Source organism: Rhinolophus sinicus, linkage group LG03, assembly GCF_036562045.2.
Source record: "Rhinolophus sinicus isolate RSC01 linkage group LG03, ASM3656204v1, whole genome shotgun sequence".
NCBI lineage: Eukaryota > Metazoa > Chordata > Mammalia > Chiroptera > Rhinolophidae > Rhinolophus > Rhinolophus sinicus.
In genome coordinates, this window is record NC_133753.1 from 123,479,699 (window position 1) to 124,519,228 (window position 1,039,530).

The 1,039,530-nt window shown below is 38.7% G+C and overlaps 5 protein-coding genes, 3 long non-coding RNA genes, 1 other non-coding gene and 2 pseudogenes across 33 annotated transcripts; 6 read left to right on the forward strand and 5 right to left on the reverse strand.

Moving 5' to 3' along the window:
* The first annotated feature begins 9,760 nt into the window (after positions 1-9,760).
* On the forward strand, positions 9,761-46,194 carry REEP5 (receptor accessory protein 5). The gene is made up of 5 exons (XM_019727792.2): positions 9,761-10,159; positions 10,906-10,999; positions 28,854-28,992; positions 39,379-39,547; positions 43,773-46,194. Exons 1-5 carry the CDS (start codon positions 10,042-10,044, stop codon positions 43,820-43,822), a joined length of 570 nt encoding a protein of 189 aa, XP_019583351.2. The 5' UTR covers positions 9,761-10,041; the 3' UTR covers positions 43,823-46,194.
* LOC109445464 (small ribosomal subunit protein eS24) lies at positions 22,997-23,501 on the reverse strand (annotated as a pseudogene).
* A 5,939-nt stretch (positions 46,195-52,133) lies between the features above and the next one.
* On the reverse strand, positions 52,134-61,298 carry SRP19 (signal recognition particle 19). 2 transcript variants are annotated; one of them, XM_074328599.1, is made up of 6 exons: positions 61,143-61,298; positions 60,420-60,495; positions 57,204-57,275; positions 56,986-57,097; positions 56,843-56,876; positions 53,835-55,130 (listed from the first exon to the last, which is right to left on the reverse strand). In XM_074328599.1, the coding sequence occupies exons 1-5, from the start codon at positions 61,181-61,183 to the stop codon at positions 56,872-56,874; spliced, it is 306 nt and encodes a 101-aa protein (XP_074184700.1). In that variant the 5' UTR covers positions 61,184-61,298; the 3' UTR covers positions 53,835-55,130; positions 56,843-56,871. The 2 variants fall into 2 exon arrangements, with proteins under 2 accessions (XP_019583350.1, XP_074184700.1); XM_019727791.2 differs by lacking the exon at positions 56,843-56,876 and having other exon boundaries at positions 52,134-55,130; positions 61,143-61,297.
* Positions 61,299-68,329: 7,031 nt separating this feature from the next.
* APC (APC regulator of WNT signaling pathway) lies at positions 68,330-309,368 on the reverse strand. 19 transcript variants are annotated; one of them, XM_074328601.1, is made up of 17 exons: positions 309,277-309,368; positions 275,708-275,842; positions 138,440-138,524; positions 137,097-137,298; positions 131,399-131,507; positions 128,693-128,806; positions 115,615-115,698; positions 104,143-104,247; positions 94,761-94,859; positions 91,632-92,010; positions 89,779-89,874; positions 88,420-88,473; positions 84,156-84,295; positions 83,534-83,611; positions 83,121-83,237; positions 80,210-80,424; positions 68,330-78,780 (listed from the first exon to the last, which is right to left on the reverse strand). In XM_074328601.1, exons 1-17 carry the CDS (start codon positions 309,280-309,282, stop codon positions 72,210-72,212), a joined length of 8,589 nt encoding a protein of 2,862 aa, XP_074184702.1. In that variant the 5' UTR covers positions 309,283-309,368; the 3' UTR covers positions 68,330-72,209. The 19 variants fall into 19 exon arrangements, with proteins under 19 accessions (XP_074184702.1, XP_019583338.2, XP_074184706.1 ...); XM_019727779.2 differs by lacking the exon at positions 309,277-309,368 and adding an exon at positions 143,377-143,529 and having other exon boundaries at positions 275,708-275,726; XM_074328605.1 differs by lacking the exons at positions 275,708-275,842; positions 309,277-309,368 and adding exons at positions 143,377-143,529; positions 196,748-197,106 and having other exon boundaries at positions 91,632-91,707.
* Positions 160,986-179,960, forward strand: LOC141570677 (uncharacterized). Its single transcript, XR_012494976.1, has 3 exons — positions 160,986-161,094; positions 162,872-163,112; positions 178,514-179,960. It is a non-coding gene; the product is annotated as an uncharacterized LOC141570677 (long non-coding RNA).
* A 41,417-nt stretch (positions 309,369-350,785) lies between the features above and the next one.
* EPB41L4A (erythrocyte membrane protein band 4.1 like 4A) lies at positions 350,786-585,793 on the forward strand. Of its 2 annotated transcripts, XM_019727788.2 has the most exons (23): positions 350,789-352,187; positions 440,090-440,194; positions 465,750-465,801; positions 471,485-471,563; positions 480,397-480,494; positions 481,615-481,735; positions 484,165-484,252; positions 486,505-486,593; positions 487,202-487,265; positions 502,847-502,938; positions 504,335-504,412; positions 509,816-509,937; positions 529,772-529,862; positions 532,375-532,458; positions 533,629-533,742; positions 549,255-549,302; positions 550,323-550,400; positions 562,858-562,977; positions 578,253-578,300; positions 578,857-578,925; positions 580,138-580,248; positions 581,240-581,321; positions 585,134-585,793. In XM_019727788.2, exons 1-23 carry the CDS (start codon positions 352,089-352,091, stop codon positions 585,260-585,262), a joined length of 2,061 nt encoding a protein of 686 aa, XP_019583347.2. In that variant the 5' UTR covers positions 350,789-352,088; the 3' UTR covers positions 585,263-585,793. The 2 variants fall into 2 exon arrangements, with proteins under 2 accessions (XP_019583348.2, XP_019583347.2); XM_019727789.2 differs by lacking the exon at positions 578,253-578,300 and having other exon boundaries at positions 350,786-352,187.
* A 1,557-nt stretch (positions 585,794-587,350) lies between these two features.
* On the reverse strand, positions 587,351-588,876 carry LOC109445414 (uncharacterized). Its single transcript, XR_002137040.2, has 3 exons — positions 588,404-588,876; positions 587,876-587,945; positions 587,351-587,501 (listed from the first exon to the last, which is right to left on the reverse strand). It is a non-coding gene; the product is annotated as an uncharacterized LOC109445414 (long non-coding RNA).
* LOC141570915 (small nucleolar RNA SNORA13) lies at positions 588,036-588,170 on the reverse strand. The gene has a single exon (XR_012495357.1). It is a non-coding gene; the product is annotated as a small nucleolar RNA SNORA13 (small nucleolar RNA).
* Positions 588,877-588,975: 99 nt separating the features above from the next.
* LOC141570676 (uncharacterized) lies at positions 588,976-874,814 on the forward strand. The gene is made up of 10 exons (XR_012494975.1): positions 588,976-589,255; positions 595,291-595,387; positions 628,883-628,933; positions 671,561-671,823; positions 789,284-789,692; positions 790,990-791,082; positions 795,014-795,072; positions 871,722-871,886; positions 872,437-872,513; positions 874,563-874,814. It is a non-coding gene; the product is annotated as an uncharacterized LOC141570676 (long non-coding RNA).
* Positions 874,815-879,095: 4,281 nt separating this feature from the next.
* Positions 879,096-907,248, forward strand: NREP (neuronal regeneration related protein). 5 transcript variants are annotated; one of them, XM_019727774.2, is made up of 5 exons: positions 879,096-879,206; positions 879,586-879,627; positions 880,945-881,009; positions 900,982-901,059; positions 905,490-907,248. In XM_019727774.2, exons 3-5 carry the CDS (start codon positions 881,007-881,009, stop codon positions 905,613-905,615), a joined length of 207 nt encoding a protein of 68 aa, XP_019583333.1. In that variant the 5' UTR covers positions 879,096-879,206; positions 879,586-879,627; positions 880,945-881,006; the 3' UTR covers positions 905,616-907,248. The 5 variants fall into 5 exon arrangements, with proteins under 5 accessions (XP_019583333.1, XP_019583332.1, XP_074184710.1 ...); XM_019727773.2 differs by lacking the exon at positions 879,096-879,206 and adding an exon at positions 879,293-879,402; XM_074328609.1 differs by lacking the exon at positions 879,096-879,206 and adding an exon at positions 879,335-879,448.
* A 70,329-nt stretch (positions 907,249-977,577) lies between these two features.
* On the forward strand, positions 977,578-978,879 carry LOC109445480 (ubiquitin-conjugating enzyme E2 L3; annotated as a pseudogene).
* Positions 978,880-1,039,530: the final 60,651 nt, after the last annotated feature.

Genomic DNA, 1,039,530 nt, shown 5'->3' on the forward strand with positions numbered 1-1,039,530 from the left:
ATGCACACCTATGCACGTGTGTACATACACACACACACACACACACTCACACAAACACTTTCCAAAAGTAGGGTCATTCTAAACATGTTGTTTTATAACCAATTTTTAAGTTAATGTATCATATATATACTTGTTATGTTGCAGGATGAAAAAAGGAAGTTACTGAGTGATATATACATGCTCATAGTATGACCCATATTTTGTTTTAAAATTCTGTATGATTATATCTAGATACAAACATAACTCTATGATTTTATTTGTGTGTGATATGGCAAAAGTACAAACCAAACTTTCAGCAGAAAATGGGATGGAAGCGGGCGGGGAGGGTAAGTAAAAGACATTTAAAATTTTTATTTTATACATATCTGCAATCTACATAATCTGTTCGAAAAAATGCATGTACTACTTCAGAAATTAATAAAAGTATGCATAATAGCTTTTCATATCAATTAAAATGATCTATGTCACCATTTATAATTGTTTTATACAATTATAATTTATGTCTCTATTATAGCATTTACTTAATTGTCTACTTATGGGCTTTTAGCCTGTTTCTCATCTTTTGGTATTAAAGCATTAGGGCTGATGGTCCGGCTAGGTCTTATTTTCAGGGAAACACGGTACTTGGTGAAGCAAGCTTTCCTCATACTTTCCTTTTTGGAATGTTTCTAATTATTTTTGCATGTTTATTCTTATAAGTGAAATTTAGAATAATTTTGTCAAATCCTAAATGTTGGGATTGTGTTGAAGTTATGGATACATTTGCGGAGAACTAACATATTTATAATATTTAATATGTCCCAAGTCCTTTGTTGAGTTATATAGTTTTCTTTAACTATGTCCATTACGTCTTATCAAATTTATACTTACATATTTTATGTTTTGTGTTATTAACACCAATAGAAACTTTTATTTTTGCTTAACAGTATGACTGGCATTTTTATAGGCACTCAACAAGCATTTTTTTAAATAAATAAATGCATAATAGACTTTCAAAAGCCATGAAAACTTTTAATTATAGACTAAAGGAGAAATGTGCCCTACTACCTGAAAGATTTTGGTTTAATTGTACTAACACACACACACACACACACACACACACACACACAAATCATAGTCAATGTGATTTGCTAGGACTCATATCTAAAAGTGAACTTAGCTTTCAGAACTGAGTCAGCCTGGCCTTTTCCATGCGTGGTGGACCTTGGGAAATGACACACACTTGGGGGAAAATGTTCTGCTCTTGCTTCACTAGTGCCTAGAGTTCTACCACTAATTTCACTGAGTCAGATTAAGGGATTCCTTTCTCTGACAACGCAAACACCTCTCAGAAAAGTAGTAGGATACTATAAATTAAGCCATTACAACCTTTTACACATTAGTGTGATTTAATGATCAGTTTCTTCCAAACTTGTAGCTAACTAAGAAGAGTTTTTGATGAGAGGACAGAATCAAGAGAGCAAAGAACAAGGAATACCAGGATACTGAACATATAGGGTGTGTAGAGGTTAAAAAGAAAAGTAAAAAAGGCGGGAGAAAGAAGCTGACATTTATAAATTTCTTTGGGCAGGAAGTGTATCTTGCTCGTCTTTAAGTATAATGTCACCATATAGGTGTGTGTAAAACAGATGTGTCAGTGGATAAACAGCTCTGCGTGCCTCATAGCTTTGCCTATCGGTTGTTCTGCCCAAAGCTGCAGTCCCAGGGCTATTTTTGGGTGACCTCTACTCTGCTATTCTGGCGTCCTTTCCTCAGAATTACTCATCTAGGATGGGATGCCAGAATTTCATTGTTATCAGATGTTAGTTGACTGGTATAACAAACAATTGCTAACTGCTCACATATTTAATAGTAAAGTAAAACAATATGATGTGTATTTATAAAATTTTAAATGTTTCCTTATAGAATAAAAACAGTATTATATTCAGATGCTTGGTCAGGTCAGTGATTAGCTCTGTCTCCCACCCCTCGTGGGTCTGACCATTTCACAATTAACCCACTAGGGAAGTATTGGGAAACTGGAAGATGAGGGATAAACAGTGGATTTTCCCCTACTACTTAGTTTTTCCACCATTAGTTTTTATGAATTTATTACATAATGTAGCAAAATGATGACTCAACCATGAAGTCCCAACTCCTGGGGAAAGTGGAGAGAAAATCTGATGGAGTTGAAAAGGATGTGAGGCTAGCAGAGTAAAGGGCATCTGGAAAGAGACAAAAATGATATCAAATTGAGAAGTTTTTTAAAAAATTGATAATAGTTTTCTTTTAGTAATAAAAAAACATAAATATTGGGTTAAGATACTAAAGTTTCTTTCAAACTCTCAATGATAGACATCAAATGTTGCCATGGTTATTATCTACTGTGAGATCCATAAAGCTGGGCCCTATCTATCTTGGTTTCTGGTGATTTAATTTGTTAAAGATTTTGTACTCATTTTCAGAAGGCTAATGAATCAATCAGCAGTCCAAGATTATTATTTTTTAATTCTCCTCTGAATTAATACAAGTTGGAAAAAGTGATTTGAGGTAACTATTAGAAAATAATTTATTTCAAAAACATTACTCTGAAATTAAGTCAATGTTGATTTTCTGTTTTAATTTATCAAGATAATAATTTATCAAGATGATGGGCATATTCTTCACTTAATTTTGCACTCAAGTCTTTTGTGGCTTATTTAGGATATTTGCATCTAGTCCAAATTATGGCATTGTTTAACATTAAATAAAAGTTGTGAACTTGATATCAAGCAACCTAAGGTCTTCCAACATCTTAAAGACACAAGTTATAAGTAATCACATTTCCAAAGAATTTAGAAATGGAGACTCCTAATCAATTTCATATGCTACTGTGTGCAGTTATAAACATACGAAAAACACATGTGATATGAACTAGGTGTATGTGTTAAACATAAATTCAGTTTCTATTGTACAAAATTAGAAGTTACAGTTATACCGATTGATGTTTCCAAGTTCAAACTGCATAAAAGTGATCAAAAGTATCAACACTTTTGACTTTCAGTAAATTTTATAAAGCTGGTTAAGATGATACAAACAACAGTTGGTGCTATTTGGAGACAGGAAAAAAAAGTCATGTTTTTTAGCCTAATAAATTCTCACTTTCAGCAGAGAGTTTTGTTATGGTGGCCAATAAATAAACAGTTGTTAGAAACAAAGCTGTGAAAAAAATATCAAGCCTGTCCCCCCAAACCTTATTCCAAGTCCTCTAATACTAGCTAGTTATAAATCTACATCAGAATCCATTTTACAGTCCCTCCTGGGTAATAAGCAAAAGGCTACATGCTCCAGTCATTCTCTCATAACTGCATAGCAGAGCTCATAATAAAGCAAAAGTTATTTAGGGATTCAAAGGAAGAGACTTATCCCTGAGTCAACCGGTGTGGTTATGGCATAATTGATGTCCAAGAGCTGGATGACCTTGGGCCAAAACTCATCCAAAACGGCTGAAAGACAGAGACCAAGGAGAAAGAGGGGAAGTATTTGCAGTCTGCTAAGCGATCAGAGCTGCATAAATCAGCTTGTTGAATGTCAAAGAACAGCCTGACTTGACCTGACGTGCTTTGCTAGGTCAGTTCCTTGCTCCCATCTGGGCAGGCCTGGAAGATCTATTTCCTTTGGCCACAGATTAGTCAAAAGGTATGAGACAAACTCGGAAATGAACCATTTTGTCTCACTGCTTTGTGCCTGGGAAAAACCTCCTCCTTTAATCTTCAAGGACCTGCTGTCCCCACCCCATCAAAATATGCTCTCAGATCCTTCATGTCTAACACAAAATAGATGCTAGGTATATGTTTTCATTTTCCTCCCTCTTTCCCTTAGTCAAATAACTGATGAAAATGTGCTTCTTTCTTCCAGTGCTCTTATTTTCACAAATACCAAATCCTGGACTCAAAGGAGCCAGACAAGAGGGAGGAATTGTAGGCATCAACTTCTGTGACTGTCTACTTCATTTACATATAAGTCTTTCAGATCAGCTAACACTTCATCCGCGCTCCATGAGGCTAGGTACTCTACACAGTGCTTTACGTGGAGGATGCCATTTATCAGAACAACCCTGTACCGGGCTGTGTTAGTACATTGGGGCTGCTAGAGCAAAAGTACCATAGACAGGGTGGCTTCAACAACAAATGCTTCTCACACTTCTGGAGACTAGGAAGTCCAAGTTCAAGGGACCAGTAGATTCAGTGTCTGGTGAGGGCTGCTTCCTGGCTCACAGTCTGCCATCTTCTCTCTGTGTCCTCACATGGTGGAAGGAATGAGAGCTCCCAGAGACACCCTTTAATAAGGGCACTAATTCCATTCAGGAGGGCTCTACTCTCATGGCCTAATTATCTCTCAAAAGCCCCACCTTCAAATAACATCACATTGGGGTTTAGGTTTCAACATATGAATTTGGGAAGGACACAAATATTCACTTTATAGAATCTTCAACCAATGTTATCTTCATTTGATAGGCTGAGGAAAGTGGGGCTTTTGGAGTTTGAGAACTTTCCTAAGATCACACAATTGGCAAGTAATGTAGCCAGGATATCTGCTTTTGGGCCTGTGCTCGAAGCCTGTGCCATGTCCGGGATGGGTCCTCACTGTGAGTGAAAGAAAGGACACCAGCTGATTGATCTGAACACGTTCACTCTTTCCAGGGACTTTAGGGAGGTTATGGATCCTTCACATAAGGCTGGTGAGGTGGGCAGAATAATGACCTCCAAAAAATGGCCATGCCCAAATATCCAGAGCTTGTGACTATGTCTCCTCACATAGTAAAAGGGACTTTGCCGATGTGATTGAGGTTATGGATCTTAAAATGGGAAGATTTTCCTGGATTACCTGGGTGGGCTCAATGTGATCACATGAGATCGTGAAAATGGGAGTGGAAGGCAGATGGGTCAGACCCACGAGACAGGAGAAAAATTCGAAGTATGAGAAGGATTCAACCTACTACTTCCGGCTTTGAAGATGAGGAAGGAAATGGAAACCCACAACTACAAGGACCTCGATTCTGCCAACGCAAAACGAGTAAAAAAAAGAAGAAGAAGAAAGAAAAATTAAAATGCAGCCCTGCTGATATCACCTTGATTTTAGCCCAGTAAGACTTGTATCAGACATCTGGCATAGAGATGTATTAACTGTAAGATAATAAATTTGTGTTGTTTGAAGCCACCATGTTTGTGGTAATTTGTTGCAGCAGCAATAGGAAACTAATACAATTTAGTCAGTTCCTTTATTCAAATTAACTAAATTCCTTTGATGCCCAGTCACAAAGGGAAGGGTACAAAATTGTCTGACTCTGGTCCATCTCTTACTTGGGAAGAAAAGCAAAAATTCATGCTACTCTGTAGGCTATGAGGTGAACCTGGATTGTTCTTTTGGTTGAAACCATACTCCAGGATCAGTGGACACAGTACCACCCCAGTATGGAATCCAAACACCACGGTCTGTCCAGAACTGGACTAACTGGTTTTGAACATAGAGAAAAAAACCTATGAGTGGCGTATGTTCTATTTGTCTCTTGTGCAGGTGCCATTAGAGAAATGGTGAAATGGAGGGTACGTTTATGCATATACCTGGTGAAAATCTCTAGATTTATGTGCAGTTAGCAATGAGATATGGTATTTAATATCAGAATAAAAATACTTTGCTAAATAAAGGATATTCCCAGATTGATTTTTCAGTCATGAGCAGTAATTTTCTAACATTCAACTTCCTGTTTGATGGAAACATATATTAAAAATAAAATTCTTTGTCCATATTTTCAATAGAAACTGTTTAAAAATAAGACAAATGAGGCAAACAAAATGTAATTGAAATGTATTCAATGAAGCATTGTGATTTTCACATTTTCTTTCTTTTCATACTCTTTCTTAAATTATATTCAGTTTCTACATTTTCCTCATGTTACCTGGTAAAGTTTGTCTCAGGTTTTGCTTACTTTACCTTTTTTCTCTTTCTTTTGATGACATGTCACCATTCAGCCTGGAGGGTGGAGGGTGCGGGGGAGTATCCCCAGGGCTGAGGGTCTCCTGATTGAGAAGGCTGGCTGCTTCATCAGTGCCAGGCTCCAGTAAAAGCCAAGGTCCCCTCTAAATACTGGGAGAGGGGGAGGGTAAGGAAGAGATTATGCTCTACATCTTCTACCTAACGTATGTGAGAGTTAAAACAAAAGTGTGTTAATCACTGCAAGTAGGTGAGAAATTAACCTGAAGAAATAGTTGGGAGAACAAAAGTGACCTGATCACAGGTCTCTGGCAGGAATTTCTTCTCTAGCTCATGAAGGGTACTATAGTAATAGCATTTGCATCATCCCAAGTTGGTTTAACTTCCTTCTTAGGAATTGCCAAAGTCAAAATACTTCAGGCCAGCCTTCTCCATGGCCTCCCAGGCAAAGACCTGGTCCATTTGGTTCCCAAGTCTAATAGCATCTGGCACATAGGATATTCTCCATAAATATGAGTGAGTAATAGTCTAACACCTAAGGTAGAGTTCTTCTCTTCTGCATCTCTATTCTCATCTATGAAAGACTCTAAGCTTTGTAGTGATGACTGGATGAGGAAAGGGTCCCACACTCCCCAACCTGATTGCAATTTCCTACAGGCAAGAATTATGTAATATTTCTCTAGCTCAATTTTAGCATCTAGCTGTATTTTTTCTTTCTTTGTACAGTTATTTAACTAACACTTATTTTGCACTAGGTATTCTTCCAAAAACTTTACAAGTAGCAACTCATGACACCCCTGCGAAATATGCACTATTATCCCTATTTTACAGATGAGGAAACAGAGGCATAGAAAGCTTAAGTAACTTGCCCAAAGTCACACAGCTAAATGGTACAGCTGAAATTTCACCCAAACAAGCTGGATCCACAGACAGTGCTCCATACACTATGCCTTACTATGCTGCCTTGTTTTATTATTGTTAGGTGGAATGATGGAAGAAAGAAAACATTTAGAATCTCAGGAGAAAATTGAGAAGAGAACAATATTTATACAATATAGTATATCCAAATGAATAGTATGTTTCCAGATACTTCATGCATAGTTAATATAGTCCAAATGTTGACAACGTATGACATGTGCTACAAATTTAAGCTCATTTGAATACCTAATGTAAAAGGATTTTGCTCGTTGGCTTAAAAAATAAATAAAACTATTAAATTGTGAATCATTTTAAGTACTCAAAAACTTGACCCTGCCTTCCAGATAAATGAATAATTACTATATTCACTTAGTAGGAAATTAAACACACTCACAACTGGTTAAAATGTTCAAAATTCAGTTATTCTGGTGGGCAGTTATAATAGTTTGCTACTGGGTGGCTTTAATATCAGAAATTTATTGTCTCACAGTATGGAGGCCACAAGTCCAAGACAAAGGTGTCAGGAGGGCTGGTTTCATCGGAGGGCTGTAAGAGAATAATCTGTTCCAGGCCTCTCTCCTTGGCTTGCAGATGACTGGCCTCTTTCTCCTTGTGTGTCTTCCCATCATTTTTCCTTTGTGTGTCTGTCTGTTTCCAAACTTCCCCCTTTTATAAGACACCAGTCATACTGAATTAGAGCCCACGCTAACAACCTCATTTTAACTTGATTATTACCTTTGTATAGACCCTATCGCCAAATAAGGTCACATTCTCAGGTCCTGGGAGTTGGGACTGAAACCTATCTTTTTTTATTTGGGGGGGGTAGTGCACAATTCAACCCATATTGCAGTATTATATACGGGTAAGGGCCTAGGTTTGAATTCTATCTAGCTCTGACCTTTACTTATTATGAGACCACATTGTACCTCATTTCCTTCCCTTAAATGAGGATAAAACTGATAGAACCTGCCTCACGCTGTTGTGAGGATGAAATGAATTAGTACATGTAACACTTAGAATGCTGGGCAGTACAATACACGTTAGACATTCATTCATTCATTCAACAAATAGTCATTGAACATCTATTAAGTGCCGGTCACTGTTCCAGGTGTTTGAGATACAGAAGTAAACAAAATAGGCAAAAATTCCTACCTTCATGGAGCTCATAATCTAGTGGGGAAAGAAAAACAATTAAAAAATATAGACTCTCATATATAGAATGTCAGACTGTAATAAGTGCTATGGAGAAAAACAAAGCAAGACAGGGGCTAGAAGAGTGCTGAGGTTTGCAATTTGGGATCAGAGAGGGCCTCACGGAGGTGCCATTTCAGCAAAGACTTGAAGAATGAGAGGAGACAGTTAAGTGTTTATCTGGAGCTTTTTAGATGTGGGAGAGTTTCCCCACTTCAGCACTATTGACATTGGGACTGAATAATTCTTTGTTGTGGGGGCTGTCCTTGCATTGTAGGAAGTTTAGCAGCATCCCTGGCCACTACCCACCAGATGCCAGCAGTGGGTAACATCTACCACCCATTTGTGACCATTTGTCTGACATCCAAAGATGTCTCCAGACATTGGCTCACGTCCTGTGGGGGGCCAGAATCACTCGTGTTTGAGAACCACTGAGATAGTAGAAAAGGAAAGCTGGGGGGAAGGGAATGAGGGGGGACTAGAAGGGGACTCAGCTTGTTTGAGGCACAGCAGGGAGGCAGGCAGTAAGAGATGAAATTAGAAGGGAGAGGGATGAACCAAATCACCTATGACCTTGCGGCCACTCTTTAGGCAGATGGGTGGCTACTGGAGGGAAGAACAAAAAGATAACACAACTTGACCCACATTTTTAAGCGATCCAATGGGCTGCCACATTGAGAATTGACTGTAGGCGGAATGACAGACATGGACAGCTCTGTTGGGAGGCTATCACAGTAATCCAACTAATTTTTTATTTGGTTTAATTTGTTCACTCATTTGGCTGGATAGTAGTGGGAGTGTTGAGAGACGAGCTAACAAGCTCTGGGAAAGAAAAGAGGAAGGGAAATTAGCGTAAAAGAAAAAAGCTAGCAAAGGGTAGGGTACTGTTTTGCGGAAGTGCAAGCAGTACCGTGATTAAGTGGATCTGAAAGAGCAGAGGGGTTGGGTAGGACAAAGACAGGCTGTTGGGGGCCAGTTTGTGGGCAGGGCCAGTGAAGGCTAAGCTAAGGAATCAGAGCTCTAGTCTGTAAGCCTTTGAAGCTCCAGCATGAAGAAAACTTGGCAGTAGTGTGCAGATCATAGGAGTCAGAGAGAATGCTTTCCAAAGTAGTCTCCTGAAATAATGTGGGTGAGCCTAGGTTTAGGTCAAGAGCATGGCATTCTGAAGGAAGCAAGTGAGGTCCTGCCCTAAACTTTGCAATTACCTTCTTCAGGGTACTTTTGCTAGTAGGCAAGTGCAGACTGTTGTCTCCGCGGAGGGGTTTTGGAAACGTTTCCATGATATCAGCCATCAAGCAAATTCAAGTCCACCATAAAAAGGTTTCAGTGGTGCAGCACTTTCTTGGAAAAGGAGTCCCCCAGAGGAGGGTGTATTAGGTTTCTTCAAGGGTCTTTTGAAAAACACTATTATCTGTAGGTAAGAAAAACTATGGCAACCAAGATAAAAAGCTGGTCTGCAACCAGAGTTCTTTCAGGAGGGTCGTACATTTCAATTTTTAGATTTAAAATGTCTCAGCAGGTTTCGTATGGCAGTGTTGGTACATCAAATCAGTCCTACCACACTGCAGGAGTGAGCAAAGGGGCTGCCTTCTGTTTTCCACCTGTTTTTTGCACTAGCCGAATTTGCGAAAGGAGCTTACAAGAGTCATCAGGACTTTTTACCCTCACAGGACTAAGGCTGTTAACGCGGAAGGCGGTCGCTCCGCGAGAGACGCTGCAGCTGGGTCCACCTCACTGTGCTCGCCGGGGGACGTGTAGGCCCAAATGCCGCCGGGTGCGTGGCGCTAGCCCAGGAGCGCGGCGCGGGGGAGGGACCAGGGTCTGTGTGGGCCGGGCGGGGCCAGGAGGGGGCCGAGTGGGAGGGCCGCGCAGACGCGGCTGGCCCCTCCCGTCGCCGCCCCTGCCAGCCCCGCCTGTCACCTGGCTCTGCAGCCACCGGCACTAGGAGCAGCCCCAGGCGGCGACAGGACGGTCCCTACCATGTCTGCGGCCATGAGACAGAGGTTCGACCACTTCCTGCACGAGAAGAATTGCATGACCGACCTTTTGGCCAAACTCGAGGCCAAGACCGGCGTGAATCGGAGGTTCATCGCGCTCGGTGGGTGCTCGGCCGGGGGCAGCTGGGGGTCGCCGCCGCTCACTCCGGCCCCGGAGCAGCTGTTGCACCAGCTGCTGGGGAAGCAAGCGGGGAGAGGGTCCGGGAAGGCGATGTCGGTGACCGACGGTGGCATGCGGCATCCTCGGGGACCGAACTGGCCGCCAGAAAGGCCAAGGGACGGAGATCAACCCCTTCTCGGGGCGGCCCCAGCTTGGGGGCTGGGGGGGACGCTGGCCTGTGCCCCCAGCCAGATGGCGGAACGCCCGGGGAGCGGGGAAGGGCCGGCGCTGACGTGTCTGTCCCCGCGGCGAAGCGCAGGGTTGGCGCGGAGCGGTGGGGCCCCCAGTGGGAGGTCGCGCGGTCACGGTGGCGGAGGTACCCAGGCATACCCGGCCCTCCGTGAGGCTCGGCACTGAAAAGGGTGTTCCCTTGGGAGGGGAGGGGGTTCTGGGCGGGCGCGGTAATCCAGGCCTCTCCCGACCCTCTTTGGAGCAGGGCTCCCGGGGCTGGTGCGCAGCACCGCGGGAGCCCCTTCGAGAGGGAGGGCGGGAGGAAGGGCACAGAGATGGGGGCTGCCGGGTATTCCCAGACCCAAGGCCAAGCTCCGCGAAGGCGCAGGCCCAACCTTCGCGTGATTTGTTTTTCAACAACGCTTTGAGCAGGCCAAGCCTTGCAGTGTGGGTGTGGGCTTCCCTGCTTGAGCGCCTCTCGTGCCACCCGACCCAATTCTCTCTTCGTGTCCCCAGGTGTCATCGGGCTGGTGGCCTTGTACCTGGTGTTCGGTTGTGGAGCCTCTCTCCTCTGCAACCTGATAGGATTTGGCTACCCAGCCTACGTCTCGTAAGTGGCTACCCCTGCAATCATCCTTCCTCCTTTTCACTACCCTTCCCCCATCCAACCCTGCCCCAGTTGCTATATATCCCAATTTTCCTGGGAAAGCAGTGAAAGCACCACAAAACAGTAACTGTCTGCTTAAGGTTACGCATTTTAGAACCTTAACTTGATGTTTGATCTCCTGATGACTAACCCAAATGTGTATTTCATCAGATTATGCTGCTGGGGTGTGTACGGTTCTCATGGGTGCAGAAATGGAAAGTATTACAACAAAGTCATCCTACCTTTACTGGTGGGGAGCTCTCAATGGGTACAGAGAGCTGGCTGATTTCTTCTCCCTAATAATTCTTTTAATGTGTATTGCACCTTACCTTTATGTGCAGAGACAGTAAAACCCCATCGATTAGGACTTCCTTCATTCTGAATTAATGTTAATTCAGGCACTGGGGAGAATTTTGTCTTCTTAATTTTAAAAGGCTTGCCACAAGAACCATATGATTTCATTCATATGTGGAATATAAAGCAAAACAACAAATGAACAAACTCATAGAGACAGACAACAGGGTAGTGGTTACCACAGGGACAGGGAGGTGGGGGAGGGTGAAAAGGGTAAAGGGGGTCAAATACATGATGACAGAAGGAGACTAGACGTTGGGCAGTGAGGACACAATGCAGTATACAGATGATAAAGAATTGTCCACCTGAAATCTATATAATGTTATTAATCACTGTTACCTCAATGAATTTTATCAAATAAAAAGTCTTGCCACTTATTACAGGCAAATGGGAACCACCCTAATATAAAAACAAAAACAAAATTTATGAAATGCATCACTAATATAGCTCCTTGGTTATATAGACGACTTTTTTATGTAATTAAACTGAATTACAAATGAATCACCAGATTAGGAGCTGAATTTATTAGTTGAGGTGTTTACAGTGTACTTATTTTGGAAATATCCTACAATTTCATTTTTCCATTCAAATAGGAATTATTCCTCACCATAAATGAATTTGTTTTACTCTACAACTCTTCCCAAGAGAATAAGAGGAAGGATTCTAGTATTCCCAAGAAAGCTGGTGGGTTTTACTTTCATTGAATTGGTTTTTGTAACTTTCCTCAACCATAGGGATAAAAATCGAGGAAGAAAAAAAAATTCAGCTGGGAGGCTAAGACACAAATAACACCTTATTACATCTTGTGTCTCTCATTGGACAGGAGGAAACATGTTTTAGAAGTTGGGTCTGATTTAAACAATTCAATTGAAATTACATAAGTAATAGTTACTATATTCATTTGGTGTACTATGAAACTGGAGAGCCTCAGTCTTCAGGCTGAGAAGAGCTTTAACCCTCTGTAGCATTACCTGCTAAAGCACCATCCAGGTTTTATGTGAATACTAACGGATTCTAAAGGTAGACCAGCAAACATGGTTTGGCTTTCAGATCAATGAAAAAGATACAAGAACAGCTGTTTTCCATAAAATATAATCTACTGATATATGATGGTGTACACAGTTTGCAGACAACCCTGATTCAAAATGGCTTGTACATCACTGTCTGTGATAAAAGACAAAATCACTCAGTAGTACACTCCTTTACTTTTCTTTGGTTTGTGTAGTCTACTTGTGGGAACTCTTTTAAAGAGAGATTTTTGAAGCATTTTTCAGGTTTGGGCTCTAGATGTCATTGATCACACTTTGAACAAATCTTGTGTAGCCGATTAGTACTGCCTCACTGCCTGAATTATATTGAATTGGCAAGTCATATGGATTTTAAAAAATACTAAATAGCATAAAAAAACTTTCTAGCAAGGCATATGGATTTAAAAAAATACTGAATACCATAAAAGAACCTTTTTTTCCCACATCAGTGCCATTTGGCACATAATCTTGTGAGAAACAACCTTCTCTGTCGGTGTGATAAGATCAGTGCTGTGGGTTTTACAAAGGTAAAAATCTTTCTAGGTGAGCTGGGTAGATGCCTGTGTGTATGAAAGTGGATATACATAACCAAAGATGTAGACAGAACTCGAAATGCTTCTCCTTGACCTGAAGTGGATTAATTCTAGCAAGGGCCATTTTTTAAGTCATATTTTAACGTAATTTCAAGCCAGCCTATTCAACTTTATAATTTTTTGTAGTCATTCTTTCATTCATTTTTTTACATAGTTAATTGAATATTATTGGCTCTTTTTTACTTACAAGAAGCTAACTATTCCTATCTATTGCTAGGAATTCTGTAAAATGGTAGAGACAGTCATATTTCTGAGTAGTTCAGGTCAGTGGATTTTACATAGTTTAGAACTATTCATTAAGTATATACACTTTGTTTTCTTTTCTATTTGAATATTCTAAGGCAAAGTGACATTTGTGGTACACCTTAGTAGGAATTGGGAAAAGTATTAAAAATCTAACAAAGGGACTTTCATGATTTAAGCAAAAATTCAGGAAATAGTGAATATTTCTAGATTAGTATTTATTCATAGGATGCTTCCTTTTGGTAGACCTAACTCTTTTACCTTTAAAATAAATACAAGATTCTATGATCCTAAGGTAATGAAGTGAAGGTTGGTCTCTGTGGGTACTTGGACTTTCCCCTAAAACATGGTTCTTAGCCCTGACTGCCCATTGGAATTATCTGAGGAGCCTTTTATAAAATGCTGATACCTCGGTCTTGCCCCCAGAGATCCTGATGTAATTGGTCTGGGTTATAGCCTGCGTTTGGGTTTTTTTTAAAGACTCCTTGATCTTTCACAATTTTTAAAGGATTCTAATGTGCAGCCAATGTTGAGAACTGGTGAAGTGTGACAGCAGTAACGGTGCTTGTTACAATTGAAAACGTTTGTGAAAGGGTGGGGAAAATGGCTGGCTGACACTGGGAATAGTCCGGAAGCCCACCTGTCTTCTGCTTTGTGAGGGAAGTTCAAGGAGACATGGGGCTCTGTGCACAGTATAAAGCATGCAGCCCCCTGGTTAGTAAGCATTCAGGCAATCCATGTTACAGAAGTACAATCAAGTCTGTTATGGCTTAACTGACATGTCCGTGTGATTGTCAGAAAGAAAGTCTTTGAAAATGGTGATATTAATAGCACCTAAATCAGTGTTACTTAAATTGTTCTCCTTGCCTCTTGTAATTCTCCCTGGGCTCCCTAGCCAGGGTTATTTTTAAAAATACAGGTTCATCTATTCAGCAAAAGTCAAATGCCAGCCATGGGCCTGGCACTACAGCAGCACTTTAGATACACCAGGGACTAAGGTATATGTGTTCCATCCTCCGATAGTCTACCAGGATAAACCACAATAAATAGTAGTGACAGGGTGTGGTAAGCCTTCCAGAGAAAGTCATCAGGGAGCTGTGGTAGAGAGTAAGAGGAAGGACTCTAGTATTTATCTGAGATCCTCTTTGAGTTACTACCTGAGGAATGAGAAGGGACCAGCCAAGAGCAGAGCCAGGCAGAGGCAGCAGCCTGTCCCTGCCCTGGGGGCAGCAGGTGCTTCGGCTGTCGGAGGAACTGATGTGGCGGCAGCTCTGTGAGCGGAAAGAGCAGCGAGGGAGGACCAGAGACGTACAGGTGCCAGCACGCATGGCAGCTGGCCCAGACACGAAGTGTGCATTTTATTCCTGATGGTTGTAGAGAGTTGGCATGTTTTCTGACTGCCTTGGATGGATCTTAAATAGGGTGGTGAGATGATACGATGTACAGGTCATCTGGCCGCTATGACCTCTAGAAGGAATTGGTGATCCTGGCAAACTATTGCCTATCCTTTTCTCACCTTTCAGCTTTTGCGCCTACTTTTTTCTGTCTTTGGGCCATCATAGAGAGGGGCCCACCGATTATGTGCGATGGTCAGCATTGGGCCTAGAGGCCGTAGGGTGCAGAAATACAATTTGGAAAAGCTCATTTGGCTTCCTAGCTTTTCTCAGGACTCTTCACCTTGGGAAATCTGTGGGCGGGGCTCAGGTGCACCTGGCTCCAGCTCAGGTGTTGGTGTGTTGGAGCACACAGACAGCTGAAGGCCTGGGTGGGCACTGCTCACGGAGAACAACCAGTGCCTTATCGGGCACCTCTTTGCTCCTGGTTACTCTCAGTTTCTGTGTACATAATTTCTCTTTGAGCTTTTTGGAAGCAAAGCTTTTAAAATTCTACCTCTATGTTTCCAGACTTTTTGGCCACCCTGCATAATAGACAATTTGAAATCTAATTCCAGCCTTCTTCTTATTAAGAGCTGTTGACAGAATTACTTTGATCACCTTGCTTTATTCCTGATAAGAGAAGGCAGACTTCTGGATAATAATAGGAACCTCCATTATTTAGACCTCACTCCCCTTTCGCTGAGATATAGTTCACATGCAACCTTTTTAAAGTGTACAATTCAGTGGTTGTTAGTATACTCATAAAGTTGTACAACCATCATCACTATCTAATTTCAAAACATTTTCATCACCCCAAAAGGAAACCTCATACCCATTAGCAGTCACTCCCCATTTCTCCTACTTCCCAGTTCCCAGAAACCACCAATGTATGTATTTACTGTCTCTATGGATTCGCCTATTCTGGACATTGCGTATAAATAGAATCATACAGTATGCGGCCTTTTGTTTCTGGTGCAGCCCTGCTTGTAATAGCATCGAACACCTAAGAACCTGAGCGGCCTCTCAGGAAAGCATGCTACGCTGTCCTCCACGTGCAAAGTCTGTTGCCGGAGACCTGCGGTAACCCTGTCCCAGTGGTCCCTGAGCGTGGGCGCTGGCCTTCTCTCTGTTCTTTGTTCAGATGGAATGATGTGGGAAAGACGTTATTTTCTATTTTAACTTTTGCTCGGCAGAGAAGGGGAAGGGGGGCAGTGCTCTTTTTGTCTAACTCAATAACCCTTTTGTTTAAAATTCTATAAAACATCTATCAATTTTCCTTTTTTTAAAATATATTTTTCTTAAGGATTAGGCTGCCACCTTGGGACTATCAGAGTTGGGCCTTGGACCTCAAACATGTGGTCTAATTCCTTTAGTTTTGAAATGATCCAGGGACAGAGAGAAGGAGAGTATGTTTTCTAAGGTCACACAGGCCTTGATTTGGTCTGGAACCATCAGTGACTACACAGAAGTGTGAAAGCACATCAGGCATATTTTAGAACCAAGAAAAGGAAATATGTCTAGCGTCCAGTGTTTTGGTGTATATATGTAATCTAATGTTTGGTGACGCTTTTAAAATCTCATGCCCACTTCAGTGATGTGTCATTGTCTCTTCTGTGTGTCCTCACCAGCCCATTTTAAGCTTTTGCCACCAGTACAAAGAGTATAACAGCTTTTAGGTCTGCATGGCTGCTGAACACGTGTGTAGCATTTTGTTTACTAGATACTTACTTATCTCTGTTTAAATCGTTTACAGATATAGCTCATTCAATTCTCATGACAACCCTACAGCATAAGTACTATGATTATTCCTATGATTGTTCCTCGGGTGAGGAAACAGAAAAAGAAGTCACTTGATTAAGGTGAAACTGGCATTTAAACCCAAGGAATGTGGCTCCAAAGTCCATGATTTTAATGTTTATGTTACACTACTTCCCAAGTGGCTCTTTGAGTGTCCCACAGAGATATCCATAACCTTATGTAGAGATGAAAATTAAACTGTTGTTGTTGACTCTTTTATCAATTTGACACTGTCAGTACATTTTACTTTCATGCCGTATATTTTTACTCAAGTAAGGTACTGCCATCCCAAATCATGTATCTGCACATGTAGTCATTTGCAATGTTTTGTGAACATGAGTTAGAATGTTACTAAGAGTTCTTTCCCTCATTGTCTGTGCTGTAGCACTGCCTTATGACAACAGCAATATAAATAGTCATTTGTAGAGACTTGCTGTCTTTTATCCCAGTCAGTGCAAGCCCACCTGAAAATGGCACAGTGAATTGATTTCCTGAGGGAATGCCGCCTTGCCTTTAGTTCCTGGTCAGGAGCCAACACATCTCAAGAGGGAGATGTTTGGGAATGACCCCGATGAGGTCAGATCAGAATGGGGACGGTGAGAGGGGAAATTTGAAAAAAAATAACGAAACACTCAAAATAATTACTAGAGTTGCGATACAACTCGCCACAAGTACAAGGTACAGCATCTCCTTAGCTAATGATGCACTGCAGAGAAAGTAAGAACATTTACTTGTAGGTTAGAAAGGGTTGAAATCTCCTTATTTAAGATTTGCAATGGCAGATTCCTGAGCAGAGGTTCATTACCCAGAGGAGAGGATGAGAAAGTCGCCATGTGACTGGCAGTTCTGAACCACTTTCTGTTCCGCAGAACAGAGTCATCTGCCACAGAGCTAGGCTGGCTTCCCTAGTGGTGCTGGAGGATGTGTTTGTGGTTCTCTTCAGACTCATTAGTAGGAACTGCATTTGTTTTCTTGCATTTTTTCCAAGAACTTTTAATTATCTTAGGTTTTTTTCCTGTTTTACTCGTGCGAACTTGGGAGCAGACACATTTTCTGTTAAGCTGCTTCTGTTCCTATTACACCAGCTTTTCTCTCTGTAACTGTGTTCTTCGTTAGCGTGCTAGAGAGCAAAGCTACGCCTGCCCACGCTTTGTGTAGTGACAGCACATGCAAATATTCTGGCCAACTGTGCACTTGGGTCAAAACTATTACTGGCATTCTGTACATGTTGCCTTAAGCTACACTGAAATCTTAAACATTTTACTTCTGTCAGCTTTTTACTGGTTGTGTTTTCACTGAATATTACTGCTAATATTGCTGAACTATTTTAAGATGGAGGAGTTGTGGAGAAAACTGAAAAAGTAATAAAATTGCCTTAAAACAACCGGTGGCTATTTTTGTAGCCAGTTTTAACCAGTTTTGGTTAAGTTCTTGTTTTTCTTTTTGATTCCTTTGCCTGCATAGGCAAAAGACAGTTTTGGGGAACAAATACGATAATGATTTAAATTATTTACTCATGACCTAGTTTCTAGGCTCTAAAGCACTTGTGAAGGGAAATCCCATTCCTCTTTTGGAGTGTTCCCTTTGGACTTCAGTGAACTTTTTTTCTCTCTTTACGAAGGCCCTGGAGATTCTGTGTATTCATCCTTCTGAGCTGCCTTCATCTTACCCCTGTCCTGGAGTTCTCTTTATCAGAACTGCCTCAGTTTTCAACTTAATGCCCTCATATAGTATTTAAAACAAGTATAAATACATATGGGACATTTTAAGGTATTTAGTGTCTATCAATAACGTTACCAATTAATTAATTTTGAGGAACAATGAATCAGTAGAGCAGACGTTTACATTTTAAAAATTGGTAATTAAACTACTTTTGTAGCACTTGGAATATAAGTGGGGCCTGTAGAAACCTATCCTGACTTCATTCTCTCACTTGCTCAGGCTCCTGATTCCTGGGAGCAGAGCTTATCATCCATCCCTCTCAGTCACATGGCCACTATATATATCCTGGCCGCTTCTGATAGTCAGGCTGGGTGATCTAGTGAAGGCTCACTTACATGTCAGAGGTAACTCTACACTGCTGTCTACATCTTGATGTGGCCCTCTTTTGTCTGGGAAAGGTCAGTTTAGGTTGTTCCTGTGTAGGTAGTGAGGGTACTTGAGCTTCAGTTAAACTTATAGATATTCTATTTATAGAGCCATCCATTTTATTGACAAAGGGTTATTGCAGGAGGATTTGCATCTGCTGTTTTATTGCTTCAGGCATTAGCCCTTTTTAACCATCTATCAAATAGTTTAATGCATTCAGTTTTGAGTTATAAAATGGTTTCTGGGAGAGGTCTTAGAGATCAAGCTGCTGGGGTTATAGCCACCTTTAACGGATTTGGAAATGGCCACCAACTGAAGTTACTAGACTCAGGTCACAAGTATGTTGCGGCAAAGCCAGGCGTAGGTAGAGAGACAGTTGCCTGACTCCCCGGGGCTGCACATTGTCAACATTCCACGTGGTTTATATTTGACTGACTGAATCTTCCATTTTGTATTAAAAAACAAAATGGTGGACAGGTGCTAAATAAGATCACTATAATTAGACACCAAAATGTTTGACCACTGAATGACTGTTTTGGTATAAGTCAGCCTCCATTAGAGATGTTCTATAGACTCATCTTAAAATGTATTTGCCTGTGAATTTAGCTTATTGTATATTATGCATTTTATTAAGGAGGTCATTTTTTACTATAGGAGAACACTATATTAAAGAGTAAAGGAGCATGGTATATTTTTTTATTGCTCTTGTATAGTCATCTTAGAAGATAGTTTATATAGTTTAAGAAGCATATATGCCATTAGTTATCTCATATCTGTTTTAGGGTGGGGAAGGAGCAAACTGGTTTTACTGTTATGTTCTGTTTTTTTTTTCACTAGTCTCTCTTGCTTTGTTGGTCCTCTCTCTTGCTTTGAAACACACTTATTCGAGAGTGAAAAATAAGTGTGACTTTCTGAGCGGCCATAGTTTCTTTTTTTTTTTCATGAAGAAAAATATTTTCCTTATTGGCATAGAAACAAACTAGTGTTTGTTTATGTCTTAAAATATGTCTTTTTTTTCCTTCTAGTTGGATGCCCTGTATACCTCAAATAAGATTTGCAATGGCAGACTCCTAAACAGAGGTAATAGGAAGTAGGAAAACCATTTTGAGCTATCAGGAATTCCTATTTCACATTCTGTGATAAATACACGTACAGCCAAAAGCGGTCCCACACATAGTGGGCACTGTGGGTGGTCACATTATGTGTCTGTTGTATCAAAAATGTTTGTAGACAATTATGGTTCATATTCTTCATATTCAAACTCCAAAAATCTATTTTGAACTCTGGACTGTTTATTATTAAACATAGATTACAACATTAGAAATAAAACAAAACAAATGAATCACAGCAGTTTCCTCTCTATTCTTTACAAACAGCATATTTCAAAGCTTTTTAATGGTATAGGGTTTTTTGATTAGCTGCTTTTTTTGATGCACTGCCAGTTTGGTAATATAAATTCACTCGTTAGAATTAAAATGCTGTTGATGGGTACAACTGATCTTAGTAGTAAAGCTAATGCTTTGAAGACACGTAACACTACTTAATTTTATGTCATTTGCTAGTTTGAACTGTAGTGACTAAATTACATATAAATCATGTACAGTACAGGTGGTATATACCTCAGTTTCTGTGGTGCGAGTGATCAGACGTTTGTGTATATGGACGTGATAATCACTAGCTATGTTAACCCTTGGACAAGTAGCTTTTATGAAACTTAATTTTCTCATATGTAAAAGGATGGGGGTAATACATGTCAAACAGCACAGAATCAAGCATTCAGTAAGGGCTTAATTAAGCATGGTTACTTTTAATATACAAAGAGGAAAGTTGACTTGATCAAAGTCATAGTTCTCTAACTCTATGTTATTGAGCTTTCAAATGATTAACAAAAACCCTCCCAAGTTATATTTTCTTTCATTTATTGTTTCCACTCACGCTTCTTTGTTCCTTGTCTTAGTTCTTCCTTACTTATATCAGCAGCTTAAGATATCATTGCTCTTGAATAAAATTTTGTTCTTCCCAGTTGTAAATATGTCATGTGGTGAGTGGTTTTCTTCTGTTTTGGTACACATGTTCCTAAGCATGGTGTATAATTTTAACTGACATTTAAAAAATATTAAATCCATCGTTTACTCCCTTGTGTTTCCATTGAGATTTCCAGTTTTCTGTAACGCCCCCTCTCTAAGCCTCCTTCATAGGACCCCTCCCCCAGCACACATGTGTTGCTTCATTAGGAGTGGAACTATTTTTTGAGTGTTGACTTTAAGTCCTTGAGAATCACTGTTTTGGCCCCAGGGCTTAAGTACCGTGTCACATGCATTGTCAGTGCTCAGTATAGACTTGCATCTGAAGAAACCTGTCACTGGTGTTCTGTGGTGGGTGACTTATACAGGGTCCTCTGGCCAGTTCACTTCATCCCCCACTACTGGGAATTTAGTGGAGAAAAGTAAAGCCAGTCAGGTGTTTGGTTTGTACTGATAGTAAATAATAGTACTTACTTCTTTCATTTCCTTTTTATCTTAAGAAAAATTATAGCGAAGTAAAGAAGAATAAGCCAGACAGTCCTATTTCCTGTTAAAAGTTACCTTTATATCATTTGAAATATAGGACCGAGGAATGAATACTTATAAATATTCTCAGTGAGCTTTTTGGATTTGTCATCTGTCTTATGCCTACCTTTCATTGTATATGTAGGTGTGTATAATATATATGCAGTATATACTCCATTTTAGGACATTGACATTTTTCAATTTAATGACATGAACAAAGATATTGAAATGCCCACTAACCAGGAATAAGCTTTGAATCTGAAAGACTTGATACAGTGTCAAAAATGCTTAATTTATAACTACATCGAACTGAGAGAATGTACCATCCATCTCAATGATACATCACTGTTGTCATTGATGAAAGAAGAAAAATCTCAATAATTAAAATTATGAAAGGAATATCTCAAGAACAAAATATGGCTTTCCCCCTCGTATTCTGCTTTTCCTGTTTGCTACTTTTAATGTCTTAATGATAGAACAATAGAATATTTACAATCCAAATATTAGGTAAAAGTTGGGTAGGATATTATTTGACATATTATTTTTGGTATTTGTCAATTGCTTAAGCTTCTGAATGCTATGACATGTAATACATAATAAACATGGACTTTGTGTTCAATACTATCCTGTGGCCATGCTTGGTTCCCGTCCTTGCTTTTAGAAAACAGCAGCAAAGATGTAAACAATAGATGGGCCAACAAGGGTGGAGGCAGCCTGTACCAGTCACTGGGGCCCGGTGGTCTGGATGAGGGCTGGCCAGTGGGTTGTGGACATATCAGTACCAATTCAATACCAATGCAAACAATTTGGGCCAGCCATCTTTGCAGCGTATGTCTGAAAAATGTTTTTAGCAGTGTCGAATTCGTTTCCACTGACTTATGAATAGGATTTTTGGCATTTCAGCTAACTCTTAATTCTTTGTAGCATTTGGGATTTGGAGAGTGATGTATAATTAAAATCCATGGGTGCTTCTCTAATCTCTTTTTAGCCTGTTAACAATGCTACTAATCCTTTACCAGCTCTGCTTAGCCAGAGTGTTCTTATCACTTTTTAAAAATCTCTTGCCTTCTAATGATAAGAATAAATTATTACCATATTGTAATTATTACCTATTAAGGTAATATTTAGTGATAATTCTATTCCAGCAATTGTTTCTAAGTGCCTTAAATGTATTAACTAATTTAACCTTTACAGCAACACAATGAGGTTTATCACCCCTAGTTGACAAATGAGGAAAACAGGCACAGAATAACTTGCCTAAGATCATATATCTAATAAGTGGTAGAACCAGGATATAAAACTGCAAGCTAAGGGGGCGACCGGTTAGCTCAGTTGGTTAGAGCGCAGTGCTCTTAACAACAAGGTGGCCGGTTCGATCCCCACATGGACCACTGTGAGCTGCGCCCTCCACAACTAGACTGAAATAACTACTTGACTTGGAGCTGATGGGTCCTGGAAAAACACACTTACAATAAATAAAAGTTAAATAAACAAACAAACAAAGAAGAAAACTGCAAGCTAAGAATGCTGAAATAATGTAAAGCCAGATGAACATTGGGAAGGAATGAAGGAAAAAGCCTGGCTATTCCATAGTTCAGTGTAATTATTATTTTTTGATAGTTTGCTTTGTTTAAATAGAAAATTACGATGAGTCAGTTTCATGTGATGGGCTGTATGCCTCTTTTCTCTCTGTGTATCTTTCTGTGTGTGCTGAAGGCCTTTTAGTGCTATAAAACACTACAGGCTGTGTCTGACCATTGTAGAGAAGTTTGTTTGTAAGAAAATCATGAGCTGGTTCCTCAAGAGAGAAATTAAGTGAATGTGTCTGATGTTCACTTTAGTGTTTGTTTTTAACAAAGCCCTAAAGAGAGAACTAGTCTCATAGGAGGAAGTAGTTATAGAAGGTCTCGTGTCGGGCTTTTTTTTTCCCCAAATAGAAAAAATATTTTTTTTTTCAAACAACCAGACACATAAAACTTCTAAGTTTATTAAGCCTCTCATGAAAAATTTGCTCAAACACCACAATAAAGTCACTGACAAATCTTTACTCCTTTTTGCCAGGACCACATTGGCTTTGCAGTCTCCTTAACTTTCTTCATTCTGTTCTTACATTCCTTTCTCTGTTTTCTTGAGGTCTTTTTCTTTTCATACAGGCGATGTCTTGCAAGTCTGTGTTTGAATTCATTTTTATTTGCATAACCCAAGGAATCATAAATCTTGCCAAAGCCATTTGTCTTGCCACCACCAACATGGGTTCTGAATCCAAATACAAAGATGACATCTGCTGTGGTCGTGTACATTTTGGCTAATTTTCCCCGAATTTCTGTCTTAGGTACTGTTGCCTTCCCAGAGTGAAGGACGTGGATGACCATCTATTTCCATTGAAGTAGTCTACTGGTCATGAATTCCCTGGTTTGGATAATTACCTTGTCATTCATGATGGCAGCTGACCCTCAAGCAGTCAGGGAGGAAAAGGGCCAAATAGAAATCTTTTTTGCCCTTTTTGTTATAAAAAATAGCACATGCTCACTGTAAAGACCTTTAAAAAGTAAAATTCTGCAATTCCAATACCCAGGATTAACATGACACAATTTGAAATACATATTTCTGGACACCATTCTTCAATTATAAACACATGCAAGTATGTTTTTTTTTTTTACATAACATTTGTAATCTCCTTTTTACACTCAACACTATGTATCTTGAACATCTTTCTCTGTCAATATCCTCTTTAAAGGCTTCAGAATATGTCAGTGTATGGATATACCAAAATATATTTAAATAGTCCATTGCTGCTCTTGAAAAAAACATGTGAACACATGCTTTTATAATCTTATAGAGTTGAAATTCATTTTAGTATTTTTTTAACTTTTTTTTTTTTGGTCTATAAAATGTAGAATTTGAACTAGTTTATCTCTAAGGTATCTTCCAATTCCACATTGTACGATTTCTAATTCTGCTCAGTGAAGTTTTAGAGCTGCCAGCTGCTCCCGTAGTGTTGTCAGCCATATTCTGCATGCTGGCAGTGTCTGTGTTTCTTCCTCTCCAGAATGAGAATAACACCTACTAGTGCTGTTATGAAGGTTAAATTAAGTAACTGTAAGGCTCCTACCTCTCCCATTCTTCAGCTTTGCCATTTTGGCTGGACTGTAAATGACCTAAGGACATAGAGCTCATCTTAGGATTTCTTGAATCCCCTATGTTGCCTGATAAGTTGATACATCCTCCCTCTGATACACGAGTTGAAATATGATGCAATATATGTACAATGCAGTAGAGTGTATTGTTGGAGAGTCACCTGTGTCTGCTCACCTGGACAAGAAAGTATATAAATAAATAGCATTGAGGAACCCCTGGTTTTAACTTCTTTTCTTCTCTACCTTTTTGAGTCTCCAGTTCAACTGTGAATGGAGTGGGTGAGAATGTCTTTAATGTTCTTTCTTGTTCTGACTAGCTTATGATGTAATGACATATATACATATTTTTAAAATGAATATGGTTCTGTTTTAAATTAAAACAATAATTAATGCTACAATAATATGAGAAGTTCTATAAAAAGTCTCTTCACCTTAAGACTCTGGTCTTTTCCTGTCTTCTTTCATTGCCTTAGTTTTCTACAAAATTGTGATCAATGTGTGTGTTCAGTTTTGAGTTCTTTTCTTTCTACTTTTCAGTGTTACTATGTAGTGTTCCAAGTGTATTCACATGGAAACTTTTGAATTCATACTGTTGATAAGCTAAGGAACTAACAATTTTTTTTTTTTTTTTGCTTGAAGCACTGAATTTGAACTGTTAGGGTAGTTTTTCTGTCTTTGAATTTGTGGATCTTGACTAACATCTTAAAAATAATGAGAGAATGGAATTGAAAATATCAGAACAGATTCATGAAATGTTTAGCTGTTTATATTTATGTGTGGACATGTGTGTTTACTGGATTGTGTGTGTTTACTTACTCATGGACTGCTTAGGGAACTACCAAAATTAAGACCTTACGTGACATAACTGTATCCCCTCTGACCGGGATGAATAAGAAATGAAATTTTATCATACTAATAATAACTTTAAAAATCCACTTGAATATAAATAAACCACATTCTATAACAAATAGAGCACAGAGGAAAAACCTGCACATATAAAGGGTGTACTGTTGTTAGTTCTTTGGTTAACATGCTTGCCTACACTTTTTCTTCGGCCTTCTATTATATTAGCTAGCTTCTAGTTGAGGAAAGCTAAAACACAGACATTGTCTGCATGCTACAAGCCATTATTTTATAATCAGCTCTCCTAAATTCATTTTATGTTATTCTTGTGTTTAAAGTGAAAAACTTTTGCCTTGTCTGGATAGTTAAAGCAGCATTCACTTCATCACTTTTCTTTCCTTCTCTTCCTTACGTTAATAACAGTCATCTCATTTAGCTTTTCTCCCCTTGATTGTTTTCTTAAAACACTCTTGCACACATACATATACACTCATAGCTGCTTCTAATTAATTCAGAGGCTTTCTGTGAATGACTCAGGGTGACTCAGCAGCCTGTCTCTTTGGGGAACCCGTTTTACCAAGTAGCCAGTGTATTTTCAATACTTAACCCACATCGTGGGCTAAACAAGATTCAGATTTCTTCTAGTTTACTCTTTTAGTCCAGCTCAGTTATAAGTATCCAGACATATGTTAGGATAGGATTAAAACATTATGGAATTTAGGTTTAGAATGAAGAGATTCCCAGGACTGGAAGAAATTTCTGTGATTCAGAAGTAAAAGAGAGTATTTTTAATTAGGACAACTGATTTTAAAATGTATATAAAACCACAGAAGACCCTGAATAGCCAAAGGGAACTTGAGAAAGAGCAAAGTGGGAGGTATTACACTCCCTGATATCAGACTGTACCACAAAGCTACAGTAATCAAAATAGTATTGTACCGGCATAAAAACTTATATACAGATCAATGGAAGAGAAGAGAGCCCAGAAATAAATCCTTGTTTATATGGTCAATTAATCTCTGACAAAGGAGGCAGGATATACAACGGGGTAGACAGTCTCTTCAATAAGTGATTTTGGCAAACCCGGACGATACATGCAAAACAATTAAACTAGACCACATATAAGAATAAACTCAAAATAGACTAAAGACTTAAATATAAGACCTGAAACCATAAAACTCCTAGAAGAAAACATAGGCAGTAAACTCTTTGACATTGCTCTTAGTAGTATTGTTTTGGATATATCTCCCCGAGCAAGGGAAACAAAATAAAAAATAAACAAATGGGACTACATCAAAGTAAAAATTTTGTTTGCAAAACAAAGGAAACCATCAACAAAATAAAAAGACAACCTTCTGAATGGGAGTAGATATTCGTAAATGATACATCTGATAAAAGGTTAATATCCAAAATATATAAGGAACTCCTGTAACTTCACACCAAAAAGACAGTTCAAGTAAAAAATGGGCAGAGGACCTGAACAGACATTTCTCCAAAGAGGACATACAGATGGCCAATAGACATATGAAAAGTTGCTCAACATCACTAATCATCAGGGAAATGCAAATGCAAACCACAATGAGATATCACCTCATACCTGTCAGAATGGCTATCGTCAATGAATTAACAAACAACAAGTCTTGACGAGGATGTGGAGAAAAAGGAACCCTTGTGCACTGTTGTGGGAGTAGTGCAGCTACTATGCAAAACAGTATGGAGGTTCCTCAAAATATTAAAAATAGAGCTGCCATACGATCCAGCAATTCCTCTTCTGGGTATTTATCCAAAGAAAACAAAAATACTAATTCAAAAAGAAACCGCGTTTCCCCAAAAATAAGACCTAGCCGGACAATCAGCTCTAATGCGTCTTTTGGAGCAAAAATTAATATAAGACCCGGTCTTATTTTACTATAAGACCAGGTCTAATATAATGTATAGTATAATGTAATGTAATATAATATAATATAATATAATACAATATAATATAATATAACATAATATACCAGGTATAATATAATAAGACCCGATCTTATATTAATTTTTGCTCCAAAAGACGCATTAGAGCTGATTGTCCGGCTAGGTCTTATTTTTGGGGAAACATGGTATACGTACCCCTGTGTTCATTGCAGCATTACTACTAGTAATAGCCAAGGTATAGAAGCAGTAGATTAATGGATAAAGAAGATGTGATATATACCGAGGGTGCCAATAAAACGTATATACATTTTAAGAAAGGAAAACTGTAATACTCAATATATACTGATAACAAACGATAAATACAAGTCACGTTTGACTTCAGCAATTACAAGAGGTGCTCAAAGTGGTTACCATCAGTGTCCAGACACTTCTGATTACAGTGAACTACTGCTTGAGTAACGTTGACCAAAGTGTCCACTTGTATATACATTTTTTGGGCACACACACACACACACACACACACACACACACTGGAATATTATTCAGCAATAAAAAAGAATGCAATCTTGCCACTTGTGAAAATATGGATAGTCCTAGAGGGCATTATTCTAAGTGAAATAGTCAGACAGAGAAAGATAAATACTGTATTATCTCACTTATATGTGGAATCTAAAAAAACCAAATGAATGAATAAACAAAACAGAAACCCACAGACATAGAGAACAAGCCAGAAGGGAGGGAATGGAAATTTTTTGTTTTAAATGAACTTTACATAAGTAACAATTTATTTTTTAACTTCTTATTTATCTAAGTGTGTTTTTCCAGGACCCACCAGCTCGAAGTCAACTAGTTGTTTCAATGTAATTGTGAAGGGCGCAGCCCACAGTGGCCCATGTGGGGATTGAATCAGTGACCTTGTTGTTAAGAGCAGCACTCTCGAACCAACTGAGTTAACCGGCCATCTGGAAATTTTTAAAAAAATATTATTTTAAATTTATTTCTATTTGCAGAATGAATTTTAAGCAGTAGTTGGTACTGAGAAAATCATATAATTAACTGATGAGGCAAGGAAAAAATACAGCCTGAGAATTGCATCATTGTAGAACCAAATGGACACCATAATTGTTTTCCTCTGTTACGGATTTGAGCAGTGCCGAGTGTTTGAGAAGTTCCTTTATGGAAATCCCTACTCACCCATGATATACCTCAGTTATTAAAAGTGCGTAAGAACTGAGTTACCATGAAAGGATTCTTTTTTTTTTTTTTTAGAAAGGAAGAAAAAATATTGTCTTTATTCATAGGTAGGTGACGTGATCATGCACATAAAAAATCCTGTGGAATCTACAAAAATCTACCAGAACCAATAGTGAGTTTAGCACTGTCACAGTATACATGGTACACATAAAAAAAAAAAATTGTATTTTTTAAAACTTTTATTTAAATTTATTGGGGTGACAATTGTTAGTGAAATTACATAGATTTCAGGTGTACAATTCTGTAATACATCATCTATAAATCCCATTGTGTGTTCACCACCCAGAGTCAGTTCTCCTTCCATCACCATATATTTGATGAAAGAATTCTTGATATTTCCCTGGTGGCAGGAACCCCTTGGGAGTGGGGATTACTCAGGTTCCCAGCCATTGGTGTCCCCTGGTACTGGTTTCTCTGGTGACCAGAAGACTGGGGACAAGTGGTTACGATGACTTGTCCTGATATGTCCACATGCTTCCTGTCTTTATGTTGTACTCTTGTGTCTAGTGACAATGGTGAATACATTCTCCTGAGTTTCTCAGTTGGTGTTGGAGGGCAGGCTGTGAAAGAATAATGTTTAAAAAAATGTTTCATTGAGATCTTACTATATGATATACTTGCTTTTGTATTGCCTTTCAGAATTAAAGCCATAGAGAGTCCCAACAAAGAAGATGACACCCAGTGGCTGACCTACTGGGTAGTGTATGGTGTGTTCAGCATTGCCGAATTCTTCTCTGACCTCTTCCTGTCATGGATCCCCTTCTACTACATGCTGAAGGTACGCTGGCTCTTCCTGAACTGCTCTGTGTCCTTCCATCTATGTATTTGATTTGCTCCCTACTAACCCTAAAATAAACTCCATCTCAGGCCCTATAAACAAGGAATAGGACTAAATGCTTGAATGCTGGACAGCCATGGCTCTGCCTCAGATCACAGACACAGGAAGACAGGCTTCAACATGTCTGACATTTTTTATATACTATCTTGGAAACAGCCAAAGCAATTGTGTGTTCAAGGTGTGTTTGACAATGATGAAAGATGGAAATACTATGACCTAGCACAAACATTGCTGTTTGCCAGGCTCCTATCTTCATGAGGTGTTATCTGCATTTTATGCGGAAGCATTGCAAATTTTGGCAGGCCATCGATTATTCACAGTGGTGAGTGGGCTCATTATTTCTGGAAGAAAAAAAAGTACCTATTTCTTGTATGGGTTTGGAGAATAGAATGAAAAAGTTCACATCTTTTAATAGATAGAATGGTTCTTTTTCCCTAAATGGGACAAGCTGTCTTCAGTTGATTCCTCAAGTGTCTTCTGGGGAAGAGGCTCTGCTTCTCGTTAGTTTGCAAATAGTCTGGTTCCCAGGGCCAGACTTCCCAAACTGGAGAGGGTGGTGTGTCCAGCCCTTATGAATTCTGTGTTCTCTTTCCCTTCATGCTCTGAAGTTTTCATTTGAATAAAAAGTTATACATCACATAGCTTAAAGACTCAACTCGTTCTGTAAGGTTTTTGAAGAAGAGCCGCTCTGTATCCTTACGCCCCCTGTATTTCCTTCCTTAAAAGCAACCACTGTCCCTTCGTGGATGGCAGATTGTTTTGCCATTTAACTCTATGTCTCTAAATAATATTCCTGTTTAGCCACCTTTTCATTTTTCTATTTTACGCTTTAGCTCTTATTCCCACTGGAAGATAAGGATTTGGCTCTCTTGCCTACCTTGTACCTGCCACACACATGCAACCTTCCCGTCCTCATCTTCCTCAGGTGTCTGTATCAAAATTTTGGTTACATAAGCATTCACCACTTATATTATTATGACTTTGTAACTCTATTTTGTTGGGCCATCTGGTGTACATATAATGTACATGTACTATTCTTGCACCATTTTTTTATTTCCCCTGGAACAACTCATTGTTTTCTTATTTATATAGTCAGACCTATTTCTCATTTCCTTATTATTTCAATGTGTCCTACTTTTTCTACATGTCTACTTAAAATGTTTTATCTAAAAAATGTTCGATTTAGGAAATTAGATACAGGAAGCTCTCCCATTCTTTGGTCTCCCTCACCGCAACCACCACCACATTGATATTATCTCAGTACGTATTTATTTCTGAGAAGGTATGGATATATTTTTTCTTTTTCTTTGGTCTCAGCTATTTTAAAAATCTATTTGTATTTTCCGTATTCTTCCTGGGAGATTTTCTCAATCTCATCGTCCAATTTTCAAGCTTGTTCCATTCTGCTGTTTATGCCGTACATCGTGTTCCTTATCTGTACTAATAGTATCGCTTGGCTCTTTCCTATGTTTTCTTGTTTTTATTTCATATTGCTATATATTTTTTAGTATAGTTAGCCATCCAATTCAAAATTCTTGGTCATTCAGTTCTAATATTTCTTCTGCTATTAGAATCTGTCGTTGATTGTGTTGTCTTTCTTTTGAAATGGTTGTACTTTTCAAATACCTGGTTATTTTGGCCCGTAAACTCATTTTCCTCCAGCACTGGAAGGGGGGAAGGCCACAGCCCAATCCATGTCGGGTCTCGTAAGCTCAGCGTAGGGCTGGATGAGTCCTAGGGCAGTGAGCTCCAGGCCGCAGAGGAACCGCAGTTAATCCCTGTTCCCTCACAAAACAGCTCTTCAGGTCTGGGTGTCACGCTTTGCTCCCCCAAACAGCATTAGAAAGAGATGCCGCTAAACCGTAATTCACAGCCGTAGGGGTTAGAGCAGGAGGTGCTGGGAAGGACCGGCCCCGGCAACTTTGTCCCCATCTGTTTTCTTCCGTGCCACTCAGGGATGGAATTTCTGTGCCAAAACCTCTGTCTTAGAAAAAAGGATAAGGGAATGTTTTTCTAACTTGGAGGGATGGAGCCAAGACAAAAACGAAAGTTACAAAGAAAAAAATTTGATAAATTTGATTCAATAAAATTTTTAAAAATTAAATTTCTAGAAGACAATGGGCAGCATAAACAACGTTAAAATAATGACAGACTAGGAAGATATATTTACAACATTTACAATAAATAAGGAATTAACATCCAGAATATATAAAAATGTTTACAGGTAAAAGAAAAATGGACATGGATTATAAATAGACATTTCACAGAAGAGAAAAAATATGAGTAGCCAGTTAACATCTCACAAGTGATCTGCGAAGTGTGAGTTAAAATTGTGAAATACCTCATCAGATTGCTCATCAAAGTGACAGAAATTTAAAAGATTAATAATCTCTGATATTGGTGAATGTGTTGGAAAATGGATGTGTGGTAGCTAGTGTCATGGTATAAATTGGGATGGCCTTTTTAAGGGACCTTTTGACAGTTTCTTGTCAAATTGAAAATTATCTTTCTAGCAATTCTTCAGTATCTATCCTAAGGAAATAATTCACTGTGCATAAGAGAGCTATATAAGGATATTTATTGCAGCATTTTTGGTTATAACTAAAAATTATAGACAATTGAAGAGGCCATCAATAGGTAAATGGTTAAACGAATTAATAGTACATCCATAGTTAAATGGAATGGAAGGATCTATATAGGTACAGACACAGAAATTTTTGCATAATTCACTAATTATAAAAAATTATAGAACATTATATACGGTATGACACCATATACAGTAAAAATAAAAACAAGAAGCTAAATAGTTTTTAAAAATTTAAATGAAAACATTCTCATTATAGTATATATATTTAATTATGAATGGCGTTGCCACAGAATGCCGTGTAAGACAGCTGAAGAATTTTCCTTTTGAAACAAATGGAAAAAATTGGTCTGTGGGAAGATTTAAGATTTCAGAGCTTGCTGGGTATTTTTTTGATTTTTGTTATTTAAAGACATTTAGCATGTGTAAAAATATTTTTATCATCTATAATTTGGATGTTGTATGTTTTAAACTCCAAATAATTTTGAAGCCCTTAATAAGATCCATCTAATGGTAGTGATGTCACAGTATGCTCTCTGATGGAAGGGAATTTGGCCTTTGCCTTGGGCCCGCCTGCTTGTTGCGGTGAACAGTATCCTGTCAGCAGAACCACTCGCACTGGTACCTGACCTCAAACTTCTGAAACATGAGCAAGGCTGACTTCCAGCCTACTCCTCATCACCTCCGCTAATGGAGGCCATACGAGGTAGAGAGAGCATCCGGAATAAGAGACAATCACTAAATCATTTATAGTTTGTTTTGAAATACATTACAGTAAGTGCTTTGCAGCAAAATTTCTTCTCAAATAGTAAAATAAATGTGCATCCATTAGTCGTCTTTAGCTGCCTGGCATCATGGTGTGGATGAGAATGAGAGTGGATTTACTGCTTATGTTTCCAAATAGATGATATACTTGAGATGGTTAAAAATGATTATGCTGTCAATCCAAATGGTTTCTTCCTACATTAGTGGCATACTGAGCGGCTTCAGTGAACAGACCGAGAAAAAGTCTCTGAATTACAGAATCTGTAGGAGTTGTTTTAGGGGAAATATCCCATTGTAAGGACTAGCATAGATCTGACCTATACGATTGCTACACTCACAGGGTGATTATATGGGAGGGTGAAAAAAAAAAAAGACGTGCAAGTAAGGACATGTTTTAATATTTTATCCTTTGCAGAATTACTACTGTTGGTAGTTTGGTTTGGTTTGGTCTTTCATTTTTCTAAAGCAGCCTGTAAGATTGGAGATAAATAAGAGACCTAGTGTTTAGGCATCAAAGGTTAGCTGAGAAGGTCATATACAACATACTGAGCTAGAAACACTGGATCATGAGTTGAGCAGAAGAGTTTAAAAATAAATGTATAATCCTTTTTTCTCTGATTTTATGAAAATAGCATATGCTCATTCCTTTATTCACCAGAAATTTATTTAGAACCTCTGTGCCAGAATCTGTTCTAGGTCTGGGGGATACTTTGGTGAATAAAACCAAGTCCCTGCTGTCATATTGTTCACATTCATGTGAGGGGGGAGGGGCATGTTTTAGATAAGGACGTAAAAAACATTTGTAATCCTACCACCGTTAACACCTTAGGGTGCTCTTCCTATTTATTTTAATGTCCAAATATATTGGTCTATGTACACAAATACACACAGAACCGGTATATATTATTGTCTTAACCATATACATATGGTTGAGATTATATACTGTATACAATTCTGTATTTCATGTTTTTCATTTCACACAACACTATGACTATTTTCTCATGGTATTCGTTATTCTTTGACATAGCTGTCTGTCTATTATAGATAATAATTTGCCCGTTCCCCAACTGATAGACATTTAGGAGATTGTTTTGATGTTATAGCTAATGTTGCAATGAATGTCTTTACCGTCACTTAAATCGTTTTCTAGATTTATTTTTAAAACAAGGTCAAATAAACTCTGGCAAGTTCAAGTCGTGATCCAGACTGTCGCCTGTACTATTTCACCCATTGACAGAGAGCACAGCATTTCTCTTCGTAACTTTGTAGGAGGCATAAAAGATAGAGAAATCTCCCCTTTCACATGTTCTGTTTTAAACTTGTGCATTCTGAGCAGTCTGTTTTTACTTTAGCCCATGACTATTCTTGTGAGTACATTGGAAAGGCCTCCTAAGTCTTATGTTTCTGATCAAGTGATTGCAGCCTATCAGGAAGTCAGTGCTGAAACATATTTTTTTCTGACATTATCTTTCAGTTCTGACCAAGTTAGCCCCAAACTCTATGGTAAGCATACCCTTACCTTGGAAATACCTCTCCTAGGGGAAAATTGAATGGTGACAGCATTAGAATCACAGACAGAATTATCTGTTCTATTGTAATTTGTAATTTAAGGACTTAGTGTGTCAGTGTAGTAGTGCCAAGCGTTCAGTTAAAATAGCACAGGCTCTTTGTCTGAACTGCAGGTGAGAGTGGGCTTTTGTTTGCTCTCGGGAGTATCGTCAGCTGGCACTTGGAGGGCAGCTTGATTAAAAGAATGGCCAGGTCTGTGTAGCTCAGGGTATTCCTGGGCTAGAATAGTTACAGAGATTTTAAAAGAGAGTTGTAAAAGCTGGCAGCTGACTATCACTTTGAGAGTTCAACAGTAATTAACTTTATTTTTAATACAAGAAACTTATTTCATTTGAGAACTGGAAAATGCTAAGATGTAGGAAGAGAGCAGTAATTATTTTACTGTCTCCAGACAATAGCCCGAGGGTACCAGAAAGAACTGAATTAACAGTCTGGAGTGGAGCCTACAGAGTAATCACATTGGAGAGGTGCAAAAATATGGACACATGGCTCTGGTCCTATAGGGTAGTCTTGCCTTAATTTGTCCAGAAAAGATGAATGGAACAGCTTGTCTGCATTGCCGAAGGGTGATACCTACAATAGGTAGATAATATTACCGAGATTTTCAACCACAGTAAGAACTGTAGTTCTTGGTGATATTACTAATATCTTGTATACTTTCTTCAAGTACATTGATTTGTGACTTTGCTAAAATCCCACAAGAGAGAAAATTGACTTTAAAAAAGGCTGATTTACCTAGTCATAAAACAGATACCAACTCTCGTGATTCTTAAACCAGTGAGTTATTTCCACTTCCCCTTGATGCCTATGGTTGTAATATGGGCATCTGTCTCTACATCAATAATCTATTCCTGAAAATAAGATAGTCTACATACGAATACCAGCCAAGAGACTATTTACTACAATTTTACATGGTAAAAATTCAAATGCATTATATATCAATTTAAAACGCCATACTGATTACCTAAATACAGCAAACAACAACAACCCAAAACAAAAACAAACAAGCAAACAAATAAACACAGCAAAATACCCCTATATAAGTAACAAATATCATAGTAGGATGTTAGATGCTAAAAACAACACTTCCTGCTCACCAAATACAGATGTTCCTTGACTTACGATGGGCTTACGTCCCAATAAACCTACTTGAAAATATCCTTAAGTCACAAATGCATTTAATACACCTAACCTACCGAACATCATAGCTTAGCCTCTCAGGTTTCTACTGAAAGACATTGCTTTCACAACATCGTAAAATTGAAAAATCCTAAGCTGAATCATCGCAAATCAGAGACCATCTGTAGTGAGTACAGTTAGTAAGAAACTATTGCTCTGTCTCTGTAGGAAGTGGTATGTGGTACACATACACTTTGGACACTCTGCATATGCTTCACAAGGTCCACATGGGATTCTGATGTTTGTCGAGAAAATAACTTTTCCTTTTCCTATACATTTTGTTTAAATTGTTGTATTGAGTCTTGGGTATGTATGTATTATCCATATAAACAACCAATGGGGAACATTGTATGAATGTTTGCATATTAAAAACCGAAAGGTCTTCCACAAGGAAATGTTAACGAGAAAGATGGTCTGCAGGGTTTGCCTGTAATTTACCTGGTTTAAAGCAGAGGAAATGAAAGCTAAAGCCCGTGAAAATGTAGTCACTTAACCCCCATTTGGGGGTTAAGGCAGATGTGTGATTCGGAAAACCAAAGTTCACTCTGGCAACATCTTCTAATTCACTAAGATAGCTGGCCAAGCCCAGGGGATTCTAGAGTAGAGTTGCCACGAAAACTATCATAAATGTGGAACTACGCACACCTACTGAGGGATGTTTCAAGGAATTGGATTTGAGTGCTTGGATCTGTAACAGAAGGTCTTACTGTGCCATTATTGTGTGTCTGTGAGGGTTCGTTGGAGTTTTGGGGTACTTGCATATGCATGTGTAGTGAGATTAGGAGAGGGCTAGTCTGAATCTTTGCTCTTCCCCCTCCCAGTGCCATGGTTTCCTCTCCTTTGCTTTCCTAACTCTGCACTTTGTTTTTCTGGTGCTGTGCTCAGTAAATGAGTTTTGGAGTCTGTCACACATCAGGGTTAGGACAGGGGAAGGGAGTGCTGGCTTAAAATCGTAATTTGAAGATTATGGCAGTGAATTGTGTTTTAATTGAGTACTCTGACATAGAAAGCAGGTTGTGCAGTCCCTCTAGTCCAGAAATTCTCAACCTTTGGGGAATATATGGAGGAAGTTTTGTTTGTAACTGTTATAGTCACTGATTCTACTCATAAAGTATTTTGTGGTGTTTTCTAGTATAGTTTGGCTTGAACATTTACATATTAAAATACATACTGTTTTATTATATGTTACGTTCACTGTATTTTTCCTTTATATTGCAGTTAGAGTACAGTGGTCCCCTTATCCGCGGTTTTGCTTTCCACAGTTTCAGTTTCCAGCAGTCAACCATGGTCTAAAAATATTAAATGGAAAATCCCAGAAATAAACAATTCATAACTCTTAAATTACACGCTGTTCTGAGTAGTGTGATGCTCTCGCACCATTCTGCTCTGTCCCATCGTAGATGTGAATCATCCATTCGTCCAGCCAATCCACGCTGTACATGCTGCCCACCTGTCCAGTCACTTAGTAGGCCTCTCAGTGATCACTGTCATGGTATCGTGGTGCTTGTGTTCAAGTGACCCTTATTTTGCTAAATAATGGCCCCAAAGCCATTCACATAACTTATTAAAGTATGTTGTAATTGTTCTATTTTATTATTAGCTATTGTTGTGAATCTCTTACTGTACCCAATTTATAAATTAAACTTTATCATAGTTATGTATGTATAGGAAAAAACAGTATCTATAATTTCAGGTATCCACTGGGGTCTTGGAATGTATCCCTCTCGGAGGGAGGACTAATGTACTATCTTGATTTTTTTTTTTTGGTAATTATGTAAGTTTACCATTACTTTGAATTTCATTTTAGGTAGTAAAAAGAGAGTTATGAAATAATTGTTTAAAAAGGGCATGTGTTAGTTCTGGGATTTGATTTTACCCCACTTACAGCTAACAAATTAGCCTGTTACCGTTTCATGAATGTTGGCAGAAGACAGTATTCTTAGGACAGAGACAAAGCCCCTACTAGGCCAAGTGCTCTAAACGTTTCTTATTTTCTTATAAAATCTGTATGAGGTAATTTTTTTTTTAAATTTCAATTAATAACTATTTTATAGAGTTAAAAACAGACTGAAACAATTAAGTAATATGCACAAGGTTTGCTCAGCTAAGTGCAGAGCCATGACTGGAACCCAGTTTCTCTGAGCCCTTTCTCTTATCTGCTATATAATTATAAATGTAGTTTATATTATAAATGTAGTTTATAATTCTCTTAGAATCCCTGATTGTTGTGTAGAGAGATCTGTATATATCTTGAGATTGAGATTTTAAATTTTGTGTTCTTTTTTTGTATTCTTATTAATTTCTAGTTTGACAGATCAATTTCCGATGGAAGTGTTAAAATCTACGATTGTGGATTTTTGTCCATTTATGTATATAATTCTGACTTTAATTTACATATTCCAGAGCTATATTTGGAAGCCATATATATATATATATATATATATATATATATATATATATATAAAATTATGAGCAGAAAAATGATTTAATTATAGATATATACAAAGCTATATATTATATATAATATATATATACTATATACTATATATAATATATAATATATGTATTATATATAATATATATACACATATATATAGCTTTGAGAGATATATATTATGTATATAATTATATGTATATAATATGTATATCTCAAAGCTATATATATCTGTGTGTGTGTATATATATATATATATATATATATATATATATATATATCAAAGATATGTAGATTCAGGTGAATGAATCTTCTTGGTAAATTATTTTCCTTCTTTATCACTCTGCTTATTTTGCCTTAAGTAATGTTTATGTACTATTAATATTACTATATGACTTTTTTGGGGAGTTGGTATTTGTCTAATACAAATAAGGAACGAAAATCCCTTTAAGTGTTCTTAATTGGCTTTGTCTTTGGTGTGTTTCTTGTAAGAAGCATATAGCTTTAATTTGATTTTCTTAATTCTGCCTGATGCCCTGTCTTTTGAAAGCTGTCCCCCTGCTCTTGTGTCTGGAACAAATTCTAATTCATGAGTGTCCCTTTTCCAGAGTTTTATAGTTCAGATAATCTAGGGAGAGTAATCTGTCGAGAACCTGCATTATATTTTTTACTTTGCATGTAATAGAACTTCAATATGTACTATGAATTTCTTATAGCATCAACATGGTACTGATGGAGTGGGCTTTGGGGCACAAATATGTGCATTTTTGGTTCAAAGGACTATCTTAGAAAAATGATGTAGCTTCTTGGTTATTTAAATACATTCTTTGGTTTGGAGTAATAAGGACTAAGGCTATAGAGTTAAATTTGTGGCATAAGAAGTTGAGGGGTTGTTACTTTAAGGAGAAGTTGTAAAAATACAGATTTGGAATCTCAAGAAAGGACTTCTGTTTTATATAGAGTCACGTAGGCTGGGTGTTAGAATCTTAAACCAAAAGAACCGAGTATGTTATTGATTAAACTTTCTATCACTCTGAATATTCCCGTTTTTGGCTCATTATCTTATAGAAGAATAAAGTGCTTGGACAATTTGAAGTGCTGACTTGTTATGTATCATTGAATAAACAGTAAAATTATTTGGGGTGTAAGTATAATGTGACAGTTCTTTTTTTTTAAGTTTTTAGGGTAGAATTCTTGTCAATTTTTAAAATCTCAATAGCAAAGTAGAGCCATAAGGCAAGAGTTAGCAATAATATCTACATTCAAGGAGACAGAAGAGGAACCCCTGACTGTACAAATTCCTTAAAGGCTAAGATCTACTAAAAACCGAGATTTCTCTTTGGGAAGATTTTAAGAATGGCTGAGGTATTTTTTCTATAATAAATGGATTAATAAATGTGACAAACCTACCAAGGTAAGCCTACTAAGAAGCTTCATAGATATTAGGTTTATGTATACAGGGCTTTCAACATGCAGATAAGTACTGTGTTTTTAAAATTGATTTTTAAGAGTTAAAGCTAATATAAATCTCTTACAGCTATAAACTAAACCACGGTCCACGGTAGGAAGGACGTTCAGGTGCTGGACGTGGTATGTTCTACCTGGCTTTTCAGTCTCAGCTTTTCCTTACTAGCTCATTATTTGTCACATTTTTTCCACCTAAGAGAAGCCCACCTGTAGTGTGTAGCAAACCCTGGAAATGCTGTTGGGCAAGATGGCCGGGGCAGTGCCATCCCGAGTAGCGGTGGGGTGTCCGCTGCCCCCCTGTGACCACTCTGGCTCTCCTTCCGCGCAGTGCGGCTTCCTGCTGTGGTGCATGGCCCCCAGCCCCTCCAACGGCGCCGAGCTGCTCTACAAGCGCGTCATCCAGCCCGTCTTCCTGAAGCACCAGTCGCAGGTGGACAGTGTGGTGAATGACCTGAAGGACAAAGCCAAAGAGACTGCAGATGCCATCGCTAAAGAAGGTAAGGCCATCGCTAAAGAAGGGACAGCGTGGTTCACGTGTGAGAGGAGATGGGAGACATGGTGCAAACAGTGAGCCGCCCGGCCTTCGTGTCGGTTAGCTTTCCTCACACATAGGATCATGCGGGCATTTCTTTACCAAGACTTTGCCTGATGCCCTTTACGTTTCTCAAGAGCCATCCTCCATGCCACATGTAATGCACCTTTCCGTCAGCATCTCAGGAAAAATGACCTCCTTCTAGACAGAAGGCACAGCACATGCAAAAGCCTAGAGGTGGGAGCAGTATGATTAGAAGAGAATGATCCAGAGGGAGAAGAGGAGGAGACAAGTCAGAGAGGTTGGGAATGGAGGCTGGAAGGAGACAGGTCCTGTCATGCCTTATAGGGGACTCTGAAGGCTTAGCTCACCTGTGTGTGACACGGGGGCTGTGTGACACGGGGCCTGTGTGACACGGGTGCTACTGGAGGACTTTCAGCAGAGGAGCGATATGATCCATGCTGTGTTTTAACAGGAGCACTTGACCACTGTATTAAGAATGGACTGAAGGGAGACAGGGAGGTGTCAGACCAGTTAAAAGGTCACTGAAATGGTCTGGCTGCAGAGGCTGATGGCGGCTTAGTCTGTAATGGCAGCAGAGGAGATAAGAAGTCATTGGATTCTTTGTAGATTTTGAAGGTAGAACCAACAGGATTTGCTTATGGATCCTATATCCTTGGAGTATGAGAGAGGAGTCAAAGATGAGGCCAAGCTTTTTATCCTGAACAGACTGAAGTATAAAACTGCCATTAAGCTGGGAAAGACTGGGTATAACAGGTTAGGAGGGAAAAATAAGGAATTCAGTTCTGGGCATAACTGAGCATGTGTCTATTAGGAACCTATGTGGGGTAGCCTGCAGCCAGCTGGATATAGATATCAAGAGTTCCGGAGACAGGTCTGGGCTGGGATGCTAATTTGGGGGTCACCAGCATATACACAGTGCAGTAAGCATGAGGCTGAATGAGATCACGAAGGGAGTGGATGTGATTAAAAGAAAAGGAGGTCCAAGGACTGAGCCCTGGGGCCCCCAATGTTTAGAGATTGGGGAGATGAGAAGCAACCAGCAAAACAGACTGATAAGGAGCGGCCAGTTGAGGCAGCAAGGAAACCACGAGACTATGTTACATCGGGCCAAGTGAAGAAAGTGTTCTCAAGAGGGAGGGAGTGATCCATTGTGTCACTTGCTGCAGATCAGGCAAGTAAGGCTGCAAACCACCATTGGATTTAGCAATGAGGAAGGCACTGGTGATCTTGACAAAACAGATTTTGTGGAGTGGGGAGGGTAAAATCCTGATTGGAATAGATTTGAGAGAAATGGGAGGAAAGGCAGGAGAGAATATAGAAACTGTTTTGAGAAATTTCCTGCAAATGAGCAGAAGAATGGTGCTATTACTGGAAGAAGGAACTAGGGTCCTGAGGATTTTGTTCTTTTTTCCTTCAGGTGGGAGTAACAAAGTGTGTTTGAAAATGAATGGGAATGATCCAGGAAAGAGCAAGAAAAGGATACAAGTGAAAGGGTGAAATGCTGGAGCTCTGTCTTTGCCTAGACCAGAGGAGACAGGATGTAGTGCACAAATAGAGGGATTGGTCATAGGAGCAGGAACAGTTAGTAATAACGGAGGGACATCAGGGCTTATGGGTAAAGATGCTGGTAGGTAAGGATACGTGACAGTAGGAGCTTACAGAAGTACTTTTCTGATTGCTTCAAATTTCTCAGGAAAGTAGGAAGAAAAGGTCAGGTGAGAGGATAGGAAAGGAAGTGACAGAAAGAGGAGAAGGTATCACATAGTCGTCTAGGACTGGGGTCAGCAAACTTCTCCTGCCAAGGGCCAGCTACTTTAGTGTCTGCAGCCCGTAGGTGTCTGTTGCAGCTCCTCGGCTCTCCCATTGCCGTGCGAAAGCAGGAATACACAGCCCCTGCGTGTGGCTGTCATCTGCTGGCCCCTGTAAGATGGTGGGCGAGTGAATGGACGGGGACCGTGTCATGTGATTGCCAGGCGGTCGTAAAGGCTCACTTGAGATTTGTGTCCATGAATTCAGAGTGAAACTGGTTCATCTGTTTGTGTTTGTCTCCAGCTGCCTTCAGCTACATGGGTGCAGGGGCAGAACAGGTGGAGAGTTGTATCCAGGTTAGTTTTGTTAAGAACTCTGAAGTGAGAGCGGGACTCAGGAGTGGTTAATGTTTGACGATGGAATGTAAGCTGGGTGAGGCGCAAAGTGAGGAACAGTGGGAAAGGTGGTGAGTTCGATGGGTGATCAAGCCAGGTGGCGGGGGTAACAGAAGGAGTGAGCTACCACGGAGGTGGTGATGGTGGAGGCTGGGGAGTGGGACACTGAGATGAGAGAGGGACGGCAGTGAGTGGTAGCGACAGGATCATGAGTGAGCGCCTGTGGTGGGAGTAAGTGGGATGGAATAGAAAGGTTACTTAGTGGACGAGTGGAACTAAGAGGTCAAGATGTTGGAAGGATCACGTACATCTATGTGGATGTGGAAATCACCAATAAATAAAGCAGGAGTGGTATTAGGGAGTGACGCTAACTTTGGAGCTAAAATCTTACATAAGGAAGCAGATGTCAGAGATGACTGGGAAAAGGAATGCCGTGGAAGGTATCCTCTGATGACATGACAATGAAGAACAAGGTAATTCTTATCAGACCTCCAGGCCCAGTGGCACAACCGCCACTACGTGAGACAGCAGTGTCCTCAGGAGACAGGCTTATTTCTGTAGGTGCATGAAGGTAAAGGAAACACCCAGAGAAATGGATGAGCATAGAGGAGATTTTGCTCATGATGGGTCTTAAGTTCCAGAGGGTTTTCAGAAATTGGAGAAACGTAGGCAAAGGGCCTAGAATTAGGGAATTTTGGTGGTGTTGCTAGAGCTCTGTGGTAATTAGAAAGTGGTAGATAAGAGGTGCCCTGACCACTGGCGAGGGAAGATCCCCACCAAGCCAGTTCTCCGGCAGCAGAGATATCCCAGCAGTAACGTGTTCTGCCAATTTCTCCCTCACAGACCTCGCTCCTCTGAACTCCTGTTTCTGTACCGAGAGCTCCAGTCTACTTCAATATATTTTTCTACAATTTAATAATTTTCTTTTCTGTTCTTCTTTGCCCTTAGCCTAACCAGCAATCTCTGCTAATGTCATTTCTAATTCATCCACCTTTCTTAGCCTCTTGATTCTCTTAGATGTTAATATTCTAAAATCCATTTTAATTCAATTTTACCATGTGACACATTCCTAAACGGGTGTGAGAATGAAAATAAGGAGGAACTTACATGCTGACACATTTTAGGCTTTTCTCAAAGCTTCTGGATTCTCCAGGAAATAAATATTTACAAAGGGCTAGTTAAGAGAAAGGCTGCAATTTTTCCTGTGGTCAGCAATTTTAACAGAATGAAGGGAGAGCAGCTGTGAGGTGGCCGGTGAACAAGGCGGGTCTCCGAGGCTCTCACCACTGGACTCAGGCAAGCTCCATCAAAAACAGCTGCAGTTGTGGGATCTCACAGGAGGCCCTGGTACCTTCCAGAAAACCGCTTCCCACCCTCCGTCTCACACACCACACTCGTTCTTACAGCACATTCCAAGCCCCCTGGTAATTGGGAAGGCGGAGGCTTAGCATCCCACAGATGTAAGAATACTTCCTTGATGAATGTAGTGTCTTCCCACCAACTGAAAGCCTCGCAGCACACCCTTCCCATCCTGGCAGGAAATGGTGGCACAGTAAGAGAATATAAATATACCATCATTTCTGGGTTCAGGGAATGAAGCCTTTTTCTGACTTCTGTCACCACGGAATAGAAAGATGACCTGGTTGTCATCAGATGGAGACATGGGGAATTTGCACAAGTGAGCAGCCAGACACACACGAGCATTTTTTGATTGCACAGAGGGACACCATACACCCAAAGAAACTCTGCTGCTCATGATGCTTAAAGGACAGAGGGCTTAAGTGACATTGTCACCACCAGGGGACGGGCTACAAGACCTTGAAGAACTCTGCTCAAGTGCTCAGAGTTTGTGTCCTGAAGTAGTTTCTTGTCCATTTCCTGGAAACGTGTTTAGCCCTGATCACAAACCTCAGTGTGTTCTCTTCCGCACATGAGTCACCCCATTGTTATCTGGTAGCTCCAGTAAGCACAGAGCCTGTATAGCGAATCGTTTTGAAATATAATTTCCTTTCCTCCCAACAGCCAAGAAAGCTGCCGTGAATTTACTGGGTGAAGAAAAGAAGAGCACCTAAACCCCTGATGGATGAAACCTTCTTGCCCTCTCTGCACCTTCCTAGTAGAGCTCGATGTTGTATTAGGGACTGTGGTATAATCATTTTAATATTGTTGCCTTGGAAACATTTTTGATATATTAAAAAAAGGAATGTGTTGTAAGGTTTTGTTTTTGTTTCTGCCCACTTGTACTGCCTACATACATAGGGAGCATTTAAATGTAAATTTAATGGAGTGGGCAGTGTCCAAATTTTTGGAAAATATATTTTGCCTCTGGGTAGGAAAAGACATGTTAAAGTAAATATAAAGTAAAAGTATACATCCCAGAGGCTTTGTACTTCAGTAGGCTCTCTCTGCATGCATTTTCTCTGTACTTATAATTCAGGGTACTCTTTAAGGTTCTACTTCATGTGTTGTATGATTTTGTATTAAGTGTTTTTCATGTATTTGCGCATACATGTAGGTAGGGGAATGTTACTACCACGTGCTCACGGAGCGCACCTGCCAAACGCTGAAGGTTCCATTGTGCTGGTGTGATCTGCTAGACAATACTTCAGGAAATTCATACATACAAGTAATATTTCAAATGAACAGTGAAGTGATAAATGAATTCGCATGGAGGTTGGCCTGGTTGTTTTTCTAACATTGTGGCAGCTGAGTACTGGAAGTCACCTTGGTGATAAATGGGGACATGTACACACACACACAGCAGTAACCCACAGCTCCCAGGTCCCTGCAGAACTAGTGATCCTGTCTTGTGGCCTTTTAAATACCTGCTTACAAGCTTTAGCTGTCAGTTTTTGAGATGCTAAAATGGAAACCACCTCTGGTTTCACCTCCAATGCTAACATGTTGGTTTAGTCTTGTGTCTTTCCCAGTCTTTTTAAAACCCATTTAAGGATCCTCCAGAGATGCGCCCACCTCTGATTACATGTATGTTCTTGTTTATATCATTAGCTAGCAACTACATGCTAATGATGACACCAGGCTCTAAGAGCAATTGCGGGAGATGGAAAGGAAGTATGCTATAACCTATACTCTAGTTGGCAGTGGCTAAGTCAAAATAACTTCACCTTCTTCCTCGGGCCTTTAAGGTCAAACACAAGAGGCCTCCCTCTTTGCAAGTCAGAATCATTTGTAGTCCATGTAAATGCCTTCACCTTTACGCTTTGTTTTGATAAATTACATAACTACATAGTTTAAGGCTTTGTTTTGATAAATTGCACATAACTACATAGTTTAAGTATAGAACAAAAAGTAAAAATCAATGTCTCCAGCTTGATCAGCCAAGTAACATATAGTGACCATGACAACTTGTCTGGACTAGAAAAATGGAGCTTTACACCAGCCGTACTGCTGGGATCCTTCAAATTAGACTAAACTGAGTAAAACAAGAATATAACAAAACTACCAAGATTAAATATCCAGACTGCAAAATATTTCTTTAAGGTAAATAAAGATGATTAGTTTTCCTTTAATAACAGATTAAAATCATAATGATGTCTCATGATGTAAAAAATATTAGATATCAAAAATAAGGGACACCACCACCCACGTATTATAATGTGGATCAGGGCATTTTTTATTTCTTTTTTCTGAGAAAAATAGTGGTGATCATATGGCATCTTGTTAAACTTGCCTTAAAGGAAAAACAAAACAAAAACCTTTTAGAAAGCAAACAATTATTATTGAGAGTAAATCAAGACTTAGATTTTTTCTTTTTAAATGTGCTTCTAGGAGTATTTAAATCCTTTCCCCCATAAATAAAGTATACTTTTCTTGATGGCAAAAGAATGAAAATTAGCAACTTTTAGCATACAGAACATATAGTTAGTATACAGAACATATTACCAGGCAAATGGGAGGCATAAAAGTTACTACTGCTCATAGCTACTTACCGGCTAATACCAGTTTGAAAACGACTATACACATAGTAAGAAAACACATTTTGAATGCAAATTATTTTTTTTGATAGCTTTCTATTACAGGGCATTCCGGAAGAAATTTGGTATTGTTTTTGGCAGTCAAAGCATACATATTAAAGACAGGAGAAGTTAGGAGTTGAACAATTCTGTCTCAATTTCGATTTCCCAAGTAATCTATTGTATTCCATGGCTAGAATATTTGAAAACTAATTGAGCCTGCGTCTAGCTAGAAGCGAAGCATTTATTTGTACGTGAATGGTATTTGGGGGGTAAGTAAAGTTACAGAATCCCTACAGCCATTGTTCCTCAACTTTGAAAGGTTTCAGATCATCAGTTACTGCTACTCGGGAGTCTTCTGCCCACAGCCTGAAGAATGAGCATAGCCTTTGAGTAAGGTACCGCCTGTCCGGAAGATGTGATATATTACATGGAAATGGATGTAAATAAAGTTCCATTATCTCATTGAACTGTTTTATTTCATTTTATTTTATGGGGCTTTAAAAAAAAAACCTAGAATTTATGCAAAATCTGAATACAGGTTAACAAACTTTAAATACTGCTGTTTATCAATTCCTCACCTGACCCGTAATTTTCCCCTGGTGATTACTAACTGTTGGAGAAAAGACTCTCCCTACAGAAAACATACCAACCAAAAAAAGTTTCTATCAATAATTAGCACTAGATTTAAAGGAAATCTAAACCACTGCTTTCTACCCCTGTATTACATTACACACAGGTCTTATATGATAAAAGTTGGTGTACTATATATGCCGTGTCCCCGAAAATAAGACCTAGCTGGACAATCAGCTCTAATGTGTCTTTTGGAGCAAAAATTAATATAATATCCAGTCTTATTTTACTATTGTAGTGAAATAAAACTGGATCTTATATAAGACCAGGTCTTAGATTAATTTTTGCTCCAGAAGATTCATTAGAACTGATTGTCCAGCTAGGTCTTATTTTCGGGGAAACATGGTATTTTGATGTAGTAAACACTTCTTATATGTGCCTCCAAATTATCCTGTACTTTGTTTTGAGACCAAGAACGTAAGGATTTTATTTAAAGAGCCTGCTGCTGGAGGGTGTGTTAGCTCTGTCTCCTACATCTGCTTGTACATGTCTATAAACTATGTGTTTAGAATAACAGACACGACGCAGATCGTTAGCCATCAAATACTAGTCCTGTATAGTACAGCATGAAAGCAAATATAGTTGAGAATGACCTTAATTAAAAGTTTTTCTGGCTACTTGCCACAATATCACATCTCTTTATAACACACACCTCATAGAAATTAAGAGCAATAAGGAGGCACCTTGGTTAGATAGTGGTTGTCAAGGTTTAGTGTGCATCAGAATTGCTTGAGGGGAACAGGTTGTTAAAAAACACAGATTGCTGGCCCCATCCGCAACGTTTCTGATTCAGTAGGCCTGGGGCAGGGCTGAAAAATCTGGGTTTCCAACAAGTTTTCAGGATGGTCCGGGAACCACACTTTGAGTTAAAACCACTGGGTCAGGTAAATGCTATCTTGACGCTTAGGAGACAGAGTGTGTCAGACCTGGCCACACATTACAATCAGTGGAGGAGCTTTCCAAAAATACCATGTGACTCCACTACCAGAAATTCTGACAGTCTCCTGTGGTACCTAGGTGCCAGTATGCTATAAAAATTCTTAGGTGATCCTATTATGTAGCCAGGCTGACGGACCATTAGGTAGAGGCTACTAACGAGGCTGAGAATCCCAAATTCTGGCGAGTTTGTCTCAACTAGGGAGTTCATCTGATGTGTTAGTTTCCAATTGCTGCTGTAACATATCACCACAAATATATTGGCTTACAACAACACAAACTCATTAGCTTACAGTTCTGGAGGTCAGACATCCAAAAGGGGTTGGCAGGGCTGCATTCCTTCTGGAGACTGTAGAGGAGAATCCATTTCCTTGCTTTTCATCTTCAAGATTCTGCCTGAATTCCTCAGCTTCCGGGCCCTCTAGTAACTCCCACTTCTGCTTCTGTTTTCTGTGATTACATTGGGCCCACCTGGATAAGCCAGGCTACAAGCATACCTCCTTTTGTTGCACTGTGCCTTACTGTGCTTCACAGGTGCTGTGGTTTGTTTTGTTGGGTTTTGTTTTTTGTACAAACTGAAGGCAAGAACCTCCACAGCAGAAAGATTATGACTCACTTTATTGTGATACTCACTTTATTAGTGGTCTGGAACCAAACCCACAGTATTTCCGAGGTTTGCCTGTACTCTCTCCAGCTCAAGATCCTTAATCACATTTGCAAAGCCTCTTGTGCCATGTAAAGGAACATATTCACAGGTTTGGGAGAGGCATTATTCCGCCTATCCCACCTAGTCTCTGGATATAGATTTTGTTATAAAGTCATACTCAGTCTCAAAGTACCTGTAAAGAGCAATCTTAATGTTGGGAAGGAACTAAAATAAGGAGGATTGGTGAAAAACTACCCTACCCTATTCAAATAGAAGATTGGAGGTGTATCTTCTGGACATAGTAAGAGGATCTTTGGAGTGGGGGACACAGGCAGAGCTGAGGACGGAAGTTGTATTAAAAACAGAATTGAGTGATTAAACACTACTGAGACCCATTTCCCCACCTCACCTTCTCCCACTAGGTTCCCAGACCCTTATCCTCCCAGGAACTTGTTAGTCTTTTCTCTGGGAAAGCAGATCAGCTTAAGAGAAGACACCTCTGATCTTGGAAATTCCCCCACAAACATTTCAAGCCAGATATCCCTTCAGTGAAACTCAATTTACAGGCCTTTACGTGCTCAGAACTTCAATCAGCTGTTTGATATTTAACTCTTAAACCATCAATCTAAGGAAAGCCACTTAACATGACAGGGATCAACATTAAAACAAAGAAAAAGAAACTTAGAAAAGAATATAAATCATACCCTCTGAGAAATAAGAGACTGCATTCATGAAATAACAGAATGCTTGAAAAGGGAAACATTCAGATCACAAGAGAGCTTAGAGAAGTTGAAAATAAAGAAAAATGGAAACTTCAATAGAAGGGTTAGAATATAAAGCTGAGGAATTCTAGGCAATAGAATATAAAGGCAAATAAGTGGAAATAAGAGGAAAAAGAGGTAAGAAAATTTGAGGACTAGTCCAGCAGGTCCAATATTCAAATCTGGAGTCCAAGATCAAAACGGAGAAAAATGAATAAAATTTTCAAGGAAATTTCCCAGAACTGAAAAATACATTTCCAAATTGAAAGGGCCCTGTAAGTACCCAGCACCACGGCCAAAAAAAGACCCACACCAAGCACACTATTATTTCAGAATACTTTTATTTTGATACGGTTGTGGGTTTCAACAAGAAAAAATGTGGCTCATAAAAGATCAGGAACTAGAATGGCTTGAACTTCCAAAGCTTCAGCTGTAACAGAAGTCAGAAGACCACGAAGTAATGCCCTTGAACTTCTGAAATTAAGTGATTTTCAATTCTAATTCTATACCCAGCCAAAAAGCGTGAGGATAGAATGATGACACTTTCAGACATGCAAGGCCTAAGAACTTACCTCCCTTGCATTTTCCCCAGGGAGATCTTGAAGATGGGTTCCACAAAACAAGTAACCCACGAAAGAGGAATACACAGGATACACTGATACAGGATATCCAGAACAGCTAAGCAGCGAAGTCACACTCTGGGTGATGGTGAAGAGAACCCAGAATGAAGCCGGGCGCTAGGTCTCAGGGGTGACCACCTTATTTTGGCTTCTTTTGAATGAATAAGAATTTTAAAAAGTAGTGGATCTATGCCCTGTATAAACAGCTGTTCATTGGGACTCCTTTTAACCTTCCCTGGGATATTCAAATACTCGTGGTGATTATAATAAACCATCTTTTGAGATGATAAAATGAGAGAGAGATAAGAGATTAGAGCCAGGTAAAAGTCTCCAGTAGAGATTTTTACAAAGATGAAATTAAGAGCTGCAGGTCCCATCCTGGACCATCCCGGCGCATTCACACATTCCTCAAAGAGCCTGGGGCTTCAAAGACCTGCACTGCAGCCCCAAGGCTTCTTGAGGTCCATGTGATCCTGAGGCGGTTCACAGGTGGCCCGCTGGCGGTGGGACAACCCCTTCCCAGGGCGTGCGCAGGGGTGGGCAGCTGACCTTCTGGATTACATCCCCCTGAGCCTGGTGGTCCAGAGCTGGGGTGGAAAGGTGGCGCCTCGGAGGCTCCCAGGGAGGTGACTGTGTCAAAATTCTTGATAGAGACCTTAACCAAGACAGGAATGGGAAGGGCGTATGGAAGGTCTCACACCTCTGTCATGCGGAGAACCTAGAGGAAGTGGGGTTAGGGCAGTTCCACAGCCGTGGCTGCCCCTCTCTTTAACTTCCTCTTCCCCTCTTATAAAGTGCTTCCTCCATTTTCCTCTGAGCAGAAACCTCCACCTGGTTGGCCACGGTGGCACCTCCCGACTGCAATCTTTCCCCCTCCCCCCTGAATAAATCCTTTTAGCTGAGGAAAAGAAAATAAACTACCTGATGTGAACAAACTTTTTGAAAGGGCATTTGATAAAAATAGAAAAGGGCAAATAATATCTCCAAGGAAATCATGTCCAAAAAACAAAAATATCCATAGCATGCTTCAGTGTTTAAGTTTGAATGTGCGTTAAGAATCACCTGGGATCTTGTTAAATGCATGTGAATTCTTGGGTGGTGGGACCAGAGATTCTGCATTTTTCACAGGCTCCCAAGGGAGGCGGACCACTTTTGAGTAGCAAAGGTGCTAATGGCTCAGCTACAAATGGAATACGTGGTAATAATGCAAACTATGAATAGTGATCAAAATTCAGAAATATATTGGTAATTGGTAGGAGGGAAGATGAGAAGCAGGCATACGTGTGTTGGGGGTAAAGGAAGGAAAACTAAATCTTCTACTAGGATAGAAGGCCTAAAACTGAAACTATTAAAACTAGATGTCTCTCTATATTATGTACAATATTGGTAACAAACAATAAAGTCCTTAAGAAGTGGGCAAAGGATGTGAACATAAGTCATTGAAGTCAATACAAATGGTATTTCAACATATGAATAAATGCTCAATCTTGCTCATTATGAAGGGTCCCATTTTTCACTTGATTTGCAAATAAGTCGGTGATGCACTGCTTGCAACAGTATGAAGAAACAGCAATGCGATGTTACAGCTAGTTCCGAAACCTTCCTGACAATCCTTCCTGCCTCAGAACTAAAACAATTTTAGATTCCAGTCACCTTTCTGTGACAAATCTTTTAAGTTGGCTGTTCCAATAGCCATTCTCAACTTTCTTCTTGGCTGCCCCTACCATCAGGACTGGAAAAGCTACATATTCACTGTCTCAGCCTCCTTGCAGCTGAAAATGGACATGTGCCACAGTTCTTGGCAATGAGACACAAGTGAAAGTTGGCTGGGAAGGGTTTCTGAGAAATCTATGGCTTTCCTTTTAAAGGAGGGGGGACAAATGTGGCTGGCACAGCTATCTTTTCTTTCTGCCTTGAACTCTGATGTGATGTCTGGTGCTGTAGCAGCCCTTTTATAAGCTTGAGACAACAATCCTAAGGATGTTAGAAACATGACATGGATAGTAGAGTGGGAAGATATAAGTGCATCACTGAGCAGGTGAACCAACACTGATGTTTGGATTTCATATTACTTGGAAAAAATTAACTCCTTCTTAAGTCCCTCATTGTTTCCTGTTATACAGCCAAACACATTCCTTAGTGATACACTTTCCTAAAGAGGGCTGCTCTGAATCATGTTTTGCACATACTGCCCCAATACCTATAAGTCAAATATATAAACTGTTATATACTGTGTTCACTATAAAACATATTAACAACATAAATTGTTAGGAAAAAAAAAAAAAGTAGAAATCCCAGTATTACTTCTGCACACCAATGGATCATTTTCATACAGCCTGGGTGTATAACACCATTTAAAGCTCTAAAACTCGGGGTTTGTTTATTTAGTAATCAATTGGAATCGTTTGATCTCAAGTAATAAAAACATAAAAGAAAACAGGATTTACTGGAAGGATATGAAGTTACTCACGGAATTCATAGAAGACCTAAACTAGGCCTCAGAAGAACAGGAATCAGGATAGCTGAAATTTGTAGACCATTAGATATCTTAGCTCCCATCACCATCTTCATTGTTTCTACTCCAGATTTAAATTCCTGAGAAATAATCCACTGGCCTGGCCTGGGTCATATCCTGTGACTAGGATGCAGTCCTGTAAATACAGCCAGGCGAAGCTTAACAAGAAGATATGTTCTGAAAAATGCATCATTAGGCAATTGGTCATTGTGCGAACATCAGAGTGGATTTACATAAAATGAGACGGTGTAGCCTACTGTATTGCCGAGTGGGGAAAAGAAAGGGAGCACACGCTAGAGAGGGGCTAATTGATTTATTCAGCAATATCTAATCAATTTATTTAGCGATATGTAATAGCAAAGGACAAAGGCACTTAAAAGAATGTGCTAATGACAGAAAGTAAAGGTGGTTAAGACTGAACTATGTACACTGATAACAATGTCATGTCAAGGGAGTACACATACATATAAGTTCAAGAGATCTCAACATATGTTTACTACTGATCAAAAGTTACTTGGCTAAATACGCAAATAACATCAATAAGGAGCATCCAAATGCAGTGATAAACTCTATAGGATAGCAACTGTTACAGTAGATGCCAAAAGCTCACCAAACCATAGGAAAAACAGTGGAAAGGTCAGGAATCAAAACCTTGCCAGGTCTGCAGCTGAGGGAAACAGGCATCTCCCGCTGCTGCTTGCTAGTTCCCCAGAATGCTGCTGCTGTCGCCGTTGCTGGAAGTTAGGGAGTCTTCCAATACTGCAAGCTGCACACAAGCTCCCGAAGATACTAGAATGACGACAACTTGCCCACAAAAGACGTCTTTATTGTCCGTTGCGGCAAGTTCCAATCTCTCACTCTGAAACAATCCAATCCTGAAAAGCAGTCCTGAAACAGCAAATCTTCTGAATAGCAATCTCTTGAAACAGCAATCAATCCATATGCCACGCGAGATCTGTCTTATATATCTCTTAAGATGTACCCCAGAGCCAAGTTTTGTGTTCCTGCCTCCCCTCTCAAGGACTAGCCAGTTCTGGGAGGGTCTGGCAGTTAATGATAAGAACTAATGATAAGAACGTTGCCTGTCTGGCTGGTGAAAACAGTACCTACAGTTCTTGCCTGGGAGCATCGGCCCATGGCCTTTCAAACCTTGGTAACCTGCCTGTCACGTCATGCTGACATAACTTAGGTACTTCTTCACTTCATCTGCTGATGCAGGCGAAACAGACAGAAAGCAACATCATCTCATATCTCTCCTGCCGGGAATGACACAGAAGGGGGAATTCTCTCCACTCCAACCCAAGAATTCTCTTAACCCTAAGCTAACCATCACCTCACATGCACTAACAGACAAAAGCTAATAGACAAAAGTTAACACCAGCCAATGAAGGAAAATTTTCTTAACATCTTCCCCACACCTACTACACACACTATTATACACACCTAGGCTGCACGGTGTATATAGTCTGTTACTCCTAAGCTACAACCCTGTACGGCATGTTACTGTGTTGAACACTGTAGGCAATTTTAACACAATGTATTTGTCTACCTAACTGTTATCTAAACACAGAAAAGGCACAGTAAAAATGCTGTATAAGAAACTAAGAAATGGTCCGCCTGCACAGGGCACTTGCCATGGATGGAGCCTGCGGAACTGGAAGCCGCTCTGGGTGAGTGGTGAGCGAATGTGAAAGCCTTTACGTGACCGGAGACTTTAGCCAACACTAACACTAAAGTTGTGTTTCCTTGTTGTATCGTTTTTTTAAGAAGCAAAATCAAAGCATGTAAGTTTCTGCCCTCCCCTCACCCCCTACACTACACTACACTTTTAAGACACAAGAATAAATCAAGTACAAGAGAACATAACGTAATGAAGAGACGCAGTGAGCACAGATGTACGAGGCTGCTGCTGGTATAACACGGCATGCTGTTTGACAGCAAACTTTTTTTTATATGTAGAAATACACTCTACAATAATTTAAAAAGCATAGTCAATACATAAACCAGTAACAGTCATTTATTATCACTATCAAGAATTGCATATGGTACATAATTGCACATACTGTCACACATCTGGCCGCGCAGGCTTATTACACCAGCCTCACCACACACACACGTGATGTGTTGTTTTGCTCCCAATTTTCAACAGCTAAGACGTCACTAGGCGATAGGAATGTTTTAGCTCCATTATAATCTTATGGGACCACTGCTGTGTAGGTGGCACATCACTGACCTAAACATTGGGGTGCAGGACAGTAATCGCCCTTCCAGAAGCATATGGAGTCAGAGATGGCAGTTCCCCAGGACATAAACACAGTAGACAAAAACACATGGCTGGATAGGGATTCGCTTAAATTTTCCAAGAACCACCACTTCCAGAAACAGTGCTTTGGGATAAGGTCAGAATCACCCACCCAATTAAGTTTCTTGAAAAAAATGTATCTGAAGGTGCTAAAACGTAGGTAATTTTAGAACTCCAGTTAAAATAATGTTCTTAAGCCTACACAAAATAAGCAAATCTAAAGCTTAAACTCCAGGACTTTTCATATGTCAAAAAACTAGTAATTGAACAGTTCAATTAACAGTAACTGATTAAAAGAATATGATCTATAGATGAGCTGTTCATAGACCTCCAAGAAGACTTACCCACTTCTTTCTAGTTTTAGGTTCACACTAAACTTCAACTACCCATTTTATTCTTTCTAATTATCTCCTCTACTGGCACTGATCAGTTCACAAGTAAAAGCTGCAAAAGTCAGTTTCGAATTTTATTTCATTAACTTAAAAGGTGAATAAAATGTGTTTCAAATCTTATTAAACTCATTTATCTGAACATGTTTACATAAAGGAGAGATATAGGATTTCAAGTAACTTATGGTAGCATCCATTGTCTGTTCCAAAATACGTTTTTCTTCCACAGAAACTGCATTGAACAGCAAAAAAAAAAAAAAAAAAAAAAAAAGATTTTATACTGCATAAAGGCTAGATGCAAACTTCTGATACAAATTTGACTGTCAACTCAGATGCTGAAGCTGGGAGGCACAACTGTTCACAGTTCAGTTAAATGATACAAACGAAAAGCTTGTTTCTCTCAGATACAAATTAGAAACCTCCATTCATGTCTCTTCCAGTAGTATCACATACTTGATTCTCATACCAGGTCACTTCTTCTTCTTTCCTTTCCCCTTTTTACTTCCCTCTCCTTGCTGAAGACTTTGGTCACCACCTCCTGTTTTCTGTGTCCTTGTTTTCAATTTAGGTATCATTTCTGCTGCATACAGCATCACCGACTTACCTAGGAGCCAGAAATTAGGCTTAGTGTATAATCTGAGAGATAAGACATAGAAGGTCATTTACTTGAATACCATAAAGTTCAAGAAATTATTACATCAAGAAAATGAGAAGGATTTAAAAAGAAAAAAATAACTATGAAGACAATGACTCATTCAAGCAGGGGGCCTTTGGTGGAGAAAAGTACTGAGAACAATGCTGAAATATTTAAATAAATACAAACAAAATTTAAAACACAGAGTGTGAAACAAAAATTTTGGTCTTGGTCCTAGTAATTGACTTGAGGATCAAAGGAGAATGTATCTAAATGTAAGAAGCTGGAAATAGCATCCCATTGTAACTTAAGCTATGGAAACAGAGGGCTGCTCAGTCTTATAACACAAATCCAAAGTCATTAAAACTACAAAAAATGTTACTCATATGCTCAGATGACTTATGAATACATGAACCCCTGTTCTCTCTACCAACCACCTCCTCCAGTTCTAGTAGCTGCCTTCCTTACCCCAATACACCAAGCCCCTCCGCTTTTCTTTTTACTTTGTAACTATTTGGTTACTGGAAACAGGATGTAACATCTTTCCAAATATTATTCTAAAATGAAGCCTGTTGTTTTGTCTTTCCACTTTTAAGAGATAGTCTAGAAAGATGTCAAAGAGGAGAAAAAAACATACTGGAATATACACATCTGTCACTCTTGAGTCAGAATCTTAACTTTCTAGAAATATCTAACAAGTTTTCTTGTCAAATATCTGATAAGTTTTTTAGTATAGAAACCAGCCTATTTTAATTCAACTAAAAACAAGGTGTCGGTTTCCTGTTACTGTGTCAAAAAAAATCTCCATTAAAAAAAATTAATATATTTTTAAAACTAAAAAATTCTGAAAAGAATAACATGTAAATAAATACTCATCTTTGCAATACCCAGATTTACTATATTAGAGTACTGTTGTCCAGTTTTGTTTGGTTATTGTTTTTTAATAAATAAAACACTAGGGATAATGCTACAGCCTTCTCTGACCATACCCCGTCTCCACTCTGCTTGCCATTATTAACTACTATCTTAAGACTGTGTTTTCTTATTTTGTATTTAAACTTACTTAAGTGGTATCACACTATGCATATCTCTTGCTTTTTTCCACTAAATATGGCTTTTTAGATTTATTAGTGATAGAAATTATAAGATTTCAGAATCTCTAGGATCTGAAACTTACAAGAGCAAAGAGAAGAGTGGGATAGTGATTACCAGGGGATTGGTGGATTTCAGCAAATACATGAGAGAGAGAAAACGGAACAACGTGTATGGCCTATCACATGGCAATCACACTCCTGGGATGCATTCTCCCTTAGGTCTGTAGGGGATGTGTGCATGGATGGTCTCTGCACATGTACATAGTGGTCATTATGGAAGTGGGGAGCTGGGAGAAATTTAGGGGGATGGATAATTAAAGAGGAGTGAATGTATTCCGTGACATATTGGGCAGGAAAGTAGAAAAGTGAAAAACAAAACAAGTGAGAACTTAGTGAGAAAAGTAGAAACAGAATGAGAAAACAATTAACATCTGACAATTTACTAATTTTATATGCTTAACCTGGGAACAATGATAAACTTCCAGAGGTTGATAAAATGTTCACAAAACAAATTTCTTGGAGAAACCATTAGTAGGCTTTATCATATTCTCAGAGATCCTTAACTTAGAAGTTGGAACCACTGTTTACCTCTCCATCAGCAGCAGTCCTTTCTCAAATTAATCTGTAGAACACAAATTATGATTTTTAACTTTCAAAAGATCAGAACCTTTTCTGCAATGTAGAGGAATAACCTATCCCCAAACTTCATTCATTCATTTAAAAAGGCTTACGTGATGGGAACTGCACAAGACAGAGGCTGCCATCTTCCTGTTTGAGCTGGACCCGAACTCTGCCCCTGTACTGAACATCACGATTCCATTCTCTGGAGTACATTTTATTTTTCTATCGTAAAAAAAAATTTAAAAAGTGAAAAGCAGCCTTTATTTAAGAAAGTTATTACATCAATGAGATGAGTATGGAAAATAGTAAAGGAAGAACCACATCATACCTCAAGAAATACATTAAGTCCAACTGCTGAGCACACATCTTGAATCTCTGTAGCTGTAGGATTTTCAACAGCCTGAACAGTTAAAAACAAAAACACTAAACTGCTTATGCAGCATTATTTACAATAACCAAAATATGGAAGCAACCTAAGTGCTCATCAACAGACAGTTAGATAAAGAAGATGTGGCACATATATACAATGGAATAGTATTTCACCATTAAAAAAGAATTAAATCCCTTTTTGCCCCATTTGGGACAACATACATGGACCTACAGTGTATTATGCTAAGTGAAATAAGTCAGACAGAAAAAGACAAATACCCTGATTCCACTTGTATGTGGAACCTAAAGAACAAAATAAATGAACAAACAAAACAGAAAGACTCATAGATACAGAGAACAAACTGATGGTTGCCAGATGGGAGAAGGGTTGGGGGGGCACGGTGAAAAAGGTCAAGAGAGTAAGAAGTACAATTGGCAGTTGCAAAACAGTCATGGGGATGTAAAGTACAGCATAGGGAATACAGTAAACAATATTGTAATAACTATGTATGGTGCCAGGTGGATGCTAGACTTATTGGGGAATCACTTTGTAAATTATATAAATTTCTAACCACAACACTGTACACCTGAAACTAATATAAAATAATATTGAATGGCAATTATAATTAAATAAAAAAATAAAAAATACTAAATAACTTAGTTTTAAGTGGATACTGCAATGCTGTTGTGTAAATTATTTCAAATATTATTATCAAAACATGTACCACACCCTAGGTTTCCTTTTCTACTAGGTACAGTTGTTTCCATTGTAATTAAAAAAAAAAAAAAAAATCCCAGGAATAACACTGATTCATACTTGTGTGTCCTTGCCCATTCAAACGGAACATAAACTTCACAAGGGCAAGGACTACTTTGTTCACCATTATATTCCCCAGCACCTGGCATGAACATAGTAGGTGCTCAATAAATACTGGTTAAACAACTATTACAGATACAATCACTTTAGAAAATTGTTTGGCAGTATCTACCAGAGCTAAACATATGTACTATTATGGCCTGGCAATTCCACTTCTAGATATGTATTCAAGAAAAGTGCAAAATATGTTCACTAAAAGACAAACAAAAGAATGTTCACAGCAGCACTATTTATAATAGCCCCAAACCAGAAACAACCCAATTATCCATTGTAGAATGGACTGTGGTATATTCATACAATGCAATACTAAAGAGCAGTGGTTTTCAGCAAGGCAATTTTGGCCCCCAAATGACATTTGACAATGCTTTGGAGACATTCTTGATTGTCACTACTAGGTGGGGTGGGGCACCGGCATCTAATGGGTAGAGGCCAAGGATGCTGTTAAACAACCTAAAATGCACAGGACAGCCTCACAGCAAAGAATTATCTGGCTCAAAATGTCAACAGTGCTGCTGTTGAGAAACCTTGCCATAGAGCAACAAGAATTAAACTATATTCAAAAGTGTGGCTAAATCTCATAAGCTTAAAGTTTGGTGGAAAAAGACAGACACAAAAGTATATACTGTATTAACGTCATTTAAATAAAATTCAAAAACAAGCAAAAGTAATCTAAGGTGTTGGAAGTCAGGACAGTGAGTACCGTGTTTCCCCGAAAATAAGACCTAGCCGGACAATCGGCTCTAACACGTCTTTTGGAGCAAAAATTTATATAAGACCCGGTCTTACATTACATTATGTTATATAATACTATATAAGACCGAGTCTTATACTATGTAAGACTCGGTCTTATATTATAGTAAAATAAGACCGGGTCTTATATTAATTTTTGCTCCAAAAGACGCGTTAGAGCCGATTGTCTGGCTAGGTGTTATTTTCAGGGAAACACGGTATACTTGGAGAGGACAGTGACCAGGAGGGGACATGAAGGAATCTTCCTGGGCGCTAATTACTCAAGTGTACTCACTTTGTGAAAATTAACCAAGAAAGACATAAGATTTATGTATGTTTCTATATGTATACTATATATCAATAAAGTTAAAAAGGGGCGGACGGGTGGCTCAGTTGGTTAGAGCGTGAGCTTTGGGCAACAGGGTCGCTGGTTCGATTCCCGTATGGGCCAGTGAGCTGCACCCTCCACAACTAGAATGAAGACAACGAGCTGCTGCTAAGCTGCCACTGAACTCCCAGGCGGCTGGATGGCTCAGTTGGTTGAAGCTTGTGCTCTCAACCACAAGTTGCCAGTTCGACTCCTGCAAGGGATAGTGGGCTGCCAACTATCCCTTGCCAACTAAGACTGAGCAACAGCAACTGGACTTGGAGCTGAGCTGCACTCTCCACAACTAAGATTTGAAAGGGCAACAACTTGACTTGGAGCTGATAGGTCCTGGAAATACACACTGTTCCCCAAAAAAGTCCTGTTCCCCCTCCCCAATAAAATCATTAAAAGAAACAAAAAAGTTAAAAACAATTTAACCAATCTCCAAATTATATGAGAGCTTGCTACCACAGGCCTCTATTAGAGTGGCTTGATGTCAGGCATTATTCTGAACTAGTGCGTTGGCATCTTTCTCTTTTAGCCTGAGGCAGCAAAATAGACTTTTCTTTACACGTTTCAGCAGCAAAGTAGGAGATATTAAATAACACAAAATTAACTAATTCATTGCTCCTGAAAAAGCTACCTTAAATCTGTCAATAGACGACAAATGTGATTCTTGAAAAAATAAAATATGACATCAGTTTTGAAAATAAAAAGCCTCTACAAAGACCTTTTACTTAGCATTAGGCACTTTCCTAATGCCAAATAACTTTAACTATCTCAAAAAAGAAAAAACAATAATTGACATAAAGCTAAAACTCAACACCTCTGAATTTTCTGCAAGTTGTCTTTGAAAACTCAACTACATTCTGGACATTCTATTGTACAGTGGTGTAATTCTGGTTTACTTAATTAAGGGGATGACTGTCACAACCTTGGTTTAAATAAAAACCTGCAAACTCTACAACCCTTCCCATTCCCTTCTTTCAAACACAAGCTCATGAAGAATCACTTTAAAAATTCCTTCAGCTATGAATCAGTCAGTGCCTTTCTGGTTTCACCATTATTCAGAATAGCACCCCAATTCTTGGCTACTGTTCTCCATAGCCCCCACTACCCCAATGCAGTAAAGAAGCTTTTGTGGCCCTAATAATAAAACCTCTCCCAATCCCTCATGAGAACCAAGGTGCCAACCTGCTTACCTTACTTATGGGGATTCGTCTGCCCTCCGCGATAGTCTTCTTGTTATTTAAATAAGCAGGATATATACAAATAAACCTATTACAGAGAAAGCACAGCTGGTGTCATTGGAGCTGTATTTCCAAAATTTCATTCATTCATTCATTCATTCATCGTTATCACGATTGCGGGTACACCTATACTACTATTTGCGTATCTTTTCTTTAAATTATTTCCCTTTTATTTAACTTATTTAAAAAGGAAACTTTAACTCACTACCTCAGATGGAGAAAACACTTGCTACAGAAGTTCTTTTTAAAAAAGAAACGATGTCGCTAACTGTTCAGTTAGATACAGCTGTCTATCAAAAGTGGTGGGTCCCGCTCTTTTAAAGAGAGTCCGGCGTCAAAAGTACTAAAGACTTTAAAAAGTCCAAACGAGCCTTCCTGAACGACACAATTCAGATAACAGAGCTCTCACTCTGTGACTCTGTTACTTAACGCCTTGTCCACGTAGCACCCGAAGTCCTCAGTCTCACATACGGGTCAACACCGAGCTACCTATAGTCAGAATCCCAGGGACCCTGCCAAGAGCCAGGCGCGGCTGGCCTTCCGGACAAACGACGGCTCGGAGAGAGGCTCGGGGCCTGCGGACCGGCCGAGCTTCACCCGCGAGCCTTTCCGGGGCGGGGACAGCGGCGCAACACCGCGGGCTCGCAGCAAGCCCCTTCCTTTCTCAGGACCCACCTGTCCTGGTCGGCCGGGGATCGCGCCGCGGCGCAAGCCATCTTCACCCGCCCACTCGGCACCAGACCTGTCCCAGCCGAGAAATACACCCGCCGGAACTCGGGGTTGAGATTTCCCAGATATCCCGTCTTCCGGCGGAAGTCCTGCCTACCGGAACGCCTACGCGGCCATGGTTTTGCACTGGCCGTTTGTTCCCGCAGCTGTCGCTCGGCGTCAGGGTCTTTTGTTTCTGACGTGGCGTTCGGCTCTCTCCTCTCGCGATAGGATCCACGAACGATTCTGATTCCTTCCCTTCTCCTATGTCCCCAAAATGAGACTTTTGGGGCGCATGCACCGTCGCTAAAATGGGGTTAAATCTTCACGCTCCTTCACGTCCAATTTCACACTGAGTTTGGATGGTGCTATCTACCTTCACCAACGGACGAGGGCACTATACACCGCGGGTAATCTGTGTAGTTTTGAGCAGGTTGTTGGAGCAGGAAGAAAATGTGCTGTTTTATCTTGATGCGCTCCTGGGCCCTGCAGCCTGCTTTCAACTTGGCAACATGGATTTTTATCGTGGTGGAACACGCAAAATTCTGGCACTGGGTTTCTGTGCCGTATAAATGTTAGGAATTAGACTGTATACCTTTTTAAACTTCTGAAGATCATCCTCTACACTAAAGTTCACTGTATTTTTGCATACCTTGGGTTACTTGCAAGGCGCTGTTTCAGCTCTTCGTTCTTCAGCTAAACACGCACCTTCATTCCCATTTAGTAGCTGGTTTATTCCACACCTAAAAAGTTACTTTTCTAAAACAAACAAACGAAACAAAAATGGACAAAGTAAGGTAACTATGCTCTTTTACAGATGAAAAAAAAACTAAAAGCCCCCCAAAAGCTTAGTCTCTGAGATTAGGCGATTTCCATTCACGCTAATGATGGCTGAGCATAGATGCCCAGCTAGTCTGATTGGGAGCCCCTGACTTTTCTCCATGTCCTCAATTCCTCCTGCCTCATAGTCCTCTTTGTAAACACCGGATTAGTTTGGTGCTGGTGCAAATAAGTAAGTCTTATTTCTTTCTAAATTGTACATGATCCCTGCAAAAAGAGCTTCATGCAATCACCAAACAAAACATTTAGGGATGAAATGAATCCTATCTTTAAAATAGTTTACCTGCCTTAGGACTTTGCTTTCATACTTTAGTTGCATCACGAAAATTCAAATATTTCTTTTCAGAAAAATTAACATTTTATATACACATTTATATAAATGGGAAATGAACAAGATAGTCTGAGGTTTAAAATGGGTAGTACTACTTACCATGGAGTTGTTTTCTTAGAGCCATGTAAGTAATTAGAGACCAATATTAAAATTGTTACATTTCCTAATATTTTTGAGTGCTATTCTATGCTAGATCCATAACTCCTACTTAACTCTACACTATTGTTGAAATACTGTACAAGTACAAAGAAAAAGGGGTGTTGGATGGAGAGACAGCAATATTGCTACCACAGTGATGATTAAAGGAATAACAACCAAATATAAAGTTTTTAAATGCTTATGCTTATGGAAAAGCAGGTTGAATTAAAGGAAGATGAAGTGGACATGGAAAATTTTGGAGATGATGAAAGGGCTTTAGAGATCGATGGCACTTGTTTTCAAATCTAATTTTTACCAAACTGTCTTCCTTTTCCTCATGCCACTAAATTCAACCTATTGAGCTTGGTTGAGGCTATTGTGTAGGGTTCACAAGGATGGAAGAGAGAAGACTGAGGTGGACAAGAGAAATTTTCCTAAGATAGTTGAATAAGAATTGAAAGCAGGAAGAGGAAGGGGGTTAAAGAAGAGATGTGATGTATATGTGTGTGTTGGTGGGAGGGGACTGTTGCAGATGTAAGTAAAATGACATGAGAGTTTTGACAGAGTGATAAGGGGAAGAAATTGGTGGATTAGATAATATCTGTGCTACAGATCACTCATTGACCTCTAACTCATCCAATAAGAACATGCTGAGAATTTACTATGTGTCAGATACTCTGATGAGAGGTGCTAGGGATACCAATATAGATAATAAAATAACTCTTGGGGCCAGCCCAGTGGCTCAGGCAGTTAGAGCTCCATGCTCCTAACTCCAAAGGCTGCCGGTTTGATTCCCACATGGGCCAGTGGGCTCTCAACCACGGCTGAGCTCCCGAATGGCTCAATTGGTTGGAGCGCAGCTCTCAACCACAAGGTTGCCACTTCGATTCCTCGAGTCCTGCAAGGGATGGTGGGCTGCGCCCCCTGCAACTAGCAACGGCAACTGGACCTGGAGCTGAGCTGCACCCTCCACAACTAAGGTTGAAGGACAACAACTTGACTTGGAAAAAAAAGTCCTGGAAGTACACACCGTTCCCCAATAGTGTCCTGTTCCTCTTCCCCAATAAAATCTTTAAAAAAATAAAAATAAATAAAGTAACTCTTGCTCAAGTTTCTCAGAAGTCTAAAGGATGAGACTGACACGCATACAGCTATAGCAGCCTGGGCCTGAGTTGACTCCATCAGGGAATTCAGGCATGCCTGGGTCTACTTGGTTAACTAATGGGGATAGTTTGCCTGCTTTACTTGTTTATTGCTATGTAACAAACCAGTCTAAAACTTAGTGCTTTAAAACAAAAACAATTGTTTATGTGCTCATGAAACTGCAATTTGTGTAGGGCTCCGCAGGAATAGCTTATCTATGTGGCATCTGCTGGAGCCAGACCATCCAAAATGACTTCTTCACTCTTATGTCTCTACCTCAGCTGGGATGGCTGGAACAGCTGAAGGCTAGCTGGGCACCTCCCTCTCTCTGTGCTGCGGCCTCTCAGTGCTCTCTCTGACCAAACTTTAGACTGGCTCTTCTGAGTCCTCTTCTTGACTAGGCCTTGACCTTAGTTGGCTTGACCTCTATTCCATCTTGAGCCTGCATAGCCCAGTTTTAGTAAGAGTCCTGTGAAGTTAAGTGTATTGGGGTTCTCCAGAGAGACAGAATAGGATATGTAAGAGATTGTTGTAAAAATTAGTTCACGCAATTATGGAGGCTGAGATATGCCACCATAATTGTTATTGCATATTGCATAATTATGCTATATGCAATATGCTATCTGCAAACTGGAGAACTAGGAACACTGGTGGTATAGCTCAGTCTGAGTCCAAGGGCCCGAGAACCACGGGAGCTGATGGTATAACTCCCAACCAAGACTGAAAATGGATACCCAGATGGAAAAGAGAGTGAGAGAAACAATTCACCTTTCCTCTGCCCTTTTGTTCTATTTGGGCACTCAATAGATTAGATGATGACTGTCCACACTGGTTAAGTTTCTGGAAAAGAAAACAGGACTCATCAGTAAGTTTCTTTATTTCAATGGTAAAAACAAAATCCTACAAACTCTAAGGAAATGAAAGTTGTCTAAAAACTCAGACTGGTATTTTAACTTCTTAGCCTTAGCCACGGTAAACACTAGAAGTTTAGAAGTTTTTTTGTTTTGTTTGTTTTTTTAGAAATTTATACAGTTTTGAGGAAAAAGAATCATGACCAATGTTGTGATCCAAAGTATCCTTTGTGTGAGGGCAAAAGAAAACAATTTTAAAGAAAGATTTAGAAAGTATATCCCTGACTTGGCTTTTCTGGAAAAAAGTTACTTTTTGAAGACATACTCCAGCCAAGCCAAATTATAATAACACAGAGAACTGAAGAAAATGAAACGAAATATAGAGGAAAATATAGAAAAACAGTGGGAAACCCTTAAATCTAGTTTACACTTAGATTTAAATAATTAAATTGATGGGATGGTGAAGCTAATTGCAATAGTTAAGATTCTGAAAATTAAAATCAAGTGAATATATTCAATACTAGAACAGAGATTTTACAAAGAATTTAGGGTTCCAACTGAAATAGTGTATGTCTGTTTCTAAAACCATTTTAACCACTGCATTATTAGGCATTTCACTGGCTATGCTACCCCACATAGACCTTGAATTCTCACCCTTTTGTTGCCTCCTCTTTCCTTTTGTCCTTCCCCATTTGTGCTCCTTAGTCCCCCCCCCATTCCTGGAGTACCCACTGGTAATCCCAAATTCTTGCCTCCTTTAAGCAAATCTATGAAATGTTCTCTAACTCTCCTTTCACCTAAACTCCAGGTTTAGCTTTTCAGATTCCAAAACCCAAAAGGACCTTCTGCGAACCTTCTTTAAGACCCACCCTTTTTAGAATGAAGATGTGGTTTTAAGTAATAACTTTTTTTCTTAAACTGAAATTTATTTTTTACAGTCCTGGAGGCAGGGAAGTCCTCTTGCTGTGATCTCTTTTTTGTGTGCAAGAGGAAACAGAGAGAGAGAGGGAGGGAGGGAGGGAGGGAGGGAGGGAGGGAGGGAGGGCACTGTGATGTTTAAGGACACTAATCCTATCAGGTCCTCATTCTCATGATCTCATTGTACCTTAATTACTTCTTTAGAGGCCCCATTTCCAAGTGCATCACTGGATCCATGGTTTGCGACAATTTTTGTTTTTGTGATTTTGTTTCATACATTTGATGCTGTGTCATTTGACATTTAAAGAAAGCATCATAACTGATGTTCATCTCTTCATTCTGTTCCATGCCTTTTATCCAAAATCACACTTGGTCTGATATAAATTTGCCATCAGTGCTTTCTTTGCATTTGCCTGTGCAAGTGTGTTTGACTTTTAGTTTTATCCATTCTAGATCATTTTAAGTGTGCCTTTTGTTAATGACATATAGTTGGATTTTTTCACTTGACTCCAATCTGAGAGTTTTTTATTTACTATACGCTTAATCCATTATTTTGGTAAATCTCTAGCCAGTTTATGCTTCGTGTGGATAATTCTCTCACTGCCATTTCTCCTGTTCTTTGATATGTTGTTCAAGTATTCCTAATTGTTATCTTTTAGCAAGTGATTTGGATGGGAAGTTTTATTTTTTTAACATAGAAGTTACCACTAAATTATTAAATTTGTATTTTTCTAAGTTAAAAATAAGTATCTCTTGACACTGCCTACATAAGATTAGAAATTTAGGATGCTTTTACATTTTCCCTCTTTCCTAAACAGTTTCTTACTTTGAGTTGGAATAATCTGGAATTTAAGGTTATTAAAATTAAGAATTTCATCTTTTCAGTTTTGAGTTATGTGGATATTCACATTGAGATTCATCATCAGATTTACCACAATTATTTACACATACACTCAAGTTTAAAAGTTTTATTGCTCAAATTGTTTCCTGAATACCTTTCCATTTATTTTAATTGCTTGGGCCTAGGAATACTGAAATAGAAGTATGTCATGGTTTCTGGTTGCCCAGTGCTTTTGAAACGCCCCTCCTAGATTTGGGGAATTCATGTTTTAGGGATCCAGCACAGGCATGTGACCTAGCCTCCGCCAATCATGACCCAAGCAAGACTTCAAAAGTGAGCAGGGGGAGGAAGCAAGTGTCATATATAATCTTATTTTATGGCCAGGATGTGTCAGAGGATTCCGGTGTTTGGGAACAGCGGAAGCAGCCTCATAGTATGGTTTGGGTATTGTTTTCACTGTCTAGTTTGCAAGACTGATTTTCTGGCCCTCATTCAAATCCTATGCACTACCTCATATTCTTTATTTTTAAAACAGATTTTATTGGGGAAGGGGAACAGGACTTTATTGGGGAACAGTGTGTACTTCCAGGCCTTTTTTCCAAGTCAAGTTGTTGTCCTTTCAATCTTAGTTGTGGAGGGCGCAGCTCAGCTCCAGGTCCAGTTGCCCTTGCTAGTTGCAGGGGGCGCAGCCCACCATCCCTTGCGGGAGTCGAACTGGCAACCTTGTGGTTGAGAGGACGCGCTCCAACCAACTGAGCCATCCGAGAGGCAGCTCAGCTCAAGGTGCCGTGTTCATAGTTGCAGGGGGCGCTGCCCACCATCCCTTGCTGGAGTCAAGGAATCGAACTGGCAACCTTGTGGTTGAGAGGACGCGCTCCAACCAACTGCGCCATCCAGGAGCTCAGCGGCAGCTCAGCTCAAGGTGCCATGTTCAATCTTAGTTGCAGGGGGCACTGCCCACCATCCCTTGTGGGACTCGAGGAATTGAACTGGTAACCTTGTGGTTGAGAGCCCACTGGCCCACGTGGGAATCGAACTGGCAGCCTTCAGAGTTAGGAGCATGGAGCTCTAACCGCCTGAGCCACCAGGCCAGCCCCCTCATATTCTTTAAATGAATGAATATCTTGTCTTTTAGAGAAGGTTTTGTTGATAACTATAATAAGAATTCTGAATGTTGCAAGTACTTCAAGTCAATTAAATACTAGTTTGCTTGGTTTCAGAATTCTTAGGTAATATTTCTATTCCCTTCCAAAAGCTGCATATATAGTTCTATTGTTTTCTTATTTTTTGGTATTTTGTATTGCAGAGAAGAAATCTGATGCCAATATTATTATTTTTTTGTAGGCAACCTATTCCTCTCTCCCCAGATATTTTTAGAAAGTTTTCTCTATCTTTGAAATTAAAAACAAAAACAAAAAAACCCTAAGACGTGTCTAAATACGGTTTTGTTAGTTCACAGTTACTTCAGGAACAAAGTGTGTTTAGAGGTTCACAAATACCCCAAACACAAGGAAAAGCAGAACTAGGTCTCAGAAATGGTAGGGACTGAGGTAGCACCAGGAGCTAGTGACTGGCCTTTTATTTGCTCTGATACCTCCCTCCCGTATCTGTTTCCTTCTCTTTCTCTACTGGCTGGCTTTCTCTTAGTCTTAGCTTCATGATGCCAACCATACCTGTACTAACCCCGGCCTGAACTCTGAAGAGCTTTCAGCCCTCAATCACCAACCAGAGATTTACTTTCTGACTCTTACTTCAAATTGATTGGGCCAGTCTTTTTTTTTTAAAGCCAGTCGTACGAGTCTTCAGTCACTGGTCAGTTGTTGATGAGTCTTCCCTAGGCCAAGGGGAAAGACTGGGTATGTGGTTCAGTGACCAGTGAGGCTAAGTGTTTGGATTCCAAAAGGTGGTGTAGGTGGGGCAGGTTAATATTTGGAATAGTTCTAAATAGTTATTTTTCACCAATGTTGCTTTATATTCAATGGTCACCTTCATTAGTACGCATTATGAGTATTTTTAATTTAAAAATAGTAACAATCACATAACTTGAAGAAAATAAGTGAATAGTCACAAATATAAAGAATTATACTGAATATCAGAGGAAAGAAAGTGTATTTAGCACCAAGAACAATATTATACACATAGAACATACAGGTTGACGGAAGTATCAATGGCCTAACAAAAACCAGAATATAGTTTTATAGACCACATAACAGAGTGAGGGTAATGGCGAGAAAATGACCTGGTGTTTACAGAAGTCAAAGTCCATAGGTTTCAACACTACAAAGCAGTATTTTACAGTCGGTATAATATGAGGGATATATGCTTATTAGAAATTAAAAAATAATTTGTATACTCTATTTCAGCCACCATAACTTTTGAAAAATTATTTGTTTGGTAAATTTCAACGATCTGACTACTCAAATCTCTTGGCAATTTATTTTGCATTTCTGGCACTGTGTTCTTTTCCTATCATAGATACAAAGAAACCCAGTGACAACATAAATTCAGATATAGTGCAACTGGCTCCCATTCTAAGTAACAGATTCCTCCCTTCACCTAACCTTGTGGTAACGTGATCTGTATTTTACAATTTTTTTTGACAGCACTTATGGCACTATTTGATCCTTATGAGTTTATCTTTTATTTCCTTATTTCCCTCTCATTAACATTCCTTTTACTGCCCAGGTAACTTGTAAAGTTTGTTCTTAAATACCAATCTGATTTGCCATAGTTAATTGGTTGTTAATCACTCCTACTATTTATTAACAAATTGGGCACATTTTCCTTTCACCTGAAATCAGTCTTCCTTCATTGCAAAGTTCCTTTGTATAGTCTCTTCTTATTGCAAATGCAAATTAGACATTTGCTGAAATTATTGCCTTTACAGTAACTTTTCAAAGAAAATGTTAGCTGATCCTTCAGAGCGTCATTATCTTTAGAATTACCTGTTCAGGCAGGTCTGGTAAATTTGTCCACTTTTGGGAGTTGAGATGGGCTCTATCAGATTGTGTAGCTGAATTCAAATCTTTTATGCCTAAAGAGAGAGAAGTTTATTTGTTGGTATACATTGTCAGATTAAAGGTTCAGTTGTCCAGAGGACGAACAGCTAGAACTGAAGGCAATCACTCAAGGAGCTCCCTTGTCATAACTTAGGGCAGTAGTTCTCAAAGTGTGATTCCAAAGCAGCTGCATCACCTGCCAAACTGTTAGAACTGCAACTTCTTGGGCTCCACTCACAATCAGAAACTAGGGGTGTGTGGCCCAGCTGTGTCTTTATAAGCACTGCTGATGATTTAAATGCACTCTAGTTTAAAACTGCCTCAGGAAGTTGTTTGCTCCAGTCCACAGCTGGATAGAGCACTGCTCCCTACTTCTCTTTAACAGGCATCACAACTAATCCCCAACACTGAGCCAATATGCCATTTGGAAATGATAAACAAAAACTGGGAATATTTGGCCTGCTATCTGTTATGGCAGCACCCCGTGAACTTCTAAAAGTAGAACTGAGATTTGCTCCTTTACTAATTCTCTAACTAGAGCGTCTTACAGAGCAACTCTTCCCTCAACGGGCAATGTAGACTGGTGCTTCTCCCAGTAGGTGCTGCCTACAGAAATTTCTGAGTTTTCTGGCATGTGGAAGGCACCCTTTTTTCATTTCCAGCACTGATAATATTTTTTCTTACTTAAAAAAGGCATTTTTTTCCTTACCTGGAAAGAGCAATTTTATCCTAATTGGCTACACCCCACCTCATTCCATAAAAATATTTGGAGTGGTTTATCAAAACTGAAGTGAAATTCAGAAAAAAATAGAAAATCACGACTAAGAGGAAAGAAATATGACCTATATGCAAGTAATCCTGTTGTACAAAGCAGACTGAGAAAAATATAAATATAATAAATTAGTATTATCATTCACAAACCATTTCATTCAGATAAAATTTGACAAAAATTTAAATGTAGATATACTCCAAAGATCAGTAAATTGAGGTGTTTGCAAAGGGGTGCCGTGGAAAGTGTATGGGTTATGGAGTAAAATGCCCTACTTCAAATCATAGCACTTTATTGGCATTTTAGTTTAAAAAAAAAATCTGCCTCACTACCCATGACAAACACGGGGAAAAGGTAGATAATTAACTACCTGATGTGATTTCAGGGGCACAAGACAGACGTACTTACTCCTCCTCACCCTTTCCCAGCGCCCGCCATACCTAAGTATCTTTTTCTTTCTACAAATGCCGAATGCATGAATTATTAAAAATAAATTTTCATTTATTCGACAAATGTATTTATCATCATCCTCATCCTCTGATCTTTTGAACAAATTCTGGGAAGAGATATTAAATTCCAGTTGTTAATAAATGTGTCACTTTATCTTCCTTCATGAAGCAGGATTTTTCCTGCCATGTGAGGGAAGAGGGCACGTGAACACATACCCCATAACTCTACCCATTAAAAACAAACTTTTCTAGAACAGGCAGGGGTTTTAGTTTTTTGACTATCCTAATGTTATTACATCTACCTTTGACATTCCATGTGATCTGCATTTGCTGCATGTGGCAAAGTGCTGATTACACTTGCTCGCTGGAATTTTACCATAACAGAGTGACAAAAGGTGTTCATTCCAGACTAGGTAGCAACAGGGAAAGATGAAGGGACAAGATAGTTACATTCTAAGATCCTGGAAGAGATTACTTATACCTAAGAATAATCACTTAATTTTTCAAGTACAGAATTCTATTAAGATAAAAGAAATAGTCCATGTGGGCCTATTATGTTCAATGCCTAGTCTGTGCGAGGCAGTTTACATTGCTATTAAATGAATGTGTTTTCAAACAGCTCCAATGGAGTAAGGAAAAAAATGTACAAGTGGAAAAATACTAAACATTAGGAAGTGCTAATCACATGTAAGAAAAATAAATTTCAGGAATGATTAAGTGCCATTGCATGGAATGGTTAAATACCAACAGTCAGCTTCAATTGTTTTTATTACAGTAGGAGGAATTTTACTCTTAATGCATAGAAATTGAAAAAAAATCATATAAGCTTTTAAGAGGCTCTTCTGACAATTAATACAAATGTGAAATAAGACCCTTCAAACAAATACCAATTTCAGTAACAGTTTACATACAGCAATAATTTATTCTGAAATGTTCATTTAGTTTCTGTTGAGACACAATTCAGGTCTCATTAATAAAAGAGCAGCCATCTCACCTCAAATACCAGAATATACAAGTTACAGCATAGCAAAAATTCTACCTACTTTCAGATAAAATCTAGTTCAGATAAAATAGTTTCATTCAATGTTTTACAGTTAACACAGATTTTTTTTTTTTGTATTGAGCACAGAAGAGTGTAAATTGTTACACTGTAGCTATCTATATGCACACCATGTGACCACAGAACTGTTTATTGAACCATCAGTTTCATTCATGCAGTAAAGCAAAGCAGGCTGGGTAAACTTGTTCATCGCGAACCATATTACTGTGAATTTCACAGCCACATGATTAATTATGATGTTAGATGGATTCACAAGGACTAAAACAGAATGGTTTTTTGCATAAATACCAATTTCTCCCTGATGTAAGTTTAGTCAGTTTATAACCTAGAATTGATTGATAACAGCAATAAATCATACAATATATCATATCTTCTATCTGCAGTGTTCATTACTTTAAGACAAGCAATAATTAAAGGATGATGGGATGGGGTGCTACTTAAATACATGTAAAACATACTGTACAAATATACTTGGCTTTACTATTTTCTTCCTAACTATAAGAGTGCCTCCCAAAATATGACCAGTGAAGACAAAGTATACTATTCAAATATGGCTTCCAGAACAAAACCCCTCTAACAAGAATCAAACCTATGTACAAAACTTTTCAGTCTTTTAAAGTTTCATTTGAAACAAAATTTCTACATAGCAGTTGTAATTAACACATACTTTGCTTAGTTTCATTATTCCAGCTCTTTCAAACTGATGTCACAAGGTAAGACCCAGAATGGCGCTTAGGACTTTGAGTTCCACTGGATTCTGTGCTGTCAGTTTTTGAATCTCGTTTCTTTGTGTTATTCACTGGCGTAGGGATCTGAGATGGCCGAGCTGAAGTGCTATCTGCGCTGCTTTTCCGAGGGCTTGGGTTGTAATTGAAAGGAGTCACTCTGGCAGCAACAGTCCCACTAGGTGAGCTGTGTTTGCTTGAGCTGCTAGAACCAAACGGGGTACGCTCACTTATGGAACTCTCATTGGTCTCTGACACGGGGCCAGGATTACTTTGTCCTGGTTTTGCTTCCGTTCCGTTTTGATCTGGGGCGTCTACCTGAATAAAGGAGTTCAGGCGGTTTTCCAAACCCACGGTGCGTACAGGACCACTGCCGTTACCCACATTTTGTTTTCCCTGATTATCTTTTGAATCTTTAATGTTTGGATTTCCCTTTTCTGAAACACTGTCAATCACTGGGGGAGTATTTCCTGTGGGAGACCTTCCAGACCTAGGGTTGTTAATAGGACAGTCCTCAATTCTCACCCAAACGTCCTCTGTTTTAGAAACAGCAGGTGCCATTTGATAAATTAGAGTCTTTGATTCAGCACCATTTGCAGCACCTGAGGAAGAGGTCTGAGAAGTACTACTTGTGGGAGAAATTTCACTTTCTTTTATTTTTCTCCATGTTCCCTTTGTGGATACTTGGTTTTCTTTAGTTTGTTTGGTTCCTGAAATACAGTTCACATGTTTTTCATCCTCACTTTTTGCTTTTTCACTGGATTCTGATGAAGCAGAAAGAATTGAGGATGAACTTCCAGTTCTTCTCCAAGTGCTCACTCGAGGAAGGGATGATGAATGTTTGCTGTGCTCACGTTTCCAGGTTCCTGACCTATTGATCGGGAGTCTGGAAGGACTTTCAGAATGGGAACGTGCTATGTCATGGCGCTTTGCTGGTCTCCCATCATTACACTCAATGGTGGGACTGAGATTAGGTGGAAGTTTTCGCCATCCACCAGCCAGAACAGATGGTGTCGATAGAGACATATCAGGAAGGGAAGGACTTAAAACTGGAGTCTGTGCCTGGGACCTAGTGGGAGAATCTGGTCTAGAAGATGGAGAAAGAGATTCGAATGAAGCAGATTCCTCCAATTTTCTCCTCAGGGTTGGGCTTGGAGCTTCTTTGATGAAAGTTGACTGGCGTACTAATACGGGTCTCTCTGACCTATCAGATTCACTTCCACTTGATTTAGTTGAAGACATTCTAGAAAGTTCTACCTTTTTATTGGCTCCATTGCTATTATTCATCTGATTTAGTCCTTTGGAGGCAGACTCACTTCTTGGGATACTACTGCCATTCTTGGATAAACCAGTTTGTTTGGTAAGGTTCTGCTGGCTCATCTGTCTGCCTGGAGATGTGTATGACATTTTCCCAGAACCCGAGGACTTAGTTGAAGCAGTACTAGGGGATGATGTCCTTGGCAGTTGAGATAATTTGTTAGGAGGGCTTATTCCATTTCTACCAGGGGAAATTGAGTTTCGCCCTGGAGATTGCATAGGTCTACTTAATGGCTGCTGGGCAGGTCTTGAAGGAGTGGAATCTCTAGATCCTGATCTAGAAGGCCCTTTATTTGACCCAGCCTGTTGGGATGTCTGCCTGGTAACAGGACTTAATTCTGACTTCACTGATGGCTTGGCTCCTCTAGGAGAAGTGGTGGTTGTCTGACTTTCACTAGGGCTTTTAGAGCCTGGAGTCTTCAGGGGTGGGCCTTTTTTAGAAACTGGACTTGTACTTGAAGAGCTATTTCGAACTCCTGGAATGTGAATCATTGTCCTCCCTCTTGAGATTGAAGGCATGTTTGGTTGAAGGGGCTGTTTCATTTGGGTTGAAATTTCCGAATTAGATCGAACTTTTCCAGTAATCAAACTCTTATAAACTTTTTTCCCTCCTTTGATTCCTTTATTTTCAGATTCTACCTTTTTAGCTTCCAATGTGCTTTTCTCCCCAGGTTTCAGAATTCGTGGGCCTTTATTACTTGTAAAGGGTTTTTCCTCTTGATCAGGTGTAAGATGAAATGGTGATCCCAGAGAGATTCCTGATTTCAGTGAAAGGATGGAATCTGAATCAGATGAAGCTTGTCTAGACAAACATGCAGCAGCAGCAGCTTGATGTAAACTACTTACTATGGAATTTGCACCTTCCTGAATGGCTTTCCAATCAAAATTTTCTGAATCAGGGGATAAACCATGTTCTGAATCTGGTCTCTGTATATCTTTCAAATCAAGTGTCAAATCTTCTGCTAATATGCCATCCATATTTCTGGAACTATGCTTTTCATTATCACCCTTGAGTCTTGAAGGCTTTTTCTTTTTTGGCATTGCAGAACTTATACATTCCTGCAAGAGGTCATCTTCAGAATCAATACTGAGAGAACTGAGGGAACTGTTTCTTGAGAAACAAACGGGTGTATCTTCAACGTGAAATGATTTAGGAGCATAACCTGATGCCTGAGGTTTTGGTTCTGCCCGTGAGGCAGAAGGCTCTGTCTCTTTGATAGGTTCGTTTTCTTTGTTGTTGTTTTCTTGATCAATGTCACTAAGGGAACTTAGAGAAGAATTTCGAGAAAAGCAAACTGGAGTATTTTCAATAGCAAAATTCTGTAATTTTTCATCAGTTGCTGCTCCTCTGTCTGGTATGTCTTTGGATGACTGGGGAAAAGTTGACTGCTTCTGCAATATGGGTTTTGACTGTCCTCGACTTACTGGATGTTTGGTAACAGCTTGTGTCTTATTAGCTGATTGTTGGCCTGAGGTTATTTCTACTTGGCTGGTAACTTTAGCTTCTGATTCCTTATTTTCTTTCCCCTTTCTTAATTCAGCCTTTTCCCTGGAAAGGTCGACATCATCATCATCAAAATCTAGAGAACTCAAAGAGTCATTTCGTGAAAAACAGTATGGAGTTCCTTCAATAGGCGTGTAATGATGAGGTGAATCAAAAGTAAAACTTCCTCTGACTCGATCTTCATTATTTGGTAGCTTATCGTTGAAGTCCTTGGAATTATTTTTCAAGTTCTGTTTCTTTGAATCTTTGTTGTCTGAAAAAGTTCTTTCAGCATTTAAATTGTTTTTTGAATCTGTATTTTTTTTTACACGTGTCCTATAGTCAGGATTTTGGGGCATAGGTTTTACTGGTGAAGTAGGTTTCTTTTTCTTACCATCTAATTGGTTCTTGTTAGTTCCAGATGAAGAAGACATAGACGCTTGTTGGACCTGGTCCATTATCTTTTTTACACGGAAAGGCTTGTGACTTTTCCCTTTGGGCATAGCAGAATTAATGCATTCTGCAAGAATATCACCTTCTTCTGTTTTACTGTCATCCAGTTCAGGTATAGTTATAGATGAGGTTTTTCCTCTTTGAGCCTCATCCGTACTCCTGCCTTCTGTAGGAATGGTATCTCGTTTTTCAAATTCACCCGACTGTACCCCTGCTTTAACCCCTTCGCCAGCAGCTAACTCATTAGGAGGGGACTCTATTGTTAGGTCACTTAGAGATGTAGCTGTGGAAAAGTTTATAGGTGTCCCTTCTACACAATACACTCGTGGCATATCATCTCCTGGTGTAAAACTAACGTGCTTTTGTGCTTGTATCCTGTTTTGTGATGGCAGAAGTTTGTACACGGGCAGTTGACTTGGCTTCCTTGCTACAGGTGGAGGTAATTTTGTAGCACTCTGGGCTGGCTTTTTGGCTTTGCGTGAAGATTTTGTTGGCATGGCAGAAATAATACATTCTTCTAGAATTTCAATATCATCGTCATCTGAATCATCTAATAGGTCTTTTTCAGAATCAGTAGGCTTTTCTACCTCCTTTTCCTGGTTTTCATTTGATTCTTCAGGCTGCTCAGATTCTGTTTCATTCCCATTGTCATTTTCCTGAACTGGAGGCATTATTCGTAGTTCCACATCCTTTTGTATAAATGGCTCATCAAGGCTCAGAGCACTCAGGCTCGATGAACAAGAAAATCCATCTGGAGTACTTTCTGTGGCAAAATGTAACAAAGTATCAGCATCTGGAAGAACCTGGACCCTCTGAACTGCAGCGTTTACAGCAGCTTGCTTAGGTCCACTTTCTCTGTTTTCAGTGTTCGGTACATTATTTTTAGGCACCTCTCGTTTAGCTTGAGTTGTTTGAGGAGGAGGTGGAGGAGGAGGGGTTTTGCTTCTGCTTGGTGGCATGGTTTGTCCGGGGCTATCTGGGAGGTCACTGGGGCTTATAATGCCACTTACCATTCCACTGCACGGTTCACTCTGAACAGAGCTGGCGATTGAACGACTCTCAAAACTGTCAAGTGAACTGACAGATGTACATCTGCTGAACATGAGCGGAGTCTCCTGAACATAGTGCTCTGGTGGACTTTTAGGTGTCTGAGCACCACTTTTTGATGGAGATTTGGCCCCTGAAGAAAGTTCAGCAGCTTTGTGCCGGGTCGGTTCTGAAGCTAAACCAGAAGCCTGGAGTCTGCTGGGTTTGGTTCTGATGTGCTGTGACACTGTTGGGACTTCACTCACAGAATCTTCAGTGGATCTAGTTCCACTGTTCTCTTTAATTTCTGCTATTTGTAGCGTATTAGCAGAATCTGCTTCCTGTGTCGTCTGATCACATCCTATTTCATCTTCAGCTGACGACAAAGATGATAGTGAACTACACCTTGAAAAACATATCGGGGTGTCTTCCACACAGTAAGTCTGTATTGTTTCCTGGTTGATAGAGGGAACTTTGCAAGAGCTGGCTTTTTGAGTCTGACCACTTCTGCTGTGTGCTGAACTTGGGTGGAGCTGATTCTGCCTCTTGGCATTAGATGAAGGTGTAGATGTATTCTCACTGCTTGAAGAGACATGTTCAGTTTTAGTGCTTTGTCCGGAGGAGCTCTTCGAGAATGAAAAGGATGGTTTCTGTGAGGAAGGAATGTCTGTGGCATATTTTAAACTGTAATCAATGGGCTGATCCACATGATGTTTTTCTTCATTATATTTTATGCTGTAGTTTGTCGGCCTTTCTTCTTCCTGCTGCTCTTCCTCAGAGTAACGCTCACTATAGTTGGTTGGCTTATCATCTTCATAGTCATCTTCCTGACACAAGGACTGGTTTACATTTTGATTAATTCCATGATTAGAACTTACTCTATTTGTTTCGGCACCATTGGCTCCTCTTGACCTATATGGGGAAACACATTCTTGCTGTGCAAAATGTGGCTGGAACTTGAGGTGTTTATCGTCAGTGCTCTCAGTATATCCGGGGTAAGTTGTGCTTTGACTCCTGGATTGTCTTTGCTCACTCTGTTTCATTTCATCTTCTATTATATGTTTGGGTCTTGCCCATCTTTCATTTTGTGAAGGACTTTGCCTTCCAGAGTTCAATTGCTCATCTGAATATTTAAGACTATAATTTATAGGCGTATCTAGTTCTCCATCATTATCATCCATATGATTTGCACTGTGTATTTTATGGGCTAGGTCAGCTGGATATTGACCATAGCTGCAAAATTTACTTTCATCATCTTCAGAATAGGATTCAATTGAAGGTTTCATTTGACCTCTTTTACCATAACCGTCACTACTACTGACACTATTTAAACTATCATTTGAAGATCTCTTATATTCCAATTTGGCGTAAGGCATAGGATATGTCCTATTTGAATTCTCTGACTTAGTGAAGTTGTAAGTGTTTGAATGTGTGTGGGCAGTAGAGCTTCTTCTTAGTGCATTCCTCTCCTCTGCCCCACAGTGTAATTCGGTGGCAGACCCAGAGCTTCTGTCTTCCTGGGAGGTGTGAATGGCTGACACTTCTTCCATGACTTTAGCAATCTGGGCTGCAGTGGTGGATATCTGCAAGCCTCGCTTTGAAGAGGTTCCTGGATTTTCTGTGGCTGGGTGGTAGGTGCCTAGGCTCATTCCTCGCTCTCTCTCTAAACTTCTGTCTTTTTCAGACCGAGAACTATCTAAACTCCCCCTTGATGAAGAGGAGCTGGGCAACACTGTAGTATTTAAATATGGTGAAAGGACAGTCATGTTTCCAGTATTGAAATTGTCTGACCTGTTATCATCATGTCGATTGGTATCAAAAACATAGTCACTGTAGAGATTTTGCTTGTGTCTTTGCTTACTACGATGAGATGCCTTGGGACTTAAATTGTCAATATTGTCAAAAGTTTCTGATAAATGCTGAGCATCTAATTCTGCTTCTAGGGCTTTCTGTTTCCTGACATGAAGAGATGGCAAGCTTGAACCAGGAGACATAATATTGGCATCCTTATACTTTGCAGGTCTATTTGCCATGAGATTCCGTAAAGCTGCAGCACTTCCCATAGCAATCATTTTGTGCTTTGAATGAATGAGGTTCTTGAGCATGCTGACTGCTCCCATGTCCCATAATGCCTCCTGGTCTTTCGGGTTTCTTGCTGAGAGATTCCACAAGGTTCCGCATGCATTACTGACTATTGTCAAACTGTGAGATTTTAAGTGTTGTAGTAAAGTTTGCAAGCAGTTGTTCTCTCTCAAGATTTGCCTGAAATGTAAATAAACATCACAAAATTAAGGTCAAAATATGTTTCTACTAACAACAAATAAAAGCATAGAAAACAATTTTAAATCTAAAGATAACTACTAAAACTTATTAACAAAATGCATAATAAAATTGTACCCAATTATACTATACATTCTAAGCATTCTATATCTCCATTTGTTCTTCATTAAGGTTTATTATTTTAAAGTACTCATCTGCCAGACTAGAAGTGCAAGTGTCAATTTTTATCCATTCTGCATTTCCTATTCTGACCTGATAGCTTTTCACATTTTTGTTGAGCAGATACATTTACTTTATTTACATGGTGACAGCTTCCCAATTTAAGGACTATAAATGTATCATGAAACCTTGTGCCGAACAGGGACTTTGTGGTAATTTAATCAATTGCTAGATCTTTACGTAGTCAAGGAGCACTGTAAGTGCCTAGATCAGCACACCCACTTAGAGTAATCTCTGTATCTCTGGCTTGATTTTGTGATACTGCCAAGTGCTCTCTGACAAATAGTGTGTGTCATCATTATTTCTAAAAATAAAGCAAAAGGAAGGTTTTCAGAGCATTTAAAGGTAACTATGAAAACAAAGGTTGAGAATCAGGGTACTGAACTCTGGAACTTGAAGAGCTACAACTGTTTAATGCAGGGAAGGCTGAAGTTCAATGACAAATACTCAACTTCAGTGGGTTTTAAAACTGATTGGCCAGGGTGTACAGAAAGCTTTAACACGGTCCTCTCTCAGCGGTCGCATAGACACCTGAGTGCTTACTGAGTTTAAGAAGTCGTCTTTGCATAGCAGAAAGGCTACAAGGCTTGTAGTTTGTGCATCAAAAACTTAAAAGATATTTACATTCTTTACAAGTTCTTTTACTAAAAGTACCACCTTGTCCTTTTGAAAAGGAGAGAGGAACAAGACTGAACAAATGAATATGCTGTGGAAGACATCCACATTTTTGTTGACATAATACGGAGACCAAGTTCAGAAATGTGTGCCCTGTATCTGAAGTGCTCCCTTAGGTTTCACAGCTCTAGTAGATTGGATGAATGGCTGTTGGCTTAATAATAATATTGATGTTAAGACACCATTAGAAAAATGTAAACCACTGTACTCTCTGGATCATATCCACAGATTTTATTTTTGTTTTCACGACTTGAATTTTTTCCTCTACACATGAGTTATACCTCTCACCTATCATTTGTTTATTTCTGGACATCTTTATGATACTATGAACTTTTATTAAAATAAATACACTAATAAGTGAATTAGGCATGAACAGTTATCTTTTCACCACGATAAATAAAATTTGGCTTAGAACTTTTGTGTAGAATTACACAAAACACTGCTTACAAATGGGTCTTTCTGAGGGAATGAATTCTATACTAATTCATTTATAAGCAACATAAAACTGTGTATTTACCTGTGGTCTTCATTTGTAGCTATCAAGCTGGACACATTCCGTAATATCCCACCTCCACTTTCAATAATGGCTAAAGTATTTGTCTGGCTCCTGTAAGTGAGAGTGCCAACCAAAAATGCAAGTGCACCATCTACCGCACATATATCAGCTTTATTCTCAGTGCAATGTGCTGACAAATTCCATAAGGCACTCAATACGCTTTTGAGGGTTGATTCCTATTAAGAAAGAAATGATTCCTATTAAGAAACAACTCTACTTAGAGTTGGAATTTGTGTCTTATAACCTCCATGTTTACTTCTATGGAACACGTTATTTTTTTTTTTTTTAAATATCACCTGCTGTTCACCCCTCATTGGTAAAGTATTAGGAATTCCCCATTTAGAAAAACTTTCATAAAATTTCAAATGGAATGCAAGTCAGTGATATCCCCATAAACAAACAGGACATAGTATTAAACTAGTGACCTTTATGAAAATTATTCTAAGTGTTTAGATGGTTCACACATATCTTACCAGAGCTTATATTAGAATATAAAACAGAACTGAAGTGCATTATGAAAAGCTAACATTTTCAGGATAATAGAAACTACAAAAAAACCTCTATATGTTGATATGGAAAGATATCTAAGAAATGCTATTAAATGAAAAGAGCAAGTTGCAGAGCAGTATGTAGAATATTCTGTTTGTATAAAAACCACATATGTATTTATATGTAGTTGATTTCAGAGGAACAATATACCTTATTAAAATGAAAGCATAGTGGAAAAACTCCAATTCTTAAAATTCCCAAAGAAACAAAGTAATTACAAAAACTAGATCTTGCTGGAAACTGTCAAACTGTAATTGCCACAGAAATACTCTGCATGTACAATTAAGGATATTTGGTCAAAACCAGCCATGATCCTGATGCCAGTCTTTCCTCTTACTACAAACAATCAAGGAATAAACATCCATTAGAAATCTACTCTATGCCCATCACAATTAGAGGTACTCCAGAGGATACAAACATAACAAACTGGTACCTGCTTTGAAGGTGCTAACAATTTTCTTGGGGGTTGGGGAGATGCAAAACCATACATGAAACAAAGTACTCTAAAGGAAAGATTGTTGCCACCTGAAATTAATCAAATTCTGATTTGACTAATCAGTTCTGATTCTCCTGGTCATTAGTAGTAAAGGATGTTGAGAAGGAAAAGACGATGAATTAAAATGACAAAGAGAATGACTGTTGCATTGAATGAAGAACAAGAGGGAACAGATAAATTCTAATACTGCCAACCAGAAGCAGGCCCAAACCAGAATTGGGTATTACAGATTTCTGGTTGGCTAGTTTTTCCAAGATTGGACTTACATTAAAAATTTACATATGAATTTAGGGAGAAATGATTTTTAAAATACCACTCCTCTTTTATAAGAATAGGGTATGTCTTTCCAGTTATTACGGTCTTCTTTTACCTTCCCCAGTAGGATGTGGTTTTTTTAATCTAGCTTTCTTGGTTTGTAACAATTAGTCTGTATGTAAATCTCTGAGGTCCGTGAGAGATAATAAAATCATGAACGATTCAACAGCAGTACAAGTTCCCATAATATATACAAACACATTAGATTTTTCTGAAAATATACATGTTTGATTAGATTAGGAGTCTTAAAGTGTGCACAGTACTAACTGTTTTGGTCTAATTTTATTGAGGTAGAACTAGAGAGTAATAAACTGCACATATTTCAAGTGTGCAATTTGATCCCTTTTGATGTGTACACTCATGAAACCATCATCACTCCAATCAAGATAACAAACATTTATTTCATCCTCCCAAATTTCCTAGTGTCCCTTATAATCCACCCCTAACCCCAGGCAACTAGTGATCTGTTTTCTGTCAGTATAGATTATTGCATGTATCAATAGTTCATTCTTTTTATAGCCCAACAGTATTCCAGTGTGATATTCCACAATTTGTTTGCCCGTTTCCCTGTTGATGAACATGAGAGCCATTTCTCGTTTTCGGCGATCACAAATAATATCGTTGTGAACATCTGTGTGCAAGTCCTTGTGGGGACATAGATCTTTGTTCCTCTCAGGTAAATACTTAGGAGTAGACTGGCTGGGTAGTAAGTTAGGTGTAGGTTTAACTTCAAAACACTGACAAATGTTCTCCAAAGTGGTTACCCCGTTTTCCATTCCCACCAGCAGAGCATGAGAATTCCAGCTGCTCAACATCCTTGACTACACTTAGTCAGTTTTTAAAATTTTAACAAATATGTGTAATGGTATCTCACTGCACATTTAATTTGTATTTCCCTGATAACTAATGTTGTTGAGTATCTTTTCAAGTGCTTATTGGCCATTCAAATGTCTTCTTTTCTGTAGCGTCAGTATAGTGTTCTTCCAATTCAGTAGCATTTTAAAGGTATCTTTATGTAGACCTTAAATATATTTGAATATTATCTTTATAACCAAATGTTATTTGGTTAAATACATTACCTATTTCTAATAATTTTTCAGTTGATTTTCTTGCATTTTCCAGATGATTCTTAACTGGGGGTGATTCTGTCCCTCTTGCCTCCTGGGGGATATTTGATATCCGGAGACATTTCTGACTGTCACGACTGAGGGGAGGGTTTATTGAAATTTAATGGACAATGGCTACACCTCCTACAAGGCACAGGTTAGCACCCCAAACAAGGAATTATCTGGTCCACGATATCAACAGTGCTGAGTCTGGGAAACCCTGACTCACACTAGGCCAACACGCAATCTCCTCTATCTTTATACTTAAGGAGTTTGGAGAAGTCTAGACTAAGGATTAGTGAGAGAAACAGGTCAGAAATTAGGGAACCTCAAGGGTGGGAGAAGGCAGCAAAAAAGTATCCAAAGATAAAATCCATATTACAGTATTAAATGTTTTCAAAGGTACCTTTTTAACTTCCAAAGCACATTCCATCAATGCTTTCACACTTCCAACTTCGCGCAATGTCTTTTTACTATTCACATCTGCTCGCCAAGACAAATTCCTCAGAACACTTGCAATAACCTGTAAATGAATCAATTTTTAGAATAATTTGTATATAAAATGGCTTATAATAGTTGCTTTTTTGTTTTTAATGCTAAAGGTAAGAGTAGAAAGCTATTAATAAAGAAATTCCTTCTAAATGTTAGTATGGTGCCAAAAGATATTCCTACAATATAATTATTTTCCTTTATTCTGGTGTTAATGTAACCATAATTTAAACATGAGATACTAAATACTGAGCCACAGCTTAAATTAATTTAAATCAGGATAGGAACCCACTGACATCCTAGAAAAACATCTGAAATTCTAAGGAGTACCTGCTGTAGGTCCTCACTTTCAGATTTCAGTTGGGCCACCAGTGCTCTCATGCAGCCTTTCATAGAGCATAGTGTAGCCTGTAAAATCAGACACGGAAAAGAGGGTCAAGAACAAGGCAACCTGAAGCTGTGCTTTATTTTTGACTACTAAACTTCAAATTCAGTTTTTATTGTCTCATTTTAATTACAGCTAATAATTCACCCATAAAAGATTTAGAATCAGATTACATAAATGAAAGACAAATACCCTCCAAATCCTTTGCTATCTGACAAGAAAGGAGAAGCAAAGGGTTTTAAAGTAAGGTCTCTTATTTGGATGCAACCAATATGTGTGTCACCCCTGCACAGCTCATCAGGATTTTCCCATTTTTTGCTCTCATTCCCAGAAACAGTGTTTTAAATGAGATTACATAAATCCGCCACTGTTTTCCATCTTTTGCCTTTGTTTAGTCATCAGATAACCAAATGAATATGGATAAACAGTGGGATGTGAAGTACAGGTTTTTATTGGTCAGTGTTTAATAGGAGAATGACAAAAAGAAAGTCAGTGAAAAGTAGTTTGTACAAAAGTAAACTGACTCATACCTGAGACGTCTTACGAGATGGACCTTACAAAACGTACCTTGTTGGCGACATCTCCAAAAGTCAAGTTTGTCAAAGCCATTCCAGCATATCGTCTTAATGTAATACTGTAGTGGTCATTAGTAAGCCCATACATTTCACAGTCCACTTGCAATAATTCTGCAATGGCCTGTAGTCCCCCTAATTTAAAAAGGGCAAGAGGAAAAAGACAACAATCTAAAATAAAACAAACCAGTATCAAGTTTATAACTTAAATATCAGGGAAAAAAATCTCAAAGAATGAGAATACATGGTTTAAATTTGTCTTTAGATTTATGAGCTACAAAACTGTTGTAAAAGACTTTTGTGTAATACATTTAAAAAGTATAACTGACAACCATTCCATTTTCTGCCAGCTTCTCCACCCTCCACCCCTTCCCTTACTGAGTGAAATGAGCATTACACACTATTTACTGCACATACACTGTATCCTGCCAACGATGAAAACTATTTTTTAACACTAGGTCTTCCTGAATATAAGTAGAAAAAGTAACTTATTTTTATTATTAGGACTTCATAAACACTCTTCATTGTTGCACACAGTGGCCTAACTACTTTAATACTTTTTTATCTGCTGAATACTTATCCTTAGGAATACTGAAACTTCTAAATGAAACTGCATGAAACAAAGCTTATTTTTTTAATGAAAAATAATGATCTGTTCAACTTGTCATTAAGTTCTATAAAACATATTTATGTTTTTTAAAAAATTTCCTTACTTTTCTTTGATACTCACAAGTGTCAACTATCAACTACACTAGGGCGTAGTATTTTCTTTGCCCTTGGTTCCCACCACTGGGTATGCTCAACAGGGTCACATGGTTAACAGTAGGAAGGCAAGGAGGAAAATGAAGAGAAAGGAAAGGGAAAGACATAACGGAAGGGGAAGTAAAAACAATAAGCAAAGCAAATAGTGAGGGAGTAAACAAAAATAAAAATGCACATGGAGGCTATTCAAAATATTATTCATCATCAATATTAATCATTGTGGGAATGGGCATACTGTTTGGTCACAGAGAAGTGGCTCAGACAGAAAAAAGGAGGATGACTAGAAATAGACAATTCTTAGATACTGTTAAGTCTAATAAATCAGGTCATTAATCTGACAGAACCTGTACATTTAATATTTTTGCAAATAATCTAGAAGGGTCAATATGTAGAGCAATCTACAAGTTTACAAAACAGACAAAGTTCTATTTTGGGCCAAGAATTCCAGGTAAGGGGATTTAACTATATAGGAAGATTCATATACATTTTTATGATTAGCAGAAATGACAGATGAATGTAGGTAAGTGAAAATTAATTTGGTTAAGGAAAATCCAAACCACATTTAGGAGGATTTTCCTTCACCCACCCATAATGATGCAAAAATACATAGCAGTGAATAGGTACGTATCAGTGAATAGTCACTGTCTTGATGGAGCTTAGATTAGAGCAAAGATACATATTAAACAAGTAAACTGTGCTGGATTGTGTAGAAGTAAAGGGCAATATAACAAGTGGACTGAGGAGGATTAAGAAAAAGGCTGAGAAAATAATTTTTAAGTTGGGATAAATGATGAAGGAGTATCTAAAAGTGGTGGGGCAGGAACAATAAAGCATTTCAGGCAGCTTGAACAGCATGTGCAAGGGCCCCTGGGCCTGAAATACAGAGTAACAAGGAGAGGGTTACAAGATGAGGCTAGAGAAATGGGTAGGGGCCAGATCATGCAAGATTATGTGCCATACTAAGGGTTTTCAGGTATGGAAAGGAATAATTATAATGTGTAGCCGTAATAGATTCCTATGGTTGCAGGGTGAAGAATGGATTATGACTGGAAGTTGGGAGACAAGTAAGACAAAGTTCTGCAGAACAGCAGGTATGACGGTGGCCTGGACTGGGAACGAAAGGAGGAGCAGTGATCAGAGATCTATTTAAGAAGCAGAATTAAAGCACTCAGTTACTAGATGTAGGAGATAAGTATAGAGTCACCGATGGCCTTCAAGATTCTGGTTTGAGCAACTGGGTTGATTGGAATGACATTTTCTGAAAAAAGGAACCCTGGGAGAGAGAGATCCGGGGATGGAGGAGATAAAAAAAATTCAGTGTGTGGCAGCTGAGTTAGAAATATCTGAAAAACCACCTAAGTAAAGATGTCAGATGAGCAGTTTGATAATGTATCTAAAACTCAGGAGAGAGAATTTGGATTAAGATGTACGAGGTTGGACAACTAAGTTCACGAACTCATCCTAGAAAAAGTGCTCCATGCCTCATTGCTGAATATCACTACGGTCACCTGCGAAGTACTCCCCTTGGGAAGCTATGCACCGACACCAGTGCCTAGTCCACCCTTCAAAGCAGTTTTGGAACTCTTTCTGGAATGGCCATCAGAGCTGTCATTGTATTATTACCCTTTAGGTCCTGAATGTCATCAAAATGTCTTCCTTTCAATACTTCCTTTATCTTCGGGTAAAGAAAGAAGTCATTGGGGGCCAGATCAGGTGAGTAAGGAGGGTGTTCCAATATAGTTATTTGTTGACTGGCTAAAAACTCCCTCATAGACAGTGCTGTGTGAGCTGGTGCATTGTTGTGATATAAGAGCCATGAATTGTTGGTGAAAAGTTCAGGTCGTCTAACTTTTTCACGCAGCCTTTTCAGCACTTCCAAATAGTAAACTTGGTTAACTGTTTGTCCAGTTGGTACAAATTCATAATGAATAATCCCTCTGATATCAAAAAAGGTTAACAACATCATTGTAACAAGTTCGTGAACTTAATTGTCAGACCTTGTAAATTTGAAAAACATGTTAACTGAGGCCACGGAGTGGAGGATACTGCCCAAAGAGAGGGAAGGGAGCCTAGGGCAGAGCTTCCAGGAATTCCACCATCTGATGCTTGGAAAAAGGACAGGAGACAGTAAAAGAACTGAGAGTTCTGACTCAGGAAATTGACCTGAGGGGTCACTGTTGACCTGAAAACAGTGGCCCTGTGTACTGATGAGATCTAAATGTTGAGCATTCTAAAGCAGACTGTCAATACCAAAACAAAACATACTATGCTTTGTGCACATAAATCCTGTCTGGTGTACAATATCCATGATAAAGGTCCCAAGAAGGCACTAAATGAGTAAAGAGTTGAGAACCCTTATATAGAAAAACTAAAAATCTTAGGATTTGATTCTGAAAACAAAAATTAAAGGAGGATATGGCCAATGTCAACAAAACCATGAAGAACATGGCTAATGAAAAAAGAACATTCAATAGAATTTAGGATATCAGATAAAAGAGAGAGCCCGTTACATTTTCAGGCAAATAAAAAACATGATGGAATTCATGGCTGTTAGAATAAAAACCAGGTTGCCCTGAGAAAAATTAGGGTGTTTCAAGGTAATGCAAAGATGACGAGCATGTCCTTCCACATTTTTCTTGGTGCCTATTTAGAAAGTAGGGTCCACATGGACCAAACACTATCCAATGTAATATCTTATCACCTTATAGATAGTAGAGGACCAACAGCTTCAGGTGACGTTCAACAGAATCCTTAATTCAAAAAAGATAATGGAAAGATGACACTCAATGTTTAAAGTTGTTGTTTGTTCTTACTTGTTTAGATATTCACCATTAGCATGAGATGTCTCATTCTAAAATAAATTATTAGGGGCCCAACATCAATATTCTATAGATTGGTAATTCATAAAATTTCCTGATCAGAAGAATCACCTGGGTCACTTATTAAATATGATTCTTAGGTTCCTCTGGAGATTCTGTTGTACTAAGCCTGCTTGCTACAGGGCCAGAGAACCTACATGGTTTTACAGGTGCCTCTGTTGATCACTATGATTTGGTTTTGGAAACATTAATGCAAATAAACCATGAGTTCCTTGAAAGTCAGGACTATGTCTTAATATTTTTTTATATCTAGAGCCTAGAAAGTTGCTGGGACAGAACTAAGAATAAGTGTATACAACACTAGTGTTACAGTCTAAAACTTGCAGGACTTATAGGTATACATCTATATGACCCTGATAGCTATAGAATCTTCCTGGATGGACAAATAACAGTTCCAGCTGATTGGGTTTAGGGATTTCCATTCATCTACTTGGGACTTTTTTCCTCCTTATCCCTCACAGTCAGAAACTTGGTGCTATCTCACTCTGTTTCTCCACAATCCACAAACCTTGATCCTTCTTTTGTTCCAGTGCAAATTCGAGGCTAGGAATGAGAAGGCAATCCCTTGTGGCTGTGTCCCCAACAGTCACACCCCCAAGGCCCCATCCTGCTCCTCACCTGAAAGCCCCTGCCCTAGCTCCTGTGATGAAATGCCCCGGGTAGCCTTCCTACCTGAAGAAGGAAGAGGAACAGATACTGAGTCTACGTTTAACCTTGAAATTCAGATGATTAATGTGTCAGTCCTAGTCTACAGTCCATTGGAACACAGGGACATTCATAGAAAAAGCTTTTGTTAGCTTAAAATTGGATTAATTTTCCTGTTTATTCATTATTTTTCTCCCCTTCCCATTATTACTAACATTTAAAAACCCCACTGAGACATCAAATGTTCACAAACGCTGAGGCTGGACTGAGGAGGGGAGAACTCCTAACATTATGCTCAGTCCCACAGGAGGCTGAGGGGGGTGATGGGGCAGGACAGAGCATCAGGTGTGCCACTGCTGGGCCTGTGGGAAGAAAAGCACAGCTGGAGGACAGGCCTGAAATCACCAGCACACAGCCTCCGAAGTAAGGACTCGGAAGGAGACAGCACTCATTTTGGCTGTTCAGGTTCTCTGTGTAAGAGTCTCATGACTTTGTCACTTTTAAGATAAGTGATGAACGAAAACGAGGGTGACAGGAATACAAACGGGAGGGCTGGAATGCAATGTAACATAAACAGCACAAAAAACCAGGGCACAGCTACATTAAGATGGGAACTTAGTGCACGGTCTTGCTTGTGGCACAACTAGAGAGATCACTTCACATGAGAAGTCTCAGCATGATGCAATTTATAAATACCACATGTGCAAAATGAACCTAGAAATCAAAGTAAAACCGTTACATGAAAAATGGGGTGCACAAATGAAGGTTATATAAGGATTAGTGTGCGTGACAATATATACCTAAAAAGAGTAGTCATCCCAAAATTATGGGAATGTTTCTGATTTATATTAGAGCATAATGCTTTTCCATAGTGACCAGTTTCAAAGATGCCATGCTGCTTATCATGAAAATGCATACAGTACTCAGAACCACAAAGTTAAATGAGAATCTTACTGATAACTCCTTCTGGTGTTCATCAGAAGTGACTGAGTTCAAGAACAATGAAGTAGTTCCACATTTTATAACAATTTATAACATTTTATAACAATTCCTCTCAACTTTCACACAGGGCCTACCTTGGAATAGGGGCAAGGAGTGGCCCCGTTAGTCATTTTTCCAACCTGTGACTGAGATTTTGAAAATCCAAGTTAGTTTATAACAGGGCAGCAGCTGCTGTCATTTAGAAACTTTTCTCCTCTAGAAACCAGAGTAAAATCATTTGCTACAAGGCAGAAGTAACTGGTAACAGAAATTAGCGGCCTTCCATTCCATTTCAACAATGATGAAATTTTTAGTATTCTTCCATGGCATTAAAAAATAATTTTGTCTTACCAAGTTCATTCATTGCATGTCTATGCTCCTCATCAAATGACAGTTTCATTAGAACACACACAGCAGGACAGATCTGATGTTCAACAGGAGCTGGCACTGAAAAATGAAATTGACAGAAACCATAACGCTTTTTCTCAAAAGCAATGACTTTTTCATACTTAAAAAATATGCAAGGCTCACTAACATATAGCTAATGTATAGTTTAGTGGATCAACAAATATTTACTGAATAGATGAATACTACAAACATGGAAAAGAAAATATGAGTAAAGGGCTTTTCTTGGTTCTATCAAGAGTTTACCACTCATCTGCCTTTGACTATGTCTGTCAGAATAAATCCCTTGCAGGTTTACGCTATAACTCAAATAATTTAAAATGGCATTTTAGTACAGAAAAGAATAAATACATTTTGGTAGAAAACTGTTTAATTTATAATTTCTATTTAAAACCTTGTCAGGAATGTGGGTTAGAAGTACATCTACATGTAGTAGAGCAACCTAGTAGAAACCTAACGGAGAAAGTTTACTACTATATTGACAGATACTAGACAGTAAACAGAAATTTAAAGAAAAAGTGTCCAAGAAAATGTACCTCCACATTTAATATGCAAAAGGTTTCAAAACTCATTATCTGAAATAAAATTTAAAAAGCAAGTCTATTTTTCAGAAGTAACAATATTAATTTCTATTTAACTTTTTTGAGAATGAATAGGTTATCAAGAGCACAAAATGCTAGTCACTACATAATTGTGAACAGCCAATGAAAACAATCTAGAAAGACAATGTTCTCCCAGTAAAGTGTCTTCTTAGTTCTCCTCATCCCTAGGACAAACAGATATAAAGGACTGTTTCTTTTGGTTTCTCATCCTTAACATTTTTTTTAGATTTTAAATAAATTCACCTTTATACCTAAGCTAAAAAAGAAAACAAAAATCTGCCAAAGCCTCACGGATCATCCTCTCACCATCACCTCCTTCTATTAATACTTCCCAAATCAGTAGGGTGATGCAACAGTCCTGTTGTTGTTGTTGTTGTTGTTGTGTGTGTGTGTCTTCTATCAGGTGAAAGGGAGGTCTTACCTTACATACTTACTGCTTTTGGTTCTTGCTACAGGAATGAAGTAAGTTATGTCCCCATGCTCCCTGCTCCTGAGGGGCAGGCGCTGGTGGCCAAGGGGGTGTCTCCCTGAGCAAAGAGCTGGGTGGCTGATCACTCCCAGCAATATGGGCCCATCGCCTGGAGGAGGATGGCGCGCAGGAAGAGCACGGGGCTGAGGCAGGAGATCTGGCCTCTGTTGCTGCTCCACCACTTACTAGCTGTGAGGCCACAGGCCAATCTTTTAGCCTTCCTGAGCCTCAGTTTCTTCATCTGTAAAATGGAGATAATACTTTCCCTTCCTACTTCACAGGGTTGTTGTGAGGACCAAATAACAGTGTAACATATAGCTCTGTATCCACTGAGTAGAGTGATACGCAAATGTAAAAGATTATGGCGTGGTCACGAACAGCTGAAGGAACTTATGTCAAGTCACTTTCCTGAACTTCATCTATAAAATGAAAGAGATGGGCAATATAATTGCTTAAGTTCTTTCTAGACCTACTATGCTAGGGCTCTCTCTCTCTCTCGATTTCCTGTTCTTTTTGGGCTGCACAATAGTCCGTATGACATATTCATTTGCTAAATTTTTCTAGGGAAATATAGACTTAAGCTTTAAACTACGTTAGCAGTGTAGATGGCTAATATGCATTTCCCCTTCCTATTCATAAAGACAACACACTAACTACAAAGTTTTCTTTTTAAAACCTTTACATTTGCTTTGTAACATGCACTCTGATGTCCGCTCCTGGGAACCTACTTGGATTTTTGTCCTGGTCCATGCCTTGTTCGTGGGCTTCCTGCCACTCCCAACAGGTTTCACAGTAAGCTCGTATCTGTTCCAAAAGATGAAGGACTCGGATTTCACGCCTGCCTCTCTTGTCATCAGGCTGTGAGTGAATGATGTTGTGGAGTGCTGCACTGGCCCTGGCCCGAGCCTCTTTACTGCCCCGAGAATTTCCCAACAACACCGAGTCTTTGTCATTGCCATGTAAAAGCTGGATGAGGAGAGGAAGACATCCAGACTGTCGCATGGATATACAGCTGTCCTGGGAGCTAGACATAGCTAGCAAAGTTCGTGACATATCATCCTTATCATGAGTACCAAGCATTGACAACAATGAATACACCATTTCCACCTGTGGGCCAAATGAGTTTAGAAACAAAATTATGACTTTAATACCTAAAAGCCAACACTAATGAAGTGATGAATGGGATAGGTATTGTAACTCATTAAAAAAACACACAAAACAAAAACAGAAAACTCTTTCCAGGATGAAGTAATGAACATTATTTCAAAATCTAAATAATCATCACCAATTTGTTTATATGAGTAAATAATATTAGATTGGTGCAAAGGTAATTGTGGTTTAAAAGGTTAAAAATAACTGCAAAAACCGCAATTACTTTTGCACCAGCCTATCAGTGGTAGTATACAGTGTTGAAAGAGAAATTAGGTTGTTACATAAATTGCTGTTTGTCTAGATCAGCTGGTGATAATCCATTGATTATAGTGACTGGAAATCAACTAATTTCACATATATACGCACAAAGCAATGTGGTCTATCTAAATTCTTTGCACAATTAAAATTTTTATTTCTTTTAATCTATAATTAGTAAATAGAAAACATTTTTCAACAATCTTTATGTACTATACTAGTTCTCAGCAATCACTAAGCCTCATCGGATTGTAATTACAACAGTACTGTTAAAATTACAAGATTTCTCCCTTATAGATGTAAAAATATTTTGTCACTAAAAGAATACTAATCATATAGGGAGTACAAAGCCAAGATTTTTACTCCATTTTTCTTTTTGTAAAGCAACCGTTCAGCATCAGTGACTCTCTGACAATAAAGTCTAAGGATTTACTTAGCAGCAGCTTAGAAACAGGAAATAGTACCCTGCTCTCCTGGACTGTGATCAGACTCATTTCAAAGCTCGAGGTTATTAATAAAAGTAGAGCCTATTATATAAAGAACGTGTCATGTCTATAAATCAGTGGCTCTTAATGGGGGGGGGGCATTTTGCCCTCCCTCCCCCACTTTTGGCAATGCTTTGGAGACATTTTTGGTTGTCACAGATGTAGGAGGAAGTGCTATGGGAATTTAGTACTGTGTTTCCCGAAAATAAGACTGGGTCTTATATTAAGGTTTGCTCCAAAAGATGTATTAGGGCTTATGTTCAGGGGATGTCATCCTGAAAAACCATGCTAGGGCTTGTTTTCCGGTTAGGTCTTATTTTCCAGGAAAATCAGTAGGTACAGAACAAGGATGCTGCTAAAGATACTACAATGCAACAAAGGGGTATCCAGCCAATAGTGCTGAGGTTGAGAAAGTATTCTAACTGTGTAAACACACATTACTCTTAGGTATGAAAGGTTCAGGAAGGCAGTAGAGAACTGTGAATAAACGGGTTTTTAAATTCTAGCTCCACCACTTACCAGCAAACTGTGTAACACTACCAAGTTATTTGATTTCTCTGAGCCTGTTTTCTCAGTTGCAAAAAGAAGGAATTTACCTAATAGGGTTTTCTCTGTGAAGATTAAATGAAATAATACGTGTACAGGTAGTAGCTGGATTAAAAAATGTAGTAAGGTCTTAATATTATGCAAATCACTTCAAAATGAAAAGGTATTCTAGTTGCCAGTTTTCACACAGCAGTAATGTTTAATATTAGAGATTTTCTTGATAGTAAAAACTATGTATTGATATTGGATAGATCTGGGGTTGAATTCCAATTTAATTACACAACCTGAAACTTTTTTTGTATCAGTTTTCCCACTTAATAAAGAAGAACAAGAATATCTTAGAGTGTTTTTGAGAAGATCAGAGATTACACACATATAACTCCTAGCAGTTACTGGCATACCAGAGATCCCGTGTAGCAGCCATTATGAGTTATTAAAAGGATGAAGTCTCATATTAACAGTATCATGGATTACCCTAAAATTTGTTTCTTAAATTGACATTAGTTATTTCAGTAATGCTTTTAAGAGCCATTACATTATTAAAGAAAGAGTATATCGAGTACGCTGTGAAAACAATTAATGGGATTATTTACAGTTAATGGAAAATATATTGTTCAGTGATATTAGAATTTCATCTTTGTCAATATAATATTAAAGTCTCTGGCTTTAAAATAATAATAAAATAATTGTTTTCAGACATACTATTTTCTTTTCAGACATACTATTCCCAAGTCCTAAAATATGCTAACAACTGAGAGACTCTCAGAAAGCTGACTTATCAGCACTGGTAACATTCAATTTCAATAATTTTTTCTATCTACTTAAATATTTATTAAACACTCATTATGTGCAGGCTCTGTGCCAGATGCAGCGAAACATACATAAAAAACAGTCCATGCTCTCCAAAAGAGTTTCATGCATACTGTAGGGACTCAAAGGAGGTAGACAGACTACACGTGGAAGTGAGAGGACCTTGGGAATCAGAAAATGTTTTGGAAAGTAGTAAAGCCTGAGAAGAGTTCTGAAGGCTGGCAAGGGTCCTGCCAGCCATTCTGTGGCGGGGTAGAAAGTGAAGGTGTGTGCCAGTGCAGACAAGGTATGGCGGCGGACAGTCACCGTGTGTGCTCAGGAAGCAGCACATAAGCAATGTGGCTAGAGCTTAGGATACTTGCTGAGAAGTGGATGATAAGACTGAAAAAAAACAAACCTCGCTAAGATGGGACTTTTTATAATCATCATTTTCCCTTTGTCTTGTGCTTCTTTGTATAAAAAGATGGCACTTCTTTAAGAGACTGTGATGATGGCATCAGAATTCTCCACTAGTTGAATTTAAAGATGAAGAATGTTCTTAGCGACTTAACTAGTGAGACTAGAAAAGTATTCATAGCATAAGCGACCAGGTTTATGATCTTCTGTTACCTTAGTTCCCAGATGACTTGTCAGCCTTCGAGGAGCAGAGTGTGTGCTACCAGAACTCAAAACACTGGCTGTTTCGTGATCCATTCGTGCAGTCGAACCCTACAAATTAAGCAAATTATAGATAGTGTAATTAAAATGATTGATAAACATAGCCAAGTTCATGTTGGGGTACTCTGTGAGCAGTGCGAGCCCTTCTGAGCCTTGCTTTTGCTCAGGCCTGCTCCAAACCCTTTGGAGTATATTATCTCTTCTAATAAACTTCTCTTTAACCAAAAAAAGTATGAACATTATAACTGCTCAAAAAAAACTCATTAAGTAAATTTTAGAGAAAAACTGAGGAAAAGAAGATGTGTTGCAAATGACAGCTAAACTACAGTATCGTAGTAACCAAACACTGAAGAAATTCTAAGAGTAATATTTTTTCAACATCCAAAGACATGCAACCACATTCAGTTAAATATAAACTGATTGATAGAAAGCTCCACTGATTAAATGATCCAAATTACCACAAAACTAAGTGTGAATTCGGTATAATCCAAGTTCTCTAGGAGCTTACAGTATAGAAAGGACTGCTGGAAACTACTGGAGAAAGACATGAAAAAAATAAGTAACTGCAGTGTGATACGATAAACACTAGGGTAGAAGAATGTATAAATCACCGAGGGAAACAGGAAGAAACAACAGCTGCTTAGGAACTATTCAAGGCTTGATACAATAAGTAACATTTAAGATAGGAGACTGATGGCAGAGCCTGTGTAAAGGTAAAAATAGGGAGAGCATGGAGTGTTCCTGTTTAATGTGGATAGAACACAGGTGTGTAGTGGGAGATAAAGGTTGGATTACACTGTTCAGTATTTCACATGTCCTTTTAAAGATCTTGTTTTCAAGCAGTGGATGTCGCAGAGTCACTAGACTTTAGGCAGGAGAATGGCACAATCAGAACTATGCCTTAAAAAGTGTATGGAAGGTAGGATGGAGAGATCACAGGCGGGACATCAGGAAGAGGGTATTTTCAATAACTGAGTGGTGCTGAGGGCACAGAGGAAGGAAGTGAGAATAGTGAAATGGGATGCCCTGTATGTAGAGGATAAAATCAATTGGCTTGCTAACTGACTGGATGTGAGCAGAGATGCTGGGACTCAAGGACAACTTGGAAGTGCTGAGCTTGGATAAATGGGTAGATAATGGTGCTATTAATGGATACGTGAAACCCAGGTGATGGCTTTCAATGTGGGAACTGAGATCACCTTTGAATATACTGACATCCAGTAAAAATGCTTTAATGGGCATCTGAAAACATAAGATGCAACTCTGGATAGGAGTAGGGACTGCAGAGAAATATCTGGGACCTATCAAATATAGGCCATAGCTAAAGCCATCCATTAATGATTAAGAATAATTATAACAACAGAATTCAATCAAAAAGCAATACAACAGGTACTCTGTTGCAGTTCTCAACCTGCCAAAAGGAAAAGCTACACCATACGCTCTTTGAGGGCAGAAATGTCATTCAGTTCACTGCTGTATTCTCGGTACCACGCAGTCTGAGGCTCACAGTAGGTATCCACAAAATAGCTGTTGACTTATGAATGAATGAGGAGCTAGCAGTTAAATTCATAAGGACAAAGGGACCCCACTGCTAGTTCTGACTTTCACACATAGATACTCTGGCTAATTGGAGAAGGGGGTTTAGCAGAGAAAACCATGATGGAATAATAGGTTTTGAGGCTTGGGAGTTGGGATCTCCTACTCCGGAGGATCCAATTACATTTACAAATGTAATTTTCTCTTAACAATGTTATTGTGAATGATGGTCTCAAATACGCTTTTGTAGTATAGTGAGGAAAACCTTATCTTGGCCGATAAGAAGTTCTAAGCAGCCCTTTTAAAAATGAGCTTCATAGTATTACCTATTAAGGACTTTTTATAACAAATGCAAAAATCTCCATATGAGTATTTAACTGTTACATACAGTTACAATGCTGACTGATTACTTAGGAATGCTGGTTAACAATTTCCTGTGTTATCTACTAGTGGAAGTTAGCAGACGAACAGTTAAGGTTGCTGGCTAACAGGGAAGTTTTTAACGTGTCATCAAAGGTGAACCAAAGGAAATTAAAAGGTCTTTTGATTCCAAAATTTAGGGTAATGGGGTACATTCAGAGATAATGACTTGTTCCACCTCTTTGGACCCTCCGGAGTAGGAGATCCCAACTCCCAAGCCTCAAAACCTATTATTACATCATGTACAATTTTTTTTTTTTTTTAAAGATTTTATTGGGGAAGGGGAACAGGACTTTATTGGGGAACAGTGTGTCCTTCCAGGCCTTTTTTCCAAGTCAAGTTGTTGTCCTTTCAGTCTTAGTTGTGGAGGGCGCAGCTCAGCCCCAGGTCTAGTTGCCGTTTTCTAGTTGCAGGGGGCGCAGCCCACCATCCCTTGCGGGAGTCAAGGAATTGAAGTGGCAACCTTGTGGTTGAGAGGACGCACTCCAACTAACTGAGCCATCCGGGAGCTCAGTGGCAGCTCAGCTCAAGGTGCCGTGTTCAATCTTAGTTGCAGGGGACACTGCCCACCATCCCTTGTGGGACTTGAGGAATCGAACTGGCAACCTTGTGGTTGAGAGCCTGCGCTCCAACCAACTGAGCCATCTGGGAGGCAGCTCAGCTCAAGGTGCCGTGTTCAATCTTAGTTGCAGGGGGCAGAGCCCACCATCCCTTGCAGGACTAGAGGAATTGAACTGGCAACCTTGTGGTTGAGAGCCCACTGGCCCATGTGGGAATTGAACCGGCAGCCTTCGGAGTTAGGAGCATGGAGCTCTAACTGCCTGAGCCACCGGGCCGGCCCCTAATTGTACAAATTTTTGAAAAAGAGTTTAAATATAAAACTCTTTCAGCTGTACATTTAAAATGGGTAATTTTTATTGTATGTTGACCTTTCCTCAATGAAGTTGCTTTTAAGAAATACCAACTTGTTAGGTCATTTTTTAATGTTCCCTCATATAAAAGCACGAAGACCCACTTATTCCCCACACCCACCTAGGGAAATCTAGGGTTGGAGTAAGAATACTGATACGGAGTGCCCAAGTGGCTACCCTTCCCAGTTGCTACTCCCTTTGTGGGTCTGGATGTAGTATGCTGATTAGCCCTCCAGGGATACTTTTTGATTTGGTGCAGCTAGTTAGCACTCCTCAGGGCAAGGAGAAGGGGCAACAGAGAAAGACTCATCCTGCATGTCTTCCCACTGCTACCAGCTGCTGGGTGCTTTAATAATGGTCATTTACTTCACATGCAACCACACACATATAGTTACTGAGCTTCTGCTACTTTCTCGGTGCAGTGCTTGTCACTAGGGATATAAATGAAGACAGCCCTACCCTCACTGCACATGGAGTCTAGACGGGGAAGTTAACATGTAAATACATTGGGGTAAGTGCTTTGATAGTGATTATGTGAACACACCGGAAAGGCATGGACTCAGTCCTAGGAGTACAGGGAGGGCTTCCGAGGAAATGTGCTGACTTTGGACTTGAACTATGAGGAGTTTAGCTAATAAAAAGGAGGGAGATTAGGCACAGGGCAGCCCAGAAGCATTAGCAAAGGGGGGGGGAAGGGGGAGAGAGGGAGGAGGGGAGAGGGGAGAGGGGAGAGGGGAGAGGGGAGAGGGGAGAGGGGAGGGCAGGGGAGAGGGGAGGGCAGGGGAGAGGGGACAGGGGAGAGGGGACAGGGGAGAGGGGAGGGGGAGAGGGGAGGGGAGAGGGGAGGGGGAGAGGGGAGAGGGGAGGGGGAGAGGGGAGGGGGAGAGGGGAGAAGGGGAGAGGGGAGAGGGGACAGAGGGAGAGGGGAGAGAGGGAGAGGGGAGAGGGGAGAGGGGAGAGGGGAGAGGGGAGAGAGGGAGGGGAGGGGGAGGGGGAGAGGGAGAGTGGGGAGAGGGGAGAGGGGAGAGGGGAGAGGGGGAGAGAGGGAGAGGGGGAGAGGGGGAGAGGGGGAGAGAGGGAGAGAGGGGGAGAGAGGGAGAGAGGGGGGAGAGGGGGAGAGTCTAGATGGGGAAATTAACATGTAAATACATTGCGATAAGTGCAATGTAATAATAAAAGGTATTTTCTCTTTATAGAAATATTCCAGCTAATTTTGTAACCCCTAATAAATTAATGGAGCTGGACACCGAGTATCATGGCTATTAATATCACAAAAAGAGAGACAACCAGACAGTATGTGCTTCCTGATGGGAGACCACAATGCCACTTGTAAAAAAGTCTTGTCAAAAAAAAAGAAAAGAGAGAAAAAAACACACCTCTGAACCCAAATCTGACCACATCTCTAGATCCAACTACCAATTTACAGGAAATATAGAAGAACATGTCAAACTATACCATGGGGATGTTATCAGCAAAATCTAGACTATGGAAAACTGTAAGACAAACGACTGTGGTTCTTCAACAAATAAATAGCAGTAAAATGTAAGAGATAAATAAGAAACCTATAGTAAAAGAGACTTCAGAGATACGTTAACCAATCTCAATGCATGAACTTTATCTGCATCAAGTCAAATAAATTGTGAAAAATTATGACATTTATGAAACAACTGCAAATTTGAATATTGACCAGATATCTGATGCTATTAAGGAATTACTGTTAGTTTTTTTGGGAGTGTAATTATGGCACTATAGTTATCTATTTTAAAAATGCTCTTAGCTTTTGGGAAAACATAGTTAAAATATTCAGAGAAATGATGATGGTGCCTAGGATCTTCTTCAAAAATAAAATGGGAGGACAAGGTGGTTGGGGTCCATGTGGATTACTGTATTACTCTGTTTGAAATTTCATAATATAAAGTTTTAAAACACTTATTAGCAGCAGAAAAGGTTCTCCTACCATTTCATCTTTCCCCACTCCTGGTTGAACTTCATCACTACTTAGGAGCTAACACTAGACATCTGGTTCTGAACTTTCAATGGAAAAGCTGAGAATCAATTCATAAATGAATTACACAAACACGTACATACTAAGCAATCAGGGATCTGATCTGTACGAGTGTAATTTACTTCTAGCTTTCTCTTTCCATTTAACTTCCAGGGGAGACTAATTGCAGATCAAGAAACACTATTTCTAGAAAGGATGTCAGTCCTTCCTCCCAACCAACACATACTTATTATTATCTATTACTTATCAGGGACTGTGGGGGCATGAAAACGGACAAAACTAGACAGAATCCTTGCCTTCTGAGCTTATGGTCTAGTAGGGAAACAGGTATGAACTGAAGAATCACACAAATAAATGTAAAACTGCAAATGTGGGGTAGTCTTCAGAGGAGAGGAACATGCTAGGGCAGCCTTTAACACTGGGATTTGAACTATTCAAGCCTCTTAAGAAAGTCATGCTTAAGCTCAGACACATACGAACTGATATTAACTGGGTGAAATGGGAAGTGGGATAGGAAACAGATTGTGCACAGGCTGCAGAAGGAGGAGGCTGGTAAATATGAGGTACTGAAATGCAGGGTGGCTGAAATGGTGAGCGCAAAGTGTGACATAAAGCTGATGTAGGTAGGAGCCAGATTACATAAACCTTAATAAAGGGTTATTTTATTCTACGAAAGAAGGAAGCCAATCAAGGGTTTTACAAAGATGGTGATTACTCTTTGTAACGCTCATTCTGGAAGACTGGATGCAGGCAGGAAACCAGGTGACAGAGGGGATGCACTGAATTTCCACGTGGCAACAGAGAAAAGTGCACCAGGACACAAGCTTTGGAGGCTCTCGCGACTGTGATCTTGAGAAAGTCAGGGGTTGGTTTTTATCTTCAATTAGTGTCAACAGTTTTTGTTTCTGGAGCAAATAATAAAACAAAACAAACATACAAACCCCAAGAGGCCACCATGTGTGCAGATTCTATTAAGATAGGTTAAAGGAATCAGGGCGTAACCAAATCACAGTCCCACAGATAAATATCACTCCTCTACATTAGGATCTGGGAGTAGCTGTAATATTGTTTTAAACAGTGATAAAAGGAATCAAATAAATGGCATTAGTAGCATTAGTGTCATACAAACATCAATTTGGTGGGAAAGCCTATGACTGATATTGCCAACGTGCTTGTCCTACTTACCAATGAATCAACTGCACTATCAGAATTCATTATTTGAATGATGAATGAATACTTGACCCTGATTTACTATTTTTACTCACAACAAAAACCACAAATAATACATAAAAGTATATACAGGAAAGTAAAAACCTTGTAAACACCAACACTTAGAGATGACACTGGTAATATTTTAAAGGACATTCTTCCAGATGTTTCTCTATGCGTGCACACGTGTACACATATCATACAGATGTATAATATGAACGATCACACAATATTTGTTTTTTTTTAAAGCAAAAACTTATAATTGTTTCTCTAAGTTAACAACATTTATCAATACTCAACGAGCATTTATTAAACACTGTTGGCCGGGTACCAGGCTCAAGTTTGGGGTACAACGGTGAGCAAGTGCCATCCAGTCCAGGTTAAAGGACTTTAGAAAGGCAGGCAGACAACTGGACCAACGAGAAATGCTAAATCCTATGAGAACATAGTAGAGAGTGCCTGACAGCACTTTATTCCAGGGAGGTGGGAACAAGGGAAACGTCCTGGAAGAAGTGCTACTTAAACTGAGGGGAAGGGTGAGTAAGACATGAAGGAGAGGAGAGTTCTGGGCATAGGGGACAGCATGTAAAAGCCCTGGACACACTCCAGGACCTGAAGAGCTGGAGCTGAGGGAGTGGTAAGAAATAGGGGCAGCAGAGATTCTGCTGGAAGAGCAGGCAACACAGAGAACCGTATTCTAGTCTATGGGCAGTGGGTTGCCACTGAAAGGTTTAAACAAGTAAGTGATAGGATCAAATGGTGTTTGGGAAAGATGACTCTGATATAATATGACATTTTCTATAATATTTCTATAATATTAGAATATCTGATATAATACGACATTTTCTATAATATTAGAAAAGGCAAGTTAGATTTCTATATAAACAGGTGTAATTAATCATTTTTAACATGTGCATGGATGTACCATATAAGTTCCTTGAGCCAGAGACTGTCTGTCCTCTTCAATTCTTTATCTCCAGAGTCCAAAACAGTATCTGGCACATAATATTTATTACTTTAAAAATAACTTAATACTGATTGATAACAACAATAGATCTTACCTTTAATGAGTATCTGCTATATGCCAGTGACTATGCTAAGTACATATTACTTTTAATTCTCACCATCTTATTTTATGAAAAGGAAAACACTGAAGCTCAGAGTTTACTTGAACAAGTTTAGTCTCTAAAGTAGTTAGTGGGGGAATGAGATTTATCTCAGGTCTGCTGACTCCAGAACCACTTAACCACTTCTCCACAGTTGACTGACTGATAATTTAACCGATTACTTATTGACTAATGTACATTCAGGTTATTTCTATTTTTGCTATTATAAATGATATTATGATGAAATCTCTTCAAACACATCTGAACACTCTTTCTCGACTAATTACCTCATTAGCATAAAATTTTAGATGCTGCAATGATGAGGCACAGAGCAGGCACATTATAATTTAGATACATATCATATTACAAAATTGTTCTTCAGAAAGGTTGTTCCATTTTACACAAATAAAAGCAGTATATGAGAATGCCTGCTAACCATTACTAAGTGTTACTGATCTTTTCCAACCCAATGGCTTCCCCAAAACAATCTCATTTCAGTTGTAGTTTATTTTAATACATCATTACTAATAAAATCAAACATCTTTCCATACGTTTACAAGTCACTTTTATTTCCTTCTAATTCTTCTTCATGTATTTTGTCCATGTTCTAACAGTCTTTAAATAGTTAATTTGTAAATACTCTTTATGTATTTACAATTTTAACTTTTTCCTTGTCATAAATATTTACAAATAATGTGTGATCTTGGTTTTTGTTTGTTGCGTAAACTTGCTATGATTTTATGGCGTACTGAAGTTTTACATTTTTATGTGAAACCTATTGATCTTTTTCTTTTATGGTTTCCTACCTACCTCATGTTTATAAAAATTCTACCCACATTTTCTTCTAATCTTTTTATATATTTACTAGTTTTCATTTTTGACATTAAACCTAATCTACTTAAAATTAATTCTGATAAATTAATTCTGTGATAAAGACTCAATTACTATTTTTTAAATAGATAACCATATTATTGGATAGGTAAGGATTTAAAGTACGTAATAATTGGAATATGACCGAAAGCACTAATGGTAAGGCTAATCCTAAGCAAAGAATTATTTTCTGTCAAGAAGATGGAACTTTTCTTTTTTCTACATATGTGTAGGAACACAGGAACTTCCCAAATAATTCCTTAAACAGACAAAGAAATAACTCAAACGTGCTATTTAAATATAATTTCTTTTGCACTAATTTACTATTTATAACTTAAGAATTTCCCCCAGTACAACACTAACTAGTAATACCAAAATGAAGTATCTCTGTTTTAATTCAGTAAAATAATTTAAATATTTAAGGATGAGACATTTTAAGCTTCAAATTTTAATGAATTAATAGAAGCATGTCCTTTTTTAAATCTATAGACACTAAAGGAATATTTTATATCAATAGTAGAAAAATTACCTTAAAATTAGCTTACTGAAATTGTTTTCAAAAATCATTCACTTACAGCATAAAAAATATTCATTGAAAAAATGTGGAGAATACACATTTTGTCATATTAGAATGAAATCAACAAAACTCTAATAGAAAATTAATGGCAGCATAAGAAGACAACAGTTCTACATTTAAAAAAAATCAAGTTGATTTCTACAATTTTGCTAAAAATGATGTGATAACAGTTAAACATGACTTTTTACTTCTTTTTGCTTTTTATAAGCATTAAAATCACATTTTTCAAAGATATGATTTGGATATCCAGATTTATGTAATCTTGAAGTACAAAAGTAAACAAGAACTACAACAAAGTCCTTATGATTATTTTTTAAAAACATGAAAATGTCTTTGCACAGAATGCCTTAGAGAAAGAGCAAACCTATTCAATGCAAGCAATAACTAGGTCAAATCACACACATAACTAAAATGTAGCTTAGTGTTTATTTTTCAAAAAGATTCTACTCACACGAATCATTTCAGACTAAAACAGAAACACACAATTTAGAGCTAATACCCTCTGAAATTTTGAAAGCATTATTGTTAACTATAATAAATAAAAATGACAGCATTTCGGTACCAAATGCTTCTGGAGATATTCATTCAGGATTAGAAACAGATAAGATTTACAGATCATTCTGAGGACTGCCTCACTCCATATTCCTTTTTAAATGTTTAAATAGTTAATTAAAAAAAAACAATAAAATACTTTATTTACCTGACTGCTACCAGAAGTTGCCATGTTGATTTCTGCCACTCCTTGACCTTCATTCTGCCGCTCAGCTTCATGTGAGCCAGCGTCATGCTTGCTCTGAGATGGCCTCTGTTAACATGGAGTTAACATCATTACACACAAAGATGGTGTATGCTTTCTTAGCGCAAAGCTTTTCCCCTTCTTGTTTTAAAGCTCTGAATGCATCAATTATACAGGTTTACAAAGGCATGGAACTGCGCTTCAGACTTCAGGACCTCCAGCATGGCTGGCAGTCGACTATTTTGGTAAGAGGAAAGTGAAGTGTGTCCCTCGAGCATTGGAGCCGCACAAGACAAAGGATTTTCTGAGACTCACAGAAACACCATCCTCCACCAGCTGTGCTCACATCACTATCAGGAATATAATCCAACTAGAACAGATAGCTGTCTTTTCTGCAAGGTCACATGATTCTGGCATTTAATGGAGCTGCAAATGTAACAGTTAAACTATTACCTAAGCTTACAAACAACTTCTGTGTAAGTATATTGAAACATAGAATATATATACATCTTCTGCTAATAAAAGTCATAGGAAACCAATAGATAAGCTTAGATTTTGACATGAATAAAACTAAAAACCTTTTTAATGTAACCACCATCTGTTGTTATATGAAATGAAATGACGGATTATATCCAGTAAAAGCAGTCATTTCAAGATAGATTGTATCCAGTACAAAGCAGTCACTTTGTAAAAATAGCACTGTACAATCAAAGAAATAAAATAATATTTCCACTATTTTTTATTGAAACAATAAAAAAATGTGACTGTTTTAGGAAAGTAATACTCTGAAACAAAAACTATAAAAATTTGACATAATGGATAATTATGTTATAAAATGGCTTCCACTGGAACTTCTTTAAACATCAAGCTTTCCCAGACCATTTAAAATGTTACTAAAATTAATTTACACGCAACATTTCCATCAATAAACTAGTATAGTTATATGTAGGCTAACAGTGAGGTAGCCCCAATAATTCAGAAATGGAAGAAAAAATAGTACCATCTGAAAATCAGACTATAAAATTCAACAAAATTAACAAAGGTAGAGACATACAACCTAGAGACAAAATGAATCAAAGATCACTACAACCACAAAGAGTTGACACTAACATAATGGAAGATGTCAATGTAAAATGAATTACCGAGCATCTGTTAGTTACTTGCACTAGTTGCTAAGGAACACAGCGCTAGCAAAACCAGACATTGTTCTGGGCACTCTTGGAGCTTCCAGTCTAGTTAGGGATACTATCAAATAATGAGAGAAATAACAATACAGTTGAAACTTTGACAAGTGCTCTGAAAGAAGGGTGCCAGGTGTTGTGAGAATATATGACAGAAGGATGTCATACGGTCTGGGAGTTTGGGGAAGAGCTCTTAGGAAGTACTGTTTTGAACTGACATCTGAAAAATAAATAGGAGTTTTAGGAGACGAAGTAAGGGTAGAGGACGAACTTTTAGGTAAACAGAAGATCATATGCAAAGGACCTGAAGTGGAGGGAACATGGATTGTTCTAGTATGTCAGACAATCACAGTGCAGAGAGTAGAACAAAAAGATGTTAAAAAAAATTCGTCCTGATTTTGTTTAATTTTAGTGTGATTCTCAGGTGGCACTTCTGCCCCCACATAACTAATACAAATGCACTAATGGGAAAGTTGCATGTAAATTGAGTTTTTAAAGTCAAAGTTTAAATGGTGTAAGTAGGTAGGAAACAGGAGATCAGTTTCGAGGCTAAAGTATTAATGGAAGGGTGAGATGATGGTACTTTTCACTATGGAAGCAGTGATGGAGATAAAAGTAATGGAAACACAAAGGTAAATCTGAAAGACTCGGTGACAGTTTAATTATGGTGACTGGAGGAAGAGATCTGGTGTCAAGAGTTATGCCTATGTTCCTGAGCTCACATGACTGAGTAATAATGGTGTCAATCACAGAGACAGGTAATATTAAAGGAGGACAAGGGTATTTTTTTGAGAAGGTGGGGAGGTAAGAGGGCTTAGGAAGAGATCATTAACTCTCTTTTGGATATGCTGGATTTAAAATGCCTTTGAGACATCTAAGTGGAGATGCAGAGTAGGCGTGTAGATTTAGGAGTCTGGAGGTCAGGGCTAGAAAAAATGCATTTGAGAGCCAATGGTATATAGTAACTGAAGCCCTATGCACAAAAGAGATGGTCTTAGGGAGAGACAGTACACAGAAAAGAGAAACAGCCTTAAGGAATGGCTACAATTAACGCCACAGTAAGGAACATGAGCGTATAAAGTCCATTGATGCCAAGAGAAGAATATTTTGAGCAACAGAAAGTATTCAACAATGTGGAAAATGTCAAAATGAAGATAAAAAATGTCAGTTTAATTAATAATATGGCGGTCACTGATGATCCACTTCAGTGAAACTGTGGGAGTAGAAATCAGATTGGCTGTGTTAAGAGTGAGTGGTGCAGAAGAATGCAGACTTGGGAGCCGAGAAACACCTTTGGAGTGGGGATTGGGAAAAGACAATGAATGAGGAGAGAAGACAGATGAAGGAAGACAGTTGCAGGGAAAGGTGGGTTTGAGGAAGGTTCATTTTATATTTAAAGATAAGATTTGAGCCTGTTTAAATGCCAATGGAAAGGTGCCATAGAAGAGGAAGATGATAAATATGTGAAAGAAAAGAGATAAGAGGAAAAAGTTCCTGAGAAGGCAGGAGTTGAAAATCCAAAGACTAGGAAGGCAGGCAGAATGTTTCCTAGTAGGCAGGAGAGGTAGTTCCTATGATAACTACTGTTTTCCCTGTGAAGGAGGAGGTGGAGTTTTAGAGGAAGCAAGATAAGGGTTGACATAATTACTTCTAATAGAGGGAGAATGGGGGATCCGGAGACACACAGTAGGCATGCAAGACTGCCAGGCCCATTTGATGATGACTAGGATCAAGTTAAAAAACAAACAAACCTACTGTTTATTATGCATTAATCACTTGTCATCTATTAATTTATTTAACCCTCATACCAACTCTCTGAGGTAAGTACTCATAGAGCACCTATTATCCCCATTTCATAGATGAAGAAACTGAGGCACAGGGAAGCTACGTATCTGGCCTTAGGTAACATACCTAGTAAAAGACAGAGCCAGACCTGGGATCCCAACCCAGGTAGTCTGACTCCAGAGCCTAAACTAACGTTTTAACACTTAACTACTTGTTTTCTTATTTACTCCCCTTTATTCTTTCATCGATCCTAGGCTACAGGCCTGCCTGCACTCTGATCACTGTCCAAAACTACAGCTAACACTGACTAAGGACGCTATTTCTGAGGCGTACGAAGGAATAATCCTAGTGTCCTCATTCCTATTGTTGCTGGATAACTTAACCCAAAGTTTTCTAGCCTAGGACTGAAAAAAATGTTTTCTGTTGAGGTATTTACAAAGCACAAAATTCACTGATTTTAATGATTTTTAGTAAATTTATTGCGTGTCATCATAACCCAGTTTTAGAACATTTTTGTCATTCTAATAAGATCCCCTGTGCTCATTTACAGTTAATCCTCATCACCACCCACAGCCCCAGGTAACTACTAATCTAATTTCTGTCTTTATAAATTTGCCTTTTCTGTACATTTTCTTATAAATGGAGTATGTGCACTTACGTGTCTGGCTTCTTTTACTTAGCATAATGTTTCTGAGGTTAATCCATGTTATAGTATGCATTATTAATTTGTTTCTTTTCATTGCCAAACAATACTTCACTGAGGGAGCTAGCTCATTTGTTTATTCATTCACCAGTGGATACATATTGGCATTGTTTCTACCTTCGGGCTATTGTGAGTAATGCTGCCAAGAACACTCCAGTTAAAGTCTTTGTGTACACATAGGTTTTCATTTCTCTTGGACAGATACTGAGTTTCCCTGAAAATAAGACCGGGCCATATATTAATTTTTGCTCCAAAAGACGCATTAGGGCTTATATTCAGGGGATGTCATCCTGAAAAATGATGCTAGAGCTTATTTTCTGATTAGGTCTTATTTTCAGGGAAACACAGTACCGAGGAGTGGAACTGCTGGGTCACATGGTAACTCTATGTTAAATATTTTGAGGAACTGACAAATTGTTTTCCAAGTGCCTGTACCATTTTACAGTCTCACCAGCAGTGTATTTATCTACATCCTTGCCAATGAGTGTTTCTGTCTTTACGATTATAGCCATCCTAATGGGTGTGAAGTAGTATCTTATTGTGGTTTTGATTTATATTTCCCTAACGACTAGTGATGTTGAGCATATTTTCATGTGCTTATTAGCCATTCCTGCATCTTTTTCGGTGAAATGTCTATTCAAATCTTTTGCCCATTTTAAATTAGGTTGTCTCCTTATTAATAAGTCATAAGGGTACTTTGCATAAAATTTTAATAAATATTTCTCACTGGCTATTTTCCAGAGATTTTAAAACCAAGCTACAGTTTTCCTTACAGCTCCTTAAATAACCTGTGAGAAAAGATATACAAGAAAGTGGTAACACTGGTTGCCTCATATATCCTTTTGTAACTTTTGGTATTTTAATCACATGCAATAATTATAGCCCTTGCATTACGTCCAGCATCTAGATCCTAAACTAGTTGTTAGCAGGTAGGACGAAGACAGTGCTATCAGCAATATGCTTGGTGGTGGGGAAATTACTTGGCAGAAATCTTTTCTTGTCTACACTGCATATGAACTAATTTATGTATTCATTCCCAGTTTTCTCCATTTTCTCACTTCTCCCTTTGATGTGTATTAGAAAAGTGACAATAATGGAATAAAGAAACTTCAAACAGCAAAATTTAAAAAAAGGGCTTTGGTTCTTTCTTAAATGTGACATGGCACCTTCCTTTAGTTTATATTCACTTAACTATTAGACTAAATGTAACAATTTTAGGCTCTGACTAATATAAGCATTTTTATAACAAAAGAAAACAAGAAGATATTGGATCACAATGGCAGATAGTTGGTCCCAAATCCAATTGATATGAGTAAGTTTTGAACAAATACAAAAAACATAAATGAATCTCTAACCTTCAAAAAACTTATAACCATGCTGTAAAATGAGGATTGCTATTAACGAAAGACAATTTCTTAGGACTTTTCAAAGGGCAGAAAATTGGTAAAATTTGGAAATATAGGCAGAGAGGACGTTGTACTGAGCAAATAACAAAAGTCAGGATAGTAATATTAATAGCAAACAAAGTAAAATTCAAGGTGAAGAGCATTAAATGGAATAAGGAGGGATATTTTGCACAAATAAAACAGTCAATCAACTAGAAAAAAATGTGAATATTGATTTAGAAATATGAAAATGTGTTAGATGCAGCCAAACAGTAATAATCAGAATATAAGAAAGATGGGGGTTGGAGAACTAACTGTAACTAAGGAAGCTAGAAAAACAACAGCATCCAAAACTCAAAACAGGCCAGTCCGGTGGCTCAGGTGGTTGGAGCTGTGTGCTCCTAACTCCAAAGGCTGCGGGTTCGATTCCCACATGGGCCAGTGGGCTCTCAACCACAAGGGTACTGGTTCAACTCCTTGAGTCCCTCAAGGGATGGTGGGCTCTGCCCCCTGAAACTAACATTGAACAGGGCACCTTGAGCTGAGCTGCCGCTGAGCTCCCACATGGCTCAGTTGGCTGGAGTGCGTCCTCTCAACCACAAGGTTGCCTATTCGACTCCCACACGGGATGGTGGGCTGTGCCCCCTGCAACTAGCAACGGCAACTGGACCTGGAGCTGAGCTGCGCCCTCCACAACTAAGACTGAAAGGACAACAACTTGAAGCTGAACGGCACCCTCCACAACTAAGATTGAAAGGACAACAACTTGACTTGGAAAAAAGTCCTGGAAGTATACACTGTTCCCCAATAAAGTCCTGTTCCCCTTCCCCAATTAAATCTTAAAAAAAACACACAACACACTTATATTAAAAAAAACCCCAAAAAACAAAATACAAAACAAAACTCAAAACAGAAAACACCAAGCAAAAATATAAAATGTAGTGCTGTGCAATAAAAACAAAAAGCTGCTTCTTTTAAAATAATTAAAAGAGTGCAGTAAGTATGATTATGGAAAAAAGACACAGACAAACTATACTGGGAAGCCAAATGAGTCATAACCAGAATACTGCATACAACAATGCCAATGAAACTGAAATGGGAGCAAAGAGATACTGTTTTTGTTCTGTTTTGTCCATAAGAGTCAACATTGCGAAATGGGAGTGCCAAAAAAATTTATACACGACTTGTATTCATCTTTTGTTATTGGTATATATTGAGTATATACACTGGAGGTGCCAAAACATTTATACACATGACTTGTATTCATCTTTTGTTATCGGTATATATCGAGTATTACAATTTTAATACAGTTTTTTCCTTGCTTAAAATGTCTACATTTTTTTGGCACCCTCTGTATTACAAATATTTGGTTTATATTAGCTTAAGACCATTAGGTTAAACGGCTTTTAGGAATGACTATTGTACTTAAACTGCCTACTTAATGAATACATGTTTCCACATATTTCAAATTCAGATGCACTGAAGCCAAAGCGGCTAAAATATTTTAAAAGTCAGGCACGGTTGAAAACATTCTTAAAAAGAATAAATGAGCTAATAAACTTCTGGACTCTATTTTTCAAAAATTATACTTTTGACATTTGAAACAGTTGTCTTTCCTGTGTGTAGAGAGAGGTGTCTGCACTAAGTCTTTGGTTATAAACAAAACTGTTCATTATTTCAGCAAATACTCCTAAAATGAGTACATGGGTGGAAAATATGTGCTGGTAATGATAGGACATGCCGAATTTGTTTTGTATACAAGTTTTCTCTCATTATAAAAGCTGTACAGTTACTATAAAAAAATTCAAAACAAATGGCCAAAGTAAAAAAACAAGGAGGGATTAAGGATGGTTATTCACATTTTCAAATGATTTCTCATGTGCATGTTTACGTGTGTGCAGCTTTTAAAAAATGGGATCAAAGTGTGCATACTATTTTGTATATCGTAAACATTTTTAAATATAAATGTTTCATGTTTTTAGTCATTATGTTCAGAAAATGGCAGTATGACAATGTTTCATTCTTTGCATTCTTTTTTTTCCCATTAGGTCTGTGATGAGCGTCTATCTGGCTGTGTATTTGAAACTTTCCACTGATGCTTCTCAAGTTTGTCCTCAAATACTGGGCCAATTTTTCCTAGCAACAAGTCTGTTCTTTATTGTTCAATGTGGATTTTTATTTAGCTTTAAAAAAAAATCCTCTAGTCCTTCTTTACTCATTTTCCTTTACATTTCATCCTGATGCTATTTCATCCTAGTCCTTAGGACTCTGCTCCTGTTGCACAGACAGGTCTTCCTGTAGTTGACTTAAGAAGCAGATACTTTCCTGAAAATTTATTTTCCTCAAGACTCCCAGATGCTACTCTCTTTTCCTTATTCAGTGATAGTTTAGTTAAGACCCATGTAGGTTTTCTTTTTGTTCACCTATAAACAAGGTGAGAAGTGTCCAAATTCAGTGGCTGTCAATAGAGAGGTGAGGGGATGGTCTGTTAACTTACACTCCACCCTTCTGTATGGTGAGCAAAACCGAATTTCAGATACTTGGTTGCAGGGCTGACAGATATGCACAAGCCTCAGTAATAGTTTCTAGTGGTATGAATATACTGTATTTGTGTTCCACTGAAATAGTACCTTCCTCTTACTCCCACTGCTTGGTCCTGTACTCAGTGATAGTATATTAAACATGACTTTTTCTAGCATGTGCTGCTTCTAATGTTTTAGCTGTCCTCAAGCTCCTCTCAAGTTCTTTATTAATCATTATCAAGGCATAATTATTAAATCAATCTGGATTGTAGAGGAAGATAAGTATAAGCATCTTCTAAATTATGGCTGTAGCTCTTTTAAATGTTTTCTTTTCATCACAGTTATACATTTAAATAACCATTAGTTCTAAAGGCTCGTGACAATAAACCGTGGTCTCTCACACTTGCCTGCCCTGTCCCATTTCTTGCTGTCTAAAGAACAAGAACATTTTCATCTCTTTCAGAGGATTTTTTTTGGGGGGAGGATGGGAGGGTGAGGGTGGACACACTTACCTATCTCTAAATAACCTGCTTGTATTGCTAGTTCTGCAGTCTTCAGCTTAACGCATAATTGACTGATTTCCTACTATGTAAGATGAGGACGGGGTTCTCTTTTACTAGCAGCCCACCTACACTCATCCTGTTCCTCCTTCCTTCCAATACTGCTTTAGAGTTAGATACATTTTTCATTTACATTATTTTGACTATTAAATTCTAATCATGGCTGATAGGTGTTATACTGTGATTGTTTTCCTTTACAACAACTTCTTGCTGTCCATGTGTTAAAGGTTATCATTTTTGTTTTGTGTATTTGGTGTTGTGTATTTATGACATCAGTTTCTCTCCTGTAAATATCCTTTCCTTTCAATAAATTCAAAAACATTTTAAGTATTCTACTGATTTCACCTTCTTACTTAGACTCATCTCTCCTGAAATCTTCTCAATTGTTCCAATATGGGCTGGTTACTTTGTCTATCATTTGTCTTATAATCTCCCTTCATCTTCATTCTGGGGAATCTTTCATCTCTTTCTCTTACATTGTATTCTCTATGTCTTGGATCCCAAATCTTCATTTCTCTAGCTTTACATTTCCATTTAGTTTAAATATATCCTCTAATTGCTTCCAGAAAATGGTTCACAAAAAATACGTATGTTTGAGACTTGACCTACCTGAAAATATATTCTATTTTCAAATTTAATAAGCAGTTTGACTAGAGGTAAATTTATAGCCTGGTATGGTATAATAAAAAAATATACTCAGTCTGTGTCCCTTTGTTTCTTGCACGGAACTTCAAAAACTTTGGAATTTGTGTTTGTGTGCAAATCAGGTGACTCAAGGAGGGCACCTAGATTACTTCAGAATGGATGATGGTCACCAGAAAGATCAACCATGTGACTAAAGGGTTGGAACTTTGGGCCAAACTGGCCTCCAGGGAGGGGAGGGAGCTGGAAATTTAATTCAATCATATATCTCCTTATTTAATCAAGCATGCTTACACAATGAAACCCTAATAAAAACTCTGGACACCAAAGCTCACAGCAGCATCCTGGCTGATGAACACATTTGGAGAGTGATGAGTCCAGATTCTTCAAGGACAGAGCATGCAAGCCCTGCATCCCCCATTGCTCACTTTCTTCAGATCTTGCCCTGTATGTTTCTTCATTTGGCTGTTTCTGATCTGCATCCTTTATAATAAACCTGTCATTGTTAGTGTAGAACTTTCAGTGTGTATGAGTCATTCTAGTGAATTACTGAACCTAAGGGGGTTGTGAGAAGCCCCAAATTTGTTAGCTAGCTGGGCAGAACTTTGGGTGGCCTGGCATCTAAAATAGGGGCAGTCTGATGAAGGACTCTGCCTTTAATCTGTAGGGTCTATGCTAACTCCAGGCAGTTAGTTTCGGGTTGAATTGTACTGTAGTATATCCACTTGGGGTGGAATTTATAGCATGCTGGGCAGAGTGCAGGTGGTTTGGGGGCACCCCAAAACTTGCAGCTGGCTCCTCAAGCGAGGGCAGTCTTGTGAATGATTTTACCCTTAAATGTGGAGTACACAGTAACTCTGGGTATTTATTATTAGAATTAATTTGTAGGATAGCCAGTCATGTCAGAGAACTGATGTTGGTACATAGTTGGGAATAATTTTCTTTCGGAAGTTTTAAGAAATTGCTACTCTACTTCGCAGCTTCCAGTGCTACTGTTTATATATCTAAAGACATTTGTGTGAAATTTGTTTTCCTCACCTTCTCTAGAAGGTGTTAGAATTTTTTCTTTATCCCTACTGAGATTAAATTTTACCATGATGTGCCTAGTATGGAATTGTTTTCATCTGTGATGTTGGGTAATAGAGAGGCCATTTTATCTGGAAAACTATGCCCCTCAGTTCTGGGGAATTTTGATTTATTTCTTATGAAGATTCCTCCCTTTAGTTTCTCCATTCTTTCTGGATTTCCTTTATATTTGGATATTGAAGCCTTCTAGAATGATTCTCTAATTTTCTCACCTTTTCTATTTTCCATCTCATTACCTTTTGTTCTACTTTCTGAGAAATTTTTAACCTTTCTAGAAATGAGTTTTCAGAAATGAGTTTTTCATTTCTGTGATCACAATGTTAATTTCCAAGAATTCTTTCAATTTTCTGAATGTTCCTTTTGTATACTATAGTTTTCTTGCTTTTTGGATGCATTACCTTTTATCTGAGAATACTAATGTTAGCTTTATTTTTTAAAGTTTTCTTCTTCCAGCATAGTATCTATCTTCATTAAATATTTCTTATTAGAAATTTAAAATGTCTGGTGGTCTTTAGCTGTCCATCCATATTTATGAGTGGGCTACCTATGAAAAAGTGAAGTGAAGCTCTATGCCTGAGGGATGGAGTTTGTCAATTATAGCTGTCCTGTGAGGTGGTCCAGGGGGTTGTTTTATTGGGGAATCCTCCAATGTCAGTATCTTTAGGTGTTTTTTTTTGGGTTAGTCACATTTCTTAGAGAAGTTGCTTCCAGAAACTTACCTGTATTATAAGCCTGGATGCCAGTGAGGGTATCAGCATTCAATAAGTAAATATTCACTTAATTTAGTTTTTAGCATGGCACACCTCCAACTTGAATTACATTGGACTTAATAATACCTGAAAACCATTTGTTTTAGCCTTTCAGGGATAAATCTCTCATCTTTTGCTGGGAATGGAAAAGAGAAGTCACCTAGCTATGCAGAACTGAAGAGAGGATGTGGGGGCTCCACCTGCTACCTAACAAATTTTCAATCATCCTCTTGCTTTTAGCCCCTTTTTTATCCTCATACACAGAGGTACCTAATATAACCTTCTGGAACCTTTTAGGATTCCACAGTACAAAACAAGTTACTTCATGACTTCCTACTGCTGATTTGGGGTAAACTCTCTACCATATGCTAGAAGAGTGCATTTATTTACCTGCTCTGTAGCTCCCCAAATTTTACCGATGTCACCTCCTCTGGTCTTCGTGCCTTTTTCATTTTATCCTTTTAATGTCATTTTAATGAGGTTTGTGGAGTAAGCATAGGTAAATGTGTATGATCAATTTTTACTATGGATTACACACAAGGAAATAGCTTATTTACTAGTAGATAATACCCAAATTAAGTTAGTTACCTGCTTGTATGTAAATTAATAACTGAAGGAAGGTATCTGTATTTACGGGTCTATAAATTTTAACTACCTAAAAGTTATGAAGCAATCAAAGTAGTCAAGGTTTTTGATAATTCAATTTTAAGGAAAAAACTTCTAAACACCTATATTTCAATGATGCCACATTAATTATACATATTTTCTTTTATTAGAGAAACTACCTATTTATACCGGCAAACAATAAAGACAATTTACTAACCTCTGCTTCTGTTGTTTGGGACTGCAAAAGCTGTCGTATACGAAGTATGTCCTTCTCTATTTGCTGAATTCTGGTTACTCTTCGCTAAAATAAAATAAGTGACCAAATTAGATTTTTATTAAAAACATTAGTGTAAATAATCATACTATGGCTACCACTTGGCAGCTAAGAGTTACGCCAAACCATTCTTATATAAGAAGTTACTTATGTATATATATTCACATACCGACATTGGGATCAGCTCAACTTTTTAAATGCATGTAACCTTACAAATACGTCATATATCAAATTGTACGATGCATATAGTATGGAAACTGGTATTTAAAAGTTATTTTCAAAATGTATTTTAACAAAGAGAAAATGATACCTGAATTTAATCTTTTATTTTAATCCAGATAGCAATGTAATGTAATGGATTTATATAAAGCATGGTATGCCTGTTAAGGGAAAGAGCATCTGATTTCTTTTAATAAGCATCAGGGTTTAAACAGTAGGATTAACCTTCCCCCTAATTATTCCTGTTACATTTCCGTAGTGCTTTCAGATTTAGCTTCCCCGAATACCTACTGCAGATAAAGATTACTTTTATTCCTAACACTGTGTTCACAATGATGGCAGAGCTTTTGCTTACCCCTATCCTGAGACCACCACGTGAAGAGAAAGCTGTAACTACAGATCAAACAATGTGGAACTGAAACTGTGGAAAAAGTGCTTTTAGAAAAAGGAAGATTTTGCTTTAATTTTTATAAATACTACTGGAAGTGACAAAATCAAATCTCTTGTATATAAAAACCTTGTCAATTACAATTATTTTAAATTAGCTTTATGACAGATCAAATACATAGGTTTTAAAAACAGGTACTGTCAATGTTGTATCATTTTCTGCAATAATTCTACAGTTGACATCTACGATTGAAGTAACAAAAACTGCATTATAAGAATAATTGTTTTGATGGGGGAAAAATGTCAGAACCTAGATCGAGTCATTTCCAAACTTTTTGATTATGCGCACCATCAATAAAAGATTACTGAGCATGTATACCCCAGTCGATAAATAAAAATACTGTAACAAATAAGTATTTTTACATAAGTATTTAAATAACTTTAAGTATATATAGCTATACAACGTACATATAAAATCTCCCCTTTGATCATATCTAATTTTCTTTAAACAAAAAAATCCTCCTGATTTTTATTACCATGGTAAAAATGCTTATTGCTGCTATTATCCAGTATTAACAATAAACAAACACAGTAAAGCTCAAAGAAGTTGTGCTCCCCTCACCCATCTCTCCCCCAAAAAATGATTCCTTCCTTCCTCCATAGATCTCTTCCTAACTTCCTTTCAACACTATAACTACACTGATTCTCTATCATGGTTCTGAAAATAGTGAACTTAATTAAGGTAAATAATATTCTCTACTTAACAAATCCTACCAAGTCTAATTTACATCATGAAAACATGCTGAATGAGAAATGCCTGTACTTCTGGTAGCTTTCTACAAAGATGAGTGATCACTTCCACAATCAGATGGTAAATATTTCTTGGCTTTACAGAAACAACCAAACTACACAAAATTACTGATTTTGTAATATTTGACTGTTTTCCCCTTTTTCTATATAACGAATACCTCTCTGCCAATAATGTCCTAAATTAAAATTTTTAATCTTTAGAGGATGAAAATAGGAAATTATATCTAATATTCCTCTACATGATACTACATTTTTTGTATTACCAATATGTCACTAACTCCTGAAGTCAAATCTATGTCTTAATGTCCACTGAGGTAGATGATTTCTCACATGACAACCTTCGGGCTTCTGTTTCTCAACACGAAAATAGAAGAAGCCAGTAGTATTTCTTTTACTTTCTATATGACAATTTTGAGTATTTATTAAATTATGTTCAATAAAATATGCTTAATTGTTCAGGAGTATGGAGTTGGTGTAACTTCTGAAAGATAGATTTTAAAAAATTATAGTAGTAATACAGTTCAAATGCAGATTCAGAATAACAAATTCCTCTTAACAAATTAGGAATAGAAGATAAATTAACTTGATAAAGGGTATCTACTAAAAACATTGAGTAAATAACAAACTTAAAAGTGAAATTATAGAAGAATACCCCTTTAAAGTCAAGACAAGACCAAGAAGACCAATATCACTGCTTTGTATATAAAGATGTATTTGAGTTCTTACACAATGCAAAACAAAGGAAAAACAAAGGACTGGAAAAGATAAAATTGTCATTATTTGCAAATAATAGTACAGTTTATATGGAAAAATTAAAGAAAACCTTAAATTACTGAGACAATCTAATACAAGTTCAGGAAGATTATTGGATACTTATTACTTAAATGTAATTTAGTAATATAATTAACGAAAATCCCATTCACAAAGCAACAGAAAATTTAAGATAACCCGAAATAAATATTAAAAAATGTATAATAGCCTTATGAAGACTATTACAAAACTGTATTGAAGGACATAAAATAAGACCTAAATGAAGAGAGATATAAATTAAATAACAATACTTAATATTTACTGAGTGTTTACAATGTGCCAGATTCTAAGTGCTCTGACAGGTACTAACTCATTTAATCCTCACATTTTTTATAGGTTTTCATTAGCTGTATTTTATCAATGAGAAAAATGAGGCAGAAAGAGAGTTTACCTAAGACCATAGTACTGGTAAACAAAGGTCTAAGATTAGAAGCCAGAAGTCTGGCTCCAGTCCGTCCTTTCAACCAAGAGTCAACAGTGTAAAGATAAATTCCCCTCAAATTAATTTATTTATTCAATGTAATTCTAATCAAAAGCCTGAATGGCTTTTCTTTGAGTTAGACAAGCTGGTATGAAATTTCAAATGGAAGAGTAATGAGACAGAATGTAACCACTTTTTAAAAAACAAAAATAAGGAGGACTTATCCTCCCAGATACCAAGATCTATAAAACTAGTGCAAATAAAATAAATGTGGTATCAGTGCAGGCATAGAGAAACTCAAATAAACTAATGGAACAGAGCTTAGAAATATCCAGAAAATATCAACTTAGCATATGCCAGAGATGGCATTACTAATCAATGGGGAAATAGTGGAGTATCCAATAAATGATAAGAAAGTTAGTTAACAATATAAATATGCATGTATTTGTGTACATATATTACATATTAATAATCGTGAATAACACTATATATCTTTAAATAGTCAATATTAATTAAATGAATATGATATACTGATTTATATAAATTAAATATTTTAAATTACATAATTATTTATACATACAATTTTAAAATGTATGTATACATAAAATTAGGTCCCTACCCCTAAAACATACATAATAGAAAATTTGAGATGAATCACATGCCTAACTGTAAAAATAAAACATTAAAATTATCAGAAGCATTAGGAGGGTACCTTTATGACTTTAGAATAGGAAAAAAATGTATAAATAGGTCCTAGAAAGCACAAATATGACAATATAATTAATTTAGCCTTATAGTAAAAACCAATTTTTATCACAAAGCTATTTTTTGGCGGGAAAGGGTTGTGATGTATGTTATCTATAACAGATTGGTATCATGAGAATATTAAAACATCTCTCAAATATATAAGACATTTAACATAATAGAAAATGGGCAAACATATGAACAAATAGAAAGAAAACCCGAAAGTCTAATAAACATATGAAAGATTCAACTTCAGTAGTATTCAAGGAAGTATAAACTAAATGACAAAACAATGTTTCATTGCCTAGTGGCTGTTAATTATAAAGTACTCACAAGTACTAGAGAAGACATGCAGAAGAAACATACTAGGAGTAGAAATGTAAATTGATAAAGTCATTTTGAGTACACTTTGGGAAACATTAGTTCAAAACACTCATACAAAACGGGCAGCAGTTATGCTTTTATGTTTATACCCTAGAGCGTAAGTCAGCAAATTAGGGCCTGCTACCATCCATTTTTGTGAATTAAGTTTAACTGACACACAGCCAGGCCCATTTGTTTACATATAGTAATCTATAGTTGGAATTTTCCTACAAAGGCAGAGACACAATGTCTAAAACATTTACTATCTGGCCCTTTAAAAAAAAGATTGCTGATTCTTGAGGTAGAGAAACTCTTGCACATGTTTATAAGATATAAATATGTTTATCAGACTTGTTTTAACAGTGAAAAATTGTAAACAGCTTAAATTTCCATCAACCAGGAAATAGATCAACTATATTAAACTATATCATTCATATAATTATAAAAAAATATGACAATATAGAAGTGTAAGTAAACTTCAGTTTACCAATCCTCACTCCCCAGAAGTAAGCTCTATTAACTTGATATACATTTTTCCAACCTTTGCCTAGAGGAACGTAGGGATCACCATAATAGGTGTCCAAATAGTGTTGAAAAAATAAAGGAGTGAAAAAACAAACTGTTAACAGAGGTAGCTAGAGACTAATAACCTCACATAGGCATGAGAAAGAGTGGATTTTGTTTTACATTTTCCTAAATTGTTTACAGTCATTTGTATGTATTTTACTGGACATTTGCACTTTCTTTTCAATAAATTGATTATATACCTACCTATTTTTAAAAAGTTATCTTTTTCTTATTAATTTGTAGGAATTCTTATATTTTAGGGATATTAACCATTATTCCTTTATATGTTATAAATAGTTTCCCTGGTTTACCTTCTGTAGGATCAATGTTCTCAATTTTTATGAAATAAATTCTTTTTTCCCCCTTTATTGCTTTTGAGTTTCCATTCTTAGTTAGGAAGGCTTCCTTTGTCCTATATTTTCTTCCATTAATTTTAGATTTATTTTTCACATTTGGATATTTAATAAATCTGTAATTTTTATTGTATAGGTATGAGGTAGGGATCTGATTTAATTTCTCTTCTTCCAAATAGGTTGCTAGTTGTATTATTGAGTTATTTACCATTTCACCCCAAATTTATAATGTAATTTTATCATATAAAGATTCCATATATATTTTTTTTACTTTTATCTTTTTAATTATTTATTTCAGATACAGTTGACATTCAATATTATTTTCCATTAGTTTCAGGTGTACAGCATAGTGGCTAGATATCCTCCCCCCCATTAGTCTAGTACGTACCGGGCACTATGCATAATTGCTGCAATATTACTGATGGATTTTCTATGCTGTACTTTACATCTCTGTGACTATTTTGCAACTACAATTTCGTATTTCTTAATCCTTTCATCTCTCCCCCCAAGCCCAAGATCTCTTCCCTCTGGCAATGATCAGTTTGCTCTCTATATAGGACAGTGCGTTCCGCTTTTCACCATTGAGTACGGTATTAGCTGTGGGTTTGTCATATATGGCCTTTATTGTGTTGAGATATGGTCCTTCTATTCCTACTTTGCTGAGATTTTTTATCGTAAATGGATGGGGGATTTTCTCAAATGCTTTTCTGCATCTATTAGTATGACCACATGATTTTTATTTTTCATTTTGTTTATTTGGTGTATCACAAGAATTGATTTGTGGATATTGAACCAAACTTGAATACCAGGAATGAATCCCACTTGATCATGGTGTATGCCTTTTTTAATGTATTGCTGAATTTGGTATGCTAATATACTGTTGAGGATTTTTACATCTATGTTCATCAGGGATACTGGCCTATAATTTTCTTTTTTGTGTGATTTTTTTTTTGTCTGGTTTTTAAATCAGGGTAATGGTGACCTTGTAAAATGAGCTTGGGCGTTTTCCCTCCCCTTGAATTTTTTGAAATAGGTTGAAAAGGACAGGTGTTAATTTTTCTTTGAATGTTTGGTAAAATTCACATGTGAATCCATTTGGTCCTGAACTTTTGTTTGTTGGAAGTTTTTTTGATTACTTACTTGATTTTGTTAGTACTAATCTGTCAGTTCAGATTTTCTGTTTCTTCCTGATTCAGTCTTGGATTGTCTATTTCTAGGAATTTATCCATTTCTTCCAGACTGTCCAACTTGTTGGCATATAATTGTTTGTAGTATTTTTTTATAATCCTTTGTATTTCTGTGGTGTCAGTTGTCACTTCTCTTTCATTTCTGATTTTATTTATTTAGCTCCTCTATTTCTCTTGATGGGTCTGGTTAAAGGTTTATCAATTTTGTTTATCTTTTCAAAGAACCAGCTCTTGGTTTCATTGATCTTTTGTATTGTTTTTGTTTAGCTGCTATTTATTTCCCATCTGATCTTTATTATTTCCTTTCTTCTATTCACTTTGGGCTTTGTTTGCTGTTCTTTCTCTAGTTCCTTTAAGTGTAAGGGTAGATTGTTTGAGATTTTCCTTGTTTCTTGATGTAGGCCTGTATTGCTATGAATTTCCCTCTGAGGACTGCTTTTGCTGTGTCCCACAGATTTGGGGTCATTTCATTTTCATTTGACCTTTGCCATTTTAATTATGATGTGTCTTGATGTGGGCCTCTTTCAAGTCATCTTTTTTGTGATTCTCTGCACTTCCTGGACTTGTATATCTGTTTCCTTTGCTAACTCAGGAAAGTTTTCATTCATTATTTCTTCAAATAGGTTCTCAATTCCTTGATTTCTCTCTTCTCCTTCTGGTACCCCTACGATGCGAATGTTGTTATGCTTGATATTGTCCCAAAGGCCCCTTAAACTATCCTCACCGTTTTGATTCATTTCCCTTTTTGCTATTCTGAGTTGGTGTTTTCCGCTACCTTGCCTTCCACATAGCTATTCCATCCTCTGCTTCATCTAATCTGCTAGTGATTCCTTCTAGTGCATTCTTCATTCAGTTATTGTATTCTTCATTTCTGACTGGTTCTTTTTTATGGCTTCTATGTCCTTTTTTATGCTTGCTATGCCCTTTTTATGCTATGTTCTTTTTATCTCTGTTGAGGAGGTTCTCACTAAGTTTCTTGAGCATCCTTATTATCATTGTTTTGAACTCTATCTGGTAGGTTACTTGCCTCCATTTCATTTAGTTCTTTTTCTGGAGTTTTCTCCTGTTCTCTCATTTGGCACATATTTCTTTGTTTCTTCATTTTGGCTACCTCTCTGTGTTTGTTTCTATGTATTAGATGGATCAGCTAGTCTTGGGTGGATGGCCTCATACAGGTGCCCTGTGGGGCCCAGTGGTACAGTCTCCCTGATGACCTGCACTGTGTGCTCCACCTTGTGTGGGTTGTGTGTGCCCTCCTATTGTAGCTGAGCCTTGACTGCTGTTGGCAGTCAGTGGGTTGGATTGACCCTCAGGCTGAGTGGCTGTAGCTGTGGCTACATCCACAGCTTATGGGCCACTGTGCAGGGGGGCTTAACCCACGGATTGGGAAGTCACCTCAGTGGGCTTTGGCACTTGCTGAGACCACCCTTTGGGTGTGCCACTTGTGGGGCTAATTGGGTGGTGTTGTGTGGTAGTGTGAAGGTGGCCTCAAGATATGGTGGTTCTGTGGCATCTTGTGATGGGCTCTGGTGCAGGCCCAGGTTAGCCACTGCCTGAGACTGAACCAGGACTACCTGGTAGAAAGTACAGAGCAATCGTGGTTGACTGCTGTCTGTGTTGGACCTGGAGGCATGTGGGAGAGGCCATGCTGTGAACCAAGGATGGCTGCCAACAGTACTGGGTCTGGGGTAGCTCCACAAAAAGCCCAGGTACCCCAAGGCCTGCTGCTGCCTGCCAGCTGCCCTACCATAAAGCTCAGTCACTGAAAGAGCTTTGGGTGGTATGTGACTTGGGTGAGGTGAGGTCTCAGGGAGTCACCAGGGTGGGACAAGTGGTATTCACCTAGGAGATTCTGGTTTGGCACCAGTGCTGACCCTGGGAGCTACTCAGCAAAAGGTTCAGAGCACAAGGCCAGCTGCCATCCACCAGTCCCTGAGAGTTGTTCAATAAAGACTGTAGCATAAGCCAGGTCTGGCTGCTGGCCCTGAAAGTGCTTTAAGAGGCACGCAAGTTGAGTCCAGTTCTTTGCTGTTCAGAGTCTCCTGGTGTGTATGGGGATGGGGCTGGCTGCCAGTTGCAGAAAGTGCCTCCAGCACTGTGAGTTGGATGGGGCAGGGTCTCAGGGAGTCACCAGTGTGGAGCAAGCAGAGTTCACTAGACCAATGCAGATTCAGAGTTGGCCGTGTTCCGGCAGGGCTCAACTCAGGAAAGGTGGTGCCTGCCTGTAGGCTACATGGGAGGTGGGCTCAAAACAGGGAAAATGGCGACTGTCTTTGAATTCACACAACTCAATTTCTCCCTGTAAGTCTCTGGCGCCTTCTAAGTCACCGTCCCTGTGCCAAAGCCCAGGGTGACCACCGGAGAGCGAGTGAGTCTGCGCATGGGCCCTTTAAGTCTGCGCGTGGGCCCTATGTGTGGGTCTGGGTTTCCAGCAGCCTTCCATCTCACCTGGATGGTCAGACTCCCCATAGTTTTTCAAAGCCAGATGTTGTGGGGACTCCTCTTTCTGGTACTGGTACTCTGGGCTGGGGAGCCTGGTGTTCCTTGCTCCTGGGGAGGGTGGGGGAACCCTATATAGCTGAACTATCCCTCTCAATTCTCAACTGCCACTCGCAAGAACAGGAGGTCAGTCACTGTGCATCTCCGCCCCTCCTACCAGTGTTCTACCAGTCTCCTGGCGTCTTCTTTATATTCTTTGTTATAGGACTTCTATTCAGTTAATCTTCATATGGTTCTCCAGGTTGATTGTTCTATAATTTAGTTGTAATTTAATGCAGTCATGGGAGGAGGCAAGCACAGCGTTTATCTACTCTGCGATCTTGGCCTCCTCTCCAAGGTTCCATATACTTGTATTCCTGCATCTCTTCTTCTAGTCTCTATTCTGATCCATTTGCCTATGTCTATTTCTGTGCTATCACATTCTGATTATTACAGCATCTTTACAGTAATTTTTAACGAATGGTAAACCCCCACTCATTAAGCTTTCTTAAATATTTTTGGAAATTCTTACATTATAAACTTTAGAATCAGTTTTCCAGGTTCCAAAAAATTATTAAGCTTATAATTGGAACTGTATTATGTTTATACTGTTTCCCTGAAAATAAGACCTTGCTGGACAATCAGCTCTAATGTGTCTTTTGGAGCAAAAATTAATATAAGACCTGATATTATATTATATTATTATATTATATTATATTATATTATATTATATTATATTATATTATATTATACCTGGTCTTATAGTAAAATGTGACTGGGTCTTACATTAATTTTTGCTCCAAAAGACGCAAAAGCTGATTTTCCGACTAGATCTTATTTTGGGGGAAAGTTGGTACATTAATTTTAAAAAGATATTTAAGGATATTAAAATCTTCCCATCCAAGTTTCTCTATTTTTAAACATACTGAGGAATAAATGAAATACACAAGTGTGTTAGTTTCAGGTATACAATGTAATGACTCAATATTTGTATACACGGTGAAATGATCACCACAATAAGTCTGGTTACCATCCGAGGCTTCTCTTTTTAAGGTCATGTTTTGTGATCCTTAGTAATTTTATATTTTCCTTCATATGGTCTTTTTTAGGTATTTTAAAGTTTACAGTTATTGTGAATATGCCCACCAACCATGTATTCATTTTTGACTGGTAGTTATTGTTACCAGAGAAAAGCTTACTAATTTTTGTAATGTACCTTAACACCAGCTACCGTACTCAATGCTTTATTAGTTTAAATACTTTTTTTTCTTCATTCTCTACAGCTTTCTAGGTAAACAACCGCATTATGTGAAAATGACAATTATTTCTTTCTAGTTGGAAAATAGTGTAGTATTTACACCACTTATTTGATTTTTCTAACTGCATTAGTGGAGCTTCCAAACAAAGTTAAATAATAGTGGTGACAGCAAACATCCCAAGCATATTAATGGTTGCAATGGTAATAACCTCACAATTTCTCTATTTTTTCTCAAGTTAATGTCAGGTTTGCGTCTGGCTTCCTATAAATACTTATTTTTTAATAAAACCTTTCACTCTATTCTTATCTTATTTGGGATTCTTACTCATCTCTCCTCCCTGCAAATGAGATCTCACATTTTTTCTCATGGCCTCAAGTCCTCCTGGGACCTACTTGCAGGTCCACATTCTTGTTTTACATGTTCAGTCAGTCACCCAAGCAGAGAGGACAGAAAGAAGTGTTCTGGGGGCCGGCCCGGTGGCTCAGGCGGTTAGAGCTCCGTGCTCCTAACTCTGAAGGCTGCTGGTTCGATTCCCACATGGGCCAGTGGGCTCCCAACCACAAGGTTGCCAGTTCAATTCCTCGACTCCCGCAAGGGATGGTGGGCTGTGCTCCCTGCAACTAGCAACGGCAACTGGACCTGGAGTTGAGCTGCGCCCTCCGCAACTAAGACTGAAAGAACAACAACTTGAAGCTGAACAGAACCCTCCACAACTAAGATTGAAGGGACGGCAACTTGACTTGGAGAAAAGTCCTGAAAGTGCACACTGTTCCCCAATAAAGTCCTGTTCCCCTTCCCCAATAAAATCTTAAAAAAAAAAAAAAAAATGTTAAAAAAAAAAAAAAAAGAAGTGTTCTGGCCAATGTTCCAATGTTCTTCCATTATTCCCATTACTTTATTAATTTTGACAGCTGCGTACTAGTGATGTAATAATTTATTAAATATCTCCCCAACACATGAACACTGAAGTTGTCTCTTTCTGTTAATGTCTCACAAATACTGCAGCAATAATAATCACAAAATCTATTCCTATATTCTTGTAGCTTTAAGTAAATATTTCTGTTGGACATATTTCTAGAAGTGCTACAGAATTATCAGGTCAGAAAGCACAGGCATTTTAATTTTGACATGTAGTGCCACCTTGTCCTCCAATAATTTATTCTTACAACAATAGAGTAGACACTGCTTCCTACTTTCACACTCTTACCAATACCGCATGTCATCAAATTGTAAATTTTCTGCCAGTCTGACAGGCAAACAAACCATCACCACCAACATAAAAACAACCTATTTTGTTACATTTTCCTGATGACTAGTGATGTTTAAACATCACAATTATTTATTAACCACTTGTACTTATTTTGTGATGGGACTACTCATATCTTCTGATCATTTTATTATTTGGTTGTCTTGCTTTCAAATAATTTGTAGGTGCTCCTTGTGTATTAGGGATATTAACTCCTTATACATATATATCACAAACATTTCCATTATTTGCCTTTTCACTTTGTCTACAATATGTCTTTAACCTTAACACAGCTATTTCCAGAATAAATGAATACTTGTTGTATTTCTAAAAATATGGAATAAAACTTTCTTAGAATATTAACTACCAAAATGAAGAACACTGTATTCCAGAAAAACCGTATCAGCACATATCTGAACAAAATGGCCAAGAAATACATTAATCTCTCTTCTAGGATATAGATTAAACTGTCTGGAATACATCTACTTATACTTGTGATACACAAGAATTTCCACATCTACCATGTCATTTTGTTCCTTAAGGATGTCTAAAAACAAACACATTAACAGATAAAGAAAAACTAACTTCTATATACAGTAGTCCATGTATGCACATTCTAAAAAAGCTGATTCATACAAACCAAAGTAGTATTTTTCATGTATTTTCTGTAATAAAAAAAAACCTGCCTGACATTTTAAATTCCATGAAAATCCCAAATGTCACAAATACTAAATTTAAAATACAATACATTTTTAGAAATTCTTTATATATTTTTTATTTTAATTCTGTGTTTAACATTTTTTATTTTAATTTGTATGGTGATAAATATCTTCTTTTAATTTGTAACTTATCTTTTCACTTTATTTAAGGTCCCTGATGAAGATAAATTCTTAACTTTAATACAATAGAATTTATCAGTCTTTTATAATTAATGTTTTATGTGTTAAGAAATCCTTTCTAACTCCAATGTTAGAAAGATATTCACGTACATTTTCTGTTGAAAGGTTTATTTTTTAAAGTTTTACTTTTGGTATTTAAGACATTAATCTGAAAGGGATCAGGGTGAGAGAGATTAAGAAGAATATATCATATATATGTATATACATACATACATATATATATATATATATACACACACACACACACACATAACTAATATATGTATGTTTTAGTTGAGCATCTAGCCTCATTGTGAAACTAATAGGTATGAACTATGAAATGTATCATGGTACTGGTCTTTCGGTATCACCTTAGTCTACCATCATACTCCAGCATAAATAGAATATACATTATGTTTAGGAAGCTACCACATAAAAAATGAAGACTTTGGGGAATATAAAATACCCTGTATTAGTGATTTTAAAACTATAAAATAAATATTTCAGAATACAAAAATGCAGTTATATCACACATAAAAATGTAGGCCCTCTTTTGCTATTTTAAGAAAACCTTTTAAATAATGTTTTCCTCCCAATTTGTCCCAATAGTTTTTTTTTGTTTTTAATTCTCCATGCTTGCTTTGAAAGAGACAAGGCGATCAGCAAAGCCTCCTCAGGGCTTAAAAACATTAGCAATACACTTGTGTGACTATAAAAGGACTAAATTCAATAATACATAAAAGTGCTTAACAAATAACAAAGTTAGTTAATAGTGTTTCTTGACGTTAGTTGAAGGTAGAAATATGGGAATATTCTCCATCCAACTCATTTCACCTTTTCCAATGTTTACTTTATATGTTTTCTTCCTACTTTCCTTGAATGAGGGCTTCTGTTTTTCTTTTTATTTATTTAAGTGTACAACTTGAAGAGCAGTGAAATATTCTCAATGTCACTACACATACTTAGATTCTAAGGAGTAAAAATTTCAAAGGAGAACTGAAGCTACCTATCAGCACCCAGGTGACCAGCATCTAATTCATTTTCTCTGTTACAGTTCCAAGTCAGAGATGGACAGTATCAGGAAAATGAAATAGAGTAGAGGCAGAATTATGTGAACACTGGTTATGAGGCCCAGCAGTCATGGTAAATTATTATTTTGCAGTTGTGCCAAAGTGAAGACAGACTATAAATACCTTTAATAATAAAACTTAATCAATGTTAACAGAGCCATAATTCATTCCATTCATAATAGCTCCTCCCTAGCTAGTGCCAGTTTTAGTTTAATAATAAATTAGTCACCTGTGCTCGTTTTTCCATATCTTGGCACGTTCCTAGCTGTTCTTCCATTGCAACTCTGATTTGCCTTGCTTCATATTCCAATTGCCTTCTGGTCATATCTGTTTGTAAGGAAAACTAAAACCACAAATAAAATTAAAATGTAAATATCTCATGTTTTTGTGTCTATCAGTAAATACCAACAAAGAAAAGGAGAAGGAAATATGTGTAAGTTCTGGTGCATGAGAAAATTATATTTTACTCCAAGGAGTCCTAAAGCTTAGATTATAGGCGCTAGGCTCAGTCTGGGTCTCAGATACGAAATGAAGAATTTGAAACATTTTTCTTGTCCCATGGCCACAAACGTCTTTAATTAAACTGTACTATTTCATTTAAAATATACATTGGTCCAGTAAGCTTATCTTTACTTCCCTTATGATTATTCTTCACTGAAGAGGTGTGATTTTTAATTATTAAAACTGCCATATTAATTTGAACAATATAGAAAAATCAAGAAATAGATCCATCATCAAGTTTATACCTCAATTTAAGGTAAGGATTACCATATACACGCAGACTAAACAGAGAATTTCTCATTTGTAAAATGAAGGTAATGGGATAAGGAAAAGCTTTTATGTACCAGAGATAATCAGAAACTATGAGGACAAAATCAACACAAACTTTTTGGTAAAAATACAAAAGTGAAGCAAAGTTGAAACAAATAAAAAGAAGTATTCTTCACAGAGTGTTAATTCATTCAATAATTTATTAATCCTCTAATTAAAATCCTCTAATTAAAACTGCTAGGCATACAAAAGGATGAAAGGGACAAAGGTAATGAAACTTATAAACACATGCCCCTAGAGGTAATAAAGACTAAAAATATGATTAAAAAAAAACAACAGGAAAGTTATAACGTGTCATGATTGGAATAAGGAAATGCCATAGATTTTTCATGCTCTATATGCCCAATGCAAAGCGAGACACATGTCTGACTCAGACTAGCATTCTGCAGGCCCAAGGGCCAATTGCATTGTCAGTTGACTTAGAGGAGCTCTCACTTCTTTCCTTTGCAATACACGGATGACATTCATATACAGAATGTATTTCTATAGGCATACCCAAATTATGGGTTGCAGTATAGAAGAAAGTCTGCATGTTATTTCTAACTCCTAATTAGTCAATTGTAACTCCACTCATATGTCCTCCACTTCCCAAATCCCCCTGCAAAAAAAAGTTTAACATGACACAGTATGTTGCAATAATGTGCTTCAGAACTGATATTTTAAGCAATGTCTATATCTTGAGAAGTATTTCCATATGGAAGTGTTCTTAACTTGGCTTTCCAATATGAAAAGCAAAATTTGTGAAATTAAAAAATGTTTACGAAATGCAAGCAATCTGAATTCACTAATGTTGCCAAATAATATATAATAATGTCTTACATATTCTATTAAATAAATGTGATTATTCAATAAATTCATAGAGGAATAATTAATTTATTCGACAGCTGATCTTTGCTTCAGATATTAACCATTGCTCTTGAGTTCTCACATGTCTGTGAGCCCTTTTCTGAACCTGACTGCACACAAGCAGCCTGTAAATTTTGTATATTCTAATTATCGAAGTGAATGGTGAACAACACTATACTTTGGTATTTTTATTTATAAGAGTAAAAATCCCGCCAAATATCCTCCTGAGTTCCTAATCCTTGTCTGCTAACAACTCTCCAATAACTGTTCTTTCACTATTTGTGCCTCCTTAATTTTCAGAAAGGTGTTAAGGACATTGTCAGGAAGTGGGATCTTCTCTATTGCTCTCAAAACCCTGAATGATTGTCCCAGGGAACGGAGCACTTACGTTTCTAGTTCTAACTCCTGCCAGACAATGTCCACCCAGGAACGCTGGCTAATTACATGTTTTGGAGAAGGTTTTCCTTTTTCCTATTTTTGCTTTTTATATTCTCTCAAAAGTATTATTAGAAAATGAAAAATCTAAGCTAAGAGAGGAGGATATACTTTAAGTAGCTTATTTTTATTTTCTCTTTTCAAAAATTACAAAAAAAATTTATGAACAACAGTTGAAATAGTCTTGCTTGAAATTATTAATGTATTTCAGAAATATTCTTATATGTGCCATACCATGAATTAAGATATTGGACATGGACAGGGTGGTTGAGGAGGGAAAGGATGACAGGATTAAATTCTTTTTTTACAGTTACATTTGCAAAACAAACAAATTTTAGTACTTGCATAAAGTTCTAAGATCCATGCCAACAGCTATTATTGTTAATTATAATAACTGGAATAGGACTCTAATTAACTTCAAAGGTATTTTTATTCAAAAACTATTTGGCAGATTCCTGTAATATGGTTCAGAAAATAGACAGATGGTGATAAGCACTTCTACAGGGTATATCTGGCAATTCAATACACAGAATAAAAAACCAGTTGCCTAGTTGAATCCTGAGTATTTTAGTATTCAAACTTAATAGATTTACTGAACTATGGGCTTAAAATAAATATTTGCTTGAGCACAATGAAGTTTCTCATCTTTATAAACAAAAATCAATTAACTATTATATAATCAAGCTTAAAGTTGGAAAAAAACATATTTTTGTTTATAAACAACTGTACATTCAGTTATCCTGGATTTTTAATGGATAATTTAGGTACTTTTAAAAATGAAGTCATTAAAGTCTAAAATAAGTCATATTGCCAAGTTACTTACGTTTTCAGTTAAAGGAAGACTATCTATTCTTTTAGTAAGATTCTGAAGTTGGGCATAATACCAGTCTTTTTCCTTTTCTTCTTTGTCAAGATCAGCAAGAAGTAATGATCTGTTATTTAAAAAAAGGAAAGTTGACACAATGCTAACAGAGTGTGTAACAGCAATTCTTATTAGCTATTATTGTAAAGTTCTCACTGTAAGCTAAAATATTAACAATGAATAAATGAAAAACATTGATTTTGACTTTTTGAAGATGGGAATTAGAATATTATAATCATTAAAAATTGAATATTAAAAAGTTTTTTTACTTTTTCAGTTAAATAAGTTGGTAATCATCCTTATTAGAATATTTATATTTCACCAACAGCGTTGTTTACATTATTTACAACCTAAGAATATGATGATGGTTTATAGTAAAAAGTACAGATATTACAAAACCCAAAATGAATACAAGAAAAAAAAAGTACAATAAAGTAGTAAAGAAAAGCAGTAATTTTGCCGAAAATAAGCCCAGAGTATATGAAGCAACTGCATTGGACACAGATGTAGTTCTTAGTTTCTCAGCAGCCAAAACAATAAAAAACATAGTGTTACTGTATAATACGAGGATTATTCTGGGGGAGAGCAAGTTTTCTTTAGTTTGGAATTTGAAGCTGAATTTATGTAATTTCTGAACAACCCAAATCGATGGTGTCCTCAATAACAATCGGTATCAAGATACTCTACATCTGATCATTATAAACATAAGTGCAAAATAAGAGTGTTACTGGGATAAAACTCAGTTGGTACAAGAAATATATGAACTACCTCCTCCCATGTGGCTCTTTCCCAAAGCTACCACTATTACCATTTTGTTTGTATTTCCAGAGATACTCTATAAAATGCAAGGATATATGTGCACTCTTAAATAATAGTAGCGTATGTGTTGTCCTATAACTATTTTTTTTCACTAAAAAAATCTATCTTGGAGATAATTTTATGTCAGAATATAAAGGTCCTACAGTTTTGGCTAGAAGCATAGTATTCCATAATATTCATGAATCCATGAAGGGATACACCACACCCACTTAGTTCTGTGTTAGAGGGCACTAAGGACCTTGCTAATCTTTTGCTATTATAAGGAATGCTGCATTGAATATCCTTCCACATCACCTCATTTCATACGTGAGCAAGCAGACATGTAAGATAAAATGAAACTAGGTCTAGACCTAGAAGCAGGTAGGTCTTTAGGGTTTACTGTACTGACGGCTTATTTAGTGATTATCAACAGTCTTCTTGAAAAATGCTTCTTCATGTAAATCTCACATCTTAGTCCTCTAGCTAACTCAGGTATGTAAAATTTTAACTTATTGCCCTTATTAGATGTTATTTATGTTCCTATTACCTTCATCCATGCAAATGTTTTATCAAACATTTTTATTTTTGCAAATTTAGGTTTGTGTTTTTTTCCCCTCCAAAAATGGTCTATGACTATGGTTTTAATTTGACTTCTTTTAGTATGAGTGAGATAAGCCATTTTTTAAAAAAACATTTATATTTTCTTTCTATGACTTTCTTACTTTATGGGACCTCTTCTACGTTAAGAATGATAGCACTTTGTCAGTTACACGGGTTGCAAATATAATTTCTCAGTTTATCACTTGTTTTCTAACTTTATTTATAATGTTTGCCAGGTAAAAATTTTTGATATTCTTGCAGTGTCGTGGGTAGTTTCTATTATAGCTTCTGGAGTTTGCTCATACACAGAGAGAAGTTCCCCACTCTGCTACTGTTACTTTAAAATCCTCTTTGATTATATTTTCTTGGGAAGTACACATCCATGTAAGTATGTGGAAGGTTCTATTCTTTCCAAAATTCCCTTTCCTTTACTGAGAAGCAATTTTAAAAATAAGAAATAAGCCTTCACTTTTGATGTGGTAACCTCAGTAGTGAGGGAATCCATGGTAAGGAAGTAAGCCCCTGCTTATGATGAAGCAACTCTGGGAGAGTGTGGAGTAATGAGAAACTGCCCCCTCATCCCATTTCTGACAATAGAGGAAGAAAGCACGATAGAAAGCCTGAATCCCTTTCAAAAGTTGGGTATTATAACTAGCATAAAGATGTGATCAAGATCTGATTGTATTTTCAGCTTTTCCTCGTGAGGATCTCCAGGACCTACAAGGACAAAGTAGGAAAAAGAGAGGGATACATGGTGATCCTCTGATTACTTTCCTATAAATAGGCTTATGAAATAACAGCTGGGTATTAAAATGCTTCAATTGACAGGCCAATGTTAGTGATGGTGGTGGAGTCAGGGAGAAAAGGGACAAGTTGTTACTATAAAGTTTAAGATCAAACTGTAATAACATGCTCTGGGAAAGCCAAGATTACAATGTTTTGAATCAAAATGTTAAGTGGTTATATGATAGTAGTTGAACTTGTAACTCACACAACAGTGCTTAAGGCTCAGAAATAAAACTAGGTCTAGACCCAGAAGCAGGTAGACCTTCAGGGTTTACTGTACAAATTGCTTATTTAAGTGATTGTCAAGAGTGTTCTTTAAAAATGCTTCTTCATGTAAATCTCATGTTGTCTTAGTCCTCTAGCTAACTCAGAATCATCTAGAAGAGCATGGCACACATGTATTAGGTATTTAATAAATATTTGTTAAATAAATCAATGGCTAACATGACAATAGCTAACATTTACTGAATGTTCTACACAGAGGACGTAGTTTTAAGGTCCTTTTTAAAAAATCCAGTTTAATCCTTACATCATCTCTTGAGGTAGTTATTCTTATGCTCATTCTATAGAATGGAAAACTGAGGTTCAAAAAGGTTGGAGAGCTATGGACCTGGGTTTGAATCCTGGTTTGACTAGTTTACTGGCACTTATCTTGTGCAGTACAGAAAATGAGAAAAAAGGAGAGTTAATCTATGACATAAAAAAGATCTAGAAAGAAAGAATAGAAAAAACAAAGGAGAGAACATCATCAAAGAAATAACAAATGAGAATTACACAAAGCTGAAGAAAACAAATTTCTAGATCAAAGGGCACAGTGAATATCCAACATGATGAAGAAATCACATATACCAAGGCATTCTAAAACATTCAAAGAGGAAAAATGGTTGCTGACAAAGGAATAAGAATCAGACTGGTATCAATTTTTTCATCAGCAACATTGATACTGAGATGAAAACGAGTTGGAACCTTGACCTATCCAAATTACCAATCAAGTGTGAGAGCAAAATAAAGATACTGCCACATAAGCAAGGACTCAATTTTCCTCCTTTCAACATAGTGAAAACCAAGAGAACATAAGATATATCAGAACTACACACAAATACCCTCTTTTCTCTCTCTATCTGTTAATAAAATCAGGACTTTATCTATATGAAGCCAAGTTCCTAGGAAAGTCAGTATGCTCACATGTCCTCTGCCTCTTAATAAACCCTCAAGGGGACAAAGATCTATAAGACTGTAGTCCCTCATAAGCCTCTAATTTTTCAGCATAGTATTTCCTACACTGTCAGAGAGAAACAGTCCAGGTTCAAGGTGTAAAATAGACTCATGTCAACTTAAGAGATGAAAGAAAGCTTAACACTATTTCTGCCCCAGATGATATCCCTATTTTTATAGATGGACATACTTAAAATCAGAGAGAAAGTAGCAAAAGGGCTTTTGCTTCTCAGTGAGCTATGCTGGGCATTTTCCATATGTTAATATTCAATTTTCACAATTCTACAAGGTAGAACCATATCCCCATTTTGCAGAAGAAAATGACACCAAAATTTAATGACTTGTTGACCTAAGTCCCAGAACTAATATGTAACATTTTTATGTATGTTAACATTTCTTGAATGTCTAATATAACTTTTAGGAATATAAAAATAATAAGGTTTCATTCATACATTAAGGAATTTACAATCTTTTAGGAGACATGGAATATGTGACAAAGTTCTTGATAATGATATATTTTCTGATGTTTGTAAATGAAATTAACTGTAGGAAGAGAAGAATTTATACACTAGCTGTGAGAAACTAGAATTCATTCCATATGTTAAGTAGTTTTTTCAATAATGAAATTAATAAATTAAGAAATGTTTCATTTCTGGCACTTGTAATAGGCCTTCCATAATGGACAGTCACCTTTATACTATTATAGATATAGTGTTAGTTATTTTAGCTCAAAAGTTAACCAGAAATGCAATTAAAAGTGTTATATACTTTAACCAGACACAGAGATTGTGATCATGTGTAGTACCCAATGTACAGAGCATTCGAAGTATTTAAGTGACAAAATAGAAGTCTTAAAAATCCTAAGAAATTGCCTTCTTTACATTTTTAGATTTAGTATAGGGATAATCAGTAACATACTATCTTTAACTTAATAAATGCAAAATGCTCTCTAAGTGTTAGTGGTCACCGACCATACATGTGACATAATTCATATCTTGTATTACAAAATGACAAAATAATAGCAAATATTGGAGCATACACGTCAATGTTTGCTATTTAATGAAAAAAAAATACCTCTCTTTCTCTCTCTATCTGTTAATAAAATCAGGACTTTATCTATATGAAGCCAAGTTCCTAGGAAAGTCAGTATGCTCACATGTCCTCTGCCTCTTAATAAACCCTCAAGGGGACAAAGATCTATAAGACTGTAGTCCCTCATAAGCCTCTAATTTTTCAGCATAGTATTTCCTACACTGTCAGAGAGAAACAGTCCAGGTTCAAGGTGTAAAATAGACTCATGTCAACTTAAGAGATGAAAGAAAGCTTAACACTATTTCTGCCCCAGATGATATCCCTATTTTTATAGATGGACATACTTAAAATCAGAGAGAAAGTAGCAAAAGGGCTTTTGCTTCTCAGTGAGCTATGCTGGGCATTTTCCATATGTTAATATTCAATTTTCACAATTCTACAAGGTAGAACCATATCCCCATTTTGCAGAAGAAAATGACACCAAAATTTAATGACTTGTTGACCTAAGTCCCAGAACTAATATGTAACATTTTTATGTATGTTAACATTTCTTGAATGTCTAATATAACTTTTAGGAATATAAAAATAATAAGGTTTCATTCATACATTAAGGAATTTACAATCTTTTAGGAGACATGGAATATGTGACAAAGTTCTTGATAATGATATATTTTCTGATGTTTGTAAATGAAATTAACTGTAGGAAGAGAAGAATTTATACACTAGCTGTGAGAAACTAGAATTCATTCCATATGTTAAGTAGTTTTTTCAATAATGAAATTAATAAATTAAGAAATGTTTCATTTCTGGCACTTGTAATAGGCCTTCCATAATGGACAGTCACCTTTATACTATTATAGATATAGTGTTAGTTATTTTAGCTCAAAAGTTAACCAGAAATGCAATTAAAAGTGTTATATACTTTAACCAGACACAGAGATTGTGATCATGTGTAGTACCCAATGTACAGAGCATTCGAAGTATTTAAGTGACAAAATAGAAGTCTTAAAAATCCTAAGAAATTGCCTTCTTTACATTTTTAGATTTAGTATAGGGATAATCAGTAACATACTATCTTTAACTTAATAAATGCAAAATGCTCTCTAAGTGTTAGTGGTCACCGACCATACATGTGACATAATTCATATCTTGTATTACAAAATGACAAAATAATAGCAAATATTGGAGCATACACGTCAATGTTTGCTATTTAATGAAAAAAAAATACCTCTCTTTCTCAAGTTCTTCTAAATAACCGGTGTTTTCTCTGCTTCCATTTACAAACCCTCTTCTTGGAAACGAACCCATAGGAACAGGACTGCACTCTCCTGAACGACTAGATACAGATCCTTCCCGGCTTCCATAAGAACGGAGGGACATTTTTGACCGCAGTTTCACTCCAGGGAAATTACTGCTATCTAAGTTAAGTTCTAAATAAAATACAGACAAATTTTTATATAACAATTGCTTTAAATAGTCTAAAATAGTGCTGATGCAATTATACTGTTTTAAAAGTGAAATCTTAGGTTCGCAATTTATAATATAATTGAAAATACTTCGTATATACTATATAAAGCCTGTAGGGATACTAAATTATGGCAGCTATTAAGCAGCCGATTTATGCAGGGAGCAGAAGAAACCCTTATCACAAATGCTGGATGCTCAGAGAAATTCACTGACTCCAGGTTCTAGGTAAGTGTAAAGGAAGGAGAGAGAATAAGTAGAATTCTGGGGGGAAAAAAATCAGAAAATGACCAAGCCTGAGTGGGCGGGCTCTCGGAGGGCGTGCAAAACGACAGTGTACTAGAGCATCATCAACTCTATGAAAGGACAAGCTTCTTGGTCCAGAAGCTTACAACTTTAAATTTCTAATAGAGGAAATCACAAATATATATGACTAAATAAACCATTGTTTTGAAACAGAATGGCTGACTTTTCCTTCCAAAGTCAGCCTGAGCTGGGGAAAAGGAGCATATTAAAGGAAAATGAGATGAAACGTCCTTCCTTAGATTCCCGCGAGATAATAATACATTTGGGGACCCAAAGGTAACTTCTCTGCGAGCTTCAATTATAATCAAGCACTTTCCTGTTTTGACATTGGAATTTTTAAGCAATAAAACGAGAGACAGTCTTTTAGAATTCTGCTAAATCTGGCTTATAATCAACTTATGTATGTGAGAGGGTAAAGCATTTCTATCCTAGATGCAACAGAGAGGGACACTACTTCAAATGAGGCAACGGGCCCAGTCTGTGGCAGACAGCTTACTAAAAGGCCTATTGAGTGATTGGCAGAACAGCAGTGAGCTTTAAAAGAAAGCTGGAAATTATCAAGGAAGGGATCTAAAATAGTTTATTTAAAGCCAGTGAAATGTTTAACTGAAGAAATAACAAGCAAATAGACTTTTTACATATTTGTACTGCAACAATCACATCCTAATGAGTAAGGTTGTTATACCAAGAATACTGAAAGCAACACTCAAATCAAAAGAAGCTATACTTGGATAGATTCACCTAATGTTGACAACTGAAGCTTAAAAAAATTATTTTAAAACATTTAAAAAAAAAATCTACCTTTGAGACGCTCTAATAAATCAATCTGTCCAGAAGATGTCATAGCTTCATCTTCAATACTTCCCTGTAGTTGTTTAAGTACTTCCTGTGAAAAAAGAATGCAATATATGACATGACAAAATTTTATAAAACTTCTTGAAGACACGAGTCTAAGTTTCTTGGCACTTAGGTATGATAGGGAAAAAAGTTATTTCAGATTAATCTGAAAACATCACAAGCTATGAAGCACTCTACATATATTACCTATTATTAATTAAAAATAAATTATATACCAACAATAATAATAGTGGTATTTTGTGATAATGGTGATTGTGGAGAGTTTCCTTGCAAGACACTATATGGAGCACTTAAGATATATTATCTCTAACTTTTAAAACTATACAACAGGTGATTATTCTCATTTTCAGACAGATCAATAGAGCCTCAAATACTTAACCAAGTTATTGAGCAGCAAATTTATTTAGGGAACATAGGAAATCCTTATCACAAATGTTCATGCTCAGAGAAATTCACTGACTCCCAGGGAAATGTAAAGGTAGGAGAGAGAATAATTATAAGACTCCTGAAAAAAAATTAAAAAATCAGAAAATAGCCAAGCCTCAACAGTTATGTATTTAGAATCCATGTCCCAACATGACCATGAGACTCCAATTAACACATTATAATAGGCTGTTTTATTTAATACCTCATAAATATTCAAGCTTTGATACATCACATTTAAGCATATTCTTTAGCATACTAATTTACACTCAGATATTCAAATCACTATATGCTCATCGCCTCCTATCTTTCGATGCCATTATTCCTTTCCCATCTAAATCCTCCTGATTTGGTTTGCCAGATTCCTTAAGCGTGTGTCTCCTCCAAATTGAGACTGAAAATACGACAGGTTTCTGTCTCCTCCGCCCTCAGACTCCTATCCCACACAGCTCCAAAAGCTGACATGTGTCTTTAAAGGAAAATGAGCCGCATGTGACGCAGGTCCCTGCCCTCTCATAGATCTGTGTCTCTCAAGCCATTACAAGATTATGGGATACTTTACTTTGCTTTTCCAGCTCAACCTTATTCTCAGGTGGCACCTGACTCCTTAGCCGCAAAGTTCTGTCCCTTGGAGGTTGTGAGCTCTTTAACCTATTCTACAAAGTTCAAAATCTGGCAAATGTTTTGAGGAGACCTGTTGTGTGAAAGTAACAGGTCTCTCCTATCGCAGGACTCTGCCTAACATTCTGCCTTCCTACTCCATTCCCAGCATCCTTTTCCACAAAAAGACTCAGCCAGTGTCCCGTGGGGAAAACCACCCATGATTTGGAGCTCCTCTAAATGTCAATACTTCACATCTGCCTACATGTTTGTCAAGACCTCCAATGGTTTCTTTCCTCCAGCGGAGTCCTGCCTGTTCCAATGATGAATATCAGTCAGTACCCAGAATCAACAAATGCCTCTGGGGAAGAAAATCACCAGAGATCTCAGCTCATCTAGAAAGGGCTCTTTCCTTTTTGGAACTTTGGTTGATACAGTCCTTGATGCTTTCACAGTTCTCCAATGTCTTTAAAAGTATTCTTTCGGTGTATGTGTTTTATCCAGTGTTTTCTAGTTGCTGTAGTGGGACTGCCTACCTGGGGCTGCATACTACATACACCTAAAAGAAGTCACCTCAATTTCAGAGTTTCTAAAAGACAATACAACACAACTGGCAAAGCAATTCTAAATAAAATATTTCAAAAGGTGCTTTGAGAAATGGCAACCTTTTAAATTAATATGTAATTTTGAAGGAGACAATATTTATTTGTATTTATAAATTCTGGAAGCTTGTTTTTTAAAAAATTACATTATATAATCACACTTTAAAAAAAAATTTTAAGATTTTAGAAACACTAGAGGGTTATTTTTTGGAGACAAAATGTGATATGATAATAGTGAATAGAAGATATTTATCAATGAGCAACTGTTATTTCACGGGGGTTGCTACTTGACCCCTTTCTGTTTTTCTCAATACATCACAGTTACAGATTCTTTTCATTACCAGACACAAGTGTACTTGATAATTAAATCGCTAAAATAAATTCTGAAATGTGTCAATTTGAATTTTTATTTCTCATTTTCTTTACCCTCTGAAAAGACACTTTACATGTATATGTTTTTACAGTTTATAGAAAGCAATTTATAAATATTTCATTTTGTCAAAATACAAAGATACAGATGGTTCATTAATAATTTGCTTACAGATAACTTTTTCTATACCATGCCATCTTTTAGTCTAAATGCTTCACATCTTTACATGACCATAATTATTATGTCATGCTCAGCATTTGAAATCAATCAAGTTGAATTTTAGCTCTACAGTAAAAAATATAGTACATAAGTTTTTAAGGTTATAATTTCTGCATTTATCTGATTCCACATCAACTAAATCTCATGAAATCTCTATTTTACTTTATATTTTTATTACAGAAAATGTCAAACATATACATAAGTATAAAGAGCATTATAACAAATTCCTATGTATCCTAACATCTTGCTTCAACATTATCAACTCATGGTCTTGTTTCACCTATACCCATATCAACTGCCACCATTTCTCCACTTATACCCAGATTTATTCTGAAAGCAAACCTCAGACCTCATGTCATTTCTTCTGTAAATATTTCAATATGTATATAGGTATTTAAATAGGTATTCCTTCTAAACAAACCAGTGCCATCATTATACCTAAAAAAAAAATCATTTCCTTAATATTCTCAAATAGATAGTGTTCACATTTCCCTAACTGTTGTATACCTGTTTTGCTGTCACACACACACACAAATATTTTGATAATCGGTATTAATACCATGTAATCAACAGCAAAGCAGTATGCTCTTTTGCCACTAGATGGTACTACTGCATAAGTTGCAGGCACCCTTAAAAGATCTAATTGGAGGAGACACACCTTGGCTTTCTTTGGGATAAATAGCTGAATGATTAGGAAACACGATTCAAGATTCTATAATGTATTCCAAATAAGTGATTTTTTGGGGGTTAAGAACTTGTTTTGGATAAACTTTAAGACAATGCAGGAAGTGCCAATGTTTCCAACGGTCTTTTCACAAATCAATATTCTAAGAGACAACAAACAGAGCATGCATGGTTTCTGCTGCTGAACAGCTTAAAGCCTCTTAAGGAAGAGATACATAAATAATTTCATTGTAAAGTATAATTGCTGTACCATATGCCCAATCCTAAAGAAATATGTGGACAGGTTAGCAAGGATATCTATAGAAGCTCGTGCTGAGTGATTATCAATTTACGATTGAATTCAGACATATTTAAGTGCCAATATTCATGACGTATATTACATCACCTGGATAAGAGGTTAGCCTTCTATTCCATTATAAAAATTTAAGGGTCTGACTTGACTGTTACTTGGGGAGACATTCCACTTCAGCATGCAAATGGATCTAAGAGTAGGTTAAAATGTCTCTCAAAAATGAATTTTGAATTTGCTCAAGTAATTAAACAAAAACTCAAAAAGCCATCTCAGAGCTCTCTACTACAAAACAGACATCCAGAAAGGCCGGCCAGGAGTTGTTCTTTGCAAAATATACCTCTAAAGTAGATGAAAGAGTAGTCCTGTTGGGGATTTTTAATTTTGAATCTTTAAAACTTTTTAAAAAACACGTGTCATGTAGATACATTGTGTTCATCTGTGTTAAAATACCAAACTACTCTTTTTTAACCTATCAGGTAATTAATTTGGCTGTTTTTAAGGTCACCCATAGTTTGTGGTAAGAAAAATGTTTGTTTATAGTCTACCTTATTTCTAAAAGGATTTGAGGTAGATATCTTGGAGATCTGTCATTGCTGGGGGCAGTTTTTGCCACAGAAATAGGCAATTAGAATAAAAAAGATTTATAGACAGAATAGTACATACGAGTAAAGAGGTTGAACTGTTGTGATACTGAATATAAAGGGTAAAAGAAGAGCAAAAATAATTCAGTGATGTACAGAAGCTTGAAGGATAAGGGACACCTCAAAATGCACAGAAAGAACAGAAAATGAATGAGAAATAGGAATAGACAGGAGAATAGGGTCAAGAATCCAGATGTTAAAATAGCCTAGAGGAAGAAACAACACAAAGCAGGAATAAGCAGAAATTATTTTTTAAAAGGGAAGGAAGGGGTAACAGTTTTGTTCATGATCTCCCATCCTACAAAGTTATTAAATTCAGCGAGAAGAGAATCTACTTAAGTAACTGAAAATTAAAACAACTGAAGTTTTAACCTCGATTATTTTGAAATCAGAACATATTTTCCTCACTGCAGACTGAATATTTTATAATTCTCCTTGGAGCCTCTCACAGCTTTTCAATGCTATTTGGCAAACCAATTTTAGGGCTTGAAGATGCCATGGAAATCACCTAGGCTAGTGCAATGCTTGTATTTTCCAAATATGAAAACTAAACTTAAATGTAACTCAGCTTGTGGCAACACCAGGAATCGGCCCAGGTACTGCCTTTCCCCAGGATTCTACACACTAGGGCACGCTGATCTTCTTGATCATCTATCAATACAGCACATAAATGATGACAAGATCAGAGAGAGTTAGGGAGGAAGGCTATATTTAATAACTGAGACACATTCTAAAGTTATGAAGCTAGTATTTATGAATTACATAGAACACCCAGCCTCAGTATACTGATGCTAAAGTTTGTCTCTCATTATTAGCTTTAAAAAAACTAAGAACCAACTAATTAGTCATTGAGGTTTTACACTTATTTTCTTTATTTGAATCACTGGATGAATCCAACATATTTTATTTGAAAGTATAAATGTTAATGTTTGTAAGAAAAGAGTTTACATATTACACTTTTAAGTAAGCGAAGTGTCTAATCCCAAGTTTACAAGAGAGAACACTGAATAAAAATGGATACACTGCAATTAAAAGTCACAGTCTGATACCTTCATATTAGATGCCTCAGTTTCCAGTTTTGTAAGATGATTGGAATTATCTTCTAGCTCTTGTCGAAGATTTGAGTTCTCCATCTTCAGTGCCTCAACTTGCTTTAACAACTGATCATATGAAGCTGCAGCCATCCTTGGCTACCCTTGGACCTATAAGGTTAAAAAGGATTTTGAAATTCACTACTAAAAAATATAGTGGCTGCTTGTTTACAAAGAAAGGGATAAAGAAACAAAACTCTTGAGTCATTTAATAAGAAGAATTGTGCTCATATGCTAGTTTTGATCTCAAAACAATACTGTTCAAGTAGCAGCATCTTTCCAAGAGGATGAAGTACTGGGGTCTTAGTTGAAGACAAACAGAACCAAAATAGAAGAGAACGTCAGTAGTGTTTGAATACATCTGCCTTTTCACACTGGATGAGATTTCTATTAGGTTAGAATTTTTTCAAGGTTTTACAGATATTTTACCTGGTCTAACAGGCAAAACTTAGGAAATGTAATTACTGATAAGAAATTTATTTATATTAGTAATATTAATTTATTTCTGGATTTTGTCTGATAGTCACAGAATTTCAGAGCCAGAATGGATTAATGAGATTAGACACTGCATTCCATTACATTTCATTTGATAAAAGGCCAGTCTTAAACATCATCTTTGGGGAAGGAGCTCTGAAGTTTCAAGAAGGAGTCATTAAAAGGCAGTCACATTAACAAAATGGACACAAAGGAGAGCATTTGATTGAGACTTCAAATCTTTTTGATAGGAAGGTGACAAAAGAATTATTAATATAAAGTTCTATTCCATTTATTCAAAAGGATAAATATAATAGGCCATGCTAGGGCATATGAGGTCTTAGAATACACTGTGCTCAGATTGAGGCAGAAAGACACTTAAAGAAAATGGATGATTTTTAGTAGAGATTGTCAGAGAAATGAAAGAGTCTGGCAGTTAATTATTTAACTAAGAAAGAAGAGGGGAGAAAAGAAAGGCATAGAAGGTAGCCTGGTGATAAGAGGTTCCCTGGCATGGAGAATTAGAGAATGCTAGTAGAGTTATATTAAGAATAAGTTCAGAAGACTCAGATTCTCTTTTAGGTTGAATCCAAACTCACTTTGGAATATATAAAATTCTACCTATCTTAATTTTTTAACAGCTAAAAAGTATTACAAAGTTTGTACTTAAACATTATTTAAAGATCTTGGCATAAAAAAAAATGCTCCTATGCAAAATAAGGCAAGACAGGTTATAACACTGGCCCGTCATGACAACACTGGCGTTCGGCAACTGGAAGGCTCCTAACAAGGGAAATTAAGGAGCTCAGGTCCAGTCAGTTCTCCAATGACTACAGTCAATGATAAAGCTGGTGCAATCCATTGTCACCCGAGGAGGAAATGGAGACCTAGGAGGTGGGGATCACTCAGAAGACTTTATGATTGAAAAGAATGAGCACTAGACATATATTTGGAGACTTGCATCTTAATTTCAGGCTTGGTCAATTTCAGGTTTAACCTTTGCTCCTTCATTTTAATTCATTTACCCTCTGTAAAATTGGCATTTTACTTACTACCTGCTTTAATATACTCATAATTTAAAGAGATAGGGTTAGAATTAAGTAACAAAAGGCAAGATGAAAAATAAAAGTGTTATGTAAATATGTTACATTATGAAAATACATGTAATATAACTTCCTTATTAAGATTTAATGTTGATCTGTTTTAACCCCTGCCCCCCGACCAATGGACAAGAAGTGAAGAAGTAATTTACCCTCTTAAAAGGGACAGAGGAGACACCTCAAAAATGAAGGAGAAATTCATAGATGTGATAATTTTTCTGTTTTACAGCATACCATTAATAAGCAGGTCTGGAAATACATAGCACACTAAAAACCATGTGACAGAGGTGGACATCTGACAATTTAATAATGTAAGCCCTAAAATTCTTTATTTCAAAGAAAATATTAACAGGTAATTTTGCACTGAAATAATAAAACAAAGTAAGATGAAAGATAATGACAGAGAGATAGGTACAGATAGGTAAGTTAAGACACACAGTGTTTTAAACCTTACACAATCACAAAAATCACCTGATGGGCAAGAGGAGCAGAGACTTTTACAAGTGCTCTCTATTGGAGGGAAAAAAAATTCAACCTTTCAGATGGACAATTAAAACACTCTAATCATCTTTCCCCCCACCCTCCAGAATGAAAAACTTTAAAGATATTTCTTCCCTAGAAAGCAGAGTGCTTCATATCATTTTACTGGGAAAAATAAGATGTTTCATGAAGTAATACCAGTAGGTACTACTTTATATCCTTTTAGAATACTGTAACCATCCTTCTCTAACTCAAAATTGCTTTATGCAAAATTTGAGAAATAATAAATTTACTTTGGAATGGCTTTGATACAATCACAAGAATTTCATACCCAATATATCTCAACTGCAAATCATTCCACAATGTTTTTAAAAAAATCAAAATTTATTGCATGAAATGGGGAAAACCTCTGAATCTTTCACTTTAATGACAGTATGCAATCACCCTGGTTTGTTTTTCTGTAGTCAAGACACCCACTAAGGAGATTCCTCACCCCGTAAGAATAGGGTATGGGAGAAGGAAGCAAAATGACTGTTGTCTAGATTTTTATCCAAAATTCACTGGAAAACAAATTTACAAGTACCCTAAGAAATTAACATAAAGATACAGAAAATTTTCCGGCAGGCAAGGGATACTCACTTAGAATTAATTGTAGAAGATTCATTATTACTAATCTAAGAAGTCTGGGTTCACTTTAAAAAAAAAAAAAAAAAAAATCGAGCTGTTTTTATTGTTTTGTTTTAATGAATTTAAAAAAAAGATGCACTTGCCAACACTTTTAGATGGTAACGAAATAAGAGAATACCAATAGAAAGAGAAGAAACCAAAAGAATCATAACAGACTATTTTGCTCAACTTTACGCAAATAAATGTGAAAACTTAAATGGAATTACTAGAAAATGCAATTTAACAAAACTTAACCCCTAAAATTTATAGTAAAAAATCACTATTAGAAAATTGATATTATTCAACATATTAACAGGTCCATATAAAGGAAAAATACGATCATGCCAAAGATGTTTTATAAATTCAATGCCTATTTTTGTTCAAAATACTGATATAAAAGAACACTTCTTCAACACGATCTCTAGCAGCCCCAAAGCCAACACTTAACATATTTATTCCTAAAGTCAGGGAAAGCCCACTTTTACCGCTCTATTAGTCATATTAGTCAACACAATTAAAATAAAGAATGAAATTCAGAAGGAATATATTGGCAGATGACATAATTATATACTTGGAATATCCAAAAGAATCAACTAAACATTGACTATAATTTAATAATTTAACATAGTACAAAATATACAGAAATGTTTCCTTTATACGTACAAAGAGAAACCAGATAGAGGGGAAATGGAAGATTACATTTATAATTTAAAAAATAATAAAACACTTAGGAATAAACTGAACAAAAAGTGTCCAAAAACATATGAAGAGAACTATAAAACACTTCTGAATGACACAAAGGTAAGCTTCAACAAATGGAAAGACATAACTTGTTCTTGTGTATGAAGATTCAGTATCATAAAGAATTTATATATTTTACACAGTCCCAATAAAAATACTATATAAGGTTTGCTTTTATTTTGTTTTCTGCAGGTAGACATTTGAAAAAAACAACAACAACAGGCAAAAATAGGAAAATATGAAACGAGAAGAGCAGGAGGAGTAGACATACCACATATTAAAATACTGTACAAAGCCTTTATAAGTAAAACAGTATGTAGTTAACTGTACTACACCAGTAAGTTAATTTCTTAGTTTTGATAATTATACTATGGACATGTAAGATGTTAACATTAGGGGAAGCTGAGTCAAGGGTTTGGGGGAACTCTGTACTATTTTCCAACTCTTTTGTAAATCCAACGTTATTTAAAAATAAGTTTTTTAAAAGCAATGCTACTGGCATATAAATAGATTAGACATTGGAACACAATTTAAAAAATCAATAAGTAAATACATGTAAATTTAGTAATGATACAGGTAGAAACTCAAATACATGTGAAAGATGGACTTTAAGTAAGTGGCATTGGGAAATAGGGCAGCCATGAGGAAGAAGATAAAATTACATATATTCCTCTTACTACATACTAGGATAAATTGCAAAAGGAACAGAGATTTAAATGTTTAAAAACATTATGTAGCATTTGAACTATGGAAACAGTTTTGTTTTTAAATTAAAGATATTTAAATGAAGTATACCCTAATCCAAGGAAGGTGTTATAGAGCGACAAACATTTTAACTTTGTTAATGGGTGTAGGTACACGGAGGGCCAACTGGAGTTCTCTAAAGTGATGATGTCTGTTACTAGACTAGGAGTAATAGGATGGATTCTTAGGGTACTTCAAACAAATGCGAAAGTTTTTATTTGATGTAAAAGAACAACTACTTTTAAATAGGTAGGACACATCCATGTAGTGCAATACTATATGGGTATTAAAAAGAATGTGGTGATGTAGAAAAACAACAAAAAATGTAAAACAAAAAAAGAAGGGTGCTGATGACTATGTCTCATATAGTGCACCTAGTTCCAGTAAAAATTAAAGGATTGCATAAGGATAAGAAATGTCATTGAAAGGATATACAAAAAGATAGACATTACCTCTGGAAAAAAGGTCTGAGGTCTGTTGAGACGTTTTCCTTTTCATTGTATATACCCTTTTGTCGAGTTTGAAGATCAAAGCAAAAAGTTAGTTCTTTGAAGACTAAGTATGATTAGAGAGAGAGAAGAGCCCAAACATACAAAATGAAAAAATTGTAAGGTGTGTGTAGGGGAACTGACTCAAGAAGAAATAGAAAACCTTAATAGTTCTGTAACTATTCAAAAATTGGAGTATTTTCCCTCTCTTTCTGCCAACACCAAGAACAAAAGAAAACAAAACAAAAAACAAAAAAACAAACCCATACTAAATTCAAATGGTTTAAAAGACACCTTCTACCAAAATTTAAGAAACAAATCATTCCAACCTTATACAAACTTCTCCAAGAATATATAGGAAATATTTTCCCAATGCATTTTGACACCAATATAATTGCAATATAAAAGTTAAAGGTAGTGTAAACAAGAACAGTTATAAATATTATCCATGAATATTGATACAAAAATCCTAAACAAAATATCAGGAAACAAAATATAATAGTATACAGTAAAGAAACTACAGCAGTGTCAAGCTGAGTTTATTCCAGGAATGCAAGGGTAGTTTAACATTATGATCATTTATATGTGTCATTCACTACATTAAAACATTAAAGGAGAAAAACTGTGACCATCTCAAAAGATAAAGGAAAAACATCTCAAGAAAGTCATCTATTCAAGATAAAAACTTAGTAAAGTGGAAACAGAAGGGAACTGCCAACACCTACAGTAAACAACATTCTAAATAGTTAAATGTTAGAGGCATTATTATAAAACTCAGGAACAAGGTAAGGATGTCTATTATTACCACTTTTATTCAACATAATCCTGGAAGTCCTTAATTAGCACAGTCAATTTTTAAAAAGGAAAGAATAATGATTAGAAAGGAAGAAACAAAACAGAAAAATCTTAAGATACATGGAAATTTAACAAGTCTGTCAGATAAAAAATAAATATATAAAAAAAATGTTTTTCATTCCAAGCAGAATATATGTATCCATTTTTATTTCTTTTCTCTGTAACAATCAGGTCCTTATCCTCCATTTTACTTTTCTTCCTCTGCTCTACTAAGACCCCATAGGTGGTGGCATTCAGTCTCCTGTCTGCTATAGTTTTTCCCCACCTCTTCCTTTCTTCACGTTCCGTAAATGGCTACATACATTGGCCGGACTCCATCCAAGCCCATCTCAAGTGAAGGTACATTCCAAGATGGCCACCAGAATTACCTGAAGCAGGGGATGGCAAACATTTTCTGCAAGGGTCAGATAATAAATAAGGCTTTGTTGGCCATATATGTGTTGCCAACTACTTGACTTCGTCCCTGTAGCACAAAAGCAGCCACAGACAATAAATAAGTAGACAAGACCTGTTCCAATAAAACTTAGTTTACATAAGCAGTGGCAGTTTGCTGGCCCAGAGCATGAATTTCCAATTCTGGTTTTCAAACACCCCTGGGTAGCCCAAATAATTTCAAAGGCTATTGAGAAATTCTCAAAATTTGTATTTTACTTTCAAATAATAATAAGTAACCTGCTATGTTGGAAAGAACAGAGAACTAGGAAGATTTAAGGTACTGGCTTGTTTTTCAGCAATAATTTTAATTTCCACGATTTCTTCATCTTCCAAAAATTTCTTGCAATCTTTATTTGGCTTCCTATCACTCTATGGCATTGTAAACACGTATCTTTTTATAAGTTTTTACTATTACTTTAATGGGGTCTTAGGAGAAAGAGGTGATAAATGTGAGTGAACAATTCACTAGTTTGCATCAGAAATCCTGTGTTTACATTATTTTTAATCCATATAGATTTAATTCTGGTACATGATATGAGCGTAGTGCTTAACTTTATTGTCTTCCACATGGATAACCAATTATGTCAGCAGTATTTATTAAACAATGGAAATGTATTCTTATCATAGGCTACATTTTTGATATATTTAGAACTATAACTGTATTACAGTTACATTAATTTGAGATATTACATTTCTGTGATAGTAAATCTTACCTCTTTGTCATTAATAATTAAGGTCCTTCAATCAAATTTTCCAGTTTTTTGAAGTAAAGGTCCTATGACTTTTGTATCAAATTTATTTTGGGGTTTTTTGGTTTGCTGTGAATGAAACACCACCATTTCCTACCAGATATTGCCAGTACAGATAAAAGCTGTTCATTTTATTTAATACACACCCTTTATGCAGCTACCTTATCAAATTATCCCATAAATTCTAACAGTTTCTCTTGTGGATTTTCTGGGTATGCAATCACATTAATCTACAAGTAAAGATAATTTTGTCTCTTCTTTCCCACTATTTATACCTTATCTCTTTTTCTTGTTTTATTGTTAGCATAAACCTTTAAAATAATTTTGAACAACAGTGATCTTATTCCTGATTTTAATAGAAATGATTTAATATTTCACCAGTTAATAGTCCCTTAGATTTCAGTAACTATTTTTGACATGTTTAGGTGTTTTCCTTTTATTTTAAATTTCTTATTAGGGGTAGCTTCTAAATGTTTTTACAGCAGCACCTTCTGCTATAACATAATCGTATTTTTTTATTTTAATTTGTTGATGCTATCAATTATAAAATTTTCTCATTTTGAGCCAACCTCCATTCTTGCAATAAATCCTGCTTTGCTCATGTTTTATTATTTTACTAGTTTGTTCATTTTTCAATTATTTCATGTGGAATTTTTATGAGAAACCAATATATAGTTTTACATTTTTATAGTAGTTTAAAATAAGGTTGTGGGGACAGAGCCAGGGGAGCAGTTTCCAGGCTCTTGACCTCACGTGGAAAGGTGCTGGCTCAGGTAGTAGATGGCCATCAGCTGCGACTAGTTGGCATCGGCTGTAACCTATTAGCCATTATCCACTAATATAACTGCCATGGCTATGCTAGGGGGTTGGTTGGTTGGTTGGCAGAGAAGCAGATGGCGGATTGTGGATCGTGTGGCTCCTGCTTCCTGTGTCTCCAACCCAGCCGCCAGTGAGACCATAGTGGCATGAACCCCCTATCCATGGCTCCGTGGGTGTTCCTTTTTGGCCTCACCATATGCTGCGTTCTTGTGTGGGGAGCGGGACCAGAGACCCCGCATGACACATGGCGCAGAGAACAGAGTATGGTACTGGCCAGAATTTTCAAAGGAGTCATGGAGCAGTTTATATGTATGAAAGCTCAGTTTCGCGAGCAGGTGCCGGCCAAAGCTCTCCGAAGGGCGGTGGAGTAGTTTGTGGGTATGAACACTCAGTCTCAGGAAGCCGGTGAGGAGTGGCACCGGGAGCAGGAAACATGACCTACCTGGGAGAAACATGACCCCTCGGTTAATTGGTGGTCCTCTCAAGCCTCTGGATGGCATGCTGCCCTACTGGCCAAAGCAGGTGACGCCTGCCTTTTGTAGTCTGCTGCTGCTGTACGCTCCTGGAGTTGTGGACATCTTGCACCATGGCCACCACCCACTCGGATACCTGGCGCTGCAGGTAGGATTCCGACCAGGTAGGAATGATGTCTGACTCTGGGCAGGAGGACATGTGGGCTCCACACAGTGTGTGGTGCCCAATGGCCACTGTTCTCAGCACCTGGACCCCTGCGGAGGGGTGGGAAGATGTAGATGGTTCTCCCACCAGCACAGGCTAGAGAAAGTGAAGGTCGTTGCGGCCCTGTGGGCTGGGAAGTGCTTGCTGAGGCAGCCCAGGCATGGGACTTGTAGTCCCAGGAGGTAACGCTTGCTGAGTCCTCTGTGGAGGATGCGGGTGAGGTCAAGGTCATCCGTCACCCCCAGGTTGGGGAGGACATGGAGCCCTCACTCTGCGGAGAGGGCACACATTGTGAGGCTAACGCACAGCCCTGGCAAATGACTATGGACTATGGGGAATTGCCTTCCATCCCTGATTTGATGGACCGCTTGACTGTTTGCTTGGGAACGTACCGCCATGTAGTAGAACTGGCAGATGGTTGCTTCCTGTGTCTCTCCTGGCTTCCAGCGAGACTGTGGTACAGGAAGACCCTTTGTTGGGGTGCTGGCGGATGTTTACTTCCCGTGTCTTCCCTGGCCGCCAGCAAGACTGTGGTGCAGGAAGACCCCTTGTTGGGGTGCAGGTGGATGTTTGCTTCCTGTGTCTCTACCGGCCGCTGTCAAGAACATGTAAGCACCTTGGCTGTGAGCCACTATTGTTCCAGCGCAGTACCCTGAGAAAACCTGGCTATGCCCAGGGGGACTGGCTGTACCCAGAAAGCCTTGCAGTGCCCAGAAAACCTGGCTGTGCCCAGGATATTGCACCCACCTCCAGGTTCCTTGCATAGGGTCTGTCGTGGAAGATGCTTGTCGCTTAGATTGTGAGGCGAGACGTTGGAGGGGTGGAGTGTGGGGACAGAGCCAGGAGAGCAGTTTCCAGGCTCTCGGCCTCACGTGGAAGGGTGCTGGCTTGGGTAGTAGGTGGCCAAGAGTTGTGACTAGTTGACCATCGGCTGTAACCAGTTAGCCATTAGGAACTAATATAACTGTCATGGCTACGCTAGGGGGTTGGTTGGTTGGCAGAGAAGTGGAAGGCGAATTGCAGATCATGTGGGTCCTGCTTCCTGTGTCTCCAACTCAGCCGCCAGCAAGACTACAGTGGTATGACTCCCCTATCTATGGTTCCATGGGTGTTCCTTTTTGGCCTCACCGTAACCTGCATTCTTGTGTGGGGAGCAGGATCAGAGACCCTGCATGACAAAGGTTATGAATTAAGTTTATGCTATGTTTGTAAAATGAATTGATAGGTTTCTCATCTTAATTTTATATGGTCTGAAATAGTTTGAATAATAACTTATCTATTCTTTGAAAATCAGCTGCAATTTAGATCAGAAAGAGTCCTTTTAGAGGAAAGATTTTTAAGTATTTTGAAATTTCTCCTGTCGTTAATTCTTTTCATGTTTTCTTCATCTTCTTGTATCAATTTGATTCATTAATAGTTCACTAGTAAGTTATCCATTCCTTCTAGCTTTTCAAGTGTATTACCACAGAGTTCTATACATTCTCTTATTTAAAAATATGTCCCCCTTCCCATTCATGCTTTTTGTTTTGTCTTTTGTCCTCCTAATCAAGCTTGGTAGGGTTTCATCTATTTTTATTAATCTTTACTAAAAAATTAACTTTTATCCTTTCCACCACTTTGCTTTCTATTTTATTCATTTCTTCATTTATCTTTCCTAGTTATATTCTCTTATTTTCCATTGGTTTGTTTTGTTCTCTATTAACTATTCTCGAATTATTCCATTTTATTTTGGTGAGTTTTGTTTCCCCATCTTTTATAACAAAGTTTATATCTAATACTGTATCTAATACTGTAATCCCATAAAGCTTTACTCAGTGACAGTCTCAAAAACATAAATGCATGCAAGAATAAAAGGAAACAATGCTTTATCAGTCAGGGAGTGCAAAGACCAAAAAAAAAGGGCAAAAATTAAGAGAATGTCCAAGATGCCTTTTCCATTACAACAGTAAGATGATAGATTTCTCTCTATGGCTATATTTCAAATCAACAAATATTTGAGAACTTATTCACAAGACACCATGCAAATATTATAAGGAGGTTTTGTGGGTTCAATTTTGTTCCCCAAAAAGATGTGTTGAGCCACAGGTAACAGGTAATCCCTCGTACCTGTGAACTTGTTTGTGTGTGTGTGTGTGTGTGTGTGTGTGTGTGTGTATGTTTGAAACACTGTTTGTGGGTATAAAGTTAAGATGAGGTCTCACTGGATTTGAGTATGCCCTAAATTTAATGACTGGTATCCTTTAAAGAAGGTCATGTGAAGACAGAGACTGGGAAAATGTCATGCGACAATGGAGACAGACATTGGAGTGAGGCAGCTGCAAGCCCAAGAATGCCAAAAACCACCAGAAGTTAGAGATAGAGGCATGGAAAAGATACTCCCTCAGTGTCTCCAGAAAGAAACCAACTTGGATGACCCCTTGATTTCGGACTTCTAGCTTCCAGAACTGTGAGAGAATACATTTCTCCAGTTTTAAGCTACCAGTCTGCAGTACTGTCACAGCAGCCCTTTAAGACTAGAGGGGAAAATATAAATTGACATGTTCCTTGTTCTCAAGTATCTTTATATTTAGCAATGGAAGAATATTCCAATAGAACGGGTAAACAGGATCAGTACACGGATGTATCAGACGTTTGTGTCCCATCTTACGTTCTCTTAGCTTACTTTCCCTCTAGTCATTGCTGTATCAATCAGCTCACAATCAGATAGAAACTATTGAAAAGCACACCAGCCGCACCAGGTATCTTTTGCTTAGTCAAAGAGTGAATCCTTGACTAAAGGTGAATGGTTGCTAGTATATATATTTCTCTCTTGGGTGGACAATTCTATATAGTTCCTCAGAAAGTCATGGCAGTTCAGACCCCAGTCATCCAAAGTGGTGATCAACTTGAGAACACATGCTTATGGCTGTCCCTCTTCGCTATTTAACTCTTTCCAGGCCTCTACTCCTCTTCCTGGGTCACTTCCCAAAGAAAGCATTTCATACAAGGCCTTGATTGTCTCAAGATTCTGACTTCCAGGGGACCCCAGGCTAAGATACAAATTACCTACAATTTAAAGGCAAATTTGGGTCAAAAGCAATGACTATGAGTGCTATGGCAGTACACCTGGCTGAGAAAATTGAGAAAAGTGTTCAGAATGTAAAAGCCATTTAAGAAGGGACTTAAGAGACGGCACAATTGTAAGAAACATAAATGTGAGAGGACAGTACTCCAGAATAAGGACTAGCATGATCAAAGCTCAGATTGGAGAAATGATGTGTATTTGGATGAAAAGAGAACACTCTAAGTTAGCTAAGAGGCAGTGTGGATGAATCAGGGAAAAGAAGGAAGTCAGAACATAAATATGGAGTGGAACCACACTGTGGCTAGGTTACTTCACACTGTGAGGGACACGGATTTGGATAGAGACCCCCAGAAATGGTGCAATAACAAAGGTACAAGGCCATGCATGCTGCTAAAAACATTTCTCAGTTTTTATTACAAACTATGTCAGAAGTAGCTAACATACTGACATAAATTAAGTGATAATAACCAAGAATCTAAAAATAGCTAGTGGAGAGAGATTCAAGCAGCTGGAGGGACTTGACCCACCGTTGCAAGAGAGAAATGTGGGCAGCCTCTAGGAACAAAGACCAACTCTGACAGCCAGCAAGAAAATAGGGACTGCAGTTCTACCAAGATAAGGAACTGTATTTGGCCAACAATTGGAATGAGCTCAGAAATGGATTTTTCCCCAGAGCCTCCAATAAGTGTACGTGGAACATACACATAATGCTCTTTTGATTCCACAAACAGCATTATGACATAAGACTACCAAACCTGAAAGCAATGAGCAAAATGACTAAGGAAAGAATGTTCACATATCCAGACCACCTGACATCCATTATCCATAAAACTGGTTGTCTAGAGGACTATATTCATGGACCAATCCAAAGGCTAAGAACACAGGACTGATTCTTTTCAAGAATGTACTTTTTACTGTAAGAACCCTGTTTTTCTTTCTTCTATTGAATACTCTGGGTATTGCCTAGTTGTGTTCTGGTTGGCAAAATGGCTAAAGAAATTTTACACATGTGATTAATTTAAGAATCTTGACATGGGGAGATTTTCCTGAATTTTACAGGTAGATCTAATGTAATCACAAGGATTATAACAAGAAAAAGGCAGGAGGGTCAGAGCTTTGAGAGAGAGTATGCCACTGGCACTGAAAATGGAGGAAAGGGCCACGAGCCAAGGAATGCAGGTGGCCTCTACAAGCAGGAAAAAAGAAAGGAAACGGATTCTCCCCTCTAGTCTCTGGAGGAAGTACAACATTGCTGCTATCTTGATTATGGTCCAGTGAAAACCATTTCAGACTTCTGATCTCTGGGACCGTAACATTAATACACTTGTGTTGTTTTAAACCACTAGGTTTGTGGTAGCTTGTTACAACAGCAATAGGAAAAAATGCCCTATGATCAACCCAATGATCTTTCTCCTTGGAATACATTCGAGTGAAATTTTTTATTGATCTATGTAGTGATCTTAAAATATACCCACAATTTCTTTGACCCTATTCCTTTAAAAGGTGGAGCTTAATTTGTCTCCTGTTGTGTGGACTGGATTTAGTTACTCACTTATAATAAAGAAGAATATGGTAGACGTGATGGTGTATGACCTGTGAGACTATGTCATAAGTGGCTTCCTTCTTGCTCTTTCTCTCTGGGATCACTGGAGGAAGCCAGCTGCCATGTCAGTAAGATAAGCAGCCCTGTGGAGAAGCTCATGGCAAGGAACCGAGGGCTCCTGCCAACAACCAAGACAAAGAGACTATGTAAGTGAGCCATCTTGGCAGTGGACCATCCAGGCTAAGTGAAGCCTTCAGATGACTGTAGTCCTGGCTGAAAGACAGCACCTTCATGAAAGATTCTGAGCCAGACCACCCAAGACATTCCTGAATTTCTGCCTCATAGAAACTCTAAAATAATACATGTTTGTTGTCTAAGCCACTCACATTTGAGGTAATCTGTTACACAATGATGTGTAAGTGGTTTACAAGGAGTCATGTATGAGGGTGTACAGCACAGCAGCGTTTGCGGTAGAAGAGAACAGTGGGAGATGCTACAGAACACTATGCAGTAGAGTCAGCACCACAGACCAGGTGGACATAAGTAACGTGGATCTTAAAAACAGTATTGAGTTTAACAAGGTCAAAAATTGTCAAAATTAAAAATCTAAATTTGGGTACATACCCCTAAGAAGTGAAAGGAGGGACTCAAACAGATATTTGTACACCCATGTTCACAGCAACATTATTCACTATAGCCAAAAGGTGGAAGCAATTGAAGCATCCATTGATGGGTGAAGAGATAAGCAAATATGATACCTACATACAATGGAGTGTTATTCAGCCTTAGAAAGGAAGGCAACTCTGACACATGCTACCACATGGATGAACTGAAGATATTATGTTACATGAAATAAGCCAGTCAAAAAAAGGCAAATACTGTATGACTGCTCTTATTTGAGGCTCTTAGGGATGTCAAATTCATAGACAGGGAGAGTAGGGACCGGAGGGAGGGAAAGAGGGAGGAACTGTTTAATATGTAAAGAGTTTCCGTTGGGAAAGATGAAAAAGTTCGGGATATGGATGGTGGTATATTCACAACAATATGAATGTACTTAATGACATAGAAATATATATATATATATATATATATATATATATATATATATATATATATATATATATAACTAATAGTTAAGATGGTAAATTTTATGTATGTATATTTTACCACAATAAAAAAAGACACACAAAATGATGCCAACTATTTCACAAGAATTAATACACACTTACGAACACATCTGAATGAGTGCCTGTAAGGAAAGTGGGAAGGAGAGAAGGCTTGCCTAATATGGTCTGATTATGTCATGATTTGATTTAAAAAAGAAAAAAAAAAATTTCACAAGACCATATTTATTACATAATGTGAGATGCCACCTACACCAAAAGAATGGTGTACCTTTCCTTCTAACAACTGACCTTACAGAAATCAAGAACCACAGATTATTGACTATTAAAACTAGAAGACCTAGAAATCACTTTATCTAATCTTCTCATTTTACATTCAAGACACTTACCACCTCAAAAGTAATTTACTTTTTATCTGTGATTCCTAGTAGATTTTAGAAGGCACAGTGTTTCAAAGAGCAAACTACCACATTCCTCTAAATTAGAAGGTATTTTAGGTGATACAAATTTTTAAATATCCTCGGAGTAGCCAAAGCAATCAGTGTTTAACTAGCAAACAACATTTGGCACAGTTCTAGTTTCTTAGAGGTTTCCACGTCTTATGTGACTCTCCAACAGCTTTCATTATTCAGTAGGTATTTAGTAGGTACTCAAATACGTAGTGAATATATTTTCTCAAGTATCATTCATCTTTTCTAACTCATAATGCCTTAGCCTATCTTGTGTGCTATATAGTTTCACTCAGACCATAAAAAAAAAAAAAAAAGGAGAAGAGAAAGGTCAGAATAACATAAAAAGAATGGTTAAATGATGTGAAATTAGTAATAGAGAAAAATGGTAAAATAAAAATCCAAAGAGCAATTTATGCATGAAAAGCATCAATAAATAGCTTTGATTCAGTTCATAGGCATACTTATGAATATTTAACTTTTGAATTCCTTAATAGCTCAATTCTGGCCAGATCAATTAGCAATGAATAGTTTCAAAGAACGCTAAAGCCAATATATAAAGTCTTATATTAGGTAGTTCATAGTACAAGGGGAAAGAAATCAACTTTTCTTATTTCAGTTCTTTATTTCTTATTTAGTTCCAAAAGAAAATCTCAAACTAATGCTGTTCTATTTAGAAGTATGCATATGATTAATAAGATGATCTAAAGAAGTGTGTTATGAATGTCATTATGAAAAGGGCTGCCTCTCCATTTGCCTAGCTATCAGGTATTTTACAAAGCATTCTTATATCATAGTTAAAAGCTCATAACCAAATCAAGATTTTTTTTCATATGATGATTCGTCAATGATTTATACTACGCTTTAAATAATTTGTTATATACAATTTTGTATGATATGTAGAGACATAAAATAGTTGAGTTAGAACAAAACAGAGTTAGAAGATTTAAGTTCTTCACATCTTTATATAATACATGACCTTGGATAAAGTCACAACATACCTAATCAGGAATACTTTAACATTTAACAGGAAAATAATACAACACTGAGCTATTTAAAAAGTAAAATGAGATAATTTCTGTAAAAATAAGAATCATAAACTCTCACACACTATTCTAACTGGGGTTCAAAGAATTGAATGATATTAGCTGTTAAATTTCATCTGATATTTTAATGTAACATCTTTAATTTTAACTATAGTTTCTATCACATTTTAAAGAGATCTTAAGGACTACTACTCCTGATATTCACGATAAATAATTCTTAAAGCAGACTATTTTTTTAAAGATTGAACAAAATTGCTTTATCAATGAAAACTTGACAATCTTATTTATTCAAGTCCAATTCCTTACTATCTTGAAAAAAATTACTGAAACAAAATGGTAGGTTCTTTCAAGACTTTCTATTACATAAGCACCACTTAAGAGATAATGTCACTGATCCTGGTGGGCTTTACAAAGCCACTGCCATCCTGTTCAGGGAATAGAAAGGTGTGACAGGCTGGCTACCATAAAAATGCATAAAGATAAGGCATGTAAAACTGTATCAATTAAAAAAACATGTCTTTAGACATTTAAGGAAAAAAATAAGTACAATGAAAATACTTTTTACATCAAGAGTATTCACTAAACTGAAATATATCTAAAAGAAAAGCCATGGCACTTTAAAATATTTGCCTATAGACTTTAATGATCTCTAAAAGTGACTGAAGAGCAACATAAAATTACTTAATAAATACAGATCTTAAATATTAAGCCTATGAAAAATTCATCACTATAATTTTTCAAAGTAATTTACATAATAAAGTGACTCTTGAATAACTTAATGACATAAAGCAACACTAACAAAGGAAAAAGATCCACTGCTTCATACATAATTTATTAAGATTTCCTATAAGATTTATGTTAGGGCAAAGAATTTGAGCATTTCTTTTGAGATGTAGAATCAAAGTGTCCAATGCATTCCACTGTCAAAATATTCACTGTCTGACATTTTTCCTACTTTAAAAATACCAAATAATTCTTCCTCCTTTTCAGGCTGCAGTTATAAACTATGGCTTCTTATAAATGGACTTCTACCACCAGCACTGATGTAAGGTTTCTTATTCCTCTGCAGTTGTCTTTTCAGCCTAACGGGGAGAAAAGCACTGCTGCAGTCATCTGCAAAAGCCACTACTACCACTGCGCCTTGTAACTAACAAAGACGCTGGTATCCTTTTTGCCACCCTATTCACAGGGAGTTCACTCAGATGTTTTGCAAAAGCAAGCACTTCTGCTGACCAAAATTTTACCAATCAACCAAAACCAGCACTCCAGCTCTGCGGTACCTGCCTCCTCCTCTTCCTCTCCACTCCCAAGCAGCCCTTTCCACTAGGCTCACATCAGCCATCAGCAGCAGCTTTGTATCCCCCCTTGGCTACCACTGCATGTGTCCCTGTGGCCAGGGAGGAAAAGAAGCCTTTCAATGGGCTAGCGCTTTTGCTCCTCGCCATGAATATGCTCCATTCTTTGTTGTCCTCTCCCCGTTTCCTTAGATACTGTTATTCCACTCTACTCTGTCAACAGGCATTATAAAAACAAAACCTCCTTCTAGCTTCAAAAATAGCTCTTTCTCACCAGACTCCCCTTAACACTTCTACCCCTCCCCCCTTCTTCCTCTTCTGTCAAAAACCCTGGATCAGAAGCACAGGAAATCCATCTCCTGTGCTGCAGTAGAAAGGGGGGAGGGGGAGGAGACGCCCCTGCCTCCACGCTTGGCAAGTGGCAGTGGACCCTGTGCCAAGGAAAGGCCACCAGTTTCAGACAGTACAAGGAAAAATCGTCTCCCCCTCCCTCTGCATTAAGCCGGGCCATCGTGGCTCCAGCACCTACCCCATTTCCGAGCCCAGCAGCACCTCCATTCCGTCTCCAGTGACACCGAGGCGGGCTGCGCCAATATAGCCACATGTCGGTCACGTGTGCCCACGCCCAGCCAATCGGCGGGTCCCCGACGGGAATGGGGAGCGCCCTGGTCCGCATCCAGCGGATTACACAGCTGCTTCACGCGCTGCTTCCCGACCCGCAGTCGGCACTCCGCACCGCACGCGGCCGCAGGGCCCGGGCCCCGCCCTGCCGCAGAAGCAGCGGAGCCCTAACCAGCAGCCAGCGCTGGAGGGTATGCCCTCCCATCCCGTCCCCAGGCAGCCACCGAAGCTTACGGCAGCTGACTAGCATAATAGGTTGGGCTGGAAGGTCCATAAGGCAGAAAGATTAGCATGAGCTGCTGGAGGTGAGTGGGTGAATAATAAATTACATCTTATTCTCAGGTTTGCGGCATAGAGGAAAAGAGTGTATTAAATGTATTATAACGAATAATTTTATATTACAAACCACTGATTTGTTAGGCAAATCACCTGAACTATGTTTGAATTAAAAATACAGGTACCAGAAAAGCTACGATGGCAGCACAGCCGTCAGGGAGTCAGTCACTCCTCTGGGCGAGTCTTTGCTCCTGCTACTCACTAGCTCTGCGATTTTAGTCACTAACAGGCTCAGTGCTTCGGCTTCCTTTATAAAATAGGAGCAGAAGTATGGAACAGAGGACTTAATATGCATGAAGCAGTATTTAGAGCAGTCCCTGACACAGTAAGTATTGATGGCTACTGCTAATCTGAGACTTATATTTAGTATTTTAAGGCAAATTCTACATTTCATTTAAATCTAACCAAGTAAAGTTTAAATTACTAATTTTTTTATGAGACTGAGGGACAAAATCCAAATTGCTAAGAATTTAAAGTGGATTTAAATTCTGGTTTAAATGGGGGGTGAGAGGTGTGTGTGTGGGGGAGACCAGTTTCCACGATCTATTTCAAATTTAAAAGGATACTTAACTTCAGGTCTTTAAACAAAATATATTTACTATAATCTTTTCTTCATTTTTCATATTAATAGCATGAAAACAAAAAACAAGCTATTAAACAGCTGTGAACAAAAAAAGGGCCACATACTAAGCCTGACAAGCTCAGGGGAGGCCTGCAAGGCGGCAGGCCTTAAAAACTCAGTGACCAAAAGTAACCACATAAGATGGTTTAAACATAAAAATTCCTAAATAAAAGTGGCTCACGGCAGGTCACGTCTCATCCTAGGCCGGCAGTTTCCTTGACGAAGTCAATTCTTACCTTAAGTGAGCCCTAAGTGAGCCCCTCTACGACTTTTTGCATACCTTTCAAAGGTCTTGTACCTTTTCCAGACCCCTTAAGGCACAGCCAAGGGCAGCAGAGCAGGAAACCAGGGAAACACTCATTGTTATCTTGTTCTCCGGCATACCATCTGTCTGCTGTAAATGTCATTAACTATCATCCTGTACCCACCAATGTAAAAGAAGTATGTGTGTCTCTATTTTGCCTTTTTATCCAATCCCAGAGATTCCCCCGCTTTGCTTTCTCCCACCCCCTTAATCTACCACCAATGGATTTCACGTAACCCTCCTTATGTCTCCTCCTTTTATTCTCCTGTATAAGTTGCAAAACTGCCATTCCCCAGAGCATTTTTCTCAATTCATTGAGATTTTGCTTTCTGGCAATTGTCAGTTTGGCTCAAATAAACCATGGGTTTGGATATTTCTTACGAGGACATCTACTTTGGCACCACTGGCAGGATTTCAGAGAAGCCCACCCAGGACCGCCTTGCAGTCCTGGATCTGGTACTAGGTACCAGCAGGGGCCCATGTTGCCCACCAGCTCCCAGCTTTGCACTGAGTGAACTTGGGTGAGTTTTTCTTGGAATTCTGGAACACTCTGTTTTAAGGTAAGAGGTTCTGACTTCATTTGAGCTGTTTTTGTTTGTTTGTTTGTTTTTTAATAAAATCCTTGAGGTGGCACTAAAGGATAAGGATTGAGATAACTCAGGGACAGGAAAAGAAAAAAAAAAGCGTGGATGGCCTTTAATTTTGGCTTTTCAATTGAAATTGCTTACTGAGAGTCTGAACAAAACCTTTTGCTAGATAAATAGATACATGAGATAAGGGGCTCAAATTTCCCTCCAGCTCAAATTTCAAGTTTCCTTAGGTGACTAAAAAGCTGTGTGGAGGTGTGTGCGGGTGCCCCCCAGATGAGCAGGACCCCACGTGGAATTCCATCCCAACTGTAATGAAGTACTTGACTTCTCAAGGGACGTGCACATGAGGGCCGGTGACCCAGGGCTCCCAGTCCTCACGATGTCTGAGGAGATGGGCAGAGAAACCAAGACGTGTAAGAGGACTGAACAGACTAGGGACTGTCGCCTCGACAGTCCCTTGGAGCTCAACCCGTAAGTAGCACACTTCTAACCGCCACACAATATCCCTAGACATTTGTTTAGACGCTGCAGATCTCAAATGAAAACTAAAACTCACATGGGAAATCATGCCCCCAAGCTGACAAGCCCCAGCCGCCATTCATGCTCCTGCAGGTGTACAATCTGCAGGCAGCATTTACCTGTAAGTACTTACAGAAATGGGAAGGTTTAACCAGAAGCAATACCAACTTCAGATGGGCAAAATAGAGCCCATTTTAACACCTAAATTATTTTGGGTTCACAATACAAAAAAAAGCCACCTCTAAAATCAAACTGAATGAATGGGAGGCTTACCACAGTTGGTCAAGAGAAGCCTCTGAAATGGAACACAGAAAAACTTTCTTCTCTCCAGGAAGTTAGTAAGAAAAATTTAGAGACTGTCTCTGAACTAAAGGCAGCTTCCAAAGCTACTCAATGCGAACACCCCACTTTTTCCTCTTCTCCAACTGCCCCGCTGTACCCTTTACTTCATTATCTGATTTACTCTTCTTTTCTACTCCCCCTTTTCTTGTGGATGGAAAACAAGGGTTCTGTGAAAATAACCTCCCAGGATGATGTGAGCATAAATCCCCAACATGGTGGGTAGTCAGCCCCAGGCCGGTACCTTCTTTAGTGAAAAAGGTTTGGAGCCAGCGCTGTCCATTGTCCTTGAGCATCTAGGTTCACACACCCGTGAAATGCCAGAAGTACTACCTCTCGAAGGGATATTAACCCTCAAGAGAGCACACAATCTTGTTAACTATCCTGCAATCCAGTCCTCCCCTTGCTTTCTCTCATCTCCATGTATGTTCCCTCCTTAATCTCAAATGCATGCAAGAAGCTGCAAAACTGTCATTCTCTGGAGCATTTGAGATCTTGCTCCCCGGCACATGTCTTCAGTTGTGCTCAAATAAACTCTTACAGAAATTCTCTCTATGTTTGGACATTTCCTTTGTCAACACAGAATATCTGGAGCAATGTAATTCATTACAAGTTGCTTAAATTACAAAATTAATAGACATACAGCAAAATGCTCATAGATACACATACAACAGATGTTCATGGTGATTATCTTTGGAAGGTAGGATTATGGAATGATTTCTGCTTTTCCTTTGTGCTTTTGGTAATTTTTCTCTTTGTCTTTGTATTATAATGCCTGTCTTTGTATTATAATGCCTGATATATAGCAAATACTCCCTAAATATTTATTGAACAAACAAATGAACTGACCACATATTATTTAGTAGTTATTAGGTTAGTGCAAAAGTAATTGCAGTTTTTGAAATTATTTTTAACCTTTTAAACCGCAATTACTTTTGCACCAACCTAATAGGAAAATTATATACCAAAAGTTTAACTGTATTTAGAAACAATTTCCCTTCATGTCTGAAATAAAGGAAACATGTAAATCAGTATGGTTCTATCTTAAATATCCCTTTTGTCAGGATGACTTAGTTTTACAAAAGGCTTTCAAGATACTCTTACTCAAAGTGTATGATTCACTGAACAGGACTTAATTATTTATATAGTCATTGACTGTGACAAATTCATAATAGATAATTTCTCATAAAGCCTAGAAAAAGCACCCTTTCCTTTCTGGAAAGAAAAAGTACCCTCCAAAAAACAATGAACACATTGTAGTAGTTCCTAAAAATAACTTCTTAGTACCCTAAGAAACAATTCTATGACTCTTGACTCAGACTATGATTCAAGCTATTATTTACTAAACCAGCTTATAGCTGAAATATTTGTCTAGGTTTATTCTACATGTATTGTAGAAATTGATGACTCAAATGAAAAATTTTAAAGAAACTTATGACCATTACACATTCATTAATCACTATGATTCAAATTTAAAAGCAAGCCAATCTAAAACCTTTACATTTTACAGTGTTGCCAACTGAATTATTCAGTTAAGATTTTCAAACCAGTTTCTTCAGAAATTCTGCAAAACTTTGATTTGAATTTTAGTTTTAGAATCTATTTAGCTATTTTAAAAATTATAATTAAAAATATATATAATCAAACTGTATTGGGCCAAATGTGAACACAAAGATCACTGAAGCATTAATTTGTGTTACCAGGTTTGTGTATATCTCAGAATAAAGCTCCTGCTATCCCTATTTAATTAAAAATACTATCATTTACACTATATACAGTATGCATTAAAAATATTTTCTGGTCAAAATTAAAAAAAGAAATAAATTGTATGTGAAGGCTACTGTGAGACGGTACTGACAAACATGCCCCCGATTTCAAACATCTGTGTTCCTTATGATCAGCTGTTTTTAGTAAACGTTCATAAGTAAATGTATAAATATGAACATATACTCCACCTTAAAAAACAAACAAACTTCTGAACCTCCTGCAGCTTAAGAAACCAATAATGACTACATAGTGTTAACAGAATTCTTAATATCTTAAATCTTGTATTCCATTTTAACATAAACGTGTTTGACCTAATTTAAAACTTATGATTTTAAAAACTGACAAGAATAATATAAGCAACAATATTAACTAGTATAAAATGAATTAAAATTAGTGCTCCTTTCATTTGCTTTAATTGACTCTTGTGCTTTGTCAATACTTCTCTTTATTGAAGACCTCAGATAAAAGAATAAAATAGATTTATGACTACAAAGAGACCGACACTTTTTTTTCCTTTAAAAATAGTAATTATGTATTGAAAAACAATGTTAATGTAAATCTAAGTCCTCCAGGTGCTAAGCCATCAAATAACATCAGATTCACTTAGAAACCTTCCAGTCTCTAGAGTTATACTGGGTTATGGTATGATGCAAAAGCTTAAGAGAATAAAATGGGTCAGATTTCCAAGGCCAAATTGGTTGTGAAGATCATCTTTCTAAGCTTTTCTGTATTTTTCATGGAACATGTGAAAAGAGCTGAAATATTGCAATGGCATGGAATTTTAGTTAAGTATAAACTAAGTGGGAGATATACGAGGTGTGATCAATAAATATGGTTAATGTTTAAATTAAAAAAAATTACTACAGTAAAAGACCATTGCCATTAATCCCTCAAAATACTCCTCCTCAAGTCGCACGGTGCCAGATCCGGTGACTAAAGTGGACAAAGACATACCATAATATTTTTATTTGACAGAAATTGCCATACCAGAGGCAATGAGTGACATGGAGCCTTCCCATTGTGATCCACAAATACGGTGAATACTGCTGCCGAGTGCCATCCAACGGAAAGGCAGGGATCTTCAATACAGGAAGCAGTGCGTCAAACCTTAATAACAGTGTGTGACAAGTTTCCACTTGTTCGGTGCAGTCAGTCGGAAGTGAGCTATGGTTGAGAGAAGGTGTGTTTTAAAGTATGTGGTAAATCATTTTCTATCATAACGCTCTGTGCCACATATTGCTTTTGGTACCGTAATTTTTGTCAAATAAAAACATTACGGTATGTCCTCTTCCACCTTATTCACCAGATCTGACACCATGCGACTTCTGGCTCTTCCCCAAAGTCAAAATGATCATGAAAGGTAAACATTTTGATTTGATTCAGGACATCGAGGCAGCCACAACAGCGCAACTAAAGACACTCATGAAAGAGGACTTCCAGAACTGCTTCAGAAAGTGGCAAGAACGATGGGACAAGTGTGTTCAAAGAGAGGGGGATTAATGGCAATGTGTCTTTTACTACAATACATTTAATTTAAACATTCACTGTACTGTTTGATCACACCTCGTATTCAAGTCTTCCACAAGCCAGACTTACTTATCTGTGTGTTCTCTTACCTCCAAAGACAAAAGTTTCTCAAAAGAAGTATTTCTAGCACCAATAATAGAATCTTAATTAGTTTTTCTCCTCTCTAATCAGCAAATATCAAAATAGTTTTTTATACCCCTGCTTAAGAACATTTCATGGCTTTCCAATGCCTGACAATGGAATAGAGATAGTTTGGAGATTAATTATGGAGGCCCTGAATGGCATGTCACTTAGTCTTTCTACACTGAAAGGCATCCTACATGTATTAAGTTTCCAATGGCTGCCATAACAAATTGCTACAATTTAGTGGCTTAAAACAACAAAATTTATTATCTTGCAGTTTTGTAGTTCAGAAATCCAAAATAGGTTTCACTGAAACCTATTTCAAGGTATCTATAGGGCTGCACTCCTTTGTGGAGATTCTAAGGGAGAATCTGTTGTCTTGCCCTTTCAGCTTCTAGAGACCAACTCCATCCCTTGGTTAGAAGCCTCCTTCCTCCAACTTCAAAGCTTGCAAGGGTGGATTGAGTCCTTTTCAATTTGCAGCACTCTGACCTTGCTTCTATCATCATCTTACTCTTTGACTCTCATTCTTCTGCCTCCCTCTTCCACTCTTCAGGTAAAGAAGCTTACATTGACCCACCTCAACAATCCAGGATAATCTCCTTACTTTCAGGTTACCTCAGTAACAACCTTAATTTCATCTGCAGCCTTAATTCCCCCTTGTTACATAATCTAACATATTCACAGGTTCTGGGGATTACGGAATGGACATCCTTAGGGAACCATTATTCTGCCTACCAACCTATATAGCTTTATTTTCAACTACGTCAGAACTTTAACCCTAATAATAATCCAACCAAACTAAACAATTAGTCATTTCTAAAAATCATCTTAAATGTAGAGCTTTCTGCCTTTACTCTACTGTGATCGTAGAGCAAATTAAGCCTGAAATATCACTGGAGGCAAAAATGACAAAACTGAATCCTACTTTGGGCATATCATGAGAAGACAGGGTTCTTTGGAAAAGACAAGGATGTTGGGAAAATGGAAGGCAGCAGGAAAAGAGCAAGACCAAATATGAGATGGATTGAGGAGCTGGGTAGGGCTGCTGAGGACAGGATGCTGTGGACATCACTCATTCACAGGGTCACCAGGAGTCGTAGCTGACTCTACGGCACAATACACACACACAGTAATGTGATATGAGTACAACGTTCCAGCATATGGAAACTGAAGACTTAGGTTTAAAGTTCTGAATCTTTCACTCTGTAGCTCTATGACCCTGGATAGGTCACTTAACTAGTCTAAGACTTGGCTCCTCTTTCATCTGTAAAATGAGAATAACTACCTGGCTTATTTTATAGAGTTGTTGTAAGAATCAAATTTGTCATCATGAACAAACTTTATAAACTGTGAAATAGTTTTTAAAAAGTAAAGGATTATTCATGCCTCTACTGGTCCAAATCAAGGTTCAGCTTAAACATACATTTCCATGAAGTAATCTACCATCCCACCAAGAATCAATTCACCATCTTCTTCCCTCCATTCTTCCCACCTCTTTTAGGCACAAACACATTTTGCACCTCTCTGTGTACATCTACTTCCCCATTCTTCACTATAAGAATATTGAGGAAAGAATCACACCTGATTTTATCTTATATGCTTCATGGTATGCACATAATATTTATTAAATATTTTGTACATAATATTTATTAAATATTAGTTTAAGGGATAACTTAAAACAAGTCTCCAAAGGGTATCCAATGCAGATGCCCTCATGAAATAATAGTACAGTAAATGGTGACTAATGAATGCAGAGGAAATGGAATGCTTAAATAAAATAAAAAATGCTTAAATAAAAACCCTGGGCGCTGTAGGTAAAAAATAAATAAATACAAAAATAAAAAAGTGATACAACCTTGGGACTAAGTTTCTGAGGTTAGGTAGCTGCACAGTAGAATCATTTTATGAGCTTAGGAATTTTTGAAAGACCATTAAGTCAGAATCTCTGAGGATGAGGCCCAGGCATTGGTAAGTGCTGCCAGGACTGAGAAGCACCAAGCACCATTCTACCTCCATGTAATATATGATGGGGAAAGGACAGTCTCTTCAATAAATGGTGCTGGGAAAACTGGACAGCCACATGCAAATGAATGAAACTGGACTCTGATCTTACACTATATACGAAAATCAACTCAAAATAAATCAAAGACCTAAATTTAAGACTTGAAACTGTAAAACCCCTAGAAGAAAAACATAGTGAGCAGGCTCCCTGTCATTGTTCTTGGCAATGATATTTTGGATTTGACACCAAAAACAAAGGCAACAAAAGCAAAAATAAACAAGAGTGACTACATCAAGCCAAATAGCTTCTGCAGAGCAAAAGAAACCATTAACAAAATGAAAAGGCAACCTACTGAATGGGAGAAAATATTTGTAAATCATATCTGCTAAGGGGTCAATATAGCCATAATATATAAAGAGCTCACATAGAAAAAAAATCAGATTAAAAAAATGAGCAGAGGAACTGAACAGACATTTTCCCAAAGACATTCAAATAGCCAACAGGTTCATGTAAAGATGCTTAACATCACCATCACCAAGAAAATACTAATCAAAACCACAATGTCACTTCAGACCCGTTATCATCATAAAGACAAGGGATAACAAGTGTGGGGACAATGTGGAGGAAAGGGAACCCTTGTGAACTGTTAGGATGTAATTTGGTGCAGCAACTATGGAAAACAGTACGGAGGTTCCTCCAGAAATTAACGATAGAACTACCATATGGTCTAATTATCCCACTTCTGGGTATGTATTTCCAAAGGAAATGAAAACGGACTATGGAAGGGATACCTGACTCCGATGCTCACTGCAGCCTTATTCATGATAGCCACGAGAGGAAAGGAAATCCTGTCATTTGCAATAACATGTATGGACCTTAAGGGTATTAATGTAAGTGAAATAAGCCAAGTAGACAAAGACAAATACAGTACGATATCACTTATAAATGTGGGATCTAAATAAAAAGTCAACTTACAGAAACAAAAACTATCACAGAAGATAATTATGATACACAATTATATAATTCATTTAAATTAACCAAAAATGTAGATTATATGCTTAATATGATTCCAACTAGCTTGTCTCTTTTAAAAAGAGTGAATTACATACGTGCAGAGAAGACCAATGATAACCAAAATATCGAGTGTCCCTGGGTGTGGGATTACAGAAATTTAACTTTTGCTGAATTTTATAAAATTTCCACAACCTAACACATATATTTCTGATTATTTTTTCCAAAAGTTAAGCACTTCTAAGTTGGACACAATCTAAAATCCCAACAGTTGAAGGAGAGAGAAATTAACATTTATTTCTGATCTAACCTATGGCCAGAGGCAAATTCAGATTTTATGGGAACCAGGAGTACAGAAATTGTGGGAGACTCATGCTTAAGGAAAACACAAATTAAATCAAAGTTGCTAGGGCTGCTGCAAAAGGATCTAGGAAGGGCCCATGCAATTAGGTACATTAAATTTCGTTAGTTTCACGATAAACCTCTTTCTAAATTAGTAGCAGACAGTAGGCAAATATGTATGATCTCATCTAACCCTAATAAAACTTCTATAGAGATTAAAAAGATTATTATTCACACAGACAACGAGGCTCAAAGCAATTTTACAACCCACCCAGCCACACAACAGTGAAGTAAGAGGCAGTCGGATTTCTACGCTGGTGTGGATCCCCCTGCCTCCCCCTGCAGGTCTCACCAGCACTTCCCTGTACTGTTAGATCGAGGTTATGTTATCTCCCAGAGCAGCTTGTCGCTCTTCAGAGCCTCATGCCTTAAAATTTACTTGTTCGTTTATCATCCTGATGATTCTGCTGCACTGGGCTCCGCAGTAGATGCTCAATAAATATTTACTGAATCAAAGCATTTTTAATCATCAGAACGAGTGGAAAACAAGAAAACTCAAACAGCTTTGAAAACGTCTAATTGGAATCCACAATAAATACCCTTTGGCCATAAATTTTTATCAGTGAATAACCATAGATTTCTCTGGAACATACCGTCAACAAAAATTTCTTTAAATGCAGGAGATATTTTGATGTCAGTTTAGTTAAATAATGAAAGAGAAACAGAATTTGGGGTTGTGGCAAATACAAGGTAATGCTTGGTAGTGGGCATTATCAGTAAAGGCAAAAGAAATCAGAAAAAGTATGAAAGACTCAATAATGGCTATTCTGAGTTAACTCTACTGCCCTTGTGATGTTCAATATGTAAAATATGTATTAGGTTAAATATGCTCTGGTGTAACTCTAGTGAATATACTACATTACAGAGTAAAAAGGACTTGGCAGATGTAACTAAGGTTATTTATTAGCTGATTTTAAAATAGGGCGATTACCCTGCGTGGGCCCAGTGTAATCAAAGGAGCCCTTAGAAGCTCCAAACCGTTCCCTGGCTTCCCATGAAACTAGCATCAATCTCCTTACCTTGGTTCACAAGACCGCATACTCCAGCTCCTGCTCCCACTCCCACACTTCTCCTCTGCCTCCCCTCCCTTGTCTCTCTTATGTCTATTCACTGCCTTTCCTTCAGCCTCAAAAACTGCTCCCAAATCTTCAAATGACTGCTCCACCATATCGTTGGGGGCTTGGCGTACACGTCAAATCTTCAGAGCCCTTCCGTGATCACTTTAGCAACACTGGAACCATCCTTAAACTTTCCGTCACATCATGCTTGCTCTATGCTAGAATCATTTAAGATCTGAAAGGCTCTATCTATGTATCTAGCCATTTAATTTGCTGTCTCCATCTTCACCGTTCCCCAAACTGGAATATAAATTCTATGGGGACAGGAACCTAGATTTGTGTGCATTGCTGTTTCCTTCACACCTGGAACAGGCTTGGTGTATAGTAAGCATTCAATACATTTTGTTGAATGCATGAATGCAGATGGTATAAAGATGAATAAGACATCAACTTAAATGCAATCTAGTAGAGGACCTAAATATTTACAACAAAAGTTTCAATACAAGGAAACGTATGTCAAAGGATGAGAGATTAGATCATTTCCAGCTATATAACCAAGAAAATTTCAGAGAGAAAGTAGCAACAGAATTAGCCTTGAGAGACATTCAGGAATTTTTCAGGGTAGAGATTTCCATTTTGTCTGTTAGGTTAAAAAATTTAGACTTCGTCTTACGACAATGCAAAACAAAGTTGCTTCAAATAAGGAAGGATTAGAGCAAGATGCACAAAAATTAACAAAATGAGTTTCTAGCTCCTGCTCAAGAGGAGAAATAATCAGAAATAATAAGCATACTACTACTAAATTATAGTTAAATTTAATGGCTACTTTTTCAATTGGAAAATATGATGGCAGGAAAAAACATTTAATTTTATACTCCATAAGAAATTTAATTTTGTTTTATTTGGTGTTATTTTGGCAACTTTGACAACATAGTTATTTATTAATATTATGCTGTCAATAAAATACCAAAACAACCTTTGACAACCATTTTACCCAATTAATAAAATATTCAAATATTTGTGTCTAAGTAAAGTAAAGGATATATATTTTTTTCTCTAAATACTTAACATGCCCTAATCTGGTGAAGTTTCAGTTTTAGGGCATAAAATATTTTAAATTCCACTTCCCCTGCGGGGGAAAATTCTGATTACTTTTTAAAAACTAAATGTTTAAAGCAAGATTTTATGCTAGCTTGTGTATTTTTTAAGTATGATCTTGTTTAATATTTTAAACTTTGATCTTTACTGAAAACCTAAAACAGCGATAAAAATTGCTTCCAAAGGTACAATTTGCAGTACAACTTTATAAAACCTATTAATAAAAAATGACATTTTAACACTAAAGACGTGTGACACAAAGTCACCAAAACAGCACCAAATATTTACAGTATCACTGAGAATTTTAGAAAGAGGAGCACAGAGAATTAATTTTTTTTTTAAACCGTCTTTCTCCCAGGAAAAGATTAAAAATTACCATCATTTAACATATATAATATCATAAAATACTCAGATTAATGAATCATTTATCAAGTTATAACACACAAAATTAGCCCTTGAAATACATCAGAACTGATGAGGAAAAGCCCAATTTTAATTGATGCTCAAGACAAAATTTGGTGTACATCAAAGAATAAATATACAACCTAATAATGACACTTTATTTATTAGAACCTTAAACCAAATCCTTGTGTCAAGACTTATTCTCACCCCAATATCCACAAATTCTTACCTTGAATGAAAAGATAATCACTTTTTCAACACTATATACCAATTGCAGGTAATATCGCCTAATTCTATACCATTTTCTTTCTTTTTGAATGTCTTCCCTCCCTGTTGCTTTATGATGAATTTTAAACATACAATGCAAAATATAGACTATAAAATTATTTCACTTCTGGATATCTGAATATAAATGCTTGCTATTATAGTTTAAATAATCCGAAGTTGTTATTAAGTAAAAGGAAAAATAATCTACCTAGCACACTAGACTATGTCAATCAAATCAGAAACCTCTGGGTCAACTTGGATTACCCCCCAATAGTACCTAATATATAGATTCCTTTTAGAATTAGGAGAAGAGTCACCCTAATGAAAGAGTTCAAAATGAATACTTAATATTATGTTCTAAGAGGGAATACAGGTGGTTTTTAAAACTAAAACTTCATATTTATCTGTAAGACTTTTCAAAATTTTCTTTGCCAAGTCCTTCAAGATTGGGTAGAATTATTTGAAGTGTCACATAGCTTTTATAGAAGGAAAAAATAGCATTTTTCAAGAACTAGACTAAATTTCATTTCACATTCAAGTACCTTACTCAACAGATCAATAAGCATTTTGATCCCAAACTACTCTGTACCTAACAGAATATAATAAAGGCATTTTCTTAATCTTTTCCCAAAGAAGGTCTGCTATTTACCTTAAACAAATCACTCCGATGCAGTGGTAAGACACCTTGGCTGGCTTTATCAACCGTTTGTTATACAGTTTATATAAAATCTTATTTGCCTGGAAGCTAGGAGGGTTGATTTCTCCCCACCCACCTCCACTTCTTCTGAAATACTGTTTTATCTAACACTATTCTGCTATTAAGAACATTATGCTGCTTGAAATGTTTTTTAAAATACTCAAGAAACTTAACAGTGGTTTCCTCTGAGGAGTAGCAGAATTCAGTGGCACCTTTTTAGTGTCTAAAATTTTAACAGAGATCAGTACTACTTTTACATTAACAACAACAAAACCAGCACTAAGCTATACGTAACAAAAAGTCATCCCTAATTGCCAGCTTCTAGAAAGATCCTTCAAAATTAGTATTTTTCACCTTTCATAGCTTTCCATCGGTGACAAAAGTCCCAGCTCGTTGGCACCACACGTAAGGTCTTTCACGATCTGAGCCGTCCTTGCTCCCCAGCTTTACCCATGGCCCCCGCCTACTCCAGCTACACTCCAACCACCGGGACTCCTGTGCACTCACCACCCACTTACGGTGCTCACCGTTTTGTCTCCTGCAGGATTCTCACTCCACGTGCTCCCCTAGCTAAAGTGGACACGTTTCAGGACTCAGTTTAGACGACATCTCCCACAAGCCTGCATGAAGGCCTCTTACCTCCCGCCTGAATAAAACGCCTCCAGAGGCCCCAGCTATCTCACTCACCGCACACTTGGGTTCCTTACTTAGTGATCTTCCTCATGTCTCACTAAGCTCCTTGAGGACAAGACTCCTGTCTTGTGTGTCATCACTGTTTTCTCAGCGGCCGGTATCCTGCCTGGTCCCAAGTAGTTACTCAAATGTCTGTGGAATAAACTCTCTCTCACATGTCAAGATCTAACTCTGTGCAGCTACCTCAAACTATCCCAAGTAGTCCGATGCCTTTCCCTCTATGCTCCTGGAGAATTTAAGTCCATTATCAGCTCAACTTACATCTGTTTCTCCCCACAGACTGTGAGCTTCTGAGCGAGGAGCTCTGCCTTCATCTTCCTAACTATACAAGCACTGTCCTAGGTATCTAGTAGAAATTAAGTATTTGCTGAGTGAATGAAGTGAATATTCCTTAAAAAGGGGGGGGGGGAAATCAAGTGTAGGATATCCTGCTCACTTCTTATTTATGTTTCCACTTAATATGAAGAGACCATAAAGCTCTAAAAACATTTTGTGCTTATTTTAGCATTAGGGAGAGGGAGCCATTAAAAGACTCAACTATTCCTCAGCTAGTTTCTTGTCCTCTAACTTCCTGAAACTCCGCTCTCTTTTTCATCCAAATTCTATTCTCACTTCTAACAATTACTCCCCTGCCCCCACTAGCATCCTATTAGCAGCTCGGGAGCAGGGAAGTCCCACTTGAACAGAGGTGGTGGTGGTGGTAAGGTCTGGAGAGAAACTCTTACTCCAGGGCAACAAGGAGAGGTGGATGGTTTCCGACACCTGAAATTGAAAAGACGAATATATTTTTCCCTAGAAACAGTGTTATTCAATGTTACATATGGTAGTTACATGAGTTAATACTGCTCATGGATTAAGTGGTCTGTGGCAGGGCTGGGGACATAACCAATAAGTCAACACTACTCGTGTTCCTAAGGGACGATACCAGATGTTTGCATTTTTGAACGGCTATATATTCCTCTTTTCTTATTTCCCCCTCCTACAATAGAAAACCTGAATTTCACAACAGGTTTGACATAGTCTTTAACATATTTAATATAACAAAACATAAACTTAAGTAAATCACATAATCAAACAGTGTATTTTAATACTTCTGTGTTCAAATACAAGAGACTAGTGTATCTATAAATTAATCAACTACCTCCCCTACAACTTCAAGTTCTTCAGTGAATATCCTCTTAGTTGCACTTTGATGACACCACTTTCTTTTCAACTTTCTCCAGGGGACACTTTCCCCCTCTCACATCCCTGAACGTTAGGCCAGATGGGAGTGGTGGGACGCTGAAGGCATCGGGAGAAGACCAGGATGCACTCCTTGCATACAGTCACTGTTTCCAAAGCAAATTTCCTCCTCTTTTAAACACGCAGGCTCTTCGGGCACTGCTGTATCCAGCTATGCAACTACTACTGTCGCCAACACTCTTCCATCCTCACCAGTCGTCACTCTCAGTGACAGTCTGTGGGTTACTCATCTAACACCCTGGTGTCTTTGTTTCTTAACTCCTTCACCTCCAAATACCCGCTCCCATGATCACACTCACAGCCCGGTCATCACCAATAACTGTACCAACTCCAAAATCTGAATCAAAATCTCAATTACTAAAGCTCCAGTCTCAAGTGTATCTCCTATTCCTCTAGTTCATGCTACTACTAAAAGCAACATTCTTTTACCTCATTGAGTTCTTTACTCGCATCATGTTTCACTATCCATTATTTTCATCTTTATTTTTCTCCTTACACCCAACAATAACCACTCCCACTCGATAACTCAAACCCTTCATTCCTCTCTCCTCCTATTACATTTACCTGGAAAAACCCCAAGTCGGTTGAACTGAAGTATTCCACTTTCACACACATGCATCAGAGCCACTTATTCAGAAAGGGGGGAAATCAGATAATAGGACTGGCTGGTTTCACTTTAAACTTACAAGTATAAACATGAAAGGATATTTAACACTGCCTGGCAGGACTACTGTCTTTCCTAGAAAGTGCACTTTGCCAGTCTCCAAGTTGACTTCTTCATACCGTTTTTCTCACTTCAAACTTGTAACACACCCATTTTCTTACCTGTGACATTCTCAGCTGAAGACTTACTTCATCCCATGTGAGAGAAATACCCTCATATTTCCCTACCACACATACACTGCTTTCCTTCTATTAAAATGGAAAAAGCACTGCTCCCCGTGACTCACTTGGACAATGGAGTCTAACTGCTCTTGTCTTTTCAAGAGTACCCCCTCTCTCCTGTATAATCAGTCACTTTCTCCTTTTCTACTGGATCATTTCCATGAATACAGAAACAGACTCTAGTATCACTCATCTTTACAAATCTCCCCCACCCCACGCACATACACAATAGATATGACCCCATTTCTCTGTTCTACTCACAGCAAAACTTCTTGATCTAGTTCATTTCCTGTCTCTATTTTCTCACCTCTAATTCACTCTTTAACCCACCCTAATCCTAAACAATTTCTTGAAGCTCAACTGTCAAGGTCACCAATACCACCTTGTGGTCAAATTCCATTGCCCTCATCTCAGTACAACCTCTTAATATTTGAACAAGTTGATCACTCTCTTCTATCTGAAATAGACATCTTCCCTTGGTCTCCATGACATATTCTCCTGGTTTTCCTCCTCCCTCTAATTTCCTTGAATGGTTCTGTCTCTTCACTAGTCTTCTAAGAGCTGGAGTGCCTCAGGGCTAGTTCTAGGACTGCTTTCTCTCTTTATCGTTTTTCTCACCTAGTCTTAAGGCTTTAAACATCATTTATATGATGCTAAATCTCGTATTTATATTTCCATCCTAACCCTCTCTTCTAAATATCCAACTAGCTATCTGATATTTCACATAAATGTCTGTCTGAGACGTTTAAAACCAGACACTTGACCCATAAATCTCCCTGTCCCCTCCTGACCAGACTTGAATCTTTCAAATTATTACTCCTCCAAAGATCATCCTCAAGCATAACATATAGGCAATTTTTTTCTCAGTTTAATCATATAGGAGTAGCAGCCTTATTCTTTCATACTATTCCAGCAGCATAAGTATGCCAGAACCTTAAATTTCTGATTACAGTCAGAATTCACTATTTTGTAAATGAAAGATATTCACCCATATTCACTCAGATTTCTGAATGCACTTGGACTCAATAGCTAGGTTAAAGTAGTAGTAATATCTATAGACGAGGTAGCCAAGATTTCACCAACATGTTAAAGCTAGAGAGTGTATCCTACAATTTCTAAGAGGAAGCTACATTCCAAATTTACGTGAGTTTTCTTCTCATCAGACATCAAACATGATAAAAAATAAATCACTACAAAAAGCTTCACAATCAAACAACCATTTTTCTGAACAGTGCATAAATAATAGAATGGTGTGTAGCATTCTGAAAGCCTTAGGCTTCTTTTGCATAAATTCACCTTGAGATCACCACAAACATCAAATATAAGAATGCTGATCCAATCCTTATTTCTTTTTTTTTCTTTCATTGATTTTACTGAATTCTTTATGTACAAAAGCAATACATTCTTATGACAAGCCAAGAATAACGGAGCCATGTAAAAGTTAATAATCTTTCCATGCTTCTAATCCCACCATCCTGAGATAACCAATATTAACAGTTTTATAAGTCTCCTCCTACAGTTTTGTTTAGATTTATGCATACATGTAAGTAAATACATTATAGATACATAAGTTTATGGCATACAGGTTACAGGGTTTTTCTTTAACAAAACTACTGTAATCATTACTCAGCAGATTACATTATTTCATTTGATAATATTATGGAGTTCCTTATAGATGTAATGTAATCTTTTTTTTTTTAAATTTATTGGGGTGACAATTGTTAGTAAAATTACGTAGATTTCCAATCTTTATTTCAATTTTGGGGGGACATGGTTGGGAAGTACCGCAACACCTTCCAAGAAAACCCCCAATGATCTTTCTATTTCTGTGTTCCAGTCTTTCCCATGCTGAATAGAGCTGACCTGTGTGACCGACAAGGTATCGCAGGAGTGTGACTTCTGAGGCTTGGTCAAAAAGACACTGTAGCTCCCACCTTGGCCTCCGAGATTGCTTACTCTGGAGCCAGCCACCGTACAGTGAGGAGATTCAAGTGACCCTATGCAAAGGCCAATGTGGAGCCCAGACCAGCACCAACTTGCCAGTCAAACGAGTGAGTGAGTGACCTTGCCAGCAGATCCTTCACCCCAGTCAAGTCAGCAAACGCTGCTCACGTACACAGACAACAAGTAAAATATACAGGTTCTCTCACCTTACTATAAGCCACAATGAATGAAATTCCTCACAACCACCTCCTGTGTGGCTAGCACATGAGCTACCTTAGCTAGACCTTTCCAAATGACCTTCAACCATGGGATCATTTTTGTTAAAATACAAACCAGGAGGATTTCCACATTGAACTAATCTCTTCCAGCAACCAATTTGTAATTTTTAAAGTAAAAAACTGTTCTGGAACTTGAATAAGAGTATCGCTATGATTTTAAATTCTTAAGTATGTCAGTTCCAGAATGCTGATTTTTGATGAAACCCAAATTAGACTCTACTATAATAGTATATGGATTTGCTCTCCTAAAGAACATTCACAGACACGTTTGCAAAGTTTTGAGTTTCTGTGAACTACAGTTTGAAAGGCTAAACAAGAAAACAGTCACAGTGACAGCCTCTGTGGAAGGCATGTGGGGCTGAGGGACAGGGGTAGGAGATTTTCATTTCAAACGCTCTTATAACTTTTGAAATGTGTACTACATGCATGTAATGTCTGCCCAAAGATATAAGACTTTTAAGTCTCTTTTCCTAACAAAGCTGCATTTTTTAAAATGTTTAAAATGAGAGAGACCTAAAACAACTTTAGTACTTATTCAAAACTGTGAGAATCAGTAAAGAAAAAAACCCTCACCAAAACGGAATCGGGAGACCAGAAGGGCGAGCTCTTGACGTCAATTACAGGTGAGGTCAATTACAAGAAGTATGGTCAATTACAGACCCCAAACCAAGAATCATCAACAAGAAAGCATCTTCAAGATAGGGCCCAACAGGAAAAGATGTACATTGCATCTCTAACAAAAATCCGAATACCCCAGCAACTCAGCCAATGAGAAACCTTCATTTCTCTGAACTCTTGCTTTTCTCCAGTGGACTTACGTTCCAAACAACCCCTCTAACTTTCTCCTCCTTTTTCTCCATAAGACACTCCTTTCTTTTATTGTTGGAACTGCCTATGGCTTTTGCCTTAGCGTGCTTGTCCCGAATTGCAATTTTTTGCTGTTCCTGAATAAACCCATTTTTGCTGGCAAAATAACTGTTTTATTTTTTAGGTCAACAAAACCATGCTCATTACTTTTTTTGGTCTACCAAGTAAGACATTATTTCAGTATCTTATTATCAATGCCTGCATTTAAGTTTGAGGCCAAGAAGCAAGTTCCGTGTTACAACTCTGGAAACAAAGACGTTATGACAAGAAACAATCTGGCTTCAACAACATGAAAGTGGACTATGATTTAAAAAATCTTGTATGTCCATCATCTTTAGGGAAGTTATCTGAGATAAATGCTCCCTATATCATTTCAGAAAAATATCTGAAAAAAAGCATAGCTAAAACATAATAAGTCCTAATTTTGTGGGCATAAAAGCTAAATGACAAGAAGGCTTTAAGTGATATGTCCTATCTAGTTAAGGCAGAGCCAAAGACTTGAATCAAGGTTTCATTTTCCATTAAACCAAAGTCAACTATTTCTGATTTAGAAATTTAAATATATTTATCTTCAGCAGAGAGATGTCTTCCTATACCAGTGGTTGGGCCTTAATTTTACCAAATACAGACAAGTACAATGAGGATACGTATGCCAGGTATGAAAAAAAATGTGTGTAAAATACCCTAATTAAATTAAATGTTGAGTACAGGTAGCATAATAAAACCAGAAGCCTCCATTACTAGGTTTATAGAGGGTCTTCAGGAACTTCATTATGAACCAATTAATAGCCACATAAAAGATTTAATTTGCAAGTGAGTAACACTGAGATAGATTAGAAACAGAAAATATTTTTTAAACTTTTAAAAAAAAATTTATTTAAGTGTGTTTTTCCAGGACGCATCAACTCCCAAGTCAAGTAGTTATTTCAATCCAGTTATGGAGGGCACAGCTCACAGTGGCCCATCGGGGTATCGAACCAGCAACCTTGTTGTTAAGAGCACCACGCTCTAACCAACTGAGCTAACTGGCCTCCCCAGAAACATAATTTTTTAAAATAACACTCAATAATTTCTTTTTTAGGCATATAAAGCATTATACTAAATACTGGTGAGAGAAGAGGACAAGAACTCTTTCTCCCATTCAGCTATACTTTTTGATTCCATTTAACATCTTGGCAAGAAAACTGTCATGGTTCAAGTCAAGTACTCAAGGTCCTAATAGTATTTAATTCACAGGCTGTTATCTGAATTGAGAAGCAAACCTTTTGTCAAAGGCCTAATTCTACACTAAATCAAGAATCTTATTAATCCAATATAAACTAATAACAAACAAATCATAGCATCTGGCAACTCATCATAAAATATTAAGTTGTAGAAAAACAAAATCCTACCAATATGTACTTCCAAAAGAAAGTGTCTAAAGTCTATGAAAGTGAAGCAAAAACTGGGTTTAATAGCTGGCATAATATATTGGTATGACACAGCTAATTCTTCTTCCATATGACTTTTGGTTTTTGAGTAAGAATTAAATTTTGGGTAAAATACATAACTTAATTTCAACTGAGAACCAACTCAGTAATTCATTAGCATACACGTGATATGAGTGAGTGTTAAACCAAATGAGTACAACAATTAAAATACATTTGTAGATTTTGTCCAGTGTGACAATTTTTCCAACCTATAAGTTTATTTTTTTAACTGATGACTAGTATCATCTTTCAGTGATGCTAATATGTCAACGGATGTTTGTTAGAAAAGGCAGAGGAAAAACTCTTGTATTAGAACTAAGAAGCCATTGAAGAAATGTTATTGAAATATTAGAAAAGATACTATGCTAAGCGACATAAGTCACACAGAAAAAGTTGAGAACCATATGATTTCACTGATATGTGGGATATAAAACTGAAAGCAACAAAGGAATAAGACAAACAAATAATGAAACAAAAACTCATAGACACAGACAATAGTTTAGCGGTTACCAGAGGGTAAGGGGGTAGTAGGGCGGTAGATGAGGGTAAGGGGGATCAAATAAATGGTGATGGAAGGAGAACTGACTCTGGGTGGTGAGCACACAATGTGATATACAGATGATGTAATACATAATTGTACACCTGAAACCTATGTAAGTTTTCTAACCATTGTCACCCTCAATAAATTTTAATTAAAAAAAAATTCATCAAAAAAATATTAGAAAAAATATCAGTCTCTGAAGTGAAACTATGGCAAAGACAAAAACAGAAGAAATGAAAATGAAAGAATGACTAGAATGAGAAAGCCTATTAAACAGAGGTACCACTAAAATCAAGCCCTAGTGTACATGGAAGAACACAATAGGGAAAACGTGTTCCAGTTTTGTAGCAAGCATTGCAAGATTGTGGAAGCAAGAGTTAATAAGCACACTGACTGAATACGCTAAATGTTAACAGTAGAACAGTATCGTTCGTCCACTGTCTGAAGTCTGACATAAGAACTGCTTTATGGGGGAGAGTATTGAAGTAAGAATCTTCGGCAAGTCCTCAGAGTCCAGCTCAGGACCAGCGCAGACATGAACAAATGTTGAGACTGATGCCAAGACCAACTGACAAGCTGCATTTAGTCACAGGCAGCAAACTTTAACTGAAACACTAGACTTACAAATGAAATTTAGGAAGTATAAAATTAATTGCATTCATAATAAATATATGGAGGGGCCGGCCCGGTGGCTCAACTGGTTAGAGCTCCATGTTCTTAACTCCGGAGGCTGCCGGTTCGATTCCCACATCGAACCCATAGTGGGCTCTCAACCCCAAGGTTGCCAGTTCGATTCCTCGAGTCCCGCAAGGGATGGTGGGCAGCGCCCCCTGCAACTAAGATTGGACACGGCACCTTGAGCTGAGCTGCTGCTGAGCTCCCGGATGGCTCAGTTGGTGGGAGAGCATCCTCTCAACCACAGGGTTGTTGGTTCGACTGCCGCAAGGGATGGTGGGCTGCGCCCCCTGCAACTAGAAAACAGCAACTGGACCTGGAGCTGAGCTGCACCCTCCATAACTAAGACTGAAAGGACAACAACTTGACTTGGAAAGAAAGTCCTGGAAATACACACTGTTCCCCAACAAAATCCTGTTCCCCCTTCCCCAATAAAATCTTAAAAAAAGAAAAAAACACTTAAAAAAATACTTAAAAAATAAATAAATATATGGATAATCAAGATATATTAACATTTTATCAGCTATTAACAGTCACTGATAAATCATCATGTCAGTTATGCACAGTATGGCTAATGGTATCGTATGGCTGAAAAGAACTCAGGAAACTATGAAGACGGAGAGATCTGGATTTTAGTTCAATTTAACTTGAGGTGAGTCAACTGACCCTTCTTCCTTTGGCCTCTGTTTTCACATGTTTAGAATGGGAGGGGGTAGAAGGAAGGGCACAGGAGAGACCTAATGACATCTAGGGTAGTCCTAAAATTCTCTGTCAGCTCATTTTAACCTTCAGTTTCCTGAAGGGAAGTGAGCTAACCTAAAATAAAGATCTGTTTAAATCTAACATAGCAGGGAAGTAAACAAACTATAATTAATAACAATCTTCAACATAGTATTTTATTTTAGTTGAGAGGAAAAAGAATCAAGTAAACAAATATAAGAATTCCTTAAAAGAGAAATGCTTTTGCACTTTGTTGATGCATCAGTGTAATCACAAAGTGACGGATGGCATTTCATGCTGCAGCCGTGATTAACTCCAGTCAAATGTCTTTGAAACAAAAACATATTAGTATGTTATATTAAATTTTCAACATCCTTCTACCCAGAGAAGAATGTCAATGTATGTAAAGACTGCTGTAGTGTAGTTTGCCTAGTAGGACTTCTTCTATCCTGTGTGTTTGACCTCCTATTTAACAGATTTAATCTCAGATTTCAAAAAGCAAGTTACACATATAATATTTTAAATAGATATAGATAAGATTAAAAACTTGTATTCTGTCCCTGAGATATACCAAGCAATATTAAAAGTAAAATAAAATAAAAATCACAACATCCACATGGCACATAGAGAGCTGTCACATTTATTATTGGAACTGAACCCACTTCCACTAAAGAATACTAAAGAACAAATTTGTTTGCCGTCTCTCCTCAGTTCAGTGCATTCTCCCTCCCTCTTCACACATCTCCACTTCAAAAATGTCCAGATCATATTCTCTGTACTCACTTGAAGGACAATTCCTACCCCAATGCACTACCAATATACAAGTATTTCTAACTTCTCTAGTCAAATAAAATATCCTCTGTCCCCTTCCCTTGGGGCTTTGCAAAGTAATAGGAATTGATGAAATATTAAAAGGAAACATAACTTAATGCTTATGCTTCCCAGGAATCTCATTTGTACTATAAAAGAGGCCTAATATAGAAATGTTAAGTCCTCCTTGAACAAGTTAGTCAAAGAAATACTTGGACTTCTTCTTGTGGAAATAGCAGATTAGGCAATCCAGACCAACTATGCTTCTGAAGTCAATTTTAGAAGCTAGAAAAAATATTAAAATAATCTTCTTAAAAACATCAAATAACTACCAACATAGTAAGAAATAAATTACTAGTTCAAATTCACCAGAAGTCGAATCCAGAAAGGTGAGATCAGCTTTTGCCTTTTGTGGGTTTGCCATCAGAGGCAGCATTTAAGAGGCTAAACTTTGTGATTTGTTGCCTGCTTTGCAGGACTGGGAGACAAAAGTTAGAGTTTGGGACCCACCAAGAATAAGGACTGCAGTAAAAACACCCTTGGCCTTGAGCTGGGACTCCAAAGAGATGCACCTTAAGAAGAGTAAGATGGAACCAGGGGGTAGTCCAGAAAAGTGAAAAAAAAAAAAAAAAAAGAAAGTGGATTAAGATAGTCTTGTACTCCCAGGCATTTGACAATAGCAAATGAAAATCTTCTCCAGAGAAAAATTAACTTCACCTTATATATGAAATTATTTCTACAACAGAAAACAGAATCAGACCAACAAAGACCTGACAATATTGGAATTATCAGACACAAACTAAAAAATAAGTATGCTTACTACATTCAAGGAGATAAAAGACAACTTTTTTTTTCTGAAACGGAAAGCTATAAAAAGTGAGTGACATGGTTGATATGAAAAAGAACCAAATAAAAATCTCATACTGAAAGATAAAATAATCTACATTAAGAATTTACTGGATGAGTTAACAGGTTAGAAGCAGGTGAAAAAACTTTGGAGATAGGTCAGACTGAACTATCCAGAATGAAAACTAGAGGGACAAAAAGTAGGAAAGGAACAGAAAAGAGGGTAAAAGACAGACGGTCTAATATACTAAACTGGAGTCCCCCAAAAAACAGAAGAGAGAATACGGAGAAAAAGAAATATTTGGAAAAAATAATGCCTAAGAAATTTCCAGAACTGACAAAAGATACCAATCCATGAATTGACGAAGCCCCCTAAAATCCAATGCCTAACCAGAGCATAGTAAAACAACAGAAAATCAAACACAAAGATAAACATCTTAAAAGCAGCCAAAGGAAAATGATAATTTTAAAAGGAAAGAGAAACACAAAGAGCTGAGGTCTCAAAAACTATGGAATGTGTTGAAATAAAGTAACCACCAACCCAGAATGTGCTGAAGTAAATAAAGTAACTGCCAACCTAGAATTGTCTACCCAGCAAAAATATCTTTCAAGAGTGAGGTAATTTAAAGTGTTTTTAAGCAAACAAACTAAAGGAAGTTCTAAACATGTGTCTCAGATTCTTCAAGATTAAGTAAAATGATCCTAAGAGGAAAACCATAGGAAATCTAAGAACATGGTAAATACATGCATTAAACTAAGCTGAATATTGACGGTATAAAACAATAACAATGAGGGACAAAGAAAATAAATATGAATTAAAATGCACAACAATTCTATATTAGTAGGGCTGCTAGTAAATAGAATTAAAGTGCATCATCTGGGGAAGAGGATCTCTGTATAAGATTCATATTGCAATTTCTAGAGTAACTAGTTAAAGAAGAGAAAAAGAGGTCATAACTTCCAAATAATAATGGGGAAAAATATGAATGATAAAATAGCAACTCATCTAAATGGCAAGAAAGGAGAGAAAGGGGAACAATTATTAGGGCATATGTGAATTACATAATAAGATGGGAGATTTAAATCCAACCAACCATGTCACATAAGAGACACATCTAAAACATAAGAACATAGAAAGGTTGGACATAAAAGAATGAAAAGAAGAAAGCTGATGTTACATTAATCCCAAACTGGACCTCAATACAAAAAGTACCAAAATAATCATGAGACAGAAAACCTGATCAGGCTTAAAAACTAGGAGTCAAATTAGTAATTAAAAAACAAGAAAACTAACAGCCCAGATGGCTTCTCTGCCAGAATTTAAAATTTAAGGAAGAAATAATTCTACTCATACACAAACTCTTCCAGAATAGAAAATGAGGGTCAGCTCATTTCACAAGGCTAGCATAATGTTGATTTCAAATCCCGAAAAGAACAATATATAGGCCATCTCACTCATTAATACTGATGCAAAATCATAAACAAAATAACAAATTGAACCCAGCAAAATATAAAGAATAAAAAAGGAACACTTCAGATCGGTACGTCACTAAGATATAACTATTATACATTTCTAATAATTTACTAGCATAGCCTCAAATATATAAAGCAAAAGTTGAGAGAACTACAAAGGAAAATAATCAAATCCATAATCAAATCCACAATTATGATAAAGAGACTTTAACATACCCTTCTCCGTGACTGATACAAGCTAACAAGAGATCGTTAATGCTACTAAAGATATGAAATACAGGATTGACAAACATGACCTAATGAAAACATACAGAACATTGCATTCAGTAAGTGCAGAGGGAAAAAAAAAAGACAATACACTGGGCCATAATACAATGCAGATCTCAAATTGTAAAGGTCTGAAATCACAGGCCTTTGAAGCAGAGTGTGTTCTCTGATTACACCGTACTATTAAAAATCAAAACCAAACTTAAAAACTAGAAAAATCTCCATGTTTAAAAATTGAGAAATTTAACGCTTCTAATTAATTCAAAAGTCAAAGTAGAAACCAATGAAAATTAGAAAATATTTTAAAGTATAAAAGTACCACGTATCAAAATTTGAGTAATATAATAGCTAAAACAGTGCTTAGAGGGAAATGCTTAGCATTAAATGCATATACTTAAAAGAAATACTGCAAAGTAGTGAACTACAAGAAGTTAGCAAAAGAACAAAAAAGTAAGCCCTGAAAAGCAGAAGGAAGGAAATAAAGAGCAGAAATCAATGCAATAGAAAACAAGTATAAAATTAAAAGAATCTCAAGGTTCAAAATTTAGTTCTTTAGAAAGACTACTAAATCTCTGGTGAGACTGGTAAAGGAAAAAGAGAAGGTACATATAGCCTGTATCAGATATGAGAGGGAATTCTTTTCCTGCAGCCCTTAGAAAGATAACAGACTATTTATTATAAACAACTTTATGCCAGTAAATTTTTAAAAATTTAGGTGAAAAGACAACCTCTTAGGGGAAAAATTACCAAAATAATTATGAGACAGAAAACCTAGTCAGGCTTAAAAATTAGGAGTCAAATTAGTAATTAAAAACAAAGAAAACTCCCAGCCCAGGTGGCTTCTCTGCCAGAATTTAAAATTTAAGGAAGAAATAATTCGACTCATACATAAACTCTTCCTGAATAGAAAATGAGGGTCAGCTCATTTCACAAGGCTAGCATAATGTTGATTTCAAATCCTGAAAAGAACAATATATAGGCCATCTCATTCATTAATACTGATGCAAAATCATAAACAAAATAACAAACTGAACCCAGCAAAATATAAAAAGGATAATACAGTAAAGCCAAATTAGGTTTACCTCAAGAATCAGGTTATGTTTAACATTTAAAAATGGAATATAACTCAATATATTAACATTAAAGGAGAAAATTCATATAATAATAAAAAGTTGTCCCTCCACCCAAAGCATTAAATTCAAACAAACAGAACAAAGTTCTTAGTAAATTACGTACAGACGGGAACTTCTTTAAAATGATAAAGGTTTTAACAAAAACAAAACAAAATAAAAATGCCTTCAGCAAACAAACTAGGAGTGAACTGTTAAAAGCTTTCTCTTTATGATCAGGAACGAGACAGGGAGAACAGCTCTGGGATGACGGCTGGGTTCTATTTCTTGACTTGGGCAATGACTTCATGTATGCTTACAGTAACACATTGAGTTCTTCATTTTATGTTTTATGTACCATCTGCAATATATGTTAAAGAAAGACTGGAGATGAACAAAAGGCTGAGCTAGACTATCACTCAAGCTTGGAAACTCTAAGTCCTAATTTTTTCCCCATCACGATTAATTTAAAACCAATGAACACATATTGAACCTATAAAACATCGGACATTTGGGCAACATTATGAACCTTAAAAATGTTTGTATCGTGTAACTCCATTATCTATTAACCTATCCTAAAGAAAAGTCCAAAATAAAGAGGAAAAAATCTATAATGTACTAACCTGTTCATGACACACGATTTAAAAAGTGGAAAACAACTAAATAACCAACTACAGGGAATAGTTAAGAAAAGTAATTAATTGAATGGGATTATTATATAGTCAATAATAATAATACTTACAAAATATTCTAAGAAATGTATATAACCTAATGTTACAAAATTATATATGGTCTGACAATTAAGTTCATGAACTTGTTGCAACGACGTTGCTAAACTTTTTTGGTATCAGAGGGATTATTCATTATGAATTTGTACCAACTGGACAGTTAACCAAGTTTACTATTTGGAAGTGCTGAAAAGGCTGCGTGAAAAAGTAAGACGACCTGAACTTTTCGTCAACAATTCATGGCTCTTGCATCACGACAATGCACCAGCTCACACAGCACTGTCTGTGAGGGAGTTTTTAGCCAGTAAACAAATAACTGTATTGGAACACTCTCCCTACTCACCCGATCTGGCCCCCAATGACTTCTTTCTTTACCCGAAGATAAAGGAAATATTGAAAGACATTTTGATGACATTCAGGAAATCAAGGGTAATATGACGACAGCTCTGATGGCCATTCCAGAAAAAGAGTTCAATTGCTTTGAAGGGTGGACTAGGTGCTGGTGTCGGTGCATAGCTTCCCAAGGGGAGCACTTCGAAGGTGACCATAGTGATATTCAGCAATGAGTATGTAGCACTTTTTCTAGGATGAGTTTGCGAACTTAATTGCCAGCCCTCACGTATGCATGTATTGTGTGTGTGTGTGTGTGTGTGTGTGTGTGTGTGTGTATACACACACACATTTATACAATGACAAAAGGGAGAAAACGTTCTAGGCACAGGAAAAAAGAGAAGAAAATGAGAGATAGAGGGAGAGATGAGTGGGAGAAGATAAAAACTACAATGGTTTTCTTCATTTGATGCGCTTTGATGTTACTGTACTTTTATTGCATTTCCTGAATTTTCTCTAAAAGAGAAAATCATCTATAAACAGCCCTCAAGTAGTCATTCCTACAAAACCAAAGTAACTGTTAGTCTCTGAATAAAAGATTGCTATGGCTCCTCACTTTCTTGAGCAGCCATTTTTCAACCGTCACGTTGCCGATAACCGGGTATTTTCTGACCAGTTGTGAGGTATGTCTCAAGTAACTGGGTATCAACAATAAAGTACAAGTGTTTTTAATGTTTATCATTAGAAATAATAATAAACTGAAACAAACATAAGGTTATCCTTATACCACTTAACATAGTTTGCATTCCAGTATATTTTACTCAGCAGGAGAGAATGCGGTAAAGATAAATTTTACATGTTGGGAATTCCACATTCACTTATTCAATATTTATTGAGCATCTATCAGAGGCCAGGCACTAGAGGCACTGTGCTAAGAACAGAAAGATAATTGAAAATCATTCAATCATAAGGTTAAACATAACTGTCATTTTAGCATTTAAAGCCTTGAATAGACTAACTAATCCTACTTTTTGTTACTTGCCAGCACAAACTATCTTCTCCAATTCTCTGACTTTCTTTTGATACACTCCTGGCTTTGCTGGCTGCCATACCTCTGCTTTTTGTTCATTAACCAGCATCTGTACAATATTCATGATATGCCAGGCACTGTGCTTGGCATGAGAGAAGGAAAAACCTTTTCTATCCTCTGAAGTCCAGGTCAAGTCCCACCTTTCTCAGGCAATTACCATCTTCACCATACTCTGAATGTACAACGATGATTGTTCAAAACAGTGGCTCCCAACCTTTGATATAAGAAACCATTTTTAACATCAAAATGTTACACGAATCCCATGTTCACTGCTCAGGTGATCTCATCTGGTCCCATGGGCCTAAATATCATCTCTACACTGATAATTTCTAAATGTACTTCCACCTCTCCCTTAAATTCCTAATATAAATGCATATTCAATGTCTCCACTTGAATATCAGCTAGCTACCTCAAACACAGCCACATCCAAAACAAGACTTTTCATTCAAATCGGAGACTCTGCTTCCCAGCAGCCCCCTGGCCCATAGTCCCTATCTCAGTGACATGTACCACCTTCCAACCAGTTGCTCATGTCAGAAAACTTGGCGTCATCCTTCTCTTTCCCTCATACTCCATATCGAATTCACCAGTAAATTCTAATGACTACTTTCTAAATATATCATGAACCTGACCACTTCTTTGCTCCTCCACCATTACCACCTTGTCCAAGCCCTGCATCCAACCTAGATTATTGTAAAATACTACACACTGGTTTCCTTGCTTCCATTCCTGCCTCGTACAGTCAATTTTCTACACACAGCTAGAATAATCCTCTCAAAACACAAGTCAAATTGGGTAGTCCCATGCTTAAAACCCTTCAAGAGTTTCCATCTCACCCAAAATAAAATCAAGTCTTTAAATGACCCTAGTGCCCTAGCCTCTGCCCACCTGCCCTACCACTCTCCACTTTACTCACCTTACATCAGCCACTCCAGCCTCCCTGCTTCCAACATGCCAAAAACACTTCCATCTTCGAAGCTGCTGTCCCCTCTCCCTGAACCTTTTCCCTCCACACAGTTTCATGACTTAGTCCATCACTTCATTCAGGTGTCTCAGCTCAAAGCCCTTTCCAACAAGCCCTTCCATCATCAACCTATCTACAGGAGCATCCACTTACTCTTTATCCCGAGCCTATTTTATTTTACTTCAAAGCCTATTAACTACCTGATGTGTATGTGTGTGTGTGTGTGTGTGTGTGTGTGTGTGCGCGTGTACACACACACATACAATGTCTATCGACTGTGTCCCACACTAACATTTACACTTAAACAGTAAGGTTCTGTTTTGTTTACCACTGTTGCCACATTATGTGCACACAGCAGGCCCTCAAAAATATTTGTTGAATGAATGAATGATGGTAATTGTGTTTAGTTTTGTTGAGAAAATAATGACAAAAACACTACTAGAATTCAGTAAGACTTTCAAATGACTTTATACTCTATTAACCACAACAGCATCGCATACATGTTTGGTGGTAGATGGAGTAAAATATACATAAATCAGGGTTCAATAACAACTCCTGAAGGAATGGGGCCTTCTTATGTTGCTCTGGCCGTTGCCATATCCTTTCTTCTTCTTCTTTTTATTAATTTTTATTGGGGAATATTGGGAAACAGTGTGTTTTTCCAGGACCCATCAGCTCCATATCAAGTCATTGTTTTCAATCTAGTTGTGGAGGGCACAGCTCACTGGCCCATGTGGGAATCGAACCAGCGACCTTGGTGTTATGAGCACTGTGATCTAACCACTGAGCCAACCGGCCGCCCCACATCCTTCCTCCTTATGTCATTCATTAATTCTTTCCATAAACAGTTATTGCGTACCACTAAGTCAGAGAGTATTCCAGATATTAAGAATATAAAGATACTTAAGACAAGGTAACGCATTAGACGTATAAAAATAATACCCATAGAGTATTACATGGGTACATGTACACATAATAGAGATATAAAGAGTATACAATTGTAGTATGACAAAGGAAGTAAACCACTTTTTAGGAGTAGGTATTAGGGAAGGTTTCAGCAGTGATGATACTCAACAAATACTTGCAAAACCAAATACAAAAGATACTGTTCATTTTACTTTATATGTGAAATGAGGGTATTAAGTCTGAAAGTGCTGCAGTAATTTGCTACCATGAGATAAGCTACCCTGAGAATGAAACCAAAACAAGGGGAATGACAGCAGAATGAATCACAGAGAAATTGATCCAAGTTCTTGATGATTTCATGTGAGCCCTGGATAAAGCCTTAGTTGAGGTTTAACTACAAGATGTAATCATCCCCTTTATTGTTTAAGCTGTTTGAATTTAGCTTTCCGTCACTTGCAATATAAGAATACAGATAAATCTCAGTGAATTCTTTCAAAAAGCAAGGTTTTTACCTATTTCAGTGTGTAGGGGCACTAATGGCATTTCTGAAGGAATGATTCTTGTTTTGTGGCCAAACGTCACAGGACGCTCAGTGTATCTGGCCTCTACCCACTAACTGACAGCAGGCTCGCACAATTACTGTGACAATCAAAAACGTACCCATATATTTCCAAATGCCTCCCGCCCTCAAGGGGAACCACAAATCTATCTCCTTACAGTTGTTATAGCACCATTTCAAACCAGGCTCCACCAGGTATACTTAAATGTACTTAACATCAACCTTAAAAGAACTGGAATATACCACTCAAATATCTTTACATAATAATCCAATTTTAACCAGTCATCTATAACTATCTAAATGTTTCACCAGAATTCTATGTATAGCTGTATCAACTCGTGGGGTAAGCAGCGCTTTAAGTTTGCTACTACTATCTGCAAATTCTTATTTATTTAAACGTATTTCTCCATATAATACCATGGAGGTATGCCACTGACATTGTTGGTTACCCCCCCCCCACCCCCGCAGCCATTTGCCTAACTGCTTCCTAGATGGAAATGTGAGATCTTAGGTTTTCCTGCCCCCTCGCAACAGGGATCTTGAGTTTGCCACGATGAACACCTGTTGTAGCAGCGCCTCTGTAAGAGGTTTACTTGCCTAATCAAGTGATGGGAGGGCAAATTTCCTCCTGTCTTTGGTGGCTATGTTAGAAATGGATACACGGAACAGAGAGCAATCCGCAACCCTGAACGGACAAGTACAAAGGTCAGCATGCTAAGGATAAAGATGGAAAGCACCTGGCCCCTTGAGAACACCCCTGTACAGCTCAAGTGCCTAGCCATGGAATCCTCCAACCTGTACTTCGTTTTATGTGCGATACATTTAAATCACTGTTAGGTGGGTGTTATATAACCTGGGGCCGAACTAATACAAGGCGTATTCAAGATCTGACAACTGATGGAAAGTCGGAAAAGAACTGAAATGACTGCAAGGTTTCAAGACTGGGTAACTGAAAGAAAGTTGGTTAAAAAAGAGAAATCAGGAGGAAGAGGAATCCATCTACACACATGCACATGTAAACACACTGGGTGAGGGTAGGTGGATGAAAATCAAATTGAGTCAGTTTGGTTAAAAAGGCACAGAGACGCAGGAGGACACTGGATTCATTCTACCTCCCCAATATTTTAGATGGAATTCTTCCTTCGGCCAATTACAATAATTCTATCTCACTTGACAAGGATATTGTGATGGACTTGGCAGCATGAAATTCTTCCTTTATTCAATCAGACTAGAGCTTAGGACTTTGGGGAAAAGTGTGGGAGGAGAGAAGCCTTCTCTCTTCCTTTGGAAGTAAATGAAGAAAGCTATAATCTGAACATGGCTGATAGTCATCTCTTTACTAGGAGAGAAGCCAGTCTGAGCATGAAACCCAAAAAGGAGGACAAAGTTGAGAGAACAGCAGAAAAATGGAACCTCAGCCCCAATGACATAAGCCTATGAACAAACTACTCTTTAAGGCAATTCTGTCTGTGTACTTGCCAAGTATATGAGCCAATGCATTTTTTTTCTTTTGTTTTTAAATCTAGTTTGCGCCCTACCTGATGCAGGGAAGGCTGTGTTTAGGGGAAAGAACACAAGGAAGACAGTGCAGGAAATGTGAAGAAACTTTCAAAAAAGTAGGAGACTTGGGAAATACAATGCAGAACCAAGAAATCAGATCATTTGATTCCTACAGAGTGCATTTCGCAAACGATCTAAGGAAACCAAGGATGACCGAGGAGAGGCCATTAGATTTGGTGACCAGGAGGTCATAAGTGACTTTGAAATAGCAATTTCAGTGCTAAAATAGTAAAGGAAGTCAGAGTGCAAAGGAAAGAATAATTTATACTTATTAAGAACTCCATAATGTACCAAACACTTGGACAGATATTTAACATGTGTTAAACTCCTTTAATTACAACTCTGTGAGGTAAGTATAACATTCTATTTTATAGATAAAGAATATAGTCTGAGTAGTAACTTGCCCAGCCACATAGCCACAAAGTGGTTTTAACTGACTTCAAACCCAAATCTATCTGGCTTAAAAGTCAATGTTCTTTCTACTGTGTCAGGCTACTGGAATGAAAGAATGAGTCCTTGAAGAATGAAAATACAGCGGCACAGCGGGCTCAGGATTCAGACTGGCTTCCCTGAGCTGTGCAGCACACAGCACAGTATCTTGCAGCCGCAGAAAAGACATAAGCATGTATGTAGGATAGCGAGAGAGAGACTGAAGGAGTGATAAAAGATAGTTCTAGAGAAAGAAAGATGGGGCGGGATGATCATGGACACATCTGGGTTGCTTTTGGAAAAAAAGGAAGGACATTTCTTCCTCTGAGATATGAGTTAAATAAGGAAATGATACTGAGTAGAAGAGAGGGAAGTAAGAGGGAGTATTCCCCAGACGGCTGAGGTTTCTCTCAGTAAAGGAAGAGATCAAGTTATTTGCTATAGAAACCTGTAGGAAATGAGACAAAAAGGAACACAATCAACATTAAAGAACCAGCAGAGAGCAGAGCACAGACTGGTATGAAAACTAATACCCTAACATCTTGCATCTTCAAGATTTCAGAAGTCAGGTCAAATGACGAAGCTAGTGGTGAGGCTTATTCAGGACTGGGGACTAGAAAGGTAAATCTACAGAAAGTAAAGCATTCGAGGACATCAGCTAGAATGTAGTTAAAACTGATTGATGACCATGGGATGCTGTTACCTGGGGAAGCAAATGAAATCTGCAGTAGACTAATGGTGGGTTGGATGAACACAGGTTCCTAACAAGAGGGTGAGAGAGAAAATAGACTCCTTAGGAGTGGAAGAGTGAGAGATTTAAGGAGAGTTTGTGGTTAGAGACGTCTTTTGACACAATGTTTCAAATTATTTTGCCAGAGGTAGTGAGCCATTGATTGGGCTAAGCAGTCCTATTCTCTTCAGCCAAAAGCACAGAATTGAGAGACAACCAGCTCTAAAAACCTGCAGTCATTGGTTGTAGAAAAGTGAAGGCTAACCACAAATGAATGAACTAACCCATACAGAAATCAAACAAAAATCGCTCCCCTTTATTTCAACTGAACAATTTTCTCTCTCTAAATTTAAGAAATTCATTAAGAGGTCATAAAGTCTACAGCAAAAGAGAAAACATGTGTCGTGTCATAAAATAGAATGAAAAGTAAACAAATCTGTCAGGCCAATTATAACTCACATGTTAAAGATTTTTAGTAGAGAATTCTAATAGGGCAAGATTAGTTTGTGCTTTCATAACTTTGGAGAGCGCTAGCATAACAGCTTAAACAAAAGGATACTACTCAATTTAATGTTACAAAAAGGTTCCACCTTTTTTTAATCTCAAAGGACAAGCTACCATTTTTATTCATAATCCCACTTTTACAATTCTGGGGCTCTTGATACATTATCCAACTATTGGAAAAGATGGGAGAATCAGCCACGGCAACTTCCTCTGCTACTTCCACTACGATCCTTCACTTTGCACTTATAAGGAGTTATAGATGCAACGTTCTTTAGGACAGTGTTTTATACCATTAATTCTGACTCTCCCTTGTCCCAGTAAAGTGCAGGGAGAACTGAGACTGGGCACAGCTGCAATTTTATAGAAATATCAAGTGCTACAAAAATTGTTAAGTAATAGCAACTATGGGGGAATCCAAGAAATGTGAGAAGTTTTGAGTTTAAAACGCTTTTCCCCATTTCAGTCCTTTCTAAATAAAACAAAGGGCTTGTACCATACGAGATTCTAAAGCTCCAATGGGTAATTTAAGCTAACATTGAATAAAAGAATAAATCACTTATCTTTACTTGTGCCATTCATCACACAATACCTCACATCCATAGACCTTCTTTTTTAAAACGAACACTTAATTCTTTCACTAGATCTAGAAAAGTTACGCCCCCGCCTCAAAAGTTCAGACTAAAGATTTACTATAGTTAGAAAGCGATTAATTTAGATGAACAATCATTTGCCATCGCAGGCACCACTCCTCTACCTTGCAAGAGTTCTGTGGGCCAAGGAGTCAAAACTCTCCCAAACCATCCCGTCTCCTGGGGTCTTGCTTCCCTCATCAAGGTGAACAAGATTCACTGGCCTCTGGATAACCAGCCTTTTCTTTGTAACTCTATATGGGTGATCTTCCCAGTTAAAAACTTTTCAAGGAAAAAGAGGGTCGACACCAGGAAGATGAGGCGACTAAAAGAGGAGGGGCGGACTACACACCCACCTAACGCGAAGGAGAGACCGCTCGCAGGGGTGAAGCCTCATCAGGAGCCAGGAAAGGTGCGGGGAGCCGCAGGCGACACGACCCTCAGCAGCTGCGCGAGAATCGAGGTCCAGCAAAGCCAGGGGCCAACAGGAGGCCTGAAAGGGGGCGCGGGGGCGGGGCGGGGGTGGGACGTGGAGACAAGAGAGCCGCGGAGTCGGGCCGAGCACCAGTGGGGTCTGCAGCAGCGGCGGGGTAAAGCCTAGATTTGCCGGGGAGGAGACGCCAATGTTTGCAGCCTCACTCACCTGCCAGACGCTCGCCCTGCGGCCAGAAGCGCGGACGCCCGGGCGCTTCCTCCCCTGCGGGACACGGTCTTTGCCGCCGCCGGAGCTCCAGGACCGGAGAGTGGAGAGTGGTACAGAAGAGGGCAAAGTGGCCACCGGACCCGAGCCCAGGGAGGCGTACATAGGGGGCACCGGGGGCCCGGGAAGGCAACTCCGTGTCCACCTTCCTCACCGGTGCCCAACAACACTCGCCGGGAACAGCATCGCGCCAACCTCGGCCCGCTGCTCCCGGGCCTTCGCCCGCAGCTCCCCCCAGCAGCGGCTGGGTTTCCGGCGGCGACACTCCGCCCCCTCGCTATTTGGCCTCCGCCATCTTGTTGGAGGCGGGAAGAATACAGTGCGCATGCGTGTTCGGCGATTGCCGGCGTCCCCCTGCCCTGCGAAGAGGGGACTAGTGCGCAGCCGCGTTGGCCGCTGCGCTTCGGCCATGGGGTTCGGCTTCACTCGCTTTTCAGAATAGTTCCTTCAGCGCAACCCACAGGCGTTCTGCAAATATCTAATACCTACTATGTGCCCCGGCCTCGCGCTGATGATGGAAAGATTAATGAAATTTGACTCCAGTCCTAAAGGAGCTCCTAATCTAGTGAAGAAGACGGAGATGAACGAGTAATTCCCTAAATTACCGTTTTGTAGAAGCGCACCACGCCCTCCCCACCCCCACAATTTTAATTCAAAACATTTTTTGGGGGAAATTCTCCCTGTTTGTCTCACACAGTTTGATCAGTTCTTTACCTTGCATTACCTCTAGCTTAATTTCAAACAATATTTGAATTTCCATTATATACTAGATACTGTTCTAAGCTCTAGGTTTATAGCAAGAAATACACTCATGAAACTTACGTTCTACTTGGAAAGAAAATACAATAAAAGGCTAAAATAAGTCAACAAAATAATGATTGACAGTGACAAGGAATGGGAAGAGAGCAAAACACAGGAGCCAGGAGTCATGAGAAGATCTGGGGTAGAGCCTTCCAGACTGAGGGAACGGCAAAAGAAGAGGCCTGAGGTAGAAACGAGACCAGCACATTGGAAGGACAGAGAGAATGGGTGGCATGGACAGTAGGAAGAGATGAGGTCAGAGGGAGGCAAGGGCCAAAGAAGGTAGGACACTGAAGCCATAGTAAGAGCCGGAGTATTCCAAGGGGCCCCTCTACCTTGCTGACACTACTCCACCTCCTCTTCAAACAGCCCCTGATTGCCTCCCTGTGGTACACATGATGATTCCACTGCCGCAAAGGCCCTTACTCCTGTCCTTTACATGTCTAGCTTACCATCTTTCAGGTTTCAGTTTAAATGTTACCTCAGAAAGAACATTCTCCCCAAACTAAGTCTCCCTCCTGCCCTTCCATTAGTCATTGCACCTCAGCATTTCTTTCATGGCGCCAACATATTTTTACATTATATATTCATTGTTTCTTCACACTGTGAACTCCATGAGGGAGGGAAGAGGTTTTGTTTACCAAAGAATAATACCCCAGGTCCAGCACTGTGGCTGCCATGGGCAGTCATTTAGCAAATGGTTGTTGAATTAACAAATGTGAAAGTTTGTCAGCACCTAAGTAGTCGGTGAAATACTTGTTGGTGTTTTACTTGTTGGTTTTAAAAATTCAATGCAAGTTGTTTCCTATTAATATGTGTCCTCAACTAGATTATAAATAGGAACTTTGGAAAGAAGGGGTGGGAATGAGATGGAGAAGAGTTGGTGATGGTGGGGCAGTGGGTGGAGATTGCATTGCGCATGTTTGCAGGACAGGGAGAAGTAAGGCTTCCGTTGAAGGGAGCACCCATTATATGTGCTGTGCACGATGCGAGGTACTTAATCTCCGCCACAGCCCTGTTAGGTAGTGATCCTCATTTTTACACATCGGAACATTCAGAGAGATTTAGTCACTTGCCCAAAGTCACATATTGACAGATAGCGTTGACCCTGTGCTCTTCCCTTTTAGAGAAATTGGATGTGGCGATGGACTTATCTGGTGATTTGACTCTGTCATTAGCAGGCTTTCATTAGAGAGTTAGGCTATTGCCATAAGGACCCCAATCATATTGCTATTCTTGTATTCCTCAGTAAAAGGCCTAATGGGAAACTGCTGGCATTCGTTTCCTTTGGGTTGAAGCAGAGCTCATTTTACCATTTCCTTTTCATATTTTTTAGAAATGTGTATTTCTTTGTATTTATAATTTCTATACGTTTCATTAAAGGAAAAGAGGAGATACCGGAAAAACGGTGCAGGTCATAAATGCTAACAGCATCCCCTTCGTTAGGCTTGTTACTGAAGGACTAGCTCACTCATCTAGGTCTCAAGTAATACTTCAGACATCAAAGACAGTTCTCTGCAAAGAGTGACAGGCTCACTGGAACAATCATTTACCCTATTTACTCATCAGAATTACACACCATCATTTCCCTCTACCAGGATAGCTGCCTCAGGATAGCTGGGGTGAACTACTAGAAAGAATGGGGCTGCTATCTTACGTTGGGGCCATTCAGTCCTTATATGAGAGAAATAATATACTATAACTCATGAAAACATACACTTGTCAGCCAAATCCAGTTAGTCTACGTGCAAACCAAGTAGTAGGTGGGAATACATACCTGAAAAGACTCCCCCCACCTCTATCCGACTGTAATGTAATTTGTCCTTGGAATAAATCCTGCAAACAAGAGAATTTCTTCAGTTTCTATGGTACTCTCTCCTCTTATGGTTACCATCTGTTATAGGATGAATATATCCCCTCCCCACAAAAAACATATGTTCAAGTCTTAACCTCCAGTACTAAGGAATACGAATGTATTTGGAAATAGGGTCATTGCAGATGTACGTACAGTTGACCCTTGAACAACGTGGGGGTTGGGGTGCCAACCTCCTGCAGTCGAAAATCTATGTATAATTAGTAGTTAAGTTAGATGAGGTCATACTGGACTAGGGGGGACCTCTAATCTAACAATCAGTGTCCTTATAAAAAGACAGCCATGTGAAGAAAGAGACACACAGGGAGAAAGCCATGTGATGGCAAAGACAGAGACGGGGTTATGCAGCTACAAGCCAAAGAACACCAAAGATTGTCGGCAAACCACCAGAATTTAAGAAGAGGCAAGCAAGGATTTCCTTATAGGTTTCAGAGGGAGCATTGCCCTGCCATACCTTGATTTTAGACTTACAGACTTTGGAACCATGAGACAATACATTTTCATTGTTCTAAGTCACCTGTTTTGTGGCCCTTTGTTACAGCAGCACTAGAAACTGATACATCATTTTATGTATATGGCAAGGCCTGAAATAGAGGAAAGAGATGGGAGTGGCAGTGAGGAGGTCTGGGCTACAGTTCAAATGTGGCAGTAAACCAGCTATAAGACCTCAGGCGAGTCACTTGACTCCACTGGGCAAGTTTCCTTATCTGTATGGACAGGGATAAGGATAGCTGCTCTACCTACCTCAGAGATCTGCAGTGATAACTAAGTATTCTTCCAGAGATGCTGGACCAAGGCAGCCTGACAGTTACCGAGAAACAATTTTGCAAAAGACAGGGTTCCTGCTACTGATAATTTTAGAGTGTGGCTATGAAAAAAGGTACTTTCCTATGAGAAGATACCTAGCACAGGTCAAATGTGTGGCTTGGATCAGATAGACTGGATAGAATTTTAAGAACACTAGAATTGGAATTAGAAATCCTGGATTTAAGTTAAACTTGCTGTCTGTGCAGGCTTAGGCAAGCGGCTTCTCTGGATCTCTCTTCTCACCTTCAGAAATGAGGATATTGATATCTATTTGTCAAGCTTGTTGTGAGAATTAAATGAAATAATGTATGTGAAAACGGGTACCACCTAGCAAGCACTCAATAAATATTAATTAAATCTGAATGAATCTGAGTATCTGGTTAGAGATGTAGATAAACAGCTAGGAGGCTGAACTATTTCCCCAAAGCCAAGAGGAATGATCTAAAGTAAAAAACCAGAAATATACATTTCAGATATTTCAATTCTGTCTCAGCTTGGACAAGTTAAAATATGTACTTGTTTCCTAAGTAACTCATTCATTCCTTGAAGCTTTTACTGGTCATTCCCAGGTAGAGGTAATCTCTCCTTCCATGGCCCAGAATTCTCCTTTTGGGTAGTATGACACGATTGTTAGGTTTATGATTCTTTGGGTACAGACATGAGGTCAGAGACCATGTCTCATTCATCTTGGTATCTATCCTACATGCTGTCTTGAACTGGAAGCATCCAAACAAACAAGATCAGCCAGATTGATAATTTTAGAAGCTGGAGGATAAGTGCCATGAACATTCATTACACTATTCTTGCTACTTTGGGATATGCTTGGAAATTTTAATAAACATTTATTTTAAAAAAGACATCTGCTTTAAGATTGTGGATTAAGTACAGTTATTTACCTCCTTTCTCTTTGCATCCAATTAAAATGTAACAGAGCTTAATTTTCAGTAAAACTAACACAGGTTAAGGTTCAAGGCCCGTCATTTGCATGGGCCATTTTAAGCTCCTAAAAGGTGCTTTAGCAATATGTTCACATGTTCTTAATTTTTGTAAAAACTGCCTATGTAATATATTTTAACCACAATTGGTTAAGGGCATTGTTCCTTTCTACTCTGTCTTCCCCACTGTCACAGTTTTTGTGTCAGGTAGTATTAAAGTGGCTATAGTCATTTTGGGGATGGAAGGGAAGTTGAGTTTGAGGCACAATTTGCTTGAATTTGGTGGGAGAATACTTCTGTGATTCATAGTCACTTCTGTGTGCAGCATCTCGTTGCTAACCTGGAATAGTTTCTAGGGATACTCCTATAGCCCATTGTCTGCCTCTCCAGCATTAAGTAACACAAAGGTGCAGGGCAGAAAGGTGCAGAAATTTCTGTACCAGAAATTACAGAGCTAGAAGCTGGTCTATAGAAAAATCTTCCAAATTCTATAGCTCATAAATAAATTAAACCTAATAGGAGGTTCCCCAAATATGACTACAATCTTTAAAAATTATGTTATTACTAATAACAAGTTATCAAGGTAAAAAAAACTAAGCTTTTTTTTTAATCAACCATGCTTGAAGGAAGATTAAATTATCTTTCTATTCAATCTATACAAACACAATAAAACAAAATCTCTGTAATACAAAGAGCCAAATAAAGTGTATCTTGACAAAAAAAAGTAGGGAAAAAGTATGATAAAAATATGTCAAGCAGCAACATAATAAACAAATGGATTTTCTGATGTTTGTGGATTTTTGTGTCAGCATTTTATACTGGCAATTTGTTGTGGTTTATTTTCTCATTCTAAATAAATATTCACTTTCTTATTGAAATTGGTCCTCAAATTGTTATTTTTTCTCTTAAACTGAGACTCTAAAGTTGATCTCTCATAAAACATAGATCTCTGAAATTATAACTGGCGACTTCACTATCCCCCTCTCAGCAACTGAAAGAACTAATAGAAAATGAGCAAAGAAATAGAAGACTTGAACAGCACAACTGTTCAAAAGAATCTAACATTTATAAAACATCCATCCACAACAGCAGAATGCACTTTTTTTTTTTTTCAAGCACCCAAGAAAGACCACATGCTTGGACAGAAAACAAATGTTAACAAACTTAAAAGAATTAAAATCATACAGAGTATGTTTGCTGACCATTGTGGGATTTAATTAGAAATCAATGAGAGAAAGGCAACAGGAAAAATCTCTAAATACTTGGCAATTAAACAACATACTTTTAAACAATACCTGGTCAAAGAAGAAGTCTCAAAGAAAGTTTTTTAAACAATACACAGAAGTGTATGAAAATGAAAATACAACATATCAAAATTTGTGGGTTGCAGCTAAAGTGGAGCTGAGAGGGAAATTTATGCATTAAATGATTACATCAGAAAAGAGGGAAAATTACATTATAAAAATTCTCAAATTGGTAATGTAAGTTCCAAAAACTAGAAAAAAGAGCAAAATAAACCCAAGCAAGCAGAAAGAAATAATAAAAGAGCAGAAATCAATGAAACTGCAAGATAAAACAATTTTAAAAACCCAATGAAACCGAAAGCTGGTTAATAGACTTCCAGTAAGACCGACAAAATAAAGAGAAGACACAAATCACAAATATAATGAAACAGTATGTCACTACGTTTCCTGCAGTCTTTAGAAGTGGAATAACGGAATACCATAGACACCTTTACATTGATAAATTCAACAACTTAGAAGAAATAGACCAATTCTTCAAAAACTATAAACTACCATAGCTCAAACAAGATGAAATAGAATAGACCAGTAACCATTCAAGAAATTGAACTTGTCCTTAAAGTTCTCTGGAAAAAGAAATCACCAGATGATTTCACTGGAGAATGCTATCAAGTATTTTGAGAAAAATTAGCACCAATTTTATACAATCTCTTCCAGAGAATGGAAAAGGAAGGGATACTTCTCTGCTCACTTTATAAGGCCAATATTACTCTGATACCAAAACCAAACAAAGATCATACAATAAAGAAAACTAGAGACCAATATCTCTCATAAACTTAGATGCAAATATCATCAACAAAATATTAGTAAATCAAATCCAACAATATACCAAAAAAAAAAAAAAAAAAATACAAGACCAAGTAGGATTTATTCCAGGTATCCATGGCTGGTTCAACATTCATGGGAGACCCTGAGCCATAGGCAGCCACAGGCAGCCAGCTAAACCATGCTCAACTCCCTGATATACAGAAACTGTGAAATAATTAGGTATTGCTTAGTTTAAGTTGCTAAATCTTAGAGTAATTTGTTATACAGCAACTGAGTAATATAGGAAGGCAGACATGAGAAGATATGAAATCCATTTCTAACACTGCTTGAATTGGTCAGAGCAAGATTGAAAATCTTTCATCATGTAACCAGTCACACATCTTAATTCTGTTCCTTCAACTTTTCATTCACGATAGAATAAACTGTCCTTCTTCTAAGCTCCACTGATCCCTTAAAGCTTTCCAACTAAAGTGACTGAATGTAATAAAGCAAGCAGCCAGAGATGCTGTGCTTTTCCATCTAATGATAGAAAAAAAGAAAACACTCCATCTGGGTAGAAATTGATAATTGGCCATATCCAATTCCCGGACATCTGGCTTTTAAATGAAACTGAACTTAGTAATGTCTGTTTCCCCGGGCACTCTTTTACTGAAATGCTATTTATTCTTCTAGTCTTTAAAAGGACAACACCAGTGCTGTTTTAAATATCAAGTAATCAAAGATTTGTCTCAATTTTTTCATATTACCGAAGTGTTATATATTTATTGTAGAAAATCTGAAAGTTTACAGGAAATCACAAAAAGACAAGAAAAAACAAACACAAAAACAAAAAAACCCTCACCTTCCAAGATAATTGTTACATTTTAGTGAGTATCTTTCTAGAGTTGCCTTTAAAAATAAAAGGAGTTTCAGAATAATAATTTTTCTCAATCAACAACAAATCCTAATTAAAAAAAAAAAACCCAACAGAATATTTTAATGAATGAAATTTAATGAAGAAAACCAAAACATTTATTCCACTGAAACCCACATCCATTTCCTAATACAGTTTATGGTGTGGCTGATGACATTGATAATTCAGCCCTCACAACCAGGCTGAACAGTTCTGGGAAATGTCCCATAAGACTAAAACAGTTCTGGCAGCACGTCAAGAGTAATGGGGCGCAGGGAAACAGCATATGTTTGCACCTACTCTTCCTTCATGCTGCTGTGGCTGCCCCAGAATTTGTGGTAGGGAGGGTTCACAGATTGGTACTGGGATCCTTAATGGGTGGCATGCAGCCCAGTAGGATAGCCCACTGCTTAATTTCAGGAATGTCATGAGCTGGTTATTAAACACAGTCATTATTAAAAGTAAATGATGCAAACGTAATTCAATTGTTCAAAAGAAATACTCAAAATTTTCCTCTTTTTAATCATTTGACAACATTTTGCTGTTACCTGTGTTCCTGATGTTGTTTCTATCGTATCTGTTTGGTGGAAATATTGTATAATGGTGTGCTGTGCATATCCCTTCATAATTCTGTTCAATGATTTCACATTAGTAGTTTGAAATTGGATGGGGTGAGTATTTACACCACAGAAAACAAATGCTCCAAATCTGGGCTTCATTTACTCTTCTGTTGATTGTCCAATGATGGAGAAAATGTTAATACTGTACATTAAACCAAAAAAAAAAAAATGTCATGTTTATAGTTGTTACATTGTGAATAACACAAAGATCAAGGAAATATCCCTCCAGTATTCAAAAACTATTATAAAATTTATCCAAGTCACTCGTGTTATTGATGAATGAGTGAAGTTCCAACACATATCTTTGTTATTTCACTTTCATCTTAATCATTCACATCAATGAAAATAGCCAAGATTCTTGTCAAAACTACACTTGTTTGTTACTTACAATGGTAGGTGGCTACAGATACAAAAGTTCAGCAAAAATCAATGAAACATTCGGTGGGAATCAATTGGCAATATGGAATTCACATAAAAGAATATTGTATATTTCATTATTATTTATAAACTATGTGCTCTATACTGTTTATATCAGTACATTTAAAATAAACTTGTACGTGTGTGTGTTTCACAGAGCTGGTTGTTAATCATTTACCAATACACTACTAATCATAGCAAAGGCTTCCTTTGGCCCCACTTGTCATAGCATCCAAGAGATTCCTTTCAGCTAGGTGTGAACTGATAAATATGGAAAGGAAGTGAAAGAAAAAGAAGAGATGGGGGAGGCGGTAAACAGAAAAAGGAGGAATCATAGAAGAGAAAGGATAGAATAGGCAGAGAAAATTCTCCGTCTTTCCTTGTGACTGTCCTGCCTCTCTCCATCTTTCATTATCAGCCAGCAGCTGTTTATGAGAAAGCAGACAAACCATTGCACAACCTTCAGGATTTCTGGAGTCACAAACATGCCTGGGATTAGCCTGGACTCCACTTATCGGGAATTATGGAACCAGCAGTCTCTGTCAACAATGACCCTGCTGACTCTGCGTCAAAGTTTTTCTAAGGTTTTGTTTTGTTATTAACATTTAAAAAATTGAGGTATGATTTACATACAGTAAAATTTGCTATTTAGGAGTACAGTCCTATGAATTTGACAAATGCATATAGTCACATAACTATCACCACAATCAAGTTATAGAACATTTCAAGCATCCCTCAAAATTCACACACGCCTGTTTGCGATCAACCTTTCTTTCCAGGCTTGAGCTATGAGCAATCACTGATTAGCTTCCTAAACCTCTTTTTTAATCCCAGAAAGTCATATAAAGGACTTATATAGTATGTAGACATTTGAGTCTAACTTTTTTTTTAAGACGAAAGCATTATTTATTATTTTTTAAAAATTGTATTGGGGAATATTGGGGAACAGTGTGCTTCTCCAGGGCCCATCAGCTCCAAGTCGTTGTCCTTCAATCTAGTTGTGGAGGGCGCAGCTCAGCTCTAAGTCCAGTTGCCGTCTTCAATCTTTAGTTGCAGGGGGTGCAGCCCACCATCCCATGTGGGAACTGAACCGGCAACCTTGTTGAGAGCTCGTGCTCTAACCAACTGAGCCATCTGACAGCCCCTTGAGTCTAACTTCTTTCACATAGCTGCACGTATTAGAAATTCCCCATGTTGCATGCACCAGTAGTTCATTTCTTTTTATTGCAGCACACAGATTGCAGTACACAGTACCACAGTTTGTTACCTACTCCCAGGTTGAAAAACACTTGGGCTGTTTTCAGTTCAAAATAATTATGAGTAATTCCACTTTGTTGGTTGGTTGGTTGATTTAAAGACTTAATTTTTTTTTAGAGCTGGTTTAGGTTCACAACAAAATTGAGAGGAAGGTACAGAGATTTCCCATATACCCCATCCCCCCTCACCCTGAATAGCCTCCCCCATTGTCTACTTCACTTCCCAGAGTGGTGCGTACATTTGTTTCCAAGTATGAACTTACACTGACACATCATAATCACCCAAAGTTCATAGCTTACCTTAGGGTTCACTCTTGGTGTTGTACATTCCATGGGTTTAGACAAATGTATAATGACTTATATCCATCATTATAATATAGAGTATTTTCACTGCCGTGAAATCCTCTATGCCGTGCCTATTCATCTCTCTGCCACCCCAGCAACCACTGATGTTTTTATTGTCTCCACACTTTTGCCGTTTCCAGAATATCATATAGTTGGAATCATACTATTTGTAGCCGTTTCAGATTGATTTTTTCACTTGGTAGTGTGCATTTAAATTTCCTCAATGTCGTTTCATGGCTTGATAGCTCATTTGCTTTTAGTGCTGAATAGTATTCCATTGTCTGGATGTACCCCAGTTTATTTATCCATTACCTATTGAAGGACATCTTGGTTGCTTCCAAGTTTTGGGCGATTATGAATACAACTAAAACTGCTATAAACATTGTGTACAGGTTTTTGTGTGGACATAAGTTTTCAACTCTTTGAGTAAATACCAAGGAGCATGATTACTGCATCACATGGTAAGAGTATGTTTAGTTCTGTAAGAATCTGCCAAACTGTCTTCCAAAGCAGCTGTACCATTTTGCACTCCCACCAGCAATGAATGAGAGTTCCTAGTATTCCACATCCTTATCAGCATTTGGTGTTGCCAGTGTTCTGGATTTTGGCCTTTTGTAATGGCAGTTTTTTGTTTTTTGTTTTTAAATTATTGAGTTTACAGAGCTCTTTATATGTTGTGGACACACATCTTTTAATGGCTGTACAATTCACAAATAATTTCTCCCAATCTGGAATTTGAATTTTTATTTTAACAGTGTCTTTTGAAGAGGAGAAGTTTTAAATAATTAGTTGTTTTCATTTTAATGGTTCTTGTCTTTAGTGTTCTATCTAAGAAATCTAGCTTAATCCAAAATCACAAAATTTTCTCATATGATTTCTTCTAGGAGTTTTACAGTTATGGGTTGTATAATAAATTTATGTGTATGATCTAGTTTTGCATTAATTTTTGTATATGGTAGAAGACAAGGGTCGAGGTTCTTTTATTTATTTATTTTTATTTTTGCATGTGGTTGCCCAGTTGTTCCAGCACCATTTATTGAAGAGACTAATCTTTCTTTATTGAACTGTCTTTGTACCTTTGTTGGGAAACCGTTCACCATATGTACATATGACATGTGTTGGGGTTTTAAAATAAGATCTTCTATGCTAAGGCTATGAATTACTCTTTTCTGGGGAAGAAAGGGGTAACTCAGGGGTCCACAGACACCATTCCCAGGGCTTAGTAAATTCCTGAATCAGGACGCTTGGAGAAGGGCTCAGGCTCAGGCTTGTTTTACCTTGAACTCAAATAGATAAGTTTTTGGCTAATTACTAGCTACCATGCTCACTATATATCTTATATGCCTGAATACAAGGCAATCCTGAATACAAGATCTTTTTTTTCAATAAAATAATTAAATTTGTTTTTTTATTATTTTAGGCCAACTCGAATATAATATACACTTCTTGGGAAATAAAGTGGTCAAATGTCTCTTTTTTAAAAAAACCATTTTGTTATAATTAGTAATAATTTATAAAAATCCCATACTATATGAAATGATATATACATTTAGGAATATTGTTGTTTCTTTTGCATATCTTGGCATCGTTTTACTTAAGCTCTTCGCATGTCTTTGTCAGCATCTTTGTCAACACTGGAACTCCTTGTGTCATCTAACCCAGTTGTTTCAGAGCACATCAGCAGCTCTGTTATTTGAAATGCAGTATTTGTGAATCTATGCAGGAAGCTGTCTTCAGCAATTTTTCATAAGCCACAAGTACCTATTTGCATAATATTAGAGTAGTTGACATTTTGAATCATTCTGAATCCTTGTATTTGTGATTCCTCCCTCATAATTATTGACAGTGTTGTTTTTTTTAAAGAAACTCTATGCAGGAATTTTACTGTGCCTTTTCCAGTCTCCCTCTCCAGAAGGATCAGGGTAGAAAAAGGAGAAAAGTAAGGCTCTAAAAACCCTGTAACTCAAATTCCAGGGGATTGTGCAAGAGAAGTGAGGAACCGGGATTCATCAATGGGGCTGAGTCACCTCCCAGCAGCGCCTTCACGTGGCAGGGGAGTGAGTTCTGGAAAAAGAGCTCTCCTGGCTGCAGGGTAACAAGGACAGTCTAGAGTTCACTCTTTGCTTGATAAGGCAGAGCAGGATTCAGAATTAAGGGTCTCACCAATATCCCCCACCAGTAGAACAAGAGGCCTATATTTTGATTGCTCATTTGTAAGTTCTGGGCTCTACCTGCCTTCTCACTTGGAGAACTTCAGATATCCTTATGAGATGCAAAGCAGTGCGTGTGTGTGTGTGTGTGTGTGTGTGTGTGTGTGTGTGCCTCTTTTCTTATGTCTCCATAGAAGGTAACTTCGTACCTCTCTTCATGTTCCTGAAGAGGCCAGAAAATCTACTTTGTGGCCTAACTTCACTCTGCCTTCTGAAGTTCTTCTCATTTCCTTTTGGAAAAATCACTTTTTGCAGTTAAGCTGAGCTGATATGGGTCCCCTCAGTCTCTTCTGTCTGGATTCTTGTCCTTTTCCATCTTTCTTGCGTCTTATAGGTGGTGTGTGTCTGTGTGTGTGTGTGTGTGTGTCTGTGTGTGTGTGTGTACCCCACTAGACTGTGAGCTCCTAGGTGAAAGGCCCCTTTACTGAGAAACGTAACATCATGCGAGATGGAAGAGGAGAAATATTTAGAGTCCAGCTCCATTGTCACAGAGCAGACAATGAAGGGTGAATTCAAAGTGAAGAGCAGAAAAACTGAACTGAGTGGAGAGTAGAAAAGTTGACTTTGGAGTAGGAGTAGAAAAAGGCACAGCATCTCATGCCTGAAAAGTTCAGGCTCCCTTCTCTTCATACTCATCTGAAGTCAATCTTCCTGGAGGTAGGGACTCTTTTTCAGTGCTCCAGGCCCTCCCTGTAGGCTACCCACTGAGGGAAAGCCCTGTCCCAGGCCAAAGGAGAACTGTGGTGTGGAACTGGAGACAAGAAAGAAAGTCCCCTCTCCACAAGAGGAGAGCAGCTGTAGCATCACTAGATGCTGTTCAGGTTCTTGGTGGAGGGTGAATGCTAGCGTGGATTCTGTTGCCATCTACAGACAAAGGCGCCTACATCTGGGTTGGTGTCGGGCTCTTCTTTGTATGGAATGAATTCAGTCAGTCAGGTGAATGGTGCAGAGCTCAGGCTTGAGCAGCTCATGTGAGAGTCATGAAGGGCACGCTAGCAGCTTCTGCTTATCCTTGCGTCATACTCTGTCTCAAGCACGTCCGGTGATATCAAACACCACAGGTGTGGCAGTGAAGTCCTGGGATTCTGCACAGATGAGTAAGGCAGGTGTCAGTGCTATCACTGGTCATCTGCATAACATCCCCAGTGCGGAGGGGAAGAGGAAGACAGTGGAGGAGGTGGGAAGAAGTCCCAGGCCTTCTGTGCCTTCGGCTTTGGAGACCAAAGATACTTCAGGAAGTCCCCACAGAACTCCAAAGTGAGTGATGCTGGCTGTCCCAGGTCACCACTCCTAGGAAACATGCTCCTAGTGACACGTAAGGCCCTTCCAGGCCCCAGCCTGTATTCCACCAGACTAGCTAGCTTATTCACTGTAGAGGAAAGGGGGTCTTCCAGGTCTCAGTGTCCCCTGCTGGCCCCCATCCCCACAGATCCAAAGCACCTGGGCTTAGCTCCCAGATCATGGATTTCTACAACAGGAGCACCTCCTGGAGAACGTGATGGGGAACTGAGGGGTTTGAGGTGCTGAAATGATCATTGCTGCCCTGTTGTCCACAGAAAAGGAGCTGAGGCCAGCACGAAGGGATTGCTGCATGAGCCGTCAGATGCTGGTGAAAAATGATGGAACAAAAGTAATCTGTAAGCTCAAGGAAGAAAATACTAAATTTCATGAGGAATAATGTTAGAATTTGGATTTCAGTTATTATTACTAAGAATAATAACAGTATATTAAAATATGGTACCTGATTACAAATTGATTTTTCATTTTATCTGTAAGGTTGCTCTAAAACCTACCTGCTGCCTATATTTGAAGGAGTACTTACAAAGTTACTTGATTTTGAAATAAAGAGTTTACTGTGCTAAGACAGTATGTCTTTTAAATATCTCCAAATCATAGGAAAGAGGTAAGAGTCAGGGAAAGGAACTTGGAAGGAGAGAAGAAGAGAGCACAAAAGTATGGCTGAGAATATTTACCTGCTTCCAGGTTCACTTCCTCCTCCCTTACCCTCTCGGCAGTTTCTGACACCTCTCCGTGGAAACCCTGGAGCAGAGTACCCTTTGACCCTCTTCTCTGGAACTCAGAGAAGCACTTTCCAACAGGCCCCAGCAGTGGGCATGACCAGGTCATCTTGCCTTGGGACAAGGTGACCCTATAGCCACAGCCTCTAAGGTACACAGTTCAAGGGATCAAGATGAGGATGAGTTTCTAAGCTTCACTTGAGACAGGAGGGGCTAACGTGAGTGGAGGTGGTGGGTGGACCTTTATTATATTAAGACAACAGACTGCAAATTATTCAGGGGCAAAACCTTCAGCTATAGCAAGGACAGAGGCATCTGGGGCACAATCAGACCTTCCCTTGCTGTTCTTCCCCTGTACCTAGAAGAATCCTTGAGAGTGGAGAATAGCTCTGACACTGAATTTGAGCTTTAAATGGGTTGAGTTTAAATCTTTGATTTGACTGAATATTTACTCCAAGAAACTAACTTTGAAACTACAATGATACAGTTACCCTGAGAATGACAAGACTCAGTTACTCCATCATTAAAAATGGGGGCTTAGAGTCAAGTTGAATTCCATTATAGAGAAGTAAATGAAAACAACTTCCTTCCCACTTGAGTGGTAGATTGTGAATGTTCCATCATATTCTCCCTTTGAAGTCTTCAATCATGTCCCTGGTGTGGACAGCGATATGACTCAGATGTGAGCTCTGTGAAACAGTATGAGCAGTGTCTGTGGGTTCTGTCGTCCACACTCGGACCCCTAGGGCGCATTTCACCCATCTGAGCAGCTGGCTCAGAGGCCCCAGAACTTTTCAACTTCTCCCAGCTGCCAACAGCCCAATGATGACACACCTTCTCCCGAGACTAGGGCACATTATACAACCCATTAATTATCTTTATATAACCAAAAAATAATATTTATTAAGCACTATGGTATGCTAAGTGCCAGCCTGTAAATAATATGTTGGAAGATGGGCGCTTACTTCAAGAAGCTCAGTGAGGGACACAGGGAGATAAGAAATGGGACTTGCAAATGTATCCTAATAAAAGCATGTGCTAAATAATCCAGGCCAACTCTCTTAAATAATAAACTGCTTTCCCCTCTCTTCAGATGACTGAGAGGACAAAGGGAAAAAGGGCAGCAAAGAGGCCGTGTGCAAAATCAGGGGCAGGAATGAGGTAATGAGTCAAGTCGGTGGTGCCACAGCAGGAAGGAGATAATGACGATGGGGAAAAGCTGTGTAACAGGCATGCGCCCTGGCACGCTTGCTGTCTGAGATGGTCCTTCTCACTTCAGTTGCATCCTTTACCATTAGTCAAAGCTAGTATTATCGCCAAAGAGAAGTCTCTGATCAAAGTCCCTTCTCGTTTGACCCTTGGGAAAGTCTGACAGGATGAGAGCACTGTGGGCGTTGCAGGGAGGGTCATCTGCTGTTTGGGGTCGTGTCACTGTCCTCGGCTAGGACAGAAGGGATTGCTGGGAGGTGGTAGTTGAGCGAATGGGAAACCATTCTTTCCTTTCACTCTAGTAGCAGGAATAAAAGGCTTTAAGAAAATTATTACTTAATGCAGAAAGTGTTTCATATTACAGGGCTCTGTCATTCATCCATAATAGTTCCCCCCCCCCCGCCCCCAAATACACACATTACTAATGTAGTATTCTGAGGAGGGAGAGAGGTCAATTATCTTTGTAAAAATACTTTATGCTGGGATGGAGGTCACTTTAAAATGAATAACCTCATCTCTTCATTTTATGCAATAGGTCTTTTCAAATAGAATTTGCTTTGGCCTAATCCTTTAAAACGCACCTGCAACTAAGCAGTATGTGAGTACAAAGGTGAGTACATATTACTTCTAAAATTGATTCTATTTATTAAATGTTTTACATTTTTAAGTGGTTACTGTAGTTTAATATCTATGTTTCAGACTCCTTTGCTGTCTCAGTGAAACTGCTGTAGCATATAGGATTCAACTAATTTCCACAGCAGCTAATATCATAAACACCAGATTATGGTTTTGTTACAAAATGTAGCAGACGGGAGAAAGAGCTGAGAAAGACAAAGCACCCTTTAAATCATGGTATTTTAAACACAGTTATTAAACAGATAGCGAAGGGAATACAGAATAGTAGCTTTAAAGTAACTTACACAATAGTTACCTAAATTTCTTACTTACTTCTAAGAAATGTGCTTAGGGCAAACATCTTAGTTTACAAATTAGCTCATAGGAGTTATATAAGAATGAAGTAGAACCTTTTGTCAAAATGTCCCTGTAAGGAGTTACTAGGATGTGTTTCTTTCTAGGTGTGTTACCCCCAAATCCCTATTGTAACCTGGATTTTCAGGTGTGAAACAAAGAAAATGCTCCACTTGCCTTTAGTAAGGGAACAAAATGGGCCCTCTGGGTATTAGCATTTAATTTGTGGCTGAGTTTGGAGACACGTGATGCCCACTATTTGCTCCTGCTGTGGCAGGAGGCAGAAAGGAGCAGGGGAGGGGAAGAAGGGGTGACAGCTACGTTACCTAGAGTCACCAAGTCCTGCTGCTGGGAATTTAGAAAAAGCAGCCCTGGATAGCATGGAGTTTCTCTTTCTCTGCTTTCGGAAACAAAGGAGACAGACAGCTCTCGGATGGACTTGTGCTGGACTGAAAAGCTTTCAGAGAGAAGGACTGCAGGTAGGACAGTGGCATGGCGACGTCGGCCTCCCAGTTCTGACTCTAGCTCTCAGCTGACAGCTCTTCCTAGGACTTAGGGGACCAAAGACCTCTGGGTCCTCAAGGTCCCCAGAGAACCATGTGGGTGGAGTCATCCAGAGCAGCATTTGGCTGAAACTACTAGAGTGTCAGCTGGATCACAGTGATTCTGGAAATTGAAGCAAACAATCTAAATAATTCTGCCAAAACTGTACTTTTGTTCAAACATAGAGCTGGCTGATGCAAAAGTGGTCTTTTTGGCTTATCTTAGATAATAGTAAAAATTATTTACATCATTTAGTATGTATACATCAGAATTAAAATAATTCTTTTACATCAGACATAAAATAATTCTGAAACATAGGTATTCTTTTGGAAAAAGTATATTAATATGGATGAAGCTGTTAGCATACATTTAACCACAGCATTTACGAAGGGCAGATGCCAATGTCTAAAAGACAGATTCTGATGGAAAAATGGTAGAAGTGTGAAATCTGCACATTTCCAGGGTAACTGTCATAACAGACTTATTTCACTGGGTTGTAATATTCTGGGTTGTGGAGCCAATCAGTGACTCTGACCTACCCAGAACCCCACAGTATCTTTATTTGATTTTCTATTTTGGCTACTTTGGCTGAAGTTCATGTCAAAACAAGGTGTATTATAATCTATATCAAAGGAGTTTAGAAGTCATGGCCCCACACAGCCCATGCTAATGTATGTTACTCACATTCTCACCTTGTCAGTCCATTAACTACTAGATGTGATGTGAGTTTTGCACTGAGCTTCAAGCAGATGGCAAGAAAATGAAGGGCCTGCTGCAAAGAATGTCCTGCTAAAGGCTCCATCAAGGACAAATTGTTCAGTGGAGCAAATCCGCTGCCACGGGAAAGCAGAAGCAAAGAGTCCATGTTAGTGAATCTAGAACTGTTGAACTTGAAAATACATTGGTATTTGCTGAAAGCTCACTGTAGTACTGGACATTGTCAAGTTCTCAATGCAAAAAATAAAAAATAAAAAAAATTTTCTTTTATCAGAAAACAATGTTCATAATAAATGTAATATATTTAAAATTGGATTTTATCGTGGAAGATAGATTTGTTTTTTTAAGGTTAGTGTTATCTAACTTTAAATATCTATAAAATGAGCTTCTTCATTTGTACATTCAATGACTCCAGCTGATTTTCCCAAAATATATCACATAGTCAAACATTTCCACCAAGCTGAGAATAGAAACAAGCTGTTAGTAAGAGGGAGTGATGGGTAAGAACTAGACCTGCCAAAACTGAATGATTAAAAATGATGCTGAGTTGAAAAAAGCAGAGACTTTCCCCCACTCTGTTATAACATCTTACAAGAGTAGCACAAATGCTTCTGTGACTTGTAACAAAAATGGCAGAATCCCTTAGTCCTGGAGACTTAGAAAATAAGTTCTCCACCCCACCCCGCACTTCTTCCCATACTAGGGCCATAGTGGGGTGGATGCAGCTCTCTTGCCCTATGGCTTTTTCAAAAGCAGGTAATTGCTTTTTAAAAACGTCATGCTTTTTTTCTGTTTCTAATAAAGTAAAATGAAAGCTTATAAAAAGAATGTTGATTAGCTATTCCTCATCTCTGGTAAAGATGGAGAGATTGGAATAGGGTTGAACTTCATTAGCAGGAGTTTAGGGCAGACACAGGAAGAATTTCCTGAATCCGGGAGTTATGAAGCACAGGGCAGATGCTGATGAATGTGCTTTTCCTGTCCCTGGAGAACTCGCAGTAACAATACAACACACATTTGGGGGGAGAATTTGCAGGGACGATAAGGCATACATTTGGGGTGGGGGGAGGGTGTGATACGTGTAGTAATGAACACAGGAATGCAAAATATTAGTTATGGAACAACAGGCTGCTCCGTTGCTAGGGAACCCTAAAAATAGGGATGAATGACTGGCTGAAAGGGACAGGGAGGAGTGGCTGTTTCTGTGGGTTACATTGGGTAGTCCAGGCCTGACAAAGGCCATGCAGAGCTGCTTTCTGAAGCTGCAGAAATGGAGCAATGAGTACGGACAGGAAAGTCTGAATCCCCACCATCTTGTAGCGCTGTTCTTGACCGTGGTCGAGTCTTCTCCCAGAGTAGGCCAGACCCAGTGTAGACAGTGCTCAGACTCACAGGAGGGGCTCAAGGCTCAGTTCCTGAGGGGAGAACGTGGGTCCACAACTCCTCCAGGAACTGTGCCCAGTTGCACATACATTCCCACTCCCAGACTAATTCTCAGCTTGAGAAAAGTTTGGATTACAGCCTGACACCCACCTTTCCATAGTGTGCAGAGCTGGGGGGATGGATGAGAGGAATCTAAGTGGTGAGGAGCAGGGTGTGTGATGTTATTTCAGAGCATGGTAGTTTTTGTTTCCATCCCAGACAGGTTGACCTTTCCAGTCTGATCATTCCTTAAAAATATTTCAAACAAATTTCACTTCATATCAAACTGATAGCCTATCAATGCCGCGCTACTTGTGTTCTCTATGAGACGTTCCATTAGCGACTGTGGCTTTCATCTGTTATTTCCTGCTTGGTGGGGCTTAAACAAATTTCTGATGTTGGTATAACAAAGGGCGTGGCTCACGGGTTTATTTTTCTTTAGTTGATAGTAAAATATGGTAGAAATGATATTTGGTTGTTATGTGGACACTGGGCAGAGAGCAGGCAAATGGAGAGAGAGAGAGGACATCCATTGAGAAATAGAACCCTAGCTCTCCTCCCCCAGCAAGTGTTGCTATAAGACACAGCAGGTTGGGTTCGTGTTCTTTGTTCCCTTTGGTGCCTTTATCCATTCTTTTAGACAGTTGGCTCCAAGGAAGAAAGAGGAGGCTGTTGCCAAAGATTCTTACTGTACCGTTGCTAGCAATGTTATTAGTTTGTGACTTGGAGGCTTAGCAAGTGACTTTCTGTTGTGGGTTTATGCAAAGGACATCTTAACCCAAAGAAAAAAAAAATCTTTCCTTAAACTTTTGTTGAGATTCACTTCTTTAGTTAAGTCATTATCTTTTCCTGGTAGACTCTATTAAATTCAAAAAGCAAAAACAAGAAATCCTTGGTAGAGTAGAACTATTACACCATTAGATATGATCACCTTATAACAAGCAGATTGGGCATAGAGCACAGAAGAGATTTTTTTTAAATATGTATTTAAAAAAATTAAATCAATTTAGATACACCTTTTTTAGTATACAGTTTTGCAAGTGTCGACCACAATCAAGATGTGAAATAATCCCATCACATCAACAAATTCCTCCATATCCTTTATGTCAAGCCCTTCTCCATTCCTTAGCAACCACTTATCTGTTTTCTGTTCGTATAGATTTGCCTTTTCTAGAACAGCCTATAAATGGGCTTATACAGCACATAGACTTTTTAATCTGGCTTTTGTCACTAAGCATAACATATCTGAGATCCATCCATATTGTTTCATATTTCACTAATCTGTCCCTTTTTTATTATTGAGTAGGATCTTATTGTACGGATACAGCAGATTTTGTTAACTCATCCCTGAGTTAAGGGACTGCTAGGAACTGCGCTGTGTGCCCCCTAAAATTCATATGTTGAAACCCTAACCCAACTCTAACTGTATTTGAAGATAGTGCCTTTAGGAGGTATTAAGGTGAAATGAGTACATAAGGGTGGGGCCCTGATCTGACAGGGCTGGTGCCTTTATAAGAAAAAGAAGAGACACCAGAGCTCTTTCTCTGAACATGTGCACTGAAGAAAGGCCATATAAGCACACAGAGACAAGGTGACCATCTACAAACTGAGAAGAGCGTCGTCCTCACTAGAAACTGAATTGGCTGCCACCTTGATCTTGGACTTCACCGCCACCAGGACTGTGAGAAAATAAATGTCTGTGGTTTAAGCCATTCAGTCTGTGGCATTTTGTTAAAGCACTCTGAGCAGACTAATACAGGGACATTTGGGTTGTTTCTACCTTTTTGATTATGAATAAAGCTGTTATAAGCCAGAATTGGTAAGCTTTTAATTTTTTAACTTACTTTTTAAAATAGCTAATACAGTCTCATGGTTCAAAAATTTTAAAAGTAAATCCAATAGATGGGCTTGTTCAGTGTGTGCTTCAAATTTCTATACAGTAGAGGCCGAAAAGCAAAAACTACATTTAAATAGATCCACGAAACTAGGGTTCAAGATATGCGTTAGCTATACATATCAGATATACTTTTATAAAATTTGAATTTGGAAATAAGTTATGTGGGGAGAGGAAGTCATGGAAGTCAACCATTTTGCTGATGAGAATGCTCCCAGCTGATTCCTGGCTTGCAGCTAAGGCAGTCGTCCTCTAGCCAACAGTTAGGGCTCTGATTCTGACTTCTGATTTCTGGAATGAAACTAGGTTGGGTAACTAGGTTGGTTCTGGTTCCAGAACCAGAAGTCAAGTCAGCATATTTCTTATCCTTTACTCCCCTCACCTCAGTTTCTTGATAGTGAAAGAGGTAGCAGTTTCCTTGAGAATTTGGTGTTTATCTGGGGAGCCTGTTCTAGAGTCTGCTCTTCCAGCACTTCCTGTGAGTTTTGTAAGACTCTAAATCCTTGTCTTAAAGGCCCTTCTGTTTAAACTAGCTAGAGGTTTTCTATCATTGGCAACTGAATCCTGACTGACTGAGGTGGAAAGGCATCCTTTCCCAGCTATCCAGTCTCCTTTCCAAAGGCAATCACTATTATTAGTTTCTCATGTATCTGTCCAGAGGTATTTTATATAAATATAATCAAACATAAAATTTATCCTCCCCTTTTTCAAAAAACAGAAATTGTAACATATAACACATACCCTTTTGCATCAACTTAAAAAAAAAACTTTACATCTTAGAAATATTTTCTATGTCTTCATATAAAGAGTTTCCTAATTTTCCTACATATCATGTTTTCCCAAAAAATAAGACCTAACCGGAAAATAAGCCCTAGCATGATTTTTCAGGATGACATCCCCTGAACATAAACCCTAATGAGTCTTTTGGAGCACAAATTAACGTAAGACCCGGTCTTATTTTCCGGGAAACACGGTAGATGCAGAATATTGATTGCTTTACATGGATGTACCATCATTTATTTAATAAATCCCTTTTTGGTGGAAATTTATTACTTCCAATAGTTTTCGATTACCAACAATGCTGCAATGAATATTGTTTGTATACACTTGCATATGTACTGGTATATCTATGAATTCCTAGAAATGGAATTGACAGGGCAAGGAGTATTCTGTATTTGTAATGTACACATTTGTAATTTGAGAGTATTGCCAAATTCTCCTTCACAGAGATTGTCCCAGTTTATCTTCCCCCTAACAACATATGAGACTGCCTATTTCTGCATACCACCAAGATAGTGTATTATAAAATTTTCGTGTTCTTGCCAATCTAATAAGTGAGAAATACTATGTCTTTGTCATTTTAATTTGCTTTCCCCCCTTTTATTATGAGTAGAATTGAAAATCTTTTCACATGTTTAGAAGCCATTTATATTTTCTTTTCCGGTGAACTTTTTATCTCCTTTGTCCATTTTCCTATTGGGCTTTGATTTTTCACTTAGCATGGTATTTGTAACAGCTATATTAGGTTAATTAGCTCTTTGTTCATGATATGAGTTGCAAATTTTTTTTCCAACTTTGTTTCTTGACTTTGTTTATGGTTATTTTAGCATGCACTTAAAAACTATGTTCTATTTTTGTCATAGTTTAGAAAGGTCTTTGCCATTCTAAAGACTCTTCTCTTGTTATGGTTCTTTTATTGCTTACATTTAATTCTTTGATCCATTTGGAATTTATCCTGGGATAAGGGGAAAGGTACGGCTCTGTTGGGAGTCACTTCTCCATGTAGCTCTCATGTTTCTATGCATCTTATGACAGCTTTTGTTCTGAACTAGCTTTTCAAGTATGTCTGTATATTGATCAACCTTGGGAAGCAGAGGTAATATCTCCCTCCGGTCAAAAGGCAAATTTGATTGCTGTCCAGGGTAATAAAGATAATGTTTCCCTCTGGGTCAGGTTTACTAGCAGCCCCCTTATAGAATGGAGGGTTTTCTAAGGTCACAGTTCTTCACCTGTGACACAACCCACTGTGTGTGCAACATCCACCTGGACCAATCTCTGCATCACCCCAGAGGTACTTAGAGAGCAAGGGGAACTAACACATTTATGGAACGCATGTTTCCTGATATGCATGGGTAATAAAATCTTTTGTCTGTGACTTAGGAGTCTCCTGTCTTCTGAAAGAATCTATGAAGTCCTAGTAGGCTAACCTGTTAGCTTGCAAGCACAGTAAAATCCCAGGCTCCTCACAATTCTTGCCAGGATCTACCTCTGTTTTTCTAGATGGCTACACTGTTACCTCATCATAATTTTTGTTTTGGTTTGGGGGAGATAATTCCTCCTTTCCCAACTGATTCTAGATGACAATTTTGTTGTACACTAAATTCTGTTTTGAAGGTCATTTTTGAGCTCATATTCTATTCAGTTCATCTGTCTATGTGTGTGCTAGTATTTACTTTTTGAAAAATTGAGGCTTTATAATGTTTAATATCTGGTGGAATATATGACAACTTATTCTCTTGTTTTCTAGAATTTCCCTGGAACTTCCTGCATGATTGTCTTTGCACATGAAATCAACTATTCAGTTAAACTATTAGAATCAACTATTCAGTTAAAAAATTTCTTGCATTATATTAATGACAGTGCCAAACTTATAAATTAACTTAGAGAGGTTGAACATCTTTATGATGTTGAGTCTTCCTGTCTAGGAACATGGTATGATTTTCTTTTTATTCAGGTTTCTTCATGTACGTGAGGTCTATTGATTTCTGAATGTGAGTTTTATACCTTTCTAGTTATAGAATTTTCTTATTATTTGTAATAGTTTCAGTAGATTCTTTTGGATTTTCCAGTTTTACAATTACAGTAACTGAAAATGCAGATAATTTTATCTCTCCTTTTAATACCTGTAATCCCCTTCTCCTATCTGTTTGGTTTGTGTAATACCTCAAAAATAATGTTCAATAATAGCAATGATAGTTAAAATTTATTGAATATTTATATGCCTTGTAGTATAAGTACTTTGCAATTATCAACTATTTACACCTCATAGCAAGCATCCTTAAAAATTATTATCATTATCCTCATTTACAGAAGGGGAAATTCAGCACAAAAATATTCTGTAAATTGTCCCCAGTTACATAGTTCTGGGAGGCAAAGCGGAGATTTGAACTCTGGTAGCTGAATACCAAAGTCATCAACTTTTACCATTTTACTACAGTGTGAATAAATATCCTTTGTTTCTGATTTTGGTGGAAATGTTTCTGGTGGTTCTCCAGTAAGTATGGTGATCACTTTTGAGTTAAGGCAGATCTACTCAATTGTGTTAAGAATTAAAAGTATTTTTGAAGAATAGACGGACATATTTTTCAAGAGCTTTTTCAGTATCTATTGAGATGATCTTAGATGACTTTTCTCCCAAGATCTATTAACGTGATTTAAGTTAATAGCGTTCCTAAAATGGACTTACCTTTGCTCCTCTCGAATGAAAGCCACTGGGCCTTGGGCTGTTCCTCCTTTGATGTGCTGCTGGATTCTGTTTGATAACACCTTATTTGACTTCTGCATTGATATTAATAAGTGAACAGGTCAAGTTTGACAGGAGAACAAATTCTGGTGTACAGGAAGAAAAAGTTTTAGTTGGAAGCCCATTAGTGGAGATGAGGGGCACCTGGCTGATGGCAGAGGCGTGGGACAGCTTTGTGTTCTTTACCAAAAGAATTGATGAGAAGGTGGGGGAGTTCCAAAGCAGTAAGAAAAGCATTAAGGAAGAACTCCGCCTACTTTATACACGTTTCCTAAGAAATAGTTTCAAACAGAATGCTCCTATACCTCCTACATTCTCCCATACCTCATATTGTCTGCTTTCTCTTCAAAGTGTTCTGGTGGTCAGAAGGAAAAATCTGGCTAGAATGCTAGTCCCTATTAGTTACTAATAAAGGAATACTCATTGGATAATTGAGTCATTCCCTAAATATACTGTCTATGGTGGGTAGCTCTCTGTGCTTTAGTGAGCTGCATAAAAATAAATGAGAATGACTGAGGGCCCACATCTGGAGCATGAGGGTTCCCCTCACTATGGAGAAAAATCAAAGAAATACCAGAAAGAGGAAGAAGATGACGAAGTTGACAGATGTCAAGATAATGCTACTAACTTCTCTTAATTCTTTTCTATAAGTAGTTCTGCAGAGGAAAATAATTCAGCAGTATTAATGCTGAATTACTTCCTTCCACCAAGGGGAAGAAGAGAATTCAGTTCCTCTGAGGGGAACTTTGATGGGGGCTCTGTTGGATCCCAGGGCAGTATTTCTTAAAGAGATAATGGGGCCATCTGCAGCAGAATCATCTGGGGTGTTTGATAAAAAGTAGATTCCCAGGCCCTACATGGGGTGAAACGGTGAAATCTGAATTGTTTTTAAAAAGCCAGCTAGTTCTGATGCATGTACTCCTAGGATCTCATTTACAAAGACAAGTCTTTAGAAATGGTTGACTTCTCCATGCTACCTTTTGTAGAATCAAAGAAAAATGCCACATTTTAAATATATCATGACTTAGATTCAGGTCCTACCTCCACAAAGATGTATACACAGAGACTATGATACATTTATACACACAATACACATACAGACTATGATCATTTATTTCAGTATTTTTATGCAAAAAGACAAGTTGATATTACTAAAACACATTCATCTAAAAGTAGATAATTAACCTTCCAGAATCAATGGATTCCTCTGCATAAAATCCTCAGTCACATCCTAGATGTCAGGGATGCTAAATGATACACATCCTTTCACACCTTTTAGTGGGATAAACACCGAAGGGAAACAGTTCCTGTGGGCGTCACCATTGGGCATCCCAAGAAGACAGCTGTCCCTGCTTCTGGTTAACAATTTGCAATAAAAAAATGAATGTTTCAGTACTTCTGAATAGTCTGCTTAATAATTTGCAAAGCAGAACCCATCTCTCTGATGCTCACTAAGCATTTTTGGCAAGTAATTTAGACACATTTATCTTCTCCGACGTTGCCTAATGGAGCTGTGTACTTCCCTGGTGCATGTGGAAAGTGACTGGCTGGAATGGTGCATTCTGCACTCTACAATAAGGGGAGTGTGCCCCACAGATGGAAGCAGCCCACCCTGGGCACCTGGCCTAAAAAGTGAAACGAACCAGTTCTCCAGTAGCTGTTCAGTCAGGTATTTGTTATTTTAACCTCGTAAGTAAGGTCTCAGATGTTTCAGGGCTGGTCTCTGGGAGTTAAAATAAAAAAATTTAATCCAAGACTGTTAAAATAGATCCTAATTTTAAAAAGGATTCCATTTTAAACTGAGCGGAAAAACAAACATTAGACGTTAATTAAAAGGAACACTGTGAGTGCTTTGCCTGTGTTTTAATTCCTGAACTCCGAAAAAGTGGTGACAGTAGAAAAACGTGATTTAAGACATTTACATAAATAGCTTTATCATTGGAGGAAAAATCCCTGACGACAATGATGAGGAGGAGGATGATGATGATGGAGGAATGAGGAGAAACATACTTGGTAGAATTTTTTGTCCATAATATCTTTAGTAAGTCTGATTCAAAATACGGGGTCCCTGAATTAAGGAAAAAAAAAAAAATGGGGGCAGCCAGGGAAAGAAAGAATCCAAGACGCATGCGTACATTTTATCAGTCCTCAAATTCATTCAAGAAATGGCATAAATCTTGTAAAAGGAAAGGTAAGCTGTGGGTTGTCATTGGTGTAATCAAGTAGGTACAGGCTCCTTCTAACTACTTGCGGAGAGATAATTCTAGGAGACAGACTGCTTTCGCTGCAGGGGCACGTTCACTTATCTGATTATAAACGTTGGCATGGAAAGTCTTCCCAAACCTGTTCATACCTCCCAGCTCAACACTCAACACTGTCAGCTTAGTGTTTCATTCCAAGAAAGGTGATAAAAATCAAACATTACTAAAATGGCTCTTTATATAAAAAACTTATTTGCATTTTATCCAGTTTCACAGAATTTCTGAACAGCTATGAAAACTGAGTAACTGAAAGTTACAGATGGATATAAATGTTTCAGTCATCCACTGTGACAAGTGTAGCAAATAAATGCTCTTGATGCTTTAGGAGTCTTGTCTTTCAAGATGGATTCCAAATGCTAAATCCTGCATTTTAGAGTTAGGGTTAGAGAATATTCAGAGGAGGCACCAATAAAATCAGTCAATATATTTTCTTGAATTGTGACTAGTTTTATTCAAGCACCAAAACAGGTTTCCCAGAGCAATCTCTAAATCTCTTGTTTTCCTTCTGCTGAGGAAGTCTTCATTTCCACTACTTGATGAAAGTTGAAAGAGAGGGAGGGAGGTTAGAAGTGAGGAAGGAAGGGAGGAAGAGAGAGAGAGAGAGAGAGAGAGAGAGAGAGAGAGCAAGAGCGAGAGAGAGAGAGAATTTCCATCCCTGACTCTACTGCAAGGTCCAGACCTCTGGCTGCCCTTCTCTATCCTGGACAGAGTCCACTATTGGTACAGCACCCTCAGAGTCTTCTAAAGCAGTTGTGTGACAACATGGAAAATGAGTAGAGCTTAATAGTAAGTATAAAAACCAAGGTTCGTAATTGGATTCATGTAATGACTGCAATTATGTTGAAATTATATATACATGCAGATAAGACTAGAAGAAGATATGGGGGAAAATGAGGCCAAATGACGTGAAGGGAAGTTAGATTTGGGATAAATAATTTCTATTTTAAAATTTCCAATACTGTTGTTATTATATTGTTTGCAAAAATAACTTTTTCATAAAAAAAAAAGATAGACTTGTATACTGAAAACTATAAAATGTTGTTGAAAGAAATGAAAGAAGACACAAATAAATGGAAAGACATCCAGTGTTCAGGGATATTGTAATATTATTGAAATGTCACTACTAACCAAAGTGATCTGCAGGTTCAATGCAATCGCTATCAAAATCCCAACAACATTACGTACATAAATAGAAAAACCCACGCTAAAATTCATGTGGAATCTCAAAAGACCCCAAATCACCAAACAATCTTGAAAAATAAAAAGTTGGAGGTCTCAACATTTCTTGATTTCAAAACTTAAGTACAAAGCTGTGGTAATGAAAACAGCGCGGTACTGACATAAAGACACATAGAAACCAATGGAGCAGAGTAGGGAGCTCAAAAATAAACCCTCTCATATATGATCAAATGATTCAAACAAGGATACCAAAATCATTGAATGGGGAAGGGACAGTATTTTCAATCAATGGTGTTGGGAAAACTGGCTATCCATATGCTCTTACTTTACACCATACACTAAAATTCACTCAAAATGGGTAAAAACTAACCATAAGAGAAAAACTACAAAACTCTTAGAAGAAAACATAGAGGAAAATATTCATGACATTGGATTTGGCAATAATTTCTTGGATATTACAGCACAGGAGACAAAAGAATAGGTAAATTGGATTTCACCAAAATGAAAAACATCTGTACATCAAAGGACATTATCAACAGAGTGAAAAGGTAACCCACAGAATGGGAGAAAATATTTGCAAATTACATGTTTGATAAGGGATTGATATCTATAGCATATAAAAAACTTACAACTCAACAACAAAACAAACAACCTGATTGAAAAATGGGCAAAGGGGGCAGATGGGTGGCTCAGTTGGTTAGAATGCAAGCTCTGGGCAACGAGGCTGCTGGTTCGATTCCCACATGGGCCAGCGAGCTGCGTCCTCTGCAACTAGAATGAAATCAATGAGCTGCCTCTCTGCTCCCGGGTGGCCAGATGGCTCAGTTGGTTGGAGTGCGTCCTCTCAACCACAAGGTTGCCGGTTTGACTCCTGCAAGGGATGGTGGGCTATGCCCCCTGCAACTAACAATGGCAACTGGACCTGGAGCTGAGTTGCGCCCTCCACAACTAAGACTGAAAGGACAACAACTTGACTTGGAATAGTTCCGGAAGTACACACTGTTCCCTAATAAAGTCCTGTTCCCCTTCTCCAATTGAAAAAAATGGGCAAAGGTCTTGAATAGACATTTCTCCAAAGAAGATAGACAAATGGCCAACAAGCACATGCAAAGATACTCAACATCACTAGTCATTAGGGAAGTGCAGATCAAAACAACAATGATACCACTTTACACTCATTAAAATGGTTATTATTTAAAACAAAACAAAACAGAAAATAACATGTGTTTTCAAGGATGTGAAGAAATTGTGAAGTGTTGGTGGGAATGCCAAATGGGGCGGCTGCTGTGAAACACTGTATGGCAATCCCACAAAAAACTAAAAAGAATTACCAAATGATCCAAAAATTCCACTTCTGGGTTTACATCCCAAAGAAGTGAAATCAGGGACTCAAAGAGACATTTATATACCTATGTTCACAGCAGCATTAGTCACAAAAGCCAAAAGTGAAAGCAACCCAACATTGGCAGATGAATGGATAAACAAAATGTGGTATACATACAATGGAATGTTACTCAGCCTTAAAAAGGAAGGAAATACTGACACATGCTACAACATGGATGAACCTTGAAGACATTATGCTAAGTGAAACAAGCCAGTCACAAAAGGACAAATATTGTATGATTCCTTTTATATGAGGTTCTTAGAATAGGCAAATTCATAGAGACGGAAAATAGAATGGTGGTTTCCAGGGGATGGGGGAAGCGAGGAATGGGGAGTTATTGTTTAATGGATATAGAGTTTCAGTTTGGCAAGATGAAAAGAGATCTGGAGTTGGTTGGAGGTGATGGTTGGTTGCACAACAATACGAATGTATTTAGTATCACTGAACTGTACACTTGAAAGTAGTAAAAGTGATAAATTTTATTATGCACATTTTACGACAACAAAAAAATCTTGTTAAATGTACATTCTAGGCAGTACATCCTGAGGTCCTTGTTCCTTTCTTTCTCTAGATTCTCATCTGTCTTAGCGTTGCTATTAAGGAGATTGTTGCAGATTAATTGCCCTCTTCTTCACTCTGCAGCAGATTCTCCCCTGACCACTTCAACTGTAATTTCTGTGCTAATGGATTCATCTTTTGAGTTACAACTATATACTAATTGTTAATATATGCAGGGCCCTCTGTTTGCTGTGGTGGAAAATTAAGTAGAATATGGGCTCTTGCAGCAATGCCCTTACAAGATAAGGCACATGGGACACAGAGCATTATCTCCACAGGAAAATGAAGTTTATATATCCATTGTGAGTGGCATAGATAAAAAATGCATTAGAAATTCAGAGAGAGAACAGGGAGAAGTGGAATTGAAGCAACTTTGGAGAATGGGAAACACTGAACTGAAGGGGAAATTCAAGGGTTAAGTACGTGTATTAACATATGCCAAGCTTCTCAACCTTGGCACCACTGATATTTTGTCCTGTACTGTTTTTTTTCTGTAGGGACTTGTCCTATAGATTGTAGGATGGTTAGCAGCATCCCTGGCCTCTATATACTAGATGACAGTAACTCCCTTCTCCACTCCAGTGGGGACAATTGAAAATGTCTCCCAAAATTTCAAATGTCCCCTGGAGGGCAAAATAACCTCCACCCCCATTTGAGAACCACTGACATATGGAACCTGTCCCTGAGCCAGGAAAGACATCAGTTTGTCCAAAGCAGAAAGTCCACTCATGAAAGTGTCTTTCATCTATGACACATCTATTCCAAGTGTCAGTTTTGGCACCTGATACATAAACCTGAATGGTTTATACGCCTTTTTTGTTCATTCATTTTTAATGGTGCTATAAGAAAATTGACTGGAAACCTTCAAAAGAGTTTGGATAGGGAGACTGTAGAAGGAGATAGACCATTTAGGAAGCTTTTGTAAAATTCATACAAGGGAGCTAAAGACCTGAACTAAGGTTAAGATAAGTGGAATAGAAAGGGTGTGGATACAAAACTTTGTGTAAAGGAAGAATGAACAGAATCTAGGGGCAGAGGGCACTACATGTTGGTGAGTTGGACAGAAGCCTGGAGGGGCCTTGGTCTTACTGAGAAGCACGGAAATCCACGTGGATGTGAGCAGAAGTCTCTAAGCAGATAACTGAGGTTTGGGTGTGAACAGCTTTTTATCATTTCAAACCATGAAAGAAGTTTCTGTTGCCAGTAGTCAAGCTGAATATGGAATCACCCTGCGGGTAAAAGAGGCTGGCAAAATTAGATTTTCTTTAGTCTTCTCACAAAAAGAAAAAAAGAAAAGAAATATAAGCATTATGGACAAGGAGAAGAGAAAAGCACTGCAAAATTTGTTTTTATTTTTTTCATTGTTTTTGCTCCGTAATATCAGGTTGAGATGTAAAGATGAATCATCTCTGATTTGGGATTCTGAAATCTGCAGTTGAAGCTCAGCATGGCCCTTTAAAAGTCCTAAGAGAGTAAAAAAAAAAAAAAAAAAGAAGAAAACTTTATGCTTTAAAAATTCTACACCATTTCCTCATTTTCACGGAGGAAATACAGACAAAGCAAGGGCAAACTTTCAGGGCCCTCCAGCCCTGGCTCACAGCCTTGGACATTGCTAAGCTGGTGAGCACGCTATTGTCATTTGAGAAAGCCAGCTGCATAGCTAGATAGAGTGAGGCTGTCTCTGCAACTCCAAGACTGTAATTATGCTAAAATGGGATCTTGCAGCAGTGAATATAAAGAGAAGGCTTGAAACGTCTCCTACACTAAACAACTTTATGGTTGAAAGGAAGCAATTACTGAGAACAAGATGAGACTAAGTAAAGACAACATAACTTTCCAACTTTTCCAACTTGGTTACTGACAGAATTATGCTGACCTCAATCTTTGCTTATCCCCTCCCTCCGAAGCCAAAATAATTCCAGTTTTCTAGCCTGATTTTCAGATTAAGCGGAAATAATTTTTTAAAAATCAACCATTCCCTCATTCAATGTAAGGCAAGTATCTAGGTAGGCTTAATAATATCAGTAATTCTACCAAATCCTTTAGGTTTAGTTTCCTTCCCTCAAACACCCGGAGAGACGCTAGGTATCCAAGTAAGACCTCTAACTTACATGATGCAGCAGCTCTCCCTTCCTAAATTACCACTGACCAGCTGGGAGTAGAGGTGTCTGCGGACAGGACAGGTGTGAAAACAGCAGAACCTGCGGCTTCCTAATTTGTTTCCTTCTCCTGTGATAGAAGGCAGCAGAAATAGGATATTGGGAATTAAACAGGACTGTGGCTGAGGCTGGAAACTGCAAATGCAAACCATCTACAAAAGTGCATCCGTGGCGTCCTCATCCTGCCTCTGCTGTCTGCAATGAAAAAGGCCCACCTTGAACTCTCCAGTCTCCAAGGTGCCTTATCAGGTTAAGAGAAAGCAATGTGGTGCTTGAGAATAGACACATTCTACACAGGTTAATTAGATAACTTAGCTCTCTCAGTAATTCCAGAACCCAAAAGATCAACTTTTACCTAAATTACACATACAGCCACGCTTGGTGATATTTGCCACTCTCTGGAAAGCTTAGTCAAAGCATAAGACAATAGGAAGGAACAGGATGAAAAGTATTAGGAATGAAAATACAAAAATGTCATGATCACTGCATGATATGATTGTCTTTTGAGACAATCAAAGGTAAAACTTGTAGAGGTCTAATGACAGATATAAGTAAGAAACCAGGTATAACTATAAGCATGCCAAATCAGTAGGTTTCTTACATATCAGCAATAATCAGTTATAAAATATAATGTGAACAGATTAAATGGGAGGAATTTCTAAAATAAAGCAACATATGTCCATCTGATGTAACATATACAACCATCACGAAGATAAAATGGGTTTCTATAAGATGACATGGGAAGATAGCTAAAATATTTGGTAAGAGGAAATAGCAAAATCCAAAACTGTGTGTGTGTGTGTGTGTGTGTGTGTGTGTGTGTGTAAAAAATGCATGGAAAAATAAACTGAAAGAACATAACCAAATTCTTTAAGGTGATTTTCTTAGGGATGGGGGAGATCTGAAATTATGGCTAATTTTCTATATTCTATATCTAATATTTTCTATATTCCATATCTAGTATTTTTACATGACAATGATGTATTATATTTGAAATCCAGAAAAAAAAATAAAGATTCAAAATTTACGAGAAAAGTTAAGAATCTTCTTGAGCTCTCCGTTTGTTGGAACTGGAAAGCATGTAGGGTTCATCTACTAGTCACACACCTTCCTTTCACAGAGAATTTGAAAGCTCATCTCCTTAAGACTGAAATTGATAACGAACAGTTCCCAAAATGGAATCAAAAGTTCTAAGGTTTAGTTTATACATGAAAATAACTACGTATTGATATTATTAACTCAAAACATATATTTTAAAAGACAGACCTAGCATTGGAAATTTCTCATTTTCTCTGATATCCAAACCAACTTTTTAAAACATATTTTCTTTTCATTGACAGTAATTCATGTTTAGTCTAGGAATTTAGAAAACACCACAAAGTATAAAGAAGAAAAAAAACTATAATCATGTTTTTCAGAAATAACTAAGATTAATACATATATTTTTTTATGTATATATATATATATTTTTTTTTTTTTCCTTTAGTCTTTTTATCAATACATGTGTACATTTGAAAAAAGGGATCATAGCTACTTCCATTTGACAACAGATGGTGAACAGCTCAGGCCATTCTTTGAAATATCATTGAGTATTTCCTTTACTTCTTATTTTTATCATAAATAATACTGTAATAAATACATTTATATAAAGCTTTTTAGTAAAAAAATAGGCTCCATGAGCACAAAAACTTTTTCTGTATTATTATAGCTGTGTCCCCAGTGCACGGAATAGAGCCTGATTCTTAGAAGGGAGTCAATAAGCTTTAATGAATGACTCTCTCATTGGCCCAGGCCTGTAGGGCTTAAGCTTTAATGTGTATAAGAATTATCAGGAGAACTTGTTAATGCAAAATTCCCAGATCTTAGTCTGAATCAGATATTGATTCAGGTGTCTTTGGAGGGGCCCAGGTGATTCTAATGCTCCGATCAAGCTTTAGGAAGCTGCCTTCGGCTAAATACACAGAAGCAGAATTAATGGGTCAAAGCACAGATATACTGGGGCTGCCAAAAAAATGCATACACGACTTGTATTCATCTTTTGTTACATATATTGCTTCTTTGAATATTTTTTTAAATTAAATTTATTGGGGTGACATTGGTTAGTAATTATATAGGTTTCAAGTGTACATTTCTATAATACAACATCTGTATATTGCATTGTGCATTCACCACCCAAAGTCAAGTCTCCTTCCCTCACCATATATTTGACCCCTTTTCCCTCTTCGACCATCTGCACTCCCCACCTTTACCCACTGGTAACCATCAAATTGTTGTCTTTGTCTATGAATTTTTGTTTGTCTGTTTGTTTTGTTCCTTTGTAAAGCATTGATATTTTTAAGGACTCTGATTTATATTGTTAATTTACCGTCCTGAAAGCTTTTGCCAATTTATCAATTCACTGCTTTAAAGTATCCTCTTACCTGCCTTGTAATATATAAAATTGCCTATTTTTCTGTCTTGCATCAACACTGTATATTTTCAGTTTAAAAACTCATTACTGATTTGATTGGGATGAGGAAGAGAAAATAGTTTCTCACTAAACATACAAAAAGTCATAAAAGAAAATTATAGTCGTCATGGTCACATGATCTAGAATGAACTACTCTTATTTTTTGGCGTACTGTATTTGTTTCTAGTCTTTCTTTTGCAAAGACAAAAATTCACTATTGCTTTTGTAAAAATGGCACATGCTTATAAAGAACGTGTACACTGTAGAAAAGGACAAGTTTAAAGATTAAAAACACCTCAGGTTGTACCATCTAGAGATAATTAAACTTAACATTAGAAGGGCATGATTTTAGACATCTTTCTATGTGTGTCTATAATAGGTGAACAAGATATGGATGGATAGATGACTGGTTGGCTGGATGGAGAGCGAGAGAGGAGTACTTTTATCAAAATGGAATCATATTATTATGGCGGGTATGTTATCTTTGACACTCCTGGACTTTACTCTCTCTTCTAGAATTTTGTTCATTGTTCTATGCCAGGATTCATAACCTCTCATTTGGGTGTAGATGTTATTCTTTTCAGTGGTTCATAGGTTGAGTTTCCACTGAAGCAGTAGCTAAGGCAAGGAAATGAGGGGAAGTAGTTTATTTGGGAAGTGACCCCAGGGAGCATTGGTAGGAAAGTGGAAAACTGAGGAAGGGAAAGGATGGAAGCCAGTAAAGGGTATGCTATGGAGTAGGTTACGTGTGTAGGTAATAGGAGCTCAATCCCTCCAAAGAACTCTGGGAGACAGTATAAATAATAGAGTTAGCATAATTGAGATGGAGGAACTGAATATTCATTCCATTGTTTGTCAGTCATTGGTTGAGCTTTGCTGGGAAGAGGCATTAACTCACCACTACTTCCTGCCTGCCTCCACAAGAAGCCAATTGGCTCTACTGGTAAAACAAAACAAAACAAAGCAAAACAAAACAAAACAAAACAAAACAAAACAAAACAAAACCCTCAAAACTGAAAAAATCCTCAGAGAATAGTAGGTGCTTGTTATTGGAAGCCAGAGAAGAAATCGTGGTAATTGTGAATGCTGAGGGGGTGTTGGTAGATACCTTTGGGTTTTAGATTGTTTCCCTAATTTAACCTGGAACTCTGGAGCTTTCTATGCTTTCCAGAGAGAGTCAGCACCATTGCTCCCTTCTCTATTTTACGCCTTTCTCTCCACATCCATTCCCACTATTTCTCATAAAATGGAAGATAACATATACACACTCCTCACGTTTCTCTCCCAATTTGGGAGCACTGGTGAGAATCTTCAGGATTTTGTTGATTGTCTTCTTAAGTTTCTGGGGGTGGCAGTGAGATAAGGAGCTGAGCTTTCCTGTGCATCGAGCTTCTTTGCTCTGTTCTAGAAGCTGTACCTGTTGCCATCCCTCCATACACCCCACTCTCCACAGTTTTAAAAGCTGATTGTACTGTGGTTTAAAAATGTGTCCACAAATTCTTTGATATCCTCCCCCTTGAAGGCAGAGGAGAATTCCCCTCCCCTTGAATGTGGGTTGGACTCGATGACTGTCTTCTAATTAATAGAACACTGTGGAAGTGAAGACATGCGACTCAGTCATGGAAGGCATCCTAACTACTTTCTCTCTCTCTCTCTCTCTCTCTTTCTGGCATTCACTCTGAGGTAAGCCAACTACCCTACCATAAGGACACTCAGCAGCCAACGGAGACATCCACATGATAGTTCTGTGACCAACCAGCCAGAAACTAAAGCCTCCAGACCACAACCACTGAGTGAGTTTGGAAGAAGATACTCCAGCTCCAGTCAAGTCTTTAGATGGAAAACCCGGGGCCAGAATCACTCTGCTAAGCTGCTCCCAGATACAGGAAAACTGTGAAAATAAACGTTTCTTTGAAGCCACTAAGTTTTGGGGTAATCTGTTAAGCTGCAGTATATAACCAATACAGTTACATTAGGTTTTTCCATGTCCTAGTTTGGTTCTTTTTGGTAAATTTGGGGCTGGCTTTTAAACTATTTTTCGCTCTCCTTTTTTTTTTTTTTAATACAGTGTAAAATCACCATATTAAACAACTTTCATATTAATTCCTTTGTCTTAAATATGGCATAATATGTTGGACTTTGCTTTTTACTCCTTTCCATTATGCACCAGTCACAGGGGACCTGTAGCATCTTTGGCATTTTAATTTCCTCAACAACAGTGAAGAGGTAATTTGTTCTGTATGTCTTTCCCCTTCCCATTTTTATCTGTAAAAAACAGAACAATGTGGGGCGGTTAATGCTCTTAATTGATAGAAGTACTTTAACGAGTTCTAGACAAAAGAAGGTTTTGATGCTGCTCCAAGAACTTCTCTGTTTTCCCACCTGCTTCTAAAACCTCTCTTGGATTCTCTTGGTTGTCAAATCCCTCGGTCACCAATACCACACTATCACTCCCTCTGATTCAAGCTGATTGGAATGACTTGGTCTCTATCACTAGGTTCATAGTCTCAATTTTCTGTTTGAAATCTCTTAAGAAATAGTTTTCTCCTATAAAGTTTACATTGGCATTTCATTTTTAGAAATACTGCGTGAAGGACATGGAGCAAAAAAGGCAGGAGATGACTAGGGAGATTGTGACTTGATAAAGTTAGAGTCTCTTAATCTAGAAGCTAAGGCAGATATTCCACTTGAAGCAACTCTTACAACTCAATTTTTATAACTTAAATCACTTTAAAATCAAACTCTTTTATTTTAAAATGTAAGAACTAGAGAATAGAATCCCAAGGCATAGCTGAAGACTTGAAAAAAATCTCCAGTAGAAACACACAGCTAAAAATGTGGAACACAAAATCATATATATTTGATGATAAGAATCATGTAAAAAGTATGTGTATCTGTGGACAAAGATTAGGAGAACTAAAGAAATGTAAGTAGTTATTTCATTTAGACCTAGACATTATATACTTTTTGAAACCATAAAATCGAAATCTTTCTGGAAGAAAGAAATATAACTACACATGTCTGGGTGGATTTCTGTAAACATACCAAGCTGCAGAATTTTTTAAAGTAAATTGGGCTGGGGTTATGAAGGAGAAAGAAACCGTTCTTTCATTCTGGCTGAAGTGAGGCTTCTGGGCTAAGACTTCACTTGTGTTGCTGAAAAAACTTTCCCTCGCTTCTTCCCCATTCCTACTCAGCCCCATTTCACTGTAGCTTGCTTTTCTTTTTCTCTCTTGACAGAAAAATCTCCAAATTAGTTTTTGGTGGATTATTTTGCCTGAACAAAAATAATGACGATAAGACTTCTAAATATGAAGTGTTGTAAGTCCCAATTTAAAAATCAGACCAACTTGGTGGTGGCATCTTAGGAGCGTAGCCTGCTGTCACCGTTGACTCCTAAGAAAGAACACAGCCTGCCTTGCCTCCTGCGTTTGTGGCTGTCTGCATATGGAAATGGGGCAGCAAAGCAGCCTGTAGAGCAGTCTTACAACTGGAAAAAAAAAAAAAACAAGGAAAAAAAAACGAGGTCTGCTTATTAGGTCTCTCTATAAAACTCTGATATGTTACACCCCATTCATTAAATACCATAATAAGCACCACAGGTTACATTACAGATGTGCATGTGGTTACCTTTAAAAATGTGACTATCTCCAGGAGGAATTGGGTTTGGAGAAGGGCCAGTTGCAGGGCAATGTCAAACTGTTTCCATCTGCCCTGGGAACTGGTGAACACTGATCATTTATGTCAGGTCTTAGCTTTGGGGTCTGCCAGGTCGTTTTCTTTCCCGAGCAAGCAGAGAGAGGGGGTGGGGGTGTACATCAGGCCAGAGGCAGATCTTTACACATAGGACGCCAGCCCTGACCTTGGTTCCTGGGTAGAGTTGACCTTGCAGAAAGCTAGTGGTTTTTTTTTTCCTTTATTTTTCCCCTTTTAATTTTTAAAAATCAGTCTTAATCTCCCTTCTCCAGAATGTAAGTTCCATAAGTACAGGGAATGTTGTCTGTGTTGTTCATTGCCACATCTCCAGCATGAGAGTCCTAGAAAATGGTTTTGTCAGTGTGTCCAGGCTAGGTTGGGGTGCCCATGTGGAATGGAGGATCCCCAAAGTCTGGACCCAAGAAATTGAATGACGTTTTCCAAAGACTGCCAGGACCATGACTCAGGAATCATCACCAAGAGGAGCCGAGGACATAGCTGAGGATGTTGTTAAAAATGCAGGTCCGGGTTCAGGTTTGGGCTCAGGCCTGAGGCTCTACATTCCCAATAAGTCCCCAGAGGATGCTGAACTTACTTATGTATTTGACCTTTTAAACTTGTGAGTTAAAGAACTTTGTAAAAAAAAAAAAAAAACACAACAAAACTCTGTAAATTGACTACCCATGATAAAATTGTGATGTCTTTGATTTATTAAAGACAAATTTCTATGCTTGTCATTTTAGGGAATTGTGTGTGCTATGTTTCTTCAGTCAAACATTGAATATTAGTTATGATCGTCCTAAAACTTGCAATTGAATGTATACGCACTATTCTACTTTAACATTTGTATCTCAGTCTGAGTGGTGAGAGGAATTATAGCAGAGAGATTGACATCCGTTTGGCAGATGCCCACGTGAGGCTGTCTGAACCTGGTGGTCCAGAGATAGGCCTTGGAGTCAGTGAGACCCGGGGCTGTGTCCTCACTTACCACTTCCTATGTCACCTTACGTAAAACTTTCATCATTCTGAGCCATGTTTTACTCACCTGCAAAATGGGGCTAACAATATTACCTACCTTATAAGATTAATCAAATAATTGTTATGGGGATTATATAATTATATAATTGTTATGGGGATCTACAAAATCCAGAGTGGGGGAAACTCTACAAGACGAGTGACCCAGATTCTTCGATAAATAAATTGAAAGAAAAATAAAGAAAGACGTGTTTCTTTGGGGGAAACAGTAGGGGGAGAGGGAGAAGGAGAAGGAGATAGGGGGAGATATTAAGTGCTTTGTACATTGAGACAGATATCGAGCATAGTACATTTAGCACAGGTCCCAGCGATGAAAATGTCAGCTATTATTATGGGCCTTCCAAATTAAATTATACAGCAATTTACTTATATCAAGTAAATATTTATGACATCCTATTAAGTATGCTTCCAGGTCCTACTGTAACTCAATGAACATTATATTGTCCTACTAGGTCATTCAGGGGTTACAGAGAAGGATAATAACAGACCTCTCTCTTGGTCTCGGCTTTGATGATTATCAGATATGACATCTAGTACAAATAAATTCTCCACTTCCCTATCTTATCAGCTATAAAATTTGGATGAAAATAATGATACCTATTTCATAAGGCTGTTGCACAGGCTCATTACACCTGATATGTAAAGTGCCTAGCACCATACCTACCACTCAGTATTCAATACACAGTGCTTCCCATTATTGTTATCACGACAGTAAACATTTTCTCTGCTTTCAATAAACTTATGATCCAATAGTGGAGATAAGACATGACAACAGAGAACAATAACCCAAGGCCCAAGGTGAGGAATGTTGCAAGACCTATCAAAGTACTGTGGGAGCCCAGGGGAGAGAGAGAACAACCCATGGGAAATGAATGCCCTTCCATCTTTAAGATGGAAACGTGTCTCCAGACTCAGAGGCTCAACTCCTTCCTCTCTGGTTCACTCACTTCTGCTCTCAGAGGAGGGATATGGATAGAGGGGATGCAAACTTCGGAGGTTCGTGTCTGGGTCATGACCATTTTTCAGGGTGTCCCCTCAGACTGTAGGAGGCGTGTTGGCACCACTAACAATCTCCCTGATCAGTACTTTCAAGTTTCTGCCACACAGCAGCCCATTGATGGGAGCCTGGGAGGAGAGGGAAATCCTGACTGAGGTGAAAGGGGCAGAAAACTAAAAGGCATCTATACACAGAGAAAGCACTAGCATCTGGGAAAAGGTGTAGCCCTACACAGAGCGACTCAGAGACTTGGTTAAGAAGAGGGACTCGAAGCTGTGTAGGAAGTTCTCTGAAGTCCCCAGCCTCCTTGCCCTCACATGTTATCTTCAAGCAGCCTTGTGTCCTGTGCATAGTGCTTGGAGCACGAGGGCGGAGATGCAGGGAGGTGAGAGGGAGGAGCCCTGGACTGGAGTCAAAACATTGAGTTGCATTCTGGCTCCACTACTTACAGAGTGGCCTTGGACAAGTTGCATAACCACACTGGCTTGCAATTTCCTCAACCATAAAACAGGGTTAGTAAGACCTGCCCTGAGTATCTCATGGGAGTACTGTGAAGACTGAGTTAATGTATATGAAACATGAGTTATTATATCAGTGACTTTGCTCCCTTTGCCCTTACTTTGGATATGTCTTGAGTGTCTTGAAATGAACAAATTACTCAAGTAAGTGTTTCTACCAATAGCCTTGACCAGCAGACTTGTTTCTGTAAAGGTCATTTACATCTGGTATGTTTTAAACGTTTTATTCATTTATTTCTTCCCTCAGGGAAATATGTTCTCTGCATGATAGAATCCTTACTCATCTTTTCAAAATTCAGCATAAATATTGTAAACACTTTAAAGTCACTGGTAGGAAAAGCAGGTTTCTTAAATCCTCCGTCATTTACTACAATGGTAAAAGACAACCTTGTCTGAAACTCTGGATGTAATTATGTCAGGTTCTGAAAAAAATTGTTCTTTGAACAGTCCATGCCTCTCCTTTGTATGTTTCTTTTAAAAGAATTGCAATTTATAGCAAGCAAGATGCCACAGAAAAAGAAATGCCAATCTCTAAAGATCTCAAGGCACTTTCAAAATGAAAAATAATTAATTTTCACAGCATCCCTGATATGATTAATATTATTTTAGAGATGAGGCAAGGGAGGCCAACAGAAGTTATGGGAACTGCCCAAGGTTATAAGCAGCTGACCCTGGCACAGAAGCCAACCGGAACTCAGAGCTTCTTCTAACAAAAAGGTTCTCATTATAGTCTGTTTACTGAGCCTGAACTGTGTTCTAGGTGCTGTGGGGCCTTATCATCTAGGAGCTCATGATCTAGTGGGACACACACACACACACCCCTCAATAAACCAAATAGAAATGAATACTATGAGATATCAAAGCTGATATACAAGTAGAGGAGGTGAGAGATTAATTATTACTCAAGCGGAGGGTAAATATGGGAATGTTTTTATGGAGATGGGATTTGATCTGAGGCCTAGAGAATGGGTTGGATGTTGATAGAACATGGGGTGGGGGGGGGAACAAAATGATATCACTCCAGGCCAACTATTCAGGTTTGGATCAATAACCAGGGTTTGCAAAGCATAGGAGACACTCTTACAAAACAGCAAGTAGACTGGGGTGTATGCAGATTAGGGGTCAGACTGCCAACGATCTTGAATTCTAAATCGAAGATGCTGGATTTTGTTAGGCTCAGCCATTAACGGGTAGGGAAGATGTTTCTATTAGGAAGGTCGCACCAAATATGCAGGATACATTAGAAGAAGGAGAGACAGCAGGCAGAAAACCAATAATTCATTAATTCTTCTAATCATTTAACAAACATTTACGGGATATTTTATTATTATGATGCACCAGTAGCAATACTGAGCACTGGGGATACCAGTCCAGAAAGATATAGCCCCTGCTCCTGAAGCAAACCAGCACTTACACAACAGGCCACGTAGTGCTGGGAGTGGTAGGAGTAGGCTGCTTTGGAGGCACAGACGAGGGGCATCTAAATGAGGGAAGACTTCCTGGAGGAGGTTTCACTCTAGATAAGTCTAAAAAAATGAATGGAGATTGGTTAGGTGAATGAGGCATGGAAGCGCATTCTAGGTGATGGCAACTGAGAGGTATGAATTAGCCTGACAAGTTCAGGGAACAAGGGGCCCTGTGTGACTGGGGTCAAAGCTGTGTGGTGGGGATGGGAGAGGAGAAAGGGTGGGAGATGAAGCCAGAAAGGACAGCAACACTGGAGCATGTTAAGAGAATGAACTTTATCCTGAGAGCTTCTGAAGGATGACTAAGTAGGGGAGGGACTATATCATACCAATTAATAGCTATTACAAGTTCTAGTGAGAGGTAGTAATGGCTTGACCTAGGTCAGTGGCAGGCACTAGAGAGGACTTTATAGTTTGGACATAGAGTTCAGACTAATGCACAGAATGGGATTAAAAATCAAGGTGAAGTCAAAGGTTAAATTATAAGTAGTTATCAATGGCTCTGGGATTTTAAAAGAGAGAATAATGTGAAGCGTGGAGTTGAGTGGCAGGCAGGGCTCAGTGGAGGGGTGGGGCTTGCAACGAGGGCATTCTGAGTAAGGACTACAGGGTAGGGGCAGGTGGAAAGAGGCAAGGTCAACCTCCATAGCCATGAGGAGAAAGGGCTGCACCGGTGGGGAGCTTGTTTTATCATATGGATGGTGGTATGGTAGAGATGGCTTATGGAAGACTTTAAAAGGAGCAAGACTAGAGGAAATAAGCAAGAAAGAGACATTAAAAACTTTTGAAAAGAGGAGCGACCTAATAAGAATAATATAACTCAAGGGAATTTAGTTGCAGGTACTCGGGGTGGCTTAGGAGACAGAGAGTGTCTCTGATTATTCTGAAATCTGGCTGCAAGGTGTGGACCCTTTCAACTTCTCTAATTATATGATCCTATCTTCTCAGGGGATGGCCATGAAATAAACAGGTTTTTCCCACCACCAATACAGTCTTAGAGTACCGTGTTTCCCAGAAAATAAGACCAGGTCTTATATAAAATTTTGCTCCAAAAGATGCATTAGGGCTTTTGTGTTCAGGGGATGTCATCCTGAAAAATCATGCTAGGACTTATTTTCTGGTTAGGTCTTATTTTCAGGGAGACATGGAATGAGCCATCACTGGCTAATCTAAACTGAAGAATTGGACTACTTATAGAAAGCTAAACTCCTGTGGCCCGGAGCACTCAATTTCAGTGAAGAAAGGCCCTGAGATCTCAGTGGATTTTCGTGGGACCAGTCCGTGTATCCCTGATGAATCACTGTGTTCAGAGGCCAATGGTGCAGCAGCTTAAACCTGAGTGATTATAGCAACAGCAAAACAAAGAAAGCTCAAAGGTTACATGAAAGAGGAAAGCAATAAATAAAAGACAAATAGAAAGTTAAGAGAGAGACTTTAGAAATCAAGTAATTATATAGCTCTGTGAAATGGACTTCCAGGAATGGTAGGTGTATGGTATGGTTAAGATTCTTAAATCATGGTTAAGATCTAAGAGAAGAATATACCCGTTCAGGGCTCAATTGTGTCCCCTGAAAATTTACATATTGAAGTCCTAACCCCCAGTACTTCAGAATTTGACTATATTTGGAGATAGGGTCTTTAAAGTTAAATGAGCTCACTGTGAGGTTGGGCTCTAGTTCAATATGACTGGTGTCCAATAAAAGGGGATGAAGACATAGGCGCACACAGAGGAGGACTGTATGAAGACAAGGAGAAAACAGCAATCTATAAGGCAAGAAAAGGCCTCAGAATGAAATCCACTAGCTTGACACCCTGAACTTGGACTGCTATCCTCCAGGGTGGTGATTTAAATTTCTGTTAAGTCATACATGTGGTATTTGTTATGGCAGTCCTAGAAAATTAATACATCACACTAGAAAACTAATTTGATAGCTTCCTTGGGGCTAGGAGAACTTAAGAACCTGGACCAGAGCCAAAAGTACAGTGGACTGGAAAGGGAATATAGACCGAGAAGAGAGATAGGAAGAGAGAGGCCCAGTCAGATGGAGGCACACAGGTCTAAGGATTAACCGGACAAAGTATTTAGTTACTGTCTTAAGTCATCTGCTTGTTTTTAGGGGTAACTATATTACACTTGGGATGCCTGGCCTGGGGGTGATTTAACACTAATGAAAGATATGCGAGATGATAACAGTTCTATGTCTTCAGATTAACTCACTTCTGAGCAGCATTCAAAACAGTCAACCACCCCTCCTTTCTGAAACACTCTCCTCCTTCCTTGGCTCCTGTGGTACCATGAGCCTCCTGTATTTCTGGTGGCTTCTTTTTAACTTCATTTGCTGCCTCTTATTTCTGTACCTGCATCCCAAATGTTGGGGTTCCACCAGGCTCCATGACAGGCCTTCTTCTCTCTCTGACGATCCGATCTCTCCATGTGAACTCATCAAACCTCTCGGTTTACAAACCACATATAAACAGATGACCCCCCAAATCTACACTTCTGACCATTCCCTTGAGCTCCTGACTCATAGATCCAAATGCATACTTGACGTTTCCCACTTGGATGTCACACAGACATCTCAGATTTTATGAGTACAAAATTACACTCTTGATTTTCCTGCCCAATCTTGTTCCTTCCTCTGTCTTTCCATTCTCAGTTAGATGTTTACCACCATCCACCCAGTTGCTCAAGTCAGATAATCCTTGATCCCCCCTTTCTCTAACCCAATCCATTAGCAAATGTGGAGCATTCTACTTTTAAAACACATCCCAACTTGTCCCTCTTTTCATCACCTCTGCTAACATTATAGTACAAGCCACCATCTCGTTGCCTGGATACTGTTACAGCCTCCTGCTTTGCGCATCTAGTATAACATGTAGTATAACATTCTCTTCCTGGCTCACAACTCTGCATAGTCTGCCCCCAACCTACAATTCCAGCCTCATCTTGCTGTACTCTCTTCCTTGTTCCTTCCCTTTCAGACCTTTTTTTCAGTTCCTTTAATATATACGTATACGTATCTTAGATTGAGTTCCCTTGAAATGACTTAGGTGAAAGAGGGGGGTGATCCAGAAGGAGTGAGGGCATGAGAAGAGTGAGAAAGAAAAGAAGGGGAAATAAAACAGTGTGAGTGCATTTTTTGAGATTGCTGTGCTGGGCAACAGGGCTGAGACTTCCTGAGAAGTACCCAGAATGCCTCCCAGAGACGTTAACCTAAAGGAGGGGAGACTGGGCCATCTGTCTACCAGCTCTTGTCCCCCATAGCTGAAGTTGCCTGAGGGGATGGGATTAATACTTCTGTACTTGCACACTACACTTGTGGCATTATCAGAAAGCAGGAATATGCTCAGAGGGTGGAAAAGGGCGTCTGTCAGCTGGACTTGAGTATGAGCTCACAGGGACTGTCCACCGTAGCTCTGGCTGAAACAGAGGAGGGCTGAGGGGATGTAACGTGGGGAACTGGAAGCATCTCCTACTCCAAACTTTTTCTTGCATTGGTGACTTTGTACGTGCTGTTCCTCTTCTGGCCTGTTCTTCCCCTCCTACTCTGCAAGTAGCTGTATCCCTTCCTCCTTTAGATCTGAACTTAAATATCATTTCTTCAGAGATGACTTTTCTGATCTCCCAATCTCAACTACATCTCCTTTGCTAGTCTCTCTCATCGTACAGCACACACACACACACACACACACACACACACACACACACACACAAAGGGTGCCAAAAAAGATATATATGTACACATTTTAAGAAAGGCAAAAAAAACACTATTGAAATTGTAATACACAATATATATCAATAAGAAAAGATAAATACAAGTCATGTTTGACTTCTGCAATTACAATAGGTGCTCAAAGTGGTGACCATCAGCATAATGTATACCACTTGTATACATTTTTTTGGTACCTTGAGAGCCAAAAAAATGTATACATATTTTAAGAAATGTTATCTATGTATTACTTTTCGAAGTTGAATTGAATTACGGTAGCAACATGTAGTACGACGTTCACTCTAAAGATGGTGTTAATCAAATGAATGCTAGCATCACCATGCATCAGGCAGGGCAGTCAAAGAAAATGGTGGAAGCACGGTTGTCTTTTGAGGAACGCAAGACCATTTTGAAGTGGTATTTGAAACTCGAGAACGTTCTCCTGACTTAACACCCTTGACTTCTATCTACAGTGGACCTTAAAGGATGTGGTGACCATAGAAAGCCAGCTACACTGGCGGTACTTCAGGAAGAAATTGAGATGGCATGCGCAGTGATACAAGTGGACACTTTGGTTAACGTTGCTCAAGCAGTAGTTCGCCATAATCAGAAGTATCTAGAGCTGATGGTAACCACTTTGAACACCTCTTGTAACTGCAGAAGTCAAATGTGACTTGTATTCATCTTTTGTTATCTGTATATATTATTACAATTTTCATACAGTCTTTTCCTGTCTTAAAATGTGTCTACATGTTTTTGGCACCCTCTGTATATATAGTACAGTAGTGTCTCATTGGATTTGTGATTATATGTGTATATGTGTACTCCTTGTGGAGACTAACTTTCTGCCTCTCTCGTTCATCTCTGTACACCCCGTGCCTGTCAATATACCTGGCACACAGCAGCTGCACAACTGATGAATGAATAAAGAACAAGTTTATAAAACTAAATATGTCGCCCAGAAACCAGACTCAAGTCTTTTTTTTTTTTTTGGCAGCAAAGGCAGGGAGCCTGGTTCTCCATGAAGCCTGCCAAGCTGCTGGAAGAGCTCAGGTTCCCTAGGCAATGGCAAGGACAATGCGGGGCCGGTGTGTGGGGGGGAATTTTAGGACAACACACAAACAGAGAAGGATTCAACAAACATCTGCAGAGCTTCCACTGTGGGTCAAGCCCTGTCTTGGTGAAGGGGATACAAAACGTGTAAAGATACAGTACCTGCTCTCATAGGGTGGTGATGGGGATCACAGGACATGTAAGTGGCGAGGTGATTGGAAGACAATAAAGCGCTAGGCAACATGAGGTCTTCTGATGGTGAAAGGCTGTACTGATGGAGGCTTCTGGCCTAAGGCATTCACAGTGAGGTGGGGCCAGGACCAGGGGAATGTGAGGATCTGAGGGAGATTCTTCAACTATTTAACTTCAAGGGGTGATTGATGATAGTTTTGCTCACAACTCTCAAGTGCTGCTCAGCACTTTGGAAGATGGTTTCAGATATAGAGTACAGCTGTGCAATTCCCAAGCGAGGGGGAGAATGTTGGTTCCATGCCATTTTCTCTGTAGTAGATGAAGAGTCCTGTAGGATTACACTGGGCATACTTTCTTTAGTTTAAATGTCCATGATTGAATACATTTTTCTTTGCTGTAATAGCCAAAAATGAGTGGTAACGTTCAATAAAATGTGGGGTAATTTACCCTTAAACTTGAAACTCAAAAAGTACATTTTTACAGTAAGGATATTCCGTGGTAACATACACTTTAACTATAGTATATAGTGTAGAATCTGAGTGTTAAACAGACTCTGAGGAATAGAGTCACTGATTATGGCCCTGTGTCTCTGCTCTCCTGAACCTCTGCTCAATGTCGACTCTCCACTCCCATCTGAAGTGTTCAGAACTTCTCAAGAACTCAAAGAGACAACATCCTGAAGTCATATGCATGTCACCAAGGGTAAGGGAATGAGCAAGGGTCTGGGAATTGGGAGAGCTGCTTTCCAGTCCCATTCAGCCATTACCCGGCTGTGACAGTGGGCATGAACCCTTTTGGTCTCAGTTTTCCCAGCTGTAAAGTGTTTCCTGGCTTCTCAGATCTAATCACAAATGGAAAACACAGACAGGCAGTACAGTGTGTTTGGTTAAGAGGTTGGGTCCTGGAGCCAGACTGTCTGTATTCAAATCAGTGCCCCACCACTGATACCTATATGACTTTGGACAAATTACTTAACATCTCTGCCTATTTTCTCATCTCTAAACTGGAATAATTAATGATCGTTTCTATGTCATTGGATAGTTGTGAGAATTAACTGACTTCTTATACATGAAAAACACCAAGTACTCACGATACAAGTTTTTGCTAATTTTGCTCATGGTAGCATTGTTTGTAACAGAAAAGCCTGGACATAACCTAAATACCCATCTTTAGGGGACCAGCTACACAGACTATAAAAGAGTGAGGCAGAGCTCTGTATGTTCTTATTCAAGATCTTCAAGATACATGGTTAATTTGAAAGAGCAAGGCACAGACCAGGGAAGACCTTGCTGCCATGTGAGAGTTCATGTTTTAAGGGTACACAAAGATGGAATTGTGCTAGTGTGTGCATTACAATTTCTAAAAGGACATAGAGAAACCCTTAACAGTGGTTAATCTCGGGAGGAGACTTAGTGGGGGAGGGGAACAGGTTAAGAGAGATTTAACTTTCAATTTACGCTCTTCTACTTGGATTTGTTACCATATGTATGAGTGTATTTTTCAAGAAATAAGCTAGTTAAAATAAAAAACAAAACTGATAATGCTTGCTTTGTCTGTCTCAGAAGACCATTTTGAGACATAATTGTGAGACAATGTGTCTCAAAGTACTGTGAAAAACTGGAAGATGCTATGTCAATGTAATGCATTAGTATTAATAAAATGAGAGTTTTGGGCTTAGAAGATCTAGAAGCCCTAAAAGTACATGGTTGCTGAAGTGCGGCTTTAGAGTATTTGCATAACAATTAAAATAACTTTAACAGGGATATTAACAGTAGTATTGATAGCAAGTAGTACTGGAGTATTAATAGCAGTATTAGAGTAGTATTGGTAGCACCCAGGGGTACCATGAAAATCAAAGCTTCTCTTCAATTTATTTTTCCATTTCAATCAAACGTAAAGGTCCCTCCCCAAGATTTCTTTGCTTTGGAGTCTCAATTACTTTGCAGCTTTGGAAAAACAAATGGAATATTAAAATTTCCAGTGTTTTAAGTATTTTCTCCTTCCTCTGAAGAGGTGTAACTGTTAAGAAAATGTTTCCAAATTAGAGCCCCTGCATCTTTCATTAGACATTCCATTGGTGGAAAAGGTTTATCTAAATGGAAACTTAAAAAAAAATTAAAATCAGTAAGAAATTTAAAATCAGGCTAATTTCAAAGGTGAGAATTATATCAGTGTTTTGAAATCTGGCCCAGAGAAGGGAGAAATGGCAGGAAAAGTGGCGATAAACACTCCCCTTTTCCTCATTTCCCACAAACTGGAAATTTTGAGTCAACTTCCAGGAAACACAGAGTTTCTGCCCTGTGCTCAATTGTGCAAAAGGAGGTTCTGTAATTGTTTAAGTTTCATTCCATGTAGCAAACACAAGAAAGATCTTTAGGACTCCCTGCTCTAGGGTTTGTGAGCTGACGTACACAGCTTCGGGCTGTCCTTGTCCTTTTGTCCCCATTTTCTGGCACAGCCCCCTGAGCCGCAGCCCCCAAAATTGGCCTAGAATGCAAAACCCCGGCAGCTTTCTCTTCCCTGTATAAATCCCTACACAGGCGATCTCAGCCTCACTCACCCTCTCCCCACACTTCTGCTTCCTGGTCTCTGAGCTGAGTACCGCCTGGGGTCCCTGACAAATCAGTTTCCATCTCTGCAGCCATAGAGCCTGGCCCAGAAAGCTGTGGGGTGGCTTCTTGCACTCTGCTGGTCCCATCCATCTGTGCTTTTCAAGCCTCAGGGGACATCCATTTGGAGGCACGCTGGAGTTGTGCCTCTTTCCGACTTCTTCCCACATCCTGGACAAAGCGAAGCGTGTCTAGGATGACTCGTCCCTATTCCTCCCCACTCTCAACCCTCTAATCTGGGTTGCTAAGAGCTGCTTTTCCCCGCCAGGGGACTCTGCCTGTCATTCTGATTTCTTTGGTCGTCTGAAGAGCAAAGTACAGAAATGTTGACAGTGCATCCACCCTTTCGTGTTTCTGTCAGAAAGGCCCTCTTGTAAGCAGCGGCTGGTGGGTGCAGTGACCTCGGCCTCTGAGCTGCTCTGGGCATCTTCTCGCCTCTTCTCCCTGCTGAGGCCCCAACCATTTCTGCCTGCTGAGCTGCCTGTCACAGAAACCTTACCTCCCCCCACATTTGGAGAGAAAGGTTTGGATGCTTGAAGTAAAGTTATAAAGCATTCCTTTTTCCCAGTGACATAGGAATTCAACCACATGACTCTGGTGTTTTGGAAAGGCAGCTTTAGGAGAGGGGAGCTCTTGGAATGATGCTGTGTTTCCTAGGCACAGACTGCCTCCCTGGAGATTCAGGGCAATGCCTTAGGCCACGTTGCCTGAAAGCCAAGAATGGAGACAAAGAAATCTCTGCCCTGGAATAACAATTGGCCATTGAGCTCTGATTTTCACTGGGTTCCTTCCACCTTCTACTACCGTGTTTCCCCGAAAATAAGACCTAGCCAGACCATCAGCTCTAATGGGTCTTTTGGAGCAAAAATTAATATAAGATCCGGTATTATATTATATTATACCCAGTCTTATTTATATTATATAAGACCCGGTATTATATTATATTAGACCCAGTATTATATTATATATTATATTATACTATATTATATTATACTATACGTGGTCTTATATTAAAATAAGACCGGGTCTTATCTTAATTTTTGCTCTAAAAGCTGCATTAGAGCTGATGGTCTGGCTAGGTCTTATTTTCGGGGGAACACAGTGCACCCCCCAAGACCACTGCCCAGTCCACCTAATCCAGAGCAGACATTCTGCTGCTTGGATAGCAGGGGAAGGAGACTGCCAATGAACAGGGACAGGCAACAGGGGACAGGGCTCCCTTTGTCCAGTTTTGGGGTGCAAATTGTGGACTAGTTGCAGAAAAGCCCTCATTTAGATTTGTGATCATTGAGTTCACAATAGCTGATACTTTATAGTGCTGTCCATGTACAGGCACCGTCTTAAGTGCTTCACTATAGTAAGCCATTTAATCATTAGAATAACCCTTTGGTGGTTGATTTCATTTTTATCCTCATTTTACAGTTGAGGGAACTAAAACTCGGAACGGTTAAGCAACTCACGTCGGATCACACATTGGGTAAGTTACCCAAGTACAAGTCAAATGCAAGCAGTCTGCTCCATCGTCTGCCCTGAACCATGGCACATACTGCCACTCCCAGGAATTGTTCGTTTAGGGATCTTTAAGGTTCAATCTTTGTTTTATGTGACAGACATAAGTCGTTTGGAGGCAAAGGTAGCTACCCCTAGCTTTATGTAGAGCTGTTGACCAAAAGAACCCATTGTATTGAAGAGTTCGGATGCATTTTTGTTTTGATCTGAAAATGAAACAAAATGAAACAACATAGAGGAAACTCAGAAAAGACTGAGTAGGAAAGGAAGATGAAAAGAAGAGAAAAAGGTGAAGGATAATCAAGCTACCTCGTTCATTCGTTTAGTTCATACATGAGTGTCTCCTTTGCGTCAGGCAATGTACTTGACACTAGGAACCAATGACTAGCAAAAACGAAAAAGGCAAAATCTGTGTGATAAGGGGACTTGTACTTTAATGGCAGAGAATGACCATCATATAGCCACATATGTAAATTCCAAATGAAAACTCCTATTTCGTGCCATGAAGGAAAACATCATGGGGCTTAAAACGGTATAATAGGGGACCTGGTCTAGTCTCTCTTCTGGTTAAAACGTATAGGGCAGAGGTTTAACGCATTGCCTCTTCCAGGGGAAAGGTGAAGTTGATTCTGATATTCTTGAGGGAATAAATCTTATGGACGTTGATAGTCATCTTAGTTTTTCACTAGAGGAAGTTTGAAAACGAACCAGAACGGACATGATTTTTGCCTTGAAGGCCCCACTCCCCCACCCCGACCTGTTCTAAGTTTAACTCTATTTGTCCTGGTTCATTGCCCCTTTCCCTAATTCACTGTGCCTCTAAATCACCACCACTTCCTCTTCAGTAGCAGTTTCTCATTAAGCAGTTGTCTACTGAAGGGCTCATTTGTCAATGATTCTGCTGTCATTGCTCCAGTTTGGTAAAAACATCTGGGAGCCAGTGGACTACCCTCAATTTCCCTTCAGCCTTCTGTTCATCCCTAGAACATTTATCTGAACCAAAAGTTCCAATATTCTGCGCTGTATATGCTCTCTTTACACTATCTACAGACTATGTTGGCATTATCTTTTATGATATACAGAATACACAGTTTCTTACAGAGACAAAAGTATACAGTAAACTCTATTTCTTCTAGTCTCCCTTTACTCCATAATAGGAAAGATTGGAACACTCAAAAGTTTAAAATAATGATGGAGAGCAACCAATTGGACAGCAGTCCAGAATATCTTAAGTCATAGATAATATTTCTTTTGTATATCATATATATCATAGGAAATACTGATTTTCAGATTGTTTTCTTGGAGGTAAAAAATCCGATTAGCTTATAGTGCTTTAGTCATTAGTAGTTATATGTAGTTGAAAACTGAGAGAATGATTGCTGTTTTTCCCACTACTCTGCTGTCACTGATCTTTGCCCAGGATATTCTTCATGTGGACATTGGGTGGAGGCCAAATGGGTCACTGCTGCCTGATGAGGCTTCTTGTGTTTGGATTTTGGAATTTACAGCCACTGTGGAAGTCAGAAGGCACCAAGGAAAAAACCCATATACTCAAGACATATTCCCATTTCCCCCTTCCCATTAAAACTACTGCAAACAACCAGGGCGTACAAACAGACACAGAAGGTGAGGGTCAGCATTTACTATTTGCTTGCAGAACACACTGCTCTGGCAAGGCCTGCTCTAGAAGGGACGCCCTCACCTAAGGGTGCTGAGCTCGGCTGCCTCTCCAAACACTACAGGGCACCGAATGCCTTGTTTTCAGAGGGATGCGTCTCCCTCATTCCGGAAAATGTTTCCCAGCCAGAGGTGGGCTGTGAGACTCTTTCTAGAATTTCCTGCTCTAGGCACTTGACAGGGTCCCTGGGTGACTGTCCTGGCCCCTTTCAACCTGACCTTTCATTGCTGGTAACTGTCTCAGCTTGCTTGTACTCTCTCCCAGGACCAGTCTTACAGGGATTTCATTATTGAGAAATGTCAAGTGAAAACTATTGTTCAGCCAGATATTTTCCAAAGGGTATAAGTCAAAGTAAGTCACACACATTCTGTCATTCATTCAGGCAACATTGATTGAGCAGCACTATTCGCTGGTGCAGGGCTGGGTCTGGGGCTTACAGTGGTGAGCAAAACAGCCCTGGGCTTTGTCCTAGAGGAGCACACTGTATACCAGAGGGGACGTGGACTGATCAAAATGATCACACAAATGTAAGACTACAATTATGGAAAGCACTGAGCGGAAGGCAGGAAGCCAGCGGAATAAAGGTGTGGGGGTGGGGAGATGGGGAGGCGGAGGTTCCTGGTGAGCTGAGGCCCGAAGGGCACCGTCCTTCTGGGCCTTGCATTTGGGTCCCCAGCCTGTGCCCCTGCACTCTGCTCTGGGCAGGGCTTTCACGGGGTGTAGCCCATTCACCGAGGCTAAGACAGAGCCTTTGTTTAGCATGTGGTAGATGATGCCTGGCCAGCCTCTTGTATCTCCTGGAACCAGAACCTGCGCTCTCAAAGTAAGAGGGGTGTTTTTATAAATCTTTCTCTGCAGCAATTAAATTATTCCAGTAAGGGATTTGACAACTAAAGGTATTAAACATAGAGCATTTTAACCACATCACCTCATCTGGGCCTCATGTAGAGGGAGACATGTGTGTTATCACCCCCGTGTTACAGGTGAGGAAGAAGATAAGACTGGAGCTTCAGCTGCTTATCCCTTGACTCCCTTTATCGCAACACTCAATACACTTTATTGTTATGACTTATTTGCTTGTCTGCTTCCCCCGCAAGACCTTAAGCTTATGAAAGCAGCTGTAATCACCACCATATCCCAAGCACCTAGCAAATGCCAGTCTATAGAAATAATTATTTGTCAAAAGAATAAATAGTGAATGAATGACTTGCTACACAGAAAAGCTGTGTTCTGGAGGAAGAAAAAAGACACTGAACTAATTTTGCAGGGGGTTGTAATCAAACAAGACTACTTTGTCCCAGATGGGCTGGAATTCAAGGCAACAATAAATGTAAGGGCCAACCCAATTTTTCACATGCCTGAACTAAAAATCTGTAAAAGACATGTGAAAACACACAACACTTATCTTAAGCCTCTCCCACAAAATTACTACCTCCACCTCTGACTGTTGTCAGCCCTGCTGCCAAGAGACACAATGAGAACCCCCTCCTCCACTTCAATTTCCTGCTCTGCTTCTTGTCGAGATAACCTCTGGGTATGGTTGCTGTACATGTTGGAGCTGAAACCAGAAGTACACTTTGGTTTTAGACACGTGACTTCCTCAGGACAGAGGTAAAGTCAGATCAGTATTAGCCACACTGTGCCCTATGCTCCATCTCCTTTCTCTTTTGATAGGAAGAGTACGCCCTCCAGCCTTTTGCTACCCTGTTGCTGGATATATAATCTGATGCCTGGCTTGTCAGCATTGCTTTCCTCTTGCTTCTTCACTGGCAGGGGAAAGACATTCAGGCCAGAAGACGCTAGCAAATAGGAAGACTGCAAGGGTCATTTGGTCACACTCATTAGACTGGGGGACGAGTGTCTCTGAGTTTCACACTGAATAAGGCCTTCACAGGTCCAGGCCTTTGTCCTGGATCCAAATCACAGCAAAGGTAACTTGAGAGCTGGACCCACACCACCCGCTTGTGGCCAGTGGCACAATCCCCCCAGCTGTTAACTACCACCTCTGTTGTCACTATTCTGGGGTGTTGAGTTTCCTGCCCTAACAACTGTTCAAAGAACTTCACTTGAGTCAGTTGTGTGAAACCATTTTATAGTGCCTAAGCAGACAGGATTTGGGGTTAGGGCTGGATATGACGCGCTCAGCGGTACATTAAAACACAGTGAGGTTAGCGGTGCTCCAGAATTCATTCAGACTCCCCCAAATATTGTTTTTATGTAAATGGGAGAGGTATCAGGGTAAAGCTCACAAAGTAGAGATCCACAAACATTTTTAAAAGTCCTTAGAGATCTTGTTTTGAATAATGAATTACTAGGGGGGAAAAGTTCGGGTCATTGTGGAAGAGGTCTTGAATTTATTTCTTCAAAGGGAAAAATAGCAAAACAAAAACATAAGTATTTTAAATTTGTCTTGTCCAGATTATCCACTATAAAAAATTAACTCACACTGGAAGCCACGAAAGTGCTGTAAGAGTATTTATGAATAAAATTGTAGCAACTGAGCTTCTGAATAGACCAGGACTCAGGAAAGCAGTTGCTAGTCTCACTTCTGCCTCTTAACTATTTGTATAATTTTAGGCAAGTCATTTCCCTCCTTTAAGCCTCATTTTCCTCATTTGCAAAATGACGGGGCTGGGTTGGACAATTTCAAGGGCGCACTTTGCAGCAATAAATTCTATGGTTCAATGAAATATTATAAATATCTGCTGTTTTCAGTGAAATGAAGTTGGCCTCTGAGCTGTCACTTAGAAGAAGTTTCTTAAACCACAAACCAATAAATGGCAATTTCAGTAAAACAATCTGTAATTGAATTTAAATTACATTTTAAAAAAAATCCAATCCTACTGGAGTATGCCTGAGAATGTTGACTATTTCAACATGACTTGAAAAAGGCAATGGGATCAGTAGTACTATTAATTACTATTAATATTATATAATACTAAAAAGATAACTCTCGTACTATTACTGTACCACAAAGAAAATACAGAGCAACACGACTCCTATTATTAGTCAGTGTGGGACTCAGATACTTCCTAATGTCATTGCAAAACGTGTGCAGTCAGGAAAAGAACGTCTGCTCCAAACCTTGCTAGAACTAACGTAACTGGAACTCTGGAAGTATGTCTCTGAGAAGTCAGAAAGCAAGGGCTCTTCTACAGTTTTATATAAAAGAGTATTTCTCAAATGAGGTCTCTGGTATGCCTCTCTCAGAATTACCTGGGGTGTGAAAGTGCCTGCCCTCAGGCCCCGCCCAGACGTGTGGAATCAGAACACTGGAAGTGGGATGTTTTAACAAGCACCCCATATGCAGGGAAAGACTTGAGAATCAAATGTCTAGAAATGTTCTTGGAGGGGAAAAACCTTCTTTGCAGAAAATACCACAACGGCCCTCAGAAGGAAGAGAATCTGCCAGGTCCCTACAAATGAGAAAAGATGCTTTCTGTTCATTTATCAGCATCCAGTTAGGAGTAAGATTCATTAGATCCCTTTGTTAGAGTAAAAATGGGCACAGGCTGGTCATGTGCTTTGAGCTTGGCATGGTGAGGGTAGCAGTACAGTACTAAGCGCACTGGCTCACAAGATGGACAGGCCTGGGGTTGGGTCCTGCTTCTGTTTAATTCCAGACAAGAACACAAGCTGGAATATTAGTGTGGGCATTTAGTTATGATACAACTGTATATCCCAGCACCACATGGTTGGACCTCAATAAACATTTATTACATGCTTCTATTAGTTTCCTGTTGCTGCTGTGTAACAAATTACCACAAATTTAGTAGCTTAAAACAACACAATTTATTCTTTTACATTTCGAGAGGTCAAAAGTCTAAAATGGGTCAGCAAGGTTGTATTCTTTTTGGAGGCTCTAGGGGAAAATGTGTTTTCTTGTTTTACCAGCTTCTAGAGGCCCCCTGAACTCCTTGGCTCATGGCTCCATCCTCCATTTTTAAAGCCAGCAGCATGGAATTTTCAAATCTCTTTCCCTTTCTGACCTCTGATTCAGTTGTCATGTCTCCTTCTCCTTCTTTGGCCCTCCTGCCTCCCTCTTATCAAGACCCATGATTACATGAGACCCACCTAGAAAATCCAGGGTAATCTCCCCATCTCAAATTCTTAATTTAATCACACCTGCAAAGTCCCTTTTGTCATATAAGGTAACATATTCATAGTTTCTGGGGATTAGGATATGGACATCTTCGACAGGGATTGGGGGCATTATTCTACTATAACATCATTGAACCAAAGTTTAACTTCTCTAAATCTTGGGTTTCTCCTCTGTAAAATGGTGTTTCTATAAAGATTAAAATGGAGTAATGGCTGTAAATGCACAATAAAGGTAAGCTATTATTATTACGCCTTTTCATTATTTTAGAACCAAACTGTTTATAAGGAAGTGATTTAAGTATACTCAACTTTTATTTATTTCCTTCTTGCTGGAACTTCATTACGAGGGGTGTAAATTTAAATTCAGAGGATCTCAGGACATTTTTAAAGAGTTCCTTATCAGTTACGGTTGAGTGAAGGAAAGAAAACCAAGCTAGATATTTTAAGTGGAAAAGATTTACTACAAGACATGAGATTATTCTAAAACCATTGGAAGGACTGGGGGAGTAGGGAGGAGCTGCAGCCACTGGCAATAGTGAATTTAAGAACATCCTGTTGTAGTGGGGATCTTGGGACCAGCAATCCACTGCCATAGTGAACACAACCGACTTTGCAGCCCCTTCAAGCTGGAGAATGGAAATCTGAGTCCACCCACCACCTGCCTCTTGACACTCTAAGACCTGGTTTGCCAGTAGAAATAGTCAGAGGAAGATGTGCTCTGCTTCACTCCCATACTCCAAATCAAATGTAACTGCATCCAGTTTCCAGAGCCCACGTGGCATTCAGAACTCTGGCATCAAAAGAGTCTAGAAAATGTAGGTTTCAGTTTTCCAGCCTCTGCTGTAGGAAAGCAGAGAGAATGGGATTGAATGGATACTGAGCCCAGTCAACCAAATCCAAGTCAGCCACTCTCTGTCAACTAGCTATTGGCCATTTGGAATATGTTCCTTGCAAGGCAGTTCTCCTCCTATGATGTGTTGCACTGTACAGTTTGATAACATTCTAAAATCTTATTAATTGGAGCACCTAGATTACAGAAGGAATTCTCTGTATTTAAAATTCCTTTGGAAAAATTCCCAACTTTCCTTTCTCTAAGTATTATAGATCATGCAATATATTTTTAACTGAATATTTAAAAAAATACATTATGTAAATTACTATGGATTTGACATACTGAAAAGCTAACGTGGTGGGCTAGAAATTGTCAACAGCAGTCTTAGTACAGGTTTAAAACATAGTAGATGCTCAATAAATATGTATCCTCTCCTAAAACATGAGTTGGCCAGCCTACAGATTTTCCATAGAACTGTTAAGAGTTTGACAAAAGAGTTAAAATGCATATAGCTCATGAAAATACTGAGGCTTAGTTCTCAAAGTAGGGTTTGGTGGGGATTAACTATGATCAAATATGCAGCTGGTATCAAGTGGGTTCTCAGTAAGGATTCTTTCTCTTTCCTTCTATTCCCATATCACTTCTGTATACCAGAGGTAAAAGCACACTGAGCCTTAGGTTTGGGGCTGCCCCAAACCCATTTAGCCATATTTCAGTTCCAACGAACCTTCCAATCCTCCTACGACACATGGCCTTGGCCACACTAGCCACTCGCTTGGTATAACCTTGAACCTGATGCATGATTTCTAAATCCTCTACATAATCTTGGGAAGTATCAAAGCAAAACAGATCAACAACAAAGGAACAAACCACACAGAGTCACTTGCATTTATTTGTTTTTTAAGGGAAGAAGGATAATTTTGAACTGTAACACTGGCATTATATGATGGGAAATGGGAAATGACTACTCTTTGTACAACCTGAAACTGCCTTTTTGGCGCCTAAACACACAGCTACAACTCATCAACTTGGTAGTCTACTGTCAAGCAAAAGAGCGCCTCTATTTTTGGATGAAGAACATTACATTCTCTTCCAGTACACAGATTGATGTTACCTTGAATACTATGTAAAGCGTAATTTCTAGTTCATGATTTCCACTGCCCCATTTATTTAAATAGGTGAAGATGTCCTCTTGACCTCTCATGTTAGAAAGATCTGACACTAACACAAAGCACTGGTTTTTCAGTACAAAATGAAGTTCAAGTTTACAGCACTGCAACAAACCGGGAGGGCCCCCAGCAGAACACTCTGGGCTGGTTGGTCGGTGATGTGAATAGCCTTCATGGCTGCTCCCCCATAGTGGTGTGTTTGGAAAGTCCTAGCAAACCTGGCTCTGTGCCAAGCAATTGAGGGGCACATTTTTTTCTTGTGAATCGAATGAAACACCCCTTGGCAGACCCGCCCATGGAAGGCCCCAGGAACAGCTGGGTGGAATTAAATGGCATTTATTCCTGTATTGGTTATGGCCACCGGCCAGGAATTCTACACCCAAGACTCACGCAGCTTCCAGCACACATGAGCAGTGGTATTGATTGTGGCTGGAGCTCTATTCTCACTGTGGACAGGATGTGAATGATTAATTTTTCTATTAAAAAATTCCTGAAGAATATGGAGAAACTATTTATTTTTTTTGCTCTAGGCCTGGTTTTCCTGATACCCTTGTAATTTTCATGTGTCCACACAAGAAAGGGGAGAATTGTATAATTACGCTATAGATTGAGATGGCTCACACAACCAATGTCCACAAAAATCTAGTCTGAGATTCACTAAGTAGTTACCTAGTGGTTTCACGTGACACTGGAGTTAGAGTCAGAAAGACTTGGTATTATAAAAATACAATTTCCCTCAAATTAACCTGTAAGTACTGGAAGATTAAATGTGCTGAAATAGTTGAAAATGTTTTGAAAAGGAAAAAAAAAAAAAGACTTATGAGTTGGGGACCACCCTATTAGATGAAAAACATACTATAAAGCAATAGTACTCAAATGCTGTGGTGTTAGGTGAAAAGAGATATTCAGAAGAATAAAACAGAATAGACAAGCCCTATTGCCTGTCGGAATTTAGTATAGAATGAATTTTGTAATTCAAATCAATGAAGAAGATATAGTTGCTCAGCAATTTTATTGGAAAACTTGGGAAAAAATAAAGTTATAAAGTTATCTCTCAGGATAAATCACCTTCCTCTCCAATCTGAATGGATTAAAGATTAAACATTTAAAGATACATAAGAGTAACAGAAAATAAATAAAAGGAATTTGTGTGTGTGTGTGTGTGTGTGTGTGTGTGTGTGTGTGAGATGTGGAAGTGGATCTAAATCCTGGCTTCATAATAGATAAGACGGTTTCACTTGACCCTATAAAACTAAAATAGATAGTTCATAGAAAAAGAAATACAATTTCCTATATACATATAAAAACATGTTCATTCTCATAATTAATGAAATGCAAAGTAAGTATAAAAAGAATACTTTTTGCCTATAAGGCAACTTTTAAAAATTTCAAAATCAATATTGGTGAGAGATTGAGGAAAGAAGTATTTTCATATACTTTTTGAATGTGGAAGATGATAAAACCCTTTCGAAGGCAGTTTGACAATATCAAGCAAATTTTTAAATGCACATAGCATGTGTCTAATAATTATAATTCGATATTATGGCAAAAGTATGCCAAGATATGTACTGCAGCACTGCTTGTTCCAACTATCACAGAAACAATCTAAATGTCCAGCAAGGGAAATTAGTTAAATTATGATGTATCGATGTGATAGAATATTATGCAAACATTAAATAAGCCATATGTACTGATATATAAAAATTACAAGATATATAAGTAAATGGAAAAAAACCATGAAAATTACAGAATTTTCTCAGGAACAAGACAAGGATGTCCACTTTCACCACTTTTATTCAACATAGTATTGGAAGTCTTAGCCACAGCAATCTGACAAGGAAAAGAAATAAAAGGCATCCAAATTGGAAAGGAAAAAGACAAACTGCCGTTATTTGTAGATGACATAATACTATATATAGAGAACCCCAAAGATCCCACCAAGAAATATTAGAACTGAGAAATAAATTCAGTAAAAGTAGCAGGACACAAAATTAATATTCAGAAATCAGTTGCATTTTTATACACCAATAATGAACTATCAGAAAGACATATTAAGAAAACAGTCCCATTTACAATTTCATCAAAAAATAAGATAAACTACCTAGGAATAAATTTAACCAAGGAGGTAAAAGATTTGTACTTGGAAAATTATAAGACATTGAAGAAAGAAACTGAAGAAAATACAAATAAATGGAAGGATATGCCATGCTCACGGATAGGAAGAATTAATATAGTTTAATATCGTTCAAATGTCTGTACTACCCAAAGCAATCCCTATCAAAATACCAACGGCATTTTTCACAGAACTAGTACAAATAATCCTAAAATTTATGTGGAACCATACAAGACCCCGAATAGCCACAGCAATCCTGAGAAATAAGAATAAACCTACAAATACCACACGACCTGATATCAAACTACTATAAGGCCATATTGGACAAAACAGCATGGTACTGGCATAAAAACAGACACACGGATCAATGGAACAGACTAGAGGGCCCAGAAATAAAATCACACCTATATGGTCAATCTATGACAAAGGAGGCAAGAATATACAATGGGGTAAAGACAGTCTATTCAAAAAATGGTGTTGGGAAAACTGGACAGGTACATGCAAAAAAATGAAATGGGACCACCTTCTTATACCATATACAAGAATAAACTCAAAATGGATTAAATATTTAAATGTAAGACCTGACACCATAAAACTCCTAGAAGAAAATACAGGCAGTAAACTCTCTGACATTGCTTTTAGTAATATATTTTTCTGACATATTTCTTCGGGCAAGAAAAACAAAGAAAAAATAAACCAATGGGACTACATCAAACTAAGAAGTTTTTTGCACAGCCAAAGGAACCATCAACAAAACGAAAAGACAACCTACTGAATAGGAGAAGGTATTTGCCAATTATACATCCAATGTGGGTTGATATCTAAAATTTATAAAGAACTCATAGAACTCAACACCAAAAAAACAACAAAAAAAGCAAACAACAACCCCCCCTCCCAAACAACCCTATTAAAAAATGGGCAGAGGACCCGAACAGACATTTCTCCAAAGAGAACATACAGATGGCCAATAGACGTATGAAAAGATGCCTATTGTCACTAATCATCAGAGAAATGAAAATTAAAACCACAAAGAGATATCACTTCCCACCTGTCAGAATGGCCATCATCAATAAATCAACAAACAAGTGTTGGTGAGGATGTGGAGAAAACGGAACCCTTGTGCACTGTGGGTAGGATTGAAAATTGTGCAGCCACTATGGAAAACAGGTTCCTCAAAATGTTAAAAATAGACGTACTTTATGACCCAGCAATTCACTTCTGGGTATTTATCTGAAGAAATCCAAAACACTAAATCGAAAAGATACACGTATGCAGCCCTATGTTCACTGCAGTACTTTTTACAATAGTCAAGATATGGAAGCAACTTAAGCGCCCATCGATAGATGATTGGATAAAGAAGTGGTACATATATATAATGGAATATTACTCGACCATAAAAAAGAATGAAATCCTACCATTTGCAATAATATGGATGGACCTAGAGGGTATTATGATAAGTGAAATAAGTCATACAGAGAAAGACAAGTACCATATGATCTCATTTATATGTGGAACAGCATAAATGAACAAACAAAAAAGAAACTCATAGATACTGAGAACAAACTAACAGTTGGCAAATGGGAGGGAGCTGGTGAAAAAGGTGAAGGGAAAAACAAGAAAATTAAAGAATTTTCTTACAAAAATACAGAAACTTCTTTAAAATATGTAATAAAGAAAAACATGATCATGTGTATAAATTTTCTTGAAAAATGGTATATATAAATGTAGACATATGCATATTATAGATTTTTTCTGAAGTGAAAACTGTTAACAGTGATTATCATTAGGGAGAGATTCTAGGGATGACTCTGTGTGTGTGTGTGTGTGTGTGTGTGTGTGTGTGTGTGTGTGTGTACGGTGAGGGGTAGAGTTGGGGAGAAAATAGTAGGAATCAGACATGGAAAGGTTGATTTGAGCTAAATTGTGATTTGTCTTAAATGCCAAGTTAAAGATTTGGAACCCAAATGTAGGCAACAGTAATCCATTGTAGATTTTTAATAAATTACATTTAAACTTTTGAATAAATACATTAACGTAGTTCAAAATCAAAAGAAAAATAAATGATATATAGTGAACATTTTTTCTCTTATTCTTGTCTTCCATCCTTTTAGTTCACCATCCTTCCAATATAGGTAACCACTGTTATCATTTTCTTATGTTTCCTTCAGTTTCTTTGTGTTTTTATAAGCAAATATAACAATGCTTATTTTTGATTTATTAATGATATTTATTTTTCCTTTCTTTTTATACAAAAGTTAGAGTATTATACACAGCGACAGGTACTTTTCTATTTTTTTAAACTAAATCTTAAGTTTTGGAGATCTTTCCATTTCACTATATCCATTTCACTCATTCTTTTGTACAGCGGCATATTAGTCCACTGGATGGATCACCATAATTTATTTAACGAGTCAACTCTTATTGGCTATTTGGATTGTCTCCTATATATATATGTGTGTGTGGTGTGTGTGTGTGTGTGTATATATATGTGTATATATATATATTTTTTTACAAAAGATAGACTGTTAGATACCTGAAGGGGAAATATTTAAAATTTTCAAATTCAAGTACGTCATGGACATCATCTTTTTAGAACAGATACCAGCCATGAACTAACCAGTGAGGCTTACTTGTATGTATATGTGCCAGTTATTATAAACATTAGCCCTGAAAAACATTCTTGCATGTAATCAAATAGATCTGTAGAATGTAGAATCCGTAGACTACATCCATGTATTCTCAGAAACAGAATTACTGGATGAAAGGGTATAGGCATTTAACATGTACTGTCAAATTCCCCTCCACTGGAGTTATACCAATTTATATTCTCTCTGGTTCTTTATGAGAGTGACTCTTTCCCTACAACCTTGACAATGGAGTGTGTTAGCAAACTTTTGCCAATCATCTGAAAAATGGTATCTTAGGATAGTTGTAATTTTCAGTTTTCTTAATATGAATATGGTAAAATTGAACCACTTTTTGTTTAAGAGACATTTGTGGGGTTTTTCCTGTAAACTGGGTATGTATATCCTTTGCCTATCATCTACATTATTCTATATGTTAATGGCTTTTTTCTTATTAATTTCTAGGAGCTCTTATACAATAGGGAGATTAGCTTATTGTCTATGATGTCAGTTACAACCCAGCCTATCCTCCCCACACAGTTAATCAATTAACTTTTGGCTTTGCTTCTGGTGTTTCATTCCATGTTAAAAAATTTTCCCCTTTATGGCTTCTTGATTTTGAGTCATAATTAGGCTTCTCCTACTCCAAGATTCTAATAGAATTCTCCAATATGTTCATTTAATAATAGTAAAGTTTTCATTTAATTCGATGATCTACTTGGAATTTCTCCTGCTGCCAGCTGGGCAGTATGGATCTAACTATATTTTCATTGAAGATTTTTGCAGTTTGTCTTACATGACACCATGGCCATTCCTGGTGAATGATAAGCGTGGTACAAAGATTAGTGGTATGTTTTCTACCTACTGTCTGAATATCCACAATTGGCATTTGTAGCAGACACTACTGGCTGTTCAGCTGACAGCTATTTCCTCCATCTCCCTTGCTACAAAGCCCTAACTGCTTGGGTAACTGTCTGTCCCTGATGTGATTTATGGTCTATCTTGGTTAACCCAACCTGTCACTATCAACCCATTCTCCTTCTCACAGACTGGTCTCAATAGTGGCATGTGATCTTGTTCTGGCCAGTGCGACACAGGAAAGGTCTGTTGGAAGACTTCTAAGAAAGTTTTCCTTTCTCTTGAAATGAGATCAGAAGGGGAAAATATCCCTCTTCTTCCCTTTTGTGAGGCATTGTCAATATTTCATGGGACTCAAGAACCGAGACTGCCATTGTCTACCTGTGAGAGGAGCCAGCCAAAGATGAAGCCAACTGCTGTGTTTGGCAGAACAGGATGATCGATGAAAAGAATCTGGATCCTGGTTTGTGTCACTGAGATGTCAAATTAACCACTTTACTTACAGCCACCCTTCCTTTGGACTTCTTGTTATACATGAAAATAAATTCTCTCCATTGTTAAGTAATGAACAATGGGTTGTCTGTTCATTGTAGCATCCTCATACAGTGGGCCAAAAATGTTGCCCATGAAATGGAATACAGATCACAGAAATGCAGAACACCCCATCCGAGGTCTTAACATTGCCTTCAAGTTGGTTTCTCAGCCTCTCATTTTGATGTTTTTAACATGCCTTCTGGGCTAACTCTGTGCAATGCTACCACAGCAGAGCTCTGACCATAATGTTCATGGAGTTGAAAAAATATTGAAAAATGGAAAAGTAGGTGTATGAAAATTTGCAACATAATTTTAAGCTTAAACATTTGACTTATACTCCCAAAGATAATTTTTTATAATTTTACTTGCCTGGATTTAATGAAAGCAAACTGATCAGTGATATACTCAAAATGTATTTCTGGAAAAAACACAAACATTGAAAAAAAAAAAAAAAGATATATGTAAGTATGCACATTTTTCCTTTTGGTTCAGGCTCTAATATGGCTTGGCAAGACATGGTTGGATCCTGTTTTTATTTAAAATTGTGTGATTTTGTTCATTACAGGGGTTTTTTTGGCATTAATTTTGATTTTTAAAAATGTTGCATAAAAAAAATATTTATCTTGATTACTGACATTCTTGATGCTGCCTTATATTTTGCACCAGAGGTGAGTGTCTCACTTGCCTCATTCTATCCTGGGCTGGCCAGCTGCCATATCCCTGGGGCAACACATTGTGTGCAAGTCTTCTATCTAGATCATGTGACCTGATGCTCTGCTGTCTAACTTTTGGGATATATAGCTCTCCAATTTTAAAGATGAGTAGTTTTCCAGATACTCTCTGGGTTGTTCTTCCCATTTTTCTCCTTGCCTTACTTAGTATCTTCGTGTTAGAAACAATGCCCTTACCCACAGCCCCCCCCCAAAAAAAAAAAAAATCCCTGGTGAATAAGCTCTAACAGTATTCTGCATGTGGAACTTTGAAATATGATTTAGAAATGCAAAAGCCAGTTGTTTATTTTGGATCAAGTCAGCAGATTGTCAGGCCCAAGGCAATATATGTAAAAAGCTCTTTGGAAGTTAAAATTGTTTTATTATAATAGCAAGTGTTTTTATCTTTTCTAACCCAAAGGCAACTGAAGTATTTTCCGCAGTCCGGCTGGGACAGGAGACATTTTCAGATAAATGACCTCTTACTACACTCTAGAGACACCATTCATGCTGCTGCATAGGAACTTGCAAGGAGAGGCAATTTGGTGGATTCTTAAAGGGGACAGAAAAGGAAATTGAAAGAGTCTTTCCTAATACAGTAGTCATTTAGATAAAAGGTTTGGGTGAAGTGGTTTTTACAGTCAGGCCCTAGATACCTTTTCAACATGGGGTCAAATGGATTGTTAAGTATTACGGTAAAAATAAAAAATTGAAATCAGTAGGAAAATATCAATTTCTCACTTACCATTTTGACATGTCTGTTTTAGCAGGAGGCTTAAAATGTGGCTACTCTACTGTACAGCTTGTGTATACAAGACAACCCACGGCCCAGCTGAGACTTTGCGCCCCTGTATTTCAGTCTTCTTGCTGTTGTCAGACTACCAGTTCATTAGTATTTAAATCAGCTCATAAATATTTCCTGGAAATTCACAGTTGCATAAGCTTCACCGCTATTCATCTCCTGTACTTCTTTAGTCTTACTTAACGCCTTTGTTTCTTAGGCTGCTAACATTGAAGGAGGGTAGATTTTATTACATATTAATCTTACTGATGCATGGTGATTGAAAAGGAAAGGAAGTCCTGTTAGAGGCTAAAGATGAGAAATAGAGAAAGGATGTAGAAAGAAATTTTACTCTATTTCCTTTGTACAAATAAAATTATCTAATGATGGACCAAGGAAGTCTGTATAAAATAAGAACAGCCAGAAAGCATATGCCAAGGCAATTCAACCTGAATGAATGTTTCTTTCACACACTCTTTAAAAGCTTTGAAACACAGACGAAACATTTCACTGGGGGCAGGCCCTGGATGTTCCCACTGGGGAGATGGTTGCATAGTTACAAAACCTCTTCTGTTCAACATAAGCGCTGTATTTCTAATTATAAAATAATGATGACAGACAGGGGCCAGTTCCATCACGATTCTGTATGGTTCTTAGCATTCTGCCAGAGTTCAACACTAATACCCATATACGATGCCAACAGCCAGTTCTTTTAAATGAGTGTGAATAAAATTTAATCAATGACAAATGAGAGGAAAATAAATATATCGTATTTCATTGAATGTGAAGTGCCATTGATTGCAAGTGCCATTTCTTTTATATATACCTAAGAAAGAAAGAAGGGTTACCAATTAAACTAGGACATACTACTGATTGTAAGTACATGCTGCTTTCAGAGGTGAAAAAAATGTGAATGAATCTCTTTAGCAGGAGATTCTACTCCAAAAAGCAATGACTTTTCCAATATCATAAACCCAAGAGATGTGGGACGGACTCGAGATTTTGCCCAGGATGGGGTACACTGTATGTGGGCATTGTCAGTGACAGTTTCACGTCATTCAATCTTGTGCTCCAAAGGTCTTCCAGAGATAAACTTCAGAATAAATAGAGAGATTGGCCAGACCCAGACAATTAAGATATATGAGGTCTGACAATTAAGTTCGTGAACTTGTTGCAACGATGTTGCTAACATTTTTTGATATCAGAGGGATTATTCATTATGAATTTATACCAACTGGACAAACAGTTAACCAAGTTTACTATTTGGAAATGCTGAAACGGCTGCGTGAAAAAGTTAGATGACCTGAACTTGTCGCCAACACTTCATGACTCTTGCATCACAACAATGCACCAGCTCACACAGCACTGTCTGAGAGGGAGTTTTTAGCCAGTAAACAAATAACTGTATTGGACACCCTCCCTACTTGCCTGATCTGGCCCCCAATGACTTCTTTCTTTACTCGAAGATCAAGGAAATATTGAAAGGAAGACATTTTGATGACATTCAGGACATCAAAGGTAATATGATGACAGCTTTGCTGGCCATTCCAGAAAAAGAGTTCCAAGATTGCTTTGAAGGATGGACTAGGTGCTGGCATCAGTGCATAGCTTCCCAAGGGGAGCACTTCGAAGGTGACCATAGTGATATTCAGCAATGAGGTATGTAGCACTTTTTCTAGGATGAGTTCACAAATTTAATTATCCAACCTTGTAAATTTGGGCTCAGAAGCACCCAATCCTATTAAATACAGCCTAAACAACTTAGCCTGCCATTCTAGACCCCACAAACTCTGGTCTAAAGCTACTTTTTAAAGTATTTTTCCCCTTCCACTTTTCTATATGTAATCTGTACTTTCACTAAACTGAATCATTTAATTTTCTTAAATCCACAGTGCATTATCTCAATTTCCTGTCTTTATACCAGAGTTTCTCAAACGTGGCACTATTGGCATTTTGGGCTAGTTCTTTTTGTGGAGGCTTGTCCTGTGCTCTGCAGGATTTTTAGCATCATCTCTGGCTGCTGTCCACTATATGCCAACAGCACTTCTTTCCAGTTGTAACAACCAAAGATGTCTTCAGACATTGCCAAATGTCTCTGGGCATAGGATGACAAAATCACCACTGGCTGAGAACACTGCTTATACCATGCTGGCCTAGTGAAAGAAAGAGTGCATACTTAGGTAACCAATGTTCATAAGCTTGAACCTTGCTGTCTGGGGTGGACACAGGAATTTTATAACCACTCAGAACCCATTCCCTCTTCCTAACAGCACTCCATTTTCCTTTGGGGGAATAACCTTTCCCCACTGTATGTAGACTTGATGAGATTCTAAGTCTTAGAGATTGCGCCTTGTTCACCCTCTCCAAGTGGTGGACATATGAAACTGAGCTTGGCCGATCTAATATACTCTCCTTTGGCCATCTTGAGCAAAGGGGTGGCAGGGATGGGAAAAAATGTTGGAGTGAGGTGACTCCTAAGGGAGATGGTTGAATAGTCCCTGCTACCGTATCTTTGCGTCTGTCCTAACTCCTGTCCTTTTGTGATTTGGGTTTTCAGATTCCCATTCTCTCTATATCCCAATATCCCTCCTTTTTGGTTAAATATGCCAGAGTTGTATTCTGTTGCTTATCTACAAACGTACCCAAACGAGACACTGCTATTGACTAACCAATCTCGTAACATCTCCAAACCTAAGTTTCTCTTCTGCAAATTGAAAGTAAAAGCTGCATACCTTTCGAATTTGCAAAAGATGCCCTCCCCATCATCGCTGCCTCTCTAAATCTAGGTTTTGTGGTAAAACCTGGAGATGAATGAAATATGGGTTCTGTCCTCATATGCTCACTTTCTTCATCTGACAAAATTAATGGCAAGACGTAGACAACTCAACAAAGCAGAAAAACCATTCTGAGTAGAAAAAGTCCCAGCAGGTCAAACAACATTGGCTAAAACGGCCTTTGTCCTCAGCATGCCTACACATTATTTCTTTTTTTGCTTACTCCTTCCTAATGGCTTCCCTCCCTCCAGAGAGAAGAGAAGGCTCTTGTCAAGGAGTTTTATGCATTCATTACTCTCCCCCCCCCAAGCCTGACTAACGCTGCTGAAGTGTCTGAGATTCTGCGGTACTGCTAGGTTAGCAGCAGGAGCAAATAAAAGAACTCAGGGTCAGCATTTTCTGTTTCTCATCTAACAAACAAGGTCAGGTACTTCTTTGAACAATCCAGTTCCAACAGCTGTGAAATACAAAGAGACAAAGAGGGGAAGGTTTTCCAGAAAGGCTGGTGGTTGGGCACAAGGTGGGTTTAAGTTTTCAGCTTTTGTTGTGGGAGAGGAAAGTTCTTCTCATCCTGGCTCCACCTTTTCAGAGTGGGGAAAAGAATCCGGGTGAAAGGCTCTTTTGTACTCCTTCGCTCTCTGCACTGAAGTGCCAGGTGCAGTGCTTGGTTCCCAGGGGAATCAGAATGTCATTGGCATCAAAGTGTATGGCTATTCATCCCGATTCTTACTATTAATCACTACTGCAAACGTGGAACCTTGTAATGGATGAAAGAGAATGTCGTACAAGCAAGTGGAAGAAAGGGGTGCTCTGGATATCAGAACTGAGAGCTGAGGCTCTGGCCAGATGGGAACCTGAGTTGAGGGGTCTGTGCGTTCCCTGCTCTCTCCCCCAGCCGTCCTTTGCCAGATCATCCCTTTAAATTGAAGGCAACCTGTGTCCCAAACACCTCTCTGTGTACTTTATTTTTTAATCTTTCATTCAACTTTAATTATAATTGTGCATTTTAAATTCAAACAAACAGGTGCCTGAAGGTAAGACATTCATTCAGAATACTTTGATTACAAGGCTGGTTAATTGAAAAAAATTCCATTAAATATACTTAGTTTGATATGCATTCCTAGAACTAGATCTAGGAAGCAATCTACTGGTTAACAGGTTGTGACTCTGTAGGCCCATGTGACATGATTAAATAGAAATGGCTTGAACCTTATGGATACATTAATCTAGATTTGATGTTGGTTCAGAATCTATTTGCAAAATTAAAAATTAATATAATCTGTGTTGATTTGTGTGTTTTCTTTCCATGTCCATAAAATGAAGAGCTATTCCTGATCACCCGTTTTCCATACAACAGACAAATAAATCTCGTGGCACTAGCCAGAAATGGTTACAGGTTAGAAACCTCACAGCTAACTGAACTCTTTCCATGAGCAGACAGCTACCCCTCATTCAAAATACAGCTGCCAGTCGGTGTCATCCATAGCTTCATTAGTATTCATCAACACCCAGGATGCTGATAAGATTGTCAGGTTTTAACCAAGTCGTTTTCCAGCAAACACTCTGCCACATGTTTTGGAATTTTCCTTTGCATCTTAGCATCTTCACGTAACAGCTCCACTACACCGAGAGTCACTGTTCTGAAAACCGAAGAATAACTCCCAAGTCCTAACGCAAAAAGCTATGTATCTATCTTCTGTTTTTAACTCTCCAAGGACATATTTTTTCAGTCTCTTTCCTTATAACAAATTATGCAATTGATGTTATTCTGGAAGCAGAAAATAACATTTATTAGAGAGACCTGGGTGAGTTGAAATTGTAGGCCCCAGGAGAAAACCATCTCTGCTGGGCTGTCCCTCCTTGAAGTGAATAAATACCGTTGTCTGAGGATTGGTTCCTTTTAAAAACGTTTAATGACAAATGAGAGAAGATATTTGAAAATGATACCTCTGATAAGGGGTTAATATCCAAAATATATAAAGAATTCATACAACTCAACAACAAAAAAACCCAAACAATCCTATTAAAAAAATGGGCAGAGTACCTGAACAGATACTTTTCTCAAGAAGACATACAAATGGCCAACAGATATATGAAACAATGCACAACTTTACTAGCTATTAGGGAAATGCAAATCAAATCAAAACCACAATGAGCTACCACCTCACACCTGTTAGAATGGCTTCTATCAATAAGACAAGAAATAACAAGTGTTGGAGAGGCTGTGGAGGAAAGAAAACCCTCATACACTACTGGTGGGAATGTAAACTGGTGCAGCCACTGTGGAAAACAGTATGGAGGTTCCTCAAAAAATTAAGAATAGTGTTTTCATATGACCCCGGAATCCCTTTTCTGGGTATCTACTCAAAAAATTTGAAAACATTTATTCATAGGGATATATGTACCCCTCTGTTCACTGCAGCATTTTTCACAGTGGCCAAGACATGGAAATAACCAAAGTGTCTTTCGATAAAAGATTGGATAAAGAAGATGTGTTTTATATATACAATAGGATGCTACTCAACCATAAGAAAGGATAAAATACTGCCATTTGCAACAACATGGATGGATCCTGAGAATATCACACTAAGCAAAATAAGTCAGATGGAAAAGGATAAGAATTACCTGATTTCATTCATATGTGGGCTATAAAAGAGAAAGCCACAAACCTGCAAACAAACAAAACAAATAAACCAACTCATAGACACAGACAACAGAAGAGTGCTTACCAGAGGGGACAGGGGATCGGGGGAGGACGAAGACAGTAAAAGGAGGTCAATACAGGGCGATGGAGACAGATTAGACTTTGGGTGGTGAGCACACAATGCAATACACAAATAATGTATTATAAAATTATGCTGTTGATACTTACATAATGTCATTCACCAATGTCACCCCAATACATTTAATAAAAATAAAAATGTTTAATAAAATATTGAAAGTTCTCCCTGAGCAGAAACCTCTCCCTAAGTGAGATCTTAGTACAGACCCCACATTTTCTGTTGGACATGTTTACCTAGATGCTCCACAGTACCCTCAAAATCCACATATCTGAAGATGAGCTCATAATCTTTCTCACCCACAAACTTCTTTTCCCCTCTCCAGGTAAATAGTACCATCGTCCCCATAGTTGCCAACTAGATACCTGGGAGTCATTTTAGACCCCTCCCTCTCCCCATCCTCCTGACAATCTATAGGTCAACAAGGCCTGCGTATCTTTCAAAACCATCCTCTTCTCCTTATCCCTACTGTCCCTCCCTTATTTCGGAATTCATCATTTCTCACTTGGGCACTGACAACAGAGTTTTTTGACTGGCATTTAGTTCTCCATCTTGTTTTCTTCCATTCCATCCTTCAAATGGTTGCACAAGTAACCGTTCTAAAATGCAAAGCCCATCATGTCTCTCCCCTGTCTGGTGTTTGTGCTACCCGGTGAGAAAGGCAGTTCCCTTGCATAGCATATGAACAGCCTCCTGCCTACCTTTCAGATTCATCTTCTGCTACTCATTCTCTTGTATCAAGCACTCTGGTCCTGCCAAACTATCTGAAGTTTCCTAATAGGTCCATCCACGGCCTTTCACACCTTCATTCCTATGGGCATGCTCTTCATTGAGTTTTTGCATAAACATTTAGTAAGTACCTACTCATATATCTGTTGGCCAGCTGCTCGTCAAAACTCTAGAGACACAGTAGTGAGCAAAAGAGGCAAAGTCCCTATTGTCTTGGAATTTCTAATAAGAGGAGAAAATCAACTAGCCTCAAATGTATAGAAAAAGTCTAAGTCTCTTTCTATTACATCACACCCCCAGATCCCAGTCTCCTCTCCAGGTTAACCACTGACTATTTTTAGTACTTTGATATGTATACTACAACAGTTCTATGCTTTTAGATAAACAAATGTACATAGAGAAATATAAAATTTATTCACATAAATCTCACATAAAAAATATTCTGCAACTTCCTTACTTTACCCAACAATGTATCTTGAAGGTATTTCCATGTTAGCTAACTCTCTTTATTTCAGCTGTATAGTATTCCAGCATGGAGGACATCTGTTTGTTTGTTTTGTTTTGTTTTTGGCCAGCACCTTGATTTTCCCTTGGGAAACCACCTCCTACACTATTTGTTCAGAACACCTCTCCCTTCAGGAGCAAGACTATAACCCATATTGGGCCAGTTAGTGTCACAGGAGTGGTTCACGGATGGATGTATGGTTCTGTCTGGGCCAATGAAAGTCAACTCTGAGACTTTTGCTGGTTGATAAGCTGATGGTATCCCAGGTCTCTTCTTGCCCTCATGTCTACATCTGTGGGCCTGGAATATTCCAGGAGACGCTTCCATCATTTGCAACAGTCTTCACCAGAGAGTACTCTGGGGCTTCATTTCATCTTACAATCTGATTCTATATATGTCTCCCATATTCTAAGGATTTTTTTTTTTATCATTGCTGGCTCACAGAGAGCATTAAATTTTGTTTTTCAGGGCTCTTTTAGATTTTCTAAGATAATTCTTCTCTTCCTTTTGTTGTATAGTAACTGGTACATTGCCTTGTAATTATCTAAGTACTTATCTGCCCCTGGACTGGACTCTTTGCAGATAAACAATGACAAAATTACCTGTGTATCTGGAATTTGGTAGCCACTCATAAATAGTTGTTGAATAACTAATTAAATAAAAAGTTGACCTTACATTCACCTTCCCTGGATGATTCAAGAGACTCTAATGCTTTTCAAAGTACAAAGTTTCTGAAGTACCTTGTGAGTGATTAAACTATCGTTCAGCAAATATTTACTGTCCCCACCAGGATGCCATGGAAACAGTAGATTTCCCCTCCCCTGACTGATAACTGATAATCTAGGGTGTTTTTAGAAATCTGTATTTTAATAAGATCCCCAGGAGATTCTTATGCTTAATCCTGAGCTACAGCATTTATAGCATATATATAATGCTGTGTGTATGTATATATATATATATATATATATATATATATATATATATACCTACATACACACACACACACACACACACACACACACACATATATAATGGTGATGCTATAGCATAATGGTGATGGTATTTTCAGTGACATGGAAAGAGTAGTAGGTTAGCACTCAGAGAGCTGCTACATTACCTACAGGGAAAAAACCAAAAACAACAACAACAAAAATGTCCTGGGAAATTTGGGGCTGTAAAGAAGCCAGGAAACAAGATTTTCTCACTGAATTATTTAATTAAAGAGGTGGGAATTGAGAAACCTAAAGGCTTCTTGAGGTGATTTATAAATATAGCATTTCTCAAAAAGCTATCCTTTCACACAGGTGCCCAGTTAATACCTTCTGTTTAAATTTGAATAAGTGAAAACTAATTGGCCTGTAAAACATCAGTAATAACACAATATTCATTAGTTAAACATGTACATAGTAAGCTCTTACTAAGCATTTGGAAGACAATGGAAAAATCAAATATGCCAAGGAGCTTCCAGTTTAGTTAGCCATGTTCCCTCTTTGTGCAGAAGTGGGTGTGTGGGAGTTTCAAGGAAAATAAGTGACCCAATTCTTGCCCCCCAGATGCTTTCATGGGATAACTTCTATCATATCTTTAGGCACCCAGTCCCTTTTCTCACCATTTATTCTCTATGGGACCCACCTTGTTCATGTCTCATGCAGAGAAGTCTTTTTAGTAGTCACAAGACAAAACAGTTGCTTTCCTCAACCCTGAGTTCACCTCAGCACTCTTGCTCCAGGGTTCTTCTGCCAGGAAATTCCACCACTCAGCAACCATACAGGTGGCCAAGGTTCCTGAGCTCAGGCTCTATGTCCCACTCAGTATGCTAGTCCTATCTGGCCAGAAGCATTGATCGTGAACAAGAAACCTTAGCATGGAGCACTATTATAATCACCTTTCAGATCACGGAGTTCATGCCAGGAGAAAGCATTTTCAGTAGCAGAATAAAAGCATTGAAATCTGCAAGGAGTCTCACCGTAATTAACATGCTACAGTCCCAGGTATTGATTTGTGTTATTTGCTTATTTATGAGAAGCTCATCTGCTAACCTCTGAGGGTGGGTAACTGAAGTCATCTTTGGTCACTGACAACAGAGCATACAATGTACTTATTTTTCTCCTAACAATATAACATCATGTACCTAGCAAATTGCCCTATGCCTTTTTTCTTATTACTCATCCAAACCACAGCTTTGCCCTGTGAGACTTGACTTCTAAAAGAAACAGCTAGACTCATAATGATGTCATCCGTATCATTTTATATGGACAATTCCTAATGGCATCACACGTTGTGAAATGTAAGCATTTCTAGAATAAGAATTGTGCCTTTGACATGTGATTTTCTACCTGACATACCCTAAAAAAATATTTAACAACCATTAAATAGGGGAACAGAAACAATAAGCTTGTGGGCTGAACATCTCTGTAATTCTAGTTCTCAGATAAGTTGGTACCACTTGGCAGTTCTATTTTCGTCACTGAGAAGTCCAATGACAACATTCAAGGACTGCCAGCAGTGATCCAAAGGGCAGGGCTTAAGGAAGCTTGCATTCTCTGCTGGATCTGCTCCTGGATGATGGTTTAGGATTGGAATCACCACTGGCATTTGTCCTCTGAGGCAGATGCTATTGATGTCCTACCCAGATCCTCTTTTTCTAGGCTGGAGTTCCTACCCACCTCCCCCCATCACATTCGCTGTGGGTGTTGACTGCGAATAGCCGCTCACAGCTGCCCCTTCCTTTGGGCACCTGCCCTTAGCCCATGAGAGACCCCTTGTCCTGAGAAGTCAGGGAGGTTCTGACCCCTGCACAGGCGAGTGGCCTGTGGCCACTAACTGACTGATAGGGGGTGGGTATCAAAGTCCAGCTCCTTGCCTCCAGGCAGAACAACTGGTACAACTCTTGCTCCAGAGTGGAGCTTATTCAAGCTGAGGCTAGAGTTCCCCTGAAAGCGCGCCTTTTCCGAACTAGCTCCCCTCCCTGCTTTCCTCTCTCTTACGGGTTTCTCCTGAGAGTACACTCTCACGTTGTCAATACATTGTTTACACAAGAATCCCCATTTCAGGTTTTGTTTCCAAGGAGCTTGTCCTACAACGCCCTTCCAAACAGGGTGAAAGAAATCTTCCCTAACAATATAATGCTAAGGAAAACAAGGTGACTGAGTCCCAAACACGAGTTTGAAACTTTGAAGATGCCCTTAAACACCACCGGAAATACAAAAAATTGCCAATTGGTCAGATGCAGTTACAACAGACATTGATCTCTATATCATGTTTACAGACAGAGCTCTTCATTGGAATAGAAATATCTTAAAATCCAACAGAGTTGCCAATAGGAACTCATCCTTCATGCAACAGTGACAGCTATTAACCACTGGACAATACAGCTGTGAGAGCTAGCTGGAAAGGAAGGTAAGTCTCATGCCATGCTCACACATTTAGGTAATAACAGAAGAACAGCAGAATTTTCAGACATGAAGGACTAAGTAGTAGTAGTAGTAGTAATAATAATAATAATAATGATAATAATATAATTGATAATTATTATTCATCACAGGGAGGGTACGAGGCATTTTATTCAAAGGCTTTGTTCTTTCCACTAACATAACTCGAGGAACAGCCAGTTAGCACACCAAGGACCCTATTCAAGTGTGATTCATCAAAGACATTGGTCTCCATAGCCACAAAGTAATTGGAAGATGGTGGAAATCTGTGACCAAGGCTGGAGTGTCTCCTTCTGAGTGAAAGATAAGCCCTTTCTTTTTCAAAACAATCAAGGTAATCATCACTTCCATCTTCTAAAGGCCTTTCTCCCTCATTCAAAGCACTCACTGGAGCACTTTTCTTCTCTTCCTGTTATGTTTCAATTTAATGTACCACCTGTTCAATAGAAGCTGTCCTTTTAGGTGACCTACTAAAAGCAGGAAAGCATTAATCAAACATTAGCACTCTAACTCAAGTATAATCTGGAAGTGGCAGACAGTGAAATCCTGACACATAATTACCTGTAACCTTTTTTTTTTAGAACTTATTTGCCTAGAATATTTACACACTTCAGCAGGTTCCCTTACTTTCATGGAGCGAGTCCTGTGTTTTTAGGTATGTACTCCAGCTTGCTTTGAGATATTGAGGACACCTAGAAATTTATTTACAAATTGGTTACATGTCTTTGAAAAAGGCATATGTGTACAGTGTGTCTTAAGAACAATGTCAAAGTGTTGGTAATGAACTTTCACAGGCAGGGAGATTCCAGGGCCTTGTGTACCCGGGCATCTCCTCGTCACAAATGCTGTTTGGAGATTCATAAACTTCTTCCTCTAATGGAAGAAGTGTCCTTCCTAGGAAATGAGAATCCCTCTATGTGTGCTCTGGGTGCTATCTCAAGGACAATGTTCTAGCCATTTCCTTCTCTCTTCAATCTCTCTCTCTGTCTCTCTCCTCCTCCTTCACTCTCTCTCTTTCTCTCTCCCTCCTGGATAATCTTATCTGTGGACACATTGGTTTTTAATATTACTCATCTTGAAACACATTCCTCTCCCTTGATCCCAAATCAGCAACTTCTGGATTTCATTCCTCTCCTTCACAGCAAAATGTATTGGAAGGAAGGTCTCTATATTGTGTCTTCACTTTCTCACCTATCACTCACTCTTCTTTCCAGGTGAGGCTTCCACGCCCACCTCTCCACTGAAACTGCTTGTGGGGACAGAGCCAGGAGTGCAGTTTCCAGGCTCTTGGCCTCACGTAGTAAATAGCCATCAACTGTGATTGGATGGCCATCAGCTGTGGCTAGTTGGCTGTCAGCTGTAACCAGTGAGCCATAGGGCACTAATATAACTGCCATGGCTACGCTAGCAGAAAATGGGGGCTGGCAAGAAGATGGTGGCTGAGCTAGCAAGCGGCGGAGTGAGGGTTGCAGATCATGTGTCTCCTGCTTCCTGTGTCTCCAACCCAGCTGTCAGCGAGACTATAGTGGTATGACTCCCCTATCTATGGCTCTGTGGGTGTTCCTTTTTGGCCTCACCCTGTCCTATGTTCTTATGTGGGGAGCGGAAGCAGAGACCCCGCAGGCCGCCCTGCATGACAAATGGCGCAGCGAGCAGGGTCTCCTGCACAACACTGCTCTTGTTGAATCACCAATGATCTCCGTGTTGATAACTCTACAAATGATAGATATTTTTCTCTCCTTGTCTCGGTGGTGCTTAGTACTGTTGGATACCTTCCCCACTTCTCAGAACTTTCCTTTTTCTGACTCCATGCAGTGGTATACTGGCAAACTGGCTCTTAGTTGGGGAAAGCCCTGATTTGTACCATTTGCCTTTTTTCACCATGTAAATACTCCCATCGTGGCTAAATCAAGTTTGCAGTGGTTTCACATACCACTGCTTCCATGAATGGAATCCCAACACCACTTATCCCTGCTCTTCTCCTCTTACCTGCTGCTTCTTGCTTTTCTTGTTCGTCCTTCCTCCACTACCAAACTCTAAAGATTGATCTTCTCTAGGCATTGGTTCTCGGCCCTCTTCTTTTTTCCTTTCTCCACAGACGATCTGAACTCTCCACATGACTTCCTTAAAAATAATAATAAATACAATTAAATTAAATTGTACCTATTTTTACAATAGGCAATAACTTAAAAACTGAAATGATATAAAAATACTTTAAGAAGTCTCATGCCTACTCCTGTCCCCATCCACGCCTATGCCGTTATCCTCCAAGGAAGTACTTTTATTAGTTCCTTGTATATTCTTTCACTGTTTCCTTTTGTAAATTCAAATGTATGTATATGGATGTGTATATGTGTGTATGTATTCTTATTTTTCCTCTTTTTTACACAAAAGGCAGTATCATAAACACTATTCTGCAGCTTGCTTTTTTACTTTACTGTATATTCTAGAGCTCCTTCTGTATCAGTATATAGTCATATGATTTTTAAAATACCATCTATGTACTGACCACTACCAAATTTGTAGGTCAAATTCAGACCCCTTCTCTGAGTTATAGACTTTCCAACTGCTTACTTGACCCTTCATATCTCAAATTGGTTTCAAACGTACCATGTCCAAAATGAAACACTTGTTTTCATCTCCCGCGATAGGCATTATTTTGTTGGCCTACTCCATCACAGGTCAGAGCACCCTTTCCCCAGCTGCAGGGAGTGTCGGCTGCTAATGGCTCCCAGCTGCCCCCTTTTCTGGAGAATTGTCTTCAGCTGAAATGACCCACCTTGTCCTGGAACTGACCAGGACAAGGTCTGCCCAACCACCGACTGGTACTGGGTATTTCAACAAACACCAAGCGGGCTACTTCACACGATTTGAAGATATACAGGGGATTGAGAACATAGGATGTTTCTGGAGAGTCTGTTCAAAATATCTGTTCCTGGAATAATCCGTTGGACATAGAACAGAGAGAATATTTATCTGCTGTTTTCCTCCCATCTCCGGTCGCCCATTAGTTAAAGGTCACCTTACAGACAGTTAATTCCCCTTCTCTTCCTGGTTGTATCACTTGGTCCCTTTGGCACTTCGATGAAGCTCAGAAATAGTAAGAGGAGGGGAGACATGAGGTGTAGGCCTCAGACTGAAGTCTGCACAGGTCTGCACAGAGCCGGTGTCACAGTGGGGACGAAGGCAGAGCAAGCAGCCAAGGTCTGGGAGGCAGACGAGGCTATGAGAATCTGCAGAGGGACATACATGCCCCTCTTCTGAAAGGCTGTGTGGCAACTAACCTGGATATGTAAGGTATGGAAAGGGGATTTAATTAGGGGGTTTTAAAAAAGAGAATCAAGACGACAAATGTAGAGATATACAATACAGCTAGGAATGAATGAGGACACTGCCTGCCACACTTACTATATACTTCTGCTCCAAGCTTCCGAATAGCCATTACCAAAAGCAAAACCTAGTTAGGTCTACAATTCACAGGGTCCCTAAAAGACAAGGTTGAGATTTAGAATGTGGGCTTTGGGGTCAGCAAAGCATTTATAGGCTCAGTCGCTGTGGGCACAACTCTCCATTTCCTCATTTGGACACTGGGATAATCACGGTACCTACCTCACACCGTTGTTGTGAGGATTAAGTGAGGTAACAGATGTGGAGAACTTGAAAGTGTGCCTGGTGGACAGAAGGCTCAATACATATTGGCTATTCCAGTGACAAATTAGTCAGTAGAGGCACTACTCTAATTGAGACTACCTTCCTAGGTCGTCTATGAAGAATCTGTGATAAAAGTCATCAAATATCCACTCATCAGCTAAAAACACCAGCTCCAGAGGAATATTGTCAATAGTGACCCTGCACCTAGACTGACAGCATCACACTCACGTGCAGCTCAGGAAATACATCTTTATGTTAACTCAGTCTGGACCAGACCAAATACACAGTTCACTGCTGGTTTTGCCTAATCTATAACGGAAGTGGGGTACCGAACTTGGGGTATATGGATGGACTCAAGGGCTGTGAATACCCTAACACTGCAAATAACATCCTGAGCATATGGAGAGAGAATCCATAACAGTGCTGTGCAACATAAATATTATGAATATAATGCTAGTGACATTTGCAATTTTCAAAATTTTGCAATTTTTCAGTAACCACATTTAAAAAAAGAAATAAATAGGTAAAATTAATTTTATTTATCCAATATATCCAAATATGTTTTCGAGATATAATAAATATAAAAACCTACTAAGAGATCACTTACATTCTTTTCTTTGTAATATGTCTTCAGAATCCCTTGTGTGCTATACACGTACAGCACGCCACAATTGGGACTAGACAAATTTCAAGTCCTCAGGAGCCACATGTGGTTAGTGGCTGCTGCACTGGACAGCTCAGGGTTATGTTTATTACATTCTTTAAGAACCAATGATCAGAGGAATAAATGGACTTTATAAAATTCTACGTATTATTGCTTTTTTGTTAACTCAACGCTCATTCATTCATTCATTCATTCATTTATGGAGGGCGCAGCTCACAGTGGCCCATGCGGGGATCGAACCGGCAACCTTGATGTTATCAGCACCACGCTCTAACCAACTGAGCTAACTGGCCACCCTCAATGTTCCTTTTTAAAACAAAAATTCTGTAAGAAAATATAATTACCTGTAATTCCACAAGTAGATAATCATGGCTGATATTAAACAATAAACATTAAACATGGACTTGGTTAGAATATTCAAACTGTAGAGAATTTCTTTAACAATTGTGTTTACTCCCCAAAGGAATTTTCCATGAATATATAAGCACTGATAGTTACAAAATATTTTTTTTATTTACATGAAAAGGATCATTATTCTGTTCACCCTGTCCTGCATGGTGATTTTTCAGTTTATAATATATCTTGGAGAATTTTCTATATTAGAATATGACATCACTTCGTGTTTGTTTTAAACTATTATATGGTATTTGATTATATCTATGCACTATAATTTACTTAACCAACATCCTTTTGATGGTCCTTTAGGTTGTTTCCCCCTCTTTTTTTTTGGCTGTTATGGACAACCTTACACAATAACTATCTTAGTTCATATCCTTATTCAGTTGGTATATTTTTCAAGGGATTTTTAGAAATATATTTAAAATTTTGATCAGTTTGCCAAATTTCTCCAAAAAGAGTTACTCAAATTTATATTCTCAAGAACAGTGTAATATCTGTTCCTACACCTTAATCAATTGCTAAGTTTTACACACTTGTTTCACTTAGCAAATCTAAATAAAAATGGTACATCAGCTTTATTTTGTTTTGCATTTCTATAATCGAGTGAGGTTCTTTTTATGTTTTTGGCCATTTGTTTTTATTTTTCTGTTAATTGTTTACATGATTTGCCTATTCATCTTTTCCATGAATTTTCATTTCACATGTGTGAGACTTTTTCCTTTAGTCTGTCACTTGTCTTTTTATTTTGTTTATGGAGGTTTTGTTCACCTTATTTAAATTTTACATTGTTATGTGATCGAATTTATCAAGCTTTTCCTTTGTGCTTTTTTTCAGTAGAGGTTTAGTTATTTTCCACATTTTTATTATTGAAATAGGAAGCAAAACAGTTCACAGTGGAAATTTGAAAAATATAGAAAAGGTGATGTAAAAGAAAAAAAATGAGCATCAACATTCCCACTATTAGAAACAAACAAACAAACCCTGTTTTATTGTGTGTGGTTTTTAACGTAATTTTTCCTGATGATAATGAGTGAACTGGAGGCAGACTTCCAGGTTAACAAGGAGATGTGGTGAAATAATATTTTTGAAGCATTAATGTAAATATATCTCATATTTTAATAAATTTAATTAAAATTAATGAATATATATTAGATTGTTTTTTGTCCCACACATTGTGGTGACTGTGTCCCCACACATGAGCCAGAATTTTTCCTGTTTACTCTGATGGATGAAGATCCTGGGGGCTGGGAATGAGGGAGAAGAGAGGAAAGGCTGCTATGTGTCTCTAAGGAGCACATAGCCCTTAACCCTGGGCTGGCTCTTTTCTGCGCTGACAGGAATGGGGGCTTAAGGGCTGAGAGGCTTTGCCTTGTCTTCCCAGGGGATCCCAGGAAAGTGATGAAGGTCTGAGACTGCCTCACTCTTTGCTGTTGTGTGTGAGTCGGGGGTAAGCAATCTCAGCATTGCAGGTCAGTTGTGAGTCTCCCACAGCCCGAGTGGCCAGCAGTGCCTCCACGCTTGTCTTGTTTGAGACAGGTACAGCAGTACCTCGAGGAGGCCTGGCAGATTAGGACATGCTTTGTATTGGGAAGAGGAGGCCCAAGAGCAGATGTCAGCACTGTCCTGATATCAAAGGCCAGATGGGAACTCAGTTGCGCCCATGGCTACCAGTAGGGAGAGATGCTGACAACTGGTGACTCCTAGGAACCAGGCAAAGCAGAGGATGCCAGCATGGACAGATGACAACCAAGGACCAGATGAACCCCCTCCATGTCCAGATGTTCTATCAGTCTCTTCCAAACTCCCTGGGGCAAAAAGGGGAGGGAGAAAAACCCTGAATGGACTGAGTTTACCTGGAATTGACTTGTTTCCAGTTCTACGATCAAGTAGAATGGGGACTCAAGATAGAAATTAGAGTCAGTTATGGAAAATATAGGTTTTTACATTTTTTTGTACCTAAGTTTTATGGCCAGATATATTATAACCACTGAAAAAGTAAGGCTGAATTGAGACACCAGGAAAGGCCTTTAATAAAAGCATGACCAGAAACATTTTCCACTCTGGAAGGAAAACAAAGTCTCAGGTTAAAAAAGGGTTCTAGACTGTAGAAAAATTTGCACAGGGAAGGAGGACAGTGGGATTATTTCTCTTTGCTTTGTAGGTGAGAGTTTTGGTGACACTTGAAGCAGTTGACAGAAAAATGTAGCAGAATGGCAGTATGTCGCTCAACAGACATAGAAAGGTCTGCACTTTGTGTTCAAGATTCATAGCATTACAATTAATTTACAGGAAAAAAACAGATTTCTATAAGTTTCTAATGTCTGGTTTCCCAAATTTGCTCAGAGATCCATATAACTAAGTTCAACAGTATGTAAAGATTAGAAGGAGGAAGGAGATGAAAGCAGATGTTTTCCCAAACCAGATATATTCATTAAAAGCAAAGATTCTCAACCTTGCCTTCTCCTTAGAATCAATCAAGGAGCTTTTAAAAATGTGGAGCCTGGGATCTGCCATCTTCAAGATTCTAGTTTAATCAGTGTGAATTTGTTTGCAATTGTGGGATGCTAGAGACCCAGGGAGGTCAGGAAACTTGACTTTGTACTGTTGAGTACTAGCAGCTTGGATCCTCCTATGGAAAATACTGCTAGTTGCTCTCTGATATTAGAAAGACATCTTTCACATGGTCACCTAAAATAAAGTCTATTTCACAGTGCCTTTTGCATCAAGGGATGGCTGTTGGACTGAGTTATTCTGCCTCCTTAAGCCTTTTCACTAAGAACTTAGGATGTTTGGCTTTAAGTAGCAGAAAATGCAGCTGATGGTGGTTTAACAATAGAGGTTCATTTTTCTCCCATAACAAAAGGTCTGGGGGTTGGCAGTCCAGGGATGAAGAAGCAGTCAAAGATGTCATCAAGTCCCAGGCCTTTCCTGTGTTCCCACTGTGCCATTCTTCTCAGAGTGGCTTCTCCCATTACGGTACGTAACACAATGTGTCACAGTTTAAGCATTACTTTCTTGTTTAAGGCAGAGAGAAGATGGGAGGGATGGCTCTAGCTTTATAGGTTCTTTTTTTTTTTTACTAAGAGAAGCAACCGCTTTCATAGAATTCCCCTGAGCAGACTTCTATCTATACCTCATTGGCTAGAGCTGTGACCTGTGGTCACCCCCAGAGACAAGAGAGGCTACTAATGAATATTTACATTTTCAAGTCTCTACACTGGGAGGAGGAAGGAGGATGGAATGGATGTTGGATCAGCCAACCAACAGTGTCCATTGTATTCACCCACCATGTAGTCATTCACCATTTCTGCTCACTTCACCTCATGGATTCATCTCTTGGATCTCCATAGCCATCTCCCTAATTCAAAACCACAACATCTATAGCCTCCACTTTTGCAAAAACCTCCACAATGGTTTCTACTTATAATGTGTTTTTGCTATGGTGTTTGACAATATTCAATTCTGCTATAAAAGACAAAAGAAACAGGATGGATGTAACTCTTAGGAGATATGAGGCATTGATAGTAAACAAATGCAGACCTTATGAGATCTAGGCAAAACTCACAGCATGTGTAAATATAGGAAACGATGAAACAAGTAGCATGTGCGACTTGGGTAGAATTCATAAGATGTATTAGGAAGTTATTAACCTGTGAGACATGCAGAGCTTAGAGAATGAATAGAAAATATAATAAACAAAAGGGTTGCTTACAGATTGAAAAGGATGACTGCTTTCATTGAGCTGACAGTGATATGTCATCCCAAACCCGTCACGCCATGGTGACACCCAGTATGTTTATCATTCCCTTCTCGCCTGCGCTCCGCCCAAGAACTGCAGATAAAACATGAAGCTGTTTGGCGGGCTATTGGGAAAGCTCCAGCTGGGGCCAGGCTACTGGCCCTGTGCCCCTTGAATAGAGCAAGTGTGGTTTTGGTCTTGGGTACCTTCCCTCTGTTGCCCCTTACTCAAAGGTCTAGTCTGGTTGTCATCATCACACCATCAGTGGGGAAGGCTGATGTGAGTTGGGGTGGGGGAAGAGGGCATGTGAACACAACTCGGCTAGCGGGGTGCTTTCACCTGCTTGCACCCCATCTCAATCGTGTCACTGTACTCCATTCCTTTCGCCTTGCTTCTCATCATGTGTTTTGGGTTGATTTAATGAATTGTATGGTTTGATTTCAATTTGTGCTGTCAGCTTTTCTGTTCTGTGGGAGAGTTCTGCTTCTGGGATAGCTCTCCTGGCTGTGTACTGGGAAGCTACACGGCATCAAGGTCACTTCCCACATGACACTGCACCTGCCCACTTCCATATGTCCTCTACATACTGGCACAGAGCAATCTTTACAATTGCAAAGTGAATTAGGGTTGACTTCTGTTTGCAACCTTTCAGCATCTCACCACTGCCTACAGGGCACCATCAATCTCTCTAGCATAGTGTTGCACGATGGGCTCCCTGCAAAGCCAAATGTGCGCATGCAGGAAATGGACTAGCGAGTGCTCTTGGGAGCCTTGATTATCTGCCAGATCCCCCAACATTGATGAGTTATTGGGTGCAGGTGGCCCCTGGGGAAGGGTGTGTGACCTTGGGTGAGTAGTAGCTATAGAATCAGTCCTTCAGTCCTGGAATGGGGGTCTGGGCAGCATGAAAGTCCTACAAGACTTTACATGACTGGCCATGCCTATCTCTCCATCTTATCTCTTGCTTTCCTTCCATTAACCACAAAGCCACTCAAAACTAGTTGCATCATCCAAACATACCATGCTCTTCCTCCCTCCATGGCTTGTCACTCTGCTCCTCCTGCTTCCACCCCTCCTGCCAATCCTGACCCACTGCTTCTCAGATCACACCTCTCAACTAAGTCACCCATTCCATCTGCAGGTTAGGCTGGCCCTGCTCCAACCCCCTCTTTGAACCCACAGCTGTGAACTGGCTGGGTTGTAGGAAGAATGGGGCTAAAGCCCTTGAATGAGGCACAGAGGATGAGTGCTTGGATGGGAGGGATCGAAGGCAAATCATGCTTCACATTCTAAAATATCTTCTCTCTCTGAACATCCATCCGCCTTCCCTCCTACCTTCCCCTGCACCCCAAATCCAGTAATGAGACATGTGGATTCATTTTGTAACAGAAGACGGTACACTGTGGCTCTAAATTGTGTTCTAACATTTTAACAGTAGGCTGAATCGAAAACTACATAGGGAGCATTTTGAAGATGCCCTGCAGCTGGATTCATTTTATGCTGGAGCAATTCTGCTGCTTGGCTGCTTCCTGCCGAAAGCACAGAGGATGTGCTGAAATGCTGCCACTGTACACAAAACTAGATTGGGCAGATGTCTCTCCTGCACCGACAGACCTACCTTGTAAGTTGCTGGCAACAATGCTCTTTGGCGGGCACAGTGCTAGGAAGCAAGTGGCTTCCAAAATAAGAAGTGAAAGGGAGGAATTCTTCAGCACAAGCTTGAAAAATGTAAGCACTGGAAGGGACTTTAGAAATCACGTAGTGCAGCTTTCCAAATTTCCAATTGAGGAAACAGAAGACCAGGAAGGTTAAGGTACTTGATCCTAAGTCACGGCTTATGAACTAAAACCCGGGTGTCTTGGCTCCTAGTCTAATCATTATTCTGCTACATTGTATTCAAGTTCATTACTTTACCTTATGGGTTTTTGTTGTTGTAGTGGTTGTTGTTGTTTTTGCCACTGTGCATTTCAGTGTAATTCCTATGATCAATATAATTGCAATATCTAACTGCATATGGAATGGCTATTGGTTCTGTCACTGGGAGGAACAGTTAATAAATTCACTAGTTGGACTTTTGTGTTCATTTTTCTTCTCAAGGCTAATTACTTGTTTAATTAAGGCATTTTGCTTTGATCATAAATGCAGTCACGTAAAGTATTTGATGAGTCTTGACTTTTTGCTGAAAGGATCCATTATATGTATGAAGTGTTTTCATTAGAAGTTATGAAAACAAAATAACAAATTAGTTTTGAGATGTTTGAAGTTTAAACAGCAGCAAATTCACAAATTTTAGAATCATTCTCTATATTGTATACTAGTTCATATACACATGAAAAACCATAAGGGAGCTGAAGTATTGTGGAAATCATGATTTACTATTTCCTTATGAGTTTCTCTGTGAAGACTTCAACATGCCATTGAGTTAAAGCAATTTGTTTGGGATTTAATACTTCTTTGTGTTTCAATAACACCTTTTCGTCCCTGTAGCTCACAGTACTTAACACATATCAGCTCGGTAAACCTCACCTCAGTACAGCCAGAGAGAGTAGCTGACTGTCGTGCGGGGTGGCCTGCAGGGTCTCAGCTCCCGCTCCCCTCATTAGAACGCAGGACATGGTGAGGCCAAACAGGAACACCCATGGAGCCATAGGTAGGGGAGTCATACCACTAAATTCTCGCTGGCGGCTGGGTTGGAGACACAGGAGGCAGGAGCCACACTATCCACAACTACTTCTCTCTGCTGACCAATCCCACTTGCTACTGCAATCCACCGTGCTCACTACAATCCACTCTTGCTAGTTCAGCCACCATCTTCTTGCCAGCCCCCATTTGCTGCTAGCGTAGCCACAGCAGTTATATTAGTGGCCAATGGCTCACTGGTTACAGCTGATGGCCAACTAGCCACAGCTGACGGCCATCCAATCACAGTTGATGGCCATTTACTACCTGAGCCAGCACCTTTTAATGTGAGGCCGAGAGCCTGGAAACTGCACTCCTGGCTCTGTCCCCACACTGACAAATATAGTCATCTTGATACAGAAGGCCGAAAGTCGCTTGGAAAATCCAGTGAACAATTGACTTGCGTGCTAAGCGCATTATCAGAGTATTTGTGCACTGGTTGGAAATTGCTGTCCAATCTACATGCGGCTGGTTATTTGCTTCTTGGCATCTTTTCAATTGAGAAAAGAGATAATACGGAACAATACAGTATATTTCTGAGTTTAAAAACACCAAATTGCAAAGTACATGGATTAACATAGGCATAATTTTCTTAGGATGTCTTTGGCTAAAGTTAAAAGAACAGCAGAATGATCGAATATATGGAATAAGCAAGCCAGTAATAACAATAATGATTATAATTTCCTGAGCCCCTACTTTGCTTCAGATGCCAAGCTGAGTATCTTACATACTCATATGTTTCTCTAATTCCCACGACATCCCTGCAAGATAGGCATAATTATCTCTAGTTCACAGATGGGACAGGTGTGGTTACCTTCTCAGTTACTTATTTAAGCAATTACTATAGAATCTTAACTGCATCATACAAAGTGGTGGCACTACTTAAAGGGATGCCAGGCCACAGTCACTGTTCAGAAACTTTTCTTCCCTTCTTTTCCAGTTTTCTGCCCTGTACCCCCTCCCTCTTTTTATTCATTCAACAAATGTTTACTGGACATATACTATGCCAGGCAGGCACCAGGCATTGAGTGTATGGTTGTCAAATAAGCAGACTTCCTGCCCTCAGGGAGCTTGCTTTCTAGGCTGAAGCCTGGATTTCTATAAAAACATGGTGAGAAACTAACAGAATAGAGTTAGGGGTGAGGTGATACACCTGGGCAAAGAGAACAAAGGCACAAATAAAAGATGGAGACTTTCTAACCAAATACTGACTTCAGCGTTGTTGGAAAGTGTTATACTTTTCACTTCTTCTCTTTAGTGATTTTATTTTGGTCGTTTGTATAAGCTCAGCACCAATCACCTTATTGGGGAAAGGAGGGGTGGTACAGTTGGTAACAAAATGGCATGGCTGTTAGCCAGTCCAGCAGAATCTTGAAGGATGCTCAAGGTTAAAGTGAGATATTCCAATCCGTAGAATGGGTTGCACCCAGAATGGTGGAGCTTAGGTAGTAACCTAACAAATCTGTTCACCATGTCCCGTGTTTTACCCACCCAGTCCACAAGCCACTTCTATTGTCAGCTGCCAGCATCTCCTTCATCCCCTACCTCATGCCCTAGTGGGTTGAATAGTTTCTGAAAATATTCATGTCTACCCATCACAACTCTCCACAACCTTCCTATTATTTCTCTCTTGGAGACATTCTCCTTCATGTTCAACCCACATTTCACACCTTTAGCACCTGCTCTGTCGCCCCACCCCCAGCCCCATGCCACTCGCAAATAACTGTAGCTTTTGGTGTCTGGTAACATTCAGAGTAGACTACATTCTTGTCTCCACCACAAGCCACCCATCTGGGGGCCCCAGATGGCCACCTCCAAAAATGGCTTCTAATTGTGTCCTCTCATGGGCTCGGAAACATTGCTCATGGAGCTGCCTCCCTCTTCAGAAGTAGTCCAATGTGTGAAAAATCATAGGAATGGGTGTTTGTGGATTTACCCAACCCTTTTACTAGCATAACGGCCTTGTCCTGGCATCTCTTGCAGGAGGGCTCAGGGCACCAGCGGGGAACCTCACTGCTTGTCTGATATCATTCGCGCAAACAAGGCCGGGTGGAATAGACTATTCAGCAGAGGAAAAGATTTGCTCACCTTTATCCCTTAATTAATTTTGGCACCAATTCCTAAACTTCTCCAGGGAGAAAATTTCCTCACTAACAGATACTATTAGAATGTTAGTAGGAAATTTACCATCATTCCTTGTGCAGGCAACTCCATTTTGTATCTAAAGCTTGCATAAGCTTTCCACTAAATCGTCTTTTTCCTAGGAAAGAACCCTGTTTTCTGTGCTGTATTGTTCTATTGTTTTCTATTATACGTGTATTTGGGCCGGGCGATTGTAAATAGGATCCTGGTCTAGATAAGAGGGGCAGCAAATAAAATGAGGAAGGTCTCATGGTGCCAGGAACAAAACTGCTGTAGTGATAAACAGATTGAGCAATAATTAATCAATGAAATGATTATGTTCCCAAAAAGAAGGACAGATGGCAATTTTGAGGTATAAAGAGGGCAGAGAAAAACTTGTTTACAGAAAAAAAATACAGGGTCTGATTTAGGAATTCCTGGCAATTCTGCGGTACAGGTGAGCAGAGAAGAACTTGTTTGCGGGAGAAAGAAAACAAAACAAGATCTGACTCCTGATTTAGTGGTTCTCAAAGGGTGGGCCATGGCACACGGCACACACACACTGGCATCATCTGAGACCTGATTGGAAATGCAAATTCAGATCTCATCTCGAACCTACTAAATCAGGAACGGGGGGTGGGCCCAGCCATCAGTACCTCAGCAAGCCCTACATGTGACTCTGCTACATGATCAAGTTTAAGAACTGCTGGGTTAGACCTCCTCTTCTGTAGGAAGGACACTGAATTCAGGACACCTGGTGCAGGAGGACACTAGAGCAAAGACATCAAGGGTCAATTTTGTTACATAGGGACACCCATCCCACCCAGGGCTCTGGGTCAAGGCTGGGGAGAGGCCAGGAGCAGAGGCCCAGGTGCCCCTGCTGGTTCCTTTAGGATTCAAAGGAGGGCTTCAGAAATGAGCTGCCAAAAACTCTGTAGCTAGGCTAATTAGTCTCTAGGAATTTCCCAAGAGTTTGAAGGGCTGGGTGGGAAACTTGCAACCAGTTGCCCGGGTGAAGTGGGGGTAAAGAGGACCAACAAGGCTGCTGAAGTACCACAAAAGCCCTTCCTCCCCAAGAGGGACTGAAGGCAGGCTTGTCTCTGTGTAGTAGGCTGTGAAAAGCCATTCCTGTACTCTGATGGGAACTGGGCTCAAGAGAGTTTCCCTTCCAGCAAGATGCAGAGGAATAAACTATATGCCGGCCAAATCTCAAGCTGGGGTTCACAGGCCAGCCACCCTGCCTGCTTGACTGTTTTTCTTCCTATTTACTCCTTCCTTTTTCGTCTGATTCGTCCTTCCTTCAGAGTGGCCTGAGGCCTTGGCTGTGATAGGTCATTCAGCATTGATTGTGGAGGGGACCACCACTGGACACAGAATCTGGACTTGAGCCCATCCTTGTAACCTCTCAGAGCTGAATTAGATGCTCTCTAATGTCCCTTCCAGTTCTCATCTGTTTTTTTGCTGAAAGTTTTCTCATGGACAAAAGCTTCGCCCCAGTGAGAAACGCAGGTGGAGTTCTAAGACCTATTATCTGCCTTTTACAAATTCACTGGTTCAGCCACTGCCTTCTATCAGATGTCACCCTTTAGCTAGATCAGCCTCTCACGACTGTCCCAATTTTGAGATAAATGGCTTGTTTTCTCCATGGAGTCCCTCATTCATGTATGCATCTGTGCATTCAGCAAAATGCTTCCTGAGCTTGGACTTCATACTGTGCTCGAATCCCTGGCTTCCAGGAGTACTGGAGGGCAGGGCCACGTGCTTCCCACTTCTCCACCGTTGCTTTAGTGGTACCTCTGCCCTCCGCCTAGAACTACCTTTTCCTTGTTCAGATGGTGATTGCTTACTTAATCTCCATAGTTAAGTTGAAATGCCATCTCCTCTCTCTACCTTTCTCGATCACCCCATGATCCCAAGTGAATGAATTTTCTCCTTTGTTTCTCCTCCTTCCCTCCCTCCCTTCCTCTCTCCCATTCTCTCTCCTTCCCTCCCTTCTTTCCTTCTTTCCTTCTTTCCTTCTTTCCTTCCTTCCTTCCTTCCTTCTTCCCTTCCTCCCCTCTCTCCCTTGCTCCCTCTCTATCTAGCCATCTAGCCATCCATCTCACAACTCTTTCAATATCATACTTTATTCCACATAAACATTTCCCCTCACCCAGAGATCTTTAAAGGCAGGAATCATGTTCTAGCCATCACAGCAGTCCTATGCCTCGCACATGTTTGGTATATAGCACAGCCTGTGTGTGGATTGAAGTACACTAATTTCAATATTTATGTTTTTGTGGGGTTTGTCAACATAAAGTTGAAAGTCTATTTGTTCTAACGTGGCCATAGGTATTTGTTTTTAATTAGAGCGATTTTCATAGAACTGGACAATAAATACATGACTAACTATCAAAGAAAAACCAGAGCTGGACAGGAGGGAAAGCAGTAAAAACAGATTACATGCACAACTCTTACCATAGGGGAAAAGAGTCCTCAGTCTAGAACTGGAATCAGTTCTGAATGCAGAATGGACAAGTTGGAATTTACAGCCACGGAGCAGGGTGGGAATCAGTGGGTTGAAAATTACAAAGGGAAACCATCAGGGGTGAGGGGGTTTCTGGCTAACCCGACCTACCAGGGTCTTTGCTGAAGGCAGGCCGGGCTGATCAGACATCACCGGGAAGCTGGTGGAGAATGAGGAACCTGGTTAGATATGGAGAGTTATCAAATATGGAGGATGAGGGAGTCTTACTAAACTGACCAAGCAGGGTTCCTGCTAAAATTAGATTTTACAAGGAAGTGCATGGATGGGCCTAGGGAAAGGTTCTGGACACTGACAAAAGTTTGGTCAAGCAAAAAATCTTTGTCACAACCTAGAGAAAGAAGACCACAGTAAACTACGAAAAATAACGCAAGGGAGTTTGGAGTTTCACCCTCCAAAGAAACACATGCCTTGAACCAATACAAATGCACACTAAGCCATTTAGGGGATAGGTTGCTTTCACATATTTGGCCAGTCGTATGGATGATACATTTTGAGGGGAAGGGGACATAGATAAAAACGTTTTGGGGTTCATGAAGTTTTTGTTATTATTGACAAAGTTAGTGTCTGTGCATTTCTAAAATCTGATTAAAGACTTTATGTTCTCTGGGGTTTCTTTAATGGGGTATGTTGGCTCAGAAAAATGAAAATCAGAGAGAGAAATGAATAATATTTGTTTTCTATACCTAGAATTTAGGGTCTCAAGCAAAGTTCCACTGATCTCTAGGCTGCTCCCTAGTCCGTAATTTGACTTCCTACATGGTTACAGCACCTTTAAAACTGTCAGTTGAGGACATAAACCAAACGAGCTGCTGCATGAAGGTATATGTGTAGAAAGGAATTATTTCCATGCGTCTAAAGCAAGCACTATCAGGCCAGAGAAAGCTCCTGAAAAGCCTTACAATGAACTGCCGCCTGTCAGAGCCTTTGAAAATGGTAAGTACCATTCTATGCTCAGCAGGGCTCCTACTAACGTTGTTTTATTGTCCTCCCAAATAACTATGGCGATATCATGCCATCCCCCCACCAAGTTTAACGTATCATTTGCATTTACACTGTAAAGTTGTTATTAAAGGCAGGATATTTTTGCAAGTGCAAATGTTGGATCTTTTCTCTTTCCTCTCTTGTTGTGGCACTGGATTGAAGAACCGGCTGTTTAACCACCTGTTCATGATATTACTGTGGGAAGCATGTTCCTGTCATTAGTGATTTTCTTTCTTTCTTTGTAATATTGCCCCAAACTTATCTAGGCTGATGGGCTGCACAAAGAGCACAGAGTTGGGCACCAAAATCCCAGGAAATGTATGGCACAGTTTGGTCTGATTTCGAGATAACCTGCCCCCACAAGGCCATGCCCATTATATAGTATAAGACCTATAGTAGTAAGACCTCTAGGGAAGGCAACTTCTGGTTCTCACCTTTGGGGCATGGGATTTTCCGTTGGCCCATTTTCAAATGCCTGTGGTCAAGCTCTGGAGCTTCCTTCTCTGTATCACATCATCACAACTATCCATTGGGTCACGACAACTCTCAGGCTCACAGGTTAGCTTGAGAGCATTCTGATGAGGAAATGGAATATTTGGTACAAACATCTCTTCCACCCAACTCTATTGAATTCCAAAAGTGGTTTCACCTATTTGAAGGATGGTGGGAAAGATGAAATTATTTGTTTCATTGCCCATATGATTCATTTGGGGTGACTTGGAGACACTGTGCAATGGTCTTGGCTTTATTAGAATAAAAATGTTGGTGAAAAGCCAGAATCCAGGATACACCAAGATAAACCAGAATGTCTCCTACTCTTGCAGTCTAACCTATGCACACCTCTGCCATTAGCAGGAGGAAAGGACTAGAAAAGAGAGAGAGAGAAAAGGAAGGAAAAGGCGAAGAGAATAAGAGCTGTACCAAGTAAGAAAGGAAGGAGAGGCAGCTCCATGCTGGCCTGGTGGAGCGACATTAACATACAAGCCTCTAACAAATGCTGCAGACCAGCGAGTAAATGCAACAGAACTCCTGGTCTGCTACTCCTTCTAAGCAGGAGGTAAGGGGAAAGGCTACATGACACTGACCTACATTTACACCTCAGTTATCCTGGGCTGTCACAGAAGGTTCTAGTTCCTTTGAAGGCTCCCACACTATTTGGAAGGTAAGTGGGATTTTCAGCCATTGGGATAAGAAACTGGATTCCAGGAGGGGAGATAAAAGCTGTTCCTGGACAAAGAGGCAGAAAACATACTCTGGGGAGGAGGACATAAAGGAGAGGGACTCTCCTTCAGAAGAGAAAATTGGTCACTGGAGAAGAGTGGGAGCCAGACTTGGTCAGGGCCAGGGGGATTTAGAAATTTCAAAAGTTTAAGTCAATCAAGTCTTTAAAGGACACACAACCCCCATGCTATTTAAACCATCTAAGAGTGCAGAGGAGAGAAGCAAAGCCTCCAAATTATTTTATAAAGATAGAATAATATTGATGACAAAACCTGTCAAAGATATCACAACAAAAGAGAACTATAAACCACATATGAATATAAGCATCTTAGATGAAACATTGGTAACCAGAATCCAGCAGAACTTTAAAAGGATACACTTCCTTCCAGGAAAGCAAAAGGAGTTCCATACTAGGAAATCCAGTAATATAGTTCCCCATATTTCTCAAACGAGTAGAACCATTTAGTCATCCCCATTGGTGTTAAAGAAGAATTTGATAAAATGTAACATAGATTCATTATTTTAAAACTGTTCTTTAATAAAATAGAAATAGATACTCTCTTAATATATTTAAGGTTTACATAAAAAGCCAGCATCATGCTTAGTGGTGAGACAAAAGAATTCCTGTCAAATTCAGGAATAAAACAGATGCCCACTAACTACTCTTAGATCACACTGTCCTATATAAGTGTCAACCAATGCAAAGACAAGAAAAGAAAAGAAAGGAATAAACTAAGAATTAGTTGCAGAAGATTTGATTCTGTATTTAGAAATTCCACGATGAGTTGATGAGTCATTAGAAAAAGTAAGATAATTCAGTAAAGTGGGTATTACAAATATAATGAGAAAATTAATAGCTTTCTATATATAAACAGCTACCAATTAAAAGTATAATTTAAAAAATCCCATATACAATAACAGTAAACACAATTATTCGGAAATGATCTAACAAAGAATGGATCAGAATGGTGAGAGCCACACATCTCAGGCTCTGTGGGAACTATTTCTATGGCTTTTAAATTTGGGGCCTATAGGAAGGGCTGACTGCCAACACAGGTTAGGTACCAAGTAAAGTGGAAACGAGGCCCCTGGAGCTAAGCTGACTTGTCACAACCACAGTTTAGAAGGGAAGGAGCACTGTACTATGTCCAGGCCCCAGAGGCCTGATTTGCTCACTGCCTGTGTGACACCACAGACACCAACCCTTCTGGACCTCAGGATCCTCGGGGTTTAAGAAAAAGAGTGGGTGCCTGTATTGAATCAAATGTCAATGGGGAGTTCACAGATGTGTCTTATTTGACCTGCTTGAAATTAGTTTTAATGAGTAGTCAAAATTGGGATACTTCACCTAAAAATCTGCATTCTCAGCGTCCTTTGAAAATCGCACCATCTGAGATAACAGGGCGGGTGCTCCCACGGCTACAATTAGCTGCAGCTATAGAAGCTGTTGCCCCCCTTCTCGCAGAGCCTGGCCCCAGTTTTGCAGGCCCTTCCCGCCACCACCTCTCTGGTGTCACTGGCCTGATTATTTCCCTGATCAGCTGACCCTGAAGGCGTTCAGCTGTAGTCCTTGGTGCTCCATAAAGCTTCTTTCACTTTTACAATGTAATGCTTCTAAAATTTGGTCCAGCTATCCGTCTAGAAAATATGTTCCTTTCCATAGTACTTAAAAGCCTGGGCATTTGGAGCTAATGTGGGTGTAGCAAGCTCTAGCCCTATGCTTTTCTTTCTTTTTCCATTTGCTTGTAGCAGTCTATCCTTGGTTACCATGGTGATTACCATCCCTTAATGATACGCTGCTACCGCATGGGGAATGTAATTTTCTTTAAGCTCAGTGGAAAGCAGTGGGAGAACAGTAGTAAGTATAAAAGCTTTCTCTTCCTCTCTGTCCCTAGATGCTCCTCAGTCACCACAGAGGACAAGAGCAGGCTGCTGATCAATCTCTCCAGACAAATCAACACGAGAGCTGCTATCAGGATTTAAACACCTTTCCCTGGGTCCCCGTGCACATGTGGGAACCCTAAGAAAGGCTATTTTCAACCTCCAAAAAGTGTTCTGCATTAGGTCTCATGGGACTTAATTAAAATAATCAATTTTCACATCCCAGGCTTTCGACTCTAACCTCCCCCACAAAATGAGCATCCCATCTGCCAAGAAGTCCCGCTCACACATACTGGGAGTGAGTGACACCTCTAACTGCATATCTCCTCCTGGCAGGGAGCCCATGGTCTGCATCTGGCCTTTTCTGACAAAATTGAGGGCAGAGAAAGGTAATCCACAGCCGTGGGCCTGCCTGGACCTTCCCGGGCCTCACTATGAGGTGTCAGAGCTTCTGACTGTGTCCAGGGAGACGGGGAAAGAACGTGTGCTCTCTTGTCCACAAAACCCTGCCGCACCCAGGGGCTCCCTCCCTGGGATGACACTGTGAGAGGCAGGCTGAATTTGCCCAATGCTGACCTGGTTCACCAGCTCTTCAAAGTCTCTAACTCCTAAGGTCCAGTTTTTAAAAAATTGAGATATAATTGACACATAGCTTTGTGTACGTTTAAGGTGTATAGGGCATTCTAAGGACCGTTTTACAATCATAGCCAAGTAGAAAACCGGGTGAATGAAAGAAGTTGAAGTTTTTAAAAAATGTATTATGATTGTTATTCATTTTATTGTGGCAAGAACACTCAACATGAGATCTACCTTCTCAATATATTTTTACGTGTATTGCTTTCTATAGGTACAATGTTGTAGAGTAGATCTCTAAAACGTATTCATTTTGCACAGCTGAAACTTTATATCCATTGATTACCAATTTCCCATTTTCCCCTCTCCCTGAGGTTGAATTTTAGGAAATGAGTTAATAGACTAGAGTCACCTCTGGAGGACTTACTCTCTCCTTCCTTCCTTCCTGTCCCTTCAAATTTCCATACAGTTAAAATTGGATTAAAACAAGTGACTGAATAGATGTGTGATACAGCAAGTACCATCTAGGTGACAGGTATACAAACTGTCCATTGTAAAATTATTTCAACTTTTCCAAACATGTGAAATTTTCATAATAAATATTGGAAAGTACATAAATGACTGAAGTAGAGTTTACAAACGGGCAGCTCACAGGTCATGTAAGATGCATAGACACGATTTATTTGTCCATCAAGAAATGTTTCTTAATTGCATAAAAATCTGGATTTCTAGTTTCTTTAGAAAAATCAGGAGATCTAATGACATCAGGCCTCACATTCTTGCATGGAAACAGTTGGCTGGGGCTGGGGAGTGGCTGTCCCCTTTTGTTGGGGAATGTCCTCTCTACTTGGACACAGACCCACTAGGTATTCATTCCTCATTTGTTACTTGAATGAGCCAGCTTCTCAGCTGATGACACTGACCCAGAGCAACCTCAAAAGGGGGTGGTGGTGGGGGGGAGGTATAAAAGGGCAGCTTAACATTGCGCAATTGTGCACACATGCAGTTGGCAGGAAAATGCAGTCCTGCACCTTTGTCTTGGGTTTGTATGGTGAGGGGGCAAAGGCTCCTCCCACCCCATTCGGCTCACAGCCTCCAGGGATTCTGCTCTGTGCCACGTGATGAAGCCAAGTGGAGGAAGTAGCCCATTCACGGGCCTGGGTGTGGCTGTGTCAAAAGGAAAGTCTTAGGACTAGCTGAGCAAGGCTGCCTTTGTTTGAGAACATTTGCCTTCTGACTAAAATCCCTCAGTTAGTGCACTAAATAGGCTGTCTCCTATCAACTTGTGGCCATCATCATTTATCAGAAGGCTTTGTTGTTAGGTGCCAGGCAAAGAAAGCCGTGCAGAACTCAGGTGTCCTGGAGCCTAAATTTGATCTGTGCATATCGTCATGGGAAAATCCTCTGTCTTCTGTTTTTCTTTCTGGCATAAAGGAGGTCTGTGGGTTAAAATGCTTTCTCAGAGGGAAATAGGTGTTGGTTACATACAGTATTTAGTGTTTCCCCAAATTGATTTTCCCTCTGCTTAGGTCCTTTCCTTGTCAGGATCCATACTCTAAAGGATGCCTTCACTGAGGTGTGCGGTGCCCCCCAGGTCTGTTCTGGGTTGGGAGGCCCCAGGGTGGGAGCCATGTCTACTGAATCTGCTGTCTTAGTCCTCTGAGCTTAATGTCAGGAGCTTAATGCTTCCTCATTGGTGGTAACAGTGACAGTGAACTCAGGTCCCTTTGTCTCTTCCTCTTCCTCCAGTGCTTTCTACTGAATTTGGAAAGCAATTCTGTCTTCTTCCTTGGCCAACTGTCCTTACGTGGTCTGACTCCTGCTTATCTTCCAGCTTCACGTTGCCCTGCTCTTCCCTCCCCTTCGCATGCTGCAGCCACACTAGCTTCTTTCTATTTCTTGAACACTCACAGCTTGTCCCCACTGAGGCTGCTGCACAAAATGTCCTTCCGTCCGCCTGGACCACCTTCCCCAGGTGCTGGCCTGGGTGGCTCCTTCTCCGCATTTTGGCTTTGGGTCACATACCAGCTCCTCAGAGGTCTTTCATGACCACCTCCCCCTTCCTGTCATGACCAGCTTCTAGTACGTTATGTCCTCACTTTTTCATTGCAGTTATCATCTCAAATTATTTTTGTTTATTTGTTTAGCGTCTGCCTCTTCCACTACAATGCAAGCTCCCCCGAAGCAGGACCTAGTCTCTTGTTCACCATAGAACCCGCCTATTATGGAACAAGGGTTTCACCCACAAATGTACACACCCAGGAACGTAAGAGAATTCTAACAATGGGGAGGCTGCAGGCGTTCAGATGAATACTGCAAAAAAAAATTGTCTATACACACATTTCATGCTTCCCCGATTTGGGCCTGCCTTTCAGGATGGGCTTTGGCTGTTCGTTACATCTGGATGCCAATATTAAAACTGTGAGCTACGAAGGCTGAGATTTGATGGTTTAATTTATTCCCTCAGTCATTACGATTTTACAAAAATGGCTTTGCCTGGTGACACAAAATGCAAGGTTGCCACCTAGTGTCTCTAGATGTGTGACACCAGCACATAGAAAGTCAAACTTTCACAACCTGCTATAACACAGACCAGAATTTACCAAGAGGCATAATTCCCCACAAACAATTCCCCACAATACCCCTCTTGTCTCTGCAGAGGCCCTAGATGGAGTCTTTCCATTTTCATGGGTTTCTCCCAAAAGTTGAGATACTGTCTTTGTTAGCTACGGAAGAACTCTGAAGCCAAAAAGACGGCTGTCTAGCTCAGTTTCACAAGGTAGTAGATTCTCTAGACTGTGTTTTTAAAATTCCACCTGCCTCCCCTGTCAAGGTGTGCTGCTTGTGAAATAAGCGAAATTGGTGTTATATAGAAGATAGCAACGTGCCATCTCAGCTGCTTTTTGCCCTGGTGACACAGAGAAGGACCTATTCTTAAGGTGCAGGAACACAGGAGCCATTCAGACCCCTAATTGGTTGTGACCAAGCACAAGACTTCCTGGCACTGAAAAATCTTGGTAGGCTGAGGCTGGGTAGTTTTCATTCCCGAGCGATGTGAAGACTGGTGAGACAAAGGGAAGCTGTGGAAAGTGGCTGGAGGAGGGTGGCGCCAGAGGAAGCCATCTCATAAAGGGCCTTGGTTATAGGCTCCTGAGACATTGTTCTGGGGAACTGGGTTGTTAGACAGGATGGAAAATGGGTGGTAAGAGGAGCCAGTGCATGCAAATAACCATGGCAACCGAACTATCCATTTTCTTATATTTCATGCTCCTTGAGACTAAAAATAGATCCAGTGTGTAGGTCACTGCAAACAAGTCCAGCCATAGTTTACATCTCCTGCTGTAGCTTTTGCTGGCTTTTTTATGGGCATGCGAAGAAATGCTCTCATGCGCTCTTAACCTTGAAAATTATCATATACCTCTTGTTTTAACCATTTGGTCTGTGCTGTATGTATTTTCTTAACGCATATAATGTCCTATTTTTATTTTAAAAATATTTTCTAAGAAAGGAGTAAGAAAGGAGTATGAAATTATAAAGCCAGAATTTGGAAACCACCTATTCAATGCAGGAATCTTTTTTTTTTTTTTTTTTTTGGTTCTATTTAAATCTCTTCAGTGACAAGGAGCTCACTACCTAATTATGGATGTAGCAATTCCATAATTAAACTAATGGCTGGAACATTCTTTCTCTATTTCCATTTACTCATGCAACTGACATTTATTTAGCATCTACTTTGTGCACAGGCAGTGTGCTGGGCACTTGGTGTGTAGTGATGAAGAAAATGAACTCAGTCCCCGAACATAAAGTTATACTCCGCTTCCCTGTGGCTCTCCTGTGGATATGTGCAATCATAAATGACATATTTCCATATGAGAGTTCTCTAAAGTTTCATCTTTTTCCCATATGAGAGTTCTCTATTGTACAGAAACTTTAGATTTTCCCTTCCCAACACAGCTTGTGGGGTCAGCAAGGATTCCTCAGCTGCAAGCAAGCAAGTGAATAAACAAAATCCCTGGCCCCAAAATCGACCTATTTCAGTGAAATGGGGTAGCTCAGAAATGTGAAGGGAGAGTGGACGAATCAGGCCTGGAGGGAGCAGAACAAGAGGCAGCTTTAGGGATCTAAGTGGCAGGAATTAATGAACAGTCTCTTCAAGATGCCGCTATTGTTTCAACAACAGTTGTTTTCAGTCTTCTGTCCCTCTGATCAAGATTCAAACTGTAAGAAGAGAGCGTCCGATTGGCCCAGTGTGGGTCTCATGCCCACCCCATGCTGGGGTGGCAGTGGAATTAGGTCATGTCCACACAGAAGACAGCCAATGAAGCAAAAACTGTTCCTGCAAGAAAGATCAAGGAACTGCTGCCAGAAGGAGGAGGAATGAATGCTGGAGGCAAAACCAACAAATGACCACAACAGTTGCCATCTTAATCACCATCCTCTGGGCAGACAGACCACTTGGAGACGGAGATACAGAGCGAAACCTGGAGCTCCTCCCTTAGAAAGGAACACTTGACTGCTAGACCTGCTAGATTTCTCTCATCTCTCTAGTAATAATCCCAGGCCTGCCTCACCTTCTTCATCTGATCCTCAGGATGACACTGGTGGCCTCATCCCGGTGGGCCTCATTCCATCCTGGATTCATTCTCCCTGGGAGGCACAGGGGGAGCCCGGCTGCCTTCCTACAGCCACGGCGGAGTGATGAAGACGACAGCGTGCTCTCGGCTCTTCCTTTTGAAACCCAGCAACACTGCCTCAAACTTTGCTCTTACGTGCATCCAAGCAAGCATGCTGTGATCCTCGTGCACTCCTCATTGCACCCGCTTACCCACGAGCACATCACCGTGGGCTCTGAAAGTAAATGAGCTTAGGTGTTTCACGTGACTGTGCTTGGGAATCAGCTAGTTTTGCTAAAAGTACATGCTAGATTTATGCTGGAGATGAATGTCAAGACTAAATATCTGTGTATCAATTTTAGGTGAGGTAAAACTCTAACTCTCTCCAGTATTCTGGCAGTGTCTTATGGTTTTGTTTTGTTTTGTTTGTTTGTTTGTTTGTTTGTTTTGAGATTACTACAGCATCTCAGAAGATCACATCTGTAGGCTCCTTGAGTGCTTTGGACTAGAACTCACTCGGGCCCAGTGTCATATATTCTCTTAAAGCTGCCAGCTGTGCCACTCTTGCATTCACATGACCTACCTTGCTTCTACACAGTCTAATCTGAACACCAGTCTCCTCGTCAGAAGACACCGGAGAGCAGTTGACTAGATCTGCCTTCACCCTGCAGGGCTTTGCAACAAGAAAGACCTGGATTTAAGAAAGACCTGTCTTATACTAGTTCTGTGGCCTTGATCCAGTTATGGACCTATTCTGTGTCTCCATCTTCTCATCTGAAAAATGGGTATCACCTTATAGGGTTGTTGGATTGATTGTATCAGTGAGGAGACAGAAATCACACCAGTTATTTCAACAGAAAATTTCATATATAGAATTGTTAACCGAGTACAGAAGACATGAAAAGGAAAAAGAAATACGAAGAAAATAGCAATTGTAGGAAGCAGCTATGACCCTAGAACTGGGGGAAACGATAGACGAGTTCGGGATTGTTAATGTTTAGAGCTTGAGCTCTGCAAAGCCGAAACTCAGACCTCTGAGAAGGGTCGCTGCTCAGCTATACTGTTGCCTCGGAGCTTGAAGGCAGCTCTGTGGGGTGAGCCCCCGCACTCTGAGGAAGGAGCACTGAATGGCTAGTGAGGGGCCACTAGGGGATGAAACGGTGCTGATCCTGTGAGTGTTGAAAAAAATGCAAACCAGAAGCAACTGGCACTACTAGAACAACCTGCTGATGTTGCTGGCGTGACCATCCACTGCGAGCCTGGTGCTGACAGGAACATTAAGGCAAAAGGAACAGGAAGTGCACAGGGAGGAGCATCTCCCTTCTTCCTCCAGCCTGACAGTCTCCCTCTACTGCCCTCAGCCTGCAAAGCCTCACAGGGATCCCACTGATAACGGAGAACTGAGGTGTGTGGATTTCCAGCCTCAGAACCACAGAGCAGAGGATGCAAGGGTGGGTTTGCTGCTGGGAAACAATAGCTGAATAGTTGGCTACTCCTTTGGCTACTCAGCATCCACAGGCACCTTTTTTTCCACACAAGAGCTTCCCTGTGGACTTCCACACACAGCTACCAACTTCAGGCTTCTGCCTGACAAAATGCAACTTCCTTTACACAAATGAAGATGTTCTCAACCTCATTACATCTCAATGTCCCAGCAGCCCTCAACGTCAGAGTAGTCCTGTATCTACCGCTGCGAGACAGTCATATCATGCCTCTGTGAGCTACCTTAATTACTCTTAAATTCAGTCTCATCAGAACATTCTATTACTGAAAGACTAAATTGTCTTATGTAAAATAGTTTGGGGAAGACGAAGAAATAAGAAATTAGTTTACATCAGAGGTCAACAAATTCCAACCCATTGGTCAAATCCAAATTTTAAAATAAAATTTTATTAAAACACAGCCACACCTATTAATTTACTTATTATCTATGGCTGCTTTCAGGCTACCGTGGCAGAGTTGAATACTTGCAGCAGAGACCATATATGGTCTGTAAAGCCTAAAATATTATCTGGCCCCTTTACAGAAAGTTTTACCCTGCTTTACAAGTTTTACCCTGCTTTACACACACACACACACACACACACACACACACACACACACACTCCATAACTGTCCTATTCCAACTATTCTATGCTCTTAGAACCTCAACTAGTTCACTTGGTGAGGTAGCCCAACTATTCTTTCCTGAATGAATGTCAGAATGAATTTGGACATGTCTGAATCCTCAGTGGTTCTGACTTTTTTCAGTTGCTGGAGTGTTCCATTAGTTTTTGTTATTGGTCATGGAAGTGCTAAGATAAACCCCTAGATACACATCCCCTGAGTTCTGCACATGGTCCGCCCTACTTTCATTTTGTAGGAGCAATACAACTGGCTCTCGGTAATCAGAATCCATCACCCCAGGCAGTAGAATAAACTTCTTCTTCACCTGATGGTTGAGGAACAGAGGATCCCAAATGACCAGGTGGCAGTTTCATTTTCCAATTCAATGGAAACATTAATTTGTACCCAAAGGAATCATTCTTTACTTTAAACCAGTACAGGTCACTATTGCAGGGATGGGAGGAAAAAATGTTGCAAGAAGGTTATGAGATGTAATAGTGAGAGAAGCCACTCCCTCATTTACCCCTCAATTCTTGGGCCCATGTATGCTGGCTATGGATGAAAGAGTACCAAATACTGGTTACTGATCTAAGCATACAGTGTATTCTATAAGACACAACCCCATGTTTTTAGGGTATTTTTTTTTAACTGGCATAGTAATCTAGTTTTCAATGGGCCATCCCACCATTCTATTTGGACCAGCTGCTTCTGGGTGATGGGAAACATGGTAAGACAGAGAGGCATCTGGCGTGTAGTATCTTCCATACAAACTGGTCCAAAAAGCATCAGTGCCAGTGACAGGTCAGGCACACCTCCATGTCAGGGGGCATCCACATGTCCTTAGGCAAATGAAGGAGGCCAGCGTAGCCACACATCCATGGGATACTCTCAATCTCCAGTTCTGGTGAGGCGTTCTTTGTGCTTCCTGCTTTTCTTTTTTTTCTGGAAACAGTCCTCTCATGGATACTCTTCTCCTGGGACTCTCATCGCTGCTATCAAAGGCTTCTCAGACCAGGAAGAGCTTCCTCTGCTGGAACCTGGGAGGCTCCCAGGCCACACAGGGATTTCTTCCTGCTGACCAGTGTAAGCAATGGCTTTCTAGACCCCTCTAGACTTCATGACAGGTGCATCCCAATCAGCACAATTCTTGCTTGTTCAGCCAGAGTAGGTATCATGGCCTGAAACAGAGTCCTTTCTTTGTGTTGGGGACAGCGACTGGGACAGGATGAGGCCAGTCTGGTGTGCCTGCGCCCTAGGCCATGTCTCAGGTGAGCTACACCTGGCTCTATGGTCATTGCCCAAACCCTTCTTTAGCATTTAATGCAATATAGTTGATGTGAATTAGATCAAACCTTATTTGGGTAATTTCTGCTAAAGTCAAACTTAGTGAAAAGTAATTCCAATACATGATTATTAAAACTAACACTAGGGTCTCATTGGTCCCAAACTATCATTACAAAATAGGATCCTAGAAAGGAACAAACATATAAGATCCTGGATAAGCTAAAATACTGAGGATTATTGATTGGTAAGTATATATGTATGTAAGTATGTAAGTGCTTTTTAATCGAGTAAGAGCAATAATGTTTGTGTGTTGCGAATTTTGAATAAGTCCCCCAGTTTATAGTTGGTCTTTTAACTTTGATAGAAAAGAGTTTTAAATATTTTATGAGGCTAATTTGTTTGGCATTTCATCAGAAAAACTATAACTATCCAAGTAACATTTTCTATAATTTTTTGGATTCTTTGAGCCATTGTGCTATAGAATCGGGGCAGGGCTAGCAGGAAGTCAGAAGCCAGTTCCAACGGTGCTCCCAACATTACGTAATCTGCTGTGTGTGACCCTGGGTTTGACCTCTGGGCCTCAGTTTCCTCATCTGTAAAATGAAATAAGTAGATGAAATGATTTCAAGGTCTTTTTCATTTTAAAACTATGACATGAAATGACAGATAATATAATTTCATACGATGTGACTGATAAAAAGATAAGGCAGGGACTGAATTAGTTATGGACAACCATAACTTTCATATTTAAATTCAAACTCTTTTGAGCCTCACTGAGTTTTTCAATGCGCAAGATAAAGCAACTATCAATTCATCTGAAATAAATATGGTCCATCTGCTCTGAGTACATCTTGTTTTTATTTCTCCAGAGAACTGGCAACAAAATCTCTCCGATAATGACTGTTAGCAGAGAAATTCAGTCTAGGTGCCGGCAGCACACGGCTGGTTACTATAACATCCATACACCCTCCTCCGATTACTCTGAGCGCATTACGGTGGGGTTTGTTTGATTCTCTATCTTGTCATGGCTGGGTCAGAATGCCTCTTTTAATAATAAACAGTGACTTCCTGCACTCAACACAATCTAACTTGAAATATGAGTAAGAGGATGGAGACAGAAATGTGAGGAGGAGGGAAAAAGGTCTTGGATGAAAGGCATCCTACTAGTTTTATGCGTGTATTGGGATCTGGTCCAACACACTTCTTAGGAGCTCAGACACTAGGAAGTGCTTCTGGGAAGAGAAGCACAGGCTGGTGTGAGAAAAGTGATGTGTTTCTCATCAGAGGTGCTTATTCATGTTGAGTGTGTGGATCCCGGGAAGCCAGACACAGAGAGTACTGCAACAGACACAAGGAATGACTTGACTGAATTCTGGAATTCTGGTCAAGCGTTTACATCGTGAAGGACAGTGTCTGAGTCAGACTCCCTCACAGAGTGGTCGACCAGGGTGCCGGCCAAGAGGCCAAGTGGGCATTGGAATTGGAGCTCCTGGGCATTTATTAAGAATTCACAGGTGGCAGGCAGGGCTCAAGCTTCATGAGCATGCAACCACTGGGACTGCACAGGGCCCTGTGCTCAGGAAAATCCCCTGCTTGAAACTTAATGCTCTGCGATTACCATCTTGAAATTTTTAATAATTTTATTTTTGAATGTGTGTTTTATAAGTCAGATGGGATAATGGAGCATGAACCAGGGACTTAAGGCCTTGACTCATAAGCGATCTTGCTTTTCCCCCTTTCCTGCTCCCTGTTTCTCAGCTGCAGCTCCCCCAGCACCCACTAGCAACCACTGGTGCCCCCAGCTCCTGGCTGGGGCCTGGGTATGAGGCTCATGCTGCACAGGTGCCACCTGTTGAGTTGCGAGACTAGGTCCTACTCATCTCTCAAGTATCCTCGTGCATGAGGGAGCACAACATCAAATAGCAAATAAAAAACACCATGACAAGTCAAGAGACGGACCACAAAAGAAAGAAAAATGCTTTATAAATGAGAGGCCCCACATTTGCATTTTGCACTGATTCCCACAAATTATGTAGCCAACACTGGTGAGAGGGGTTGCTAATGATGTCCAAGGAGTGAGCTAGGCTGACGCCTGAACACAGAGGGGAGTAAGAGGGAACACCAAATCCATGGGGCAAACATGGAGACCAGCGGGCAATGATGCACGAGTTTGAAGCAGGGGAGACAAGAGAAAGAGAAGAAAGTTGAAATCAAGATGAAAGCATGGCTAGGGTATTCTGAATCCAAATTTAAATAGTAGTTGGTGTTTCAATCTTGTTTCACGTATGGGTGAGAGGCCATCTGACTCAAATGTCCCAAAAGAGGCCAACCAGTGTTGACTATGTTCTAAGCCCATATTAATCCCTGAGAGGGAAAATAAAGGCAATTATACATTTTTTCTAATCCTGAGAGAGTTTACAGAGGGCTGAATTTTTCTTTTAGCCTTCCTTTTTTTCCTTAAAATTTTTCTTTTTTAGCCATACGATGGAATGAATTACCATAATGAAAATTCAGTTATCTGTTATGCATTTAATGTGAATGTAATTATTGAAAAGAATGACTGCTGTATCTTACAACATTTTTTAATGTGTTTTAATCTGTGGAGGAGAAAAACACCTTATAGTTTCTCTCTTGAGTTTGGCATCTTTAGTCATATACGAGGTGTGATGAAACAATATGGTAAATGTTTAAATAAATAAATGTATTACAGTAAAAGACACATTGCCATTAATCCTGCTCAAAATATTCACCCTTGCTTCAAACATACTTATCTCACCATTCTTGCCACTTTCTGAAGCAGTTCTGGAAGCCCTCTTTCGTGAGTGTCTTTTGTTGTGCTGTCATGGCTGCCTCCATGTTCTGAATTGATTCAAAACATTTACCTTCCACGGTCATTTTGACTTTGGGGAAGAGCCAGATGTTGCATGGTGCCACATCTGGTGAATAAGGTGGATGAGGACACACTATAATGTTTTTATTTGACAGAAATTGTCATATATGAGAAGCGATGAGTGACAGGGAGCATTATCATGATGGAGGATGATTTATGGCACACTTTAAAACACACCTTTTCTCCACCATAGCTCACACCCGACTGACTGCACCAAATAAGCTGAAACTTGTCACACACTGTGACTAAGGTTTGACCTGCTGCTTCCTGTATTGAAGATCCCTGCCTTTCCATTGCATGGCACTTGGCAGCAGCATTCACCGTATGTTTTGATCACTAGGGAAAGGCTCCATATCACACATCACTTCTGTTATGGAAATTTCTGTCAAATAAAACCATTACATCGTGTCCTCATCCACCTTATTTACTGGATCTGGCACCATGCAACTTCTGGCTCTTCCCCAAAGCCAAATGATTCAGGACATCAGGGTAGCCAGGATAGCACAATTAAAGGCACTCACAAAAGAGGACTTCCAGAACTGCTTCAGAAAGTGGCAAGAATGATGGAATAAGTGTGTTTGAAGCAAGGGTGAGTATTTTGAGGGGGATTAACGGTAATATGTCTTTTACTGTAATAATTTTTTTAACCTTAAACATTCACTGTATCTTTTGATCACACCTCATGTATGGGGGGCATTCATACGGGCCATTGCTCCTGATAATGAAGGCTGGGGACCACAGAGCAAATTCTCCCCATTTGGGACGCCACGACCTTGCAGCTGCCTCTTGCTCAGCACCTCTGAAGCCTGTACTGAGTTGGGGAGAGGTGCAAACAATGCTCAGCACCTCTGCTCATTTCTAACAAAAGGGAATTTAATTAAACACAATTCGTGCTCTTAATTTATTCTTCTGAAGCCTTTACAGTTTCAGAGTTGCTACTACTAACTACAGGTTAGTGATAGGAAACTTTTTAATCAGATTTTGAAACAGAATTTACTTATCAGAATAGCAGGGGGAGTGGGGGGAAGTTAGGAAGGAAGTAACATCTGGCTTGTCTGACACTGTAAAATTGTATTTATTTAACAAACACTCATATAGTGCTTACTATGGTGTCAGGCACTGTTTCAAGTGCTCTACAAACACTGATTAATTTAGTACTCATAACAATCAGGGCTGACTTATCCAGTAGGCATAGTGCCTAGGGTCCATGAAAAAAAATGCTTTAATTTTAATTTCTTTAAAGTCAGGAGAAAAAAAATTGAAAATTATATATGTATCTATATATCTACACACACACACACACACACACACACACACACACACACACACACACACACAGAGGGTGCCAAAAAAATGTATACACATTTTAAGAAAGGAAAAAAACTATTAAAGTGACGCTGACGGTAACCACTTTGAGCACCTCTTGTAATTGCAGAAGTCAACCGTGACTTGTATTCATCTTTTGTTATCAGTATACATTCAGTATTACAATTTTAATAGTTTTTTCCTTTCTTAAATGTGTATACATTTTTTTTGGCTCCCTGTGTGTGTGTGTGTGTGCGTGTGTGTAAAGAAATTCAGCCTGGATTATATTTGTCTTCATACTAGTGCAGTCATAAAATATAATTTTTAATATAATTTTGTGGAAGAAGAGGCCCATGAAGGCAAATGAATGTAGGGCCCATGGAAATCACAATATCGTTCTAATAACAACTCAGCTGTCATCTTAAGTTTATAGATGGGCAATGAGAAGACTAAAGCACACGTAAGTGACTTGCCAGGGCCACACAGCGAGGAAATCAGAGCTGAGATTCACGTCTGGCAGTCTGCTGCCCTAGAGCACTGTTAACTGTGCTGACTGACATCTCACCCATCCAGTCTTACACAGGAATTTTCTACATCGTTAAACAATTAGCTCTCTACGAAACCAATTTTACTGTTTCAATAATTTTGGAAGATGGTCTTCCATACCTTTGTTGTTTATTTCCTGATGTATTAATTAGGTTATTCTGAGCGTAATCTGCTCTTTTTCATGATGATAACAGTATCCTCATCCATAGGTAATCTTATTGAGCATGTTTTATATACCTGGCCCCCTTCTAAGATTTGTTTTACAAGTGTTAACTCATTCAACCCTCACAACCCTATGAGGCATATAGGTTTTTTAGATAAGAAAACCCAAATTAATGAGGTTAAGCTACGTGTCCAAGTTCACCCAGCCAACTGACAGCAATAGAACCCAGGCATCCTGGATCTGCAGCGGCCCCTCGACCAGGGAAGAGCTGCAGCTTTGCATTGTGCAGTACAGAGTCATGCTCCCCAGAGCTTTCCTGCTACTCCCAGTGTCTTCAGGCCACGATCTTCTTTGAAGTCTTGTGTCAACTCTTCCGGGTATGTGTCCTCGCTCCCTGTCATGCAGCTGGCTGATAATTTTAGCTGTGTTTCGTTTCTAGTACTCACATTTATCACTTGATAACCTTATGGAGTGCCTAGTAAGGGCTGCATTGTGTTTATTTGCTGCTTCCCAATTACTTTAATGAAGAACCAGCGAGCCCATTTACTTAGCGTTGTGTGTCCAGTAGGTCAACACGTGCTGTGTGGAGGGAGTGGTGCCCCTGTCATCAGTCTTGCGATCCTTATTGCATGGCCTTGTGGGGTGACTTTGGATGCTTTGAGGGCTTTTGTTGGTTAATCTTCATTTATTTCTTATTTTTCAGCTAAGTTTTCAATAGTGAGTGCTAGTAAGTGGCATGGCAGATATCACAGGTAAGGGGAAAATACTTGCATGATAACTTAGTTGAGCAAGTGTTCTTACCAGAATTCACTTATCTGGTAACTGCACTATCTTGGTGGTCTTTACTGAATGGTGTTACAAATGATTTAAGTGAAAAATAAGACTCCATTGTGCTATTCTGGATGAATTCTTTTTTTATGGCTCAATCTGGAACACAAGGCCTAAAGTTGGTAGTGACTCCATCTCTCTCTATATGCATTAAGTAGGAATAAATGCTTTGTATTTGTCTTCTCCCCTGCTCATTCCCAAACATCACATCACATTAGACAAATCTTAAATTCAGCCTTCGTGATATTTTGGAGTTTATCATATAATTGGCCACAACTGCAGGATTTGAAGACTGCTCTCTGCCACCAATTTGATTCTTTTCTGTTAACCTCATTCAACTGTTGGCCTTAATAGCCTTCTCAGGAAACACTGCTACCACACCCGAGACCTTATCTCTGTGACTAGCCTCAGAAGCCTGTCCTGATTGGGAATCAGTTTACAAGTCTGCAGAGGATGGACCTTTTCTGGATCCTACTGCTTAGTTATCATGGAAATACCTAGAGCCCTTTGCAGGTTCCAGGATATTAACTGATATTTTGGATAGCAGGAAAACAGGCATGTGATGAGTAAACTTCTTAAAACATTTTTATCTATTTTTAAAAAACAAGCAAAGTATTCTAGACTACTGTCTAAGTCAGAGTTTATAAACTGGTGCTGCTCAGGTTAGATTTGGGCCATAGATGTGCTTGGTTTGGCTTGCATCTTAAACTACAAAACTTTTAAATTGATTGCTTTCACTTTAAAATCAGGAAATTTCACTACATAATCTCCAGACTTCCAACTTCCTTGAAAATTGGGTGATCTGACAGCATGGTACCCATACTCCTGCGTAGCAACAATTGGCCATAACTGGGTAGCACCTGGCGACTTTACACAGAGCATGCACTTTTTCTGTCACAGAGCATCTGCAGTCCCATTCGCTTGCTTACATTAGCCAGCTGCCTGTGCCCTGCAGCATGTGATTTTGTATCCCCTACTATGAGTCCACGAAGGATACAATCTCAAAAGCTCTGGACCACAGTACCTCTGCTTAGTTTTCTGCTTAGTTTACGGAATCTTAAACATTAGTATTGAAAAGCAATACATTCTCATAAAAATTAAACCAGTGTACAGTAAAAAGTGTAAGTCCAGTTACCTCACTGATCCAACACTTCCCTTTCCTCATTCCCAGAAATAATGCCGATCATAGTTCTACGCATAAGGTTTTTTTATCCAACTGGGATTATCTACTTTTTGTAAGGCTGTATGTGTATATAAATATTGGGTCCCATACATGCGTAAGAGCAATGTTTTATATTAAAGTAATGATCTGTATAATTAACAAAAACTCTTGATGAAATTTCCAAATATTAGAGAAAAATGCTTTTTTAATTATCTAGCTAATTACCTTCATTAGTCATTCTTTCAGCTCCCTTCTTCATGGAAAGAATCCATCCATTCAGTACACACTCGTTGAGTTCCTATTATGTTCAAGACATTCTGCAAGGTAAAATGGAAAATAAAGAGATGAATTAAAAACAAGATCAATAACATTACCATAGAAAAAAAGTGAATAATTTTTTTCGCAAAACGAATGAGGTAAAGGTGTTGAATTTTGAATTAAACATGCCCTGTTATCAGTGGACCAAGTCTAAGATTTGAGGGATTACATAAGTACTAGGAATAATCCAAACCTGGAAAGGTAAATCAAAAGAAGAGGTTCAGCTGGGTGGGGTGGATGTGGGTGGTGCAGAGCTGGTAGGAGGCAGACTAGCCAAGTGAGGTGAGGTTCAAAGGAGAGCTCACTGATAAAGCATGACTTCCCAGGGTACAGACCTGCAGGCATTTGGTTTGTGTTCAGACAGATAAACCCCACCCTGGCATATGACTGCAGTTCCTCTTCTCTCCCAAGAATATTTCAATGACAATTTTGATAAAACAAACTTGAGATAAGAGAGCTACAAAAGTAGAAATAAAATTAGAGATGTGCTCATGAGAGATTTAAAGAGAAAGAAATTTTGCCTTTAGAGTCTTTTCTTAGCTACTGGAAGCAATAGTTTCTGTTGTTGAATGCTTTTCTTGAATTAGAGAATGGTGAAAGCTGCAAATCTTCATGGGACTAAAAACCAAAACCAAACCCAAAACCCGCAAGCTCTCATCTCTGGACTACTGCTTTGGGGTCATATTTCTATATTTCAATTTGCATATTTCTGTAATTTTCTAAAAAACATTACAACCATGTTAGTGAATCATCATAGTAATTGTTCATCCTTTTCATTCAAGAAAATATGATCTCTGGTTAAAAGGGATCTAGATACTATCCAGTCTACTTGACTGCCTACCGCTTGAATCTGCTTTTTAAAAAATTCCTCACCAAGTATTCTTCCAGCTTAGACGTTCATGCTATGCTCTGCAGAACCTCAGGCTCTCAGAGGCAGTGCTTCAAGGGAGGGTTCCTGTGTGGAAGAAGTGGGGGTAACTGGGAAAAGTGAATGCTGACCTGGCATGGCTCTAGTTTTCCTTATTCACTCATTGAACAAGAGCAGCTGAGATAGCATTTGATTCACTTAATCAGTTCTGTGTCATGCTTAATTTGTAGAAAGTGTTCCATTGCTTAAGGAAGTGAGCCTTGAGTTGAGTCTTAAGGAAGAGTAGGAGTTAGTCATGCAAAAATATGGTAATTGGGTGCACCATCTGAGTGGCAAAATATGTCACCTTAAATAAACTACAGAGGAGTGAGAGAAAAATGGCAGAGTAAGGATCTACAAAAATTGTCATAAAAGCAATAAGAAAGCTGGCAAAAATCATCAGAGCCAACTGTTTCAGAATTTAGATATTAACCAAAGCCTTGCAAAATGAGGGGAGAGTTCATTCAAGAAAAGGCTGAATCTTAGTAAAAATTGAGATTTGTGGCATTTTAACTTGTCCTATTTCCATCCCCCCTCTCTAGCTCATGGTAGCCTTGAAAACCAACAGATTGCAATCATGTTGAAACTGCCATCCTGGCAGCCATCGGAGGTTGCAGAATGGAGTTGGACCTCTTTAAAAGCCTCATTCCCAGAGAACTGCCATCTTTTGACTTGTCTGGTGGTTCCCTGGAAGACCGCACTTGCAAGGCTGTCTTTATTTGACAAGACTCAGAGTAGAGCTCATCTACTCAGGGGTGTTTGTCAAAATAATCAGTTTCAATTGTTTAACTTTGTGGCTGCCCTGGGTGAGGGATAAAGTTGGGATAAACAATAGGCTAACCAAAAAGCTTAAAGGGAAAAGATGGGGAATAAGATGTCCATAGTGCCTTTGAAAAAATTCTGACATTTTCCGGGAAATTTTGAAGGTCGAGTGCATGCCTAAGGCTATGTATGCCCAGGACTTTGTTCATGGTGAGGAAAGACCTGAGAAGGCGGTAAGGTCTCTCTCATCTCTGGATGAACTTGAGGGTCTGTGCAAGTAGAAAGTGAAGGCTGAGGCAAAATTGTTAACTTCCTGATGGAGTATTAAAGGCATGACTCAACACACACACACAGGTCCCCTGGCAAAGACTAGGAAATTAATTAGTTCCAGGCATTTAAGGAAATCTCTGCCCAATCGTTACTTGATCACTAAGCTGAGGAGAGACTTCAGCAGCCACACAACAAAAAACAGACTTTATCATTCAGGAAAGTTGCTAAAATAACAACAAACATAACATAACAAACAGCAACAACAACAAATCCTGGGAAGGGGGAAAATCTGATAATCAGAGTTGTCACAATTTATTATTTAAATATCCAGTTTTCAACAAAAATTACAAGATGTACAAAGAAACAAAAAAGTATGGCCCATAAAGAGAAAAAACACACAAAAAACAAGTTAACAGGAACTGTCCCTGTGGAAGCCCAGATGTTGAAATCACTAGACAAAGACTTTAAATCAGCTATTGACTAATAAGCACATGAAAATATGCTTAGCATAATTAGTTATTAGGAAAATGCAAATCAAAACAATTTCATATCCAATAGGATGGTCTAATAAAAGAAACAGGTAATAGTAAGTGTTGGAGATAATGTGGGGAAATCAGAACGCTCATACATTGCTAATGGTAATGTAAAATGGTACAGTTGCTTTGAAAAACAGGTGGACATTCCTTAAAATGTTTAACATAGCATTACTGTATGACACCAGATTCCACTTCCAGGTATACACCCAAAGAATTAAAAATGTAAGTTACAGCAAAAATTTTACATGAATGTTCATAGCATCATTACACATAGTAGCCAAAAAGTTGAAACAAACCGATCGTCCATCAACTGATGAATGAATAAACACAATGTGGTATACTCATATAATAGAATATTATTTAATCATAAAAAGGAATGAAGTACTAATACTTGATATAACATGGATGATCGTTATGGTGGTTAATTTTGGGTCAGTTTGACTGGATCATGGGCTTCCTGGCTATTTGGTTAAACACTTATTTCTGGATGTGTCTGTAAGAGTATTCCCAGGTGAGATTTGCATTTGAACTGGTAGACTGAGTAAAGCAGATTATCCACCCTAGTATGGGTGGGCATCAACTGATTCACTGAGAGCCTGAAAAGAAGAAGGTAAAGGCAGGGAGAATTTTTTTCTGCCTGAGTATATGAGCTAAAACATTGATCTCCTGCCCGTGGACTGAGAATACACCACTGACTCCCCCAGTTCTCAGCCTTCGGATTCAGACTGGATTACACTACTGGCTTTCCTGGGCCTCCAGTTTGCAGGTCATGGGACTTCGTTTCTATGAAAAGTCCAAAACAGGGAACACCAGAGAGACAGAAAGTAGTGGTTACCAGGGACTGTGGTGGGGAGAAGAGAATGCGGCATGACTTCTAATGGGTATAGGGTTTATTTTGGGGATGGAGAAAACGTTCTGGAATTAACTAGCAGTGATGGTTGCACAATCTCATGAATAAACAAACAATCACTGAACCTGACACTTTAAAAGGGTGAATTTTATGGTTTGTGAATGACATCGCAATAAAAAAATAAAATAAGCCACACACTAGTTAGACCACACTGAAATTACATTAATAATATGAGAAATTTTGCTTTTTAATGTGATCGGATGAAAAGGAAGAGGAGTGAAGGAAGGAGAAGAAAAATTAACATTCAATGAGGATCTCCTATGTATCAGGCACTGTACTAGAAGCTGAGGACATAGAAGGGATAATTCACGGTCCACACCCTTAAGGGTCTCAGTCTACGAAGTCTAAAAAGGATTAATCATGATACAAATTAAGAAATGCTGTCAAAGAAGGCACTGTTCAGAGAATGAAAAACAAGCCACAACCTGGGAGAAATACTATAAACTACGTATCTGATAAAGAACTTGTGTGCAGAATATATAAAGAACTCTCAAAACTCAAAAATAAGAAAATAAACACTCCAATTAAAAGAACGGGCAAAGATTTGAACACATACTTCACCGAAGAAGATAGGCAGATATGTATAAGCCCATGAAAAGATGCTCAACATCATTAGCCATTAGGGAAAGACAAATCAAAACCATGGTGTATACTACCACACACCTGTTAGGGGTGCTAAAATGAAAAAGACTGGCTGTAGTAGGCTGAAAACTGCCCGCTGCCCAAAGATATCCATGTCCTAGTCTAGGGAGCCTGAGACTGTTACCTTGCATGGTGCAAAAAAGTGTGTGTGTGTGTGTGTGTGTGTGTGTGTGTGTGTGTGTGTGTCTTTGGAGACGTGTTAAGGATCTCGAGATGAGGAGATTACCCAAGTGGACCCTAAATGCCATCGCAAGTGTTTTTATAAGAGAGAGGCAGAGGGAGATGTCACAGACAGAAGAGGAGGAGGAAATGTAACCACAGAAGCAGAGATTGGAGTGAGGCAGCCACAAAGCAAGGAATGCCAGCAACCCCCAGAAGCTGGAAGAGGCAGGAAAAGATTCTCCTTGGAGCCTCCAGAAGGAGTGTGGCTCCCCTGATACCTTGACTTCAGCCCAGTAATACTGATTTTGGACTTCTGGCCTCTAGAACTTTGAGAATACATTTCTGTTGTTTTAAGTCACCACGTTCATGGTAATTTGTTTCAGTCGCCATAGGAATGGATACACTAATGATATCAAATGCTGGCAAGGAAGTGAAGGAATTGCAACTCATCTTCTGATGGTAGGAATGGAAAATGATATAATCACTTTGGAAAATAGCAGCAGTTTCTTAAAATGGTATATATATATACTATCATATACAGCTATCCCACTCCTAGGTATTTACCCAAAAGAGAGGAAAGCATATATCCATAAAAAAGAGTTTTCATGAATAATCACAGATATAGTTCTGAACTGCAAACAATGTTTGTCAACATGTGAATGATGTGTAAACAAATTGTGGTACATCTATATGACAGAACGCTACTTAAAATAAAAAGAAATGAACTATTGATAAATACTATTGTACAATGTGAATGCATCTCAAAATAATTATGTTGAGTGAAAGAGGCCAGACAAAAAAGAATACAACTGTAGAATTCCACTTGTATTGAATTCTAGAAAATGCAAACTAATTTACAGTGACAGAAAGCAGATCAGGGGTTGCCTGTGAAGGAAGGTGGAGCTAAGGGGACAGGAGGTGATGAATATGCATGTTTATGGTCTTGATTATGGTGATGGTTTCACAGATAGATATATCAGACAAAATTTATCAAAGTCTATAAGTTTAAAAACGTGAGATTCATCGTATATCAATTATGCATCCATAAAACCAATAAAATAAATAATTCAGTCTAAAAGCCACATACAGGGCACTGTGGTATTATGGAAAGTGGGCATCCCTCTGGAGCTGATGGGCCAGAGGTCTGGGACTTAGGATTTTATTCAACCCAGTTGTCTTGCCATTCTCTTCTTGGGAATGGAGTCTGCCTTAAACCAGGCTCAGAGGCTGGAGCCCTATATTCTAGAAACAGGATCGTGCTCAGAACACTGGTCTGATAGCTTTCGACATCCTAGGATACTCATACCCCACTTAACCACTGGTGCCTGAAGGCAGGCTGCAGGCACCCACTGCCTCGGCAGGGTAGTGATCAGGAGAGAAACAATGCGATTAGTTCATGCCAAAGTTGGAGTGATGTGGGCACAAAACCAGGGCCCAGGCAGATGGTTTGGGGGCCACAGAACAGGGCAGCAGAGAAGGGTCTAATTTATCAGACAATCCTTTTTGCAAGTATCATTTTGGTGAGTATAATCTCCCACACTTCAGAGGCAAGAAAAATATCTATAGGTAATCAGGGCACTTTGTGGCATTTCCTGAATTGCTGCTTCAGGTACCCACAAATCATATTGATGTGTCCCAACAGCATCCACTTAAAAGAGGAAAGAAAGACTCTATGGGATAATTTTGTGGATTAAATACCAGAGGCACATTCTTGAGACATGCACTCCATTTTGTATATGCTTGGCTTCTCTAAATTATGAAGAACTGTAGATCCTAGTTTAAGCGATTCGCCTAAAGTCAGACGAAGGACCTAACAGGCCAGCCAGTGATGCTCTGTCTCCCCTGATGCAGGACCTGACACAGTTCAGCTGTGGAGGCACATGCTACTCAGCTTTCCAAGGTATTATTTTGATTTATAAAACTGATTAGCCTCTTCAGCTCCAGGCTCTTGTGCATTGAAATTTTTTCTCAGCAGCAAATGAATTAGTACTTTCTGTAAAATGTATGACATATGCTGTGATTGTATGGGCTAGGATAAATCAAGCAAAGTGCTGGAAAATAAACCACATTAAATACAATTGAGTCCTTCATTTAATTGACAAACATCAGGGGTCTCCTGGTAGGTATATAGTGAAAGTTAAGTGTAGTAGCTATTGTCAGTCTACTGGTTCATTTTGATTTCCCCTCGAATGACCTTATCGTTCCTATTTCACGAGATATTTCTAACTTGTAACTATAAGTCACCTTCTATTATATTAAGGATTCTGGCTGTGATGAATGTAGCAATTGCTCTCTGGCTCAGTAAAATGTATTCTAGGTCCTATCAGATGTTTGACTAGTTGAATGTGTTTTATTCTGCTTTTACTTAAGAGAGAGTAAATTTTCTTAAATTGGATTTCTTGTTTCCATCTTTTCCACTTGATCATTTAAAAAGCTACTGGTAACTTTCAGTAAAAATAATCATTGTTTTTATTTTTTCCACTCTAAATTAATGTCTCAGTAAGTTAATACTTGAGTGATAGCTTCAAACACAAAGTACAAAATGGGATTCAAATTGGTTTAATCTTGAGACATGCAGAAAGTCATAAGAGCAATGTATTGGCACAGGATTTGTGTTGAATGAGTGACCTTGATAATTCCTTCTGTTATCTTCTAATTTGCACACTTTACATTGCCCCCCCCCCCAAAAAAAAACCCAAAAGTTTAAAAATAGGCAGCTCTACGTTACATTTACAGATTTCTCTCCTCCACCCAACCCATTTAATGAGTGGCCTTAAAATCACTTATCGGTCTGTACTCGCCCTTGGTCCAGGCCTCAGAGCCCTGTGTTGTTGGAACCACCAGGATGCAGAAAAGCTGGCAGCTTTCTTTGGCACACGAGTAGCCTGAGCACACTTCCCACAAGCTTATTCTTTTTTCTGTTTTCTTTCTTTTTTTTTTAAATTTATTGGGGTGACAATTGTTAGTGAAATTACATAGATTTCAGGTGTACAATTCTGTATTACATCATCTATAAATCCCATTGTGTGTTCACCACCCAGAGTCAGTTCTCCTTCCATCACCATGTATTTGGTCCCCCTTACCCTCATCTCCCACCCCCACCCCCCTTACCCTCTGGTAACCACTAAACTATTGACTGTGTCTATGAGTTTTTGTTTCTCATTTGTTTGTCTTGTTCTTTTGTTGTTTTTGGTTTACATACCACATATCAGTGAAATCACATGGTTCTCTGCTTTTTCTGTCTGACTTATTTCGCTTAGCATTATACTCTCAAGATCCATCCATGTTGTCACAAATTGTCCTATATCATCTTTTCTTACCGCCGAATAGTATATTCCATTGTGTATATATACCACAACTTCTTTATCCATTCATTTATCGAAGGATATTTCGGTTGTTTCCATGTCTTGGCCACCGTAAATAAAGCTGCAATGAACATTGGAGCACACGTGTCTTTATCTCTAAATGTTTTCAGATTTTTTGGGTAGATACCCAGGAGAGGGATTGCTGGGTCATATGGCAATTCTATTCGTAATTTTTTGAGGAACCTCTGCATTGCCTTCCATAAGGGCTGCACCAGTCTGCATTCCCACCAACAGTGTATGAGGGTTCCTTTTTCTCCACAGCCTCTCCAACACTTGTTACTATTTGTCTTGTTGATGATGGCCATTCTGACTGGGGTGAGGTGATATCTCATTGTGGTTTTGATTTGCATTTCTCTGATGATTAGTGATGTTGAGCATTTTTCATATGTCTATTTGCCATTTGTATGTCCTCTTTGGAGAAATGTCTCTTCAGGTCCTCTGCCCATTTTTCAATTGGGTTGTGTGTGTTTTTTGTTGTTGTTGTTGTTGAGTTGTATGAGTTCCTTGTATATTTGGATATTAGCCCCTTACCGGAGGCACTGTTTGCAAAAATCTTCTCCCATTCAGTTGGTTGCCTCTTTATTTTGTCGATGGTTTCTTTTGCTGTGCAGAAGCTTTTAAGTTTCATATAGTCCCATTCATTTATTTTAGCTTTTACTTCCATTGCCTTTGGAGTCAAATTCATAAAATGCTCTTTGAACCCAAGGTCCATAAGTTTAGTACCTATGTTTTCTTCTATGCAGTTTATTGTGTCAGGTCTTATGCTTAAGTCTTTGATCCATTTTGAATTAATTTTGGTACATGGTGACAGATAGCAGTCCAGTTTCATTCTTTTGCACGTGGCTATCCAATTCTCCCAGCACCATTTATTGAAGAGGCTGTCTTTCCTCCATTGTATGTTTTTAGCTTCTTTGTCAAAAATTATCTGTCCATATTTATGTGGTTTTATTTCTGGGTTCTCAATTCTATTCCATTGGTCTATGTGTCTGTTTTTCTGCCAGTACCATGCTGGTTTGATTATTGTAGCCCTGCAGTACAAGCAAAAGTCAGGGAGTGTGACACCTCCATTATTGTTCTTTTTCTTAAGATTGTTTTGGCTATTTGGGGTCTTTTGTGGTTCCAAACAAATCTGATGATTTTTTGTTCTATTTCTTTAAAAAATGCCATTGGGATTTTGATGGGGATTGCATTAAATCTGTATATTGCTTTGGGTAATATGGCCATTTTAACTATGTTGATTCTTCCAATCCATGAGCACAGAACGTCTTTCCATTTCTTTGTGTCTTCTTCAATTTCTTTCAAAAATGTCTTATAGTTTTCAGCATATAGGTCCTTCACATCCTTGGTTAAGTTTATTCCTAGGTATTTTATTTTTGTTGCTGCAATTGCAAAAGGAATTGTTTTTTGTATTTCTTTTTCTGAGATTTCATTGCTAGTATATAGGAGTGCAATGGACTTTTGTACGCTGATTTTGTAGCCAGCAACTTTACTGTATTCGTTGATTGTTTCTAATAGCTTTTTGGTGGAGTCTTTAGGGTTTTCTATATATAGCATCATGTCATCTGCAAAGATTGATAATTTAACTTCTTCATTCCCAATTTGGATGCCTTTTATTTCTTTCTCTTGCCTGATTGCTCTGGCGAGGACTTCCAACACTATGTTGAAAAGCAGAGGTGATAGGGGACATCCCTGTCCTGTTCCTGAATGTAGAGCAAAGGGCTTCAGTTTTTCACCATTAATTATGAGATTAGCTGAGGGCTTGTCATATATGGCCTTTATTATGTTAAGGTATTTTCCTTCTATACCTATTTTATTAAGTGTTTTAATCATAAATGGATGTTGTATCTTGTCAAATGCTTTTTCTGAATCAATTGATATAATCATATGATTTTTGTCCTTTATTTTGTTTATGTGATGTATCACATTGATGGATTTGCAGATGTTGTACTATCCTTGTGCCCTGGGGATGAACCCCACTTGGTCGTGATGAATAATCTTTTTAATGCATTGTTGTATTCGATTTGCTAGAATTTTGTTTAGGATTTTTGCATCTGTATTCATCAGAGATATTGGTCTGTAATTTTCTTTTTTTGTGTTGTCCTTACCAGGTTTTGGTATCAGGGTAATGTTGGCCTCATAAAATGAGTTAGGGAGTACTGTCTCTTCTTCAATTTTTTGGAAGAGTTTGAGCAGGATTGGTATTAGATCCTCTTTGAAGGTTTGGTAGAATTCACTAGTGAAGCCATCTGGTCCCGGACTTTTGCTTTTGGGAAGGTTTTGGATGACTGATTCAATTTTGTTACTGGTGATCGGTCTGTTTAGATTTTCCAGTTCTTCATGGTTCAGCCTTGAAAGGCTATATGTTTCTAAGAACTTGTCCATTTCTTCTAGGTTATTGAATTTGGTGGCATATAGTCCTTCATAGTATTCTTGGATGATCCTTTGTATTTCTGTGGTGTCCGTGATAACTTCCCTTTTTCATTTCTGATTTTGTTAATTAGTGTCTTCTCTTTTATCTTAGTGAGTCTAGCCAAGGGTTTGTCAATTTTGTTAATCTTTTCAAAGAACCAGCTCTTTGTCACATTAATTTTTCTATTGTCTTTTTGTTCTCTATTTCATTTAGTTCTGCTCTAATTTTTGTTATTTCCTTTCTTCTGCTGACCTTGGGTTTCACTTGTTCTTCTTTTTCTAGTTCTTTAAGGTGTAACATGAGGTTATTTATTTGGGATTTTTCTTGTTTCTTGAGATAGGCCTGTAATGATATAAATTTACCTCTTAAAACTGCTTTCGCTGCATCCCAAAAATTTTGGTAGGATGTATTTTCATTGTCATTTGTTTCTATGTATCTTTTGATCTCTCCTTTAATTTCTTCTTTGACCCAGTCGTTCTTTAAAAGTATGTTGTTTAATCTCCATGTATTTGTGTTTTTTCCTGCTTTTTTTTGCAGTTGATGTCCAATTTCAAAGCCTTGTGATCAGAGAATATGCTTGGTATGATTTCAATCTTCTTAAATTTGCCGAGGCTGATTTTATGTCCCAATATATGGTCTATCCTTGAGAATGTTCCGTGTACACTAGAAAAGAATGTATAGTCTGATGTTTTAGGATAAAGTGCTCTATATATGTCAATTATGTCCATTTCATCTAATGTGTCATTTAGGGCTACTATTTCGTTATTTATTTTCTGTTTGGATGATCTATCCATAGCTGTCAATGATGTATTTAATTCTGCTTTCTTCAAAAAAAATTCCAATCAAAGAAACTGAAATTCAAAGCAAAAGCAAGGACACCTTGATTGAAAAATGATTGAGATAATAGCCTCCAATCTAGAGCTGTTTTTTGTTTTTGTTTTTTATTTTTAGCAGAATCACTTTTAGCATCTGATAATGTCAGATCACTCAATTATTGCAGGTTTGTATTGGGGCGGAATATCCTGTCCTCCTGAATGTAACAGACAAAAAAAAAAAGAAAGATGGAGCGAGAGATTGGTCAGTCTTAGGAGACCAAAAATATACCCTGAGACAGATGACCACTACTTCAAAGGGTCACGTCTGTTCTTTCTTAGCTATCGAATAAATAGACTTTGGTGGTAGGCTCCCAATGCCCCACCTGGATTGGCAGGGTTTCCTTTCCCCAGCTGGGAGCTGTCTCCTTTGGTGGAGTTGGGGATTTGGGCCCTCTCGCTGCCACTACAGATGCTGCTCTCTAATGTCCCCTGTGGGGTCCTGCCACTGTTGTCTGCTGCCAAAGTCCCAGCAGGGATGTCAGAAATGAGTCCTGAAAATATCTAATTTGGGGTGGATCGTTAAGCTGATGTACCACTATGGTCTCCAAGCCCTAACAGTTACTTTCAATCCCCTATTTGTGACTCTAGCCATCTTCCAAAGGGTTCTAGATGGTGACCCCAAATTACTATCGTGAAATTCATCTTTTACAATTCCTCTCCCTTTTTCTAATCAGAGCTTTCATATTTTAGCGCTTCAATGCCCACACTCCCAGTTTTGTTTTTAATAACTATGCCTGACAGATACGTTCCTTAAAGGATAGGAAAAAAATTAATGAGACAACTGATAACTGAAAGGGGTCAGTGTCAGCAGCAACACACAAAATCACCTGCCAGTTATTTTTAGCAGAATCGCTTTTAGCATCTGATAATGTCAGATCACTCAATTATTGCAGGTTTGTATTGGGGCAGAATATCCTGTCCTCCTTAATGTAACAGACAAAAAAAAAAAAAAGAAAGAAAAAAAGAAAGATGGAGAGAGAGATTGGTCAGTCTTAGGAGACCAAAAATACTTCAGTCAGAAAAGCCCAAGTCACAAAAGCAATCTCTCTGGGCCCGTTCCCTCCTCTGTGGAATGATGGACTGGACTACGAAATTTTTGAGTTTTATCCCATTTCTAATACCCCAAGAAGCAGTACATTAGAGAAGGTTTTAATTAGGATTTTAGGGTCTCTTTATTTGCTTTAATCAGATACGCCTTGTCCATCTCCATCTCCTGTATTAGTCATCCCTGTTCTTATTTCCCTGAACTTTTGCCCTAAGAGAGTTATAACCTAATGGCCACAAAGCATATACCTTCAAAAGTGCTCATTCCTTTCATTACTCTTATTCTGTCACACCCACATGCCAGGACCATAAAGCCAGGCACAGACACTGTAGTTGTATTTCTCTACCAAGAAGACTCATCACGTCTACCTAAACCTGCTCTGGGCATTTCTACCTTATTCCTAGTTCTTAGATTGGTCTCCATTTTGGGATCTCCTCCCATCATTCTCACTGCTCAGTGAACTTGCTTTCTGTATTAGTTTCCTGGGACTGCCTTAACAAATCGCCCAAAACTGTGTGGCTGAAAACAACAGGAATGTGTTCTCTCACAGTTCTGGAGACTAGAGTCTAAAACCAAGGACCATGATTCCTCAAAAGGCTATTGTGAAGACTCCTTTCTTGCCTCTCCGAACTTTTGCTAGTTGCTAGTAATCCTTAGCTGGCAGTCCTTGGCTTTGAGATGCACCACTGGGATTACCATCTCCCTTTTCACATGACCTTCTCCTTCGTGTCTCTATCTCCCCCTTCTTCCCTGGATTTAGGGCCCACCCTCATCCAGTATTACCTCATCTGAACTTTATTACATCTGCAAAGACCCTGTGTGTGTGTGTGTGTGTGTGTGTGTGTGTGTGTGTGTCCACAATATACAATATAGTAAGATGTGGTGGTTAACAACAAGTCTATGGTATCAAAAAGACCTGAGTTCAATCCAGGCTTCTATGTACTAAATATGTGATCTTGTACACACGACTTCTCGGAGCTTCAATGTCCTCACCTATAAAATACAAATGTTAGTACTTATCTCAAAGAATTAGGACAAGTACATAAAACAATATATGTCAAGTTCTTAGCTAAAAGCCTGAAAGGTACTCAGTGCCAAACAAATGGCATCTTCTGTTAGTATGATCTCTACTATACTCCAGCAGGAATTCTCCTTATTAGGCAAGGTGGTCTTCTCACAGGCCGAGAGATTCATCCCAAGCCCACGTCTTCTGAGAAGTGCCTTCTTCCCCACTCTCTTGTCTTCTTTCTCAGTCTCCTTATTTAATGTTTTGGAAACTAGACTAAAACCTGTTTCTACCACATTGGTCCTCGTTGACCCAACTTGCTTCTCTGTGGACACGTCATCCATACTGAAACTGTTAGTTTTGTTTCCAAGAAGATGGAGAGGATTTGTGTTTCCATATTCTTCCTGTCAAGTATAACTAAAAACCCTGGACAGCATATACAAAACAAACAGAAGAAGACTCTGAAAATTTGAAAAAGGCAGAACAGCTAAATACTTAGGGACACAAAGAATGACACAGTGACGAGTTCCCTGGGTTTTCTTTTTGTCTCACATATCTCAGACTTGGGGCTGAAGAAGCAACAAACTCAGAAATGCCAAAGAGGCAGACACTGCTGCCCCCTCCACCCTCCAAAGCCTATATCCACAGGACCAAGAAAGGAGAAACCTGCCAAGACAGAAAACTTTTACACAATAACAGCTCCACTTCTCCAAATGCCACAGAATATACTGTGGCTTTACACCCACCCATCCCAACCAAGGCCAAATGGGGGGCCTACACTGCTACACTGTGAGGCTGTAATGAGACAGCCAAAACTCCAAGTGGGGTAGCGACAGACAAGGCCTGTAGGAAGCCCAGGCTTCCGTCTCCGTCCCTTTCCCTGGAGTGGTCTTAGAGGAGGCCTAAAGAGAGTCAGGACTTTCACCATTACTCAGTGGTAATGGGGCCACTCCTGTTACAGTGAACTCACGAAAATCAAAATTAAAAATGCAATACCATTTACAATTGCTCAAAACCAGTGAAATACTACTTAGATGTACATCGTGCAAAACATGCATAGAGACGTGCCATGTTCATGGATTAGAAGATGTCAATTCTTCTAACTGATGTCACAGATAATAAAGATGTCAATTCTCTCCTATCGAGATACATGTTTAACACAATTCCTATCAAAATCCCAGCAAGATTTTTTGTAGAGAAAGACAAATTATTCCTGTGCCTGTGAGATGCAGAAAAATATCACTCAAATGTTATTGATGATAATGTAAAATAGTACAGTTACTCTGGAAAACAATCTGGCAGTTTCTTAAAAAAACTAAATGTGCAGCTACCATACAACTAAATAATTGAGCTCCTGGGTATCTATCCCAGAGAAATGAGAAGAAGGTTCACAAAAAAATATATGCACATGACCGTTTATAGCAACTTTATACATAATAGCCCCAAAGTGGAAACAACCCAAATGTCTTTCAACAGGTGAATGGTTAAATGAACTGTGATAATCCATACCATGGAATACTACTCAGCAATAAAAAGAACAAACTACTAGTACACACAACAACTTGGATGAATATCCAGAGAATTGTGTTGAGTAAAGAAAGCCAATCCCAAGTTGTTACATATAATGGGATTCCATTGAAATGACATATTTATAGAAATAGAGTATAGGAAAGTGGTTGCCAGAGCTTAAGGAGGGGGTGGTATCAGGAGGAAAATGTGTATGTCTATAAAAGGTAACTTGAGGAATTCTTGTGTTCACTGAAATGACGAAAATGTTTTGTATCCTGAATGTATCATTGTCAAGGTCCTGGTTTGATATTGTACTATAGTTTTGTAAGATATTACCATTGGGCGGAAACTGGGTATTTCTAACAAATGCATGGGAATCTACAATTATTTCAAAGTAAAATGTGTAATGTAAAAAGTTATCATATATTATATTCTCTTCTATATTGTTTACTGTTTGTTACAAGTGAGATCATCTTTGCTCCCTAATAGATTCTAAGCTACTGAGAGTAGGAATTATCTCACTAACCTTATCTCGGCCACGGTGTTTGGCACAAAGTAGGTATTCAGACAGCATTCACCGAGTGAATAAATACTGTTGAATGAATGCTTCTCTGTGCCTAGGACAGAATGATATAAGCATGTGGCTTGAGCTTATTTGTCAAGCCAGATGGAGGGAACTGGGAGGACAGGTGTACTTTTAGCAGGCCTCACATCCATGCCATTTCTCCCAGGGATAAGATATAGGAAACAAAGTAACATAGGGTGCTCACTCACCAAACCCAGACAAACCCGTCTTCAAATACACCCCCCACCCAATTGAAATGCTGAAGGAAGAGAAAATGAGATAGGGTAAATCTCTCAATAATCTTTCTCCTCTTGGACAAGCAGAGGAGAAAGTTGTCACATAGAATAACGTAGCAGGAAAGTTTACATAAACCCAATTTTCCAACTTGGAGCTGAGAGTTGCCGAGTAGGAATTTTTCTGTTACCTCTGTAGTATCTCTGCAGCTTCCACATTAAGTGATTGTGGACCCTGCATACTTCTGCAGTCTGGGTGCAGACCCTTAGAGGGGCTAAGTGCGCTGGATATAAACCAGAACATTTTTAGGGCATAATTAATAATATAGCTAGCTTCTTTTGATTCATGTTCCCCAGCTCATTTTAGGGAAACCAGGTTTTCTTTTGGTTGTTGTTTGTTGTAATTTTTATCTCTTGTTACTTAACTTTTAGGTTTTTATGTACGTCTGTATTAAATCTTAGTATTTGTCTCAATAGTGATAAGAGTAAAAATACTAATGGGTTCTAAAATATGTGATGGCTAATGACAATAAACCCAACAGAAGTTCACCCATGTTGTGGCCAGCTGTATGGCTATCTAAATTAAGGCATGAGTAGATGGATATTTATAGATTAGATATAAATTGTTCCTTCATTAAATGTCCCCTATTATCGAGCACTAATGAGGATGAATAAGACACATTTTTTCTTTGAAGAGCTCACAGACCAGATAGACACATAAAAATAGTTGTAACACTGTAATAAAAGCTGTAACAGAGGTGTATTCCTAGTGCTATGGAAATACAGAGAAAGGAGAAACTAACTCAACCTGTAGGTGGTAGTTTATAAGAGTAACAGAATCCTGTGGTTTTCAAAAGATCTAAGTTTACTTCCTAGCTCCCAAATGGTCTCTTTACTTAACTGTGAGAAATTACAGGAAACCATGTTGTTTCAAAATTTAGGATCTGAGGTTCCCAACACATGTGTTATGCCTGAACTTGCTTGAGGTCCAACTGTTTCCAGGTACTGCACTGAGAATGAGTGAGTGAAGTTAAGAGCCCAGGCGTTGGTGCCAGACTCCTTGAGTTCAGATCCCAGCTCTGCTGCTTATCAGTTGTTTGACCATTAAGTAATAATAGTACTATTCCTCACTAATTTCTGAAACCACCCATGAATTTCAATGGCATATCATTCACCTCATTGCATTCTTATTCTATTACTTTCAAACACTTATATGACCTTTAGTTGTATAACAATAGATTCAGCTGTATAATGATGTTAATTCATAATTGGTTTGGTTCTCCATCTACTGTATAAGATAAATTTCGAGTTTCTCAAAGATCTCATGCAACTTTTCATAAACTATTCAATTTTACAGAACATACATACCTACATACATATTTGACCAGAAGCAAATAAACTGGAAGTTATAGCAGTTAGAATCCTGGCAGGAAATGGATAGCACATCAGATTTGGGTAATTTGAGGAGAGTTTTTAAAAGGGATTATTGACAAAAATGTGAGGAGGGTATAGGGAAACCACAAGGGATAGTGTATTACCCCAGGTTAAGTAATAACAGAGAACCATTACCACACTTGGACCTGAAAGGCAAGGGGAGGGAGCAGTTATCAGAATTCAGAGAGGGCCACTTGACAGAAGTTGGGACCTTTGACAGGCCCATGGCAACCCAGTAAAAAGATATCTGGGAGAAAAGACACCCTAATCTCCCTCTTCTGTTTCACTGTGACCTCCTACAGGTTCCCTCCATTGGCCAAACCCAACAAAAAGCCAGAGAGCTAGAGAATCATTGAGGGCATGTGTACAGATCAGACTCCCAGAGCACACAGCAGGGTTGACATGAGCAGAGGTTCTGGAGGGAATAATGTAAGAAAACCAATACAGAACACTTGTTATTTTATGGTGAAATTCTATTGCAAAAACAACAACAAAACAATGTAACGGAAACAAACTCAAGACTGGTTGACAATTTGTCACTAACTGGCCTCGAAGACTCAATTCAAACTTCCAGAAAGATGGTGCAAAAGCTGAGGAGCCTCTTAAGGACAGCATCCTCCTAAAGGTTCATGTCGTATGTGACCATGACAGATAGTCCACAGGGAATGTCTTCTCCAAAACATATAACCAGGAGGCAAAGGAATTAAACAGAGAGGATTTTCCTAGTGGACAGAGCCAGGGTCTGAGGAAAGAAACTCTACTGCCTAATTGGAAGGGCCTCATTTGCACTGTCCAGCGGGATGTAACACGGGCTGCATGTTTCCCACCCACACTTATTCAAAATGGGATTTTTCATTATATTAGGTTGGTGCAAAAGTAATTGTGGTTTTTGCTTTTTTTTAACCTCTTAAATCGCAATTACTTTTGCACCAACTAATAGTTATCTTGTTTCTTTCCCCACTCATATACTGCATGTATTTGGAGCAGATACCTTTTCTTTTAAAATTGAGTTTGCCCGGTCACCTGGAACCATAGCCAGGACTGTTGAAGAGAACTGGATATCACACAGAGATACTAGACTTTGATATGAATGTAGAGTTGTATTCCTTGGGGAAAGAAGTAAATGTATTTCACATGAATATAAATATATGAAAATAAGGACATGTGTGCATGTTACATTGCCAAAGGAGCACACTATAGGGGAAACTGTGGATGGCCTATCCAAGATCCTTTCACAAGCTGCTTGCCCCTTGCCTTTCTCTACTAAATAGACTTAAAAGTTAAAATATACACATTTCTAGACTCCCTTGCAGTTATAATTAACAAAGTTGGGGATACTGAAATGTTGAAAGAAGTCTCTAAGGATGGGTTACTGTCCTTCTTCCTCCTTAGAATGTAAACATGATGCCTAAAGTTAGAGCAGTCATCTCCTCACCATGAGGACGAATTTTACATACTAAATATGATAGAGCAAAATGATAGATGAAACCTGGTTTCCTGATTATTATTGGGCAAGATTTTCAGCCCAATTATTATACACTTACCACATATAATGACTGTTCAGCTGGCAATTTTTTGCCATTAACACTTTTTTAAAAGTTGTATTATTTTTGGACAAAGACTCCTTTTGTTGTCTTCATGACTTGTTCACCCCAAAACAAAGTAGATATGCTATAAGAAATCACATCTTGACAGTACAGTTTCATAAAAAACACACAGATAAATCCATATAGTTGTTAGTCAGAGAATATCATATAGACCAAATATGAACTGTGCAGCATGTTTAGCGGGTTAAATTAATTAAAATATGAAAGCATTTATACAGTGTCTACCACATAATACAAGCCAGGTCAGCTTCATTGGCATGGACCCGAGTCACACAAGGCCCAGGCATTAAAAGGGTCCTATGCTCGATTTAATGCTCTGCTGCCCCCATCTTAAAATTCTTAATAATTTTATCTTGACGTACATATTGAAAATAAACACTGATGGAACAATAGCGCATGCATACGAGGAGAGGCGATATGTGCAATATGTGTGTCTTCCATTCCTTGCTGCCTTGTTTACATATAGTGTGTACAATGACCCAGGAGCACAGAATTCTGGTTACTATGTGTGGGCATTGAGCAAAAGTCAAAGGAAGAGCAAAGCATGTTACTAAGTAAATGATTGCATTTACCAGGAGGCCATACTTTCTGTTTGAACCAAAACTTGCTTTGAATGCAGGAAGAAGGCAATGTCATTCGAAGAAATATGAACCACCAAGGAGTCCTGTCATAACTTTCCTATTTCCCTTTATTAGCCAACCGTTTACATGAAAAATTATGACACAGAAGGAAAGAGAAAGATAGGGCAACTCATAGTTCCTTTTCCTCTCCATCTTCTTTCCCTCAATAGTAAACTGAAGGTAGAGAATGTTGATAAAATGTGTGTATCAACATGCAAAATAAAAACCGTTGAGTTAGTGCTGTTCCCATGTATGAGCTACAAAATACACATTGTGTAATTTCAGTGATTCCACATACAAGTTAAACGTTTTATATTTGCATTTAAAACTGGCATCATCTAATAGAAAAATGAGTGATAAAATCATGCTAATAATTAAAAATTTTAATTTTTTCTTTATTTAGAATGACACTAATGAAAAATTTAAAACACAGGACAAGTTGAGAGACCACAGAAGAAAAGAAAGAGCTTTGTATTTTAGTACCTTTAATAGCACTTTTTTTCTTGTTCTTTTGTTTTGTTTTTTTTAACAAAGAGCCCTGCATTTTCATTCTGTACCAGACTCAGCAAATTATGTAGTTGACCCTGAATATGATGTTACACACAGCACATAAACTGAAACTATATGCTAGCTATAATAAATATTAATTAGACACCCAATTAACAATAATGCCCCCAATAAATGGCCCTTTAATAGAGCGGGACTGGAAATACAGCTTTGCTAAGACAGCCTACTCTAATTACAGTGCATAATTTAGCTAAAGATCCATTTTCTGTAATATTTGAAGAAAAAGCCCCAAATTCTTTCTCCAATCTAATGTCGGTATAAGGAAAAGCAGAGAGGTAAGAGCCAGACTTTGGAACCCGGGAGCAACTTGACTCCCTGAGCCCTTCTCCCAGCTCCTGCAACAGGGACAATCACTCACTCTCACTGTGATTGCATGTGGCTGCAGAGAAGGGGCAGATTAATGGTTGCTGCCCTACCTCAGTCTATTGTTTTAAATTGCCCTGAGGCAGAGGCCAACGGGTACCATAAAACTGGTACAGGCACCCAGGCGTATTGGTAGGATACAGAATTTCAAAGGCCAGGTTCTTTGCCCAAATTCTGTGACTCAAATGGATTTGAGGCATTTGAAGCTAGCCTATGGCTTGTTGGCATCCACGGACCCTGTCAGTGAGGTCCACTGAGACTTTACTGACGTCCTGGCCAAAGCTGCTGCCCCCTGACCCTTCAGAGCTGCCAACTACCAGCTGTGCCATCCTCTTTTGAGTCCTCAGCGTTCTGAAGGCACGCTGTGATCTGTGCCTAACCAGGAAGAAGATGCCTCCTCCTTACTTGGGCACAGAGGCCACACTGCCCGGTGTCATACAGACTCCCTTATGAAAACAGCTCCTTCAGCGTCTGCCTGAAGTCTCTCTCCATAGATTCAACCCCAAGTTTGTGTGGCTGGCGAAGGGAACATAACTGAGATCCTCCCATGATTCCCCACATTGCCTCCCGCTGGACTCGGGCACTCTGCCTCTTTTCCTTTTACAACCAACAAAACAAAGCAAACCCTTTGGCAGACCTGCCCTACCAGTTCAACAGACAAGCCTGGTCCTGTCTGAATCCCAGTTATGAGTCATTGCAGGGAAGGGACTGACCTGTGCATTTGTACGGTCTGTTTAAGAAAAGCCTCTCTGATCTTGGAGGGATTGAGCAGAAAGCCGAAAGTGCTTGAATCTGACTTCCCATTTGATTTTTAGGGCAATCCATTGGAATTGAACATAGGAAGTAGAGGAAAATTATCTATGAATGAGGGCGGGATATTGTGCCTAGCAGCAAAACAGGATTTTTCTTCATGTCAACTGACGCTGCAAAATTGAGAACACTAGATGGTAACAACTCCCACATTCTGAACAGGCATCGGACCATTTCTATAGGACCTGCTAGGCAGTGACTCAAAACTGGCTCTGCTGCCTCTTCAAGGGTTAGTGAAGGATTGAGAATGAGGAGTTCTTGGAAGTCCGGTAGGTACTGAGCTCTGTGGGATGGCCCCTAACCTCCCAGTGGGAGAGAGAGGCTACTGCCATCTCCCACCTCAAGCCAAGACCGGGGCTCCATAAGACCGTATGAAGCCATGGTGCTGGGGTGGAGCCTGGTGAGAGAGTTCACAGGCGATTGTGACACGAGAACTCCCAGAGGTGAAAGGATTTGGGGACTGACTCCTGCCTGGAAACTTCTAAGGTTCAAGGTTCTCTGGTCCTGCCCCTGAAGCAGGGCAAGGTGAGCAGCTGCAGTTGAGGCAGTGCTGACCAACCAACCTCTGGGTGCAGTACCTTCCCTAAGCTGGAGTGGCCAGTGTGGGGCATTCCACGGAAACGGGATCTGGGATACAATGGAATATGACTGGGCCATAAAAAAGAATGAAATCTTTCCATTCGTGACAACATGGATGGACCTAGAGGGTATTGTGCTAAGTGAAATAAGTTAGAAGAGAATGAGAAATACCGTATGACTTCACTGATACATGGAATCTATAAAACAAAATAAACAAACAAACAAAACAGAAACAAACTCATAGATACAGAGAACAAACTGATGGTTGCCACATGGGAGGGGATTTGGGGAATGGGTGAAAAATGTGAAGGGATTAAGAAGTGCAAATTGGCAGTTATAAGAACAATCACAGGGATGTAAAGAACATCATCGGGAATATAGTCAATAATATTGTAATAACTACCGTGTTTCCCCAAAACTAAGACCTAGCCGGACAATCAGCTCTAATGCGTCTTTTGGAGCAAAAATTAATATAAGATGTTAAAAATGTAATGTAAAAAAATATATAAAATATAAAAAAATTAATATAATATGACCGGGTCTTATATAATATGATGTGATATGATGTGATGTGATGTGATGTGATGTGATATAATATAATACCGGGTCTTATATTAATTTTTGCTCCAAAAGATGCACTAGAGCTGATTGTCCAGCTAGGTCTTATTTTGGGGGAAACACAGTATGTACGGTATCAGGTGGGTAGTAGACTTATTGGGGGGATCAGACATAATATATAAATGTCTAACCCTTATGCTGTACCACTGAAACTAATATAATATTGAATGTCAACTGTAACTGCAAAATGAAAAGATAAACAAAAATTTTTAAAAAGTAAAGAAACAGGGTCTGGGGTGGTGGGAGTAAGTAGCCCCCTGGGGAGTGACTTGCCCACAAATCACGTAAAGTGATGGATGTATCAGAAGGCAGAGTCCCCAGGGAACCCCCTCCAAAGAGAAAGGTGCTTTGGTGTATCTGCTATGCAGGGTCCCTAACACCAGGTGACCACAGCACCCATCAGGTCACACTTGTTTTCCCCTCACCTGTCCTCTCCCTGCCATCTCCTCCAACCCTGGATGAAGCAAAGGTGCACAGTGAGTAGAAAAGGAAGAGTGGAGAAGCCACGTCAGGAAATTGTGAAGATAAAGAGAAGATCATATTCTTTCCCCACTGCTGGTCTGTGGATCATGGCAGAGAGCTCAAGAGATCAAAATTTTCGTTTTTATTATGCAGGACTTGTTAATACTGCGTTTGAAAATAAAACCTTTCCATCTCTGAGAAAGACTGTAAATCTACTTCTGCTATCACTAAGAGGCTGTGAAGGGAGATTGACAGGAGATACCTGAACATCAAAGTGGGAGAAAAATGAAGGTGCATCCTGGCTGCACCCCCTGGAGACCAATACATTCAACAAAACTGTTACACCTGGGTACTGGGGAGAAACTGGAGAAGTAGTTAACATGGGTGGATTTCAAGTAAATGCCTACTGTAGAAAATTGAAATTGATGTTTGCAATGTTGAATTACACTGTTAAAATGATAGTATTAGACTGGGAGGCATCAAATGTGGATCTTTCATAGTTTCTACCAATGGCAACCAAAATTATTTTCCCACCTCAGTAATTCATTCCTTTGGGAGAAAAAAAATCTCAAGACTTGCTTTTTACACTTAACATTCTATTGCAACTATTTTCCATGCTATTTCATATTCTTTTGAGTGCAGTTTTAAATAACTTTATAACCATTCCCTATAAAAAGATATTTAAATTACTATCACTTTTTCTCACTTATAAATAACAAAGTATGTAGAGAGCACTTTTTGAAAAATTTAAAGCTTATTTCCTTTAGTTATATTGCAAGAACCAATTAAACGCATGATTATTTCAGTTAGAATTTGTGATGATTCAAGGAGTAATTGATTCTTCTTAATTATAATTGAAAAAGTAATTTTTTACTCCGTGAATTTCAGGGCCTTACTGGTTAGAAAAGGCAATTCAGCCTAACGCTGATCACTATTTATTTTCAAATCAAGAACTAATAAACTAACAATTAATTCTGTGAGCCTTTAACTTCTGGTTTTAGCAATAAATAATTTGTGCTAAGTGGCTTGTGTTTATTGTTCAACAATACTAGTTTATTTTGTTCCTTGTTTCTGTATTATATGTGCTATATTAAGGACAAATTGCCTTCACAAATATTTTGTAATAAAGAAATCTCACTTGGTGAAATAACCATCTCCTTATCATTGCTAGTTTGTGAGATTTCTATCCTAGCATGCTTATAATATAAGACTCACAGTTGTTTTAAGAATTCACAGTAATTTTAATTTATTGGCTAGATAGCTCTGTGAAGTAAAGTAGCTTATACTACATATAAGAAAGTTTGAATGGTAAAGTTAACACATTAAAATTTTCTCATATTTAATAATACAATAATATTATATAAATTATATGAGCAGAAGGAAGCATGTTCCACATTATTTTGCTTAGAAATGTAGTTTTAGGAAACAAATAAGGTTTCAACTGTCAGAGCAGAGAAAAGAGAATAGCAATAATAATAAATGATGCCTGATCTAACCCAATGATATGTATGTATTCAAACAAGGTCCACATATAAGGCTAGTGTTTAAGGACCTGCATTTGGCTTCATTATTTTAATGTGTGTTGAGTAATGTGAATAGAAGTAACTTAATTTTAATGTTTAATTTGAATTTTTGGCAATGTCTTTTAGCAAAGAAAACTGGACTGGACCCTCTTTCTGTTGCCTTTGGCAATAAACCCTACAGTGACTGATCTTCATGACCTCATCCTGCAATTTGGCTTGAGTGACCAGTTTTAATCAACCTGAAAATAATGCTTCTCTATCTATCGGAAAACAAATGGTGACAGATTGGCTCTTTCTGCTATAATCATAGCTCATCTGACTAGCTTTGCCCATGAAAGTCTTAGAAAAGTATGGAATACAATTTGAGGAGTTAGTTGGGTGTGAAAATCTTAATGAACTCAGTCACCTTGTAATTTAATGGCCAAGAAGCAGCTGTCTGAACAGATTAGCCATTAAATCTCAGATGTGGGGCTGTTTGACCTTAATTTGCATAATTTTAAAATCCGATTTTGCAGGATGTAGTCAGCTCTCTGAGGCAAGTGAGGAGTCTCTGAGCACTGCCTCACTTCTGTCAGGTCACAAGGTGACAGAGCAGAGCTGAGCCAGTCACTATAGTAGAAAAACAAAAGGTGGCACTGTTTTCCTTGTTCTATATAATTTTATTAAACGACAATGGTTTTATACAATTAGCATTAGCTCACTGGTCACTTTTGTTCTTTGAGATGCTAAATCACCATTCATTTATGGCATTGAGGAGAGCTGTGGTGCGTAATGAAACATTTATGTTAATCTTTATAGTGTATTTATTTCTGAATATAGATATGACTGTTACTGGAATTCAGAAAACTGCCAGTAAAATAACAAAGACACTAAAATAGTGCTGCCAAAGGAAATGCTTAGAAGAACAGGGCAGGTAAAAAGTTGGGTTGTGTGAGAGACAACCAATGGACCTCCAATATTAGTAATAGACTGCTGCTCAGAATACACATCATGCTTCCCAGGCTCCCTTGCAGCTAGGCCAGAGCATGTGTTTTGGACTGAACTGTGTCCTCCCCAAATTCACATGTTGAAGCCTAATCTACACACTCCCATCCCCACTCTCACTCCCCCACCATTCCCCCCCACCAAATGTGACTGTTTCTGGAGATAGGGTCTTGAAGAGGTAATCAAGGTTAAATGAAGTCATAAGGGTGGGGCCCTGATTCCATAGGACTGTAGCCTTCTAAGAAGACAATGAGATCGCTCTCTCTCTCCCTTCACCATAAGAGGGATGGCAGCTGTCTGCATGCCAAGAAGAAAGCTCTCACCAAAAACCAAATCAGCCAGCACCATTGATCTTGAAGGACAGCCCAGCCCCAGAACTGTGAGAAATAAATTTTTTTGCACCACACAATCTGTGGTACTTTCTCATAGCAGCTCGAGCAGACTAAGACACCACGTGATTAAGTTCTGGCCAATGAGGTATGAGTAGCAATAATAAGTGTAACTTCTGGGTTGTGCCATTATGGAGAATAGGCACCCTTCCCCTTCCCTCTTTCTCATCAGCAGGAACCTGTACAAGGTTCTAGTCAGCCATCTTGGGCCACTTAGATGAGGACAATACCTTAGGATGGTTGAGTAACAACACAGAAGGGGCCTAGGTCCTTTGTACCGTGGGTCTGTCATCCTGGCTCTGCTGTTTATGCTAGAACTATATTACACGAGAGAAAAACAAATTCATTTAAGTCACTTTTACTTTGTCTTTTTCAGCAAAACTATTTCTTAATTTACACAGTATATAAGCATATAACAATTGAGAGGAGTGGTTAAAATCCTAAAAGCACTAAAACCCAAACTTCAGATAACAATGTGCATGTAAAATGATCACCATAATATGTCTAGTTAACATCCATCACCACACAGTTACAAATATTTTTTTCTTATGAGAATTTTAAACATTTATTCTCTTAGCAACTTTCAAATATACAATACAGTATTATTAACTATAGTCACCATGCTGTAGCATTACATCCCCATGACCTATTTATTTTATTTGTGGAAGCTTGTACCTTTTGACCACCTTCACCTATTTTGCCCATCTTCCACCCCCAGCCCCCACCCCTCACCTCTGGCAACCACCAGTCTGTTCTCTGTGTGTATGAGTTTTGTTTTGTTGTCGTCATTGTTGTTTTGCAGATTCCACATATAAGTGAGGACACATGGTATTTGTTTTTGTCTGTCTGACTAATTTCACTTACAATAATGCCCTCAGAGTCTATATTATATGTGTTGTCACAAATGGCAAGATTTCCTTCCTTCCTTTTTATGGCTGAATAATATTCTCTCTCTCTCTCTCTCTGTAAGTATTTTCTTTATCCATTCATCCATTGATGGACACTTAAGTTTTTTTCCACGTTTTGGCTTTTATAAATAATACTGCAGTGAACATGGAGATAATTCTTTGAATTAGTGTTTCATTTCCTTTGGATAAATAACCAGAAATGGAATTGCTGGATCATATGGTGCTTCTATTTTCAATTTTTTGAGGAACTTCCATACTGTTTTCCATAGTGGTTACACCAATTTGCATTCCCACCAATAGTGTATAGTGTTTTCTTTTCTCCACATCCTCACCAATAATGTATCTCTTGTCTTCTTGATGACAGCCCTTCTAACAGGTATGAGGTGATATCTCATTGTAGATTTGATTTCATTTCCCTGTTGATTAGTGATGTTGAACACCTTTCCATATGCCTGTTGGTCATCTGTATATCTTTGGAAAAATGTCTATTCATATCCTCTACCCATTTTTTAATTTTTTTTTTTTTTTGCTTGTGCTGTCCACTTTTCCCATCATGATTTATTTGAGGAGACTGTCCTTTTCCCATTGTATATTCTTAGCTCCTTTGTCATAAATTAATTGACCATAAATGTGTGGGTTTATTTCTGAGCACTCTATTCTGTTCCATTTGTCCATGGGTCTGTTTTTATGCCAGGACCATACTGTTTAGATTACTATGGCTTTATATAATAATATAGTTTGAAATCAGGAATCATGATGTCTCCATCTTTATTCTTTCTCAGGTTTGCTTTGGCTATTCAGAGTGTTTTGTAAAACAAATTTTAGGATTTTTTTTCTATTTCTCTGAAAAATACCCTTGGGGTTTTGATAGGGATCATATTGAATCAATAGATACCTTTTGGTAGTATGGACATTTTATAATAATATTAACTTCTGATTCATGAACATGGATGTCGTCCCATTTATTTGTGTCTCCAATATATTTCATCAAGGTTTTATAGTTTTAAGTGTACAGATCTTTCACTTATTTGTACAGGAATAATTTATTCCTAATTATTTAATTATTTTTGATACTATTGTCAATGGGATTCTTTTATTTATTTTTGAGGTATTTTGTTTGTTAGTGTACAGAGACACACTGATTTTCCTATGTTGATTTTTGTACCCCTCACCATTACTGAATTTGATTGGTTCTAACAGTTTTTTAGTGTAATCTTTAGAATTTTCTCTATATAAGATCATGTACAAAGACAGGTTTACTTCTTCTTATCCAATTTAGATGCCTTTTATTTCTTTTTCTTGCCTGATTGCTCTGACGAGGACTTCTGGTACTATGTTTAATAGGAGTAGTGAGGGCGGGCATCCTTGTCTTGTTCCTGATATTAGGTGAAAAGTTTTCAACCTTTCACGTTTGAGTATCACAAGGTATGGACTTGTCATATGTCATTTTATTATGTTGGGGTATGTTTCTTCTATACCCATTTTCTGAACATCTTTATCATGAAAGGATGTTGTATTTTACCAAATACTTTTTCTGTATCTATTGAGATGATCATATGATTTTTTTATGTTTCAATTTATAATGTGTATCACATTTACTGATTTGCATATGTTGAATTATCCTTGCATCGCAGGGATAAATCCCACTTAATCATAGTGTATGATCCTTTTAACGTGTTGTTGAATTCAATTTGCATTTATATTTATCAGGGATATTGGTCTATAGTTTTCTTGTAGTGGCCTTATCTGGCTTTGGTGTCGGGGTAATGCTGGCCTCATAAATGAGTTTGGAAATGTTCCTTCCTCTTCCGTTTTTTGAGTTTGAAAAAGATTGGCATTAATTCTTAATTAAACATTTGATAGAATTCACCAGAGAAAACATCTGGTCCTGGAGATTGACTTGTCTTGACTGTCATTTATCAGCTCCTCCTCTGGACTTTTCTCTAGGCTTCTCCAAAGGTCTCTCTGGGCTTCTTAAAACTGCTCTGACATGCTCCTGCAAGTCTCTGCTTTGTCCCAAAGCATTTTCCTCTTTCCATTCAGTTCTAATTCAAGTCTGGGTTGGGTATAACTTCTTAAAAATTATTAAAAGTTTTTATTCATATTTGAGGATAACCTAAAAGAATTAGAAGACAGGAAAGGAAATTTGGCAACTGTGTTTCAGACACACCTGCTTCATGTAAAGTGTCTGTTTTACTCCTCCCAGCCCCCATCCCCAGCTCCTGCCGGGTGTGAATACACAATGGCAAAAGGACAGTCTCCTCTCCTTTTGTCTTTTGCTGAATCTGTGGGCACCAACCAAGTCTGATCTGATCAAAAGAAACCGAAACACTCAAAAGCTGTCATAATTATTCTTTAAGAGATGCTCCTGCATTAGAACATGTAATACTTAACACCCAGTCTGAATAGCTGTATTTGAATTGATCCACTGGTTCAGAATTGCTCCCAAGAATAACTAGGTGCTTGACTCACACACACACGATTCATCCAAGGTCCACTTCCTTGGTGGATTTTAGCCTCTACTCTGGGTTGCAGTGTTAATCCTCGTTATAGATATACAGTTCTATCACCTGCCGATTAATGATGGCTTGCTCCCTACTTTCTGGCAGTTGCATCTCTTCTTTTCTGACCACCATTGATTAGAACTTTCCAGTGATGTGGAGAAATGGTGGTGAGTAATTGAAATGCCTTTGTGTTGCTCTTTTTAAATATGACTAGATCGAGGTGAAGAATATCAGGTTAATGAAAGAGGTTTTCTCTTCCTAAGTAAGAGTTTAAAAATTAAGAACAGCTGTTAAAATATATCAAGTACCTTTTTAAAGCACCAACTCATTTCTTCTTTTTTTTTTTTTTTTTTTTTTTTTTTTTTTCTTCTTTTTTTTTTTTTTAAATAATTGACTCATTGATGTGAATGATCATATAAATTTCTTAAAACTAAAAAAAATCATTTCTGGAAGAAGTTCTACTTTATTGCATGCCATTGAATATGATTTGCAAATATTTTATTTAGAATGGCTGCATTATCACCCCCACTTTTAGTGGGAGATGGTTCAGTCTCCTGACTCTGTCACTTTGGGGAAGAGCCCCTTCTTGGTGTGGAATTGGTGGGACATATTAGCCTTTCCACAATATGAATGCAGGGAGGCATGTAGCTGAGACTTAACGTGCTAAGACTTTGAATCTTGCAAAGATGGAGGGCCAGTTGGGAAAGTTTTCACAGCTGTGCCTGTTGCCGAGAGTCCAGGGGCAGCAGGGATGTGTCCTGCTCTAACAGGGTAGAGGCAGCAGTAGTGGTAGTGAGGCCAGTAGCAGCACCCTGATTTTAGGACTTCACCCAGGACTTGGTCATGTCTCATGCAACGTGGCCTTTCTGAGCTTTTGCTCATTTTGTGAGCTTGGTTCTCCATGTTTTCCATCCATTCTGTGAGCTTTCAATATGCTTTCAGAAGATTGCTTCTCTGCTTAGGTTTGCAAAAGTCGCTTTCTGTAGCTTGTCATCAAGAACCTGAATATATAATAACATAGTGGATGGAATATGAACAGATCTTGCTTCGAGTCCTGGTTATTTCGGTAACTGGCTTTGAGTAAGTCACTTACGGCCTCTGAGACTCATTTGTAAAACCTTACAGAGCGGTAGAAAGAGTCGGAGATGATGTATGCCAAGTGCATCATTTGTAGTAGGCACAGAATGAATTATTAGTAATTAACATTATTGTTTATAGACTGTTCGGTAATAGGTCAGTAATCCCTTCTCCACAGTTCTGAAATCCAAAAAGTTCTGAAACCTTAGATTTTTTTTCCCCAGTTAATTACAATGACTTATGAGTAACAACACATCACGCTAGGGTGTCCCCTCCTCTCCCCACCTTTACTTTCTGTCCAGGTTCCTGTTTCCCAAGCCCAAAGTGGCCAAAGGAGGGGCAAAGAGAGGATAGGCTGCTACTGGAGGGAGTCACGGTGATTTCTGCAGCGGGAGAAATCCCTCCTTTCCCCTTAGTTCTTTCTGAATTAAGAAGTCTGAGTCATAGATTTTCAAAGAAAAGGAAACGAGTATACTAATATTAAAGATATCAAGAATAGAAGAAGTTAAATATTTTCATTCAATAATTGACAAAACTTATTTCTAAGGAGTGGCATATAGTACATCAGCAAGTGTCCTTAAAAAAAATTTGTGTATGTATATATATATATATATATATGGTTTATTTGGTTCCTTGTTGTCTTACACAGTTAAATAGATGGGTGTGGGTTTCAATCGGCATTATGTTTAGACACCTATAACAAAAAACAGACAAACAACAAGCAACCCCCCAAAAACAAACAACAGGGGTTTGCACAGGCAGACATGAAGAAGCCCAGAGACAGGCGCCCCCAGGCTGGGGTGGTGCTTCCATGCTCGCAGGGTACAGGTTCCTGTTTCGTTCCTCTGCCATTGTCTTTAGACGGCTGTATGCACTCCAGCCATCACACTCAAATTCCAGCTACAAGGAGGGAGGACAGAGACGTTGCACGTCTCCTTCCTTCTTTTTAAAGACTTTTAGGAAAACTTTTAAAAGACTCTCAGGAAGTACCATGTATACTTAACACTTACATCTCATTGGCCAGGGAATTTGGGGAAAATGCCCAGCTGAAAATTGGGGTTTAGCTTCAAAAGTAGATTATATGCCACATTTTGCTTTGATACGTAGATAATGGGAAGGTAAACTTTAACCTCAAGTTATCATAAATTGCAAACTCATAGGTACTTTTGGGATAAATACTCAGGAACTGTCTCTTCCTACCTAACTGTTACCCACTCCAGCCATGCATATTACTTTTGTACAGTTTCGTTAAATTAATTAATTAAAAGCTATGGGTACCTATGATGTACTGGGCATTATCTTATATGTTACAGATTTTAAAAAATGAATAGGGTGCTGCCTCTGCTTTCAAGCAACTCGCAGTCTAATAGAGGAGACAAGCACACAAATTTATAATTACAATACTGTTGTGAAATAAAAATCTACTTGGGTGGCTGGATGTCTCAGTTGGTTAGAGCGTGAGCTCTGAACAACAGGGTTGCTGGTTCGATTCCCACATGGGATGGTGGGCTGCGCCCCTTGCAACTAAGATTGAAAACGGCAACTGGACTTGGAGCTGAGCTGCGCCCTCCACAACTAGATTGAAGGACAATGACTTGGAGCTGATGGGCCCCGGAGAAACACACTGTTCCCCAATATTCCCCAATAAAAGTAAAAAAAATAACAAAAGACAAAAAACTACTCAAACAAAAAAATTCACATATTGGTTTTCTAGGGTCCTATTTGCACTTCTATTTTATATAACAGTGATCTAGCTAAAGGAAGATTAGTACTTGCTAAGAATTATCACTCTGTAAGATTGCAAACTCCATGAGGGCAGAGACCAGGTCCCGTCTGTTCATTGCTAAGCCAGGTACACAGTGGATGATGGACAACAAGAACTGACAGAGTAGTAATATGAATGAAAACATGTGAGGAAAAGGGGAATCTAAGGAGCATTTAAAAATGTATAACTTACATAAGTTATGGAAACTTAGCATATGAAAACACATATTTGTCAAAGATGTAAGGCTTAGGATGATTATCTTAGACACATGGTCTTCATTTTAGATTATGATTCGTCAAACAACCCTGGGTATTTAAACCATGATTTGTGTAGTGGATGTTTGTCGGTTATTCCCACCTACTTTCCGTGCTGTAATTGCCTAGATATTCCTCTCATTGCCCCTATTTGGGGACCCCATGTGATTTCAGAGAAGCAAATTCTATTACTCTGGAGGTACCGTTTGACCTAGGTGCAGCCATTTAGTAGTCTCTCTCTAGCCAAGGTGATTACTTCAGGGATGGATGACATCATTATCATCAACAACAATGACACTTCCATAGCGATTACTAAGTGCTAGGCACAGTTCTACACATGGCCTTAGTCCATGTAGTTCTCACAACATCTGCATGAAGTGGGTGCTACGATAAACCCTGTCTGTGCTGCTCTGAGGCGCAAAGCTGGTGAACAGTGAGCTGGGTTGGATTTGGAATCTATGTTCCCAATGGCTCCACCGAACTGCTTGTGACTCAGGCTGGTCCATCAGAGTGAAAACTCTGCCTCCAACTAAGGAAGTTAGAAGAACCGTTGGCCTCCTTTCCTCTGTGTGGTGTGGGCAGCAGACGTGAGTCCTGGAACTACTCCAGCATCTGACTGCTTCAAGAGAAGCGAGGCTAAGGTCAAGACCAATACATGTAAGTGGTAGAGGTGACAGGACACAGAGAATCAGAGTCATTCTTGGATGTTGCTGGAAATTTGTAGTTAGTGAGGCAATAAACTCTATTTTAAAGGTTGGTTTAAGTTGGGTTTTCAAAAGCATCCTGATAGTTGATTTACAAAAAAATTATATGCATGCATTCTTTCTTATATACATTTGTGACCTGAAAATATTTGTACTTGTGTCCTTCACTCATCTTTACCAATGAACATGGTGTAAATATGGAGATATTAGTAAGACCGAATCAATTATTTTAACCTAAAACTAGTATAAACATGATCCTAATTAACAGCATACTTCAATTTTCAAGATGACATTTTTTTCATATGTTAATATTTCTGATATTGGGGTATCTCCATAACTTATGGTGTCCTTCATTAACTGGCAGTTTTTATTTATTTCTTAGTGGTAAATAAAATAAATTATTAATGCAATCAGTGGCATCTTAGAGTCAGTGAAATACAGTAATATGATTATGGTTGGATATATATCCCTCATAAATATTGCTTTATCCTATCTACAACCTGGACTAAGCATAGTAAGATATACACTACTGACATATACGTTTTACATATATATAACAAAGTTTAATTTCATACATTCCTAGAATCATGTGTGGGGTTATAAGTAGTGGGGAATTAAATTAAGACTTAAGGGTAAAACCCAACTCTGCCAAGAGCTAAACCCTTTATCTCATTGTGTCTCAAAATATTAATCTGTAAAATAATCAAGGTGACATTAGAATTCCTTCCAGATGTCACGTTATAGATCTTAAGTAGTTGCATTACTTGCCACTGTTTTGTAATATCACCGACAGAAACTACAATTATAATATCAATAAAGCATGCTTTAAACCCAGATTAAATAAATTATTAGAGATTGTTCCTCATTGTGGGTAACTCAACCAAGCCTTCTAAAGGAACCGATTATGGCAACTCTTTTGTCAGTATTTCTTTAGGTATCAACTTAAGTGGTACCACTGACAGCATTCAGTGTATTTATTCAGTACACCTAAAGTGTAAACTCGGGTCTGCAAGTTTGCACAAAGAAGGTCTGAAGTGCTTACTCTTGCCCTAATTGCTCATCCATGTTAATTTCCACAGAAAATAAGGGACTATTTCACAAACCTCTGCGATCCAAGTGCCAACCACAAAACCCAGTAATACACAGAGCAATGAGGAGCGTCAGGGGTAAAGTGCATATTTCAACATACAGCAATGGTTGTATGCTTCCTTTAACTCTGTATTACCTCATCAACAAAAGTTGCTTTTGGTTAAGAAGGTGGATAGCTGGCAAAGTACGTTTTCTAGAAGAGAATCAAGCTAGAGTCCAATTGAAGATGCTTAAAAAAAAAGTGTGCATGTAGCATGCCAGAAATGAAGCTTGGACAAGTGCTCTCACTCATTCATTCAACACGTATTTATTGGTAGTCTACTGTCTATCAAGCACTGTGCCATGTGTTTGGGATACGGCAAGAATAAGTCAAACATGGCCCTGATTTTAGGAACTACCGCTTAGTAAAGGGGTGGTAATAATGCAGATTGGACTGGGATCCAACCCAGACTTAGGAATCACAGGGCTTCCTGGAGGAGGGAGAGTAAAGTGAACACATGAGCAGCAAGTGGAACCGACCAAGATGAAAATGGGACAACAGGTAGGAGGTAAGCTGAGAAAACAGCTCACAATGAGAGAGCACGAAGATTCAGAGGCTGAGAGTCAGCGAGTCACAGGCCACGCACTTGAGCACCTGTCCGTGTCAGGTGACATGATTGTCAGTAGAGAGTTTGTGGTAACTACCCAAACCCTTGTTTTGATGTGCTCATTGGCCTTCTTTTGTTCATTTTATATTTTTATTTCATAAGATTAATGCTTAAAATTAAAAAGATTCAGCTGGCCACTAACTAATATTCCTTGAAGAAATTTTATAAAAATACACAAAATCATGGGAAAAAAATTCACTCACAGTTCTACCACAGAGATAATCACTGTCGGTGTTTTTCACATACGTGAATCTAGTGCTTACTCTCTGCATGCCCATTTAGTAAGATCATAAATTATACTTTGCCTTTTAAAATATGATTTAAAAATATTTGTTTTTGTCATGACTTGGTAACATGTGTACAGAAGAACACTACGAAATTCTAAATGTATTTACAAAAAGGAATACAGTAAAATGTCTCCATTCTAGTCCTGTCCACGAGCCACCCATGCAATGACTGTTTTCAGTTTTTCTTGGCAACTTCTTAATGTCAGAATCAGAAGGCTGGACATGAGTTCAGAGGTCATTTACTCCAGCTGTTTCTTGGCTAGATGTTACACTGGGTTGCTCTTTCCCTAGGATATCACTTTTACAAGAAGAGCAGTGTGTTGCTTTCAGAAGAAAGGGTGGGAAAGAAGCACGCTGGGCATGGAGATCTAGCGGCACCAGCTACAAGGCCCAAGTCCCTTATTTTGTAGCTGAGCATGCCAACGCACGGAGAGATAGTGGGACTTCTATAAAGTCACATGGCTAGTCTGACTTCAAATCAAAATAATTGCAGGATAACTGAAAGCTGATTTCCCCACCCTTTGATAGGGAAACAGGTAAAATAGTCAATATGTTAGATTCTAAAAAAAGGAACTCATTTTTAAATGAAGGTCAACTTCATTAACCAGAAATTAAACAGCATTCTTTTATTTAATATAAAAATCAATTTTAATTTTTCATTAATTCATGTGCATTGTAAAAAAATGGAAACTTCCGTTGAAAAATAAAAATGGAACTTTTTATAATTATGTAAGCTGATCTTTTTTACCTGCTTACTTTGGATAACATTCCACATCAGTGCATATATATCCATTTCATCTTTTCTAACAGCTGCTGGGTCTTCTATCATATGCATATACTAGAATTAATGTAACAATTCCCTACTATTGGGCACTTGGATTGTTTAAAAAGCTTTAATACATAAACATGCAGCAGCAAATATATTTTTACATACATCTGTGTCTATTATTTGATAAGCATAAATCCCTAGATATTGAATTTCTGGGTCAAAGTATATGCATATTTAAATTATTGTATTTATGACAGTTTGTACTCTAGAAAGTCTGAATCAATTTACATTTCTACTAATAATGTATCAAAGCCATTTCACCCACTCTGGCCAACCTTTGGAATCCCTCTCAGTCAAATAGGCATAAGACGTTAATCTGTTTAAAAAACTCAGAAACTGTCTCTAAAGAAATAAGACTTTTCAACTTGCTCCTCTGCCCCCATTTTTTGCTAGTTTACATTTGACCAGAGAAAGGGATACTAGAGTAATACAAACCATGTCAATGCATTCACCAACAAGGATTACAAACTGTACAAAATAAAAATTATCAGTAAATTCCAAAGAACATTTATATGGATATCACAAGAATGAAGAAATAGTTTAGGTTGCTGTCTGGGAGATGACTTCCCTTGAAATGTGGTAACACCCTTGAGGCATTTCAGCAAATGGGATCTGAGGCCTCAGTATTCAGGAGAGAGGACAGCTGGTTAATGACATATATATGAAGTGAGTCAGCAGGCAGGATGGTCTTAAAAACTGGATGTGCCTGGGCACATACTATATTAGAAAGAAAAATGAGTAAGGTATCTGAAGAGACTATGAAGGAGTGTGATGAAACTAAAACAGGGATCTTCCCTTCTGTAAAAACTACTCTTTCTGATGTAATCTACTTGGCAGGGTCTTCAATACGCTTCCTGGACAGGCATTAATGAGGTAATGATGGAGGAGGTAGAGTAACAGGGAGGCTACTAGTAAAGAACGCACCTCCACCTTTAAAAAAATTATTCATAGATAATTAGGGACAACTTTTATTATTTTTTGGAAAGATAATCTCTAGAGCAGTATGTCTCAAAGTGTGGTTCCAAACCAGCAACATAAACATCACCTGGAACTTACCAGAAATGCAAATTCTCAGGCTGGGGTGGGGTCAGCAATCTGTGTATTAACAAGTCTTCCAGGTGATTCTACTGTATTGCTCTTTGGTTTTTAAGTAATTAAATCATTTACTTATGTTACTGTCAATGTTTTCAAGGTGTTTTTTTCCTGTTTCAAATTACAATTAACTTTTTGAAGTTTAAAAAATGCCGAAGTATAAAAGAAGACAGAAGACATGGATGATTTGAAGACATCTTCCTAAAAAGAATATGGTGCTTTAAAAAGAATTCTGTGTCTGGCATTTTGAAGTGCATGTTTCAGCCAAGGGTGGGGCCTGTTTCCTGGGAGGTCAAATCGATTCTTCCAGGATGAGGATTCCTATAGTCCTTCACAGATGGTCTACATATTTCCATGAAATTATACCTACTCCGAATTTGTTTGTCATTTGACTCATCTACATAGGCTTATTATGACAAAATGTCATCTTTACTAAAGAAAATATTTTTGTAAAGAATCTCTGAAAAGAGATCAAAGGCTTTCACACAGGCTTTAAATAGACTATGTTATGTTGTGCACATCTTTCCTGGGCAGGAAGTTGATGAGTTTGAATAGTATCTTGTTTATTTTTTTCTCTGGATAGGCAGAGAACATTTTCTTCCAAAATCCTGTTTAAGGTATATGTTCAACTTTTTAAGAAACTGACAAAGTGTCATCCAAAGTGGTCGTACATTTTACATTCCCAGCAGCGGTGTATGAGAATTCAAACTGGCCCTCATCCTCACCTCACTTGGTATGGTGGTACGAGAGCTTGGTATGTAGCCATTCTCCTAGGTCTGCAGTGGTATCTTACAGTGATTTTAACATGCATTTCCCTAATGACTAGTGATTGAGCATCTTTCCATTGCTTATTTTCCATTTGTATATCTTCTGATCCAATTATTCCACTCTTTTATTTCAAAAGGAATAAAGCACACATACCCACAAAGAAATAGATCCGTGATAGAAAGAGAACTGACTCTGGGTGGTGAACACACAATGTGATATATAGATGATGCATTGCAGAATTGTACACTTGAAACCTCTGTAACTTTCTAACAACTGCCATTCCAATAATCTTTAACAAAAAAAAAAAGAGAAAAATAAAGTTGAAACCAAGTGCCCCGAGTTTATGAATTTCCAGACAAAAAGGAATTTGAGGATGGACTGAAGAGAAAGTGTGGATCATGCACTACACATCTCTAAGGGCGCCCATTCAGAAAGGAGTCAGGAATTTGTATATTCTGACAATCTTCCAACTACTAGTGAGTGCCTGGAGTCAAGGCTCCCTTTTCCTAATTTGCACAGTTGCAGTATGGGCTAGCATTAGTGTTAGGGTGGGTGCAACACTGGCTGGGACTGAAGACCAAGAGTGGGATACACTCCGGGAGTAGACAGACAGAAGGCAGCGATGCCCAGACAAAGGAAAAAGTTACCCTCCCCTTTGTAAAAATCAGTGAGGATTTGCAGTGCCAGGAGGGCCTGAGTTTCAGAATATGCATCTATATCTTGAGACAACCCTGGAGGCGGGGGGAACCCACAACAAGATGACCAATGATGTGTAGGTGGTAGGGACACTTGATTAGAAAGGTTTCTATATAGTTTCAGTCATTGCATAGGATATCTTAGACACTCCCAGTGGTGGGGGAGGGGGGAATGGGATGGGGAGAAATTTCCAGTATCATATTCCAACCATTTAAAAAAACTTGTTTTATGTCAAACTTATTTTAAGAGTAGCTGTGCCATATTCCAAAAGTTGAGGGGAGAGGGAGAGGGAAATGGCAACACTTAGTGAAATTCATTGCCCATGTTTTTAAACACTATACATGTTCGATGTCAGAGGTTGTAAACTGCCTGCTCTGTTCAAATCTGGACTTGCAGACGTGTTTTGCTTTGCTAACAAGCATTTTTTAAAAAATTGTAATTAGTTGCTAATTTTTTTTTTAAAGAAATTTCACAATAAAATTGGAATTTGAGAATTCTTTTTTGAAAACGGGAAAATGTGGCAATACTGAGCTCACGTTCTCTTATGAAAACAATCAATGGAGCTGAAGAAAGTCAGCCTCTTTACTCATCAGTCCACCCCAACTCCCAATTCCCACCTGCCTGGCTTCGGTGGGCATCTGACTGGCTCTCAGTGCTAGATTTCTAACAGGACCTGTTTTCCCCCGACAAGGACCTAGTGTATCGTTGGTAAAGTACATGGAGTATGTATGTGCTTTGTAAATATTCACTGAATAATGAATGAATGAATTGATCCTGCCCAAGGTTCGCCAAAGCCTGATGTCGATGATTGTCCTCAGGCTAGAATACATTATGGACCCACGTTTTGATCATCTTGCCTGGACCACTGCTTCCAGCCAGGAGACAGGTGAACTGTCAAAACCAGATGTCATAAATCCATCTCCAGGGAAGCAGTTTTTGTAGTTATTTCTGATGAGTCTTGCTTATTTTTATCGAAACTTTTATTTGCCTACATTGGGAGGCAATGGTGTTTGGGGCCCGCCCTAAGTGATGTTTAGGTCTTTCTGTTTGTGTATCTGCTTTATAAATCTGCTCTGGGTTCTTTGTTCAAAAAATGATGACTTTTGCCTGGTAACCTGATTTTGCTTATCAGCTTATTCAGCAATTCTGGGATTTCAGTAATTTCCTCAGGAAACTGTTTAATTCCAAATGAAACACTTAAATGTTTTATCAGCAAGTAACACACAAAGTGTCCCAAATGCACTGACTTTAATTTATGAGTCATTTAAGAGAAAGGACTGTTAAAGGAAAACTGGGAGGGGAGGGAAGCAAGTAGGATAGACGCAGTTGAGGTTGTTTTGTAGTCTCAGCAGGAGTGGGGTGGGGATCTTGAAAGAATATTTTAATCTTGAATTACACTGGGGAATACTGGTATAAATTCAAATTCAAAGCACTTCTAAAATTAAAAGAAAATCATCCAATCCATGCTTTGGGGATGAAACCTCTCTGGTTCTGGTTTAATATTTTTCTGCCATTCTGCTTTGGCCAATTGTCATGGATTCTGCTCCTTTTCCTGAAAGAAACCTCTCCAGAATTCTGCAGGCTCGTTGGTGCTTCATAAATAAGCCAGAAAGGATTTTAAACTCCTCCCTGAAGAATACAGTATATTAAAGAAATAACACTAAAATTTTAGTTGCCTCATTGCCAAGATCTTTTATGTCCCTATGTACTAGGCATAGCACTTCAGGTAACTAATAACTGCTCCCTTCACACAGTTCATGAAACAAGAAGCTTTTCCTGCTCTAACCTTGAGTGTGTGTTTCCTGAGCCCAAAGCCTAACACTTAATAGAGAGAAAGGTATTATTCTCCTTCTAGAAGCATCTAAGCATCTCTGGTGTGTCTACTATCTGGCCAAACAAGAGGCAGAGAGTGGTGGTTGGAAGGAACAGGGAAAGGAGATCAAGGGGCACAAGAGAATATGGAGGAATCCTATGATGAAATAGCCCCTGGTCAAAAAGCCAGTCTTCGGGGAGCGGGGGGCAGATAAAATTACACATTTCATTCACTCATTCATTTATCCATTATTCATTAAACATTGACTAATTTATATTTAGGAAAATATAACACAAACAAAATCAAAAGACCTACAACTGACTGTGGAAACAGTGTCGGATGTATAAAAGCACTAAATAAGTGTTAGCTACTTTGTTAATTAGAAAATAAAAAAATATCATAAAGAGCTTCTACAAATTAATTTAAAAAAAGGGGAAACACTCTAATTGAAAATTGAGCAAGTATTATGAACAAATTATAGAGGAGGAATTCCTAATCATCAATAAATATCCAAAAATACGCTTAGCCTTCCTAGAGGTCAGGGGAAAACACCCATTTAAACAACAGAGGCTCTCCTTTCTCTCTCTCTCTCTGTCTGTAAGCATTTTCTTTATCCATTCATCCATTGATGGACACTTAAGTTTTTTCCATGTTTTGGCTTTTATAAATAATACTGCAGTGAACATGGAGATAATTCTTTGAATTAGTATTTGATTTCCTTTGGATAAATACCCAGAAATGGAATTGCTGGATCATATGGTGCTTCTGTTTTCAATTTTTTGAGGAACTTCCATACTGTTTTCCATAGTGGTTACACCAATTTGCATTCCCACCAGTAGTGTATAGTGTTTTCTTTTCTCCACATCCTCACCAACAATGTATCTCCTGTCTTCTTGTTGACAGCCCTTCTAAAAGGTATGAGGTGATATCTCATTGTAGATTTGATTTCATTTCCCTGTTGATTAGTGATGTTGAACACCTTTCCATATGCCTGTTGGTCATCTGTATATCTTTGAAAAAGTGTCTATTCATATCCTTTACCCATTTTTTAATTGGATTTTTTGTTTTTTGCTATTGAGTTGTATGAGTTCTTTATGTATTTTGAATATTAACATCTATATCAGATATATAATTTGCAATTATTTTCTCCCTTTCGGTAGATTGCCTTTTCATTTTATTGATGGTTTCTTTTGTTGTACAGAAACTTTTAATTTGATCCAGTTGCACTTTATTTTTGCTTTTATTGCCTTTGCTTTTGATATCAAACCCCCCAAAATAATTGCCAAGACTTGTGTCAAGGAGCTTACTGCCTGTTTTCTTCTAGGACTTTTTTGCTTTTATGTCTTACATTCAAGTCTTTAATCCATTATGAGTTAATTTTTGTGTGTGGTGTAAGATACAGGCTCAGTTTCTTTCTTTTTTTTTTAATGGCACTGACGTCCTAGATTTTAAGCAAATATTTTTGAGTTTTGGTCTACTTAGCTTATAAGTGGTAGAGGACAGAACTCAAAACTACGTCCGATGCCAAAGCTCTTGCTCTTTCTAATACTCAATATAGAGTAAGTTTTCTGGGAGGCCTACCCTCAACCCTGCTCTGCGTCCTCCCCTGTGTCTCTAACTACGATTTGCATCAACTCGCTGCTGGTTCACAGCTGGAGAGCAGATTGCACCTGCTCCGAAGGCTGGCGCGGCCCTGCCTCATCCGCAGCTGTCTCCACCGTCTGCACGGACACGAGAACCCACCAGGGGTCACTGCATCCTCAGAGCTATTGTGTCCGCCAATTCTGGCCACTGCCTGCCGCACGGTGGGTGTGGGACTGGGAGTGCTGAACGCCGGGGTCCAAGCAGGAATGCGTCCTGCCCTCCCCGAGCCAGCCTCCAGGTCTCCCCGGGAAACGAACACAGCGAGCGGGGTCAGAGCTCCAAGCGGCCCAGCAGCTCGGGAGCCGAGCGCAGTTTCTCCCGCGGACCTGTCGGCACTTCGCCATTAGACCACCTCCGCTCCGCCCTCCGCCCCCAGCCGAGACCCCGCCCAGAAGGGGCGCCCCCTTCCCGGCCTCTGGGCCCCTGCTTCGCTCCGGGGCTTTTTGCAGACGCCGGGGCCCGGCCCAGCCGCACCTGGGCTGCTCCCGCCCCGGGCGCCAGCCCTCGCGGAGCGTTGAGAACTTTCCCCGGAGCCGCCGCGGCCTGGCGCTCCCAAGGCACCCCCTACCCGTCCGCCCGCCGCTTTCCTAGCCCGGGCGCTCGCTTGTCTGCCCGCCGGCAAGTCTTTTGACTCCCCGTTTCTCTGAACCTCCCGGAGAATCCGCACTCTGCCGCAGCGGCAGGGCATCCTCGGAGAAAGAGCTTGAACTTGGCCCCCACGGTCCCCCGCGATGAGCTCGGGGCTCCCCAGACTGGAGCCGCGCTCCGCGAAGAGCTGACCTCTACTCACCGATTCCGATAGGAGCCCGCTCGCTGCCCTTTCCGACCGTCTCCGGGCTTCTGGGTGCCCGCGGATTGGGGAAGGGACGACCCTCGCAGAGAGATTGCCCCTGCAGTGTTGCTGGGACGTCGTGGGTACCCAGGACACAAAGGAAGAGCCGAGCGCTCCCCATTCGGCGGACCGGACAGGGGGCTGCGGGGTGGGATCGGAGCTGGAAGTGCGCGCCCGCTGTGGACCCGCAGGCGGAGGAGGAGGCCGGTGCGTCGAGGCCGCGCTCCCGGCGACCGCGGGCGGAGGGGGCTGAACAGCGTCTAGGGGCTTCCAAGTCCGGGGAGGGCCTCGAGCTCTCGTCTCTCCAGTTCCGTGCCTCTTGTCCCCATTGCCAGGAGACTTCTGTCGTCCCCAGGACTGCGGAAGGGGCCGCGTCGCCCCCGCCTTCGGAGGAGCCCGAGTCGCACGCAGGATGCGTGGGGACGCGCGGCCGCCCTCCGCGCCCAGTTCCGCCGGCGCTTCCTCGGCGGCTCCCGGGCGCTGACTCTCCGGGCTTCTCCGCTGCCCTTGCCTCCTGTTCGCGGACCCCTCCGGGAGCTGTTCCTGTCGCCTTCGCCACAGCGTGGACAATAAATTAATGCCTCGCGCTTGAGGAGGCGGCGGCTCCGCGCCTGGATCGCAGCTTTCTCGCCTCGGCTGGAGACGGCCACAGCCGACATGGGCTGTTTCTGCGCTGTTCCGGAAGAATTTTACTGCGAAGTTTTGCTCCTGGATGAATCCAAGTTAACCCTCACCACCCAGCAGCAGGGCATTAAGGTAGGCGCGGGCCGTGGGCGTGTTCGGGAGGTTGGCAGCCGAGCGGGCTCGGGGGTCCCGGGCTTTGTGCGAGGGCTGTCACGGGTGAGGGCGGCGACTGCGTCTCTGCGCGGTGGGAAGGAGCCGCCGCTGCCCCCGGCGCTCAGGTAGAGGGTGAACGTGTCCGGGTGGGTTAAGTTTGAGTCCCTTCATAGGGGAAAGTAAGTTTGACGTCTCATAGTGTAATCTCCGCACCAACTCGCAGCTGCAGTCCGCGGTCAGGCAGTTGAGACCAAAACTCTTCCCGGCATTGATTTCCTCCCAAAGCGTCTAAGGCCGCCTCCAGCTCCCAAAGAGGCGCAGAATTGAATATACGGGCTGCATACAGTGTCGAAGGCACGATTTCCCTTGGCTTCGTTTCGGCTTTTTCATGATAGTGACATTGGGGAAGGGAAGGAGTTCACTCGTTGAAACACATTTATTAAGTGGTTGTGATTGTGTTGCCTGGGCTTGTAGCTGGGTATTGTTAACGTTTGGACGGAAAATAATTTCCCTTTCCTCAAGCAAACTGGCTCCCCACATTTAATTCAACATCTCTCAAAGCGACTCGGTAATAACTTCGCTGTTGTTTTTAGGTAATAAAAAATATAATTAGAACTATTAACCCAGACAACCCACACAAAAAGGTTATGAGAGATTGCAGAGACTCACTTCTTTAATTGTGCTGAGTTCTCAACGTTAGAGTTGACAACCTGACGGAGGCGTATGAGCGCTTGTTTTGCTCTTGCAACTCTGTGACTACCTAGAGGTGATCGCAATCAGGAGCGTTTTGTTTCCTTTTTCTCCTTCAGTTTTACGACGCAGGCATTTTAGATCACTCAGCAGCTGAATCTGGTGAAGGGAAACCGCTCCCCCCCCCCCCCCCCCCCGTAGAGCTGGTCCACTGAGAAATCAAGTTGAGGCTGACAAGTGTTCTCTCCTAGCCTTGTCATCTCAGAAGTTAATCCTAATGGTGTAGGCCCTGGGCATTTCCTTGTGTGAATCAGTTTTTACATAGATTTATGGACAGGAGAGTAACTGTTCTTGGCCAAAAGCTTCAGCTTTGATGTTACTGTTCTTGGTGTACAAGATTCTCATTTCACAGGTGTCATTCTCTTGCAGGAAAAAGGGGGCAAAAATGGTCAGTGAAAGCCGTAAGATAAAGTTCACCCTTTCTTTTATGAAATTGTTTTGAATATTGTGTCCCCAGTAGTTACAATAAGCAAGTCAATCAGATTCTCATTTGGTGTTTCCTTTCAAGGCCAATAAAAGTCTCTTTTTGGGGAAGGCGTTCACTTTATGTTTTCAAATTTTATGTTCCAAAACATCCCCTCTCCCTCCCAAATGAATCCAGGAAAATAATTTACCTTATAAAATCATGTAACATTCTTTGGTATACCATGCGAATAAAATGGCAAAAATCACAAAAACATCCTAAGTTTTTTATAATACATAGATTATCTTTGGCTTGGGGATAGAAACAATGAGAAAAAGATAACTGATGATTTGGTACTAAAACAACAAAGAAGTCCGAAGTGCCAAGTCTAAAGTCATCTGGAGTGTGCCCTTGCTATTTAATCATGAAAGCCCTACCTGTCAGCTGTGGAGCATATACATTACTCTGTCAAGAGAGCAGCCAAGATTTGGGATTAAATGCAATAATTTTGTCAAAGAAGCATGAATCAAAAATCCTGGTCTGTAATTACTTTTTATAACCGGACTGTGCTTACCTTGTTTTACAAATAGGTTGAAAATTGGGGAGTGATTCAAAGGCAGTAGCAACTTTATAATGCTGTTGTTTTGGAGCGATGCCATTTAACTAAACAGTAATTTAAGCAGGCTTTTGTTGCAAGTAATCATTTTGCAACAGACTTGGCCTCTTTCAGTGTCACAAAAGCATGCCACAATTATTTTGATGGCCATGTGTGTAACACAGATGTCTGCTGAAGTTAACCACATTATCTGTAACTACCATGCTACCATAAAATGCATGTGTTAAGCACATATCTACTTGTGGTATGTACTAAATTAAACACATATGTATATTTGTAAATGGAATAATATATGAACAGCATCTCAAATGTAGAAGGTATTCGAATGTTGAATGAGTATATATATAATATTCTGCACATATTCGACATTTTCTTTAACTCCTACTTTAGTTTGTAAATGAAATAATAAACAATCACTTCAAAGTTACTAATAGTAGAAAAGTAGTTACTATTATGGTGTTTTCCTCCTGCTATAGTACACTCGATAATTTTGTTTATCACTAATAAAAGTCAAAGTTAAACATACAACATCAATTAGCCATTTTCCCTGAAATTAAAATAGGAAAAATATTTTTATTTTCAGAAGTGTTTCCTTATTATTATTTTGAGGTGACCCTGCCTTGCATTCTATCTCAAATGAAATGAAGAAAGCTAATTTTGCATTAAAATTATTCACATATTTCATCACTTAATGGAAAGAATTTTACTGATTCCTGATAATTAAGAATTTGCTTGTATTACTGTCATAAGAATTCCTTGTGAGTTAAAGAAAATAAATAATTGTAGAAAATTTAAGTAGGAGTATGAGAGAAGCTTGGTAAAACATTGTTATTATTTTTGTTTCTGTGTGCCAGTCTGAAAAACACTCTGGATTTAAGTGGCAAATTATAAATTGAAAGGTTAGTTATGAAGTGATTTTCTGCAACTTAGATCAGAGTTTTTAATTGACTTTAGAAAAAAATCAGTGTTTCTTCCCATGGAAAGCAGTTCAGCCTGAAGACAGTAGTGACACATCTATGTTAAGATGACTAGCATTTAAACTGAAAACAATTTTTTGTTTAAAAAACAATCAGATAAGTAAAACACAGTATCTTTGTATTCAATGTTATGTAGCAATTTGTATTCTTAACTTGCTTTGTAAGTAACCTCACCTTGACAAACAGGAAGTCTTTTTCATGCAGTTTGTAGTTTGAGCCCTATCCAAGATTTAAAAACCCAGGTTTATATAAACTGTAAGCTATTGGTTGTGTGTTGAGCCCCACAATAGCTTTTAGCAGTTTGCTCTCTGCTGCTATCTCTGTTGTTTATTCAAGTTAAGAATTTCTGCTGTGGTTAATCTCTTGGTTTTTTGAGTAATGTTTGTTCAGGGAAACTTTTATTATGTCCTTTGTAGTTCTTTGTCCTGGTGGAGGTAAAGTAATCTTATTTTTGTTCTCTTTAGAAAGCAAAACTTCAATATGGCTCAAACTACCTTTTATAGGTTGTTGTTTGAATAGCAAAGATTTTCAGGGGGAAAAAATCTGTAAGGTTTGATTGTAAATTTAGTTCTGAAAATTGCTGCTGCAAATATGAACTAGCTTAATATTTTCATTTCAGCCAGGTTTTAGTCCTCTGAGTGGTAATGCAGGTGCTCATTTTCCCCTCAATATATTTGACTAAATTAATGAAACCAATATGATAGCAAGATGGAAATTCCATTAACTTTTTTTAACGGCTTTATTGAGATATACCATACAATTCATACAGTTAAAGTGTATACAGTTCATTCATTAACTTTTAAATGAAGTTACTTCCTAATCATCCTGAGTTTCCTGAGGGAGTATTGTGAGTCAGTTTTGATCAGAAACTTCTTAATAAACTAGAAAAACAATTGGAAGGTGGGGACTTAAATTATATTCCTTTCACTTACCAAGAATTGTAATTTTCATCCCATTTAGACTGGTAAAGAAAAATCTAAGAAGATTGGGCAAAAATGAAAAGCGATAGTTTTTTACAAATCACGTTAAGTATTTATGTGACTACCTGTATTTTTTATATCAACTGCATAGGGTACAAGAGTTGGAGACCTTAGAAACAAGCAAGTAATCAATCATATACCAACATTTTTGTTAATGTAAAATTGTTTGGGATCTTGATTGGTCAGTAAATTAGGTGTGACTGAGAAGTACCCCTGCTCCACATTTCGTCTATGTTTCTGAGATTCAAATTTGATATTCATGTGGCTGTTTAAGATGAACTACCCTGTTTCCCCGAAAATAAGACCTAGCCGGACCATCAGCTCTAATGCGTCTTTTGGAGCAAAAATTAATGTAAGACCGGGTCTTATTTTAATATACTATAAGACTGGGTTAATGTAATATAATATAATATAATATGATATGATATGATATGATATGATATAATGTAATAGTGGGTCTTATTTTAATACAATATAAGACCAGGTCTTATGTAGTGTAAGACCGGGTCGTATATTAATTTTTGCTCCAAAAGACGCATTAGAGCTGATGGTCCGGCTAGGTCTTATTTTGGGGGAAACACGGTAGTAAGTATATAAATGCTCCCTCAAATTCTTTTGTGTTTTGTTTTTAAAAAATGATTCCAAGTATTTTTTTTTTCAGCTTCATTGAGGTAAAATTGAAAAATGAAATTGTAATAAATTTAAAGCATACACGATGATGATTTGATACACATATGCATGGTGAAAGGATTCCTTCCATCCCACCGAGTTAACACAGCCATCACCTCACATATTTATCTTTTTCTTGTTGTTGAAAGCACTGAAGTTCTAGTCTCGTAGCAAATTTCAGTGATACGATACAGCGTTATCAACTAGAGTCACCATGTTGTACATTGCATCCTCAGACCTTAAGTGCCCCTCAATTTTACAAGAAGTTTTTCTTTCTTGAAAAAACTTACTAAAAATAATTTCTTAATTGTTAATGGTTTGAAAGTGATTTAAAACTAATTTAAGGGGGAAATCATTGTTTGTTATCTCCAGCAGCTAGCTAATGGCTGTCCCTTGCCAGGTATTTAAAATTTTCTTAGTTAAATGTGGACCACACTCTTTGCAGCCCCTTTAATATAATTGTTCTTGAATTCTATAATGTTAAGCTTCAACTAACACTTTGAACTAACATGAACTAATGCAGAGCTTTTGGGGCTTTTGCATATGGGTGATGTCTTGGTCCGTTCTGGCAGCTATAACAAAATACCACACACTGGGTGACTTACAAACAGAAGAAGTTTATTTCTCACAGTTCTGGAGGCTGGGAGCTGGGTGAGGGCCCTCTTCCTGGTCAGAAACTTTTTGTTGTAGCCTCCATGGCCGAAGGGGCGAGGGAGCTCTGCTGGCCCTCTTTTATAGGGGCACTAATCCCAAAGGCCGCACCTGCTATTGGGGGTTAAGTTTCCAACATACAAATCCGGGGGGGACACAAACATTCAGACTAAAACAGTTGGTGATAAAGTTAAATCTAAATTGCAGGGACCAAAGTCCAGACGCTACTTTCCATGAGCCATGTGGACAGTGGTTTGTTATTTTTATTAAGACACTTATAAACAAGATTAGAAGCTTATTTTTTCTTGGATGGTTTGTGTCACGTTGTCTCTCAGAGTGGGGCTAGACAGTTGTTTGTCGTGGAGGCTGTCCTATCCATTGTGGGATCCCGAGTGGTATTCCTAGCCTTTAACCATGAAATGCCTATGCGCCTCTTGTCCAGTCATCACAACCAAAAATATCCCCAGATGTTGCCAGATATCCCCAGATGTTGGCAAATATCCCCAGTGGGCGCAGTCACCTTCGGCTGAGAACCACTGCCCTGGAGAATAACAGCTGCCTTTATTTTTGTGGGTTTGGTGCTCATCCTTCCGCACTGGATGCAGACTAACACTTGGTTGCCTCTTTTTTTCTCTCTCTCTTTTGTGGGTGTGGTCACGTACCTTATATGTCAGGGGAAACAATACGATGTCTGTGTCTTTAACTAGCTTAATATTCTTATACTAGGAGCAAGATAATGAAGTGACTAAAAGCATGGGCTCTGGAGTTAGAGCACCTGGGTTTACGTTTTGATTGCTGAGGTGCCATGGGGCCTTCAGAAAGATGCTTCACTTCCTGGAGTCTCAATTTCCCCATCTGTAGAAATGGGGGAATTTTGTCCACAGTAATTTGCATGTGTAAGCACCCAGAAACTGTTCATTTCATTCTTTCCCCTCCTTTCTTCATCCCCTCCTTCTTCTTTTAGGACCTCCTTCCTGTCTACAGGTAAAGCCCAGACTGTGTTGTTTGGGTTAGCACCCTACCTGAGCTGGCCCTGCCTACCCAAACGACCTGCTCTGTCGGCGTGCAGAGCTGCTCAGGCCCCAACCATACCAGACCCTCCAGTGCCTTTATACGTGGGATTCCCGCCAAGCAGTGTACGCTTTCACCTTTCCCTAAGCACACACTCATCTGAGCTCATCCTTTAAGACTTAAATCAAGTGTCCCATCTGCTAGAAAGCCTTCAACCCAGGCTGGCCAGGCAGAGTTAAGTACTCGTCACATCCTGTTACAATACTTGTCACATTGCAAGCATGATTCCTGGACGTGTCTGTCTTCTCCAGCGGCCTGAGCCCCTACCTGTGATCCACAGCGGCTAACGCTGCACACCTCCTGGGATAGACGCTTATTAACTGTAATTTGAATCGAGGAATGAATGGAGTGTTACAGCCAGAATAAGCCGTGTTGAAAATCTTCTGGATAATGAGGTTCCTTTGTCATTTTATTTTTACTAGGAAAGATCCTAGAATAAAGCGAATCTTACCAAGGTACTCTGATTTTTGTATTGCTAATGGGCAGCAAATGAGATGGTTCAGTGGGCTGAATGCATGTAGCAAGCACGTTAAAGAGCTGACTGGCAGCTATTTCAGAAAACATGAGCACACCGTTATTGTATTGTAAAGGCAACTAGTAAGTCTTTCTTTTTAAAAAAAGTCACTTTCCCCTTACAACTTGAGAGTCTTTTGGAAGAAGGGCTCATTTCAAGAATGGGTAATAGATTCTCACACTTCAGTTGCTTTTCTTCCTCGTGTCCTGTTCTGTCTCTGAGAACGCGGTCAGTTGGTTTTGCAGTGTGGATTCACAAAATCAGGGACCATTGGGGTAATTTTTAATTTTGCCGTATAACCCATTTTACTCTGGAAGCTGTATAAACTTCACCTGACACGGTTGTAAGACTTAGTGGAGAACATTAGTTTCAATAAATTAAATATTGGGTTTTTGTGACAAATGATATGTTTTCCATTCCATTGCAGTGTATTTTTTCTGCAGGCCTATTATAAACATCACAGGTCAGAGATCAAATTTGCCATGCCCCTCTGGCTTTTCTGAGATTGATTGCTTTGGCCGAGCTTTGTCTCTGGTATTTTTGCCATAAGTAAAACTGGTAAACTTAGCCTGTTGTGGGTTGTAATGAGTACCTGCCATTTGCTTCTGCTTTACCAGATTTGTTTCTAAGTCTCATATAGTAAGATTAACCAGGCATATGTTATTACTTGTTTAGGTATAGACTAGGTGTGTTGAGGTCAGGAACCAGCCAGTTTCGTTTGTGACTCAAAAAGCCTGTAACTACACTTTGGAGAGCCTGTACCATTCTCAGAAATGTGGATTGCATTCCTGTGCCCTCTGAACCATGTACGTATTTCATGTTTGTTTGCTTGTTTTTCAGTGAAACAGCCACTCTTCCTTAATGTTGCCTGTTAATCCATGTCCTTGTTACTAAACACTTTTGCCAAGAGATTCCCCAGAGGCTGAGATGGATCCTCCAGAAGACCTTCTAACAATCACGGAAGACATGAAAGGGCTGGCCGTGGCTTCCAAACATGTCAGAAGTGTGAGAAGTTTGTTTTCAAGGATGTTGACATGCCAAGAGGAAGTTAGAACAAGAGAGATGGTGGCAGGGAAGGAAAACCGAGAGGTACTGAGTGCTAGTCCCCATGGATAATAACTGAAAGGTCAGATTGCAGGGCAGAAATCAGCCAACTGAGACCAAATAGGGAACTAAATACAGCCGGAGATTGTTTAGAAACAACATGTACTGAGCACATAAGAAAACACATGTGCTTTGGTAATGCCAAGCATTCCCAGCTTTTGGGGGTTGGGGGTTGTGTCCCAGAAGTGGGTTAGAAGGTCCCTTGTTTGTAATACAGCTTGCCATACAAACAGTAACGTGAGTGAGGGGCAGGTTCCTGAGCCAGCCCACAGAGACTGTCTGAGCGTTTAAACCACTCCGGTCCCACTTTGCCTTTCATTCAGAGCCATGTTTAAGAGGTAGTCTTGGAGCCTCTGCTACTTTAATTGTCACTTGTCAAAATTGGTTTTTCTACACCATTTCACTGCTCTCAATTTAATCCAGGCCCTCACACTTCACACCTGAACCAGCCACCTCCCTGGGGTGCTGTGTGATCACTTTCAGTCTCTCCCCCTCTCACCATCCCTGCCCTTTGTTAAAATTCCAGTCAGCTATGAAAGTATTGGTCTTGTGATGGGCCAAATGACTCTTCTTTGAACTAGCCTCCTATTCCTCATTTTTAGGTGGAAGGGCATGTATGATACCTGCCTGATAGTATGATTGTGAGAATTTGAGAAAAGAATTTTAGGCACATAGGATAAAAGGTGCTCAATAAATCATAGCTGTTATTATGTAGGATCTCTTAATGGCTAATAAATTATTTCTTAATTGCAAGTTGGGATATGTAATCCACCACCTTTGCCCAAAGTGATGCTGGCTCTCAGAGGGGCATGGGTGGGTAGTAGAAGTAGGGGAGCAGACGTGGTTTGATATTTGTAGGTATCAGTAACTTCTCCCCCTGTTTTTCCTGAGTTTTACAGCTTTAGCTCTTACATTTAGGTCTATCATCCATTCTTCTTTCTCTTTCATATGGATATCCAGTCACCTCAGCTCATTTGTTGGAAAGAGTACCTTTCCCATTGCGTTGTCTGGGCACCCTTATCAACCATCAATTTACAAAACGTGAAGATTAATTTTGGAACTCTCAATTCTATTCCATTGATCGATGTGCCTATCTTTATGCATCGTGTTTATTTTTACTTGTTCCTTGGTAAGGTAGGTGCATGTAACTCAGCAGAGAGAACACGCCCAGTTAAAACAAATTTGACATTTAATATTTTGAGAAAATTTTCCATAAACTTCCTGGGGGCAGCAAAACATTGTCTTTGTTTTCTACTATTAAAACCACAAGAACCTAGGAAAGTGCCAGGCACATAGTGGAATTCAGTAAATATAATATTTGTCATATTTGAAGAAGGACCGATAGAAGGATTGTTGTTTTAGTCATGCTGATGCTGTTGCTTTTGTAAATTGAAACCTTGGTCGACTATTTAGATTTCCCAAGACTTTTCTGTACAAGCTTTGAGTGTTGCTATTTACATTGTGTAAAGAACTTGCTGTGGGTTCTTGCAGGCACTTTCTGTAAGTTACTGGTTGGAGGGCTGGAAAAAACATTTGTGTATGTTTTAAGAATAACTTTGTCAGTTTTCATAGGTGAAGGTAGCATGTTAGAAAAGTTAATATTTAAATAGGTATGTGATTTGCATCTATTACCTTGAAACATAACGGAGGAATTGCTAGAGATTTGTCCTGGGCACTGTTTTCCTCCTAGGGAAATAATGCAGATGGCTAGAAGACCACTTAAGAACACACACACACCCTTCCCGACCCTCCTGACTTCCTTTTAACCGTGAACTTGCAGGATTCCTAGCAGCCTTGCAGGTTAAAGTCTAGGGAACAACTTTGACTTTATAGAATTGGACTAACATCCCCTATGATTGAGGGAAATTGTAGCGAATCTTAGTGGTATTGAAACTGACACTATACAAGCTTTACAGTTTTGTCTGGATTGCACATTTTAAAAGTCGGTAGTATTCAGACACTTGAAAAATCTCGCTAGATAATGCAGGCTACAGGCAGTTCCCTCTGTGAAGGAAATCTTAAATACCTAGACTAGATAATGCCATAGCATGACAAAATCTTTCACACAGACTTGTTTCTACTTGTCATTGCTTTTTCCTGCCAACCACTTATTCTTTTGTCCAGTAGTTCAACTGCCTGATTCTCTGCACCAGACCTGTGTGTATGACCACGTGTCCTCAGTTAATTTAGTCCCATGGTGCTGCCTGAAAATGCAGCAGACACCAGGGGGAGAATGTGGAAGAGATGACATAAATTACAACAGATTGGATTTCACTTATAATAGAAAATTCGACTTGGCATGGACATTCAGAATCATCTAATTCCCCCATTCTACAGGCTAGGGAACGGGGACCCAGTGCGGGGTACCTGGTCCTGGAACCCTGTCTCTTGGTTTTTCATCTGGTCACTTTCTCAGTGCTTACCCACCCTCACTTTCTTTGCTGCGTACAAGGGAAGGAAGGGCTAAGAGTTCAGAATTTATTGAAACTCATTTAGGTTTACTGCCAACCCCATCTCCTCTCATGCTCCCAACGCTTGCCTGTTTCTTCCCTCCTGCCCCTTTAAATTAAGTCTTTACAGGCCTATGATCTGGCCTGGTTACTTTCTGCAGTCTTGGCACTTATATTTGTGGATCTCGTTTCTGGGTAGATTATATGAGGGAGAGACCCTTTTGTCCAGGGAATCTTTTTTCAATTTGGAAAAGAGTTTGCTTGTGAGAAATTTCTTTTCAGAACAGTACTGACTGCATTGATTTTTAATTTTTTGGCTTTTTTTTTTGAAAATGCTTATTTATCTAAAAGGTCTAGAGTAATTTATTTAGTGCTATGGTTTCAGAGCTCATATCACTCAGAGTTTTCTTCTTGGTTTTTACGTTGTCAAGCCTTTACAATGAGTTTTTACTGCTCCATTCTGAACCTCTCTGCAGCAAAGAAAATTAAAAACTGATTAGCGACCCTTCTTATTGCCCGAGGGAGGGAGGGTGCGAGAGAGGAAAGCTGAAAGGTAAAATTGCTCTTTCCTTGAAGGGTTTCAGATGGGCCAATCGTCAGGAGGCTAATAGATCTTTTCCCCTGATAATGATTATTTCATGCTTCTGCTGCTGTTTACAAGGGCACTTGGAGGTGTGCAAAATTTCCAGAATTCCTCAGACAGCCAGCTTCTTTTTCTTTCGGACATTGTTTTTACATCGTGTTCTATGGCAGTTGTTTGATGATAAATAGGTTTGGAGTGTGAGGGCACATGGGTATCTGGACCAGTGCTACGTGACTGTAATTATAGATACAGATTTGTGAACTCAATTCTACAATAATGTGTTCAGAGCTTGTTGTGTATGCAGTAGTGTCTGGGATTCTGGGGGGGATGATGAAATAGATGGAGGGTTCTTGCCCATAAGAAGTTAAAATTTTAGGTGGAAAGACAAGCCTTTTCTTATAAAACAATAGAGTACAACACAAGACAGTTGATAATCAGGTATTGGGTTCTATTGTGAAGGTTCTAAGAGGTAGAGAAATTATGTTTCTTATACGCCAAAGTGGAGATAATGAGGAAAGATGTTTTCAAAAAAGTGAATGCTGGTTCACAGTGTGCCTTCTCTAAAACCCTTGGGCCCAGGTATGTTTCAAGATTTAAAATTTTTCAGATTCCAGCAAGGTGAGATGGTGTTATGCCATTCATTATATGTTATCCCCGGCCAGGTCTGGGGTGGTACTTTCTGAAACAATCGCATTAATATTTATGCGGCTCATTATTTGGATATCTACAATAAGTGGAGGTAAATAGAGACTCGAAGTAGCCTTATGCCAGTTTATAACAGATTTTACCCCAGTATTAGTGACCTATTGCTATGTGGCAGGTTACATCCCAACTTAGCAGCTTACACGAACCAACATTTATCGCCTCCCGATTCTGTGGGTCAGAAAGCAAGAGCCACTTCGCTGGGTGACTCTGGTGCAGCGTCTCATGAGGTTGGCCTCAGGCACAGCCTGAGACGCTGCATCAGTCATGTGGGGATGGAGGGTATGCTTCCTGACTCACTGGTGTGCACGTTGGCAGACCTAAGTTCCTCACCACTTGGGCCTCTTCATAGGCTCCTGAGTGTCCTCTCAATGTGGCAGCTGGCTGCCCTCCAAAGCAAGTGGTTCTAAAGCAAGTGAAAGAGAGAAAGCCCAAGATGGAAGCCTTGGCCTCTTATAACATGCTGTTACTTCTGTGGTAGTTTGTTGGTCACACCAACCTTGGCAACCTTGGTGTCCGAGGGGACTCGATAAAGGTGCGAATACTGGGAGGCAGGGATCACTGGGAGCGATCTTGGAAATGGAGGGTAGCATCACATTTAAGATAAAATTTTCAGTTTTCGTATCTTTCTAGATTTGGGATTGCGGAAAAGAGATTGTGGGCTTACACAGAGTTTGGCTTCCTCGAAGTGATGACTTGTGAGGATGGGCTGTGGTCTAGGATGGCAAGGTAGCATGAACACAGACGGGTGAGTTTGGAGAGAAAGATGAGGCGTGTCTGGGAAACACTCAGACCCGCAGGCTGCTGTATGCCAGGCATCGCACTTGATGCCAGGGATAAAAGGGTGAATTAAAATAAAAGTTGAACCATCTGGAGCTAGAATTTTGCTTTGAGAAATAATCAGTGCTTGATGAAAATACGTTTAATGAGTGTCTACAATAAGAAAGGCAGCTTGTGTAGGGGAGAAGGAGAGAATATAGTCTCAGAAAATCTGAATTCCTTTTCCAGCTCCTTCATTTACGAGCTTGGAGCCTTGCTTTTCCATTTGTAAAATTAAACTGACGCTTATGTTATTCCATCAGTGTCACAGCTGTTGTGAAGCTCAAAGGAGATAATGGCTGGAAAAAAACACAAACTTGCAAAATTTTGAAGTGCTGTGGAGTGGTAATAATTATTATCTTGTGCTCTGTCATTTACTAACCAGTGACCTTTGGCAAGTTATTTAACTCTGTGCCTCAGTTTCATCCACAGTGAAATGAGGATAATAATACTATATATTCATAGGTTGCTATGAGGTTTGAATGAAATAATACATGTAAGGACTTAGAATAGTGCCCAGTACATGATAGCATGAGAAATGCTGAGTAAATATTAGCTGTTTTTATTATGTAGCTATATCGTGATGAGCCTCATGGGAGATTAAAAAAATGCGAATAGCCTTAGATAGTGCTAAACAATGAGACAGATTACAGTTTTCCTTAAAAGGCTTTTTATTATTTGTGTTTGCATTTGCTGACTAGAAAGCTGGTTTATTGGGTTGGACAGATACTAGCTTGAAAATAACTACCAGCTTCCTCTCTCTCTCTCTCTCTCTCTCTCTCTCTCTCTCTCTCTCTCTCTCTCTCTCTCGTTGTTGATCTTCATGTACAGCTTTCAAAATTTTGAGGGTCATAGCTGAAAATATATCCCTTTGCATTTTTTGTGGCATAGTAATCAGCTCGCCTGCCCAAGCATAAAGAGGTAAGTTCCATTTGGATCATTTTGATCACTCGATGAAGACGTGTTTCAAAAATGAAGCTTGGATTTGGAAACCTGGCAGGATTTACTCATTAAAATTCCTTGTAGGAGTAAATTATGAGGAAAGAATGAAGGCTTGCAATTCTGTTAATTTCAATGATGAAGACATTTAGTTAATGTCTGGCGATTTAGCCTTTGTAAGAATCTAAATAGCCTTTTTTGAGGATCAGGAGGACCTTAATAAATTATTATTTTCTAGAATCTTTGTCCCACAAACCCTGAAGAACTTTCCCTTAGACTACCTTGAAGCCATTACGAGCACCCAGGGAGAGGAGGCTGTGACAGTGCCATGGAAACATGAGTATTGACACAGGCATGATGGTGACTCCTGAAGAACAAGGCGATAAAGAAAACCAGACCCCAGGCTGACAGCAGATCAATTCTCTTAGGTCACAAATTTCCTTTGTGAATGGTGGTGAAAAAACTTGGTCTCCTTGTATGTTTTCAGGTTAAAATCTTTGAGTTTTCCTCCTACTTGAAAATGCTAAACCCTGCGCGTGTGTGTACCAGAGGGAGAAAAACATGTGACCTAGCACTTATATATCATTTACGAGTAGGTCAGTTGTGCTTAAGAGTAAATATCATGCTGTATAACTAACTGCTTTCTAGGTAACCATTTCTCTTCTTTTTGAATATTCTTTTTAAAAGATGAGCGAACAGTATTTATGTCCTGAAACAAAATTTTCTTTCAGTATGAAAATCAGGGCTACTGAGAACAGGTGTGCACATTTAACAAGCCATACCTTGCTTTCCTCAAGATATTATTTCTTTGAAAAGTTTCATTGTAAATTGATTTGTGTTTTCTAATACTTCCCCTCTGGTATCATTGAAAAGTTGAAAACAACACAGCGATTTCTTTTCTCCCCCAGGGGTAGGGTGATGATTTTTTGTGTTAAATTGCTTGCAGCTTGCGGAGTCTTCCGTGTGCTTTTTCCACTTGCTGCGTTCACTGCTGAGTTGACCAAAGCCATGTTCTCAAAAAAGACTTGTGGTTTTCAGCACAAAGCAGAAGACAGGCATACTTCTGCTTTGATTTTACCAGAATGTGTTTCCACCTTTGTCCTCAAATAGTTATATAACCTTGTGCTTTCTGCATGAGGTTGGGGTAGCAAAGTGACCATAAAATGCACTATTTCCCTCCACATTTAATAAATTCTGCTGCTTTGAGTGGAATCCATGGCTTATTAGACATGCCGAGTTGCTAGTTTTCTAAGCATGTTCAACCAAAAATGGTGAGCCAAGATGGCTTAAGCCGACTGGTGTATTTTAAGTCTCGCTACATGCATTTGTCAAAGAGTTTGGCTCTCATTTGGCTAATCTTTTCTCCATGGAAGATTCATCAACACTACTTGGGTCAGTTTGTCTGCGTTTCTTGTGTTAGATCATGTTCGATTCCTGCAGGCTGAAAAAGAAGTTAGAGCCAATAATAGCCCAAATATTTAGAAACATCTGTAATTTTAATAATACTTACTAATAGATTTTATACTTCCTCATAAATTAAAACTTTTGGACTAGGTATAAAGCATATACAATCCTTAGGTGTATTTGCTATTGCATGATTCTGGTATTTCTGGTTGTCATTGCACGCAGGAGTAACATTTTAAAAAAATCTTCAAAATTGATGAAACAACCTTGACTGAGAAATAGTTTCCTCCTGCAAGGGAACTTTTAGTTTTCAACTGAGTAAAGGATAAGGAAAGGCTTCTGCAGATTCTGGGTAGTGAACATGTTAAATGTATGTTTGATACAAGCATTTGAACATTAGGATAAATAGCTCAGCTCCCTTCTAGCTCTGGGAGTCTGATGGGTTATGTCTGAGGTGGTTGTGGTGACAGGTGCTAGTTTTCCAGTCTAGAATTCATGTTTGCGGTTTATCTAGTCTGGAGCCACAACGCGCTTTTCGTTATTCAGGCTTCATGGATTACTGTGGCTTTTCCAGTTCCCCTTATAGAGTGGACAGGGTCCAGGAAAACAATTACATTTTCTGCTTTCAACAACTTGGGTGATTGAGTTGGTAGGAAAAGGGACAGTGAAACGGTTTGTTCTGTCTCAGACTCATGAGCCTGTTGATTTTTAAAATACCCCTCTCCCCCGTTTTTTTGGATTTTGTTATTTTCTTCTTTAAGGCTACTTCTTAGAGTAACGCCATATGTAATTTAAAAAGTCCGTAAGAAAGTGTAAACCAGTCAATTCAGTGGAAGTTTTAACAACACTTACTATTCACCCAGATAGTTTATATCTCATGTCATGTCTGATACCCAGTGGTGTTCAGTAACGGTTAATACCTTTCTCTTCTTGACTCTACTCATCCTGCTGTGAGGAATACCAAATAAACACAAATGAAATTATACGAGAACAGTTAAATCCAGACTGGAATGGAAGTGGGATATTGAAATGTGAGGTGCGGGTCTCATGGAGAAGTGTTTCTTGAATTTGACTTTTCAGAATAAGTGGGTTTTAGAAATACAGAAAGTGAGGGGTTGCCCGGTGGAAATCATGGGGCAGTGAGGAAATTGGCTGAACTTTCGCCTTGCATGTAGTTGGTGTTATTCTATAAGGGAAGAACTTGAAAACCATGAAGAGGAGTTATGACCTGGTGTATAAGTCAAAACAGAGGAGTGTCCGGTGGTACTTAATTAAGGTAAACGGGCAGTTACACACTGCAGGCCGGATTGGAGGGAGGGGAACCTAACGTCTGGGAACACAGTTAGCGGTGAGGTGATCAGAGCTGGTATTTGACTAGAGTGGAGTCGGAAAAGAAGATGGCGAGGATGTTTTAGACAGTCATTCATTGAACAGATATATTTTGAGAACCTTTCAGGAGTTAGGCACTGGGCTGGGTCCTGGATGCAGTGGTCTGGCACAGTCCCTGCTGCTAATTCTAGCATCGTGGAAAGGATCAAATGAGATAATATACCGGGGTGCCAAAAAATGTATACACATGACTTGTTATTGGTATATATCGAGTATTACAATTTTAATACAGTTTTTCCTTTCTTAAAAGGTGTATACATTTTTATGGCACCCTCTGTGTATGATATTAAGAGCTTATTACATAATGCCAGTATTAAAAAGTCCATTTGTTTTTAAAAGTGCTTTAAAAATGCCGATATAAATCTATCCTCATACAGGGACATAAAAATTTTGAACAAAATCAGTTTCTCATATTAGAAAATGTTAGAGCTTTGCTATTGAAATTGTACTTTTGTTTTATTTTTTTCTCCACTCTTGTTTTCTGACCCACCTGCTAAGTCCCAGACATTTTTTTTTTTGGCGTCCAACAGTTTTCTTTGGGGGGGGGGATTAGAAGTTACTTTAGCATAAGTTCACAGCTCATTAAATTAATTTAAGAACCAACTGCTTCAGAGGCCCGCACACCAATAATTTACTCTTAAGTGTGTGTTTACATCTGAGAACTCCAAGCAGGGGGCTCAAAGGGAGAGTAATGGGCCTGGAAACTCCCTGCCCAGCTGGCTCAGGAGGCCCCTCACCAGCAGTGTTTCCACCGGCTTGCTCTGTTTTCGCTGTTTTCCTGGGTCCAACCAAGATGCCCTTTGGAAGATTAAAGACAGCTGTTTCATTGTTTCATATACAGTCTCATTTACAGAAGTATATTTGACAATGTGGAAACTTTCTAAATCTGCATTTTGGAGGACCTTTTGATAAATATTAATTTGCAACTCAAAGGAAAATTTGCAAATTATTTAACACAATTTTTTTAGAATATTGCCACCTGCTAAAAAACTCTTTATTAATAGTCCATTCCATGCATTCTGACACTTAACACTTATTTTTTGGGGGGCGGTTCTTTACCTTTGAGATACTTCAAGTGGTGAGAAGGCCTTAGAGCCTTGCCGGAAGCAGGGGCATCCTGTTGAGATGATGGTCTGGGTGGGCTCAGGGAGGGCACTTGTGTCTGACAAGGTCAGCATTAGGCGCCAGCAGTTCCTGCAGCTGCCTTACTCCCTGCTTGAAGCTGGATCTGGCCAAGTCCATGGCCATAAGACTCAGCCAAGGGACCTTTTTGATCAGTTATCAGGCAGAGTCCCAGTGGAGAGGCCGTTGAAGGACAGAGGTTCAGTGCTTCACGCTGAGCTCTGCAGAACCCTGGATAGCCCCTTAGGGGCACTTACTGACAGAGCTGAAAGGCAGGCAGCCTTCTCGCCTTCCTTCCCGGCTTCTGGATTCCTGTTCTCCTCGTGCCTGCATGGCTGTGTCTTTGCAAAATCTCAGCGCTTTAATGCTGTCGTGAGTCCCCGTGGGAAGGGAGCTGTCCTCTGGGATTTTGGTTTCCGTATCAGGTGTGAGGCCCATATCTTTTGGGCTCTCCAGGTAGACACATACACTCAAGATATCCAGGTGGCAGTTTTCACTTTTTCCATTTTTTCTTTTTCTTTTTATAGTCTTTTTAGTTGAAGCAAGGACCCACTGGTAGGCTGTCAATGGTAAAGTCAGTGTTGAGTGGGGCAGCATAAGGGAAAGGAGATGCTACCATCTTGCTTGTTTGTTTTCCCTTAACTCAGTTGTTATTGCTTTCTTGCAGGAGAATCACTGTCTGTTCCCGCTGGGCCTCTCCAGCTACTCAGTCTTCCACTGTTGTGTCTGTAGTATCTTCCTTTACTGTCTGATCAAAGGAACTGGAAGCTATAACCTCAGTTTTAAGATATATTGTATATTTATGACCCTAAATGTAGAATTCAAAAGATAGTTGATATCAGATTTATTTGAAAACTTTCATTCTACAGTATGTCCTGAAGTTCATGCTCAGTTCAATCTCTTACATCTTTCGCAGACCAGAGCCTGACAGTTAAAAGTAACATTTGTTTATTGGATTAAAACAACCTGGAAAATTCAATTAATACCCAGAAAACTCCATTCTGGGAGCATCCTTTTAAATCAATATTGGGTCATATGGATGAACTCAAAAGTCTCTATCTTCTTTAAAATAATTACTGTAGAGATGTAAGCTTTTTAAAATCTATCAAAATCGATATTATTAATTTTAAAGTTAATATAATTTATTACCGAAGATTTGATGTCCCATTGGCAATAACTTAGGATCAGACAGGAGTAATTCGCTGTAACGGCATTTTGTGAGATCTGAGCAATTTTATTGGATGGGTTTATGAAGCTCGTACTTCAGAGGCTGTTTATTTCTTCACTGTACATTTCTAGGGTTTACCATATATTATGCCCTTTAGTAGGTGGTAGCGCCTTTGTTAGATCTTAGTGCAAACAGATGTGCTTATTAAAGATGTGACTAACAGGCTGAGGATGCAAGGCATCCATTGCTTCATTCCGTTATGCCTTTTAAAAATATAAAATGTTAGGGTTGAACTCTTTTTTTCTTCTTTTTTTGGGGGGGTTGAATTCTTTGTTAAGGTAGGTAGAAGTGAAATTGAAAGGAATAATTAAGCCGTATTTAATCGTTAATTATTTGGTTAGCGATGAGCTCACAACTTAAATATTTCTGAGACAGCAAAGCTTGGAGGGAGAAAGGAGTCCTAGTTACAGAGAAATTAATACATGTTGTCCATATTATTTTTAGAAATTCTGCCACTTTAAACGTCTACTAGGAGCTTGTGAAACTGGAACGTCATCATCTCTGAGTGATATATATAGTATTTGGAGATTTGAGAAATGCAAATTTGCATTTAAAAATTTTATTGATGAGGTTGGATATAATCCATATCTGTCTTTCTCTTTTGAATGTTGTGTCCTTTGGTCTATTGGGGTCTCTCTGAAGATCTTCCAGATTTGGGGCTGCCTCCTCTCTCTCACTTAGACTATGATTTAAATTCTTTTATTATCAACGAGGACATAATTTCAGTAAATGAAAAGACAGAGACTGGTCATTGTGGTTTTTTTATTGACTGTGTTTTTGGCTCTAGGTAAAGGGGTACATTTTTCTCTCAAAATAACAAGTTGGGAGGTTGGTAGTTCAAGATTGTTTCAGAGGTCAACAGTGCAGTGTTCTGGATTGGCTTTTCTGTGAGTTTCTTGGCCTTTTTCTCATATTTGCCTGGGGTATGGATTGAAGCTTGTGACCAACTCTGGGATTCTGTAGTTTTTCTAATGGTTTTCTGTACCATACCCATACTTCACAATAGCCTGTTTTAGACTCTTTCTAAACATGATCCAAGTTGAGTTTATTATGTGTTTGTCCCTGGGTCCCTGACTGATATAGGTTATGTCTCTTTTTATCAGAGAGGAGCATATTTCCTGGAAGCACCACATCCCGATCAGACTTCCTTTCCTGAATGTACCATTGGCCAGAACAGGTCACACAAGTTGTAGGTTTTGAAGGGAAGACCTGGCAGGGTTTAGAACAGGGTGGCCTCTGCTGACAGAGGTTTCACCAGCTCTTTATAAAAGGTAAAGCTGAAACCATATCCAAGGAGCATATGTGTTATTTCTAGCCTCTTCTTAAAGTTAGGAAGCCTCAGTGGGCTGAGAGTTTATGGGTCATGCAATGATCAAGATTGACTGCAGAGGGAATTTCAGAAATACTACCCTAGCAAATGGATGGGACAGCTCTTTGTATTATTTTCCCCAGCATATATTGAGGCCTAAAGAAAAATTGATTTCCAGCCCATGCTGAAATGTCTCCAAACCGAGGCAAAATCTGATTATGACTTTTCTTGTGCTTTTTTTTCCCCTTAAAATAAACAAAGGCACTTCAATGGGGGTTTTAACAGATTAGTCATTCTTCCTTAGTTTGAATATGCAGGTATCAAAACTGTCTTCCAGGAAAAAGGATATACCTTCTACTCCCATCTGCTTCCATGAGAAGGAAAAATATGTATTTGGCTGTTGCAGAAATTTGGCTGTGGCCAAATGTTCTCAGGCTCTAAATGGGGATTTTACTGACAATCTCTTTCACAACAGGGTCATCTTTTTATTATTTTTTTAGTAAAGTTAGCCTTGGCCTGCCATGTTAATTACAAACATATATTTAACATATTTTTTGTCTTTAAACTTAGGTTAAAGAAATTCTAATTTTTTTATTGAGATATAATTGACATAACATATTAGTTTCAGGCATACAACGTGACTCAATATATATACATATTGTAAAATGATCGCCATAATATGTCTAGTTAACGTCTATCACCACACAGTTACAAATATTTTTTTCTTATGAGAATTTTAAACATTTAGTCTCTTAGCAACTTTCAAATATACAATACAGTATTATAAACTATAGTCACCATGCTGTAGCATTACATCCCCATGACCTATTTATTTTATTTGTGGAAGCTTGTACCTTTTGACCACCTTCACCTATTTTGCCCATCTTCCACCCCCAGCCCCCACCCCTCACCTCTGGCAACCACCAGTCTGTTCTCTGTGTGTATGAGTTTTGTTTTGTTGTCGTCGTTGTTTTGCTTTGTTTTCTAGATTCCACATATAAGTGAGGACATATGGTATTTGTTTTTGTCTGTCTGACTAATTTCACTTAAAATAATGCCCTCAGGGTCTATATTATATGTGTTGTCACAAATGGCAAGATTTCCTTCCTTCCTTTTTATGGCTGAATAATATTCTCTCTCTCTCTCTCTCTCTCTCTCTCTCTCTGTCTGTAAGCATTTTCTTTATCCATTCATCCATTGATGGACACTTAAGTTTTTTTCCACGTTTTGGCTTTTATAAATAATACTGCAGTGAACATGGAGATAATTCTTTGAATTAGTGTTTCATTTCCTTTGGATAAATAACCAGAAATGGAATTGCTGGATCATATGGTGCTTCTATTTTCAATTTTTTGAGGAACTTCCATACTGTTTTCCATAGTGGTTACACCAATTTGCATTCCCACCAATAGTGTATAGTGTTTTCTTTTCTCCACATCCTCACCAATAATGTATCTCTTGTCTTCTTGATGACAGCCCTTCTAACAGGTATGAGGTGATATCTCATTGTAGATTTGATTTCATTTCCCTGTTGATTAGTGATGTTGAACACCTTTCCATATGCCTGTTGGTCATCTGTATATCTTTGGAAAAATGTCTATTCATATCCTCTACCCATTTTTTAATTGGATTTTTTTTTTTTTTTTTTTTTTTTTTTTTTTTTGCTATTGAGTTGTATGAGTTCTTTATGTATTTTGGCTATTAACATCTGTATCAGATATATAATTTGCAAATATTTTCTCCCATTCGGTAGGTTGCCTTTTCATTTTATTGATGGTTTCCTTTGTTGTACAGAAACTTTTAATTTGATCTAGTTGCACTTTATTTTTGCTTTTATTGCTTTTGCTTTTGATATCAAACCCCCCAAAATAATTGCCAAGACTTGTGTCAAGGAGCTTACTGCCTGTTTTCTTCTAGGACTTTTTTGCTTTTATGTCTTACATTCAAGTCTTTAATCCATTATGAGTTAATTTTTGTGTGTGGTGTAAGATACAGGCTCAGTTTCTTTCTTTTTTTCTTTTTTTGCTTGTGCTGTCCACTTTTCCCATCATGATTTATTTGAGGAGACTGTCCTTTTCCCATTGTATATTCTTAGCTCCTTTGTCATAAATTAATTGACCATAAATGTGTGGGTTTATTTCTGAGCACTCTATTCTGTTCCATTTGTCTATGTGTCTGTTTTTATGCCAGGACCATACTGTTTAGATTACTATGGCTTTGTAATATAGTTTGAAATCAGGAAGCATGATGCCTCCATCTTAATTCTGTTTTGTAAAACAAATTTTAGGATTTTTTTTCTATTTCTCTGAAAAATACCCTTGGGGTTTTGATAGGGATTATATTGAATCAGTAGATACCTTTGGGTAGTATGGACATTTTATAATAATATTAACTTCTGATTCATGAACATGGATGTCATCCCATTTATTTGTGTCTTCAATATATTTCATCAAAGTTTTATAGTTTTAAGTGTACAGATCTTTCACTTATATGTACAGGAATCATTTATTCCTAATTATTTAATTATTTTTGATGCTATTGTCAGTGGGATTCTTTTATTTATTTTTCAGGTATTTTGTTTGTTAGTGTATAGAGACACACTGATTTTCCTATGTTGATTTTTGTACCCCTCACCATTACTGAATTTGATTGGTTCTAACAGTTTTTTAGTGTAATCTTTAGAATTTTCTCTATATAAGATCATGTACAAAGACAGGTTTACTTCTTCTTATCCAATTTAGATGCCTTTTATTTCTTTTTCTTGCCTGATTGCTCTGACTAGGACTTCTAGTACTATGTTTAATAGGAGTGGTGAGGGCGGGCATCCTTGTCTTGTTCCTGATATTAGGTGAAAAGTTTTCAACCTTTCAAATTTGAGTATGACAAGGTGTGGACTTGTCATATGTCATTTTATTATGTTGGAGTTTTTTTCTTCTATACCCATTTTCTGAACATCTTTATCATGAAAGGATGTTGTATTTTACCAAATACTTTTTCTGTATCTATTGAGATGATCATATGATTTTTTATGTTTCAATTTATAATGTGTATCACATTTCCTGATTTGCATATGTTGAATTATCCTTGCATCGCAGGGATAAATCCCACTTAATCATGGTGTATGATCCTTTTAACGTGTTGTTGAATTCAATTTGCATTTATATTTATCAGGGATATTGGTCTATAGTTTTCTTGTAGTGGCCTTATCTGGCTTTGGTGTCGGGGTAATGCTGGCCTCATAAATGAGTTTGGAAATGTTCCTTCCTCTTCCGTTTTTTGAGTTTGAAAAAGATTGGCATTAATTCTTAATTAAACATTTGATAGAATTCACCAGAGAAAACATCTGGTCCTGGAGATTGACTTGTCTTGACTGTCATTTATCAGCTCCTCCTCTGGACTTTTCTCTAGGCTTCTCCAAAGGTCTCTCTGGGCTTCTTAAAACTGCTCTGACATGCTCCTGCAAGTCTCTGCTTTGTCCCAAAACATTTTCCTCTTTCCATTCAGTTACTTCTAATTCAAGTCTGGGTTGGGTATAACTTCTTAAAAATTATTAAAAGTTTTTATTCATATTTGAGGATAACCTAAAAGAATTAGAAGACAGGAAAGGAAATTTGGCAACTGTGTTTCAGACACACCTGCTTCATGTGAAGTGTCTCTTTTACTCCTCCCAGCCCCCATCCCCAGCTCCTGCCGGGTGTGAATACACAATGGCAAAAGGACAGTCTCCTCTCCTTTTGTCTTTTGCTGAATCTGTGGGCACCAACCAAGTCTGATCTGATCAAAAGAAACCGAAACACTCAAAAGCTGTCATAATTATTCTTTAAGAGATGCTCCTGCATTAGAACATGTAATACTTAACACCCAGTCTGAATAGCTGTATTTGAATTGATCCACTGGTTCAGAATTGCTCCCAAGAATAACGAGGTGCTTGACTCACACACACACGATTCATCCAAGGTCCACTTCCTTGGTGGATTTTAGCCTCTACTCTGGGTTGCAGTGTTAATCCTCGTTATAGATATACAGTCCTATCACCTGCCGATTAATGATGGCTTGCTCCCTACTTTCCGGCAGTTGCATCTCTTCTTTTCTGACCACCATTGATTAGAACTTTCCAGTGACGTGGAGAAATGGTGGTGAGTAATTGAAATGCCTTTGTGTTGCTCTTTTAACTATGATTAGATCGAAGTGAAGAATATCAGGTTAATGAAAGAGCTTTTTCTCTTCCTAAGTAAGAGTTTAAAAATTAAGAACAGCTGTTAAAATATATCAAGTACCTTTTTAAAGCACCAACTCATTTCTTTTTTTTTTTAAATAATTGACTCATTGATGTGAATGATCATATAAATTTCTTAAAACTAAAAAAAATCATTTCTGGAAGAAGTTCTACTTTATTGCATGCCATTGAATATGATTTGCAAATATTTTATTTAGAATGGCTGCATTATCACCCCCACTTTTAGTGGGAGATGGTTCAGTCTCCTGACTCCGTCACTTTGGGGAAGAGCCCCTTCTTGGTGTGGAATTGGTGGGACATATTAGCCTTTCCACAATATGAATGCAGGGAGGCATGTAGCTGAGACTTAACGTGCTAAGACTTTGAATCTTGCAAAGATGGAGGGCCAGTTGGGAAAGTTTTCACAGCTGTGCCTGTTGCCGAGAGTCCAGGGGCAGCAGGGATGTGTCCTGCTCTAACAGGGTAGAGGCAGCAGTAGTGGTAGTGAGGCCAGTAGCAGCACCCTGATTTTAGGACTTCACCTAGGACTTGGTCATGTCTCATGCAACGTGGCCTTTCTGAGCTTTTGCTCATTTTGTGAGCTTGGTTCTCCATGTTTTCCATCCATTCTGTGAGCTTTCAATACGCTTTCAGAAGATTGCTTCTCTGCTTAGGTTTGCAAAAGTCGCTTTCTGTAGCTTGTCATCAAGAACCTGAATATATAATAACATAGTGGATGAAATATGAACAGATCTTGCTTCGAGTCCTGGTTATTTCAGTAACTGGCTTTGAGTAAGTCACTTACGGCCTCTGAGACTCATTTGTAAAACCTTACAGAGCGGTAGAAAGAGTCGGAGATGATGTATGCCAAGTGCATCATTTGTAGTAGGCACAGAATGAATTATTAGTAATTAACATTATTGTTTATAGACTGTTCGGTAATAGGTCAGTAATCCCTTCTCCACAGTTCTGAAATCCAAAAAGTTCTGAAACCTTAGATTTTTTTTTCATCACTAATTTGATTGTAAAACCTGACCTGACCTAGGTATAGTTGAGGAAAAGACCTGACTATAAGGTGAGGAAATTTAAAGTCTTTATCACGTTAGTGTAAATATTTACGCATTTTTCCTTCAGAAATATCATAGCTGCTCCAGACTCTCTGAAGGTGTGTGAAGTATATTGGATATACTCAGTAGTGCCTTTCTGGAAAGTTTTTGAATCTTGAAACACATCTGGCCCCATGAGTTTTGGGTAAAGGATTTGAGAAGGATTGTTGACATGTACTGGCTGTCTACAAGAGCGAGTGTCAGAATGGTCCGGGGGACTTTTTCAAAACATCAGCATCCTCTGGGCAAATAAGATACGTGCTTCTCTTTCCTTTCCCTTTGGTTGAGTTGTGTGTACATGCATCTATGTGTATGAGTAGGAGGATGGTTTTCTGACCAGTTTTGGTACCGAGGTTATGCCAGAAATCAGAAAATTAATCGGGGGGACATATCAGTCTTTTTCCTGTGTTTTGTAATAGGTTATGTAACTAGAAACTTAACTGTTCTTTGTAAGTTGGAAAGAGTATCATTAAACTATTTGAAACTAGAGTCTTTTTGTTTTTTATGTTTGTGAAGTTATTCTCTGGTCATTTACTTGAGCATGCCAATTATTAGGGAAGATTATTTTGTAAGTTCCCACATATTCATCTCTTGGTCAAATAATTTTCAAGTGGTAGGCAGCATTGTGGATGACAAAAAGTAAGCCTCTACAGTCGATTCCTATCCGTAGTTATTTTAACATTATTTTATTGAATGGTATGAATAAAGTTATAACTGAGCAGTATTTTGTTAATGAAAAACATTATTTTAATAGTTAGGTAGTTTTATTGAATAAATAGGGAGAAAGGAAGCATTATACATATTTAAATATAGATAGTAGATAATTTTTTTACTGATTCTCAGTTGTTGTCAGTCACATCTATGTGTAACTGTGGATTTTCCTCAGGATTTGGTAGCCTAGATTCATGTTGCTTTTCCTAATTTGGTATGAGACCCTCTTAGCTACCCCTGGCTGGTCCCTGACTCCTGCACTGTTCTCTGTGACTAGGGCTGTGCTCTCTACTGGGGGGACACTTTCGATTACATAGCAATACTCCTTCAGGTCACAATGATTAATCTGCTTGGAAGAGTAGATTCAATTTTGACTCTAAATTGTGTACTCTTCCCTAAGATCATAAAATAGAGAAATTGTATGGCTTTCAGTTTCCTTAAAATAGTCTTCTTAAATTCGACTAGGTCATTGCTTTAAGCAGAAAGCAGCTCAAATTGCCTTTCTTAGGTCTTGTAGAATTACAGTAACTAATCATTTTTTGGCAAGAGTGATTGGTTCTAGATGTGGGTAAGTTCCATTAAGCAGTTACCTTGATAACTGTCATGTTAAGTGCTGGGTGAGCCTGAGTCTTAGTATGGGACGTGCTGCCCATAGCTTTTCAGAATAGCCGGGTTTCATCTAAGAGTAGATGGTCTTTTCATGCAATTTGCTGCTGATGAGATCTCTTCCTCCCTTTAGAGGTGAGAAAGTAGAGTGATTAGGCATGTGAACATTTCTGTGTTTCTCTCACTCTTACGTAGTGACGGGCAAACTCCCAGGATGGTTTCAGTGTGTTATCCCAGCGTCAGCTCCGGGAACAGCTCTGTTCCTCTTCCCTGGCATTTTTTCAGCCTTAAGCCTGGTCTTTGTGTTCCTCACATTTTGTTTCACCAAAACCTGTCCTCATGAAAGACAACCGGTCTTAGACCATCACCCTTTTTTCAAAAGTATTTTGATGTTATGCCCTAACTGTATTTGTGGGATACAAAGCCTTGTTTTGTAATAAGGGAATTCTAGGTGTTCAGAATACGTAGAAAAACTACTTTGGCACTGCTAACTGTTTTATAGGTTTATTACCTAAAAGGAGGTACTTAAACTTCTAATTAGTAATTTTAAGTGTAAAATTTTAAACGTTTGCAAGGAGATGTATATATTCTTTTGCCTCCCTCAGTGCCACTAAAAACCATTGGGCTGCTTTGGCTCCCTCTGAGTTCCTCAGAGGTGAGTTGCTCATCCCTCTGATAATGAATATCTACAGAGACAATGAAGAAACACTGGTTTGGTGCTAGCCCAGTGTGCTCTGCCATCTTAGTAAAGGGCTTCGTGTACACGCACACCCATACACTCCTGCACACACCCAGTCCACAGAAGTATGGGTAAGGATTTATGGGGAGCACATCACAGTAGAATGGTTTCCAAATTCATCCCTTGATGCAAAAATACGGTGCTGGTCAAAATTAGATTTCAAACCCTTTAGGAAGGCTCCACCATGGAAACTGCCTGACCAGTCATTAAACATAGCCCATTTCCTCTTGAGTTGGAACAATTACCGTATGTTCACTTGAGCATCAGACAAAGAAGGAGGCTTGTGTTTAGAGGCTTTGTGTTGTATAAAAGAACACACTTGAACCACGAGGAACTGATACTGGGGCAACAGGAAGGCCCTTGGAATTTCCTTGTCTCTCTCTCAAATTCATCTAGCTCAGTTTGCATAAATAAGTGCTGTCTGCTTTCTGACCCAGACCATCTGGTATTCTTTGGAGTGACTAAAACTTTGTACAAATCAATTTCTACAATCATGAGAGGAAACACATACATTTTCACCAAGATATGATGGAGAAGATAGCATGGTTTGACAAATAAAGGTTGTGAAGTGTCAGAACAAGTATCAGGATAGATGGTAGATTTTCCCTCCCTGGAGACCTTTCAATTCAGAATAGGTTTTCACGTTTCTTGTGGAAATAAGTTTTTCCTTGCAAATGAAGGTCATGGATTCTTTATGTCTGGGGAAGCTTTAAGGATGGTACTTGTAGCTAGAAAGTAAAGATTGCAATTTTTTGTCTTCTGTTTTTCAATCTGGTAATTGTGGATTCAGAATCTTCCAAGTGTGAATTGAGTCACAGTAGAATTCTTGTCCTAAATGCACTGTAGAGAAATATCTTATTTTCCCCCCACCCCAAGATTCGGGTTTGCTGTAATATGAAAGGTGAGTTAGCGGTAGTGATTTCTTTTTTCTAGTTCATATGAAGATGTTGGTCTGAAAGACAGCACTGGAAGGGTTGTGGTGCTATGCCGAGGGACATTTAAGCATTTTAGCATCTTTCTCTGAAGAGGTGGAAGAGAACAAAGCAAAATGAGCAGCAGCATAGAAAGTGGTCTCTCTAGGCTGTGGTGTGTTGATACCTAATATTATTTTATGTTGAGTGTCACCAAGGAAATAATTGGTCTTGGCAAGGCTACAGCATGTCCCTTCTTTATTGACTACAAGTAATTAGGTTGCTAGGACTCATGAATCATGGATGAAATGCTGTAGCTAAAAAAGATCAGTAAATATAGATCTGGGACACACGGAAAGGTGGCTTCCAGGTACCTGTGTCCTGTATGCTGCTCTCAGGGTTCAGCGGGCCAGCAGCCTTTGTTGTTTTCTTTCCTTTAATTAAACTTTTTAGTGTGAAATAATTGACATGTAGTCGTAAGAAATAGTGCAGAGATTCTATGTCCCTTTAACCAGTTTCCCTCAAGGGTAACTTCTTGCAAACCTTTAATACAGGAACATAACCAGGATATTGACCTTGATGCAGTCAAGATACAGAACATTTCCGTCATCTCCAAGGTTCCACTCTCTGCCTCTCTCACCCCTTCTTACACTGGCAGCCATGAATCTGCTCCCTATGTCTATAATTCTACTTCAAGAATGCTGTGTCAGTGGAATCATAGTTTTTGAATTGGCTTTTTGTTTATTTATTTTTTTCGGTCAGCACAATTCTCTGGAGATGCGTCCAGGTTTTTGCCCATGTCCGTTTTTATTCCTGAGCAGTATTCCATGTTGTGGTGGTCCCACAGTTTGATTAGCCATTCACCTGCTGGAGGACATCTGGATTGTTGATAATTTGGGGCTTTAGGAATAAAGCTGCTGTAAACATTCATGCATGTTTTACGTGTGAAAGTTTATTCTCTGGAATAAATGGTGAAGATGCAATGACTGGGTCACCTGGCAGTTGAAGTTCAGTTTTTTAAGAAACTGCCCTACTGTTTTCCACGGTGACTATAACATTTCATAGTCCCACCAACAATGTATGGGTGACCCAATTTCTTTGCATCCTCCTCAGCATTTGGTGCTGTCACTATTTTAAAAAAATTTTTTATTTTAGCTATTCTGTTAGATATTTGGTGCTATCTCATTGTAGTTTTAATTTGGGTTTCCCTAATTGCTAATTTAAACCTTCTGGTTTTGACATCACTGCAGCACGGGAAGGGGAAGAGTTGTCACCTACTTACTATCTGTTTCTCCAAGAGGTTGGGTTAGGAAGAAGGGGCAAGAGGATTGACCCCGGGGCTTGGCTTTGGTGTTCTGTCATCACGGTGGCGCCTTAGCATTTCTGTGGTATCCTTTACGCAGTGGATCTCAACCCTCTCTGCCCTTTCAAGTCACCCAGTGGAGCTAAAAGAAACAACCAAACGCCACAGTCTCTTCCTCCACCTTGAGATTTTGATTCATTTGGCCTGAAGTGGAGCTTAGACAGTGGTATTTTTGGGACGTTTCCCAGGTAAGTGTAATGTGCAGTTAGCCTTGAGAACCACTGTGCAAAGAGAGCCTGAATGTTGAACATCACGTTATGGATTCCTGCATTTTTTTCAAAGCCTTGGTCTCAAGCAGAGTTTTGTAGATAGCCATTCTCCGTGGTGGTGGGGAGATGTGAAAAGCCACAGGATAAACTGGGCCCATCTTCCTGGAGTGCCGTTTTTTCCTGATAGAAAAATCATCCTTTAATGACCTTGCACACCAAAACAGAAAGCAAAACAGCGAAAAATCAAAATAGATCTTTTGTAGAGTAGAATATAGAATTTGCACACATTTTGTTAAGGAAAAAAAAAAGGTGGGATTCTAGAGAAAGCTCTCATTTGTGGTGAGCCCCAACCCCAGGGATGTGCATTACCAGGGCTCTCCTACTGGGGTTACTCTGGGGGAACCGTTTTGAGATGCACCATGAAGGCCCAGGAGGCAAAATAGTCTGTCCCTGCTGATGTTTATAACTCCTACTGTTGTGTAACCTAGGTGATGGACTAATGTGATGTTTCATAGTATGACTCATTTTGTTTAGGAGACTTTATCCCCCCTTTTATCCTCACTAACTGTCAAAGTATTCGTCTCCCAGAATCCTGGTATTTCTTATTTATTTATTTATTTTTGGAGTTCTGGGTGATGAGAGTCCCACGGCTCTGAATTCTAAACTGAGGAAACACTTCTGTGTATCCTTTGAAGGTTAAACCAGGGAGCTATTGGATAATGAGAACATTCTCAGCCTTTTTGTTGCACTCGCCATCGCTGTCAGCAGAGATGAGCTCCTTTCTTTACAGCCACCGTTTGTAACAGCAGTTAATAGTCTTGTAGGGGACCTGTGTTATTCCCTGGGGAGGTGTCTGACATTTGAAGAATGCCATTTATTTCTGATTTGAACACTTCTTCCTACTAATGATGCTCTTTGTGGGAAGTTTTCACCGAAGATGGGGGCTTCCTATCCTGCAGGGTTGCGCTCTGGCAGAACTGACAAGTGTGTACATGAGTTGCTCTCTTTTACCACATGTGCATTGAAAAATGATGTTTTCTCTGCACACGTTAATCTGATTTTCTGGAAGTGATCCAAAAGCTTGATGAAAACAAACTCACATAATTCCAGCACTATAGAACTCAGAGAGACATTCACTTGACCGCCTCTCCATTAAAATGTAAAAGTTGGGTGCCATCTTTCAGTTGAATCATAGACCTTTCTGTGGTGGTTGACTCCAGTTATTTCATTTTATTCCTAAAGAACATGATGTTAGAACTGGAGTCCAGAAGCAACATAGCTCGAGAGGTTAAGGGGGCCATAGGCAGACCACCTGGGTTCTGATCCTGCCTCTGCTGCGTGTTAGCTGGGCATGTTACTTAATGTTTTTGTATGTCAGTTTCCTCTTCTTTAAAAGGGTGATAGGACTTTATGAGGATGTCGTAAGTTAATACATTGTAAGCTCTAAAACAGTACCTGGCATATTATAATGAGTGCTCAATGAATTAGCTATTTGTAGTGTTTTAATGGACATAAACACAGTTGCTCCTAGTTTCTGCATACTTGACTTATATGTGAAAAGGAATTGAATTCCAGATTGGGCGACAGGGGAAGAGCAAATCACATCCAAGCAGCCAGTGATGGCGGTGGAAAGGGAAGCATGGAGATTAGTAGTTTATAGGGTCTGAAGAGACTAGATCCCACAGGGACGGTGGTGATAGGGAGCTGGCCTGAGCGGACCCTGCGTGAACATTGTGGGAACCTGTGGTGCCATCAGCTCTCCACCCTCTGGAGTCCTTTCCCACCCCTCACTGTTCGTGGCCTGACTAATGTTTGTCTCAGGCCAGAGGAAGCACAGCCAGCAGACTGGACGTGAGGGTATCCCACTCGTCTTTGTTGGGTGGACGATGGAGCAGGAGTCCCTGAGTCTCTCGCTCATCGTGAAGTGTGGGGATCTATATTCCTGGGCTCTGAATTTGTATCTGAATACATTTTTTCAGAACAGACATTATTCCTGGTTGTGAAATTGTCTTTGGCTTTTGAAAAGAGTGGTATAGCGATGTTGGTGTTATATGTCTGGTATTTTAAGGATTGAGTCAGCGATTGAGGGCTGCCAAGTCTTGTCACTTCTACCTCCAAAATATCTGTCCACGGATCTCCATCTTCACCTCTACTCCTTAGTCAGGTGCCCACATCTCTTGCCTGAACTGCTGTAATAATCTCCTTTCTGTTTCCCATACTTATTTCCCTGATCATTACTCTTCATTTCTCTACATAGTAACCAGAGTGAATTTTATAACATGTGAATTGGAATCAGGCAGCTGCTGCTGCTCTTCTTCTTCTTTTTAATTAAAGTTTATTGGGGTGACAATTGTTAGTAAAGTTATGCAACAAATGGCAGTTTCTTAAAATTCTTTAGTGGCTTCCATTACACTTCGAATAAAATCCAAACTCCTTACAAGACCTGTAAGATGCGTAAGATGTGATCTGGCTCTTTCCCATTCTTTCCAGTTTCATCTTTTGCTACTTCCTTCCCTGTACCATCTTCAGCCACACAGGTTTTCCATTTCTCAAATGCATCCTATGCTTTCCTGCTTTAGGATCTTTGCACTTACAATTGCCTTTGCCTGGAAGGTTCTTCTGTCATGACTAGTGCGTGCTCAGCTCAGCAATCCCCTCCTGAAAGGGCCTTCCTTGGTCATTCTGCTTATTTCCTTACTAATAAGTATCACTGTTAATAGTCATTTATTTGTTTACTTGCTTATTGTCCACTTCCTCTACTAGAATATAAACTCCATGAGGGCTGTGTTGCAGACTGATTTAAGCTAAACTGGCCCTCCGGCATTGTTAGGTTCTTTGTTCCTTATTAACAGCCTCTAGAATCTAGAAATAGGTGAGCGCTATATATCCCTTCCTGAGCACTCTCTTGCTCCCAGCTGGTCAATTACACTGAAAGCAATTTCTGGTCTTTTTTTTTCCAGGTTTAATTATTTACTTTTTATGTTAGTTTCAGGTGTACAAAACAATATCAAGATTAGACATTTACGCTGCTCACAGTGATAACCCCAGCAAGTCTACTACCCTATCTGACATGGTATACAGCTGTCACAATACCACTGACTCCATTCCCTATGCGGTACTCCACATCCCGTGACCATATATATATATATATATATTCAATGTTATAATCTTTACAACAGCATTGACTATACAGTGGGTATTTCAATCCCCATGATTATGTTGTGACGCCCCATTTGTACTTTAATCTCTTCACCTTCTCACCCATCCCCCAACCCCCCTCCCGTCTAGCAACCATCAGTTTTTTCTCTGTATCTCTGAGTCTATTTGTTTTGTTTGCTCATTTATTCTGTTCTTTAGATTACACATATAAGTGAGATGGTATTCGTCCTTCTCAGTCTGACTTATTTATTAATATTTCACTTAGCATAATGTCCTCTAGGTCTATCCATGTTGTTGCAAATGGTAAGATTTCATTCTTTTGTATGGCAGAGGAATACTTTATTGTATAAATGTACCAGTTTCTTGACCCAGTCGTCTATTGATGGCATTTTGGTTGCTTCCATATCTTGGCTATTGTGACTAGCGCTGCAGAGTCCCACTCTGTCCTGGGCTCAGTGGCACTTACACCAAAGGATTCCTCCAGTGGATGCACTGAGGACATTCTGATGATGAAACCAGCCAGCTGTGAGTCAGTTCAGGACATTGTCTCCCGAGGAGTGGAGAGAAGCAGGATTGAGGGGTTCCAAATCTTCAGTACCATGCTGCAGGTGTCAGGTTTTTGACCTGGCCAGAGTTTCTATGTCTTGCTTGCTCTTTTTTGTTTGTTTGTTTGTTTGTTTGTTTTCTTTTAGTAATTTTTACAAAAAATTGGTTTCAGGTATATAAAACAATGTCTTGTTTTGGCAGAGATGGAGTCTGTACAATCCTCACCAACCACATATCTTGAACACCACTCATTTCACAACTGAAAATTACTTCTGACTGCTCCTTTGCTAATTAACAAACCCTTCGTTGTTTTTTAAAATAATGATATTTAAAGTGCTAAGCAGGTGTGTGAGCTCCTGATAACAGTACTTGAACTGCTAACTAACGGCTGCTGGGGCGTCCATAAGTCTTAATATGTAAATACATGCAAAATATGCATTGTTTATTCGTAAGTTTTCCTAAATCACAGAAATTATCATAGATAGGGACCTTGTCTGTTTTATTTCCTACAGTATGTCCATCCCTTAAAATAGTACGTAGTGCGTAATAGGTGTTGCATGAATGAATAAAATTATTTCTGACAGAAAAAAAGTATGTTCTAAACAACCAGCTTACAAACTTTTGCAGCAAAATTTATTTTTAAGCTGAGGATGTGTAACTTGAAAAATCAACCATTTTCTAGAAATCCATGAATGTTTTCATTTAATCTAGATCAAGTTGATTTGGTTATAATCAATCAAACATGTCTGGTTTGAAAAGAAATTTTTAGAAAGTCTGATTTGATTAGGCAGATGTTTTATGAATATGGGAAACTGAGCACATCTATTACTATCCCTCCCTATGCTTAAAATGCTATGAAAATGACAGAAAAATATTTTTTAAAGAAAAAAAAATCCTTCAAATCCCCAAAAGGTACAGAATGCCATTGACAGATTAAAACTGTCTAGTAATTCCTGAAAGATGGAAAAGTTACCAGTTCTGTAGAGAAACGAAAATGGTCCAAAGTAGGAGCAGAGGCTTGCTGCAGAGGTGGGAACAGTTCTGGAGCCGTGCACCCCAGAGTTGGGAAGCAGCAGAAGCAGGTTGGCACCCGGGTGCCCGTCAGGGACTATTGCACAGCTTGAAGACCAGGGAGGCTTTCCCACGAGTCAGTGGCTTTTGCTCCAAGCTAAAGTGGGCCAAGGGGTCTGTGCCCAGGAGTCGTTTTATTCCACCAGAAAGGTGGGGAATCCAAGGGGATAAGCTGCACCACTTCCCTGACAGCACTTGCAGCCTCCTAGTGATTTCCAGTGGCAAGCTGGGGATTTCTCAATATGTCGTCAGTTATACACAGAGATAAAACAATTATCTTAAGACTTTTTAAAATATTAAATCAGTGAATGGGAAAAAAATACCCAGCATAACACATGGTGCTCGTTATATAAATAAGTGGTAATTGAGCCCCAACCTGTAAATGGTCCGTGTTCACTGGGGTGTAGATCCAAGTAAATAGTATGAGGCATTGCCTCTCTCACAAGTAGTGAAACACATGTGAATGAATTAATTTAGCAGTTTTTGAAATCATTTCATGAGCCACATTTCTTAACATTAACCTAGGATCGTGTTATAAGTCATCATTTAATATAACTACAGCATTACAGCATGTGAAAATAAAGTCACAGGGTTTATGTCTATTTCAAATAAACTCCCAAACGCATTCATAAGTTTTTCTAGTTAATTCATTAAAGAAATAGTCTATTAGCTCTGATTATGCTGCTGTTCCTTCAAGTCCCTGAACAGAACCTTTATAAGAGAAATAACCTTTCTGTGAAAACCTATTCAGAAACAATGACGTATGGTAACCTGATTTTTGGTATTGTTGTTTTGTTTGAGGTCATAATGAAGGAAAAGATAGTGTTTTCAGGGCTCATCAGAGTTTTTACCTCCAAGAATTTTTCTTTAGTTCCTCTTTGTTTACCTGTAATTTGGTCCACATCTAAATGGTAATTTGGTCCACGTCCAAATATTTTTAATCATATTAATTTTTGTTTTAATAAGTCCAATTACTTGCATTAAGGTTCTCTGACACAGCAAACGTTTCTTATACCTCTGTGCTACGCTATGCTGAGAGTACAGCATTGAACAGGACGTGTCCTCTGGCAGCTTATAGTCTGTGGGAGGCAGCACACAAACAGGTGATTTTTACTTAATGAAGCCAAGAAGGCTTCCTGGAGGAGATGTCATCTGCGACCAGAAGAGTGAATATTACTTCTTCAGGGAAGGAAAGGTACAAGGAGAATTCCCAAGAAGATCAAACAACATGGATAAAGACATAGAGACATGACATAGCATGGGGGAATGCATGCAGGTGGCAGCAATCCCGTATTACTCAAGAATGAAAGCCAAATATAGAATAGGTGGGGCATAAGGCTAGAGAAGGAGATGGGCCTGGAAGGGGAGAACCTGTATGTTCTGTTTGCATAGTTAGTGGAAGGTTTTTTTAAGGGATTTGACTGGGCTAGTCATAGACATCTGTATTTTCAGTAGATCTTGCAGGGTTGGGTCAGGGAAGTGAAATTAAGGAGGTTCAGACTAGAAGCAAGAAGCTCTGTGAGGAGTCTTTGCAGTGGTCCAGGCAAGAGACAATAAGAATATGAGTTAGTGTTGGGAAGTCTGTGTGGCAAGGAAGGGATGGGTTTTAAAAATATTCAGGAAATAAGACTTGTGAGATTTGGTGAAGACTGGAAGTTGGAAATGGAGGAAGAGGAAGAGGTTAAGATGACTCCACATGGCTGTCTGCAGACTGACAGTGCTTAGGTTACCCGTGGGGCGTTCGTGTTGAGTCTGAGACACTGTGGATATCAGGCAGCCATCTAAATAAGCATCTGGAGAAAAGACTTAGAAAAGGAGAGTTAGAATCGTGGACGTGGATAAGACTGTCTGCTCCAAGGAGGGCTGGGAGATGAGAATGGAGACGCAGAGAATTTGAGACAGGAGTGAAAAGGCAAAGAGAGAGAGACAAAAGATAGAGCGATTGGGGACTGTTTAAGGAGTGGGCAGAGAAATGCCGAGAGAGCACAGTAAGCAGGAATGGTTGGAGAGCTCCAGAGCAACCAGAAAATAAAAAAGTTAACACTTTAGTAGGCGTGGGAAGGCAGAGGTCAGTGGTATCAAACGTGGTAGGGCAGGGCAGCAAGACACAGGCTGAACTGTGTTTTGTGGATTTAGCGTCTGCAAGACATGGATGTCCTTTGGGAGAGCAGCTGTGGAATGGGAGTGTCAGGCCTTGGCTCAGAAAGCGAGGGGTCAGGAAGTAGAGAGGCGGGAGACCAGCAGTCTCTTTCAAGTGAGAAGAAGGAAAACAGTAGGGTAGTAGCTGCAGGGACTTATTTAGGGGCCAGTGAGATTTTTATTGGTTGTTTTTAAAGAGAATTTGGGTGACTAAGGTATATATGTTGGCTGGAAAGAAGGAGCAAGTCAGTGGGGACAAGGTGGTGACAGAGGAGAGGGGATAACAGATGGACGAGGTACCACAGGAGGTGGGAGGGAGTAGTATCAACTCTACCACCGGAGGAGTGGTGTCAAATAAGAGAAAATTCATGCTCTAAGGCAAGGGGTGGGGGAACAGGACTGTTTTACAAGGAGAGACGAAGAGGGAAGTATGAAGACTTTCCATTAGAAGGCCGGTCTGATCTGAAAGTTTACTTCTCATATCTTTCAAGATAATTATTAAGTAATAAGATTAACAAGAGACTTAAAAGCTACAAAAATTATTCATTGTTTCTTGGCAGTTTTTAACTGATTGTATGCCATAAGTTTTATGTGCTCTTGTTTTTCCCCAAGAGTGGTCTCTGTTCAAACTTGTTTTGATAAGTTAAATACAATTATTGATTATCTTCCTTTATAAATAACAATATCATATCATTTGCTTTGTATTCTTGGAAGGTAAACATAGTACCGTGTTTCCCCAAAAATAAGACCTGGCTGGACAATCAACTCTAATCGTCTTTTGGAGCAAAAATTAATATAAGACCTGGTAGTATATTATATCATATTACATTATATTTATTACATTATATTATATTAACCCAGTCTTATAGTAAAATAAGACCGCTCTTATATTAATTGTTGCTCCAAAAGACGCGTTAGAGCTGATTGTCCAGCTAGGTCTTATTTTCGGGGAAACACAGTAGCTCGTTGCCACACCGCTGTGAAAATTTGGTTCTGGGTAACAGAATCTGGTGTTCTTTACTTGATGGAGCAGGCAGCTCATGATTTGTTCAGATAGGTATTTGGGACTTTACAGTGTAATCATATGAAATGCAAATGTCAGTCCTGTGGTCCCTCACCCTTTCCTATTTTCATTGTATTTCTGAAAAGAATGGGTGGTTTTACTAAATGAAAAGGCATCTGTACACAGCACAGTTAGTTCATGAATTTGGTAAGTCCTTACTGTGTTGCCTGGTGTGGTGCTGGTCAGGGGGGCAGTCAGAAGAAAAGGAAGGCAACTCCCTGGCCTGGAAGGAGCTGGTAATGGAACCCTGCCAGGTGGGGAATGTGGAGGGGTAAGCTGCATAGAGAAGAAGGCAAGAGGGGAGGGCGGGGCTGTACCTGTGCTCAGGACCTTTACTCAGGGAGATTTATGCGAGTGGTGGGTGATAAGTCAGCTGTTTATATAAACAAGAAGCACTAGTGTCTCGTGAAAGGTCTTGTCCCAGCGCTGGAGCTTACGATGTAGTGGACGGGGTGGTCCCGTCATTAGGCTCGTACTGGTTAGAACCTAGGCGCTTGCCTATGACCACAGACGCAAACTGTCCTGGACTGACATGGGGGTGTCAGGCAGCGCTGAGGGATCAGTCTGGCCGTTGAAAGAGATCATGAAGCCTCTCTCTAGTTCTGGACAAGTACTGATTCACCCTCTTTAGTGTGGGAGGGCTAGCCTCACCTGTGCCTGTTCCCGAGGGCTTGATCAGGCTCAGACTCAGCCTCAGCCTCAAAGGTGTGCCCTGGGTGTGAGCTCTCCCTCCAGCGGAGTCAGGCTGTGGTGGACCCCTTTCATCCTGACCTGTAGATGAGGTGGGCCTGTCGGACCTCTTTTTTCAGATACACCCCCAGTGACTACTGAGACGTGTGTGTGGGACCTGTGATTATTTCTGTAAATCACTGCCTTCGAGAAGTTCATGGCACAGACACACAAATTTCAAAATGCGAATAATAGGAAGCGTGCGAATGTGACTTGCCTTCCTTCCTGAGCTGCCTGTCTTCCATTTGCCCCTCCAGATCCGTTCTCCATCCTCGTCCAGTCTGCTCTGTGCCCTGGGACGTGGACCTGTGTGGCACCATCAACCCCTTTGCCCTCTGGTCTCTGTTCCCAGCCAACGTAAGGCTGGAGGGAGAGCAGGAGGAGAGTGAGGTGGGAATGTCTGCTCCTCCATCATCCTCTGTGACCCTTCTCCATTCATGATTCCCTCTGGGTTCTGGCAGTACCTTCCTCCCACCACTCTTCCAGCTCCCAAGGTTGCCAGCACCAGGGTACTGTACCACCTCAAGGTGGATCCTCTGCCCACGCCTTTGTACACAGCTCCTGGATCACTCTCTCCTCAGTTATTCTGTGGGTAATGCTGCTTTCTGCTGGGACCTGACTCATCACTTTACTCTTTTTCTAAAAAAATGATTAGAGACAATTTACATAAATGATAAATACAGTACAATGAATAAGACTAGAAAAAAAAAAGAGTGGGGCAAAGGGAGTCAATATGGTTTCTGTAGTTGAACTCTACCTTTAGAGTGACGCCTGGGACGTAATAGATTCCAGATTCGTTTCCTCCTCGTTCTCCAAACGTTTTCTTGCTCTTAGTCAGTCCTTCTGAGGCTCACATTACTAGTGATTTGTCCGCCAGCAACGTTGTTCAACTTCTTTCCCCATTGATCTGGTTCTCTACCTGCAACCAGATTTAAACTGTGGATTACTTCTTTGCAGAATAGTGCATTTTGTTGCTGTTGAATAAACGGGAAGATAAAAGCCAAAATTTTTGTCCAATCAGAAATCTTTGAATTGAACATTTTGAAATCTGATGTTTTCAAAATCAAAACCTTCTAGGAAAAACATAAGACAAACCCAAATTGAGGGCTCCCTCCAAGTACTGAGCCCTCAACTTAGTGCTTCTCAAAACTGTCAAGGTTATCAAACTTAAGTGTGAGAAACTGTCACAGACAGAGGAGCCCAGGAAATGTGATGATGAAATGTAATATGCTGTTCTGGATAAGGTCTTAGATATTAGGGAAAAGTTAGCGAAATCCGTATATAATGTGGAACTCTGTTTATAGGAATATAGCAGTGTTGGTTCTTTAGTTGTAACAAATGCACCTTAGTAATGTCAGATATTAACAACAGGGGAAACTGGACTGACTGCTTTGACTTTTGTGATTATGTTTTGGTGATATGTAGTCAGTGTACCAATATGTTCACAATCCAGGATCATGATAATATAGTGTTGGTTGTTTTATTAACTGTTGAGAAAAAAGTAACTTAAATTACAAATAAAAGGTTAAAGTAAAAAAAGAAAAAAACTGGGTGCCAGGTATGGGAACTATATAGGATATTTGTAACTTTTCTGTAAGTCTAAAAATATTCTGAAATAAAGTTTATTTTGAAAAATCAAAATCTGTCTTTAATATCTAGATAAGTTAATATTAAATCAGAAATACTTCACTAAAACATTTCCATAAAATTTTTTTCTATGCACAGTATTTGGGAAGATAATTATTTTGACCCAAAGTGACATATAGAATCTTACAAACCTTCTGCACAATTTAGGCCTATTAAGATCCCTTATTTTTTTCAAGAGGCAACCAACTGAATGGGAGAAGATTTTTGCAAACAGTGCCTCCGATAAGGGGCTAATATCCAAAATATACAAGGAATTCATGAAACTCGACAACAAAAAAACAAATAACCCAATTGAAAAATGGGCAGATGACCTGAAGAGACATTTCTCCAAAGAGGACATACAAATGGCAAATAGACATATGAAAAAATGCTCAACATCACTAATCATCAGAGAAATGCAAATAAAAACCACAATGAGATATCACCTCACCCCAGTCAAAATGGTGATCATCAACAAGACAAATAGTAACAAGTGTTGGAGAGGCTGTGGAGAAAAAGGAGCCCTCATACACTGTTGGTGTGAATGCAGACTGGTGCAGCCGTTATGGAAGGCAGTGTGGAGGTTCCTCAAAAAATTACAAATAGAATTACCATATGACTCAGCAATCCCTCTCCTGGGTATCTACTCAAAAAATCTGAAAATACTTATACATAAAGACAAGTGTGCTCCAGTGTCCATTGCAGCTTTGTTTACGGTGGCCAAGACATGGAAACAACCAAAATGTCCTTCGATAGATGAATGGATTAAGAAGTTGTGGTACATATACACAATGGAATACTATTCGGCGGTAAGAAAAGATGATATAGGACAATTTGTGACAACATGGATGGATCTTGAGAATATAATGCTAAGCGAAATAAGTGAGACAGAAAAAGCAGAGACCCATATGATTTCACTGATATGTGGTATATAAACCAAAAACAACAAAAGAACAAGACAAACAAATGAGAGACAAAAACTCATAGACACAGACAATAGTTTAGTGGTTACCAGAGGGTAAGAGGGTGGGGGATGGGAGATGAGGGTAAGGGGGATCAAATATATGGTGATGGAAGGAGAACTGACTCTGGGTGGTGAACACACAGTGCGATTTATAGATAATGTAATACAGAATTGTACACCTGAAATCTATGTAATTTTACTAACAATTGTCACCCCAATAAATAAATAAAAAAGATCCCTTATTTTTTTCTCCAGAATATTCATTAATAATTCAACAAGCACTTAGTACCTGTTTCTTACCAGGAACTGAACTATACTTTGGAAATATAGTAATATAGACAGACCAGGTTTTTTACAGTTGAGACGTAGACATCTCTTATTTGTTTTTCTTGATACGTATCTTAATTCTTTATCTGAGACTTATTTTATCCCAGCACATAGTATTGTATGCTCACATTAAGTACTAAGAGTTCTGTGAATATAAAGGTATATTTATTAAATTACATTTAAGCTTAATATATGTATGTTGCAGTTTTTGTTTAATTTTAGAAATGAAGCTAGATTTAGGGGTCATCCTTAACCTTAGATAGAGATTGAATTATGAATTGGGAAATATTTGTGTTATAAATTTATTGAAATAATAATTAGTACGAAAAATACTTAAAATCTGAAGAAATTGTTAGGGAATTCCTCAGAGTCAAGGTTAGAGAGAAGGCCTTCTTAAAAAATCAGATAAATTTTGTTCAACATATAATTTCCCCCTAATTTGATAGGGGGAAAAGCTGCATTCCTGTAGTATGATTCCCTTTTCAGTACAATATTTATGAAAAGAGGAAGTTTCCTTTGAGTTTCTCAAACTATATGTCTTATTTCCAGTGGAAATGTACTCACATCATGGTGTCCATTGAGTAGGAATTTGGCAATAATGCCAGTATTACTGGTGCAAAGTTAGTGTTAGCAGCAGTTTTGGATCAATACGATAGAACCGAAATTTAAGCATTGTAACTGTAATGTCAACATTGATGAATATACTACATATAGTAAATTGATGCATAAAAATATTGGCATAGTTTTATTATTACCTTTTCTAGAGTCCATGCTACATTTATTGCTTTTTGAAAAGTAAACGTCGTTATTGAATTTCTTTTTAAAGTTCCACTCTAAAATCTTACATGTAAATATAGCATAAGTGGTTTCAATGGTGAAGTGATTATGTAATTGAAGAAGGGAAAAACACTAGCATGCACTTTTCATAGAAACTGCTGAATGCGCATACAGCTGTGTCCCATAACAGTTTAAATGGTAAACTTAATGTTTAACATTTTAGACTATATGAATAATCAAAGATACAGATAAAGCTTCCTACTATTAGAAAATATCACAAGCCATTATATCAGATTCAGAGTGAACCCTCAGACTTGTTTCAAATTAAAATCAATCAATAATTGTTATTTCAACCATCTGAAGATTAGAGAGCATAAGGAAGTGACAGCTTTTGAAATCAGCTGTAGTAGGTAATGGGCTGCCTCTGGCTATATAGAAAGATGCAAGTTTCTCTAAGCACTGAAGCACACACTCAACCAAAAATTTGATGAATTACTTATCTCTGCTGTTCACTACTTTGTTGGACCCATTAGAGAACTTGGAAAAAAACCCCTCTGAATTCTCTAAGTAATACACACATATACATAAATCTTTTAACAAACAATTTTATTGAGGCATAACATACAGCACAGTATACAAATCTTAAATATATAGCTGGGTGAATTTTTACATATAGATAGAACTATGTAAACAGCATCCAGATTAAGATACAGAATATTTTCAGTACCCTAGGAGGCTCCCTTGTCTTGTGTCCCTTTGCAAACAGTACCCCTTTGTCTCTCCACTCACCACCCAGAGGTAAACCACTTTTCTGACTTTTTGCACTGTAACTAATTTGGTCTGCTTTTGACATTGTATAAATGGAATAATAAAATATGTACTTTCGTGTCTGGCTTCTTTCACTTAGCATTATGCTTTGGGATTCTTTCATATTGTTGCCTGTACCAGAATTCCTTTGCTTTTTTCTTTTCAATTTCTGTGTGATATTCCATTGTATGACTATAAAACAATTTATCCATTCTGTTGTTGATGGTTAGTATTGAGCAGTCATACATTAAGCTACTCTGAACATTCTCACACACTTACATGTCTTTTGGAAATCACACGCACTCATTTCTCTTATGTAGAAATGAGAATGAGAATTACTGTGTCATAGAGTAGGTGTATGTTTATCTTTAGAAGATACAACCAGATAGTTTTCCAAAGTGGGTATACCTACTTACACTCCCAGTAGCAATACATGAGCATTCCAGTTCCCCCATATCCTTACTGACACTCGGTATTATCAGTCTTTTAAACTTTTGCTATTCTAATGGATGATTCTCTTCCTCCATATGATTGCAAAGGGGCTTTAGTGCTAATTAACCATGTACTCACATTAGGATCTCAGATTAAGAACTTCACTGCTGGGTGACAGTTACAATATCTGTTTCTAAGTGAAATTATCTCCTCTAATTTATTCTCAGTTCCATAGGAATATTCTGTAATCTAGAATTTGAATTTTAAAGTTCACCACCACGACCAATTCTCCTTGAAAAGGATAGAGAAAGGAGAAGTGAGGAAAAATAAATTACATAGGTGTACGTGTGTGTGTGTGTAAGTTGGACATATACAGTGAGGACAAATCATTACCTCCTGCTTGATGGAAAGGGTCAGTGTGACCCACCTGTCCCCGAGTGGCTGGCTGACCCTTCAGGGGAATGCTGCTGTCTTGGGCACTGAGCTTAGGGGTACTTATTTGGGGCAGGAGCCCGGTTATCCTTTGTGAGAAGTCCTTGCACAGCCTCTGCTCCTGCCACCATGGCCGCTTCTCCTTGGTCTATTGAGGAAGCACTGGGGTGGCTGGGAAAGAGTCTGACATCCACAGATTTGTACTGTTGTTCACTTGATGATCGAGAGGCCCCTCTGCAGTGGATGCCTTTTGGGGTTCATTCACATGGTCAAAAACGTTTTTCACACACTGCTTCTGAGGGGTCCAGCCATATAACTTTCCCTAGACCTCCTTGTACCCTCTTTTCCAGATACTGTTTTTTCCAGGTCCCTGACCATCCAGGTTAACCATTATCCTTTGACCAGGACTCAGTATACATCCACGATTTGGGTCATTTCTCAGTGCAGATGAAGGAGACAGTCAAATGTACTGGTCATAGTTGTGTCTCCTGGGATGATTTCTCTTCACAAAAAGTATTCAGGGATGCTCTTTTTAGGAGACATAAGACTGAAATAGTCTATTGATGCTTGGTGCCTGATGTCATGCAAACCATCTTTAAACCTGGCCCAAGTTTCCGTCTCAGTCATCTGGTCACAAGGTACTCACCCTGCAGCTAGAGTTCTGCTAACACAGGAGGAGTGTTAGAGGTGTTTGAGCCATCTGCTCATACAATTAATTTCTTGTACTTTGTAGACCTGCTTTAGCCCACTCTTTTCTGCCATTGCCTTTTGATGATTGATTGCTTCTGCACAGGCCTACCCTTTGGGCCTGATAGATCAGATAACATTCAAATCATGATGGGCAGTGAGATCACACAGTGCTTGACAGCCTTTAATCAGGCTCTGCCAAAGCCTAGTTGCAAACTAGGAGTCATTTCTTAAAAGCAGTGATCTGCAGAACAGGGTGTGGCTTTGTTTCAGGACCCTAGAGTTATGTGCTGTGATTCTTTGGATCCCATTGGATGTAACTAATTGGATCTGCTGCATCCTCAGATCCAGGAGGAAGAGCAGTTTGTGCTACAGACCAGACCTGCTGCATAACCATCTCTTGCTCTGCGCCCTACTCCTACTCAATGCTGGTGGTCTTATAGGTTACCTCGTAAAGGAGTCAGAGCAGCATGTTGGAATACGGTCTGTATTGTCTTCAATGAAGTGTTGTGTGGCTTTTTCAGTAGTAAGCAATTCAGGGTTCAGCAACTTGCATCTCACTTTGAAAGGCATATTCTTCCAACATGTTCCAGACCACTGGATCCCCAGTAACTTTACAGAGATGGTAGCCTGTGAGTTTTCATGTTACTATTATTATTTTTTCACTATCAAAAAAAAGGGATTTGTTGCTTTCTATTCACTAGTCCAGTCAGTATAATGTAGTCAACGCATGGACCAATGTGATGGTATGTAGGACGTGACAACAAGCAAGATCTCTGTAGACTAATTATGGCAGAGAGGAGTTGTTATAGCCCTAAGGCAGGAATGGCAAAGTGTGTTCTTGACCTTGAGCTGAAATAAAAGCAAATGGACTTCTTGTGTTCCTTGCAGATTGATAAAGCATTTCCCAGATTAGTAGCTTCACATCAGGTGTCAGGGACTAGATTTGCCACTGAAAAAGGTACTTCATTCGGTACATTAGTCACATTGGAGCCATGGCCTTAGTGGATTTATGATAACCCATAACCGTTCTCCAGGATCTATCTCTTTTCTGCACAGACCAAAGAGGTAAATTCAACAAGAATATGATGTAGGAATTACCACCCTTGAAAACGTCAAGTTTTGGTGGTGGTATTACTCTCTACAGTTTTCCCATGATTGTAGTATTTCTTTTGGTTTATTATCCTGTAGAGAGGGGAAGATCAGGTCTTTCACTTGGTTGTTCCCATCATAATAGCCTATATACTCCAGGGTTAGGGAGCCACTGTGGGAATTTTACCAGTGGTCGAGTATATTTACTCTAATAATACATTCAGAAACTGCAAAATAACCTTAGGGTGGGTCCATGGATTTATTGGACCTGCTATGAGATGGAAGAGGCCAAATCATCACGAATCACCTGTCCATGATAAACTTGACTTTGACTGGTAGACAGTCATATTTTAGGTCCCTAAGATTAAGGGGAGCTTTAACTTTTCAAAAACAGAAAGGTAAGGATTGCTGTCTGAGGGATTCAAAGCAATTAGAATGTGTATTGGTTATGCTTTTGTTTCCACCTCCAAGATCTCTTAGGATACTTACTACCTCTAAGAGCAGTAACCCTAGGAGGTATTTTAGGGAAAAGAGGTGAAGGAGTGGAATTCCCTGTGGATGGTGTTCTTTTGCAAAAGGTAGTTCCCGCAGAGCTTCTCCTTGTGTTAGGGGAAGGTTAGGAAGAATGTTTTTGTTTTCACACATTCTTAATGGTCTCAAATCGACTCTGAGCTAAGAACCCTAAATGAACTTCGTCATATTGGAAATTGTGTATCAACTGTGGAACTCCACGTGCTGATACGTGAACACATTTATCACCCCAAAGCAAGTGAAATATCATTTTGAAGTGTGAAACATGCTTGTGGAAAAGAGGTTATAGGTGTTTCCTTTTCTCATGAGAAGTAACTAATTTGTAAAGAAATTTCAGATTAAAATTTTTTATTGTTATTATTATTTGGGTTAAAATCTAAACATAGTGGATTCATCTGAAACACTTGATCTCTTGTGCACTGCATGCTTAATTCAGCCAGTTCAGTTGCATAGAAACTATCTTTGAAATAGCTTTTAGCTTCTGGTTACTCATCTTACTAGTTGTGAATAAAATATGAATACTTTTTTTATACTTATTTTCTTTTGTAAATGAATGAAAGAGATTATCTGGTTGTGACAATGGGGTTTGAGTATAAATCTGTGTTCATTAAATTAATGCCTTTATGTGAAATTCTACACAAATAGAAAAGAAAATCAAAAAATCAAAAAAACCCCTGCAATCTAAGGCATTTGTTGGTGGTCAAATTTCCTTTCCTCTTACATCTTTCTGGTCCCATTTTGGTTTTGGTTTTTTTTTCTTTGTCCCCTATTTTGTTTGTTTTGGTACCTATTCTAAATCAAATTTTGGAAAAGTACTTCTTTCCTGAGTCATACATAATCACTTTTCTTACCTGATGGTAATATACAATGCTTATTAAGGGATTAGTGTTTTCTGAGACTTATAAAAATAGTTAAAAATGCAAATAAAGCAGGCTTACTGGTAGAATCTTGGTATATTGTTTGCACAGACTTCAACATCAAGTAAGCCAGGTTTGAACTAGGTAATTATGAATCATAAAGTATTCACTGTTAATCTGTACAGAGGTGGCTGTTTCTTATGGAGTTCTAATTAGAAAATGGTATTGTGACCAATCAGAGGCCTTTTCAGGATGTTTTTCATTAACGGTAAACTATATGGCAGGAAAAAATAAACAGTAATACAAAAAACATTACTTGACTGATAATTAGCTTATGTTAACTTTGTGGGGGAAGGAGTGGGATTTGTCAAACTGAATTAAGTGTTCCTTTCATGTTTTTCCTTACCCTAACTTACCCTAACTAAAATTTGTCTTTCTCTTGACAATCTCTCCCATTCTTCGTGCCTATTTGCAATATATCACTTTGGCAGAGAGTGGAGTCTGCATTTTCTTGCATTATCACTGCCTCTTCCAGGTTGTTTCTCTTCCCTTTATTTATGTCCTCTTTTACTTTCTCCTTACCCTCAACTTGGTCTGTTCCTGACTTCTAGGCTCAGCACAGATTTAGGCCTTTAGCAACTCACATCCACTGTTTTCCCCTGTAGCTTTCAGCCTTACTAACTCCTACATCCATTTGGAACAATAATGACCGACTTTTAATGAGCTCTCCTTACATGCCACGCATTATTATGAAAGCATTTTAATAATAATTTTATATGATAATAAATTTAACTGCAGAATAGCTCTGTGACGTTATCCCCATTGTACAGATGAGATTATTTGCTCAAAGTAACAACTCAAAATCAGCAGACCTGGGTTCTGAACTCTCATAATCAGGCTCCAGAATCAGTGTTGTTAATTACTAAGAATTTAATTACTGAGAACAGTGGTTCTCAAACATGGCTGTACCTGGGAACTTTAAAAAATGCTGATGCCCAGGACACATGCCCAACTCGTCAGAATCTCTGAGGAATGAGACCCAGGCAGCTGTACTTTTTAAGACTCCTCAGGTTGAAAACCACTGCTCTGCATCTGCACTAAGTATGGTAGCTTCTAGCCACATGTGCTTATTTAAATTTAAATGAATTAAAATTAAATAAAAATTCAGTTCCTCAGTTATATTTGGAATATTTCGGGTGCTTTGTAGCCACATGTCTAATGACTGCTGTATTAGACCATGTAGATATATTTCTTTTTTTTGATATTTCTATTAAAATACAGCTAATATACAATATTATATTAGTTTCAAGTATGCACTATAGTTATTCAACATTTATATACCTAAAGAAGTGATCACCATAGTAAGTCCAACAACCACCTGACACCATAACACTCTATCAGGATGTTATTGACTATATTCCTCATGCTGTACATCACATCCCCATGACATTTGTTTTATACCTTGAGATTTGAACCTCTTATGCCCCATCACCTTCCTTGCCATTTTTGATTTTTCAATTACAATTGACAGTTCGTACTATTTCATATTAGTCTCAGATGTACAGCTGAGTGGTTAGTCATTTATATAATTTGTGAAGTGATCCCCCTCACTAATCTACTACCTTCCTGTTACCGTACACAGGCGTTACACATTATTGACTATATTCCCTATGCTTTACTTTACATCTACATGACTACTTCGTACCTACCAATTTGTACTTACTTAATTCCTTCACCTTTTTCACCCTGCCCCCAACCGCTCCACCATCTGGCAACCATCGGCTTGTTCCTTGCATCTGAGTCTGTTTTGTTTGTTGGTTTATTTTGTTCTTTAGATTCCACATATAAGTGAGAACATATGGTATTTGTTTTTCTCTGTCTGACTTATTTTGCTTAGAATAATAACTTCTAGGTTCATCTATGTTGTCACAAATGGTAAGATTTTATTCTTTTATGGCCAAGTAATACTCCATTATATATATGTACCACCTCTTCTTTATCCAATCGTCTGTTGATGGGCACTTGCATTGCTTCCATATCTTGGCTATTGTAAATACTGCTGCAATGAACATAGGGCTGCATATATCTTTTTGAGTTAGTGTTTTGGATTTCTTTGTACAAATAACCAGGAGTAGAATTGCTGGGTCATAAGGTATTTCTATTTTTAATCTTTTGAGGAACCTCTACACTGTTTTCTGTAGTGGCCTATACCAATTTGCAGTCCCACCAACAGTGCATGGGAGTTCTCTTTTCTCCATATTCTCACCAATACTTGTTGTTTGCTGTTTATTGATGATGGCCATTCTGACAGGTGTGAGGTGATAACTCATTGTGGATTTTATTTGCATTTCTCTGATGTGACACTGAACATCTTTTCATATGTCTATTGTCCATCTCTCTGTCCTTTTTGGAGAAATGTCTATTCAGTTCCCATTTTTTAATTGGATTGTTAGTTTTTTTAGTGTTAAGTTGCATGAGTTCTATATAAATGTTGGATATTAACCGCTTATCAGATATATAATTGGCAAGTATCTTCTCCCATTCAGTGGGATGTCTTTTCATTTTGTTGATGATTTGCTTTGTTGTGCAAAAACTTTTTAGTTTGATATAATCCTATTTGTTTATTTTTCCTTTTGTTTCCCTTGCCTGAAGTGCTACATCAGAAAAAAATATATTACTAATAAAAGCAATGTCGGAGAGTTTAGTGCCTGTGTTTTCTTCCAGGAGTTTTATAATTTTGGCTCATGATTTTGATTTATGATTTAAGTCTTTAATCCATTTTGAGTTTATTCTTATATGTGGTATAAGACGGTGGTCTAGTTTCATTTTTTATTTTTTTGCGTGTATTTGTCCAGTTTTCCCAACATCATTTATTGAATAGACTGTCTTTACCCATTGTATATTCTTGTCCGCTGTCATAGATAAATTAACTGTAGAGGCATTGGTTTATTTCTGGGCTCTCTATTCTGTTCCATTCGTCTATGTGTCTGTTTTTATACTAGTACCATGCTGTTTGATTACTACAGCCTTGTAGTATAATTTGATAGCAGGTAGCATGATATTTCCAACTTTGTTCTTCTTTCTCAAGACTGCTGTGGCTATTCGGGGTCTCTTACGGTTCCATATAGATTTTAGGATTATTTATTCTAGTTCTGTGAAAAATTCTGTTGATATTTTGATAGGTATCATATTGAATCTATAGATTGCTTTGGGTAGTATGGATTTCTTAATGATGTTAATTCTTCCTATCCACGAGCATGGCGTATGCTTTCATTTATTTGTATATTCTTCAGTTTCTTTCTTCAAGGTCTTACATTTTTCCAAGTGTAAGTCTTTCACCTCTTTGGTTAAATTTATTCCTAGGTTTTTTGATGCAATTGTAAATGGGATTGTTTTCTTAATTTCTCTTTCTGATAATCTGTTATTTGTGTATAGAAATGCAATCGAATTCTGAATATTAATTCTATATTCTGCTACTTCACTGAATTCATTTATCAGTTCTAATAGTTTTTTGGTGGAATCTTTGGGGTTTTCCATGTATAGTATCATGTTGTCTGAAAATAATGTTGTCTTCCTTTCCAATTTGGATGCCTTTTATTTCTTCTTCTTGTCTGATTGGTGTGGCTAGGACTTCCAAAACTATGTTGAATAAAAGTGGTGAAAGTGGATGTCCTTGACTTGTTCCTGATCTTAAGGAAAATGCTTTTTAGCTTTTTACCATTGAGTATGACGTTACCTGTGGTTTTGTTATATATGGCCTTTATTATGTTGAGATATGTTCCCTCTATTCTCACTTGGCTGAGAATTTTTATGATAAATGGATGCTGGATTTTGTCATATGCTTTTCTTCATCTATTGATATGATCATATGATTTTTATCCATTTTGTTTATATGGTGTAATGTTTTAATTGATTCGCATATACTGAACCAATCTTGCATCCCAGGAATAAATCCCACGTGATTGTGCTGTATGATCTTTTTAATGCATTGCTATATTCAGCTTGCTAATATTTCCTTGAGGATTTCTGCATCTGTATTTATCAGGGATATTTGCCTATACTTTTCTTTTTTTGTAATGTCTTTATCTGACTTTGGAATTAGGGTAATGGAGGCCTCATCAGATGAGTTTGGGAGCCTTCCATCCTCTTGAATTTTTTGGAATAGCTTAAGAAGGATAGGTATTAATTCTTTGAAAATTTGGTATAATTCACCTGTGAAGCCATCTGGTCTAGGACTTTTGTTTGTGTGTTTTTTTGATTACTGATTCAATTTCTTTAGTAGTAGTTGGTCTGTTCAGATTTTCTGTTTCATTTTGATTCAGTCTTGGAAGATTGTATATTTCTAGAAATTTATCCTTTTTTTTTTCCAGATTGTCAAATTTGGCAGCTTGTAATTGTTTGTATTGATACAGAATATTGCAGTCGCTGCAGAAGTTCTGCCGGACAGTGCGGCTCAGTGTCATACTACCTCTCATCCCTCATACTGTCTGCTTCCTTGACCTCATGACCTGAACTAACCTTTATAGGAGCCCTGTGGCATGCTTAAATCCTGGGCGTTATCGTCGCCTGGAACTTGTCTGCTTTGCAAAACCTGTAACTCATAACTCCCTCTGTGACTGGAGCCTCTTATCCTGTCCTCTCTCCAGCTCATTTATTTAGTCACCCTTTCTACCTACCTATTGTCTTGCTGTCAGCTTTTTCCAGGCTTTATTTCTCCTTTCCATTTAATTTTGGACCCCAGGATCAGTAATGTCCTGGGCATTTCCTCCAGTGTCTTCCATTTTTTTCTTTTTTTTATGCTATACCCACAATTGCCAGCTCTAGTGCTGGATATGAAGCCATTTACCTTCTCTGCTACTCCTGCTCCATTGCTGGTAGAGAAAAATCATCTGTCTTCTAACAGATGTCAGTGTCATTTTTCAGTCTCTCTTGGAAAATTCATAGGTGCATAGCAGTCCTTTCACTCAGTTTTATACAGGTCTCTCTTCCACCCCTTTACCCCCACCATAGTAGTAGCTTTTTCAGACCTTCCTACCTCCCTGTATCCTGTTCTTCCTACCCCCACCAGCCTCAGCAAATGGCCAATCTCGGAAGAGAACACAGAGGCAGCGCTGCATAAACTCCCTGCTTCCCTCCCATCCATCCTCACACCCTTCAGTAGCTGTGCTCATTCTTCATTCTTTCCCTCATCTCAGAGCAGAGGCCCATCTCCTTGCTAAGATTCACCTCTTCCACTGGTCATCCAAGCCCCATCTTCCTAAAGCAGGGCTTTGCCAAGTCTCTCCTATCCTAAAAAACAAAAACAAAAAACACCAAAAAATGTGTTTTCTTGATTGTGCATTCCCATAAAATGATGTCCTTATTCCATTCTTTTCCTGTTTTGACAAACTTCAACTCTCTTCATTCTGGCTCCCACACCTGCCAACCTCATGAAACTCTTCCTCTGTGTCATTAATCGATCACCTCCAAATGCCAGATTTGGGTTCTGCAGTGTCATTTGAAGTTGTTGCCACTCCTGCTTTTCCTAAAACTTTCTTCTTGGTTGGGTGTGTGACACCACTCTCCCCAGTTCTCTTTGCTCCCCAGTTGCTTCCCAGAATCCTCTGCATGCTCCTTCTCTCTCCCTACAGGCCTCGTTATACTCAACGGCAGCCACTTACTAGGATTTGGACCCTGTCTTACATTGTCTTTTAAAACTCCTCAACATCAAGCCTTGCATTTGGTGTGAATGTTGGGCTGAGTAACGTTATTGAATGGGGTAAGGCTCTAGCATGATTCTGTACGGGGAATAAATATCTTGTCTGCAGACACCTTGAAACGTGTTTTTGATTTGCACATGTGTGCTTCTGAATGGACAGATGGAATCCTGAGCAGCTGTTTGGGAGCTCACTGTTGGGGTACATTTTCTCTCTCCAAGAAACACCTGAGTGCCTCATTAGTGTCACTGTCACGTCTCTCATCACATACTGTCTCCCTGTGCAGCTTTGCCTTGAACTAAGCCATCCTCCCCACGCCTGCCTCCTCCAGCTGACGTCCTGCTTCCCCTGCAGGGACTCATGGGACTTCCCAGATGTTTCAGGTTCTGGCTGCAGCCAAGAACCTTTCAGAACTCCTGTGTTTCTAAATCATATTTTCTAATAAAATGACTTTCCATAAAACAAGATATGGGCGCATTATGATGGATATCTGAAAATGATTCATTTATTTAGCAGTTTATGAGGACTGTGTTCTTAGAGCTACAAAGAGAAATAAAATATGCAAGGCATGGCTTTTGTGGTGATGATAAGTTATTAGGAAAATAATATATGTGTGCTGTTTGATTCTAATATAGGCACGGTGTGATAAATGGCTAAAGGTGGGATAAACGTTTTACAGAAGGTTTCATGAAGGGGGTGGTATGAGGAGGACCTTGAAGTATGGGTAAGGATTTCAACAAGCAGAGACTAGAGTTAGGATGAGGTAATGCAGGTGGAGAGATTGACATGAGCCAAGGAGGTAAAAAGTGTGGCGCGTGTTGGCTTATACTGAGTATTTGAGGTTAATTGATGGAAGGATGTATTGGGAGATAAACATGGAAGGATAAGTTGAGCCCAAAATAGAGGACCTCAAATGCCAGCCTAAATGGTGCAGAGGTGGTAAGTAATGGGGAGCCTTTCAGGGTTTTTGTCAGTGGAGAAATTTGAAAATTGGGCACTGGGAAGGTGCTGTGGCAGCAAGCAGTAAGTTGGGTGTACTGGAGGGTTCGAGGAGGGGCGCCTGTAGCTGGGTGACTCTCCTACAGAGGGGGTGATGCTGTGGCTTTCTCCTCAGAGTGCCGGGGCGGTGGGAGGCAAGGCTGCCCCTTGGTTGTGCCCTACTCTGATTTGAGACTGAAACCGTGGCCTTGGGCACTCAGCTTCTTAGACTTAATCTTTTCTCTAAATTTCTACTAGTTCAGTCTTTCTGTCACTACTCTGCTCCACAAGTATTCACTTACGTTTTAAATAGATGTCCAAAGGTCAGACAGCGAAAGAGAGGTAGAAGAGAAGCCGCTTACAAAATGACTAATCAAAAGCTGCGTGAAGGTCCAAGAATGTTTGATGTGAACACAGCAGCCACGGGTTTTTAGCTGAACCTATGTAATGGCTCTAAGATGCTTGGAAAGTCACGCTTATAGGAGATGGAGTTGGTGGGGTACTGAAAAATCCGTAATTAAAATGTTAGTACTTGCCTAATTTCTGCATCTGAATAAGCAGATATGAATTAGCCACACTGCCTGGGGAACTGCCAGAGTGTCCCTCAGTTTTAACAAATTCAACGGTTCCTTCTGCAGTTTCCTCATCTTTTTACTCACCATTGCTTTTCCACCATCAGTGCAAATGTCAACACAGTGAACAGGCAAATAATGTCTTAGTATTTATTACAGTGTTGAGATCGTGAAACCCCTTAAATGGATCACATTTTGAAAATGCTGAGGTGTGTTTGTGTATCCAACTATTTTTTGGTTATTCCAGTTCCTTTTTGTGGCTAGATGATACTAGTGACTTGTAGCTTTCAGTTTGCTATTTTTTTAGTGTTTCCTCACAGAACCACCATGTTTCCCAGAAAATAAGACCTAACCGGAAAATAAGCTCTAGCATGATTTTTCAGGATGACATCCCCTGAACATAAGCCTTAATGAGTCCTTTGGAGCAAAAATTAATTATTTTCAGGGAAACACGGTATGTGTAGATCTTATTGGTTCTGTCCATGTTGTGGCTTAAGACACTGTTGGTTGGCTGCTTTTGTGCCCAACTTTGTGGTTTGGGATTAGGGTCAGACATACAGCTGGCCATTCGGACTTTAACTGTCAAAAGTACAAATACTGGGCACTCACCCTCCCATCTTCCTTCTTGATGTCTAGAAAGCTGTAAACATCACTGGAGATTTAGCGATTCATATAAGTGTGAGCTTTTCATTGCAAGTTGTGGCCTAAGAAGTCTCAGAGAGGATTTCTGTGGCTGACACTTATCTTGACTGATGGAACAGGAAAATGATGATTTACAAGTTTTGTTTCACTAAAATTTATTTTTGGTTATTTCAGGTTCTGACTATAAAATAACATAATCGCATTTATAAAGTGTTGATAGTCTTTCACATTTCTGCAATGTGGGATTTGGCTGCCATGTTTCTGTTTATAAGCCTCTGGGGCTAACATTTTTCCTGAGAACTCGAAGGAAGTATTCTCACAGTTTGACTTTTTAAAATTTCTATTAACCTGTAGACATCTTATTATAAATTCTCCCTCTCTCTCCCCCCCGCCCCCGCCACTCACTCTGTTAGGTAAAAGCATACAATCTATAACTTAAAGGATGTTTTTTACCACGTGTTTGATAAAAATAGAACACATAATTATGGCATCCAAATGTGGCATCCAAAAACATTGGAAATCTTGAAAAGGGAAAGCAAAAATAATTGTGTTGTAGCTAATGTCTTGTTTTTAATATTTATAATGGTCTAAGATGTCTGTGTAAATGATCTCCCTTGTTTTTAATCAGTGAAATCAATGAACTCTGTACCATCTCAATGCTTTAAAAATTAAAAACAAAACAAAACACACACACACACACATCAAAAATACCAATACCTAAATTATAAAATAGAAATGGTTTTATACGGGAAAGTCTGGAAAACTTAGAAGGGTATAAGAAGAAAATAAAAGTCATCCTAGGTTGCTTGGGAAGTGTACGTGCATATGCGCGTTGACTATAAATGGGAAGTAGGGGACTTTCTGGGATAATGGAAATGTTCTCTATTTTTTATTGGGCTGTGGGTTTCATGGGTTTATTTGTCAACTGTATCCTTCAAACTGTATCCTTAAGGTCTGTACATACAAGTATATAAATTACACTACAATATAAAAAAATTATCCTACAGTCTCAGTACCTAGGAACAACCATGGTTAATCTTTTGTATGTCCTTCTAATTTAGTATGTGTTTTTGAAATGGAGATCGTGTTTATAGTGTACCGTAGCCTACGTTTTAAAAACTAACATTTTGTCTTGAGCATTTCTAAATGTCATTAAGTATGCTTTAAATATAATATTTAATAGCCTTAGTATATCCATTATCCAAATGTACCTATTCCCTATTTTTAGATACTTAGGTTGTTACGGTTCTTCACTTTTGTCAATGAAACTTACAAACTTAATGGCACAAAACTTTTTCCTCAGCTCTGGATATGTGGTGGGTGTGGCAGTGTACTCTAATTTGGTTCAGTTCAGTTTAATTCAAGAAGCTGTGTGATTGAGGGCCCTCTGGACATGCAGAACTGTAAGCTATTTCCACTCGTGACCCTAGAGGAGCCTGTTGTCATTGGCCAGATAACGTGAGATTGAAATGAAAACAGTAATACAAGTCATTGTGGCGTGTGAGTACGCTGGGTCTCAGGATCTGCAGCTTTTGACAAAATAAGGTTACACTGGTATAAATGAGGAAATATTATTATAGTTACCATCTATTGAGACTTCTTATGTGGCAGGCACTGTCTTAAGATATTTACAGCTTTTATTCACAATGAGTCTGTGAGGTAGATAAGTTTAAAAAACAAAAAAAAATCAAACATAATAGAAGTGTATTGTATCAGTTAGGGTTCCCCCAGAGAAGCAGAACCATCAGATAGAATAGTTTAATGAGCCCTCGTGTACCCTTCCGCCTGCAATAACCATAAACCATTTTTGCCTTATTTATACCTTCATTCACTTCTCCCTGTTTTATTTTGAAGCAAATGCCAGTCATCCTATCATTTCATCTACAAATGTTTCAGGAAGTATGTATCTCCAGCCTGGTGCTGTCCAGCAGAATATTCTGCAACAATAGAGATAGTCTGTATCTGTAGCCATGAGCCACACATAGCTTTTGACTACTTGGAATGTGGCTAGTGAGACTGAGGAACTAAATTTTGTTTTTACTTAATTTTAATTAAATTTAAAAAACCACATGTGGCCAGTGACTATGGGATTGGAGAGCACAGCTTTAGAAGATCAGAGCTCTGTTTTAGACCATATAACCACAACCCTATTATTGTGTCAAAAATGTAATAGTAATTCCTTAATAACATTTCCAGGTATTTCATAAGTGTGGGAAATTGTGTATTTTTTAATAATTTAGATCAGAATACAAATAAGGGCTGCACATTGTAATTGTTAGATATGTCAGTTTTCAAAACTATATAGGTTCTTTCTCTCTTAGCGGCTATTTATTTTTCGAAAATACTGGCTTATTTGTCCTTGCTAGATACTATGTCCTATGCATTTTTGTAGATGATTTGGTGAAGGTTCAGTTGGGTAAGCCAGGTTCAAAGCAGGTCTGACTCCTGAACCTGAGCTGCTAACCTTTTCTGAAATGATGACAGTGGTAGTGATGGCAACTGACAACATAGTTTATTTGCTCTATGCCAGGCACTTGAAGTACTTTACATGTATCAGCTTGTTTCATCTTCAGAATGTGGATGTCCTTGTTATTCCACTAGACCAGTCAAGTGACTTCTCTAATGTCAAATAGCAAGTAAGTATCAGAATTAAGATTCAACCCAGGCTATCTGGATCCAGAGTCTGAATTCTTCACCACTGCGCTACGTGGTCTCCATACTATATTTCCTCTGAAACACAGGGGATGAGAAATTAATTTTGATTGCCTCGTAGCAGTCTGGACATGCTTGAAATTATGGACCTAATTTTACCAACTGATTTTCTAGGACTGTTGGGAGAATGGAATCAATTAGTGCTTGAAAGCACTTGAGGACGCTTCACGTAAAGACCGTTTACGGAAAGTGTTTACTTGTCTGTAAAGTCAACTGCCTACTAGTCCCAGTTTCTTATTTGTGTTTTGTATGTCAGTTGCTTTCAAACAGAATCTGTTCCCACAGGCCACATTCTGAATATGACACTTTTATTTAAAGTCACTTGAACATTATAGAAGTATTTCTAAGAAACCTGTTTAGAAACTATTCTGTCCAAAGTGCCTTGTGCAGTTTCTAGATTATTTTTCTCTTCTGGGGTGGGAGAGATTTGTTTGTGTTGACAAAATGGAGGGCTGAAATGTGCTCTTGGGGGGTTAATGCCTCTGAAGTGTAGCAACTTACTACAAAACCTGAATATCTATGTACCCTGGAATTTTCCTACTTTGTATCCCTGTCCACTAACTGGAAGCTTGTAGGCTAATCCACTTGAGTGAGTCTTGAGTCTCGAGTCTCCGTGGCTGCTTTCCCCTCAAGACCACCCCTTCGAATGTGACCTAATCACTTCTTCAGCCCAGGTGGTCGTGGAGCTGGCTGTTCCCACCTACTGGCTCTGCTGCAGCTCAACCCACCACGGGACAGTAAGACAGGTCCAGCTGTAATTTCTTTCGCGCGTATTGGATTAAACTGGTACCTAAAACAGCACATGGGGAATTAGCCTGGCTGGTCTGGAAAATGTGCCTGGTGCTATTGCAACGCCATAAAATCTGCTGCCAGCCCACCCACTCAGGAGTGCCTGGCATCTGAAACCCACCCCACTGGCTTGGATACAGTTTCTATAAACACATGGCAGTAAATGTGTTAGAAAAGTTATCAGAAAAGACCAGTGATAAAATAAGGTGTATTTCATATGTCTATAATTCAATAAAAAGAGAGAAGGAGAAAGAATAGGGAAAAGGAACAAAGGGAGGAAAGTGGGGGAAATTGGTGAACCAGTTGGGATAGTATGTATGTATTGTATCCAATAAGCATGGTTACCTTATGGCACAAAATGTTTCTCTTTGTTCTCTATCTTTAATGAAAAGGGAAATCTATGTAACTTTACTAACATTTGTCACCCCAATAAACTTTAATTAAAAAAAAAAAAAGAAAAGGGTTACTTTACTTACTCGCTTAAAAAAAAGTTTTTAAACAATTTTAGGTGTTTCCAAAGAATGTAATTCTGACAGTTTAACAGTTTCTAATTGCAGATAATTTGCATAGTGTTTCATGAATTATTTTGGTTTATCCTATAGGATGAAATAGTTTGTATTTGGCTTTAAATATAGATATTTGAACAATTTTCCCCATTTTTAATTTGCATACAGACGGTTTTCACATAAGCAAAGATTATATACAGAATTTTGGATTACTGTGCAGAAATATTTTCTAGTTTTTTGTTTGTTTGTTTTGTTTTTTAGATACAGGGCTGTATCCTTACAGTACCCTACTTTTCAAGGCATGTAGTTAAGGATGACCAATATATCTTTTAACATTTAAATTTATTTCCTTTCAGATTGTGGAAATATTTATGATGGTTTACGTGCCTTGTTCATTTGTGAGGTTATGAAATAGGTATTGGGGAATCCTATTATTACGATATTTCAGTTGACAGCTAGAAGCATGAGATACTTTAAATTTGATCACCTCGCTATTAAAACAATTTTCTGGACCAACAGTGCTAAATTCACGAATGTGTGCTTGCGTGTGCGTGAGTTCATGCACACACAATGTATGTTTTTGTAAACTTGTTCTTTGAAGAACTGGTTGTGAGGGAGGTAAACAACATTTGTGTCAGTTTCAGGTTGAAAGGTTAATAACGCATTATAATTGAACACAATGAATTACATGTGGGATTTTTGGAACTTGGTAAGGACTCATTCAAGCAATTCAACTAAAATTTATTGAGTGCCCTGTGTGCCAGGCTCTAGGAACAGAGCAATGAACTAACTGAGAGCAAATACACAATAAATGTTAAGAAGAAAAGTAAAGTAGCATGAAGGGGATAAGAGCGGGATGTAGAGGGAATTGTGATTTTAGAGCAGCAGGCCTTTCAGATGAGGTAACATTTGAACAGAGATCTGAAATGGAGCAAAGCGTGTGGCTATTTGATGGAGAGAAAGAAGTTCCCTGCAGAGTGAGCAGTAGATGTCAAGGCCCTCAGGCATGTGCAAATGGATACTTATTTATGAACAATATTTACGATTCTATTAGGGCTGAGTGAATGTTTTGGGCTTGCTGTCTAAATTGGATCTTTATCCAGGGAGTAGAGAGATAAGAGCAAGATACACATCATTTTAAATGGACGAATTTGTAAACAGAATTCACATACAAAATAACATTTGCAGAAATGCACATGTAGTTACAGGAGAACTAGGGAAAGTAAAAGGTAAAAATCAAACCTGAATATGCTGTTACACAGCAACTTAAAAATCGATGTTCTATTCTTCAGAGCAAGGATTTGTTTTTCTTACTACGAGTATTTCATCTCTATGTGGGAACTAGAAAATCTTTTCTTATTGAAAGAAGCCATCTAAGACTTCCTAGTTAGGCATTGTTTGGGGGTTGAATTGTGTACCTCAAAAGCATGTGGAAGTCCTCACCCCCAGTATCTGAACATGACGTTAGTTAAGATGATCTAGTGAAGATGAGGTCATTCGGGTAGCACTAATTTAATACGACTGTGTCCTTATAAAAAGAAGGACATTTGGACATAGGGAGACAGGAACAGAGGGAAGATGATGCGAAGACAAGGGGAGAACACACTCTACAAGCCAGGGAGAGTCTGGGGCTACCCGAGGCGAGGAGAGAGGCATGGAACAGATTCTCCCTCAGAGCCTCCAGAAGGAACCAGCAAGGGCTGACTTCGGACTTCCAGCCTCCAGGACTGTGAGACAATAAGTTTCTGTTGTGTGAGCCACTCCGTTTGTGGCACTTTGTTATGGCAGCTGCAGGAAACGAATAGAGGCATTAAGCAATGTTTTGTTTTCTTCTAAAGCTGTCAAAAAACAAAGAGAGAAGACAATCCTTAAAATACTTTGGCGATTTGACAGTAAGGCCTAGGGTAGGGCAAATACAGATCCCCACAGAACCCAACTGGATCACAACCTCTGCACACTGAGCGTCTCCTTACGTTTGACAGATGCTTCAGGTTAGGTTGTTGATTTCTTCATCTAAAATGGGTCATGTGTTTTTATTTATTATTATTATCATTATTATTATTATTATTATTATTTTGGCAATGTGGCCACCACATAAAACGTGTAACAATGGAAGAATCTCTCATGGAAGTGTAATGTATTTCCAGGACTGTTGTCTCTCTGTCACATATTTTCCATTTTCTGCTGGTTAGTGCTTTACAGGGCTGCTGCTGGGTTGTAAGAACACAGGCGAAAAGCAAACTGGGTAAGTTTCCTTGTCACTGAGGAACTACGACAAGGAAGTGATTATGCTTCGGAAGAGGCTAGTCGACTCCGGCTGTTTGGAGGGAGGGGAAGTGGTAATTTGAGGAATTCTTACAAACAAAACATGAAGATGCACTGTCATTATTTCATACTGAGAATAAGGGCTCAAGGATGGAGGTCACTGCTGAGGAGGCGTTTGCCTGGAGTACAGTCAGGCAGATTTAGAATGCTTGTGACTTGGGATCCTTGAAATCTGATTGTGCATTTGTATGGCTAGCTGTATGGTCAGGAGCGTGGGAACTAAATTACACAGTTTGTGTTTGAATCCAGGCTTCATGTCTTAGTGGCTGTGTGACCTTGAGTAAGTTACTTAACCTCTCTGTGTTTCAGTTTTTCCTCCTCTGCAGAATGGGATAACAGTAGTTCTAGCCTCAAACAGTCGTTGTGGGAATGAAATGAGATGATCTCTGTAACAGTACTTTAGAACAGTGTCAGGCACGTTACATGATCAGTAATTTATGGTCATTATTAGTAGTAGGAGGAGTAATAGAAAGTCAAGTTAGAAGGAAAAGTATAAGATAGAAAGACAGGGCAGGTGAACCAGATCTCCAGGAGAGAGGCAGGGGCTCAGATGCACTGGCCAGACGATGCCTGCAGCCAGCTCCGGTGGCTTCTCAGGAGCGGGGATACAATGCTGAAGAATGGAGGTCTCAGTTGGTTCTAAATCCTATTTGAAAGAAGGAGGATTTGTCAAAATACTTATTGACTCCTCCTGGTTTCTGGAGCTGGCTTTAGTCTTCGTGAAAGGCAAGAGGGGGCTGGAGCAGGCGGCACATCCAGGCTCCACAGGGGCACCCTGACCGTACCAGGTCCATCAGCACAGTGACAGCTTACATGGAAGGAAGACGCTCTTACCGGGAAGTAACATGTGGCAGCCAAGCACGCTGCCGAATCTTGCCTTTTAATTCTCAAAGCAGTCCTGTGAGGCGGTGTTTATCTGTTGTGCTTTTAAAATGGGAAACTTGGAGCTTTGGTATGTTGCTGGTCTGAAGTGACACATCAAGCCAGTAGTAGAGCTGGGATTTGAACTGGCTGGAGAGCCAGAACTTTTAGCTTTGGGGGGAATCCTGCCAAATTTCTCCCTCCCCACACCTTTTTCCGGAGGCAGAAACATGACGACCTGGATTTAGTGCCCCAACCCTGGGTGTTATGGGAGGACCAGAACAAGAGGAGGGTGACAGTGAGTCAGTCTCTATCATCTGTTCACGTTGGATGTTTTCCCAATTTAGAGCCTCAAATGGCAGTTTGCAAACATTGAGGATATTTAAAGAATGTGCTACATTCTCAGAAGCCAATTCTAGAGGAAGCACTAAACTATTTTGACATATGTCTGCCCTGTTGGCAAAACAGCGTGATTATCATGAGAATTTCTGAGGTGGGCGGCATTCATTTTGAGACATTTATCCTGGCCCACTTGTCAGGCTGGCTATTCATGTGCTAACCTCCAGAGCACTGAGCTCATCACTAATGTCTAGATAGCTTCCACTCCCTTCTGTCTGCGGTGACACTTGCCATCCTCTCCTGTCCCCACCATTTATTGCTCCCTCCCTGATGGTGATTTTTTTCCTCCGATGTGAAAAGGTTCAGGTCTCTTGCATCTTCCTTGAATTTGCACTGGTTACCACCCTATTTCATGTTTTCTCTTCATAGACAAATTTCTCAAGCTAGTGGCCAGAGAGGGAAGCCAAGAGCCACGGAAGAGGGGTATCAGGGGAGCCACAGGACGGGTCATGGTCCAAGGCTACAGTAGTGGTTCCCCAGGTGTGAGCTCTGGGCCTGCAGCATCGACGTCACCTGGGAACTTGTGAAAAAATACAGATTCTTGGGCCCACCCCAGACCAACTGAATCGGTAACTTGGGGTGGGGAGCAGTCATCTGTTTTAATAAGGTGCCCAGTTGTGACTCACCCCAAAGTGTGAGAACCTCTGAGTTACAGAAGGCCAGAGTTAAATAAAGGCCAGAAATCCCCATTAGAGTTCCTGAGTGAGCAGGCCTTTGTTTTATTCCCTCGCTCCCTCAGTCCTGTGCAGTCCTGCTGGCCCAGCACTTAGCTGAAAGTGCTCTCAGTCGTCTGGACCCGCGTGCAGATTCTTAAGCTGCTGGGAGCACTGATGTGTGGGAAGAGCCTGGCCCTAGTCACGAAGTCGGGGGTCTGTTCCAGCCTCCTCGTAATCAGCTGGGCGATTGGGTGTGAGTGGTTAACGCGTCTGTTTTCTTATCTGTTAACCCAGAGAGTGAGATTTGCTAATCATTAAAGGATCTCCTCCATCAGGTCGAAGGTGTGCCATTTGCTTATAACTGTGTTATGTATTTTAAAATTTTAAATTTGTTTAAATGTGTTTGCTGCTCTGCTGATGGCTACTCAGATTTCAGCATGTTATCTATGTATGCTTACCCAACTGGACTAGCTAATGCATATTTTAGTCCCATAATAATGAGCCAGTTTAGTAACGGGGGCCATGCTCTCAGGCATTGACTGGCCTTGCCAAGGAGCCCGACAACTTCATTTCAAACCCACAGCAGGGAGATAGCCAGCCCCGATGATGCTGAATTTGAAGTTGTGGTTTGATGATTAGAATCTCATCTTTTGTCCAAGGAACACCGCCACATTTGCGATGCTTCTGTTGTGTGATTGCACCTAAACCCAGTGACCAGGCTTGTTGATTTTTTCCCTCCAGCATCTCTTGCATTCATTTCCTCCTTTCTATTCACACTTCCCCTACCCTCTCACTTTCTTTCACGTAGCAAATGGTTTCAGAGTGCCCACTGCATGCCAGGTAATGCACTGATAGGTCTGGAGAGAAACAGTGAGCACAGCAGGAGAAATGCATGATTGGTTGACACTCTAGACCAGGGGTAGATAAACCTTTTTCTGCAAAGGATCAGGTGGGAAATAATACAGGCTGTGTGGGTCAGAAGGCCTCTGTCTCAGCTCTCGGACTCTGCCACAGGCAACGTGTGAAACGGAGGTGTGCCTTTATTCCAGTCGAAGCCAGATTTGGCCCACCTGCCAGCACCTGCCAGTGCTGCTGTAAAGAGTGAGGCAGGCCGTTCACATACACAGTGACGGGGGTGTATCAAGTTGTGATGCGTGTTATGAAGAAAGTAAGGCTGTGTGAAGGGATTGAAAAAGGCTGGGTATGAGCATGTTATTTTTTTTACGTAGGCTGGTAGAAGAAGCCCCTGAATCTGAAGAAAGTGGGGAAAACAACCACGGGACACATACTGGAGGAACCTTCCATGTGGAGGGAGCGCAGGGGCAGTGCCCCCGGCATGGGCACGTGTTGGGCTTATTCAGGGAAAGCAGGGAGGCCAGGCTGGCTGGGGTGAGCAAGGGCGAGAGCAGGCAGGGGAGGGGCTGGTGGGAGTTCCCCAGCAGACAAAGGAGAAACGGCTTTCCTGAGAGAGGGGTAGCCTGCAGGAGGGTCTGAGAGAAGGTCTGAGAGCAGGTGATCCGGTGGGGAAAGTAAGAGGTGTGGTCTGACCAGAGAATAGGTAAGATGGGCATAGAAGAGAGAGGAGCTGAGGTTGGCAAAGCAGGCTTTTCATGTCGTGCTAAGGAGTTTTGACTGTTCATCGACAGATTTTTAAGGAGAGGAACACTGTCTGCTTGTGTTTTAGAAAAGGTGACAGGTAGTTAGTTGTATGGAGGATGAGAGGTGGGGGATGTGGGCAGAAGGAAGGATGAGCACCTGACCTGAGCCTGGAGGGGATGGAGATGGGGTGATGGATTCAGGAGACACCAGACACCCAGCCAGGCCGAGTCCTCTTTTGTTTTCTAAGTGCTGTGTCTTCCTGCACTTGTGCTTTTCTTCCTGATCTTGACCTCCCCTTGCACAAGGAATGACTCCAGGCTTCCTTCTGTGAGAAGCTTGCCCTCATCACTCCAGTTGGAAGAGTCCCACTTTCCTCCCCCAATTCTCACCGCACCTTCTCCCTGGTACTTCTCTTACCCTGTGCGTCAGAGACTGCCATTTGTTTACATGCTCTTATCCCTTCTTAGGTATTTTAACATTCTTGTGGGCAAAGGGTTGTTTTATTGGTATCGAGATCATACTATATAGTGAAGTGGGGAATCTGAACTCCAGGGGTCTGCTGTCCCGCCGCTTACCGTGCGACCTTACGTCAGCGACTCTGCTTCTCTCAGCCTGCATTTCCTCATCTGGGAGAGGAGATAGTATTACCCGCCTCACAGGGCTCTTGTGCTAACTGAGATAACTGCATGGAAGTGCTGAACACAGAGCCTGAACGTTTTAAGTGTTCAAGAAACATTAGCAGTTATTAGTAGCACTACTGTTACATTCCAGTAGAGCTTAGCACAGTGCCTGGTATATAGTAAACACTAAAAAAACCGTTCGACCCAAAGAATGTCTTATAGATAGAATTTATAGATGATACAGACCAGCCCAAATAGTGGCAAAGCTGATTGTACCGGTCTGAGCAATGCAAGACAATAAATAATACCTGTCTGTGGTTATTCCATGGGCCACTGAGAACCCAGACAAAGAAGCTAGCTCTCTTAGCCTGGAAATAACCTGCATTGTTAATTATTATCCCTAAATATTTACCTGTCAAACCTATCGCGCAGATTTTGTGAGGTTCAAGAACATTTGAGCAATACTGGCAATGCATGTATACTGAGATTTTTCACTCAGATGTACATGAAATTTTATCTGATGACTACCACAGGAATACGGATAGCATAAAGAGAGTCATACCACTTTGAAGGTGTTTGATCTGCATTTTCCAAAATGACACACCACACAGTCTCCGTTCCCTAGATAATTGACAGCCATGCCCTTCGGTTTGTGTTTTGGTTACTTAGCTCCTTAGCATATTACTATTTTTGAGGAAATTCTAGTCACAACTCTACTTTCGCTAGGATGATGCAGAGATTCCCAGTATTCCACCTCCATCCATTTTTGCTCTTAAAATTAACTTAAAACTTGTGATTCTCAGGATTTTTCATAGCTCCTTTAAACTACCAATGTTTGTCTGCTTTCTAATCCCCCACTGTGTTTTCACTCGATTTTTCCTTTTACCTATGAGGCCCTTCCCTTTCTTTCCATCACCCAATTCCTCTTCATTAAATAAGTCTCATTTTCTTCAGGGAGCCTGTTCTTCTGTACTATATAAGGAATCAGGAAATGCAATTTTGAGGACATTTAAGGATCCTATCTGATGGATTAAAGAAGACTGGGGGAGGGTACAGTTTCCAGACAAAGGATCAATGGAAAGGAGACCAATGTGGCTGGACCCTATAAGATTGGGGCTGGGGGGGGGGTGTAGGGGGAAGGAGAAGGGAGAGAAATACCAGCTGTGACTGATCAGGGTAAGATTCTGGAAGGAGGATTTGGAGATCAAAGTGAAGGGCACTTGAGGTTTTGTCTTTATAACATTGGGACTCCACTGAAGAACTTTAAGCAAGAAGGTGTCAAGGTCAAGTTTACATCTTAAAATACTCACCCTGACTGCTGCAGTGGATTAGACGGCTTGGACCGGGTGGGGGTGCTGGAGAAGGAAAGCCATGGACGGATTTGTGTCCAGAAAGCCTGTCCCACTCATCACGATGTCTGGCTGGTTGGATAAAACGAGCCATCTGGACCATGCCAATTTGTGGGCCTGGGTTCATGAAGTTGAATATCTAGAAGCACCCACTCCTGTTTGAGTGGTTTTCTCATATTCCTCACTTGCTTTGACTGTATAGATCTGGTGGAAAATAACATTAAAATGATTTCAAAAATAATAAAAGTCGTGGTAAGTGATATTTTCAGCCTATACATTTTTTTTAAGGCTTACCTTTTCCTGTTAAAAGACAGTGGATTAATTATTCCTCTTATAAGATTGAAAAGATTTCTGACTGCTCAGCAAGGAGGGTCCTTGACACTGAGTCCCTCTGTGAGCTGGTGCTTGGGTGGATTCAGACGCTAGTGGAGATGCCAGTGGTTGTTTGCTTTTCAGGGATGGAGAGCTCTCCCCTGCTCTCGTGTACATGGTGGGGAGCCTGGGTGAGGTCCTGTGTCCCCGGCTCCTTATGCTCAATCAAGGCAAAGCCTCCTGTGCTCTGACAGAGTGCTTCTTGTGTTGCATTAACTTAATGGGACTCAAAATGATTTTCAGGGTGAGATTTACCCCATTCTAGGCCCAGGGCTTGGTAATATATTTCCTGAGGTTGTTTGTCACAAACGTTTTTGCAGTTCTTTTCTCTACCAAAGTCACATGTGTGGCTTTGCCCAGTGGGGTATCTGTGAAACCCCCAGGCCTCTCATCTTTTACTTTTCATGTTCTTAAACTGACTGTTAATCCTGCATTGCAGTCTTTGAGGTGACTTGAGGTGGGTCCTGAGCACACTGTTTCTGTATACTTACAGGGGAAACTGATGGTAACAACGTCAAGTGTGAACATAGAATAATTTGATGTGATATCCCCTCCTGGCTGGTCAGAGTCCCTGGCAGGCAGCCAGGTTGCCAGAGAGACATTTATGCAAAAGGAGAGCTGGTGACATGTGGCATCAGATCTGTTGTCAGCGTATAGCAGTGACAGAAACACACGCACACAGACACACACACACACACACACACACACAGAGCCTCTCTCATACAAATGTGCAAGTGGAGGACAGTGTGGGGAAGGAAAAGAGGACCAGAGGAAGTCGAGCAATTTGGGGAAGACACATTCTCCCCTCATGGCCAAGCTCGCCATTGCTAATGCAAATATAGCATCTGGATTGTCTCTGCTTTGTGTGTTGGTGTGTGTGTTTGTTTAATATTCATCAGCACCCCATCTCCTGGGGCTCGGTGTCACAGCCATTAGCCTCTGTCTCTGGCTGGCTGCAGCTTCCCGTGGAGACCAGCGGTGCCTCTCTTTAATTGGCTGGTAGGGTCAGCATCAGCAGCCCTGACTTGCACAGTCCTACCATTTTCCCTTTCCCCCTTCTTGACATCTCTCCCCCCGTACTCCCCCACCCCAATACATTTCCTACAGGGGAGGGCCAGCAGAACCAGGAGGAATTAGGGAGCCTTGCTTGAGAAATGAAATCTGCCCGGGGATACAGTTCCTTAGCCAGGGGCTCACTCCCAAAATGACATGTTCTAAGCCCTTTGAGGGGATGCCTCCACTTTAAACTGATAGAGAAAAGAATAGTCCTGCATTTGCAAGGCTATTAGTCGGCAAAGTGGCTACTAATAATTTCAGTTTTCTTAGCATTTACAGGTAGTGAGGGCTCTATACTAGGGCGAGAAGCCATGATATACTTAACTGTCAACACCTACCATCTCTGTTTACCTGACGACATCTGAGTCTCTAAAGAACCTTTCTCCAAACCTTGGACGCTAATCTGTTGATAGCTAGGTTGTGTTGCCTTTAAAACAGTAAAGGAAGAAGACTTTTACTGATTCTAAGTAGCTACAAAGTACCTAAGCAAAGCTATAAAAATAACAATGTGCATTTAGGAAAATACAGTAGACTTTTAAAAAGCCATTATCAATGTATATTTTCAACTCCTAATTTTAACTGTACTGTTCTCAGAATAACAGAGGTTACCATCAGTGGGGCATAAAATATAATCTGGGAGTGTCAGTCAAATTTAAGACTTACAAAAGAAGGAATGCACAAAGAAAAAGGGAAAAGAAAAAATCAAAAGAGGGATGGAAAAAGAAAGTTATACCTGCATTGGGGAGTGGACGAGTGTCTTCAGAGAGGGCCTGTGGTCCATCAGTGCCACACATGTCTTTTAGCCCATAGTTTTATCATGGTCTTTTGAAAATAAAATCTGGTAAGCAGTTATTTCATGACAGAACTTTTCACACTGTGAAATGGGCAATGACAAAGCCAGAAGAGGAGTCAAGGTCCTGGGTGGTCCTCAAGCCAGATAATTCATTACTCCAACAAACAGAAGTAGAGCTCTCCCACCTGAGGCTGTGTTTCAGCAAGAAGGGATAAAGAGGAGAATCAGGAAAGTTGACAAAAGAGTTTGGACTAGAGAACTAAGAACAAAAAGACTGTTTCACTCTTCTCCCTGTCCTTGAGATTTTGAAATTGGAACTTTAGCGGCTGGACTCCTTTAATGTTGTACCTACCTCTTCGAGAACAGAGGTGGAGGTCATGGATGCCCTTTGCTTTCCTTCCTAGTACCAGAGACCAATCCCTTTAGGTTCCTTCAGTTTCCATTCCCAGCTCACCTGTTTGTTTGTTTTTTTTTGGGGGGGGATTGCTTGGTAACAGTCCAGTTCCTTAATAAGAAACACTTGCTGTGATGCTAATGCCTGGCTGCCCTTGGCAATCTCGTGGGCAGCCCAGGGTGGGAGGTGAGGAATCAGTATATTGAAGAAGCGGCCCGTGTCATTCTCGCATGCACCCCATAGAGGGCACTCAGCAAATCCTGCGTGGAGTTAGCAGCTCACCAGCTTGCCCGTGTTGGTTGGGGGACTGTTGGGTGTTGGTTCCCAGGGCCTGAGACCCCTTGCCTCCCAGCTCCACAGGCTGCACTTGTGAAGATCTGCTGAGCCAGTGCCAGAGTGGAGGTGACAGCCTTGCTCTGGTCACACTCATCGGGGTGCAGTAGCAATGACCAAAGGGCCCCCCTCAGGCAGCCCTAGCCTGATGCCCTCGCTGCTCTTGCCCCAGACGCCCAGTATTTCTTTGGTTTGACATCCCAGGGGGAAGCAGGACATGCCAGCCCTCTGAAACCCTGAGGAACCCTCACTTCTCCAGGGCTGAGGGATCCCCAAGGGCGTGTGCCCACTGCCCGTTATGAACAAGGAAACCAGGAAGCAGAATTGAACTACCAGTGTGGGCCCATTTGTGGGGCGCAGCAGGTTCAACACTTCCGCACTGGTTTCTGTGGGAAACCAGCAGATCTGAGTAGCTATAAGGGGAGAACGGAGGGGAACTAATGTTTTTGAATGTCAGTGGGGCGCCAGGTTGGAATCCGGTTGTTGGCCTGCATCAATCTTCACAGCAACCTGTGAGGGAGGTGTTTTTCTTTTTGGAAGAAGAAGCAGGGTACAGAGGGTTATGGAAACTAGGTGGTGGGAACGGGCTTCAGTTTGCTTAACACAGGCTCGGCGGCTTTCCTACCATGTTGGTGTAAGGATTTATACGGAAGAAAAAGGTAGCCCCTTAGCATGTTGAAAGCATGTTCCCTTCCTTAAAATAGCCTGACAGAAACAAGATGCACAAGGTCAGAAAATGGAACCAGTGCAGAAGCTTGTAAAGGAAGAGTGAGACCCCTCCCTGCCCACACCCCATCCTGCTAACTGCTCTCCCTGAAGGCAATCTCTATTTAATTTCTTCCAAATCTATATAAAATAGTATATGTTAACATGTATTGATACATAGACCCTAAAATAGTATCCGTTTTAATATTTATGCCAAGAGAGTATACTCTGTCTATTAGAAGCAGGACCACAAAGTTGGAAGCGTAAACTGGGGTTCAAAAGTGGTATCTTCTTACCACATTTAAGGCATTGGGCTGGTTACTCTCTGCCTCAGTTTCTCATCTGTAACATAGGTTGTTCTCATTGAATCTGGTAATGTCAAAATGTGGAACAATGTCTGGTGCATAGTAAACGCAGAGTGGATATAAACGGTTTCTTACTCTGTGTCTTGCTGGTTTTTTTTGTAAACCTAAAACATATGAGATCTATATCTATTCCTATTTTCTTCCCTAAAAAAATAAATGAATTTAGCAAATTATTAAAATGTGCCTGTATTGTTATATTTCAGCACTGCAGAGCCTGGTTAGTGCAAAACATGCTGTGATTGTGTGCTGGCTAGCATTTTATGAGCGGAATGAGACGGTCACCATGTGTGTGGTGCTTTGGGAGTTTAAAGAGAGCTTCTAGGTATGTTTTATTTGCTCTTCCAAGCCAGCCTGTGATGCGGATTGGGCAGGGAGTATTAATGCTTTCGCAAATAAGGAAACCACGTTTGAACGGGATTCAGCAGACCTGCTGCAGGTCACACAGCCTTGTCTCGAGCTGTTACGATGCCCCGTCCTCTGCCTCCCTTTGATACTGCAAATAACTCCATGGGCCACCTAGGTGGGGGAAGTCCTGTTATCTTCAGCTGGGTAGGGGTGGGGGTGCTGAACGTGTTTACCCCACAGTGGGAGGTGGGAGGGTTTGCTCAGATCTATCCACACTCCTTTCCCTGTAAAGAGTGACACGTATTTTCAGGACAGCCCCTAGTGTAGAGATGTATTGGGGTGACACTGGAAAGAGAAAATCAAGAAGGGGGTGTGGTACAGTTGTGCATGGAAAAGAGCCCAGAACCAGAGGCAGGAAATGTGGTCTCAGAATCGTCATTGTTTAAAGTGATGCCTTGGTATTAGATGTCCCCTCGGCTTATAGCTGAGGAGTTAGGGCCACCGAGGTTAAGTGGCAGTGCCAGGTCACTCAGCTCCATAAGAGCAGAGCCAAGACTATACAGGGAGGGGCTATGAGGCTGTCATAAAATTAGTAATCAGAGCTGTCAGAACCCTTCCTCCAACTCAGGCAACCAGCTGTCAGCAGCTGTATTCCTTTCACAAGAAAAGCTTCAGTATAGTCCTGTCCAGTAAAAGCATGATGTGAACCACATAGGTCATTTTTAATTTTCTAGTAGCCACGTTAAAAAAAAGTAAAACAATTAATTTTAATAGCATTGTATTTAATCCAATATATCTAAAATGTTATTTCAACATGTAATCAATATAAAAATGATTGTCTTTTTTTTTTTTCATATTGCCTTCAAAATCCTGTGTGTACTTTGCATTTACAGCACATCTCAATTTGGACCAGACACATTTCAAGGACTCAGTAGCCCATATGGCTGGTGGCTACAGTGTTGGACCACGCAGCTCTCAGAGGGTAGGGGCTGGTTAAAGCACATGTCGTTCAAGTTGCTTTGAAACAGAGATCATGCCTTTTGGCCCTTGTCCACATTTCAGTATGCATTTTGGTTCAGCTCCTTTAGACTAAAGAAACTGGATGAACTTCACTTTTGATAAGGGCCACAGATAAATTTTCAAAGACTATAATTTAGGAGGTGGTGATTCATATTATAAAAAATTATTCATTATCTAAACTTTAAATGATAAATTCTTGAAGTACATTTGTGTTTTCTTCTAATGTATTAACTATTTCACCCCAAAAATAATAAGGAATTGAGAAGTTTTGTTAGGCACTTTGCTACTTGAGGATTAATGAGTGAGTATAAAAATTTCAGAAAAAAGTTAAGTCAGTGGTGCAGTACAGTTTGAATGATTACAATTTAATTTCCTCACAAATTTTTAGGAGAATCTTGTGGCTTACAAAATGTTAACCTGAATGGCATTTTAAATCAGTCAGCATGATAAACAGTAAGCAGTTAGGACAATTAGATTCTAGTCTCCACTCTGGTTATAAGTCGACGTGGGCAAATTTCTTAGGTTATAGTTATTTCATTACTTACAAAGCAATATCCAAAATCATTTCATTAAAAAAAAATTATGAATTTAGATATAACTATTTTTTTTAATGTTTATCAGATATACAACCTTTTTTGGCTCAGGGCTACACTCTTCAATCATAGTGTTATTTCTTTGGGAAAGTCAGATTCAACTAAGATTATTTTGATTTATAGAATCTTCCCTTCTTTCATATTTTATAGCATATTTTCATAGGACTATATCTTGCCCAAATATTAGAGAGAAATACATGAAGATATGAAGCAGAACAAAATAAGTTGCTGAGACAGCATGTAATGAAAATTTGTAGAACTGTAGTGAACGTGAAGAGTAGATTGACTGGACAGCCAAACTGCTGCCTCGGAAGATTTTAGTCGAATGTAGAACTGACCTGCTGCAGGTGTGTAAGTGGCTTTAGTCGTTTGCTTGATTCTTAAAAGTGGAGACAGGGAAAGGAATAAAGTAAGTAGGAGTCAAAACAAAGGAGAGTGGGTGAGTTGACGAGAGCCTTTGCACCATAAACAACTGAACGTCACGTCCCTTTTAGGAGTGCTGAAGTAAGGAACAATAAGTGAAATAGGGAGCAGGAACGAGAGTGTCTTCAGAGTCATGATGAGTTCAGAAAGCTTGTAAAACTTTTGTTCTAATAGTTATTCCTCCGTTTCTATATCTTTCCATAAATTTGAGATGAAAAGAAACATTTTCTACTGAAAATCAATTTTCAATTACTGCTTGACCAGTAATACCCTGGAGTGGGGTTTACTGCTTTTCCTATGAAACGGGGAGGGCCTTGTTTGATGAAGGGGTTCCAGTGAACAATTTTTGCGCTGTGGCCATGTGTACGTCTGGCAGTTCTGGTCATAGCCTTCAGGAGGATTTCCTCCTGGGTGTAAGGTTGGGCATGCCTTCAAGGCGGGATAGCTTTAAAAAAAAAAAATAGTGAGTAGGGGGCACTCAACCAGATCCTGGATAAGTTAATATTCAGTCACAGCAAAAGGCAGTCAGTGGAGGTTTCCAAAGGCTTCAGTCTACAGTTTTTGTTTGTTTTTGTTTTGTCTTCCCTGGTAGGTGAAGAACATCTTGATTGCGCTTTTGCTCTCAGTAGTCATTGCTGAACTGTGCTCTAGTTACCACTGTTGCAGGTGAGAAATCTGATGCTAATCTGATTCTTTTTCCTCCATAGGTCCTCTGTTCGATTTGTTTGAATAGCTATATAATGTCCTCTTAATCTTTAGAGTCTCTGACTGCTGACTCTGAAAAGACTGCAGAGTAACTTGTAGGTGAAGCAAAGCCAACTCGATTGCCCACTGCAGTAAAGGAGACCATGACTTGACTGAGCGTTGCAGAGGATGGAGTACAGAGATGGGGAATTTGTGAGGTTTGTAGGGTCTGGTTTAGGCAGGTTGTTCAGTGCAAGGACATGGAATTAGAGAAAGGTTTTGATAAAATAATTTAAGACTGGTGGGCTGAGTAAGGGGAATTTACTCTAATAAGGATTACTTGAGCTATCGAGTGTTCAGATAAATGGGTTTCTGGAAAGTTCCTGAGACCAATAATAAAATTATTTGTAACTCCATCTTCCTGGGTAAGGGTTTCCTGAAATAGTAAAGTCATGTTAATGCACATAGGAAGATATGTGGTTTTGCAGATGATTTCCCTTCCCAGGTTAAATATTTTGCAAGCCCAGGCATGTGTCTGTTTTTCCTTCGTTAATGCTGCCTGAGCTTGTAGTGAGCCCTTTCAAGTCTAGAGAATTATCCCTTCTTTCAGCTCAGGGAGGTTTTCTTTGGTTTTGTCCCCTCCTTCCCTTCTAATTATTTCCTCTCTGTTTGTTCTTATTTGTCCTCCAGAGAAACCTGTTTTTTGCATGTTCTGTCTCCTGGTTATGTCTTCCATGTCTCTGTTATTTTTACTTATGGTGTCTCTTTGATCTTTCAGAACATTGAATGGGCTTTTAGTATTGAACATGCCCTTTTCCATTTTGTCTATTGAAATTTTAATTTTAGAAATCATTTATACCTGAAACTAAAAAATAAATAAATAAATAAATAAATAAATAAATAAGAAAGAAAGAAAGAAAGAAAGAGAAAGAAATCATGCCTTTCAGTTTTAAAGAGACTTTTTTTTTTTTTTTTATCTAATAGTATCTCCTTGAAAGACCCCATTGCCTTTTCCAAAACCATTACTTTCTCTTATAATGTTACTTTGTCTTTCAGTGGGTGCCTGTTTCTCAGGCAGGCTAAGAGGCCTCTTGGGCAGTGATAAATCATCAAGTACTGGGGGATTAAAAATGTGTATTTGCAGGCGCATGCATATGTGTGTTAATAATGGATGAATATGTGCCATCAAACCTGGGACCTATCAACTGAGTTATGGGGAGACTGCTTGATCCTCAAGAGTAGTTTAGCTCATCAGTACAGCGACCCTTGAGGCCTGGTGGTGTAAGTAGGATCTGACAGCTCCTCCAAGGATCAGCCACAACAGTGTCTTTCCAAGTAGAATCAACTTAGATTTCTGGCCAGTTCACTTGAGGGAGCTATAAAATCTGTGGTTAACCCAGGGGGCCCTTTGGCACATGGGGATTTTAAGAGCACACTCCCTAGGAGTTTTGAGAAAACTTAGACTTCAGACCTGTTCTCTAGCTCTCCCAGTGCAGCATGGGAGCATTTTGAAATATAGGTTCTAGAGCCAGACAGCCTAGATTTTAATGCTGGCTCTGCCATTTACTGCCTGTGTGCTCTTGGGAAAACTACTTAATCCATGGGATCCAATTATCTTCTTTCTAAAATGAGGAAAATAATAACACTTATTTTCTTGGTTGATGGGAGGATTAAATGAGTTTCACATTTACGGAAAGGTGCAGTACTCTTAGAACAGTGCCCAGCACATGGCAAATACTCCGAAGTTTTAGCTATTGTTATTTTCATCTCCAACTCATAGGGTTGCTGTGAGGATTAAGGAAGTCTATGTAAAGTACTAGTATGTGCCAATAAGCATTAATATTATTATTTTACAAAGTTCTGACTCATGTGACTGACATATTATGACACAGTAAAAAGATTAACAAAGCCTTGCTTTATCTTTAATTTAGAATGTCCCCTAAATTAAAATTTCATTAAAAAAAATCACATAATTTCAAAGTTGAAAGGGTGAGTGAATTGTAAACAGTGAAAACTCTTCTATAATATACCCTTCACCCATTGCTGCTACTGTTAACATTTGGCCACATAGGATTTATCATTATTTTTTTCTCTTACTGAACCATTTGTGAATAAGTTGAAAACATGAGACTTACTACCCCTGAATGCATTAGTGCAAAAAAAGAAATAATCATGGCACAACTATCAACATCAGGAAATTAGATACAGTTTGGTCATCTAACCAACAAACCTCATTCAAATTTTGACCCAATATTGTTCTTTAGAGCAAATTAACTCAATCCAGATTACTCATGGCATTTTGTTAACAGGCTGTTTGTCTCCTTCAATCCAGAACAGTAGTACTTTCATGGCCTTATTATTTTTGAAGAGACTAGGCCCGGTATTTTGCACAGTGTCCCTTAATTTGGGCTTGTCTGATATTTGCTCAATTTTAAATTTAAGTTCAATGTCTTTGGCAGGAAAAACGCAGAAGTGGTACTGTGTATGTTTTTGTTTTGTCCTTTCACTTGGTACATGATGTCAATTTATCTCACTACTGGAAAAATTAACTTTGGTTTGGTTACAGGTTTTTCCACTGTGCTGCCTTGTTCAGTGACCATACCTGCCCAGACACCTGTTTGGCCCAACCTCCAAACCCCAGATAACCACCTTGCTCAGACCTGAGTCTGCTCTCCATCTCTAACAAGTACTAAAGAAGACGAAGGGACCCTAGTGGCTTTTCAGTGGAATTTTTCAGTTGTTTAGGAAGGAGGGGAGAGAGGGAAGGACTGATTTCTCTAAGTGTTTGAGAGAGGAAAGTAAAAAAGTTTCTCTTTTATCCTTTGTAATTAATAGATATTTTGGGGAGAGATATTCTGAGACCTTGTAAATATCCCATTCCTCCTCTAAATTTTACCCACTCATTTTAGCATCACTGATGATTCTCGACTGAATCAGTTGTACGTATGACGATTGTTTTCTAATTCTTTTGTTCCTTCTACATTTATTAGTTGGCATTTTATTATAAAGAAGTGCTTTCTCTTATCTCTGTTTATTCATTTATTGTGTTTATTCAGGTGAACTCAAGGACTCCTCTCAGGGGGTTGTAATCGGACATTTTCATTTATTTTGACACTCAAATTGTCCTGGATTTGACCAGTAGGAGTCCCTTCAAGCCAGCTCCTGTGTTTTATTTATTTATTTATTTATTTTGAAAGGTTTCCATCATTCTTTGAGCACTCCATTCCTTTTTGGTATAAAAAAAATTATTTCAGGCTTTCTACTTCCCTATTTGAGCCTTTAATCAGTCTGTTTTCTAAGGAGTAGGGGATGATATTTAGAAACCAAAGATCTGGGCGCGAGGTGTGAGTATTGCTATCGAGGTATCACTGCTCCCATGCCCTCTCAGTGGGGAGACCTAGAGGATTAGGGTGTGGGTGTCCATACCCCTACATTTATCTAAACATGTGTTCGCACAAGACCTCCATGTCCACAGGGTTCATTCTCCTTTTCCGTATTTAACTCCCTTCTTTAACAGGAGAAACCTGGCTTCTATTGTTCTCAGTATATTTACTTATTGCTTAATTCCCCTGTATGTAACCAGTCTCCCGACACTGCCTGGGTGCTGCCTTGCTCAGCAGCCATACTTGCCCGGACACCTGTTTGGCTCAATCTCCAACCCACCAGATAACCACCTTGCTCAGACCTGAGTCTGCTCTCCATCTCTAACAAGTACTAAAGAAGACGAAGGGACCCTCGTGGCTTTCCAGTGGAATTTTTCCATTATTTAGGAAGGAGGGGAGAGAGGGAAGGACTGATTTCTCTAAGTGTTTGAGAGAGGAAAGTAAAAACTCATCATTTTTGTTGGGGCCATGCATTTTAAACCCTAGTACCACTCTATGTACTGTGGAATCACAGCTGTGTGTGTGGCTCAGTTATTATATAACACAGTTGTCATTGGATAGAAGATGGGTGATCTGCTCTATCCAAATATATTGTGTTTTGAGTGAGGGAGCTTATGTTTTACTGCATTTTGTTTACTTTCTTACAATTCCATTGTTCTTAAATGGATGCATTTTTCTGTCTTTTAAGGGGATGTTGTGCAAGATAAAATAAACTGCTTTTCCCAATCCTTAAAAAAATTCTAGCAAAGTAAGGGCTTGATCATGATAACATGATGAAACAACACAGGAGTTGGGAACATGTGCTTGGTCTTTCCTACTAGGATTACCACTTGGGAAAAGAACCATTTGTACCAAGGGGGAATTTCTAGTTGAGGAAACCAAATATTTATTATGTTAACAAGGGAGACTCTTAAGAGTTCCAGCTAACAAGGCAGTACCTTGGTACATAGGGATAAGCTTTAGGATATGCCAGAAACAAGGGTGGGAGGAAGTGCGACAGTGCAGGGAAACTAAAGGTGGGTATGAAATAAGCTTTTCACTGGAAGTTTTTGAGGCTGTCCTATCGAACATACGTGTCTTACCTAGCTAACTTGTAACAGGAAGACAGAAGTAACGGTGTGTTGGTGTATGCTTTGACTCTTCTTCATGGGGAATCTGCGTTTCTAGACTGAGAACAACTGAATGTTACCATTGATCTGATGATCTCTAGTTGTGTAGCTCTATTTAAAAAACTACCCAAATTTAGTGGCTTGAAACAGCAGCCATTTTATTACGTTTCAGGGTTTGTCGATCAGGACATCGAGCAAGGCTTGGCTGGGCAATTTTTCTCCATATGCTACTGATTGTGGACTTGTTGGTATTGATCAGGCAGTTGGGCTGTTCCGGAGGGCCTAGGATGTCCTCATTCACAGGCCTGGCAACTTGACAGACATCTGAAAGGGTGGGCTCAGCTGAGCCCCACTCCTCCTTATGTAGTCTCAGGGTCCTTCCACAGGGTCTCTAGCAGGGTGGTTAGACTTCTTTCATGATGACTCAAGGTTCCAAGACCCCACGAGAAAACAGCCAGTTGTTTTAAAAGATATACTGGGCCTGGCTTAGCAACAACTTCTACAATGCTCTGTCAGAGAAAGCAGTCATAGGCTAGCCCAGAAGCAAGGAGAGGGGAATTTGACCTCTCGGTGGGGAAGAAAGTCAAAAAATTTGCAGCAAATTTTTGCTGCACCACACCTTGAAAAAAGTGGGAGATGAATGTGTTTTTAAAACTTTTACTTAAACCTTGTATATGAAATAGAATGTTTATTGTTTTTAGAATGAATTTATCATTGCTGATCTTAAACATAGTACATTTCAAGTTTTGAAATACAGTCTTTTCATCATTCAAATTAAAGTTCAAATGGTTATACTTTTAACTGAGGATTATGTTTGTAAATCCTTGACTTAGCACATGTTCTCCTGTTCTGAAAGGTTTATGAGCTTTACAAATGTAAGCATTTAAATATCCTGAATAAAGCATGTTTATTAATGAATTCTCAAGATTTCATTTTCAGTGTATATAACCTACTTTTATTTTTACTTAAAAAATTTAAAGGAGGGTTGTGGTTGTGAAAATGTCTTACATTGTCCAATGTCTCAGTACTGATTTTACTGTCTGACCTGTGATGACTAGAATGCATGTGGTCGAGTTTCTGTTCACTTTATGTCACTTTTATTACCGATGAAACGATTTTAGCTCAAAGGTTTAATTTCTAAAAACTTATAAGATAAATCAAATCAGATTTGCAGAAAAGTTGCAAAGACTAAGAGAATTCCTGAATAACCTTCACTCACCTTCCTCTAATGTTAATATCTTATGTAATCACGTTATAGCTGTCAAAACCAGGAAATTAACATTTTTATTTAAAAAATCTATGCTTTTCCAAAAGAAAGCAATTTTAGTGAGAAGCATGACATTATTTTTACATCTTCGCACATTAATTTCCGACTTGCTAGAAGCTAGCTGGATTCTCAGACCTGCGTTATGCACTCTCCACAAAGATGACCACCAACGATTCTTTCAGTCACTCATGTCATTCCTCCTACCAAGAGATGGAATGTATTTCCCTTCCCTTTCCATCTGGGCTGATCCTTTGACTTTGGCCAACATAGTATAGCAAGAGACGCTGTGCTAGTTCTGAGCCTTAAGAAACTGGGCAGCTTCTACTCTTGCTCTCTCAGAGCCCTCAGTCACCAGGTGATGAAGTCAGACTACCCTGCTGGACAGAGAGGATTTAGAGAGAGAGAGAGAGAGAGAGAGAGAGAGAGAGAGAGAGAGAGATTGACATTGACCAACCGAGACCCAGCCAGCCTCCAGATATCCCAGTCACCTCAGGTGAGATGTCAGTGTGTGAATGAAGCCATCTTGGGTACTTGAGCCCATGTGCACTTCTCCTGCCAACATCAGATAGAGCAGATATTAGTTGTTTCTTCCAAGCCCTGCCCAACTTACAGAATCCTGAGCAAATTGTGGTTGTTGCTTTAAGTCGAGTTTTGAGGTAATTGGTTGCACAGCAATAGATAACAGAAAACTTAAAGTCTGAGAAAAGTTTATCAGTGTGAAAAAACTTTTATACATGAGAAATGTAAGCAGCACCTTGAAAAATGAACACATTTTACTGTTTGTGACTAAATGAGGGCTTTCTTTACAGATTCCTCACCTAGAGGGTGAAAATCACTCTTAGTCGAAAACCATCAGATGATAGTTAACAATACTTTGTCTGAGAAGCAGTAGCATTGGTGCTTGAGAAATGTCTCCTTCATGCTTCTACTTTACCTTATCCTAATAGGCCTGAGCTTAAAAAAAAAAAAAAAAAAAAATTAAGGTGATTTATGTTGTCCCAGAAAACTTGGCATCTATTATGTTAAAAATGCCAGATAAAAATATAATGGATTTTAAAGGCACAACATTAAAGAATTATTTGAAGTCTTCATTTCCCCTTTGTGAAGGAGTAAACTTTTTGAAGGAGTTTGTCTTGAATGTAAGTTATTCTGTGCAGCTGGCAAAAACCTGCCTTTCTGGTTTGTAGTATCATGTTAATCGGCAAAGGTGTTATTACTCATTTGAAGAATTCTTTGTTCTGCTTGAAAGTCTCTCTGATGGTATTTTCTAATAAACTTGTTCTACTTGGGAGTCTTTCTCTATGTTTATAAGCCTCTTGTAGCTCTGTTCTTTCCAGAATGTTACTAGCATGTCTGTAATAAAAGTAATCTATTGCTGTTTGCTGAGAATTAAGTGTCATATAATTCACAATCCAGAAATATATTGCAGGAGTTTATTTACTCTAATTTGAAAAGTAAGTTAATATATTGTAACATTTAAATGAAGTTTTTCTGAATGGAGTTATAAAATAAAAAGCTGTTTCCTTTATTTTCTTCTTACCTGTTTCAAATCCAATCTCTTTTGTTTTCTTTATGATGTAAAACCAAATTCTTGTCAGATTTATTTTATGACATAAAGAAAACTGTACATCCTATAAGATTTGTATAAAACATTTATTATCAGACCCCTTTACTTTTTTGTATCTTGTAAATTTCAAATATAAGCTACTTCTTCCTTATACTTCCTTTAGAGTCTGAGTCTGTTGGAATTATATGACAATGAAACAAAATCTGTTTCTTTTTTTTAATTAAAAGTAAACTAAGTAGCTTTCAATCAGCTATACACTGAGGTTAGGATAACTGGAAATCCATCTTTCTCTTTGCTTTCACAGGTCTGATTGGTCAAGGTAAATGGAAATATTCATTAAGAGGCAGGAAGAAAGGTTTAATTCATAGGCCGCCATGTTTCCAGTACTGTCTCTCTTCCTTGTTTGTTGGCTCTTAGCATTAATTTGGTGAACTTTTAGGGTGTTCTTACGTGTGTAAATTATTGGACGGCATGGAAAGGAAATGGTGTTTAATGCTCAGTACCTCCTTTCAAAATGTCTAAATATTAGAAAAGTTAAGGGAAAGAGAAAATGTCGTTAGTAAAGGCAGAATAGTGTAAGTCTCAGAGATGGGCAAAAATGACACTTTGTAGGTTCAATGGAGGCAGAGGTCATAATGAGGTTGAGGGGGGAAATGGCAGGTTTTGTGGAGAAGGTGGTATTAGAACTGGGTCTTGAAGGATATGTGGGGTTTTGATGATGACAGAGAACAGGGAAGATATTCCAGATAAAGAGAACAGTACAGGCAAGCCAAGGCCCAGGGAGACCTCATGAATTCCTGTCCTGATATTAGTGTTATCGCTCAACTCCCAGGTTTCATTAACGGAGGCCCATTAGGTGACGAAGACAATGTTTGAATTTATTCTTCTTCCAGAAAAATGCTCGGGCATGTTGCTAAGTGCTGTGGTCACAGTTGTATCTTTTTAGTAGCATCTTAGAAATTTCTCATTCTGGCAGAGATTTCTTCTATAATAAAAATGGTCAGAAAGAACTGGAATGGTACTAAATGCAACCACATTTATGTCTTTCCTTTGTCAAGTGCTGAAAGAAGTAAAGTTAAGAGACAAGTTTTTCTTAAACTTCAAATGAGAGTAATCATCTGATTTGAAAATGAAGCCTGCATCTCAGCACGTAGGGCTGGGACACACTAGTGTTGAACAGCCTGTTAGGTCTGCCTGCCGAAGGGCTCTGGAAGAATTCAGATTAAAAAGTCTTAGAGTAACATTTTTTTGGGGAAAGGAGAGTGTGAATTGTTTATATGTAAACATAGTCAACAAATTGGTAGCTCAACACCATAGTTCTATCTTGCCTCTATACAGTTTCCTTACTAAACATCTCTTAGTGTCTGAACCAGATCTACAAAAGAACTACCTCCATGAGCCAAGAAGTAATGACTAGTTTCTACTTGGCATACTTTTTTTTTTTAATGTATTTTTATACAAGTAAAATGTGTGCGTGGTAACTAGTCAAATGTACAGGAAAAACTTCTGATGAAAACCAAGTTCTTCCCTGACTTCTAGAAACTTTCTAGAAGGGCTTCTTTAGGGTTCTGATGGGCCAATCAACTGCTTTGCCCATAGAGGTTCTTTGTATTACATTCTGGGTGCATCTTGCTCTCCTCTGGTTTCATTAGCGTGCTTCTTCCATCTTCTAGAGAGATTAATCATTTGCTGGCATGTAATTGGTACTCAATAAATATTTGAATGAATGAAGTCATGTTTCTTTTATAATATCCTTGATGGTACTTGCTTGTCCTTTTCTAGTAATAAATCCTGGAACTAGCCTGTTCTTTGCCCAGTGTACTTCTAGTTTGTTCTTTGGCTCTATTGTCCATTCTCTGTCAGTTCTTAATTTCTTTATTCAAGGATGATTTCTTCCAAACCTGAAGACTTTCAACCTAAACTGCAAAATACAGCCCACAGGCAGTCTCTAGGAAGAACCCACATGAAAAATGAAATTATCTGTACCTGTAAAAGCAGAAGGCACAACAATGGAATACAAATTGGGGGAGGGGTGATTGGAAGGGGTTACTGAGGGGAAAACTGGCAGAAATGTGAGCTGGTGATATCCACCCTCCACCCCAGTAGCCAATTTACTGCCAGCATCCATGCTTTCTGAGTCTTGTCGTATTACAATGTGACACATGAGAATTAAGAGGTTTCTATGTATGTTTGCTTCAAGTAGTGACAGAAATATAGCATTTCTGAAGTTCATCTGGCTTTCCTCCAGATGCGTGTATAGACACACCCATAATATCCAGAAAGCTATAGAGGGAATCATGAAACATCATGTTTTCTCTTAGGTCAGCTCTGGAGTCATTGTGTAACACTGCATATTTTCCTTATGGTTTCTCTGTACAGGAAACAAATATGCTGAAGTATGACATTTGTAAAGAATTTTCAGCACTAGATTCTATATAAATGCAGCATTGTCACAGAGGATAGACAGACTACGTTCTGATATTTTTGGAATAATAGCTTTGGAAAAGGATGATTCCTTCTGTGCATGAAATTTTTGCTATTTCCATATACCTTCCAAACTACTAGCTGGTTTGCCAACCTTGCTTTTGTGTATATTTTTCATGCGATATAAAAAGAATATTATATCTTTTTTATACTTCATAATATGTATGAGAAAGCTAACATTTCTTGTGGAAGTAGAAGCAGAAAATATTTTTCGTAAAGACAACCTTGATATATATATTCATAAAATCTGCCCCATAAGGACAATTCATTCTACTTTTGTTCACAAAGCACTTCTTGATCTGCTTGCAATGGGAATTGTGTGGTTCTACCTGCTCTAGTTACCCTGTCTGTTCTTGTCTGTGGCTGACTAGGAGAATGGACCCAGGGCAGAGATTAGATCAAGATGGAATAGTAGCCTCATATGCCAGCCTCCCAGAAATATTTTGAAGTAACAGGAAAGATATGTGTGCATTTTTCCACAGCAGTCTGGAAAATAAGAAAGGCTAATCTCAGCTGGCCAGAAACTATATATAAAAAAAAATAAATTCCTGAGGCAAAAGGCAAATGTGAAACAATTGCAGATGAAAATCATACTCCAATACGTGGGCAGGAGAACTATGGAAGGAGATAGTGATGGAGTAAGGCTTGCTCTGAATTTAGTGGCTGTGGATTTATTGGCGTGAGAGAAGACCTAAGCAACCATCCGGGTGACGTCTGTAGAACTTGCAAAACACCCAGTGTTTTTTCAGTAAATGCTTTTCATGGTTACTTAGCAAGAGTCAGCTATTATTGTTTGTGGCCAAGAACTCTGCTTGATGCAACCATATTTCTATGATAAACTCTTTGTATTCATGATATTTTTAGCATACAGCTGTATGCTAAATTTACTATACTCTTACTCAGGATTTTTACTTGGGACCCTGCCATGGTTCTTGGACCCAAACACACATATTCACTGCTCTCGCAGGGCAAGGAGGCTGGTGGATTGCCTGGCTGTTCCTATTTAGTACTTCAAGAATGCTGGGAAACCCAGCTTAGGGATGGGTCACTGTTACTCCTTGTCACAATTGACTATCTCTGGATGAGCGAATTCTCAACTCTTCCTTCATCTTTGCATCACTTACTCAGGAGTCAAAATCCTTAGCTGAAACCAGGCTATGTGCCATGGCCCAGCTGCCAGGTGCTACAGAGTCTGGTTCCTGCCTCCACCAAGATGCATAGAGTGGGAAATCCTCTCCAAATAGGGAGGTGGCTTGATATTATACACCCAGAACAAAAGAACTAAAATGGGAAATTCTCCATTAAGACTATTTAACATCAGATACTCTTAATATAACTCAAATGAAAGAACAAAAATCTTGTAATCATCTCAGAGTCCCATAAAGAAATTGATAAAATTATCATTCATTGTTGATTAAAAATCAAAACAGAATAAAACAAAAAGAGCAAAAAGCAGGAATGAGAGGAACCTTCTCTTTGATAAAGGGTATATACAAAGAGCTGTATAGCAGCCATTATACTCAGTGGTGACATTTTTGAAGCAGTTCCCTTGAAGTCAATAAGAAGAGAAGGATGGATGTTCTCACAACTCTCTGTTGTTCTTTAATTGAGGCCCCAGCCAATGCAGTAAGAAAAACAAAGAAATATGGAGGAGGCGTTTTGGAGAAGAAGAACTGGAACACGTACTCTTTGTAGAAAATGTGATTATATGAAAAGATGCCACAAACTCATATCATTAATATGACTTTAGCAAGATGGCTAGGAAATAGAAAAAACAGTTGCTTACCAATACATTAGCAGTAGCCATTCAGAAAGAATAATATACCAATAAGGCTATAAAATATAAGAATAAGCCTGTATTAGTTTTCTATTACTGCTCAACAAATTTTCACAAATTAGTGGCTTAAATATACCCCCGTTTATTATCTCACCAGTCTATAAGTCAGAAGTCTAGGATGGCATGGCTGGGTTCGCTGCTCAGTCTCAAAAAGCTGAAATCAAGGTGTTGGTGGCTGGGCTTTTATCTGAAGGCTCTGGGGAGAGATCCACTCCCAGACTCTCACACTGTTATCCCTGGCTGTAGAACTGAGGTGCCCATTTTCTTACTGGCTGTCAGCTAGGGCCCACTCTCAGCTCCTTGAGGCTGTTCTCATTGCTTTCTCAGATGGCCCCCTCCATCTTTCAAGTGGCAGGGACCTGTGCAGTTGTTCTCCTGCTTTGGATATCTTTTACTTTCCCTCTGACTTTCTCTTTTGCTGGAGAAAGTGTTTTGCTTGTAAAAACCCAAATGATTAGATCAGATCTTACGTCAATACTCTCCCTATATTAAGGCCAACTGTGACATAACATATCACAATCAGAGGAGTATTATTTCATCAAATTTACCGGTTCTAAGGATTACAGCAGGATGAATTTTTGGAGTGGGGGGGCATTTTGTAAATTGTGTCTGCCGCAAAGCCCAAGTAGAATTTTATAACACCTACTTGAAAAAAAAAGTATAAAATTTTTTTGATGGATGTAAAAGAAAACCCTATAGGTTTCACTTTGTAAATACATCATCCCCCCAAGTCTGTTAATTAAATTGAATTCCAGTCAGATTCCCAACAGTATTGTTTATTAAATTGGCAAATGGTTTTAAACTTCCCCTAGTAGAGAAAAATATCTAAGAATTGGCAAAGACAATTTTGAAAAAGAATGATGGATATCAACAAATTAAACTAAACTCATTAAAATCTTTGAGGATTGGTCCAGGAATAATCCATGGGCTAGAATGAGGGTTCATTTGGTAGATGATAACGTTGTTTCAAATCCAAACGGAAATGACAGCCTTTCTGGTAAATGGTGCAGTTGTCTATCCTTTGGAAACAAAGTAAGGCCCTTATCACAAGCACAAAAATAATTTCCAGATAGAGTGAAGAACTAAATATACTAAATTGTATTAGAAGTACTTAGTAGAATTTGCTGATAAACTTTGGGTTAGAGAATGCCTAACCCAAATGCTAGGAAATGCAGTTGATTACTAAGCACATGATGGAGGAATTACCCCTTACTGCATTTTTGTTCAATCAGATTGGAAAAATTTTGCTCAATCCAAATGTTGGCAAGGGTGTGAGGAAACATACTCTCATTGAATGAATTATAATGGTCTTTTTGGCAGTGCCTATTGTAATCATCCTTCGAATGAGTAATTTACTTCCAGATTTTTACCCCAGCTGAAGACATAGGTACATACGCACAACGAGGCATTTACTGGATGTGGCATTGTTATGATGCCAACAACCTAAAGATCTATCGTAAAAGGGCTTTTTATTTATAAATCTAATGGGTTTTGAAAAAGGGACCAATTAAGTTTAACCAAGATAAGTTAAAGGAAAACAAAATACCTATGGGATTTGAAATAAGAATCATTTCTCCCAGTTGTGTGTTTTCTCACCTCTTATCACCCATTTAATTATTCATTTAATCAAAACATTTCCTTTACATTACAAATTCATTTTCTAAAAGTAGGACAGTATTGAGTGCTCACCATACAGGAGTAAGCGTGTAATGGGGATTCTCTGAGAGAAAATGCAACTGAACAAAGCCCTACTTCATTAACACAATGTGTGACCTCTTGGGGATTTCTTTCACTATCCTGTTGTATCTGCCAGTGATGGGACAAAAGAAAGGAAACATCTCTGTCTGTACATATACCATGGAAATGGATTATTTTCAAGATTAATGTGGTATGTGGAATAGTGCTTGCTGATTAAATGTTTATCTCATATGTGTGAATAATTGGTATTTAATAAATTAAATGATAATCATAATTTAAAGGATCTGTGTATGTAGTGGGAGGGGGGAGAAGAGAGATTAGAGTGTTAGATAGATGTCAGCATTTACAAAGCAGCCAAGGGAAACGTTTTCTTTATCTCTTTGCTTATGTGAAAGATAAAGTAAAAAATATCTTCACTGGGGCTTTTCAGAACATTAGCTTTGACATCTTTATGTGTTTATTAGTTGAGGATCGAATATAAAAGCTTTGGCTATTGTTATTTTGACTTTCTATATCTTCTGTATTTGTTGGAAGAGTAATGCTGTAAGGTGAAGATTTCTCTTTAAGGTGAATGGTGGGATTTTAACCAAAATAAGTGTTTTTTAATGAATTTATTAGATGCTCTTTATATAAAAGATTATCTTTATTGAAAGAATTCTGTCCTTAAAAAAAAAAAAGAATTTTGTCCTGAAGATAATTTACAATCCCATAAGGAAAGAAGTTTATATTAATTTAAAACCCACCACAATTTCAAGATTGCTTTCCAAGGCAATTTCTTTAATGCACTTTACTTAAAATCCTATTTTTCATTGTAATTGAGGCCAAATTTACAGAGGGAACTATGGGCTAATAAAATTGCTCCCGTTGTGAGCAAAGCTAATAAAAACTGAGAACTCTGACTGTGTCCCACTGAGGAAGACAAAACATCTTGTTAAAAAAAAATAATAACACTATGAATTATTTTTGCAGAAGTCAACGAAAGGCTCCGTTGTCCTTGACCACGTATTCCGTCACATAAACCTTGTGGAGATAGATTATTTTGGTCTGCGATACTGTGACAGAAGCCATCAGACAGTGAGTACAATGACTTCGTATTAAATTGTTCTGCTTATAAAATTTAATTCTATCTCTGGCCGTTCCTGATGTGGTTTTAGGTGGTTAGTGTCCTTGAAAGTGAAAATGACTGAAAACCTTAAACATATTTTCCCTTGCTAATTTCTTTGCATTTTTTTTCTTCTCACCAAAAATCTGTAAAGTTGCAGGATTCACAACTCATATGGGTGTACTCCTCTTTGCAGATGACTTACCTGGTTTTCAGTTTTGCTACCATATCGTAGAAAGAACATTCCATCCGTACTGTTAAAGAGGACTAAATAAACCACGTAATGTGTTAGGAAGCAAATGGTTGGTCTCTTGAAGTGAGAGATCTTGTTGCCTTTAAAAAAGTGAATGATTAAAGAGAAGAAATACATACAGTGTACAAAGTTGCCTACTTTTTAGAAGTTAGTCAAGGAATTGTAAAATAAAATAAGTAGGGGTTCTCATTCATGAGCTTGATGGTATAAGAATAATAAAGGTAACCGAGCTTTTTCTCTCTGATGTCAATTGTTCTCAAGGGCTTAACTCAGAACATCTTCCTGACTGGATGGTTAGAGTTGCTAAGAAACTCACCAGGTTGGTTAGTCTTGATTCCTATGGTTATAAAGCTGAAAAGCTGTTTCTTGATGATGAACAGAGGAAAGACTTTGTAGGTACAAAAGGGTATTTGTTAGTGACTTTTGTTTTAGTCTGAGAAAGTTCTTAACCTCAGGTAGACAGTCTTATTATGCAAAATGCATGTGTCTACCTTGCAAATACCCTGTTAATGTTCCTTTTATTTTTCATTCTGCTTACCTCCTGTTGAAATAAAGCTTTCCTCCTCTTCCTTCATCAGTTCTTCTCCTAGCCTCCACTGGGGTTATCTGGGGTCTATTCAGTGAGGGACTTGATTCTCTGCCCAGGTCCCAGAAATGTGCTAGGATGAGAAGAGGCAGGCAAATGGAATGTTATTGATGGTGATAAGTTGTGATTTTTCTTGAGCTAGTTTCATTACGTGTTCTGTTTCATAGGAGGATTCGCAAAGTAGGAATAAAAAGTTGGGTGTGTTGGTTGGCTTTCCTCAGAAAGGAATAGCTTTCTAAGGGCAAACAGTCATTAATGCACATTTCAAAGGAAGAGAATGGGCATATTCAGAAGTTCACTGAATTCTATCCCATACAGGCCATAAGGCAATACAGCACAACTGTAAACCTATACTGAAAGATTAGATTGAAGGCTGTAGAAGATATCTTGCATTACATTCATAGTTTTGAAATAGCATTTTTCCTAACTGAAAAATAATACAGTTTTCTGATCTTATCTAGTATGTCAGACCTTGCCTGGAAAGATTGACTGTCTTGCTAAAATTATGTAGACCTTATCTGCCTTTTTTTATTTTTATTTTTTACTTTCCAAAAGGAAAAAAAAATGTGGAACGCTAGAGAATTTCAAACAATGGCCTGTGTAGTTGCGAAAGAATTAGCAGTTGGTTTTGATAATTTATTCAAAGTTTTCAAGGGCTTTTGTTAAGAACCTAAAGTTTTCTTTTTCCTACCTTTATTCCTAAGGGCTGGCATTTGTGACAGTGTTTGTAATACGGGTGTTTTAGGAGAAAATAAATTACACAATTGGAAAGGAAAAGCCCTTAAGTCATGTTTTTTGATTAGGTGTCTAAATCACATGAAAAAAAGATTTTTTTTTTACCTGCTAAATTTCTTTCTAGTAAACTCAGATAAAATAGAGGTGATTTCTAAACATTGCCTAATCTTTGCATGTTCACGTGTCTGATTGTTTTATGTTCTTTTAATTGTGGGAAGCTGTGAGAATAGGGTCATGAAAATTTACCTTAAGGTAACACTTTCACCAAAGCACACGGTTCTGGAGGGCTGATAGAGTACGTCTAGGTAGGAATATGGGATCCCATTCCTGACTCTCTTCTCTTGGGTACTGAGGCAGAACTTAGGGTCTCCCTCAGGAAAAGCTCAAGAAGGCTTTTCATTCCAGGAGGGCAACCACCCAAGGCACAACTTTAAGTTTCTAGGGAAGGTATTGATAAACCCATATTCATATTTCCCTGTCTTCTCCATTAGTAGGCGCAGCCCTGTGTATCCCATAGTTACGTAGGGTAAATATCCCATAGTTACTTAAATAAGAATTTAAAGGACAGCCCGATGTTAGAATGACAAAGGGCACAGTGAAAAATCTTTGTCTTGAAATAGAGTAATGATTTCCATGAATACACCTGCATTACTGAACATCAGATTGGATTTTGTGTATTGCTTTGCTTTTTTTTCATGCACCCAATCGTTTATTTTGAATGGGGAATTCCTGTGTAACAAGCTATAGTATAATTAAGATCTACATAGCGAAGGCTTTGAGTCCCTAAGAAGGACCACTTAGGTCAAATCTTGAGGCAAGTAAAAAGAGGAAGCGGGAGAAGGAGCCCTGGGGATAAAAGGGAATAAAGATGACAAGGAAAGCAGAGATGGCTCACTCACGTCAGTTGAAAGCCTTAGGCTCCCCTCCCATCAGCAACCCATCATGCCTTGGGGCTATGCCCCAAACTCTGGTGGTGGTGATGGGGGTGTTGAGGGGATGGGAGTGGGTAACCGGCCCCACTGCTAGTCAGCCAGTTATGGTCAAAGTATAAGCATGCAAAGTATAAGCACGTGAGCTGGACTGTCTGAGATTTAGTGCGTGTTGTATGAGAAGAGAATTAGAGAATTAGAGAGCCACATGCCTGACGAACATGTTCCTAGGACAGGTGGACCTCACATGGCAGAGAATCTGTCTGCCGTAGAGGATCTAGACGTGTTATCATCATCACCCATCACCTTCATTGTCATCAAGGCACCAGGAACTGTTGAACATTTTCCAAATGTTGGCATTAAATGCTCAGAACACCTGTACAAGTTCAGTTTTATTATCCTACCATTAGAGATGAAGAAACAAAGCTAAAAAGGTTAAGCAACTTCCCTAAGGTCACATAACCAACAAATATTAGGACCAGAATTCAAACTCAAGTCTTAATGTCTCCAAGACCTTTCGACCACTGTAATATCCTGACCGGAATGCATGTAAGATGAAAAGTTTTGCATACTAAGGATACGGATACCAAGGCATTCTCTCTTTCTATGCAATTTACACATTAATGTTTGTTGAGAGGAGTTAAATGACATTTTACAATAAAGCGAACCTCTCAGATTGACCTTGTGGCAAGAGAGACCGTTTAGGCCTTTGTGTATGCATTCATGGGTCGGTCACCAGTTATTTAATGAACACCTAATATGTACAGGCCATGTGCTACAGCTTTCTCTGTTTTGCACATAGTCTCAGGAATTCTTGGGAAAGGGAATTTACTGCCTGGAACATTAGGTGGAAAAATACAAATTTTATTAAGCTATATATATGAAACCATTCCTGGGAAGTTCATGTAACAAATGCATTGACTCAGGTGGCACTTATGTGTGAAGAGAAATTGCTAGCTAGATAGAAGTAAACCTTGTACAGCTGACTTGATTTGGAACACTCTGGGGACCATAATTTCTTCACTTCTCAGGTAGGGTCTGGAAAAGAACGTCTAGGGCGTAAAAACAGTTCTTCATGAAGACACGTTTGCTGAGACTGAATTAACACAGCGCTGCATGTGTTAACCCAGACTTACTTTTATCAAGCAGTTCTCTGAAAGATGTACCATGAAGTTCATACTTGCGATTCCTTTTCCCAAAGACAAACGTGAAATCATTTAGCCTGGGCACAGAGCCTACTTTCTGTTCTGCTCTGCTCTCTGTCATCAGGTTCTTTCTTGACCCAGCTCGTCTGAGCAGGCGATACAGCTCTTTGATGTCTTGGACTTACAGAAAATTTCCAGCCTCGAGTTAAGGTGGATGTGAGACAGCCTGTCATAGGGATTAAAAGAACACACGTAGGCGTCAGAGAGATCCAGATTTGTCTCCTGGTCCTACCACTTATTAGTCGTCAATATTTAAAATTCTCTTAAAGTACTGACCATTCGTCTAGAGCAGCAGAACTTCCAGAACAGTCTGTTCCCTCTGGTATATCCTAGAACTGCCTATCACCAGTTTACTTGCTCGCTCAGAAGGCTAACACCTTCCGTTCTCCTGGTGTACGGCCCAGCAGCTCAGCGTGGTGGATCTCTACTTTGAATGGGTACCAGCTCTTTCTATGCTTTGTGTCCTTGTCCCCAGCACTTTACAAGGCAAAAGGGACTTTACAGATATAACTAAATTAAGGATTTTGTAATGAGGAAATTATCCTGGATTATCCAGTAAAAGCAGAGCTCAAAGGCATGCATTTACTGGAAGGGGGCCTTGATCCAAGGGATGCAGGCAATTCCTAGCAGCTGGAAGAGGCAAGGAAAGGGGTTCTCCTCTGGATCTTTCAGAAGAAATGCAGCTCTGCCTACACTTTGATTTTAGCCCAGTGTCTTAGTTCAGGCTGTGTAACGAATTACCATCAACCGTGTGGCTTAAACAAGGAACATTCACTTCTCATAGTTCTGGAGGTTGGAAGCCTGAGCTCAGGGTGCCAGCATGTTGGCTTCTGTACGATTCCTCTTCTAGGTGGTAGACAGCTGACTTCTTGTTATAACTTCACGTAGTAAAAAGAGAGCTAGCTAGCTTTCCGGCTTTTTCTTACGGGCACTAATCCCATACTTGAGCGCTCTACCCTCCTGACCTAATTAATTCCTGAAGGTCCCACCTCCAGATCCCATCTCATCAGGATGAGAGTTTCAGCACTGAACTTCGGGGAGACACAAACATTCATTCTGTTGCACCCACTGAGACCATTTTGGACTTCTGAAATTGTAAAATAATAAATTGCTGTTGTCACAGTAGCAAAAAGAAACTGATACCCATGGTTCCATGGGCGCATGTTTTCTTGCTTGCTCCGTGGAAATCTGAGGACTGGCTTGTTTGGCTTTACCACATTGGGCAGAAAGCCGAAGCACTGTTACTTCCCCTGGGTATCATGGCGTACGTCCTTCTGCAGATGCTCAGGATTTCTGTGGTTCAGGCTGCACGGACATCCCTAGACAGTGGTAAGGATTATTAGTTGAGGCTTCAAAATTATTTAGCCTCCTTGTTATGAGAGAGGGATGGCGAGATCTATTAATGATAGATGGAGAATTGAAATGACAGTGCAGACTTCTTCACTTTTAAGAATTGGGTAAATTTGAAATGACTATGAGGCTGGGAGGACCATGAGCCACCCCTTTGGGGGTTCAGAAGTTATTATAAATGGAGTGACTGCTTTTGGAGTCACAAGATGGGTCTGAGTCCTGTATCTGCTCCTAATGAATCAAGTCACTTAATTTTTCTGAATCTTGAGAATCATAATGCTTCCCTTCCCCAACTGTCAAGATTGTTATAGCACCAAATTAGAGAACACATGAAAGCTTTTTGTAGATTATAAGGTGTTAAACATTTACCAGGCCTTTCCTCTTGAAACTAGGATGGAGGAAAATATTCCTGGTTATATATATATTTAAAGATGGAATAGAGAAAAGAAAGAAACAGAGGGAAGAAGAGAGAAAATCAAATAAGTTCTGTACTCTTAAATACTTTGGAGATTTTTGCAGCTGAGCTTTGTTGATATTGAAAGCAGCAATAGGGATAAATGTGCTATCCCAATACAACTTCTGGTTTGAAATTAGTTATAATCGCGTCTTGTTTTAATGTTAGCATTTGAGGCTCCTTTACAAATTACTCCTTCAAAAGCAGTAGTTCTATATAATTAAGCCTTTTCTCAGAATGTGAAATTCAACCTGGCTTTGAGAATCAGGCTGCTGGATCTGCGGCCCTGTGACTTTAGAAGTCAAAGAAGGAGGGAAACATGTGGCACAGAGATACAGCCAGCATGTAAATAGGCTTTTCCTTTAATGACCTCTTCTTGTCTTCATCAAGACTGTGAAAACATAATGTAAATGGAGCCACTTTAAAATGGACTTGGATCAGAGCTGCCACCCCAGCGGCTCTGCCTTGCGTGGCTTCCTCCTCAAACTTTTGAAATGTTAAAAAGAGCAAAATAACCTTTGGACTGGCCCTAAACAGCGTTGTATCCCAAACAACTGTTTGTAAAGATAACATGAAACCAGATATTATGACTAATAGACTGAAAATTGAAAACATCCTTTAGAGTTAACATCACTGTTAGCTTAGCTGCACTTACAGACATGCCTGCCTTCGTTGATGTAATCGTTCCCCTCCCCCCTTCTCATATTAAATACCCCTTGCCTTTACCTGCTCATTGGAACACTCTTTGGGTTTCTGCTGGAATAAGTGCTTTCAGAATAGCTATTCTTTGGATCTCAAATAAACTCTTGTTGCCTCTCACTTTGCCCTTTTATTTTTAAGTTAACAAACAATGAAAGCAATGATATGGTACCTTCCCAACTTCTTGACCCTCCACACAGACTTAGTTGCTTCTTACCCAGCTTCTCCTCTCCCCTCCTCTCCTTTTCCCTCCCCTTTCTTCCCCTCCCCTCCCCTCTCCTCAGCCCAAAAACCTCTTACCTGTATCTTATCACCTCTCACTTCTATATCTTTAACCCTCTCTCCCTCTATTCTCTCTCCCATCAGAGTTTGGGCATGTTTAAGTCTCTCCTATTTAAAACCACTCTTCCCCCACTCCCGTGCCCTCCTGTGTCTGCTGCGGTATTCACTCAGTGTCACACCTGAACTCCAGAAAGCCTCATCTAAATTCATTACCTCCACTTCTCAAATCTGATTTATTCCTAAACTTCTCACAGTTCAGCTTCGATACCTATCATACCACTGAAATCGTCCTCAGAGGTCTCCAGTTGCTAAATCCAAGTGATACTTTCAGCTTCTATCTTTCTTGACCTTTCTGTTGCATTGACCCTCATCACTCACTCTTTGAAATCTTCTCATTTTGCTCTAAAGATAGCACATGCTCTTTGTTTGCCTCTTTTCAAGTTTTCTTCTGGTTATTCCTGTTCAGTCTTCTTTATGATCACTTCTCCTCTGCCTATTTCATAAAATGCTGATATTCACCAGGATTTTGTCCTTGATTCTCTTATGCTGTCACTGGGTACAGGCTCACACGTTAAATACTATCTCTTTGGACACTGTCTCTGAAATAATTTCCTTTAAAAATACAAGCTAAACTGTGTATATATTTGTATCTCCCTCTGCCCCCAATGCTCTGAGTCTTACTGAGCAAACACCATCCTCGTCCACCGAGCACTAACTGCAGGCTCTTCCATGAGTAAAGGTGTTCTTCGTATCCCAATGTGGTGTATTTCGCGGTGTGAGTGAGAGTTGACATTCTGTAATTTTATGTTCTGGTAAACACCCATAATGACTGATGAGATGTGTGTAAATAATAACGTGAGTCTTCTTACGAAGAAGGTAAGGAAGTTTGTCATGTTGGATTATTAACAAATTGGAACTTTTAGTCTTTGAAGCATCTTTGAGCATCTTGTGGGGTACAGAGGGCAAAGATCAGGAAGGAGAAAGCTTTTCTTCAGTAGCCCTTTGACTTTATGAAGAGTATCATGAACAATGCAGCAGCCTGGGAGGACTGATGACGACACATGAAGGGGATCCGGGGAAAAACTGTGGCTGGAGGCTTTTCAAGAGTCCAGGGGTCTGAAAGGGAGTGCTACAGCTCTAAAGCTCTCGTTTTCCTGCTGTTCAATCTGTGTCACTCTTCCCATGTAATTGGGTCTACTCCATGGTTTAAATTACTAGTGAAAGGCTCAAATGACCCTAAAATTTGTATCTCCAACCCAGACGTCTCAAGAGGCATTATACTGTGTAAAGAATCCAGGCCCTGGCCTGTCTGGATTCAGACTCACTCTAGGACATGAGAGAGCCGTATGGCGATGGATGAGTCTCCTAACTTCTCTGTACCTTAGTTCCCCTATTTATGAATTGGCTTTGAGAATCAGGCTGCTGGATAGGGTAGTTGTACTTCAAGGGTAGTTGAGGGTTAAAGGAGTCTATATAAAACACTCAGACTAGTGGTTTAAACTGTGTGGTCAGTGCAATGTAAGTGTTAGAGCTCTTACTCTGTACTTGGATGTCCCTCAGTTACCTCAAATGCAATGTATTCAAACTGGAGTTATCATGTCCCCTTCCAGATCTCCTCTTTTTCTTATGTTCTTGAGAGCAGTGATTTTCCAGAATATATATTTTTTTAAAAAGGCAAGCTATGTACATGTGTATAATTTTACATTGACAGTAAAAATTTTTACAGTAAAAATTTTATCATAATTTTAATTAAGTAGATGCAAATTTTTGGTTTATCATAAACACTGACATTGTAAACTCTGTCATATTACTCTAAAATGTATCCAATGAATCTATACATCATAGCAATCTTATACTCATCAACCTCTAAAAAAAATACCTGAACAAGCTTTTCATTAAGTCACAATATTTTTTTCCTTTTATATCCTTAAACTTGTATTTCTATGTTACTTTCTTCATAGAGTTTCCTCTTATTATATTTTTATTAAATGTATTTATGACAATATCATACATATAAATAGAAATTTTAAAAGTTTATATCCTGAGACCTTAAAGCTCTGCTTGTTATTGGGCTTTAAGAGTAATTATTACTATGGTTATCAGTATACAATTAATTAAAACAGCAAAATACTATGATTTTTAATAATTATTAAACATAAAAAATATTTATTGGAAATGCGTCTCTTAATGAAATGAATGAGGCATTTTCTTCATAAGGCCTGGTACGTTTGGACGATTATAATATATTCCTGGAGTGAGATAGTGTCTCAGCAACAATTTTATTACTGTGTTTCTCATAGATATGAGCACTGAATAACTTAAATAGGTAACACAGGTTTCTTAGATAGGAAGATAGAAAATGAAGGAATTTTGATAAAGATCATTCAATTCCTTGAATTCTGAGTTATATGCCAAAAATTAGAGATCTATCATCTAAAATTATTTTTAGTAATCTACCAGGTACCTCAAATGCAATGTAGTTATCATATTCCCTTCTAAATCTGCTTTTTATTTTTATTTTATTTTATTGAGGTATAATTGACATATATTACTTTCAGGTATACAACATAATGATTTCATATTTGTATTTTCTGCGAAATGATTACCACGTAAGTCTAGTTATCATCTGTCACCATATATAGTTACAATTTTTTTTAAATTAAAGTTTATTGGGGTAACAATTGTTAGTAAAGTTACATAGGTTTCAGATGTACAATTCTGTAATACATCATCTATGTGTCACATTGCGTGTTCACCACCCAGAGCGTGTTCTCCTTCCATCACCATACATTTGATCCCCTTTACCCTCTTCTACCAACCCTCTCTCCCCTTACCCTCTGGTAACCACTAAACTCCTCTGTGTCTATGAGTTTTTGTTTCATTTGTTTGTCTTGTTCCTTTGTTGCTTTCAGTTTTATATACCATATGATTTCACTGGTATATGGTATATAATTTTATTTTAATAATGAGAACCCTTAAGGTTTACTCTCTTAGCAACTTTCAAATATGCAATACAGTATTATCAACCATAGTCACAATTCTGTACATTATATTACTCATTTTATAACTTAAAGGTTGTCGTTTTGACTCGCTTCACCTCTTTTTCTTGTTTCTGAGAGATGTGATTGCTCAGACCACAAATTGGATCCTCTTTCAATTAATTGAAAGCAATGAATTCAAAACCATCTGACTTGTAAATGATTTATTAACCATTGTATTCATTCAGTTTCACAATCTCTGGGAAATGTATTAAAAAGTGTTTTACCAAGATTTATCAAAGGAGTATTATGCTTTTTCTCTTCTTAGAGGCACGTGATTTAATTCAATTTAGTTGGAAAGGATTAGGAAAATTAAAAATTGTTAACTTTAGCATACATTTGCCAATACAAGATTTTTTATAACATGCTTGTCTCTAATTATATACTTTATATTTTCATCAGAATCTTGGAGCTGCAGATTTAGTTCATTCATTTTATGGAAAATGTCCAAAGTATAACTCTTGGCAAAGCCATTCAGTCATCAAACCAGTCAGCCAAACCAGCTTGCTTTTCTCTCAGTTGTCAATTTAAATAAAAATGTTAACATGTGTTCTGTGAAAAGTACTTCACTTTGGAATTTTATTTCTGAGATGGACAGATAGATAAGGCACAGTGTTGTGTCACTTAGATAAGATAGGCTTATCAGGGCTTTGATTTGTTTTATTCTTATGGGACTCTTCCTCATGAGCCATGTATAGTTTGGTTATAGCTGGAAGATGGAAGTTACAAGATCATTAAATAAAAATCATAACTCCATTTGCTGCCCTAATGTATAATCTATCTGAATTCAAAACAGCCTAACTATGGGCCGAAATACCTTGTTTCTGTCATGTTGCCTAGCCCTTACCAGAAGTAAGTTTATGGTAAGGAAAGACATAATTTATGGTGTCTTTATTAAAGGCAACTTGGCTAGGATTGGTATTTTAAATTTTTCCTATGTTTCTGCTCCTCGCATTTTTCACATCCTGGGGCCTTGTGCCACAGAGAGATTGAAGTGATGAGAGGTGCCTGTCCACTTGAACTTGGGAAAGGGAGATTGTGAAAGGAGGTTGCAGTGGAAAGGAGAACTGGCATCTTAATTTCAGGGCTATTGTTAGGTAGGTCAGTTTTAGAGAGGACTGTGTATGGACATTGAGGGCCTGGGAACAGTCTGTTGGCTGTGTACCTTTCAGGAAGTTTCCACATACATATGCCCAAGGTGCTTGCACCTCTGTTTGGATACCTGATTGTTCAAACTAGGGTGTCTTTTCTAACTCAGTCATCTTTTTTCCCCTCATAGCTAACCAGGCACCCAGTTCTGTCAGTTCTACTTCTTAATAGCTGGAGGGACTGTATAATTCACCATCCAGCCCAGGGTACTTTTGACAGTGAAAAGGGCCACTGCTAATAACTGAGCTAGGACAGCAGTCGTAAGAGGTCTTATGGTTGGTCACCTATTAACCTCCCTAGAATCAGTCTCCATCTCTGAATTCTACCTCCGGTGCCAGCACCTCAGCTTGCATTTCTGTAATAGCTTTCTGACTGGTGTTCCTGTCTTTGCTCTGGTTCCCTCCAGTGTTTTCCCCACTGCAGTTATAGTTTGTTTACAGAAAGGCAACTTGAATGATGCCTTTTCTGTGGCTTAAAATTTTTTAATGGATCCCTAAGGGAGAATCTGAATTCCTTAACATGGAGTACAAGGCACTTCAAGATAAGTGTCCCTTCTTTGCTCTTGAGGTTCCTCTCTTGCAGTGGAAGTCTTCTCTTCAGTCCTCCCACTCACGCTCCACCCAGCCCCACACTCCGGGTACATTAGACCCACGCGTGAGTAGCTGCACGCCTTACTTAGCGCGTAGTGTCTCAGAGTGAGGGATGCTGCTCCCCCTGCCTGGACACCCTTCTGGTTCTCTTCCCTTCCTCATTTTTACCTGGTTAAGTCCTGTTCTTCCTTACCACACAGGTCAGATGTCTCTGATGTCTCCTTCTTCCTGAAACTTCCTCGCACCCCCCAGAAATTCCCTAGGCTTACTCTCATCACATGTTACAAAATACTACCTTGTATTTGCCTGTTAAGTAATGTCCCCCACTTGACTGGAAACTCCATGAGGGGAGGGTTTGTGCCTGTTTGTCACTCTGTTACCACCTTCTGTCACTGCCAGCTAAGTGATCTGTAACATTAGTGACGGAAAGAACGCTCACCGAGACAGCGTGGGCAGGCCAGACGAAGGTGAGACCACGACGAGAGCACATCCCTTGCCTCTCCTTTCTGGTCTGGCTGCCGCTTCCTGGCTCTGATGTTCTGTGAATTAACTGCCTTGTTTCTCTTATTGAAAGGCTTTTCCTGTTCATATTTCACCTATGTAAAAAAAACAACAACAACAGAAAACAAAAAAAAAACTTTACTAAGATGTGAGAAAGTTAGGTTGGAAATGTGTAGGATTGTAAGGAGTTACAGAAATACACTATTCTTAGGGTGTTGCTATTAGAATTCTTCTCTAGCGGTAGTGTAGTGTGTGGTAGAAGGTGGATAAGGATTTGCCTTCAGGTCATGTCACTGGGAACTTTATGGTTGTGGATCCCATGATTTTTTTTTTAAATTGCTTTCAATAAACTGTATTTTTAATAAAACAGTGGATATTTCTATTTCTCTATAGTTGAACAGTTTCTATTAAGAAAGGGAGAGGTGACATTTTTCTGGGATCATTTTCTGTTTAAAGTGGTCTGATCTCTTCTGAGTGCAGACATGTGATGCATCGTGAGAATTCAGCAGCTGCCATGCTGGGAAGAACCCTGGGAGGTGCTGAGAGGGGAGCCTGCTCCACTGCCGCCCGCTGAGCTGCTTGGGCTAAGCGTGCTTTCCTCACTCAAGCACCTGGGGAGAAGAGCGTGCTTTCATTGTCCTTCACTTTCTTCGTTCTGTGTGGATTTTGACATGGATTCAAAAATGCTTTTGAAGGACCTGGGTTTGTTTAGAGTCAGCTCTGGGGCTCACCTTAAACTCAATCCTCTCCCTTTTTTCCCTCTTCCTTTTCCCTCTCAGATGGTTGATCACAATAGGCACAAATGTGTCTTCCATTGGTCATACATAATAAAATATTTTATCCTGTGGCTTTCATAAATTCATTGTTTCCCAGGTTTAGGGAGGTGAGGGACTGAATTCTATCTTGCATAGAAAGTTTTTCTTCAAAAATGACACCTAGTGCCTTTTTCCACCAAAAATAGATTAAAAGGAGGAACAGTTGAAAATGATAAAGATTCAAATACTTTAAAACAAAACTGCCAGGAATGGTAGAAATCTCACTATATATACATACCCACATATATTTATATATACAATGAAGTATGCAGATATGCTAAGTATTCTTGTCAATAAAACAAGTGTTCTGTGACCAGTTTCTGTGACCCACACCTTCTTAGTTGTATAAGTGTGTGACAGGAATATTGCTGATTCCCTTACTACAAACATTTTATTAGACTGCCCTTCTTTCTGTTTAAATCAGAATGAGCTAAAAGGATAGAATTTCAGACAGTTGATTGAATGGCTAATGGAAAGCAGTGGTTTTAGAGTTAATGACTGTGGACATTTTCTTGACTATCATAAGAAACTGTCTTTTTCTTTAATCTAGAGGTTTGATGGAAACCTCTAGTAAATTGACCTTTATTTAACCTTACTCTGAATCTTAAGAGGATTTTCTCCATGAATATAAAAAGAGATTTGATTGGGATGTGCCAGTAGCCTACTGATAAAATGCATTTTATGCATTATTTGCTATTATTTTGTCTTGAATTTTATAGAATTTCCAATGTATTGTATGCACTAAAAGCTAAGGTGATTAGTTTGTCTATCTTTTGTCTGACCTGGTCCAGGAATTGTTCAAAGTTCGGAAGGTGAGGGACTTAATCACTTTAGTTTTTGGATTGTGATTTTTTTTGTTAAGATTTTTTTCTTTTTTAATTGGGGAAGGGGAACAGGACTTTATTGGGGAACAGCGTGTACTTCCAGGACTTTTTTCCAAGTCAAGTTGTTGTCCTTTCAATCTTAGTTGTGGAGGGCGCAGCTCAGCTCCAGGTCCAGTTGCCATTGCTAGTTGCAGGGTTCCACCATCCCTTGCGGGAGTCGAACCGGCAACCTTGTGGTTGAGAGAATGCGCTCCAACCAACTGAGCCATTCGGGAGCTCAGCAGCAGCTCAGCTCAAGGTGCTGAGCTTAGTTGCAGGGGGCGCTGCCCACCATCCCTTGCGGGACTCGAGGCATTGAACTGGCAACCTTGTGGTTGAGAGCCTACTGGCCCATGTGGGAATTGAACTGGAATCTAACCGGCAGTCTTTGGAGTTAGGAGCATGGAGCTCTAACCGCCTGAGCCACTAGGCTGGCCCTGGATTGTGAATTTTGAAAGTTGCTCTATGAGTTAACAAAAGTAGGCCCTTTAAAAGCTAGTAATATATGGAAGCGTGATTTTTTTCTTGCTACATAGTCATCAGTTTTTTGGGTTGCAGGATATTTGATGGAGGATGTTTACTGAGGACATTTCTTGTTTAAAATGTGTTAGTGTTAAATCCTTACGCTTATCAGCATTCCTGACCTGGGACTGTGAGGGGAGAAGAGCATCTGCTATTTCTCATCTCCATTCAATCATGCATCAAATATTTACTGGATGACCATTGTGTCTCAGGAACTACAGTGCAGTGGTCAACAAGAGATAAGATCCCAGGTCTCAAAGAGTTTATAGTCCAGTGGAAAGACTGTGAATGTGTGTTCAAATATCAAATAGTGATTAGTGCTTTGAAAATAATATAAGATGGTGTGCCTAGGAGACTAGGAGGCTACTCCCAGTGAGTGGTCAGAAAAAGCCTCTCTGAGATGATATTTAAACTGAGACTTGGATGGCAAGAAGGAAAAGGATGGCAGGAAGAAGGAACAGCTGGCACAGTGGTACTAAGGCAGCGACAAATAAGAGGTTTTCTAGAACTGAAAGATCAGTGAACTTAGATAGTAGTGAGAAAGAGACTGAAAAAAAGGGGGCTGTTAGGCAGGATCCACATTTTATAGGGCCCAGCAACCTAAGGGAGGCTACACATATAGGAACCTATTAGGAGTTTCAAGCGGAGAAATGATAGGATCTGATTGAGGAGCTGGATTTCGAGAGTGAGAAGTCACTAGTCCTGTTTGTGATCGATGACGCTTCAGAGGCCCAGTGGACATCCAAGTGGAGATGTTAGGTAAGTAGTTTGGGCTCCTGAGAAACTTGAGTCACGATTAGGAGTCCCTAGGTTTTTAAAGTCATGAGACTGGTCATCGAGGGAGATAAGGTCATTGAGGGAGAAAGAGACTGTAAGTGCAGAAGAGAAGAGGCAAGGCTGCCACATACAGCAGTGCTAACCATGGGATTTGAGAGCTCTTGAGTTTGGCACAGCTGGATGCTGAGCAGGGGGTCCAGGTCCTACTTACTTCATAGCCCGTTGGGTTGGCTTGGCTCCTTTGTGCCAAATTATGTGGTTGACTAAAGCTATGTTTCTATTCAGTGACTAGAATAGAGTTTAAACAAACCCTAAGCCAATCATCTATGTGTTTTAATTACTACCGTTTCAAAGCATGTCGGATTTAAGATTTGATTGTAAGATGAAATAATGCTATAATCTAAACAGTGATGCCTCATTTATCCAGGTGTTAGAAAGGTGTAGGTAGCAACTTCAGTTATCCAAAATGTAAATGAAACTTCATGAAAGAAAATTAAAGTCTCTTGAGCAGCAAAAAAAATATTTACAGTCCACTCACAGGATTCAGCACTTTTGTCATAGAATCTGTCATTCCTATGACCCTGTTTGTTTTCATTTTAGGAAGAAATCCAAACATACTGGTTAGTAGGTGCCCTGGCTCCTAAGCGATTAGGGGCAGGATATTAGATGCACTTAGAGGGCAGCCCCATTAGAGACTGTCACAGCTTGGCGGGAGGATCTGTGGGATCCTAGAGGATATAAGAGCGAATCCCTATTAGCCAATGTGGTCCCGTTAACAGAAAAAGCAACTCATGTGTGGCATCTTTCTTTGTGATAAAACTAGCATATCTGGAATTCAGAAAGATATACAGAAAAGTTTATATATCTCTGTGGACTAAAAGGGAAAAATGGTTAAATTAAAAGAGAGTTTAGTATAATTGATTACCCTTAAGCAGAGAGAACTGATTTTTGAATATCAGCTTGGAGGTTTCTAGGTATGTCCCAGGGCGTACAGTATTTATCCAAGTGCCCGGGATAAAGCCATAGAGGGCATGCTGAAGTTCACAGAGCACATAAACATAGGAGGAGGGGCAAGTAGGTTGAGTGAAAGAGTGGGGATCAAAGAGGTCTTGATGGATTGGGAAGTGTCCTGTTATTCATTGCTGTTTAACAAGCCACCTCAAAGTTTAGTGGCTTTAAATTATGGCAGCATAATTTTACTCATCAATTTGCCACTTGGACAGAGTTTGGCATGGACCGCTCATCTCTGCGCCATTTGGTCTCAGCTGGAGCGGCTCAAAGTCTAGAAGCTAGAGTCATGTGAAGGCTCCGTCATTTGTCTGGTCGTGGATGTTGGCTTTGGGTGGGCCGAGGGTGGAGCGCCCACGTGTGGACTTTATGTATTGTTGCTTGGCTTCCTCAGTGTGGTGGTTGGGTTCCCAGTGCAAGATCCAGAGGAAGATAGTGAGGGCAGGAGTGGCAAAAGCTCTGTCATGGTTTATGACCAAGTCTCAGAAACCAGACAGTGTTACTTCTGTATTCTGTGGATTTGAAGTGAAGAGAAGGCCAGTCCACATTTAAGTAGAGATTAGAGTATTCCATTTAATGGGAGGAATGTCAACTAATTTGTAGACATTCTTTAAAACATGAGAGTCTTCCTTCCAGCCCAGAATTATTTATATTCTTCCTGCATATAAAATGTACCCACCCCTGCCAAGGCCTCCCAGAATCTCATTTATTAAATCAGTGGATTCAGACTTGAGGTTGAAGATCACATCAAATCAGATTGTTTGGATATTGTTCTTCAAGTTTAACCCCGTAAGTATAGTCCTCTTGATCTGAAGACCTGTGAATTAAGGTGGTAAGAAAGATATATCCACATTACCCACCTCCGACTACCATTTAACATACAGTGATGGGACACATGTAGGATAGAACAACTGGTACAGACACTTCCATTTAGTACAGGCAAAGTGGGAGGCACATAGCAGTTACTACTGCATAAAATGTCTGAAATCTAGCCAGGCACATCTCTTTGATTAGAGCTTGGTCTTACTGCTTAGAGATTGTTCACTTTGACAACTGGCTTTGCCCCCTGGGATTTGGCTTCTGTTGTCTGAGTTTTTCTTCCCTTTCTATGAAAAACTGTGTGTGTTTGCAGCTGAGTTAGTGCTCTCAGCCTGCTTGCTATTTGTCTGATGAAGATGGGGGTCCAAAGACTTCTTGTTAGTGTGAAGTGTCTCTGTTCCCTTCAGCCCAAGCGGATATAAATCTTCTTTAAAAATTTTGGTGGATCTCTTATGAATCAATTTATAATCAACTCTTTTACACAAAGGCAGTACCCACAGATTGCTTTGAAATCAGCTCTTCTGTACTGTCCAGGTAAGGATGTCCAAACCCGTGAAGAATTTGTATTACAATTTTATTTGAGCCAAACTGACGACAACTGCCAGCAACCTAGATCTCAAATGCTCCCAAGAATGACGGTTTGCAGTTTATTTTATATGCATTTGAAATTAGGGAGGGAAAGTAAAGAAGATGGCCTGAAGGTGGGAAAAAGCAAGTTGGGGATTGGATTACAGGATAGTTAACAAGGTGATTGGCTTGCTTAAGGGTGGTTATTCCTCCAGGGGTACGAAACAAAGGATTACTCTGGCACTGCAAAGGTGTGCTAACCTAGAAGCACAAGAACAATGGACAGGGCTTGCTTAAGGCAAAGATAAACCTTTTACTAAAGAAGTTAGATGCCTGGGGCGTGACTACCCACCATGACCTGCCCAGTTAGGAACTGATGCTCAGGTCACCCTGTGAGGTTATTTTCACAGAACCCTTTTTCATCCACAATATCTTAGGTTCTTTGTAGGGCTATTGTGAAACAGTGCCCTCAGATCCTTAGAAGACCTTTTGTAGTTTGAAAGTGTCTGAGGCATCATGTTAGATCTTTTTTGAGGACTTACGAGGAGTTTTACAGTTACATTTATGTTTTCCTGAGCACGCTGGATTCAGCCTTTGCCCAGAAGTCATTTCCTAATTGTAGCACCATTTGCCTCCTGATAAGTGTAGGGATGAGAAACCGCTGTTTTTAAATCCAGTAAGTTCTGGCTCTTTTATTTAATATTAAAAAAAAAAAAAAGCTTATCTCTCTCCTCTTGCATTTCATTATAGGCAGCAAAAGAAGTCAGTCTGCACTTTCAACAGTCTGCCTGCAAATCTCCTTATCTGGATCATCCAGTTCATTAGGTACACCTTTTATTTTTCCTGTTGCCATAGGCAACAACATTGCTACACTCTCTGCCTCCAGATACTAGTAAGGTCTTCTTTCTTCCACCTTGCAACAGCTTTCTCTTTGCTTTCCTTTAGCCCCTCCCCCCCCCACGCCTCCTTGAGGCCCTGAGGCTTCCATTAACACTCTCCTTAAGGCCCTGCTGTCTTAACCCAGGAACACAGAGTGGAGAGTGAAGGGAGTGGGGCCACATTATGTAGGGCCTTAGAGACCATTATGGGGTCTTTGGATTTTACTTTGAGTTAGAAGGGAAACCACTGGAGGGTATTGAGCAAAAGAGTAAACTGATCTGACGTATGTTTTTAAAGAATTCCTCTCACTGCCAAGATAGTATACCCCTAACGGGTTTCATTAAAGGAGTTGTTTAAGATATCTAGATGAATAGGGATGGCTTCCTTGCCCTGGGAATGGTGAGAATTTGTCAGATTCTGTTCATATTTCTAACAGAGCCGACACAATTTGCAGGTGGATAGAAGGGATAGATGATTGAGAGGTTTTGACCTGAGCCAATGGAAGAGTGATGTCCGTTTATGAGATGGGCAAGACTGCAGAACAGGCTTTTCTGGGAGGGAGTAGAATCATCATTTCCCTTTTGAATGTGTAAAGTTTGGGTTTCTCACAGGCATTTAAGTGGAGATGTCAAGTTGGCAGTTGGACTCGGGACAGTTCTGGTCTGGCTACGCAGCTGGGAGTTGCTGGTGTGTAGGGGGCATTTAAAGCCCTGAGCCTTGATGTAAGATGTGAGCCTGGGGCAGTCTAGGCTTTCCTGGTTAGGGACATAATAAGCAGCCCACAAAGAAGGTTGTGAAGGTGTGGCCAGTGAAGTGGGAGGAGAAGCCAGAGGGAGTGGTGTCCCAGATACCAGGTGACAGATGCATTTCAAGAGAGTGGGTGAAGACTCTGCATTTATCATTAGATTTAGCAACAAGGGAGGTTACTGCAGTAGGCACTGAACTATGTTCTAAAGGTGGGTTCAAAGAGGAAGAGAGGAGACGGAGTATAAAACAACTGTCCCCCCGCCTCCAGAGATTTATTTTAAAATGAATACGTGAAATGGGCAGATATAGGGGTTAAAAGGTGTGTGTGTGCATATATATACATACATACACACACATACACATATATATATATATATATATATATATATATATATATATATATATATATATATATATATAATTTTTTTTTTAAATGGGAGAAATAAAGCCTTGTATTCTCCTAGGAATGATTCTGTAGAAAAAGAAAAACTTTGGTGCTGGAGGGAGAGCAGGAAGTTGCTGGGACCATGTTTCTGAATAGATGAGAAGGGACACTTGAGTGGAGCATGAACAATTCATTCATAGAAATAGAGAAGACAGGATACCAGCACAGATACAGGTAGGTTGGTAGATTTGGGGAGAAGGCATGTATGTTCTCTTCTGATTGCGTCTGTTTTCTCAGAGAAATAAGGAAGAGCAAACATCAGCAGAGGGTGAGAAAAGGGGAGGAGAAAGTGTGAGGAATTAACCAGGCGAGGGAAAGAATGAGGTATGGTAGGATTGTGGGTTCCCGGGGTAATTGATAATGAATTTAAAGTGAGCCCATATGGTTGGGCAATATGTGTCTCCGCTTATGGTCAGCCTCTCAGATGCTGGCCTGCAGAAGCTGTGGGTGTTTTCCCCGTGTGTATGGTAGAGGCCAGAGTACACGGAGTGATTGAAGATGACTGCCCGTGAGTGACTATAATGAATAAAGGGGGAAGTGAGGACTTGGGTAGGGGACGGGGCGGGGGACCATGAAAAGGGAGTAGGATCACTGACTTGTGTGTCCTCGTGGAATCAGAACATGAGAAGGGAGTGAGCTGAGAACAGAGCACTTGGTAGTTCTGGGTAGGAATCTGGAAACTGAGGTTATGCATTCCTACTCACACAGTGCTCCGGAGAGTGGCTTGGCCTGAGCTTAACATACAAGTGGATTCAGTTCTTTGGATCTGCTGTTCTGTACTTTTGAGCAAGTTGTTTAAATACCCAGCGTTTCAGGTTCCTTGTTTGTAAAATGGCAGTTCCGACCTCATTAGAATTGTTAAGAGAATTAAGTGAGTAAATATGTGTAAAGTCTTCAACAGTGCCAGGCACCTGGTGAGCCTTTAATAAATGTTAGCTACTCCTGTCGCTCTCTGTGTAACTCAGAGTGATGCCAGGGTCTGTGGGTGCAAACTGGGGCCAGTGACACTTTGTGAGGAGCCAGATGACCCAACAGTCATTCATTGGAATCCACTGTGGTTGAAACATGGAGCCCAATGACAATTCCTCCCCTTCCCCGGAGATGGCTCAATGACAGGCCCCTGTTGTTGTCCCTGCTGTGAGTTAGCTCTGTCGTGGTGCCTGAGGTTCGAAAGCTGAGATTCATACCAAGAAGCAAACTAAAACCACGTCCTGTAAGTGTTGCTTAGAGGACCTGAGATCTGTCTGCAGGGGGATTGGGGAACGCACAAATGGCGGTCACCACAGTCTCGGGTTTCTTGGAATACATGTGTAAATTATGTCAAGTCCTAGAACTCCCTAGGAATGAACTGTTGTTTCGTTTGTTGAGATCTCTGTGGCTCCATTGTCTCTTATAGATGGTCAACTCTCTTCATACTCCTTTAGATCAAGAGGTTGTTTTGTTATCTTGACAAAAACTATGTATGCTTTCAAGGTCTTTTCTTCGATCTGTAGGGAACATAATTAAATGTCATTGTAGCATTCTTAATGTCTCCAAAGGAGAATCAGCATTGTACCCACTGTGAAATAAGGTGCAGCAAAGCTTTTATTATTTCATGCTGTCCTTGCTTTATCTACAAATTTTTAGGGCTTATTCTACTATTAGAACTTGAGGAGACTCCAAAAGAACAGTTGTCAAATGAAAGGTTCGACCCTGAATTTTGAAGGTTAGGATATTGATTTATTGGACAGTGTTAGAGTTTTAAAATTTTATTGTGAGACTGTTACCTAGGAAATTGATGAAATTAAGACATTATCAGCCAAGGTGAATGGAAGACGCTCAGGGCGTTTAGCCAAGTCTGTCAGAGTGTAAGAAGGAACTTGTGCCCATCTGTCATTCTCCCCGTGTTACATAAATGCTGTTATTAAGATTGATGGGATTGAAGAGATAAGGCCACCTAGCTGCTGGCCTCTTATACCCTGGCAAAGGGTCAGAGCCAAGGAGGCTTGTTTTTTTGAGTCTTCAGTGATTGGGTATTGGGGTTGCAGTTTGTTAACATTCTCCTTTGTTTGGAAGCCCGCCATAGATATCAGGATAAAAGAGCAGGGTCTGCTTCTGTTAATTATTATCTTATCTTCCTACAAAATGGGATTGGATCCACTTGTGAGGATATACTAGCTACAGGATATAATTTGGAAATTGGAGAAAGAGGGGGGGAGGGGAGAGGAAGAGTGATTGAGTGAAAGATTTTCCTAGAGAATGAACAGCTTGCATGTTGAGAGAGAATGAGAGAGAGAGGGCTCTCTCTCCTTGTGACTGTCTGGGTAGTAGGCTTCACACCAAAGTGCAGCTCAGAAAAGCCATTCTGTAGCCAGTGCCACAATTAATTGTGCTCAGCCCTCTGCTCCCCCCAGGTCTCCTGCCCAGGGCAGGCGGAAAGAGTGAATGGACCCCTTCTCTTTCTGGAAGTCTTCCACAGACACTGATTTCTTCGCTGAGTGTTTGTTAGCTGTTGAATAGCACTGATAATACCCATCTGTAAAGAACCTGGAGCGTTATCTTCTGTGTTGTCACTTAAAAATGGACCTACTTGCTTTAAGAGCCCTTGAGCTGGTCGATAGCATTTTTGTAAAAATTTAAGGCTCTGTTTTCCATTTCTGTATTTTGGGGAAGTTTTTGATTCGTGAGCACACCATTCCAAGGTTATTTTCTTCAGTAATGCTTTCCTACACTCACGCTGCAGAGATAATTTTCTTTGTACATAATTTTTTTATCTCATACATACTCATCTTATACATATTATCATCCCACAGCACTGTATTGTAGTTATGCCTGTGTGTCTCCTGCTAGGCTCTGCGAGCCGCCGGTTAGGGGTAGATGTCAGTCATCTTTTGTTTTCCTACACTCACCAGGACAAAGTCTGAAATAACATATAAAGAACATGGATAAAGCATTCTGTAAATGTTGAGTTCTGGATATAGACCCTACAGCTAGTATACTGTGTTCATTGGCAAATTCTTGTGCCATTTTTCTCACTGGTTATGAACAGCTGCCTGATGCGTTTCATGGTGATCAGATGTGCTATGTTTGATTGCTTGTTGGTAATGAGCGGTGACAAGTGCCTTCATACTATGGCTGCTTTGATTCCAAGGTCATTTCTTTCTATTGGTTGAATGTAAGTGGGTTTTACATTTTAAGATGTTAGCTTATGAAACCTGGTGACTCGTGTTTATTATTATGTTCTGGGGCATTTATCATCATCTGACCTCTGTAACCCTTGGTTTCCATGTTGATCAAATGAGATTTGTGCATGGTGAGCGCTGGATTGATGCTTAGCATTTCTAGCATGCAGTGAGCTGATCAAACAGCCTTTGACTGAATCTTGAGTCTTCTTCTTTTTTTTTTTTTTTGGCTGCAAAATTGTAATTTCTAACTCATCTCAGAACCTTCATTATACTTTTTCACCTTACAAATCAGGTTGTTCTCAAGGAAAGAGATTTATTTTAAAAATGTACAGATTATCATTAATGTGAAAATCTTTAGTAGGTTAACCAGTCTTTCCTGTTACATTTAGTTACAAGTATCCTTTCTATTTTTCTTTACCTGGTTTTTTAATGAATGAAAAACATTCTGGAAACAAAAATAAAAAAATGGTTTGAGGAATCTGTAAAGGTTGTTTTTTTGGGATGATGATGTTAGAAAAAAGATTAAGAAGCTTTCTTTCAATTCCTGTTTCTTATTAGTTTCAAGATGAGAATATACAGAATAGTAAGACCAAGGGCCCTTTTCTTTGCCTTCCCTTGCCTTCACTTCTCCCTCCTCTCCCCTCCCCTCTTTCTTACTCTAAGCACTTAGAGTAAGTGTGGTGTAAGGCCTAAAATTAAGACCTAATATTACACATACCTTGACATCTGAGGGAAACTGAGGGAAACTGGGAAAACCTCCAATGGCTAAACTCCCTAAAGTGCTCTTATGGATAAAGTCCCCTTGACAAATAACCCTCCGGGACACCAGCTGGCTGACATCTTGATTTTTGCCTTGTGAAACTTGGGGCCAAGAAATCAACTGATCTGCCGAACTTGGAGATTATAAATGGTACTGCTATAAGCCTCTAAGCATATGCTACTTAGTTATGGCAACAATAGAAATCTAACACAAGTGAGTATTTTAGTCCTTATTTTTTTCAACAACAGTTTATTCCTCACAGTTCTGAAAGCAAGTGTTTAAAAATGGTTAGTTGTGTATGTTTCCCTTGGTTTTATACTTTTTGAAAAACCCAAGGATTGTCAAACCATTTTATTCTACATGAGTGGCAAGAAGCTGTCCATCCGCCTAGTGTTTCCATTTCATGAGAAGCATCCATAGCTTTATGTACCTAGAGGAAAGAGTTGCTCTGTGTCCAATCCACGGCATAGCATTTGGATGGATTTTACTCTCGCTGGATGAATCAGTGTTTCCCTATGAACCATTATTTTAACACCACAGCCACATCTGTAGTCACCGTGGGCTCCAAAAGCAGTCCATTGATTACAGCCTCGGCTTCAGACATCTTTTTTATTTTAAAAGTGAATGATTTTAGACCTTCAAAAATTGAGAAATGATTAGGAGCAGAATAATAAACATCGCATTATAAGTTGCTACATATATATATATATATATATATATATATATATATATATATGTTACTTTACTTTTTTAAACAGTTAAAACACTGAAACTGTTCTATGAGTGACAGATAGTGAAGATTACGTATGGGGGGGGCAAAAAAATGTATACACATGACTTGCATTCAGCTTTTGTTATTGGTATACATTGAGTATTACAGTTTTAATATAGTTTTTTTCCTTTTTTAAAATGTGTATACATTTTTTGGGCACCCTCTGTATATATACATGAATAGAGTTTAGTCTTGTACTAAAGCTTACAATAAAATGATTATGACATATATTTAGTATGAGTAATTGTCAATATATATAATTAGGGGTAAAAGGTAAGGGGATTGCAAAAAACGTTGTAATTAGTATTTGTAATTGTTGCTACTGTTGTGTAGCAGAGCAAGCATTTCCGTCCTTGATGGAGGGGCAGGGAAGGGGGAGCTGGGCAAGAAGCTTTCCCTGGACTCCTTTTCCGATTCCTGACCTAGGGGTGTCAGGGGAATGTGGGTGTTTTCAGCAGGGTGAACACAAGACTGCTGGGAGTGAAGTGGCTCAAGGTGACCCAGCCCCTGCCTCGCTGCTGTGAGAATCCCTTCTTCTTTCAGGAACACGCGAACGTGGACACTGGTTAGCTAGGTCCTTGCGATCTCGGACATTTGGCAGGACGGTGGGGGGTGAGGTGGGGCTCTGGACTCCCTTCAATTATGTGTCCTTCTGGGGAAACCAGGAGGACCCCTCTGTGCTTCTCCCCTGCTCTTCCCCCAGATGGAGATGAGGCTGAAGGCTTGTTTCTTTTTCTCTCCGTGATTTTATTTCACAAGGGTGAGATTTAAAGGGCGGCCTCTAAATTTTCCCATCACCATCTGCAATTGTGTTCATTAAATATTAATTTGAGTGAATAAGCAAGTACCTCAGGCTGGCTAAAGGCACTTATTAAGATGACCCTTACACCTAAATAATAGTCATCACTAGCGTGTGTTACGTACTTAGTATGAGCCGGGGGCTGTGTTAAAGACTTTATATGAATTCACTTATTTAATCCTCACAGCAAGCCTAGTAGGAAGGATCAGTGATGTCTAGTAACTTGGTCCAAGTTACATGGTGATGACGAGGGGAGGACCAGGGCAGAATCCAGCGGGGTCAGCTCTGGGACTCGGACCGTCCTCAGCCACTGCACGGAGCTGCCTGTCCGGGATACTTAATGAGGATTTTATTTAATTTCTTCCTTACCTCTTGCAGCGACTCCTGTAAGGAATGGGGCTGGAAGTGAAGAGGGTGAGGACTTTTAGGGGGAGACATGGCTACTGGAGGGTTGTGATAGGGACTTTGGAAAGAGACTTGGGGCGCATTCTCTGTGGCCATTGTTTTCCCACCAAAAGCAGTAAGACGCTCATCAGCACTTTTTATGACTGATCGTATAATCAGTACGAGAATTCAACTGAGACCCCAGCAAGTGCTGTTTCTCTTCTCTGCTGTTCTCTGAACATTGACATCACCGTTTTCCTTTTAATGTCCTAGCCGCAGAAAGCTCTTCTGTTGTGTGTATGAGTATATGTGACACGTTAAATGCTTTACTTATTATTTAAATGTCATTTCAAAGAACACTTCGCAAATGTTCTTGAAGTAAAGGCCAATGGCAAGCAACTAATTTCTATACCTACGCTTTTCTTTCTCACACAGTATTGGCTGGATCCTGCAAAAACCCTTGCTGAACACAAAGAACTGATCAACAGTAGGTATTTAATTTTAACTTTGTTAAGGGGCGCCTTGAAAATGAGACACTGTCCATGATTAGTTGGGTGCAGAAATAGGCTTTAGTGCTACAGGGGAGAGTGCCAGTACCCAAGTACCCAAGTGCCAGCATACGGATGTGTGTGTGTCCATTTCCAGGTCTCTGCAAATTCGGATTAAATTTGAAAGATTCTGAGTGGATGTTAGTATTGAATTCTGCGTGGAGTATGCCTGCTCTTGACTTTAATCTGTAGTTTTTCTAGTTGCTTGTCTTTAAATTTTCACCTTAAAAGAGAATAGGCACCGAGGCCCTGATTTGGAAAAAGAGGTGGATATCCAACCTTTTAAAATACTCAAGTTTGTTGGGTTAAGGAGTGGTTTTGTCACACTATTCAGTTTCCTGAGTCGGTAATTAAGAAGTGCCCTTGTGGGGGCGGCTGGTTAGCTTAGTTGGTTAGATGCAGTGCTCTCAATAACAAAGTCGCCAGTTTGATCCCCACATGGGCCACTGTGAGCTGCACCCTCCACAACTACATTGAAACAACTACATGACTTGAAGCCGATGGGTTCTAGAAAAACACACTTAAATAATAAATTTTTTTAAAGTTTAAGAAAAAAAAAATGCCCTTGTGACCTGAAAGATTTCTGTGACTTCAGAAAGGACCCATCTATTTTGCTTTTGGTTTTATTAATATGAATCATACTAGGTGAGTCAGTATAATTAAATTTATATTTATTAATTTCCATAACCCAAGTTTTTATAAATGCATGTGTGCACATGTACACACCCATACTCGCAGTCCTTAAGTATGCAAAAGAGTAGTTATTTTTAAAAGATTATCTTTTTACAAATTACAGTAAAATATATAATGTAAAGTGTATTATTTTAACCATCTTTGAGTGGACAATTTAGTGGCATTAAGTACATTTACATTGTTTTACAACCATCACCACTATCCATCTCCAAAACTTTTTCATTGTCCCAAACTGAAACTCTGCACTCATTAAACCATTTTGGTTTAATATGCAAATTATTACTAATAAGACCTAGTGATTCTTCTGGCCCTTATTATCCGCATTCTGAGTCTATACTTTCCATGTGTATCGGCTCGTTCCCTGCAGTAATATCGGTCCCGTGGCGCTTCACAGACCCCAAGGGCAGGAACATATAGTAAGAATAAAACATTGATATTACAATTGAAGAAAGATTAGGTAACTGAAGAATACATCGTTTTATATCTTATCTCTGAGATAGTTTGATAATTAATGAAGGAGAATGGCTTTCCTATCTCCAGTAGATTAGTCAGAAAGAATACGTGTAGAAATGGCAGAATACAAGTACTTGCTAGTCACCACGATTCTCATAGGTAAGTCTGGATGTATTTATCTCTCTGCTAATGGGAGACTGTTTTGTTTATTGTTTTTTTGTTATTATTGGAAGATTCTTTATTATCATTAAAAATGTTGAAATTAGTCTACACAAAAGGTAGATTAGAGGATTCCTAATTTCTGGCTTCTGTATTTTTTCATTTTTTTAAATTTATTGGGGTGACAATTGTTAGTAAAATTACATAGATTTCAGGTGTACAATCTGTATTACATCATCTATAAATCCCATTGTGTGTTCACCACCAAGAGTCAGTTCTCCTTCCATCACCATATATTTGATACCTATATTTTTTAATAAAGTAAAAGAATATTTACTTTACACAAGGATTTCTTAAGGGTAGAAAGGCATGGATTCAAGATAAGCATTTGCTTCATCAGTGCCTGATTTTTATAGTCAGTTTTAGAATACGAAGCCAAAAAATCTGGCTAGATATATACTTGCTCCGAAGTGTCCATTTCCATAGCCTTTTTGATTGAACTATAAAACAGTTGTGTATAGGATAGCATTTGCATACTCCGAAGGTATTATAATTGTTGCCCTGAGAGGCTGCATGGAACAGCCGCCAGAAAGCGCTGAACTCTGGGTATGGGCAAACTTGGTTCTCACTTTGTGATCTCTGTGTTCGTAGGCAGGTTGCTTCCCGCCTTCAAGCTTCACCTGCCTTGCATATGTTACCAGGGAGTTGACGAGAATCAAGTATTTAGGAAACATTTTTGTACTTTATCAAAAGTCACGATGCCTTATTATTTAGAACACAAGCCATTTTTATATACACATGGGAAATGGAGGGCTGATTTAGCCTGTACGTCTGTTAAGAAAATCAGCCCAAACCAAATGTTTTTAATTCTGTATTTTTCAAACTTCTGCATCACCTCTCATTGCTAAACATGTTTGCAGTGGCTGGGCTTAGTCAGTAAGGTGTAATCTGTCATGTTCCAGAGAACAGAAGCAACTCTGCACTTGGGACAAGGCCCTGTTCCCTTTGGGAACTGTCTCGGCAACATCTGTGCTCCTACCGCCCCCAGACGCCAATCCCAGTGGCCTGCGGGCACAGGCTGACCCATCTGCTCAGTAACAGAGCTTGATTGACAAAGACGGATCAGCAGAGGGTGGACTTCCAGGGGCTTCTAAATATTTAATAGTCTGTGCCTCCCTGACACCTCCGTGAAGGGGTAGAGGTGTATTTGGCCGAAATACAAACACAGTGATTAACTAAACATAGAAACCGAACATACGGAATCAACGCTCATGGTGAAAAATTATAACAAAGTTTCCTTGAACACTTAGTTTTTACAGAAGCTCTAGCATAAGAAGTGCCTGTATAGGAAGGCGTAGATGAGGGGAGAGAAGTGGGGGCCCTAGCCTTGGTTGTCTTCTGTGTACCAGGAGCAGGGCTTTGGGATTCTACAAACATAGCATGTGTGTGTCATAATAATAATAAAGAATGACATAGTTTGTATGTTATAAATGCATTTTGGATTTATTACCTTTGTGCTATTTATTGTCCTTTCCCCAACTTCTAAATTCATGACTTCATTTACTCCGTTAAAAATGAAAATAGAAATACTAAGGGCTACTTTATGTTGATTACACAGTAGCAGAGACTGGGGATCCCATGTGTAGGTGGAAGTATTTTTACTGAGGCGCATAGTTAATATTTTTTCTTTTTGATTTGTGTGGGAGACCTTCTGTTTAAGGAAAAATTAGAAACTAGGACTACTGATTGCTGCACTGGGTAACAAATCTGTTTTAAAGGTTTTAATGTATGATCCAGTTAACACACTGCTCAGAAGTATGCACTTTTTCAAACAGTGCAGGTTAGATTCATAGCTTCTGAAATCTTGTGTTCTAAATAATAAGGCATCTAGTGAAAGCATAAGATAATGTGATTGGTACCCAAGGGGCTTGTGTCCTCTCTCACAATATGAGTTTTTAATTATATTTGCCCATGTACGTACAATGCCAGGCTGTGTTTTATGTATGTATTTGGTATCGGTGCACGTAGTTCTTGGTTGTGTGGTAAATGACCGAAATCAGAAATGTCTTCTTAAATCTGTAAGAACACATCTTAGATTCAGAAAAGTTTAAGAATAAGACATATATTGACCGTAATCCTTCCACATAGTCTCACTGATGATATTTTTTGTTCTTAAATGGTAAGAGATATACATGGTAAGATACACGTAACATACTGATTTTGTTGAGAGAGTAGAATAAATGTTCTCACTGGGGAAAAAAAAGATAAATATGTGAGGGGATGGATGTGTTAGTTAACTTGATGGGGGAAATCCTTGCACAATGTACACGTATATCAAATCATCCTATTGCATCCTTGAAATATCTTACAATGTAATTTGTTGATTTACCTCAATAAAGCTGGAAAAAAAGTTTCCTGACCCTCTTCCCAAAGTTTGCCACTGTTAGTAATTTCTTATGTATTCTAAGGACAACAATATTTTAACAGGTAACTTTCTTTTTCACAAAAGGGATCGTATTTTTGCAGTCAGAAATGTAGATTGCTGATCTTTCCCCATCCTCACACAGAGTTCTCTCTCTGCCTATTTAAACAGTTGTGTGGTACCATATATATAATACATATTATATATCTCTATATATCCATATCTATATCATATATATATATATATATATATATATATATATATATGTATCTCCTTTGCTTAACTGAAATGATCCACCTGCTGCTGAGCATTTAAGTTGTTTGCAGCTTTTCACAGTTACTTTTTTTGGGGGGGGGCGGTACTTGGTGATGGATGGTTTTAAAATCATTTATTTTGTTTATGAATCATCTTCATTATGAAAAAATACATGTATGTTGTAAAAAATGGAAAAATTATAAATTAATAAAAATTGTGCATAACCTCACTAGCCAGAGATAAGAACCAGCAACGTTCTAGTGTATTTGGTCCTGTGTTTTTTCCTGTGTTTCCAAACACATAGACCCATATGCATATATAGATAATCTGCATAGTTGAAGATCTGTTACGTAACTGTTTCTTTGCCATTTTATATTTTCTTGTGTCTTGAGAAATTCTTGGTAAGTATTATTTTTAAACGACTTTATTGAGATAGCTTTAACGTAAAAATTATGTTTACTTAAGGTTATGTTTACTTAAGGTTTACAACTTGATGTTTTGATGTATGTGTACATTGTGAAATGATCAGCATAATCAAGCTGAATAACGTACCTGTCACCTCTGTACACCTGTTACCAGTGTGTGTGGGAGGAGGAGGCGTGAGGAGATTTAATTTAAGATTTGTCCTCTTAGCAAATTTCAAGTATACATTATAGTATCTTAACTATCATCACCATGTTATACATTAAATCCCCAGACATCATTCATCTTGCATAACCGAACCTTTGTACCCTTTGAGCGACATCTCATTTTGCCCTCCCCCAGCTCCTGGCAACCACCGTTCTACTCTGCATCTATGTTTGTGACTGTTGTAGCTTCCACGTGTAAGTGATGTCAGGCAGTATTTGTTTCTGTGTGTGTGTGTGTCTGGCTTATCTCACCTAGCATAATGTTCTCCGGGCTCAGCCATGTTGACTTAAATGGGATGGTCTCCTTCTTTATTATGGCTGAATAATATTCTTCTGTGTGTGTGTGTGTGTGTGTGTGTGTACACACCACATTTTCTTTATCCACTTTTTCACTGATGGACACTTAGGTTGCTTCCATATCTTGGGGATTGTGAGTAACGCTGCAGTGAAGTGGAGTGCAGATATCTCTTCAGGATCATGATTTTATTTCCTTTAGACAATATACCCAGAAGTGGGATTGCTAGATCATATGGTAGCTCTGTTTTTAATTTTTTGAGGATATTCCATACTGTCTTTCATAGTGGCTGCACCAATTTACAATCCCACCAGCAGTGTACAAGGTTTCCCTTTTCTCCACATCCTCACGGATACTTTTGTCTTTTTTGATAATAACCGTTCTTACAGGTGTGTGTGGTGATATCTCATTGTTGTTTTGATTTGCATTTCGCTGGTGATTTAGTGATGTTGGGCACCTTTTCGTGTATTTGTTGGCCATTTGTTTTTTAGAAAAATGTCTATTTAGGTCTTTGGCCCATTTTTTAAATTGGGTTATTTCTTTGTTGCTATTCAATTGAATGAGTTCCTCACATTATTTTGGCTATTAACTCCTTATCCAATATATGGTTTGCAAATATGTTTGGTGAGTGTAATATTTAATAGTTGTATAATAATAGACATTACTGTGACTCATTTATAATGTAAAATTTAATTAATTTCTATTTCTTATTTTAGCTGGACCTCCATATACTTTGTATTTTGGTATTAAATTCTATGCTGATGATCCATGTAAGCTTAAAGAAGAAATAACCAGGTACGGTATTGACTTGTCTTTTGAACAGTTCATGTATGGCATATACAAAAGGCTTTATTTAAAAACAAATGGAGGTCAAACATTTGGATGTATATCTACCTGCCTTTTGTAATGCATCTCCTGAGAGAGTTAAATTTAAACTAGTATTGCACGAGGCAGATCAATGTCTGATGAGAGATGCGTTTGAACAATGGCATGAACCTGGGTGACACGATGATAGATTTTGCATCTGCTGTGATGAGCTATTTCTGTATCATTATTGTGAAGCATGCATTCAGCCTTTGTAGTCATATAAAAGTAGCCATTTGAACAGCATAAAGAAAGGGTATTTTGATACTGTGTGTATATGTAAATATAAATTTGAAGAGCCAGTCATTTCTCTTTAATTGGTTGTAGCTTAACTATCAGCTGTCTAGGGGTTTCATTTATCGCTGTAGGAAATGAAAAATTGCTTTTAGTATTTTATGATGTATTACTTCACCTTCGTCATCAAATGTTTTATTTCAGTTAAGGCAGAATTTTCGGTTGGTGTTAATTCTGTTGTTAAATAGTCCATGCCAGCATTTGAAAATGGCTTATAAAGGGCAGATAAAAGCGTTACGTTTTCACTTATCCCACTTGTGACCTGACTGTACGTGGTAGCAAAAACAAAAGCATTTTTCCTAACTTAGTTCTAAGTGGTCAACTTTCCTAGTGAACCCCTATCATTGGTTCAAGTAAAACCTAATACATTATTTTTAAAAATGTAAAATCATATTTTTGGTAACTAAGGCAGTCTGTCGTTTGGTCCTATTCCATCATCTCATCTTTTGCCTTAGACTTTGTTTGTCTTGATTCTGAACTGCATGCAGAAGAGTGAGAAGGGGGTAGGCTAATTGGACCCTTTCCATTCCACTCGGAAGTGCTATAATTAGGCCTTATTTTTAGAACTGCTGATGCCTGCATTCATGTTTTCCATCGCCACATTGTTAGGGAACATTTGCAAAGCGAGGCTGCCCATCCGTTCAGGCTTTCCACAGCACACCTCTGTAGGAGAAGGGCCATTGTGTCGTGCAGTTGGTAAAGAGTGGGATTGTATCTATGTTAAAGTTTCATGAGTAGTCTTTGCAGTCAAGAGGGATTTCTGAGTCATGGGCTCATGGGGAAACTGAGTCCACATTACATAAAAGCTCATTTATATCTGTAACTCATTCGGGAATTGCAAGGGAACAACATTTTAGGAAAATACAAGAAGTCCTTCATTTAGAGGTTGTCAGTAACCTCTCTGTGCTTCAGTTTTTTCAGCTGTAAAATTGGAGATGTACATGTCTCGTGAGATTTGTGGAAGCATTCCTTGGAATAATGTATGTGAAGCTCTTATACAGTTGACTCTTGAACAACATGGATTTGAACTGCATGGGTCCACATATACGTGTTTTTTTCAATAAATACTATAAATGTATTTTCTCTTATGATTGTCTTAACAATTTTTTTCTCTAGCTTACTTTATTGTAAAAATATAGTATATAACACATATAACATACAAAATATGTGTTATCAGCAAGACTTCTGGTCAACAGTAAATTTTGAGGGAGTCGAAAGTTATACATGGAGTTTTAACAGTGCAGGGCATTGGAACCCCTAATATCTCACCCACGTTGTTCAAGGGCCAACTGTAGTTGATTGTGTAGTTGGTTGTAGTTGGTTGTGTAGTCGGTTGTGTTTGTCTCATAGTAAGTGCTTGATAAATGTTAGCACTTATTATTTCATTTTGTTCTTGTTCTGGCAGTCAGTGGAGTTGCATTTTAAATGAAGGTTAGGTTCCAAAAGATAAGTGATTTAGAGTTAAGAAGTAAGAAAAGAGCAGTGTTTTATAATGTATTATTTCACATCTGTGCATCAAATATTAATGATGAACCGAAATTTTCCTTCAGAGTCTACTAACAGCTCAGTAACAGAATACATGGATTTGTGTATTATGTACAACCCCACAAAATATTCAGTGCCACCTGTTTTTCTTCAAATATTAGACCAGGTCATGTAGTTAAGAACCAGATGACATAATTGGCTTACAAGTAGTGGCTGTGATGTACAATAATTTATTTGTATTGCCCAAAACATATGGCTGAATTTAGGTAAGTTAAATTTGTACTTCATGTGATACCACTATACACTATTTCCTGAAGATCAAGTCATTGATTTGTATGAATATGTTAACTTAAATGGATAGGTATAATGGACCTTAGAAAGGAAGTCCATTACGTTAGATAATTTTGGCAAAAGCAAAAAACGAAATGAAAAAAAAAAAATTTGCCCAATATATGCTATTAAGGGAAAAGTCTACTGAAGTCAGCATTTTCGAGCTGAGTATCTTGCTCAATTCTTTTGAAAATTTTTTTTGTCCTCTGTATTGGCTCTTAGCTTGTTTATAATTTTTTGATATGAAAAATTACTATGGTAAACATACTTATACCTCTTCTCCCATGTATATAGGTTTTTTGGTAATCATACTATTTCATACATATTGTAGAGCCCTCTTTTCACCATCACACCCATTTGTTTTATTCCTGCACAATATTCCATAATTTATTTAACTGTGGGATGGCTCTCCGGTTTCCTTCTTTTAAATTATAGATAATGCGGCATTGAATCTTCTCATGTATATATATGATCATATTAGGTACAGTATTCTAGAAGGATGCCATATTTAGGGGGGAAAAAAAACACCCAAAACTAGAGGTGAATGGGATACACAGGAAAATAAGGTTCCAGACCATGAGAAATGTAAGTGAAAGAATCATATCAACTTGGAGTATCTGTTATGTACCCTAATATATTTTCTGAAATAAAGTTGGGGGACTCCAAAGTTATATATCCTAACCTCCACCCTTATAGAACACTCCTGATATGTCAGCCCTCTTCTTTGTAAACATTTTAAAGATAAGAAACCTTACTGCCTCATAAAACAGTAGGAAATTCCATAAGAAATAAATTTCTGAACCTCTGTCATCAGTACTAGGTTTTCTCTCTAGGTCGATGCAGAATAAATCTAATCTCTCTTCTTCAGTCCTTTAAATAATTCATGACCTCATGACATTTGTTAATCTTATTTTCAATTCTGATTCAAAATATTATGACAGCCTTCCTTGTATTCCGTGTCATTCATAGCTCTGTATTTTCTGTAGATTTGATCCACGTAACACATATACTGGTTCAGAAGACAGGCTTTAGAGTCAGGCTGAGGTTTGCATCCTTGCCCTGCCACTCACTAGTTGTGTCATCTTGAGAAGAGAACCTGACCTTTTTAAAATCTGTTTTCTCATCTGTAAAGTTGAATTAAAGTGTTTCTTCAAAAAGATGACTGGAGGAATATGGAAGATAGTACATGCAAAATACTTACCATAAGGCAAACATGTAAGTGATTAGTAGATGGTAGGGGTTAGCTAAAATGGAAATGACACTTGTTTCACATTTTCAAATTATTGATTACAAAATTAGGGAGGAAAAGACCAACTTGGCGCCCTGGGATAGGTCTTCCAGTCAATCCTCTAATCAGAACTTCCTGGGTGTAGTTGTTCATTTAACTATGAACCATCCCACTACTGCCCTCTAGCCTGCATTTCTTGAATTTGTTTGAAAAGACAGAATTCACTCACTCACCTACCCTTCGTTGAATAACTACATGGAACACCATGTTTCAGTGGCCTGAGTACCAAAGAGATTCAGCAGTGACCACAGAGAGACGGGGTTTCAGTTCTCCCGAGAGAAGGACAGAGAGAATGTCCATTGCTTTGTTGACAGCCCCATCTGTGATGTCACTGAAATTTCCCTGAACTTTTAAGGTTCTAACAACTATTTCTAAAAAAGAAAATAATGCTAGTTCCAGATGACTTGTTCATAATGAACACTTTTTAGCTTCTAAAACAGGTCTTTGTTACTTAGTTTGTTTTGTAATATTTTATAGTATTTACTGGGGATTGACATTAAGCTCATCCATTATTATTATTTTGGTAATCCATGTTATTCACTTTGTGAAGATTAGCTTTAGCTTCTTTGCTAGTTGAGTGACCTTCAGTTACACATCCACTTCTGAAGTCTGTTTCTTTCTCTAAATGAAGATAATGGTCCTCAATCCTTCAGAGTTGAGGCAAGGGTCACATTCCAGTATGGATGCAAAAGAAATTTGTAAACTTCAAAGGACTGTACAACTGTAAGGTGATACTGTTGCTATTTGGTCTTGTATTTTAATCTTCAGTTTTAAACTTCTGAGGCAAAAGTGTTATTCCAGATCTTCATTGTTCCTGTCTCTTGAGAATTATTGGATGCTTCCTCGATTATTTTTCTTCTTAAGTCATACATGCCATTTCCCCCACCGTGTTCAATATCATGTTATTATTTAAACATTTCCCTCTGTCCCTCACATTTAAGTTAGTCTCCTGTCACATGCTGTGTTACTTCTCTGTGGGATGCTAAAAACAACCCTCCTCCCGTTTAGGTAAGTCCTCTCCTCTTAGATTCTTCAGTGTCACATTCAACTGGCACTGAAAATCAAGCTTCTACTTGTCCCCACATCTTTCAGTTTCCTCACCAGGGTCTCAGGTCACTGGGAGGTACACTTCAGGCTGCTTTGAGGTGAGCATTCCTGGCTGCTTTTGAGCACGGAATCTCAGGAGAACCTTCTGTTTTGGTTCCTGAAAGAACAGGGTCTCTCTCTTCCCCTTCTTTAAGCCAATCTCCGTTGCCCATTCTTCTGGCCTGATACTTGCTAAATTTGTTAATGGTCCACACTACTTAAGCATCCTTGCTGTCAGTTCAGCTCTTTTTATTGAACAGCAGATAAATGGAAAACTGTGAAGCCAATATTTCAAGCCCTTCATTTGTACTGGTTGTAGTGTTGAGATAAGTGTGGATGGAAGGGGAGACAGAGCATTTCTCCCCTGCAGGCACACAGTCTAGCTTGGGAGACAGTGCATATACACCAGTATATTAATTTATATAAAAAAAATAACTGATAGATGCTTTATGAAGCCTCTGCTTTGCACCAGAATGTTTTCTGGAAAGCTTTCTTATTTTTTTTTTCTGGTTCTTAATGAAGAGTTTCTGTATGGTATTTTATTTTTTATTAGTTTCCGGTGTACAAAACAACATGGCGATTAGATATTTTTATACCTCACAAAAATATAACCCCATAAAGTCTATTACCCATCTGACACTGTACATAGTTATTATAGTATTATGGACTATATTCCCTATGCTGTATATATCTCCATGACTATTTTTTCAAAATTATAGTTGACACGCAATATTATATTCATTTCAGGTGTACAGCATGGTGGTTAGACAGTTATATCACTTATGAAGTGATCCCCCCGATAAGTCTAGTACCCATCTGACATTATACATAGTTTTTACAATATCGTTGACTATATTCTTCATACTGTACTTTACATCCCCATGATTATTTTGTAACTACTAATTTGTACTTCTTAATCCCTTCACCTTTCTCACCCTGTCTCCCAACTCCCCTCCCATCTAGTAACCATCAGTTTGTTCTCTGTATCCACCATGTTTCCCGGATATTAAGACCTAACTGGAAAATAAGCCCTAGCATGATTTTTCAGGATGACATCCCCTGGACATAAGCCCTAATGCGTCTTTTGGAGCAAAAATTAATATAAGACCTGGTCTTATTTTCAGGGAAACTGGTATGAGTCTGTTTCTGTTTTGTTTGTTTGTTTATTCTGTTCTTTAGATTCCACCTATAAGTGAGCTCATATGGTATTTGTTGTTCTTAATCTGAGAAAGCTTCTTTATTGAAGTGGATCATTTTTAGTCAGCATTGTTTTCTCCCGCAGGGTACAGTATAACTAGGGTCACCATATAATTTATTGTCTAAACCCTGACATTTTGGAGAATGACGAGGAGAATTACTAATACTTAGGCATGTATCATAGACACAAACTAGAACTGTCCTAGGTTAATAGGAATGCAGATTCACCCTGATTAAAACCAGAGATAAACAAGGAGTCAAGCATCCAATCATAGCCTTAGTCAGAATGACATAGAAGGTGCGACCCAACAAATCTAAATCTGTAATTTAAATACAATATTAAGTTGTATTCTAAGTGCCATAAAATGGACAAAATAAGTTATATATAGTTAATTAAAATAGGACTGAACGTGTTTGTCTAGCATATAAAATATGATTTTACTGTATCGTAAATTTGCCTTATATAAAACTAATACAATGCTTGTTGTCATAAAGAGTAATCAAATTCCTAATTAAAAATAGTTTACTTGTCATCTTCTATTTTAGTGGATTTTTTAATGCAGTGACATAAAGACGTGGTATCTTTAAAAGGTACACTGTTAGGGAAGTGTGAACACTTTTGTTTGTTTTTTTCTTTTTCTTCATGAATTTTTCATAGATAGTGGCTGTTCAGTTTTTTTCTATTTTCATCCATCTATATCTGTTGGTTCATACCCATCAAGACAACAACTATTTATTGAGTAGCTACTGTGTGCTGAGCCCTATACAGTGGAGATACAATCACCAGAACATTATGGATCCTTTTTTTTTTTATAGATATCTGTTTGTATCTGTTTCAGCTGTCTTTGTTTTTCATCGCCTTCTGTTTCTCTTTCCCTTTCTCTTTGAAGCAAACTCTTGTGGGTTTAGGTCCCTTGGTTTCTGTATTTGGCAAGGGATTTAACTGTTCAGTCAGATGTTATAAAAGTCTTAATAGAGCAAGACAAATATGCATCTGTGACCCATTTCCTAAAAAAAAAGTAGACTTCGGGAAAAGAAATTCCAAGTTAACAATAGGGAGAGTGGAGCTAAATGCACGTTTCCAGCAAGCAGTAGTACTTCTAGCAAAACGTCCATTTAGTTTATAAGCTTTTGCACTTAATTTCTGCCAATATCACTTTACTCTGCTTCAAGAGGAGCACAGGTGATTATAACTAAGTGGATTTGAAATCCAAGACTAGCCTTCAGGGAAGCAAAGTTGTTAAGTAGATGGAGATGTGAATACAAGTTAAGGAGTGGTGGTGGTTGGGTAGTCTTTTTTTTTTTTTTTTTTAATTTTATTTTATTAAATTTATTGGGGTGACAATTGTTAGTAAAATTACATAGATTTCAGGTGTACAATTCTTATAGCAAGAGATGTGGCTCAAGAGATAAGCAAGAGTCTCCTAAGCCATCTTAGGGATCTTGAACTTTATCCTGAAGACAAAGGAAGTCTTTTAGTGGTTTTTTTTGTTTGTTTGTTTGTTTTAATCAAGGGACTGATGTGTCCTGTTTACTCTTTAAGAATCCTGTTTACCTCTCAGGAAGGTAGTTTGGAAGGGAGATAATTATGAATAATGACAGAGCAGTGAGGTTTTAGAAATCCAGTGGGTAGTGACCTGGACAGGAGATGGAGAGAAGTGTATACATTCTCATAACTAGCAGATTTAGTGATAGAGTGTGGGTGCCAGAGGTTACACATTATTCCTAGTTTTCTCTTAGTTGGGTGTCTGGAAAACTTTGGTGACATTTACGGAAATGGCCGGTGGGGAAACACAGGCTGTTAAGCAGATTTTCACTTAAGCCTGTGGGTGCAATCAAAGTTGATATCAGTCTTCTAGAAATTATCAGAGTAGCATCTGACATTTGGATTCCCTCGTTAGTCTTTGGTTGTGAGCATTTAGAGAAGATAAATTTATCACAGCTGATTTTTGTAATTCATTTCCTTTGCTTTTTCCTGCCCTTCCCAATGACATCAACAGTCACCTTGAAAAGAAAGAGAAATCACAAAGGACACCCTGAAGTGTGTATAAGGGTGGGGGTGGAGGAGGAGGAGAGAGAGAAAGTGAAAGTGAGAAAGTGATCGTGGTGGATCCTGTTGGGTGGCTGGTTCATTGTATTGGTTCATAACCTCTGGCCTCTCTCACCCCACTGGCAGAAAGGCTGAATGGGGTGGGGCGGGGGCGAGGGTGGGGTGGGGGGAAGCTAGCTAAAGTTGCATAACACTCTCATTAAGAGAGGTGTAGGGTCAGATTTCCTAGATTCCAGTTCTGGTTCTATGTAACTAGCTGTAGTATTTTGGACAAGTTAACTTCATCTCTTTGTGTCTGTTAGTTTCTTCATCTGCAAAATGGAGGGTATAATAGTACTGGCCTCATTTTAAAGTCTTACATAAGTTATTGTATGTAAAATACTTGGGATGAGTTCCTATATTTGCAATGTTTAGAATGGTGGGTGGCACTATTATTATACCATGTTTCCTTTAGGCACGTGGAATGAGCACAGCTGCAGATAATGGGTGTGGTTTTAACGAGTGGGAGGATTGATGGAATTACACTGTCATGACCTTTTTGTCCTGCATCTGTGATTTTCCACCCTGTAGATAACACATGTCATATAGGTTGGGTCCTTGGAATTTCGTCCTGCCATTAAGCGCTTGTTGTCATAGAAGTGACAGTAATGAGAATGTTGAGAACAGCTTATACGTAACTTCTACATCAGCTTTATGAGGTATAGACACTTCACTGACCCAGTTTTACAGGTAGGAGACTGGCTGTTAGGTTAAGCCACCCACCAAAGCCACAGGCTAGAGAGTGCCAGAGCTGGGATGCAGTACAGCCAGCGTAAGTTGAGAGCCTGAAATATATACAAGGCAATACCCTGTATTGCCTCTATAGAGTGTGTTTAAATAGTCCCTGTTTCCTCAACAGCTACCTCACGAAAGAGCAGAAAGTACTTTATTTTCATTCAAGGTGAAAGTTGTTTTCTTGAGTCTCAGGCTCTGAAGCTTCAGGTCTGGGTAGCGTCAGATGTCATTAATCTCTTTTTCCCCCGTTTCTTTTTTAGATATCAGTTTTTCTTGCAGGTGAAGCAAGATGTCCTTCAGGGCCGGCTGCCCTGCCCTGTCAACACTGCTGCTCAGCTGGGAGCATATGCCATCCAGTGTAGGTACCACTTAAGTAAATTTGCTTCAGATGTGGGAGGGAAATATTTGAATTTTTCTTTTTAAGTAGGTATATATGCTAAAATGTTTCTTATCAAATGACCTTTTGCTAAAACAAACAAAAAATTGAATTTAGTCCGAATTCAAGTTTTCGTTAGTGTTCCTCTAGAAGAGGTACAAATGAGGCCAGTTATACACATATGCCTTGTAGTAGGTCACGTGCAGTTTGAGTCACAGGAATAGCATTGATTCTTGATTAAGTGCAGGGTCTGAAAATCCTTTCTGCTCTACATTCCACATGACCATTGATTCCCCCAAGGCTGTTATGTCTCAGAGATCACATTGCTTCCAAGCAGCTGTTGTGAAGATGCTGTGTGGTTAGGTGCCAACGCCAGCTCACTGACTAGCACCCCTCAGTGTTTGGCATCAATATGGCGGCCGTGTGGGGCAGTACCAGGTTGCATTGTCAGTTTGGAGGCTGAGGTGGGGTGCAATGACACAGCATGTCCCCCTTGTCTTTGTGGCACTTGCAGGTCGGAAATAGTCTAGGAAAAATACCCTATGAAAAATGTCCCATCGATAAACTGGGTTGGGCTTGGAAGGTGGACTAATGTAGGGAGGAGAATTTTTATACACATAATGTAGTCAGCTTTTTGGTTTCATTTTGCTTCTTGTGTAAACTGTGATGGGGTTGTGTGCAACATTGTATTCTATTTCCATGACCATTATTTGGGACAAATACATATGCTCTATTTCTCGATGTCATTGTCTGAGAGGCTCTGTTGGGATCATGGTTGTTTATCATGGTTATATATACTCTAAATTCTGCTTACAGTATTTTTTCTCATATAAGCTGATAAGAATAATTGAAATAAAAATGGTGATAATTATAGTCTTTCAGAAAGGAAAAATACAGAACTTATGTTTAATAAGATTTTGTTTATACCATTTATATATGCTCCTCAGAGTTATTTTTTACTAAGATTATTTAATTATGTTATATATGAATATATTAATACGGCATTTGGAGGAAATGTTCCAGCGTGACATTTTCAGTCCTGTATTTTTAGGAATATTTTCCTAGAATGGAAAAAAGATTACATTTTTTTTTTCTTTTTAAGCTGAACTTGGAGATTATGACCCATATAAACATACTACGGGATATGTGTCAGAGTATCGGTTTGTTCCTGATCAGAAAGAAGAACTCGAAGAAGCCATCGAAAGAATTCATAAAACTCTAATGTAAGAATTACATTTTGTTAACTATAATCAACATGCTGTACATTAGATCCCCCAAATATCATCTTATATCTAGAAGTTTATACTCTCTGACCAGTATCTCCTCCATACCTCCCACCCTAGTCACCAGCCCATGATAACCACCATTCCAGTCTCTGTTTCTATGAGGTTGGCTTTTTTAGGTTCCACATACAAGTGATATCATATGGTGTTTGTCTTTCTCTGACTTCTTTCACCAAGCGTAATGCCCTCAAGGTCCACCCATATACTTGAAAGTAGCTAAGAAAGTAGATCTTAAATGTTCTCACCACCAGAAAGAAATGGTAATTATGGGACCTGATGGAGTTGTTAGCTAAACTATGGTGGTGATCGTTTTGCCATTTATAAATGTATTGTATGGTACACCTTAAACTTACACAAGATTTGTATGTCAATTATATCTCAGTAAAGCTAGAAAAACATAATGTTTGATATTACATCAACCACCATTTTTTGCTATTGGCAGGCTTAAGAAAAGTTTCTAGAATGCTAAATTCTTCACCTTTGCCTGGAACATTCTAGCATTCTTTCTCTTTTTAAAGTTTTTACTGCTTATACCATTAAAATGCTCATAGAAACCCCACACGATTTATAAAATATAAAGGAGAGTAAATCCCAATACCTAAAGTCAAGGTATTTTTGGCCTTTCAAATCTCTCTCTATGCATAGTTTCCCATAGAGAAAATCTATTACATATAGATTTATGTATGTATGATTTTACTTACATGGAATCATTCTGTATATACTATATTTTGCTGTCTATTTTTTCAGTTACCAGTACCTTGTGAAATTTATCTTTTTAACTAGAAATATATTTTATAACCACAAAAGCCCTAATGTATTCTGGATTTGCTGTATTGTAAGTTTGTAAATTCTTCACTGTTATAAGCAAAGTCCTATTCAGTCTAATAGCAACGGATCTGGAAATCATGATGACACCATTGTGGAGCCTCGGAGGGTATTATGTTAACACCACATGTACTTCTGAGAATATACCCGCCTCCTAGTAGATTTTCAATTAATGGCCTGCAGCATTGGAGTTATAATTTAATTATAGTTATTTTGGTTAAATCCTCCATACTGATTAACGTTGCTTTATTGTCTCTTATGTAACATTCCCTCTTGAATTTGCTTGTTTCCGATCTATTATAGTGAAGGAAAAAAAAAAAAGTAGAATTAATACGGTCAACAAAAAATGTTTGCCTGAAGGATGTACTTCAGTGAGTAGCAGCAGAAGTCAATTCCTGAATTGCAATCAGAGAAACTAGGCTCTCCATCTTGTATTAGCATTCACCAGAATGCTCTCCAGGCTGATTCTAGAGCCCTTCATTTTAAGGCTTTGCTGAAGTGGATGCTAAGAGAGTGCCTGTTACAACGTTAGGAAGGGCAGTGTGTTTGGCACATTCTGGGAATACTAATTCTAACAGAGGTTTCAAAGTACAGCTATATTTTTGAAATTATCAAAGAGTTTTGGGTACAGGGCCTTGTATATGTTTTATGTGATGGTGTTGACAGTGTGACTGTTATTTCTAAAAGAATAAAGCTTGATCAAGGTTTGGTAGCTTTCTTCTGTCTAACCTGTTATAAACGTTCTTCAGAGATTTCAAAAGTGTGGCTTATTACTGGGTTTTCCTGGGTCCTATGTCTGAAACATAAGAATGCATCAAAGCAGGATTTCTTAACTTAAAAAAATTCATAGCTCCTTGTGTTAACCATTAAAAATCTCTCTCCCTTTCTCTCTTGCACGCGTGCACACCTGTGCACACACACTCATCCGTAGACGTTCCTGGCATCCTCCATCTCACCCTTATTAGGAATGAATGCTGTGTTCTGTATAGTATCACCAATGAAGATTTTGGGTAGATTTCTATACTCTATTAAGAAAATGACTTTGTTTATTACAATTTCTAAATACTAACTAACGTATTTTCAAACTACTGTGCTCAGAAGATGCTGATGAGAACGCCAGTTGGGTGGTGGGGAGCCTATTCCCTTCCTCCTACCCACCGCTGCTCTCACCTTTTTCTCTGTGGGAGAGTCGCTGGTGCATGGAGACATTTTACTCTTTGTCAAGGGTAGGCTTTTTAAATATGAGTGCTTATAATCTCTTTGGGGGTTTCTGAAGCTGAGAACTTCTCACAGATGCTCGGACATTGGGATAGGCTATAATGAGCGATTCAGTAAATGAGATTAACTTAGTACCAGTATCACCTCAGAGTATAAAATTTTGTCATCAAGAAGGTCAGGGGCTTCTTGTCATCCAAAGACTTATGTTTGCATTAGCACAAAGGATTACTTATTATTTCAGTGAGTCTAGTGAAGATGGTTTCCATTCCCTGGAAGTGCAGTCGCTCTCAGTAAAGGAAGGCTCTTTGTGTTTGTGCTGCATGTAGGGGTCAGGCTCCTTCGGAAGCAGAGCTGAATTACTTGAGGACTGCCAAATCTCTGGAGATGTATGGCGTTGACCTCCATCCCGTCTATGTGAGTAACGTTTAATTAACACAGAGTATTTTCAGCTGATGACATTTTTCTTAGTGTCACTGAAATTCCCAAAGGAAAGCTGCTGTCCTGTTATTTAGTGAGCAGATGATACTTTTTTCATCGGTGCTTTTTGAACACAGCGAATCTCTTGCATGGATTAAGCCCTAATGAGTTTTGCATAAAAGTCTGTGATTATATTTCCATGTGTAGAAAACAATTCACTGGGCTTGAAAACACAATCTGGATAACAGCTCCAAAGGGCTTAGCTAAACGTCAGAGTAATTTACAATTGGTCTATAATTGATTGCATGAGGCAGAACACAGGAGGATTTTCCAAAAAATAGGTTTTGTGGCTGAAAAACATTCGTAAAATCATTTGCCAGGTACAGTAGGCTTTAGGCAACAGTACAGGTACAATTATTGGTAGTTCTATGTTGAATCTGAAGGTCTGTCAATATTATGATTCCTGCATATTGTCATTCTTGCTGCTGCATTAATAGAAATATTTTTGCAGATTTCCTTCAGTGGCTGATGGAAATTTGCGGAATATAGTCATTGAGAAATTATACTGAATCTGTGTTGAGTGTTCTGGATCTGGGTCTTAACCTTTGAGCCACTTCTCTAAGGTTACCAATTGATTATTCTATGCCAGTGAGATTCAAATATCATTGCCTTTGATTTTATGAGTTTAGTTAGCAAGAGTCATATTTGATTATTTGAGAGAATGAGCCAGGTACCTTATTCTTTACATGAAACGAAGTGCAGAAGATTATATGTAGACAGAGTGTTTGTCAATTGGATTATAGAACTCAATGTTTAAGGAACGCTGGTAAAACTTACTACAATGCAAAATAACTTACTCATATAATCATTTTGTAATATGTCTTTTGCTCATCAGAGTTTCCTAAAACAAGAAATCTTATTATTTATGAAGAGTTAGATGCATCCCTGTGTATACCATTAATATGGCAATAAAAGTTACACATTTGGGGGAAACAGTAGTTCCCTGATATATTAGATTTCAATCTCATTAGATTATTAAATGTACTATACTACTGTCCTTCAAGAGCACTTCTAAAACTTTGTGGGATATTTATCTTTTTCCCTTTTAGCCAAGTTAATCTTGTTAGGTTCTCAGTTCTTTTAAAATTACGTGTTTTATGGGAAATGTAAAGAGAGAGTTTTCTGCAAAATGTTTCTGCATTTGTGTAATGTTTATTCTAATTCATAAACACTTTTTTTGTGGACCATGGAAAGTCATGGTAAGTGAACTAGATTCATTTGAATCGTCCATACATTCCTTTAAGATTGAATTTTTAGAACTGAAAGTGGGCAACAGCTGGAATTCTTCCAAAACTTATCAGTTGTCTTATGTTCTTTGGGAATATGACTCTGCAGTCTGTTGCTTGACCTTAGAGTAGAAATAAGACGAACATAAACATGCAGTTCTGTGCATGTCCTTGGTACACACTCTGTAACTTCTTCATTTCAAAATCCCATTTTTCTTAATTGAGATTTATCTTTTTCTTGTTTATCTTATTTAACTTCTTTTGGAAGTGAAGGATCTCCTGTCTTTACCAGAAGAGACTGTATTTTTAAAATTTTGAGCAGTCTTAAAATCACAAATGGAAGTAGGAAGGAGCAGGACAGAGACCTCAGAAAACCCAGTTGTATGCCTGCAGATGCTGCCTGAACTTTCTGAAGATGGTGGTGATGAGCCAGGTCGCATGACTGTCCACAGCAGAGAGGAAGAAGATCAAGATGAACCCTGGGAAGGGACCCTTGGTAGAAGGTTTCAATCCTTGTCTGTACAGGAGAATGACCTGGAGCATTTAGGGGTTTTGATACCTGAGCATCTTCCATCCAGATTCTGATTTAACTGGTTTAGGTAGCACCCAGGCGTTAGCATTTTAAGTTTCATGGGTGATTCCGGTTAACATGCAGTGAGGGTTGAACGCCACTGTAGGAGGAACATGGGGTGAGTAGACCAGTTGCCTGACTGGTAGTCCAGGGTCTTTCAATAAACAAGTGACAAGCATGACTGTACTAAGAAAATTTTCTTAAGAACTCTGAAAAAAGGTGAGCAGCAAGTTAGCTCCCATCATTGCATAGCTGGCTTTCTAAGCTCATGTCTTTCAAAAACTGGATCCAATATGAATGCAACAAATTATGTTTGTATGGCCAATTAGAGTTTGACCAAGAGCATTTATGTGAATTAATCCATAGTTATAGGCGTATGTTTGCTTTTGCAGGGAGAAAACAAATCTGAGTATTTCTTAGGATTAACTCCAGTTGGTGTTGTTGTCTACAAGAATAAAAAACAAGTGGGGAAGTATTTCTGGTAAGTATAAGTTGAGGGCAGTGTAGGTATTCAAGTTATACGCTGTACATATTGGGCTTATGGGACTTGTGTGTCAGTGAAAAGATTAGGAAAAGAAAACAGGTGCATTTCCAGTAGTTGATAAATATGAGTGAAACTGAGTATAAGGGTTTTCCAAGTGCATGTCAGAAAATATTTTCTCTGTAGATTTCAGGCACTATGATTCTGGACTCTTGTCATGGAAGCTGTGTGTAGTAGGATTTCCTACCCGTTCCAGTATGTGCTGGTGGGTTGTGGGCTCAGGGCTACTCTGAGTTCTAACTCTAAATGGGGAAGGATCTGAGAGAGACTGAGAGTCCTGTAGCACTATCCTGTGTCTGGGAAAGAAGCACTGCCAGGGCTGTGGGGGTTCCAAACTTGTCTGCATTTACTGGAGAAGCACAGGAGAAGGAGAACGGAGTTCTGTTTAGGAAGGTGTCCAAAGCAGAGGGGACGCTACAATGACTGCAGCAGTTTGTAAAGGGCTGGGATGAAGCAGTCTTTTTCCGCTGGATACTTCTCTGAATTTCTGAAAGGTTAATTCTTAAAAACAGCACCACCACCACCATCTGCTTTGTTTTTCTTTTCAGGCCTCGGATTACAAAGGTTCACTTCAAGGAGACACAGTTTGAACTCAGAGTACTGGGGAAAGATGTAAGTTGTTGTTTAGCACTCAGTTTAACTGAGAAGGGGCAGTCTTGTCCTTTCACTGATAACTAAAAAGACATTGTGAGGTACAACTTCTATGTTTTCTTCAGTGGCAACCACCCGGAGCTCGATGAATCAACACTCGCACACAACTTCTTCTCAAGGAAGGGACAGGGAAGTGAGTAGAAATGAATGAGTTGATAATGGAGAACTGTCATTTCAGTTTTAGCAAAAGGAAATAAACCTTTGTAGGGCAGAGGAGACAATAGGAGGAGATTGTTGTTATTAGTGTAATGTGCTCATTAGTACTGAATGTGAATGTAGGATTTGTCCTACAATCAGAAGGCTTCCTCCAATCTGTATGCAGCCTGCACACAGAATGAAAAGTGTCCTCATTTTGTTCCAAAGCAAATTAAACATGTAGGGAGTCACGCTTGTGCTATTTCCTTACTTGGGTGTGATAGATAAACCAGATGGGAAACTCTGGACGCTTTCAAGGGAGAGTGTAAGGCAAGAGTGCAAAAATGCTGCCCTTCGCTCTGCAACTTGGCAGTGTCCTCCGGGATTATTTGAAGGGGCACAGTATTTGTCAGAGCCTGGAGGTGCATTCATGCCTTGACAGGTAGCTTTTAGGAAACTGGGCAGAAGAAGGCAAGGATGTGAAAGCTTCCTTTTAAGCTACCTGTGAAAATAGTACTCCCTTCAGGTATGGTGACTGTCATCCATATTTATAGGGTAAATGAGTGACAATAGGATGTGGCAGAATCCACCCTTCTCTCTTTTTGATCCTTACTAACTTTATGTAGAACAGAACCTCAAGTGAATGGCATTGAATGGATGAGATATTGTTTTGTAAAAAAAGAGGTAAATGGGTCTGTATTTACGCATCCACAAGTGGAAGTGCAGGAACAGTGTGGCTGCGGTCACAGCTGGAAAGTGGCATCTGGCCCAGTGGCTCACATGTTGCAGGTACTCAGTAAATATCCATCAAATGATCAATAAACTGATCTACCAAGATTATGTACTGTCAGGTCCCCAAACCTGATACGACTGGGCTTCTTCTTCTAGGAAAAAATGCAGTGCTCCCTCCCTGAACTGTGCAACATGCTGCCATTTATTGATAAAATTAAAACTGAATTTTGAAATGAGTCTGAGGGGAAATGAGGGGGAAATTCCAGATTTTTAAGGGAATGATAGTCCAAAACCTCAGTGTAGTTCTTAACAGTCTAGTTTGAAGGAAATCCAGTTTTTTCCCCAATACATACTTGGACGCATCAAGCTTAAAATATGTGCTACTATAAGATTAAATTAAAATCATCCAAAAAGTAGAATAACTCATTGCATAGAATGGTTATACAGTTTTCTCCCTATCCTGCCACTGATTTTGGATGACTTAATAATGCAAGGCAGAAGGTTTATCTAACACATTGAAAATAACATTTCAAGTTTTTAATAAGAATATGGTAATGAAATGATACCATAGTGGAAGTACTGCTATTATTCAAAGTCATTTTCTCCTTACATCTAAGTTATTTTTGTGAGTGAGGTCCTTTGGTGGATTACTTTTATGTTGTTATGTTAAAATGTCTCGTACTACTTCGAGATAAATATTTGGTCAAGTCCCAGCTAATTTGAATTTTCAACTTCTTAGATTTCTTCATAAATAGTTCATGAAAACAAAAAAATTTATATTATCATGTTATTTTTTTAATGGCGGTCTCCATGGTATGACCTGGTTTCTTACACACTCAGCTCAGTGCCAGTTCCTTCTGCAGCACTGAGAAGAAATGGATGTTTGGGTGCGGCCTGAGGCACCGAGTCTCCTGGGTCCTTAAGCCTTATGTCAGTGATAGTAAGGTGGCAAAGCAGGTCACACAACTCGGGCTTGAGTCAAAGGAATATATAAAAAAAATTAAATAGCACATTAATTGAACCAAAGCAATTTGTTTCCTGAGCATTCCTGCTCTGTGGAGTCTTTCTTCTGTCTCTATCAGGTACCTCTCTGTGAGACAGTGATTTCCATAATGGTGGAATTAAGTCGATTATTGTGAAGGCCTAACTGTAATCATAGATAATATACAAAAGTCCCCTGAAACCTATCACCTGGAACAATAATCACAGTCAGTTTGAAAAATGGCTGAAATGCTTATTCTGCTGGTTTTCTGCTTGGCTGGTCTGGTCAGAGAGATTTAACGCGGTATGTTCAGGGCTGTTAGGGCCAAATTCAGAGATTCAGTTCCCAAGAGAACAGCGAAGTCCTACAGATAAAACATTGTCCTGGAGGCACACTATTACACTAACACTATCCAATTCTACTTTTTAATGTTCAGTGTGTCCAACATAACACATTAGCATATCAATAAATACTGGGAACATATTAACATGTACTGTTTATCTATTCATGTTTTTCTGTGCATCCACAAATAACAATCTCATCTTTGTCAGATATAACCCTAAAGAGTTCAGTGATTCATTTTTGAGAGGGCAACAAATAGTTGTCTGCAACTAAATACTGGTTTTGTAAAAATTTATGTCTCTGACAGATTCAGAAGCTAATTATCATAAATACTTTTACGTATTATTTAAGCTTCAAAGTAGGTACTGTGGTTTAAATAATACCTCACAGAAAATCAAATGAGATCAGATGCATTCAGGGTGGTGTGGCCATAGACAGAAAATTAAAACTTTTAGTGAAAAATCTTATATAATGATTGTAGAAAATCTGGAAATTTTCTATAAAGAAGAAATTTAAAGAAGAAAATTAAAATTGCCTCTTAATGTAAAATTCGGAGATAATGATTATTATTTTGGTACAATCTCTTTCAGATTTTGCCCCATTACAGTGAATATATAATAAATGTATATATACATGTATGTACATCATCGCCATATAGTTTTGTACACAGGTTTTTATAATTAATATCATGTTATAAGCATTTCTCTTCTTATTATATTGATTCATTATGTGCCTGCATCATATTTGATAATGTTTTACTTTTATTTTTGTGTGTTTTCCCTTTTTTTCTTAATATTATGGATCATTTTTTTTTCTCCTGTTGTATCTTATAACTGGTTTTTGCTGGTAGAAGTGAAAGCTATGGAATTTTGTGTGTATCTCAAATCTGGCCATGTTGCTGAATTCTCATGTTCTAGTCAAGAGTTCTTAATTTGATTCTCTTAAATTTCTATAGGTATATATCACTCGCAAATAAAAATAATGTATTCCCTCATTTCTGTTATTTATGTTTTGTATTTTATAGTGTTGGTCAGAACTTCTAGATGAGTGTTAAGTGATCTAGCAATACATAAGGCATTCTTGATTGGTTTGTGATTTTAATTAAAATACCACTATTGTTCTCACTTATGTATTAGCTCTTGGTTTTAAGAGTATGTGTTTATCACCACAGGTTTAAATGTTTTGAAGTTGTTATCAAATGGTTGATTCTCACTGAGTGCCTCAAGAGCAAAGATTGTTGCTTGTTCACTTATTCAACAACTAATGCTTGTTTCAAAAATCCAAGTGAGAGATGATAGTGGCCTGGACCAGGGTAGTAACCTTCCAAGTGCTGAGAAGCTGTTGGATTTAGCCGTTTGGTTTCATGAATGTGGGGAGGCATGAAATAGAGGAGTCCTGGTGACGTAAAGGTGTTTGGCTGGAAACGCAGGAAGAATGGAGCTGCCATCAAGTGAGGTGGGGAAGGCTGTGATTACAGTAGGCTAAGGAAGATCGAGAATCCCATTTTTAATACATTAAGTTTGAGATGTCTGTTAGACATCTAAATGGAGACATTTAATAAGTGGGCTGCGTGAGTCTAGAGTTTGGGACCCAAATCTGGCAGAATATTCAAATTTGAGAATCACTGACATATCCTGGTATTAAAAGATTATGTGAGACTGTGATATGAAAAGACCTTCAGACTATGTGAGATCGCTAGGAGAATGAGTATAGATAAGAGAAGTGGAAGAACCCCCAAAGGAGGCAGACTGGAACGATCAAGGAGGTAGAAAGAACGCTAAGTGTCCTCAACTTTGCCAGGTAAAAATCATGTATTAAGTACGTGTCAAATGATGCTGATATGTCAGGTAAGATAAGGACTGAGAATTGACCACTGACTTTAGGAAATGTAGGAAGTCATTGATAAAACTGGGTTTAGTAGATTGAAGAGTGCATTGTAACCCAGCTATTCCACTCTTAGCTCTGGGTACCCTAGAAAATCACAACAGACAGGTATGTTCATTGCAGCACTTATGTGAAAGTAAAATAAATAAATAAAAATAAACAAACAAACAAACAAATAAATAATAACCTAGAAGTCCATTTATAGGAGATAAATACTGAAATTGGTGCATATTAGTTAAGAAAAAAACAGAAGAGGTAATAGGAATGGAATTGGAGATGGTGAGTGTAGACAACTCTTTTGAGGAATTTTTGCATAAAGCAGATCAAATAGGAAGATAGCTGGCAGGGGAAGTAGGACATGGGGAGATGCTTTTTCTGCTTGTTTTATTTTTAAAGTTGGAAGAAATAGTAGCACATTTATACTCTGATGAGAATGATCCAATACATGGTGAAAACTTGATGATGTCAGGGAGAGAGAGAGAGATTTGCTGGAGTAATATTCCTTGAGTAGGTGATCAAGGATGACATCCTGTGTATAAATGGAGGGATTGATCTTATAGTGCAGCCAGGACATTGATCTGTGGTTAGTAGGCAGGGAGACGAGCATAGGAATGTAGATTAGAGTACGTGGGTAGTTCTCTTCTAATCAGGTCTGCTTTTTACTGTGAGACAACTAGGTAGCAAGGTCATCAGCTGAGACAGAGGTTGTGGAAGAGGTGTTGGGGGTCTGAAGGAAGAGGAATTATGAAATAGCAATTTGGGAGAGAAAATGGAAAGGGACATGTGGTATGATGATATCATATGATAGCTCGGTAGTACAGAAAGTCAGGAATTTAAAGTACGCCCACTCATAGTGTGCTTTCCTCCAGCCACATTCATCAGCACTGGGGCAGGCACGAAGCAAGTAGAGCGTTGGTTTTGTTGAGAGAGTAGTACAAAGAGCTAGGAAGGCAAGTGAGTCAGGGGAGCAATTATAGTAATTTACCATGGCATTGAAACTGGATAGGGAGGTGAGTAAGGAGAACGAGAGGATGGCCAGGTCTGTGGGTGGAGGTCCTAGTGGTGTGGAAAGATTGTTGGGGGTGGAGTACAGGAGAGACTGAACTGGAGAGAGAGGGTGGTGGTCAGAAAATGAGGTGCGAGGCCTTGAGACTATGGAGGGGCTTCAGTTATTGTCAATGGAAAGAACTAGGGCAGTGGTTCTCAACTGGGGCAGTTACCTCCCAAGTGCTGCCCCACTCCTGGGATATTTAGCAACATATAGAGAAGGATTTGCAGTTGTCTCAGTGCTGGGTGGGACAGGGATGCTACTGGCATCTAGGGAATATGCTGGTAAACATTTTGTAACATGTTGTAAATTGGCACAGGACAGTCCCCTACAAATGTCAATAGTGCTGAAGCTGAGAAACCCTGCTCTAGAGTTCTGAGCATGGGAGTGACTCGAGGGCAGAGGGAGGAAGACGGCATCGTGGGAGAAGAGAAGCTCAGGGAACAGAGAGGTCTGGTTGGTGGAGGGATCATTTATATATTGAAAGTTCTAATAATTAACACAACAGTGGTAGTGGAGAGAGTGACAGTGACTGCCATAAAGGTGACAAGTGAGGGAGGTGACTGTAAAGATGACAGCCAATACAGATGGCAGGTGATGTAATCTGGTGAGCTTCAAAGCCGGAACTTTTAGGGGAAGGAAGAGAATGGTCTGAAAGTGGCATTGGGGAACAAGGAGAATTCTCCCCTACTTTCAGGCCCAGTGATACAAGGATAGTAGGGACAAAGCACAGCCACCCCTTGAGAGGACTGCAGTTGGGACAGTGTCCTCAGGGGAGGGCCGGGTTTCTACTGGCACAAAAGGGGAAGGCCCGGTAAGAAAACGGACTGAGGAGCTAGGGGATTTTGCTGGTGATAGGCCATGAATCACAGAGGGAACGAAGGAAGGGTTCCAGGAGTTGTTAGCAGTGAGAGAATGGGACAGGCTAGGGGATGTGCTGAGCATTACTTGGGGGTGACTGACATAGACAGGGAGCATAATGAGATTGGATCCAGTGGATTCACACAGATGAAGGCGGAGAGGCTGTGAATGTCAGAAGGGAGTGAGGGCTGGTTTTCTGTCTGCCCGTCCACCCCGGTGATGGGGATAGAAGGCCTAAGGGTAGTGAGATGGTGCCGGTTCAGTCTTAGCTTTCTTGGGAGAGAGTCTTTCTTACCTGTAGGTCAGTCTTGACACTGGCTGATGGACTTTAGGACTCGTGGGGAAACTGGGTGCTACATCAAGCCCTGGGTTTCACCCACTGTGATCAGATTTGCTTTTCAGAAAAACCACTGGCTGCAGGGGGGACCATGGAGGTGAGAATAGAGGCAGGTAAGTTAGGAGGCTGTAGGCTGATCAAGGGGAGATGATGAGAGGGGAGTCACCACAGGATGGAGAGGAAGTGGGCAGGTTGGGGAGGTATTTGGAGGTAAAACTGCTTCTGATTAGTAGCAGATTGAATGTTTTTATGAAAAATAGGGAAGAATTTTGGGTCATACCCAAATTTCTTGGTTTCATCAACAGGGAGAGAGTGCAGTCTCCAGCAGTAGGCCCAGCCGTTGGCATGTACTAAGCACATTTGTTGAATCCATGAAAAAAATGAAAAAATGATGCTGTGATTACTTTTATGTATAATGCATCATGAAACTAACCTCAGCTAAACTTACCCAGTGTGACAGGATGTAGAACCAAAAGGTTCCTGGCAGCGGTGGCTGTGAGTAATTAGACCCACTTGGCCGAACACTCGGGCCTGCTTGGAGAAGAGTACACGGGAAGTAGGGATGGCCAGGAATTGTCACTGTGCCTCGGCAAGCCCGACAGGGCTCACTTACATAAGCAGGGCTCCTTTCACGTTGCAAAGGGAACTATAGATTTTTCAAAATACTTTTATTGGAAAATAATTGCAAATTTACAAAAAGTTGCAAAAATGAAAATATTATAAAAAACACAGTCACCTGTTCTGACTCACATTCACTTACTGTTAACATTTCATTTCCTTTTTCATTTATCTCTCCCTCTACACACACACACACACACACACACACACACACACACACGATTCTTTTCTGAAAGATTTGAGAGTAAGTTTCACTTGTCATATGTTTCTAAATACTTCAGTGTGTATTTCCTAAGAATAAGGATGTTCTCTGATGTAACCACAGTATAGTTATCAACTTAATGCATTTACGTTGATATAATACTTCTCTCATCTACTCTCTATATTCCAATTTTGTTGGTTGACCTAATAATGTCCTTTATAGCATTTTCCCCTCCAGGATAAAACCTAATTAGCCTCCTTTAATACGGAACATTTTCGTAGCATTTCTGTTCTTTATGACATTGACATGTTTGAAGAATACGGTTCTGCTCCACTTTTTAAAAATAGAAAGCTACTCATTTCATATATGTCTGTTGTTTCCTTGTGATTAGACTGAGGCAATGTGTTCTCAGCCAGAAAGCTGCATAGGTGAAGTTGTGTCCGTCTCTGGGTTAGCACATCTGGAGATGCGCGGCGACTTTCGTCAGTTAAGTTTGATCACCTAGTTATATAAAATGTTGCCCAGTTTTCCACTGTATCATTACTGGTTTTTTTTTCTCCTGTGCAACTAATAAGTAATCTGTGGGGAGATACTTTAATTCAATGCAAGCAGGATTAACTAGCATTCATCGAGACTTCTTGCCTAATCCAATCTTTTACAATGATGCTTGCAAAATGCTGATTTTCTGGCTCTCCCACTCCTTCCACATTCTCAGTCAGCCCTTAGCATTCCACGGTAAACAAGAGCCACACCTCTCTTCTATTTATTTATCAGTTATTGACTTATCAATTCCTCTTTTTTCAGTGGTTTATACTATATTACTCTACTTAACTCTTTGGTCAGTGCGAGTCCTTTTAATGTGGCTTCTGTGCCCTTTTGACCTGCCCCTATCTTTTTTTTGGTCACTTTCTTCCATTTTGGTATAATGTGGTGTTTCAAGTGCATCATGTACCCACCCTGCACCCACCCTGTTACCAGCCATTTCTCCAAAGAGTCCTAGTTCCTTTTAGTGGGGAGGGTTCAAGATCTGGGTGTTTGGTGTGGTCATTGTTACTGGTGTGACTTTCTTTCTTGGCCCTTTCAGTGGACAAAACTAGGGAATATATGCATACATATTCACATGCATGCAAATATATATCTGCACATATAAAAATGCTTATATACGTTTCAGAAATCACGAGTTCATACCATACCTCTAATTTCCACCCTTCCCCATGGGGTTCTTTCCTACCTCCCCTCATTTCATATTTGTATGTCCTTTCTTTGTGCATGAGAACTTTGGCTCCCAACAACAGAAACACATTTACTAATTTGCTCAGTTCTAAAATACATCTCAAATAATTTCAGAATTGCTTTGGCCAAACCACTAAACTGACAGTTGCTTCCAGTTTCACTCACATATACCACCTTGCCAAGACTGAGGGCATAAATAGTCAAATACCATGTTCAAAATGTACTTGTGTTGGCTTCCTTCCCACCTTCCCTATTACTGTGGTTATGGTATTCATTTAAGATCTAGTTATGTTTACTTGTTTCAGTTTGCTTTCAATTATAGGTCCCCCATTCATATCCTTATTTATTTGATTTTATTTTCAGAAGATGCAGAAGATTAACATGCTTCCAAAAGTAAAACTATACAAAAAGGCACACTTAGAGAAGTATCACTAACTCCCATATTCCTTCAGTCCTGTCCCCGCCCCCTTCCTTGTAGGTAACCAACTTCAGCATTTTATGGTTTATCCTCCCTGTGTTTCTATTTGTACAGTTAAGCAAATTAAAAAAATTTCCTTCTTTCTTGCCTAAAAGGTAGCATTCTCACCTCAAAGCTAGCATACTACATACGTATCTGCACTTTGCTTTATTTTCACTTAGTCATGCCTCCTGGAAATCCCACTTCTTGTTCTTTGTACAGCTGCATAGCAGTACTCCTTTGAGTGTATGTACCATAGTTTAGTCAACCAATCTCTTCTGCTGGGACATTTAGGTAGTATTCAGTTATACATTTTCCTTTGATCAACCTATTTCTATGTTGTTGGAGGGGTATCTTTGGGGTAAATTCCTAGGCGTGGGAATGCATGGTCAAAGAGTCAGGACATTGTTAGTTATTGGCATATTCTCTCCACCCAAAGTTTTTGTGGCAGTTTGTATTTCCACCTATGATGTACGAGCATCCCAGATGTAATATTTCCCCCCAGATATTCTTAATTATGGAGTTGCTAGTACGGTTTGGATCCTGATGCCACACGGCAGTTTGGTTTGGAGTCTCTTACGTTCAATGATGGACTGCTGGCCTTGTGGTCAAATAGCATGGTTTAAGTCCAGCTCTGTCACTTATCTAACTTTGTATAATCTGAACAACATTTAACCTACCTTTCCTTATCTGTGAAGTGAGAATGAATGTACCTGTCTTTTAGCGTTGTTGTGAGATTGAAAGCACCTCGTCCAACGTTGGATATGTACTAGGCATCCAATACAAGTCTGAATCAGAACCGTCTCAACCTCGTGCTACTTAGAGCTACTGAAGTTTTACACAGAAAAGGACTCAGGGAGCGCCTTGTTGTTGACCAGTCTTGGCTACTGAGTAGCTTGGACTAAGGCAGGGAGGAGAGCCCAGGTCTCCCAGGTTCACGGACTTACCTTTGTTTCACTTACTGGTATGGTTTTTAATTTTCTCCATAATTAAAACACATAGGCTATTTGTTTGGAAGGGATTTTTAAATTCTGCTATATATTTTTTTAAAAATTAACAGTGTTAGTAGAACTTACTAGATACGCCTTCATTTTAACAAGCTTAAATGACATTTGTTATGAAAATTTTTTAACGTTTATAAGACTGGGAATAAAGATTATTATTAAAAAACTTAAATCTGCAAGTATAATAGAGAAATGTTGACATACTAGTAAATGCTATAATTTATCTAAAGAACAGATGAAGAAAACAGTAAAAACAATAACAAAAGCAAACCACCTGGAATTCTGGGTTTCTGTCTGAATTTTTTTCAAATAGGTAGCAGAATAAGCTCAATATAATAGTTTTCAAAAATGATACAGATATTCTGTTTTGGCTCGTATTTTCCTTTTTTGAATTTTGGGAGGAAAAGGAAAAAGAGGAGAAGCAACATAATCTAACACATCCTTTCCAACTCTATAGTATGTTTTTCTGGACTAGAAGCAGTTATATATAATTATTCATCAAGCATTCAATTTTTTTATCTGTAAAAGAGGTAAAAAGGTTTTTCACATTTAGTATATATTTTGGAATATGACCCACATGGCTGGCAAGAGTACTGGAATATTTTTGCTGTTTTCGTTCTTTTACTGTAAACTATAACATATATGCAGCAATGGAAATTAATTTTATTCTCCAAGTGCTCTGCTGAAATGCACAGTGATTTTTAATTCAAACCATATTACATGCCTTTCAAAAAGAATTAAAAAAATAACGTGTGTGTGTGTGTGTGTGTGTGTGTGTGAGAGAGAGAGAGAGAGAGAGAGAGAGAGAGAGAGAGTCGGGGTGTTTATGTGCAGTGTAATATTTTTTTAAACTAGAGTACTTAAAATATGCTTCCTTGAAAGAAAGTTCTTTGTTCATATAAGTCAGGGAAACACCAACTACCTTCCCAGATCTTGGAGATTCACACTATACTTTAGCACATTAAAAGATCTGGGTATTATTCAGTAATAAGAAAGGATAAAATGCTGCCATTTGTGACAACGTGGATGGATCTTGAGAGTATCATGCTAAGTGAAATAAAGCAGATGGAAAAGGACAAGAACCATGATTCCACTCATTTGTGGGATATAAAACAGGAAGCAGCAAACAGACAAACAAACCAACAAACTCATAGACACAGACAAGAAAATGGTGATTATCAGAGGGAAATGGGGCTGGGGAGAGGATGAGAGGGTAAAGAGGTCAAATTATATGGTGATGGAAGGAGACTTGACTTTGGGTGGTGAGCACACAATCTGATGTACACATGATGTATTATAGAATTGTACACCCGAAACTTATATAATGTTACTAACCAATGTCACCCCAATAACTTTAATTTTTTAAAAAAAGGATCTGAGTATTTAACCCAGTGTTTCCCAAACATATTCACCATAGAACTCTTTTTTATCCCCGCCAATATCACAGAACACTAATGTTGTAGGAAATACTCTTTAGGGAGCAGGATGTAAAGAAAAAGTTTGAAAAAAATAAGATAATATTTTACTCAGTGTTTTATAATTCCCTTCTAACTTTCCATTCTTAAAATAACAAGATTGGTAGTTTTTTTTGTTGCAGGTCTCACTTTGAATTCTTTATCTGGGTTTGAAATCAGGATGCCTAGAAAAGAGAGCAGTGGGAAATATGGGGAAAGTCATTAAAACAAGCTTGCCTACTTGTACATATACAAACATAGTTCAATTTTTAAAAATGCAGTCATGTCAACCTCACCATTTTTAAAGATAAAATTTCTTAAAACAGTTAAAATTTTGTGATATCTCTTTAGTGTCTGTTTTCAGTTGAAGAATATATTTTTATACTTCCAACACTTGCCTTCCTTTACATTATTAGTAATTAAGTTATTTCAGTCATTTGCTATCAGCCCTGATGGTTTTGGTATTTTCCCCCTAGTGCCTGAAGTAAGTTAATAATTGCCAAGTACGTGCACATCTTGTAGAGACTGAATGTTAAAAACAGCAAAATCCCCCAATTCTTTAGATTTATAATCTCACTCTTTTAATCTATCCTCTGTCTCTGTACATCATTGATAGGCAACCGCTGCCATAGGCTTTTCCAGTGTTTATAACTTACATCTTACTATAGTCAAATACTAATCTATTTTCCTCTTTGACCTATGTGGTGAACCTTAGGTTACTTCTAATGACCTTGGAAGTGGGACAAATTGTGTAACCATAGGATTGTGAAGATGTCCATCCTCATAATTTAGGGAGACTGGGGAATGCAGACTGTCCAGTCCTGGCTGCTTCCCACGACAGAAACGGAACTGGCCAGAGGGGCTGTGAGTGGCAAGGGGGGGAGGCAGGCTTGGGAGAGGCATGGAAGGTTGAGTGGACCCAGGGATAGTAAGTCACTTTGCAACTTTAAGTGTGAGCCCCTCCATGCCCTGTCAGGAATCTCAGTACACTTAGGAGAAGCCAGACTAAAGTAAATGTCTTTCATCAAGTTTGCAAAGAAACAGACAGCAAAACTGGGAAAAAGAGACTGAGAAGACTGACAAAGAGTTAGATTGACATGCCATCAATACGATACAGGTCCGGAATTCTTAATAGATGATGGAATTGGGGGTTGGAGCCAACTTTACCTAGAAATCCACAGTGTAGTGAAGCCCCGAAGTGATATCTGTGTTACGGGTGGTTTAAGCTTGATCAGATAATAAAATACAAAGAAATAGATTCAGACCATAGCTTTGCTTCTGGCATGAAATGACAAAAGCTATGAAGGTGTTTGAGTAACTTTGCCAAAAGCAAGCATTGGATGCTGGGATAAAGTATCTGCGCACTATGTTGGAATGAACTTAGCTCCTCATCTTTGAGCGAATGGAAAGATGCTATTATCCATGTCTTTTTGGAAACAGTTTAGTAGGTAGGAGAGTGGTAGCAAGAAAGATGTTTGAAATACCACATCTGTTAAATTCATGCCAGCAGTCCTGTGAGTGGCAAAAACACACACAATTTATTCAGAATCCCTGGCTCCATTTTCAGTATGTTAACCCTCCTTTTAATATTTGTATCACCCTGCTGACAATCAGATGGAGCAACAGGCAGCGCTGCTAAAGCGCTGTATATGCGGAGGATGAGTTTATATTTGTCCTTGCCACATGGCAGAAGTAAGTAGGGGGCCTGTGGGAAGGAAGCTCTTTTGTCCCTTTAACATATTTGTACCAAAGGAAACTTGAGAAAATCCAATTCTGACTGGATCTTAAATACCTTTTTTCCTTTCATGAAGTGATGATAGTTTAAAAAAATATGTTAAAAAGTAGCTATCCTGCGACCAGGTCTGTATTTGAAAAGCGAAAGTATGCCAACATTTTGTGGAAAATAAAGCGAAAATCAGTCCATGGAAAATTTGAGGAGATTTATTTTATTTTTAAGATTGAATGCTTTTTGTTTCTCTTCCACTTTTGGAAATCTGGATTATATGTAATTAAATAACTCTTTGAACATTTGATTTAGGTATGTAAGCTCTACCTGATTCTTGAGTGCTCCTGCTGAAGTGTGAAAGTGCCTGTGTTACAGAGCAGTCACCACCACTCAGCATTTCTTGTCACTGGGGGTGCCCAATAGGTCCTGCCACACTGGTACTGCAGGTTGCTGAGCAGCACAGGGACATGGGGGTGAATGTCCTGAGGAAGGGGGTGGGGGGAGGGGAGGGCAGCCTATCCTGTACTCACTTTGTCCTAGTCCGTTTATCCTGATAACAGTGCAACCAAAAGAAAACTTATTTTGCAATATATGACCTGTACATTATATTTTTGGATAATCCAGTGACCTTAAAAACACCCACCTGTTATATAATAAGCTCTTAATGGTAGTTGTCTCTGGGGAGGGGAATCAACAGTGGTGGGAGGGAGATACAGTTATCATTGTGTATCCACTCCGGTAACCTTTGGTGTTTGTATCGTGTGTGTGTGTGTGTGTGTGTGTGTGTGTGTGTTTACAATATACAATTAAAAACGAAAAGTGAAAGAAAAAAAATTTCCCTCTAAGCATTCCCATCTCCTGACAGGATGCTTGGTTTCCCACCCTGCCCCCCAAGGAGCTTCTGTGATTTCCTCCCAACACCCTTTCCCACCCCGCCCCCCAGTTTCTCTTACTTCCCAGGAAAACACTTTCTGAATTCATTGACTTTTCTTCCTCATCTCTAGTTTTGTCATCCCTATTCCTTTCATGAAAGTTCCTGAAGATTTCTTACCGTGAAATGCGGTAACCTCCTTTGAAACCCTGTTTGACCTTTCTGGGTCACTTGAGACTTGCACTCTCCTCCCAGCCTCCTGGTCCGTTTGACCTCTCTCTCTCCACCTTCACAGGAGCATCTCTGCTGTGATTCCACCTTTGTCCACTCTGTGCACTCTCCCTGAGCAATCTCTTTTACACTCAAGAGGGAAATTCTCTGTGTCAGCAGATACCATCTCATTCCTTAGCTCTGTTTACTGGCCCACTAGGCATGTTAATTCTCAGTTCCATGGGCACCTCAAAATCAAAATAGCCTGGGTTTATTGTTCATTCCCTCGCTATCCCCTTGTTTTCCCCCACTTGCTGTATTTTAATATTTAGCAGCACCCAAGCCAGAAATCTGGGAATTGTCCTACGTTCTTCCTCTACCTCACAAGATTTTGGAATTACAGGTTGTCTTGCTGTAACATGCATATATTGGCTCTGTTTTTAACACACTCTTTCATTTTTACAAATAAATTTCTAAATTGTGCAGTCTCATTCCAGATGGACTTAGGAGAAATTTCATACATATAAATGTTCTGTCCTTGTTAAATGTAGCAGGGTGGGGCGGGGATCATTTTGACAATTTGTGTTTATGAATACACAGAAACCTCATTCCTGGGGGCATTTCTGAATTTGAGATATGAGCTTGTTTTTTCTCTGAAACTAAATTAGCAAACATACAACTTCACAGAGCTTGTGGTTTATTGTTTTAGTACTTATGTTGTACTTTACTTAACTATTCGGTCACTTAAAAAACAATAAATAATATCTTCTCCTGCACAGTTAGAATTACCCCTAATACTGCCTTTGTTTCTTAGGTGTTAAATATAGACTTAAGTAACCACTGGATTAAAATAATCGTTAAAATTTATTGTATACCTATTATGTGACAATTTACATCTGTCATATCATTGAATTTAATTCACCCAATAATTTGACGCAGAATGGAGAAAGTCAGAATCAGACATTGTTTAATTTGCCCAGATTACACTGCTGTGCTGGTCATGCCCCCAGTGAGCCTCTTAAGATAAGACATCAGTTTAAGTGTGGCCTGGACGTCCCTGAAAGCAATACAGTTAAGAACTGGATTTATAGGCATCTCCTTTTTTCTGGGGAGTTGATTTGCATACGGTCAGTGTTTCTCCTGTTTTGGTGCCCATTTATGACCGAAGAGTTTTTGGTCCTTCAGTGCCATCACCCTGTTTATCCATGGCCATGGGGTGATGCCAAAGGAGGTGACGGCACTAAGATTTACATGAAGTTTATATTTTGTCATTTTAATTAACTGAAAGTGTTAAGGCACACTTCTAAAAACAGCTATTAAGATAACAGTCTTTCTGTTATGCGTTCATAATTTGTCTGTTTACTTGAATTTTTAGTACTTAGAGGATGGCTGTCATCTGAAAAACGTGATGGTCAATAATTCATGTTCTCTCTTTTTCTTTCTCAGTGCAATGAAACCTCGTTCTTTTTTGAAGCTCGAAGTAAAACTGCTTGCAAGCATCTTTGGAAGTGTAGCGTAGAACATCATACATTTTTTAGGTATGTGAACATGAAAGTTTTGTTCATTGTTCCAATAAATGAAAATTGCATTTGTCTTTATAACAAGAATTCTGTTCTGTCTACAAGTAGAAATTTAGAAGTGTTTGTCTTTTATTTTTTCAGCCACCTAATTCTCTGGATCATAATACAGATATGTAGATACGCAAAACCACACAAACACATAGGTATCTTCTTTGCTCATATTGTAAGAAGGGGTCAGGGACAATTTTTTTTGGTTTATGTAAAAGTGAAGCTTTGGTATTGGTGGAAATTAAGTGTTCTGCAGTGGACATACTAAATTTAAAATGCCTGTTAGCCATGTAAGTGGAGACATGGGTAGGTAGTTGGGCATACAAAGCTCACTGGAAAGACCAAGGTTAATATTTAAGTCGAAGGCGACGGGACGAGGTCCCTATGGAAAAAGTGAAGAGGGAGAAGCAGAAAGCCAAGGACTGAGCTGTGGGGCCCTCCCAGCATTTCAAGGACAGGAGGAGCCAGCCATGTAGTATGACCAGGAGTAACCAGGAGAGCGTGTGGGAAGATGGAAATGAGGGAGGAAAATGTCTTGCTGAGTAGGCAGCTGGCAGCTGCCTTGCTGCTGTGCTCCTAGTAGGTCAAGAGGAGGGTAGAGAATTGACCGTTGGATTGTGGGGACACTTTGTTTATTTCACATCCTACGGTATAAAGGTAAAACTAAATGTTACCAGGTGGTACGTTAAGCTGTATCTTTTGGTGTTTTTAAATTTAAAACTAGGTTAATTCTTTCTCTTCTTCCTATTTGATTTGCATGGAAGAGTTTTTCCAAGTTGCATGATGTTGGAGAAGCATTCTTGTAAAATGACCAATGTCCTTTATAGAGTTTGTATTAGGAGAGGGATGTGGCCCCGAAAACCTGACACATGGCCTCCAGGTCCATGGGGCTGGGCCAAGGGGTTCCCCAGGGAAGGGTCTGGTGAAGGTACCCTGGAATGGGAAATACTAGAGAATATTGCACAAAGAAGAGTGAACCAACACATTAGATATGGTTAAATGCCATGAGAACCTTGACATGAGTAAATCAACATAGTGACAAAGTTCCCAGTATGATTTCAGGAGAGAAAGTAAGGTGATTCACATCTAAAGCTGCCTAGGGCAATGATGTATATCATAGTCTCCAGAAAGTATGAGTACTTTGATATTATACATATATAAAAGGCTAGAGTGTGGTTGTGTTTCAAATATTAGCTGAAAATACCTGATTATTATTTTTTGCCAATATGTAGACTAAATGAAATATTTTTACAAGCTGTTAAAACAGTGTTGTGCTATTATATTTTCTAACTAGCGTTTGCTCAAGTGTTGCATAAGAATCTGTATTTATGAGTCCTTATCTAATTTTCTTTCAAAAATGAATTAGACTGCCAGAAAATGAATCAAATTCATTGTCAAGAAAACTCAGCAAGTTTGGATCCATGAGTTACAAGCACCGGTATAGGTAAATGGCATTTTTTCCTTGGGGGAAAAGTGTGTAAATAAAAGAATGTTTAATTCAGCTGTCCACATATGTGCACAGTAAAGTTTGTGGTTTAATTTTCTTCTTATTTTTCCACAGTGTCAGTGATTTTCATGAGCATAATAGTTTATTAAAACGTTTTTGAAAAAAATGATTATCCAAGTTTAATTATACTTCATGTCTGTATTCACTACGTTAACGTAGGACTTTTAGAATGTAGTAGAGCTTATTACTATCTTAGAAATTTAGTTTGATGCAAATATCACTTATTTCTAATCATGTTCTGATTATGAAACAAAATGGATATTTTGAATACTAGCTGATTGGCATTCTATAACATTCAGTTGATCCCTACTGTAACACAGGTATACTTTATATTATGGCTCAAACCATGTTTTCTGCAGCATAAAGATTACATGTAGTAACGCTAGCAAGTGTATCTAAACTTTATCCAGCATTTACGAAGTGCCGTGTATTGTGCTAAATGTTTTCCATTTGTTGCTTCATTTAATCATCACAGTTTTCTTAATATCGTCCTCATTACTGTGTGAGGAAACTAAGGCTCAAAGAGGCCAAGCCATTTCTCAAGGTAACCCAGCTAGGAAGCAATAAAGTGGGGTCAACTACAGAGCCTGTGCGTTTAACCGGTAGGCACACTTTTGGCATGTTGCAGGATGTGCCTGATTCCTTAGGCAGCCAGGCAGGTGCTTGTGTCTTTTTCTAATACCAGCATTAAAAATAGGAGCCTTCCATGTTTTGAAAAAGAATTTGTTTTGTTTCTGTTAAGTGGAGAGCCTGTGATTGCAGGGCATGGAATTAGGTCTGTAAAGATAAAAAGTTTCAGATCTAACCACCTGTCTTCAGAACAGTATCATTCAGCCAGTGAAGCAGGTCCTGTAAGACCCAAGCAGGCTGCAGAAATGCCGCCTAAGGGGGTGGTGGGACACTGTTCTGTTAGTTCCCCTGAAGATATCACTGAATGAGATGCTTACCTAAGAGACTTAAGAATAAAGTCCAGTCAAATGTTTGCAGAACAATGATATCCCGGACTTTAATTCCTTTATAGTCCGGCACTTTCTTTGTCTTTAATTGGAAACCAGAGATAATCAGAGTGATTAATATTAATGTTCAGTATATTAGTCTTTATATATTATGCAGATATTTGCTCATTTGATGACTTAAATAAAACTTAGATATTATGGTATTACAAATGTTCTTGATATTGGTATGAAGGTATTCATTGATATCTAAAAATGTAACCTTTGGGGTGTCAAGGTTCTCCCTTAGACAGTGATACAATTATCAGAAATTTAGGGAAAGAGTATTTACTTTTATATTGCGAAGAAGAGTGAATAGTCACTATTTGTGCTCTTCTCCCATTTGGGCCATAAAACATGTCAAGGGTGATAGAGAGAATGTGTAAATCTATCTCTTTTTCACTGAAATGGAGCTAGTGAAAAGGTATCTGTCTTACTGTTCCTACTATTAAAATTATAATTATGCTGTTTAACATATGTTATGGTTGGTTTCCACACGTTTACTCATACCTGATTTCTCAAATGTATTGAAATGCAAATGTTGTGGCTCCTGGGAATTATTATTAGAAAGTTATTGGATTTTGCATATTAAATATCATTTCTTCCAAGAAAGTAATTAAAGGTAACCTTTGCAGAATTGGAAGCTCCGCTAAATCTGTTCTAATTTCATTGCTGGTATTAACTGCCTCGTTAGTCTAATGAAACCTACATCTCCATGTCTATATGTAGGAAACACTAACGTTATGCCATCTCTAGAAGAAACACGTTTCATCCCACTGCCCAGAGCTAGGCTTAATCAGGGGTGGGTCTCAGATAGCTGGGTGGTCGCCAACACATGGACTGTAAATTGTCAAAAGAGGAAAAATAACCAGCCTTTAACAAACATCGTAGACCTGTTCCTTTCTTGAGACATTCTGTACATCTGGTGGAATGAAAGCAGAGCCCTGGAAACACAGAGGGCCCCTCCTTGACCCTGTAGACTTTTAGAGGATGGGGTATAAAGAACAGTATAATAAGTAGCTACAGTATTTGAATGGGGGTGTGTCTGTATTTGTGTGTACAATTGTGTATGTGTTTATAGTGGTGTGTGTGTACAGATGTATGTGATGTAGGAAGACAGTTCTATCTAGTCTTTCCTCTCTTTCCTGCATCTTTGGGCTTGCAGAATACCGAGGGGATTCCAGCATCTTTTAGAAAACCTCATCATTACTTGAGAAGGGAAAAATTAGACGTTTTTAGTGATAAGTGTCAGCCAATCCTTTCCAAAATTCTAAATTAAATTTCTGGAGAAAGACTGAGCTGACATCTAACAATCTTAATCTTTTTTTTTATTATTGTTTTATTATCAGAGATCAGTAATCTGAAATAGAGATTGGTCAAATCTTTGATTAAATATTTTTTTGTACACTGATACCTCTTTTTTCAAGCCTTTTAAAAATTAACCTTGAAGTTTGTAGGGCACTCCTGGTTTTGATGAATGAATGAGTTGTGTAGAATTTATACTCCAGAAATGAGAATTGGGCCTGAGAACCCCTGCCCCTGGAAACCCAGATAATTTTCTTGTAGGACTTAAGTCACACACACTTTCCACGTTTCTTAAAGCGTGGAAGGGAGAACAAGTTCTCGTGACAACCTTCTTTGTGTCAGGTGCTTTCACATGTGTTACTTTATTTAATCCGCTCAGTGACCTGCCAAAGGAAATATCATATCCTCATTTATACAGATGAGAAACTTGAGCCCCACAAAAGTAATTGAACTAAAAGACCTTTAAGGAGTAACTGGCAAAGCTGGGATTTGAACCTAGGCATTTCCAGTCATGTTCTCTTCTCTCTACGCCATTGATTGCCGATTGTGCCCTTACTTTGAGGCTGAAGAGCTACTGACAGTGCCAGTCGGCATAGAATAGGAGTCTGTGTGCCCGAGTGTGGGGAGGGAGGAAAGTGGGTGATCATGGGAATAAATTGCTGTGCGGTCACTTCGGAGAGCCACCAGGCACTATAAATCTCTCTAGTAATCAAATACTTAACGCTACAGGGAAATAGTAAGAATACTGTACAAGAGTATTTCTGCTAGAAAATGGTAAGAACAAGTAGAAATATATTATAAATGATGAAAATAAGGCTCCAGGAGTTTCAAAAATAACCTGTTGATTATTTCTGTTAAAATCTGTTGATTGTAACCTGTTACAGTTGTAACAGAGCTATGTTTTTCAGACCGGGCTTGCAACTTCAGAGTGAGTGTTATGTTCCTTGTCCCACACATCCAGGCTGTGCTGTACGGACCGGCTGGAGGCCCGAAAGCGTCCCGGGGCCCATACAGCCTGTGGCAGATCAGTTTATGTTTCTGGACCATCATTTTATTAATTTTCTGACACGATTTTGTCATTTCTCCTTTATTTCTGAGAGCAAACCCATGAGGAAAAATTGAATAATAAAGTAAAATCTCATTGTAAAATGCCTCAGTGGTCCACAGAATGGGTTCTATTTTTAGGACAAATTTTTTTTCTTTATGCAGCAAAGTATACAATATCCAAGTATTATAACAGAGAAAGTCTGTTGTAAGTCTTATCTTCATACTCCAAACCATTTATAATAATGGAATTTTGCCCTCTCTATAGATTTTTTTTTTTCTTTTAGCTTTTCAGGAGAGAGATGTTGCTATTCATGTTACCTTATGTACTAACTTTAAAAATACCATATAGTTAAATTTCAAGTGAAAGAAAACCTGTCACAGTTTGCTCCTCTCCCCTCCCCCGGTTCTCATGATCTGTTAAACATGAAGTACACTATAGATTTGACTTGACATCTTAATTCACGGTAGCTCATATCAAGTGTTGTCCCCGATTAGCCTGATTTGTATGACTGTTTCAAGCATTTAAAAAAATTTTTTCTAATAAAGATGGATGGAGTAGTGAGGAGGGGAAATTGTCACAGAAGCATGTAGGAGGTAAATTTTGCTTTGTAACTCTCATTTAATCTCTTTTGGAAGAGAGTCACCAATATTTATTCTGTAAATGTAGGAGGAATAGGATTTGGGGTCATTAAAAGGCTCTTTGTCTTCCCATCAATGGGACAAATAGAAATGCATTTCTTTTTTTCTTTTTTTCTTCTTTTTTAAGATTTTTTATTGGGGAAGGGGAACAGGACTTTATTGGGGAACAGTGTGTACTTCCAGGACTTTTTTCCAGTCAAGTTGTTGTCCTTTCAATCTTAGTTGTGGAGGATGCAGCTCCGCTCCAGGTCCAGTTGCCCGTTGCTAGTTGCAGGGGGCGCAGCCCACCATCCCTTGCGGGAGTCGAACCGGCAACCTTGTGGTTGAGAGGACGCACTCCAACCAACTGAGCCATTCGGGAGCTCAGCAGCAGCTCAGCTCAAGGTGCCATGTTCAAGCTTAGTTGCAGGGGGCAGAGCCCACCATCACTTGTAGGACTCGAGGAATTGAACTGGCAACCTTCTGTTGAGAGCCCACTGGCCCATGTGGGAACCGAACTGGCAGCCTTCGTAGTTAGGAGCACTGAGCTCTAACCGCCTGAGCCACCTGGCCGGCCCCCAAAATGCATTTCTTCTTGTGCCTAAATGATGTTTAGGTGGAAAATTTGCCTAAAATATTGAGGTGAAAGCCAGGATCATTCTCTGGCTTAAATTCAGCAGCTGTGGAATACGTTTTCAGTGGGATGATCGTTCACTGAAATCCCGCAAATGAAATGACACAGTTCCTTGGGAAGATGAGTCCAGCCCAGAGAGAGCTAACCCTCCTGGATCCTCACAGGCTAGAGAAGCAGCACTGTGCACGGGTTTTAGGCCTGCTTTAAATCATCCTGGGCACTTGATCTGGCACAGGTGAGGTGGGCATTCTAAAGGGTTGATGGTGCCATAGCAAGGTTGAGAGTAGATCACACAGTGGTCCTGTAGGGGAGGCATTACAACTTGCTATGCAGGTAAAACGTGGGGCTTGTTGACCCATGTAATTTTGTTGCCTGAGTATATTCAGCCTGCCATCATTTCTTTAGTATTTAGTTGTAGAGTTGGAAGTCAATCAGCATCCTCTATTTTTAGCCCATCATTCTGCTTAAATCTAAACCTGACTCCGCCTCTACTAAGCCCCTTTCCCCTGTTTCTTCTCCTAAGAGATATTCCTCCTGTCTAACTTAAATCCTTCCAATTAGAATTTAATATTTCCTTGGTTGGTGTTGCAGGGAGAATCGATTGAAAACCCATATATGCTTACAGCCTGTGTGAGTGTGTTTTTTTCTTCTTTCCATACTTTGCAGATATTCTGAATAAGCTGTTGTTTAATTTGGTAGCTGTGTGGTTTTACCTGTGTTAATCAAAACGTTGCATTTTTCAAGTGGCAGGACAGCATTGCAAATGAGTCGAGATCTTTCTATTCAACTTCCCCGGCCAGATCAGAATGTGGCAAGAAGTCGAAGCAAGACTTATCCTAAGAGAATAGCACAAACACAGTCTGCTGGTAAGTCATGGGTGTAAACTTGTGTTTCCTGTTAGGCTGGTGGTATAGGCTGTGCTCAGGTGGTGACTATAGTCCAATTGTATTTCTTTTTTATTGTTAATGCTAGAATTTTTGATTTGACAGTGAAAATGTCTAAGCAGTCAGAACTTATTCATAAGTAGGCAAGTAGTCAACTTGAATCCCCGTAACCTGCTTAATGACTACACTTCCGTTTAGAAGAGACTAAACAAAATCTCAGCTGAGTAAGTGATTTCTTAAGTTGGATGTATCTGAGATCCGAATTGAAACAAACTCTTAGGAAGTCTTTTTTTAAAAAAAGGAGCATTGTTGACATAATTTGTATAGAATTCAGTTGGTGTTTTGTTATTGTTGGACTTTTATTGTGAACTGTAATATACGTATAGAAAAACGTGTAAAATGTACATACAAATGCCCATCACATATAAATGTACATGTGTATACATATATATAATAAATATATATACACGCACACACGCGCACACACACAATTTAACATAGCCTGCAAGCTAAGAAGTCCCTTTTGTTTGTCTGCTCACATCTTCACTGTCTACTCTTTTGCCAACCAGAGAAAACCCCCTTTTGACTTTGTGATAATTTTTTCCTTATTTTTCTTTATAATTTTACTACTTATGTAGCCTTCCCTGAACAAGCTAATGTATTTTGTCTTTTTAACATTGTATGCATGACTCATAGTATGTGTTCTTTTGTCTTGCTTCTTTCTATCCGTATTATGTGTAGTGTATATTAAAGTGCATTCATTTTTCTTGCTGTGAGTATTCTGTTGCCTGACAGTTTCTTTATCCATTCTACTGTTGATAGACATTTGGGTTATGTAGACTTTTTGTTTTTAATGCAGACTACTTCTTTGATAAAAGCACCTAATCAATCAGTTTTAATCCATGTTCAATGCTCAGAACTCACAGAATTTTACTGTAGAATGATATTACTGCCTTTGGTTGTGGCTTGCTTATAGAACACTCTCCACAGACTTTTCACGTATATTATCTCATTTGAGCCTCACAATAACCCTGTCAGGTAGGGTATGTTCCCATTTTTCAGATGAGGGAGACATGGTCCCAGCAGCTAGATAGAGGTGGGGCTGGGATGAGAGCCCCAGTCTCCTGGGTCTTTTTGCTGTAGTGTGTGAAGTAAATGGAATTTTTAATAACAATAATTATCATCTGAACCTTGCATGACAGTTGACATAGCATTATGACATCCTTTGTTTCATTTCATCCTCGAGCCAAGCTGATGAAGTAAATGTTTGAATTTGCTTTACCACCGCTGGCTGTGAGAATGTCACTTGACTTAGTGTTTCTAAAGTGAAATTAAATCTGATCCCCTCCTGTCACTGGGCTGAGAGGAAATTAAATTCTTTCTGATGGTTCTACAATGGCAAAAATAAGACATGATTTAATTTTGCAATAGATTACCTTGCCACATAAGTATTATTATTATCCCCCATTTGTCTGGTGAGGAAACTGAGATTTATAAAGTAATTTGGCCAAGATTACGTCAGAAGCAGTGGCTTAGGACAAAAATTTTAGCCTTAATATTTATTATCTTTATCTTGATCTTTTGTATTTACCTTTGTATATGAGCAGTCTTAAATCCCATTTGGATCAAGTCCAGCAGAGTATAATCAATACGCAAACTTTCAAATCCTGTGCTATTTCTGAATCGCCATGCCTCATGAAATTATTCCGAGATCAACTGAGAATATCAAAAACATTCCTTGCTTCAAATTAACAATTGATTCCACTTGAGATGTAGGAATCATCACACATGCTTTTTATACAACCCTGCTCAGGTTGCTCTTTTTCTTCTCCTATACTCATAAAAATATCTGCCTCTGTAACACTTTTTTGTATGTGTGTGTGTAGGGGGGAGGCTCTCTTTGGAAGCCCAAATTCTAGAAGCTTTTAATTTAAGGACAAGGGTTTTTGGTTTTATTTTGGTTTTTCTCATGGCTTATGCAGGTGCAGCCAAACGCAGTTTTCACAGAACAGTCTGGGACTGGACTGAGCCCTCACGTCCACCTCCTTCCTCCCACCCCACCCACTTGTGTCCTATTAAAACACGCTCCCTCTTCGGTAGGGGAACAGTGTGTGGATAATGCACAGCCCCCACTTCTCGAGGTCAGCCTCTCAGCATCAGGTGGATCTTCTAAAAATGCAGCACGTGTTATGCTTTTATTATTTTATAAATACATGCTTGCTTTACACAGTTTAGGAAACTTATAACCTTCCCTTCTAAAAAGAAAAAAAGTAATTTCATATTCAATTCCATTCTCCTAGTACTAAACTATATTAGGTAGCCGTCTAGTCGTTTATATATCTTTTCTGCAAACGTTATATAGCAATGTTTTACAACCTACTTTTCTTATTTTAGAATATATCATGGATATGTTCTGATAAGTGTTTCAATGTTTCTGTATAGCACCATTTTAAGATCTGTATAATTTTCTCCTGCATAGATATATAGACGTGACATAATTTATTCAACCAATTTTTAGTTCTTGGATAATGAAGCTGCTTCAAATTTAGAGGCCTATAAATATAACTAAAGTGAATGTCCTTGTAGTGATAGCTTAAGGATTCATGCAAGTTTATTACATCTATCTTAACGGTGTATTTTCATCATCTGTATTCTAAAAAGAGGATTAGACAATGCTGTGTTTAAAAACTAAGACTTTGCTGTGCATACATTTCCCTTAGAGTTTGAATTACTTTCATCCTGACTTTTCAGGCCTGTATTCCACAAAACTGATGTATTCTGGGGACCCAGAAACGACCTTCCCCTTGACAGTGTGTGATTGTCTGGGTTACAGAAGGATCATTTCGCAGATGGCAATGCGGCAGTGTTGTCATGTACACATGAAGGATGTTGTGGGGCAGGAAGTAAGGTTATTCTGTTTCTTTAAACGTTGCATTTTCTTTTTCCTCTAATTCACATGTCCTCTGGTTTGAGCCTCCATTGAACCCAGTCTCACCCATCCTCCACTCTTACGACCGTGGTGGGGTTCTGATTTGGAGTAGAATATCTGAAGGAAGCCCTCTCGTCTTCACCTTCAGCACTTACCACTTGGCCCCTTGTCCCATTGCACCAGGCCTCATGAAGCTCGACTGCTGGGGAGGGGTCGGTGGTGAACCCGGGAGCCTCCTAGGTTTAGGCACAAGCCCGCCTGGAGAGACCATGCAGCCAGCCCCACTCTGAGGCTCTGCTGCCTGGAAGGGGGTGGGGGATGCTGGGAGGGGCTGGCCTGCAGGTCATTTGGTCACTGTAGCTCTCAGGTCTCTCCTTGTCCCCACCACCCCAGGAACCCCTTCTAGCTCTGTCACTTCTTCCTCCCACACTCTCAGCTTCAGAGCAGGCCAATTTCTCAGAAAAGCTCCCTGTTTCTGGAACCTCATGCATGAGTAGCTGGGCAGGAAAGGAACAATACCTCTCATTTTTTTAAAAAAATTATTTTTTACCGATCAAAGAGAAACAAAAGTATTACCTTGTTAAATTACTCTGCCACAAATACTTACATTTTTATTTAAAAATTTTGACAATTAGAATGGTAGCGAGCTGATTTCAAGACATAGGAAAAGTTTAATTAGATTGTACTGTATTTGGCAAAAATGGAATTGTGGTTCAAATATTAGGTTGGTGCAAAAGTAATCGTGGTTTAAAAGGTTAAAAATAATTGCAAAAACCACAATTACTTTTGCACCAACCTAATAGAAGGTAGATTTAAAAAAAAAAAAAAACTCCAATAAATCCAGCTATTCATTTTCATAGATTGAATTCTGCTGGTATTCTCTCTAAAATAAAATTTTGGAACTAGTTTCAGGAGTTCCTGACATAAATTCTCACCTCCCACTTAACATTTATATATAATAAAAAACAAGTTGTGATAGGAAGGAAACTTTTGCTCTTTGTTTATGTTATTCATTTCTAATGCATGGCTTGTTACTCTAGAAGATATTCTTTTATTTCTTTTGAAGTTAAAGAAATTCAGTCAAACGAAGTGACTCCACCCCTTAACCTGCGGCTCAGTTCTCTGCAAATTGAAAAAGCCTTTGTTTCACCTCTCAATCTGTAATAATAAATGCCCCGGTAGCTGAAAAGCCATTGTGTGTAGAATCCGCCAAGGTTAAGCCTTGGCACCTCTATGAGGAAGTGCATTCCAGAGTCAAGAGTCCTGCACCCAGCCTGCCTGCGGCCCCACCCAGAGGAGTTCAGCGCCAGGGCAAGCGGCCAGAGCATTCCTGCAAATCTAAATGGCATCTAAGGAGGGGTAAAGCAGGAGGGGAGAGGAGATGGCAGAAAGGGAAAGTGCATATTTGTACAGGCCTTTCTCTGACAAGGTCTTGGCAATTCCCGGAGGTGGGTTCTTGTCAGAAGACAGTGTCTGCTATAAGTAGGCAGTACAGACAGACTAGTTGGCTATAATCCATAACGAGCTGTAAGAAAAGTAATGGGTGAAGCCACTTGCCATGGATAAACAATGCTATGATTGTCTGGTCCAGCTTTTGTAGTTCTTATGGATATTGCACTGATGAACAGAGAAATAAATAGTTGTCTTCAGACCACTGAAAAGCAAGATCGGGGGGCATTTTGGCATTCCCACTTGGAGTATGTGGAAGGTGCTGCAAGCACAATGCCTGCGGGGTCATGGAAATGACTTCTCAGTGATGATTCGTGCTCGTCTGCAAACAGACAGCTACTGCTCAGGCCCACGGCAGTTGTTTCTGTACAGGAGTGCACACGCAGTGTTGTCAAATCTTCCTGTGTTTTAAGGGAAGCATGACATTTGGATATTTATGTCAAGTTCCCAGAATTGTACATTATTGGCAATTGATTTCCTTTAAAGGAAAGTGTGTGAGTGCTAACTTGATGGCTTGAGGACCGTCTCTTCTGTGTGAATGGCTGATCCACCTGCCCTGGGAGTCACTGGGGGTTCCCCCAGCATCCCCCATGGGCATCACTAAATTGCATTCAATGCTCTATGACTCCCGTCATGAGAACTTTGTAGTTAGCAGCTCAATTGGCCAACTCCGAGGGATGACGGTGTCACACAGCTCTGGACCCTGTATTAAATGATTTACATATGGATCACTGACTGGCGTCTGTTGGTGACCTGAGGTGGGTGCAGCCCAAAGCAGGAGAGACAGAGGAATGCTTTGACGTAGTGAAGTACCGTTTCACTTGATGCCTCTATACCTCTGGCTGCTGAGAAATTATACTGTCCATGAAGTAATAGTCATACGGAACACTTCTTCTAATTGGCACCTTGTGTCAGATGTGACGTCAGCAGAAGCCCACCTTGGCTTGCAATCAGAAATATATCTTTAAAAATGTTTTTAAGGCAGATGAAAGCCAAGCTATGTGAGTAGACTGGCACATCAGACCGAGGACGTGTGCTCTAGTGAACAAACTACAGCTGATAAATCTGGGTTTCGCCTCAGGAGTCCATGTACTAACTGTGCAATGTTGTGAAGTTATTTAACCAGCTTACGCCTGAATTTCTTCATCTGTCAAATAGGGATATTACCCCTGCATCACGATGGTTGATGTCATGGGAATACTTCTGACTTGGGCAAAGCACATATCGAGCACAAGTAGAGGTTTGGGACACTTTAGTTTCCTTCTCCTAAACCAAGAGGGTGTCTTTCTTTACATGGTGTAGACCAGTCTGTCAATCCACCTGTCAGTCTTTGCATTATATTTACCATACAGCATCAACCTCACAGAGAAAGGATAATATATGCAGGGGAGGTGTGGCCTTTTGACAGCGATGGGTGAAGTCATTCAAGTATAGTGAATGGGGCATCAGAAGGACATTGGGTACCCCTGCTTTATTCTAGGAGATTCAGTATAAACGGTATGAGGGAAGTGGGCAAGTCAGAGTGCCCTCTGTGTGTAGGTTTTTCGGCTCTCCCAGCAGATTTTGAGTCCCCAAGGGCAGCTGTTGGCAGGTGGTGGGTATGAGCAGCCCAGAGTTAGGGGTTGTCTTCCGTACTGTGCTCCTATTTCTCAGAGTAGCCTGTGCCGCCCATTTTTCTCCTCTGATTTGTACCCCCCACCCCGTGCTCACTTCTCCCGAGCTTCTTTGGGATATTCTGTGTCTGTGAAGAGGGAAAAGCAAACTCCACACAGTGAGTTCATAATAATGATGAGACTGGGGGATCATTTTAAGGTTCACCTAGTTAATTATTCCGTCTTCCAAGTAAGGTGGTTTTCCCTATTTGAGGTCATTAGCGGCGTGGCCTACCCGAGTGCATTTTTCATGTCAAGCAGACAATGGAAACAGAAGACAAAGAAAGGGCAGAGCTGACAGGGCTTGGAGACGGGAAGCAGAATTGTTGAACAAACAGACGTGGGGGTTCTGGGCCTGGGATTTCACAAGTTAAATCCTAACCTCGCTTCTACCACGTGCGCAGATCTGTTGCTGTGTTTGTCATCACAGAAATGGTAAACTACCTAAGAATTTGCATTTGTATTGGTCTGATTGTGCCATCCCACAATGTCTGCCCTGAAAGGCCAGGTCCCCTGAGGAGCTCCATGAGGTAGGGGAATGTAGTAAGCAGCTGTCATTGAGTGTCACTGTGTGCCTGCTACTGTACTGGGTACCCTCCAGGCAGTGTCTCACTTGTTTCTTTTAGAAACTGCTGTGACTCTCAATGTACAGGTGAAAAGACAGAGGCTGGAACTTGTCCAGGTCCCCAGAGCTGGAATTTGAACTCTCAGGTCAGTTAGAGTCCACAATGTTGAGAGGGAAACAAAGAACATGATAAATCTGTATGTGCCGATATGGAATGATCTCCAGCATACAGTACAAGAGAAAAAACAGCAGGGGGTGGCCCGCAGCATAGAATACACTTCCATTATATAAAAAGACAAAAATTAGGGGTGGGAGGATATGTGTACATATATACTTGCAGACAGGTTACGTAAGAAACTAGTAACATTAGTGGCTGTGGGAAGGGTGTTTGAAAGGGTGGAGATCAGTGGGAGAGAGATTTATTTTTACTATGCATTTTTTTAAGAGTATTTGCATTTTTACCGTGTCATACTTTTAAAAAGCCCTACAGATAATTGTCATGAATGCATTAAGTTCACAAAATGATTCCAAATGCACGTTCAGGTTTTCAATAAATATCCTTAAAAAGCTCAGAGCTGAGAACACTGATGTTATGCTAGGAAGGGTGCATCGTAATTCATGGAAAAAGTAATGGAACAATACAAGACGATTAATACAAATTTTCAATGTTAGGAATTGCTACTGCATTATAACAGATTCAAGGGGCATAAGACACATTCATACCTGTTCATTTTAATCCAGGCCTTAAAGTATAGCAGATTGTGTTGTAGGTCATTATGTCAGAGCATGCTTTGTTTCAAAAGAGGATGACTCATGGGGGAACCCAGAGCCCTTGGATTAGATGAAACAAAGGACAGTCGCTTTGTGTTGTACGTAGTGAGACTGAGGCCAAAGAGGTGAAATGATTTGCAAGTGTACCAAGTTCTGGAACCTGAGAATCACTAGGCACTGTGAGCAATGTCTGGAAAAAGACAGTGCCCTAATAGCTCTCAGACCCACTGGGTGCTTGATGGGTACTGAGCAGTATTTGTTTATCTTCCCTGGGACGGCTGGAGACAGGAAGGGAAGACATTTGTATAAATTTTCATATAAGGGAATTAGAACAACGCATTCTGACCAAGAGTTCTTATGAGGGTGGTTTTGGAGATGATTTCTAGAAAATTTAACAGAGTGTTAACTTTGTTTTAGAGGGAGTGTGCTTGTGACACTTCTCCTTCAAGGTGACAAATTAGAATTAGATAATCTACAGAGGCGTGGTCCACATCTGTGGGATCCCACTTTCTCTTCACCCTGACTGTAAGAATTCCTGCTAAGGGAGTCATAGATTGTCTCTTGACTGATTATATAAACTTTTGCTTTGAGAAGGCATGTGGTACAGCGGGAGGGAAAAAAAAACAAAACAAAAACAAACTTGTAACTGATTTGAGTAGACTTGAATTGCTGTTCTAACTTGGCCACAGTCTGTAACACCTCATTCAGCATTCTGAGCTTTCGTCTCATTATCCGTAAAATAAAGGAATTGGGTACATAAACTTTAAAGATCCCTCTTCTTCCTATAAGTTTCTCTTCTTCTGTCTGGCTTACCGTCCCAGAGTGGAAAGGACCAAATATGGAGGGGAAAAAAGAAAAAGAAAGATTTTTAGGAAGCCTTATTTTATAGACTTGTGAAAAATATCTTGCCAGATCACAAAATATATTTTTGTCATTGGAAATACATGATATTTTTGTATACAAAAGCAGGGCTGGTTATTTAAAACTTGAATTCAAATGAAACTCTTATTGACAAATTAGATGAAATGAATTGCAACAACTTTTGCATCAATATAGTTTTCAAATTATTCTTTTAGTCCAAGTTGACCAGATGAAACTGAAATTTTAGTTCTAATTAACGCCTAGTTAGGAATTAGTGCTTGTGGGGTACAAATAAAAAGAGACCTTTCAGGATGGGTTTTGCATGGCTTTGTCTCTACTTTGGACTTCTGTGTGAATGAACATAACCAGAGGCTAGTCTTCTCCAGAACTTACTAGAACTTTTAGAATCAGCAGTATGAATTGGCTCCACCTTGGCCGTCATTTGTGGTGTCAGTTCTTGAGGTTTTACCAGGATTTTACTAACTGTTTAGGCAAATTTCCCTGCGTTCTCACCCCTTTTTCTTCAGGGGTTTAAAGGTGTGTCTCTACCCTATTTGAGCTTCTCTTTTGACATAGATCTCTTAGGCAGATGGCACCTGAGGATTCCACACCTTTGTTTTACCGTCAGACTCAGGATTCATGTTGGTGATTTCTCCCCCAGCATTTTCTTCAGACTTTGAGGAATCTGGGATTGATTTCTATGGCACTGCTTGCCTTACTTACTGGTATCAGTGTGAAAAATATTCAGAGTTCCCGGGGCTCACGGTTTCTTTGGCACGGGTGGGGAGAGGAGGTGAAACAAGTGAAAGAGGGAGAAGCTACTGTCGCTGAGGAGCAGGGTCTTTGATCAGTGCTCTATGCTGATCTTGAGACCAAGGGTCCTAGAGAGGTAAGAAGACAGCTTCTGTAACAGTGGCCCCTCCCCCACCCTCTTCTCTCCTGATATGAGAATGGGATCCCTGAGGAAACCCCCCAACCAATTTCCTTTTCCAGAGAAGCTGTAATTGGAGACCAGAGAATAAGTCACTCAGCTTGGGAGAGCCATGCCTTTCGGGGCGGCTAGGACAAAACTCCCTGTGAACATAGAAGCTGGTGTGCAGAGCAAGGAGAATAGACTCACTGAGTAACACTGAAGGATGGACCATGCGCCTAGAGAGGAGGATGGCGGAGGAGACTTAGCCATGAATTGCAGTCTCTGAGATCCTGCTGTGTCTTTAGGATGAATCCCTAATTTGAGCTGGTTTCCTTGCACCTCAACAGTGGATAACCTTACTTAATATAATCTTTTGGGAAGCCTGTGTAGAAGGTGGCTGGTTTTCTCATTTTACACCTGAGAACACCGAAGCTCAGAAACATTAAGTACTGATTCAAGCTGGTAAGAACAGCATCAGAATTTGAACTCAGGTCTTGGGAGGACACACATTTGGAAAGTAAATGCAAAATACTTTCCATTTAAAAGGGTGGGAGGCCTAGAATTCCTTGAACATACCAAATAATTTAGGTGTTTTTTTAAAGTGTCTTTCCCATTATTGTGGGATTTCTTTACTCCACTAGATCTACTTATTTCTTCAGATATTCTTGAGAAGACAGTATGTTCTGCTCATTTTAGAGGAGCAGCAAGTCAGTCTGCTTTTACATCAAGTCATTTTTTTTGTTTTTTAAAGAAAATGTCAGTGCTTTGGGACCTTTTACTTAGCACAGAGGGGAACTGGCAGTCACTGGTGGCTGCAAGGAGCGTTAGGTAGATCATATCAGGTGCACATTCCAGCCTCTTGTTCTTTGTTGTTGACACTCTTCTCTTCTGCCTTAAAGCTGATGTTTATTTTCATTCTGTGAAAGATTTATTAATATATGGCAACCCTGGTTAGGTTTTCTCTAAAAAGTTAATGTTTCCACTCTTCCTAGGAGTGTTTAGCATTCCATGCATAGCAACCAAAATTAGAAGAGAAAGCAAGACTAAAGGCCTATTGTATATTCAAGTTAAATGTCATAGTTTTAGTGAGTGACCGTAACTGACACTTTTTTCCCTTTCCCTTCTCATTCACCAAGAATTTATATTGAACACCTCTTTCACATAAGACCTGTGATATTGTGATTTATAATCAGAAATGTATGTTTGGTCTTCATCCTGGTTTCTAGTATCAGAGCTCCTAAAACTCTTGTAATGTTTTTTTTTTTTAATTAATTTATCTTTGTTTTGGAATTTTCTAAGTGATAAGAGCCACGAAGGTGAAAGGAGTGACTTTTGTTACTCATAGCAAGCTCCTTTAACCACACTGGAGTTTATGTTGATGAGGCGACTTTTGGAATGCCCTAAGGATGGGGGCTGGTTGCCAGGGGAACCAACTGAGTGATTAGAGGCATGGAACTTTCAGTCCCGCCCCATGATTTCCAGGAAGGGCCGAGAGGTTGGAGGCTGAATCAAGTATTACTGGCCAATGATTTAATCAATCATGTTTATGTAATGAAGCCTCCATAAAACCCCATAAGGTCAGGGTCCTGAGGGGTTGGTGAGTACGTGGAGAAGCAGGAAGGGTGGTGCTCTGGGAGAGACCACTGGAGTTCTGGCCCCCTTCCTGTGTGCCTCTCCCTAAGCATCTCTTCCATCTGGCTGTTGCTGAGTTATATCCTCTACTAAACCAGCAATCTAGTAAGTAAACTGCTTTCCTGAATTCTGTCAGCTGCTCGAGCAAATTAATCGAACCAGGGGGAGAGCGTCATGGAGGAACCTCTGATTTATAGCCAGTTGGTCAGAAGCACAGATAACAACCTGGACTTTTGATTGGTGTCTGAAGTGGGGATAGTCTTGTGGAACTGAGACCTTGACCCATGGGATCTGACACTGTATCCAGGTAGATAGTGTCAGAACTGATTTAAATTGGAGGACATGCAGTCAGTGTTTCCTGAGCATGGAACAATGGAGGAATTATTGGAAAAAACAGGCAGCAGAGACCCTATTCCATGGAGCACAGAAAAATGAATAAAACGTGCCTCCTGCTCTAGAGGAATTTAGTCATATAAAAATAAAACAACAGTTATTTAGCACTTACTAAATGCCAAGCACTGTGCTAAACACTTTCTGTAAATTATAGAATCCTCATATCACTATATAAGTAGATGGTGATAGCTCCAGTTTACAGATGAGAAAACTGAGGCGTGGAGGAGTTTAATAACTTGTCCAAGAATTGGAAGACCTGAGGAACAAATTTAGGTTTGTATGATTTTCAACCTTGTACGTTGTTAAGACGCTTTGTCAGACTGGAGAAGTGAAAGAAGTACTTCAATGTGGGCAGGATGTGACAAGAGTCATAGAGTGGAACACGGAAAGAGGTCTAAGTGTCCCGAAGGGTAATTTGCTTATGGCTAAAGGTAATCCATAATACTATTGTGAGGGAAGTGGTTTTTGAAGGACAGATGGATTAAGACAGAAGATATCAAGGTGGGGTATGCAACTCCTGATGGGGAAGGGGTGCAAGAGGGCTTTGTAAGGGTTATGTGGGAACAGGCAGTTTTGATTCAATCAATTTCTAGATTCTCTTTCCTGGAAGGAACCTGCCTGTGACACTAGACTTGCTGGTTCTTCTCTCCAGCTTGCCCTATCCCAATGGACCTTTTCCCATTTTCTAAAAGAAAGGCAGACCTTTTCCCCATCCGGAATCTCTTATACTGCTTTGTTCTTAAATGTTAAACCTCCTGGGTTGACGCTGGCCAAGTCAATGACCTTAATTATCAAGTGGCACATCCTTTTCAAAGTCATTTCTAATTTTGTCTTTCAACAAAATTGGAGGAGGACCCAACTGATTGTCACCTGATACAACACTCAAAATCATTTTAGATAATATATCACTACTTATAGAGTTATATACATCTACATGTAACTCTTAGAAGTTCTTTGGGACAATGGTGATATCTTCATAACAGAATACTTTACATAAACCTCTATTCAGGTGAACAAGGTTTCTCACCATTGAGCATCTATCAAAAAAAAAAAAAGGAACAGAATTGTTGCTAAACTGTTTCATTATAGCAGAAAATAATATTCTTGAATGGATATGATCCATTTAATCAGCGGGAAAACAAAACTCTCTTGTTTGTCTCATTAAGGGTTATTTTTTAACAAAAATTATGTTGTTTAATAATTATTTATCAGCATTAGTGTCATATACTAATATAATATTAATAATTGTAATGATAACTTATTTCAGAAGAAATTTTTAACACCTAGAGCTTTATGATCATGGGAAATAAAGTTTGATTTATTTCTATTTTTTGTCACAGGGAAGTAAAATAGGGTGACGAATAAGAACTTCCAAGCATAAAACATATTACTTCGGAATAAATTTTTGCAGAGGAGCTGAAATTGAAATGCAAATACAAGGAGAAAAAAGAGTGCTATGCAATCTCCAACTGCTAAACTCATTTCATGTACTTTTAAAATGGATGACTATGGGTATCAAATTTCTATGGTATTTTATTACATTGGATACATTTAAGAGAGTCATGAAGCAGTTTCATTTTAAAATGTCAATATTTACTATACACAGCAAATGACACCCTTTGGTATTATTTAAACTTTTGATGAAAAATGTTAGATACTATCTTAGAAACATGCACTGAGGTATATAGTTTTTCAAATTCTTTTAGTGAGTGAGTACTTGGGTAAAATAGTTTGAAGAACACCGAGTTAAGGCCTCCTAGACAGAAGCTCAAATATGGAACCAAAAAAAAAAAAAAAAAATTTCCCAATATTGTCTTAGTTAAATAAGCCTTTTAAAAGCAATCATATATACAATTATATATATCTTGTATTTATATGTACTTTATATACTACTACAATTGCATAAAAAAAAACAAAAACACAACAGAACCCTCTAAAGCAGTGGAGTAGCACACTCCTATGAAACAGAAACAACTTTCGCCCAGATATGGCACTGTCCACCTGCCCTAGACCAAGTGAGCATAAATTGCTTGAGAGAAGATGGCTAGAGGTTTGCTGTAAGGATGCTCTAAATTGTGTGGCCTTGTTGAAGCGGTTGGGGGAGTGCAGGAGTACTACCAGGATAGGATGTAAGCGTTTATTCAATTCTCTTCCCTCACACTGTGTCCTCATATCACAGGAGGAAAAACTTGGTATCTAAGTGATTTGCCACACGTCCTACTTCCAGCCAGCCATTCACAGATGGGTGTTGTCATTGGGTCTAAGAGGGCTGGAAGGAACGATGGGCGTCTCTCTGCTGTTTCCGCACCTGGCAGCCCCTCCGGCATACACAGGTGTAGACTACAAGTTGGTCAGATGGTAGAACCCTTTCATTCTACTCTGAGGGTCTTAAGGGGGTGAGGAAATGCCTTTCCAGGCTCAGAAGTGCCTTTCTTGTTTTTGAACCTGGCATTCTGTCCCACACCTGTGAGTACTCCTAACTCAGTGGGTATGCCTCTATAGCTCTGGTGGAGGGCAGCCGATGAACTGCCTTCATTTCCCCCTGACTTACTCCCAAGCTGATCAGTTTGGTCATGAGGAAAGCAGATCCAGGAGAGTGTTGGGTTGGAGAAGAAGAAATTGGAAGCAGACAACAAGGGAAGGGATTGTTTATGCATAAATATATTTTCCTAGCTTCTTTCTCATCTACACTCATTCTTTATAATCTACCCTCTAGCTTTTTAGCAGACTGCCTTGTTTGCTCCTGCAGTTGACATGTAGCCAAATCAGTGTTTTCAAAGTCTGTGTATTTGTGATAATAAGCCAACTGTGCTTAAATACCATCCTTGGGACTTTTGAATGCAGAAACTCTCAAGAAAAGTGGGGGTCTGGCTGTCTTTTTAGTGTGAGTGGGCTGATGTCAGGCATTTGAATTTTAAAGAATTAGACATTGTACTCAGAAATGCCTCTATTTCCAACTTATGTTCTGAAATTCAGTTTTGTTTTACATAATTTAATGAGTATTCTGCCAAGTATAAAACCTTTCATGATGATAGAGAAGAGAAAAAAGAGGAAAAAAAATTACACACACACACACATATACATATATAGTTTTCTTGGTCATTTTACTTTTGATCATAATTTGTGGTGTTAGAAAAATATTTGTTTTAATTTGCTGATTTGCTGTACTATCTGCCATTTTTCTCATAGTACTCAGTCTAAGGGCAGGGCAGTCTGAAACCAAAGCAAAGTGACTTTGTACTGTCAGTGTGAGAAATAGAGTTAAAATGTATTTCCATTTGTTAGCTCATTCTAAATTCATGAATATCACGTTTCTTCTGAGAAGTCGTACTGGGTTAGATCATATAAAATTAGATTGGCTTTACTAAAACCTAATAATATGTTGTATTGGGAGTTGTTATAATCTGTCCTGGTTATTTATCTTAAGCATTAGATAGAGTTTATTTATTTATTTATTTAAGTTTAGAGAAGAGAAGATATAGATTAAGTGGCATAAAAATTAGCCTAAACGTTTGTAAATTTATCATATTTGAGTGTTCTTAAAGTGAAATTATGTATTGTAATATTGCTTTTCTAATCGGCTACTAGTCCTTTAGACCATATAACAAAATAAGGCATTTTTTTCCTTGCAAATATATATGCTTTTTCATTTAAATATCATATATTTACCTTCCATGTCTGTTCTGTAAGTTAAAAATCACTGGCAACATTTAAGTCACATCAAAGGTTTAATTTAGGTTGACAGATATCAAACTGAACTACAAATTTTGTGACACTCATCATACTGTTTAAATGCAAAGTGTTTTTATAATTGAAAATCCATGTATATTCATCACCAAATCTTGACATCACAGAGATGACTTTTAAGAATTGCCCCCAGATCAAGTAGCTAAATAGCTCCTGGGAGAGTTCACCCTGTTTCTGACGGCCACTTTTCCTGCACTGAAGGTGAGGGTCACGTAAGATGAGGGCACGCAAATGTGAACAGAGCCACGCCACACAAAAGCCTGGCAGTGGTCTGAGGCACACAGGCTGGAAGCATGTGTGTATAGGGTGCTAAAAAAAGAAAAAAAATGAGACCATGGAAGATTGGACACTGGCACTGCAGTGCTGTCTCAGCTGTAGGGAACTGTGTGGGCCCATATTAAGCTGTAGTGTCTAACATTCCAGAAAAGGAAAAAAAAAATCACAGGTCATGAGCTAGATATGGTTCCTTAATAACCGATAGCAGTCCCTGGATAAAATAATTCTTCCAAATGTGACCAGCCTCTTGAAATAAAGCCCTTTGTGTTTTTACTAGGAGCAATATGTGAAATGATTTGGATGCTCCTAATTCTAAGTGGTCTTGCTACACTTAATATTTTGACTAAAATAACATACAGATTTACGTAGGAGCCTTAAAAACGTTATGTCAAGAGCTGATCTTTGTTACAGGTCATCTGTGGCTGTCATTTGAAAGAGCAGCGTGCTATAGCACAAGGTTGTTTAGAAAGCTCTACAAAGTAGCCCAGTCCTGTAGGATTCGGCCCAGGTCCTCATTTCCCGTATTACCACATCCAGGTATTTTTAGTCTTAGTTTTGACACTTTTTAAACATAATTATCCAGAATTTTCCCTTCTAGTGGGAAAAATAGTAGAAACAGAAATACAGCCATTATAACAATGGACCTTCATTGAGTTCATGCCACGGAGAAAACACTGTGCTGGCAGTCATGGGGAGAGGGGCACAGTGACGTGTCTCCTTTTATTAAGATTTTGAGACCTTATTATAAAATAAATAAGTCATGGGGATGTAATGTACAGCATGGTGACTGTAGTTGACAATACTGGATTGCTTATTTGAAAGTTGCTAAGAGAGGAGAGTTCTCATCACAAGAAAAAAGTTTTGTAATTATGTATGGTGACAGATATGAACTAGATTTGTGGTGGTGATAATTTCACAATATGTACAAATGTCAAACCATTATGTTGTTAATATAATGTTATATGTAAATTATACCTCATTAAAAAGATTTTGAAGCCTTATTAACTTCTATTAAAAATTTAAAAATTAATAATTTTATTTTGTATACTATAAATATTTTATGAAATGAATACATAGTAATTTCTGTTTCTAGATATTTTAAATGGAAAGCAACTGTTTGGCTTTATCTAAAAGAAAGAGTTGCCCCAAATGGAATGATTTGTGTAATGTAGGAAAATTGCCCTCAGTGTTTTATTTCTTGAAGTGGAGAGTGATTAAATAGCCATTCACTTTATAATAGTTTGTTACACTGTTTGCATACGTATGATATATTCTTTTCTGGTGGCCTATTATAATTTACAATGAAAAAGGAATGGGGAAAAAAGATTTCTCCAACCTCCAAATAGCTCCTGGAGCGGTGCCTGAAATTCCATTGTTATCACTTAATTATTTTAGTTAATATTTGGCTTCTCCTTTTCCTCTTTAACATGGAACTGCTCTGTGGCCAGTAATACATGAAGACATGAGTCCTTTACTGTTTAGGGTTTGTCAGATCACCTCTTCTCTATAACCCAAGAATCTGAGCTAATGTAGAAGGAATGATTCTGGAAGGTCGTAGATGATGAGGAGAGAAAAAGTTAGTAGTCAGCAAAACTGGGAAGTTAGTAAACCTAAATAATGTATAACCTATATTTCTCACCTTTGCATATTTCAATAATGAACAAATAACCTATCTTTACTGAATTGCTTAGCCTTCTTCTCAAATGGTAGTATAATAAAATTTCACTAATTATGTGTTCCCAGTAAGTTATTGCTTTTAAGTAGCTTCCCACCTGTAAGTCTGTTTTCCTAGTAAGGCCTTTAAAACCCAGGCTTGTCCAGTTCACAAGTTATAATAGAGTAGGGGAATACCTATAACCAGATTTTTAGTTAGTAGTCCACTGTCTTCAGTATAAAAGAACCATGAATTAGACTGTGTTACAGGCAATACCTTATCTCATTTATGCTGTGTATGTGAGAATTATAACTGTTGTGTTAGTAAAATAGTTCTGACAGTTGAACAATTTGTTTTGAAGAAGCTGGCTGTTTTGTTTGTTGAGTGTCTCAGAGAGAACATGCACATGATTTTCTTTCTCCCTTGAAGTCTTTTAGAAAACAATCCATCTAGTGTTTCCTTCTTAAAAATTATGATTTGGATATTGTGAATAACCAAATATTGGTTTCTTTAAGAAACTGTATTCACATATATAGTTGGAAATTTTTCTATTTTAAAATATTGCTCAGTTGTTTGTCTACCTGTTCACTAATTTTGGGGGGAAGATTTGGATGGAAGGAAAGTAGGTGAAAATGATTCAGCAACCTTACTTTCCCCAAGATGGTTAGTTGTTAGACTAAGAAAAGACTAGTCAGTCTAAAGAGATGGGGATTGGAGCAAACCCAGGCTTATTCTTCAGAAAGTTACACAGGGCTTTGGTTAATGTGATGCTTTCCTCCGTGCTTCAATTGGTGTTAATGGCACTGGGTATTGGTCTGTCTGCTGTGCTTCCTCCTCCCCCAGCTTGGGAATAAATATTAGCCCTAGCTACATGGAAGTCCCTTTCATTTATATTATGAATTAATAATACCCACTGAGAACAATGCCACATTAAAAAAAACACATTAGGTATAATTAAAAATATTAACATTGGGGTATACCTGCTGTCTGGGGCACACGTGAATTCATCCCTCCCACCACTGCCCCAGGGCCATACCACACAGAGTTTTCCACATTTGAGAAGCAGCTCCATCTCAAATCTGTGCCTGGAATTCTGGGAATCTGCCCTAATGATTTTATTAATGGTTGTGGTGAAATCGACAGTGACTGGCCACTGCTACTGTCTGATGGCACAGGGGGTAGTTCAAGGGAATTGGTTGCGTCCCATTTGTAATGAAATTTCCCGGTGAAATTTACCATAGACTCCAGTGTGATTGTTTTCTAATGCCTGGATTCTGAGTGTTGCTCTAGCATGAGCTGGAATTAATGCCGCATGTATCTTCAGTCTCACCTTTGCATTTCAGGATTACAAAATAGGAACCAAAATCAGATATTGAATCCACATCAGATTCTTTAACATAATAGTTTTTTGGACCTCTTCTTTGAAACCACTGTTTTCTGTGTCCAGGGTGTATTCATTAATATTTATCTTTCCTGATGGGTATCCTAACATGCCTGCAGACTGCTCCAGAGGGGGTCGGGGTGCTCAGTGTTTCTCTTGTTGTCTTTCAGGCTCAGTTGCCCTGGAGAGAAAAAATTCTCCTCTTAATTGTCTATGGGATGTTCTTTTCATTGGACATTCTTTTTGCTTGTCTTCTAAAGAGTCTGATTCTCCCCATGGGCCCTTAATTTAGACAGACTTTTTAAGTATTTGAGGGTGGAACACAGAGGGCACATGTGTTGTGGTGGTTTAGATGTAAGTCTCTGGAGCCACACTGCTGGGTTTCAAAACTGCTCCCCCCCTCCCGCCCCGCTCCCCTCACCCCTTCCACCTCGTGAGCTATGGGACCTTGGGAAAGGCCCATCTTTTTTTAATCTTTAAAAATGGGGATAATGTTAGTATTTACTTCATAGGATTGTTTTGAGGATTACATGAGTAAATAGACATGAAGTGCTTGGAATAGCACCTCATACATAATAAGTGCCCAATAAATATTAGCTTTTATTAGTATTACAAATTCATCTCATGACTCGAAAACTATCAGTGGCTAGTGCTGATTACACGTTGGATTGAAGGACTCAAACTGTGGATATACCCCTGCAAGGTGCTTCTCTGAGGTGGACACACAGGCGTTGGAAAAGAGTTCATTGAAAAAGGACTTCAGGCGCCCCCTTGATGGTTTCCCCTGCACCTCCCAGAGTGAGGTGTGTGGTACTTAAGAAGAGTCATCAGCCGTGCCCACACATGGTCCCTGAAGGCATGTCAGCCTCTGTTCTGAGAATGGGATCCAGACTTCCTGGATGGGCCTAGCCCCTTCACTAATCTTTATTTGGAGCATGATTTGCTGGTGGCTCCCTCTGCTGGTCCACCTAGCATATATGCAAATCTGTGGGCTAACTGCTTTTAAAAAGTCAGTTTTTGGCTTTTATATATATTTGCATAAACACATTGGAACACGCTGTGTGCATAGGTGATACAAATCATATCTATATTACTCTTTTATTTTGCCATCTGTATAATGCGTTGGAATATTTTCATAGTTTCAGGTGTGAAACATTCTTTTGTTTGTTTTAGAATGGGCGCTAGCATAGCAAGCCAAGAAATGGCAACTTCTTTACAATATAGTTATCAATTATTATGTTTTACATTTCAAGATATAGCACTAAATATCTTAGAATCTTGTTTTGACAGTCTCAAGTAAAGCACGTCCATGATGTCGGGTGTTAGTTAATTCTCAAAATCTCAAAAGGTCCCATTTTAAAGTTGTGTCATAGCCTAGACCCCCTACGCTAAGGAGGACGGAGGGTTTTACAGGTCACAATATAGCACCTCAGATTTATTGTTCAATTCATTATTGATTGAATGATAACTTATGAATACGATGTGCTGTGACATCCCTAAAATTGCATTTTAAAATAACTTTTTTGCTTCTTTCTGTTTTCCTATCACTGTCTCCTCCTTCCTTCGTCTTTCCTTCTCCCTCTTTGCTACTAGGATCAAACAGCCTAAATCGGGTAACTGCAAACATGGAAAATGGAGAAAACGAAGGAACAACTAAAATTATTGCACCTTCACCAGTAAAAAGGTCAGTCAGTTCCCTGAAGGCACATCACACGATATGCTGTCACAAAGACGATTGTTCCATTGGGCAAGGTTAAGAATCTTTTCCCTTTGATAATTAACTAATACTCTTGATCAACATAGTCTGGGGGCCATAGGATCCTATAAAATGCCAGTGAATTACAAAACATCAGGACCTACCTCTCTCATTGGAAGGAAATGTTCCTGTTGTCAGAACATAGTGAACTGAAAGATAGCCGGTGCCCTGCGTTCTTGGCAGCCAAGTGAAAATTCAGTGTGATTTCTTACAATAGCATGGTGTAATGGATTAACTCAGAGGGACCTATGAAATAAAGTAGATGATACTCATGTTTAATGTACTGTGTTCATTACAGCGGTGCACTGAGCTGTGGCCCTGGAAAGAGGGTTTATAGCATTTAGAGGCGCAGGGCTTCAGAAGTCAGTGATTGCATATGTATGAAGAGTTGTCATGATCCTTTGCATCAATTTTCCCAGCACCCTTCCCCAGCAGAAAGACCTTCTCTTAATATATTACATGGATTGTTTCCCTGAAAGATCAGCCTTGTTCTCTAAGACACTATTTCCGTGTCATTTTTTCCTATCTCCAATTATGTTCGTGGAATAGCATTTTAGATGTACAATGAGCAGCTTTCATCCGCTCACTTTCTCTCTAGAGATTGCTCCACACACAGCATGGAGAAGTCCGAGCTGTCAGAAATACGTGACCTTGAAAGACTCCTTAGATCATCTACTCCATCTTTTGTTAGTAAATTACGGTGTCTTCATTTGGCTGGATTGTGATTACTTGGAGGAATAGAGTTTATAATTTCTCAGCAAAATAATTCGAAGATGCGAGGAGTCTCAGAGTTGCAGTGTTTTCCCCCAGGGTTTTGACTACATTCTCTTTTGCTTAGTTCCAGAACACTCCCTGTACATAGTCTCTTTTTGGAATGCCAAGTTCTTTGTCTTTACATACACGTCAGCTTACTGTGCCTCCCTTCGTCAGCCTCACAGCTGTGGGCAGAGTCAGCTAATCTGTATGTACAGGGTGTGTTATGGTAAGTCCAACATAAGAACAGTAATCTTCCATGAAATTCAGATCCCAAGCTTCTTAGAATGTATAGAAGCAGTTCAGTCTCCTTTGTAACTGCATCCTTGCCAACTGGACTGATATCTGAAGGGCTGCCAGAATTTTCCCACTCAGGCTCTAGATGAGAAATAGCTTACGGAGTCAATGCAGGTAATTTGCTGCCCCGGATTTAATTGTTCTTTAACTTGCGCCTACTCTCCTCCTAATTCCCTTTCATCTCGCTATTCCATTTCCCAGTCTCTTTTCTTTCTGATTAAACACACTGAGACACGCAAGTGTGCGGACACTTTTTACTGTTGTATTAAATATCTACCATGTTTATTACTTTTCCTCATTTCAAAAGTAAGGTTTTACTTTGGAAATTTGATATTCCAAAGATTTTTAACCTTTATAAAAACAGCATATTGTTCATATTGTGAAACCTACTACTATCTACTAATACTATGAGTTACGTGCTTTTGTCAAATATATTTTTTAACCTTATATTCCTGTATGATTATAATATGCTAGGGTACAAGTTTATTTTCATTTTTTGAAAGAACCTTATTAGCTTTTTCTCTCTCCTCTTTCTTGGCTGTTAGAACTCTGCTGTGACCGCGTTCAGAGGACAATTATGTAGCGGATTCCTCAAAAAGCCAGGGTTAAAAGTGGATTAGGAGTTAAGTAGTGCTAGTATCTTTTTCCAAAGCTGAGACTACGGGGGAAATGAGAGGTGACACCCTTCCCCACCCCCATTGGTGACTGAAGGCTTCTAATGAGTCCCTTCCTGGTGGCTCCCTTGTGTTTCTAAAACAGTTTGTTGTGATTGAATAACAACTCAGTTATATCTACCTACATTCTTCGGGCAGAAAGACGATACTGGGTCAGGAAATAGCATTTGAAAGTCATTCTGATTTGGAAGGATGATGCCAAGATACGGTGGAAACTGGGGGCAGGGGAAGGTCAGTGTGGGTCGCCTTCACCTGCCCAGAGCTGACTGACCTGCACAGACTGAGACCCAAGTCCAGAGCAAGAGGGTCTCTGACCACTGCTGAAAAGGGAGCCAGCCTCACCAGCCTGGACACCCCAGCTTTCTTTCTTTGTCAACTTTCTTCTTTTCTTGCCTTAACGGTTGCTCTCACTTCCTGTCCTGCAGGTGGATTCTCTTAAAAGTTTCAAAACAGTGGATGACCTGGCTTCTGTTGCTTTAAAGCAGTAAAATTAGAAAGAAAGAGGGAGGGAAAAGTCTCAAAAATACTTGCTGGAGACGTGTATTTTTTTTAAGCATCCACTTCTTATTCTTTTTGGAATGGAATGAGTCATAGATATAAATAAAACACACACATTTGCAGTCATTTGTTAAATAATTTTACTGAAGAAATAAGTATGTAACTTTTATTTTCTAACTAACTTGTTTTTCATACTTCTTTTATTTTTTTAATTAAAGCTTTAAGAAATCAAAGAATGAAAACAGCCCTGATACCCAAAGAAGCAAATCTCATGCACCGTGGGAAGAAAATGGCCCCCAGAGGTAAAGAGAAGCATTGTTTTTCTAAAGGAGAACAATAGAAAAGGGGTTAGCATTGTGCCTCTGTCAAATAATGGAATCCAACTGCTTTGCGGCTGGTCATGCCTAGCTCTGGACAAGGCAGTCAGATTCCTAAATCAGCGTGACCGGGAACTCCTGAAGTAGAAATCAACAGGATGTGTCCTAATATGAAACTCTCTGTTGGAAAGACAGAAAGGAGAACTAGTATATATTAAGGAACTGCTTTGGAACGTCATTGAGATGGTTTAGAGAAAGATATATTTCTGAAAACTCTAAATGAAATATACTAATGATAATTTCTCTAATTTCATAGTTCTTACAAAAACTTTAGTTGTAAAGCTAAGCAGATAAATAGTGATTCTAGAAGACCTTTGTTCCATATATACAGAGGGTGCCAAAAAATGTGTACACATTTTAAGAAAGGAAAAAATTGTATTAAATTGTAATGCAGAGGATAACGCTAGCATCCATTTGATTGCCACCATCTTTTGAATGAACGCCATACTACACATTGCTACTGTAAAACATCTCTTAAAATGTGTTTTTGGGCACCCCCGGTATATATAGTTTAGTTTCTTTTGTTCATAACTACCAAACCAAGGACAGACCTGCATTGTAACTTACTGGCTATATAGTTATAGTGGTTTCAGGTATGATCACCCAGGGGTTCAAATTCTAGCTTTACCACTTTCCAGCTACTTTGCTTGGGCTGCTTAATTACACATTCTGTATTTCTGTTTTCTTTTTTTTTTTAAATGGGCCTAATAATTGTACTGCAGTGCTTAGGGTTGATATGAAGATTAACTAAGATAATGAATACAAGGCTTTCAGCTGGGCTCGCACCTGGCATGTGGTAGGTTTATCATAAAAGCAATTTGTTATTATTTGTGTCTGCTTGTTTCTTACTGTTGAAGGTCAAAGCCATTCTTGCAAAATAGGAACTTTTATGATTTGTTTTACCAGCTCTTACCTCTTTTTTCTTTTAATGTATCTTGTCAGCAAAAAGAACTGTGTGCCCCTGACCCAGTATTCCCTTGCAAGTACCAACTGTATAGTTATGACCACTTTCCTAGAAGCATCATGCTTAGGGTTAGGGCCTTTGCTCCTCTAGGACCTCTGTAGGCGTTATTGACCATTCCTCTTCCATTCCAGTGGACTCTACAATTCTCCCAATGACCGTACAAAATCCCCCAAGTTTCCCTACATGCGCCGCCGAAACCCCTCCTGTGGGAGCGACAATGACTCTGTACAGCCAACCAGGAGAAGGTAAGCTGAGCACCGCCCATCTGCTTTTAGTTTTCTATAGAAGCTCTGAGTCCCACTCACTTTTTCTCACAGGTTATTCTCATAATATCATGGCTGTTTGTGTCCCCAAGTAAACAGAAAGCTCATGGTCTTGGAGCTAAAATAAGCTAGGGATCCTGAAGCATTTCTCTTAAACAGTGAAGGTTTCAGAGAATCATTTCAGGAATATTGACAACTGGCTTTCTGTATTGTAATTAAGACTGATAAGTTAAAAATATGTATACAAATGTATTTTAACAATATATATTATATACAAAGGGTGCCAAAAAGATGTATGCACATTTTAAGGAAGGAAAAAACTGTATTAAAATTGTAATACATACTCAATATTTACCAATAACGAAAGATGAATACAAGTTACATTTGACTTCTGCAATTATAAGAGGTGCTCAAAGTGGTTACCATCGGCGCCCAGACCCTTCTGATTACAGTGAACATTGTTTGGTAGACTTCTATGGTGAGCGTGTAAACTGTTCCAGCACCGCAGCAGAAGAAGCAGGATTTGTTGCTGTGCGAGGATCTTCCCTTTGTGCACGTCACACACAGTATCGTGCATCTCAGACTTAACCACAAATGCGTGCAATTGTTAGGTGTGTTGGAGGTTCTATTGCGTATTCACGCCTCCATTGTTGTACTTCTACAACGTTCTCGAATTTCAAATACCACTTCAGAATGGTCTTGCAACTCCTCGATGACAACTGTGCTTCCGCCATTTTCTTCGACTGTCCTGCCTGTCACGTGGTGACACTAGCATTCATTTGATTAACACCATCTTTTGAGCAAACATCATACTACACGTTGCTACCATAATCCAATTCAACTTCAAAAAGTAATACATAGATAACATCTCTTAAAATGTGTATTTTTTTTTTGGCATTCCCTCCCCCTCGCTGTAGTATGTGTAATACATTATAACATAGCATATATTATATTAATGATACATATTAATGTATAAAAGATATTAAATGTTTTGACCTGAGAAGACAAAACCATGTTTATAGATAAATCTTAGCCGAGGCGACGTACTCACTCTCTAGACTGATATTATTGCATCACTGTGAGTAAAACCCCTTTCAAAGCACAGAGAAAATGAATCCCATTTTTACTCAGCACATCACATTGTTTGCGTGATTATTATATTTGTGTGTGTGAGTGAGTGTGTGTGTGTGTGTGTGTGTGTGTGTGTGTGTGTACGTACGTACATGTACTTAATTTTTTTTAAAGTCTATATTTAGAAGTTTTGGACTCTTTGCAAAGCAGGCTGCTCTAAGTGACATATCCAAGAGAAGAAGACCTAGAAATGACTTACCAGTGAAATTCATTTCATTCTTACATGATGGGGGCTTACATTCTTACAGAATGTTTTACTTTGGCTACCTACATAAGTAGTGTTTTGTAAGTGACATTTATGACAATCTCTGGTCCTGTTCTCAGATAACAATCAAGATTCTTTTTATATACACTGTGGATCTGGGAGGCAGAAGCCCTTCTCTCTTCTACGCCCTCATTTATACTTACTTGCTGGTCCATTCCTGTTTGACTCCTACTTCTGCCATTTTCCCCAGAATCTTACTCCCCACCTTTCTCAAACCAGGTGCAACTTCACGGAAGTCCTTTGATAGTTAAGAAGAAAAAGGTCTATATCACCTTCACCTAGTAGAACTGAAAAGGGGGAGATAAATCATGACCAACAGTCATGAGACAGAACAGTGGAATAATAGTTGGTATTTGTCCTGTCCCAAGTACTGAGCAAATTGCTTGCTATATAATATTATCTCATTTGATCCTTATACCCTGTTTCCCCAAAAATAAGACCTAGCTGGACAATCAGCTCTAATGTGTCTTTTGGAGCAAAAATTAATATAAGACCCAGTATTATATTATATTATATTATATTATATTATATTATATTATATTACATTACATTACATTATATAAGACCCGGTCTTATAGTAAAATAAGACCGGGTCTTATATTAATTTTTGTTCCAAAAGTCTCATTAGAGCTGATTGTCCGGCTAGATCTTATTTTCAGGGAAACATGGTAATCATCATGCAAATCAGCATTTGTATCATTTAGTCAGCAGGCATTTTTAGCAGAGAGGGATTAATGCAGGGAATTTCGGTGCACAAATGTGAGTAGGATTGGAGGAACAAAAGACAGGAAGTGGTGCAACTCTGAGATCTGGACACTGTACTGACCTTGGGCTGGAGAAATAAAAGCAGAGAAGAGGCTGATCCCCAGATATCCAGAGCTGCTTCTGCCTTTGAGCTGGCCCTCATGCGCCTGTGCTTACTGATGACATTGCTTTTGGCACCAGCACTGTAGGAACGACTCTTGGCTCCCACTGCTGGAGGTACCACCACCATAGCTAACGCTGTGGACCCCCAAACTTCTCAGGTGTGCAGTATGGATGCCACAGCTACTGCCAGAAGCACAATTGCTTCCCCTCTTCTCCTGCCTTAAATCTCACCTGAGTGACTCTAAGTGGAACTCAGTTGGCAAAAGAGTCCAGAAAAATGTAATTTTCAGGTGTCTAGTCTTGGCAGTCCCAGGAAGGTGATAGATGGGTTGGGATGGGTCTAAGTACCGATGGAAAGTGCCTGGCCCAGCATGGTCATCTCACTTTAACAGCTGAGAAAACTGAGGCTCGGGTACATGATGGTAACTGTCCTTTGTAACACATCTGGGATTTGGATTCAGGTCTGTACATCTGAAAAAGGCAGAGATAATGAACCTCATTTAAATAAGGCAGGGGGAAAGATTTTCTGCCCTCCTCTGCTGTGAAGGAGAGGTTCAGCTTGGACAACACCACTAGGAAATGTTTTAAAGTGCATTTGTGTGTACATGTGTGTTGTGGGGGGAGGGTGGGTAGGGACAATCAATAAATATATTAAGAATTTAGCACTTTATGATTATTGTTAGATAGGATTTTTACAGTTTTTCAAACTTAATTATTAATGTATTTTGTCGTCATTCCCTAAATAAAGTAATAACGTTGAATAGATGGTCATTTTGATTTTAATATATTAAAAAATGAATTTATCAAGTTTTGCTAAAAAGTACCAAAATTTACATTATTATTTTTTTTTCAAACTAAATGCTTGAAATAGTTTGGAGCATATACATTCTCAAATCCAGACTTAATGGCTTCTATGTTGAGATACATTTTCTGTTGGCTCCCTGTGAAATACAGAGAAGTAATTGTGTTGAGTGGTTACAGGATCCTTTCATTGGCACCATCCAGGAGAAAGACCATTTTGATTTTGGTCTGAGCAGCCACAGAGCCTTCTGTCTGGTTCTGTGTGTCACTTGAAAGGTCTCTTATTCGGCATGTGTGTTTTGAGGAGTCTAGCCATTGCTGTGGAAGAGCTAAAGCTCATTATTTGTTTCTTGTCACTATAAACAGCTTATAAATAAACGTCTCTGTCCTTGTCAGTCTTGTTTTATCTTCACACATATTTACCTTGCCCTGGGCACAAATCCCTACGTAGATGGATTAACTCTGACACTTAAAACTGAGATTTGTCGTCAGCATGGAAGAATCTCAAGGACGTTAAATTTAATAATAGGAAATTCTATTTTGTAATGGATGCCAGGATAACATGTTTTGCAAAAGATATCAAGATTTCACGTTTTGCCAGTTGTTTGTCATTAGATAGATACATCTGTCAAATTCTGGCAGAATCTAGAACATTGGTCCTTAAACTTTTTGGGTGATAGAATTCATTCCTTGAGGTGGGGAGGGCTACATAATAAGATACACATACAAACTCCATGTAATTTTCAAGGTTCATGGAGACCCTGAAGCCTACTTGTTTAAGCATTCCTGTTCTGGAAAAAGAAAGACAGCATACTTTCTGGCAGTATAATTTATTTTCATCCTCACTCATCTTTACACTGAAAAATATTTATTGAGTGCCTACTTTATGCGACTCTGTGAAATAGCACTAGAGAAAGTCTCTGCCCTTTGGGAGCTTACAATTTGTTAGAGAAGAAATATACAAATCACAAAAATGCATGTACAGTTATGACTTTTATATGTTCTTGAAGGAGAGTTATACTTAGGGGGATTTTTAAAAATTATGAAAACCTAACATGCATACAGAAAATTACACATGAGAATAACTGCTTGATGATTTTTTACCATCCAAACACCTGTGTAACCAGCACTATTATGGGAAGTTTTGCCGAGCTGCTGAGTCAAGGAGGTTGGGGAGGGTTCCCTGAGGCTGGATGCTGGAGCTGGAATCTGAGACAAGAGCAGGCAGAGAGAGGTAGCGAGGCTAGCCTCTGTAGAGGCCTTGGGATGGATGGGAGAGGGGAGAATTCATGAAAATGATAAAAGGCCAGTGTTGCTCAAGCATTGAGAGTGAATAGAAAAGTGTTAGAAATAAGCCCAGAGAGAAAGATGGGGCCCGACCTCATTACACACCTGAGCCTTGTTGAGGATTTTGGTCATTAGACAAGTCGTTTTTAGAAAGGGTGATAACAAGGTCACGTTTATAGTGTTAAGATGATACTTACTGTTCCATGGAGAAAAGGTAGAAGAGGATGGAAACAGACCATGGAGCCGGCTATCATATGAGTCCTGGCAAAAGAGAATGGGAGCTAGAGCCAAAGTGGTGATATGGAAGTGAGTGATTTCAAGACCTATCGGGAGGTAAAATCAATAGGGCTAGAAGGGTCAGTATGATGGTGAAGGAGCAACAGATGTCAAGAATGAAATTTAGGCTTGTACAGTTTCATGAATTAAAGTGCGATGCTCTGAAATAAGAATCACCAGGACTTTAAAGGTTTGAAAGGGACAACTGTTTGGGTTTGTGTTATGTTGAATTTGTGGTACCTTTGAGAAGTTCAAGTGTAGGAGTCACAAGGATTGTTGGATATAAGTCAGGAGCTGGATTAGCTGTCTGGACTGAAATACAAATTTCTTAAAGATGTTAACTGAAATATGAAATAGAGATGGGGCTGTTTAGATAGATAGTTTAGATAGAATGCAAAGACAAAGACAGAGCTGTGAGAAACTCTAGCATTTATCTGGCTTAGTTGAAGAGGATTAGCTTTGTAAAAAAGAGAAATTGTGGCCATAGGGAAAAAAATCAAGAGAGTGAAAAATCTGCTTACTAAATGGTTCCCTTCTCTCTTCATTCCCAGAATGCTAGAAGCCAGACTTGTAGCTCCCAGGCATGAGATTAGGGAATCTCATTGTAAGAAATGGACAGATACAAGAGGAAAAACCTACAGATACCAACTTTCAAAGGATCCTCAAATGAAATGGTTGAAACTACCCACACTGCTTTGCTCCACATGACAGTGGAGCCATCTGTTAACATGCTTGCCATCCAGAAGTTTCTGTGTTTCTTTATGCCTAATGCTTAAATATGAAGAGAGAGCTGTAATCCCTGTCATTTGAGGATAACTTCGGTTTGGAAAGCTAAAGACTGAAACAAATATTTAGGAATTTTGTATGTGTGGGTGGGGGACTCATAGGAAATAGAGACCATATAAGAAACAAAGAAAAAAATGTTTAAAGTATAATTATCATCTTTGGAACAATGAAAAATTTGATATCAAAAGTGAAGGCTAAGAGTTCTTAGACTTTCGATTAATGAGGCAGAATTTAAAATAATCAGTAGATGGGTTGGAAGATAAAGTTAAGGAAACCTTCCCCAAAGTAGAACAAAACAAAACAAGTATATGGAAATAAGGATAAAAAATTTTCAAACCTGGATATCAAACATTCAATGAATGAAATTTCTAAGGCAAAACCCCCAGAAAATGCAGGAGAGGAAACTATTACAGAAATAATACAAGAAAATATTCCAAAACTGAATGATCCAACTTTATAGATAGAGAACCCACTAAGCTAAGTTTCATATAGTCCCATTTGTTTATTTTAGCTTTTACTTCCATTGCCTTTGGAGTCAAATTCATAAAATGCTCTTTGAACCCAAGGTCCATAAGTTTAGTACCTATGTTTTCTTCTATGCAGTTTATTGTGTCAGGTCTTATGCTTAAGTCTTTGATCCATTTTGAATTAATTTTGGTACATGGTGACAAATAGCAGTCCAGTTTCATTCTTTTGCACGTGGCTATCCAATTCTCCCAGCACCATTTATTGAAGAGGCTGTCTTTGCTCCATTGTATGTTTTAGCTTCTTTGTCAAAAATTATCTGTCCATATTTATGTGGTTTTATTTCTGGGTTCTCAATTCTATTCCATTGGTCTATATGTCTGTTTTTCTGCCAATACCATGCTGTTTTGATTATTGTGGCCCTGTAGTACAAGCCAAAGTCAGGAAGTGTGATACCTCCATTATAGTTCTTTTTCTTAAGATTGCTTTGGCTATTCGGGGTCTTTTGTGGTTCCAAACAAATCTGATGATGTTTTGTTCTATTTCTTTAAAATATGCCATTGGGATTTTGATGGGGATTGCATTGAATCTGTATATTGCTTTGGGTAATATGGCCATTTTAACTATGTTGATTCTTCCAATCCATGAGCACGGAATGTCTTTCCATTTCTTTGTGTCTTCTTCAATTTCTTTCAGAAAAGTCTTATAGTTTTCAGCATATAGGTCTTTCACATCCTTGGTTAAGTTTATTCCTAGGTATTTTATTCTTTTTGATGCAATTGTAAAAGGAATTGTTTTTGTATTTCTTTTCTGAGATTTCATTGTTGGTATATAGGAAGGCAATGGACTTTTGTGCGTTGATTTTGTAGCCAGCAACTTTACTGTATTCGTTGATTGTTTCTAATAGCTTTTTGGTGGAGTCTTTAGGGTTTTCTATATATAGCATCATGTCATCTGCAAAGAGTGATAATTTAACTTCTTCATTCCCAATTTGGATGCCTTTGATTTCTTTCTCTTGCCTGATTGCTCTGGCAAGGACTTCCAACACGATGTTGAAAAGCAGAGGTGATAGGGGACATCCCTGTCGTGTTCCTGAACGTAGAGCAAAGGGCTTCAGTCTTTCTCCATTAATTATGAGATTAGCAGAGGGCTTGTCATATATGGCTTTTATTATGTTAAGGTATTTTTCTTCTATAACTATTTTATTAAGTGGTTAAATCAGAAATGGATGTTGTATCTCGTCAAATGCTTTTCCTGCGTGAATTGATATAATCGTATGATTTTTGTCCTTTATTTTGTTTATGTGATGTATCACATTGATGGATTTGCGTATGTTGAACCATCCTTGTGCCCAGGGGATGAACCCCACTTGGTCGTGATGAATAATCTTTTTAATGCATTGTTGTATTCGATTTGCTAGAATTTTATTTAGGATTTTTGCATCGGTATTCATCAGAGATATTGGTCTGTAGTTTTCTTTTTTTGTGCTGTCTTTACCAGGTTTTGGTATCAGGGTAATGTTGGCCTCATAAAATGTGTTGGGGAGTACTGTTTCTTCTTCAATTTTTTGGAAGAGTTTGTGCAGAATTGGTATTAGATCCTCTTTGAAGGTTTGGTAGAATTCACTAGTGAAGCCATCTGGTCCCGGACTTTTGCTTTTGGGAAGGTTTTGGATGACTGATTCAATTTCGTTACTGGTGATCGGTCTGTTTAGATTTTCCAGTTCTTCATGGTTCAGCCTTGGAAGGCTATATGTTTCTAAGAACTTATCCATTTCTTCTAGGTTGTTGAATTTGGTGGCATATAGTCCTTCATAGTATTCTTGGATGATCCTTTGTATTTCTGTGGTGTCCGTGATAACTTCCCTTTTACGTTTCTGATTTTGTTAATCAGTGTCTTCTCTGTGTTTATCTTAGTAAGTCTAGCCAAGGGTTTGTCAATTTTGTTAATCTTCTCAAAGAACCAGCTCTTTGTCACATTAATTTTTTCTATTGTCTTTCTGTTCTCTATTTCATTTATTTCTGCTCTAATTTTTGTTATTTCCTTTCTTCTGCTGACCTTGGGTTTTACCTGTTCTTCTTTTTCTAGTTCTTTAAGGTGTAACATGAGGTTATTTATTTGGGAATTTTCCTGTTTCTTGAGATAGGCCTGTAATGAGATAAATTTCCCTCTTAAAACTGCTTTCGCTGCATCCCAAAAATTTTGGTAGGATGTATTTTCATTGTCATTTGTTTCTATGTATCTTTTGATCTCTCCTCTAATTTCTTCTTTGACCCAGTCCTTCTTTAAAAGTATGTTGTTTAGTCTCCATGTATTTGTTTTTTCCCGCTTTCTTTTTACAGTTGATATCCAATTTCAAAGCCTTGTGATCAGAGAATATGCATGGTATGATTTCAATCTTTTTAAATTTGTTGAGACTGATTTTATGTCCCAATATATGGTCTATCCTTGAGAATGTTCCATGTACACTAGAAAAGAATGTGTAGTCTGATGTTTTAGGATGAAGTGCTCTATAAATGTCAATTATGTCCATTTCATCTAATGTGTCATTTAGGGCTACTATGTCGTTATTTATTTTCTGTTTGGATGATCTATCCATAGCTGTCAATGATGTATTTAAGTCCCCTAGTATAATTGTGTTTTGGTCAATTTCTCCCTTTAGTTCTGTTAGTAGTTGCTTGGTGTATTTCGGTGCTCCCTGACTGGGGGCATAAATATTGATGACTGTTATGTCTTCTTGTTTTACAGTCCCTTCACCATTATGAAATGTCCATCTTTGTCTCTTGTTATCTTTTTCACCTTGAAGTCTGTTTCATCTGATATCATTATGGCTACACCTGATTTTCTCTGGGCACCATTTGCTTGGAGTGTCAATTTCCACCCTTTCACTTTGAGTCTATGCTTGTCCTTGTAGCTGAGATGTGTCTCTTGGAGACAGCATATGGTTGGGTTTAGTTTTTTGATCCAATCTGCTACTCTGTGCCTTTTTATTGGTGAGTTCAGTCCATTTACATTTAGGGTGATTATTGATATGTGAGAATTTCCTGTCATTCTATCTTTAGTTTTCTGGTAAGGCTGTGTCTCCATTGTTTCTTTGCCTTTTGTTGTTGTCTATTATTTCTGTGTGGTGGTATTCTATGATGTTTCCCTCTGTTTCTTCTTTTATTTCAGTATATATTTCAGTTCTGGATTTTTTTTGAGTGGTTACCCTTAAGTTTATGTAAAAGTAAGTTTGATATTTAGAGTATTCCATTTTCTTCAGCACGCTTACTTTCTCCATTCCCATATTCCGGTTCAGGCCTTTATTCTCCCCCTTTTTGAGTTTTGGTTGCCACAAATTGTCCCTGTTGATGGTGGTCGAATAGCCTCCTTTAGTATTTCTTGTAGTGCAGGTCGTGTATTAGAAAATTCCCTCAGCTTCTGTATGTCTGGAAAGGTCTTTATTCCTCCTTCATATCTAAAGGATATCTTTGCTGGATATATTATTCTTGGCTCATGATTTCTCTCTTTCAATAGTTTGAATATTTGGTTCCACTCCCTCCTGGCTTGTAGAGTTTCTGCTGAAAAATCTGATGATAATCTAATGGGCTTTCCTTTGTAAGTTACCGTCTTCTTTTCCCTGGCTGCCTTGAGGATTCTTTCTTTGTCGTTGATTTTAGACAGCTTCAGTACAATGTGCCTTGGAGAAGGCCTGTTGGGATTGAGGTAACTAGGTGTTCTATTTGCTTCTTGGATTCGAGGGTCCAGTTCTGTCCACAAATTTGGGAAGTTCTCATCGACGATTTGTTTGAATATATTCTCTGTTCCTTCTCTCTTTCTTCTCCTTCTGGTATGCCCATTATTCTTATATTGCTCTTTCTGATGGAGTCAGAAAGTTCTTGTAGAGTTCTTTCATTTCTTTTAAGTCTCAAGTCTCTTTCTTCTTCTATCTGTGTCATTTCCAGGTTTCTATCTTCGATGTCACTGATTCTTTCCTCCATCTGGTCAACTCTACTACCTAAGCTGGTTATTTCATTCTTAATTTCTTCTATTGAGTTCTTAATCTCCAGAAATTCTATTTGGTTCTTTTTTAAAATTTCAATCTCTTTCGTAAAATGCTCATACTGTTCTTTAATTGAGTTTCTGAGTTCATTTAACTGCCTATCTGTGTTTTCTTGTATCTCGTTGAGTTTTTTCAGAACTGCAGCCTTGAATTCTCTGTCATTTAAGTCACATATTTCTGTATATTTAAGTGCCTTTTCTGGAGATTTTTCACTTTCTTTCTGAGCTATCTTGTTGCCTTGGTTACTCATGGCGATTACTGGTTTACTATTTCTCTTCCTAGACATCTACAGGAGTGACTTCTGCAACAAGTTGATAGGAAGAGGTCTTTCTTTTGTTCAGCAGTTCTGTTTACTCCTGCAGGGAACCGCCCAGATAGGTGGGGCCAGGGGCGGGGTGAGCTGTGAGAGGTGGCCCAGAGCAATGGCAGCGACCACCACCACAGCCTGTCCTGCTTCCACAGCTCTCTTCCCTTTGCCGGAACTAGTTGGGCTGTGGATTTGTGTTTGTGGGCCACAGTTCTCAAATATAGCAAATTTTCTGTTGTTTTGATCTGACACTGCTACTGTTTCGCTTCTAGCACCGGCAGGTGGGGGCGGGGCGAGCTCTGAGAGGGGAGGGAGGGGGCGGCTAGTCTCAGTGCCTAAGGCTCCGTTCTCTGCTCGGCAGTGCGGGCTTAAACCACCGTTTTCAGCCTTTTTCCCTCAGTCTTTTCTCCGAGGTCTCTGCCGTGAGCGTTGGGTTCAGCCGTGTTATATGCTGTCCCCTCAGCCCTGTGGAGCCCTGGCGGAGCCCTAGCAGTCCGATCTCCCGCAGCTGCGGTAGTTCCGGGAAGCAGCGAGCTCGGCGCACTGAGCTGGGTCTGAGTCCTGCGCCCGCGGAGCTGCGTCTCCGCCCGCTTCTCACTTTCCTCCTCCCCCCGCTCGCGCGCGCGAATCTCCCACCTGTAGGTGATTTCAGTCGGTAGTGGGCCTCTTCGTCTTGCCTGTCTGCTGTGCAGGGAGTCCTTTGTGGAGTTTTTGTTGTTCGATTCTTTGTAAATTCCAGGGGAGCTTTACAGAGGCTCACCTCACTCCGCCATTTTTCCGGAACTCGTGATCGACTTTTATATGTTCTTGAAGGAGAGTTATACTTAGGGGGATTTTTAAAAATTATGAAAACCTAACATGCATACAGAAAATTACACATGAGAATAACTGCTTGATGATTTTTTACCATCCAAACACCTGTGTAACCAGCACTATTATGGGAAGTTTTGCCGAGCTGCTGAGTCAAGGAGGTTGGGGAGGGTTCCCTGAGGCTGGATGCTGGAGCTGGAATCTGAGACAAGAGCAGGCAGAGAGAGGTAGCGAGGCTAGCCTCTGTAGAGGCCTTGGGATGGATGGGAGAGGGAGAATTCATGAAAATGATAAAAGGCCAGTGTTGCTCAAGCATTGAGAGTGAATAGAAAAGTGTTAGAAATAAGCCCAGAGAGAAAGATGGGGCCCGACCTCATTACACACCTGAGCCTTGTTGAGGATTTTGGTCATTAGACAAGTCGTTTTAGAAAGGGTGATAACAAGGTCACGTTTATAGTGTTAAGATGATACTTACTGTTCCATGGAGAAAAGGTAGAAGAGGATGGAAACAGACCATGGAGCCGGCTATCATATGAGTCCTGGCAAAAGAGAATGGGAGCTAGAGCCAAAGTGGTGATATGGAAGTGAGTGATTTCAAGACCTATCGGGAGGTAAAATCAATAGGGCTAGAAGGGTCAGTATGATGGTGAAGGAGCAACAGATGTCAAGAATGAAATTTAGGCTTGTACAGTTTCATGAATTAAAGTGCGATGCTCTGAAATAAGAATCACCAGGACTTTAAAGGTTTGAAAGGGACAACTGTTTGGGTTTGTGTTATGTTGAATTTGTGGTACCTTTGAGAAGTTCAAGTGTAGGAGTCACAAGGATTGTTGGATATAAGTCAGGAGCTGGATTAGCTGTCTGGACTGAAATACAAATTTCTTAAAGATGTTAACTGAAATATGAAATAGAGATGGGGCTGTTTAGATAGATAGTTTAGATAGAATGCAAAGACAAAGACAGAGCTGTGAGAAACTCTAGCATTTATCTGGCTTAGTTGAAGAGGATTAGCTTTGTAAAAAAGAGAAATTGTGGCCATAGGGAAAAAAATCAAGAGAGTGAAAAATCTGCTTACTAAATGGTTCCCTTCTCTCTTCATTCCCAGAATGCTAGAAGCCAGACTTGTAGCTCCCAGGCATGAGATTAGGGAATCTCATTGTAAGAAATGGACAGATACAAGAGGAAAAACCTACAGATACCAACTTTCAAAGGATCCTCAAATGAAATGGTTGAAACTACCCACACTGCTTTGCTCCACATGACAGTGGAGCCATCTGTTAACATGCTTGCCATCCAGAAGTTTCTGTGTTTCTTTATGCCTAATGCTTAAATATGAAGAGAGAGCTGTAATCCCTGTCATTTGAGGATAACTTCGGTTTGGAAAGCTAAAGACTGAAACAAATATTTAGGAATTTTGTATGTGTGGGTGGGGGACTCATAGGAAATAGAGACCATATAAGAAACAAAGAAAAAAATGTTTAAAGTATAATTATCATCTTTGGAACAATGAAAAATTTGATATCAAAAGTGAAGGCTAAGAGTTCTTAGACTTTCGATTAATGAGGCAGAATTTAAAATAATCAGTAGATGGGTTGGAAGATAAAGTTAAGGAAACCTTCCCCAAAGTAGAACAAAACAAAACAAGTATATGGAAATAAGGATAAAAAATTTTCAAACCTGGATATCAAACATTCAATGAATGAAATTTCTAAGGCAAAACCCCCAGAAAATGCAGGAGAGGAAACTATTACAGAAATAATACAAGAAAATATTCCAAAACTGAATGATCCAACTTTATAGATAGACAACCCACTAAGCTAAGTTTAGCATAATATATTGAACAATTAGATCCATACCAACATCCATTATAATTAAATTTCAAAACATTACAGATTAAGAAAGAATTTTTAAAACTTGGAGTGGGGGAGAAATAGGGGGTAAAAAGAGAGAAAGAAAAAAGCCCATGCACAAATGGTGACAAGTCAGAATTGTGGCATTGAACTGCTTAACAGCAATATCAGAGAGAAAAATAAAAATGAAGCATTGACTTCAAAATGCTGAAGGAAGATTATTTTGAATTTAGGATTTTTATGCCCAGATAAATTATAATTATATGTATAGAATAAATAGATTTTCAAAAATTCCAGCTCTCAAAAAATGTTCCTGCCATGCATATTTTCCCTGTTAACAACTGGAAGTTACGTTCCACCAAAACTGCAACAAGAAGCCATGAGACCTGGAAATATGGTATTCATCATATAAAGAAGTAAAACGAATTCCCTGGATCATGGTGAAGGGAGCTAATTAAAGTGACATCTGTCAAAGCACTAGACAAGAGACCATCCAGATGAGAGCCTGTGGGCAGAGGGCTTCAGGAGGGATGTAAATGGAACTTGTAAATTATTTGAGTATTCATCCATCTCGGGAGGGGTTTTGCAGCTGTCTCAGAGAGTTTGGACGAAGAATTAATAATAAGCACAAAGAAAACTAAGCAACCAATAGCTACATAGAAAACTAAGCAATTTTCATCTCTAAGAAAATTGTAAAACCTGTGCAAGAATAGAATTGTATTTCTTGAACACTATATAGATTATCTGTGAACAATATTTAATAGTTGTGTTTATACTAAATAGTTATCCAGAAATTTGGTGTAAGGACAGAGACATATCAAGTCATTTATTTGATGTAAGTGTACTGAAGAAATGGGGGAATGTAAGTTATGATGGTGGCTTTAAGGAGCCGTTTGTGCCCTGACCAGAGTGTGAAGGCACATATAATAAAGAGGAAGGGAATGGAGACAAGGGGCTTAGACACCTCTCGTGAAGTTTGGCTTTGAGTTATAAAGGACAGACTGGACAGGAGATGAAGGAGATATGTGGAGTCAAGTAGGGGCGTGTGTGTGTGTGTGTGTGTGTGTGTGTGTGTGTGTGTGTGTGTGTTTAAATAGGAGAGACTTGAGAATGTGAAAAGCTGGTAACAGAATTTTCTATGAGGACAAGTTGAATATATGAGAGGTAGGAGGGTACTTAATGAAAGTCATTGAGAAGACCAGAGGTGATGGGACCTTCATAGCGCAGGCAGAGGGACTGACCTTAGTTGTAAGGACAGATCTGTAAATAACAGAGACGGAGATGCTGGTAAATTTTATTTTGGGTGCCAGGAAGATGAAAGAATTACCATCTGATGGCCACTTTTTCTTTGGAAGGAGAAAACAGTCATCTGCTGAAGCAGAGGTACAGTGTATCAGAGGGCTGCAAAGTGAAAAGAGTTTAAAACTGCTTTGCAGCAATAGAGTACCTAGATCAGAGAAGGGTGGTAGGATTGCTGGGCCATGTTGTGGGTCCACTGTGGCTTATGAACATGAATTTCTAGTGTAACTAATATGCTTTTTGTGTAACTCTGTCTGGTACTGCTCAGCCAGCTGTTGAGGGCCAGCTCAGAAACCTGGATAGTTGGATTCAGCCATGCATGGGGTCTTGCCAAAAATACTGAACACAAACCAGAGAGTTGGAGGAAGTTTTGAGTACCGGCATGCATGCTACTGAGATGACAGGAATCTACAGTGAGTCAGGGAGGGAAAGGAGAAAGGTGAGGAGCTGATGGAAAGTTGCAAGGTCCATAGACAAGTAGTATTCTGGAGGTGAAAGGAAGCTGGAATGGAAGTGGTTGCATAAGCAATAATAGTAATAGCTAACATACATTGAGTGCTTACAATGGGCCGGGTCCTAGTCTATGTGTTTTAAATGTATAATTCATTTTATCCTCCTAACAACCCTTTGTGGGAGGTTCTAGTAAAACTGAGAAGTAATGTGTTTCACTCACACAACTCTTCAGGAGAGGAGAAGGGGTTCATGGTCAGGCTGTTTGGCTCCAGAGCCTGCATATTTAGCCAGAAGGCCATGTCGAAGCTTTTTGAAGGTGAACAGGAGTGGCAAGCAGGAAGGAGAGGAGATTGTGGTGAGAAAGCAGAGTGTTTGGAGGTGGTTCCTGATGGTAGAAACATCTAGAGTGTGACCATGATGCGGGTTGCTGCATGATGGTGAGTTTATTAGGAAAAAGGAGAAGGACTGGGCGGCCAGGGAGGAAAGGGCATCCGAATGAGAGCTGACATCAAGTTACAGCAGAACGCGGCTGGTGAATCGCAGACCTAGGAACTGCAGAGTAACGCCATCATTGGGTGAATGGAATTGAACAGACATGGTGCGCATTGTTATTTGTAGACTGCTTGCAGCCGCCACTAGATTGCTGGCTTCTTGAGGCCAGTTGGTGTTAGGTTATATTTCTGGGCCTGGCATGTATGTGTGACTTAAATGTTTGGTGAACAAATGAATACATAACAGATATGCATTAACTGAAGTGGAACTTGTTTTGGTATGCTTTTTAAAAGCCAGTTGATAATTTTCATTTTCTTGAATGTCTTCCTTGTTTGTTTTTTTGTTTTTTGTTTTTCCCTATAGGAAAGTCCATAACAGTGGTGAAGACTCGGATCTAAAGCAAAGGAGGAGGTAAAAAAAAAAAAAAAAAAAGACCCAAAATTGGAACAGGAGAGTCAGGGAGAGGGAGGAAGGATTAGCAGATTAGCATAGCTCAGAGTTGAGGCAAGAGTAGGGCATTTTTTTCTTTGTTTTATTACTGGCTACTTTCAGAGTATTATAAAATTCTTTTTTCACTTTCTAATACCAGTTTTGAAAGTCTTCATCTGGTTCTCAGTCTTCCATTCTGTAGCATCCTTACCATTTTCTTTTTTTCTGCTCCTTTGTATCTTAGAGGAGCTATCTCGGTTATTAATTGCTACATTAAAACCACCCCCAAATTTGGTGGCTTTTAAAGCAATAACAACCATATATCTCTTTTATAATTCTGTTGATTGAACAGGCAGTTCTTTAACTAGTCTTGCTAGTATCAGATAAAGCTGCATTCAGATGGTGGCTGAGATTGGATTAGTCGAGACCTTTCTCCATCATGTTTGGTGTCTTGGCAGAGTGGGTGGGGGCCTGGAGCCTCCCTCTCTCCATGGCTAGCCTAGGCTTCTTTATATGGTGGCTGAGAGGAAGCAGCTCTCAGCCCTGTTAAGAGATAATCCAGGAACTGGTAGAGTATCCCTTCCACCTCATTCTATTGATAAAAATCAACCATAGGACCAGGGCAAATTCAAGGGAAGGGAAATAAACTGTACTTCTCTCGATGTGGGGTGGGGGGTTGATAGTGTGACAGGATTTTGTGTCCATGTTTAGTCCACCCTATGGGCTTGTTGCTTTGTCATGTCAGACTTCTGTTGGAAGTGCTTGATGTTGTGGTCCTTTCCGGGAGTATGGAGACATTTACCTGAATCTCCTTTCATGTTTCTTTAGACTCTTCCAGATGTCTGGCTGAATTATGAAATAGTGACTGGGGGAGGGATAATACGTATGCTCAGATTAGTAATTGTACTATCGAATTCATTCCAAAGAACCGACATGAACCTTTCTGAAATGTTTCATTTATCATAAATGTGGGTTTTTCTTTTTCTCTCATTTTGTCTTCAGGTCGCGCTCACGCTGTAACACAAGCAGTGGTAGTGAATCAGAAAATTCTAATAGAGAACACCGGAAAAAGAGAAACAGGTAATATTGGAATATTGTAGTTAACTGGAACTCCAAAATCAGACGCTGCTGTCGGTGGTAAAAGCTGGGTGTCCTAATTTATTTTTAAGCCCGATTTTCTCATCTGTGTTTAAGAAGGAATCTGGCAGTACTTTGAAGTGTTTTAGGAAACCTCAGCTCTTTGAACTGAGTTTCTTATCTTTATAATAAGATGATTAAACAACTCGACAATGAGGTTCCTTCTTGTTAATTAAAAAAAAGAGATAATCTGTATTTAGGTGCAACGTGTATTGAATTTGTCTAAGGGTGGTAAGAAATTTTACTGCTGGTAGAGGGATTTCTCCCTAAAGTGTCTTTTAACATGACATTACTATATTTTACCCAACCAAAAACAAGAGACTCATTGTTTCATAGATTCCACAGTTTCAACTTCATGTATAGGTCCATGCAAATATGTATTTATATTCATGTCTCGCACACACCATTAGGTAGGGAAATGTAGTCAGTTGTTCATATCTTTAAGACTCATTTTTAAGAGCTTGTAAATAACATCATTTGATATGGAATCAGTATTAGTTTTGTCTTTTTAAAAAAATTTTAAGTGTGTTTTTCCAGGACCCATCAGCTCCAAGTCAAGTAGTTGTTTTAGTCTAGTTGTGGAGGGCGCAGCTCACAGTGGCCCATATGGGGATCGAACTGTCAACCTTGTTATTAAGAGCACCGCGCTCTAACCAACTGAGCTAACTGGCCTCCCCAGTATTAGTTATGTCTTAATTCATTAATCAGTTCCCCCTGGTTACAAAATACTTGAAAACAAGTGTTCACATAGTGAAAAAGCACCAGGTTGGGAGTGAGAGGGATTTGGTTGCTGGTTGGACCAGTTTCTAATCCAGTGGTTCTACCCCGAGGGCAATTTTGTCCTCCCCCTCCACCCCCCAAGGATATTTGATATTGTTTTGAGACACTTGTGGTTGTCACACTTGGGTGGGGGGATCGCTACTGGCCAGGGATGCTGCTAAACATCCTACAATGCATAGACCAGCCCCCCACAACAAAGAAGTATCTGGTCCAAAAATATGTCAGTGGTGTTACTGTTGGAAACCTGCTCTTACCTGATGTGGAACTCTGACCTCTTTGCTTTTCCTTTTCTGGGTCGTCTTTTTCTCTTCTGTAAAATGAGGAAGTTGGATGAGATAATCTTCAAGGTCCTTCTTTCGTGCTTGGAGCCCTTGTGCTTGGCACACACTGAATCAGCCTCCCTCTCTAACTACAAAGCCTGTGTAATAATAGCCCAGACAGCATTGTGACAGTGGACCATTTTCTTAGGAAAGCTTTGTCTGTGGAGCCTTCTTAGGGGCTGGATTCACACTACATAGAGGTGTGTTATGACACTCTTCTCAAGGCAATTATTTCAGTTTCTTCATCTGTAAAAACCCAAGTGTGGAGGGCAGCTCTCCCTGAGTGCCCTCTTCCTGCTCTAAAAGTCAGTATTTGCACAAACAATGCAAAACCAACAACCAATCCCCCCCATCTGTACTTATTGATCAAGCCAGTATCTTAACAAATATTTTTCTGTTTGGCTTGGTGTATTCTAAATTGTGCTCATAGGTACTCTGATCTCAACTTCTCAGAAGGTGGGCTGTTTAAACAGTGTCTTTGGCGGGGGGCGGGGTGGGGGGGAGAAGGGGTGTGCCCGTGGTGACATTTGCTGTTCAAAATGAAACACTGTGTCAAGGTTGCCAACAAATCCTTCAATAGCTCATTACTGATCTAGTTGCATTGGCTTCAGGATTCCTTGTATGTGTTTTCTCCCTCAATAGTTTCACCCCTCCCCCTCCCCATGAACATTTTCTAAGGTTGGATTTCTTTGTATTGTATAAATAGTATGTGTTAGAATGATGGTGGTTCTGAATGTTTAAATGCTAATGCATTTTGTAAGGCTATTAATGAGAAATCACTTTCCAAATACGCTCTGACACAAAGGCTTTCAAACTCATTTATTTTTACCTGCAGAAATATTGCTCTAGGGTTTCATAAGTTGCCTGTGTCTGCAGAAGGTAAGGTCTAGAGTCTAGCTCTTAGGGGCATAGCAAAAAGTGAGCAGAGGAAGAAATATGTATGTCTTCCAGTTCCAGTCCTCACTCCTGAAAATTCTCGTGCAGCAGGCGACAGTGAGTGCAGGTAGAGGCTGCAAACACATGACTGCCTCTGGGTGCCACTTGCCTATTATGCCATGCTGCCACTAACCCCTCCACCTCATTATTAGCCTTTTAAATTTTGCCAGAACCCACTCATTCTGCATCAGGATGCCTAGGTCTGAATATATAAACTGTAGCCCTGCTACATGTCCCAATGTCTTCTGTCTGTGATCAGGGCGTGTCTCCTGATATCTGACTTACTCCTTGTGCAAAAGTCTCTGTTTTTAGGAGGCTGAGAGAATGCATCTCTTCAACTTCATCTGTCCTCCCTTATCTCAGGGACAATGTGACCGAGGCAAGGTCTCCACAGCATCCTCCGTGCTTTCATTAAAGGACTCTTGTAACTCTAGAATGGGACAAGCTGCATCTTGAACATGCTAATGTTCTACTTCCTGCCAGCAGGCCTCTAAATTCAGCCCTGGATGCTTCATCACTTTCAAAACCAGAGCCTGCACACCACACAGCCTGCTTGCCCATCTCCCATTGGGACCTGGAGCCTGAGGCAGAGGGGTAAAGACTGTGCAGATTTGCTTTTCAAACTCTGTTTTGAAGCCTATGATGTGTCTGTCCAGTGGAACTCTGGACAGTCAGATGGGTTTACTTTCTGGGGATTACGTGAGGTCTTGAGGATGTTGTTCTCTTTGCCACTCCTCCTGCTGAATTGTGGTTTTTTTTCCCCCAAACATAAGGACATCTTTCCTGTTAAGTTTCAGCCACTCTGTAGAAATACTCTTTTCACAAAGTCTACCCACTGGAGCTTAAGTGGCTTTGCCATTGTCATGGATAACAATTTAAACACCTCTCACTTTGTTTGAGGGGAAGCAAAAGGTAAAGCAACATTTACAAATCAACTTTATCCGAAGCAGTAGCTGTGGCTTCTAACAACCATTAAAAACAAAGTCATAATCCACATCAAGTCTGGAAGGCTAATATTATAGAAACAAGGGTTCTGGAATAGTTTCAGTTTTCGAGAAGTGTCACTGTAGATAAGGATCCCTCTCTCACCTTTGTGTCCAGACCTGTTGAGGTGACATGTCTGAGGGTTCCTTGGTCAGTTGTGCATTAACTATAGGGTTTTATTCTACATGGTTTCCTCCAACACCAGTAGGCCTCAGCCTCCTCCTATTCGGGGGGTATTGGTTTATGTCTTTGTTTACCCCTTTCTACTTCAGTTGTTCTTTCTTTACTATTTTCATCATCTGGATGAGTATCCTACAGTTTTCTAAATTTTGATATTTGAGATCTAGTCATCAAAATGGTGGCATGAGGTGAGCCTCTGTAAAGCTCCCCTGGAATTTACAACGAATCGAACAACAATAACTTCACAAAGGACACCCTGCACAGCAGACAGGCAAGATGAAGAGGCCCACTACTGAATTCACCTAAAGGTGCGAATCTCGCGATTGGGGAGGAGGGAAGGGAGAAGTGCGGAGACGGAGCCGCACGGGCGCAGGACGCAGACCTATCTCAGTGCTCCGAGCTCGCTGCTTCCCGGAACTACCGCAGCTGCGGGAGATCGGACTGCTAGGGCTCCGCTTATGGCCCACAGGGCTGAGTGGACAGCATATAACACGGCTGAACCCAACGCTCACGGCAGAGACCTTGGAGCAAAGACTGAGGGAAGAAGGCTGAAAATGGTGGTTTAAGCCCTCACTGCCGAGCAGAGAACGGAAGCCTTAGGCACTGAGACTAGCCGCCCCCTCCCGACCCTCCCAGAGCTTGCCCCACCCCCACCTGCCCGGTGCTAGAAGCAGAACAGTAGCTGTGTCAAATCAAAAGAACAGAATATTTGCTGTTCTGAGAACTGTGGACCACAGACACAGATTCACAGCCCAACTAGTTCTGGCAAAGGGAGGGAGCTGTGGAAGCAGGACCGGCTGTGGTGGTGGTCGCCGCCATTGCTCTGGGCCACCTCTCACAACTCACCCCGCCCCTGACCCCACCTATCTGGGCGGATCCCTGCAGGAGTAAACAGAACTGCTGAAACATATGGGCTCTGAATCTGGAGCTAGAAGACCTTTGGAACATCAAAAGCTCTCCGCATACCCACCGGGACACTGCGCCCTGTGACCCAGGCGAACTATTAACAGAGGAGAAACCCGTCTCCCAGGGAATCCCCCATTGTGTGAGAAGCTGGAATAGTGCAGAGAAATCATAGCACTACCCTGTGAGAGAGAAAAAAAGACTGCAGTCGGAGAGAAAATAAAACATTCTACCAACAAGTACTAGAAAACAAAAGAAAGACCTCTTCCTATCAACCTGTTGCAAAATCCACTCCTGCAGATGTCTAGGAGAGAAATAATAAATCCGTAATTGCCATGAATAACCAAAGCAACAAGACAGCTCAGAAAGAAAGTGAAAAGTCTCCAGAAAAGGAACTTCAAGATATGGAAATATGTGACTTAAATGACAGAGAACTCAAGATTGCAGTTCTGATATTTGAGAAGAGAGTTTGTTACTCGCTTTTTATAAAAAGCTGGAAGCTAGAGCACAGTTTCTTGTTACAACATCTAAGATGACAGAAAGTCCTTATTTCCCCCTTAGCATGCTACTCTGCTTATGTCCCCATCTTCTCGATTCTCTGGACTCCCTTTTTAATCTATCACATTATTTTTCCTTACCCAGGTCCTTTCTCTTTTTTTCCCCTAGCTTCTTTCCTACTCCTTCCTTTCTTTAGCCTTTTCTGAATTCCATCTATACTTAAAAGAAGTCAATGATGTGTCAAAAAAACAAAAGCAAAAAAAGATGAATACAGTGAAGTGGGTCAGGATCTTGCTTCTGCCATGTACTGATATATTTCACCGTGGGCAACGCTTTTAACCAATTTAAATCTGAATTTTCTCATTTTTAAAGTGGGGTGTAATATGACCTATTTGTTCAATGACTTACTGTAAAGATCAAATGAAATATAAGAGGTGAGAGCACTTTTGTGTATAAAACCACACAGTATGAGATCTAATTTTGTAGTTACTGCCACTTCTTTTTGCCTGTCCCTCCTATTTTCCATCCCCTTTCCAGCTTTTTCCACTTTTTTTTTGTTCTGTCTTCCATTCTTCCACCTTCCCTACCTTTACACATTTGTATTTTTAGACCAGTCATTTTTATCCTCTGATTCATGGATAGGTTTTAGGGGTCTCATAACCCCATGAAATTGTTTGTGAACTTCTGTGTTTCCAAGTGTTCAGTTTTATGGTGATAGGGTCTGTAGCTTTTATCAGGTTCTTAAGTGGGTATCTGTGTGACCCCCCCCAAAAAAAAGTTACGGTTATTATTTAAATAGTGAAGGAACAGATTGATATTGGGAAATGAAATTGGTAATTCAGTTCACTGGTAGGTTTAAAAACTAAAATGCTTAAATTTTCTGTAGAGATCATTTTGCTATACCGATTTCTGGAAGTTGGTTCAATTAAATTCATTAGATTGGGAACCTACCAAGTGCAAGGAGTATGAAGTTAATGATCTATATGAATATTATTAGACTGTATTAGTTTCCACTAGTTAGAATTTTGCATCTTGTACCTAAGATCAGAAGGATCAGCCAGCTTGTCTCTAGAAGTTTGATTAAATTCGTGGCCTATGGGCCATGCTACCTTTCACAGACCAGTTGTCCCTGAAAATACCTGGAGCTTAATAAAACATTCTTCACATTCAAAGAAACCAGTCTGTGAAACATCCTTTGTGCTATTGATGAAAATCAGCAGTCCTTTGAGCATTCACCAGGGAGAATCTGTGGATTACTCAGTCATTAGCTTTGATGTGTGGCTAGGCTTTTAGGATTTTGAAGTGGGAGATTTGGAGGGAGTGGGGGCAGTGACTCAGAGAAGCAGTATGGTGTTTTTTTGCATAAGCATAAAAGTGAAGGTAACTCTGGAGCTTGGCCAGGATTAAGAGAGTTAAGAGAAATGAGAGAATCTGGGGTAAGAGCAGGACAAGAGTAAATTGGCAACAGGAGACTGGACCTTTCCCTAATTCTGGGATGTTTGCATCACAGATACATGAGTTATGTGAGGCTGTGTGTGTGCCCATGTGTGCCCATGCCAGGGCAATAGACCACGGAACAAAGAAGTAGGGAGCCTACGCTAGGAAGTTGCATTTGACCCTGCTTTGAAGAGCTCTGTGTCTAGGAGGTTTGTAAATATCCAGGAGATAATGGATGTGCTTTGAAAAGCAGAAAGTGCTCACGCATAGGCAGGTACTCTTAGCTTCATGAGAACAGTCAGCACTGCTCCTTGTTAGCTGAAGTCCCTTTTGTATCTGTAAAAGGGGGCCCAGCTCCCTTTAACAAAAAGGATGTCAGTGTTTCTAACATGAATTGGCGCTGCCACAAATGTTGTTTGTTTCCTTCTGCCTTGTAGATGTCTTGTAGAATCTGTATCTGCATAATGGATTAAGATGGTTTTAAATATGTTAAATATGTTCTGCAAGGTCTTAAAAATTATTTTTCTTAAAAAAAAATAAAAAGAAGAAACTGTCCTCTGTGGCACTGCAACTAGCAGGGACAAAACATCTAAATAGGGCAAATCTAGGTGATCATGATTTTGGTAGGGTTTTGTTGTTGTTAGAGTGGTTTAAAAAAAAAAAAATGAAACAACTTTATTGTTCCCATGCCCTAGGCTAAAAAAGTGTGTTTTGGGTGATAGCAAGCTTAAACCAGTGGGGGCGTTTCTTCCAGATAGCCTGAAAATAGGTAACTGTTTTCTTGCAAACATTCTTGCCCTGCTTCTGATTTAGGTAAGGGCTGCAAACTAGGTGAAAATTGTGGGTCTGGAGACAGCAGTTCATACAGAGCCAATGGAAACAGATAATGTTCACCATGCTACAGATTGCAAGGGTTTCTAATTTCCACTTTAGTAAATCATCTCAAGATTTAGACATTTGATATGGATGATTTAGGGCTTCCAGAGCATAATCAAAGTTGACAAAGATAACTGGAAGTGCAAAGCTGCAGCAACTGAGGAGTGCCAGGAGATTACTGAGTGAGAGCGAAGCATGTTGAAAAATTAGGAAAACAGAAGGGGAGTTTGAAAGGGAAATTGCACCAAAGGTAGCCAATTTTGTAGGGAGAGCATAAAGAGTAAGTGGAAGAGACAGAAGCTACCTTTAAGAGCAAATAAGAATAATTTATTGATGGACGGGGAAGGCTGGGAAAAGCAAATGAATTTTTTGCCTGCTGGTCTTCAGGGAGTATGTTGACAGATGCCTGGAACCAACATAAATTTCCCTAGGGAAGAAAAACTACTGAAAAAGAAAAAAAAAGAAAGATTGGTTTATAGCAGGTGATCCAAAAATGAGTGCAGTTGATTGGAAACACAAGTCTACAATCAGTTGGGACCTGCAGGCTTAATATTAGCAATGGAGTGACTATATGAAGCAATTGTCTGGAAAGCTGTGCTATAGCTGAAGAGTAGAGGTTTGTTTCAGTGTGTCTTTTTTTTTTTTTTTTTTTTTTTAATTTTATTGGGGAATATTAGGGGGCAGTGTGTTTCTCCAGGGCCCCATAAGCTCCAAGTTGTTGTCCTTCAATCTAGTTGTGGAGCGTATAGTTCAGCTCCAAGTCCAGTCACCGTTTTCAATCTTTAGTTGCAGGGGGCGCATCCCACCATCCCATGCGGGAATTGAACTGGCGCTCTAACCAACTGAGCCATCCGGCCACCCTGTTTCAATGTGTCTTAACTGGCTTGCAAATAAAATCCAAATAGAAAAAACATGGCTTTTGAAAGTTGCAAAGGATCTTCACAGTAATTCGGTGGATGAAAAAACTTTGGTCAGAGGCCTGACCAAAGAAGATAAGCAAGTTGCCCAGCTAATAGCAGAGTTGGGGCCAGGCGGAGCTCAGGAGGGTTGTGGTTGGCTCAGATCATCTTGAAGCTTCATTATGCATTTGCTCTGTAAGGTGTCTCAGGTTCAGCATTAACCATGGTGTTGATCTCCGTGAATGAGAAGTGAATTGAGAACTGGTATAAAGGAAGGTCCTATTAGGAACAAAACTGCCTGGGTAAAAGGTAGAAGGCAAAGAAAAGCCCACAGGGATTTGTGTAAGAATTCATTTAATTTGAAGGATTCTGCAGAAGAGACAGAACTATAATTGGGAAGGCAGGAAAGAAGAGACTAGGAGTGGTCATTATCTTCATTATTGTTACCGTACGATTATATGGCATTTCATCTTCAAAACCTTTTGCAAACTTTAATTAAGTGTCAAATGCAGTTAAAATCTAAATTGCATGCATAGTCTGGAAAGGTTTGGTGGGCGATGGAGGAAATATATTAGAATTCTCCTTTCTGAAACATCATTGAAATATATTCTATTCTGAAGCAACCCTCTTCTATATATGTTAAAAAGCAAAAGTTGTGTTATGATTAAGCTTCCTACCTCAACTATTAACTCTCCATTGTTGTAGATGAGGAAATAAACAAAATGTGATAAGATATATGGTTATTACATGTAAGGATACAGGAAAGAGACATTTAGCATTTTTGAGGTTCACTTTAAATGCAATGTTAGAAAATGAATTTATCCCCAACATAATTTTTACAATGGACCCATTTTTCCCCCTTGCGACTTCCTTGACTGTGACGTGAGAACACATTTTGACTTTTTAAAAGGTCCATATAATGCTTGCAGTGTTTCTGTTCTTCTTAATGTAAATCCCAACATCAAAATTAAAGTATAGCAGGAAAGAAGCAAAAACAACACTTGTATATCCCACACCTAAGGCTAAATGGGACTTAGAAAGCAGAAGCATTAGAGGAGACATCGTTTACATCTGAAGATTTCTATTCACTCATACATACACAGTCAACTCCTGCCTCCTAAGCACCTGTGTGTTACAATATTCTTCTAGGGCTTATATTTTTCCTTTCCGCGTAGCACCTGTATTTTCTGGAGCAATTCATCGATGGAAGAAATTACACTTTCGTTCTTGTAATGAGGGACCATTAACTCAAGGCCTTTTGTAAGGGTGTAATTTCAAACGTCATTACTGACTAAGGCAGCCACACCACCATCACTCAGGCAGATGTGCTTCTGTTGTGACTCTCCAATGAGCCTTGCATTTTTAATGCACCTTGTTAGATTATTTATGAAACAGTATCACCATCAGAGGGCATCTGTCTTTGAAACATGTGGGTTGCAGGATATTAACTGACAGCGTTTCACGACCCTCACTTTAGACTGTTAGCAAAAAGTTAAAGGTACACGCCATAGTCTGAAATGCTTTCTGGTGTAGCTCTTATTACTAGCAAGCTCCAGGAACTCTGTGTGCTCATGTCTCAGGAGTTTTCATTTCTTACCATCAGGGTCAAGTTTGAGTATGAAGGTAACCTGCTAAATTCCACGGCAGAGAATGCACATACATGAATTGTGCTTCCTTTTAAACATCTGTCCTCCAGGGAAAGTGTATTTGCCTAAGTCAGGCCTCACTCAGCCTTGCTCATAGGTTTGCTCTCTCTGAAATATTTAACGATGCTGATTTCCTGATTAAAAAATTAACATTGCGAAATTTAGTCCTCCCATGAACTATGCAGTGATTTATTTCAGAATGAAAGCAATAGTCTAAAAGTCTTGTCAACAAAAAACCATCCAGCCTAAAAGAAAGCCTAGAAGAGTTTATTTGAGCCAAACTGACGACAGTTGCCGGGAAGCAAAGTCTCGACAGATTGAGAAAATGCACCAGAAAATGGCCGTTTTGCAACTTATTTTATACATTAGAATCAAAGGAAGAAGGTCACATGAAATCCACTGGTTGTAGATTAACGGGGTGGGAGAAAGCAAAACGGGGAAATTTCTGGAATTGCATAAAAAGCAAAACAGAGAGACACACACTTTTACATTGGTGGGTACAGGATAGTGAATAGCATTTTACAGCACATAGAGATCGTATTTGGGGAACAAGATAACAATGAGGGATTTTGTAATTTCCTGCTCTGGTGTGGTGGGTTGTGCACCCTGGTGGATTGGGAAACGGATTATTCTTACGTTCCAAGGGTATGTTATCTTAGATGTAAAAAGATGACAGACAGGCTCACTTAAGGTAAAGATTGACCTTTGTCAAGGAAGCCACAGGCCAGGGATGTGACTTCCTGCCATGGCCCATCTTAGTTAGGAATTTTTTTGTTCATGCCATCCTACGTGGTTATTTTCAGTCTCTTGAGCTTGTGAGGTTTAACATGTGGCCCCTTTTCTGTCTACAGACTCCAGGTTAGGAGTTAGAAGACCTGGGTTTTATGTCTGTCCCTGGGCAGTGCGAGGTGTGGGTGCCTGAGGCAGGGGAGATGCCTCCTTGCTAGCCTGATATTTTCCCGTTGACTATTTCTTCCTAACTTTGGATCCCTCAGTCCGAGAGTGTCCAGGATTGCTCAGAGGGCTGTCACAGGATGCATAGGGTGGTTCAGAGGTGTAGGTTCTCTCTGAAAATACATGTGTGTATGTGTGTGTATATGCACACACATACACACATGCACATGGCATTTTCAAATGGGAGTGTTTGTTTCAAAGAATGGTCAATATTTACTACCTCAAATAGTATACCTTCTTGTATTTTGATTCTGCTATTCCTAATATTAAGATTCATAGCAGTATATGTTAAATTTTAACTTCCTCTGTACATGCCATGAGAGAGGGAACTATGTTATTGAGTCTGTTTAACAAGGCATGACTATATCCTGTTCATTTTTCGAATAGATTATTAGAAATGAAAGCGTTAGCAAGGAAATATACACAGTTCAAAGACTTGAAGTGTGTTACAGATAATTTTTTACTTAACACAATTCCTCTTTAATCTAGACAGGCTTAAATCGTTTTTTCCTCATAAAGTGCTGTTCTTTTTAACTTGAATTTGCCTTCCGTTGTCTCTAAGTTATATGTGAAATGAATATTTGCCACCTGTCTCCTGGCTTGCGTGTATAAGTAAATCCAGACATCCACGCCACAGTCTCTACTGAGTGCCGTAACAAGGCAACCAAAAGACATCTGTTCAGGGAGAGAAGTGACTCCAAATTTGCCTGTTCTTTTCATTTTTGTTTTGAAGCAGTTATGCTCCTACAGTCACAGTAGTGGGATGATGACCTTGCAATTTCCTGCTGCACTCCACACCCAGGGAGCATCAGCATGTGAAATGAACTCGCTGGAGCTGTTTGCTGAAGGGCTTACACAAATTAAAAGTTAAATATTCACGTTAACAGGTGTTTGCTTTTTGCAAGGAATACTCATGGCTTCCAGTTTTGGTACAGTGCATTCCAGACAGTATGTGCACATTAATTAAGCACTTGCTTTAATTAAGTACTTGCTTCCCCTCTGTCTTGGAACACCTCATCCTCCTTGTTAGAAAGACTTGATGCAGCGAAAGTCCAAAACTCCTGCACTGTTTGGGATGGGTTTTGTTAGGTACTTTCATGTTCTGAATTGGTTGCCATTACTTAGAAATTGGAAGAGTTCAATTAAAAAACCCAGATTTGTGGATCATCTTTTTAAAAATGAGATTTGGTAACATTATCCTGTGACCTCACCTGGCAGGTGCCTATACTCCCCAGTTCCCTCCCACTTGGATTTCCTGTCCCCTCGTATTCAATCCCTGCTTGGCCCTTGGCCACACTGAGTGCTCAGCCGTCATTCCCCTTCAGCCTGTGAGCAGCCATAGCCAGAATGCCGCATGCCTCGTCAGCTGCTCAGGCGTGATGCCACCAAATTGATCTTTGGGCTTCTAGTTTTCTATCTTAAAAACTGGGAATTATATCCGGCACCTGTTGTCCATGAAAATCTTTACAATTAGTGTGACTTTTTTACAAGAGTATTTCGATGTAAAATTATTTATTGCTGTTTTAATTAGCACGTTTTAAAAAAAAAAAAGATTTTGTTTCATGATTTAAGATTGTCCCTATAGTAGACACTACTGTTTTTTTTTAGCCAGAACTTAAAACTATGTTTTAAATGAGTTTCTGTTTGACACATCATTTTCTTAGAAAATTTTAAGCTAACAGGAGAAGTCTGAAAATAACTAATACATACTCACATATTTATGTATAGTATAAGTATTATGTATACTTATGTATATGTGTGTATATACTTATGGATCCGTATGTACTTATTAATCCATTTAATCCATTCTTAGCTTTCAGTGATTATAAAATTGCTTCTTCTTAAATAGCTTTTCATTTCTTAATAACTTTTACATAACTTATTTGATGACTTCTTAATATCATTTAAAAGCCACTTTAGGATGAACCGAAAAGCAAAGTATTACATGTGTGGATGTTAACTTTAGATGAATGGCCTTTCTTTTCAGAATACGGCAGGAGAACGATATGGTTGATTCAGCGCCTCAGTGGGAAGCTGTATTAAGGAGACAAAAGGAAAAAAACCAGGCGGACCCTAACAACAGGCGATCCAGACACAGATCTCGCTCGTATGTGGACTCTTTTTGTACCTTAATTCAAAACACTGAGCTGGAAGTAGCGTGTGAATTCTAGGGCAAATTGGCTGTCTCTTTGAGGCTTCCTAAAGTGATTTAGTTCAACCATGATTACCCCATTGTTTATTTGTCATATTTACCTTCTTATATTTGTGCCATTTATTAACTATATCTGAAGATGTAGAAGTTGGAGCATAGCCAAGCCAAAATGTCATCAGAAAACAAGGCTATCAAAATCATGTTTTGTTTTGTTTTTAAACAAAAGCATACATTCGACTGAAAAAGTAGGAATCGTTTCCTTTGTTCTGGAGCCTGGCTTTTGGTGAAATACCTGCTGCTTCTCTCAGTTGGAGTCCGCAGGATTCTCTAAAGTCTTGTTCCCGAGTGAACCAGATGTGAATATCTTCCCATCAAATTACCATTTGTGAGCAGTAGTCAGTGAGTGATTCATTATACCCCAAGGGTGGGATTTGCTTGCTCCTTCTGTTGCTAGGCAATGCCATGTGTGAGCACAATTACCCCACAATGATGAAATTGCCAGTCCCCCAAATTGATTTTTTTTAGAGCTGATAAAGTTTATATGAGGTGTTTTTTTTTAATGTGTGCCTTGCCCAGATTTAGACTCTCACCTACCCCACTTCCCAAAACATCCCTTTTCCAAGTGAGCTGGGACCAACTACCCATCCCTTTGTGATCCTGGGCAGTCAGATGAGTGGTGCTGCTTACTAGTGGAAGGAGGGCTTAGTGTCTCAGACAGGGAGGCGGAAGGGTGCTGGTAGTAGATTTGGAGACAGACTATATAGGTAGGTGGTAGCTCTGAAGGAGCCAGGCAGAGGGTGCTAACTCATTTAACAGGCCAGGGGAGGACTCTGCAGGGTACACCCCAGGACCAGGCCTGACTCTAAGAGATGCTTCTCAGTCTTAGCTACTTACTTTTTAATTAGAAATTAACCCAGAATATATATATATATATATATAGTAATCCGTAGTATCTCATATGAGTGATGTCTGTTTCCTTTGTAATAGAAAATTTGCAAGTACACTAAGCAGTATACAGTAAGTCTTCACGTAACATTATTGATAGATCCTGTGACTTGTACCACAGGCTAATTGATGTAGAGTTAAGTTCCTCGGGCACTTCATGAACATTATAACGAAAACGATGCTATTCGAGGACCTGCTGTCTACTCTTACAGATTTATTAATTCATAATGTTTTTGTGCTGGAACCGAATTAAAACGGTCAGTTTAAAGCAGAAGTGAATAAAAAGCTTCCTTTGTCTTTAATACTATCTCTTCCCAACTCCATTAAAAACAGAGGTTTAGGTCTGGATGAATCAAGACAAGACCTCCCAGAAGATACCCTAATGAAAAGGCACTGAGCCCTAGGATCAGGCCTCGGCAGAGTCATGGGTAAACCTTTTGTACCCAGGCTTTTACCTGTCCATGTTCCATGTGGAATCTTATTCTATAAGGGACTTGTAAGACACAAGGTCTGGTGGCTTCCTATTATTAAATCATAAAATAGCATTCAGTTTGTTAAATCATTCCTAAAGCACTCTAAATTCAATTTAATGCCAGTAGTAAATCTCATTTATTAAAAAAAGGGAAAAATAAAATAAAATTAGGAGAAATCCTATATAGAGATTTTTAGGAAGTCAAAAAAGATTATTGGAGGTAATACTAAATAAATGAAACAATTCATTTATAAGTAAAATTGGTAAGCAGAAGAATGTCGTCGCGTATTATAGTTACTACAATCCAATTATATTATAGGACAATTATTTGTAGATGAACCTAGGAATTTAATCATTTTAGTGGAGGGATCTGAGAATCATTTAACAGCCTAAACTTTTTTTATTTTTAATTGAGGGTAAGATGAGATGAAATTTACATACAATGAAATGCTCTCATCTTGATTGTACAATTCAGAAAAATTTGACAAATGTTTACATAGTGTATCCATGATGCTAATCAAGATGTAGAATAAAAAAGTTCTCTCATATTCCTCCTACCCAGTCCCCAAAACACATAGGCAACCACTGTTCTGATTTCCATTGTCGTAGATCAGCTAGTGTTTGTCTCTTATTGCGCTTCATATAAATGTAATTATACCATATATGCTCTTCTAAAATCTGGCTTCTTTCATTCAACATGTTCTTGAGATTAAGCCATGTTGTGTATATATCAATGCTTATTGAAAATTTTTGATTAATAATTCATTGTATGAATATACCAAATGTCTGTTCTCCTCTTAATGGACATTTGGCTTGTTTTCAGGCTTTGCTGTTGTGTTAAAAGTTGCTATCGACATTCTGTACAGGTGTATTTGTGGAGTATGTTATCTTTTGCCTTGGGTAAATACCTGGGAGTGGAATTGCTGGGTTAGAGGATAATTGCATATTTAATTTTGTAAGAAACTACCAAAATGATTTCCAAAAAATTTGTTTCATTTCATAACGCCACTAGCAATGTGTATAGGAGTTCCAGTTCTGCCTCATTTTTACCAATATTTGGTTTTATCTGTCTTGTTACTTTTAGATAGTCTAATAGGTTTGAAGTGGTATTGCACTGTGGTTTTAATTAGCATTTCCTTGATGACTAATGTTAACCACATTTTCCTGTACTTATTGGTTACTTGTATATCTTCATGTTTAAAGTCTCTGTTCAAGTTTTTGCCCATTTTTAATTGGGTTGTTTGTCTTTTTTATTATTTATTTATAGGATTGTTTTTTTTTTTTTCTGGATATAAGCTTTTTTTCAGATATGTGTATTATTGTGAATCTTTTCTCCTGGCTGTGGTTTGCTTTTTCATGTTCTTAACATTGTTTTTTGTTGAGCACACATTTTAAATTTTGATGAAGACCACTATATCATTTTTTTATTTATAGTTAAGGGGTTTTTGTTGCATAGTAAGGAATGTTTGCCTATACTAAAGTCACAAAGATATTCTCATATTTTTTTCTAGCAACTGTATAGATTTTGCTCTTATATTTAGGTCTGTGATCCATCTAAAATTAATTGTTCTCTATGTATAAGGTAGAGGTAGATATTTAGAAGTGTTTTCCATGTGTTTATCTGGTTATTTCAGTACCATTCACTGAAATGCCCTCAGGGCCTTTGTTGAAAATCAGTTGGTTGCTTATATGTGGACCAATTTTGTTTCATTGATCTGTCTATCCCTAAGCTACTGTGTTGTCTTGGTTACTGTAGTTTTATAATAAGACTAGAATCAGGCAGTGTAAATTCTCCAACTTTGTCTTCTTTTTCAAGACTGTTTTTAGCTATTAGGTACTTGGCAGTTCTATGAAAATTTTTGAATCAACTTTAGTTGTTACAAAAAAAGACTATAGTCTGTAGATTAGGATTACGTTGAATCTCTAGATCAATTTTGAGAAAATTAATGTCTTATTCATCCATTTATTTGTCTTTAACTTCTGTCAGCAATGTTTCATAGTTTTCAGTAGAGTTATTGCATTTATTTTGTTAAATTTAATCCTAAATATCTGATAGTTTTAATGGTGTTGAATTGTACATTTAAATGTTTCCAATTGTTTTTTAGTACATAGAAAAGCAAATTGTTTTTTCAATACTGATTTTTGTATCTTGCCATCTGACAACCTTGTTAAATTAACTTATTAGTTCTAGTAGCTTGCGTTTTTCTTTTTCTTTTTTTTCCCCCGCAATTTCTTAGAATTTTTTATATTTACAAGCATATTGTTTGTGAACAGAGATAGCTTTTTTGTGTTGTTGTTTCAAATATTTTTGCCTTTTATTTCTTTTTTTTCCTCCCTTAGTGTACTGGCTAGATCCTCAGTACAGAGTGTTGAATTACAGTGTTGAATAGAAGTGGGAAGAAAGATATCTATGCCTTGTTCTCATTGTTAGGGAAAGCATTTGGTATGTCACATTAAGTCTGAAGCTAGCTGTAAGACTGAGGAAGGTCCCTTCCATCCTAATATATTGAGAGGTTTTTATCATTAGTGAGTTTTGAATTTTGTTATAAGCTTTCTCTGCATCTATTTAGATGAGTGTATTTTTTTTATTATTATTATTCAGTTAGCAAAAGAATTACATTGATTCAGTTTTGAATGATACATCCTTGCATTCCTGGGATAAGGTGCTCCTGGTCCTAATATGTTATTCTTTTTGCATATTACTAGATTCTGTTTGATATGTTTTGTTAAGATTTTCTATATTCGTGAGAAATATTGGTCTGTAATTTTCTTGTAGTGTCTTGTCAGGTTTTTGGTAACAGGATTATACTGGTTGCTTAAAATTATTTGGGAAATGTTCCTTTTTCCTCATTTTCTGAAAGAGTTCATGTAAAGTTAGCATTATTTTTCCTTAAATATAATTCACAAGTGAAACCATTTCTGCCTAGAATTTTCTTTGTGGGAAGTTTTAACTTAAAAAACTCAATTTCTTTAACAGATATTAGGCTATTCAGATTTTCTGCTTGTTATGTGTAAGTTTAGGTAATATATGTTTTTAAAAGAATTTGTTCATTTTATGTTAGTTGTCAAATCTGTTAGCAAAATTTTATTCACAGTAATTCTCTACTATCTTTTTAACATCTGTTGTTATATCATCTTTCATTCATGATGTTGATAATTTCTGTTTTCTTTTTTTCTTAATCTATTTCTTCAGAGAAGCAATTTGGGGTTTTGTTGATTGTCTCTGTTATCTGTTGTCTATTTCATTGATTTCCACTCTTTATTACTTCTTTCCCTCTGTTTTGTCTCTTATTTGCTTTTCTTTTCTCACCTTCTTAAGGTGATACTAATTTTAAACCTCTTCTTTTTAAAAATAACTATAAAGTTGCGTTTCTTCTAAGCCCTGCTTTAACAATATCTCACATATTTTGATAATCATTGTTTTCATTGTCTTGCAGTTCAAAATAATTTTTAGTTTAATTGTTATTTCTTTGCGCATGGATTTTTTTTTTTTTTAGTAGGTGTTTAATTTCCAAATATTTGGGGTTTTGCTAGATATCTTATTACTATTTATTTCTAATTTAATTCCATTGTGGTTAAAAAAGTTTGTAAGATTTTAATCCTTTGAAATTTATTGAGACTTGTTTTAAGACCTAGCGTGTGGTCTTTAATGATAAATGATCTTGTGGGCCTAAAAAGAATGAGTATTCTCAGTCACTGTGTGTCATTTATAAATGCCAAGTAGATCTAGTTAGCAGATCACGTTGTCTTCTAATTTCTTTGTCTACACTTCAATCATTGAGAGGGATGTTAAAATTTCCAATGATTGTGGATTGGTCTGTTTTACCCTTTAGTTCTGCCAGTTTTTGCTTCAAGTTATTTTGAAGCTCCAGTATTAAGTGCATACATATTTTTTTTCGTCATTCTGATGAATTGACCCTTTGAAATATCCTCTTTATTCTGGTGTTTTGCTCTGTGTCTACTACACACTCATATATACATATACCTTCCTCATTCTAACTGTTTACATGGAGTATATATTATTTTAAACCTTTTACTTCAAGCCTGAGTATGTCTTTATATTTAAAGCCTATTTCTTGCAGATGGCATATAGTTAGTGGTATTTTTTGCTTTTTTTTTTTTCCAATCCAGTCTGACCAGCTCTACCTTTAAATGGAATGACTTACAATTAATGTAATTATTAATATTTTGGGGCTTAAGTCTACCATCTTGCTCTTTTTTCCTGTTTATTGTATCTGTTTTTTGTTGGTTTGTTTCTTGTACTGTATTTTGTGTTAATTGAATATTTTTTGGTACTCCATTTTACTTTTCCTATTGACAGCTTACCTATATTTTTAAAAATTATTTTTTTATTTAGTGATTTCTCTATGGCTTATAGTATAATTCCTTAATTTATCACAATCTGTTTAGGATTAATATAACTTTACATAAAATTTATAAACCTTGGAAAAATATAGTTCCATTTATCCCCCCTTTTTGTCCTTTGTGCTATTTCCATGTACTTTATTTTTGCATGTTAGTAACCCCACATTAGAATGTTATTATCTTTGTTACAACAATAAGTTGTTTTAAAAAATCAAGAAAAGAGGAAAAAAAATTATAGTTAATGTAGTGGGCAGTAAATAGCCCACTAGATATGCCCATGTCTTAATCTCCATAATTTATAAATATTTTGTTAGATGGCAAAAGGGAATTAAGGTTTCAGGTGGAATTAAGATTGATAATAAATCAATCTGCCAGGGAGATTATTCTGAACTATCCAAGTAGGCTCAGAGTTCTTAGAAGTGGAAAAAGGAACAGATGAGGAAGTAGGAATGGTTCAATTAGAGAAGAACTTAACCTGCTCTTACTGGCTTTGAAGATGGAAGAAGGGGCCATGAGCTACAGAATGGAGGCAGCCTCTAAAAGTTGGAAGAGGCAAAGGAAATGGATTCACCTAGCCTGGAGCCTCCAGAAAGGAACACAGCCCTGACAACACGTAGATTTTAGTTCAGTGAGACCTGTGTTAGATTTCTGACCTACAGATTTTTAAGATAATAAATTTGTGTTGTTTTAAGCCACTAAATTTATGGTAGTTTGTTATAGCAACAATAGAAAATGAATACAGTTACCCACATAACTCCTGTTACCAGAGTGTCCTATTTCTTCCTCTAGATCAAATATTCCAGTTTCCTTCCTTTAGCATTTCTTGTAGTACAAGTCTGCATAGGATAAATTCAGTCTTATTTTGCATAAAAAAATGTCTTTATTTTACCCTGATTCGTAACAGATATTTTCACCAGCTATAGAATTCTGGATTGATAGTTTTTCTGTCACGCTTTCGAGAGATTGTTCTGTAGCCTTATGTTCTCTGTCATTTCTGATAAAAAAGCAGCCTTTGTTCTATGTGAGCTGCATGGAATGTCTTTTTGTTTCATAGTAGCTTTTATGATTTTTTTCTTTAGTTTTGAGCTGGTTTGGCTAAGTGTGAATTTCTTTATCTTTTGTTGTTTTTGTAATTTGGTGTTTTTCACCAAATATGGGGAATTTGGGGCCATTATTTTTCAAATTCTTTTTTATGACCTATTCTCTCTTGCTCTCCTTTTAGGGATCTAATTACATATATGTTAGACCATTTGCTCTTATCCCACAAACAACTGAGGTTCTGTTCATTTTTAAAATTCATTGTTTCCTTTTTCTCAAGTTTTCTCATTTCTGTTGACCTGTTTTCAACTCCATTAACCCTTTATTCCTACCCCCCGTATAGTCTAACGTGCTATTAAACCCACTCAGTGGACTTTGTGCTTTTCTGTTCTAGAATTCCAGTTTTTTCTTTTTGTACTTTCCATTTCTCAGCTGATTTCCCATCTATTTATTCTGTCAATATTTTCCTTTATATTGCACATATTTATACAAGATGTTTTAAAGCTCTTGTTAGTGAATTCACACATCTGGGTCTTTCACAATCTGTTTCTATTGACTACATTTATTTTTTTCCCTAGATTATGTTATATCTTCTTGCCTCTCTGCATGTACAGTAATTTTTTTATTATATGCTGGAAATTTTAGATGATATGTTTGTAGGTCTGGATTATGTTTTCTTCCTTTAGAGTGTCAAATTTTGTTCTGGCTGGCAGCTCAATGACTGTCGGGTCCTCATGATTTTTTTTTTTTTTTAACTTTTATTTATTTTAAGTGTTTTTTTCCAGGACCTGTCAGTTCCAAGTCAAGTAGTTGTTTCAATCTAGTTGTGGAGAGCACAGCTCACAACAGCCCATGTGGGGAATAAAACTGGCAACCTTGTTGTTAAGAGCACTGCCTGGCTGCCCCCTCATGATCTTATTTTTTATGCTTCGTTCTCCACTTTCATAGGGTGGGACTTTTTAGATTTTTTTCATTTAGCCTTTGCTCCAGGGGTGTTCCTTATTCCTAAAGATTGGCCTTTTGGATTGGCTAGTTGAATGCACAGTGCTCAGCATGGCTTCTTCACTGTGACTGCAACAAAACTTTGTCTCCTGCCACTTGACGCTCTGGGGTATCTCTGTTCAGCTCTCAGCCTTGCGGTAGCCGCTCTCTGTTAGGCCTCACTGAGTCTCATCTCACTCTGCTTATGTATAGATTACGTGCAGTAAATGTTCTCAGCCAAAGCCTTACAGAAGACCCCATGCAGACTTCTGGTTCCCTTTTTCTTTTGCACTGTAAATTTCAGCCTCATCCACAGTGTCAACTTCTGATCTCTGCCTCCTCTGCCCTGTAACACTTACCTCTTGAGCTCCACCTCCCTGCACCACACTGCAAAAGTGTCCCCAGGCAGAAAACTGGAGCAAATAGGTGATCACCTTGTGCTTCCCTTCCCTTAAAGATCACAGGCTTATGCTGACTGTTGCTCAATGTCTGAAAACCAGTTGCTCTGTATATTTTGTTTTATTTTATAGTCTTGAGGATGGGAGGGTTGGTCTGATACCAATTATTCCTTTGTGGCCAGAAGCAGAAGTTCTGGAATACTCCTTTGAGGTAGACAAATATCTTTAAATTGGGTATTGTGTCTATCAGATCAACTGAAATAAGAAAAGAAACTAACAGTATTTTAAATTTTAATCTTATCTATAGGATTAAAATATCAGATCAGAGATAAAGGATTGTCTCATGTAGTTGTAAGAAAAGAACCCTTTTAAGAGTTTGATGTGTGTCCCATTCTGGAATTTAGTTTTAAAGCAAACCATAAAAACATTTAGCAAATGTTAGGGTTGACTTTGTAACTGGACTTGATTGATTAACTTTATAACTGATATGGCCAGTGCAGTTTAAAAAATTATATTATTTAAGGGCAGGGGAAAACATCTATTTGAAGAGTAATTCATTCTGAAGTTGCTTTGGCTGCTTGGTAAGAAGCAGACTGAGAAAGAAAGGAAGCAGGAAAAGCAATTAGAAAACATTTGTTGTGGTCCAGGTGTGAGAAATGGTTTTAGCTCAGAAAAAATGGTGGTGGTAGAAATGAAGAGAAGTGGATAAATACACATTTTGGAAGTAGAGCTGACAGGTTCATAATGTGAGGTATCATGGATGAATTTTAGCTTTGGGCTGATGGATGGAGTGAGTAGCTATGCTGTTTTACTGAGAATGGGGTGAGCTGGGCCAAGGATATGTGGGGATAGAGTATGAACATTTTTGTTTTGTTGAGAAACCAAGTGGGCAATCAAATGAAAATTTCAAGTAGGCAACTGGGGTAAAAGTGTTATAACTATGAAACATAATGAATCACTTTATATAGGACAAGCTAGTCATATTACCCAAAGCAATATATAGATTTAATGCAATCCCCATCAAAATTCCAATGGCATTTTTCACATAAATAGAACAAAAATCAACACATTTGTATGAAACCACAAAGCACCTAATAATCCTGAGAATAACCAAAATAATCCTGAGAAAAAATAAGAAAGCCAGAGGTGTCAAACTCCATGACTTCCAATTATACTACAAAGTGACAATAATCAAAACAGCATGGTATTGGCAGAAAAACACACACACAGACCAATGGAACAGAACTGAAAGCCCAGAAATAAATCTACGTATATATGAGCAAATAATTTTTGACAAAGGAGCCAAAAACATACAATGGAGAAAAGAAAGTCTCTTCAATAAATAGTATTGGGAAAATTGGAAAGCCACATGCAAAAGAATGAAACTAGACTTTTATCTGTCACCCTACACAAAAATTAATCCAAAATGGGTCAAAGACCTAAAAAAATAAAATACATGAAAAAAAACATAGGAACTAAATTTATGGACCTCGGTCTTCGAGAAGATTTTATGAATTTGACCCACAAAGGGAAGTAAAAGCAAAAATAAGTGAATGGCACTATATCAAACAAAAAAATCTTTTGCACAGCCAAAGAAACCATCAACAAAACAAAAAGCCAACCAAAAGAATGGGAGAAAATATTTGTAAATAATACCTTTAATTAAGGGTTAATATACAAAATATATAAAGAACTCATACAACTCAACAACAACAAAAACAAACAGTCCTATTAAAAAAATGGACAGAGTACCTGAACAGACACTTCTCCCAACAAGACATACAAATGGCCAACATATATATGAAAAATGCTCAACTTCACTAGTTATTAGGGAAATGCAAATCAAAACCACCATGAGATACCACCTCACACCTGTTAGAATGGCTGTTCTCAACAAGACAAGTAATAACAAGTGTTGGAGAGGTTATGGAGTAAAAGGAACCGTCATACACTACTGGTAGGAATGTAAATTGGTACAGCCACTGTGGAAAACAGTATGAAGATTCCTCAAAAAATTAAAAATACCATTACCATATGACCAAATAATCCCTCTTCTGGATATCTACCCCCCAAAATTCTTAAAACATTTATCTGCAAAGGTATGTTCATTGCAGCATTATTTATGGTGGCCAAGACATGGAAACAACCAAAGTGTCCTTCAATAGGTGATTGGATAAAAAAGATGTGGTACCTACATATATACAATGAAATATTACTCAGCCATAAGAAAAGATGAAATACTGCCATTTGTGGTAACATGGATGGATCTTCAGATTATCAAGCTAAGCAAAATAAGTTAGATGGAAAAAACAAGAACCATATGATTTCACTCATATGTGGGATATAAACAGAAAGCACCAAATGAACAAATAAAACAAACAGAAACAGCCTCGTAGACACAGACAACAGTATGGTAGTTACCAGAAGGTCGGGGAGGTATGGGGAAGTAGAAGATGGCAGAGGGGTTCAAATATATGGTGATAGGAGACTTGAATTTGGATGATACACACATAGTGCAATATACATATGATGTATTATAGAATTGTACACTTGAAACTTATATAATGTATTGACCAATGTCACCCCAATAAATTTAATACTTTTTTTTTAAAAAAAAGGAAATATCTTCTGGCTGCTATGGTTAGGACTCTGTCTACATTCTGCCTCCCAAAGTTAGTTTATTACCTCATCTCCACAAAATTCCAGTGTCATCTCTATAACACAGATAATACCATCCTCCTGTGATTTTGCTGAACATTATGTCACATCACGTATATCAGTTACTTGTGACATCATAAACACTTGCAATTACTATAATTAGTAAGTTCTCCAGATCTTGGTTAATCTCTAGAAACATACAAGGTATTTGATTTTTTATTCCCCTTGAGATGAGAGAGGTGAGATGTAAAGAGAGTATGGTGGGGCCAACCTACATAAAAGTTAGAATTTGGTTCTATGAGAATTTAGAAACCACTAGGAACCATTACAGCTTTTTTAAAAGATAGAAATATGGGTAGAGTAGTATCTGAAGTAATTTAAATTGTTCTTCAGATATGTTTATAAGTATATTTGTCATTTCAGATATACAGTTACTCCCATACAGTACTCCTGTCTTATCTGTGGTTTTGCTTTTAACAAAACCACGGGATTAACCATGGTCTGAAAATAATAAATGGAAAATTCCAGCAATAAACAATTCATAAGTCTTAAATTGTGCACCAGTCTGAGTAGAGTGATGAAATTGCATGCTGTCCCACTCCATCGTGCCCGGGATGTGAATCCTCCCTTTGTCCAGCGTGTCCACACTGTATATGCTGACGTGCCCATTGCTCATTTAGTAGCCATCATGGTTATCAGTTTCACTGTCATGGGATGGCAGGGCTTGTCTTCAAGTAATCCTTATTTTACTTAATAATGGCCCCAAAGCGCAAGAGTAGTAATGCCAGCAATTCGGATATGCCAAAGAGGAGTCATAAAGTGCTTCCTTTAAGTGAAAAGATGAGTAGAGTGCAAGAAGGTATTTTGAGAGAGAGAGGAAGGAGAGACCACATTCACATAACTTTTATTACTATGTATTGTTATAATTTTTCCATTGTAAGTTATTGTTAATTTCTTACTGTGCCTAATTTATGTTTCACTTTGTCATACATATGGATGTATAGGAAAAAACACTATAGGGTTTGGCACTATGTAGTTTCAGGTGTCTGCTAGGTGTCTTGTAATGTATACCCTGCAGATAGGGGGGTCCATGGTATACTTGAATTCCTACTGCAGTATCTATAAATTGCCTTTGTGGAGGTACCCACTAAGGGGTTAGCAGGTTATGATACATCATCCAAACGTGATTCATTCATTCTGTTTTTTAAATCCCCAATGAAAACTAGAAAATCATATTTATTATTAAATACCAGAGACATACAGTAGTACAAAATGCAAAACCCCTCTCTCCTCAAACTTATTAAACTGAAGTATGATTGGACCACATCTTGTAAAACATTGAGAAGTATCGGGCTATCTAGTACATTTTTCAGCTGCATTGCCATGACATTCATATTTACTTGTCATTAGAAAACTTTGATGAAACTACTATTCTACATGGGTGAACCCTTACTATCGGGTTATTTGGAAGCAGCTTTAAAGCTAAATAAAACAATAAATAGTTCAACTAGTGCGTGCGAGAGGGCTCAGGCTCCCTCTGGTGGCAATAATGTCTTACTGTTTTTATTGAAAAAAATATCATCGGGGTGAAGTGATGTTCCCAGTTAAACACCAAACAGAAGTCTGGTGCCTTAGATAAAGATGTAGCACGAAGCCTGTGGAAGTGACTCCAGAGCGCTCGGGTTGCTTGGTTCCATGGCCTCCTAATCCTTCTTTAATTCTGAGTGATGCGAGGGAAGGAGTTGAAGATTAAGACATCTCCTAATCGTACCTGTTCTGACCACTCAGGAATATGATGAGGAATTACTGGGATATTTATTAAGTGCTTTGAATTCTTTAAATAACGATGTTTTGTGAACTCACATTTTTCTTAGTAACGTATTTTCAACTCTAAGCTTCCTTTCAGAGCAGTGGTCAGTAGTAAGATCACAAAAATAGTAAGTCAGATGCTGCCATATTTATTATTTTATTTGTAGTATAATATAGTATACAAAATATATATTATACTATAATATATAGAATGTATAGGATATAGTATAATATTTCTAGGTAATATAATTGGAGTGTTTGGAGGATATAGAATAATACTATATGCAATGATGGAGTTTTAACCCTTTGTAGATTTATGAAATGGTCTAATTTTAGGGTTTTGGAAGAAAGGAAAATGATTTGTGAATGATGTCTCATCAAACTAATTTCTCTGAAAATTGAATATTGGCTATTTCTATAAGGTGTGAATGAGGGATGCTTTTGAAGATTATTGGACTGCTCTGTATTTTTTATACATGTACCTATGGACAACTCAGAGTTCTATTTGGGAACTTATTTGGGAACTTATTTGGGAAGTTCAAATAAAACATCTGCATAATTAAGGGCCTTTTAATTAAGAAAAATGGCTGTTAAAATTCCACAGCTTTCTAAATCCACAAAATGATGTTGAGTTGCGGATCATGAATTCATCTTAAATTACTGATTAAATGTGTGCAGATGTAAGCATAAAAATAACGCATTCCTCATTAGCACATGTTTACATTTGTTAAATCACAGGTGGTCTAGCAATTGGAGGAAATTAACTTTTTTTTTCTTTTAAAGCTTTGGAACTTTTCCCTGCCTTAAAGCTGTTTGAAACTGCTGGCCACTTCAGAACTCTATTTAAATATATGACTATTATAGTGCTATAGAACTTAAACATATAGATTAAATTTTTGAGTCTTTTAGGACCAACATTTATGGCTGATGTTCTCATTCAGGTTAAGATAACATTTCTGCTAATTCTTCCGAGATGGGAATGAAAGGCATTTCCCGTGGAATTGTAGCAATAGTAATTTTATTTTATTTTTTTTTAAACATGAAAATACCCTTATGTTTTTTCCTTTTCTGATAAGTAAGGTAAGAAATTATCTTAGTTTTTAAAAAAATCAGAAAAGATAAGTAATTATAAATAAGGAAATAAAATTACCTGCGATTCCAGCACTCAGAAGTATCCACTGCTAATGCTTTTTAATATTTGCACGTTTAATATGTTGTCTTGTGAATCAGACCAGCCAAATGTAGGAAAGGTGGATTCCATACAGGAAGTCCTACCAAGGAAGCATTTCTTAAGATTTTTTAAGCATACAATTTTATTCTGATAGCAAAATCTATTAACAGTATCATGTTTTATATGTCTGAGACCAAGGCTTCATCCTCTCCCCCTCAGCTTTCGTGTTTTGACTCCTTTTGAGTTGCTTAGAAGTCTTCACAGACAGATTTTATTTCCACATAGGAAAAAACTACTTAGTCAATTAAATTGCTAGAAAGTAGCTTATTGTATTCTGTGGGCTCAGAAGGCCCAACCAGAATGCCTTGTGGTGCCTTTATTAACTGAGAAAAATGAAAGCAATGATAATATCTTATGTTGAAAGTGATATTGAGCCCCCAAATGCGGATACTGATTATGAATGTAAAACTCCACAGGACAGAGACTGTCAGTGGCTTTGCTTAGCTCCAGGCCATTTAATTGCTAGGGTTTGGGTCCTTTCTTTGGACCTACTATTATTAGATCTCAGTTCTTGTGAAAGGACTGATGAAACCTTATCATTTTCACACTAGGAAAAAGACGTTCTGTGGCAACAGTTGCAGTGCTAATAGAATTCTAGCATTTATTGCTGTTATGGGGAGTGTGAAACAGGAACGCTGACTTTGAATTTCTCATTCTAGGAAGCTGAAAGTAGTGGTGGAACTACTTTCTACTTAAGTCGTTCTTGGAGAGAGATTTGTGGGTGTGTACATAGGGATGAGAAGGGCATATTGGAGGGTGACAGCATGGGCCAGCGATAGGTTTCAGCATTTGTGGGCCCAGGCTTTGGCCCAGAAACATATCGTCAGATGTAACATGAAAGGTGGGTCAGTGGCACACAATCTGCCAGTCTGAGATATCCCACTGTTTCTTTTCCCCTTGTGGTTGCTGTTTCTACTAGGTGATTACAGATCATACGAATAGAATCAGGAGGAGTTCTTCTTTTGCTTTTACTTATAAATACTTAGAAGAACCAGAAACAGAAGCCTTGAATTATTCTTCATTGTAATACCACCATTGGAGGGTGGGTAAATTTGCCCCTGCAGTTCTAAGCTCTGTCATCAAATGAAGCCCCAGTTACAGCTGCTTTTTATATGACCTTTCTTCAGTGGTGCTAGCAGATAAATCATCCTGATGTCTTTATACTAACCATCCCACCTCAGCAACCCTGCCCAGTCCTTCCTTGTCGTTTCTCAGCTGGCAAATAAGAACCTCACAGTCTGAAAACTTCGAGTTGTAGCCCTGCTACAGTTAGCTATGAGATTGTTAGATGAAGCACATTTGCTGAGATGAGCAGTGTTTTCTCTATTTATAGGAGAAGCCCTGATATCCAAGCAAAAGAAGAGTTATGGAAACATATTCAGTGAGTACTGGTTTTTTTCCTCACTGTTTTAAAACCCATGTGGTTTTAAGGCATTTACAAGGAAGGCCACTGACAGTCAGAGGCTGCCTAGGGCTGAAGCCTGTCAAATAGTCTTTGTTGTCATCCTTATGTACACATGGCACTCACAGTGGTGGCACCTTACCACACCAGCAGCCCTCTCCTAAGACCCCTTAGCCTCACCTGTAAATGGGCTTCAGACAGACCAATAGTTTACAAATAAATACCAAGGAAAACAGATTCAGAAGAAAAAAGATACCTCCTGCAGGGGAGAGAAGGGACATTTTTGTAGGGGAATTGGGGACTGATGGGGAGCCGTCTACGTTCCGGATATAGAAAACTTGGAAGAAGGTAGAAGAAGAGTTACAGAAAAGGTTTTCTTCCCATTTTTTCTTGAATACATTTCAGTTTTTAAATCTGTGTTCCTGGCTTATGTTTCTGTTAATTTTGCAAACATTGTGTTTTGGGACAGGTTGTGGAAGGTATTAGTAGTTATACCAGCATCACAACTGTAATTTTCTTGCTCATTCCCTTCTAGGAAGGAACTTGTAGATCCATCTGGATTGTCAGAAGAACAATTAAAAGAGATTCCATACACTAAAGTGGAGTGAGTATGTCTTTGAAAATCTTTTCACAGAAGTTTTATTAGTGCTTATAAGTGAGTAATTCCTTCTAACTCTTCAGTGGTGTTCCAAGCAGTGCGTACATTTGTCTTTACATTTTATCTAAAATTCAAAACAACTATAGGGAAAGAAGCTTTAAAAGGGTGTATTAAAGCTAATCATTCTCCTGTGCTACAATCACTGTTATCTCCTATTAACTGTCTATTTGTATATGGTAGTTACAAAGGGGCTTTTAATGATTGATGTTAGTTTTAAAATACAATTGTTTTTTTTTTTAGTTATTTATTGCTTGGTAATAAAGTTTCATTTTAGTCGTTATTTAGCACCAAGAGAATTACGTGGACCACAAAACCCTGTCATAAAGCCCAACCCAATCCCTATCACAGAACTAGCACATTGAACATGCTTCCTGAAAGCATAGGGATTCCTAATCACCACTCAGTGTAGGATGCAGTAGAAGATGACCTGTGTACTCTGTTTTCTGCTGTGCTATGATTGGTTAAGAGAAGTAGGAGCTGCTTTGTTTCCCTTCTGTAACTCATACTTCCTTCCCACTCTGGTCATGTTGCAGGGTGGTATACATCCTCCCAACCTTCACCCCCAACCCTCTCATCTTTAGGCCGAAGATGGACTTCTCAATGACAGGCTAGTTAGTAGCTAGGACAATGACCAACTTTTTCTGGTAGGAATGCCATTTTGTCTGCATTGTGGATTTTTTTCTTTCACTCCACTGGAAAGAATTCAACTGTAGGGAATAATTTCATTACAATTTAGTGGTTTAAAAATATACATAGAGGGCGGCCAGTTAGCTCAGTTGGTTAGAGTGCTGTGCTCTTAACAACAAGGTGGCCGGTTCGATCCCCACATGGGCCACTGTGAGCTGCACCCTCCACAACTAGACTGAACCAACTACTTGACTTGGAGCTGATTAGATCCTGGAAAAACACAATTAAAATAAATAAAGTTTAAAACAAACAAACCACAACAACAACACACACACACACAAATACTATAGAGAGTTTCATTTTCATGTATGGTCGAAGGAGCACTTCTCTATTGTTAACTTGTGAAATTTAAGCCACATAGGATTTCCAAACCCAGAGGGGTCAAGTTCTTTTTAAAGCTCTCAAAGTCATTATTAGTCCCTGTGGAATCAATATTAAATAATTATCCTGTTCTGACTTATGGTTGTTCAGGACTCAAGGTGACCCAATCCGCATCAGGCATTCTCATTCGCCGCGAAGTTACCGCCAGTATCGCCGGTCCCAGTGTTCAGATGGAGAGCGATCTGTTCTCTCAGAAGTGAAGTAAGTACCAAACCTGAGTACATCATCACCCTCATGGCTTCAGAACCATACAATCCAATAGAACTTCCTCCAATGATGGAAATATCTGTGGTTATTAAATATTGGAAGTGTAGCTAGTGTGACCAAGAAGCTAAAAATTGAATACTATTAACTTTAATTAATTTAAATTGAAGTAGCCATGTGTGGCTACCATATTGGATAGCGCAGATCTAGACCATACTTAGTCTGAGTCGTGGCACTTCTGGGCTCTGCACTGAAACGTGTAGAAGAAAAAAGTACATGAGCTATTCTATTGTGAATGATGCAGCCATATTGGAGAGAAGCTTGCATAATAGCATATTACAGTAGTTTGCATCTTTGTGTTATTTTTACTTGTGAGGAAACTGACCTTATCTTGTTTGACACTATAGATACTATATTTTAAATAATATGTTAATGAAATAATTCGTCATCCATTTGTAAAAGTACTATAATCTTAGAAGTTCATGTGCTTTGTATTGCTGTGTACGAACGTTAAATATTAAACTCTGAATTAAGGCTCAAACTTTGATAAACATTAATAACTTGGGAGACAGCCTAGCCCAGTGGAGAGAAATATGGGTCAGGTTTTGTTTATTTTTTTGGTTTGTAAAAGGTAGGTAATGGCTATCTATAGTTCCATAGATTTATAAAAAAGCATAAATGGCCAATAAATGTTTCTTCAGAAACAAATCCAACAGCCATTTATACAACATATTACAGTAAGAAAAGCATATGGGAACCATACCTGGGTTTTATTCTTGGTTCTTCTATTTATTTGCTCTAATTTAGGGCAAATTACTGAACCTATCCGACTTAATTCAAAAACACTTGTTAAAAGTATTTCTGTGGAAAGCCCTGTGGTGGGCACTATTAGGAACACAAAATATATAAGACGTGCTTTCCATGCTGTCGCCCTCTTCCAGCTCAAATTGTGATTCTCAAATTGAATTTTAAAACTCACTCTCTGCAGTTCAAAAACGGATCTTGTACCTCCCCTGCCCGTGACCCGTTCTTCAGATGCTCAGGGCTCTGGCGGCTCCACCGTTCATCAGGTTGGTAATAGTCGAGTTTTAAGAAGGTGTTTGACTGATGACACTTTTCTGGAAGTTCTTTTGGGAGGTAGAGAAATGAATCCTTAACTTTACTCTGAGGCTCTCCATTTTAAAAGAACTTGTACAAAACATGGAAGGAGAAGGAAAGAGGAGGGTTGCATGACCAAGACAGGGCATGACCTGGGACGAGTTATGTTAGCAGTGAGAGCTAGAGATAGTGCAAGGTCTGAAGTGATCTGAGGCTTGGGGAAAAGCCAAGGATAACAGAGATCATAAGATGGTTTGGAGCCAGAATAAACAAACAATGCCTTCACTAATTTAAAACAAATACTTTCAGATATTTTTTTGAGCCAGAGAAACAAGGAGAAAGTGGCAGGTTCACAGGGGGCAGACCTTCTATTGTTAACTGATGGCAGGCAGAATTACTCAAATCCTGTTTTACTTCTGTCTTCTCCCTCAAAGAGAATTACTGTTGTTGTGGAAATGTTCTAAAAATCTGGTTAAGAGGGAATTCAAGGACATGGGCAGACATCTAGTTGCCGTAACAAAATCAATTTAACGCTCACCTGAATTAGATGGATATTATCAGGGGAGCACTGTCGCAAGTATTTCAGCAAGGCATTTGATAGCACTTCTCATGGTGTATTCTTTTAAAAAGAAAAAAATGTAGGCTGTATAAGATCATTGGATAGATTTATGTCTTGTTAAACAACTGCTGTCAAAACGAAGTTGATGTTTATAGTGGATCAAGTTAATGTTTTCAATGGATCAGAGTTAGCCTGTTGTTTGCAGTGCTGTGGTTTTCAGTCTTGTCGACCCCTTTGAAAAGCCAATTAAAATTACTATCTCTCTCCCATAAAAATACATCTAAGCACATATACAGTTTTGTATATAAATTCTAGGAGTTCATGGACAGCCTAAGAATCCATTCTGTGCTGCCCTCTGTCCTGACTCGTTTTTGCCAATGACTTGAGCAAGGACAGAAAAAGCCTGTGCTAATTTAGGGTAGGTTCCCTAGAAACAGATTCTGAGATGGAGATTTGCATGGAGGAAGTTGATTATTGGAAAGCACTTTTAGGATGAACACACGTGTTGGGGAATGAAGGGGTTCGGGTAGAGCCAAGGGTTGAACTGTGGAGTATAGTCCCAGTAAGAGGCATCCAGCCTCCACTGGGAGCTCTGGAGCTGAGATGGCCCTTCTGACTCATCCCACCTGGAGTCACCGGGGTTGGGCTTTACATACTTACACTCACGAGGCTGCAGTCATTGGATAAAGGGTGCCCCCCCGCAAGAGGCATGATTGGGCAAGGGGGCTTCCTTCAGCTGAGGGCAGTTCCTGCAGAGGGGCTCAGTTTTGAGTGGTGTAGCAGCCATCCCTCTCAGCAGCTAGGGGAATGAATGCCTGTCAGGAAGGAAGATCAGGGTGGTGAACCCCAACTTCCACTGCACTCTGCATGTTCATAAATCTGGGAGAGCTAATAGGTTGTCTAAACAGACAATTTGTTTCCAGTCAATAGTATTCATATTAGTAGTTAGGGCTTTGCATTGAGACTGCCCTACATTATTTCTGCTTGTCTCCACATACTGCTTCCGTTACTTTGAGCAAAGTATTGAACTTCTAAGCCTCAATTTCTATGCAATGTAGATAATGACCTACCTCTTAGTGTTACTGTGAGGATTAATAAGCAGTTATCTTTCCAGAATTTTTTTTTCCCCGCTATTAAATTTAAGGTGGTTTTAATATAATTAGGAATTTTACTTTATTGTATTTTTGCTTTTCCAATTACTCCCTAATTAATCACCATCACTTAGGAATCTCATAAAACTTCAATTATTCACATTAAATGTTGAAAGAATAACTTTCACTTTGCCATATACAAGAACAGCTAACATACATCATCTGATCAATGGCACTAACTCCAGGCTTGTCGCTGGGAGACCTTTGATTCTGAACTCGACAAATAGCTAAGGAGCACATCTAAGGAGTGACAGGCATTGGTCTGGGCAAGTCCGCACACGACAGCCTGTGGACTAAATCTAGTCTGCTGCGAGTTTCTGTATAGTCAGGAGCTAATAATGGTTTTTACATTTTTAGAGTTTTTTAAAAAAGGGGTATGTGACGGACAGGAGGAGGTAGTCCACAATCCGGCCCTTTAAGCAAAATGTTTGCTGACTCCTGCCCTAGACACACAACACATGAAAGTGGCAGGCAAAACAATATAAAAAATTAGGTCAGAGTTAGAAAATCAACAGGGGACCATTCTTTGGTAAATAGGGTGGTCAGAGGCCATCTTAGAAAGTGACATATAAAGCTGAAACTTTGCAGGTGAGAAGGAACCAGCCAGTGAGAGTGGGTGGAAGGCTGACTTAAGCAGAGGGGAAAGCATGGGGAAAATTGCAGAGGCCAGACAGGGCCTGGGTGTTAGAGGAGCTGAAAGACCAGTGTGGTCTGAGCGTAGTAAGGAGGACAGATAACTCAGGGCCATAGATGCCATGCATGGGAAGAGTTTGGATTTTATTCTAAGCGCCAAAAGGAAACCACTGATCCAGTTGCCATTTGGAAAAGGGAGTCGAGTAACACATGGAAACAGGAAAATTGCATTTCCTGTTATACCACAGTGCCCGAGTTCTGGCCATGGCCTGGCCCACCTCTACCTCACCTTGCCTTTTCATGCAGAAGGCTGGTTCAAGTGGGGTGGACTAGGGACTTTGATTCACTTATATCCTTAAGGTTCGCAGGCAGAGGGGACAGTCAGTCCTAGACAAACTCAAGAGAAGGTGTAATGTTTGTTTCAAATAACCTCCCAGATCCTTACTGGCGATACTTCTGATACATTATTTCTCTCTTCGCCAGTGCTGACTCACACGCACTGGTGTCCTCCTACCTCTCTGGTGGTTTAGAAATCTTCCATCCCAGACAGATGTCTCACGTTCCAAAGTTATCTTGATTCATACTCCCTATGCTTAGAATTGTTCCATCAGTGCTTCTTTGAATGTCAGTAAAACAAATTAAGCCAGCCGTAGGAACAGATGAACGGTAACTTCTTAAAGGGTGATTTATTTTTAGCCCAAATCTCAAAATAGAATTGTGGACAATGTAGCTCATTTTGTGTGGGGATCTACTTTGGAGGAAGTAAATCTGCTTAGCCTGATCTGACAGGTTAGACTATTTGTAGGAGGTAAGAGCAGGAAGGTTAAGTGGAGAAGGCTGTGTAAGTCACTGTTAATGTGCTTCACAGGGCCTCCACCTGGGGCGGCTGGGAGATGGACATGACCCAGTTCCAGAAGTCCTGGCTGTGGGGCCCGGGCTCTGGTAGCTCAGCTCTCATTTCTCCATGATGGGGCCCCACCCCAGCTGACAGGGAGCTCTAGCCCAACTGATGGGGGCTTCATTCTGTGACTACTGAAAATATAATCAGGGAAGATTATAAATTATCCACAACCCTATTCTTTTCACCTTTCTGCCTCTCCTTGGAAAGCGGGAGGCCTGAGAGCCTGGTTTAGGCATGACTACAAAGAAAATGACAACTGGGAGAATGGATATTTATGCCTAATCTTCATGAATAAAATTTCTATGTGTGTTCACTGTTGGAATCAATTTTATATTTAAAATTTAAACAATCTTCATATTGTTTATCATAGTTAAATATTTAAATAGAGGGACTATTTGAACAGCTTTTGATAAGGACATTTCTTAAGTAATTTTGTAACTTGATGTCTTAAGTGTAAGACAATCTTAATTTGATAAATAAAACTGACTTGGCTGTATGTTCTTCTCTGCATCTTACTTTTTCTCAAATATTTTCTTCTAGAGAAGAAATGGGTCTAAAGATAGCCTGATTGAAGAAAAATCTCAGACATCTACAAGCAATCTGGCTGGAAAACATACAGCAAAAACAATAAAAACCATCCAAGCTTCACGCCTCAAAATAGAGACTTGATCCCAGTGAAGGGCTTGGGCTGGGGGTGGGAAGGGTGTTGTGTGCCACCTACTTTGAAACTGTGAATTATTAAAGTATCTTGGACCTTCAAGTGTTTCTTCAGAAGAAAAATGATCAAGTCTGTTGCTTCTTTTAAAGGTTTAACTACGGCATATTTGTGCTGAAGGGACTTTTTATTTGGTAACTGGAAGGATAGTTGTCTTGTAAAAATTCATTCACTCGATGCCATTATTTTTCTTCCTGGAAACTGAGGATCTAGTGTCTACAACCAAAACCAGATGCTTCTGATCAGTTCTGGAACCCTGGACTGCAGCTGGCTAGCTGTGCAATATACCAAGGGGGATGCAAATGTTCTTCCCAACTCTAGGTGGGTCTCAGCCTGTGCACAGACGCACGAGGGCTGAGGTCACATCACTTTCAGACTGCAGATATTAATATAAATGTTCTTTGTAATACTGTATTTTGTGGCATTAAGTTCCACTGGTTATTTACAAATGTAAAAAGCTTTTCATTTGAAAGTGTTGCTTTTAATTTCTAGTGTCCTTGTCTTTTGTCAGAAAAAAGGTTATGTGTGGATTTCGGTTGACCTCACCTTATCAATTCATACCACCCTCAACCTCAAATGGTCCCTCCAGCCTGCCTGGCTCTCTGCCCCCCAAGGACTATTTCAGACCTTTCCTCTCTGACTTACAAGCACAAATCCTTCCCCAGCTACCATCACTCTCCTATTCCAAGTTTCTTGAAAAGATTATCTGTAGCCAGTGTCCTCAATTCATCTCTAATATGATCTCCTCCAGGGCTCCAGGAAAGCAGACCTCACTACAATCACCTTCACGTCACCAAATCACAAGGCCCAAGGCTAACTTTTAGGCTGCCTCGCAACATTTCGTGCTTCTTTAATGTTGTGCTTCCCATGTAATTTCTGTCATCCTCATCCTCCTTTGCAGTTTATCCTAGCCTACACCTCACTAGGTACTAGTTTCTCAAACCTCAGACTTTGGCCCTCTTCTCTGCAGCAGGTTGCTCTTTAATGCCCACATACTTAGCTTGGACTAGACTAGTGTTCTACCAAGAGACCAATTAGTTTAAAATGCTGCTCCCCAGCTGGATTTAGGGACATTACGCTTATGTGCAGGTCTACACACCTAACATCATTTTGGATCCCTCTCCTATTACCAAGTCCTGTCAGCTTTGCCCTCTATAGCTTAATTATCCCTTTACTAATTTTACATTGATCCAAGGTAGTCATGTCTTGCCTAGACAATTAGTTGCCTCCAATTGGCCCACTTGTACTCATTTTCTTGCAGATGTGATCAGATTTCTCCTTGTTTTAAATATAGCTCTACGTGGTCTGACATCTTACCTGTTCAGCCTCAATTTTTAAGACTCCCAGCTTCCTTAATGGCCTCCTACCATGCCTCATTAAGCAAACTCTTGGTCTAAATCAGGGCATTAGAGTGAAAGCAGCTACAGCCGTCACAAATCTGGACTTAGGGTCATACCATTTTCTAGCTCAAGGCCTTTGCACATGCCACTCGCCCAATGTCGGCTTGTAGAAATGACACCCTTGGTCTCAACTCTGCTTTCTCAGGTTTCTGACTTGCTCAGACTCTATCTTGCATAGGATTTGTTTCACAAAATTTTACATTTGTGATGACATTTCCTCCATTCACATGTAAGATTCCAAAGGGGGGAACTATTTTGCTCACCACTGTGTCCCCAGCTCCTAGTTCAGTGCTTTCAATAAATTTTTTCAATGCCTGAACACATTATCTTTCTTTGCAAAGTGAAGGCTGGAGGTATGCAAAAAAAAAGCAGTGACAACGTAAAATGACATCCATGACCTAGAAACAAATAGTCTAATTGAGTTCATCATGAGGCACTGGAAGAAAACATATTTCTCTTTGGGCTTAGCACAAGCCTGTATTTCATAAGCCTATCAGTGACTGATAGCACTGAATATTAAACTTAACTGCTGCGATTTAACAATTTTGAAGTTGCTGGGTGAGGAGGAAGAAACCCTTCCTTTGATCTCTCATGGAAAGAATGCTATCGTCTGGCAGACACAACACACAAACCGCCAAGAAGCATATTTAAGTATTTATTCATAGACCCACGGTTTTAAATTATCTTTACGGACTGTCCAAACGGAGTTTCAATACTCAGACTCCTGAACATTTTGAATGATCCAAGCAACTTGTGTGAAGATCAAGTTTTCAAATTCTTCACCAAGGACATCCTAAAAGGAAAAAAACACGCAATCTGACAAGCAAGTACTTACATGTATCGTACACCTTAAGAACTGCATAGTAAACTCCACACACACTTCTGCATTGCATTAAGTTTTGCGTTTCTGAACTCAGATTTAAATGTCAACATAAGTGCCTCCTGAGATGGCAAGTGGTTTTTAAATTAAGCTACTCCACATAGAACCATCCTAAGATTTCAAAAATAAGCTGGAACACGCTATCCATTTGCTGTAAACTTCACTTTGTTAATCACAGATGTAGCAGCACTAATGATCCATTAATACCTACTTTAAAATAATACCCACCAGAGAAGGCACCCCAGAAATAACTGCTTTTAGACAGAACTTCAATAACATCGCCCTACCTTAGGTCACCTTCGTGCTCCCAGGTGTTCAGCTAGCAGCATCCATCTGCTTCAAGCATCCATCTTTCACCTGAACAAAAATTAGTTAAGTCGTTGAGAGAAACTATACACAACCTCGGCTGACACAAGATCCCACGTGCAGATTAATGTAAAAAGCACAAGCTGTTACTTCTGCAGCTCCTACACCAAAGATAACAACTTCAAGGGCAGGAAAGGGCTGCAAAGTGTTTTAGTTTGCGCCTTTTTTGACACCACATTCACTAGTTTCCAAAAGTGAATGGGCAACACAAAGGCGACATGGAGATTGTGTAAGAACTACTGTGTCTATAGCACGAAGCCTACATCAACTGGCAGACGAACGGTTCTCTCGATTAGAGCTGGAAGGGGAATGTATTAATCCCAGCTCTAGATTTTTTTCCAATTGAAAATGCGACAAGGTAATGAAAACTGACACACAACATGTTTTAAATGGTTGAAATCTTAAAACTTCAATGCAACTCGTATTGTTTGCACTATATGAAAACTCACCTGCCAAGTTCTGCACCTTGAAGAGCTGTCAGGATCTAAATCTTAAATGGCACTTTATTTCACGCTGCTGCAGGGTAGGCACACGGGTAGTTATAAGTCAGGCTTTTCCCTTCACACGAAAGAAATCCTTATATTAAAAGCTTCTTGGCATTCGGTCGATGACCAATAAACTTAAATGCACTCAAACCGATCGCCCCAATTCCTGGCGTGGGAACGCAGACTGCGGGCCGCTTCGGGGCCTCCTGAGGTACCACGGACGCCCTGGACGAGGTCAGGCCAGGCCGCCGCGCTCCACGCGTTCACCCAGGGACCTCGGACCCCCGGGCCGCAGCGGGCACGTCACCAGGCTCAGGGCGGCCGCGCGACCATGTCCTGCGCCAAGACCGACGGAAGCCACGCGGCCGCCCTCCAAGCCGCCCGTCATCCCGGAACCCCCGGAACTGTACATCGCGGCGGGAGCGCGGAGGTAAGAAAGGCCGCGCGACCCTCCCACAATGCTTTTCTATCACTGGGAGAACCCACTGTCCGCAGGCCGCGGGGAGAACGGGCTGTACCATCGGCCACCGCGCTCGGGAGACGCCGCCGTGTGGCGGGAGGGCGAAGTGCCCAGTGATTGGCGGTGGGGCTAAAGCGGAAGAGGACCGAGGAGGGAGGTTACGCCCCTTTGCCCCCTTTCCTTTGTGTCCCCAGGTCTTTCGGCGGTAAAGGAGGTTTTATCCATCCTATGTGGATCTCCAACCACCCCTCCTCCCAATGTCAAGGCTGAGCTGCGCGTGTAACCCAAAGGACTTGAGACCTCGTGTTCTGGGGAGGACAGACGGAGCTCACAGTCTCCAGCTGAGGAAGAGTAAGGTCATTCATTCAAAAATATTTATTGACTACTTACATGCTTCGGGCTCTGTCCGCAATGCCTGGGAATCAGGTATGAATGAAACAGACAAGGATACTGTCTGACACTCTAGTTGGGCGAGAAAGACACTAAACGGGTAACACATGGGCACTGAGTCCAGATAGTGTAAGCGCCAAGAATGAAACAAAAGAGGGTAACCTGATAGAGCAGTGCAGTCCTGTAGATAGATAGTGCGAACCACGAATATAATTTAAATTTTTTGAAATGTCCTTTCAAAAAGAGTAAAAGAAAGAAATTAAGTCACTCAACACGTGCTAAATTTTATCATTTCAACATATAATCAGTGTAAAATGATTAATGATATTTTGCATTCTTTTATTCCTCCTAACTCTTAGAAGTCTGGTGTATATTTTATACTTCCAGCACATTTCATTCAGATTAGTCACAATTCAAGTGCTAAAAAGCAGGCCTGACCAATGTGTTGAGAGCAGCCAGAGGAGTGAAGAGTGACCGAAAATGCAGCAGAAGAGACACGCAGGGGCAAATCAGACGGGGCTTTGTACTTGTGGTAAGGAGTTGGGATTTTATGTTGAGATTTTAGAATTGGTTAATTATTACCGCAGAAAGAATGCAGAGATTGTTATTGGCTTTTTGCTGATAACCGTAATTCGTAATTCACTGAAGGGCTAGAGACTGCAGTGAGGCAGTTAACATAGGTTAACAACGAGCTGTCCTTGCTCCTCTAAGTCCTGGCAGAGACTCATCCAAAGACCACATCCCAGCACTTTTCTTTGTTTCTTTGAAGCTTACCGCTAAAAAAAAAAAAAGAGGAAATAAGGAAAAGAAAATTCAAGCTCGTAGTCCAGTGGTCAGCACACAAGGGCTAGCCTGAATAATAATAACATCAACCTGGGGACAATAGGCACAATGTCCCTACAGAAGAAGTAACTGTATAATGATCACAGGAAGGTAAAGAACTCTAAGACCTTCATTAGGAAGTCACTTTAACATCTAGGGGAGACAAAGTTTGGGGAAGGAGGATGACACCCCCAAGAGTGTCATTTACAGACACTGAAGGATATAGTGTGGGATTATAACGAACGTTCATTTTGTCTTCTTGCTAGGGAAAATCAGGGAGAGGAAATTTCCTTAGGCTGGAGCAGCCAGCAGACCTAGGTTTAATTAAATCCATCTCTGACACTGTTCCCTTAGGTAAAAAACCACCTCTCTGAGCCCACGTTTCCCCCTTTACGGCACAATAACTACACCCATGAACCACATAGGTTAGTTTAAAAAAATTAAGAAAAGTTTGTGGAATCATCTAGCGCTGCGCAGTACATAGTGATATCCAATAAATGACTCCACATGAGCGAGGCTTTTCCTCTCCTTCACTGCCACCCAGATATGCAAATTTCTTGGATTGAGTTCTTAAGGAAGGGGGCATATGCTGTTATTTTCCTTTGAATTCCCACCTTCCTCTTTTCTATTCTCCCCTTTATGTAGCTTTCCTAAACTCTGGGTGATTCAGGAGTAGATACAGGGGTGACATTTGTTTCAATTATTGGATTAGTGTTGGTGTCAGGAAATCATTTCTAAATTCTTCATTTTCCTGGAAATCAATTCTAAATTCTTCAATTTTCCTATCTGCGTGAACCTCACACATCCTGGTAAGGAAAACCCAATAATTAAGCAAAGGCAAGCAGAAAGGACACGAGAAAAAAGGGGCTGTCTTCCACCTAGTCTCCCCTCCACCCTTGCAGTCTGGGGCTGCGGCGTTATGTACAAGCTACGTACTGTATTAGTGCAAACATGTTTCCCTGTGTGGTAGGCAGATGGTCTCCCAAAGATGTCCATATCTAATCCCTGGAACCTGTGAATATGTTTCATTACATAGTAAAAGGTGCATCAGAGATGTGATTAATGTTAGGGACCGTGATATTAGAAGATAAAATCGCTAAGGAAGTCAGGATACTTAGAGGCGTGGCAGAAGAGGAGGCAGGAGAGGGACCCAATCTTCCTTGCTAGCTTCGAAGATGGAGGAAGAAGATCTTTGCGTACTGACAGCCTCCTCTGGAAGCTGGGAATGTCCCTCAGGGACAGGCAGCAAGGAAACAGGGATTTCATTTCTACAAATGCGTGGAACTGGATCCTGCCAACCACCTGAATGAGCATAGAAGCAGATTTTCCCTTAGAGTCTCCAGAAAGAACACAGTCCTTTTGATGCCTTGGTTTTAGCCCAGTGAGACCCATGACAGACTTCACACCTACAGAGCTGTGATAATAGACTTGTGTTATTTTAAGCCACTAGGTTTGTGTTAATTTGTTATGGCAGCAAGAGAAAACTAATACACTCTATAAAGGATGGAGAGTGAGAAGTGAGGTGTTTTCTTACCCTCCTCCTTCTCCCACTAATATTGTCAGCAGGACCATATGTGAGATTTTGTAGATAAGCTGTGAACATTTCAGTTTAAGTACTTAATCCACATGGGGTTGACTTTTGTTTTTGGTGGGTGCCAAGGACCCAATTTAATAACCAACTGATATTAAATAACTTTAATACCTTTTATAATTTGTAGATTTGGGGAGGTTTTCTCCCTAAACAATCATATCATCTGTAGAAGCTTTCTTTCTTCCTTTGTAATTTTTACACCTCTTACGCGTGTCCCTGTGTGTGAGAGGCCAGGCTAGGACCTCTAGAACACTGCTGAATAGAGTGGGAGACATCGTGTCTTGTTCATGACTTCAAAGGAATGCTCTTAAACTTTTAGCATGTGTGTATGATGCAAATGGTATTCTTTTGCCTTTTCTGTTGTTTGTTTATTGGGTTAGGTTTCTTTCTATTTATGTTTCTAGGTTTTTTTTAATCATAAATCTATGTTGACTTTTATTAAATGTCTTTTCTGCCTTTATTGAAATAAGCATAGGGTTTTTCTTGTAATTTATTAAGGAGGTGATAGCATTAATACATTTTCTAATGTTGAACCAATCTTACATTTCTGGAAGAAACCAAACTTGTCATTGAAAAATATTTTTGTTTGGAATTATTGCACTTATGTTTATGGATCAGAGGGGACTGTGGTTATCTTTCTCATATCATCTTTCATAGTTTTGAGGTGAAAATTGTAAAGATATCTACTTAACACTAGTAGTTCGTTTCTGAAAATCACATGTTCTGTGCAAAAACATTAACTGGGAGACTATTTCCCTTTATTTTAAGTGGTAAAATTACAATGAGTTACTTGTTAACCCAACCCAATTTCATAAAATATAACTAAATTATAGTAAACAAACCTTTATTAAATAACAAACTATCAGTTGAGGCTGTAAATATTCAAAACCTTGCTTCCTGATTACCAGTCAATATAGTTCTTAACAAATAGTTGCTTTGTTAGCAGTAACATATTCTCTTTCATTGTTATTTCTTTTCTGCTTGCTTTGCTGCCTTCTCCACTAAGTTCTTTAACACTTTCTCAATGTTTTTGGTTCTCATTCTACAAAACTGGAGAAAAAAAAAGGGCAATATGAAATGTGAAAGGCACTGTGGAAATGTGTCAGAGAATGATTCACACTGTGGATGATACTTTAATGTTTGTTTTATCACCAGTAGCATTTGTGTGGAAAATCCCCATCATTGATATTCAGTACACTTTTTGATTTGCTGACGCATGATGCGGACGTTTTACTAATTGTGTTTCTAATGCATTCTAAGGCATTCCCCACACCTGTTTGTTTTTGTTTTTTTTCCTGGTTGTTGTTATTGGTAAAAATGTTGTAGTGAGTTTTGGGGACCTAAACATAATTTTCCTACATAAATACCAGTTGAAATGTTGTTTTGAGAGATATATGTATTGTATGATGTTGGATGTTAAATACAAGAGGTAATTTACTGGAAAACATTAATCAGGAAAATGGTCTGTGGTATATGCCTGTACTGGCTTGGTGAAATTAGTTGGAGAGCTTTTCCTCTATTTCTCTTCTCTGAAAAATTTAATATAATGTCAAAAAAATTTGTGTTTTTTTTTCACTTTTAAAATAAACTTCACTTTTAAAACTATCTGGGTCTAGTACTTTCTTTGTGGGAGGGTGTCATGCAGGGTGTTATGCGGGGTCTCTGGTCCCGCTCCCCGCATAAGAATGCAGGATATTGTGAAGCCAAAAAGGAACACCCATGGAGCCATAGTTAGGGGAGTCATAACACCATATTCTCACTGGTGGCTGGATTGGAAACACAGGAAGCAGGAGCCACACGATCTGCAACCTGCGGTCTGCTTCTCTGCCAACCAACCCCACTTGCTAGCTACAATCCGCCGTGCTAACTGCAATCCCTGCTTGCTAGCTCAGCCACCATCCGCTGCTAGCGTACCCATGGCAGTTATATATCACTGGTTACAGCTGATGGCCAACTAGCCACAGCTGATGGCCATCTGATCACAGTTGATGGCCATTTACTACCTGAGCCAGCACCTTTCTGCGTGAGGCTGAAAGCCTGGAAACTGCACTCCTCTGTCCCCACAGAGGATTTTAAACTACTGATTCCATTTCTTTCATTCAGATGTTTTCTTCAGTTAGTTTTGGTAAGTCATCTTTCCTAAGAATGTGTCCATTTCCACCATGTTTTTAAAGTTGTTGGCTGAAAGTTGTTCATTATTGTCAGTTTTTCCCTCTCACACCAACCAATTCTCTGATTCTTTAACATGAACTGGGTGTCCAATAATTCAATTCTGACACTAATTCCTGGAGTTATCTTCAGACCCCGCAAGTTAAGGACTCAGTCCCACAAGTCTGTCTTCCATTTCATTTGCCAGCTACAATGGGGTGCCCACGCTACCCAGACTTCTACCAGCTGACTACAAATTTGGGCGTTCTCATGACCCTCTCCCCACGCTCAGGTTTGATAATTCACTAAAATGACTTACAAAACTCAGGAGAACATTTTAGTTACTACTACCAGTTTACTACAGAGGGTGCAACTCAGGACCAACCAAATGGAAGAGATGCATAGGGCAAGGTATGAGGTGGGCGTTGGCCACAGAGATTCTATGCCTTCTGTGGGCTTGCCACCCTCCCAGCAGTTGGATATGTTAACCAGCCCAGAAGCCCTCTGAACCTTAATGTTTACAAGTTTTTATGGACATTCCGTTATACAGACACAGGTGATTAAATCATTGACTATTGGTAATTGAACAAAATCTCTAGCTTCTCTTCCCTTCCCAGAGATGGAGGGAGGGGGTGGGTAGGGCTGAAAGTTTCAACTCTCTAATCACCTGGTTGGCTTCCCTGACAAGCAGCCCCATCTTGAATCTACCAAGGGGGCCACCAAGAGTCACTTTATTGACATAAACTCAGATATGATTGAAAGGGGCTTGTCACGAATAACAAAAGATGCTCCTTTCATTTAGGAAATCCAAGGGTTTTAGGAGCTCTGCCAGAAACCAAGGATAAAGATTAAATATCTATATTTTATCATAACTATATTATCTGATTATGTTTGCATTTTTTATTTATTTCAGATCTTTCTCATTTCTTATATAGGTATTTATTGCTGTGAACTACCCTCTTACAACACTTTTTGCTGAATCGCATAAATGTGGGTGTGTTGCATTTCCATTTTCATTTGTCTCAAGATTTTTTTGAGTTATCTTTTGGTTTCTTCCTTGACCATTGGTTGTTCAGTAGCATGTTGTTTAATCTCCACACATTAAGTGAATTTTTCAGTTTTCTTCTTGTAATTGATTTCTCGTTTCATATCTTATGGTTGGAAAAGATGCTTGATATGATTCCAACCTTCTTAAATTTGTTAAGACTGGTTTTGTAGCCTAGCACATGATCTCACATGGAGAATGTTCCATGTGTGCTTGAGAAGCACGTGTATTCTCTGCTTTTGGATGGAATGTTCTATAAATGTCTGTTAGGTTCACCAGGCGTGGGGTTTATGGCGAGATTGTTTCTCAGCCTCTCCTACCTGTTTTGATGTGTGATTTTATCCCCATTTTCCCAATGTGTAGAAGTCACTTAGGTAATTTTGGATTTTTTTCAGATGGACTCGTTCCATGTGTATCTGTAAACTTGGAGTATCATGGGAGGAGGTGAGGCCAAGAGTCTCTTACGTTGCCATCTTGAACCAGATCCTAACAGTGAGTTTCTAACGTTAATTATTAGAAATTATTTTTCTATGATTTCTCTTTGGTTGTTTTTCAGAGATGTAGGTTATTTGTGCTAGTATCTTTTGTTCCTTTGTTATGTCCGCTCTCTTATTTCTCAAAATATATTAAACACACTCATTTGATATTCTATGGGTCAAAACTTGGCAGAGTCTAACTGTTTCAACTCACTGTCACTAGTCGGTTTTCTCATAGGTTTGTGATTATTATTTTTTTTAGCTGTGAACATATGTTCTTTCGAAGTTAAATTGTGGTAACCATTTGGGTCTGTTCTTCTGGAAAGGATTTGTTTGGTATTGCGGTGACTCGGGGCACCGCTGACCTGGGAGCACTGTCAGTCCGTCGTGTCTGCCCCACATAGGATAGGATGTACCCCATCCTACATGACACAGGGCTGGTGTTCTTAATTTTCAAAGGAAACTTTTCTTCCCTGTTTTATCCTTCTTCATAAAAATATATAGGCTTATTATCTCTATTGTTTCTCTGTAGGGTGATACCCACTCCCATTCACTTACTGTGACGATGTTACCTTTCAGGGCATACAACTTTGTACGTGGGTCATTAGTCCTGCCTCCCACCTCACTCAGGCCTCCTGCTTTATCTCCTAACTCCCATACGGCCCTCTGGAGCCTAAGCTCTCAGGCACCTGAGGTAGGTACCGTGTTTTCCCGAAAATAAGACCTAGCTGGATCATCAGCTCTAATGCGTCTTTTGGAGCAAAAATTAATATAAGGCCCCATATTATATTATATTATATTATATTATATTATATTATATTATATTATATTGACCTGGTATTATATTATGTTATATTATATTTATTATATATTATATTATATTAAGACCCAGTCTTCTATTACAGTAAAATAAGACTGGGTCTTATATTAATTTTTGCTCCAAAGGACGCATTAAAGCCGAGGTCCAGCTAGGTCTTATTTTCAGGGAAACATGGTAGATGTTCCAGGTAAATGCCAGCTCTAGAACTTGCTTTGGGTTCATACTATCCTTTATTTGTGGCCCCTGACGACTTCCCCTGTTTTTCAACCAAATCAGTCATGCATTTAGAACAATATTTTATCCAGCATGTTTAGTTATTCTGAATTAGGGGGACTTCTCTGCATATCTCTCCTGGCATATTGCAAGCACATTTGAGTTGCTTCATCAATTTGTTCTTGAAAAACCACCCAGTTTAAGAAGATCAGAAGGGCCTATCACTAATCCTGAGTTTTCTAATAACATTTGTGTAAAGACTACTGCTCTTCCCCAAATAATTTATAATTTAGAGTAATTCTCACAAAGTCTCTTCCTTAAAGCAACTTGGTCAAATTCTTTAGGAACCTAACAAAATTATTCTGAAGTTCATTTGGAATAAGAAAATGATGAGAATAGCCAGAACCATTTAGAAAAAGAAGAGTAAAGATGGAGGACTAACTCCTTCTGTAATACTAAATATTAAACATAGTCTAATATTAAATATTAAAACATACCAAACTTTATAAGATAACTAAATCAATATGATAATGACACAGGCACCACCTATCAATGCAATGGAAGATATAATTCATTAACAGTTCTTATTATATGTTAAATTTTAACCTCCCAAATCAGCAGAGAAGGGAGGGCTTACCCCACACATGTTGCTTGCAAGAGTAACTTATATTGAAAGAGGAGAGTTTTACTTGGTATAAAGCAAAACAAGGCCTATGTAGTTTAAAGAATTAAGTGGGGGAAAAAATCAAATGATAGAAAGGTTAAGTAAAAATATTTGATTGTAGAAAGGGCTTCCTAAACTTAAAATCAATGGCTGTTTCTGGAAAATGGCAAGAAAGTGGTTGCAATAAATGATGAGATAATAGAGAGACTTACTTTTTAACCATAAGAAAGCATTACCTTTCAAAATAATAAATAAAATTTGTATTAAAAATAAATGAAAGGAGTAAGAAAATAATTGATCTTGATTTGGCGAAATTTTACACTTTTCTGGTTTTAATAATTAAAGAGAAGTTCCATGTATCAATTGGCCAAATTCTTATAATAAATATAATTATAACAAACATAATCCTTAGTAATAAAATATTCATGTTAATCCATATGAGCACTGAGAACCCAGTAGAACCAAACACAGAAAGAGATGTTTCACAAAGGAGAAACATGAATTCTAAAACATACCAAGAAGTATTAATACCTTAAGGAATTCTATGAAAAATGTTTTTGTAACACTACTCATTTGTAATAATACTATTCGACCCCTAAATTTCCAATTTGGTTTTCTGATAGTTAGATGTGGATTTTTTTTTTTTTTTAACTAAAAGCTAGGCAGGTCTGTGTTTAGAGAGACCTTTCTTTCTTTCATTTTGTTCTTATTTTGGGGTGTGATTGGGCCTAAATTTTTTTCTTACAGGTTTTTCATTATGAATTTACTAATCATTATGCTTAATGTGTTCATATATAAATGATGTGTTTGAATAAGAAGTGGTTCATCTGAACTTGGTGAATATGGGTATTATGTGAAATATCTTCTGCACCCCCATTTAAAAGATCTTACGGGAAGTATTGACTTATCAATGACTGTGACACTGCAGAGACTGTTAAATGAATGTTAATTCAAGAAATTCCTTAACTGTCTGATGTTAGTACCAGCAAGAAACCACCAGGTGGCAGTACAAGCCAAGCACAAAACCCACACTATAGTTTGTAGGTTGCACATTCAGTTACACTTTCACTGGAATGAAGTTAGCAATCGAATATCCACAGTTGAGTAGAATCACCCCACCTCGCCAGGTGTTTTTTAAACCTGGTTTTATACTAATTTTTCAGAGAAGAGGTTGATTTTTTTTTTTTTTTTTAAATCTGGTCAAGTCGCATAGGAAGGACATGTTTTAATATGTTACTTGGAGTAACCCAAAAGAACATCTTATGTATTCCAGCCCAGACAAGAATGAAACGTCTTTGAATGGTAAGATTCCCTGTGCCCCAGAACTTCATGTTCTAAGCCAATCAGGAAAATAAAGCTGCTGCTTTAGTCAGGAGCCAGTCTGCCAGGAAATATACATAGCAAGTGGGGTTGAATTATAAATAGACATTTCTTTTGTGGGTTAGACAGCTAAATCTGTCTTCATTTTTTGTGAAGTCAGGTATGACTTGATTGCAGTGCTTAGTCACATATCTTCAAATAAATGGTTGCTATATAAAAATATGATTTTTTTTTGTTTTTATGACTAAATATATGTGGCATGTGTTTCATGTCTATACATTTCCAAGGGTATTTTTAGAAACATCTGTTTCCATATCGGTAACATAGCTCTTTCCCGGTGGAGGAGTCTTTCTTTATAGGAGCAGCAGTGTTGGAGGATGTCCTGGGAGACAAGTGCTCCAGTGGGGCGCAGAAGAGCTCAAAGAGCACAGAACCCCAAACTGGGGTTTCTAATGAGGGACTCTGCTTGTATTAATGTTATATTTGTTTTTAGCCACTGAAGAGAATTCCCAGCTGCTCCATTAGAGATGTGAAGTCTCTCAGCTGAATAAATGAAATCCCTGAATACTGAGATAACTTGAAACTGAGCACACAGAACCGCTGTCAGGAATCAGTGAGAAATCATGGAGAGCCCAAGAAGGCCTAAAAGATGGGAGAAGTTTCAGGATTCTGATCCTTCAAACTTTCAAAAAGGGGCGAGGGAGGTCAACAAATCCTGGTCCAAAATAATGATCATGGTCTCAGTGCTGTAATATTCTATCAAATAAAGGATGGATGAGTCCTTAGAAGCAGCATCACTTATTCATGAGAAGTCAGAATCGTTTCAACGCCCATCGCAGCAAACTTTCTTTTTTTACAAGGTGTCCAGACCTCCAGACCTAGGAAGGGTGGAGGACGGTGAAATCTGAGTTTAAACAAGGCATCTGGCAAGATCTCATATTACGCCTCTGGCTGAACTGAGATGTGTCAATGTGCATATTGATATTAGTTGCATAGCTACCAAGGTGGTGCTGTTTAATAGGTTGGTATCAATTGGAGGAATGTTTGGTGATTTGGATGAAGATGTTGAATTCACTCTCATAAAATTTGAGATGATATGACATTAAAGAGAATAAATTAAATGGTCCAATCAGAGTTCTAAAATCTTAGGCTAGTTGAACCTGGTAAGTGTTAGAAGAATGATTTTAAAGAGAACATATGTAAAGGCCATGACTTGCGTCCTGAAATCAACAGCATGTACACAGGGTAGGTCATATCTTAGCTGTGGCCTGCCTGGAAGGCTTAAAGGAATGTAGTTGGCCGTGACTGTAGTATAAACCAGCTGTGTACCATGGCTGTCAGCAGAGTAAATGTTCACTTAGATTTCATTAGTCAGAAGGTGTGGTCTGGTGAAGGAGAGAGATGTCCCCTCTTCTATGGGTTCAGCCCCCCTCTCTTCAATTCTAGGTGCTACACCTCAGGTGGGGCATAGGAAGGAAGGCCAGGGACCACTCACAAAAGAAACATGCAAGATAACAAGAGCATTGAATGAAATCTTATCATTTGCAATAACATGGATGGACCTAGAGGGTATTAAGTGAAATAAGTCAGACTGAGAAAGACAGATACCATATGATCTCACTTATGTGTGGAATCTAAAGAACAGAATAAATGAGTGAACAAAACAGAAATAGACTCAGAGATATGGAAAAAAAAACCTGTTGGTTGCTAGATGGGAGAGGGGAGGGGATGGGGGAGAAGGTGAAGGGATTAGAAATAGCAAATTAGTAGACACAAATAGTCATGGGGATATGAAATACAGAATGGGGAATATAATCAACAGGTTTGTAAAGATTAGGTAGGGTGCCAGATGGGCACTGGACTTTTCAAGGGGGTCACTTCATAGGCTGTATAGATGCCTGACCAATGTGCTGTAAAACTGAAGCTGAAGTAGAATAATATTGTATGTCAACTATAAGAAAAAAAAATATATATATATAGTCACGGGAGGTGGAATATAGCATAAGAAAGATAGTCAATGGTATTGTAACAGCTATATAAGATGTCAGAGGAGTAGTAGCTTGGGGGGGTTATCACTTTGTGAGCGTTATAAATGTCTAACTATTATGTTGCTTTGTACACCTGAAACTAATAATAATAAAAAAGATCAATAGAAGCTGTGTTATAAAGGGAAGGGCTGACAGAATAGGGTATTAGAAAATGCAGAGTCAGAGGATGGAGTGACACTGGCTTCACATATTTGGAGCTCTGTCATGTGAGAGAGGGATTACACTTGTTCTGTGTGATCTCAAGGGATCAAATTAAGACCAAGGGTGTGGAAACCTTAAAGAGACAGTTTTGAGTTTCACATAATGACTTTCTGATGGTTGGAAGCAATCCCAGGTGGGAACAAACTGTTTCAAGAGATGGTGATTTTTCCATAATTAGGGTGTCCACGCACGGATGGGGAAGAACTTGGAAATATCTTAGCAACCGATAGATAGTGGAATTTAAAAGTCCTTCCAATTCTAAAGGTTTATGGTTATTTTATTAATCCATTATTAAACTAACGAATGTTTAAGAAAAGGCATCTTTGAAAGTTTCTCAATATTAGTTTATCCCAATGGTCCTAATACATGTTGGTTTTTCTTTTCAGTGTCTTTAGTCAGCAAAGGCAGTACCAGGATTTTAAATGGGACCTTTATTCCTATTGTCTCTGACTATATAGTCAGAGCCCCCGTGCCAGGATAAACACAATAGGTGCCAAATATTTCCAAATCCTAAAGGGGTTACCTAAGCAGGTGTGTTACATGATTGGCAACCAGTTCTGCCTGTATTGGCCCATTGCTCACCTCTGGGGTTGGAGTTGAAGAGTTGGTGATGAAGACTGTGAGAGCGAGTCTTCGGTGTGCTGCAAGATACCTACCCTCCCAAGGGTAACAGCTGGGAGAACCTGAGTTTGGGAGACTCAAGAACGGTGATGCCCACCAACAGAGACTGGCCGGAGCCACCCATGCCTGGCAATAGCTCCAAGGAGAGAGAGGGCTTTGGTGGGAACAGTCTCCATCACCACGGAAGGGGTGTGGCAGAGGTGTGTTTCCCCTAAACCCAAACTGGGGTTACCTTAAAGGGGACCTCTCCCAACAGGGTTGCCTGGAGGTTTGGACTGCCAGCAATCGGGCTGATGGAGGAGACTATTAATAGGGCATGAGTGGAAGCTGATGAGAAGCGAGTGGGAGATGGAAACAGAGCCGGGCTTTCTAGGTTCACATCCTGTCACTGCTGCTTATTCAGTGTGTGATCATGGGCAGAGGTGGAGCAAGAAAGGGAGAAGTAGAAGAATCTGACTCCGTACCCCTGCTGGCATCTTAGGAAGATAGCTCAGAGGAGCCAATTAAAATTAGATAAGATTTTGGAATTTTGTTAGTAAACAAAGAGACTTTAAAAATTACCAAATAAGACTATTGTTGCCAGTTAAAGGGACAGAGAGAGCTATGGGACCCTCCCAAGTTTCCATTTAAGGGTAGAAAAGGAGTTCAGAGCAGGTTTGAGGAGACAGTTGGAAGAAAGAATAAAGCTGCTTTCTGCTTGCACCCTGTGCAAACCAGCTTAATAAACAGATAAACCAGCTACAACTATGAGCGGAAATTTCAGGGCCATGGATGGATGGATTTTAGATGTGGTTTTGTCACCAAATAGCCGTGTCAATAGCAGGTCACCTTACCTCGTTGGGTCCTAAGTTGCTTCACCTAGTTTCTAGTAGCTTTGTAGTTCTGTTTCCATTTCACCACACACACACACACACACACACACACACACACACAATTTAGTTTTATAAGTATAGCCACATTTTTTTCCAGAAAAGTTCTAGTTAACTGAACCTCCACGTTTTCTTTCTATTTGCATACTGATTGTGTTTTGTGCCTAAATGTAGTGTTAAGGTTATTCTTTGTGTTTCTCTCTGCTAAACTTTATATAGATAAGCTTTAGTAAGATTTGGCATTTTGAGCACAGGTATTTTAAGAGTCTTACCGATGTTAATTCTGCTGATTCAGTCTACATGTGGTTTTTACATTTTATAGATAAAGTCACAGGCAAAGTAAATTCAAAAGGTAAAAGGAATGGTCAAGTAAACACAATTAAATATTAAAGAATTCCTCAGAACTCTTGGAATTCATGAGATAATTCTGCATTTTTTACTCATGTGTGCAGTGAAAAATAGGCTTAGTTTGTCCTTCAATTTTATGTCTCTTCAGAGCACTGCTGTCTAAGGTAATATAATTATCTGTAAATTCCTGTTAAGAGTCTCTGACCTGCCCTGGAAAGGATTGGCACAGACAAATTATTTCTTTAACTAGCTTAGCTATTTAAAATTATGCCGTAAGGTGTGCATTTCAGTTCAAATAAAAAATGAGACACTGATTAGCACGTCATAAAATAGACAGAATGAGTGGGCAACATACATCTTAATCTGCTCAGTTCTTTGCTGGAATTCCTAATTTCTGGATTGATCTCTTGAGCAATAGCATTAGTTTGTTATAAATGACACTAGATTGTGTAATTATTAATTTTCACTTTTATAGGACATTCAGTCTTTGCAGTGATATTGAGTGAAGGGTTTCCACAGGTTAGCACTGTACTGGGATTGTATATTTATACATACGGCATCTACTGTGTCACACACTGAACAGCAGTAGCAACGATTACAGTACCCGTGGCCCCAAAGCCTGTCACTTGAGATGTCTTTGCTATTTTCATCCAATTTAGATTTGAATAATCTTAGAGTTTTCTTTTCTCTCCACAATCCTATGATTCAGCTCACAAGAGACATCATCTTTAAAGCTTAGGTATAAACTCGGCCGTGGCAACTGAAGCCTCTAAAATCTCAGTATCTACCAAAAGCCCTGTTAGAATGCAACTGGAATATTTATATGTTGGTAAGAGAATGGAAAGTCAAGTATAATAAAGTGCCTTCCCTTAAAAATGCACATGTATTAGTTTAATTTCCTTTATGTTCCCAGCGCTGCTTTATATCATGGTGGTTAAGAGGAGTATAAGGAGTGATTATATAAAGAGAAGTAAGCAAAGAACCCAGAATTTTATTTCTGAGGGCAGCTTATTTTCTGCCTGACTGGACTGTAGACTCCAAGTCCAAAGATCTAGTCCAGTGATAATGAGGGGCAATTGTACTTGTAATGAATTGGAGGGTGGCAACAGCAGAATTTATTATTCTAGGTCTGGTAGTCTCATTTTTACAACCCTGCACATCTCTTCTCCTTCCCTAATTCTTTAGTGCAGATTCTCTTCCTCTCTTTACACAGGGATCAGCACATGACCTAACGAACAGGGTCAGAGAGTCCTAGCCACCCGGCCATTGTGATTGGTTTAGATACGACACATGACCCAAGCTGGGCCAATGAGAGCCCTTGTCTAGGACTTGCCTGTAGGAGAGTCAATAGGCAAAAGTGCTTTTGCTTCGGTGTTCCTGGAACGGGAAGGATAGCTGAGGACTTTATCATCCCGTGGAGTCAGCCTGTCTGCAATGATCAGAATGAGGCCTGCGCAAAGAAAGGCAGAGAGGAAAGGAGAGAAGTGGTGATGTTTGAGGACTGGATCTCATTCTGTCTGCTGTCAGCTCTCATAAACCACTCCTTTTTTTCTTTTGTATAAATTGATTTGTATTTCTGTCACCTGTATCCTAATACAGACTTCAAACAGAAATATTAGAAAAAGCTCTTTGATGAAATATTACTTCATATACATAAAAATACAGATGATTTTGATATGATGGTAATACAAATAACCAATTTATCGAGCATCTGCTAGGTACTAAGCACTATAGTAAGTATATTGATTTCTTTTTTTTTTTTTCATTTAACCTTCACAACAACCTGTAATCAGTTCACTATTGCTGGGTAACTAACTGTCCCAAATCTTAGGGACTTGAAGCAATAAGAATTTATTTAACCAAGTCTGTGGCTTGGTTGGGTGATTCTTCTGGTTTAGACCAGGCTCAGCTGGCCTTAAATGGGCTTGCTTATGAGTCTGCAGTAAGTTGTCAGGTTTCTGGGGATTTACTAGTTTCGGATGGCCTCTCTCATAGGTCTGGATTTGGTGGTCTTTTCAGGTAGGCCTGCAGGGATGACTGGACACTGGCTCTGGCTGGCTTGCCCAGGCTTGTTCAGTGGACCTTGCAGGGTTCCAGGAGAGTGAGTGGAGACACGAAGTCCTCCCAAGGCTCAGGGCAGACACATGTACTTTGCTCCTTCTGCTTGTTGCATCCTCCTGGCCAGAGTTCAAGGCCAGCGCTGATTCAGGACATGAGGAAATAGTGTCCACTTTTAATGGGAGGAGCTGAAAGTCAAAGGAAATGGATATAGGGAGGCATGAAAAAAATGAGAGCACAACTAATTTACCAAAAAAAGGTATTATGTGCATACACTTTAAAAGTTAAGAAATTTACTCCAGGTCACATGGCTACTAAGCAGCAGAGACAGGATTTGAGCCTTAATTGTCTGACTGAAAATCTCACTCTTTCAACATTTCTCTCTAGATTTGCTGATTGATCTATGCAGTCCAGATGTCGCAACTTAATTAGTTTCTAAAGTCTTATTCTTAGATCACTTTTGAATGATTTCTAAGTTATTATGAAGAGTTCTTCATTATAATAATGGTATTAACTTTCTATGAATAGGTTATTCTTGAGCTACACATACAAGCATTTTTATTCATATTCGTCTCCACAACAAAATGTTCATATTGTCATGTTTGTATCACAGCTAGATTTGAAAGACCAAATGTTATTTTAGGAGAATAGATAAAATCACTTGTAGTATCTAGTAAGTTCTTAAATGATACTTTAGAGTGGAAAAACCATGAGTTCAGGCAAAGGGGAAGCTAGAAGGTGGTGAAGATCCATAAATTGGGAGGAAGTCTGTCCATAAACAGAAGCAAGAGGCCGTGGACCTCAGTCCTGTGGGATTCTAAGGAAAGTAGTAGTGACAGTGGCTGTCATTTAAGGTGAGGGATCTCATAGCCCAGTGTGAACAGCTCCATGCATATTCCAGAGACAGCCCTCCCCAAGTCTCCTCAAAGAGATAGAACATGGGGAACAGAGACAATGCACACAGAGCCTGGTATTGCAAGACCCAGCTGCCCCACGTTGTGCCTCTACCAAAATAACTTAGCTCAAACCCTCCTTGCACGCCTCACTTAGAAGTCTGAGTGTTATCATTATTCCTCTAGAACAGTCCTAAGGGTGTTGATGGGAGGAAGTGGTCATGTAGGCAATTTTATCTCGTGAAATTGAATAATTGAAATGCAGGATTGCTGTGAAGAAAGGAAGATCGGGAGGGCATAGAAAGAAACAGATGGTGGAAAACGAAAGAATACAATTGGCAGGAACTGAATGAAGAAGGGCTTCTAACACCAGGCGAGTAGAACTGAACACTTGGGAATATCTCAGAGATCATTTGGTTTGAGGTGGGATGACTAGGACTCAGGTTTGGGATATATGTAGGCATGAGAGAAGGGGATGTTCAAATGGTTCAAATGAGACAGGAAGCGGTGAAGGAGGACATCTATGGATGGTGAGGAAAGCAGATGGTTTTATGACTTACAAACTGGTTACTAGGGGAAAAGGTGATATATATACTTTTCAAACATCATGGATCTTATATCTTCACCTTCTTTTCAGTATATTGGTAAATGTGCCACATTAAACACCAAAAGGATTCTGATTTTAGAATCTGGTGGTCAGGAAAAGATGGGTTATGAGAAGAACTGTAGTGTGTTCTCTTTAGAGGGAGCAAGACAGGAATCACACTCCCTGAGGAGCTTCCTAAATGACTTGTTTTAAGAAGGTTTGTGCGGAAACACAGAGAACATTGGAATGGAGAATCAAGTGCCCCTCTTTTCTGTCAATTTTCATCTGTATTCTGGCATTGGATGACTCGGGAAAGAGAGGGTGGCTGTTCTGCCTCCAGCCTAAGTCAGAGAAGTTTGGCCTACAGTTAAGGCTGGATCCCAGGGCTTTGGGACCTGACATTCCTGTACTCCATGTCTGTGAGTTTTTCTTTCTGAATGTGACTGTCATCTGATGGCAGACCCTTTTCCCTACACCAAAAAGGTGCAGAGTTCTAACCACAAGTGAGAATTATGAACAAGGCTGAAATCACTTCTCAGGCATGAACCATTTGAGACAATAGATCCCATTTTATAATATTAAAGAAAATAACCTGAAGAAATTAAAAGAAAATAGGTAATGACCATTTAATAGGAATGTGTCTCAGAAAGGAGACCAGAACAGTTCAAGTAGGACAACTCCACATAATCATTTCAAGCTTTTAAATCACAGGTTTGACCTGTGGGGATGCCTTAGTTGATGAATACAGAGGAAGGAGCAGTCATTGGGATCATTTATCTTGCACTTGTTCAAAGCACTGAATAAATTAGAGCAAATTTTGTAAAGTTTGAAATTTTACTGTGATGTGACAAGCATGCAAAGAAAATCAAACAGTTGTTGAATCTGCAAATAATATTTTTTTTCTCAGTGATTGACCGACGCTTTTCTTCTAAATCTGTAATAAAAAGGGGAGGGAAAGTAACCAAACATGAAATGATTTCAGATTCTTTACCTCCAAGTTCCGGTTGAAGATATTGGAAGGTCGGGACACTTTTCCATCTTTGGTGACTTAGACATGCTTACAAAACCAAAATATAATCCAAGTGTCTTCTAGAGTGTTGTCATTAATCTAAGTGTTATTCTTTAGAAACGTATAGGTAACCACCACCACCAATTTTGCTGTCTATAAAGGGATGTCTGTCTTGTGGATGCTTTTTACTGTTTCAGTCTCTGAATTTTATGTCATAAGCCAACTTTGTTTGAGTATGTTAACTATTTTTTTAAATACACTTTTTATTTTGGAATAATTTTATATGTACAGAAAATTTGCCAAGAAAGTATAGCAAGTTCCCATATATGCTTCACCCATCTTCCCCTAATGTTAACATCTACAGTGGGTTGAATGGTGGCCCCAAAATACAGAAGGTGACAAAAACACATATACACATTTTAAGAAAGGAAAAAGTTAAAATTGTAATACTCAATATATACCAATAACAAAAGATGAATACAAGTCACGTTTGACTTCAGCAATTACAAGAGGTGCTCAAAGTGGTTACCATCAGCGTCCAGACACTTCTGATTACAGCGAACTACTGCTTGTGCAACGTTGACCAATGTTGCTTGACAGTTGCCAAACCATTTGTTCCCCCGCGCTCTTCCCAGGATTTCACAATGGAGTGCCTCAGCAAACTGAGACCCAATGGAGAGATATCAGTAAAGCTCCTTTGAGGGGAAGTCTCAGCAAACTGAGACCCGATGCAATTATATCAGTCCCTCCCCTTCAATGGATTCCTTGGAGATGTGCGTGTGTGTGAAGGCAAAGTTCAGGCTGGAACACAATGGGAACTTTTGGAAAGACGGCCAACAGGCTACTAACATACAGATCTTGAGATTAACAATCATTACCTCTTTAGAAGTTTACCAATAAAAACTACACATTGGCCCGATTCAGGGTTCAGTCCCTGAGACTGTTCCCCTTGGCCCGTGCTTGCACTCTATTACTGGCTACTGTCTTTTCTTAACCCTGTGCTGCCCTTCTCCCTCCTCACAACCCACATCGTGCCAGGCATGACAGACCAAAGTGTCCACTTGTATACATTTTTATGGCACCCTTGGTATATGTCCACACCCTAGCCCCGGAATCTGTGAATGTGACCTTATTTGGAAAAAAGAATCTTTGCAGATGTAATGAAATTAAGAATCTTGAGATGAAATTATTGTGGATTATCTGAGTGGACCTTAAATCTGATAACAAACGTCCTTATAAAAACACACACAGGAGAGACACACAGGGAGAAAAGGAGAAGGCTTTTTTGTTTTTGGTTTTTTACTGATGTCCATTTTGTGTTGTAGGATCCAATCCAGGATACCACGCAGCATTAGTTGTCATGTCTCCATGGTCTCCTCTGGGCTGTGACAGTTTTCCAGTTTTTCCTCGTTTTTCATGACCTTGGTGGTCTCGCACAGTACTGGTCATATATTTTGCAGAATATCCCCCTCTGTGGGTTTGTTTGCTATTTTTCTCATGATGAGACTGGGTTATGAGTTCTGGGGAAGAATACCATAGAGGTGCAGTGCCGCTCATCACGTCATAAACGGTGACTAGATCCACATGATTTATCTCTGCTGATGTTGATCACTTAGATACGGGAGAGTTTCCCAGATTTCTCCACTGTAAAATCATTATTTTCCCTTTCTGTACTCTATTCTTTGGAAGCAAGTCTTTTGGTCCAGCCAACACTCAAGGAGGAGGGAAAGTAGCTATACCTCCTTGGAGTTGGGGTGGGGAGTGTGTATTATTTGAAATTTTTCTGTAATAAATAGGTCTTTCTTCCTCTCTTTCTTCAATTATTTTTTTATATCAGTATCAGTGTATATTTATTATATATTTGTTTTATCATCCAATTTTACTTTATGATCTAACACATTATTTTGTTGCCCAAATTGTTCTAGCTTTTATGCTTCTTCTTATTTTTTTTTATTACATTGTATGATATTGGTTTAAGTTTTCTTTGTGTCCCGCTGTCTATTAGTTATCTATTGCTGCATGACAAATTACCCCCAAACTCATTGGCTTAAAACAATAGACATTATTATCTCATAGTTTCTATGGGTCAGGCATCTGGGTGTGGCTTAGCTGGGTGCCTCTGGTCCCTCCCAAGGCTGCAATCAGGGTGACATTTGGAGCTGTAATCTTTTCAAACCTCCACTGGGACGGGTCTACTTCCCCAGGCTCACCTACATGGTGTTGGTAGCCCTCCTTGTATGGAAGTCTTTGGTGGCTGTTGGGTGGCGATATCAGTTCCTACGTGGCAAGAAACAATCATAGAACAGCTCACAACATGGCAGCTGGCGTCCCTCAGATCAAGAGAGGCAGAGAGGGTGCCCAATACAGAAATCACAGTCTTTTTGTAACCTATTCTTGCAAGTGACAAACTATTGCTTTTGCCATTTTGTGTTTGTGTTTACAAGTGAGTCACTATTCTAGCCAACTCAAGGAGGGTTGGTGGGTTATAGATGGACATGGTTACAAGGAGTAGGAATCACTGGGGATCATTTTAGAGGCTGCCCACCACACCCAGTAGTCCACCGTTCTATCCATTCACTCCAGTTAATTAGAATGGGCAGAGGGAGAGGAGGAGGAGGAGGAGGAAGCTTTGAAAAACAAAACCACAGATGGATGAAATGTTTTGCTTGCGGTAACTTTTGACATAATGTCACAAACTACATTGTGTCTATTATTATTGGTCATTTATATGTGTATTTATTCATTCACTTAGGAGTGTATGATAGCTGCAAGCCAAGTATGACATTTCTGACCCCAGAATGTGGTCTACCTGAGATTTTTGGAAAACTTGTTGCTGTTGTTGTTAATTAGATAGCACCTGTGCACTATAGGCTATGTAGCCCCAACCACCTGAGCGTCACTTCTACCAGGTGTCATGTGAACAGTAGTGGAACAATTAGTAATTCTAATTGAAGCTGAATGTAGTTATTCATAATCTTGAGTTGTTCATATTGAATTCCATAAAAATTGTATTATGAAATTGGGAAGTTACGAAGAATTACTAGAAAAGGATAATAAAGTAATTTCTCCATTTGTATTCAACTCATTTTTAAATTATGTCCATCTACCCTTAAATAAAACTGTTTCTTCTTGTTAAAAAAATAATTCATGCTCCTTGCCTAACACTTAAAAAAAACGAAAAGCCCAAAGGAAAACAACTAAATCTGCTCCAAATTATATACTATAGTGTTAACATTTTGATGCATACAATTTCCAAATTATTTTTATATATTTTTATGTATACATATATTTAACACCATTGGTATCAAATTTGTGGAATCCTTAGAAATATGTTCTGAATATTTTCCTAAGTAAATCATTATTTTAATGAGGACCCACTTGACTTGCCATTATTATCACTGAAAATTCCTACACATGTGAGTTTCTGCTTTGTGGACACCTTTGTACTCATCCAATAAACATATATTGATTTCTTAATATTGGCCCAGGACCTTGTTGCTGGCACAGTGACAGGGAGGCTGGCACAGGGGGGAGCAGCAGGCAGGAATTTGGAAAAGCTCAGTTTGTGGTCCCGCTCTGCTACTAATTGGCTCATGTTTTTGGACAAATGAAAACCAGTCATTAACATATATACAGCACATAGAACATTCACTATGTGCTAGCTACTGCTCAAAGCCCTTTACTTATACTCTCGTGTTTAATCATAACACCTCAGTGAGGCAGACACTGTTATAACCACACTCATTTTATAGAGGAAAAGATACAGGCCAGAGATTAAGGAATTTGCCCGAGAGCACATAGCTATTATAGAGCCAGGATTTAACCCTGGAAGCTGGTAGCTGATTCCAGAGCTTATGTTCTTAGCCATTGCTCTATACTTTGAAAGGGACTGTGAACACTTCAGCTCTCTGGGCCTTAGTTTCCTCGTTGGCAAAAGGTATGTAGAAGGTGAGGATGAGGAGTAATATCTGTATACTGTAGGATAAATTTTCTTTGCAGGGATGTAAATAATTCAGGAGAAGAATATGGTTGAATAATATCTCTGAGATTTATTATTGTATTATTTTTGGCACTTCCTTCCTCTCTCCGTTGGAGCAGATGGTCAGCTCTGAGCTCATCACCTCAGGGAAGGGAAGTGACAGTGTAGAAAGCTCCTCGCCAGAATTACGTTCCAAAACCTTAAGTCCTTAGGGAACTAAGTATTTTAGGTGTGGACAAAATATTTAGAAGAAGTAGGAGGAAGAGAACAGGGCTTCCCCCAGGATGTGAGAAGGATTTCCTGGGTTGGAGGGTAAGAAGGGAAACCAGTTGAGCCTCAAAAATGGCCTCCAAGCCCTGGTGCCTGGGTACGGTCTTAGAAGAACTGCTATGGGGCAAGTGGGGCCAGAAGCAGCTTCTCATGTTTCCTATGCACCAGGGGCCTTGAAGCAGCAGCAGTTTCCCACACTGGGATGTGCAGACTCCACTGTCCTAACATGTGGGTCTCCACATTTTCTCTGTTCTTTACGTGGAGCAGTCCCCAAGTCCTTTTCCAGTCAGAGCACTCTCTCTGCTTCTTTTTCTATGCCAGGCCAGAGGAGGTAGAGGTGTTCTGTGCTTGAATACTATGCTAGGACACAGACATCTGTGTGAGACTGTCTATGGCCCACCTTGCTCGATGAATCTCAATCTGTTTTAGGCCTGACACCTCTCTGAAGTCTCATTCTAATACCAGGTCCTGAGACCTTCAGGTTCTTATGTTCATACTCATCAACTCTCTTTGGCAGAAGCCATAATAAGCCTGAGAAACCAAGGATTGTATAAAAAAGAAAAAAAGTTTTATAAAAACCCAAAGGTTTACACTTTCTCATACATATGTTGGAAATTCTCTGTGGTTCAACCTCTCCCCGCCCCATGAACTCGTGACAATCAATGATGATCAGAGGTCCGTAGGTCACTTTCGCTGAGGTAAACGCAAATCGTTTTCATCATAACAGCACTTTGGGCATTCCAAGTGAGTTTCTGGAGACAAAGAACTTAGGCCTTGAGAAGTAGACAAGTTTCTCCTACAATATGATATCAAGAAATGTAATAGCAAGTCCCTGCTACAGACCCTCAAATCACATCAGTCTCTTCTTCTGAATTTAGTATGGCCATGGTCTGTCTGCACTAGCTTGTCATACAAAGGAGAGACACATTATTCAGGGGGGTGATCATAAAATCAGCACTTAAGGCAAAAATTAACAATGAAAATTACCTTAAAACTTTCCTAAGTCTTCAGTTGCTCTCCGTATGAAGTGGATGCCTTGTGTTTGGGGACAGTGTTGTATTTTAAAAAGTTCCTTTGCATTCTGGAATCACATTCAGTGTGGCGAGGTGCTCACACTATGAGGGGTACATCAAGGGAAGAGCACTTTACATCTCTCGGATTCATCTTTCTTAAATTTTATTTTATGATTTTATTCATACAACATGTTCAGAATCTCAGATTAATCTTAATTGGGGATGTAAATGGAATGTGGAACAAAGGTGTACACATTATTATATTATTATAATTCTCCCTCTTTTGATAGAGTAAGAACAGAACTATATTAGACACAGTTGTTGGTACTAAGAAACATGCAGGAACTTGATCTTAAGGGATATCCAGTTCCACTCCTGAGACAGTTAAATAATAATATAAGAAATAAGTGGCAGTATAGAGGTCTCTTAGATCTGGATCATTCACTGTGACTTCATTCTTAGGTTTCATGTACTGGAAGTATATCTACCAATACTCCAGGTCTCCATGACCCCATGTTATATGGAACAGAACAGAGTTGGTCCTTGGTGACGGTCCTAGAGCATCTCCTTGCATCTCATTGGATCTGATTAGTTCACATGGCCATTCTAAACTCATCATCATCACAAAGAGTAGGAGGATGGTAAGAGATGCAAGCTAGAATATTGTTCTTTGATTGATTATTCTTTAATTCTTGCACACAGGGGTAGAGTTAACTCCACTATAAGCACTTGGGCAGAATGAGGAAGAAGTTGGTGTCCCAGAGGAAAGTTGGGGTTAATGCAATCTGGAAAAAGGTAAATGGATACTGGGGAGAGAAATGAGATTCTTAAAAACGTTAAAAATGTTGGAAATTTCTGGGCAGAAGAGTGATATTGCATAGGATGCTTAGACAATGTTATAAGCGAGGTAGGATGGAAGGGAGACATCAGATCAAAGAAGCAAAAGGCTAAACTGGATGGGATTAAATTCAAGGGTCAAGGGAGAATTGCACCCTGGGTCATGCCTGGGAATCACATGGATGAAGCATAGAATTCAGAGGTAGGCAATGAGGAATGACTGAACTTCTGCATACCTATTTGAATTTTGGTGCAAAGTTGTTTTGTATTCATCTGTCAGTCCTAGGCCCTTTCCCTTCTGGAGTGTTTGCAAAGTGCCTGAGACCTTATGGGTCACTCAGGGGAATAGCTGTCATCTAGGTGAAGGGTTTCACTTTACTTAAGTATGATTAAAAACAATTTCCAATGATTATTAATGGAGTGAAAGTGATTGTACCTTCTCATTCTTTCTTTCTGTCTCTCCCCCAACCCCTCTTTCTCAACCTGCTTAGGGTAACTTTGAAAACAGTGTAGAACAAGGGCAAAATTAGTTCCCCAAAAGATCACTGGAGTTTTCTTCTATGTTTTTGTAACACAAAAATGAGATTAATTGGAAAGTGGCAAGATTGAAGATATGTTTCAATTGCTTTAAGCAAAGGCCAACTTTAATATAGAACATTTGTATCCTTTATTCTGAAAACGATTACGAGCTGACTTACTCATATATATATTACAGAATTCATTTGCTACTTAAAACCATGAAATTATCCAATTGAGTTTCTACATTTCTCTTTTAAAAACTTGTAAAAGACAAAAACAAGAACATGTAACATTTTATATATTATCATGTTAATTTCTTAGCAAGGTCTATATTATTATTGCATTTAGAAATATATGTTATTATTGTGTTGGAATTGGCAGCAACTTAGACTGAGGCCTTTTATTAAAAAAAATAAGAATGGAAACTTCTTTTCCATGAGAGTATGGGTTAGCCTTGCTTTGTTTTGAAGATCTAATAGCTGCCATATGTTACGCCTATTAAATGAATGATGTAATTTAGGCTGCATGTTGTCCTGCCAACTGCTCCATGCTGCCTCCTCACTTTTAGTGCATATTACTCCAATACGTCCATATATCACCCAGCAGTGTTAGTCCTTGGGCCCTTAACCCCATCCATCACCTACATAGGCTCTATCTCCTTCCCTCCAGAATTGAAACTAATGAAAAATAATGGTAAAGCTTGGCAAAGCGTGTGCTTGCAGAATAATAATCAGCCCAATATTCTGGCTCATGGATAGAAAACCAAACGGAGGGTTGATGCTTAAGACAAAAACATGATGTACAATTAAGAAAATTCAATCTTCTCCAGGACACAAGAGACAGAAAAGTGCTTTCTCTTCTGTGAAACATTAGGTGGTGCATTTCTCTACCCTAGTGAGCAGGATGATGCAATGAGAATGATCAGAACAAAACTAAAGTCACTGATTGTATGTTGTATTCCCTTAGCTTGTGCCACGTCTTATAGCTCCTGTCGAGAAAGATAAAAGTTCAATCTGAGTATCTCAGATATTTATGCATCTATAACTTACATATTTTCCATTTTATAATGGGGAAACAGAGGGCCAAATTTCTTAATGACTTGTTTCAAGTTGCCTTTTATGTATCAGTGTTGATTAGAAGGAAATTTATAGGTATTAAAAATTACATTGGGAAAATCCATTATCAATGATTCTATAAATTTAACTGAAATCTATTTCTTACCAGCCAAAATTGCACTGTGCTACAATTACCTTGGGACTGTTTTTATTACCATTTTCCAGTGAGTAAGTCAGTGAGACTTTTTTAAGCATTGTAAAGGAATCCCCAAATTTGCCACAGTGTAGCTTGAAAGACTTATATCTTTGTATTCTATCTTATGTATTCATGTGTTAGAACTACTGATTGTAACTCAACACCCTACTATACTTTTAATATGGCAGATTTCTCTTGATAATTTGTATCTTCATATATTTCAGAGTTCTCTGTTTTTTATTCTTGTTGTTAAATTAGGATTGGAGAGATAGTTTTTCTTTTTTTAATTTACACCTTTTGCAGGTCCAGCAGGACCTAAAATTAATCCTTTCCTTTATGGGGAGTGCATTAACAGTTGTATTCTTATGTAACCTGTTGGCTCCCATTTGTCACTTTAATGAGCTTCCCCATTTCCTACTGTTTGACAATCTGTCCTTTTGGCATCTTAAAACTTCCTGCACTATCCCTCCTTTGGTAAATGTATTGGTTTGCTAGGGCTGCCATAATGAAGTACACCAAGACTGAGTGTCTTAAACAACAGAAATTTATTTTCTTACAGTTCTGAAGACTAGAAGTCCAAGAAGAACGTGTCAGCAGGACTGGTTCCTTCTGAGGGACATGAGGAAAGGATGTTCTAGGTTCTCTTTGGCTGGTGGATAGTCGTCTTCTCCCTGTGTCTTCACATTGTCTTTCCTCTGTACGTGTCTCTGTCTAAATTTCCTCTTCTTATAAGGACATCAGTCATATGGATTAGAACCTACCCTAATGACCTCATTTTAACTTAATTACCTCTGTAAAGACTCTGCCTCCAAATACATATGGTCACATTCTGAGGTAGTGTGAGTTCCTCAACATATGAATTTTGGGGAGGCACAGTTCAGCCCATACCCGTGGGAAAGAAGAGCACAGAGATATTTAATGCCACCTGGCATTTCAAGGGTTTTGAATGGATCTCAAAAATATGAATTTTAGTTATCAGTTAAGAAACATATTGGTATGTTGCATAGTTCTATTAGTCTTCTAGCAGTCAGAATGCTAACCTGGTAGGACTTAAACCCCATACATGTCAAGAAAACAATGCAATCTGAGTTAGCAGGTGTGGGACGTAGAGATCCTAAAACAGAAATGCGGAAAGAGATCCTTTAGAGATTTACGTACCAAATAGTAACAGAAATTAGATATTATTTTTAGTCATGTAGGGGTATTTTCATTAAGGTTACACCACACCCATAAACTAACACTCACCCACCCCAAAATTTCAACATGGCATTGTATTGAATATGTGCTTATTTCATGAGAGTCCACAGTGTAATTTCTCTATTGTCTTCAAGTCTGTAAATGTAGGAAGAGATCTCTAAATAATTATAAAAGATTGTGTAATGATCCCAAAATAGCCAAATAGCCTATTTCTTTGGAGTCATTATAAAAAATAGTACTATATAAAGAATCATATATTACTATTAGGTTGGTGCAAAAGTAATTGCGGTTTAAAAGGTTAAAACTAGTTGCAAAAACCGCAATTGCACCAACCTAATAGAAGGTGGAAAAGATCGGAAGCTCTGTGAATAGCTTTTGACTGCTAATGCCATCATTTCCTCCTCTGAATCAGAAGTTGTGATTGAAGTAGAGATCTGCATGTTTTTTCATCATGATCTAGTGACAATGGCTTAGGGAAAGGTTGGTGGGTTGTTAAATTCTGGAGATGGAAGTTAGTCTGGGAGTTGATTCTGCAGCCTTTTACTAGATCAAAGCTATGTCTGCTCGCTGGGTTTCCAGCTTAATTCTGAGGACAACCCAGGGAGTAAAGCCCTATATCAGAGGAGAAGAGGGTAGAGGGAGCTATCCCAGCCTCTTCCTCCATGGAAAGTGACTTGGCCTTTTAAATTGTCACTCTGGGTTAAAGATGCCAGATCACATTTGTTATGAGCTGGATCTACTTCTCCCGTAGTGGTCACATTCAGAGGAGGGTACAAGGAGGGAAATGGAGGCACTAAATAGCTCCACTCAGCTGCTTCTACCAAAGGTTCTCAAAAAGGCTGGCATGTCATATATTCCAATTTAAAATGCTCCTTAAAAAAGCATACATTTCTGCATGCTGCCCATTTTGCTTCAGTTGTTTCTGGATAAGGATTACATTACACTGGAGTATGTTTAGCAGGGTCTTAGAATTTCCTATATTAATCTGCTTGTTGTTCTTTAGAAGTCACATTTTTGGAGCTACATATAAAATAGGGTGAGTTTACTTTAGAAACAATGGCGATTGCTGTCAAGTGTTTTCTAAGCAGTATTTTCTTGAGCTATTATAAAGGGCAGCGCTCACTAATATGCTTAAGTGTAGAAATTGCTGTCTCACTAATGGATAAAAACTGGACAGCTTATCCCTTTTCTCAGAAAGTATTAGTGATTTCCTGTGGGGGGAAAAAGTCGGAGAAAACCCTTCCTACACTCTCTCCCAGTTTCCCATGTTATTTTCTGTGGCCTAAAGAGATATGCATCCTGTTCTCCTTTCCCAATTTATCATTTCCTCTCTTATACTCAATCCCCACACACCCACAGGGACCAATTCTCACTTGTACTGTTTTTGTTGTGAATTTCATTTATTTCTATAATCCTTCAAAATGACTCAAAAAAGTGGATGTATATGTATTCTTAGAGGTGTCATCTCACTTGTTTTTAAATTATAACACCAAATGGAATTTTAATCAAGTTTCTTAGCTCAGTTAAATAAAAAGTTTAGGTACAAAGCAAGAGTTATAGCTACTATTTTCAATAATGGTGAAAATATTATGGTTGTAAATGATAATTCTTTATCTTGTAGGCTAGGGAGTAGAATAATCTAAAGCCTCTCACTTGTCAGTTTTGTCCATGACATGAGTAGATCAATTCAATGTGTACATTCTTCAAATTCTCAAGAGTCTTCATTCAAGGGAGGGGCTGGACTCATTATGTGTGTGTACTGTCAGTCCTTGCTAAAATGGTGGACGTCCTAGACTCTTGTATTCACATTTGTGGCCATTTTTTTCTTTTTTCCTTTTAAAATCAGATTAGGCATATGCTAGAGTCAGTGGCTGTGTTAAGCTACACAGTTTGAGAGGAAAATTGGTAGTATTTGGAAAGCATTTTTAATGAAAGCCTGTTTATTTTTTGGAGCAGGTACTAAATGGATTAGTCAGAAAGTGGTTGGAAAAATAGGCATTTATTCCTCTGGGTACTTATGTGAGGGCAGAGCGCTGAAAGCAAAATATTTACAGGCACGTTGATTGATCTGGGAGCCAGTTGGAAAGTATTGCTAAGGATAGACTTGTTTTGATAAATGGTAACCATCGCCAAGATGGCAAAAACATGAGAAAGAGAGGGGACCATACTTCTTTCCTTTTTGTAGGGCCAATCAATTCCACTTTATATTTCAACCAACTAAGCCATTCAAAGAGAGGATTCCAAAGAGATCTACAAGTACATTTTAAAAAAGAAAGGGACAATCATTTTATAAGCAAGTGCTTGTAGTGTCTTCACTGGTCAGGAAGTCAGAGAATATCCCTAAGTGAGCTAAATTATCAATTAGTTTTGCCACCTATGTAAAAAGGCTTAACCTGGTAAAGAGCCATTTCCTCAGAGAGATGAGGAAAAGGACATAAATTATGTCACATAGAGGCTTTTGAAAAGTAGGCCAACCTAGTGTAATCCATCAGAAATTTATTAATAATTTATTGGACTCAAGGTTTATTTGTCATTTCTTGTCTTCAAATGAGCTAAGGATTCACAATGTTGTTTGGACTGTGAGAAGAATTTATTCGAACTCTGACATGTCAAACTAGTCTCATCATTCCAATAAAACAATGTTTTAGGCAAAAAATGCAGAGAAAAATGGGACTGGGCAGAGAGCTGGATCACACAGACAAAGCCCTGGAGACCACCAGGAAGACAAAAGGAGCGACTGCAGGTTAGTGCAGGGCAGCCTGACAGCTAAGGAAGGAGGCTTGGAGTGGCATGGGAGACGCTATTCCTTACCCGAGGGCTTAGAGAAGGGTTAAGATCCCAGGCTTTGAACCATAAGTGTTTAAGTCTGATGCAAAATCAGTACATGATACACTGAACCTGGGCAATCTGAATGTTTGAGGGATAGGTGTAGAAAGCCCCAGAATAAGAACAAACTGCAGAAACACTACACTGATTTGGGACAAAAAGGGGGTGACTATGCATCCAAAACCTGACAATGGAATAAAGAAGCTAAGCTACCAGATCTAATGGTGGTGCAAGCTATGTCTGTGTCCAATACGACTCTGAATCAGGAGATGAATCCGGCATCAGTCTCACCATATGTGGCATGCAGCCGTCGCCCACACTTAGCTCAGAAGGAGTCCAGAAAAGGGGTGTGGAAACTGTAGCCCTCATTGTCTTCAGGCTTCCTGGAATCTGGGGCCATGGCCACTTGGTTAGCATTCTTAAAACTGGAATTTTGACAGGATTATATTTGTTAAGCCTTGTCAGTTTTCACCCATAGTGAAAAACTATTAGAAAGAAAAAAGGTGTCATTTGCTTGTTTCAGAAACAGGCAGTATGGGAAAAGCAGAATGGGAGATGGCACCTGTGTTGGCCTTTATGGGGAATCACTGGACAGCAGTGTCTACAGCAGTGATTCTCAATGTGGGGGTGAAGTGTTTTGCCCCAGAAGAACATTTGACAATATCTGGAGATATTTTTGATCGTTAGGACTGTAGGAGAGCATACTATGGACATCTAATGGGGAGAGGCCAGGGATGCTGCTAAACATTCTGCAATGCACCCCAAAAATTGTTGGGTTCAACATGAAAATAGTGCAGAAGTTAAGAATCCCTGGTCTAGAGGCAAGTAAATGGTCCAGCTGAAAACAAGAGAAGGGAAGGGGTCTCCCCACCAGGCCTGGTACAGGAAAAGGGTGAAGACCCTGTGGATGGGAAACTGCTAGAGAGCAAATAATGTCCGCAGGGTGGGAGTGGGATGGGGTGGAATGGATTGGGGAGTATTTAGAGAAATGTTCTTCATTCCTTAACAAATCTATCTAGATGAGAAGCTAACATCTGTTGCTTTAGAGGGGGAGTTAATTTTCTCTGTTTGTTTTCTGGAGGGATCTTTGGTCAAAGCCCTTCTTGCCTACATACTCTCACTTTTCAATGTCTTCAGAGCCAGAAGGAGGAGATAAGATCTACTTTCTCTTTTCGGTCTCCTTTCCCTTGAGAAAAATCTTCCCTTGACATTGCTCCTTCCTCAAACTATCATTTGATTCTCTACTTTCTTTAATGGCCACCGAGTGGTTTCTGCTCAGTGCCTCCATTTTCTTCTCACACACAACCCATCCTTCCTACTATTTGACTGAGTTTATGCGGTTAACGTTCATCCGTGCTTCCACTTTGCTCTACCCAGCATCATTTATCTTATTTTATTTTTATTAAATTTATTGGGGTGATACGGATTAGAAAAATTATAGGCTTCAAGTATACAATTCTATAATACATCATCCATCTGTTGCAGTGTGTGTTCACCAACCAGTCAGTTCTCCTTCCATCACCATGTATTTGACCCCCTTTTTATCCTCTTCTACCACGCCCCTTCCCCCTTAACCTCTGGCAACCACTAAACTGTTGTCTGTGTCTATGAGTTTTTGTCTTGTTCATTTGTTGCTTTCAGTTTTATATCCCATATATGAGGGACGTCATATGGTTCTCTACTTTTTTCTGTCTCACTTATTTCACTTAGCATGATAATCTCCAACTCCATCCACATTGTCTCAAATGGCAGTATTTCATCTTTCCTTATGGCTGAGTAATATTCCATTGTATATACACACCACATCTTTTTTTTTTTTTAATCCAGTCATCTATCGAAGGACACTTTGGTTGTTTCCATGTCTTGGCCACCGTGAATAATGATGCAATGAATGTAAGGGTACATATCATATATCTTTACACATAAATGTTTTCAGATTTTTGAGATAGATACCCAGAAGAGGGATTGCTGGGTTCTATGATAATTCTATTCTTAATTTTTTTAGGAATCTTCATACTGTTTTCCATAGTGGCTGTGCCAATTTACATTCCCACCAGCAGTGTATGAGGGTTCCTTTTTGTCCACAACCTCTCCAACACTTGTTATTACTTGTCTTGCTAATAATAGCTGTTCTAACAGGTGTGAGGTGGTATCTTATTGTGGTTTTGATTTTTATTTCCTTAATAGTTAGTGAAGTTGAACATCTTTTCATATATCTCTTGGCCATTTGTACATCTTCTTGGGAGAAGTGTTTGTTCAGGTTCTCTGCCCATTTTTACTTTGGATTTTTTTTGTTGGAGAGTTGTATGTGTTCTTTATATATTTTGGATTGTAGCCCTTTATAGGAGGTGTTGTTTGTGAATATCTTCTTCCATTCGGTTGGCTGTCTGTTTTGTTGATGGTTTCTATTGCTGTGCAGAATATTTTTAGTTTGATATAGTCCCATTTGTTTATTTCTTGCTTTACTTCCCTTGCCTTGAGGTCAAGTTCATGAAATCATCTCTGAACCCAATGTCCATAAGCATAGTACCTATGCTTTCTTCTATGCAATTTATTGATTCAGGTCTTATGTTTAGGTTTTGATCCATTTTGAGTTATTTTGGTACATGGTGACAGATAGCAGTCTAGTTTTGTTCTTTAGCATGTGGCTTTCCAATTTTTCGAGCACCATTTATTGAAGAGGCTTTCTTTTCTCCATTATATGTTTTTGGCTCCTTTGTCAAAAATTATCTGCCCATACTTATGTGGGTTAATTTTTGGGGTCACTATTCTATTCCATTGGTCTGTGTGTCTGTTTTTGTACTAATACCATTCTGCTTTGATTACTGTCACTTTGTAGTATAAATTGAAGTGGGGAGTGTGATACCTCCAGGCTTGTTCTTTTTTTGTCAAAGTTGCTTTGGCTATTCAGGCGCTTTTGTGATTCCATACAAATCTGATGATTTTTTGTTCTGTTTCTTTAAAAAATATCATTGGGGTTTTGATGGGGATTGCATTAAATTTGTACATTGTTTTGGTAATATGGCCATTTTAACTATGTTGATTCTTCCAATCCATGAACATGGAATATCTTTCCATTTCTTTGTGTCTTTTTCTATTTTTTTAAATAATGTTTTATAGTTTTCAGTGTATGGAGCCTTCCCATCCTTTGTGAAGTTTATTCCTAGGTATTTCATTCTTTTTGTTGCAATTGCAAAAGGAATTTCTTTTTTCATTTATTTTTCTGAAATTTCATTGTTAGTATATAGGAAAGCAATGGATTTTTTTTTTTTTACATTGATTTTGTATCCCACAGCTTTACTGTATCTGTTTATTGTTTCTAATGGGTTTTTTTAGTGGAGTCTTTCAGGTTTTCTATATAAAGAATCATGTTATCTGCAAAAAATGACTATTTAACTTCTTCATTCCCAATTTGGATGACTTTTATTTCTTTCTCTTGCCTGATTGCTCTGGCTAGGACTTCCAAAACTCTCTTGAATAATAGTGTGGTGGAGGGCATCCCTGTCACGTTCCTGATCTTAGAGGAAAAAGCTTCCAGTTTTCACAATTAAGTATGATATTAGCTGAGAGTTTGTTATGTATAGCCTTTATTATATTGAGATACTTTCTGTCTATACCCATTTTATTAACTGTTTTAGTCATAAATGGATGTTGTATCTTGTCAACATCTTGTTGCATTTATTGATATGATCATGTGATTTTTATTTTTAATTTTTTAATGTGGTGTGTCACATTGATTGATTTATGTACAAGGATGGTATGAACCATCCTTGTGCCCCTGGAATGAACCCCACTTGATCGTGATATGTAATCTTTTTAATGGATTGTTGTATTTGATTTGCTAATATTTTGTTTAGGATTTTTGCGTCTGTATTCATCAGAAATATTGGTCTGTAGTTTTCTCTTTTTGTGTTTTCCTTACCATATTTTGATATCAGAGTAATGTTGGCCTCCTAAAATGAGTTAGGAAATATTGCCACTTCTTCAATTTTTTGGACGAGTTTGAGGACAGGTATTAAATCCTCTTTGAATGTTTGGTAGAATTTAGTAGTGAAGTCATCTCATCTGGTCCTGGACTTTTGCTTTTGGGGAGGTTTTGGATGATTGTTTCAATTTCCTTACTGTTGATCGGCCTATTTAGATTTTCCAGTTCTTTGTGATTCAGTCTAGGAAGGTTATATATTTCTAAGAACTTGTCCATTTCTTCTAGGTTATTGAATTTGGTGGCATATAGTACTCTTGTATTATCTTTTGTATTTCTGTGGTATCCATTGTGACTTCACCTCTTTCATTTCTTATTTGTTTGTGTCTGTGTCTTTTCTTTATTTTTCCTTAGTGAATTTAGCCAGTGGTTTGTTAATTTTATTAATCTTTATGAAGAAACAGCTCTTTGTTGCATTAATTTTTTTCTATTGTCTTCTTTTTCTCTATTTCATGTAATTCTGCTCTAATTTTTATTATTTCCTTCCTTCTGCTGACCTTGGGTTTCATTTAATCTTATTTTTCTAGTACTTTGGGATGTAATGTTCCATTTTTTATTTGGCATTTTTCTTATTTCTTGAGATAAGCCTGTAATGATATAAATTTCCCTCTTAATACTGCTTTTGCTGCATCCCAATAATTTTGATATGATGCGTTCTCATTCTCATTTGTTTCTATGTATCTTTTGATATCCCCTTTATTTTTTCTTTGACCCAATCGTTCTTTAGTAGGATGTTGTTTAATCTTCACATATTTGTGTTTTGTCCCACTTTCTTTTTGCAGTTGATCTCCAATTTCAAAGCATTGTGGTCGGAGAATTTGCTTGGTATGATATCAGTCTTCTTAAATTTCCTGAAGCTAGTTTTGTGTCCCAACAGATGGTCTATCCTTGAGAATGTTCCATGTGCACTAGAAAAATATATGTAGTCTGGTGTTCTAGGATGAAATTCTCTGTAAGTGTCAATTACGGCCATTTGGTCTAATGTGTCATTTAAGGCTGATATTTCCTTACTGATTTTCTGTTTGGGTGATCTATCCATAGCTGTCAATGGCGTATTTAGGTCCCCTGCTATTGTGTTTTTATCATTTTCTCCCTTTAGTTCTGTTAATAGTTGCTTAATATATTTTGGCGCTCCCTGATTAGAAGCATATATATTGGTAAGTGTTATGCCTTCTTGTTGTATTGTACCGTTTATCATTATGAAATGTTCATTTTTGTCTGTTGTTACCTTTTCTATCCTGAAGTCTATTTCATCACATACAAGTATGGCCTGATTTTCTCTGCATGCCATTTGCTTGCAGCATCATTTTCCACCCTTTCACTTTGAAAAGAGATGTGTCTCTTGTAGGCAGCATATGGTTGGATTTTGTTTTTTGATTCAGTCTGCTATTTTCTGCCTTTTTATTGGTGAGTTCAGTCCATTTACATTTAAGAGGATTATTGATATATGAGGATTTCCTATAGCCATTTTATCTTTGTTTTCTCCTAACTCGGTGTCTCCATTTTTTCTTTGCGTTTCTGTCTGTTATTTTAGTTTGGCGGTATTCTATGATTTTTTTTTCCCCCTATGTTTCCTCTTTTGTTATGTTATGTGTCTCTGTTCTGGATATTTTTTTTTTTTTGAATGGTTACCATTAAGTTTATGTAAAAGTGTGTTTCATATATACAGTAGTCCTTTTTCTTCAGCATGAATCTTATCTTCATTCCCCATTGCAAATTCAGACCTTTACCCTCTGCTCTTTTATATTTTTGTTGTCACAAATTATCCCTGTTTATGCTATGAGTTCATTTCTAAGTTGCAGTAGCAAATCGTCTTCTTCGTTTTCTTTTTTTTTTAAATGTTTTTATTTCCTTTACCCTTTATGTTATGCTTAGGTATATAGTGCCCTATACTGTGTAGGGATTTCCATTTCCTATTTCTGTCTGTCTGTTAGTAGTCTTACTCATAGTTTTGTATTTTTTTGTCTTTTGGTTTCAAGTAGAATTACCTCCTTAACAATTTCCTGTAATGCAAGCCTTGTGGTACAAAATTCCCTCAGCTTCTGTATATCTCAAAAGGTCATTATTACTCCTTAATATTTAAAACATAACTTTGCTAGATATACGAGTATTATTCTTGACTGGTAATTTCTGTCTTTCAATATTTTGAATATTTGATTCCACTTCCTCCTGGCTTATAGAGTTTCTGCAAAAAATCTGATGATAATCTAATGGGCTTTCTTTTGTAGATTACTGTCTTCTTTTCCCTGGCTGCCTTGAGAATTTTTTCTTTGTTATTAATTTTTGACAGTTTCAATATAATGTGCCTTGGAGAAAGCTTTTTAGGATTGTGGTAATTAGGTATTACCTGTTTGCTCCTTGGACTTGAGGACCCAGTTCTTTCTATAGGTTTGGGAAGTTCTCGTTGACTATTTGAATAAACTCTCTGTACCCTTCTCTCTCTCTTGCCTCCTTCTGATATACTCATTATTCTTATATAGCTCTGTCTGATGAAGTCAGACAGTTCTTGTAGAGTTCTTTCATTTCTTTTAACTCTCAAGTCTCTCTTCTTCCATTTGTGTCATTTCCAGATTTCTAACTTCGATGTCACTGATTCTTTCCTCCATCTGGTCAGCTCTATTTTCTAAGTTTGCTATTTAATTCTTCATCTCTTTTATTGAGTTCTTCAGCTCCAAATTTTCTATTTAGTACTTTTAAAAAATTTCAATCTCTTTGATAAAGTATATTTTGTTCATTGATTTTATTTATGATTCCATTAAACTGCCTCTCTGTGTTTTCTTGCATCTTGTTGAGTTTTTTCAGAACAGCAATTTTGAATTCCCTATCATTTAAGTTGCATATATCCATGTTTATTTTCTGCAGATTTTCCTTTTTTGTTTTCTTCTGAGCTGCCTTGTTGGTTATTCATTATAATTGACAGATTATTTCTCTTTCTGGGCATCTACAAAAATGAATTTTGCAGCCGGTTGATATGAGTAGGTCTTTCTTTTGTTTTCCAGCAGGTAGCACTGGGGAGTTTTATTTTCTTTTGCCCAGTTCCAGCTTCTTTTGGTGGAATATTTCCTGGAAAGTTGAGCATCACCTCTGTGACCAGGTCCCGTAGGTCAAAGGATATCACCCCCATGGGAGGATGTGTTAGACAATTGAGTTCTGAACCCCTGAAATCCCAGTGCTGCCCCTGTAGCCAGATGCAGAGTTGTGTGCCTCAGTAGCCCAGGGTATCCCCGCTGGGATCATCCACGAAAGGTGGCGGCATGGTGGGCTGGGTGAAGTGACGGGTGTGTTTCTGTCTTTGTTTTCCTGCAAATAATGGCAACTGCTAGACCACAGCTTCTTTGACCCTATATCTCTTCCTTTGTTGCTGGAATTAGTCGTAGTGTAGGTCTGCCACTCAGGAACTGTCTCTCCAGTTCTCAGGGCTGTATATATTCTGCTGTTTAACTTGACATTGCTACGTGTGTTTTTTCTAGTGCTTTCTGCTAGTACAGGAGTGTGCCTGGGAGGCAAGCTGTGGGTGGGTTCTGGGAGGCAGCCAGGCTCCATGGCTTTGTTTTCCACCTGGCAGTGAGGGCTGTTAGATGAAAGCTGTCACATTCCTGTGTTTGGTCTTTGCCCCAGGGTCTCTGCCCCAATCACTGGGTTCAGCCTTGTTATATTCTGATCTCTTAGGCTGGAACACTGGGAGCCACAGGAAGTGCACCTGTCGTCTCAGTCCTCCTCTTTCCCCGGACCACAATGAGCTCCGGGCTGCCTCTGCAGCCGTGTCTCTGCATTTCCCCTTTTTCTCCTCCCCTGTTCACCCCGATTCACCCACCTTCAGATGTTTCAATGTGTGGATCTCTCAGACATTTTTGTGTGTTGCACAGGGAATCATTTGTTGAATTATAGCTGTTCAACTTGCAACTTCAAGTGGAGAGGTCACAGTGGGGACCCCTCACACCGCCATGCTTCTGACATTACCTCGTTACCCAGCATCATTTAAATAGTCCTTATTCCACTTGTTTCTCTCTGGTGTTTAACACTATTGTCTAGACATTTTTTTTTCTTGAAATTCTTTCTTTCCTTTGGTTATCTACACCTTTCTGGTCTCTCTTTTTCACTTCAAAATCCTTCTCTTACCCCTTTTCTAGTTTAGTGCCTACTCCTGGTCTTCATAACTGTCTTCTGTCCTTCTTTAATATATTTTGCTTGTGATGTCTTCTCACACTCCTCCATCAACTCACTCTGGATAGTTCTTTTGTCTTAAATCGCCAGACCCAGGGCAAAACTCCTCTGACCTATACGTCTCTTGCTTCTTACGTGACTGGCTTTCCTTGTCTCCACTGAATCAGATTTGCTTCAAGACTTTGAATTTCTGCTCCAGTGGGACAGTTCATTTTTCCCCAGTAAGTGAGCAACCATTAGCCACGAAGTTACTTATCCACCAAGGTTCCAGTTTACTGACCCTATACCTGCCTCATTTTACCATACAAATACACTGTAGATGAATTTCCAGTTTAACTAGCTTGGCTTTCACAGTCTCCCACTAATGTGCTAAGCTTAGAACTCTTATAACTTGATTCTTTTCCCTTTCATTTAAGTCTTGCTATGCTTTCTCCTAGGTAATATTAGTATTTATGAGGCAAGAGTCTCTACTTCCTTGGGTCCAAGAGTGGAAGCTTGAAAATGTCTGGCTCTGAAGTATAGAGAAGCCAGTGAGCAAAAATGGGGGAGGGGGGGTAAGGAGGCGTTTTGGAACTTTTAAAATCACATGATGCAGGCAATTGCCACACTGTAAGCTTGACTCTGGCATATTTAATGCATTTTGTGTTTAAATCTTCCTGCTTCATATGGCAATTACCATCCTACAGAGCAAGAACAGTGGGGTCTTGAGAGCTTGTCAACAAGAGTAAAAGAAAAGGATATGAGTTGGAAAGAAGTAGAAGGAAATTAAACTGACTTCCAGGGTTTCCCTGTACTAGCTATCATTCAAATAATTTAATAAGTCTGATGTGCTTTACTTTAAATACAGTTTTGAAAATTTGCATGAAATGAATTCTGCAAATAAAGTGCAAATATTCAGCAAATATTTCAAACTTACTATTTAAAATTCACTCTGGTAAATTTGATTAGGTTGCAAAGAGTGCTTTAAAATAATGACTTTCATTTCATAGAAGCTATATCTTCCAATACCAGGTTTGTTTGAATTTATTCCAAATTTGATTTCATAACCACATGTCCAAGAAAATAATTTCTATTCTGCCACTGGTCAATATCTATGTTAAAATGGCTTGCCTGAAGCTGGCCCAAAGAGAATTTAAAAATCTGATCTTTTTTCTGCTTGCTTTTCTCAGTTTTGAAAGCCAGGATGAGCAATTTAGGCTAAAATAGTACTCTGTAGCCCAAATCAAACAAACTATCCCAAATCCTTTGCAGATTTTTCACTTCTTTTTGTGCTGTTACATTTCATTCTTTAATGTCATCCAACTCTTCTTTTCTACTCAGAAAAAATAAAGTTATTGGGATTTATTTAGTTTTATATTTCTAAATGTAAGTAGGGGAAATTAGTGAGGATAATGGGGAAGGTGTGGTATTGTATTTAGGTTACACTAGGTAGACATTTAACTCAATGTTTGATTAATTCATAAAGGAAGATATGAACAAGGTCTGAAATTCATGTAATTCAGAAACATACAATTTCTATATTTTTCTACCATTTTAACTGTATTTCCTAAAACATTACTTATGAGAGAAAAGTCAAGCTAGAAATTACAAGTCATAGACAGCAATGGGTATTCCTTAAAGTTGGCAGAAAAGTTCAGTAAAGATATCTAAGACACTCATAGTAATTCAGTTTAATTAAAATTTTAATTCATGAACTTCAGACTATGTCCTGTTGTTTCTGTGGGTTGATATTTGGCAGAAAAAAACCCCACCACATTTCACCCAACAATGAGAAAAATTAGAGGGTTTTTTGTTTGATTTGTTTGTTTTTTGTTTTGTGGCAGATCGCTGTTGGAGATAACATTTTATCCATCTCGAAAAGTGCTATTTATAAGGTAGGTGAAATTCTATTACTGCCAGTTTATGGAAGCATGAATTTCATAACAGTGAAAGCAAAGCTGAATGCAACCAGTAGGTAGCCCTGTTTCTGATTGTTTTCATCTTGAGAAACATCAACAAAGTATAATTTTGGTATTTTACTTAGAAATTTTACTAATTTACTGAGAAATATGCTGTGAGTAGGTAAAGTCCACAGAATACAGCATCAAGGCTTGAAATAAATCACCAGGGCCCAAGGAACAAGTGAAAAGGTAATTTCCACATTGCATTCTAAATCATCAAGATTTGTTTATCCTATATTTTTAAATTAATATGATATTAGCAAAGCTTCAGTTTCATAATAGAAATATCAGCTCATAGACATGGACAATAGTTTAGTGGTGCCAAAGGGTAACTGAAGTGGGGGTGATCGTAAAAGAGGGTAAATGGGATCAAATATATGGTGATGGAAGGAGAACTGACTGGGTGGTGAACACACAATGTAATATATAGATGATGTATTACAGAATTGTACTATGTAATTTTACTAACCATTGTCACCCCAATAAATGTTAATTAAAGAGAAAAAAGAGATATTAGTTATTCTCACAAGGGATTTTGTTTTCTTTTAAATTCTTAAGATTTTATTTAAGCAAAAATCAATTGGAATCGATCAGTGTCAAATCAGAAGTGGTTTCCGTTCTCCCTTTTTTCCCTTTTTCTAAGGTGAAAAATTCAACCATCAGTTTCATAACTGTCTTGTTTAGGTCCACGTGAAGGAATCTATGGGTAATTGTTTGCCAAATGGTGTGATGGATTTCCACATTTCTCTCCCACACATTCAGTCCATTCTTCCTTATGCAACCCCAAATAATCTTTAAAAAGTTTTAATCAGGTCAAATCATCTTGCTTAAAAATGCCATTGGACTGTAAACTATAAAGACCTTGACATTTTTGAAGAGTACACGCCAGTATTTTATTTTACTTTTTGGTTGAATGTCCCTCACTTTACAAGTCTGATATTTCCTCATCATTAAATTCCATTTATGCAATTTTGGCAGGAATATCACACAGTTGCTTTTTCTGCTCAGTGTATCACATCAGGAAGCATACAGTGTCAGTTTGTCCCATTATTAGTAATGTTAAATTGAATCACTTGGTTAAGGCCGTGTCTCTCAGTTTTCTCTGTTGTAAAGTACCTATTTTTCCCCCTTTGTAATTAGTATGTACTTTTTGGGAAGATGCATTGAAATTATGCAAATATCATGTTTCTCAGCAAAATTTCTTCTAATTAGTTTAGTACCCATTGTTGATTCATGCCTGATTCAATTATTAGTATCATGGTTGCCACTTTTAATTCCATCATTCCTTTTATATTTATTTTATATAAACATATTGCTATATATTTCCCTCCTCCCTCTTTTTTCTTTTTCATTCTTTTTTTTTTTTTGGTGTGTGTGTGTGTGTTTCTTTTTCTCTTTCATTAGCATGGACACATGGATTGTTATTTTATTCAATGAGATAAAACTCATTACTATCATTATTTATTTTGATGCTCAATTTGATGCAGTTTGGCCAGTAAGAACTGTTAAGTTGCCCTGTGTCCTTTTGATACAAAGTCACTATTTTTTTAAATGACTTTTATTTCCTGGCATAATATTTGGCAGATGGATCTAGAATGTGATCAGACTCAGGTCCAGTACCTTTGGCAAGACTCTAATTGGTGTGGAAAAACCATAAGTCTGGTTGTCTCTATTGTGATGTGAGCAGTCTGTATCTCTTAATTCATTGAGTTCACAAAATAATGATTACCCAGGGGTATAGTACATAATAGAAAGGTAGGATTGAAATAATGAATGAGTTCCCTATCAATATCTGAAAGTGACCAATGACTACTTTTTGATGTTGTTCAACTTACGGATTTAAATATATGTGGTGGATTTCAATTGCAATTATCTTTGTTGAAGCTCAACTTATACATCTTTGGCAGGTGGGAGCCTCTTCAAGTTGATTCCTGGGGTTTCTTTTTTTTTCTTTTTTTTTTTTTACATAACCATAATAATTTTTGATGGCTTCCTCCCTTCTGGCATGAAAAGATGTTCCAGATTTATTTTATGTATTTCCTCCCCAGATTTAGAATCAGTCCTGTTTCTGAGACAGTCTCTCTCTCTTTTTAAATTAAAGTTTATTGGGGTGACAATTGTTAGTAAAGTTACATAGATTTCAGGGGTATAATTCTGTAATACATCATCTGTATCTCACATTGTGTGTTCACCACCCAGAGTCAGTTCTCTTTCCATCACCATATATTGGATCTCCTTTACACTTATCTACCAGCCCCCTCTCCCCCTTACCCTCTGGTAACCACTAAATTATTTTCTGTGAGACAGTGTCTCTTGATCTTTTAAAGAATTGTTACCCCCCAAGAGAAAAAATTACATTAAATTAAAATTATATTAATATATCCTTAACAAAGGAAATCAAATATTAAGGAATAAAATTTTTGTGTGTGTGTAGAATTGAGCTTTAGAAAACCACAGACCATTGTAATGTAGGATTTTTTTCATCTCCCCAAAGCCAATTTCCTCCCCATTATGGGACACTGTTGCCTTACTGAGGGCACACTCCGAGAAACCTGGGTTTATTTTAGTGCAAATGATATTTCAAGACCAATCTGAGCACTAGGGATACCCCAGTACTACTTAACATCTTCTTTATTCTACCTGCATCTCCTTTCTTCCACACTGTGAATCCCATAGTTATTCCCTTGCTTTATTGTACATTGTACAATAACAAACTCATAATAGCAATGCTACTGCTATTACCACCGATATCATTACTCCAAACAGTTAAAAATTTGCTCTGCATATGTTCTCCTTATTCTCCCTCCCGCTTCCCTCCTTTTTCAATGATTCTGCTGTCTATGTTGTTTGAGCTTACAATCATTAAGTACTATACTATCTCTCTTAATACTCATTTAGTTCTACATGAAACTATTTCATGCTTACCCTCATATCTTATGGTAATCTCTCTCTGGTCATTCAGGTTGTCTGAAGCTTGTTCTCCAGTGGAATCCTCAGGAAGGCTCATGGGAACAATAGTCCCTAAGGTTTTGCACATTGATGTCAATATGTGCTCTTTACACTTGAAAGTCAGTTTGGATTGGATAAAATCCTTGGCTCACATTTTCTGTCTTAGAAGTCTTAACTATCTATGTTACCTCATTTTCTTGTGGCACAAAACAGTGCCTAAAGATGACAATTAGATGAAAATCTATTTTCCTTCCTTTATGTCATTTGCTCATTTTTAAAAATGCTCAAAGGAAATTTCTCTTTTTCTTTAAAGTCCAACCATTTTACTGGTATATGTCTTGGTATTGGTAATTATGAATCTCAATATGTAGTTCCAAGAAAAACTTTCAGGGACGTTTTATTGAATTTGTAGTTTTTAACAAATGTTCTCAAACCTTGCTTGGGTTTTCACAGAGACTCCTATTTTCTGTGTTGGATCTTTGTCTATGTGCGGTATTTACTCCTTTTCTCTTAAATCCTTTTTAAACTCTGTCTTCATTTCTTTTTTATTTTTGTCTTCATTCCTTTTTAATATTTAATTTAATACTTCTTTTCACCTTATAAATCTTATAAGGCATTATGTATTATGTTTATTTGCTTTTCTGCTCTAGACTTCTAGTTTATTCTTCATTACTGAAATGTTGTTATTTTTAAAAATTTATTTCTAATTCTTTTGTGAGTGGGGAAAAAGGGATATAAAACTTTTGCCTATGTTATAGGCTGTCTACTAGGATTTAGGGATACTACTTAGAATCATATTTAGACACAATCACGGTTGCTCAACTCAGACTTACGGAATTTTCAATATCTGCATTTTGTATTTCCATTGACTTGTAGTTGTTTCTTATTAATATATTCAAAACCATCTAAAATCATGAGACTGAGGCCCTGAAAAGTCCAATGTCTGTGCAGTGATAATGACTAGATCTTACATTGATTCTATTGAATAATGTCATAGAAACCAAATTTATAAAAAGACAAACTTAAACTTTGAGACCACAAGTCTATACCAGTAAGTGTGCTTTGCTTGCATATAAGAAAACTGAGGTAGAGAATACAGCAAATGTAATGATTTATGTACCTGGAAGTCCTGAGTTAGGGCAGATTTAAGGTTGGTTTCATTCACCAACTCAAAAATGGCATCACGTACTCATTTTCCCACCATTTTCCTATTCTATCTTGGTTCCATCTTTATTTCATTGTTGAGAGCTGAAAAGCACATTGAGACACTATAAAATATTACAGCATGATTGCCAACTACTCCCAGGATTACAGGCTTCTTCATCTAAATCCAGGGAGAGAGGAAGAGAGCTGGCTTCTCATAGCTTTCTCAGAAATGCACACATCAATTATTAGTATTATTTTGCTATGTTTTAAAAATAGGGATTTTTCTAACACCATTATTTTTTCTACTATTATTAGTTGGCATTCTACTGTCAAAAATGTTTTTCCATCCTCTCCTTCCCTCCCTTCCTCCCTCCCACCTTCCCTTGCATCATTTATTTCAACATGAAATCATAGATTCTTATTTTATCCAATGGATTATAATATGGTGATTATATAACTTATTTTTAATGCTAAAAATGTTCTAATTTTTATTGTATTTTGAGCACTTCTTACTTTCTGAAACAAGACATTCCACGTTCATCTTGTGTTTCCCCTACTCTAACACTCAGATCAACCATTTCTCCCAAGAGTCCTGTTTCCTTGAGTGGAAAATTGTATTTACAAACAAGATCTGGGTGCCAGATATGCTCATTGTTACTGGTGTGTCATTGAATCTAGGTTCTCCTAGAGGCTGAGCTAGGAAATACATATACACATACACAACACAATACTTCTTAAAATATGATTACATCCTAACAAAAGATTTCAGGGCAGATTTGCCATTTAATTGTAGTTGAAAATGAGAGACAATTTGTTGATCCTTATGGTTCTAGTTTGGTAAAATGTATGTAAAGAGAGCCATTGAATACCTTTAATCAAGGACAGGATTTGAATCCTTTGAATGATGTGTCTATGCTTCAGTAACACAAGAAATAACCAGTTTGTGACCTAAACAGATCACTAAAGACCTAAAGAGTGTATCTGAACTTTCAATATTTATAACAAAGCCTTGCGTATAGCCATATATCTATGTATCAGTTTTGGTATGTTCCTATGAAACAGATTTGGAAATGTTATGCCAATTTTACAGATGGGAAATCAGAGAAGACCCTCAGGGTCTTAGTTATAGCCTTATTAGGACATGTCTTTTGATTATTAGTTTAATTTTTGTTCCATAGTCTCCATTGCTTTGTAATCAGTGCAGTTTGCTAGGGCAACCCCACCATTTTAAGCAATGAGTACATTTTACACTCTGTCTTATGGTGGCTGCCATTGTTCTGCCTCACTAGTCTTTCAGAGATTAATTAGTATCCAAAGTTTAAAAAAAAAATATCCAATCCTGAAATTTAGGGGATTTGAGTCCCCCTCATACGTACCTCAATAGTACTTGTCAAGCCTCAGGTCTTCTGTATGGAGTTAGGAATATTTCTTTGTTTGCTTTCCAAGGAAAGACCATGGGTACTCATCAAACTAACTTATAATTGTGTGTTGCAATTATTTTCACCTGTAAGAAATGGTTGGCATCAAGTCACAGGAAATGCTCTGTGACACTGGAATTTGTGCAGAGGTCGGGCATCTGGTTCTGTGGACATGGCATAGATGGGTATTAATTCATCACAGACCCATAGGCTTCCTTTTTGAGGGAACTTAAAATACTTTAAATTCACATGGACTCTTCTTTCAATGAAGGAGCAATTCAGGGTAAAATTGTGGGAGAATTTCTTCACTCCCTATGGAGTGGGTTTAGGCAGCCCACCTAGAGTGAAGTTGTCTTACTGTATAAAAGGGAAATTATTTTTCAAAGCTTTGTGTTCAGATTTTAAAATTTATTCAACTGAAGCCTTTTAAGTAAAAACAGAAAGTAAATAGATGGGAGCAGATGAGAGAGAGATCCAGGAAGCATAAGGAATAGTAGGTATTTATAGCTTTTTAAAATAAAAGTAAATCTGTAAAACACTTGAATACTCTTAAAACACTTTAAACTACTTTACTGTCAACATTATATTTCAGTGAGATTGACCCAGGAATCTTCTTAAGTTCTGTATTCAAAAGAAGAAGGAAAACATACTTGAATCATAGTTGCATTGTGGGTTAACTGAATTCACTTAACGGTGACTCTTCTTTGTTTAGTAAGTGTACATTATCTTTACCAGGTATTATTCACAAGGTGCTTTTAGAAGTGGAGGTCTGGCATTTTTATATTTTATCCCTTTTTGGTTTTGGTCTGTAGTGAGTGAGAAGAACTGATTGAATTTTATACGGAACTCAGAGCAATTTGTTATACTTTATTCTTTTCATTGTATATATGAGGCATCTTTCTCATGTGGCCACTGCATCGAATAACTTGATGGTTCTATCTATGACCTTTCTTAAATTGAAAACATTGATTAGTGATTTTCCGGAAGAATTCTGCCTGGTCATTTAAACTTGGGCTTAGAAAAAGTAAGGCATATATATATAGGGAATTTTTCTACCAAATAGTGTTATTTAGAAAATTTAGTATTCTCAAAAGTCTTTTGATTTCATAACTTGTTTTTATTCAAAACAGAAGATCTTGAAGTAATGAGGCTCTAGGAGGTCTTTCATGACTAATTGGATGGAAGTGCTTCTGTCCTCAACGGCACGCCCTTAACCTGCCATCATTCACTGCGGGATAGAATGTGGACTTACCCTTTGGTTTCTGGTGTTCAGTGGATGTTCTTGTAATGCTTAATATTTATGCATCAACTATGCTGACATTTGGTATCAAGAGATAGTCTTTCTTTTTAACTTTCTTTAAATAAGAATTTGCTAAAAGAAAGTACAGAATGAAGATAAAAATATTGATGGTGTCTATTTTTAGAGAAGAAAGTCTTTCACAGAAAAATAATATTTAACTTTAAAAGTTAAAGTTATAGATTTTGTAATATAGACATTTTATAATATGGACAAATTGTTAACCATGACACTGACACTGATTTTTTTTTCTTTAAATGAGTTATCAATTCAGAAAAGAGTGAACTTCATTTAGTTTTATCTATTTGAATTCTATACATGGAATCATTCTGTGTACTTCTGTATCTTGCTTCTACTGTTCAATGATATGTTTTTGAGTTTCTTCTCTATTTATGCTCTTAGTATACAGCTTCCTTATTGCCACTGCTATGGACATTGCAGATTACAAATATACAAGTTTATTTATCTGTTCCACTATTGATGGATATTTGGATTGCTTTCAATTTTCTGTTGTTACAAATACTATTGCTGTGAATACCGAGGTCTGACAATTAAGTTTGTGAACTTGTTGGAATGATGTTGCTAACCTTTTTTGATATCAAAGGGATTATTCCTTGTGAATTTGTACCAACTGGACAAACAGTTAACCAAGTTTACTATTTAGAAGTGCTGGAAAGGCTGCGTCAAAAAGTTAGACGACCTGAACTTTTAGCCAACAATTCATGGCTCTTGCATCACGACAATGCACCAGCTCACACGGCACTGTCTTTGAGGGAGTTTTTAGCCAGTAAACAAATAACTGTATTGGAACACCCTCCCTACTCACCTGATCTGCCCCCCAATGACTTCTTTCTTTATCCAAGGATAAAGGAAATATTAAAAGGAAGACATTAGATAACAGTCAGGACATCAAGGGTAATATGGTGACAGCTCTGATGGCCAGTCCAGAAAAAGAGTTCCAAAATTCTTTGAAGGGTGGACTAGGCCCTGGCATCGGTGCATAGCTTCCCAAGGGGAGTACTTCAAAGGTGACTGTAGTGATATTCAGCAATGAGGGAAGTATAGCTTTTTTCTAGGATGAGTTTGCAAACTTAATTGTCCGACCTCGTATTCTTATACAAATTTTATTGATATATAATTTACATACCATAAAGTTCACTCATTTGAAGTGTACATATAGTTCAATGGCTTTTATTGTATTTAGAAAATTGTGAAACTATCACCAAAATCTAATTAGAACATTGCCATAAAGAAACCCTGTACTCATTAATAGTCACTCCCCACCCCTGCTTCATATCTCAGTCTCTGGCAACCACTAATCTACTTTCTATCTCTATAGATTTGCCTTTTCTGGACATTTTATATAAATGGAATTAATAGTATGTCATATGTGGCCTTTTGTATCTGGCTTCTTTCATCTAACATAATGTTTTCAAGGTTTATCTTTATTGTGTGTGTCAGTACTTCATTCCGTTTTATTGGCAAATAGTGTTGTATTGTATGGATAGGCCACATTTTGTTTATCCTTTCATCAGTTGATGAACATTTGTGCTGTTTCCACTATTCATGTACAAGTTTTTGTGTGGACATACATTTTCATAAGTTTCACATAGATACCTAGGAGTGAAATTGCTGGGTTATATAGTAACTCTATGTATGATATTTTGAGGTACTGCCAGACTGTTTTCCAGAGCGACACTATCATTTTACATTCCCAATAGCAATATGCGAAAGTTTTAATTTCTCCACATCCTTGCCTTGTTACTGTATGTCTTTTTGGTAATAATCATCCTACTGGTGTGAACTGATATCTCATTATGCTTTTGATTTGCATTTCCCTAATGACTAATGATTTTGAACATCTTTCCATGTGCTTATTGGCTATTCACATATCTCTCTGGAGAAAGCAGGTATATTCAAACCCTTTTCCCATTTTAAAATTTGACTCTGTCTTTTTTTATTGTTGACTTGTAAGAATTCTTTATATATTCTGGATACAAACCCCTTATAAGTATATGATTTGCAAATGTTTTCTCCCATTCTGTGGGTTGTTACTTTACTTCTTGATGGTGTCCTTCAAATCATAAGCTTTTTTAATTTTGATGAAGTTCAATTTATCAGTTATTCTTTCATTGCTTGTGCTTTTAGTGTCAGATCTAAGAAACCATTGCCTAATTGAAAGTCCCAAAGATTTATGCCTTGGTTTTATCTATTTTATCTAACAGCTTTTATAGTTCTAGCTCTTACCTTTAGGTCTTTGATCCATTTTTTAGTGGTGTGAGAGGGTCAAAATTCATTCTTTTGCATGTAGATATTTAGTTGTCCCAGCTTCATTTGTTGCAAAGCTATTCTTTCCCCACTGAATTGTCTTGGTATTTTTTGTTTAAACCAATTGATCACAAATTTCAGGGTTTATTTCTGGACTCTTAACTGTATTTCATTGACCTACTGTTGTGCCAGTAGCACCCTGTCTTGATTGCTGTACCTTTGTAGTAAGTTTTGAAATCAGGGAGTAAGTATGTCTTTTATTTTTTCCATTAAATATGATAACATTTATTTGATCTCAAAAGTTTTACAAACTAATAGTATAAAATTAAAAAATATAATAGCTAAAGAAAAATTAATATCACTCATAATATTACCAACTAGAATGAGTATTTGGTCTCTTTTCAGGCAGCATTATGATTTTAATTTTCAGTTGATACACATGCAATGTGATGAGCAGTGACTATATTTTTCTTCCAAGATAATCTTCTTGATGTTCTTGTGTAATATTTAAATTTTTATATTTTAATAAGTTAGATATAACTGAGACACATAAATGGCAATTAATGACAAAGTGAGTTTTATTTTTTTATTTTATTTGAAGTTTATTGGGGGGACAGTAGTTAGTAAATTTACATAGGTTTCAAGTGTACAATTCTGTAATATATCATCTATATATCACAGTGTGTGTTCACCACCTAGAGAAAGTGAGTTTTCTATGTGCAACTTATTTTTATAGTTTTCAATTCTGTTTGTAAGGGGAGACAGTTTATTTTCTAATGTAATGTGGAGTTTTTACTGAGCTGAAGTGTGATTGCTTTGTGTTATGTAGTTATCTTTATTTTTAATAAGCTCTTACATACTATTACATAATTTTTATTATATTCATAATCAAAGTTATTAGAGTTTGACACCTAGAAGAGCTTTATGAAAACTCTGTGAAAACCAGTGGTTACTCAGTTAAAAACAACAAAAAAGTCAGAAAAATTATGAAACATAAGTAGATTCAAATAGAGTCAACTGGATTCTAAATATAGACAAACATCAGCATACTCTTATTTCCCCAAAGAGAACTGCCTTTCAGAAAAGTGAAAATAGAACATTTTGTTTATGTGTGATCTATTCTTAACTCAAAGCTATGGAGTTTTAATACTTATGTGAGAACCTGTGACTCTCCAGGACTTTGATAGAGTCACTTTAAAATAATTCCATTGGGTGGGAGATCATCCCTCAGAATGTGGGACCACAAGAGCACAGAGCACTGATGATGAAAAATCAGTGATATTGGTGAATTGCTGAAGTGTAGGGAAAGCTGAATTATAGGACAAGAACAGTATACTCTGAATTAATACAGCAAAGATACAAGTTCCTCATACATAGAGGAAAAAAAGACTCAAAATAAAGTTATCCTTAATTGATGAAATGCTAAAACCAAGGGTCATTCTTTCTTTCTTATCATCACATATTATATTTATCATTGAGTCTTATGGACTCTTGTGTACTTTCAAATATATCTTTAATCTTTCTACTTTTCTCCATCTGTAGAGTCCTACCCTCATCCTCGCTGTATCATCTCAACTCTATACATGTCTCCTGGCATCTACTCTTGCAAACTTCTAATTCATTCTTCATGCAGTGGACAGACCTTTTAAAAACATAAATTGGGTCATGCTATTTCCCCATTAAAAACCCTTCAATGTTTTCTTGTTGCACTTTTATAAAAACCTTCAAATCATCAAGGAAGTGGCTGACATGCTCAGCGAAGAAATATGTGTATTAAGAAAGAGCCAATATTGAAACAATATAGAAATGTTAAAAAAATTAATATGCCAAGTAAAGAGTGAGTGAAATAATAGAAACTTAGCCTCAATTCTGATGTCAACTAGTTATACAGGCCAACTCACTATTTTTTTGGACTAAAATATTTAATGTGTGTTCAGTTCCAAAACTCTAAGGAGTTATGTTTTGTCTTTTATGATGCTGAACAATTAAAGGGAAATATGTCAAGATTTCTGAATACATATCTTTAGTTTGCATAGTGCTACATAATTTAAAAAGCATATGGGAATTATCCCATATGATGCGCTTAATTTCTTCCTGCCTCTTCTTCTTCCAGATTTAAGCAGAACAAGAATAATTGAGTTTTCCAAGATTTCCTTTTCATCATCCCATTTTTCCTGTTCTAAAAAATGCCACATAATATCTTTGGGATAGGATAATGCAACCTCTAAAAAAAAAAATATTTTCCATTTTCAGTTGAGTTGGGGAAATAAAAACTTAGAGATACCAATACTTGCTAGTCAAGGTAAATGATGAAGAATTTTGCTATGTATAATCTAGTTTGAATACTTCTATGAGTAGATTCATGAACATAGGTGAAAATTATGTTATATTTATTTTCATTCCTAGAATATTCATACAATATAACTTGAAATATACCAAATGGTCTGAATAATTATTCTGAAAATTCTTCTAATACAATTAACAAATTAAAATGTGTTATCATTAAGATGTGTACCTTGTAGAGTGGCATGTCTGGAATTCACATAAAGGAAAGTGAAAATCTAGAGGAAATAAAATTGAGAAAGCTCAGTAATAAATTGTCATCATGCACATGTAATATTCTGTTATATTTCTAATAACCTCTAAGCCATAATTTTCTAATGGAGTGAAATAACTCTGTCAGAAGCAAAATCAATACTTTCAAAACACACTAATGTTCTGTGAAATTAGAAATTGACCTTTTTTCCTTTCTTTTCTTCTTTTAAAGAATAAATACAAGTGGGTTTAGATATTTGGAGTGTATATAACATTTGAAATACAAATCTTTTGATTATATCTCCTAAAAATAATTTTAAATGTTATATGTCTTCTTCCTTACTGATAGCAGATTAAAAATATAAATAAAAACTTGACTCTACAAAATATGGTTACTAATCGGTTAAGACAATTATTGTTTTAATATTTGCCAGCATATGTTGCTCAAATTACAACTTGAACAGAAATGACATATTTCAAGACTAAATACTTTACTTATCAATTAAAAGGTAACACTATTATTTCCCTCGATGCTTTTGCTTTAAAGTTCATACTATTACTAACTTGGAGTGAGTATGCATATGAGATCTACTGTATGATATGTTTCTTTTCCCCCACAAGGAACAAATTGTTGATTATAAATCAAGCTGCTATACCAGCTTTATGAACTAGATATGAAAACATTTTAGACTTTAAGATATTTTGGATATATTCTTGTTGAGATTGTTGAGTTAATTTACCCGACTAATATTTATTTTTACTCTGTTCAATCCATTTGGACAGTTAATGTTCTAGCTGGGGTTGTTTGAAAGGAAAGGTGGGTGTTCCACATAAAATAATACAGGAATTTCTAACTAGTTCCTTGGTATCTACCTGCAGAGTGACTATTGGATTAGCACATATTCAAGATATTTGCTATGCTGCAGTTTTTATCACTATGTTCATTTCCATATTTGCTGCCATCTGGGCAGTGTAGTGTATGATTAAGGGCATGGGCTCTGGAGTCTATATGGGTTCAAATCCTACTTCCACCAGTTACTACTGAAAATAAGACCTAGCTGGACCATTAGCTCTAATGCATCTTTTGGAGCAAAAATTAATATAAAACCCGGAATTATATTATATTATATTATATTATATTATATTATATTATATTATATTATTATATTATATTATATTATAGACCAGGTCTTATGTTATGGTAAAATAATACCAGGTCTCATATTAATTTTTGCTCCAAAAAATGCATTAGAGCTGATGGTCCGGCTAGGTCTTACTTTTGGGGAAGCACAGTAGTAATGTGACCTTGGATAAAGTTTTTATTAACTTATCTGTATCGGGGGCACAACTTTTTTATTGGTAAGGTAGAGATTAAAAAGTTCCTGTGAGGAAAGAAAGAAGGATCCAGTTATCTCACTTCTTTGTATTTATCTGAAGAAACCCAAAATGCTACTTCAAGGGGACGTGTGCTTCCATATGTTCATTGCAGCATTGTTTACAATGGCCAAGATGTAGAGGCAGCCTGGGTGACCATCGATGGATGAATGGTTAAAGAGTAGGTGGTACATATATACAATGGGATATTGCTCGGCCATGGAAGGGAATGGATTCTTGCTATCTGCATCAGTATGGATGGACCTGGAGGGTACTGTGCTGAGTGGAGTATATCAGACAGAGAAAGACAGATGCAATGTGATTTCACTTAAATGTGGAATCTAAAGAACAAAATAAAACCTAAACAAACTCATAGATACAGAGAATCTATTTTTGACGGTTGCCAGATGAGAGTGGGGTTGAGGGGGTGGGTGAATAATGGGAAGGGATTAAGAAGTACAAATTGGTTGTTACAAACTAGTCATAGGGATGTAGGGTGTAGCATAAGGAATATAGTCAATAATATTGTAATAACTATGTATGCTATCAGATGGTACCAGATTTATCGGGGTGATAGATGAAAGAGGGTTTGGGGGACAGGGTGAAAAAGGTGAAGGGATTAGAAGTACAAATTGGTACTTACAAAACAGTCATGGGGATGTAGAGTAAAGCATAAGGAATATAGTCAATAATATTGTGATAGCGTGATAAGGTGTTCGTTGCTGGATTTATCACCGTGATCACTTCTTTAAGTATATAAATGTTGAGTAATATGGTGTACACCTGAAACTGATACAATATTGCATATTAGCTATATTTGAATAAAAATCTTTAAAAAAAAAAAGTTCCTGTGAGTCTTTTGAGAAGATAAAATGAGATGCTGCATGAAATGCAGTTAGAGCTATTCCCAGTGGGTAATAAAGCACAGGTTTCAGAAGTTTGTTCCCTATATTTTCTCAGTTTTCTCTACTCTTAGGTAATGTTAGCTTTGGGAAAATGAAAGGAAATACATTCTCCCCAAGATTATGGAATTGGTGCCTGATATCTGCCTTGACTCTCAGGAACACCAGCGTCGGGCTATTTCATGAAGTGAATAGAGGTTAAGAGAAGGATGGAAGATGTGTAATGCAGAGCTAGGAATGTTCAATCCAGAGAAGGAACTGTTATCACTCACTGTCTCAGTGCATAGACCAATGAGGAGGAGTCTTTAGGGAAGCATCGTTGTGAGCCTGACATTTCTCCTACTCTGGTTCTTATCTGGTTCATCTTCTGCTTTAATTTAGGATGCTTTATCTTTCCTTCCTTCCTTCCTTCCTTCCTTCCTTCCTTCCTTCCTTCCTTCCTTCTTCTCTCCCTCCCTCCCTTCCTCCCTCCCTCCCTCCCTCCCTCTCTCTCTCTCTCTCTCTCTCTTTAATTAAAGCTTATTGGGGTGACAATGGTTAGTAAAGTTACACAGGTTTCAGGTGTACAATGCTGTAATACATCATCTATATCTCACATTGTGAGTTCACCACCCAGAGTCAGTTCTCCTTCCATCACCATATATTTGACCCCCTTTACCTTCATCTACCACCCCCTGCCCACCCTTACCCTCTGGTAACCACTTAACTATTATCTCTGTCTATGAGTTTTTGTTTCTTTATTTGTTTGTCTTGTTCTTTTGTTATTTTCAGTTTTATATCCCACATATCAGTGAAATCATATGGTTCTGAACCTTTTCTGTCTGAGCTTTATACTTTCATTCTACTTTGTTGTTGTTTTTTTCTTACCACTGAAAGTTTACACGTTAGCTGATAATTAGAGGTTTTACAATTGTGAAATTGTAGGTTCCCTTAATCAGAATTCTTATGTCAATGGATCTACTTGAAATCAGATTTTCTTTGGGGAATGGCATTTTCTACAGCAGTGCTTCTGTGTTATTGTCATTTCCTTTGTGCTGTAGGCAATGACTGTCAATGCCGAGAAAGATGCTATTGGCAGAAAGTATGAGATGATGACTTTACATGGAACTTAAAAGAAAGTGTGTCACTGTAGAATATTTGGACATTTAACCACTTTATAAAAAATGTCGTATAGTTTAAAAATTAACAAATGAGGCCACAGCAGGAGGGAGATATGAGATACAGACCAGTAAACATGGTCAACCCAACAGTGCTCACAAAGCACTTTGTTAAAAACCTGAGTGTACACATCCCATTATATTATCAGTGTTGTCATATCTTTTACCTCAAGAAGATTTAGGGTTCCTTGTAGGCAGTTATATAATGTTATTTGAGTTTGGATTTGCAATGTTAGTACATGTGTGCTGAATGGAGGAATGAATAATGAGCAGACTTAGGTCAATTTGTCACATGTAGCTGTGATGAAAATGTATGCCTGTGATGTGCTAAGTCACGAGTGAGTAGAGTCTTACCCAGTGGTCCAGACTGTTCACGTGGAGAGCCCTGGTGCTACTTACAACTTCCCTGAAACAACAGTAGATCTATGTTGAGGAGTAAGGCCACGATTTCATGCATAGCGATCCAAGTGACTGCTCTGTAGACTAGAATCAGGGCTTTTCATGAGTTGCTGCTTTAAAATCAATTTTTATTTTAATTAAAGTGAAATATGTACAGAGTTTTACAACTAATTGATTCTAAATACCCATACTAAAGTAAATTAGTATTCAAAAATAGTTTATTCCCAGCATCCTCAACCGAGTCTTTCCTTACTGGGCCACAGAACGCTTTAAATTCTAAACTCGGTAATGTCATATTTTGTCCATGTAACTGTCTTTATAGGCCAATAACATGTGGATGGAAGTGATATGTGTCACTTCTGAGTAGAGACTTTAAAGCCGTTATGTGGTTCTGCCATCATTCTTTTCCTTCTGCTACAAAATGGGCGTTTCCCAGGTAGGGGCTACTCCTTCAGCCCTGATCCTGTAATGAAGATGTGGAGAAGACACAATGGTGAGCATGAATGGGAACCCCATTCATGTGGTTTGAATGGGAACCCAATTCATGTGATTCTCAGCCACTCAGATTTTAGGGTCATTTGTTACAGTAGTGTTATTTAGCTAAGCTGTCTGAGCCAATGACTTATAATTAAAGTGATCATATAATTTACTGTCAAACCTAGATACTGCTGAGAGTTAAAGGAGGTTTTGTGACCAATTTGTGTAAATTGGTACTGTCCCAGCAACCACAGGTCGTATGATCATCCTACAGAATGATGCATGGGGTCATTCTGGACTTTTCTTTGACATTCTTACTCTCCTTTGTTGAAGCCACTTTGTCGGAGCCTAAAATGCATGAATTTCTCTTTCTTGACTCTCTTGTTTGCTGAAGCAGATCTTTCAGAAGGGTGCGTGGGGAGATTCATTTTTAAAAACCTCTTTCGTGTCTAAAGTGTCTCTATTTTATCTTCACACGTAATTGATATTTTGGCTTGGAACAGGATTATAACTAGGAAAAATATTTTTCCCCTTAGATTTTGAAGCATTGCTCCACTGTCTTCTAGCATTCAGTACTGCGGTTGTGTAATTTGATGCAACTCTGATTCCCATTCTTTTGTATCGACAGGGTTTATCTCTCTGGGTCTTTTAGGGTCTCATTATCCCTGACATTCTGAAATTTTGTAATGATGAATATTCTTTCATTGCTCTAGTCACTTGGTCGACCCCTTCAAATGTAGACTCTTTTTTCTTTCAGTTATGGAAAATGTCTTATATTACTTTTTCGAACTATTTCTCTCCACTAACCTCCCTGCTTTCTAATATTTTAGTATTATTATTCATGAGCTATCCTAGATCAAATCTAGAAGGATTTTATTTTTAACCTCTATCATATTTTCTATGTATTTATTTTTTTGTTTTTCTTTCTTGGTGATGTCTTCTGTTTTAACTTGCAACCATTTGATTGATTTCTTTATTTTGGATGTTTTATGATGGTTAATTTCCAGAAGCTTTTTCTTCTCCTCTGAGCATTGTGTAGCTTCCTCCTATTGTTTTATGAATGTAATATCTATTCTTACCTCACTGAGGATATTATTTATAACTTATTTGACATTTTCTCTGCTTTTGCTTTGTTTCTGTCTCTTTATGTTTTTGACAACTCTTTGTCTTTATTTTTTTCTTTCATGTTGGAGGCAGGTTTAGCAGAAAAGGATTAACTTGGCAAGCCTGGGTTGCTTAAATCCTGTGCATTTCAAAGAAAGGCCTGTCTTCAGGACTGGCCCTTGGATGGCTGCTAGAAGATAAATTCTGAGCCATTGGATTCTGAATTCTGCCTCATAAGATTGATTTTGTATGCCTGAGGCCTTGGGCCACACTATACCTGTTTGATCCGATAGTGTATGCTAACTGTGATTTATGGTGAAAGCCTGGTTTTACTCTGGGGAAGGAGGCTGAAGTCTGAGTGGCTGAGATCAATCATATAGGTACTACCTGCCTACGTGACTGACCCCCAATAAAACCCTTGGATACCAAGGCTCAAGTGAGCTTCCCTTTTGGCAAGCAACACTTATCATGTGTCACATATCATTGCTAGAATTAAATGCATCTCTATATGACTCCACTGGGAGGTGACAAATGGAAGCTTGTGCCTGGTTTTTCTTGGACTTTGTCCATGTGCTGATTCTAATCTATATCCTTTCATTGTAATAAAATATAACCATGAGTATAACAGCTTTTCTAGTCCTATGAGCCCTAGTGAATCATTGAGCCTAAGGGTGGTTGGAAACCCTCAACACAAAGGTGATTTTTAATTAACTCTTCATATTTTTAAGTAAAGGACTAAATGCACAATGGATTTTCAGAACATGAAGACAGGGTTTATTCATTGTATTATAGGACAATGTTTCACAAAGTGTTGTTCAAGGACCCTTGAGATCTCAGAAACCATTGTAGGAAGTTCATAACCTTAAAAATATTTTCATATTAATACCAGATTTTATTTGCCTTTTCACTGTGTTGACATTTGCACTGTCAACATATTGCAAAATTTTGATGGATGAAACTGCTAAAGACTTTGCCATGAACAAAGGAAGTGGCAACAAGCTATACCAATATTCTTCATCACCACGCTCTGTTGTAAAATATATGCTGGTTTCATTTAAGGGTAACCTTGGTGAAGCTGTAAAGCTTAGGAATAGAGTACACATCTTTTAATATTTGGTAATATTTGGTGAGTATGCCTACAGCAGTTTTGCTGCATACTGTAACACAATGGCTGTATCAAAGAAAAGCTCTAGTGCAATTATTTGAGTTGAGAGTTGAATTCACCGTATTTTTTTTTTCATGGAAACCATTTTTACTTGAAAAAATGACAGATAAACTATGGTTATTTACACTTGGGCATTTGGCACACACTTTCTTGAAAATGAATAAAGTGAACCCATCACTTTAAGAAAAACAACTGTCAATGTTTAGTGACAGTGATAAAATTCAAGCTTTCAAGAAAAACCAGAAGTTTGGAAAACTTGTATTGGTCATTGACGGCTTCCCAATACTTACAGAATATTCTGATGAGATCAGTGGTAATATTAACAAATGTAGTTTTTTTATATTATACAATGTTGTGTCAATATTTGGAAGATGTATATAAATCAGTGAGCAAAGATTTTTCAAATGATAAATGCATGATGTCACAAAATTATGCATGGGTAAAATATACATTAAAAGTGCAGAAGAGACCAATGGACTTCAATGTAACAGAGGACCAAAAGTTCACTGATAATGGTTTCAGATTCTGCCTTGCAACTAACCTTTAAGAAACTACTGTTTTTCAAGTGGTGATGTAGTTTAAATCCACAATTATCTGAAAAGGCTTTTAAAATACTCTTCCTTTTTGCAACTATATATTGGTGTGAGGCTGCATTTTCTTCATATATTTCAACCAAAACAACACGTTGCAACAGGTTAAATGCAGAAGCAGATATTAGAACCCAGTTGTATTTTGTAATGACAGACATTAAAGAGTTTGTCAAAAATACCACTAAAATTTCCATGAAAACTTTTTTGTTTTGGATAATATAGTTATTTTCAAAAAATACATTATTTATTTTATGTAGTGGGTTTCTCATTGTTATCTTGAAACAAATTAATAACTTTTTTGGGGTTAATTCTGGGTCTTTTTTCAAAATATTTTTAATTAAAAATATAGCTAACATACAATATTATATGAGTTTCAGGAGTACACCATAGTTGTTCAACATTTATATACCTAAAGAAGTGATCGCCATGATAAGTCCAGCAACCATTTGACACCATACCTGTCACAGTATTATTGACTATATTCCCTATGCTGTATGTTACATCCCATAACTTATTTGTTTTATACCTGGAAATTTGGACCACTAATTGCCCTTCACCTCCCTCCACCCTTTTAATTTTTCAATTACAGTTGACATTCAATATTATTTTATATTAATTTCAGGGGTACAGCATAGTAGTTAGACATTTATATAATTTAAGAAGTGATCCCCCTGACACTAGTCTAGTATCCACCTGGCACTATACATAGTTATTACCATATTATTGACTAGATTTCCTAAGCTTTACTTTACATCCCCATGACTATTTTGTAACTACCATTTTGTACTTCTTCATCCCTTCATCTTTTTCACCTGTCCCCAACCCCCTCCCACCTACCACCCCAACAAATCTAGTACCCATCTGATCCATACATAGTTATTACAATATTATTGACTATATTCCTTATGCTGTACCCTACATCCCCATGACTACTTTGTAACAACCAATTTGTACTTCTTAATCCCTTCCCTTTTTACACCCACAGCTCCAACCCCTCCCATTTGTTCTCTGTATCTGTGAGTCTGTTTCTGTTTTGTTTGTTTCTTTCATTCTTTAGATTCCACTTTGAAGTAAAATCACGTTGCATCCGTCTTTCTCTGACATACTCCACTCAGCACAATATCCTCCAGGTCCATCCATGCCACAGCAGATGGCAAGAACACATTCCCTTCCATGGCCGAGTAATATTCCACTGAATATACGTACCACCTCCTCTTTATCTAGTCTTTCATTGACGGAAACCCAGGCTGCCTCCACATCTTGGCCATTGTAAACAATGCTGCAATGAACATATGGATACACACGTCTTCTTGAAGTAGCATTTTGGGTTTCTTTGGATAAATACCCATGAGTGGGATTACTGGGTCCTTCTCTGTCTCTTGTTTAGCCTTTGTTTAAAGGTCTATTTTGTCTGGTATAAGTATGGCTACTCCAGCTTTTTTGTTTGTTTCCATCTTCATGAACTATCTTTTTCCATCTCTTTACTTCACATCTCTGTGTATGTCTTTCAATCTGTACTGATTCTCTTGTAGGCAACATATGTAAGGGTTTTGTTTTCTTATCCATTCAGCTGTCTTATGTCTTTTGATTGGATAATTTAATCCATTGAAATTAATTTTTGATATATATGTAGCTCCTGTCATTTTATTATTCATAATTTTGATCTTCATTTTTTTTCTTATCCTAAAGAAGTCCCTCTAACATCCCATGTAATACTGGTTTAGTGATGATGAACTCCTTTAGCGTTTTCTTGTCTGGGAAGCTCTTTACCTGACCTTATATTTTAAATGATAGCCTTGCTGGATAGAGTAACCAAGGTTGTATGTCCTCATTTTTCATCACTGTGACTATTTCCTGCCAATCCCTTCTGGCCTGCAAAGTTTCTGTTGAGAAATCAGCCAACAATCTTATGGGGACTCCCTTATAACTTACTAGTTGCCTTTCTCTTGCTGCTTTTAGTATTCTCTCTTTGTCTTTGACCTTTGCCATTTTAATTATAATGTGTCTTCATGTGGGCCTGTTTGGGTTCATCTTGTTTGGGACTCTGCACTTCCTGGGCTTGTATGTCTATTTCCTTGGCCAGGTTAGGGAAGTTTTCAGTCATTATTTCTTCAACTAGGTTCTTCTTGTTTTCTCTCTTCTCCTTCTAGTACCTCTATGATGCAAATGTTGTTAGGCTTGATGTTGTCCCAGACGTCTCTTAAACTATCCTCATTTTTTTGGATGCTTTTGTTTCTTTCTTTCTTTTTTTTCTGTTCTGATTGGGTGTTTTCTGCGACTTTGTCTTCCAAATAGCTGATTTCATCTGCTGCTTCATCTAGTCTGCTGGTGATTTCTCCTAGTGCATTCTTCATTTCAGTTTTTGTACTCTTCACTTTTGCCTCATTCTTCTTTATGGTTTCTATGTCTTTTTTTATGCTTGCTATCTTTTTATTGAAGTTCTCACTAAGTTCCTTGAGCATCTTTACAACCGTTGATTTGAACTTTGTCTATGGTAGGTTGCTTGCCTCTACTTTATTTAGTTCTTTTTCTGGAGTTTTCTCCTGTTCCTTTATTTGAAACAGATTTCTTTGTTTCTTCCTTCATTTTATCTGCCTCCCTTTATTTGTTTCTATCTATGAGGTAGATCTGCTATGTCTCCCAGTCTTGGCCAGGTGGCCCTATGTAGTAGGTGCCCTGTGGGGCCCTGGCACAGTCTCCTTGGTCACCTGCTGCAGGTGCTCTCTGAGTGTCCCTTGTGTGGGTTGTGTGTGCCCCTTGTTATAGTTGAGCCTTGATTGCTAATTGGCTTATCAACAGGTGGGATTGACCCTCAGGCTGGGTTTGGCCATGTCCACAACTTATGGGCTGCTGTGCAGGGGGCTTACCCCAGTGAGTGGGATTCATTCTAGTGGGCTCTGGTGCCTGTTGAGACCACCCTTTGTGTATGTTGCTTGTGGGGCTAATTGGGTGGTACTCTGCTGTGGTCTGAAGCCAGTCTCCAGGTATATTGGTTCTGGAGACACTTGGGAGGGGCTCTGGTGCAGGCCTAGGTCACCCACTGCTTGTGACCAGGTGGGAACTACTTGGTAGGAGCTATAAAATGATCTACAGCTTTTCATTGCCTGTGCTAAACATGGAGGCACATGGGAGAGGCCATGCTGCAAACAGAGGATGGCTGCCACCAGTACGGGGCCTGAGGTAGCTCTGCAAAAAGCCAGGACACCCCAAGGCCTGCTGCTATCTGCTGTCTCCCTTAAAGTTCAGCCCCTGATAAATCTCATGCAGTATATGAGTTGAGTGAGGCAGGGTCTCAAGGAGTCACTAGAGTGGGAAGAGTTGGTTTCACCAGATTAATATAGATTCTGGTTTGGTGCCACTGCTGGGCCTGGAACTACTCAGCAAAAGTCTCAGAGCACACCAAGGCCAATCATAGCCTGCCTGGGGCCCATAGACTCTGATTGTTTTCTAAGAAAGAGTGCAGTGTGGGTGGGACTGGCTGCTCACTGAGAAAGTGTTTCCAGAGTTGGGGAAGTTGGGTGGAGCAGGGTCTTAGGGAGTTAGCAGGGTGGAGCAGCAGAGGCCAATCAGATTTAGATTTGGCCTTGGTGGGGCGGGGTCAACACAGGAAAGATGGCAGCTGCCTGCCCAGCTACACAGGAGAAGGAACCCATACAGGGAAAATAGCAACTGTCCTCCAGCCCTGGACTCTAAGCCACACCCCTCAGTCTGCTCCCCATATGTCTCTGATGCTCCCCAATTCACCTCCCCCCGCTGGAGCCCAAGGTGACTGCCTGCAAGCAAGTGAGTCTGCATATGGTCCACTTAAGAGGATGTCTAGGTTTCCCCACAGCCTTCCGTCCCACCTGCATGGTTGGAATCCCCACTGTTTTTCACAGCCAGATTATGTGGGGGCTCCTTCCCGGCACCAGTACTCCAGGCTCGGGAGCCTGGAGTGGGAGTGGTGCTGGGTCCTTTGCTCCTCTGGGGGGAACCTCCATGGCCAAGGTATCCTTTCCTGTTTTCAACTGATACACGGGAGGTTTGGGACAAGCCCGGTTTTTATCTCCGCCCCTCCTACCAGTTTCGATGTGGCTTCTTTATATTCTTAGTTATAAAACTTCTGTTTAGCCAGACTTCAGATGATTCTCCAGGTTGATTGTTTTAGAATTTTGTTGTAATTTTAATGTGTTCACAGAAGAATGGTGTTTATCTACTCCGCTATCTTGGATCTCCTAATTCTGGGTCTTCTCAAATCAATAACTTTAAAAGAAAGTTTCTAAAACGATAACATTTTATAGCTATGGTTTGCATGAACAAGAGTTCTTTGGAGTCTCCAATAATTTTTATGAGTTTAAGGAAGTGCTAATACCAAAAAAAATTTGAGAACTGCTGTTGTAGGGCTTAAGGGAAGCTCTGGTCTTTTCAATGGGATGCCCTCAAATGTTGTTATCTGTAGGTGCATTTTTTTCCTGAAATTGTTCTGTTTCTTCCAGAGAGGAATCCGTCAGTACCCAGACTAGGCTATATGGTGGTATCGTGCGGGAGACCCTGTTCGCTGCACCATTTGTCATGCAGGGCGTCCGGCGGGGTCTCTGCTCCCGCTCCCCACATAAGAACGCAGGACATGGTGAGGCCCAAAAGGAACACCCACAGAGACATAGATGAGGGAGTCATACCATTATATTCTCGCTGGCGGCATCCGCCTCTCTGCAATCCACTCTTGCTAGCCCAGCCACCACCTCCTCGCTAGCCCCCATTTTCTGCTAGCGTAGCCACGGCAGTTATATTAGTGGCCAATGGCTCACTGGTTACAGCTGACGGCCAACTAGCCACAGCTGATGGCCATCCAATCACAGTTGATGGCCATTTACTACCTGAGCCAGCACCTTTCTATGTGAGGCCGAGAGCCTGGAAACTGCTTTTTGGGGGTCTGTCCCCACATGTGGCATTTTGGGGTTGGGTCAGAGGAAGGAGTTTGCAAGTCACTTAGTTCACTGTGTAAACTTTGAGTTTATTCCCTAGTTTTTGTCGTGTGCCATATTCCCCTCCTCTATTGTATCTGATGGCCATGGCTCTGAGGCCTTTCTGACTTTATTTTTCCAGAGAATAACCTCTACTTCCCTGTTGGTTGGGAGAGAGAAACGAGGTAGAGGCAGCAGCTCCCTCCCCCCTTTTTATATTGTTCTTTTCCTCTTTTCTGTTCTTTCTCCATTGCTCCATCTACTTTAATCCTCTAAAAAGTTGTGCTTTTTTTAGATGCTGTTGATTCCTTGATATTGTTTTAGGCATGTGGTAGGCCTAATTTGCCCCCTCAAAAGATATCTGTGTCCTAATCTCTGGAAACTGTGTTCCCTTATGTTGCAAAGAAACAAAGAAAGACTAGACAGGTGCAATTAAGTTAAAGATCTTGAAACGGGAGCATAGCCTGGATATCCAGGTGGGCCCTATATGCAATCACAAGTATCCTTATAAGAAGGAGGAGAGGGAGATTTGTTACAGGCAGAAGAGCAGAAGGAAATGTAATTCTGGAGGCAGAGAGTAGAGTGATGCAGCCACCAGAAATGGGAGGAGGTAAGGAACGGCTTTTTTTCTAGAGTCTCTAGAGGCCCTGCTGACATCTTGATTTTTGCCCAATAATATTGATTTCAGAGTTCTAGCCTCTAGAATTGTGAGGGAATTAATTTATTTAATTTTAAGACACCAAGTTTGTGCTAATTTGTTACCACAAACAGCAGCTTCAGGGAACTAATGCAGGCATAGTTTTTTGTTTTTTATTTTGTGTGTTTGGGTGTGTTTTTTCTTTTTCATCTTTCCACATCACTTTAGGGGGTTTTATGGGGTAAGCTAGTGTGGGGGCAGAGCCCCAAAAAAGCAGTTTCCAGGCTCTCGGCCTCACATAGACAGGTGCTGGCTCAGGTAGTAAATGGCCAACTGTGATTGCGTGGCCATCAGCTGTGGCTAGTTGGCCGTCAGCTGTAACCAGTGAGCCATTGGCCACTAATATAACTGCTGTGGCTATGCTAGGAGAGAGAGGAAAGAGAGGAGAGGAGAGAAGAATGGGGGCTGGCAAGAAGATGACGGCTGGGCTGGCAAGTGTGGATGGCGGTTTGTGGACGGTGTGGATCCAGCCTCCAGTGAGAGTATAGTGCCGCCAGAGAGAATATAGTGGTATGACTCCCCTACCTATGGCTCCGTGGGTGTTCCTTGTTGGCCTCACCATATCCTGCGTTCTTGTGTGGGGAGCGGGAGCAGAGACCCTGCAGGCCTCCCCGCCTGACAAATGGCGCAGCGAGCAGGGTCTCCCGCACGACAGCTAGTAAATGCATGTGGTCTGTATATGCTAGGTGTACTCAGAAGCTTTTCATTGAGTTTCTAATTACAATAAAGATGAGGCAAGGAAGGGAGAATGGAAATTTTCCCAGAATATAAATTTTCCTGATGCTTTAGAGTGACTCATATGTCTCAGAAGTGGGCGCGGGGGGGAAGGGGAGTGTGCCTAGATTTCAACCACTTCCTTTTTGGATTTTCAAGAAAGGAAACACGTTCAAATGGCTGTAACTTATCTGGAATATTTTAAAAGAGCCACTGACAAACACGAAAACTTTATCCAGCACTAGAACTTGGAAGAGCTTGGAATACCACCAGGTTGGGGGTGGGGGTTGAGGGATGAATTATATTTCTCTTTTTACACTATTGCCCTGGTGTGGGAACTTCTACAACTGTTCTTTTGAACCATATGATTTATTTCTACATGATTCTTTTGGGAGCCTCCACGTGGTTTAAATAAAGGAAGAGGTATTGCTGCTTTCCCATTCCCCCTATCCCCCCATTTGGTGTTAGTGATTCCTCACTCTTATGTTGTCTGCATATGTGCATATGAGCCAAAGATCACAAAAAGCTGAAAGGGAACACAGGTCATGGAAAGTGAGAGCTGCAGCAGCACGGGGGAAGGCATGGTGTGGCCGGTGGAGAGACTGAAGGATGAAAGTGGTCCCTGGAAGCTGTGTCTTTCTTTGACAGACAGCTAATATTTAGATAGCACTCATGAAGTATAAAACATGGTACCACAGCCTATTTTAGAGGAACGGGTAACTTTCACCCTTTCCTTGCCCTTATAGGAGTAATCACAATACACAAGAAATTATAATGCATTAGCAAGATATGTACCTGAAGGAATAATTTCCAAGTTCCTTGTATTCCTGGAAATAAACAAGAATTAAAACAAAAAGTTTAACATCTAGAATTTACAACATTAAAACCTATAAAAAGACTTATTCAAATTTTCTTGATACATTATTAAGGAAATAAATCTCAGAATTTTTAACAAAATTGGGACTCAGATATTTTCTACAAATTAGATCTCTTTGCTTTACATGACTAGAGTTGCTTGGGAATTTTTACTGATAGATATAGACCTTTAAAAATAATGATGAATAAGAGATGACTAATAAAACCTAAATTGACAGGGTAAGCCAAATAAACAGAATTATATTAGACAGAAGTAAGAAAATGGCCATGTTAGGCAGCATGCCCACTGGGCTGTAATTAGGTCTAATGCTGCTTCTAGTGCTTCACATGGTCCTGGTGGTCGGTGAAAGTTTAAAACACAATCAGAAACATATGCTGCAGTAATAAATTTTACTTGTATTGCACAGAAGCATGCCTATACAAATTACTTCTACTAATTCAGTAAACCACTTCCCCCAAACAAATGAGTTTCCTTACCCAATATGTCCCAGTTTCTTGACAACATTGAAAGAACTACCTAATATCAAGAAATGCATAATTGAATTTCTTGAACATTTATTGAATATTGGATAAACTGATTAGTGGTCATGATAAAAGTAGGGATGGAAGATTAGAAAATACAGGGTGGAGGGGGCATGGATGAATAATGTATGGAGTCATGAGGACATAAGTTAATAGAAGGCTAGAGTACTAAATCCTGGACTTAGAGAATTCAGTTTCTTCTATTGCTTGCCCATTAATATCTTAAGTTTATGGGTGTGTGTGTGTGTGTGTGTGTGTATAAAGGAGGGATGGAGGAAGACGGAGAGAGACAGCAATAGAAAGCAAAGTAATATAATTTTAAAGGAAAAGAGATGAAAGCAACACAAAGGCATGAATATTAAAATGGCATAAGAAATGACAATAGTTTAAAAAAAATGGCAACCACAAAGGACCTCAAGTTTGTGTCCAATATACTAGAATCATTCAGAAAAGAGGTATATATGGGGCCACTTGAACATAAGACGTGAACATATCTGTGGCTGCAGAGGTACAGAAGTATCCCTGAGGCTGGGGAGAGGCATGTATTTTCTGAGATCTTGATGGAGCTGGCATCATGTGATGTAATGAGTGATACTCTCAACAGAATCCTTCTGTGGTTGCAATGAGGATACATTTCTGAGTGTCGTTGACTATCTAGGCCTCAATGGCTCCACACCCAACAACAATTTAGCAAATCATTCCTACCAGAGGATGTTACACTACAAACCATATACAGCTGGATGGAAGACACAGTTTGCGTTGAGGCAGAAGTGCTTGGGGAAGGAATGAGTAGACACAGCTGAGCTTGCCCTACCTTTATGGCCTCTGTGCTTCTTCAGTGCTTGAGAGTCAAGAAGTGAGTAAATACATTTATGTACGTGGAGAAGGAAATGATTTTCTGCATGAAAGCAAGAAAATTGGAAAAGACAGAAGTTCATTCATTATACACACGTAAGCAGCCTATAACTTCCTCTTTCTTCATTAATTATTCCAGATATTTACCTAGAGTAGGTTCTTCTTCCTCTGGGTGAGTGGGTAGTCCTACAACCACAGGCTCATAGAGTATGGATAAAATACAAATACATTATAATGATCCTTTCTGTCTTCCCTGAACAAGACCCAGTGGGGTCCATCTAGAGCCACCCACATTGCACAACTCCAGAAGGCATCATTTAGATGGAATTTGATGCGACTGTTTGAGGGCACCTGGGATTGTGCTACCTAGAAGTGCTAGGAGGTCCTTTTGCCAAAGAGCAGATGTAGGGGTTACAGTCCTCCCCCACTTCAGGCAGGAGAGAATGCACATTGACAGAAGAGAGGTGGTGGTGCTTGCCCAAGTAAGCTGAGTCCTTTTTTGTCAAGAGAAGAGCTCGCACTTCCATGAGTGGGAAATAGAGATACAACAGCAGCACAGACCAGGGGCCGGCCCAGTTGCTATAGGTTCTGTTGGACTAATGGTTGTTGGACCCGCCTGTAAATATAATTTTCAAATAGTAGAAAGTATACAAATATAAATACCTGTCAACAATTTCACTCAACTCATCAATTAGTGAAGGAACCAGGAAGATGGAAGGCTTATTCCAAGAGCATTTGGAGAAACTAGACGTTTATAGGAAATTCAGTAAGAGAATGTTAGAATGAGGTTGCTGAATTAGATTGGAAACTGGTTAAAGGCCTAAAAGGCATTAAACTGTAACATATGGGGTTACTTTTTTCCTACCAGATAGAAATCATTTGGATGAAATCCTGCGATATTCCTTGTACAGAATTAATTGGGTGCAATGCTGACTCATCAGGAGGGGCCAGGCATCCTAACCACAGTAGAGCTGATGTAGGGTTGGGTTTTTCGTATTAGTTATTAATTTTATCCCCAAAGCATACACAAAGTATTCTGGATAAGACAGAGATTTCTTAAACCCATCAGCCCCTCTTGCCCCAGAACTCACCTCTGGGGTGATGTGATAAAAGTCAGGCCAAATGACCTACTTGAGTGGCTGGACACTTCATAAAGTGAGAGACAAGGAAAATGATTTTTCTTTGATTATAATGGGAAGGAGGCAGCTGTCCCTCTCCCCTCCTGAAAAGGTCTCCTTGGAAACATGATGGGCTTGAATCCTTACTCAAACCCTCTGGTTTATAAATAAAATCTACCCAGGAGCCAGAATGCCCTGTGTATCTTGGCTTGTACTACCAAGAGATGTCTCCAGCTTCTGGGCCTTATTCCTCCTTGAAATGTACATACTTAGGAAGATAACACTCCAGTCTGGGCTGTACCCATTTGGGTTTTTTTTTTTTTTTTTTTTTTTTTTTTTTTTTTTTCATCAGGGCAATTAATTAGCTCCTTTATTAAGAGAAACAAATGGTTGCAAATCTAATCCTTATGGTATGTGAAAAATGTTTCTCAGAGAAATGAAAGCAACCTTTCCCCCCCCCTTTAAGATTTGTCTGTCTTTATATTGTACGAATTCCTGGGTCTCAGGAGGCCAGGGCTTTTGCAGGAGCAAATACTGTAGGCCAGTGGTTCTTAAAATGTGGTCCCTGGACTGGCAGCATCAGCCTCACTGGGAAATTTTTTTTATTTTTATTGGGGTGACAATTGTTAGTAAAATTACTTAGATTTCAGGTGTACAATGCTGTATCACATCATCTATAAATCCCATTGTGTGTTCACCACCCAGAGTCTCCTTCCATCACCATATATTCGATCCCCCTTACCCTCATCTTCCACCCCCCACCCCCCTTACCCTCTGGTAACCACTAAACTATTGTCTGTGTCTATGAGTTTCTGTTTCTGAAATTTTTAATAATGCAAACTTTCAAACGTTAACATTACAACAGACATAACTGAATCAGAGACTCAGGGGTGGGTCCAGCAATCTGTTTAATGAGCTCTCCAGGTGATTCTGATAAAGGCCATCCATTCTGAGACCCACTCTGTGTGCCATGCCCCAGGAGCCAGTCCCAATATTCCTTGATTTCCTACCACTAGCTGCTTGTCCTCTATCACGCACTGTCAGTCCATCATTAATCACTACATCTATCTGCTGCCATGATAGGGGCCACTCTGGCTATAGTGAGTTTGGTAGTAACCCAAAGAGCAAATTTGTATGTAGGAAGCATGTTAGTATGATGAGAAGGTTATGAGATTCCTGTTTGTCAAGAGTTTTAAAAATTGGATGAACAAACACCTCTTTTGGAGGATTTAAATATGAACACCTGAGCAGCAGGGGGTGGCGGGCCCAAATGAATGAATGTTTTCACTTTCCTTAAGGCAAACAGCATTTGGAAGACCAAGTAATAAAATAATTTCCCGATTGAGGAGTAACTTCCCAGCAGGAGCATCTCCATGCAGATGCAGACATTCAGAATATTTTGTTTTATATTTATCACTAGTACACTTAAGAAACAATAATGACAACTTTTACATGCTTCATAAACGTTTATGTGCTTTTAATTGGTTAGGATTCTGGTGTCATCTATCTCTCTTGATACCAGAATTGTATAAGGAGTTCTGTGGTGTCTGCCACTTGCCTTCTGGTACCCACACAAAAGTGACGTCAGAATTCCCTTTATCTATAAACAGTGTATTCTCTTACACAAAAGTGGGTTATCAGATGGAACTCTAGGGGCCTAAGAGAAACTACCCATTTGCTCAGGCAATCTGTCCTTCTGGAAAATTAGTAAATGATATCAGACCATATAAAATTCCATTTCTGAAATTGCCAAATGAGATTCCATTCCAGCTTTATGAAGCTACACAAACAAAACATGTGGGATTGATCACAAACGTTTCCAAAATTCTTGTTCTATTTCCATGAACATAAATCTCATTTGCTTGCCTTTCATGACAAACATCATAACAATTAATCCACAACAAAGAAGAAACACAACAAGGAAGAAACACATAGGAAGGAAAATATAATTACCAACATGTGTGTTTCTGTGTTGCAGCATTGATGTTGAGCCAGGAGCAAATGTACATTTAAAAAAAAAAAAGAGAGAGAAAAAGGGACCTAAGTTCAGACAACACTATGTTACTTAAAATTAAAGAGGGAATAATCTAGGTTAGTATAAATACTGACATATGAGCCATAACTGCTTCAGACATAGAGACTATTTCCTTATTTCTTGAAATACGTGAGTATCACTCACTTTCATAAAGCAGGATTGTTTTTATGGACTGCTGAATTATTCCTCACAGTACTATACTCTGTGTTGCTTCTGAGATTGGTTTGGAAGGAGTAGTCATTACTTTAAAAATTGCCAGTGTGTATCTAGGATCCTGTGGCCATTGTGTTGAAGCTCTCAAAAGACGTTTGAAAACAAATATCAAAATATATGCAAAGTACACAAGTCCCCCCTCCCCCTTCCTCTTGAGGGCTTGCTTTGGGGAGGGAGACAGCAAAAACCGAAACCATTCCTTTAGAGGGCATTTCTCTGTATGATGACTCAAGTAGTTGTCATTTCTCCCATCCACTTTCCAGTTCTGGTATCCATTGTCCTTTGATTTTTGAGACTGTTCGACACACCAAGTCCTGGAGAATCACTTTAGCTCTACAGGTTAAGGGGGCTGTTTGTTTGGCTCCATAGGCCCAAGCAAGAATAAATGCTGGGACATTCTCTACTGAACTCTTGAGTAGAGAGAAGTGGTCTGGCCATATCTCCTTCAAAACAAAGTCAATTAGAAACATCTCTGTGTACCATGACCTTGCTGAGTGGGGTGGTACTTACTGTGGCATGGTGCTTTAAATGCAAACCCATCCACACTATCTCCAAAAGGGAAAGCAAAACAAGGGTTGGCCGTCTTTCCCATTATGTATGTACTTGTAACTGCTGTGGAGTGATAGTCACTGAGTGATATTCTCACTCAGTCCATTCTGGCCTAGATCTGGTCCTAGGGCCCTGGGGTTTTCTGCTGAAGGTCTTCCTTTTTATCCAGGCCTGGAATCATTCCTTGTTGGATGATGCCATTGTAAACTGTGTGTGTGTGTGTGTGTTTCCTCTTTCCATGATTTTGGCTGAGGATTTAGATGTAGTCCTTCGTACTCCTTCGCTTTCTGTACCCGAAAAACAGAACCCACAATGTTTTTCATTTCATTGGTTTAACAACTAATCATCACAAGGGGGGAAAGAAATGGGATAATAACATGAGCAAACTCCAGGAAGTTACAAGTGTTTAAGAAATCAGTTTCTCGGTTCCTATAAGTCATTTCATACTCCTCTATTTTTCTCGTTTCCCACCTTGGAAACCAATTCCACAATGGCAAAAGTGTGTATCTACAAGTCTTGACACAGCAAAGGAACAAAAGATGTTGGCTACAGAATACATTTTACTAAAAACAAGCTCAGCCCACTCCTGGAGGGGACACAAATTTGGTTATAAAATGAATTTTTTAAAAATTAAGTCTCCATGTAGTAAGGTTTCTTAATTAAAACAGAGACTGGAAAATAGAAAACAAAATCCATTTCTCATTGAAACAGCGCAGAACGTCATCTTGCTTCGTAGCTGAAATAAAGGGCCAAGGTGATGGCGGAGGGTGTCTTTGTAGACCTCAGTACCATCAGAACTAAGGTTTACAAATCCCACATTCTATACTGCCCCAAGAAAATCAGATGCACGTCTTCTTGTCTACTCCACTGTCCTCTGACTTCTGTAATTGTGGGCTCATGCACTGTAACTATCTATACCTCCTCTCCAGCTAGTACAGTCTCGATAACTTCCACAAATATGTTGCTCTGTGACTGCTTAGCGCTGAGCAATATGTCCCAAGCCTAATATTGTGCCCTTAGGAAGGAAAGTAATAATGCTAACTATAAAATTAACTATAGCACAGTAAACCATCCACACTTTATGGTTCTAAGTTTTTATTCTTGGCAGTAGAAATTTGCTTGGTAGTTAATTTTACATCAGGCTGCAACCCAAGAGTTTGTATCTGACAGCTTTGAACAGAGAAAATGAGTATTTTTAAAAGAGCCTGGCAGCTATTGTAGTTTGGGGCTACAAATGAATGGTGAGTAAAATCTACACTATTCTATAATTTTGTTGCAACCATCCGCTCCTGATATGAAAAGAAAAGTGGGCATTACATCTAGAACACATTTACCATGTACCCTAGTTCTATTGGTAGGATGCCAGCAGGAAGCAACTTCATTTCATTATTTATTTTTACCTTGTTCTTGAGCCTTTTCTGTCTGATCTCCCTTCTCCACCCCAGGAAACCAGCTTGGGTAGATCTCCTAGTTTTCTAGTCATATTGTGGAATTAGAGACAGTATCATTTTCAGACATTAGAAAGTTCAGTCTTGCCTAAAGCCAAGTGTCTGTCTCTTACCCAATAAAAACTTTCCCCTTTTTAGCTTTCTCCTGACCCAGGCTTGGAAACACACAGTAGGCAAGAGGAGCTAATTTCCCTGTTGTTTACACTTTCTGGGTTTTCCACATCTTCAGCCCTATCCTCAGGTTGTTTCTGGTTCTTCTGGGGTGAAGATTAGAAAGAGGACTGAGAGGGAACGAGGTATGTGTGTCTGAACAGATCAAGCTGGTGTTGGTGCTTCTGCACGTCAGCTGCCCAAATGCTTTTCCTCTCATAGGCCACTCTGGCGAGTTCTTAGGAAGCTTCACCACAGGAAAATTTCCATCTTCAGTTCCGTGGTGCGGGTGATTCTTTTTTTTTTTTTTGCTGATGCTTTTAGACTTTAGGGCCAGCCGCTGGTGGTTCACTGCAACCTCTTTCTGGAGAATTTGGTTCCCTGCAGGCAGAGCTCTTGTCTGGCATTGGTGGATGTGTACCTGCTCCAACCCAGGGCTCTTCTCACCCACAGTCAGGGCCAGCTGACGACTTCAGTTGAGAGTCTTAAACCAAGTTCTGTGACCCCTGGTTCGGGGCAAGTAATAAATTTCTCCCAAGATTTCCTTCCCCTGCGCTCTGGTTCAGGGCTGTGCCGGAGCCCTTGGAGCCTCTTGACCTGGCACCATTGCCCTCTCCCCTTTGCTCTCACCCTTTTTCATAGATCGGTGGGAGGAAGGTGGTTGTGGGTGGGTGACAGGTGGCTATGGAGCCAATGTGATGATGAGTTCAGCATAAATGGTCTGACAGCTCAGTTTAGATAGTTGAACTCGTAACACCCAGTGTCTTTAACTTTGGGACCTAAGCTGAGGCTTCTAGGCAACAGGGAAAGATGTAGTTAAAAATCTTTTCCATGTAGAACAACTTCCATTTTTATCTCATTTTTATGGGGGGGAGGGGGAGCCCTACCTACACATTAACCCCAAATTTTCCAAGACATATAAGTAAAAAGGTGATTATTTTAGTCACCAAAGCATACACACAACTTAAATCCTTTAAGTTATAAATTCTAGTCTTAATTAAGAGTTCATTTAAAAATTGTTAATTATTTGACTGAGGCTAGAGAAGTAAATAAATTTATAGCTTGTCTGAAGAGCCATGTCTAGGGAGATCAATAAGAAACTTTAAAAAATCTCTGGAGTAGGGTGAAACATAAGTCAATGGAAATACAATGCAATTTTTTAAAATGGCCCAATTTTCAGAAAAACCCTATATGTCATATACAGGTAGATCCAGATAGCGTTTTCTCCCAAGCAGCATGCTGTGGTTGAAAACAAACAAAAACAAAAAACACAAACACTGAACTATGCAATTGCCATGCCTTACCATGCAGTCTAATGTAGTCAGCCATTCATTGTCCATCACCATCATCCTTTTAAAATTCTTAATATAGCACTTACCACTCTCTGATTCATTCCCCCACCCTTACCCCAAGGAAGACTACAAATTCCTTGAGAGGAGGTCCATCTTGTCCAATAGAGTTTTGCCACAGAGCAGAATGGTGATTGGCACATGGAGGTGTTCAGTGAGTATTTGTTAGATGAACAAATGGAGTTAACTCTGTCCGTAATAAGACTTTTGTTGACATATTCATCAAAACTTTATGGAGTGCTTACCACATTCGGTACTGTGCTGAAGGTTCAAAATGAATAAACCACAATCCCTGCACCCAGAGAGAAAAACATTTACACAAATGCTGACAATATGTGGAGATATGTGACTTAGGGCAAGTCAGTTTGCCTCTCTGGGCCTTAGTTTTCTCTGGTATAAAATAAAAATATCAAGCCAGATGATCTTAATAATTTTCCCCATCTTATGTAATATGTATTGAGTGCATGATATGCACACATAAACATTTCTTATTTGGTGTTCATTTGAAATCAGACTTCCACTTCAGGAAATGAGCCAGGAACTGGGAATGGGCTGGTTGTTGGTTTGTAATCAGCATGTAGCCGGGGCCCCAAGACTGTGACATCACCAAGTTGTGGATGTTTCAAGAAAACCAGTCTCTAGTTTGAATTTAGATATAATCCCATCCAGGTGGAAATCAAATGGAAGCAAGCTCCATAATAAGTAAAATACAATGATAAATCCAAATATGTATAGGAAAAGAAATTGGAGTTTTTTGGCCAGCATTTATGTGGTAATTCTTGTTTGTCTTTTATAAGTATACAAGAAATATGTGAGTCTGATCAACATAAAAGTGTAGAACAAAAAGTAAAAGGCCTTCTTCATTACTATTTCCCACTTCTTGTCCTGAGTTGAGGGTTTCCTGTGTGGCCTTCCAGATATTTTTTATTTACATGTATGTACAAGTGAAAATAAGAGTTTTTTGGGGAGTATTAAATTGTATATGCTGTTCTGATATTTTCCTTTTCCCCACAACAAACATATTTTGGGAATCCGCATAGGTAAAGAGATCCATCTCGTTCTTCTTATCTATGGCTTTATATCCATAAAATGGTTTTATAATTAGTCATTCTCCTATTGAGGGGTATTTAGGTAATTTGCCGTTGTTCAACTTTTGAAACAATGTTTCAGTGATATTTATACGTGTATATTGTGCACATTTCTGAAGAATGGATATCTTGAAGTGGTCAAAGGGTAGGTACCTTTAAAATTTTGGAAGATACTATTCTATGAGTCTTTAAAACGTGGCACTAATCTACATCCCACTGCTGGATATAACAGTACTCATTTGCTCACACTCCTGCCAATGCTGGATATTTTCAATCTTTTATATTTGGGGTTTAAAATTCAATCCTATTTTTCTGTTAAGTTGTGTTCAATTTGGATTCTCCTGATACTTAGCAAGGTTAAATGTTTTTCCATGTATTTATTGTCTATTTATATAACTCCTGTTATGATTTTCCGTTTTTTATTGCGATCGTTATGTTTTTCTTATTGATTTTTTAGAAGTTCTTACTATTGTATTGGTATTGATCCTTTATATATTACATACATTCCTTCCAATTTGTCACTTATTTTTAACTTTACACATACTACCTGCTAATCAAAAGTGATGAGGTAGAAGGGAAGAGTGGTTCAAATGGTCTTGTTTAGTATGACAACATATTCTGGGTTCATCTTGAAGATTTATGTCCCTAGATCTGGAATCAACCATTTCTCTAGAGCAGTTTTAGAAACAATAAAACTGAGTGCTTTTTTATAGCTCCTTCTTACTCTTTGTATTTCTTTTTTTTTAAATCATTTTATAGTAAAATAAAGCATAGCTAGAGAAAACCACGTAAAACAAATACATAGTTGAGGAATTCCTACAGTCATCCCAGGTCAAGAAACACATCTGCCTCCCATGTGACTAGATCCTGTCATAATCACCTCCTTCCAACAAAAAATAACCATTATACTAACATTACCACGTTGTTGCGTATTAAAACGTTTATCACTAGTGTACATCTGTAGACACTAGTTTAGTCATATCCACTTTTGAAAACATTGGATATGTCTTTCAAAATTTTTAATCCCCACATCCCCTCTTCAGTCCTTTCTTTTCCTTACCACTTCATCTGTTGAAAGACCTGAGTTCTTTGACCTGTAGAATTTCCCACAGTCTGGATGCTGCTGATTGCACACTCATGGTGCAGTTCAACCTGTTTCTTGTCTCTGTTTCCTGCAAACTGACATCCGGATCCAGAGCTTGGTGAGAAATCGGGTTCAATCTCCTTGATAGGACTATAGGTGGTGATGTGCTTGTCACCAGGAAGTATATAATATATGGTTGTCTTGTTTTTTTGTTTTTTTTCTCTGATGATAATAGCAACTGGTGCTTATGCCTATATCCACTAATATGTTGGAGGTTGCCAAATGACAATATTCTATGACTTCTTTTCCATTTATTAGCTGAAATTCTTTAAAGAGATGCTTCCCCTCATCTACTATTTTGTTATCCAGTGATGCATTTCATATAGTAGCGCAAGCCTTAATACTTGATTCTTTCCATTTACTCAGCATTTTTCCAGATAAAGATTTTGCTTCCTATCATCTTCCAAAGGTATCTAATTAATTTTAAAATTATGAACTAATGAATTTAAATATATTTGATGACTTTCAATCTATTGTAATTAGTCTCCCTATTAAAGTCCCGATTTTCCTAATTTTGGCCATTGAGAGGCTCTGCAAACTGGTTTTTGTGTTCTTTGACAAGACTCTAGTCCTAGATCACATCCTTCTTATTTGTTATGGGTATTAGTTTTCTATGGCTGCTACAACAAATGGCCACAAACTTGGTGGCTTAAAACAACACACATTTATTTTCTTACAGTTCTGGAGGTCAGAAATCTAAAATCTGTTTTACTAGACCCAAATCAAAATGTCATCAGGGCCATTCTCCCTCCAGTGGCTCTTTTGGAGAACCTGGTTCTTCCATTTTCCAGCTTTTCGAGGATTTCCTTGTATCCCACAGCTCATGTCCTCTTCCTTTATCTTCAAAGCCAGCAGTGTATCTATCATCTTGCTTCAGTTTGCACTTTGCCGCCTTCTGTGTCCAACCTTCCTCTTACAAGGACATTTATAATTATGTTCAGGGCCCTCATGGAAAATCTAGGATAATCTCCTCACTTCAAACATTTTAACCTAATTCCACCTGCAAAGTCCCTATTGCCATATAAGGTAACATTCATAGGTTCCAGGGATTGAGACTAGATATCTTTGGAGGCCATTATTCAACCCACCATAGTATGACAAAATATTTTGGGGTCGTCTTGTATGTTTCTTGCTTAGACCTAGAATCAACCATTTCTCTAAGTACCTCTAATTTCTTTAAGTATTTCAAGATGACAACCTGGGACCATAGAGGCACATTGCTATGAAATTGGTCATTGTTTCTAGGCCTTTTCAGGGGACAGAATTTATTCTGATACTTCCAATTCAAATTGAAATTCAATACTTTAGAGCTTTTACTTGACATCTTCTAGAATACATCTGAATCGCCTGTCTCCAACACTGAATTCTTAAGGACTAAATCTTAAGGTATAACGGAAAATAAAATTAGAACATCTCATATTCCATACACAATAATCTCAGGATGATCATTCTAATGCTACCACTTCCAATATGATAGCTGGAAATAATGAATTATTCCCTTTAATTCTTATTTAGTCATAATTCTATGAGCAAGTATATACGTATTTAATGTTTATCAATAATCTTTATGTGGATGTCTTTCTAGACATTTAGACTATATAAAATTCTTCTGTAGGACAGAGTCATGGAAATAATCTTTCTTGAATTCATTTATGCTGATAACGGCTTAGGTATGACCCCTATACTTGTAAAGCAGTTTTACTAGATACAATAATTATGCTTGCACCTTCTTTCCTTGAATAACGTATACTCTTTTTCCTTCTGGTATAGGGCATTGCTGTTGAAAATGTGTATATAATCTACATTTCCCCTTAAAAGTGTTATCTTTTTTTGCCTAGACACTCAAATATTTTTTTCTTTATATTTTTTATAAAATTACTATACTTTATAAAATATACTATTATAAAATGCTTTCCAGTTCTTGTTGCTGTTTTCAAATGGTCTGGTCTGGCTTCCCAGGGGATACCTGTGCACTATTTTGTTCTTTCATTTTTCAGTCCCATCAGACACCTCATTGCTTCCCTCTGTCTTCTCCCACACTGACACTGACACCATGTAAATCCTAAAGATGTTGTTAGTCTATTGTTACCTGCTTGTATTGGGGGATTTGTGGGGCAATTTTGTCAACTGGTTCTGTTGCAAAAGTTGGTTTGTTCTCCCATCTAGTTTATTGCAGTTTTTACGTGAAGATTCTTTACAAAAGTATTTTACTATATAAACATGAAGTGATAGCCCTGGTGAAATAACAAATTGGATTCTTTTATAAATAATATATTATGTTATTCTTCTTTTTTTAAAATCAAGTGTGATTAAATGGCAAAAATAATGTTAGATACTTTATTCCCCAACTCAATAGCCAGAACGAACCAATGCATAAACGTTTCTTTTATTAAGTCTGATCGGTCATAAAATTCTGTAGGATGTCAAATTAATTTTATGTATTCCAATACTTACTTCCCTATATCACTTATTATTTTACCTTTATCCACCCTCAGAACTTCAAGACAACAGTACAAATACAAAAACATAATTTTATCACTTACACCTTGAAGTAATGATACAGTAGTCATATTTAGTTATGTTTAATTTTTTCATATATCTACTATTCGATATCACTTGCTATGTAATATCAGAGCTGTATTATAAAAATAAAATTAAAGATAATTTCGTAAGAGCTTTGCCATGTTAATTTATAAACAACTTTTTTTTTATGAGAGATGAAATTTAAAGACTGTCTTATGAGTGAACACACTAAATGACTAATGTATAGTCCAACTTGTGGAAAATCCAGTGCATACTATTCCATTTGCCACAAAATTGACATAAACAGTGGATGCTTAGCCACTCTGAGGGGTCTCAAGTCAATTGCTAAGGTTTAAAAAACATAGGAAAATCAAGGTGTGGAATTTTGCCAAGTTGTGGAATTTTAGTCTGTTTTCTGATTTCTTGGAAGGTGTTGGGTATTACTTTCTAAAATAATGTGATATAAATAAGGCAAACCCATTATTTCTGTTCTTTGTGTGGATTGTTTAGCCTTATAGTTCATTGTTTCCTGAGTCTTGAGAAAACGTATGTATTTTAAGAACAGTGAAATGATGGTGGTAGGTATTGGCCATTGTCCCAAGTGTGTGATAGAAATTGATAGTTTTGTTTGTTTGTTTGTTTTTAGAAGATTTGTTCCTCTAAAATTACATGTTCTGTTTTTACATGTACTAATCCACAGACTAATTAACAGAGTTGAAGTTTGGAAGGTGATAAGAAAGATAAGGTTGTATAAATATTCAGATATGAAACTTTCTCAGTGTTTGCTAGACTCCTCTTAGAAATGCCATTCCTCAAGACTGTATCAGGCCAGCTGCTTCCAGCTATCTCGCAGGAAATCCGCTGATTCTGGCCCTTTTACCCACTGACCATTCCTGATGTGCATGGTGAATGGCTTTCGCTCCCAGCCCTGCTGTCTTTCTGGGTTAGCTCAGTGATAACTCCAGCTGCTGGGAAGATGGTTCTGTCAACAGAACATTATGTTCAGCATGGCTCGATGTGTATGGCTCCCTTTCTTCCCCTCAGGACAGTGAATTCACAGTGCACACTCCTTGCCTTAGCTTTCTGCTACCTGCTAAAGTGGCCCAGCATGTGTTCTGTGTGAGGAACTAAGTGTGTGTGTGTGTGTGTGTGTACTTGTCTACATATCTGTATATAGGCATTTATGTACATCTACATAAATGTGTGTGTGCGTGTGTGTGTGTGTGTGTATATATATATATATATATATATATATATATATGCAAAATATCCATGTAGTTTCCCATCATGTAGGGAAAATCTCACTGCAATTCACTGCTAATTTCATCTGCATGGCCTCTGTTTATTTCAGGCACAATTGTTTATCATCATTAATCTTTTGGTACAGTAAGCAACAGGCTAGCTGAATCAGCTAGGGTCCCAAAAGGAAATACATGACGTTTACAAATTAGGATATTCGATGAGGGATTAATTACAAATTTGTGAGTGATGTATAGGGGACTCACAAAGATAGTGTAGGAACCCAGAGCTCATAATAGTGAAGCTGCTGCTGTCCTTAGGCTGGAAGTGACAAGGGGAGGGGAGGTTACAGAAAGCCAGAAGGATGAAATAGGGCACATTGCCTTGAGAGACCAATGCCTCTTTTTTGAGGGGCACAGCTAGGCTGAGGTGACTTTCCAAGGAGGGAATTAGGGGAATAATACCCTGACCATATTCTTTTCCTTTTTTACTTTATTTTCTGCTTGAGCAACTCTGTTGGCTGACCTCAACCAGCACTCAAAATGCATGAGAGTCTGCCGGGTAAGAGCAGGGTGGAAAGAGAAAAAAATGGATCTGCATTAAGCAAATAGAAAATATCTAGTACACTAGCTAATTGTCTCATTAGAATAGCACTGTCTCAGGCTAAGCATGTATTCTGATGTTTTATGATACATCTTGCGGCTTATAAACATGTCATGTTGACTTAATATCTCGTTCCCAATACTAAAATAGAAAACACTCTTCTTATATATATGCTGCTAACTTGATAAGGATGAATTTATATTTTTATCTCTATCTTCTTCCCCCTTTAAATATTACTCATTAAAAAATAAAAATGTTTGGAAATAAAAGGCAAATTGAAAAACACAGTTATTAGTTTATGTGAATTAGCCATAAAATTCTTTGTAACCACCTATTTATTTCTATGCTTGTTTATTTGCATAGGCAGCTATGTCATGAGCTTTATTCTAGATTCGAAATGATAATACTAAGCCCCCAACTCCTCTTTGCTGGCCCTAATGATGACATCAACAAGATCTTTCATCTATACCATGATAGTTAAATATATGTGTCAGTCAAGACAGGTTGAGTTATACAGCGGTAACAGATCCTTCAAATCTCAGTGGCTTAAATCAAGAATGCATCCAATGAATGCAGACTGGTGCAGCCGTTTTGGAAGGCAGTGTGGAGGTTCCTCAAAAAATTATGAATAGCATTACCATATGACCCAGCAATCCCTCTCCTGGGTATCTACCCAAAAAATCTGAAAACATTTATACATAAAGACATGTGTGCTCCAATGTTCGTTGCAGCTTTGTTTACAGTGGCCAAGATACGGAAACAACCAAAATGTCCTTCGATAGATGAATGGATAAAGAAGTTGTGGTATATATACACAATGGAATACTATTTAGCGGTAAGAAAAGATGATATAGGAACATTTGTGACAACTTGGGTGGATCTTGAGAGTGTAATGCTGAGCGAAATAAGTCAGAAAAAGCAGAGAACCATGTGATTTCACTGATATGTGGTATATAAACCAAAAACAACAAAAGAACAAGACAAACAAATGAGAAACAGAAACTCATAGACACAGACAATAGTTCAGTGGTTGCCAGAGGGTAAGGGGGGTGGGGGGTGGGAGATGAGGGTAAGGGGGATCAAATATATGATGATGGAAAGAGAACTGACTCTGGGTGGTGAAGAACACATAATGGGATTTATAGATGATGTAATACAGAATTGTACACCTGAAATGTATGTAATTTTACTAACAATTGTCACCCCAATAAATTAAAAAACAAACAAACGAAAAACAAAAATAATGCACCCAATGAGGTCCAGTAGTGGGTCTCTGCCTTTCACAATCATTCAGGGACCTGTGATGGAGAATGAGCCACCACCTCATGATGCTGCCATTTTATAAGGTGTTTATATGATCAAAACAGCAGGTGGAGAGCTCTGGAGAGTCTTATGCCAGTAATTAAATATTCCTGCTTGCCTGAAAGAGGCACCTAGCACTTCCGCTCATAACATTGACCAGAACTGGTTATTAGGCCCTGCCTGGTCACCAGGGTGCCTGGAAGGGCAGTGTTCTATATCCAGGAGGAAGGCCTGCATATTAGCACTAATAATGTCTACCGCAGTATGAGATTCGTTTGGTCCTAAATTGAATGAGATCAAGGCATCTTTTGAATTAGTTACTCTTTTGTACATTTTTTGTTGATACTCAGCCATGATCTGTCTCTAATTTTAACCCTTGAATACCTGATACCAGTATTTTTTTCTTTCCCAGGTCAGCTGTGGCGGAGTTTTGCTCACAGAGGAATCCTCGTTTTGCATTTTGGATCTGTGTTAAGTTGATCGCATACTTCACTTAAAGATCAATGGAGAAGCAGAGTACAAAACACAAAGACTACTTTCTTCTAAATGCATAAGTGAGGTTTGAATTGAAATGACTGAAGTACAGTTATCTAGTAACTATGAGAGATGTCATCCAGAAGATGAGAAAGGAATGAAGAAGCAAGCTGTTGCCTTTCTTCATGGAGGACACCGAAGGTATGCATGTGTCCATCCAACACAAACACTCCTAAGCTATTTCCAAGTGACAGAAATTGGGTTGGTATTGCTTTCAGTTTCTGTGAGTGCTCTTTATGCTTACCAGTGGGAAGAAAAAAGAAATCCCTTGGGGAACTTTGGCATAATTGTCTTTGCTATAGTTTATATATTGATTGGGAGAGTTGGTTACTAAAGAATGATTTTCCAAGTTCCTTTCCTCATTTTTATCATTGCCTATGCTGTGAATATATAAATATGTAGAAGCAGACAAATGAATAAGTATAGATTGTTTATTATGTGGAAGTCAATATTGAATTGAATTTTTATCGTACTGAACACATGCTAGGAAAGAGTCAAAAATTTTAGTTTAAAAAGTGAAAACCCTCCTCTTCACTATGCTGAGCAAGGATAACAATTCCTCAGAGGCCTTTTGCTGATAAGACATTTCCAAAGTATTAATAAGGAGCAGGCTTGTCCAAATAGGTTCTTTGATTTTTAGATTTATTGGAAACATAACAAACAATCTTGATATGAATAAGGTTCTGTTGCTTCCTCAACAGAATTCTTAGATTGCTGACTTGGCAAAGCACAATCATTTTCATTCCTTTCAGATCATTGTTTATACAACTCAGCACTAGCTTTCCAACGTTTCTTGCCTAATGGCTCTTAAAATCAACAATTTGAGCCCTTTGGGGAGATAGATTGTGTCAACGTTGGGTGTTAAGGAGTAAATCTTTGATGACCATTCCATTTGCCTCTATATTTGTAGTGCATGAACAGAGGGAATGTAATGGTCAGAACTAGGATGGAAATCAGAGATTGTATCTATGGGGGTTCTAGATATGTACTTGGCAGAAAATACGGTACGATAGCAAAGAAATCAACTTAGAAGAAACGCTCTTTAAGCTTGCTTGCATTTTCATTTTACTTTGAAATATATGATTATTTCAAAAGCAATATATTCTTGTTATTTAAAAAAATTAAATGCTATGCAAATATTTACAATTAGGTGAAATTCCTCTATGATCTCACCACCCTCCAGAGGAATTGTAACTAACACTTTGTGAATATTCTTCCAGAGTTTGTTTCTTAATTTTTATGGGATGCTCTCCTCATCCCCTTTCTCTTTTGGCTTCCTTCCCTTTTCCTTCTCTTCTTCCTCTCCCCTCTATGCATCTTTCTCCTCCCCTTCCTTTTCCTCTTCTTATTCCTCTTCCCAATGGCCTTCCTTCTAATTCTCTCACTCCTCTTCCTTCTGTTTCTGTACTGTAAATTAGTACATGTGATATTGAGGGATCTAAGATTCTGAACTTTTTAAAATTTTAATAGATTGCCAATAAATATTTTGCCAATCAATATGCTGATTGCTTTGCCAAATAAAATTGTATTAAGCCACACCTCTCCAGACACTCATCAATATTGACTAGTATGAATCACTATTAATCCTGTTTTAAGTTAAATTTATTTAATTGTTAGGTTTAGCTTCTTTTTGTAAGTTTATTGGCCCGTGGTATTTCTTCTATGAGTTGCCTGTTCATGTACATTTTTCCCCTATTGGGTTATTTGTCTTTTTAAATACTGATTTTAATTTATAATGAATATATATTAATATGTATTGGGGATATTAGATTTTTGTCTTTTCTGTGTATTGTCTGTTTTTCTCCAATAGCTTCTGTTTTCTTAATTTTGTTATGCTATATTTTGCCTTGCAAAGCTTTCAAATGTTTATGTGAACCTATCTATCCATAATTTATTTTATTACATCTAGGTTTCAAAATATGCTTAGAAATGCCTCATGCATTCTAAGTCTATAACAAATATTTACCTTTGTTTATTTTAGTTTCTTTGTGAATTTACTTTCTGGCTTTGTATATAACTTTTTCATCTTTCTGGAATTTATTTTGTAACAAGATATAAAGCATGGATTCAATTTATTTTCCAAATTGCTATCCTTTTCCAAATGGCTGGCTCATTGTACAACCTACTTCTGTCAATAGTTCATTTTCCCCTCCACTGATTTGAAATACCATCGTTATCAAATACTACATTTCAGTATAGTTGGGTCAATTTAGTTGCATTAATTCTGGCTGTCTATTTCTGTGCTGATCCTGGGATGTTTTTATTACTGTAGCTTTAATATATTTGAATATTTAAGAGGCCTTCCACTTTCCTTTGCTTAAATTATGGACCTAATTTTAAAAGTACAGTGAGGATATTGATTTTTATAACATTGAATTTATAGAGTCACTTGAGGAAAAACATACCTCTAAACTATTGAGTCTTTCTATCCAAAAATAAAATGAAACTAGTTTTTAAAGCCTTCTTTTATGTCCCTTAGTCAAGTTTTATACTCTTTTTCTTATAGGAGCTCTGTACTTCTGATTAACTTTTCCTGGGGTGTTTTGTATTTTTTGTGTCAATTATAAATATATGTTTTTTCCACTATGTTTCATAATGAAATAGGAAGATGCTGATTTTTGTATATTAATTATGGATCCAGCTAAATGCTGAATACTGTTTTTTCTAGTACTTTTTCAGTTGCTTACATTTGTCTCTCTGGAAAACCAATCATATGTCTGTAAACAGTAATGACATTACCTTCCGTTTTTTTTCTTGTTTTTTTTTTGATACTTCTAAAATTACTATGGTGCTGTGTTTTTATTCTTCCAGAGCAAAGTAAAGCGTTGGTAATATTAGGCATCTTCTCACCCTGCTTCTTACTTTAATACTTATGCTTCTAGTGTTTCAACATTAAGCATGATGCTGGCCATTGTGTTCTATATGCTATTATGGCAATTAAATAACTATAAATTTGTATTTTATTGAAATTTTAAAACATCAAGAATTAAGGATTTTAAAACCAATTTTTATAACAAATAAATTTTAGCAAATGCATTTTTGCTGTCTATTTAAATGACTACATGGTGAATATTATTAATAGAATTCTTAATTTTCATCCATCCCTGTCTTCTAGGGATGACAAAAACCGGTGAAATATATATTGATGTGTATAAACTTTTTAAATATATATATTTATATATAAATGTATATTATATATAAATACATGAAATATATTATATATAAAAATCTCTATATATAATATATAAAAGTATATATATTTAAAGCTGCTTTTATGGGATTATGGTGGCAATGATATGCAAATTTTATAAATAATCTGGGAAGCATTTCTCTGTTTTATCATGTGCTCCAGTATAGTTTAAATAACATGAGAATTTTATTGCTTGGGGATTTGGAACAATTAATTTGTGAAAGTGTTAGGGTTTGATGGCATTTAAGGAAGTAGTTCTATAAGATTAAAATAATCATAGACTATATTAAATAATCTGTCAACTTCTTCATAGGCTCATGGTATGATTTTTGTAATACATTTTTAATTTGGACTTGAGTTGTCCATTTTATTCCTGGTTTAAAGATTTATTAGCTTAACATTGTACAAATATTTATTTATAATTCCCTTAATTTATGGCATATTTGTGTTTTTCCCTCATTCTCATTCTTAATTTGGTGCATACTGAATTATTTTAAAGTATGTAATTATCAAGTTATTTATTATATTATTTAGGAGTTACCTCCGGGGTTATTGATTCTAGTGCATTTTATTTTCTAATTCATTAATCTTGAGCCAGAGGATGGACTCCAACTTGGCTCTATATTATAGGGTTAAAAAGCCCAGGGGAGGCATTCCCTGACCTAGATACAGTTCGGGGTTTGCTCCTGACTTAAGGTGGGGAAGAGGCTCTGCCTTGAACCTTAGTAGAATTGGGATACTAGGGGAGTTTATCGTTACTTCATGTGAACAGACCCCACTCTTTATCACTGATAATCCAGGTAGAAGGCCTAGTGGTGGATAGGCTCATTGTCTGTGACCTGACCTTCTTGATTCCTGATAATTGGGGATAGGGTCACAAATGGGGACACTTGATCTGCTATTTGTTAAAGTGTAGATGGAATCTCCATCATGTTTACACGGGCATTGTTTAAATTGTTTCCTTAAAACCTAGGTGAAAGGTAAAATTGTGTGTGTGTGTGTGGGGGTGTGGGCAGTGATGCATGAGCTAGGCCATCAAGCAGCAAATAACTTTGCTTCAGGTATGTTGTTTCTAAACACTTTCCAGATCTGATGAATTATCTGCCTTGAGACACGTCTCACTCTGGAAGTTAGTGTGTGGGTAAGGGGTTGGGGTCGTATATGGGAAAAGAGGACTGCCTTCTAATTTCATTTGTTTTAAAGATTATAATGATGTATTATCCTATTTAGGTTCACACAAAATGAACATGCCATAGTGCATGGTAACTTCTTCAAACTTGCTTCTTTGTTTTTCCTTGGTCATGCAAATATGACTCAAGTGTATTTTCTTTTTCTTTCTCCATGGTTCAACTTGACCATTGATGTTTTCCTTTTCTACCTAAGGGATGCTATCTTTCCTCATTAAAACAAACAAATCAACAACAAACAAAAACACTCTGCTCAAGATTATGGAGATGGATTTCAGTTCTCAGTATTCTACGGTTGGATCCAAATTTCATTGTACATGGAAGAATAGATATAATTGTATAGACGTGTAGTATAGACAGTGATAATACTAGTTCCCTAGTATCATTATTGATGAGATTTTGGTATCTAACTCAGTTTCATTTTATTTATTTTAATAAATTTCAAGGAGGGTCCTTATGCATATGTGCTCTCTTGGTGCCATCTTCTTGTAAGTCCTCGTTTGTATCTCTTGTTCTTAACTAGACACCTGAGTGTTATGGTTTCAAAAGCTTTCATTTATAAGTCACTAGAGTATGTGTTGATGAAAATATGCTAATATCAACAAAAAGAACGAATCACTAGGTGACACTGATGCCTGCACATATCCATGCTACTCATATTTTTTAATGACTTGAGGATGACGTTCAAAACCTTTTGGTACATAGCATCCCAAATACTGAACTGATTTTAAATATTTTCAAAACATATTGAGGTTAAAATATTTGGGTTGTATTAGTCTTCTGTTGCTGTGTAACAGGCAGATTTAGTGGCTCATAACCACACCTGTGTAATAGCTTACCAGACTACTGTAGGTTAGAGGTCTGGCCAGGCATGCCTAGGTTCTCTGCTCAGATTATCACAATGCTGAAATCAAGGTGTTGGCTTGAATGAATTCTTTCTCATCTGGAGATGCTGAAAAAAATATATATATATATTTTTAAAACATTCTTGTTGGGAGAATTCAGTTGCTTGCAGTTGTTGGACTGAGGTCGCCTTTTCCTTGTTGGCTCTTAGCTGGGGACTGCTCTTAGGTCCTTCAGGCTACCTACATTCCATGCCAGGTAAATCCTTTCATTTTCAAAGCTGGGGTGGTAGGCTGAATAATGCTCTCTTCCCTGCCAAAGCGCTCCATGCCCCAATCCTCAAAACCTGTGAATATGTTACCTTACATGACAAAACGGACTTTGCAGATGTGAGTAAATTAAGGGTCTTGAGATGGGAGATTTTTCTGGATTGTCTGGATGGGCCTGATGTAATCACAAGAGTCCTAGTAAGGGAGAAGACAGAAGCAGAGACTGAAGTGACACAACCAGGAGCCAATGAATGCTGCTGCCTCTAGAAGCTGGAAGAGCAAGTACAAATTCTCCATTGGAGCCTCCAGAAGGAACTGGCCCTGCTGACACTTTTAAGCCCATAAGGCTCATTTTAGGTTTCTAACCCCCAGAACTGTAAGGGGATATATTTGCATTGCTTTAAACCACTAAATTTGTCATTATTTATTAAAACAGTGTTAAGAAATGAATACAGCCAGCAATGGGGACTTTCTACCTCATTGAATCTCACACTTTGAAACTCTCTAACTTCCTCTTCTGAGACCAATGGGAGAAAACTCTGCTTTTAAAGTGTTCATATGATTAAGTCCAGTTCACCCGTATAATCTCCCTAATTTAAGGTCAACCAATTTAGGACCTTAATTACATCTTCAGAATCCCTTTACAGTAGTACTTAGATTATTGTTTGATTAAATAACTAGGAGAAGACATGTGTGCTCCAGGTGCCAGGAATCCTGAGGGGCTATCTTAGAGTTCTACCTACCACAGAGATTAAAAGCATTAAAAATGTTTTGGAAGTTATTTAAATATTTAAAATAATATTGACTTGAAATTTACTTGGTCTTATGGATATTAGAAATTCATCAATGGCTTTTTAGGTTTTTAGACGTATTTAGAAGTTCACTGGATTTCTGAATTTACACAGCAAAAGATTTCACATATCAATTTATACAACAGTCAAATTGATAGTATCCTCTTCTCTTAAACACTTTCTTTTCCTGCTTTCTTGAAGTTTTCTGCTTGATCCCAAGGCTACTGCTTTGCAACGCATGGCTATGCAAGGAAAGGTTTCCATGGCTCCACTGTAGTTTAGTCAAAGGACACATGCAGTAAATGTACTTTGGAGATTATCTCTGGAGTTTTTCTTGACTACCGTTTCCCCCAGGGCAGAGTCAGGATTCCTTGATGTTTTTCTGCTCTAGTCAGTACATGAGGTTCTCAGAGTTCCTTCAACCTGTAATCTCCCACTTCCTTGATTTATTTAAGTTTCTAGTCAAGTACATAGTGTATGGTTGATGATTATTGAATGAATGAGTGAATAAATAAATAGTTTCTGGCTATTCCTTTTGTGGTTATTGAAGAGTGTGTTTTGGTCTTTGCACGGTCATGTTTAACTCTTAGTTGTCTCAAACAAGTAGAATACCACAGCTCTTTGCCTCCCTCTATTGCTTATCTAACCTCAACTATCTTTTTTTCTAATTATCATAAAGATTAAATTTCTTCTTTTGTGTTTTTAAATAAACATTGTTCCATTTTTTTCTTTATGTATTATTTCGTATATTTTTCCTATTCAAATGGACTTTTTAAAAATAATTATTTTTATTTTTCAGTTATAGTTGACATACAATGTTATATTAGTTTCAGGTGTACAACATAGTGATTAGACATTTATATAACTTGCAAAGTGATTACCCTGATAAATCTAGTACCCATCTGACACCATACATAGGGATTACAATATTGTAGACTACATTCCCTATGCTGTACTTTACATTCCCATGACTATTTTGTAACTGCCAATTTGTACTTCTTAATCCCTTCCCCCTTTTTATCCATCCCCCCAAACCCACCTGCTATCTGGAAACCATCAAAATGTTCTCTGTCTGTGTTCTTGTTTTGTTTATTTAGTTTTTTAGATTCTACATATAAGTGAAATCATAAGGTATTTCTTTTTCTGTCTGACTTATTTTGCTTAGCATAATACCCTCTAGGTCCATCATGTTGTTGCAGGTGGCAAGAATTGTTTTTTTATGGCTGTAATATCCCAGTGCACATATGTACCACTTCTTTGTCCATTCATCTATTGATGGACACTTAGGTTGCTTCTATATCTTCGCTATTGTAAATAATGCTGCAAAGAACATATGCATACATATGTCTTTTCTAATTAGTGTTCTGGGTTTCTTCAAATAAAGATGAGTACCCAGAGTGGAATTACTGGGTCCTTCTTTGTCTCTTGTTATAACTTTTGTTTTCCAGTCTATTTTGTCAGGTAGAAGTATTGTTACCCCAGCTTTTTCTTTCATTTCCACTTTGATGAAATATATTTTTTCCATCCTTTTATTTTTAATCCATGTGTGTCTTTTGATCTCAAGTGAGTGTCTGGTACACAGCATATGTAAGGATGTTGTTTTCTTATCCATTCATCCACCCTATAGTTTTTGATTGAAGCCTTTAATCCATTTGCATTTGAAGTAATTGTTGATAGATAGTTATTGCCATTTTACTATTCGTATTTTTCATCTTTTTTTCCCTTCTTTTTCTTAAGTCCTTTTAACATTTCTTGTAATACTGGTTTGGTGGTGATGAACTCCTTTAGCTTTTTTTGTCTGGGAAGCTCTTTATCTGTTTTTCGATTCTAAATGAGAGACTTGCTGCGTACAGTAAACTTGGTTGTAGGTCCTTGCTTTTCATCACTGACTATTTTGCACAAATTCCTTGTGGCCTGCAAAGTTTCAGTTAAGAAATCAGCTGATAGTCGTATGGGAGCTCCCTTGTCGGTAACTAACTGCTTTTCTCTTGCTGTTTTTAAGATCCTTTTTCTTGTCTTTAAACTTTGGCATTTTAATTATGATGTGTCTCGGTGTCGGCCTCTTTTAGTGTGCTTATTTGGGACTCTGAACTTCCTGCAAGCAGGCAACCACAGTGTTTATCTACTCTGCCATCTTTACTGGACCCCTCAAATGCACTTCTGTGAGTGGCAGAGTGTCCAATGAGAGGAAAAATACCTTCATTAGATGTTTCATCGTAGTTTGTAAACAATGTTTATCTGATGAACTAGGATATTATTAGGAAAAAGAAACCTTGTGTCCTATGATAGTTAAAACTGAATTACATTTAAGAGATTCAATGTTTTTATAAACATCTTAATATTCACTGTATAGTGTTTCAATTTTTAATTTTCCTTCTGGACAAATGGAGAAGCACAGGTTATTAGGTTGGTGCAAAATTAATTGCAGTTTAAAAGGTTAAAAATAATTGCAAAAACCACAATTACTTTTGCACCAACCTAATAAAAGAAAACATCACACTCATACAACTCAACAAAAAAGAAACATTCCAATTAAAAAATGGACCTGCACAGATACTTCTACCAAGAAGACATACAAATGGTCGACAGATGTATGAAAAAATGCTCACCTTCTCTAGCTATTAGGGAAATGCAAATCAAAACTGCAATGAGATATCACCTCACACCTGTTAGAATAGCTATTGTCAATAAGGCAAGTATGAGTATTATCAACAAGACAAGTAATAACAAGTGTTGGACAGGCTGTGGAGAAAAAGAACCCTCACACACTGCTGGTAGAAAGGTGAATTGGTATAACCACTATGGAAAGAATATGGAGGTTCCTTAAAAAATTAAGAATAGAATTACCAAATGACCCAGAAATCCCTCTTCTGAGTATCTACCCCAAAAATATGAAAACATTTATCTGTAAAGATATATGCACATGTACCCCTGTGTTCATTGTAGCATTATTTACGGTGGCCAAGACATGGAAACAACTGAAGGGTCCTTTGATCGATGATTGGGTAAAGATGTGGTACATATATACAGCGGAGTATTAGTCAGTCATAAGAAAAGATGAAATACTGCCATTTGTGACAACACGGATGGATCTTGAGATTATCATGCTAAGTGAAATAAATCAGACAGAAAAAGTCAAAAACCATATGACTTCACTCATATGTGGGATATAAAACTGAAAGCAACAAATGAACAAGACAAAGAAAAGTTCTCAGACACAGACAGCTCTTTAGCGGAGGATAAGGGAGAAGGGAATGCTGAAAGAGGGAAAAGGGGGTCAAATGTGATGGAAGGAGCTTTGATTTTGGGTGGTGAGCACATAATGTAGTATATAGATGATGTTATAGAAACCTATATAATTTTACTAACCAATGTCACCCCAATAAACTAATACAAAATTTTTTAAAAAGAATGACATCATAAGGTTTTCTGAATGTGCCAAATACTTTCCCTATAATCTTTTAGAAGATCATAAAGAAAATTACACAAATAAAGGTGACATTGCTTTATGAGCCTTGCCTAGGGTCTGAAAATGTAATAATTAGGAATAGAAATACCTGAAATGGAAGAATATAGAAGGATATTTACTTGAATTGCATGCCTTTTGCCATGCCACAGGAGATACTGCTTTGATGGGGTATTTAAGAACATTTTCATTTATATAAAACCTAATTTTGCTAATCTGTGAAAAGAAAATGCCCAAATTAGTGGTTTATTTGCTTTCATCAAGATGTTTAATGTAACCTGATTATATCAGCATATATGCAGCAAATATTTTAGTTTCTATATTTCTTAACATCCCAGTGATACATTCTTGCAGATCTTTCCAGTTATACTAATAAATAAAAGTTAGATCATAAAATTAAAATTTCCATTTTACACAGTTGACAATTCTTAATACAAAATCTATAACTGAATAAGGAAATATAGAGATAAAACTAATTTATTATTGATGTTTAACAAAGTATTTTTAAAAAATCATATTTTGTGGGAGAATTCTGAGTGAGTTTATTTCATTGTATATGTTGTGTTAATCAGCTATCGTGTTTCCCCGAAAATAGAGCTGAACAATCAGCTCTAATGCGTCTTATAGAGCAAAAATTAATATAAAACCTTGTCTTATTTTACTATAAGACGGGGTCTTCATAATGTAATGTAATGTAATATAATATAATACTGGGTCTTATATTAATTTTTGCTCCAAAAGATGCATTAGAGCTGATTGTCTGGTTAGGTCTTATTTTTGGGGAAACAGAATATTACCACAGTAATGCTGCTAAAAACTCTAAAACTTCATAATTTACAATAATATGAAATTATTCTCATGCTCAGAGGTCTATATTTGACAGTTTGATCTAGTCTAGAACAATTGGGCAACTCTTCTTCAGGCTGCTGGTTTAGGTTCTTTCTGCTTTATTTCTTTCACTGCTTCCATACCAGTGTCTGCTCAGAGCACATTCTTATAGCAGAAAGCAGAAACACAAGTGTCAAACTTAACTGTGCAAACACATTTAAGACCTCTACACCCATTGTACTCTAAGGTTCCATTCGCCAATATCAGTCATGTGGCCAAGCCCTGAATCCATTGGGATTGGGAATACATTGTACCCATGGAGAGGTAGGGAAGGGTAGAAGGAGTGAGTACTATCGAGCAGTAATCCAAACTATCTTGTGTGTGTTAGTTGTTATGATAAATGCATATAAGATTGGAAGGATCCCTATCGGTGACATCATACACAGATACACTATACACTATCCCTTCTTCTGTCCATTGCATCTGATAAGGTTGTTATTTAGGACCCAAGATAAACTTTTATGTATTTAAGCAGTTGTTTGCTTCATTTTGGTTGTTTATTTTCATATATATGAGGTCATGACAATTAAGTTTATGAACTTGTTGCAATGACGTTGCTAACCATTTTTGTAATCAGAGGGATTATTCATTATGAATTTGTACTGACTGGACAAACAGTTAACCAGGTTTACTATTTGGAAGTACTGAAAAGGCTGCGTGAAAAACTTAGATGACCTGAACTTTTCCCCATCAATTTATGGCTCTTGCATCACGACAATGCACCAACTGACATGGCACTGTCTGTGACAGTTTTTTAACCAGTAAACAAATAGCTGTATTGGAACACCCTCCCTACTCACGTGATCTGGCCTCTAATGACTTCTTTCCAAAGATAAAGGAAATGTTGAAAGGAAGACATTTTGATGATATTCAGGACATCAAGCGCGATTATATATATATATATATATATATATATATCTGTGTACGTATATTTGGTGGATCAATAGAGTGCAATTATGACTTTTTCCTCTTATGTTTTTCTGAAGAATAAATGAATCTCTGGCAAGAGAGAAGATATGGAAAAATGGATGCTCCACCAAACAGCTGTACCAGGGCAGAGGCCATATCTTTCTCTGTGTGCTGCACGCAATGTTTTGCTTTTAATAAATATTCAAGTGACTAATTACCACCTTGCAAGAAGGTCCTCTTATGTCCCAGCTCTATCTCTGTGTAATTTTGTATTAATACATGAAGCCCCTTAGAATACAAGCAATATTTTCTTTATTATGGTAAAATGCATATATCATAAAATTGACCATATTAACCATTTTAAAGTGTACGATGTGGTGGCATTAAGTATACTCACAATGTTGTGCAACCAGTACAACATCTAGTTCCAGTACTTTTTCATCACCTCAAATGGAAATTTTGTCCCGATTAAGAAGTTACTTTTTGTCCCTTGTCACCAAATCCCCTGGAAACTACTAATCTATCTTCCATCTCTATGGATTTGCCTACTCTGGACATTTCATACAAATGGAATCAGACATAGATTTTTGTGTCTAGCTTCTTTCATTTAACATAATGTTTCTGAGGTTTATCTGTGGTATGTAGCATGAGTCAGTATTTCATTCCGTTTTATGGCTGAATAATGTCCCATTGTATGACTATACCACCTTGTATCCATTCATCAGGCATGGAATTTAGGCAACTAATATTTCATATATATGTTGATTGACTTTAGATACCATATGATGTCCAAAAAATCAAAAATCTCAGAGGTCTTATTTATTTTCTCCTGTGGAATATATTGGTGAAGAGGAATTCTTTTGCAGAACTTAGTCGGAAAAGAGGCGAAAACTGGAAGACTTTCCAGGAAAATAATATCAATACAGTGTATAGTGAGTTCCCACTGCCCAATTGAACTATGATAATGTGTTGTTTGTTGTTGTTGTTTTTTGAGTTCAGTCTAGCTTACTCTGATCAGATACCATAGTCATGTGACAGCAATTTGCTAGGAAGCCAGGAATCAGCAGCTGGTTATTTTAATTGTGACTTTAATCTTGCATCTCTTCCTTATTTGCTGTGACACATGCCTTTTCTTTTATAAAATAATACTACCCAAATGGTACTTTCCCACTTCTCCTGCTTTCTATGCCAATGACACAGGTGCTTGCAGCCACCTCCTGATCGCCAACAATGTTTAAAGCTTAGATCATGTGAGATTCTCATTTAAGATTTAAAAATACTTCCCTCCCTGAAGGGTCATTACCCAGTTAGAATCTGAAAGGGGCTGCATGACTCTTTTCTTATTCAGAGTCCGAGAGGAGTATGATGGAATTAATTTAAAAGATTGGGAAAGTAAGATTTATGAGTAAAATGAGAGTAATTGGCATAATGTAACCTGGAGAAATGAAGACTGAAATCTTTAATACATGAAGGACTATTATATAGAGGAGGATGAATGGTTTTGCTCTGTCTTTCATGAGACTGGAATAAGAGGAAATGGATTTAAGCTATAGCAGGCAGATTTAGATTAGATATGAAAAGCTTTCTAACTCTAGGGAATGTGAGGCATTTTATCAGTGTCCTTGCTAAACCTCCCCCCCAAAAGAATTTAAGGAAAAGAAAGAGGAAGTGAGGAATTATTTATATCGTTAACATTGTTTATTAAGAGATGTCCCTAAATACCCTTCCTGGCGACTATTTAGAGAAGGAAAGATACCGGGCTGTCTGGGGATGGTCTCAAGCCCCTGGAGAAAATAGGGGGCACCAATCTGTTATGTTTCTCCGTTACTGAAGTGTTTTGCATGAAGCTTTGCACACAGTATTCCCTTGACGAAATTTAGTGAAATGACTAAGCTCCTCTTTTTCTTTTTTTTTTAAATTTATTGGGGTGACAATTGTTAGTAAAATTACATAGATTTCAGGTGTACAATTCTGTATTACATTATCTATAAATCCCATTGTGTGTTCACCACCCAGAGTCAGTTCTCCTTCTATCACCATATATTTGATCCCCCTTACCCTCATCTCCCACACCCCACCCCCCTTACCCTCTGGTTAACCTCCTCTTCTTAAAGATGAGAAAACTGAGGTAGCATAGTAACTGTCTGCCCTAAGAGCTAGCAGGTAGCTGCTATTAAGATCAAATTCACAGTTATTTAAGACAAAATGTAGATGTGAGACAGAAAATTGATTTCTACCTGTTTTGTGCCTACAACACTGGGTGAACAACCGAGCTGTGGACTCAGGTACACACTCTCCCTCCTATACCCTTGGTGCCTGGGCGGTTTCTGGGTCAAGTTTAGTACTCTATGGCTATTGGTTAAGTTGAGTCAGTGACCTGATTCTACTGAGTGATATATACCCAATATTGAGCAGTTTCTTTCAAAATGATTAAAAATGATGTATTTGGTAATTATTCATTGAGTTCCTACAGCACATGAGGCATTCTGGTAAGTACTAGTAGAGACAGTGCAAAAGATTGAAAAATGTCTGTGAAATAATGTAGAGATAAGCTATTCATTTTTTTGAAGGCATTTGGTAATATTAAGGATAAATATCGGGAGATGGGGAAAAAAACCCAACAGGAGCAGTTTTATGTTTTCTCTGAAGGTATCAGGGTGCAGGCTTTAAATTCCATATCTGTTCGCTCCGTGGTGGCTTCTTCCTCTTCTTTTTTTATCAATCCAGGTGGGCTCACCTGGTCTCTACCCCTTCACTGTATACTGCTTCCAGCATGTGCTTGCCATATCACCAATTCCTAGACAGCCTTATAACTTACATTTTCACTTTCCTGATTCTTCAGATGTCAGTATTTCTAGGGTCCCGAATGGAGAATAGTCAGAATGGCATTTGAAGGCCTGCTGTGGTGATATGGGGTGGGCGGGGCACAGGTGGAGGGGGCACAGAGGTTCTCAGGCTAGTGCCTTGACCCTAAATTTGAGATGACCTATCAAGAATCTTGTTGTACCTTGTACAACAGGAGTACAATGATAAGAATTAAACTCTACCATGGACTGAGGAAAACTGTCAAGTAACACAAACAGCAGGCACTGAGAAATTCAGGGAAAAATTTGTTAAAAAGTACTAGTTCCGGAAAATATATAAATTGTCAATTATGCATAATCACCATATAGCATAATAACAATGACTCATTAAATGTCAGAGTAACTTTGCATATATTTAATTTAATTTCAATCTAAACTATTTATATAGCTTAGTTTTCAAAATTTCTTGCATTTGTAGCATGGTTGACTGTTCAGAGCATACAAAGCAATAGGATGATACGCACCCGTGGGGCACCCACTTACATAATTATATTCTTTGGTCTCTGTTTCATAAGTAATTCTGGTTAAAATTTTGCTTTTTTTTTTTTTTCTGTTGAAATGGAAACAGTATTTCAATGATATTTCTAAATGGCAAGAGTTAACATATTGTTATAATTGCAGTAGTTGCCTTTCCTAAAAAAAATCATATTTGTTTTCAGGGCTAGCTAGTTTTAGCATAATAATAAGTTGTTCCTAACATTAATGGAGAAGAAATTTAACCACGCTGTTTTAATTTTGGCAATTTCAGGATTTCTAGGGTCTATCTACAGCTTCCCAGCAAAAACTACACAGAGAATATTGAATTTTCCACTCATCAAATACTTTGTTCAAGCATAACTTTTTTTTTTTTTTTTTGAAATAAGATTTAACCAAAAGATGATCAAAGGAAGACTCTTTCTTGGCCATCCCTCATCATTGGTCAGGCATTATTTTTAACTTTGATAAAATAGTATTAAATCGTATTTTGATTTTAAGATTGGAAAATTAATGTAGGCACTAAGGGAATCAAATAAAACAAAACAAAGTAAACTTTTACAATTAAGGAAAGACAAAAAAGCAGTCCATGGCTTGGCTGTCAGATAAGCCTACACTGACCCACTTAATGCAATTTCTTTAACCCACTAGTCTCTATTGTCTGGGTTGAGCTGTGATTCTTTATCTGTAACCAATTTGATTTCTTTCCCCTTGTCCTTGAAGGAGGTTTTCGAGATTCTTGGCAGCCTCCTGAACCGCAGTGGAATCAAAGACTTTTATGTATTTGAATTCTTAATTGTAAACATTGTGACAAGCATTGGCAAACTGGGGTTTGGCAGAGATGGTGTGATATCATAGAAAAGAATTTTCTTTGTTTTATTTAAAAGTGGCTTCCAAGTTTTTCCGCAGTAAGTCTGGCTTTTATCTCCAGCTCTAAGAGAGCCCTTCACCAGATGTCAGAGCCAAGACATTATCTACGACTTCTAAGGACTTCACCCAGGTTGACCTGGATTACTCCCCTTCAGGAATTGAATGCAAACTTCTTAAATAACACTCCATTTCTCCAGGCCAACGTTCTGTTCTTTCCTTCCATTTATCTTGCCCTAGCTATCCTCAACCTTTGTCTTAGGCAGTCCTTTCTCTTCTCAATTCCCTTAGCATGAAAGTGAATCTCAAACACTGTCATCTCCTTAAAACATTTTCAAAAAGAGGTATTGATTTCCAACCTGATTTCATCTTCTATAAACAGGCAAGTTACAGATTGCTAAATCTGATGTCAATTAGTTGCAAAATCCTGAAACAGCATATTAAACAAGTAGGTGTGTTAGCACTTAGGAAAAAAAGTCAGTGGCACATGATGAGAGTCTGCATGAATTTCCTAAGAGCAAATGGCAAACCAGTTTGTCCCTTAGATAGTTCCCTGCATTGGGAGGTCAGAGAAACTTGAGAGAGCGTTTTGATTCCAGCAAAATGAAGTAGTTGATCAAGATGGTGTCATGGACAAGATGAAGGAAACAGAGCTTGGTGAAATGGCTACATCGGGCAGAACACGTCTAGCTATTTAGTGAAATTATATAATTTAGAAGGTGATCTTTAGAGGTATGCTGCAAGCCTCTAGATTTATCATTTGAATGAGCCATGGAAAACCCTTTTCTCTTTTTCTGTTTGATTTTCAAAACCCTGCTTCAGAATGACTTTCTAATGGGAGTCTTCTGTCACCCCCAGTTTGACTTAGAGGTGTCTCCTGGGTACTGCTGTAGTTGTTTTCCATTCTCCTTACCATGTTGTTTTCTGATTCCTTATCGCTCTGTTTCTTGAGGTCAAACACCAATCTTATTTGACTTTTACCCCACAGCATCTGGCACTTAGTATCCATCAGTAACAGTTTTTTGAATAGGTGAAAGAATGAGTGATTTAATGCCATGTTTATCATTACTTACTCTCATTGACACAAAAACTAGGTCATATAATTAGTAACAGAATTAAAATTCAGGAAGAATTGAATTGGTGAAAAATGGCTCCAACTGAAATGGTGAAGTTCAGTATCTTCACTCCATTGATCCTACCAATCAGCTTTTACTGTCTCTGACCCCCTTGCTGTTCTCTGTTGCCTCGTCACCAAGCTTAATTTCATGGTTGATCATTATAATTATTCCTCTGCCCGTCTCTGACCTTGTCCTTTACAAAACCACAACTCTGGATAAATCCAACTCTCTATATGCCTCCAAGGATAAACATGGATAAAGAAAAGCCCACCACCCTGCTGACTCAACTCACTTTTAATTCATTACCACCAACCAGAAGTGGGCCCTTGATGCTGCCACCTCATTCTATATGTCCTTTTATATGTCCATTTCCCCTCCAACTCTTTCAGATGGTTATTTCAGACTTTGTTTCCTGTCTGCTCAAATGCTATCACCTCCTCCCCATTCTTTTAGCTGATAACCTTCCTTCCTTTTCATTAAAAAAAAAAAAAATGTAAGCAACCTAATGAAAACTTCCTCATCACCCATCACCCCCTCTGCACACACATACTTTATCTTCCTTTCTGTTCCTAGAGAGATAAACTGTTTATGACCCAACATATACCCACCGTAAGCACTGAATCCCACCCCTCTCGTTTACCCAAGAAAACCATTCCAGGAATTCTGGAATTTCTTACAATATCTTTTTTCTTTTCACTCTTACTAGGTCACATTCCCAAGCATATACATATACCATTATTTCTCTTACCTTAAAAAACTTTATGTAGACCTTACTTCTGCCTCAGTTCTTTGCAGCAAAACTCCTCTACGAAGGGGTTGTTTGATGTTTCTAATTTCCCCTCCATTCTCTATTAAACCCGCTCTAATCAGGATTTTGCGTCCATAGTTCTTTTAACACTACTCTTCCTCCTCATCTCACTTGATTTTTCAGCATCCGTTGGCACTGTTGATTACCTCTTCCTTTCTCATTGATATGTTTTCTTTGGCTTCCAGGATGCCGTACTAGTTTGGTTTTTCTACTACTTTATTGGCTACTCATTTTCAGTCTCTCTCTCTCTCTCTTTTTCTTCCTCCTCTTCTCTGCAGCCTCCTCTTCTCCATCAGCCCCAGAAGTAGGGTATACTCCTTGGGTTTCTTCTCTCTCTGCATTCCTTGCCTTGATGATCATCTAGTTTCATGGCTTTAAAACTCATCTATATACTGATGATCCCAAATTTACACATCTAGTTCAGATCTTTCCCAAATGCCGCTTCTTACAAAGTCTAGAAATGATCCCTCTGCCCCAAATCTGCTCCATCTAATAGTGTTCCCCATCTCAATTAATGACTCTTTATCCTTGCAGTTTTTCAGGCCAAAAACCTTGGTGTTATCTCTCTTTCCCTCACAGTCCATATCCAGTCCCTCCAGAAAGCATATTGAGACTACTTTCAAAACATATCCAAAATCGCATCACATCTCATCACCTTTACTATTACCACCCTAGACGCATCTACTACTATCTCTAGCCTGGATTACACAATAAACTCTTCATGGTCTCCCGGCTCTTACTTTTGGCGCCTTCAGTCTATGCTGAACATAGCAGCCTATGCTCAGAACGCTGCCACATTTCATTTGGAGTAAAAGGCAGAACCTTATAGGGGCCACAAGACCCTACATGCTCTGCCCCTCATTTCTCTACTGCTACTTCATGCCATCTTTGCTTACTCTGCTGCAGTCACAATGACCGCCTTGCTATTGTTCAAACACATCAGTCACATTCCCAGCTTAGGGTCTGAGTTGGCTGTTCTCTCTGCCTGGAACACTCATCCTCCAGATGCCTGCATGCCTCATTCTGTCACCTTCTGCTCAAATGTCACCTTCTCAGTAGGTCTACTCTGGCACACTATTAAATATTAACAATTGCACCCCAGCACCCCAAACCCTAGCACTTCTGATCCTACTCTATTCTTTTTTTCTTGTACGTAATACTTGTTATTTTCCAGCATACTATTTTATTTACTTATTTATCAAATTTATTATTTGTTTTCTTTCTCCCTTTCCAGAATATAAGTTCCATGAAGGCAGAGTGTTTTGTTTTGTTTGCTGATGCATCTCAACTAGATATGTCAGCATATTGTAGGCATCTAATAAATGTTGGTTGAATGAATAAACAAATATTTTAAAACACTTCACAATTACATAATGGAAGAGTTGTGACTTATCATTTGCTTGTGAGAAAAAAAGAAATATTCTCAGATGTAAATACAATGTACTGTTATCCTCTCATTACTAAACAAGTTAAGCATTAGATTGTATTAAGAGTAAAGGGAGTTAATCACTTTTCCACTTGTTCTACAAATATTTATTAAGTACCTCTTATACACTAGTAACTGTCATAGGGTCTGGAACTGCAGCAGTGAACAAAACAGATAAAAATCCTTGACCTCACAGAATTTCATTCTAGTGTACTTTATTATACATGTCTTTATCTAGTGTAATACACTATATTCTATATGGGCTGTGCCAGACCAATCATATTGCATTTCCTTTGGTCATTACTCTTTGAATAATATATCACACTGGTTAGGAGCAGGAGCTTTGGAATCAGAGTGACAAAGATTTGAATCTCGGCTCAGCCAACTATTATGTTTAACTTAGGCAAATTACTTAACCTTTCTGAGTCCCAGTTTCTCCATCAATAAAGTGTGCCTACTAATACCTACAGTAAAAGATTATTTACTTAGACTGTCAGGGCCTGACCCATTCCAGATTAATATTTGATACTTTAGATAGCTTAACTGCAAAAGAAGACAATGATTTACGAAAGACATTTTAGTCTGACACTTTTGGTGTGTACTGTGAGATATCACGTATGGTAAGAAATAAACAAATTTAAAATGCGTAGATGTCTTATAAAATATTGTTTTTCTTAAGTAGCATGCAAATCACTTTAAAAATGTATTGCATATCTATGGGTGTTTTGCATTGGATGAAAGTATTTGTTTGCCTATAAAAGGAAAATATATATAACATAAAAGGAAAATATATATCACATAACATCTAAATATTTGATGATGTAAACCTTATATATAATTAATATATTTTGCCTACCAAAGTTTTACTGCAAAAGCCAAATTTATAAACTGTACTCATTTCCTTAAAAAATGGTAAAAATAATCATCTAGTAATTTTTTTAAACACAAAATTTATTTTAAAAATATGGAATTTGTTGCTAATCTGCAGAAGGAGGTTCGGGAAGATCTTGAATCATTATGATTTGCTGCTTTCTGTAGCAGCTAGAGGAGAGGAGGATACAATAGGGAGAAGAGCAGGCAGGGGCCTCTGCTCGCTTGTGCCATCTTTCACTTTCAAGGTTTTCTTCCAACCTATACTTCTCGAGTAACTTCTGCTCACCAGTAAATAAATTTTGTTTCATGGGATCTATGAAATTTTCACAGTATCAAAGAGCCTCATCCGAACCATTTTCTAACCATTCTTTGTAATCCAGACCATTTTGTCCGTTTCGTCATCACCTGCTGGTTGTTGGCAGCCGTGGAGACCACACCACCTCTTAGCACACACAGCATATTGGAGCAAAATGACCTTCTGTTATTACATAGTGTTTCTAAAGCTGGATGATCATAAGGAAAAAAACCTCTTTTTAAAGAATAAATCAGTTATTTGAATGCTTACAGTATTTAAATTATCAGATAAATTAAGTTCTATTGTACCACATACAATTGCTTTAAGGAGTTCAGTAAGTAGTAATGTATAAGTATTTGTCTTTCTCCGGGCCTGCCCCTGCCCATATTTGGGAGTGTACTCTTTTTCTTTACTTCAATACATCTACTGCTTGCTTGGCAAAAAAAGAAAGAGAAAAAAGTAAAGAAAAGAGAGGAGGGGAGAGGGGAGAGGGGAGAGGGGGGAAGGAAGGAAGGAAGGAAGGAAGGAAGGAAGGAAGGAAGGAAGGAAGGAAGGAAGGAAGGAAGGAAGAAAAGAAATAGTAATGTATATAAAGAATTTAAAACAATACATGGCACAGGTTAATTGCTTAATACCGTGTTTCCCCAAAAATAAGACCTAGCCAGACAACCAGCTCTAATGTGTCTTTTGGAGCAAAAATTAATATAAGACCTGGTCTTATTTTACTATAATATAAGACCGGGTGTTATATAATGTAATATAATATAAGAGCAGGTCTTACGTTAATTTTTGCTCCAAAGGGCGCCTTAGAGCTGATTGTCCGGCTAGGTCTTATTTTTAGGGAAACACTGTAAAAGACTTCAATTATTGTACAATAAATTGGTATATGTTTAGAGAACTCCCAGGATTGTGTAGGGGTTCAGCATCATGTGAGGAATTTTTGAAAAAATAATATGCTTAACTATGTGCATATAGTTGTATATTCATACTCCTTTAGAGCTCTCCCTGTACATTATCTGCCTTAGCTGATAAGTTCCTAGGTGACAAGAACCATGACAATTTAACTTGCTTTTTTCCAATCTGTAATCAAGCACTGGGAATATTGTGGGCACATTCTGTTTGCATGAGATAAAGATAATTGAATATTTTCCTTTCCACTGAAGGAGACTGGGAGTTTCCAATGATTCCTGGAAATCTTTAAATTAGGATTAATGGTTTTCTATGCAGAGAATTGTATCTCTGTTGCATGGATTGATGTTAGACAAAGTCAGGGATCTACATTGTTCATTCATTTATTCGGTTTGTCATTTTCAAATCATTTAGTAAACATTTGAGCATTTCTCACTCCTTATTAAGTATGAGTGGGGAATTAGATTAAAAAGAACTTTTATGGTGTATTATTAATGTGAAATACGAGTATATTTGTGCTGAAAGACTATTCAGATGTGAGACATGTAGGGCTGGGGCAGTTAGCCTATTTGATCCAAGGAAGGACACTAGATTATACCATAAACTTTTATCTTGAATATCTTTACATACTAATGCATGATTCTGTGAGTCAAGGTTTTTCAGTTCATGGAATAGAAAACCCAGTCCAGACTGGCTTCAGCAAGAAAGGGAACTCATCTGCTCATACGTCTGGAAAGTCCAGGCTGTTTCTTCTTTGAGCACTTCTGGAGCCAATTTATTGATAGAATCAGAACCAAATCATCCTTTTAATCTTGGCGCTACATCCCTCTGGAAGGTGGCTTCCCTCTCAAGTGGGCTTTCTCTTTGGGCTATCTCTTAACAGCTCAGACTTTTATCTTCCATGTAGCAGAAAGGAAAGAATTTCTTAACCTAGTGCCCATGGCCAAAGGCCTGGAACTACTGGTGTGGTCATGTTTGCTTTGCTTAACCGATTACTGTGCTTGGGGGCAGGGGGACAAGGTTCTGATTGGCCCTCAAGGATCAAATGCCCATCCCTAGACCTGGGGATGGAGTTTGTTCCATCTGAACCAGTTGGTCTGAGTTTCGTAAGAACTACTACCCGGGAGCATTAGTTGAAGAAGAGGAAATATGTGATGTGCAGTCATACAAAGATACACAGCAAAGATCCCTGTGACCAGTGTAGAACTGTTGAAACTGACAAGATTGGTAACAGAGAAAAGAAAGTGCTTCAGATTAACTTTCATCTTATGTCTTTTACCATTTACATCAGTGATCAGGCACCCTATCTAGAAACACTACCACCATGCTTTTGCTTTCTTTAATTGTATTATGAAACATTCCCCCTGTTTTTTAGTGCTTTAGGCCAAATACGTTAATTCACATCGTAAGGATTATCCCATTTGCAAATTATTTATGTTGATCCAAAGTCTCTTGCCAGAAACTCCAGATAGGCAGGGACGTTATGTGAACACCTACAGTGAAGAATGTGCATCTAAAGATTCTTATTCTCTTTGTATTACTTCATGTGTGACTACCCATAACATGCATTTACAGAGAAGGAATTTTCCAGTTTTTGTAGTATCCATGTTCCAAATTTCCCTCTCGAAACTAAGACACTTTATTAAAAATAACAACTCCAAGAGCAATAGCAATACACCAAAACACTCCACCTACCTTTGAAGATATATTGTGAAGATATTTGCTTGTTTTCAGAGGGTAAGAAGTGTGTACTTGGGCTCAATGTTATTTAGGAATCCCCTGGATGCATTACAGGCCCCTTCTCTCTACCAGACACTGGGAATTTACAACCTCATATAATCATCACAAAGCCAAGCAAGGCAGATCTGCCCCATCTTCCACATTTTTCAAATGTCTGAGCACTCTTGACTGTCTGTTTACATGTAAAAGAGAAGCATCAAAATGCTTTTTGGAATTGATATATTTGGCTGGAGATTACAAACGGTTGGATAGCATCAAGATGGTCAGCAGGCTTTTCCGTCCAGATGTGAGTTTCTGTAGATTTTTATTCTGGAACAATTCTCAGAAAGAAGATCTTCTAACTTCCTGCCTGGAGGGTATAACATTAGCTTTTAGCATACTAAATCTGGGAAGACAGAGGGGCACTGTTTATTATGCCTATAAAATTTAATCCTCCAGTTTTCAGCAAGGCACCACATCCCACTTTCCTCTGCACTTGGTGTCCCAATCTGGAGCCCTGTGGTTCAGTATTTTACTGGTGGTGGGAGAGTTGCCTGATTACAGAGGTGGGGACCTGAAGTTCTCACTGCTCCTTACACAGAATTTCCAACTGGCTTCCATAATGGCTTCTGCCTCCATTTTCTGAGACGTCCAGGATTCTGAGGATCTGAATGGTTTGCTTCTCATTCATATCATGTTCTTGTAGATTTAATCTTCCTTCTGCCTGCTAATTCATTTACCATTTCTCTATCTACTCTCTGCTTTCATAAATTTGGTTAAGGGTTATAGTGATCTCCTAGTTGCACTGAAGTTAAAGTTTTTGTTTCTGTCTTTTTGTTATATATGTTTTTTTAGAGTAATATTTAAAAGAAGAGGACAAAAATATTTTTACTATTTTGAAGCCAGATGTCATCTACCTTATAACTCTCCTGATCTCAGTTTCCTTGTCTGTAAAATGAGGTAGATGGCTTCTAATGAAATTCTATTATTATTATTTTCACATTTATATAAGTGTGTGTGTGTGTGTGTGTGTGTGTGTGTGTGTGTCTTTTAAATTTCTAGTTCATTGACTTAGGACAAAATTTTCCTGTCAAGGAGTTCCAAAAATTAAAACATCCTATATGTTAATTAATGTTATCTCAGGTGTATGAGTGCAAGTTCAAGTGTATCAACTATGATGTTATAGGGTATCGCATATAATAGTGATTAGTTAATTGAAGCATATTTTAAAAATGGGACATCTTCCAAGCAGACCAAACCATAAAAAAAGAAATTTGATGGTTTACTAACTGCTGTAGCATAAAATCCTTGTAGCTTTGAAAAAAAGTGACTTTCCAAAATGCAATAAATCTAAACCTAATCTTCGGTGATACAATTACTTGGTTTTAAAATAGATCAAAAATACTTACCTTATTGGGAACTCTAACATCTTTATTTTCTAGGTGAGCCATTTATTCTATTAGGATTCATCTGCTAACTCACGAACTGAACTGGAGAATTAATGATTTTGGAAAACTAATTTTAAAATTTCTATGCTCTTCCATTGTTAAATCTTGGGACATAACAGGTCCACTTTGGGAATTCACTCTAATTAAGCCAATTACAAATAATACAATTTAAAATAAATTTCAACCCATATTTGGGATTTGAGTGTCACACATTACTCTGATGCATAAGTCCAAAGGAAATTTTTCTAATTCATGCATTTCTATCCTCCATTCCCTCTCCCTTTCTCCATTTCTCCCTTTGTCTCCTAAATGCCTTTAGTTCTATTTTGTCACTAAGTAAAAGTTTCTACATGTCTGGACACAGGCCAAAGGTGAATGCCAAGTAAACTCAGTCCTCTTTGAGGATTAATGATGGGGTTTCTACCCAGCATGCCCTAGGTTTACTGTGTTCAAGTTTTGCCAAGATAAACCTCTGGGCAGCCCAGTACTTGTTTGGAAGAGGACTTGAGAAAAGTTTACTCATTTGTGGGGTTGATTTTTTGACAGGTCAGCAGAAAACTGCTTTTTTAATCCATATTAGTATATTTAAGTAAGACTCAGGAAATAGAGTATTAGCTTTGGCAGCAAGTTTGGACAACAGCAAAGGCAGGGAGTTCTTGGGAAAGCCACCAATAAGGATATGTATCTCTGGGAAAAAATATCCCATGAACCCATAGAGAAGCCAGTTTTCTACCATGTTTCCCCAAAAATAAATCAGCTCTAATGCATCTTTTGGAGCAAAAATTAATATAAGACCCGGTATTATATTTACATTATATTATATTACATTATATTATGTTACTCGGTATTATATATATTAAATTACATTATATTATATTATATTATATTATATTATATTATATTATATTAATTATATTATATTAATTATATTATATTAATTATATAATATTAATTATATATTATACTATATATTATATTATATTATATTATATTTATACTAAGTAATATAAGACTGTGTCTTATATTAATTTTTGTTCCAGAAGACGCATTAGAACTAATTGTCCGGCTCTGTCTTATTTTCGGGGGAAAACGGTAGTAATGTGGACATCAAGTATCAATTGTTTCTAAACACACTTGGATAGAGAAAGAAATATTTGGCCCTGGCTTAGGTTCATCATATGACCGTGATCTCCAACAGTAACAATATCAACAAAACCATGGGTTCCCAGAAAACCCTTCTGGAACCATCAGTGAAAACCTGGGAATAGAAGGGTAACTGGGCATTGAATTACCATGCAAAAGGGATGAAGGAATAAAAATTGGAGTTCAGGTGCAGAATGACTATTACCAACAGCTAAAAGAAAAAGAAGGCAATGAAAAAGTTTAAAAATGTTTCAAATGGACGTCTGCTGCTGTATGCAGTGTCATCTAAAAGACAGGCCAGCTAAATCTGGTCATGTTTTGAAGTCCCAATGGCTTGTATATCTCAGGAGTGACCAGGCCCTACGAATCTGACTCATGCTTACCACAATATTGCATGACTAAGGCAGACACAAGAATGATGATCAGTCTATTAACAAAGGAAAATATAACTACTCTGTGGCCTGGGCGTACATGTGGGAGCATGATCAACACAAACCGCCATAAGAAGCTTCATCATAGTGAGAAACCATTGAGGAAATACCATGATTTCAGGCATGAACTTTGTATCATCAGTCTGTTCTTTCCCCAAAGTTAAACAACTTAGGAATCAGAGTTTCTTCGTGATCCTGGACTCAGAGCACACGGACATTAAATAAACTCAATGTGCAGTGGCACCAGTCCAAGGATATGTGATGCCTCTATCTCTTGAGAGGGGTGGATTTGCCAGATGGGCCAGGGTAGTCACAGTCTGACGGCCGTAGCTTATAAGATCCAGCTCAGCAGTAGAACAGCTTTGCAATTGGAGTGGAATAAGTATAGCAATTTCCTTTTCAATTTACTTGGATTTTCAGAACATCATCCTTAAATCTACCTCTAAGGATGATTCTGAAGCATCATCCTTAAATCTACCTCTATTTGATAATTGAGTGCTTCTGGGAGCAGCTTTACTTCACGGATTACGGTCATCCACTCTTACTCTTCAGTATTCATCTATCTCTTTCTTTGACCAACCAAGCTGGAGAATTAAGTGGCAATAGAATAGACATTACCACCCATGTGTTTCAAATCTTCACTGGTGACACAACATTGGCTAGTCCTCAGAATTACAGTATGGCTTTTGGTTGAATATTGTGGTAGGGAGAGGTGTTCCAGAATATTTCATTTGTTACTTATTCCTAAATTCCTTACTCTTTGAATCAGAAAGCTATTATGGGGGGCTCTGTGATTGATTACGGATATGAGTTCTTCAGCTCCCTAGTTTGTAATTGCAAATAATCACATAATAGATTCAGGGTCCTCTTGGACCCATTTATGAGGTTGTTAACACTCCATTTTTAACTTGAATCCCGTATACCCTCATTCTGACCAACAGACTACAGTGATATTCTGGGTCCCTGGGAATTAGTGTTAGATCAGGGCCAGACTGCAGTAGTACAACAAGTTTGAGTATCACATTCCCTAGTGTAAAGTTGTCCCAGTTAATGCTGTAGGTTTCTGTGTAGATGGATAAAATAAGAATAGATAACATTTATTGAGCACTTATTATCCATCAGGCACTGTTCTAGTATTTATTTCTAAATGTTCTAAATCTTGGTATCTCCTTTACCAAATATCCAAAAGCTTTTTCATAAAGAATAATTGTTGGGCCCACCCAGGGCACATAGAGGGGAAGGGAAAGTATTCCTGTATTGTGAGGGGAGAATTTCCTTCAATAAGAAATAGGTCTGGAGACCGGATAGCCAAAAGCAAAACAAAACAAACATAGAGACCTGGTAAATGTCTACTACATACACACAGGTCCACCTCAATCCTTTAACTGCTGCATGGTATTCCACTGATTTGATTTCCCACAGTTTATTCACTATTCCTCCATCAACAAACATAGTTTCCCTATTTATTGCTACTTCAAATAATACTTCATAAGTATTTTTATATGTCTCTGAGCACACTGGGTAAAAATTTTTCTAGGATTTACACCAAAAAAGAGTTTCATTATCAAGTTTGCATTTTGCCTCTACGTTGAAACGGCTAAGTCCACATCCCTTCCCAATTAAAGAGATGATTCAAAATAAGTATAGTTATGAGCTATGATAAGCAGAGGCAGAGAGCGTTTCGGGAAAACCCAGTGAATGGTAAATGGAACTCCTCCAAGCTAGAAAACAAACAAGAAGCAAACAAGCAAACAACAGCAACAAAAAGCAACACTTTGACCAACAATCTTGTCCTAATAATGAAAATCAACCTCTATATAGATACCAGAAAATTGGGGGGGGGGGGGACTAGCATAGACAATTTGTATCCCCTAGAATCTGAGTAGGGACAGTTAAAATTTTAGAATAGGCTCCCACTTTTAAAAGAGAGATTTTAAAAATATTTAACTATCTAAGGCAAATATATATAGCATATGGTTTTATATATCCAATGCCCTCATCCTCCTTTTTTCCCCTCTGTGTTTACAGGAAAACATTGTGTTTATTTCTGACATTCGGGAAAGCTGTTTCAGCCCCAGTGTTGATTGATAGCAGTAGATACAAGGATTAATAAAAGAGATGTGTTCAGTGAGTCACCAGCATATGAGCGAATAACAAGTTACACCCCAAGGTAAATAAAGTGGGTCCCAGCATCACCCCTTAGGGTTTTGAAGCTGTGATTGAAAGTCAGAAGGGAGAGATATGTGTTTGCCAAGAAACATCAATGCCTCTGACTTCTTTTAACCTTAGACTGCTTGGTGGCATTTCCAAACAGCTGATGAAGTCTGGTGGGGAGACTATAAAGCTAAAATCAAAAACCCTATTGAACTGGATTTGCACTAGCTTTTTATTTTAAATGCATGGATGTTTCATAGTGAAAAATTCGAAATGGAAGAGGTTAGTATGAAGTGATACGCCAGTACTCACTCATATCTGGGCAGGTCTGCCCAACTTTTCAGTAAGGGTCAAAAACCCAGGAATTTCATGTTACTCATATTCCTACTCATATCCTACTCATGATATTCCTCCAACAAACAAACAAACAACCTGAAAACAAGCCAAACACCTCAATGAATAATACTATATTAACAGTGAGAATCAAACTATATGTAGATACCAGAAAACTGAAAAAATGTTAGGATGGACAATATGATTGATTTGATATCCCATATCACAACAATACCACAAATACTGTGTCATGTTTTCCAGTAAAGGAGCTTCATACATAATCAACTGTGACTTCATCTTAAATAATCCTAGATTATCTGTTCACTTTGCAATTACAAATGTTTCTCTAATTTGTTGATGAATCTGTTGGCTATCCTTTAGATATTTTTATTGTTAGTATGAGTTAGTAAGGGTCAAATGCGAGCACCCATCTGTCTCCTTCAAGTTGCACTGCTTCTTTGCTGGTCAAGAATCTCTAAAGTCCCTTCCTACATCTAGTATGAGCTCTTGTTGAGCTTGATATTTAATTTAGTTATGTGGCCTCTGGTGAACTTATTTATGTGGAATTAAGTGGTAAAGCTTTCCTTCCCATTCACTATGGCTCTCTTAAAAAAGAAAAAGAAAAAGAAAAAAAAAAAACTTAGCAACAATATATAGCATGTGCTATGGGATAAATTGTGTCCCCTGAAAAATTCACATGCCGAAGTCCTAACCTCCAGGACCTCAGAATGTGCCATATTTGGAGATAGAGTCTTTACAGAGGTAATTCAGTTAAATTAAGGCCATTAGGGTGGGCCCTAATCCAGTATGACTAGTGTCCTTATAATTAGAGAAAATTTGGACACAGACAGGTACAGAGAGAAGGCAGCCCTAGCAAACAAATACAGCACAGATCCTTTATTCCCCAGACTTTCCTGCCTGAAACTCCTCACTTATTTTTAGATTTATTTGTCCAATACATTTTCATACACCAATGAAAGGTCATAACCTAATTGTTTCCCTTTCCAAACTCGACATGATATGGCACACACAATCCACACAAGAAAATGTTTTAAGCTTAGGCCGTCAGAATGAATCAATGGTCTTTGCATATGGTTTATGTATCATTTTAACACTACCAAATACCTGGCTCTCTGGAATTAAAGGCGGGTTTTACCTACATTGCATATATACTATAGGATCTTTCACTACCATGAGCTTTGGCTTTCTTCAGATTCTTTTCTACTTTAATGGTGGCTTGCTATTAATCCATATTTTTTTTGGGGGGGGTGTGGGGGGCGGTACAATGACATGGCTGATTTAAGATAATCTATAAATTCACAATTTTTGGCACCATCAATATAGCTCTATTTTCATCTGGTGTTTAGAAATGCTTTCAACTTACTTTCATGGCCTTTTGGCCTGCTGGTTAATTTTCTTTTCTTTTTTCTTTTTTTTTTTTTAAGATTTTTATTGGGGAAGGGGAACAGGACTTTATTGGCGAACAGTGTGTACTTCCAGGACTTTTTTCCAAGTCAAGTTGTTGTCCTTTCAATCTTAGTTGTGGAGGGTGCCGTTCAGCTTCAAATTGTTGTCCTTTCAGTCTTAGTTGTGGAGGGCACAGCTCAGCTCCAGGTCCAGTTGCTGTTGCTAGTTGCAGGGGGCGCAGCCCACCATCCCTCGCGGGAGTCGAACCGGCAACCTTGTGGTTGAGAGGATGCGCTCCAACCAACTGAGCCATCTGGCAGCTCAGTGGCAGCTCAGCTCAAGGTGCCGTGTTCCATCTTAGTTGCAGGGGGCGCTGCCCACCATCCCTGGTGGGACTTGAGGAATTGAACTGGAAACCTTGTGGTTGAGGGCCCACTGGCCCATGTGGAAATTGAACCGGCAGCCTTCGGAGTTAGGAGCATGGAGCTCCAACCACTTGAGCCACCAGGCCTGCCCTGGCCTGCTAGTTAATTTTATAGTTTGTTACTCTAGGCAATTTGGACAACTTACCATTTACTATAAATGTTCTTTGATTTTCTCCCTTCACACTTTTATCCATGTAGCGTGTCATCTCCCATCAGCTCAAGACCAATTTGAATATATGAGTGCATGACAGACAAGTTCTTGCCACAGGTCAGGTTTTGTGCCCTATTTACCCTCTAGATGTGAATTGGAGATAGGATAAGGAGATTCTAAAGCCCTTAGTTTTGAGTTTACATCATACCTAGATGATATGTGCACTTATGATTAATGTTGGAATGAACACATAGAATTAGCATGTGACAATGAATGATTGCTGATTTTTTACTCTCAGCAGATGGGAAATAGTAAGTACCTGAGTGACATTTACAAATAGAAAATAATGTGATTTCAAAATGCAATCTTCAAGGGAGGAATCATGTATTAATAGGAGCAATTAATAGGAGGTTGTAATCCTCTGCCAGTGGTTCTGTGCTTTGGCAAGAAACAGTTCCTTGTAATTAGTAAGTACAGATGTTATAACTATAACCATCCAAGACACTGAGGATTAATGTAGATTTCACAATACCTTTTAGGCATCATTCCTGTTATAAACTTATATGACACATTAGGCCACAATGATGGATTCACGCTAGGTTTCCCTGAGACAAAAAATTTTGAAAATGATAGAAACTGTTTGATGTAGTTGAATGGTGTGTTTTATCAACTCTAACAATGTTCCTCTTCACCAAAGAAAATACCTTGTCAGCTAGAATGGCTTTTCTTGAAAAAGAAAATAAAAAAAAGAATGGCTAACTATAAGTCATCTATTTATGCTTTCATGAAGAAACAGATGTCATTAGCCCATGAGTTTTGTGGGGTTTTTCGGTTTCTTGTGTATTTTAGGAGTTATGTAGTTTAATATTTGTGTTTGTGCCTTCCTGTGGTTGAATGTGTTAGTGGTTTAATGTAGCAGGAATTTAAGAGAAGTTATTGTAGGAGGAGATTGGAGTGAACACACATCTAAATTTCCTCTTATCTAGAATCACTTATATGGCTGAAAAAAAAATATATATATATATATGTATATATTTCAGAACAATGTCAGAAAAGGAGGAAGAATATCATCAGCAGGCAGAAAATTATGAGAAATTTTGCAAATTAGGAAGGATGCAATTCTGAAACCCTCGAAACTCAGAGTGACGTACTGTAGAGGAGAGGGAGGTGAAGGAATAGCCATCTAAGTGACTAAACAGGAGCTAATATCTGAGCAACAGAATGGTTCAGTCCTTTCACTTCCCCATTATACTAAATGACAGGCACAAGTGGAATCCAATGTCAAGATAAGTCTGAAAATTATCAAAATTAATCCTTTAGGGGTCCGAGTGAGAAGAGCAGATCATGTGGTGACTTGAGACCCACACAGGCACAGAAGGGAAAAAGGAGGACAGTATGCTCTGCCAAGGGGGTTCAAGCTCTGAAGTGCTCCTCGGCCAAAGTACACATTTTTCTAGGTTGGCAAGGGGTAGAGGAAATGGGGACCTTGCCTGTGTGCCAGTCCATGCCCACGGAGCCATAAGGAATGTTGTCCAGTTGACCCACCCTAACCATTTATGTAAAAACTAAAAGCAGTCATTTCAATCAAAGTTGAAGCCCAGTGGAACATTATGACTGTATCACTGCAGAAATAACTCATGCCAGCTATTAATGGACAATCACATATCACCAGATCGTGGATGAAAACCAATAAAAGGAACAAGATGAACTAATGGGAACCACGGATCCAAGGCTATAAAAAAAATAATTCAAGGAATAGATGAAAACAATAAAAACTACTTAAAATATCTTTAGAGAGAGTCAAGGAGCTATTATACATTAAAAGAGAAACAGAGATAGAGGAGGGAGGGGGAGGAAGAGACTCTGTAAAGATGAGTAATTCTGTAAAGAGAACACAAGTTTGCTCTAGAAATGAAAAAAGAATACCTCGTTGGCAAAATAGAAAAAAATCAAGTGCAAGGGATGAAAAGCAGAGTTAACGTTGCTGAAGGCTGAATTAGGATTCTGAACAGTAAAATACTCCAAAATCTGCAGGGGAAAAAAAGAGAGAGAGAGTAATGGGAAAAAAATAATTGAAACACAAGAATTTTAATCCATGATGTTAAACACCCACTTAACAGGAGTTTCAGAAAAAAAGAGAACATAGAACATAAAAAACATGAAAAAGAGTCGGAGGAATTTCCCTAGACCTGAAAGTTTTGAGTCAGATTACATTCCTACACCCTAATGAAATTTCTGGCCTCCACATTTTAAAGCTTCCAGAAAGAAAATCAATCAGTCAACCAATCAGTAAAACAGATGGCTGAGAAAGGAGTACCGGTCAAATTGTAATCAGACTTCTAGTCAGCGACAGTGAATGCTGGCGAAATGGTTTAAGGGGGCTTTTTCTGTCTGTGAGCAGGTGGAGTGCTCCCCTCTTTTGGTGCCCACTTAAAATAATTTTATTTCAGCCCTTCCCCAAAACTTACTGGTCATCAGCCACCTGGAAACCTTTTGAAAAGTGCAGACCCATAAACCCCATTTCAAGAGATGTGGGTTTATTATCAGGTTGGTGCAAAAGTAATTGCGGTTTAAAAGGTTAAACATACTTGCAAAAAAACCGCAATCACTTTTGCACGGACCCAATAGCTCCAGGGTGTGGTGTGGGAATTTGTATTCTAAAAAGCTCCTCAGTTGGGAAATAATTGGCTTAGTCCCTAGACACCGATGACTCAACTCTATTAGCTGTATGGTGCACGTGGGGCTCTCCTCTGTGGACTTGGGCTCCAACCTAGGACTCATTCCTCCTCATTCTAAACCACAATGCTGACTAAGTGTGCTCTGTCTTGAGGTCATATGTGTCTCAGATGGCCAGAACCCAGGCGACAATAATATTCGTGGTTTCTGCTTTATTTTAGACTAAACATGTCCTAGATGACAAACTAACAAAAGATGTAAAATATTTTTGTAACTCTAACTCTATGAGAACCTGTTATCATTCATTTCTGACCCACCAATTGTTGTTTGAAGGCTTACGTTTCACAATTAGGGTAAAGAATTTGGCAAGAGTTTTGCAGTCAAACTGCATCTGTTCCATTCATGTGGATTTCATTGGGATTCAATTAAATTTAAAACTAAAGATGTGTTAGATAATACTATAGAAAAATATTTTATTCATAGAGAAGATCCCAGTGTTGCCTTTTAATGCTATCAAATTTGTTATTAAGAGAGAACATCTTATGCTGACGACATCATCACAAGTCACACTAAGTAAAGAAGCAGCTTCTAGAATATGGTATGTGACACAGGCACTGAGCAGTAGGGTCAGAGACACACAGGAAATCAACAATCCATAATCTTAGCAGCCTCTGCATGCTGTGGGTGATTGAATCCACCATTCTCCTTGCATATTTAAAGATAGAGAATACAGATGCTATCCAGAGAGCCACCAAGAGAACATATACCATTCCTGTAGTCGAATGCTGCGTATTAGATGGTGTGAAAGAACTCAGTGATTTTTAATTTTTTTACCTCAAAGAATTATTGTGAGGATTAGGACAGAAAATGTGTGTGTGTGTGTGAAAGTGCACTGTTAATTCCAAACACTAATCAAATAGGAAGCATTTATGTTAGCATTATTTTTATGATTATTGAAGCACTGATGGACTTTTGAAGGCGCCTGCCTATCCTGTTTGAATTTATTTTCTTATTACACTCTAATAATGACGTAGGTCCATCAAAAACTTTGATTGCATTTTTTCATGGTGGCTCCTTTTTCACCCTCTGCCTTCCCTCCAGTGTGCTTCTTTGTCCCCTTCCTCTAGTTTTCTGTTAAAACTCCTGACTTTTTTTCAATATTAAAAGACAAGAAAAAGTGTACAGAAGTTGAAACATTTACATCAATCAGTTTTCTGAGTAACTGTTATTCGTTATGGCTGAACGAAGCCTCACTGTCATGAGTTTACGTGGGTCCTGTCCAGCTGGCAGCACCTCCTCTTGAAGGTTCAGAAAGCAATTCAATTTCTTTGATATACCTAATAGTTACATTTTTTGATTTTCATTTTCTAATCAGAAAAGAGGACTAAAATAAAATTTGGCTTCAAGGAAATCTCTTTGTTCAGCTAAGCATGTGTTGGAATTTCCAGAAGATTATACTCCTCTCAGGTCCAATAAGTTAGAGGGCAATTTTGATTACAGTGTCTGGTACTTGTGGTGAATGTGATTAAAAACTGATTAAAGGCCTATCAAAATATGCAATTGAGATACAGGCTATAATTTTAGGAGTTAATAAAAATCATGACCTCAGTGTTTCTGAATTTCCTTTGAAGTTAAAGAACATTTATTTAACCCGAGAAAATCAAAACATTAGATCATGTGGTAATTGCAAAGACATCCTGATGATCAGCCAGCTTCTAATGAGTCTGTGTCCAGGAGAGAAGAGACGTCAGTAATTCTACTTTAACCTTTATGTATTTATGATATTTGTTTACATGTTAAGAGACCAGTATGACATACGAGCTCTGACAATTAATTTCGTGAACTTGTTGTAATGCTATTGCTAACCTTTTTGATATCAGAGGGATCACACGTTATGAATTTGTACCAACAGACAGACAGTTAACCAATTTTACTATTTGGAAATGCTGAAAAGGCTGCATGGAAAAGTTAGAGGACCTGAGCTTTTTGCCAACAATCCATGGCTCTTGCATCACGACAATGCACCAGCTCACACGGCACTGTCTGGGAGGGAGTTTTTAGCCAGTAAACAAATAGCTGTATTGGAACACCCTCCCTACTCACCTGATCTGGCCCCCAATCACTTCTTTCTTTACCTGAAGATAAATGAAATATAGAAAGGAAGACATTTTGATGACATTCAGGACATAAAGGGTAATAGGACGACAGCTCTGGTGGCCAGTCCAGAAAGAGTTCCAAACTTGCTTTGAAGAGTGGACTAGGTGCTGGCGTGGGTGCATAGCTTCCCAAGGGGAGCACTTCGAAGGTGACCATAGTGATATTCAGCAACGAGGTACATAGCACTTTTTCTAGGATGAGTTTGCGAACTTAGTTGTCCAACCTCGTATTCCTTTTTCTTTTCCTTAAATTGAAGTCACATTGAGTACCATCAGTACAATATAGGAATAGAATATTGATTCTATCAGGAAAAAAGGTGACATTTACTTGGACTTGATTTAGAGAATAATTTATGTACATTCTAAGAAAAGGGCAGGAGATGTTAAGTTTTCCTAATAAATTTCAAGTTAGATCAACGTATTTATTGGCCCATCACCAAGTGATAAATTTTGTGTTCATCGTGTATATACTTTTTCTGAGATTTCTGATTATGTTTTTATTATAGTTAAGTGAAAACTATTAAAAAATAGTCTGGTCACATATTACAGGTAACAAGTGGTCACCCTGTCCTCCCTCTTGGACATCTTGTTATCTGAAACCTTGTATTTGAAAAATGTCTGGAACTGGCAACATTATTCATGTGCAACTCACTTCCTGTATTTTCAAAAATTTATCATAAGTGGATCTGATGTTCATATAAGTATGTTAGGAGTTTTTAAACTCTAGGACCATGTTCTTTTTTTGTTCCTCTTATCATAAGAGTCTTTACTGTGTGGAAATAGTTATGAATACAATATCACATTTATTTATGAGAAAATAGCAAGGTTACACTATTGCTAAATAAAAAGATGCAAAGACTGAAAATTTTAAATAGGCATTGCCACATTTTTGACAAGACTGGAACTTTTGTTTCTATTTTTTTATTGTAGAAAAACATTTCTAGGGAACCTCAAGTGAAACAAAATTAGAAATAGAATCACCTTTTAGAGCATATGGAGTAAATATAGTTACTTATTTGAACTCTTAAGAAACAATCATATTCTGCCTTGTATATTATTATTTTCAACATATCATATCCCTTAGATTCCATGCTCTTTGAGGGTACATATACCTTCCCCAGTGTGCAGCCATATCCTTGGCATATAGGTGCATTGATATTAGATATATGAAGGACAACTCAAATTTGTACTTTACATTTATGTCACCAAGCCCCAAATCAGTCTACTCTGTTGGAGGAAAAAAACTTATAAAGTATAATCCAAGGCAGTGTGAATGAAATACTTTATTTATGATATAAGAAAAATGATGATGAAACCTAAAATAAGAGTAATAATATAAATGTGGGGGTAGAGGAACAAAATTGGGAAACCTTCACAAAAAGAAGCCACACTAAGCCTGAATCTTTAAGGATCAGGAGCATTTCCACAGGCTAAGAACAAGGTAAAGGAAATATGAATTTCCAACCTAGAAGCTGGAAAAAACATTACCTGTATGGGGACTAAAAATCTGTCCCATAAATCTGGAGCTTATCTTCCTAGAGGGGAGCAGTCAGGAGCTGCTGTGGGAGCGTATGGAGTCTGGAAAGTGTGCTGTCGTTGCCGTCATCACAGCTGAGGTCTCCCTTTCACCTGTAACACACAGTTGGAATCCCTGACACGACACACACAAGCCTTCCTCCACTTGCACCAATTCCTTTCTCTTTTCCCTTTATGGCACACTGGGCTCCACTTACGTAGCTCTTCACTCCATTCTTTATGTTCTCATATTTCCCTCTGATTTTGAATATTTTATTTGTTATGCCACATGTATCTTCCCCTTATCTCTGGTTTCTGAAGATCTACTCAGTTTTAAAAAATCCAACTCAGATGTTATCTCCTTTATGGATGTTGTCCTACTCACACCTCACCTATACACCTCCCAACCCCACAGCTGTGGGCTGGATCTCATCTCTCCCTCCCCTGCCACCCAGAGCAAGAGATTTATCAATCACTCTTTTATATAATGAATCATATGACACTGCGCATCTATCAGAATGGCTAAAGTGAAAAATAGTGACAATACAAAATGCCGGCAAGAATGCTGAGGAACTTGATCACTCATGTATCGCTGGTGGGAATGTAAAATGATAGAGTCATTCTGGAAAACAGTTTGGCAGTCTCTTAAAAAAATCTAAACATTAAACTACCATATGACCCAGCAATTGTACTCCTGGGCATTGATCCCAGAGAAATGAAAATGTATGCTCACATAAAAACGTGTACATAAATGTTCATTTTGAAATAGCCAAAAGCTGGAATCAGCCATGATGTCTCAACAGGGGAGGGGGATGGAGAGACGTGGGTGTGGTTATAAAAGGGCAATAAAACCCTTGTAGTGATGAAATTGTTCATGATGTTTATTGTGGTGGTGGGTGTAGGCACCTGCATGAGCAATAAAATTGCCTAGAATTAAAAACACTCACACACAAATGAATACAAGTAAAACTGGGGAAATCTGATTAAGATGGGAGGATTGTATCAATGTAATTCATTCCCTGGTTTGATGTACTATAGTTTTACAAAGTGTTACCACCGGAGGAAATGGAACAACCTGTACATGAGAACTCTTTGTAGTTATGTCTTACAATGGCATGTGAACCTACAATGAAATTAAAAACAAAAAACACAAAACACACCTGATTACATGGGATTGAAAATTGGCTTAATTGGCCATATACCTGAGGGAAAATACAGTGACATATATCTTTGCTCTCCTAACCCCTAGTATGGTGACAACATATTATAGGTGCCCAATAAATTATTACTGAAAGAATTAATTTTGGGGACAAAGGAGAGTGAGGAGTCAAAGATGGCTGACATTTCTATTCTGAAGTACTGGGAAGATGGTGATACCTGTAATTAAAATAAGAGACATGAGTACAAGGTACAGATTTAAGTTGAAGTAGATAAGGACCCTTTTGCTCTCACTCTCTAATTCTCTCATTTTCTTTTCTTCATATATTGAATTTGAAATTTCAGTGAGATATCCAAATAGAAATATCTAGCAGTCAGCTTCACAAATTTCTATACGCTCTAGTGTTGTGATTAAACAACAAATATTGTAGGTGTGACTATTTAACATTATATGTACCTCAATACATTTCTTGAAAAAGAATTCACTGAGCTTTTGTAATCCATTTTCTAGTTTGTAATACTGGATATTCAACCTGACAACCTCAAATTAAAATAGAGTTTATCACCACGTTCTGAATAATCTTCTCATTTTATAACTGTAATCTGTGTTTTGGCAATAAATCTTGATCCAGAGTTGAAATACTTAACTCTTTGTCAGGGAGTTTATTAGACATTTTCCTTTCAATCTAAGGAGTTAGGTATCGCTTTTAATTAAAGATCAATTATAAATGGACATAATGTTTTCCATGCAATCATAATATTAATGGGTGAATATAAATCCAATTATATATACTGTAGTTATATATCACTTTTGACATCACTTTGTAGTAAACTGTTGACTGTAAAGCTAGGGTACAGGTTTTTGTATCACAGCTCTAGAAAGTAACTTCAATAATCATCTAGTTTGATGATCATAGCAATCATAACAATCTTGAACAGTAGTCAATATTATTCTTGACAATCTCTAGACTTTTATATTAAATACACATCTTCAGTCAATTCTTGAGCTTTATCACTTGATTGTTGAAAGGAGTTTTTTCCTTATGTCCGAATGAAATGCCTTCTATTGGCAGAGACTGTTGTATTCGTCTTCATGCTTCTGCAGTCCCCTAATTGTGTCAGGCAACAAGGCTGCTACCCTATTATGTGTGTCAATGGCTAAATAAATTGCTGTAATTTCATCCTATTTTCTCATGTCTAGGCCTTTAAGGAAAAGCACAGCATAAAATCCTTCCTGATCATGAAAATAATAATTAAGTCAGATCTTAATCTTCTCTTCTCCAACTAAAGTAACTGGAATTAATTTAACCTTTACTTATAGAATTTAATTTCCTTTCCTAATTAATCACCCTGACCGTTCTCCTTTGAATCTGCTTTAGCCTTCACATATCCTTTAAAAATTTGTCACCTTTTGGACACTCTATTCCAATAAGGACCTCATTAATTTACAATACATCAGCGCGATTGGTGGCTTATGCACATTATTCATTTGTTTTCCAGGTTTTCTTTGGCCATAGTACCCTGTGACTGTTTCTGTCACATTGTAGGCTTTTGATAAATATTTGTTGAATGACTGAATTTGTTTAAGGTTTAGTCATGCTAATAGATCTTTCTCTTTGAGAAAAGGGTACCAAGCTGTGTTACTGTCTGGTCCAATATCCTACAGATGTGCTTGCAAACAGCTATTTCTGCTTTTCCTGAAAGGGCAAAGAAAACATCCGGTTGACAGCCATAGGCTGTCAGAATTGCACCTCTCTAATGGCGGTGAATGCGTTTATTCTAGGCTGGGCTTACCTACCTGATCCTATCTTTATATTAATACCTTCTTCAGAAGAACCTTATGAGGTTGGATTCCTGGTAGGCCTATTACATCAAACCTGTGGATAAGATGAGGCACATCTGAATTCTAGCAGTGAATGCTGGGCTTTCTCTGACACCTTTGTGACATATTATGATATCATATTACCTTTTTTTTTCCCCCGCAAAGGTATTACTTAGATTTTTAAATTTACTGAAAAGCAGGAATTATGTTTCACTCACCTTGGGCCTTGTGTAATGACTTGCACATAGTAGGCACTCAAGTATTTGTTGAACTAAAGGCTGAATGAATGACATTTTCAGTTTATGATAGTTTAAGGTAGGTGTCATATTTAATTTTTGCAATAATAGCAAACAATAAATATTTTGCCCATTGATTTAAGCTGGTATTTTTATGCTATTGATACAGCAAATTTGGCAAATGTTATTGTTTTAGCATTCCTGGGTTCTATTGAATTTACAATCTGTCATGCGACCAAATAAATGTTTAGTATTTTCCCAGTGTTTTCTAAAGTGGGAATTGACCCATAGGGAGATCATGGGTTGTTCCCAGGAAGTCACAGAGACTTTGTCCCCAGTAGTCTGAATGGCTGCTTGGGGAAGAGGCAGTGAACTATGTGTGACCCAGCATTCTCCACCTACTGCCTCCCCTTGGGCACTTCCTCCTTTCATATTTGATGTGATACTAACCGGGAGACCAGAGCTACTGCAGAATCAGTGAGATGAAATTGAACTTATTTTTCTGTGGACAGTTGCTCTGAGTCATGGAAAACCCAGGGGAGTTCACAGGATGAAAAAGTTTAAGAAGTCCTGAGGTGACCTCAGGCTGATGCTAATTGAATTCCCTTGACAAAGGATCTTAAACGATGTGGAGCAGTTACTGTTTTTAAGTGAGTGCAGGGAAAACAATTTTCCCAGGGTGTTTCATTGGAGACCAAAAGGTCACTCAGATTCTGCGGTTACCAGTCATGTAACCAGATTAAGTAAGGACTCAATCCAAACGTTCTGAAATTAGAAGACTTGGGTTTGTCCTGTTTAATTGTATTACTCTTTTTAGCTGAAAACAGTGTGATTTCATTTACCATCAAAACTTAAAATATGTAGACTAAAACATTCAAATTTCTATTGTCTTTAACAGAAAAAGTTCAGGATAATTTTATACAGCTACAGTCTGTTAGCAATTGGCAGCACAATGATTGATGTTTGTTGCATCCCAGGGTTCGGAGTTTACCTTTCTCTGTAGTAAACACATCCACAGAACAACCTCACCCAGGCTCAGGATTTCCACCCAACCCCATTGATAGGGTTTTCTTCAGACATATTCAATCTATGCCTATTCCCTGGGGAAGTTATAATTCTCAAAAATTTCCTATAAAGAACTCTTTTTTGAAGTCTAGACTGATAGGTGTTTTTAGACTCTTCAACCTTGAAATAACAAAGACACTTGACACTCATTATGCCCAATACTATACTCATTATACCTTCAGCACGCCTTTCTTTCCTATATTCCTGCCTCCCTTGACACTCTTCATGTCCTGTGATCTCCATGTGCATTTTCTTCCCCCTCTGAAGTTCATGACCCTCTACTCTTAGAGTTGTTGCCAATAAACTTTCTGGGTGCTTCTCCTCATTCATTGAGCATTCTGGGTGGATTCTTGCTCACAGTTTCTTCCCCCTTAGTCCCACAATCTATCTGAATTACTTCAGTGTCTGTGTATATGAGTGTGGCAAATACCATTGGTTGCCTACCTATAAGCCGTCAGTCATTCTGACTTCTTCCCAGACTAATGAACTCTGTTTTTGTTCATGTGAAAACATGCTCAACAGAGGAAATGAACCATGATTAGTCTAACTAGTGGTCCTCATTCCTGGTAACCTATTAGAATCTTCTTGAGTGTTAAAGAAAGATGCCACTACTAGGAACCACCTCAGAGATTCTGATATAATTGACTTTAGATGGGGCACAGATATTTGTGGTTTCTAATTTGCTGATTACTCTGCAGGTAATTTTAAAAAAATTATTAAATTTCTTGGGGTGACGTTGGTTGGTAAAATTATATAGGTACAATTCTAGTGTACAATTCTATAATACATTGTTTACCTATTGCACTGTGTGTTCACCATCCAGAGTTAGTTCTCCTTCCATCACCATATATTTCACCCCCTTTACCCTCTTCTACCACCCCTCTCCCTCCTTACCCTCTGGTAACCACTAAACTATTGTCTGTGTCTATGAGTTTTTATTTGTTTGTTTGTCTTGTTTGTTGCTTTCAGTTTTATACACCACATATGAGTGAAATCATTTGGTTTTTCTGTCTTATTTCACTTAGTATGATAATCTCAAGATTCATCCATGTTTTCACAAATGGCAGTATTTTATCTTTTCTATGGCCAAGTAATATCCCATTGTATATATATACCACATCTTCTTTATCCAATCATCTATCAAAGGGCACTTTCGTTGTTTCCATCTCTTGGCCACTGTGAATAATGCCTCTGCAGGTAATTTTAATATGCAACCATGGCTCTAAACTCATCATAGCAATCTCAGTTCCCTTTGTGATCAGTTTAAGGCTATGCAAGCGGCCCAATTTCTATTACAGCTTTCTGGGAAAGTTTTGCTTTCATGATAAGAATAATTTCATAAGAAAAAAATGTCTTTTGCCCTCTACTTTCCTTCCATTTTGGATGCTGTCCTATGAGGATACTTGTAGCTATTGTAGTCAACTGGAAACTCTGGAGTGGTAAGCCAACCTGCTGAGGATGGCAGAGTGGAAGAGGGTAAAGATCCTGAATCTCCAAGGTCATTGTTGAATCTGTGAACCAGTAGGTTCATAGGAAAGCAACAAATAAATATCCTTCTGTTAAGACCACTATCTGTCAAGTCAGTTGTTGAAAGCACACTTATGGTGGAATACGCCATCCATCCTTCTAGACCATGTATCAAAACACTTTTTCTGTAAAGGGCCAGATGGTAAATCTTTTAGGCTTTGTGGGCCATACAGTGTCTGTTGCAACTACTCAATTTTAGCACAAAAGCAGCCACAGACAATATATATACAAATGAATGTGGCTATATTCCAATAAAGTATTATTTACACAAATAAGCAGACAACCAGATTTGACCTTTGGGCTATAATTTGGGACCCCTGTCCTAGATCATTGTTAAGAAGTGTCAGGATATCAGCTTCTAGAGGGCTAACTACATCTTTACTATTAGGGTCAAGATAAGATTAGCTTCCTCTTGTGGGGCATTATCAAAAATGACTGCAGAATTGGAAATTGAGTATAGGGCAGGCAAACAGAAGTGTATTACCTGGACTCAAAAGGTAAGAGAGAGGATATGTGGAGGCAAGGACCTTGGACAAGATTCCCATAGTGGTTTTAGATGGTCATTTGTAATTCCAGAAGTTTTTGTGTCATGGGAGTAGAATGAGACATTACTTCCATTAACAAAAGTTTTATGGGATTTCCTGAAGCTTTAAGATTTATTTTGATTCAGAACTTCAACATTTGTTATTTGGAAAGAGAGCAATGTACTGGGATATATTAAATGATGGTGTGAGGACTAAAGGACTAGCTGGGATGCTGATTTGGCAGGCTGGGACTCTGTGGGTCCCCAATTGAATGGACAGATTTTTCTTCCTGCAGTAATTTTGTAGAATGGGACAGTTTTTGCCATGAGATCTAGTCTTTCTTTCAAAGAGGCATCAGCTGGCGTTAACATGCCAATGCACACATGTTTTGGGGGTAGTCTGATAGATGCTTCCTGACTCACACAAAGAGCTTTTGCTGGGATATGGTGGAGGTACTCATGTCTGTGCTGTGAATTTCCCTTCTGAGGTTTCTAGCCAAATAGAGAGACTCATTAGGGCCCATAGGAAAAGAAAAGGAGCCTGTTCTTCAGGTCCATAACCCCCCCACACACACACACAACTGTCCAGGGAAATTGGGTAGTATTGCTTTTCTCCCTCATTTTCCCTTTAAGGCTACCATTACTCGTTTAAATATAAATTAATTTGTATAAAAATCATGGAAGCACAACGGTTACCTTTAGAGAGAGGGAATAGGAGGCTTAGATAGATAGTCTGGGAGTCACACCTTCTCAGTTTCTCTCCCAATATCTCTTCATCACTGGTAAAATAAGAACACTGGACACACTGCAGATCACACAAGTGCCTCCAGGAACTAGGCCAAAACAAAATGTGTGAAGGGAGGACTGGGGACTGGGGTAAACTGGAGAATGTATGTCTGTTAAAAAAACACTCAAATTCACATTTTAAAAGCACTGGGCTAAGAAAAATCCCTCTGTAGGCTGAATATATCCTGTGGACCTTCACTTTGCAACACCTGAATGATTGCCAATACTTCAATTCTAACATTTCTGTGTGAATTTTTCAAAGTAAGTTAAACATTCAGGGGAGCCCATTAACACTCTGAGTTCATAGGTGATATGTGCCTGAATTAGTCTACTTGGGCTGACATAACAAAATACCACAGCTGGGTGGTTTGAACAATAAAAAATAATTTTGTCACAGTTCTGGAGGCTAAAAGTCCAAGATCAAGGTGCCAGTAGAGTTGGTTTCTGGTGAAACCTCTCTTCTTTCATGTTGGCCCATGCAAGAACCTGACATTTAAAACTGGGACTATAAAATGCCAGATACTTGCTTTGCTAGCGTCCCTTGCAGCTAGGAATGACTTAAACACATTTCTAATACGGCGTGAGGGGAAACAGGACTGATTTCTTGCCTCATATGTAGAGATAAATGTACAGGTAGTGTTCCTGTCCTTTCCTTCCTCACTTTGGGTGCAATTGGGTGAGGGAGTGTTCCTGTCTTACAGTCACGGGGCAATAGGCTGGAGGATAAAAGCCAACACAATGGAAAGGTTAGTGCAGAAAGATGGAAAGAGGCTATACCTATAATAACATTATTGAGCTATTGAACAAATACTAGTCCTGCCCAACTTTAGGCTTTCATGTGAAGCAAAGCAAAACAAAACAAAACAAAAAAACCCTTTATTTAGTCTACTTTCTGTTGGTGTATTCTGCCAGTTGCATCCCAAAACATCCTAACTAATGCACTCAGTAAGAACTGTTCCAGCAGGGTGGTAGGGATGGGAAGTGATATTACTGTTGAGGTCCAGTTAAACTGCATGTGAAGCAGAGAGACAATGTCTTGGCTGGGAAGGGAGTCAGAGAAAGATTAAGCTTAGAACTCTTTTCTATATGGCAGGATATGTGGGGATTCAGGGTGTAAAATCTGGATTCAGAAAGATATTGGCTCAGATCCCAATTCTATCATTTGTTAATTGTGAACAGTTATTAAATGTCTCTAAACCTCTCTTTTCTCACTTGTAAAATGGGGATTAAAGTGGAGCATACTCAGCATTGTTGCAAGGGCTTAAGTGAGGTCACATAGGTGAAGCTCATAGCACAGGGCCTAGCAAGAGTTTAATACATGTTAGGTCTGATTAATTCCATTACTGATCATTAGCCTTTTTTATCTGCTACTGTATATCTCCCCCTGAATTGCCCATAGTTACCTCAAACTCCTGGTGCCTGTTCTCCCTCTCCCTCCCACCATATGCTCTTCATTTCTGCTAACTAGGAAAATGTCTTGGGTGTAGCAGAGAGACATGTGGCATGCTGTGTAAAACTGGATGTTTGGGCTTGGCTAGATTGAATTCACAGAGTAGTGTGCTATATGCTGTCTGGTTTTCCGAGGAAGCCAGGAAAAGCTGATCTCATCCTACTAATTGAATTTGCTGACACTCTTATCATTTCCTTTTACAATTCTTATGGTCCAGAATGTTGCCAGCTCCTTCTGATAGAAGGAATGACTTTTCTAGGCAGTGCAATCATGCTATTTATCAAAGGAAACACTGGACAATCAGAATAGACTTCAGAACTGCATCTTGAGCCATCTGGCTGACTCTCGGCAAGAAAATGTATCCTCTAGAGCCTGCGCTTTATCCCCAAGCACTAACAGCATTGGAATGAAAGGAGTTGGAAGTATTCAGTTTTGGTATGTGAAGAATAACTTATTGTTTATGCATATGAAGGGGTATTTTTCAAGGAAGAAAGCACTTATAGGATGTTTAGTTCCTGCCTCACTGACCTCTTCATTTTAACGTTGCTCTTTTTACTTGTGGATGTTTTTACTCTGTGTTTATGAATACCAACACAGAGTGAAAACAATGTAATAAATGCAATTTCATTTATTCATTATTTACTGAAGGCCTGTTATGATCCCTGCACTATTTCAGGTGCTGAGATACAGTGAGGTTCCTGCTTGGTTGAAGCTGAGCCCTGGCCTTGGGGTACATGATAGGACAGACTTATGTTAATGGCACTGGGGTGTGGCAAAGAGGGATGTTCCAGGAAACAAATGGCAAAAGTGTTCCAAGGGGGACACTGGATATAGAACCTACATTACTTAAAGTGTCAAGGATGCCATAAAACAAATAACCAATTTTTCTATCGTGCTTCTGACTATGCTTTTTCACTATGTGTGTGTTATGTACCATTGAAACAGCTCCAACTTTTGGTGACCCTATGAATGAGTGATGTCCCCAGTGTCCTGTCCTCAGCAGCCCTGCTCAGCTCCTGCAGACTCACCCCTATGACTTCTTTCGTGGAGTCAGCCCATCCTCATATTTGGTCTTCCTCTTTGCCTGCTGCCTTCTATTTCCCCAGCATCATTGTTTTTTTCTAAAGAACCCTGATTAGTCATGAACTGCCCAAAGCAGGACAGCTTTTGTTTTGTCATTTTTGCCTCCAGTGATGTTTCAGGCTTAATTTGCTCTAGGACCCACTCGTTTCTTTCTGGAGGTCCAGGATATCTGCAGAGCTCTCCTCCAACACCATATTTCAAATAAATCATTTTTTTTTCCTATCAGCATTCTTCACTGTCCAACTTTTGCATCTGTACATAATAATTGGGAATACAAGGGTGTGAATGATCTTAGCCTTGGTCTCTAATGATATATCTTTGCTCTTGGTGATCTTTCCTAATTCTTCCATTGCTGCCCTTCCTAGTCTCAGCCTTCTTTTGGTTTCTTGGCTGCAGTCTCTATTTGAATTTATGACTGAACCAAGGTGAGCAAAAGCTTTAACAATTTCAGTGGCTTCATTGTCTCTGTTAAAGTTGTGTATTTGTTCTGTAGTTATGATTTTTATCTATTTTTTTAACTATAGCATTGAAATGTTTAAAGCTCCTATTTAAGTCAGAAGCCTTTACACAATCTTTTCTGAATGAAGGCAGTAATGATTCCTTATAATATGGTTTATTATATGGAATTAGTAAAATCCTAAGTCTCAAAACATAATATACACCATAAAATCCTGATATAACATAGTTAATCTATACTTTGAGGGTTAATTTAGTTCCCCTCAGTTATTATAGAAAGCTATCACTCAAACCAGAAAAAAGAGCAGCTTAATTTGTGAAAGAGTTTATAACTTCCTTGGTTAAACTAAGACAGAAAAGCAGGGGGATGGAATGTGGATATGGTAAAACACTGGCATAGAATACAAAGCAGCAGTGAGTCCTTGAGACACATGCATTGCATCCTATAAATTACAGGTGAAATTAACTATTTGAGGGGAAGAATAACAGGAAGGAATCAATTCTATTTCAGGTTAGCATTTTGAGTGAGGTTTTAAGTATTGGTAATTCCAAGTGAAGAAACACAAAATGTGCCATTTTAGCACGAATCTCTATGTGTATGGATACTCTTTCTGCACGTAACGTGTATATTTTCAGCACAACCATTTTCCTTGTCAAATGCTTTTCTTAGAACAACATCTCTTCCTAACCTACCCTGCATCTCTTGCATTCACCCCCAGGTTTCCTGAAGCAGTGTCTGTGTTAATCACCTAGCCAGTCAGCACCCTTTTCAGAGATTTAGAAATGGGAACAAAGCCCGTTGTTCCCTCTTCTTCTGAATTGCTGAGGCTGTAAGAGGTGGTACTAAGGTCAGTGTTAGCATCCACGTTTCTTACCAGAGGAGATGAAGCACGAGCTCAGAGGAAGACAGACAACAAGTGTCCTTGTTTCCAGTTGTTCCCAAGTTCAATGCCAGATTTTCGTTCTCAAATTGTGCAAGACCTCTGCTATCCTGATTTTCCCTTTTTGATTAAAGTAGTTCAAGTTGGGTTTCTATCACATGCAGCTAAACAGTCCCTGACTAATGCAGTCATCCTCACTCCTGCCCTATAGGAGCCCTTCAATTAATTCAGATTCTTCCCTCGACTTCCTAAACTCCACTTGTGATCCTTGCTCCACACCTCTGTGTTGGGCCCTCCACCATTCTCTCCCCTACGGAAGTGCAGTGCTTACTAACATCTAGCCCAAGGTCCACAGGCCCTACACATCTTTCCCTGACTACGGGGGCATTCTCTCTATCCTCAGAACTTACGTAAACTTTGTTCTCAATACTTGTATATGCTCACTGGCACTTTCCTTTTCTCCAAACCATACTGTAAACTCCTTGAGTGCCGAAGCAATATATCCTATCTTTGTGTCTCTCCAGTGCCTGAAACATTGTAGGTGCGTGGTTTTGATAAAGAGGGTGTTGCCAACTATTATCTTATAGAGGTATGATTACCTTGAAAATATAGTTTAAATGGAAAACGAACTTAAATATAATGAATTCATGTTAGCCGAGTAATTATTTTAGGATTAGGTTAAATTAAATAGCAATAGTTCTTAGAGATGAGTTTCATACAGAGTTTTATATAGTTTATTGTATGATATATGCACACTGTGTTTGGCAAGGAGGATGTATTTTGGGAAATCGGGCCGCTAACCATGTCACACAAAGTTGCTATAGCACAGCTGTCAAGACCATGCATTCCTGGCTTTTCATATTGACAATACCTCTTCTATTCTCTTCAGGTGATTTGAAGCCATGACATGCTTCTGGCCCAGTTTTCTTCCTGTTGTTTTTCAAACAATAGCAGGTCAATTATCCCAGACTACAGAGATATTTGTGATGCCATTCTAATGTCACCGTGTTTCTACCAATCTCTGAATTGTCTGCTGAGTCTCACCCTGTGTTTCCACATCTATTTCTTTGAGGGCAACATTAGCTGCCTTACGATTTGTATGAATATTGCATCCAGCGTGATATTTTCCTTGCTTTCTTTGGGGCAAGTCCAACTCTATTACTTTCAAACATTTTGTTAACTATTAGGAGTAAAACTCTTGACCAGACCCAAAAATAGTTGGCAGAAATAAAAACTGAGGAAAGGGGACGCCCTGCAGAACATGTTAGCCGTAGGAAAACAGGACAATGCACTGAGACGTAGGGTTTTTGCAGTATGTGTCTCAATTCTTATTGGCTGAGTATTTGCAAGTGTAGGTAGCACTCAGAGCACGGGGAAAATGTTCAATAATAGAGAATTGAAATGGAGTATATACATATATTGATATATATATGTATGATTTGGGAAAATATTTCATAAACGAATTGCTTTATAACAAATTGGGTAAATAGCATTAAACCCAGTAACTTGAATAGAAAAAGGAGAAATTAAATGTAAAATGTACTCAATGACTTATAAATATACCTTTTTTGCTAAACACAAATGAAAGATTCAAAAGTCAAGACTCGGATTTAGGCTTGGGAAAAGAAATAAAAGGAGAGAGGTCCTTAAAAGTGAGAAACTAGATCACGAAAATAAGAGACCATGCCACAATACCAAGGCAGTTGTAAGCTGGATCTGGGATGACCGTTATATCAGTTAATGCAGACTACAAGGTGAGTGTGACCTCTGGATGAGCAGTGCAGGGGAACGTGTAAATGTTAGAAAGCGTTGGGATCCAGGGCTTGCCAGACCAGCCAGAGATTTGTTGGAGTTGCTTTCCCAGGGTGCAAGACTTTGAAAACCCTGACAAGCATCCATCCTGGTCAAATGACTTAAAAATAGCTTTAGTTAACTCAGAAATATGGAAGATCTATTTTTCCTCAAAAAAGCTCGTGCCTACAAATATTGCATGTGGATAAGAGCTAGCAGGCCATCACAGGTCCATTGGATTTCATCTTAATAAGAAAAGAAGCTTCAAATATTAATTAAAAAAAAAAAAAAGAGGTAGCAACTTTGCCATGCAGGGAAAATTATAAATTAAGATTTCAGCTTCTGGCACTGTGAGATCAGAGGAAATGCTAAGAGCTGTATTTTGGAGAAATGAGTTCAGTAAAATAAAGAGGAAAGAAGTCTCTCTTCCTGTTATGCTCCTGAGATGACAGCATCACATTGTCACATCCCATGTAGTTCCTAGCAGCATCAAGGCTTCTCTCCCCAGCTGGGCCAGTCTCATTGGGCAGTTGCATACGGTTCTCCCAGAAGGGGCCCCATTCTTGGTTTAATGCTCTGCTCTTGCCATTTGGACATTATTAATAATTTGACCTTTGAACTTGTGTTTTGTAAGTGGAGTCCACTGGGTCAAGGCACATATGTGTGAGCAGAGGAGCTACTCCAGGGGTGTACACTGGTGAGCACAGGGGTGCCAGGCAGCAGTGTACACACAGCATCACGCTGCTCCCACGCACAGGCCTGCGGTGCTCCAGTATTCTGTGGGATCCCTGAGGGAGTGACAGGGCCTGGGACCGGGGTCTAGATTGTCACTAATTTTAAGACCTGAAACACTCAGACTGAAACCATCATTTTGACATTGATGTTAGAAGAGGAGGCCCATGTGTGTGAGCGGATAGGTTTATTTTACTTGATGTCTGGGGAACACAAAATAAAGTCAAATAAAAAATGAATTTAGGACCACACATTTTAGATCTAAGGATTAGATTTATTTTACAATTTATTGTTAGGCTTTTACTTATTACAGTTGAAAAATTACTCTTGGAAAATGCCTACCAAATCTACATTGTACACAACTTAGCAAAAAGATCTTGCAGAGCAGATTTGGGAAAAGGAAACATTTTTAAGATTTTATAAAGCATGCAATGGAAAGAGGATTTTATTTTCCTTCCAATTTATTTATTGTTTTATTTTTCAATTAGAGTAGCAAACAACATTAGTTTCAGGTGTATAACAGTGATTAGACATTTATATATAACATATGAGGTGATCACCCCAATAAATCTAGTACCCATCTAACATAACATAGTTATTATAATATTATTGACTATAAATCTTATGCTATATTTTACATGCCCATGACAATTTTGTAACTGCCAATTTGTACTTCTTAATTGCTTCCCCCTTTTTACCCACACCCCAAAACCATTCCCAGATGGCAGTCATCAAAACGTTCTCTGTATCTATGAGTTTGTTTCTGTTTTGTTGGTTTATTACATTCTTTAGATTCCACTTATAAGTGAAATCACATGGCATTTGTCTTCTTCTGGCTGACTTAGGCCATTCAGTTTAGTATCCTCTGGGTTCACCCATGTTGTTGCAGATGGCAAGATTTCATTCTTTTTTATGGCTGACTAATATTTCTTTGTATATATGTACCACCTCTTCTTTACCCATTCATCCATTGATAGACACACAGGTTGCCTCCACATCTTGGCTATTGTAAATAATACTGCAATCAATATGTGGATGTGGATGTCACTTCGCAGTATTGGTTTAGGTTTCTTCAGAGAAATACCCAGAATTGGGATTACTACTTTGTCTCCTATTATATAGCCTTTCCAAGTCTATTTTGTCTGGTATAAGTATTGCTACCCCAGCCTTTTGTTTTTGTTTTTGTTTTCACTTCCATTTTCATGAAATATCTTTTTCCGTCCCTTTACTTTCAGTCTGTGTATGTCTTTCGATCTGAGATGAGTGTTTTGTAGGCAACATATATAAGGGTATTGTTTTCTTACCCACCCTATGTTTTTTGATTGGAGCATTTAATTCATTTACATTTAAAGTAATTGTTGACACATGTGTAGTTATTGCCATTTTATTATTCATATTTTTAATCTTTATTTTTCTTAACAAATTTCTTTTAACATTTCTTGTAATACTGGTTTGGTGGTAATGAACCTTTTTAGTTTTTTTCTTGTCTGGGGAGCTCTTTATCTGTCCTTGTATTATAAATGATAGTCTTGTTGGGTAATCTTGGTTGTAGGTTCTCACTTTTCATTACTTTGAATATTTCATGCCAATGTCTTCTCACCTGCGAAGTTTCTGTTGAGAAAGCATCTGGTAATTTTACAGGAGCTCTCTTTTAGGAAACTAACTGCTTTTCTCTTGCCGCTTTTAAGATTCTCTCTTTGTTTTTAACATTTGACATTTTAATTGTTGTGGGTCTTGGTGTTGGCCTCTTTGATTTCATCTTGATTGGGGCTCTCTGTCCTTCCTGGACTTGTATGTCTATTTTCTTCACCAGGTTAGGGATGTTTTCCATCATTATTTCTTCAAACAGGTTTTCAATTTCTTGCTCTCTCTCTTCTCCTTCTGGTACCCCAATGATACAAACATTGGTATGCTTGATGTTGTCTCAGAAGCCCCTTAAACTCGCCTCAGTTTTTTGTTTTTTTTTATTCTTTTTTCTTTTTGCTGTTCTGATTGGGTGTTTTCTGCTACCTTAACTTCTAAGTCACTAATTTGATCTTCTGTTTCATCAATGTACTGTTGATTCCCTCTAATGTATCCTATATTTCAGTTATTATATTCTTCATGTCTGACTGTGTTTTCTATCTTCATTTTAATGTTTCCTATCTCTTTGTTAACGTTCTCACTGAGTTCATTTACTCTTCCCCTAAATTCACTGAACATGCTCATAACCAGTGTTTTGAATTCTACATATGATAGATTGCTTACTTCCATGATGTTTAGTTCTTTTTCTGTAGCTTTGTTATGGTCTTTCATTTGGGCCATGTTTCTTTGTCTCCCCATTTTGGCCATCTTCCTGTGTTTGTTTCTATGTATTATGTAGGGCTGTTATGTCTCCCAGTCTTAGTAAAGTGGTCTTATGTAGTATGTGTCCTGTGGGGCCCACTGGTGCAGTCTCCCTGGTCATCTGAGCCAGGTACTCCAGGTGTATCCTTTATGTGGACTGTGTATGCCCTCCTATTGTAGTTGAGACTTGGTTGCTCTTTGCATGCCAGTGGTAGGATTGACTCTTGGGCTGATTGGTTGTGAGGACTGGCTGTGACTATAGTAGAAGAGCTGTTGCCCAGGGCTGACTCTGTGGAGCAGGATTCACTTTATTGGGGCTCTGGTGCCTGCCCAGTCTGCCCTTTGGGTGTGTTGCCTGTGGAGGCAGATGAGTGGTGCTCTGACTTGGTCTGAAGACAACCAACAGGAATACTGGCCTCAGCCTCCTGTGAGTGGCCCGACTACAGGCCAAGTTCAGCTGCAGCCTGTGCCCTGCCCGGGACCACCTGACATGAGCCATAGAGCAATCTGCAGATGGCAGCCACCTATGCTGGGCTTGGAGGTTCCTAGGAGAGGCCAAGCCTTGACCCAAGGCTGGCTGCCACCAATGCTGGGCTTAGGGCTGCTTAGCAAGAGGTATGGGGCACACCGAAGCCAGCTGCTGCTTGTTTGGGTTTTTGAACCTTTTAGAAATTTTAGGGAGGTCTGAAGCTAAGATACACTGTTTGCATGGAAAACCCACTGAAAGCAGATTGGATGGTTCCACAAGTTGGGTTGAGTGGGGTCTCAGGGGATCACCAGGGCAGGGCCAATGCAAGGCATTAGCTAGGTTGATAGAGACTCAAATATTGCAGATGCCTGTGTCTGCATGCTGGGAGGTGACAGGGCTCAACAAAGAAATAATGGATTCTGCCAGCACTTCTGTCTGATAAAGATGTCCCTCCAGCCCTTACCCTGAGCCTGACAATTCAGTTCTTTCTTGTATGTTCCTGGCAGCTTTCAAGCTGCTGCCCTGGAGCTAGAGCTCAGAGCAAGTGAGTCCATCAGTAAGTCTGTTCATGGGGGCTTTAAGAGGAGCACCTGACACTGCAGCTGGCCTCTGTCTCACTCAGCCACAGTCTCTGTTGGTTTTCACAGCCAGAAGTTGTGGGGACTTCTCTTGTTTGCTCTGGAACCCTGGGCTTGGGAGTCTGATGTGGGGCTGGGACACCTCACTCCTTGGGGGGATCTTCGCAGCTGAGATATCCCTCCTGATTTTCAACTGCCACATGTGGGTGTAGGACCAGCTTGTTCTCTGTCTCTGCCCCTCCTACCAGTCTCGAGGTGGCTTCTTCTGCATGTCATTTGTAGAACTTATTGCTAGACTTCAGGCAGTTCTCAGTGATGGTTGTTCTGTAGTTTAGTTGTAATTTTGATTTGGTCATGAGAGGAAGCAAGCACAGCATTTACCTATACTGCCATCTTGATTGGAAATCTCAAGAGAATTTTCCCTATAATTCTATTATTAGGTTTTGTACCAAATGAGTGTGGAAGTACAATTTATCTCTAATAAAACTTTGTTCAGAGACAGCAAGAGTTTTGCTTCATAATTTTTGAGGATTGAGCAACTTTCCATCACTAATCCCTATCCTTCCCAATCCACCACTATCAAAGATTTACCCAATGACCCCCAGTTTTCTGGGTTACTCCACATTGTAGAATCTCAGAGGTCAGAAATACCTAACAGTCATTCATTCTGATCACTTCTTCAGGACTTGATTCCAACTTGCAGCATGTACAAACCTGGTCCAGTTTAGTAATAGAGAATTTATTGTCTCCCATGGCAATTTTCACTGTTAGGAAGAAAATCCAAATTTATCTCTTCATATATTTTACCCATTGTATGTTCAACTTGAAGGCTGCTTCTACATGACACCTATTTAAATATTTAAAGAGAACAATGAATCCACCTTCTTTTTTCAGGCTAAGTATCATCAGTTCCTTTACCATTATGGTTGTAGGGGACAGATGAACATTTATCTTCTTTATTATAGCTACTGTATGTCTATTAATAAAACCCAAGGTCATATTAGTTTCTTTTTTGGAGAGTCACATGTTGACTTATATTAAGCTGGTAATTGAATAAAATATTTATGCCTTTTCCATAAATGGTTCTGTGATATCACCATCTCCCTGTCTTGTGCTTTTGCAGTTTGGTTTTTGAATTGGTTGAATTTCATCTTCTTTTGTTCCATCCAGTGTTCTGACCTCCTAGCTTTTTGTCTCCTGTTTCTGTCATTCACCACATTTGCTTTCCTTCTCAGCATCATGATCTGCAAACGTGAGGAACACGAGTTTCATATTGTTTACCATGTGGTAGGACAGGCAACATTCTGTGCTTCACCACTGGGAATTTCTTTTTACGCTGGCAATCACCCATTAACCAGTACTTGATGGTCACTTTTCTAGTTGCAAATCCTCCTAAATGTCCTACTATCTGTTCACATTTCTCTAACTTAATTACAAAGAAGTTATGGAAGACTTTGTTAAATTTCTTTACACTATTTGGCTGCATTGGATCTACAACATTTCTCTAAGTTCTTTAACTCTATCAGAACAAAAATAACAATACATTTTAAGAACTTGACTTATTGTACATCAAAATTTTTACTTATCCACCTGGGGTGGGACAGTGGGTTGATGGTGGTGAGCATATTGTGAAGGACCTTGAAAATCATGCTAAGGGGTTATAACTTTGTTTTGCAGACACTAGGGGACTCCTGAACAAAGAAGCAACATAATTGTATCTAAGCGTGATGCTTAGGGCTGCCCAGATACCAAGAGAAGCTGTAATCCAGAGGATCTGAGAAACTAAGGATGTGAAGTCGGGTGGCTGGCATGTACAGTGTGCATGATACAGCAAGAAGGGAATTCTGAAGCGGATGCCATCCGTTTTTGGTCAGGGCACATTTTCCTAGCTGAAGTGATAGTCCCGAGACATTGCTAAATAAAGCACATTTAAAATCAGAGTTGCTTCAGGACTTCATTATATTGAGCCAAAATATTACTCCTTGCAGCTGCCTCCTACTTGTCCTGCTTCTCTCCTTTTGAGCAACTTTTAAAGTTGATTTATTCCTCTTTCTGTATAACAGCTTCTTAAATATTTTAAAATACTGCCCATGTTACTTTTATTCAGTCCAAATATTTCAATTTCTGTGCTAGAAATATTACTGACTTAGCATTATCTGAAATAAGAGAATAACTCTTTTATGCAATGGACTATACTGGAAAATGTAAATTCAGTTTTCTTATTGTGTTAAGTTTATTCCTAGGTATTTTATTCATTTTGTTGCAGTTGCAAAAGGAATTTTTTTTTCATTCCTTTTTCTGAAATCTCATTATTAGTATATAGGAACACAATGGATTTTTGTACATTGATTTTGTGTCCTGCATCTTTACTATATTCTTTGATTGTTTCTAATAGTTTTTGTGGTGGAATCTTTGGGGTATTCTGTATAAAGAATCATGTCATCTGCAAAAAGTGACACGTCTTCATTCCCAATTTAGATGCCTTTTGTCTCTTTCTCTTGCCTGATTGCTTTGGCTAGGACTTCCAATGCTATGTTGAATAACAGTGGTAGGGGGCACCCCTGTCATGTTCCTGATCTTAGAGGAAAAGCTTTCAGTTTTCACCACTAAGTATGATATTAGCTGTGGGTTTGTCATATATAGCCTTTATTATGTTGCGATACTTTCCTCCTACACCCATTTTTTTTGTGTTTTAATCATAAATGGATGCTGTATCTTGTCAAATGCTTTTTCTGCATCTATTGATATAATCATATGATTTTTATCCTTTATTTTGTTTACGTGGTGCATCATATCGATTGGTTTGTGTATTTTGAACCATCCTTGTATCCCTGAAATGAACCCCACTTGATCATGGCATATAATCTTTTAATGTGTTGTTATATTCAATTTGCTAGCTTTTTTTTTTTTTTTTTTTTTTTTTTTGTGACTTTTGTATCTATGTTCATCAGAGGTATTGGTCTGTAGTTTTTTTGTGTGTGTTATCCTTGCCAGGTTTTGGTATCAGGGTAATGTTGGCTGCATAAAATGATTTAGGAAATGCTGCCACTTCTTCAGTTTTTTGGAAGAGTTTGAGGAGGACAGGTATTAAATCCTCTTCGAATGTTTGGTAGAATTCACTACTAAAGTCTGGACTTCTGCTTTTGGGAAGGCTTTGGATGATTGTTTCAGTTTCTTTACTATTGATCAGGGTATTTAGATGTTCCCATTCTTTGTGATTCAGTCTAGGAAGGTTATACATTTCTAAGCACTTGTCCATTTTTTCTAGGTTATTGAATTTGGTGGCATATAGTCCTTCATGGTATTCTTTGGGATTCATTTGTTTTTTTCTTTTTCTAGTTATTTATTTATTTTTATTAAAGTTTATTGGGGTGACAATTGTTAGTAATGTTACATAGGTTTCAGTTGTACAATTCTGTAACACATCATCTATATATCACATTGTGTGTTCACCACCCAGAGTCAGTTCTCCTTCCATCAACATATATTTGATCACCTTTACCCTCATTTACCACCCCTCCCCCCTTACCCTCTACTAACCACTAATCTATTGTTTATGTCTATGAGATATAATGTTAGGTTATTGATTTGGGATTTTTCTTATTTCTTAAGATAGGCCTATAATAATTTAAATTTCACTCTTAATACTGCTTTCACCACATCCCAATAATGTTGATACAATCTATTTTCAATCTCATTTGTTTCTACTCATATTTACTCATTGATTTTATTTCTGAGTTCATTAAACTGCCTATCTGAGTTTCTTTACATCTTATTGAGTTTTTTTCAGAACTGCAATCTTGACTTCTCTGCCATTTAAGTCACATATTTCCATGTCTTTATATTTATATTCTGGAGGTTTTTCATTTTTTTTCTGGGCTGCCGTGTTATCTTGGTTATTCATTGTAATTAATGGATTATTTCTTTTCCTGGGCATCTATGAGAGTGAACTCTGCAACAGGTTGATACAAAGATGTCTTTAATTTGCTTTCCAGTAGGTAGCACTGGAGCATTTTATTTTGTTTTTCCCTGTTCTGGCTTCTAATGTGGTGAGAGATTTCCTGGTGAAGAAGGCGTCCCCTCTGTGACCAGGTTGCCTCGTCTCAGGGCCCCACCCCAATGGAAGCATGTGGTGGGTGATGGGGTTCTGAGACCCTGAATCCCAGTGCTGCCCCTGAGCCAGATGCAGAGCTGTGTGCCTCAGTATCTCTAGTTGCAATCAGCTGGGAAAGGTGTGGGCTGGGTGGGCTGAAAGAACCTGCTGCTGGTGTATTTGTGGCTTTGTTCTCCTCCAAGTAATGGCAACTGCCAGACCACAGCTGCCTTGCCCCTATATCTCTTCCCTTGTCACTGGCCATTAGCCACAGTGTACATCTACTACTCTGGAACTTTCTCTCCAGTTCTCAGGGCTGTAGATATGCTGCTCTGTAACCCAACACTGCTTCTGTTTTACTGGGGCCTGCTGCTAGCACTGGGAACATGTGGGGGAGGCAAGGTCTGGGAGGTTGGGGAAAGGCAGCCAGGCTCTGTGGCTTTGTTTTCTTACTGGCAGTGAGGGCTGTTAGACCACAGTTGTCACACTTCAGTTTTTGGTCTTTGACCTCAGGTCATTGCCCCATCACTGAGTTCAGCTGTGTTATATGCTGATCTCTCAGGAAGGGTTGCTGGGGTCACAGAGAGTGCACCTACAGTCTCAATCCTCCCCTCTCCTGGGACCACAGTGAGCTCCAGGCTGTGTCCTCTGTACTTCTTCCTTCCCTCCTTCCCGTTTGCCCCGATTTGCCCACCTTCAGATGTTTCAGTGGGCGGATCTCTCAGACATGTTTGTATATTGCGTGGGGAATCATTTTTTGGATTATACCTGTTCAACTTGTTGTAACTTCAAGGGGAGAGATCAGGGAGCACCCCTCATGCCATCGTGTTTCTAACTTCAATTTTTATATTTTAGTCTTATTTTTTTGTGCCAGTAAGTTTGACTATGAAAAAAAAAAATCCCTCCAAAGTATCTTTTTTAAGATTAAGAAAACCCAGATTTTTAAAAAAAAGATGTGAAAGACATCTCTCTCATTTTTTTTGCTTCCAAACCAAGATTTTCATGAAAGAAAATCTCCATTAATTCAACTTTTTGGAAAATGGAAAAATTATGATTAATTGAAGTTTTTTGCTTGAAATTTTTTTTGTTTTGTTTTAGCCTTTAATGTTGAAAATAGTTTTCTTACATAGTATATTAAGAGGAGAATACTTAAATTCTTTTCATTTCACGAACTTTTTAGTAGATTTCTGCTGTTGTCCCACTTATCCATGATGGAAACATTTAAAAAGCAACCTGGTTTTTCATGAATTATCCTTTACCAAAGCAGTAAGAGACAACCATGAGGCAGGTTGAAGCAGGTGCAGGAGGTGAGAAAGAGAAAGTTCTCTTCATGTCTGGGCTGGAGCCAAGGAACTATGGGAGTTTAAGGTGAGATTACAAAAGTGAAGAGTTAACCACTGATGGATGATGAGCCTGGTGTTAGGATGAGAATTTAAGCTTTGACTTCACAGATGAAACAGAAACCACAGAAATTCTTTAGGTGACAGGGAGTGAATTACAATGTCAGAAAAAAAGTGAATCTGCGTGCTCATGAGGCAGAAGATCAGCTGGGAATTTGCTGTAAACTAGAAGTGAGATGTTTGTTAAAGCATGCATTTTGATTTTGGTGAAGATAGTGACCAGGAAAGAAAATTGTAGAGAAAGAAGTTGTTGGATGCAGGAGAGAGAAGTAATTCTATGTATATTAATGGTGCATGGCCGCCTGGTGTCTCGGAGTAGTTCTACATTCCCATCTATTCGATCAGACATTCTCCACCTGGTCCCATTGACATTTTGGGCTGGATAACGCTTTATGGGAGTGTGTGTGTGTGTGTGTGGGGGGGGGGGGGGGTGGTGTCCTGTGCTTTGTAGGATATTTAGCAGCAGCCAGTGGCTTCTTCCCACTAGAATATAATAGTACCCTCCCCTGAGGTATGATAAACAAAAATGTCTCCAGATGTTGCCAAATGTCCCCTGGGGGGCAAGGTTGCCTCCTTGAGAACCACTGCTCTAGACCCTTCCTTGAGCATAGCCACCCGGCTGCGTCCAGCCCCTGGAGAAGCTGTGTTTGCAGTCAACATTGTTTTCCCTGCTCTGTGAACTACCACCTCTGACTTGTGACTGTCAGACAGGAAGAAATAGGTTGGAAAAAGGAAGAAAGAAGACAGCAAACTGTTAAGTTTTCTTAGTTTTTAAAAACAGTAAATGTTTTATGTAAATTAAAGTAGGATTTAGTTTATTATAATTATAAGGATTTTCTTGCCCTTATTTTCTTTTCAGTTCTTTCCTTTTGTCCATGTTTTCGGCTTATACTCCTTCTTTCATTATTTGAATTTTGCCTATTTATTCTGCATTGATGTTATCCTAATCATATATATCTATATATCTACATATACCTATGTATGTCTATATAGGTGTATTTACTACAAATCATTTTTCGAAGCAGGAGAGGTATTAGTAAATAACAGCAAAAAATCTTATTAGCACTATATCACTTCTGTTAGCAGTTATCTTAACGCCATATTTTTTTTTAAATCACAATTTCAAATTCAATACCAATCATTTCAAGCATATACAACCTAATTTAAAAAACTAAATGTAGATTAAAAGCAAAATTGATTACAAAGCAGTGGTGAGTTGAAGCCATTATCTTTTATACTTTTAAATTTTATTTTAATCAATAGGTATCATTCGCCAGGGAACTATAATTTTCTGGTCTTTCACCATCTTTATTAATCTCCTGATAATGGCTGATTTCTTAAAAGAAATTCCTTCTGTAGTGGAATTAGCATTAATTCCTTGTCCTTCCCCACTGAGTGTTTAATGATTCTCATTTCTTTGAGGCATGCTTTTCCTAAGAGATCTGAATCCTTAATATTTCTTGTACATTGAGGGACAAAGGTCTGCTAGACTGTAATGTGCCTGCTTGGCTGTAGCATTTCCAGGTATGGCCACTGACCATCATCAATGGGTCTTTTAGGAGGATCACCCATACACAGCTTGTCTGGGGTCTATTAACCAGGCTGCAGTCTGTGCTCCCATTTCCTAACTGCCCACCCTCCTGATTTACAGAACACTGATTTTTTTCAAGAATACCCGGTCCTACTTAGAAGACCCATCAACCAATTGTAATGTTTGGGACTTACTTCAATCTCAATTCAAACAAACTCTTTACACACACACACACACACACACACACACACACACACTATGAGATAATTGGAAATATCTGAATACCAACAGGATATTTCTAGATATTAGGAAATTGTTACTCTTTTAAGATGTGATCATTGCATTGTGGTGTTTGTTTTGTTTTTATTTTATTTTCTGAGTATCTTTTAAAGATGCATACTGATATATTTACAGATGAAATGACATGACAACTGGATTTACTTCAATATAGTCTGGAGGAGGGGATAGAGAGGTGAATGCAATATAGATAAAAGGAGATGGGTCATGAGTTATTTGCGGAGATGGATGATGGGTACATGGGATGGGGTTTATTTTTGATTCATGTTCTTCTCTCTACTTATGTATATGTTAAAATTTTTATTTTGCACAATAAAAACTGTACATCATTATATTTAACAATAGCAAAAGTTAAGGGAAAAAGATGACAAATACAACCTCTTCCCCATGGTTAGTACTTAGGGAAGGGTCCGCTCTCCAGCCTGTGAGGGTGTATATTGACTATCTTGGTTGCCTTAGACAAGTTTTTTATCCCTTTTCAATGACTGATTTAGGCAGAGAATATTAGGTAATTCTTACCTGTGAGATGAGAAAGAGTTTGCTGGGGACTCCAGGGAAAGGTTCTCTTATATGTAACAGAAACATTGGAGGAGATGGCCTCTTCTTCTGGGTTGTGATTGTATGTGATGTCTGGAACTATCGCAGCTATCTTGTGACTATGAGGGTCTAGCCTGAGAACAAAGTAGAAGAGAAGCTCAGGATGGCAAAACAGAAAAGGATATTTTCCAGATCCTTGATAACATTATTGAGCACTGAAACAACTCTGAATTTTCCTTATGTTTAGATTTCTTATTATATAAAATAGTAAATGTTCTTATTGTTTAAGCCATTTTAAGTTAGAGTTACATTTTATTTCCTGCTGAAAGCATCTCTGAAGACTAGGTGCACACTCTACAACACAGAAATTATGCTCTGTACAGGTATATACCCTAAAGAAACGGTTGCACATGTAAGCCAGGAGACGTGTTCAAGAATGTTCATGACAGTATTTTTGATAATAGCACCAAACTGGACACATCCAGTTGTCTATCAACAGTCAAATAGATTAATGAAATATGATATATTCACACAGTGGACTGTGGTACAGCACTGAAATGAACAAACTGTAGCTCTATACATCAGTCCAGTTGAAACTCACAAATGCACATTGAAAGAAAAACGTCAAGACATAAAAGTTTACATATAATGATGTGATTCCATTACATAAACAAAACTGAAAATATGTTTGGGGATACATATCTAAGTAATGAAAGTATGAAGTAGGTAAATGAATAGCCATCACCCAAGTGAGAGAGTGGTTTCCTGTGGAGGGAGGAGGAAGACACAATGAGAAGGGTGTCATAGGAGGGGCATGTTAGAGTTTCCAAGGGACTAACAGTATTCTAGTTCTTTACCTGGACAGTGGTTTCACAAGTGCTTGCTTTATTGATTTAAAAAACAAAACAAAAAAAACGTACATTTGTTTGCTTTGCTCTTTTATATGTATCTATGATACTTTAATTGATTTTTTGAAAAAGTCTTTACCAGTGCAGGCAGTGTTGTGTTGTTAAAAAAGAACTGGATATGAAATGAAAAAAAAAAAGGAAACCAAGATTGCTACTCACCTTGCTTTGAGCATGTCACTGCAAAGGCTCAGTGTTTGTTTCTGTAAAATGGGGGAATTGAATCTTACTGTAATTTTCTATTTTTCCAACAGATATCACTTCATTCTGCCTTTTCTTTCTTTTTCAAGCTTACTAGATATTGGCCTTCAGTACAAACTATAGAAAACTTGTGAATCTGAGCTGAGACATAAAAACTTCTGTGGTAAATACAACTATGAAAGCAGCAGGGCCATTGGAAAGCCCTGAAACACATCTCTGGGCAGAGCCTCAGGAAAGAGGTTCAGTCTTGTTTCACTGATGACCTTCAATTCTCAAACTGCTCTCTGTATCTCTTTTCATTCTGAACTGAGTTTTGTTGGTCTATTTTCAAATCTCTTGTTCTGAGCTTTCTTGGTGGAATAATATTTTTGTATAAGGCTTGTAGCTTATGCCTCAGAGAGTTTCTCTGAGATGCTGTCACTCTGAATTGCTGTCAATATCTGAGATTCATTGAGTATTTAGGGAAACATTTATTCAAAAAGAAAGAAAAAAGTACTTGACCATATCTTCCGTGATGCTGGTCTCCTCTTGTAATAAAATAGTAGAGTTTAGGACTATAGAATGTGAGGAATGTTCCGTGTGTGTCAGTTTTACTATGTGAATTATTTATCTTTGGCTCATCAGCTATATCAGTGATTTCTTTTTTACTGATACAAGTTTAGGATAATCTCTTCTTAGTTAAGATAATGAGTGAAGGGATTTTATCAGGCAAATAGAGTTAGGAAAAGAACTATAGGTGGTTAAAAACAACGTTTGGTCCTCACTGGTCAAAACCAGGACAAAAAACTCATGGTGTTGGAATGAAAAGAGCACGGAACTATTGAGGATTCCTGAGCTTTGTCCTTATGGAGGCTGCTAGAGAGCAAATCGTGCCACTTCCTCTCAGGGATTTGACTCTTCCTTGACTGGAGCCTTAAGTTAAAGAAAGCAGGGCCTTCATTTCTAAAAGACCATCTCAGTTTCTCTCCCCTTCTTTTTAGAATTTTAGCTAATTGCTCACTGACACTCTCTTTAGCACTCTTGTTAGAATTCTACGTGTTTTCAAAATCCATGTGGAACACAAACAGAGACGTGAACTCTTCTGTTCATTAAGCCCTTATTACTCCAAATTGTTACTTCACCTGTTTATGATATTGCTCCGTCCCAAAAACCGTTCAAATTTGGAACTTCTAGTTTATAGAATCAGGAGAGATTAAGAAATTAACAGTATTTGATGATTCCTGAAGTGCAGCATTTGCCACCAGAAGAAATTATAGGAAGTATAGGGCTACTTTAAAATTATTCATTTGACTGTAGAAATATGATAGAATTTATAATCCTAAAATGCCGTATAAAACCCTTTAAAGTTAAGTTGAATGAAGGTGAAATTAGAGTATTTCAAAGCATATTTTTACCATTTAAAGCAAACCTTAAGAATTGTCTCCTATCAAATATTATTTCATTCTGCTGTCAGATTAAGAAAGCTCTTCTAGCTGGACCACAGATCAATAGTGCAATTACTTTCTTATGGACAAAAATACAGCATTCAGTTGTTGATTATTAACATTTGTTTTCCTTTTTTAAACTTAAATCCAGTGGGTCTAGACCTTCACTCTCATTTGATTCTCTACATTCTTGCCTATTCAGGTCATCTAGTACTGTACTCATGTGCTATCATATTTAAATAGACGTGGGGTTTTTGACCCATTCCCTGGATTATTTTTCACAGTGATAATGGATTTATAATAATCCATCTCTCTCTAGTGCCATGCCCTTGTGAACAATGGCACACATTTTTAAAAGGCCTTACTGTGGAATTAAATCAAGCTAAATAATTTATATGCCTCACGTCCTCAACATTCATCCACTGAATGTGTTAGAGTGAGTGATTAGTTCAATAGTTACAGTATGAAAGGTTCAGCCTGTGACTTTGACCTGCTTTACACAGCTGAGGTATGAAGTAAAACAGTGATACTCAGACTTTGGGATGCCAGAGATCATTGAAATTGCAGGGGAAAAAAGGGGGAGGGAGATATACACAGTTTTGTCATCTTTTGATTTTGCTAGGTGTAAAAAAAAACCCCATAGCTACCATTATTATTAAGAGTCACCATAATTTATAATAGAATGAGCATTTTTATACTAAAAAGGTTATAAGGACAATCTCAGAATTTAAAATATTAAATTAACAGTTTTATTGAAATTTGACTTTTTTGCTTCTTCATTTGGTCCATGTCTTTGGTCCAGTGAAGAACATGTCTTAGACTGGCATCTATCCATGGACCATCATTTTGGTATTTTCTATTTCAAACATTTTATTTTTATTTCATGGAAAAAGAAACACAAAAAACCCTGGTTATAATATACATGAAGCTGATATAAGAAGCCCCTTATGATTCACAATATATACAGTTTGAAAAATATTGCTCTACTGTATATATGCAAAAGTGTGAGTGCTGAGTTGTAAGCTATATGAACTTTCAATTTTAAAAGAAATGATGCTAAATTGCTCTTCAGTGTTCAAATTAGTTAATATTTCCACTGGTATCATAGGAGAATACAATTATTCCTACTTCTTTGCTAACTCATGACATTTGAGGTCTTAAGAATTCTTGTCAATACTATAGTTTAAAAATGGTATATTGTTTTAATTTGATTTTGTGAAGTTTTGCAAAAAGATATATTTTGAGTGCTAAATTTCCTTTATATCTAATCCAATTACTCTCCAACCCTGTTTGCATTTTAGTTATGTTTAAATTATCTTTTATTTTAAATTTATTTAGTGTGCAGATGGAAAAGTCCATACACACACACACACACACACACACACACACACGCACACGCACACAGCCTGATGATGTTTTAAAAAGTGTAATCATCAGAAGAAAGAATTTCCCCAGCACTCATAGACCCCGATACACCCTTTTCCAATTACTACCCACCTACCCCTTCCTCAAAGGTAACCACTATTCTGATTTCAAACACTGTACGCTAGTTTTGCCTGCTTTTAAATTTAACACAAAGGAACTTACACAGTAAGTGAGAGTATAGTTTGATGTTCAGCCTTTATGTATTTTATTTCATCAAATTTGTTTATCTGACCTTAATGCTCTTTTTGGTGACTTGCTTAAGAAAACTTTTTTCATCTGCAACTCATATTATCTTTTAGTAGGTTTGCAGTTTTAATTTCCACATTATTTCCCCAACCCATCTTGTTTTTGTCTTGTATGAAGTAGGAGTATGATTTTTTCTTTCTGAAAAGCAAAGTGTACCGAAACTGCATTGAATAGTGTCCTTCCCCAGTGATTTGTGACATACCATAGGACTATCCGTTCTGTCCAGTTACTGTATTTGTATATTCTTGTGAAAATAAAGTTTTTAATTATTTTTAATGTTGATATGTCTAACACAAAGTTCTCTCCTAACATAGTCCTTAAATATTTTTTCTTGATATTCATACAGCTTTCCAAAGAGAATTTTATAATCAGTTTGTCAAGTTCTTTGCAAATTCTTTTAAGTATTTTTGATTGAAACTGCATTAAATTTATAAATTATTTAGGGAGAGAAATAACATTTTTTAAAAATGTTGAATCTTATCCATGAACATCATTTGTTTTTCTAATAGCTGATTTCTCGTTTATACCTTCAGTAATAGCTTTGTGCATATTTCAGCAAGCTTAAAAATCTCTTTTGTATTTTATATTAGGCTTAATTCTATGCTTATGAGTTTTTGATATTTTGAATGAGTTTTTTTTACCAATTTCTAATCAGTTGTTAAGTATAGAAATCAATATCAGTGTTTGAATAAAAATTTTGAATCCAGCTTCTTTGCTGAATTACCTTAGTTATAAAACGTTGCATTTTGCTTTTCTTGGATTTTTTATGTAGTCAATTTTATCATCTGTAAATAATGACAGTTTTGTTTCTTCTTTTCACATCTTTATGTCTCATTTATTTTTCTTATAGCATTGGATAGGCTAGGTAGCCAAAGTTTTATGGATAAAGAAAATTAGCTTTATGTAAATTAGAAAACCTGTAGTATTAGAATTTGTCACATGTTTTGATTCTGAACAGTTTGCAAGACTTTTATATGTAGAACATAATAGAGTATATCACATTACTTATATGAGTAAAAATGTTTCCTCAATTCTACACATAAATTTTACGACATCGCGAAAAATATCTCATTATTCTTGCTTTCATGAGAATGCTTCTAGAGTTTGTCATTACATGTTTGCTGTTAGTTTTTAAGAGCTCCATTTATGGAAATTCTCTTTTATCACCACTTTGCTGGGCTTTTTCTCTTTCTTTGAATCATGGATAAGTATTGTTGTATTTTTATCAATTATTTTTTAATCTATTGAGGTAATCACTTTAAATTTTAATGTCATCAAATGTATAGATCTCTTCCTTTATGCTTTTCTTGAGAATTTTTAAATCTGTATTTTTCCTTAATGAATTTACCTTGATAAGTTTTCTAATGATAAACTATACTCCTAAGCCTACTTAGCCCTGTTGTATTTTGTGGATAAATATACATGCATAAATATATATATGTACATATGTATATATACATATATATGCACATATGTATATATGAAATTAGACTTGCTCAGCTAATATTTTATTTAAAATTTTTGCATCCACGTTCATAAGTGAGATTTGCCTATAATATTATTTTCTTGTTTTGGTTTGACATAAACATTATACTAACATCATAAAATAAATTAGATAGCACTTTTCCTTTTTCCATTATCTGGAAGAATTTATATAAGGATTATCTCTGCTTTTAAGTTTGATAAAACTATATAGTTCTGGCTTTGTGAGAAGGTGTATAATGCTTGTTCAATTTCTTTAATATATATTGAGCCATTGAGATTTTTTAAATCCCATGTGGGTCAATATTGGTAATTCAACATTTCCTACAAAATTTCCCATTTTATAACATTTAAAATTTGGCATTAATTGCTGAAGGTACCTACATTACTTTGTCAAATCACAATTATATGTGATATTGCCCTTTTTCACATTTAATTTGTATGCCCCCCCATTGTTATTCATTGGAAGTAACCTCTTTTTTTCCTCTTTGGGAAATGGAAGATTTATCTTTAATGTTGATGTTCTGCAATATGACTACACTATGTTAGTATAGTTAATTCTCATTTACAAAATAAAGACTCATATTTTTCTTCACTTCTAGAAAATTTTCAACCATCAGTTTGTTGACTATTGCCTCTCCCCAATTTTACTACCTTTTTTCTAGAATGCTCTTTGGATGTATTTTAGATTTTTTCATACTCTCGTTCATGGCTTATAATTAAAAAAAAAAAAAATTCCAAGTCAATTTACTTTTCTCTCTTTCACTGTGAAAAATGTCCTTAAGTTTCTCTTCAGATTTATTAATTCTATTTTCTATTGCTTTAATCTAATACTAAAGTCTATTGAGCTTTTTAGTATCAATGTACTATTTCATAACTTTCAGTTTTTGTTTCACAAAAAGAATTTCTTTATGTCCTTGAAGACTTTAAATGTACTCATTTTAAAATTCCTTTCTCCTTGTCTTATTTCTTTGTCGTGAATGATGTCTATTATTTCCTTGATGTAGATATTCCCATACGTTTTGTCATTCCCACCCGTGAGCTCAGTTTCTTGAGGCATCTTTATCTTTTCTCTGAGCTCCCTTGTGTGTACCCTGGTGTGTGGAGGTTTCCTTTTGCATCCTGTGGGGGTTGGGGGAGTGGGGGGTGTCTTACTGTTGCTGGGAAAGTTTTTATGTTTGGCTATAGATAGTTTTTGGATTTAGATAGCATAACTATGACTCAGAATCATGTGACACAAACCCAAGATTCTGGAATCACAAAGGAAACTATTTCCAGCCATGACTTAAGTGGATGATTTGCCTCCCAGGTCCTGTTCTCTCATAGGAAGCCCAACTTTGTTTTTTCACCACAGGGGTGGGATTTGTAACTCAAACTCTCACCCTCAAGTTGGTGTTGAAATCCAGACCCTAGAGCTCTTTACTCCCGGACCTGGCTTCTATACTGTAAGTTGCCAGCTCAAAATCACTACAATTCTGGCACCTGGGTGTTTCTCATTATTCCTTTCATCCAGGCTATGTACATAAAAATAAGTGTAGTTTAATATATTTTATTTAGTATTTCTAATTATTTGAATGGAAGTGAGGATTTCAGTGTGTGCTTTAAATGTCATCTTGACTTGCAAATCTCCACAGTATTCCTCTTATACAGACACAGAAATAAATTACTTACACATCTCTACATAAGTAGAAGTATGTTTCTTACCACAAATCTTGTAACTGAATATCTTCAATCTATTAACTCTAGGTAATTTATGGCCAAATTTGTTGCTTACTTCTAACACCTATAAATACAGAATCCTAGGTGGCCTGCATTTGTGTGAGATTTTTATTTTTTCTGACGCTTGACTATTAATTTTATACTTCTGCATTGTATGAATATTTACAAAATTTCTCAATTTTTTGGTAGAATATGTGGCATGTAAATAAAATACTTAAGTATTATCATCTGCTAATTTATATCTGTTAACCATAATAGATTATGAACTGAATATCTACAGACTGGATAGTTCCTAGATTTTAGCTGGTGTTCTAAATGCTGGTTGAGTGAAGGAACGAGTCCCTGAGAGCATGACTTTCACTATAACCCTTTACTTATTCTTCCCTCTCCCTCTATATGTCAGGAAGGTAAAGCATAAGTCTGATTGTTGAGGAGACTATCGGTGCATGTGAGGTTACATTCTCCTTTCTAAAGCAAACAAAAAAATCCAGGCTTACTGTCAAATTCACTGAGACTTCTTCCTCATGTATTTTCATTTTAAAATCAATTTGTTCTTTGTGATTTATTCAAAAAATGGGTTTGTTTGTTTTTTCCAGAAAATTTTGATGTACTCAAGCACTATCGTAGGCCTTGAGTACACACAAATATGAACAAGACACAATCCTTGTCTCAAGGACCTTCCAGTTTAGTGGCTGGAGGAACACATGCTGGCAGATATTTTAAGCTCCATTGAGAATCTGCGCCAGCAGATATGGCCCACTCAGAGGCCTCAGAGTGGGCACAGATGGCTGTGGCTGGGGGAGGAAGACAGTCACACCCAAGTCACTGTACAGGAAAGGGTCAAATGGGGCAAGCCCAAGACAGAGTGCAAGGGGATAAAGTCTTCATGTTAGAAACTGGTTGCTCCCAAGTCCCTGAATAGAGAGTTCAGAGTTGCAAAGGCAAGAGTTGAAAACTGAGGCTAGATTTAAAGTCAAGAAATAAAAACAGTTATTTTGACAAGTTCTAGAAGGCAAACATAGGGTGTCGAGATCAGCAAGATTCCACAGGGTATGCAAAGTAGAGGCTGGAGCAAATTCTTAGAAACAATAATGCAACCACTGCTGTCTTTTTGTCTGGACATCTTCGTGTATTACATGCTGTTATGAACTGAATTGTGCCCCTGCAAAATTCCTATATTGAAGCTGTAACCCCCAGTGTTACTGTGTTGGGAGATGGGACCTTTAAGGAGGTGATTAAGATTTATTGAAGTTTTAAGGGTGGGACTCTAATCCAATAGGACTGGTATCTTTATAAGAGGAAGAGACGCCAGGGATGTGAGCGCAAACAGAAGAAAGGTCATCTGAGGACACAGAGAAGAGGCAGCTGTTTGCAAGCCAAAGAGAAGGGCAGGAAACCAAACCTGTTGATACCTTGATCTTGGACTTATCGCCTTTCAGGACTGTGAGAAGATAAATTTCTGTTGTTTAAGTCACTCAGTCTGTGGCATTTTGTTATGGCAGCCTGAGCAGACTAATACACATACTCTCTTTTTCTTCTTCAAAGAATTCTAGTCTGCTTCTCACATTCAATTTGTCCTTATATAATTTGCAACATTTGCACTTAGTCTTTCTATGGTTACCTTATTCATCAAAATGTATTTTTCGAAAAGGTATTGTACATCCTGTTCTTTCCCTCTCTCTGCTCCTAGCAGAAGGTGGGTACAGCATGGTCTGAGGGCCAGGCCCAGACAATTCAGCCACTCAGCTTCTAGATCTGTGCAGACACTGTAGGCGTTTAACTGCTCACAGCTTCCCTGTAACATGAAGGAAATCTGTCAATTTCCATTTTACAAAGTTATTATTTCTTGCTTTGCATTTCTGTTCTCTACTTTTCTTTATCCCTTTATTTTTTTCTCCCTTTGTCTTCCTCAATATATATTTGTAAGCTGAGAAGAAAATGTTTTTCTCCAATCTTACAATGGACACTTTGAAGTATAGAGAAGTTGTCATTTGTTAGAGCATGTCATTTAAATGACCCTAAAATGCATCTATTTGGGATTTTTTAAAAATGCCATTCTTTGAGAGTTTTGGGAGGTAAGGAAAAAAAAAAAAATCAAACCAAAACATATCACCACTAAAGCCATGATAACATTGACAACCTTTGCCAAACCAAGAACACATGTACAGTGAAACAGTTTCTTTCCCCATTCAGATAATTATTTCACATAAATAGATTGTTAATAATGAACTAGGCAAAACATAGAAATGTCTGTTTTTCTGACCCAGATCGGTGATCTGCATCTCTGTAACTTTTATTTATTACTTCCAGCTCTTCCTCTGCTCTGGATCTGGGCACAAAATGTGAAATCCCTCTTCTATCTGACAGTTCTTCCAGTAGCAGAGGTTGATCACATGATGCATCAAATGTGACCGTAGAGCCCATATATTCCCATCTTGGCCAAAAAATGTCATGAGAGACTTAATCATGTGCCTAGCTGAAAGTTAGATGTCAATTCACTTTAGTTAAATTGAAGTTAGTGAGATGTGCAGGTCCCTAGAGAATAATGTCGCAATTTCTTTGCTGGCATATACCTCACTCTCTGGCCCTAATCCATCCAAATCTTGCTGCCACTTCCACAGGTACTTGTGCTTGTGCTTCAGGTCGTGAGGCTGGAACTTCCCGCCACCCAGCAGCGATCATTTCAAAATATTTCCCCTAAACATGCCATGTGTTTCCACATTGCTGTGCTTTTGTATATGTTGGTCGTTCTACCTCGACTATTCTTCTCCCTTTTCACAGTTAGTCTTCAAAACCCAGCTCAAATCCTCAGCAAAATATTCCTTGACTCCCCCAGCCAGAATTCATTGCTCCCTGCTCCCCACTCTGGACATGCAGTTCGAATCTTCCTCCTTTCCACTCTGTAATGTGACTTAAATATCTGTAAGTTTTTTTGAGGGCAGTGACCATGTATTCTTGAATTTTTGTATTCCCAGTACTTAAATTCATTTATTGAGTTGGCCCACAATAACTGCTCATGGGACACATGACACCTTGAGAATGAAAGCATGCTCAGATAAAGCTTAAAAACCAGAAAATTTTGGAAGACAGCTAGTCCGATAGAAAAAAAGACAAATAATAGAGGAGGTTGGCAGTAAGGCAGGAGAAAAACCTTTGGGAACGGAACTACCAGACTCAGGTGATTCTGTACCCATCGCTGGAAGAAGGAATTGTTATGTATGTGTTCAAAAGGTAACTCGTTGAATCAGCCCCAAGCTGTATCATGGCCAGGCCATGTCTACTGCAGAGTGGCCTCCCAGCACACCAGCAGCTGCTTGCACTTTGCCACTCTGGGAGGCTGGGACTTCACAGGGCTTTGTGCTGTGCTGCCCTGAATTGTTCACCCCCGGGGTGGTAAGTCCCTGCCTCCTGTCCTCTAATTATTAGCACATGTTCCTGTTCTGTGACAGCCCGACCTGTACGGCATTGTGGTGCAATTAGGCTCTTCGTTATCTAGCCTGCCTTTTATTAAATAGCCCTCTTCAACTTCCACTCATGCTAGTTTTCTCTTCTTTCATCGTGATTTCTTCTCTTTACTCCCTCAAATGACTTTTTCCTTTTCTTTTCACTCCCTTTGTCCCTCATTAAATTCACTTAGATCAACAGCCTTTACTATAAAACCAAGGCATAATTTGGGATTTCAGTACTCTGGGATGTTCCAATAACTGCCACTTATGAAATTCTTGACCATCCGCTGCTACCTCCTTGCCTCATTTAACTACCCAAATTGTACAAATATTTACAAGGAGGAGAATTTCCTTTACTATGACCAATTAAATAAATGAAACAATAATCTAGACTCTTGTAAATCAACACTTGTGTTCCAGAATAATATCACAGGCCCTGGGAAAATTAAAAAAAAACAAAAACAAAAAAAGAAAACCTAACTGATTTTCTTCCATCAAAGAACATGATCAAAACCTGATAATCCCAGAAGTAGCTAGATGGGAAGGATCACCCTTAGTGGAGCCCAAAGCACAAATGAATCTTTCCTTATTTTACCATATTCTCACTTCTGTCTAGTTGGCAGGCTTTATGGTAGGTGGTAGAAACTGTCCTTAGGTGATGCCATGTGGAGACCAGGTGTCCACACTTAAAACTAGGACTCTTCTCTTTTTTCTTCTCTCTACTCAAGAAAAGCCTCTGGGACTATGATTAGTAGTACAATTTGTGAAGGTAAGGAGTAGGAAGTTGTATTCAACAGGCAGCAAACTAAGAGCTGTAGAAGAATTTGATACACCTGATCCAGACTGACAGATCCTAACAGATAGTGTGCCTAGGGTAGTGGTGTCAGGTGTCATGAAAGAAAATGGGAAGTAGGGTCTGGGGAGGAGAAGTTCTTTGTGGATCCAAATGGGGAGGTATTCTTTGGCACTTTTGTGCGTTAGCCTGACCTTATACCATTGCTCTACCATTTCAGTTATTACCCTGACACATGTGGTATACCTCACAAATATGGATATGAATCATTGTAACAACTCCAGCGTATTTGAAATAAAACCATAAAATAAATGGATGGAATTTGAACATTTTTGAGATTTCAAGGGCTGGTGAGGATGAGGAACAATGAGATTTGAATTACTTTTACATTATTTTTTTAAATTAAAGTTTGTGGGGTGACAATGGTTAGTAATATTACTAGGTTTCAGGTGTACCATTCTGTAATACATAATTGTATATCAAATTGTGTGTTCACCACCCAGAGTCAGTTCTCATTCCATCACCATATATTTGATCCCGTTTACCCTCATCTACCACCCCCACCCCCCCTTACCCTTTAGTAACCACTAAACTATTGTCTGTGTCTGAATTTTTGTATCTTTGTTTGTTTTGTTCCTTTGTTGTTTTCAGTTTTGTATCCCACGTATCATATGGTTCTTGACTTTTTTGTCTGACTTATTTCGCTCAGCATAACAATCTCAAAATCTACCTGTGTTGTCGCAAATGGCACTATTTCATTTTTTCTTATGGCAGAATACTATTCCATTGTGTCTATATACCACATATTTTTTATCCAGTAATCTATTGAAGGACACTTTAGTTGTTTCCATGTCTTGGCCACTGTAAATAAAGCTACAATGGACATAGGAGGACATATACCTTTACAGATAAATGTTTTCAGATTTTTCGGGTATATATCCAGGAGAGGAATTGATGGGTCATATGGTAATTCTATTCTTAATTTTTTGAGGAACCCCCACATTGCCTTCCATAGCTATTTTTACATTAGTGAATAGAGTATAAATTAGTACATTACTTTGAAGAGCATTTGGCAACATTTGGGAAAAATGAATACTTACGTTGCCTTTGACACAAACCTGTCACTCTTTAGTTTATACCCTAAAGTAGGGGTTTGTGAACTGAAAAAGTTTTAGAAAATGAAAAGCCCATATAATAAATATTTTCAGCTTTACAAGCCATACATTGTCTGTGACAATTACTCAATTTTGTCACTGTAGTATGAAAACAGGCATAGGCAATATATAAACAAATGAGTACGGTTGTGTTCCAATAAAACTTTATTTACACAAAGAGATGGCGGGCCAGGTTGGGCCAACAAGTATAGTTTGCTGACTCCTGCCCTATAGCTCAATCTTATACACAATGATAAATGTATAAGAATGTTCATAACAGCATTGTTGGTAATAGAAAAAATTAGAAACAATCTACAGTCCATCACTGGAAGAATGAATTGTTATATACATGTCCCGTGAAGTGCTATAGTTGAATAAATGAATAAATAAGAGTACTCTAAATCCTTGTGGATAAATCTCACAAACATGATGTTCAAGCAAGAAGGATGCATATGGTATAATACAATTTATTTAAAGTTTTAAAACATGCAAAACAAGTATATATACTGTTTTGAGATACACGCATAGGTAGTAAAAGTATAGAGACATTTATGAGAAAGACAAACACCAAATTTAGGGTAGTAATAACCTCTGGCAGAGAGTAAGGATAGTGTTGTCCGGGAGGGGCACACAGGGGACTCAAATTGCAATTTAATGTTTTATTTCTTAAACTCATGGAGAATAAATAAATGGTGGCTAAATGAATGCTCATTATTCTGTATTCTAGACCTGTTTGTATGCCTCAAATATCTTAAGATTAAAATAATTTCTAGGGTTTTAATTTTGAATGCGTTTGCATTGGGCCCCAGGTTTTGACCTATTGTTGATACACAACTGCAATTACCTTGAATCTTACTGTCTTATTCAAAGGTGTGGCCCACACAGTGCATAATGGGTCCTGTGTGATAGCACATTTAACATAAGAACACTTGTATTGGATAACGAAAAGCTTTCAGTAGCCTTGGTCTTCCATCAACACTGTTATTAGTGATAGATGTGATAGGTTGCTATGGAAAATTGCTGGTTGAGCGAATCAAGGGTTATCAGGATTCTGTTTTGTTTTTCATTTATTTGTCTTTAGAAACTTGACCATTACTCCAGGTTCTTGTCCAGATTCTGTGGTTTCATTGTTCTCTGTTTTTCCTTTTGTTTGAACATTCTAGTACGAGATTTAGCAACAAGTTTTGTCCTTTATTTCACATCTGAGCTGGACAAGTTTAGATCACCAAGTAATCCAAGTTAGGTGACTTTCTTGTTCTCCAAAGAGGATGAGAGAAATTGGAAATGCCTTCCACATGGGGAATTGATTAAGTTCAGATTTTTCCCACACTGGAAAGATGCTGACTTGGATTCATAGTCATGATATGAGTCAGCTGCAGCTGGGAACATATCGTCCACTTACAGTGATCTGTTCCATGCTTGGGAAAGGTGACAAACTGACAGGGCAGGAGAGAGAAGTGTTGGATTTGTTTTAGTGTTTAGGAATTTTTTCCATGAAGACATGCCTTGGACTACCACTCACTTTTGTATGGCCCTTAGGCACAGCTGTCTGGGAAAGACTCTTGTTTTGGTCTCTACTGGGCATATAGGACAAATGGTCTTTGAACTTGATAGAATTGAATTCTCCAGGAAAGATTCTAACCTACTGATTATTGACATACAAGCAAATACCACCAGGGCAGCTCGGTCATGTGCAGCCTATCAGGGCACAGTTGAGTGACAACAAAGGCTGGAAACATACCGTTTGTATGGTTGTTCTAAAAAAGTGAGAATTCATTTCAGTGGGAATTGGCCAGCAGTTATCCAGCACACTGCATTCTATTTTTTCCACAGTTGTTCACTGCCATACATTTCTGATCCAAAATGCAAAGTTGTCCAAAAAATGTGGAACACATTGACCTAATATTCCCACTAGGGAAATAGCATTACAGGAAAGATGAAATTATTAGATTAAGTCTTCTGTGGGAAAATAAATATTCCTGGGTTTATAGGGATGATTAGTTCTCTACCTTACTCTACAGTAATTTATCTTCAGGATTTAAAATTTGGGACTAACAAATATGTTTTCCAACAAATGTAACTTTGACGTTCAAAGAATTAAATATGACTCTATGATGACATTACATAATTGATAATGTAAATGATAAAATTAAAAACACTTTCAAAGTTGATAAACAGCCCTATATAATGTAATTCAATATCACCCCTCATTTACCATTTCACATTTCTTATTAATAATACTAATGTAGACAATTTAGTTTAGTTCTTTTTTTAAAGATTTTATTTATAATATAGCTAACAGACAACATTATATTAATTTCAGGGGTACACCATAGTTATTCAACATTTATATACCTAAAGAAATGATCACCATGATGTCCAGTAACCATCTGATATCGTGTCACACTATCACATTATAATCACCTACTGTATTTTCTATGCTGAACATTACATCCCTATGATTTGTCTGTTTTATACCTGGAAATTTGGACCTTTTATTCTCCTTCACCTTTTTTCCCTTTTTTTAATTTTTCAGTTACAGTTGACATTCAATATTATTTTACATTAATTTCAGTTTTACATCATAGTGGTTAGACATTTATATAATTTAAAAAGTGATCCCCCTGACTAGTCTGATATGTACCTGGCACTATACATAATTATTACCTATATTTCCTATTCTTTACTTTACAGCCCCATGACTATTTTGTAACTACCAATTTGTACCTCTTAATCCCTTCCATCTGTCACCTAGTAAATCTAGTACCCACTTGACACCATACATAGTTATTTCAATATTATTGATTATATTCCTTATGCTGTATTCTACATCTTCATGACTACTGTGTGTCAAACAATTTGTACTTCTTAATTCCTTCTCCTAGTTCAATTCTTAATTGAAAGAATCTGAATTAATGAGATCTGAAATAAAGAAGTTTTTCTCTATCAAGTTTGATAGTTAGGATCTCCAAAGACAATGTTTTAATTAATTTTAACAAGGCATTTTAAGATAGCTCTGGTGTGCAGACAACTATGAAATATTTTGTAGAACGGAATACAAAAACAGGGACTTCTATAGTTACATATTGTTTCTTTGAATTTATAGCTTTTAAAATGTTGAAGTTATTGTTATTGAGAGCATTTAAACTATAAACTGTGCTTCTGGATTTTACAAATAGCCACTGTACTAGAAGAATTAAAGTTTATTAGCTAAATTAAGTTGTAGAAAAAAGTTTGGAATAATAGTGAGGAAACTAGCATTTTCTTATTTTTGTTTCTTATAAGAAATTTTATATGTTTCTTGGTTGTTTGGTTTTGGTTTCCCAACTCGTTGACTATAAAACTCTAGAAGATGTATGACTGGAAGGAGAAGCAGAGATAATTTGGGAGGAAGCTGTGGCTATTCTTGAGGTTGAGGTGGGGTCAACAGGAGTTTATTTTTAAGTTGTAGAGGAGAGTAAAGAGGAAAAACAGTCCTTGGTCACAGTTATTGGTTCAGAGGGCACAAGGTCCAAGATGAACCAATCAGAGTTAATGATAGAAATTCATATCAGAATGGGCTTGCTAAACCGGTTTAGATCTTTTACATTATTTTTTTTTACAGAAACCCTGAGAAAAAAGCAGATACTAAGAAAAATGGGATTGTAAAATAGAAAGCGTCCTACTGATATCATGTAGAACCCTGGATCCAACTATCCTGAAGCCAGATTCGGCTCTTACATTCCTAGTTATATGTGTCAACCATTTCATTTTTATGGTTACCTTATTTAGACATTGGTAACTGTTTGCAGCAAAATTACCCTTTTTAAAATTCTCCTCTCTCCTTCCATTTCTTCTTTCCGTTTTTATTTTTCTTTCCTTCTCTTTTTATCCTTTTTTTCTCTTCCTTGTCTCCTTACTTTAAAGGCCCTTCATCAGAAACTACAGCAAATAGAATCAGATCATACAGGGCCTTGAAAATTAGGATAACAGTGTTGAACTTTATAATTTATACCCTAAAGTTTTTATTTTGGAAATAAATAGCATGATAAAAGTTGTACATTAGGATGAACTCCAGTAGAAATGCATAATAAACATAGGGGAATGAAGAGTACATACATGAAGAGCAATTAGGTTGTTGTCCAAATCTACAAGAAAGATTTCTTGCCTTAGAGTATTTATCTACTAGTATAGAGATGTAGGGAAAGACACAATTATTAAAATCTTTAAGAGAAACATGGGTGGAAATTGTTAACTAATTAAAGAGGGATAAATGACACTTAAAGATGAATCTGAGGTTTTAAGTATATATGATTGGGACTTGGATGGAACAAAGGATTACTATGAATAGAGAAATGGGGGAGGTAAAGTAGTTGAAGCCTGCAGGAGGTTGTAGGTTGAATTTTGTTCTTACTGAATTTGAGTAGGGCCTTGAAGAAACAGGTTTGAAACTCAGAAGCATCAATGCTAAAAATATCAGTTTGGAAGTCATCCTAATCAAAGTGATCTTTGATGTGGGCCAAAAATGAGTCAAGGAAAGCAATCAAGATAAGAACAGATATCCAAGAATTTAGCTGTGAGAAACAAATGCAATTAGAAGGAGAAAGGAGAAAGAGGAATGAGAAAATAGGAGAGAGATGTCAGAGTTCAAAAGAGTAGGAAGAAATCTAAAAATTCTATGGCTAAACCAAGGATAATTCAAATTTCAAGATAGAAAAATTGGTGGTCTCAAATATTTCAGCAATAAAAGGTAATTGTTAACTAATTAAAGAGGGATAGCTCATCCAATCTAGTAAGAAGACTTTTGGAAGTCATCATAAGTTAAAATAAAATCTCATCAGAATTTATTTTGATGAGATTTGATGACACTGAAATCTCATCAAAATTAATTCTAAGTAGAATAGAATAAAATAAACAAATAGAAAAACTGTAGGCGTGGGGGCGGGGGAGATGCCATAACACATAATATTTCTGTTTCTTGAAATATTTACTAAAATATTTGTAGCCCAAGGAGATTGATTTCAATGATGTGGTACAGAATGTCATCAGATGATTAAATGCAAAACAATAATCTTTTACTTCATGAACATAACTGAAGTTTTAAAATGATGTTTCATCTTCCCCTCAATTTGGCCAAGTTACTAGCTCCAAACTATAAACATCAATACAAAAAAGAAAACAAGGAAAACTAGGAGACAAAATTGAATATGTATCAGATTCCCTGATAGAGGAAACATTTGTAAGCTTAGAAGTCATAGGAAAAAAAAAATCATAGAAGAAAGCTCATTAGACTTGATTACATAAAAATAATAAATTTATGAATACAAAAAACACAAGTTGCTTAATAGGAAAATACGTGTAGGAAAATATGACAGAGTTAATCAGTTTTCAAAAGAGCTATGGAAAATTCCCAAGAAATGAATACTCAAGGCAGAAGTGAAGTATGGCCCATTTGCCTATCTCCTCTACTTTATCCTCCAGTTAGATTCTAAGCTTCATGAGAACAGAGCCCATTTCTGTGTTGTTTACTTTTACAACCCAGCATTTAACACATTTTGTCCTGAGATGGATGGGGACGGTGATGCTAGTTCTTCAGATAGGAACACGAAAAAAGGAGAGGGTTCGGTGTGAAGATGAATTCAGATTGCCTATGCTGGCTTTGTGGTGTAGTGGAACATGCAACTTGAGATGGTCAGTGCACATGTATAATCTAAGGGTTCTGGGGGAAATTTCAAGCTAGAGGAATGGCTTTGAGAATAATAAGCATATGCAATCTTCATCACCCAGGGGAAAGTATGTAGATTGAGAAAGGTCTGGGGAAAGAATGCTCAGGAAACCCAGTGTTTAAGAGAAAGGCAGAAGAAACAAAGAAAATCAGTACACTATGTTCCCATGGGAGTTTGAGGAAGAGAATATTTTAGGGAGTAGGGTGTATTTCACAAAGGAAGAATAGCTGGGGCATAGTACATGTTTTAAAAATGTTAGTTCTTATTATTATTGAAGAGAGATTAATGGTAGGGTGCTTTATTAATGTGGTATTGAATGCACCAAGGGACAGAATGGAGACGGAAAGGGGCAATCATTTGTCAAAGCTGCATAGAAAGCTGAACATGTAAACTTGGTGTGTTGTTATATGGTAGCACACACTATGCAATGAATAAAACTCACCTGCAATGCAATTAAATGCAGATGTAGTACGATGCAGCCACGACAACAGGAAAAGCAACAGAGCCGATTTTAGAGTCTGTTTTTCACCCACACCAAGGCTCTGAGCAATGACTCCAATTACATGTGACCATGACTCTCACTTATCAGATGGGAATACAAATGTCATGAGATTTTCTTAAGTGAGAAAATTCAGAATACCAACAATTGAAGCAAATCTGAACTATTTTTGTTTTATTGTTACTTAGTGTCATCCTCAATTAAAATATTAAATGATATTAAACATTTTATGGTGCCAGAGTTAAAATGTATTAAAATAGCTATTAAATACTGGCAAAAGTTTTTCCTAAGATGATTACCATAAGAAAATAGAGAGAATATCTTTTGTGAGGCTAGGTTAATATAATTATTTTTATGAGAATAAGATTATGTTTTATAGAATTGATTCCTGAGACAGGTACTCTTATCACAAAAGCAAAAAAGTAAAAATTAGTTTTGCTATTCTACAAAATGTTGGCCTGACTGTACCAATAATCAAATTCTGAATCCCTACATGGTGTAGACTAAGCACTAATGAGTATATTATTGTGTTGATATAAAAGTTAAATATGTTCAGGAAGGAAGACATAACTAAACAGGATAGGATCTATGTAGGAGATAACAGAATTTAAAGATTTACATTTCAGTGGTTGGATTCTGTTAGATCAACGTTATAAATTAGTTGTAAGATATGTATGCTGTGCTCTGGGCTAAAAACACTCAGAAATGGGCTATCAATCCCATTACTAGATGTCCTGTCTTAAAATGCTAATATCAGCCTTGTATTCATTAATTATAAAAGTGTTGTGGGCTGAATTGTGTACCCCTAAATTCATATGTTGAAGTCCTAACTCCTAGTACAAAAGAAGGTGATTGTATTTACAGGTGGGGTGTTTAAAGAGTTAATTAATTTAAAATGAGGCCATTAGAGTGGGTCGTGATGTAATGTTACTGGTGTCTGTATGAGAAAAGGAGATTGGAACACAGACACACATAGAGGGAAGGCCAGGTGTAGACACAGTGTGAAGATGATCATCTATAAGCCCAGAGAGAAAGCACAAAAGACATCAACCCTGCTGACACCTTCCTCTTGGACTTCCAGCCTCCAAATCTGAGGTACTGTGTTATAGCAGCCCTAGGTAACTAATACAAAAAGGGATGATGCTGAGCTTTCACTCAAGGTATTAAACTCCAGATTATAACAAGATAATTCAACAACTAGGAAATATGTCTGATAATTCCCAGATGATTTTTACTGATTTCCTCCTTCACAATTTGTAGTCACTTTGGGAAAGGGAAGTTTGATGTCCACTTATTTCCTTGTAAACCAAAGGTTGCTGGGATCTGTAGTAATTCTGTTGATTTTCCCAGCAGCAACCTTGAGGAAGGAATCAGAGTTTGCTGCATACCCCCCCAAAAGAAATGCATTTCACAACATATAAGTATACCTTGTGGATTTTACTGAAGATATCTTGCAAGACAGCGGAGAAGTTTTGCATCACACAACACTCAGCAAATTCCCATTAATCATTTTGTTTCTCCACTGACCATCCGTTTCTCCCCCGGATAGCTCCTGATTCCTCTCCACACACTCTTTTATGTAGAGTTACTTAGTTTTATCTCAGCCCTTTTAATCTTTGAGACCAGCTGACATGCAGGGCTATCAAAACATTTACCCTATGTAGTGCATAACTTGTTAGAGAGGAATTTTTCTCTATTAAGCAAAATAAGATTTTTTTTTTCTCCGTAGTATTATGTTTCTGAGAAATAAACATTTGCCGCTCAGAGCAAGTCTCTTACTGTGGGTGAGATAAAATGAGCTCTCTGTGGTACCTACGTCTCTTCAGACACAACCCATCTGTGCTAGAAAGAATAATGACCCACAAATATGTCCATGTCCGAATCCCTGGGCCCTGTGAATGTTGCCTTATATGGAAAAAGAGACTGGGCAGATGTGATTAAGTTAAAGATCTGGAGATGGCAGATTACCCTGGAAAATCACAAGGAGAAGGTGATGTGGTGACGGAAACACAGATGGGAGTGTCATGTTTTGAAGTTGGAGGAAGGGGACCCAAGCCAAGAATTCCAGGTGACGAAAGCAAGGAAACAGATTCTCCTTTCTGTGCCTTCAGAAAGAACCAGCCCTGTGGGCACCTTGTCTTTAGCTCAGAAAAACTGATTTTGGACTTCTGGTCTCCAGAACTATAAGAGAATACACTTGTCTTATTTTTAGCCATGTAATTTGTTATAGCAGCAATGGTAAACTAATACACCATCCCGTCTCCTCTCCCTCTTCTGTGGGACTCACTTGCCCCAGTTCACCAAGCAGGAGTCCTTCTGCATCAGTCAAAACATAATGGCTCTTGGATTTGTAGAAATAATGAGTAGCGGTTGGTACAAACATGTCTACAGAAGATTGGGCGTAAATCTCTACCAGAGTGTGTAACAAAGAATTAATGTTGTCCAAAGAGAGGTTTGACTTCTGCCCCTGGCTCCTGGGAGGTGACTTCTAAGCTCTTGGAATGCCCTTCCTGATAAAAGTGTTTTTGTTCATTGGGGTTCCTAGACCATGGCAGATAGTCTATGGGAACATGTGATTTATGGTAGGGGCCCTGGGCTGCACAATAAGGAAGTTCACTACATCTACGTAACTGAACCCCAGTCAAAACTCTGGTTACTAGCGCTTAGATGAGCTTCCCTGATTGGCAATACTCTGTATTGTCTGTATTGTCACATATCATTACGGGGAGTACTAGGCAATGTCTGCACAACTCTACCGAGAAAGGACAACTGGAAGAGTATGTGTAGAAGTCTCTTGACCCCTGCCCTATGTGCTTCTTCCCTTGGCTGCTTTTTAATGTGTATCCTTTCACTATAATAAACTATCACCAGGAGTATACCAGTTTTTCTGAGTTCTCTGAGATAAATACCATATGATCTCAGTATGGTTTTTGCTTTATTTTATCTTTTATCCCTGTCCTTCAAGTAAATTTTGGTTTTGGCATCCCACAGTCCTCTTTCTGCTATGGTATATTAGATATCTTTATTCATCACAAAAAGCTGGAAGCCTTAAATCAATTTTTCAATTTATGTAACAAGTAAATCTACCTTGGAGGAGTAGTTTTGTTTTGAAAACCTATTGCACTGTGCTTCGAGAGTGGCCAGCAATGAGAATTCTTCTTGGGATGCATTAATTCAGATTTAGATATACAGTTGATTCTCATTATTTGTTGTAGTTCTGTTCTATAAGGTTGCTGCAAACACTGAATTAGTGAAGACTGAACCATTGCCCCTAGGGCAAATACAGGGTTAGTTTCCTGTAAACCTCTGGACTCGAAATTTTATCAACTGATGAATACTTAACTTTGTTTTAAGCGTGCTTATGTTTAAAGACACCGTATCTAATATACCGGAACTTTAGCCAACAGCACTATAACTCGTGCCTGAAAGAAACTTGTATAATGCATGTATTTTCTCCCTAGCACGTACCCAGGAGGACTACATAGCATTTCCGCACTACTCTTAGGGACCATTTTAAATGGTGAAATCACCAACAAAAAGCACAAAAATGTGGAAAATGTGCACTAAATAGATCATGAAAAGGACACTTGTTTACAGTATGAGAGCTGAAACAAGAAGGCAAAACATTGCCTGGTTTGACCTCAGCTGGGAACTGGCATGTGGGACAACTCAAATGTTTTGCTCTCTGTGTTTGCCCACTAATCACTGCAGAAGTGCTGTGAGTATAGATTTTGGGGGTTACAAGTAAACTCTAGCAAGTAGGCAAAGTCACAAAAACTGAATCTACAAATAATGAGGATTGACTGTATCATCTGGGAGAAATGCTGATTGCTCTAAGGAGAAATGCTGATTGCTCTAATCTTTCAAAGGAAATCGGTACTTTGCTTATGATGTTCATGTCTCTGTCGGAAATGAGAGCGCCTTATAATTTTCCTACCTCATCATTCCGTGGGGAGCAAGGCCAGGATCTCCGTCCCTTTAGTCTGCCTCATGCAGCAATATGTGCTGTGGGAAGTCGTCAGTCTTGGTGAGGAATTTGGTGTTCCACTTGGAGGATGTGAGGACCCACGCATGCTTTGCAGTAATCAAAGTACTGGGGTAGTTGTGAGGAAAGAGGTAGAGAAGGAAAGAAACCAAGCATGAGAGGGTAGTTTCTAGATACTAGGGAAGAAGGAGGAGGAAGAAGAAGGAAGGAAGAAAGAGGGGAAGTAGCTGAGTGTTTCCCAGATAGATTATGAGTAAGACAGTAAGATGGAAGATTCTGTGGTGATGGACAGATTCAGGCTAATTTGCAGCTATTGTAAGGCTTGACAGCAGAATTACTTCGTGTTTGTGTGGCTTTTTTGTTTTTTGGTGGTTTTTTTTTTTTTTTTTTTTTTGTAGTAAAGAGCCTACTTCTTCACATTTGTTATAGAGAGCTCATCATCTTTGCTGAGATTCTGAGAGTATTGTTAGAGCGCATGGATGATCTCTGAACCGATGACTGCAGCAGACTGAGCCTTCAATCGGGACCAGTAGTAACTGTAGCTAGTATTCACTGAAGGCTTTTTATTCTCTAAGTTCTGTTCTAAGCCCTTTACATATTTGAGGCACTTAAACCTTACAATAGGATTTGTTAAAATTAAATATATTGGGGTGACACTGGTTAATAAAATTATACAGGTTTCAAGTGTACATGTCTACAATACATCATCTATATATTGCATTGTGTTCACCACCCAGTGTGTTCTTCTTCCATCACTATATATTTGACCCCCTTTACCCTCTCCTACCTACCTCCATCCTTATCTTCTGGTAACCACTAAACTGTTGTCGGTGTCTATGACTTTTTGTTTGTTTGTCTTGTTCATTTGTTGCTTTCAGTTTTATATCCCACATATGAGTGAAGTCATATGGCTCTTGACATTTTCTGTCTCACTTTTTTTTGCTTAGCATGATAATCTCAAGATCCATCCATGTTGTTGCACATGGCAGTATTTCATCTTTTCTTATGGCTGGGTAATATTCCATTGTATATATGTACCACATCTTCTTTATCCAATCATCTATCGAAGGACACTTCAGATGTTTCCATGTCTTGGCCACTGTGAATAATGCTGCAATGAACATCAGGGTACCTTTATCTTTACATATAAATGTTTTCAGATTTTGGGGGTAGATACCCAGAAGAGGGATGGCTAGGTTGTATTGTAGTTCTGTGCTTAATTTTTTGAGGAACCTCCACACTGCCTTCCATAGCGGCTGCACCAGTCTACATTCCTACGAACAGCGTATGAGGGTTCCTTTTTCTCCACAGCCTCTCCAACACTTGTTATTACTTGTCTTGTTACTAATAGCCATTTCAACAGGTGTGAGGTGGTGTCTTGTTGTAGTTTTGATTTGCATTTCCCTAATAGCTAGTAAAGTTGAGCAATTTTCATTTATCTGTTGGTCATTTGTATGTCTTCTTGGGAGAAGTGTCTGTTCAGTTTCTCCGCCCATTTTTTAATTGGATTGTTTGTTTTCTTATTGTTGAGTTGCAAGAGTTCTGTATATATTTTGGATATTAGCCCCTTATCAGAGGTGTTCTTTGCAAATACCTTCTCTCATTTGATTTGTTGTCTCTTTATTTTGTTGATGGTTTCCTTTGATGTGCAGAAGCTTTTTAGTTTAGCAAAAATAAAATTCATTTATTTTTCCTTTTACTTCCCTGGCCTTTGAGGTCAAATTCATAAAATCTTCTCTAAGACCAAGGTCCACAGCTTAGTACCTATTTATTCTTCTATGCAATTTATTGTTTCAAATCTTATATGTAGATCTTTGATCCATTTTGAATTAATTTTGATGTATGGTGACAGATAGCAGTGTAGTTTCATTCTTTTACATGTGGGTTTCCAATTTTCCCAGCACCGTTTATTGAATGCTTTTGGCTCCTTTGTATGCCTTTGGCTCCTTTGTTGAAAATTATTTGCCCACATATATGTGAGTTTATTTCTGGGTTCTCAATTCTAGCCCATTGGTCTATGTGTCTTTTTCTGCCAATCTCATGATGTGTTTTTTATTTTATTATTATTATTTTTTAAGGAGGGCACAGTGGCCCATACATACCAAACTGGCAACTTTGGTGTTATTAGCACCATGCTCTAACCAAATAAACTACCTGGCTACCGGCTACCATGATGTTTTGATTATTGTCACTTTGTAGTATAATTTGAAGTAGGCAGTGTGATACTTCTGGTCTTGTTCTTTTTTCTCAGGATTGCTATTGCTTTGACTATTCAGGGTCTTTTGTGATTCCATACAGATCTGATGATTTTTTGTTGTTGTTCTTTTTCTTTAAAATACGCCATTGAGATTTTGATGGGGAGTGCATTAAATCTGTGTATTGCCTTAGGTAATATGGCTATTTTAATTATGTTGATTTCTTTCAATCCATGAACATGGAATAACTTTCATTAAGTGTTTTAATCATAAACGGATGTTGTATCTTGCCAAATGCTTTTTCTGCATCTATTGATAATGATCATATGATTTTTGTCCTTTATTTTGTTTATGTGATGTATCACATTGATTAATTTGTATATGTTGAACCATGCTTGTGCCCCTGGAATGAACCCCACTTGATTGTGATGTATAATTTTTTTAATGTATTGTTGTATTCAGTTTGCTAGTATTTTGTTTAGGATTTTTGCATCTGTATTCATCAGAGATACTGGTCTGCAGTCTCCTTTTTTTGTGTTATCCTTACCAAGTTTTGGTACAAGAGTAAAGTTAGCCTCATAAAATGAGTTAGGAAGTAATGCTTCTTCTTCAATCGTTTGGAATAGTTTGAGGAGGACAGGTGTTAAATCATCTTTGAATGCTTGGTAAATTTACTAGTGAAACCATCTGGTCCTGGACTTTTGCTTTTTGGGAGGTTTTGCATGATTGTTTCAATTTCCTTACTGTTGATCAGGGTATTTAGATGTTCCAGTTCTTTGTGATTCAGTCTAGGAAGGTTATACATTGCTAAGCACTTGTCTATTTCTTCTAGGTTATTGAATTTGGTTGCATATAGTCCTTCATAATATTCTTGTATGATCCTTTGTTACAGTAGGACTTTGAGGTAGAAATTGTATCATCCTCAGTTTGTAGACAAGATTAGGCATAGGTTAGGGAACTTGCTCTAAAGGTCATACCTTGAGTAAAGTGATAGACCGAAGACTCAAAGAAGGCCATGCGCTCACACAGCCCCTACCCTTAACCATGATGCTGTACTGCTCTTTCTCAAGGAAGAAAGGAACTTAATTTTTTTTAAATTCAAATTTCACTTGTTTGAATGTTAAGATTAATCTTTAAAATTGAGCTAAAAGGTACACAATCTATTATGAAATAAAATGAAAATGGGACACCATTATTGACAGTACATGTTCACAGTGTAGACTTGGGCAGTTTTTGTTTATAAAATGTTTGTTTACACAGTAGTATTTAGTAATCTGGTGATGCATCTGATGATCCTCTTTCAGAGCAATAGGAAAACTGGGAGAGGAACCTCAGGATCAGTTTGTCAAGATCTTTGTATCACAGACAAGGAATAGGGGCAAAGGAGTGGAGAGCCCAGTGAGGTGTGTAGTAGGTGGGCAGAAGTCCAGTGTCCTAGGGGAGGGTGGCCAAGGTGGAATGTGTTCCTTCAAGAACCCAGAGGCAGAAGCCAAGGTCACTGGTAATCTAAGAAGGACTGGGTGGACACGGGGCCAGGGAAACCGCTGTGAGACAGCTGAGTCAGAAAGGAGCCAAAGACAGAGGGGCAGATAGATACGGAGGATAGATTGCATGAGCAAGACAGTGTAGCCAGAAATGGGTGTAGAGGTCAGAACAAGGAGTACTTTGAAAAGGCAGACTAAGAAGTTGAAGTGAGATCAAAAGTCAAAGGTCGGCCTTGGCCAACTTAAGTCTGAAACACATGATGAATCGGAGCCCTGGACTCTTTGGCCCAGTGACCCTGTAAGGGATGTGGGTGAGAGGCTGGGGCCAAACCCGACGGAGAGCTACTTGCTAGGACAGAAGGAGGAGATGGAGCACAAGGATGGGAAGTAGCGAAGCAAGAAAAATACATTTTAAATATTTCTAGATAGAGCTAGAGATATAGGAGTGAATTATCCTTTTAGGGAGGAAATAGATGGGTCCCTTCAGTTACCCAAGTGTTCTACTTTATAGTTTACATGGTTGCTTTGTCTTTAACCAGCACTATGTCTCTTTAAACTTTGTTGCTTTTGGGGGAGACAGGATGTTTAATATTTCTTTCTTCTGTATGCAGTTAGATAGCTGTATCTTAAGCTGATGCTTGTTGCTGGGGTAATACGTGATTTTGGAGGGGAGATGGGAATAAATGTCGAGAGCTTCACATAGGAACTTAGTAATGAAAAAGATGAGTAGGGATGATCTTTATGTTGGGGAAGAGATCATAAAAAGCATTTGAAAGACTTAAACAACTTTGATTTATCCACTCAATGAATTGAGGTTGAACACTTACTACATTCAGGACTCTGCTAACTGTTGGAGTTACTCCAAAGAGAAAGACAAGACCCCTGGACTCCTGGAGGTTACGTTTATCTGCTAAGTTTGCTCAGTATGTCCTCGTCTAGCTTTGGGTGTCATTTACTACTGAAAACCTCAGGATGTACTAAAGTTTGATTTTTAAGCCCTGCTCTGATGTTGGTAAGACCCTTATTTATTTGTTTGTTTGTTTATTAGGACTATTATCCTCTGAAAGTGAAAGGTGCTGTTCTCCTGAAGGGAGTGGACATTGCTATTGTCAATTATCATATATATCTATGATGCCTCTCTGTAGGGCATTACATTTGAGACAAAGCTAGGACGGCAGAGTGGAAATGGCCTCTGTACAGGGTTGACTAGTGACTTCTCATCCCCTCAAATTGATGTCATTCCCAGAACCTCAGATGTGATCTTATTTGGAAATAAGGTCGTTGTAGATGCATTTGCTTAAGTTAAAATGGTCATACCACTTAATCCAATATGACCATTGCCTTTATGAGAAGAGAGGAAGAGGTACAGAGATGTAGACAGATGTGGAGGACAATGCCACAGAAGATGAAGACAAAGGCAGAGGTTGGAGTGATGTGTCTGCAAGTCACAAGGTGCCAAGGATTGCCAGCAACAACAGGAGCTAGGAAGAGGCAAGGGAGAACTCTCCTGTAGAAACTTCAGAGAGAGCATGGCCCTGCTGATACCTTGATTTCAGACTTCCAGCCTCCAGAACTATAAGAGAATAAATTTCTGTCGTTTTAAGCCATTCTGTTTGTGCTACTTTGTTATAGCAGCCTTAGGACACCAAGGCAGCCTCCTATTCACAAATGTTATTCACAGGTGGCTGAAACACACTGTTAAAATGATAGAAAGGGGATTGTATTCTTTTATTCTAAGAATCACATTTTACATTTCTGAAAAAGGGGTCGACATTACAGTTGTAGTCTATATTTTTTATGTAATCGTTGCAGGAAGAGTCTCACCTGAAACAAAGTATGCCCTCATTTTCCCTCCATATTTAAAGTTAATTTTTATTTTATTCCAACCGGATGGAAGAAACTTAATCTTGATCAAGCTGCCTTTATTCCCCCATGCCTCAGAATTTATAGCTACATTTTGAAATACATGTGTAGTCAGTATTATGGCGTGGAAGTAGGAAAAGCTACGTTTTTTTCTGGCACCATCTTTCCTTGCTAGGTACATCCATTCTCCCCTCTGGGCCTCTGTCCTTGGTCCCTGGGGGTCAATGTTGAGATTTCTTTGTTCCTTTGCTCCTGGCCCTCCAAGTCTATTGTTGCTCTCTGCCAAGTTCAAGCTGTGCTGGGGTGTGGAGATTTCCGGGATGTTCTCTAAGGTCCTATTTTCTACACACACTGAACAGCTACTCTCTCCCTTAGGGCTTGAGGATTGCCTAGAGTTATTATTTTTTTTTATCTCTGCTTTCTGATGTCACCTCCCTCCCGTGTGGTTATGAACACAGCCTGACTGCTCTGAGTGCAAGCTCGGGAAGGGGGAGGTGGGGAAATATTGGGGGGTGAGAATGACCAGTTAGTGTTTAAAAACTACTGTATATCCACAGTTCTCTTCTAGAAAAATCATTACTAAACCTACCAAAAAATATGACGAAAGTGCTCAAGTTAAATCTCCATCCAGAATGTGGTCCTGCAGGCAAAGCAGCACCTGACCGCGTATGTGGGTGATATGAGTCCATTCTCCAGCCTCTCCAAAGTTATGTAGGTAAGTCTGGCTGAAGTTACTGCCTCCATCGTCTGGGGTTGCTGCTTGGTCTCCCAGGACAGTTCTGTTATCTCCAGGTTGCTCAGCCACCTGTGCTGGCAGAACTTTCCACCTGGGATAAATGTCTGTTGGGCCTCACATAACAGATGCTGAGCAAGTCATTGCTTAAAGCAGTAGGCAACGTGGGCTGGTTCCTCACACGGACCTGCAGCCACAGCTTCTTCCTTCTGAGAGTGGAGAAGTCTCTGAGCTGCTCAGGTCTGGCTCCAGGGGGGAAACAGGCGGAGGCAGCCTCGGTCTTTGCAGGTCATTGTGGCTCCACTCAATGGACCCTCTCTGGTTTCTGAGATCATTTAAGTCCTCACTAGCATCTAGACTAGTAGCTTTATGAGCAAAGTCTACCATGTATTGTCCATCTTTCCCTTAAGCAAAGCACAAAAGAATGGTGTAAGTACCCTCAATTTCTTAGAAATTCTGGGACTGAGCAATAACCTGCATGGATTTGTGATTTTAGGAAATGAGATGTTAGGAAAGCTATAGATGAGATCTCTCTCATGTTAGGGGGAAAAAAAGGAAATCGAACAATTGGGGGCTGATGGATTGTGGGGAGAATTCAGTTCTTGACCCACGTGGTAATATTCTCAGTAAAGGATTATAGTTATGCAGTTAATGGGTTAACTAACAGAAGGAGCCAGGAAGGCGTCCAAACAGATTTACCAGCCATTAGGGAGGGCCAAGTGTCTTGTTATACCATCAGAATTCTGTCCTTTTGAAACCTGACCACTCAACGATTGCTCCATAATTGCTCTCTTTTCTTTTTGGGGATCCCTTTTTTAGATACAAAATACTTTCTTAAATGACAGCATATCTCATTTGTACTAAGGGAACCAAGAAAGCACATTTGTGTCCTCACTTGAACCAGAGTTGAAAAAGCAGTCTCCCTTCCTGGGTGGTGGCAGGGTGACAGCATTAGTAATCAAAGCTAGAGAGCCATTGGGGGGGGGGGGGGAACTGGGGCTCCTCGTATACCCACTTGCATATTTTTGTTTCCATAGATCCCACTTCTGCTGAAGTCATAAAGGGTTGGTGGTTTGATTTTAAGAGGCAGTGAAATTCCTTCTAAGTTATAATACTAAAGAGAAGGCAGAGGTATTCTGGGCATGTCAGAATTGGCCCAGCCCCAGGCCAGCAGCGTTTACCTTACGGGACCTTGTCTGGTTACAGCAAGTCCTAATCAACTGATGCGAATGATCTTCCTACTCACTCAGGAGTGTGAGGCTTAGCTTACTTGGCTTTGGGGCTTAGCAGAAGGATAAAATCTGGGACTGGCACTGCCAGTCAACAGGGCTTGGCTTCCCTGGCAGTCCTGGCTGCACGGTTGGTAAATAATTTGACCTTCTGGCTGGCATGGGCATGGTAATGTGGGATCTCATACACCAGAGAGCAGTATTTCAGAAATCTGTATTAAAAGCTTTTTCCCTATACCAAATATTTAAGAGAAAATGCTCTCCCAAAATATTAAAATAAACATTTTAAAAGGAGGGGGAAATTTTTGTTGTTTGGTAGGAAAGAAGAAACAAATCTGAAAGTTTGGATTTGGAGAAAAGTGCTAATCTTCTTGAATAAATGTGCGTGGATCCTATTTTGCTACAATTTGGGCATCTCTAAGCCTAAACTTAGATACTTGGAATTACTCAGAGAATGATGCTTCGGTGTCTCTGTAGGATGGCTATGTTATTTTGAGTATAGTGTTGAATTATTTTGATCATTCATGCTAATATATTCATTCAGTGTATTGTGATGAGCTCTTTCTCCTCCACACTCATGTTTCCCTCTGTTCTGAATAACATTTATGTCCCAAGAAATGCTTATAGGAAGTTTTGTTGGGGGCAAGGAGCATGGAGTCACCCCAAATTTGAGAAATTCTGGGTTAAATAAAAATTAAATTTCTTTTCAGAAAGATTTCTCCAAAGTCTTTAATATGTTCTCTCTATATTTTAATTTCTACCTCCCCCTGACCTTTTTGGGTAGATATCTGTTAATATTTTTCAGGATACTTTTCCTGTAAGAACCTTTGGGAAACACTATTTGATTCTAAGAAGACAGTGCGATGCAATTGGTTTAATCATAACCAGAAAGATTTCAGCAGTTGGTTGTGAAAATAAAGCCCCAGAACAACTATTATCTCCTTTTTCAGAGGGCCTTATGAGAAAGACATGTATTTGTCTCAGGTAACATTATACAGTCTTCTAAAGAAGGAGGAAAATGAACCAGAGGACCCATGGAGGACCCTGCCATTCTTTTGGTTTTAGGAAGCAGTTTTTTTAGAACATTTTATCAAATAATATACCTCCGCATGAAAAGGATAGAGAACCAAATCTTAGAAAGTGTCTCTATCTACTGTTGAATAACAAATTCACCAACACATAGTAGGTTAACAATAAATATATATCACCACCGCATAGTTTCTACAAGTCAGGAATTCAGGAGTGGTTTAGCTTGAATGGTAGGGCTGAGTCGCTCATGACGTTGTGGTCAGGATGTGGGCTGCAGTATTCTTAAGCCCTGACAAAGGTGAAGGTCTGCTTCCAGTATGGCCTGTGGCCTGCATGTCTGTGACCTCAGCTCCTCACCAGGTGTGCCTCTCTTTCGGCTGTGTGAATGTCCTCATGACCTGACAGCTAGCTTCACCCACCACGAGTGATCCAAGCAAGTGAGTGAAGAAGACTTAGTCTCTGAAATTGTATACTGTCTCTTCTGCATTATTCTCTTTGAGAAGTGAGTCACTAAGTCCAGCTCACACTCAAGGGAGGATATTTAGGCATCACTTGTTATAAGAAAGAGAATCAAAGAATTGTTGACATATTTTAAAGCCACCACAGGTTTAAACAACGATAGGAGAAGAAGGGGCCAGGTCGGGCAGTACCTGGATTAATTAGTTCAGCATCTCAATGCCATCATCAAGGATCTGAGTTCTTTCCATCTTCTGTTCTGCGCGATTGGTACCTTGGCTTTGTGCTCAAGTTAGCTCCTAACATAGATGCAAAATGACTGTTCAAGTACCATGCCCAGTCACAACAATATCCAACAGGACAAATGGATTGTGTCTTCCTTGTGACATGAGCTTTGAGTAAGGAGCCCTTTCCTGGGAACCCTCAGTGGTTTCCCGTCTTGACTCCCTTATCAGAGCTGCGTCACATATTCAAGACTAAGTTAATCACAGGCAAGAGGAGTGGGGCTGCCATGAATGACTTCCATAGGTCAAGGTGTATTCCTGAGCGAGGGACAGGACACCTGTCCTGAGGTAGACACTGAAACAAATTAGAGTTCCCTTTACAGGGAAGAGAGAGAAATGGATACTGGGTTGACAGTACACAGCTAGCTGTGGTCCTTGGCCTACTTCCGTAATGGTCTTCCAGTCACTGTGCCATGTGTACCAGGCAATGTCACCCCTTTTGTAGAATATAAAAGCTTACACTTCAAGCGGAAGATTCAGTCTTGGGAGCCCCTCAGTAGCTTCTGCCATAAAACTCATTCGGGTTAAAAGATGTGAAAAAATTTGAGAAAATGTAATTTGAGAATGCATCTTTAACAATATTTGGTGGTGGTGGAAGACAGAGTTTAGAGATTAAACTAAATTCACCACTTACATAGGAACCATGATAACACCTAGGGTGAGAAGAAGAGGGCTGCATTTCTTCTTATTTGGTGTTAATAGCAGATAGACTGAAATTTGTCATTTGTCCTAATGGGAGCCTAACATTTAAACACAAATCTTGAGCTGTGTATTAAATGGCCTGGTGTTGAACTGGTTGTCTTACATTTTATTTCCCCTCTGTCTCACACCCTCTGCTCCATGCTCTTGCTACAGTAAATCAGAGCCTGCATAAGGCAGGCGATCGAGGGCCGTATGTCTCATTGCCTCTTTATGCTCTTGAGACCTGCAGAGCTATGCAGAGTGACCTCAGCATTGTTCACCCAAAGTATATCTCCCTGGTACTTTGTCATGTCTGGGTTTCACTATTGTTTTAGGCATTTCCTGGCATTTTTACAATTGCTGGATAATTGCCTGAAGACAAATTCAGGGGAATAGAGGGGCGGGGGGGAAAAGCAAAAATAATCTGCCGAATTTTGGAAGAAAGCTAAACTTGCTTAGTCCAAAGGAATTTAGTTAGGTGCTTTGCACTTAAATAGGTTTTTATTCATTCATTCATTCACTCACTCATTCACTCACTCATTTAGCTGTGAGTCTATCTGCAGGCTTCAGTTTCCTATCGTGCAGGGGCCAAGTGAATGATTGGGAGTGGAAAATAGTATTTGTCAGACAGGAATTGCCTTGACAAATTGAGTAACATAGGAGTTCCAGTACAGAGAATTAATTCCTTAAGGATTTTGCCTGCCCTGAAGATGTGTAAAGGTCGCTGTGCAGATTTCTCATTTCCTATGGAATGCTGTGCCAGTCCTGCACATGTTCAGAGAAAGAAAGGAAGATATCTTTTTAAAGTCAACTTGACAATAATTTGGAAATCTAGTTAAAATGTTTGTAGCCAGCACAAGCTCCTTAGAGCTTGTGTAAGGAAAAGGCCTTACCTGGAGGCCAGTCCGCTGCAGAGGTGTTTTACCGAGGTGTTGGCTTCCGAGGCCCAGGGGCTGTGCATGGGCATGCATGAAACTCTGGCTCAGTGACTCCCCAACCCACTGGCCTGTTTAAAACACTTTGGCCAAATTTCTTAGTTAAGGAATTTGCCTTATTTGGCAAAATATCTTCATGTTTCCTCTTTTTGGATTATATATTTAAGTAGCATAGCTCTTTACAAAATATTCATATAATTTCACAATTAAATGCAATATTTTGCCAATATTAATCTGAAACTTAAGGCATTGTAGGCCCCCCTAAGAGTAAAGCTACTAACAAAGCCAGTAGAAATAAATGTGTAATCTAAAACTATTAGCACCATTTGCTAAATGATCCTTTTCCTTTTGTTGTGGAGGAGAGAACAGTGTTACCTACTCTATCATATTGACCTTGATTGGCTCAAACTCTAGATAGAAAACATATGTAATTATTATATATATATATATATCTTAATGAAAAGTATGCATACAATGACATAAAGAGTACCAAGTTAGATATGCTCTATAATAGTTTTGTTTTCAAACTGGGACACACATACCCCAGGGGGTACATAAAGATTTTCCAGTGAGTATGTAAGTTGGGATTATTTTAAGGAATAGACTTCCATTCTTTAACTTCTAACTGTATTCTGTCCTAAATTGGCCACTCAAGAATGTGCCTGTGGTCTGTGGACATTCTTTTACCATCTCCCCCTGTATGATTTCCTTTTTCCCACTTCACTCATCCTAAATTTGATTCTGATGCTTTGCTCAGGACTTAACCATCAAAGTACCAAAGGGACAATTTGAGACTTCACAGCTCATAAGGGAGCGACCTTTTGACCATTTTAACTATTTAAATTTATGGTAAAAATTCTAGACAAAAACTTAAAAATCTGTTGGATGAAGATAGTTTGCAAAATTCTTTTAGGGGATGTATGTGCAAAAATATTTGAAGACGACTGCTCTAGAATGCCATATGATGTCAAAGTGGGGAGGAATAGGAACAACCCATAGCACAATTGCCAAGGAAGCAAGCCCCTGGCATTCACCCCTCTGTGTCTCTCTGCCTTTCTCCTGGAGCTTTCCTCATAGAGATTTCTGGTCAGGCTTCCACAGTCTAGGACCCCCAAAACTCCAGACCTTTTGTCAATTCTCTGCTGTGTTTTCCATTCTGGGTTTCATTCCCTTGGAGCCCTGACCTCTAAGAGCAGGAATCAAATCATTCAACTCATTTTTTTTAAAGACTCCATGCGCTTTTATAATGAACATTGGTATTTTCTTTTCTGACTGCCCATCATGTGGTTTGGAAATTTTCCCATCTTTTGGATCTAGATTGGATGCTAACCCCATCTCCCATGATAAAACACGAACACTCCCGATGGTCCCTTTATTAACTCCACATAGTAATAGACATTACTTGTAAGCACTTAACAAGTAGTAACTCCTTTAATCCTCAAACAACCCTTTGAAGAGGGTACCACTATTATCAAGTTGATGCATTTGAGGAAACAGAAGCACAGAGAGAGAAAGTAACTTGCTTATGGTCACACAGCAAGTAATTGGCATAGACAAGATTTGAATCCAAGGACTTTGACTCCAGAGTCTAAGCTCTAAGTCACCATGCAATGGCACATGGCCCGAGTTCAGGTTGTCAGATACAGTCCCTGCAGATGTCTATTCAAGAGCTGGTGCTTCAGAGAAGCAGTGACAGGAGACTCTATCGAGGACGGGGGAGTGGCACTGCAGCTGCTGTGTGGACTTTCCCAGGGCAGTAATGGCAGTGCTGGTCAGTGATAGTGACTGGGGTCCAGGGCTGGCTTGGGGTGCCCAGCCGTATACAGTACAGCTCGAAGTGCCAGCAGGGCAGCTGTGGACTGCTGCTGGGTGTGACTGATTGTGGCTCTGGATGTGCACCTCTCTACTTGGTTCTCTCTCCCTCCTGGTAGTCCTGAGAAAGCCTATCTATCTATCTATCTATCTATCTATCTATCTATCTATCTATCTATCTATCTATCTATCTATCATCTATCATCATCTATCATCTATCATCTATCTATTGTCTGTGATCTATCTATCATCTATCATCTATCTATCTATCTGATATAACTATAAACTCTCTATATAGTTATACTTATAACTGTCCACTGTATATAATACATAGCTCCTATATATTATAGCAGCCAGAAGGGACTCCTGTTGCTTGCAGCTAAGGATCTTGATATGAGGTCTGAAGGTCAGGATGGGTGCTTCTTCATGTTTGTCTCTTTCTTGGCTTCCAGCATAAAAGCCCTGCATGGAGCAGGTGCTCAAAACACATTTGTTACATGAATAATGAGCTGATGCACAACAAGGTGTTAGCGGATGATAATGACTTATAGGGACAATGCTTCTTGTAATATTAGCATTTAGATGCAAGCCCTTAATGTCCCAAGGCACTGGTTGTAACCCATTAATGGGCCCTGAAATCAATTTAGTTGGTTGCTGCTAGCATTTTTAAAAAATGAAATAAACTCAATTATAATAGATAATAATGAAAAACAGAGTGCATCACGGGTAGGGAAAAAAGTACTGTTTCACAAAATATTTGTTTTCATTGTATTTATGTATTACATGTATGTATGTGTTGGGTTGTGGTGTTACTGAGAGCCACAAATGTTTAGAAACTATGGCCATAGGGTAGATGTGACTAATGGTCAGTGTGTCACATCTCCTGGCAGAATAGCAGAGGGAAGAATTGGGAAAGAGGTTTCTGAATTGTTTCCATGACTGCCTGCACCACGGAACACGAGGCAGACCCAAGAAACACAAGACTAGTCACTCACACTGTTGTTAGGTAGAAAGAGAAGACCACAATTCACATTAACCCTCTCACCCACTCCCCCTTTAAACGCATATCTTTTTTAGGTGAGATAGATTATTTCTCAATCATTCTTTCAAGAATCCAAGGTAGTTCCACCTCTGTGGAATCTCTTCTAAACTTGCTTATCCTCTGCTACCCGTTAGTCTTTTGTAGTAACAACACCATCTCTATCCTCAGAGCCAGAGATGGGAAAACAGGTAGAACTGGGGAACTGCCCCTTTTCCCTTGTGAAGTAAGACAGCCTGTTTCAGCACCCATCCCTCCTCCCCCACCCTATTATCCTGTTAGTTCCTTCTTTTGGCTTCTAGTTCTATGTCTCTCCTGGTTGTTTAGCGTCCTCATCTTAACCTTTGTCATATAGTGCCCTGAACTACAGAATCCTTGCCCTGTTCATCTAGGAAGATGTCTATTTGAATCTTCTTAAATTTCCTTTTCTCCTGTCAAAATTTACCATTTACCTGTCCTGCATTCTAGTTAAGCAAGGTCATTTTTTCCTAAGAGACATCTTGATGCCTTTGCCCACTAGTCTGTGGTACTAGATTAAAGACAATGTGCTAGTTATCCATCTCCTGAAAACACCTGCAAATTTTAAGACAAATATTTTTATAAGACTCCGTCAATAACGAGGCAGTGTGGTATAGTAGCAAGAGTGAAGTCCCGGATTGGGAATTAAAGTGACATTTGATCAAATCAACTCCATCTCTCCCTCTTATTTCCTATGAGATCATTCATAGTTGCTTAACCTCTGAAGCTGCCTACCCTACCTTTGCACAACTGTAAAATGGGATACTAACCTTTCCCTTCCATATTTTTGAGCCTATTTAATTAAAAATTATAAAGAGTACCAGGGTTAGTGGCTGATATACAGAACATATCTTATATATTGTAGCTGATGCATTGACAACATTATGAATCAGATAAGTGACTCAAAGTAATGCTGGTAATTTCAGTGAACAAATATTTCTTAGACACTCTGTACAGAAGGAAAGAAATGAAAGTGGCATCTCTTAAATTGGATTCTACTTCACCTATGCGCGACAGCAGCTCTTGTTTCGTCTCGTCATCCGCCAGCCAATTACCTATTCATTTTTTAACTCTTTATGTATTTACTATGTGCAAAAGGATGGACTACGTACTCTGAAGGATACAAAGATACATGGTACATAGTCCCATGTTGGCTTATAATTGATTGTGGTACAAAGAACAAAAAGTCTTAATGTATCTTGGATGTTGGAAAGTCAAAGAGAATATCTCAGTCCTCTCTGAACTCTGTCTGTGAAAGTTCAGAGTTAAAAAAGAGAGGCAAATCTGTGTCTTTCAGGGAAGTTGAGGAAGAGATTGTTTTCAGATACACAGAAGAACAGATTATGTGTCAAGCTCCAGTGGTAGTGTCAGTATATGGACACAATAGATAGGCAGCAGACCAGCAGTCAAGGACGTCGGGAGACTAGGGGAAGGAGCAAGGTGCTGAGACAAGGAAATCCATGTCCACTGGACATGTGGCCAGGCAGACCCTAGCCCGTCTTGTCCGGGTGGGCTCAGTGACTCCTGGGAGTTATACCAGACTGGATGAGGGAGTCAGAGAGAAGAGCATGATGAATGGAAGGAAAAGGCTAGAGAGAGTTGCCATAGCAACTTGTACCAGTTCATAAGCTGGGAAGAAAAATTAAAGTGGCCCAAAACAGTGCAAGGACTGCTCTAGCTTAAATATTGGATATCACAGCATAAAAATGTAGCCTCAGAGAAGCGAAGTGTACTAGATTCACATTTTTAGAAGGTAGATGGTGCAGTGCTTGCCACCTGAACTCTAGAGGCAGAAAGACATTATATTTTGTCCTTGCCACTTATCATTGTGTACCTTTGGACAAATTACTTAGCCTCCCAACAACTTAGCTATGACATCTGTGAAATGAGGGCAAAAACTAGGATTTGCATATGGGATGGTTCTGGACACTAAATGAAAAGCCGTGTGTATACGGCTCAGCACAGTGCTTGGCACATAGTGGGCAGGTAATGAGTTGTTTTGGGTTTGGATTCTGTGTGTCTGCCTACAAGTCTCCTTGAGATTATGCAACCTGTCATATGGTTGTGCCTAACTTTATGTCTTTAGCTGGTCATAAAAATAAATTTTAGACACTATGACCAAAGACAAAAAAAAGTCAAGTTGAGCCTAAAGAATAGTAGCACAGTTATGAGTCATTTAAACACTTTGACATCTCCTTTTCTCTCCAATTTGTGAATTATTTATGGGGTCTGTGCTTTTGGGAAAAAGTCCAAACATATCTCCAGCTCACTCAGGCTCTTGGAGGGTCCCCCTAAGGCCTAGAAGGATTTTTGCCACATAGTAGGTGCTCCGTCAGGGTTTTTCTTGATGAATGGCATTGGAAATGTGGATGATACCAATGCAGATATTTAGTATTTGTTGTATTGAATTGGCAAATAGGTAGTGTTTCTGAGAAAACGTAAGTAAAAAATACAAAATAAGGAAAGTATTAGGTTGGTGCAAAAGTAATTACAGTTTAAAAAGCTAAAAATAATTGGAAAAACTGCAATTATTTTTGCACCAACCTAGTACACAGGTCATTTATTCATTAATTTACTCAGAAAATTTACTGAGCAGCTATGATGTGGCAGACACTGCTACGTGCACTGGAGATATTCAGAGCAGTGGGTGCAGGGTGATTTCTAGAATACTTAACAGCCAGTGTCGTTTGTCAGAAGTGACACTGGTGGTGGGAGAGCAGTAGCCTGGAGGTTCTCCACCAGGTTTTCTGCCTCTGCCAGGTGATGGAACTCTGAAGCCTCAGGACCAAGAAGGGGCTGGGGTGGCAGGAAACCATTTGGAGATGCACAACAGTAGCTATATGGACTAGTCAAAAATGATAATTTAATATTTGGAAACCTGTGTTTTAAAACGCTGGGTATACTAATGCATTCTGACAGTGAACAAGACAGACCAGGTCCCTTCCTCAAAGGGCTTTCCTTTTTGGGAGTTACTTTCTTGACAATAGAGGGCTTATCTCCTGGGAGAACTTTGAGTCTCTTGCAGTCACAGAGGCCAAGTTCCTTAACTCCATAGCCCAGGGCCTTGGTGGTGTCAAATAACACCATGCCTAAACCCGTGCTTGGCAAGCATTTTTATCCTTAGCATCTTTCTTGTTGTTTGAATCTTATCTTAGATATCACTTATAATTTACTGTATGTTTCTTCTCATGGAGAAAGCCAATCGTGATAAGTACATAGGTCTTTCTGAGTTGTTCAGTTTTTAAGGTCTTTTTGGTTCTGAGGACACTGCTACCCATCCTGCATCATAAAGACAGCAGCCAATTAATTCTCACACATTGACCCTCTGTGATGTCCCCAGTGAGAATTCTCACTATGGAAGAAAAGAAAGATGATTTGAATTACCCTTTAGAGAAGTAAGTGACAAGTTTTTTATTCAATCTATATTTATAAAAATTTTAAAAAATGACTCCATGTCAGAGACCAATGAATGTTATTCTTTGGGATCCAGAATGAAAATTCAGGGATGTATATGGATCATCAGAAGTGCAGCTGGTTAAACCAGGGTATAATCAGTATAAATTTGGCTGAGGGTATTTGAATTTAAGGAAATGGGAAAGATAACATCACTCTAGTCCACAGAAAATTCAGTAATTTATATTCTCTTGCAAATGTGCATTTTATGATAACCGTAAATTATATGGTGCCTGCCTGAGACTTACTAATCAAGTCAGTCTTATACATGGGGGGAAAAGAAATCACAAATAAAGCTGTGGCCCAGGCATTTTTCATAACTGCCTACTTAATCCATGAAAGGAGAAATTTATGGTTAGAATTGCAAGGATGATAATGCCGTGATGGCAGAGTAATGTGTATCCAATTGTGCCTCCCATGTTCATTGCAAAACTGTCAGATGACTTGTTACTGCTAGATCCTTATCTAGTAGTGATAGGAAAAAGCTAAGAAAATACAGCCAGGTGTTGAGGCTCTGGGAGGAATTTTGTATTAGGAAATGAAAACTTGGACATGTGCATGGGATACATTTAGTATGCAACCCACTGCAAAAGGATAAATGGGGATTTGCACAAAAATATTTTCTTCCCATAACCTCAGTTCAGATATCTCTGTTCTCTTTTTGGTGGTTTTAGATCACGAAGACTTAGAAACTCCTTGGGCTAGAAGTAGGTTTGCTTCATAAGGGGAGAGCAAATTTACCACTCCTGTCCATTCCCCAATGATATCTTGAGCTATTAAATACAGTGATAGAGAAGCTGATCGCATTTCACTTTGTGAATGCATAAAATAGCTCTTTAATGCACAGATCCTCCTCAGCTAACAATGGGGTTATATCCCGATAAACTCATTGTAAGCTGGAAATGCGTTTAATACACCCAACCTTCCAAATGTCATAGCTCGATCTATCCTACCTTAAACATACTCAGCACACTTACGTTAGACTACAGTTGGGCAATTATCTGTTTCATCTCAAGAGTAATTGCCTTCTTCTTCTCACCACAGTCAGGAGACAGAGATGGGAGTTTTGTAGGCATCATGGGGGTGGAAAAACACAAACAATATCCAAAAACCACTGGCAACGCAGGACATTGTAGAGTATCAGTTGTTTGTCCTTGTGACCACGTGGCTTACTAGGAACTGCCTCTAGCTGAGGCTTGTTACCACTGTTCAGCAGCAGGAGAGAGTACTGTGCTGAATGTCGTTGGCCCAGGAAAAGATCAAAATTCAAAATAGGGTTTCTACTGAATGCATATCACGTTTGCACCGCGATAGAGTTGAAAAATCGTAAGTCAAACCATTGTAAGTGAGGGTCCATCTGTATACTAAATCCTTTAATTAAACATCATCAATATAAAAATTGATGCTAAAGTTGAATGAGCTGATGGATGTGAGTCCCCAGCACAAGGGTCTGTTTAAAATTCAGACTTTTCATGGTAACAAATAAAACCCATTGGTGATGTTTTTTAAAAAAATTAATTAATTAATTAATTAAATTAAATACTCATAATAAAACCAAGCCCAAATGTGAAAATTAGCGTTTTATTTTTTGTTCTGCATTGAATAAAAACTCAGGAAACTCAGCTCTCTGCTCATCTTTTTGCATCATCTTAGTTTTTCACAGCAATTTGTCTTTCTCTGTATGTGAGGGGTGGGGGGTTACAAATACTACTATTTTTAAATCCATATTACTTACTGACAAAGGGCAAGTAAATATTTTACAGATAAGAACAGACACTACGCACTTAATAATTTTTTAAGAGAAGTTTTAAGAAAAGATTTTTCAGTTCTTTGTTTTTAAAGTATAGGCTTTTCATACTATATATGTTAAGAGATTAATTAGTAGATGTGTTAGTTTAATTATTTGTCCTAAACAGTATAAGTATTTCCCTATTTATAGAAGTAGGTATACTAAATGATTTTCCTGTCCTCTCCTTTTCTCCTTCCCCACCTGCCACCCTTGATCTTTCCCTCCCTCCCTTCCTTATTTCCTTTTTTATCAAACAGGTATTCATTATGTAAGATTCAGTAGTCTAGACATTATGAGTCTAAGACACATGGACCAGATGGAAATGTAATAACTAATATTTACTTAAATGCTTAATAGATTTTGGTTATTGCAATTATAGAGACTAAAACATGTTTCTGTTAAATCACAGAGTTCATTACCTACAGATAGGGAAGGCTAAATTGTATGTTAATTTCCTTAGACTTCTTTGTACTTCTGTGGCATTTAACTTTGCAATTTAATTGATCCTTTAAGTTAAATTATAATACTTCTCTGCCTACAACTCTCCAGTGGCTCAGTATTTCACTCCAATAAAAGCCGAAATTTCCTACATAATCTGTCATGTTGCCTTCTGAATTCATATTCTACCACTCTCTCCCAAGGTTATAGAATGTAGCTAAAGTTGTACTTTGAGTAAAATTCATAAACTTGAATTCCTTCAATATTAACAAGAATTTTAATTGTTAATTAAGCATGCAATTCAAGAAACAACAGAAGTAATCAAGCAAATTTTACTTATCTTTGATTAGTGGGAATGTAGATAATTTATATTCTTTGTACTTTTACATGTATGTCATTTTCCACCGTATCATACATTGGTTTTGAAATCAGTAAAAAAATAATTTCTCTGTGCAGAATGAAAATTTTAGGTTAGAAAAGGAAGACTATTCATAATGGAGAACAAAGTTAGAGTAAACCCACAAAAGCAAGGAAAAGGAGAAGAATATAATTCAAGTTTTATAATCTGTTTCACTATTTTAGTCATAATAGGATTGAAATAATTAGGGAAAAGTTAGAATGCCAGCAAAGAAGTCTCAGGAAGATGTTAGTTAGGACAGAGACAAGCCAAGAAAGCAAAAAGAAAGATAGCATGTTTCACACAGAAGGGAGCCATATGAATTTTATCAAGCATGGAAAAATTTGATTACAGAGAAGGAACATAGGAAAATATGCCTGGTTTGAGAACCAGCTCAGATCCTTTTTAGGAAAAAGTCAAAAAAGAATTTACTTTTGGTGTCATGTAGTTGAATTACATTGTGGAATGGACTGGCACAGTACTTTCTATTCTTTCAGTACTGGATTAGTTGTCAAAACATTTGTGTTCTAATTCTTTTCCTAACATTTACCAACTGTAAGACCACGGGCAAATCATTTAATCTAGTTGAAAAACAGTTTCCTTCTTTTAAAATAGGCATACAAATATCTGCCTTCCCTATGTCACAGAATTGTGGTAAAAATAAAATTTATCAGCATAGGAAGTGCTTTGAAAACTACAATGTGTTATTTAAATATAAAGTTTTATTATTAACGGTAGTATATGCTGACATCAATGAGAACCAAGTTTGAATCTAATGGAATGATACCTGTGTTCCAAAACCAATAGTATCATCAGCAATTTAATAATACTAAGTGAAACATACAATGATAAAATGTATTGAATATTGAAAGAATAGATGGTATTTAATTGTGGGTTCCTGGGCTCTCTGAAACTAAGAATAAGGAATCATATTGTGACCCAAACATGTTCTATTGGTTTTTCTCCCTGCCTCTGCCCCATCCATTGCCTAATAGGTTTGCATTCAATTTTGCATTATACGAAAACCTTGAAAAGTGCATGGTGGTTTTTGTTCAAGATTTTTCAGTGGAAAACAAAGTACAAAGGTCAGTCTATATGTTAATTGAAATTAAATGAGGCTTACCTTTGTCAAATGTAAGGAGGAAATCAGAGGTTATGGGAGTCAAGCCATGAAATATGTGTTATTCCTCAATAAATGAGCAGATACTCTGGTTTCAATGGTTGGTGGCTGTTGCCCTCCTCTGTGTTGATTACCTATATAAACATAAATTTCTGGATAGTAGTTGTTTCTATATTGTATATGCTGGTGAATTCATAGAAATTCATAGAATTCATAGAAACCTCAAGACTGAAGTACCCAGCTGGTACTGGTAACCTGTGGGACTTCACCTGGACGTTTCAAAGGTATCTGAAACTTAACATACCTGAAACAGAACTCTTGATTTTCCCCTCTAAAATCTGTTCTTCCCCTAGTCTTCCCATATTAGTAAATGACCACCATTAACTCCATTTTTAAGCCAAAACTTAGTTATAAACCTTGATTCTTCAGTTGGCCCCCACTCCTAGAATGTATTGTGATCACTGTGATTTATCTCCACTGCTGTGGCTCTAGTCCAAGCCACCATCATCGTGCACACAGATTTCTCAGTAGCTTCCCACCAGTCTCCCTGCTTTCTCTTATGCTGCCCTGTCCCAAAATCTATTTTCTGCTTAGCAGCTAAGGTGGTCTTTTTGAAAATATAAAAGATACCATGTCACTCTCTTTATTAAAACACTACTATAGCTTTCTATCACAATTGTAATAAAATCTAAACTCCTTACTATGAGCTATATAGCAGGGCCGATATTTATCCAGGATGCACTGGTATAGCTTTATGGGTTATATAGAGGCAGAGCCCACCCTGATCACCTGGTTCTCATGCCGCAAGAGTTGTTAAATATTTTGCCTGTTACTTCTATGTCCTGACATGAGCTGGCAGTTCTCAGTTGGAGATTCTCGAATGTTCCCAGGGACAATGGCGATATCTGGAGACATTTTTGGTTGTAACAACTAGGGACTGCTAACTGGTACCTATTGGGGAGAGGCCAGGAACAAGGCTAAACATCGTATAGAACAAAACAGGCCCCTGAAACACAGAATTAGATGGCCCCAAATGTCAGTAATGCCCAAGTTGAGACATGCTGAGCTAAGCCTTTTCCCTCTGCCTGCCTCATCGGTACCACTCTCTCCCTCCCTCATCATGTGCCACTGCCTTCTTGCTCTGTTTGGCAAATTACTACTACCTGAAGGTTTCTTCCATCATGTCATATGTTTAATTTTTTTCATAGCACTGACACTATTTGATACTACTTTATTTAGCTATTTGTTTCTTCTCTGCCGCTCCCATCTATAACGTAAGCTGCATTGAGAGAAGGAAATGTTTCTCTGCCCTTACGTGGAGAGCAGTGCCTTATTATTTGCTTTATTTGTCTGTCCCCTGCCTATCTCTCCCCCACACAAACCCAGCCTCACTTATTTTTCACTACCACCAATTCCTGAGCTCCACTCTATCCTCAATCTCTAGTGGGTGTAGTAAGATTTAGGGATAAGATGAGCATATCTGTTTCACACGTTATTGGGTAATAAAAATCGTCAAAAGTGTACTGATTTGCTTTTAGTCCCCATCAGATTGTCTCTGAATTAAAATAACTGCGTCTTCAACAACCCTAGCATCAGAAGCATAAAACAGCTTCAAAAGGCATGATAGCCAAAGCCATTCCCCAGAGCCTGCCACTCAGATGGTATTGTAAGAGCTGTTCTCACAGATTGTTTGCCTAGACATCCCCTGCTTAACTTGAGTTGTGACTTTCCTGGTGATTAAACGTCTTTCAATGTTGTTGCAGATCTGATTACAATTAATTGTGATAACTGTATAAATATTGTGATGACTCTGCACTTCATGTGAACGGCCTCCCCATCCTGGCCTTGAGGTTACCCCACTCTAGTCATAAGCTAAAGGCCCACACCCGTAGGGCTGTCTCCCCTTCTGTATCAACAGTCATGGTCCCACTGCCTGAAAATAAGTCATTCAGGCAGCCTGGATTATCAGTACAGTCAAGAGGTGGGCCAAGTTCTGCGTTTCTCTGAATCAGTAGTTTCACTAGGTTAATATGTCTTTGGAATTAGAGAATCATGTTTCAACACAGAAGAGCCTGTGTTTTTGGAAAGCTGCTGGTTTCCCATTTGGTTTGAATCTAAAGGATCAAATTTCTAGGAAAATCCGAACTGAATTCCAAAATCCCGCCATATTTAATTTTGTTCCAGCAGGACCTCAAACCAAAGGGGGGAAAAAAAGAAAGAAAGAAAAGAAAAGGAAGACACCATTTCCTTTTATTTATTTCCTTTTCCTAAAATTTTATTTAAAAATAAAATTTTATTTGGCCTTAATTTTCTATTTTTGTGTTCTAAACTGAGTGCATAGTTCTCTTGTTATAAATAGTCTTTATTTTGCTTTAGAAACATGGAATAAAGTTTCATTAGAAACCTTTTTAAATGACAGTTGAATGCCACTTTGAGATAGTGCCCAGTGATATCTGAGAGAAGAAAGAAAAGGCACTTTAAGGATTTTGTCTTTGATCAATGAAACAGCTGTACTGTTTCTGTTCTTAAAGGTCATTATTTGCCTTAATCAGCTTGCTGCGTACGTAGACTACCACCATCTCTGTATTGCCCAAGTTAATGTTTTTGTGTTATTTCCCTATTTAGTTCTGACCATTTATATAGTAATTGCAATTAAAGCAGAAAGCTGTCCTGATGACTGGACAGAAATTATTTGCAGCTGCTGGGCTTTTTACCCTTTGTTTTGTTTTCCTGGGATTTGGAGGGTATCTTCATCTAGACAGGAAGATCTGGCTGCAACTGTCATACAACAAAGCAAACCCTCTGACTGAGCTGGACTTCCTGTGTAACATCATGAGACCTGCTGCTGGTATGTCAGTGGCAAACATGGGGAATCAATAATGTTGTTTTTCCACTGGAGTTCTAGATTTTTCTCTAATTTAATGCTTGGTTCGGTTCATCAGTGTTTTCATTTCACATAGTAGAAGGTTCATATTGCTGATGGGCTTGACTTTTGTTAATAGATCTACTAACCCTCAGATCCTAAGAAACCCAAGTCTTCGTGGGGTTTGGGAAACCCCAGACCAGTGTCTTGAATGGTTGCCCTGTGGCAGCTGCTCTTCAGAGGTTCTCCTTCTGTTTTCTGAGCGGTTTTCTTAATACATCCAGAAGAGAAAGTCAGGTTTTTGAATAAATAACATTGTAGGCACTCTGCATGTTAAAGTCAACCTCCATTTCCTTCAGGCATCCTCTTCCTATTTGTGGTTTTTCTTTTCTTCCTTTTTTTTTTTTTTTTTTTCCAGAAAAAAGCAAGTTGATTTTTTTTCAATGCATCACAACCCTTATTTTTCTTATTGTTTAATCTAAGTGATATATGTACAATGATGAAAAAATAAAATTATTTAAACTTGTTTATAATGAAAAGTTAGAGTACATCTTCAAGTAATTTCTTGGTATAAATATGACGGATCATCTTGATGTTATAGTGCACTGATCCATTCCCTTCTGGTGCATTCTGAAATATGGCTTCTCCTTCCCTTTTGCATCCAGTCCACTCCATTCAATGTATTTTTCAATAGGACTCCAGGAACCAAATTAAATTAGTGATTTAAATGTGTGTCCTCTATTATATTTGTTTCTCTTCTTCCCTAATCCCTACTCTCATTCCTTTCCATTTGTCTCTTTCCTAGCGGTACCCCCAGTAATGTATTGATAAGACCTTAAAATATACACGTAATTTTTTTATAATATGCACTGTTGTGTTTTAGCCTTTAATTTACACAAATGATATTGTGCTTTCTCATTCTGTTTCTATTTTTCTCACTAAGTCTCAATAATTTTCTTTCACTTTTCTATTAAGTTGGTGTAAAGGTAATTGCGGTTTAAAAGGTTAAAAATAATTGCAAACACCGCAATTACTTTTGCACAAATACTGCTAATACTGCTGCTCAATGTGTCACAGAATACATTCACTCCTCTTTAATTTCCCATCCCCCTAAATTTCTCCCAGCTCCCCACTTCCATAATGACCACTGTGTACATGTGCAAAGACCATCCATGCACACGTGCCCTATAGACCTAAGTGAGAATGTATCTGACATGGATCCCAGGAGTGTGATAAGCCATACACGTTGTTCCATTTTCTTTCATATATTTGCTGAAATTCACTCATAATCACTATCCCATTCTTGTTCTCCTTGCTATTATAAGTTTATTCATTTTTTTAAAAATTTTTATTGGGGAATATTGGGGAACAGTGTGTTTTTCCAGGACCCATCAGCTACAAGTCAAATCGTTGTTTTCAATCTACCATGTTTCTCCGAAAATAAGACCTACCCTGAAAATAAGCCCCAGTTAAGATATCAGCCAGACGGACGCATTTAGTACATTATGACGATGTTCCAGAAGAAGATAACATAACTGTATTTGAATAAATGTAGATTGTTGTACATGAAACAAATAAGACATCCCCTGAAAATAAACCCTCATGCAGCAAAAATTAATACAAGACCTGGTCTTCTTTTCAGGGAAACATGGTGGAGTCAGGTTTTGTTTGTTGTTTTTTGTTGTTGTTGTTTTTTCAGTCTAGTTGTGGAGGGCGCACTTGTAGGGACAGAGTCCCCGAGAGCAGTTTCCACGCTGTTGGCCTCACATGGAAAGGTGCTGGCTCGGTTATTACATGGCCATCAGCTGTAAGCAGTTGGCCATTAGCCACTATTGTTTTGTATATAACTGCCATGGCTACGCTAGCAAGTGCAGATTGTGGTTAGCAAGCCTAGATTGCGGTGCAGATCATGTAGATCCTACTTCCTGTATCTCATCTGGCCACCAGCGAGACTGGTGCAAGAAGACCCCTTGTTGGGGTACTGGCGGATGTTTGCTTCTTGTGTCTCAACCAGCTGCCATTGAGAATATAGTGGTAAGAACCCCCTTTCTATGGCTCCATTGGTGTTCCATTTCTGCCTCACTGTATCCTACATTCATGTGCGGAGAACGAGAACAGAGTCCCTGCATTACAGCAGCTCAGCTCCAAGTCAAGCCGCTATTTTTCGCTCTAATTGTGGAGGGCACAGCTCACTGGCCCATGTGGGAATTGAACCAGTGACATGTGTGTTATGAGCATTGAGCTCTAACCACCTGAGCCAACCAGCTGCCCTAAGTTTATTCATGTTGTGCTCCTAAATTTTTATTTCAATAGAGTCTGGAGAAAGACTGGGGGCAAATGTTTGTGCTCAGTCCAACATTTGAAATGGAGGTCAATCCATCTCTTTTTCAGTGCATTATAGTTAGCTTGGTGTGGCACAAGGAAATAGGAGAGAGAGAGTGTAGACAGGACATTCCTATTGATGGTAAGCTGTATGCAATTGGCCATAAACCTTCTACCTAAGAAATGAGACATAGACTACAGTGAAAGATTGCATTTCATTAAAGATAGGTGTTGGCAGTCATCATTATTTCATAATTAGGCAGTCAATAGACTGTCTTTCTACCCACAAGCATAACAGCATTTCTGGAACCAAAGGCCAGTTGCCTTAGCTGACCCTCACTCTAGGCCTATAGCCATTGGATTCACATTTCAAGGTTACTGTTCTTCAGTTTTACAACAAACTGTGCTATGAAAGTCTTGCAAAGTACAACCACTTTAGTAGTTCATTTGACAGGACTTCCCCTTTGATTTCAGATGGTTTTGTGATTGCTCTAACAAGACACCTCTTGGATTACTGCTATGAAGTAATCAGAATTGTGTTTTCTGGGCCAGTCAAGTAGGTGGCTGTGAGAAGGCTGAACCCAATTTGTACTTGGAAAAAGCTGGAGCAGGACTTTATAAAAAGAATGTGTTGTTATCAGGTCTGCCTACATCTTAAGAACAATGTCCATGGTCATGTCAAGCACAATTTTAACTTAGAGTTTTCTGGATAAAACCTGTCGGGGATGCCTTTGGTTGGATTTGAACAGTCTCACTGAAAAATAGCCAAACTTCAGATGGCTATATTTCAAGGCACTTAATCACCTTTTTTCCATTCTTTACACCCATTTAATTGTTCAAAGTACAGGTTACTATTCTACATCGTTCAGGATGGTTGTCTCACTGATGGTTGTTCTACTTTTTCTTGCCCAAACTGAACCTCACTGAGATCAGAAGAAGTGGCATCTTGTAGAGATATTGTGATGCTGGGGTTTGCCTACTGTTACCTGCTGTCTTCTTATTTGTGTACTGGAGATAATGGTGGTATAAGTCTCCCTGCTATGTTAAAAGTTACTATGAAGGCCAAATAAAATAATACACCTAAAGCTTTAAAAGGTTTGCATTCCTGGCATTATGAGCTGAATTGTGTCCACAGTGCCACCCTCCCCCAATTCGTACACTAAAGTTCTAAATTCCAGGACCTCCAAATATGACTGTAATTATAAATATCATTTATAAAGAGTTGACTAAGTTAAAATGAGGTCTTTAGGATGAGCCCTAATCCAATATGACTGGTATCCTCATAAGGAGAGGCAATTTGGACACATCAGGAGAGAACTAGTCAGAGGGATGGATGATTATGTGCGGAGACAGCAGGAAGGTAGCCATCTGCAAGCCAAGAAGAGAGGCCCCAGAAGGAACCAAACCTGCTGATCTTGGACTTAGAGTCTCCAGAATCATGAGACAATAAATTTCTGTTGTTTAAGCCACTCAAGCTCTGATATTTTGTTATAGCAGCCTGAACAGACTAATACGATTGCGTACGAATGCACTGGGATTAGTCGCTTTTATGATATTCTCTTTATCCTTCACAACTCCAACAAAGTTAATTTAGCATCTACCACATTGCACTGGGTACTGGATATGTAGGGAGAGAAAACACGTCTGCCCTCAGGATATTTTTTGGTCTTAGAGGGTGGACAGTTAAGTATACAGACAAATATTTTCTAATAAAGTCGCCCATTCTGCACTTTGAATTTATCCTTTTAAACATATTATAATTGTGCATATGTATTTTTTTTATTAACTATTTTCTCCTCTACAATCCAAGCTCCATGAGGGCAGAGATATTTATTTTCCTTAATGCTATATTCAAGGTTACTAGAACTGTGTCTGGCACATAGTGGGGGATCAAAAATATTTGCTAATTGAGTAATTGCAGCTTAAACTAAAGAACATAAAACACACGAATAGGGTGTTATGATTAAAAAAAAATAATATAGAGTATCTAAGGTTCAGACAGTCAGAACTTTCTCCATAGTCATTGAGCCCACGCATGATACAGGCACTCTGGGAAGCCAGGCCTGTCTGATACTAAACCTCTTACTGTTTTCTGCATCTGTTTGCTCTCTTTTGAAAGGTTTCTTTACTTAGGCCTTTAAAAAGATGACACAAGGATTAGTAAAAACTAAAACTAAAAACCGTAAAACTTCTTATTTAGCATGTTCATATTTAACGTTAGCAGGCATAGCAGCAAATGGTAAGTAATATACAGATCACCTTGGGCTTAACAGTCAGTTCCTCACTGTGCTGTTATAAAGGCCCTCACCGGGGGAGGTTTTGGCTGTGTCTGTGGCTCAGTCCTGGCCTGGGTCTTCTTGTTCAGTTGTCCCCATTCCCCATCTCTAACCTGAGTTATCCATAATTTAAACTATGCCCTTGGCTTCCAATATCAATGAAGCTTTTCTCTAGGGTGGACACCTAACAGATTGTCCACTCCACTTGTCTCTCCCTTTCACATAGCTGTAGCCAGGGCGCCATATTCCAGTGTGGCTCTGCTGGTGCCCCTGGTCACAATGGGTGGTCAGGGTGGACTTGGGCACTGAGCAGCTATCCTGAGAGTTCAGTTGGGAACTTTTAAAGTCTATAACTATGATATCTGAAACTAAGGAGTTATATCAACCATGCTTCCATCATGTGTAGCAAGAGAGATGGAGTAAAGCAGAAGAGTGGAGAGATTCCCAACAGTGTTCAAGTCCTTGGTTCCAAGTGTCCCACGTCTCCAGCTTCATTCTTAAGCCTGAGTTCTGTAAAATACTCTGGTATCATTACAAAAAAGATTTCCCTTTTCTCCTAATGAGTTCAAATTGGTTTCCGTGATGGGTTTACAAAAGCAACCTAATTAATGCAACTTCCAGCCGTCCTGCCTTCAGTGGCTCAACATGTTTTTTGGAAGAGCAGGCTTTCTATGCTAACTGCACAGGCTTACATTTCAAATATTATTTCGATTTCTGTCTAAATTTTTTTACTGCCCGGAAAAAGAAACTGTGATAACCACAGCTTTGCCAAGAAGTTTCACCTTGACTGACCCTGTATGTGGCAGTGGGGAAAGTTTTAGAGGCCTTCCTGGCTTTAGGCAGGGAAAGGACGACCCGAATGTGGTCTGCGGTGATACTCCATTTCTTGACACAAATGTCACCTCTAAAGTTACCCACTCCGGCTGCTTTGTCCTGGTGTGGAGGTATCTGTTTCATGGAGCTTTGTAAACTCGGGAGCATTCATTCAGCAGAGATTGGTCAGTATCTCTGTGGCCCAGGCTCTGAGGTAGAAGTGGAGATAAAATCTGAAAAAAACAGGTTTAACCCCCCATGGAGTTTCGCAGTGCAGCAGGAGAGTCAGACAGATAAACAAATAGCTATAGTGCCATCTGGAAGGTATCGTGAGGTGAAGGGAGAAAGGATGAAATGATTAATTTGCTTAGGATGGTGGATTCAAGGAAAGCCTTGTGGAATAGGCCACACAGGAGGTTCACCTCAGAAGATGGCCAGAGCTCACCAGGCAGAGCAGACAGCAGCCACATGTACAAAAGCAATTCTGGTGGCAGACATGGTTGTGGCAGAGCTGAGTATTTCTGGAGAGCAGAACGAGAGACAACAGAAGAGACTGAAGAATATGCAGGGACCAAACCCTGGGAAACCTTTTTTCCCTGAAATGGAAGTTGGAGTTTATTCAGTACATCTATGATTCTCTAACTGTAGTGCATATAAAAATTTCCTGAAGAGTTTATTAAAAATAAGGTACCTGGGCCCCATCTCTGGAAATTCTGATTCAATAGGACTAGGCTGGCAGCCACAAAACCTAATTTTATAAAGATCCTAATACATTGGTAGTTCGTGGAGAAACACCTTGAAGGTCACTGGTATCAAGGATGGGAAATCATGAGAGGTGTTTATCAGCCAAAGTAGCATGATTAAGTTTTATTTTAGAATGATTAAAGAAAGAATGGATAAAGAATGTGAAAGAAGTGGCAGAAAACGATGGAAGAAGTTGTCGCAGGGGCCCTTGTCAGTTAGAGCTGACAAGGCCATAGCAGAAACAATAGAGAAGAGAGGACAGACAGAGAGATAATGTAGGAAATAGAACTGATGGATAATAGTGACAGATAAGCTTTAGGTACTTAAGAAGAGGTTATTTAGTTTAGGTTAGATGGGTTATAGCAGGAACTACAATCAGCAACATAGGGATACAAGCAAATTTTAAGGAAAGATGGTAGGTGCAATCATTTGCATTATACAAATTATGTCACTATTTTGTTATTAGCGAATGAGAGCCAACTTAGCATAATGGTTAAGAGCACAGACCACTTGGGTTTACATCCTGGTTCTACCTTACCAGCTTTGCGACTTTGGAAAAGTTGTTTAACTTTTCTGTGTCTTAGTTTCTTCGTCTGTAAAATGAATTTAATAATGTTCCCTTCCTCGCATGTTCTTCATGAGGATTACCTGAGTTAGTATTTGTAAAACACTTAGAACAGTGCTTGGCAGATGGTAAGTACTCTATGATGAATGCATAAATAATCAAATCTGATCAGTATTATAAATATGAACAATCAAACTGGTGAGACTCTACTTTTTGCCTTACTGTCACAAACCTTGTTAAGACTACAAGTTTTGTAGCTAGGGGTATATTTTAAATAAAAGAGTGATGTTGGATAGTTTCTCCTCATGTTGGTGGATTGGGTTTATTTTGCTTTGGGAAGTGGAGGAGCTCGGTGCTGATAGCCCAAGAGCCCCAGTCCCCCACCCAGGACTGTGTGTGCGAATCATACTTCATTGGAGACCAATCACTAGCCTTTCTGAAGTGCTTTGGGATTCATGGTCAAGGGGAGGAGAGTTGATACACTGGTACCCAGGCTTCACTCTTAGCTCTGAGCGCCATCATCACTGTTGGCCATCAAAATCCAGGTGTGGTTTTCATACCTGGTAGAGGAAGAAAGAAGTACCTTTAACCAATTAGAAATTACCTCTTATCGGAGGCGTTGTTTGCAAATATCTTCTCCCATTCAGTTGGTTGCCTCTTTATTTTGTCGATGGTTTCTTTTTCTGTGCAGAAACTTTTTAGTTTGAAATAGCCCCATTCATTTATTTCAGCTTTTATTTCCCTTGCTTTTGAAGTCAAATTCATAAAATCCTCTTTGAACCCAAGATCCATAACTTTAGTACCTCTGTTTTCTTCTATGCAATGTATTGTTTCAGATCTTATGTTTAGGTCTTTTAGGGGGGCAGGGAGGTGGTAGATGAGGGTAAAATGGATCACATATATGGTGATGGAAGGGGAAGTGATTCTGGGTGGTAAACAAATATATAGGTGATCTATTACAGAATTGTACACCTGAAACCAATGTAACTTTGCTAACAATTGTCACCCCAATAAACTTTAATTTAAAAAAAAAGAAAGATAGAAATTACCTCTACCAGTAAGAAGTATAATGAAAGTTAAGCTGAATGTTCCAGAAGTGATGGTTTAACTTGATTGTTTCTGAATGCTGTTTTTGAATTATAATATTGTTTTATCTATACTGTAAGGAGATATACTGAGAGAAAAAAAAGACTAGGAGTAAAGTTATGGTCTAAGGAAGAGCTCTGTGTCCAAGGGTCGTTATGTAAATTGTTGTGGGATATTCTGAGTGGTAGAAACCACAATAAGCTTTCCATGTTATCTAAATTTTATTTTTTTCTGAAACATTTCTGAAAAGTGATATTCTCAACAAAAATGTAATGAGGGCAGGTTTAGCCATTGGTCCCCCAGTCAAAAATCCTGTACTTTCAAGATGCCAGATCCATAAGAATAGCACCTTTTAAGTATGGAAAATTCAAACTTGTGTTAAAAATTTGAACAATGCTTCAAGTTTGTCTGCCATTTAGATGGCTTTGTGCTTGAAATCTGGTTAAAAGAATGTGCCAGTGCAATCTCTCTACAGAGGATCTTCTATAATAGGAGAAGCAAATTCGAGTGCTCTCTGGGACAAGTAAGTGACACACAAGGGAAATAGACTAGATGGGGCTGTAGTGAATCTGGATATGCATGATCCTTCTGGAAAACAGCAATTGTCTCTCATCTCTACCCAACTGTTGTCAATGGCTATAAGGACCTGGAGTTGTCCCTTAACCCAGTATTTTAAAGTGAAGCTAGAAATCTATACATTTTGTGAAAAATTTACAGATATTATATTATTGGTTTAGCTTCTTTGAAAAATAAAATCCATCTGTGCTTTTGGTCCATGTGCTGTGAAAAACCACCAGTTTGCAATTGGTTGTCTGCAGTGATAATTAAAACAAAAAGCAAAACCTCCCTGCTGGTGCCCCATCCTCTCTACTCAGCAAAGAGATCTGTTAGCAGTTTAACTGAGAATTTCCTAAGTGCATTTCAACATAAAATCTGTTTCTTTGTTGAGGGGTGTGTGTGAGGACATGGTATCTATAACTTCTTTTTAGCTGGCATAACATATTTGGAGATATACTGGAAACTGAGATCCTGTGTGATCAGCTTTGCCCAATATTGCAGGCAGCAGCCAGTGTTACAGTGACTGCTGCTTGTAACACTGGGAAAAACTGTGATCTCTGACTCTATGTCCCTGTGACGTTGTCCTTTCCATTATGAAGTTGTCCTTCCCATTAAGACGGAGGGTCAGTTCTCTATGTTAAACTCTCTGAGTTAGTGGCACCCGTAGATTTGTAATGAGTACATTTTTGTTTTTGTTTTTTAGTGGACAGAATAAACACACCTTCATCATGTTCTTTCATGAACTTGATGCCAGGGGCTGGGGATGGGGGAATGGGGAGTGACTACTTAACAGGTACAGGGTTTCTTTTTGAAATGATAAAAATGTCCTGGAGTTAGATAATGGTGATGGTTGCACAGCATTGTGAATGTACTGAATTATATACATCGAAATGGCTAAAATGGTGAATTTTATGTATGTGAATTTTATCTCTCTCTCTCTCTCTCTCTTTTTTTTTTAAGGAGGACACAGCTCACAGTGGCCCATGCGGGGATCAAACTGGCAACATTGGTGTTATCAGCACGCTCTAGCCAACTGAGCTAACTGGCCACCTCAAATTTTATCTCAATTTAAAGAAAAAGTCATTGCCATAGTGCCAAGATGCATCTTTACCATTAGAGGGCATGCAGTATCAGATAAGGACGCTATTTTGTTCTTTTGTGCATAGACGAACTCCATTTCTCAAGTTCTTCTTATTTGATTCTTAACCTCCCTGATATTCAACCTAAAATTTCCTTGCTGATATTTAAATATTTCTTATCTATGTTTATAGGTGCTATGGACTACATTGTGACATCCCCCCTTCCCCCAGTCATAGATTTAAATCTTCACTTCTAGCATGACAGAATTTGGAGACAGGACTTTTAGGAGGTAATTAAGTTTCAATGAAGTCATAAGGGGGGAGGTCCTAATTCAATAGGATTTTCAGTAAACTTATAAGAGGAAGATCTCCCTCCCTCCCTCTTTCCTCCCCTCCCTCCCTTTTTCCCTCCCTCCCTCTCTGTGCATGCACTGAGAAAAGTCAAGGACATGTGAGCACACAGTGCGAAGGTGGCCATGGAAAGCCAGAAAGAAGGCTCTCAACAGAATCTGTCCGTGCCGGCACCCTGCTCTCACACTTCCCAGCCTCCAGAACTGTTAGGAAATAAATTTCTGTTTAAGGCACACAGTCTGTGGTATTTTGTATGGCAGCGCGAGCTGACTAAGACAATAGGTTAGTGAGAATAAACCATCATTCTCTTTCTAACAACTCCTAGCGGAATGCCCATAGAGAAACCCACAAGAGAGCTCTATATTTCAAGGCAATGGACCACATCAGAAGTTGGCAGGGAGTGGCTATGTATCCCCATGGTGCTTTCTAGCATTAGCTTTTCTGCATTGTTGAACAGAACTTATGGTTTAGGCTGCACCACATGTATTCACAGTCTCTTCTAAAAGGCAGTTACGATCAGAGATGCACATGATGTGACCTGGGAGTAAATCTGGGATATGATGGATGTTCTAAGCAGGCTTCTAAAAGTATTTTCAAAGTGTTTTGTATCCATGTAGTCTCTGAGAAATTAAGTCAGCTTCATCAATATCATTTGGGATCATTGGAGGGAAATAGGAACTCTAATGACAAAACAGCCACTATTTTGCAAGGCCTGTGTTAGACTAAGCCATAACTGTTCACTCCTTTGAAGTCTCTTCTTTATCTTTTCAGGTTTTCCTATCAGTCTTAGTGGCAAACATGGCACCACATGGCTTGCGTCACTGGCTATTGCTTGCAACACTGGGCAAAGCTTATTTCCTCACTAGGATGTGGTCCAGCTCCCAGTGTTATATGCTGCCATTCACATCCCAGGGTCAAGTCCAGTGCTGCTCATCCCCTGGTAACCTCAGCAGTCAAAGAGCTACAACCCTACTGTGGATTTTCAATGTTAGGAAGCAGAGATTACAGTACAGATATATTTATTTGACCAGTTTTCCATATGGGTGAGCTACAGGAAGATTGCCAAATGTTTGCCATGACTGCATTCTTCTGTGGTGTAGGTTGTGCTGTTGGTACATGTTCATTTTTTCTTTTCTTTTTCTTTTTGTTTTTTTGTTTTTTGCAAATCTGTGTTTTGCTAAGGACTTTTATTATTCACATTGCTTCCACTTCTCAGAGCTGCTTCGTCTATTGCAGGGTGTGAAGGAAGGAACCATACTGGGAGGATTCCAGGGGTTCTTCTCACCCTTGAGAGAGGGACGTGTTCTCTCTCCGTTCAGGATGAAGCAGGTACCCACACTAAGGTGACTTTCAAAAACGGTTTCCCTTGAATACATTATAACAATTGACTGAAAGTTTTGCGTAAAATGTTGCTTCTCTTTTAAACAGTCAAGGTAACTGAGTGAAATTATTCATTCCTTGCCCAGACTAGACTTTTAAAAGGGTGAGATTTTAAATGTACTGTGACATATGCTGAAAGAGCTCCTATTCAGTAATACCATATGATTAAATAAAATGGTTAACCTTTTTAAATTTCATTTTTTCATTTAAATTTTGATGAATATTATCTTCCCATGGTTGTAATAGAAGAAGAAATGAAAGAGTATACCTTGAACATTCTCGTTCTCATTGCTTCCTTTTCCCAACAACCCATTTCTACTCTCTCAGGCAACTATTTGGACGCATTCCTTTACCTCTTTCTAGAGTAGTGTTCTCAACCCTTTTTTTTTCTTTTTTCATCATCACTCCTCTAAGGAGTCTTTGAAGACATTTTTTTTCTGATTATTCCTCCCCCTCTTAAATGTTAATATATAGATCCATCATATATCTGTTTTTGTGTATGTATGACTCACTATATGTATGACTGTGCTTTATACATAAAAAGATTAAGAATCCCCCCCACTGAAGAAGTAGTTTTTACCCCTTTGGGGATGATATCATGCCATTGAGCAGGTGTATTGTAGAGGTGTTTTATGCATATACAAGTAAATACAAATACATTTTATTTTCCTCCTTTTACACAAATGGTAACATATTATACACAATGCTCTAAACTTCGCTTTTTCAAGTCAATAATATCTTACGGTAATATTTGCATAACATTATATTAAAAGTATCCCCATCATTTTTAATGGATATGTAGTATTTCATTTTATACATATAAATTAATTTACTTAACCAGGATACCAGTGATGAATGTTTAGGTTATTTCCAATTTTTCTGCTTATAAAATATGTTACAATGAATAGGATTGTGCACGTTAAATATTGAGGTCTGTGGTAGATTAAAGATGCCATGATTTCTCTGACTGCTTCTTCATTTTCCTTACTAATATTTTCTCTAAGCAAACTCATCTATGCCCAAGTCTTTATCCATCTGGAAAGAGACAGTTTCCATGTGTCACTTTCAGCACAGACCTCTTTTCTGACTTCCAAGCCTATGTGTACATCATCCAATTGCCCACTTCAGCGTCTCTACAGGGAGGTTTTATGGTATCTCACATGGAGCACTTACAAAATTGAACTCAAACCTCTTTTTCTTCCAGTGTAATATGCCTCAGGGAATGGTACTTTCACAAAGGAGAGACCAGGAAATCATCTCTTCACATCTAGTACATCACCAAATCACCTTGATTTTCATTCTTATGGCTTGTTTGTTTGTTTGTTTGTTTGTTTGTATGTATCTTCACTACCATCATTCTGCACCTAACCACCACCACTTTCACCTGGTTACTACCACAGCCTGCTAACCCGTCCCCTAGGGTCCATTCTTGCCTCTCTTGAATCTAGTCCACCAAAAACCAATGTGATATTTTACAATTACAAATAAAATTATGTCATTCCCTGATTAAGAGACTTCAGTGGCCACATTCTTGGAATCAATATCAAGATATTTAATGTCATCTAATGCCCTAAATAATCTAGCTCCTGATAACCCTAGCAAACCTACTCTGTGTCACCTTCCCCCGCCCCTTTTTTTAAATGAGTTTCAGGTATACAAAACAATCTAAAAGTTAGACATTTACACCTCTCACAAAGTGATAACCCTCCTCCCCTAATCTACTACCCCTCTAAGATTGTATATAGCTGTTAACAATTCTATTGACTCTATTCCCTATGCTGTACTCCGTATTTTGTGACATATACATACATACATACATACATATATATACATATATATATATATATATATATATATATATATACACACACACACATACATATATATATATTTAATTATAGTGGACATTCAACATGAAATACAGTTTGGGGAATATAATCAATAATGTTGTAAAGATTTGGTAGGGGGTTAAATGGGCACTTGTCTTATTAGGGAGACCACTTCATGGATAGTGTAGATATCTGACCACTGCGCTGCATACCTGAAGCTGAAGCTGAATAGTATTGTATGTCACCTTCCACTTTGTTGGATGAGACGAGCTACACTGGTTGTTTTAAACATGACATGCTTCCACTTGACTGTCTCCCTTGTTACATTTGTCACAATTATAAACAAATAATTGTGCAATAGGTAGTTTTACATCTGTCTTCTTCAGTGGATTGTAAGCCCTGTCTGTCATGTTCACTGCTTCACGGCTATGTTCCCAGAATGTAGCATAGGGCCTGGTACAAAGAGTTACATCATGAAAGTGGATGAACCAATGAAGAAAGTTTCCCTTCTCCTGGCCTATGGTTGGTAAACGATTTATAAATGTGAGAAAAGATAGAGTTTGGTCCATGTAGCCTAGTTTTCTGGGACACTGCCAACTGCTTAAAAGTTCATTCTTAAAATTGCAGCAGTCATATACTCTCCATCCTCCCAATATTGCTGCCTTGGGTGAGAAAACTCTACATTCTGTGTCCTGCCTCAGTAGGAGTGAAGCTACCCTAAGAACCTTACTGTCCTCTTCTTCATGTCTTGGAGAGAGCTGCAGCTTCCTTTTCTTGCCTAATGAAGTACGCGCTCACACTTAGCTGACTTCTCAGCTGACTTGCCTGCCGTCTGAACTATGTCCTTGGAAATATCTCATTGATGATCTCTTTTCTGCACCAACATGAACCATCACCTGTCAGTCTACCTACTATTGGAGAAATGTACGTGCTTTTGGCACAGATCATTTGACTATCCTCAGGGGGGTTTCAGTCTCGTCCAAAATATAGACATCTCGCCAAACTTATAATTTCCAAGTAAATTCATTCTCAATGGAGGTTTTATCCAAAGTATTGCACTTGGTTGATTCTTTTCTTGTATGATGTAACTTAATGCACTTCTACTGATAAAAATACATCTACTCTCACCGTTATACTCATAATTTATTAAAAATAAGGAGTTCCCATAACTACCTAGGGGAAGACTTCATTGAGAAGATGATGCTTATGTTGAGTCTTCTAGATATCTGACATCAGTTTCTCCCTGTGCTTGGCACCCTCTGCCCACTTTATGTATCAGTCGCCACCAGCCTCACTGCCACACCTTTCTGACCCAAGCATCCTGTGTATTCTCCTGAGGCAAAGACCTGTGCAGATCCGGCTTGGCCAAAGCAGAAGTTAGAGAGGAACACCACGCATCTGGCTGTTCCAAAAGCAGAGCCCAGACTCACCACTGTGGCAGTTGCTATTGGAACGTTTCCTGACCCCGACACCTGAACCCGCTGAGCTCCAGGTGCCTTTGACACTTTCCACTTTCAGAGCTCTTTCCTTCTCAATGCATTCTAGGCCATGGTTTTCTCCAGGATTCTTTTCTTATTTATTTTCTTTCATGGATTCCTCATCATTTATTTTTGGTTTGTTTGTTTTTCTTTGTTTTCAGGAGTTTACGATTCTTTTCTGTCATTCCTAGGGATTTAGGGCAGAAGTGGATACAGCCTTGTGTTCCCAGAGCACCATCTTGATGCAATCTCCAGAGCATTCATTGTTGAATTTGTTTTTATGAGCAGTGAACTGTAAAATTGTGTGTAAAGCATGTTATAAATGTTTTCCAAGTGTTTCTGAAAGGTTTTCTCTTTAATTCTTTATATTGATATAAAGCTTCTGAATACATAATGCATTTTCACAAGAATTATCTCATTCCTTCTTAACACAACTAGTTTTCACTTTGCTCTTTTTAAATGATGTCTACTGTATGTTGGCTGATAATAAAAAATACAGTTAAAATTATGGAATATGAACTTTGTTGGATATTGTCCTAGAAAACAGGCAAAGAGATGTTTCCTTTTATCCAGATTGGAAGCTGACTTTAAAGCAGATTGAAGGAGGGAGAGCCTGGAGTCTGGAAGGTCAGGTAGGAGATTTCTGCAGTAATCTAAGCATTAACTGATGAGACCCAGGATTAAAGTGCAGGTAGAATGGACAAGCAGGTATAAGTGAGAGAAAAATTTCATAGAAACGTGATACGCATGGTAAAATGTTGGATATGATTAATGGGAAGACACCCACAAGGACGCCAAGATTTTCAGTGTAGTCTGAAGAAGGCAGTGACATCATTTGTGGAGACAGAGAACTCAAGTGGAGTGTCTTTTACTCCCCAAGTGCACACACACACTGATGCCTTGAAACACTTGCTATAAGCCTTGAATGCAGTGTAAGGTGATTTCATCTTGGACCCCATCCAAGAACGTTTATTCCTGGAAGTCCTAGAAAGATTTCATTACAACATCATTTTTCACTTACAACATGATTATGCAACTTGCATGTAATAGAAGAGTCATAAATAAGGCTCCAGAGTATTTGCCTAGCTTGCAAATTAGCCCAAAGGCCTGAAATCTGAAAGGAATTTTGGTGAGCCTATAAAGCCAAATTGATGAGAAGTAAGGATGCTGATAAAAATGTACAACGTGACCTGTGCCTTGATCCGGAATGAGTTTAGGTTCATGTTCACTGCCCCCAGAAACATTACCGGGCACTGTTAATAGTAGGATGACCTGATTTAAAAAGACTGGGAAGATAAAGTTGCCTGTGGGATGGCAGATATTTTTGGACTTCTCAGCAAGATTCCTGGAACCATTCTGTTTTCAGCATGAACTGGCTTGACCTCCTCTTTCAGTCCTTGGAAAAATAAATACCAACAGGTACGGTAGGGTAGGAGAGGGGTGATCCAGCAGGGGCGAGACTGTGCCTGGCCCAGATCCACAGCAGATCTGGGAGCATATTCTCATTGCCCTTTTTAAGGTCTGTCCTCCCAGCTTTACCCCATGACCCCTAAGGAGCTTTGGTTTCCTAATTTATACTTAACAGCAAGAGGAGATGCTGTGGGATACAGCTGCCTGGCACACTCTCGCCTCTTGACTCAAACATTGCCTTTTTCCTTTGGCAAAAATTGTCGTTCTGAAAGCAAATTCTGTCTAAACTCATCATTTTTCTTTCTATGGATGTATCTTTCATTGCAACATTTCAATTGCGCCTGGGATTTACTTTGCCTAGCTAGAACAAATGTCTACCGAGTCCTCTGGAGTTGCTTTCTGAGTGTCTAGCTGCCAAAGACAAAAATATTTCCTCAGAATGACTCCTCCTGAGATGGAGGCTCTTCAGTGGGTGAGAGTCAAAGGAGCAAGCATGCTGTCTAAGCTTTAATTCGAAGTATTGGGGGTGACCTCTTTAACAACCTTTTTAGTCCCAGAAATCTACATTCTAAAAGTCAGCTCACAGGAGATGTTATTGAAGGCATATGGGTAGATGCCTTCATAGCATCTCCTATGATGCCTACCCAGAGCTTCAGAGTAGGAAGTAGAAGAACTTTATCTTTTTCTGATTCACTCATTCGTTTTTAAAGACATCCTTTGGCTGGTCACCCCTATGTGGACTTCACTTTGCTTCAGCTTTCTTAGTGGGAAATGGGAATGAATACGGAGGGTTTTGTGAGCATCACTGTGACGTAAAAATGTTTCATGTACTTTTATTGGTGTTGGATGCTTTAGAAATACACATTTAAAGTATAAATGTAAGGTTATGTAGGGCATTTTGCAGTAATTGTGGAGGAAGCTTGTCTATGAGTGACCATATTGAATTTTAGTCTTTTAACTATATTTGGTCTTGGCTAAGTTATTTAGTCTCTGTGAGACTCACTTTTTTCCATATGTAAAGTGAATGATTCAGACCTTATGATTTCCAAAGCCCTATTAGTTCCCAAAGTCTCTTCAGTCTTTGCTAACACTTTTTATCTAGAGTCCATTCATGAGAGTTACCCTCTTCTTCCCAGACAAAAGCTGGATGCAGAGGCTCCCAGGAGTTGTAAGACAAGACTAGATCAGGAGATCTGGACTTGGTAGGAGAAACCTGGGCTGTGGAAAGCCCAGGTTACATAAGTACAGAAGATAAAAAGAACCTCCCTAGGGGGATTGGAAGAGGTGGGGTGGGGGGGCTCAGAAACAAGGACTGTGGACCTCAAGGTCAGTGGTTCTCAAACTTAAATTTGCATCAGAATCGCCCTCCAGGTGATTTCTGGTCCCACCTCCAGAGTCTCTGATTCAGTGGGTCTGGTGTAATGCCTGAAAATTTAATTTCTACCAAGTTCCCAATGATGCTGATGCTGCTTTTTCTGGGGACCTCCTTTGAGAGCCATTGCTTGAAATCGTTTTCTCATTTTTAGGTGTTGTAGCCTAAAGGGGAGTGTTTTTGTTCGAAAGTGGATTCAACTAGTACAGGAGCAAATGGGTCATTTTTGCATGTCCTTTACGTTAATTCCAGGCTTGGTATTGAAAAAAACTGCCACTTGGGACAGTGACAACTGTCACTGCCTGTTGCTTTTATGTGTTACAGGAAGGTAAGCAGCTTCTCATTCTTCTCTGTTGCCATCCAAAGGACAGTGAAAAACAGCGCATGCAGTCATTTATTTTTCCATTCAACAAATATTTTATTGAGTTCTTATTATGTTCCACTTACTTTTCAAGAAGCTGGAGATCTAGTGATGAATGAAATAGACAAAAAAATCTGTCCACTCATGGAGTTGGCATTCCAGAGTGTGGTGAAGAGAACTCCATTCTAGGAATTCCCCTTGTCCCAAGTAAGACAGTTTAGTGAACGGATATTTTTATCACTCACCTGCTCTGCATCCAGCACTCTAACATAGAGCTGAGGCTAGGTAAGAATAGCATACCATCCACACACTCAAGAGGCTTAAGGTTAGGTGGGCTAGTAAGACCAACACGTACCTAGCTACTAGAGTTTGATTCAGGGAGTGCGTAGAATTCTGCGTTGTTCACTAAGTGCTAAACTATGTGACGCTAATTTTAAGGCCAGTAGGTCAGAACCCTCATTCAGGCTGAAGAACTTTCAATTTGGCTTTTCAGTTCTGCCCTCTCCTCTGTAATGAGCATCGCTTACACTCACAGTGAAGCTACACAGCACCACACAGTTTTGCTCTCCATGACCCCAGAGCCTGGCCTTGTTTCTGCCCAAATAAACTTATGGATGTAGTGATCTCTGTGTCTGCAATGTGGGGGTGACAATCACTTGGCCGTTTTCATCTACAGACTCCCACACTTAGTCTTGGAGCTCTCAACCCTGCTTTCCAGGGAAATGTGCAGGCCAGCTTCCATTTGGAAATCCTGCACATGCGCTCTGAATTCCGTGTAAATTTCCTATTACAGCTGTGTTTTATCATTGTGCAGCAATATTTAACTAGCATGTTTCTATAAACAGAAAAAATTGAGGTAAAATTACAAAGACACTAAATTGAAATATACAGAAACAAAAGCAACTTAAAATTAAGAAATACCAGAGTTGATATCAAACTTGCAAAAACAATGTAGCACACAGTAGATAGTAACTATAGGTTGTTTCAACCGAATCTGTTCCCCGTACGGTCTCTTTTTGTCAGAGGGAAGCTGAAAAAAAGACACAAACTTAAGTTTAAAGGTTCTCTCAATCACTCTGGAACAAATCATCGAATCCATTTCATTTTTTGTCATTTTCATATCATAAAATGGGTAAATTTGAAGGCCTTGACAATCAACATGGTGATCCCTTGGGTATCAACAGGCCCCGTCAGGTAGTTGCGCTCAGGGTGGACTGTGTTCCTTCTAGTTAGTAAAGGCAGCATGGAAAGCTGTTAAGAGCACAGCTCGGGAATTCAGACTGAGGTTGGTGACAGTCAAAACCTTTGTTCTTAATCACCCCCCTTACTTCTTCAAACACGGTCCTTGACATAGAGCACCAAAGTCCAAGGCAACTGTGTGAGAAAGAATTCATGTCTTAGGAGCCTTCATGTAAGAATAAGTTTGCTTATTTGGTTGCCTTAGGTATGCAAAGGGCATTGAGTGCAAAACAAGACGCATGGGACCAATTGTGGCTCGGACACTCCCTGTGTGATGCTCTGAGTATCAGTATCCTTTTCTGTAAAGATTTGGCTTTAAGAAAAAAAAAATCTGCGTTCATATTTGATATCCCCTCAAAAACAGGGATGACACAGCTAGATGCAGTAACCCTCTGGGGGATCATCTCTGTGGGCAGACAGCATCGTAAGGGGAAACAACCCAGATTCTCCACCTTGCTTCCTCCTCCTTCTGTGACTAGTAGCATGCAACTAGCAAGAGAGGGAGGAACAAAGAGGAGGCCTCTCCAGCTGGTACTCAGCCAATTAACCAAAGCTGGTTCACACGAAGTCTGTTCTCACTCAGGTCCTGGCCAATAACACAGAGCAAAGTGGATAACACAGGACTTTTGTCTTTTTACAAACATAGTTTTCTTTTACCTTTCTTTTCTCTTCCAAGCTGTTTTTGGCATTCAATGTTACCTGATTTCACCTGCATAAAAGCACTTCTCAGGGGGAACGCCTCGTGCAATTTGTCCTCATTCTGCAACCGCTAGGGGTGGCCTTGCATGTGGGGTGAGGATGGCCTGTGTCTGAGGTGTTTTGCTTCTGAAATCCTAATGAAATCAACCTTCTCCAAGAATGTCCTCGAATCCCCTGAAGGCTCTTAGATGTTGCCTTTTGCATTTAGCTATTTACATTAGCAAAGACTGTTGTACAAACAGGCGCTGGCGGCCTGTCTGTCAGGGCCCTGCTGGCTTCACTTCAGAGGACTCAGAAGTGTGAGTTAAATGAGCCCAGCAGGCGTTTAACCTCTGGGTCTGGAAAAATCCGGACTCAAGGACTGATTTGGGAGTTGGGATGGCAGACCCATTTGGTCAAGACGCTGAAGCTCCTCAAACCAACGCTAATAAAAATAATGATGATTGGCACTGATGTGGAAGTTACTATGTGCCAGCAAGTGTTCCAGTAATCCTCAGAGCAGCTTGTCCTGTAGACACATTGTATGCCTATTTTACATCCATGGAAACTGAAGCACAGGGAAAACATCATGACCAAGGTCCCAGAACTAGAAGTGACACAAGGGTGAATGCATGTGGTCTGTCTCCAGATCCTGTGCTTTTACCCATGATTCCACGTGACCCTGTGAAAAGGTACTTCGTATAGATGTATAATTCGGATAGATGCTTTTTGCAATAATTTAGTAATACCTGTTAAACATTAATTAACTCATTCAGCAATTCCACTTATTAATGTCTACCTTAGAGAAACGTAGTCACTCATTCAGGATGAGGCGTTGGTCCTACCATGGTTTGCATTGGTGAAAAAAATGCAGCAACCTAAATATCCATGAACAAGCAACAGTTCTCATCCTGTGGAATAACACATAGCTATTAAGAAAGGATGAGGCACATTATGGAGAGATCTTTAGGGTCCATTATTGAGTGATAAAGCAAGTTGCAGAATGAAACAAATGGTATGATATTATTTATGTAAAAAAAACAACCCAAAAGCAGTGCTGCCTATTTTCTCTGCATATCTCTATAGGTGTGAAAAGATCTGGAAGGATACTTGCAGAATACTAACAGTGGTTACTTCTGAGAAGGAGTAGAAAGGAGAGGTCAATGAGATGGCAATCAGAGAGGTCCTGGCCTTTTGTGTGAAGTGTTCTTTTTGTCACGTTCTAGTCTTCATTTTCATTTTTAAAATTTTAATGTTTTACTTCTACAACGAACAAGAAATAGAAATAGAAATTGATAGATGGATAAACATATAAATTAATCAAATGTACTTTTAATGTAGTATTTCCGCTCTGGAAATTCCCAACAGGAATTTAGAATCACAAGATGATGGGGCTAGAAGGGACCCTAGAGATTTTCTAGTCAAACCCCGCATGTTTCACCAATGAAGGTGAAGCCTAGGGAGATGACGTAGCTTGTCTACGCCCCCCCAGAGAGTCCTCATCACACTGAGCCTGAGATAGAAGCCTTCTGACTGTGGACGTGCTCACACCCCTTCCTATGAGCTCATCAGCCAGTGCTCTACTGGCTGGTGAGCCTGCAAGGTGCTGCCTGACGCAGCCCAGGGGATGGCGGGCCCTTGCTTGGTGAACCTGGGGTATGTGCTCTAACAGCCCTAAGCACCAAGAGCTGCTGAGACCTCCAAATGAAACAGCCTCTGACCAGATTTTTCACAGACTTTCTGACAATTCTCCCACATGCATCTTCATCATGAAGGAGAGTGTTTCTATATTTGAAACTATTTTTTGTTTGTTTGTTTGTTTTGGGTGGCTGTGTGGCTTGGATTTTTGTTTTTAATTCTTCTTGGAGAATAAAGAGAAGGAAAAATCCTACATTGCTAGCAGCTTATGCAGCCTCCCCAGAGGTGTGAGATATAAACACAGTCTGTTTCCTGTATGGTTTTCCCAAGGGCACTGAAAATGTGATGAGATTTAATTGGCTGTTCCATGTCTTCAGTGCCTTGGTAAAACAGCAGACACAATCATGAGATGAGAAAGAGCATCTGTGGCTGAATCATGGAGCATGGGAGCAGATCGGGAGAAAAGAGCAACCTCCACGTGCAGTTCAGGCCTCAGGGAGGAGATCTCTGTGAGGCTGTGTACCTTAAAACACAAAATCAGTGTTTAGGAAGTCCGTATTGGGAGGGGCCACTCTTTACTGCCCATTTATACACTCTTCTCCCTGCAAAATGCAGTCCTAGCCTAGGTATCTTGGCATATTTCAAAGAAAAATAACTGGTTGTTTTCAAAGGAAGGAATAGTAATAATAGTTAACTAACTTACTGAGAGCTTATTTCTGTTAAAGACCTTTTTGTTTTTTAATTAAGAAGCTGTATTTTTCAGGGCAGTTTTAGATTTATAGAAAGTCTGAGTGGAAAGTACAGACATTCCCAATATCCCCTTCTTACAAATCTCTTTCATTCCTATGGTACATTTTTTACAATGGATGAGCCAAACTGATACATTATTATTAACTAAAGTCCATAGTTTATATTAGGGTTCTCTCTTTGTGTTGTATATTCTCCAGATTTTGATAAAAGTGTAATGATAAGTAGCCACTGTTTTAGTATCATAATGAATAGTGTCACTACCCTAAAAATCCCCTGTGTTCCACCTATTCATGCCTCCTGCCCCCACCCCTAAACCCCTGCCCACCACTGATCTTGTCCCTGTCTCTATAGTTTTGCCTTTTCTAGCATGTCATATCGTTAAAATTTTACAGTAGACCTTTATTTTTAAAATTACAGTTTTTGAGGTAAATTCACCCTTTGTAGGTATGTAGTGCTATGAATTTTAACAAATGGGAGCAGTAGTATAACCACCACAACAGTCAAGATACACAATGTTTCCGTCACCCTAAGCAGTTCCTCATGCTGTATTAAGTTCTTTATATGCAATTTCAATCCTCGCTACAAACGTCTGAGGAAGGCATTCTTCCTATATCTAAGGGATCTAAGCACAGAGAGGCATAGTGATTGGCTCAGGAGCACACCGTGACTGAAGAAGCAGAGCTAATATTTGAACCTTGGTGATCTGAGTCCGGGCCCACATTCTTAATGCCTGGTTGTAGTATCATAATGTCCTGCTTGTACGCTCCCAAAACAAGGGCACTGCATTGCATCATAGATCATAGTACTATAAAGAAGAAGCTCCTGATTTATTAGAAAATAAATATGTGCCCCTCCCCCAAATGGAAATGGCTTTCTCAATGTCCCGAAGTGAATAGTAGGAGGGAACCAGAAGGATCTCAACTTTAAACAGGACCTTGAGAACGTACTTTAATCATAATAGGCACTTCAGAAATGTGTCTTCACTTGAACTGAGGTTTATTCAAATTCTCAAGAGAAGTGATGACAAGCCCGGATGACTGTACGTCTGAGGAGCTCTGAGGCACTGCCCATCTCTAGGCTTTGCCTCAACTGCTCCGCGGGTCAGAACGCTGTGAAGAAATTCTGCCAGTAGCAGCTGTAGGGTAGCAGCATAACATTATGATAAAGTGCTGTTTAGGGTTTTGGCTTGACAGTAAGAGATACAGAGAAATAGATGACTACATATGTGAAAGTGGAAAAATTACACAACACTGCCTTTCTTCCCCCCTCCCCGCCACCTTTCACCGGCCAACCACTTGGAGAAGGAGTCTTCCTGTTGCTAGCCCATCCCCAAGGTGATCTCTAGAACTCCTGTCTCCTGAATGAGAACTCTTTAGCAGATTGCCTGGCTTCTCCAAAGAAGAAATCCTTAGGCAAGGATTCATGGCTTACAGGACATGAAGTCTTTATCACAAATAGTGTGGGGAGGAAGTCTAAAAAGAGGTTCTAAAGTCTCTGACAATATATATGTAAGCAGATAGTGATGGCTTATTGTATAACCCCTCAGTATAGCTGTAACTTTCTGTTTCTCTTGAACTAAACTTGTCCTAAGCCAGAGCTGAAGTAATCAAGGAGGTTTCCTCTTTAAGCGATAGATGTTGGAGTTAAAATTAATGTATTAAGCAACACTATTTGTCAGTTGGTTACTATCAGGGAAGAAATGCAAAGCTGGAAATGGGAAGGAGTATAATTAACAAACTCTCCAGCTCTCCACTAGCTCATAGACTAGATACAAAGTGGCCGGCAAGGAACTTGACAGTAACCAGGTGCTCTAGGCTTAGGACAATAGCAGTTCAGGAAGAACATTCAATTAGGGACACTAGAGTGTCTGCAGAGAGCTTCATGGAGCTTGACCACATCATAAAGGATAAGCAGGATTTAAGTAAGTGGCTGGTGCATAGAATGCTGTCAATAAATATTAGTTGAATAAAAAGGGAAGGAAAACCCATATTTCACAGGTGGAACAGTATAGACAGAGGCACAGAGGTGGAACTGAGCATGGTCGGCCAGAATGAGGCAAAAAAAAAAAAAAAAAAAAAGAAGTGGAACTTAGATGTGATGGGTAGAGTAGCACTAGAGTGTAGTGGTCCAGAGGGAAATTACATGTACCGACACCTTCCGTGTGTCGTACACCACAATAAGGGTCACTGATCCCACTTGAGTTTCACATCAATCTCCGTATATCAGTTCTTACCATCTGTGTTTCATACAGGTGACTAAACTTCCAGCACTAAAGAAATTTGCTCAAGGTCAGACACATAGCGATTAATAGAGAAGTAGTTCACACCCTGTGCTCACATCCTGTTTTTTTTACTCTGTCATATGCTTTCCTAGGGGATGGATTTGGGGCTAGTGTGATAAAGCCTAGACACCCTCTATCCTCAGTTCTTGAGGTGAAAAAGGGAAAGGTAACGATTTAGGAAAGTGCTCAGAGTGTTACAAATTCAAGAGGGTAGTAAAGGATGAGAATGGAAGTAATGGGCCCAGCGAAAAATGCTGAATTGGTTAGTGGCAACAATGGCGGAAAAGACAAGTATAAAAGTTACTTGAGACAAACCAAAGCAACATGACTTAAGGACAGGTTAGACATAAGTGATGAGGGGGTGGCGGGGAGAAGCTCAAATTAAACATAAGATTTGGGGGCTGACAGAGTAGAAAAAAGTAGAAAGAAAAGATAGTCCTGGGAAATAGAATCATGTGGGTGAGGGAACGAAGATGACAAGCTCAGTTTGGGACATGTTGATTTGGCAATGATAGCCGGAGACATAAGTGGAAATATGCTGCAGGCATCTGAAAATATGAGTCTAGCCAAAGATCAGGCTGAAATATAAAATTGGAAGCCTTCTGCACTGAATAAAGTCATGAGTCCATCAATGGAGGAAGTGTGGAACCGAGCTTTGAATCATACCCACAACAGGAGACAGAAAGACAGAGAGAATCCAGGAAAGATCCTACATAGTGAGTAGGTGGAGAAGTGAAAGGACAACAGAGATATAGATAGATGAGAGATAGATAGATAGATAGATAGATAGATAGATAGATAGATAGATAGAGAATTTGTCATGAAGAGACGGTAGACAGTTTAAAGGAAAAATGATTAGCTCCCAACACTGCCAAATGATGTAAAGATAATGTATTAGTTAGGATACTGGCTGAGCTTCTGTAACTGAGAAATCAAAATGGCAGCATTAAATGGTTCAGGGCTGGTGCGGTGATTCCACAAGCAAGACAGTCGTACAAGCAGGACATTACGATACTACATCAGATTCCCAGGCTCCCTTCGCCTTACTGTTCTGCCTCCTTAGCACTGGGTACAGTGGACTAAATGTTTGTGTCCCCCAGATTTATATATCAAAATTCTGACCCTACTCCCCCCAAAGTGATGGTATTAGGAGGTGGGGACTTTGGGAAATCATTAGGTAAGAGGTAATTAGGGATTAATACCCTTATAAAATGGACCCCAGATAGATTTCTGACCCTCTTTCCACCATGTGTGGATACAATGAGAAGACGGTAGTCTGAGACCTAGAAGAAAGCCTTGCCAGAGCACAACCATGCTGGTACCCTGATCTTGGACTCCCTGCCTCCAGAACTGTCAGAAATAAATGTCTCTTGTTCATAAGCTACCCAGTCCTTGGTACTTTGCTATGGCAGCTTGAACTGACTAAGATACTGGGTTTCCTTATGATCTAAGTTAGTTCCTCTTCTTCCTGCTGTCACATTTGTATTCAAGCCTACAGGAAGGATGGAAGGGGAATGGGAAAGGCCTGCCTTAGAAGTTGCACACACCAATTTATATCCTCTGGCCATTCCTGGTTACGAGGAAATCTGGGAAATGTGCCCAACTGAATTTCAACCTTTTAACTGTGTAATAAAGGAAGCATACCATGTTTCCTCAAAAATAAGACCTAATTGGAAAATAAGCCCTAGCATGATTTTTCAGGATGCCATCCCCTGAACATAAGCCCTAATGCATCTTTTGGAGCAAAACTTAATATACGACCCAGTCTTGTTTTCAGGGAAACATGGTAGATATTGGGTGGCCACTGATGACAAGGACAGAGAGATTATTATCTTTGCCACCATGAGTGGAAAAGATAATAATTCAGAAAAAACCCTTGAATTTGATGAGCTATTGGCTACTACAAAAGCCTATTGAACTTTTCTTCTTGCCTCCAATTTTGCTGTCTTCCAATCCATTGTCCTGCTGCAATTGGAAGTGATTTTCTAAAGTATCATTCCTCTGCTTGAACACGTCACTGACTTCTCAGTATCTTTAGGATAAAGTCTAAAACTCTAAGCATAGCTAGGCTTTCGTGATTACCTACCTTTGAAGAATCACCTGTCTCTGCTCTTATCCCTCACCTAGCCTATTACACCCACATTCTCCCTCATTCAGTTTCTCCCACTGACTGGAATGCAATGTGAATCTCCTGCCCCACTGAGGCGTTGAATTTCCCGGTCCCTCTTCTTTGTATGCTCTCCCTGACTTTGCCTGGATTCCCCTTGTCATCCTTCAGACTAGGTACCATGTCCACTAGGGTACTTTCACTGACCTTCCAGTACAGAGTTCTGTGCCATATCTACGTGTTTCTGAAGTATCTTGCATGTACTATTTATTTAACTTTGCCTTGTAATGCTTGACCTCTCAGTGTCACCCACTAACTTCTCGGCACCTTGAGGAAAAAGGTAACCCCTTATCCAAATTTGTGCACCTAGAGGTTAGCACAGGGCCTGGTGCAAAGTAAGAGATCCAAAAGTATTAGTTGAATGACAGACGTGCATAACTCTAATGAGAGAAAGTCTCAAAAGCTATTATTTATCAAAGCAAGCGAGAACACTTTGGATTTCCTGCCCATTTACTACTGTTTCTTAAGCTCAGGCCCTTCTGCTACCTAATGAGCGACTGGCTAAAATGCTGACAAATGGCAAAGAAAATGAATTACTTTGACAAGGATCATTAGAGTGGAACATTCATTTTACAACCTGAAACATTGTTGGATGTCATGATTCCATGGCTCAGAGTTAGTTGGATTGTTTTTGGCAATCCCCATTTCAAGGGAGGGAAAATTGCCTCTTGTAAAGGAAGCATCCACAACCCACTATTTAGCAGAGCTGTAAGAGCTTATTTGCTTATTACCATGGCAACCACCAGCCCAACACTGCACGTTAGTATACTTGTCTAGACAGCACCAAATTCATCATTGCATCCTCTTTTGTATGCCTGATTTTAAACAGGCAGGTGTGGATCCAAGGTGCTACTGGGAGAGAAAAGATTTTTCTCTCCATGTGGGCAAATGAGAGTGCTGAAGGCATCCTGTGAGCATCTAAATGGCTAGCCTTGAAATCTGCTCTAATTTGAAAGCTCTAGCATTTCGTCTGTGTTTTTCTTTTGAAATAAAATCTTACTAGAAATAAAGAACTAGAAATACATCCATATGGCCTGCCAACTGTGTCTAAAAATAGTTCATGTGAAACAAAGCTCACTAACTTTTAAATTTATGACAAACTGAGAATCAAACATGTCTTTTAATTTTATCTCTCTGTCCTTGTCATCAGTATTTGGACATGGACACCCAAAGCCATAAAGGAGATATTTATTGACTTAGAGTGTTTGTAGTGTTCCCGTCGAGGGAGGAATTTGGGTCGGACCAAACTGTCCAGACCCAGTCCCTCGAGCCTTGCTCAATCTCGGGGTCAGAGCATTCCTCAAACAGAGCCCTTCCTGAGACTTGGTGGTCTTAATCTCTGACAATGCTGTAAAATCCACCACCAAGTATCCTCCAGGACTATTTTGGAATAGAAGACCTAGAAAAGACACATGTATATTTATTTCCCCTCAGAATTGATGCAACCACTGGTTTTAACTAGTTTAATGAATATGAATAGAAACTTTGAATTATATTTGTACATGGTTAACTCTGTGATGGGTGAATGTGTGTGCAATTTGTTCTAATTTCATAGTAAATAACTGGGGTTAGGCAGGGACATTTGGCCCAGGCTTCCGACTCACAAAGGGCAGCAAATTTAGAAATTTGACCTTGTCTTCAAACAAACATATACAAAGAGTCAAGAGACGTGCTGACAGGATTGGAACCAGATGGCATTCATCATACACCTTTAAACTGGGTCCATTACTGGACCATACTGCTTTGCAGAGCACTATGAGATGTTATAGTTTATAAATCCCATCATTATTGCATAGAGAGTAAAATTATATCACATTGATTTGCATGTGGGAAAAGCATTGGTTTGTTAGATGTTAATATTTAACGTGGAATACAAAACATGTTTGTCATGTCCTCATTTTTAAAAATACATCAATAGTCTCATGAAATGGAAGATGCTGCATCTGTCTCACGACTGAGAAGCCCCTGGGGTGAGGCATCACCTTTATTAGCATTTGGTACCCCAAGTCTTCTTGCTCCACTTATGACATTTACTGGATGCTTAATAAAACATTAGTTTAATTAACACGTGAATGAATGCACCATGAATATGAATAAACACATTTTGGTTTCTAATCAAGTTCTCTTAAATTACATCCAGATAGCTGTTATATATGCCGTAGGCACAGTTAGCTAATGAAGAAATGTCATACGCAGGGAACATGCTCAGGTGTTACTGGTATCATCTCGTTGAGCTGGACAGCCAGAGAGTCATAGAAAAAAACACTAAAACATCACTGATTGGGAAAAATCAGGGGAAAAGTAAATGCATATTAGTGAAAAGTGAAGTGCAGAATATTTTTTCAAAGACATAAAATGTTATTCTTCTCAAGTTAATGTAGCTTAGAATAGACTATGGTCTAACAGATGTTAAGCTAACTGTGTAAATAATACATAATAAAAGCAAAAAGCCCTCTGTATTCATTTCCTATGACTGTTGTAACAAATTACCACAAATTTAGTACCTTAAAGTAACATCAATTTATTCTCTTATAGTTCTGGAGATCGGAACTCCAAAATCGATTCCACTGGGCCCAAGCCTCCTTCTGGAGGCTCTGAGGGATAATCCGGTTTTTGTTTGCTTGTGTGTGTGTGTGTGTTTGTCTGTTTGTTTTTGCCTTTTCTATCTCCTGGAGGCCACCTGCATTCCAGAAGATAATTCTTGACTCACATCACTCCAACCTCTTGCCTCCATCACCACATCTTTTGCTTCTTTCTTTGAACTTCTTGCCTCCCTCTTACAAGGACACTTGTGATTACATTTAGGGCTCGTATGGGATCTCCTTTTTTCAAGATCTTTAACTTAATCATATCAGCAAATCTTTTCTTTTTCTTTTCTTCTTCTTTTTAACCACATAAGGCAACATTCCCACGTTCCAAGGATTAGGATGTGGAGATCTTTTGGGGCCACTACGCAGTTTACTACACCGGGATTCATTTTTATTATCTGCAATCAGGAGGTTGTATTAAAGTAGTTATTCCCAATCTTTTCAATATTTTTATGGTAAAAAAATTCAAGTCCTACCCTTTCCATCCCTTTTTGCCCACTCCCAGCACACACACACACACACCACACACACACACACACACACACGAGTGGGTAAGAGGACGGATTCTGTAGTCAGTCTGCCTGGCACAGTATCTGCTCTTCGCTTACTAGGTATGTGATCACAAGCAAGTTACCTTACCTTCTTGTGCCTCAGTTTCACCATCTGTAGAATAAGGACAAGAATAGCACCTCCCTCTTAGAGTGGGGGCGTGGCTTAAATTACAGTAGTTAAAACATGTAGTGTGCTTTGATTGTTTAATAACTGTTAGCTGTTAATGCTCTCATTTAATCTATAGTCACTCATACTTCTCTCTAACTTCTGTAAATTCAAGTAGCCCAGCCAAGAAAGAGACAACATAAATAATGAGAACATTTACTCTTGCTGTTCTATTCAGTTAGTGCCCGAAAGGGAGGGTGAGAAGGGAAGATGTGACTCACTGTCACTCAGCCAATCCCAGCGCCCCTGGTCCTGAGCTGCCATCCTCCCCTAGTGTAAGCATCTTGCAGCCCTCAGTATGATTCTAGAATTTTCATAGCTGTGGTGTTTGAATATTGCCCTTGTAATGCAAGCTAATTTGCAACTGTAAAGAAGTGCTCTCAAGTAAAGAAAAGAAACTGGCTCCAAGGAGAGGGAAGGCCGTGTTCTATCAATTGGGACATACCTGGAGCTTTTTGGCAGAGCTTCTTCCCAATGGGTTTTCAAGGGTAACTTTCGCTGTTCCCAGCTTGACTTCTGATCCCCACAGAACGTCATCCCTGCAAAAGATGCGACTCCTTAGTGTAATTACGGACTCCTGGACTCTCTCCAGGAATTCTTGTTTGGAAAATGCTGTGAAGTCTCCACTAACCAAATTTCTAGGGCTTTGATTTTAATCATAAATTTGGGGGCACAGACACATTTTCCCCTAGAAAAACAAACATCAAGAAATTTCAATAACAGAAGAGCATTATGAGTGCAGTTAAGCAGAAACTAGCATTAACGTCATCACCTGTTAAAGGAATGATGTAAAGGTGATATGAGCTGGTATGTAAAAGCCAACAAGAACTGATCTGTACTCAACAATGACATTTAAGAGCAACAATATGACCACATCAGAGTTTTTCATCCAGAGGCCCCTGGGTATGTCAGGGCTATATCACAGAGTGCTAACCAGAGAGGCTTGTCAATCAACACATCTTTGACATTGGCCTTCCAATCCTATCAGCTTCAAAAATCATGAAACTTTAGCCATTAGAAAAATTTGAAATGTGAACTCCAACCCAATAGTCTCTTGCTTCTATTCTGCTTATTGCCCAGAGCATGAATTTCTACTTATTCTGGATCTCAGAACCCTATGAAACTCTAAAACCTCCCATGAAGAAGAAATGCATATCCACACTTACATAAACAAGCTTCTACACGTGATTCAGGAGTGTACCCTAAGGTGGGGGTGGGGGGAACCCCAGGGTTAAGAACCTCCCACAAGAATGCAAGACCTTTTCTCATGAAGTCCCTGTCTACCTGTCTAGTCTCATTTCTAGACGTTATCTCTCCCACCACAGCCATATCATAGTGTATCAGACTACCTTTTGTGCCTGCCCTCAGATCCCATTGGTTCACCTTTTATTCCAGCGACTGCTGCAGTGCCCAGCTTCCTGCAGGTGTAACGTGACAATACTGCGCTTCAGCTGTGGCTCTTATCTCTTGCTTTCTGCCCTGAGACTTTTCTGGAAGGAAAGCAAGGATGCTGTTGAGAACTTTCTTGACATTATCACAGCTGCAAACCTGAGAGTACACAGTCGTTAGCCATCCAGGGGCAGCCCCTGACTGGTGGAGGACAGGAGATGATAGATAACCACTCCCATTTTCCAGCCGGCAGTAGACGGTTCTGAGGTGTATTTTACACAGTTCCTTGGAGAGTCCCAGCAAGATTGTACACAGTAGCGTCTGACTTGATACTACACTGTTTTATTGGCTTTTCCCCTGTTCTTGCTTCACTCTTCCCCTGACTTCTACACCTATTTCTTGAAATGTCCCCAAACAAATGACATATATGCAAACCCTTGTCTCAGACTCTGCTTTTCAGGAGAAGCTCAAGCTCAGTTACACAGAAACTACACAAAACAACTTCTGGCTCTACCTTTTCTTTGCTGTACCTTGTGCCTAAAATACCCTTCCTCTTTTCTAGTTGACAAATCTTTTTATCTTTCAAACCCTTGCTCAAATGTCATCTACATCAGAGGTCAAAGACTAGATTTCATCTGTAAACATATTTTGTTTGGTCCACGTAATTTTTCCTACAAACATTACTATCTATACTTGTTTATAAGTTTATTTTCTTGGCTATGTCCTTTGGCCAAGAAATAGAATCACTGTGTCTTATGTATCTCTGTATATCCATATAGAGGCAGTTTGTCAACGTTGGATAAAATGTTGTTGACCATTGAATGGATGGGACAGCTTTGCAAAGTGTAAAGAATAATTGATTTAAAGTGTCCCTTGTAGGTTGTGTGACCTTGGGAATGTCATGTAAACATTCAGTCTCAGTCTCCACTGGGAATACATTTGGCTGTAGGTAACAGAAAACTCAACTGCAGTCTCTTAGTCAAATGAAGGTTTATATTCACACATAATAAAGTCCAGAAATAAGGTGCTGAACCAATATTTTGGGGGATTGATTGATTGATTGATTGATTGATTGATTGATTGATTGATTTGGCCTTTCCTGGTCACATAATGGCTATGACAGCTTCCATCCTCACAGTCACACACAGACAGGAAGGAGAGTAGCGGACAGAGGTAGCCATGTCAATTCCTTGAAGCAACAGCCAACACACATACAAGCAATGATGTTCCAGAAATCCCAGCAGATTTCTTCTTTATGAGTCACGAGCCTTGGCTGTAGCACATACCCCCTAGCAGCAGGGCTGGGAGAAACAAATACTTAGAATGAATCAGGGCAACGTCTCTCTAAAAACACAGTCAGGATTTTGTTAGCAATGAAGATCGGATGGTGAGATGAATGGACCTCATAGTGTGTGCCACATTCCCGTTCTGCAATATGGTAGGTTCATAACACCTAACCTACCAGCTCCACAGGGTCACGTGAGGTTACAATAGGATCATATATGCGAAAGAGCTTTGCAGAATGCCGTTCAAGCCATTAAGCAGTTTGTTATGCTTGTGATAGGAAAACATCATTCTACCCCACAACTGAAATAAGTACATAGCAGGTATACAAATATTTATTTAGAATTCATATCCATAAAAGAACTTTACCTTCTTCTGAGAGAGGACTTTCATAAAATAATATGATATGCTAGGCTGGTGTTTTTCTTCTTTTGGAATGTATAGACTATTCACCATAGCAATAACAGTAACCATAATAGCAAGGCCATCAACAACACTGTATTACAATTTAATCTTGTTGTTTTAGTTGTACGGGAGAAATTTGGTAAGAACATACTGTAACTTGGCCAGGACATCTGCACTCTTAAGAAAACAATACAGAAAGCCAAAATATTGGTTTTATAGATGATTGAAAGAGTCATAATTCTGAGGCATGGTGTCCTTGGGCGTCATGTGGAGATATGGGCCAAGTGGCAAAATCTCACACTTCAAATCACCCCCATCACGCCCTGCAGCTCTGGACACCACCCTCTATGCTCCAGAAGTAGAATGCCTTCTAGTCCCCCAGCTGGTGAGAACCAGCTACATCACAGCCTTAGATTCTTTCCCATTTAATGTTGTAAATGGGAAAACATTAAATGTTTTAAACATTTAAAACATTAAATGTTTTAAATGTGTTTTAATGAAAGCATTTAATGTTTTAAAACCAATTCATCATGCAATAAATATTAGGCTCAAACCTTGTTAACTATGACTTGCTATGCTAGACATAAAACATCAAGGTGAAGCCTACGTATATTTCCTTCATTTTGCCAAAGGTTGTGATGCCATGTAGATTTAGTCAACAGAGTATAATCCAGAGTCGTCATGACATCTCATCCTTAAATACTTTAGAAGACATCTCTAAAAAATATGGACACGTTTCTCAACTGACAAATTTACCTACATATCCCATCTATGAAAACTGGCAGTAGCTCCTTAATTATCTAAGTTCATATTTTGAAATTTCCAATTGTCCTGAATATGTCCTTTAGAGCTGATTTATAATATATAGATATAAATATAGATTATGTAGATAGATAGCTATCTTATAACCCCCACCCCCTTTCTCGTAATTCAAGGAATTGGTTTATGGGATGATGGAGTTGGCAAGTCTGAAATCTGAAGAGCAGGCTGGCAGGCTGGAAACTCTCAGGCAGCAACTTCTTCCTCAAGGAAACCTCAGTTTTTCTCTTATGGCCTTACAACTGATTAGATGAGGCCCATCCACATTATCAAAGATCATCTCTTTTCCTCAAATGATTGTAGACTTTAACTGCATCTATAAAATAACTCCACAGCAACACCTGGGTAGTGTTTAATTGAAAACTAGCCTAGAGAAGTTGGTACATAAAACTAGCCATCACAGCTGTGTTTAGCTTACACCTCTAGCCCTGTGCTGTCTGACGTGGCAGCCACTAGCTATTGAGCGCTTGAAATGTAGTCAGTCTGAGTTGAGGTGTGCTGTATTATAAAATCCACCCCAAACTTAAAAGACATTGTCCAAACAAAAAAAGAATGAAACTGTCTCATTAATAATTGTCATTATTATTATCATTAACTATTTTTATTATTGATTACACATTGAAATAATAGTATTTTACATGTTAGAATGGGGTTAAATGAAATGTGTACATTACTAAAGTTAATGTTTCATTTTACTTTTTTAAGTATAGTTACTAGAAAATTTCAAATTACATATGTGGCAACATTTTGTTTCTTTTGGGTATCGCTACTCTAGCCTCTATATTTTCTGTAATTTACAGATTAGACTTTAATGATTTGATTAGATTAAAGCTAAACTTTCCCAACAAGATTGCATTGTGATGCTACTTTGCATGGCCGTACAAAGTATTATCTCGTATACTGTTAGTGATTTAGAGTTTCGCCCCTAGAGTGAGGTGCTGGCCCTCTGATTATTCCATGGCAAAATTGTTTTTCTCCTTGTGACAAGAAAATCATCTTCACAGGGTTACTTAGCCACCATAAGAATATCCAGTTTCTCACCAACAACTCTTCAAATGGTTTCAACAGCAATGAAATAATCCTTGCTTGAATACATCATTTTATCATAACTTGCAAGATAGCTAATGTCGAATTTTGTCATTCCTTGCACGTAAGTAATTGTCATTATTCTGTAACATAGAGGTTTTTAATTTAATTCAGAGCATTGGGTTGCTATGAATGCTTATTATAAAGATGGGATAAATTACCTCTTTCCTTTAATTGACAGCTTTCAAAGTAGAAATTGACTTAATAGCTGTCATAAATGAAAAACTACTTTTCATTGATTTCCTTTTTTTCAGTATTATTGTGAACTCATGGATTTTTTTCAGATACAGAATCTTTCAACCAACTGTAAGCATTATTCTTTTTATGCTTGAATTTTCACACCTTGGACCATGGATCCCCTTCAATGTGGTTCCAGTGTTTTGTGTGTGTGTGTGTGTTGTTGTTGTTTTTTTTAACACAGTCTCATCAATCCTGGAACGCTTTCTCGCTTTTTGATACAACAATATATTCCAGACTCACCTGTACCTTCCTGCTCAGATCTTGACTCATTTCTCCAAGGAGCTCTGGTTCCTTTTATCAGGAAATGTATCTAGAAACCAGGATCTTGTGCTTAGAATCATGACTTTTTAAATTTACTTATAATGCTATAATGCTATCTGAATTTCACAGTCATAAACTTAGGGGTCAAAAAATGAAATTTTATTTCATATAAGCAACCTGAATTTCCACTGACATCAGAAAACTAAGTTTTGCCGGTCAAAATAAAGTTGGTTCCTTCTGGATTCTTCTTAGCCTTTTGTTGGGTTAAAGTCAATCAGATTTAGGCCTCTCTCCTTCCTCTCAATCCTTCCCTTTCCTCAAGGATGGTACAAACTTAGGGGTTAGAAGAGAATGAGTGTTTTGTGTTGTTCTAGCACCCAGAAAAGGTATCTTATTCGTTTACCGGATGCCAGATTTTGCAAATAAAAACACAGGATGCCCTTTTTCTAGCAGCATCCTCAACTAAAATGTACATGTTCTGCCTGCTCCTTAGTCACCAGATCAAACCATTCTGTGTCCTCCGTGTTGCAGCTGCTAGGAATTTCTAGTCTAATGAGCCATTCACAATCACTGTTAACCCATCCTGGGATATAAGAAAATTTAAGACACTCTCTTTCTCAACTCTGGGGCTCTGAAAGATTCAAGGGATTGTCTTCCTAGTCCTCAATTACGTATTTCTACTTTAACTTTGGCTTCCGTTTTGTCTCCTACTCAAGGCCATAAATGCCACTACTTTTGATGTAGAGGGCCGAAAGAAATGTAAGAAAAGAAAGACTTGTGTTTTCAAATTTTATTTTGCTGCGCATTCCTCAGGAGGGATTTGCTGTTGCTTGTCTTTGCTCCTACCTTTCCTGCCTCCAGAATTTTGCTCATGTGTTCCTTTTGCATCGAGTCAAACCCCGACCAATCTGTGTCTATTCCAATCCACCCATTCTTCAGGGCACATAAACACAGAAAATATTCCTTTCTCCTATTCTAATTATATTTCATCTTTGCCTGCTTTGGAGGGGGACTTATTTAATATTCTATAAACATACACTAAGAACCTCCTACCCACCAAAGGTAGTGTTTTTTGTTTTTTGTTTTTTTATCTGAACTAGATTATAAATTCTTTGGAAGGAGAATCAGCTTCTATTTCATCATTGTATTTCTACACTTGGTAAGTATTTTGAATGAGGGAAGGAAGGAATGACTGAATGAATAAGCATATGAATTGCTGATCACCGGATTGCAGGAACTTCGCTTCCTCCCCAGCTCCTAGGGCCAGGATGCCAGAGCTCTTGTCTTCCCACACTTCTCTTTCAGACTTATTTTCATCCGCATCTGTTTTCTCTTTGTTTATCTTTTTAAAAGAAACAAGGGACCCATTTTCAATTCCCATTCATCCTCTGTCTAGAAACCCTCTCCTCCTAATTTTCCTAGGATCTTGATTCAGCAATGCTCTCCCTTCTTCTATCTTTAGCCTTTCCATAGCTCCTTCTACTCAGCATGTAAAGTGGCTCAAGTGTTTCAGATCTTGAGAGCCCCCTTCCCGTCTTGCTGCAGAATGCTCCTACCTGCCTCTTCATTTTCACCTCTTGTTACTTATAACCCTAAAGCTGTGTCCCAGCCACGCTGAAATAGCTGACCCTCTATCTTGGTTCACTTCTCTTTCTTGATTTTATATCCTTTTTTTGTTTGTTTGTTTGAATATCCATTTATTCTTTAACTCATTCTATGCCTCCACATCTCAGCTCAAGCATTTCCTCCTCTGGGAAGCCTTCTAAAACTCCCACAGAAGAGCTGGTCATTTCTCCCTTCTATAATTTCACCGAGTATCAGATGCATTGCGATTATTTGTTGGCAGACCTGCCTCCCCCAAGTAATTATGGGATCCTTGTGAACAGGTTCAAGATCCTATTGATAATATGTGTTTCCAGTGACTGACTGTAGTAGGTCCTGAATGCTTTAATTGAATAGACGAATGAATGAACAAATGAGACTATCTCATTACCTATAGTTAAAACACTGTGCCCAGGAAAAATCCTATGATGGTCTAAGCCAATGGGTGTGTTCCTCCTGTGGCCAGCCCTGGCAAGGACAGCATAACCTTGGCAAGATCGTTCATGTATTGAATAGGAAATCAACTCACTTTCCTGTTTGTGTAGTATCATGGCCAAAGGAAAGATGGCTGTGTGTGGTGAAGGCATCAAATGAAAAGGCCTTCTGTGTAAGGAATGTGCCTCTCTTGAATTTCATTTCACAGGAGGTACCTTCTTGGAATGCAAATCCTAATTCAAGGAGGGCTAAAACAGATGTTGCTCACAAGGGCAAAGACAAGTAGATGGTTGTGGAAATCTTTATTCCAGTGTCACACCCTCCTGCTAAAGCAAACAAGAAAAAGAAAAAAATCATAATTGCCCATCTTGGTTATAAATTCTTTCCATCGTTCATTGAAAATAAGAACTGGAGAACATAACTTTAAAATCATCTAGCAAGGCCCATTCATTTTTCCAACCCTACTTCACATTTTAGAGATGAAGAACCTAAGGTCCAGCATAGTGGGAGGTAATCCGTACAAGGTCCTAGGGCCAGTAATTGGCAAAACTGGTTCTTGAACTCAGGTTTCCTCGTACTGTACCCAATACCTTTTCAACTTCACTAAGTATATGCATAAATAGAAAAAGTACATGTAGGGAAAAAGGGGTGACTGAAACAGCTGGAATGTATTATGGTATATAAAATAGTTTGACAGCTTGAATATGCTTTCAAATATTACTGAATTTGTCATTTTCTTGCAGGAATCTATGACCTGGTGTCAATCCTTCCAAGCACTTAAAATAGTTTTGTTTGAATACAACTATTTCATGTCTTGGTTCTTCAACTACAAAATTCATGGTTCTGCTTTTGGGAGGATCATGAAGATCAGTTACAGAATTAATGAGAGTTAGTGTTTGATAATGAATCTGCTAAATTGTCATTGCATAGCTGTTAAGGACTGTGTAGGGTCTGAAATGTTACCACACTTGTAGTCTTACAAGTTAGTGTCATGGATGCTGACAGAGGATATGAAGCTCCTAGTTTAGGATCAAAGGACTTAATCACTCATGGCAAGAGCAGTAGCCAGAGTATCAGCATTTGCACTGGTTTTCTAAGCCCCAATTCCCACAGGACAACACAAAGCAAGCCAGGTTACATCTGTTGCCACAGTGGGTATGATAGAAGAAGAACCTGGACCCTAGGGATTTCCACTCTTTTAGAATAAGCAGTAAGGCTGCCTGCCCTTCCTCTAGAGGGAGACACTGTCTCCATCTTCCAAGGCTGCCTGCTGTACAAACGTATACAAATATCCTTGAAAAGATAATATGAAATAAAGCTATTCTATACGACCTTGGCTTCTGGTGAATTTTCCCATGCGTATGCTATTCCATCAGCCACTCTGGTTGATCTGACTGACAGAGGCTGGGACCAAATATGCCAACTAGTCTTATACAGCATTTAATTAAGGATACTATCATCAGGCCTTAGAGCAACAGGATGAGGCCATCCTGTCGTATTAACTTCAGTTGTGCCCCAAGGGTCTCAGGTCCATCTAGCTTTACAAATCCTATAAAGCATCAGTGTCCACCGGAAAAAGTCAGGTGGTTTTTCCTTAAATGGTTTGGCCTGAGGCATTAGTACAGCAGGATGTATTAGCGATTGGACAAATTCTGTCTTGGCCGGCAAGAAAGAAAGACATCTAGGACATTTCTGTCATCCAAACCAACTCTGGCCTGTGAATTGAGACTGACCCAAATGCCTTGAGGTGCTAAAGTGGTGTCATTGATCAGTTCAGCTAGAGTCAGGGACAATTTTTGTATTGTCTTTTGTAATTTAAGGATTCTCACACAGGGAAAACTGTACTGAGGGTGCCCATAAGTAACAAGTCAGCTTTCCCTCTGACAATTTTCCCTGAGTAACTAGAGTAGCCTTATTTTGGAGAGATCTTTGCACCTGTCTGAGGGCTACATGATCTAGAAGTGGTGTTCCTTTCAACACTTTCAGGTCTCTTATGACCATCTCTAAGGCACAAAACACTGTGTCTTAAGGAGGGAGGCAAGTTAATGTCTGGTTTCCACAAAGAAGTACAGTCCTGGGGAAGTAACTAATGCTTCTAATCACTGGGGCCCATCCAGTGGGACCTACTTCAGTCAGGGGCACAGGTTGACATGCCTCCACCGTGGCCTTATAGCTTAGGGTTCCAACTTTACTTACAGTAAATGAGTCCCATCCTTGTTTTGGAGGAACTGCCTGAGGGAGCCCAACCTGACTTATTTGTCCGTGGCACCACCTAGGTGTCATGCATCCAACTCATGGAATGACAGAGTATCAGCTCTGGCAATGGGAATGGTAAAGAGGTCGGGAAGCGACAGGTATATTGCCAGGAAAGTGCAAAAGCTCGGGACTTCCCCTGCCGTTTCTGAGATTTCTTAGTAAGGTTAAATAAATGGTAACCATAATCAAGGTCAGAACTGTTTGGTGGGGAAGAACAGACCCAGGAGTTTGTTCAATTTAAAATGCTTGAGACAGACGGTCAGGGAGAGCTTTTTCTTCTAGGGCCTTTTCCTTCCTGAGGAAGGCTCCAGGGTGGTTCTGAAAGATAAATAACCTTAATGTCGCTCCTTCTCCTGACCCCACCAAGGTCGACTGTGTTTCTTCCACTGGGGCCATGGTTGTGGGTCTCCCTCCACTGCCACAAGATCAGTATGCCCTATTCCAGTAGCTATAACGTGACCTTGTTTCAAATCATCTGCTCCTCTCCCTTAGACCTTTTATCTAGAAGGTTTCAATACAGGAGGATAAAGAGACCCTTTATGTCTACCACTCTGGCCTCTTGGTAAGCAGTGTTCTCAACCAGTGGCCATTATCCTCACAATCATGATCTAGGACATGGCCAAACCTGCAAAAGAACCAGATGGTGACACCGGAATTAAGTTTGAATTTACTAGGTCCCACCCAGAGAGGGTACCTACCAGGTTGGCCTAAAGTTAGCCTTAGGGGAAAGAAAGAAGTTGTCATGTCTGGAATGATCAGGGTGAAATCTCAGGTATGCAAAAATAGGTCTACATAAGCCCCTGCCCCTTCCCAGGAAGAGTCTGAGAGGAGATGATTCCTTTCTGGGGCAACCACACTTGGTGAATAAACTGCCTTGCTAAAGTGTGTGGACCAGGAAGTGAGACAAGTAGGGTCAGAAATCTTCGGGGGTTATTTTTTTAGAAGGTCATTCCAACACTTCCAAATACAGGATGTCCATGGATGATAAGAAGAGTGTAAAGCCCATCAAATACCTTGACAACCAGTCCACCGTGGAGTGTTTTTTTGTAATAAAAGTTATGCATTTTTCAGACTCTAGAAAACAGAAAAAATGGCACAGATTAGTTTCAAGGGCCACAATGGTGTGACCAAAGTTGGCTAATGGGACTGGAACAGTCACACAGGAATCTGTGAAAGTGTCAACAGAGGAGAGGAACCACTAGTAGCCCCAAGAGGGAGTAAAAGGTCCAATGTAGTCCATCTGCCAGGAGCAGGTAAAGTCCATGCCTATATGGTGTGGCCTCCTGTACCTTGAGACTAACAGGTCAACTTTTGGCAGGAGTCAAATCTGACATTCAATGATAGCCTCGGCATCGGAAAAAAAGTGTCCTCTGCTTTTTGCCCAGTCTATGATGTTGGATATGTTTCTGTATAGGGTAAGATCGTGTTTCTGTACAGAAATAGTAGCAATCTGGGGGTGCAGGCTCAGTAGCAGCTTGATTCTAGTTAGTTTCATGGGAGAAACAGCCTTAACTGGGAGTTTCTACATGAGTGACCCAGATGGTTGAATCAGCAGCTGCAGTTTATTTTCACTGTTCACGGCCCTAAAGAGAGGCTGACCAAACAGCGAGGCCATTGGCAATAGCTCAAGAATCAGCAAAATAAAACAAGGTTCATCAAAGGGAATACTGGCCAAAGCTATAAGAACTGCCTTGAGTTTTGCCGACTGAGAAGAGCGACCATGTCTGCTTTGGGTTCTGCATTGATGGCAGTGGTGTGGAAGTACTGTTGCCGCACAGAGGACGCCATTTGGTTTTAGCTTTGCTGAGCCATCAGTGAACCAGGCCCTGTTATTCAGGAGAAGCTCTGTGCATTGAGGATCCCACCGAGCTAAGTAGGGAGAGCGGGGAATAAAGTTTCCCACAAAAGGAGACTTGCCATTTTTTCATGTGAAGTCAAGATCCTGCGCAGGCCAGGCTGGCTGTTCTCCTGAATATACCATTTCATTTGGCAAGCCAGGTTTGATGTACTCTTCACCCCTCGCTAGTTGTTAAGTCTGAGCACCATTCGCCAGAGGCTTCTGTGGGCAAAATCATCAGTCTCAGAGAGTTGCAGCTCAAAGGGGCTCTTAAGATCGTTGGGCCCTTCTTGGGATGGGCTAGACAGGTGGTTGGGAAGCAATTTATGTCTTTCACTAGCACTTCTTTACATGCAGCTCCTCCTGAGCAGGAGCATTCCTTCTGGCTCTTACAGAACATGGAAGCACAAGCATATTACATATTTAGTCTTATTGTAGTTTCAGATGGAGAAATACCAACAACAGTACACTGAATTGGTCCAAATGGCCCCCCTGTAAAGTCACAGGAGCTTCCCTTCCCCAGTGTGGTGCTCCCAGCCCTTATCAGTAGAATCCTCATGTCCCCACACCTCATGGAACTCGGAGGATAGTGAATTGGGTACCTGTATCCAACAGAGCCATAAAAGTTTGAGTCCATCTCTTCCTTGAAATTCCCCAGCATAGTCAAATGGATGTATCTAGCCTTTGGAGACAAAGAGACCTCAGCCACACCTCTGATCATACTTCCTCTTAAAGCAGTTTAGGCTGGAGGGAGAAGGAGGGATCCGGGGTATAGAGGGAGAGATGCCAATCTGTCTTTGCATTCACTTTCAGGTTAGAATGTTTGACAGTAGCTCATGGCTCAATCAAATGAACTTTCCAATATGTTGAACTTGCCTAATGCTCTGTATCAGGAGAGCCACATGGCTGACACCATCTGTGTCAGCTTTGGGTACCTTTTGATTCAACAGTGACAAATGCATTGCTTCCTAATCCAGGCTATGAGAGTCACATCATTTGCCTGACCTGGGCTTGGTACCTTGAGTGACACTTTTTTTTTTGGAGGGGGGTGGGGGGAAGGGGAACAGGACTTTATTGGGGAACAGTGAGTACTTCCAGGCCTTTTTTTTCCAAGTCAAGTTGTTGTCCTTTCAATCTTAGTTGTAGAGTATGCTGTTCAGCTTCAAGTTGTTGTCTTTTCAGTCTTAGTTGTGGAGGGCGCAGCTCAGCTCCAGGTTCAGTTGCTGTTTTCTAGTTGCAGGGGTTACAGCCCAACATCCCTTGCTGGAGTCGAACCGGCAACGTTTGTGGTTTAGTGGACACACTCCAATGAACAGCCATCTGGGAGCTCAGCGGTAGCTCAGCTCAAGGTGCTGTGTTCAATCTTAGTTGCAGGGGACGGAGCCCACCATCCCTTGGGGACTCAAGGAGTTCAACCAGCAACATTGTGGTTGAGAGCCCACTGGCCCATGTGGGAATCGAACCGGCAGCCTTCAGAGTTAGGAGCATGGAGCTCTAACAGCCTGAGCCACCAGGCCGGCCCCCTTTCTCTTTTTTTTTTCTTCTTTTTTTTAAGGAGTCTACCTTAATCTGAGGTAATCTGAGGCATTTACTGCTCTTTTGTCATGATAACATCTCTTAAATTTTCACCCAATTTAATGTAAGATCTAGGGGAGTTTTCCATGGTGGCAGGACTGATCATAAGTTACCTAGTTTCCTTTGGGTAAGTTTCTCATCCTCTAGTAAGTCACCTTCATCAACACTGTAAACCCAGTCCAGGGCAGTAAGAGTCAATCCAGTAGTTAATACCTCCTCTACGGTTTGCCATGGGAATTTGTCTAGTCTGTGCATAGTATGTGGATGAGCTCGCTGAGTTTAAAGAGCCAGGAATAGGTTGGACAAATTCAATAGCTACTTAACTTCATTAGAGGTCATCTGTCCTCTAACACAGAGGAACAGCAGGATGAATGGGCTGTCAGCCTTCAGGCCAGGAGCTGAGTTCAGGTAAGGTCTGGACTTACAGGGTGAGACACCAAGTATTTACTAGGTATTTGCTCTCTGAACTCATCCATTGTGAGGCAAGAAATTTGACAAGGAACTGAGTTTAGAAGCCAGAAAGAGTGAACGTAAAGAGGCAGAGTCTGCAATCAAAGGTCAAAAACCCAAAGAGAACTTGATATATGTGGGTGTAGATTGGGAAGAAGCCAGAAGTATCAAGAAACATTGACATTATGGGCCAGCGGGTGTCAATCTATCTTAGAGAAACAGGTTCAAAATCATTCTCTCACTTAGTCTTCTGAAATAGAGTCCTAGCTCGTTTCCCTGACTCCAGACTCTTCCCCTGCCAATCCCTTCTGCTGGTGGCTGCCAGAGCTCCATTTATGAAATACAAATCTGATTATGTCAGTCCACTGCTTTAGAATCCTTCTTTGGGCTCCCACTGCAAAAGGATGAAGCCTAAACTCTTGTGTATGACATTTAACATCCTTCACAAGTTGGACACAATTTGCTTTGCAACCTCATCCCTCATGTCTCCCCAACATATACCCAATGTTCTAGCCACACAGAATTATATGTGTTTTCCAAAATACACCATGCTCTTTCACGCCAGTTTGCTTTTATTTCCTTGCCTGGAATGACCTTGTCTTTCTCTGCCTGGAAAACTACTCGGTTCAGCTCAGCTGTCTCCCCCACTCTGTGGCTCTCTAAGCAGCAGCCTGTGCCCCCGTCGTATCCTATACACATTGATTATGATGTATGTTCATGCCGTGTCTATGTCTGTGTTTTCCACCAGACTGTGACCTTCTTGAGGGAACTCATGTTATTGATTATGGTCGCCCTACCACCCACTACAGTCCTTGGTGTATAGTAGGCCCTCAGTCAATATTTGTGGACGGCTGTAATATCTTTATGATACACCACATTGTTTTCTTTAGGCATTAAGTATTTCATTTTATCGTGTTAAATGAGGGCCCAAGAGTCTGAATTATTACGAATAATAACACCAATCCATCAAGTATAATATTAATGGCTTTATATTCGATATCCATTTTTCATTTCCAAAGCAATCAGCAGTAACTGCTGTAATTAAGCACTCTAATCTTTAAGATTATTAAGTGTGAAATTAAGCTGAAGTCATCCAAGGGACAGCAGGTGAACATTGTTTATGGAATGAATGTTTCTGTGTGTTGTGCGTGTTTTTTTTTTTTAAAGAAGCACATAGGTCATACATGTACTAATGACATTGTTGTCCATATTACTCTTCTGTGTTCCCAAAAGCAGCGTTTCCCACCCCATACCACCACTACCACACACATAGTCTTTCTCTTCACCTATTGCCTACAGACAAATACCCAAAGGAAATACTTTGTGTCAAGATACCTATAAAGACAAAAGATACTTATGGAAGCACTATTTGAAATGTTTTCTGAAGGTATTTTTGTAAAACATACTTCTTAGGAGCTTGGTACTGTATTGAATCTCTAGAGGGTGCATAGTATTTAGTCAACCTAAAGAGCAACTGACATGGCCATTTTTGGGACAAGCACAGTAAATGGAAGACCTTGTCACCTTAGAGGACTAGCCTGGTTTCTCAGTATGTTAGGCATTGAGCGGTCATTTTGTAAAAAATCTTTTACTTTGTTAGTGACCCTCGTCTTCATACTAAGTATCACTGAAGTGGAATTAAGAAAAAATTTTCTATCCCATAATAACCCTTCAAGGTTCTCTGACACTAAACTACAAGTATATGTAGGAAGTAAACCAAAAGTGTGCGTCCCTTACATTGATAAATATTGTGCAGTAGTTCCCATTCTTCCACTAGTGAAATGTTATATATTTAGAGCAGTAATAATCCTTCAATATATAAGGAAGACATCACTAATCAATCACAATATTTTCCCACTGAGCATGGGGAAGCCAGAGACTAACAAAGCACTCAGAATTGTCTTTCAAGAAAATATCCATTTTCTATTTTTACTTTAATGCATAAGAATACAACTTCAAATAAGAAAATAATCAGTTACAGTAAAATTAGTGAATTCTAGTACTAATTGTGTATTGTAACATATTTTGTGCATGAACTTAATACCCATTTCAACCCTCTTCCACTAAAGAGCTGGAAAGTTAAAAATTATACTTCCTTGCAATCGAGTGCAGTCATGTGACCTAGGTGTCACTAATCAGATGGCTCTGAAACGGACTTGAATACAAAAATGAGAAACTTGAGGCTGTGGCCTTAGAGAGAGAATCTGATCTCCTAACATGCACAGTGGAGTTGGAAGCTGGTTCTTTTCTCATCGCTGCGGTGGAAGTCGTGGTGTTCTTATCTAAACATATTCAGTGTGAGTTTTAGGCCACAGCTACCATGTTTTGTTAGAATAGTCTATGGTATAAATTGGGCATTTTTTCTACCTTCATTGTTCCTGGCTAGGTAGTCTCCATGCTTGGTTCTCTAGACCTGGAGATTTGTGAGCTACCAAAAAGTCCCTTGTTTTAACCAACTGGAATATCCTCTGTTGTTTGTAACTAAGAATTCTACATGCTTTTTTTCATGAACCAATTACATATTCCCTGTTCTCTGGAGTATGAGATAGACATTAAATAGAATAAACACAAACAGAATAAAAAACAAACATGCACAGTTGACTCTTGAACAACGCAGGGGTTGGGGAGCCAGACCTTGGCACAGTTGGAAATCAGTGTATAACTTTTGACTCCCCCAAAACTTAACTACAGTTGGCCCTTCTTACCCATAGTTTTCACATCCATGGATTCAACCAACTGTGGATTGAAAACATTATTTTTCATCTGTGTTTGGGAATCCATGGATGTGGAGGGCCAACTCTACTAATAGCTTACTGTTGACCGGAACCCTTACTGATAACATAATCAATTAACACATCATTTGCATGTTATTTGTATTATATGCTGTATTCTTACAATAAAGTAAGCTAAAGGAAAGAAAATGTTATTAAGAAAATCATAAGGAAGAGAAACTATATCTACTGTATTTATTGAAAAACAATCCACTGTAAGTGGACCCACACAGTTCAAACCTGTGTTGTTCTAGGATCAACTACAGTTTCAATCGTGGAGTTAAAATGGAAAAAACATTGGGAGCTGTGGAAAATAATGGGGTTGAAGTTCGTAGCTGTGACCCTGTCCTAACCTCCCACCCCAAATATTCATCAATTCATTTGCAACTCAGGACTAGAGGGAGAAACAAATGAACACCTTTCTTCAGTATGAACATTGCTGCCTGGGTCTCTTCTGAAAATACAGAGAAGCTCTGCGCTGTATTTTTTATCCATTAAGTGTCCAAGGATCTAACATTACTACTTATGAGCATGTATCATAACAGAATATTAAAGCAGTATAATGTGAGGGGAAATTTGATTTTGCATGATATACACAACTTTAGCTGTAATATGACATCCTCAATTCTAAGATAGGAACAGTTATTGTGGAGTCTTGTATCTCTTCTCTGATTCAGAATTAGCTCAAAAACAACATATATGTGAACATAAATGATATATGAAATGCATTTATCAAACTATTCATTGCACTTTGCATAAAGACCTATATCTAATTTATTTTCTACTTCATGGAATTAATTTCCTTTAACTAACGTATACCATATGTGCCTAGGTACTCAAGGCTACATAACTGGAGCATAGTGTGCTAAACTTACCTACAGCAGACTGTAAATAGTAGATGCAAAAATTATGCATAGAATTGTATACACCTTTGAGATGTGAGATCCAGCTGTGATGAACTTTCTGTCCACACTCAAATTTGGAATGTAATAGACGTCACATAAAAATTCCGTTAAACTCCTAACAGGATTATATGCTCACCAATTTTAACATAAATCTTCCATAATATCTATCTGTTTCTATAGATAGAAAGCACAGTGTACTTGAAAGAGGATAGGGCTTGAAATCCAATCCAGTTCATTCCAGTGCTGTTATTTACTATCTCTGTGGCCATGAACTTGCTACTTAATTTCTCTGAACATCATTGTATAATGGAAGAAATGATACCTACTTTACAGGGTTTAACTCTTAGTAAATATTATTTCCTTTCCTTTTTCCCATAATTGCCATTTCTACCTCTGACCCCTCAGAATTTCTGGAAAATAAGCATTCATTTCATTAATCTATTAACCAGTTTTAAAAAGTAAATATTTATCTGTATGCATGTGTTTTTTTATGTATATAGATACATGTTACCCTATAAATAAAGTACTTAAAAATACATCTATAACTAGGAAACATCTATTAAAAAACTTATCGATTAGGCTCTTGTTGGCATCTAACTTCACAGAATAATAATTGTATTAGATTAAGTAAGAACCTGAAATTTATTTTGTTTTAACTCAGAGAACATATTGAATTACTATGGACTCCTCCTAGGAAATGTAAAACAATAAGACTTAAGTGATATTTTGAAACCCAAAAACTTTATCTGTGACTGACAGATTAGACTATAACCTTATAAAGAGAGCTCAGCTCAAATAGACGTTGTTCATTAATAAGGGAATAATAAACAATCCTACTTAATGAGTAATTTTATATATGTCTGATTATCAATCAAATAGAATAACACACTTGGAAGTATATGGACTATGCAATGCTTTTATTGCACTATTTATAGCATTCTGTTTTAGCAACTAGAGAATCTCCTTCCTAACAGAAAAAGTATATTAGAGAAAAATAAAAGATAAACATATGTGACTATTTTAATTGAAGTCAGAATTTAGGTTAATTATAATTATCAGGGAACAGAGCTAGATTGGGTAGAAAATAGAAAGGTAGAGATATATGTGAACATACATGGTTTTTGGTTTTATAATTTTTACTTGATTCTTTTTTTTAAAATTAGTTTCAGGTGTACTAAGCAACGTCATAGTTAGACATTTACACCCCTCACAATGTGATACCCCCCCAATCTACTACCCCTCTGATGTCATATATAGCTGTTACAATACCATTGACTATATTCCCTGTGCTGTATTTTTACATCTCATGACTATATATAAGTGTGTGTGTGTGTGTATATATATATATGTATATATATATACATATATATATATACACACACATATATAATCTATATACATATGTAATATATATTAAATTTGTATATATATTTAATATGTATTAAATATATATATATGTTTAATTATAGTTCATATTCAATATTATTCTTTAGCTTCAGCACAGTGGTCAGGCATCTACATAGTCCATGAAGTGATCTGATGGCTTCAAAGAGCTAATTTGCATTTTTTGCAAACTTTCTAGTTATTTTCAGTGGGACACTTGGTCTGAAACAAGCTAGTCCACCCTAACTGGAATTTCTCTATGCATCTATATGTGTACATTGATATATAGATAACTCTTGCTAATACAGAATTTGATTAATCAATTTGCAAATTAATTTTGTTTTAAAATAATAAAAAGTGCAGCACATACACACACACACACACACACACACACACACACGTATGTAGTGTTTCAAGAGTTTTCATAGAAGAGATTGTTGGTGCCACTTAGAAAGCTTCCAATACCAGGGATAGGCCCAAGATGCTGAATGAAGTAGATGAGAGAAAGGCAGAAAAAGGAACATGAAACTAAAGTTGCATTTCTGCCCTACTTGCTTCCTGTTTCAATATGTTTTTTAAAAAAGACTGAGCTAAAAACTACCAATTACAGACACTTAATAGAGTAACTGTTAGCATTTTTTTTGGTCAGGGAATTTCTTTGATGTTTACCGTTCCTAAATATTTGTCCTTTTGATTTGTTTCACGAATTTGGATTCAGATTTAGAAGTATAAATGTATTCCTAAATATGATTATATTAGCAACTTTATCTAGGATTATATTAAACCTATTTTAGGCCACATTTGTAAGTTGTTTTTCATGTACACATGCGTGATTTCAGCAACTCATTTAAGCCAAAGAAAGAGTTGATTTTTTTTTAAAGACTATGACAAAATGAAACTAAATATGTATCAGAAGCTGCATTTCATATTTCACAATTTCGAATGAGTCATTAAATCTCATAACTCCTCAGTATCTTAATCAGGAATATAAAAATAATACAGCAGAGAAAGCACATGAATCTAATGGGACCATCATGTTGTACAACTCCAGGAGGCACCAATTACGGGCGGTGTGCTTGATGTCTTCTGAAATACTGCAGGGCAGATGTGCTGTCTCTAAGGCTAATATCTAGTCTGTTGGTTCCCAAGCCTAACTATGTACCAGAATTGCCTAGTGAGCTTTTCAAAAACAGACTCCAGACCTACTGAATTGGCTGTCTATATTTTTGAAAGGTATCCAGTTGTTTTTGCAGCACAGCCAAGTTTGGAAACTTCTGGTCAAATTCATGCCCACTTCTGCTTCTAAAATGCTGTTATAGATTTAAATGGTTCTTATTTTCAGACATCATCTTCAGTTGATGGTTCCCTTATCTTTTTCCTTATCTTTGCAATAATCCACTTTAATCCTTCACAACTTTTATCACAAAAAATTATTTATATCATATCTAATAACATTCAGTAAGCTTTTTAAAAATCTGTAAGTAAAACAATGAAGGAAGACTGATCCTCACTTCTGTAATTTCTTATTTTTAAATATGGAAAAATTTAAATATGTAGAAAATCACATGCATAAAATTTCCATTCATTGTTATATGTTTATTTCTTCAATACTGGTCATTTTTATACTTTGTGGGTAGGCTTTTAGTTACATAAAAATCTAGAAATGTAGTATCTTCATGTCGAATTAACTTTTTAAAGAATAAATTTGTCCCTTTTATTTCTAGTAATACTTCTTATCTTAAACTATATATTTTTGTTATTAGTATAACTACTTCAACTTTCTTTTAGTTAGTGTTTTCATGGCATATCCTTTTCCATTCTTTTACTTTCAAATTTTATGGTTGTTAAAGTTAATATTTTATTTTTGTACAGTCTGAGAATCTAAGAAGTTTAACTGGAAATATTTAGACCATTTACATGTAATAGAATTATAACATTCAGTTTAAGTCTATCATCTTAATAGGTTTTGGTATTACCTGTTTTTTCCTCTTTCTTGCTTTCTTTTGGATTAATCGATTACTTTTATCATACTAATTTCCTCCTCTTAGCTTATTGATTGTACATTTTGTTATTGCTTTAATGTACCACAGATATTATGAAAGGCACCTTTACTTATTAGAGTCTAACATAAGTTAGTAATTTTAGATTTGTTTAAACAATGAAAGGGTCTAATAATACTTCAGATCCATTTACCAACCTTCCACCTTTTTACTTTTATTTCTATGTGTTTTCAGTTTACATATATTTTAAACCTCATAAAACAATACTATCACTGATTTAAACATTTATATTCATTTAGATGAAACTTATTACTCTTTCTGGAGCTCTTTATTCTTTAATGCAGCACTGTGCCTCCATCCAGGATCATCTTCCTACTGTGTTTTCCTGAAAATAAGACCTAGCCAGACAATCAGCTCTAATGCATCTTTTGGAGCAAAACTTTATATAAGACCCGGTCTTATTTTAATATACTATAAGACTGGGTCTTATAAAATATAATACAATGTAAGACTGGGTCTTATATTAATTTTTGCTTCAAAAGATGTATTAGAGCTGATTGTCCAGGTAGGTCTTATTTTGGGGGAAATGATATAGCTTACCAAAATGTTTTTGGTATTTCTTTCTCCTTATGGACCTGTTGGCAATGAATTCTCTCAGTTTATATTTATTTGAAAAGACTTTATTTTTCATTCCAAAATTATCTTTGAAAGCAATTTTTTAAAAGAGATATAAAAAATAAACTTTTTGATGAATATTTTTACTGATTATAGGATTCCTTTTTCTTTCAGTTTTATTGAAATATAACTGTCATACAGCACTATTTACAGTGTACTGCATAATGACTTGAATTACATATATTGTGACATGATTAAGACAATAACTTTAGTTAACATTTAGCACTTCATATAGATACAAAATAAAAGAAAAATTATTTTTCTCTTGTGATAAGAATTTTTAGCAACTTTTAAATATACCATATGGCAGTGTTAATTATAATCATTATGTTGTACATTGCATCCTCGGTACTTATTTATCTTATAATTGGAAATTTGTACCTTTTGACCACTTTTGTCTAATCCCCTTCCTTACCCTCCACTCCCAGCCTCTGAAACCTGATTTCTTTAGTTTGTTTGTTTTTAGATTTCACATATTAGTGAGTTCATACAACACTTGTCTTTCTCTGTTTGACTTACTTCACTTAGCATAATGCCTTGAAAGTCCATCCATGTTGTTGCAAATGGCAGGATGTCCTTCTTTTTTATGGCTGAATAGTGGGCACTTAGGTTGTTTCCAGGTCTTGGCTATTGTAAATGGTACTGTTTGTCTTACTGTTTCCCCTTTTAAGGCCATGTTTTTTTGTGTTTTTTATTTTCTTTTGGCTGCTTTTAAGATTATTTTCTTTGTTATTGATTTTCAGCAGTTTCACTCTGATGTGACTAGATGTAGTTTTCTTGGACCTCATCTTGCTTGGGGTTTATAAATCTTCTTGGATTTGTGGCTTGATGTGTATTTTCTGTTCCTTTTTCTCTGTGTGCTTCACTTTGGATCTTTCTTACTAATCCGTCTTTTGTGTTACTACTAATCATTTCTTCTGTCTAAACTTTTCCAACACCAAGCATTTGCATTCTTTATTTCAGTGATTGTTTTTTCAGTTTTAAAATTTCCATTTGATTTTTCATAGATACTTTCTCTAGTGAAAAATGTATCTTCTCTATTTTCTTTAACATATATTTTTTAAAATTTTTGTATGTCTGTAATTTTTGAAAAATTACAGCTATCTTTGAGGGAAAATTATATAGTCTGTACATAATTTTATCTTCTTCAGAGTTTTATTTTTCTTCTGGAGAGTAATTAGAATAAAGGGTGATCATTTTTGATCCAATCAAATATGGAGATGCCCAGGGCTGAGTTCCAAACTTGTCAATTCCCAATTTTCTCTTACTTTTGGGGCATAGGCTTCCTGGGTTCTCAACTGTCAATTGAAAGCCTGGGTTTCAATCTTCTTTGGTAGATCCTAGGCTGAAATTCTTATCTCCTTAGCATATAGGACTGAAATCTATGATGTAGCAGGTTTCTTCTAGGTTTCTTTGCAATTTTGCCCCCACACAGTTGAGGATTTGGCAAATGCCTCAAGGGAAAACTCAGTTGATTATTGGATTTACTTCTCTAAGATTCCTTGATAGATTCAAATTTCTTCCTTTAGACCCAGTTCCTTTAGCATTCCTCACTCCTTTTCATTCTCTCACTAGTTTATCCCATTCTTTTTGTTTTTTTCCAATATTTTCAATACTCCTTGTACTGACTTGAAAGCCTCCCTATTACTCCTTTCAAACCCAATATTTCTCAGTTTTTAACAACTACTTACCAGAACCCCAATGTTCCCATACCAACCCATTAACCCCTAGAGTACTTTTTCCTTCCATTTCTTTAACATACTCCCATTCCTTCAGTCTTTTCAAGTCTCTTTGGCCATTTATTTAAATTCCAGTCTCTTCCAGCAGATAATTAGGGGGTTGTTTAGCATCAATACCTCCAAAGTCCTCCAAAATAGCAAGTACTGTGTACATAGTAGTTGCTCAATAAATATCTTCTCTTTGGTCATGTCAATGAAAGTCAGACAGTATAAATTTCTATGCCTGGGGAGTACTTTAATCCTAATATTTTTCAAAAGATGAACAGAAATCAATCAAAAAGAAAGTTATAGGAAGCAGTGAAGAAAAAAATAGTTATTTTTTTGTCTTTGCCTTTTCTTTAAATATTAAGCTCTTGAAATGGTATATCCTTATTTTTATTTCATTATATCCCATAATGCATTCAGGTACAAGGATGTATAAGAAATCTTGTTTTAATATTAACCTGTTCCTTGTGTTATGATTAAACATTTGAAAATTTGTATAAACAAATAGAGAAGTCAGAGACTTAACTCCCTTTGAATATTTTCCCTTTTCTTTACTGATCATATCTGCAGGTGTTCACTGTCACAAGTAAACATATCAAATGGTGTAAGGACATTATATTTGCATAACTGAAACTCACTCATGCTTTTTTATTTGCACACGACTATCAACCTTCAGAATCCTAACCAAATACTCCTGTAACAAAAAAAAAAACAGCTGAAAGTCTTAAGACCTTCCTTTCTCTATAATTTGTGCAGTTTAGTCCTACAACTACTAATGTGTTCAGAACTTTTAGTAAAATTAATTAAGGGCATGCACACAAAAGGATAGCAAAGTAGATTTCACATCTATGGAACCTGGAATATATTAGATACTAAGAGAATTAAGAAATAGTATTTGCCATATTTATGTGTATTAGTCCTTTGTTTCTTGTGGTGAGATAAGTCAGTCAGGAAATTGTTAATGTGATCACTTAAAACAAAACTGCAAAACTGCAGTACTTCGTTTTAAAGTATTCTCTTTCTCTCTCTCTCTCTTTCCCTGATGGTAACCATAACAACCAGTTCTTTTGAGAGAGGTCAGTTACTAAAAAGAGCATGATCTATACATCAGATAATATGATCATCTATAAAGTACACTTTGGACAATGTTCATTTTTTACAGAAATTGGTTTTAAGGCCGTGGAAATGTTCTGAAATTGGAGGTTAAAATAATGGAAGAAAAATATATAGGTATATCTATAAAACCAAATGAAGATGACACATTAGAACATAAATGATCAGTTCTATTTTTAATCCATTACCACTAACCATCAGGGTTTGGCACACAATTTATCCTCAAACAAAACTATTAGGATTGCTGATTTGGGAAAAAATATTTTAAGCTTTATTAAGATTTGTATTGGAACTGTAACAATAGGGAGACTTCTTTCTGCCTCTAACCATAGATGTTATACACCTTCAGGTATATTTGAAAGAAAAGTCTGTAGGTGGGCTTGCCACCAGGAGGCCAGCCCTGCTACTTACAAGCAAAGTAACTTTGGGAAAGTCACTTACCCTCCCTGGGCCTCAGAATTTTAATTTGTAAAATTAGGATAATGCCTACTTCATATGTTGATTCTCAAAGTCAAATGGTATCCGTACTGTATGTGAACACAAATGGTAAAGTACCTAAAAGAGGAAATACCGTACAGTAACCAAAAGCTAGCATTTGGATTAGGGTAGGCTTGGTTAAAATCTGACTCAATGATATAGTAGCTATCGACTGCTGCCAAGTTACTTACTTGCTCAAATCTTCAGCTTCTTACCTACAAAATGAGAATATATCACAGCCAGCTCTTAAGAAATTGTGACATATACAAAGTTCTAGGTAAGATATCTTATTACTAATATTATATAAATATGATACTTATGTATAGTAAAGTATACTATACATATAGTAATGATGACAATGTCATGACCATCATTACTATATTAGAATTTCCACTTCCATTATATAGAAATGGTAACTTTGAGTTATACAATCTGAGAATAAGGCTCTGGAGAATGTTAAGGATTTCAAGTGCTTTGCGTGAGTATGACTTATTAGAGGACGGAGGTAAAGATAAAAGATTTGTTTTATAAAATTTTAAAAATTTGTTACTTTGTCATTGGCTTAAATTGAATATGTTGATAATAATGTAGAATTGGATCTTGTTTTTTGTTAACAGCAATACTAAAGCGAGTTTCCTTCATTCTCCTTTTTTAACTGTATTAAATGAAGAAATTGATGCAGACCTATCATTTTTAAGTATTTTGGTTTTCAAAGATACTATTTCGCGAACTTTACTTAGGCTGAAGTAAATATTAAATATATCTAAGCCACCGTATTTTACTTTCTTAAAAATTAGACTGGGATTGGGCAGAAACATTTCAGGGATCAAACTGAGATGAAACAAGTTGAGCCCAGTTTCATCTAATTGATAATCATTAGTCTAATTTTTTAAAGTTATATTTATCTTTTGTGAACTAATCATTGCTTCTCTAGGACCAGACATCAGTGAGGATAAGATTGAAAAAGCATCAGATCATTGACTCTCCTTCTAGTTATTTATCACTCTATAGGAAACAAAACCCTTCATGAAATCCCAATAATTTGGAACTAATAAAAACTGCAGCCAGGTCTGAGCTTCAGTTTAGCACTGGTATCTCAGAACAAAGACTTTACTAATATCAAGAGGAGATGAAATATCCCAGAAAAATGCTTGTTCTATTCCAGAAAACTCCTAAAACTCCTTTGTTTGATGCCCTCTCCTCTGGAGTTGATGAGATTGCACTGATACTCCCCAGCCTCTGACTAGACGGAAGGCGACACAGGTTCAGATGTGGGTAACTTGCAGGAGGAAATGCATGCCTAGTGGTTTCTGTTTTGAGTGTGTGTGTGTATTAAAGGGATAGCAAATTCCTTGTTGAAGGAGGTGGGGCCTGAGTTAGGAAACTCAAAAAGAACAATCCAGTCTTGACTGCTCTGCTGTGGGAGTAGGAGTGACGATGACCAAGCACATAAAAATGTTTACTAAGCTTAGGTTGTAGGCAACACCTGTGTAGTGACATGTGTCTTCACTGTTGTTTCATTTTCTCAGTGGTGCTCAAAATTCCAGTAATAGGAGAGGCAAAGTCAGTTGGGTTATTTTGGGGCCAGGTCTTGCAGAAGAGGAGGCAAAAGGGCAGGAGACACAGAATGAAGGCTGATAGCAAGAAAGAGGCTGAAGTGAGGCATGTTGAATGCAGATGGAATAAAGAGGAATAACGTTCAGAGGGATCTGAAGTTCAGGGAGAAAAGGGAAGCAAAGGCTGAGGGGTCGGCTTCAGTGTTCATGTCACACTATTGTACTTTTTATCTCAACAACATGTAGTTTTCTGCTCTACAATGATTTCATGTAAGGCTGCTCTGCTTGTTTTTTCTTTCCCCAGTGAATACCCAGAATCAATTCCCTCAATTAATTTACAGAGTATTGACCGATAAGCCAAGTAATTTCAACAAGTACACAGTCCTTGTAATGAATGCACTTGAAAGAATTACTTCAGTTAACATTCCATCATACCTGTCATCATTGAAACATAATTATAGTGCTCACACAATTCAGGAAAAATTTTGTACAAAAATGTAAAAGATTCAAAATGTATGAAACTTAAGAGGGAAACCACTTTTAGCAAAGCAAGATGCTCGTTCATTGTTGACAGTGATGGGACAGCTTAAAAATTTCCAGTACCAGAAACTATACAACACAGAAACTGTACTGTGGTGTACATGTTGAAAATATTTCTATTTTATGGGATTCCTGCAAAAGAAATTGAATATCACTTTTATAAAGGCAAAATGAATCCATGTGCAGTTTTTCAGTGACAGTAACAGAGACCACTCAGGATATCTTAAATATACTATTATTATAATGGTACATGTAGAAATAAGCAAGATTTGGATGCTGGCCACACACTGGGCATTATGGAAATGAAATTAGTTGTACCGTTTGACGTTGTGGACACTGGCTTACAGGTCAGGGACCTAAAGGTGATTCCGAGTCCAGCACGGCACTTGTGACCTGGTTATGTCGTCGCTCCCCACCAGCAGAGGGTCATTAATTCCTGATTTTCAACTGCTACCAACCACCTCATATTCAACTCTCTATATTTTTCTGCTTCTTACAGTTTTCATTGTCTCAAGGGCTCTGCACACAGGGCTCATTGCCTGTTTTTCTCTTCTGTGTATGCTACTTCCTTTCTACTTCACTTTCTCTCTCTCTCTCACTCTCTCTTCTCTGTTAGTCTACCTATATCTCTGGCTGGATATTTATCTGGCTAACTAATACCTCATTCAGGTTTCCCTAAGAGATTAGTCTCATTGATTCCTAGGTCACTATTGTGTATATTAGTTGAACTTGCACCCCAGGCTACTTCATAGATTCTAGCCCATCTAGAGGTTGGCTGTAATTTTATCAATCCTCCCACCATGAAAACCACACACACACACACACACACACACAGCCCAGTCAGCAAGGTGACAAAATTTGTGTATCAACATAGTTAGTCTTATGAAAAAACTCTTTGGAGAGGGAGCTGTAGGAAACACTCCATAGAAGGGAACTCTATGGATTTAGCAGGCATTTTTAGGGTAGAACTAAAAGTAGATCATAAAATTACAAATGAATATACAGTTTTGTCCGGAGTCGTGTAAATCTAGACTAAGATGATTGGCCTAATTCAAGTGGAAGATACAACTGTAAAGTGGAGGGACCTAAGAGGAGAATGGTAGCAAGAGGCATGTTAAAAAAATCCATTAACATCTAGACATAGGAGTTGAGGTTTCATTATATGATGAATTAAGTGGCAATAATAGGTTGTGAACAGTAAGTTGATGAAACGAAGAATTTAAGGAAGGCCAACCTGGCAGTGTTACAGAGGCAGGAGAGGAGAAGGAGAACCTGAAGAGAAAGACGTCATTTGTAATTATAAAGTAATTATAATAATACAATGTTTCTTACTCAACAAATGTTTCTTAAGTGCATAGTACATGCCAGCATGTGCCACATACTGAAAATAAAAACATGGCATGGTCCTTGCCGTCATGGGGCTTACATTCTGGTGGAAGACACAGAAAAGCAAAGTGGCAATTACAATATGAACAATAAAAGCCATCACTAGAGAAGCGTAGAGTGCGAGGATAGCATGTAAGCGGAGTACCAAACTCTGACCAGAAGTCCAAGAAAGGCTTCCTAAAAGGGAATATTATGAAATTTGAGATCTGTGGGCTACATAGAAATTATCCAAGCAGAGGATGAGATTGACGGGGGAAAGGAGGTGGGGGCGGGGAGGGGCATGGTCTGCTTCCGGGACAATGAATAGTTGCTAAACAAAAAAGAACAGTAATAAACAGTCCTGCCAGAATAACCAGTATAATTGAGAAGAAAGTTTTAAACATCCAATGTCAGCACTGTGCTGGGAGCTGGAGTTATAACCCTGAATGAGACAGACTCTACCTGGCAGAGAAGTACAATACAGTGGGGAAGGCAGAGGAGCAGTTGTAAGTGTGGGAAATATTCTGAATGGGGGAAGGACTTGACATGATAACCCATTGGTGGAGAAGCTAACACAGTCTTGGGTGTCATCTAAGTAAACCTTTGACCGTGTTCTGACAGATAACTAACGGTTAGCCAGGTAAAGAACTAACAGAAGATTCTTGCCCCAGGCAGAAGGAAGACCACGTGTACATGTCCAGAGACAAGAGAGAGATAGAACTATTGAGAGGTTGTAAAGCAGGAGAAAAAGTCATCTCTGTGCTCCCCCAAAAGGGAAAACCACATTTATGCCTTATTTAGTTGAATAATTGAGAATAAAGCACTTTGTTTTGTTATAAAGATGAGCCTCTCCTCTTTGAAGAACCATCTTGGTGGGTTAGCTTCACTCACGGAACTGCTGAGTCATTTTTTGTGGAAATTTGTATGAACTTATAAAGTGCGCATAGTAAATGTTTCCAAATTGTCCTTGAAATCCTTTTTTTTTTCCTTTAAGTTTCTTTAGGGTTTCTAGGCATACAAATAACCTCTACTCGATTATACCAATCCAGCCTAGTAATATTAATTTTTACTTCCTACTGTTGTTATTTTAAAAATTGTTTTTAAAACTTGCTACCTTAAAAATGGCGATTCCTTTTTTAAAAAAATAGCAAGGAGATTTTAAAAATAAATATAGTTTCATAAAGCTTAAATCCTATTTATAATATCATAAAATTGGTTGAATTGTTTCAATCAATACACATTTACATAACATTTAGTACCTTCCAGGCAAGAATCCTTCATGTTTATTACTTATTCTTAAGAGTCATCTGAAAGAAAGGTTAGAATTGTTATTCTCCAATAATTAAATAACCTGATGGGATGAAATAAAGTTAGTGATTTTTTCCATTTTATAAGAGAGTCTGCACTAAAATTGGGTCCAGAATAAAGAATCTCTGACTTTCCAGTTGTTTAACACTGAGTCAACAGCTCAGATGTGTAAGATTTTATTTAGGGCTTATTTTTAAGCTGAAGTCTATAGTCAGATACATGAAGTTATTATTTTTTTAAGCTAAATAGTTTTAATTATCTTACATGTAGCCTTGTAAAGACATCAAAATGTGTCAGCCCACATTTTTTTAAAATAGACTTTCCAAGTAGCAAATTCCCCAGCACAGTCTGTTCCCTCTTCTCTAGCCAAAAGCCACGTCAAGTCTGGCTCTCCCTGGAGGTCCAGGCAGGACCAAAGCAGGTCTTAGGGCTCTGCTTCAGGGAGCACAATCTCTGAGTGTCTTATTCTCATACCAGAAACCTGTGACTAAAGCACATCCTCCTAACCACTCAGACACATAATCAGGCTTGTGATCTAATCTATAGTTTGGTCCATTTCTGGGAGCAGGACCAGAAAGACCCATTCAAACACATAATAGAGAAGAACTGGTTCCTCCCTTAAAAAAAAAAAAAAAAAATTTAAAGGACAACCTTTTGGATTGGCACCAGAATCCCAATAGTCAGGGCTAGAAGGCCTGAATTACATGCTTAGTGTCCTTCCCATGTTGGATCAAGAATTCAAGGCTAAGTTGAAATCCAAGGCCGGTGGTTGTAACAAACATGCTGAGTACTTCACTCCCCACCAATAATACCTGGTGAGAAATTATTTTTCTCTTCCTTATTCTTCTCCATACCCCTTGTCAAGGCTGCTGATTTACCATGACAGAATATGGACACACAATTATAAATCTGTTCATCATGGAAGAGGGCTGGAGGCTTCTGACTTTTCTGCAGTAGACCCGTCATTCTTCTTGATGAAGGGAAGCACACCTTTTTAAACCCACGTGAATCCCCCTCTCTCGCCCTGTATAGAGATACTCTGGGACAACACGGAATATAACTATGTTGTTGTCAAGGCTATATCATCAGAGGTAGCAGTACCCACCTACAGGCATAGTTGGGTGTATGTATTCTTTGACTCAGGGGGGAAAGGGTTAGATACACATAGCTATTTCTGTCCCTAACATATAGGCAATGCGTGTTCTCCCCCAAACCGCAGATTTTTATTTTGAAAAATTTCAAAACTATAGACAAAAAGCAAGAATTATACAATAACACTCACATAACCTTCTCCTAGATTCACCAGTTGTTAACATTTGGTCACATGTGCTTAAAATCTTTCTCTCTTTTTTCTCTCTCTCTCTAATAAACACATACACATACACACACACACACACATTGATTTATTCATTCAGTCAATCATTAATTCATTTATTTGGTAAAGCATTTGACAGCTAATACTTCACTCCAAATACGTAAATGCATTGTTTTAAAAAAGGGACAAATCTTATATAAACACAATATAATTATCATAGTTATGAAATTTAGTATTTATACAATACTATTATCTAATGCTCAGTTCATATGTTAATTTTATTAACTGTCTCAGTAAGGAACTTTACAGTTGTTTTGTTTTTTTTCCTTTTCAAAGCCTAAGATCCAATTCAGAGTGTGTATTGCGTTTCATTGTCATGTCTGTTCAGTCTCCTTTTCATCTAGAACTATTCCTCAGTCTGTTACATTTTTTGTCTTTATATGCCTTTGACATTTTGAACAGTCACGCCAGTCGTTTTGCAATTACTCTTCAATTTTGATTTGTTCGATTGTTTCCTCATGATTATGTTCAGGACACAGATTTCTTGTCTGGAATGCTACATATGCTCTATTGTGTCCTCAGCATATCAGTCAGGGGGCTCATTTAAAAAGTTACTTGATTTTTAAAAAAAAACAAACTTCTTTTCTATGTGGCTATGTTATTGATTTGATATACAATTAGGTTCTTTTGTTTCTATTTGCATTGAATTTGGGGCCTCTCCATCCTTTATTATTTAACTATTATTTAATAAATAAAACATTAACATGGCTCAAAAGTCAAAATTATACAAGATGGTATAATCAGTGAAATCCTATCCCATGGGCAATAGCTTCCACTCTGTTCCCTATGCATCACAGATTTCCTATAGATAATAGGTATCTTCCTATACATGCTAGATTTCATTAGTTTGATTATTCTGTCTGTGCAGACACACACACACACACACACACACTCATACATATATATTATTTTGCACCTTGCTTTATTCAGTTCATGATATAGTCTGGAAATAATTCCATATAAGTTCATACAGATCTTCTTCAATATTTTTAATCACTATGTAGTACTCCATTATGTGGCTATATCATAGTTTATCCAGTCTATCTCCAGTGTATGGGCATTTAGGTTGTTTCCAATACTTAACTACTACAAATATACAGTGAATAAACTTATGCATGTTTTTTCCTGTATTGTCATACGTATAACTTTAGGGGAAAACTCCACATGTGGGATTGCTAGTTTGAGAATAAATATCTGTGAGCTTTTTTCCCCTCTAGAGCAATTGTGCAATTCTTCACTCCTACCAGTGATAAGTGAGAGGGCTGCTGCCTCTGTGTTGTCAAGCTGCTAAAGTTTTGCAATTTGATAGGTGAAAAATGGTATCTCAATTTAAATTGCATTTATCTTATGAATCATGAAGTTGAACAGTTTTCCTATGTTTAAGAGCTGTTTGTATATGTCTTTTATGTCTGCTCATGTCATATGCCCATTTTTCTAATATACATATTTAATATATAAACATATTTTCTTATATATAAATGTATGTTTATATGTATATATAGGTATATATATACATATACACATACAGTCTTTTTCTCCTTTTTGGAATTCTTTTTAAAATCTCATCTTTTAGATTTCTGTCCCATATTAGGAATAATAATTGTTTACCTGCATTGTATGTTGCAAATGTTGTCTCCAAATTTGCATTTGTCCTTGATTTTGCTTATAGTGTTCTTCTGCCATGTTGTTTAATATAGTCCAAATTGCCAATGATTTCTTTTATTGCATCTGGATATGAAGTCATAGAAAGTTTTCCCTACACTCAGGACATAAATAAATTTACCTGTGTTTTCTTCTAGTCTTCTTATGGTTTCATTTTATTTTAACATTTTGGATCACTGATCTATTTGCAGTTTATTCTTGTGTATATGAGGTATGGTATATTTTTCCAACCGGCTATCCAGTTGTTCCAAATCATTTATTAAAAGTTTATTTATTCCCCCAGTGTTTTAAGATGGCACCTTCATCGTATACTAAATTTCCACATGCCATATCTTTCTGGATTTTCTATTCTGTTCTATGGTTCTAACTAAGCATTCATGTGCCAAAACCACAAATTTTAATTCTAGAGACTTCTGCTTAGCTGTGTGGTATGGTGCTGACTACAGCAGCAAAACCCAGGTGCAGTGATCAGGGAGGGGGCTTGGTGCTCTGCCCCCCAAGCACAGCTCTCACTTGGGTGAGCAGGGTCTAGCCTGCTGTACCACTTGCTCAGCCCCTCCCTTCCTTCCAACCCCACCCGGAAGCAATCAGTGGAAGATGGTGCCCCTGAGGCCACTATAGCCAACCAGGGAAGTGATCTAAACCTAGGCTTCTATGGGGAAGGGAGATTAAAGAATAAACAGATGCCTCCTGGGGTGGGGATGGGGGTCCTGAAATGGGCCAGGCCTCTGCACTCTCTCTGAGGGGCCTGATGGAGGCCCTGGTTTGCAAAAGCAAAAAACAAAAAACAACAACAAAACAAAACGACAGAAAAAAAGGAGAAAGAAAGAGAGAGAGACTTCTGTTTAAACTTCTAATGGAGTGGTCCCACCTTCTTTTTTCTTATTTTTCTCATCTGATCTCATCTCAAATTTTCCTTCATTAAGCCTTTCCTGAACTCCAGAAAGGGTCATATAGCAAGTTTGGAATCGACTTGTTAGTTCCAGGGTACAAAAAGATTACTAGTCTTATTGGGGTTCCATTATACTTATAAATAATTAACCTATGAAGATATCATATCTTTATTATCTTTATTCATTTTATTTAGAACAAGGAATATTTTTCTATTTGTTCAAGTATACTTTTGTGTTACTAAGAAGGATTTGCACATATCTCGTTAAGTTTATTCTTGTATATTTTCTTCTTTTTTGTCTAAGTGTGATTATCCAACTTTTAATGCTAATCTCTGTGTGGGACACACAACATAAAATGGCGTTGAAAAAACTCTACCAGGAAATATAACTGATAATACATCCAGGGGATTTTTACTTGATAGGGTTATTAATAATACTGAGTATTCTTTGTGACAATAATAAATATTAATAGGCATTTAAAATACAACCTTGTCCTTCCCACTTGCATCAACACAAATGCTCTAAGAAATAAAAGATAAACTTAACATCTCTTACAAAGGGAGAACCCTAAACATCAGAATATTATCAAAATGAGCATGTAATTAAAAGGAAACAGGTGAAAGCATCAGGAAAGAAAATCATTGTAAATATGTATACAGAATTCAGACACAGCAATTTGCTGTCTAGTAATGTACACTTTAGACAAAGTATTGAGTTGCTTCCTATGACTCGATATCAATCTAGATTTTTAAAAATCTCTTTGAATTAGTCTGTCTTTGATATAATAACTTCTGTCAGTTTTTGCCAAGATCTTCTCTATTTAAAGCTTCTCTTTTGGAGGGTTCGCCTACTCTCATAACTTCATTTCCTCTCCAGATAAAATAAAATCCCTATTATTAGACCTTTCTTCCTCTGAACTCTGACTGTATGGCTGATATCAATGGCACTTACTAATTTCCAATGATTTGCTTCACAGTTTAAACTCACCTAATCTAAAACAACTTTACTACCTTTTTCCTGAAATTCCAATTTTTGTCTTTGGCAACACCATTGTCCCAGTTTTTTATTCCACTGTTCCTTAGTCATTTACAGTCTATCAGTCAATAAATTCTGTGATTATTCCCTCAAATTATTTCTTGTTTCTGTTATTTAGGTTCAGTCTTTAGTCTTAGATTCAGTCTGGTCCAGCATTGCTCAAACGGCCAACTATGGAGCCTGTAGTCCCTTGCAATTTACTAAATATTTTGTAGGATGTTTTACATTTTTCAGAGACAAAAGCTAGGAAATAATTTTTTCATACACATTTAGTAAAATTTAAATGTAAAATTAATTCTACTTTTTAAAAACTATATTATTTCTTATTAATCTTTTATTTTTTAATAATCTTAGTCCTCTTGCATATGCTAAAGGACGTGTCAATTTGCTTTGGCCAAGGTTCAGGTAGTGGGTGCATTTTAGCTGACTTTTTCATACCATTAGTTTGTTATTTTTTCACATTTATTAAATTGTATTTTTAAAAGTACTGTGCTGATCTAGGCCCTGGTTATCTTGTGCCTGGAGTTCGGCAGTATCGTGCTCACTGTCTTTACAGCTTCCCATCTCTCATTCCAACACTCTCTCTTGCATAAGGCACTGACTGTTAGAAACATTCTATGCCCGCCAATGTTTTCAACACTAGGCTTCACCCTAAAAGTTTTTAACGATTTGGGGGACACCTGCTTAGCCATTCACCTAGTCCTTTTGCCAAAAACAAGTCATCTCCCTACTGTCCTTTCCTACTCTGTGCTGCACACATCATTAATGTTTTAGTTGGTTGTGTTCTTAGCCTTAATATCATCTCACTTAAATTTACTCTCAACTAAATCTTATTTTCCTTCAAGGCTTTATTAAATCACATTGTAAGAGCAAGTACAAATTTAAAATAGAAGTATCAATTCTCCCCTTTGAAAATAAGGAAAGAGACTTCTTCCCCCTCTCTTTTTTTAGCGCATTTACTTTAGAGAATTTGTAATTGCAAGTTCTTTCTCTGCCTCTTTTGAAATATATGTATATTATATATATATACATACATATACATACACACACACACACGTATATATCTTATAAAAGCTAAATAAGCCTTTTTTAGCTTTATGACCCAAGAATGTCTTTCTCAAATATCTGAGAACCAACTCTTTTAAATGTAAATAATCATCAAGAGAGATAGAGCACCCCTACCTTCCAGTTTCTGAGAGAGGGTGTGAGCCTAACTACTACTGTGTTTCCCCAAAAATAACACCTGGCCAGACAATCAGCTCTAAAGCATCTTTTGGAGCAAAACTTAATATAAGACCCGGTATTATATTATATTGTATTATATTATATTAATTATATTAAAGACCTGGTTTTATATTGTAATAAAATAAGACCAGGTGTTATATTAATTTTTGCTCCAAAAGATGCATTAGAGCTGATTGTCTGGCTAGGTCTTATTTTGGGGGAAACACGGTGGCTCCTTGCACCAAAACTACTTTCTGTGGTAAAGATATGTGCAATTTATTTTCCTTTCGATAAAGCTAACACAGATGGTCACCCCAACTTTCAGGTAAATTGAGAATGAACTATGTATAGCAAATGGTGCTGCCAAGGCCTCTTATTTGAGGACAAATTATTGTTTATCTTGAGAACATATATGTAGTGAGTTGTCTCTGCTTGGCTATAAAAAAAAGCGTGCAGTTTCTTTCTGTCTTTGTGCTCTGTTTAGTGGATTGTTTGTGCTATGGATTACATTCTGGTTGAATTCTTATTCAGTAAAAAAAAGTGTTTTTTTTCTCTTCTACCTTTGTAGAGAGGTTTTCTGGGTTGGGAGGAGATTTTGTTTAAATGTATCTTCCCAATCATACTCACTTAGAATCTCACTGAGCTCCCATGAACTCTGCCGGAATTCTGTGCTTGTGGGGAATCACGAACACTGTGAGCAGTTGGGGAGGCAAGAAATGACAACAGACACACCTGGCATGCAATGCTCCATTGTCCCATGGACCTTCACTTACAAAACACAATTCAAAAATGAAATTATTAAGAAATTCAAGTCAGCAAGAACAGAGCACCAGACCAAATTGAGGAGCCTTTCTAAGGGCAGAGCTTGTGTGTCTGCAGAGGTCGTTTGTCCATGAAGCATTGGTGTTGCTGTTATGGACCCCTGATTAATCATCACCAGCGTACAGCAAATACTGTCTAACACTAACCCTCAGCTCTAATAAAATGCTTTAAACAATGAAACTGCCAACAATTTTCTGCATGCTGATTACTTTTTAAATTATATTCCATTAAATATAAAATTCCATTACCAACAAGTTCTTAGAAAATAACAAAGTTATTTCATTGAATTTCATTATACTTGTATCTACTTTTACTCGAGGGATGTGGCCTATTAGCTAAATCTTGGAAACATTCTATTTACAAATAATTTCCCAAGCAAATAACATCATCCTTTACCTGGTTCAGAGTTCACAGAACTAGAAGTAAATGACTATAGCTTCTGGACAACCTTAAATCAGAACTAACTGGCATTATGCCCAAGTATTTTATTCCGTAGTGAGGATAGGGAGCCAATCTCAGACTTTCATGCAAACATTTGTATATACAATACAATACCAGATTAGAAGCATATAGAAAATTTAGGCAGTAGAAAGAGCAAGACTACAACAGAAGGGGGAAACAAAAGAGAATACGTTTAAAAGAATTGTATTGTAGAATCAATTCTCTTAGGGCAAAATAACTTCTTCAACATCCATCAGTCCCACATGGGATTTAAAAATGATAATGCCAAATCTCCCAGGAAACATTAAAATAGCCATAGTATTCCTGATGACTAAGGTATGGAATTATATAATCCATTTCCAAAGACTTTTGTTTTCATTTTTAGAAAGTGTAAGTTATAAGCAAAAAAAAGCTTAAACAATTTAGCTTTCCATTTATTTATGGTCTTATATAAATAGGAGTTTATTTTAATCATATTTGCTAAAATTATATTTTACCCATCTTTCAAAATCCAGTTCCACCAAAAGAAATGAGATATCCTTTTCAAAGAACCATTATAATTCTAACATTTAGGTCAAAATATCCAAGTTAGCTAATTGAATTTATGGGGAAACTGTGTAATCATCCAATTAATTCTCAGTAATCTGTACTTAGTGTAAAGTCCCAAATAGCAATGTGTGAGAGTTACAAAATGAATGAGTTTTCTGTTCCTTGAAGACTTGCTTTTTTCCTATCAGTTTTTACTTTCTACGCTTTCTACACATTTCTCTGTTCTCTCGCCTAAAATCTGCTTTCCTTCTAATATAAATGTGTTCTATTGAATTCTCTAAAATCTTCCTCATGCTACTACACTCCTTTTTCTAAGAAGCTCCGTTTTTCTAAAGAGGATAAAAATCCCATCCTCATCAGGGCCTTTGTAGTCAGAAAGCTATTTGGACTGTTGAGGCTGCTATCAGCTCTCTCATTTCAATTATCTTATTTGGTGGACTCATTTCATTTGTGGATAAAACTGGCACAATTTCAGACTCATTTGACATCTGAGACATTGCAGCCCAGAATCCTGCCCCTCTGGCCTTCCCAGTTTAATTGCAGAGACTCTAAGAGCGCCAGCCAGATTATCAGCTTTATATTTAGTAGCAGAAGTGCATGTTTAAGTGATGGACTCCATAAATTCAAGGGAAGACTGCCCATGGAGAATATGATACCGCTAAGATTTGGGCTCTTGCTCAAATCATTTTTTCTTCTCTAAATTCTAATGGATACAGGCCTGATCCTGAAAGTGTTAACACTTCTTGCAGGATAACAATTGCGCCAGTATTCCTCCACCTAATGTTAAGTTATAAGCAAAAAAATGCAATTGCAAGAAAATAAAATGTCACAGTGTAAATACAAGCTATAGGCTTTTCAATATTTTTTCCTCTGGCAACTGCATAGTGCCTAGCAAACAGTAGGTACTCAATAAATAAATATTTGTTGAATGGATGAATTATTGAATCTCCATTTTCTTCTCCAATTAGTCCCACAGTCTATATATACTTGCCATTCGTGAGTTGTTGTTGTTTTTAACTTTAATTTTTGTGGACGCTATACTTGTGTTTTCTTGTCTCTTTGGTGAACAGTCATTCCTAAGACCCTACTATTCCTCTTAGCAGTATGGATCTCACTGATTCTCCAAAATTTCCTTCTATTGTCTGTTTTTACACTGGTGACAGCAAATTCCTGAATACAGTTTAGTTCTTATTTAACAGTTTGATAGTTGTTTAATGGCTTCATGCATGGTAAAATTGTCTTTGCAATGTGATATTAAGCTTCTTGAGAGCAGGGAAAATGCCACAAACCCCTTTGTTGTAACTATAGGTTGTATCAAAATATTAATTTGATAAGTGATTATTAAATTCTGAATATTTGATTGACTAAGTCACGTGAGTCATCTATTAGCAGTTATTTATTCATTCACCAAATATTTACCAAGCCAGACTGCGACACCACTGTGGGCTTCAAGTAGGCATTTTGCCATGGCTGCCTTGTAATCTCCATCTCACAATATGATGAAAAATAACAATTATGTGAAGAAGCAAAAGACTCGAGTCTTGTCTTGGCTCTGCCTTCTTGGCTCAGCAACTTTGGGATGCCACTTAAGCTGGTGGTTGTGGTGGACAGAATAAGTATCCCTCAAAGATGGTCACATCAAGATGTTCACATCCTAATCCCCAGAATTTGTGAATGTGTTACCATACAAAGGGACTTTGCATACGCAATCACGTTAAGGTTTTAAGATAAGGAGATTATTCTGGATTATCCTCTGGGCCCAATGTAATCACAAGGGTCCTTAAAAGATGGAAGAAGGAGGTAGAAGAATCAGAGGAGGTGTGAGGACAGAAGATAGAGAGGAGAGAAAAAGAAAGGGGGTGGAGACGGAGAAGGGGAAGAGAGAGAGAAAAAGAGAAAAACAGAGAGAGAGAGAGATTTGAAGTTGCTATGCTGCTGCTTTGAAGATGGAGGAAGGATCCACCAGCCAAGGAATACAATTGACTTCTAAAAGCTGGAAAAGGCAAGGAAACAAACTCTCCCTTAGAGCCTCCAGAAGGAACACAGGCCTGCTAATATCTTGATGTTAGCCCAGTGAGAGCCATCTTGGACTTCTGACTTCCAGAATGCAAGACAATATATAAAAATTTGTATGGTTTTAATTTTGTGGAAATTTGTTACAGTGGCAACAGGAAACTAATATTGTCATTAATTCAAGCTTTCCTGTTCAAAGACCTGGCTTTGTCACAGTTCTTCTATTTCTAAAATGGGAATAATGAAAGCACATTTTTCCTAAGATGGTTGATTAAGTATGTTCCAGTATCAATAAATACTTATTTGCATGACGTATTCTATATGTTTTCAGTCAATTTTAAAATATCAATTATAACTGTCATTTATATATTTTTGACCCATTTAATTAGCTATTCCTAGAAAAATTAGCTAAATTTTACCAAAGCAATAGACCCTCAAAGTACTTAGTACATTTTAATGCATTAATAGTTTCTTATGCAAAGATATAAATGGATTTCAGGGTTAAAAGATATAAATTATTTAAATATTAATCACAATAGTAACAGAAATGTTACTTCTATAAAGTTTGGACAAATAAAAATAAAAATATGAGGGGGAGATGAAGCAAATCAAAAGGATGATTCAAGCAACGGTGCAAAAATTTTGATGTCAAGGGAAATGGTTCATAATAATTCAGATTGACTGTCTACACAACTTGAATTTGCCAAGTGAAGGCCAAGTTTCCACTACTTTCTGCTGTGCAGGGCTTCCTTGTGAAGTGGTGTCAGCAAAATTACATTGAAATTTCCTACAAGAATCAGCAGTCTTGAGTAGAATATAACCATGAGGTAGCCAGTCTACTCTCTGAGCGCTGACATCTTCATTTTATTTATTTTTGTGTATTCATTTAGTAATGATCCATCTGTGCTTCCCCACCTATTCACACAAAGACGTAAGATTAAAAGAGAGCAAAAGAGAGGTGTAATATGGTAGAATATCAGTGTCTCCTTATATAAGTCATGATGATGCTACTTGAATCAAAGATACACTGATTAACTGTTTTAAGACAACTCATTACAGTGAATTTTCATACTGAATTCTGAATGGTAATACTTATTAATTTTTTTTTCTGTTTGCTAAAGAGGCTGTCAATTGCACTTTGACCTGAGAAAGTTTTTACAATTTGACATTCACTCATCACTTTATTTATCATTTAGTAGGTGCGAAGCATTGTGCAAAAGAGCAAGAAGGGTTGCTAAAACTTAGCACTTCTCAAAATGAAAAAAAGCTAATTCAGTTGGGACATGCCCATATTTCATTTGAATTTATAGCACCCAGTTGACTGAGTGGCTTTGTGGAAAGCTCTGTCATTTGACATGCCTAGTTATAATTTTTAATCAGTACAACACGTTCCCTTTCCCTTCCAAAGGATCATTTGTATCCTTTGTATAGTAATGTTCAACATCAAAGAGCTAGAAAAATTAGAAATAACAAAGAACCACCAAATAATGAGAAACGTCATCACAAAGGAATTTTCACATCCTGATGTGGCTTTAACATGTGCCAACTTAGCCATTTGCCAAGCACATTGCAAACGGCACACGTAAAGCTAAGCTATGGTTGAATCACTAGGGGAACTGTATTTTGCTTGTTAATTTCATTCACTTTCTTCTTATTTTCTCCACCCCCTTCTCTGCCTTTTCTTCTCTCTTCTCTCTTATTTTCAGATACTGAAAGATTCCTAAAATGTTTTTTTTCTACTTGTTCTGTCACATCTGTCCATCTTCCTTTCCAGAGTATGGTAGATATTGTTTATATAACAAAAGTCTCCCGGAGAAAACTACTTTGAAGAGTGGAAGTAGAATCCAGGTGGTATCTGATGTACTAAGACCATGTCCTTTTGTGGGAAATCAACTAATTTATTTTTTATTATACACTCAAGCTTAATCTACACAATATTCCCAGTACTTTTCTTTTAATTTTAAGATGTTGGCAACAACATGTGTATTAAGTCTTTCACAAAAATATCACAAAATTGGGTTAGTTGGTTGTTTAATTATAGCCACTCTCTTTCTATTCAGGATATCTAGGGCAGTGTGTCAGTCTCTCAATAAGACACTACAAATTCAAAAGTGAAAAATTTGACTAGGAGACTAAGACTGTTAGAGTGGCAGGTAAGTATGCATGCATGTAAGCCATAAGCGGTTTTATATGATTATAAAACCTAGACCATAGAATGGGCTCTAAACTATCAATTAGATGTGAATTTCTTATTGTCAATCTATTTTAAAATTGTATATTTGTTTGTCCAAAGGAACAAGTAGTTTCTTCATATCTAGGTCTAAAGCAAAATATTTATGCGATAATAATAACAATAATTTCCTCTCTTTGTCTCTCTCGCACGCACGCACGCACACACACTCACATACACACACACTCTTGGGCATTGGTGCTGATGTGGATGTGGCTTCAGAATCTTTTCTACTAAGACTCCTAAGGAATAACGGTGTCAGATAACGAGTAGTTATGGGGACCTTGAGCAGAGAACACCACCTGTTGGGACTTGAGAGGAAGCACAGTGGAGGAGTATCCCACAGGATCGAGAATGTAAGACAGAGATGTTTTGTACGGCAACAGATATAAGGGTGCTTCTAGCTCCATGCGGTCCACTCCAATATACAAAATTCTACCATTTTCCCCCTCAGGGGAGATTAACATTGCCAAACCTCTGAAGAGCCTAGTAGTTCCCTGAAAGTGCTATCTTCTGATACAACAGCATTCACATGCATTATACATTTATTGTATTTACTTCATATTAAATTTTCAACAAGAGCATTGAATACCAGAGAAGAGTGACAAGAATAGAGTTTTCTCAAATCTTCGTATCTGAAGAACGTGACAGGCTTAGTGATATTTGGAGAAGAAAAAGAAAACACTTAATGAGTCCATGCTATCTTCAAATGTTTAAGACCATCATGTTGGAGACTTTTCTATATCATTCAGGAGGCCAGGAGGGGAGCAGAACTAGAACCAACAAATGGAAGTAAGCACCGAGGACAGATATTTTAACAAATATAAGAAAGGGCCCTCTCACAACTGGAATTGTTTGAAAATTGAATGAGCTGCTTTGAGAACCGCATAAACACCTCTCACTAGAAGCAAAGACTCAGGAGCTAAATGAAGATTAGTGACAGATAGAGGCTCTTTTAAAGGAACTTTGGCAAGATGGCCTCTACGGCCTTTTCTAGCCTCTCAATAACTTGATGAAATATAGTGATCTCTCCTCGTTTTTCTCTCTAGTTCATGCTCTTGCTCTCATCCTCCCTCTGCGTCGCCTTTCCTTTATCTACCCATCTCCTTCATATGTTTACATATATAAACTATGGGGACTCGTAAAGACATGGGAGCTTTAGACCTCGCTCCTGCCCCACTATTGCCGCTCTCATTCCCCTCCATTCCCATTCGTTACTATCAATAATTGATGTTTTCCCCATGTAATAAAATGTGCTAGGCAAACACAGCTTCAAGTCCTCTTTCTTCTCCCTTCCACCAACTCACCACCCCAATTCTTATATATAAATTCTGGAATCACCACAGTATGAACATTTTTTTTTTTTTTTTTTTTTTTTCCCAACAGTAGCTTCTAAAAATTAAAGTGATAATTAGTCACTTTAAGATAGAAATGAATCATGTCTAAGTACAGGATCTCTATGTTAAACAAAATCATGCTTCTTGTTAATGAAGAAAATCATGATGAATATTTTGTGGTCCAAAGAATCTGTATTAAAGGAAGAAATTAAATAGGGATCCCAGTGATGGATTACTGTTGGGACCACTTTCTGTTCTTTCTCTTCAGGAAGACAGAATACAGATTCTGCCCTATAATTCATACACATACCTGATGTTCTCCCGAGGCAAGATACTCAATGACTCTATAACTCCAAGCGTGTTGATGATGGCACCATAGGAATACAAGCCTTCCCTTAGCCGGAGATGTTTCTCCCTTTCCCAGACACACTCAGCCTGACTTTGCGGAAAGTGATTTCATTCCCAGATAGTATTATTGTGTTTTCTTTAACAAAAATAAGTGGAATGAGTGATGATTAGGAACCTTGGAAAATATAACTTTTTATTTCATTGCTATCATTAAGTATCCATTGCCCTAATATTTCTCAAATCAAGCCCTATAGTCTTCATAGATGATTTGCAACCACATAAGCTTTGGAAATGCTTCACGTTCCATGCTCTTCATTCTCGAGAGTCAAAATGCACATTCATATACTAAAGGCACCAGAGAGGTCCTGCAGAAAAGAAATGTGTTTAAATAAGTTTAAAGTAACTTTTCCTCAGCTTATTTGGCCATACAAAACCTGTTGTTCAAAGACCATCAGTGGTACAGGACATCATGGTTCTGCTGGACATAGGCTGAGAAATGCTACATTATAACAAACCAACGGTGGTGTAACATGCATGTAGCCCAGTATCTGACCTCAAACGGGTGCTTCATAAATATAACTTTCTTTTCCTTTCCAAAGTGAAGAAACTAGCTCTCCACCAAAAAAAATCACGCTACTCTTCTTTACCATAGTTTTGTAGGGAAACAACTCCAGGAAAACAGACTATATTCTTAGCCTCTCTTGCATCTATGTGGGCTGTGTACAGAGCTCTGACCAGTGAAATATGGACCAAAATTGAGCATAGCTTTTATAGGCCTAACCTGTGAAAAAACAACCTGTCATATAATACGACATCCTTTACTCCTCCCCCCAGCCCGTTGGCAGGTTATATTTTCTTGTGCAGGTAGCACTGAAGGCCACATGTTGAAGATAGCAAACCTTCTATCAGCCCGAGTTCCTGAATTATTTGTGGAGCAGAATCCTCCCTTCTGTCTTCCACCCTCCACCGCACATAGATGTCAGTTGGGCTTTATATGAGAAATAAAAATGTGCCTTATCCCAAATTTATGTTTGTCATGCAGGTTACTGAGTTTATCACTACTTATATAGGAAGCTTTTATCCTTTCTAAACAGAAATATAAGGCCACACATACATGATATGTGTAGAGTCATTAATTTATTCAGTCATTCAACAAACATCTATTGGTCATGCACAAAGTGCCAGGTTTAGGGATATAAAGATGAGTAAGATAGAGTCTCCTTCTAAAGGTAGACAGATACTTACGCAAATGAAGTCACAAAATTTAGAAATTTCTCAGGTGTTTATATTAATAGAATGGGAAAAAAAATACCCATATAATCATTTCAATAGATGTTTGTATGCTTGACAAAATTCAATACCCATTCAAGATTTTAAAAAAAGTTCAGCAACCTAGGAATAGTAGGGACTTTCCTCAAATGGATAAGAGAATCTATAAAAAAGCAAACAAACTACAGTTAATGTCATACTTAAATGTTGAAAGACTGTTTCCCCCTTGAGATTGGAAACAATGCAGGGGCGCCCACTTCATCATTTCTATAGAGCATAGTTCTGATTAGCAGAACTATCCAGTGAATTAAGGCAAGAAAATGACACAAAATGAAGGTCAGAAAGGAATATTTAAAACTTTCCCTATTTGCAGATCTGATTGTTACAGAAAATCCTAGGGAATCTTAAAACTGGCTAGAATTAGAACTGATAAATTAAGTTATCAGGGCCTTAGGATACAAGGTTAGTATACAAAAAATCAATTGTATTCTTATATACTATCTGCAAACAATAGGAAAACCAAAATTAAAAGAAAATTATTTACAGCAGAAATTTATTCCTAGGAATAAACTTAGCAAAAGAGTCTAATATCTAAACATGATATGAATATGAAAACTAGAAAACATCACTGAGGGAAATCAAAGAAGACTTAAGTAAATGGAAAGATATACCATGTTCATGCATTGGAAGACTCAATTTGCAATTCCAACCAAATTGATGTATAGGTTTACTGTAATCAAGTCAAAATTCCAGCAGCTCATTTTTGTAGAAATAGACAAACTGATTGTAAAATTCATATGGAAATGCAAAGGACCAGAATAAATAAAGTAATTTTAAAAAGATAAGCAAAGTTGGGAGACTTACCATATCAGATTTAAGAACATATTATAAAGCTACAGAAATAGACATTGTTCTATTAATGAAAGTACTGACATGTAAATCAATAGAAAAGGTTCAGAAATAGACCTGCATATATATGGTTATTGATGTTTGACAAAGATATCAAGGTAATTTGATGGAGAAACGAATGTCCTTTCAACAAATTTTGTGTTAGCTTTATGGGAAAAAAATGAACATTGATCTTTGCTTTATTCTATGCACAAAAATTAAATCAAAATGTATCATAGACCTAAATGTAAAACCTAAAACTATAAAACTTCTAGAAGAAAACATAGGAGAAAAATCTTTTTGACCTAGAATAAGCAAAGTTTTCTTAGATTGAATCTAAACATTATAAACCACACATGAAAGGAAAAGATGAATTGGACTTCACCAAAATAAAAACAGTTTTGCTCTTCATAAGCCGAAAAGGAAAAGACTGGAAGAAAATGTTTGCAACACATATATCAGACAAGGAATTTGCTCTGTATATCTAAAGAACATTAACAACCCCAAAATCAGAAAACAAAAAATCCACACAGTAAGAAAATGGATCAAAAGATTTGAATAGACACTTCACAAGAGAAGATACATGGATGGACAATAAGCATATGAAAAGATGCTTAACATTATTAGTCATCAACGACGTGCAAATACAATGAAATATCACTACACACCCATTAGAATGCTAAAAATTTTTTTTTTAATCTGATAAAATTTTTCGTAACCTTTTGACAAAATGTGGAGCAACCGTAACTCTCCAACACTGCCAGTGGCAGTTTTTCAAAGAGTTAAACTTCCATCTACCATAAAACCCAGCGTTTCTTTTTTTTTTCTCTTTTTTTTTGACCCAGCATTTCTAATCCTTGGTATTTACCCAAGAGAAACAAAAGCATATATCCACATAAAAAGTTGTACACAAATAGTCACAGTAGGTCTATTTTTAGTTGCCCCAAACTGGAAGCAACTCTAATGTCTATCAACAGGTAAATGAATAAACTAATTCTGCGTTATCTACATAACAGAATATTCAGTAATGAAAATGAAAGAACTATTAATATATAAAACAATATGGATGAATCTCAAAATTATGCTGAGTGAAAGAGGGCAGGCAGAAAAGAGCACACACTCTAGGCTTCCATTTAAATACAATTCTAAAAAATGAAAGGAAAAATGCAAAATAATCCATAGTAACAGAAAGGACATCTGTGGTTGTTGTATGTATAGGGATAGAGTGGGTGAGTATGTACACATCCAAGTCACAAGTAAACTTTCAGGCGTGATAGAAATGTTTGTTATCCTGATTCTGGTGATGATTTCATGGAGATGTACATATGTCAGAGTTGATCAAATTGCACACTTTAAATATGTGCAGTTTAATTAATATACATCAATTAGGCCATGATAGAGTTGGAAAAAATTTAAATATGAACAATTTGCATTGGCAATTTTCCACCGTATTTTGCCTCATGAATTTCAAAATCAATTCATTAAGATTTGTGGAAAATCTGTTGGAATTTGTACACATTGAGACATCTTTTGGGAAAAATTGATTTTGCCTCCCATAGACATCTTAACTAATTCTTTTATTTTGTTGCATCTACCTGGCTGGCAAATGAAGGATAAGAGTAACAAATTGAGTTGAATATTTGAGCCAAATAATCTCCTATTGCATATTTTCTCTAACATATAGAATATGAGATAGTCTTAGGAAGATTTTTAACCTTTGGAGGAAATTAAAATTTTAAATTGTAATACAGTAAAACAGGAATTTACACAGGGCACCTGAGTTGTCTCAGGGAGCCATTGCGTCTTCCCTGGTCCATCTCTCATGAGAGCAGTCGGCATAGAGATTGTAAGTGGACATATTATGACTAGTTTAGTAGTTGGTAAGTCTATTGAAAGTGTCACCTATAATTTGGGGGTTGTTTCTGATATTTGTAGTACACTTAGGCCTTCTTACCATGAGTTCACCCAAAGCCTAAAAAAGTCTCTTTAAAAAATACCATGTGGTTCTTTGTTTTTCTACACCCACTTACTTGAATTTTCCACTTATTGTGTATATTATGGGAAATTTCTGTTTTTTCTCTGCTTTACTCATTTAGAACTGTCAGATGCCAAGAGAATCTATTTTCAGCTCTATTTTACAGAAGAGTCAAAAGTTGCATATAGTTAAGTATAAATGAAACTAAGAACTCAAAATGTAAGAGTTTAATTTGAAACACAGATTCTCCAAATTATAAATATGTTCCAAGGTTGGCAGAATATATGATTGCATCTCTAAGGATTGCCATTTATATTCCAAACATGCAGAGATGAATCAATGCTGTTTTAGGTTGATAGCTAATAAATTGCTTTAGGTTAGGACATTTCGAATGAGTTCAATTTTATAACGAGCTTACTAGTGTACTGATAAGCTGACAATTCCATATACTACAGAGCTTTCTTTTCCATAGGGAAATTCCAGTGACATAGCCATGGAAATAGGCATGCAGAATTTGGTGATATGGGTGAGCATGTTAAAGTAAATATTTGGAGGACTGTAATAATTGCAGCTACCATTTATTAAGCCATTACCTAACGTTAGGTACTGTGCTAAGCATATTGTTTATAACAATAGCTGGCATTTATAAAATGTTTATTCTGTATAAGACACTATTCTAAACACTTTACGTGCATTTTCTTTATTAATCCTCACAATTATAAACATGGATTAGCCCCATTTACAGATGGAACTGAAGCAAAAAAAAAAACAACTAGCAATTTTCCAGTCACATGGTTAGTAAATAGCTGAATCTAGAGGAATTAATTCTTTAGTGTGGCAAGCCATTTGTTTTCTCCTTTTTATTCCTGAAAGATGAACTTACTCCCCTTCTGTCTTAGGCTGTTTTAACAAAATACCACAGACTGGGTAGCTTATCAAAAACAGGAATTTATTTCTCACAGTCCTGGAGGCTGGAAATCCGAGATCATGGTGCCAGCATGGTTGGGTGAGGGCCCTCTGCCAGGTGGCAGACTTTTCATTCTCATGTGGCAGATGGGACTAGGGGTCTCCCTGGAGTCTCTTTCATAAGGCTCCTCCCAGAATGAGGGTGCCACCCTCATGCCTGAAGCACTTCCCAAAGGCCCCGCCTACTAATACCATCACCTTTAGAGGTTAGGATTTTAGCATTTGAATTTTGTGGGGACTCAAACAATCAGATCCTAACACCTCTCATCCTTCCCTGTCCTGGTAGCTTTTGTCTTTCAGGCTACAGAGCTCTTGAAGTACAAAGAGATCTAACAAGCACCATGAAAAGAGATATCTAATTCTTTAAGCTTCAAATAGAACTAGTCTAAATTTCACCATAAAGTTCTTATCTTATTTTTTTTCTGGGAGTGAGGACATATTATGTATCTATTCTAGCATAACAAATTTTTCCAAAACTTAGTGGTGAAAAAATAATAATTATGTATTTTTCGTGGTTTCTTTGAGTCAGTTAGGATACAGTGGAAATGGCCTGTTCGCGCGGCACAATGTATGGGCTCATGGACTTGCTCACATAGTGGTGATGCAGTTCCAAGGGCCGGCGTCCTCAGAGAAAGCAGGAGTCAGGTGGAAGCCATATTGCCTGTTTTGATCTACTAGCCTCCGAAGTCATACAGCATCACTTACATCTCATTCTATTGGTGGAGGCACCAAGTTCAAGGAGAAGGAACATAGACTCCGTTTCTTAATGGAGATGTGTCAGTGTCACATTGTACAGAGTATGGGGGATGGTGATATACATCGGTATGGCCTTCTTTGCAAGGAAAACTTTGCTACAGGAAGCAATAGTGAGAAATTAGAAACGTTTTCCAAGTCACTGATGACCCTTAGCGCCTGCTTTTGCTGAGTTAGTTCCATTAATGAATTGTCTAGCTGTTTTATAGGTTCTCTCCCTATTCTCTACCATCTACAACACTTGAAATCCAGCCTTCTTCCATGATTTATACACAAAGAAATACACCCCCTAATCAAACACTCACAAACAAAAACACTCATTAAAGTGTTTTTTTTTAATGAGTCTTTTCTGTGTGGTAGACTTGACTGAGGCTTGCAGCAATGGATGGGATTTACATTGTAGCCAAACAAATAACTAAAGATAGAATATTGGAAACCAATAATTTGAAAAGTTCTATGGGCTCTTTCTTATGTTCCAGGGCTTTTTTCTCTCCCTGTTCCCCTCTGTTTTGTTGTGTTTTGTTTTGTTATCTGCCTCCTCCCCTCAGGAGTAAAAGCTTGAAATACCTTCCTTTTTCTTATGAAGCTTGTTTCCCTTTCGCTCCTCTGAATCCCCATACCCCATACGCAACACATAGACTCTCTTTGTATGTACAAAGACCCAGTAATGTATTCTGCTAAACCACACGCCATCTAAATCTAAGCCTCACCCTTTCTCCCCTCTTCACCTCTTTCTGCGAGGGCAAGGAACAGTGAAGAGATTTAGTCCTTCAGTTGTGTGCATTATTCTCTATTCCCACCCCTATCTTCTCCATGGAAAACGCAGAAGTTGCCACATTCAATTGTGGTTTTAAATAACATTTTCCTCCTCTTCATTGCACTGGTGTGCACTGAATTGCAGCCAGCACTATCCACTTAAGTTTTCCATTTCTGATTTCCAAAACATTCAGGGAAAGCTTCAGCCTCAGACGTTATGAATATGCCAAGGAACAGAGCTTCTGAGGCAAAAATCACCATTCCATCACAAGAGAGGCTCCGAGTCCCCATTTATAGCCAAACCAAATAGGTAAACCCCACTTTTGTCCTCTCTCCTTTAGCACAATTCTCCGTCTGTTTGGGTTCCCTTTCCAAAGCTTATCCTTAAATCCTATGAACTTTTAATAATAGACTGACTCAGGAGAGGCCTTTATGGAAACATCTAAGTATGATAGAGATGTTTTTTTGAATAGTCTCTGAATAGCTAGATTCTGGAAGAATATTGCTTCCCACACGGCAGCTATAATCTATAATACAAATTCCAACTATTTTCTCCACAGTCATGTACTCAGTACTCCCCTAATCCTCTTCTTAGCAAGACTGCTCAGACCCTTTCCTCCCCTTTCCGGCCCTGCTCAGGGGAATGCACCATGCGATCCCACCCACCTGCCTGCAGCTGAATGGATTATGGTGGATGACTGGTTCAAACTAATACAATCACATGATTGTCCTAGGACAGTGGGATAGGACTAAAAGAGTAACTGCGATAGTCTGAGCAAAGCAGAGCAAACCTCTCAGCAGAGGCAGAAGCACAAAGTAGATGCTAAGAGACTTGACATGGATGCAAACTATTTGGCTTCCAGAACTGGAGAAAGAAATCTAGTTCCCAAATGCCATCTAGTTCCTGCATCCAGACCCTTCTGACTCCTCCTCTTGCCCCTGGGCGTGGCTGAGAGAGCCCATCAATGAAACAATATGCTCACCTTATTGCTTCAGCTGCTTTGCAACCACGAGCAGAGATTATTTGACACAGGATATGAGAAAGAATACCCGAAAATAAGACCTAGCCAGACAATCAGCTCTAATGCGTCTTTTGGAGCAAAAATTAATATAAGACCCAGCATTATATTATATTTATCATATCATATCATATCATATCATATTATGTTATATTATATAAGACCTGTCTTTTAGGAAAATAAGACTGGGTCTTATATTAATTTTTGCTCCAAAATACGCATTAGAGCTGATTGTCCAGTTGGGTCTTATTTTCGGGGAAACACGGCATGGAAAGATATCTTTATTTTCACTAATTTACTTACCTACTATTTTCTGGGCATATATCTTGTAAGTAGTGAAGAATTCTAAATCAAGGAGTTTCAATAAAGCATGATTGATGTTCCTCTCTGATATTCTAGGGCCATTAAAAAGATAAAACATACTTTCATACTGAATGAAATGTTGTCATTGTGAACTTATTTTCGGTAATTTAAGAGCTTCCTCAAGAAATGTATGCTACTGAAGTATCTCTGAAGGTATTTTGCATGCATTAACCCTTGAATAGTGAACTTTATTTGTGGGGACTCCAAAGGAGGGCTTTAATATGCTACTCGTCATTTTTTTTTTCAAGAAATTTCCATCTGCTCCTTGGGATGAGTGTCACAGCAAAACAAACAAAAGCAAACTTGTAAAACATTTCTGAGAAACAGGTGTCCATTTCAAGAAATGGGGTAAAATGCCTTCCTAAATTAAGAAATGTGATGGATTGTGGGAAAAGCCTAAATTACAATTAAATAAATAAGGAGTTGGGCTCTGTGTACAGCTGCATGTGTAATTATTTACAAAAGGAATTCATACCACTGCCTGACAATGGGCCACGTAATTCACAAACAGGACATGGTTTAAAGGGAAGGAAGTAGGCTCTATACTCATTACTACGGTAAGCAAGCTATTTAAACTCATTGAGCCTGTTTTCCTCATTTGTAACATGAATATAACAGCATGATTTACTACAATGGGACGTTGAGAGGGTTTAACAATATAGTGCACATATAGCACTTGGCACGTGCATTGATGTGCTCAATACATCTCACAATACTTGTTGTATAGCAGTTGTTATCCTCATTATTACAAATGTATCTGGAAATTCTGGTGTCCTTTTCCTGGTATATGAAGAGCCTGATGTGCTGACTGAAAACTGGCACACAAGTTGCCTCTTACCACCAAGACCACTCCCATTTCTCTCTCTCTCTCTCTCTCTCTCTCTCTCTCTCTCTCTCTCTCTCTCTCTCAATTGGTCTGTACTAAATTCTATGGTTTCAACCATCACTCTTCAGTTTAGTTTCTTTGGCTTTCTTTAGCTTTACTCACTTTTACTCACCGGTGAAACAGAGAAGCTATTTTGATATTTTGCTGTCTAAACTTTAAAATTACTAGCAAAACAGATTCCCGGACCCCCTCTACTCTATTTATCTCAATCATCAACCTATTTCACATGAGCCATCACACAGGAAATCAGATGACTATTGGAAAAAATGACCCAACCTGCTAGTAGAATGTTATTGGAACTTTGCCATACTTTATGCCCTGGACAGATGTCCTTTTTTTTTCCTCTCTCACGCCACACCTACAATTTGTGGAATTTTGATAGTCTTAAATCATACACCTTGCCCTCAGAAATTCTGCTTTTTCTTTCTTAGTTTACTCAAAATAATATAAATACTATTTTGGACTTATAAATGGAGCTCAAAACATTTTTGTTTGAAATACCACTAGCATGCATATCTCGGTTAACGTGCAACCCTGCTGAAGCATCACTGCCTTTACTTCTAACTGTCCCACCTCTCTTACATTCCTACTGTCCCATTTAGAAATTGTGTGTGTGTGTGTGTGTGTGTGTGTTAACATGCACATAGAACGCAATTCAAACTGTGCAATTGGTCATCCAGTTAAAAATCACCCACTTCCCTCTCCAGAGACAATCACTGTTAGCTTCTTGTGATAAATATATACTCAAAAAAAAAAAAAAAAACACATGATGTAGCATAAATATTCTCAGCTAGGATTTCTTGAGAAAATTAAGTTCTCGTACCCTAAGGTATGTAATAACTCTTCTCCTGGGTATCAGGAATGGTATGATGGATCACCCTTGGGAGGACTGAGGGAAGAGTTGCAAATAATTTTCTCTGTGCTATGGTTCAGATGAGGAACTACAGTTGAGAAATGCTTTCATTTAACAATCTACCTTGCAGATGACACCGTGTTTCCCTGAAAATAAGACCTAGCTGGACAATCAGTTCTAATGCATCTTTTGGAGAAAAATTAATATAAGACCGGTCTTATTTTACTATAAGACCAGGTCTTTATAATATAATATATAATATAATATAATATAATAATATAATATAATGTAATATAATATAATAATACCGAGTATAATATAATATAATACAATACAATACCAGGTCTTATATTAATTTTTGCTCCAAAAGACACATTAGAGCTGATTTTCCAGCTAGGTCTTATTGTCGGGGAAACACAGTATACATGGGCACATATAGAAGTGCTCTCCTCCTACTCATCCTCAGTCTTTTCCTTGTTCTTCCTCTTTTACTTTTTTATTGAGCTATAACATAAATTAGAAAGTGTCTAAAGTGCATCTATCTTAAGTATACAGCATTAATACTTAACTTTATATATGTTTACACCCATGTAACCACCATTCAGATTATGATCTAGAACAGTTCCATCACTTTAGAATGTTCCCTGATGTCCCCAGAGGCAAACTCTAGTTTAACTTCTATCATTACAATTAGTTTTGCCTGTTTCGAAACATCCTATAAATGAAATCATATTTGCATCCCCCTTCTTTCCCTCAACATGTCAGAGAGATTTTTCATGTTATTGTATGTATAAGTTTATTTTTATTGCTAAATATTATTCCATTATATGAAGAAATCACTATTCACTCATTCTTCTGTTGATGGCTCTCTGGATTGTTTCCAGTTTGGGGCTATTTTGAATAAAGCTGCCGTGGACAGACTTGCACATGTCTTTTAGTGGATGTAGGCACTCATTTATCTTGTGTAGATACCTAGGAGCAGACTGTGTCATGATGTAAGCATATGCTTAGCTTTAGTAAACATTGACAGTTTTCCAAAATGGTTGTTCCAATGTTGCTCATTCTTTGTGTCAGCTTCATAGTATTATATGGAGTTTCCATGATTTATTTGAACTACCCCACTATTAATAGAAATGTGAGTTGTTTCCAAACATTTGCTATTACAAAATATGTTCTAAATAGTATCCTTTTACATAAGTCATTTTGCACATATACAAGTTTATACATAGAACAAAAAATATAAAAAGTGAATTTGCTGGACCCAAGGATATGTGCATTTTTAATTTCAGTAGATATGACAAAAATTGTCTCCAATGTGTTTTAACTGCTGCATACACCACCGGCAATATCTGGCACTGTTTCACCTCATACACAAACTCAGTAAGTTATCAAATGCTTTGAACTTGTCTGTCCCATAGGTAGAAATCATGTCTCTCTGTAGTTTTAATTTGAAAGTCTCTTATTATAAGTGATATTAAATATATTTTCATAAGTTTAAAAGCATTTGTATGTCCTTTTCTGTGACTCTCTTTTAATATACTTTACCAATTATTCTACTGAGTTGTTGGTCTTTTGTAGACTTAGAGGAACTCTTTTTATAATAAAGAAATTAGTGCTTTCTCTGTGATATGAGTTACAAATATTTTCCCCCAGATTGTTGCTTGTCTTCTGAATCTGTTAATAATTGAGAAATAATTTGGACTATTTCCTATACATCAGGTTTCCAAAGCATATTTTACAAAACCGTAGTCTACCCTTTCTTCTACCCACCTACTCAGCCCACAAGATGTGTCTTGATCATTATTCATGATTAAAAATAAATTATGCTTTAGATATACTCTCTGAATTATTAAGTATGATCTTGCCCTAATACACACTCCAGAAAAATGAAAGAAAGCCTGCATATAAAAAAGTAATTGGCAGACACACAGAACATGAGTATGGCTGGTATAAACAATTTTTTCAAGAAAGCAAAAGGCAAGTTGCATTCTTAGCAAAATTCTGTGTTAGGGTCATTTGTTCAGCTTTGAAAAGTGTTTGTATGTGGTAATCAGATGTGTCACACTACCCTAGGGCAGCCCACAATTCACAGAGACAGTGGCAGGTACCGTACACTGCTCCCAAATACTTGGTCAACATGAGTGATATCCCTGAAAATGAGCACTAATATAGAGAGGGACCTAAGGCATTATTCTCAATGGCAATATTACTGAGATGCTTAAAGCTCTCAGTCTCAATCTGCAAGGAAGATTTCTTCTCACCCACTGACCTCTGCCATTCAAATCATAGTGTTAGAACCTGACATTCACTCATTTTCTCCTCCATTAGATTCTTCGCAACCAAGGACCATTACTTGTGTCAGTTTTCTATTGCTGCCATAACAAATTTAGCAGTTAAAGCAGCACCTCTCTCTTTTTTTTTTTTTTTTTTTTTTTTTTTTTAAGTCTCACAGTTCTTCAGGCTAGAAGTGCAGGTCACAATGGCTCAGCTGGACTCTCTGCTTAGAGTCTCTCTAAAACAGAAATCAGAGTTTGCGCGGGCTGCTTTCTGGAGGCTCTGGGGCTGAATTCATCCCCAAGCTCATTCAGGTGGTTGGCAGAATTCAGTTCCCTGAGATTGTAGAGCTGTGGATTGTAGATTGTAGAGCCAGCACTTCCTTGCTGGCTCTCAGATAGGAGCTTCTCTCAGTTCTTTAAGGCCACCTGCATCTTCAAGTTCTCAACAAAGCATTGATGCTTTCTCATATCTTGAATCTCTCTGAATTCCGTCTTCTGTGACATCTCTCCATGTTGCAGCTTTTAAAGGCCCATAGGATTAGGTGGGTACAACTGAATAATCCAGGATAATCTTCCTCTCTTAAGGTCTATAACTTTAATTCTATTTGCACAATCCCTTTTACCATGTAAGGTGACATATTCAGATGTTGTAGGATAAGACGAAGACATCTTTGGGGAGCCTTTAATCTGCCTACTATATTATTGTTTCTCTCTCTCTCTCTCCCTCTCTCTCCACCATCTAGCACCATGCTAGGCATGTAATATAAGGAGGACTAAATGAATACTGGTTAGCTCAGTGATGTTTTTAGAGTTCTTCATCTTGAGTCTTCAGTCTAAATTCTGGGAATATATATTGAATCAAGAATGTGTCAGGTGGTGTTGGAAAAACAAAAGGGGCTTCTCATCCCTGTTTCCCTGCAGCCTGGGCAGAGGGGCCTGTCTTGCCTGGTCCAGGAGTGTGGTTCTGTCTCTCTGGTCTAAGCTCAACTTTGGGGTTGCCCTGGGTACCTTGAAGTTGCTGGGCCATGCAAAGCTCTGGGGACAGAACAGATAGAACTCTGTGATGACATATGCCAAATTTGGACTCACTAGAGTTTTTCGAAAAACAAAAAAGAATATTAAGCATTCTAGAGAAGATAATACATTTTTGAACAAAGAAATATTTCATGTAGTAGAAAAAGAACTTTAGATCATTTGAAACCTTATCTTTGATTCTGGGGTCTTCTTGGTAGACAGCAAAGAGACATCTTTGCATGAGAATTTTCATTGTGATCTATTCAGAGGAAGATTCTTACTGATCTTTGTTGGACAATTGAAAAAGGCAGATTGTCACATTTCCCCAACAAGTTTTACTAAAGATAAATCCTCATTGTTGAATATTCTCAGTGGAATAAATAATCATCTCCAAATTTCTTGAGCAAAGAAAATTTTGACTAATACTTTAGCTCCCACTTTTTGATTTGAGTGAAATAAAACTACTGTATTATTATTATTATTATTATTATTATTATTATTATTTGCAGCAGTCAGAACTAATTAATAACCTACAACAACTATTTATTATATTTGTTCTAGAGAAATAGATATTTACCAGGGTTTTTATGTACGTTTGTAATTGTCTCTCCCTCTACACTGTACCTTCCTTGAGCAAAGGATTCATCTTTAATCCGAAACATAGTACGGACTATGTTGGATATACAACAGTTTCTTATAATTTTTTTAAAAATAATGGTTCAGAAAATTGATTGAAAGTTATATTTATAGTAAGTGGCACCCTCTACTGTCTGTTGTAACCTGCAACCACAGACATATGGAAGATATATAAACATACTTAATAGTTGAAAGACTATGTGTTTATATATAGTGAACTTCTGGAATTTTCAACTCTATGTTGACTTTAGTTGAATACAGATAAACGTGGAACCTAAAATAGATTATCTGAATATCATCATCTGCTATTTAAGAGAAACTAAGCAGCAGTAACCATAGTAACAAGATAAGATTACTTAATCCAAGACTATCATGCTATGAAACCTAGCATCATTTATATTAAACCTCTAGGATTAATAATATGTAATAAGGAAGATTCATGAACAGGAACACATCAAGAAAATAGCATCTTGCATGTGTTATTTCAAAAATGATTTCAGTTATGTTTCATGGGAAATATAGCACCCTCCTGGTCAAAGGCTGTGATTATAGTTCCCATAAACAACCAGAGGCATCCATATTGATCTGTTTGGTAAGGAGCTGGATGAGACGACTCGATTGGTTAGCTCTGAGGCCATCCACCTTTTCCTCTATGTGGGGCCAGACTAAGTATGTTCACCAAGTGCATAAAAAAGTCCCCCCAAATGAAATGATGATTTACTTATTGCACTGGACTTTCAGACTTTCAGAAACTGGAATATGTCTTAGGTAGAAATGTAATTGCCGCTTTAAAAAAGATTTGCAAATTAAGGATGAAAATCTCAGAATCATTTCTAAAATTTAGTGAAACAAGCACTAACAAAAATGACGAACAAATTGTATTTCAAAACTACTGAAGAATTAAAAAAAATCCTATCACCTCTGACTGTTTATCACGACAGAAAAAGTGAGACACTTGACCATATAAATGTAAATGAGATAATAATTCTATAAGGCATCACAGTTTGAGGACAACTAAAGAAATGCACTTGAATAGAAAACTCCACTTATCAATTTTCACACAATAGTTCCATTCCAAGCTTCAACATCATAGGATTTTAAGGTTTTATAACCGGAAGGGATTTGGAAAAACTTCTAGTTCAATCCCCTTGTCTTATAGATCATGAAATTCCTAATAATTCCATTTCCTCTAAAAATTTTCTTAACAACAGTGTTTTACACTGACATTTATAACAACCTGCTAAAACAATTTTAACAGCAGATATGTTTTTTTAACTCATTCTGTAAACATGATTCCTTTGCTTTAATGTTGTTTTTTTAGCTAAAACTGAAGTCATGCAGAACGCTCTTAGAGACTTTATTGTAATTTTTGATTTACATTAGAATGATAGGGAAATACTAAATTTTGATGGAACAACAAAATCCTGCCTCTAAATTTTCTATTGGGAAATATATGTGTATATGATATATGAAAAACATATATATGTTCAATTGTTTTATGTATATAAGTATGGATATATGTATGTATGCAAAAACATATTTTGTTTGTTTGTTTATACATATATATGTAAAAGAGTATGAAGCCTCTGGTCAGACAGTCCTGCTTTCCATTCCTATCTCTGTCATTTAGTAACTGTGTGTGATCTCAGGCAAATTATTTACTCAGTGATCCCAGATCTGTTAAAACGAGTTAAAGAGTGCCTAACTCAAAGTATTTTACAAAGTTTCAGGGAAATTCCATAGATGACTGTGCTTATACAGTACCTCTCAAAACATACCAGCTCAATAGCTATTCCTTTCATTCCTTCCTTCCATCACTCAAGCGTCTTTACCTGTTACTTAGGTAATTACACATTCTACATCATTTCATTATTTCTAAATGAAGTATCAGTGCTATTTTCCTCACAGCTATAGAAACAAATTAAAAACATTAACATGGATGAGAAAAATAAGTTTGAATACTTTTGTTCTTCAGGTGAAACCAAAATTTTTTATTTTGAATGTTCCTTTTCTGGGAGAAAGAAAGGTTCCATGCATGAGCATTGGAATTACTTTGAAAGAAGTCATTCAAATCAAGCTATAATTCTTTTCTCTCTTATTTGCTCAGGAGAGGAGATTGGGAATAATTCATTAGTTTTTCTTCCTGAAGTCTAGTCAAATTAGCATCAACTTCATTTCAACTTTGGCACTGAATTAAACTTAAGCTTGGAGTGGTTAAAGATGAAGGAAAATAATTCTAACAGCTCAAATGCATTCTAAAGTTAAGGAGCTGCCTTTACAGCCTAAAGAGAAATTATAGTTTGCTTTTATAATTCTCCACAAATTCTGTGCATCTTTAAATTTATATTGATGATTTATTAAACATTTAGTAAAACTGCATTATCTTGAATCAATTTAGCCCCTTTAAACTTTATTTTTGAAGAAAAACGTGTTTTTTCATATTTATATACTAAACAGATATTTTACCTACTTAGTGTCAGGTTCTTTGTCAGACACCAGGGATCTTAAAATCAAAAGTAATGATCCCCGAAGATAGGCAGGTGAGCACAATGAAAGTCTTAACACAACATGACATGCTAACCTAGAAGAATGCCTACCTTTCTGATCTCATCTGTGTTTTTTTTCTTGCTCACTACACTCCAGCCACATTATCTCAATCACACTCTTCCTATCCCTTGAATATCCCCATTGATTCATGCCTCAGTACCTTTGTACTTGCTCTCCGCTCTCTGATAGAAATGCTCATCCCCCATATCTTTCAATTGCTGGCTCCATCTTCAGATCTTAGCTCAAATGTCAACTCTAAGAGGACTTCCCTTGAATACCCCCTTCCTCACCCTTTGCCTAGCCATTCTTTGCCACATCACTTTTTAAAAACATTTTTCTTTATCTGCAAATGCCTTACTTACTAATTTGTTTACCTGTACCTTGAATTTGTGATTGGAATTGTAGAATTAAGTTCCATTAGGACAGTGCCTGGGTCTGTCTTGTTCTCTGCTCTATCTCCATACCTAGCACTTTGCCTCGTACATACCGTGTTTCCCCAAAAATAAGACCTAACCAGAAAATAAGCCCTAGCATGGTTTTTCAGGATGACAACCCCTCAACGTAAGCCCTAATGTGTCTTTTGGAGCAAAAATTAATATATGACCCAGTCTTATTTTGGGGAAAACACAGTAGTAAGGAGATGCTCAGTGAATATTTATTGAAGCAAATGAATCATGCCAGGAGGAGTAACTGGGGCCACCAGGGAAGCTTCACACAGGAAGTAATTCTTGACCTGAGGCTTGAAGGACCCTGTTTAAGATGTAGGATTCACACCAACTGGGGACTGATTCAAAGACAAGTTGAGGAAGGTCTCCACCTTGTGGGAGTGGTTACATGGAACTGTAACCATTTGCATAAACAGAGAACAAAAGATATTTCCAGATTTCCAAAGGAGATGATAAGTTCACTTTGAGATGTAGTGAGTTTGTGATGTCTGAGGACCATTCAGATAGGGGTGGGCCATGGATACTTAGACAAAGGGCAATAGGTCTGAGTTGGAGACAGGAATTTCTACTTTTTACCTTGTAAAGCCACCAGAAGAGTCACCAATGAACTACTCCTAAACATAATCCTTCAGGGGTCACTTTAATAAATAAATTCCTCTTTTTTTGTAATTTTGTGAAAATATGCTGAAGCTAGACTTTAAAACAAAGCTAGATTTTCAAAAGTGTAAATCTTCTTTATCTCATTAATTTGTCTCATAAAATCTTGCTTTATATATGTTGCAAAAATACAGTTCCATCTAACCTCAGTTTAGCCTACCTGAAGCTGAAGTGTCAAAATTCTTGACTGGTTGGATTCCTGAGCATGTGTTTATATATCACCAATTGAGGCTTTTTTCATGTGTGTCCTTAAATTCCTGGGGTGGGGGAGATGTTAAAGTAAATTGCAACTTATGAAAAGTGGACAAAAAGAATTCAGGACATTAAAAATTGCAAAACTGGAAAAGTAAATGTGTTGACAGAAGGAATCAAGAAGTCTCTGACCTTAGTAACCAATGAAGAGTTAGCACCTGTGATTTATGACAGAAAAACTATTCCCTATTGTCAAGCTCTTCCAGGGAGAAAGCAGTTACCCACACACTTCCTGGGCCTTTGGTCCCTCTCTCCCCCCAGAACTGGAAGAGCACCCACCTCCATGGAGGAGAAGTCAGTGGACTGCTAATTTGCACTTGAGGTTGTGAGGAGGAAGCAACAGAACTCCAGGGAGATGAGAGGAGGAAGAGGAGAGGCAAAGCTCTAAGAAGACAAAGTGGACAATGGAGAGAGGGAGACCCTGGAAGGGAGGTTTCAGATGTCCATCCCTGGTGGGCTCCGTTCGTGGGAGGCAACTTGACACCACATGTTCTTCATTGTCCAACCCTAAGATTTTTCTAATGAGTACCTGAGGCATTTTTACCCTTTCAACTCTTCAGGGCATAGTTAAGGGATTACAGCTGGATGCTTTAAAGCACTGACCTTTTGGTGCAAAATGAGGCAAATCCATGCAAATGAAAACCTGGCCATTTTTCTTGAAAGTTCTCCTAATGTCAGCCTCTTAAAGTGCACATTCTTAAAAATCTCAGGGACGTCTCATGGGTCTTCCCAATCATAGAGCCAAGTTCTCACTGTTGTATTATGATGCCTTAGAGGATCCACAAAAATAAAACTTTATACCGTTTTTAAAAAGTGATTAGGACATATTTTTCAACTCCAGAAAGATGTTTAATTTAGAATGACAGGACTACATACAACACCAAAACCAAGATAAACCTGAAGTATGAAATCTGTGTACTTTTAAAAGGAACTGTAATGAGAGATATGTAAATAACTACATGTGTGTAGAGTGGGAAGAGAACCTTGGTTTTTCCATTTGGTTTTCTGACAATATGTCATTACCAGTATTTGGTGGACTAACTGACACGTGGTGTCATTCAAAACTATTTGTGAACTAAATTAATCACCTTAAAGAATTACGGGCTGTTTTAGGGGTAACGTAGGTGCCATTTTTACAGTTTTGCCTACAGAGCCATCTCATTCCTGTAAATTTCCTGAATTTATGGGATAGAAGATGGAAGATGAGTGTGTGAAAAAGTCAAAGAAGAAGGCAGAGAGGAAGGCCAAAAAAATAAGGGAAATCAACGAGTGAAGGACTAACCACTGGATCTGGACATCCTGAGGTATAACTGGGGAGGTACAAGAGCATGATGGATAAGAGATGGGATTCTGGAGTCAGACTTCCTGGGTTCAAGTCCAGGCTTCACTATTTACATTGTGACAGGTAATTAAATGACTTAACTGTTTTCCTCCTCAGTTTTTCCTCTGTGAGGTGAGGATACTGATGTCACAGAACTGATACAAGGACTATACTGATCTAACTGCCTGCCCCTGGGGAATGCTTGTTTCAAGTGCTATTTTCTGGGAAATTGAGTGCTTTGGGTGAAAGGGAATGCAGTCTAGTCATGGTTTGGACAGTCCAATCAGTGTTGCTAACTAGAGCTGCGATACTAAATGTGACTCCCTTCTTTTTTTTCTACCTGTTTCTTTATCCGGTTCTTGTGGCTGACTATATATATATATATATATATATATATATATACATATCCAAACATACATATTTCTACAAGTTAAAAGGAAAGTATTTACAACAAACGTGTAGAATTATCATTATTATTATTATTATTATTACACCTTCATTATTCTTTACATGTGTATTTCCATAAATTCCAGGGGACAACACTACCTGACGTCTGAAGTTTCTGGCAAGGGTTTGTTTACCTTCTTGAGTATCTTCACAAGGAGAGGAGGTAAGTTGCTCCAACTTTTAAAAAGAAGAGCCTCATTCTAAGGCAGAGTCTTCTGTCTTCCAACCAGCTGTTTCTCTCTTTGGCCAGCCTCCTCCTTCCATCTCCCTTCCCCACTGATTGGTCATGTGAGAAAGGTGGGCAGGTGAGCAGTGTGAGCGATAAGTCTGAATATCTTTGCCTCTATTGAATCCTAGAGTCTAAGGTTGACAAATCCCACTGTACTGGGACAAAACTTTGCTCAACTGTCAAGGTGCTTGAGTTAACTTCAAAATTAGATTGAGTTTGTATAAAATTTTGTTTTAACTACACCACACTATTAAGGGACATCAAAATCCAGAGACATTTTTTGTTATTCCACCTCTTGAATGATAAGACAAGCACTACCTTCATGTAACAGAATATACTGTGTCAGCTTCTCAGAGCACATTTTTGCACTTCTCCAGTGTTATGCAGGATATCCATTGATTATTTTAATCAATTTTAAAATTCAGAATTTCCCATGGCGGGTGGAACATTCCTCTTTGTTAAATCTAATTAGCTAATACACACACACACACACACACACACACACACACACACACACACGGGTGCACACACAGAAGGATTTTAAAATAATTTCCTTTTACTTGTTTTGGAACAGCATTAACTACCAGTATTATTTTTAAAGTTTTGCACCACCCTTCAGGTAAGTTTTAAGGCAAGCAGAAGGTTAATTTTTAAATGTATTTCATATAGTCTGTTTTGCATGATAGGATAATCTGGATAAATCTTCCTTTGAGACATTCCTTCCACTTATCTCTTTGTTTCTGCAACAGCCAGCTTTTTCTTCACCTCCAGGAGAACTAACTTGACTTTTTCAGGGATTTTCCATTATTTCCAGATGCTGGACAAAATACACAATTGAAAGCACCATGATTTTCAGGTTTCTCACATCTTCATTTGTCCTTTTTATTTTAAATGCTATTTTCATTATGTTTTATAGAGTGACACAGGTTACAAGTCATCCTATATTCACTTTTACAATCAGAGTTCACATTTAGCAAAACCTACAGCTCTTTTTCCTCTTTTTGTTGCTAGTGTCCCCCATGTCAGTGGCTCAGTTCTTGGTGTTTTGTGTTCCTTCCTGAGACTTACTGAATTTTTGTATATGGAGGCACTTTTCTGAATTTATGCTCAGTGTGGGTTTCTCAGTGATGAAGTGGAGAATCCTTCTCATCTGTGCTGACTCCAGCAGCTGTGTAAATACAGCTGGAAACTTGCAAATGGACAGGACCGATTGTAAATAGGTTTCCTTATGTGTTCTGGAATGCTGTTTGGAGAACCACGAACTATGACTTTAAGATGAGCCTCCGCAACTGCAACTTTCTTACAAGTATTGAATGAGACTTTCTGGGTTTGGACAAAACCTTGCCCGTGATGGACATATTACTTCTTTAGCCTTTCTTGGACTAATAACCTAAACTTCATAACAAACAGAAATATTACAAATTCTGTAGTCTTCTGGATGTTTGGTGTAAGGAAGGTGTATTAGTTTGCTAGGTTTACCCTAACAAGTACCACAGACTGGGTGGCTTAAACAATAGAAACTTATTTTCTCACCATTCTAGAGATCAGGCTGTCATCAGCGTTAGTGTTTTTTGAGGCCTCTCTCCTCGTTTGGTAGATGGGCATCTTCCCCAAGTGTTTTCACATGGCCTTGTCTATATGAGTGCCTGTGTCCTAATCACCTTTTCCTATAAGGGCATATTGGAGTAGGGCCCATTGTCGTGACCTCACTTTTATTACCCCTCTAAAGACCCTATCTCCATATGCAGTCACATTCTAGGTACTGGGGGTTAGGACTTCAACATATGAATTTTGGGGGAGGCACAATTCAGCCCATGACAGGAAGAAAGCATGAGGACAAGGCAAATGGTGATAAGAAAATTACCAAGGTTTGCTGTGAGAATATTGAATATGTGAGTTCTGCGCTCAACAGATAAAACTGAACTCATTGTCACCCCCTTCTCTTCCTACATCCACTATTGTTCCTGTATTTTTCTGTTTTAGGAAAGACCAACATCATCCAAGTGGTCACAAAGCCAGAAACCTGGGATCTTCTTGGACTCTTTCTCCGGCTAATGTCTAGTACCCGTTCAAGCCCCTAGTGAGTCCAGCATTCTGCCTCCATGATTTAACTTGACTTCTTCCCTCTCCTTTCCCATGGTCTCTACCTTAATTTGGGCCATTCATAATTACTCACCTGGATTACTGTAAAAGTCTCCAAATGATCTCTACTTCCTCAGTTCCACACCTTTTCCCTTTTCAAATCCATCCTCTGAATTGCTCTCAGAATAATCCTTCTAGGAAAAAAACCTGTTCACATCACTTTCAGATTAAATTTCTTCAACAGTTCTGTATTGCTTTAAGCATAGAATTCAATTTTTCAGCTCAAGCATTCAACAAAATTGTTTCCCTTCAGTCTGATTGGTTGAACTTGGGTCACAAGCTCATCTCTAGCCCATTATCAAATCTAAACAATTCAATGCACTGATTGTCTAAAATAATTAGGAACTGCGTCTTGGGGTCACCTTCCCTGGAACTTGTGGGCTGTATGGGAAAAAGATGGAGACCAGGACAAAATCAGGTTTTCACTAAGAAAGAATAGGAGGAAAGACATAATGGGTGTTAGGCAGGTAACCAGTAATGTCTACTATACTCTGTTCCTTCATGCAATTTACAGTCAAGAGGTGAAGACAGAAAAATGAAGCCAAAGTTACAGTGCAGTGTGATAAGGACAGTTATAGAGCTCTGCCAGGGTCCACTGTGAGCACCAAGACTCCTTTCTAACCCGGACCAAAGAAAGTTTGGGATTCAAAGGAAGTTTCCTAAAGGAGGTGATCCATAAGCTACATTTATGAGGAATGAACGTGAGTGAATACCTTGAAGAAGGGGAAAGGAGCATTCTGGCAGCAGGAATAACAAGTAAAAAGGCCCAAGAATCATGCAACAATGACTCTCGGAAAGCTGCACATCATTCAGGCTGACCAGAGAGGGACTAAAGATGAGGCTAGAAGGAGAGGCAGAGGGAGATCAGGATACACCATGTAAGCTTTTTATTCTATAAGCAACCTATAGTACCTGTTGGTACCTTGTACGCAACACTAACTAAAATGTCTGTATGCAATTTGACATAATACAGCATGCTGGTACTGTGGTATAAAGCCCAATTGAGAGATGTAGAAACTGAGACTAAAAGGTTAAATAACTTCTCCAGGGTCACATAGACCTGGTTCTAATCATTGTATCCGTAGCCTTTCACCTGGAACTCAAACTCATGCAACTCGTTATCCTAAGCAATGACAAAGAATGTAAATAAACAAAATTGGGGGAATATACACTTGGATACAGTTGGATATATGAAGATAATTGAGATGGAAATATCTAAGGAAGCCTGAAGGAAAAGACTGTCTCTTGGGCGTATCCTCCCCTTTTGACCAAATCCTCGGTTGAACTGTTCTTTGGTAGGGACAGAAGACAAGTCAGGTTCTGAGCCAGGCTGCTTCAATCCAATTTCTTATCTCACGATCTTCCCCTGCCTCTGCCCAGACTATCTTTCTCCTGTTTTCAATTTTCTGACTGTTGTTCATTCTTCACAAATTTAGGTGAAGTATCACCTCCTTTAGGAAGCTTTCTTTGAATCTCTGGTCTGATTTAGAAAGGAGCATTTGTGTTCACAGTACCCAGGGCAGAACGCACCAATCATCTTTATCACACTAAATAGTAACTTTGGCTTCGATTGTTTCTCCACTCCCTTATCCCAAACCATAAATTCCGTGAAGATAAGGACATTGCCTACTACTTCCTCCTTCTTCCTAAGAAATCCTTGCTTTTGTGCATACAGTCCACATAGCTCAAGGAAAGCCACTGCATTGCATCTCAGGGAATGGTTTTGTTTGTTTAAGCCAGTGCTTCTCAACCAGAAGCAAGTTGGCCCCTCCCAGGAATATTTGATATGTCTGGACACATATTTGGTTGTCACAACTAGGCTTTACTACTGGCATCCAGTTGGTAAAGGCCAGAGATGCTGCTAAACATCCTACAATGAACAGGAGAGGCCCTCTCCCCTCCACATAACACTAGGGAAGGACATAAAGGAACTCACATCATGTCACCTCACTAGGGAAATGTAGCATCCCTTGGCTCCACCCAAGAATCATCCATCAGGCCCCAAAAATCAATAGAGCTGAGATTGAGTCACCCTGTTGTCAGTCAGTGTTTCTGTGACTTTGCTTCCTGCCTGTTCATGGTCTAGAGAATGAATATGCCCTAAGTAATCAATCAGACTGAAGTGAGGGACTGATAGTCCATGACTGGGAAAGAGATGAAAGAGATGGATGATAAAGCTAGGAAGTTCAGTTGTGGTCATGTTGTGGCAAGTTTTGAGTGGAAGGCTAAGTATGGTCTTTATCCTGTAATGGAGCAGCGGGTACCATGATTACAAAGGTGTTTCAGGAGACTGACTATCCCATACAATATCTCATACAACCTGCACGGTAGATGGGCAGGGGCAGAGCATGGTAGCCAGGAGCACTGCGAGACAGGTGTTGCTACATTTCTTGAATGAGGTGACATGGTGTGAGCTCCTTTATGTCCCTCCCTAGTGTTAGCACAGTCTCCTAGAACCAGAAAGACTCCAGAATGTTTCCTGGATAGTTAGATTGTGACCTTTTGGGGAAACACAGTAAATAGACTACATTCTAACCCAGTATTCTTATTTCTTAAAATAATGACTTACCTGTATGTCTGTGGTTATAATGAAAAAAAATTAACAGATAATAAATCCCAAATTTCCCTGTGTTTTTAAAGGACATCTTAGGCAAGTTTTTAGGTAAGTTTTAAGTTTTACATAAACACTAAAGTTAGTGTGTGTGTGTGTGTGTGTGTGTTTTATTGTAGAAGTAACTTTTGAACATATCTTCCTGGTATAGATTTTTTGGTCAACGTGGCAGTGCCCTCCTGGGTTTCTTTTCAAGCCTGACTCAGGTGAATGACAAAGATCTCAACGTTGATGTGCCCTTGACCAGCTTGCTGGGGTTTCACACCTGCAGAAGCAGCCCTCAGGCTTCTGCCCTCTCCTACCACCCCACTTACTAGCCAACCTTCTTTCTATTGTTTTTCTGGCAGGTGAACTCTGTCCTGGTGGCGTTAGGGAAGTTTGTGGAGTTCTGTTTCTTTGTTCCTAGCAATGGCTTCAAGGGAAGTTTTTTTGCAGGAAAATAACTGCAATATTTTAGATTAATTCAGGGAAGCTCCTAGCGGGCCCCTTAAAAATAACACCCGCTGGCAATCTAATAAGTATTTGCTGCTGCAGTGGCTTTTGTAGTGTGAAAGGAGGATCTACAGTCCTAGAAACAAGCTTATAGAGAATTTATTCTTTAGAATTAAGAGTGTAAAATATTGCATCCAAGGTGTGCTATTTCTGGATCCCCCAAAATACTAAAATCTAAAAAATAAGACATTCTATAAACATTTATTTTATAAATTCTCCTCCCCGCTTTTCTTTTGACTGTTATAATAGAAAACATTGCTTTTAGTGTTTACAAGTAAAATGTGGATGGCAAATTTAGAAGATAGTATGAAACTTTATGTATTCTTTTCTTGGCAAAGCTATTTAATTAGAAAATAATCTTCCTCTCTGACACTATAAAATGATATCCTGTTTTGCTGGCAACAGACCAGTTTGTTCGAGTTTGTAGCAAAATTTTGAGCCATTACATTACTATGAAGAGACATTTAAATAAGACGAGTTTTCAAAAAAAAATCAGAAATACAAATCATTTTTTAGAAAAGCAATCTACAGTTTTAAAAAGAACAATTTCAGTGGGGCAGAGAGTGAGGGACATGCTAAATCCTTCAGCAAAGAAGGTGATTAATAGGGGAGTGTGTCTTGGGCTGATCACACGCCAGGTCACAGCCCATGCTGTCGGTGCACGCGTGTGTCCAAGTGTGTGTGTGTGTGTGTGTGTGTGTGTGCACGCGCGCACAGTCCGATGGCCTCTGGGCCCAGCCTTCGGGGTGCTGGGGTCCCGCTCTTCCTCGCGGGCGGGAGCGGGCGCGCGTACAAGTTGGGGCGACGTGGCGGTGGGGCGGTGGGCCCACCCGCGGCTGTGCGCAAACGCGTGCGGCGCCGGCCCTTTGTGTGCCTCGGTGGCTCTGTGCGGCTGCCGCCACCGCGGGCACCATTTTCTGCTTCGCTCAGGACAGGCACATAAAAGGGAAGGCGGCTGCAGCCCGTCGCCGTCCTCTTTCCCTCAGATGCCCTCTGCCGCAGGTTTATTATTACAGTACGGGCCGCGCCGCCTCTCCCCGCGGCCCTGGCTGGCCGCCGGGCTGTGCAGCGCCCTGGCCGCCTTCATGCTTGGCGCACCCCCAAACCGCCTACTCCGCCTCCTTATTTGTCTGAAAAGCAACCGCACGTCGAGGCGGAGAAGCCCGCCGGGGGCGGGAGCGGCAGGGCTGGGTGTGTGTGCGCCGTGCTTCGGGGGCGGGGCCGGGGCGGCGCGCCGATCTGTGGGCCCCTTTGTCCCCCTGGGGCCTGGCGGGCTCAGAGGGGGCGGCGCAGCGCGCGGGGCGCCGGTGGTGCGGGGTGCCGGGGCGCGCGCGCGCTTTGGCTGCTCGCCGAGGGGGCCCCGAGTCGCCGATTCCTGCAGAGTAAGCAGTCTGGCTCCACCGCGGCAGCACAGTGGCAGCAAGGCTGGGGCGCTGGCGCCTTGCCAGCCCCATCAGAATTAGCTCATTGTTCACTAGCACACTAGCAGGAGAGAGAGAGAGAGGGAGAGAGAGAGAGAGACAGAGAGAGAGACACTCTCTTAAAGAAAGAGAGACACACACTCTAGAAGAGCACGAGGCAGGGAGACCTTCCCCTCCTTTTTCCAAGGCTGCACTTCTTGGAAGTGAAGCCGGTTTGGGTTTTGTTTCCCCTTCCCCCTCCTCTTCCTCCACCCCTTTCCCCCTCCCCCTCCCTTTTCTTCCCCCTCCCCCAGCTGTCTTTCTAGCATGATGCCCTTTTTCATCCACATTTGTGTTTCAGGTGTAGAGAGGAGAGAGTGAACAGGGAGCGGGGCTTTTGTCTGTAAGTATATGCCATTCCCATCCCCGGCCGGGAGCGCTGCTTTCTCTTTTGTGTTGATTCCTTGCTTTTGCTCTTAGCTGGATGGACCCTTCAGTACTGCAGAGTTCATGCTTCTTCCCTCTAAATTTTAAAGAGCTGAAGCGTGTACCTTGGAGAAATTCTGGCATGTTGATCCTGCTGCATTAAAGCTGCAATTTAACTTTGGCTTAAAAAAAATACACAAGTTAAGAGGGAGAATTCTTTGGGGGAAGGGGTGGGGTTTTTTGCTTGTTGGTGTGGTTAATTTTTGCTCTTCTTGCTCATAAAGCATTGTTAGGAACTGTTTTGTTTCTTTACATTAAATGCACTTTGGTGCATGCACCCTCTCCCCCCTGCCCTTTTATTAAACGAATTTGTGTCCCTCCATTTTTTTACACTTTATTACTCTTTCAAAGCTGCTGCTGCCGCCAAGGGTCTTTTCAGGCATTCAATCTTGCAACACTTTTTTTCTGCATTTTCTTATAAAGCAGTTGAACTTTGGGGGTGGGAGGGAAAGCTTAAAAATAAATGACTGCTTTATGCTTGGTGATGATAATAATCTGATTTGCGTTTATATGTTTATAATAACATTATAGGAAAAGCCTAAGAGCTTATGATACCCTTTAGGAGAACTTTTAGTTTCTCCATTCATCTTAATTTTTGTCATAACTTATGTTAACAAAAGAACTGTGTTCTGATCACATAAAGGTTGAGAGGAAAATCACTGCAGCATGTACATTAATGTTGATTTGGTTTAGGGAGAAGGGCATAATGGTGTATATTCCTGACTCCCCCCACCCCCAGTGTAGTTTTTTGTTTTTCTTTTTTTTTTTTTTGTAACACGGAAGGTTATGTAATGCAGTGCCATTTCCAAAAATATCCACTCTGAGGCATTACACTACACGGTGGAAGGCTGATTCCTATTCTGCTGTCTTGATTGCAAATATACTGCCAGTAGTATGTCTGGGAACAAAGAGCAGCCAGAAAACAATCTATTTTTATCACTTGGTTCTACTTTTAAGTTGCTAAACCTTTTGAACTGCAATTTAAAAATGAACCAAACACTAAGAATAGCCCAGGACTCTGCAAAGCCAGGTATCAAGGATTCCTTTGTCCCCTATTTAAGCATATAGACCGCTTAGAAAGCTCTTTCCAAAGCCCCAGTGATAACAATAATTTGCATGTAACTTATCTTAACCACAGAAAATGAATATTTATCTGTAACCTCTAAGCAGGCATTTTTCATTTGCTGACATGTGGTAAGGCAATTTGTCTACTGTACTTAAACATATTTTGCAGGTTGGTCTCCCTGGACTGAAGAGAAGGGAGGGTGCAAGGCCAAGACTGTTACGATTCTCAAAATGGTAAGAATTGGTCATCAGAGAAGATTCTCAGTAGCTTCTTATCAGTCTTTATTCCATATAAATATCAACCACCCACCTTCATCCTGCCTCAACCCTCCATTGTTCCTACCTCATCTGACCTTTAAAAGGTTCTGTCTCCTTTGTGGGAGCTTTGCAGTAATTTATATGAATTGGATGTGGTGAATTAGATCTTTTGATTTTCAGTCATTTTGAATTGAAAACTGAAATTGCTTTTATAGACGTGAAGATTTATTTAGCTCAAATACAGAAACCATTCTGTTCTTTAAGAAGAGTGATGTATTGTGACTTGCATGGCAAGGATGAGCAGAAGGGCTCAAACAAAGCAATGGGTATTTAGAGATAATCAGAACTTATGCAAAAAGTGGGAGTCTGTGTCCAGCTAATCAGACTGTTGTAGTATCTGCTATCTTTAAAAACAATATATGAAGAGCATGGACTTTTATATTAATATACTCTATTGTGTCTCAGATATAATTGGCATTATTTTTTGTTGATTTATAACCTTCACGTATGAGAGACATCCACTCAGTTTTAGGAGTCAATCATGTTATCCTCTAAATGAAAATATAACGATTTCTGACAGACATGATCCACAGAGAAAGCAGTTTAGTGTTTGATGCCTAATTAAATAAAGAAATAGATGAAATATACCTTAAATGCAGCTGAATAATTATATTAATCTTCTATGAAAAATTTCCTCTTTGGAAAAAAGTCGAACTGAAAAAAAATAAAATAGAAATGTCATAAAACTTTTCAGATAAGTACAGCATGTCCTACAGCAGATGTTTATATTCTTTAAACACCTCTTTGCTACTAAGAATGTGTAATTTCCAAATTTAGTTTTTCCTTTTTGAAACGAGGGTGGAATTTAATGAATCAATTGAATCTGATATACTTGGTGTTTTCTTTGAGAACAACCCAAGTTGTTCTCAGCTTCCAAGGAGAAAAATGAATCAGAAGCAATTAAGTGAGTTCAGCTTGAATCCTATTAACAAGTAGGCTCTTTATTTTTTGTATATGCCTCACCTGTCATTTCAACAGGTGGGACAAAGCACTAAACAAAATAGCTTTTGTTTGGACTTTGATAATGATCAAACTGAGGAACTTGAGGTAGAAGAACAAAAGGGGTGAACAGAAAATTAAACTGATTAATGGGTTTTGTGCAATTGGTTCCTAACTTCATATTAAATTCCTAATTAGCTATTGTCATAGAGTACCAAGATGGTAATAATATCTTTTACTGTGACTGGCCACATCACCTTGCCTTCTAGCTCTTTATTCCAGAATCTTACTCTTTGTGTCACCATAGACAGACCATGAAGTTTCATGTATATGCTCATATGTCAGGTGACCTCTTTGGTTAAATATGAATTTGACTGCTGATCCTGCCAAAGTTACCCCTATAGATCAAGCTCAGAGAGTAAATATCATGTTTCTGTAGTAGTGGTGGAATGAGCTTTGCGGAAAGCAAACGTGTGCCAAAGCCGAGAATGAAAGTTGGAACGATTTGAATGCAGAAGAGCAAATTTGAATTATTATTACATGTTGTTAATTTCTTACAGTTGTCGTTTATGTATGGTGGCAGAAAGAGAAATCACAATTTGTTGCTCTTGGAAAGATTTTTCCTCATGGAAAAAGTCTCACAACTTTTTGGTGATCCTTTCATCAAGATGTCAATCCCTTTTGGCACAAGCCCATTGCCTGAAATGAAACCACCGACAGTTATTGTCTGTGGGTGATTCCAAGTAACTTTCTAGCAATGCTTTTATTCCGGGAGATCTGAGCTCTTAGAAGTTTTTGCACATATTAATGTAAAAAAAAAAAAAAGTTTCGATTGTGTTTTTTTTCCAACTATTATTAGAGGTGTTTTGTACCTCCTCTTTTTCTTTTGCCTTTTTGGCAAAATGAAGTTACTGTTTTCCTTAATTAACACAAATTGCTTTGCTGATCTGTAACTCACTTACTTAAAGCCTTCGTCCTCATGCAATAGAAACTATTGCTAAGGATGCAGTAGACTTAACACCTGGCCACCTCTAGAAAATATATAAACATGCCCTTTCTGTTAAACATGTTATTCCATTTACAAAATTTAAAAAACTAAAGGCGATCTAATTTCAGTGTAGTTAGCCTGTTTAATAAAGAGCTTATTCCAAACACAAATTTATAATCGGCTCGTTCCAGTAAAAGAAATTAATTGGTAGACTCCAGAATTCAAAACAGAGTGATTCAATATCTAGATATTTTACATACCCTAAAATGATGTTTCACAACAATAATTTGAAGTCACTCATGAATCCTAGTGTCTTTTGCCTTATCAAAAAAAAACAACAAAAAAACCACTTTGTTAACTCTAGGAGGCGCTAATCACAGTGTATGCTGTATGGGACCCTTTGTGCACAACTCCAGGCAGCGCCATTTACATAGATTATAATGCACCTGGGGTTGTACAATTTAGGAGAAGTGTTAAAAGTTTTGTGAGTATAATTTGCCATGTCTTGGTTCAACAGAATGTTCTTTTCAATAACTCATTCCCTAACTTTTTAAATGTTTTAGTAAGCATGCCTTTTTTGAGTGGCCCTTATTTTTTAAATGCAATTAACAAAATATTGTGAGTCTATAGAGATCTTCAGCATTTCTTTAATTTATATTTGGCTTTTTGGCTTTTTGCTAAGTTTTAATTTCTAAGATGATATTTTATATGAGTCTTTGATATTTACTTAGGTGTGTTATTTTAAAAGTACTTGGCTTTAGATAAGTCAGTGAGAAGAAAACACTTCAGAATGCACAGATGGTCTTATTGAATACTTTGGAAAAATGAATTATTTAATCCATTGTCAAGGTTAAGTCCTGATTTTCAACACGTTTACGCTCTGTGCAGTAAATGTGCCTCTGAGTATGTGGGTGCCATGGATTCACAGTGGCACAAAGCATGGGCTCATTATGTTTTAACAGAGACCTAGGAATTGGAACAATTTAAGTTCTCTCTAAGGCTGATGCTGAGCTTTTTAAAAAGATGAGTTGACTCCATTGTATGGTTCATGGAGCTCTGCTTTCTGTAGTCTGTGAAGTGGCATTCATGGGTTTACAAGGAGACTCTTTGAATAATCTCTCCATTAACATAAGGTTTTCCTGTTTAAAGAAAAAGACAAAGATTGAGGAGGGATGTGGTCCCACTGGTAATGTAAATTGACAAGTTGCTCACAGTGATTTGTGATTGGGGAGATGCTGAAGGCTACCTAGGAGGGTAATTTTATATGGTACTGTCTTCTCTTTCAGCAGCCCTTTCAGCACACTGTAAGGGGGAGAATTGGGAATTGTTTGGCGAATTAGGACAGTAGGGATGGTCTATCTGGGTTTAACCCCAGTCCAGCTTCCTTTTGAGCTGAATAAGTAATTCAGGCAGGAGAAGGTATTTGAACAGAAATTGTGAAATAAACAGCTATTCAGAGTATCATTCTTAGTTAAACCCAATACAGTTCTTAAGAATTTGTATGTAAATCAGATCATCAAAAATACACGGAAGGAATTCACTTTATTTTAAATCTTAAGATGAATACTTCTAAAATAGGAAAACAGACTCCTAAAATATGAATACTTGACTAAGCCGAGTAACCTCCAGATGATTAGTTTGATCCATTCAGTATTCATCTGCATTGGACTGACTGGGGAGCCTGACAGAAATGCTGTGACTTCCTTGGTCTTGCACAGATTTTTCTTAGTGTTGTTTCTGGCTGGAAAGTCTTTTAAGGCCTTATCTTCACAGGCAAAGTGAAATGAAGGGTTGAGATAATTATCTGAATAATTACGCTTAAAAAAAAAAAACACACCTTGATTTTTGTCTGATTCATCTTCGTTATTTAAAATGTTGCTGGAATGATATCGGAGTGGGAAGGATTTGCCTGAATTACTTGAATAATTCCTTTGTTATCCAGGCAAAGACTAGGAACAAGGAAATTTTATCAGCAAATCCAGTTAGAACATACCAGAGGAAAATGTATTGAATATGCTTAGACTATGTTTGGTTGATCAAGATACATTAAAAGATTCCAGTTTGAAACTTCTTTGCTTTGAACTGGAAAACAGGTTAACCACAAATCTCAGCCACAGCTGTAGAAATTAGGGTTGCTAAAAATACCGTTTATTGGGTCTAACTTTATCTGAAATGGATATTTCTAGATGTATTTTGACCTAGGGACAACTTCAAGAATTTCTCCTTTCAGTGCCTTAAAAAATAGCAGTGATCCTGAAATTGATCTGCTAGTGCATGACAAGTATTAACAGCTCTAATGGTTTGGGATTTAAGTATTAACATGGCTCTCAATTACATTCTAAATATCAGTTCACTTGTTAGTAACAATGGCTTGGTATTAACCTGGGTATAACACTAGATTATATTCTCCTCATTATTTGTTAGTTGGATCATATGCTTTTTTTTCATTGACCAACTACATTGTAAGCACCCGGAAGGTTTATAAAATTCATACACAGTGCTTAATAAAGTATTAAATATATGTTAGAAGCTCAGTAACTATTTGGTCTGTGCATGCTAATATCTATTAAGTTGGACTTTTAAAATTCATCCTTAACGGCTTAATCATGTTAAGTTTTGGTGAACTAGAATTAATGTGCATCCTTACCTTCTTCTAAAGATCTAGGAAGTTGAAGTGAATGTATTTTAGTTTCCACACCAAGTTATTTTCCACAACTTATTAACAGAATCAAAAACAGGGGTTAAGCCATAAAGCCACTTGCCAAAAAAGAGCGGCTTTCGACTGCTCCCCTTTACCAGCTTTCCGTGCCACACTCTGAGCAACCTGGTGAGATGCTAGCTCTCTGGGTTTGCTCCACTCCAGCTGTGGTACTCAAAGCTCACTCACCGCAACTGTTTCTGCAGTCATAACAATCCCCTCTGGGGTCCAGGAGGAACTTTGCTCCCAGCATGAGAACTTTCAAGCACTCACTTATTTCCAGTATCACCTGATTCTGAGATACTATGAAAATGATCCCAAGAACAAAAGGTGCCATGTCTGAAATTATTGAAGAGACTGACAAGAGTCAGCAGTAAGAGTGTGCATCTATTGTCTTGTCAGTTGAAAAAAGGTTTTTCGGTTTTCGCTTTTTGATCATTTTATTTGTGCTTAGTTCTTTGCCTTATGGAAAGGACACACTTGGCCTGTGCCCACAGTGGATTCATATTTTAGTTGTGGTAGGAAGACTAACATTCATGACAAACTTAACAAACAATGTAATACAATATAATCTAGTGCTAAATTGTAAGGTGCAGAAGAGTGCATTATTGAGGACTGGGGATTGTAAGGGGAATTTTTAAGGACGTAGACATTAAGCTAGACCCAGTGATGGTAAATATATGGCATACATGCCCCCACTCACTCCTGCTATACCTGTGGCAGACATTACTAATCAGCCTCAACAGTCATTATTCAGCCTGACTATGATTTCAAAATCCTCAATATAATGTACAATGCATGAGTGATTGGAGTTGGCACAAAATTTGAAACGTAGAAGTGGACTGTTTGCTCCTTGAGAGCAGGTGCTATGCTTTCCTAAGCTTTTTATCCCTGGGGCTTAGCACCAGTTCTTAAGAAAGACTGCGTGGGTGAAGAATTAAGACTATTTGGGTAGATTTAGATAAGAGAGAAGTATATTCCAGTAAAAGGGCATACATTAGAAAGGTATGCTTGCAAGCGTGAGCATGATGCACGTTTACTACAGTAGGGATTGTCCCTGTCCCTGTGGGGCCCCTGTGCTGTCAAGGACGGACCTCACACACTAGACCTAGATGGCAAGGACTGGATGTGCTGTGCGGTGAGAAGCCACCGAGCAGGCCTCTTGGAGGCAGCCTGAGGCTCTCACTCAGGTTCCAACCTGCATCAGGTTCTTTGCCTTTTGAATGTGCCCAACAAGGAGGAGCACACACACTCACCTGTTTCTTCTGGAGAAATGGAAGCTGACTTGATTGCTGCCTCTCACCGCCCTTGGGCTTGGGTGGAGTGGTGGAAAGAAGGAAGGTCGCTCGGTAGAAAGAATTGGGAAAGAAGAAGGGAGCACACTTAACCTCTTTCTTTTGAGAAAGTGGCAGCGCTTCCATCGACCATTCCCAGCATTTCAAAGATATCTGCTTGGCCAGAGAGGGTGTTGCTGCTGTGTGAGCTGCCCAAAAGTGGATACCACACTTCTGTGAGGCTTGCTGGGTATAGCTGTGTGCTAATCAGTTGCAACCACAAGTATCCAGCTGGTGCTCACTCTACACTTCTTTCTGATCAGCCAGACATACTTATTTAAAATTCAAGCCGACGTTTACACCACCATAATAAAATTGTTTACAATTTGAGGCCTACGGGCTATTACTGGTTTAGTCAATAGTCTGGTGACCATCTAAGAGGGAATTGCATCACGTAGTATGCAAAAGTTGGGGAAAACCAAGAATAAGAAGGATTTTTCTAGAATTTCTTCTGGATACAGCACAGCCTCCTACCTTAGAATGCATCAGCTGTGAGATTTTCAGCATGAAGTGCTTTCATGAGCTCTTTTAGCCCCATCAGATGAGGTTGACTTATCACTGAGTCTCTCAATAAAAGTGACATAGGTAAGCATTGCTCCTTGAATTCTTTCTGCCTACTCCCACCTCATACTTTCAAATAATGTTTTTTCAACTGCTGTGTTTAGACCTTCATAAATTTAATTTTTGTGGCTGGGCAGCCATGCCAGGAACTATGTGAACTAATACTTTATTTCTAGCCACGATGGAATATATTTTCTTAGAGGAAGCAGGCCACTTGTTATTCTAACGTGCCCCAGGAGTCCCTCCTTCTGTGGCTCTGCTTACTCAGTCCTAGAAAGAATGCTCCTCCTGACAAAATAAAGTCATTCTTCCAGACTGCATTTCAGTGACAACTCCTTTATGAAACTCACCCCAGTACATCCAGCAGGAATAATGTCATGCTCCTCTGTGCACTCATCACACTTACAACATTATACCTGTAGCTGCCTTATTTCTGCAGCATTTTTCAACCCTCCAAGATTGGAAAATTGAAACAAGATCATTGAGTCCTAGTAACTCAGCGTCATCCCTCTCTTTGGTAGCAGTTGAGGCTGTGGTGCCTCTTCTTTTTCCTTTTCCTCTATCAGCAGAGTGGTGAATTTAGATGTGGAAAAGTTTCATCACTGAGAGGGAGCTTCAGAACAGCTAGCAAAGTTGATTGGTGTTCTCTTTCTACATAGTGGAAGGAAATCCTAACCTTCATTCCATGCTCTAATGCGACCTTGGAACGGATCCCATATCCGTGAATCAGTCTGACAACTGCTCCAATACCTGTCCAGGATCTGGCACATCGTTGGTGATCAATACATGTCTGTGGAATAAATATAAGAGTCAATGGTCGTGCATACTTGGGGATCTGTTAGTTTTCTGGGCAGAACCACGTGACTTACCTTGAGATTTACAACCATTAACAGCCCAACACTTTGCAGATTTGTGACAGTTCTGATGATAAAATATATAAAAACACACAGATTTTGAATTTACTACTGAAAAGTCCCTTTCACTGGACATTTAAGAAGGCTCAGTGTTAGGGAGGTAAGGGGATGGGGAGAGTGAGGTGAAATCTAAGCACGCTACGGAAACAACGCCTAATTCTTTGCTCCCTTCCTTTACACTTGTTTATACAGAAGAGGTCCTGAGAGAGTCCCGAAAGTTAGTTTGGTATGGTCTGCTGCAAGAGGAATCTCATTTTAGGGTTGATGCACACATCTGAAACACTGACTGTGAAGCACCTTCATTCACTAGGTCACGAATGGTGTTTTCCCAGCAGTTCCGCGTTTTGTCTCGCGGGAATCCAATTGAGGCAGTCCTGACAGTGGAGCGTAATCTGCTCTGGTTTCACAAGGTAATGAAATCTTAAGTAAAATCATTGCCTGTTATTACCTTTGAAGGGTTTCCAGTCTAAGCATTTTGATTTAAGTGTTAGGATTATCTCGCTAGAGATTGTTTTTTTAAACCTTTGATTGTAGACTGGTTTTTCAGTGTTCATCCTTACTTTCATAGACTGAAATACAAATATAAGTCGTATTCAGAAAGGAGAGGGAGGAGATACATAAGAGAATGTGGCCAATGAAAGGAAGGTCTGTTTGCCCCTTTTAAGCTGAAATTGGGAACCAGAACCTCATTGATTGGAAAGAAAGGGAGAATAGCTGAATAGTCGTTGCCAGTAAAGAGACTCACACCAGTAAGTAATTAAAACAAGAGGGAGATTCATAATGTGCACAGAAGTTTTGGCGTCGTTGCCCAGTTCTCGCTCTTCTCCCTTCACTGCGGCCTGTACTCAGATCACCATCACACACCACTGTCCTTTGATGACTGGGGCAGGTAACAGCCTTCCTGTCTGAATTGTGTTTGATACCATTCCAGCAGGGAAAAGTACTGTAGTCCACTGGCTGAAGAGGGAGAAATCTGCACAAGTTGTGTTTAAAATGGGTGCAGGCATTTTGAGGACGCTTTTATTGGATAAAGTCAGTGTCAGACCCAGAGCCTGTTTTTGGACAGGAAAAAGTAGACATTAGGAGAAGATATTGCGTCTTTGGCAGCCAACATTCAGAACTGTCAAGGAAAAACTAGTCAATAGTTAGATGGATAAAACCTATTGACTAAGATACCTATGATCCAAGTAAGGGATTGTTGTTAAGTACTTTCCCAACACATACTGTTTCACACCCTTCACGAAGTCATGGTAGTGAAAGTTACCCAAAGGGCTTATTGGGACCATGACCTGAGGGTCTGTTCTTTGCACATTTGCCAGGCAGTTGCTGAATCTCGGTGGGTGTGGGTGTGGGTATGGCAGCACGCACTAAGTTGAACACTTAGCCTCGTGCCTGCTGTATTTTAGGGACTCAGTTAACACTGGCTGATGGAATGAATACTATGCAGGAAATGGACCCCCTATTTGAAATGGGCAATATCAGGGACTTCCAGTTGTGTGGTTAAGAATTCAAATTTGAAAAGATGAATTAATGAACTAGCCCACTCCTTTCCTGAATAGATGTCCCAGGCTTTGGTGGCTTAGTTCTAAAAATAATTTTTGAAAAAAATGTGTCTTCTTAGCAACTTTGGCACTTCCAGCCCAAATTAGTGGGACATACTCTTTGAGAAGATGTTCATTCTATTGGATTGAAAGTTGCCTACCAAATATTCAATAATTCACAGAAAGTAAGTACTTACTAAATATTTCTTGATTCATTGTTTGCATAATTGAGATTATATATCTGACCAATTCAATTAATACAGATTCAGAAATTCTGCCCATATCTTCTCGGAGCCCTTCTCCATAATTTTTATCCTGAATACCTGGATTTTACTATTTGTGACGTCTGGATACTCTGGACCATAACTGAGTGTCCATTTCATAGTATCCAGTGGAGACTTGGGTCTAATTATACATCATGAAATGTCCTGGCCTTGGATATTTTGTTCACTTCTTGATAATAGAATCTTAAATTGTTCTGATCTTGTTACCCAGGTCTGCGAGCCAAGTCTCCACATCTTTTCGTTTCATCTTCATTAAGCCTATTCTTTTTTCTTTTCATGAGGACTGCTTTTTTAACTTTAATTTTATTATCTGAGGCTTAACTGTCTACACTGTCACAATCAATTCAATCAGAAATTCAATTAAATTTGTTCTTTGACATCATAGAAATAATTCATCTGATAATTAATGTGAATTTTGACTAAATTGATCAGCTGCTCTTATGTTGTTTAGACAAAGCCAGAGGGACATTACAACTTTGGCTGTGATTGAATGCAGTACTCTACATGTAATCTGAGGATCAAATACGACTCACCTTGTTATTTGCAGTTTGGTACCTTCACGATAGTAATAACTAATAATTGGCTAGTTACCCCATCTCTTTTCCCATTGTTCTGTCTTTAGAACTGTCAACATTTCAACTACATTTATTAAACTTCCCAACGGGTGTCAGGTCAAACTCGTTTTTCTTTCTAAATTACCATTCTTAGTAGTTTACACACTGCCTCTCTAGTCTAATAAGTATTTATGTTCTTCCTCTTCAACTCGGATCACTTTATGTTTTTATGTAGTGTATGGTTTGTGTATCTGTAGATCATTGATAAAGATAAGATCTTAATTCGCCTTGAACGAAACAGTTGTTTTTAAGTTGAATGAATTTTGAAAAGCAAACTTACAGTGAACATGTTTCAAATGCATCTGATGAGAGAAAAATATTCTGAACGAGACTGTCCATCACTAGGCCATCGGCGAAGTTGTTGGAGAGTTCAGTTGGGGGTTATAGTAAAACAATTTGGTTTCTCAGCAAATGGCCTTTGTAATTAGCTGCAGTGATTAACCGATATTTGTACTGTGCTGAACATTTCCTTCCAGGGAGAATGGCAAAAAGACAAAACTGTGATAAGCAGTGTTGCTTGGGTTTAATTAGATCCAATGTCCTAATGTAACCAAGCCAAAGTGGCTGCTCTAAGAGCAGTCTTTCCTTAACCACTGGATGTAGAACACGTGGACACTGGAGAGCAAAACCCCCTGTGCCCTCAAACAGTGCAACTTGTTTTTTTTAGGTAAGTTATTTTTGAAGGGCAGCTATTTATTAGAAACATAGGCAGCAGAGCAACAGATATTTTTGAGAAAATTGCTCTTGACGGTAGGTGTTGATGGTAGGTGTCGGAAATCCATCTAAATCTCATCACCAGGGCCCTAAGCAGAGATGCCCCACAGCTACTTGGGGGATTGAAAACAGGGTCCAGCACTCCAAGTGGCTTTGGGGAAATAGCAGTGGGGAAGATTGATATTGACGGACTGTGTTCTGTGAGAGGAGAGGCTGGGTTTGCATCCTGTTTTCCCCAGTTCTTGGTTTTTGTGACCTTGGGCGGCCTCCCTGACTGCTCTCCCTCAGCGTTCTCATCTGTAGAATGGTTAGGAGGAGGATGATGACAGCTAACCAGCTCCGCTTATGTGCCTGACCCTGTTGCCGTCACTTTACAAATATGTATGCATTTTATTCTTGAAACAGAACTGGGAAGATTAAATGAGTGCACCAAAAAACCATGCCTAAAATTAAAAAACAAAACAAAAAACATTATAATAAACTCTATATGCATTTCCACAGAAAACTATGGGTCCCCAAATTTACATACTCTGCCTGTGTGGGTTCCAAAAAGCCCCCTATATTGCTCATAGCTCTCTTCCTTTGGACTAGTATAGTTTTGATGATTTGTTTACAATGGAAGAAAGACAGAAAAAGAAGAGGTCGAAGTATTCTCCTGTTGGAGAATGCAGTCAGGACTTGGAATGAAGGTCTGAGTTTCCATTACTATCTTTTGCTTGTCAATTAGAGTATGTGATCCTTTTTTCCAGGGAACTTAGCCTCCTAATTTGGCATTCCTTTTGCAATTATCTTCACAATTCTTGAGGTATTTATTTCTTCTGTGACTCCCAGCCCTGAAACATGTTATTGATTTGGGTTGGTCGCCACCACTTAGGTCCTCTGCTTCCCACGGTATTACCAGGCTGAGCCCTAATTAGAAGCCATCTCTTGAACTGGAGCATGCTCCCCGCAGTGGGATTGAAAATCCAGGTGGTATAGGGACACATTTATCCTAATCTTATTCTATTCCTTCTGTACAAGCAGTTTTTGCCCGTTTTCATAGAGGACAGTTTATTGGAAGCCTTTCAGCGGCCTCTTTGTGACCTAATCACTTCCACAGATCTGGCTATACTGTACCTTTTTTAAAGCCAGACTTCTTATGGAATAACCAACTAGCCTCTGATTTAAACCAGTTTTAATTACATTCTCCCACAATAGAAACCACTTGCCCTCCAAATTCAGTGATCTGCTATGATGCTGTTTGCTGTAGAAGAGATATCAGTCTTTAAATGACTGAGACAGTGCAAGACAAGCATCAAAATGTGAAATGACTTTTGCTAAATGCAGAGGGGTTTGCAGCTGGCAGCTGAAGAGGGTGGTGCATTGATGGAAAGAGTGAATAGTTTCCTTTGGTATGAGCACTTTGGGAGAAAATGCACACTTTCTGGAAAGCTCAGTCTTTCGCATGTCAGCCAGAGAAATGCTTTGAAATGTCCACAAACTTCTCAATAGGAACTGGCTATCTCATCATCCTATCCAGACCACGAAAAATCCAAAATCCTTGTGTCTAGATAAATAAATACTTACCTCACTAGCCTTTGATTGAGGGCTTTAAGAAATCTGATTTTTGAAGACTTCTTCTTCCATGTTGTTAGTGAAAATTTTCATAAGATTTTAATGGCCAGCACAGTAATTTTTGGGCAAGAGGAAAGAAAAAAACAGCATTCTCATGAGTAGAAATCAGACTTCTTATAGTTATTTGAAGGTGAAACCCAGCATACCTAAAATTATTCAAACCAGCTAATAAAGCAAGTCTAGATGTTTCTTATTAACCTTGGAATGTACTTGGAAAAAGTCCTGCCAACTCCAGATGTCTAGTATTGGAAAGCATACAAACAGTATTTCTCTCAGCATTTATGGCAGAGAATACCATTCAAAAACTCAACACTGCTGTTTGGTGCATGGGGGCACAATATAGTTTTCTTCCTTTCTTTCCTGCTTTTCTTTCACCTTAAATGTAGGAGAAAATTTGCAAAATGTAGTGTTGTTAATCTCTTGATTACAAATGAAATTCAATTTATATAAGGGAATAAGGTGATCCAGACTTAGAACTCAGATGTGTTAAGTAAATATTTACTCTGGTTCCACTCCAGGGAGGTAAAAGATTTTATTAACATATTTGTTGAGGTCATGGGAGTAAGGAAAAACTTATGCTGTGCTTAAATGCCTGAGGGGCCTTTTTTTTTTTTCCTGCTGGTTAACAGAGGCCAGTATTTCTTTTTTCTTTTCTGAAAAGAGCAAGTATCTTGTTTTGTGGCCTTTACTTTTTATTGTTCATTCACAAACTGCTTAATCTCCAACCAGAGCTTTAAAAAGCTGTTTTATTTTTTCCCTTTGTTTGGAAAACCTCATCTTAGCTATCCCTGACGAGACTTGTTTCCAAGCTTTATTCTTGTACTTTTTCTTCTGGTTTACTTTGGGCTGTTATCAGCTCTTTGTTCTTTGTTTTGTCTTCATCACTGAAAAGAAAAATCTCCCATTAAAAGTCAAGATTTGAAGTGTTGAACTTTATTCCTTGAGTCCAGTCCGCAGTTTGGCTCTGATTCCTGCAGCAGGCTGACCTCCAGCCCAGGGGAGGGTTTCTTGGCAGAAATCTGAGAATTCCTCGATCAGTAACTCCCTTTTTTGGATTTATGGAGTCTTTAGGTGGATTGCTTTGTGCTAAGCATGTTCCTCTTGGAAGGGAATGAGGCTGGGATGAGAGGAGTTTGCTCAGCGCAGGACTTGCCGCTAACCTCTGTGTTCACCATTCTGGAATTACCCAGCTGCTTGCTGAACTCTGCTGCAGCCATGCTCCATTCAAGCCCTGAAAACTCACCAAACCCCAACTGTTTTAAATAGTGGTGAAAAGGCAGAGTTGGATAATAATTTTAACCTTTTGTGGTTTTCTTCTGCCCCGATTCATTGCTCCTCTTGAAAATCTTTGCTATTATTCTTAAAAATCAAATTTTAAAAGACTCAGCAGCCCAACAAGCAGAATGTTATATTGTGGAGCAGAGTGACTGTGAAAGCTCTTTGTGCTGACGATTAACTTCACATGTAAATACTTTCATTTTGTTGCCAGGAGATTTCCTTTTCCTTTCTCTGCCTGACTGAAATTTAGAAATAAAACTCCACAGCTGTCAGGTTCCCACATATTCATCAGACGCCTCTCAAGATGGCCTTGCAATGAGCAGTGTGAATTTAGAGGGTTCCACTATTAAAGTCTACACAGCTTGTTTCAGACGCCCGACCTCACAAAGCGAAGAATTACAAATCTTTTGCCTGCCTCACATGTAATGTTGGGCGGTAACATAATCTGCTATATAATGTTAATAACATATGGACATTTTCTGTGCCCGGAGTGGACATATGCGCCCAAAGCAAAGCTAAAGCCAGAGGGCTTATCCAGTTTCTGAGCTATCACTGTCTTTCTCATTGAACCCATTTCTACAGGTTAAAAACCTGTCAGGCCACAGCAAAGCAGAGTGTCAGCAGGTGTTGTAATGCAGCACTGCCCTAAAAGGCCATCCTTTACTTTCTGGCAGGAGGGCATATGTGCCTGAATGTTTGTAATGCCTTCTCTGTAATTACCCATTGTTACCACAGGCAGCTTTCTCTGTCTCTCTGTCTCTGTGTCTCTGTGTCTCTGTCTCTGTCTCTGTCTCTGTCTCTCTCTCTCTCTCTCTCTCTCTCTCTCTCTTTCTCTCTCTCTGTTTAAATTAGGTCGCTGCATGTTTCACCTATGTCCCAGACCAGAATATTTGCCAATTTAGGCACCAGTTAACACTTTTATTCTGTTTTCCAGAATGTGCAGAGGTTATGTACATTATCTGAATCGCTCAATGTTCTGCATGCTTATCTTTTTGTCTTCTGTGATAGTTGCTATGCATTTCCTTCACTGTGTGCTTCATCTCCAAGCAGCATTCACAGGGTTAGGCAGATCTCTAAGACTTGGTCTCTAGAGAGATGGTGCATCATCTTTTGGCAGCATCTAATCGTTGATGTAATGCTGTTCAGAGAAGATTATCCCTCTAACTCATTTATGGTTTCAGTTTACATTCTGTCCTCTCACAGGATCAGCAACACCTGGGAGCAGAGTAGCTACTGAGGGAGATTCTTACTAGCACCACTTCAAAGGGTATTTGCAGAAATGAAGTGTGTATATGCATTTATATTCCCCTCGTATTATGGTACTAGGTTCCACAACCTCCCAGCCAATTAGGCAGAATAGAACCTGTACACGTGCAGACACACACACACACACACACACACACACACACACACTGTTTAATTGGTAGAGAGACTATGAAATATACTGCTTTGCTGTTCAAGGAATTAATTATGCAGGTTGGACACCTGCTGCCCTAGTCCACTTCCCTAATTGGTTGGTATCTATCCTTGGTAAGTCATAAAAGGGCCGTGTGTGCGTTCTTTAAGCACAAAGAACTCCACTAAAGATAGAAAATACTATTGTAATTGGGGTCGTTAATAACCAAGCCATACAACCGCTTCATAGCAGGTTTCAGAGAAGGTATGTTAACCAGTTAAGCAGCATATATGCATGTAATGTATTTAGGCTCTGAATAAAGCCATGACTTTGTCTTTAAGGATCATTCTCACAGTCTCCCCAAAGAAATATTGTCAACGAACAGAGGAAAATACAAATTTAGAAACAGGTGGTAAATGGATATAATTCAAATTGTAGATGCAGTATAATAGTAGTGATAGGAAATAAGTCAATTCTATTGATTCTGTATGTGGACCATACTCCTGGAAAATAAATAGCAAGTTTTGAAATGAAAAGCTTAAAAGGAGTTAAAAGAAAGAAGTTAAAGGATAATCTAGTTTGTATGTTTTTTAGGACCTTGCAGGAATGGTCTCTGATTTCCCCACATAGTATTTTTCTAATTTGGATACCAAGTAATGATCAGTGGCAAGCTAATTACCTTATAGACTTAAAAAATGAAGTTATTTTTTATGATGCATTGTTCGGAGAGTAAAACAAACCAAGAAAAGAAAGAGTGATTTAAAACGACAAAAACCTTGAGCATTGTATGCTGTGATAGACAGTTGAAACTTAGATACCCAATCATCAAATACATTTAAGAGAATCAGTAAGAAATAGTTCATTTTCACCATAAAACTGGATTTAAATATATAGTGGGTTTAAATGTATATACTTGAAAGCAAAAAATTGATTTTACTTAAGAGTTGCTCGTGGATTTTTAAATATTTATATCTATCATAATTAGTGTATATATGTAATCCAGTGTGGTTCTTCATGTCAGTTCTATTGTTTTTAAAAATAGTTGTCAGTGAGATAAATGTAGCATCGTAGAAAAAGGCACACTAACTGATAATAATATTCTGTGACAAGCATAGACACTCAGCCTTTCCCAGCATTCAAGCAAAACCTCAGCCTGTTCTGCAACTTAAAACAACAAAATTTGCCTTCCCCTCTGTATTGTCACAAACATTCGTGTGTTCTTAGTTGTTGAGGGCATAGCTTGCTTCTCTGATTTCTGACTTCTGGAAGAACAGTGTTCTAGAGGGTGTTGAGGATTTTACTTGAGCAACAACAAACCGATGCTTATGTTATATATAGAAGACAGTGTTTAGAGGACACCTGCTTGTCTTGTGAAGATCAAGGCATACTTTGGCTTACTGGTTTAATAAAACAAGAGTTCTGAGGTAATCCCATGTGGAGTCACAGCTTGTGGGATCGCTCCCAGATCTGCTCTGCCACCCCCATTTCCTCTGATGGCCATGCTCCTGGTTGTTTTGCTAAATGTTGGGTGTTTTAATTTGTTTTTTAGTCTGTTGATGCATGTTCCAGCAACTATTACATTTGACATAACCTATACATTCCTTTTTTTTTTTTTTTTTAATTGTACGTAAAGCACACTGGATTAGTTTGCTAGGGCTGTCAAAACAAAGTACCACAGACTAGGTTAGTACCTAGTTTGCTAGGGCTGTCAAAACAAAGTACCACAGACTGGTTTAAACAATAGAAGTTTATTTGCTCACAATTCTGGAGTCTAGAAGTCTGAGGTCAAGGTGTTGAGAGGGTTAGTTTCTTCTGAGGCCGCTCCTTGGGTTGTAGATGGTCCTCTTGTTTCTTCACATCATCTTGCCTTCGTGTGTGTGTGTGTGTGTGTGTGTGTGTGTGTGTGTGTGTGAGTGTGTCCGTCCCCTCATTTCCTCTTTTTATAAGGACATCAGTCTTTGGATTAGGGCCTATCCTAATGACCTCATTTTAACGTAATCGACTCTTTAAAGACTCTATTTCCCAATATAATCACCTTCTGAGATACTAGGGGTTAGAACTTCAACATATGAATTGAGTGGGGGGGGGGGGGAGGCACACAATGCAGCCTATAGCACACACTTTTAAAACGATATTTTAAAGGGTCTATTACCCCTGTTTCCCCCCACTCCCACCCCAAATTTGAGTTCCTAGAAGACAAGAACTGTATTTCTCTTCTTGCAAGTCCCAGAACCTAACAGTGTCCAGCACATTGGAGATTATTCACAAACTCATGGTGAATGATGCATGGACAAAGGTATTCTGAATTATTTGAGAGCAAGAGCAATAATTGTCATATTTCTTTTCTCTTAAGTCCTTCATTTTAGAGTCTCAAAACACCACAGGTATAAGAAAGAACAAAGCTGCAATGTAGGTAGCATGTATTTCCAATAAACTACCACCTTTTCCAAAACCAGAAAAAGAAGTTTAAATATCCCCTTTAGAGTCCAGGTCCAGTGATATGCTGAGTTCTTAGAGACCAGCCATAGAGGTTTTAAAAATGTAACTGAGACTCCTCTATCCCTGCCATTTTTGGCTTGGAGTTCTGATTCTGAAGGAGACTGGAAGAATTTATCAAAAGGCCAAAGTGACATTTATTTTTCCTAAAGTATACAATGACTACTTTATGATTCAAACACTAAAAAATGCCTCATTAGAAATGCCCTTGGCAAGTCTGTGGCTAAATTAATGTGTTTCAAAAGAACAAATTTGAGGTAGGTGGGGAAGTTTCCTCAGTCGTGGGTTTTGCTCTCAGATATTTGTGTTCCTGAGTACTTTGGCAAAAAAATCACTGTTTTTCTTTAAAAAAAGGAAAGCTCTTGGAAAAACAAATTGTAAGAATAATAAGTATAATAATTTCTGAGCAGCAAGCTGTTTTTTTCCTATAAATCAGACTTGGGTGGCTTTTGTATTGATGCTTTGAACCTAGAAGTTAAATGCTAAAGCAGTGTGAATTGGTTAAAAACAGACTATCAGAAAATCACAAGAACACAGACAGAGCGACGTCTACTTGATCTTGCTTTTCATTGCATCCATGTGCCTACTCAGTTTTTACATGTATTTTTATCCATGTTTTAGATTACAATGGAACTTTATTTCTCACTAAGCGTAATATTTTTAATGGTACTTGAAGCATGCTTTATAAAGTAGTAATGCAGAAATGTAACCAGTTTATATCTATTTATGTTAAGTGAATTTACAGTTGATCCCAAGTTATGGTCTCTAAAAGGAAGCCCAAGCTGGGATTTTGTATGCTGTGACTTTGTTTTAAGCCTTTAAAACAGCTCGTGTATTTTAGATGGCGAATTTGTTTTCTTCCCCCATCCCTGGTTAAAGGGAATGTCAGGGGTGACTGTGTGTCCCCAGCAAGGCAGATGGTAGAATACTCCCTCAAGGATCTGGTCAGAGGAGGGGGAAGCTGAACAAATGGGGGGAGGCTGGGGTTGGCGCAAGCACATGTCCCAGAAAGCAGACCCACTACAAAGTCAAAAGATAAGTCAGTTCTTGCAGGATGAGCTCTCCGACATTTAAGACTTAAATGTGTGTGGTGGCTGTGGACTTGTGTGATTTCAAAAGATAGGTGGTAGGCAATTTGCATTCTGGGATAATTTGAGAGCGTTGGGAATATTGGGAAGAACTGAAGTTTAGAATCTGGAAACCCGGTTTGAGTTCAAGTCCTCTCCTTCACTGACTATGTGACTTTGGACAAGTCGGGTCACCTTTGGAGTTTCAGTTTTCTCATCTCTGTAATGAGAAGGCCTATTCACAGGCTTATCATCAGGATAAATTAGGTAAGGTATGCAAAATTGCTTTGTAAACCGGGATGTGCCACACAGCCACCCGTCTTTCCCACCTCAGAGCCCCAGACCAAATGAATTGACGGGGACATTGAAAATATTGCAGTTAGTCCGGTGCTTAGGCTACCACAGCTCGCGCCTCCCAAAGCAAAAACAGCATGTAAGTCTGTTTGTTAACCTATGAATGAGGTGTGATTCTTAATATTATTTATTAAATGTGTGGCTTAGTTATAGCATTTAGAGAATCAGATCTGGAGGGAATCTTATCTAATTTCCTCATCATCCTTCAAGCAGGGCTGTATCAAATATGAATTAGCTCTGACTAAGGTTGTTAGATTCTGTTTCTAAATTTCTTAAAGAAGATTTCACATTTTTTCCTCTCTACAATCTTTCAGTAATTTAACAGTTCTTATGCCAAGTTCTTTCTTATAGCTGACCTAAATCTGTAGTTGTGATTTAAGTTCTAATCCCGTACTTCTGTCTTTACTGGAGATGGAGAACAGCTGGTCAGCAAACTTCTTATGATAATAACTCTTTGTATATTTAAAGAAGAGTTAGTTTGACTCACACTCTCCACCTCATCCCACCCCTGCCACCACTCCTAAATTCATCAGCTAGTAGTCTCTGAATCATTCATAGTGATGCTCCCCGTCTTCCTGCCCCTTTCTGTGGCTACATGGACCTGGAGAGAATGCAAGCTGCTTCTTCCTTTACTCTTTATGCTTTGTGCATAATTTTGAGCCTTCTAATAAATGATTGCGGGATAACCCCTAAGACTGTCTGATAGGTGCATGGCACATTTATCTCATAAACATGGAATTTTGCAAGGATACTTATCATAGGTTGCTTTGAAAGTTAGGCCTCCTCAGTGCCTTAGTTTGTTCAGTCAGTCATGCCATGAAGCTGCCACTGGGTGTACTAAAGATAACATTGATCGATATCTCTGCTCTATGGGACTTGGTCTTGGGAGACTTTGAGCTAAAACTCTCCTGAGTACAGCAGACATTCACAAGCACACTAACAGCCTGAAAGAGTTGATGGCCTCCCCAGTGCTCTGAGTTGCAATCAGGAAGTAAGTGACTATTTAGGAGAACTGAGCTGGTTAAACTCATCGCATGTGGTTTCAGAGTGGACCCTGTTTATAATCTGAATGTGTGTGCTTTTGTGTCTCTTACAGGTTTATTACCCAGAGCTCTCTGTCTGGGTCAGTCAAGAACCATTTCCAAACAAGGAAATGGAGGGAAGGCTCCCTAAGGTAAGATCCTCAGAGCTGCTATTTTGTTAATTTTTTGTTTTTTTAATTTAGAAGCTTTTTTTTTTTTAACCAGTTACTCATTTTTCGTTTTAATATCCATTATAGTCTACTATAATAATCCATTAATCTATTACTATTATGACCTTTAAAATAACATATACCAAAAAAAACAGTCCTATGACTCTCAAAGTTTACATTATATTCCTTTCTTGACAAGTCCAAAACAAATTTTCATTTAAGAATCATGGAACCAGTGTACATTTTACGGGTTTTTAATTTGTTTGTTCCCTTCCTGGGTAGATAAATATGCTCAAACAAAAAGATATCTGAAAAGGATAAGGTGATGACAGTTTTGTCTGGTACCATGTTTCCCTGAAAACAAGACCTAACCAGAAAATAAGCCCTAGCATGATTTTTCAGGATGACATCCCCTGAACATTAAGCCCTAATGCGTCTTTTGGAGCAAAAATTAATGTAAGACCCGGTCTTATTTTCGGGGAAACACGGTAACAATGTCTGAATGTCAGATAAGATTACCCATGAAACAAAACAGAAAAAACATAAAAAACTGTTATATTTCTTTCTTTTAATTTTTAGGCCTAAAAATATTTTCTGTAAACATGCCTTCATCGTTCTGATGAAGAATCTTAGGTATGACACTTCTCTGCCTTAAGAGAATTTGTAAAATTTACATTTTAGATTTGAGGACCATTTCTTTAAAAAAATGAAAAAAACATTTACCAGTTTTTACTGTAGACACCTTTGGACTTCGCCTGTTAGGGTAAATATCATTTGATCTGAAGCAGGAAGATGGTACTTTTTACCACTGACCTACTGATTTTACAGGTAATAAATATAGAGTCCATTGAAAAAAAAATTAACATTTAGAAGTTTCATATGTGTAATTAACCAATGATGAGGCTTTCCCAGCTAGTCCAGATATTTCAGTGTCTGAAAAGTTCTCTTATTTGTACTAAATGATTTCAGCAATTCTCTACCTTTTACTGATAAGCAGAATTTCGAGAGATTGTGTCAACAGGCAGTTTGCACTGAAACAAAGAAAACAGTTCTAAATCACTTTTAATTTTTCAGAAAATTTTCTGAATGTTAAGGTTGAAATCATTGGCGGGGAAGTAGGTGAACAAGATGATTTTGCCCTGCCTGAACTAGACTTGCACTGGTCTTGTAGAGTGGAAGTGAGCTTCAGTTCTGGGCTTTGCTCTGAATACGCCCACACCCCACCATCTCATCACCAGCATCCTACTAGCATCGGCACTATAACTCTAGACATGCTTTACTGGGCCAGCTCAGGGGCCGAGGGTAAGACGTGATCATGGAAGGGGCACGGGAGATTGTAGTCTTTCCAATCAGGTGTCAGGAGATCCTCTCTTTGACACTGGTGACATCGATCAGAGGGACAAGACTAGGCAAATTCCTCAACGAGGTCAGCAGTGCCTCCCTTTCCTCTTGGAAAGCCACCAGGTCCGAGGCCTTGCCTACCATGAGGTGTGCTCCAGGGGTTGGCACAATGGATCCTGTAATTCAGATCATCTGTTACTTTAAGTTCTTTCCTCTCTAAATGTGTGAATATTATGTTACATGTAATATATTTGTCTGATTTCCAGCAGTTTCCTTCTGGAAAAGCACATCTTTGCATAACCATAAGAAAAATAATTTTGACTTACTTGGTCCAAGACACATTATTGAGTCATCAGCAGAGAACGCCATGCAACCTGACGTAGCTCAGCTGTAGGGGCATCCGGCAGAACGTCTGTGGGAGCTGCTGGACATATCTGTTCCCCTTCCTCCAGCCTTCTCGATTACTCCGTCCTCTAGGGACCGTTATGTGCTGGATGATGGAGGAAGACATGATTACTTTCTGAATTCTTGTAAGGTCTCACTTCTGGGGAAATAAGGCATCATTGTATCCTCTCTTGAAAATGCCTCCTCTCCTTGCTGCACAAACCTAAAATTCCTTCAGTGGGGACAGAAAGACGTTATTCTTTAAAAAAAGAAAAAAAAAAAGAGGGACAGGAGGTAGGGATTGAAATCTAGTAGATTTCAGACTCCAGCCACTAAAGGGAGGGAGGATGCAACAATCCAGGAGTTCCTCTCCCCACAGGCTTGTTGGGTTATGGCCCCTCAGGCTGCTTCAGTGGCATATCTCCCTGCATGAGTTACGCTATTATCTTGTCAGTGTCCAGTTGTACTTGGTTGTCTGTCACACAGCTAGTTCATTAAGGATAGAATGGGCAGGGACTGTTTTTTTTTTTTGGGGGGGGGGTTCTGTCTTTGTTTTACTCTTTATATGTTCAAAACCTAATAGAGCACTCAAGCTATAGTAAGCACTCTGAACATAAATAACAAATGAAGATTCGAATGTTGGGGAGCCTCAAAAGAGAGAAAAAAAAATAGTGAAAATGGTAAATTCTAATGTGAAATAATCTCCTTTACCGTTTTTTTCTGGAAATACGGCTTCCCAAATTACCCGGATCCCATTGAGCTCTTCATTTCATTTGGCTGTGTATTTTCCGTGGAGGTAAAAGCTTAGGAAGACTGAGACCTATATACTAGAGACAGACTACTGTTCTATACATTCACTTTTGAGCAGAGTAAGTCTGAACTGAAGTTAGCAGTTTTAAGTCCAGTCATGTACGGAGTGTACTTGTTGAGTGAAATAATGTTTGTGAACTTTTGATTTCCCTTCCTGGCCTGTGACAATTACCAGCCATTGACTTCTTCACTTGTTCAAAACCTAAGTTTGTCATATTTTAAACCATATGAACTGGTTGATGGGGGAGGAAGAGCAAACATTTTAAAGTCACCAGGATTGCAGTGGATTTCTTTCTTTCTTTGTTTATTTCTTTTTTTTTTTTTTTATCTTGGGATTGCATGCCAAAATTTCAAGATGGAAGTTATTTTCACAGCTGAAAGGAAATGCCCGATATAATGCTCTTAGAAATTTATCTAGATCCTTAAGTGTGTGTGAGTGATGAGTTGTATTTTAATTTAATTTTCTGGTTTGGTCCTGTTGGTATTTAATGGTACCAAAACAACCTCTAAATCACAGTCTAACATTGGAACATTAAAAGTACATACTGAGTGGATTTTATATACATCCTAAAAATGTTGTTAAAATGTTGTCAAGATCTGTGGTTTTTAAACAGAAAATTTAGACACACCAGATGTTTAATATGAAAAATCTATACAGTAAATAAGCCTTTTAAAGTTGAATTAATCTGTTACGTTTAGTTCACCCTGTGGCTGCTGAAAACATTTATTCAATTTCAAGTTGTTTGGAAGTTCCTGATTTCTGAATTCTTCTTAAAAAGAAATTCAAATGTGATCATTTACAGTTCACAATGCAAGATTATCACTGTAATCCAAGAACTTACATTCAGTCAAATTAGCTTATTATAATTGTCCTGTTAGAACATGTGACCTCAGGGAGGAAAAAACGATCTTTTAAAGCCACAATGGGTAGTTTTTAGTAAGAAAACTTCAGTAATTAATGGTTTGTCTAAAAGAGATCACTATTTTCATATCTGATCGGGACATACAATCTATTTGTGGTAAAGTAAGACCTCTACTTGATATCATCCCTTGCCAAATGGGCTTCTTTGTCCTATCCTCTTGCTGTTTGGTACGATGGAGAGCTTCTCCCCATGGGTGCTAGACAGATTTTCAATCACATTACGGTTGGCTAATTCTAGTCAGAAACACAAAACCCTCACTCATCAGGATAGTGAGGAGAGACTTAGAACGCCCCCGTCAGTCCAAACTAGCTGATCTCTCTCTGCTGGCCTTAGTTTCACACTGTCTTCCTCTTTCCTGCAACTCGGTCCTCCAACCCCACACTATTTCCCTCCCAAATGCTCCCACCTTTGGTTTCCAGTTCTGATCGTAAGGCCCACATGGGCTATGCCAGTGCTTACAGAATAAACCGTCCATAAATTACATTTGTGCAAGTTGTGATATGCTTTAAAATATTTTTATTCGATATTAGCAAATAATTACCCTACTGAACCACGGCTATTGAACTCTTTAAAAAATATATATTAATACTACTATGAGCACCTCTCAGCCAGCCTCATGTCAGGCTCTGTCTGGTACTAGAAACGGTCCTCAGAAACCTGACTCTTGGGGAATGCTGCCTCCCAGCTGGCTGGGTGCAGCCATTAGAGAAGCACTTGATTCTACTGAAGCCAAGGCAACTAGTGTTTAATTACTTCATGCCCCCACAGACCTAATATTTACATTCAGGTGAACTGTGTTTAATATGTAAACTCTGTTTGCAAAACATTGGGAGTTCAAGGATAAAAGGCGGGAGGGAGAGGCAAAAATTTTCAAATGGTTTCAGAAGCACGACTAAGTGTGTCTCTCTTTTGTGTGTGTCCGTCTGTTTGTATCTGGGTCCACCTGCTTTTCAGGGAAGACTTCCGGTCCCAAAGGAAGTGAACCGCAAGAAGAATGATGAGACCGAGGCTGCCTCCCTGACTCCACTTGGCAGCAATGAACTCCACTGCCCAAGAATCAGTTACCTCCACTCTTTTTAATCGTAACACCTCCATTTGTATAACATATGGTGTATGGGTATTGATGAGGTCATGGTATCATATATGGGATTTTTTTCTGTGTAAATCATCAAGTATAAGAAGAAACTATGGGACTCTGAGCCTTGCTTTAGAGAATTTACAGTGGACAAATAGGTATCATCAAACCAGTTTTTAACCATTCTGACTCAAGTGAAAACGCTCAGAATTTCACACTGTGAATCCACGTTTACAACCCTTACAGGTGGGCCTTCAGGCCTGGTTCTCTACGACGATGTCTTCCACAACTCAAACTCCCACTGCTCTCACACAACCGGTCCACTCCTGCCTGTCACTCACACAGCTCCCGACTGCTCCTTGCAGAGGCTGAGAGTCCCCAATTTTTTTTTTTTTCATTTAGATGTAACGAGTCTAGTAGTTTATGTTCATCAATTGTCTGTATATCTCTATATTTTATCCATGTACTCTTTTGATGTATAGAAGTAGTTTGAAACTCATTGTTTCCTTGTGGTAAGTGACCGAGATGCTGCCACAGGACCTGAGACACTGATGAATGGTGCTATTTTGGACTTTCAACATGCTCCTTGGCGAGGTAGCTCTGATGGAGTTATTTTTTATTTCCATGTTCTAAGAAGGTGTTGGTACTCTGTTTCCCTGAATGTTGTTCTCTAGACTGGATTGACTTGTTTTCCTTGTGTCTTCAGTGTGGCTTTCTTCTTCAGCATTGTAGGTTGAGTGAATGCTACCAGAGAGAGTATAAGAGACTCACGTCTCATTGGCTGGCACTCACGGACACGCAGTCACTGTAACGGGAGCAATCACAAAACTGTAATTTACTTACCAAATCCCTTCCTTTTGGTAGCCTCGCCTGCCTAACTTCGAGAAAGAAAAGCAATAATTTGACAGGCGTTTTCAGGTGTCTCTCTTGGTTCCTTTTTGTTTGAAAGAATATTTGGGGGAAAAAGGGCAAATTCTTTTTTAATAAATGCCCTCTGGGGGGGAAAAAACTCCAAAAAAACTGGCATCTGAGTAGCAATATGATGAAAATTACACCTTTCCCAAAAATTAGATTGGAAAAAATGTCTTTACAAAATGAAAAAACACAAACAGGCAGAGCACTCTTTTTGGGCAGATTTGATAAGCAAGGTGTAGATTTTACATTTTTGTCCTTGCTCCCAATGGAATGGATAAACAAACAAACAAAAATCAGAAATACCATCTACTCACGGAATGTTGTTGTGTTAGCCAGTCTGAAAGCCCACCTTAATTTTTATATAACTGTCTTTTAGCTCTTCCTTTGACAGGGCAGGCTCTGTTCTGAACTGTTCTGCTTCTGACTTAACATCAATGATGCATGCGCTTGCATTTCTTCGTTCTCTTCTCGCTCCCCCGTTGGCCTGAATTTCTCGTGCATTTCTCCTCTCCCTCCTTCGTTAGACTAGGTATATCAGCTGTGTAAATAGAGCAAGAAAACAGTATTCTGCATCTGTGGCATTTATGTAGAGTTGCAGTTGTGTACTGCTGAAAATGCAGGCTTTTGTAATGTGATCTTTACTGATGCACTCATGACAAGTACCCAATGTATTTTAGCTATTTTAGTAGTATTTGTTCAATAAACGTACAAGCTATAAGGTAACTGGCTTGACTCGTCATTGGAAAGGCCAACTTTGCATTGCTTTATGCCCATATGTATTAGTTCCCACTGCCACATAACTCATTACAGCCCCACTGTATCTTGAAACAGCAAACTTGACCTATCTCACAGATTCCGTTGCTCAGGAATTCAGGGGCAGTTCAGCTGGTGGTTACGGCTCAGTGTCTTTCATGAATTTTCAGTGAAGGTGTCAGCAAGCTGCAGTCATCTGAAGGCTGGATCAGGGCTGTAGAATCTGCTCCCGATATCTAGAGCGCGCTCACATGGTTGTTGGCAGGAGAACTCAGTTCTTCCACTTATGGCCCTCTCCACAGGGCTACTTAAGTGTCCTTACATGACCTCTGGCTTCCCTCAGAGCGAATAATTCAAGAGAAAGCCACACTGCCTGTGACCTATTCTCAGAAGTCACTGTCATCCATCATACTCTGTTCACTAAAAGCAAGTCACTACGTATAGCCTACACTCACAGGGAGGAAATTAAGCTCTACTTCCTAAAGGGACGAATATCAAAGAATTTCTGGACACATTTTAAAACCAGCACACCATCGGAAGTTAAAGTGCTCAGGATAATTGTAGGCCTGGGACTGGAAGGGAGAAGGTCTGAAACCAGAATCAGAGCTACTTCTTTCATTGAAGTTTTCACAGTCCTCAGTGCTCCAGACACTGAAGGTGTATAAGGAGAGCATCCAGACACTGTAATATTAGGGTTGCATAGACTCATTTACTAATACAAAGAATATTTAAAGAATGTTACTGGAAGCTGTAAAAACAGGAAAGCTGGAATAAACGATGTCTAAAGTTCTATCCAACGCACTAGACTTGGGTTTACTGATGACAACAGCCTCGGTCTCCATGAAGCTTGAAATATTAGATGACTGACCCTGCACTTCACTTTAAACTTTCAGGCCCCATGTGTGAGGATCAGCTGTGGACTTATTGAGAGTTAATAACTGCTGAGGCAGAGCTAAGAAATTGGAACTCTAGCTGGAGTCAGAGCCTGAGACCCACACTTTGATTAAAGACTGCTGTATTCTCTCTCCAGAGGCAGAGACTATGGGGATAGTGCATTTGAGCACAACCAACAACCATGCACCGGATAGGACCTACAGACTTTTTTGGTTTTGCCTGCTTTGTGTTTTATAAAAACGTTGGCTTAATTGCCAACATTTACAAATTGAAAGCTTTCCCAATAAAACGCAGATTTCTGGCTTCCCGTGAAAAGGAGAAGTTCTAGCAATAGTGGGGTTGGAGCTGAGTAGCAGCCTCCACCTTTGGTGAGGACTGCCTCCTCCCGATCCAATTGTCACACCTCGTTTCCACTCGTTTTCTTTTTGGATACCCTGTCTGCTTCATTCATTTACATCGCCTGCCTGCCTCTGTTGGCATGTGAGTTTGCAACACTGGTTTTCTGATTTCAGGGGATAGTGATGTGTTTATTGATCAGCAAAAGGCCAGGGGACCTTCTAAGATCTTTTTGTTTGATAGCGTGGAGTACAGACAGGTCTATCCACATCAGACTGGAAACACGGTCTCCTCAGTAGTGTTCCCAAAACAGGGGCTGCTGCAATTCCATCAGTAGCTCTGGGCCCTGTCTTAAACTCTTCAGTTACACTCCCTCAATGACAGAGATTCCCATGGTAAAATATCTTGGACAGGGTCAGGTTAGGCTGTATAGGTATCTGATAAACTCATGATTTTCAAAAGGGTACGTGTACCTCAGAGTATGCGGTCTTTCCAGATCTATACATACTGTACTCCTTCCTAAAATTGGTCTGCTGAGAATGAGTCTGTATTCGTAACAGTCCTTTCCTTATATTATAAAAATATATAGGTTTCATTTATCACAAATCTTAACGTGACACATTGCCCTTAACATGACACAAAACCCCCAGATGTAGCAAGCAGAGAGAATGGTTCTTTTAATGGTTAATCATAAATCCATAGAACGTTGGGCTTTTCCTTTCTCATACACACATAAGAAAACAAAGAAATGAAGTGTTTGGACTCATGGATTTTCAGAATTCAAATACATGGTAGAGTAGAGTGATGGAAATAGTGATAATTTTTCTTTAAGGCCTTTTCCTCCTTGACCTCCTGATTTTTTTCAAAGAACACCCTGCTCTTGAAGGAGAGTCCTAAGAGAGTGAAGCACAGAGACAATCAGGAGACGTTAAATACCAAAAATGGCTTCTTCACGTAAATGTAAGCAATTATTTTTCACTATGTTCCCTACACTTCTAGGATAGCTCTTAACTGGGAAGAGAAGTAACTTAGAAAAGCTAAAGAACATTGGTTTGCAGTGCTGATTATTTTAAATGTGATTAGAATGCCTTTTGGGATTACTAACTTTTCACAGCACAAAGTGGATAAAACCCACGGATAAACTTTCATGGGGGTTCTTTCAGATTTGATGTACATTCCTTAACGAAGTTGTTAAAACCTGCTGTATCACACCATAGCACGAAATATTTATTTCAATTATAGTCAATTTTCATCATAGTCACTTACAAAACATTTCATATCCTTTTCATAATAACAAAAAAAAAAAAATTACATGCTGCTAGACTGATTAGCAGCCTAGAACCTTTGTATTATTAGTGGTTTGTCTGATTTTTACATGAGTTCTTATTTATTCTCCAAAGCCAGTCAGCAGCATTCAAGAGCTCACCCAATTTTACCAGATATTTACCATGCCTTTTAACATTCTCGTTACTTTATATGAGAAGAGTATATTGATCTTCTTGGTTTTATAACTTATTTAAACATGGAATAATTAATTATATGAGATCCTATATCATTGTAATTTTGATTGTTTTTAGTGATCAATTTCATAAGATGTGCTTTTAATTCTCATGTTTCTAGCAATCAGTTTCACAAGATATGCTTTTAATTCTCATTGATTTTTATAATAATCCTCAAATACCTATTTGAATTGAAAAGTGAAGTTAAAGATTTTTTAATTACAAAAAGTGTATCTGATTTGGCTAATTGGTTTGATAGTGAAGATTGGCTCTGCCAGTGAGATTTATGCTAGACATTTTCTATAAATGAGCTAAATCTGCAGCTTCAGAGTAATGGTAACATATTCAAAGCAAGAAATTTCGTTCAAATCATTTTACCAAAAAGCATTATTTTGGCAAAAGAGTCATGCAATAATAATATATCGGTTTTTCCTATCATTTCTGAAGACACAGGATTTTAAAAGGCAGGTGTAAGTGAAAGTGTTACAACGTAATTAGCAATAATTTGATAAATCTTAGTAGAGTTCTTTTGGTATACTTCCCAGAAATTGAGAAAGTGAATTATTCTAATGACAAGAACAAATCTCTTTGCACGTCAGGTGCTTTCCAATTCACCGCCTATAAGAAAAATGAAGAAGGACCTAATCAAGTTGTCAGGAGACAGAAGATTAAAAATATCTTTTTTGATAAGAGATCATTATATGAATTTTGGCGTACAACATAGGAGGAGTTCAAAGAATTGAATTATGTTGCTGTAATACATTTCCAGTTCCTACAGCTTACATCTATAAAAACAAAAAACGGAAACAGAATTACAATGCATCATCTACATATCACATTGTGTGTTCACCTGTGTAACTTTACTAACAATTGTCACCCCAATGAACGTTAAAAAAAAGAAAAGAAACAGAATTGATACCCCTGTCTCATTCTAGCAATAAATGATATTCATCTACAGATAACATGAACTAATGGAAAAATGTTCATCATTTCATTGAGATTCATTTGCAATCTAATTTCACTTTTTGTGTTTAATAATTATTATCATGTATTCATGTGTTTTAATTAGTAGTATATTGCTAATAATGATAATTCAAGCACACAGATTTTTTTTAATGCTTAGAGTCTTAGGGTAACACAAAATAAGTTTTAAATTTTTAGATACATTTTTATTGAAGATAAATGTGATAGAGTATTCAATAAATTCTTTTCAAGCAATAATTATATTACATTAAGGTAAAATTCTTTGGGAATTTTGGAATGAAAATTTAAGTTCAAGGAGAAAAAGAAAAGTCAAATTTCTGCAGGATTAAGAAGTATTTGTTTTTAAAAATGGAATTGATAAAATTATCAATTGTCATAGTGTTTAGATTTGATTGTATATATTTACAAAAGAAACTCAGCTTTCATTTAAAAATGAAAATATTTACATGCTCCAAATTACATCCTTTGAAAATACTTAAACTTATGAAAAAACATTCTTATTAACTTAAAAACTGCGTGATGGTACACACTTTATTAAGATTCTTTTAGAGGGTATAAGACCCCAAAAGTTTGAAGACCTCTGAGCTAGACAACCACCTATGGGCTGTGTTTTGAGGAACTCACTCTGGGCCCTGAACACTTTCTACCCAGCCCCAATGCCTGAATTGCCCCCGTTATTCTTCTGATTAAAGCCTTGAAGGTTGCTGGCTATGAATTTATAGCACTGCAGGGAAAAGACCCTGAGAGAACACAGCACCAGTGAATTTTGATGGGGAAGCGAAACAAAGGTCCAGACTGCCTGTCAGGGGCCGGTCCAATGAGGCACAGACTGCGTGGGGGGAAGGGTATGAGGAAGAGCAGCAGCCCCTGTTTTGGGAACACTACTGAGGAGACCGTGTTTCCAGTCTGATGTGTATAGACCTGTACGTCAGATGTCCTGGGCTGCAAGTTTGATGAGTCTAAAAAACTGGCAATTCTTAGAGCCTTTACTTCCTTGCAATGTCAAATCCCTTTAATTCTAATATCCCTTTCCTCCAGGTTCTTCCAAACACTTCACTACCTTTCTTTCCAACATCTCCAAAAGAGCTGAGTCCATGTTCACAGGAGAAGAGGGCTCAGGTCAGTGAGAGAAGTGGGATTATACAGCAGGCTCCCCACCCTTTAGTTCCTAAGACCCCAGCATCCCTGGGGAAGAGTCCTTAAGGCAGCAAGTAGCTCGAGAATCAGAGCAGAAAAAGGGGTCATCTTTTCTTTGATTCACGTGTCCATTAGGCTTACTCCGAGCATAGCTACATAGAAGCAATACGAAATTAATCTGTTCCCTCATGCAATACATGCCATTAATGCACAGCTTAGCTGTTTCACTCAGAGACCCGTGTGGCTATGTGAAAGCCTCAGGGCATAGAGAATTTTAAGAATGCATTACTTGCTGATTCTTTCAACTTGGGCAGCTTTAATTATTAGCTGGAACCTTTCTAATTCCAAAGCCTCTATTACTTTCCACCCACCCTTTGGTCCTAGCTGAGTTCTCAGAGCTACACAGACTAGGTAGGCTCTTCCTTCTGTAGGATAGCTCTTCACATCCTGCTCCCCTTGCTGTTTCCTCCGCCAGACCAAACTCCTTCAGTTCTTGTAGTGAGTTGTCCTGTGACCTGTTTTCTGGAACTTGCAGCATCCTTATTGCCCTCTTACAAGAACCCTTCTTTGTGGCTGACCTGGCTTCTTTTCAAAAAAGATAGCCGAAGTCTGGGAAGGATCAGTGGCAGAGGCTTCCTTGAAGGACTCACTGTATGGTGCGCTGGCCATCAGGGTGACCTATGACCTCGCTAAGTTGAGAGAGTGAGGGTCCCGGTTACAGTCTAAACAGCTGCTGTAGGGCCCAAGGGCTCTGCTCCCTCTGACACTTCGGACAGCCCCAGTCCTGAGTGAAGTCTCCACAATCTCCTCACCTCAGTGCGGCTCCCACAGCCTCTGAGGAGGGAGATGTCACTTCTTTTCTCAGAGGCCCTACCCCTCCTCTTGTTCTCTCCTTTCCCTGGGCTGTGTGTGCTAAAGGTACCAGACGTCTGGGAGAGGGGAGCAAGTCAGAGTGCCTCCTTAGGCCTTTTCAGGGGCTATCTCCCTGCTGGCTCCTTCCTTAAAATCCCAGGGCTGGTTTCCGAAAAGCAAATGTTCCCTGCAGAGCTGAAGGGCACTGCTTTCTAGGAGAGAGGGGCCACTGGAATGTTCTGATTTGTCATTAACAGCTAAGATCTGCTTTGTCAGATGTGATAATGAGGGCGTATTTGATGTGAGCTCTTGTGGAGGTGGAGGATTAGCTCAGAGGGACATTTAAAAAGTGTGGTAACAACCCCCAGGGGAATGTGAAAAATAGCCGCTTGCTCATTGCATGTGTAGGACACTGGAGGAGCTGTCACTTATTTCACATATGGTCCCTCTGCAACACTGTGTGGTCACAATCATTAGCTCAGTTGAAGAATAATTAACTGCCCAGAGTGAAATATCTTGTCTAAGATGGCAGAGCCTTTTCTTTAATGCTTTACCTTTTCTATACTCTTCTGACATTGTGGGTGGGAATGAAAAGTGGTGCAGCAGCTTTGAAAAACAGTTTGTTCCTTAAAATATCAAACACAGGCTTAGTATATGATTCAACAATTCCACTCCTAGGTATATGCCCAAAGAGTTGAAAACAGGTGGGCATAAAAGCTTGTATACAAATATACATAGCAGCATTATTTATATGAGCCAAAAAGTGGAAACAATTTAAATGTCTATCCACTGAGGAAGAGCTGAACAAAATGTGCTCTATCTACACAATGGAATATTATGCAGCCATAAAAAGGAATGGAGCACTGATACATGCTGCAGTATGGATGAACCTTGAAAACATTATGCCAGGTAAAAGAAGCCAGTCACCAAAGGTCACATGTTATATGATATCCTTTATATTAAATGTCCAGAATTGGCAAATCTATAGAAATATAAAGTAGATTAGAAGCTGCCCAGGACTGAGGAAGGAGAGAATGGAGAGTGGTTGCGAATAGATAGGGGCTTTCTTTTGGGAGTGGTTAACATGTGCTGGAATTACATAAATTGTGTGATGGTTACACAATCTTGTGACTATACTAAAAACTACTAACTTGTACACCTGAAGAGGACAAGTTTTATATGTTAATTACATCTCAGTTTTTAACCATTCAACAGTAAAAAAACAAACAATTCAATTAGAAAATGACAAAAGACCTGAAGAGACACATCAACATAGAGAAGATACCGATGGCATGAAGTACACGACGATGTTCAACATCATTAGCCATCAGGGGCATGCAATTGAAAACCACAATGAGATATCACCACACACCTATCAGAATAACTAAAATGAAAACTGGCGACAACACATACTGATTAGGAAGATGAAGGCAAACTGGATCACTCGTACATTGCCAGTGGAAATGTAAAACGCACAGGAAAACTGTTTGTTAATTTGTGAAAAGTTACTGTAAAAGTGACAGTCAGGTTTGGATGTTAGAGGGATCCTGAGGTGAAATATAACCAAGAAGGGAGGAGGATGAGCAGACATCACCAGAGTGAGGTCAGAGGTAGGGTCCAGATCAGACATGATTTAAGGCTGGAGGAAGTCAAGAAATGATTTCTGCACAGAAAGCAATATTACAGCAGGGACTTCATGAGTAAAGAGCTGGGTGTAGCCTTTCCTGGTGAAAAAAGGGATCAGGGAGGCAGGTAAATATACAAAAATTGTGCAAGAATCAAATGGCGTAAAAATACAAATGGCAGAAAGCTGCAGAGGTAGCCCAGGGTACAATTTTAATCCCAGAAACAAGGTCCTATTGTTTCAGTAGAAACCTATCCTTTAAAACAAATACAGAGCTAGGGTTGTTTGAAGATGCGTGTGACTGTGGATAAAATCGAGGAAGGGGAAATGTCAGATTGGTGTATGTGTATACACCTGAAAGAAAGGTGAAAGCAGAAAATTATTTGCACTGCTTATAACAGGAATAAAGAGGCAGCAGGCTCTGGACTGTTTTTCAAGAAAAGGGCGTTGAGTTCGAAATAAAGAAAACGTGAATCTCTATAGACATTCTCACTGTAAAACTGCAGTACTAGAGAACCCACCCTCCTGTAACTATATATGGATAATCACCTCTAAATTATACCTACCAGGAAAGAAAATGGGCCAAATATTACAGAATCTATGTGTTGGATAGAAGTAGAGACCTCTCTACATGTAATATTCTACCCTCTGCAGGAATCCCCTCTGAAAGCTTAGATAAACCTCTCATAAGACCTTAGACAGTTTCTTCTTGAATGCTCCCTTGATAGAAATTTATTTCAGCAAAAGATAGTTTAATCTATTTTTATAATGCTATAATTACCAGAAAATTCTTTCTTTGAATTGACTGACTGTTTTCCTATTTCTGATTCTCACCCATAAATTCTAGTTCTCCCTCTGGAGCCACAGAAAACAATGACAATAACAGTTTATATTTAATGAAGTTTGACTGTTGGACACTCTGTACATTATATGCATTACATGCATTATTTCCTTTAGTTCCCACAACAACCTTATAAATAGTTCGTTTTTATTATCCTTACCTTACAGATGAAGAAATGGAAGGCAAAAGAGATTATGTAATATTCCCAAATTAGTATATGGGGACAGCTAATATTTGAACCCAGGTCTGTCTGTGTCTCGGGCTTTTGTCTCTGAAGTATTTTGTTAGGTTCAGCTAAGTTGCCTCACAAGTCTAAGCCTGTACCGTTGTGAGAATCCTGTAAGTTTTAGAAGCCAGCTCTTCATAAGAGTTAAAGATTTCTGCCAAAATATTGTTACATCGGCCTCTAGAGACTAAAAGTATGGTCAGATTGCATAAAAGGGCAGAGAGTTGGCATTTCAGGTTGTATGAACTCTTTTGTGTCTAGTACTTACTAATGGATATTTAATAAGTGTCTGGTAGACATGAGGCAGAATTCAGCTGAAGACCTGCTTTCATTATAATTTGATAGTGATTTTGTGGGAAGTTAATTAATCTCACTTACTTCTAACTGGTATTTACCAAAATACCTACCATTATCCACAAAAACAAACAAACTAAGAAGAGCCTCTGAGTCAGTGTCTGATCAAGCTGGCTCAGGACAATTAGCAACAATTGGTCTTAATGACAGATTTCCAGGAATGAACATGAATATGCCAAGGGATCTGATAAGTGTAGAATGGAGGGTGGTGATCAGCTTCCTCTCTCTGGATACTCTCCTCGCTGCTCAGCATAAGATGGCAGCAGCTCTTGGCTGGCTCTGCATGCTGAGACCTCCAGTGGAGCTTTGAGGACTCAGCCTCCAGCCTTAGTCATCTTCACGTTTGCCGCTGGTCCATCCCAACTGTGGACAAGCTGATGTGGGATTTCTGGTTCACTCGAGGATAGCTTTTCTATACTGAAAAGCCTATTCAGGTATTTATTTCGTTTTCAAAATTGACCGTCACTTTATTAAAGTCACCAACTTTTAATAACCTCACTTTTCCTTAGGCTTTAAGTTCAATTTACAAATCGTGTTATTCTAGGTATGCCTAACAATTTTAGCAATCACTCTAATGGCCTTTGAAAAATACTCCATCCCATTTACAGCTAGTTAATTAAACACTTTCACATATTTCACCCTGCATTTATTAGTTTAATACATTTTATTTCCTTTTAGAGTAATTCAATTGCCTGACTGGCAGACTTCACCAAGTACTATGTAATTCATAAAAATCTAATAGATTGAGTTTAAAATATCATGAACCCTGAATTTTCTTATGTGTTAAAATATTGTATTATATAGTTAGTAAAAGTTCCAGTCTGAATCAATTACTGGATTAGATATTTTCAATCGAACTTATAAAGCTATTACTCAAATGCGATTCCCAAACATCACAAGTACATAACATATTGAATTTTGAATTTCTTTAATTAAAAAATGTTAATATTATTGGCTTTTATTTTTCTAAGAGATTTCTCTACTCAATTCTCAATTCTGGGATTGAAAGCAGGGCAATCCCTTTTAAGGAGGGCAAGTGCCATCCCAGGTAACTAAGGTACTAATGACCAGACTTTTTGGCCTAGACCTTGATTCGATGCAATAAACCGTGTTTATACTTCATTCCATAACTTCAGGAAGGGGGTGCCATCGGACCTATGTCTTTGGATTTAAATCATACACATTACCTAGTTCTTCCTGAGTCTACTCACAGAGATCTCAACTCCCCCATTCCTGCCATCAAAGTGATCACATGGTTATTTGCCTCTCAAGGTGTATAAATCATCCGCCTCCCCTTTGACCTTGGCCAGATCCCTGCATTCTATTTCATTGGCTTTCTAATATTACAAATAATAAAATTAATTTGGATGTTTCCCATCTGATTAAAGTCATAGTGAATATGGAAATTCTAATAGCCTTAAAAATATATTTATCTGGTTAGACTTAATATGTTATCATTTCAGATGCTAACTGCCACCTTGTCCAGTTTCATGTCCTTATGTTGAATTTGATAAACTTCTCATCTTTATCTGAGGCACTGATAAAAGTGTTAGCTGGAGCAGAATCCTGCATGGCACTTTGGGAAGTCTCTCTTCAGTGTGTCTTTGGTCGATAAGTCAGCTCCCTTCAAAGATGTCATACCTGTCTGCTCATAGCAATCATTGGGGAGCTTATTAAAACTTGACTTCTGGAATTCACTCCATAAGGGCTGTGGCACAGGCATCTTGGACCATTTAACAAGTTCCCCAGGAAACTCTTAAGCAACAGTTTTGGCATTAGTTCAAGGACTGGCTTTCGAAACTGCTGCCTCTGTTTCCCTGTCTTGACTATAAGGACAAAATTTAGACTTTGTCAAGTGCCTTGCTTAACAGTCTACTCACTAGCTCTAAAGCTCCCCCATCTACCCGTAGAGTGGTCATAGCCATAAAGGAAAGAGTAGACTGGCATGATGTGTCCTTGTGACACTGACTGATTCTACAAGGTTATTTCCTACCTCACATCTGCTCAGGACAATCCCCTGAGATAAATGTTAAATTCACTAGTGCTGTCTTCACTATCTACCTATTTTCTCTTTTTAAAGAGTTGTTATTTTCTCTCTCTGTGTCACCTCCCTCCCCCACCAAGTCCTCTAGTCTCCGTGGTTGGTTTCTCAACAATTATCTGTGGTGAATCAGTGACCTTATTGTCAGCTTTCTTTTACCCATGAACATAAGCTTTCCAGGCCTGAAGAAACAAACATAGGCAAAATAGCTGTATATTAAAAAAGAAAAGAAAAGAAAATTCCACCATAAAGACATTCAAAATTGGCTCCCAATCAACAACTGTAGTTGTCTTGGAAACTTACAAAATAGTTTATATGGTTTTCCTCTTAATAGTACTTTGGAAAAATGATCGTTCTATACCTATGATCGATAATAACTCGTTGCTTCTATTGTTCTCTTTGAGTTATTTTGTCTGGTACCCACAAACTTGGCCCCCTTTTCCTCCTCCTGCCTGTAGTCACTACATTCTTCTTCTAATTATTCTAAACATTCATAACAGAAATGTATTTCATCTTATGGAAAATACTGTCACCAAAACATCACCTCTTCTGTGAATATCCTCTCTAAATCCCCACTCTGTGTGGGCATCCACGAGATGCTGGCTGAGTGGCCACTTCTTTGACTTGGCGGAAGCGTGAGGACTTTCTTCTAGAGATTAACAGGATATGCAAGACCTGGAGGGGCCTTCGCAAAAAGCAGCTGGGGATCATGGAAGCTTCCATTTTAGGCAGACCATGTGCAAGGACCCGGAGAGGAATCAAGATGATTTCTGGAGTTATCCCTAAATTGAGGTCCAGGAATCTCTGTCCACCTGGCCTCACATTTGTCCAACGCATGCCAGCAATGTGAAATGAGGTTACTTCTCACCTGTGGCCTGGTGGTTGACAAAGATTCTGCTTTGACTTTATTTCTGGGCTCTTTAGCAGTTTCCCCTCTTTCAAGAATTCACTTAAACCAATCTGGCCTTTCCCTGATGTCACTTTCCTTGGTGAATATTAGTAGTCTTCTACTAGTAGAGTAGGTGGGAGCCATATGCCTTCTTTGAACCACCTCTCTACCATGTGGTCTATTATAATAAATAAGATTATACATATTCGAATGAATAAAAAATCTCCAACTCAGCACTGCCTCATTTACAAACCTTTATAAATAAGGAGGCACCAAAACAGTCATACAACTTATTTATTAAACTTGCTGAGGTCCTCACTCTCCAATGTTTCTACCGGCTTAACACATACTTTATAGGAAAAGCTTATGCGGAAGCTAAAACAACAAATACTGACTACAGTAGCAGCTGACTTTTTTTTTTTTAAGTGTGTTTTTCCAGGACCCATCAACTCTAAGTCCGTAGTTGTTTCAATCTAGTCACGGAGGGCGCAGCTCACAGTGGCCCATGCGGGCATCGAACCGGCCACCTTCGTGTTATGAGCACCGTGCTCTAACCAACTGAGCTAACCGGCCGCCCCTCAGCTGACTTTTGTGTAGAATCGTTCAAGAGAATAATGTTCTAAGTGTCCTTTGTAAGTGCTCCTAAGGGAACATAGAACCAGCTGGCATTGAAGATCAAGGGCAACGTCCCTTGATGTTAGACCGGCTTGCTATAAACTTACACTTCATTCGTGCCAGGCAAAAATATCTGTCTAAATCTTCCTGGCCAACCACCTATCTTGAAAATCTCTAATTCCAATTGGGAAAAGTATTTTCTAATATGCCTCACTCTAATCAATAGCTCAATATCTGGAGCTATTGCCCAAATATGGATTTCTGATTAGGTTGCTTCATATGTTAATTCCCCTAGAATTTATATTGAAGTTCATGTGCATATGTACAAAGTTCATTTATATAAGTACAAAGCTGTATACACTGACATGTTTTTACAAAACAACAGAAATGATAACCTCCTCCTAGAGTGTGATCTCTCTGTCCCTTTCCTGGTACCCACTTAGTGATGGTGGAATGTCCTCCTGCTTCACAGCTCCATTCTCCTCTCCTCTCCCTTTCTTCCCAGATTCCCTAGCTTTACTCCAACTTCTGCTTTATCCAAAAGTTCAATTTTCTTTATTTTTCTTTCTCACAAAAGACTATAATGGCTTAATCAGCCAGAGTCTTGAGTATATTTTAAACATGAGTACAAATCTTCAACATCAAAAAAAAGCTGGCTTCACTTCCCTAGTGGAAGAAGGTCTTAGTACTGAAAACACAGTTACTTGATCTACTGCCTTGGATGAGCAGGCATATTTGTGTTCCATCCGGGGGAATGTCACTCTATATCTTAGAATGTACCAGGAAGTAAAGAACGAGTTGAGATTTTACTCCCCAAACATGTTCATTCCTATCCTGAGTCATATCTAATCAGCTCACCTATTTATAGATGAGTATCCAGATAGAAGGTAAGAGGGTGAGTGGGCAGGAGGTGGGAAGGTGTGTGGGTCAGAGCAGGGAGGGGGAATGAGTAGGGAGTGAGAGTTTGTGGGAGTAAGAGATGGGAGTGTGGCTGGTACTCTGCAAGGCTGGTCCTACCTAGAGCAGTACTCCAGACCACTTAGAATTCTCTGGTCCATGATATCTTATAACCCAACCACTTGAATTCCTTTCTTCTTTTTCTTTTTTGAGCTTGGAGTCTTTGCTTGGTTCACTGATTTCTGATAAGAATTTTAGATTCTGGAGAAAAGGAGGTCATTCTAAGTAGAAATAAATACTACCAAGTTTTGGTAAGTTCTTATTATGACACTAAGCAGAGCATTTTACAAGGTTTTGAAATCATTATCACAGAAGACATTGTATGCAGAGAAGATTGCCAATGATAGAAATGAAACTCAGGGAAAAAAATGACATTGTTTCTGAACACTGAATTCAATCAAAATTCTGAATAAACAGAAAATTGGGTTTACTATTCTGTAATAGAGGGATCATGCTACTAGATGGAGAGTAAAAATACAATCTTACGGTTTTCATCTAAAGTAAATGATTGGCTAAAGTAAATGAAATTATGTTTATTAAAGAAGTATCTACAAAAAACTGTCAGTTAGAAAATCACTATTGAGCACCCACTGAATACATGTCCTTGTTCTCCAAAAGATTTGATATTTAACAACATTAAGAAAAAACCATAAGTTCGGTGCCTGCCATCCATCACCCACACACACATATCTAAGCCACCTAGCTTCGGAACACCTTGAATCACCCAGTAGGACTGGTTTCAAGTTAAGGGAGATTTATTTTTTTCCTCATTTAAAAAAACGTCTAGAATTTTTGCTTGTTGACTTTTAAACATATGGAATCACATATAAAAAATAAGTTTGATAACATTCTGCTGTTTTGGTGGCCAGACTCAACTTAAAGAATTATTAAAGTGTAAAGAATTCTAAAGTGATTATATTCTAGAGCATACGAGAAAAAAAAAATCATATAGGAATACATGGACTTAAGAGGAAAAGAGAAAAAAGGGAAGTCAAAAATTCACAAATGGAAATATTTAAAACTATAAACAGTCTGATTACATCCACTTACAAAATATTCTTTAATATTACCTGTAATCCTGTATCAAATTCAATAAAAAAAGATATTTTTTCCCTCCCTGCTCACCCTGGGAATTCTTGGAAATTTTCTTAAACAGAAGCACCTGAAAAGAGTCAGATGTAGAAAGTAGTGGAATCTTGACATCCTAATGTCACTGAGAAATATTTTTATATGACTGCTGTTATTTTGTAGAAAATAAAATAAATGTGAAGCAGTTGATTTCAGTAAGGTTAACATGGGGGTTCTACCTCCTTCTTGGCGTTCAGTTTCCTTTGAAAGAAGAATGTCCTGTGTTTTGGTCTCTTACCAAATGTCCATTATTGACTTCTCTTGTTTCCAGAATTTATATAGCATCTGTTGCTATATTTTTCAGAAATCGGTTTCTTTTCCTTTTTCCAACTATAAAACTAAAACATAACTGTAAAATTAAGTTGAAATGTTCCAAGAAGGTGAAAATGTTTCAATATCACATACTTAAGAGATGACCTGTTTATCTTGCAGATCTTTCTGTCTATACATATAAATTTATATATATATATATAAATATATATATATATATATATATATATATATATATATATATATATATATATATATAATTATAGAGAACTGCATAAGAACTGAGGACTTCTGCAGCTCAGAAAGCTGGTCTCAACTGAGAGGTGATCACGCTGCCACTCTGCTCCGAGAACCCACTGTGCTCTGCTCCGCTGTGACTGAACCTCTGCTGGACTGACCTCCCAGACCAGCCACCCTTCCTCGCTCCATCAGGACTCTGACTGACCTTGGGACTGGTTCCTTCCTCTATTTTACCCAATTATTGCATTACTCTGTGTGCTTTACTGTTTGGTGTGCTGAGGATTGATGTTTGAGTAAAGAGCATATTGAAAGGCAAAAAAATAATAATAATAATTATATATGTGTATATCTATTATGTACGTATGTGTGTATGTATGTATCTATCTATCTATCTATCTATCTATCTATCTATCTATCATCTATCATCTATTTAAGGATTTTGTTTTCAAAAGCCAAATTGCTTCTACAGCACTGCCTGAAATTTGCTTTTCTCTTTAATTAACAATATACTCGTACTGTGAAGATTTTCCATGCCAGTTTATGCATCTCTTTCTTGTTTTGAATATCTGCTTAGTATTTTTTTTACTACACCATAATTTAATAGCTAGTACCATATGGATAAACTTTAAAGATTTTTATTAAAATATACCTAACATACAATATTATATTAGTTTCAGGTGTACACAGTAGTTATTCAACAGTACTCACCTGGCACTATACATAGTTACCATATTCTTGATTATATTCCCTATGCTTTACCTTACATCCCCATGACTATTTTGTAACTACCAATTAGTATTTCTTAATCCCTTCCCCTCCCACCTGGCAACCATCAAAATGTTCTCAGTATCTATGAATTTCTTTCTGTTTCATTTGTTTGTTTATTTTGTTCTTTACATTCCACTTATAAGTGGAATCATATGACATTTGTCTTTTGCTGTCTGACTTACTACACTCAGCACAATACTCTCTAGGCCCATCCATGTTGTCACAAGTGGCAAGATTTCATTCTTTTTTATGGCTGAGTGAGATTCATATATATATATATATATATATATATATATATATATATATATACACACACACACATTATATATATATATATATATATATACACACACACACATATATATATATACACATATTATATATATATATATATACACACACACACACATATATATACATATATATATATATATATATATTACCATTCATCCATTCAGGGACACCCAAGTTGCCTTCATATCCTGGCTATTGTAATTAATGCTGCAATGAACATTTAGATGAGTATGTCCCCTCAAAGTAGAGTTTTGGGTTTCTTCGGATAAATACCCAGAAGTGCGATTACTTCTTTGTCTCTTGTTATAGTCTTTGTTTTAAAGTCTGTTTTGCCTAAGTATTGCTACCACAGCTTCTTTTGTTTGTTTTCATTTTCATGAAGTATCTTTTTCCATTCCTTTACATTCAGTCTGTGTGTGTTTTTCAATCTGAAGTGATTCTCTTGTAGGCAGCATATGTAAGGGTTTTGTTTTCTTATCCATTCAACCCCCCTATCTTTTGATTGGAGCATTTAATCCATTTACATTGAAAGTAATTGTTGAAAGGTATGTAGTCATTGCCATTTTATTATTCATATTTGTGATTTTTAATTTTTTTTTCATCTTAAAGAAGTACCTCTAAGATTCCTTGTAATACTGGTTTGGTGGTGATGAACTCCTTTAGTTTTTCCTTCTCTGGCAAGCTCTTTATCTGTCCTTTGATTCTAAATGGTAGTTTTGCTGGGTAATCTTGATTGTAGGTCCTTGTTTTTCATCACTTTGAGTAGTTCATGCCAATCCTTTCTGGCCTGCAAAGTTTCTGTTGAGAAACCAGCCTATAATCTTATGGGAGCTTTTCTCTTGCTGCATTTAAGATTCTTTGTCTTTAACCTTTAGAATTTTAATTATAATGTGTCTTGGTGTGGGCCTCTTTCGGCTTATCTTATTGGGGACTCTGTGCTTTCTGGGATTATATATCTATTTCCTTCACCAGGGTAGGGAAGTTTTCCATCATTATTTCTTCAAATAGGTTTTCAATTCCTTGTTCTCTCTCTTCTCCTTCTGGTATCCCTATAATGCGAGTGTTGATATGCTTCATGTTGTCCCAGAGGCCCATTAAACTCTCCTCATTTTTTTTGGATTTTTTTTTTTCTGTTTGCTATTCTGATTGGGTGTTTTCTGCTACCTTATCTTCTGAATCGTGGACTTGATCCTCTGCTTCATCTAATCTACTGTTGATTCCCTTTAATGTAGTCTTCATTTCTATTATTGTATATTTTATTTCTGACTGGTTCTTTTTTATATTTTCTATTTCCATTTTAATGTTTTCTATCTCTTTGTTGAAGTCCTCCCTGAGATCACTGAGCAACCTTATAACCAGCGGTTTGAACTCTGCATCTGGTAGCTTGCTTGTCTCCATTTTGTTTAGTACTTTTTTTCTAGAGCTTTGTTCTGTTCTTTTATTTGGGATATGTTTCATTGTCTCTCCATTTTGGCTGCCTCCCTGTGTTTGTTTCTATGGTTTAGGTAGGGCTGCTATGCCTCCCAGTCTTAGTAGAGTGGCCTTATGTAGTAGGTGTGCTGTGGGGCCCAGTGGCACAGTCTACCTGGTCACCTGAGCTGTGCACTCCAGGTGTGTCACTTGCATGGGTTGTGTGTGCCCTCCTGTTGTAGTTGAACATTGGTTGTTATTTACATGTCAATGGGAGGGATTGACCCTTGGGTTCATTGGTTGTAAGGATTGGCCTTGACTACAGATGGAAGAGTTGTGGTGCAGGGGCTGACCCTACAGGGTGGGATCTGCCTCAGCAGGGCTCTGGTGCCTGCCCAATCTGTCCCTTGGGTGTATTGTCCTTGGAGGTTTCCAGGTGATGCTTCAGCTTGTTTCAAAGCTGGCCACTGGGGGGAAAAAAAAAGCTGACCACTGGGGAGCCAGCCCCAGAGACACCTGGGAGGGGACCTACTGCAGGTCAAGTTCAGCTATAGCCTGTGCCCCATCCAAGGCAGCCTGTCAGGAGCCACAAAGCAATCTTCAGATGGCTGCTGCCCATGCTGTGCTTGGAAGCGCCTCAAGAGGCCAAGCTGCAAACCAAGGCCAGCTGCTTCTAGTGCTGGGCTTAGGGCTGCTCAGCCAGAGGTATGGGACATGCTCAAGACAGATGCTGCTTGTCTCATTTCCAAAAACCTTTGAGAGACCCTAGGAAAATCTGCAGCATGGGCCAAGGCAGGCAGTTTGTATGAAAAAGTCACTGGAAGCGGCTCGGGTGTGCCTGAAATTTGGGTGGGCAGGGTTTCAGAATCACCAGGGCTTGGCCAGCCAATGGTGTCAGCAAGCTCATGGAGACTTGGTTATGGCAGCCACCTGCGTCTGCATGCTGGGAAGGGGGAGGTCTCAACTAAGGAACAAAGTCCACCAGCTCCTCCATCTTGGCAAAAGCTGCCCTTCCATCTTTGTCCTGCAGCCAGACAACTCAGTTCCCCCACATGCCCCTGTTGCCTCTCCAGGCGCTGCCCCTGCCCTGGAGCTCAGAACCAGTGATTCTGTCGGTGAGTAATTCCGTGTGTGGTTGCTTTAAGAGTAGCACCTGGGACTGTAGCTGCCCTCTATTTCACTGAGCCACAATCTCTGCTGGTTTTCATAACCAGAAATTATAGGAACTTCTCTCCCTGGTACTGGAACCCTGGGCTGAGGAGCCTAGGGTGGTACCAGGACCCCTTGCTCCTTCTGGGGGGACCTCTACAGCCAAGATATCCCTCCCTCCCAGTTTTTAATGGTCACACATGGGTGTGCAACCAGCCCGTTCCATGTCTCTGTCCCTTTTACCAGTCTCAAGGTGCCTTCCTCTGCATGTCCATAGGCTTTGGTTCAGCAAGATTTCAGGGATGCCCAACAATGGTTGTTGTGTAGTTTAGTTGCAATTTTGATGTGGTCGTGAGAGAGGGTAAGCACAGTATTTACCTACTGCACCATCTTTATCGGAACTCCATATCAATAGAAGATGGAAAAAGCAAGGAAACGAATTCTCCTCTAGAGTCTCCAGAAGGAACACAGACCGGCTGGTACTGGTGACAGCTATCTGAGACTTCTGACAGCCAGAATTATAAAATGATAAATTTATGCTCTTTTAAGGTACTAAGTTTGTGGTAATTTGTCACAGCAGCAGAATACAAAGGATTAGATAAAGTTAAATGGAGAGTATTCTTTCAGGTGAACTTTGAGATATAGGTAGAATTCTAATAGGCAGAAATAAGAAATGGAATTCCAAGTGGGAGAACAACGTGGCCAAAGGTGTAGAGGCGAGGAGATCCAAGGTGTGTTTGACAGATATTTAAAAAGCATGGGAGCCTTTAGGGAAGAAGAAAGCTGGGAGGCACAAACAGAAAACAAAACCTGACCCTATGTACTCAGTGTACATGTGGTGCTTAGGTGGGTTCCGAGAGGAGGCAGAGGCCTCCTGAACAAGACCTAGGAAAATGAATTTAGGTCTTGGAGCTTTAGCTAGAATTAGGTGCAGAAGAGTGTGGGAGGGTCACTTTGGCAAAGGGCAATGGGACAGCAAGGGGGCAAAAATGTAGCGATGACAAACAGACAGGTTTGGGAGCTGCTGGAGAGAAAGGAAGCAGGGAGATTTAGGGCAGCAGAAGAACTGCCTCTAATATGAAGACGCGGAGTTTGAATTCTGTTAGGAAACAAGGAAGGAGTCTGAGGAGGCCAGTACTATGACTTGGTGTTTGTATTCCTTTGTTCTCTGTAGAATGAGCATGCTAAGCCACCACAGTGCTTTTTAGCTGCTTTGGGAGTTGGCTGTGAGAGAAAGGGATGATTCTTGAGGTGGGGAGAGAAGAGTACCCTTAGGCTCTTTGGCTACACAGCTCATGTACTCAGGCCTGTTATTTTGTTTGGCATTCAGAGAGCTGACTTACATGGTTTTGAGGCTAAGGTGGCATTGTGGGACAGGTGGGACGTGAAGAAGCCATTGAGAGCTGCACAGTATAGTATCACGAACCCTGAGCTGGAAGTCAGGGAACCTGAATTATACACACAACTTTCCAGCAATGAGCTACACAAATTTGGGCAGGTGACTCTACGTCTCTGGGACTCAGTTTCCTCACGTATGAAATAAAGGTCTGAGCTGCACTATGTTCGGCAGTGGTGAGGGATGCAGTTCAACTATGCTGATGATTCCTGAAGCATTTCCACTTTGACTCTGTCCAGAAACCCTACGTTTCTGGGCTGACAGAGATGCTTTTAAAATGCAACATTAGACAGCCCAAGTCCTTCGCTGGCCATGCTTTACTAAGTGACCAACCACGTGCCTCGGTTTCTTTGTTTGCAAATAGCAGGTCACTAAGCAAATCTCACTTCCTATTTGGCCGAAAGCACAAGCTGGGAGTCCAGATCCAGGACTGGCTGATCTCATTGTTAAGTTGTCATGTGGGAAGCAGAGGGCACTATTGGGTGGGTGATGTTCTTAAAAACATGGATCCTTGTTGAAGTCCGAGAAAAAGAAAGCAGAATCAGAGACCACAGAAAGAGCTGAAGACAGCAGAGTATGTTTTGATCATCCACACAGAGGCACAGCAAAGTGATAAATAAATAGCCTAATAAGCAACCATCCAAATTGCTAACATATTATTAAAAAAAAAACAAACAAGCAAAACAAAACAAGTGTACTTCAAAAAAATTACAGAGGGTTCCCCCTGGAAATTCACATTTATGACCAGAAATAATCTCCAGATTTCAAGAGATTGACCATATGAGTCACCCATTAAGCAAGAATCTTGGAATCAGCCATAGGCTAAGTGCTCTTCTAGCTGTGTCCACAACTAACGCTGGAAATCAAGATTTCAAGAGTAACCCAGGTCACTGTTCAGAGCTCAGTGTGTGTGTTTTCTTGAAAAACGTTGGAAAGCAGACCTCTTCCTGAGACTGGATATCAAGCAGGGATTTGTTAAGATTTAGAGTTAATTCAAATTCAAACACTAGCAGGGAAGTGACTTTGACACAGGAAAACCTTTCTGAGAGCTAAATATGTAGGAAACACTAATTTTCTGCCATGGAAAACTCTGATGGTTTTGTTGCCTTAAGGGTTTTCTGACAGATTTAACTGAGCAATTTCTTATGGTCCTGTCTATGTTTTGATTTGATGAATCAGATAAGTCTCTTTAGACGGCATCTTCAGTGTCGAAACTAAAGGAGAACCTGGGGATAACGCCAGGTAATGTTACAGTATAGAACAAAAGTTAAGGGAGATAACTCAATAGAAACGTGTACATTTTTTACATTTTGTTGTTGAATCAGTGAATTGGAGAAATAACTTGTGCCAACTGAACTTATTACTACATGGCCATTAATTATTAATTGCTAGAAGACATTGCTTCTGACCTAAAAATCCAGAACTTACTTATCATTACCATTAAGAATAACCGCATGAGCATACTGGATACTTATGCCAATGATATTTGCTCTAGAAAGTAAAATGCAGAGAACTCTGAAGGGACTTTGAAGTAAACTATGAGGCAAGTAGCATATCAACATCCTGGATACTTTGTGTAATTTTCTCTGTCACAATAATAAGAAGAATGAAGTACTGGAAACTTGACAGAGAAATGTTTAGTAAGCTTCTGAGTGCTTTGCCTTGAGTGTGTTTGAATGAAGTATTGGATGCCCCAGGGGTAGTTGGGAAGTCGAGTGCAGAATGCAGATTTGCATGTAGCATACTTGTCTCTTAGCCAAGCTCTTACTGCTGGGTCGAGAGACAAGAGGCTTCCTTCATTTCATGATTTAACCCTGCAGTCCTTTTCATCACACCATTTCACTGATCCCAGATAGAGATCTCGCTATTAAAATCTTCTAGAAAGTTAGCATCAAGGAAATAGCCTCGGGTTTCCAGCCAGACAACTAGTTAAAAATGATGCCATGCGTTGCAGACAAGAGAGAGGATCAGAATAGAGAAAGGCTTTTACCCTGACAGTGATGTCACCTGCCGCTCCTTGTTTTATTTTTTTAGGCTTTAGGGTTTAGATGTTATTGCATTCTGACATCTGTATTAACTCTTTGATTGTGTCCCTCCCAAATTCTCACTGAAGCCCTCGCCCTCAGTATACCCCAAAATGTGACTGTATTTGGCAATAAGGTCTTTCAAGAGGGGATTACGAGGTCATTAGGGTGGGCCCTAATCCAATATAACTGGTGCTCTTATAAGAAGAGGGAGAGACAGCAGGGAAGAGGCTGCACAAGAGGACAGACTTTGTTCTCTTTTAGCCAGAATTGAGGCCTCCAACCTCATCTTAGTCCCAAGAAAAGAGAAAAGTCCTCCTTTATGAAGATGAGATCAAAGCGTGACTTATTTTCTGTGCTGGGTGTATGGTTGACAGAAGGAAATCCCAGCCTTCAGAGGACAGCCACTCACAGAGTGTAGACTCACCTACAGTGAGGCAATCCCACGATTCTGTGTTCTGTTTCTCAAAGTCTGGCACACCATTTTGTAACTAAAGGGAATAGTAACACAGGAGATGGTTCATTAAATTCATTAATTTAAAATTAATTTCAAGAAAAATAAAATGTCTTTGGTGTGCAAGAGATTTCCATTCTTTGATTTAGTAGAGAGCAAAAGAATCACGCTTCAGGTTATTGCTTTCCCAAAGATTTTCTTCCTGGTGGTTGAAAGTTGTGAACTAATGAGAAAACAAATCTTTCCCTGTGAAAGAACATTTGGGGATAAAGCAGAAATGTCACTAAAGAGTACGTGTTTGGGGTGGGTAAAATGGGTGAAGGGGGTCAAAAAAGACAAACTTCCAGCTATAAAACAAATAAGTCATGAAAATGTACAGCATTATTGTTAATAATACTTTGCACATTTGAAAGTTGCTAAGAAAACAGATCTTAAAAGTTTTCCTCACAAGAAAAGAAAATGAAAAAAATTGTAACTATATGTGGTGACAGATGGTAACTAGACTTATTGTGATGATCATTTTGCAATGCATACAAGTATTGAATCACTACGTGTATGTTGTATAGCTGAAAATAACATAATGTAGGTCAATTATACCTCAACAAAAGAACTTTTTTTTAAAAGAGTACTTGCTGTTCTCATATTCTTCTTTCCCAACTGTAACCTTCTAACATCCCTACTATTGCAATGACAACCATGAGATAGATTCTCTGATCCAAACTGGTAACTGCATTTCACTGTAGATATAGCAACAGCAGCAACAATAATAGTAATAATAATATATATACCATCTACTGGGTCTTAAAATGTAAGAGGCACTGCATTATTGTTTTTGCAAACATTGTCTTGATTAGTCTTTGTGGGGACAGAGTCCCAGAGTTCCAGGGGGACAGAGTTCCAGGCTCTTGGCCTCACATGGAAAGGTGTTGGCTCAGGTAGTAGATAGCCATCAACTATAACTAGTTGGCCATCAGCTGTAACCAGTTAGCCATTGGCCACTGATATAAGTGCCATGGCTACACTGGGGGATGGGTTGGTTGGCAGAGAAGCAGAGGGAGGATTGCGCATTATGTGGAACCTGCTTCCTGTGTCTCCAACCCAGCTGCCAGCAAGAATATAGTGGTATGAACCCCCTATCCATGGCTTCATTGGTGCTCCTTTTTGGCCTCACCATATCCTGTGTCCTATGCGGGGGCGGGGACCAGATACCCCACGTGACAGTCTTCATTACAACCTACTTGGAAGTAGATAACGTTATCCTCAGTTTCCTAGATGAAGAAACTGTTTAGCAAGTGAAGCAATTTACTCATTAATCTCACCTCTCAGAGAGCTAGCTTTCTCTCTTTCTCTTTCTCTCTCCCTCTCTCTCTTTTTATATTTGTACCCGTTACTGTTTTCTTCCTAACCTGATTCTTGGGATATCCTTTTGTCTAAAAGAACATGATGTTGGCAATATTGTGTTTAATTGGGTACTGGCATTCGTCTTAGCCAAGGTCGTAAATAATGACAGTTTGTTTTCCCCAGGAAAGCCTAATATCCTGAATTGGTTCTGGAAACATAAAATGGTTTTAAGGTCAGCTTCTTTCAGGTTGGTAACTTAATTCACTTGGACTAAGATTCAATGAGAGGCAAGAAAGGCCACTATGTACATTGTGCCATGGGGATACCAAGTTGAAGAAGAGACTATCCCTGCTTCAATGCCTTTCTCCTTGTAGTGTCAACTGAAGCCTCCTTTTCAGGGGAGGTTACATTGTATATGCTTTCTGTGAAATGTTTTCAGGTATATGGTTTGAGGCGCTAAGATTATCCTTTGCACTCTGTGAATAGGAAGTGATTTCAACCACATGATCCATTTGAATTGTCATCTGGAAACACTTATAGACCAGCAATTCTTCCAAATGGCACAGAAGTGATACTCCTGGCAGTTGGTGGCTAAATGTTTGTGGAGAAGAAAAACCCACTCCTTTCCAACCACAAATGAAATGCAGTAATCACAAGCCTGATTCCTCCTTAAATGGTCTTTCAGGGAAGAGCCAAGATGGCAGACTGTGCAGATAGTCAGGTAATTAGAAAGCACATACCCCATGGCAATTGCTGGTCCAAGTAATACCCAACTTACTGGCAAAACACTGAGAAAGGGAATTAGCAGATTGGGCAATGACAAACCATAGTCAGGCAAATGTTGAAGCTACTAAGATTTCTTGGGTTGGCAAATAATGCCAAGGAATTTAGCATTGTACCACAACATCTTACTGCAAAAAAATTTTTTTTTCATATACAGTTCAGAAAAACTAATAAACACTAGTGGCTACTTCTAATAGGTGATATCTATCTGGTAGGCAGGACACTATTATTTTTATTATTTATGTATACTAGTTTTTTAATGTTCATAATCTTATGATGTCTGCTTTCAAGGTGAGGGAAGAGAGACTGGAGTGCTTAGGTGGCATCGTCCCAATTTGGAATCCAATGGGATCATTTCAATAAGGGTTGCATTCTAACTTTCGTAGTCCTTAGGTATTTTTGCTTTTGTGAACCCCATCTCCATTAAAAAAATATATTAAAATTATATTTTACAACTGCATTGATACAAAGACAAATACAATCTAGACTGGATTCATTATTATATATTCATATTTATTATATATTTTCTTCTGATTTTAAAATAAAATTAAGATATTTTTGTAGGTTTCTAAAAGTATAGTTGGCTCTACATACTGTACCTGATTGATAAGCTGGTCCTGTGCCCAACTGATAATAGTCTTTACTGGACTCTCTTGCAGCTAAGAGTAGCCTTGTGGCATCAGCTCAGAGTTTCTTGGAAATTCTGAAAGGGGTGATGCTTCTCTCTTCCTTATGCTTTCTGCCTAGAATTAAGGACATTAAATACCACAGCCATCTTGCAACCATGAAATGATAATGTCTTCTTGTTAAGGACAGGAGAGCAGAAAATAGAAGGAGCCTAGCTCCCAATGGTATTTTGAGTTGCATCATTACCCAAAAGTCTTACTCGATAAGGCAGGCAAAAAGATAAATTTTACTTATTTAAGCTAATGGAGATTTGGTTTTCTGTTCTGAGCAACTAACTTCTAACTTATACATTGCTGCAGGGCCTCAGCACTGTTCTTTGGGTTAGGTACAATGTCAGGACTTCACACAATTCTGTTCTTAACATCAGGAAGCAGCATGAGAACCTGGAGACTTATGTAGTAGCTATTAGCACAGAGGATAACTATAAGACTTATTCATTCTCTGAGAATAAATACAGTGTGAAGAACATTTGCTCTTTCCAGGTGTGACTATGAAGGCCTTGGACTGTAAGAAACCATGATCATTGTCAAACCCCCACAGTAGTGTTCACTCCATCATGAGACTTGGGTCCTCGTATTTAAGCTTCAGCGGGCTACACTCGGCTGATTTCGCTATGTTTGCAGCTGTGGGGAGGTCTGGAAGGAAAGTGTCTGATAGGAAAGAGGACTGATTCCATCATTTCAGAGCTATTTGGCCCCTGGATAGAGTCCCTCAGCACTGGGATAAAAGGCCACTCTCTAATGCTCCAGGCCCTATAGAGACGTAGAACAGACAGAGTTGTCCTGTAGGAGAGGGTCAGTGCACAGTCTCAGGCAGTCCTGCTCCTGGTCTTTTGGGATCTCAGGAGCTGATAGACATGTGTCCCTGGATCCTCGAGCCAAGGCAGGTCTCCTTAGTAAGCCCATCATAGTAAGTGAAAAGTTAACTGTGTGAAGTAAAACCTTGATAGAATTCAAAGGGCAAAAGAGTCAGAAAGTTGATAATGTAAAGAGCAGTAGTTCCTCCTATAAGTCACAAATTATTTTAGGTAAAGGGCTTTTGAGGACATCCTACTCTAATGGGGGCTGGTGACCTGGGTAATATCTCTTACATCTTTATTTTTGTGTTTATCATTTATTTATTCAACAAACACTCATTAAGCACTAGTGTACGTAAAACACTGAGGTAAACAAAGACTCCATTCCTGCCTTCAGGGGGTTAGTGAACCGGTAAGGCAGATCAGACAAAAGCAAAGACAAAATGAGCAAACTGATAATAGCTACAATAAAAGTGTAATAAATGCATGGGAGGCACCTTGAGTGTTTAGAGCAGTGGTTCCTAAACTTCTTTGCATGTTAGAATCACCTGATGACCTTGTAAAACTCCCAAAGCCTAGGACATACCTGAGATCAACCGCAATCTCTGGGACGGGCCCCAGGCCCCAGGAAGTGGTGAAGCTCCCCAAGTGATTCCAATGGGCAGACATGTTTGGGAACCCCTGATACAGAGCAGAGAGAGGAGTTCTCTTCCACTGGAAAATGTTAGAGGTATTCGGAGCTGAGCCTCACAATCATGCTGCCCAAAGTGGCGTCCCTGAGAGCCTATTGGAGAAGCAGAAACTTAGGGTCCACCTTAGACCTATGGAATCAGGCTCTGCATTTAGCAGGGTCCTCAGGTGAGTCTATATTCAGCACAGTTTAAAAAGCACTGCTAAGCAGTAGTCCTCAAGGTGTGGTCCCCAGGTTAGCGTCACCTGGGAATGTGTTAGAAGTGCAAATTCTCACCACCTGCCCCCCCCCCCAAGACCTACCACGTCAGAAACTCCGGGAGTGGGGCCCACCAGCTGTGGTTGAACAAAGCCACCAAGTGATTCTGCTGCATACTGAGAAGCATTGGCTCAAAATATGAATATGTTTTCTACAGATGAGGAATGGCACAGCAAGGGTATGGACTCAGCGAAACTCAGGCAGGCTGTTAGAGAACCAGGAATGACAGCACTGCACAGTCTGTGTAGGTGAGAATTGGGAGCAATGAGGGGAGAGATACTCTGCGCAGTGAACTGAAGACCTTCAACATTTCCACAGTGTCCCTCGAAGATGAAACGTCTATTATAACAACGCTGCTAGATGAAACACGTTTGATTCCTCTCTAGAAGGTTGACTTCAAACAGAAATAAAAAAAAAAAGAAAACGGACTCTCTCTTTTTTCCTGGGTTTTGGAACCCCAAATGGGTCATCCCCGTTATCCAATGTGATCACTCTAGTTTCTAGATATTTGACTATTTTCAGACATTTGATTCACTCCTAAAGAATAGATTTACTGCAAGTGGAAATATTTAGAGAAATGTACTGAAGATTCTAGACAACCTAATAAATTATTTTCAGTATTACTGGAATTTTAGGAAGTTATTAGGGGGAGGCCAGCGTTCATCTACATGTAAAGGCTCTGGTATGTATAATGCAAAGTCAGCTTAAATAGGTGAAATTGTTTCTTAGTCAAGATAAGTTTTACTCTATCTCTTTTTGATAAAAAAAAGCATTCCAATCCTATGTGGCTAACTCTTCTGAAAGGAATTATTTCAGAAGAGTTTTGGTCTATGTGTATTATGCAAATATAAATGTGAATGTGCGTGTGTGTGTGTGTGTGTGTGTGTTAACAATTCAGAAACATGAAAATGTTACTTTTCTCTGGTTGGCAGAATTGTAATTTTTTCTTTTATTAGGACACATCTATATTTTCTACAGTAAGCATGTGTAACATATAATAAAATGTTTAGTTTTCAAGAAGAAAAAGATGTTAAAAACTAAATAGAATAAAGCTCTGTTCCACATGATGAAAACAAAATCTATAGAGGCCCTGAGCGAGGAGCCACCAGCACTGGAGGGGGCCTCCCTGCCATTCCACCTTCCACAGGCTGCCAATTTCATCAAAGTTGATCCCCTTTTTATCTACTTTATATACTCAGACTCTTTGTAAGCTTAAACAAAACAGACTTGATAAAAATAATGTTTAGAAACCTCTGACTGACCTACAGAATGGATAGATGGCTCCCTGAACTATCCCGTTATGTTGGTTTTCTTAATAAAGACAGGACAGGGTGAGCTACTGTGAAATAAAGCCATGCTGGTTTTTTGAGAGAAGTAAGCCCCGTTTGCTTTTCTTGTCAGATGTACAGGAGGTGACATGGACATTCACCTAGGAAAACTATGTGAACATTTACTAGGTTACTTAGGGTTCTCAGAGAAATAGAATGAATAGGAGATTATACATATTATATATTTATCACAAGGAATTGGCTCATGTGATTATGGAGACTGAGAAGTCCCAAGAACTGAAGTCAGCAAGCTGGAGACCCAGGAGAACTGACGGTGAAGTTCCAGGGCAAAGGCCAAGAGGCCTGCGACTCAGTAAAAGTCCCTGTTTCTCTTTGAGTCCAGAGGCGGAAAAAAGATGGATTTTCCAGCTCAAAGACCATCAGGCAAGAGGAATTCCCTGTTATTGAGGGGAGCGTCAGCCTTTTGTTCTAATCAGGTCTTCATCTAATTGGATAAGATCCACTCACGTTAGGGAGGGCAATTTGCTATACTCAGTCTATCGATTAAACTCATCCAAAAACACCTTCATAGAAACACCCAGAATAATGTTTGATCAAATATCTGGGAACCCTGTGGCCCAGTCAAGTTGACACACGAAATTAATCATCATATCCACTTGGAAAAATCTGACCTAAATGGGGGCCAGACCACCTCTTACAGGACCTGAGCTTGTCCTGGATTACTTTTTGCTCCCAACTAGCTGGTCTTCCATGTTGTTCACCTAAGCCAAGCCTGACTACTCCATTAACAGAGTCCTAGGGGCTTGAGGTCAACCTGAAGACACTTTCTTGGAGAATCATCACCCTGTACTATCATCTGGGGCTCCCATATCTGGTGCCATCATAGAGATGCCCAAAAAGCAGGGTGTTCATGTCTAACTGGCTGCACCCTCCCTGTGACCCCCGTCTATGACTGGCCTGCTGCTTTGAGAAGCACCGTCCTGCAGAGCGGAGTGGAAAGATGAGTGAGTCTCAAATCAGGAGGCTCCTTATCAGCTTTGTTTCCTTAGGCAAGCCACTTTTCAGACTCTTTTTCTCCATCTGTGAAATGGGAATACCCACAAGCCCTCATATGATTTTGTGAATCTTACATGAACACAAATCATCAAACACTATACAAATGGCAGTTTCTATTATTAATTTTTAGTTGCAAGAACTAAACACATATAAAAGAATCATCCACTTATCACTCTTTTTACATTCAAAGGGACTGTTTGGGACTGTACACTCCTGGAGGGCAGAAACCAGGTCACACAGTTGTATAACCGTTAGGCAGGCATCAGCCACAGATTCATGCTTAGTACAAACTTAGCTGATGATAAAGGAAGAGTTTGCTAATCTTTTCCAACTAGCTTAAAATTTCCTTATACTAAATATATCTTCCAGAAATAGAGTTGCCAGATAAAATTTAGGATGCCCAGTTAAATTTGAATTTCAGATAAACAATGAATCCTTTTATAGTACAAATATGCCCCATGCAAATCATTTGCTCTTTATCTAAAATTCAAATTTAACTAGGCGTGCTGTATTTTTATTTGTTAAACCTGGAAACCCTATCCAGAAAGGGAGCTGGCAAAATTTGTATGTTAAAATGGCAAAATTTTATATTAAAATTGAACATTAACATTTGCTTAGGTGATGAATATTTAACATACACCATGTGAAAAATACCATATTTAAGAGTTTCTGATGGTTCATCTAATTGTTTGACACTTTTAAGTAACTCACTTAAAAAGCTAATGGTCTAGGTATGTCTTTTACCCTTATTAGTTTCATCTACTAAGATGAGGATAATAATATTGAATGTACAAAGCTATTTTGAAGTTTACCTGAGATTACATGTGAGAAAGTTCTTTGTAAACAGACCCAAAAAGGAGTCTCAGTGGAGCCCAGACTTTGCTGTCTGACATGTCTCTGACTGAGCCCCAGTGTTGCCATTTATTATGTGACCTTGGAAAAGCTACTTAACTTCTCTATGACTCATTTTCTCATCCATGGGATGAGGATAATAATAAAACTAACCCCATAGGATTTTTGTGAGAAGGAAAAGAGAAAATGCATATACAGTGCATAGTGCATAATAAAGCACTTCATAAATTTTAGGTTTTATTAACAATTTAGCGAGAATCCCTTTCTAGAAAGTCATTAATGTATGCTAATAGGAAATTATGACCTTAACGCCAAGTATGAACTCCTCTTCTGTCTGAGCGTTCCTTAAAATCGGGAATATTTTGCTCCTGCACCATGTTGTTGCAGGAATGGACTAAAACACGCTCAAGGCTCTTACTGTCAGGACTCTCTCTAAATACCAAGAATAGTGACTCTCTTCATAGCCTGAACATGTCATTGCAGGCTTTCATGCAAATGAAACAAGCCCCTGAAGGTTTAAATCAGTTCATATCATTCTTGTTTTAACTTCAAAGAGAGCATTAATATCATCATCAGGAAAAATACAGCAAGTTTTTAAATTGCTGCTTTCATCTTAGAAATCTGCCTAGTGGGGCAATAATAACGGATATGCAGCCATGCTTCCACAGAGCCTTCAGTGAGCTCCTTTTACAGAAAGAAACCTGAAGAAATCGTTAAGCATGAGAAGTTCAACCGTTGGGTCAGGATCCCAGACCAGAGGCTGAGCTCACTGAGTCATTAGAGACTGTAACAGGCTTGACCACCTCTGAAGGGGGTTGAAGGAACAGTCTTAAGAGCAAAACTGAAAGGTGAAGGCCACACATCTTTTTTTCATTGGCTCAGAACAGGTATTATGTTGCTTTTACCATGTTGGGAAGTTCTAGGTTCCTCCATGAATGAAGAGTATTTATATTAAAGACATAGCCAACGAATATAGGCTCTCGAATGTGCCCTCTGGCATTATTCAAGTTTTCCTGGTGCTTCATGAAGACAAGGAATGATGAGATCACAGGCCACCTACTTTTCTCCCAAGGTTCACGTTTATTTGATTAACGAGATGATCAGCAACCATTTGTTCCAGTAATTGTGTTGTCTCCCTAACCCTGTCATCTTAAATCTCGCATCTTAAAAAGGAAATCTCACTACTTAGGCATACAGTATGCTTTATTGGATGAATTGCCAAGTTTTTTTAATGGAGCTTTTTTCTTTTTTTTTTCTTATAAAATGATTAAATTGATAGAGTTAAGACAAAAAAAAAGAGGGCGTTATACTCTCTAACTCCTTTTTTATGGCCAGTGCTGCCAAAGATGGCATCATGCCTTCTCACATCCCTATCGTGCCTGCCCACTCACATTTCTCTGAACAGCTGTGCCAGGATTTCATACAGGGAAGGCTTTATGCCACACAGCCCTTTCAAACGTTACATCTAAGTCATCTTTATTAGCCTTGAAAACTTGGATCCCTAATGGGTTCCTGGCACCCCAAACAGTGGAAGCCCTGTGTGTGAGCTTGAGGTATGAAGACACAGAGGCAACAGCATTCACTGGTGGAAATGCTTTTTCAACAACTTGTGTGCCACTGAGCCGCTGCTTCTCTACTCTCTTTGGTGAAAGGAAACTTCAAAATATTTGGGGCATACGAGATTTGCAAGGCATGGTGAACAGAGGAAATTGGGCAACATTTAGAAGTTTTCCTGTGCTTCAGGAGACATATGGTGGTCGTGTTTTCTCATGTAAAATCAGAACCCTTGACTGTATTATTGAAGCAAAGGGACAGAATATCTAAAATCAGTATTATCTCAGAAAAGCCTATAAATAAGAAAGCCTTTCAGGAGGTACTAGACCAACGACCTTTCTTTGTTTCAGGACCAGCTAGGAATTCAGTCCTCTTTGGTCTTTTCCCAGTACTTTCTCCATCTTTCTAGTCTCTTTTCAGTATTTTACGCTGATAAAGATTTTTTCCCTCTGAATTATTTGTCCATGACCCAGGCCACAGGAAGAAACATCAAGATATCAACATCCTTCATGGTGCCACGACCCTCACTAGATGAAAACATCATATGGCTCCTAAACATAAATGTGGCTAATCTGAGCAGACGCCGTCATCGGGGAGAAGGACCATCACACTCTAGAACCAGCTGTGTGCACCTCACTCAAAGCCGACTTTACTCTAACATGTTCCTACTTCAGAATGATTCTAGCCATCATAACACGGATCATGATAATGAGTGATGTTTACCCAGGGCTTCCTAAGTACTAGGGACTTATTTAAATATACACATGGTTTCCTTTAAACTCTTTCTGGGAGTTTTGAGAGCTTCCTTGAGAAAAACATTTTTAAAACCTTAGCGTAGAACATTATTTTATTGTTAGAAGCAAGATTTAGGATTATAGGAGGAAAAAAACACCAGAAAATACGGATAGTCAAGACCAAAGGAAATATTGAAAGCTTCCACAATCCCTTGCTCTGCAGTGTTCACCAGCAAAGACCCAGCAGGAAGCAAGGTCCCTCCAGGTGCTCTCCCATCAGGTGGGTCTTCAGAGGTACCAATCGGCTCTGTGCTTCCCAGGCTTGCTCACTGCAACCTGAAATTCTAGCTCTTGGGTTTAACTCTCCATCCCCTGCACTCATGCTGACTCCACAAATACCTGGAAAAGTTAGGGAAAGGGAGTGGGGTCCAAGATGTCTACACAGGAGGGAGTCAGGTATGGCAGACTGACATGTGGGTGTGGTGGGTCGCTGGGTAGTGTGTCTTGAAGCTGCATTTACGTGGCAGGCATACTGCTTTTACTCAGAGAGTGGTTTAAGAAATGAACATAAGTGATGTTGAATAATGCCAGAGACTGTGGTGGGTAAAAATCCTCCTAAGATGACCCTTGACATTGGCTTGTGGTTGACCCCACAAGGGAGAGAAACTTTACAGCAGATAGAGTACCCCAAGCCAGGAGAGAAAGGGCAGTCCTGGGGACAGGAAGGGACACCTGGGACAGAGAAAGGGGCCCAAAACAATGGTTCACACATCATGTGTTCGCCTAGGGCTGGTTCCCCCAGGACCCAAGCAACAGCAAACTTAGCTAGCTTTCTTTGTCCTTATTGAATTAGAAGGAAGTCAAGGAAGCCTGTATGACTGTAAGGCAGGGAAACTCAAGTGACTTTTAAAAGCTTGCAACATCAAACTTTCCCATTGGAATTGAGCCAACCCAGGGCAGATGTGTCAAACGTCTGTTTTTGGCTGCCTTGCTAGCTCACTCCAGGAAGGGGAAGCGGGCAGTAAGAAAGCAGAAAGATGAAAACATCATCAGTAATGTTGCATGCGGTCCCAGAATGGGAGGTCTGCAGGTAGATGGAGCCCCATTTATTGCTGAGAATAGTCTGTGAAAACAAAAGCCAAAAACAGAAAACCAAACAGCTCTCTGCACAGGAATGAGAGAGGAAGGAGGCAAACTTTGTGGAAAGTCAGGGCTGCCTAGTGCATAGCAAATAACCACAGGCTGGAAAAGTACAGTGGAGGGGAAATGTGGGCTAGGCAGATTCCTCACGGAGCTTAGGGCGATTTTCCTTGGCATTCAATCAATTATGTTGCTGTTGCCTCTTTGAATTTGATCATCTCGTGCTCTGAGTTGGCACACTCTCCACATTTTCATAAGCCTTGAGCAGGGAGAACCTTCTAAGGCTAACAGGAGGCCCAGAAACCATAAAGAAAAAGGTTGACAGATTGGAATGATTAAGAAGTCAAAACTTCTACTTGGCAAAATCAGCTCACAGGAACAAATTTAAAAGTCAAATGAGGACTGTGGGAAAATATTTGCAACACATATAAAAGACAAAGAGTTAACAATCCATCAGAGTAAAATGCTCCTTCAAAACAATACAAAAGACCAATGGGGGAAAAAAATGGACAAATGATAAGAAGAGGCAATTTAGAGAGGAAAATTACAAATGATCAATAACATTTGAAAAATGCTCAAACTCACTAATCATTACAGTAATTCAATTTTTTTTAAAAAAATTAATTTTTTTTGGTTAAGTTGGCAAAGTTTAATAAGATTTTGATGACATTCAGTGTTTGTAAGATGATAGGAAGGTAAACCTCTTTATATTCCATTAATGGGTGTGTAAATTGGTATGATATTTTTGAAAGGCAATTTGGCAGACTTTATCAAATTTAAAATAAACACATTTTATAACCAAGTTGTCCCACTGACAGGATTCTATTTTAGAAAAGCTCTGACTCTAAAGGGAAAGGTGGTGTGTGTGTGTGTGTGTGTGTGTGTGTGTGTGTGTGTGTGTACAAATTGTAACATTATTATCATAGCAAAACACTGGAGACAATCCAAATATCATCAATAGGGAAATGGACAAATAAGTCAGAAACATTATAAGACCACCAATAAGATGTGGTGTATATAAATGTGCTGACATGGTGATATGTTCAATGAGAAAAAGACTCAGAAGTACGCATGTATATGTATTATATATAAATTATATATATATATTATTTTCTATATTTAATATTTATTTCTAATATTTATAAATATAAATATATTTATGTGTATATATGCATATGAATATATGCACATATATAGTATGTATGTGCATAAATACACATATATGGCATAATCAAATTTTTTATGAAAATGAAAGCAAATATCTGTACGGTAGATCTATGTTTGTATATAGATAAAGAAAATCATATACATAGAAAACACACACACATACTCCAAACTGATAAAAGTGGTTATTGCAATTAACTAATAGAAAATCAGTTGTTATTTGTTATATTTCTGTGTTGTTTGAACTTGTTACTACAGTATTTATTACTCTTACAACTAAAAAGTAAATGAAAAGATGTAAACAGATATACACATACATTCATATTAGTTTCCAGTTGTAAGCACCAAGGTAATTGTAGCATAAGAGTGTGGTGTAAAGAACAAAACTATTTCCTGCTCCTTCAAGATTAATGACTGGAGGTAATGGGCAATTTTGCAGGTAGCTATAAACGGAGAACAAAAGGAGTTGGACACCCTCTCCCCAAGGTTTTAAGACTAGACATTTCAGCAGAACCTATGAAGCGGCAATCATCACACTCCCACCTCAGAGTCTATAAAACCTTAAAAAAACAAACAAAAAACAGGCACCTTCTTTAGCATTCCCACCCATAGAGTCCTTGGGAGGAGTCAATGAGGTAATATGTATAATGTTTGAAAATTGGTTGGCACACAGTAATGATATGCAAATTTTATTATTATTGAATCAGTAAGTATCCTTTTGATCTCACCTCCCAATTGGAAGAAGGTGTAATTCCACTCATGTCTGCTTTCTTAGGGCAGAGGTCTCCTAAAACTTTCCTGCTGAAATGTGTGCCGATGACATAATGGGAAGACTGGTATCTCCTTCCTCCTGGATGGTTGCAGATGGGACTTGCAGACTGGTGTTTGGAGCGTGGGCAAGGGTCTCAGGGAGAGGCAGAGAAGGGTAGTGAATGGTGAAAGGGCAGGAAACACTCCCCTGGTTTCCCATGGAATCAAGTCCAGGATGGCAGAGATTCTTAGGTTCTCCATATACCTAGACAGATTGCAAGAGGGGACGGGACATAGGAAGGTTTTTTTTTGTTGCTGCTATTATTGTTGTTGGTGTGTTTGTTTTTAAATACTATACTTTCAAAACTATGTACTAGAAAGAGCACTGAAAATGGAATTCAGGATCTCTAAGAGATTTGGGATAAGCATCTCTGTCTCTTGGGCTACGTTTCTTTATTTATGAAGTCTGGCATTTGGTCATATTAGATGGCCTCTAAGACTTCCTCCTGTACTTATATTACGATTTCTGCTTTACACTTCATAGAACTGAAAGGGACGTTGGCTAGCATCTGGTCGAAACCCCTACCCCATGCGACATCCCAAGAGCTGTACTGAATTTTGTGAATCAATGGCTTTATGCCCTAGTATAAATTGGTAATTTCTTAAAATGTAAATTATCTAGATCAAAACAATGGTTTCCTCTAGCCATGCTATCTAAAACTCAGTCTCATCCCTTTAGTGTGTAATTACAGCATTTATCCATTGAAAGACTCTGAGCTGGAGCCACAGGCTGAATTTCCCAAAAGTTCCCTGAAGAGGAGTGCAAAGACTACAGGGTATTGACACCCCTAGTAGTGACGAGGGTGCTCAAGAATAAATGCTATTAGGGTTAGGTTATGCTAGTGGCAGCAACAGACACACCCCTAAATCTCAGGGGCTCAACAACGACAAAAGTTCATTTCTTGCTCATGTGAAGTCATGTGGGTCAGTGGGGCTCTCTGCCTCCCAGCAAGTCAGGTTCTCTCCACCTTGTGCTGCCAACACCTCAACATGTGACTTCAAATTCATGGCTTTCACATCCTCTAATAGTGCTGTTCACTTTGCTTTAAACCTAAAGGCAGGACTGTATATTTATTCTGTTAAGTGTCATCCTGTTATTTTCAGACATTTGCTTCAGTCTTCTGAACTTTCTTTCTGGTATTTATTGTGATAGTTATTTCTCAGAATTTGCTTCCTATACCAAGTTAATGAGTATGTCTGCTGTGTCTGCATCCAAGTTCTTGATAAAAATAGGCCAAGGGCAGAGCCCTCCAGTGGGACACCAGAGACCTCCCTTGAGAGGCATCGCGACTCATTAATAAAGCCAGTGGGTTCATTTGTTCCACTAGCTTCGGATCCTCCTCATCATACTGTCAACCAGCTCACAATTCTCCAATTTCTCAAAGATTTCTGAAGATTTCACAACTTGCCTGGATGAAAACTGAATTCATTCTCTTCCTTCCCCACCCCACTCCTACTCCTCGATAGTCTACTGGTTGATGGCACCACCGTCCAGCCCACTCTGCCAGATCCTGGGTGCCATCCCAAGCCCTCCCTCAGAAGTAAACTGGTACAAAGTTTAAGCTAATGTAAAGCAGAAAAGTGCTGAAACTACTGAACTGGGGCCATTCTCCTCATATGCCTGGACAGCTGCCTCGAAGCTTCTCTCCATGTCTCTGGTCTTTTCCTCACTGGAGTTCTGTCAAAACTGCAGGTCACATTGTGTTGCATCCTTGAGTAAAACCCACCCAAACTATCCAGTGTAAAGATAATATTAAACATATTTAACAAGTAGTTGAGCATAAGCAACGACCAGCAGAGCTACTTCTGATGGGAAGCAGGGTACCTCGATTTTCAGATCCCACATCTTTCTAGGTGGCACCCTCCCATCCCTTCTACCTCCATCCAGGGGTTTCAGCAAACCTCATATTTGCATCTCAACCCTCTAGTTCTCCTTTCTTCATCCCCCAAGGCTCCTTCTCCCACTCAGAAAAGGCCTTGTCTCATCTGAGGCTGTAAAGCGCTCTTGCATCATCATGCATTCTGTCCCACTCCCTGGTTTTGGGGAGAAACTGGCTAGTCTTTCAGGCTTTACTCTATTGAGTCAGAGCCAAGGTTTTACAATTCGAAATTAAATAAATACAACAAAAGCTAACCCCCAACTTCCCACCTCCCTAGGCTGTTAGGAATGAAAGCTTTCAAGGTTTTCTTTTTAGATTCTCAGCCAGAAATTGGATTCTGTTCTAGCTGTATTCTTTTGCGTCTTTTCTTCTCTGGGGCAATCAGCCTTAGTCTCTTGGTCTGTTTCAATGATGAAAGGGCCACAAGGTATAAAAGATTTTCCGAAGAAGAAAAAGATTTTTCACAGTATTTCAAAATATTATCCCAATTCTTTGTTAATCTGTCCACCTTACTAAATTCAGCTCCATGTGGGCAGGGACAAATATTTGATTGACCTCTGATTTTCCAATGCCTGGGACATATTAAATGCTCATTAACTGTTTATTTAGCGAAAATTAAACCAATGAATAAAGATAGATCATGTCAATTTCATTTTCTAATCTATCAGTGTACTAATTTTATAAAAAAGAAAATGGAATGACCTGACTTAGTTCCTCTGTTGCATCTTGGCTCAAACTGCAGGAATAGGAAAATGTACCACTTCTTTTGCACAAGATTTCAGAAACCACAGTTCAAGACCACATCTGTGGCAATCAATTTTTGTAGGAAATAAAGAAAGAGAAAGTTTAGTAACATGTTTGCAGATAATGGCTAATTGTTGTATAGTGGGAGGTGAATAATTCTTCAAACAGAAAACATGCATTTTGTTGCCTTCTCACCTTTATGGATGTTTTGTCCCGTTATTTAATTAACACAGTTTTATAAAAATAAATGTGTGGGTTTGTCTGGATCCTTCTTTTCAAAGCCTGTCCAGCTTACTGTACTCCCCACCCAAGAACCTTAATAATGGGTATATTAACATAACAGAAAGTAAATTCATATTTCCCAGATGCTAAATATTAGACTCTCTTAATTCTTTCTTTCTGAAAAGGCTCTTTTTCTTCTTTATGTGATTTCCTCCTTTCTTTATGTGACATTTCAAAATGAATTATCACTGACCTTGTGTGGTCGTTACCAGATTTCAGTGGCTTAGTGCCATTGATCGGTGCCCACAGATGGTGCCACAACTGTGGAGTGCGGGTGAAAGCAATCACTGCTGTGCTCGTAGAAGCAGCAGGGATTATAAAGAGGACGTAAGTAGGTGAGTTCTGGATCCAGAGAACCTGCTTTGAATCACTGCTCTATGCTCGCTCTGAGGAATGACTTATTACTCGGAATGTGACTGGAATATTTTATAGTAACAATGAAGATTACACCAAATCTGTGATGTAGCAAGTGACTCACTACCTGGATCCCTTTGATCTCACGGAAACAAGAGCTGGGTGAGAAAGTGGATGTGAGAATAGCCTAGGGCACTGGCTGTCCAGATGGCCAGGGCTGACCCAGCTCACCTAGCCTGCTGGGGCAGTGTCCTCTCCCCTCCCCTCCATCTGTGAGTGCTTGTCTCAAGAAGACACAGCCTTTGCAGCCAGAAGTGCACACTGAGCCCCCTGAGTGGTTCTGCTTCCCAGTGAAATGGACTCGCAGGTTCTTAAGGTCTATCTATGGGTCAGGAAACCTTCTATTCGCCAGTCTCCAAGTGCTGGACTGCCACGCAAGCAGACCAGTTAGGAGAAGCACAGGAGGAGAAGATTTTCTTAATGCATCACACGACTACTATATTGTGTGTGTGTGTGTGTGTGTGTGTGAACAACTAAATATAGTGAGCTTTCTTTTTCTCCTGGTTCCATTTTTATATCCAGTTCTTGAAAAGACATTTTACTCATTCTTAGTTCAGAAACAAATTAGACCCACTTTGGTGTTCAGCTGTTTTCAATTATGTTACTCTACCTACTCCGCCAGTTACTAAAGGATTTATAAGGCAGCCCTCTGCTCTTTGTTGGCCACTGTGGTCACACTAACTCCACACACCAAAACTGTTCTCCAGGGAGCTTGCTAGTTCTGATTCAGAGACGATGCCCCTCCCCCACGATTCCCAAGCATTTGTTGGTATGTGAATTTCAGCCTAAGGACGCTGTTTTCAAGAGTCATTATGTTTCTTCATATCTTTAAATCAGTTTAAACCTGCCCTGGGTCCCCCTCCTTCAAGACTGGAGGAAAACGTAATTTCAGTCATTATTGGGACTCCCTACTTTCAAGATCTGTGCAAAGGAACTCGTGTATTGCCCAGTCAACAGGTTGGCCCCTCTGGTTGCGGGCCATGGACTTTGCTGGTTACTGTAGTGATGTCTGTTGTGCCAGTCCAGTTGGGGCCATCATACCCAGCAGCCATCCTCAGGGCCCTGGAATCTTAGGCAAGGCTGGGGCCCCTGTGTATAGGGCCAGCTTTCCTACATGCCCTCTACAACTATCCTTGGGGTCTCTTTCCTTCCTCAGGCTTCTGCTGAGGCGTAGTGTGTGATCCCTAACATTAGAAGGACTCCGACTGTTATCTCCTTTTACGTCTCACGAAATCTCTCCCCACCTTGAAAGTGACCTCCTTTTCTCTCTTTCTTCTCTGGGACCCCTGACATGATTTCTTCAGAGAGTTTAAGCTTTCACAAAAAGCAGGAAAGGCCTTTGACATCAAGTTTTCTGTCACACAAAATCCCTGAGGCAAGCAAAGTATTAGAATGCTTGAAATGAGAGGATGGAAAAATACCGTACTGAGAGTAAATTATTTGCTCAAATATCCTGTTTGCTCTTTTTTACACGAGTAAATTCTAGTTAAGAGAACCATCTGGGGAAGACCTGGAAGGGAGGAGAAAGGCAGTTGTGGCACAAGGCATCTAGAGGGGCCTGGGGGAGAGGGATGGCTGTAATGGGCCATGGACGGGGTGGCAGTTGCTAAAGCGTGTATGTGATTTCCTACAAATCTCCCATAATGGAAGTCCCAATGCGGCATTTGGACTCTAATTCTATGTTACTCCACTAGCATTTCTTCATTTGTACCTTTCTTATCATGTCTCTTTTTTATTCAATAGCATTTTTCTTCTTTTTATCTCCTCAACATATTTTAGGTTGTACTCACAGGTACAACATGACTACCATAAAGTTAGATATTCTTTGTCAAGGTACAGAGATACCACGAAGGCCTGATGGCTGGGTGGTTAGTCATTGGGCCAGTGTAATAAGGAAATTAGCCCCCGACCTAGTCATTGTAATATTCAGATGACTAGATCAGATCGAATGTGATTTGAAGGCTGAGCAATCATCCTGCAAGTGTTTGAGTTGGTTTAATGCATAGCTGTCTCCTTCATTATGGAATCAAAAGCAACATTAGCGTGTTGCCACACACTGGGCTCCTCATGCTTTTCACATGACTGCCATCTTCTTGTCTTCTTTCCATTTGCAGCAAACGTGAATTTCAGAACCACTGTTTTCCATTTCACTTGTTTTACATATTTATGCCTGTTAAATGTTTATAAATATTTGAGCTTGTGAAAGCTGTTGATTGTATTTCTATTATCCACCTTTGTTGCAGAACATCTGCTTTCTTTCAGATGCTCAGTACAAGAAAAGGTATTGAGCTAAACAAATGTGCCATAAGCTTATACAAGTTTGCAGTACATGGTTTTCTGGTGTCCTTTTTCCATCCCACATTGCATGTCGCTTCGTTTCTCCACATATTTTTCATTCTATAGACCAGGGGTCAGCATACTACTTTCTGTGGGCCAAATCTAGGCCACGGCTTAGTTTTGCAAATAATGTTTTGTTGGACCACAGGCATGCTCATTCTTTTAAGTATTGTCTATGGCTGCTTTGACACTACAATGTCAGAGGTGAGTAGTGATGATGAAGATGGTGACATGCAAAACCTAAAATGTTACTACATGGATCTTTACATAAAATGTTTGTTGACCCTCGCTAGGCAACAACAACCAAAATGCTTTCTGTCACAGAACCCTAGAGTTTTAGAGCTGGAAAGAACACTGGTCCAAGGATTTCATTTTATAGAAGATAAAATAGGCCCATGCAAGAGTCAGCTTTTACTGAATGCTTATTATGTGCCAAGCATTGTGACTTAGCAAATATTATCTCATTTCTAGTGCCCATGTCTCATTTAGTGCCCATAACCGATATTATTATTTCTATGCTTTGATAGATGAATGAACCAGTACACAAGAGCTTAAATAAGTCTCCCATAGTCATATAGCTGTTACAATAATGAAGATTGTGGGATTGGACTCAGGAAGTGAGACTGCGGAATCCTAGAATCATCACTGCATTCAGCCTCTAACTGAAAAAAAGTTTCAGTAAGTCCCAGAGAAAGTCAGTGTGAGAAGTAAGGCTAGAGCCTGGTTTCCCATTCTCCCATGCCATTTATTAAAAGTGAAGATTTTTATTGACCTCTGTGACCAAGGAAAAAGAGGGCCTTCTTTGCATGTCTTTCCTAGGTCTTGACTGAAAATCTACTGACCCCTGGCTGTGGCATAAGACATCTGTTCTAGCACGCGTGGCACCAGGTTTTTTCCTGGGTGAGTCACACAGCTATGGCTCTGTTCCCTGGAAACTTGCTTGGAGCTCAACTTGACCCCTTAAAAGTCTGTGTAAAGTGGAAGCAGACTACCCATTAGAGACCCCTCTGTTCCTATGGGGAAATGGTACTCTTCCTCCTTGAATCAACGTGTTAGGGCTTAGTCTTTCTTGTTTTCACAAGGAACAGAAACCACTCTGGGATCATAAAATTCATAACTAGCATTGAAAGTAGTAACAGTCTGGGGCAACGTGCTGTAAGAAGGACTGATTCCGCACAAAGACGAAGCTTTTGTTGATTACACTGACACCTGCAGCTGTATGATCATTGAGGCTCCACGTGGTCAGGACCCCAGGGCCTCACCACCTGCCTCTCTTTCACTCTAGTCAACCTTCTTTCAGGTTTTAACCCCTTATCTTTTGTAATTGGATTCTCTCCTCAGGTTTCTGATATTGTCCTTAAGTATTTGCTCCTGAAACGAAGGCCTTCTCAGTGCCTAACCCCAGGCTGCTATAGTACTACAGAGAGTCCCACAATGCCACAGGCTGTTGTCTCCTAAAAGAGTACCAGTATCTGCAGAGGGGAGCTTGACATGCAAGAGCCTGGCAATCTTCTGTCTCCCTGGTCAATTCATATTCTCATTGTTGCCTCAAAATTCTCCCCAAATCTCTGACTCTCTCATCCACCTCATCAGTTTGAGACCCTCCACATCTCTACACTAACCTGCTCTCAGGTCCCTGCCCTGCTTCACTCCTTATACTTGACAAGGAGCCCCTTCTCCTGTGAAAGGTCACATGTTCCATAGGTTTACTCCATCACCTGCTATGGCAACACGTCAGGGAGAACCTGCACGGACCATTTCCCCACCTTCAGATCGGCTTCAAAAGTCAGGTAACCTGACTTTGGTAAGAGGTCAATTGGTAAGAGGTGAAAAAACATCCTTGGAGTAAAATTATTGTAGAAATATAGTACCTTTTAATTCAGGTTTTCATGTATAAGCATAAAGTATAAATTGTTTCCCCCTCTTACTAAATGTAAATTAAAACCAAACCAAAGAAACAACAAACAAGCATTCCCCTTCAACTCTGATTTATCCTAAATGAGTTTGTGATTTTTCATGTTGCAAGATGCAGTCCCACTGCTGCCACTAACATTGAAATCCACCAGCTAACAATTGTCTGGAGTCAGCTGAAATCCTCAAACCACTGCAGTGAAGAAGCATCAAAAGTGTATTTGACTTATTTGAAAACAATAATATATATGAACCACTAAAGGAGAGCAAGAACAAAAGGGAGAGCTGAGCAACTAACAATTTAAATATTATGAGCAATTCGCCCTGCCAGTCTCCTCACCGCTCATCTGACCGCCAATATGTCAGGACGGAGGAACACGAATCCTTGGAGTGTGCACGACACCCATCTTCCTTATCTCATTCCTCCTCAGCAGACACTGAACTCATCCCCATTGTCAGCATCGGTCATCAGAGTGAGTCACTGTTATTCCCATGAGATCCAGGCAAAACTCTCCAGGATGCGTGTGTGTGTCCAGCATCATTGTTTTTCTGTTTTTTTAAGCTTCTATTGTCCTTAACTAGCTATCTCATAATTAAAAACACTATAGAGTTATATTTGTTATATTTTATATGTGTGAGCTCTATTTTGTCCTCTGTATGACTATATATGTTACTCATGTATACACACATATTGCCATCAAGAAGCATGTGTTTCCAATGATGTATACTCTACTCTGAACTCAATTTAAAGGAATCTAGTGGATTAGTTTGAGAAATCATGATTTTACAGCTCAACCTATACATAAGCAGTGGACAACTGTAACATAGTGTAACATAGATAGTAATGTTTTCTAGGACAGAGTGACATTTTGCCAACATGAAATCTCGAAAAAGGAACTTTAAAATACATTTTGAACAAAACCTGTGGCTAACGTGTTTAAGTTACTATCGGGACAGAGTCCCAGAGAGCAGTTTCCAGGCTCTCGGTCTCACGTGGAAAGGTTCTGGCTCAGGTAGTACATGGCCATCAGCTGTGACCAGTTGGCTATCAATTGTTACTGGTTAGCTTTTAGCCACTGATACAACTGCCGTGGCTATGTTGGTTGGTTGATTGGCAGAGAAGCAGATGGCGGATTGTGGCTAACAAGTATTCTTAGCAAGCGGATTGCAGTTAGCAAAGGGTTGTTGGTTGGCAGAGAAACGGACGGCGGATTGCGCCTCGTGTGGCTCCTGCTTCCTGTGTCTCCAATCCAGCTGCCAGAGAGACTATAGTGGTATGACTCCCCTATCTATGCCTCTGTGGGTGCTCCTTTTTGGCCTCACCATATCCTGTGTTCCTATGCAGTGAGCACGACCAGAGTCCCTGCATGACAGTTATTTCTATCTTTAGAGAGTCAGAATGATTGAATAACCAGTTTTGAGTATAAAAACTGAAATGTAACACAATTCCAAAAAAGTTAAATGCTATATATTAGTGCCTAAAGTGGATCCTTTATTTTGAATGGGTAATTTATGAAAAATAAGGTATGCCATTTCTTTTACATTGAAGTTCAGTTTTTCCCTGTCCCCATTAAATTAAATATTAGCCACACATTTAAAGGCGATCACTTTGTTGGGAATTCAAATTATTATCCTATATCATTTTGGGTTTGTCTCCTTCATGTATCCGGAGGCATTTTTTTTTTCTCAATTAGCTGTTTTCATCATACTCAAAACTTTCCTGTGGTAAAACTAAACAAAACTTAAAAACAAATAAAAGATTTCCTTTGACACTATGTCCTCTCCAACCAGTATCATATCATCTTAGTTTCCTTGCCAAACTTCTTAAATTAGCTCAAGTTGTTTGCAGTTCTGAAACCTGACTTATTTAGCCTTGTAAGTGGTCTCCTTGATTTGATTCCTATTCCAATGCATTCTCTAAACCATAAGTAGAGTAACTTTCCTAAAATACAGATCTCATCATGACATTCTCAATCTTGAAATCTTTCTCTTGCTCTCTGCTCCTTGGGAGCAAATCTTAATTCTGTGACACGGTTGATGAGGTTCTCCACCACCTGGTCTCTACCCAGCTCACCACTCTGAGCTCTCGCGGCCCACTTACACTTGGAGCTTTAGCTCATCAATCTTTCCCTGTTCAGTTCCTCAATTGTGCCACGCTTGCTCTCAGCTTGAAAGCTACCCAGCCTGCTTCTTCTGCCCGCACTCTCCTTGTTCCTGATTTTTCAGGGCTAATTCCTTTTTTTCTTTTTTTTTTTTAAGATTTTATTGGGGAAGGGGAACAGGACTTTATTGGGGAACAGTGTGTACTTCCAGGACTTTTTTTTTTTTTCCAAGTCAAGTTGTTGTTCTTTCAATCTTAGTTGTAGAGGGTGCCGTTCAGCTTCAAGTTGTTGTCCTTTCAGTCTTAGTTGTGGAGGGGGCAGCTCAGCTCCAGGTTCAGTTGCTGTTGCTAGTTGCAGGGGGCACAGCCCACCATCCCTTGCGGGAGTCAAGGAATTGAACTGGCAACCCTGTGGTTGAGAGCCCACTGGCCCATGTGGGAATCGAACCAGCAGCCTTTGGAGTTAGGAGCACAGGAGCTCTAACCGCCTGAGTCACCAGGCCGGCTCAGGGCTAACTCTTACTCAGCCTTCACCTTTCAGTTTAAATGCCTCTTCTCCATCATGGTCTGTGTTAGGGATCCTCTGTCACATGCTGTCATTGCCTACCCCTCTCATAACAATCACCACGTTTGTAATAATTGGTTGAATACCTGTACGTAATTGCGTGAAGGTGAAGGCTAAATTCCATGTCTGCCTGTCTTCTTTACCTCTTAATCTCCAGGACCTAGAATAGTGCCTGATAGGTGGAATGTACTTAATAAATATTTGTGAAACAAATAAATAATGTTATGATCTAATAATAGAGAGATTCCCTTTTAAAGTTCTTGATCACTCCTTCACTCCAGGATTATTTCAGTCTTTACCTTTCTGCAAGAAAAATTTTTGCAATCCTAGAACGTGGAATGTTTAACAAAATCAGACTCTGCCATGAGTGGTGAATATATACACAATAGTCAACGAATCAGCAACCAAAAAAAAAAAAAAAAAAAAAATCTGTGTTACTCCTAATTTTAAAAATGGAGATATAGGAAGAGAAGATCTTGAGGTTGACTCTCTTACCGTGTTTCCCAGAAAATAAGACCTACCCTGAAAATAAGCCCCAGTTAAGATCATCAGCCAGACAGACACATTTAGTACGTTATGACGATGTTCCAGAAGAAGATGACATAACTGTATTTGAATAAATGTAGATTATTGTACATGAAAAAAAAAAAAAAAGACATCCCCTGAAAATATGCTCTAATGTGCCTTTTGGAGCAAAAATTAAGACCTGGTCTTATTTTGGGGAAAATACAGTATAAGACCTGGTCTTATTTTTGGGGAAACACGGTATATATTTTCTCTAAATGATGTATTAAAATTGAGCTCAAAAGCTAAATATTAAAAATATTAGAAAATCATTTAAGAGACCTTAGGTTCTACCTAGGTGTTTGAGAGAAGCTTATTATACTTTATCAAATCTAAAAGCCATGAAAGAAAACATAGACCTATTTGATTATGTAAAAATTTTAAATCATATATGGAAAAAGATATCATAAACAAAGTCAATAAACACACACACACACACAAATATATATATATATACCAGATAAAAATTTAGTATATGTAATCATATTCTTTATCTAATTCTGCAAGACAAATGACCCCCAAACTTAGCAACTTACAACAACACACATTTATTACTCATGGTTTCTGTGAGTCAGGAATCCAGGCACAAATTAACTGGGTCCTCTGCTTTAGGGTCTCTCATAAGACCGCAATTGAGATGTCAGGTAGGCTGCAGTCTCATCTGAAGGCATGAATGGGGAATGATCTGCTTCCAAGCTTATGCAAATGTTTGCAGAATTTATTTCCTTGAGGACTTTTGGAATAAGGACCTTAGCTTCTTATGGGCTGTTAGCTACAAGCCACCTCAGTTCCATGTCAGGTTGCCTTCTCAATCAGAGCAAGTATATGGGAAGAGCCACAGAAAGAATACCAGCAAAATGGAAGTTACAGTCTTTTGTAACTAACTTAATCACAGAAATGATATGTCATCACTTTTGCTGTATGCTATCTTTAGAAGCAAGTCACTAGGTCCAGACCACACTCAGAGGAGGAGATTATAGTAGGGCATGAATGCCAGGTTGTGAGGTCATTTTGGAAGGCTGACTACCACAGTAATTAACAAATTTCTTTTACAAACTTGTTAGAAAAAGACAACTTAATGTAAATTTGAGCAAAGGATAGGAATAGGCAATTCACATAAAAGCAAATTTAAAAGATCACTACATAGAAAGAGATTCTCATCCTCTAAAGTAGTCATGGAAATGCAAATTAAAGGGGCAATGAGAGGATCACATTAATTTAAGAATAGACTCAGTTAGTGTGTAAAGATGAGGAGATAGCACTCTCATACACTCTTGTTATTGGAAATATGAATTCTACAGCTTTTTCGGAAAGCAATTTTGTTAATATCAATTACAATTAGAAATATACATTCCTTTTGACTTGGAAATCTAATCAATCAAATTAAAATCAAGAATTCAAACACACACACACAACACATTCTTACTGTAGCATTGTCTCAGTGCAAAAAAACTGGAAACAAAATGGATAGCAATCAATAAGGAAATATAAAATAAACTGTGGTAGGTGTGCAGCCAATAAAAAGAATGAGTTAGAGGGAAAAATGCATACAAAAAAAAAGAAGAAAAAGAAAAAAAAGGCAAGTAAAGGTAGCACAAAAAAAGATAACTATAAGAATAAGCATGCATTTATACAAAATTATATACATATATATCATATATATTATATATAGCATGATATATCATATGTTATATATATGACATATATAACATGATGTATATTATATATACATATTTGTGGCTATGCAAACAAAAAAATCGACTAAGTTGTAAAGGGTTAACTCTGTATTAAGTGACTTGGAGGAATTTCCATCATATGTGTATAATAAGTCTACTTTGAAGATCAATCAATAACAAAGTATGCATATGATTACATGTGCATAAAGAAAGATATGGGAAAATATGTAGTAAGTTTTAAATATTGATTACCTGGGATGAGTCTGTTAGAGGAAATGGTAGAAAGGGAAGATAAAGAGGAAGCTATACAATAAACAAAATAAAAAGCAAACTTTTATTTATATATAAAACTGAATATGATTTTCAAAAGCAGGTATAATTGTTTTTGCATTTATATAATTTATATATATATAAAGAAAGAATCACCAAAATGTCCATAGTGGTTGTCTCAAGATTGAAGAATCCAAGTAATTTTTTTCTTTCTTATAGTTTTATATATTGACTTATTTTTTTCTTAAAAAATCCTGTATTATTTATATAATTGGTATGAAACAAATTTATAGATATAGACTTATACACATATGGATACACACACATACACACGTTATATATAAATATGTGCCTATGCAATCTATTATAAGCTTTGCCTGTGGTATGAGCCTGTAATGGTAGACAAGACTTTTATAGGCAAGAGAGGAAGAGGAAGGCATTTTATGTAAAAGACACGGTATTAAGAGAGATGCTGACTCAGAAAAGCAATGCTACTTGGAGGGAAAACAAGAGGCCTGATATGACTGGTTCTTAAGGAACGGGCAAGCAAGTAGGAAGATTCTAAATGTGGGCTGAAACCAGATTTTGAGGGACTTTAAAGACAGTTTAGACTTTATCTGGTAAGCAGTGGAGAGCTACATGTGAGTTTAAGTGACATGATAAAATCTGCTGGAAGATGAATCTGAGGTTAATTATATAGACCAGGCAGGAGGCAGTCAGGGTGGGAAGTGGGTTGTGTTGAGGAAAGAAAGGGACACACCGAATATTGCAAAAGATCATTTAATGATGGGGTTCCTGGCATGGAGAGGATGAGGGATGAAGCTTCTACAAACACCAATGACATCAACAGAGTTCCCTTGGCTTTATGCTTGTGTAAGAGAAGATGTTGTAACATTTCCGAAATAACTCAGAAAAGCACATTGCGTATAGACAGACGTTTACCATTTATCAGGGACTTACACATTCATTGTCTAGCTCTTATCTTTACAACAATCTAGTAAGGGGTGGAAAGAAGAGGTGATGTCCGCCTTTCTCAGATAAAGAAGACAAACGCTTCCAAAGATTAAGAAAACTGATCAACTTTATACAGTTTAATGGCAATTGAAACATTTGGCCAGAGCCTGCTCTTTGGGTTGAGCTTCAATCTTAGCCTTCGGAAGGCCTTGGTGGGTTTTAGCATTTCTGACAATATTTCTGATCAAAGATAGTATGAACCATCATGGTACAATTAAATCTAATCAGTGTGATGACAGTACAACAAACAGGCATGCTAGTTAAGCTTACTATTAATAATTGAATATTTACTTTCAAATACAGGGGAACATTCCAGACAAAGTAAAAAATCTACTTATGTGCTTTACATGTTAAAATTCTAGCAGTAAAATTCTGCAATAACTCATGATAACTGTGATAACTGTTAATCTAATCTTATGTAGAATAATTTTCAGTTGGCTTCTAAAAATACTTAGAAAGCCTTTTCTTAAAACAGTATACAAAGCTTCAGTCTGTGTCATTGTCTCAATAAAATTATATCTTCTGGTAGGTGGTAAGAGAAGCCTTTACCTTAGTAAATGACTACTAGAGAGAAAATAACATTTAATAGCTGGGTGGCAACATCACTATTAGCAGTATCTGAGACTAGCAGAGTTGCCCCCACCACCAAAAAAAAAGAAAAAGAAAATATTGCTCTTCGATTAACCTAAATGGAAAGTGTGTGACTACCGTGTTTTCCTGAAAATAAGACCTAGCCAGACAATCAGCTATAATGCATCTTTTGTAGCAAAAATTAATAGAAGACACGGTATTATATTATATTATAGTAAAATAAGACCAGGTCTTATATTAATTTTTGCTCCAAAAGACACATTAGAGCTGATTGTCTGGCTAGGTCTTATTTTTGGGGTAACACGGTATTTAGTATTGCAATTGATAGTGTAATGACCATGGAAGCAATCTAGTAACTGACAGTACCCAAAAATTATTTTTTCCTGTAACATAATGTCAAATTTTCAAAACTTTATCAACTAAAAGCTTTAATAACATATTATTATGATAATTAAATTGCTGTTGGACTACAAATTTGTTCTGCGATGAACTGAAATTGAGATTGGCCTTGGCTTGGTTGAAATGTGATATGAACCCTTGTCCACTGAACACTTTGTACCCCCACTGAACTATCTAGCCAGTACTTGTGAAAAACAGGTTCAAATCTCGTCACTGGCTCCAGCACTGGGTTCTGCCCCGCATCCCACCCACCATACTTATTTCCAGCAGCCATGAAAGAAATGGACACAGAGAAACCCTTTGCTTTTCAAATTATTTAGATAGTACTTCTCTTATCAACCAGAGGCCCCTCAGAGCCGCAAAGTTAGTAAGTCATAGCCAATTCGAGTCACCCAGAAATACAACCTGTATTTCCTCGTAGAACCTCCGGTAGCCTTCCCGCCCTGAGCAAAAAAGCCCACGTGTTATGTCAGTATTAACTGGCTTAGGTATGAAAGGGGAGTTGATCCTGACTTAGATTCTTATGCAACAATACACACAGTATCATCCACAACAAACTCTGATTGACCTAAACTAATTTCTTGGAAAGTGTTCTAGGTATTTTCCAAAAAAGAGAAATATAGGAAGTTAGCCAGCTTGGCATGGTTGATCTGAAAAACCTGCCAAAAGTCTGGTCCCATTTGCCAGTGTCAATACCCTAGAGTGCAAACATATTCTTGCGCAAGGGACATTATGTAAGCTAGAAATTAATCATAATGAGTCATTCATTGTCCAAGGGTAGATGCTGCAGAAGAAAGCCCAAGTAGTTTCCGAATCAATGTATTTTACGGTGTCTGGTGAAACTACGCTTGATTGCCTTGCCAATAACAGAGGAAAGCCCTTGGAAAGCTTGTTTGAAACTTGTTCAGGGCTGGTGGTGCGGGGGATTGCTGGGGGAGCCAAGTGGGGTCCCATTATCTTCTTCATATCTTTCTCCTACGCACTAGAACAAAAGATGTGACCCAAAACCTTTTGCAGTCGACCAGGGTGGGTTTTATTCCAGTTGTCCTCTGTCTACCTCTCAGCAGCAACAATCAGAATGGAAGTCAACCTAAAAGGGTCAGTCATAGCCCAAATTTATTAAGTAAGAAGAGTTTCTTTATCTCTACGATTTTATAATTGGAAAAGTTCTGTGGCTCACAAGTAGCAATATGGATGTAAGGATAATACTATATTATCAAGTTAAATTAAGACATAGCTGATGTCAGTCATGACATATCAAGATGTCAAATGACATGTTTAGAAACAATAACTTCTCAGTACTGTCAGTCACTAAACAGCAGAATTAAATCTTCCACTGTTGGTGGAAATTCTGGCAAGTCACATTTATTGGGGCTCAGCAGACATACCATCAAGTTGAGGGGATGGGATGGGACTGGTCTTAAACCCTAAAGGTTTGTGTGAACAAGAGTTTATCTAGCTTACTTCGTTGGAACAGGCCCTTCCGGTACTACCCAAAGCTGCATCTGCCCCTTCCTACCCACTGCCCTTCATTCAGGGGTCAGAGTAAGTATCATTCATTTCTCTCTTTATAGCTCACACTCAAAACTCAGAGACCAGAGGACAGAAATGAGAAAAGATTGGGGAAAATATCTTCCTAAGGCCATGGCCTCATTGCCTTCTGGCTTGGCCCCTTGTCTTGCAGCTCCAAAGAATGTGGGCAAGTGTTTGTCTGCGATTGATTCAATAGGAATGAAAAAAAGAAGAGGGAATCCAGGTTCCTTTTCTCAATCCAGAGGTCAGTTTTCAACTCCACGTTTCCACATTCCTAATGCCTGTCCAAGAGAGAAGAGAACAAAGAAACTGGTACGGGTGATCACGTCTGCTGCCAAGCCAAGACCACCCAGTGGACTATGGAAGGATAGAAGCCAGGCAGAGCCACCGGACAAGTATTGAAAAGGAGATCTAATTAGACATAAGAAATGCTACTCCCGATGTCTCATTTCTTCAACTGCTCTATCTCGTATACAACCAGAAACTCCTTTCCCCTCCATTTGTTCGACTTCTGTAGCTTCTTCTGAAACTGATCACTTTTTCAATTTTGTATCATGTTATGGGTCATTTTTCTAACACGAGAGATGCTAAAAGCTGCAGATTCTGCCAGAGAGTGACTCATAAATCTCATTAGTATTAAAAATTTAAAACCTCATGGAATTCAGGCGAAATACAAAACTACTATTATCAGGATGTCTGAAATCCTATGGAAATGAAGAGAAAGCCTTTAAAGTAGCATAATGACTAAAGAAATTAGTCACAGTAGTAGCTGCCATTTATTAACTACTATGAGATTAAAGGTACCAATATCCCAGTGGTATTAGAAGAGCATCTATAGAAAGAGAAAGGCTATTCTTCAAAGCGAAAGGCTGGGTCTTTCCAAAGCAGCTGTGGAAGGTGTCTGAGGAACTCAGGAGCATGTTTTCTTTGTGAGCCCTGACCCAGGCACTAAACATAGAATCATGCTGGTTTTGAATCTTTCAAAAAGTGGTTGCGGTGGCTGGTTGACAGTGAGCCATGGGGACCCTGGCCGATCAGTGGTGGGGAGGGGCTGAGAGAGGGATGAGTTGGTCCAATTGTGCCACCATGACCTTGTGGGTTTTCATGGCTCTTAATCCACAGTGGGGGCTGGACTTGAGTGTCCCGAGTCAGGTAAGAAAGGCAGTGGATGATTAGATAATAACAGGCTTGAGTTCCAAGGAGAACTGGCAACGTGTCTTTTTAGGTGCTTCTAGCAACCCACCACATTTGCCATGTCTCCTTTCCTCCACTTCTAGACTAATTTTAAATAAGACTATCTAGCATGTAGTCAGTGATTGCTTTGTTCCAGGCTCTGTTTTAAGTAACTTACATGTATTATCTCACTTACCCAAATAACAACTTATGTAACAGCTAATATTATCATTCTCTGTTTACAGGTAGGAAAACTGATGTTCAGAGAGGTTTAGTAACTTGTCCAAGGTTACACAGCTAGTAGGTGGTGAATCTAAGATGTCTGACTTCTAGTCACTATGATACACTCCCTTCTAGAACAATTCGTTTGCTCTACACCCTTCCTACTGTCCTTTTTCCTATATGTCTACACTATTTCTTGTGCAATTTTCCTCACTCTAGCAAGTGAATGAGTAATAGTACAAATTTTGGAGATTGTATTCTACTCAGGAAAGTTGGACAGATCACTTGACTACATTGGAGATGCCCCCTCGCCCCCAGGGTGGGGACACATGAAGTATAAACTTTCCTATGATCAGGCCAATCCACAGTACGTGAGAGAGTAAGAAATCCAAGTCATCCAACAAGCAACCGAAGAGTTCAATTGTAATAGATATATGAAATATGATAGGTTATAACTGTGACAAGAGGTACTGCAAGATCCAAAAGTACCTCCTAAATTATCATTCTTGCTACTTATCAGGATATTAATAATATTCATGATTTTAATAGAGTTCTGGTTCCAGCCACAGGGTAGATTGAGCTAACTAATGTGTAGTGTTCTCCTAATGCAATTACATAGAAATGCTGAACATAGTACAAAATTTTTAAATCACAGTAGAGCTCAGAAAAGGAAAACTGCCATGTGCCAGAAATGAAGAGTGAACTCAAGGTCAGAGCTCTGAGCAGCTGACTGCTAGGCTGCTTTTCTGCAAGCGTGGATGCAGGGACCGAGGCTCCTCTCTGTCTTTCAGCTCCACCATCTTTATTACGTAATTTCCAAGGGCATCATGTCTATTTTCATCAAGTTGATGAAGGACAAAAGAGCACAGAGGATGGTTTGTTGAAAAGTTTTGGCCAGGCCCAGAAATGGTCTATTTTACTTCCACAGATATTTCGTTGAAAACACCTGACAGCAGCTGGGAATGCAGTCTAGCTGTGTGCCAGGGGGAGGAAGAACTGTGTTGGGAGATGAGACATTTACCTGCATCACAATAAGCAAAACAGCCTTACCTTCTAACCATCCTGGATAAATGGGAGTTGGGAAAAAAAGTACAAACTCTTTGAGTCTCTAGTGCTTACATTTTCAGGAAGAGCAGATTGAAGAATTTTAAAGCAAATTAATTAATATTAGGTTGGTGCAAAAGGAACTACAGTTTAAATGGTTAAAAATAATTGCAAAAACCGCAATTACTGTTGCACCAACCTAATAGTTAAACGTCTCTGTCGGTGGGTACATTCACTTTTTCCCTTACTCTCACGTCTGTAGATGAAGTCCATGTCTCTACACTTCTCTCATCAGGCTGAAAACATGGTATCCAATTTTACAGCAAAGGAGGATGCTTTATTTTTCCATTAATGAATTTTCATATGCCTAATGAAGTTATCTTTTGATCTAGGGAAATATGTCTTCCCTGCACTACTTAAAATCAGCATGTGTTTGCTGCTTTCTGTAGAAAGTTAGGAATGCACATAAAGCAGGAGGTTAAAATATGTGTACATGTTTTTAGAGATAAATGAGTTCAAGAGCCAAGGCCAAATCTACTGAATCATGGATATCAGATGAAAACATGAGTTTAATTTTTAGATTTCTGAGTATTGGCTTCGTAGTCATCTCATAGAAGAGTTAAGTTTTGCACAAAGCTTTACGGTCGGTTTGATTTTTCTTAAGTTGTCCTAAAATTGGAAGCTCACTCGCTAGAGATGTTAAATCAGGAGCTGAGGGGCAAGAGACAGGAAGAGAGTGTGCAGTTAGTTTTCTTTTCCCTACTAGGAAGCTTTCACAAGCTTCTCTTTATCTGTGGTATGTGGAAATCCTTAAGGATGGTCTGCCAGCCCCCTCAGTCTCATGTAGAGACTAACACTGCACGTCATGCTTCAAAATCCCTGTTTTTTCCTTATTTCTTTTTCTTTTTTTTTTTTAATTGAAGTATAATTGACATATAACGTTGTATTATTTTCAGGTCTAACACATAACAATTTGATATATGTGTATGTTGTGAAATGGTTACCACAGTAAGTTTAGTTAACATCCATTACTATATATAGTTACAATCTTTTGTTCTTGTGGTGAGAAATTTAAGATCTCTCTTAGCAACTTTCAAATCATACAGTAAACTATAGTCACCATGCTGTATATTCCATCCCCAAGATTTACTTTTCTCATAACTGGAAGCTTCTACCTTTTGACCACCTTCACTCATTTCACCCCCCCTCACCCCCCCACCTCTGGTAACCATCTATCTGTTCTTTGTAACTTAGCCAAATGCCCTCAAGTTCCATCCACATTGTCATAAATGGCAGGACTTCCTTCTTTTTATGGCTGCATATTTCATTGTACGTAGGTACCACATTTTTCTTTCTTATCATCATGTTCCTTTCTTTTCCTTGGGGCTTCCCCCATGTTTTCCCCTCTGCCAAGAGCAATATCTTTGCTAATTCACTTCGATTCATTCTTCAGACACCATCTTATACCTCCTTACACAAACCACAAAACCTTAGGTAAGCCTTTTCTAAACCATAGTTTAGGACAATGGCCTTGTAGTACTCCCTGTAAGACTGGGTACTTTCTTGTAGCAATTTAGTACACCTGCAATTGAATAATTGCTTGTGAACTTGGTTGTTCAAACTTTGCTTCCCCCATGAGAATGTAAGCTCCTTGATAGAAGAGGACATCTGTCTTGTTCACTATTGTATCCCTAGTAGCTAGTTTAGTGCCTGGTTAAGATGGTCACCAATAGATGTTAAATAAATGAATATTATGATTATCCATAAACAGCCTGAAAAGCCTTTCCTGTCTCCTTCTTTTGGATCTCTGTGGCTTTTTCCTGAGTAGAGGGCTGGAAGAATACATCTTCACAGACCTTCACAGCTGAAAACACACCCATTCCCTACTCTCTCAGCTGGGGCTTGCTGGTGGCTCGCGTTGGTGGTTCCAAACACAGCATGGCGGAATCTGCAAAGGGGAAGAAGAGGGTGGGCAGGTGTTGTCTTTGGCCAGCCGCATGGAGGCGGTTTAAGGGTCATGGTACATCGAGCCTCTTTAATTTGCCTGGACATGTTATTAGAGTAGAACAAAGCCTAGGAAACCAGAAACTGTCCTGGAAAGACTTGGGGTCCAGAGGTAGAGTTGGGGGGTCTGCCTCCTATGATACTGTTAATAATATACCTGGTGTACATTCAAAAATGTTCTCTTTAAATCGTGGGGAATAATCCTGCTTGGTTGGGCTTCAGGTGGCTCAGGTCCGACGACAAGCACTGCCCATTCATTCTCCTCATCTGGCTTCCACTCAATCATTTGATGCGACTCTGGGATCTCAGGCCATGGGACTTTTCCGATTCTTTCAGGAGTCTGTTTTCATCCTCACCAGAGGGCTTATGGAGGATTTTCTCAGGAGCACAGCTGCTAAGAGGTTGTCTCAGGTCAGTGAGGAAGACTGACCCATCCCTTGGAGTGAGACTAAATAAAACTGGAAAGTCAATAGGGTTGCATTTTTCACAGGGATCCCTGAGAAGACTCGGGTCACCCAGGGCCACTGGGTCACAGTCAGCAACATGTGGTGTGGACCTGACCTGGGACTCCCTTACAGCTGGAGCAGTGAACACAAGACCCCAGGAAAGAGAGGTGTCCCTTCTATGATCTGCAGGTGGGTGTCTGTGCTTCTGCCCTTTGCTTCTGTTTTAAAATTTAGTTATTTGGCTTTTATGGACTGACAGATGCGACTCTGATTCTTGCTTTAATGATTTCTGGAGCAACAGGTGAATAAATTGCACATTTGTTTTTCTGCGACACCCTGAGAGGTGTCTAAAACTAACCTCGTGAGGAGAGAAGCAACGAGCAGCCCCTTCAGCCAGGGGTCTCCTCTGCTTGGCTTCACTCCCCCAGGCCCTCAATACCCTCACGCCACAGGCCTCTCCCCCTGAGTCCCACCTTTGTGCTTTCACCCTGTGCCTCTCCAGCATTTATTGGCTCACTTTTATCATAGTATTCTGTACAACTGCTTTTTACAGATGAGTCATTCTAAGTATAAGCTTTCTCTTTAGCCATCTAGGAAGTAAGGTTTTTCAGGGACCGAGCAGCACTCCTAGAGCCATCTATTTGGTTGTCATAAGGTGAGTGGGTCTCCCCTACACCTAGAATTACTTTTCCTTAGCATTTACACTTGTCTCCTATTTGTAGAATAACCTGGAAGTGGTTGTGTGTGCATAATACCCATAATATCATGGCACGTAACTTCCTGAGTGTCAGCAGATGAGTGGTCTGGGAAGAGGAGGAAGTTCAACATCCTGACTTAATTCTCTTACATCTTTCACTTTCTCTGTGATCAGATTTTTGCAAGTCCTGGATTATTAATACATGAATTTGATACTATAACCTGCTTACCTGCATATATGACATGCATTGCCTATAGAAATAAAAAAATAAAAAAAACTAAGAGAACATAAACATAGGTTCCTCAAAGGTTAGGCATTGTTGTCACAGAATCTTTTCAACTTCTCTCTACCACTGGCCTCTACAATGGATCTACACCAAAATTCTGCGCAGAGACTGCTACCTGCTTGCTATTATCTATGTTCTGCCTGTTGGCCATAGGAAACCAAATTTTCAGTGGGACATTTTCTCCCTCGTGAAAGGCACATTTCTCAGCTTTTGCTGCAGCCCACTTTGGCGATGTCATTAAGTTTCAGCCACCGAAGTGGAAATGTCATTGTTAAATAGAATAGTGGGGGAAAATCCCTGAAAAGAAAGTCTCCTCCGTTTGCTGTCTGTCCATAGACATAATTAGAAGACTTCCTGGGGCTTTCAAGGACAAGAACCACGGCCTAGGGGTGATGATTCGGAGACCTGGACGGATCCTGGGCTCCTGATGACTGTGGAACCACCTCCTCAGCTCTGAACCTTTGTACTCCTTTTGGGCGAGGGGGAAATAGACGCATCTATCTTGTTTAAGCCACTGTCATTTTGAGTTTTTCTGTTTCACACTGCTGATTCTAATCCTATCTCATAGAGGCCCCTGCCATCCACTTACTACCATTGATTCAGGGACCCACAGATAAATATAGTAAGTATTTTCAATCTATGGCTTTAAGGATAAAATGGCAAAAGTGAGTGTAATGACTCCAATTTCAAGAGCTAAAGTAATTGCTAGAATTCAGGAAAAAATAGAGCTCAGAACCATCAACCTTATTTTCTTTCTTGCCCTTCCTGTCAAGTGTACGATTATTAAAGTCATTACCCAAGAAAAATGCCCACTGCTACATAAAGTGTGTAGCTTTACATCCCTCACTGCCATCCTCACACCCTCCTGCTTCTCTTCCTAGAACACACAAAATGAAATTGTTTGCTACAGTAAAGATTAGAGTTCTTTGCAAACAAAGGTTGGTTCCTGGGGGTGGACTAAAGAAATGAATTAGGGCTTGTTTGCATAAATTTACTGGGTTCTAGAAAGAAATGTGTGTTTGAAGAAGAAATCCATTCAGGAAGCAAAATGCTAAAAGTCATGTTTATTATAATGATGACATGAGAGCTCTTCGGTGTTTTCCAGCCAGACACTGCAAATCTTAAACTTTGTTCTTAGTGGTGGTTGTTTGAGTTATGGATACTAAAGTCACCAGGATGTCGGAAAGGAAAAGGCAGAAAGCAGAGGCTGTTTCACCTTTTCAGGAAGAGGTGAATAAAAAAAGGGGCATATGTTCTATAACTATCCTCTGCTAGTTTAATATCCCCAACTCAGTCCTTCTGTTCTATTTACACAGAGTTAAAATTAGAAACAGTCCATAGATCAGTGGTTCTGTTTAAATGAAAAAGTATAAACAGCAGATACTATATAAGGAATGTCTGTCTGCATCTTGGTAATATTGACAAGCACTGAAATATGTTCATTCTTGAGTGTGTTTGTCCCCAAATGGTGTTTCTCTCGTTTCAAGCCTATGAAGTGCCATACGATTGGCAAAGATTATCTTGTTATAGTTAAAAATCTATGAAGAACGAAGCAAGTGGGGAAAGAGCTTGGACTATCCTTTTTCCAGAGTGAACTGTAACTGTGAATTTTAATAGCTGCTAGTTTTATGATCATTCACTTCTCCAATTCCCAATGCCTCTGAAAGAACTGGCAGAACACATGTCATCTTTATGTTTCTGGCCACTTAATTGATCATTATAAAATTATCCTCAGTCAAATCTTTCTCTTTGTGGAGAGAAGAGGGACAAAGATGATTCCCAATTAGAATAAAAACCAAGGTATAGTCAACTATTGATTATGTGAGATGACCTAACTGTGGTTAAGGAGTAGTGAGACTTTTCCCCCAAGCTTTGGTCTTTTCAGTCCAGCGGATGTCAACTGTCATCATCACTCAGCCAGTGCCCAGTTACGACCCCTGATCAGATGCCTAGTCCACACCTCAACCTGGGCCCACAAATTATTCCACACCAAGATAACGTAACAACAGCAACAATTATCCTAGGTAACAGAGTGCTACTCAGTGGCACTCAATAGGCATTCTTCAAGCTATGTCTGTGTATGAGCTCATTTATTCTTGACATCAACTCTCTGAGATTCTATTATAATTCTCTTTTAGAGATAAGTTCACTAAGGCAAGAGATTAAATAACAAAGTGCGCACATCCAATGGAATTAAACATTTGGCGAAAATGCCAAAAACAAAGAAAGAAAAGAAAGATTAAATAACCTGCTCAAGATCATCCAGCTTCTAAATGATGCATCTCAGGTAGTCTGATTTAGGATCCCATGGTCCTAACCACTGCACACACTGTCTCTTTAGTAAAGCAAATATAATAAGAAAAGCACATTGGAGAGCCTTCAAATAAAACTCAGGTTCACCCAACGTGGAGCCTGTCTCTTTTCAGTCTGCAGAGGCTTCCAAATTTGATTAACATTTGCCCTCAGGTGATGGTTCTAAAGGAATACTAACAACCTCTTTGGCCATACAAACCACCCAGGAACTTTGCTTAGTGAAAGCAAATGTGAGTCATCCATTTAGAATTATGTCATCCTCAGATGAGTACTTGTCAGTCTGTCAGTCTCTCCTCCACCCCAAGTCTAGCCTTTGGAAGGAACGTTAGTATTTATCACTCTCTGGAAATGCTCCCACCCTCTCCAAGTATCGCTGTGTGGACATGCCAAGTGCATTCATCTGCTCTTGAATGTGTTCTCCATACACTGTACACTAACAGCTCAAAGCAATATCTATCATCTGTTTCACAGAAAAAAAAAAAAAAGAAATGTCTTGCCTCTGGTGTTTTCCATCCCCTGTTCTTTTTTGATGTTTTTATAAATCACTAAAATTTGACTCTTTTCCTAGGTAGGCTAAATTAACAAGAATGGGCTCATTTGTTTTTATGTGGGAATAGTAATTAGGTAAGCCTGATAAATCACTAGTGCCATCAATCAGGACCTGGAAACCAGCCTGACTTGCGTGTCATACTTTAAACACAGCCTCTGAAAACCATATCTATAAAAGAGCAAAACACTTTATAAATGTTGCACCTGAATCTCTCCCTTGCTTCACAGATTGTTAGACTCAGGGACCTTTCATGACATAGAGTCTGTTCCTCTTTCATTTCCAAATGGGGATAGTGAAGCCCAGGAAGTGTGAGTGACTTGTCTTAAGGTCACATGGGACTTGGCAAAGCCAGGGCTCACCCTGTGTCTCCCAGCTGTCTTCCAGTGAGCTTTCCATTTCAATACAGTGTCTCTCTGGATGGGTTTAGGAACACAGAAAATGGCCTCTTTTGAAATCTGTAAGGGGTGAGAGAAAGGATAAGAAACCGTCATGTGCTCTGGCACAGGGATCTCAAGCCCAACTTGTGAGCTAAGACAGGCATCTGTTGTCAATCTCCAAAGAGCAGCGATAGATTCAATACTGGGAGCTTTTCTAGAATTTCCAGGAGAAAGGGGGTACAGAGCATGTGAATATGCACCATGGCTGAGACACGGTGATTACAGGTATTGCATTTTCTCTGCAAGTCTCAGTTGTTCTACGTTTTAGTTTGCAGCTTTTTGTTCCAGCTCAACTGTCGTTCTTCTCAAAGCACTCTAGCTTCGAACCCTTAGAATACCCCCAAGTGCCTGGGCCCATCCTTCTGCTTGCCCTTGCATACTGTAACCCTTAGGTCTCACCTTCATCCCTCACCTTGAGAATCTTTTTCACTTTTTACAGCTACTGTACTTCTTAACACCATTCGGTCCAAACCAAGGGCTAGCTCTCTGGTCAGGCCCTAAGAAGCTCCACTCCTTGTAGCCCACTCTGACCTCTCTTAGACCCTTGCTAGATTCAGGCTGTGGATAAAACTCTGTCTCCAACAACAAAAAATTAGAAATTCATCCATTTCCCTAGATGTCTAGCTCAAATTACCTTTAGCCTCCTTCTCCATTTTTCTTTCTTTGGTGTACTAGGAGGAACACTGGGTCTGGAATAAAAATAACTGGGTTATGGTCCCAGTGCAGCAATTTAGCAGCCTGACTTCTAGGGGAAAAGCATTTACTCTTTCTGAGACTCAATTTCCTCATCCATAAAATGAAAATGGATGGCAACAGCCCTAGCTACTCAGTGGGTGATTATGAGGTCTATTGAAATGATAGATTTCCTTGGTCATCAAATTCAAGAAATATTGGCACCTATTCAGTGTCAGGATGTGGCTGTGGTTGGATGTAAACCAATCGTGACCAAACAGACAGAGTCACTCTCATCTCAGATGTGGAAACAGTGTGTAAACTGGAAACCACCTCCTGGAATATCCTTGCTCCTTCCGTCTTTTTTATTAAAACCCTAGGTGCCAAGGCAGGCTCGACCAAAACACTCCCTGCACATGTCAGAACCCCGGGACATGTCTGGCCCGATGAATGAAGATGAGGACACACTGACAGAGAGCACTTACAGAGGGTGCCAACCCTAAATTGACTCGACTCTGAGAAGCCAGAGAGAGACCTCTCAAAGGTGCTTGCAAATGGTGGTGGGTGCGGCGGGCTAAGTTGGAGATGAAAGCCACCATCTGGAAGCCTCGTTTTGGCCTCGTGCCCTGTTCTTTGGATTGCACCTTGCTTCATGTTTCAGCTAGCACAGCTTGGGGGGCGGAGGGAGCATCAGCCGTCCTAACTACCTCAATCTGTTTTCCAGACGTTGCCTTTTTTTTTTTTTTTTTTTATTGGCTTATCTTAGACTACATCAGAAAGTCTCTTTCAACTCCTGATGCTCCCAGAAACATTTTTTATTAGGAAGTGCAAGCATAAGAACAGGATTCTTGTCTACCACATCCCCAAACAGCAAACCAGAGAGACAAACAATTTAGCAGCTGTGTGCCTACAACTTGCATGCTCCTGGATTTTCTAATCAATGCCAAGTTCCTTACTGCCAACACATTCTCTATAAATTTAGACACTGTATGTTAAAGGTCACTGACAAAATATAATATAAGTTTTCACTGATTTCCCTGAGCCCCATTTACAGTGAACCAATTCATGTCCGCAGTTTTTGGGGCTCACACAAAAATTCAGACTTTGCGAAATATCTTTGCGTGGAACTAGCTGTATGTAAGTCCAGAACATGTTAAATGAGCTAAGGATTCTTCTCTCATTCTCCCAGCTTCCTCCAGTGCCAGGAGATTCTGAAATAAACAGTTTGCAGTTGATCTGAAAGAAGAGGCATCACTGCAATTCAGGGTTTGGCCATGAGCAAGTCTGTATCATTCCTTCTATAAATACATCCGATATTTACATAATCATCGGAGGTCATTCTTGGAGCCCATGCAGATAGTAGTGACAACTGCTGATGAAAAACGTTTTTTAAAAAGGTGAGCTAGCACATATCAAAAACATGCTATGTTTTACACGGGTAGTGAAGATGCTGGAAACACGAAATGTCAGGAAATACAGGCATATTTCATGCCTCAAAAAAACTAAGATCTTTCTGAATCTTAAAACAAGGGGCACAGTCACTGCACACCCAAGCAGTGGCCTCTCGTTGTCTACCACATTTCCCAGCAGTAAAATGCACCACCTGTGCTAAGAACTAAAGTCATCTTGTTGTTGACAGGCTGTCAGTAAACCTAAGGGTATGTGGTGGGGGATCCCCAGGCATGGAACAGACTCCAGGATGAAACCTGAGCTATTCTTTCCGAAATGCTGCTGGCCTTTAGCCACTCCATCTCCAGTGAGGAGCCTTAGAAAAAGAAGTGGAGAGTTTTCAAACAACAAACCATATGCGAATGTGGTATCCATCCCTCATGCAAACTAGTGGGGTCTGTGCGGACATGTGGCAAAGTCACGTGGATGGGACAAGGTAGCAACGTCCACGCTCTAACATGTGTTTTTGTAGCAGGAAAAAACTATCCACATTCTTCATATTCAGAGTCACTAAAATATTTCAGAGAAAGGCAATGAACTCCCACATGTTTCCTGACCTTACTTAAGGATTTCACACCAGTGTGTCTGACAGCTTTGGGAGCTGTTGTGTAAGCGGGGTTACCCAAAAATGATTGCCAGCATTCTGAGAATATTTCATGATCAAGGATTTGGCAAATTCAGTGTGGATGGCATTGCCCCTAACCCCTTCTTTTTTATGAGCCAGATTTCAGCTCTGAAACAGACCTTGGATAATTATCTCTTGAAAATGTAGCCCTGCTTGGCAACCAAGCAATGCACGTCAATCCAAGGACCCATTTCCAGTCCTCCAATCAGCTCTCTCATTCCCACAGGCTGCCATCTCTCACTGATATCTTTGAGAAGAGTAAATCTGGGCTGATGACGGAACATTCTTTGCACACAAAGGAAAAGCTGCACAATCAACTACCTGTAAGGGCTCAGGAAGGCATCACAGGTTGAAAATCAGGCTGAAGAGTGAGTTTCAAGTAACAACCCCTTTTGGGAAAACCCCAGACCTAGCCAAGGTCCCTTGGCAAGAGCACATGGCAGAGAGCCTGAGGCTTGGGCGGCCTGAGTGACTGACTAATATTTGATTCTTTAAATAGACAAAGAATTCAAATCCAATCAGCAGATACATCTCCAGACAGATAGAGCAAGTTACATGTCTGGAATGGTTCAGAGCAGGATGGTTCAAGGCAGGTTTTAGGCAGGACACCTAAGAGATTGTGACTAAAATAGTTGCTGGCCATCACTATGGAAGGTGTTTGGATTTTAGAGTAAAATGTAAGCGGACAGACTTTGGAATCTTGACTGTCACTAACTAGCTGGGTCACCCGGGGCAAGTTACTTAACTTGTGAACCACCTGAGGAGAAAAATAGGAACACTGTCATACGGTTATTATGAAGACTAAATGAAAATTGTCAAACATAGAGCCTCAGACATAGGAAAGGCTCCAACAACAGGAGCTGGAATAAAGTGTCTCTTTAAAGCAGGGTAAATGAATTCAGGGTCTAGAGACAGAAAATTCATTGATTTACGCAGTGCAATGGCGATAGGCTTTTTATTTATTTATTTATTTATTTATTTATTTATTTATTTATTTATTTATTTATTTTGGTAGATTTGATGTTATGTACTTTTTTACCACAATTAAAAAAATTTTAAAAGACACATTGACTAATTCCACAAGTTATGTACACAGATGTTCCTTAAAGACTAATGTATTGTATTTCATAATAGCCAAAGGCAAGGGGATTTTAGGGGTTGAATTTGAGATAGGCTTTTTAATAAATAGTACTGGGACAACTGAGTATTCAAATGAGGGAGAAAAAAAACATTTGTTCAGGGTTGATTATAACCCTAAATGTAAAAGACAAGATTATAAAGCTTTTAAAAGAATCTAAGATAATATCTTCCTGAGCTCAGGAGAGGGAATGTGGTGGTGACAAGGAAGGCCATGGAGGGAACTCCTGGGCGCTGGCAAGCTTCAAGTCCTTGTCCTGGGAGATAGCTCTGTGGTTCTCCACTTTATCCTTTAAGCCAGAGGTGTTCAAACTTTTTTCAATGTTTTTCACCAAGGGCCATATGCGGTAAAATACACAAACAGCCGGCCACTCACTCGAGGTGAAGTACATATTGCCTCACCTGGTTTATTTAAGTAAACTAAATATATTTTTGGAATTTGCTGCGGGCCAACTAACAATGGATTGCGGACCGCAGTTGGCCCGCAGGCCGCAGTTTGGGCACCCCTGCTTTAAGCTATTGATACATGTTTTCTGCAATCTTCTCTGTGTACTCATATGATCTCTTTGTTCTTTCACATTCCTAATGGAAAAAATAAATCAAGTATAATAAATATTTAGATATAGCAAAATACAAGGATTTTATTTTGTGGTATGAAGTGCCGTAGACCCTCTCATTGTGATTTTACGTTCTATAAGTTCAGGGTTCACCCTACGGCATAGAAGATGTATAAAGGAGCCTGCAAAGGTGTGATTTTCAGAGCAGGTTGTTGAATGACTTGCAGGGTGTACCAAGAGGCATACAGCCATTTTTGTCTTAACATTTCATCTACTTCAGCCTATCCGCTTTTAGCATTGACTATAAAACTCTAGCTCTAAGTCTTTGGAAACGAATACGGGCAGTGGCATGATTCATAACACATTAAACGCCAAAAAGGGTAGTACCTATACCTTTCCTTCTCAAGGCTGAGCTCAGTGTCGTACCACTCAAATCTGGAGATTCAACCAGGATGACTTCTGGTATTGGAGAGAAAATGAAGACAAAGACACAGGGTGAGAGAACCCTAATGGGAAGTTTGTTAAGGAGTACGGTCTACTTTTCATTTGCAGATATTTATAGGATTTGCAAACTCCAAGTTACTATGCAGATTTATTCGTTATTGTTACTACTATTATTAAGTAGGCCTCAGACAAGTGTCATCCTCTAGGGGACATGTATCATCGGGACATGGCTTATCCCGAATGACCAAGCTAGGAGTGGTGGGCCTCAGCTAGGCTGATGTGGGCATGCCATGTGAGACTATCCTTCCAGAATATCAGTTATCTCCCAGGGAGGCACAAAAAGTCTATCTTAACTTTATTTAGAATATTTGTGATTAAAAAAAAGAATTGTGCTATGACTAAACCAGGTTTACCTTCAAAGTATCCATTGACTTACTAAAGAACAATTGGTTATGTTTCAATAGCTGCAGTGGTAGCTTAGGAATCTGAAAGAAAAACAGACAATCCTGGTAAAAAGCAATTAGAGAAACTGACTCCATTGGAGCTCGACCACAATGCTGATTCTGAGAGGATCAAATAGAGCTACACAGCTATGGGCTTCCCCGGGGACCTCTCTTTTGCCCAGATCCTCAGCTAGGTCATGTGTGAAAATGAAAGACAAATGATGCATCATAAAGGCTTCCAATTCTACAATGTCACCATTTATACAGAAAAAGAGATAAAGCTATGCCAATGGACTTGTTTTTCTCTTTAGAAACGCCAAACTAATCTTCTTAAAACATCTTCTTGGATCAAGTCACTCTCCAACAATTCAAGGTTTTACTGTGGCTCTTCTTACCAAATGAAGGTGAAGTCATTCTCCTTCACTTTCAAAGTCTTGAAGAAAAGGGCCTTACTCTACCTCCGTCTTACTTATTTTTCATTATTCCCTGAGGGAAGGAACACAGGAAATTTTATTGAAAACTTCCTCCTATATTCAAAACACTGTTTGACATTTGCATACATGTTTTTTATTAATTACCCTCATTTTAAAGATGTATAAATTCACATGAAAGTTCAGAGAGCCTGAGAGACTTTGTGTAGAGTCACAGAGCCCGTAAGAAAAAGCCAGGATTATAGAAGGCAAGTTTGTTTGATTGCAAAGCTCAAGGTCCTTTAATTGTATCTCACATCCTACGCACCATACTTTTTTCTTTTAATATATAAGTAATGAATGAATACAGTTCATCATAAAATATTGAAGAAATATATTATTATGTAGGGAAACATGTGAAAGTCCCCACTCACCCACATCCAACACTCAAATGCTTCCCGCATGCAAACATTGCTCACGATTTGGTATACATCTTTCTAATTTTGTTTTAGCATAATTTATAAATATGTATGCACAAATACACCTGGGTTTGTTTTGTTTTTTTACATAAATGGAAAACTAAAAGTTCTCAAACTTATTTCTTTTACCTAATATCTTTTTATAATTATATTTCCCTAAAGCACATATGAATGTATCACAGTATTTATAACAGCTACATAATAGTACTTCATAGTATAGCTATTTAATCTTTACTTAGCCCCTGTGGGGCATTGAAGATTTCCAAATAAGCATCTTTGCAAACATGTGTGAATTCTTTCGGATAGATAATCAGTGATAAAACACTAGCTAAAAGTACATACATTTTTGTTATCGCCAGCAGTGTATACTTGTATTAGTTTATTCATAGCCTGGTTTCACTTCACTGATTAACAGTTAAGTTGATTATCTTCTTAACTTTATTCATTTGCTTTTTTTGTTCTGTGAATTGCTCATTGATGACTTTGGCTCATTTGAGAGAGGGTCCAGTTCTTCGTCATTTTCTTACAGATTTGTAAATCCTCCCTTCATATTATGGACATTATTCTTTGTTATATGGATTCCAAATATCTTCTCTTAAGTTGTCTCTCTCTCTCTTTGCATTATTTATGATGTCCTTTGCCAAGTGAATTTAAATTTGTACTTGTAAATTTACAATGAGTTTAATTTTAATTTAAATAAGTTTAAATTTGTATGTGGTCAAGTTTATTAATCATTTTTCTTTACAGCATCTGGGTTTTGTTCTTGCTTAGGAAAAAATCCTCCTCCTCTCATTTTTACCACTACGTTGGCCAGGAAACTGATATCCAAAATTCTTCATTTACCCCCTAACACTGTATTTCAAATGAGGATTCCAGAGTTTCTGTTTCTAGGAATGGCACACTACAACCTTTCTATGGAGAATAACTAAAAAGCTAGAGGAAAAGGTAAAACAAACAAACAAACAAACAAAAAACAGTCTTAAAAACACCAAATAGCTAACTAATGAGTGGAATAGAATATAACTTCCAAATAACAGAGGAGGGGAAATGAAGTGATGAAACAACATGAGTTATTATTCATTTTCCATGGAATTGATTTACTAACATATTATTTAGAAGTCTTACATCTTTGTTCAAAGGTGAGATTTGCTTACAACTTCCCTCTTCCATGACAGTGTTTTCTGCTTTGGGTAGTGTTATGCTAGCCTGAGACCAAGTTAGGAAACTTTTCTCTTTTTCTATCTTTGTAATAACCTGTAAAACAGAAACTATGTGCTCTTAAAAAGTTTGGCAGCTGGGTGGACTGTTAGCTCAGTTGGTTAGAGCGTGGTGCAGATAACACCAAGGTTGCTGATTCGATCCCCGCATGGGCCACTGTGGGCTGTGTGCTCCAAAAAAAAAGTTTGGCAACTATAATCTATCAGTAACCGTTTCCTTCTATGGTATAGATCTTTGGGTATCTTTTCTGTTTTCCATTGGTTTATACACTTTTTTCTACTCGTCTTCAGCCAGCTTGGATACCACATTTCTATATAATTTTCATTTCATATGGATTTTTCATATAGCTTCTCTTATAATTTTAAAATTTTATCCATAACTATAATTACATCTTCTTTCTCATATCTGCTTCATTATTCTAGGATCCAATGTGTCAGTGGACCATCTGATGCCAATCTGATTCTCAGTTCTTTGAGGTAACTCTAGCTTTAACCCTAAGAAAGTTTTAAGGTATTTTACTGTTGGTGTTTTACATTTCAACAAAATGTGTAGAAGAGACTTCCACTCAGCCTGCTCAACACCCAACCTGCTCACCATTTAATGTAAAGATCCTTTGCCCCCTCTTAGGTAATCCCTGGCTCCCACCCCCATCTTGTCCTTTTTATTCTCTCTTTGGTGATGGATATGGGAACTTTTAATCTATCCTTCATCACAATTAAATTCTCTCTCATGCTTTCCAGATCCTTGCCATCTTGAAGTGTTTTCTGGGAACATTTTTACTCATGCTCTTTACACCTATGGGCATTCATCTCTTGTTTTTCATGACCTCATTTTTTTTTTTTTTTTTAATTTCCTTGCTTCTTAGGGTAATAAACATGTTTTTTGGATACAATACCTTCTCTTAAACTTCTGTAGATGTTAATTAAACTTACTTTAAGGTATTCTTCTGTTTGTTCTGGTAACTCTTTTTCTTTATTTCATCTTCCATGTATCTTCATTTCTGTACTTAGTTTTCTTTAAATCCTTTGTGATTATTAGTATCATCTTTGTATTTGAGACCCTTGTTCACTTCTCTATGGAAGCTGCTTCTGTTTATTATAGCCTGTGTCTGGTGAGAAAGGAGAATGTACTGAATGGTAGGGTGTGTTTCATTTTTGGTTCTAGGACTGGGTCCATTTTTCTTCTCAGGGCTAAATAAGTTTCTAGACCAGTGGTCGGCAAATGTTTTTTGTAAAAGGACAAATGGTAAACATTTCAGTTTTGTGGGCCACCTGGACTCTATCTGCACTATTCAACTCTATAGCACAAAAGCAACTATAAACACTATATAAGCCAGTGGGCATGACTGTGTTCCAATAAAACTTTATTAACAAAATAGGTGGCCACCCTACAAATTTGCCAGCCCCTGACTTAGACCATTACTTCAAAGATGGCAGTGATGGGGCTTCTATTATCCAGTCCTGTATATGATAGGTGTTGAGTAGGGCTGGCAGGGAACATTAGAGAAGCCCTGGCATGGTTATACATTGTTTGGGGCTGTGTAAGTCTACAATTTGACTCTACTCTTCCTTCCCTGTTCTGGGAGGTAGTTAATATTCTTTAATACATTTCTTTTCTGCTTAGCTAGACAGAGTGAATTCTGTTATTTGAAATTTAAAGTCTGATTTATATACCCTCTTCCTTACATTAGAGTAACTTCTCTAAATTTCTGTTCCATAAAGGTACTTGTTTTCTTGTACTAATATAAATTAATTCTATCATTAAAATTTTTTCTATCATCTTATGAAATGTACTCATTCTGTCACCTTGCTTTGCTATCACTCAGTCTGGGAGGAATTTTAAACAGTGAATGTTTACTATCTTCAGTGGTTGCCTAAGAATCCTGAAGCTTTGATTCTTGTAGAATGTAGTAATCAGGCTCCTTCCATGTGTGATACTTAACTCATTCATATGTCTATGGCATTGCTGGTATTATTCTCTTACCTTTAAAGTCCCATTTGTATACAAAGTGAGCTCAAGTGCCACCACCTCCATGAAGCCAACTCTGATTTCTATAGCCTTGATCAATATACCTATGCTCTGAGTTCTCAAAACAGATAATATTGTATTAATTAGTCCTGAATTAACTTACTTACTTAAGGTAGTTAATATAATAACAATATCTAACATTTATAAAGCCCTTCCTATGGCCTAGACACTATTCAAAGCACTTCAAAGTATTAATTCATTTAACCTTCATAACTCCCTGAGGCAGATGCTACTATTATTATCCTAGTCTTACAGATGAAATAGCCAAGGCATAGCACAGATTAGGAAAATTGTCCATGGTCTTACAGCCAGTCAATAGTCCAATCAGGAGATCCAAGATGGCGGCCAGCAGAAGGCTGCTGAAGAAGCTTGAAGAAATCCACAAATGTGGAATGAAAAACTTCTGTAACATCCAGGTTGATAAAGCTAATTTATTGACTTGGCAAGGGCTTATTGTTCCTGACAACCCTCCATAAGATAAGGGGGCCTTCTGAATCGAAATCAACTTTCCAGCAGAGTACCCATTCAAACCACCGAAGATCACATTTAAAACAAAGATCTATCACCCCAACATTGATGAAAAGGGGCAGGTTTGTCTGCCAGTAATTAGTGCTGAAAACTGGAAGCCAGCAACCAAAACCAACTAAGTAATCCAGCCCCTCACAGCACTGGTGAACAACCCCCTAGCCTAAGCACCCACTTCGTGCTGACCTAGCTGAAGAATACTCTAAGGACCGTAAAGAATTCCGTGAGAATGCTGAAGAGTTTACAAAGAAATATGGGGAAAAGCGACCTGTGGACTAAAATCTGCCACGATTGATTCCAGCGAGTGTGAGCAGACACCCAGAGCGGTGCAGACACCCCGCAAAGCAGGACTCTGTGGAAAACTGACACATGCCACCGCCTGGTGTTTGCTTGTGGCAGTTACTAACTTTCTACAGTTTTCTTAATCAAAAGTGGTCTAGGTGACCTATAAAAGGAATAAAAATATTTTAAAAAATGGTACCATCATGATTCAAATTCAGAGAGTCTGGCTCCAGAGCCTGGCTATATTCTCTGCACTATACTTCCTGCTATGTGTTCATTTTGTTTCCCCTACTAAATTGTACCTCTTTCTGCTTTCCCTAGGAGCCTAGTGAGGGTGATGGGTCAGAATGGATATAATCTGGTTCGTGCAGATTAATTATATCCCTATGTGATGGCCATGTGGTTACCATGACATGGTAGTAGTGATAGTTATTCTAATCCACCTGGCTCCTCCAAGTCAAAGCAAGAAAAATAGTCACTATCTTCCTGGGAAGTTATTAAGACATCTGAAACCTTATATGGCTATGCCTGTTGGGAATAGCCATATTGAGTTTGCAGGCGTCTGATTACAGCAGTTATCAGAGGTAGCCTTTGGTCCCAGGTGAAAGACATACAAGTTCATCTTTGACAACTCTGTGTTTGAACCAATTAGTGGTCTTCGGTGCAGATCATAAGCATAAGGTCATAATACTCATTGAGTTACCCTGTTTCTACTCATTTTCAAAAGACCAAGACAATGAGTGACTTAAAGCCAGAGAACATAATACTCATTTTTACCTCTTTCAACTTGCCACTTTCCAGCGCAAAAATAACACATTGTAAGTATTCAACAAATATTGATAGAATTGAAAAGAATCTCACTTTACCTCAATGACCACAGAAAGATGGCTGGCAGATGGCTTGAAGAACTATCTAAAAGCCATGCGTGTCAGGGTGACAGCTGCAAACCGGAGGGTTTTCCTTCCTGGGATTGATGGATCATCAATCCATCATCTTTAAACAAACAAATGCTAGACAGAGGAACTTCTGTCAGGAAACATGATTGCTCCTATTTGCAGCATGTAAGGTTTTTTTGATACCTTGTGAATCATAAATATTAGAGACAAAGGACCAGCTCTTCCCTGCCTCACTTAGGAAATGATTACATCCTTTGCTACCACATATTCCCAGATTGCATTTGTTGGGAAGCTGACGGGTGTGTGTGAGAGAGGGAGAAAAAGGTTGTGGAGTAACTGGGGGAGAGGAGTATCGTAGGGAAAGGTGGAAGGGTAAAGATTTCCTACAGATCTTTTCTTATCTCTTTCTAAATAGTCTTTTAAATTTCTAAATTTGCCTCTAATTTGTAAACATTTTAGTTTTATTCCACCATGATGATTCCTCTTGAATTGGTTTCTATCTTGGAGGCTAAATCTTGCATTTTCTTAGTACATGCTCATATTTATACCTCTTTCTAGACTGTTCTGTCACCATTGATTCCTCATTGCTTTCCCTGGGGGTTTAGAAGGGAAAGGACGTTGTAATAGAGACAGAGATCCAACAGCATGGAGTCAACATTAACATGTCTGGTTTTGGGAGGAAGGAAGACTCATGATACTCAGCCATCAAAGCCAAGTGCAGACCTCAAGAAGAGGATTCTTCCAGGCTGCAAAATTAGAAACCTCGAGGGCATGATGCTGAGCATGAGCTTCCAATCAATACAATTTTCTATTTATCTCCCACACCAAAGAAAAAAAAATCCACCTCTTTGTCCAGTCTAAAGGGAGGCCTTGAGAAGAAGCACAAGCGTCCTCATAGAGGCCCAGATGTGCACACACATCAGTAAGCCCAGCTTCCCTGGAATCCATAGGGGTGAAATGTTTGCATTGTTTTCAAGATGGAAAATTGCTATTAGTCTTGAACTCTGAGGGCAAGGAGAAACAGGAAGCTGTTGGGAACATAAAATAACACGCTGAACTTTGAAATTAAAACAGGAAAATTCACTGCCTGACTTGCCCTTTAAACGCTGCTTTCATAGTCCCTTGAAGAAAACAAAAGGAATCTGTGAAAGATTCACTAAATCATGTATTTTTGCTCAGCGTGTTTACTGCAACTTGGAAGTCTGACTTCATAGACACTGACTCAAGTATGAAGTCTGGTTTAAAAAAGAAATTTCAAATACAATTTCTTGCTTTTCTTTCTTTTCCATGTTCCTCATGTTCTTTTTCATTCCAAGATCTGTAGCAATGTTTGCTAACATCTCATAAATGTTCCCACAACTAAGAAATGTTACATTAACTCTTGTCATGTCTGTAAGTCAAAGGGTTTCTCAAACCGTTTCCATTAGCACAGGGTGGTGGAAAGAACACTGGGAGTCTAAGACCTTGGATCCATTTAAGCTCACCAGGGACTAATTATGAATAAGTCAAGTAATCCTTCTGTTCTATAGCTTCATTAAAAAAAAAGTGGGGGCAGGGAGTGGACTTCACAGAAAAGATAAAGTCTTTTTCAAATGATCTGATTAAGCTTGTTTATACTTAAATTACATAACCTTCACTAGACTATAAACTGTGAGTGTGGCGTCATGGTCTGTTTTGTACACTACTGTGTCCCCAGAACCCCCAAACAGTAACTGCCCCTCAATAACTATTTGTTGAATGAGGAATGAATGAACAAATAAACAGAAGGCATTGGTTCACAAAGAGCTGTGATCCATGCAAAATTATCATGTTGAACTTGGGAGTAAAAAGGATTCAGTTTCTCTCATCTCAAAGGGAAAAGCCCAATGGGAGCTGAGAATTTAAGACAAGATTCAGTCCAGAAGAAGGAGCCCTTCTCTCAGCCTCTGAAAATTATGTGCTGGTGCTATGGAGCCAAAATAGAGAAATAAGTAAGCAGTCCAAGGTGGGCAAGAAAGAAAGTTTCAGTTTCAGGGGGCAGAGGGGTACCAGATTCAAGCACTAGCATGAGAGTGACATGCATGAATGGAAATGGAAATGGAAGATGGAAAGCCACAGAAAAGGAGAGAGCTTAACCCAACTTACACACGTATGACAGCAAAAGACCTAAGCAGCAAAGTGACTATAGATATAACTAAGAAAGCAATATGTACTGTTACAGTAACATCAATCTTTTTGTAATTGCTGGCATTGCTCAGGTCCTTTTTAAGAGTGATGGATCTTGATTTCTATATTTTAAATAAAGGAGTCTATAAAGGAATAGGAGAAAAAATAAATTAACTAAAGGAAAGAATTCATTATGTCTTATTTGGAAGAAACTAAGGGACGATGCTCTTGACATTACGTTCAAATACAGAAAGTAAATTTCTAGATTCATGTGAAGAAAAACTTCCTGTTCAGGAAGTTTTATTAAGACATAAGCAACTAGGGAGCAGGGTGAAATCTCGTGCACTGTGGAAAAGAGTGTGGCAGTTCCTCAAACAATTACACATAAAATTACCATATGATCCAGCAATTCCACTCCCAGGTATGTACCCAAGAGAAATAAAACATATGTCCACTAAAACTTGTACATGTATGTTCATAGCAGGGTTATACATAACAGCCCAAAAGTAGAAATAATAGAAACAACCTAAATATCTATCAACTGGTGAATAGATAAACAAAATGTGGTGCATCCATAGGACAGAATGTTATTCATCAAAAAGAAAAACAAAGAAAGAAAGAGATGAAGTTCTGATACAGTCTACAACATGCACCAACCTTGAAAACATTATGCAAAGTGAAAGAAGCTGGCTACATACGCTCATATATACTATGATTGCATTTATATAAAATGTACAAAATAAGCACATTCATGAAAATGAAGTATGTTAGTAGTTGCCTAGGTCTGAGGGGGTGGGAGTCAGGTGGAATGGAGAGTGACTGCTGAAGGGCATGACATTTCTTTTTGGAGTGATGAAAATACTATAAAATTAGGTCATGCTGGTGGTTGCACAACAGTTGGAATCTACTAAAAACCACTGATTTCTATGCTTGAAGTAGATAAATTTTGTGGTATGTAAATTACACCCCAATAAAGTCGTTACATATTTTTTAAAGAGTAGATATTCATCTGGACTGAGAGTGTGTGAGTAGTCAAGTTGAGACAAAGAATGCACCATATGCCCTCTTACCAGCTCTAAAACATTATTATTCTGTGCCTTTGACCCACAAAGATACCAGACTTAGATGTGATGCAAAGACTAAATAGAGTGGATGTTTAAAAAGACCTCTTTGTATAGATTATAAGGGAAGATGCTTTACTCCGAATGCGTGCACACAGGTGCTGTTGGAAACCAGTTGAGACTCAGCTTTTACTGCTCAGAAGTGAAAAGTCCTGGGTGTCCAGTACAAACCACATACTCTCTTCCTAAATGATTGTCTTTTACTCCAATCCAATCTTCCTACTTGCACTCTTACAATCCTTTACATAGAATAGACAAGTGAACTTTTAAAATGTAAGTCACAATGAGCTACTCGTCCTATTGTACTTTACATGAAATCCAAATAGTCTCTCCTACAAGTCTCACATGAGCTGACTCCTGCTTCCCTCCCCACTCTCACTTTTACCCACAAGCTCCAGCCACATTGGTAATTTTCTGGTTTTCTGGGATGCAAAACATGTTTCTACCTTTAAGCCGTTGCATTAGCTGTGTCCGCCCCCAGGAATGCTCTTCGTCCTGACTCTGCTGCTGTATGCTTCCTTCTTTCCTCTCAAGCCTCAGCTTCTCATTAGCATGGCAATCCCATAAGAGTATACTGCTTTATCCTTGCTGTTTATTATATGAATAGATGCTCAACAGTATTTGTTGAAAGAATGAATTAACCGATTTCTCACTACTCTAACAACCCTACAGAGTCCCCATTTTATAAATGGGGAAGTAGAGACGTGGCCTGTAAAAGGCTACATAGCATGGAAAGTAAATTTTGTTCTCTGTGAGGATAATTCATTGGAAGGATAATTCAGTGATTCTCCCTGTATTTCCCTGTCTCCCGCTCTGCCAAGCAGGTTGTCAGGCTTTGTATTTCCTTGTCTCAGGGATTGTTGCTGGGTTGTTTGAAGACAGTAGCTCTTCCTGTATTTGTATATTTTTCCTGGATTTATTCCAGTTGAGGAGCTGATGCTAGTGTCCTGAAACGGTAAGGGAGGAGGAGAATGCCTTTGAAAGAAACCAGTCTGAAAAGGAAAATTCCAGCAGACAGAGAATGAGACTGGAATCACGGAGAAGCATGTCCAGTTCATTGCAATGGCCCCATAGAAAGCAAGGCTTCAAAGGGACATGGTCCCAGGGATGACTCAGGAGGCCATTGCTTTCCTGCCACACACATTTTCACCTCCCCAAGCAGGTTCCAGGGGTAAAAGTTGAATATTAAGAGATTATTTAAGTTTAGACCATGATGATGCCAGTATGACCACGACGTATAGAAACAGGAAAGCCATATTCTATAGCACTATGCTACGTTATCTCTCTCCCTCCAGGTTACAAAAATTAAGCAAAAATGTAAACCATTCATTTCCCTCAAAAAACAAATCAGAAATTTGGGTAAATATTTGACCAAGTTAACACGTGTATTAAGAATCTACTTATACTACCCAGGGCAAAGCAATCATCTGCTCCCGGACTGAAGGAGAGAAAGACAGCTGAAGAAGTGGGCACCCTGCAGGGAAAGCCAGAGGCAGAGCAATGCACCTACTACCGAGTACATTGAAGGAGACAGACATGCGTGTAGTTTTGAACAGGAGGGTAATTCGGTCTTCCTAGCTGTTGGTTCAGAGGTGCCAAGCTAAAGATAAATCATTGCCATTTTCAACAGCATACCTGAAGGGAGTTGACATGAGTTGGTCAATGGCATATCAGGGGTTCAGCTGCCCTGGGAATGTTTCTCTTTTAACGAGGTTCACTAGTAATTGATGGGGCTCTGCTTCAATGTCCTGCCTTGGCATCTGGGGACCAGCTCTGGTCTAGCAAGCCGGCTCCCTCCCCTCAGTCGCCACAGCCTCCATAGCAGGGGCCATGTTGTGCGCATCCAGGAATGTATAAAAGGTTTCTAGTCACATTACCAGCCCCCTGGAGGAGAAGGCAACCAACCTCTTTCACTGAGGGGTGAGAAAACAGGAGTCTGCCAATATTTAACAGGTGAAACAGCTTAGGTGAAATCCCAACTAGGGTAACAAGGGAGCATTAGGGTTCAAGCAAGATTTATGAGGTAGCACATTCCTCAGCAGGCAAGGTTGCGGCCACAGTCCAGTTATCAGTGGAATTAAAGCTACAGATTGCCTCAGTCACTCAACCCACAAAACTGGAATTTCTATAAAATGGCATTCTCCTGGCTTCGGGAATCCTGATAAATCCCAAACTTTCTCATCAACATGAAAAAACAAAGAGGTTAACACACTCTGGCTCTCTGTTTACTAGGTGAGTTGTCCTTGCCTTCCCACTGAGCACTTCTCTAGAGCCTCCCATGTCTGATCTCCCCCAGCACGCCAAGCTTCCAACAGTGCTGCCTCTCAGGCAGGACACTCATCTAATTCCTCCCTCAACCAAGCTGGATACCCTGCTGGCCCAAGTATTAGACTATGGGACAAGTGAGCAATAAGCCTCCTGCGCGTCCAGTAACACTTATCCTCAGGCGTCTCGAGGAGCTCTACACAAGGGCTGATACAGGTTAAGTCTCTGCCCTTTCCCTTAAGAGAAGCCTCCAACTGGAGGTTTTGAAGACACACCAACTGGAATCTAGCCCCAAATTCGTCCCCTGTTCTCCTCCAAAATGGTCTTCTGCACCAGCACCCCTCTTTCTCTTAGTGGCACTCACGTTTCTACTTCCCTATTTAACAATTGTCAAGTCACTTGCCTATTCTTTCACCTTCATTTCCAATATTCATCCTGCCCTAGCTAAGAAGTTTTGATTGTGGATTTCTTTTACTCTGTCTCTCCTTTCCCATACTCCTCAATTCAAGAACAGGCTTCTACGTCAGTCTCTTGGGTGGTTCCATAGCCTGCAGTCTGTATCTACCTCATTCCTCCCAATTCCACTACCAGGTGACCCTTCCTCATCTATTTTCCGCTGTTCACTTAGTCATGCAATGAAAATTTACTGAGTCCCAACTATGTGCTGGGTGCTCCTCTAGGCACTGAATATTGCAAAAAATAAAAATAAATTGCAAAAAATATAAGCATAGTCACTACAATTTGAGAGCTTATATTTCTAGTGGATGGAGCACAAAGTAAACAAACAAATGCATAGTAAATCAGATGGTGGCGAGTGCTGTGGGGGAAAAGGGAGGATTTAGTAAGGGAAATAGAGAACACTGGGGTAGGGAAGGGGTGGGGTACCATTTTATATTGGGGGGGTAATGGAAAGCCCTCTGAGAAGGTGATATTTTAGCAGAGACCTGAAGGAAATTAACGAATGAGTGCATGAGTCATGGAAACACCTGGGACAAAAGCAGTCTGTGTAGACAGAACCTCACAGTACCAAAGTCCTGAGGCAGAAGCAGGCTTGGCATGTTCAAGGAGCAGTAAGGAGGCCGGTGTGGCTGGAGCACAGTGTGCAGGCGATAAGGACAGAGAAGGGGCAGAAGGAGCGATGCCCGATGGTAAAGGGACTTGTAGGCTGTTGTAAGGACTTTAGCTTTGATGTGAGTAAAATTCAGAGACACTGGGGGATTTTGAGCATCCCCCAATTTGAATTTTAAAAGGATTACTCTAGCTACTTTATTGGAATAAGAAGGAAAAGGTAAAATGAGAGAGCCCGGTTAGGAAGCCATTACAGTAATCCTGGTTGAGAGATGGTGGTGGTTTGAAGTTAGGATAGCAGCAGGGGTACTGAGAAGTAGTTAGATTCTGGAAGTACCTTAAAGGTAGAGTGAATAAGGTTTACCAATGAGTTGAATGTGGGGCGTGAGGGAAAGTAGACTCTGAGGTCTTTCATCTACGCAGTTGGGAGACTGGAGCATCCATTTATGGAAATGTGCAAGACTGTGGAAAGAGAAAGTTGGTGTTGAGGTGTGGGGTGAAAATCCGGAGTTTAATTTTGGACATGTAAAGTTTGAGATGCTTTTTAGATACTGACGTGGCAATGTCAAGCAAGCCATTGGATAGATGAGTGTGGAGATCTGGGGAGAGGTTAAGTCTGGAGATGTACATTTGAGAGGTGTCAGCACATTTATGGCATTGATGGGACCGGATGAGATGACCAAGAGAGGGGGTGTCAGTAGCATCAAGTAGGGTGTGCAGTGGCACTGGGGATTTCTCACAGTCCATAGAGATCAAAAGTTCTTTGCTCCTTAGGCTGCTCCCAAGGCTGACTGTAACCCAGATTGACCCTAGCTGTTCAAAAACCGTCTTCCCTTTTGTGAACCCTCTACACCAGTCATTACAGTAAGTCCTCACTTACCATTGACAGGTTCTGTGACTTTAAGTGAAATGACAGAATGAAACCAATTTTACCATAGACTGATATAAACAAGAGTTAAGTTTCTATAGCATCTCATCAATATTATAATGAAATAAATGATATTGAACAAAATGACATTATTCAAGTACCTGCTGTACTTTCACCCTGTTCACACAGAGCCCCCGGCATATCTTGCAGATTTTTATTCTCAACTATAAATGCTACCCATCTTAAAAGGTCCAGTTAAAATCCCACCTTCATTTATTTGTTTACTTCCAAATATCTTTGTAAATCTATAGAGTATTACGGGCCAAAGATAGAGCAATAACAAAGACAGTCGTTTTCCAGAAAGCATTTCCTGATCCCCCTGCCTAATTGCCCTGTTCCTGATCTTCTGTAGCAAACAAACCCAGAATTTTTACTTGGCACTGACTAATGGGACAAGCTCTTTGGTGGGCACTGGGGCAAAATTAAAAACAAGAGATGGTCACAGTCTATTGGAGAAGCAGCAAGTCAGCATGAAATTACAAAAAACAAACAAACAAATAAGCAAAAGACAAAAAAAAAAAAAAGTTGCTTGCGTTAGAAAGAGAATGCAGTGTGGTAAGCCAAATAACACTTCACCGCTACCAAAGATGTCCACATCCCAATAGGCAGGAGCTGTGAATGTATTAGTTGGCATGACAAAAGGGTAATTTAGGTGGCAGATGAAATTAAAGTTGCTAATCAGCTGACCTTAAGAGAAAGAGTATCCTAGGCTATCTAGGTAAGCCCAGTGAAATTTCAAGGGTACTTAAAAACAGAAGAGGAAGCAGAAGAGTCAGAGAAAGATGTGAGGATGGAAGAAGAAAACCACAAACCACAGAATGTGGGGGAACCGCTAGAAGCTCAAAAAGGCAAGGGAGTGGATTCTCACAGCCTCCAGAAAGGAATGCAGCCCTCCCTGCAGGTACCTTGATTTTAGCCCCATGAGACCCGCGTCAAATTTCTGAACCACAGAACTGTAACATAATCAATTTGTGTTGTTTTTAAGATACTAAGTTTGCGATATCTGTAATGGCAGCAATAGAAAACTAATATAGTACTCTACGGTTATTTAACTCTTTCAAAAGTGTGCAAAACGTGTGTTATCTCCCCCAATATAAATTGCCAATTTCCAAAGATCAGAGACAATGAAAATATCTTTAAAAATTCCTCCTTTTAATGTTCATATTAGTTAGGGCTCTTTTGGTTGCAATTAACAAAACTTAGCAAAAAAAATTCATAAGCAGGAAAGCTGGCTTAGTCAATGAAAAGTTCTGAAGTAGGTTTAGCTTCAGGCAGGGCAGAAAACAAAAAGATACTCAAGTGATTTTGTCAGGTGTTGTCAGAAACCCATCTCTGCTCTCTGCTTTCTGCTCGTTTTATTGTCAGGTAGGTTGTTCTTAGGTGGTGGGAAAGATGTCCATTGGCAGCTCCAGGCTTACTTTCCACAGGCTTAGCAACCCCCAAAGAGAGGATCTTCTCAACTCTAGGGGTTAGCGCTCACTGGGTTTACTTGTGTCATCTGCCTGACCCTGATCTAATCATGGCCAAAGGTGTAGCAGAGTCTCATCACGGGGCCTGCCTGGGTCACGTGCCCATCACTGGCAAGCAGGAGCAGGGTCATCACCCTCTACCCACAGTGTGTGAAATGAGGGTGCAGAGCCTCCACAGTGACCTCCCTTTCCCTACAATGCCAGAGCAGGGAGTATTGCTAGAAGCAGGATTTCAGGGAAGTGAATGGACTTTGAAGTCAGACAGATTTAGGTTCAAATGCCATCACCATCCTTTACTAACTGGTGATGTCTATCCGCAACGCTTATAACCTTTCTGAGCCTCAGTTCCTCATAAGCAAAGTGATGTGTCAGGGTGCGTGTCCCTGAGCAGTCCTTAAACCAGATCGTCTGCGTGTAACTGCCTAGCTCGCTGCCTGACATGGACGAGGAAGAAAATGTGCTCAGGAAATGCAGGTTCCCGTCCCTCTTCCTATCAAGTGAAGGTGAGTGTCCTGCAGCCAGGTAGCCTCGTACAGAACACCTCTACCCTGGCTCAGGTCCCGTTAGTCTCCAGCCAGCTTTATTCTTTTGTACCGTATGCCAACTTGAGACTCCCAGCTCCTCAAGGGAGTTTTGGTCATCTCAGATGCCTTCATGCTTCTCTATCTGAAAGGGAGTGCTCTTTAGTTACTCGGTTAGAAGCAGTGACCCCCTGTGCTCCTGCAAGAGGTATTCCTTGCAGAACTTTCCTGCTCTGGCTTTAATCTGCAGTAGGAAGAAAATGTAAGAGCTGATGTGCACACAGAGCTGCTTTCATTTCCCCCCAAACCTGAAGCATCCCACTGCCCTCGAGAGAGGGGCTGCTGCTTGGACATCAAAGTGGAGCAGGCAAAGCCCAGAGTGTTTACAAAATCTGCTAAGTGTTCAGCAAATCAATAGCAAACCTGGGAGTTGATATTTAGAACTAAATGGAACCAAATTAAATGGAACTAAATGGCTCTCAAAGTTCTCAAATTAAGGGGGAAAAAAATGTCTATCTGGCTCTGTACCCAGAGCTATCCTGTTCATTATCTCACATCTTACCTCAAGCTATCACTACCCACGTCAAGAGCTAAAACAGGACTGGCAGAGCCCCACACAGAATTCCAACCACTGTTAGTTCCTTTCTATGAGAACTCAATACAGAAAGACTAAGAAGTGGTAAAAGGAGTATTTCCAAGTCCTTAAGACCCATCATTAGTTCCTTAGTTCCTCACTTCTCTTAGATCTGACCTTATCTCATATACTGGCTTAGGCACCTCAATTTCAGACCTCCACCATTCCTGGTAGGTGAGTACTGAAATACCATCTGAGTCTTCATGGAGAGTTCTCCTTATCACCCACATGCAGCCAGAAGGTAGAAAAACTTCTAAAAATTCCATTCCAATAGAAACCAAGTGGAAAATCACTTTGCAGTTCTGTTTCCAAGCCAATAAAGATGAACAATCCAATAGTGGGAAGGGTAGGAGAAGAGAGGGGAGAGTTTGGGAGAGAATGACTAGAGAGGAAAAGAAAAGAAAACCCTAACACTATCTTTAAATGTCAGGGTACAAAATGAAATTAAGTTGCCCAGATGCACAGAATGAAAACATTTAGCCATTCTCCAGAATCTATAAGCATAAATAACAGGCTACTTATGAGCCTACTCAAACTAGGCACAAATCCCATTGGCAGGTCTACAAAAAATAAAAAATAAAAAATAAAAAAAAATTCTGCAAACATCATTAACTCACCCTAAACCTGCTTCCAAAGGAAAAGGTCAAATAATGAAATGATATCAATAGGAAGATGTGGGTCACAAACAAGGGAAGGCTGCAGAGTAGATGGCATCCTTGGGCTCTCTAAAGCTTTAAGGAGAGAGGATGAAAATGGCTGGTTTTGCTCTTACAGAGACACTCAGCTTGCTTACTGCATCAGTCTTCATTTTTTGCATTTTCCTCGTGAGGCAGCAGGAGGATTTGCCATGCCTTATTTTGCATACTTAGCTTCAAGAAGAAAAGCAATATGGTGTACCATTGAGAGGGTGGGGGAGTGGGTGTGTGTGGAGGGGAGTGGGGGGGGAGGTGACAGCAGTCTAAACATTTAAAGCAAAAAATCAAAGCGAAGTATTGCCATGTTCACCTTCCATTATCAACTGAGTTAGATTTATGTTCACACTGGTTGCTAGTTGGCAGGAAGGGTTACTGCCTCACTTCTCTATAAACCAGGGGAGATTTTATGGCAGCTCTTAACACTACTGACCCTTCCTCCTTTGGGGCCATTCTTTTCTCTAGGCTTTGTAAATATCACGCTCTCTAACATTTCCTCTTATATTTCTTTGGACATGTCTTCTTAATCTCCTATAAGGGTGGCTCTTCTCCTCTTCTTGATGTCTCCCCAGGCTTTTCTCCAGGCCTCTCCTCTTTACTGAGCTCACTCTCCTTGAATGTCCTGGTCTGCCCTCATGACCTCAGTTACCATCCTTGTGCTCAGGACTATCTTCCCTTCTGAGCTCCAGAGCTATATCAAAGCTGCTTCATTAGATACCTCCACTCTGGCTCCTATGGCAGCGTGTTCTTCAAATTCTTTAACTTTCCCTTCCAAAACTGCAGTGTTCTTGGCACTTATGTTTCAGTGAATGGCCCAACTGTACCAATAAAAACTGGTTGACATCCTTAACACCAGCTTCCTGCCCGTTCCCTACATCCATTCAATCCTCAGGTCCTGTCTAGTCTACCTTCTATTTATTGAATCAATCCACCGTGCCTTATCCATTCTGCCAGCACCCTTGTCCAAGCTAGGACATCAGGAGGCAGTTAAGAGTAGAGGTTAAGAGAACTGTCTCTGGAGCCAGGGTTTAAACTCCAGCACTACCTCATAGTATCCTTGAGCAGGTCACTTAATCCATGTATGCTTTAGTTTTCTCATCTGTACGTAGAAAGGATAATACAGCAAATCTCACAGAGTTGTTGTAAAAATTAATGACACTATATGTAAAGCGGTTAGAAGAGTACCTACCACATGTGTAATTAGCTCAAGAAAGTGCTAGTGGTGGTTACCGGGATTATTATTACTATTATTATTACTGTTTTTATGATTGCCCATCTTGATAATGGAATCTCTCACCTAACTTCATCTCCTTATATCCATTAATACATTTCTCCAATATTTTATGCACATTACTTCAAGAGTTGTGGTTCCTGAAGGCAAATCCTATTATGACACTACCTTCTTATTCAGTTTCCCTCAGGATAAAGTCCAAATCCCTTGACATCACTTAAGAGGCTCTTCAGTACCTGGCTCTTCCCTGCATCTCTCTAGCAACTAGTCCTTTCTGATATCTCCGGTCCTTTTCACGTGATTGAAACACTTCCTCTTCTTCACAGAGATAACTCCTGCTCAATAAATTCTTCATTGAGTGTCCCTTGCCCATATTGGGAAAATTTAATTGGAAACAAAATTTTCTCCCAGCTCAGAAAACCTCCCAACAAGGGAGTAAAGATTAAAAAAAAAAAGTTTTATTGTTGAATAAGCATTAAACTAGAATGTGATGTGTGTCACAGGCAATCCCCTAAGAGACTGTGAATACAGTAAGGGATCTCACCATTTTGAAGCCAAGATACAGCTTGTTACATACATATTTTCAAGATAAATAATATTATAACTAGTCCACAAGTAAGAGGACTGGGCAGTATCGTTTGTCACGTGTGGTTTGCCCTGACTACCTGGCAATTGGTCTCATCATCTGTGTTTGATGTCTCCCCAGAAGACAACAAATTTCTCAGACCATATGACAGGAGGCAGTTTTGCAACTCGGAGCAAAGTGTTCACCTACGTTACACTCCTACGCTCCCGCAGAAACTGAGAAATAAGGCCTATCGCCCTTGATATTCATGTTTCAGAGAGACATGAAATCTCAAGCTCCAAGGTCCTTGAGAAAGACATTTATGATCATAAAGATGACAAAAGATCTATCTAGTTTTCAAAAGAATTTATATACACTTCAAAGAGAGGAGAAAGAACTTATAATAAGTTTTCTGAGGTAAATGATCTGAGAAGGAAAAGAGGAAAACCTCTTTCCTTATTTTCAACAGGGAGAATTAAGCCTTTTACTTTTCATTTGTATTTGTCCTTACACTTGCCCCAGAATAGGTTACAAGCCTTAAATGGCTGCCCAAAAAGCACTCTTTTCTTCTCGTGTATTACACTTGAAGCAGCCCTTCAGTATTTCACTCATTCAATGTTGAATGAGTGCCTGCCAGCTGCTGGATACTGGCTATATGGTGGTTAACAAACTCACATGGTCTTATCTGAACGAAGCTTACAGTCAGTGAGGGAGCTAGACAAACAATTAAACAAAGAAAACAACTGTATAACTAACAATGTGATAAGTATAAAACAAACATGCCACTTTCAAACAGAAACATTTTGGTCAAGAATTAATACATGATGGAATAAATATATTTCCAGGGCTCCATCATTTAAGGAAGAGAGACTGCTTGGACGAATAAAAAGGAAAAAGTCAGATTGGAATTGGTGTCTAGCTCCCATGGAGAGTGACTTCCTTTCGTGTGGGCAGAGACAGTTGAGAGTGAGGAAATAGATTCAGGCCGCTACTGTCTTCCTCATCTTCAGAGGATAAGAGGATGGTGTAAACAAACTTTTTATGAAACTGAAATATTAATGCTAATGCAGATTCAGTCAAATTGTGTGGCTCTAAAACCAGTGTTCTATTTCCCAGAAGAGGAATTAGGAGAACTAGTCAATTCTCTTGATGATGGCTGACTCAACTCAGACTATATATTTCATTCTAGGATTTGTGAGAAAGGGTTTGGAATCAGAAATATATGAGAGGAAGAAGAGGCAATACCATAGCAATTCCAGCTGGCCTGCTTCCCAGCGCCCTGCCTGTGTGGGCAACATCTGTGCCTGAGGTCCATCCTCAGTCCGTATCCCAGCCAGAGATATGCCCCACTGCTCACCGACATAAATGCCATCATTCCATTCTATGCCCCTACCTAATATTTTTTTAAAAATGTTAACTGATCCAGCAAAGGAAGCTCCCTCCTTGGAAGACGTAAGCGTGGCATAAACAACTCCTTTGAAGCTGATTTAAGTTGTCGGGGGAAAGATCTTTAGAGAGAAACACCAGGGGTATTATGCTCTGAAACTGCAGTAGTGACCTCTAATTCCTATTTGGTGGGTTTGAGAGGGAAGAATTTGAGTTGAAGCAGTGATTGAGTTTGCATCAGAATCACCTCTAGAGACGAATTCAGTAAGTCTGGGTTATAGCCTGAGAATTCGCATTTCTAACTATTTCCCAAATGTTGCTGATGCTGTTGGTCTAAGGCCCAGACTTTGGAAAACCAGTTTGATATTAATTGCTGCTAATCTTCACTGCACAGGAGAATTATCTGAAGTGCTTTGAAAAAATACTGATGCTGGACTATTACCTCAGACCATTAAAATCAGAATCCCTTGCAACAGGACCAGCCATCTATCTGTGTCTTTTAAAGTGCCGCAGAAAAATCAGGATTGGAAACAACTATTTTAGATAAAGCCCGGATGAAAGAAAGCACGGGAATGAGAGGAAGGGTGTGGTGTGAACATCAGTGAACACCTACCCTCTCTAGGTATGTGGGAAGGTATAGAGTGGAACCGAAGCAGGGCAGATTTCATGATTGTATGTTCCAAGCCTCTCCTATGAAAGATGGACCAGAGAAGGGGAGTGACTTGTCTATGATTTCACAGCAGATTAATAGCTGATTTAGACTTGACCCCAAGTTCTCATGATTCCCAGTCCAGTGTTTTTTTCCTCCTGTTAAACTTAAATTTCAGTTCTGACAGTCTTCAAAACACTTATGAGAAATTCAGAGACAGGCAATAAACAGACATGAGAATACAATGTGATAAATCCCATGCTATGGGAACAGGAACACTAAGGTGGGTTATTTAGCTCCATCTAGTAGGGTAAAGTGATGAGTCAGCATTAACCAATGGCCAGCAAAGGGAAGTTTAGAGAGAGAGAGGAAGTACAATCCAAGCCCTAGAGGGAGGTTTGTGAGGGATCTGCACACTTTTCAGAAGAGCTGCAGCATAAAGACAGAGGTAGGCAGGGCTCAGTTCTTAAAGGACCCAGATCTTACAGGTAACGGGGAGAGACATGACACATTTTAAATGATGAAGTGTGGAATAACAGGGTAAGATTTGCATTTTAGATAGGTCACTTGGTCAGAAGTAAAGTAGTTTGATTTGAGAAGAACTTGTTTGTAGGTAGGGGAACATTTAGGATGCCATTGAAACAGGTCAGGGGAGATATATTAAGGGTATATCTTAGGGCAGAAGTATAGGGGTCAGGAAGGAGCAGTGGATATGAGTGGCTTTGGGAACTGAATAACCCAAGAACTTGGAGACGTATGAGAGTGGAAGGTAGATCAAGGATGAGGCCCATTGCTCACTGGACTGAGCGATGAGTAGCAACTGCAATGGGAACATTGAAGGAAAAGCATGTATGGAGAAGGTGAGTGTCATGTGTAGGACCCTGAGTACAGAGGGGGTCTGTGGATTTCCAAGTGGCAAAGTCTACTACTTGTTGGGCAAAAAATCCTAATTGTCCACAATTCCCATTCATAGAGTTACAATCATAGGCATAGGTAAGATAAAAACCAGTAGGCATAGAAACCTGGGGAGGGGAGGGCTGGGATGCCAACATTTCAGTGCTTCCCTGAGCAAGAGGGGCCTATGTGAGTCATCATTCCTCTACATCACTTTCCCTCCACCCCTCAAACATGCTTTAAGAAGAAAACCTGTATTTGGCCCCTCATTTCCTACTTCTTCTTTCCAAAATAGTAAGGAAAGCAAGAGACAAGTAAATCTATACCATACAGAGATGGATGGAAGAAGAGTATGGAAGAATGAAGAAAAAGAGTCTCATATCTGGGGCTCCAGAAGAGAGTTTTGGAGATCTTGGTGTGAGAGGCTCCAGTCCAGCTTTGAGGTTTAGGGAAACTTGTGCATGTTATAGGAGTCATTGAGAAGTGTGGATGAATTAGATTCCCTTTAATATTCTTTTAGGGATATAAGGCTAAGTTGCTTTTAGTTGTTGGCTCTGGACATCTTTGAAAAAGTCTCTGAGTAGAGACTGAGCAACACGACACAACAGATTAATCAGGGTTATAAGAAGGCATCATCAGGGTGGTAGGGGGCCCCACAGAAACCAATGAAATGAGAGAAAGGAGCAGAGCATCAAAAGATGCTGAATGGTCAAGTAACTACAGTTGACTTTTGTCGATGTCGTTTTGGAAGAGAGGAGTCAGAAGAAGTCAACAAAGTCAATAGACAAAGAATGAATGGAAGGTAAACAAGTGGGACAATTAGTTTGATCTACTCTAACAAAAAGCTTGACTGATAAAGGTAGGAAATAGGAGTCACTAAAGGGAAATAAGGAGACTATTTGAAGTGAGACATCAGTTTATGAGTGTACAACCCATTGATCTGAACAGGTATTATCAGTTCAAACACTTTGATTCTCTCCTCCTCCCCAGTCAAAGGCCAGTTTCTCTTCCCTGATAACTGGACCTCTGAGCCACTTACCTCATTACTGCACATTATTCTCATGGAATAATGCTAAAGAAGGAATAGCAAATCAGAAGAAATTCGGCTCTTATCCAAGAATATATTGGAGAGGACTTTCCATGCTTTCTTTTTTTGATTGCTTTTTTTTTCTTTTTACATAGGAAATTTCACCTATAAAAAAAATTATGACAGAAAAATGTTTACAATGAAATCATCTGACTTCAATTCTCTCTTTTAATGAAAACATTTTTAATAAAAATATGTACTTCAACAGTAAAAATGGTGTCTCTACACAGGCTAGCCTGTGCATACACTGGAAATAAAATGTCTCCAGCTTACTCTGAATGAGGCAATAGCTTCTTTAGAGAGGAAGATTTAGTTAGAAGGAGAAAAGTTAAAGCCATAGCCATCCTTACATTCTTACTTGAAAATTCAGAACTCTCTTCTTTGATGATTTTCAGTCAAGATCAGCTTGCCTTGAAAGCAGGCTTGCAGCAGTGTGCTAACAAAGAGGCAAAACTATCTTTTAATTACTGAAACAGTGTTGATACTCCTCTATTAGACATCCATTTCTTAGGGTTTGGTATTGCCCTGTCTCAAACTGTCAGACCAGTGCTACGGAACATGTGATCTGTAGAACAGCAGTACAGACAATACCAGGAATGTGTCAGAAATGTTAATTTTCCCACCTCACTCTGGATCTCCTGAATCAGAATTGCTGGGGGGCAGGGCCCAAGAATCTGTGTTTTAACAAGCCTGCCATGTAGTTCTGCTGAGTGTGGGAAGCATTTGCTGGAGGCTCCTGGGGAGGAGCCTGTCTTATCTACATGTGTTAGATTATCTTCCTTTACTCCCTTTCAGTCCATTCTCCGGCATTCTCCCACTGCTGCGTTTTAAGAAGCTGACCTGTATTGATAATAACAGCCTTCTCCTGTGGGGTTTGAGTGCTAGAAGGCACCAGGAGACGGTTGTGAGAGGAGTGAGTTTGAGATGTTTATTTCTTCCCAATGCCCTTCCTGCGAGGTCATCAAGGGCTAAAGGCTCCCTTTAACTGAAGGTCACTGCTTCCTATCAGCATTCTCCACACAGCTTTCCCTGACTCAGTTTCCCTCCTCTTAGCTCTTCTTATGTAATGGTGGTAATGACTTCCCCACCACTGCTGTTAATCATCCCAGGAAATTGCACTTTCCCTTGTGATTTAATTCCATCCAACTGATAATTTGTAGTCACTTTGTGATACTCTCTTTAAATCACTCAAGTGTGCCATTCATTTCCTTTCAGGACCCTGACTGACGAAATCCACCTATTCCCAATGCCTAACATAATGTTTAATAAATATTTATAGAAAGTATAAGTGAAGGAAAATATATATGGAAAGGAGTAACCTTCCCCATGAGCATCAGTCACTAGTAGCTTAGTGACTTTATAAGGTTTTTTTAAATGCCACTCAGTTGACTAATTTGAAAATAGGATACAGATTTTAATAGGCATGAGGTTCAGCACACTGGCTTTGGGAAGTGCCAGCCAGAATACATCTCTAGGGTATTAAGTAGGAGGTGGTTAGTCCTAAGGACCCTCAAAACTCATTGCCCTCACCTCTTTTAGTTTCAAGAGTAAAATCGCCGACATGGTCACAAAGGAAGAAAAGACATAGTAAATAATTGAAAAGCAACAAAGAAACTCAGGAATTAGCAAGGGTAATTGTTGGGGAAAGAAGACCTTACAATAATAAATTAAATCCTGGCTCTTATGGGTGGTAGAAGACATCCAATTGGCTCATGCTTACGATGCAGCAATATTAGGGACACAGCTCTAGTGCCTGGAATAGTGCCATGTCTGTATTATTACTCAGCAGACATGTTAAAGAATGACTATTTTCTTTCATCAAAGAAGAAATCTACAGATGTCAATGTCCCCTATTTTCATAGAACCTGCCCATTGTTCCTGTTAACTGATCTACAGGGCACTCTCTAGCCTTGGCCAGCATTGTAAGCCACTGTGACTGTGAGTCACAAGGATCTGGGAGATGTGCAGTTTGTGACCTGGTGCACGCAAGCACCCCACACTCCATCACCTTATTCCATTTCTCCCAACTCAAGCTTCCAGGGCCACTGGTAACCACTTATCACTATGTAAACAAACACAAATAGATGCACAATGGACATTGTTTGTTTAGAGCTGTGATACCCTGGCTACGCAGCCTCTATATTATAAAAATTATTTTCTAAGACCACTGAGTTTACGAATCAGCTTATCAGAACAGGCAATCCTGCAACTTTTTTTTTTTTTTTAAGTTTCTACCTGCAGCATAATATTGTATATGCTGCCTTTTTCATCACTTTTTCTTCACCTAGAATTCCTTCAACATAACTTGATTCAACTCTTCAGATTTCTATTCTGGCTCACCACATGTCAAATCTTGCTAAGCAAATGGAGAAACAACACTGAACATATCTCTTCCTGTCAAGAGCCACATCTATGTTCGAGCCATTAAAGACTAGAACCTGAATTTCATCCTATTGTTTACTCTCATATCAAACTCTGCAAGGAATGTATACGAGAACTTTCCCTTATTATTGTGGATTGAGGTATGCAAGGGCTCAGCATCCATACTCTTATGTTTAGCATTTTGTATCTTGATTGCTAATTAAAGTAACTAATCTCCAACTAAGTCTTCCACCACATGACGCATGTCTTGCTGAGAAAATGCAAATTTAGCTACTCTGCCTGACACGGTATGCTTTCTACTAAAGACAAGGAAACTGTAGTCACCAGTGTGAAATGTTACCTGGTAAAGTCATTTTAACCACAGAACAGTAGTTTCTATATCTACCTAAGTTTTTGTACTTCAGTCCCTGCAAGGATTATTTCTACTTGAGGGCACTGAATACATACCAGTGGATTCTAGGTTTGCAAAGTAGAAACCAGTTACTAAAGCCAAAATATATTGTGCCCAAGAAATGATACCCAGTATAGAAAGAAATGACAATGTTTGGGTAGCTGGTAATTTGTTATATTTTAAAACTCATCTGAATATTTGGGAATGAGGGAACCACGCTCTCAATCTATCAAGCTTGGTGGAACAGTTGTTTTATATACATTTGAAAGTAAGCCATCAGTTTTTAAAAAATTCAGTAGAATGTTTAAATTCAGAAGAAGGAAATATTGGCAATAGTTGGCTGTAGGTTCAGGTTTCATCTTCCCCTGCCCACATCACACCAAGTGTCCATCATATCGTGCATCACACGTCATCAGCTTCCTGTTGGAAGCCCCATGGTGACTTCCAACTCAGCAAGTCAAACACTGATCTCATCAGTCTGCCCCTTCTATTATTCTCCCTCTCGTGACTTTGTCATCACAGTGAATGGTAACCTGTTTACTCAGACGCCCAAAGCAAAACTCTGCATCATATTCCCATCTTCAACCAATCACCAAGTTCTCTTTTTTCCCATTTCTATGATATTTATCCATTTTTTTCCTTTTTATTCTCCACTTCCCTTTTTATTCTCAACTGTCTTTATTTTATGCCTCAAATTTTCTTACCTGAATAAGTGAAATAGCTTTCTAATTCGTCTCTCTGACTCCAGACTATTTGCCTTTCAATTAATTCTCCATGTGTAGGTCAAACTGGTTTTCTGAAAATGCAAAGGTGATCCTTGGTTTAAATATCTTTAAGTAGCTCCTCATTCTTTAAATGATGTTTTAAAAATCCAAACCCCATATTATGGCCCACAAACTGCTTTATAAAATGGCCCGGCCTGTGTCTTCAGCCTTATTTCTTGCCGCTCTTCATTTCTAATTTACAGTCAAACTGTAACAAACTACCTGTAGTTTCCTCAACAAGGCCCAGTCTCTTTAGCCTTCACACACGGGCTTGGATCTCATCCAGGATATTGAGGACTCCCAGGGCACATTTGACAATGTCTGGAGACACTTTTGATTGTCAGGGCTGAGGGGAGCTACTGAAATGTACATGACAGCCTCTCACAACGAAGAAGATCCAGTCCAAAATGTCAATAATTCTAGGACTGAGGACCCCTCCTCTGTTCCCTCTTCTTCCCTCGTGTGACAGAGACTACTAATTATTCACAGTGTTTATTCTTCATCTTTCTTTTAATAGCCAAACCTCCCAAGTTTTAGCTGGGCATCAAGTCCCTTAGCTGGAGTATATCCCCAGCTTCCATTGCTGCCAAGTGGAGGTATGTATGCAGTACAGAGTGAACATAGCAGGCATGAGACTGAGATCCTTAGAAAAGCCTGTTTGCAAGGTTGACCCTTGGCTGGCACCTAGGATCTCAGATTTCAGCAGGGTTCCAACCAGTCCCTGATAAGAGTAGATCACTATGCCTAAACTATATAAAAATATAAAGTTTATGGTGAACACCTGCTTTCTTTCTGGGAGTCTGGAATTTTGGTATGTTCTCAGGTAAAAAGGGACTACATGACCAGCTCCAGTAAAAACTCTGGGTACTGACGCTCTCTCTAATGAGCTTCCTTGGCAAACAGCATTTCATACATGCACTCACAATTTGTTGCTGGAAAAATTAAGCACATCCTGTGTGACTCAACTGAAAAAGTGCGCTTAGAAGCTTACAGGTAGTTTCCTCTGGACTTTGCCACCTGTGCGTTTTCCCTTTGCTGATTTTTCTTTATATCCTTTTACTTGCAATAAATCTTGGCCAAGATACAACTCTCTGTTGAGTGCTGTGAGAACTTCTACTGAATCAATGAAAGTAGGAGAAGTGTGGGGAATCCAGACAAAACATGTAACTAAGCACTGGTCCGCGAGAAGTGAACAGAAGTCAACTTCTGGGTCACATCCTTTAAACAATTGTTTGGTTCTTCTTCCTCTTTTCCCTCTTCCTGTACGCTGGATTGTGGATGTGGTACATGCCCGCCAACTTCAACCAAGTGGAGGAAGACCATCCCCTAGAGCAGAGGTTGGCGAATTTTTTCTGTAAAAAATATGGTCTCTGTTGAAACTACTCAACTCTGCCACATAGCACTAAAGCAGCAATAGACAACAGATAAATACATACGTGTAGCTGTGTGCCAACAAAACCTTTTTTACAAAAACATGAAGTGGGCCAGATTTTGCCTGAGGATCAGAGTTTGCCATTCTCTGCCCTAGAGTACAGAGGTAGAAGGTATTGAGAGATAATTCTCTATGGGTTTAACTTTTCTGCCCATTTGGTGAGCAGAGGCATGGATTACCTTTGTTCTGGATGTTTTTCTTTTTTCTTTTCAAGGATGTTTGTGTAGAAAACAACCTTAGAAGAAGATAGTGTCCCTCCAGAGCAAAGACAAGTTTGTTAACTATCCAGGATAATAATGATGATGTCTTCCTCTGGGACAAAAGTCAGGCTGACTTATTGCCGATTATGAAAGATCTGGTTTCCTAAGTATGGGTTTATCTCTTATAAAGTAACCCACTGCTCGTATAGGTATCTGTTGCCCCTCTTAGTGTGCTTTGTGAGATTTGGGACTCAGGCAACAGAAGCAAATGCTGATACTCTGGCTGCTGCTATTGCCATGAGTAAGACAGTCCTTTGTCTCTGACCCAGGAGTCTCATGTCTGTTTCCATCTATGAAACTGTGGCATGCTAAATTGGTAGCTTACAATCGGGATAAAAATCCCAGGCCCTTCATTGTCCTTGGTATAAGAACTTGGGACCCTAAATGCTCTAATGGGGTAGAGCTTCCTATGTCCCTCTGTTACCTTCCTATGTTGGAATTTCATTTTTTTTAAGTGTATTTTTCCAGGACCCATCAGCTCCAAGTCAAGTAGTTGTTTCAATCTAGTTGTGGAGGATGCAGCTCACAGTGGCCCATGGGGGGAATCGAATTGGCAACCTCATTATTAAGGGCACCATGCTCTAACCAACTGAGCTAACCGGCCACCCCTATGTTGGAATTTTATACATAAGAAAAAAACTAATTTGTAGCTTGTTTGAGGTACTGGAGAGCAGCTTAATCTATACCTTAAAATTCCTTGGCTAATTCTTAATGATCCTTTAAGGTAAGGCTCATTACCTGTAGGATGTCTCCTATGATGTAATCCAACGACCCCTACCCACTATCCATACACATCCTGGGATAGCTCCCTCTTAAGTGTTTCCATTTCATCCCATGTATATATTTATCAAAACTACTTTTCTGAATTTTTGTTTTTCCCCTTCATTTATCTGTAAGCTCTTGAGAGGAAGGATCATTCATCCCCATATCTCTTATACCTAACACACTGTCTACTATTAGCAGGACCAAATTGTCAACCAAATTTATTGATATGGTTAATCAAATACATTTTGCTTCTTATGCTCTTCATTACTTATTCCATAGTGTCCCTGCCAGTCAAATGAATGAAGGCAGCATCACTGTCCAGTCAGAACTCTACCCTGTAGCATCCCCCTAAGACCTTCCAATCTCTAGGTCATATCTCTAAAGGAGGATCACTTTAGGGGTCCACATGTCTCACGTTAGCGGTACACAGGTTTTGGACCTTACATAACATTTAATGCTGTAGAACGGGATATGCACTGAAAGGATATTTTTATCTCACTCCTAGAATCAAGTTCGGAATTTAAAATTTTTACCCAATGAACTTTGTCTTCATTTGTCACAGCACCATTCTTCCTCCTCTGAAAATAAAGGTACCAGAAATGTCCCAATAATTCAGGTGCTGTTGCTTTCAGGAGTATGTTCTCATGTAGCTAAGGGACAAATTAACACAATGGGACTTGTCTTGCTTGTGAGAGACAAAACTGATCACTTTTTGGCCAGGATATTTGGCTCTTGTACATACTCCACCTCCTGCTGCACCGCACACATTCAGTGCTCTCCACAGTGGAGCTGCAAACAGCCTCCCATAAACTCTCCTCTGTGTTTAGAGACAGGACCACTGGGCATGTTGAAGCTATAGTTCCTTATTTACATAATTCCTCTTTCTTTCCCCATAGCCATGCCTGGGTGTTAATCCTCTAGTAGATCAACACCCAAATAGTGTGAGATTAAGGCTTAATCATAACTGGGAACCACCAGGTACAACTCAGAATCTGTCCAAGTGCAAAGGTGTAGGCATATTCTCTGCAGGCTATCAATTTCTTTGTGACCAACTGCGTTGTCCTCCACAGCTAAGATTAAGTACATCACAACCCCCACGAAGCATTCTCTGCTTCTGAATGTTCACATGGTTCCCATCATGGCTGTCTTTCTTGGTACCTGTCCTCAGCAGTGAGGTGGCATTGAGGGAGTCAACAGGACCAGCCTGTTTCTGGCCTCAGTATCTCCTGAGGCTGCTGGTCTACCTCCTTTGGCTGTCAACTATTGTCTACTTATTGTCCCTTAGTTTGAAATAGAACAATTAATAAAGGGACACCAAGACTTTCTGAAACCCAAGATAGATATGAATTCAATATATGAATGTTTATGAATTGGTTCTTACCTGATTTGGTGATTCATAAGGTAGGAGGAGAAAATGTTACATGAAAGTGGTATATCAAGGACTGGGCAAAGCCAGGAACGGAAATGGGTCTAATCACAAATATCCTGTAACATAAAATTGTGCAATAACATAACATTGTTGGCTAAAAGAAAATAGTGTGCTATTGAAGGAGTAGGTGGTGTTTTGGCTGAAGTTTACGAGAACCGTGAGTGTCACCCTTAGACCCAAAGGGCAGAAGCAAATAGGCAATTACAGATTATCTGACTTTGTATCAAATAGAAATCAATTTCCTTATCTCACGCCATATAAAAAGGTAACACATGATTGTGAGACAACACGATAAATAAACCTAATCTGGATTATTGTCCTATACTTTACTTAGTTTACTATTTCTACCTGTCTAAATAAATTCAGATAATTTTTCTTGCATAAAAATTCTTCAAGATCTATCCACCATTCAATTTCTACCCAGCATCCAAAACCTACCATAAAATTTCTACTCCAAAACACCCGTTGCTCTCCCTTTACGGTTTCATTTTCACAGAACTTGTCTGCCACTCACAATATAGGCCTTCATGACACGCTGCCTTGCGGTTACTCAATGTTCCTTTATATGAATTATTTTTGTCATCTCATCTTGGTGATAACTTTCTTGGTGATAAGATCAGAAGCCTTCACTAAAGCAATTAGCTTAGCTCAGGTACTCAATACCTGTAATATACCCAGCCTACTGATTGGTGGATTTTTAAACATTACAAAAGTGAAGAAAAAAAGGATAATGAACACCATGATACGATAACATGAATGGTGTGAAAACCAACTTGTATGGTAACTGAGGTCTTTCAAAGAGTTTCAGTGCTTTCACCACAAGAAGTTCCCAGGATGCCAGGCCTATAGTCAGAGTTCCCAGGGGAGGTGTTCCCTGGCTGTTCCCTTCCCGGAGCTCTGAATCCAGTATAAAGTCATATTCAAATACCCCTCAGTCACTGTCCGGAAAGAAAATCTAAGTTTGCACTGTTTAACAGGGCATCTTAGAGGACTGGCCCTCGATTTCAACAGATGTCTTTAGTGACCCAAGCACGGGTAGGACATTCTGCAGGAGTCCTTGGATCCCAGCACAAGGCCATGTAGGGTGAGTCACGTGGGGCCTGAGAAAAACCAGACGCTTGGGAAAGAAATCACAGGCGATACTAGAAATACTGTATGGTCTAGACTGAATGCTTCAGTGGTCTTGAGATAAACAAAGTAGGCCAAGGGTGAAATGTGTGAGCTCAGTCAGCCTTCCCCAGGAGAGTTCCAGCTCCTATCTTCAGGAAACAGCTAAGGCTCGTTTATATGACCACAGGCAAACTTGGCATGAACTTTACTCGCTTTCTTTCAGCCTGATCGGGTATACTTGATTTTAGAGGGCGGCACATTCCCATCGCAAGCATTTTCCCAGATTCCAAGATCTGATCTTGGGGCCTATAGAAAGGAACTCTCCACGGGCGTTTCCTTCCTGCAGAAGATGCTAACTGAGGTACCTTTCAGTGCCAAGGAAGAACGGGAGTTCTGGAGCTCTGCCCCAGCTGTTAGCTCTCCTCAGATGTTACCAGGGGCAGATCAGTGCTGATGGTCAGCACATTCACCAGAGGTAGGTTTGCAAAGGTTGAGGGAGGACTGGGCGGGTGTAGGAGAGGCCTGATCTGGTGCTGTAGGTGCTGTATCCAGATGGCGTCAGAGAACATTATCATTCACACACACATCAGCCAGCATCAGCACAAATCTCTCATTTGACAGACTAGGAAAATAATGTTCCAAAGCAAGCACTTGCAAAATTGTCTCTCAGTACTGTTCCTTTCTCATCAAATTAGGAGGATCTATCCAGGCTCTGATACTGTCAGCACAAGGGCCCCGTCCAGCTGGGCTCACTGACCTGTGCATAAGACATTGCCACAGCATTGTCTCAGCATTCCCAGGGCAAGTTCCTGAGTTGGCTTTGTCTCTAATCATCCTGTTTCTGACCCTCACTTTGATCCTTTGGCTCCTGTTCCACTCAGCTCCTCCAGTCTGATGAACTTTTTGATTTATTATTCTTTGGGGTTGACTTAACTAGACTTTTAATTAACTTTCTTCCTCCCGAGAGTTCCATGCAAGCCCCTGCTGGCACCCTTCCAGGACCCCCTCCCACACTTGCAGACTCTTCTCCAGGGCAGCCCTGATTGGAGATCAACTAACTCCACAGTCCCACTCTCCACTTGACTTTGCCTGAGAAGGCTGTAGGAAGCAGCTCTGCAGAAACAGATGTGTAATCAAGTCATATTAGAAAGCTAGAGTTTTAATACTTCTAAGACCCAAATTCTCCATCAATGAGAGTAGCATAATGTGTAATCTATTGACTAGTCAAATTAATGTTGAAACCAAGTCCTTTGAGGACCGCAGGTGGCCAGTTTCAAAGAAGGCACCTACAATTGACCTCAATGGGCAAGTAAACTTAAATCCTTGAAAAAAAAAATCCCTGCTTGAGATCTGAGGCTTATAAATGGAATTCAAAACTAAGCTGGTGGTCTATTAACACAGTGGCAGCATATGGAAGTAATACCAAAAAAAATTGGAGAAATGCAAGTTTTCTAAAGAGAATTGGGAAAAAGTGTATTCCCATGAACATAACTTAAGTACATACTCTGAGCATGAATGCAATGCCTTTCAGACTGTCAGCTTTTTAGGCAGCCTTATTCAAATACCTGAGTCTGCATTCCTAAGATAAATTCAATTTTTCACGCCTCTCAGCCCTCATAGGGGAAGTTAAGGACTGTGCATAAGAAGTAATGTTTTTCTTTGTTTTCTTTTGAATTAATGTTTATTTGCCTAGCATTGCCTGTGTGATGTTCCAGTCTGCTCAATGGAGAATAGGCTTATAATTTCCTGCCTTTGGACTTCAGGTCCATTGTGCCTACTGCCCAGAAAAAAATTTCCTGTCATCACTGTTTTTCCAAATCTGACTACCCTTCAAAGGACAGACTAAGTTCTACCTCTTCCTTGAAGCCTTCTATGAGTATACCAGCCAATCATGCTTGGTTTTGCTTTGTTTTATTGTATCTTGTGAACACTTATATTGTTCCTTGTCCTTCCCATCCTTCTGGCATTGCTTGATTCTTCACCAAATACACAGGCTCATGAAAATTTACTCAGGGATACAGATGAACCCATAACCGCATCTAGTATTGCTTTTTATCAAAATATAGTTCCTTCGTTCGTAATTTGGATTTATTATTTTAATAGTAACTTAGTGTTAGGATTAAAAATGGCTGCCGTTTAATATGGGCTGCAAACTGGCAGTTCCTGGATGATATTCAACACAAGAAGTGCTTCTTTTTGTTCGTTTGCCTTTTGCCCTCTAGAGGGTTGGATTGCCCAATGTCTTCAAGTCAAATTATTATGTACTCAGTATTTTAAAATTGAGAGATTTCACCAAAAATATATACCTCTCTACTTTTCTTCAGCTATCCAAATGTTTGATAGCACTGGCTTCTCTTGATCACCTATAGGAGAGAGCCCTCACTTTAGGCAGGGCCGGCACTCTGGATTGCTCTATTCCTTACGTCACTCACGTTTCTACAGTACGGACACTGAGTGCTCACTGCTTTCCATCATCTTCCAATCATTTCACGTCATTCATTTGCCTTGTCTTGCCTCCATAAGCATCTGAGTTTGCAAGGCCCCTCTTCAACAAATTGCTTTTGACTACAGTTTAATCTAACTCTTTTTTGCTCTCTACAAGTTGTAGTAGCAACTTTTAAATTTTCTCTTGTCTTCACTTTCGGTGTCCAGATTCTCCTACTTAGCTCACTGGTTGCTGAGAGTATTCAGAACTTCAAAGCAACTTAATTTCAAAAGTTCTTAACTACATTCTTTGAAATAATCAGTCTTCTGAACTCTCTTAATTATTGAAACACTTCTAATTCACTATTCTCTCTCTACCCCTTTTTTGAGGAAGAAACTGACTTCTGACCACTACTGCCTGCTCCACGCAGTTTGGCATGATTTAGAAAGAGCAAGATGGTAGCATCACCTCTGCTCATGTCCCCAAACTGTGGAGAGTAGCTGATTTTTCAATTAAAAGTGAGAGAAGTGTTCCACACGTCTGATGCCCATACTGGCATTCCACATTATGGGTAAGTCAGCTCTAGAAACAACCATTGATGCCTACATGAACCGTACAATTGTCAGGATCTTCCCTATGAATGGGGCCCAAGGAACCAACCTGGCATGTGTGGACACTAAGCCTGGAGACCAGCTGTGCTGCTCAGCATTTTCTCTCCCTGATACCGTCTGTAAATATGCAGTCAAATCTCGTGACACTCTGAGCTAATGGAGTTCAGTTACTAGAAGGTCTTGGGAGGGCAATCAGGTGCTATTAAGAATATGCTAATGACAGCTTCTGATCTAGCAGCAGGACCCCAGGATTTGGGGTTGGCATGGCAACTGCCAGCAGATAGTTCATGCGAACAGGAACAATGGAAAGAATTAGAATGAGCTGCTTAAATGCAAGTGTTAATGAAAACTATGAAGCACAATTGAGGATCAGAGAGATTTGCTGGTGTCCTCCGCAATTGAAACAAAACACACGGACACAAAACACAAAACCTGAAAGAGAAATTAGTATTTCCATTCTGTTGTGACAATAGAAGGAAAGCCAGCTACTGGGAAGATTTCAGTATTTAGCCTGATGGTTTTATAGAAGACCTACGACTCTGTTGAAATCTGTGTGCTTCATATGTGGATGACAGAAGTGTCATATGTGTATGTCTCTTTGCCAAGGCTGAAAGAAGAGGTCTGACAGGGAACAGCTTTTAGCAATCTACTGTATCAAAGGCAGTACAGATGGCTGTTTTTGCTTTTAGCTTAACTGAGTGTCAAAGAAAAAAAAAAGGGCTCCCTCACATATCCAACATGTAGAAAGAGGGTGAAACTGGGGCTTGTACCCAGGTGCATATCAATTACTGGGCAAACCTAATGTATTTTTTCATGTGCATGTACATGTATGCATTCCTGTGTTTCAGGTATGCCCTGAACTCTCTCCCCTCTTTGCCTGAAGCTGGAACTTTCATAGTAAGTCAGTCTCTGCCACTGTGGGCTCAAGACCACATGGAACACGATTCTTTCCTGCTTTTCCATTGCAAACACTAAACACTATTGCAAATGATTTCTCATGGCGGGGATAGACAAAAAGCATGCTAAGTTCACTGTCTCCATTAGCCTTTCTAGCCGATGTTGGCCAAAGGGAATGACACAGAATAAAATCATGTGGAAGCGAGCTGATTAAGACAGGTGGTGATGGGAATGACTCCAGGAAAACAGAGGTAATACATCTGCAGCCAGCAGAGACTCTCACATGCCAAAGATGGAATTGAAGTCAGCAATTGTAGAAAGTAGGCACAGACATCTCTGGGGGCTGAGGAAAAAGGAAACAGAGAGGCAGACGAAGCATGAATTGAGTTTGGGAATGCAGAGAGGACGCTGAGAAAATTTGTGAAAACTCAGAGCAATATGCATGCTGAAGAGTAGGAGCAAAGAAGGAATTCATTCCCTCAAAGATTTGCGTTTCAATCCACACTGTCCTTAGTCTCACACGAAACCCCTACTTCGGAAAAATGTTTTGTCATTTGAAAAATACACTTTTAAAATGACTTAGGCATAACTTCCTTTTCTTAGTCACTTCCTTCCTTCTCTTTGGTACAATAGTCCCTTAAAGATAAACTAGGGAAGAAAAGCTGGTGGAAATACGCACAGTTTGAAACAATTGCTATTGTCCTAGATGGGTTCAATCTAGTAAGAATTCACAGGTGTTCTGCTAATGAAAGGGTGGACCTAGATATGGCTTCATATAAATAACATCTGTGGAATCAACATTTTGTGGGGACAGCCTGAAGTTTATATAATTTGGGGAGTCCCATTTAAGAAAAAAAATACAGAATTATAATACAAAATTGCTAGGACCCTCCAAAAGCCTTGGAAGACACCTGGGCAAGTGAGGGACCATGTCAGATAATACACATTATCTACCATATAGCACTATGTCAACATCTGTGGGGAGTAGGGGAGTGCCTTTTTAATAGAGGTCCTTAGCCAAGGAAAACTACCGTCCATTTATTCTTTTTTATTTAAGCAGTTATCCCAAAACATAGCCTGGTTTTCAAACACCCGCATTGTTGTCTGCTCATCAGACTAAATTCCGCATCCTGAAACTGCTATGAGCACTTCCTAAGGAAATGGGCTGCAATTCCAAGATAATATCACTGACAAACCAAATTACTTTAAGGTGATGGGCATATTCCTAGGGACAAATGACTGAAGTGTTTCACCTAAAATAAGACATGATAAGACACAATCTCTTGGTCTCGTAGCAGATCTGATGGCGATGTGTGTAGTGTAAAAATGAAAGAAGCCAAAAAGTTCACCTTGAGTCCTTCTAGGTTCTAAAAATAGGCAGCTCATTGCTTACATGATAAGTACAAACTGAATCAGAGCTGTTATAAAAAGAGTGAGGCTCCCAAAGAATGATATGACTTAGAAAATAGAGCACTAGGGTTATAATGGGAGTTTTTTTGTTTTGGAATCGCAGAAACACCACTGATTAAGCTCTATGGGAATTTAAGGGGGCCAGTGCCCTTACTGTCATCATCAGGGGACATTTTCCTTCTGGGGCCCCTCTGAGGGCTCTCCTTTTCTCTGAGGTTGCTGGTGTCAGGCAAGAAGGATGTGAATGGATGAACCGGGACTTCCTTCTGCAAGAGCGCCCTCTTGTGGGAGTCTCATGTATTACCTTGCAAGTGAAGGGGCTACATACGGTAGTCCTCTCTCATTGGGGGGATACATTCCAAGACCTCCACAGTGGATGCCTGAAACTCTGGTTAGTACCGAACGCTGTATATACTATGTTTTTTCCTATATATACCTATGATAAAGTTTAATTTATACATTAGGCACAGTAAGAGATTAACAATAACTAATAATAAAATAGATTAATTATAACAATATGCTGTAATAAAAGTTGTACATGTAGTCTCTCTCTCAAAATATCTTATTGCACTGTACTCACCCTTCTTGTCACGATGTGAGATGATACAAAGCTACTATGTGACTAATGGGTGGGTAGCATATACAGCATGAATATACTAGAGATTTCATCACGCTATTCAGAACATCGTGCAATTTCAAAGTTATAAATTGTTTATTTCTAGAATTTTCTATTTAATATTTTTGGAACATGGTTGACCGTGGGTAACTGAAACCATGGGAAGCAAAACCATGGCTACGGGGGGACTACTATACCCATCCTGATGCCTTATACAGAAACAATTGTGAAGATTCCCAATGTTTCCTACAAAGCCTTACCATCAGGTCTTGTCCACAAATGATCTCGTCTCTCTCTTCTCACTGTGGTTAAACTGCTGTATTTCTCAATTCTATTAGAGCAGGGGTATCCAAACTTTTTTCAACGTTTTTTACCAAGGGCCATATGCGGTAAAATACACAAAGAGCCGGGCCACTCACTGGAGGTGAAGTACGTATTGTCTCACCTGGTTTATTTAAGTAAACTAAATATATTTTTGGAATTTGCTGCAGGCCAATTAACAATAGATTGTGGGCCGCAGTTGGCCCGTGGGCCGCAGTTTGGACACCCCTGTGTTAGAGCCTTCTGTAACTGGTAACCCTACAGTTTCCTGTCAGGCACACTGAGTGTCTTGAGCACATACTGCTTGCACCTGTCTTGGACATTCTGAACCCTCCCAAATGCACAAGACCCAGAATTAATCAGTCTCTTACTTGCTCTTCCCTTGCCTTCTCCATTTGTTCCTTCAAAATCTCAACTCACTTTTATCTCCAGGTTCTCTTCCAGGCCAGTTTTTCACCTGTACCACGCTTCCTCTTAACCCTCCCCAAGTCTTAGTTCTCCTTCAGGTCTCAGGCCCAAAGTCGGTGGAGGGCTCAAGCATGGAGTTGATGTGTCTCTCATGCTCCCTCAATCGTTTTTGCTTCCCATTACACCTCGTATTGGGCTCTATTTCGATTGCCTTTTTATTTATCATCTCCCACTAGGCCGACTCCCTGAAGGCAGAAATTCTGTCTGTTTCTACCTATTTTGTTCCTGGGTGTGATGCCAGTCGCCAGCCTGTTGTCTGTCACATAACAGGTGTTCAATAGGTTTTGGTGATGAATAAATGAGTGAGTGGCACATAACCAGACATGATTCTCTAACACTACACACACATTTATTAACCTCTAATGCGTATACATTCAGTACAATTCCTCGGCAGTATTTGATTACTACCAATTTATTTATAGAATAAAAATTACCTAGCGCCAACTATGTGTCAAACATAGAATTCAGCACAGTGTAAAAAAAAAAATCAGTGGAGAAATTAAATAGAAGTAGGATGATAAGCAGGAAGGAATGGTATCTTCAATGTCAAAGAAGGGGAGAGGGTTTCACCCAGGAGAGAACTGCTCAGCTAAAGCTTAACCTGCTGACAGGGCAAATTCTCAAAGGCTTTACCACATAAGTGGTCCTGGTTAGAAACCATCTCATGAGCAATTCTAGTTAAGTAGTGAAAATGACTGGCTTGCAATGCTACTTTAATCACATTTCAAGGTTTCAATGAAGAGTAAGGAAGGAGTAAGTACTTTTGTGCCGGCCCTCCAGTCAAGACCACTACGCAGAGCTTCACAGCTCCTAAATCTCCCCACCTCCTTGGAACATGTCTCATTTAGCATCTTTGGCTTCTCATTGGGCTGAAGGAACAATCTAAGATTGTGAGAGTGCACTTTGGAGAAGGTAATTGCTGTGAATGATTAAAGACGGCCTCCTAGCCTTAAAGTGTTACCACGATCTCTAAAACCTGCGAATCATATGATAATTATTCCTGAAGAGCCTTGGCAGCCCTTAAATATAATTATCATGTAATCTGCAAGGCATGTAATGTTTGCAAAACAAGCATGAATGAAAAAGAAAGCTAATGAGCCCCTCCCTTTTTCATTAGCTCAACCTGCTCAGAGGTCAAAGGGACCATGGTATAGAAAGCCATAGGCCGTGCCCAAGACTGCTCCTTCTGGTAGGAGGTCTGTCACTTTGTAATTCTTTGTGACAGCCTAGTTTAACTGTTGGTTCTGAACGTCATTCAATGTCTTCGTGCTTTGTTTCCTCTCCCAGACACTTCAGGTGACGCCTGCATTTCCTACATGAAATATTCAAGTGAATCCCAAGGATTTGAAAATGACCTCAGAGTGAATTAACTTTGTCAGGCGTGGTAGATGGAAGCTTTTCCGTTTGCTTAGATTGCCCAGTAGAAAGAGGGAAATGGGGATCAATAGGTCCATAAAGCTGTCGGTTCTCCTCCTCACCCACGAGGAGGATTTCAGCCGTCCTTTGAAGAACACTGTGATGATTACCTGTCTCCTCTGGAGCCATCAGTGCCCTGGTGTGACATGGGCCAACTATGTTTAAGAAATAAAGCACAACACAATTTTACAGCTCAGGGCAGAAGACCAAGAAAGGTGAATCGTGTGGCTATTTGGGGAGATATTAAATGAAAGATAAGTTTGAAAACAGCAGCACGTCTCATAAGAGAAGAGTGTGTTTAGCTGCAGTCGTAACAAGTGGCTTGCCTATGTTGGATGGCGGATGAAATCATCTGCCTACAGGACAAAAGCTGTGCATTAGGCCTCTTAGTGTTATAGGACACAGTTTGTGACACACAGAGTGTCCTCTGATAGTGACTGAATGACTAGAATCCATACAAAAATCTAGACTGTTTTCAGAGCTCTTGGCTTATAGCAAATTGAGGCAATGGGCATGAGAGAGAGATAACAATAGAGTTTGCTGATGTCAGGCTATGAATACTGTCCCCATGTGTTATCAAAGGTAGTCCTGCTGTCACATTCTCCCCACATTCCCCTGCCTCAACTCTGGGGTGACTCTACCTGAGCCAGGGAAGGTAGTTATTTCCCTTCTAACCTCTATCACCCTGGCCAACCAGCCAACCCTCCAGGACAGAGCAGGCAGATTCAATATAGAACAGTGCTTGGTCTCACACCAGAGATAAAATGTCAAGAGTGGATTTTTAAAAAAAATAAAATTTTGTTTGTTTTTTGGTTTATATCACAAGCCTACTTAAAGAAAATTAGGGAAATATGGAAAAGTAGAAAGATGTGTAAAAGTTACTCAAAATCACTGTAGTCTATCTTTGTTAATTTTGTAAAGCATAGTCCCTTTTTTATCTCTTTCTCTAAGCAGTGTTTGGCTTGTTTTTTGTTTTGTTTTGTTTGTAATTGTAGGCATACATATCATTTGTATCTTCTTTAACTTGTCATAATTGTTTCCCTGTGATGGTTACTGTCTTTATAAATACTTTTAATGGCCATAGGATGACAGGGTCATAATTTATGTACGCATTGCTCTACGGTGGCAACATGATATTATTTCCAATTTTTCACCATTCATCAATAGTTCTATGAGGAATGCCCTTATGTATATAGTATTTTCTTTCTTTAAAATTATTTTCTTAGGGAAAATTTTTGTAACCTAGGGTTAGGCAAAGAGTTCTTATAAATGCCACTGAAACAGGATGTATGCTCTAAAAGAAAAATGAAGATAATTTGGATCTCATCAAATTAAAAACATTTGCTCTGTTTAAGAAATTGCCAAGAGAGTGAAGAGGCAAGCTAGAGACTTGGAAAAAATAGTATTTGCAAATTACACATCTGACAAAGGCCATGTACTCAGAATATACAAAAAAAACCTGTCAAAACTCAACAATAAGAAAACAACCCAATTAAAAACTGGGCAAAGGACTTGAACAGAACTTTACCAAAGAGGATATAAGGATGGCAAATAAACACACAAAAAGATGCTCAACATCATTAGCCATCAGATAAATGCAAATACAAAATCACAATCATTTATCACTACAAACCTGTCAAAAGAGCTAAAATTAAAAATAATGACAATACCAAGTTGTGACGAGGAACTGGAACGCTCATATTGCTGATAGAAATGCAAAATGGTACAGCCACTCTGGAAAACAGAGTGTTTTGTAGTTTTGTTTAAAGTTAAACATACTTTTACCACTGACCCAGCAACCCCACTCCTGGGTATTAAAACTTATGTTCACACAAAAGCCTGTAAACATGTGTTCATAGATTTGTTTATAATAGTTAATAACTGGAAATTACCCAATGTCCTTAAACAAGCAAAGGCATAAACAAACTGTGGTATATCCACACAATGGAATAGTAGTAATAAGTAGTAAAAAGGAACAAACTACTGATATACTAAACAACTTGGATAAATTTAAAAGCATTATACTGAGTGAGAGAAGCCAGTCTCAAAGGGTTATATATTGTGTGATTCCACTTATTTAACATTCTGGAAAAGACAAAATTATAGGATAGAATCAAAACTGTGGTTGTCAGAGGAACGCAGTGTGATTATAAAGGAATAGCTCAAAGGATTTTTTTGGGTGATGGGACAGTATAGTTTACTGATTGTAATAGTTACAAGATTCTATACATGTGTTAAATCTCATAGAATTTTACTTCAAATGAAAAAAGGTCAGGTTTACTGTTTGGTCATTTTTGGAAATTAAGTTAAATTTTAAAATATTCTTTAGGGCAAATCACCAAAAGGTGAATAAACGGAGCAGTCATAGAATGAAAGAGCCATGAGGAGCTTCATTAAGTATTCAGCTCAACCACGTGGAAACTAAGATGAGATGAAACTTTCCCAAGGTCATTGGCAAGCCTGCGATAAGAAGGCAAAGTTACACTCACCTGCTTCAGTGCTATTCCCATAAGTACCCAAGTCTCTTCAAATGAAAGTTGTGCTGTGCAGGGTTATGGAATAATTTTGTTCTCGTGAATCCAGGCCAGAGAGGGTATGGTTGGGCAAAGGAGAACTGCATCATCGCACTTTGAGAAATCAGCCTCATTCTGCAGAAGGTCTTGTTTTAATCAGTCTGTGACCATGTGTTCTCCTGAGCAGTGAGCAAACAGGCATAACTCTGCAGGATTTCAGATCCCACCCCTGTGTCAGAAGGAAAAGGAGTTTAGAAAGCTGGTCCTTGCTTGGCTGGTGAAAGCTTCCAACTTTTTTTGTTAGGGGAAAAGTAACAAATTGTAACAAAAGAGTAAGACCTGAAAACCTCAGAGAATTGTATGATCATTTCCCAAAATGAAGATGACAGAAGCAATTCAGTCTTTCATATCAATAAGTTATTTATTGGGTATATGAAAATGTATTCATTTAAATATGGAGATTCTTAAGGGAAATCTATTTTTTTACCCACAGAAATACTATTTTATGATTGTTAAATGTTCCATTCAAGATCAAACAGAATGTTTAATACATTTTTCTATCTTTTTTTTAAGATGATAAATGATTATAAAAGATATGATGGAAAGCTTTAATTCAACTACACGTATATTCACAAATGTTTATCACATTTTCCCGTATTTTCTCTAGCTTTCCTTATAGTTTCAAAGTCACTGAAAACCCCAGGGTAATAAAACAGCATAGATATACCAATAAATAAAACAATCACAATTCTAACTAAATCAACTGAGAAATAAATTTGTAAATATATTACCAACTTGTATATTGTAACAGTGGATCATATACATTGAAAAATTTGAAATCTTAATAAGAAAAATATATATTTGTTGGTTTGTAAACTGGTCCCCATACACAGAGTGCAAGGAGAGACCGAAGAAAGGGGTAGACTATTCTAGATTGGTAGGTGGCGGATTTACCAAGCAAAGAACTTACAAGGTTTGTCTTGAGCAACTGCCAGAGGACTAGAACTGGCGAGCACCTGCCTGCCAGAATCTGAAAGTTTATACCGAGGCCTTAACTGGGTTCAGCCACATACAAACATACCACCCAGACAGTCTCGACAACACATTGCTCTCTCAAGGCTGCATCCTTGAAAATGGCTCCGGCTGTGGGAATGGTGGGCAGAGCGTATGCTCCAAGGGCAGGGCTGGTGGGGGAAGAGCTTCAGATTCCCTGGGTCCAGCTTGAGGGTCAACAAGCAGTCACATCCTCTCAATGACCTCCTCCAAAAATATCTAGTTTGAATGTGTGTCATGAAATCTGTTCTTCTAAGACACTAACAATCTCAAAAGTCTATAAGCTTTGTCATACCTTGAAATGTTAAAAATACATTTTATTTTTTCCAAATTTATTTTATTCCAAAAAGAGTTGAAATTATAGATCTTTAAAGCTATAAGAAACTTTAAAGGTCCCTTTTACAGATGAGATTGAGGCAGAAAGAGTGCCACAGCTGGTTTGTGCAGAACTGGTGTCTGTCTGCCAGAAGTCAATGCCGGCCTTCTCTTCCCACTACTCTTTAGTGATTTGCATTCCCAGACCCTCAAAAGTGCACAATTTTTCCTCACTGGTTGGGCGAACTTCTGATCAGTCAGGTACTCTTCTGGGAACTTTGCCTAAAAACAAACTGTGCTAAATCTTCAGAGAATTGTGTTTTGGGGGGCAGGTTATCACAGGTTTGTCCATTTTACTCTTCATTGTGTACTTACAGAGCTGGAGAAAATCTCTAAGACAACGGACAGGAATTGTTTTGCTTGCCTTCTCCTCTTTGGGTATGCCTATAGTACCTCACTATTTGGTTTAGGGAAGTAACAGAAAAATGTGATAATTACTCAACTGCAAAATCAACTCAGGGAAGTACTGCAGGAGAGACAATTAAATCTGTTGTAGGGAAAGAGGTTTTCCTACGAAGTTGGGGGTCTGGCATTGAAAGAGAACAACTACAATTGAGTTGTGCATATCTCAAACTTGGCTGCACTTGGCTTGTGAGTGGGATCTACTTGTATGAATGCCAGCTGGCAACTGGCAATAAATGTTCAATGAACAAATGAATGATACTGTTGCCTTATAAAATGTTCTCTATGTCTACAAAAATTTAAAAAAGTATTAAGGTGATATTTCAGCTCAATATGATGAAGACTTTTCTCAAATTAATTGTGTTCAAAATAGAAGAGAAAAATTTTTTAAAAAAGAATGTGTTATCTTGTAGAATATTTATTTTCCTATTCTGTATGTCAGCAGAGGCCAGAAAATCACTAATCAGGAATCTAGTGGAGGGCATAAATACACAACATCTAAGATTCCTTTCTATTTTAACGTTCAATAATTCTGTGGTAAATATGTTGCCCCATATTCAAAATTATTCAAAGTGTTATTCTCTCATCCACATCTTTCTTTCTTTCATTTCTGTTTTTCTTAAATCAAAGATTTGGTTAAAAGATTGATGAAAATTGATATAATTATGCTATATGAATATATCCTATCTACACCTATACCTGGGTATAGATATAAATATATATATATATACCCAAACTAGCACCTATATTTATATTGATAGCACATATTTTCATATATTGCTATATATGAAATGATTTTTAAAATTCCAAGACCTCATTTATGTAATTGATTTATTTGGGTATCAATTAATTTCTTTTATCTATAATGAATGTCCAGTGACAAGGAGTGACATCTGGTCATTAAGATCAGCAAAACGCCATAATTGACTATTTCAATTCCATTTAGTATCGAAAGGGATTGGTTATTTGGTGATTCCTTCTACAGCTTGGTGAAGATTCCATGCATTGAAACTGATGCAAACATACATATCTAAGCCTCAAATAAGAGTTCATATTTGAGTTTTTATCTCACATTAACTTTTCTCTCAAGGAAATAATAATATGATAAATATGTATACAGGAATTTATAGTTTTTAAATTTCATATATTTATTTGATATAGTGCTTTTTATACTTTATTATAGCCTCGCAGCAATCCTACTGTTATTATCATTTTGTAGATAAGAACACTGGTTCAGAGCAGTTAAGTGACTTGCCCAAAGTTACCCAAATAGTAAGTGATTGAAATGAGACTGAAAATCCAGTTTCCCAATTCCTGACTCTACATCCCTTTTCCACTACACTAATAATTGATAAGTGTTCTCAGCAACTTCTTCAAAGAGGTAATTGAGTTAATAATGGAGTTCTTTGATTTCTACTTGAACACTCTTCAATGTAAATGTGACAGATATAAGTACTAGAGAAATAGGCCCTGCAGAAACAGATTGGTTTATAGAATTTTTTCAAAGACCCTTTAAAAATTAGAACAATGACATTTAACTTTTTAATAAACATAATTAGGAAACATTTAAAGGTTCACAAAATCTGCTACTATATTATGACGTGATAAATCAAACTGTGGTATAATCCCAAATAGAAATATATCATGACCCAAAATAACTGGTTTTTATTTTTTTTTAATTTGATATTGCAGTCTAATTATTTAATTAATCTTTCTATCCTTTGGTCATATTTTTGACATAGCAGAGGTAAGGCCTCTATTTAAAGAAACATAAATATTCAAATAAAAATTGAAGAATTCAGTCCAACATGTCTATTTTCTCTTACATGAATCTTGCTAGTCTTTTTTTTTTTTTTAATGTATTGACTTTGATCTAGATTATATTCTTGTCCAATGTGCTGTAAGGAACAGACAAATAGTCTAATAAATGTGTATTGAATTGAGTAAAACATCAAACAGGTGAACTTTGGTAATCTTCCATAGCTGCATAGGTTTCTCAACAAAATGAGAACTATTCCTTTCAACGTGGACAACTACTCCTTCTTTCCTCAAATCATCTCATCCCATGGCTTGAGAATACTTCCTCCTTATTTCCAGCTCTCCCTCTTACTTTGCCTTTCCCTTTAATGTTGGTGCTTCCCGGAGTCTTCTTTTCTCTTTCCTTCTGTTCCCTTTCCACATGATCCATGGGTATCTTTGTATACTAATTATTCCCAAATTTCTATCTGTAGCTTATAACTCTTAATTGAGTTCCAGACCTATATCTCCAGCTGCCCACTAGATAACTTCACATCTTGAATATTGCACAAACACATCAAATTAAACTTATTCTCTTTCTCCACAACTGGCCCACTTATGTTATGTCCATCCTTCACTTAGTCTTCCAAGCCAGAAACCCGAGAGTCCTTGATGCCCCTTGACCCTCATTTCCTACCTCCTATGAGCTACCATGTCCTGGTGAATCTGCCTCCTTAGTATCTTCTTACATTGGTCTCTTTTCTCTCTCCCCATTACGCAGCTTCTGTAGAGGCTCTTACTATTTCTCTTAAATAACCTGGCCTTCCTACTCATTCTCAAGGCTATAGCCTGAATCCTCGTCATAAAATGAAATTATGATTAGGTCCCTCCCGGCTTAAATTGTACATCATTGGCTCCCTCTTGACCTCAGATTAAAATCCAGCCTCTCAGCAGAACCTTACAGACCTTCCATGATCTAACCCCTTCTCCCTCCTCTAGCTTCTTCCCTTGTCCTAGCAAGCCATACTAAACTACTTTTATTTTCCAACATATGCTCTGCTCCTTTAGGGTTATATGCCATTGCAGGTGTCTCATACTTCATTTCCAAAAATGAAGGAACGAGGTGAGGAGTCCATAACCCCTCTCTAGCATATTGGAAGGAACAAGACATCCAGGAGCAATACGGGTAGTGGCAGTTACCAAGAGGAGAAGAAAGAAGACCAGGGCTTAGGGATCTGTGGTTAATAAGAAAAGAAGAGTATGGTTTGGAAGTTGGAACGCCTTTGTGAGTTTCTCCAAGAAGAGGAAAGACAAGGGAAATGTCTGGAGAAGAAAAAGAAAATGCTATTAGAACCAACTTGAAAACTAAGGAAACCATAAATCCTTTTTGATTTCCTGATTCCCATAATTCTTCAGTAGGTATTGGGTAATATTTCACTGATCTTTGCATGTCCTTTCCTCTCCTAATTTGTAACAAAATTAATACTAGCTAGTATTTACTGAGAATTTAATATGCACCAATCATTTTTTCTTAAATATTTTATTTAATGTCTTATTTATTCATAATTCTCAGATCAACCTTAAGAGGTGGGCATTGATGAACATGAGTCAAGTGACCTGAAATAACTTTCCAAGCCAGCACAGCTTGAAAGAGGAAAAATTTGCTCATATATCTATCTAGAATCAGACAAAGAAAACTGACATCTCCTAATCAGCCTAGCTGGTTAAGGTAAGGATTTTGAGAGTAAGGTAAGGACTTTGTTTTCATAGAAGATTTTTTATTTTCAGACAATTATTTTATGATTGATATGCATTCAATTTTGTTAGATTATCTTTGTAAGATTCTTTTTTCCTTTACAGCAGATACATGAGTTGAGAAATGGTTAATAGTGGCAGTCTGAGCTATCTTAACTGAATTGAATTTAAAGCAAAGCCCATTCAATCAATTGAATCAATGGCCTTGCAGAGACAAACTTTTTCATGAGAGAAGTAGAGATGCAATTTATTAGTGACATCATTCCAAACTTCTACATGTATAAACAAAAATCTTAAACATGAAGGACATCCAAAGATATGAGACAGCATGAACCAGGCTTAGTAAAATGAATTAGTGGCAATGCTTTACTGGCATCAGAGCTCAATGCCACACAAATTAATATGTCAGCTGCATAAGAACAGAGGGGTTTTTAACATCTAAATATGTACCCTTCTTTCTTTTCCCCATACCAAAGATTTTTAGGAGGAGGTATTTTTAAAATCAATATAAACAAGCCTCTCGCAAACACAACATCAGTCTCATACTTAAAAAAAGTGCTCATATATCATCTTAGACATCATGAGAGGCCATTGTCTCATACATATTTCAAATGCAACTGATTTTCAACCTCGCATATATATCACATCGATCTCCATGTAAACAAATCAGATAATTATATTAAAAATACACTGTAATTGAGAGAAGTGAGGCAGTGGAAGAATGGAGAGATATTTGCAAAACAGTAGCCTATATTTTAAGATATGTGGTTTATTTCAAAAGACCCCATCCTCTGTATTTAGAAATAATTCTTATGTGTTAGCTAGAGCCAAATAAATTGGATGAACTTTATCATTAGACTTGTGTATGACATTATTTCATTGTCATCTGGTGGTCTGGACATAACTGACTTTCTGGGAATTGGCAAATAAGAATTTTTAGAAACACATTAACTCTTTCATGTATATATGTGCTGCCGAAGCAAGCACTTAACTCTTTCATGTGAGTGGGATCCATATAGGAAACTACTGGTGCTGTGTACAAAATGCTACTCTTTTGAGCAACAGGAACTGTTGGTCCACAATTGCTTAAATTAAGCTTCAGGAGTAGAATAAAACCATTGGCTGATATAAAAACAACAACCATGTAATACTCCATATTTTTTGCATGTGTGAGCCAATTGAAATCCAAGGTAATAGTTAGGCTGTATTTGGTCAACAACACAATAAGAAAAAGAACGTTGGCATAGTATTTTCAGTCATCTGGATGACTAAATAGGATTACGGCTAAGAGCTGACTAGAAATTGTCTGGTGGATTTAATCAAAACAGACACTAGTTCTGGATGATTCAAAGCAAGAGAATGATGCTTCCTCTCTCCGGAGAATCATTTGAAGAGGGAATTTAAAATCAATGCAAACCATGTCTTCAATGCTTCCCTTCATTGTGTAAAGACAAAGTCTCAGCTTACAAAGACTCACTGATAGAACTATTCGAGGGGCAGTTTTTTAGCTGATGGAAATTGGGACCGTTTTATTACTCAAATTCTTTTTCCAAGAAATAACTATCAAAGCACTCATGAAGTTTCTTCGTTGGTTTTACCATTCATGAGTATTACTAATAAATAAAGTGGAAAACTTACTGACCAAGTTTAGAATTTGGATAAAAATTATCCAGTCTTTGAACAGGGTTAAAACTGAGTGGTAGTGTGTCACATTAGAATTCTAGTTAGGTAAAAAAAAAAAAAAAGGGAATTCTACTTAGCTAACCTGAGAACACAATGAAACTATTCAAATTAACAAAAACAAAACAAAACAAACAAATAAAACAAATATGTAATGAATGGATGGGGCAAAAATAAGTGCGTTGACTGACAGCCAGTTTGATAGGAAGGTCAAATCAATGAAAATAGTCAGAATAGCCTGTGTGAGTTGTGAGATTTAGTTCTTTTTAACAAATATTCATTCTGCTTTCCAAACCATGCAATCATCATTGTACTAACCCATAGAATGAGATACCAGGCGTACCTCAGAGATATTAAGGGTTCAGTTCCAGACCATGACAACAAAGCTAACATGGCAAAAAAAGCACGTCACACGAATTTTTTCGTGTCCCAGTGCATATAAAAGTTATGTTTACATTATATTGTAATATAGTGGTAGACTATATAGATGACTGTAATATGTAGCCTATTAAGTGTGAAATAGTATTATGTATAAAAATGTACATACCTTAATTCAAAAATACTTTATTGCTAAAAAATGCTAACCATCACCTGAGCCTCCAGTGAGTTGTAGTCTTTTTACTGGTGCATGTCCTGCTGCAATGTTGACGGCTACTGACTGATCACAGATCCCCGTAATAAATATAATAACAGAAAAGCTTGAAATATTATGAGAATTACCAAAATGTGGCATAGAGACACAGAGTAAGCAAATGTTGTTGGAAAAATGGTGCCGATAGACTTGCTCAATCCAGCGTTGCCACAAACCTTTAATTTGTCAAAACCACAACATCTATGAAGTGCAATAAAATGACGTGTGTGTGTATTGTCCCTGCCTCAAATGTCTGAAACATAAAGATCAGTACTTTAGTATGAACAAGAATCAGAATTTCTATGAATGTTGGAGTAAAAAGAATGGGAATGGGGAAAAAATAAAGAAATGCGTCATATTTTCAGTGACAAAAAGTGGAATTTAAAAATAAATAGTGACCAAGATGGCCGTAAGTTTCCCCTCAGCTTGACTGAATTTTTGAAAGTCTTGCTTCTGTCTCTAAAGCCCCTAGCTCCTTTTTCTTAGAGCATTTACCTTAGAAAACTGGTCATTGTAAATTCTTTCTCTGTCCTTTTGAGATGTAAATCTTCTTAAAAGCCTCTTTCCAGTTTTACAACCCAAGACTGTCTTTCGCAAGGACCTAGGAACCATCCCTTTGCAATGCAATCATCAAGGAAGGTAGTGCCCCTATCTCCCAGTCTCTGTAGGAGGGTAGAAGCCTACTTCTATAGTGCCCATTAGGAAACACAGGTGGTCTACTCACAGAGAAAATCATTTACAAACTCAGAAATAACTCAATGTGCTGGACACACCCGTTGATTAACCTCCCCCTAATGTTCTCCAGTACTTTTTCACTAGCTCATCTCACCCTTAAAAACCCTCCTGCTCTTTGTTTCTGCAGACGGTTTTGGTTTCTCTCCCATATTGCAATAGCCCTGAATAAAGTCTTCCTTGCCTGTTTAACTTTGCAGCAATTTTGCTCCCACAATAGAAAGTCAACAAATAGAAAAGAAGGACCTTTCCAGGCAGACAACACAGCATTGGCAAAGACCTAGAAGCATATTCTATTATGTATTTGGGGATAGGTACCCATATTTGCTATACAGGTGAGGCTACAATCCTCTCTGCCTACATTCCACCTTGCATGCACCTGTGTCTGAGAATTTTCCACCTCTACTCCATCAGCAATGCCAGGATGCAGTTAATTGAACTTCTGAGAATCCCACCCATTGTCTTCTCTCTCTTTCCCAGCCTGGAGGAATCTAATCCAAGATCTACACCCTCAATCCCTTCCTATTACTATTTCCCTCTGCTCCCTCCATATTATCTCCTTGATGAGTAGGTTTGAATACAAACCAACCTGCCACAGTCCTACCCTGGGATAAGGAGGTAGAGATGACTGTTTGAATAGAACATAAGGAAAATGGAAAATTTAAGCAGAAAAAAACCTAAATTAATAGCTCAACAAAATTTATCAGACCAAGTCCATTCTCCTCTGTAAAGCAGTTCTCGAGTCCCAAGATGATGTAGAAGCCTCACCTCGATAATCGCAAAGCCCCACCCATCCAGCTAATGGGGACTCAGTTCTGGGGAACTCCTGCATTGGGCCCCAAAGTGCAGAATTCTCTTCAGTACTTTCCTCTTCAGATCTGTGACTAGAACTCTCCAGTGTCCATTCAAGTCTTTTTTATCTTCTTGATCAAAAACCCTGAAAGGTCTTCTAGTATAGATCTGCCATTTTACAGAAGTCCCAGAGAACTGTAATGACAAAGCTCACATGCATGAAGCTGGTCGAGTAAACATAGGACTCATGGTAGTCATCTTGGGGATGACGTATTCAAGAACTTGAAATACAGGAGACAACCCTATATCTTAAATCTGAATATTTAGGACTTGAAGATACAGAGACTAAGAATATTTTCTATTTGCAAATTAGAGCACTGACCCCTAGGTTCTTAAGCTTTCCCTTGAACTTGCTCAGCCTGCTCAGATGAGTCTCTGGTAACCTCCCCAGCATTAAACACTTCTCTTCTGCCTGTATCTTGCTGCTGGCTGCCCGTGTCCTCTCATGTCAGACCACAGCACTGCTGTCGCCCACAGAACAGTTAGCCAGAGGGAGGCTGGAGTTACAGAAGCCCTCTCCTATTGTTAGGTAGCAGTGGGGTGGAAAAGGAAAGATTGCCCACATCCAGAGTGCATAGGTTAGGCAAGCAGCGTCTTAGAAAACAGAACCGTTGCTGGCCTCTTGCCTGGGTGTGCAGCCAAGCTAAGGAGGTCCCTAAAATGCTATCTTCTCTGACCAAGGCCGCTGGGCTCTAGAAGGAAGACTTCTGACCCACGGTTCCCTTTCTCTTGTGACTCCCATTTAAGAAGAGAGTAATTAGACATTATGCAAGTAAATGTGAAATATGGAAGTTATTTTTAAATTGTGAAAGTTTCTCGTAGTTGATTTAAAAAACCATAGCTAGTGTTTTATGGCCACCTAGTGGCCTAAATTGGGCTTTGCAATTGGAAGTTTAATTTTCTCTCAAATATTAGCTCTGAATTCTAACTTTATTGTCTGTCTAAATACTCTTAGAGTCAGAGAATATATGAGAAATCTTAGATTAACTAAGGAGACTAAATATGATAAAGTCAAATGTAGCGTTTATTTCAGAATAAATAAGCCCTGAGATTTCTGGGCTTTCCAAATGGACACTTAGTCTGAGACTTGGTTTTGAGGTTGTAAAGATAATACTAACAATCATTATAACAGAAAAGCTAACATCTATTGAGTACTTACTATGTGCCAGACAATATTCTAACACTTTTCAGGACTACGCCTTTAATTCCGTAATAACTTTATGAGGTAAATTCTCTTACTAAAATTCGCAAATTTTAAAAGAGAAAACTGAGATAAAGAGAAGTGAAATAATTTGCCGCAATATGAACCACCGATTAACTGGTAAAGTCAATATTTAAAACCCAACAGTCTATCCAAAACCTTAAATCTGTTAGCATAGGATTCATGTGTACATGAGGCACATTTAGGACAGTGGATTCAAAAAGGCTCCCCACTAATCTAAAGCTTGCAAATCCTTTAACTACAATGTGGTTAAACTTCAAATGTATGGGAAAGACAAACGTGCCATAGGAGTTCAGGGATGGAATTTGATAAAAGTATATTTCAGAGAAACTTCAAAGACAGCCGAAACTTGACATGAAACACTGGTGTGAAGTGGAAAGGCACAGAGGAAGAAGCATGTCCCAAGTAAGAAGGGACAGTAGGATCAAAGGCAGCGATGGTGGAGGAAGTAAGGGGGTGTGGGTGCAGTGAATAGAACAAGGTGAGTCAACGGAGAAAGGAGGACTGGCAGGGGAAGAGAGGAGGGTCAGAAAGGTGAGTTTGGGCCATATTGTTCATAGGGGATCTTAACATCAGCTTAAGAAGTGAGATCTTTAGCCAGGTAGTTACAGAGAATTATTGCGAGTTTAAAAGTTAATATTTATTGCTTTTGTAATTTCTCAAATGCAAGATATGCCCAATATGGAAAACTTAGAAACCAAGAAAGACAAAGCTAAAAGACTATTTGTAGCTCCACCTCTATTTGTAGTATTTGGAATACACCTTCCAGTCTTTGTACTACACACACACAATTTTTTCCCCAAAAAATAATATTAATGAACTTTATGTAATAATTACACAGTACTTTAATGTTTTCTTATCTGTCAGCATGGTACATGTCTATATAAATAAATTAGAAGCATAAACATTAAAAGCAAAACTAAAATTGTAAGCAATTCCAAGCTCCTACTCTTAATAATCACTTTTGTTGTGTGTGTATGTATGTATGTATATGTGTGTGTGTATCCCTCTGGAAAAAACCACAGATCCCATTCAAAAATAGAATATTTACAAACTGTTTTGGACACTGCAATTTTCTCTTAATATATCATGAACATCTTGCTGTGCTGACACATTCTTTTACAGCAAAATTTAATGGCTGCATCCTATGCAAAATAATTTATTCAATTAATCTCATATATTTTTTAAACTTTTATTTATTTTAAGTGTGTTTTTCCAGGACCCATCAGCTCCAAGTCAAGTAGTTGTTTCCATCTAGTTGTGGAGGGCGCAGCTCACAGTGGCCCATGTGGGCAATCAAACGAGTAACCTTGTAAAGAGCACCGCGCTCTAATCAATTGAGCTAACCGGCCACCCCCAATCTGATATTTCTTAATTATTTTTGCATCTTTGTTGAAAATCAATTTGTGGAGCTATTGCTAGACTCTCTATTCTGATCTATTGATCTATTTGTCTGTCTTGATTCTAATATCACAATCTTAGCAATGTAAGTTTATGCTGAGACTTTAAATCAGGTAGCATAAATTCGCCAACTTGGTTCTTCTTTTTCAAAGTTGTTTTGGCTATTTTATGTCCTCTGCACTTCCACATGACTTTTCAAATTAGCTGCCCACATCTACAAATGAGCCAACTGAGATTTTAATTGGGGTTGTGTTATATCTATAGATCAAATTGGAGAGAATTGATATTTTACCAATGTTCATCCACAGACATTGTATTTATCTCTATTTATTTAGGAGTCCTTTATGTTTTCTCAGTATGTTTTGCAATTTTCAGTGTAGAGGCCTTGCACCTTTTCTCTCATATTTATCTCTACACAGTTCATATTTTTATGCCATCGTAAATGGTATTGTTATTTTGATTTTAATTTCCAATTATTTGTTGCTAATATCTTGATCTTGCATTTTTCATTCTTACTAAACTTATTAGCTCTAGTGACTCTATAGCTATATTGATTCCATAGGACTTTTGATACAGATGATCATGTATAATGACTATTTTACTTCCTCATTTCTAATCTAGTTGTCTTTTATTTTTCTTGTGTGGTTGGACTGGCCAAAACCTCTGGTACAATGTGGACTAGAAGTGGTGAGAGTACACATCCTTGCCTGTTTCTTCATCTTAGGGAAAATAATTTTGATATTCTTCATTAAGTATGATGCTAGCAGTGTAGCTTTCATAGTTGCTGTTTATCAGGTTGAGACTATTTCTTCTATTCCTAGTTTGCTAAATGTTTTTATCAGCATCAGATGTTGGGTATTTGTCAAATGCTTTTCCTTTATTGAGATGACCATATTGTTTTCCTTTTTTAGTCTGTTAACATGATGAGTTACATTGATTGGTTTTTGAATGTTAAACTAACTTTGCATTCCTTAGATAAACCCTACTTGGTTATGATGTAATGTACTTTCAATATAGTGTTATATTTGATTTGTTAAAATTTGATAAAGATGGTTGTTTCTATGTTCATAAGGATAGCATTCTGTACTTTTCTTTTTTTTCTGGTAATGCTGGCCTCATAGAATGAGTTGGGAATCTAGTTTGGGAAGTCTTTAATTTTCTGGAAGAGTTTGTTGAAATCATATTATCTCTTCTTAAATGTTTGGTAGGATGTACCAGTAAAGGAATCTGAGAATAAAATTTTCTTTGTGGGAAGGTTCAAAACTCCAAATTTAATGTCTTTAATAAATATAGGGCTCTTCAGGTTATCTAATTCTTTTTGAATAAGCCTGGTAGTTTGTATCTTTTAAGGAATTTGAAATTTTTCTTGTATCTCAAGGTAGAAGCTAATGTCATTGACTTGAGATCTTTCTTCTTTTTAAGACAGGTGTTCAGAGCAAAATACTCCCTGTAATTAACGCTTTAACTGTATTCCATAAATTTTCGTATGCTATCTTTTAATTTGTATTCAGTTAAAATTTTTCCTAGTTTCCCTTTTGATTTTTTTGACTCATACTTTATTTTAAAGTATGTAATTTAATTTCCAAATATTTGGAGTTTGTCCAGATAACTTCCTGTTATTGATTTCTAATTTAATTGCATTATACTTAGAGAATCTATTTTGTATGTCTTTTGTTACTCTATCTTGATCACAAATAAATTCAATCCTGTATTTTTGGAGTTGTGGGTTGTTTTTAATTTTTGTACTATTAAAAACAATTCTTTTTGTTTTTTTAAAGATTTTTTTATTGGGGAAGGGGAACAGGACTTTATTGGGGAACAGTGTGTACTTCCAGGATTTTTTTTTTTCCAAATCAAGTTGTTGTCCTTTCAATCTTTGTTGTGGAGGGTGCCGTTCAGCTTCAAGTTGTTGTCCTTTCAGTCTTAGTTGTGGAGGGCGCAGCTCAGCTCCAGGTCCAGTTGCTGTTGCTAGTTGCAGGGGGCGCAGCCCACCATCCCTTGAGGGAGTCAAGGAATCGAACTGGCAACCTTGTGGTTGAGAGGTGTGCTCCAGCCAACTGAGCCATCTGGAAGCTCAGTGGCAGCTCAGCTCAAGGTGCTGTGTTCAATTTAAATGCAGGGGGCGCTGCCCACCATCACTTGTGGGAGTCAAGGAATGGAATGGGCAACCTTGTGGTTAAGAGGATAAGCTCCAACCAATTAAGCCATTCAGGAGACAGCTCAGCTCAAGGTGCCATGTTCAATCTTAGTTGCAGGGGCGCTGCCCACCATCCCTTGCGGGACTCGAGGAGTTGAACTGGCAACCTTGTGGTTGAGAGCCCACTGGCCCATGTGGGAATTGAACCGGCAGCCTTCGGGGTCAGAAGCATGGAGCTCTAACCGCCTGAGCCACCGGGCCAACCCCTAAAAACAATTCTTGAATGAAGATGAACTTGGAATCTTTGCACCCATTCTTTAATGTTTTCTTAGGTAAATTCTCAGAAGCAAAAATTTTGAGTCAGAGTATTTACTTTCTTTTATAGAATCTGTACATACTGCTAAGTGGCTTGTTTCATGCTTTTCTTTATATTCAAAATGTGCAAATATTTCCTTCAGATCAATATTTTTTTTCTATCACATGTTTTTAATGACTGTATAGTACTTTATTGATACACAAATTATATTTAACAATCCTCTATTGTTGGACCTTTCGGCATCTTGGCTCTTTCTAATTTGTGACAAATTTCCATAATGCTTTAATATATCACATTGTGGATCATTAGTTTGTAGAAGAGAATTGGCCTCATAAAAGCAGTGATTTAGGAAAACTTGTCAGGAACTAGGGTAGAAGATCGATTTGGACTGAGAAGGACTGAAAGCAGGAAATCTGTTCCATACCATTAGGATTCTAATATAATACTACAAATATGAGGCTGTGGTAGAGACAGAGAAATGGAGATGTCAGGGTGGGTGGAAGAAATGAAAACAAAAGAATCTATCACATTTAGTGACTGTATTTGTGGCAATTAAAACCAATCTCTATCTTTAATGTAGTGGCATTTTTAGATAAAACTGTGTCCTCACATTTATCTTTAAAATATCTATTGTCTTAGCACTTGTTCTCACTTGTCAAGCAGTAATGTTTTCTAATTTCTCAACAAGTATCTCCCCATAGATGGTGGAAGGAAACCAGGGGAAATGTTTTCTAAAGCAATCGTATCTAAGGGAGAACAGGATTCATGTAACTCCACATTACTTTATAAGGAATTCTCTCAGTGTCAAAATGGTTTGCCCTTTTGAATTATATCCTCACCATATAAAGAAATAGCAAATTTGAGCACTATTCCTGATCCTATTATACTTTTATTTGTTATCTTGCAACATTTAGAAGCAAAACCTATTTTTCTCACTTGACCTAAAGCAGAACACACCACATCTCCCTGTCAGTGAATCCCTGAGGGGATACAGCCCTGGCTCCTGTGGTGCCTGTGAGAGCCTGGGGCACAGCAGGGGCTTGTTGAGTACATTCAGTTCACTGACTGGATAAGACTGATCTGTGTCTAACCCTTCCAGTCCCAGCTTTCTTTACCCGTCTCCTTTCCTTTGCACTTTTCTTTCCCACCACTCTCACCTTATAATTTTTGAATGCTAAGATCTATAAAATGTTCATTAGTGTCTGCATTTGCACAACTTACCTCTGATTTTAGCAGATTATTTAGCTCATTGCTCAAAATTCTAAAAATAAAATCTGTCATCTCATTTTAAGGTCTCTTTTGAGCATTTACCTAAAAGCCTTTGTCATCACCTTCACAGGAAAATAAAGAATAGAGGCCTGGCTTCATTGTTCTTAGGCGGCTCAATCAAATGGCCAGGTCCAACTCATTAGACCAGGGGTGTCCAAACTTTTTTCAATGTTTTTCACCAAGGGCCATATGCGGTAAAATACACAAACAGCCGGGCCACTAGCTCGAGGTGAAGTACGTATTGCCTCACCTGGTTTATTTAAGTAAACTAAATATATTTTTGGAATTTGCTGCGGGCCAATTAACAATGGATTGCAGACCGCAGTTGGCCCGCGGGCCACAGTTTGGACACCCCTGCATTAGACTAAGCACCAAACTTCCTTACTCGCCACCCAGAAAAATGGAAAGTACACTATCAATTTCTTTATTGCTCCTTAATGTGAAAAAACAATACTACCCTAACCTAAACATGCTTGAAGAAAGCCCAGTCTTCATTCACTTTATGGTCTCCAGGAATTTTCTAGCAGATCAGTTGTAGAACTACCTCAACCACAAACTCACACAGGACCCAAGAAGCACCAACTTTAAATTGATCAATTTATGAATTATTTCCTTCACTCCTTAAGTCCCATATGAAACTTTGATGGTCTTAAATTATTTAAACACTTTTATGTCTGTACAATATTGGTCATGACTACTCATCCAAATTCTACCTAAAGCTTTTAAAATACTATCAACTTCTCCACTATTGTTTCAACACTCATTAACTAAATCTCTGAAGTGAAGACACTGAAAGCATTTACACCATGTATTGTAAATTTCTCTTTAGTGTGATGTTGGCAGCCAAAAACTCTCCTGACAAAGTACAATGGTTTTTTGGGCAGATTAAATATCATTCTATTTCCCATCTTTTTGTTAAATACTTACTGACTTGGTACCTTGGGAAAGTTACTTAAATTCCCTAAGCAGTGGTATGTTGGAACAGGAGCCAGCTTGTGAAGCCAATTGTTGAATTTTCAGGAGTTTTGCCTACAAGTTCTTAAACCTCTGGAGACTTGAATTCAGCCATGGCAGGAATATTTACCACAGACGGTGGCAAATGCTATAAATAAGGGCACCGTTTTCCCCAAAAAGAGCTGGTTTAATAGCTTACTACTGTCTCTAAGCCTTAGTTTCTTCATCCATAAAGTGAGACAAATAATTCCAACCTGTACTGAACACATTTAATTTCAGTAAGGAGACTCTCTCTGCTAGTTTAAATAGAAACGGTGTTTGCTAGATAGTCTTAAATGCCCTGTAGAGCTGCAGAGAAGACTGGTAAAATAGATTATAGCTTGAGCTCTCGAAAACCAATTTGAGTCACACCACAAAACTGGGCCACTGAGGGAACCTAGTGTCTCTTTTATGTTCAGGAAGCTACCTGCCTATTTAGGAAGCTGCAGTGGTTACCAGTTCTAAAATTACTTTGCCTGTACCACAATCAGGAAAACCTCCCTGATTAAGGAGCTGCTACAGGCAAACCAGAGACCTGCACACTGTCTCTACCTGTCTCTTCTGAGTATTTCAAGAGAATATCTGATTAGCAGAAATTAATTCATAACCAGAACTGTAGCTGCATGGGAAGCTCAGAAATACAGTCTTTGTTTGGAGTGGTCTAGTGTCCAGATTAAAAAAAAAAAAATGAGGTTCTTTTGCCATAGATTAAAAGAAAGGATGAGAACAGCTATTGGAGGACATTTAGCAGTCAGCCATAGACCATCAATTCTCATCCCTGACATCTGTAAATGCCTCTTTCCTAGAACAATTCATACCCTACCTAAGAGGTATGATCTCAAAGTCCCATCCAGAGACCAAATCCGGCTCAAAGACCAGAATAGCTGAGTGACATAAAGTCCTCTACATCAGGTCCAGATGTGGCTACCTGTGTTCAGGTGACCCAGAAAGTGACAGGTAAATTATCCCCCATCCCACCTCTGCCCAATACAAATACATTCTATTCAATGGTGTAGTAGGAACAGGATCACTATAATAAAAAGTTCCCTTCATAAATAATAGTGTGCTGGGCAGGAATTTCAGGGACCTCTACCCTGGCACTAGACTACTGTAATTTTTTGGGTTGGCCCATCCTACAGCCTCTGGTTCCTCTTTCATTTCCATGACTACTGGCTTTGCTTTCTTAGAGATCCTTCCTTGTCCATTAGACTCCGTGACTTCTCTGAACGTGGAGAGTCTGCCCTTCTTGGAGCTGCAAAACTTTCAAATCCTGCTTTTTGCTGGTGTACATTTGGGTACTTAGGTTTGCATTGTGCTCAGACAGTCAGGCTTTGGCTATCCAGGTTTATGGTTTCTCTGGTAAAGAATTTTCTCATAAATGTAATGGGCTTCCAGTCTTTCTTCTGAACAGTTACACTGTGAGAATTGTACCCAAAGAACTCATCTAGACATCATGTGTATTTAAGTGTGAAGATCTGGTTTTAATTATTAGATGCTATGCTCTACACAGCCTCTTTTCAACCTAATGGTGATGTTTATGGGTTGAATTTTATCCCCCCACCAAAAGAGACAAAAAGAGTTTGATTCTTAACCTCTAGCACCTCAGAATTTGACCGTTTTTGTAGACAGGATCTTTACAGAGGTAATTAAGATAAAATGAGGTCATTAAGGTGGGCCCTAATTCAATATGACTAGAGTCCTTATAAGAAGGGGAAATTAGGACATAGACACATACACACAGACAACGCCATGTGCAGATGAAGACAGAGATCACGTCAATGCATCTACAAGCCAAGGAAAGCAAAGATTGCCAATAAAGCACCGGATGCTCCCTCATTGGTTTCAGAAGAAACCACCCGTGCTGACACCTTGATCTTGAACTTCTAGCCTCTACAACTGTAAGACAATAAATTTCCGTTGTTTAAGCCACCCAACTTGTGGTACTCTGTTACAGCAGCTCTATAATGCCCTTAAATAATGGTCTAGAATGGTAGGGCAACACCCTTAATCTGATCTCTGCAGCTGGCTTGCTTCTCATTGTCTAGTCCAGAATGCTTTGGACAGGTGCTTGTAAATAGGTGAGGCCACCATGCTCCTTCAGACCAAACTCTTAGTATTGCTTCAGTGTGGAGGTACAGACGCAACTGACTTTTTCAGCACCAAATTATTAGGCTCACAGATATTTTAGGTTCTCCGCCACAGGCTGAGGTTCTCTGCTACTGTTTTAGATTCTCTGTCTTTTCCTTGCATTTCTGTTTGCAGACTGGCTAGATCTAGATGCAGTTCATCTTTCTCTTGTAAAACTTGGTGGAAAGTGGCAGAAGCAACCAATGTACACCATTATGAATTTTTCCAATGATTTTACCTACAGCCACAGACTTGCTCAGCATGTAATCTTCCTTCCTAGGTATTTTAGCCAACCATTTATCAAATACTGTGCCACTGAATCTAAGGGTCTCCAGTGTTCCATGCTGCTATACCTGTTCTCCTCATCATCTGCTAATTGAACTGCTAAGTCAAGGAAACATCCATTATTATCCTTTAGGGCAGCACCCCACTTCTAAATTCTAAGTTCACGTACAGAGAACAGAATCCATTTCAGCAAGTTTAATCAGAAAGGGATTTAGTACAGGTTTTGTTATGAGTTAAAGCAGGGGTATTCAAACTTTTTTCAACATTTTTCACCAAGGGCCATATGAGGTAAAGTACACAAACAGCCGGGCCACTCACTCGAGGTGAAGTACGTATTGCCTCACCTGATTTATTTAAGTAAACTAAATATATTTTTGGAATTTGTTGTGGGCCAATTAAAAATGGATCGCGGGCTGCAGTTGGCCTGTGGGCCACAGTTTGGACACCCCTGACTTAGAAAATCAGTGGTAGGACTGAAGAAATAGTCAAGGGATCCTGTAAGAACAATAGTACAACAGAATGGCGCCACCAGCACTGATGTTCCTATAGCTATTGGGAAACCACCAAGATCATAAAGCCAACTTGAACTGGACTGGGAGATTAGGAAAAAAGACCTGTGGTAGAATTGCAGAAGCAGTAAAAGCATGACTTCTACTTTGCAAATCTCTTACATGTGATTGGCAGGATCCAAGTCAATTTGGAGCTTTAGCTATCAGTGTGTGGGAAATGTTTGTTATTTTGAATTACGATGTGCCCAGCTAAAAGGTAAGGGCTCTATTTTTATTTATTTATTTTTTAGTATGCAAGCAGGGATTATTAGTGATACATTCTCAGGGAAGAGAACAGGCCCAGCTGAGGTGGGAGAGAGAGGCATAGGCTCCCAGCATTAGTAATACGTTCTCAGGGAAGAGAACAGGCCTAGCTGAGGTGTAAGAGAGAGAGAGCGAGAGCGAGAGCACGAGAGAGAGAGAGAGAGAGAGAGAGAGAGAGAGAGCACCCTTGTTCTGAGGACTTAATTAAGGGCTCTATTTCTGTGAGAGAAAAGGGGAAAGGAGATAAAGAACGAGTGTTAGATTGTGAATGTAAATATTTTTGGATTATTTCTGACAGAGTAGTAGGCCCTTAATAATTGACAAACTTATGGAAACGTATAATACTATTTCCTTTTTTAAGAGAGAACATGTGAACTCAGAAAGATGAGATCAGGTTTGTAAAAGACAAACTATGTCACAATTACTTTAAATTTTGCTTACTCCAGTGCAGTACAGTGTGCTGTGAGCTGGAGAAATTATAGCTGTAACTTTCTGGTTGACCAAGTTCATTCTCTGGAGGTATAACTGACCTTTTACACTAAAGGTCCTGGTCTAATTGAATTCTCTTACACTTTGTTCTTTCTCAAGTGGTGTTACCACCCCATGTCTTCTGAGGCCCATAACCCAAGGAAATAAGAGCTCACAGATGTAGATCTAGCCTGATTTTATCTCTTTAAAAATTTAAATCTTAAACCTAGATTTATGAAATACATTGTAGAGCTGAGGTCAGCTTTGTGGGCCACACAGTATCTGTTTCAGTTTCTCAATCATGACATTGTAGTGTGAAAGCAGTCATAGACAGTCCACAGATTAATGAGTGTGCTTATGTTCCAACGAAACTTAACTTACAAAAAAGGTGGGGGACCTAATTTGGAAGGTGAGCTGTCATTTGCTGACCCTTGTTTTAGATAACTGAATGAAATAAATTTATAAGAAAAAAATACTTTATCAGAGATACCTTGCTGATTACTGAAGATGTGGACGTCAGTTGGCCCATTCTCTTCTCCCTGGGTGTGTAGAGTCCTTTGTTTCTTTCATACACTACACTCAACCTAATTGCTGGTGTTTGAAACAGCACTTCCTTCTGCTTGGTTTCGATTTATGGTCACGTGTCAATGTTTTTCTGAACATCTGTGAACCTAAACACAACATGAAATTTTGTTCATTTCAACAGCCATCTTAAAACAGAGACAGAAAGTGGCTACCAAGTGTGCTCAGCCACACCTGAAGCAATCTATATGTTCTCCCATCAGCCTCAACTGAGGGCTGGATTCACCTACAGCCTCCTGATGTCCTTTATATACCATGAGCACCTGTGAGCTAGCATGGCCTTCCACATCAGGGGACAAATTCTACTGCTGTCCTGTCTTGACAGAGCATTAGCTTTTGTAGTGAGCAGAGCATAGTGACTAAGAGCACAAGGTTCCCACTGACCTCTGCCATTCATTAGCATGTGGCCTTAGGATAATTACCTAATCTTTCTATGCTTTGGTTTCCTAATATGCAAGATGGAAATCGTGATAATATCTACTTAGAACAATGGCTGGACTGTATCAGACATTCCACAAGTGCTATCTACAATGGAGAATTTGGTGCCAGCTATTTATATTATTTGAGATAATTACAATATTGTTAATTGGCCTTCATTTTCACCTGAATATTTTGATATATGAACTACAAGTAAAAGTTGAGTTTTGTTTGCTTGTTTGTTTTTGTTTGTTTTAATTATGGTCTCCTAACATGAATATTTTCTATACATTGGTACAGCATGTTTTACTATTCAATTGCCCTAAATCTTCTTAAAAGTATACTTTCTTTTTTAAACAACTGAGCATAAGTTTTCAACAGTAGAGCAGACAGCACAGAAGAGTAAAGCACAAAAAGCAAAAGCAAACGACAGAAATAAATACCATGGGCCAGTCAGTACTGTCCCATGGATTCTTAACAGTTGCCTATTCTCTGGCCTGTTCGCTTCTCACACAAACCTGGCTTCGTCCTCTTTTCTGCTAGCTCCTACACACTAGTCAGGCTAGTTTTAGATTAGCTAGGTGACACAATCCAGGGAAGCTTCCTAGAAGTCACATTCCTAGACCTGCACACCCACAGATTCTGATTTCATGATGCAGGTTGAAATCTTTGTTTTTAAAATACCTCCCATGATGCAGATGTACAGGAGATCTGGGGACCCTCTGCTCCATACCCTCACTCCTGTTCTCTCCCAAATATTCCTCCCTAGCCCCCACTACCAATGTTTGTGTGCCCAAGCAGTGCCCCAAACTGTGGCAGCCTCTGCAGCCACTGTCTCAAACAAAGAAGATATTAATCACATATTACAGGTGAGGAAACTAAGGCTCAATTATGTTTAGTAAGTTGTGCAAACTCTTCTGCCTCTTTCCTTGACAAGAGCATATAGTTAATACCATAGTTGATATTAATTCGTTTAAGCATGTAAAAAAATCTCCTTGAGGGGATGGGCCAAGCTTTGTACTTTTGTGAGAATCAGGGATCGATTACTACTGTGTTTCCCCGAAAATAAGAAAGGGTCTTATATTAATGTTTGCTCCATTAGGGCTTATTTTCAGGGGATGTCTTATTTTTTCATGTACAACAAATTATATTTATTCAAATACAGTTATGTCATCTTCTTCTGGAGCATAACGTACTAAATGTGTCTGTCTGGTTGAAATCTTAACTGCGGCTTGCTTATTTTCACGGTAGGTCTTATTTTCGGGGAAACACGGTAGGAACAGAAATCCATCCAAAAGGCTGTTGAAAGGATATAGGAGAATTTCATGGAACTCAACAGTAGAAAATACAGTTTGGCCATAAGGCTATTCATTTAAATACAGCTTTCGATGTTTGAGATATTTGTAACGACAAAAGAAATATGTAATTCTCATATATGTATTCTCCTGACATATGTATAAATGGCCTCACCCAAAAAGTTGCTCCAGCCAGATGCAGAAGCTGCCTGGAATGCAGGAACTACCCTTGTCTCCCCATAGCCAAAGCTGAAAATTTTTAGGTATTCCTTCCTGGAGAGCTGCTTCTAGGATATCCCTTCCCAATACCCCACATCCTCCCTGTTTTCACCTGACATTGCTGGATAAAACAAAGAAAGAAAGTGTTGCAAGAGAAAAGGAGTCTTCTGTTCTCTAAAAATTCTTTCATCCAAAATGAGAGAGAAATCAATTTAAACAGGCTTTAAAAAATTTATTGGGCTATATAAATAAAAGGTTCAGGATTAAATCCAGCTCTGGAATTAGCTGTGGGTCACTTTATACACTGCCCCAGCTTCAACAGGTTTCCTACAGCAGATATTTCATACATATTTGTTGAGTTGAATTAAGGCTATGAATTTTCCTGAGTCAAATTCTCTATTGAATTTGTCATATTCCCTGGCTTTGATAGAGATTTTATTTTTAGTTTATGTTTATTAATGTTCATATTCATTAATATTTTAAATATTTTTATTAATATTCTTCAGTATATAATATTTGATTTTCTTTTTGATCAAAGAGTTTGAGGGACAGATCTTTTTTTAATTTTCAAGTAGTTGGGGATATTTGTGCATATGTGTTTTTATTTCTAGATTTATTGCCTCCTGGCAATACATTATAAATACAGTATTTGTTTTTATTTCCTTTTTCTGTGTCTTTTCTGGAAATTCTTTCTTTAGATATGTTAATATATTCAGTCTGATTATAGCCGGGGCTTGTCCCGGAAGCTGTTTTGTCTCTTTAGGGTGACTTTCTATATTACTGGTCAAAAACATTATATATATTTTTTATACTTGAACTCTAGATGAAAAGCTTACTTCCCCATTTTCAAACTATTTGGAGGGTGATCTGTCTGTTGCCCTACATACTATAGTTCTCTTGTGAGTATAATAATAGCAGTGCATACCTTATGGAGCTGTTATCAGGATTAAATGAGTCAATATGTATAAAATGCTCAGCACTGTTCCTGGTCTATAGTAAGCCCTCATTAAAGCTCCAGTTATATATTTTTTTCTGAACCTGCTGTTTTGCTTTTAGTAGCATTCCACTTTGATAGACATACAGTAGTTTTTAATTAATCCAACTTGTAACCAAAAAAATAAAAAAAACCAAAAAAAAAAAAAAATCCAAAAAAACCCCACATCATGGCAACAGATGAAGAACAAAAGGCAAAGAAACAAAAACCACCCTACTGGACGTAAGCGTGATGTAATAACCTTATGCAGCAACCCCTTAGAAAATAAGAAAAGCTGTTAACTTTGTCTTAAGCATGTTCTAGTGAGTTCTGTGAGAGACTATGCAGAGCTGCTGAGCAATGTACCCACATCTGAATCCTAATAATAAGAGATACTGATTTTCTCCTTTTCTGAAATGGGTATGACAACCTGTTCCTCTCCACCCTTAAATTGTGTAAACCTGGGCAGGGATTAGGCCTTTCATTGAGTTTTGTGGGG

Bases quoted from the DNA above. Each gene is read 5' to 3' on its own strand.
- REEP5 (XM_019727792.2), top strand. From the start codon at position 10,042: ATGTCTGCGGCCATGAGACAGAGGTTCGACCACTTCCTGCACGAGAAG. The intron at 28,993-39,378 runs GTACGCTGGCTC...CCTTCCGCGCAG, and splicing joins CCTTCTACTACATGCTGAAG to TGCGGCTTCCTGCTGTGGTG. The intron at 39,548-43,772 runs GTAAGGCCATCG...TCCTCCCAACAG, and splicing joins AGATGCCATCGCTAAAGAAG to CCAAGAAAGCTGCCGTGAAT.
- SRP19 (XM_019727791.2), bottom strand. From the start codon at position 61,183: ATGGCTTGCGCCGCGGCGCGATCCCCGGCCGACCAGGACAG. The intron at 57,098-57,203 runs GTATGATGTGGT...TTTTTACGATAG, and splicing joins GACTTAATGTATTTCTTGAG to AAAAATAAAATGTACTCCAG. The intron at 55,131-56,985 runs GTAAGCCTTTTT...TCTGGCTCCTAG, and splicing joins TCTTGTGCAGTTCCCATCAC to GTAAGTCGGTGATGCTGTAT.
- APC (XM_019727776.2), bottom strand. From the start codon at position 196,909: ATGTACGCCTCCCTGGGCTCGGGTCCGGTGGCCACTTTGCCCTCTTCT. The intron at 88,474-89,778 runs GTAAGACAAAAT...TTCCTTCTTCAG, and splicing joins ACATGCAATGAATGAACTTG to GTAGGAAGGCTACCCGGGGC. The intron at 80,425-83,120 runs GTACCTTTGAAA...CTTTCTTAATAG, and splicing joins GTGCTTTGGAAGTTAAAAAG to GAATCAACCCTCAAAAGCGT.
- EPB41L4A (XM_019727788.2), top strand. From the start codon at position 352,089: ATGGGCTGTTTCTGCGCTGTTCCGGAAGAATTTTACTGCGAAGTTTTG. The intron at 465,802-471,484 runs GTAGGTATTTAA...TTCTTATTTTAG, and splicing joins ACACAAAGAACTGATCAACA to CTGGACCTCCATATACTTTG. The intron at 549,303-550,322 runs GTAAAAAAAAAA...TTTTGTCTTCAG, and splicing joins GATCTAAAGCAAAGGAGGAG to GTCGCGCTCACGCTGTAACA.
- NREP (XM_019727771.2), top strand. From the start codon at position 880,605: ATGTCTGGGAACAAAGAGCAGCCAGAAAACAATCTATTTTTATCACTT. The intron at 880,741-880,944 runs GTATCAAGGATT...CATATTTTGCAG, and splicing joins CCAGGACTCTGCAAAGCCAG to GTTGGTCTCCCTGGACTGAA. The intron at 901,060-905,489 runs GTAAGATCCTCA...CCTGCTTTTCAG, and splicing joins TGGAGGGAAGGCTCCCTAAG to GGAAGACTTCCGGTCCCAAA.